This window comes from Moschus berezovskii, chromosome 12 (assembly GCF_049115385.1).
Source record: "Moschus berezovskii isolate FMDL1 chromosome 12, NW_MosBer_1.0, whole genome shotgun sequence".
In the NCBI taxonomy this organism is placed as follows: Eukaryota; Metazoa; Chordata; class Mammalia; order Artiodactyla; family Moschidae; genus Moschus; species Moschus berezovskii.
In genome coordinates this window covers 15932729-17086161 of record NC_142471.1, presented here as the reverse complement: position 1 = coordinate 17086161, position 1153433 = coordinate 15932729, and the positions used below count along the sequence as shown (strand labels likewise).

The window sequence follows — 1153433 nt, the reverse complement described above, 5'->3', positions numbered from 1 at the left end:
TCCTATAGAGATATATTAGGTCTAACTGGTCTATTGTATCATTTAAAGTTTGTGTTTCCTTGTTAATTTTCTGTTTAGTTGATCTATCCATAGATGTAAGTGGGGTATTAAAGTCTCCCACTATTGTTGCCTTGTTGTTAATTTCCCCTTTCATACTTGTTAGTAATTGTCTTACATATTGCGGTGCTCCTATGTTGGGTGCATAAATATTTATAATTGTTATATATTCTTCTTGGATTGATCCTTGGATCATTATGCAGTTTCCTTCTTTGTCTCTTTTCACAGCCTTTGTTTTAAAGTCTATTTTATCTGATATGAGTATTGCTACTCCTGCTTTCTTTTGGTCTCTATCTGCATGGAATATCTTTTTCCAGCCCTTCACTTTCAGGCTGTATGTGTCCCTCGTTTTGAGGTGGGTCTCTTGTAGACAACATATATGGGGTTCTTGTTTTTGTATCCATTCAGCCAGACTTTGTCTTTTGGTTGGGGCATTCAACCTATTTACGTTTAAGGTAATTATTGATACGTACGATCCCATTGCCATTTTCTTTATTGCTTTGGGTTCGAGTTTATACACCCTTTCTGTGTTTCCTGTCTAGAGAAGATCCTTTAGCATTTGTTGGAGAGCTGGTTTGGTGATGCTGAATTCTCTCAGCTTTTGCTTGTCTGTAAAGCTTTTGATTTCTCTTTCATATTTGAATGAGATCCTTGCTGGGTATAGTAATCTGGGCTGTAGTTTACTTTCTTTCATCACTTTAAGTATATCTTGCCATTCCCTCCTGGCCTGAAGAGTTTCTGTTGAAAGATCAGCTGTTATCCTTATGGGGATCCCCTTGTGTGTTATTTGTTGTTTTTCCCTTGCTGCTTTTAACATTTGTTCTTTGTGTTTGATCTTTGTTCATTTGATTAATATATGTCTTGGAGTATTTCGCCTTGGGTTTATCCTGTTAGGGACTCTCTGTGTTTCTTGGACTTGGGTGATTATTTCCTTCCCCATTTTAGGGAAATTTTCAACTATTGTCTCCTCAAGTATTCTCTCATGGTCTTTCTTTTTGTCTTCTTCTTCTGGGACTCCTATGATTCAAATGTTGGGGCGTTTAATATTGTCCCATATGTCTCTAATATTGTCCTCATTTCTTTTAATTCGTTTTTCTTTTTCCGTCTGTTTCATTTATTTCTACAATTCTCTTCTAGCTCGCTTATCCTGTCTTCTGCCTCCATTATTCTACTGTTTGTCCCTCGAGAGTGTTTCTGATCTCATCTATTGCATTATTCATTATATATTGACTCTTTTTTATTTCCTCTAATTCCTTATTAAACATTTATTGCATCTTCTCAATCCTTTTCTCCAGGTTATTTATCTGTAACTCCATTTTGCTTTCCAGATTTTGAATCATTTTCACAATTAAAATTCGAAATTCTTTATCAGGTAGGTTCCCTATATCTTCCTCTTTTGTTTGTGTTGGTGGGCATTTATCCTGTTCCTTTACTTGCTGGGTATTTCTCTGCCTCTTCATCTTGCTTATATTGCTGTGTTTGGGGTGGCCTTTCAGTCTTCTGGCAGTTTGTGGAGTTCTCTTTATTGTGTAGTTACCTCGTTGTGTGTGGGGTTGGATGAGTGACTTGACAAGTTTCCCTGGTTCAGGAAGCTTGTGTCGATGGTCTGGTGGGTGGAGCTGGATTTCTTCTCTCTGGAGTGCAATGAAGTGACCAGTAATGAATTTGAGATGTCAATGGGTTTGGAATGGCTTTGGGCAGCCTGTATATTGACAGTAGTCATTTTGAATGTGAGATTTGGAACATAAAGAAGTCTGAGCATCAAAGAACTGATGCTTCCAAATTGTGGTTCTGGGAAGACTCTTGAGAGTCCCTTGGACAGCAAGGAGATCAAACCAGTCAATCCTAAAGGAAATCAACCCTAAATATTCATTGGAAGGATTGGTGCTGAAATTGAAGCTGTAATCCTTTGGCCAACTGATAGGAAAAGCCAGCTCATTGGAAAATACCCTGATGCTGGGAAAAATTGAGGGGAGAAGGGGACAACAGATCATGAGATGGCTGGGTGGCATCATTGACTCAATGGACATGAGTTTGAACAAAATCTCAGAGATAGTGAAGGACAGGGAAGCTTGGCATGCTGCAGTCCATGGGATCACAAAGATTTGGACACAACTGAGCAACTGGACAACAACAACCACACTTTGGAAACTCTCTCTCTCTTACACACACACACACGCACACTCACACACACAAGCACTGTGATCCATGCTATTCATGGAAATGTGTCCCATATCATGAGTGACACCAGTGGGCAAGTAAGACTGGGAATCCATGGTTGGTGTACAAAGCACTGGGCTAGGAGACCAGAAATCTTCATTTCAATCCAACCCATTTGAGACCGTGGCAAATCATTCATTCCTCTGTTCTTCAGCTGCTCTGGCTGCAAAAGGATCATGGCCATTTCTGTTCATTTCTGCTGAAGAGGACACTCATCAAGTGGAGTCAGATCACGTGCACTGAGTCCCCCTTCAGAAGAGGAGAACACACGCACACCTTCCACTATTAATAATAAAAAAAAAAAAGGACTCAAAAATTCTGCCAAGAAACCTTTGTCACAATGCCAGGAGAGCATAATTCCTCTGTAATGATACCAGTCCTTTGTACTACCCAGGTTTTAGAAATATGAACAGGAAGTTCATATTTTTCAGCAACAGGAAGTCACTAGTATATAATCATTTCCCACTAAATATTTTCAAGAGCCTTGTTCAAGCTGGCTTTGACTTTGTTTAAATAAGATGAGGCTTTAAAATAGATATTAATTAAAGAAATCCTTTTCAAAAGTAGATATTATATACGCTTATTCTTCCTTTATAAAGCATTTAGTTTCTATTGAGAGAAACAAGTGGTTTCTGATTATAAAGCATACTAAAAAATATAAACATCACAAGACAGTGTATGTTGAATAAATAACACTCAATCATGTGAGTCAGCTGACTACTATAGATACAAATACATTTTTGAGTCATGCTGGCTATTAATCAGTGGTAACACTAATGAACAGAATGAAAAATTTCTTCCCAAGCCAACAATTGAAGTGTTGCACATAATACTTCCCATTCATTCTCCATATGATTAGTTACGTTGCTAGCTTTGATAAGAGGGTTTGGTTTCCTGTATCTTTTCTGGTTTCTTGGGAACTGAACAGTGTTCTATGAGGGACAAGAACAGTGTCTGCTTTTGACCCTGCTTGTGATTTGAAACTTTGCTCACATGAAAGTCACACCTGGAATAAAAGGTGTGGCCACACTCTGAGTCTGTTATGAGCACATCAACTCAGTTACCACAAGTAAACGTTGTCATCAGTAAAAAGTACACACAGTTTTCGGGATCACCGTGCCTCATTGCATTCTTTTCGAAGAGAGTCAACAGGATGGGGTCAATATTTTGACCTTATAGGACAAAAGTCCAACTGACCACCTGCTGTGCTACTCAGACCTGCTACTTATGCACAAGTCTAAGCAAACTCCAGTAGATGGCGAAGGACAGGGAAACCCGGAGTGCTGCAGTCCATGGGGTCACAAAGAGACAGACACGACTGAGCAACAGAACATCAACAACTTATCCACAGTCCAGGTTCCTCTCTTGAGTGTTAGAGACCACACAGAATCATCCATCAATCAATAATTATTGACTGAATGCCCTTTCCATAAGCAGAGCCCCTATTTTGTCCGCCTATTTGGACTTGGATATGGCTCATCTCTAAGACAAGATACTCTCCCTGCTCTCAGGGAGATTACAATCTAGTGGGAAAGCCAAAACATACATGGAATATTAAATAACTGTGCAAAATGTAATAATATGATTAAAATATAAGAAATATCAAAAGGCAGTAATTTATTAAATGCTAAATGAATGATATCATGACCTGTGGCTTGCAAACTGTGCTCCAGGTAACCCTAGCTGCTCAGGTGGAGGCAACTCTTGTGGATGCAGCACAGAAGAGAAGCACCAAATAGGTGAGGCCTCACCTGAGCCCTCCATCCTGGTCTCCATCTCCACCAGAGTCACTCTTGTGTTTTTGGTTTTCTGTTCTCCATTTTTGTTTTTCACTTTCTGTAGGCGATCTTCACATTCAATTTCACGTCAAGAAAGACTCTCAAATTAATTCTAAGAATCACTGATATATTTTTTCAATGCCGTGAATTTCAAAACCACATAGTTTTGCCTGTTGTGAAAACCACATAGTTTTCACTCTTGCCTGTTGTGGTTGCAGGAGGTTTCCTGGTGGGAAAGGAATGGAGACTTGCAAGATGTAGAGGATTTGGAGAGTTAGAAAGTTTCCAGGGACTTCCCTGGTGGTCCAGTGGCTAAGACTCTGCTCCCAGTTCAGGGGTCCCAGGTTTGATCCCTGCTCTAGTGTTCTTGCCTGGAGAATCCCAGGGACAGCGGAGCCTGGTCGGCTACCATCTATGGGGTCACACAGAGTCAGACACAACTGAAGTGACTTAGCAGCAGCAGCAGCAGCAGGGAACTAGATCTCACATGCTGCAACTAAGACTTCATATGCCACAACTAAAGATCCCGTGTGCCTCAACTAAGACCTGGCACAGCCAAATAAATACATACTTTAAAATTCTAATAAATAAATAAATAATAATTAAAGTTTCCAGTCTAATGGTTTACATAAGAACGTTAGGATGCCTCAACAAAGGGCAGTCCCCAGGGTAGGACCATGATTACAGTGTGGTGACCAGTAGTCTAGATTAGCAAAAAATACTGCCACTGGTTCACAAGGTTCAGTGCAAGACAGTAAGACGGGGATTCAAGAGGAGAGAAGCCACATCAACAGCCACACTGAAAGTCACCATTTCACAGAAAGAATCCAGGTACACAGATGCAAGACACACCTGAAAACTCAGTAGAGAACAAGAAGTTTCCCAGTAAATGGGCAGAGCCTCACAGGGAGTCAGCATGGGTGGGGTTCCTGGCAAAGCTAAGGCAAACACCAGAGCCGGAACAGTTTCAGGAACTAAGAGTGAGAGGCCTGGCTTGCTAAGAAACAGTGAAATGGCAAAGCATGAGAACTGGGTCATCTTCTCCCAAAGATCCGTTTCACTAGATGTGAGCAGAAAGCTATAACAGAGGTGAGTGGGAAAGCTCTGAAAGATGTCCTGACACCATTTCCCTCTTGAACTGACAGTCAGGCCTAGGGACCAGGGGGGATATCAAATCTCCTGCTACTGCCTGAAGAAAAAGAGTTCTAAGAAATCAGACACATTTTTCATAACATTGGCAGATAATAATAGAATTGGTGTGTATTACCCAAATATATGTAATATAATTTTTTTTTTAGATTACAAAGATAGAGCAAAATAATAAGCAAACACATTATAAGCATTCTTGGGCTGCACATACCCCAAAACAGGATAATTTAAGCATTTAAAAAATTATTAGAAAACTAGAAAAAGCAATCCTAAAATTTATATGGAAGCACAAAAGACTCCAAATTGCCAAGAGCAACCTTGACAAAAAAGACAAAGATGGATGTATCATGCTCCCTGATTTTTGGACTATACTACAAAGCTACAGTAAACCAAACAGCATGGTATTAGCACAAACATAGACACAGATCAATGGAACAGAACAGGGACCCCAAGCAATAAAGTCATGCACCTATGATCAATTATCTAGACAAAGGAGACAAGAATAAGCAATGGAGAAAAAAGTTTCCTCAATTAGTGGTGCTGAAAAAACTGGACAGCTAAATGTAAAAGAATAAGGTTAGAATATTTTCTCACATCATATACAAAAATAGATTAAAAATGGATTAAAGATCCAAATACAAGACTGGAAAGCATAAAACTTTTGGAAGAAAACATAGACAGTACACTCTTTGACATAAAACTTAGCAATATTTTTGGGGGTCTGCTTCATCAAGCAATGGAAACAAATGTAAAAACAAATAAATGGGACCTAATTAAACTTAAAAGCTTCTGGATATCAAAGGAAATCATAAACTAAATGAAAAGACAACCTACTGAATATGAAAAGATATTTGCAAATAATATGACTGATAAGGGGCTAATACCCCAAGTACAAAGAGAGATTACACAACTCAATATAGAAACAAACAGAAGTAAAAAGTGGTCAACATGCACATGAAAAAATGCTCAGCACTGCTAATCATCAGAGAAATTCAAATCAAAACCACAATGAGACATTACCTCATACCTGTCAGAATGGCTAACTTCAAAAAGTCTAAAAGTACCAAATTCTGCCAAGGATGTGGAGAAAGGAAACACTGTTGGTGAGAATGTAAACTGCTGCAGCCACTGTGAAAAAGACTATGGAGAGCCCTCAAAAAACTAAAAATAGAACTACCATATAATCCAGCAAAGCCAGTTCCGGGTACATATCTGAAAAAAACCAAAACTCCAATTCAAAAAGACACATGCACCCCAATGTTCGCAGGCACATAATTTATAACAGTCAAGATATGGAAGCAACCCAAGTGTTCATCAGATGAATGCATAGAGATGTTTTATTTATTTACACACATGCACAGAAATACTATTAAGCCATAAAAGCATGAAATTTTGACAACTGCAACAATATGGTGGACCTGGAAGATACGCTTAGTGAAATCAGACAAAGTCTAACACTCTACGTTATCACTTATGCACAGGATCTAAATGGATTCCCAGGTGGCTCATTGGTAAAGAATCTGCCTGACAATGCAGGAGATGCAAGAGACATGGGTTCAATCCCTGGCTCGGGAAGATCCCCTGGAAGAGGAAATGGAAACCCACTCCAATATTTTACTGGGAAAATCCCATGGACAGAGGAGCCTGGTGGACTACAGCCCATGGGGTTGCGAAAAGTCAGACATGACTGAGCATGAGCAACGAGCAATGATAGAATCTAAAAAATAAAACCAACAAATGAATACAACAAAACGGAAACAGATTCAAAGACATAAAGAACACACTGGTGGTTACCAGAGGGGACAGGTAAGAGGGGAGGGGCCTGACAGGGGTAGGAGACTAAGACATACAAACTACTATGTATAAAATAAATAAGTAACAAGGATATATTGTACAGTATAGGGAGATGTAACCATTATTGTATAATAACTTTAAAAGGAATATAATCTATACAAATGTTTAACCACTATGTGGTACACCTGAAACTAGTAATATTTCAAACCAACTATACTTCAACAAATTATTAGCAGAATACAGGAATTTCTCATAGAATTAAAGGTGATGAACAATCACCTCTCAGAAAGGACAAGGACATGGCTGAGACTTGGGGAATCTCAGCAGCAGAAGCCTGAGGATCTCTTCCTTAGAAGCTTCCATTAAGGGTTCCAACTGGCTTCCATATGTGCATGACTCCAATCACACTTTTTCAAATTCTGAGGAAAGAAAGTTTGATTGGCTGTTACCAAGGAATTTCAATCTTTGATGCAATCTTCTTTGTCAAGGAGATGACTAGAACCAGGGAAATGCTGTAAGTTAGAAAGCCTCCCCACTATGAGACAACTGCACACACCAGCATTCATTGGTCTAGGAGTCATAAGAAGGCATCCAAGATGTACTGGAATATGAAGAATTTGGTCAGTTATACTAGTGGTCCTGATGACAAAATTTTAAAAATGGGAACAAAGCAAGTTTCTCTGCTTTGGACTGTTTGGTAGAGTCAAATAATAATGAAATGAGTGTTCCTCCAATGCTTTCATATGACTGTGCTTATTCTGTTATGCATATACTATTATAACCACCTAGTTACTTTTTTCCCCCTATACTAGAAGCACCTTAAAGATAGAGACTGTTTCCTATGCATCTTTGTACCCCAAAAGGTTTCCCTGATGGCTCAGACAGTAAAGAATCTGCGTGCAATGCAGGAGACCTAGGTTTGATCGCTGGGTTAGGAAGATTCCCCTGGAGAAGGGAATGGCTACCCACTCCAATAGACTTGCCTGGAGAATTCCATGGACAGAGGAGCCTGGCAGGCTACATTCCACAGAGTTGCAGAGAGTCGGACACAACTGACAAAGGTCTGTATAGTCAAAGCTATGGTTTTTCCAGTACTCATGTACAGATGTGAGAGTCCGACCGTAAAGAAAACTGAGCACCAAAGAATTGGTACTTTCGAACTGTGGTGTTGGAGACAACTCTTGACAGTCCCTTGGACAGTAGGGAAACCAAACCAGTCAATCCTAAAGGAAATCAACCCTGAATATTCAATGGAAGGACTGATGCTGAAGCTGAAGCTCCAATCCTTTGGCCACCTGATGCAAAGAGCTGACTCACTGGAAAAGACCACGATGCTGGGAAAAATTGAGGACAAAAGGAGAAGGGGATGACAGAGGACGAGATGGTTGGATGGCATCACTGACTTGATGGACATGTGTTTGAGCAAACTCCAGGAGATACTGAAAAATAGAGAAATCTGGTATGTTGCAGTCCATGGTCGCAAAGAGTTGGACACAACTTAGAGACTGAACGATGACAACAAAGGCAAAGCCCAGCTGATCTTATGTAAGAATGGAGCTGTTATCTTCAGACAGATCCTGTAATACCAAATGCTGGGACTTATTTTATCTATTCTTCCTCTTATAAAGATTTGTCCTAACAGGGGAGAAGTAAATGGTAGAGTGAGGTAGGGAGGGGGGCTGTGTGGTTCCCCTTTGAATCTCATCCTCTATTAAAAGAGAAATAGTTAATATTTTACTCTCTGTATAAGCCAGACATAAACTGCTATGTGAAACTTAATTCAGGCAAGTATATTTCCTACTCTCCAGTGGCGATTTCTTCCACTCTTCAGGTTAGAATCTTTCCTTTTCTAAATCAAGAGTCAAATTCATCAGAGGACTCCCCACACTTCCCATGGAATTCAAGGATGGCAAAACCATCTCCAGTCCAGCTACCACTGAAGCTCACTAGAAATCACTACTTCCTTGAAGAATGTTGCCAGCATAGGTAACCATTCCCCAAATACTAGCAAGAGTTCAGGTCATGCTTCCATGTGGATCATACTCATGTACTTGGAATATTTATTAAAGTAAAGGAACACTGGTTATAATAAGACTGACTACGAGTTCTTTGTGTGACTTCTTAACAATACTTCTCCTTCTAATGAATTGCCAGATCTCTGGAATACAAAGTTCCCTACTAGCCAGGATGAAGATCCACAAGTGATGCAAAAAGCAAGGGCTAGAGCCCAGGAGAAAAAATGTCATCTGTCCTGGCAGAGAAACACAAAGAGGAAATCTGGGTCAGGAATGAGATAGCTTCTACAGAAACATTAGCATCAAAGAAAAGGATAAGAATATTATTAAATATAGAATAAATACTTAAAACGTAACATACTTGAAATCAACTTGGTCCTTTTAAAAAAATATGATACTGCCTTCTGTGGAAATATATATCTAAAATTATAATAAGTCAGATTGCTTTAGGTTCCATTCAGAAATATTTTGTCAAAAGACTGCTTTACATCATGTTTGAAAAACATAAACAGCCTTTACCAAATATAGACACAAGGATCACAAACTGAAAATAGAAACCAGAAGACAGACTCAGTGGAAACCAAGGGAATATTGACATTGTATTACACTTGGCAGTGAAGAAATTGAAATCTAGAGTGATTTACTACATTAACACATGAATACAGAATTAGGTGAAAAAAAAATATTCAAAATATCAGAAACTGTAAGACACTTTTTGGCAATAAGTAAGGAAGAAGATTTATTTAACTTGGAAAGGGTTGGCAGAGAGGGACTAAAATGAGAAACAATAATATCACATATTAACTTTGTTCTTAAACATCCACATTTAATGTATCAACTTTGGCTGTTGTTATATGCCTTGGCAATTCAATAAAGTTACTGAAATGGAAAATTGAAAATTTTTATTGTGATATTTCCAATTTCTCCACTAGTGGAATAGTTTAATAATAAGCCATTGCATATGCTTTCAGTATTCTCATTAAAATGACTGAGCAATCATTTTTCTTTCTATTCCAAGTTATCAGCAACTTTATTTACCAGTGCATATTAAGTAGAACACAAAGCTCAGCTAATCATTTGTGGCTATACTTTCTGAACAGGCAAGGATTATCTACTGCAAAGACACAGAGTTTCAAAGCTGGAAGGAATCTCAAGTGTTTTAGTATTCCATATTTTGTGGTATTAATGAGGAAACCGAGACTTCAAAGGGTGAAGGAACGTCTCCTATGTCAACAACCATTCAATGGCAGAGTAGATGTCATGCTTACAGAACGTTCTAGTCACAAGGAATTCCAGGTTGCAAATGAATCAGATTCCATTTATAATCACTTTGCAGGGGTTTAGTTGCTCATTTCTATCCAACTCTTTGCGACCCCATGGACTGTTGTCCACCAGGCTCCTCTGTCCATGGGATTTCCCAGGCAAGAATATGGAGTGGGTTGCCATTTCCTTCTCCAGGGGATCTCCTCACCCAGGGATCAAACCCGGGTCTCCTATGAACTCAGTTGGATTCTTTACCGACTAAGCCACCAGGGAAGTCTATAATCACTTTACTTTGGATGCTTAGGCTTTTGGCTTTTATAAATCTGCCCTCATCTGTGACATGTTTCAATGTTCTATAAAATGTCTGTTTGCATTCACAGCAGAGCCATGCAGAATAACAACAGTTCCCTAATTTGTAAGGTGATATCTCCATAAAACTGCATTAATTCCTTCGTTGGTCTTTGCAGAGTAAATCTACTTCTAATCTGGTACCTGCCATTAAGCAGCTCATATCACTAATATTTCCCTTTTAAACAGCAATTTGGGCATGTTTTCTTTGACTCAGGCTCTACGTAAAACGTTTACATTAACTATTAACCCTCCTGAGGCCATGGGCTTGATTGGACAAGGAACGGAGCAAAGCTGAAAGGGGGAGGGCTGGGTCCAATAAGCCATGTGACCTTGAGAAAATAATTTATCCTCTCTGAATAGTTCTTCATGTGTAAAATGTAAGAAGTCAATTTCATGACCCCTAAGATCTAAAGCTCTGCATTTCTAAATTGATTGTTCTGAAGCCACTCTTAAAAATAATTACTATGCTTAGACCCTAAACATCTACCCCATTTACCTCTATAGACCTGGTTCATATTTCAATCCTAGCACTAAGACAAGTAAATAAACTATGGTAAAATGTGATGTCCCCCTTACTATACCACGAACTCCATAAAAGGTTAATTCATTTTAATAGGCTCAATGCCTGTCAGAGTTGACATTCCATAAATGTTTAATATATGAACAGAAGGATGGATGACTGCCACAGCATAAGACAAAGAAGAGTTTATGTGTATAAGTTCACATTATCTCTGCAAACAGCCCAGAGATCATTAACCTAAACCTCATCTGAAAAGCTAGCACTTATATATAATTTTGCCTGTTTACAGCATAATAGACTTCACAGTACATCTCTTAAAGTCTGATCTCCTCCTGTTTAACCTTCCTTGACCATAAGCTTTTTGAGAGTAAGATCTATGCCTGATTCATCCCAACTTTCTGTACCTATTCATTACACTTAGGAGGTCTTCCATCATTTTTAACTAATTAAACAAACAGAAAAGAGTAGTTTCAGTATAATAGTGGCCAAATAAAGAATACATGTGGTAACAAAGTTTAAAAAAATTTCAGGGGAAAAAATTTGGAACAAATTATCTGTGATGATAAAAATTCAACTTTTTGTCTTTCTATCCTATTCATCTCAAATTTCCACCTTTGTAAAAATCACTCATTTGTAGGATCTGTATTTTCCTTCATAATTCCATCAGGGCATAATTTGTGGGATACAGTGATGTCTAATATAATCTAATAAGTTCTCACAGAGGGGAGGAGGCATGAGGAATTTTTTATTCTGTAGTTGCAATTCTAAGAAGTTAGAGTAAGGGAGGTGGGAGGGGGGTTCAGGAGGGGGAACTTATGTAAACCCGGGGCAAATTCATATCAATGTATGGCAAAACCAACCAATATAATATTGTAAAATAATTTGCCTCTAATAAAAAATAAATTAACTACAAAAAAAAAAAGAAGTTAGAGTAGTGTTGTAGTTGCATGGTTTCTGTTTATATGAAATTCAGTGCTGTGGCCTGTCTTCCAAAGCTTCCATTTATATGAAATCCAGTGCTGTGGCATGCCTTCCATGCAAACTCTCTATGCTGCTTCAGTAGGGACTTTTTCGAGTGTTAACAGTCCACTAGGCTAAGAGTCAGACATGACTTAGCGACTTCACTTTCACTTTTCACTTTTCTGCATTGGAGAAGGAAATGGCAACCCACTCCAGTACTCTTGCCTGGAGAATCCCAGGGACGGTGGAGCCTGGTGGGCTGCTGTCTGTGGGGTCGCATAGAGTCGGACATGACTGGGGCGACTTAGCAGCAGCAGCAGCAGGCTGACTAATATGGAACCCCAGTTGGGATGTTCTTCTCTCCTCTTACTTACCATGTGATTCCAGGGTCCTCACTTGAGGGTGGTATACCTTGTATGTACTTATTTGTGGCCATGCTGGCTCTTCGCTGCTGCTCGTGGGCTTTTCTCTGGTTGTGGCAATCAGGGGCTCCTCTCCAGTTGCAGTGCTCATGCTTCTCACTGCAGTGGCTTCTCCTGTTGCGGAGCATGGGCTCTAGGGGCGGGGGTTTCAGTAGTTTCGGTGTGTGGGCTCAACAACTGGAGCATGTGGGCTCTAGAGTGCGTCATGAGCAGTTGTGGTGCGCTGGGCTCAGTTGCTCTTCAGCAGGTGGAATCTTCCTGGACCAGTGACTGAACCTGCAGGAGACCCTGCATTGGCAGGAGGATTCTTAACCACTGGACCACCAGGAAAGTCCAAGATGATGTATTTTTGTTCTCAGGCATGTCCATTCCTCTTGTTGAGGAATGCTTTCCCTACATACAGTTCTCTTTTTCAGGCAACATCAGCTTCTTCATTGCTTTTTCACAACTTCCACACATTCACGATTCCATATTGGCATAAACAATCCATATTAACACATACATAATGTTAATACTTTCTAACTCACTTTTTAAATAGTCATCACAATTCTAATTATGCTATTAATTCATTCTAATTATACTTATTATTACAAATATGATTTGTTCATGGGGATCTTCATTATAAGCAGTACTTTATGTTACTGTTATAAATGCTACCAATAAACCATAATGATTAGAAACAGTCTTAACATATTTACTATTTGTTTCATCAAGTCCCACATAATCAATGTGGACATATTTATGTCTATATAAACTTCAAAGGAACCAGAAATCCTTTATTCCTAAAAAAAATTACTGTCATGCTAATAAAAATAATGCCTAAGATTTATTGAGCACTTGCCACATACCAGTTATCCTGCCAACACTAAATGAGTTAACATGGATCGTCTTGTGAATGTTACCAAGCATACTATGAGGCTGAAGCTTTAATTAGCCCCATATTACAAATTAAGAAACCAAGACTTAGCTTAAATAATGACTAAGATGTTTACAGCTAACGAATGATGGGGCTAGAACTGGAACCCAGACAATTTCACTATATTGTTTGGGGAAGAGGATGAACTTGCACTTTTTAGTAAGATATCATATTTTTGTATTTGCATAATTATTTCTCCAAACTCAAGCTTGCATATAATTTTAAACTGTCTTAAAACCAAAAGTATACAGTGAGTGCAAACTGAAATATTTGCTATAGGAATTATAGGCTATCAAAATATAATTAATCATTATTACTGAGAAATTAGCAAACTGAGTAAATCAAAGCAGGAGCACAATACGGTATTATATAATTATCAGCAGAGTTTTCAAACTGTGAATTTGCTGATGTTAACTAATTAATTTTACACTTAAGAAGCTTATTAACTATGTACCTTAATGGTTTTTCTTTTTAGTGTATAACTTCTTTTCACAAAGATTTTCCTGCTGCCAAAAGATAATAAAGCAAAATTTAACCACAAAGGTTTTGATAGCGCCCACATTACATCCATTTATAGATTGATTTTTGCAAAAAGAGAAAATTGTAAAATCTAATATTAATTGTTGCTTTTATTAGTTTTCATCAGCTGGTCCAATTAGTATCACATTCATAAGAATTATGTGCATAAAACGGGTATGAATCCACATTCTATCTGAAAGGCTAAGAATCTACAAGTCTTTTAGAAAATATTCTTAATATATTATCTTAATTAAGACAGCATACAAGCCAGAAAGATTTCTTGGTATATTGTCTGAAGACAAAACTATATGAAACTTAAGAGACAAATGATCCAGCGGATGTTGGCAATTTGATCTCTGGTTCCTCTGCCTTTCTAAATCCTGCTTGAACATCTGGAAGCTCACAGTTCATGTACTGTTGAAGCCTGACTTGGAGAATTTTGAGCTTTACTTTACTAAAGTGTGAGACAAGCGCATTTGTGCGGCAGTCTGAGCATTTTTTGGCATTGCCTTTCTTTGGGATTGGAATGAAAACTGACCTTTTTCAGTCCTGGGGCCACTGCTGAGTTTTCCAAATTTGCTGGCATATTGAGTGCAGCACTTTCAGAGCATCATCTTTCAGGATTTGAAACAGCTCAACTGGAATTCCATCAGCTCCACTAGCTTTGTTCGTAGTGATGCTTCCAAAGGTCCACTTGACTTCACATTCCAGAAAGCCTGGCTCCAGGTGAGTGATCATACCATCATGACTATCTGGGTCATCAAGATCTTTTTGTGTAGTTCTTCGGTGTATTCTTGCCACCTCTTCTTAATATCTTCTGCTTCTGTTAGGTCTATACCATTTCTGTCCTTTATTGTGCCCATCTTTGCATGAAATGTTCCCTTGGTAGCTCTAATTTTCTTGAAGAGATCTTTCCCTTTCTTCTTTCCTCTATTTCTTTGATGTGATCACTGAGGAATGCTTTCTTCTTTCTTCTTGCTATTCTTTGGAAATCTGCATTCAAATGGGTAAGTCTTTCCTTTTCTCCTTTGCTTTTTTCTTCTCTTCTCTTCAAAGCTATTTGTAAGGCCTTCTCAGACAACCATTTTCCTTTTTTGCACTTCTTTTTCTTGGGGATGGTCTTGGTCCCTGTCTCCTATACAATGTCACGAACCTCCGTCCAGAGTTCATCAGGCACTCTATCTATCAGATCTAGTCCCATAAATCTGTTTCTCACTTCTACTGTATAATCGTTAGGGATTTGACTTAGGTCATACTTGAATGGTCTAGTGGTTTTCCCTACTTTCTTCAATTTAAGTCTGAATTTGGCAATAAGGAGTTCATGATCTGAGTCACAGTCTGCTCCCGGTCTTGTTATTGCTGACTGTATAGAGCTTCTCCATCTTTGGCTGCAAAGAATATAATCAATCTGATTTCAGTGTTGACCATTTGGTAATGTTCATGTGTAGAGTCCCCTCTTGTGTTGTTGGAAGAGGGTGTTTGCTATGACCAGTGCATTCTCTTGGCAAAACTCTATTAGCCTTTGCCTTGCTTCATTCTGTACTCCAAGGCCAAATTTGCCTGTTACTCCAGGTGTTTCTTGACTTCCTACTTTTGCATTCTAGTCCCTTATAATGAAAAGGACATCTTTTGGGGGTGTTAGTTCTAGAAGGTCTTGTAAGGTCTTCATAGAAACACTTAACTTCAGCATTACTGGTCAGGGCATAGACTTGGATTACAGTGATACTGAATGGTTTGCCTTGGAAATGAACAGAGATAATTCTGTTGTTTTTGAGATTGCATCCAAGTACTGCATTTCAGACTGTTTTGTTGACTATGATGGTTACTCCATGTCTTCTAAGGGATTCTTGCCCACAGTAGTAGATATAATGGTCATCTGAGTTAAATTCACCCATTCCAGTTCATTTTGATTCAATGATTCCTAAAATGTCAATGTTCACTCTTGCCATGTCCTGTTTGACAACTTCCAATTTGCCTTGATTTATTGACCTAACATTCCAGGTTCCCATGCAACATTGCTCTTTACAGCATCGGACCTTGCTTCCATCACCAGTCACATACACAACTGGGTGTTGTTTTTGCTTTGGCTCTGTCTCTCTGTTCTTTCTGGAGTTATTTCTCCACTGATCTCCAGTATCATATTGGGCACCTATCGACCTGGGGAGTTCCTCTTTCAGTGTCCTATCATTTTGCCTTTTGATACTGTTCATGGGGTCCTCAAGGCAAGAATACTGAAGTGGTTTGTCGTTCCCTTCTCCAATGGACCACATTTTGTCAGAACTCTCCACGATGACCCGTCCATCTTGGGTGGCCCTACAGCACATGGCTCATAGTTTCATTGAGTTAGACAAGGCTGTGGTCCACATGATGAGATTGGTTAGTTTTCTGTGATCTTGGTTTTCAGTCTGTCTGCCCTCTGATGGAGAAGGTAAGAGGCTTATGGAAGCTTCCTGGTGGGAGAGACTGACTGAGGGGGAAATTGGGTCTTCTTCTGATTGGTGGGGCCATGCTCAGTAAATTGTTAATCCAATTTTCTGTTGATAGGTGGAGCTGTGTTCCCTCCTTGCTATTGACCTGAGGCCAAACTATGTTGGCAGTAACAAGATAATGGTGACCTCCCTCAAAAGATCCCATGCATGCACTGCTACACTCAGTGCCCCAAACCCTGCAGCAGGCCACCGCCGACCCACGCCTCCACCAGAGAGAGACACTCAAACACAGTTCTGTCTCAGTCTCTGCGGGGGCCCTGGGTCCTGGTGCACACAAGGTTTGTTGGAGCCTCTGAGTGTCTCTGGCGGGAATGGGGTTTGATTTTAAATGTGAAATCGCCCCACCTACCAGCGGTCAAATTGCCAGCATCCACTGGATCATTACAAAAGAGAGTTCCAGAAAAACATCTTTATTGATGTTTTATTATATTTTTTATTATTTTTTTTATTTATTATAAAGGCTTTATTGACTATACCAAAGCCTTTGACTGTGTGGATCACAATAAACTGTGGAACATTCTGAAAGAGAAGGGAATACCAGACCACCTGACCTATCTCTTGAAAAATCTGTATGCAGGTAAGGAAGCAACAGCCAGAACTGGACATGGAACAACACACTGGTTCCAAATAGGAAAAGGAGTACGTCAAGGCTGTATATTGTCACCCTGCTTATTTAACTTATATGCAGAGTACATCATGAGAAATGCTGAACTGGATGAAGCACAAGCTGGAATCAAGTTTGTGGAGAGAAATATCGATAACCTCAGGTATGCAGATGACACCACCCTTATGGCGGAAAGTGAAGAAGAACTAAAAAGCCTCTTGATGAAAGTGAGAGAGGAGACTGAAAAAGTTGGCTTAGAGCTCAACATTCAGAAAACTAAGATCATGGCATCTGGTCCCATCACTTTATGACAAATAGATGGAAAAACAGTGAAAACAGTGGCAGACTTTATTTGGGGGGGTGCTCTAACATCATGAGGAACGCTGGGCTGGAAGAAGCACAAGCTGGAATCAACAATGCCGGGAGAAATATCAATAACCTCAGATATGCAGATGACACCACCCTTATGGCAGAAAGTGAATAGGAACTAAGAAGCCTCTTGATGAAAGTGAAAGAGGAGAGTGAAAAGGTTGGCTTGAAGCTCAACATTCAGAAAACGAAGATCATGGCATCTGGTCCCATCACTTCATGGGAAATAGATGGAAAAACAGTGGAAACAGTGTCAGACTTTTTTTTTGGGCTCCAAACTCACTGCAGATGCTGATTGCAGCCATGAAATTAAAAGACGCTTACTCCTTGGAAGGAAAGTTATGACCAATCTAGATAGCATTTTAAAAAGCAGAGACATTACTTTGCCAAAAAAGGTCCATCTAGCCAAGGCTATGGTTTTTCCCATGGTCATGTATGGATGTGAGAGTTGGACTGTGAAGAAAGCTGATCGCCGAAGAATTGATGCTTTTGAACTGTGGTGCTGGAGAAGACTCTTGAGAGTCCCTTGGACTGCGAGGAGATCCAACCAGTCCATTCTAAAGGAGATCAATCCTGGGTGTTCATTGGAAGGACTGATGCTAAAGCTGAAACTCCAATACTTTGGCCACCTCATGCGACAAGTTGACTCACTGGAAAAGACTCTGGTGCTGGGAGGGACTGTGGGCAGGAGGAGAAGGGGATGACAGAGAATGAGATGGCTGGATGGCATCACCGACTCTATGGACATGAGTTTGAGTGAACTCCGGGAGTTGGTGATGGACAGGGAGGCCTGGCGTGCTGTGATTCATGGGGTCGCAAAGAGTCGGACATGACTGAGCGACTGAACTGAACTGAACTGAACATCACTGCAGATGGTGACTGCAGCCATGAAATTAAAAGACATTTACTCCTTGGGAGAAAAGTTATGACCAACCTAGACAGCATATTAAAAAGGAGAGATGTTACTATGCCAACAAAGTTCCGTCTAGTCAAGGCTAGGGTTTATCCAGTAGTCATGTATGGAGTGAGAGTTGGACTATTAAGAAAGCTGAGCACCAAAGAATTGATGCTTTTGAACTGTGGTGTTGGAGAAGACTCTTGAGAGTCCCTTGAACTACAAGGAGATCCAACCAGTCAATCCTAAAGGAAATCAGTCCTGAATATTCACTGGAAAGACTGATGTTGAGGCTCAAACCCCAATACTTTGGCCACCTGATGCGAAGAGGTGATTCATTTGAAAAGACCCTGATGCTGGGAAAGTTTGAAGGTGGGAGAAGGGGACAACAGAGGACGAGATGTTTGGATGGCATCACTGACTCAATGGACATGAGTTTGAGTAAACTCCAGGAATTGATGATGGACAGGGAGGCCTGGCATGCTGCAGTCCATGGGGTTGCAAAGAATCAGACATGACTGAGCAACTGAACTGAAGAGCCAAATATTCCTTGCTTTTAAAACTATGAGACCTAAATAAATATTTACGCAGGGAAGCAAATAAGAACTTTGAGATTATATGAATTCACCCAAATAGCCTTTAGAACAAAACAATTCATTGTGATCCATTTCAACACCACTTTTTAATTTAGACATAAAAACTTATTAAAGGTTTGTCATATTGAAGACCCTATGAGGCATATTCTATGGAACAGGCCTTCTAAGAGTTTCTCTTTTGAAGTGTTTCATTTATTCTGTCTGTTCTTAATTACGGAAATAATAAAACAGGTACCATTTCAGAACACTTAGATTAAGAAAGGTTACATATTTCTTAGTACTCTTTTTATTACATACAAATCCAGGTGGAGATATTACAACCAACAACTCAGGTTTTTTGCTTAAAATTCCTTATACTCAGACCTTCTGAGACCTGTAGCAGTACCACGTTTGGTTTGCAAAACCAATCTAACTAAAATTTCCCTTCAATTCAAATAGATAATACTGAAGTATAAAGGTGATGTTATATGAGTGCATGTATCTCATGGGGATAGTGGAGGACACTGGGAAGGCTGGCACGCTGCAGTCCATGGGGTTGCAAAGAGTCTTAGTGATCCAGCAGCTGAACAATGTTTCTTTTAAAAAGAAGTTGAGATGAAGCAGAGCTGAGGTGGCAAGGCAAGCAGTCATGAACTTAGGGTCTATAGAGGGTGGAGCTGGATTCCAATCCTGGTTTTGCCACATACTAGATCCACAACCTTGAGTTTTTAAATTTCATCAAACCTCAGTTTTCCTCATTTGTAAAACAGAATTATGCTATTTTCCTAACAGAGGTGTAAGGATTGGGTGATGCAAGTAAAGCACTTAGCATAATGCTGGGAACAAAGCACATACTCAAGAAATGGCTGTGACCCTCATTATTAGAAAAGAGGTCAGGTGGACAAAATTGACTGGAGTTCTAAGTAGCGTAGTCTAAGCAGCACCGTACAACAGCAGGCCACCTTCAGTATATGTTGCATTAAATGGGTGCTGTGCTGTGCAGTAGATCCTTGTTGCTAATCTATTTTATGTATAGTAATTTATTTCTTTCAGGCTTCCCAGGTGGCTCAGTGGTAAAGAATCTGACTGCAAAGCAGGAGCCACAGGTTTGATCCCCGGGCTGGGGAGTTTCTCTGGAGAGGGGAATGGCAACCCACTCCAGTTTCCTTGCCTGGAAAATTCTATGGACAGAGGAGCCTGGCAAACTACAGTCCCTGGGGTTGAAAAGAATTGGACATGACTTAGCAACTAAACAACTTATCTCTTTTAATAATATACTTCTAATCTGTCACTCCTTTCTTCTCTCTGTTGGTAGCTGTAAGTTTGTTTTCTGTCAAAACAAACAAATGTGGGGGAAAAAGAGGTCAACTTGGGAAGAAAAGGTAATGTGTCATTTTTCAGAGAAGTTACAACAACACAAAAACTGCAATGCCAAGAAATAGGTTTCTTTGGTGTATTATTGTGAAGCCACCAAGTCTGGGCTGAACTGAAAAACGAAGGGCAGGTATCTTTCATCACCATAAGCCATGCAGTTAAGGGACATAATGAGTCCTTGACCTAAGGAAGAGCCACATACTTTGAGGAAACTGTGGATAATTAACTAGTTAAATAATTCACTAAAACTAACCACTTGTCATGTTGTGAATCACTAGGTCATGGTTGAAGAGGCTCTGTAAAAACAATGATGCTTGCAATTCAAACTTCTATGTACAAAAGTCCTTGCTTCAAATCGGCTCAAAATTCCTATTCACTTCAGTTCAGTTCAGTTCAGTCATTCAGTCATGACCGACTCTTTGCAACCCCGTGAATCACAGCACGCCAGGCCTCCCTGTCCATCACCAACTCCCGGAGTTCACTCAAACACACCTCCATCGAGTCGGTGATGCCATCCAGCCATCTCATTCTCTGTCGTCCCCTTCTCCTCCTGCCCCCAATCCTTCCCAGCATCAGAGTCTTTTCCAGTGAGTCAACTCGTTGCATGAGGTGGCCAAAGTATTGCAGTTTCAGCTTTAGCATCAGTCCTTCCAATGAACACCCAGGATTGATCTCCTTTAGAATGGACTGGTTGGATCTCCTCACAGTCCAAGGGACTCTCAAAAGTCTCCAACACCACAGTTCAAAAGCATCAATTCTTCGGCGATCAGCTTTCTTCACAGTCCAACTCTCACATCCATACATAACCACTGGAAAAACCATAGCCTTGACTGGCCGGACCTTTTTTGGCAAAGTAATGTCTCTGCTTTTTAATATGCTATCTAGGTTGTTCATAACTTTCCTTCCAAGGAGTAAGAGTCTTTTAATTTCCTGGCTGCAATCAGCATCTGCAGTGATTTTGGAGCCCAAAAAAATAAAGTCTGACACTGTTTCCACTGTTTCCCCATCTATTTCCCATGAAGTGATGGGACCAGATGCCATGATCTTTGTTTTCTGAATGTTGAGCTTCAAGCCAACATTTTCACTCTCCTCTTTCACTTTCATCAAGAGGCTTTTGAGTTCCTCTTCACTTTCTGCCATAAGGGTGGTGTCATCTGCATATCTGAGGTTACTGATATTTCTCCCAGCAATCTTGATTCCAGCTTGTGCTTCTTCCAGCCCAGCGTTCCTCATGATGTACTCTGCATATAAGTTAAATAAGCAGGGTGACAATATACAACCTTGACGCACTCCTTTTCCTATTTGGAACCAGTCTGTTGTTTCATGTACAGTTCTAACTGTTGCTTCCTGACCTGCATACAGGTTTCTCAAGAGGCAGGTCAGGTGGTCTGGGATTCCCATCTCTTTCAGAATGTTCCACAGTTTATTGTGATCCACACAGTCAAAGGCTTTGGCATAGTCAATGAAGCAGAAATAGATGTTTTTCTGGAACTCTCTTGCTTTCTCCATGATCCAGCGGATGTTGGCAATTTGATCTCTGGTGCCTCTGCCTTTTCTAAAACCTGCTTGAACATCTGGGAGTTCACGGTTCACATATTGCTGAAGCCTGGCTTGGAGAATTTTGAGCATGACTTTACTAGCGTGTGAGATGAGTGCAATTGTGTGGTGGTTTGAGCATTCTTTGGCATTGCCTTTCTTTGGGATTGGAATGAAGACTGACCTTTTCCAGTCCTGTGGCCACTGCTGAGTTTTCCAAATTTGCTGGCATATTGAATGCAGCACTTACACAGCATCATCTTTCAGGATTTGAAATAGCTCAACTGGAATTCCATCACCTTCACTAGTTTTGTTCATAGTGATACTTTCTAAGGCCCACTTGTCTTCATATTCCAAGATGTCTGGCTCTAGGTGAGTGATCACACCATCGTGATTATCTTCATCATGAAGATCTTTTTGGTACAGTTATTCTGTGTATCCTTGCCACCTCTTCTTAATATCTTCTGCTTCTGTTAGGTCCACACCATTTCTGTCCTTTATCGAGACCATCTTTGCATGAAATGTTCCCTTGGTATCTCTAATTTTCTTGAAGAGATCTCTTGTTTTTCCTATTCTGTTGTTTTCCTCTATTTCTTTGCATTGATCGCTGAGGAAGGCTTGGCTCTGGCGGTGCAGACACAAGAGACGCCGGCTCCAGCGCAACCAACCACACACAGAAGCCTGGCGGAGAGGAGCTGCCCCACGTCCAAGAGGGCGCAGGAGGGCCAAGAGGAGCTACTCCACATTCAAGGTCAGGAGGGGCGGCCTTGAGGAGATACCCCTCATCCAAGGTAAGGTGTAGCGGCTGCACTCTGCTGGAGCAGCCGTGAAGAGATACCCCACGACCAAGGTAAGAGAAACTCAAATAAGACGGTAGGTATTGCGAGGGGGTATTAGAGGGCAGACACACTGAAATCATAATCACAGAAAACTAGTCGATCTGATCACACAGACCACAGCCCTGTCTAACTCACTGAAACAAAGCCATGCTGGGTGGGGCTACCCAAGATGGGCGGGTCATGGTGGAGCGGTCTGACAGAATGTGGTCCACTGGAGAAGGGAATGGCAAACCACTTCAGTATACTTGCCTTGAGAACCCCATGAACAGTATCAAAAGGCAAAATGATAGGATACTGAATGAGGAATTCCCCAGGTCGGTAGGTGCCCAGTATGCTACTGGAGATCAGTGGAGAAATAACTCCAGAAAGAATGAAGGGATGGAGCCAAAGCAAGCCTAATACCCAGGTGTGGATGTGACTGGTGATAGAAGCAAGGTCCGGTGCTGTAAAGAGCAATATTGCATAGGAACCTGGAATGTTAGGTCCAGGAATCAAGGCAAATTGGAAGTGGTCAAACAGGAGATGGCAAGAGTGAACGTCGACATTCTAGGAATCAGTGAACTAAAATGGACTGGAATGGGTGAATTTAACTCAGATGACCATTATATCTACTACTGTGGGCAGGAATCCCTTAGAAGAAATGGAGTAGCCATCATGGTCAACAAAAGAGTCCAAAATGCAGTTCTTGGATGCAATCTCAAAAATGACAGAATGATTTCTGTTCGTTTCCAAGGCGAACCATTCAATATTATAGTAATCCATGCCTATGCCCCAACCAGTAACACTGAAGAAGCCGAAGTTGAATGGTTCTATGAAGACCCACAGGACCTTTTAGAACTAACACCCAAAAAAGATGTCCTTTTCATTATAGGGGACTGGAATGCAAAAGTAGGAAGTCAAGAAACACCTGGAGTAACAGGCAAATTTGGCCTTGGAGCACGGAATGAAGCAGGGCAAAGGCTATAGAGTTTTGCCAAGAGAACATACTGGTCATAGCAAACACCGTCTTCCAACAGCAGAGGAGAAGACTCTACACATGGACATCACCAGATGGTCAACACCGAAATCAGATTGATTATATTCTTTGCAGCCAAAGATGGAGAAGTTCTATACAGTTAACAAAAACAAGACCAGGAGCTGACTGTGGCTCAGATCATGAACTCCTTATTGCCAAATTCAGACTTAAATTGAAGAAAGTAGGGAAAACCACTAGACCATTCAGATATGACCTAAATCAAATCTCTTATGATTATACAGTGGAAGTGAGAAATAGATTTAAGGGACTAGATCTGATAGATAGAGTGCCTGATGAACTCTGGATGGAGGTTCGTGACATTGTACAGGAACAGGGACCAAGACCATCTCCATGGAAAAGAAATGCAAAAAAGCCAAATGGCTGTCTGAAGAGGCTTTACAAATAGCCGTGAAAAGAAGAGAAGCAAAAAGCAAAGGAGAAAAGGAAAGATATAAGCATCTGAATGCAGAGTTCCAAAGAATAGCAAGGAGAGATAAGAAAGTTCCTATTAGAAGACCTAAATTAGGGTTTTGGGTGTGTGTGTGATCACACACGAAGAGTTGTGCTCAACTCTTTGCAACCCAGTGGGCTACCTCTGCCCATGGGATTCTCCAGGCAAGAATATTGGAGTGAGTTGCCATGGCCTCCTCCAGGGGATCTTTATGACCCAGTGATTGAACCCATGTCTCTTATGTCTCCTGCATTGGCAGGCAGGCTCATTATCCCTAGTGCTACCTGGGAAGTCCAAATTAGGGTTGAAAAGTGACAGTATTAATCGCTCAGTCATTATATCAAGGAAAATAAGTAACACAAAGGAAATATCAATATCCTAGTTATTTTTTATACTAACTATAAGGGAAATTACCTGGTAGTCCAGTGATTAGGCCTCCATGCTTTCACTGCTAAAGGCACAGGTTCAGTCCCTGATTGGGGAACTAAGATCCCACAAGTCACACGTGCATGTTGCTTCAGTCATGTCCAACTCTGTGCAACCCTAAGGACTTCAGTCTGTCAGGCTCCTCTGTCCATGGGATTTTTCAGGCAAGAATACTGGAGTGGGTCACCGTGCCCTCCTCCAGGGTATCTTCCCAACCCAGGGATTGAACCCGCATCTCTTATGTCTAACCTGCATTGGCAGGCAGTTTCTTTACCACTAGCGTCACCTGGGAAGCCACAAGTTACCCAGTACAGACAGAAAAAATAAATAAATAAATAAATTAAAAAATTAAAAGGGGAAAAAGGGAAAAATATTAACTAAAAGGATGAACCATATAAAATTGCCACCTTTAAAGTTTTTTTTTTTTTAATGGTTAAAAGCAATAATTTCGTAAGGTTCAACCTAAGTGGAGGTCTTCATATACGAGTCCAGGAAAGCATTGCAATTCTACCACTCATTTAAGTCTAGGATGATAGACAGCCTAAATCTAGTCCTTCTAGAGCCATTGCCAAAAGTATGAGAGGTTGAAAAAACAGCAAATAAAGGTCAATATTCTGAAAGAAGCTAAAGACCATAAGTAAGATGACATTAGGACTGTATACTTGAGTATGTCACATGTACCTTAAGAATATATTTTTTAATGCAACCCTTGAGTAATCCTTGGGTGGCCAATAACCCACCTTCACCAGTTTTAAATGTACATGGATGTCAAGGCCCCCTTTTCAATACTTTTGAACTCTGAGCTAAATTCTGGGCTTAAGAAGAAAAACATACCATTTCAAAGAATGATAACACAGCTGGTCCACACTAGTATCAGATTCTTCACTCTTTTCAGGGCACGTGGAAAACTTCACTTCCTCTGGCACTTAGTTAGGTGGGACCATGTGAGTGGTTATTGCCAATGACATTTGAGCCCAATTAACTAACAGGTACCACTTCTCAGTGCTGGAGAAGGGAGCAGGCCTCTATGGTTTCCCTCTCAGCACCACAACCACCAAGGAGATCTTGACCTGAGAGGGCAGACCCACAGGATCAAAACAGCCTGGACTGCCAAGGCACCTCAAATAGGACAACTGCTGTGAGGTCACCCAAACCCACTGGGTCCCTGAACGAGCCAGAAATAAACTTTTACTGTATTAAGGCCTTGAGAGTTAGGGTTGTTCATTACTAGAGACCAACCTAATCAATCCGGACTACTACTATCTTTGAAAACAACCAAAACAAATGATTATCCCTCAGATTCTCTTAACAGATTATATCGGTTCAGTTCAGTTCAGTCACTCAGTCGTGTCTGACTCTCCGCAACCCCATGAATCACAGCACGCCAGGCCTCCCTGTCCATCACCAACTCCCGGAGTTCACTCAAACTCATGTCCACAGAGTCGGTGATGCCATCCAGCCATCTCATTCTCTGTCATCCCCTTCTCCTCCCGCCCCCAACCTTTCCCAGCATCAGATTCTTTTCCAGTGAGTCAACTCGTCTCATGAGGTGGCCAAAGTATTGCAGTTTCAGCTTTAGCATCAGTCCTTCCAATGAACACCCAGGATCGATCTCCCTTAGAATGGACTGGTTGGATCTCCTTGCAGTACAAGGGACTCTCAAGAGTCTTCTCCAGCACCACAGTTCAAAAGCATCAATTCTTTGGCGATCAGCTTTCTTCACAGTCCAATTCTCACATCCATACATGACCACGGGAAAAACCATAGCCTTGACTAGACGGACCTTTGTTGGCAAAGTAATGTCTCTGCTTTCTAATATACTATCAAGGTTGGTCATAACTTTCCTTCCAAGGAGTAAGCGTCTTTTAATTTCATGGCTGCAATCAGCATCTACACTGATTTTGGAGCCCAAAAAAATAAAGTCTGACACTGTTTCCACTGTTTCCCCATCTATTTCCCATGAAGTGATGGGAACAGATGCCATGATCTTTGTTTTCTGAATGTTGAGCTTCAAGCCAACCTTTTCACTCTCCTCTTTCACTTTCATCAAGAGACTTTTTAGTTCCTCTTCACTTTCTGCCATAAGGGTAGTGTCATCTGCATATCTGAGATTATTGATATTTCTCCCAGCAATCTTGATTCTAGCTTGTGCTTCTTCCAGCCCAGCGTTCCTCATGATGTACTCTGCATATAAGTTAAATAATACTGGACTGTAAAAAAAAAAAAAAAAGCATAGAAAATGAATATTGAAATAATCTAACATAACTGTTTCCAATGGGCCTTCTGCAAACCTGATAGTAACTGTTCAAGTCCATTGACCCACCCCATTCATTTGCCTTTAGCTGCAAAGTCCCTGCCATGTAGGCTGTTTTGTCTCATTCCCAGACTTCTACAAAAGGGATTTGTTCTTCTCTAGGTGTCTTTCCTTAGAAAGAGATGAAAGTTAAACCTATTCAGGATCCACTATGTTTTGTTTTGTTTCCTTCAACTCTCCAAGTTTTCTCTAGAGATTTCTCTCAAAAAAAAAAAAGAAATAAAAACAAAAATTTTAAACTCATAACATTCTCTCTCCCCAACCCTCACCACCCCTCCACCCCCTCCACTCCTTCCAAAAAAGATTTGGTTGTGGTTTTTTTGGGGTTTTGGTTCCTCCTGTTTTAAAGAAAAGTTATTTAGGGTTTGAGGTAAAAATTTAGAAGTGGGACATAAGATTTGAGCTCTAAAATCCTCGACTTTGTTTTCTAAAACACGGCTAGAGAGAAGTGGATTAAACTTTTGGAGGTCTAAGCACTGGAGATATTGTTTGACCCTGACCCCTCTGCCCATGAGTAATTCAATGTGGCAAAGCAAAGTCCTAAGTATGTGTAAGGAATTTTAAGAAAGTTTTAATTCTCCTTCCATGACTACTATATTGTTTCTTCTTTTTTCATTTCTTTTAACCATTAAAGATTAAATTGTTTTCAACAGGGCTCTGTTTCCATATTATCTGCTAGTGCCCTAAGATCCCCTGGAAAAAGAAATGGCAACCCACTCCAATATTCCTGCCTGGGAAGTCCCATGGATAGAGGAGCCTGGTGGGCTCCAGTCCATGGGGTCGCAAAAGAGTCACACATGACTTAGTGACTAAACAACAAGTACTATCTATGTCTTTATTATCTTAGAACCAATTAACATCATGTCATTAGGATGAAACTGGAACAGTAACACATATAAAAGGGGATACTTTACAGAAAAATCAAACTGGGCTGTTCGCAATTATTTAGAACAGAATACATATAATACCCAAAATAATTTCAACAAACTAATATAAGTTTCAGCTATAATCAATTTCTAGCCTTGATCCTGAGGTTTCTAAGCCAAATGCAGCCCCACAAATAAAAATGGGCTCAGAGGGACTTCCCTTTTGGTCTGGTAGCTAAGACTCTGCATTCCCAAAGCAGGGGGCCTGGGTTCGATCCCTGGTTGGGGGACTAACTCCAATATGCTACAACTAAGAGTGTGCATGTCACAACCAAGATCTGGTACAGCCAAATAAATAAATAATAAAAAGTTAAACATCCAAAAAATTGGGCTCAGAGCACTAAAATGTATTTTGGGGGCAGGTAGTGCTAGTAGTAAAGAACCCGCCTGCAAATGCAGGAGATGCAGAACACCTGGGTTCGATCCCTGGGTTGAGAAGATCCCCTGCAGGAGGGCATGGCCACCCACTCCAGTGTTCTTGCCTGGAGAATCCCAGGGACAGAGGAGCCTGGCGGGCCACAATTCATAGAGTTGCAAAGAGTCTGACACGACTGAAGCAATAATAGGAGTAGGAGAACTTCAACTAAATTTCCAGGTTCTGTGCTAAATAATGGTTATATAGGCGTGAACAATAAAGACAGGGTCTCTAATTTCATGGCAATTCAATTTTAACAGAGATCATGTCATAAACATGGAAACAAATAACATCCTTTCTGCTTCCATGTCCTGGCTATTGTAAACAGTGCTGCAATGAACATTGGGGTACACATGTCTCTTTCAATTCTGGTTTCCTCGGTGTGTATGCCCAGCAGTGGGATTGCTGGGTCATATGGCAGTTCTATTTCCAGATTTTTAAGGAATCTCCACACTGTTCTCCATAGTGGCTGTACTAGTTTGCATTCCCACCAACAGTGTAAAAGGGTTCCCTTTTCTTTGCACCTTCTCCAGCGTTTATTGTTTGTAGACTTTTGGATAGCAGCCATTCTGACCAGCATGAGATGGTACCTCATTGTGGTTTTGATTTGCCTCTCTGTAATAATGAGTGATGTTGAGCATCTTTTCCTGTGTTTGTTATTAGCCTCCAATTAAAATAAATAAATTAATTTTTTAAAAATAACATCCTTTCTGAAAGTGATAAACATTGTGAAGAAAAAAGTAGGTTAAAGTGACAGAGAGGCATCAGGGCAGGGAGGGTGCGTGGACAACATTCCATGGCTTATGAGGAAGACATATTGGGAAGGGGCCAGTCATGTCAAAATTTGAGCTAGGAACATTCTAGACCAAGGAAACTGCCAGTTCACAGGTGCAGGATCAGGAATGAGTGTGCTGTCTTCAAGAAACAGTCATCTAGAATCACTGAGCTTAGTGAAGATCTGTAGAGAAGATTAAAGCCATCAGCGGAGCCGATTCCTACAGGGCCTAGTTGCCTATGCTGAGTTAGAGTTTAATTCTAGGTGCACAGAAGCCCCGTTTTGTGGAAGGAAGAGACTTGATTACAACAAATTTAACAATGAATATGGAGAGAGAGACTAAAAACATAGGAATACATAAGGTACCCCAAAAGTCCAAGGCACAAAACCCCTACCAGCAAATAGATTTTATGAATTCTTGGCAGTCAGTTCTATCCCAGAAAAGAAGGAAGTTGTTGAGAGATGAAGGCAGACTTTAATTTACTAATGTTTAGTGGAGTTGATTGGTGCCGTGTCCTCAGAGGGGATATTCTCCCACGGTAAACTATTCTCGTGTGTGTGTGCATGCTCACTCGCACAGTTGTGTCTGGCCCTTTGTGAACCCCCAGGCTGTAGCCCACCAGGCTCCTCTGTCCATGAGATTTCCCAGGTGAGAATACTGGAGTGGGTTGCCATTTCCTTCTCCAGGGGATCTTCCCAACCCAGAGATCGAACCCACATCTCCTGCATTGGCAGGTGAGTTCTTTACCACTGAGTCATCTGGGAAGCCATCCTCTCTCACATGGGTTTTCTAAAAGTTTGGTTTCGGAATGCAAGATAATCCTTGTAATAAATTCCAGCTCGACAGTTTCTACTCACAAAGCATGTTACACATGGAAATGAATACATTACAATCATAAAATAATTTTATTAAGCACTGCATACTGAGAGAAGTAGAATCCTTATAATCAAGGATTTGTCTACTATTATACAAGGAAAAAAGATAGTGCCATGTGTACAAAACCTGTCTGGACAGACATGACAGAGATGTCATTTTTATCATACAATGTTTTGTTTTGTAACAAAATCCAGAAGCCATAGTACCATAAAAATATGAATTTCACAAATTCTGAGACTTTGCTATTAAGAAAATTAAATGAAAACTTTTATACATTCCATGGGAATTTTGTTATAGAACTTCTAAGTCACATTTATAGGAACTACAGATACATTTCCAAATTTCTTTCAGAAATATCCCACCCTATTTCAGCTTCTAAAGTCTGGGCTTCCCTAGTGGCTCAGTGGTAAAGAAGCCACCTGCCAATGCAGGAGACATGGGTTCAATCCCTGGGTCAGGAAGATCAACTGAAGAAGGAAATAGCAACTCACTCCACTATAGTTGCCTGGGAAATCCCATGGACAAAGGAGCCTGGCAGGCTACAGTCCATGGGATCACAAAAGAGTCTAACACAACTCAGCAACTAAACACCACCAACAACAATATTTGGGGGCAGAGAAAGAATCAAACTTAGAGAGATCAGATTATAGCCAAATCTTAGCAACTTTTTCCTTTAACCTGTGCCATAAAATCTAATATTAACTAGATTATCAGGGCTATCATGAGAAATATAACTAACAAGTTTAAAATCTGGAGTTGAGAACCAGAAATTCAAGTGTAGGGGGAAAACACCCTTCACGGAGCACAGCCTTGTCATGGCAAAAGGGTTTCCATAACTCAGTGAAGTTATGAGCCATGCTGTGCAGAGCCACCCAAGATGGATGGGTCACAGTGGAGAATTCTGACAAAACATGGTCCACTGAAGGAGGGAATGGCAAACCACTCCAGTATTCCTGCCATAAGAACCCCATAAGCAATATGAAAATTCAAAAAGATATGACACTGGAAGATGAGCTCCCCAGGTAGGAAGGTGTCCAACATGCTACTGGGAGGAGTGGAGTGCAATTACTAATAGCTCCATAAAGAATGAGGCAGCTGGTACAAAGCAGAAACAATGCTCAGGTGTGGCTGTGCCTGGTGGTGAAGGTAAAGTCTGATGCTGTAAAGAACATCGAACCTGGAATGTTAGTTAGGTCCATGAATCAAGGTAAATTGGATGTGGTCAAGAAGGAAATAGCAAGAGTAAACATCGACATCTTAGGAACCAGTGAACTAAACTGGATGGGAATGGGTGAATTTAATTCAGATGACCATACTACCATGGGCAAGAATCCTTTAGAAGAAATCGAGTACCCATCATAGTCAACAAGAGTCTGAAATGCAGTACTTGGGTGCAATCTCAGAAACAACAGAATGATCTCAGTTCATTTCCAAGGCAAATCATTCAACATCACAGTAACCCAAGTCTATGCCCCAAGCACTGAGGCCAAAGAAGCTGAAGTTGGCTGGTTCTATGAAGATTTACAAGGCCTTCTAGAACACACACCAAAAAAGATGTCCTTTTCATAATAAGGAACTGGAATGCGAAAACAGGAAGTCAAGAGATATCTGGAGTCACAAGCAAGTTTGACCTTAGAGTACAAAATGAAGCAGGGCAAAAGCTAACAGAGTTTTGCCAAGAGAACACACTGGTCATAGCAAACACCCTCTTCCAACAACACAAGAGACAACTCTACATATGGACATCACCAGATGGTCAACACCAAAACTAGATTGATTATGTTTTTGCAGCCAAAGACAAAGAAGCTCTATATAGTCAGCAAAAACAAGACCTGGAGTGGACTGTGGCTCAGATCTTGAACTTCGTATTGTAAAATTCAGGCTAAACTGAAGAAAGCAGGGAAAACCAGTAGACCATTCAGGTATGACATAAATCAAATCCCTTATGATTACACAGTAGAGGTGACAAATAGATTCGAGGTAGACAGACTGCCTGAAGAACTATGAACAAAGGTCTGTAACACTATACAGGAGGCAGCAACCAAAACCAGCCCAAAGAAAAAGAAATGCAAACAGGCAAAGTGGTTGTCTGAGGAGGCTTTACAAATAGCTGAGGAAAGAAGAGAAACTAAAATCAAGGGGAAAAGGGGAAAAGGTATCAAACTGAATGCAGAATTCCAGGGATAGCAAGAGGAAATAAAAAGACCTTCTTCAATGAACAAGGCAAGAAGTAGAGGAAAACAAAAGAATGGGAAAGAGTGAAGATCTTTTCAAGAAAACTGGAGATATCAAAGGAACACTTCATGGAAGGATGGGCACAATAAAGGACAGAAACAGTAAGGACCTAACGAAAATAGAAGAGATTAGGAAAAGGTGGCAAGAACACACAGAAGAACTATACAAAAAAGGTTTCAATGACCCAAATGGTGTGGTCTCTCACCTAGAGTCAGACATCCTGGAGTGTGGCATCAAGTGGGCCTTAGGAAGCACTACTCTGAACAAAGCTAGTGGAGGTGATGGAATTTTAGTAGAGCTATTTCAAATCCTAAAAGATGATGCTATTAAAGTGCTACACTCACTATGCCAGCAAATTCAGAAAACTCAGCAATGGCCACAGGACTGGAAAAAGTCAGTTTTCATTCCAATCCCAGAGAAAGGTAATGCCAAAGAATGTTCAAACTACCATAAACTGCCCTCATTTTGCAAGTCAGTAAGGTTATGCTCAAAATCCTTTAAGCTAGGCTTCAGAAATACATGAACAGAGAAATTTCAGATATACAAGCTGGATTTAAAAAAAGCAAAGGAACCAGAGATCAAGTTGAAAACATTCGTTGGATCATAGAGAAAGCAAGGGAATTCCAGAAAAACATCTACTTCAGCTTCATTGACTATACTAAAGCCTTTGACTGTGTGGATCACAATTAATTGAGAAAACTCTTAAAGAGATGGAAATACCAGACCACCTTACCTGAAAAAGCTGTATGAAAGGTCAAGAAGCAACAGCTAGAACTGGACATGGAACAAGGGACTGGTAAAATTTGAGAAAGGAGTACAACAAAGCTGTATATTGTCACCCTGTTTAACTTTTATGCAGAGTACATCATGCGAAATGCAGAGCTGGATGAATCCCAAGCTAAAATCAAGATTGCCAGGAGAAATATCAACAACCTCAGATGTAGATGATATGATACCATCCTAATGGGAGAAAACGAAGAGGAACTAAAGAGCCTCTGGATGAGGATGAGAGAGGATAGTGAAAAAACTGGCTTAAAACTCAACATTCATAAAACTAAGATCATGGCAACCAGTCCTATCACTTCATGGCAAATAAAACGGGAAAAGTAGAAGCAGTGACGATTCTTATTTTCTTGGGCTCCCAAAGCACTATGGACGGTGACTACAGACATGAAATTAAAAGATGCTTGCTCCTCGGAACAAAAGCTATGACAAACCTAGATAGCATATTAAAAAACAGAGACATCATTTTGCTGACAAAGGTCTGTCTAGTCAAAGCTATGGTTTTTCCAGTAGTCATGTCCAGATGTGAGAGTTGGAAGGCTGAGCACTAAAGAACTGTTGCTATTGAACTGCGGTGTTGGAGAAGACTCTTGAGAGTCCCTTGGACTGCAAGGAGATCAAATCAGTCAATCCTAAAGGAAATCAATGCTGAATATTCATTGGAAGGACTAACGCTGAAGCTAAAGCTCCAGTACTTTCGTCACTTGACCCAAACAGCTGACTCACTGGAAAAGACCCTGATGCTGGGAAAGATTGAAGGCTAAAGGAGAAGAGGGCGACAAGAGTATGAGATGGTTAGACAGCCTCACCAACTCAGTGCACAAGAATCTGAGCAAACTCTGTGAGAGAGTGAAGGACAGGGAAGCCTGACATACTGCAGTCCAAGGGGTCGCAAAAAATCAGACATAACAACCGAACAACAAAAGAGAAAACACAGGAACCAAGGTGAATTCCAGAACAAAGCTGAGTGTCCTAGAAATAACAAAGAAAAAATATTCAGAGTATTTTAACAACTAAACTGCAGGGTAACTTCATGCCCCTGGGAAAAAGAAAATCTTTATTTCCTCATAAAAGAATAAAGAATACACACATTCCGAGAACCATAAAAGCTGTAACTAAGGAAAGGCCATCTGGGCAACTAGATTATCTTTACAATACACTCTTTACTATTTTATTTGGTCCTGTTTTATGTACCTCAGGAAATTAGGTTCCCATCACTTTCCTTGAAAATTTTCTACCAAACTATTAGATATTATTGCTAAGCAGTAACCAGTCATCTCCACCAACCAGCTTAAAATTCTCTGCCTGCCTTTGTCTTACTGATATTTTTAGTACTATTTTTTCATTAGGATTGTTTTATCGAAAGAATACTTTTTTGTGAAGGTTAAACTTCTAATTGGGAAAACAGCAGCTGCCAGTGGTTAGTTAAACTCTGAGACACCAAGGAGGAAAATGACATAATCTATAAAGTTTCACCCCACTCTTTATTAAATGTAAAATGAACAGACCCCGAGGAGAGAATGATCCCCCTTTCCTTCATAGTCACACTTTGCGGTAGGGGTCTTTGCACCTGGGCTGCCTGATACATATATGTATGGATACAATGAGGCAGAGTCCAAGGTAGCCTACTTTCTCTAACTCAGATTTGCAAAGAAAAACTACATCCTTACCGAGCTCCCTCTGAGGTGGCTATCACAGTGGACAGTACTCAGAACAAGAATCAGAAGGTTTGGGGGTCTAGTCTCAGCTCTCATGGGATCCAGCAGTTTGACTGCAGGCAGGCTCTCTGATGTTCTGAGCTTTAGCATCTTCATTCATGCAGGGAACTGTAGCCAAGTCTCCCCTTCACCCTCAAAAATACAATATGATTCGATGATACTCATCAAAGAAAACAGAACTAAACAGATAGTCCTTCTACTAAAGATACGCTAATTACTGTTATTATATAATATTGGTTGCTCAAAACAGAAATGTTATAAATTTATCATACAGAGAAGCACTTGAAGTTTTAGAATGGGGAAGGAGAACTTTTTTTTTTTTTTTTTTGAGAGCTTGAAAATAATGGGGCAAACCATTTTAATACAAGGAAAAGAGCAGTGAGAGGAGTTTGAACATGTTTTAATATTATTTCAAGTTGCAGGCTCTATGGGCACATTCCATAGTAAGAAAAACAAAGCTAGTTTAAAGAGGATGGATGAATACAAAGTCATACAGAACAGGGTAACCAACACCCCTAAGTAAACTCCAAACTTTTTTTCTTTGGCAAGTTTAATCTTTTCTGCCAAATATTGTGGCAAATTAACAAGGTTTCTTATTTCTCTTGAAATTTTAGATTGCTCAAAATGCAGTTGAGAGAAGAAAGATTTAAAAGGGTTCTGGATAATTCATCCTCTGAAGTTGGTATTCTGTAAATAAGAAGTTGGTTTGATCTGTTCTTTTCTTTCAGGACTAGGGTTTGGGGTTCTAGTAAATTATTTTACCCCTGGTGATATAAATCAGTGTTTCCAAACTGCTCCAATAGGATACTCTATCAGTTTAAAATGTTCTGTGTATATCCATCTATCAGTTTATTCATCAGGTGGCTTATTATATTTACTATTATATATCACAAGGTAAAAGTCAAAGTGTTAAGTCACTCAGTCATGTCTGACTCTTTGTTTACCCCATGGTTAAAGAGGTTAAGCCTCTTTGAGCCTGCCAGGCTCCTCTGTCCATGGAATTCTCCAGGCAAGAATACTGGAGTGGGTAGCCATTCCCTTCTCCAGGGAATCTTTCTGACCCAGGGATTGAACCTAGGTCTCCCACTTCGCAGGCAGATTCTTTACCAGGGAAGCCCCATACATTATAAAACATACCCACAAATAAAACTGCTAAAAATGATTTAATGATGAGCTACATCATATTTGTTACTTTCTTGCAAGTCACAGCACTTCATAATATCATTAGCCTGTATCTCAAAGTACAATATATGCTTAAGGCAAGGCTTGTTAATAAAAGTGGATATAAATCCCTATTTCATGTGCCTTCTTGACTATTTCAATGGGAGAGAGAAGCTGGCTTCTTGGAAGACTGAATTAGACAGATCATTCCCATTGTTAACGTCCCATTACGACTAAGAATTCTCACTAACAGTAGCAAAAGCTTCCATTCCACCAATTTTCTATTGTTTGCTTATGCCGGTATTATTTGTATTATCTAATTGTCTAAGCCACTTTTAAATCCTTTTAAGCCATTTTTTCATTTTATGATTGCAATTGTTGGTTAAAGCTGGGTAACAGTAATCCTTAATTGAACACATAAAAGCAGTAAGATGCAACACAATGAAAATGAAATAAGTGTAGGAATCACATGTTGGCCCCTCCAGGCTGTAGATCTCCCAAGATTTCAAGACCCCTCTGCAAGGGAAGATAGGCCACCACATGACCTATGGGCAAATGAGGGTGTCAGCATCAATCTGTCTACTACATATTTGCAAAAGCTTATGTTTTTGCTTTTTAAAAAAAAAACAAACAAACATAAATGGAGGTTCTGGTATTTACTCCCCACAGCCTACTTTGGAGACCAGTGGTATGAACAGTTGTGGTAGGTAACCAAAGCTGCTATCTGCAATGGCAAGCCACTCCAGTACTCTTGCCTGGAAAATCCCATGGATGGAGGAGCCTGGTAGGCTGCAGTCCGTGGGGTCGCTAAGGGTCGGACACGACTGAGCGACTTCACTTTCACTTTTCACTTTCACACATTGGAGAAGGAAATGGCAACCCACTCCAGTGTTCTTGCCTGGAGAATCCCAGGGACGGGGGAGCCTGGCAGGCTTCCGTCAATGGGGTCACACAGAGTCGGACACGACTGAAGTAACTTAGCAGAAGAGCAGATCAGTAGGCCATGATTATGTTTTAGGTACACAACAGCATATGACTCCTTCAGCTTGACCAGGAGGGAACTTGCATGGAGTTTAGATCTGAGTTCTCTCTTTGAAATACCATCTTTCACCATACTAACTGTTTCTTCTCTGAGCTTCAATCATTCATGACCTCAGAGAGAGACAACAAAAAAGTTGTAAAAGACACTTGTTTATCTTGAATACTTATTCTATTCTCAGACCCAGATAAGATTAATCTTCAAGCCTCAGCTTACTCTGGTGAGTCCTGCAAAGTTTGTTCATTGGTTAAAGGTCACAACATCACACCATTCCCTGAATTCGTTGTGTGAGTGTAGACTGTATCTAAACTTCTTCTAAATTTTTATGTAATCTATCTTCCTCTTCTCAGGCTGTCATAACAAAAAACCATAGATAGGATGGCTTAAACAACAGAAATATGTTTCTCACAGTTCTAGAAGTTAGCAAGTCCAAGATCAAGATGCCTGTGGATTCAGATTCTGATACAAGCTCTCTTCCTGGCTTGCAGACAGCTGCGTTCTCACTGTGTGCTCATGGCCTTTCCTCTGCCATGGAGTGAGCACTCTTCTTCAGGGTCTTACTCTATCAGATAGGGCCCTACGCTACGACCTCACTGAACTTCAATCACTTCCAAAAGACTATCTCCAAATGCAGTCACATTGGGGGGTTAGAGCTTCAATATATGAATTGTGTGGAGACACATTCAGTCCATAGCATAATTTATATGCTCTCTTTCAACAGATATTTATAGAGTGCCTTCCATGTGCCTGGCACTATAACCAAATTGCTGTTCTCATTCTAGAAGAGAGACAGCAATGAGTGTGCATGTGTATGCTCCTGCACGTGTACATTAAAAGGAAAACTGAAGTAGATCTGAGACACAGAGTGAAAGCGTTGAGAGAAGGAAAAAATTTCAAATAGGCGGTCCGGGACTACCTCTCCGACAACGAAGAGAAAGGAGTAAACACCTGATGTAACTGAGGAGCAAGCCTCTAAATACACATTTACAAGAAGTAAATCCAGGCTCAAAGGCCACAAGGCAGGAGCATGAGGGTTGAAAGAAGAGCAGAAAGGCCAGAGAGGCTGTGCCAGAAAGTGGGAGGGGAGAGTGATGGACAAGGAGGGAAGGGTAAGGCGGCAGGCAGGCAAGGCCTTGGGGGCTGGGGTCAAGCCTGGATTGTCTGGAAACCACTGAGTAGTTTTTGAGCAGAGGATTGATATGAACTAACTCATGTACTTTCAAAGGGTCACCCTAAATTCTATAAGGATAATAGGCCATGGGTGATGCTGGTTTGGAATACCAGCAGTGGAGGGTTTAGACTTGGAACACTTTCTGAAGATGGAGCTGTTGGGATTTCCTGATAGACTGGATATGAGATAGGAAAGAAAGGATGCTGCCTCACCCAGTCTTTGCACTGAAGAAATTCTAGGGTTCAAAGCCAAGAGCAGTCTAAAAGACCACTTGAAGGGTGTCCTTTCCTAGTGTCCCACACTTCCACATGCAGCTTTGCACAGGCGACATGAACTATGTTTGCCCTTGTCTATGCAGCAACTATCTCTTCCCCATTAAGGTGTAAGCCCCTTGTGGGGCATGTACCCTCTATCTAGTTCACCTTTGTATCACCTGCACCAAGCTTAAGGCCAGGCACTGTTTGAACCTTCACTGAATACTTTAAAGAAAGAACAAATGTCCAAAAGCTCTGAGCAATCCCGAAATGACATCTTATTAGAAACAGTAGAAGGAAGTCGGGGTGCTGAAAAGAAAATATCTTCATTAGATGACAAACAGAACTCTGAAGATGCTATCATGTTTCCCAGCTTATCCTTACTTGTTATTTAAACTCTAAGACAAAGCCAATTTTACCACTTTAAAGAGATGTTGTGTCTCCTATGCTACCAGCAGGCTAATAGGATCTTCTATAGATAGTTTTACTCTGATCTGACATGATATCATAACATTATACATTTAATCTATTTAATAATTCTTAGAAAAGTATCATTTCTGCTCAAAATAATAGAAACCTCTAGCCCTCCATTACTCAAACTCCAGCAAAACGGTAAAAGTGAAGTGTGAGGTCTACAGATAATTTCGGAATCTTATTTTCAATGATTGCAGACTGCCTCTCCCATAAACTTTTATACCAGCTGTTAAAAGCTCTTCAAATTGATTTTGTTGCATTCCATTTTCCCTCCTCCCTCACATCGCAGGGAAAATGAAAACGAAGAATAAAGGGACCCGAAGTGATGTAGAGATGAAACACAGTGGCCGCCCTAGGTATTCCCGGTCACTGGAAAGTCTGAATTATTCAGAGGTGACCTTACTTAAAGCTTGGGGCAGAGCTAACACATCGTGTATTGGATTCTAGCACTGACTTTTTATTTAAAAATTAAGTTCCTTTAACCCTTTCACTGAAATGACTCTGGGCTGGGGCTTTGAAAGGCGAACGTGCCGAAGATGATGGAGAATTTTTGTGCAAACTACAAGGGCGCCGAGACCCAGCGAGGTGTGGTTTATGTGGTCGGCACAACCAGCAGACTTTCCACTTCTCGGCTGCAGAACGTCCCTGCAAGGAAAAGCTGACCCTGAACACGGCCAAAACGCCAAAAGGTTCCTGGACTTGGCCTCCAGGTGTAGGAGCCGGCCCCTGCCGGGGACCCCCCAGCCCCGGAGCGGGGCGGCAGGGGGCGATTCCGGGGCGTGGCCCCTCGCGGAGCAGGGCGGGGTCCCGAGCACGGGGCAGCCGAGTCCGCAGAGGGTGGCGAGGGCTGCTGACACGAGTGGGGCGGCGGCGCCAGAGGCCGGGAAGCGGCCCAGGGCCCCGCCCGCCCGGACGGCTCCCGAGCCGGCCGCCAGGGTGGGGAGGGCCTAAGAGCCCGCACCAAGGGAGGCCGCGGCCGCCGGGCGAGGTGGCTGCGTGGGGGCAGTAGCGGGAGAGGGGGCCCGAGGTAGGAAAGGGTGCGCGGCGGGGGCGGGGTCGCCTTACTCCCCCGAGGGCTTTACAAGGCGTGCGCACCAGCCCCGGGCTGTGGTCGGCAGGATCGTGAGCCGCCACTGCCAAGGTGCCGCCAGCGTCCCCAGGTAGCGGAAGCGCCGGAGGTGGGGAGTGGGTGGGCGGGGTTACGGGGGGCTCTCGGAGCGCCCCGAGTATCCGCAGACTCGGGGACGCTAGGGATGGGAGCATCTCCTTGCACCTTGAAAGGGAGATGACCGGCTTACCTTACACTGACCTCTGGACAGCTGGACAGCTGCTCAGCTGCACCGAGAGAACGCACAAGGCCGCATTTGTTTGCTTGCAAAATTATCTGGGTGTTTTCTGCACCCGCCTACCTGTCCCCCAACACACACACACCGGCGGGGGTGGGGGCCTGAGGGATTAGAGGGATAGAGTCACGTCAATCAGAAGAGATTAGAGACTGGGCTGGACGTGTCCACTCTGAGGGCCTCTCAAAGTAAGCACAGCTATCTACACTCCTGGTGTCCCGCCCTCAGGTGACTCGAGATTGATTTTTCTTAGTTTCTGAAAGCCCCGGGCTGTAAAACGTTTGGGTCCAGAATGAAACTCTGATCCACAGAAGCTTTCCTTGCCCTGCACTCTAACCCCTGCTGTTGTCTGGAAGCCGGTAGACTGGAGGATTCTAAAGAGTTTGAGGTGGGTGTTGGAGGAAGCTGAGTTTTTAAGACGTGTGAGTTTTCCAGAAAGAAAATACGGACTCTCTTAGTTTGAATTAGGTTCTGTTTTTTACTATATATGTGTGCGTTTTAACAGTAACTGGTGTTGTCATTAGATAGTGAGTCCAGCAGGTATGGATGGTGGTGTTAGATTTGAGAACTAAATTCACTGTAGTTTTAAAAATTGACTTCTTCCTTATGTGCCTGTTTATGTGCTGTATTACTGGGCTGCATCTTCGTTGGAAATCCTGTCATATCACCTGGGTCTTGTGAGGTTACCTCAAGTTCTAGCCACTTGACCCACGACTGAGTCCAAAATATTCCCTTTTAAATTTTAGGGTGCAAGCTGCTTTTCAGGCCTCTGGCTTTGGTCTCCAGTGAGAGGAAAAATGATCAGAAATGTGCTCTTAGCAAGTTTGGGAACACAGAGGAAAGGCGTAGATTTTTTTCCCCCATTAAACTTTTCATGTATTGGCAATTTAGAACCCAAAGCATTGTTTACCACCTGTCAGATGCACTGCGAAGTGTAAGGATTAACTAATAAAAGATTTGTAAAATGCTTCCTGAATATAAAATTCCATAAATATGCTAAATAGTAATAATCCACCCATTGTTAAATTTATGTAGCTGCTTCTGCCATGCATACAAGATGATTTAGAATGCATGTTTCCTGTCAATTAAACAATGAGTTCAGAGTAAAATAATGAGTTCAATTCGCATCCTGTGAAACTTTGAAATAAAATTTCTCCCATAAGGCACCACTGGCAGGGAATCATAAAGAAAGCAGCATTTCAAAAAGCTATATATGGAATGGCATTTACCTTATGGCTGGGGGGAAAGGGACCCAGTGAACTTCAGAAACAGGAATATTCAGCCCTGGTTCAAGCATGCCTGAACCATAAATATTCTCTTATGTTTTGGGTGAGTCAACAAGGAGGGCAAGCAGGTTTCGTGGGATGGCCTTATAAGCTGTCTGCTAAAATCCATGAAATAACTCCTCTTGGTATTTTAAGGGTGAAGTTCAATCTGTGGTTTCGTTCACCGACAAAGAAAATCTTCCTAGTTGCCTGGATAAATTATTCATTCTCCCAATATCATGGGCTTGGTTTTTAAGCATCCTTAACACCAGAAATCATCTTAATACTCTGCAGATAATTGAATTAGTTTGTTCCCAGTGGCATGAGTGATATGTTAACAGTGTTCTCTTTGCATGTATTGAATAGTGTGTCACTCTTCTGTTTACCAGTCTCCTAGAGTAAAACCTGTTTCCCGTATGCTACTTATAAGTATAAATATTACTATGGGTGGTCTTTTCTGTCTTCTGAAAACAACTCTAGATTCCCCACTAGCAGATTAAGGGGTGAGCAAAACCATGCCGCTCAGGGCCTTTTCTTCTCATTTCCTCTACTCAGCCTCTCAGATGGACAGCTGCTACACAGATACCAGTCCAGTATTCCAGAACTTCTCTGCCGTCTCTCTTCCTTTATCCAAGTAACTTAACCTCTGCCTTACTTATTTTTGAATACTTGCTATGGATGCAAGCGCACTAGGTGAAAAATCAGGAGATTCTGCATTTATCAGGCAGTTACGATACACCAGGCACTGAGAAACATGACCTCACTAAATCCCATAACAATCGGAGGCAGTAGATGTCATGTGTGTTTCACACAAGAGCAAACTGAACCTCTGGACCAAGGCATTTTGGCACCTCCTGATGCTCTGTGATCCCTAAGAGAGGTTCACCTGCTGGACTGAAGCATGCAAGAGTTCTCCCATTAACTAACTCACCACTTGTCAAGTTCCCTAAACTCTCTGGGCCTCTGATTCCTTTTCTCTAGTCTTAGATTAAATTATCTATCGGGAATGGAAGGGACTGTCCAGGATTTTGACTGCCAAATACCTAAGCTGTCCCTCCTAGGGGATTCCTGTGCTCTCCCCTGCCCTGCCCTTTTCTCCAACCCTTTCCTTATTTATCTTTTTTCTTCCTTTAGGTCTAATAAAATAGCATCTTCCCCACAAAATGTTTCCCAGTCACTGCTCCCAGTCACTCTGTTATTCTCTATCTCATCCTTAGTGATTCTTCAGACCACTGATTACAAACTGCTGTTGTTTTATTTATGTGTCAGTTTACATGTGGTTGCTGTTTTTATCTTCCCCCAATCACCCCCCACCTCAAGATCATAAGCAGCAGGAGGCCAGAGCTGTTTTTGTCTGTTTTCATTATTTTATTTTGGAGGCCCAGCACCATGACACATAGCTGGTGATCAATAAGTATTAACATATATATGTTGAATTGTCTCTTAGAATGGACATGTGCTAATGGCCAATATATTGTCCCCTCCATGGATAACCTAAATGAAGTACCATCAATATTACGCTGCTAGCCTAAGTCTGAATTATGAATGGGGATCCAAGTATAGTGAAGGAGACAGTAGGCCCGCTGCTGCTGCTAAGTCACTTCAGTCGTGTCCAACTCTGTGTGACCCCATAGACGAAAGCCCACCAGGCTCCCCCGTCCCTGGGATTCTCCAGGCAAGAACACTGGAGTGGGTTGCCATTTCCTTCTCCAATGTGTGAAAGTGAAAAGTGAAAGTGAAGTCGCTCAGTTGTGTCCGACCCCTAGCGACCCCATGGACTGCAGCCCACCAGGCTCCTCCATCCATGGGATTTTCCAGGCAAGAGTACTGGAGTGGCTTGCCATTGCCTTCTCTGGACAGTAGGGCTACCCTTGAACAAAAGGACAAATGGACACATGCACATGGCCCGACCCCCATATTTTACAGCAGAGAAATCAACTTCAGGATGATAACTGAAACGAGATTAGAAGATAATTTAGGGACCATCCAACTGTCTAAACCATTGTTTTACTGACAAGGAGACAGGAAGTTCAGAAAAATACAGAACCAAAAGTATAGAACCTATGCCTTCTGACTTTCAGACCAGCACTCTTCATCAAGAATCAAAAATATCAGGGACCGCCCAAACAACAGAGAGGGAGTTGTGGACAATGATGCTTTCTTTCAGAAATTCCAAACATCCTTAGGTTTCCCAGACTAGTCCTGGGTAGCAACATTAATACACAGCAGAGCACCCTAGTTGAGATAATCTTTTTAATTTCATACGGCCTCTATAAACTTCACTGATTCATTTACTGTTTTAATGATCCATCAGGCAGCCTTTAATACCTAAAGTTAGTTTACCAATTCTGTTGAAATACTTGGAAACTCTGAATGGGCAATCTCCAGTGCTGGGCATTTAACTCTAGTGTGATAGATTCCAGATACATTTAAAATATGATTGATACTTTGAATTCCAAATAATGATAGCTTGTTTTTAAGGACAAAAATAACTTTCCTTCTCTAACTTAGAGCTCAATTTTTGCTTGAGTATTACATGCCATAAAAAACAGTCTTTAAACTTCAGAGGTTATAAAAGTCACCTGAAAGACTATTTAAAAACCCAGATAGCTTGGAGACATTCTGAACAATTCTACATTAGTAGGTCTGAAATTGGACCCAGAAAACTGCATTTTTAACAGACACCTTTCATGAGTCTTCAATCAGATGGGTGGAAGATCTCACTTTAAGGTCCAATAATAATGGTGGTCTATTTTTAACTTTCCCAGATTCCCTCTAAGAGGAATTTTTTAAACAAAAAAAAAATCAATGTGTTTGAATCCAGCAAGTAGAAGAGATAATCAAAATCCATTTATTAAGTACTATGAACATCTCTTTCCTTATAGCAAAAGGCCTATATATATATATATATATATAATCATGATTTAGTACTAGGTTTGATATTGGCCCCAAGTCAAGAACATTCCAAAATGTTTCTGTTGGGTCAGAAAAATGATTCAGTAATTAGCAATAAAAGTTGAGTGTAGAGTTAAATTCAGTGGAGAAATAGTGAAGCCCCTTGCCCTCTAGATGATTATATTCTGTGTAGTTGAGAAATAACATTAATATCCATGGAACACTCAAAGATAAGACTGCTGATCAAGTACAGGAGACTGAGTTACATTTGAATTTAAAATATACGACAAATCATGTTTTAGTAAAGTCATGTCACATATAATATTTTTATTTGCTAAATCTGGCCACCTTGCTCAAGAAATGTCATTATTTTCCAAAAGAGAGAGTGTGTGTTTGTGTGTGTGTCTGTTGGGAATGGAGGGATAGTTTCTGAGTGGCAGTTAAACTTTAAGAAATTGATAAAAGTTCTGGACATGCCTCTGAGAAAAATGCCTGATGGTACTTTCCAACAGAACTCTCATACAATTCCATGGAGTCTCTAGGCCACCAAAGCTCCTGGACACACCAGGGTGACCTGCAGCGGTAGACGGCAGAGGCCAGCCCTTCAAGCTATTTACCTGGGCTGGAGAGACCTTTGGAAGATGGCTCGGATAAGTGGAATTTGAGTAAGGCCTTTAAGAACAGTAGAATTTAAGCTGGATTGTAGGCTTAGAGGACTTCTGAGGCTTTAAGAGGAAGCAGGTTCCCATAGGGTTCAAAGGTAATTTAGAGAAATTAGCTAGGACATGTTAAAAAAACAGTCCAGATCATGGACAGGCTTGGACTCTAAAGGGTTTACAGCAGCCTATGTTGGGAAATAGAATGTCCTCATTGACGTGTCGATTAGGGAGAAAACGGGATCAAACAAAGGGAGACAGTGTGGGCAAACTGCAGGGAGCTTGAGCTCCAGGGTCAATGGGCTTTGTGTAAGCCCCTCCATTAGCAAGCTGGGAAGCCTTTGACATGTGGGCAACTTCTGTAAGCTCCCATCTCTTGGGCTGGGAATTGGGAATAATAACAATAAAGACTACTAATGGGGTTGTGAGGGTAAAGTGAAGTTGTACAGTGCTTGGCAGTGTGTAATGCTGCGTAAATATCCAATCAATAGCACCTAGCACTATGATACACTCCCACTGCTAGGACTACACTTGTTATTTCAGTGGGATTAGCCCGAGAGGGCAGGCTCTCACTTTTGGGCTTCCCTGGTGGCTGAGATGGTAAAAGAATCCGCATGCAATGTGGGAGACTTTGGTTCAATCCCTGGGTTGGAAAGATCCCCTGGAGGAGGGCATGGCAACCCACTCCAGTATTTTTGCCTGGAGAATCCCATGGACAGAGAAGCCTGGCAGGCTACAGTCCATGGCCTCACGAAGAGGCAGATACGACTGAGTGACTAACACTAAGAGGGTGTGTTATGAATAATCCAAATAATTTACTCTGATCCAAAGTCAAGTAACCTTTTTTACTCTTAATAGCAGCTTTGCTGTCTTCCTTGTTCTGTTTGAGTTAGTACTGAAATTAATTTGCACGTGATAAGCTCAGACGAATCGTTCAGAATGTCGTTCCCCAAAGCCTTTTAAACAGCAAGGCCGATGAGTTTATCAGCCGTAACTCACCAAACCTCCCTTCATGGAACTAACTGATAATGGTGGAGATGATGGCATTGAGGAGGCTCTGGAGTCAGTTTTGCTTCTTTTAAAGCTCAGTTTCTCCTGTCTGTAAAACAGAAGTAATGATTAACCTTTACCTGGAAGGCCACGAGCTCAGAAATCTCACTTTCTGGCACACTCTGTCACAGAGTGTTCTGTGACCTTACTCTCGGCTTTACCTTTCGGGCATTGTTTCTTTAAGATATTCATTAATCATTTAATTCAGGAAAACAGCTAATAATGTGGGAGGTATTTATGATCTTTAGTCATATCCTAATTTATTGATTTACAGTCAAGGCTATTTAGAGCATTTTCCAAGCCATAGAGTAGTGTTCTCATCTCAAAGAATTTTTAACCCTAATTTTCATTATGTGTTCCTTTTCTTCTTCATCCATCTTCAGCTTTTAGAGGATGATTGGTGTCTTGCTTTGGGTTTCAAACTGTACATTAAAGTGTCTGGGCCCTAGAATTTACTTGGCTTATAAACCTATGTTACAGAACAATACAAGATAGGTTTAAGGTACATTATGGTTACATGTATGGCAGTTATATTTTATTCAGCCTGTGCTGAGCACCTTCAGGGCATCTCCCATAGTCCTTTCAAGATGGTAGACTCAACTATTTACTGAATTTCATGTATAATAAAATACATGGCACTTTTTCTGAAGATACCTTTCCCTCACAGTAGGAAATCTAACTCTTCAGAGAAAATGAAAACAAGGAAAAGAGAGTGAAGTACTGAAAATAATTTCAAAAGTGAATTTGGAGAATGACCATTCCTATTTTCTAGAAGGAACAAGCCTGAACCTCTGTGAAGGTCTTTGCATTAGCTGGTCTCTCTCTCTGGAATGCTTTTCCCGCCAATCTTGCTTGGCTCAGCTAAGATTCCATCTGCTTAGAGAAGTTGTCCCTGACCATCCAATCTCATTCATTTTCTATTACATTACTTTATTTATTACAGTACATTACCATCCAAATATTTCACATTGTTTTTTCATTGTCTTCCCTCATCCCCACTGGACTAAAAGTACCTTGAGGTCAGTGGTCAAGTCTACATGTTTATTGCTGTTTTCTGAGCAATTAAATCAGTGCTAGGCACTGGTACTTGCACTTAGTCGCTCAGACGTGTCCAATTCTTTGCAATCCCATAGACTGTAGCCTGCCAGACTCCATGGGATTCTCCAGGCAGAATACCCAGAGTGGGTTGCCATTTTCTTCTCTAGAGGATCTTCCCAACCCAGGGACTGAACTCCTGCATTGAAGGTAGATTCTTTACCATCTGAGCTACAAGAGAAGCCCTTGCTAGACACTTAGTAGGTAGTCAAAAAATATTTCGTCATTTAGTTGAATGCCAAGAGACCCAGATCTGGTTTTTTGGGGTTGTTCCAGTGCAAAAGAGTATATTTTTAATCTTTTGGGTCAAATTTACCTTTCAGAATTGGATTAAAATGGAACTCCTCCATAATAAAAATTTATATGCACAAAATGTTGCATATAATTTGAGAGAGTCCGTGGACCTCAGGCTAGGAATTTCAGCAATAAAAGTGTATGCATAAATATTAAGAAAACCTAACTGAAATATTGAGTGAAATATCACAAAAAAATTTAATTACTATGAACATCAGTGTCTTAATGTTCATTTATGATAATGAATTGTGTTGCTCTGGGAAAATTTTGCAACCCTCCAGAGGAAAAAAAAAGGCTATCTATAAATGTTGTGTATTTTATTTATATGCTGGAAAGGATTTAAAGCTTATAGAGAAAGGCTAATAAAAATACATACTGTAGAGCAACATAAAATATATTTCAAATAGGTAGGAAAAAATGAGTCAAAAGAAAAAAAAATAAGGCTAGGAATGTAAGATAGGGCCAGGAGAGAGATTCATACTCAAAATTTATGCCATGAAATTCAACATTCTTGCTAGAAGATAGTAACAAATTTTATTCGCAGTTTTTTAGCAGCCAATGCAAAGGAGAAAAAGTAATCAGTTATGCCTTGCAGAGGGTCATATTTTATATACACTTATATATGAATATATGTATATATATTTAACAGCACACTGCTGCTTGAAAGAAGGAAGCCTGAGTGCAGGAATAAGGAATAGAGATTATGATTATATTTCTACTGTTTGTTTTTGATAAGTGCCCTTGTACCTGAGCTGGAAATAACCTATAGTGACATTTTGAAAAATAACTTGCACTGTGGATGTTTATAATCAAGATTTGATGCCTCTCTGTAATTTTTGTTAGCAGTAGGCCTAATAGAGAGAGGCCTCATTTGGCCAGTTAAGACCCTTCTAGGTCACGTACGGATGTGAGAGTTGGACCATAAAGAGCACCGAAGAGTTGATGCTTTTGAACTGTGGTGCTGAAGAAGACTCTTGAGAGTCCCTTGGACTGCAAGGAGATCAAACCAGTCAATCCTAAAGGAAATCAACCCTGAATGTTCATTGAAGGACTGACGCTAAAGCTCCAATATTTTGGCCATCTGATGCAAAGAGCCAACTCATTAGAAAAGACCCCAATGCTGGGAAAGGTTGAAGGCAGGAGGAGAAGGGGGCAACAGAGGATGAGATGGCTGGATGGCATAACTGACTCAATGGAGTTTGAGCAATGAGTTTGCTCAATGAATTTGGGCAAACTCCAGGAGATAGTGAAGGACAGGGAAGCCTGGCTTGCTGTGGTCCATGGGGTTGCAAAGATTCTGACATGACTGAGCAACTGAATAACAAGAACGCGAGGGCAGAGGGGTGGGGAAGAGACAAAGAAGACAAGGGTGTATCCTGCGGCATTCCACCCCTTCTGCTGAGGCACACTATTTACAGACAACAGTCAGCGCTTTCATGCTCCCCTTTCAGGGGTGTACACCTAGGATGCTGACTAAATTTGCACGTTCTCCCAGCTTACCTTAGTTTCCTTGGGTAGCAGACCATCGGAGACTTCCAGGCCTTCTCTTCGACACAGCAAATACAATAACTAGCTCCTCAGAATATTATGTGGATTTGTGGCATTCTCTGAGGGGCTATAAATGGATCACACTGACAGCTTTATTTGTCATTCTTAAATGGAATGTGTTTCTCCCCCTTTGTGTTAAATTGAAATCAGATGGCATTTCTTATTTCGATGTGGAATGTTTTTGCTCTCGTAATTGCAAAACTACATTCACGATACTGATACTATTCTAATAGACGAAATTTGTGTTTCATTATTGGGGAGAGGGGGGTGTCCTGTACTTGTAATGTAACTGAGGGAAAACAACTGATGCAACATTTTTGCTTTGCCTATGTATTGAGATCTTGATACAGTGGACAGAATTCTGTCACCATATGTAAGCAGAGACAATTATAGTACATGTAATGACATGAATTTTAGAAGCAAAGATATAAAAAGGCATATCCAGTCCAATAGCCACAATCCAGAAACAAACTTTTTTGAAATCTCATCTCTTCTTTGCCTCCCCAGCTTGTCTCTGGTCCTAACCCTCTATTCCTGCCCTTGTGATGGCTCTGGTTCAATATATGCAGTGGCAAAAATAGCAGGAATTAGATTAGAAAGTACTACCTTCATACCTTAGCATATTTTTTATGTACTAAAATCAGCTGCTTTTCAATCCAGGTGAAATTTTTCATTAAAAATTCTCTCCCATTCCCATCTACTCACTACTGAATCTGGGTGAGAAAGGACGTCCTCCTACTTTCTTAAATCCATCTAACGCTTTCAGTGTTCTTGCTACTCATCTCAACACTGTGCTTATTTTAGAATTTTTCAACACTAGAATATGACTGCATTTTTCTTGCTGACTTGAATCTAGGTTTATCTTCATATTCATTTCATCCACTCATGCTTTGATAAAATTGTCTTTAGTGAGCACCCACTACGTGCCAGACACCGCTAGGATGCAGTGAATTACATCAGGCATTCTCTGCCCTCATTTGGCCTTCAAGCTGGTGGGGAAGACGGAGGGTAAAAGAATGACACAAATACGGGACTTTCCTGGTGGTCCAGTGGCTAAGCCTCTGTGCTCCCAATGCAGGGGGACTAGTTCGATCCCAGGTCAGGGAACTGGATTCACATGCCACAACTCAGAGATCACATGCTGCCACCAGAAGATCTTGCATGCTGCAACTAAGACCTGTTGCAGCCACATAAATAAAAATATAATTTCAAACAAGAGAATGACACAATAGTTAAGAAAATGCAACCGTTCTAAATGATACTAAAGAGAGACACACGATTCTAGAAAACGAGATCTACATGATGTTCAAGAGTCAACTAGACAAAGAGTATTGGCGGAAAGCATGACGTATGGGAAAGTCATAACTTACGGAAAGCAGAAGAGAGCAGGGGCAGCATGAGAGACAGGGAAAGGCGAGTGGCCAGAGGACACACAGTAGGGTGAATGGCTGGCGTCTGCAGATGCACTCAGAGGTTATCACCACGAAAGGCTTTTCAGCCGTAGCAGGGCATATTCCTTTATCTAAAACCAATAAGAAGGTGGGTTTGGGGGCTTTTTGAGGGAGAGGATTATAGTCACATCATCAATTTTATGTTTCAAAAAAGTGTTTCTGGCTACAATGAAGAGTACTGGTTGGCAAGGGGCCTAAGATACGCAGATCAGCTGAACTTTTTGAACAGAGGGGTACTGGTAACTTGGCCTAGGGAAGGAAGGATGAATTCTAAGCTATCAATGGATTCTAAGGATGTACAGAAGGTAAAACTGACAGGTCGTCTTCTGCGATATTTATGTGGAGCCCATGAGAAAGTGTCAGGGAACACTGGCAGAGGAACAAGTCTGTGAAGACGGATGCTAAATTCAGAGCCGGACATGCTAAGTTTGAGACGTCTTGGAGTTGACACAGGGTAGAGTAAGCAGACATTTGGTTATGGGTGTGAAGCTTGTCAGAGAGCTATGGAGTCCCAACCAGAGATAGAAACTTGTGACGCATTTTCACATTCACAGGTCTGGATATGACCAATAGGATCCACAGATGGAGAGGACACACAGAGAAAGGTTACACAGTCAGCAATAGCAGAGAATGCTAGGACCAAAGCCTTGAGGAATGCAAATACGTCATGGCCACCAAGTGAAGGACGAGCGCAAGGGTGAAAGGAGCAGAAGGAAAATACGGAAACCCGGGAGACTGCTGGGCCATGGGGGTGAGGGAGCGAGGATTCCACCTAAGAAGGTGGGGGAGTCAGTTGCCTTGACTGTGGAAGACTGAGAAAGGAGACATTTGTTTTGAATTAAAGAGAAACGGCTTAGTGGTAAAGAATCCCCCTGCCAATGCAGAAGACACCCAAGACGTGGGTTCGATCCCTGGGTCAGGAAGATCCCCTGGAGAAGGGAATGGCAACCCACTCCAGTATTCCTGCCTGGGAAATTCCATGGACAGAGGAGCCTGGCGGGCTACAGTCCATGGGGTCACAAAGAGTTGGACATGACTGAGAGACTGAGCATGCACACACACAAATTATTAAATGATATGTCTGGGTAACAGAGCTGTAACCAGTTCTGACTGCAGTCAAGCGTGTCAGAGACCCTTTGACATGTTCATAGTTTACATCTGTCTTAAGACGACATTCAGGGAGCAGGCATGGTAGACAGGAAACTCATTTTGACATGCTGGTGACCGCTAGAGACAGAGTGTATCTCGGTGGAATTTGTACACTGAACAGTCCGAGGTTCTGGGGTTTGATTTGGAGAGAAAATGCAAACCTGCAGCTAGAGGGCTTTATAAGCTGCCTGTTCACCCGCCCGATGATGCTCCTGTGAGTGGCGTAAATAAGCCGAATGTTCAGGAAGCAGTGTTGCCCGGCCTCACCCATTGCAGGCATTGCTGGGGGAAGGGAGAGGCCATGGGCAGAGACATTACAGAGAATGCTCTCAGCAGCTTCTTATGGCATGAGTGGCAGCCTCAACTTCCCTCCCTGTCCCTCGACAGCACCAAAGAGTGAGCCCACCCTGCGGGAGAGGAGTAGAGGGAGGGCCCCAGCACAAAGCACTGCGATCAGGCAGAGGTGCGGCACAGGTGGTGTGAGCTGCGCCCAGACAGGAAGTCAGGAAAGAGAGGAGAGCGTGGCAATTACTCACAGTGGTTTGGCTGTAAAGGGGAATAGAGCAATTGGAGGGCAGCTGCAGAGAGAGAAGTGGATGACTCAGCACTCGTGCCTTCAACAAACAGTCAACTATCTTATGTGTATGAGGCAGGGGGACAGGCATCGACTGGAAAGATTTTCCATCCCTAATGGGCAATTCGCCATAAGACATATTCTGTGTAATGATCTCAAACGCCTACGGACTGTTCTGTGATCTGATTTTTAAAAATGCAACGTTTTTCCTCAGGTATAAACACTCACTTGATTTTTATAAACTGATCAAATTTGTTAAAAATAATGGAGAGAGAAAAGTAACACTTCTACCTATATTGGGGCTTTTTCTCGGTCCTCTTTCATTACCTTTGTCTTCCAAATTTTGACAGTCTGGCTACTGTTGCTTACCCAGAAAAGAGTTTCTAAAATGTGTCTTACCCCTGTGTTCAGAGCATTCCATGGTGCTATCTGACGTTTAAAAACCATCTAATCACCTATTATTTATATAGTATTCACAATATTCAAGCATGAAATACTACACCATGGAAATTAGAAATGTGAATAAAGCAGGGTTTCCCTAGCTAGGTTATAAACTTTCTGAGAGCTCTTTGCACTACTGCATTTATATCTATTAAGAATAAAGCCAGAGTATTATAAATATGAATCTTGTAGTGAGGGTACATTTAAGGATCTTTGGGTTTGTAGAGGAGGGTACAGTGGGTTCTATTCAAGAATTCAGGACAATGCCTGAAAGAGGTAGTGTCTGAACTGGGTATTAAGAGATGAACATTTCAGAAGCAGAAAGCTAGTAACAAAGTCATGGAGGCAGGAAACAGCTTTTGGGGAGAGGGCTACAGAGAGGGGAAATGGTTTAGTAGGACTAGAAAGGTTATGTGAAATGTGGTCAATGTACTGATCTCAGCTATTGGAAACTTCTCTGCTGAGAAGTTTTAGAGTTGATCTGCTAGGGACTAAAGAAATATTGGACGCTTTCAAGCAAGTGGGGAAACACGAGGGTTTAGGAAGAAAACCAGGATCCACCCTGAAACCTGGGAAATGATGGTGACTGGAAGTAGGGGTACATGAGAAAAGACGCCACTGCCTGGAATGGAGGCTGGATGTATCATTGATCACAGTGGTCTTTGACATGTAAAAGGGAAATGACGTTTGTGTGCCAAGTGGCCATAGTCCGGTGGTATGTTCTGTATGGAGGTGCAGTGATGGAGGAGAAGACTGAAGATGACTCCAAGTGTTCAAGCCACGGAGGGTGACAGTACCATTGATGTTAGGCAGGAAAAGAAAAGCAAATTCAGAAGAGGATTGGGAGGAGGATCCAGCCTGGAGAAGCATCAAAAAAAGACAATTTAAGCTACGGGTGTGAATGAAATTGCTGCCAAGTGGAGAAACTGAAGGAAGGCCCATGCTTAAGGGGAGGAAGTAGAGAAGCCAGAAGAAGAACATTGAGAGGAGTTTCCTGAGAGACTGGGGCTTCTCTGGTGGTTCAGTGGTTAAGGCTCCATGCTTTCAATCCAAGGGGCACGGGTTCAATCCCAGGTCAGGGAACTAAGATCCCACATGCCATGCATCGGGGCCAAGAAAATAATTTTTTTTAATAGTACATATATTTTAATTGGAGCTGGGCTTCCTGACAGCAGAGAAGGTGGAAAATCTACACACATTTCAGTGCATATGAACTCTTATGTAGTATGTTCCAAGTGGTACAGCAGAAAGACCAGCTATTACTTGCTCAGAGACTCAAAGAAAAAAAAAAATTTTAAGTGAGATTTCAAGAAGTCAGGAAAACATGTGCATTTCAAGGAAGAGCCTCATGCTGAGATGTGTTTCACTTACAGTATGATCATAAGATCACATACCTTTCCCTTTCTCATCCTTTCCCTTTTGAAATGGCCCCACAAAATGGACTGTGTAGCAGTCAGTACTATATCATATTTGGGCTCATTATCTTTGCAGCTTTACCCCCTATTTATATTAATGAACACTGACTGGCCTAGAGTCGCAAGCCATCAGTGACTTCCTTCAGAAATTCCTCCTCACTGCTGAGAACATGACTTCAGCTCAGGAGCTCCTGTGTGTTTGTTAGGAAGGCACGGCAAGGGAAGAGATTTGGATGACTTGTTAGCTGGGAGTGAATTGTGCTTATAGTTAGGATTTCCCTAATTCAAGCTTCAGGTGTGTCTCTAGGAGTAAGACAATTTTCATAGCAATAATAGATGGCGCTAGTGATAATGAACCTGCTTGCCACTGCAGGAGACATTAAGAGATGTGGGTTCGAACCCTGGGTTGGGAAGATCCCCTGGAGGAGGCAATGGCAACTCACTCCAGTACTCTTGCCTGGAGAATCCCACGGACAGAGGAGCCTAACGGGCTATATAGTCCATGGGGTCACAAAGAGTGGGACACGACTGAAGCAACTTGGCATCCACTACCTCCAAGCAAGAGTACCCTGTCTCAGAGCTTCCTGGTGGTCAATTGTTAAAGAATATGCCTTCCAACACAGGGGATCAGGTTTGATCCCCAGTCAAGGAACTAAGATCCCACAAGCTGCAGGGCAACTAAACTCTGAGCCACAACTAGAGAAGCCTGCACGCTGCAACAAAGACCCAGCACAGACAAGAAAAAGAAGTCCTCCTTTGCCCTTCAATTGTCGTAATCATCAGCCCTATTCCTGTTAAACAGAATAATCCATTTTATCTCAATGCCCTTGTATCATGTTTTACATGCTTTAGATTTTTGATGAATTTCATATCAAGAGGATAAAGTACTCGACTTCTTTAGGGGAAGTAATGTATCTCTTCCTCTCGAGTAGAAGATTAAGAAGAAACTGTGTCTTCCTTTTCCCTAAATTACCAAGAAACTTAAATCTAAACTATACTTTCAATCAAGTGCTAACCAATGTAGGTAGCATGCATATTTCTTCCCTTTTTATTCTCAACCCTTTTTTCTTGGCCACACTTCAGGCATGTGGGATCTTAAGTCCCCAGCCAGGGATTGAACCTACTGAGTCTTAAACACTGAACCTCCAGGGAAGTCCCTGTTTTCTTATTTTCATCTGCATTTCATTATTTTTCTTTTTGGAAGCCACCTCAGATCCTTACAACAGAGTCAGAGCATAAATAAATGAAACAGTTTTACTGTTGACTAAACATCTTTCTGCACATTGTCTCATTTGCTTGTGCGAGCAGTCCCTCAAATAGCTGGCATCAGTACCCTCACAAGGCAGATGAAGGAACTGAGCCGGAGTGAAGTGAAGGACCTTCAGTGGGATGCAGCCCCAGGTCTTCTTTCCCTCCTGATGGTAGTCATTCCAGCCTCTCTTGCGCAAACTCTCGTGGGCACCTGATTGATTTGTAAATAGCATACAGTTGGCTGGGAGAGCACTCATTCAGATGAGAAATCACTGATACAACCAACTAGTATTTCTTGAGACGTTTTCTCCTTGATGATGAAACGTTCTGTGTTTGCCTCTCCTGCCCAGGTTGTGTAACTCTCCAGAAACACACGATAAGAGTCCTCTTTCAGCAAGTATTCTTGATTAAGTCATGAAAATGGAATTGGAGCTTGCTTTCCCCCTTTGTATGGTAAGTGACTACTACTATGGATTGTTCTAATCTCACAGTATTAAACACAAATGGGACTACTCCTTGAGTGAAGATGGCATGACTTCTAATCCCTAGATTTGCCATCTGTGTTTCACAGAAAAGCGAATGTTCGATTTATTCGTTCAGCTGTGGTTTGCATCAATGTGAAATATATATTATCTGGTTTAGAATTTTGAGTCATTTTGTTCTACGTATGAGTCTTGGTCATTAAAATAAAAGAATTTTTCTACTTGCTTTATGAACAATTTTAAGATTCTTTAGAGTAGCATCTTGTGCGGAAAATTGACATGTGGATGCTGAAAAGTCATGGCCACAAACAAAGAAAATTTAGAAATGCCAGATCTGTGCCATGGCATTTCTCTTCATCCCAGATGCCCTAGTTTGGAGCATCCACCCCTTTGGCCTAGGAACTGACTGTCTTTAATTGGAAAAACTTATTATCACTTTGCAAGCAAGCGATTAGAACTCAGTCATCCCAAGTGAGTGACATCACCTTCTGAGGAAAGGGCTATTTTACTGAGATTTCACCAGTGTATTGTGCCTACAGGACTTAAATTGATTTGAGACACATCATTCTCCTTTGTCCACACTCACAAAATCATTTATTTTCACACTTCATTGTATTTTTTCTGTATATGTTCTAGTGCATATTTAAAAGGAAAATTCTCTCTAGATGTTTAGCTGTGAATATTGCAAAATTTCATTTTTTCTAATGAATTAGGGAGGTGGGCATATTTGAATGTGTGGGAAGGCTGAATTACAGATAACTTTAAACAAATGTGGTTGTTACATTAAACTACATATAGTAACTTCAACAAAACACTGTAAAACAGAAATCCTTAAGGAGATTTCTCCATTGTAAGGAGACCTCTTACAATGAATCATATGAACATTTTGTTATTAGCATATAGATTGGGTGTATGTAGGAGCTTGTAAAGTGCCTGAGGTTCATTGAAAATAGCTTATTCTGTTCAAAAAGTGTACATAAGATTGAAAATAAATGTTTAAAACACCATATGTTATCTACCTATAAATAAAATGTTTGCCAAAAAAGGTCAGCCCAGCTCATGAGCAAATTATCAAAAGATTTTAAATTTATTGAAGTCGTAAATTAATGAGATATTACCACGTGTGCACAAATAACCTAAAGAATAAAATTTGCTTATCCTTCTCTCATATGGGTATTTGTGCTAATGAATCAGGATCCTATTTACACGATTAGTCCCTGAAGTAATTGCTTATTTGAAGAAGTCCTGTCTTATGGGTTTTCAGTTAATTAAATATATTTGCATTTTAGGCACACATTTTAAATTCTAAAGTCCTATTTTTCATAAGCCAGATTCAAATATGTTCGTGTGATAATATGTCTCATTAAGGCATAAGTCTTACGTTTTTAAAGAAACTTTCAGAATAGCAATATGCATAAATGCTTATTAATGAAAGCCAATCAGTATTTTAGAAAAGTCAACCAATTAAATGTTTTCTTAGTTTAAATTTTCCTGTTTGTAACTGTGATTGCCATGCTGAACATACCTTTAATTTCTAATTTTTCAGTTAGCTTTATTTAATCAGTGTTTCTTTTTCCTGCTTAGATTTTGCATGGCAGTTTTTAACTTCTAATATGCCTTTGGAATTATAAGCATCCTTTTCCTGAAGACTAGCTTTTTCAAAGTATGTGCATATTAACATACTGATCTTGCCAACCCAACTGGGAGATTACTAAAATATGGAGCAGAACTTTTCTAATACTGAAGAATAAAGTATAGTAATTCACAAAGTTAGGTATGTTTTAAAAGGCATAGTTTTAAAATATATGAGAAGTTGGGAATTTAAGTATGTAAGTTATTTAAAAAATCATAAATGCCTTCATGAGATCAAAACTATGGGAATCTCATGGTGCTACCCTAGTCTGGAAGTTTGAAGAAGTTATTGAAGTTGTGGGGGGAGAAGCAACAGACGGACAGGCAAGATGAAGGGAGCAGCGAGGGAGAACCCGAGGACGCATGCAGGGGACCCAGGGTTTAACACCAGAGACCATGGCCAGGCCAGATGCTGGGAGATGGACAGAGGGACCCAGTTTGGAAAGCAGATTTGAAATACCTGTTTTAAACCACACCTAACTGACCTCCAGTACTCTTGCCTAGAAAATCCCATGGATGGAGGAGCCTGGTAGGCTGCAGTCTGTGGGGTCGCTAGGGGTCGGACACGACTGAGCGACTTTACTTTCAGTTTTCACTTTCACACATTGGAGAAGGAAATGGCAACCCACTCCAGTGTTCTTGCCTGGAGAATCCCAGGGAAGGGGGAGCCTGGTGGGCTTCCGTCTATGGGGTCACACAGAGTCAGACACGACTGAAGTGACTTAGCACCAGCAGCAGCAGCAGCAGCAACTGACCTCTTTCTTTGCAAAGAAGATATAAGATGCAGAATCTGGACATAGATTCAAATTCTAGTCTAAGACTATATCTAACTCAAAAAAAGGGTAGAAATAGAAAAAAACAGAAGAAAATGATATCCTACAATCATAATGTGACAGTTGTATTTTATCCGGTTTAGCAGTACTGCACAATAATGTCATTTTATCGTCATCTTAACATGGGATTACACTATAGGTATAAAAAAGAAAACAATCTGACATCCTGAAAAACATATACACTTTACAATAAAATAAATTTCAATTAAATCTTACTGATTCATGTAAGCAATGATCTATGTCAAATGTAATACCAATAGTCTCCTCAGAAGATAACATTTTCTTTGTCCCTGGAATTGCCCTAAGGAAGCATTTCTTCTCATTTAGAGAAAGTAAGAATAAAGCACTTGTATTACCATTTGTATAAATTTTTAATACTGAATAAAATATTAGTGTTTAGTGTAATATTGATTCTCAACATAATACTTCTCCATAATGGCATGCTAATTGGGAAGAATTAAATCAGATAGATTCAAAAACCCTGAGAATGGATCATGTAACACTTGTAATTTTTTTCATTAGTTTTCAAAATTCCAATTAAAGTGGAATTAATCTGTACAATAGAAATTCTGTGCACATGCACTGTCTCTTCATTCCCACTGCTCCACCCCACAGTGAAATACAGGAGTGAAGAGGGTGGGAACAGGACTTCCCTGGTGGCTCAATGGGTAAGATGTCACACTTTCAATGCAGGAGGTGCAGGTTCAATCCCGGATCAGGGAACTAGATCTCACATGCTGCAACTAAGATCTGGTACAGTCAAATAAATAAATTCAATAAAAAAAAAAAAAGAGGGTGGGAAAGAGGGCAGATCTTCACTTATGAGTTTCAACCGTAGAAAAATAGCATTCAAGAGATAGGAGATCTGTGTGCTGTGTAATTTACTAACTGCGAGCCTTAAACCTCTTGTAGTCACAGTTTCCTCATCAGTAATATTACTAATATAATAGTACTAATCTCCCTCAAGTTGTTGAGGGAGTGCAACAGAGAGGCTCTCTCTCCACTCGGGGTGATTCTGCCCTTCAGGAGACATTCAGCAATGTCTGGAGATGGCCTCTGCTATCACAACCGGAGGGGGTGTGTGTTCTGACATCTGGGGAGCAGAGGCCACGGATGTTTCGAATCTTCCCAGGGTGCACAGGACACTCCACCCCACCCCACCCCCACAAAGAAAAACTCGGCCAGCCCAAAAGGTGGCACCACAACTGAGAAGTCCTGGAGCCAAGTGAAGTAACATATGCAACGAGCACCGAGTCTGACATACAACAGGCTCTCCAATAAATGTTAGCATAGGTACGTTGTTATGGCCGCCATCATTTGAGAAAGAACTCCAAGTCACCTGCCCGGTATGGGGACTGAGTAAGCGATTCAGGAAGCCCATCCCAACAGTCAGTTGTGCCTGTCTGCTAAGTCATCTACTTGGGGCGGCCAATTTTTAAGTGTTTTTAGAAACAGACTGACCCACTTAATATGTGACTAAGGTAGCAGGCTCATAAATTGTATCATACCAAAGTTCAAGGGCTATCATTTAATTTTTACTTTCTTAGAAATTAGAAGAAAATAGGGAAAGACAAATAATAACCTATAGTAACAGGTGACTTTTACTTTTTAACTTCTGCTGTTAGTAATAGCTGAGAAGTCTCCTGACAATCATTTACTTCATAAAATAAATTGATGTCTGGACAAATGGCTAGGAAATATGGTCTTCTCATTAATAAAAGATCCTGATTAACTGCTTATATGGTACATGAACAGTATCAATTTCAAAACCAGTTGACTGCAACCATATAGTTTTAGCTTAATGTTAAAACATTTTAAGGAAGGCAGAACTCTTGCTTAATACAAGATTGTTTTGGTAAAAAATCCACCTGCAATGCAGGAGATCCTGGTTTGATTCCTGGGTTGGGCAGATCTGCTGGAGAAGGGATAGGTTACCCACTCTAGTATTCTTGAGCTTCCCATGTGGCTCAGCTGGTAAAGAATTCACCTGCAATGTGGGAGACCTGTTTTCGATCCCTGGGTTGGGAAGATGCCCTGAAGATGGGAAAGGCTACCCACTCCAGTATTCCGGCCTGGAGAATTGTACAGTCGATGGGGTGGCAAACAATCAGACAGGCCTGAGAGACTTTCACTTTCACTTTCTTAGGTCAAAAAGATCTGAGCTTGAATTTCACACCATTAAGCTACATGATTTTGAATAATTTGCCCAACTTCTCTGAGTTTAGTTCCCTTATCTGTTTAATAGGCATAAAATTACTGTAACATGGGTAATAGGTATGTTAGGTGACAACTGTAATTCTCTCAGTAACATACAGTTACTGAGAATTAAATGAGACATCTAGAATTTAATATATATTAGCAGTGACTAAATGGTGGCAGTTATTATTTTCTTTATTATTGTTTCTTCTTGAAACCTTGTACTATTTTTCAGAGCCATCAGTTCTCATTCTAAAGAATGATAACTATAATGTAGAGGTACGTTTTTTTATTAATGGGGAAGCTCAAATTAGTTCTATTACCTCAACAAACAAAATCCTAGAATGCTTCAATAAATTTGATTTAAAAGAAAAGAAGAAAACATAGGTATTATATATGGAATCTTCCAGTGAGAATTTTTTAAGGAAGCAGTGGATTTTTCTAAATTAAAGAATGAATGATGTGCACATTTTTCTCTCATATTTTAATATAGTTGGTAATCCACTTTTTAATTAGCCACATAATTATAATTCAATAGAAATTTCCCTAGGTGAAGGTAGTAACCTACTTCAGAGAGAAATGGTGCTTTGAGTAGGCACTCCTACTGTGAATTTTGACACTTTTTCAGGTCCAATTTGTTCCAAACCTAAACCACCCAGGAGAAATGGAGAGAGCTCTGTTTCATAACCTAATAATTCTGACTGCCAGGAAGGACAATTGCAAAGCTAAATTCACCTTCTATCAGAATTTTTATTTCTCCATTTCTTTGTTTCTTGAAGAAGACGCAACTATTTTTTTTCTTCCCATTACTCACATTTTTTAAATATGAAAATAAAAACACGAATAGTCCAAACTATGACTCCCTTCATTTTTCTTGCAGATTTACATCCTTAATGTTTTAAGTTTCCTTAAATTCCAAATGAAAGGTCTTGATTTTTGTTTCTCAGGTGGTCTTTTTTGGTTTTTTTGGCTTCCAGGATCAAAAAGTACTTGAAGAGACAATTCCAACATCATAATAGGCATCTGTTTATTTCCACAACCCAGACCCCATGTTAAGGAGGGAGTTTGTTTTTTTTTTTTTTTTAATCTATTACTTAGCAATAGATTGGAGAAGGCAATGGCACCCACTCCAGTACTCTTGCCTGGAAAATCCCATGGACAGAGGAGCCTAGTAGGCTGCAGTCCATGGGGTCGCGAAGAGTCAGACACAACTGAGCGACTTCACTCTCACTTTTCACTTTCATGCATTAGAGAAGGAAATGGCAACCCACTCCAGTGTTCTTGCCTGGATAATCCCAGGGACAGGGGAGCCTGGGGGGCTGCCGTCTATGGGGTCGCACAGAGTCGGACACGACTGAAGTGACTTAGCAGCAGTAGCAATAGATATTCAATGTTCCCAAACTTTACATTTGTTTAATCACTGGTTATTCATGAACTTATTCTAAACATTTTCAAACTTGACATTTGGTGCTGAGGAAATGAATTGACTGCTTTATTGAACTCTCTCTTTAGCTTTGTGTGGTTACAACTTCAATGTCTTTGCATATAATTTTGAACTCTTGTCCCTTAATTTCTGGTTCATATTCATTAAACTTACACAGAAAGGAGAGTTGAATTTTTCATTTTAATTAGTTTATCTCCTTGCTTCCAACTTTGCACCCTAGAATGTATTTTCTTTTTTTAGTTTTTCTTTTATATTGGAGTACAGTTAACAATGTTGTGTTAGTATTAGGTATACAACAAAGTGAATCAGTTACACATATATACATGTGTCTGTTCTCTTTCAGATTCTTTTTCCATTTAGATTATTACAAAATATTGAGCAGTGTTCCCTGTGCTATACAGTAGGTCCCTGTTGGTTATCTATTTTAAACATAGCAGATGTACATGTCAATCCCAAACTCCCAATCTACCAATAAAATATAAGTCAGGTCATTCTGCTCCTTGACTCAAAACTCTCCAGTGACTCCCTGTTTCAATCAGAGTGAAATCTAGAGCCTAACAGTGGTCCTCAGGCCATCTATGCTTCAGCCCACCACATCCACCCTCTCTTCCTGCCATCCACCTCCGCATTAACTCCACTCTAACTGTAACCAAAAGTGGGGTCTGGCTGCTGGCTGCTCAAAAGACATTGAAGAGGCAAGGCTGATGGAAAGGAAAGTTCGCTTTCTTTTGGATGTCAGCAACCAGAGGAGAAGGCAAACTCCTGTCCAAAGGCCAATTCCCTCCCCACTTCTCCCAACTACATCCAGTGGGCAAGAGCTTTCATAAGCAGAGGGAGGGGGATTCATGCTGAAACAGCACAGTCAGCTCTGACAGTCATCTTGAAATGGTCACCAGTGGTCTGTTGTGATTACCAGTATCATGTTGATTGCTATAAGTACAATTAATATTCAGTTCCAGGGTCAGTTTGTTTCCATTTCCTTGAGGCCAGTTTTAGGAATTGTGACAGCTTACATCATGGCTATGGTCTGGTCATCAGGAAGTTAACATCTTCCACCTGGTGGGGGTTTTAGTATAACTCACAAGCTCACAGGATAGGGCTCAGAATAGTATCTATAGCCCTTGAGAAGGAACTACAGGTAACTCTGCTTACTAACCATTAATGCTTTGTCCTGTTTCACTGCTTTTCTTTTGTTTATGCATTTTCTCACTTCTCTGTTTAAACTTAATGTTTGGTTTCCCTGGTGGCTCAGTGGTAAAGACTCTGCCTGCAATGTAGGAGACCTGGGTTCAGTCCCTGGGTGAGGAAGATCCCTTGCAGAAGGGAATAACTACCCACTCTAGAATTCTTGCCTGCAGAATCCCATGGACAGAGGAACCTGGCAGGCTACAGTCCATGGAGTTGCAAAGAGTTGGACATGACTGAATGACTAACACTTTCATTTTTCACTTTGGTTAAAGCTTTTCCATGGACAAGAAGCAGGCTGAGGACATGGGGCCTGGGGGAAAGGACTAAAGGGTCCTTCTCTGTTTCACAATTGCTCTGGCTTCCCTACAGTTCTGCCAGCACAGCGCCTTGGGGCCTTTGCACATGCTCTGTCCTATCTGGGACATCCTTCCCATGGAACCCACATGACCTGCTCTTTCCTCTCCTTCAAATCTTTCCTCAAATGTTAACTCCTCAGTACGCTCTTCACTGATCACCCTTGTAAAAATGCAACCCCTTCCCACAAACCTCTTTTCCTTCCCTGATATATTTCTCAGCATGATAACCACCATCATCTGATAAATTGTATAACTGACTTATTTATTACTCACTTACTTCTTGTCTGTCTCCCACAACTAGAATGTAAGCTCCATGAGGGCAGTGTTTTTTGTTGGTTTAGGCTGGTATCTAGCAGACAGCTGATATTAGTTACATTGAACTAAAGTAGAATTGTTGCCTTACTGACCTTATTTTGTTTCTTTCAAAGCCTTAATTTGTCTCTCCTGTTTTTTTCTTCTGGTGCTCTGTTCCTTTAGGAAAATGTCAATCCCCTTAACCAAGATTCAGTTCAGTTCAGTCGCTCAGTCATGACCTACTCTTTGCGACCCCATGAATCACAGCACGCCAGGCCTCCCTGTCCATCACCAACTCCTGGAGTTCACTCAAACTCATAACCATCGAGTCGGTGATGCCACAGCCATCTCATTCTCTGTTGTCCCCTTCTCCTCCCGCCCCCAGTCCTTCCCAGCATCAGAGTCTTTTCCAGTGAGTCAACTCATCGCATGAGGTGGCCAAAGTATTGGAGTTTCAGCTTTAGCATCCGTCCTTCCAATGAACACCCAGGATTGATCTCCTTTAGAATGGACTGGTTGGATCTCCTTGCAGTACAAGGGACTCTCAAGAGTCTTCTCCAACACCACAGTTCAAAAGCATCAATTCTTCGGTGATCAGCTTTCTTCACAGTCCAACTCTCACATCCATACATGACCACGGGAAAAACCATAGCCTTGACTAGACGGACCTTTGTTGGCAAAGTAATGTCTCTGCTTTTTAATAAACTATCTAGGTTGGTCATAACTTTCCAAGATTAGGATTTAGGAAATAGTTTCACTGTGTTTCCTTTAGATCTCTGATAAACTTCAAGTGGGAGAGGTATGCATTTTAGCCATATTCCTTTTCCTATTACTTTTCCCATTAGACAAGGAGACCATTATCACTCAAATGGTAAATGGACTGGGATAGATTAGATTCCTGATCACAACACTCCTGGGTGAATCCTGATGCAAAAAAGAGATACAATGGAAATGCCAAGTTCTACAAACAGTTAAATGAATGACAGTGGGAGGGTTATTTTCCTTTGGACCTAGGTAGATTTTTTTCTAGCACACATGTTCCTAACGTAAATATAGAGCCTTAAACCTGATTTGAGAAAATACCTACCTCCTGATGACAAGAAAGCCATAAATGTAGTTCATGACCAAAGATTAGTCACTGTTTATTATTGCTGGTGACACATGATACATAGGGAAGGTCTGGCAATATTTCAGATTTCTCCAGTCAGCCATTTGTCATTTTATAGTGGAAGATGTGGAGGTATTTCTATATTAACAGCCCCTGTAAAAGGGAAGTGAGTGGAGAAATGCCTGATGTGTTTTATCATTCAGAGTCAAAGGGACACTGACAATGTTAAAAATGTGCTGAGTGGATTACAGTGTTTGGTACAAGTTGGTCTCCTAAATAATAAGACTCCATTAAAGAGGAAGAGCAAGAAAAGGTAGAAGAGTAAGGGAAATATGTTTTCTGCTGCATACTTCTCCCTTGTGCCCTTGAACAACATTTCTGGACTCGAGCTGAGACACAGGAGCTTGATTTATCTCTAAAGCCTATAACGTTTTGAGCAGCATGATATCCCCAAAACCCTGCTGTTTGGGCTGTGCTCCTGTCCCAGCACAGAACATTTCCAGCTCAGATCAGTTCAATGCAATCTGCAGAGATGTGATGTACCTCCCCGCCAATTTCACATTGCTTCCCAATTTCAATTCATAATTTAGGATAAACCAAGTCACACTTCCATGTTCATCACTTCAAAAAATTAACACCCATATCTGCTTCATAACTACAATGTCTATACACATGAAAGACATCAGGCTCTTTGGGAGAGAACTTTAAAAGTGGGGTTGGGGATGTGAACAGCCAAGAAATTTTTCTTAGAAATTTTGGTGCTGGGGAGTTTTTAACATAAGCAGTAACTCCTGTGATGCTCTGCAGAATTCCAAAGACACTAATAAAAATTAAAATAAAAAGCCTCAGCTTGGTTATATGTATGCTTCAATAGGCAAAGAAATATATTTAATGCAGAGGGTGTTGAATCTGAATTAGTACAAATATTATTAATTTAATGTTCATACTGCATTTTATGGTTTATAAACTGCTTAGCAATAATTTTATATATTTTCCCTCACAGCACCACTGTAAAATATATCACCATTTTATTTTTCCCATTTTATAGATGAGGCAACCTTTAATAAGTGATCTATTTCTTTCCTGTGCATATTGGTTAACTGGTAAATGATTAATTTATGTCTACATGAACTTCATCATGCAGAGTATTTATTTTAGTGTGAGTTGGTATTTATTTTACCCACAAAGCATTACAGTATCCAATTATGTATGCATGTTTTAAAGGCAGTAAAGCAGCCACCGGTAGTTAATGCAACATTAAGTCAGAGATTTTAAATCCGCAGTAAATTCTGAGTTAGGGTATTTAAATCAACCATCCTCCTTTCCCCCAGCCCTGGTCCGTGTGGGTGAGAAACGGTCCTTCTATAAAATGACCATGTGGCACTTGTCCAATGACACAGAAAAGTTATATTGAGATTTGCAGAGTTTCAAATCTTAACTGTAAAATAAAGAACCTAAAGGCTTATAACTACATTTGCGAGAGTCTGGAGGAGCAGGCAAATCTGATCAGTGACTTCTGCCCGCATCATAACTTGTGGCTGTGGAGTTTCTAGCCGGCTCTCTTCCTTTTGCCATCTTTATTTTTCTGCCTTCATTTCTTCCTTTCCTTTTCTTTATCAATTTTTGCATCAGTGAGATGGTTGCTGTGGCTGCCTGTATGGAGAAGATGCTAATCTAATCACACCTAACATAATTAAACCTTATGTTAAGGTCTAATAAAGAGGGAAACATCTTCTGCAATACTGTCATTTGCATTATTTATCCATAAGATGCTCTACTCTGCTATACCCCAAACTGCCTCTCTCAATGGGCACAGCACGTGCAGTCCAAGATTCTCAGAAAGGTCATTTGTATAAATGTGGATGGACCTAGAGTCTGCCATACAAAGTAAAGTAAGTCAGAAAGAGAAAACTCTCATATATTAACACATATATACAGAATCTATAAAAATGGTGCAGGGCAAGAATAGAGATGCAGACATAGAAAACAGAAGGGGAGGGTGGGATGAATTGGGAGAGTAGGACTGACATATACACAACTACCATGTGTAAACTAGACAGCTAGTGGGAAGCTGCTATGCAACACAGGGAGCTCAGTCGGGTGCTCTGTGATGACCCAGGGGGATGGGATGGAGGAGGCAGGAGGGAGGCTCAAAGAGGGAGAGCATATACGTATGCATGGAGGTGATTCACTTCACTGGACAGCAGAAACTAACACAGCATTGTAAAGTATACTCAATAAAAAATTATACTCAGTAAAAAAACAGTTTTAAGCATCCTAGGCACTGACTCAGTTATATCCCTCTAATATCATTTCACCATTCTCATCTTAGTCAAAGGACCAAAAGGCTCAGTCATTTTATCAGTCAACATGTTTTAATCAATTAAAACTGTGCTTTCTTTTCATGATAATTTATAGTATATCATTCTCCTCCATTTATTGACCCCAAGACTCTTATATTCAGCCAACAAAGGAATCCAAGATAAAAAATTACTTGCAGAAGGTCACTGCCATAATTTTGCAGGCAAAATTTCAAAGTCTAAATACTGCCATGAAAGTGAAAGTCGCTCAGTGGAGTCCAACTCTTTGCAACCCCAAGGACTATACAGTCCATGGAATTATCCAGGCCAGAATACTGGCATGGGTAGTCTTTCCCTTCTCCAGGGATCTTCCCAACCCAGGGGTCGAACCCAGGTCTCCCACACTGCAGGCGGATTCTTTAGCAGCTGAGCCACAAGAATACTGGAGTGGGTAACCTATCCCTTCTCCAGCGGATCTTCCCGACCCAGGAATCAAACCAGGGTGCAGATTCTTTACCAACTAAGCTATCAGGGAAGCCCAAATACTGACATGTTAGCTGTCAAAGGCAGATGATTTAAAACACATTGTGTGTGTTAGGTATTTAAACTCTTTCAGAATCCAGAAACTGTCTGTGAAAATCAAAATGTATTCTTTAAGAGAGTAACTAAAAATTCAGGAAGTGCTATAATATGAATTTTATGAAAATAACTTTTCTTATTAAAATTGTACTTACTGAAACATAAACTCCATTTCATCAGATCTACCAATAACACAATGTATTATGGAGTAATATTTTTTCATTTGTGTCATTCATTATGGGATGTATTCTACAGTATCTATTTAATCAAGGCATAGAAATTTTAAAAATGAATTTTTTTTTTTACAACAAGAAGCATTACCACAGAGGAATGTCATTGAAATATTATCCCCAGGCTACTTGCTTGGAGATCAGTTGCAAAAGGAATTAGCACCTCAGTGTGCAGGTTTGTAACTCTGACTTAGATATACTTGACCTTTAAATGGATACTGGGAATTATTTTCATATAATGAAGACAGAAATTGGGAGATTTCAGCCATCTCACTACTATAAAAATGGAAAAATACACATATAATTAAAGGAAATATTTCAAAATATTAGTGTAATATACAGAGTATACAAATTTCACCCTTTTAAAAATCCCTCTAACTAACTAAATACCCAAATGAAATGCCATTATAGCTTCCTTCATATACAGTGGTTCCAATATCTAAAAATCCAGGGCTTTTCCCAGTCCAAGACTTTTTAGAAAGCATTTATCCTTCCTATTAACATTTTTTGACCCATACTGCAGCTTCTACATTGAACATATCATTTTCCTCTGAGAACTGCATGTCCTTACATAGTCTTACAGGAGAACTGTGAACTTATATCACTTTCTGGTGTAACAAAGGACTAAGTGGGCAGAGAACCAGATAAGACTCCCATGCACTTGCTCGTTCTCCACCACCCCTCACTGAACATGAGACATAAAGGCACATCCCCTTATTGTAAATGTCGAACTGGGCTTGATTCCCAGGTTCTCAGTCCCATAATTCCCAGGACCCATTATTATGGCATTTCTGTTTTCATTGATTGTCATCTTTTTATATAATTCTGTTAGCTTCTGCCAAAAAGAAACATTTCGAGGAAGGATTCTTATGGGAAAAACTGAAAAATAATAATGATGCTGAGTGAAAACACTGTATTCCTTTTCATAGAGAGAGCTTATCAAGTATTCATGATATTTCAGAACCACATTTGGAGAAGTTGCTGAAACTTAATCTCGCTTCCAGATAAAATCAGCACAGCATTTATACAATTATTACCTAGCATTTCCTCACAAACTAATAAACACTATTTCAGCTAAAACTTGAGCTTTATTCTACAAAAAACCTAAAAATTCTTACAAGGAAGCATTCGTTATCCATCAGAAGTTGGTACAGAGAAAGGAAAATTCAAAGCAGCAAATATGGGCAGTGCTTTTCCATCACCAACAGAGTAAGAAGATCCCCGCCCAAGAGCATGGGTCTCTAGAGCATGTGGCAAATGTATGCCTAGAGAGAGAGGAATCCATTAGGATGCCATGGCTTTGAATCAGTCATTTACAGCTGCCAACTTGTTCCCTGGATTCTGAACCAAGATTCATTTGGTAACCAGTTCACTGGTTACAATTCTTCACATATACTTATCTCTACATCTTATCAACTCAAAGGACATGAGTTTCAGCAAACGGCAAGAGATAGTGAAGGACAGGGAAGCCTGGCGTGCTGCGGTCCATGGGGTCTCTACAAGCTGGGTACGACTGAACAACAACATCTCTATCTATGCCAACGGGGAGGAAATACAGCAGTCAATGTAACTATCAGCTTGATAGATACATTTCTTATTGTAAAGTTGGCATTCTGCTGTAAACAGCTTTTAAATTCATGTGAATATTGTCAGTGAGCACATTTTGAAGTCATATAATTCTCAGTTGCACATACGGAGGTAGAAGTTCCATTTCTGGAACATGAGGCTAGATGGAGACAGTCATTTCTCATCCCATATATTTGCGTATAAAATACAGCCACTCCCATACATACTTTCACAATGCCTTCCCCACCCGACAGGAAAAAGAACTCATGATTGTAGGAGACGACAGTGGGTCTAACGCTGTGCCTCAGAGAAGCAAATTTCCTTACACAGGTTCACCAAGCCAGTAATAGAGGTGAGAGCAAAACTCAGGTCTGACAGATATACTTTGATGTACTTTGACCTAACCTCTTCACTTACTTTCTATAACTAGCAACTCAGGCCCTGAAGAGAAGAAGCAAATAAAAGTCCCCTGGCTGCCAGAGAATAAACACTGGTCCTATTGGCTATTTCTTCTAAGCAACTCTAAATCCAATATCTCACCCAAGAAGTGATACTCTTACCTCTATGGATGTTTGGAGAAACCTTGGCTGATCGTTTAGCTATATACATAATGTTTTAGATTCTGATTTTAAAATGAACACTATGACCAACCCAATAAATAGTAACATCAATTCAAGGCAGTGTGTGCAGTGGTGATGAATTCTAGGGAACAGGATTTGTTGAGGAAGGTTTGCATACTAGGAGGGCATTCAGAGGAGAAAGCAGCCTTCTCAGGATAGAAAAAAGAAAACAAGAAGCCAAAGCAGAAAGGAAAAAAAAAGGCACACACGTGTGCATATTCTATAAGTATATGAAATAATTTGCAAACATAAAAAATTTAAAAATAAAATGTACACTATTAACACAGAGACATGTGTTCATAGTGAACATAAGAATTTCTTGAACATTCCTTATCAGGGAATTGGAAAAGCAAAGAGAAACAACAATTATTTCAGCAGTTACGTAACTGTCTTTCATTGTCTATTCGTATCTTGTTATTTGGCCTCCCTACAGAATTAGTTATGAGTCCAGTTCCAGTGATCTCATTGTGTTAATTTACCACATCACATTTAATTGTTTACAAGCACACATTTATATTATTTACCTAAAACTAATCTGAAAAAGGTCTTAAATCTATTTAACTGGAGATGGTAGGAGTGAGAGTACTTCTAACTAATTATAAGCTTAGTGATGTACAGATGAAATATTCTGGATTTTGACCATGCATATTAGGTATTAGGTGTATTCCAGTCAGCCCTCTGTACGTGCAGGTTCCGAATCCACAGACTGTGCATCCTCAGATTCAACCAATTGCAGATCAAAAATATTCAGGAAAAAAAATTCCAGAAAGTTCCAGAAAACAAAACTTGAATTTGCCATGCCAGCAACTACTCACATAACATTTACATTGTATTTACAACTATTTACATAGCATTTACATTGTATTAAGTATTATAAGTAATCCAGAGATTTAAAGTATAGAAGAGGATGTACATAGGTTATATGTGAATACTATGCCATTTTATAAAAGGGACTTGAGTACTATCAGATTTTAGTATCTGTGGGTCCTGGTAACAATCCCCCTACCCATACTAAGGGATGGCTGTATTTCAATGTTATTTTGGAGATTATTTTTTCATCTTAAAAAATGATAGGTATCAAATGTCATTTATTAAATCATTCTGATTTAATGAGATCATCTTTCCATCTCCCAATAAACTGTTTGCTTAAACTAGTTCAAATATTAGGACCTTTTCTTTTAAGAAAAAAAAAGATCATCACTTAAGATTGAAATTATATAACTAAAGCAGGGATTCATTTCAGTGTTTAGCATACCTCCTCACTTCCAATAAATTCTTCCTAATATCTAACTCAGTTCCTTCCCAAAATGTCCTCTGCAAGCAATGTGATACTAACTCATCTTCCTCAGTCTGGATTTTTCACCCCCTGTAACGCTTGCTTTGAATCTGCATTCTTTTCCCGTTCTCCCAGGCCTCCAGGTCTCCTCTAGGCCAATATTTCTATTAAGAAATTAGTCTCCTCTGTGTTACCAACAGCAGTGTTTCAGTTGCCAGGATTGTTTCTTTTGAACAGAAGACCCAAAGGGCGCTTCCCTCATTTTAGCCCCAATGTTTCTATGATTCAACCCCCAAATAATTTTTTCAGAATTCCTTCAGAAATGAAACACTCATTAAAAACGAAAAGAAACAAAAAAGAGCTATTTCAAAAAGAGAGCTAAGCTTCAAAAAAATGGTAAAGAGAGACTTCCCTGGTGGTCCAGTGGTTAAGACTCCATGCTTCTTTACAGGGGGCGTGTGTTCAATCCCTGGTCAGTGAACTAAGATCCCACATGCCATGCAGTGTGGCCAAAAGATATCAATAAACAAATAGAAGAAAAGAGTGAATCATTTTCTTCCCTGTGCTATTTTGAATGGAGACAGGAAGATGAGCTAAATGACCTCTTGATGATCCCCCAGCCCTGTGATTTTGTGATCATCTTAGCTTCCGGCACTTCATCTTCTCTGAACACTGAAATCTAATCTGCCCTAAAACATGGGAGTGTTTAACAGATGAAAACCTTTTAATGGAAGAAAGAGTCTGCCTGTTTCCTTGGAAGTAATTTCCTTAATAATTGCTTATATTTATATTCAAGGCAGCCCATACTGAATCATTAAACCCAAAGAAAGTCATAAAAGAAAAATTAGCAGACATACTATGTAATGATATGCATTTATTTCTTGATTTTTCCCTTTGTTTCTCTGCATGAGAAACATTTATTCCTATAAATGGTTAAAGGATTCATGAACTCTACTCGGTTAAACCTAAAAATCATCCTTGACACCACAGCAATGGTTTCAGTTTAAACAAGAGAGCTTTGTGAACATCAGTGGACATTTTACTTCCACAGCTACCTTCTGAGCAGCGTTGCCACAGAGCAAATTACATCTGACAAGGCTGTTTGGTGAAGATTAGCAGCAGTTAGATTAAGCAGTCCTTGAGCCTGCCATTTAATCCACCACTAGTGGTTTTGTGCACTAAGCCAATGATGTTACTTGGAAGCAAAACAATTAGGTTATTAGTTCTTGTTACTTTGTTAGCAGCTATTTTTGAACCAGTAGAAAACTTTGAAAATAATTCCTACTGATGAATAGTTAAAAATAGACCTGTTCCAATATCAGATGGATGACCTGGTTGACTCTAGTTTCAGATGCCACTGTTATTATGACATGATTACGACTAACAATGATTATGGTAAGACCATTCCATTAAGTACCAGAGCTGAGCTTCCTGTGCATTATAGCAGTTTCCCGCTAGCTATCTATTTTACATATGGTAGTGAATATATGTCAATCCTAACCTCCCAATAATAAAATAGGATAAATAAGCTACAGAAAGTGAAGGAGGAGACGTCAAAATTCGACTCAGGTGGGACTTGAAACCACAACCTTTGAATAACCACACGCAGGCGGGCAAGAAGTCCAATGCGCTATCCGTTGTGCCACAGAGAGAACTAAAATGGACTTGAATACGTGAATTTAACTCAGATGACCATTATATCTACTACTGTAGGTAAGAATCCCTTAGAAGAAATGGAGTAGCCATCATAGTCAACAAAACAGTCTGAAATGCAGTACTTGGATGCAATCTCAAAAACAACAGAATTATCTGTTCGTTTCCAAGGCAAACCATTCAATATCACGGTAATCCAACTCAATGCCCTGACCAATAACGCTGAAGAAGCTGAAGTTGAGAGGTTCTATGAAAGATCTACGAGACCTTTTAGAACTAACACCCAAAAAAGATGCCCTTTTCATTATAGGGGACTGGAATGCAAAAGTAGGAAGTCAAGAAATAACTGGAGTAACAGGTATTTGGCCTTGGAGTACAGAATGAAGCAGGGCAAAGGCTATTAGAGTTTTGCCAAAAGAACACACTGGTCATAGCAAACACTCTCTTCCAACAATACAACAGAAGACTCTACACATGGACATCACCAATTGGCCAACACCAAAATCATATTGATTATATTCTTTGCAGCCAAAGATGGAGAAGCTGCATACAGTCAGCAAAAATAAGACTGGGAGCTGACTGTGGCTCAGATCATGAACTCCTTATTGCCAAATTCAGACTTAAATTGAAGAAAGTAGGGAAAACCACTAGACCATTCAGGTATGACCTAAATCAAATCCCTTACGATTAAGCAGAAGTGAGAAATAGATTCAAGGGACTATATCTGATAGACAGAGTGCCTGATGAACTATGGACAGAGGTTCGTGGTTCATGATATTGTACAGAAGACAGAGATCAAGAGCATCCCCGGCAGAAAGAAATGCAACAAAGCAAAATGGCTGTCTGAGGTCTTACAAATAGCTGTGAAGAGACGTGAAAAGCAAAGGAGAAAAGGAAAGATATACCCATTTGAATGCAGAGTTCCAAAGAATAGCAAGGAGAGATAAGAAAGCCTTCCTCAGTGATCAATGCAAAGAAATAGAGGAAAACAACAGAATGGGAAAGACTAGAGATCTCTTCAAGAAAATTAGAGATTCCAAGGGAAGTTTTCATGCAAAGATGGGCACAATAAAGGACAGAAATGGTATGGACCTAACAGAAGCAGAAGATATTAAGAAGAGGTGGCAAGAATACACAGAAGAACTGTACAAAAAACATCTTCACGACCCAGATAATCACGATGGTATGATCACTCACCCACAGCCAGACATCCTGGAATGTGAAGACAAGTGGGCCTTAGGAAGCATCACTACAAACAAAGCTAATGGAGGTGATGGAATTCCAGCTGAGCTATTTCAAATCCTGAAAGATAATGCTGTGAAAGTGCTGCACTCAATATGCCAGCAAATGTGGAAAACTCAGCAGTGGCCACAGGACTGGAAAAGGTCACTTTTCATTCCAGTCCCAAAGAAAGGCAATGCCAAAGAATGCTCACACTACCGCACAATTGCACTCATCTCACACGCTAGTAAAGTCATGCTCCAAATTCTTCAAGCCAGGGTTCAGCAATATGTGAACCGTGAACTTCCAGATGTTCAAGCTGGTTTTCCAAAAGGTAGAGGAACCAAAGATCAAATTGCCAACATCTGCTGGATCATGGAAAAAGCAAGAGTTCCAGAAAAACATCTATTTCTGCTTTATTGACTATGCCAAAGCCTTTGACTGTATGGATCACAATAAACTCTGGAAAATTCTGAAAAAGATGGGAATACCAGACCACCTAACCTGCCTCTTGGGAAATCTGTATGCAGGTCAGGAAGCAACAGTTAGAACTGGACATGGAACAACAGACTAGTTCCAAATAGGGAAAGGAGTAGGTCAAGGCTGTATCTTGTCACCCTAATTAACTTATATGCAGAGTACATCATGAGAAACGCTGGGCTGGAGGAAGCACAAGCTGGAATCAAGACTGCTGGGAGAAATGTCGATAACCTCAGATATGCAGATATGCACACCACCCTTATGGCGGAAAGTGAAGAAGAACTAAAGAGCCTCTTGATGAAAGTGAAAGAGGAGAGTGAAAAAGTTGGCTTAAACCTCAACATTCAGAAAACTAAGATCATGGCATCTGGTCCCATCACTTCAGGGTAAATAGATGGGGAAACAGTGGAAACAGTGAGAGAGTTTATTGTTTGGGGGCTCCAAAATCACTGCAGATATGACTGTAGCCATGAAATTAAAAGACACTTACTCCTTGGCAGAAAAGTTATGACCAACCTAGGCAGCATATTAAAAAGCAGAGCCATTACTTTGCCAACAAAGGTCAATCTAGTCAGTAGTCATGTATGGATATGAGAGTTGGACTATAAAGAAAGGTGAGCACCGAAGAATTGATGCTTTTGAACTGTGGTGTTGGAGAAGACTCTTGAGAGTCCCTTCGACAGCAAGGAAATCCAACCAGTCCATCCTAAAGAGATCAGTCCTGAGTGTTTATTGGAAGGACTGATGTTGAAGCTGAAACTCCAATACTTTGGCCATCTGATGCGAAGAGCTGACTCATTTGAAAAGACCCTGATGCTGGGAAAGATTGAAGGCTGGAGGAGAATTGGACGACGGAGGATGAGATAGTTGGATGGCATCACCGACTCAGTGAACATGAGTTTGGGTAAACTCCGGGAGTTGGTGATGGACAGGGAGGCCTAGTGTGTTGTGGTCCATGGGGTCGCAAAGAGTCGGACACGACTGAGTGACTGAACTGAACTAAACTGAAGCTACAGGAATATATTTACAGCACAGGGGGAATTATACTCATTATGTTGTAATAATCCACAATGGAGTATAATCTGCAAAGATACTGAATCAGTATGCTGTACACTTGAAACTAATATAATATTGTAAATTAAATATACTTCAATTGAAAAAGAGAGAGCAAAGGACAAAAAAGACTGTTCCGTAAAAACTAGCTACCCTGAGCTAATCTCTGACCGGGCTTTACAATATTTTCATTGACTCATCACAACAGTTCTTTGAAGTTTTACCAAAATAAAAAGTTCCTCACATATTCTGGGAATTTTTTTTTATATTGACTTTGTATGTACATGAATATTTTTACAATGAGTTATTCAGCACTTGACTGATTATTTTTTGTGTTGCTTGGTCCAACTGCAGTTTGGATGATACAGAATGAACAGAGAAAACCACAGCATTAATCTTGAACTGTAGAAGCCCTATTTGTATTGTGACACAAATGTAAATGTAAAGCAAGCAGAAAATAAAACGCTAAGTAAGCTCTTTTCTGAGCTTAGTATTGTTAGAAAATATTTAACTTGTTGTTTGGTAGCTTTTCTATTATATGTGCTATGAGTGCAAAAAGAATTATACTAGGGTCAAAAATGATTAAAAACTTCACGGTAAATTACTTTTATCAAAATTTTACTAGTTTCTAGGGTAAATGTGCATCACTAAACTTGATTACCAAGATCCATGAAATATAGAATTAATATTCAATATGGGTCTGAATTGTATTGATTAGCATATATTTTATACAATGCACTAAAAGAAAAATGTTATCATTAATATTGTCCATTGAATAAATTCTTATCTTGTGGATGGAATAGTGGGTTTATATACCTAAAGAGGATAGCATTTGGTTGTGCCAAATACAAGCTGTGTTTACCACTCACATCAACTAAACCCCACTGTACCTGAAACTAGGAAGCATCTTCTATGCAGTGAGCATGACTGGACCAACAAAACCTATGAATTTTTTTATTATAGCACTTAGAGATTGTTATTAACTGTAAGAGGCAAAGGATCACTGATCACAATGGCATTCTACTAAATGACAGACCACAATCCATAGCCTTGAGTGATCCCTCTACCAGATAACACCTGGAAACCACACTGAGACGTAGTTTCCAGGTGGTGGTTTTACCTAGTTGGCCTTAGACGTGTCAATCAAGCAATTGTCTCAGTTTGCCAATTCCCTCCATGCTGACATCAGAACTGTGACGGCTAAAAATGTGTGAAGTCCTGTAGCCTACTCTCCAGGGCTTTCACCTTGGGATGGCAGGATGGCTTATAAGGTCTCTATTACTCCATTTCCACAGCCCCTAAGAATACAGCTGAAAAGTGACCCAAACAAGCTACATTAAGGTGATTATATAATAAATGGTTAGTAAACAACTCAAGCACTAAAGACTCCCAAGGTTAAGGGGGATGTTAAAGGTCATGAATGACTATTTTACACTCTTCTGATGACTCAAGTGACATTCAAAAACCACTGATGATAGGAATCTCCTGGCCTCCTAGCTTCAGGTCTTACTGGTCCTAGATGTAACCGTTGACACTAATGAAATGTTTACTTCCCTCCGATACCCTGACAAGCTCCTTTCTAATGCTTCCTCATTCTCTTGGGTTTTCTTTCTTCAGTGCCCTAGTCACTTTCCTCTGCACTCATTCCAGTTTTGTTTTATTTTGAGAAACAAAACTGAGAGTCCTTGGACAGCAAGGAGATCAAACCAGTCAATCTTAAGGGAAATCAACCCTGAATACTCATTGGAAGGACTGATGCTGAAGCTGAAACTCCAGTATTTTGGTCATCTTATGCGAACAGCTGACTCACTGGAAAAAAATCCCTGATGCTGGGAAAGATTGAGGGCAGAAGAGGACATCAGAGGATGAGATAGCTGGATGGCATGACCGACGCAATGGACATGAACTTGGGCAAACTTCAGGAGATGGTGAGGGACAGGCCTGGAGTGCTGCAGTCCATGGGGTTGCAAAGAGTTGGACATGACTGGGAAACTGAACAACAACAAACATGGGGTATAATTTCATCCACACAGGATAAAACACAATGAGCAATAGCTGTATTCTAAGGACTGCCTTCCCGTTAATATGGAATTTGCTTTTGTGGCACTTATATCTGAGTGACACTTGACATCCCTAAGTGAAATTCCTAAGTGATACTTAAAATTCCTAAGGGCTTCCCTGCTGGCTCAGACAGTAAAGAATCTGCCTAGAATGCAGGAGACCAGGGTTCAATCCCTGGGTCTGGAAGATCCCCTGGAGAAGGTAAAGGCTACCCACTCCAGTATTCTTGCCTGGAGAATTCCATGGATAGAGGAGCCTGGCAGGCTACAGTCCAAGGGGTCACAAAGAGTCAGACATGACTGAAGTCACACATACACACGTGGTCCTCAAATATCTATGCCAAACCATAGGTACCCCATCCTGTATCTACATAGTTGAGATTTTGCCTTTCTGTTCTGGCCGCCTATAGCGGACATCACATTTATTTCCATTAATGTTACCTCATTAAATATTTCATCCCACCAACTTGAAACTCTTTTTTCCACTTGGAATGGGAAGTATATTCTAATTCTGTCATCTTACTTATTGAGTGAAAGCTTAACTCATGTCATTGGTAAATCTGAAAAGCACAGTTTGTATTTGCTATACATATACACACTCAGTCATGTCTGACTCTTTGTGAACCATGCACTGTAGCCCACCAGGCTCCTCTGTCCATGGAATTCTCCAGGCAAGAACACTGAAGTGAGTAGCTATTTCCTTCTCCAGGGAATCTTCCCGACCCAGGGATCCAACCCGGGTCTCCTGCACTACAGGTGAATTCTTTACCATCTCAGCCACCAAGGAAGCCTCATATTTGCAGTAATTCCTGTTTGTTTGTTTTTTTTTAAGTGTTGACCATACTGGGACCAGGCACCTCACCATTAGACCATTCTTCCAGACAGACACTGATCATTCACTCCTATCCTCTGTGTGGGGCTATTCGACAGGTTGCCAACATCCTTGACTTCTAGCTCCTATCTCCTTGTCTTAGCCACAAGGAACCTGTGTGATGCATTGGCAAATACCCTGTAGAAAATCCGGATATACTTAATTACCCCAATTGGCTAGTCCAGTCACCCTTTGACAGGAAGAAAGGATGTACATCTACATGATCTGTCCCTTGGTGAAGCTTCTGGAACCCAGCTGGGAGCCTCACATAATTGATTTTAGACTCACTGATAACCACCTACTTCCCACTTTTGAAAATCAGGTCTACATGTGCTGGTCTTGTGCTGTGTCTCCTCTCCTGCTTCCCTCAGCACCTCAAAGACGGACAGCAATGGTTTAGCAGATTTCATCTGCAGCGAGGATATCGGCTTACTCAGTGTCCCTAGAACCTACTACAGTAACTAGAACTTCAGAGGCATCCTATTTTTAAGAATCTAAACACTCAAAATTTGGTGTTTTAGTTGTTATATTCATGGTTTAAAACTCTGCAATAAGAATTTTATACATATATATGTATATGTCTGAAGGTAAATTCATTTTACACTGCATTAGAACCTTGAATTGACCAAAACAACACTCCTACATCCGACCACGTGCCACACCTACAGAACACCCTTCTGGGTTTCCTTCTTGTGGCTGTAGATGGTATTTTCTGGGTCTCCAGAAAGATGATTCCTGGAAATTCATCTGGACACATAATGGGGCACTAGTTTTCCTGCTGGGACTCAGACGGAGCCAAATTTGAATTGTTTGGTGGGAAAGAGAGAGAGCAAAAGTGTGAGGGCATGAAAGAACCTGAGAAGGTGGTGAAGTCGGGATATGGAGGAAGAGAAAGGGAGAGAGGCCTCCAGCTCCACCCCTTGAGGCCCCCCTTCTGTGCCCCCACAACTGGAGTCCCTCTGTTCCCTCCTTTTTCCCGCTCGGGCCAAATTCTCTTAGAACCTGGCCCCTCTTCTACTAGCATAATCTAACCTGCACCTCTCCCTTCATCAGCCCCTTTAGGGAAATTTAAGCCAGCAGGACAGGAGAATTTCAGGAGAAACAGCTTCTAAAGACAAAGCAGTAGATGATGACGGCCAGATCTCACATTTCCATAAAACCCTGGCCACTGAGATAATTCGAAAGAATTAAAGGAATGCCAACATTGTTTCTTTGCCCCAAGGTTGCCATCATTTCTAAGGGATGAAAAAAAAGTGGGACAAAGTTCCCACCAGTGAGAACCCTTGAAGGCATCTAGAATATATTCTCTTACATTCTCTTTGCTCATCTTTTCTTCCCTCTTAGCAACAGTAGTCTATCATTTCCATTTCAAAGTCACAGACAAAGAAAACAGAAATCTTACAAGTCTGTTCTCTTTCTCATCTATCCACGTTACCATCCCCCCTAAGCTGCGGGTTCATCTTTTACTGGAACATTGTGTTCCTTGAACTTAAAAAGCAGACAAAGAAAAACATGTGTATCCTGAGTTTTTTTAAACTGACCTCAGATCATTCGGGGGTTTTCTTTTGTATCCGTTACTCCCTTGCCTACAGGACTCATCCCCTGAATTTTCCCCAATCCAATTCTTAGCATTCCAGCCTCCCATCACTAGTTGTTCCCTTCTCAGGACTGACTTCCTTAATCAGCACATCTGAAGCTATAACACCACGTTGCTCCCTCTCCTCTTACCATGCTTTATTTTTCTTAAAAGCCTGACTGCAGCCTGGAATTAAAGACATGCTTTATTTGTTTTCTGTCTTTCTCCCCTACTAGAATATCAGCCCTCTAAGAACAAGGATGTGCTTTTGTCCACATCTGTGTCCCAGGGCCTGGAACACTGCTGCTATATGCAAGTTTCTCAGTAAACAGATGCTTAATGAACAAAGCAATAAATGGATTATTTAAAGTAGAGATGCAGAGACACTGGAAAGAATGTCATTTAAAAACCACATCAGAATGATGTGCAACTGTATATGGTAGAAACTGCTTGTTTTAAAGTGACTTTTTTATTTTTTAGATAATATAATAGGAACTTCTCTGTTTACCTGAAAATCACCTCATAGACAAGTTAAAAATGTGGAAAGGTAAAATTTTAAAGAAATTACTCATAATCCTAATACCATAAAAACTGACATTAAGAGCTTTGGGGTTTGTTTAGAATTTTTGCAAGCTTTTCAATCTTTTCAAGATATTTTCCCTTTGAAATTTTTATGCTATAGAGTTCTTCTAATCTGTTCCCTGAACTTTTAAAAAATCTGTTCTCATAAATTTGCCATATTTCTCTGGAAAATTTCTATCCCCATCAGTTTTTAAAACTCTTATTTCTATTGTTCTTTAAGATTCCTATTATTTCCTATGAGTTAGAACTTGATTTTTTTTTTTTCTAAATATCAGCTCCCCCATTCATTTCCTCAAATCTTTGGACAATGAAATTGCCAAGAAGGTACATCAGTGACCTATCTGATGTCCTGAGTTTGGCTGAAAATGAATTCCAGGACAGTTCATTAGAGACCACCATCAATACATATTTCATAAAACATTTGTTTCATTTAGTCTTAAAACATTATTCTACCATTGTGGATATACTATAAGAATTAAGGTAATGGAAAAATACTGAAAAGAGACTTCCTAGTAAATCTATATTCATTCATTCAACAATTATTGAGGCCCTATTATGTACCAAACACTGAAGCACCTGAGATACCAAAACGGAAGCAAAAAATATGCTACTTAGGAAAAGTGCACCAGCTAATTCTCATTCAAATATTTATTGAACACCTACAATGTGCAGTCACTATGCTAGGCATATAAGCAGGGAAAAATCATAGTATCAATGATCAGACACACTTGGGTTTAAATCTCAATTACATTCTAGCTTATAAACTGCTGAATAATTTACCCAGAAACTGGGAACAAAAACACACACTTAAAGGACTACTATTAGGCTTGAGAAATTAAATCATCCAAGATACTGGTGATACAAAGAGAAGCAAAATAAATCCCCTTTTCTCTAGATACTTGAAATCTAGTAGATAATATACATAAAACATAAGCATCTTGATATTTTTTATTTGTTGAATAAGCTCAAATCTAATACAGGACAAAATGTATTACTGTCATACAATTCTTTTCTACAGAATGGTAAGTTTCTTTATACAACTCCTAAGATAGCGTCTTTTGAGTAATGGAATACTCAACAAATGTTAAATGGATGAACAAACAGATGTTTTATAAGTGGCTCTTTCACAGTATCATCCAAAAGTCATGAAATTTTCTCTTAAGAATATTCACTTCCAAAAAACCTCATTTAGTATGATTTAAATTCTCCTTTAAGAATTAGAAATGAAAGTACATTACTTTCTGCTTATAAAGTAGCATTACAAAATATACTGTCCCTAATTTTTCAAGCTTTACATCAAGATGTTTGAAGGACCTGGGGGTACTTTAAGTTATATCTCCCATGTGAAAAGCACAAGCTGATTTTTGGTCTTCAAATCAGTGAAGCTTCTTTTGTCTAGAAATAAGGAACAATTTGGCAACTTTGGAAATGTGCATATTTTCCTCCATACACACTGCTGCTGCTGCTAAGTCACTTCAGTCATGTCTGACTCTCAGTGACCCCATGGACTGCAGCCCACCAGGCTCCTCCATCCATGGGATTTTTCCAGGCAAGAGTACTGGAGTGGGGTGCCATTGCCTTCTCCCCATACACACTAACTTTGTGAAAAAAGACAGAAGGAGCCGGGGTTGCAGGTCTCTGGAACACCAAAAGCTAAAAGTATAAACAGTGACTAACATGTTAGTCATAATAAGCAGCTGTTCCTTAACAGGACAAGAAAAAACAGGTTTAAAATTCCACAAGAATATCAGTATAGACAAAATAGAAAAATTTTATCAGCCGAGAGGGACTCTAAATTGGGTGACCATAGAAGAGCATGTGATGTAAAGATTTGGGGGGGATTATACAGCTATTCTTGAAGTAATTTTAATTAGCTTTTCATTAAGATTTCCTTAATAAAAGTTAGGCAGACAAAATCATTTTCCAAGGTCTTAAATTTCTAGCAGGTTTGAGACTTTGCTTATTTTCCATGCGTCCCCTAGAGGGCAGCAGCGGCCCAAAACACAGGAGAGGATTTTCTCACCCTCTAGTGATAACCTCCACTCCAGTTCTCGTAATCATCTTTCACTGATCTACCTGCTGTATGCAAGCTGGCAGTCGTATGTTTATTTCTGAGTACCTAACCAGTAAAATCATTAAATACTACAAAAGGACACTGCATGAAGGATACTTCTACAGAGACTGAAAGTACATTATATGAGATTGTATTTTATGTTTGTGTGTATTACTTCACACACACACACACACCCTAGTTGGTCCTTTTTATGCATTTTTCATGCGTTTTTGAGAAGGGCATGAGACAGTTGGAGGAAAAATAAAATGGGCCAAGGCAAAGAAATCAAAGTTTTTTCTTTCAGTTGGTTTGAAACAATCCAGAGTTCTTGCTGAATGCCTATTCACCCATCCATTCACTCATTCAGGAGTCACCTATTAGGTGCTACATTTGGCAATGTGTGGAACAAAGAAAAGGGAGCTTATAATTAAGAAAGTGATGCTCAATCACATTATCCAGAGAAGGACGACACAGGAGTATACCCAGCTAGCAGCAATGTGCCATAAGAATCTGCTTCTCTGACACATGGTATGGATTTCTTTTGAAGGCCCATGCATATAAAAACCTTGCCTGGTCCAACAGAGCCCATAACTTTCTATTTAAAAGGTGATGACCAACCACAGGAAGCTACCTAAATGGGAAAGGAGAGCCTGAGTGTGCGTTTTTCTAATGCTGAGGTTTTCTTTTTTAGTTAATGCTGCTTGTTTAAATATTTTATTCTGCTCATAGACATTTTTATGCACTTTCAAAAGAGCCTTTTTGCAAGGTTGCCCTAAAAGCCTCTTATCATGCTTGTGAATTTATCTTCTGGAATATAAAAATCTTTTTCATTGTATTCGGATTATTTGCTAATTAAACCTCTTTATTCACTTTCCTTTTATAAAACTGGGAGCAAGATGCAAAACCTCAAGTGTGTGAATAAAAAGATTAACAAATGCCAGAATTGTAATTCAGTAAATATTTGCTGAGCCATTTGGGTTTTTTTGTATGGAGCAGTGGGTAACAAAAACGATCTACCTGTATGCCAGTGAGTGGCTGAGGACATTCCTGCCATAACTTTGGGTCAAGCCAAACAGTGCGGTTTATGTGGCTGCTTGTTTATGCAGGTTGCTCTGGCTGGAAACTACATGTATTTGCAATACTTCCTGGGGGACTTCTCCCATCACATTTGTATCCATGGTCTGCACTACAAAGACCTTGAGACATTAGAAAATAGACTTCCAGTCCTAACGATATGGCTGATGGTCTAACTAGCCATTTATGATGGTCCAATCCTAGATTAGGAATGATGTATTTGTTTAAATACACAGAAACTGGTGGGCAGTTTAAGTGATACTGCCCTGCAGAGGTCAAGTAACAGAATCATAGCATTGTCAGTGTACAGGTTATGTTGTGGATGCCAGGACCAACCCAGGAAGGGGACAAAATTGTTACAAATGAACCAGAAACCATAGTGTTTTTAAAATTATTTCTATTTGGCCATAATGGACCAAGCCAACTATTATTTCCAGGGCTACAGAGAATAATATTAAATCTGTATCAAGGACAGATAAACATCTAAGTACTTGTCAAGTGGAAAGCTTCCTTAGAACAAAACAGAAAATTAGGATTGCAAAAGACCTAGACATTTACACTTAGACATTTTATGAGGGGAAAAAATACACTATATAATTTGCTTCTTCCTGAGGATGTGGAAATTTCCCCTGAAGGGTAAAACACAATGTTTGTAGAAAGAGTATGTTTAAAAGCCAGTTTGGCCTCCTGACTTTATTTTGCATTTGTGGCTTGAGATAAGCCTATGAAATTATGAAATGGCTGCTGTTAAGTGTTAATCATTTTTCTATCCCCTACCACTTCTGTGTTCTTATATTTAAAAGGAAAATATAACCATTGCGCATATTTCGATACATTATCTGTTGTAGAAAAGTGCCTCTTTTTCGTTGAGAAGGGTTATTTTGAAGGTCAGAGATAGGTGATTTTAATATCAGTTCCAACAAGAACTGCAGAGATCACTAACTGCAAGTAATTCATCAGCAGATGTTTTCAAGCACGTGGCTCATTTTGAAAGTTTCTACTCGGGACAGTCCTAGCACTGGGTCTCAGGTAGAGAAAAAATGGCCACCTCCTTTAAAAATATAAACAACCATTATATTTAATAGCACTGTAATAACATAAATAGAATAACCTATCTGACTTAGAATTTATAGCTTTATTAAAAGCACTTCTGGGGGTTATGAACTGGGAGATTGGGCTTGACATATATACACCACTGATATATATAAAATAGATAACTAAGAAGACTTCTATACAGCTCAGGGGACTCTACTCAGTGCTCTGTGGCGACCTACATGGGAAGGAAATCCTCAAAAAGAGGGGATATATGTATACATAACAGCTGATTTACTTTGCTGTACAGTAAAAAACTAACATAATATTATAAAGCAACTATACTCCAATAAAAATTAATTGAAAAATACAGACTCCACCAATGGGCTCTCACCACTGTGGCCATGATGAAGACCGCATCTTCCCAAAGCAGTAATAATAATTTCAAAGGTATTAGAGGTGGAGAATTGGGGGTAGCTAAGCTTCCAGCACTTCCCAGGAGGCCACAGAACATGCAGTCCCACTGTAGTCACTGCAAGTTCTTCATGACTTGGGCTGCGGTTGCCCATAAATAAAGTGTCTGATGGATGGTGGGGACGTGGTTCAAAATACTAACATCATTTAAAGCTCTCTCATGAATATTTCCAGTTTGAATATTTTGTCTAACTAAATAGTTCAAACTCAAAAGATTCTATGAATATGACTTTCAGAAAAAAGCAGTCCTTTATTTGATATAGTATGTTATGTTACAAATGAAGATCATTAAATTTCCTGTTCTCTAAACAGGGTACTTTGTTCCTCTGAACAGCTTATTTACAACCAGTGAAAGTCACGTGCCTGACTGTAGACATCAGACTCTGTTTGGGTTACTTAGATAAATATACTGTTTGATTAAATTCAGCACCATAATCAATAGGGGGTTCTGGTATCTCATTAATTACATTCTATGGAAACTGTATGGACGCATCATTTAATTAGATTTCTCACTTAGTACTTTTCGGAGTATAGGAAATGTCATCATAGTTTTTTTACACATGGTAATGAAATCACTGGTACATTACCAAGATTAAATCATGAAAGAGTATCTATCCTTCTGTTCTCCTTTCTGCTAAAATTACCCAAGCTTTTTATAGTACCCTACCTGTGATGGGCGAGACATGCAGAATTTCAAAGCTTTCCACAACACTTACCAGTCTCCCTGTCAGAAAAAAATTAGTATTTCCAGTCTGTTAATCATTACGGCATTTTAGAACCTAATAGCTAATTCTTAGAACATTAACAACATCTATCTTTATTTTGTATTCAGTATGTACAGTGAATGTGTTCAGTGTTCCACTTACATGAACTTATTTAATATTCAGAGAAACACACTGAGGTTTCTGTCCATTATACAGATGGAGAAAGTGAGGCACAGGTCACACAGATGGTAAGGATGGAGCTAGGACTGAAATCCAGGTCTGACTCATACTGAGACCCATCAAGTCTAATCCACTTATTTCACAGATGCAAAAACCACAAGCCCAGAGGGGTAATCTGTCTTTCCAAAGGGCACACAGCTGGATAGTGACAGACGAAACTAGGATTCAAGTTTCTACCTGTTACCTTTATTGCCAGGCGCCATCACTATAGGCCTGAGCTACTCAGCTTTTGATTTTGTTTCGTTCCTATTGTAGCACAGAGCAGCCAGGTTCAGACATGTAAGCAATATCCATTAGTACTGCTGCCTGTGATCTGTAGAGCAATCACATTTTTAATGGACTCTGAGTCCTTCCTTGTCGACATAGCTGTTAAAGAGGTCTGCAGTTAATTTTTTGCTCACTTAGAGTCAGCATTTGGCACGGTTCCTCCAGTGGTAGAGCTGGATGTCTGTGGATTTTGCTTTCTCCTATATCTGTGGAAACTTTTCCTAAAGAATGTCATACCATAGCGCCCTGTTCCAGGACTGAGAACCCTGACTGCCTCACAAAGAGCCTTCGACTCTGAACAGCACACATCTGGCCAGGTCTTTTCCTTGCTTTAAATACTCAGATGAAATTTCAATCACGAAAGAGTGTTAAATTTTATCACTTGTCTTATCTGCATCTATGAGATATGGCTTGCTATTCTACTAATGTAAGTTACATTATTGAGTTTTTAAATAGTAAACCAACCTTGCATTCCTGATCATTTGGTCTTGATGTACTTTGTTGTTAACTTTGTTAAGTTGCTGGACTTGCTAATATTTTGTTCAGGATATGTGGGTCTATGCTCATGACATCCTTGTCACGTTTTGTCATATTATGCTGGCCCGACCTTGGTCCAAGTGGTGGTCACATAGGTATTTACATACATTAAAATTCATTGAATTTAGGATGTTAAGACTTCTTGCTGTGTGCAAATTGTACTTCATTTAAGTACAATTTTTAAAAATTGTTAAGATGGCATTACCTTGTCCTCAAGCCATGCTGATGAGAATGGCCTTCAAGGCTTCTGACTGCTTGGACAGGCAGGTAACCTTTGTGACTCCACCTTGCACCATGGCCTCATAAGACTACTCTTAGTTACTCTAAACTATCATATTCCTTAACACTGTCAGAACTTTGCTAACGTTCTTTGCTAAGCACAGAAGGACTCCTCCAGACTGCTCTTTCTCTACCTGGGAGAATTCCTTTCATCCTTCAATGTTTAACACAAATGCCATTCCTTGTAGGACACTTGCTGGAAAATTCTGACCCCTCCACAGCCACTGAAAGATGAGTTGATCCCTTCTCTGTGCGGCTATTGTGCTAGGCACAAAAGTTCTAACACACAGAGCGAATCCTGTGTGTGAATGTTTGTCTCCTCCATTAGGCTAAGTGCTTTCCCGAGTCTCTTTGTCATCCTTGGGTACCTAGGGCCTAACAGTCAGCAGGAATACTTGACAAACACTGAAAGAAGGAATGCTTCCTCCAATACAAAGTTGGGGGAAGGGACAGAATAGAACATGGTAAAGTTGTTACCATCTTACAAAACCAATAATCAAATGAATGTATGTCCCCTCCAAAACAACTTTGGGAGAGATGGAAAAGATCTGGTATAATTATGTCAATGTATTGTTACATTAAAAATTAATTCAATGGAATTTCCTGGTAGTCAGTATATAAGACTCCCTTCTTCCACTGAAGGGGGCCCAGGGTTCAGTTCATAGCAGGGATCCCTGGTTGGGAAGCTAAGATCTCAGATGCCATGCAGCATGGTCCCCCAAAAAATTTAACTCAAAACTTGGAGGCTTAAACAACTGTCTCACTTATTTGCTCCCAGTGCTGCAGCTTAGGCAGGGCTCTGTGGAGACCCCTGCATGTTTGAGGGGTTGTTCAGCTGGTGATGGAGAATCCACTTCCAAGATGGCTTCATTCACCTGGCTGGCAATATGCTGCTAGCTGTCAGCTGAGAGCTTAGCTGAGGCTGTCTTATAGGGCCTAGCTATTTATCCATGGGAACTCTCCACATGGCTAGGTTAGTTTTCTTTTAAGAATAGCAGTCCCCGTGTAGTCCAACTTCATACATTGTAAGTTCAGTTCAGTTCAGTTCAGTTCAGTTGCTCAGTCGTGTCCGACTCTCCGCGACCCCATGAATCACAGCATGCCAGGCCTCCCTGTCCATCACCAACTCCCGGAGTACACTCAAACTCATGTCCACAGAGTCGCTGATGCCATCCAGCCATCTCATTCTCCGTCGTCCCCTTCTCCTCCCACCCCCAACCTTTCCCAGCATCAGAGTCTTTTCCAGTGAGTCAACTCGTCGCATGAGGTGGCCAAAGTATTGCAGTTTCAGCTTTAGCATCAGTCCCTCCAATGAACATCCAGGATTGATCTCCTTTAGAATGGACTGGTTGGATCTCCTTGCAGTATAAGGGACTCTCAAGAGTCTTCTCCAACACCACAGTTCAAAAGCATCAATTCTTCGGCGATCAGCTTTCTTCACAGTCCAACTCTCACATCCATACATGACCACGGGAAAAACCATTGCCTTGACTAGACGGACCTTGGTTGGCAAAGTAATGTCTCTGCTTTTTAATATACTATCAAGGTTGGTCATAACTTTCCTTCCAAGGAGCAAGCGTCTTTTAATTTCACGGCTGCAATCAGCATCTACATTGTAAGTACTTTCCTTCTAAGTACACAAGCAGAAGCTGCCAAGGTTTTTTAAGACTTGGGCCCAGAACAGGTACAGCTTCTCTTCAAGTACATTCTATTGGCTAACACAGGTCACAAGGCCAGCCTCTTCCACGGAGGACCTCCCCCAGGCAAAAATAGAGAAGTGTGGTTCATTCAGTTCAGTTCAGTTCAGTCGCTCAGTCATGTCCAACTTTTTGCGACCCCATGAATCACAGCACGTCAGGCCTCCCTGTCCATCACAACTCCCGGAGTTCACCCAAACTCATGTCCATCGAGTCGGTGATGCCATCCAGCCATCTCATCCTCTGTCGTCCCCTTCTCCTCCCGCCCCCAATCCTTCCCAGCATCAGAGTCTTTTCCAGTGAGTCAACTCGTCGCATGAGGTGGTTCATTGGGTACCATCAAATTAACATGCTACCACCGTGAAGATGTTACCACATTAATTTTAAAAATGAAGTCACTTTTATTATAAATTCCTACTCTTTCCTGTTGATGGTTGATCTTGAGTTTTTGTTTTTTTTTTTTAATTTAGAAGTTTGTATCTACACAACCTTTTAATCCAGTTATGCTTACTCATCAAAAAGAAAAAATGTAGCTCCTCCGACCTGTGCAATATCAAGTTCCCAAACCCTTTTAAAACTAAAACCTGCTGGGTTTCTTTTGCAAGAGACTAGCTCAGAAACCTTGATTTCTGAAGGAAATCAGAGTTTAACAACTGTATACTGGACATATCTTCAGAAAATTTACAGTCATATCAGTGTTCTTTCTAACACACAGTACTTAAAACTCAAATGTTTGCGGCTTCAACTTTATGCTTATAAAAATGGTATCAAGTCAAGTTCCCTGTGATTTCTTCATTTAGAGGTGCTTGACTTTCCCACCTCCCTAAATTTGGCATTAGCCTTTTTGTCCTTTTAACCACATGTTCTGAGGACCCAATTACTGACTTTTTAATCTGATTAATGGTGGGGTCTGTGTCTGTGCTGGCAGAGAAAATACACTCATAAATGATGTCTGCTCACAGGAAGTCCTTCCCCTTTGCAACAGTATTATATAGTGGCTATGAATTTGGATTTGAATTTAGACTTAGAATTTTAATCCTTGAACTCCCCTTTCTAAGGATATGATCTTACACAAATGACTTAACTCTCTATTCCTCGGCTTTCCCATCTGTGCAATGGAGAGGAAAGTACCTCACAGGGTTGCCACGAAGATGACATGATATGATAAAGCTTGCAAAGCACTGAACAGTGTGTGTCAGGCATGGAGTGAACATTCAGCACGTGTTTAATTGTTGTTATTATTATTACCAGTGGAAAAGTTGCTAAGAATACTCTTTCGGGTTTCCAGAAATAGATTACAAAGCGTGCAATTATTCTAAAATCTTGAGTTCCCTCCCCACACCACGCCACATATATTCACACTGTAGACCTGCTTTTTCAGTATTCTTACTATTAATTAGCCTTTGATTCAGGTTAGTTTTTAGGATGGGAGAAGGAGGGAATGTGAGTTGACTCCTAAGGCGTAGTGGTGCTTACACCACTGCACCTAACTGGGAACAGTTGCAGTCACTCCGAAGAGGATTATCAGCCTATTAACAGATGAGGTCCAACTGAAAATTTGTAGACTCCCACGATCGTTATTTCAGTATATTAATTGATTAAAATTAATGGCTAAAAATGGCTACAAATTTAATAACATGTTTAAACAAAAACAGTTTAACTTGTCAACTATGATAGTACATATTAATTTTCAAAATAGTCACATTCCTTTGCAAACAAACAAGCAGCTCAATGTAAACATGGGTTTCTGTTTTCTTTGCAATCAAACACTGGACCCTTTTGAGTATCTGTCACTAACAAGTTATAGATAACAAATTTAGATGAAGAGAATGCTTACTAATACTGGGTCAGCTGCCACCAAGCTACATTAACTAATTACAGTGTTTTATAATTAGCATTGCTGGTATATATCAACCTGGCATTTTAAATGAATGCATTTGTGCTGTGTAATGATAGCTGGCAATTATCTGTGGTTTGGAGTAACCCAGGACAGTTACTCGTTGAATAATTGACCACAATGACCCACATGTCCACCCAATCAGGAAGAAGCCTCCGTGCTGTTTGGAATGACTGACCCATGCAGTACACTGTTGTGGTTTTATTAACTGTGATGTTCACAAGTGTATTCAAGAACACTGTGGATTGCTTATTCTAGGACCACAAAGAAGAGATCCTGGTTAAATAAGCACAGGCAGTTCAACAGAGAGTATTTCCCTCTGAGAAAGGCTCAGCCTGGAGTACCAAAGTTCATGGCAGTCCAGAGTGAATTAGTTAGTTAGTGAGTTAGTTAGTCCACTCAACTAACTTTCACCTATAAATGCCCTGGGAAGTCTTGCAATAAGAAAAATAACTTCCCTTAAGAAGATAAAATATAAAATATTTCTCCAACTTACTTTAACATTTATAAAGAAAGGACTATTTCCCTTTTTAACAGAGTTTCATTCAGGGTTGGTCCAACAGAATAAACTTTGGAAAATGATACTTGACTAATTCATTTTTATCTCCTTCTGTTTATTTGTAAATTCACGACTGGATAATTCCAAAAATGCTTCTGTCAGTTTTCCTTCAATTTAGTTTTGCTCCCCTCTCCTCACCCTTTCTGATCCACTAAATTGCCAGATTTAGCAAATGAAAATACAGGATACCCAGTTACACGTGAATTTCAGACAATAAATACTTTTAAAATATGCCCTAAATTGCATGGGACAGGTGAATGTAACTGAGTGTCCTATATTTTATCTAGCAACCCTGACCCCCAAGCCAAATGATAGCCATCAGTAACTAATGAAACTGTCAGCTTAATTTAGTGATAAATGGAAATAATTCATTCAATGTTTGTTGAATATGTTTTTTTTTTTTATCTTTCATAATAAGAGAAGTGTAAAGTGCTTTTTGAGGTCACTAGGTCTTTGGTCTTTTTGTAATAATTTCAACATGCAAAGTGTATTCACTCTGGACTGCCATGAACTTTGGTACTCCAGGCTGAGACTTTCAATTCAGAGATAAGGAAACTGGGCCCTGGGAGAAGTGACTTGACTTGCCCAAGTAAATTCTCCCATAAGGAGATGTTAACAGCCAGTCTTGAGTCCTCATTACCCAACTCTCAAGCCAGGGGCCTGAACTCCCAAACAGGTTGTCTTCTCTGTTGAACACTCTAGTTGATGGGACCAGAAAATACCAATTCAAAAAAAAAAAGGTGATGAACAGGTTAATAAGTGTTCTAAATAACAGAGTTAGCGAAGTTTACCATTTTAACTGATAAAATCAAAATAAAACTGAATACACTAAAATACATTTAAAGCTTAAATTATACTGAACATAAATTTTTATCATTCAGAAGGCACTCGAGTATCTCTCAATATCTCAGCCCTCCATTTTTTGTATAGTATGCAAGAGTCCAGATATAAAGAAAATTTTCAGGCATCTTTCAGGTACCTGTGTGTTTCTATTTGTAAACTATTATTCAGGGTATATATGCTTTTTTCCCATCCATTTGCCACCTAAAATGTATTACTAGGGAGAAACATTAAACTTAGCAATAATCAAACAATACAAAGTGCATGCTAATAAGAGCAACGGTTGTGATGAGTTCATTTCCATAGAAAGAAGAACTATTTACATGCACAGATGGTATATCATCTTTACTATTAAATAGAAGTATTACTTGGACTGAGGTATTAAAACATGCTGCACCATGCCCAACACATAGTGGTTGCTACCTAAATATTAACTAGAATCATTACAGATTAAAAAGTCAGGTGGTCATCCCTAGAGAATGTCATACTGAGGGAGCTAAGTCAGACAGAAAAGGAGAAATATCACGTGACATCCCTTAAATGTGGGATCTAAAAAGAAATGATACGAATAAACTTATAAAACACAAAGAGACACACAGACTTAGAAAACTAACTTAATGGTTGCCGGGGGAAGGGACAGTTAGGGACTTTGGGAAGGTCATGTACACACTGCTATATTTACAATGGATAACAAACAAAGACCTACTGTATAGCACATGGAACTCTGCTCAATGTTATGTGCCAGCCTGAATGGGAAGGGGGTTTGGGGAGAATGGATACATAGACATGCATGACTCAGTCTCTTGGCTATTCACCTGAAACTGGCACAACATTGTTAATTGGCTATGCCCCAATACAAAATGCTTTGGTGTTAAAAAAAAAAGGGGGGGGGAGTCATGTGGTCAGGGATTCAACTAGAATTTATCATACTAAGGGAAGTAAGTCAGGAAAAAAAGACAAATATCACATGATATCACTCATATGTGGAATCTAAAATATGACACAAATGAATCTATTAAACAAAAATAGAACCGGGGACATACAGAACAGACTAAGGGTTGCCAAGGGGGAGAGAGGTGGGAGAGCGATGGAATAGAAGGCTGGGGTTAGCAGATGCAAACTATTACATATAGAATGGATAACAGCAAGGTCCTACTGAATAGCACAGGGAACCATATTCAATATCGTGTGATAAACCATAATGGAAGAGTATGAAAAAGAATGTAAATGCATATAAGTGTATAATTGCCTTACTTTGCTGTATAGCAATAATTGACTTCATAATTCAACTATATTCCATTAAAAATAAATTTAAGGAAATAATTATCCATATCTCAGAAAACAAGCCAGGTGGTTATCACAGTACTTATTACTGTATTCATCCACACTAGTACCTTACTTTAGACGTTACGAAACAGTTGTATGGTCTCAAAGTGCCCTTTTGTGAATGATCAATGTAATGTGGGCAGTGGTTACTGTGGAATAAATAAAGCCATAAAGGTTAATTTTCCCTTAAAACTGAGGTTTAGTCTTAAGTCACATACATGCTTTGTAGATAGGACTAACTAGAAGAAACTATAACTAAGGAACCTTGTGAAAGTTTTATCATTCACCTTTATTATAAACCATTTACTATGGGCTTTCTCACCCACAGCGCTATTCAAGGACTGTGGGAACAGAGACACGACACTTTCACCAAAACTCCAGGCTCCTTTAAAGTTGATCTGGTGGAAGGAAGTGAGATTTCTGTCTCTGACCCCAGGAATTATCAGCTCATGTTTACAAGCTAAGGGACTGGTCTCCTTCAATATTGATCCTGAACATCTTTAACTGCTTATATCATTCACATGTGTTGCAGTTAACTACTTGTTAATAAAGGTGAGTTTCAGTTCAGTTCAGTTCACTCACTCAGTCGTGTCCGATTCTCCGCGACCCCATGAATCACAGCATGCCAGGCCTCCCTGTCCATCACCAACTCCCAGATTTCACTCAAACTCGTGTCCACAGAGTCGGTGATGCCATCCAGCCATCTCATTCTCAGTAGTCCCCTTCTCCTCCCGCCCCCAACCTTTCCCAGCATCAGAGTCTTTTCCAGTGAGTCAACTCGTCACATGAGGTGGCCAAAGTATTGCAGTTTCAGCTTTAGCATCAGTCCCTCCAATGAACACCCAGGATCGATCTCCCGTAGAATGGACTGGTTGGATCTCCTTGCGGTACAAGGGGATCTCAAGAGTCTTCTCCAACACCACAGTTCAAAAGCATCAATTCTTCAGCGATCAGCTTTCTTCACAGTCCAACTATCACATGCATACATGACCACGGGAAAAACCATAGCCTTGACTAGACGGACCTTTGTTGGCAAAGTAATGTCTCTGCTTTTTAATATATTATCAAGGTTGGTCATAACTTTCCTTCCAAGGAGTAAGCGTCTTTTAATTTCATGGCTGCAATCAGCATCTGCAGTGATTTTGGAACCCAAAAAAATAAAGTCTGACACTGTTTCCACTGTTTTTCCATCTATTTCCCATGAAGTGATGGGACCAGATGCCATGATCTTTGTTTTCTGAATGTTGAGCTTCAAGCCAACCTTTTCACTCTCCTCTTTCACTTTCATCAAGAGGCTTCTTAGTTCCTCTTCACTTTCTGCCATAAGGGTAGTGTCATCTGCATATCTGAGATTATTGATATTTCTCCCAGAAATCTTGATTCCAGCTTGTGCTTCTTCCAGCCCACCGTTCCTCATGATGTACTCTGCATATAAGTTAAATAAGCAAGGTGACAATATACAGCCTTGACGCACTCCTTTTCCTATTTGGAACCAGTCTGTTGTTCCATGTAAAGTTCTGACTGTTGCTTCCTGACCTGCATACAGGTTTCTCAAGAGGAAGGTCAGGTGGTCTGGGATTCCCATCTCTTTCAGAATGTTCCACAGTTTATTGTGATCCACACAGTCAAAGGCTTTGGCATAGTCAATGAAGCAGAAATAGATGTTTTTCTGGAACTCTCTTGCTTTCTCCATGATCCAGCGGATGTTGGCAATTTGATCTCTCGTGCCTCTGCCTTTTCTCAAACCTGCTTGAACATCTGGGAGTTCATGGTTCACATATTGCTGAAGCCTGGCTTGGAGAATTTGGAGCATGACTTTACTAGCATGTGAGATGAGTGCAATTGTGCAGTAGTTTGAGCATTCTTTGGCATTCCCTTTCTTGGGGCTTGGAAAGGGAATCCCCAAGATTGAAAGGTGAGTTTACAAAGTAGTAAATCATCAGTTCAGTTCAGTCGCTCAGTCGTGTCCGACTCTTTGCGATCACATGAATCACAGCACGCCAGGCCTCCCTGTCCATCACCAACTCCCAGAGTTCACTCAAACTCTTGTCCATCGAGTCGGTGATGCCATCCATCCATCTATCTCATTCTCTGTCGTCCCCGTCTCCTCCTGCCCCCAAACCCTCCCAGCATCAGTCTTTTCCAGTGAGTCAACTCGTCGCATGAGGTGGCCAAAGTATTGGAGTTTCAGTTTTAGCATCAGTCCTTCCAGTGAACACCCAGGACTGATCTTTTCTAGAACGGACTGGTTGGATCTCCTTGCAGTCCAAGGGACTCTCAAGAGTCTTCTCCAGCACCACAGTTCAAAAGCATCAATTCTTCGGCAATCAGCTTTCTTCACAGTCCAACTCTCACATCCATACATGAACACAGGAAAAACCATAGCCTTGACTAGATGGACCTTTGTTGGAAAAGTAATGTCTCTGCGTTTTAATATGCTATCTAGGTTGGTCATAACTTTCCTTCCAAGGAGTAAGCGTCTTTTAATTTCATGGCTGCAATCAGCACCTGCAGTGAGTTTGGAGCCAAAAAAATTAAGTCTGACACTGTTTCCACTGTTTCCCCATCTATTTCCCATGAAGTGATGGGACCAGATGCCATGATCTTTGTTTTCTGAATGTTGAGCTTCAAGCCAACCTTTTCACTCTCCTCTTTCACTTTCATCAAGAGGCTTTTAGTTCCTCTTCACTTTCTGCCATAAGGGTGGTGTCATCTGCATATCTGAGGTGACTTTTCTCCCGGCAATCTTGATTCCAGCTTGTGCTTCTTCCAGCCCAGCGTTCCTCATGATGTACACTGCATATAAGTTAAATAAGCAGGGTGACAATATACAACCTTGACGCACTCCTTTTCCTATTTGGAACCAGTCTGTTGTTCCATGTACAGTTTTGACCTTTGCAGGTCAGGTGGTCTGGTATTCCCATCTCTTTCAGAATTTTCCAGAGTTTGTTGTGATCCACAGTCAAAGGCTTTGGCATAGTCAATGAAGCAAAAATAGATGTTTTTCTGGAACTCTCTTGCTTTCTCCATGATCCAGCGGATGTTGGCAATTTGATCTCTGGTGCCTCTGCATTTTCTGAAACCTGCTTGAACATCTGGAAGTTCACGGTTCACGTATTGCTGAAGCCTGGCTTGGAGAATTTGGAGCATGACTTTACTAGCGTGTGAGATGCGTGCAATTGTGCGGTAGTTTGACCATTCTTTGGCACTGCCTTACTTTGGGATTGGAATGAAGACTGACCTTTTCCAGTCCTGTGGCCACTGCTGAGTTTTCCACCTTTGCTGGCGTATTGCGTGCAGCACTTTCACAGCATCATCTTTCAGGATTTGAAATAGCTCAATTGGAATTCCATCACCTCCACTAGCTTTGTTCGTAGTGATGCTCTCTAAGGCCCACTTGACTTCACATTCCAAAATGTCTGGCTCCAGGTGAGTGGTCACGTCATCGTGGTTATCTTGGTTGTGAAGATCTTTTCCGTACAGTTCTTCTGTGTATTCTTGCCAACTCTTCTTAATATCTTCTGCTTCTGTTAGGTCCATACCATTTCTGTCCTTTATCGAGCCTATCTTTGCATGAAATGATTCCTTGATATCTCTAATTTTCTTGAAGAGATCTCTTGTTTTTCCTATTCTCTTGTTTTCCTCTATTTCTTTGCATTGATCGCTGAGGAAGGCTTTCTTATCTCTCCTTGCTATTCTTTGGAACTCTGCATTCAGATGCTTATATCTTTCCTTTCCTCCTTTGCTTTTCACTTCTCTTCACAGCTATTTGTAAGGCCTCCTCAGACAGCCATTTTGCTTTTTTGCATTTCTTTTCCATGGGGATGGACTTGGTCCCTGTCTCTTGTACAATGTCACAAACCTCCGTCCATATTTCATCAGGCACTCTATCAGATCTAGTCCCTTAAATCTATTTCTTACTTCCACTGTATAATCATAAGGGATTTGATTTAGGTCATATCTGAATGGTCTAGTGGTTTTCCCTACTTTCTTCAATTTAAGTCTGAATTTGGCAATAAGGAGTTCATGATCTGAGCCACAGTCAGCTCCTGGTCTTGTTTTTGCTATCTGTATAGAGCTTCTCCATCTTTGGCTGTAAAGAATATAATCAATCTGATTTCGGTGTTGACCATCTGGTGATGTCCATGTGTAGAGTCTTCTCTTGTGTTGTTGGAAGAGGGTGTTTGCTATGACCAGTGCGTTCTCTTGGCAAAACTCTATTAGCTTTTGCCCTGCTTCATTTCGTGCTCCAAGGTCAAATTTGCCTGTTACTCCAGGTGTTTCTTGACTTCCTACTTTTGCATTCCAGTCCCCTATAATGAAAATATTACGATGAATATAAATATTGACCGAGCTAAGGAGAGACTACAGTTGTGTGCATGGAGGCATATTCTTGATTTCAGAGAAAGGAGTCAGGTCCTCGTTGCTTTTAGATAAGGAACCATTATGAAAGTAGAGTAATGACAAGAAAAAGCCTCGCAATTCAGCTTTATTTCTGGGGACTGACTGGTAGGTCTCCTTCCAGGTCATTGGTGTTTCTAAAACAAAAACTGTATTCCTTTTAAAGTAGAATAAATACATAATTTACATGGAGAAGGAAAGAGCAACCCACTCCAGCATTCTTGCCTGAAGAATCCCATGGACAAGAGGAACCTGGCAGACTACAGTCCATGGGGTCGCAAGAGTTGGACACAACTCAGCAACTAAACTACCACCACCACCATCCATAATTTAAGTGTACTTATACACTAAATTTCAAAGTATTTACTTTCATATGGTCAGAAGGTCAGGGTTAGCATTCTGGGTTAGAATTCAGGTTCCTCATCTGCTAATACAGAGCAAGTCACCCTCTAATAAACTTCACTTCTTTCCCTCATAGCTTAGTTGGTAAAGAATCTGCCTGCAATGCAGGAGACCCTGGTTTGATTCCTGGGTTGGGAAGATCCACTGGAGAAGGGATAGGCTACCCACTCCAGTATTCTTGAACTTCCCTTGTGGCTCATCCCCTGCAATGTGGGAGACCTGCATTCTATCCCAGGGTTGGGAAGATCCCCTGGAGAAGGGAAAGGCTACCCACTCCAGTATTCTGGCCTGGAGAATTCCATGGACTGTATAGTCCTTGGGGTCACAAAGAGTCGGACACGACTGAGCAACTTTCACTTTCACTTTTCCCACCTCTCATATTTGAGATAATAATTCTCAAGGTGTCATGAAGATTAAATGACATGTATATTAGAGATGCTCAGTAAGCAGAAAAATGTGACAGGGACATAGAATGTTTTCTGAAATGGGTTTTGTGTGTGCGTGTGTAGTCCATTTATTTTTCTAGTTTCTGTATGTAGTTTAGCACACTTCTATAGGTAGGATGGGGTGGGGAGGAAATGCAGCAATTACAAGTCACTGGCAAAGCAAAAAAACTCAAATCTCAAAAACTTTCTGCCTTATGGAGAGAAGTTGGTGGAGGCTATTCTATATAATATTTACAGTCAGTCTTGGGGGCTGAGTTATGGGAATGATACAGTTCCTATATGACTGATCTTTGTACTCCCAAATGCAAGGATGCCCTGTGCTGCATAGGATTTTTAAATGGCTTCAGGATGAGTCATTTTACACTTACCAGTGTGTAGAGAGTTTCACATTTTACAAGACATTTTCCACAGACGTTATTTCATTTAGTCTCAACAACTCTTTAGAAAGTTATAATCCTCATCCTCATTTTACACATGGAAATTTGAAATGCAATAGGACCAGCACAGAATTATAGGACTAGTTAGTGGGATGGCAAAAATACAATTCCATTTTCCTACTCTTTCCCTGCTCTATGCTTCCCTTAATGCGTTTCGGTTTGAGGTTTTTGTTTTGTTTTTTTTTTAACTAGTGTCATGAAGAGAAACAGCTTTGTATTTTTGTCATGACACAGTTGGTCAGGCAAGATAGCCTTAAAAATGCCACGACACATAAATCTTGTCATTTACTTGTAATTAGATAAAATTGAAGCCTGATATTAACACCTGTTATAATATGAGGAACATAGCTTCTTTTGAACAAATGTCCATTTCACATGCAGATTTTTTCCCCAGTACAGAATTCCATTTTTTTAATCAAAAATAATGTGCATTAGACTGTTTTTCTTCTTTCTAGAGGTATGACATACATGTTTCACAATTAGCAGCTCTGTACTAAACAAAGCCAGACAGAGGCCCAAAAAAGCTGTCTGCTACCTCCTCTCACAGATGCTGAGCTAGACCGGTGAAAAGTCATCTTGGTGAGAGAGACTGTGATCAATGTAGCAACAACTGCGGAGCTCACAAAAATCACGTTTTCAACAAACCTGACCCACCAACAGAAAACCTAATGAAGGAATCCCCACAGAAAGGATTTTATGCAAACCCGCACAAATACATTTAACATGCTCTAGGCAAAGAATTGGAGAAGGAAATGGCAACGTACTCCAGTGTTCTTGCCTGGAGAATCCCAGGGACGGGGAGCCTGTTGCGCTTCCGTCTATGGGGTCACACAGAGTCGGACACGACTGAAGTGACTTAGCAGCAGCAGCAGCAGGCAAAGAATACCTTTTTGTCTATTTCCAACACATGGCCTGTATCCACTGTTGGCCAGTCACAAAAGGAACTCTAACGCAAAAATATTTCCACCTTCAGAGAACTGACAACTAAAAGCACACTGTATTTAAGGCTTCTATCTTTACATGGGTAACAAAGGAAATGCCAAGACTGGATCCACTAGAAACCTCATCAAGGTCAACAGCGCTAACCAGACTACAAACTCAAGACTGGGAGTTAATTTACATTTGTAGCTTTCAGGTAAAGAACATTTCCTTTAGTTGATTCCCACAGCCAAGACTAACTTGGATTTCTCTAGAAAAGAGGAACTTCAAAGACCATAAGAGCAGGTATGATTCACAGCTGAGATCAATTCCCAATTAATCAAACTCCATACAGCTGGGCTCCTGAGGCTAAAGGGTCTTCTCACTACCCAACTGAAAGTGATGCAAAGCCTGCCTGTGGTACGGGGGAAAGGGGTTCGTGATGCAAGGTTATTCCATGTGGATATCAAAGACAAGAGAAATGAGGAGGGGGCCCCGGACGGAATGCTGAACAGCGTCAGGCCCCAGAGGAGTCTGACATCTGGGAGAAGCACCTACTCCGGCGGAAGTACTAGACATCCAGAATACAAGTTTCAGGAGAAACAAAGGGTCTTCGGAGGGTCAAGTCATTGACTTTCCCATTAACGAAGAGCCCCGAACAGGGTCTGTCTTACTTTTCTGCCACCATTCTCTGGAGAGGCACACACCCTCCTGCCTGCTCCGTCAAGACTGACCCCACTGCCTGGAGGTGGGAGCCATAGCCGAGGTCATTCCGGAAAGCCAGCGTGCAAGACAATTTGGATAAAGTCGTCTCTAAGCCAATGCTTAAGTCCAATGCCCACGGGCCTTACTTAGTTCTCTAGTCTAGAAGCGTTTCTTCAAAAGCCAGCATACCCCCTTTACTACATCTCCAGCCACCTGATCTGTAAAGTACCACAAAGTTGTTGGCTGTTCCCCTGTTAACTCTGGCAATCCGCTCCTGGAACTGTTTTTCATTATCTTTCTACCAAACTCCTCAAAATAGGTGCATGTCTTCAAACACTGGTAGTGCTTGTCCATGAAATTTGCTGCCTAACACCTGGAACTTGCCATCCAGGATGACATCATTTAAACAGCCAAGTACAACACGCTATTATGCATCCAAGGAGGAGGAGATGAATGGTCCGCACAAACCAAGCCTCACTGAAGCTGTTGCAGCCTTAGCTACATCCCTGGCTAGGATCGCTGGAAGTGGCCTCTGCGCCTGCGCGGAGGCGAGGCCTCCACTAGTTCGGCAGTGGCCACGTGCGAGCCAGGTTCTGCAGGTCGGTTACTGACAGATGAGGAACAGGTTTATTAAATAATAGGGAAAGGCCCTCTCTAAAGAAGTTTTTGTAAGTATTTCAGAATACTTAATATAAATACCCGAGAAGATTCTCTAAAACGAATGGCAGTAGAAATGTTGGATGCTAGTGACTGGATTGAAAATGGTGTTTTCTTGAAAGAGTATTTATTTTGCAGTTTGAAAGTTCTGTGATCCCAGCATATACTTTTGGGGGGAAAAGAAAAACAACTCTCAAAATCAATAGTTTAAAAAATCCAGTTATAAAGTAGGCCAAAGAGATGAACAGATATTTCCTCAAAAAAGATACAATGGCACATGAGAGGAGGTTCAGTATCATTCAGTTCAGTTCAGTTGCTCATTGCTGTCCGACTCTTTGCGACCCCATGGACTGCAGCACGCCAGGCTTCCCTGTCCATCACCAACTCCCGGAGCTTGCTCAAACTCATGTCCATCGAGTCCGTGATGCCATCCAACCATCTCATCCTCTGTCGTCCCCTTCTCCTCCTGCCTTCAATCTTTCCCAGCATCAGGGTCTTTTTCAATGAGTCAGTTCTTCGGTATCATTTCATTAGGGAAATCCAGATTAAAACCACCATAATTTGTCCCTAAAAAGCTATTGAACAAATGAAATTTTTTTTAATAGTAATAATACCAAATACTGGTGAGAACTTGGAGGAACTAGATTTCTCATACGTTACTAGTGGGAACATAAAATGGTACAGGCGCTCTGGAACACAGTTTGATAGTTTTTTAGCATATGACCCAGCAATGGCATCCTTTGGCATTCATCCCAAACAAAAACTTAAGTTCACACAAATACCTACAAAACTATGTTTAAAGAAGCGTTACTCTTACTGGCAAAACTGAAGCTACTCAAAAAGTCCTTCAATAGGAAAACAGATGAACAAACTCTGGTATATCTATCCCACAGAAAATACTCAGCATTAAAATGAAATACTGATGTATGCAACGCCCCAGATGAACCTCAAGAGCATTCTGCCTAGTAAAACAAGAATTCATTCAATCTCAAAACATTATCTACTGTATGCTCTCATTAATACAAGCCTCAAAATGACAAAATTCTAGACATGGAGAACAGATGGTGGTTGGTGGGAGGACGCAAATACAAGACTTAGCATGATGCTGTTCTATGATTCGAAACATCTCTGTATCTTGACTGTGAAATTTTTTAATCCTATGACTTTGGTAAATAATTACCATAAAAAGTAGTCAAAAGTTTTTATACCACTTTTGTGCAATACAGACCTGAGTGTTTGAAGACATAGTATTGGTTTAATTATACTTAAGTACCAATTTTTACTGGAAAAGGTCAGTTTTCATGCCAATCCCAAAGAAAGGCAATGCCAAAGAATGCTCAAACTACCACACAATTGCACTCATCTCACATGCTAGTAAAGTCATGCTCCAAATTCTCCAAGCCAGGCTTAAACAGTACGTGAACCGTGAACTTCCAGATGTTCAAGCTGATTTTACAAATGGCAGAGGAACCAGAGATCAAATTGCCAACATGCGTTGGATTATCAAAAAAGCAAGAGTTCCAGAAAAACATCTATTTCTGTTTTATTGACTATGCCAAAGCCTTTGACTGTGTGGCTCACAATAAACTGTGGAAAAGTCTATGGAAAAGAGATGGGAATACCAGACCACCTGACCTGCCTCTTGAGAAACCTGTATGCAGGTCAGGAAGCAACAGTCAGAACTTTACATGGAACAACGGACTGGTTCCAAATAGGAAAGGGAGTGCGTCAAGGCTGTATATTGTCACCCTGCTTCTTTAACTTATATGCAGAGTACATTATGAGGAATGCTGGGCTGGAAGAAGCACAAGCTGGAATCAAGATTGCTGGGAGAAATATCAATAATCTCAGATATGCAGATGACACTACCCTTATGGCAGAAGTGAAGAGGAACTCAAAAGCCTCTTGATGAAAGTAAAAGAGGAGAGTGAAAAGGTTGGCTTGAAGCTCAACATTCAGAAAACAAAGATCATGGCATCTGGTCCCATCACTTCATGGCAAATAGATGGGGAAACAATGGAAACAGTAAGAGACTTTATTTTGGGGGGTCTCCAAAAGCACTGCAGATGGTGACTGCAGCCATGAAATTACAAGACGCTTACTCCTTGGAAGGAAAGTTATGACCAACCTAGACAGCATCTTAAAAAGCAGAGACATTACTTTGCCAACAAAGGTCCGTCTAGTCAAGGCTATGTTTCTTCCAGTGGTCATGTATAGATGTGAGAGTTGGATTGTGAAGAAAGCTGAGTGCCGAAGAATTGATGCTTTTGAACCGTGGTGTTGGGGAAGACTCTTGAGAGTCCCTTGAACAGCAAGGAGATCCAACCAGTCCATCCTAAAGGAGATCAGTCCTGAATATTCATTGGAAGGACTGATGTTGAAGCTGAAACTCCAATATTTTGGCCACCTGATGCGAAGAACTGACTCATTTGAAAAGACCCTGATGCATGAGGTCACAAAGAATTGGACACAACTGAGCGACTGAACTGACAGACCTACTGCTTAAACATGCTGTTTAACTTTTTAATTCATAACTGAGGAAATGAAAGAAATTAAGAAAAAGCTGGATGTCAAAAGGCCAGTTAGTGATATAATAATGCCTTAGCATAATCTGACCGAGGTGCAAATGCAACTGTCAAAATTTCAGAAAACTACTTGCTTCTATGTGCCTCAGTTTCATCATCTTTAAAATGGTTCTGTTAATAATGGCATCTACTTCATCAACTGGTGTGAGGCTTAATTGAGAAACCTCCTGGCCTAGTCCATTGCCTGCCAGATGTAAAGGCCATAATACATGTTGATTCCTATTTATTTGGAGTTTCTATACTATTTCTCATCTCCCATTGCAGTCTGATGAGAAATGGCTTGCACTAAAGAGGAGTGATTGCTAGGAGTGAACAGGGTTAATTAAATTTTCCCAAGAAATATGTTACTGAAAAAAAAGGTATATTGATTAAACCTTTCAAAATAGGGTCACTTTTAAATAGACTAAGCAAAGTCACACCCTCATGTGTCTGTCTTGAGGTTCTTAGAGTAGACCCCCATATCTGACTTTTCATTGTTCTCTCTTCTGGGTATTAAAGATTAGAGACTAATAATTCTATTTTCAAAGACAGTTCAGTGAGGATGGCTTAAAAAAGAAGGTTGCCCTTAATACCTTTCCTGGTAAAAACATTGAATGTCACTATATCCTGGGGTCCTTGGGAATTCAGAGAGCACCAGGCAAGACTTGGTCTCCAAAGGGAATATAAACTAGTGCGGAAGAGTAGGAACATTCAGTATAGGAAAACTCATCTGGGGAGCCTATGGTTTCTTGGAGGAAACTGAGGTAGGAGAAGTGTGTTTGCATTTATCATCTTTTTGATGATCTGGTTTCTTTTAACACAGAGACAGTCTTTGCAGTAGAATATGGGTCCTTCTTTCCCAGCTCTGCAAATCCATTACCTGAGCACTCCAGGAGTTGGTGATGGACAGGGAGGCCTGGCGTGCTGTGGTTCATGCGGTCGCAAAGAGTCGGATACGACTAAGCAACTGAACTGAACTGAGCACTCCTTGAGGACTAAGGACACATTGTTGCCATCTTTGTATCCCCAGCTCTTAGGACACAGATGGCCTCCTCAATAAAGGTTTATCAAATGAATGAGGGCTTCCCAGGTGACACAGTGGTAAAGAATCTGCCTGCCAGTGCAGGAAACATAGGAAACGCAAGAGATTCAGGTTCGATCCCTGGGTCAGGAAATTCCCCTGGAGTAGGAAATGGCAACCCACTCCAGTATTCTTGCCTGAAAAATTCCAAGGACAGAGGAGCCTGGCTGGCTACAGTCCATGGGGTAGCAAAGAGTCAGACACGACTGAGCACAGCACAGCACGAATGAATAAACTCTTTAACCTTAGCTGAACACATCGATACCTTTATCCCCTAATTGCTTCTTTAGAGGATGGTAATGAGGTGGTTTAAAACACACTAATTTTAATAGCCGACTGAAAGAAAGTGCCTTGGGGGCCAGCACCGGGTTGGTTGTGTTCATTGTCACCTCCTTAGAGCTTCACAGATTACCTGACATTCTGTAGGAAATAGACATCTTTTATGTGCAGGCATGAAAACTGCACCTGGTCCGTCCTCAGAGCTCACAGCCTGGAAGAGTAAGGAGGAGTTCAGCAGGGTATCCAAGAATTCTGACAACCCACAAGCGGTCAGAAGTCAATTTCACTTCCTCACTCAGCCATTTGTAGAAGGTTGTAAATCTCCTCCTTAACTCGAGTCGGGGGCAGCCGGTGCGTCCTTACGCCCCTTGCGGGGACCCCACGAGCCAAGTCACAGAGGAAGGTAACCCAGAGTCGAGCCGGGCAGCACGTGCAGCGCCCAGGGGAGGAGGAGGCTGGGCTAACGCAGTTCTTAGTCAGCAGCTGGGCTCGGTTTTGAAACAAAAGCCAATGTCCTCCCTTGGAGTCCGCGGCCGGTCAGCTCCTGGGGGGAAGAGAACCATGCTGCCCAGCCGGTTAGTGGCCCAACTCACTTTTTCAGAGCCTGGGACAAAGGGCCAGCAGATGTATGCGAATGGGTGGGGTGCTGGGGACAGAGGACGTGGGGAGGGCGGGGGCGGCGGAGGCTACAGCTCGCCCTGCCCCTGCCCTCCCGGCCGCTAGCAAGCAGGGCTGGGGTCGCCCAGGCTCGGCACACGTGAGCCCCCGGCAGGCAGCCTCCGAGCCGTCCCCACCCCGCCCCGGCCCCCGCCCCCCGCCCCCCAGGGTCTGCGTAAAAACAAGGCAGCTTTGCAACCCGCACCCTAGCGCACAGACACACCAGGCCCGGGTTTCATGAATGAAATCCAATCGTGCGGATATAAATAGCCGCGAAGGCTGCTAACGTCACAGAGCGAGCGGCGGCCGCCACCGCGGCGGAGCTGGGTGCCGAGCGCTCTCCGTTCCGCCCGGCCGGCCAGCCTGGGAGCCGGGCGGGGGCGGGAGGGAAGGGGGAGGGCTGGGGGACGGGAAGGGGCGAGCCCCTCTGGCCCGGCACCGGGAAGAGCTGCCGCCGCGGCGCGCGCCGAGCCCCAGAGGCGAGGCCGAGCCATGCTGCCTTTGTGCAAAGTTGGGCGGCGGGCGGCGCGCCGCGCGCAGGGTCCCGGCACACCCGCGACCGCGCGCAGTCGTGGCTGCTGCTGAGTGGCGGGGACCACCCCCCACCCCAGCTCCCCCAGCCCTTGAAGGCGGAGAGAGCTCGCGTCTCGCTCGGCTGCAGGGTAGGTTCCGTGTCGTGAGTGCGCTATGCTGTGAAACTTCTCCGAGCAGCCGCCGCGAAGCCCCCCCACCCACCCCGCCCCGGCCCCGGCGGGGGGCCTCTGGGGGCCCCGGGCCGCGCCACGCGGCCGGCAGCGTCCCGAGCAAGAGTCGTGGGACCGAGCTGCTCTGGGAGCCGCCCTCGCCTTCCCTGCGAGGCCGGGAACCCTCCCATCAGAGGCCAGCAGAAGAGATTTCTAAGAGCGCCTGCACAGCCGCACCCCTAACTTGGAGCTGAGAAAATGCACAACAGGGCCCCCTTAGAAGGAGGGCTGCGCCGGGGAGGGGGTGGGGGACGCGCCGCGCCGACCACAAGGCTCTTTTCCTCGGAAGGCGGTGGGGAGCCAGAGGAACTGCACAGGGGGAGACACTAGCCCCTTTGGCCCTTGCACCCCCGAAAGAGGTGGCCGGTCAGCCCACACCCCCGAGCCCGGTGTCTATGGAGTCTGTTGTGAGTTGCTGTGACAACAGTAGGAGCTGCCATGAGGGGCTTGCAAAACACCTTCCCTAGTCTCTGCGTGCTCAGGTTTTGGGGAGAAAAACGGGGTGGGGGTGGAAGGGTGGGGTGGGAGGAAGATGTGCAGACAAGGGAATCCAACCCCCTCTACAAAAAAAGAAGTGGAAGGAAGGCTCAACGATGTAAGAATGTATCATTTGATCCTGCTGTTAGTTCTGCCGTTTCTACCCTCAGCAGTATCAAACATCTCAACTGAGGAGCAGTGTCAATATTTAGACTTGGACAAGCCAGAAAGTTAGAAGGGAGTGCCAAGCGCAGGGTTTTGACTTGGCTTTGCACGTCAGCACACAAGCTGTGCCTTTCTAGCTGACTGTACACATTTGCTGGGGGGCGGGGGGAATGCATGAAGATTAATATACACACAAAGGCGCTCAGACCTAGGAAGAGAGAAGAGGCTCTTTGACTTTGAACTTCCCCCGGCAGCCTGTGCTGTTCCCGAAACTGTTGAACCCAAGCCAGATGCTCAACTAGAGGTTTCACTAGTTTGGGGCTCTCCCAGCACCCACGGGAGCAGTGCTGAATATTTACAATGTACAGCATATCCCCTGTAAACTGCAAAAGTATGTTACCAGTAGTTTTCATCTCTGTATAACTGTGTTTTCACTATCAGCAGATATAAATAGCCAATAGGCTGTGTTTGATTTCAGGAAACAGCTAGGCTTTTTAACAAAACGCTGATAAGTTTGTTTTAAAACACTCCAGAAATTTGAAATTATATTTCATTTCTGATAACTTTGTGGACGCCCAAGAGAGTCACTGTTTGCTGAAAGAGAAACACAAGCTCTTTTAGATATAAACAATGTTTGCATACCACTCCACAGGTGGAGTAGGCAGCAAATTATTATTCAAGTAAGTTTTCTCTGAGATTCTCAGATCGCATTTGGACGTGTTAGTGGGAAAGGAATTTAACTTGTTCTTCACAGTGTGGAAGACTTTGAAAAATCATTAGGAAGCAATGAAATCATAGTATTCTAAGCTTGCACATTGTTGTCCAACCAAATTTAGAAAGTAGTGTGACTCTAAGTATATGGGGCTGTGTGTGGTCACAGGTAGAAACAGAAAAAAGGGTGGTTTGGTGTTGGTACAACAACATAACTTACTAACTATACAAATGCAATCAAATAGAAAAAAAAAAAAATCATTTGGACTTTTACTTAAGATAATGCGGCCTAAAAATGCTGTTTTGGAGGAATAGTAGATCCATTTTTTTTCTTTCTGTATTGTAAAATCCCTGTAAGGTTTTCCTTGTTTCTATTCACGGTTTGGTGTCTAACTGCTTTTTTTTTTTTTTTTGGTATCATTCCCAAATGCTCGGAAATATATTTTCAGAAATGCTACAAAAAGTTCACCTAGCTATTTCAGGATGTATATGGCCCCAAGAAATGCCATTTTAACACTGACACTTGGAAAAGATGAAGCAGGTTCTGCTCTTTGGTGGGTGGGGTAGAGAGGAAAACAATGCATGTTAAAAATGTCAGTGGGCCCCATGTGCTCCAAGCGAGCAAGTATTACAGAGCAATGCTTTATAAGGCACTTCTCTCTTTTGTGTAGGTAAGTCCAGCTGTGAGCAGGGTGTTCTGTTCTTCACTTCCAGCAAGCCAGGTCAGTGTCTTTGTGCAAACCCGTGACCATAGATTGCTGACATATTCTGTCTGATTCTGAGCATGCATTTCAGCACAACTTACTTGGTCATTTGTCTTAGAACGATTCGTCTTTGTCGTATTTTTTTTTATTGACTCAGTTATGAATATCACAATTTCCATGATTATTACAATTATTTTATTTACTCTGTGAGTAAAAATAGCACTAAAATGGGCCCTGAATCAGTTTGTTCTTTATAAGACTTTTCTCTTTCACGTTGGGGATCCAAGTCATGCCAGGAATAGCTGAAGGTACAGGGGTTTTGCATGCTTGATCATTGCAATTTTACATCTGTCCTAATCTTAGCACTCTAGAGCAGAAAGAAAATTGACACAATAATGACTGATATTTTTGAGCTTGAACCAAAATTCAGGTAATATGCTGCATTCCTTACACTTACGTTCTCATTCTGCAAAAAAAAAAAAAAATTCCTGTGAGGTGTAACACTTCTCTTGGTCTCCAGAGGACAAGGTAAGGAATTGAAAGTTCAGAGAGGTCAGGTAATAGGTTCAGTTCCTGCTTCTAGTAAATGGAAGAAATTATATTTTTTGAAATTCTGTCTTAATCCAAAACCTGAATTCTCTAGTTAGAAAAATCTTGTCCAATAGAGAAACTGGGACCAAGGAAGTTTAACTGACTTGCCTAAGATAACTTGGTAATTACAGCTTATGTAGTAACATTCAATGACAAAGGTGTTACAAAAGAATAAATTCCATTCTCTTTGAGTAAAACAGCAAAATATTAAGTATTCATGTGTACTTTATGGCATGGCCCTGTCAAAAATTTAAGATTTTTACTATGGGGGTCTCTGGTTTTAAGGATCTTACAAATAGATTTTAAAAGACAAGATATTAAATTTTCATGCAGGAAAAGTGAGAAAATAAATCAAGATAATGCATGGCCTGAACTGAACTGAGGGTCAATGGTACATTCACAAATTCACCAGTTTCTATCCTGTGGGACTACTTTGCAATTCCATGTATTTATGGGAAAAATTTTCCAAGCACATTTTTGTCTAGATAGATAATAAAAGCATAAGAGTTCAGAGAAAGACAGTGTATAGAATTTCAAACCAAGAGGGAGAGATTATGCATTCATTTAGAACCGCTAAATTACAGTATCTCAAACTTGAGGTGTTATTGCTTGAAAAGCATTGAAACAAAATTGTAAGCTGTCTGAATCTTCACAGCATCACTAAGAAAACATTACAACATGACCTGGTGCTTAAGAGTACTGAATTCCTTCTGCAAGCTCAGTTTTTATGAAATGTGCCACGTAGATAGATTTGGATACCTAGTAAATAAATACCAGTGTAAGTCCTGAACACGGCCAATATTTAAAGATTAAACAGGACGTTTTCCATTTTTGCCAGGGTGGGCAACCTTCTCTTTTCCCCTCTTTCTTCCTGTACCCTTACTTTTTGTAGAATAATGTTTAAGTTGTTAATCCTTCTCAGAGAATATTATATAAAGGGATAATAAAAAGTAAAATGGGAATAAATTACCAAAGAAAACCTTATTGTATCTTCTTTTTTAATGTACTGATACCCCCAACCCAAGCTAATAACCCTAAAAGCTTAATTAGTTAAAAGATACTTTTAAGTGTTTAAAGGATTATTATAAGCTGTCCTATAATAGCTTTGTCCTATAAAAGTTGTTATATAATGTATCATTACAAAATAGATCATAATAGCTCTATTAGACTGGGAAGATCCCATTGCAGGTTAAGGCCTCATTATCAACTGATATTTGCTTAGCTGTGACAATGGTATGTTGTAAATTATACATATAACAACTATAAACCTATAATTGCTTAAAGAGTAAAATTATACTCTGAATCATATAATGTTAGCACCAAAAAAGGCCTTAGAATGAGTATGGTATCTCTAAGAGTAATTTAATTAGCAACCATTTGTTTGCTTTTTTGAACTTCAGAGGCTTTGGTTACTATGCTTGACCTCTCTCAAAACATGCCTGGAAATACATGAAATTCTGCTGTTTTTCACTCAAGAAATGTACCTGCAGAAAACAGGAATGTTTTTTCTTTACTCTTCTTATTAGTCTTCCTTTGTCCTGTTAGAAAACAGGCAGTTCAGTCTCATTCTTTGAAGGTCTTAACTCTGGCTTCATCTAATAGGGTTCAAAGAGTACAGATTATTTGAATCTGGTTCTTGTGTTCATCTTCTTTTCTCTACCCAGGCTTCCCACCAACCTCTCAATACCAAAACAAAATTTGGAGAGGGAAGGAAAGATAAGTCACAAAAAGTGAGGTGTATGTAGAAAGGGGAAGCTGGTAGGAGTGTGTGATTCGTGGGGGAGGGGAGGAGAAAAGGAGAGCTTTGCGTGGAAAGGCAAGAGGCAGTCACCCAAACAGATGGGATGTGTATGGACAGGTTATTGATGTGTCAGGCTAAAAATTGTTTAGGGTTTTTTGGGGGGGGCGGGAGAGGCTGGAATTTATAAACAAAGTGAAGTCACCTCCTCCTAGAATCTTCTGTTCGTCGTGCACATTGGACAGAAACTGAGAAATGGGCAAATAAAGACGCTAAAATGTGAGTATGCCAGCCACTCTTTGATGTCGCAGGACACTCCTGCCCTCAGATGCTGCCAGCAGCTGTCCCAGCAAGCACATCAACATGTCCGATAACTAAGGATAAATTAGAAAGTTTTACAAAGAAGGAAACCAGATGGATGCCTGCAGATCCACAAGTGTGACTACATTTCTCCTCTCTGCACCTGACGTTATTTATTGCATAGACACGGGTTAATGGCAAGTCCCCAGTGCTAATGGGGTTACAATCTCAGGCTCCATCCCTCCATGGAGAAATTTCCTTGGAACTGTTTGTCACCCAACCTAGTCTAGACCCCTAATGACTGCTGGAATAACAATAACCAGTACTTCCATCATGCTGCTTCTAGATGCCAGAAACTTGACTGCATTACAGATAATATTCTTTATAAATTCCAATTTTATAGAAGCAAAACGGAAACTCAGGTATATTAAGTCAAAGAACTAACTGGAAGTAGAGCTTGGATTTGTACTGAGATCTAAGAATTTGAATATAGATTTGATTTAAGTATATAATGGGAAAAAAGCACTTTAAAATATTCAATTCCTGGTTATTCTTGCGGATTGTAAAAGAACTAATTATTCTTGTAGGGTTTTTTTGGAATTTTATGTTTCTTGTTTTGTATTTGGTAACTTGAACCACACAGCAGTGTTGTCTGTACAGATTGTTAATTCTTCAGGGCATCTCTAATATATTTTGATGGAAGTCACACTAATAAACAGTTGAGTCATGGAGGGTTGAATCCTAGACCCGGAGAGGTTCTTAAAGATCCTTAATCCAACCTCACATAGGTGAGAAACAGTCTCCCATCCAGAGAAGCAGTGCAGCTCACCCACTCTTCTAGTTCATAAGTGACACAGCTGGGGCTGCACCCAGGTTTCCAAAGCCCAGGCCAGGGCTCAGTTCTTTTATGTAACACTGCCTGAAACGTGGCACACCTTCTGAAGCCTCCAACTTAACCAAAATTGCAGCTATCAAGTTTGAAATATATCTGAAACCTAACATACATCCAGAAATGGGTTACAAGGGGATTCCAGCAGTGTAAAGATACGGTGGGTCCTAGGAGAGACCTCCTATCTTCACAGACACCAGTACAGACCAGTCTTTCCTTGTATTTGAAACTTAACTACCCCATACTCTGATCCCTTTCGAGCTGTTTTTGTTGAGATGCCTGTTTTCATCAACTATGGAGATTTTTTATTTTGTCTATGGATTTCTGGCCTTTTATTAATCATGTGACATAGGTGACATATTTCTTTGGGGCTCATTTTGCTCATCTGTAAAATGGAGAAACTATCACCTCCATCAGAGGATTATGAGAATGCTGTGAAATCACACATGTAAAACAGATATTAGGGGGTCTTCCCTGATGGTCCAGTGGCTAAGACTCTGTGCTCCCCTAGTGCAAGGTCTACCAGTTCGATCCCTGGTCAGGGAACTAGATTTCACATGCTGCAACTAAGAGTTCACAGGCTGTAACTAAAGATCCCACATGCCACAACTAAGACCTTGTACAGTCAAACAAATAAATGATTCAAAAACACAAAAAAACAGTAGGTGTTCAAGAAGGGTGAGTTTTCTTCTTAGCCTTGCTAAAGTATCTCAAGGGAAAATGTTGTATTAACACATTAGGGCATCCATATCATTTTGCTGCTAAATGTTCTGGAGTCATCTGAAGTCTGACACTGCAAGGGATGATTATAGTGACCTTTTTTCTTGGGTAAAAACGGGCCCAGCTGTGTCCCCGAGTACCAGTAACCTGGTCACAATTACATTTGTCTTCACACTCTACGGTTGCTGAGGTCTACATGAATTACTTTATTGCTTCAGTTTCTGCCTCAAAGCAATAGCAAGCTCCTCTGGAAGATACGTGGCTCTCATGTCCTTTCAGACACTTTTTATCTAAGGTGTTTTCCATGTAGACCTTTGCAACTCAAAGCAACTACTGTGTTTTCAGCCAAATAACTAAAATATTTTTGGAGAACAGTGTTGCCAGTAAAACATTTTTGCTTTCAATTTCAAAACAAGTGAGACTTTCCTCCCATCATTTCAATTAACTCTAGTATTGAATCATTCCTGGGCATTGACCGTCTTTTCTCTCTGTCCCGGGTTGCTAACTGATATGTTGATGGGAAAAACATAAGCACTGCAATTTCCCCCTTTCACCCTCAGCACTTGATAGCTACCGTGGCCTAAATTCCATCTCTGGGAAATGCTTCATCACACTCCTCTCTCCAGCTGCCACACTTTGTCATGTGCACTTGCTGCCCTGTTTTGGTTTTTGGATCCAAGTCTTTGGCACCATTTCTTATTTATTACATACACGGAGGAGAGCTCCTGATAAGATTTTTTTCTTACTTGTACTTTTCCCCCCTTTTTTGAAATGAATAAACCAAGTGGCCTAGAATAGCCTTTACTTTCCTAGTGGCTCAGTTTCCCTTTTCAGTGTAGGACAAATGTGTGTTGCAAGATGTATGTCCTCTTCAGGTTTGTTGTTGAGTCACTAAGTCGTGTCCAACTCTTTGTGACACCAGGATTCCCTGATCTTCACTCTTCAAGTGTAGGGTTAGCTATTAGGTGTTTTCCCCAGTGCTGTCCTTCATTTGGTATGAGCTGCTTCAGTTCAGTTCAGTTCAGGCGCTCAGTCGTGTCCGACTCTTTGCGACCCCGTGAATCACAGCATGCCAGGCCTCCCTGTCCATCACCAACTCCTGGAGTTCACTCAGACTCACGACCATCAAGTCAGTGATGCCATCCAGCCATCTCATTCTCTGTCATCCCCTTCTCCTCCCGCCCCCAATCCCTCCCAGCATCAGAGTCTTTTCCAGTGAGTCAACTCTTCACATGATGTGGCCAAAGTATTGGAGTTTCAGCTTTAGCATCAGTCCTTCCAATGAACACCCAGGACTGATCTCCTTTAGAATGAGCTGCTTCAGTTCAATTCAGTTCAGTTCAGTCGCTCAGTCGTGTCCAACTCTTTGCGACCCCATGAATCACAGCACTCCAGGCCTCCCTGTCCATCACCAACTCCTGGAGCTCACCCAAACTTATGTCCATCGAGTCGGTGATGCCATCCAGCCATCTCATTCTCTGTTGTCCCCTTCTCCTCCGGCCCCCAACCTTTCCCAGCATCAGAGAGATCACCAGTTGCTAGATTGTTACTAGTCTCAAACTAGTTATGTGAGTTTCCATTCTTAGCAGGGAGTTTATTTTTAAAGCGGTGCTTCTCAAAATTTAATGTGCATAAAACTCACCTGAGCATCTTGATAAAATGCAGATTCTGATTCAGAAGTTCTAGAGTGAGGCCTAAGATTATGTGTTTCCCAGGGGTACCTCATTGATGCCAGTGCTACTGTTCTGAGGATCATATTTTAAGTAGGGAAATATACTATACTCTGTAAAGTATAGTCATTATCTTATGCTGAAACTCCTTCCTTGGAGGCTTCCATCTTACTTTGTTTTCTTCTTTCTTAAGTTATATAGAGTCATAGACTCTTAAATGTGAAAGGTTTGTGCTGGTAAATCAGCCTGCACTCTGGAAGAGAAAAAGAATGCATTTATGTGCTTACATAAGTTGATTATAAATTTTACTGACATAAAGAATGGGTGTATTTATTATTTATTTATACTATTTATAAACTATTTATAAACATACTATTTATAAACAATAATAAAGAATACTCTTTGTTGTAAACTCCGTTTAGCTAATTGGGTCTCACAAAACACTGGTTTTTGAGAACTCATCTATCCACGGTCTACCTATGGTACAATTGATGAGTGCAATTCCCATATAAATGTTGGCTGATATTTTCCCTTATGTTAATGAATAAGACAAAAGTGAAGTAACAAAGGCATATGTCAGACTGTATTCATTCATCAAAGATAAGAATGACTTCTTTGCTGAACCAAATAATAGCTTTTAAATACTGTAAGGCTATTTCCTTAAATGGATTATTCATAATATAACAGCTACACACATTACACCCTTTTAAGTTTAATCTGCATTATTAACATTTTAAAGTCATTTTATTAAGTCAAGATGACAGAAGAATAAAGCAAGACCTGATGTGGAGTGGTGGCCAGTGTCACTGGTGTAAGTATGATGGCCAGTTTGATACCACCATCGTGACTGAGCGTGGAGCTGAAAGAGATGGTGGGGAAGCACATTGTTGCTGTTTAGTTACTAAGTCATGTCAACTCTTTTGTGACTCCATGGATCAGAGCCCACCAGGCTCATCTGTCCGTGGACTTTCCCAGGCAAGAATACTGGAGTGGGTTGCCATTTCCTTCTCCAAGGAATCTTTCTGATCCAGGGATTGAACCCACATCCCTTGCATCTCAGGCGTATTCTTTACCGCTAAACCAGCGGGGAAGCCCACAGTAGCACATGGTTATATAGTATTTCCATTATACGGATAAAACTGGAATAAATAACCTCAAAATATACTTTGGCCACCTGATGCAAAAAGCTGACTCATTGGAAAAGACCCTGATGCTGGGAGGAATTGAGGGCAAGAGGAGAAGCAAGCAACAGAGGATGAGATGGTTGGCTGGCATCACTGACTTAATGGACATGAGTTTGAATAAACTCTGGGGGATTGTGAAGGACAGGGAAGCCTGGCATGCTGCAGTCCATGGGGTCACAAAGAGTCCAACACGACTTAGGGAGTGAACAACAACATCAAACTTCAAAATACAAATAATAGTAAAATACAGTAGAATAAATACAAAGTGGTAAGTTTTGAGTATTTAGTTGCTGCTGCTGCTAAGTCACTTCAGTCGTGTCCGACTCTGTGTGACCCCATAGACGGAAGCCCACCAGGCCCCCCTGTCCCTGGGATTCTCCAGGCAAGAACACTGGAGTGGGTTGCCATTTCCTTCTCCAATGTGTGAAAGTGGAAAGCGAAAGTGAAGTCGCTCAGTCGTGTCCGACCCTTAGCGACCCCACGGACTGCAGCCCACCAGGCTCCTCCGTCCATGGGATTCTCCAGGCGAGAGTACTGGAGTGGCTTGCCATTGCCTTCTCCGGAGTATTTAGTTACCTTTGTTTTAATATATTTTATTTAATTGAAACTTTATATAATTAATATTCAGTACTGATCCTGTTTTAACAGGCTTGCAAAAGTCTTGAAAATCTGACAGTTGGTTCATGGGCTAGTAGAGACTGGTACACTATTAGATGTAGATCATCTGGTCCAATGATTCTCAACCTTTGCTATACATTGAATACTCCCAGGAATTTTATAACCTTTAGTCTTATTTATTCATGTTAGGGCCCAGGAATCTGAGTTTTAAACTTTTTTATTGAACTGTATCTTGTTTAAACAAAAATATGTGAATCATAACTATATAACTTAAAGATTATCACAAACTAAACACACACCAGAGAAGGCAATGGCACCCCACTCCAGTACTCTTGCCTGAAAATCCTATGGATGGAGGAGGAGCCTGGTAGGCTGCAGTCCATGGGTTCGCTAGGAGTTGGATGTGACTGAGCGACTTCACTTTCACTTTTCACTTTCATGCATTGGAGAAGGAAATGGCAACCCACTCCAGTGTTCTTGCCTGGAGAATCCCAGGGACCGAGTAGCCTGGTGGGCTGCCGTCTATGGGGTCACACAGAGTCGGACATGACTGAAGTGACTTAGCAGCAGCAGCAGCAGCACACACCCCAATCTAACCTAACCAGGACCTACATATGGAAGGACAACCTTAGCAGCACCCAAAATCCCATCTTAAGCCCCTATTCAGTCACTGTCTAATTGAGGCAACCACTGTCTTGACTTCTAATGCCATGGATTAGTTTAGCCTGATTGTCAACTTTTATACAAATGAAATCTCTTTTGTGTCTGGCCTCTTTCAATATTATGTTTATGAGATTCATACTTGTATACAGCTGTATTTCATCCATTTTTAGCACTGTATAATATTCCATTGTGTGAATAGACTCAATTCATTATTTCTTTATCCATTGTACTGTTAGTGGTTTGTTTCCAGATGTTGGCTATTACGAGTAGTGCTGCCAAGGACATTCTTGTGCAGGCAGCAGTATTTGAAACAAAACAAATTCCCCCCAGTGATTCTAATGAGCAGCTGATTTCTTGACCGCCTTCTCTACAATTCCCTCTTCTGCCTTTGATTTTTCATATGATGTGATTAAGTCTATTGGCTCTTTCCTGAGAATGTACTTTTAATACCTTAAGTCATGCAACTGCGTGCTTCCGTTCATTATAGCCTGTTTTCCTGGCTCTTTTCAATGTAGGTTCACCATCACCCCCCTTACATCAAGACATCTGCTCTTGGGCGCTCTAAATAGGGATGAGATTTGGCCTCACATCAATAGCGTGGAGAAATAATAGACATGGTGGAGATAGGGCCAAGGCTAAATTTGGCAGCCAATCATTAAGGCTCCTGGAAAGAGGCTTCAAGGAAGGGGAATTGTTTCCCTTTGTGTGTATCAAACAAAAATCAACAGTAAACCTTTGGAATATTTAAGGTTCTAGATTTTTTAAAAATTGTTTTATTTGAAGTAGACCAGGGACTCTCTTCTGACATGAGAACGGATATTTCTCAAAGTCTCATGACTTGATCTGGAAAGAGAACAGAAGGAAATTTTCCCATGGGTTTGTTCCTACACCTAGTGTGCAGCCGGTATAGCTCTGCTGCATTGTTCTAGGCTGAGTGGCTGTGTATTTGTGTGTTTGCATCTATTGAGATGTCAGTTCTTTTGACAGAAGTCAAGAGAGCTGAATGACCAGAAGCCCCAAGACGATACTATTGATCAGTGGGATGGTTGCTTAGAATGGAAAGACAGGTGCTGGGAGCAGCAAGGCTGTTTCCTGCCATATGAAAGGCATGTCACATACAGCTTTTACGATATGCAGAGAAAAAGTAAAGAACAGACACTAATTTCACATAATGGAACAAGAGAGTATTCCCACACACATAAATATTGTAGTCCTTCCTTTTCCTACCTCCCCACCCTCACATTTTTGTAAAACGTCTTTGTTATAAAATAACAAACATGTTCATTATTGAAAAGATGGGATGTGTAGATAAGAAAAAAGAAAACCAATTCTAATCCTAGTTGACATCAATATTTTAATGTATCTATATCCCAAATATTTCTCTGTATATTTAGGTACATAATTTTTAAGGAATGGTGTTACTCATGAGCCTCTAACTATGAGTGTTCCTATAATTTTACATTTTTAACTACTCTATACTTTCCCAGTATGTGGACGCTTTTTAAAAATTCCTCCCTTGTGGTTTTCACAGTAATATGATGAACACTCCTTTAATGGAATCTTATTGTAATCCTAAATATTTTTCTAAGAATAAAGTCTTATAATCGGATGAACATTATGGACATTTTAAAGTCTTCTGAGTCATTATCCAAAAATTATCATTATCCAAAATAATGATACCATCTTCCACTCCCACAAACAGTGCTTCATCCTGCTTTTAATAAATGTACAATCTTTCATGTCATAATTCCCAGCAAGAGTTGGAGGGTACAGGAACATGTCCTGAAAACATTGAATACTAGCTAGAATCTACACACTGCTGGCACTCAGTAACCTTGAATAAAAATAAGATATTTTTATAGTTTTTTGTCCACCGGCATTTTTGCATTTTATGGTCTAACTTTCTTAAGAATCCTGGTTGCGGGGGGCTGGTGGAAAAAAACTATGTTCTTCATTTGCCTGAATGAGAGCATACGCTAATCCTAACTGACATACTATGGTCTCATAAATGATTAAATGCAATTGTTTGACTGTCACCATATCTGAAGTGTTGCAGCAGGTGGTCTCTCTGGCAGCACAGACGCTAACCCAAGTGACATCTTTAGAGAGCACTTTGAATGAACAGCTTATGACAGAGGACTGTAGAGACTTCTCTATATGAGATGGGTTTTTAAGCACATCTAGTCTGCAGACTGATACTAGCTTTCTCAAATGAGCATTTGATGTCTCTGTAAAGACTTGAGCAATATTTTAATTATTAATTCTTAACAAAGCTTCCTCCAGCCCTTAGCGAAGGCTCACCCAGATGAGGACTACAGGCCCTCCAATGTGAAAACAATGTGTAGAGTCTTCTGTTGCTTTATTTTTTTTAACTTTAAAAAAGGTGTATTAAAGTATAACATGCATAGAGAAATGTGTACAGATGACAAGTGTACAGTTTGATGAATTACCCTTACTTAATATGAGCTAGCTGCAGTCAGCTTTGATCAAGCTATATCCCTTGTGACTGAAAATATGTAGAATTTGCCTATACAAGTAGAGATTATAACATTAAATTCATGCACTGAGTGTGTATCAGTATTTGTGTATTTGTGATTTGCAGGTACACAAATATACAACATGCATACAAACAAATTTGGAACTTCTTTTTCTTAATGAGTATAAAGCTCAGTTATGCTACATCTTATAAATTAAAATAACTACAATTGATTGCCATAGAATAGTTTACATGGTTAGTTTCTAAACAATTTCTTAAAATTGCTCATTTCAGTTACCATAAGTATTCCTTTGAACATTCAGAATTTAAAAGCCAAGAATTTTTCATCTTTTCTCTGAGATAGAATTGTATGTATTGGTCCTGGTTGCCCACAGCTGTCTCTTTGGGTTCAATTTCTGTGTCTGATGTTCAGCAAGATATCATTTATATTCCTATGTTCTTTTTAGTTGAGAGCTTGAGTCAGGAAAAAAAACAGGTTTAACAGGCTCACGGTGATTTTTAAATGCATGATTTTGAAAAGCAATTTACGCATCACAAAAAATCATTTTTTATTATGATTGGAGTATACCAGGGTGTTTTTAGTAGAATTAACAATCAAAGGTAGGAGGACTTCCCTGGTGGTCTGGTGGCTAAGACTCTGTACTCCTGATGCAGGGGGCCTGGGTTCGATCCCTGGTCAGGGAAGTAGATTCTACATGCTGCAACTAAATATCCCACATGCAGCAACAAAGATACTGTGCCACAATTAAGACCCAGTGCAGCCAATAATTTTTTTTAAAAAATCAAGGTTATATGGATGTAATCGTTACCTTTTTTAAAAGCTAAAATAGTTTTTCTGTTAGAGAATTCATACATCTAAGAATATTATTCAGTCACAAAAAGGAATGAAGTACTAGCACATGAATGAACTTGAAAACATGATGCTGGATAGAAGACAGACACAGAAGGCCATATATTGTATGGTTCCATTTATAAGAAATGTCCAAAGTAGGAACATCCATAGTGACAGGAAGTAAATTCCTGATTTCCAGAGCTGGAGGGAGGAGGGAATGAAAATGTCTACTAATTGGCACAAGGTGTCTTTTGGGGGTGATGAAAATGTTCTAAAATTAAATAGTGGAAAGAGCTGTACAACTTTGAGAATATAATAAAAAAAAAAAAAACCTCTGAATTGCACACTTAAGGGTAAATTTTATGGCACATGAATATTATCCCAGTTTACTGCAAAGAGGTAATACATATGCACTGTAGAAAATTTGGAAACTAGGAAAGTAGAAAAGTAGCAACAGGTTATAGCCCGATTCATTTCAGTCACTCAGTCATGTCCAACTCTTTGCAACCCCATGGACTGCAGCACGCCAGGCTTCCCTGTCCATCACCAACTCCCGGAGCTTGCTCAAACTCATGTCCATCGAGTCAGTGATGCCATCCAACTATCTCATCCTCTGTCATCCCCTTCTCCTCCTGCCTTCAGTCTTTCCCAGCATCAAGGTCTTTTTTCCAGTGAGTCACTTCTTCACATCAGGTGGCCAAAGTATTGGAGCTTCAGCTTCAGCATCATTTCTTCCAGTGAATATTCAGGATTGATTTCCTTTAGGATGGACTGGTTGGATCTCCTTGCTGTCCAAGGGACTCTCAAGAGTCTTCTCCAACACCACAGTTCAAAAGCATCAATTCTTCAACACTCAGCTTTATAGTCCAACTCTCACATCCATACATGACTATTGGAAAAACCATAGCTTTGACTAGACATACCTTTGTCAGCAAAGTTATGTCTCTGCTTTTTCATATGCTATCTAGGTTGGTCATAGCTTTTCTTCCAAGGAGCAAGCATCTTTTAATTTCATGGCTACAGTCACCATCTGCAGTGATTTGGGGGCCCAAAAAATAAAGTCTGTCACTGTTTCCCCATCTATTTGCCATGAAGTGATGGGACCAGATGCCATGATCTTAGTTTTCTGAATGTTGAGTTTTAAGCCAACCTTTTCACTCTCCTCTTTCACTTTCGTCAAAAGGCTCTTTAGTTTTTCACTTTCTGCCATAGGGGTGGTGTCATCTGCATTTATAAGGTTATTGATATTTCTCCCAGCAATCTTGATTCCAGCTTGGGCTTCATCCAGCCCAGCATTTCTCATGATGTACTCTGCATATTAGTTAAATAAGCAGGGTAAAATATACAGCCTCAACGTACTCCTTTCCAATTTGGAACCAGTCTGTTGTTCCACGTCCAGTTCTAACTGTTGCTTCTTGACCCCCATATATTTCTCAGGAGGCAGGTCAAGTGGTCTGGTATTCCCATCTCTTTCAGAATTTTCCACAGGGACACAATTATTAAACTTTAAGTATTCACATATTGGGCTTCCCTGGTGGCTCAGAGGTTAAAGCGTCTGCCTCCAATGCGGGAGACCCGGGTTCGATCCCTGGGTCGGGAAGATCCCCTGGAGAAGGAAACGGTAACCCACTCCAGTATTCTTGCCTGGAGAATCCCATGGACAGAGAAGGTTGGTAGGCTCAGTCCATGGGGTCGCAAAGAGTCGGACACGACTGAGCGACGGAACGGAACGGATTCACATATTAATATCCAAAAGAAGGGTGGGTCCCCAAGGAAGATCCATTCCACTGGTTGAGAGGAATGCACATGAGAGAAGCAAAGAGCAATGATCAGCCCTGTGAGCGGGATGAAGCAACGCCTGAAGGGACAAGATCTGAGGTTCTGAGAGGCAAAAAGGTAGATTTGAGCTCTTCAGGGAAACATGTCAAAGAGACTTCTTAAAAGTTTTGCTTCAAGATGTCGGATAAATTACATAAATCACAGCTCTGTATTCCTAAATACCCATATTGTTTTCTCGACTTAGTGAAAGTCACATTTTTGTTTCTTTTAGATGTGTCAGTGTGCTAAGATGGTACTTAGGGTGAGAGAATGATGAGCCTCAATTTTAATTGTGACACAATTTGTTTATTTTATGTAGTTTTCATCAACTGTATTTCAGATGATGAACTTGTACTTTCCCCTCTGTGGTGTAACATCAGCACTTCTATTATTGCAAACTCAATGTAAACATAATTTTAAATAATGACAGTCTTAATAGATAAGACTAACTGTTCTCTTGATGGCTGGCATAGTGATTAAAATATTTTACAAGCATTGTCTAATTTCATCTTTACAACAGTTCATTGAAGGAGGTAATTATCCCCAGTTTGCTGCTGCTGCTGCTGCTAAGTCACTTCAGTCGTGTCCGACTCTGTGTGACCCCATAGACGGAAGCCCACCAGGCTCCCCCGTCCCTGGGATTCTCCAGGCAAGAACACTGGAGTGGGTTGCCATTTCCTTCTCCAATCCCCAGTTTACAGATAAGGAAATAGAGACTTAGATTAAGTAATTTGCCCAAGACCACACACGAAGTACCTTAATTAATTATTGCCCCGCTTGTCATAGATTTAGGTGGTTGGCAGTTTTTCCTTATTCTTAATAAAGATATGATAAATCTATTTGCTTTTAAAACATTTTTCCATTTATAAAGTTATTTCCTCAGATGGGTATTCTTTTTTAATTTCCAAGTTTGAGTTTATTTTTTATTACTGTCTTGCTGTCATAAAACCTTTCCTCTTAACTTTTATATTTATTTCTTTGTGGCTAGAGAATTTGATTGATATAACACATTTGGGGGAATATTTATCCTTATGATCGGTCTCTACAGAGTCAAGTTTTGTAAATATGCTAAGAACAGTTGAAAAGAAAGCACTCTCTCATAGATTTTTTTAAATGTGGGTTATCTGTTAACTCAGTCCCACTTTTTATGCTATTCAAGTCTTCCATGTATTGTTTTCACTTTTGCTTTCTTCATGTGATACCAATTCTGATTTGTCATCTCGTGTGTCAGTTATTTGCATTGATTTCTTCTTATCATTATAGAGCTTGTCTTGTTATTACATGCCTTCTAGTATATGAAGTTCATTATTGTTGCTGTGCTTTTACTATGCATTGTCCTTTTTAACCTTTTAATTATCTTTTACAGATAATTTTTCTAAATAAATTTGAAACCAAAATCTAAATAAGTGTAGACTGGGCTTATATTCCCAGTTGGTTTTGGTTTCCACAGTTCTTTAAAACTGAAATGCCCTTTAAAAAAAAAATGTTTTAAAATTATCTCTGAGTATTTTGGCAAGTATGTTTGAGCAGTTTAATTCCTTAAAACATTTGAGTTTTTCCCCCTGAGTCTTTGCTGTCTAAAAATAACTATATGTTACCTTCACATCAGTATTAATTTGATCTGATTCAGAAATGTGTTAGTCTGTCCTTTTTCTTTGAAAGCTGTATATGTGTTTTTCTGTTGTGTTCAAATAACATTGAATGACATCTATATTGTTATACCTTGATAGAAGTGTTTTTGGACATTAGTTTTAGAACTTGTTTTGCTAAGATACTTAGAGGATTGTTGTTGTTGTTCAGTCACCCGGTCGTGTCTGACTGTTTGCAACCCCATGAACAGTAGCACTCCAGCCTCCCTGTCCCTCAGTATTTCCCAGAGTTTGTCCAAGTTCGTGTTCATTGCATCGGTGATGCCATCCAGCCATCTCTTTCTCTGACACCCTCTTCTTCCCTCAGTCTTTCCCAGCATCAGGGACTTTTTCAGTGAGTTGTTTGTTTTCATCAGATGACCAAAATACTGAAACTTCAGCATCAGTCTTTCCAGTGAATATTCAGAGTTGATCTCCCTTAAGATTGACTGGTTTGATCTCCCTGCTGTCAAAGGGACTTTCAGGAGTCTTCTCCAGCACCACAGTTCAAAGGCATCAATTCTTTGGCACTCCGCCTTCTTTATCATCCAGCTCTCACAACCATATGTGACCACTGAGAAGATCATAGCCTTGACTATACAGACCTTTGTCAGTAGAGTAAAGTCTCTGTTTTTCAACACAATGTCTAGGTTTCTCGTTGCTTTCCTGCCCAGAAGCAATGGTCTGATTTCATGGCTGCAGTCACCATCGGCAGTGATTTTGGAGTCCAGGAAGAGGAAATCTGTCACTGCTTCCACCTTTTCCCCTTCTGTTTGCCATGCAGTACTGGGCTGAATTCCATGATCTTAGTTTTTTTAATATTTAGTCTTAAGTCAGCTCTTTCACACTCTCCCTTCGCCCTCATCAAGAGGCTCTTTAGTTCCTCTTCGCTTTCTACCATTAGAGTGGTATTATCCACATATCTGAGGTTGTTGATGTATAATTGTATAGTAATCTGACAATGATTATAGTTATTTTTTGCTGAAGAATGTATGCACTTGAAGTCTTCTTTCTCTCCTCTGTGTCCCCACTACACCCTCCTTTTAGTATTAGGAAAATTTTGTTCTACTAAGTCACATTTTGCAACCTTATTTCTTCAAGAACCCTACTGTCTAAGAGATTGCTTTTCAACGGTTAACCTCTTATCTAATATCTTCTGTTACCACATTTTCAGATGGCCTTCCATCTATATGTAGAGTTTCTGATGTTTACCCTCTACCTCACTAGTTCATTTTACTACCTTTTCAAGGCTGCTATTGACTGTTGCCAGTGGTTTGTGGAGAAGGAAATGGCAACCCACTCCTGTACTCTTGCCTGGAGAGTCCCATGGACAGAGGAGCCTGGTGGGCTACAGTCCATGGGATCACTAAGAGTCGGGCATGACTGAGCAACTTCACTTTCACTTTTCACTTTCATGCAGTGGAGAAGGAAATGGCAACCCACTCCAGTGTTCTTGCCTGGAGAATCCCAGGGACGGGGGAGCCTGGTGGGCTGCCGTCTATGGGGTCGCACAGAGTCAGGCACAACTGAAGCGACTTAGCAGCAGCAGCAGCAGTATGGTTTTGAATGTGGCTATCCTGTATTTCGGGCTTCCCAGGTAACTCAGTGGTAAAGACTCTACCTGCCAATGCAAGAGATGTAGATTCGATCCCTGGGTCAAGAAGATCCCCTGGAGAAGGAAATGGTGACCCACTCCAGTATTCCTGCCTGGGAAATCCCATGGACAGAGGAGCCTGGCGGGCTACAGTCTATGGACTCACAAAAGAATCAGACACAACTTAGCGACTAAACAACAAATCCTGTATTTAATTTATACATAGCCTTTACTTATCACGTCCTGTTGCCTACCTACAGCCCCATCTGCTGTTAGTATACCTGCTTTGTCTTTTTTTGCATGATCAAATATATGGATAGGATTTCTAAAATTTTTTCTTCTGCTTCTTAGAACATATCTACTTCAGTAGACAACTTTTCTGTCTTTAGCTAATTACTTGCACCTTTCTATGTCCAGGCTTTTAATAGACCACATGTTGAATGATCTCTGTGTACTCCATCCATATTAAAAAGGATTTATGCTGGCCAAAGATTGAAGTATATTTGAATATTCCAAATGCTTGGATAAATTTAAATTTGTCAGAGACCAAAACAGAGCTCTGTAGAGACCCAGGAACCCACCCAGCCCCTAGCGGACAAGCAAAGCTACTCAGTTTGGTTTGGGTTGAAAGAACTTAGGAGGGTGAGCTAGGACTTCGGTGAGGAATGTCACCACTGCAGATACACCGACGTTCAGCCTTAGGGATTGTACCCCCTCACCCCACTCCCTCTGGCTTCAACCTCTCAAGATCAATCACTTTCGTTTGCATTGTCAAAACTGAAACTGCCTGGTTGAGCAGGCTGGAGGAAACAGAAACCAGTCTATCCCACGCTCAGTGCTGTCTCCCTGCCCGTCCTCGGGAAGGGGCAGTGATATTGCAGCCTGCCGGTTTCACAATGACTCTCCAGCAGCTCTGCTATCTCCTCTTTCCACCCTGTCCCAGTGAGTCGAGCTTACATCACTCCAGATCACAGGCATCTGTGGCAAAGAGCATCCTGCTTCCCTCCAGGCCGTAGAAATGGGCAATCTGTTGGTCTTCAGCGACCTTCTCATTTGGCTCCCTGGAGGTGACTCTGGGCAGAAATCTTTCCAGTTTCTGGTATATGGTTACTCCTTATTCTTAGTTTCTGGCACTGTTTTGGAGTCTGCTCTGTATACAGAATAAGGTTAATTCTAGTGGGACCTGGGTAGAGGGGGATCCAAAGCATCTGATCGTTCATAGCTAACACTTGGAAGTCCAGCTAACTGCCTCGTGTGACATGGCTCGTGTAGACATAGATTGAACTCTCTCTTCCAGACTAATTTTCATATCAATTATAAATCTTTTTCCCTATGTAGTGGCTGCATATGCATCCCTTCTCCCCTTCTTTTCTAGCCAAGCAGTAACTCACCAAAAAGATATTCCCTTGAATTAGGATGCAAAAGTATAAAAACAGATGAGAACTTTATGAGACCCTTATATGTAAATATTACCAAGATTCATAAATTGACTCTAGGCACTGTAGCACAGTGAAAGGCCACATTCCTTTATTTTTCTAAATCGGATTCAGCCCCAAGCCACTCCTGTTTGCCTGTATCTGGGCTCCTCCCTACCCCCTGCCTTCCCATTTGGTGGAGGGGCCTGGACCTTGGTCCCTGGTGGTTCCCATGGTTACTGATGCTCTTCCTGCTGGGGTAGCCATGGCTGGTGCAGTGCCATCTGTCAGAGACTGCTCTCGTGATGGGCCACACAGATGTCCCTCAACGTGTTCCTCTGCAGGCTTAGCCACACGCCGCAGCTTTCGAGGCCACAGGCTTAATGATCAGTCACTAGAGACAACCAAGTGCCAGGTCTCTGCCAGCCCCATGTGGAAGGTCTCCTAAGGAAGCTGGAGTAAGTGTTTCAGTGTATATAACTGAACAGATATTTATGGCAGGCCATGTATGGCCAAGGCACTGTGAAAAGATTTGAGGATTTAAAGGTGATTCCAGTAGTCTCTGTTGTCAAAGATGCATAACCTTGATGAGATGGAAACGAGACACATATAAGGCTAATTGGCAATATTGCAAAGGAAGTGAAGTGAAGTCACTCAGTCGTGTCCGACTCTTTGTGACTGGACTGTAGCCTACCAGGCTCCTCTGTCCATGGGATTTTCCAGCCAAGAATACTAAAGTGGGCTGCCATTTCCTTCTCCAGGAGATATTCCCAACCCAGAGATTGAACCCAGGTCTCCCGCATTGTAGACAGACGCTTTACCATCTGAGCCACCAGGGAAGTCCCAAAGGGGAATTTGATAAATACCATAGGAGACAGGATAAAAGAAGAATGTGCTAAGTGCATGTGTTTCCAAAATGGACGTGAATCTCTGCTTTGCTCCATCTGTGCCGATTCCATCCTAGTCACAACCACCATTTTTCCCTCTTGGAGAACATAGGGGCGTCCTAGCTGGGCCTCTGCCACTGTTCAGAATCCAACCCCATGCTCTCCACACAGCAGTCTCAATGATACTAGTGATACTTTTTATTTAGTTTTTAAAATATTTATTTACCTGTCTATGCCAGGTCTTAGTAGCCCCACGTGGGATCTAGTTCCCCGACCAGGAGTCAAACTTGGGCCCCCTGCATTGGGAGTCTTAGCCACTGGACCACCAGAGAAGTCCCTGATGGTACTTTTTTAAAAGCAAATGAGAACCTGTTACTCCCCTGCTGAAAACCCTTCAGTGGCTTCTCACTGCACTGAGAATGAAATCCAAACTCCTGACTGGCTGCAAAGGCCATGTATGATCTGAGCCCTGTCTGCCCAGCAGCCCTCCTTCTTCCCAGTTCCCTCCACTCAAGCTTTTCCACCCATTTCCCATCTCATGACTAGGCCTTTCTGATTGTTTAGAGAGGAGCAGGAGGGCCTCCTCCTGGAGGCCTCCCACCCATCATTTTCCCTGAAGGAGTTTATCAAATGTAGAACAGTATCCGCCTATTCAGCGATCTCTCCCTACCTGACTGAGGTCCCTGGGGCCAGCACCCACCCTGGCCTGTCTACTGGTGTGCACCTGTGGGCCTGGCACTCACTAAGTGCAGCCTCTGTTTCTTTAACCAAAACAGCCCGAGGCCTACAAAATATTTCAGTGGATGGATCAAGGGCACAAGAAATAATGGCATAATCAACATTGTCAAAGACCATGCTACATGGCATATTTGTAGGCAAAAGTAGGCCGGAATGTCTCAGACATAGCACACACTTTACTTATGTTGATTTTGAATCCTACCCTGGAATTTGTATGCATATTTTAAGCTGTTTTCAATCATTGCTTTGTTTTAATTGAGACAGTTTTTATTAAGGGCAGTCAGTAGAAGAAGTAGTTTATTTCTCATCCTGGCCCACTTCCTCACTGACATGGAGCCTCAAAAAAGGAGAGCGTGATCTGGTATAGGTCATTACAGGGCTTTGCTGAGAAGGAATGAATGTTTTAAAAAGTGTCTCTGTATTATTTGTATTCCTGAACTTCTCTGCAGTGCTCTTTTGGTTACTTAATCTCTTTTTTGTTTTGATCAAAACTTTCAATTGAACAAATATTGCTGATTGGAATGATGAAAGGCAATATTATCCTGGAGATACATTTTAGTGAAGTTTTGATTTAAAGAAGCCCAGCCCAGTTCTGACTGTCTCTTTCCCAGGTCTGGACCTATGCTCTGTTCCAGCTGAGATGTTTATATAATGCATAAGGCTGCTCCTGCCTGACTAGGACTGGTGATTAAGAGCTCAGGATAATGAAATCTGCACAGTTGAAACTTGGCTGTTGGCTGTAGTTATTACGCAACTCTTAACATTTCCCTTTTGTTTCTGCCAATAATATAAAATTCTCAGTCTTTCTTTCAGAGCTAACTCTCCAAAGACGCTCAAATTTGTTCCACTAGGATTTTTAATGACCAAGTTAAATTATTTCTTAAAGTTCAGAGTATATGCTTTTCTAAAGGACAAGAAAATTTAGCGGCTGTGCAATTGCCCTGTTCAAACTGTCGATAACAACTGAACGGAGCTTGAAGTACAAAGGCCCCTCTATGGTCTTAGATTTCTGTCTTTAAGCGGACTGCTCATCCGGCCTTGATTGCAGTAGCAAATATAACAAGAGACATGGCAAAAGTGACAGTAAGAGGCAGCATATTCTAATAGTGGGGTGATATGGAGCAATTAAGAGATGCTTAGTGAAACATCTTAGACAAATAGTCAACCTTTCCCTGCCCATCCTTTCTAAGATCTGAATTTCTAGTGTTACAAGAGAATTGCACCCTTACCCAAATTCAAATAGTGACCCTATACTAATGTGTACCCATTTGGAACGAGAACTGTCTTGGGTTTTATGAGCCACAGCACCGCCGAATTACTCAGTTATGGAGACAAGATTCTGATAGTCATCTAGCTGTCATGTAATTGGGGAAGTGAATGTGCCTGACTCTTCCTGAGAACCTGTTTCTTAAGAATAGGACACTGTGTAAACTATCATCTCAAGGACTCAAGGTAAGGGGTAGGGGCACCACCACAGGAAGGAAAACACTCTGAAGAGGAGCCTAGGGCAGCTAAGGTCATGTTAGGCTGCATCTCTGTTTCTCCCATGGTTGGCCCTGGAAGAATCACAAGTCTATTGGGGACCCATGGGCCAAAGAGAGCAGATAGAGCTTTATAGAAGAGGGACATTGTATGCTCATATATTCCAAGCACTTCAGTCTATGGCATTGGGTTGGCCAAAAGTTTTGTTTTGGTTTTTCTGTAAGATGTTATGGAAAAAATCTTGAGTGAACTTTTTGGCCAACCTATTAGTACCCCCAGAAACACCTGATGATTCATTCATTCAGTGCACAAGATGGGCACTTTGACATTACAACCTCAGGAAAAAGATAAAAAGGTCACAAACCACCATTCAGTGATTTGCTAATATAAGAAAAAAATGAGTGAAAGAGAAACAGAGTATTTGTGTTTTCTATTGCTTCTCCTAAAATCATTTATTGATACAGAGGATAAAGAAATTTAGTCTGTGGGGAGGTGGGGCAATAAGGAAAACTTTTTAGAGGAGGTAATATCTGAGTTGGGCTTCCCAGGTGGTGCTAGTGGTAAAGAACCTACCTGCCAATGCAGGAGACATAAGAGATGTGGGTTGGATCCCTGGGTCGGAAAGATACCCTGGAGGAGGGCATGGCAACCGACTCCAGTATTCTTGCCTGAAGAATCCCATGGACAGAGGAGCCTGCAGGGCTACAGTCAGTAGGGTTGCAAAGAGTTGGGCATGACTGAAGCGACTTAGCACAATATCTGAGTAAGATTTTGGGGAATGAATAGAATTCACCAGGCAGATGAGGAAGAGTAGAGGTACAAACAATGTTTAGAATTCTGAGAGTCATTTTGTGTGGCTAAAGCAAGCTGTGTTAGTTCCCTATTGCTGCTGTAACAAATTACCGAAAGTTAAATGTCTTAAACCAGTAGATTTATTATCTTACAATCCTAGAGGTCAGAAGAGTGAAATGCGTCTCACTGTGGTAAAGTCAAAGTGTTCCTGCTGGAGGCTCTAGGGAAGAATCTATTTCCTTACCTGTTCTAGCTTCTGAAGATTACCTGTATTTCTTGGCTTAAGGCCCTTCCCTCTATCTTCAAAGTCATCTTCTGTTTCTCTGATTCTGACCTTTTGCCTCCTTATTTCACCTGTGAAGGAAGCTTGTGATTACACTGGGCCAAGGCAATGGCAAGCCACTCCAGTACTCTTGCCTAGAAAATCCCATGGATGGAGGAGCCTGGTAGGCTGCAGCCCGTAGGATTGCTAAGGGTCGAACACGACTGAGCGACTTCACTTTCACTTTTCACTTTCACACATTGGAGAAGGAAATGGCAACCCACTCCAGTGTTCTTGCCTGGAGAATCCCAGGGACGGGGGAGCCTGGTGGGCTGCCGTCTATGGGGTCACACAGAGTCGGACACGACTGAAGTGACTTAGCAGCAACCCAGCTAACCCAGGATAATCTCCTTATAGTAAGGTCAGCTGATTAGCAACCTTAATTCCATCTGCAATCCTGGGTGTTCATTGGAAGGACTGATGCTAAAGCTGAAACTCCAATACTTTGGCCACCTCATGAGACGAGTTGACTCAATGGAAAAGAGTCTGATGCTAGGAGAGATTGGGGGTGGGAGGAGACGGGGACAACAGAGAATGAGATGGCTGGATGGCATCACCGACTCGATGGACATGAGTTTGAGTGAACTCTGGGAGTTGGTGATGGACAGGGAGGCCTGGCATGCTGTGATTCATGGGGTCGCAAAGAGTCGGAAACGACTGAGCGACTGAACTGAACTGAACTGAATCTCTGATAAGCAGCCATGAAATTAAAAGACATTTACTCCTTGGAAGGAAAGTTATGACTAACCTAGATAGCATATTATAAAGCAGAGACATTACTTTGCCAACAAAAGTCCATCTAGTCAAGGTTATGGTTTTTTCAGTGGTCATGTATGGATGTGAGAGTTGGACTATAAAGAAAGCTGATCGTCGAAGAATTGATGCTTTTGAACTGTGGTGTTGGAGAGGACTCTTGAGAGTCCCTTGGACTGGAACGAAATCCAACCAGTCCATTCTGGGAGAAATCAATCCTGGGTGTTCATTGGAAGGACTGATGCTAAAGCTGAAACTCCAATACTTTGGCCACCTCATGCAACGAGTTGACTCACTGGAAAAGACTCTGATGCTGGGAAGGATTGGGGGCAGGAGGAGAAGGGGACGACAGAGAATGAGATGGCTGGATGGCATCACCGACTCGATGGACATGAGTTTGAGTGAACTCCGGGAGTTGGTGATGGACAGGGAGGCCTGGCATGCTGTGGTTCATGGGGTCACAAAGAGTCGGACACGACTGAGCGACTGAACTGAACTGAACTGAATTCCATCTGCTACCCTGATTCCCAAATGCCATGTAACAGAACATATTCATTGCTCCCGGAGATGTCAACTGTAGACATCTTTGATGAACCATTATTCTGCCTACTATGCATGTAGTACAGAAAGTTGAGGGTGATGGTGTAGAGAAGAGTTGGCATGATTCATCAACCCTAGGGAGAAAAGATCATCCCAGAGGGGCCTGTAATTAAATATATATTAATTATATATATAGGATATATATGTGGGCTTCCCTGGTGGCTCAGTGGTAAAGAATTCACCTGCCAATGCAGGAGGTGTGGTTTTGACCCTGGGTCAGGGAGATCCTCTAGAGAAGGGAATGGGAACCCATTCCAGTATTCTTGCCTGGAAAATCCCATGGACAGAGGAGCCTTGCGTGCCACTGTCCAGGGGGTTACAAAAGAGTCAGACACAACTTAGCAACTAAACAACAACAAACAGCTCTATGTATGCAGTATATTTTTAATGGAGAAGTCAAGGTTCTGGAGGTCTTCCTAAAGTAGGTCAGTTAACTATTGCTATGTAACAAACCACCCCAAAACTTGCTGGCTTAACCAACAGCTTATTATTGGTTATGATTCTGTAGGTTGGCCAGGTGTTTCATCAGTTGGTTTCACCCAGGTTCACTCATAAAGCAACATTCAGCTGGAGGGTTGGCTGGCCTAGAAGATCCAAGATGACCTCACATTATGTGTCCTCTGGTGATGGCCAACAGCCAAACTGCTTCGGTCTTCCTCACTGAGTTCTTATCTTCTGCTGGGCAGGCCTCAAGACCTTGCTCCATCAGCATGCAGGACCTGTAGAGGCCTTGATTCCAAAACTCACATAGCATCACATTCATCACATTCTTTTGAGTTGGGCCAGGAAGTCACTTATTTAAGAGGTAGGGAAATAGATTCTAGCTCTTCATGGCAGTTGCTGATGTGGCCATATTTCACAAGATCACAGGCTGTAAAGATAGTTTTGCTCTGAGAACAGACTCTCGAGATTGGAGATTTCAGAGGTAAAATGTTCTGGATGATGACAGTATCCGGCACATGGCTAAGAGCTATGCATGGCCCAAGTAGAGTGTGCCGAATATCACTGTCACTGAAGAGGTGAAGAAGCGGTGAGGCTGGGTAGGGGCTGCATCATCCTGCGCACACAACAAGACCAAGTCGCTGGTGAATGTGGGAGAGTGATGTAAAGTCTAGTACATGACAGTGATAGTGGCAGGGGGCAGATAACCACGCAAGGTGGGATAGCTCGATAGGCAGAAGATCAGGACCACACTGTTCCAAGTCAGCCTAGTGAAGGGAGGCTAGCATGCAGAGCAGTAGCTCACTGAGTCCTTCACTTCCCAACCTCCACAATGTCTTATTCATGTACCAGTTGTTTTTTTTTTTTTAATGTTGAAGTAGAGTTGATTTACCATGTTGTGTTAGTTTTAGTTATACAACAAAGTGGTTCACTTATACACATATATATGTATGTATTCTTTTTCAGATTCTTTTCCATTTAAAGTTATTACAAGATATTGAATATAGTTCCCTGTGCTATACAGTAGGTCCTTGTTATCAGTTCTGTATACAATAATGTGTATCTGTTAATCCCAGACTCCTATCTTATCCCTTCCTCCCACCTTTCCCTTTGGGTACCCATAGTTTGTTTTGTATATATGTGAGTCTGTTTCAGTTTTGTAAAGAAGTTCATTCATATCATTTTTTTAGATTCTAGATAGAAGTGGTATTGTGATACTTGTCCTCTCTGTCTGACTTACTGCAGTTAGTATGATGATCTCTAGGTCCATCCATGTTGCCGCAAATGGCATTATATCATTCTTTTTGACAGCTAAGTAATATTCCATTGTGAGAATATGTGTGTGTGTGCATGCACCTATACACACACTTCTTTATATCCATTCATCTGCTGATAGACACAACTTAGGTTGCTTCCATGTCTTGGCTACTGAAAATAGTGCTGCTATGGACATTGGGGGTGCACATATCTTTTCAAATAAGAGTTTTCATCTTTTTGAGATACATGCCCAGAAGTGGGATTGCCAGATCATATGATAACTCTGTTTTTAGTTTTTTTTAGGAAAACGCCATACTGTTTTCCATAGGGATTGCACCAATCTACATTTCCACTAGTTGTGTAGGAGGGTTCATCCTCTCTATTATTTATTATATGTAGACTTTTGATGACAGCCATTCTGACTGGTGTGAATTGATATGTAGTTTTGATTTACATTTTTCTAATAATTAGTGATGTTGAACATCTTTTCATAGGCCTTTTGGTCACCTGTGTGTCTTCTTTGGAGAAGTGTCTATTTAGATATTCTGCCCATTTTTTGATTTTTTTGTAACATATATTGAGCTGTATGAGCTGTTTGTATATTTTGGAAATTTGTCCCTTGTTAATCACATCATTTGCAGATAATTTTTCTTAATCCATAGATTGTCTTTTTGGTTTGTTTATGGTTTCCTTTGCTGTGTAAAAGCTTGTAAGTTAGTTTAGATCTCATTTGTTTATTTTTGTTTTTATTTCTTTTGCCTTGGGAAACTGACCTAAGAAAACATTGCTGTGATTTATGTCAGAGAATGTATTGCCTATGTTCTCTTCTAGAAGTTTTATGGGGTCATGTCTTATATTTAAGTCTTTAAGCCATTTTGAGCTAATTTTAGTGTGTGGATGAGGCACTGTTCCTTTTTGTTTATTTATTTATTTTTGGATGCCCTGGTCTTCACTGCTGCATGGTCTTTCTCTAGTTGCCGCGAGCAGGGGCACCTCTTGATTGTAGAGCACGAGCTTCTCACTGCGATAGCTTCTCTTGTTGCAGATCAAGGCTCTAGGATGTGCCAGCTTCGCATGGGCTCAGTAGTTGTGGCACAGGGGCTTAGTTGCCACACAGCATGTGGAATCTTCCTAGACCGGAGATTGAACCTGTGTCCCCTCCTTTGGCAGGTGGATTCTTCTTTTTATGGGGACTTTAGCAAATGTTTTATGTTTTTAAATTTTATTTTATTTTTAATTGGAAAATAATTGCTTTACAATATTGTCTTGGTTTCTGCCATACAACAAGGTGAATCAGTCATAAGCATACATATGTTCCCTCCCTCTTGAACCTCCCTCCCACCCCCGACCCAATCCCACTCCTCTGGGTCATCACAGAACACCAGGTTGAGCTCTCTGTGTTATACAGCAACTTCCCACTAGCTATCTACTTTACATATGGTAGTGCATGTGTTTCAATGCTATTCTCTCAATTCATTCCACCCTCTCCTTACCCCACTGTGTCCACAAGTCTGATCTTTATGTCTGCATCTCTGTTCCTGCCCTGAAAATAGGTTCATCAATAACCATTTTTCTAGATTCATATATATGTGTTAATATATGATACTTGGTTTTTCTCTTTCTGACTTACTTCACTCTGTATAACAGGCTCTAGGTTCATCCACCTCACTAGAACTGTATCAAATTCATTCCTTTATATGGTTGAGTAATATTCCATTGTATATACATACCACAATTTCTTTATCCATTCCTCTGTCGATGGGCATCTGGGTTACTTCTATGTCCTAGCTATTGTAAATAATACTGGTAGATGGATTCTTAACCACTAGACTACCAGGGAAGTCTGAGGGAGTGTTCTAATTTCACTGACTTACATGTGGCTCTTCCAGCTTTCCCAACACAACTTGCCAAAGAGACTGTCTTTTCTCCATTGTATATTTTTGCATCCTTTGTCAAAGATTGACTCTAGGTTTGTGGGTTTATTACTGGGCTCTCTATTCTACAGAGAATAAAGCTTTTTGTGCCAGTACCACACTGCTTTAATTACTGTAGCTTTGTAGTATTATCTAAAGTCTGGGAAGGGTATGCCTCCATCTTTGTTCTTTTTCCTCAATTGCTTTGGCAATTCTGGGTCTTTTGTGGCACCATATAAATGTTAGGATTATTTGCTCTAGTTATGTGAAAAATTTGATAGGGATTGCAATAAATCCATAGTTTGCTTTGGTTGGTATGGCCATTTTAACAATATTAATTCTTTCAATTCCAAGGCCATGGAATATCTTTCCATTTCTTTTCAATCATCTCAGTTTCCTTTATCAATGTTTTACAGTTCTCAGAGTGTAAGTCTTTCACCTCCTTTGTCAGGTTTATTCCTAGGTTTTGTTTTGTTGTTTTGGGGGGCATTTTTTTTTTTTGGACATGATGTTAAAAGTGATTTTTTTTTTACTTTCTCTTTCTTTTATTTCATTGTTATTGTGAAGAAATGCAACAGATATGTGTATATTAATCTTGTATCCTGCTACTTTGCTGAGTTTATTAGTTCTAATAGTTTTTGTGTGGAATCTTTCAGATTTTCATATAGAATGGCATGTTATCTACATATAACGCCAATTTTACCTCTTCCCTTCCAGTATGGACACTTCTTTCTTTCTTTCTTTTTGTTCCTGATATCTGATTACCATGGCTAGGACTTCCAATACTATGTTAAATAAAAGTGGTGAGAGTTGGCATCCTTCTCTTGTTCCAAATTTTAGTGGGAAGGCTTTCAGTTTTTCACCATTGAGTATTATGTTGGCTGTGAGTTTGTCATAAATAGCTTTTATTATGTTGAGATATGTTCCCTCTATACCCACTTTTCTGAGTTTTTACCATGAGTGGATATTGAATTTTTTCGGTTGCTTTTTCTGCATCTATTGAGATGATCTTTTGACTTTTGTCTTTTCTATTGTTGATGTGATATAACACATTGATTTTACATATGCTGAACCATCCTTGTGACCCTAGGATGAATCCAACTTGGTCATATTGTAGGATACTTTTCTGTGTTTTTGTATTCAGTGCTAATATTTTGTTGAGGATTTTTACATCTGTATCCATCATGGATATTGGCCTGTAATTTTTTGGTAGTGTCTTTGATGATGATGGCTTCACAGAATGACTTTGGGAGTGTTCCCTCCCCTTTAGTGTTTTGGAAGAGTTTGAGATGTTTTGGTGTAAGTACTTCTTTATATGTTTGGTAGAATTCCCTAGTGAAGCCATCCAGTCCTGGACTTTTGTTTGCAAGGAATTTTTTTTTTTTTTTACAGATTCTATTTCACTTTTAGTCAGTTCAAATTTTCTGTATCTTCTTGATTCAGTTTTGGTGGGCTGTATGTTTCTATAAACTTGTCCATTTCGTCTAGGTTCTCCAGTTCATTAGCATACAATTGTTTGTAGTAGTCTCTTATGGTTTTTTGTATTTCTGTGGTAACATGTTATTTCTCCTCTTGACTTTATCACTTACTTGTTTTAAAATAAACTTTTTTTTAATTGAAGGGTAATTGCTTTACAGAATTTTGTTGTTTTCTATCAAACATAAACATGAATCAGCCATAGGTATACATATGTCCCCTCCCTCTTGAAATAAACTTTTGACTTCAAAAAAATGTGTAAGTAGATTTTTCAGATACAATTTTAACTATCAGCCTTCATGTCCTGAAGAGTCGGTGAAAGTATGAAATCAGTTTCAAGTAGCTTTAATCTCACTCAAAACCTACTTGAAATTGATTTCATTCCTGGGTTGGGAAGATATGCTGGAGAAGGGATAGCCTACCTGCTCCAGTATTCTTGGGCTTCCCTGGTGGCTCAGAGGGTAAAGAATCTGCCTACAGTCCATGGGGTCACAAAGAATTGTACACTACTAAGCAACTTTTGAAGAAGGCAATGGCACCCCACTCCAGTACTCTTGCCTGGAAAATCCTATGGATGGAGGAGCCTGGTAGGCTGCGGTCCATGGGATCGCTAAGAGTTGGACACGACTGAGTGACTTCACTCTCACTTTTCACTTTCATGCATTGGAGAAGGAAATGGCAACCCACTCCAGTGTTCTTGCCTGGAGGATCCCAGGGACAGGGGAGCCTGGTGGGCTGCCGTCTCTGGGGTTGCACAGTCGGACACGACTGAAGTGACTTAGCAGCAGCAGCAGAGCAACTTTCACTTTCACTTTTTTTACAGAGCTGCCATGGTATCGGTCTCAATTCTTCCCAGCTGTTCTTTTCCTTTTGCTACCTTCCTAGTCTCTTCAGATATAAATCTAAAGGCAAAAGAGACCAGCAGGATTTATGGTGGTGAGATTTATTAACAATGTTAAATGAATATTTATTATTCTCTTCCCAGGTAAATAAAAATCAGAAACCAGATAGTCACTATCCAGATGGTCCATAAAGTTCATTCAACCATAACAGTGCTGCTGCTGCTGCTAAGTCACTTCAGTCATGTCCAACTCTGTGTGACCCCATAGACGGAAGCCCACCAGGCTCCCCCATCCCTGGGATTCTCCAGGCAAGAACACTGGAGTGGGTTGCCATTTCCTTCTCCAATGTGTGAAAGTGAAAGTGAAGTCGCTCAGTCGTGTCCGACCCTTAGTGACCCCACGGACTGCAGCCTACCAGGCTCCTCCATCCATGGGATTTTCTAGGCAAGAGTACTGGAGTGAACCCATAACAAGCAAAGAACGATACAATTGCATATTTTTATAATTATGTTTATGTGTAACAGATGAATAATTGGTTTATAAGAATAGCATGAGTTTACATCTTTGACTGTGATTTCGTACCCTTAAAGTACTTTTTAGATTGCTGCTAAATAAATTTCTCTCCAAGAGGAAAGATTTGGAACCTCAGATTTTGGAAATCCATCACACTCTTCCTGGAAATGCCCCATGTAGAGTGCGTGATCTGGGCTGAGAGGATTTAATTCCGCCTGCCTTTCACTTTCCTTACATGTTGTACCCTTGGCACAGAGTTCAGCACCTTTGGCAGTCACTTTGATTTTGTGCAGACTGTTAGAGATTAGAGGACCAACGGATGTTATTATCACCTTTGACCCAAAAATTCTTTTTAAGACCCTGCATGAGATGTGTCTATAAATAAGTAATGATATTTTTGTAACCACGGCCTTAATATAAAGCTAGGAAAGGCTCCTGCCCCCCTCAAAGTCATCTTCTATAAAAGCTGTGCAGCTATTCCACTAGAGCTGCCATGATTCAAGTTATTTGGGGGATTCCTCTTTGGGGTTGCTTTCAGAGGAAGTTTACAAGCCAACAAGAAAACCAATTTTAGACTTTTGTGTCATGTCCAAATTTTTACTAAATCCAAACATTCTTCCAAATTTAATGAATTGGCTTTATTTGACTTTTATCTACCTAAAGAAAGTGCTGGTCACTCAGTCATGTCTGACTCTTTGAGGCTCCCCATGGACTATAGCCCACCAGGCTCCTCTTGTCCATGGAATTTTCCAGGCAAGGATACTGTTGCCATTCCCTTCTCCAGAGAATTTTTCTTACTCAAGGATCAAACCCAGGTCTCCTGCATTGCAGGCAGATTCTTTACCATCTGAGCCCATTATATCTATCTAAAAAAGTAAAATTCACTCAAAAGAGTAGAATTTGAACGTCACCTAGGACATTCAAAATAATAGACTTTACGTTTCAGAGTTGTGAGTCTCCAAATGGAACCAGTTTTTTTCTGACACAGGCTATCCCATGGTAATAGCACCAGAAGCTTGTCAAAGACTGTTATGAAGTGCTACCATTTTTATTCTAGAATCTAGAAATGCTGCATAAAAAGATTTTTAACGTAGCTTTCCAACTCAATTATCCTTTAGCTACCTGTGAACTCCGCTTCTCCCCGTCCACACCCAGAACTTTTACTGCCTTCTTTTTATCAGGTCAGCTGTGCTCCATTTTGTATTTAGGTTCTTAAGTTTTCAATAAATTATCTTTAATTGCTCTACTAAAGTGTATCCTTTTTATAGGTCTTTATGAGTCTTAAGTTCATGATTTTTGCATCTAATTCTGGTTTTCCACCAGACTCAGTTTTCTTGTCATCAGTAAGTATTCATTTCAGCATCATGATTATAATTTTGGAAGCATCAGTGTGTCAGGTATTACACCAGTGGCTGAGAACCTCAGTTCACCTAATGCTCATGTCATTAGGAAATCAGGGTACTGTAATTCCCACTTAACAGATGAGGAAGCTGAGGCTCCGATGGTGCAGATAACTTGCCTAAAATCACATAAAACGGCCAGAAAGAGGGGAGACAAGGACTCAAACGCCCATGCACCCAAAGCAGGATTTCCCAGCACCCCCTCCCACTATAGTATTTGGGGCTGAATAATTCTTTGTTGCAGGGGCTGTCCTGTGCATTGTAGTATGTTTCACAGCATCTCTGGCCTCTGCCTACCTGAAACCAATAGCACCTCCCTCCACCCCATTGGGATAACTAAAAATGCCTCCAGACATTGCCACATGTTCTAGGGCCAGTTTTTAAGAATCACTGCAAGCATGGCAAGTCATGCTTTTGCCGTGTTATACTGTTAAATCAAGAACTGATAAAAACACAGAATTTTAAGGCTGAATTTTAAAGAGACTGATTTTTGGACTCATCACACCTGGATAATCATCAGAATTGGAGATGTTTAAAGACTTTCACTTCCCACCCAAGACCTTTAAAAATCAGCATTTGCCAGCTGGGGGACAGGTATCTATTTTAAGCCTCTTCACAGTGTGGGCTCAGACCTTGACCTCACCACACATCTTTTCCCCGAATCGCTCCATTCTGTTCCTGCCAAATAGTTCTCCATCCTCGGGTTTAACACCTCCTGTGATGCTGTTATCCATGTTCAGATGGTCCTAACTGTGCAAGAGCACAGTTCTTCTTAACATTGCTCCTTCTACCCCTCCTTCTATACCTTTTACTCATATTATCCAAATTATCATTTTTCTTACATCAAATGAATTAAGCATGCACTGAGTCCCAGCTATGTATCAGGCCCTACTCTGAGTATTTTTTTAATTTATTTTTTATTGAAGGATAGTTGCTTTACAGAATTTTCTGTCAAACCTCAACATCGATCAGCCATAGGAATACATATATCCCCTCCCTTTTGAACCTCCCTCCCATCTCCTGCCCCATGCCACCCCTCTAGATTGATACAGAGCCCCTGTTTGAGTCTCCTGAGCCATACAGCAAATTCCTATTTTACATATGGTAATATAAGTTTCCATGTTATTCTTTCCATACGTCTCACCCTCTCCTCCCCTCTCCCCATGTCCATAATTCTATTTTCTATGTCTGTTTCTCCATTGCTTTCTGTAAATTCTTCAGTACCATTTTTCTAGATTCCATATATATGCATTAGAATACGATATTTATCTTCCTCTTTCTAACTCACTTCACTCTATGTAATAGGTTCTAGGTTCATCCACATCATTAGAACTGATTCAAATGCATTCCTTTTTATGGCTGAGTAATATTCCATTGTGTATGTGTACCACAACTTCTTTATCCATTCATCTGTTGATGGACATCTAGGTTGCTTCCATGTTCTATCTACTGTAACTAGTGCTGCAATGAACAAAGGGATACATGTGTCTTTTTCAATTTTGGTTTCCTCAGGGTATATATCTGGGAGTGGGATTGCTGGATCATATCAGTCCTGGGTGTTCATTGGAAGGACTGATGCTAAAGCTGAAACTCCAGTACTTTGGCCACCTCGTGCGATGAGTTGACTCACTGGAAAAGACTCTGATGCTTGGAAAGATTGGGGGCAGGAGGAGAAGGGGACAACAGAGAATGAGATGGCTGGATGGCATCACCGCCTCGATGGACATGAGTTTGAGTGAACTCCGGGAGTTGGTGATGGACAGGGAGGCCTGGCATGCTGTGATTCATGGGGTCACAAAGAGTCGGACACGACTGAGCGACTGAACTGAACTGATGGTGATTTTATTCCTAGTTTTTTAAGGAATCTCCATCCGTCTTCCTTAGTGCCTATATCAACTTACATTCCCATCAGCAGTGCAAGAGTGTTCCCTTTTCTCCACACCCTCTCCAGCACTTATTGTTTGTAGACTTTTTGATGATGGCCATTCTGTCCGGTGTGAGGTGATATGTCGTTGTAATTTTGATTTGCATTTCTCTAATAATGAGTGATGTTGAGCATCTTTTCATGTGTTTGTTAGCTATCTGTATGTGTTCTTTGTAGAAATGTCTGGTTAGGTCTTTTTCCCACTTTTTGACTGGGTTGTTTGTTCTTCTGGCAGTCTGGTATGAGCTGCTTGTATATTTTGGAAATTAATCCTTTGTCAGTTGTTTCATTTGCTATTATTTTCTCCCATCCTGAGGGTTGTCTTTTCACCTTGCTTATAGTTTCCTTTGCTGTGCAAAAGCTTTTACATGTAATCGGGTCCACTTGTTTACTTTTGTTTTTATTTCCGTTACTCTGGGAGGTGGGTCATAGAGGATCTAGCTTTGACTGAGCATTTTTTTAACCATGACTGTTAAGACTATTATGAACTCATTTTTCAAAATTACCATCTAACTAGTTATCTTAGTTTAACAACAGACTTACTCAAAAGAGCAATCACAGTACATTAAAATCTTGCGTGGTTGGCCACCCATCCAGCTGATACAGGGAAGCAGTCCACACTGCAGTTTGTGGGGGCTCCTGTTTGGGGGAAGTGGGGCTGCCAGCAGCTTTCCCTCAGCCTCTTCACCCCTCACCCAGCAACCCTCTTTAAACCTTTTTTGATGGTTTCAGAAATATTCCAAAATAGTGTGCATGCTAAATCACTTCATTTGTGTCCAACTCTTTGCGACCATATGAACTGTAGCCCACCAGACTCCTCTGTACATGGGAATCTCCAGGCAAGAATACTGGAGCAGGTTGCCACACCCTCCTCCTGTCCCAAGGATCGGATCTGCATCTCTTGCCTCTCCTGCATTGGGCAGGAGCGTTCTTTACCACTAGCACCACCTGAGAAGCCATCTCCAAGGTAGCTCCTCATCTTAATAAAATCATTCTCTACCATATGCTCCAGATTCTTCTCAGGAAGAAACAATTTTTTTAAAATTCTGCTTTATAGTGCTTCTCTTAAGAAGATATATTTTAATGAATTTGATTAATAAAAATTCATGAATGAATATAAATACAATTTCAGCAAGATATCAAAATTCACACAGTTTCAGTCAGTCAGTCAGTTCAGTCGCTCAGTCGTGTCCGACTCTCTGCGACCCCATGAATCACCGCACGCCAGGCCTCCCTGTCCATCACCAACTCCTGGAGTTCACTCAAACTCATGTCCACAGAGTCGCTGATGCCATCCAGCCATCTCATTCTCGGTCGTCCCCTTCTCCTCCCGCCCCCAACCTTTCCCAGCATCAGAGTCTTTTCCAGTGAGTCAACTCGCCGCATGAGGTGGCCAAAGTATTGCAGCTTCAGCATTAGCATCAGTCCTTCCAATGAACACCCAGGATTGATCTCCTTCAGAATGGACTGGTTGGATCTCCTTGCAGTACAAGGGACTCTCAAGAGTCTTCTCCAACACCACAGTTCAAAAGCATCAATTCTTCGGGGATCAGCTTTCTTCACAGTCCAACTCTCACATTCATACATTACCACTGGAAAAACCATAGCCTTGACTAGACGGACCTTTGTTGGCAAAGTAATGTCTCTGCTTTTCAATATATTATCAAGGTTGGTTATAACTTGCCTTCAAAGGAGTAAGGGTCTTTTAATTTCCTGCCTGCAATCAGCATCTGCAGTGATTTTGGAGCCCAAAAAAATAAAGTCTGACACTGTTTCCACTGTTTTTCCATCTATTTCCCATGAAGTGATGGGACCAGATGCCATGATCTTTGTTTTCTGAATGTTGAGCTTCAAGCCAACCTTTTCACTCTCCTCTTTCACTTTCGTCAAGAGGCTTTTGAGTTCCTCTTCACTTTCTGCCATAAGGGTAGTGTCTGAGATTATTGATATTTCTCCCGGCAATCTTAATTCTAGCTTGTGCTTCTTCCAGCCCAGCGTTCCTCATGTTGTACTCTGCATATACATTAAATAAGCAGGGTGACCACATACAGCCTTGACGGACTCCTTTTCCTATTTGGAACCAGTCTGTTGTTCCATGACCAGTTCTGACCGTTGCTTCCTGACCTGCATACAGGTTTCTCAAGAGGCAGGTCAGGTGGTCTGGGATTCCCATCTCTTTCAGAATGTTCCACAGTTTATTGTGATCCACACAGTCAAAGGCTTTGGCATGGTCAATGAAGCAGAAATAGATGTTTTTCTGGAACTCTCTTGCTTTCTCCATGATCCAGCGGATGTTGGCTATTTGATCTCTGGTGCCTCTGCCATTTCTAAAACCTGCTTGAACATCTGGGAGTTCATGGTTCACATATTGCTGAAGCCTGGCTTGGAGAATTTTGAGCATGATTTTACTAGCGTGTGAGATGAGTGCAATTGTGCGGTAGTTTGAGCATTCTTTGGCATTGCCTTTCTTTGGGATTGGAATGAAGACTGACCTTTTCCAGTCCTGTGGCCACTGCTGAGTTTTCCAAATTTGCTGGCATACAGAGTGCAGCACTTTCACAGCATCATCTTTCAAGATTTGAAATAGCTCAACTGGAATTCCATCACCTCCACTAGCTTTGTTCGTAGTGATGCTTTCTAAGGCCCACTTGACTTCACATTCCAAGATGTCTGGCTCTAGGTCAGTGATCACATTATCGTGACTATCTTGGTCGTGAAGATCTTTTTTGTACAGTTCTTCTGTGTATTCTTGCCACCTCTTCTTAATATCTTCTGCTTCTGTTAGGTCCATACCATTTCTGTCCTTTATCGAGCCCATCTTTGCATGAAATGTTCCCTTGGAATCTCTAATTTTCTTGAAGAGATCTCTTGTCTTTCCTATTCTGTTGTTTTCCTCTATTTCTTTGCACTGATCACTGAGGAAGGCTTTCTTATCTCTCCTTGCTATTCTCTGGAACTCTGCATTCAGATGCTTATATCTTTCCTTTTCTACTTTGCTTTTGCTTCTCTTCTTTTCACAGCTATTTGTAAGGCCTCCTCAGACAGCCATTTTGCTTTTTTGCATTTCTTTTCCATGGGGATGGTCTTGGTCCCTGTCTCCTGTACAATGTCACGAACCTCCGTCCAGAGTTCATCAGGCATTCTATCTATCTGATCTAGTCCTTTAAATCTTTCTCACTTCCACTGTATAATCATAAGGGATTTGATTTAGGTCGTATCTGAATGGTCTAGTGGTTTTCCCTACTTTCTTCAATTTTAGTCTGAATTTGGCAATAAGAAGTTCATGATCTGAGCCACAGTCAGCTCCTGGTCTTATTTTTGCTAACTGTATACAGCTTCTCCATCTTTGGCTGCAACGAATATAATCAATCTGTTTTCGGTGTTGACCATCTGGTGATGTCCATGTGTAGAGTCTTCTCTTGTGTTGTTGGAAGAGGGTGTTTGCTATGACCAGTGCGTTCTCTTGACAAAACTCTGTTAGCCTTTGCCCTGCTTCATTCTGTGCTCCAAGGCCAAATTTGCCTGTTACTCCAGGTGTTTCTTGACTTCCTACTTTTGCATTCCAGTCCCCTATAATGAAAAGGACATCTTTTTTGGGTGTTAGTTCTAAAAGGTCTTGTAGGTCTTCATAGAACCGTTCAACTTCGGCTTCTTCAGCATTACTGGTTGGGGTATAGGCCTGGATTACTGTAATATTGAATGGTTCGCCTTGGAAACGAACAGAAATCATTCTGTCATTTTTAAGACTGCATCCAAGTACTGCATTTCGGACTCTTTTGTTGACCATGATGGCTACTCCATTTCTTCTAAGGCATTCCTGCCCACAGTAGTAGATATAATGGTCATCTGAGTTAAATTCACCCATTCCAGTCCATTTTAGTTCACTGATTCCTAGAATGTCGACGTTCACTCTCACACAGTTTACTCTTCTTTAAAGTCAGATAGTCCTTTCTGCTTGCACTTTGGATCCTCCTCTGAGTCACCAGGATATTTTAGAACCTATAGGATTTTTTTTTAATTAATTTATTTTTTATTGAAGGATAATTGCTTTATAGAATTTTGCTATTTTCTGTCAAAAAGAGATCTTGGGTCTTTGGAAGGTTGTAATGGACTTTATTGCAAAGGCTGGTTATGCCCGAATGTGTAAGATTAAATCTACAGGTGCCCAGTTCTTTAGGGGGTCAACATGAGTAGCTAGTGAACTTCGAATATGTGCCAGCAGCCCTGACTCGCTGGGATGGAGCTCCAGTAGTCAGATTGTGTTTAGAGAAAACCAAGGAGAAAATAACACGTTAACCGGGATAAACCGTTTGGGGTCAAAATAACAATCTGGTGTTTTTGTACTTGTGTAAGATATAAAAATAAAAGGAGTTTCAGTTCGGCTTCCTAGGAACTTCCAAACTTCTGGCTTAGGCTTGGGCACCTCCATAGGAGTGCCTGGGCCAAGGAAAAACCGCCTGACCCCCTACCATCTTGGATTGCTCTGGAGAGTCCTGATGTCTCGAATGTGGTATCCACTCTCTTCTTCCAGAGTTTTATAAATGGACGCTGACATGGACTACGAAAGACCCAACGTGGAAACCATCAAGTGCGTGGTTGTGGGAGACAATGCCGTGGGGAAGACACGCTTGATCTGCGCCCGAGCATGTAATACAACGCTGACACAGTACCAGCTGCTGGCTACCCACGTCCCCACCGTGTGGGCCATTGACCAGTACCGAGTCTGCCAGGAGGTGAGATAGACGGGGTTTCTTTAGAATCCTGAGGACACATCATTGTTGTCACCAGTCTAGTTTTGATTTATTTGGGAGATTTGTTTGTTTATTTGATTTTTTAAAATTGAAGTCTAGTTGATTTACAGTGTTGAGTTACTTCCTGCTATAGAGCAAAGAGATTCAGTTATATATATATATGTTGACATTTTTTATATTCTTTTCCATTATGGCTTATTGTAGGCTATAGAATATACCTAGATCTTAAAAAGCAGAGGAAGAACTTAACTTGTAGTTTCAAGACAGAACTCCCCTTTTTCATGCAGCAAGAGAAAACAAAAGGAGAAAGCTGATTTGGTGGATGGCTCTAGTATCCTGAATGAGGGTTTTTAGGGCACATGGTTCCAGGAAGAGAAGTAGGACTTGGCTAAGTCCTGTTAGATGGAAGGAGAAAACTAAATGCAAGTGAATCTCGGGGCTTTGAGGGCTAATGACCTAGGCATTCTTCCCCTGGGGAACTTCTGATTGACAGCGAATTGGTGCCCTCTCTCTCCTGCAGGTCTTGGAACGTTCCCGGGATGTTGTTGATGAAGTGAGCGTTTCTCTCAGGCTTTGGGACACTTTTGGAGATCATCACAAAGACAGGCGTTTTGCATATGGCAGGTAAACCAAGATTAGTGCAGTTCAGTTCAACTGGAATACAGTTTCCTCTCCCAAACCCATCTCTGTTTCATGAGTCAACAAAAACCACATCATGTGGCCTTGAAATGTGTTGGTTTCTGCACTGTGTCTTAAAAAAGAAAAAAAAAAAAGACATTGTTTCCTGATGTCAAGAAAAGCAGTCATCATGGCCACTTGGTTCCTCCCAGGAAATACTTTATTTAAAACAACCAGTGCTAGTTAAATTGAATGTCTGCTGGATGAGGATTCTGTTGTATGTGCCAACCTTGGGCTGCTTTGATTATTGTTTCCCTGAGTAATACTTTATTTGCCTACTCCTAAAATGTTTTAAGTTTATTTAGCAGTTGGCCACCCCTCTTCAGAAGGTCTCTTTGGTCTTTTGATGACCGTTCTACAGAGTCTGATGTTACTTGCTTTGGGCTTTGCTGTCTGAAAAGTCTTGTTATCTTTATTTGAAGGTCATTTTTAAAAAGAAACAAAAATATCTCTGAAATCATTCACAAAGGTACATTTCCAAAATGAACTGAAGCATTAATGTCTATTTTTCATTTAAAAAAAAAATAAGGAGGAAAAGATCCACTAAAGGAAAGATAGATCTAGAAGGACAGTGATACGAGAAGGAACAAGGTCAAAGAACCGTGAAATATTTAGCCACTTCTCCTTGTCACCACAACTCCACTGGCATCTCCAGGACTCCAGCTGTCTTACGGTCCCTCTCAGTGCATCCGTTGTAACTGTCAAGATCCAGATGAGGAAGAGATTGCCTTACCCCTTAATCATGGGTAAAGGCATGTCTTTTTAAGTTTAGAATTTAGATCTTTTTTAACATAAAACTTCATGCTGCCTCACAGGATTGCATTAGTTAGACACCCCCAAGCACTGAGTTTACTCCTTGGTATTGAGATAAGCATTTCTGAGAGGACCTCTCTTTCTTCAAGCCTGTAGCTTTCATAAGTCTCTGAACTCACACTGGCACTTACCCAAGTGGTCTGGAATACTGAATAAACTGTTTGTCCTACTCCTTTCAGTCATTCATACACTGAAATAATCTGCAGTTTAGGCCAGCTTATTCAAGGGGGGAAAGAGGTATATAGAAGTAAAACTTTGATTTTAATGTCCCCCTGAACAGGAACTTTTGAACTTAATATCCAGCATAGATAATACATTTCTTCTTGAGTTTCCTAGTTTAGTTTGTTTTTTCTTTGCTTTATGTGATGTTCTTAATTCTTATCTTAGTTGCCATTTGGGTTTTTTTCTGTTATCTCATTATTATACACACACAAAATAATAGTCAATGAACCTGCTTATAAGTACTCTGCTGTCAGATTTTGTATGCGATTTTAAGGAAGCATAATTAAATGATGACTGGAAGCAAAGTAAGAATAAATACATAGATTTCAAAGGACTGTTTGTACCCTAGCTTCTAAAAAGGTATGGTGAATAAAAATGAACTTACTGACACACTGGGTTTAGCTTCTGTAGGCAATCTCGACAGCTCAGTGGCTTATTGCCACTTGAAATTTATGTATTTGGGGTGATGAATTTTAACTTCACTCCACCATGTAAAAGTGGTCTTTTGGTTATATAAGGGCTACTTCATTACCATGTGAGGTTCCTGCTTAGGGTTGACTTAATGGCACAGTGACCTTCATAGATCTGATATCGACCAGCATCTATGCTGGGCCTCGTCCAGCTTCCTGACATATCTGGGGTCACTTTACATGTCATGCCCGTGCTTGGTCACTCCCAGCACAAATAAGCTGGTCTCTCATGTGACTCTGTCAGTACACAGTGCATTGTTCTGCTCCTTTATCTGTAATGTTTAGTTCCACCAACTGTAACCCATCCACTGCCCCCTTTGCTGGAAACAGGACGTGCTTTCCAAGCCAAGTCTGATTCTTTGAGCAACACAGAGGGACTCAGGAAACCCTCCCGTGTTTCTGCCTAAGCTCTTCATGGGCCTCACTTCATGCGCGTGTTTGTGCCTTGTATCTCCTCTCTCTTTTCCTGTTCTCCACAGCCTCTAGGCTTCCTGCCACAGACCCTGCCACTGATCAAGAACAGAAACCAGAGCTGTGCTGTCCTGGATTACAGAATCTCTGTGTAAACACTAAATATGTCATACCACGTTGATATAGCACCGAAAAATTACATCTTATGGCCAAGTCTGATAGTGGAAGCTTCTTTTACTCAGTACAGGGCTCTGACCACTGTATTTCATTGCTGTGCAAGAGCTGTTTTAATTTCTGTGTAACTTCCATTTTTAGTTCCCTATCATTTGTGCAGAAGAAAAATCATAATTACAGTTTCTGACATTCCGTTTGGTTTGCAGACCTGTTTTTGACTGGTGTTTTTACTATACTTAGTGTGAATTACAAGTCGGTGGGATGTGATATATTCCTTAGACTTGGAAATGTATTTGGAATCTTTTAAAAATAACTCATTTGATTCTTAGGGTGACAGTGAGAGAAAGCAGATTCACCAAGATGCCTTAGACCTCGCCTTTAGTTTCCTCTACTTCTTAGCACCAAGCTGGTCAACGAGTTACCACTTCAAGCCTTCTTTGGCCTAAACAAGTTCTAGTTTGCAGAGTGGGCCAGGGTGGTGTCAGTCTGTTGACTTGAATTTGCAATTTTCCTAGTGTGGTATAACTACAACCAGAATGTCATAGCTCTTATTATGACTTAAAGGTAACTAGTCAGCTAATTTTTTTAGCCAATTACATTAATAGTTCTAATTCATCAAAGCCCTACAATGTGTCAGTCAAAATATTAGGTGTTTTGCCAGCACTAGTTTAGTTAATCCTTCCAGGAACTCTGGGAGGCAGAGATTATCTCCAGGTCACAGTTGAGTAGGGAGTTGAATTCTTTTCTCATAACCTGCCCAATTGTGAGTTTCAAAACCAGATTCAAATTCAGCTCTGCCTGAGTCCTGACTCCCACTCTTTCCATTGTGAAAAGCTACATCGACCTCATTTTAAACAGAATGAAACTGAAATCACCCCCCTATACACACACACACACACACACACACACACACACACACACACACACACACACACACACACGCTGATGGACTGGGTATTCTTTTGCTCTTAATATTGGTACAATGGCTAGAATGAGAAGAGATCTCAAAAAGTCGTCTGGCCGATCCCTTTCCTCCAGGAAGGGAGATCATCCATCCAAGAAAAAGGTAGTGACAGGAGTCCTTCTATTCGACAGACATGAAAGGCAACAGAGTAGCATCAATATCCTGACCCTTACCTAACATATTTGAAATCTTTCAAACCCTCTTTGTCTGGAGTGAATGACTCCAACTCTCTAGTAGCCTTTCTTCTTCCTACTGCCTACTTTCTACCCACTTTTGGATGAACTTTGGAAGCTCTTTCCTGGATCTTTTAAAATGTCAAGAACAAAACTGTACATCATAACGATGACTGTAATCAGCTGCTCTTTTTTGGCAAGAAAAAAAAGGAGGCTCTTTTTAAAGGGATATCACTCAAGAGTTTTCTCTAAGAAGGAAGTACTCATACTTAGGTGCCTGGCACTGAAATGTAAACAAGTAGGGTGGGCTCTGCCTTCAACAGGGTGCCTAGGCCCCCTCTATAGTCACACACAGATAAATAATTACCAATATTATTGTTCTCTTTCCTTGAAAACCTTCACCATTGCTCTGTCTTGGGGTCAGATAACCTTTAAACACACAAAGCTTACGGGGCTGGAGGTGGTGATAACAGCAGCTACAATTTAATCAGAGCTCCCCACCAGCCAGGTCTGTGCTCTGCGTATCTTGTTGCCATGTCATTCTTGCGATGACCCTGTAAGGTAGGCTCATTTCACAGCTGAGCTAGAATGCTCAGAAAGGGGCCAAGGTCAGATGGGTAGGAAAGAGTGGTACTGAACTTTTTCTTGTAGTTCTATCTGGCTCCAAAGCCTGTTTCCTCCCTTTCGCCCAGGCTGTAGTGGCTGCTGCTGATGACTGATGACCAGCTTTACATCTATTCTCAATCCAGTCTAATTATTGCATGATTCCACGTGGACATGGAAGACCAGTGTTCACCGTCTCTCACTAGCTGTAACTAATATTCTATTGTTCCTCTTAAGTTCTTTAATATGTAACTAATAACTTAACTCTATTACATCTATGAGTGGCTAAACAGGAGTCCTTTCATTTCCAGGAAAAGGGCTACGTCCAAGCACACTCTCCGAGAGTGAGTGGGACCCTTGAGTACTTTGTGTGGCATGCTTTCTCCCCACAGCTGAACACAAGCATGCAGAATCATTGTATTTGCCCTTACACCGAAGAGTTTCCAGGAATATTTTCAGTTCATTTGGAATTCATTTATTATACAGATTATTCTTACACACTGATTTTTCTCAAGTGTTTTTTAGGCCCAGTGAGAAGCACAGTACATGTTTTAAATGATAACATCAATCAGAGCAGTGGTTTCTGTGTGTCTGTTGAGATAAGATGGCTCTAGTTTCACACTGAAGGCCAGGTAATCAGATACAGCATTAATGCATCCCATCTTGAATGCTTGGTTGAGGCCCTTTAAAAAATTCAGGACTGTGGGTGACCAGTGTTTACGTCTTTGTCTGGGATTGTCTGTACTTGTGGTTAAAGGCAAGGGGAAAAGTAAGAAACAACTCATGTGCCTCAATAAAGTATTTCTGAAGTAGCTCTCATTGTCCGTGGCATGTACTAATTGCCGGGCCAGAACTAACATTCTAATGATGGTTTCAGTATGGCAAACAGCCTGCTGGACAGAGAAACATATCCAGTGGAGGCGGGCCAGGGCCAGGGCAAGGGTGAGGCTTGTAAGGCGCTCACCTTGGGTGTAAAACGTCAGCAATGATAAAGGTCAGATCACTGTTAACTGGTCTTCTCTTTCTGTCTCAGGCTCAGCATGGCAAGTGTTACTGGTCCTGACTTTATTTAAAATTTTTGTATTTTGTTCATCATGGATTTTTTTTAGCCTTAATTTTGATTTTTGGAAGAATATGGGTCATCTGGATTACTGAGGTTTGGGGCATCTCTTCAAATTTTTCACCTGAGGCTAGTGCTTAACTCTTTACCCAAGTCCTGGCCCTGAAGATGGACTTTATAAATGGATAACAAAGCAGCAAAGGGAGGAAAGTTACCGGTGTGTATACTTCATAGAAAAGTCATCCAAACCACACTTCTAAATGTGTGGTCTCGAGAGATCTAGGAAAATTACTGCAGCTTGTTTCCTAAAGATATTTAGTCCTGCTGTGAAATAAAGGACTAGACTAAGATTTGCCTGGGTTATAGAAAATGGTAGAAAGGCATTAGAAGAGCAGCTAGTTGGACCAAGGGAGGGGAATAGTTATTCCCTAAGAGGTTAGGGTGGCTCAGAGGTTAAAGCGTCTGCCTCCAATGCGGGAGACCCGGGTTCGATCCCTGGGTCGGGAAGATCCCCTGGAGAAGGAAACGGTAACCCACTCCAGTATTCTTGCCTGGAGAATCCCATGGACGGAGAAGCCTGGTAGGCTACAGTCCACGGGGTCGCAAAGAGTCGGACACGACTGAGCGACGGAATGGAATGGAATGGAAGAGGTTAGACTAAAACTGCTCGTTCCTGTAGGCTTCCCAGGTGGCGCAGTAGTAAAGAATCCACCTGCCAGTACAGGAGACACAGGTGAAGCTGGTTCTGTTCCGGGGTTGGGAAGACCCCCTGGATTAGGAGATGGCTACCCACTCCAGTATACTTGCTGGAAAATTCCCTGGACAGAGGATCCTGGCAGGCTCCAGTCCACGGGGTCGCAGAAAATCGGGCACGAATGAACAACTGAGCACGCAGAGCACAGCTGGCTCATGCTTGAGTTGCCGAAGCTACTGGCCATCTGACGCCAGAGATCTGGGGAGAGGCGAGTCAGCAGGCTTTAGCCAGTACCTGGATGATTAGAAGGAAGCTATGCTTTGGTAAACACTGCCACAGAAATATCATAAGCTCTTTACCACAGCCAAATGGGAAGGATCTTGTGAAGATTAGAGAGAGAGATTTTGAGTGAAGGAAACCAGGAGGAAGAGAGCACACGTTGTGTGTGATTCCATTGCTGTAAAATTCTAGAAAACGGAGTGTAATCGATAGTGACAAAAAAATCAATCACTGGTTGCCTGGGAAAGAGGGTGGAGGGGAAAATGGATTACCAAGGGACACTTTGAGGGTGACAGAAATGTTTATTTTCTTGATTGAGATGACAGAATCAGGAGTGTATACCTATATCAAAACTAATCACACTGAGCATTTTAAGTATACAAAGCTTGTGTGTGCTAAGTCACTTCATTTGTGTCCGACTGTTTATGACCCTGTGGACTATAGCCCACCAGGCTCCTCTGTCCATGGGATTCTCCAAGCAGGAATCCTGGAGTTGGTTGCCATTTCCTCCTTCAGGAGATCTTCCTGACCCAGGGATCAAACTCACATCTCTTATGACTCCTGCACTGGCAGGCGGATTATTTACCGTGAGCACCACCTGGGAAGCCCCATCCAGTGTTTAGTGTATTTCAATTGTAGCTCAATAATTTTTTTTAGATAAAATATTTTTATGGGCAATCGAAGTAGTCTATGGTATATGAGGAAATTTTCATGGCAAAATATATGTTTTGATTATTTATAGAACTTAAACATAGTTCCCACTGAAAATATAAATTATTTGTGTGAACTTTAGCGGGGAAAAATATAAGACCAGATCCTTAATAGCTGAATATAGGAAATGGGATAGTTCTGGCATCTCCAAGCTAATGTTGTCCCCAAACCAGGCTGGACCCCTTTTCCCAGAGATAGAACTGTCAGCTGTGTGGATCATAATCCAACTAAGAGGCCTGTGTCTTTGACTTTGATTCTGTAGCTTTTTTCTGAGAAGGTACATTTGTCCAGGTACCCTGTAATAACCGAATAAAGTATACCACGTTCCCTGAAAGTTTTCCATTTCTCCATCAGATAGTAACAATTTTGTCTTTCATGGTCAGTTCTTTCTGGAGCCAGAGAATGGTGTGAGGCCAAGAGAAAAAGGAAGGGATATAGTCCGCTACATCCTCAGAACTCCCCCTTTCTGCCAGATCTGTGAATTTGTAAATTGGGCTGTGGGGCGGGGGACGGGAATGCCTTTTCTGAATGAGTATTCTTAAACAGAGGATTGCATGTATTAACACTAATGTTTTTCCAACTATAGTTTGTTTCTCCTCTGGGTATCATTTCCAAGCTCTTTATAAGAATTATTTTAAAAAATAATTATATACTTTTTTTTAATCCATTTACCCATAGAGGAAGGCATTAAGTAAAACAATTGAAGGTGGATTATTACTGCTTTGTGCTAATCCAAAACAGAAAAATATGTTAGACTAAATGTATACAAGTAATTAAAAATTTTTAATGTAGTAGAAATTTATGGATTCTGTACTGAAGCACTCAAGCACAGGATTGCAGTGATGCCAAATCACCTGGCACACAGAAAATGTCTGTATCACTCCCAACCTTCTGTCCCCCACTGTCCTTCCTGCTCTGAGCTGATACATCTTGTATTGTAACCAGAAGACAAAATATCAGAAGAGCTGGGATTCCTGTGCCCAACCCAGTACTGTCCCCAGGATGAAAATGTCCTTGGGAAACAGCAGTGCCAGATGAGATAGGAACAGGGCTTGACTGATGACTGGGGTCACTTGTGTTCCAGGACCTGGAAGGATGCTGGCTGCTGCCCAAACACTGGTCACATGGCTGGGAAAAATGGTCCTTTGTGGTTGAGCCCAGGAAAACATTTGTGGACCCAAAAGATCCCACAGACTTATGAATAATGAGGCCGCTGAGATGGGTAAAAAGATGAGGAACACATGCGCTGTTCAATACATTAACGTCCTGTGTTCTGCCTTCTTTTTACCTTTTTTCTGTTACTGCTTAATGACTGCAAGCTTGACGTGTTGGGTCAAATACAGCTAAGTGTGTTGCCTGCTCATCATGGACAAAGAGAAAACAACAGTTTGCGGTGTTGCTATACCGGAATCTTCCGATGAAAAAAATGTATTTCAGCCTGCACAGTTTTCCCACTTAAAATAGGTGGTAAGAAGAAAGAGACTGCTGAGTAATTGTGCAGTATCTTCAGAGGATAATTCTATTACCATCTTTCAGCAATTCCATATCAATGAGCTGGTAAGCCAAAGGGAAAGATCTCTTGTTGAGAATGTCCTGCCATTCTTATCAACCGCAATATACAAGAAATATATTTGGTGACTTTTGAAACCATAAACCATATTTTTCTGATAATAATTGGTACCTTATGGTTTACAAACCACTTTCACAGATATTTTTCTTGGTGAATCTTAACAGCAATCATTATCAGCAACTTTTAATATTGACCATTTATCAGATTTCTAAAATCATTCCACTACTTTGATCTTTCCCCAAAACAGTTACTCCCAGTCTAGAAAATACAGTTATAAGGATAAAGTACTGACTTACCAAAAAATAAAACAAATTAGCAAAAATCTCTTTTAAATTCATCGCCTTGGTTATCTTTTTATTTCAGTGCTTTTGGAGATTGGGGGAGTTGGTGTGTTTTTTAAAAAACAAGATGGCCTGTGAAATGGAGGATGTTATCTTAACCCTTAATTCTGTGAAACTAACCCAGAATTAATCCTGAAAATAACCTGCCCATTTCTTTATATTTCCTTTTTGCTTCTGGATATAATCTTAATTCCTAGAAGAGATTGTTAATCCATTTTTATTCTGGAATTATGAAAGTATCCAATTAAGTGGGACAAATAGATTTTTAAGATAAATTCAAATAATTTAAAAAGATATATTTAGTTGATAAGCTCTGCTGTAGACCAGAGATGATATACAGCTGCATGCATGCTCAATCCTGTTTGACTCTTTGCGACCCTACGGACTGTAGCCCACTAGACTCCTCTGTCTGTGGGATTTTCCTGGCAAGAATACTGGAGTGGGATGCCATTTCCTCCTCCAGATTATACAGTTATCTTTCAGTAATAATTATCTAAATAAATATAATAGCTCACATATCATTTTTTTATTAAAAGTTAAACATACCCCCTAACTGACTTATCTTAGGCCTAAAATTTCTTTTAGATTTTGAGTCTGCAGACATACTTGCATCCACATCCTTCAGAATCTACAAGGCTTTTTTACTTTATAAGCAGTCACTGAGGGCCTCTTTTGTTACAAACACTGTGTTGTGTACCATGAAAGAGACAAAACAGAATCCCTAAAGATGAAGCTAAGAGCAGTGGGGAAAGCCAGCAGCTTAAAGAGTTACAATAAGGGTTAAAATGCTGAACTAAAGATGGCAGTACCAGGAACAGGGAAGAAAGAATTGCTCAGAGCAAAAATTCCAGCATCATTCTCAACTCCTTTTGCTCATGTCCCATACCTGCACCATCAGCAGACCCCAGTGACTCTACCTTCCACACCTTTAACGAACACAGCCACCTCTTACCACCTGTACTGCTCCCATTTCTCTGGGAGAAACGATTGAATGATTGCTCATTGATACTGGACAAGTGACTTGGCAGGTCCTGTACCCTTATCGTTTTACAGAGGCCTGGGGCGAGGCCTGGGTAAAAGTTGTGGGATGAGCTTGCTAGTTTACAGTTTGGTTCCAGAAGAGTCAAGGAGTTCAATCCCAGAGCCCTCCCATCTGGCAGTCTGGCAGACATGTCGGCACTGTTGTGTGTGCAGCTAGCCTTGCTCTTAGGAGAAAACGTCCACCTTCGTGAAGGAAGGCAGCTCCTCAGTCATGCAGCTTCAGAGCAAGCCAGAGAGAAATGAGAATGAGGAGAAGTAGGCAGGGAATTTATTCCTACAATTGCACCTTCTCCTTTAAGGAAGCCTTTTCTGTATCAGTGTTTCCTGCTTTCACTGACCAGGAGGTAAATGAGCTTGCTTACGCTGTTTCTTTGAATCACTTACTTGTGCTCCACACTGTTTCTTATGCATTCAGCTTTTTCTGATCATTGTGTGAGGTGTAAGAATGCAGACGGTCTCTAACTTACAATGGTCTAACTTACCATTTTTCTGTTTTATGATGGTGCAAAAGTAATACACATTCAGTAGAAAACATACTTTGAATTCTGATCTTTTCCCCAGGTTGGCTATATTCAAGTACTAGCCCTGCTCCCAGTCAGCCACACAGTCAACAGGGTAAACAATTGATCCATTTACAACCATTCTGTACCCAGACAAGCATTCTTCACCTTCAGCACAGTATTCAGTATACAGTATTCGGCCTTTTTGTTCATTGATGTTGCCCAACTGTATGCTAATGTAAGTGTTCTGAGCATATTTAGGGTAGGCTCAACTAAGCTATGATGTTTGGTAGGTTAGGTATATTAAATACATTTTTGATTTATTATATTTTCAATTTATTATGGATTTATCAGGATATCACCCCATCATAAGTCATAGAAGATTTGTACACTAAAGGAAACATAGATTGAAAAATGGGATATCAAGTTTAAAAAAATAGTTGTTTACATTGAATGATAACACAGGCTTTTATATGATCAGGTCATTGGCTTCTGTAATTTTTGCACTATGATGGCAGAACCAACCATTTTTAAGATTGGGTATTATCTATCTTAGGATTTGGTGGCCTTGGTGGGATGTTGGTATGGCTTTCCTGCACTTAAGAGGGTACATCGCTTTAGTCCCATTTTTGGAGGGTGGGGGGAAGACTGATTTAAAATATTGCTTCCTATTAAACATACGGGCTTGGGAGAAATAGTTGCGCATGCTAATCACTCCCAAATCTGAATATATTTCAGGGTGTTTTCAGTTTTTCCCACATAACATCTGTACTTAAGAAGCCTCACTGCTATTGGTAAAGTATTGACTTGATGTCTCTGCTCACATCCAGGGCGCTGCATGTTACTGCCCTCCTCTCCCCAGACCCCCTGCCAGGCGCTCCACTACAGGCCTCTCCATTTTCCATGAGTATGAGTTTACACAGCCATTCATCTCCAGGTGGTTATGTTCACCATCACTGACAACTCCCTCCACATCTCATACACACCGGGCTGCTCCCCTACTAAAACTTTCCAAAGCCACGTGTTACACATTCCTTTTTTCTGCCATGCTCCCAGCTGTTTTGTGATGTTTTGATCTGTCTGTTTGCACAGCGCTGTCAGACTATATGCATGAAAGGTGTATTGTTGACATGAATGGTTTTGAACACGTTTCTGTAAAGAGCCTACCTCAGTCATTGGGGAGGGAGAAGGAGGTCAGGGACATCTACTTAAGTCTTTGCCAGAAGACTTGTTTATGTTCACAAACAAACCCATTGAAATGTGATCATGATCTCTACCAATAAAGGACATGGGAGTCTCTACTTAAAAAATAAATAATAATAGGCAATAGTGACATAAAGGTATGGAATCCTACCATAGAGAAAGTATAAAAGTATATGTTAAGAAGGAGAGACTCCCAAGAAGATTCAGGTAAACAGAATTGTTAGCTTATTCTTGGTCACCAAGTGTAAGGGTCTTAGCAAGAGACCCAACCAGAATTGGCACACTGGGAAGAGGCCAGTTGGATGGGAGCCGTGGATGTCCTGCTCACAGCTCTCTGGAGGACTGGACGGACTCTACTGTTCTTCACATTGCCCATGCTGGCCTGGATAATTTAGCAATTTTTTTTCACTTAAGCAGATAAGAAAACCCAAGGCCCACAGCTCTTTAGCTGGACAGTGGTGGCAAAGCAGGGAAGACAAAAGTATTTTTGTGATCGTAGAGAACATGGACAATTCATTCCTAATAGAAAATATTTGATATTATTATCTCTCTCCTTTTTGACCACTTCTTCAAAGGATGAATTTCGTTTCTGTTTGCTTCCCTGATCTTTTCCCACCAAGTTTGCTATATATGTATCTAGATGATAAAGACTGGCCATGAGAATGGGTGGCATTTAGTGTTTAAAGTCCAGCTTGAAAGGGAAAAAAGTATGTATACACACACACACACACAGGTTATTACCCTAAAAGGAAAATCCATCTTATATTTAATAGCAATCGATTTTTTAAAGACTTCATGTAAAAAATTTCACTCTGTACCCATAACAATATATAATAAAGAATATAATGATATAGGCATTTTTTAAAAGTCTGTCTTGGGCCAAGATATGTGGGTAAGTTGCATTTTTTCAGATTTTTTTTTCTTTAATCCTCCAACAAAGATAGGCCCCAACTTTGCATACATTCCTTGTGTTATCCAAATATCTTTGCCAATCTTTCACATGCTGTCTTTGGCCAGTGTTCTCCTTGAAAGATAGCAAAAAAATAATGGTTTTTTATTTATTTATTTATTTTTGTTTATTATCACTTATTCTTATAGAAGAAGAACTGCTACAATTGACAGCTTTATCAGCTCAAGCATTTGGAGGATGACTAGGTCTCTCTCTGGTCCCCTCCCTACCTCCCACAGCTCCATTAAACTGGAGATCTGCAATTGTTTCAACACATGTTGATGAATTTACTTCGGATTGTTTCACAGGCATTATTTGATGTGTCAGTACCCTAGAGAAACTTTTATACCGACATAGTCCCCTTAGAAACAATAAATCACAGTTTTCTCAAAAAAAAAAAAATTCATAGGCAAGCAACCAAGACCATACACTTAGATCCTTTGTAATCTTGACTTTCTTGAAAAGAATAAGACCACTTATCTCAGTCAAAAAAAAAAAAATCCAAACCTCTTCCTACTCTTCTCAGTATTCAAGTTCTGGAGCTTGAGTTTTGTCTCCTATGTTCTTTTTGCCTCAGCATTCTCGAATTCTTATTCTTTCTCCTCCAAATAGCTGTGAGACTCCATTTAAATCCTATCTGATTCTTTTTACAGCTGAAATAGGAACCCTGAGGTCATTTCTAGGCCAACTGTGCTGCCTAATATGTATGAATGTCCTCATCACACCTACCCCTCCCAATTATTTTTTTTAAATTCAACTCAATTATTTTAAACACAGCTCTTCAAAGTTAAAAAAATGTAACAGAGCCATGGAAGCAGAAATGCTAGAACTTGCCTTTTTCTTTTTATCTCTCACAGGAATGGCATTTTTAAACACAAACTCATGTTAGACATTGCATAGTCTTTACCCAGGAATGAATGTTTTGATTAAAAGTTATTTAATATCTCTAGCTCCTTGGAATTCTGCCTATAGTTGGAGATATTCTTAGCTTCAGTTTTTGTGCGTTCTTCAACTAGGTAGAAAAGTGGCTCAAAATCTAGAGGGAATAAATGGCATTCTCAAAATAGTTACTTGGTTGTATAGGTGTTTATATCATAGAGGATACTGATGTGTTGAAATTTAGAAATTAGAAAAGAATGCTGGGGGAGGAGGAATGTGTCAGTGCCGCATCTTTCTACAGCCCTGTCCCCGCATCCATTGATCCTCAGGCTTTTGCTTAAAATCAGTTTTAGGACACTGCATTTATACAGCGGGACTCAACACTAAGATTCTGTATAATCTGTATGTCATGTTTCTTAACTTGAATTGGTATTTAAATCAAGAAGGGTTAAAGACGTTTAAGCAGGTGGGTAGATCAAATATGATTTAATTTTTTATCTGCTTCCAGTGTAAAATCATGGGGACAGATTCTCATAGCATCTAAATGTTCATTAAAAAAATTTTTTTTATAAAAAGGACAACTTCATTTCAAGGATACAAATAGAATTTTGACTCAATAAGTTATTTTCACTTTAGAGGTAGTGTTGCTCTCAGTACAACCTCTTCTCTTTAACCATCATCCTTTTGAAGCAAAATATTTACAGAGCATTGAATTATTTTTCCAGCTTTCCAACAGCATTTCATGCACTGAGATATTGATGTGACATAGTTAGAAATTGGGCCCTCCGGACCTGTATTGTGCAATGGCATTGTGCTGTTATCATCGGGAAACTCCATTTTTTCCAACCCCCAGGGTCCTGTCTGTACTTGTTTACAGGTCATCTGGATAGCAACTAGTATATGTTCAATGGCACGAGTGTTAGCACGGTAACCTAGGCAACCGAGCTAGCTCTGATTTCAAAACCTCACATGCTGTATCATAAAATTAGATAACAGAATTGACATTTGCTACATGTCTGTCATATAAATCAAGCTCTGAGAATGATTTCCTTTATAGCAGTGTGCCTTAATATGGAAATAGAAGGTACAAATTAGAACAATTTTATTACATATATATATATACTATTCCACATTTACGTGCTGGATATAGTTCTTCAATTCTTTCTCTATGATTTTGAACCTCAGATATTGCCATATTACTCTCACTGAGCTGGAATTCTTGGCGGCTTCATTTTACGATTGGGATGAAGCTTATAGCAGAGCTGTATCAGATAGCCTATAGAAATAGTATTATGAATAATAGAAGACTCTGCTCCTAAAAAAATGTAAAATTCAAAGTGTTCTTGACTTTACTGGATACCGTTATTTATGCTGATTAGAAGTAAGACTGTGCGCAGAATATTCTACTAACTAAATCAGAATCCCAAAGACAAGACATGCTTCCCTTTCATTTATATAGTTATGAATATTTTTACACACATTATATTTTCCAGTGCCCAGGAATCTTTGATAAGATCTTTATTTCAAAGACATTTTAAACATGCAGATTAATACACTTCATCTGCTTTGATTCCTAGGTCCTCCTTTATAATTTGTAAATATTTTAATGTCAGGATTTTTCTATTTGCTGTGGTCTGGTACAGCTTTTCTTGGATATAAATTTAAAGACTCAACTTGTGAATTACATTTAATGTAAGCACCCTGCAGTTTGCTGCATTGCAAATGATTATTTTTAGAAATTTTATGGTTGCCTGGATATATTTGTTTGTCGTCATTAATATGTAGGGAGAAAACCTCATTAATGATTTAAAAAGAAGGTGTTTTGATTCATCAACTTCATTCTTCTCATTACATAAACAATAAAGGCAATAAATTAACATGTAATAAAGTTGTAAGTTTATTTCTGAATATAACTGCAAAACAGTGTTGAATCCTTGGGTATAACTTTTTCTATTCTTTATATTTTTCTGCCTCCATGTTTTCAATGTCATCATTCTGCATATTTTAACCTAGAAAGATGGCTTATAATTCTTATTAAAGATCCCTTCTAGCAGTTATCTATCAAACACCATAATTGAACAACTGTTTTGTAAAACAGTGCTTTGGCTTCTAGAATGGTAAGTTATTATATAAAACATGGAAGATTCTTATGTCGCAACTGACTACAAAACAATTTTCCTTTTTCCATATACCTGCTATGTGTCATATATAACATTTGATAAATCTGCTTCCAACATCTTCTCATCTTATTAGCCATCCATCCAATTCTGGCTAGTTTTTCGTTAAATACCACCTTCTTACCTTATACCTAGCAAAAAGTAGAAATTCCTGCACGTTCAGGACTTTTCCTTTTCAGAAACAGATTAAGTGGTTGTGCTGTCTACATTTGTGCTTAAGGGTGAAGAAGGGCACAAATCCTTCTGTGTATTTGCCGACCCTGTACAGCAAATACCTGTTACATTTTCTGTAATGTTTAAACTGTTGGCTTTCTCTCATTGAGTCACCATCACCTTTCTGTTTACACTGGTAAATGGTAGTTTTTATTATTTTCTTTTATCTTGAAACTATTTCTTGTGATGAACAGAAATAGTTCAGCATGTGGTGGTTCCAGGACTGAGTCCAGTTTGGGTAACCATCTATCTTGTGAAATAACTTCATCCAGAACTTTTCAATGCCTAGGCCTCCTGCAGTGCAACATGGACATGAACTCAGGCTGTGTGGGTGCTGGAATGTGGGAGCTTAATGGGCTGTTTGCATGACTCCAAGATGTATTTTAATATCTGGTCTTTTTTTTTTCATTGTGAAGTAATATGGCATTTGATGGATGGGGAAGGGGAGGAATCCTAATGATAAAAGAGAAAAGTGAAAAAGCAATACAGCTTCTTTTGTGATTTCCTTGTAGGTCCGATGTTGTGGTCCTCTGTTTTTCGATCGCTAATCCCAATTCCCTAAATCATGTGAAAACCATGTGGTATCAAGAAATCAAGCACTTTTGCCCTCGCACACCTGTTGTTCTAGTTGGCTGCCAGCTAGATCTCCGCTATGCTGATCTTGAAGCTGTTAATAGAGCCAGACGCCCTTTAGCAAGGTAAGCCAAGGGACTCAGTGTGCCAGTTAAATTAAAATTTAGAGATAGCAGATGTCTTTGTAGCCTTGGGTTCTGTTCTTTAGTGACTCTGAGATCCCATCAATCAATCTGAATGCTTTAAGTTAGCTTGTTAATCATGAGGAAGGGATATGTCCTGACCCCTCTCCTATTCACCATTACCTCATTTTTTAAAAATTTTACTTATTTTTTCATTGTTGGACAATTGCTTTACAGTTTTGTGTTGTTTCTGCCATACAACACAAATGAATCATGTGTGTGTGTGTGTGTGTTCCTTCCCTCCTGATCATCCCCTTCCCATATCCCACCCCTCTAGGTCATCACAGAGTGCCAGGCTGGGCTTCCTGTGTTATTTAGCAGCTTCCCATTATCTATCTGTTTTATACATGGTAGTGTATATATGTTAGTGCTACTTTCTCAATTCATCCTGCCTTTACTTTTTCCCACTGTGTCCAAAAGTCTATTCTATACTAGGTTCATCAGTACTATTTTTATAGGTTCCATATATCTGTGCATTAATATACTTGTTTTTCTCTTTCTGACTTAATTCACTCTGTATAAGAGGCTCTAGGGTTATCTACCTCAATACAATTGACTCAAATATGTTCCTTTTTATGACTGAGTAATATTCCATTGTATAAATATACCACAGCTTCTTTATCCATTCATATGGAGATAGACATCTAGGTTGTTTTCATGTCCTGGCAGCAAATGAAGCAACTGACAAAGGGTTAATCTCCCAAATCTATTAGCAGTTCATATAGCTCAATATCAGAAAAACAAATAACCCAATCAAAAAATGGGCAGAAGACATAAACAGACATTTTTCCAAAGAACACATCACTTAGTTCAGTCTCTCAGTCATGTCCAACTCTTTGTGACCCCATGGACTGCAGCACGCCAGGCCTCCCTGTCCATCACCAAATCCCGGAGTTTACCCAAATTCATGCCCATTGAGTCGGTGATGCCATCCAACCATCTCATCCTCTGTCATCCCCTTCTCCTCCTGCCTTCAATCTTTCCCAGCATCAGAGTCTTTTCAAATGAGTCAGTTCTTCGCATCAGGTGGCCAAAATATTGGAATTTCAGCTTCAGCATCAGTCCTTCCAATGAATATTCAGGACTGATTTCCTTTAGGATGGACTGGTTGGATCTCCTTGCAGTCCAAGGGACTCTCAAGAGTCTTCTCCAACACCACAGTTCAAAACCATCAGTTCTTCTGCGCTCAGCTTTCTTTATAGTCCAACTCTCACATCCATACATGACTACTGGAAAAACCATAGTTTTGACTAAACAGACCTTTGTTGGTAAAGTAATGTCTCTGCTTTTTAATATGGTGTCTAGGTTGGTCATAACTTTTCTTCCAAGGAGTAAGCATCTTTTAATTTCATGGCTGCAGTCACCATCTGCAGTGATTTTGGAGCCCAAAAAAATAGTCAGCCACTGTTTCCACTGTTTCCCTATCTATTTGCCATGAAGTGATGAAAATAGATGGCATGATCTTTGTTTTCTGAATGTTGAGCTTTAAGCCAGCTTTTTCACGCTCCTCTTTCACTTTCATCAAGAGGCTTTTGAGTTCTTCACTTTCTGCCATAAGGGTGGTGTCATCTTCATATCTGAGGTTATTGATATTTCTCCCAGCAATCTTGATTCCAGCTTGTGCTTCATCCAGCCCAGCGTTTCTCATGATGTACTTTGCATATAAGTTAAATAAGCAGGGTGACAACATACAGCCTTGACGTACTCCTTTTCCTATTTGGAACCAGTCTGTTGTTCCATGTACAGTTCTAACTGTTGCTTCCTGACGTACATACAGATGAAAGAAGACATACAAGTGGCCAATAAACACATGAAAATATCCTCAACATTGCTCATTATTAGAGAAATGCAAATCAAAACTACAATGAACTATCACCTCATACCAGTCAGAATGGTCATCAAAAAAAAAAATCTATAAACAATAAATGCTGGAGAGGATGTGAAGAAAAGGGAACCCACCTGCACTGTTGGTGGGAATGTAAACTGACACAGCCATTACAGAAAACAGTATGGAGATTCCTTTAAAAACTCGGAATAAATCATCTGACCCAGAAATCCTGCTTGGGCATATACCCTGAAAAAATCACAATTCTAAAAGACACATGTACCCCAATGTTCATTTCACCATCACCTCTTAGTCAGGAACCCAAGGTTAAAGTGAATTTTCTAATTATGTTATGGTGTATAAAAGTGCTTTGGGGCCTTCCCTGATAGTCCAGTGGTTAAGACTCAGCTCCCAATGCAAGGGGGGCTGGTTTTAATTCATGGTTGGGGAACTAAGATCCTGCATGTTGCCACGTACAGCCAAAAAAATAAGTAAGCACTTTGAACTTGATTAAATGTTAAACAAAATGTTAGTTACTCATAATAATGTCTTTCTGGAAATTAAGATTTATAATAAAGGTAAGTGAAATTCATGTCTGGATAGTCATGTATGGATGTGAGAGTTGGACTATATAGAAAGCTGAGCACCAAAGAATTGATGCCTTTGAACTGTGGTGTTGGAGAAGACTCTTGAGAGTCTCTTGGGCTGCAAGGAGATCCAGCCAGTCCATCCTAAAGGAGATCAGTCCTGAATATACACTGGAAGGACTGATGCTGAAGCTGAAACTCCAATACTTGGACCACCTGATGCGAAGAGCTGACTCATTTGAAAAGACCCTGATGCTGAGAAAGGTTGAAGGCAGGAGGAGAAAGGGACGACAGAAGATGAGATGGTTGGATGGCATCACCAACTTAATGGACATGGGTTTGAGCAAGCTCGGGGAGTTGGTGATAGAGAGGGAAGCCTGTCGCGCTGCAGTCCATGGGGTCGCAAAGAATCAGACATGACTGAGTGACTGAACTGAAGTGAAATTCAGAGCCATCATCTGTGATTCTTGGCCCCAGGAGTATCAAATTCATGCAAATACTCATATCGAAGTATTTTTAATCTTCTCATTTTCCTCCACCCAACTTCTTAGAGTATTTCATTCCCGAGGTGGCTGTGTCCAGTTTTTAAAGATTATATAGACCTATGGTTAAAAACAGTAATACTGCTTTTTAAATGGCTTTCTGGTGGTGTTATTTTTAGAGTGTCACACATTTAAAATACAGCTTGAAGGAGGATTTGTTTCCATCTATATAAAATGTGGATACCAATCTTGGGAGGAATAAGAGTTTTTTTTAAAACATGTACTCCTTCAATATTCTTTTTAAAAATAATTGTATATGTGTTTTATGTTTAATTCTGTTTTTTGCTGGTGAACATAGGTTTTCCCAAAATGTTGATATTACTGCTTTCCTTCCAGGTAGTAAGAACTTTGCCTTAATAAGCTTATTATAAAATTTTATACTGACATAAGTTTTTATGCTCTCACAGCAAAAGCAAATAGTACTTTGTCAAGATAATTTCTGATGTTCTAGGTACATCTTGGAAAAATGTCCTGAAAACATTTCATGTTCCTTCTATTCTTAAATACATGGACTAGGAACTGCATATTATAAGCCACGCAGAGGGAAAGAGGACTCCTGGCAAATGAGAGACTAGCCCCAGGCCTCAGAACTTTCTGTGTCAAAGGTTAGGATACTCAGGCCTCACACCTTGCATGTGTGGAGGCCTGAAGGAGAGCTCCAGAGCTCCAGGGCACAGTCCTTTCCATAGACAATCCTGAGGTTTCATGAAGCAGCTGGCATCTGAGCTAAGTCTTAAAGAGATTCATCAGTTAGTAATCTACCAAAAGCCCATAGGAGCAAAACTTAAAAGTTAACGCTTCTTTTCTGTACTTCACTTCCACCTCTTCCGTGCAGTTTTCCCTCTTTTCAATCTAGATCCTCAAATCCAAATTCTACCAGTATTACCTTATTTCTCCTAAGACCTGTCCCTGTCACACACACATCACCAGATATTTTATTTTGGAAGATCATCTCCTAAGAGTGCATCTCAGAATCAAGTATGTGTTTGTGAAGAATGCAACGACAGATCCTATCTTGCCTGTGTTCTGGAATTCATCTGTGTCTTGATCATGGTTATATCATAATTACAGCACTCTTCTGCCGATACTGATTCCAGCAGCTTGGCTTCTTGGGGGTTGATTAGACTGTAAATGGGCCTTGTGTGTCAGTCTAAAGGGTTTAGACTTTATTCTCTGGGCTCTATGGAATCAGAGGAAACTTTTCTTTAAAGAATTGCAGCTAAGTCATACTTGTAGTACATAAGGAATTTTTGTAACAGTGAATCCTGTGAGCTAAAATGTGGAAAATTCTGAAGAAAGACGAGTTAAGAGGCTAATGTACTAATCCAGGCAAAAGATGATTGCCTGATTGAAGAGGGGAAGAGAAAGGGTGAGATATGAAAGAAGGTTCACAAAACTAATAGAGGAGATTTAGGTGAGCTGTTGGACATGGATCATTTAGCCTAGAACTAGGGAATTCTGGACTCTGATTGCTTAGTAAAGTGCTCTCAGTGACTTTAAAATGTGACCTTAAAACATTTCCCAAGTGGAAAGGACCTTTAAACTTTCTGCCTGTTTCTTCAGGATACAGAACGAAAACAGCATCCATAGGGATACTGGGAGGCCCAATTGAGAAAATGAACATGGATTCCTTTTTAAGTTATAAAGCAAAATGTAAGCATAAGGGGAAAACGATGAAAATGATGCTGATTGTGGCAATAATGATGGTTATCAGCTAACACTGATCAAGCACTCACTGTGGAACAGGTACTATGCTGGGCTAATTATCTCATTTAAACCTTTCAGTCATCCTTTAAGATTCAAGTACTTACTATTATTCTTCCCATTTTAAGATGGGAAAACTGAGAAAAACGTTAAGTAACTTACCCAGGAACAAATAGCTAGTGAAATGGCTGATGCTTGAGTTATTATTGTTACTACTGAAAGCATTTTTTCCCCTGCCATCATAAGTCCTTTATATTTGAAAGATTAGAGGTTGGTAGGAGATTTTTCAAGAGTCTGGTTAAAAGTCTGAATGGGATTTTAAATGTATAATTCAATTAGGTGCTTAGATAGGCCCTGATTACTATTTTTTTCCTGAAATAAGACTGATTCTAATGTTAAAAATATTCTCTTTCAGGCCCATAAAGAGAGGGGATATTCTGCCCCCAGAAAAAGGCCGAGAGGTTGCAAAGGAACTGGGTATACCCTACTATGAAACAAGCGTGTTTGACCAGTTTGGCATCAAAGACGTGTTTGACAATGCAATCCGAGCGGCGCTCATTTCCCGACGGCACTTGCAGTTCTGGAAATCCCACCTGAAGAAAGTCCAGAAACCTTTACTTCAGGCACCATTCCTACCTCCAAAAGCCCCCCCACCGGTCATCAAAGTTCCAGAATGTCCTTCCACGGGGACGAACGAAGCTGCCTGTTTACTGGACAATCCTCTGTGTGCCGATGTCCTCTTCATCCTCCAGGACCAGGAGCAGATCTTTGCACACCGAATTTACCTCGCTACCTCCTCTTCCAAGTTTTATGATCTTTTTTTAATGGAATGTGAAGAAACCCCCCACTGGAGTGAAGGAGCTTGTGAGAGAGAGAAGCAAAGCAAGGACTCCCAGGGGTGGGCACAGAGTCTTGACCCAGATGAGGAAAGGGAAGAGGGCACGCCAAGGACGCCTCAGGCTGATCAGTGGATCCCCTCGAGCCAGAACCTGTCCCAACAGGAGACCCTGGGGCTGGACGCCGAGGACTTGGTGGCAGAGACGCAGACCCTGTCGGGCTGGAGTAAGGGGTTCATTGGCATGCACAAGGAGATGCAGATCAACCCCGTCTCAAAGCGGCTGGGCCCCATGACCGTGGTTAGGATGGACGCGTCTGTCCAGCCAGGCCCTTTCCGGACCCTGCTCCAGTTTCTCTATACGGGGCAACTGGATGAAAAGGAAAAAGATCTGGTGGGCCTGGCTCAGATCGCAGAGGTCCTGGAGATGTTTGATTTGCGGATGATGGTGGAAAACATCATGAACAAGGAAGCCTTCATGAACCAGGAGATTACGAAAGCATTTCATGTCCGGAAAGCCAATCGGATAAAAGAGTGTCTCAGCAAGGGGACATTCTCAGGTGAGCGGGTCCAGTGGTAAAGCCATCAGTACCTTTGGTTGTGTTTTATCAAACATTAGCCAAACATGAGGAGGGGGAGATAACGATCGCTGACATGTGTAAGTACTTTACCCCCAGTGTACCTCAGTTATACGTATTCACCTATTTCATTCTCTTCACACTTAAAGGTAAAATATGATGATCTCCATTTTGCAGATGGGGAAACTGAGGGGCAGGGAGGTTGGGTAACTGGCCTATGGTTTATGCCAGCAGTCAGTGGTGGAGCCAGGATTTGAATGCAAGCTGCCGACTAGAGCCCCATGGTGTCCTAGTGCTTCTCAAAGGTAGGTCAGGCTGCCCCTGAGCCCGAGCCAGTCAGCTCAGTACTCACAGCTGCCCTTCAGGATTCCTTCCCTGATATTTTCCACTCGTCATTTAGCATGCACCCATGACAAAAATCAGCAGCCTTCGGTCCCAGGGTCGCTGAAATCCTTGAGGCCCTGTTGGTGACCCTCTGGAAAGGGTCCCATCTGGAAAGCCTCTTCGGCCTCTCTCCCTTCTCCTTTGGGTTCGCACCATCCTGTGCCCTGCTCGTCTAGATGCTTTTTGTCCCTTCATTGTCTTTGATAACTGCACCAAGGGTTGCCCAGAGCACCCTTACATAATTGCTTAAGCATCCTGATAACCTGTATCTAAGGTGGGTGACTGGCCCATGCTTATCCTATCTCATAGGCTTGTGCTATTTTTGTTCTGTAATTGTCCTCTCTATGTATGTTTCATTGCAAAAATTTAACTTCCATTATTATATAGATATTTCTGTTTTTGTCTTCATCTTTCATAATTCCCGATATAGAAATATACATTTAATAACTGGTAGCTGAATCTGTTAATTAATTTTAAAACCTTGAGTAATACTTACTCCAAATATTGACAATCATGGTAGAGAGAGAGTTTTGAAAGTTAATGAAAAGAAATGTTAAAAAGATTTACCTGCAGTAAATGAAACAATGGACCTTAAGTGAAATTGATGAAATCTCCTTTTCCTTACTAGAGAGGGATAGTAACCAAACACAGAGTGGGAGCCTCAACTGGATTCTTTTTATTAAAAAAAAAAAACAACCTATAAAATACAGTTGGGGGTAATTATAAAAAATTGGACATGAACTAGATAATGGATGATATTAAGGAATTATTGCTGATTTTCTTAAGAGTCATGATGGTATGGTTATCTAGGAGAATCTTATTTTTAGAAAATTCTTGGCAAAGTAGTTAGGAATGCGTTCAGTTCAATCGCTCAGTCGTGTCCAACTCTTTGTGACCCCATGAACCACAGCACGCCAGGCCTCCCTGTCCATCACCAACTCCCAGAGTCCACCCAAACCCATGTCCATCGAGTGGATGATGCCATCCAACCATCTCATCCTCTGTCATCCCCTTCTTCTCCCACCTTCAATCTTTCCCAGTATCAGGGTCTTTTCCAGTGAGTCAGTTCTTCACATCAGGTGGCCAAAGTATTGGAGTTTCAGCTTCAGCATCAGTCCTTCCAATGAATATTCAGGACTGATTTCCTTTAGGATGGACTGGTTGGATCTCCTTGCTCTCCAAGGGACTCTCAAGAGTCTTCTCCAACACCAGAGTTCAAAAGCATCAATTCTTCAGCGCTCAGCTTTCTTTATGGTCCAACTCTCACATCCATACATGACCACTAGAAAAGCCATAGCCTTGACTAGATGGACCTTTGTTGACAAAGTAATGTCTCTGCTTTTTAATATGCTGTCTAGGTTGGTCATGACTTTTCTTGAAGTAAGCTGTTAAAAAATGTCTACACACGTTTTATATAGCTAAGACAAACATGACAAAATTAAGCATGTGATAAACCAGTTACTGTTTTATTATTCTTTCTACTGTTCTCCATATTGAAACTTTTCTAAATAAGGAAAGAATATTCCTCTCTTTATGTTATTTTATGGTTCACAGTATTTGTGTTGTGACCTTATGTATAATTTTAAATGCTTACTCCTTATATCCTTGGAGGACATGGAGAGAATTGGTGCCCAAGGTCGGGGTGGACACTGCATCAGTGGTTAAGGGTATGGAAGAGAGATGAGAGACTAGGCGGTTGGATGTGGATGGAACCCCTGGCAAGGCTGGCTCACAGGCTTGTGCTTCCTCCATCCTTGGGCAGATGTGACATTTAAGTTGGACGATGGAGCCATCAGTGCCCACAAACCGCTGCTGATCTGTAGCTGCAAGTGGATGGCTGCCATGTTCGGGGGGTCATTTGTCGAAAGCGCCAACAGTGAGGTAGGTGCCTTCCCAAAAGCCCAAGCGGCATCGTAATGAATATGCATGTGTATTTGTATTAGAAAGTGTTGCCAGAGGACTTTGATTCTTTAACTGCTAGCTTGGAAGACTTTTTTAGGCAATGCTTGAGTATCAGGTCACCCTCTTTCCATAATTCTGCAATTATGAGAAGCCTGTTGTTCACTTGCTATGTGTGAGCCCCCAAGTCCCCCCGTATCCTTTCATCTTCACAGTGCTCCTCATCCCTGAAAACATGTACAGCCATATTTTTAAACAAGTGTCACCAGGCAAGGTACCATCAAAATCCCCTCAAAGAGGGGCACACTGTCTTCTAGAAGTTTGAGACCGTGAAAAGTGTCTTCAGTCACTTAAACCTGGGCTTGACTCTGCCGACAGCAGATGAGGGATCTTAAAAAGCCACCTTCCTGTGCCTCAATCTCCTTATCCTAAAGGTGAGAGATGTACTAGGTCATGCTCAAGGTCCCCGTGATCTGTAATAGTCCCTGAGGCTCTCTGCCCTAATGTGCCTCAACTCTAGGGTTTGTCACCTCTAGGGAAACAAAGATGGAGCAAAGGGTCTCTTAGAGTACTTGTTACAGCTAGTAAAGCCACTGGGTCACTTGTCAAATGCTGGCCCTATCTCCAAAAACGGGATATTATTAGAGCAGAGCAAGCAGCATCTTGGAGACCTTGTATCTCCACCTCTTCACAAGTTGTTGGAAAAGAAAGAAAAATTCCCTTCAAGCATTTCTAACTTGTGTCTAGAGGTAGGCATTTTTTGTTGAGTTTTGCAAATATTTCTTACCCATCTTTTAAAAATATATATGAGGACACCCCATCAAGGTTATTGTCCTAATGGGCTTATTTTTGCTTATCTCAACATCTCTCCAAACTTTTAACACAAACACAAAAAATAGTAAGTAACTTTGAAGGGGAGCCCTCACACCAGAAATCTGAGCACTCCCTTTGTGACCCAGGAGCCTGCATTTGCATCCCCAGGTAGGGAAACAGAATCCTGTAATCAAAAGCCAGGATGGCTGGCTGTCAGTAGGCCACCCTCCTGCTTTCAGAACAGACTGCTGCTGCTCCTAAACCAACCCCAGCCAAAGACTGTCTGCTGTTGGGGGAAAAGATGTTAGGTTTATCCTGATGACCTCTTCTGATGTCTGCCAGCCTTCCTAAACCAGGAGGTCCTCAACTGCAGCTAAATGAAGTCTTTCCTCTGCCATCAAAGATGTCTGGGAGCATCATTACTGAGACCACAGCAACTGGTAGAGGCTTCCCAGTGAAGGAACTGTGGGACTCAGATCCCCGACTCCTCTGCGTACAAGTTGCTTGGCCTTGGGCCAGTGATCACCTTTCTGAGCTCCAGTCTCCCTATCTGGAAAATGTGATCATAACCCGTAATGTGGTTGCGAGGTGTGAGTGTCAGTACCTGTGAAGCACCTCGTAAGCACTAAATGCAAAATGACGTCAGCCTTATGTGGATGCTGGCAGCACTGATGATATTCTTTCCCTGTTTTTCAAGAAAATTGGGGGATGCCGCCAATTAGTAAAACCTCATCCAACTGGCACAGCACCAACTTCAGTAATCTCTCAAGATAAAAGAGCCCTGAGACTTGCTTCCCCTCTGTTTCCAGCTTGCTGAAGCATGTGCTCGAGGGTACCTGCTTGTCACCTGGCAGAGAGCAGTTGATCAAAGTCCCGGGGCCCAGGCACAAAGAGACAGTCAGAGCTGACCTCACTGATGCTAATCCCCTTTATCCCTTCTCAGAGTGGATTGTAATTGTCTCCAGATTAAAATGTGCAGGAGAGGTGACCAAAACAGAAACTTGGTGGCCGGTGTGAATGCTCATGGGTCTGGTCACATCACAGCCTCTCTCTGGGGTAGCGTCTGTTTAGCATTGCCCTGCCCACCCCACTCCCCACCTCAAGGACTAGGTCTAGTACTACTTAGAACTGCAGCTGAGCCTGATACAGATGTGTAGTTTCAACCCAGCTCAAAACACAAAAGCCATGGAACCAAGCTACTGAAAGTCTATACCAAGACACCTAATATATGAAGAATGGCATGAGCTGTGGATATGTCCACTCTTTCCTGCCCCTTCTCATGACTTCCAGGGAACACGGAAATATTCTGTTATATAGTTATGAACTCTCGTCTCAACTTGACCTTGGGCAGGAGACCAACCCTCTTTAGACCTGTGTCCTCATCTCTAAAATGGGGACCACAAGAGAACCATCTCCAAAGGGCAGGGCAGCCATGAAAGTATGTGTGTAAAGCATCAAATTTGGTGCCTGAAACGTACAAAGGCTCAAGCAATGTCGATAACAATTTTCCTGGAGGATTCTTGTTAAATTGTTTCCATGAGGAGTTCAAGGTCTTTGTCCCTCGAAAGTCCTCAGGTAACAAGCCACCAGGTCCCTTCCTAAACTAGCAGAGTGTGGTAGAGGTGGTTATGGGGGTAAGAAGAGGTACTTGGGTGAAGTCTCAGTAAATATTCTATGGTTAATTTAGGCCTGTATATGCATGGGCCTGTGCTTTCTAGGCCACCTTTTTACTCTTTATTGTTTTGTGAAAATCTGACATCCCCCACAAAATCCAACCTTTTTTTTTTTGCATTAATTGAATTCACATGCATATCCAGAAAGGAATAAAATATGCCCACTGATGTTCTTTTAACTTTTTTTGTCATTTAATATTTAAGACACTGTATTTTACTTCTATTTTTCTCATTACTTTTAATGTAGCAGTAAGCATAATTCTCTCCCCAGAGGTACTCAGCAAGTGGTTCATTAAAAATGCATGCCCGTGTTGTAGTAAGCAATGCTCTGGATCTAGAATACTTTCTTGTTCTCTATGAGACCATCTCTAATTATAAGCCTAATAGTCTGAGCTGATCTTTGCAATTAAAATTTTAAACCAGCTAAACTGGAATATGGGTCATTGTTTAGGGTAGCATTGTATTCTTATTTTTTTAAAAGCTACATTCAGCAGGTAGGGCACAACATTTTTAATTCCATTTGTTTTATTTATATTATTTTTTTTAAGTTCTATAAAAATGGTCTCTCTGTTGCTACTCAGTTTATTAGTAATGCTGAAATCACAGGGAAAAAAATCAACAGCGAGGGAAAAAAAAGTTCATGTTCTAAAATGTTTATTTTCTTTTGTTGGTTACTTCGGAGGACCCTAACATTATTTGCCAAAAAGAGCCATTGCTTTTATAAATAAAAGTGTTAGTGTTATATTAAACATGAAGGAAACAATAGGTCATAGATGCTTACAAATGTCAGAATGCTCTGAAGACATTGGGAGTGTTGGGGCAGGGCTGCTTCCTGGAATTTATCATCTCCTGATGCCAAAAATAATTTCTTTTTATTTAGGATGTCCATTTTGCCATTACTTAGAACGCAATCTTAGAAAAAATTGCTTCAGTCATCTGAGTATCTTCAGAGTCCATAATCTTAGTGAAGGAAAGGCTTTAGATTTCATCTATTCAAAATCTCTCCCATGTCACAGATGAGGAAACTAAGGTTCAGAGATGGTGAATAACTTGTTAAAGGTCACACAGCATTTTAGCAACACATCCCTGGGCCTTCCCCAGTCCCTTACCCTGTCCTTCAAACTAGTATTTTCAGAAATGCCCCCATCCCTGAGAGTGCAGGTACTGACAGGAAGCCGTGGGACTTTATTTATAATCACTAACACTTTAGAGCACTTAGCACTTCATAAAATGCATATTTTTTTTCTATCACAATGGCCCCAACTTTAAAGTTTCACAACTTAATTAACTTTCAATTATTTAAAACTTGTGCTAATCCAAACACCATTCTAGAGAAATCAAATTTTGCCATATGTAATTTGCTGTATTTTCCATATGCTAAAAGTTCATGTCTATATAAGGTAAATGCATGTGTACATAAATGTTTATCCACACAAACATAGCTGTGTTAGATTTACTGGAATAGCAACAATTACAATACAGTGGCTTCTGTATTTTAAAATGAAATCAGAAATAGTTTCCACTTGCCAGGTTATATTTATTATTGTAGAAGTTATGCTAAAAATTTGAAACTATCACACTTGTCAAGTCATTGATGGGTAGTAATCCACGCAGTTTATTAATAGAATCACAATAGTTCTCACTGTGTCTGAGAGAGGAAGAGTAATTTTCATAATATTTCTAGGAATTTTTCTGGGCTCTCTCTTTGATACACCTAGGGAAAGCTCTGTCTGAAAGGATATTCCCTCTGTGAGATGGTTGGTGGCTATGCAGGAAAATGATATAGACGGTTGGTATAGCTTAAACAATTGCAACCACACCATTAGAAGACTGAAGTGGCCACAAGCCCCTTGTAGATTGTGGAGACAATTTATAAACAAATATATATACACACACAGACATATACACACACACATATATGTACACACACTTATACACACAAATATAGAGAGATTAAAATATATAATATAGATGTAATCATATATAACATACAGATATAATCATGCCCTACATAAATGTAATCATAAATGTAATTTTTGTATGCTTATACCAGAATTAAGAAGTCTATAACTTTTTATCCTTTTGAACTCAGAAATCTAATTCTTGAAAACTGTTACTGAGATACAGTGCTGTATTATAGCTTTCTTCCTTACCATGAAGGGTTTCCAGACCTGCTCAGCAGTTCTGAACACAGACTTTAGAATCTTATTTCCTGGGTTCAAATATCAGCCCCAGCTTCCTAGCTTTGCAACCCTGGACACCAAACTTAACCTCCCTGACCCTCCATTCACTTATCTGTAAAATGGCAAAAACAATAGTCTCTCCTTCCTAGGGAGGATATAAGGATCAAAATATAATGCATGTGGAAAGCTTATTAGCACAGTACCTTGTGCATAGGAGGCCTTCTATTAGGTTAATTCTTATCATCATTCCAATAGCAAGTACTCATCGCACCATTCTCTATGATGCCAGGGCACGTCTTGTGGAGTTAGAAACCTCAGATTAAGAACAGCTGCTATAACGTGTATATCCCTGTTGATCCAGGCCCAGCCATTCAGAACTCTACTTCCCAGGCAGTCCCTGGCTCCTCAGCAGGCTCTAGCTTGGATGAATATGCGCAGTAACTACAGGTGCTCAGGAAGACTAGCAGGATCCTCCAGGGAACAATTCTCATACCCAGCCATTCCCCAAGATGTCCCAAGCCCAGCTTTCTCTAGATTCTCTGCATCTACTGATACCTGATAATCTTCCAGTAGTTCCAAATCTATGTGGTTGTGCCACAGGAAAAATAAAGTGTATATATCATGCTAACATATACTTTGCTTATTTTTTATTGATGTATAGTTGATTTCATGCTAGACTTTATTGATAGAACGTTGGAATCAAGCCAGTCACTGTGGCAACTAGGATGGTTGCTCATCGTCTTATTTTGACATCTTAGAGAGCTGGGCTCTATTGTGTGTCAGCAACAGTGCAGTCTGCAGCTCCCCCCAACACCTGTCATGTTGCTAGGAGATTTCTTTCCCCACAATAGAGTATTATCAGGTACTTGGCAAGGAGGGCCTATAATGTCATCATACATTTACAGCCCATTTATCTGATTTATAAGCCCAAATAGCAATTTAAAAATTCCAAATCAGGCTTTGTCAGGCAGCCCCACGTTTTTGTCATACACAAATCAAACTGTTATGTTTACAGCTGTAAATAGTGAGTGACTTCTCCGCACAGCCTCAGAGCAGGTGTCACAGGCTTGCTAATAATGAATCACACGGCCAGGATATTTACAAGCAGTATAGCCTGAAAATGTGCCCACTGCTTTCTTCAGCAGGACTTACCTTTTCAAATAACATTTCAGGTATATCTCCCAAACATAAACAAGATGTCAATGCAGGCAGTACTGGATTATCTCTATACTAAGCAGTTGTCACCTAACTTGGACCTGGACCCACTGGAACTAATTGCCTTGGCAAACAGATTTTGCCTGCCACACTTGGTTGCACTTGCAGGTAAGGCTGATGACTCAGGGCCATGCGGTATCTGACTGTTGTATTTATCAAAATGACATTTAAGCAAAAAATAATACTTCCAGGGAATAAAAATTAAATTTTTATCACCCAACATAGGACTGCCTTGTACAGGGTGATATGAACTGATCAAATGTATCAAACAGCCCCAGTTCAATTCAGCAACTGTTTTTTAAGCACCTGCTTTGTATAGGTCCTGCTGATACATATAGAAGGCAGTAGTTAAGAACATAGGCTACAGATCCAGATCACTTGGGTTCAGATCTTGACTCCACTATTTACTGGCTGGATGACTTCATACTTGATTTAATTACTCTGTGTCTCAGCTTTCTCTCTCTTTAAAATGAGGATAATGATATTCTACCATAGAGTTGTTATGAAGATTAAATGAGTTAAGAGATTATATATATATATACATATAAAGAGAGAGAGAGAGTCCTGAGAACAGTGTCTGGCACCTAGTAAGCATTATGTAAGTGGTTTTCTTAAAGCTATTTTAGAAAATGTTCTGACATTGTCAAGATCATTTTGGGAAAAAGAAAAAAGGGAGACTTGATTTAACTTCACAGAACCTTATGTATCATTTCTAGATTTGCTCAGTTGGTAAGCCAAAGCAGATCTAAATAAGATACATGCTTTCAAATACCCTTTTCTTGAATTTAAACCTTCTGTTTCATTTACCAAAGTTGCTGATGAGCAGTAAGGGTGCCACATTTAGTTGACTCTTGTTAACTATGAAAGCAGGATAGTGCTTGTTTTGTTCACTGGCATATCCTCTGTACACAGAGAAGTGCCTGAGCATAGGAGGATCTCAGTAAAAGTCTGTTGAAAAATTAAATGAAAATGAAGGTATGAACAAACCAACCAGCCACACCTGCCCTTGACTTCCTGACAGTATCTTTAGGAAAAAAAAAAAAAAAGATTTATTTCTCTGCACTCCAAGTTTCTACCGTGCTCAGCCAGCTGGAGATCAAAGTTTTCTCACCTTCCTTCTTCACCAGCTGGATAACAAGAAATAGTACTGCTATTCTTTTTTTTCCTTCTTTTTTTTGCCACACTGCATGGCAAGTGGGATCTTAGTTCCCTGACCAGCAATCTGACAAGCAACCCCTGCATTGGAAGCATGGCGTACTAACCACTGGACAGCTAGGGGAGTTCCTGCTATTCATTCTTTAAACTGTTTTTAACCAATAAACCTGAAGTCATAGATTCAAATGAGTATTGCTGCTTTTTCAATACTAACTCTAGGAGGCTACAGTAGGCAATTCTTTTTCTCATAAGTAAGAATCTCAAGCCATTTGACTATCCAGTTTTTATAAGTATTTGTCTTTTGAGGATAAACTGAACTGTTTTACATAGTCAAAAGTAATTTGGAGCCAAATTTGTTGAACAGGATTTGTGATCAATCTTGAAGGAGGACCATTTTGCTTAAATATTAAGGGTGGTGATGAAAACATGGGACTGATTTCTCCAGGAAAGAAACTGACCCAAAGAAACCTTCTTGTGTTAACTACAGACTTCTATGTATGTTTATTTTTCTTAGTAAATGCTATTATTAATGGTTATGATTATTTAATACACATCTTCCTAAGATGATTCCTTTAATCATTTCTATAGTATTTGCTGTTTATTGTAAGTATGGAGTGTTTGGAACAGAGTGTTTAAAAATCAGTTTCTGGGATGAAAATGCCCTGCAAGCCAAAGTATCACTTAACACTTTGGAATTACCTAAAATTTAAAACCCAGTGACTCCTCTGGAAGATTTAGTTACAAATAGTTCTTTGTCTGTCAATCCAGCTGAGGAAAGTTTTACCAAAGAAACCATCCCAAACTTGAGACCATGTTGACTAGGTAAGAGACATATAGACTAACAAATAAGCACATAAAACCAGGCAGAAAGTAAGCATGGTGTGGACAGTATACTAAAAAATTAAATGTGATGCTGGAGATGAAAAAAAGCATCAAGGAGCCGGAAATGCTGGGCCAAGACTGTACCCACTCATGTCAAGGCCAGAGGCAGGCAACAGCCTAACAGAGGCAAAAGGCAGCTCAGCCACAGAACCAGAGTCTGAATTCAGCATAGAATCCCAGAACACAGCTTCCGAGCAGAAACGACGGTCCCATCTAGATCTGTGTGACTTGTGGCTGAAGATCACCCCAGTCTTTAGAATCTAAGAGGTTGAACAATATGTCCCTCATCTGCTGCTGCTGAGACACACAAACACATTAGCAGTTTTAATTCCCCATCTGGACTCGTTACTTTGAGCCTCTCCACGGTCAGAGAGTATTGAAAATTGGAGTGATATGAGTGAGGAAACCATCAAGCAGGAAGATACAAGAGTCTAGAGGATTCTAGGCAGGTCCTAGCCTGCCCAGAGCAGCACTCTCAAACAGAACTTTCTGCAGTGATAGAGACTTTCTGTGTCCGCATTGGCCAGTACACATGACCACTGAGCACTTAAACATGGCTAGTGAAGGCAATGGCAAGCCACTCCAGTACTCTTGCCTAGAAAATCACATGGACAGAGGAGCCTGGTGGGCTGCAGTCCACGACTGAGTGACTTCACTTTCACTTTTCACTTTCACACATTGGAGAAGGACATGGCAACCCACTCGTGTTCTTGCCTGGAGAATCCCAGGGATGGCGGAGCTTGGTCGGCTTCCGTCTATGGGGTCGCACAGAGTCGGACACAACTGAAGCGACTTAGCAGCAGCAGCAGCAGCAGTGTGGGGTTGAGGACCTGAATTTTTCATTTTGTTTAATTTTAATTGAGTTTAAATAGTCCCTGGTGGCCAGTAGTTACCATACTGGACAGTGGTGCTCTGGAGGACTCTTACTATTTCAGAAAGGCTAACAAGTGTCCCCAGTGTCTGCAGTGCGCTGACTCAAGCCATGACTCACCATACTGAAAGACCACACATCAGAGAGGGCCCTTGATTCAGTTCACAAGGAACTGTGTCCCCCTACCTCCTACCCTCTTAGGTGACCCCAGACGGCAGCCTCCAGGCACTAACATTCTCCTGCTCCCTCTTCTCCCCAGAACAGCACGCTGTTCAGGAGCTGACCAAGGCCGCCATGAGTGGTGTGGGCATTGACGGGGAAGTTCTCTCTTACTTGGAATTGGCCCAGGTTTGTAGCAATTTGCCTTTCACCTTTTCAGTGTATTCAACCAGTTCATTTAATGCTGATAAAACATTCCACTGTTGCATCTGAACAAATAAAGATGTCACCACTGAGTCACAGAAGCCCCCTGCTGTGTGCAACAGAAAAGATCTGAGAGTTTTAAGTTTCATGCACTGTTCACCCTGCTGGGCTTCATTTGAAAAAACAACAAGGGCCCTGCCCCCACACCAGCCCCTTTGTGCCCCGCCCCTCCAGAGGCAGCAGCTTCACATGTGGGAGAACAGCTCAGGGCATGGGAGGGGAAGGCTCTGTCTCTTTTTTGAATTCTCAGACATGCCTTGACTGAGATCAGACAGTTTCTAGAATTCCGTGAAGTCCAGGGTTGCCTCCGGTCTCGCTGCAGCTCTCCTGGTTTTCCTTTTTTTTTTTACATCAGCACTTGTTACTGTTGATGTTGTGATTCCATATCCCAACACACACTGCCCTCTTCCTCTAGAGAGGGTCAGAGATCAGCCTTGGCTTTATCTCTGTATAATTTATTTAAGGCACAAAGTTAAACGCTGCCTCCATTTCCTCATCTGTTGGAAATGGGAATGGTAATTCTCCCTCTGTCCACCTTACTGCTTATTTTGAGAAACAAATAGGAGAGAATGTTTCAGAAAGAGCATCAAAGAGGGGAAATCCTCTCATAATACAAGGCACATAGGCAGAGTTATCCAATCCCTGACCTAGACTTAGAGGCCATGAGTTTACACTCTGAAGGAACTAACAATAAATTCTTCAGACTTTTCTCTGACCTGTTGGGCTTGGCTTTCTTTGTTCCCTGTCTTGGTTAGGGCAGTGGTTTACTAAATCTTACGTCAGGCACTTCAACTCGGAATTTGTCAACCGAGGAAGAGGAGGAGGCAGGCCTACATCACACGTTCCCCAGCCCACTCTGACTGTAGCCCTGAGAGGTGTTCCAGAGGGGAAAATGTGGATCAGGACTTCACAGCAGCCTGCTCTTTCTGACTCAACATCCAACAAGGATTTATTTCCTCCCCTTCTACCAGGCACCACCATAGATAAGAGGACATGTAGATTCTCTGCCCTTGGGGCCATCATAGGCCACTGAGAGAAACAGACATAGACACAAATTATTAAAATCCAGTGTGAGAAACAACCTCATAGAAGTTACAAGTTGAAACCGAGAGCAGGCATCAACTGCAGTGAAATCAACAAGCCCCCATCAACACTGACTGTCCACATTTGGAATTTGGGGTGTTCTGAAACAGGACTAGGGGAGAACTTAGAACTTGTGCCCTTCCAGTAAGTATTCCTCCTGGAGAACAATCAAATGACCCAGAATCTCACATAGGCCAGCCCAATGGAGGTAATATAGTAGTTGTGTCTATCTTTTTACTTTCTGTTCCCACCCTGTCCCCTCCCCTGACCCACACATAACCCAGGAAGGAAATAAAATCATTCCTGCTAAGCTCTGAAAATCCTTGGAGGAGGCATTTAGGATGGAGCCTCCAGTATCTTAGCTCATTCATTAGACTCTAACCCAGGGGTGCACTGGTAAGTATTTAACTATCAGCTTGGGGATAGCAGAGATCATGATCTGTTGCATTTTCCAGTCTCCATGGTGTAAATACCCGACCTGCCCAACTTTTAACAACTCAGTCACTGAGCTTAGAGTAGCAAAGAGCTGCACCCAGTGACGCTCTCGAGCAGGTACAAGCCCAACTCCAATACCGCACTGCTCTAATCTGACTTTCAGGGAGAAATCTACTATCAAGAGAAGTTGGAAGCCCTGGCTAAAATTGTCTGTCCTGCTGGGCTTGTGATCTGCAGAGAGTTTCTTGAATTAGTTTCCGGGGACGTTGGCTTTTCTCTTGTCCTCTGTTCAGGGCGTTGACAGGGGCCTCAGAAGAAGCATGCTGTGGGTTTCAGGGGTTCAGCTGCTCAAAGAAGCATCAAGAGTAACAGACAATAGAACAGATGTCTGAAAGAGGCCTGGACAGAAAGAGTGAGGGATGTGAGAGACCTTCCAAATTTGGGGACAAGATGGGGAGTTAACTATGGATTTTTGTGTATCAGGTCTTTTGCAGACACAGCTACCTCAGCTGCCATGGTCCTGTGCATCTTCTCAGAGAGTGCATGGAGTGTCTGGCTCCCTCCCTCCCTGCCCACATCGTCTGCTCTTCTTATGTAACCAAAAGGACAGGTATAGGACAGTCACACATGCCACAGTCTCCTCTTTCAGATCACTGGCCCCAGCCAGCTGAGCTCTGACATGTGACACGGAGGATTCTATTGCCGAGGCGTCCTTAAACAGGGATGACATCGCTGCTTTCTGCTGCAGGCTGGTGCCTTCCAGAGGCCATGACCACTTATCATTAGAGGGCAGGTGTGAGGAGAGGGGGAGAGAGGCAAGGCAGACTTTAAACTCCTGATACAGTGATTATTTTTAGTGCACATATCCCGGAGGTGAGAGGAGAATGCCAAACACTTGCATGTGGCTGGTGTGGAAACCATGGCCAAAATCAAAACACTAGTCAAAACAACATGTTTCTGAATTAGTCATCTGGGCCTTTTATTTCTTTGACCCCTACCATGACTTTTTATTTTGTTGTAGTCCCACTTGAGAAAATAGAGGTCTGACCCCCTTTTGGTCACTTCCCTGCAGTTTCACAATGCCCACCAGTTGGCCGCCTGGTGTTTGCACCACATCTGCACCAACTACAACAGTGTTTGTTCCAAGTTCCGCAAGGAAATCAAATCGAAATCTGCAGGTGAGGCTGTGTGGTCCCCATCTGTCCAGTTCTCATCACCTGTGACTGAAGGGTTTCCCTTCACTGCCCTTGAGAAGGAACATGGACAGCCCCCTGGCTCAAGGAGAATTCCTTGTGGCCATATGGCAGTCACAGATTCATGTGACGTGCATGACCCAAGGAATTGTATGTTGGAAATTCTCTCTGGAAAACTTCATGGCTGGGGGGATTTGTGTGGAGACGGGTGGGAGAGAGGTTGTTCAGAGTGCCCTGCTGCAGAGCAAGCAGAGATTGTTGGTTCATCCTTGTCCAGGAAGGCAAAGGGACCTGTGTTCAGGCTGTCTGTGTCCAGCTGTGTAATTTTAGGCAAGTGATTCCACCTCTCAAAACTTTCGTGTCATAATCTGCCACTGGTCCTACTCAGTGTCCCTGCCCATTGGTTAGTTGAGAGGATGCACATGGTAATCATCTCAGAGAAGCCTAAGCACCGAAGCTAGTAGGTGTCATCATCTGCATCTTTTCTTCCCCAGACAACCAGGAATACTTTGAGAGGCACCGCTGGCCTCCCGTGTGGTACCTGAAGGAAGAAGACCACTACCAGCGTGTGAAAAGGGAAAGAGAGAAGGAAGACATTGCACTAAATAAACATCACTCAAGAAGAAAGTGGTGCTTCTGGAATTCATCTCCAGCGGTTGCCTGAGGCAGAAGAGGAAAAAAAATCAGAAATCTAACACACCACTCTTAAAAGCACTACTGTAAAATGAGTCTTATTTTTAGAGATAACATGTAGTTCAGGTTTCAGGCACTGATCTTCCTCCACTTTTGTGCATTTATCTTTGTTGGGATCAAAGCACAAGCTCACCATCCATGAGCCTGGACAAAAAGGGAAGTTGACGCTCACTGCATTCCTTAAACTTATATGTATATTTTTTGTTAGAAGGCTTAATAAACTTTAGTCTGTTATCTCATTTCTTTTTATACAAAGGAAAAAAAATCCAGCTTTCATGTTTCGAATTCCAAATTGGAAAATATTTTTATACGGTCTCTTGTAAATGAAAATACTGTGTATTACTTTATTTTACAGGCCACACATTAACCATGAAGTCGCCCTGCGATTCTCTTTGCCCATGAGCATTATTACTTAATTAGAGGGATATCCTTTTGTCGTGAAGTAAAGGGTTGGAATGAAATTCCCCAAAGTACAAGTTAGGGAGTGTTTCATCTTTGTTCTGCCGAATAACATTGGTATAATTACCAAGTCAACTCCAAGAATGTGTATTTACAATATTTGCTGTGTAAGTGCTAGTAATTATATGGTTATATGTGCCATGTAAAATATAGTGATATCAAATCTTCTGTTGTTTAAAATGTCTAGATTTAAAAGGATAATCTTTATAATCATTAGAAGGGCTTATTAAATCCCAGCATTATCCAGGGCAAACTCTCTGGTGGACCTGAATACAAAAGATACCACAAGAGCGCTGTGTTTGGATTGCTGTATGAAGATGTCTCTCAGTGTTCCTTGATCTTGCCATGTTTCTGCATGCAGTTTTGCCACTGACTTGAATCAAGATGGGCAAGGGCAAGGGTCCCCGGACTCTGTCCCCTCATCTGTGGACTTGTCACATCTCCCCACCAGAAACAGGCTTCCTCAGGTCTCTCACCTGCGGCCAACTTCACTTTGTAAGATCCATGTTTTTAACTCTTCCCAGGGAAAATTCACGTTGCTGCAGAAGTAGACCAAGGCAGACCACCCACCCCTGCTGAAATTCAGTGGGAGGGCCTGTGAAGGCACAAAGCTGGAGGCTGGGTCGTCTAAGGTCACTGCATTCTCCAACGCGGATGGGAATTTTACTCCAAAAGTCTAGGAAATGGTGCTATTGTGAGTTAGTTCTGACCCTTTGTCATTCTGAGTTTTCAGTGTTAAAATAGAAAGTATTGAGCAGGGGGGCTTTTGAGAGGCCATCAATCACTGCTTCTCTGTAAATTAAAATGTTACAGCACTCACACAGAGCATTTTAAGGCCACAGTTACATACCTGTTTTGGGATGTTGTGTGGTGGAGGCTCGGGCTTATTCTATTCAGAGGTCAATTTACTGATACTAAAAGCTGTTGATTTTTTTTTTTTCTAGCTTTCAGAAGTTAGAAAAGAGACGGTTGAGTCCAAACTCCAGTGTTAACAACCAAATATATTTGAAAATCTATCCAGATTACAGATAAGCACTTATTACTGGCAGTGGATACATACCAGTTAGCAAAATTGGGAGAGGCCCAGAAATGTTATCACTCTCTCATGACAAAGGACTGGGCAGTAGAGTAGGGAAGGATGGGATGATTGGGAATGCATCTACCTTAATTTTGGGTCAATAGGTTGTCAGTCATGAGTGGAAGGAGAAAGGAGACAGAATAAGAGGAAGAGTCAGCATATATCCCATCATAGAATGGTAGAAGTTGTGTTTTCGATGAATAGTCAGAATTGAATTTATACAACCAAAGCTCCCATGTGATTGTAATCTTGCCAAAATGTAATGGACACATAATGAACCTGGGATATAAGCAATAATATCCACTAGTGTCATCAGCTGCTGTAACCAAGTGGCTGGTTCATTTGGTTGACGCTGATTATGGCCTTTAACCATGGTGGTTTGTTTTGTGTTTTGTTTTTTATTTCACAAAAAGCCAATAAAACTGTTTAGCTATAAAATGCCTCCAGTTTTTGTGTTTTTTTTTCTTTAAGGACTACCATCATTATTGTGTGTGTAATTTTCATTGCTTTTTAAAAGAACTATCAAAGCTTCAAGGGTGCTGTGTCATGGGGTATGTGTGCTTCAAGATGACTGTCATCTTTGTCTTTAGTATTGCCAGCAGATTGTAATATCATGATGTAAATGAGGGATCCGGCTTTTTGATTTTGGCTAATATGAGTTTGAGTGAACTCCGGGAGTTGGTGATGGACAGGGAGGCCTGGCGTGCTGTGATTCATGGGGTCGCAAAGAGTCGGACACGACTGAGCGACTGAACTGAACTGAATATGGTTATGTCATTAGACATGGTACAGTTTTGGAAAAAAACAAAAATAATGTCTCTACCCAAATTGACTTGTTTTAATCTGATTTTGGACAGTTCTACCAGCAATTAAGTCAAAGTTTGCATTGGTGGACTCATGTAGAACAGTCTTCTTCAGAAGCAGATCTGAGAAAGCCTTTGGAAAAATTTATAAGTAATCTCCAAACTTCTAGGTAGTATATTAGCCCAAGCTCAGAAGGAAGAAGGGCCTCCAATGAGGTTTCAAGGGGGGTTTTCTGAGTAGCAAATGTCCCATGACTCTATGGAAAGAAGTTAACAACTATAAAACATAACTGCATGAAGAAGACAGTTTCCAATACATTTGCACAGCCTTTTTAAGGTGGGTGGTCCAGACCAGGCACCTTTTATCTAATACATGCCAGTGAGGTCTTTCCTCTAGAAAGTCTTGGTCTAAGTTTCTGGCAAACCATTAAGGATTTCAGCAACCCTGTATCAGCATTCTAGGAACCAAAAATTTTACTGGTTTAGCAACAACTCAAGCATTTTCATTGTCGACATTCACAAGCAAGAATTCTATGCTCCTAAGATTTTTTTCCCACTTGCTTCCATTGTATGGTATATCAGTTGTCAAAGTTCAGTTTTTCATCACTGTGACACTGGCTAAGCAGAATAAATTCTACTAGTCAGAGGGAAAAGAACAAAGAATTCTGAATTTGGAAGTGTACAGTATTTGGAAAAGTGCAGTATTTCTGAAATGAATCCTTTTCTGCAGGCTGATTTATCAGGCTTTTTCTTAAAGAAATACATATGGTGTGGCTTTAATTGGATGCTAGGGGACAAGTAGCAATAATTCCTCTTTTCTAGGGAATATAACTATTGCATAAAAGATGTAGAGTTAAAAGTTAGCCAGGGAGAATGTATCTGTGTTGTTTGTGTACAAGTAATCAAGAAGCAACATAAAGGGAAAAAAGGCTAAAGATAATTTTTAAAAAAAGAGAAGGAGGAAGGAACTGATCAGATCCATGGAAGTTGAATTAAGCATTATGAGCTTCGAATGTACCTCTTTCTTCCAAAGTGCTAATTTATGAAATTATTCAATATCTCATGATTTGATTTATTTTCAGATACACACTTTGCTGTACTGAATCTCCAGCTAGGCAGATGAGGTATGCACCATGGAAATGCACTGGTGTGTCAACCCGCTGACCTGTCAAAGGAGAAGCCTGTTTCTCCTTTTAGCTGCGTTTGTAAATCTCACCCTGTGCTGCTAGTGCCTTTAAGTTGGATATTTTTACTTAAGCCTTTCAGATGCAAGATTTGTCACTGGGTTCATGTGCAGGTGCCTCATCAGTTAGACTTCTACAGAAGTAGACTTCTATGGAAATAATTTGGGAGCAGATAACTCTTAGGTAAAAACAAATCAATGATAAGTTGCACGTGCACAGACATGAAACTGTTAGAAACAACATTAGGAGACAAGAAGTGACTTGCCAGCATCTCACTCCTGTTGCTCCAGGAACAGAACATCTTAGTGACATGCATTTCCAGTAGACTGTAGATGAAATGGGTGATTCCTAGATGTGGGCCCATGGAAAGAGGAGGTAAATTCTTTGAGTCTGAATACATTCTCAGACCCAAAGACAAGAATGCTTAGATATTACTTACAGGCAATCAATGAGAAAGAACTTGATTCATATCCCTCTGCATGGATGCCAACCAAAGTTTGGGCATTTTTTTATTCCCTCCCAATCTGATAAAAATAAACATTGTTTTGATTCAATGATTCATAATAGTCCCAGTTGAAGGGATAATACCTATGGATTTAAGATCAACTGTTGTGTGAAGAGACACAACCTCTCTACGCTGTAATTGTCTAAAAAAAAAAGTGGAAATGTATCTCAATAGATGAGAAAGCCTTTGACAAAATACAAAATCCATTTATGATAAAAACCATCCAGAAAGTGGGAACAGAAGGGACATATCTCAACATAATAAAAGCTATATATGACAAACCCACAGCAAACATTATTTATCCTCAATGGTGAAAAACTGAAAGCATTTCCCCTAAAGTCAGGAACAAGACAAGGGTGCCCACTCTCACCACTACTATTCAACATAGTTCTGGAAGTTTTGGCTACAGCAATCAGAGCAGAAAAAGACATAAAAGGAATACAAATTGGAAAAGAAGAAGTAAAACTTTCACTATTTGCTGATGACATGATCCTCCACACAGAAAACCCTAAAGACTCTACCAGAAAACTACTAGAGCTAACCAATGAATACAGTAAAGTTGCAGGATATAAAATCAACACACAGAAATCCCTTGCATTCCTATACACTAATAATGAGAAAATAGAGAAATTAAGGAAATTATTCCATTCACTGTTGCAACGAAAAGAATTAAATACTTAGGAATATATCTACCTAAGGAAACAAAAGACTTGTACATAGAAAACTATAAAACACTAGTGAAAGTAATCAAAGAGGACACTAATAGATGGAGAAATATACCGTGTTCGTGGATTGGAAGAATAAATATTGTGAAAATGAGTATACTACCCAAAGTAATTTATACATTCAATGCAATCCCTATCAAGCTACCAATGATATTTTTCACAGAACTAGAACAAATAATCTCACAATTTGTATGGAAATACAAAAAACTTTGAATAGCCAAAGCAATCTTGAAGAAGAAGAACGGAACTGGAGGAATTAACCTGCCGGACTTCAGGCTCTGCTACAAAGCCACAGTCATCAAGATAGTATGGCACTGGTATAAAGACAGAAATATAGATCAATGGAACAAAACAGAAAGCCCAGAAATAAATCCACGCACCTATGGACACCTTATCTTTGACAAAGGAGGCAAGAATATAAAATGGAGAAAAGACAGTCTCTTTAACAAGTGGGGCTGGGAAAACTGGTCAGCCACTTGTAAAAGAATGAAACTAGAACACTTCCTAACACCATACACAAAAATAAACGCAAAATGGATTAGAGAGCTAAATGTAAGACCAGATTCTATAAAACTCCTAGAGGAGAACGTAGGCAAAACACTCTCCAACATAAATCACAGCAGGATCCTCCAAGACCTACCTCCCAGAAAATTGGAAATAAAAGCAAAAATAAACAAATGGGACCTAATTAAAATCAAAAGCTTCTGCACAGCAGAGGAAACTATAAGCAAGGTGAAAAGACAGCCTTCAGAATGGGAGAAAATAATAGCAAATGAAGCAACTGATAAAGGGTTAATCTCCAAAATATACAAGCAGCTCCTGCAGCTCAATTCCAGAAAAATAAGTGACCCAATCAAAAAATGGGCCAAAGAACTAAACAGACATTTCTCCAAAGAAGACATACAGATGGCTAACAAACACATGAAAAAATGCTCAATTTCCCTCGTAATCAGAGAAATGCAAATCAAAACCACAATGAGATACCATTTCACACCAGTCAGAATGGCTGCTATCCAAAAGTCTACATGCAATAAATGCTGGAGAGGATGTGGAGAGAAAGGAACCCTCTTACACTGTTGGTGGGAATGCAAACTAGTACAGCCACTATGGAGAACAGTGTGGAGATTCCTCAAAAAACTGGAAATAGAACTGCCATATGATCCAGCAATCGCACTCCTGGGCATACACACCGAGGAAACCAGAATTGAAAGAGACACATGTACTCCAATGTTCACTGCAGCACTGTTTATAATAGCCAGGACATGGAAGCAACCTAGATGTCCATCTGCAGATGAATGGATAAGAAAGCTTTGGTACATATACACAATGGAGTATTTTTCAGCCATCAAAAAGAATGCATTTGAATCAGTTTTAATGAGGTGGATAAAATTGGAGCCTATTATACAGAGTGAAGTAAGCCAGAAAGAAAAACATCAATACAGTATACTAACGCATATATATGGAATTTAGAAAGATGGTAACCTTAACCCTGTATACGAGACTGCAAAAGAGACATAGGTTTATAGAACAGTCTTTGGGACTCTGTGGGAGAGGGTGAAGGTGGGATGATTGGGGAGAACGGCATTGTAGCAGGTATATTATCATATGTGAAATGAATCACCAGTCCAGGTTCGACGCATGATACAGGATGCTTGGGGCTGGTGCACGGGGATGACCTGGAGGAAGGATATGGGGAAGAGGGAGGTGGGAGGGGGGTTCAAGAAAGGGAACACATGTACACCCGGGGCGGATTCGTGTCAATGTATGGCAAAACCAACCAATATATTAACGTAAGGTAATTTGCCACCAATAAAATTAAAAAAAAAAAAGTGGAAATGGATTTCACTGAGTTCTTAGTGCAAATTAAATGAGATGATTTAGGTGAAGCACTTGGCACAGTGCCTGGCACGTAGTACTCAGCATATCAAATACCCAGGCAAGAAATCCAAGAGAAAGAACAACTCTGCAAGTTACAAAATGGAACAAAGATGTCTTTTCCTGCATTTCCCTTAAACCATGTGCCAACTTTGCTGCTTAGTGCTCCATGACGGTGATGAAAGAATTAGAAAATAAGAGTCATGGGAAGAGCAAAAGCAGGTCGTGGGAGCATAGGGAAGAATATAGCTCTTTCCAAGACGACATTGTCCCCACCATTCTACCCTTCTCTCCGTGGAATAAGGGCTGCTGCTGCTGCTGCATCACTTCAGTCGTGTCCGACTCTGTGTGACCCCATAGACGGAAGCCCACCAGGCTCCCCCGTCCCTGGGATTCTCCAGGCAAGAACACTGCAGTGGGTTGCCATTTCCTTCTCCAATGTGTGAAACTGAAAAGTGAAAGTGAAGTCGCTCAGTCGTGTCCGACCCTTAGCGACCCCACAGACTGCAGCCCACCAGGCTCCTCCATCCGTGGGATTTTCTAGGCAAGAGTACTGGAGTGGCTTGCCATTGCCTTCTCCAGGAATAAGGGCTAGACTACCCTAATGGCCCAGTTGGTAAAGAATCTGCCTGCAATGCAAGAGACCTGGGTTCAATCCCTAGGTCAGGAAAATCCCCTAAGAAAGAAATGGCAACCCACTCCAATGTTCTTGCCTGGAGAATCCCAGGGATGGCGGAGCCTGGTGGGCTGTCATCTATGGGGTCGCACAGAGTCGGACACAACTGAAGCGACTTAGCAACAGCAGCAGCCAGTACTCTTGCCTGGAAAATTCCATGGACAGAGGAGCCAGGCAGACTACACAGTCCATGGGATGGCAAAGAATTGGACACAACTGTGCAACTAACTTTCACTTTTCACCCTAAGGTGAAACTTGACTGAGCCTCTGATTCACATCAAGCTTTTTCCTATTTATTGCTCTCAATCATTTTTTAAATTTTTCTTGAAGCTTGGAAAAGTTAAGAAGGAGTTAAGAAGAAATCTACTTAACCAGACTCCTCAGTGTTCTTCAGTGCTTGGCATTATCATCTTCAGCAGTCTCTTCTTTATTTTCCATAATTTCTTTCATTTCTTCCATAATATCCACTCCCATAATATGTTTGATATATGTCTTTAAAAGTACAGATGTCCTTAAACAGAGTGTTGTTTCATGGATGTGATTGTTATACAAATGGTGTTACCTAATAAATTCCATTCTTTCTGCTTCTCAGACTCCACACTGTTTTGGAAACATCGCCATGTTGTAATGTGTGCATCAGTCCTTTGCTTCCGTGGCTACTCAGTGTTCTACAGCATCCATCACATTTCACTCTCCCATTCCACTGGCAACAGGACCACAACAAATTCCATTCCCGGGCACTACAGTGGACCTCTTTGCATATCCTAAACCAGATTCCCAATTTGGATCTAGACATACAAAATCAAGGTCTTGTGAGGTGAGGGACATGTGTAGGAACATTGGAGTCAAAGATAAAAGTCCTTCCCTGCTCCAGCACTAAGTTGATACGATTCTGCAGAATTCAAGAATCATAAAGAATCTGAAAGGCTCTGTTGCAGCCCAGAGACTGGCTGTCTTTTGAAAGAAACACTGAGTTTACCTCCCGAACCACCTGAGAAGCCACCTGAGGTTTTCCTGATGGTGAAAGTTGTCAGATGTCAGAATAAGTTAGTCAATCCCATCTGGCCTTGGCATTTTGTGTCATCTGAAAGGTCAGTCTTCATTCCAATCCCAAAGAAAGGCAATGCCAAAGTGTGCTCAAACTATCGCACAATTGCACTCATCTCACACCCTAGTAAAGTCATGCTCAAAATTCTCCAAGCCAGGCTTCAGCAATATGTGAACTGTGAACTTCCAGATTTTCAAGCAGATTTTAGAAAAGGCAGAGGAACCAGAGATCAAATTGCCAACATCCGCTGGATCATGGAGAAAGCAAGAGAGTTCCAGAAAACATCTATTTCTGCTTCATTGACTATGCCAAAGCCTTTGACTGTGTGGATCACAATAAACTGTGGAAAATTCTGAAAGAGATGGGAATACCAGATCACCTGACCTGCCTCTTGGGAAACCTGTATGCAGGTCAGGAAGCAACAGTTAGAACTGGACATGGAACAACAGACTGGTTCCAAATAGGAAAAGGAGTGCGTCAAGGTTGTATATTGTCACCCTGCTTATTTAACTATATGCAGAGTACATCATGAGGAATGCTGGGCTGGAAGAAGCACAAGCTGGAATCAAGATTGCCGGGAGAAATATCAATCACCTCAGATATGCAGATGACACCACCCTTATGGCAGAAAGTGAAGAGGAACTAAAAGCCTCTTGATGAAAGTGAAAGAGGAGAGTGAAAAGTTTGGCTTGAAGCTCAACATTCAGAAAACTAAGATCATGGCATCTGGTCCCATCACTTCATGGGAAATAGATGGGGAAACAGTGTCAGACTTTATTTTGGGGGGCTCCAAAATCACTGCAGATGCTGATTGCAGCCATGAAGTTAAAAGATGCTTGCTCCTTGGAAGGAAAGTTATGAACAATCCTAGATAGCATATTAAAAAGCAGAGACATTACTTTGCCAACCAAGGTCCGTCTAGTCAAGGCTATGGTTTTTCCCGTGGTCATGTATGGATGTGAGAGTTGGACTGTGAAGAAAGCTGATCGCTGAAGAATTGATGCTTTTGAACTGTGGTGCTGGAGAAGACTCTTGAGAGTCCCTTGGACTGCAAGGAGATCCAACCAGTCCATTCTAAAGGAGATCAATCCTGGGTGTTCATTGGAAGGACTGATGCTAACGCTGAAACTCCAATACTTTGGCCACCTCATGCGACGAGTTGACTCACTGGAAAAGACTCTAATGCTGGGAGGGATTGGGGGCAGGAGGAGACGGGGACAACAGAGAATGAGATGGCTGGATGGCATCACCGACTCGATGGACATGAGTTTGAGTGAACTCCGGGAGTTGGTGATGGACAGGGAGGCCTGGCGTCCTGTGATTCATGGGGTCACAAAGAGTCAGACACAACTGAGCAACTGAACTGAACTGACCCTCTAGAAAGACAAAAGGACACTGTAACTTCTCAAATGGAGAAGGCAATGGCAAGCCACTCCAGTACTCTTGTCTAGAAAATTCCATGGATGGAGGTGCCTGGTAGGCTGCAGTCTGTGGGGTCGCTAAGGGTAGGACACGACTGAGCGACTTCACTTTCACTTTCACACATTGGAGAAGGAAATGGCAACCCACTCCAGTGTTCTTGCCTGGAGAATCCCAGGGATGGGGGGAGCCTGGTGGGTTTCCGTCTATGGGGTCACACAGAGTCGGACACAACTGAAGTGACTTAGCAGCAGCAGCAGCAGCAACTTCTCAAAAGCCCCTGAAATGCTAATATTTCTGCTTTTCTGCCTTTAAAAAAATATCCCTAGAAGTTAAAAAAGGCTTTCCTCCAAAACCTCTGTATGTCTGGAGAATTTGGGAGTTTCAAGCACAAGCCACCCATTCTCCTTGCTTGGCCCTGCAATAAACTTTTCTCTGCTCCAAAAAATAATAATAATAATAATAAGTAAGTAAATAAATTCCTAGAGAGCTTGTGGATTTGCATAGATGGTTGCCTTCTAATTTTATTTCACATATGGAGTCTAAAGAAAAAGTAACTTACCAGTACAAATTCTACAGATTGTTCAAAGAGTCTCTGAGACTTTCAGATTCTTTGTGACTCTTGAATTCTATAGAATCATATGAATATGAATATAAAACTTGGTTTTTCACTCTGGGTGGTGAATCACTGAGCAACACTGCCTAATTCATAAGTTAAAGAGTATTCAGACCACTATGATTTCTCCATCAGTCTCACCTCCATTGGGATGCTGGGACCTCATGACCACCACTACTAAGGTATCATTCAATTTATATATTGGAAAGAATTATTTTAAAGTATATAGTCATAGATAATGGTCAAGCATTTGCAATTTTCAGCTCTTAGCCTTACTAATCTTTTACAAAATAATAATAAGTTCGACTCTCTCCTCAGCAAATTCTGTACTGCTGATTACCCTTGCTCCCATTTAGCCTACATTTGCACAGGAAGCCCGGGTGGTGGGGCCTTGGGATGCGAAGATAAACTCACATACTCTTTCAGTCTTATCCCAGTGTTTCCTCACTGTGCTCAAACCAATGAATTGATGTCCTAAGCCCGGCACCAATCTATCAGAGTCCAAAACACTGGCATGAGACCCATCATACTACTATTTAACATTTTTCGTATATACTGTGACCAAACAATACGCGCTTTCCATGCACTTGCCCCACTCAATTCTCACAACATTCTCTTATAGGGACGGTAACGGGTTCCCCAGAAGCGGACACTGACATGGAGAGTTACAGGTGAGTGATTCACTTAGGAAGTGCCCTCAGGTTAGACCAACACTGGAGAGAGTAGGAAGCAGCAATCTAAGAAGTCACGCAGAGGCCCAGATTCAGACATCCCACTCTCAGCCTGATACACCCTGCAGTATAAAAAACACCTCAGACTTGGCTTTCCTCTTCCTGCACAGATCAGCTCAGTCGCTCAGTCATGTCCAACTCTTTGTACCCCATGGACTGCAGCACACCAGGCCTCCCTGTCCATCGCCAGCTCCCTGAGTTTACTCAAACTCATGTCCATTGAGTTGGTGATGCCATCCAACCATCTCATCCTCTGTCATCCCCTTCTCCTCCTGCCTTCAATCTTTCCCAGCATCAGGGTCTTTTCAAATGAGTGAGCACTTCGCATCAGGTGGTCAAAGTGTTGGAGTTTCAGCTTCAGCATTAGTCCTTCCAATGAACACCCAGGACTGATTTCCTTTATAATGGACTGGTTGGATCTCCTGCAGTCCAAGGGACTCTCAAGAGTCTTCTCCAACACCACAGTTCAAAAGCATCAATTCTTCAGTGCTCAGCTTTCTTTATAGTCCAACTCTCATATCCATACCTGATCACTGGAAACACCATAGCCTTGACTAGACAGACCTTGGCAAAGTAATGTCTCTGCTTTTTAATATGCTGTCTAGGTTGTTCATAACTTTCCTTCCAAGGAGTAAGCATCTTTTAATTTAATGGCTGTCACCATCTGCAGTGATTTTGGAGCCCAAAAAAATAAAGACTCTCACTGTTTCCCCATCTATTTGCCATGAAGTAATGGGACCAGATGCCATGATCTTAGTTTTCTGAATGTTGAGCTTTAAGCCAGTTTTTTCACTCTCCTCTTTCACTTTCATCAAGAGGCTCTTTAGTTCTTTTTCACTTTCTGCCATAAGGGTGGTGCCATCTGCATATCTAAGGTTATTGATATTTCTCCCAGCAATCTTGATTCCAGCTTGTGTTTCATCCAGCCCAGCGTTTCTCATGATGCACTTTGCATGTAAGTTAAATAAGCAGGGTGACAATATACAACCTTGATGTACTCCTTTTCCTAATTGGAACCAGTCTGTTGTTCCATGTCCAGTTCTAACTGTTGCTTCCTGAACTGCATACAGATTCCTGCACAGATAGTCAAAGGCTAAGTGCCTGGCAGGGGAGCAAAGGTGATTAGTGTAAACTTTGGGGCATCATAAAATCTGTGTTGGCTCCAAAAGAATGTAGGAAATCCTCTGAGGAGAATCTTGGGTATGAGCTCTTTAAGGTAGGCAGAAGAACACAAAAGCCAGGGAGGGACACCCAGAAAACTGAAAAGGCCCCAAAGGCATCAGGTTAATTTGTCTACTAACCTCTGTTATGAAATTCTTTTTTTTTTTTATCACTTTCTATTTTATTTTATTTTTTTTAACTTGACCTAGAACTTCATTCTTTTTTTTTTTGTAATTATTTTTTTATTGGAGGCAAATTATTTTACAATATTATATTGGTTGGTTTTGCCATACATTGACATGAATTTGCCCCGGGTTTACATAAGTTCCCCCTCCTGAACCCCCCTCCCACCTCCCTCCTCCCTTTATCCTCCCTCTGGGTCATCCCCGCATGCCAGCCCCGAGCATCCTATAACATGCATTGACCCTGAACTGGTGATTCCTTTCACATATGACAACATACGTGTTTCAATGACATTCTCCCAAATCATCCCACCCTCACCCTCTTCCCCAGAGTCCCAAAGACTGATCTATACATCTGTGTCTCTTTTGCTGTCTCGTATACAGGGTTATCATTTGCATCTTTCTAAATTCCATATATATGCATTAGTATGCTGTATTGGTGTTTTTCTTTCTGGCTTACTTCACTCTGTATAATAGGCTCCAGTTTCATCCACCTCATTAGAACTGATTCAAATGTATTCTTTTTAATGGCTGAATAATACTCCATTGTGTATATGTACCAAAGCTTTCTTATCCATTCATCTGCAGATGGACATCTAGGTTGCTTCCATGTCCTGGCTATTATAAACAGTGCTGCAGTGAACATTGGAGTACATGTGTCTCTTTCAATTCTGGTTTCCTCGGTGTGTATGCCCAGGAGTGCGATTGCTGGATCATATGGCAGTTCTATTTCCAGTTTTTTGAGGAATCTCCACACTGTTCTCCATAGTGGCTGTACTAGTTTGCATTCCCACCAACAGTGTAAGAGGGTTCCTTTCTCTCCACATCCTCTCCAGCATTTATTGCATGTAGACTTTTGGATAGCAGCCATTCTGACTGGTGTGAAATGGTATCTCATTGTGGTTTTGATTTGCATCTCTCTGATTATGAGGGATGTTGAGCATTTTTTCATGTGTTTGTTAGCCATCTGTATGTTTTCTTTGGAGAAATGTCTGTTTAGTTCTTTGGCCCATTTTTTGATTGGGTCATTTATTTTTCTGGAATTGAGCTGCAGGAGCTGCTTGTATATTTTGGAGATTAATCCTTTATCAGTTGCTTCATTTGCTATTATTTTCTCCCATTCTGAAGGCTGTCTTTTCACCTTGCTTATAGTTTCCTTTGCTGTGCAGAAGCTTTTGATTTTAATTAGGTCCCATTTGTTTATTTTTGCTTTTATTTCCAATATTCTGGGAGGTGGGTCATGGAGGATCCTGCTGTGATTTATGTCGGAGAGTGTTTTGCCTACGTTCTCCTCCAGGAGTTTTATAGTTTCTGGTCTTACATTTAGCTCTCTAATCCATTTTGAGTTTATTTTTGTGTATGGTGTTAGGAAGTGTTCTAGTTTCATTCTTTTACAAGTGGCTGACCAGTTTTCCCAGCCCCACTTGTTAAAGAGACTGTCTTTTCTCCATTTTATATTCTTGCCTCCTTTGTCAAAGATGAGGTGTCCATAGGTGCGTGGATTTATTTCTGGGCTTTCTATTTTGTTCCATTGATCTATATTTCTGTCTTTATGCCAGTACCATACTCTCTTGATGACTGTGGCTTTGTAGTAGAGCCTGAAGTCTGGCAGGTTAATTCCCCCAGTTCCATTTTTCTTCCTCAAGATTGCTTTGGCTATTCGAGGTTTTTTGTATTTCCATACAAATTGTGAGATTATTTGTTCTAGTTCTGTGAAAAAGATCGTTGGTAGCTTGATAGGGATTGCATTGAATGTATAAATTACTTTGGGTAGTATACTCATTTTCACAATATTTATTCTTCCAATCCATGAGCATGGTATATTTCTCCATCTATTAGTGTCCCCTTTGATTGCTTTCAGTAGTGTTTTATAGTTTTCTATGTACAAGTCTTTTGTTTCCTTAGGTAGATATATTCCTAAGTATTTAATTCTTTTCGTTGCAACAGTGAATGGAATAGTTTCCTTAATTTCTCTTTCTATTTTCTCATTATTAGTGTATAGGAATGCAAGGGATTTCTGTGTGTTGATTTTATATCCTGCAACTTTACTGTAATCATTGATCAGCTCTAGTAGTTTTCTGGTAGAGTCTCTAGGGTTTTCTGTGTAGAGGATCATGTCATCAGCGAACAGTGAAAGTTTTACTTCTTCTTTTCCAATCTGTATTCCTTTTATGTCTTTTTCTGCTCTGATTGCTGTAGCCAAAACTTCCAGAACCATGTTGAATAGTAGTGGTGAGAGTGGGCACCCTTGTCTTGTTCCTGACTTTAGGGGAAATGCTTTCAGTTTTTCACCATTGAGGATAATGTTTGCTGTGGGTTTGTCATATATAGCTTTTATTATGTTGAGGTATGTCCCTTCTATTCCCACTTTCTGGAGAGTTTTTATCATAAATGGATGTTGAATTTTGTCAAAGGCTTTCTCTGCATCTATTGAGATAATCATATGATTTTTATTTTTCAGTTTGTTAATGTGGTGTATTACGTTGATTGATTTGCGGATATTGAAGAATCCTTGCATTCCTGGGATAAAGCCCACTTGGTCATGATGTATGATCTTCTTAATGTGTTATTGGATTCTGATTGCTAGAATTTTGTTAAGGATTTTTGCATCTATGTTCATCAGTGATATTGGCCTGTAGTTTTCTTTTTTTGTGGGGTCTTTACCAGGTTTTGGGATTAGGGTGATGGTGTTATGAAATTCTGAAAATCAAACTGGACTATGTGATGGGGCACACTGATGGAATTCTTGTGTGCTGACAGAACATTGCATTCTCTTTTGCTTCAGTGTCAAAAAGCTTCAGAAATCACTGTGAAGAGCATCAAAAGATAAATTCATCTTGAATTGGCTTTTCAAAATTAGAAAATCTCAAACATAATTATCCTCCCTCAAAACATACAGAAGACCTTATTGGAAAGGGCATCATTGAATTTTCCCTTGATTGTGCAAAACAAATTTAATAACAATTTACTTGAACCTAAACAAATTTATTCCACATAGCACTTTCTAGATTTATAGCAATTTCAGAAAAATACCCAGGATGGCAATTCTGATTCTCCCTCAACACTCCTACAATTTCCCTACACACCAGAATCAGTCCAGGAGAAAGGATAAAAATAGAAAGATTTTAACTCTTTCAAATTTTTGTTTCAATACCAACTGCTTCATTTCCACAGCATTCACTGCTTAATTTTTACTGAGCTTACCATACGACCTAAAGTCAAGTTACTGCTCAGAGCCTAGGCATTGGAATCTAGACCTAACTCTTAGTTTTAGGAAATTAACAGAGCATTCTCCAACTGCTCAAAGGCTAAGCAGCCCTGCCAGCTGCAGCCATAGGTAGTGCCTTCCCATGGATCATTTTTCTGGTTTTATTCAGATAATTCTGCAGGAAAGAGAATGGTTTCATCAATGCACATATCTTCTTACAACTTGCTTAGGCAGGATTGGGGAGAGTGGCACCTAAATATCTGAGCTCTTCCCAATGGGGTATCTTTCTGTTTTCAGAATTTGGGTAGTTTCTGATTGATGGATATATTGGTAAGAGAGGTGAATGATGGCTCTGTGTGATGATCACCTTGGTTGAAACTCTTCCCAGAAATGGTGTTCCTCTCTCATTTTCAATGCGGAAGTTCTTCTCAACTATGTATGCCCTAAATCAGAAATGAATGCCTTCATAACCAATTAGGATGTATCTCCCCTGTCTTAAAAGCACTTGGCATGAATGAGACACTCAGATGAGAACCATGAAAAGATGCTTCTTTTGAGTGTCTTAACCCAAAATCCACCTAGGAAGTCAGGGCCTTCCAGGTTGAAGATTATTCTAGATCTCATTTCTCCTAAACAGACCACCCATTCCCAACAAAATCTGTTAACAGGGACTCTGATCCTCCAGTCTGAAAGAATGCATTATAGCTGTCACTTTCCCATTCCACCCTCTTCCTTGCCCTAAACCTGACACTGCTTCTAGGCCTGGCCCGGTAGAAATCCCATTTGACCAACATCATGCCAAACACATGATACAAATAAAGGTCTGGATACTTTGTGCCAGGATAGGTGAAAAAAGGTCCACTTTTCAAATTATACAGAGCTTCATACTAAATACACTGTAACCCAAAATCTCTGGAATCACAACTGACTTTCTTTTCTTTTTTTGGCTGCAAGATAAGCCAGATCTTAGTTCCTGAACAGAGATCGAAACTGTGTCCCCTGAAGTGGAAGCACAGAGTCCTAACCACTGGACTGCCAGGGAAGTCCCAGAACTTTCTCAGTTCAGTCCAGTTCAGTCACTCAGTTATGTCCTAATCTTTGTGACCCCAAGGACTGCAGCATTCCAGGCCACCCTGTCCATCACCAACTCCCAGAGTTTACTCAAACTCACATCCACTGAGCTAGAGATGCCATCTAACCATCTCATCCTCTGTCGTCCCCTTCTCCTCCTGCTCCCAATCCCTCCCAGCATCAGGGTGTTTTAGATGAGTCAGTTCTTCACATCGGGTGGCCAAAGTATTGGAGTTTCAGTTTCACCATCAGTCCTTCCAATGAATTATTCAAGACTGATTTCCTTTAGGATTGATGGTTTGATCTCCTTTCAGTCCAAGGGACTCTCAAAGAGTTTTCTCCAGCACCACATCAAAAGCATCAATTTTTCAGTACTCAGCTTTCTTTATAGTCCAACTCTCACATCCATACATGACCACGGGAAAAACCATAGCTTTGACGAGATGGACCTTTGTTGGCAAAGTAATGTCTCTGCTTTTTAATATGCTGTCTAGGTTGGTCATAACTTTTCTTCCAAGAGCAAGCATCTTTTAATTTCATGGCTGCAGTCACCATCTGCAGTGATTTTGGAGCCCAAGAAAATAAAGTGTCTCACTGTTTCCATTATTTCCCCATCTATTTGCCATGAAGTGATGGGACCGGATGCCATCAGTCTGAATGTTGAGTTTTAAGCCAACTTTTTCACTCTCCTCTTTTACTTTCATCAAGAGGCTCTTTAGTTCCTCTTCACTTTCGGCCATAAGGATAGTGTCATCTGCATATCTGAGGTTATTGATATTTCTCTCAACAATCTTGATTTCAGCTTGTACTTCATCCAGCCTGGCATTCCGCATGATGTACTCCGTATATAAGTTAAATAAGCAGGGTGACAATATACACCCTTGACGTACTCCTTTCTCAATTTGGAACCAGTCTGTTGTTCCATGTCCAGTTCTAACTGTTGCTTCTTGACTTTCATGCAGATTTCTCAGGAGCAGCTAGAGAAATGGTGGTCTGGTATTCCCATGTCTTGAAAATTTTTCCATATATTTTTGTGATCCACACAGTCAAAGGCTTTGGCATAGTCAATAAAACAGAAGTAGATGTTTTTCTGGAACTCTCATGCTTTTTCGATGATCCTGTGGATGTTGGCAATTTCATCTCTGGTTCCTCTGCCTTTTCTAAATCCAGCTTGAACATCTGGAAGTTCACGGTTCACATACTGTTGAAACCTGGCTTGGAGAATTTTGAGCATTATTTTGCTAGCGTGTGAGATCAGTGCAATTGTTCAATAGTTTGAGCATTCTTTGGCATTGCCTTTCTTTGGGATTGGAATGAAAACTGACCTTTTCCAGTCCTGTGGCCACTGCTGAGTTTTCCAAATTTGCTGGCATATTGAGTGTAGCACTTTCACAGCATCATCTTTTAGGATTTGAAACAGCTCAGCTGGAATTCCATCGCCTCCACTAGCTTTGTTTGTAATGATGCTTCCTGGAAAAGACTCTGATGCTGGGAAAGGTTGGGGGCAGGAGAAGAAGGGGACGACAGAGAATGAGATGGCTGGATGGCATCACCAACTCTGTGGACATGAGTTTGAGTGTACTCCGGGAGTTGGTGATGGACAGGGAGGCCTGGCGTGCTGTGATTCGTGGGGTCGCGGAGAGTCGGACACAACTGAGCGACTGAACTGAACTGAACTGAAGGCCCACTTGACTTCGCATTCCAGGATGTCTGGCTCTAGGTGAGTAATCACACCATCATGGTTATCTGGGTCATTGAGATCTTTTTTGTATAGTTCTTCTGTGTAGTCTTGCCACCTCTTCTTAATATCTTGCGCTTCTGTTAGGTCCATACCATCTCTGTCCTTAAGTAATATCTTCAGCTGATATGGTGCAAATCATCCACACCTTATCTTGGAAAGCTTTGCGATGACATGTTGATTTAGTCCTCCTTCTAACTTGCCAGCACACCACGCCTCCTAGGATTATTGCAGTCAGTGTCCCTGACTCCGTGGAAGTCCACTGTCAACACACTCCTCCACCGGAGACTCCCGGACACTGGCAAGAGAAGATGAGCACATGTCCTTCTATTCCACCATCTTGATTGCCTTGTCTAACTCAATGAAATTATGAGCCATGCTGTGTAGGGCCACCTAAGATGGACTGGTCACGGTGGACCACTGGAGAAAGAAATGGTAAAGCACTTCAGCATTCTTGCCTTGAGAACCCCATAAACAGTATGAAAAGGCAAAAAGATAGGACACTGAAGGATGAACTCTCAGGTCAGTAGGTGCCCAATATGCTACTGGAGAAGAGCAGAGACAAAGCTCCAGATGGAATGAAATGGCTGAAACAAAGCAGAAACAATACCCAGTTATGGATGTGTCTGGTGGTGAAAGTAAAGATGAATGCTGTAAAGAACAATATTGCACAGGAACCTGGAATGCTAGGTCCATGAATCAAGGTAAATTGGAAGTGGTTAAACAGGAGATAGCAAGAGTTAACATTGATATTTTATGAATCAGTGAGCTAAAATGGATGGAAATGGGTCAGTTTAATTCAGTTGACCATTATACGTACTACTGTAAGCAACAATCCCTTAGAAGAAATGGAGTAGCCCTCATAGTCAACAAAAGAATTGACTCTTATACAACAAAAGAGCACAGAATGCAGTACTTGGGTGTAATCTCAAAAATAACAGAATGATCTCAGTTTGCTTCCAAGGCAAACCATTCAACATCACAGTAATCCAAGTCTATGTCCCAGCCAATAATGCCAAAGAAGCTGAAGTTGAACAGTTTTATGAAGACCTACAAAAACTTCTGGAACTAACACCCCAAAAAGATGTTCTTTTCATCATAGGGAACTGGAATGCAAAAGTAGGAAGTCAAGAAACCCCTGTCAAGGTTGTCCTTGGAGTACAAAATGAAGCAGGGCAAAGGCTAACATGTTTTGCCAAGTGAACACACTGGTCATAGCAAACACCCTCTTCCAACAAGACAAGAGATGACATTACACATGATATCACCAGACTGTCAATACCTAAATGAGACTGATTATATTCTTCGTGGCCAAAGATGGAGAAGCTCTATAGTCAGTGAAAATAAGACTGGGAGCAGACTGTGGCTCAGATCATGAACTCCTTATTGCAAAATTCAGGCTTAAATTGAAGAAAGTAGGGAAAACCACTAGACCATTCAGGTATGACCTAAATCAAGTCCCTTATGATTATACAGTAGAAGTGACAAATAGATTCAAAGGATTATATCTGATAGACAGAGTGCCTGAAGAACTATGAATGGAGGTTAGTAACATTGTACAGGAGGCTGTAATCAAGACCACCCCCAAGAAAGAGAAATGCAAAAAGGCAAAATGATTGTCTGAGGAGGCCTTACAAATAGCTGAGAAAAGAAGAGAACTCAAAGGCAAAGGAGAAAAGGAAAGATATGCCCGTCTGAATGCAGAGTTCCAAAGAAGAGCAAGAAGATATAATAATGCATTCCTAAGTGAACAATGCAAAGAAATTGAGGGAAACAATAGAATGGGAAAGACTAAAGATCTCTTCAAGAAAATTAGAGATACCAAGGGAACATTTCATGCAAAGATGGGCACGATAAAGGACAGAAATGGTATGGACCTAACAGAAGCAGAAGATATTAAGAAGAGGTGACAAGAATATACAAGACTATACAAAAAAGATTTCAATGACCCAGATAAACATGATAGTGTGATCACTCACCCAAACAGACATCCTAGAGTGCAAAGTCAAGTAGGCCTAAGGAAGCATCACTATGAACAAAGCTAGTGGAAGTGATGGAATTCCAGCTGAGCTGTTTCAAATCCTAAAAGATGATGCTGTGGAAGTGCTGCACTCAATATGCCAGCAAATTTAGAAAACTCAACAGTGGCCACAGGACTGGAAAAGGTCAGTTTTCTTTACAATCCCAAAGAAGGAAAATGCCAAAGAATGTTCAAACTACCACACAATTGCAGTCATTTTATATGCTAGCAAGGTCATGCTCAAAATTCTCCAAGTTAAGCTTCAGCAGTATGTATGCCAAGAACTTCTGTATGTACAAACTGGATTTAGAAAAGGCAGAGGAACCAGAGATCAAATTTCCAACATCCGTCAGATCATAGATAAAGCAAGAGAATTCCAGAAAAACATCGACTTCTGCTTCATTGGCTATGCTAAAACCTTTGACTATGTGGATCACAACAAACTGTGGAGAATTCTTAAAGAGATGGGACTACCAGACTACCTTAGCTGCCTCCTGACAAAACTGTATTCAGGTCAAGAGGCAACAGTTAGAATTGTACATCAAACAACAGACTGGGTCAAAATTGGGAAAGGAACATCAAAGCTGTATATTGTCACCTTGCTTATTTAACTTATACGCAGAGTGCTGGGCTGTGCTTAGTCACTCAGTCTTATCCGACTCTTTGCAACCCTATGGACTGTAGCCTGCCAGGCTCCATCATGTGAAACGCTGGGCTGGATGAAGCACAAGCTGGAATCAAGATTGCCAGGAGAAATATCAATAACCTCAGATCTGCAAATAATATCACCGTTATGGCAGAAAGCAAAGAGGAACTGAAGAGCCTCTTGATGAAAGTGAAAGAGGAGAATGAAAAAGTTGGCTTAAAACTCAACATTCAAAAAACTAAGATCATGGCATCCAGTCTCATCACTTCATGGCAAATAGATTGGGAAACAATGGAAACAGTGAGAAACTTTATTTTCTTGGGCTCCAAAATCATTGCAGATGGTAACTGCAGCCATGAATTAAAAGACGCTTGCTCCTTTGAAAAAAAGCTATGACCAACCTAGACAGCATATTAAAAAGCAGAGGCATTACTTTGCCAACAAAATCCACATAGTCAAAAATATGCTTTTTCCAGCAGTCGTGTATAAATGTGAGAGTTGGACCATAAAGAAGGCTGAGCACTGAAGAACTGATGCTTTTGAACTGTGGTGTTGGTGAAGATTCTTGAGAGTCCCTGGGCCCGAAGGGAGATCAAATCAGTCAATCCTAAAGGAAATCAGTCCTGAATATTCATTGGAAGGACTGATGCTAAAGCTGAAACTCCAATACTTTGACCACCTGATAGAAAGAGTTGACTCACTGGAAAAGACCCTGACGCAGGGAAAGATTGAAGGTAGGAGAAAAAGGGGATGACAGAGCATGAAATGGTTGAATGGATGACTGACTCAAAGGACATGGGTTTGAGCAAGCTCCAGGAGACGGTGAAAGACAGGGATGCCTGGCATGCTGCAGTCCGTGGTATCACAAAGAGTTGGACATGACTGAGCAACTGAACAACCACCACCTTGCCAAAGCATCGATCTAAGCTTATCACAAATCAAGGATTTTTTTTGTACTTCTGCTGCTGCTGCTGCTAAGTCACTTCAGTCATGTCCAACTCTGTGTGATCCCATAGACAGAAGGCCACCAGGCTCCCCTGTCCCTGGGATTCTCCAGGCAAGAACACTGGAGTGGGTTGCCATTTCCTTGTCCAATGCATGAAAGTGAAAAGGGAAAGTGAAGTCACTCAGTCGTGTCTGACTCTTAGCGACCCCATTGACTACAGCCTACTAGACTCTACTACTTCTACCTACTACTTCTATCATGTGCCAAAATAGTATGAGACTATTAGTCTACGACCCAGGGGAGCACCTAGTATCTGGTTGGACACACCCAAATAATAACAACAGTAAGAATAAACATACCAAAATCTTACTTAGTAAGACATGATTATGTTGTGAGTTACTCCACAGCATAATATAGGCTCTAGGGCAAAGAGTGCTGGGATAGCTTAACATATCATGTCTGACATGATTCTGGAAGAACGGACTGGTGGTATAATTGTCAAGTTTTATTCATTTCACAAATAATTCTTGCACAGATATACAATATGTGCACTCTCTTTTCCAAGAACCAATGTCCCTATCATTATGGAGTTTACATTCCAATATGGGAGGCATAGAAAACCAACCATATATATTTTTATCAGATAATTGCTAGGAAGAAAAAAGAAGGAAGATAGAAAATAATCAAAAAATACCATTTCAGACAAAGGTAGTGAGGGAAGTCCTCTCCAAGGAGGTATTATTGGAGTAGAGAGCCAAATTAAATGAATCAGAAATTCAGAGAGGCTACCACAGGGCATGCTTATCTCTGTTTCCCAATGTTTGGGCTGTAACCAAGAATTGGAAGTTCAGTTCAGTTCAGTTCAGTTCAGTCGCTCAGTCGTGTCCGACTCTCCGCGACCCCATGAATTACAGCACGCCAGGCCTCCCTGTCCATTACCAACTCCCGGAGTTCACTCAAACTCATGTCCATCGAGTCGGTGATGCCATCCAGCCATCTCATTCTCTGTCGTCCCCGTCTCCTCCCACCCCCAATCCCTCCCAGCATCAGAGTCTTTTCCAGTGAGTCAACTCGTCACATGAGGTGGCCAAAGTATTGGAGTTTCAGCTTTACCATCAGTCTTTCCAATGAACACCCAGGATTGGTCTCCATTATAATGGACTGGTTGGATCTCCTTGCAGTCCAAGGGACTCTCAAGAGTCTTCTCCAGCACCACAGTTCAAAAGCATCAATTCTTTGGCGATCAGCTTTCTTCACAGTCCAACTCTCACATCCATACATGACCATGGGAAAAACCATAGCCTTGACTAGATGGACCTTGGTTGGCAAAGTAATGTCTCTGCTTTTTAATATGCTATCTAAGCTGGTTATAACTTTCCTTCCAAGGAGTAAGCGTCTTTTAATTTCATGGCTGCAATCAGCATCTGCAGTGAGTTTGGAGCCCCCCAAAATAAAGTCTGACACTGTTTCCACTGTTTCCCCATCTATTTCCCATGAAGTGATGGGACCAGATGCCATGATCTTTGTTTTCTGAATGTTGAGCTTCAAGCCAACCTTTTCACTCTCCTCTTTCACTTTCAACAAGAGGCCTTTGAGTTCCTCTTCACTTTCTGCCATAAGGGTGGTGTCATCTGCATATCTGAGGTGATTGATATTTCTCCCGGCAATCTTGATTCCAGCTTGTACTTCTTCCAGCCCAGCGTTCCTCATGATGTACTCTGCATATAAGTTAAATAAGCAGGGTGACAATATACAACCTTGATGTACTCTTTTTCCTATTTGGAACCAGTCTGTTGTTCCATGTCCAGTTCTAACTGTTGCTTCCTGACCTGCATACAGGTTTCTCAACAGGCAGGTCAGGTGGTCTGGGATTCCCATCTCTTTCAGAATTTTCCACAGTTAATTGTGATCCACACAGTCAAAGGCTTTGGCATACTCAATAAAGCAGAAATAGATGTTTTTCTGGAACTCTCTTACTTTCTCCATGATCCAGCGGATGTTGGCAATTTGATCTCTGGTTCCTCTGCCTTTTCTAAAACCTGCTTGAACATCTGGAAGTTCACGATTCACATATTGCTGAAGCCTGGCTTGGAGAATTTTGAGCATGACTTTACTAGCATGTGAGATGAGTGCAATTGTGTGGTAGTTTGAGCATTCTTTGGCATTGCCTTTCTTTGGGATTGAAATGAAGACTGACCTTTTCCAGTCCTGTGGCCATTGCTGAGTTTTCCAAATTTGCTGGCATATTGAGTGCAGCACTTTCACAGCATCATCTGTCAGGATTTGAAATAGCTCAATTGGAATTCCATCACCCCCACTAGCTTTGTTCCTAGTGATGCTCTCTAAGGCCCACTTGACTTCACATTCCAAGATGTCTGGTTCCAGGTGAGTAATCACGCCATTGTGATTATCTTCGTCGTGAAGATCTTTTTTGTACAGTTCTTCTGTGTATTCTTGCCACCTCTTCTTAATATCTTCTGCTTCTGTTAAGTCCATACCATTCCTGTCCTTTATCGAGCCCATCTTTGCATGAAATGTTCCCTTGATATCTCTAATTTTCTTGAAGAGATCTCTTGTTTTTCCTATTCTGTTGTTGTCCTCTATTTCTTTGCATTGATCGCTGAGGAAGGCTTTCTTATCTCTCCTTGCTATTCTTTGGAACTCTGCATTCAGATGCTTATATCTTTCCTTTCCTCCTTTGCTTTTCACTTCTCTTCTTTTCACAGCTATTTGTAAGGCCTCCTCAGACAGCCATTTCGCTCTTCTGCATTTCTTTTCCATGGGGATGGTCTTGGTCCCTGTCTCCTGTACAATGTCACGAACCTCCGTCCAGAGTTCATCAGGCACTCTATCTATCAGATCTAGACCCTTAAATCTATTTCTTACTTCCACTGTATAATCATAAGGGATTTGATTAGGTCATATCTGAATGGTCTAATGGTTTTCCCTATTTTCTTCAATTTAAGTCTGAATTTGGCAATAAGGAGTTCATGATCTGAGCCACAGTCAGCTCCTGGTCTTGTTTTTGCTAACTGTATACAGCTTCTCCATCTTTGGCTGCAAGGAATATAATCAATCTGATTTCGGTGTTGACCATCTGGTGATGTCCATGTGTAGAGTCTTCTCTTGTGTTGTTGGAAGAGGGTGTTTGCTATGAACAGTGAGTTCTCTTGGCAAAACTCTATTAGCCTTTGTCCTGCTTCATTTCATGCTCCAAGGCCAAATTTGCCTGTTACTCCAGGTTGTTTCTTGACTTCCTACTTTTGCATTCCAGTCCCTTTAATGAAAAGGACATCTTTTTTGGGTGCTAGTTCTTAAAGGTCTTGTAGGTCTTCATAGAACTGTTCAATTTCAGCTTCTTCAGCATTACTGGTTGGGGCATAGGCATGGATTACTGTAATATTGAATGGTTTGCCTTGGAAACGAACAGAAATCATCCTGTCATTTTTAAGATTGCATCCAAGTACTGCATTTCGGACTCTTTTGTTGACATGATGGCTACTCCATTTCTTCTAAGGGATTCCTGCCCACAGTAGTAGATATAATGGTCATCCGAGTTAAATTCACCCATTCCAGTCCATTTTAGTTCACTGATTCCTAGAATGTCGACGTTCACTCTTGCCATCTCCTGTTTGACCACTTCCAATTTGCCTTGATTCATGGACCTAACATTCCAGGTTCCTATGCAATATTGCTCTTTACAACATCGGACCTTGCTTCTATCATCAGTCACATCCACAACTGGGTATTTGTTTTGCTTTGGCTCCATCCCTTCATTCTTTCTGGAGTTTTTTCTCCACTGATCTCCAGTAGCATACTGGGCAACTACCAACCTAGAGAATTCCTCATTCAGTATCCTATCATTTTGCCCTTTGATACTGTTCATGGGGTTCTCAAGGCAAGTATACTGAAGTGGTTTGCCATTCCCTTCTCCAGTGGACCACATTCTGTCAGACCTCTCCACCATAACCCATCTGTCTTGGGTGACCCCACATGGCATGGCTTAGTTTCATTGAGTTAGACAGGGCTGTGGTCCATATGATCAGATCAACAAGTTTTTTGTGATTATTATTTCAGTGTGTCTGCCCTTAATGCCCCCTCCCAATACCTACCATCTTATTTGGGTTTCACTTACCTTGGTCGTGGAGTACCTCTTCACAGCTGCTCCAGCAAAGTGCAGCCGCTGTACCTTACCTTGGACGAGGGGTATCTCCTCAAGACCGCCCCTCCTGACCTTGAATGTGGAGTAGCTCCTCTCTTGGACGTGGGACAGCTGCCTCTTGGACGTGGGAGAGCTCCTCTCGGCCACCGCCCACACAAACTCTTCAGGGAGGGCCTAAACTTCTTGAGCTATGATCTTTGGTTCAGTAAAACTTCAAAAAACAAATATTCCTTCATAAACAATAACAGCAACAATGATATTATTACTGGTGGAGGAACCAAAGAGTCTAAAAGTCAATTCAGGGACTTCCCTGGTAGTCCATTGGTTAAGACTTCACCTTCCAATGCAGGCAGTACAGGTTCCATCTCTGGTCAGGAAGCTAGGGTCCTACATGCCTTGCAGCCAAAGAACCAAAACATAAACAGAAGCAATATTGTAACAAATTCAATAAAGACTTCAAAAACAGTCCACAACAAAAAATCTAAAAAATAAGTAAGTAAAAGTCATTTCAAACTACCAAAACAGTGGTGCCAGAATATCTTGTTTTAAAGGCATCCTGGGAATTCTAATGTGCATGGGGGTTGAGAAGCACTGTCCATCTGATATGTCCTGACTCCCTTCCTGCCTCTCCTCCCCTTGCCTATTGTGTTTCAACATAACATGCCTTCTTCTTTTTTAAATTAATTTTGAGTATAGTTTATTTACAATATTTTGTTAGTTTTACATATACATGTATCTACTCTTTACATTATTTTCCCATATAGGTCATTACAGAGTATTGAGCAGAGTTGCCTCTGATATACAGAAGGTTCTTATTAGTTTTCAAATAGGTCTTCTCAAAGAGACTTGACTAGGCTGTGTTCTTGTCCTGTGGTCTTTGTACATGCTATTCCCTCAGCCATCAGATGCTCTTTCCCCAGTTATCTGCTTGACTCACTCCTCAAGAACCTGCCCCAAAGGACCATAAAGAATCAAGAAGCAGCCCTCTTGCTCCTTTGAAGTCCCACCACATAAAGCTCTTTGAGCTCCTATCCATTTGTATAACCATCTTCAAGGAGGCCCAACAGACTCATTTAATAACTAGAAGCAACCATCTCAGTTTATGGTTGAAAAGAATTCACCCTGGAAGTTCTGTAATTACAAACATCATGGGTGGTCCAGTGGTTAAGACTCTGTGCTTCCACAGGGCACGGGTTCAGTCCCTGGTAGGGAAAGTAGGATCCTGTATAACACAGAGCAGAGCCAAAAAAAAGACCAGCAGGGAGACCAGGAGTATCGGGGAAGAAAAATTCCCCCATCTCCTAGGGTAACCTTTCCAGAAACAAACATCCTGTTTTCTTCTATCAAAGACACTAACTCATTACGTATTCTTGGGCATGTGGCACTATAAAGTTCCAGCTGTTCTGCCCTTGGCTTTCACAAACTTCAACAGGAACTGATACTCATATCATTCAAGGTAGATGGACACAGAGAAAGGCGTTGAGAAGGTACTCATCCAACAGCTTTCCTGGAGCCACCCAACAACCAGACTTGCAAATACTTTGAGCCCAAGATCTTCATAATAGTTCTTTTCATCACCACAGGCAGAACCATTTTTGTTTCAGCAGTTTTCACACCCCTCTCCACGCTGGGGACATCCTGGAGCAAAAGTCCCAGAGCCTCTCTGTACCCCTGTGGCTCCTCCCTTACAGAGCAATGGCCAACAGGTTGGCTCTGTCTCTCTCTCCCTGGCCTCGAGGAAGTGCAGGAAGGGCGAAGACTCCATTCACTGGCCCGACAGAATATCTGGGCCAGAACTTCAAGGGACAGCATTGGGACCACCATTCCCTCAATGGCCTTCCTTCTCTGCCAACAATGGGTGTTGAGTAGCTCCCACCCTCCCTGAAGCCAGCACTCCCCACAAACAGGGACAAAGACTTGGGCTTGAGAAGCAGCAGGAAGCCCTGGATTAGTCTCCATTCCAACTTCACCAAGAAGCCCTGAAATTCAGGATTATTGCATACTTGATACCATATAGCTAACAATTATTGCCTTCTGGCTGCATATTTCTTTTCTCCACTGGTTAGAACCCGCAGACAGGAAGAGATGACTGAATAATCCCCAAGCACACAACTACCTTTCCTCCCCCCGCCCCCCACCACTGGCTAAGAGCAACAGTCGTCCTCACAACAATTTATAGCACTCTGCAGTACACCTTTCTATTTGTTTTACAAATGGGAAAACAGACCAGAGAGCTGGAATAATTCACCAAGTTTCCACATTTAGTACCAGAGCAAGAAATTTAACTCACTTCAGATGATGATCTGCACCCTTCATTTGTTCACGTCTGACTCTTTGCGACCCCATCGACTGTAGCCCGCCAGGCTCCTCTGTCCATGGGATTCTCCAGGCAAGAATCCTGGAGTGGGTAGCCATTTCCTTCTCCAAAGGATCTTCCCAACCCAAGGATCAAAGTCAGGTCTTCCCACATTGCACGCAAATTCTTTACCATCTGAACCACCAGGTAAGCCCACTATTTACTAGAGCTACGTAAATTTATTCTAAAGTTCTTAGGGACAGATAACAATAGCCAGGTGCTAGAGACTGAATGTTTATGTCCCACCCCTAAATTCATATGTTAAAACCTAACCCCTAGTGTGAGGGTACTAAGAAGCAGGGCATTTGAGAGATTATAGAAGTTCATAAGGGTGGAACCCTCATGGGTGATATCAGTGCCCTTGTAAAAGGAAATTCAGTGAGTTCCCTCCCTCCTTCTGTAGGACACAGAGAAAAGACACCCACCTATGAACCAGGTAGTGGACTCTCACCAGACACAGAATCTGCTGATGCTTTAATTTTAGACTTTCCAGCCTACAGAACTGTGAAAAACAAATTTTTGTTGTTTATAAGTCACCCAGTCTATGGTATTTTTCTTACAGCAGCCCAAACAACTGAAACACCATGAAAGCTCTAAAAACAAGGAGAAAAATATAGGAGATGGATAGCCCTGTTTATATGAAAATGTCTAAGGGGGTTTTATGATGAGCACAGTTAATGCCAGCACAAGAACAGACATAAGAATAGAATAGAAAGTCTAGAAATAAACACATGCAGAGTATATTTATCCTATGATTAAAGCTGTACTTCACAGGACTGGAATTTTTAATACATGGTGTTGAGACACCTGGATAGGCACTTACAAAGATAAAATAAAAGCATACAAACTTCTACATCATTTTTAACTTGAGACATCTCAATGTAAAAATAAAGCAAATGTAGCTAGAGAGAACTAATACAAAACTGTGGGTGGATTTCCTGAGAGTGAGATGACATTTTTGAGTTTGATTCAAATCTTTAGGAAATAAAAGACACAATGATAGATTCAACTAAATAAAATCAAAATTCTATCCATGGAGATCCTGAGAGCCAGAGAATGTGAGTGTTATAGCCCAGGCCACAGCGAGTTAGTGCAAGTTCCTGAGTGCTCCAGGTTCTTTGGTCCCACTCTTGAGTATTTCCATATGCTGTCCACACTGACTCCCTCCTACTGCTCATAACCCTCCTGTTTTCCGCTGGAGGCCACCTCTGCAAATTGTCTCTCACACTTCCAAAGCCCTCTTATCACTATGCGCACAGAACCTGGTGTTAGGTCCCAGGGTCCTTTGAATGCAACGTGATTCTCCTTTCCACCTCACTAGCTGGCTAAACAGAGAAGGCAATGGCAACCCACTCCAGTACTCTTGCCTGGAAAATCCCATGGACGGAAGAGCCTGGTAGGCTGCGGTCCATAGGGTCGCTAAGGGTCGGACACGACTGAGCGACTTCACTTTCACTTTTCACTTTCATGCATTGGAGAAGGAAATGGCAACCCATTCCAGTGTTCTTGCCTGGAGAATCCCAGGGATGGCGGAGCCTGGTGGGCTGCCTTCTACGGGGTCGCACAGAGTTGGACATGACTGAAGCGATGCAGCAGCAGAAGCAGCAGCAGCTGGCTAAAGTTTAACCTGTGATGGGATCCTGAAGTCATCCAAAGTTCACCAGAGCTGTTATCTGCAGGTATAGGTGGTATAGGCAACAGACAAGCTCCGAGTCTGGCAGACACATGCTCTGTGGTTGCATCTTTGTGCTCTGGAGAGGCAGGAGGCCAGCTGACACATCACTTCTCCAGTAACCCCTCTTTAGGAGACACTTTGTTAGGAGAAATAAGGATGACATAAAAAAACCTCTTCTCTACCCTCAAGTTTCTTGGCAGAAAATTGGCAATTAGGAGGATGGAAGGGACCTGTGAGGTCATATAAACCAACCACTGTCTTCAAGGAGGCATCACTGTGAACCTAAGAGGCAATCCTAGGTCATCAACTCTGGTGTGTAGAGCACAGAACATGCTGGAGTTCAGAGAAGGTCCAGATCAGAGGCAGAAGGGCTGAGGTTTTGATGAAGGGACAGATGATTAGTTAAAGAGTTTTACCCAGGTTCTATTCATGAGTTATCCCCACCTGAAGCCCTAAGCCTAAGCCTTCTGCCCGTCAACAGCCTTGCTATTCTAACCCTCCTTGCTCATAGCAGGCTCTGTAGCCTGGGGTTGTCACTTTGGGTTCAGACTCTGAAATGTTTCAGACTCCCCTTTACCCCGGTCTCTTCCCACTACAGCCAGCTTAGTTCTTTTGCTCTATTTTCTTTGCCTGTTTCTGAGATCATTCTCTCTTTGGCCAGGCTGGAAGAAAGTTCCTCTGCCCTCTGAAGAATCCCAATATACAAGCTTTGCAGCGGGCCTGCAAGGTGCAGAGGAAGACTTGGGGAGAGAGGATGAGGGAGGGGGGCAGGGTTAGCTTAATCAGAGGAATAGTCAAACCACAGCCAAGTGGCACTGCATGATGGTCACTGGAAACACATGGTTCATATGGATGGCCAATAGGCACATTAAAAGGTGCTCAATAGCTCTAATTATTAGAGAAATGCAAATCAAAACTATGATGAGGTACCATCTCATACCAGTTAGAATGGCTGGTAGACTTTTTAATGAAAAAGTCTACAAATGACAAATGCTAAAAAGGGTGTGGAGAAAAGAGAACCCTCCTACACTGTTGGTGGGAATGTATACTGATGCAGTCACTATGAAAAACAGCATGAAGCCTCCTCAGAAAACTAAAAATAGAGTTGCCATATGATCCAGCAATCCTGCTCTTGGGCATATATCTGGAGAAAATTATAATTTGAAAAGATATAATCACTCCTATGTTCACAGCAGCGCTATTTACTATAGCCAGGACATGGAAGCAATCTAAGTGTCCATCAACAGATGAATAGATAAAAATGATGTGGTACATATATACAATGAAATATTACTCAGCCAAAAATAGAATGAAACAATACCATTTGAAGCAACATGGATGAAACTTAGAATTATCATACTAAGTGAAGTAAGTCAGACAGAGAAGGACAAATATCATGATATCACTTATATCTGAAGTCTAGAAAAATGATACAAATGAACTGACAGATTCACAGACAGAGAAAACAAACTTATGGTTACCAAAAGAGAAAGAGGTGGGGGAGGAAGGGACAAACTAGGAGTTTAGGACTAGCAGATACACACTATTGCATATAAAACAGGTAAATAACAAAGTCCTACTGTAGAGCACAAGGAACTGTATTTAATATCTGTAATAAACCATAATGGAAAATAATGTGAAAAATAATATACACATGTATAACTGAATCTCTGCTGTACAGCAGAAACTAACGCAGCATTGTAAAGCATCTATACTTAAAAAAAATCATGATTCAGAAGCCTATTTGATGGCTCTTACTCTTCTGAAAGGGCTAGTAAGGGCTCTGCTCTAACTAACCTCCTTCCCAAAGCAATGATGCCTGGTGATACTTATAAGAATCATCCAGGGAACTTCAGAAAATCACAGATTTCCAGGCTCCATAACCTATCTACTAAATCAGAATCTCTGGAGGAAGGAGCAGCACAGGATTCTACATTTTTAAAAGCTCTCCATTAAATTCTGATGATTGGCTATTTTGCAGAAGCAGCTAAATTTAAACTGAGATTGAAGGATGATGATCTACGAGGTTAACTATTAGCACACGTGGGAAGGTCTCTCCTGAAATGGTGAGTTTGTGTTCCAATTGTGCTGAGAGCCAGGAAAATATTGTGACGTGGGAATGAGGAGGAAGTAAGGAAGGCACACCATCTTCCAGCCTGCCCCAGAACTTTGATCTGGTCCCCTATGGAAAGGGTGCCTCTTGCAGAAACCTAGTGACTTCTCTCACAGTGCATTCTGGCCACAAGACGCAGGGGTTCTGAATGACAAACAAATGGAAACTTCCTTTCACTGTGTGGTGAAAGTGTGTTTCACAGTGTGTTGACCTGCACCTGTTAATTTCTCAGGAATTCCGCAAGCCGGTTGATAACAAGTTGGTAGCTTCCAATCCGTGAAAGTATTTATATCACAGAAAGTGGAAAATACCATAAATCGGAAACATTCTTTTTTTCTTCTGGAGAACCTGTGACTAAACATTTACCCAGGTCTCCCGCAGTTCAGGTAGTTTCTTTACCTGCTGAGCCACAAGGGAAGCTCAAGAACACTGGAGTGGGTAGCCTATCCCTTCTCCAGCAGATCTTCCCAACCCAGGAATCAAACCAGGATCTCCTGCATTGCAGGCAGATTCTTTACCAACTGAGCTATCAGGGAAGTCCCTCAGAAATATTCTTTTATTTTTTTTTCTTCTGGAGAATCCATGACTACACATTTACTAGGACCCTACTGCCTTCTTCTCCTTTGGGACTATACTGCATTTGGTATATAAAGCATCTGGCAATCAACTGCATAGGTAGAGTGGAGCTGTGATGGGTGTAAGGGGCCTTCCTCAAGGAACTCACAGGCAGGTGATAGCAACAAGCAGGACGGGGATGTCCCTGGTTGTTCAGTGGCTAAGACTCCATGCTCCCAATGCAGAAGTTCTGGGTTGCATCCCTGGGCAGGGAACTAGATCCCACATAACTAAGAGTTCACAGGCTCCAACTAAAGATCCCAAATGCTGCAACTAAGACCCACGCAACAAAATAAATGTTTTTAAAAAGGAAGACAATTCAAAACATCATCAGAGGACTGATTTGAACATATGTAAAATACCTGAGAACTCCCAGTAATAACCTAGGAGATTTCTATAAGTGGAGGAGACCTTTCAAATATGGTCTTAGAGGCTAATGTCACCTTCTTTAAACCCACAAGCAAGGGTTAACAGTAGAAACTCCTTCTCCAGGCTTCCTAACAGATCCATGTGTGGCCTCTCCTTAAATAATTCTGAACACAGGGAGCTCACTGCTGTCTGCATTGGCCCTTTCCCTCTTTGGGCAGCTCTAGTTGCTGGAAAGCTCTTTCTACCATGAAGCTGAAGTTTGCTTCTCTATCATTTCCCCTATGAACCCATTTGGTCCCTGGGATCTCCCAGAGCTGCTTCCAGTAGAAGTCATTCAGGGATGCTCCCCAGTTTCTATGGAAGCAGCACGCTGTCAGTACAAGAGTGCCTTCATCCCAGTCACTCCTGGGGCTTGTCCCCTCGCCCATCATCCCATTGGGGAGGGGCTTTGCCCAGCTTTGTATGGACTCTTGAATGTTTTGTCTCCAATAAAACAGCACTTTCACCAAACCATGTTTCTTCCTCCTGCCATTTAGTACAACCTGCATTATTTATGAACTCTTCCAATAGTCCTAATGCCAAATGCTTTGCTGTCAGAGGTGCAGAATTGATTTTGTGGAGTGGTTTGCACACTATACATAATATCTTCTTATATTTATGTGAAAGGATCCTACCCTGGACTAAGCATCCCCCTAGGCCAGGCAGGGCAGAGCATTGGGTTTCTGAGCCAAGCTGGCTTGGAAATTCTGGGGTTTTGAGATGATGCCCAAGAGGGGCCCATCACAAATGGAGGCCTCTTCCTTAAGGGGCTCCCCCAGTCCTCCCCCACCCTGGGTAATGAGACTCCAAAGGCTACTGCCAAATTCCACTCTGGCCATCTCCCAGCTGTAGAAATATTCAAGTAGCATTTGTAAAAATGGATTCCAGGGAGGACATTAAACCTACTGAAAGAGCATGCCTCACTGGGCTTTATTTACTCTGAATAAAATCATGGCACAGTGGGAAGAGGATGGGCTTTGCAGTCAGACACATCAGCCCTGCCATCAGGGAAGGGACCCCTCTCTCAACCTGTTTTCTCATTTACAAATTGGGCGAGTATGCAAATTAAATGCTAAGAAACCACAGAAACACCTATAACAGAGCTTGGCACATATAAATGTCCAATAATGAGAAGGCCTTCTGATTATCAAGAGGTTCTTACTAACCTCACCTCAGTACTGACACAGGTTTTCTTCATATACTTAGCAAACTGCAGCTGAATATTTTTGGTCCTTGTTGTGGGCAAAATAATACTTCTCTCCCAGAAAATATCCTTGTGCCAATCCCCAGGAACTATGGACACTATCTTACATGGTAAAAGAGATTTTACAGATATGATTAAGTTAAGGATTGTGAGATGAAGAAGAGGTGATCCTGGATTATCTAGGTGAGCCCAGTGTAATCACCAGGGTCCTTATAGATGAAAGCAGAAGGCAGGGAAGTGAGAGAGAATGGAGAGGTTAAAACCAAAGCAAAGGAATTATGTGAGGGAGAACTGCAAATGCTAGGTTGCTAGCTTTGAGGCTTGAGGAAGGGGTCATGAGCCAAAGAAACCTCTAGAAAAGAGAAAAGGCAAAGAGATGAACTCTCTCCTAGAGCCTCCTGAGGGTACTTTGCTGTAAGGATACTTTGATTTTAGCCTGATGAAATTCATTTCAACCTTCTGACCTCCAGAATTGTAACATACTAAATTTTGGTTTTTTTAATTGTAAAACACTAGTGGTATTTACCAATTTAGTGGTATTACCACTAAATTGTGGTAATCTGCTACAGTAGCAATGAAAAAGGAATACAGCCCCTAATCCCTCTTCACCCTGGAAGATCTGTCAATCCCCTTCTCAAATTTTGGAGCAGCCCTGGAATCCTCCAGCTTGGTCCTGGCCTCAACTCAACTCTACTTGGTGAAGGAGAGAAGTTAAGTCTGACTTTAAACAGAACCACCCCAACAATAGGTAATGTTAATCGAGTGCTTCTAAGTACATGATGTGTATTAATTCATTTAATTCTCACCACATGTCTATAAGGTAGATACTTTTATATACCCATTTTACAGATGGGAAGCTGAGGCACAAATATGTTAAGTAATATATCCAAGGCCCATACCACTGGTAAGTGACAGGATGAAGATCTAAACTCATGAAGTCTTTCTTCAGAGTCCAATTTCTAAACCACTGCTCTGTGCAGCCAAAAGTCCCCACTTTTGAGAGTGAGGAGCTGGAAGCAGCATCTCAGGTTTTCCCCTTCCAGAGACTCACCCTATCAGTATGATCTGAGATTTTAAACAGCATTTTCCCCTCCCACTAGAGGTTGTCAAGTGGTTGGAGAGAGGGTGGAAATCAGTCTACCAACCCCATTTCTGGACTGCAGTCACTGGCAGAATCCAGAAAGTTTACTATGATGCTCAGACAAGACTAGTTCTGATAGAGCACTCCCTCACACACACACACACATCTCCCCTCTCTCACCGTGCTGTATGCTAAGGCCCAGAGAGGCTCCAGTCATCCCTCTGCTGGCTAGGTCAGTGTGGGGGCTAAACAGGATGGGGCACCTGCCACTCTATGGGACACTACAGGGTGGCCCTGACATGGTTATCCAGGTGAGAGAAGAGTACAGTGGTGTGACTGATGGGTTCTCAGAAGAGCTAATTATTTGAAATGTGTTCAGAATGCTGCCTAGTCCACAATAAAGCTCTGCAGTAAGGCTATGCAAGTATGTGTTTAATGTATTCAGTTTCTTTCCCTGGACAGAAGGGTGCTGGGGGAGAGTCATGTAAGGCTGTCCATGCTTCTCAAGCTTTGATGGGCACACGCATCACCCAGGAAATTTGCTAAAATGCAGACTCTGACTTAGAAGGTCTGAGACAGACCTTAGAAGTTCTGTGTTTATAACAAAGTGATGCAGATCCTGCTGGGCCATGGGCCGGACTTCGAGTATGGAGGGTATAAAGCATGGATACTATTACCTGGAAGCCAGCTTCATCATGAGAAGAGGCTGTGAGGGTCCAGTGTGTACCCTGACCACAGCTAGAAGTCTGGCCGTTCCAGCCTTTCTTCCTTTCTGGGCAAGTGACTCCAGGCAGGAAGCATCCCTCAGCCTGGCCAGGGTGATGACAGCCATCCATTTCCACTGCAGACCTGGCCATGCCTCAAGCACGAAGGAGGCACTTAGCCAGGAAGTCAAGGAAGGAGTTGACCAGTAGAGAAATAAACCCTCAAAGCCTCCCCATTCCTTACAAAAGATAAACACCAAGCTCCCTGAGATTCACACCAGTGTCAGTGAGACTCAGAACACTAAGCTCCTCTCTACCACACAGCTTCCCAAATACTACTGACCGTGACAAGATGGCCTCCCACTTAATCAGAGTCTCCTGTCACTCTGGGGCCTCAGTCAGTGGCTGAGCTCAGTCAGTGAGGTGAAGCGCACCCCTCTGGGCCCCTCAGCGGTCCTTGTTTGTCCCCTCTGCCTTCCAAGTCCTCACTTCTCAAAGTGTGGTCCATGGACCAGCAGCAGAGGTACTGCCTGGGGGTACCTGCAGACCCTCGGGCCCCACCCAGACTGACTGGATCAGAAGTTGCATTTTAACCAGATCCCGGGGGTGGCGGGGTGTGGGGGGGGGGCAGGGCAGGGCAGATTTGTTTCCCTGTGAAAGTCAGAGCAGAACTGGCCTCAGTTCAGTTCAGTCGCTCAGTCGTGTCCGACTCTCCGCGACCCCATGAATCACTGCACGCCAGGCCTCCCTGTCCATCACCAACTCCCGGAGTACACTCAAACTCATGTCCACAGAGTCGGTGATGCCATCCAGCCATCTCATTCTCCGTCGTCCCCTTCTCCTCCCGCCCCCAACCTTTCCCAGCATCAGAGTCTTTTCCAGTGAGTCAACTCGTCTCATGAGGTGGCCAAAGTATTGGAGTTTCAGCTTTAGCATCAGTCCCTCCAATGAACATCCAGGATTGATCTCCTTTAGAATGGACTGGTTGGATCTCCTTGCAGTATAAGGGACTCTCAAGAGTCTTCTCCAACACCACAGTTCAAAAGCATCGATTCTTCGGCGATCAGCTTTCTTCACAGTCCAACTCTCACATCCATACATGACCACGGGAAAAACCATTGCCTTGACTAGACGGACCTTGGTCGGCAAAGTAATGTCTCTGCTTTTTAATATACTATCAAGGTTGGTCATAACTTTCCTTCCAAGGAGCAAGCGTCTTTTAATTTCATGGCTGCAATCAGCATCTGCAGTGATTTTGGAGCCCAAAAAAACAAAGTCTGACACTGTTTCCACTGTTTTTCCATCTATTTCCCATGAAGTGATGGGACCAGACGCCATGATCTTTGTTTTCTGAATGTTGAGCTTCAAGCCAACCTTTTCACTCTCCTCTTTCACTTTCATCAAGAGGCTTTTGAGTTCCTCTTCACTTTCTGCCATAAGGGTAGTGTCATCTGCATATCTGAGGTTATTGATATTTCTCCCAGCAATCTTGATTCCAGCTTGTGCTTCTTCCAGCCCAGCGTTCCTCATGATGTACTCTGCATATAAGTTAAATAAGCAAGGTGACAATATACAACCTTGACGCACTCCTTTTCCTATTTGGAACCAGTCTGTTGTTCCATGACCGGTTCTAACTGTTGCTTCCTGACCTGCATACAGGTTTCTCAAGAGGCAGGTCAGGTGGTCTGGGATTCCCATCTCTTTCAGAATGTTCCACAGTTTATTGTGATCCACACAGTCAAAGGCTTTGGCATAGTCAATGAAGCAGAAATAGATGTTTTTCTGAAACTCTCTTGCTTTCTCCATGATCCAGCGGATGTTGGCAATTTGATCTCTGGTGCCTCTGCCTTTTCTAAAACCTGCTTGAACATCTGGGAGTTCACGGTTTACATACTGCTGAAGCCTGGCTTGGAGAATTTTGAGCATGACTTTACTAGCGTGTGAGATGAGTGCAATTGTGCGGTAGTTTGAGCATTCTTTGGCATTGCCTTTCTTTGGGATTGGAATGAAGACTGACCTCTTCCAGTCCTGTGGCCACTGCTGAGTTTTCCAAATCTGCTGGCATATTGAGTGCAGCACTTTCACAGCATCATCTTTCAAGACTTGAAATAGCTCAACTGGAATTCCATCACCACCACTAGCTTTGTTCGTAGTGATGCTTTCTAAGGCCCACTTGACTTCACATTCCAAGATGTCTGGCTCTAGGTCAGTGATCACATTATCGTGACTATCTTGGTCGTGAAGATCTTTTTTGTACAGTTCTTCTGTGTATTCCTGCCACCTCTTCTTAATATCTTCTGCTTCTGTTAGGCCTAGGTCACTTCTAGTTCTCATGGTTCGCACTCAGCCCAGATCTCAACTTCCCTCCCCTGAACAGGTCAGCCTGACCCAGATGCCGAGTATAAATTTAGCCTTGTCTCTGGCTCACTTTGGTTACCTCCTTTCAGAAGCTCCTAGTACATTCCTCATCTTCCTCTATCAGGGCCAGTTCTCTAGTCCTAGCCCTTCCTTAAGTCAGTCCCAGAATGTGTCCATAGTCCTCATTTAAGAATCCGTGCATAATTTTTTTTCTAAGTAAATTATTTGTTGGAAGGTTTTAATCTCTGGCCAGTCGAGCTGCTCTGCTCAGGAAGATGGCTATGCTATGTTTCCCTCTCTGGCCCCCGAGGCTGCCGGTGCACCTGGAGAAGGAGTCAGCTTCAGGGGACAAAAGGAAGCGGCAAAGGTGGCACAGAGGGAAGACCATCACTTGGGGACAGCCCTGTGTGGAGTTCTTGTCCTTGCGGCACCTTGGATTGCAACAAAGGAAACAGCAAGCAGCTGCTATGTCTCACATGGCACTGACCGTCCAGGCTGACCCAGGTCATCCCGGGGCAGGTGGGGTCATTCCAAGGAGTCAGTTTTAGAAATGAAGCAGCAGAGGGTTTGTTTAAGACCCTAGAGGCCTGAGGATAAATTTTGAACTTACTCTTGGAGTGATGAATGATCATGTTCCTCTTTTTATTCCCTGTGAGAACAGCCTTCACAACTCTCCATGAAGGCTTCTTAGTTTGTGTTTTTTTTTAATCCAGCCCATCAATTTCTCCCAGAACATAAAAATACGTGCAGGAAATTTGTAATATAAATGCAGACACTTTTATCAAAGAAAATAAAAACTAGTTCACAAAGCAGAGATGATAAGATATGTGAGTCTGTTTCCTTTGCTAGTCTTCTATGTCTAATATATACACATATTTATGTTTTACATCCTTACCTACATATGTACCAAGGTATAGAACATCCTTTATAAAACGGTGACACCACAGAGTTTATACACTGCTTTTTAACTTAAGTATGTACTCTCTCATGTCAATAAGCTTTCTTTGAAAACATAATTGTTCACATCATGAAGTCTGGTCATATGGGTCTGATCAAAATGTATCTATTCACTTCTCTAATGTTGACTATTAATACTTCTTTTGGTTTGATTTTTTGCTAATTTTAATTTTTTATACCTTTCCCATATGGTTTAATAAAAAGTGACTTAAACCTTTCATTTATTTACTAAATATTTGTTGAGCACCTACTCTGTGCCAGATACTCTGCCAAATGGTAAGAACATAAAGATGAATTACTGAGGATCTCACAATCTTATAAAGAGGCAGGCAGAAAAGTAAATGATCAGAGTGTAGTATACCTGTAATAAAGGGATGTACAGGGTAGAAAATGAGATTCTTAGTCATAAAGAGTAAGATTCTCCAGAGAGTCCTTAATGTAGAGGGTAATCTCAGAGAGTACTGAGTAATGAGTCCCCTCCAAGATAAAAATCATTGTCGCTTGCGTATCTTCCACCACCTCTGTGTTTATGGTGGCAATGTATTTTCATGACATTGTCCATCTCTCTCATTTTCAATATCAACACAGCTTCCCAAATCTCTGAAGACACCAAAAATCCTCTACAGTTCCTCACTCCATGTAACCACATTTTTCCCAATAGAAACCAGTGGCAGGATGACAAGGATAGGCTCCATCACCCTGGAAAGCAAGTTCCACAAAGGCTAGGTGGATGACCTGAGTTCCCACCACAAGGGCAGTTTCAAAGAAGTCTCCAGGAGGCAGTCCTAAGATGGCGGAGGAATAGGACAGGGAGTCCACTTTCTCCCCGACAAATTCATCAGAAGAAGTCTCCAGACCCAGCTGCCAGCATGTTCTAACATCTGTTATTGGGATGAATTCTGTTCCTCCCAAAAGATCCCGAAGTCCTAACCCCGGTACCTATAGACATGATCTTATTTGGAAATGGGTTGTTTGTAGATGATCCAGTTAAGACGAGGTCATTAGAGTGAGGCTGGCTTCAATATAAATGGGGTTCCTATAAGAAGAGAAAATCTGGACACAGAGACAGATACACAGAAAGAATGCCGTGTGAAGATGAAAACAGAGATAGGGATACAAGTCAAGGAACACCAAAGATTGCCAGCAAACTACCAGAAGTTAGGAGAGAAGGATGATACATCTTCTGCCTCAGAGCTTTCAGAAGAAGCCAAACTTGGCCAAATCAAACTGAAATTACACATACTAACTTCAGACTTCTAGCCTCCAGAAAATAAATGTTGTTTAAGCCACTCTATTTGCATACAATAGCCCTAACAAATTGATACATCATCACATAACCCCAAGTTAATATTGATCAACTGGACAATCATATAATATCAAACCTGTTAGTTAGACTAAGGCTGAAGTGCACTCAGTTTTGCAAATCACAAATTTTAGAGTCAAGTGTATTGTACATCATATCTTAAGCAAACACATAATGAGAAAGAAGGCCAGGTAACAGCAGTCCCAAATTCTTAATGAGTCATTAGCTTCCATCATTGTTTGGAGATGAACACATGCAGAAAGGAAACGGCAGGTAACACTGCTCCAAATCCTAATATTCTATTCTAATAAGCCATATTCATTACCAGAACTTCTTTTGTCCCTGTGGCCTGAGTCAACAAGCTCTGTGAAGGTAGGGACACTCGTTTATTATAACATCCTCAGGGCCTAGTAGGTGTGACTGTCAATATTTGCTCAAGAAGTATAATTTGGAATAAATGAAGGAGTAAATGAACAGCCTCTCTATTTGCTTTTAAGTTTACAACCTATTCTTAGCCATTTTAGATCACTAGTACCCAAATTTGAGTGTGTACACCTAATACAGGTGTATTTATTATGAATATACACTGCTTTTCATGATAAAACACATAGAAATCCAAAAGATAAAGTGAAAAAATTAAACATAATTAGAGGTTCTATTACATCCCCCTGAAGCTCTAGCAGGTGTTCTTATGCACCCAAAGCATCCTCAACCACCACCATTTCTGCAGATCTTACCACTTAAAAGATGACAAGGGCAAGAATATGAAGATCCAAGGCAATTTCATCTTCTTCCTCAGAGCCAGAGAGGCAACCCCTGCTCCTACGCCACCTTCCTACTCATTTGGCTCTGGTAGAAAGGGGCAGAATCAAAGAAGCAAAAGGCCTCTTGTTGAAGAGTAGAAGGTCATAGGTACCTCTCCAGTTCATATCCCCCAAAATGTAAATAATATGATCAAGTAATTTGTTAACAAGATTTATCACAGGACTTCCCAGAACTGTTACTGTGCTAATACTATTGCTTTGGAAAGCCCCCACCCCACCCTCCAAGGAGGCTGGAGCCTGGTTCCCATGGAAAAGATTGAGAACCCTACCAACTGGGAATATGGGACTACATGATCCAGTTTATCTGAACTATTCAGAAAAAGTATTCTTTTTGCTCACCATCCCCCTTAGTGCATTCTCCCAATTTATTTGACCATGGAACTCGTTTCTTCAGTGAATCCTTATTAACATTTTGAGAGAAATTAGTCTGAGATTGAGGTAACCACAGAAAAGAGTTATCTAACAGTATTTAAATAAACTTCTTAAAAAACACTTTGTTTTCAATTCAAATATAACTAGAATTTTTTTCACTTAAGTTGGAAGTAAATTACTTTCTTCTAACAAATATTCAGAAAGGTAATGGATCTGTCATCAATTAAGTTTAGGTTCTCATCTTAAAGCCCTGAACACATAATGGACTTAAAAAATATACATAAGCAAAAACATTTAGCTCTGCTCACAATTAGAGGAACACACATTAAAAAATGGCCAATTAAATTATTAATAGAAAGGAAAAGAGAAAGACAAAATGCTGATAAGTATAATGAATGTGCTGGTTTGATACACTGTAGCATTTTATTTCATTGGAACAATCCTTTTGCAAAGTAATTTAACAATACATATTCAGAGCCAAGAAAATGTCCTATACACTTTGACCCATTAATCCCATTTCTTAGAAATAACTGAAAATCTGGAACCAGGACAATAAATGAAGGAGGGACACTTTATATATTCACTGCATTTTTTTAATGGAAAAAATCTAAATGTTCCATCCTAGAGAAAAGAGTGAATTTTGGCACATCTCCTAGAAAGAATAGCACGTAACCATTAAAATTTTAAATTAAAATGTGGAATATGTAGTAACATAAGAAAAAAACTTATTTTACAGTAAGGAAAAAAAGAATACGATACAAAATTGCATAAAAATATGAAAACCATATGTCCACAAAAGATTATAAAAAGATGAGTTCTTGCAGCAGACTGGTAAGATTATAGTCAAATTTTTTGTTTGTTTTTCTAAAACTTTGTAATGTTATTGTATTACTTTTACCTTTGAAAAATATTTTTAAGGACATAACAGTTTGCTTCTAGCATACCAATATTTCACAAAAGAAATAACGATATGCATTTTTAAACCCAAATGAATTTCTGATAGGGTACACAAAGCACATTTTTCAAACATTCTCCCACTTATCTGTAGATAAATTAAAATTCTACTAAATTTTCAATGATACAAATTATCTTTCCACTTGAAAGGTGTGCTAAGGCCCTTAGATAAATATAACCATTTCTCATGCCCAACATGATTATTTAAGTAATTTTACAAAATCTATTCCACTCTTGCTGCATCTGGTAATTAAGTTCAAACATCCTGAAGAAGGCTGCCTCATCTCCCTTAGGTCCAGAAAGAATTTCAATTGCCATTTAAAGCTTCCAATTAGTTCACAACATAAAATTACAATTCACTTTTGATATTTTTTCCTCTGGTTCTTCTTTTTTTTTTTTTTTTACCATTTTTGTAACCCATATTGTAATTATGCCTGCTCAATCTGATACAAAACATCCCCTCTTTTCATGCTAGGCTTATAAAATACAATCTGGCTAGTTGGTCACTGTAAACATACCTGTTCCTGGGAATTCCCAGTGGTTGGGACTCTGTGCTTTCACTGTCAAAGCACAGGTTCAATACCTGGTTGGGGAAAAAGATCCCTCAAGCTGCCAAAAAGAAAAAAGAAAAAAACCCTGTTCCTGAAAACAAAATATTACTCCACGCTTTCGGGAAAGTCTCTCCCACTGACTGAAGACTTCTAGACCTAGGCCCCACCATACCTCTTGTCAGCTGACCCTTAAAACGTTATCACTCTCAGGTGGTAGGACTTGAAAGTTTTATCTTTAATACCTGTTACCACTTCTATAACATGATTTCTAGAATGGCCCCCATTGCAATTCAGGGGCTAATAGTTGAAACTTACCTTCCCATGCAGTTACTGGCAGGATAATCACTGAGATAATTTCTGTTTGTTTTTCCTGTGACCTTTCCTCTTCCTATTTTAAGCAGACAACCAGACCCTGCACAATCCCTCACCCCAGGATTATCTTCACTCCCTCAACGCTCACCCAGAGGTCTGAGGTTAGCTGATATTAGTTTTTTAGAAATACTTAAGTCATTAGAGAGATTATACAAACAATCCTTGAGAGAGGAGAAAATAGATTTTGAGAGCAGAGAGAGTGAGGGGGATGATGGCCTCTTGTCACTCACAGCTCTCCTCATCTCCACCTCCTCCACACCCAATACTGCTGCTGCTAAGTCGCTTCAGTCGTGTCCAACTCTGTGCGACCCCATAGACGACAGCCCACCAGGCTCCTCCATCCCTGGGATTCTCCAGGCAAGAACACTGGAGTGGGTTGCCATTTCCTTCTCCAATGCATGAGGGTGAAAAGTGAGAGTGAAGTCGCTCAGTCGTGTCCGACTCTTCTCGATCCCATGGACTGCAGCCTACTAGGCTCCTCCACCCATGGGATTTTCCAGGCAAGAGTACTGGAGTGGGGTGCCATTGCCTTCTCCAACACCCAATACTTAGGAGAACTATATTCAGGAGACTAAGCCCCAGGAATTCTGGGAACCAACAGGATGGTGGGCAGTTCTTCCCAGAGACAAGAGGTACCCCGCTCCTGGGCCCCATGATTTAGAGGATTTCACTTAATCACAAACATACATATCATTATGTTTATATTCATTAAAGAACATGCTAAAAATCCACTCTAGTGAATATCAACGTTTAGGTCCCAGGGAAATAATTCTCCCCATCTTTTTTTTTTTTTTTAACAGTTATGCTTTTTATTTTTTAATTATCTATTTTAACTGGAGGCTAATTACTCTACAATATTGTAGTGGCTTTTGCCATACATTAACATGAATCAGTCATGGGTGTGCATGTGTTCCCCATCCTGAACCCCGCTCCCACCTCCCTCCCCATCCCATCCCTCAGGATCATCCCAGTGCACCGGCCCTGAGCACCCTGTCTCATGCATCAAACCTGGACTGGCAATCTGTTTCACACATGATAATATACACGTTTCAGTGCTATTCTCTCACCTCTCTTGTTCTATTTCCCCAAACTAACTGCATCTGAATGCCATGAAATTTTGTACGTTGTCCCACTGACAATGTCAGAGATGGGAACGACTTGGAAGTGTAGGGGCATTTGAGAGGAGGAAGAGTTTAGGTAAGAGAAAAGACAAATGAATTCATTTGTCAAATCCTTTCAATTGGCATGAATGCAGTAAGTCTTGAAAATGAAATATTAATTCCCACAAATGCCAAAGATTCTTTTTCCTTCCATTATTCACGTCCCAATTTATCATTACAGAACAAGTCAACAATCAGAGTGCTATTTGCAATATTTGCACAGGGTATTGAAAAAACATTTCACAACATTTAAAAAATCATTATTCAAGTATTTTACACATGGGTCTATATTATCACACACACACAAATCACAAATGAATCCTGATTTAATTCAGTAGCAACTAGAACACTGAACACTAGAATTGTCAAGAGCATTTTAAAATTTAATAAGATTAAATTAAAATTTCAAAATTAATTTAAAACAAGCTATATATCTTTGATTTATAATTTTTAATACAACTATAATATATATTTTTATTTTAATAATGTTAAAATATTAAAAGTCAAATAACTTTGTGAAAACATACACATTACTTTTAAAAATTTACGTTTACCTTAATTCTATATTTTTTCATGAAAATATATTCAAATTTGATTTTTAATTTGTTCAATCATTACTGTCAACAATCTTGATAATAAAATGGTAGGGTTTTTGCTGAAGCTTATGGAATAAATACATAATAATTTGTCATATATATGTGTGTGTGTATGTTTATTTTATTACTTATCTAATCATCCCCGGTCCACTAACAGAATGTCCAATTATGCTCCATAAAAATTTGTCTTTGAGTATTTGACAATTTTCAATCATATAAAACCCATTGTTTTATAAGTTTTTATTCTGTCATAATTCAATTCAGTTCAGTTGCTCAGTCGTGTCCGACTCTTTATGACCCCATGGACTATAGCACACCAGGCCTCCCTGTCCATCACCAACTCCCAGAGTTTACTCAAACTCAAGCCCATCGAGTCAGTGATACCATCCAACCATTTCATCCTCTGTTGTCCCCTTCCCCTCCTGCCTTCAATCTTTCCCAGCATCAGGGTCTTTTCAAATTAGTCAGTCCTTCGCATCAGGTGGCCAAAGTATTGAAGTTTCAGCTTCTGCATCAGTTCTTCCAATGAACACCCAGGACTGATCTCCTTTAGGATGGAGTGGTTGGATCTCCTTGCAGTCCAAGGGATTCTCAAGAGTCTTCTCCAACATCACAGTTCAAAAACATCAGTTTTTCAGTGCTCAGCTTTCTTTATTTATAGTCCAACTCTCACATGCATACATGACTACTGGAAAAGCCATAGCTTGACTAGATGGACCTTTGTTGGCAAAGTAATGTCTCTGCTTTTTAATATGCTGTCTAGGTTGGTAGTAGCTTTTCTTCCAAGGAGCAAGCGTCTTTTAATTTCATGGCTGCAGTCACCAACCTGCAGTGATTTTGGCACCCCCCAAAATAAAGTCTGTCACTGTTTCCACTGTTTTCCTATCTATTTGCCATGAAGTGATGGGGCCAGATGCCATGATCTTCGTTTTCTGAATGTAGAGTTTTAAGCCATACTTGAATCTGTCATAATTAAGGTCTATTTATCATTCAGAAGGGCAGGGTATCTTGTTAACCAACTTGGTACCTTGATTTATAACTTCATCAATTTTAGACATGTAACATGACCTTCATCCGTGCCCTTGCCACAGTAGCTTTGTTGTTAGCTCTGCTTCCCAACCTGCCAGCTTCCAGACACAAGCCAGAACTGAGTCTCTGGCTCTGATTTGGTCAAGTGACCCTGAACCCTGAATTGAATGCAAGGCGCCACTGACCAGCCTAGAAAGACTTGCCCTTCTAGATTTTGGAATGGACTCGGCTCCACGTGAGTGTCATAAAGTGAGTGTGATAAGAAGGCAGATCAAGTTTTGTGAGTTCTAACACTTTTCCAATCAGGGGACAGGGATATGCTTTTTAAGAAAAAGAAGACAAAATTTAAAAATTAAAAATTAAAGAATGAAAGAAAATATTTCAAAGAAGAAAAAAATAACCCCAAATTCACCAAAACAAAGGAATGCCACCATGATCACAATATCCTCCCTAGAATATCTGTTTGTTCTTTTTTCTATGAGTTTTGGCTGCATACCCTTCAATCACTTCTTCATACAACAATCCCATCACAACACCACTTTTTAAAGAAGGCTAGAAAGATAATTCAGTCCTCTTCTACCATGGTTGAATAATATTTTTTAATCACTGATAACTTTAAAATATACTTGCAACTTCACAATGTATTAGTAATTTTCTGTGTTTTATGGCAAATTATTATTATATTATCATCATTGCCAAATTTATGACTTTTTTCAAGTTTCTCTTATGAATGAGCTGGATTATTTCAAGATATTTCAATTTTTCTTGACCAAATTTGACTCATAAATACTCTTCAAATTGATATCACTCATTAACTAGCTTGCTGTCAGTGCCCTCTTGTCATAAAAGACCACTGACCATGGTAGTAGTCTACTCTACTACTGACCATCAGTAGCCAGTAGTGAGTATGGCTGGAAATCAGAAATCACATTAGAATGTCAGCAAGCACCAAACAATAATCAAGTGACTATGAATTATATAAATATACCCACTGAAGCACAAACTAAATGTATTCCCAACTCAACTTCCCCTTAGCTGGACTCGAAACTATTTTTTCAGCCCTTTTAATACTTCAAACACAAGGGGAAGTGTGAATGAGGAAGGTCAGGATGGAAAGATACCGTCATGTAAATAAGAGGCTTAGAGATTTAGGCTTCAGCAGCTTCGTAGTATGAAGAAGGCAATGGCAAGCCACTCCAGTACTCTTGCCTGGAAAATCCCATGGATGGAGGAGCCTGGTAGGCTGCAGTCCGTGGGGTCGCTGAGGGTCAGACATGACTGAGCGACTTCACTTTCACTTTCACACCTTGGAGAAGGAAATGGCAACCCACTCCAGTGTTCTTGCCTGGAGAATCCCAGGGACAGGGGAGCCTGGTGGGCTTCCGTCTATTGGGGTCACACAGTCGGACACGACTGAAATGACTTAGCAGCAGCAGCAGCTTCGTAGTATACCCATCTCTGGTGGCTCCCCAAAGAAAATTCTGAAGCTGCTTCCTGAAGAACAAGGAATAGATTCTGGCAGGTCAAAATAGTAACTGTCCATTACTATCATGCTGGCTTTTATTCCTTCCATCACTAAGTCCATTTTTCCCCATAAGTAAATATACCTTCTACAAAAGATTTTTGCTGCCATCAATTAAAATGACACTTTGTGTTTGCTTTTGCTTTTTTCTCCCTAGAATATCCTATATCCCATCTTTACTTGACCTAGTCATTCCTATCTTATAAGGCTTAAGGGCGGTTTTTTTTTTTTAACCTGTGATCTCCCTATCCTAGGGTTTTCAAAATCTGTTCCTTTGAACACTAGCTCTTTGAGATGCTCTGTTTAAAAAAAAAAAAGTATTCTATGGTCAAACAGATTTGGGAAAAGTTGCATGATTTCTTTTTTTTTTTTATTTCTCTTTTTTTTACAATTGGATTTTATTTTTTCTTGTTTTAAAAAAAATTGAAGTATGGTTGTTTTACAATGTTGTGTACATCAAAGTGATTCAGATATATTTTATATATATAATATATATATTGTTTTTCAGATTCTTTTCCCTTACACCTTATTGCAGACTGCTGAGTACAGTTCCCTCTGCTATAGAGCAGGTCCTTGTTGATTATCTATTTTATATGCAGTAGTGTATATAAATGGCAACCCACTCCAGTGTTCTTGCCTGGAGAATCCCAGGGACAGCGGAGCCTGGTCGGCTGCCGTCTATGGGGTCGCACAGAGTCGGACACGACTGAAGCGACTTAGCAGCAGCAGCAGTGTATATATATCGGAGAGGGCAATGGCACCCCACTCCAGTACTCTTGCCTGGAAAATCCTATGGGCGGAGGAGCCTGGTAGGCTGCAGTCCATGGGGTCGTGAAGAGTCGGGCACAACTGAGCAACTTCACTTTCACTCTTCACTTTCATGCATTGGAGAAGGAAATGGCAATACACTCCAGTGTTCTTGCCTGGAGAATCCCAGGGACAGAGGAGCCTAGTTGGCTGCCGTCTATGGGGTCAGACACAGCTGAAGCGACTTAGCAGCAGCAGCAGCAGTATATATACGTTAATCTCAAACCCTAACTTATCTCTCCTCCTTCCCCATCCCCTTTGGTAACTATGTTTGTTTTCTATCATGTCTGTCCATCTCTTTCTGCTTTGCTAAAAAGTTCATTTGTGTCATTTTTCTAGATTCCACCTAAGTGATATTATATGATACTTGGCTTTGCCTGGCTTACTTCACTTAGTGTGATACTCTATGTCCATCCATGTTGCTGCAAAAGGCATTATCTCCTATGGAGAAGGAAATGGCAACCCACTCCAGTGTTCTTGCCTGGAGAATCCCAGGGACGGGGGAACCTGGTGGGCTGCTGTCTATGGGGTCACACAGAGTCGGACACAACTGAAGCAACTTAGCAGCAGCAGCAGCATTTCATTTTATGTATATGCTGCTATTGTTCAGTTGCTCAGTCATGTCCAACTCTTTGTGACCCCATGAACTGCAGCATGCCAGGCTTCCCTGTCCTTCACCATCTCTCAGAGTTTGCTCAAATTCATGTCCATTGAGTTGGTGATGCCGTCCAACTGTCTCATCCTCTGTCATCCCCTTCTCCTACCTTCAATCTTTCCTAGCATCAGTATATACCACATCTTTTTTATCTATTCATCTGTCAATATGCCTATTAGTACTTCTGGAGTTGGGAACTTCCGCTGTATGAAAATAATCATTATTACACCAGGCTGTTTAATTGCTATATGTATATTATATTTACCTTTGCTACAAACTCTACAGAATATATTGATTTTACAGATGAGGAAACTCTAGGTTAAATAATTCAACAAAAATTTCACTATAGATAAGAGAGCCCAGTTTTGAGCTCAGAAACTCTTAGCTATCTAATTTTATTTAAACCAGAGCTTGCTAATATATTCCCAGGCCCAGGCCCCCTTTCTGCAAAAATAAGTTCAGTTCAGTTCAGTCGCCCAGTCATGTCCAAATCTTGGTGACCCCATGGACTGCAGCACGCCAGGCCTCCCTGTCCATCACGAACTCCCAGAGTCTACTCAAACTCATGTCCATTGAGTCGGTGATGCCATCCAACCATCTCATCCTCTGTTGTCCCCTTCTCCTCCCACCTTCAATCTTTCCCAGCATCAGGGTCTTTTCAAATAAGTCAGTTCTTCGCATCAGGTGGTCAAAGTATTGGAGTTTCAGCTTTAGCATCAATCCTTCCAATGAATATTCAGGACTGATTTCCTTTAGGATGGAGTGGTTGGATCTCCTTGCAGTCCAAGGGATTCTCAAGAGTCTTCTCCAACACCACAGTTCAAAAGCATCAATTCTTCGGCGCTCAGCTTTCTTTATAGTCCACCTCTCACATGCACACATGACTACTGGAAAAACCATAGCCTTGACTAGACGGACCTTTGTTGACAAAGTAATGTCTCTGCTTTATAATATGGTGTCTAGGTTGGTCATAACTTTTCTTCCAAGGAGTAAGCATCTTTTAATTTCACAGCTGCAATCATCATCTGCAGTGATTTTGGAGCCCCCAAAACTAAAGTCTCTCACTTTTTTCACTGCTTCCCCGTCTATTTGCCATGAAGTGATGGGACCAGATGTCATGATCTAAGTTTTCTGAATGTTTAGTTTTAAGCCAACTTTTTCACTCTTCTCTTTCACTTTCATCAGAGGCTCTTTAGTTCTTTGCTTTCTGCCATAGTGGTGATGTCATCTGCATACCCGAGGTTATTGATATTTCTCCCAGCAATCTTGATTCCAGCTTGTGCTTCCTCCAGCCCAGCATTTCTCATGATGTACTCTGCATATAAGTTAAATAAGCAGGGTGACAATATACAGCCCTGATGTACTCCCTTCCCAATTTGGAACCAGTCTATTGTTCCATGTCCAGTTCTAACTGTTGCTTCTTTGCCTGCATACAGGTTTCTCAGGAGGCAGGTAAGGTGATCTGGTATGCCCATCTCTTGAAGAATTTTCCATAGTTTGTTGTGATCCACACAGTCAAAGGCTTTGGCATAGTCAATAAAACAGAAGTAGATGTTTTTCTGGAATTCTCGTGCTTTTTCAATGATCCAGCGGATGTTGACAACGTGACCTCTGGTTCCTCTGTCTTTTCTAAATCCAGCTTGAACATCTGGAAGTTCACAGTTCACAGACTGTTGAAGCCTCGCTTGGAGACTTTTGAGCATTACTTTGCTAGTGTGTGAGATGAGTGCAATCGTGCAGTAGTTTGAGCATTCTTTGTCGTTACCTTTGGGATTGGAATGAAAACTGACCTTTTCCAGTCCTGTGGCACTGCTGAGTTTTCCAAATTTGCTGGCATATTGAGTGCAGCACGTTCACAGCATCATCTTTTAGGATTTGAAACAGCTCCACTGTAATTCCATCACTTCCACTAGCTTTGTTTGTAGTGATGCATCCTAAGGCCCAGTTGGCTTTGCATTCAGGATGTCTGGCTCTAGGTGAGTGACCATACCAATTAATTATCTGAATCGTGAAGATCTTTTTTGTATAGTTCTTCTGTGTATTCTTGCCACCTCTTCTTAATATCTCTGCATCTGTTAGGTCCATACCATTTCTGTCCTTTATTGTGCCCATCTTTCCATGAAATGTTCCCCTGGTGTCTCTAATTTTCTTGAAGAGATCTCTAGTCTTTCCCATTCTATTGTTTTCCTCTATTTCTTTGCATTCACAAAACCCATATGAAATCACCCATAAAAACAGGCTACACTCATGCACTTCAGTTGCACCACTCCTGGGTCCTATTCCCTTCTGCCTTCTAGCAGAGAAATTTGTGTAGTTTCCCTGGTTGCTCAGAGGGTAAAGCATCTGTCTGCAATGCAGGAGACCCAGGTTCGATTCCCGGGTTGGGAAGATCCCCTGGAGAAGGAAATGGCAACCCACTCCGGTAACCTTGTTTGGAAAATCCCATGGACGGAGAAGCCTGGTAGGCTACAGTCCATGGGGTTGCAAAGAGTTGGACACAACTGAGCGATTTCACTTCATCATGTCTTGCAGTAGGTTGTAAACACCTCTAAAGGGACCTTTATCTTAGTCATCATATCCTCCAAACCTGTCACAATATCTGACACACAGTACTTGTTTGTGGACTTAATACCTATTGATAGCATTTTAAACTTCCCCAACTTGCATTTAGTTTCAAAAAGGAGAAATCAAATCTAATAAATTAAATGCCAGAAAGCGGAAAGTAGGAGGCTTTATACAACTATTCCAAATTCTTTCATATTGCTCCACTTCAGCTGTTTACCAAATAAGGAAATTAAAAAGCAGCTACAAGCTATTTTAATAGTCAGACTTAAATTCAATTTAGAATCAGGACAGAGATATATTATTTTTGAAGGTCCTTAACTGCAAAAGAATGGAAAATATGTTAAATAAAACTCAGAATCAATTATAGCCTGATATGTGCTACTTTGAAAGAGGAAACAAACAACAGCATCTTAATAATGTCTAATAATTCCCACAGCATCAGGTCAGTTCAGTCGCTCAGTCGTGTCTGACTCTTTGCGACCCCATGAATCACAGCACGCCAGGCCTCCCTGCAGCATAGGGACATAAAAAATATTCATTCTGATAGACAACATTTCAATTCAGGTTCTTGTCCTTCAACCTGGTAAACAAAGAGCACCCTCTGAATGTCCTATTTTTAAGAGTGAACAGTGCAGAAGGGATCTTAACTTCAGAATATTCAAGTTCAAATCATGAGCCATCTTCTCCATTTCAGTCACAATTCCAGTATACTTTATGTTGGCTAAAATGAATATTTCTTACTGCAGGAAAAAAAAAATAATCTAAGCAAGTTGGCACATTCACTTTCAAAAACTTAAACCAAACACATTTTGGTACCAACATAAACAGGCCTTACCCAATGTTGCAGTGTCTTTCAAGACAACAAAATGGCTTTTCTTAAAACTCCCTTAACCATATTATGAATATATCACATATCACAAATCCATACTACATTATTTTGATTGTAAGAAGCCAGTCCAAATATTTAATGTGGATAATTCTGAAGAGCAAAATTCTCTGCAGGGAGCAACATGATGACCAGAGCTGCTTGCCAGGTAGGATCCCAGCTGTGAAACTAAATCCAATTCCCACGTGACCTCCAGAATGTTCTTGCCCCTTTCAGCTTTTAGTTGTTTAGTGGCTCTCTAGTACCTTCAGAAGAAAGGACCAGACCAACAAGCCCTTCCAAGGCCTGAATTCCTCTTTTCTCATTAGCTTTATATTTATCTCCATATAGAACTACTTCAAATTTCCTGTATATGGCTTTTTATTTTTTATTGGGTTGAACAAAAAAATTCACTTCTCCTTGTGGAAAAACCTGAACCCAGTATCCCCATGGTTTTGGTCAAAATGCAAAGTAGCCTCCCAATTCTCACCCATTCTTTCTCCCTCCTTTGACTCTGCCTGCCTCTTCAAAACAAGGTGTAGTCACACAATTCCACTCCCAAGTATACACACCTGAATGTTTACAGCAGCTTTATTCATAATAGCCAAAAAGTGAAAACAAACCATTTCTGCATAGGCTGATAAATAGATCAACTAAATGGGAAATGCCTATGCAATGGAATATTGCTGCTGCTGCTGCTGCTAAGTCGCTTCAGTCGTGTCCGACTCTGTGCGACCCCATAGAGGACAGCCCACCAGGCTCCCCCGTCCCTGGGATTCTCCAGGCAAGAACACTGGAGTGGGTTGCCATTTCCTTCTCCAATGTGTGAAAGTGAAAAGTGAAAGTGAAGTCGCTCAGTCGTGTCCGACCCTTAGCGACCCCACGGACTGCAGCCTACCAGGCTCCTCCATCCATGGGATTTTCTAGGCAAGAGTACTGGAGTGGCTTGCCATTGAAGTAAGTATCATGCGCACAATAAATAACCCTGAGTTGTTACCTCTCTAACATTATAAGTGAGTGGTGTTCTAGAGCATGTTTCTGCACCTCCTCCCGTCTTTTTTCTTCATTTTACCAGCTAATAAATTCTCAGAGCACCGCCTTGCATTGGACTCTTGGTTGAAATCAGTTCAACCAAGTTCAAATCCTAGCCTTCCAGGGAAACAAAGGGAAGTAAAATCTTACTCACAAAACCATCAGCAAATGGTACCAAACACTATTAACAAAATGCAAGCATGCTATACAGATTATAGAGACGGATTTCTCTGCCCCCATCCCAAATAGATTCAAGCTGAATAAGCTTTAGAAAAATTACATATATACGAACTCTTAAGATTTTACTAACTTTGATTACCCAACAAAGACTGGAATGGTTCAGTCTGAAACTGATATATGAATTTTCTAGGAGGGTATATTTTGCCAAGTAATTTAACAGCATAAACAAAACTTATGGGAGTTTGTTTAACCCACTTATCAGGAAAGAAAAAAAATTAAAGGCGTATTAACGCTATTATTGCTTATATGCAAATTATACTGACTAAAATGAATCTTCAGTTACTTAAAATACTTCCAATAAGATTCCCTGAAGCATTTTATTAGCACCTGGTACTGACTACAGTGACAATATACTGAACTCTGAGTCAAGCTTTCACTGGTTCACTGGTAGTGCAGAAAAGTAGCCCACTTTTATATACAGTTATATTAATCACATACATATATTCAAGTACAATTAGTCATGTATGTACTGTACATAAATATAAGCTAAATCTTTCATCTGCTAATAATGTAATAATGCTTTATCTTTCTAATTTTTAAATATTCATACTCACAGAAAATTAGAAGAAAAAATATTAAATTTTTAATAATACCAACAACCCAAAGACTAATAGTTAATATTTTAGTATCTTTCCTTATAGTCTTATTTTTTTTATTTTTGCATAATTTTAATCATAAATCACTTTTGCACATTGCTTCTGATTCTAAATTATAACTCAAAATTTTTAATGGCTGCTTAATACTTCATTGTGTGTATGTATCCAGATTTACAATAACTATTTCCCTATCGTTGAAGGTTTAAGTTATATCTTATTTTTCAGATTTATTAAGAATGCTGCAATTATCGTTCAGTAAAAAATGTATTTTCATATTTCAGGTTATGTCCTGAGACTAAATTCCCCCAAAGTAGAATTACATTGTTAGCATCTTCATCTGTATTTACCGAAGTTCCATGAAGGTTGTTTGATATCTCTTCCTACCAGTCGTGTAGGTTCACCAATCCTTTCTCAGCAAAGATTGTTTTCTTCTGGAGCCTTCTCAATTGTGATGGATAGGGCTGGCTGCAGACAATCTGCAGAAGTCAGAGAAGAATGTCCTTGGTGCTTCAAAATTTGCTTTTCACCCCTATTCATGCAGCCACCTTGATCCATCTCTGTGCTGCTCCCTGTATCCCCCTCCCCTTCAGGCCTATAGTGCCTCTGCTTCTCCACCTTATTTCCTACTGGACCTGTGTACTCCAGTAGGGAGTTAATTGCTGGAGCCACTTTTTTTTTTTAATCTAGAAATACATAGAAGGGAAAGTATGCTCATCTTAAAGAGGATCTGCATCTGCTACAAGGAGCTGCAAGGCTGATGGAAGACCTTTGCGGTAGCCAGGAACTTCCTGGGGCCCTTGAATCTGACCTTGCAGAAGCTGCTTGCCTGTTTTGAAAGACTGTTTTGGAGAAAAAAGAAAGAAAGTACTGCTTTAGTGTCAATGACCTCTATTTATTTGTCCTGGTTGTAAAAGTAATATGTGCTCCCTATTAAAAATATGAAAAATAGTATCTTCAAAAGAATTAAGAAAAAAAAAAATCACCAGGATTGCATCACCAGCTCAGTGCATTTAGTTAGAAGCCTCTGTACCCTCATCTTGTGCCCCCATGGCTTCTGCAGCCCAAGGGAGAAGCTAGGTCCTGCCTGGTCCTTTTTGATCAACTCCCAGAAATTTGTACTTAACCAGGTCTCCAGAATTAGAACCAGAAATGGTGGTTTTATCTCATCTTAGAGGGCTTTTGAAAGCCTAGACTAGCAGTTTCTCTCCCTTGTCACTTAGAGGATAGCATGCTTCCTGTCTGTGTTCCAAATCCAACGGCATTTCCTGGAATTCAATTGCCTTCCTCTCTCCACAGAGGAAGTGAACAGCTTAGAAACCTAGGCTGTCCAGAAAGGGAACCCAATTTTTGGCATAAACGTCTTTATACTGCTTCCCATAAGTATAATTATCAAATACCTTCCATTTTGCTTATTATTTTTAGTACTTCTTGTCAGACATTTGACTCAGGTTAACTTTCTGACCTTTTCTTTTTCTTTAATTTTTATTGGAGTATAGTTTTTTACAATGTTGTGTTAGTTTCTTCTGTTCAGCAAAGTAAATCAGTCATATACATACATGTATCCACTCTTTTCAAGATTCTTTTCCCATATAAGTCATTGCAGAATATTGAGAAGTATTCACTGTGCTATACAGTAGGTTCTCATTAGTTATCTATTTTATATATAGCAGTGTGCATATGTCAATCTCAACCTTTCTGAATTTTTCATTTGTAATTTAGTTTTCCTTGGACTCAGTTTTCAAAGTAATTTGACCTTGGGAGACAGTATGGTAAAGTGGTTAAGGGTGTGGGTCTAATGACAGCACACTGAGTGCCACCATAATGAAATAGGCACTTGGTAGCTGCAAAATCACTGTGGATGCTGACTGCAGTCATGAAATTAAAAGACGTTTACTCCTTGGAAGGAAAGTTAAGACCAACCTAGATAGCATATTAAAAAGCAGAGACATTATTTTGCCAACAAAGGTCCATCTAGTCAAGGCTATGGTTTTTCCAGTGGTCATGTATGGATGTGAGAGTTGGACTGTAAAGAAAGCTGAGAACTGAAGAATTGATGCTTTTGAACCATGGTGTTGGAGAAGACTCTTGAGAGTCCCTTGGACTGCAAGGAGGTCCAACCAGTCCATCCTAAAGGAGATCAGTCCTGGGTGTTCATTGGAAGGACTGATGCTGAAGCCGAAACTCCAATACTTTGGCCACCTCATGAGAAGGGTTGACTCATTGGAAAAGACTCTGATGCTGGGAGGGATTGGGGGCAGGAAGAGAATGGGACAATAGAGGATGAGATAGTTAGATGGCGTCACCAACTCAATGGACATGAGTTTGGGTAAACTCTGGGAGTTGGTGATGGACAGGGAGGCCTGGCGTGCTGCGATTCATGGGGTTGCAAAGAGTCGGACACGACTGAGCGACTGAACTGAGCTGAACTGAACTGAACATAGCTGGTGGGGATGGTAAGGGGTCCAAGTTCCTTGGAAGGCATTTTGGCCCTAGCTTCAAAGTTAAAAATGCATATATAGCCTTCAATTCAGTAATCCCATTTCTGAGAATGTATCCCACAGATAGATCTGCACACATAGGAAATTAATATGTGCCCAATCCTTATTGTAGCATTTATATTATTATGTTATTCATTATTATCATATAGTAGAATGGTACATTTTAATTAAGAATCATAATATAATAATGTAAGCATATATTATATTCTTTTCATTGATACTATTATTACTGATATTTACTATAGTATTTATCTTAGTATTTTGTTATAATTATATATGACAATGGTATGGTATGTTATATATAAGTATCTATTGGTATTTTAATATAAGTATAATTTAATTATACTATGATATGTTATATATAAGTATATATTATTCTAGTCTATATTATTACTACTACTATAGCAAAAGATTTAGAAGTAACCAAAATATCCATTAGTAAAAGACTGGTTAAATAATAACATCAACATAATGGAATATTATATACATGTTTCAGAAGTGAGAAAGTCCTCTACATACTGATATAGTAGATATTTAACACTATACAGAAGAAACATAATTCATATTATATGAAAATGAATGGACTTTTTATAATATGTGATCTATATTATATATTCATAATGCACCATATGTAAGTGTTTTATATATACATGTATATATACATGAGTTTGAGTGAACTCCAGGAGTTGGTGATGGACAGGGAGGCCTGGCATGCTGTGATTCATGGGGTCGCAAAGAGTTGGACACGACTGAGCAACTGAACTGACTGAAGGCAGCTTGGAGAGAGGTTAAGAGCACAGGCTCTGGAGCCAGACTACCTAAGTCAGAAGCCTGTCTCCACCTCTTTCTATCTGTGTGATCTTGGGCAAGTCACTTAACCTCTCTGTGCCTTGATATAATCATCTATCAAACAGAAATAATAATAGTACTTATCTCATAGAGTTGGTGAGAGTATTAAATGAGTTAATATGCACAAATGCTTAGAACTGGGCCTGGCACACAGCAGAGAAGAACCATATTAAGTGTTAGTTACTTTTATATTCCATTAAGTGAAAACAGCAAAGTTTGGAAGTGTATAATGTGCTACATTTAGCATATTATAAAGAAATGAGAGAATATAAGAAGACCTATTTGCATTTGCTTTTCTTTGCACAGAGCAGCATCAGAAAGATACTTTTGGGAGGAAGAGGAGTGGTGTTAGACACAGACAGGAGAAACCTTTTAAGTGCAGATCTTTGAATGTCCTTCTGACTTTTTGAGCCTCATGGATTCAATGCCTATTCAAAAAAATACATTGTTAGTTGTTTTTTTTAAAAAAAAAAAAGAGGAGTATGAACCTCAGATTCATGAGAGTGTGAACTCTGGCTCCACCACTCACTAGCTCCAAAGCCTGGAACAAAATTACAAAAGTTATGACTTCACCAAGGCTGAGATTTCGTTCTCCATAAAAATCATACCCCTCAGTAACTGAGATATACCAGTAACATGTCTGATGTAAGGCAGGCCCATGACATGTGTTCAGGAAGTGTTAAAGGCCCCTGATTACACTTGCTCTTCACTTCCACTTTCTTCCAGGTACCTCCAAAGACACTGACTCTTCTTCTCCAGCTGCTAGCATGCCAGAACTAGAGACCAAATTACATGGAGATGGAAGAGGAAGGCCAGACTTGGGGGTGAAATTAGAGCAGGGTTCAAATCCCAGCTAAGTGGATTATTACCAACAGCATGGACTTGAGCAAGTGGCCTCAGTTTCTTCACTTGTAAAACAGAGACCATAACAATGTCTCTATCTTGTAAAGTTGTTGGGAGAACTAAAAATGATATTTGTGAAGCACCCAGCTTAGCACAGAGGAGGCGCTGCATCCATGGAAGTGATTGTGAAGCAGAGGGTTGGAAATGGTGGGAGAGATGGGGAATGGCTTTTATTCCCAACACCTGCTCTTCCAGTGTTGAAGGTCGATTACTAAGTCTTGCCCTCTTCAGCCTCCTGGGGAACCAAGAGCATCTGGGTTAAGTGGTCACATTATCATTCTCAGTGATGCAAACAAGGCAGATGAGGCCCCAGTTCTCAAAAAGACTATACTCTGGTGAACCACAAACAAGCAAGCACAGAGGATTAGGATCGTGTTTCTGGGGTAATGCCGGAGTGAGATGATTACGAAGGTAAATTGGGGAGCTCAGGTCATTGGTTTAGGGTTTGACTATGCTTTTTTCATACTGAAGATGTCCTAGTTTCCGGTTTTTTGAAAGATTGAGGACTTCAGACATGATTTTCATCAAGGAGGGGGAAGGGAGAGGTCAAGTTAGAAGGCCATTTAAATCCTGTTTCCAAAGAGACACATGAAAAGATGTTCAACATTGCTAATTATTACAGAAATGCAAATCAAAACTGCAATGAAATATCACCTCACACTAGCCAGAATGGCTATCATCAAAAATTCACAAACACTGGAGAGGGTGTGGAGAGAAGGGAATCTTCCTGCACTGTTGGTGGGAATGTAAATTGGTACAACCACTATGGAGAACAGAATGGAGTTTCCTTAAAAAACTAACAATACAACTTCCATATGACCCTGCAATCCTACTCCTGGGCAAATATCTAGAGACAAACATGTTCCGAAAGGATACACGCACCTCAATGTTCACTGCAACACTGTTTACGATAGCCAAGACATGGAAGTAACCTAAATACCCATCATCTATCTGCAGAGGAATGGATAAAGAAGATGTGGTACATATATACAATGGAATGTTATTCAGCCATTAAAAAGAGTGAAATAATGCCACTTAGAGCAACATGGATAAACCTAGAGACTGTCATACTGAGTGAAGTAAGACTGAGAAGGAGAAATATTGCATGACATCCCTTCTATGAGAAAATCTAAAAAGACATGATAAAAATGAACTTACAAAACAGAAAGAGACTCACAGACTTAGAGAACGAACTTATGATTACCAAGGTGGGTGGTGGGGGGAGGATGGAGAGAAAGGATAGTTAAGGAATTTAGGATGGACATGCACACAAAGGACCTACTAAAGGGCACATGAAACTCTGCTCAGTGTTCCGTGGCAGCATTGATGGGAGTGGAGTGTGGGGGAGAATGAATATAGGCATATGTAAGGCTGAGTCCTTTTGGCACTGTTCACCGGAAACTATCACAACATTGTTTGTTAACAGCTATACCCGAATACAAAATAAAAAGTTAATAAATAAATAAATCCTGTCTCCACCTTTTGCCTGGGCCTGGTCTCTCAATTGATGGAGTAGCAATTGGGCTGCAAGGTGGCTACTTCTGACACCGGGATCCCACTGCTCAATTTAACATTAACCATAATATTGATGTGATGTCATTGCACAATATGATTTTTATGTCTTTGTGGACTTTTTATTTTTTTTACTTTTCCTCTTGCTGAGAGCCATGTGCAGCTCCATGTATCATGGAGTCAGGTTTTTACTATTCTGAACGTGAAAGGTCACAATTTTGGCAAGATGTGAATAAGTAAAACCCCATGTGTGTCTATAAAACTAAATAGTAATTCCAAAGTATCTCTTAGCATGAGCCTGGGATGTTTCCCAGGTTTTAAAATATATAATTTAAAATTCATGATCCTTTTGAGAAAAAATGCAGGAAAGTCAAATAAATCTTCTCTTTTATATACACATACCTCAGGGAAAACAGAATTTTATGTAAATAACTGCAGGTGGTGATGTAACAGTATTACAATAGCCCCTATAAATTCTGGAGTTTTCCAACTGTGCTCTGAGCAAAGATTCTGAGTCTCTGCAAATTCTGTTCCTTCTCCCTGGAGTACCCTTTCCTTTCCTCCCTGCTTACACCTAATTCACCTGAAAATTTTCTAATTTTCTTTTAGTTACAAGGGAGATAATCCTTTCTCTGGGAAGAGGTCTTTCTGTAATCTCTAAGACTGGTTAGTTGTCCCTCCACTGTGCTCTCTCAGCTACCTGAGTCTTTATGAAATGACTTAATCTTTACCACACTATTTAAAGTTCTTTTTTGCCCTTGACTTCATAGGCACAGAAATGGTTGAAAAATAATCCTTGGTTTGTAATGCATTATCATTGCTGGTTTATACTTAACCTTGTTTATAATCATGTTCTTATTTATTTTAGTTTTGGCCACACTGCATAGCATATAAGATCTTAGCTCTTGGACCAGGAGATCTAACTCATGCCCCCTGTAGTGGAAGCCCAGAGTCTCAATACTGGACCACCAGGGAAGTCCAATATGTGTTTTTTTTAATATCTTTACTTATTTGTAACCATACCACCTAGTATAAATATAATGGAAGACACATATGTAGCTTTAAATTTTCTAGCAGCTCTATTTTAAAAAGTATAAAGTAACAACTGAAATTAATTTTAATAATATATTTGCTGAACCTAATACAGCCAAAAGATTATCACTCCAACAAATAATCAATAAAACATAAGAGTGAAAAGGTTGGCTTGAAGCTCAACATTCAGAAAAAAAAGATCATGGCATCTGGTCCCATCACTTCATGGGAAATAGATGGAAAAACAGTGGAAACAGTGTCAGACTTTATTTTTTTGGGCTCCAAAATCACTGCGGATGCTGATTGCAGCCATGAAATTAAAAGACGCTTACTCCTTGGAAGGAAAGTTATGACCAACCTTGATAGTATATTAAAAAGCAGAGACATTACTTTGCCAACAAAGGTCTGTCTAGTCAAGGCTATGGTTTTTCCCGTGGTCATGTATGGATGTGAGAGTTGGACTGTGAAGAAAGCTGATCGCTGAAGAATTGATGCTTTTGAACTGTGGTGTTAGAGAAGACTCTTGAGAGTCCCTTGTACTGCAAAGAGATCCAACCAGTCCATTCTAAAGGAGATCAATCCTGGGTGTTCACTGGAAGGACTGACGCTAAAGCTGAAACTCCAATACTTTGGCCACCTCATGCGATGGGTTGACTCACTGGAAAAGACTCTGATGCTGGGAAAGGTTGGGGGCGGGAGGAGAAGGGGATGACCGAGAATGAGATGGCTGGATGGCATCACCGACTCTGTGGACATGAGTTTGAGTGAACTCCGGCAGTTGGTGATGGACAGGGAGGCCTGGCGTGCGGTGATTCATGGGGTCGCGGAGAGTCGGACACGACTAAGTGACTGAACTGAACTGAACTGAACTGAATGAGATATTTAATTTGTTTTTTTTTCATATGAAGCCTTCAAAACTTGATTTGTATTTTACATTTAGAGCATATATTAATTGTTTCTAGTCATATTTCAGATGATCAATAGTTATACATGGCCAGTGGTGACCATATTGGACAGCACAGATTTATAATATAGCCAAATTCCATGCACACATGACCAAAAACAAGAACTAAAATATCTCCAATAACTTATGTCTACCTATAGATGCTTCCCTCATCTTGCTTTTTGTCAACTGCTCTGTTGGCCCAGCTAGAGGTTAAGTTCATGGAGGACAGAATATGTATTAATATATTATATAGATGTTTATGTTTCATGGTCTTCTCAAAATGTATCTCTAGACATGGAATTCCCGAGACACTTTCAGTTCAAAGTGTTTTTATAATAATATTGAGATGTCATTTGCCTTTTTCATAGGCTGACATTTGCACAAATCATGAAAGAAACGGTGTGTAAAACTGCTGGCACCTTAGCATAAATCAATGTAGTAGCCCCATACAGTATAGTATTACTATACCACACTGGTAGTCCTTGTAATCATCAACACCATGCACTTTTGGTTTTTTTAAAAAGAGAAAAGTTTCACTTTAAAAGTCCTTAAGCACTAAAATGTATTTAATTTCATTAAATCATGACCCTTTAATGATCATCTTTTTAAAATTTTGTGTAAGTGATGATATGCATAAAGCACTTCTGCTGCACATCGACGTGCAAGTGCTGTCCCAAAAAAGCATTTGTGCAATTGTTTGAGCTGTGAACTGAGCTAGTGGCTTTTTTTCATGTAACACCATTTTGACTTGAAACAACAACTGACAAACCATGATCATTCAGAATTGAGACTTCAGTGGACATTTTCTCAAAATAAAGTAAACCTGTCACTTCAGAGAAAACAGCTTGCAATATTTATTGCCAATAATTAAAATTTGAGCTTTCAAATGAAGACTCAAATTTTGGAAAATCTGTATCTACCACTGTGAACTTCACAGCTTCTCAATATCTAAACACTTTTCAGAAGAAGTTAGGGGGGATATTAACAAATGTGAACATTTTTTTGGTTGTTATATAAAGAAGTGACAACATTTAGAAGACAGGTATAGCTCAGGCTGCCAATATTTTCCAAATGACCAGCGTATAATGTTAACAAAATCATGCATGGGTAACAGATCCAATCAAAGTACACGATAAACCAGAATTTTAACCTAACAGAGAACAAAATGTTCATTGATGTGGTTTCAGGTTTTATACTGCAAATACCTTTAAGAAATTATACTCATTGAGTTTTAGTATAGTATCAAAGATTATCCAAAATCAACTGAAAAGGCTACTAAGATACTCCTTCCTTTCCCAATTGTGTACATATGTTTTTCTTTTCCTTCATATACTTTAAGCAAAAAACATACTGTAAAAAATTGAATCCATATTGCAAGGAGATATGAAAATTCAGCTGCTCTCTATTAAGCCAGACATTAAAGAGGTTTGCAAAAATGTATAAGAGTGACACTCTATTCATTTTTATGCTTGGGAAAATATAGTTATTTTCATAAAATATATATTATTCATGTTTCCATGTAATGGGTTCATTATTATTTTAAAATAATAAGTCAATATTTTAAATTTTCTGTTTTAATTTCTACTACAGTAAGTATTGATAGACATAATGAAAATAAACAAAAGTTCTTTGAGACCCTCAATAAAATTTAAGAGTGTAAACTATTTCTGAAATGAGACCAGAAGTTTAAGAACCACTAGCCTAGCACATTTCCTATTATATTATACTATACTATATTTTGCTTACATATTATATTTCACTTAGATATTATATATTATATGTGTTAATATATATTTTATAGTTTTCATATTATGTTTACTATTATCTCAACAAGTTATTGAAGTTAACACCACCAATGATGGGACAAATCAACATCATGTGCTTTCCATGTAATGTACTGAGAAAGACACAACATCATTTCTATGGTATTCTTAACAAAAATGCACATCCTGAATCTAATCATAAAGTAACATCAGACAAACCCAAACACTGACATTCTACCAAATAATTTACTTGTATTTATTTAAATATATCAATATAAAAAAACAAAACTAACAAAAACAAAGCAAAATCAAGAAATGGTTTCAGTTAAAACTAATATAAAGAGATATAACAACAGAATGCCATCTAAATCTGGGAGTAACATTAACGGCAATTGGGAAAACCTGAACAAAGTCTGTAGATAAAAAAATACTAGTAAAAGCAGCATTGCCAAATAATCCCTAATTTTCCACTAAAAATAATAATGAAATGATGTTAAGCTTCTCAAAAGTTTTAGGTTAAACCTATTGTTGTTAGATTAATTTTTAATGTGTTTGTTGTTTTTCTTTATCTGGAATGTGGCAGTAGCTTTTTTACTTTTAACCCTCTTTAATCCTTACTCCATTCAGTGACTTAAGGTTTGAGAGCTAAACACTGGGATTTTTGGGTAACAGACTTGACAGTTTTGTTGTTTGCAATAAATTATAATCGGCATTGTACATAGAAAGGATATGGCTACCTTTTGTTAAATCTGCACTTTCTAAATATCAAAAAAAAAAGGGAAATGGAGTATAAATCAATTTTTGTATAACCTGTTTGAAACCTGAGTTTTAATTTGCTTAATAATAGGGCTTTGCCCATTTTTCTGTAAGTCTCGTGGGATCCTGTGTAAAAGCTGTTCTCATTAAACACCAAATAGTTAAGTCCATTCTCTGGTACTAGCTACAAATTCGGTTTCATATTCTACTTAACAATTTAAATAAACTGAAATATTTCTAGATGGTCTACTTATGTTCATATAAAAACAAAACTTGATTTCCAAAAAATAATAATAATAGTCAATGTTAATTTCTTGATCTAGCTCATTGCACAGCGATTATGTCAGAGAATGTTCTTGTTTTTAGGAAAATACACAGTTAAAGGTGGAAAGGTATCATTTCTGTAATTGACTCAGATGGTTCAGAAACCAATATGAGAGGGTGGAGAAGAGAAAAGAGCAAACATGGTAGAATATCAATATTTGGAATTTGGGAAAAGGAAGTTCAGAAATTCCTTGCCTATTTTTGTTGTCTGGTGGCTCAGATGGTAAAGAATCTGTCTGCAATGTGGAAGACCCTGGTTCGATCCCTGGATCAGGAAGATCTCCTGGAGAAGAAATTGGCAACCCACTCCGGTATTCTTGCCTGGAGAATCCCACGGACAGAGGAGCCTGGAGGGCTATATATAGTCCATGGGGTTGTAAAGAGTTGGACACAACTGAGCAACTAATACACACACGGTTGTCATTCAGTCACTCAGTCGTGACTCTTTGCAACCCCATGGACTACAGCATGGCAGGCTTCCCTGTCCTTCACCATCTCCAGCAGCTTGCTCAAACTCAAGTCCATTGAGTGGGTGATGCCATCCAAACATCCTCTCTAAGTCGTCCCCTTCTCCTCCTGCCTTCAATCTTTCCCAGCATCAGGGTCTTTTCCAATGAGTCAGTTCTTCACATCAGGTGGCCAAAGTATTGGAGTTTCAGCTTCAACATCAGTCCTTCCAATGAATATTCAGGACTGATTTCCTTTAGGATGGACTGGTTGGATCTCCCTGCAGTCCAAGGGACTCTTAAGAGTCTTCTCCAACACCACAGTTCTAAATCATCAATTCTTTGCTGTTCAGCCTTCTTTATGGTCCATGGTCCAACTTTAGTTCAACTTTTCTGTTAGTCCAAAATTATGTCAAAACAAGGAGTTAAATGGAAAAGGTTTACTCAACAAATACACGGGTGGACCATTTTCTAGATACTCCACTTTCTTTAGTTTCTGGATTTAGATGTAAGAAGGATTATATGGAGGAAAAATTAAAGTTCTCTTACAAATACAGAGAACAGACTTGTGGTTGCCACAGCGGGTGGGAGGTAGGGGAGGGAGGGATTGAGAGTTTGGGATTAGCGGATGCAAACTAGTATATATAGGATGGATAAACAAGGTCATACTGTATAGCACAGGAAACTATATTCAATATCCTCAGATAAACTGTAACGGAAATAATATGAAAATGAATATATATATATATATATATATAACTGAGTCATTTTGCTATTCAGCAGAAATTAACACATTGCAAATCGAATACATTCCATAAAAAATTTTTAAACAAAAAAAAATTAAAAAGTCTCTTAATGATTATTATATCCTTAATTTGCTTTAACAATGTGTGCTAAAAGTACCTCCCAAATTTACCTCCTTTTGTCATTTTTTCTTAAAAGGGCCTTTGGACCCCAGAAATTGAGGTTTTCATTACATGAACTGCAAGTCATTTTGCTCCTATTTTGATGTGGAGGGAAAGAGGATCGTTTGCCAGCCTTTAACACAAAATGAAGAGGAAAGAGTAATTAGAGAATTACTCTTGGAAGAAACTAGAAAGGTGCTTGAGTCCCATCTTAGCTTCGGCCATCAGGAGTTAGTACAGCTGGGAGGGAAGTTAATCCTCAGCGGCTCTCAGTTTCAGGAGGCTCTGGACAGCACGGCCAGAGGGTGGGACGAGGGAATCTGTGAATCTTCGTTCCATTCCTCTGGTCTGAAAGTGCATCTCTTGTGGCTTGACTGCTCTGAGGGTGAAAAAGAAGTCTAGGCCGTCTAGGATTGGCTGAAACGTGTGTGGTTAAGAGTCTAGCCCAACGGATAATTAGAAGCAGATTCTGGGAATGAGCAGAGGATTTTTTTCTTTTTAAAACAACACACCCTCCGTATTTTCTTAATTCAATTCTGCACAGGTTGCCTCGCTCGACTCCCTCTAGTGGCCCCGAGGAGGATAGTCACGGTAGGAGGAGCCTTTGTGTTTCTGACCGTGGCTTCCCTGTTCAGACAAGAGTCTTGAGAATTGGTTTCTTGTTTTAAGAGCAAGAGCCTTATAAATTAGTTAATCCAACCTGAGTTAAGGATGTTAAAATCTAGAGAGGTTAAAAAATGTCCTGAGAGAACAGCAAATTAAAGGGGTAACCCAGGACACTAACAGCAGTCAACTGACTGCAGTCCCTAGCCTTTCCCACGACAAGTTGAAGAGGAGCCCCACTGGTTTCCCACATGCACGGAGAATCTCCAAAGCCATACTTAGAAGAAAATACAGAGCCCTTATCTCCTATCACTTAGGGCCTGCCGAGTCCTGCACACCTGGCCCAACTTCCTTTCTGCCCTTCTCCCAGGTTCCATGGGCTCCCACCAGTTGCTTTAGTGCAGAGCCAGCAGAAATCTGACATTAGATTGTGCATTCGTGTATCTGTTCATAATCTGTGTTCTCTACAAAGGCTGTTTTTTCTTTCTTGCTGTTTCCCCAACACCAATCACAGGATATGTGTATTAGATTCCCATGACTGACCTAACAAATCACCACAAACCTGGTAGCCTAAGGCAACAGAAAATTATTTTACCTTTCTGGAGATCAGAAGTCTAAAATCAATTTCACTGAGACAAAGTCAAGGTTTTGGCAAAGGCCACACTCCCTTCAGGGGCTGTATGGGACAATCAGTTCTTTTTCTTGCAGTCTCTGGTGGCTGGTGGCAGTTCTTAGCTTGTGACTCTATCATCCAATCTTCAAGGCCATCTTTAAATCTCTCTCTGTTCTCATAAGGATACTTGTGATGACATTCAGGAGCCACCCAGATAATCCAGGTTAGTCTCTTTCCAAGGCAGGAAATTGAGGTTCGTGAAGACTTAAGTGATGGCCCTGGTCAGACAAGTAGGAATCGCAGACAGGTTTGAACCCAGGCAGTTTGACTCCAGGGCCCCTCCACTACCCTGTACAGGAATCTGATGGCACTTGTGCTTTTATAGTTCCTACTTTACAGTTAAGCCCAATTAACTATCCTAAGTTATGACCAACCTAGATAGTATATTAAAAAGCAGAGACATTACTTTGCCAACCAAGGTCCGTCTAGTCAAGGCTATGGTTTTTCCCGTGGTCATGTATGGATGTGAGAGTTGGACTGTGAAGAAAGCTGAGCACCGAAGAATTGATGCTTTTGAACTGTGGTGCTGGAGAAGACTCTTGAGAGTCCCTTGGACTGCAAGGAGATCCAACCAGTCCATTCTAAAGGAGATCAATCCTAGGTGTTCATTGGAAGGACTGATGCTAAAGCTGAAACTCCAATACTTTGGCCACCTCATGCGACGAGCTGACTCACTGGAAAAGACTCTGATGCTGGGAAGGATTGGGGGCAGGAGGAGAAGGGGACGACAGAGAATAAGATGGCTGGATGGCATCACCGACTCGATGGACATGAGTTTGAGTGAACTCCGGGATTTGGTGATGGACAGGGAGGCCTGGTGTGCTGTGATTCATGGGGTCGCAAAGAATTGGACATGACTGAGCGACTGAACTAAACTAAAGTCCTATTCTAGACTGCGGGGATACAAGGAGATCTAGGGTTGATCCTTATTCTCCAGGATATTTCCATTTATGTGGAAAGAAAAGATATTAAGTCAGAGTGGTTACCCTTGTGTGGCAAAGTGACTAAAAGAGCATGGAAGGGCTTCTGGGAGCCTGTAATGTCATTTCTTGCCCCTGGAGCTGGCTACAATAGTGTGTGAAACAGTTTGGAAAAGTTCATCACTGTACACTTGTAATTTATGCACTTTTGTCAGTGTGTACTATATTTTGAAAAAGACCAAAAGAAGGCATAAAGTCAGGGCTCTAGGAAATGTCAAAAGAGGCCATAAGGCAGTCTCTCCTGCAGAGCTGGATGTCTAGGCAATTTCTTATCCTTCTCACAAACTACCTGACTAATAAAGGGCTGTGAGGTAGGAGGTAAGGAAGTGAGGATTTTCCAGGGTCTTTCCTATCAAAATTCCCAAGCTCAGCCCACCTCAAATTCAGTTTGGCTGTAAAGCAGAAATGAACAGACGTTTTTAAGTAACATTTAAAATGTTGCCAATAAGGATTAACTCCTCTCCTCAAAGATCTGTTAATATTATGACAAAACTTTGCAAATCCTAGGCTAAACAAATCTTGATCCCTTTTTGACTGCAGGACTTATCAGAGCCTTTAATGTATTAACATGAAATGTAAGACTATCCCTAGGTCAGGAAGATACCCTGGAGTAGGAAATGGCAACCCACTCCAGGATTCTTGCCTGGAAAATTCCATGAACAGAGGGGCCTGGCGAGCTACAGTCCATGGTGTCACAAAGAGTAGGATATGACTGAGTGACTGAGTACACAAGCACATGCAATGTTCAGTCACTCAGTCGTGTCCGACTCTTTGTGACCCCGTGGACTGCAGCACACCAGGCCTCCCTGTCCATCGCCAATTCCTGGAGCTTGCTCAAACTCATGTCCATCAAGTCAGTGATGCCATCCAACCATCTCATCCTCTGTCATGCCCTTCTCCTCCCGCCTTCAGTCTTTCCCACCATCAGGGTCTTTTCCAATGAGTCAGTTCTTCGCATCAGGTGGCCAAAATATTGGCGTTTCAGCTTCAGCATCAGTCTTTCCAATGAATACTCAGGACTGATTTTCTTTAGGATAGACTGGTTGGATCTCCTTGCAGTCCAAGGGACTCTCAAGAGTCTTCTCCAATGCCACAGTTCAAAAACATCAATTCATTGGCACTCAGCTTTCTTTATAGTCCAACTCTCACATCCATACATGACTATGGAAAAACCATAGCTTTGACTAGACGGACCTTTGCTGGCAAAGTAATGTCTCTGCTTTTTAATATGCTGTCTAGGTTGGTCATAGCTTTTCTTCCAAGGAGTAAGCGTCTTTTAATTTCATGGCTGCAGTCACCACCTGCAGTGATTTTGCAGCCCAAGAAAATAAGTCCGTCACTGTTTCCATTGTTTTCCCATCTATTTGCCATGAAGTGATGGGACTGGATGCCGTGATCTTAGTTTTTTGAATATTGAGCTTTAAGCCAACTTTTTCACTCTCCTCTTTCACTTTCATCAAGAGGCATGTCCCCTCTTCTGCACATGCAAGAGGGAGATATATTTTGCTTTTTTTCACAGACTTATTTTACTATGGAATACATTTTGAACTGTGGTGTTGGAGAAGACTCTTGAGAGTCCCTTGGACTGCAAGGAGATCCAACCAGTCCATTCTAAAGGAGATCAATCCTGGGTGTTCATTGGAAGGACTGATGCTAAAGCTGAAACTGCAATACTTTGGCCACCTCATGTGACGAGTTGACTCACTGGAAAAGACTCTGATGCTAGGAAAGGTTGGGGGCGGGAGGAGAAGGGGACGACAGAGAATGAGATGGCTGGATGGCATCAGCGACTCTGTGGACATGAGTTTGAGTGAACTCCGGGAGTTGGTGATGGACAGGGAGGCCTGGCGTGCTGTGATTCATGGGGTCGCGGAGAGTCGGACACGACTGAGTGACTGAACTGAACTGAACTTTATTTGTATTCTTAACACTTTCATGATTAATGTTCTAAGGGACAAATTTTTTTTACTATGGAATACTTTATTTGTGTTCTTAACACTTTCATGATTAATGTTCTAAGGGACAAATTTTAGGAAGTGTTATTGTAGAATCCTAATTCATAGATCCAGTTCACCCAAAGATTGTGAAGACTGATGTTTCAAAGTATTCCCTGAGGCCTGTCTGGTTACTCTCACTGTCCCTCCACAAGCTATAAGTGTTGCTTCAAGTGACCAAATAAAATATCCTATAACCTAAATGTCTGGATAAATGATGGGGGGTAGAAGATAGCTGGAGAGCAAAGGACTGGAGTGAAAGGAGAATTACAATGACTTGAGCTCCAGATTATCCTGAAGAGTCATACGAGTGTTTTGGTTGAACAAAATGATAATTTACTATGAAGATGCAGGGTATTCTCTCATTAAAAAAAAAGAGTGGACTCGACCCAAGGACAAGATGGAACTGGAAACCTGGATGCCACCAAGCCTTCCTCTCTGTTAGTGGGCCTCAGGATCCCCTTCATCATTCTCTCTGTAGACTTCTGATTTTGCTTCTTGGCTGGCAAGATGGAAAATACGGTGACCAACAGTTCCAGAGTTTGTCTGTCATTGTCCAGTCATATGAAAGAGGGTCAACTGACTTAATCCCAAATTCCTAAGAAAGGGATATTGGTCAGGCTGCTAGCTACTGGTGAGAACACTGGGTGGGTCACAGAACATGCCAGTCACACCATGACTGTGGGGTATAAGGGTACAGTATGGATGCCCATATACAGGTGGGGAGCTGGGCAGACCACCTAAAAGATGGCTGTTCAAATACAAGATGTGTTCTGTGTACAGCCAGTTTTTAAAAGCACTTTCTCACTTTCTATATAAATAAATAAACAGGATTTTTTTTATGATTTTCAGTTCTTCAGAATCATGATACAAAGCAGTGGCTCGCCTCTGCTGACCTGTAGACGTGTCCTATGGAGGGGATTCTACAGTGTGTGCTGGCCATTTCTGAAAATCATTTCACCCAAGAAACATAAGAGATTGCATTTTTTTTAATGATTTGTTTCTTTCCTCTAAAATCTCAGTCCATGGAAGGAAATTTGGTTAATTAACAATATTTGTTTTGAGAAACTGGTTATTTAAAGCTTCACTGGCAGAATTTCAGTTGTTTTCGACTATTACATCCTCCATATTTAATGCCATCGTTTTGAAAATGGATTGACTTCAGAAGTACTTTTCTCTTGCTTTGGAGATTTTGCACATTGGCCCAAATGGGTTTTTATTTTCCATTTTAATTTATACAGTATAAATACAATGTTGGACTTCTTTGGAGTTAACAGTTTCACTGTGCAGATGTTTCTTGAAAGCCTTTTCAATTCATGTGTTGGTTTAAAAAAATTTTTTTTTATTAGCCTGGCAGGAAGCCAGAAAAAAAGAAAATTCCATTTTGCATAGAACTGGAAGATTTTCTTCCTTGTTCTTTCCCCACCCCCAGCCAGCTACAGGATTATTAGGATTAAAGATGCCATAGTGACATCTTGTGGTCAACTGCCAGAGACACAGCAAAAAGCGGTGGGATGACAGAAGTTCATTCTCCCACAAGTATTTCTTGATTTATGTTATTTGCTTTTTATTTACCAGTTGGCTGAAATCACTCTAGAGTTCCAGGTTGTTTTGCTCTATGGGAACTACTCAAATTTGCCCCATAGAAAGGATAAACGTGCTGTCTTCTGGAAAGGAAAAGGACATAACTCTTGCTTTGCCTTTTTGTTGGACTCTCTCATGCAAACAGTATTGCATAAGCTACAGTAATAACTCTGAAAAATACTCAAATCTTTTTCCTAAAAAGAGACAAGAAACAGTGATTCTAAATGAGCTCTCATTCTTTATAACTCCAAGCTTTTAGCAACTAACAGATTGTTTATTTAGCTTGTTTAGTATTTAGATGAAATGTATAAATAATAACCCTCCAAACTTTATTTCTTCACCCAAACTAGTGTCAATGGAGATTAAAAACCTGCTTGCATAATTTTTGACTTTTAAAAGATAAATATAGCAAATAATATACAACAATAAAAAAATTCTTGTTGGAAGCTTTGTAAAATATACAAAAAAGATATGATATGGTGTTAAAAAAGCAAAATACCAAATTATATATCAGCTGTGATCCTATATGCACATCAGTGTGATGATCAATACAGTGTAGAAGTCTACACAAGTGCGGAGGCAAATGTCAATATCAAGGCCCATGTGGAGAAGAGTGTAGACACTGAAATAAGCCTAGAAGAACACACATACTAACAAGCACTTTCTGTTTCATGATACTATTGTAGTTGTTGTTCAGTCGCTAAGTTGTGTTCAACTCTTTGAGGCCGTATGGACTGCAGAAAGACAGGCTTCTCTCTCCTCCACTATCTCCTGGAGTTTGTTCAAATTCATGTCCATTGAGTTCACACACTGCTGAAGACTAGCTTGTAGGATTTTGAGCATTATCCTGCTACCATGTGAAATGAATGTAATCGTATAGTAGTTTGAAAGTTCTTTGACATTGCCCTTCTTTGGGATCAGAATAAAAACTGACCTTTTCCAGTTCTGTGTGAAAAAAAAAAAAATTACCAAATTTCTTCCAAACCAGAAAATAAAGCATATTATAAAACTACAGTGATAGGCTTCGAGAAGAGTCACCACAGTTTGCTACTTCAACAGTGCTTGAACCGAACCGGCTGCTCACCACCCGCCCCTGCCGCTGCCGGCCACTCAGAGCCAGACCTCCCCACCACCTGACAGGGCCCTCCGACCGCCCAAGGTCCCTGCAGCCCAGTCCAGCGCCACGCAGCCGCCACCGGCCACTGCCGCCTCTTCTCAGCCACCCGCCGTGACGACCATCCCCCTCGCAGGTGCGCTAGAACTACCAACAGGCTTCGGAGACCTCCATCAACCGCCAGATCAACCTGGAGCTCTATGCCTCCTATGTCTACCTGCCCATGTCATACTATTTTGACCACGATGTTGTGGCTTTGAAGAATTTGCCAAATACTTTCTTCACCAATCTCATGAGGAGAGGGAACATACTGAGAAAGCAATGAAGCTGCAGAACCAACGAGGTGGCCGAATCTTCCTTCAGAATATCAAGAAACCAGACCACGATGACTGGGAGAATGGGCTGAATGCAAGGGAATGTGCGCTATGCTTGGAAAGAAGTGCGAATCAGTCACTACTGGAACTGTACAAACTGGCCACTGGAAAAAATGACCCCCATCTGTGTGATTTCATTGAGACTCATTACCTGAACGAGCAAGTAGAAGCCATCAAAGAATTGGGTGACCATGTAACCACATTGTGCAAGATGGGGGCCCCTGGATCTGGCATAGCAGAGTACCTCTTTTAAAAGCACACCCTTGGACACAGTGAGAGCTAAGCCTCAGGCTGCCTTCCCATAGCCATAGGGGTGACTTTCCTGGGCACCAAGGAGGTGCATGCATATTTGGGTTACCTTCACCTTTTCTATAAGTTGTACCAAAACATCTACTTAAGTTCTTTCTTTAGCACCATTCCTTCAAATAAAGTAATTTGGTACCCCAAAAAATAAATAAAAAATAAAACTATAGTGATTAAAAATATATAGTGGTGATACATGAATAGATTGAGAGACCAGTGAAAAGAATAGAAAGTCCAGAAAGAGACCTAAGAACACATGGGAATTTAGTATGTGATAAATTTAATATAGCTTAGAGAACAACATCGCAAATTCGCAGAGAAAAGATAGGTTACTCAGTTAAAGACTTTAGGATAGCTAGATGGCCATCTCGGAGAAGGCAATGGCAAACCACTCCAGTACTCTTGCCTAGAAAATCCCATCGACGGAGGAGCCTGGTAGGCTGAAGTCCATGGGGTCGCTACGAGTCAGACATGACTGAGCGACTTCACTTTCACTTTTCACTTTCATGCATTGGAGAAGGAAATGGCAACCCACTCCAGTGTTCTTGCCTGGAGAATCCCAGGGACAGGGGAGCCTGGTGGGCTGCCGTCAATGGGGTCACACAGAGTCGGACACGACTGAAGTGACTTAGCAGCAGCAGCAGCAGCAGCAGATGGTCATCTAAAAAGAAAGTTGGATCCCATACCTCACACCTTACACCCAGAAAAATTCAAAGTGGTACAAAAATTTAAATATAAAAAAGAATAGTGTATTACAAGTGATGTAAGAAACCATGAGAGAACTATTTAATAATCTCAAGAGTGCAGAATATCTTCACATTTGACACACATGAAACACAGAAATCACAACATTGTGCAGAAAAAAAATCAACGACAAATGATAAAACTGGAAGGAAGAAATATTTGTAATAGATATCATGCTAATTTTTCTAAATATATAACGAATTTCTAAAAACCAATAAAGAGCAAACCAATGACCCAATTAAAAAGTAGGCAGTGATTTGCAGCAACATGGATGGACCTAGAGATTATCATACTAAGTGAAATAAGTCAGAAAGAGAAAGACAAATATCTTATGATATCACTTATATGTGGAAGTCTTTTAAGTGATACAAATGAACTGATATACAAAACAAAAACGTACTCACAGACATAGAAAACCAAATTATGGTTACCAAAGGGGAAAGGTGGCGAGGGATAAATTAGGAGTGATTAACAGATACACAATACTATATATAAAATAGAGAAGCAACAAGGACCTACTGTATGGAAAAGAAATGCAAAAAAGCAAAATGGCTGTCTGAGGAGGCCTTACAAATAGCTGTGCAAAGAAGAGAAGCGTAAAGCAAAGGAGAAAAGGAAAGATATAAGCATCTGAATGCAGAGTTCCAAGGAATAGCAAGGAGAGATAAGAAAGCCTTCCTCAGCGATCAGTGCAAAGAAATAGAGGAAAACAATAGAACAGGAAAAACAAGAGATCTTTTCAAGAAATTTAGAGATATCAAGGGAACGTTTCATGCAAAGATGGGCTCGATAAAGGACAAAAATGGTATGGACCTAACAGAAGTAGAAGATATTAAGAAGAGGTGGCAAGAATACACAGAAGAACTGTACAAAAAAGATCTTCACGACGAAGATAATCACAATGGCGTGATCACTCACCTGGAGCCAGACATCTTGGAATGTGAAGTCAAGTGGGCCTTAGAAAGCATCACTAGGAACAAAGCTAGTGGAGGTGATGGAATTCCAATTGAGCTATTTCAAATCCTGAAAGATGATGCTGTGAAAGTGCTGCACTCAATATGCCACCAAATGTGGAAAACTCAGCAGTGGCCATAGGACTGGAAAAGGTCAGTCTTCATTCCAATCCCAAAGAAAGGAAATGCCAAAGAATGCTCAAACTACCGCACAATCACACTCATCTCACATGCTAGTAAAGTCATGCTCAAAATTCTCCAAGCCAGGCTTCAGCAATATGTGAACCGTGAATTTCCAGATGTTCAAGAAGGTTTTAGAAAAGGCAGAGGAACCAGAGTTCAAATTGCCAACATCCGCTGGATCATGGAGAAAGCAAGAGAGTTTCAGAAAAACATCTATTTCTGCTTCATTGACTATGCCAAAGCCTTTGACTGTGTGGATCACAATAAACTGAACATTCTGAAACAGATGGGAATACCAGACCACCTGACCTTCCTCTTGAGAAACCTGTATGCAGGTCAGGAAGCAACAGTTAGAACTGGACATGGAACAACAGACTGGTTCCAAATATCAAAAGGAGTACGTCAAGGTTGTATATTGTCACCCTGCTTATTTAACTTATATGCAGAGTACCTCATGAGGAATGCTGGGCTGGAAGAAGCACAAGCTGGAATCAAGATTGCCAGGAGAAATATCAATAACCTCAGATATGCAGATGACACCACCCTTATGGCAGAAAGTGAAGAGAAACTAAGCCTCTTGATGAAAGTGAAAGAGTAAAGTGAAAAGGTTGGCTTGAAGCTCAACATTCAGAAAACAAAGATCATGGCATCTGGTCCCATCACTTCATGGGAAATAGATGGGGAAACAGTGGAAACAGTGTCAGACTTTATTTTTTTGGGCTCCAAAATCACTGCAGATGCTGATTGCAGCCATGAAATTAAAAGACGCTTACTCCTTGGAAGGAAAGTTATGGCCAACCTAGATAGCATATTAAAAAGCAGAGACATTACTTTGCCAACTAAGGTCCGTCTAGTCAAGGCTATGGTTTTTCCAGTGGTCATGTATGGATATGAGAGTTGGACTGTGAAGAAAGTTGATCGCCGAAGAATGGATGCTTTTGAACTGTGGTGCTGGAGAAGACTCTTGAGAGTCCCCTGGACTGCAAGGAGATCCAACCAGTCCATTCTAAGGGAGATCAATCCTGGGTGTTCATTGGAAGGACTGATGCTAAAGCTGAAACTCCAATACTTTGGCCACCTCATACGACAAGTTGACTCACTGGAAAAGAGTCTGATGCTGGGAGGGATTGGTGGTGGGAGGAGACGGGGACGACAGAGATGGCATCACCGACTCGATGGACATGAGTTTGAGTAAACTCTGGGAGTTGGTGATGGACAGGGAGGCCTGGCGTGCTGTAGATTCATGGGGTCGCAAAGAGTCGGACACGACTAAGCGACTGAACTGTATGGCAGAGAGAACTATATTCAATATTTTGTAATAACTTATAATGGAAAAGAATCTGAAAAAGAATGTGTGTGTATACATATATACACATATGTATAACTGAATTACTTTGCTGTACACCAGAAACTAACACAACATTGTAAATCAACTGTACTTCAATAAAATTAATTTTAAAAATAGGCAAATGATATGAACCAACTCTTCCCAGCAAAGAAAACCCTAGTAGGTCTTAAAACATGTGAAATGGAATTCAACATCACTCACAATTGGAGAGATGTACTTTACAACTATCAGAAAATGTCATTTTGCATCTAGCCCATTGGCAGAAATCAAACTTTGATAGGAGATTGTATTGGTGGGGGTGTGGGGATAAAGGACTTCTCCTACATCACTGGTGGAAGTGGAAATTAGGACAATCCTTGTGAAGGACAATCTGTGAATGAACATATCCTTTGACATAGCTATTTCACTCCCAGGAAAGCACAGAACAAAAGATGCTCCCATATGCAAAATGACTTATGTACCTGGTCATTCACTGCAGCAATGTTTAAACAAAAAGTTTAAACAGCAATGTTTCAGCAAAATGCTGGAAACATCAGCAGAATATTGGTTAAGGAAATTATAATACATCCACATAAAAGAATACTGTGCAGCTCTAAAAGAAGAAAAGGGTGACATTCTTTATGGATGGATGCAGATCATCTCTAAGATATATCATTAAGGTGAAATTCAGGGCTTAAAAATGTATAGACTGTGCTATCATTTATCTTACAAATCAAAAAAGAAATACACTGAATATACATATCTCCTGATGTTTACAAAATCTGTCACTTGAAGAAATCCTAACAATGTTTAGCTAAAAATCCAGAAGGAATGACCTCTGAATGTCCAGACTCACTCAGCATGCTGAAACCTTGGTTATGCTCAGGGCTATATACTCTTCACTGGAAGGTCAGTGAAGACTAATAGCAGAGATGTGAAGAGAACCCTCAGGGAGGCCTGAAATCTCCCTAAAGGTGTCCTCCCCAAAACGGGGATTGTTTTCAAACCATGTGAATTCTTTTTTTTTTTAGTCGATTGATATAAATCTGACATTCTCATCAACAACATATTTACATTTGTTTTAAGATAACAATGATTTCTTTTCTCCCAAGGAAGATGCACTGTATCGGGCCGAGGTCTCAGATACCCACAGATACACAGTGGCCTTCACTCACCTTTGGCAGCAAGAGATTTACCTAGGATCATACTCACATCTTTAACTATCCAACTTATTATGCTTGATCTTTCCTCCAGAATTCTAAATAACAACAAAAATTACAGATTTGTTGCACACTTGGCATTCTATTTAAATGCTCACAGTAATCCTAGAGTGTGAAGATGATTAATATCCTCATCTTAAAAATGCAAAAGCTGAGGCTTGGAGGGTTAAATGGCTTGTCCAGCATCACACAAGCTAAAAAGTAGAAAGGCTAACATTTCACCACAAATGAATCAGACACCAGCATTATTTCTCCTTCTCTATATCAAGCAATTTCCAATTTTCTCTGCACTCTTCTCCAACACCCTCTTTATTTGGTTCTCTTTCTAGTGCGCCTCCTTGATTTATTAAACATTATAATTTCCTCTGGTTTCAGAAACTACAAATTCTAGTGATTCTCAATCCTAGCTGCACATTGGACTCTCTTGAAGGTATTTTAAAATACATCCATGACCAGAGAATTCCTGGTGGTCCAGTGGTTAGGATTCAGAACTTTCACTGCTGTGGTCAGGGTTCAATTCCTGGCTGGGTAACTAAGATTCTGCAAGCCACCCAGTGAGACATATACATATATATCTCCATACCTATGACCAGAACTCACCCCTAGACAGTTTGTTTTCATTAGTCTGGGATGACAGCTAGGAAACAGTGTTTTCAACCATTTATCTCCACTCCTAGTGTCTAGTAGACATTCACTAAATATTTGTTACCTGAATGAATGAATGGATGATGAAAGAATAAATAAATGAATGAATGAATGAACTCTTGAGAGTCCCTTGGACTAAAAGGAGATCAAACAAGTCAGTCCTAAAGGAATTGAATATTCATTGGAAAGACTGCTGCTGAAGCTGAAGCTCCAATACTTTGGCCACCTGATGCAAAGAGCTGACTCATTGGAAAAGACCCTGATGCTGGGGAAGACTGAATGCAAAAGAAGAAGCGGGTGGCAGAGGAGGAGATGGTTAGAGACCATCACCAACTTAATGGACATGAATTTGAGCAAACTCCAGGAGATAGCGGAGGACAGAGAAGCCTGGCATGCAGCAGTCCACGGGGTCACAAAGAAGTGGACACAACTTAGCAACTGAACAAGATGCCAAAATTGTTTTTAACGATAAAGCAAGAGCAGTTTTGAAATCCCTAGGCTAGGTGGTAAATACAGAATTGTTTTGATCTCCTTCTGGGACTCTGAGATAGAAGGAAGCTGCATCCCTGTAACCCACTCCATTTACACACAAAGGAAAACTATAAATAGCAGCTCTGAATCACATGAGGGTTATGTAATACAAAGTTCACAGAGCAGGCTGCCTTTATCACTCAGGCTTAAATTGCACTGAAATGGAAACTCAGCTGATGACCTATGTATTAGTTTCTCCAAATGATGAAAGTCTGCGACATTTGTTCAGACCATCTATTTCCATCACCCAGGTTTGAGGCTAATCGCCAGGACCCTTCTTGCCAAAGAATTCCTCCTGTCTTTCCAGATAACAAGTAGGCAATTTCAGCAGAATTATTTTTATTTGCAAAGATAAGACCAGAATTTCCCCTGGTCAAATGAAAAGGGCATGAACATTAGCTCTTCAGACACTTGGGAACACTAGATCACAGCTTCCAGTGAGGACGTAGATATAACACACTTCTGATTGTGGTTCCAGAGAGGTCACCCCTGCTTGTTTCTGTAGAGATTTACTAATCATCTGAAATCCTTTGGTGAAACTCAAATCCACTGTGCACCATTTAGAAGGGGTTTGCCATCCTCTATGAAGCAATAGGGTTACCAGCCTGCCTAGGGAAAGGATTCCACTACCTCTGAACACACAACTGACTCTCATTGGCTGATATGGGGGACTTTGGAATAAATGTTTCCATGAGTCAAAGGGCAAGTATTCAGTGGCAGAGATGGATGTCCACATTCTCCCTTTCTTAATGCCCAACTAGCCCTTATTTCCCAGCCTGGCTTGCAGTTACCCATGGCCATGTGACAGTGTCCTAGCTGACAGAATGTGAGAACTGAGGTGTACCATGTTCAGACCTCTCCAGGCACTTTGCTCTGATTGTATCTGCCTTCTGGACAGTTGGTATGGAGATGCCTCCTAGGCAACTCTGGAAGCCAAGGGTTGAAGATGCTAGAGCATCACCAGACTGGGAATTGTTAAGTTCAGAATTCTTGTGTGAAATTAGGTGAGGATGTTTGCAAGGGTCACCTGGCTTACCTTTACAAGGATGGGCAATTTTTCCAAATTTCATCTCAAAACACAGACACTCTATTACAAGCCAAGGCCTGAACTGGAGGAAAGGGCTATTTCAAGTAAAATTCACATTATACTATGGATGGGTCTCTGGAACAGTTGATCAAAATTGAAATCTTTATCAAACTGTAAGTCAAGAAGATAAAAAAGAATCTTTTAAGACCTTTCTGTAATTCAAATCATAATCCACATTCCCGACCTAAGTACTTTTTAAAATATCACAGACTAGTCATTCTTTTAGTGAAACACAATTTATATTTTTCAGAAGCTGCAATGACTTCCATGATATCACTGAAGTGAGAGCAAAGGCAGAATGGGGAAAGAAGAAAATATTAATTGAACACTTAGATGAAAATGAAGAATAATCCTCAGCCTAGAAATTGACTATGGTACAGCCGAAAGGATTCCTGGGCAGAAAGCAGGCAGAGTGTTCAATGCACAGACAGTGACTAAATAAGCAGAACTTGTTGGTGAAGTTGGTAGAATGCTCTGGAATTCTATTCCAGAGACAGAATGATCATGATAGATGATGCTTGCTTGGCATCTATTGTCAAATGTAGATGTCTGGCAACAGAAGAGAGGGGTACTCTGTCCCCAATCGATGACCTTCCAACCCATATGAGGGGCAAGGAGTGAAGAGGGTTGATAAGGCATGGTGCTTATTTGGGAAAATAAGTGAAAAGTCACTCTGGAGAAAAGCTCCAACATCAAATAAACATAAAAAGAATTCTTCAAGTATGAAGGGGGGAAAGTAAGCTCTTAAAACTTAAGATCTTGGCAGGAAGGAAGGGCTTATTGAGCTAAGAAGAAATCTATCCTTCCTTTGTCTGCGTTAGAGAGATTTGGCACAGACTGAAGGACCTTACTCAAATTTTACCACTCGCTCTAGAAACCTTGTATGAAGTCTCTCCTCAGCCATCAGGCCAAATCTGAATGCAATGACTTTAAAAAGCTTCCCAAATGAGCCTTTCAGCAGTTTTATATACTGTTGAGAAAGGAGAGGGAGAGTAGCTACTATGGCTAGAGAACAAGGAAAACCAAATTCTTGACTGCCCACTCCATAGATAAAACACTATCAAGCATATGTATAGCTATGAATTAAGAAAGTATATATGTGCACTACTGCATGTAATACTAACATATTAATGTTTTCTTCTTGCACTCTATATGGGTTGTCTTAAATATGTTGGACACCACCACCTTCGATCTTCATACTTGAAGAGAGCTTATCTTCATAAGAGTGGCTGTAGTATCAAAAAAAGATGAAAAACAATTCTTGGCTTGTTCTTTAGCTAAGTGATACTTCTACAGAGCTGTCCCTTAGTTGTGTCTAGGTTGAAAGTACAGATTGTGTGTTATCTAACAATGCTGCACTTAAGTCTATTGCCTGAGTAAGCAGAAGAATCATGTGGAAATGGAGCTCCTTAAGGGTGTAACTCGGGCTTTATTTATCTTGTTCTCCACTAGAGCTAGCAGGCTGCCCTAGGACACCAAGGGCATGCATGGTCCTCAGTGATGCTTGTTGAATTCAAACATGAGTGAGTAAACGACTGAACAATCAAATGAATGCATGACAATATTTTTAAGCTACAGGAAAAACACAATATTTAAGTGTAACTCTCACTTGTCAGTGAAAACTCTCCATTGCTGGAGAAATGCACATTTTCTGCCTGGCCTACAGTCTGAAAATCCCACGACCAGAATTTAGCTAAAGTTCTTTCCAATTTCGCAACAGGAGCTCTTCTTCAAAGGCCTCTGAGGTCTAGGTAGGTACCACAGAGTCCAGAAGAAGACCAAGTAAAGCAACAGGGAGAAGTGTTGGAAACTGGCAGAATGGAGGATGATGCATAGGGCCTGATGAGGGTGACCATTTTTGCCTCCATTAGGCCAGGTGTTGTCTCCTCTGGGTGCCTAATGGTTTTGTGACTTGTCTCATCAACTACATTGTAAACCTAAAGACGTCTGGGAACATGAGGTGTTTCTCCTTTCTTCTGTCCCCACCACGGTCTGGTGGGATAAGAACTAGACTTGGAATCCAAACTTGCTCTTCTACTCAATCAGCTAGACAGCCTTAGATAAGGAACTTAACTCCTGTGACCCTCAGTTTCCTTATCCAGCCAATAAGAATAGTACTACCTCACTCAACAGGCTGTTCAAAGAGCAGACAAGACTTTTGCCAACTGTAATACTGTACACAAATGTAAGGATTACTGTTAATTTTATCATTAAAGCAGAGAATGAATACTTGTTGAAACTCATTGAACTGAATAGAGAGGTGATACAATTCTATATACTTGTCAAAAAATCAATATCTCCCTCTATTTAACTCCTTTTGAAAACAACATGTATAGAGAATATAAAAAAATATATGTAGAGAAGGCAAGCTAGCACATATATCAACACATCACATTATTGTTACCAACAGCTTGGAAATAGTGAACACTTGTGATTTTATGGTAAATAAACAAGTATTGGGCTGCCCTGGTGGAAGTCCATCTTGCAATACAGGGGATGCAGGTTCAAACCCTAGTCCAGGAAGGACCCATATTCCTTGAGGCAACTAAGCCAGACTGCCACAACTATTGAGCCCGCTCTCTAGAGCCCCACGCCACAGCTATTAAGCCCATGCGCTGCACTACTGAAGCCTGAGGATCTAGAGCCCGTACTCTGAAACAAGAGAAGCCACTGCAATAAGAAGCCTGCACACCACAACTAGAGAGTAGCCCCCGCTTGCTGCTACTAGAGAAAGCCCATGCATAGCAATGAAGACCCAGCACAGCCAAAAATAAAATAATTTTTTTAAAAATTGATAAATGCTTTCCCACTTTACAGTTTAAAATACATGTTCGTTATTCAGTTCAGTTCAGTTCAGTCGCTCAGTCATGTCGGACTCTCTGCGAACCCATGAATCACAGCACGCCAGGCCTCCCTGTCCATCACCAACTCCCGGAGTTCACTCAAACTCATGTCCACAGAGTCGCTGATGCCATCCAGCCATCTCATTCTCTGTCGTCCCCTTCTCCTCCTGCACCCAACCTTTGCTAGCATCAGTCTTTTCCAGTGAGTCCACTCGTCGCATGAGGTGGCCAAAGTATTGGAGTTTCAGCTTTAGCGTCAGTCCCTCCAATGAACACCCAGGATTGATCTCCCTTAGAATGGACTGGTTGGATCTCCTTGCAGTCCAAGGGACTCTCAAGAGTCTTCTCCAACACCACAGTTCAAAAGCATCAATTCTTCAGCGATCAACTTTCTTCACAGTCCAACTCTCACATCCATACATGACCACGGGAAAAACCATAGCCTTGACTAGACAGACCTTGGTTGGCAAAGTAATGTCTCTGCTTTTTAATATACTATCAAGGTTGGTCATAACTTTCCTTCCAAGGAGTAAGCGTCTTTTAATTTCATGGCTGCAATCAGCATCTGCAGTGATTTTGGAACCCCAAAAATAAAGTCTGTCACTGTTTCCACTGTTTTTCCATCTATTTCCCATGAAGTGATGGTACCAGATGCCATGATCTTTGTTTTCTGAATGTTGAGCTTCAAGCCAACCTTTTCACTTTCCTCTTTCACTTTCATCAAGAGGCTTTTGAGTTCCTCTTCACTTTCTGCCATAAGGATAGTGTCATCTGCATATCTGAGGTTATTGATATTTCTCCCGGCAATCTTGATTGCAGCTTGTGCTTCTTCCAGCCCAGCGTTCCTCATGATGTACTCTGCATATAAGTTAAATAAGCAAGGTGACAATATACAGCCTTGACTCACTCCTTTTCCTATTTGGAACCAGTCTGTTGTTCCATGACCAGTTCTGACTGTTGCTTCCTGACCTGCATACAGGTTTCTCAAGAGGCAGGTCAGGTGGTCTGGGATTCCCATGTCTTTCAGAATGTTCCACAATTTATTGTGAGCCACACAGTCAAAGGCTTTGGCATAGTCAATGAAGCAGAAATAGATGTTTTTCTGGAACTCTCTTGCTTTCTCCATGATCCAGCGGATGTTGGCAATTTGATCTCCGGTGCCTCTGCCTTTTCTAAAACCTGCTTGAACATCTGGGAGTTCATTATACTTGTGCTTTATTGGGACATGTACTATATCCATTATAAAATGTATCCTAAACACTATAATTGTTATCACTTGAATATTTCTGTGTAGTAGAATTACTGTTAAATTTTATTTTCTTCTTTGTGCTTTTCTCTATTTGGCAAATTTTCTTTAATAAACACATCACACAGCATTTTTTCTGACTCTGAAATATTTAAAAAGAAAAAAATTGCTCAGTTTATTCCTGACTTACTTCTGTCTTGGATTGGTGGGTGACCACAGACGTTTTTAAGAACATTTTTAAACTGTGGTAGAAGATTAGGAAAAATTTATCAAAATAACAGTCATTCATAGGAAAGATCTAATTAAAATCTGATTTTAAAATTCTTTATCTAATGTCTCCTAGATCTGTGGTTTAAAAGAAAAATCTGTCAGTATATGCTATTTTTGTATAAAAATGGAGACGTATAAGAGCACATGTTCACATCTGTTTATTTGTATAAAGAAAATGTTAGCACGGAGAGGTGGAGACCGGAGTGAAAGGTGGGAATTTGGATGATGAGAACAAGAAATAAACAGGACTTTGTGTACTTTTTGTTATATTGTTTTAATTTTTTAAATGTCATGTATCATTGTAAATCAACTACATTCTAATAAAATTAATTTTAAAAAATAAAATTAAAATAATAAAAACATCATGTGCAAGCAATAACAAGTCTAATATGCAAATGTTACAAGTGCTCCTGACCTTTGTTCTAGGGAGTCAGGCCTCACACTGGGTCTGGGCTAGAGGTTGCCCTCGCCAGTGGAGAGATGGATGTGGAAGCTTATGTGGCAGGGAAGCACTAGGCTGGTCCTGGGCTCACTCTCCTCAGCCTGCTGTGTCGTCCTCCTTAGATTTATCTGCTTCCTCTGGCAGAATGAAACCCTGGCTGCACACTGCCTGTGTTCTCTGCTCCAATCCAGGAGGGTTCTTGGTTGCCAGTTAGTCACATTGAACATAGCTGGTTATGTTTCAAGGGCTCTCTCTGTTCAACAAACTTTATAAACCAGGCTCAGTACAAACGGAAAACAATACATGCCCATTATAGTCTTGCGTTCAGTGGAGTCTGAGATACAGTTGGGCGAGAAAAGCCCAGAAGGTGTCCCTTAGTGCAACCAGGCCCACTCCATGCTCCCAGGCAGGATCTGTATCAAATGGAGCCTCAGACGGCCTCTCTTGAGTCCACCCATTTACTCTAATAGGAAATGCTAACAAATGGTTCCTTGATTAGCCAACTGCAAGCTGCCTCATGCACATGTTCTGTGGAAGGGATCTGGGTTGCAGAAGTTTGTCAATACAGGTAGTCTAGTCACATAACTTGGCTCACAACTGGCCTGATCTGATTAGCGATGTTCCATGCAGCTCAGGGAAATGTTAAAACTTCATGAGAACTACTTTAAAATGAGAAACTTCAGCCCATGAGAACATACTGTTGAAAAAGTGACAACACAAGGAATGGAAGCAGATATTTACCGCACATATAATCAACAAAGAATTAGTATGTATAACATAACTCCTATAAATCAATAAGAACCAACCAATCAATCAATAAACAGGCAGTGTGCTCTGCAGTTCTGCAGATCTGTCTCTTCAACAGTATTTGGATGGCAAAGATCCAGAGACACCCCTTGCTCCAACCTCCCACCACCCTCCAACCCTTTTAACAGTTGAAACCTTCAGAATGAGCCACTGAGCTATCCCCAGCCACTGGGACAAGTCAACACCATTTTGTGAGTTAAACTCCTTAATAATGATCAACCATGAGCTCCCAGATCCATCAGAATTATTCCTGAGGTGGAGGCTGTCATCAGCTGCCTGGTCAACATGCATCTGTGGGCTTCCTACACCTACCTCTTTCGGGGTGAGTGTGTGTGTGTGTGTGCATGAATGTCTATTTCCACTGTTAGGATGTAGCTCTGGAGGGTGTGAGCCATATTTTCTGCGAATGGGACCAGGAGAAGCAGGAAGGCTCCAAGTGTCTCCTGAAATGCAAAACCAGTGCTGCAGCTGGGCTCCTTCCAGGATGTGCAGAAACCATCTCAAGAATGAGTGGGGTAGGGACTTTCCTGACAGTCCAGTGGTTAAGAATCTGCCTTCCAATGCAGGGGGCATGAGTTCAAGCCCTGGTTTGGAAAACTAAGATCCCACATGCTGCAGGACAACTAAGCCCAGTCTGCAACTACTGAGCCCCCTCACCACAACTAGAGAGATGCCAATGTGCCACAGTGAAAATCCTGCACCCCAAAGCTAAGATCTGATACAACCCAAAATAAATAAATAAATATTTAGGGAGGGAAAACAAAGAATGAGTGGGGTAAAACCCAGGATGCTACGGAAGCCGCCATTCTCAAGGAGAACCTGAACCAGGCCTTTTGGATCTGCATGCGCTGGGTTCTGCCCACAGAGACCCCCAACTCTGTGACTTCCAGGAGAGTCGCTTCCTAGATAAGCAGGTGAAATTCAAGAAGATGGGCAACCCCCAGACCAACCTCCACAGGCTGGCGGGTTCCCAGGCTGGGCTGAGTGAGCGCCTCTTCCAAAGGCTCAGCTCCAACACAACCAGGAGCCTCTGCAGCTCAGTGGCCTTGGAGGTGCCCCTCTGGTGTCAGGGCTTCTGCCTGAAGCCCCTCTCTGCAGCCACCAGGCAGCTTTTTAACCACCCTGGAATCCTTGCCCAAACCTCGGACCAAATGGAAACAATGAAGCTTTTTTAAGAAAAAATAAATAAGCAAATAATTTTATACCTCTTAGGTAGTTAATCCCATGGATGGAGGAGCCTGGTAGGCTGCAGTCCATGGGGTCGCTAAGGGTCAGACATGACTGAGCGACTTTACTTTCACTTTTCACTTTCACACATTGGAGAAGGAAATGGCAACCCACTCCAGTGTTCTTGCCTGGAGAATCCCAGGGAAGGGGGAGCCTGTGGGCTTCCGTCTATGGGGTCGCACAGAGTCGGACACGACTGAAGTGACTTAGCAGCAGCAGGTAGTTAGAGGTGGTACCAAAACACAGTTCAGTTCAATTCAGGTCAGTCGCTCAGTCATGTCCGACTCTTTGCGACACCATGAATCACAGCACGCCAGGCCTCCCTGTCCATCACCAACTCCCGGAGCTCACAAGTGGCTACCAAAACACAAGTCCATGTGCCCGATGCACACTGAGGCCAAACAATACCAAAACATCAGAGCTTGGAGCAGAGAAAGGTTTATTGAGGGCCATGCAAGGAGACAGGTAGCTCCTGCCTTAAAACCCCCAAACTCCCAAAAGCTCTCAGCAAAGCCCTATTTCAGGAAAGATGAGGGAGGATGTGCTTAGTTGTTGCAAACTTCTTGGTGTCAGATCCTTTGTTTCTGAGGTCAGGTCACGGGTCTTGTAAACCTCCACCAAAGAAAAAAATGTTATTCTCTGTTCTGAGAAGAAAGGGCAAGGTCCCAAGGCTCAACTTTCACCCTGTAAGGTCCAGGTCCTGGCTAAGGGGAAGCAGGTCTCAGTTGGCAGCTCCCTCAGGGCCAGGTTCCTAGCCCCCGCCCAGCTGTCATCCCTGAGGAAGCCAGGAGCCCACAGTGAAAATCCTGCACCCCAAAGCTAAGATCTGATACAACAGGCTCCTCAGGCCACCCAAATCTCAGAGGCTGGTCCAGCAGGCTGTGTCCCAGGCAGACTGCTGCTGCCTTTGGGTCACAGAGGCAGGGAGCGGGGAGAGCTTCACCGCTGCCTCAAGGCCTGGACCTGGCCAGAGGGCAGCCTTGGTGAGGGCTCTGGAGCCCTGCAGGATAGAGCCCCCAGCCTGTTCCCCTGGCTCCAGCCCAGCTCACCCACTGGCCAGAGGCTGGGTAGGCTGGAGGGTCCCAGGGAGAAAGCCCAGATCTGCCTCTTACCTCACCTCCGCCTAAGGACCTCCATGCGCCAAGGGTTGGCCGACTGACGAACCAACGGTCGCTCATTGACAGTTGGCTGCTTGGGGGAGGGGCCCAATGGAGCGCCAGCCAATGGCTTAGCAGGACCACCAGCCAATGGCTTAGCAGGACCACCAGCCAATGGCTTAGCAGGATCACCAGCCAATAGCTTAACAGGACCACCAGCCAATGGCTTAGCAGGATCACCAGCCAATGGCTTAGCAGGACCACTAACGGTCTGGCGGTAACCCTGCCTGGTAACCAGGTTGGAGGGTAGTGGAGCGCAGGAATGCATACGAAGGGTCACACAGAGCGGCCGCGTTGGTGTCTTGTGGGCTCAAAGAACTGAGAAGTAAAACGGCAGACAGAACCAATGACCTGCCGCTTCAGGAGCCCGCTCCCACCCCAGTCTATAGAGGCAGAATAGTGAGGCTGTCAGAAGACCAGGAGTCAGTTGAAGTATCTGGGCAGAAGTTAGAACCAGGGTGGACCTGTGAGGTGGGAGCTGGAGGTGCAGAGGCAACATCATCTGACAGAGAGAGAGGTGGCCTCTCTTTCCCCTCTTTCCTGCCAATGCCTCCCATTGGCTACGCCCAGAAGCCAGACACAGAACACAGGAATCTGGGAAATGCAACCTGAGACACGGAGAAGGACACGGAATGGGTCTGTCCCCCCCCACTGCCCCCAAAAAGCCCTTGCAAGGGAGCAGATGGAGACATACCTAAAACTTATAGCACCACTGTTCATAACAGCAAGATAAGAGAAACAAGTGTCTATTAATAGGAAACGTGAATAAATTATAGTAGTCATACAATGGAATATTCTACTATGGTGAAAGCAAATGAACAATAGCTACATTTATCAACATGGATGAGTCTCACAAAGCCAAACTAAATAAATGTTAGAATTTTATATATTTATATAAAGCATAAAAGCATGCAATGATGATGATGAAGATAGATATGTTGTAAAAGTACACAGAAAAATTGAAAAAAAGTATAAAGGAATACATCTTTTGGAAAAAGAAAGGGAGATGTGAACAGAAAGAGACATGCCGAGTTTCAAACATAGTGAAAATGACACTGGGTGATGGGTACACAGGACCACTGTATATTGCTGTTGAGAGTTTATACAAAATTTTCACAGTATGCTTAACTTTACAAAGGAGCTTGAAGGACTGTGAGTCAGAGTGGCTATTCTAAATGACAGGAAAAGTCTCCATTCTTTGTCTGGAGACAGAACTTGATGCCTTCTGGCAAATGCAGATTGGCCCAAGAAACCCCCTCCCAGCTTCTCCCCCTTGGACCCAATCCAATTAGGCCAACAACACTTGCCCCACAAGTTCTAGACATGCAGATGGGTACCATCCCAGTGGCATTCTCCTGACTGTTCTGCGGATATCGTGGGTAGGAGGTATGCACCTGGTCAGTCTTCAATGTTAGCTTCTCAGGCCTCCAAGAGGCACTGGTCCTGTGTCTCTTCATGACAGGAAACACATTTCGAAGGGTCCCTTTGAACCACTTCCCCACTAGACTTCGGTGAGTTAGATAGTAGCATTCCCAAAGCACAGCACAGTTTTCGGAAGATCACAATCCCCCAAGTCTCTCTTCTCTACTCTAAGCTCTTTTATTTTTTTTGGCTAAAGGATCTAAGCAGGGCCAACTTCATAGGCATGTGACCTGTCAGACAGGCCCCCAAACTTGGAAAGGCCCTGCGCCTGATTTAATGCTCTGTTGCTGTTGTCTGGAATTCAATACTTTAACAGGAGCTCCCATATTTTCATTTCATTTTGTACTGGGCCCTGGAAATTATGTAGCTTATCCTGGACCTACGACTTGTGGGACAGGTTCTTAAGAGTCATTTCCTTGTAAATCTTCATACCAGGTATGGAATTCTGAGAACTACTCTGACAACTACCTTAATGGCCAAAGTCAAAACAGGAAGAGTCCCTTCCTAATATCCCATTACATTTATTTACTTGTTTGTAACCTGTCTTCCCTTATGATTATATAGTGGAAGTGAGGAATAGATTTAAGGGACTAGATCTGATAGATAGAGTGCCTGATGAACTCTGGACAGAGGTTCGTGACATTGTACAGGAGATAGGGACCAAGACCATCCCCATGGAAAAGAAATGCAGAAAAGCAAAATGGCTGTCTGAGGAGGCCTTACAAATAGCTGTGAAAAGAGAGGCAAAAGGCAAAGGAGAAAAGGAAAGATATAAGCATCTGAATGCAGAGTTCCAAAGAACAGCAAGGAGAGATAAGAAAGACTTCCTCAGTGATCAGTGCAAAGAAATAGAGGAAAACAACAGAATAGGAAAAACAAGAGATCTTTTCAAGAAAATTAGAGATTCCAAGGGAACATTTCATGCAAAGATGGGCTCGATAAAGGACAGAAATGGTATGGACCTAACAGAAGCAGAAGATATTAAGAAGAGGTGGCAGGAATACACAGAAGAACTGTACAAAAAAGATCTTCACGACCAAGAGAGTCATGATAACGTGATCACTGACCTAGAGCCAGACATCTTGGAATGTGAAGTCAAGTGGGCCTTAGAAAGCATCACTACGAACAAAGCTAGTGGAGGTGATGGAATTCCAGTTGAGCTATTTCAAGTCTTGAAAGATGATGCTGTGAAAGTGCTGCACTCAATATGCCACCAAATGTGGAAAACTCAGCAGTGGCCACAGGACTGGAAAAGGTCAGTCTTCATTCCAATCCCAAAGAAAGGGAATGCCAAAGAATGCTCAAACTACCGCACAATTGCACTCATCTCACACGCTAGCAAAGTGATGCTCAAAATTCTCCAAGGCAGGCTTCAGCAATATGTGAACCGTGAACTCCCAGATGCTCAAGCAGGTTTTAGAAAAGGCAGAGGCATCAGAGATCAAATTGCCAACATCCGCTGGATCATGGAGAAAGCAAGAGAGTTCCAGAAAAACATCTATTTCTGCTTCATTGACTATGCCAAAGCCTTTGACTGTGTGGATCACAGTAAACTGTGGAGAATTCTGAAAGAGATGGGAATCCCAGACCACCTGACCTGCCTCTTGAGAAACCTGTATGCAGGTCAGGAAGCAACAGTCAGAACTGTACATGGAACAACAGACTGGTTCCAAATAGGAAAAGGAGTGCGTCAAGGCTGTATATTGTCACCTTGCTTATTTAACTTATATGCAGAGTACATCATGAGGAACGCTGGGCTGGAAGAAGCACAAGCTGGAATCAAGATTGCTGGGAGAAATATCAATAATCTCAGATATGCAGATGACACCACCCTTATGGCAGAAAGTGAAGAGGAACTCAAAAGCCTCTTGATGAAAATGAAAGAGGAGAGTGAAAAGGTTGGCTTGAAGCTCAACATTCAGAAAACAAAGATCATGGCATCTGGTCCCATCACTTCATGGGAAATAGATGGAAAAACAGTGGAAACAGTGTCAGACTTTTATTTTTTTGGGCTCCAAAATCACTGCAGATGCTGATTGCAGCCAGGAAATTAAGACGCTTACTCCTCGGAAGGAAAGTTATGACCAGCCTTGATAGTATATTAAAAAGCAGAGACATTACTTTGCCAACCAGGGTCCGTCTAGTCAAGGCAATGGTTTTTCCCGTGGTCATGTATGGATGTGAGAGTTGGACTGTGAAGAAAGCTGATCGCCGAAGAATCGATGCTTTTGAACTGTGGTGTTGGAGAAGACTCTTGAGAGTCCCTTGTACCGCAAGGAGATCCAACCAGTCCATTCTAAGGGAGATCGATCCTGGGTGTTCATTGGAAGGACTGATGCTAAAGCTGAGACTGCAATACTTTGGCCACCTCATGCGACGAGTTGACTCACTGGAAAAGACTCTGATGCTGGGAAGGGTTGGGGGCGGGAGGAGAAGGGGACGACCGAGGATGAGATGGCTGAATGGCATCACCGACTCTGTGGACTTGAGTCTGAGTGAACTCCGGGAGTTGGTGATGGACAGGGAGGCCTGGCGTGCTGTGATTCATGGGGTCTCGGAGAGTCAGACACGACTGAGCGACTGAACTGAACTGAACTGAACCTGTCTTCCCAACAAGGGGTTGTAAAGTCCACCAAGATTATTTAGCTGAACACTGTCCTCATGACATAATATCTGGCTTATACCTCTCAATAAACACTCATTGAAAGAACAAACATTTACAGAATCATTAAAACTGTGCTTGTCCTAGATTTGTTTCCTAACAACTGTTTATACGAAAAGCATATACCATATTTAGAGGATATGTTCTTAAAGAATATGCATAACTCAATACTGATTTTTCCAAGAATGGGACATGCTTCCTCAAAGTCTACAACTATAAACTATAGTACATTTTGGCTTTCATGCTACTTTCTATTTCTCAAGACTAACACTAACATTTTACTCTAATAGAGACTTGCTCTAAAATGTGTCACAGGCACTGTTTGGCCTTCAAGACCATTAAAGCCCATCTAAAGTTCATTTCAAAAACCAAAGTTTCAGTCTGTTTTTCAGCCCTAACATTGTCATCCCCATTTAATGAAAGCTCAGGTAAGACTGCCTCAGAATGTAAAAATATCTAAAATTATAAAATGGACAATATAAGGGACCTCCCTGGTGGTCCAATGGTTAAGAATCTGCTTTCCAATGCAGGGAATGCAGGTTCAATCTCCAGTCCAGGAACTAGGATCACACATGCCTTGGGGCAGCTAAGCCCTCATGCACAACTAAGGTACTGGGCACTGCAACTAAGACCTGATACACTCAAAATTAAATATAAAATTTTCTTTAAAAAAGGCAAAGAAAACAACTTCCCAAAGTCGCATTCATTACTAGTTAAGCACAACTGCACAATCGAAATATAACTGTATAAGGAAATACTATGCAGCCATTAAAAAACTGACAAAGTATATGTTAATAATATGGAGCATATAATTAAGTTTAAAAAGTGGTCAATGTGAAAATAAGGAAAGTCCTCACCATAGGCAGCTACCTACAGAAGCTCTAACTCAGGGAAGCCACAGCCTGGTTGACACAACACTGACCAAGGGCTGCAGGTCTTTGTTTTTCCTGCCAAACTGCCCAGCAGCAATGCATACACCAGCGCTGCAGTTCGCATGGCTTGCCAACCTCAAACGAACTTTCAAAATCTGGTGATATTTCCATTACTTCCGACTCTACGTGTGAGCTTAAACACACTTATATTACCTGACATTTGCATAACGTAACTCCCACAAACGCCACCACTCCATGTCTAGGTCACCTGCGTTTCAGTGTGTCTACAAACACACTGCTGCTGCTGCTAAGTCACTTCAGTCGTGTCCGACTCTGTGTGACCCCATAGACAGAAGCCCACCAGGCTCCCCCATCCCTGGGATTCTCCAGGCAAGAACACTGGAGTGGGTTGCCATTTCCTTCTCCAATGTGTGAAAGTGAAAAGTGAAAGTGAAGTCGCTCAGTCGTGTCCGACCCTTAGCGACCCCATGGACTGCAGCCTACCAGGCTCCTCCATCCATGGGATTTTCTAGGCAAGAGTACTGGAGTGGCTTGCCATTGCCTTCTCCGTACAAATACACTGCTTTACACCAAACAGAACAACTCGTGGACAGTGAAGCAAGAAAGCAATGGAGGCTCTGCAGCACCAGATGACCTGAAGTGGTCCTGGCCGCAAAATCAAACACAGCGATACTTTAATGCAATTTGTTCCACATGGCAAATGAGTGAGGAAGTGAAATATCTGACTAATACCTAACATTTAAATCCTAGACAAAACATTTATGTGCAAATAGGGAAGTGCTTTATTTACTCTGATCCAAGGCAAAGGTAGCTGGATAATTAGTTTTCTTTAAACAACATTCAGCTTTGCTGACATCTCATTTTCCAAAAGCAGCTGTTAGCCAAATATAGTATTGTTTATTCGCTCCCTGGAAGGCTGTTTTTAAAAAGCACTTCTTCTGGTAAAAATATTGCATCACATAATTGGAGATAACAGGAAAAGTAGGAGTTGCTGTTTGTATTTAAATAAACATTTGCTCAAAAGTCCAGTTTTCTGTTTGTGAATATCTCCTTTATTTTGTGCCATTAGGCACACTGAATTATGGCTGTTTATTCCCTGCTTTTCAGCCTTGCTAAGAGATATTCCAAACATGGTAACACACAAGATATTTCTCTTAAAAAATGATAAAAGAGATAAGGCTGAGTTCTTTGCCTTTTTCCTTTATACATGAGCCAGCTATTTCACTGACAGAGACTTATGAATATATATTAACATCACAATGTTTATTATCTGATACATACTTTTATACAATTGTATTTGGATAAAGTTTACCTTTTTGGTTATTTTTCAGAATGTAACCATTTAAAATACCTGTAGATCTCAGTTAAACTCCCGATTACCCTCTGAGGGGAAGTGAAGAATGAAAATCACCATTGCTCTTCCAAAGAAAACACTCCATACATTTTACAATGTGCTTGACTTGCATGTGCTGCGTGCACTGTTGGCTATTACACTTTGAATTTATAGGAACTGAAAATCTATGCAGCATTATCTAAACTGACTTCTATTTTCTCTTCACTGATGACTTGGGTTCCCTCTTATATGAACATTTTATAGTTGGAGTGATTTGCCATTTGCTCCTTCATGGGGCTTCCCAACCCAGGGACCGAACCTGCATCTCCCATGTGTCCTACATTGTTCAAGTTCAGTTCAGTCGCTCCGTCGTGTCCGACTCTTTGCAACCCCATGGACTGCAGCACGCCAAAACTCCCTGTTCATCACCAACTCCCAGAGTTTACTCAAACTTATATCCATGGAGTCAGTGATGCCATCCAACCATCTCATTCTCTGTCATCCCCTTCTCCTCCTGCCTTCAATCTTTCCTAGCATCAGGGTCTTTTCTAATGAGTCGGGTCTTCACATCAGGTGGCAAAAGTATTGGAGTTTCAACTTCAGCATCAGTCCTTCCAATGAATATTCAGGACTGATTTCCTTTAGGATTGACTGGTTTGATATCCTTGCGTTCCAAGTCTCAAGAGTCTTCTCCAACATCGTAGTCCAAAAGCATCAATTCTTTGGCGCTCAGCTTTCATAATGGTCCAATTCTCACATGCATACATGACTACTGGAAAAACCAAAGCTTTGACCAGATGGACCTTTGTGGGTCATAATGAATGCCAAAATCTGGGGTGAGAGAGGTGAGATGTTTGCCCTTTATGGTTATCCAAGCTGCTAGAACTTTCTGTTAGCATGGGTAAGTAAGAGCTCCCAACATATAAATAACATTGCATTTGTCATCCAGTCCCTGAGATTGATGTTGACTAATCTAAAAAGTTTGTGCTCACCTGGGAAATCACAAGCCTTTTATGTTCTGAACCATTTCCCATTACTGCCTGTACATGAGAAGTAATTCAAACAAGAAGCCAAAAAGCATTTCTAAAACTATGTTCAAATTTTAGCAAGAAGATTTAAGATAGAGCAAATGTTTGGCTTCCCATTTGGATCCTTGAAGCAGTGAACACAGTTCATGAAGAATAGATTTATATTTTCTTGCACATAAATATGTTTGTCATGATACCAGAACCATTGAGACAAATGGCTGTGTTCAGTTGGGAAATCTATCTTTTCTGTCCTTATTATAAAGTATATACTGTGGTATAATTATTCTTGTGGTTTTATAGTTAAGGGCATTTTTATAGTATAGGAAGTTTCTATTGAAATACCATAGGCTACTTAAGTTACTACACAGCTCTTTACAAAAACTAACACTCATTTAAATTCTCCCCATCCTGCTTCTGCTATTCCATCATTTCCTTAACAGAAAAGAATAGCACGGTTTTGAAATTGTATCTTAAGAGAAAAAAACGACTGCCTGTGGAAGTGTATTTTACAGATTTCTACTCCTAACTGGTAAAAGAGTAGGTACATATACATAAACATTCCTCAAGTTTGTAGGCTCTTTGAAAGAACAATAGGGATACATGTCTATCAGTACCATTTTACACAACCAAAACTGGAAGCTGCAGTTAAAACAATGATTATGAACAATTGAGCTTTTAAAGGGAAGATATTTAATTATGTAAGGATTTATAACTGTTTAAGGTGCTTAAGTTGGAGGTTCCTTTAAAATTATACAATTTTTATTTTTGGATGGATGGCTGTGACTTTGGGGTTGGAATGACAGAACCCCAACTCAAACCAAATTAAGCAAAAACAAAAAACCCACAACTCCTATACCTACAAGGGATACTGAGTAGCTCCAAATGTTAAGGTAGCTCAGCGAGAACCAGGCTTGAGGACCAGAGTCCAGGGACATCAAACACCCAAGAATCTTTATTCATCACTTTCTTGGCAGAATGGGGGAGATGCCTCAGGCTCCTAGCCCTGTCATCGCAGTTTAGCAGTGTCAGCAGAAAAGACTTCATTCTCTCAGGGTTTCCATAGCAAAATGGACCCTCATGGGTCTTATTTAGGTCATTTGCCCACCCCTTGAACCAATTACTGCTGCTGGGTTATAGTTTATCACTCTGATCCAATCTGGGTCATCTGTATAAAAAAGGAGCCAGGATTAAGAAGCTCAAGAGGACCACATGCAGCATAGTAAAAGTGGGACAGGAAAATGAACACTGACTGAAAACTGTCTCACCGTGGTCCTCTCAACCTTGAAGTAGAGGTCTCAGGAGCTTTGGGGCTCCATGGGGAAGCCTCACACCTGGGGGGCTGGTTCGGACCCTGAGCTGGGAGGGAACTCCTTGGCACCTGGTCTGCACTGGCTTTACTATTTACCTGCCTTCTTGAGTTCTTTCTTCTTAAACTTTAGAAACTAAATACATGATCTACCAATTTATCTTGGGAACCAACACAATGCCATGAAAAGAGAACATTGTGAATTCAGAAAGCTCCCAAGTCCTTGCTCCTGCTTTTAACTAGCCTTGCAACTTAAGCTCTATGAACCTTAGTTTCACCGTCTCTAAGATGACGATGCCCACTCCCTTACAAGACTGCTGGGAGAAACAGCAAGTGTATGTGAAGCAGTGACTGCTCACCAGCGATGTTCAGTTGTTGAACGGAAGGTACCATAACCTATGCGCAACCTTAAAGCCTGGGATGAGTCTAGCACTTGAGGTTCTAGACAGAGGGCTTGGGGATGAAAGAACAGGACATGGCTCCAGCCCTCAGTAAGGGAGAAAAGAAAAGTACTAAGAGTAAGAAAAAAAAGTAAGAAAAAAGTGGGAGACTTCAAAGGAGAAAGAAATTACCATGTACTGGGAACTTAACCCATATTCCCCATCTAGCGTACCTTGTAATGCCACTGTTAAATGCCACCTGTTAAGATTCAAGCACCAATTACTGTAACAGAAAAATAGCTTACTGCCCAATTTTTGCAATGTATTGAAGAGAACGTTAGGGGATCCTGACAAAGAGACATGTACTCTATCTGTACGTGTATGTCTTTGTGTGTGTGTATGCATGATGCCCGGCCGCCCTGTCTATATCCCTAACAATTTTACAATCCTATTTATGTATTTAGATGAATAAATGCCATTTATTATCTCCATTGTACAGTTAAGGAAATAGATTCAGAGACTCTGAGTGACTTACCCAAAGCCATAGACGGAATTGGCAGAACTGGGAACCAAGCCCTAACATGGCTCTAAAACTGGAATCTTTATATTACGCTGTTCACTTTTCTCAGTTCTCAATAATGACAATGTAAGATTTAGGTTTAAATCCCGATTCAACTTCTACACGTATGCTGACTCTGGGTCAGTTTTTCCTTCTGCACCATGCTTCCTCTAGTAACAGGATGATTAGGTTTCTGTTCAGTTCTCCAGATTTCTGAGAACTACCCATGCAGTGATTCTCAAAGTGGTCCTTGGACCATCGTATCACCACCTGGAACTTGCTAAGAAAGTGTATTCATGGCTATGCAGGACCTACTGAATCTGGGGATGCACAAGAAATCTCTTAACAAGTTCTCCAGATCCTAATTCAAGTTTGAAAACCAGACTTTTCAGTATTCTAAGGAACGCAGGTATTGTGATACCTTTTTCCCTTCTCAACAAACAAGTCTGTGACTCTCAACACATTTCTTCTAAAGATTTTAAGGCATCTTAGAAACTCAATATTCAAACTACTAAATAAATATCCAAATATTTAGTATGGGACTGAAAAGGTCTACTCTTGCTTACAATTATATTTAATTAACATCACTCCTTTCTTCCAAGGTCAAAAGTTGCAATCCTTGTCAGTACCATTACTGTCCCACCTGAGCCGTTTGCTAGATATGATTTTTAAGTCAGAAGTTTCTCCCTCTTCAGGGACTTTCACACTTTATCCCTCCATCCTTTGCTTTCTCTTTAGTCATTCAACACTCTATCCATCTTGCCCCAGACCTATTCAAACAATGCCCACTACTCTTTTAACTCTACAGCCCACAAACGTATCTAAGTGTCTCTATACTGTCCACAAAATGCAAAATGATCCTAGGAATATGGCAACTATTTAAATAGGGATGGGGCTGAACTTGACCTGTTATTAAGTACAGTTTGCTAGAAGCACTAATGTAGAAGAATATTCCACCAAGAACTTTCAAGTTTCCTTTTTTACTAATTAAAAATTATTTTGTTAATCCAAGTCCCCAAAAGACCTTTTATTCATTCTAAAACACTATCATTTTTTGTCAAACATTTAATTCACACAGGCCATGTCCACATATAAATTAATGATTTTATTATACACTATGTATTAACTTCTTTGCATCATTACTGCCTTTATATTTTGTTTAACAACAACAACAAATCCTTCTCTAAAGCCTACAGACAATAAAATACAGCATTAGTCACAGTATATGGCAGTCTCTTATTGGTGATATAAAAAACACAAACCTCTCCCCTCACCAAAGAACTTCGTACAGCCTAAAATAGAAATAGAACAAGTTAGAGATAATGCAAGATAACAAAGTTTTCAGACAACTAAAACTAGATGTTGGGCCAAAGTTGTTAAAGTCACCACCAACTGGCGATAACTGGCTGCATCAGAATCATCTTGGGGGACTTAAAAGTCCTGTTCAGGGTAGGAAGAGAGTTAGTCTCAGGTGTTTCTAGCACAGAACAGATTTAAGAGCTACTGACCCAGAGACAAGATCCCCTTTAAAGTCAATCAGAAGTGCCACAACACAAGCCAATTTTAAAATACGCATGAGATGAGGACCCAATTCAGTGGCTTTTCAACTAGTCACTGAAGCTGACATAAACACTTAGGACTACACAGAGAGCTGGAGCAGAAAAAAATAGTATGTCTCATTACAGCAACTGATGGCAGGGTTCTTCCATCTCATTTCCCTGGTCCACCAAGTAGGTTCTAAACTGATGAATTACTGATTTCTCAATCAATTAGACTGCATGGAACAATAGCAATGAGCATGCAGGCTGCTGCTACCAAATCCCCAAGGCCCCAAACATTGGAGACACCGGTGCATCTACGTATTATTGAAACAGAAGGACCAATAAATAATTATATAAAACACACATAGTTTTGTGGGGGCAGAGGGGTAGGGGTATCAGTTATCAATGCTGATTCTACACCGCTAAAGGTCTGTAATGCACAATTGAAAAGTAGACCCATTTCAATACTCCATTTCACCATCTCAATTAACTCTTTTGTGTGACCTTTCACTTACCAAATTCCCACTATGAAATCTCTCAACAGTATGACCTCAAACAACGTCCACCTCCAGTTGCATTCCCTTACTGCAAGCTGGCTTCCACCAAAAGACCTAGAAGAAGGCCACCAAACCTCTCACCTTATGCCCTGTTGCCAAAGAAAGCGACCTATACTTTCTCCTCAAGTCAAAAAATTAGAAGACAACAAGATTAGGTACATCACCCATTACATACTTAATCAACTGGATCAGCCACACAAAAAGACTCATTCCAGTCATGGGTAACTAGCATGAAAAACAGAACATATGGGCAGCCAATGGATAGACGTACACTAAAAATGATAAAAATTATTTTTAGAGACACTTCTTTTGGCTATAACAATCTAAATTAGGTTACTTACAGGTAAAAATCACAATGAGCAGCATTATTAAACAATTACAAAAGCTAGTGATCTTGGCTAAATAATTATACATTAGAACCTCCTAAGAAGGCTGCTAATAAACTAAACTATGTCAAAATTTGCAAAGAGTTTTAGTCAGACTTGAAAGCCAAGATAAGCAACTCCTTTGTATGGTTATTACCTCTGACCAAAGCACAAGAATTCACTCAGACAAATAACTTTCATAACCTACCTAAAAATAGGATAGCTCATAAATTTTCTAAACTGTTCTTTCCTGCTGTGGACAGCCCTTGATCTCTGACTGTAAAACTTAGCAAGCTTTGGCATACACTAATGTTAGTTTTACAAGTTACTAAAAACCTCTATAAATTAAGCATCGTCTCTCAAATCTGGATATCTCTCATTCTGAATGCCTAAACATTTAGGTCACAAATTGAAATACCAGTAGAAAAATATTCATCTTTAGGCAGGTTGTATAGTTACCACATGGCAAGAAACTGACAAGAAAATTTAAACAGTATAAAAATACTTCAAAGCATTATGAACTCTGAACTTAGCACACTTTCCTAAATTTTAGTATTTCCAACAAGAAAAGAAGACTGGGGTAGCATTTTAGATGGTTAAAGCTAACTCAAAAATTTCCTGATTCCTGACATCAATACTAGATTTATAGTTTTATTATAGTAACAAACAGCTGTTACAGTGGGATCTACAAACATATACAGAATTATATTTAAATTCATATAGAACAGTATTTACATTTTTAAGTTACTTCTGAAATCAGAAGATGAAGTACAGATTAAGTTTTACAACAAAGAAAAGAAAAATACACAAGACAAAAACAGAGATGAACAGTAAAAATACAATTATCTGTTCTTGACACAACACAGGGAAACTGTCAGAAAGCTACATCTTCTTAATTTGACTGTCCAAATCATTAAAGTATGGATGATTCAGTGCCATTTTGCCAGAAATTCGTTTGGCAGGATCATAGATTAACATTTTCTGTGTGAGGAAAAGATTTTTAAAAAGGTTATTTATTCAAGAAAAAAAAAAATCCCCCCAAAGTCTTACTTTTCTACCAATAAGCCATACATTAATAATTTTAAAGGAAAACTACTAAATGAACATTCCCATTAGTTTAACACCAAACCACATAAATGTTTTACCTCACCCTCTAGCTCTAAAATGACCTATTCTTTAAATCACAAATATCTTGATAACCTTTTTGCTATAAATTAGTTTAAGACACAAGCATTCATGGATAACTTTAAAACCAAGGCATTAATTTAAGAAAGATTATCTAGTTAATTATATTTGAGAATTAAAAGGCCCTCTGAGTTATAACATTCCTGAAATCGTAGTAATTAACTATAGAGGTTTCTAATGTAGCTTTCAGCAAGTTTCTAATAAAAACAAAACCAGCGTGCAATATGCTATAAACATAGTTAAAATGAGTCACTAAATGAACTATAGTCAGAAAACTTAGTGTTAAAATTCATTTAAACATCAGCAGAAAAGTTTGGATAAAGTTAAAATGTACCTTAAAGAAGTCTTAAAACTAAATCAATAAGCCAACCTAGAGATACTTCTACTATCTTGTTACCATTTAAGCTCTTTTTCTATAGATAGCACTCTACTTTATTCATTTCATGTTACTTAATTCTGACAATAAAAGGTAGGAATTAATCCCACTTTACAAATGAGAATACTGAGGCTCAAAGAGGTTAAGGAACTTGCCCAAGTTCACAGAGCTTACCAGTGAGAAAGATGAAATTTGAAACCAAAACTAACATATGGTTTACAGCAGTGATTATCAACCTGGTGAGACTGCCCCTAACAGGATATCTGGCAATGTGGAGATACATTTGGGGTTGTCACAATTGGGATGAAAATGTGTTAATGGCATCTACAGGACACAGAAATGGGATGCTGTTAAGTATCTTAACGATGTACAGGACTGCCTCCAGCAGCAAAAAATGATCCAGTTCAAGATGTCAATACTGGCTAGATTAAGGAACCGTGATTGACAGCATGATTTTCATTTGGTAACTAAAGTGACACTCTTTGAAATGTTCAAGAATCCCAGACTGGGCCAGGAATACAGAGGGCCTTTTACATCACATCATCAATACTGATGCACAAAATATCTGAGTGGCAGTAAAGGACCCTGGACTGCACTGTAAGCATTTGGGAAAACTGAGCTGGAGCTGGTGGAATGAGTACAACCTGTGAAAGAGGCCCAAAGATCAATTAGAGCACACCAGTGATGATACAGCAATAGATTTTTTTCCTTTGTTCAGTAACCTACCAAAATTTATTTTTTGGTATTACATTACCTGAGATTCATAAGATTTAGTTCCTTCTAACACACACATTGGAGAAGGAAATGGCAACCTACTCCAGTGTTCTTGCCTGGAGAATCCCAGGGACGGCGGAGCCTGGTCAGCTGCCGTCTATGGGGTCGCACAGAGTCGGACACAACTGAAGCAACTTAGCAGCAGCAGCAGCAGCAGCAACACCTCAGTATTTAAATACTGTTCTAAAATAAATTTCCTGAGGCAGGTCTAGGACAATTAATTTTATCCTAACAAATTATTTTTTGTCTTATTTTTAAAGAACACAGCTGTTTAGTTGGAACAGCAACGTAATGGAGGGGAAGGTTTTAAGAACTACATTCATCCCTTTGCTAACCTATCTGATGTGGAAATGAGGCACAAGGTGAGAAATGGAAATTCATGCAGCAAAGGCTTTAGTAACTAAAAATATGAAAAAATAAGGAAGACACCTATGTCTAAACTAAAAACCAGTAAATACCAAGACAAAAAAGCTGGAAAGGAGGGTCACTCCAAGTCAGTCATTTACAGGTTATTGTTAACCCTGTCCTCTTCTTCAGAGTATCTATAGCTATCTATCAGATTAAAAACAAATCAACAAGGACAACAAAAAAGTGCCAAATTCTCCTCTCAAAACCACTAGTGTTTTTCGTCTAAAATGGAACTAGCAATGTGCTTGCTTCAGTAGCACATATACTAAAATGGAGCTAGTAATATAATAAACATAACAGACATAACAGTTACATGTCGAGCTCAACAAATGTTGGTTTTATTCCTATTTCCTAGGTAAAGACAGAATTAAGTACATTCAGAATTAATTATCCATAGTGTTAAAACCAATACAAAGGGCACGCCTTACCGAGAGCAAATCCAAGCCATTTTCATCCAAGTTTTTGACATGGGATGCTAAGCTTCCTGGTTTCCACTTGGGAAATGTATTCTTGTAATCCTGTAAAGATTCCACTTCTGGCCACACTTCATTATTGGGAGTGCCCAAAGCTCTAAAAAGCCAGAGCAAAACAAAAACTTACAAGTTAAAGCATCAACATAATTCTTGCTATCTACATGTTAATTTTAAAGTTCTTAACAGCTCAAGCGTAAATCAAAAATACCTGAAAATTCTGAAGAGTTGATCAATTTCTGAATCCCCATGAAAAAGTGGTTTCTTCGTTGCTAATTCAGCAAATATGGTACCTATACTCCAAATGTCCACTGGAGTTGAGTAGCGAGCTGACCCCAGCAATACTTCTGGAGATCTATACCAGAGTGTCACTACCTATTACAAAGACAATACCTTACTTGGAATAAATGTGGCATATTAAATTACCTAAATGCAAACATTTATATTAGGACTGTCCTTTAGAATGCTGCACAATTATCTCTGATAGTGTTTAAAAGTCAATTAACTATACACAATACTAAATGTTAGATAAATACTTCATTTGTAAGTTATATTCACTAAGGAGGAAAAGATAAAAGCATACCAAGTCTTTTCAAATCAGTAAAATGCAAGGATCAAAAGAGTCAAGACTTCAAACAGCCTTCACTTAAAAACAAAAGCACAATGTTACTGGATTTGGGCTGACACTATACTGTACAAGTGCATGTATCGCTTATATGCTAAAATCACAACCAAGGCAAACAACAGCTTATTAGTGGTCTAGCACCCATCTACTATTTTAGCATATCTAATTTATCACAATGGAGGGCAACAGCATCTATTTAAACCAGTGGAAACCAAATAATATATATCTACAGATCCATGGGAAAAATTATAAAAAGGAATGATGAAAAAGGAGCCAAGGCATCTGACCAGAGGTGCACTGTCAAGTTTTGATATAGAGGATGTCTTTGAGCACAAGGGTAGGCAACCCCACAGAAGACAAGGGTTCCCAATAATCCTTAACTGTGATCAGCATTCCCTTTCCCTCCAGAAACAGCAAACAAAAAGCCAACTCATCAATATATCGGGACAAAACTTGGTTATATTTACAAGCTTCTAAAAGCATCTGAAATAGTCGTACTTAATCAACAAAACCTTTTAACTAGTCTTTTTCAAGACAGGATCCAAACAAGAGACAGAAATCACATGTAATTTGAACAGGGAACGTTTACTATACAGGATTAGTAACTGTAACAGAGGATTGTAATAATCGGAGACTGACTTGTAAGAATAAATGACTCCTTCCTGCAATGCCTCTCTAGCACCCTCTACTGTCAAAGGTAACATGCCAGCATCTGGCAAAGGAAAAACACTCAAAAGTTCCAGATGCATTTTCACATAGCAGACAATGAAGGGTTACTTTGGACTAGAGGGGCAATAAACTGATACTGGCACAGAGTGGAAATCTTTCTGAGTATTTTTTTCTTGTCTTAAAGAATACAGAAAACAATCCCTCAATCACACATAACCAAAGTACCAAAAAACATACCTCATGAGTATATACTCTAATAGGAATTCCAAAAGCTCTGGCAAGGCCAAAATCTGCCAGTTTAATCGTTCCTTTATCATCAATCAATAGATTTTGAGGTTTTAAGTCCCTATGGAGAACTCTTCTAGAGTGACAAAACACAATCCCTTGTAGGATTTGGTACAAATAACTCTGGAAGAAGGAAATATAAATTAGAAACTTAACCATATGATGAAATGATTTTCTAAATAATCTTGGCAGGCTTCTTTCAAAGACACAAGAAATTATATTGCAGAGAAATAAACAATTTACCAAAAAAGTTCTCAAGCCACTTGAGACTAAAAGGAAATATCTGGGGGGTGAGAGGCCCATTTATAGCAAGTATTATGTTTGTACAACTAAAGACAAAGATAGTCACTTTATGGGCACATGTACATACACTCATTTCATTTTCTTTTACTTATTTTGGTCCCTAATTCTAAAGTTCTTAAACTTTTGTTTTATATACTTATAGCGACTCTAGTTCTATCCTAAGTTTAGTCTTTTTCATTTCTATCTTTTATCTTTATATATTCATTTCCTCTTTGGAAACACTGGTCACAAATTAAAAAAAAACACAGAATATTATGACTGTATTTAAATAGATATAATTATGGTAAAAAGCTGTTTAGCAGTTCAGAGAAGTGTTTTGTAAGATACTTGTTGCCAACACAATGTAACTGACATTTGAAGCAACATGGGTACGACAGAAATATAAAATACAGTATTGACTATAAAGTTTAATATTATAAAATACATAAAACCAACCAGTTGGAACAACTGGCTAGCCATTTGGAAAAAAAATTAAGAACCCTAGTTCTTACATCAAAATAAACCTTTGATCCATCTAGAATTTAAGACAAAAGGAGGAATGGTAATGTACTGAAACCACTAGAAAAACACCGTCATGTGCTGTTCTAAAACACGCGACCTTTGCATGAGGAAGACTTAAATAAGACATAAAAATCTCCAAAAGTCACGTACCGATATGTACAAGTATGTCAAATTATAAAAATAACTAATGGTATATACACACCATTAATAAAAGACAAAAAAAAAAAGGAATAAAAGAACTATTATCAACACATTACCAATAAGAGGCTCTTAGAAACCAGTGAAAAAAGTATCCTAACAGAAACATCAGTGAGAAGTATGTACAGTATTTATAAAATGGCTAAATGAAAAATGTTAAACGAAAGGCTAAATGATGTTCCTGTATTTTTCACATAGTATTGTTACCAAAAAGATTAATCAAAACAAGTTTTGACAGTGATACGATAAAAAAAATATATACACCATGATGTTGGTTTAGTTTTTTAGAGGGCAACTGGCACTATCAAGGTTTTAAGTGTAAACAAACATCTTCAACCCACTGATTTCAGTGGTGAGACTCCTATAAAGATACATAGGAATATAAAGATATTCATTGCAGCACTGACCATATGGACATGTGTCACCAAGCTGGAAAACAACTTCTGTGTCCACCAGTGTGGAACTGGTTTACGCAATTATATCAGACATTAGAAAGATGGGCAGACCTACGTAGACTAACATTTTACACAGTAAAAGGGAAAGTGATGTATATATACTAATATATATAAAATCCCATTTTTATAAAAAGTTTATGTATATACACATACAAAGTTGACATACAAGTATCTCTAAGATTACTAATAAAACAAAAGCTACCTCTGAGAAGTGGTTTGGTAGAGATGGTATAAGGATCATTATTTTAAATTTAAACGAAATTTAATCTCTACAATAAATTAACCAAAATATATATTCAAATCCAGAATAAAATGAAACTGCCTGCTAGCATCACCCTGTCCCAGGCTTTTGTTCTTTTATTTTATACATATCTAACTGACAAAGAACAGAATATCCTAGTTTCCAACAATACACACTTAGTACTTTTATGTTTTTTCAGGCAGTACTTTTCACTTTACAAGAAGCACTATCTAGTAATAAAATGGGTAATTGTCAACAACCTAAACTATAGACTATGTGAGAAAAAACACAATATTCTTTAGTGAAACATTCTTTTCTTCCTTGTTCTACTTTCTAACACTTTTTCCAAGTACATTCTCATGAACACAGGCACTTTCACAGTGGGTAAACACTAACAAATTTAGGAAAGATTCTTACCTTAACAAGTGAAGAATCCATGAACTGCCCAGGAGGGATAGAATCCAAGTATTTCTTGAGATCCATGGAAAGGAATTCAAAGATGAGATACAACCTGGAATCCTGCATAAGCACATCTTGAAGACTGAAAAATAAAACAATTACAAATCTTAACATTTTTTGATCTCTCACAAAATAAAATGGCTTCTATACACATCACAGTTGCTATTAGAAAAAGCAGACCGTAAGAAATTTCTACAGTAACAAATACATGCTATACTGTTTTGGAAAAGAAGAGGTGGTACCTTCCCTAGTAGTGAAACCGTAGTATTAAACTAGAATTTGAAAAAGGAACCTCAGGGCAGCAACTGAAAATTAAGTGATATTACAGGTGCTAACTTGGTAAATGGCCTGTAGTCCAGAAGATTATTTCCAGGCTGACTGCTTGTTGCTTAGAGCTTGTCCTTCCATTAAGGCAAATTATAGAAACAAACTTTTTAAAGTATTATCTAACCTTACCAGTTGTTCACCATCTCAAACCCCCAAAATGCAATTGAATCCTAACTTTCACCCGATCTAGCTGCCTATCGCAGGTGGCTGATTAAGGAGTCCTTAAAGACCAGAGCCCTCAGAGTTGGAACAGTGACAGAGCTTTGTGAAAAAAGACTTGTCTCCCTTGACCAGTTTATCCTGATTTTCCAGCCCCCACTACTAATCTCTATCACCAAGCCCCCCTAACTCTATTCCTGCTTTAAACCCTATGTTTTTCTATGCCTAACAAAAATAGTCGGGTTCTATTCCCCTCAGAAAGGTTCGATCAGAAATTAAGCAACTGTAAAAATTTTCACACTGAAATTCACATGTGAAATAGCATGCGGAAAATGATTCAAATTTAGATATTATACCATACCTGACTATATTTGGATGACGAAGCTCTTTTAATAGAGATATTTCCCGAATTGCAGTACTAGGAACCCCTTCCTCTTCACTTTCTAGTCTGATTTTCTTCATGGCTACCACTTGACCTGTAGTTTTGTGTCTACCCTTATACACAACTCCATAGGTACCTGAAATAAACAAAGTAAGTGTCTGCTATGTGACAACCTCCACAAACTAAAAAAATTTTTTTAAAAGATGACTGAATTCCATAAGGTGTCACATGATAGAAACATCAGCTGTGGCCACAAAGGAAACATCTCATTCATAATTATACTCTCATCACTTCTGAAAGAAAAGAGACTAATTGCAACCTAACCTATCTGCAGTTTAGAAAATCCATATAGTCATCCCAGGTTCCCCACAAAATTCAAATTGCCAGTAATTTTCCAGCACATTTTAGAGAAAAAGGACCATTTGCAAATTGGAATGTATGTCCTGTCAAATATCCTACCCAAGGTAGGCATAATATAAATGCAGGAAGCGTCACATCCATTTGGAAGTTGAAAACATGGATTCCGATGTATGGGCTTTAGATAATGAGCAACAACTTCAATATAAGGGATGCTGGGGTGGTTGGGTGCACTGAATAGAAAAGGCAATAAGAGAGATGGACTAGTCAGCTAAAAACAAGTTCACATGCATGATATGCTGAATCCCCCAGGTAAGTGATTTTTAATCTGGGGTTGGACAATTTAAGGGAGGTCTTGACTCCCTTAATTATATGAAAATTTTCTTAAATAGCTTTACTATCTTTTCTATGACATCAGTGTAACTTCAAAAGCCATTAGGAGGGACTTATATCTAGGGAAGTCTACTTTACAGTTTAAGAGTTTTTCCAAAACTAGTAGTATTTCAAAAAACGATAAGAACCACTAACAAATAAATGATCTACTTGTTTGATCAGAATATTAAGGATGGTTTGCTCAGTGACAAACTGATGCTATATAAACTATTTTTTTAATAGAGAAATTCTATCTATGTCAATTTGTCTATGTCATTTTAAAAACATAAGTTAACATAAAATCCACTGTATATTATTTTGACTAAATTTGGAGTAATTGTGCTTTGGGTAACCAGTTGATCTGGGAATTCCCTGATGGTCCAGTGGTTAGGACTCTGCACGTTCACTGCTAAGTGCCTGGGTTCAATGCCTGATTCAAGGAACTAAAATCCCACAAGTCATGTTGTGAAGTCAAAAAAAATAAAGGAGAACTGATCTTATTTGATCTTCACCACCATCCTTCATGGGTGGACCTTCTATACACTTAAAATCTGTACATTTTTCAGATGTAAATTATACTTGCATTAAACACAAAAGTAGGTAAGCCAGAAGCACCCTCACCCAGCACACTGTTAAGACAGACTCAGGAAGATCAGTCATTTGCATAATATAGTCAAATAAGTAGTTAATGGCAAATTCAAACTTTTTTAAGTATTCTTACCTCTCACTCAAGTGTACAACATTCACCTGGTCCTAAAATTTACTCCTAATAGCCACTGATTAACTTACAGTGAACACTCAGTATATACCGAATTGAGTTTTAGACATCACAAGTGCTCTGTCTCTCCTGACTCGCACTTTGAAATGAACTAAGCATTATAAAATTTAAAAATCTTCAATATAGGCAAATTATGGAGACTGAATAATAAACAGAAAAACTGTTAATCGACAAATGGTTATAGAGTGTCTGCCAAATGCCAACTAAGGTTCCACATCATGCATTTAGTTATGTTCTCTATGATCTAAAAAGGCAGAAAGGGGTTCAAATTATTACCTGAGTTCAATGAATTATTTTTGTTAACTCAGAAGAAAATCACAGAACAACTTGGTAATAATGGAAATAAGAGTTGATATATTTAAGAAATGAACTGGGTAGTCAAAAACTCAATGTCAAGGGGGAAAAGATAAGAGGACTATTTTAATCAAAAGACATTAAGAAGACATTAACCACCAAATGAAATACATGACCCTGACTAGAACTTCAGAGTATATGCAGACATACTTAAAACTAAAGCACATAATTTCACTGCCCTAACACTCTCCTCAACACACCTACAAAATAGCAATAGTGTTTTTTTAAAAATACATAGATATATTGCTTTAAGTGTTTAGTATTATAAGAACGTAAGATTATTGAAGGGATGCTGGTAGGGAGACATGTCAGAATAATTTCAATTCTCTTGAAAGGTTAACTATTTTTTTTTTTTGCTTATGCTATTATGTAGAGAACATATGTATTAATGCACTAATGTACTCTTCGATACTTTAAAAACTGAATTTGAATATTTATATGTCAAAGATGTCAAATCATTAAATCATTTTTTAAAAATCCTTTTATATTATTAAAACCACTCACCTTCTCCAATTTTCTCTATTTTGGTATAGTCTTCCATGGTTAATCAGTGGGTATGGTAGATCCTAAAATGAGAAGAAAAGCTTATTTGATTACATGCCACTAATTAAAAGGGTGCTTTTAAGTTATTGATAAGATATGACAAGTAAAGAATTTAATAGGACTTCCCTCATGGTGCAGTGGATAGGAATCCACCTGCCAATGCAGGGAACACAGGTTCAATCCCTGGTCCAGGAAGATTCCACATGCCACGGGGCACCTAAGCCCAAGCGTCACAACTACTGAAGCCTGTGCACCTAGCTGGTGCACTGCAGCAAAGAGCAGCACCCACTTGCCTCAACTAGAGAAAGTCACCTGTGGCAATGAACATCCAGTGCAGCCAAACAGAAATAAATTTTTTAAAAAGTTTCCATAATATTAGCTATTCTAAACAACATTACTCAAGACTCTCCCACCTTTCTTAGCTTCTGAAATATTTCTATATCCTATACCTGGATAACTTTGGTATACTAAGTTGCTTCAGTGTCTGACTCTGTGTGATCCAATGGAGCCTACCAGGCTCCTCTGCCATAGGATTCTCCAGGCGAGAATACTGGAGTGGATTGCCATGCCCTCCTCCAAGGTATCTTCCTGACCCAGGGATGGAATCCACCGTCTATTATGTTTCCTGCATTGGCAGGCAGGTTCTTTACCACTAGAGCCACTTAGGAGCTTCTTTCAAAATTAACGTTCAAATTCAGACATTGACTTATCTATCCATTCCAAACAAAACCCTGATGTTCTTTACACAAGACTTTAAGGCTAATCAATGTGTGCCAATTATACCCAAATAGTTCAACAAAGAATGCTACTTGAATTTGTAGCTTCATGATACTTTTATGAAGTTAATAAACAATTTTTAAAGACATGAGTAGGGAGCTAAATGTGGTCACACTGCTCAACTATTAGAAAATATTTAAAGCAGCAAAAGTATATTCATTTCAACTTGCTCAAATGACAGTTTTAATCTTTCTCGTTGTCAGGAGTCACGTAACATAAACATGATAAAAAACTTTCAAGATACCTTTTGTAAAGTAGGAAGTATCACTAAGCACTCTAAAATAGGCAATTCCATACATAAAGTCTATTTTAATTATACCCCATGCAATGTCAAAAACAAAGAATGTCCATATACTTGAATACTTGTCCATATACAAAATAATGATTAAAAAAAAAAAAAGCCGAAATGACAACCAGATACTCAAGACTTCCTGGTAAGTTTGCCACGGAAACATTAACTTCAGAAACCCAAACCATCGTTTTATATCTCTGATAAAATCATATATAAAGGTCACTGAACCTTAAGTTATAGTGACCCTTAAGTTAAACTTCTCACATTCTTTTTCAAAATCATTCCAGACATAAGCAGAGAGAAACTTTTTTAAATAAACAAAATTGTATTACACTGGCCATCTTAAAAATGTTCCATTTTACAAATGGCAATGGATTAGGATTAACTATCTTTTCTTCAATATCCAGCTGTAATATGCCCAAATCACAATGAAACTGTGGAGCTTATTTTAAACGAAATAACTGAAAACTAACTCAATCTCAAAGCTGGGTTCAATTACTCTTCCACCTTTTCCTGGATGAAACTATTTTAAATAAAGGATGTGGCTTCGGAATGCCTTTTGAATGCCTCCTCTATTCCTAGTGGCAGGATGTAAAATACCAATGGCTTCATCCACCCAGACACCTTCAGGTCTTTAGAGAAAGCAAGACCTGCACGTTAAAACTGATGAAAGGATTTTAAAAGACACGTTTCTAACTCTCGGCGTTTCTTAGATTTCCAGCTTTTGCCAATTCCACTGTATGGAACCACCAAGCATAAAATAAAATCCAAAAAATCCAAGTTCTCTCGGGGTCTATGACCAGGATAAGTGTTCTTAAAAGCTCCAGGTAGGCTAGGGTCATGGGAGCAGAGAGGCAAGCTGAGAAGGCCCACAAGTTAGTTCTTCCGGTCGGTTTCCTGAGACCATCTGGGATTAAAAGCAGGCGCGAGCACCTGGCTGAGCTGCGGGTCTTGCTTTCCACTCCCGGAGGCGAGGCTAGGAGCTGCAGGACCGAGCCTGGCACTCCACAAGAGCTTGGCGTCGGCGAACGAAGGCACAAATCTGCCTTCAATCAACCCCCGAAAACCTCCTCAGCCGCCCGCGACCCCAGATTGCAATTCAGAGGCCAGAGCAATGCCAGCCCTGCCGGAGCAACCCTGGCCGGGCTGGGCTCCCCCAAGCCTCCCACTGAAGCCGGGGTTGGCGTCGCTCCACGCGCAGGCCCGGGGCCTCCGGTTAAGGCCGGGCCTGGCGGTACGCAGAACCCCACTGCCCAGAGTCCAGCCTCCCAATTATCACCTGCTTCATTAATACTCCCCCTCCAAGGTCCGCGAGCCGGCCCTTCCGAGTCGACACCCCACAGGCAAGACCCTGACCCCACCAACGCTACCCGGCTTTTATCCCGCGGCGAAAGCTGCGGCGGCTACCAAGTCGGCGACGCGCTCCCCTAACTTCCAAGCGCCAGCTTTGGAGCTAAGTGCGAGCAGTTTCAAACTCTCCGCGCTAAAGGGTCCTGGATTCACCAATCAGATAGCCCGTAGACTTTTAAAGGAGCCAATCAGAGCCTAGCTGCCCTTAACGCAGGGCTTCCCGGGTGGCTAGAGCGCGAAAGGTGCAGGAAACGGCGGCTGGAGAAAAAGCAGAAGGGCGGGCGCCAACTGAGTCTGAGCGCAAGCGCTTTCCAAGATAGGGTCGTCCTATTGTTTCTAGTCATAAGAAATCTACTGTCCTCTCTGGGTTGGGTTTTTTCCCTCCCAATATTGACACAATAAAAATTTGAGGTATTCAAATAGTTATCACAAAAGTGGTACTACACATAATCCAGATCGCATTACTTTCATTTCTGATACTTAAAGCTAGTGTATATTTATGCTTTTCTAAATTAATGAATCTCAGTCTGGGCCAAAGGAGCATGATTCTGCATGTCCCAAGGAGACGATCCTGCATGCTCAACTTTAGACTCAAGGCAGCCAAAAAACAAAATAAATAAACTTTGTTTTAATAGAAAGAGGTAATAGAAAACTAGGAAAGATGTCCTCAACAGGGTAAATAAACTTTTCATACATATATATATATATATGAATAGGAGATACATTTTTGTCACATTTCACACACATGTATGGCTGTGCTATGTTTTCACCTCACTTTTTTTAATTTCAATTTTTAAATCTATGTAACAGTTTAATTAAAAATTAAAAAACAAAATTTTTCTTTTCTTAAATGTTAAAATATTCTCACATCAGAATTTTAAATGTTCTTGAAAACACAAAAATTCACACTTCTGTGGGAGAAGAAAAAGATCTAAATTACACTTTAAATAATCCAGTATCCCCAAACTCTTTCATTGCCCTCCACCATATCCTAAAGAGATTTCTGCACCTGAACATCATTCTTAAGTCTTTAAGAAAATAAAAAAGTAAAATAGAACTGGGGATAGTAAGAGTCTTTCCAACTGACTGTATTGGGATCTGGAACAAATGTTGATTACCATGCCCTCTACAATTATGTATTTGATGATCCAGATTAGGATAAGGAATGGAATAAGTTTATCACATGGCCCCTTATATGTGGCACAAACACTCAGCCTTGGCAATTTTGTGCTCCTGGGTGACAGAATATTTTGAATTCATAATAGAAGTAGGAGATTTGGGAAATCTTGGCCTGAACCTAATAACTTTTAAAACTTATTTTTAAAATCTCAAATTCACATTTTAAATGAAAACTGCCTTAAATAAAATGAAAACTGTTCTAGAGAAAACTATTCTCTGCTAGTTTAGGGTACTAATTTTAAAGAATAAATATATATAGCTTTCTCTCTGAGAAGCCTAAGCAAAGGATTTAATTTATATCATCTAAAAACAGCTAGTAATTCATTATATACATTTGACTTCAGCATAAAGAAGACCACAAGCTTCCACACTTTCATGCTAGATTTTTATTTAAATTTAACTCAGTTATCTTTCTCTATTTTTTTTTTTTTTTTGCAGCTTGTTTTTGTTTGTTTTTAGTTATCTTTTAAAGTTTCAGGTGGGGTGAAGTGAAGTGAAAGTCACTCAGTCATGTTTGACTCTTTGCGACCCCATGGACTATACAGTTCTTGGAATTCTCCAGTCCAGAATACTGGAGTGGGTAGCCTTTCCCTTCTCCAGGGAATCTTCCCAACCCAGGTCTCCCGCACTTAGTGGGAATCTTTACCAGCTAAGCCACAAGGGTTCAGGGGTTATTCTAAATTTAGGCTCTCATCTTGGCAAATACAATTTACTGTTCATTGGGTCAACTTCTATGCAGTGTCACAAAAATAAGTCAGGTATTTTCCTGCTTTAGATGTTGGGAGTGGGAGAACACAACCATTACTTGTAACTTGCTTCTGGCACTTACGCTGTAACTTATGCTGTAAGGTGACATGAGAACATAGAGGAGGAAATTACTAATTCAGAAAGAGGATGTGACATTTGAAGAAATATTGGATGGGACATTCGCCAGGAACACTGGAGAAGGAATGGTGAGGCGGGCCTTCCAAGCAGAAGTTGTATGAGTAAAGCCCTGAAGTCTGCCCATATAATTCAGGGTGCCTTGATCAGAGGGTAGAGGGCCCCTTAGGTATTAAGCAGTGAAGGGAATTTGGAGTCAGAATCTAAAAGAGCCCTGAATGCTTTTCTGAGAGGATGCTCGGAAGAGGTTCAGCTTTGCAACATATTTTAAAACTGGGGGACTTTCTTGGTGGTTCAGTGGTTGACTCCTTGTTTCCACTGCAAGAGGCGCAGGTTTGATCACTGGTCAGGGAACTAAGGTCCCACATGCCGCAGGGAGGGACCAGAAAAGTAAAAATTTTTAAATGTATATAAAGTGGCATGGGGGAAAAGAAAAACTAAAACAGGACAAGAAGGCAAGTGCTCCCTAAACTTTCATATTCATATTTTGGTGGCCTCCATTTAGAACGGGGGTGTGCAGAGATCCATTGGCATTGCATAGAAGTTTTGTTTGGCTTTGTTTTGAGATACAAGTGTTGCTATGGACTGAATTATGTTTCTCCTCATCCCCACCCCCTTCATCTGTGCATTGCAGCCCTCTGGTGTTAACACACTTCTAAATATGGTGTTATTTAAAATGGGCCCTTGGGAGAGTAATTACCTTTAAATAAAATCATGTGAGTGGAGAGCTCACTGTGGGATAAGCACTCTTGTAAGAAAGGCTTATAAGACCTCAACACTCTGTTTCCTCTGCATGAGGACACAGAACAAGGTGCCACCTGCAAAACAGGAAGAGAGTTCTCACCAGATCCCACCCTGCCAACACAGTGACCCAGCCTCCAGAATGGTGTGGAAATAAATTTCTGCTGTTTATCCCACCCAGTCTGTGGTATTTTGTTATGGAAGCCCAAGCTAACACAAGGATTTTTTTCAGATAAAAACGTTTGAGACACATTTGCTTGTAAATGCATAAAATACCTGGAAGGAGACGCAAGAAACTAATAGCAATGTGCCTGTGTGGAGTTGAAGAATGCCCGGGGCACAGAGATGGGAGGAAGGCTTTGGAGCTTTTGAATTTTGAAACATTTGGGTGTGTTACCTAGCTCAAAAATGAATAAATGGATAAACGGATGAATGTATGAAGAAATGCACGTTATGAGGAAATGAATCTTGCCAAGGCCTCTTTTGCTATGGTATAAAATTCAGAGTAGTTTTTAAGAAATGTATTCAAAAGGAAAAGACTGCTCCTTTTCATTAATTCAGAAAGTAAAATAGTAGAAAAAGTAAGACACACAGTTTTGAAACCTTTTTTTTTTTTAATTTCTTGGCCACGCTGTACAGCATGTGGGATCTTAATTCCCTGACCAGGGATCGAACCCATGCCCCCTGCATTGGAAGAATGGAGTGTTAACCACAAGACCACCAGGAAGTCCCCCATCAGCCTTTCCTGCCCCACCGCCCCCCTCCACCGCTGCCGAGAAAGGTCCCAAGATCTTTTAATCATGACTGAAAACACAGAACTACCATGACTGTTTCTCAGTTAGGCATTTCTCTGATAACGAAAGTAATGTGTTTTTTGGAAGTGTTACATACCACTCATCCTAAACTACCTGTATCTTCAGTTTAGCATCTCCTGAGATGAATCTCAACAGTGTCCATGGAGAGGTCACTGGACAAGTAGGGAAGTGTGACTGATCGGGAATTGAAATAGGAAAAAAACAGCAGTGTGAACAAACTGTGTTTAAAATATCTTGTTATACATTTTACAAAGACATGACCATGTGAATACCTCTTTCAGAGTCCAGAAGGGGCTGTGCAAAGGCAGAATCCTGACACATAAGTTTCATGAGCTTCATGGCGAACTGAACTCTGAAACTGGCAAGCATTTTCATACATATTTGGAGCCAGGAGAAACTATCAGGGCTGTTGTTTTAGCTGAATATCTGAGATTCTTTTACTAATTTGAATGAATTAGTAATGTCTCTTAAATTTTATCACAATACCATTAATACCTAGTACAAGGCTTTCTGCCAGAGCTAAAAATTTATAGTGAGAAGTAATTCTTTAAATCATTCTCTTTGAAAAGTCACTTCGATAAACCAGGGCAGAGGATTGTAACTATATCTCTAATCAGTAAGTTAAGGGATTAATGTAAAAGTCTCTTTTCTAGTGGTGTTAATGAAATGAGGTTCTATTTTACCTAAATAAACTATCATCTGAACTGATATAGACCTGTGATTTCATACCATGAAATATTCTGCTTCACACAAAATGTTTACTATAATGGTCAAGTTTCAAAGAGCAAAGTTAGAGTAGCATCCTCTTACTGCTAAGATGTTATGAAACATAATTTACTCTATCCTTCAAAATGAGATAGGCACTTGAGAGCCTTGTAGTGCCTGAGGCTTTCCTCTCCATCATGAACATTAGTTGTTTGGCTCTTGGCTGTGCATCAGTTTATACCAGTGATGTGAGAGTGAAATATGACAGCAAACCAAACTATCAGCTCCACTCACCAAATATTTGAGTGTCTTCAGTTTATCTTGTATTATTTGGTGGCAACCAAATATCCAAAGATGAATTAGATATCTATTCTCATTGAGCTTGACAGGAGAGGCCCAGATAAGAAAAATGCAAGTGATCATACTTATTTTGTGCTAATTAATTAAATATCTTCCTTTAGCTGGTACCTTGAGCCAAGTACTGAGGAAATACAAGGTAAAGTGATGTTATTAATACATTCAGTTAAGACAAAGAGGCTGCACTCAATATGCCAGCAAATTTGGAAAACTCAGTCACAGGACTGGAAAAGGTCAGTTTTCAATCCAATCCCAAAGAAAGGCAATGCCAAAGAATGTTCAAACTACTGCACAATTGCACCCACCTCACATGCTAGCAAAGTAATGCTCCAAATTCTCCAAGCCAGGCTTCAACAGTATGTGAACTGAGAACTTCCAGATGTTCAAGCTGGATTTAGAAAAGGCAGAGAACAAGAGATCAAATTGTCAACATCCATTGGAACATCGAAAAAGCAAGAGAGTTCCAGAAGATCATCTACTTCTGCTTTATTGACTATGCCAAAGCCTATGACTGTGTTCAGTTCAGTTCAGTTCAGTCGCTCAGTCGTGTCTGACTCTTTGCAACCCCATGAATCACAGCACACCAGGCCTATGGCTGTGTAGATCACAGCAAAATGTGAAAAATTCTTAAAGAGATGGGAATGCCAGACCATCTTACCTGCCTCCTGAGAAATATGTATGCAAGTCAAGAAGCAACAGTTAGAACTGGACATGGAACAGCAGACTGGTTCCAAATTGGCAAAGGAGTACGTCAAGGCTGTATATTGTCACCCTGCTTATTTAACTTATATGCAGAGTTCAGTTCAGTTCAGTTCAGTCGCTCAGTCGTGTCCGACTCTCCGCGACCCCATGAATCACAGCACGCCAGGCCTCCCTGTCCATCACCAACTCCCGGAGTACACTCAAACTCATGTCCACAGAGTCGGTGATGCCATCCAGCCATCTCATTCTCCGTCGTCCCCTTCTCCTCCCGCCCCCAACCTTTCCCAGCATCAGAGTCTTTTCCAGTGAGTCAACTCGTCGCATGAGGTGGCCAAAGTATTGGAGTTTCAGCTTTAGCATCAGTCCCTCCAATGAACATCCAGGATTGATCTCCTTTAGAATGGACTGGTTGGATCTCCTTGCAGTATAAGGGACTCTCAAGAGTCTTCTCCAACACCACAGTTCAAAAGCATCGATTCTTCGGCGATCAGCCTTCTTCACAGTCCAACTCTCACATCCATACATGACCACGGGAAAAACCATTGCCTTGACTAGACGGACCTTGGTTGGCAAAGTAATGTCTCTGCTTTTTAATATACTATCAAGGTTGGTCATAACTTTCCTTCCAAGGAGCAAGCGTCTTTTAATTTCATGGCTGCAATCAGCATCTGCAGTGATTTTGGAGCCCAAAAAAACAAAGTCTGACACTGTTTCCACTGTTTTTCCATCTATTTCCCATGAAGTGATGGGACCAGATGCCCAGTACATCATGCAAAATGTCAGGCTGGATGAAGCACAAGTCGGAATCAAGATTGCTGGGAGAAATATCAATAACTTCAGATATGCAGATGACACCACCCTTATGGCAGAAAGCAAAGAACTAAAGAGCCTCTTGATAAAAGTGAAAGACGAGGTGAAAAAGTTGGCTTAAAACTCAACATTCAGAAAACTAAGACCACGGCATCCAGTCCCATCACTTCCTGGCAAATAGATGGGGAAACAGTGGAAACAATGACAGACTTTATTTGGGGGGGGCTCCAAAATCACTGCAGATGGTGACTGCAGCCATGAAATTAAGACGCTTGCACCTTTGAAGAAAAGCTATGACCAACCTAGACAGCACAGGAAAAGCAGAGACACTACCATTGACAACAAAATTCCGTCTAGTCAAGGCTATAGTTTTTCCAGTGGTCATGTTTGGATGTGACAGTTGGAACATAAGGAAGACTGAGCACCGAAGAATTGATACTTGTGAACTGTGGTCTTGGAGAAGACTCTTGAGAGTCCCTTGACTGCAAGGAGATCTAACCAGTCCATCCTAAAGGAAATCAATCCTGAATATTCATTGGAAGGACTGATGCTGAAGCTGAAACTCCAATACTTTGGCCACTTGATGTGAAGAATTGACTCATTGGAAAAGACCCTGATACTGGGAAAGATTGAAGGCAGGAGGAGAAGTGGACAAGAGAGGGTGAGATGGTTGGATGGCATCACCAACTCAATGGACATGAGTTTGAGCAAGCTCCGGGAGTTGGTGATGGACAGGGAAGCCTGGCATGCTGCAGCCCATGGGGTCGCAAAGAGTCAGACACACCTGAGAGGCTGAACTGAACTGAAGACAAAGAGAGAAAGATACCTGCTGTTTCAATAACATTTGATAACTTTATGAAGCCTTTATTATGCCCCAAGCACTAACTTAAATAATTGACATACAAGCAAGAATCAAATGCAAGCCCCCAAACTTCAAAATCCAGATGGGGAAACATAAAATGAAAAAGAGGAAAGTAGAGCTTTTCATTCAACAAGACAAGATAAATACCTTTTCCTACCCCAGAAATCATTTTTTATTTCTTCCTCAACCAATCCCAAACAGCACACTCAAAATGAAAAGTAGGAGGAGGAGACACTGTCCTGACAAAAAGCCCCTCTGGAATGGCTAGCTATACCATCACAGTTAAAGCTTAGGGTCCCAGTGTTCATAGCAGCACTATTTACAATAGCCAAGACATGTGAGCAACCTAAAATTCTTTCAACAGAGGAATGAATAAGGAAGGTGTGATACATATATACAGAGGAGCATTACTTAGCCATAAAAAAAGAATGAAATAATGCCATTTGCAGTAACATGGATGGACCTAGAGAGAATCATACTAAGTGAAATAAGTCAGATGAAGACAAATATCATACTATATCACTTATATGTGGAATCTAAAAATGATACAAATGAATTTATTTACAAAATAGAAATAGACTCACAGAAAACAAACTTATGGTTACCAACAGGGATAGTGGGGAGATAGTGGTAGGGGAGTTGAGATAAATTCGGAACTGGGGATTAATATATACTCACTCCTTTATATAAAATAGGCAAACAATAAGGACCTACTGTATAGTCTAAGGAATTGTACTCAATATTTTGTAATAGCCTATAATGGAAAAGAATCTGAAAAAGAAAAAATATGTATGTATGAATAAGTGAATCACTTTGCTATATATTTGAAACTAACACAACAGTGTAAATTAACTATACTTCAATTTAAGAAAAAAAAAGCTCAAGGCCCAAAGATCACCTGGGCTCAAATCCTTTTAAATCTTGTTTCTTGCCCTTAACTTCGCTGTGGCTTTGGGCAAGTCACTTCAATTTTCTGTGCCTCATTTACTCAAATGACAATAGTATTAGCAACCAACTGTGTTGCTTTGAGCATGACATGAGGTAATCCATTAAATGTTTACTTAGATCAATGCCTCACTCCTAGTAAACACTTCACACGCAGGATTTTTCCTGATTGTATTGATCACAAAAATAGTTCTGGTGGTAGGTACTGAAACAGAGACTTGGGTGAATTGCTAAGGTCACAGAAAAGAAGCAAAAAAATTTGGGGGAGGCTTCATTAAATGACCTGACCCTTGCTTTGGGTTGGGAAGGAAGGCCAATGTCAGCTTAAATGGGAGTTGAAGGAGAGACACCTGAGGAGAACAACCAGACAAAGAGAATAGCATACATAACAGGTGGCATAGTGTCAGAGATGTATCTGGCTTGCATGAAACTGATGAAGGGAGCTTGATCACACTGAATGAAAGTACACTTGAGGGACGTCCCTGGGTGGTCCAGTGGCTAAGACTCCACACTCCCACTGTAGGGGGCACAGGGTCGATATTTGGTCAGGGAACTAGATCCCACATGCCGCAACTAAGACCCAGTGAAGTCAAATAAATTAAAAATTTTTGAAAAGTAAGTAGTGACATTTGAAAGAAGTCTTGAAATGGGAGCATAATTCTGGCAAATAGAGATGGAAGAAGGAAGTTGGTGGGGTGGAGATGACTACTAGAGTCATCTCCAAGGTAAGCAGAAAGGGAAAGCATAGGCCAGAAGTGGAGAGCATCCAGCAGTGGGATTTGGCTGCAAGGTGGGGTGAGACAGGAGGTAAGGGGGTAGAAGAGCAGAAAGGAGAGCTGGATTCTTATCATGAAGAGTTTCGAGGTCACGGTGGGGAAGGTTACCAGCAGCACTTCAGAAAGCCCGAAAGGAAGGACTGAAGGTTTTCTCACTCTGTTGAGCAGGAGAGTGATAGGATCACATTTCCCCTTTAAACAGATTAGTCTGGCAGTGCTCCCCAGAAAGGATTAGTGTGGGAAGAGAGAGGAAGAAGAAAGAAAGAAAGTGAAAGTGAAGTCACTCGGTTGTGTCCTACTCTTTGTGATCCCATGGACTGCAACCTACCAGGTTCCTCCATCCATGGGATTTTCCAGGCGAGAATACTGGAGTGGATTGCAATTTCCTTCTCCAGGAGATCTTCCCAACCCAGGGACTGAACCCAGATCTCCCGCATTGCAGGCAGACACTTTACCTTCTGAGCCACCAGGAAGAGGAACAAGAATGCCAGTTAAAAGATAACTCCCTCCAGGCATTTCTCATATCCAAGGCTGGGACCAACTCTGTAAGGCAGAAATTTATAAATCTCTACACACACACACACACACTCAGACATGCACACATGCTCTACATGCACAAATCCAAGCGTGCACGTGTGTACGTGTGTGCGTGTGTGTGTGTTAAATCTGGAGGCAATGCTGTAAGGCTATTATGACTACAGTTCCACTAGAGGGTAGTAGAGACAAATTGGTAAAGTAGACGAAGCTATTATCATCTCTAATACTTGGTTATCATCTCTAATACTCAAAATACTTGGTTACAAGCCAAGTATTTTTCTTCTTGTCTATATTTTGGAATGGTTGTAAGTTTGATTCAGTTATGCCATGGCTAAGAAAAATATGACAAGTGTATTTGGTAGATTGTAGCTTTAGACAAACCTAGACAGCATATTAAAAAACGGAGACATTACTTTGCCCACAAAGGTCCATCTGGTCGAAGATATGGTTTTTCCAGTAGTCATATATGGATGTGCAAGTTGGACTATAAAGAAAGCTGAGCACTGAAGAATTGATGCTTTTGAACTGTGGTGTTGGAGAAGACTCTTGAGAGTCTCTTGAACTGTAAGGAGATCCAACCAGTCAATCCTAAAGGCAATCAGTTTTGAATATTCATTGAAAGGACTGATGCGGAAGCTGAAACTCCAATACTTTGGCTACCTGATGTGAAGAACTGACTCATTGGAAAAGACCCTGATGCTGGGAAAGATTGAAGGCGGGAGGAGAAGGGGACAATAGAGGACGAGATGGTTCGATGGTTCACTGATGGTCCACTGATTGAGTGGACATGAGTTTGAGCAAGCTCCAGGAGATAGTGAAGGGCGGGGAAGGATGGTGTGCTGCAATTCATGGGGTCACAAAGAGTCAGACATGACTGAGCAACTGAACAACAACATCTTTAGACAACTGAGTAAACTCAAAGTATCCATTTTTAAAAGGTGATCTAGCTGAGTTTGCAAGCCCAGAAAACTAGTCAGTATTTAGCTTCTTCACAATAATGAATATCTAATTATGGCCTTGAATAGAAAGTCTTTTTTTAAAAAAATTGAACCTAGAATATTACATCCAAGTCTCTTATTGATTATTGTAAAGGAAGAAAGAGAAAAAGAAGATGAAGAAGAATAAAGAAGAGGAGGAGAGAAGAAGAAAAGAAAAATTAGTAAAAGTTAACTTTGGTGTGTTCTCTTGGTTAAATAATTTAAGTGGGAAGAAGTATAATTTTGGTATACTCATTATAGATAATAGCCTAAGATATATGTTGCTGTGTTGTGTTGCTGTACTTCATACACATACACACACACTTTCGGAAAATAATATAGCACTGAAGAGCTAAAATAACCAAGCTGGTTTTTTTTGCTTGTTTCTGGAAACTTAGTATTTCCTCCAACATTATTTTATCATAAGGAAAAAATTTTATATGAATAAAAGTCATATATTTGGAAAAGCAGATTGCAACATTTTCTATAATAACAAAAAAATTAGAAAAACAATTTAGAGCCAATCTAGAAGTCTAATAGGGAAATAGTTTAATCAGTAAATTATGACATTTCCCTTAATCAAATACCACAGACATAGACACATATACTGTGATAGCAAGTTTATAAAAGCATGAATTTATCCTAGAAAGAAATAGACACAGAATTGTTCTCTTAGTGTGAGGGAAAGTGTGGGCACTTAAAAGCATTTCCATCCAACTAGCTTTATGTTGTTTTTACATTGCTGCTGCTGCTGTTTAGTCGTGTCTATCTCTTCAGCTTCCCCATGGACTGTAGCCCACCAGGTTCGGCAGTCCATGGAATTCTCCAGGCAAGAATACTAGAGTGGGTTGCCATGCCATTCTCAAGGGGATCTTCCCAACCCAAGGATCAAACCATGTCTCCTGCTTGGCAAGTGGATTCTTTACCACTGAGCCACCTGGACAATGACCATATACTAAAAAGGAAGGTACTGCTACTAAAATTTACTTGCAGTTTCAAGCTGCTGCCATTTAACTAACACTTTCCAAGGCTTCACAATGCAAAGATCACTATATATGAAAATTCATATCAGAACAACTCTCTTCAATGACCTTGTTTTTTTACTAAGAAAAAAAGAAAGGAAGGAAATGAAGAAACCAAACTGAGACCCTAGAATGATTATGTCTACAATCAATACATCTCTGGAGTAAAGTATAGTATTTGAAAAGATTTATAAAGACCGTCCTCAGCAGTTGAAGGAAAGGAATGCAAAGAAATCAGCAGAGCAAACAGAAATTTCAAATGAAATATGGCACCAGTACTGTGGTTACTGAATATCAAAAATGCATGTCCTAGTGTAGGAGTAGACACTTTGTAAACTTGCCCGGTCATGAAAATGTCTGAGTTGACCATCCTCTTTCATCGTTAAAAACATGATAAAACTCCAAAACCAAAAATGAGCTTGCTTTTCATTCCATGCCTTCTGAGCATTTGCAAAGGCAAAAATCATAGAATTTATAAGACAATAAAGTGTTAAAGCTGATGGAGCCTTAGAGATCACCTAATGAGAAATGAAGAGTCTTACGGAACTAAAGTTTTTTACATTTCTCCTGTTTTCAGAGTTCCTACTCCAGTGTTCTTGCCTGGAGAATCCCGGGGACGGGGGAACCTGATGGGCTGCCATCGATGGGGTCGCACAGAGTCTGACACGACTGAAGAGACTTAGCAGCAGCAGCAGGACTTATTTGTATTGTTTAAGTTCCAGACAATAAGCAGTGTAACTTTGTCAGTAAGCAGGAAATAAATAAACATGTATAAGTGAAAGAGGAGAGTGAAAAGGTTGGCTTGAAGCTCAACATTCAGAAAACTAAGATTATGGCATCTGGTCCCATCACTTCATGGGAAATAGATGGGGAAACAGTGGAAACAGTGTCAGACTCTATTTTTGGGGATCCAAAATCACTGTGGATGCTGATTGCAGCCATGAAATTAAAAGACACTTACTCCTTGGAAGGAAAGTTATGACCAACCTAGATAGCATATTAAAAAGCAGAAACATTACTTTGCCAACCAAGGTCCGTCTAGTCAAGGCTATGGTTTTTCCCGTGGTCATGTATGGATGTGAGAGTTGGATGGTGAAGAAAGCTGATCGCTGAAGAATTGATGCTTTTGAACTGTGGTGCTGGAGAAGACTCTTGAGAGTCCCTTGTACTACAAGGAGATCCAACCAATTCCATTCTGAAGGAGATCGATCCTGGATGTTCATTGGAAGGACTGATGCTAAAGCTGAAACTCCAATACTTTGGCCACCTCATGCGACGAGTTGACTCACTGGAAAAGACTCTGATGCTGGGAGGGATTGGGGGCGGGAGGAGAGGGAATGACAGAGAATGAGATGGCTGGATGGCATCACTGACTCAATGGACATGACTTTGAGTGAACTCCAGGAGTTGGTGATGGACAGGGAGGCCTGGAGTGCTGTGATTCATGGGGTTGCAAAGAGTCAGACACGACTGAGCGACTGAACTGAACTGAATACAAGTATATGTGCACTGTGTGTGCTAATTCGCTTCAGTTGTGTCCAACTCTTTGTGACTGCAGGGACTATAGCCCTCCAGGCTCTTCCTTCCATGGGATTCTCCAGGCAAGAATACTGGAATGGATGCCATGCCCTCCTCCAGGGGTTCTTCCTGACCCAGGGATTGAAATTGTGTCTCTTACATCTCCTGCATTGGCAGGTAAATTCTTTAACCACTAGCACCATCTGGAAATCCCATGTGTGTATGGAAAGAGATAAGGCAGTTTAAAAGTTTCAGTATGAAAATATTAGCTACCTTCCTTATAACATTTAGACTTAGGCCAGGAACTGTGCTAGGTCTTTCTTCAAAAATGTAATCGGTACAGATTCCGCTTCAGAGGAGGAAAGCAAGATCTGGAGTGGGTAAATGATTTGCCCACTGTCAGATAGTTGATAAGAAGTAAAAGGGAGCCTTGAACCCAGGGTTTTCTGACTCCAAACCTCAGCTTCCCTACTACCATGCAATCTTCCATGTACGTGTGAGAAAAAGAAATACGACACTCTAAGATGATAAATTATTGGAAATATTATTGACACTGATTCTGGTAAATAGGAATTACATGTTTAGCCCTCATACTGCATACCACGAGGACAGTTTCATTCTCACTGGTGTCTCCTTAAAGAACAGTAGTATACCGTTTTCTTTAAATAAGAATGTGATTAAACAAGGTTGAATCATTGGGTAATAATAGAATATTTAAAATGGTTGTTCATTATTCTTGGACCACCACAATGATTAGTTTCAGATGAAAGTGATGAAAAAATTCAGAGCTCATTCTCAAACAGCGGTAGGTCTGGCTTTTCTCTCCTTACTAGAATTTTCCACTCAAGATAGATGGTTATTCCTTAAAAATGCATTCAAGTATACAGTTGGTGCAAACAAAAACTTTTTGACTCCACTTATATGAGATATTTCGAATAGTCAAATAAATAGAGCCAGAAAGTATTACTACATGGGTAGATGCCAGAGGGTGGGTGTGGGGTGTGGGGGAGGGGGGTGGGGACTTAGTGTTTAATGGGGACAGAGGTTCAGTTTAGGAAAACTTGGAAGATGGATGATGGTGAGAATTGCACAGCCATGTGACACTTAATGCCACTGAAATATGGTTAAAATAGTATGTTTTATATTATGTAATTTTTACCTCAATAAAAAGTTTTTAGAAAGCTATCTGGTAATTTTCAGTGTTTTTCTGGGAGTTCAGTAAGTTCAGTTCAGTCACTCAGTCGTGTCCGATCTTTGCGACCCCCTGAATCACAGCACGCCAGGCCTCCCTGTCCATCACCAACTGCCAGAGTTCACTCAAACTCACGTCCATCGAGTTGGTGATGCCATCCAGCCATCTCATTCTCTGTCGTCCCCGTCTCCTCCTGCCCCCAATCCCTCCTAGCATCAGACTCTTTTCCAGTGAGTTAACTCATCGCATGAGGTGGCCAAAGTATTGGAGTTTCAGCTTTAGCATCAGTCCTTCCAATGAACACCCAGGATCGATCTCCTCTAGAATGGATTGGTTGGATCTCCTTGCAGTCCAAGGGACTCTCAAGGGTCTTCTCCAACACCACAGTTCAAAAGCATCAATTCTTCGGTGATCAGCTTTCTTCACCATCCAACTCTCACATCCATACATGACCACGGGAAAAACCATAGCCTTGACTAGACGGACCTTGGTTGGCAAAGTAATGTCTCTGCTTTTGAATATGCTATCTAGGTTGGTCATAGCTTTCCTTCCAAGGAGCAAGCATCTTTTAACTTCATGGCTGCAATCAGCATCTTCAGTGATTTTGGAGCCCCCCAAAATAAAGTCTGACACTGTTTCCACTGTTTCCCCATCTATTTCCCATGAAATGATGGGACCAGATGCCATGATCTTCGTTTTCTGAATGTTGAGCTTCAAGCCAACCTTTTCACTCTCCTCTTTCACTTTCATCAAGAGGCTTTTGAGTTCCTCTTAACTTTCTGCCATAAAGGTGGTGTCATCTGCATATCTGAGGTGATTGATATTTCTCCCGGCAATCTTGATTCCAGCTTGTGCTTCTTCCAGCCCAGCGATCCTCATGATGTACTCTGCATATAAGTTAAATAAGCAGGGTGACAATATACAACCTTGACATACTCCTTTTCCTATTTGGAACCAGTCTGTTGTTCCATGACCAGTTGCTTCCTGACCTGCATACAGGTTTCTCAAGAGGCAGGTCAGGTGGTCTGGTATTCCCATCTCTTTCAGAATGTTCCACAGTTTATTGTGATCCACATAGTCAAAGGCTTTCTGGGAGTAGTAATCCACAAAGAAGTGGATTAATTGTTCATGACACATTTTCATCATTGGTGCCTCTTTAGCCATCTTTATTCATATAATTATTAATTTACAGTAATAACGTAATAAGCACTCTTGAAACCACAACCCAGTATCAAAACTGGGGTCTTAACAATCGCTTACATGTGTGTGATCCTCTGTGTACCATCCTATTCCAACCTCGTATGACTGCTATTCTGAATCATCATTTCTTATATTTTTGTGTAGTTTTGCCTGTACAATCTTAAAGAGTGTGCATATATGTTTCCCCTCAAGTTTTTATTAAAAATTTTAAAATTTGCTTTATCTTAGGGCTCCCCAGGTGGTGCAGAGATAAAGAATCTGCCTGCCAGTGCAGGAGACATGGATTCAATCCCTAGGGTCGGGAAGGCAACCCTCTCCAGTATTCTTGCCTGAAAAATTCCATAGGCAGAGCCTGGCAGGATACACTCCGTGGGTTCACAAAAGAGTTAGACATGGCTGACTGATGGAGCACTTGTATCTTTTCTCTCTCCTTTTCTTCCTCCTTGGACTGTGTAACTGAGCCCAGGAAATGTCAAGGGAGGGTGGGGATGTGCTGGTCAAGAGTTGTCCATCTGGGAATTCCCTGTCAATCAATCCAGTGGTTAAAACTCCAAGCTCCCCCTATAGGGAGGAAGTATGGGTTGGATCCCGGATTGGGGAGCTAGGATTCTGCATGCCCTGAGACAAAAATAAAAACAAAAATGAAAAACCCAACTCTTCCATGCTGCCCTTTAGTCCAGCACTTTCCATGAGTCTCCTAGTGATTTCCAGTTGTTTAGTTTAAGATGACAGGAATACAAACTATGAGGGCCTGAAGATAGAGACAGGGATCTCTGAATCCACAGGGCTGGGACAGGGCTTAGCACACGGGAGTGGTCCAGTAAATGTTTCTGTAGTGAAACAGAGATAAGAGTAGGGCAAGAATGGTATATACATACTGATGACAAAGACATCTTGGCTATTTAAAAAGATTGAAGATAGAAGGCAAGGCTATAGAAGGAGTTTTTTGGGGAAAAAGTACATTAGGTTACTTTACAGAAGAAAACAGGGTGTGATTCATTATTCATACAGATGCAAAAGTCAGACAGGAAGCCTGTCTTGCTATACATGCATAAATTTGTATGACTTCTTTGAGGTGTTCAATATTTTGGGCAATACTTTTTCTTTTGAAACTCTTTTAAAAACTACATCTTTCAAAAAAATTTTTTTAATTGGAAAAAAAAAAAGACATATCTTTCTCAATACCACAAGAAAACTCTCTTGTGGTTTTCTTCTTACCACTGGTTTCTGCCTTCCAGTCTCCTTCACTGGCTGATTTCCTTTCTCTCCATCATGGTTCCCAAGGTTCCACCTGGGCGTTCACTTCTCACTCTATTCTCTTCCTTTGCAGAGACAGTCTCATTGAACTCGAAGGTGACCAAGTGCATATTTCTGATCCTCACCTCTCTTCTGAGCTCCAAGCTCACTTCTACTGGACATTTCCACCTGGATTTCCCACTGGCATCTTAACCTCTAATATCTTTCTCAGCCAGATATTGTTTCTCCATTTCACCCACTCTGAAAGTTGTGATGTTCTACTTTCCTCCCCAACCATGTCTAATTTGACATGTCCAGTCTACCTTTTCTTTTCTTTCCATTCCTATTGCTACTCCCTCAGCTTATGTCCTTATCACTTTTTTTTTTAGTATTTATTTATTTGTCTCCAGGTCTTCGGTGCGGCATGCAGGATACTCAATCTTCATCGCAGCACGATAGATCTTTAGTTGTGACATGCAAACTCTTAGTTGAAGCATGTGAGGTCTAGTTCTCTGTTGTCATTAGTTGCTAAGTCATCTCTGACTCTTTTGCGACCCCATGAACTGTAGCCTGCCAGGCTCCTCTGTCCATGGGATTCTCCAGGTATTGGAGTGGGTTGCCATTTCCTTCTTCAGGGGATCTTGCTGACCCAGGGGTCTAATCCAAGTCTCCTGCATTGAAGGTGGATTCTTTACCACTGAGCCACCTATGGAAGAATTCTCTGACCAAGGATCCATTCCAGGCCCTCTGCACTGGGAGCTCAGAGCAACTGGACCACCAGGTAAGGCCCCCTGTCCTCACACTTCTTGGCTATCATTTCAATAACTGCCTGGTTGTTTTCCCTCCAGTGTCTCCTCTATCTCTACAGCCATGTTAGTACTTTCTATAAGATTATTCAGTAGCTCTTTATCACTGACATAATAGAGCCTAAATTGATTAGCCTGGCATTCTCCTTTCTTTACAATACAATTCCAGTCCATCTAACCTATCACATCTCTTGATAGCCCTGATGCTTCATGCTGTGCTACATCCTGCTGCATCAAACAACTTGGGATTCTTCAGTCACATTGTATTGCATTTTTTCTGGAAGGACTATCTGCTTTTGTAAAAAAATATTTTTTTAAGATTTATTCAATTATTTTATTTTTGGCTGTGCTGGGTCTTCATTGCTACTTGTGGGCTTTCTCTGGTTGTGGTGAGCAGGAGATACTCTCTTACCTCTGATGGGCAGGCTTCCCACAGCAGTGGCTTCTCTTGTTGCAGAGCACAGCTGTAGATGCATGGGCGTCAGTAGCTGCAGCGCATGGGCTTGGCTGCTCTGCGGCACGTGGGGTCATCCCAGACTAGGGATCTAACCCAGGCCTCCTGCCTCAGCAGATGGATTCTTAACCATTAGACCACTAGGGAAGCCCCTGAAATGACTACCTCTTTTACCTATAATTCATTGAATGAGAAAGGTCTACAATGTTCTGGCTAAGAGGAGGAGAAGGCCTCAGTTTTAGTTGGTAGTAATGGAAGGCATAAGTTCAATAATTTCTTTTTCTTTTCTCTCTCTCTTTTTTTTTTTTTAATTATTTTTTAAATTTTTGGCTGCACTGTACAATAGCATGTGAATCTTAGTTCCCCAGTCAGGGATGGAATCCGAATCCCCTACATTAGAAGCAGCAGTCTTAAAACACTGACCATCATGAAAGTTCCGAACTCAGTCATTTCAAGAGAAACTGAAAGTCAGCAAGAACAGAGAAACAGCAGCCTTAAAAAGTTGAAGGCAAACCAACGAAAGGAAATAGAACAACTAGTTAAAGTTTCACTGTCCATTATCAGGTTCTGGTTGACTTTGGTGATAGGATCATGAATTTAGGGTAATTATATCATAATGAGAAAACTTACATGCAAATAAAGCAGTCATTAGGGATCTTGGCCTAGTTAGCATTCTTTGGAAGAAAGTCTGGGGATGGTTTTGGGAGTGGTCTGTGCTTTAAACAAAGAATGAAGTCATGGAGGAGAAGAAAAGGGTTTATGTACATACAGGATTAACAAGCCCATGCTAGGGAGAGTGTTCTGGTTCCACACACCTGTGTTTTCCCCACTGTTTTTGCTCAGAGTTGCTGTAAACAAATAAAGCATGTGGTTATAAATATCTCTTAGAGTCTGTTCACATGTTTCTGTTTGGAAGGAAATCCTAGTAATCAAGAAGTTAGACTGGAGGAACTTCCCTGGTGGTCTAATGGTAAAGAGTCTGCCCTCCAAATGCAGGGGATCACAGGTTCAATCCTGGTCAGGAAGTAAGAGCTCACAGGCCACGAGGCACGCTCAAAAAGTTTAAAAAAAAAAAAATATATATATATATATATAAAAGGAATAGATTGGGAAAAAATGGTGGACACATGCTGTCTCCCAAATGGCAACCCACTCCAGTGTTCTTGCCTGGAAAATCCCACGGATGGAGGAGCCTGGTAGGCTGCAGTCTGTGGGGTAGCTGAGGGTCGGACACGACCAAGCGGCTTCACTTTCACTTTTCACTTTCATGCACTGGAGAAGGAAATGGCAACCCACTCCAGTGTTCTTGCCTGGAGAATCCCAGGGACGGGGGAGCCTGGTGGACTGCCGTCTATGGGGTCACACAGAGTCGGACACGACTGAGGTGACTTAGCAGCAGCAGCAGCAGCAGCAGGCAGTTTCCTGTGTTTCTTTGGTGGCTCAGATGGTAAAGAATCTGCCTACAATGCAGAAGACCAGAGTTTGATCCTTGGATCAAGAAGATTCCCTGCAGAAAGGAATAGCTACCCACTCCAATATTCTTGCCTGGAGAATTCCATGGACAGAGGAGCCTGGTGGCCTACAGTCGATGGAGTCACTGAGAATCAGATGCAACTGAGCGATGAACACTTTCTCATCACTTTCAGGCAGTTACCTAGATTAAGTTGCTCTTTCTGTCCTGTCATTACTAAGCCAGGAAGGGATGGAGGGGTGTAGAGGGCAGGGTTAAATTCATCTAACCCTATCCTGGGGGTTAGAGCAGGAAGAAAATCTGAGAAACAAATGATATCTCCACAAAGTGTAATCCTAATTTTTTTTTTTTTTTAAAGAGAAGGCTGAGAGGGAAGAGAAGGGAAAAGAGTCAGTTTCTTATGTACCAAAATGGTATCATCTCCCATATACTGCTATATGAGAAAACAAGATGCAGAACATGAGCATGCAATGCTAGTTTTGGGGTAAGAAGTGGGAAAATAAGAATATATATGGAGCATTTGCTAATATCTACATAACAATGCTATAAAGTTACATAATAACCTAATCAAAATTATTTTCTATGATGGGAGAAACTGAGAAACTAGATGGAGACAGAGTATTAGCAAGGTATCTTGCTTATGATTTCTCTATGGTTTGCTATTTGAAATATGCAAACGTTTTGAAAATAGGCTCTATGATAATAAAGCCTGAAAATACAAAAAAAAAAGAAATACGCAAACGTTTTATCTACTGAACAAAGTAAATGAAGTAGTAAAATAAAATTTAACTGATGATGAGTAATTGTTCCCTTCTAGAAATGAATCAGAAAAATTATCAGATGGTTATCAGACCATCGGCAGGAAGAGATGTTCATTACAGTGTTGATTCTAATAGAACAAAGAAAAAGAACTCTGACAGGCAATCAACTAGATACATGGTATGCAATTATACAATGAATACATGGAACTGTAAAGAGTTATGGTGTAAATAATTATTGAGAGTAATGGGAAAACATGATACCAAATATGATCTCTATACAAGGAAGTAAAAAACTGTGGAACAATGTGTATCAAAGTGTTCATTTGAGAATGCAGGTGACTTATGTTTAACTTTTGTTTTTCTTTTTTTTTTAAGGTAAGAATGGATTTATTTAGAGAGAAACACACTCCACAGACAGAATGTGGGCCTTTGCAGAGGGTGAGGCCTAATCTTTGTTTTCTAATGTGGTTAAGTAATGAGTTAGCTTTTTATGTATTAAAGAGGGGAGGAGAGATAAATTAGGAGTTTGGAATAAATTCATACATACTACTTTCTAGAAAATAATTAAACCAGGGCTTCCTTGGTGGCTCAGAGGTTAAAGCGTCTGCCTCCAATGCGGGAGACCCGGGTTCGATCCCTGGGTCGGGAAGATCCCCTGGAGAAGGAAACGGTAACCCACTCCAGTATTCTTGCCTGGAGAATCCCATGGACGGAGAAGCCTGGTAGGCTACAGTCCACGGGGTCGCAAAGAGTCGGACACGACTGAGCAAGGGAACGGAACGGAAGGACCTACTATAATAGCACAGGAAACTATACTCAATATCTTAAAATAACCTATGCTGTAGTGGAAAATAATCTGAAAAATAATATATACATATGTATGTATAATTGAATCACTTTGCTGTAACTTGAAACTAACACAACATTGTAAATTAACTATATTTCAATTAAAATGCATAAATAATGTTGACAAATTTTTAAAAATTAGGCATGAAATAAACAAAGTTTAAAAAATATCACCTTTCACTATCCTGTCTCTACTCATTAAGTAGGACATTCTTTCATATTTTGTACTATTCAAGTAGTAGTAATAATAAGCACTGACATTCACTGCTTCCCATGTCCAAGGCATTACTGTTAATGCCTTATTTAAAGCACTTACTGTTAAGTGCTTTATAAGGATTATAAGCTAATAATCAAAATAACATTATAAGGTTCTGAAATATTATATGAGTTATTAGATTTCCATTCTACAGGTAAGGATCCCAAGGCTTGGCAAGGGTAAGTCTCTAGCCCAAGTAACCTTAATAATAAGCAATGAAGAGTCATCGATGGTAAGTGTCTTGAACTTAGTCTGACTCCAGAGCTAATGATCTCATCACTGTGCTGTCATATGTACCTTTGTTGGGGTCTTATCTCTCTTTGTTATAACAATCTTGGCACCCCTGGTGCTTTCTTTGCAGTTCTCAGTTCCTACAAAATAGTTCAGAGCTTGATCTTTAATACGCAGCTAAGTGTTTGTTGGATAAATCAAAGCCAGAGTAGAAGTTGTCCAACTTAACATGTCACTGGATATCATGGAGTGCAGTGGTTCCTAATCATATTTGTTGGTTGCCTCACAGGAATATCTGTCTTTCCAGACACATCTTTGTGAATTCCATGTTTCTGATAGTCATGCATTCCTGTACTGTGCAGTTGAAGAGTAATTTTTTCATTCTATCACTAAGCCTATGGAGGAAAATTGATAAAATGTGTATTTGGTACCTATTCGACCTAGATAGTATATTAAAGAGCAGAGACATTACTTTGGTCCGTAATGTCAACAAAGGTCCGTCTAGTCAAGGTTATGGTTTTTCCCGTGGTCATGTATGGATGTGAGAGTTGGACTGTGAAGAAAGCTGATCGCCGAAGAATGGATGCTTTTGAACTGTGGTGTTGGAGAAGACTCTTGAGAGTCCCTTGTACTGCAAGGAGATCCAACCAATCCATTCTGAAGGAGATCGATCCTGGGTGTTCATTGGAAGGACTGATGCTAAAGCTGAAACTCCAATACTTTGGCCACCTCACGACGAGTTGACTCACTGGAAAAGACTCTGATGCTGGGAAAGGTTGGGGGCGGGAGGAGAAGGGGACGACAGAGAATGAGATGGCTGGATGGCATCACCGACTCGATGGACATGAGTTTGGGTGTACTCCGGGAGTTGGTGATGGACAGGGAGGCCTAGAGTGCTGTGATTCATAGGGTCGCAAAGAGTCGGACACGACTGAGCAACTGAACTGAACTGAACTGAATAGTATGTAGGGAGACTCTGTCATGAGCACCAGATGTACAAGGCTTATAAAACCATCAGTCATCAGACAGAGAAAGAAAAACATCATATGATATCACTTATACATGAAATCTAAAAATGATACAAAAGAACTTATTCATAAAAACAGAATAGACTCACAGGCATAGAAAACAAACTTATTGATTACTAAAGGGGATAGCACCCACTCCAGTGTTCTTGCCTGGAAAATCCCAGGGACAGGGGAGCCTGGTTGGCTGCTATCTATGGGGTCACACAGCATCGGACATTACTGAAGCGACTTCACAGCAGCAGCAGCAAAGGGGATAGCTAGGGGAGGGGGGGTAAGTTAGGGGTTTGGTATTAACCTATACACACTACAATATATAAAATAGGAAAACAACAAAGACATAGTGTATAGCACAGGGAACTATACTCAATATCCTATAATAACCTATTATGGAAAAGAATATATATATATACATATATATATGTGTGTGATTCAGTTATATGTACATATACGCTCTATCCTTGAAACTAATAAAACACTGTAAATCAACGATACTTCAATTTTAAAAAACGTCAGTTGCAAGGAACTCACAGGCAGAGGCAGAAGGCAGGGGAGGGAGTTTTCCTAGTCATCACTCTTTTACAACAGAGAGAAAAGCACATGTACTCAGAGAGGCAGAGGATAAACACCTCCCTCTGCCTGGAACTGGAGCATCCCGGAAGACTTTCCAGAGGAGAAGGCAGTCACTGAACTAAGTTTTCATGGACAAGTAGGAATGAGGCTAACAGTTAAGGGTAGATAGATAATATTTTTAACACGAGCTTGATGTCAAGACAAGTCCATTCACAATTTTGAGAAAAGACTTCTCTGAGAAGACTCTTAACAATATATGCGGATGTGTCAATTAAAATGGAAAAGTGGAGATTTAGAAATTGTGTGCCAGGGAAAATAAAAAGAAATTGTGTGCACAGAGAAGTGTGTGTGTCTGTGTGTGTGTGTGAGCACACGTGCAGAGGTGAGCCTATGTGATTGTGCAAGATCAGAGTGAAAAGGAAATTACATTTGGTAGAAAATTAGGTCTTATTTCAGATCACATCTCTTTTCTGACATTTTTAACAGTAATTGCAGTAATTGTGACCAGGCCAGTCTCCTGAGCATTGGCTTGGGCACATGAATTCCTTTCTCTGACTCCTATAGCCTGGTGCAGAGTCAGAGTGATTTCCTCGTGATGACTCATAACTCAGTGACCAGGAAAAAATTAACAGGCTTCACAATAGGTCAATGTTTTATCCAGAGAAAAGTTTAACCCTTGCAGATTTATCAGACCAAATAAATATATGACCAAATATATTCATGACATTAGCAAAGAAAGTAGGCTCATAATTCATGGTCTCCAGAAGCTGAGGCCAAAGCAAAATTTCTCTAGGTGCTTCAGTAGGTAATCAGGTGGGTACCCAGGAAAAAATATCCTGAAAAAAGACTGATCTGGGATTTCCTCTGTGGTCCAGAGGCTTAGACTTCCTGCTCCCAGTGCAGGGGGACTGGATTCTATCCCTGATCAGTAAACTAGATTCCATATGCCACAACTAAGAGTTCGCATGCTGCAATTAAAGATCTCACATGCCTCAACTAAGACAGCTAAATAAGTAATTTTTTTAAAAGACTGAGCTTATCTAGTCAAATCACCCAATTAAAAAAAGACAACTGCTTTAATTTCAATTTACATACTGAAAACCAGTTACATACTGAAAACCGTACCCCAAATTTCTTTGTCTCAACCCCTTTGCTTGTGAAGTGGAGGAAGAAGTAGAAGAATTAATTAGAAGTTAATTAAATTTCAGGCAGTTTTAATTAAGGAGTTAAAAAACAATTACGATAAACTTAGAAATGTTACCTAATTAGAAGAGCAATAAAAATTAGCAAAGTCATCCAATAAACCTATATTTTACCTGCAAATTTTTACATCATCACTATCTAATTAAGTGGACAAAAAAACTGGGGGGTGGGGTAGGAAGGAATTATATTTAAGTATGAACAATTCAGGGGAAAGACATCAGAGTTGGGTAAAATCAGATTTTCATTCTTCTGTACCTTTAGTGAACTGTATTCAAAGTTCTCTTAATAGAACATCTGGGAGCCATGGGTGATTCTAGACAGAAAGTATTAATAGATAGATCTTTATGTTAAATACCCAGTGCATCCTTGGAACACATTAAATGCTTGTTTCTTGGATCTCTCATCACACAAGGTTATAGAGAAGTTCATTACAGGGCTTCTTTTATAATGACTAGTTTTTACCTTTGCTAGTTAAATGATGAAATGGTGCTGATGATTCAGCATCAGTGTAATTCATGTTTGATGTGCGGAGTGGTTGGTTAAAGAGTACATTTCCCATCCCAAGGCTATATATATCCTTGTGTACCGCTCCTTGCAAGGCTAGAATTGCTGACCTGAAGACAGGCATTGCCCACCCACTGGGAAAGAGCTAGGTGACTCGGTTTTAGAGCACTACATTACTTTAGACAGAGAAGATGGGGGTTGTCTATCTGACCTGTATACCTGGTATTACTTTGAGTCCAGCCATCAAGTCTTCATCTGGTCAACAACAGCTCACCACTCCCGGTTCTCCCAGTCACTTATAGTTGGCCTCACTTTGACTTGGTAGGAATACTCTAAGATACAGTTTTGCTGCCTGCAAACATGACGTTTTCACTAGGGAAGACTGATACCTAAGATGTGACTGAAGTGGGCGCTGTCAGTGCATCTTAGCCAAGAGCAGTGTTTCCTGACCTCAGCACTATTGACCTCTGGAGCCAGATAATTTCTTGTGGAGGGCTGTGCTGTGCACTAGAGGTTGGTCAGCAGCGTCCCTGGCCTTTCCTCATTACATGCCAATAGGAACCATACAGCCTGTGACAATTAAAAATGTTTCCAGACATCACCACATATGCCCTGGGGAACAAATAGCCCCTAGTTGAGAATCGGGATCTTCGATCCATGTCCTATTAGGTGGAAGCTCCCAGGACCCTAGTGCTGTGTGTGTTTAGTCGCTCAGTCATGTCTGACTCTTTGTGACCCCACGGACTATAGTCTACCCGGATCCTCCCCGCATGGGGATTCTCCAAACAAGAATAGTGAAATGGGTTGCCATGCCCTCCTCTAGGGGATCTTCTCCACCCAGAGATCGAACCCCGGTCTTCCACATTGCAGGAGGATTCTTTATCATCTGAGCCACCAGGGAAGCTCAAGAATACTGGAGTGGGTAGCCTATCCCTTCTACAGGGGATCTTCCTGTCTAGGAATTGAACCGGGTTCTCCTGCATTGCAGGCAGATTCTTAACCAGCTGAGCTACTAGGGGAACCCCCCAGGACCTTAGATTCACGTTCTAATAGTTGGAAGCCCCAAAGATCCTAGATCCATGTCCTCATAGGTAGAAGGTGGAATTCCTGCTCCCTGGTAAGTGTGAAGAATCTTAGTATCTTATCTTGTGACCTAAGAAAAGAAAGGCATCCTCCCCTACTGCACTTCATAGCCACCATGTAAGCTGAACTCAAGCCAACCTCCAACAGGAAGCTCCTAACTTGTTTTTTCTCAAGTTTGATAAATCTCTGTTGATGTCACCCTGCAAGCAGTCAGGTTTTAAAAAATATTTATTTGGCTTCACCGGGTCATAGTTGCAGAATTGGCATCTAGTTCCCTGACCAGGGATCAAACCAGGAACCCCTGAATTCGTTGTTGCTGTTCAGACACTCAGCTGTGTCCGACTCTTTCCGACCCCATGAGCTGAAGTACGCCAGGCTTCCCTGTCCTTTACTATCTCCTGGAGCTTGCTCAAACTCATGTTCATTAAAGCGATGATGCCAACCAACCATCTCATCCTCTGGCCATCTCTCTTCTTTTGCCTTCAATCTTTCCCAGCATGAGAGTCTTTTATGAGTCAGTTCTTCCCATAAGGTGGTCAAAGTATTGGAGCTTCAACATCAGTCCTTCCACTGAAAATTCAGGGTTATTTTCCAGTAGGATTGACTGGTTTGATCTCCTTGCCATCCAAGGGACTTTCAAGAATCTTCTCCAGCACTACAGTTCGAAAGCATCAATTCTTTGGCACTTAGCCTTCTTTATGGTCCATTTGGAGTCTTAGCTACTGGACCACAGGGAAGTCCCTCTGTTTCTCTTGTAATGATTTTGCTGCTGGGATTCCATCTTCTTTTCCTTGCTCTTTTGTAAATTTTTTTTTCAGATCTCTAGGTTTACTGAGATGCAAGCTTTTTTTCCTATATATTCCATGTCTCCCTGTCACGTGGGTTGAAATTATTCTCTTTGCCATCACCCAAAGCTACGCAGTCTTGAATCCTTCTGAATTCTCTTCGTAGTATTGTCCATGTGATTTTATTCTTTGCTTATTGCTTCTCCTATGACAGTTGCATATCCTATATCCTTGCAGTCATAGTCTAGACCAGAGCTCTCCATCCCAACACACCCAAGAAGAAAACCCTTAGATGCAATCGTGTCCATGGTCATCCTCAACTTGGGAAGCAAACCCTGATCCCTCCCTTTTCTCCTGCCCATCTGCCCCCTTCACCCAGAGAAGTCTGGCTTGACTTAAGGAATTGGTTCTCACCCTGGAGCTGACATCATCAGGGGCTGTTGATACAGATTGCTGGGCCCCAACCTCAGACTTTGGATATGGTCGGGTGTGAGGTGCAATGATTTGCAATTGTAGTAAGTTGTAGGTGATCTTAGCTTATGCTCCAGACACCACACCTTGAGAACCACTGCCCTTAGGTGTGATGGCAGAGGAAAAAGCCCTCCTGGTGAATCTGGTTGGGTGGGGTGCCCCGTTAGTGCAGAATCACTGGTTAACTTTCCCTTTTCCTCCCAAAGATCAATGTTTCTTGACAAGTTCCATATCACCAGCAATGCCAGCTGAGCTTGTAAGGACCTGTGAGAAAGCTTCCATACCTCAAGGAACAAAGGAAGCAGGCTCAAAAAAAGTACCCAGCATTTATATTTAAAGTGGAGAGCCAACAAAGACCTTCTGTATAGCACAAGGAGCTCTGCTCAATATTATGTAACAACCTTAATGGGAAAAGAATTTGAAAAAGAATAGATACATGTATATGTAGAAGTGAATTACCTTGCTGTATGCCTGAAGCTAACATAACATTGTTAATCAACTACACTCCAATATAAAAGAAATTATTTTTTAAAAAAGGTACAGGCCTTCAGTTGTATAACAAATAAGTGACAAGAATGTAACATACAGCATAAGGAAGATTATGGTCAATAATATTGTAATAATTTTGTGTGGGGACAGATGGTTACTGCTGATTACTATTATGGGGATCATTTCATAAAGAATGCTAATGTCTGGAGAAGGAAATGGCAAACCACTCCAGTATTCCTGCCTGGGAAATCCCATGGACAAGGGAGCCTGGTGGGCTACAGTCCATGGGGTTGCAAAGAGTTGGACATGACTAAGCAACTAAACCACCACTGGGAGTCTTAGGAATCTTCACATCCTTGACCCAGTGCATCCACTTCTGAGGTCTGTCCTATGGAAAGAATCCAAAATGCTTCCTCTTGCACATGTTCATTGCAGCTTATTTATAATAGCAAGAAATTGGAGACAGCTGAACATCCAACAACAAAGCAATTAAGTACACTGGGTTACAGATTCTTGATAGACTACTATCCTGGATTTTAAAATGATGTTTATAAATGATGTCGATGCTTATGCTATAAGGTCAAGTGACCAATACTAAGTGACATACTGAATACACAACAAACTAGGAAACTTAGATTATACAGAAAAAGTATTTTTTTTTAAAAAAAAAGCAATAAAGCTCTGGGTGGTGGGATTATGGGTGATTTTTATTTTCTTCATTATATTTTCCAAATCACCCACAAAGAGTACCTATTACCTTTATAATGAGGAAAAAAAGCAAAACAAATGGAAAAGAATGAATCATTCTTCCTCTTTATTCTTTTATTTTTAATTGAAGTATAATTGATTTACAATGTTGTGATAGCTTCAGGTATACAGCAGAGTGATTCAGTTATACACACACACACATATACATTCTTTTTCAGATTCTTTTCCCTTATAGGTTATTACAAAATATTAACTATAGTCTCCTATGCTATACAGTAGGTTGCTGTTGGTTATCTAGTTTATATATGGCAGTGTGTATATGATAATTCCAAACTCCTAATTCATCCCTCGTCTCTTTTCCTCCTTGGTAACCATAAGTTTGTTTTCTTTTTTGGCCATGCCACACGGCATGTGGATCCCAGTTCCCCCACCAGGGATCAAACTTGCGCCCCTGCATTTGAAGTGCAGACTCTTAAACACTGGACCCCCAGGGAAGTCCCCACAAGTTTGTTTCCTATGTCTGTGTGTCCATTCTTTTTATGTAATTTAAAAATAGCTTTTACTGGTATTCTCCTTATTAAAAAAAGAAAAGAATGCCAATGTCAAATACTATGTAGTACACCTGCAACTAACATAATACTGTGCATCAAATGTATTTCAATTAAAAATAAATATATATCTAAAAATATACAGCACTATAATACATAGACACTTCAGTTTCTTCACCTATAGGTGGATTTACAGCTGTACTGGCTTTTCAAAAGGAGACGCTTTGCCATATTCTTTCCATGAAAGAGATAATATTTGCCAACATTGAAACTTATAGGTATTTATTAGGCAATTATTTTCAGAAATAGGCGAGAGAGCAGGAAACTTGGAATGGGAGTACCTGGGCTCTAGTCTGGGTTGCCTCATGGCATTTTACAAATATTCAGTCTTCTCATCTGTAAGGTGAGGGACCTACATGTCTTCTCAGAGGGCCCTTGCAGTGCTATGATTCTAGAAATACTTCCTTAAAAAGGAAGGAAGGAAGGAAGCCTATAGGATCCTATTGATTCAAACATTCCCAATTTGATGTGCCAAAGGTCTGGTCTTGATGTGCCTAGCTGGTCTCCCTTTCTAGGCTCAAATGAGTCTGAAGCATCACTCTTAAAAATGAGGCCATTCATGGAACATTTTAAAGTATCCATTATGGTAGGCTGAATAATGCATCTCCCCCCAAAATGTCCAGATGCTATTCCTAGAAAATGTGAATATTATATGGTAATGGGAACTGTGCAGATATGATTAAGTTAAAGAATTCTGAGATGGGGAGATTAGCTTAGATTATCCGGGTGGACCCTAAATGTAATTACAAGTGTCCTTGTAAGAGGGAGACAGAAATGTGATGACAGAAGAGGAGATGGCCATGTGGTGGCAGAAGCTGGGGGAGAAAATGTGACCTGCTCTGAGGACATGAACTGAGGCATCAGGACAGCCTCTAGAAGCTGGAGAAGTCAAGGAACAGATTCTCACCTGGAGCCTCCCCCTGACACTTGACACTTCTACCCTGCTGACACCTTGGTTTTCCTCCCTTAAGACTCATTTCAAACATCTGCCCTCCAGAACTGCAAGAGAAAAAAAATGCATGCTGTTTTGAGCCGATAAATTTGTGGTAATTTGTTTCACATCCTCCATGAAAACACTAATATCTGTTTATGGAGCGCCTCCTATGGGGCAGGTACTTTACACACAGTATCTCTAATTACTGCAGTACTGAAGCAGTGTGGATATTATAATATCTTCTAATACATACGTAAGTTAACTGAAGCTCAGAGACGCAAGCTATTAGAACCCAAACCATACATGTAATCAGTGATGGGACCCAGATTCAAGCCAAGGCCTGCCTGATGCCGAAGTTTTTCCCTTTTGTTATGTGTTTCTGACCACAAGAAAAATGTACTGCCAGTACTTAGCACCATGTTTGGCAAATGGCTAGGTCTTGATTAATGTTAGCTTTTATTATTGTCATTATATGTCTGTGTCTTTGACTACAGCTGCCAGCCCAAGTGTACATGGAGCGTAATCACCCTACAGTCAGGGTGGCCTAGGACCCAGCGGATGGAAAGGGTTTCTTTGGCCTTTTCATAACCCATGTGCCTGGAGAACTTCAAAGCCACAGAGATGCTCTTCTATTTCCACATATCCCTCCTTCCACATATCCCACTGTTTCTTTTTTGTTTTTGAGATTTTTTTGATGTGGACCATTTTTAAAGTCTTTATTGAATTTGTTTACAATATGGCTTCTGTTTTATGTTTCAGTTTTTTATCCGCAAGGCATGTGGGATTTTTAGCTCCTTGAACAGGGATTGAATCTGCACTCCCTGCAATGGAAGGAGAAGTCTTAACCACTGGACCACCAGGGAAGTCCCTCCCACTGTTTCTAGAAATGAGAAAAGAAAAGGAGCTACAGTCAAAAGGAGAATGAGTGGGAAAATGTTCACAGAGAGAGGACCTCTTAGACTGAGCCTCTTTAAGCTGGTATCCTGCTAAATTGATTCCTTCGCTGCCTCCATTTAAAGGTCCCCAGATAGACCTCTGTGCCTGCATTGACACTCTCCTGGCAACTCCACATCCTCACTTTCAGCCACACACATACTGCTGTCTGAGAAGCAGAGGGACTGAAGAGCAGTGGGATACAGGCAGAAAGTGAGAGAACCCTCTCCTAAAAACAAATACCTCTTCTTGTTTTCTTTTTCCATCTCGGTACTGGAATACTTCAACATTAGTTTAAATCAATATATCAAAAAGAAGATACTTCATGTGAAGAGATGTAAAATTTGAAGTGCTACAAAATGTTCTTATTATGGTGTGGGAAAACAGATCCCTAAGAGATCTGAGCAGATAAAGCAAGTGTGTGTCATGCATGGTTCCTTTCCCCCAGCTCTGACCTGTGGCAGGCATCACTAGTTGATCAGAGCACTCTTCTCTATTGAACCCCGAACAATTAATTAGAGATGACACTATAAAGGACACTTACTTGGGACTTCCCTGGTGACCCAGTGGTTAAGACTCTGAGCTTCCAGTGCAGGGGGTGCAGGTTTGATTCTTGGTCAGAGAACTAAGATCCCACTTGCCACATAGTGTGGTGCCAAAGAGAAAAAAAAGGACACTTATTTGGCATGCTTGAACTATGACATAGCTTTGAAGATTAGGAACTCTGAAAACTCTTCCTCAGTTGCAATTCACTTATCAATTTTCCGAATTCTTTCTGAACTCTACCCTTCTATTAAAGTCCAGGTCTCATCCTACTCACTCTCGGGAGCCTCCTTAATCATGCTCAAGTTGAGCTTCACTAAATTCCTCTCTTTAGCTACTGATATATTCTGGAGAGGATCCAGATTTTGTGGGGACTGAAACTTGACAACGGCATTGTAATATTTTCTATAGAGAAACTGGAAAGACTATATATTATTTTCATTTTTAACGAGACCTTTGAAGAATGGCACTTTAAGAGTTAAATCATTTCCACAAGCTTGCTTCTCTAAACAATAGAATTTTAGCCACATCAAGTGTGGGTTGTTGCTTTCAAGGGTATTATTCTTTAAGTGGAACATATCATCATCTTTGGTCATTGAACCAACTGGTCAAACATAGTTGGTGTATTTTGTTTTCCTCTGCTTATGGCCTTGAGGTTATAAGTTAGGGATGTGAACGGAACAACACAAATCAAATACTTCCCTAACCAAATGCTATTATGTGCCTTATGGGAAATAACCTCAGTCAGTCCAGGGAAGTGGTTTAACTGTGAAGAACATGAGATTTTTGTTGACAAGCACTCATTCAGCAGATACTGATAAATATCAATATTTGAGTCTTTATGCCAAACACTACTGAATACTCTGATGATATAGTGGTGAATAAGACAGAAAGATATTCCTGCTTCTATGGAACTTGCATTCTGGTAGGACAGATAGGCACTGAACAATAGCCCAAAAAATTCCCATAGTAATGAGAGCTATGCAGAAAAGAAAATGGTTGATAACAAGGCATAGACCAGTCAATTCTAAAGGAGATCAACTATGAAAATTTTTTGGAAGCGCTGATGCTGAAACTGAAGCTCCAATACTTTGGCCACTTGATGTGAATAACTGACTCATTGGAAAATACCCTGATGCTGGGAAAGATTGAAGGCAGGAGGAGAAGGGGACAACCAAGGAGAGGATGGTTGGATGGCATCGCCCACTCAATGGACTTGAGTTTGAGCAAGCTCTGGGAGATGGTAAAGGATACGGGAGCCTGGTGTGCTGCAGTCCGTAGGGCCCCAAATGGCCAGACACAACTTATCGACTGAACGACGATAACAACACCACAACAGCAACAACAACACAACAGCAACAACAACACAACAGCAACAACAACAAGGCATAGACTGGATAATCAAGGAAGATTTCTGGGGGAAAATGATCTCGAGGCTAAGACAAGAAGGAGGGAACTGGGAAGACCTGGAGGAAGGGCAGAGAAGATGCTCCAGGCAGAGGAAGCATTGTGTGCAGAGATCATAAGGGCATTAGGATCTGGGTATGTCTCAGAAACAGAACTGAGGCTGTTGAGGCTGGGACCTGCAGGGGAAAAGGGCAGAGAGTGAGGTCAGGCAGGCAGGCAGCGGGTAGACCATGTCAGGCTTTGCAGGCGGGATCAGGAGTTAACTCCAAAGGCAATAGAAGCCACTGCAGGGTTTTAAGCAGGACAGTCATGGGGTCTAATTTACATTTTGTTTTTTAAGCTGGGCCACTTGGCTTCTGAGATTTCAGCAGGGATCAAACGTGGGCCCATGGCAGTAGTGAAAGCACAGAGTCCTAATCACTGGGCTGGCAGGGAATTGCCTAATTTACATTTTTAAAAGAACATTCTTGGTGCAGTGAGAAGAGTGAATTATAGGGAGGAGAAAGGGCAACAAGGAAACCTGGTTAGGATTGAAGGACAGTATTCTGGGCAAGAGACGGTGGCCTCAGAATAAGAATGGGGCTATTGCACAGATGACCAGGCTACTTGACACAAGAGCTAGGAGAAGTCACTCAAGTCAACTTCTGTATGTGCTAAGTCGCTTCAGTTGTGTCCAACTCTTTGCAACCCCATGTACTGCAGCCCACCAGGCTCCTCTGTCCATGGAATTTTCCAGGCAAGAATACTGGAGTGGGTTGCCATGTCCTCCTTCAAGGAATCTTCCCAACCCAGGGATCAAACCTATGTCTCTTAGGTTTCTGGCATTGGCAGGTGGGTTCTTTACCACTTTACCTGGGAAGCTCCAAGTCAACTTGAAAGTGAAAGTGTTACTTGCTCAGTTGTGTCCGATTCTTGGTGACCCCTATGGACTGTAGCCCACCAGGCTCCTCTGTCCATGGGATTTTCCAGAAAAGAATACTGGAGTGGGTTGCCATTTCCTCCTCCAGGGGATCTTCCAGACCCAGGGACTGAACCTAAGTCTCCTGCATTGCACACAAATTCTCTACTAACTGAGCCACCAGGGAAGACCAAGTCAACTTGGTAAAACCTAATTTCCTCACCAATAAAAAGTGGAGAATAATATGCATCTCAGAGATTTGTTGTAGGGGTTAAATGAGATAAAACAGAGTGCCCAGTGAACTACATGACAGTTCACAAAACCAAAGGCTAGGGTGCTCGCAGTCTCCATCAGGAGTCAGCAGACTCGGGCACCTCTGGCCCACCACTTGTTTTATTAACAAGTTTTATTGCCACGTCCATGTGTCAGGTATGATTCATTTCATGGAGCAACTGTAAAGTTGGGTAGTTGTAACACAAACCACATGGCCTATAAAATCTCAAATAAGTATCCTCTGACCTTTACAGAAAAGTTGATTGACCCCTAGATTAGAATGAAGAGTAGGAAGACTATGAGAGACATGCTAATCTATACACCTAGCAGGCAGTGCATTCAGAGAAATGTTAGTGGCATGTCATGGATGATATTTTTCAAGTGCTCTGCAAAAGAGAAGGCCCTTGCTGTAAAGATGTGAATCATAAAGGGATGCAGCTGAAATGAACTTCAAATGTCATTGCTGCATAAATCAACCAATAAAACCATGTAACATTTATATAGTGCCCCTATATTTCCATTCTGTTTATCAGTACCTTTATTAAAATAATCCACTCTGGATTTATAAACTTAGTGTGAGACAGGATAAGCAATGGAAAAGATATATATCAATAAATTTGAAGAACCATAAACAGAATACAGAGTTCAGCTAGGCGCTCAACAAACATAATTTTAGCCTTCTTTCCTGAGCACCCTTGACTAGAGTCCATACCATTCATTTCACTGGGCATTCAAGTAAGGGTAATAGGAAAAGTTTGCTTTTCCTTATTACTGTGTAGCTGAAAGTCACACATTTATTTCAAATTGCTAACTAGTTTTGCTTCATGTTAACTTTTTATATGCATTTTTGTGGATTGATAGTACTATTATTCACATTGCTGATTGTTCAGTCGCTGTGTCGTATCTGACTCTTTGGGACCTCATGGACAGTATAGCCCGGCAGGCTCCTCTGTCCATGAGTTTTTCCATGCAAGAGTACTGGAGTGGGTTGCCATTTCCTTCTCTAGGGGATCTTCCCGACCCAGGGATTGAACTCGGGTCCCTGCATTGGCAGGCGAATTCTTTATCACTGAGCCACCAGGGAAGCCATTATTCATTTTCAGTTCAGTTCAGTTCAGTCGCTCAGTCGTGTCCGACTCTCCGCGACCCCATGAATCACAGCACGCCAGGCCTCCCTGTCCATCACCAACTCCCGGAGTTCACTCAAACTCATGTCCACAGAGCCAGTGATGCCATCCAGCCATCTCATTCTCTGTCGTCCCCTTCTCCTCCCGCCCCCAACCTTTCCCAGCATCAGAGTCTCTTCCAGTGAGTCAACTCGTCGCATGAGGTGGCCAAAATATTGGAGTTTCAGCTTTAGCATCAGTCCTTCCAATGAACACCCAGGATTGATCTCCTTTAGAATGGACTGGTTGGATCTCCTTGCAGTACAAGGGACTCTCAAGAGTCTTCTCCAACCATCACTTTATATGTTTTGAAGCCCCAGACCAAATTAGAAAAGAGGAATTAATGAAAAGTTGCTAAAATCAAAACGTGGCGGTAGAATAGACTTAACCTTTTAAAGTTTTCTTTTGTAACTTTACTATGAAGTTTATTATTATTACAAAGATTATTATGATGATAAAGTTTACTAGGTCCATGTCATAAACTACTTTGTGATTGGTTTCTTTTCTCTTTTGCAAAGTAAAGGGGTTTATTCTCTAGCTGTTGCCCTGTAGATTAATGTGACATATAGTTTTAAAATATGAAAATTAAATGTGACTTTAAAAATATCACTTGTAGAAAAATAAATCCCAAATAAACTGATACATATAACTAATGACCTCTAATTAGGGTCTATTTTCCCTTAGAGATCTAAAATGTTTTTGTTAAAGTATAGTTGATGTACAATATTCTGTTAGTTTCAGGTGTAGAGCAAAGTGATTCAGTTATACACATATATATATATATATTTTCAGATTTTCCATTACAGGTTGTTACAAGATATTGAATATTATCCTTGTGTTATGTGGTAAATCCTTGTTTCTTATCTGTTTTTTATATAGCAGTGAATAGCTATTAATCCCTTACTCTTAATTTATCCCTACTCCCCACCCTTTCACCTTTGGTAACTATAGTTTGTTTTCTCTTTGTTAGTCTGTTTTATAAATAGATTCATTTGCATTATTTTTTAGATTTCACTTATAAGTGATATCCTATAATATTTCTCTTTGTCTGTCTTACTTGACTTAGTATGACAATCTCTAGGTCCATCCATGTTGCTGCAAATGGCGTTATTTCATTCTTTTTTGTGGTTAAGTAATATTCTATCGTATATATGTACAATAGAAACTTCTTTATCCATTCATCTGTTGATGGACATTTATGTTGCTTCCTTGTCTTGACTACTGTAAATAGTGCCTCTATTAACATTGGGTGTGTGTGTATCTTTTTGAATTAGAGTTTTCATCTTTTCCAAGGAGTAGATACTTGAGAGTGAATCTGTTGGATCATATGGATGACTGGGTTTTTAAAATCAATAATTAGTTATCTTAAATATATTGAGTCAACAATACTTCTCATTTCCTGGGGAAATATCAGAAAAATCTCTATTTCTTTTTAAACATTTAAGGAATTAAGAAATGGAAGTAGATATTAAATTACTTAACCATATTCTACATGGGATTGCAAAAGTTACTCAATAAATAAACATTGTACTCTCATTCCAGTTGACTTTGGTATAAATATTGCTAGGCCGTAATCTTTATTGTGTATTTAGAAGTATGAGTTTCTACCCAGTTGAGACCATAAATGGGGGAGAGAAAGTCAAAAGCCACAAGAAGGAAAACATTTTGGTTCAACTTTGTGCTTGGTGAGCTGTTTTCCCTCATAAAAATTTACAAATTAAGGGACACATTTCTGCATATGATCACAGTCCCCATGGGTAGGGGTAACCAAATATACAGAGATATTTCTTTTTTATTTGAGAAATGTTTTTCTATTATTTGCTTATTTTATGAAACAAATACACATTTGCTAACCATAATCTCCTGAACTTTAAAAACATTTTCTTATAGGCTAAAATTTTCTGTATTAACTCTTGCTTCCTTGTTGATTCGAGATTGCAGGGATACCACGTGAAAAAGCAGCCTCTCTCTCGCTAATGGTCAGGTGGAAAATTCCTCCTGTTTAAACACAGTCATGAGTTAGAGACTAATTATAGTAGGAATTACTCTGGACAGAATCGAGTGTCCAGCTGAAGTCATGGAGAAATATCTTAAGTGCAGAAGCAGAATGAGGAAAAAAGAGAGGAAAGTTTGTATGGTCGTCCTTTTGCTGGTGGTTCTTGAGCTAACAGTAGGCGGCTTAAGGATAAGACATTAAATAATATCGAATGAGTTATTACCTGTTCAGTTCTTTTTCACTCCTTCAGCTAACATTAAAGAGAGAGATCACATCTAGTGGCAATTTTCACATCCACTTAACACTTACTAAGTCTCTCTCTCTTTTTTTTTAACAAAAAGAGAGGTTCTCAGCAGAATCCAGAATAAAACAAGGAATTAACATTTTGTTATATTTTGTTTTCATCATATTGTTTATTGCAAGGGAAAGTGAGTTTCCATTAAGGTAAGAAGAAAAAGTTTCTTTTAAAAATAAATGTGTTGGGGCTTCCTCGGTGGCTCAGTGGTAAAGAATCTGCCTGCTAATTCAGGGGACATGGGTTCTATCCTTGGTCCGGGGAGATCCCACATGCTGAGGAACAAATAAGTCCGTGCCTCACAACTACTGAACCTGTGCTCTAGAGTCCAGAAGCCATAGGTACTGGGCCCACAAGCTGTAAATACTAAAGCCCGTGCACCCTAGAGACCGTGCTCCACAACAAGAAAAGCCATTGCAATAAAAGCCTGTGTACCGCAGAGAGTGGCCCCCACTCTTTGCAACTAGAGAAAAGGTTTTGTAGCAGTGAAGATCCAGCCTAAACAAATAAACAAACAAACAATGTGTTTATCTAGAAAGTAAGCTAATTTAAATAAAAATATTATGTAATGAGGCAAGAGTACTGGAGTGGGTTGCCATTTCCTTCTCCAGGGGATCTTCCCGACCCAGGGATCGAACCCAGGTCTCCCGCATTGTAGGCAGACTCTTTACCATCTGAGCCCCCAGGGAAGCTTTATGTAATGAAAGTGATGCACAAATATGACCAATGTTGTAAAGTGACAGCATACTATGTTTAGAATATACTATGCTGCTGCTGCTGCTGCTGCTAAGTCATTTCAGTCGTGTCCGACTCTGTGCGACCCCATAGATGGCAGCCCACCAGGTTCCCCCATCCCAGAGATTCTCCAGGCAAGAACACTGGAGTGGGTTGCCATTTCCTTCTCCAATGTGTGAAAGTGAAAAGTGAAAGTGAAGTCGCTCAGTCGTGTCCGACTCTTAGCGACCCCATTGACTGCAGCCTACCAGGCTCCTCTGTCCATGGGATTTTCCAGGCAAGAGTACTGGAGTGGGGTGCCATTGCCTTCACCGGAATATACTATTTGAGTCCTCTAAATAGAGATTAAATCATTTCACCCAGACTTCTTCCATTCTTCCTATTTTTATCTTTCCTTCTTTCTCTCTTGCCACTGTCCTTTTCTACCTTCTGTCATTCAACAAGATGTATTGATATGATGTACAATACAAGATGTTTGTATATGATGTGCCTGAGATTGTGCTGGGCACAATGAACCCAGAAATACAAAGATTAATATGTAGTTATCTTTGCTTTGTTGGAAGCTCAGTCTCACTGGTGACACAGATATGCAAACAATTATTATACAGTGAGAAATCTGGTGTGTGTGCAGGGTATCCAGAGAAGGTATGTAATATGGGAAGCAAGGGAAGGTATCAGGTTTCAAACTGGGGAATCAGTTCTATGAAACACAGTCTAAGTTCATAAATATCAGTATATCCTTAATTTATTCAGCAAACCTCTCTAGAACCAGAAATTCCTTGGACTGCAAGGAGATCCAACCAGTCCATTCTAAAGGAGATCAATCCTGGGTGTTCATTGGAAGGGCTGATGCTAAAGCTGAAACTCCAATACTTTGGCCACCTCATGCGACAAGTTGACTCACTGGAAAAGAGTCTGATGCTAGGAGGGATTGGGGGCAGGAGGAGACGGGGACGACAGAGAATGAGATGGCTGGATGGCATCACCGACTAGATGGACATGAGTTTGAGTGAACTCCGGGAGTTGGTGATGGACAGGGAGGCCTGGCGTGCTGTGATTCATGGGGTCACAAAGAGTTGGATACAACTGAGCGACTGAACTGAACTGAACTGGGGATTTGGACATGAAAAAAGATACAGTTGAAGCTTCAAGAAGTTTTTGATTAGAATGGAAGAAAGACAAGGAAAGCAATGGTTATATATGTCTATATCCCATAACTGAAATCTTTGGAGGCAGATGTGTTTCCTAATTCCGAATTTTTAGAAGGTTGATAAGGTGCACAAACTGTGCATTACAAAACACTCATAAAAGAGTCTGGGGCAGGTACCCCATAATGAAAACACATTCAATCACCCTAAATGGAATAAAGATGATAAACAGCCTCACATCAATTCAGGTTGTTGGCTTTTGTAATGTTTAAGGTTTCTGAATTGCAAAAAATGTAGACCTATTCTTTACAATAGGGCCTCGCTTTTTGCAATTCACAAAGCTTAAACGTTACTACAGTCCATGGGGTCACACTCTTCAAAATTAAATAGAGGTATGTTGCTTTGCAAGAACAAAGAAAGGGCAATGAGCCACATTTTAATATCAGTAGAAAAGGGGTCAGGGAAGGCTTCCTAAAAGCTGTAATTTTTTGCCAGGGTCTTGCTGGATGAATTGAAGTTAACCTGACAGAGATGTGTGGGGGTGAGGGGAGCTTCCCAAGTGACTCAGTGGTAAGAACCTGCCTGCCAATGTCGGAGACAAATGTTCGATCCCTGGGTCAGGAAGATCTCCTGGAGAAGGAAACAGCAACCCACTTCAGTATTCTTGCCTGGGAAATCCAATGGACAGAGAAGCCTGGCAGGCTACATACAGTCCATTGGGTGACAAAGAGCTGGATATGATTACTCATGCATGCAAACCCGACAGAGATGATGGAGGGATGGAGGAGGCAGAGTGTTGGAGGATGGGGAGAAGGGTTTTCTAGGTGGTAGGGACAGCCTATAGAAAGACAATGAACTTGGTGTTTGGGGGAAACTCCAAATAATTCAGAATGTCTGTGTGTGTGTGGTGTGCTGAGACCTAGATGAGGAAGAGCATGGAGATGGAAATGCTGAGGGAGAGATGCTGAGATCAGGTGGGAGCAGCAGACAGGGGACCCCTGCTAAATCTGATCTTATCCTGAAGGATAAAGAGAGATTTAAGAGGTTTTCAAATCATGTTTGTAGTCATGTGAACAGATTTGAAATTACAGAACAATCCTAATATTGGATGACAGAACTGATGCACTACCCAAAACTGAGGCAGTTGTTGGTCTAGGTGAGAGACGATGAGAAACTGCAAATTGGCATGGTTTGGCACATAGTAATTGCTCAATAAATCATAGCACTTAGAAGGGCAAACACTGGGCTGGAGTGGGGATGGCTAAGGGGGGGAACAATTTAGAGATAGTGGGAAGAATTATCTGATTGGACTTGCAGGGAGCAGAGGTTGGGGCGGGGAGTCTCCTCCCTTCCAAAACCTCCATGTCTCCTCTCTGGCTTCAGGGTCTGTGTTGCTTGGCATTCCAATTTATTTATTTATTTTTGCCTCAAGGCATGTGGGCAACCAGGGGATCCAACTGGCGCCCTCTGCAGTGGAAGTCTTCACCACTGGACCACCACCAAGGAAGTCCCAAGGTGTTCTATTTTAGAAATGATGAAATATGGGTTTCGGGTTCAGGGAAGTTAAGCTGGATCTGGGAGATGTTATGTGAAAGCTGCGAGACTTCCCTGGTGGCTCAGAGGCGAAGAATCTGCCTACAGTGCAGAAGACCCCTAGGTTGAGAAGATCCCCTGGAGGAGGAAATGGCAACCCACTCCAGTATTCTTGCCTGGAGAATCCCATGGACAGAAAGAGGAGCCTGGCGGGTTACAGTCCATAGGGTTGCAAGAGTCAGACACGACTTAGCAACTAAACCGTCACCACTGCCATGTGGAAGCTGTAGCCTTCATGTGGGCTGGATTAAAGAGAGACAATGCATGGTTTGAGAAGTTAGGAGGTCAAAATCCTAGAATAGACGTAAGGAAAAAGGAAAGGAACTGTCAACCGTGTTAAGTGCCCTCGAAAGATGAACTGAGACAGGAGATGGAAAAATCCTTGATGGACGTGGCAAATAGGAGGTCAACGGTGATCTGAGAAGAGCCGTTTCCGTAGCTGAGGAGGGACAGAGGCTGGTGACTCTGAAACAAAGCAGTGAGCAGGTGAGGGAGCAGGGACACAGGGCTGGCTGCTGTCCTTTTAAGACATGGCTGTGAATGGGGGCGGGCACACAGAGGACAAAATTAGAAACAGTCACGGTCTGTATGGAAAGGTTTTGGGGAGGAGAGATGCTGCTCCACTCCCAGGAGTCAGCTTTTTTTGGTAGTGCTGCAGCTGGCTTTGGAGGAGAGTTTTTAACCTGAACACAAGTATTTCTCGGAAAGAGACGGCCACAGAAAGAGACTGGACTGGACTGGATTTGCAGGAATGCACTGTCTTTCTGGGCTCACGTCCCAGGTGCTGCTGCTTGTGCTAACTTCCTGTAAAGTTTCTGCTCCTTCCTCCCTCTATTGTCTGCCTGTTTGGCTGCTTGCCACTTGTTTAAGATGGCTCTTAAGACTGGGTGCCAGGGAGTTGGCTTGTAAGTTAGCTGTGTGTGCACATGATTTACCGAGGTGATGCTCTTCCCATGTCACCACTAATTGTTTTTTAGCTTATGCTTCCTGCATCACACATTTGATTTAGTTCTATCAGTTCCGATGAGTGGCTAAGGAGAGGAAGGGCTTCCCTGGTGTCTCATTAAAGAATCTGCCTGCAGTGTGGGAGACCAGGGTTCGATCCCTGGGTCAGTAAGAGCCCCTGGAGAAGGGAATGGCAACCCACTACAGTATTCTTGTCTGGAGAATTCCATGGACAGAGAAACCCAGTGAGATACAGTCCATGGGGTCGCAAAGAGTCGGAGGGGATAAAACACGTCTAGGCACAGTGGAGATTGAACAGGCTCCGTGGATCTTATAATCCAAATCACGGCACTGTCTTCTAAATAATGGTGACAATGGCTCTTAAAATGTAGATCTTTCTGAAAAACTGATGAACATTATATACCTTGTTTCCATGAAACAGCACAAAGAGTTTAACATAAACTTTCAGAGAGTTTGTGGACTTGCTAAATTCTGAAGTGGTTTTTCAAATTCAAGTTAAACATGCCCAAACTATAGAGTTGTTGGTGCTCCATTATTTCATGACCTCGGCTAAAATAACATTTCTGAGCCTCTGTTTCCAGTTTGTGCTGCCTGTCTAGCAAGGATTTTGTGAGGACTAAATGAGATGTTATGAATATGGGACTTAGCACAGAGCCCACTACAGAGCTGATGCCAATAAATGTTATTTCAGCTTTCAGCGTGTTATGGAGGAAGTGAGCTAGGTGTTCAGCCCAAGGCTCTCTGGTGCAGGAGTTATTCCAGGATTTCCTTGTCACTAGTTGGTGAAACTGCCAACTAACGTCAGTTTCCCATAATTCAGTCATTCCCTAGTGTCTCTAGAATTCTTGCTTTATCTTAGTTCCATCCAACCGATTAAAATCTTTATTTATATAGATAAATAATAGTAAGACATATATTATTATCATTATATAATGTTGTTAAACTTACACATACTTGCTTAAAAAGAAAACCTTGGATTCCAACCATCAATAAAAAAACGCCTCTGTCATTTGCCATAAACGGAAAATACAGTAAACAATGAAACAAAATAATGAACATTTAGTTAGCTACCAGTGCTTACTTAGGGTTTTGAATCTGGGCACTGGTAAATAGGAAGTTTAGCCAGTGTTTGAGAAAGAGTACTTTCCTCTAACAATCAGAAGAGTTGAGGGAGAATTGAAAAATAACTTTCTCTCCAATATGATTGGCTGTCCCTTAATGCCTGGGCCTGCTCCCTGTACCTGACTCTAGCGAGGGGCTCCCCTTTGGGAGGCCTTCTGCGAGGGTCAGTTGCCTCCCCCTGCACTCCACCCTAAATAAGCTCTGTGGGAGCGGCGTCCTGAATCCAACTGTCTCCTAGGACAGGAGCTCCGTGAAGCCTTGCCGTTTGAGCTCCTAGAAACAAGGACACTCAGAGGTCCTGCCCGCTATTTCCTTGATGGATCAGGCTCACTGTCTGGCTCACACGCTCACACCCCGACGACGACTCCGGAGTTTCATATTTTCACTAGACAGGTAGCTGAGGCCACCTAAGTGCCGCTGGGACCCCGGATGGGTGGAAAGAGGCTGCTGCTGCTGCTGCTAAGTCACTTCAGTTGTGTCCGACTCTGTGTGACCCCACAGGCGGAAGCCACCAGGCTCCCCCGTCCCTGGGATTCTCCAGGCAAGAACACTGGAGTGGGTTGCCATTTTTTTCTCCAATGTGTGAAAGTGAAAAGGGAAAGTGAAGTCGCTCAGTCGTGTCCTACCCATAGCGACCCCACGGACTGGAGCCTACCAGGCTCCTCCATCCATGGGATTTTCTAGGCAAGAGTACTGGAGTGGCTTGCCATTGCCTTCTCCGGGAAGAAGGCTAGGGACATTATTTGCAAACTGCGCTGCAAACGCTATTTCTCCATGGGTTGCAGGCTGTGGATTAAAAATAATAAAAGCACCAAAGTAAAATTAACTACAGATTTTATTCATTTAGAGCTTGTATAAGCAACCCTTGAGCCAATAGAGGTTAGTTACTAGCGGTTTTATTAGTTTGTTTTAATGGGATAATATAATTACTATAAACTATTATTTTGTTATTATAATTCAGCAGCCCGCAGGAAACAGGACCTGCCCCCGCCCCGGTCCCTTCCCGGAGCCACCTCCGCCCCGCTCTTCTCAGGTGAGCCCCCACCCGCGTCCCGAGCCCCGGCCGCCCGCTGCTCCTCCGCGCCGCCGCCCGACTGGGCATGCTCGTCGGGGCCAGCGGGCAGCGGGCTCTGCCGCCCGGCGCCTCCACCTGAGCGGGGCCCGCCCCCGCGCACCGGCGCCGGCGCGCACCTGGCGGTCGCTGGGGACGCGGCGGAGGGGCGGAGCCGCCGCGCGGGGCGGGCGCTCCGGAGCCGCCGCCGAACTTTTCTCCGGGCAGTCCCGCGTTTGCGGGCCGGAGCGGCGGGGCGGGGAGGGGAGAGCGGAGTTCCTGGAAGGAGCCGCTGCGCAACATGGCCTCCGCCGCCGGCTCGTCTGCGGCCGGCGCCGAGGGCGCCCCTCCCGCGCAGGTGAGCGCCGCGCCGCCCCGTACCTGTGGCTCCCTTCCCGCCCGGGCGCGCGGGGATCGCGGCGCGCGGGAGACCGGGGGTCGGGAGTCGGGGGGAGGGTCGCCGCTTGGAGCTTGCCTTCCCGGGGTTGCCGGACGGCGGCGGCGAGGCGAGGGGGGGTACCCTGCGGGCGGGCGGGGATCCGGCGGCGCCTGGGGGCGCGGGACTCAAGTTGCCGTTCCGGGCAGATCCGGAGCTCTCCGTCCGCCCCGGCGTGCGAGCATCGCGGGGGAGGAGGTCGGGCCCCGAGATGTAGGGCTGCCTGCTCGGAGACGTGTCCAGAAGAAAAGCGCGGCCCAGGGCTCCGGACGCCCTCACCGAGGTCTGCCGTCTCCGGGCTTCTGTGTTCTGGGCTCGCCGCTCCAGTGATCCGGTGCCAGGCAGAACCCTTCCCGAGGACACGCGCACGTTGGCGGGGAAGGGAGGAAATCACCTGGTTCTGAAAGTTAGCTTCAGAGTATCAGCCTTTTTTTTCCCGCTTCCTTTTCTGAAGGTGAGTCGAGACACTACATGTAACCCAGTGAGAATACAAAATCTACTTTAAAGACTGAGACATGTAGAAAGTGCTGGCCAATGCGGATAGGTAGTGCAGTGTCAAGGGCTGGCTAGCGGTGGGTTTACCTTCTGCCCTGGTTTTTGAGAGATTTCCACTGGCGTGCAAGTCAGACACCCACAAAGAACCGGGTGCATGCTGTGCAAATCCGCAGCTTCAGGATAGCTTCTCTTTCCTCCCACCCTACACCCCTCCACAGATTGCCACCCTGAAGCCCAGAGGCGTTTAGTAGCAATTTTGCAGCTGCCATTGTGTGTGTGTGTGTGTGTAATAGAAGATAATTGGTTTAAAACACTCGGGCATATGTTTGCATGTGCTTGGAAGTCTATGGAAGGGGACTTAAACAGAAGTTGTCCTTGGGAAGGGAGCTGGGGGACGGGTGGGAGGCAGACTTAGTTTCACATACCTTTGGGGAATTTTTTTTTTTAACCAATGTGCATACGTTATCTGTGATAGAAAAAGAAATATTATCATTCCAGAAACCGAGGCACCTTTGCATAGCTTTGACAGCAGTAGTTTATCTAGTTTCAAATTACTCGGAATTGCTCTTGAAGCACACGAACCTCCTAGCCCCTATCATATCTTTCCTTCAGTTGTCATCTCTCAAAATCCTGTGAGAATCAAGGAAGTCTTTCAAAGACTCTTAAGTCTTGACCGAGTTCATTGGTGGGTTTTATTGTTACCTTGATTCTGAGTTTTCCTTTTGCTGTTTTGAGAGCCCGTGTGGCTTGTCTAATTTTGGAAGAGGCAGCTTTCTGGTAAAAGCAGAGGCAGGAGGCACGGTAGGGTTCTACCAGGACTTATTCCAGGAGGGTAGGCCACCACCAATAGGCTCTAGGAGGGAGACAGTTTCAGAGTGGATAGGAATTGCTGGCAGAGCAGTTCAGGCATCTTTATAATCTGCTGACCAGGGCTCAAATGGATGCATCTTCAAGGAAGCAAAATTTCAATATTGAAAGTGAATGTAAAGTTAAAACCACAGCTCTGAAACAAAAACTGGCTGAAATCAAGTCATCCACCAATCAAGCTGGTCTTCAACCAGCTACAAATATCTAGAGGGCTGATTTCTCTTAGTTCTCAAATCCGTGAAGGATGGATAAGTGAGTTGTGAATCTGGACTGTAGTGAGATGGTCATTTATGATGAACCGTTTATGCCAGTTCTCACTGTTCTTTTTGTTAGAGCATAAATAAACATCAGTTTCATAATCTGCACAGCGATGTGTGAGGCTTCAACATCACAGGGAATGTGGCTTAGTATCCTTCAGACAGTATAAAGACCAGTGGTGTGTTTTGGAATCCAAGGAGACACTGTGGATTCTGAATTTGTTTGCATTTGTGTGGCAGTAGTTTCCATTAGGGCTGTGGTTTTCCTTTATATAGTACTTCAGTTTTTCCCCCTCTTACAGTATTAATGCATTGAGTCTGCCTAATTCTAGAATAGGATTTTGGTAACTGAAAATACTGTAATTGTTCTGGACTCTCAGTGATTGTTCTTAGGTTGATTTCCAATTAGTAACATTTATATTTAAAAGTTATCAATTTTTTAATGCACAAAATGTGTGTTTGTATATTTTTGTAGAATGTGCTTCTGCAGTTACAGGGAGTCATTATAATCCAAATTGGTGATCATGTAAAATTCTAGCTTAGATAAATGGCATTTTTACTTTTCTGAATAAATACCTGAAATTGATGAGACAGGCTACCTGACACTTTTAGGTAAGAATGGTTCTGAGTTGATGAATTCTAAGTGGAATGTTTAGCCTTGTTACAAATGTCTCCAAACTTCTTAAAGTCTACCCTTCTGAAAAGATCAAGGTTACTAATGATCTAATCAGATCTGAAGTAACCTTTCCTTGACTGTTTTGACTGGGCTGTTGTTCATATAACAAGCCTTGGATCTTGCAAATGTAAATGCCAGTGAGATGTTGGGTTAATGCAAATAGAACAGTAGGGTAATTTAATCGTGATTTTTCATTTTCATCCCATGTCAATATGTGAAAACAGCTTAAAATTTTTAAAATTAATTCAGGATATCATTAAAAAACTTATTTTGATATTGTGTGCTTTCTATTCGCCATGTTTTTAAGTTCTAGAGGTATAGCTGTGGTTTGGAGAGGGAAATGGCAACCCACTCCAGTATTCTTGTCTGGAGAATCCTGTGGACGGAGGAGCCTGGTGGGCTGCTGTCCATGGGGTCGCACAGGGTCAGACGTGACTAAAACAACTTAGCATGCATGCATTGGAGAAGGAAATGGCGACCCGCTCCAGTGTTCTTGCCTGGAGAATCCCAGGGACAGAGGAGCCTGGTGGGCTGCTGTCTGTGGGGCCGCACAGAGTTGGATACGGCTGCCGCGACTTAGCAGCAGCAGCAGCAGTGGCACCTGTGGTTAGTTACAGATTCACAGTCCTGTGTTCTATCTAAGTTAGGTACAGTGTGTGTTTGAGTAAATTTTTCTTGATTGGACTATAAAGGATGTAGAAAATCTTCAAAATCTGTAGTCATGGTTGAAATATTTAGACACTTGCCCCTTTGTGTTTGATGTGAGCGAACAGTATCTTCCAATGGATTTGTTTGTTCAAAAGGATGTCGATTTTTTCCAGGAACCAATCAGGTTCCTGCTTGACCATGGGGGTAAGATCAATGGCACCAAAGTATTAATAGAACCAATTCTTTGATGTTTTCTGGAAATTACTCCTAAATTTCCTCTCTTGGGACAGTCCAATGTCTCAAGAAGAAAGCAATCCCAAGAAGAAAGCAATCACGTGTATATGAAAGTTACATGTTTTCAGAACTGAACAGAAGTGGTATTAATATTTTTTGTAGAAGAAGCTAGTAATAAATAAACATTAAGTGAACTAGTGTTTGGAGTTGGAGCTTCAAAATATGAAATAAATTATTTTGGGATTTCTTTCATCAGATGATGCTTAGTAACTGCTGTTTTTTTTTTTTTTGGATAACATTAAGAAAAGGGAAATATTGAAAAATTGGCCCTAACATACCTTTTGTTTTCTGGGCAGGGCATGAATATTTGGACCTGGTCTGGTAGCTGAAAGGAGCAGAATGGAAGTTAATTTAAATACCATTGTAGGCTAAAGAACTGTGTGTGACAGACTTAGAAAGGCTGTTTCCCATAGAGTTTTAAAGATACCTACGGTGATTCACTAATAGCTCTGATGTCCCTCCAGCATGGAATTTTACTGCTGCTCTGCAGCCCCTCTGGATGATGCCATGACTCAATGCCAAGGGTCTGCTTACAGGTGTGAGGCTTCTCCTGTCCCTCTTTTTTTTTTTCAATGTCATGACATTTTATATGGAATCTGACAAAAGGCAGTTCTCTGACTGCAGCTTTGCTCTTTAACATCAAACACAGGGCTTGATACAACATAGGCCTTCAGTTAATGTTTGATGATCAAATAAATGTCGAGAAGGATCCAGCATTCAGATTTAGAAATGGCATTAGCCATATGAACAGTACTTTGCACTCCTATCATGTGAAAGGCACTCCCAGGTACATAAGAGTCTTTTTAAAAAAATATTTATTTTTGGGTGCATTCTCTGGGTCTTTGTTGCTGCACGAAGGCGTTCTCTAGTGGCAGCCATCAGGGGCTACTCTCTAGATGTGGTAGCTTCTCTTGTGGAGCACAGGCTCTAGAGCAAGGGCCTCATTAGTTGCAGCACGTGGGCCCAGGGTTTGCAGCTCCTGGGCTCTAGAGTGCAGGCTGGATAGTTGTGGTGCATGGGCTTTAGTTGCCCCAAGGCATGTGGAATCTTCCTGGACCAGGGATCGAACGCATGTGCCCTGCATTGGCAGGAGGATTCTTAACCAGTGGACCAGCAGGGAAATCCAGGCTTGGTTTTTACTCTCATAATCCAAGTGACTTTGTGTTTATATCAGACAGCACTCACAGAGTGCCAGCACTAGAAAATTTTCCAGGCATAGATCTTTGGTATCATTTAATCAGGTGCCTCATATTTAGTGTGGGCCTTGGTGTATAATTCAGAAGGAAAATGTAGATGAAGGTACCTAAGAATTTTAGGAGAGGTGCATCAGGAAACACACTTACAGTTTCTTTACTGCAAAGTGCCACAGAATGGAAACCTGTAACAAAAAGAATAGAGAAATGTCTGAGAAAGTGATCTAATTTATTCTTGTTTATGGTGACCTAATATTCACAGGATGGATAGACTAATTTATTTCATAATTTCCCTGTTAGCAAACATTTGCCTTATTTCTAGTTTTTTGGCACTTATGGACAGTGCTGTGAGTAAATATCGTTATATGTTAAAAAAGCTCATGATTTAATTGAATAGAGAAGACATATGCATCTTTAATAATAACAACTGTGATTTCTTGTACCTCTCTTGGTAGATATTGTATACTTCAAAACAAATTGTGGAGTAGAAATTATTAACTCTTGTTTTATGCACAAGGAAACTGAGCTTCAGGAAGGCCGTGCAAGTTTTCTATGGTAAGGGCTGAAACTGGATTGGAACCCCTGTTGGCGTGAGCAATGGATATAGCCATGATGGTGAAAATAGGAGGCCAGGAATGGAGTCCCCATTTCCTAAGTAACTTTAGCACTGGAACCTCAGAATCTTATTATCTCATGGGCTTCCGTTTCTCCACCTGGAAAAGGAGAGAGTTGGAGAAAACTATTCTGCAGGTTTATTCCCTCTGAAATAGTCTGTGATTTAAAAAAAATGAAAAGAGTTTTTTTTTTTTTACTCTAATAAAGAGAGAGAGATAATTAGAAATAAAGTGATACAGAAGCATTTTCCCCCTCCTGTTTTGACATTCCTGATGTTAGGATAATTTTCCAAATGTTGGGAACTTTCAAGTTTATTTTGTATTGTTTAAGTGATTTATTTTCTCCTGAAAACCTGACTTTAAGGAAATTGTGCTTTTTGCAATTCATGATGATTTTTAGAGCATCAGGAATTTATTAGTTCCAAGGGGAAATAACCCCTTAGATCCAGCTCAGTGGATCTGAGCTGGTAACTGAACACCAAAGGCAGGGGATTTATTGGGAGTGACGTGGGACACTTTGCTTAGGCGGAGAGCAGTGGTTTACTGTTTGACCTCTGTGGGTCCTTTAGGTTTTTCTCTCGATTCTCCTCCTCCTGCCCTCCGCCTCTCCTCTTTCCTCTTGGCCCTCCTTCTCCCCTCCATCCCTCCCACCTCCTTCTTCTTTCTTAAATTTGAGTGATCAGTAATATGCTGTAGACTGTGTCTTAGAAAACAAAGAACAAAACCCAAAAGCCCTGATTTATAGCATTCTCCCGATTCTGCAGTGAAAACGCAACTTTTGGTGAGGAGTTCCACTGTGTGTTTGGAGGGTCTAGGGTTTCCCCCACATTAAGTGAGCAGCGCTCTGACGTCAGCAGGGTGTCTCCACATTAAGTGAGCAGCGCTCTGACGTCAGCAGGGTGTCCTGCTATTCAACTCAATTCCGAAGCTATCTACCCTGAGATAGCCTGAGATTCCACAGGTTAAGGGCTTAGTTCCATGAGTCTGCCCCCCACTGCCCTGCCCTTTTTGAGGTGCAGATCATGAACCCAGCTTATCACATGTGCTTCTGACCAGCTGGCTATAGATTAGAGGTTTCAGTGACCCCTTCCTGGGTTTGAGTAATTTGCTAGAGCAGCTCATAGAAATCAGAGAAGCGCTTTACTTACTAGATTACCAGTTTATTATAAAAGAGTATAACCCTACAACAGCCAGATGGAAGAGATGCATAGGGCAAAGTCTGTGGAAGAGGCTTGGAGCTTCCATGTTTTCTCAGAGGATGCAGCTCTGCCTCTGTCTCCCCAGGAAAGCTGTAGCTCCATCCTGGAAGCTCTGCTAATCCCCTCCTTTTGGGTTTTTATAGAGGCCTCATTATTCCACAGACAGAGGAGCCTGGTGGGCTACAGTCCATGGGATCACAGAGAGTCAGATACAACTGAGCTACTAACACACACACATTACAGAGGCATGATTGATTAACTCCTTAGCCATTGGCAATGGATTCAACTTCCAGTCCCTTTTCCCTCCTCTGAGGTCCAGGGAGTGGGGTGGATGGGGACTTTCAGTCCCAACCCTCTCAGCAGGTGGTTGGTTCTACTGGCTGCTGACCTCCCTTCCTTAGGAGCTTTTCAAAAGTCACCTTAATAACATAACAAGACACCTTTACTGCTCTCAGGGGTTTTAGGAGCTCTGTACCAGGAACAGGGCTTCCCAGGTGGCAGAGTGGTAAAGAATCCTCCTGGCAAAACAGGAGACGCAGGTTCTATCCTGGGTTGGAAAGCTCCCCTGGAGGAGGAAATGGCAATCCACTCCAGTATTCCTGCCTGGAAAATTCCACGGACAGAGGAGTCTGGCAGACTGCAGTCCATGGGGTCATAAAGAGTCGGACATGACTGAGCAACAGAGCATGCATGCACATGCCAGGAACAGGTTGAAGACCAAATATATATTTCTTTTCTTTTAAAATAAGCCCCCATTTTATTTATTTTCAGAGGCAGGTGGGATCATAGTTCCCCAGCCAGGGATTGAGCCTATGCCCCCAGAACTGGAGATGAGGTGTCTTAACCACTAGACTGCCAGGAAGTCCCTATATTTCTTATTATAAATCATTGTATCACAAAATACTTTCATTGTGGCTTATTTCAAACAGCTGGTGCAAGGTGAGCATGGAGTTGGGAAGAAATGTAGAGTTGGCTTCCTTGAAAGCTGATGTTAGCTAGTTCCAGCACACCACTTACATACTGTGCAAAGCACTGAATTTTTTTAGTTGGACCAATAAAATCTATCCAAAACATATTAGGCATTTAACAAATATTACGCACACAGCATGGGTAAATAAGAACTAGTTTTTGCTTTCTAGAATCTCATAGTTTAGTAGGCTGTTTAAATGAACTTTCAGTAGAGAAAGGACTCTTGTACTGAGAATGGTTGATCAGGTCTCTTTTTCCACTGGGGACAAAATAAATACCAAGTAGATCCTGAAATATCTGGATTAGAAGTGAGAGAACCAGATGGACTTGAGATTGTTATACTGAGTGAAGTAAGTCAGACAGAGAGAGACAAATATCAAATGCTATTGCTTATATGTGGAATCAAAAAAAATGGTGCAAGTGAACTATTTACAAAACAAATGGAGTCACAGATGTGGAAAACAACTTATGGTAACCAAGGGGGATGGGATGGGGTGGGGGAGGATAAATTGAGAGATTGGTATTGACATATACGCACACTATTATCTATTAAATATGCACACACTATTGTCTATTAAAATAGATAGCTAATGAGAATCTACTGTAGATACACCCATCATTTAAAAGTGGATATTTAATTGCATTTTCAAATACATGGGGTTTTTCAAAGTATCTTTGTATGTAATTTCCAAATACGTGGGTTTTAAAAAAAGTGTCTGTGATATTAATTTCTCATTTAAATACTTTCTTCTTTACAATCACCCTGTTTAAGTGTCATATTGCACTTGAAAATATGTGGGTTATTTTCAAATATCTTTTGATACTGATTTCTAACATAATTCTGCAGTGATAAGAGAACAGACTGTGTGATTTCAGTACCTTTAGACCATGAAATTTTTACACCTTGATTTATGTCCCTGGATATGTTCCACTGTCTCCTAGTTTATAGTGTATGGGAACTTGAATAGAATTTGTACTGAACAGTTGTGTGAAAAAAAATAAAAAGAATGTACTGTAGTATATGCAGCACAGGGAACTCCAGTCAATACGCTGTAATGTCTTAAATGGGAAAAGAACCTAAAAAAAGAGTGGATATATGTATACATATAACTGATTCACTTTGCTATACAGCAGAAACTAACAGAATGTTGTAAATCAAGTATACTCGAATAAAAATTAATTTAAAAAAAGAAATGAGAGAACTGAGCCCTGTAACTGGATTATTAGATGTTAGAAGGGTATAACTGAGATTTTTAAGATTCTGTTGCTTTGGAGGTCAAGTTAAGCATAAGAGATTTTTTTTTTCTCTTGTGTATGTATTGGTGTGTGGAAGTTTATTAATCACCTTTATTGAGGTATAATTTATATATATATATGATAAAATTAATCAAATTTAAATGTACAATTCTCCCACTCTTACAAACATTTTACCTCATCATGACAGACTATTTATTATCCTAAGAAGTTCACTTCTATTCTTTCCCAGTTAAACTCCCTCCAACCTTCCAGGAAAGCACTGGTTTGATTTCTTTTACCATAGATTTGCTTTACCTACATGTTTTCCTGGATTCTTTCCCTTAGCATAATGTTTTTGATATTTATCCAGGCTCTTGTAGGTATTAGTAGATTATTCCTTTTCGTTGCTGAGTAATATACATGAGTTTGAGTGAACTCCGGGAGTTGGTAATGGACAGGGAGGCCTAGCGTGCTGTGATTCATGGGGTCACGGAGAGTCGGACATGACTGAGCGACTGAACTGAACTGAATATTTCATTGTGTTAGTCACTCAGTGGTGTCTGACTCTTTTCCCTGCCAGGCTCCTCTGTCCAAGGGATTCTGTAGGCAAGAATACTGAGGTAGGTTGTCATGTTCTTCTGCAGGGGGTCTTCCTGACCTGGGGATCAAACCTGGGTCTTCCCCATTGTGGGCAGATTCTTTACTGTCTGAGCCACCTGGGCTTCCCAGGTGGCACTAGTGGCAAAGAACTAGCATGCCAATACAGGAGATGTAGAGATTCAGGTTCAATCCCTGGGTTGGGGAGATCCCCTGGAGGAGGGCATGGCAACCCACTCCAGTATTCTTGCCTAGAGAATCCCTTGGACAGAGGAGCCTGGTTGGCTAAGGTCTGTAGGGTCTCAAGGAGTTGAAGAGGACTGAAGTGACTTAACACATAGCACAATATTTCATTGTACAAATAAACCATAGATTGTTCATCCATTTGTCAGACACTTGAATTGTTTTCAGCTTTGGCTGTTATGAGTAAACTTGGCTATTATGAATATAGAAGTTTTTGGATAGGTCGTTTGGTTGACACAGATATTCCCCCAACCAAACCAATGCTGTGTGTATAGGAGTTTAAATATCAGGAGTAGGGTTAGAGAATCAAAAGATAGTATATGCTTAACTGTACCAGTAAAAGGCATCTCTAGAGAATGAATTATCTCAGATCAAAACTGGGGGGAGGAGATTTCATTCCAATCCCAAAGAAAGGCAGTGCCAAAGAATGCTCAAACTACCACACAATTGCACTCACCTTACATGTAAGTAAAGTAATGTTCAAAATTCTCGAAGCCAGGCTTCTACAGTATGTGAACCGTGAAATTCCAGATGTTCAAGCTGGTTTTAGAAAAGGCAGAGGAACCAGAGATCAAATTGCCAGCATCTGCTGGATCATCTAAAAAGCAAGAGAGTACCAGAAAAACATCTACTTCTGCTTTATTGATTATGCCAAAGCTTTTGACTGTGTGGATCACCACAAACTGTGGAAAATTCTGAAAGAGATGGGAATAGCAGACCACCTGACCTGCCTCTTGAGAAATCTGTATGCAGATCAGGAAGCAACAGTTAGAACTGGACATGGAACAACAGACTGGTTCCAAATCAGGAAAGGAGTAGATCAGGACTGTATATTGTCACCCTGCTTATTTAACTTATATGCAGAGTACATCATGAGAAACGCTGGGCTGGAGGAAGCACAAGCTGGAATCAAAATTTCCAGGAGAAATATCAATAACCTCAGATATGCAGATGACACCACCCTTATGGCAGAAAGTGAAGAAGAACTAAAGAGCCTCTTCAGTTCAGTTCAGTTCAGTCGCTCAGTCATGTCCGACTCTCCACGACCCCATGAATCACAGCACGCCAGGCCTCCCTGTCCATCACCAACTCCCGGAGTACACTCAAACTCATGTCCACAGAGTCGGTGATGCCATCCAGCCATCTCATTCTCGGTCGTCCCCTTCTCCTCCCACCCCCAACCCTTCCCAGCATCAGAGTCTTTTCCAGTGAGTCAACTCGTCGCATGAGGTGGCCAAAGTATTGCAGTTTCAGCTTCAGCATCAGTCCCTCCAATGAACACCCAGGATCGATCTCCCCTAGAATGGACTGGTTGGATCTCCTTGCGGTACAAGGGACTCTCAAGAGTCTTCTCCAGCACCACAGTTCAAAAGTATCAATTCTTTGGCGATCAGCTTTCTTCACAGTCTAACTCTCACATCCATACATGACCACGGGAAAAACCATAGCCTTGACTAGACGGACCTTGGTTGGCAAAGTGATGTCTCTGCTTTTTAATATACTATCAAGGTTGGTCATAACTTTCCTTCCAAGGAGTAAGCGTCTTTTAATTTCATGGCTGCAGTCAGCATCTGCAGTGATTTTGGAGCCCAAAAGAATAAAGTCTGACACTGTTTCCACTGTTTTTCCATCTATTTCCGATGAAGTGATGGGACCAGATGCCATGATCTTAGTTTTCTGAATGTTGAGCTTCAAGCCAACCTTTTCACTCTCCTCTTTCACTTTCATCAAGAGGCTTTTGAGTTCCTCTTCACTTTCTGCCATAAGGGTAGTGTCATCTGCATATCTGAGATTATTGATATTTCTCCCAGCAATCTTGATTCCAGCTTGTGCTTCTTCCAGCCCAGCGTTCCTCATGATGTACTCTGCATATAAGTTAAATAAGCAAGGTGACAATATACAGCCTTGACGTACTCCTTTTCCTATTTGGAACCAGTCTGTTGTTCCATGACCAGTTCTGACTGTTGCTTCCTGACCTGCATACAGGTTTCTCAAGAGGCAGGTCAGGTGGTCTGGTATTCCCATCTGTTTCAGAATTTTCCACAGTTTATTGTGATCCACACAGTCAAAGGCTTTGGCATAATCAATGAAGCAGAAATAGATGCTCTTCTGGAACTCTCTTGCTTTCTCCATGATCCAGCGGATGTTGGAAATTTGATCTCTGGTGCCTCTGCCTTTTCTAAAACCTGCTTGAACATCTGGAAGTTCACGGTTCACATATTGCTGAAGCCTGGCTTGGAGAATTTTGAGCATGACTTTACTAGCATGTGAGATGAGTGCAATTGTGCGATAGTTGGAGCATTCTTTGGCATTGCCTTTCTTTGGGATTGGAATGAAGACTGATCTTTTCCAGTCCTGTGGCCACTGCTGAGTTTTCCAAATCTGCTGGCATATTGAGTGCAGCACTTTCACAGCATCATCTTTTAAGATTTGAAATAGCTCAACTGGAATTCCATCACTTCCACTAGCTTTGTTCATAGTGATGCTTTCTAAGGCCCACTTGACTTCACATTCCAAGATGTCTGGCTCTAGGTCAGTGACCACGTTATCGTGACTATCTTGGTCGTGAAGATCTTTTTTGTACAGTTCTTCTGTGTATTCTTGCCACCTCTTCTTAATACCTTCTGCTTCTGTTAGGTCCATACCATTTCTGTCCTTTATCGAGCCCATCTTTGCATGAAATGTTCCCTTGGAATGAAAGTGAAAGAGGAGAGTGAAGAAGTTGGCTTAAAACTCAACATTCAGAAAACTAAGATCATGACATCTGGTCCCATCACTTCATGGCAAATAGATGGGGAAACAGTGAGAAACAGTTATTTTTTTGCACTCCAAAATCACTGCACATGGTGACTTCAGCCATGAAATTAAAAGACACTCCTTGGAAGAAAAGTTATGACCAACCTAGACAACATATTAAAAAGGAGAGACATTAATTTGTCAGCCAGGGTCCGTCTAGTTAAAGCTATGGTCTTACTGGTAGTCATGTATGGATGTGAGAGTTGGAGTATAAAGAAAGCTGATCGCCGAAGAATTGATGCTTTTGAACTGTGGTGCTGGAGAAGACTCTTGAGAGTCCTTTGGACAGCAAGGAGATCCAACCAGTCCATCCTAAAGGAAATGAATATTCATTGGAAGGGCTGATGGTGAAACTGAAACTCCAATACTTTGGCCACCTGATGTAAAGAACTGACTCATTTGGAATGCCCCTGATGCTGGAAAAGATTGAAGAGGGGAAGAAAATGGGATGACAGAGGATGAGATGGTTGGATGGCATCACCAACTGAATGGACTTGAGTTTAAGTAACTCCGGGAGTTGATGATGGACAGGGAAGCCTTGAGTGCTGCAGTCCACGGGGTCACAAAGAGTTGGACACGACTGAGCGACTGAACTGAACTGAAAAATACAGGCTTGTGGGATCATCTTGGACCAGGGATCTAACCTACATCTCCATCATTAGCATTTGCCATTGAGCCACGAGGGAAGCCTGTATCTTTATAATTTCTGTGGCATTTTTCTCATACCCTTATAGCTCCTATGATAGTCTGCCCTCTGCTGAAGGTGTCTTTGAACATATCTTTCAAGAGGAAGTGAAGTGATGTGGAAAGAGGAAGCTTGGGACTTTAGAATAACCTATTGGGGTTTTCTGAGTCTGTTGCCAATTAATTGCCATTTAATAACTCTATTAGGTAAATCACTTAACTGTGTCTCTTTTCCCTTTTCTTCCTTTAGGGACTCTTTAACATCCACCTTGCAGGATTGTTCTAAGTGTTTCAGGAAATATAAATGATACGTTGATATAGTGGGTGGTCAGTAAATAGGAGCTGTTAGGTTGTGAAATCAGAAGCTACCAACTTTGAGGTAATTACATCTTGGGATAAAATTTATGTACAAAACTGAAGACATAGATGGAATGTTTGTTTATGTACTATGTACCTATTTGCTCTACAATTTTTTTTTTTTAATTTTACTACTGGTAGAGTGCCAGTCCTTAAAATCTTTGATTAGGTAAGTGCATTGTTGTTGTTTAGTTTGCTAAGTCCTGTCTGACTGTTTTGCATCCCGTGGACTGTAGCCCACCAGCCTCCTCTGTCCATGGAATTCTCCAGGCAAGAATATTGGAGTGGGTTGCCATTTCCTTCTCCAGGGAATCTTCCCAACTCCAGGGATGGAACCTGCATCTCCTACATTGCAAGTGGGTTCTTTACTGCTGAACCATCAGGGAAGCCCCAAGTAACTGCATAGATGAGTAAATAAAGAAGAAAGTGTATTTTCCCCATTCTGTTTCAGTCTCCCTCAATGTTTAGGTATCCAGGAGAAAGTTTTATTTTCCAAGCTTCAAGTTTATTCAGTTATCTCTTCTCTTTTGGCAGAGGTGTGTGTAAGTGTATGGGGGTGCAAGATATTTAGAAATTATCATAGGAACAAAAATTGCAGCAATGTAATTGCTTACATTTGTAGACAACTATTTATAGTCCTTAAAGTACTTGCCTGTTATTTCAAACATTTGTTCCTTAGAACAACCACATCAGGCAATTGGAGTAAATAGTCTAAATTTAGTGAAAAGAAAAGCACGGTTCAGAGGGAGACTTGTTCATGGTCTTTATGAAGCTGCTGCTGCTGCTGCTGCTAAATTGCTTCAGTCGTGTCTGACTCTGTGCGATCCCATAGACGGCAGCCCACCAGGCTCTGCCATCCCTGGGATTCTCCAGGCAAGAACACTGGAGTGGGTTGCCATTTCCTTCTCCAATGCAGGAAAGTGAAAAGTAAAAGTGAAGTCGCTCAGTCGTGTCCGACTCTTCGGGACCCCATGGACTGTAGCCCACCAGGCTCCTCTGTCCAAGGGATTTTCCAGGCAAGAGTACTGGAGTGGGGTGCCATTGCCTTCTCCCTTTATGAAGCTAATAAGTGGCAAAGCTGAGGGAGGGAATTTGGCAATAAACAGGAAACCCTGTGTAGGGATGGTGGGAGCACAGTCTGGGCAGCTGTTTTGGAAAGCACTCAGGCATTATTTAAGTAAATTAACTAGGTAGTTGCTCTATGACCCAGAAATTCCATTTCTACAGTCAGACATTGGAATGTGTCCTCCAGGTCTCCAAGAGAATGTGAGCAAGGTTATTCACTGCTGTATTATTAGTAAGGGTGCTGCTGGTAGGGAGGTAACTGGGTGACCTTTGCTGGGAGGGATGGACTGATGGGTGTGCATCATGGGGTTGTCTGCAACCATTAGCAGCAATCGGTTAGGTAAACAGAAGACCATAAATGGATATGAAGACTATCGTGCTTGGTAAACTGTAAGAGGGGGAGGTATATTTATCATTCATGTGGATTAAAAATGTATAATGGGCTTCCCTGATGGCTCAGATAGTAAAGAATCTGCCTGCAGTACGGGAGACCCAGGTTTAATCTCTAGATCAGGAAGATCCCCTGGAGAAGGGAATGGCTACCCACTCCAGTATTCTTGCCTAGAGAATTCCATGGACAGAGGAGCCTGGTGTGCTACAGTATATGGGGTCGCAAAGAGTCAGACATGAGTGAGCGACTAACACACAAAGTGAAAACACACAAGCATAGCACGGTACACTTCTTGTAAGAACACTTACCTGAAGGACTCACTAAGCATGTTAGAATGGCTGCCTGTGGGGCCCAGTGCATGGGAGTGGGTTAAGGAGATAAAGAGAAATAACTAAGGAAAGAAAATAATGATAGTGTGCTCAGTGAGTATGGCTAGTTCAGCCCTCTGAATGGTGAGGTTAAAAATAATACTTTACTTAATGTCAGATTGATTATATTCTTTGCGGCCAAAGTTGGAGAAGCTCTATAGAGTCAGCAAAAACAAGACCACAAGCTGACTGTGGCTCAGATCATGAACTCCTTATTCCCAAATTCAGATTTAAATTGAAGAAAGTAGGGAAAACCACTAGACCATTAAGGTGTGACCTTAATCAAATCCCTTACGATTATGTAGTAGAAGTGAGAAATAGATTCAAGGGATTAGATCTCTTAGATAGAGTGCCTGAAGAACTATAGATGGAGGTTCTTGACATTGTACAGGAGGCAGTGATCAAGACCATCCCCAAGAAAAAGAAATGCAAAACGGCAAAGTGGTTGTCTGAGGAGGCCTTACAAATAGTTGTGAAAAGAAGAGAAGCAAAAGGCAAAGGAGAAAAGGAAAGATATACCCATTTGAATACAGAGTTCCACAGAATAGCAAAGAGAGATAAGAAAGCTTTCCTTAGTGATCAATCCAACGAAATAGAGGAAAACAGTAGAATGGGAAAGAGTAGAGATCGCTTCAAGAAAATTAGAGATACCAAGGGAACATTTCATGCAAAGATGGGCTCAGTAAAGGACAGAAATGGTATGGACCTAACAGAAGCAGAAGATATTAAAAAGAAATGGCAGAATACACAGAAGAACTATACAAAAAAGATCTTCATGACCCAGATAATCATGATGGTGTGACTCACCTAGAGCCAGACATCCTGAAATACGAACTCAAGTGGGCCTTAGGAAGCATCACTACGAACAAAGCTAGTGGAGGTGATGGAATTCCAGTTGAGCTATTTCAAATCCTAAAAGATGATGCTGTGAAAGTGCTGCACTCAATATGCCAGCGAATATGAAAAACTCAGCAGTGGCCACAGGACTGGAAAAGGTCAGTTTTCATTCCAATCCCAAAGAAAGACAATGCCAAAGAAGGCTCAAACTACCACACAGTTGCACTCATCTCACACACTGGTAAAGTAATGCATAAAATTCTCGAAGCCAGGCTTCAACAGTACATGAACCATGAACTTGAAGATGTTCAAGCTGGATTTAGAAAAGGCAGAGGAACCAGAGATCAAATTGTCAACATCCACTGAATCATAGAAAAAGCAAGAGAGTTCCAGAAAAACATCTATTTCTGCTTTATTGACTATGCCAAAGCCTTTGACTGTATGGATCGCCACAAACTGTGGAAAATTCTGAAAGAGATGGGAATATCAGACCACCCGACCTGCCTCTTGAGAAATCTGTATGCAGGTCAGGAAGCATCAGTTAGAACTGGACGTGGAAAAATAGACTGGTTCCAAATTGGGAAAGAAGTATGTCAGGGCTGTATATTGTCACCCTGCATATTTAACTTAATGCAGAGTACATCATGAGAAACGCTGGTCTGGATGAAGCACAGGTTGGCACATTTCTGGGAGAAATATCAATAACCTCAGATATGCAGATGATACCACCCTTATGGCAGAAAGTGAAGAGGAACTAAAAGTGAAAGAGGAGAGTGAAAAAGTTGGCTTAAAACTGAACATTCAGAAAACTAAGATCATGGCATCCGGTCCCATCACTTCATGGAAAATGAATCGGAAAACAATAGAAAAACAGTGAGAGACTTTATTTTTTGGGGCTCCAAAATCACTGCAGCCATGAAATTAAAAGACGCTTACTCCTTGGAAGAAAAGTTATGACCAACCTAGACAGCATATTAAAAAGCAGAGACATTAATTTGCCAACTGAGGTCAGTCTAGTCAATGCTATGGTTTCCCAGTAGTCATGTATGGATGTGAGAGTTGGACTGTAAAGAAAGCTGAGTGCCGAAGAATTGATGCTTTTGAACTGTGGTGTTGGAGAAGACTCTTGAGAGTCCCTTGGACTGCAAGGAGATCCAACCAGTCCGTCCTAAAGGAAATCAGTCCTGAATAATTCATTGGAAGGACTGATGTTGAAACTGAAACTCTAATACTTTGACTACCTGATGAGAAGAAGTGACTCCTTTGGAAAGACCCTGATGCTGGGAAAGATTGAAGCGGGGAGGAAAAGGAGATGACAGAGGATGAGATGGTTGAATGGCATCACTGACTGAATGGACTTGAGTTTGAGTAAACTCCAGGAGTTGGTAATGGACAGGGAGGCCTGGCGTGCTGCAGTCCATGGGGTCAGAAAGAGTCGGACATGACTGAGCTACTAAACTGAACTAATGTAGTTTGAATATTTTATATGATGAACTGTGTTACTCCTAGGCTTAACTAAAGAGACCTCATTATCATTACATATGGGGCGAATATTGCACATAAAATAAAATTTGAATTGTTGTCTAAAGTTTCAGATGTACATTTGCACAGAGAACAGCATCTTTTTCTTTTTAAACATTTACAATACCATACTGTTGAGTTGTTCCCTGGTGGCTCAGCCAGTAAAGCATCTGTCTACAGTGCGGGAGACCCGGGTTTGATCCCTGGGTCGGGAAGATCCCCTGGAGAAGGAAACGGCAATCCACTCCAGTACTATTTCCTGGAAAATCCCATGGACAGAGGAGCCTGGTAGGCTACAGTCCATGGGGTCACAAAGAGTCGGACACGACAGATCGACTTCACTTTCACTGTTGAGTTGGTATAATTTAAAAATTAACTTCCTTGTTTATTTTATGTTTTGGATAATAGAGACTGATGTATCATATGGTACTGTCAGTTTTTTTACAAAATTCACATGTAATATAGTACTAAATATTTAATTATAAAGTGGTACTCAAGCTGTCCTTATCATTCTTCATGGGTTCAGAAGGTGTGCAGTATACTATTATATCTAGAAATAGATGTCTGCATGTGTGTTATTATCCTTAAAGAATCTAAATGTGTAGTTTTGTTTTATTTTGCAGATATATCCTGGAATCTGCCTCTAGTGCAGGAGACCCAGGTTCAATCCCCAGGACAGAAAAATCGCCTGGAGAAGGGAATGGTTACCCACTCCAGTATTCTTGCCTGGAGAATCCCATGGACAGAGGAGCCTGATGGGCTATGGTACATGGGATCACAAAGAGTCAGACATGACTGAGCGATTAACACTTGCACTATTTTTTTAATTGTAATATTTGTTTTCCAAATTAAATTTGAAGTATAGATCACTTTTTTTACTTAAAACAATTCATATTTATTATGGTGCAGCTCTGGAGGTTTGAGGCTTTCTTGGTAGCTCAGCTGGTAAAGAATCCACCTGCAATGCAAGAGACGCCAGTTCAATTCCTGGTTTGGGAAGATTTGCTGGAGAAGGGATAGGCTACCCTCTCCAGTATTCTTGGGCATCTTTGGTGTCTCAGCTGGTAAAGAATCTGCCTGCAGTGTGAGGGGCCTGGGTTTGATCCTTGGGTTGGGAAGATCATCTGCAGAAGGGAATGGCTACTCACTCCAGTATTCTGGCCTAGAGAATTCCCCGGACTGTATAGTCCATGGGTCTCAGAGACTCAGACAAGACTGAGCGACTTTCACTTTCACTTCTAGAGTTCTGAAGTCCAAAATGGGTTGGCAAGACTTTGTTCCTTTTGTAGTTTCTAGGGCAGAATCCTTATCTTTATCTTTTCCAGCTTCTAGAGACTGTTTCTTGGCTCCTGGCCCCACATCACTCTGACCTTTGCTTTGACCAGCATTTTCAATAGATTGCTTTTTAATTTACTTTCCCTTTCAAGTCACTGTAATCCTTCTGAAATGACAATTGTGTAAAATGGTTTTGTTTTTGTCTTGTATGTGTTGTACATTTGTATAACAACTATCCTTCCTATTGAACAAAGTCATAATGGTTAAAAGTTAAACTCAAAATGATCAACCTTTGAAAGTGTTTATCCATTACTATTGTGGAGGTGTCATATTCAGCAAGCAGACTCTGCTGGGGATGAGAAAGTTACCCAGTGATTTTAATAATAGGTGTAGAAGCTGATATACCATCAGTAATCCCAGTGTCTACCTGTTTGTAAGAGGTGTTCAGAGGAGAATTCCACGTTTAGCTGTGCTGTGCAGACGAAGCCTAACTCCTTTGTAAGAGTTTGATGTGCAGTACCATGCAGCAAAATGTTGACAATAAATAAATGGTTTTATTTTATTTTTTTAACAGACTGTAAGTCAACTTCAATATAAATTATTTATTTATATTTATTTTTTTAACCACACTAGCTCTTAGTTGCGGCATGTGATCTAGTTCCCAGGGATGGAACCAGGGCTCCCTGCATTGGGAGCTCAGGGTCTTAGCCACTAGACCACCAGGAAAGTCCAAGAAATGATTTTAATGTTGTGTTTTATCTAAACAACTCAAATGAAATATTAAGAAAAAGGAATCATTTCTACCTAGTGGAAAGGATATAAACTTAGAGTCAGAAGATACGTGAGAATAAGGTTAATAAGTGTGATTCTGAATTTATCTGCAGTTCAGTTTCCTCATCTACAAAATGAGGATAATGATAATGCCTGCTTTATTCATCTCAGAGTTGTAAGGATCAAGTTGTATGATAAGGTAATTTATTCGACTTGTTTAGTGCAGTGTATATATATATATATATTTATTTATTTATATATTGTTTTTTCACATTTTTATTTATTTATTTACATTTTTTACTGTATTGGATCTTCATTCCTGCATATGGACTTTGTCTAGTTACAGCACACAGGGGTTACTCTTTTCCAGTTAATGTATTTGGCTTCATTGGTTCTTAGTTGTAGCAGGCGTGATCTTTTGTTGGGCTGTAGGGACCCTCTGGAGAGGGCAATGGCACCCCACTCCAGTACTCTGGCCTGGAAAATCCCATGGGCAGAGGAGCCTGGTAGGCTGCAGTCCATGGGGTTGCTAAGAGTCAGACAAGACTGAGCGACTTCACTTTCACTTTTCACTTTCATGCATTGGAGAAGGAAATGGCAACCCACTCCAGTGTTCTTGCCTGAAGAATCCCAGGGACGGGGGACCCTGGCGGGCTGCCGTCTATGGGGTCGCACAGAGTCGGACACGACTGAAGCGACTTAGCAGCAGGAGCAGCAGGGACACTCTAGTTGTGGCCCATAGACTTAGTTGCTCCGAGGCATGTGGGATCTTAGTTACCTGACCTGGAATTGAACCCATGTTCCCCAGATTGCAGGATGGATTTTTAACCACTGAACCACCTGGGAAGTCCTTACCTATTGTATTTTAAATGTACTCTTCTTTTTTAGTGTGGTAGCTTTTCCATGGAACTAATTTAGCACCTTGCTAAATACAGGTAGTAGCAAATGATATCTCAGTGGTGATCCAATATTTCGAAGTTGATTTCTTGAGATTTGAGGTTTTTAACATCTCTTTAAGGTTTTGATAACTTTTAATCTTATTAAAGCATTAGGAGTGCCAGGAAACTGTGCTACATTAGTTTTCTGGGTCTAGTAGAACAATTGTACAAGCAGTAATTAAAATCTCGTGGTCAGTGATACATTTTGCAAAGTCTGGTTGGATTTTAAAGCTTTTGCTGCTGCTGGTGCTAAGTCACTTCAGTCGTGTCCAACTCTGTGCGACCCCATAGATGGCCACCCATCAAGCTCCTCTGTGTGGGATTCTCCAGGCAAGAATACTGGAGTGGGTTGCCATTTCCTCCTCCAATGCATGCATGCATGCTAAGTCACTTCAGTCGTGTCTGACTCTGTGCGACCCTATGGACAGCAGCCCCTAGGATCCTCTGTCCACAGGATTCTCTAGGCAAGAATACTGGAATGGGTTGCCATTTCCTTCTCCAAAGTTGTTACCAGGTTTGAAATGGCATGGCTTAGTTTGTGTGGATGTCTACTTAAGTCTCCATTGAATCTCTGAATATGTGGAACTGATCAATCTGGAATTCTCCAGGTGTTTGAAAAATCAGTCAATGAATTGCTCCCTGAGTTGGAAAATTTCGATTCAGTCTGTTATTCAGAATATACATGAGCTTGGTCAAATCATTACACTTTTACTCAGAGTATCCCCCTAACCTGTAAGATTTCTACCTTCTTAAAAATTGTCTGTGCTCCCAAACTGTGGTGAGGTGTCAGTCAAAACTAGTACATGGTATTTTCCAGAACCTTCCAGTGAGCTAAGTCTAAGCTCAGAAATTGATGAAGACTCTGAAGGGATGAGTAAATACCTAATACACATTTACACGGAATCCTGAAGAAGCCTTTTATCTATTTGTAATCATTGCTTTAAATTAGAAATCTGAGTCATTAACGAGGCTTTTCTTCTCCTCTTATTTAGTGAGGTACAAATACTTGCAATTCTGCCTCCTACATGACTTTTAAATCTAAATCTAATCCACTCTTCAGCTCTGTGCCACTGCTCTGGTTCTGGCTCTCATCATCTTTGACCTAAGCAATTTCAACCAAGCCACAGTTGCCTAAATTGTCTGCTTGCTTCTACACTGTCTTCTAATGGACAGCTGGCTTCCTTACTTATCTTTGCAAAACACAAATATGATGTCTTTCTCCTGTTTAAAAACCCTTTATCATATCCATCATAAATAAAGTCCAAAATCTTAGGGTTGCACAAAAGGTCTTTTCTCATCTTGTCCAAATGAAACTTACCATTTTTATCCTTAATCTTTTTCCCCTGAAATGTCTGACTTTGTGACCATTCTTATTCTTTTTTCTCTAACCTTTCCCCAAATGAACTCTGCCTTTGCATTTGTCCATGTCTTTGTACAAGGTTTCTTTCTGCTAGTTTGTGCCATTCTCATTTTTTACTTAAACCCTTCAATACCTAGCTCAAACGTTGCCTTTTCAGGCACACTTCCTAGACTTCTGCAGATAGTGACACTGTCTTCTGCAGTGTTATAGCATTTCATGTATGTTTAGCAGTCATGGCATTTATCCCGTTTTGTTGAAACTATTTGTTTATCCTGTCTTCTCTAACCAGCTGAACAGTGGGCACCTAGAGGACTTATTGACCCTTTCCCCCTCCATTTGTGTGTCTGCCTTCCCCTGTCTAGGATCTAGCACATCTGATGCTCTATTTATGCCTGTTGAACAAGGAGAAATTTGTCAATTGGACCATATTTGCTAACGTGATTTCCTATAAGATAGTGTTGAGGTTACTTTGACATTCAAAAACCTTCAAAAGATAATCATATGTAAGTCAGATATAGGTATATGGTAAGATTTTAGAAATATGTCAGCAGTCTGGCAAGAGTATGTATATATGATAATATCTAATAATATTGTCCTTTGGAAGGTTTGACCTCATACCCATTTCCTGCTAAATAGCATAGTGTAGTATTTAGATTTTATAGTAACTATGTGCTTTGGGCGAGTGAAATTAACTTCTCAGAAAGCCTCATCTTTTAATGGAGATACATAGATCCTCCATGGAAAGCACGTAACATAATGTCTGGCAGCTAACAATAATATTGAGTTTATGGTGTGTGTATAATATCTGTGATAATATATGCTAATAATATGCATTTCTACAGTTCATTATCCTAGTAAGGAAGAGACTATTCTCATAAATTTTCATTTGTGAAAGAACATAACTTTCTTTTGCATAAGCTTCCTCCTCTTCTGTCTTCCTTTTACCATAAAATGGTGGGAATTTGTCCAAATTTTTTTCTTTAAAATGATTTTTGAAAACAGGGATTATTGACATAATCTGTTGATGATAAAATAAAGTTAACTTCTGTCCTTCTTGCTTATGATAGGTAACAGTCTGTGAAGGCTCTAGAGATCTCATGTATAAAGCAAAAATACCATTGTCTGCTTCTTATAACCCCTAATCCAATGCTATATTCTTTGGACGGGTTGGTAAAATTTATAACTAAGTAGTGTAGCAAATGAAATCATAATTGAAGTCAGAAGAAAGAGTAGGAGAAATTATTTACAGTATTATGACAAGATATTCCATCGCTGGCCTGCAAAGAGCTCTTAGACATTGTGAAGAAAAGGACAAAAGACCAAAAGGAAAAATGGTCAACCGTGTGAACGGAAGATGAAACACAGCTGGCCAGTGAACCTGTGAAAGATGATGTGTTTATCTCCTGCTGCTGCTGCTGCTAAGTCACTTCAGTCGTGTCCGACTCTGTGTGACCCCATAGACGGAAGCCCACCAGGCTCCCCCGTCCCTGGGATTCTCCAGGCAAGAACACTGGAGTGGGTTGCCATTTCCTTCTCCAATGTGTGAAAGTGGAAAGTGAAAAGTGAAAGTGAAGTCGCTCAGTCGTGTCCGACCCTTAGGAGATTAAATGACTAATTTCTATTTGATAGCATTTTATCTATTAGATAAAAAAAAATCCTCTTTCAAGTGTTGAGGATATGATCTTTTCCAAATGTTGCTGATTTGAGTGTCAACTATACAACTTTTTTGAGATGGGCAGCAGCTTAGGCACAATATTAAAATAGAACAAAAAAAACTTTACGTTTTGCTTACTTACTGACTTTTTGTTCCAGCAACCCAGTTTTGGGAATCTCTACTCTAGAAGTTAAAACGTTAGAATATAAGGACATATTTAAAGGGGTATGTATTGTAACAGTGTTTGTAAAACAGAAACACTGGAAGTAAACTAAATTTACTGTAACAGGACTGGTTGAACGTATTATGGATTTCTGTTATGTGGAATAAAACTATGATAATTTAATAATGAGTTAGAGCTACACGTAGTAAACTGGAAGGGCGTACATTTTTTCTTTATGAGTATCCGTTCCATCGCTCAGTCGTGTCTGACTCTATGCGATCCCATGGACTGTAGCCTACCAGGCTTCTCCATCCATGGGATTCTCCAGGCAAGAATACTGGAGTGGGTTACCGTTTCCTTCTCCAGGGGATCTTCCCGACCCAGAGATCGAACCCGGGTCTCCCGCATTGGAGGCAGACGCTTTAACCTCTGAGCCACCAGGGAAGCCCCGTAGTGCAATCCAATTTTGTAAGCAGAAGGAAAAAGAATAGTCATGGTATTTGTTGGAGCATAGGTTGTTGATAGATTTGGTTACCTCAGGGATGGAGTTATGAGGGGAGGGGGGAATCATTCGATTTTCTTTTTGCTTGATAAAATGAGCATGTATTTTGTAAGAAAAAATTCAATACATAAAACAAAATTAAGGAGGGAAGATTTTAAGTTAAAGGAAAAGCAGAAAGTCTTATTCCCTTGGACAGCTTACATACATTTTTATACAGCCATTTATTGTACTTACAAATGTTTCTTATTCACATAGTCACAGAATTCCATTCTCTAAAATATCTTGGTATCTGTACTTGTGGAAACTTTCTCAGGTCTAATTAAGATTTTTTTTTGTTCCTGTGCACAGGCCTACTATCAGTTCAGTTCAGTTCAGTTCAGTCGCTCAGTCATGTCCGACTCTCCGCGACCCCATGAACCACAGCACGCCAGGCCTCCCTGTCCATCACCAACTCCCGGAGTACACTCAAACTCATGTCCACAGAGTCGGTGATGCCATCCAGCCATCTCATTCTCCGTCGTCCCCTTCTCCTCCCGCCCCCAACCTTTCCCAGCATCAGAGTCTTTTCCAGTGAGTCAACTCGTCGCATGAGGTGGCCAAAGTATTGCAGTTTCAGCTTTAGCATCAGTCCCTCCAATGAACATCCAGGATTGATCTCCTTTAGAATGGACTGGTTGGATTTCCTTGCAGTATAAGGGACTCTCAAGAGTCTTCTCCAACACCACAGTTCAAAAGCATCGATTCTTCGGCGATCAGCTTTCTTCACAGTCCAACTCTCACATCCATACATGACCACGGGAAAAACCATTGCCTTGACTAGACGGACCTTGGTTGGCAAAGTAATGTCTCTGCTTTTTAATATACTGTCAAGGTTGGTCATAACTTTCCTTCCAAGGAGCAAGCGTCTTTTAATTTCATGGCTGCAATCAGCATCTGCAGTGATTTTGGAGCCCAAAAAAATAAAGTCTGACACTGTTTCCACTGTTTTTCCATCTATTTCCCATGAAGTGATGGGACCAGATGCCATGATCTTTGTTTTCTGAATGTTGAGCTTCAAGCCAACCTTTTCACTCTCCTCTTTCACTTTCATCAAGAGGCTTTTGAGTTCCTCTTCACTTTCTGCCATAAGGGTAGTGTCATCTGCATATCTGAGGTTATTGATATTTCTCCCAGCAATCTTGATTCCAGCTTGTGCTTCTTCCAGCCCAGCGTTCCTCATGATGTACTCTGCATATAAGTTAAATAAGCAAGGTGACAATATACAACCTTGACGTACACCTTTTCCTATTTGGAACCAATCTGTTGTTCCATGTCCAGTTCTAACTGTTGCTTCCTGACCTGCATACAGGTTTCTCAAGAGACAGGTCAGGTGGTCTGGGATTCCCATCTCTTTCAGAATGTTCCACAGTTTATTGTGATCCACACAGTCAAAGGCTTTGGCATAGTCAATGAAGCAGAAATAGATGTTTTTCTGAAACTCTCTTGCTTTCTCCATGATCCAGTGGATGTTGGCAATTTGATCTCTGGTGCCTCTGCCTTTTCTAAAACCTGCTTGAACATCTGGGAGTTCACGGTTTACATACTGCTGAAGCCTGGCTTGGAGAATTTTGAGCATGACTTTACTAGCGTGTGAGATGAGTGCAATTGTGCGATAGTTTGAGCATTCTTTGGCATTGCCTTTCTTTGGGATTGGAATGAAGACTGACCTTTTCCAGTCCTGTGGCCACTGCTGAGTTTTCCACATTTGGTGGCATATTGAGTGCAGCACTTTCACAGCATCATCTTTCAAGATTTGAAATAGCTCAACTGGAATTCCATCACCTCCACTAGCTTTGTTCGTAATGATGCTTTCTAAGGCCCACTTGACTTCACATTCCAAGATGTCTGGCTCTAGGTCAGTGATCACGTTATCATGACTATCTTGGTCGTGAAGATCTTTTTTGTACAGTTCTTCTGTGTATTCCTGCCACCTCTTCTTAATATCTTCTGCTTCTGTTAGGTCCCTACCATTTCTGTCCTTTATCGAGCCCATCTTTGCATGAAATGTTCCCTTGGAATCTCTAATTTTCTTGAAGAGGTCTCTTGTTTTTCCTATTCTGTTGTTTTCCTCTATTTCTTTGCATTGATCACTGAGGAAGTCTTTCTTATCTCTCCTTGCTATTCTTTGGAACTCTGCATTCAGATGCTTATATCTTTCCTTTTCTCCTTTGCTTTTCGCCTCTCTTCTTTTCACAGCTATTTGTAAGGCCTCCTCAGACAGCCATTTCGCTCTTCTGCATTTCTTTTCCATGGGGATGGTCTTGGTCCCTGTCTCCTGCACAATGTCACGAACCTCCGTCCAGAGTTCATCAGGCACTCTATCTATCAGATCTAGTCCCTTAAATCTATTTCTCACTTCCACTGTATAATCATAAGGGATTTGATTGAGGTCATATCTGAATGGTCTAGTGGTTTTCCCTACTTTCTTCAATTTAAGTCTGAATTTCGCAATAAGGAGTTCATGATCTGAGCCACAGTCAGCTCCTGGTCTTGTTTTCGCTAACTGTATACAGCTTCTCCATCTTTGGTTGCAAAGAATATAATCAATCTGATTTCGGTGTTGACCATCTGGTGATGTCCATGTGTAGAGTCATCTCTTGTGTTGTTGGAAGAGGGTGTTTGCTATGACCAGTGCATTCTGTTGACAAAACTCTATTAGCCTTTGCCCTGCTTCATTCCGTGCTCCAAGGCCAAATTTGCCTGTTACTCCAGGTGTTTCTTGACTTCCTACTTTTGCATTCCAGTCCCCTATAATGAAAAGGATATCTTTTTTGGGTGTTAGTTCTGAAAGGTCTTGTAGGTCTTCATAGAACCGATTAACTTCAGTTTCTTCAGCATTACTGGTTGGGGCATAGGCCTGGATTACTGTAATATTGAATGGTTTGCCTTGGAAACGAACAGAAATCATTCTGTCATTTTTAAGATTGTATCCAAGTACTGCATTTCGGACTCTTTTGTTGACCATGGTGGCTACTCCATTTCTTCTAAGGGATTCCTGCCCACAGTAGTAGATATAATGGTCATCCGAGTTAAATTCACCCATTCCAGTCCATTTTAGTTCACTGATTACTAGAATGTCGACGTTCACTCTTGCCATCTCCCGTTTGACCACTTCCAATTTGCCTTGATTCATGGACGTAACATTCCAGGTTCCTATGCAATATTGCTCTTTACAGCACCGGACCTTCCTTCTATCACCGTCACATCCACAACTGGGTATTGGTTTTGCTTTTGCTCCATCCCTTTATTCCTTCTATAGTTATTTCTCCACTGAGCTCCAGTAGCATACTGGGCACCTACCAACCTGGGGAATTCCTCATTCAGTATCCTAGCATTTTGCCCTCTGATACTGTTCATGGGGTTCTCAAGGCAAGTATACTGAAGTAGTTTGCCATTCCCTTCTCCAGTGGACCACATTCGGCTGTGGTCCCTGTGATCAGATCGACTAGTTTCCTGTGATTATGATTTCAGTGTGTCTGCCCTCTGATGCCCCCTAGCAATACCTACCGTCTTATTTGGGTTTCTCTTACCTTGGTCGTGGAAAATCTCTTCACAGCCGCTCCAGCAAAATGCAGCCGCTGTACCTTACCTTGAACGAGGGGTATCTCCTCAAGGCCGCCCCTCCTGACCTTGAACGCAGAGTAGCTCCTCTTGGCCCTCCTGCGCCTGCGCAGCCACCGCCTGTTGGACGTGGGGTAGCTCCTCTCGGCCGCCGGCCCTGGCCTCAGGCGTGGGGTAGCTCCTCACGGCCGCACCTCATAAGACGTTATACTTAACACTGAGCTGGAGCTATATAGAATTTTCACTTGGATTTTGATAGCATGAACATGTTTTTAGAGGGTGGGGTTAAAAATGCTTATTTTCCTCTCTGTTTATGCCCCAAATTGATGTAACTTTAGCCTCATCCTTTTCATTTCTAGGTAAACAATGTCCTTGCCTCATTGACTCCTCCCATTTTTAACTATTGCTTTGCCTTTGATTAAGTTTAAAAATTTTCAAACAACTTTTTTATTATAAAAGCAAATATTGTTCATTCCTGAAAAAATCAGAAACATAGTCAAGTAAATAACAACAAACCCCAACTCCCTTTGTTCCAAAACAAAAAATCTAAATCTCACTCATTTGATATTGGTCTCTCAATTGCTTTGTACCTTTTTTTCAGACTATTCACTGCAAATATTATCTGTAAAATAGTAATAAAGATCTAGGGTTTTAAGTGTCAGATTGTGTTGTAAGGAATAACGATGCTACTTGAAAATGTTTTTTTTTTGGATAATCACAGGTGTGGAACGACAGCACAGCGAGGTGTATGAAAGTGAAAGAAATGTATCACAAGTCCTAGGAGAGTGGGGCATGGTGGGACATGCAGAGGGATGAGTGGAAGGAGTTTTAAGAGGTCAGGATGGATTATGCAAGCCAGAGGCATGTGGGGATTTCACGGGTGTGTTTGAAATTCACTGGGTCACAGTTAAGGTTGACAAGAGGGGAACTTGTTGTGGCAGAGACCAGCCTTATCACACTGGTGTGCCTGGCACCTGGGTGGGTTATTCATGCCCTATTTGTGAGGATGGTAAGGTGTCAGGAAAATATGAAGTATGAGAAATCTGCAGAATACAGGCTATCTGAATTTCTCTCCCTTGGGTTCATTGACTTGTATCTTAGCTTTCTTATCTGGAAACTAGGCATAATTAGTAGTAGTGCAAAGTTGTTCTAAGCATTAAATCATAAAGCTCCATGCTTGGTTCATAGTTCTTTTTACTGCTATGTTTGTTTCATGTATATTTACTGATGCTGAAGCTCCAGTACTCTGCCACCAGACTCATTGGAAAAGACCCTGATGCTGGGAAGGATTGAAGGTAGGAGAAGGGGGCGACAGAGGATGAAATGGTTGGATGGCATCATTGACTCAATGGCCATAAGTTTGAGCAAATTCTGGGATATAGTGAAGGACAGGGAAGACCGGCATGCTGCAGTCCATGGTGTCAGAGTTGGACACGATTTAGCTACTGAAGAATAACAATCATATTTATTGCTGTGTGACTTAGCAGCAGCAGCAGCAGTGCAGAAATAGTACATGTTCATTATAGAGACATCAGTCACTATGTTTCTGAACTTTTTTTTATAACATGGCACAGTGGGGTCAAAGGACCAGGCTGCTTCCAAATGCAGGTGGCACTGTGTGGCTGTGGCTCTTCTAGGCTCTTTTTCATTGCCTTAAAGACTGATGGGTCATAACTGTTCATCTCCAGGACCTATGGAGCCTTATAATGTTGCCCAAAGTGAAACATGCACAAAGGATATAGGCATTTTTATGTCCTTTTTCTTTTGTGAGTAGAACCACGTCTTCCTTCAGATGATCCATTATACCAGTTTATGGGCTTCCCCAGTGGTTCAGTGGTAAAGAACCTGCCTGCAACACCAGAGCTGCAGGAAATGCAGGTTTGACCCATGGGTTGGGAGGATTTCTTGGAAGAGAGCATGGCAACCCACTAATTGTTTTACTTTGTAATCACTAATTTTTGGTCAATGTAACAGTAAAATGTGGAATGCCAGCTTTTAAGAAAGATGCTTAAGGGATAAAGTATGGGAACACTAGTATCTGACAGCCTGGTAGATCACTGGCTGGATAAGAATCTATGGTTGGTCTCTGCTCTTTATAGGTGTCCTAGGAGCTTAGCTTGGAGAAGGCAACGGCAACCCACTCCAGTACTCTTGCCTGGAAAATCCCATGGACGGAGGAGCCTGGTAGGCTACAGTCCACGGGGTCCTGAAGAGTCAGACAGGACTCAGTGACTTTACTTTCATTTTTCACTTTCATGCACTGGAGAAGGAAATGGCAACCCACTCCAGTGTTCTTGCCTGGAGAATCCCAGGGACGGGGGAGCCTGGTGGGCTGCCGTCTATGGGGACGCACAGAGTTGGACACGACTGAAGTGACTTAGCAGCAGCAGCAGGAGTTTAGCTACTCATATTACATTGTTATGCCTTATACTCTGGTCACGGTTGTATAATCATTAATTATGATTCAACATGGAAATCTTTATTCTGAATTTTTAAAAAAAAATTTACTTCTTTATTTGGTTTCACCAGGTCTTAGTTGTGTCACTTGAACCTCTTTAGCTGTGGCGCACAGCGTCTCTAGTTACAGTATGCTGACTGTTAGCTGTGGCGCACAGCGTCTCTAGTTACAGCATGCTGACTGTTAGCTGTGACATGTGGGATCTAGTTGCCCCCATCAGGTTTTAAACCTGGGCCCCCTGTGTTGGGAGTGCAGATTCTTAGCCACTGGACTACCAGGGAAGTCCTCATTATGAAATTTTTTCCCTTTAGTATTGACAAATGTGAAATTCTGAGAGACAGCAGAGAACAATCCATGACTTGAATGGAAGGTTGAGACTTAACTTTCCTAGGTAGAGACCCACAAAATTATCCTTACTAAATTTGAAATTTTTTTCTTAAGTGTTTAATCACATAATTTACTTTGGCAGTACAAAGTTTGTTCCTTCAAATGCTTGCTCTGTTTATGAGAATCTACTCGATGGTCATGCGTTTGAGTGAACTCTGGGAGTTGGTGATGGACAGGGAGGCCTGGTGTGCTGTGATTCATGGGGTCGCGGAGAGTCGGACACGACTGAGCGACTGAACTGAACTGATACTTAAATTGCAGCTTTCACTTTTTTCACACTTTTTTCATTTCCCCTTAAGAGATAGCGAGAAAATTCATAAAGAAGTTAAATTCTATATTTAGAATGTCATTTTCTAACCTTAGGTTTTGGTGTTAAACTTAATGAAACATAGTATTAATTATTGTTGATAAAAATTATTTTCATGGCATATTCATGTTTACTAATAGGTGCACCAAAAACTTGAATATGTGACTGGGAATTATACGTGTTGTGTGTGATTATTTGGAGAAGGGTATGACATTTCTAACTCACCACCCAAGATAAATTACCTTATGTTGTAGCTAGATTTATTGTAATTTGTACATACACATTTCTTGTACTAGGGACAGTCTTTTGTTAAGGAATAAAGCCAAGCTAATTTGGTCAGCATGGTCCTCAGATTTCATTCTTGTGATCCTCAGATTAGAACCTTAATGTCTTTTGGCCAAAAGCCATTGAAAAGCTTTGGTTTGAAAAGAGAGAAACAAAGAGACATCATGAAAATGATTATCATAATATCCATGATAGAGCAGAGTTGTAAAAATACAGAACTAGCATTTAAGAGTAAATTTTGTAAGCTGTTAGTTTAGCCTTTTAGTTGCAATATCTACAATAACTTTTATTCTGGCTTTAGAAAGAACAGAAATTGCTCAGAATTTATCCTTTTGCCTGTTACCCAAATATCCCTACTCCTTGCATCTGTGCTTTTGTTCATTGTTTGTATGTCCTACCACCCTTATCTGCCTGGGGAAGGTCTCTTGTACTTTATGCCCATCTTTTGTATATCACCTCTAAATTAAGAGACTTTGTTTTCAAAAGAAGTTTTAGGTTTACAGAAAGATTGAGTAGGAACCATAGAGACCTCCCACGTACCACTGTCTCCCCCGACCCCACGCAAAGTTTCCTGTTATTGACATCTCGCACTTTGCATGCCACATTTGTTGCAATTGATGAGTACATATTGGTACATTATTATTAATAAAACCCATAGTTTGCACTAGTGTTCACTTTTTATATTGTACAGTTCTATGGGTTTCGACAATTGTGTAATGTCTACTTGGCTAATGGACAGTTTTAATTTTTTTTTTTTTAGGCTTAAATAATTTATTAATAAGATTTAGCAGTAGGTTTGATAACTACCATAATTTCTTTTTTTTTTTTTTTTACAGTTCATAACTTTTATAAATAAAATAAATTAAATGTACAGTGAATAAGTTCTCTGAAATATTTCAATATTTCTGCAGGTTTAGTAACATCGTAAAATACATTTCAACTAAAATTCACAAATCTAAAAACCTGTTAGGCATTTTTAGGCGTTTTAAGATGGAAATGAAGACCAATGTTACATCGTAATATGCCAATTACAAATAGTACTTCAAATAGCAAATACTACAGTTTGTCCCAAACTTTAAAAACTATTCATGAACTCAACACTGAACTATTGATGGCTATGAGAATTGTTTCCTAGCCTTTTTGAAAATTTCAACCCATTTACGTTTAAGGTAATTATTGATAAGTACGATCCCGTAGCCATTTTCTTTATTGCTTTGAGTTCAAGTTTATACACTCTTTCTGTGTATCCTGTCTATAGAAGATCCTTTAGCATTTGTTGGAGAGCTGGTTTGGTGATGCTGAATTCCCTCAGCTTTTGCTTGTCTGTAAAGCTTTTGATTTCTCCTTCATATTTGAATGAGATCCTTGCTGGGTATAGTAATCTGGGCTGTAGGGTATTTTCTTTCATCACTTTAAGTATGTCTTGCCACTCCCTTCTGGCCTGAAGAGTTTCTGTTGAAAGATCAGCTGTTATCCTTATGGGAATCCCCTTATGTGTTATTTGCTGCTTTTCCCTTGCTGCTTTTAATATTTGTTCTTTGTGTTTGATCTTTGTTAATTTGATTAATATGTGTCTTGGAGTATTTCGCCTTGGGTTTATCCTGTTGGGGACTCTCTGGGTTTCTTGGACTTGGGTGATTATTTCTTTCCCCATTTTAGGGAAGTTTTCAACTATTATCTCCTCAAGTATTCTCTCATGGTCTTTCCTTTTGTCTTCTTCTTCTGGGACTCCTATGATTCGAATGTTGGAGCGTTTAACATTGTCCCAGAGGTCTCTAATATTGTCCTCATTTCTTTTAATTCGTTTTTCTTTTTTCCTCTCTGTTTCATTTATTTCTACAATTCTATCTTCTAGTTCGCTTATCCTGTCTTCTGCCTCTGTTATTCTACTGTTTGTTCCCTCCAGAGTGTTTCTGATCTCATCTATTGCATTATTCTTTGTATATTGACTCTTTTTTATTTCTTCTAAGTCCTTATTAAATCTTTCTTCCATCTTCTCAATCCTTTTCTCCAGGTTATTTATCTGTAACTCCATTTTGCTTTCAAGATTTTGAATCATTTTCACCATCAAAATTTGAAATTCTTTATCAGGTAAATTCCCTATATCTTCTTCTTTTGTTTGTGTTGGTGGGCAATTATCTTGTTCCTTTACTTGCTGGGTATTTCTCTGCCTCTTCATCTTGCTTATATTGCTTTGCTTGGGGTGGCCTTTCCCTCTTCTTGCAGTTTATGGAGTTCTCTTTATTACGTAGTTTCTTCGCTGTGTGTGGGGTTGGACGGGTGACTTGTCCGGGTTCCCTGGTTAGGGAAGCATGTGTCGGTGTTCTGGTGGGTGGAGCTGGATTTCTTCTCTCTCCTTTAGAAGACAATGGGCTGCTTTTCTGGGAGCCTGATGTCCTCTGCCAGTATTCAGAAGTTGTTTTGTGGACTTAACTCCGCATTCAAATGTTCTTGGACGAGGGGTATCTCCTCAAGGCCGCGCCTCCTGCTTTGAATGTAGATCAGCTCCTCTCGGCCCTCCGGTGCCCAAGCAGCCACCGCCTCCTGAACGTGGTACAGCTCCTCTCGGCCACCGCCCTAACCCTGGGCGCGGGGTAGCTCATCTCAGCCACGATTCTGCACGTGGTCGGTTGCGCCGGAGCCGGGCGTCTCCCGCGTCTGCGCCGCCGGAGCCGGGCGTCTCCCGCGTCTGCGCCCTGGACAGTTTTAATTTTAGTGTAGGGCCCTTAAGGTAGTTGTCTTGTGTGCTCTTTACCTGACCTCTTGGGTTTCTTAAATGTAACTTTTCCTGTCTCTTGTGCTTTCCAAGGAAAGAAGATAATTATCTAGATATTTGAATTATTGACCTCAGTTGACAAGGGTGATTTTAAAATATAGCTCATTGAAATTTGTTACTTTTCTCTCCTCCTCCGTTTTTTTTCTTGAATGGTAAGACATTTATTGAGAGTCTTCTACGTGCCAACTGTGGTTTGAAGATCATTAGTTGTATTAACTCATCTGAGTTTTACAACATTGCTCTGAGATAGGTGTAATTACTGATACCATTTTATGAATGAGGGAATTGATGATTAGAGAGATTAGAGCAATGGATTGTTCAGAGATATTCAGAGACAGCTGAATTTCCGTTCCAGACAGTCTGGCTCTGATCTCAGAGCCCATGAGTTTTTGCTATATCCTTGTACTACCTTATTTACATAAGTATTCTCTAAAACAACTCACAAATATAAATTAATTTTTTTTTCAGAAAGGAAACATCACTGTTGTAATTGAGGATCCTTATGGCTTTTCTGAAATAGAAAATGAACATGAAGAACATAATGAAAATAAAACAGTGTTATGAAATTCTCTCTAGGCTTTGGTCCAAGAACTGCTTTCTGTATTTTTTTAAGGCAAGATTAGCTCCTTGTTGAAGGGCTTCCCTTTAACTTTAGCAGTAAAGAATCTGCCTGCTAATGCAGGAGATGCAAGTTCAATCCCTGGGTCAGGAAGACCAGCTGGAGTAGGAAATGGCAACCCACTCCAGTATTCTTGCCTGGGAAATCCCATGGACAGCAGAGCTTGGTGGGCTGCCGTCCGTGGAGTCGCAAAGGAGTTGGACACGACTTATCAACTGAGCACGAGCACTTGTTGAAGTATTAAAGTCTCCAAACTTAACTAAGTTTCTCCTTAATGAAATAAGGATTCAGAGACTATTGTAAAGGGAGTCGTTTCATCCCTAAGTGATTCTGTATATATAAGCTCCTTCCCTTCTGTTTCACTGACTTTGGGGAAACTACTCACCAGTTAAAGTCATACATAAAATGCAGTCATGTATTGTTCATTATACTTAAGAAGCCTTGAGTACAGTGGAGTGGCACATATGCACACAAAGATTATTTACTAAAGAATTGCTACAATTACTGTTAAGATTCAAAGATCTTATTATGCCTAGGGACTGAATTTTTAAAATAATTTTGTTAGGATTTAGTTTCAGATTAATCTACCCCAAAGGTCTTCATTTTTTTCCTCCCCATTTGGATGTCACTATCTTCTTCCATATATACAGCATACACATATTTCTACTTCCCAGTCCCTCCCCCTACCCAGGAAAAAAACTTTTGTGTTCTTAAATTATTTGGCACTGCTGTTCATTGCTTATTCAGCAGTGCCCGGAATTAATGGGACAAAGGAAGCATATAAGGTTAGATGTATTATATAAGGTGTGGACTTATAGCTGATCTTTTATGTTGCAGAAAAGACTCAGTGGTGCTGATGTTTACATTTCTTATTGTTTTGATGATTAAACTAACATATTCATTGTGGGAATGTGGAAAGGATAGAAATAGGCAAAGTAAAAGTGATTCTGTCACTCAGAAGTGGCCGTGTCTAAACAGACCACAGGCTTTCCTGGAGGGGTAATGTGCTCTTTTCACTCTTTTTCGTGATTCCTTCACTCAGCTTCATCCCTACAGACCCTTTTCCACCGGGGTAATCTCTTAGTAACTAGGCGATTATGAGCAAATTACTCTGCTGGGAGGAATATCAATAACCTCAGATATGCAGATGACACCACCCTATGGCAGGAAGTGAAGAAGAACTAAAGAGCCTCTTGATGAAAGTGAATGAGGAGAGGGAAAAAGTTGGCTTAAAGCTCAACATTCAGAAAACTAAGATCATGGCATCCGGTCCCATCACTTCATGGCAAATAGATGGGGAAACAGTGGAAACAGTGAGAGACTTTATTTTCTTGGACTCCAAAATCACTGCAGGTGGTGATTGCAGCCATGAAATTAAAAGACATTTACTCCTTGGAAGAAAAATTATGACCAACCTAGGCAGCATATTAAAAAGCAGAGACATTACTTTGCCAACAAAGGTCCATCTAATCAAGGCTATGGTTTTTCACATAGTCATGTATGGTTGTGAGAGTTGGACTATATAGAAAGCTGAGTGCTGAAGAATTGGTGCTTTTGAACTGTAGTGTTGGAGGAGACTCTTGAGATTCCCTTGGACTGCAAGGAGATCCAACCAGTCCATCCTAAAGGAGATCAGTCCTGGGTATTCATTGGAAGGACTGATGTTGAAGCTGAAACTGCAATACTTTGGCCACCTGATGCGAAGAGCTGACTCATTTGAAAAAACCCTGATGCTGGGAAAGATTGAGGGCAGGAGGAGAAGGGGATGACAGAGGATGAGATGGTCAGATGGCATCACTGACTCAATGGACATGGGTTTGGGTAGACTCCGGGAGTTGGTGATGGACAGGGAGGCCTGGTGTGCTGCGGTTTATGGGGTCGCAAAGAGTCGGACACGACTGAGCAACTGAACTGAGCTGAGCTATGCTGTTGCTTCCTCATCTGTAAAAGGAGATAATAGTTTGTCTCACTTTATTATTGTGAGGATTAATTGAGCAGATGCACAAAAAGCATTAAGAATAGTTTTTGCTGAACAACAAAGTCCTACTGTATAGCAGAAGGAACTATATTCAATATTCTATGATAAACCATAATGGAAAAGAATATATAAAATATATATATTTAAACCATAATGGAAAAGAATATAAACGTAAATATATTTGCAAACCAAGGGTCTTCCTAGGTGGCTCAGTGGGTAAAGAATCCACCTGCAGTGCAGGAGATGTGGCAGACACAGGTTTGATCCTTGGGTCGGGAAAATCCCCTGAAGGAAGGAATGGCTACCCCTCCAGTATTCTTGCCTGGAGAATCCTACCGACAGAGGAGCTTGGTGGGCTACAGCCCACAGTGTTGCAGAGAATCAAAGACGACTGAGCACACACACATATATAACTAAATCACTTTGCTATACAGCAGAAATTAACACAACATTGTAATCCACTATATTTCAATAAAAATAATATGGTTAAGAGTGTCTGAAACCCAGCAAATTCTAAATCAATGCTGGCTTAGTCAATAGAATTGTGCTCCCACCAAGAAAAATGGCACTCCTGCCTTGTGAGAGCTCATGCCATCATCTTTAACTGGGAAGTCCAGCTCTCACACCATCTCTAGCTTTCAAAATTCTGATCATTCTTTGAAGCTTATCTCAAATGCAGTTTCCTCTGTGAGGTTCTTTTTTGGCTCACCCTTCCTATAGGTTTTATTTTTCCCACCTTAAATGTTGTAACTCTGGCATTTTGAAAACATGAAATGCTTTGAATTACAGTCCCCTTTTTTGTTTCGACATAAAGAGGGGGTTTCTATGTAGGTAGGCTGGATTGTCAGGTGTAGTAGCAGCAAAGGAATTTCTAAAGTAGGTGGAAGTTAGAATATAGGTTATTGGGGTTTCCAGAAGGGTTTCCCTGGTGGCTCAGAGGTTAAAGTGTCTGCCTCCAATGCAGGAGACCCGGGTTTGATCCCTGGGTCGGGAAGATCCCCTGGAGAAGGAAACAGTAACCCACTCCCGTATTCTTGCCTGGAGAATCCCATGGACGGAGAAGCCTGGTAGGCTACAGTCCACGGGGTCGCAAAGAGTCGGATACGACTGAGGGACAGACGGACGGAGACACTGCCAAAGTTAGAGCTAAATATGGTAAAACTTCTGGGATAGAGTTTATGACTGGGGAAGAAAATTCCAATAGCAAAATGTACAAATTCCTAGGGTTTTAAAAACTCATTGTATGCGGACTTGAGTATTTTTAAATTGGCATTTTCAGTTCTATAATCATGTCTAAGTTTATCAGAATTGTGTTTTGTTTCAGGAAAGCTTTCTAAGCTGGCCCAAGTCAGGATGTCTGTGGTTCTGCCACATCCTACTAATCATTGTAGCACTTTCACTCCATAACTTTATTTTATTTTTTAATTAAAAACATTTTTTGTTTTTTGCCACACCATGTACCATGTGAGATCTTAGCTCCTTGACCAGGGATTGAACTCATGTCCTTTGTAGTGGAAATATGGAGTCTTAACCACTATACCACCAGGAAAGTCCCAACTCCATGATTTTAGGCTTAAGTCTGTTTAGCAAGTTTAGACTTGGGCTGTTTAGTTTTTCTTATCTGCCCCATACTGTGTATATATTAATTTAGGTAAGCAATGTCTTAAGTCAACTGAAAAGTGAAGACCTGGGTTTCAAGGTGAATGGTTAACACACCCTCTTTTAAATGTAGAGTTTCATATTGACTTTTGAGGGTTCAGATTTCAAAGATGAAATAATATAATATAATTTGATAATAGTTTTATTTAGAACTTCAGTAATCTGACATTTGATTTTACATGATCCAAATTATTTATAGTAGTAATTCTGACTAGAACATTAAGATGTTTTTATTTGGGCAAATGCGGCATTGTATTAAACCTTAATTGTGAACTCCTGGAACTTTTTGTGGAGAAATACATATCTGAACACATTTATATATTGTATATATGTGATACATATATGAGTGTATATATATGAGCACATACATTCACACTCAAGAATATTTGTTGTGGGACTTCCCTGGCAGTCCAGCAGTTAAGACTCTGAACTCCAAAATTCAAGTGGCACAGGTTGGATCCCTGGTTGGGGAATTAAGATCCCGCATGCCTGGTGAGGTGGCAAAGAAAAAGATTTATTGTTATAAATATTGCCTTTGTTTGAGTCTCCTTAGTATCACAACAGTTCTCATTTTCTTTGATTTCAAACATAGAGTTGAAGTATGTACAAAATATTTCAGTGAGTATCAAATACAAATGCGTTTACAGACCTGAGTTTATTTACTGTTAAGTATTTATTGTATGTTCTTCAAGGGTTTGACTTGATTTTGTTAACTTAGTCCAATAAACCTGAACAGTTGTCCCCCAGAAACAATAATTAGTGTGCAATCTTGAGAACAAGCAAGCCCTAGGAAAAATGCATTTATTATACACGAACACCTAAAGTTTTATTAACACCTAAAGTTATATCCATGTGTGCTTAGTCCCTCAGTCGTGTCTGACTCTTTGCGACCCCATGGCTCCTCTGTCCATGGAATTATCCAGGCAAGAATACTGGAGTGGGTAGCCATTCCCTTCTCGAGGGGATCTTCCTGACCCAGGAATCGAACCCGGGTCTCCTGCATTGCGGGTGGCTTCTTTATGGCTGAGCCACCAGGATGTATTTTAGAGTGTAGTCTAAAATACAGTGTGAGGGAGAGGGAAGCAGGATTCACACTCCTGCAGAGTCAGAACTTAAGAACCTGTAGTAGAAAAGAAAAGTGAGAAGGTGCTATCATGGTGCCTCAGGCCAGCACTTGCGGCCGCTCATCCCTGTGATTGATGGGCTTACACCGGAGCTGCTTGCTGCAGGATACATAGGTACTCTCTGTGTGTCCAATTTTGTGGGGAAAATGCATGACTACTCGCTGCCCCACCTCCCAGATTAAAATGAATGTGAAATCTGAGTGGAGCAATCACTGTCTAATATATCTGGATTCCTTCTTTCATTCATACTCTTTTCATTGAATGGTCTTTGTATTTCCTTTTTATAGAGTTCCTTTGTTGGAAAAGGTCAGGGGGACAACCTTATTAAAATTCTTTATACCTCTCTCAGTTCACCATAATCTATTACTTTTTCTGAAGTTATCTTTTGTTTTGAGTTTTAGGCTAAAGGTCTCTGACTGTACTAGCTCTGTGTTTTAGATACTTGTGTTCTGTGTAATTACATTTATCTTTCAGAATTTAGGTGTATGTTGATTTCTGCTTATTGTGCAGGCTAAGTAATCAATCAGCATTGTTAACATGCATTCTAGAGCTGAGTTTTTTTTTTTTAATTTCAACTAATATTAAATTGAAGTAGTATAAAAAAAGAAAACTAATACTGTTGTGAAATAAAATGATAAAAATAATGTATTTGACATTAACGATACTGTGTTGTTAAGCTTCTTGGAGGCTTAACAGCATATTTTTGACTTTTGTTTCCACCTCCATGTTATTAGGCTTATATTTATTTGGCTATTCACTGTTAACTTTGGAAAAGCCAGAAGGCATAGGGGTTGAGAGCCCAGACTCTGGGGTTGAAGTTAGAATCTGCCATGTGTTAGTTCTCTGACTCTGAGCAGGTACAGTTGACCCTTGAACAACATGGATTTGCATGGGTCCACGTATATGAACAGTTTTTTCAGTGGTAAAGCTACATTACTACATCCCTGCTTGGCCGAACCCAGAAGTGTAGAACCTTGGACAGAGAGTGAGTGAGTAAGTGAAGTCGCTCAGTTGTGTCCAACTCTTTGCGACCCCATGGACTGTAGCCCACCAGGCTCCTCCATCCATGGGATTTTACAGGCAAGAGTACTGGAGTGGGTTGCCATTTCCTTCTCCAGGGGATCTTCCCGACCCAGGGATCGAACCCGGGTCTCCTGAATCATGGGCAGACACTTTACTGTCTGAGCCATTTAATTTGGCTTGGACAGAGAAGGATTGCATATATGGAGAACCGAGTCTAAATTATGCATGGACTTTCAACTGTCGAGTTGACACCCTTAACCCCAATATTACTCAAGAATCAACTGTACTTAACTCTGCTAATCCTCAATAAAATGGAGATAATAGTATTCCAGATTTCACCATTATTGTTATTATTATAAACTTTTATAGTGTCTTCATTTCCTTGGGATCCACTGGTCTACAGATTAAATTCCAGAACCAAACTTGTCTTGGAAATTTGCTTGAAATCTTGCAAGAGCTCATATGAGAAATGTCAAAGTTTAATAGTAAAAGAATAATCAGATAATGTCTGTCTTACAATTATATGGGCCCAAATACTTGTAAATATCTGGAAAATTATTGGCATTTCAGGGCCTTTTAATATTCAGCCCTAGAGTACTTCATCGGAGAAGGCAATGGCACCCCACTCCAGTACTCTTGCCTGGAAAATCCCATGGACGGAGGAGCCTGGTGGACTGCAGTGGGGTCGTGAAGAGTCGGACAGGACTGAACGACTTCACTTTCACTTTTCACTTTCATGCATTGGAGAAGGAAATGGCAACCCACTCCAGTGTTCTTGCCTGGAGAATCCCAGGGACGGGGGAGCCTGGTGGGCTGCCATCTATGGGGTCACACAGAGTCAGACATGACTGAAGTGACGCGGCAGCAGCAGAGTACTTCATACATGCTGTCATTTTGTAGAACTTCAGAATGTTTCCAGTGTACCTCCTCGCCTCCCTCCTTACCTCCCCATTTCAATTTGACCTTGTTTTACTCTGGGAAGAAGCTGTAGTTAACATACTCTTTAGGATCTGTTCTGTTATTTTTCTGTGACTAGAGAGTTCAGATGATCTTAAAACCACGTTCTTCTTTTCCCCCAGTCTTTCTTTTGTGCTTGTGCTAAGTCATTTGTCGTGTTTGCTCACTCACTCTTTGCAACCCTATGGACTAACCTGCCAGACTCCTCTGTCCATGAAATTCTCTAGGCCAGAATACTGGAGTGGATTGCTGTGCCCTCCTCCAGGGGATCATCCCCACCCTGTGATTGAACCCATATCTCTTATGTCTCCTGCACTGGCAGGCAGTTCTTTACTGCTAGCTCCACCTGGGAAGGGGATCTTCAGATTTCAGTGTCCTTTCCAGGGAATCTTCCCAACCCAGGGATTGAACCCGTGTCTCCTGCATTGCAGGCAGATTCTTTACCGTCTGAGCCACCAAGGGAAGCCCAATCTTTCTTTTAATTGTTGATAAATGTATCTGGTGGTAGGGGAATAATTTGTTTTTCTTACTAGACTTTGCCTAATGTTATTTTAAAGGCTAGTCTCTGCCTGTTCCTGTGGGTCAATTTTAGGGTGTCCATGGATAATTTCTCATCTACCTTAATGTGTTTCTCCGCTCCATGAGATGAATTTGGTAAGTAAGTTTATGGCAATGGTTGGCAAGTTTTTTCTGCTGAGGTCCACACAGTAAATATTTAGGCTTTATTGCCTGTAGGGTCTTAGTCACAACTATTCAGTTCTGCTGTTGCATCTTCAAAACAGCCAAAATAAAAGACAGTGTTCATAAATAATATAGAAATGAGTGAGCATACCTGTGTTCCAAAAAAGTTTTATTAAGGACACTGAAATTTGAATTTCAAATAATTTTCATGTGTCACGAAATAGTCTTCTTTTGTTTTTTCCTATCACGTAGAAACATAATATTATTCTTAGCTTGCTGGGCTGTACAAAGGCAGGCAGATTTGGTGCATACATCAGTGTTTGCAGACCCCTTGTCTGGTATCTCATCTTTGTGACAAGTGCAGTGGTAGAAAAGTATCCATAAATATAGTAGGTATTTTTACAATGAATATTTCCTCCATTAGAGTATTTTACTTTATTAATAGGTAGTAAAAGTATAGATGAGTAGTGTTCTGTTGTGTAAAAAAAAAATCATTCGCAAACTTAGTGGCTTAAAACTTCAGCTTTTTTCTTATCTCTCATGGTTCTGTTGATTGACTTGGTTCAGTTTTCTTGGAATTTCTAATACAGATGGTGGCTGGGAGTCAGCTGGAATCATAAGGGCTCTGCTGCACTAAATTTCCAAGACACCTGGCTCGTGTGGCTGATGGTTGATGTTGGTGCTGACCTTCAGCTGAGAGCTCTGTCTTTGCATGGCCTTCCCATGAGGTCTGGACTTTTCACAAGGCAGCAGCTGGGCTCCAAAAAGGAGGGACCTAACAGCCAATGTCGGAGAAGGCAATGGCACCCCACTCCAGTACTCTTGCCTGGAAAATCCCATGGATGCAGGAGCCTGGTAGGCTGCAGTCCATGGGGTCACTAAGAGTCAGACATGACTAAGCGACTTCACTTTCACTTTTCACTTTCCTGCATTGGAGAAGGAAATGGCAACCCACTCCAGTGTTCTTGCCTGGAGAATCCCAGGGACAGGGGAGCCTGGTGGGCTGCCGCCTATGGGGTCGGACAGAGTCGGACACGACTGAAGTGACTTAGCAGCAGCAGCAGCAACAGCCAATGTTGTACTAAAGCCCGGTGGAAGTTTCAAGGCTTCTTATGACCCGTCCCTTAAGAAGTCACATAGTATCAGTTTCACCACATTCTACTGATCAAAAGCAAGTGATAGGGCCAACCCCAATTCAAAGGTCTACACACGGGCTTGACCACCTAGAGATATTGTTCATTGGAGAGCTCTCTTTGAAGACCAGTTTCCATATGTGGGACTATTCATCATTGGATTCAAATCGTGGTAACCTTTGGAGAGGGCAGAGAGAAGTGGACAGATGTGGAATATAATTTTGGAAAACATAATATTTTTGATATTTTACAGTAGGTGGTAGCAACATAGCTGTTGGTTTTATTCTATTTAATGGTTTTTTTCATATTTCATAATAAAATCCTATATTAAAAAAATGATTTCTATTGGAGTACAGTTGCTTTGCAATGTTGTGTTAGCTTCTACTGCATAGTAAAGTGAATCAGCCCATACATATACATCTGTGCCCTCCTTTTTGGATTTCTCTCCCATTTAGGACACCACGGTGCGTTAAGTAGAGTTCCCTGTGCTGCCCAGTATGTTCTCCTCAGTTGTCTGTTTTATATGTAGTATCAATAGTGTACATGTGTCAACCGCGGTTCCTCTCACCCCACCCCTTTGACCTTTGGTATTCATACATTTGTTCTCTGCACTTGTGTCTGTATTTCTGCTTTGCAAATAAGGTCATCTACACTATTTTTCTAGTTTCCACATATATGTGTTAATACAGGATATTTGTAATACCATATATTTTCAAAAAGAGATTTGTAGTGTTTTAGTTTTGAAGAAGGGCTCATAACCAGAAAATGTTCATCAAAAATACATTTGCTGTTTGGAGGTAGAAACCAAAAGCTTTGGTTAGTTTTTTATTGTAGGAAAATTTCAAACATATAAAAATTAATCAGAATAGTAGAGTGAACTCCCACTTACCTATCACCTAACCTTAACAAGTAGGGACACATGGTTAATCTGGTTGCATCTATACCTCCCCCCCCCCGTTTATTGTGAAGAAAATTTAAGCACTGTAACTTTGGAGCTCTACATTATTTTCCTTGTATCTCTGAGAAGAATTTTAACAATTAAAAAAAATGAAACTGTCACTTGTAGCAACATGGATGGGCCTAGAGATTATCATACTAAATGAAGTAAGTCAGAGAAAGACAAATATCATGTCACTTATGTATGGAATCTAAAAAAATGATACAAGTGAACTTATTTACAAAATAGAAATAGACTCACAAAGTAACACAAAAGAGGGGTTGGGAGGTTTAAATTGAGTATGGGATTAACAGGTACAAACTAGTATATATAAAATAGATAAACAGCAAGGAATTACTGTATAGCACAGGTGGCTCAGTGGCTTTCCTGGTGGCTCAGCTGTAAAGAATCCGCCTGCAATGCAGGAGACGTGGGTTCTATCTTTGGGTCGGGAAGATCCCTTGATGTAGGAAATGGCAACCCACTTCATTATTCTTGGGAAAATTCCATGGACAGAGGAGCCTGGCGGGCTGCAATCCATGGGGTCACAAAGAGTCAGGCATAGCTGAACATGCATGCACAGGAAACTATATTCAGTATTTTATAATAACCTATAATGGAAAATAATATGAAAAATATGTAACAATCATTTTGCTATACACTTGAAACTAACACAATATTGTAAATTAACTATACTTAAAAAAATTCTAACCCCACTTAGAGTATCTAAATCTTAGATAACACTTAAAAGTTAAATCACACACAAAGTAATTCCTTAAATTAACCAGAACATTAAAATTGCCTCTAAATATCATTATATATAAATAAATATATTAATTTTTTTGGCTGCGCTTGGTCTTCGTTGCTGCATGCGGGCTTTCTCTAGCTGCAGTGAGCGGGGCTACTCTCTAGTTACAGGCTTCTCATTGTGGTGGCTTCTCTTGTTTGGGTGCACAGGCTCTAGGCTCAAGGGTTTCAGTAGTTGCGTTTCTCAGGCTCTAGGGCAGGGGCTCAGTAGTTGTGGCACACAGGCATAGTTGCTCTGAGGCATGTGAAATCTTCCCCGACCAGGGATTGAACCTGTGTCCCTTGTATTGGCAGAGTCTTAACCACTGGAGCACCAGAGAAGTCCTTATCATAATATTTTAAAATTGTGTTTTTGAATCTGATCCTAAGAAGATGCATGCATGGTGTGATTGGTATCTGTTTTAATCTATTGTTTTTTCCTTCTCAATCCAACACCCCCCCCCAATTTATTTGTTAAAGAAACCAAGTCACTTGTTTACTGATTGCATCTCCTGATTTCATGGCATTTGGTGGTATCATTGAATTTTATTTTATACTACTTTTATTAAATTGGTAGTTGGATTTAGAAGTTCTGTCAGATTCACATCTTTTTTGTTTTTTCTTGGTAGAACTTTTGCATAGGTTGTGTGCTGTGTTCTTCCATATGGAGGCAAAATAATGAATGCTTGATTATCTCTTTATTGAAAAATGTACAGATCCATTACTTTTTAGGAAGTGCAGAATGCTGATATTTTGATTGAAGAATTCATAGTTCTTTTTTAAATGCATAATTCATTTTTTTGGGCAGAAATATTTCTATCAAGAGAGAAATCCTTACATCGCTTGTTTGCGCATCTTGTGATACAGTTCATGTATAGGAAGTTTTCAAAATGACAGATTAATTCACTTGTCTCCTTCAGTCTTACAGCTTTCTAGGCCCCAGAAATGATAGAATTATCAAATAATTATCCTTTTGATTTATTCCACAGTGTACACTCAACAGTCTCAAAATAATAATACGAATACTGCCAATACCAGTTCAACAATATGATTCCTTTAAAGTATGTTTTGTTCCTAAATTCTCTTTATCTTTGTGTATATCTCACTTGTGATATACAAATTGCTTGTTTTAAAATTATTTAGCATAGTGTCTTTCTGTATAGTTAGACCTCCAACTGGCCACATGTTTGAATTCATTAGTATCATTTTATTTTTGATTTTTAGGAATTCCTGCATTAAAATTTAGAGAGAATGGAATTGTAGAATGGAATTGTAGCATGTATATTATCATAAGTGACCAGTCCAGGTTCGACGCATAAATTTTCCTCTGTTCATTTCTTTGCATTTGTGAAAAAAAAAAAAAAATAAAATTTAGTTTAATTTTATAATTATGTGACATATATCTTCTTTGTACTCTGTTCCTTCCCTTCTCCTTTAATTATAATTTTAAGTTTGTGGTTTAAGCTTTTTCATTGTTTTTTAACATAATAGGCCATTTTTGGTGTGTGTGTATGTATGTATATATGTATATATTTTCAGCCTTTTTAAAGTATATAAGCTATCATACTGTATGCATTTCCTCCATCTTGCCTTTTGAGTTAATAAGATATTCCTGAGATAACTTCAGAGCTGTGGGGAACTCCATTGTGAAAAGGTACTATAATTTTGTTTAGTTTGCTACCTCTTCGTTAACATTTGTACCATTCCACGTTTTTTGCTATTATAATAGTCCTCCATGAATTTCCTTGTCTTCTCATTTTTTTCTGACCAGTGTATGTCTTTTCATATTTTTGCTACTGTGTCTTTGAAATTAATGTCTAAAACAAGATTGATGGGTCAAAGAACAAATGAATATGTAATTTTGCTAACTGTTGCCTAGTTCTCTTTCAAGAGACTGTATTAAATATTTTGTGTGTCACCAACATTTTTAGAATGATTGGTTTCTCATAACCTTACCTACAAAGCATGTTATCAAACGTTGTTTTTGTCTGTTTAATAGATAAAAGAATTAGTGTCTACATAGTTTTAGTTTTCACTGCTCTTATGAAGAATATTGAGGGTTTTTTCATATGATTAACAGCTATTTCACTTGTTTTTCAGTTATTTTTTTTTCCAGCCCATTTTTTGTATGATTATTTGTCCTTTTCCCCCTCTGTTTTTAGGAAATTATATATTTATATAATTATATGTATATTTATACACACATACATATATACAAAATGGATAGTCCCATCATTTATGATCAAAACATTGGGACAAGATGGCAGAGTAGAAGGACATGTGCTCGTTCTCTCCTGTGAGAACTCCAAAATTGCAGCTAGCTGCTGAACAACCATCAGCAGGAGAAAGTTGGAACTCACCAAAAAAAGATACGATCTCTGTTCATTTATAAGCAAACCATTCAGTATCACAGTGACCCAAGTCTATGTCCCAACCACTGATGCCGAAGAAGCTGAAATTGAACGGTTCTATGAAGACCTACAAGACCTTCTTATACTAACACCCCTAAAAGATGTCCTTTTCATTATAGGGGACTGGAATGCAAAAGTAGGAAGTCACGAAACACCTGGAGTAACAGGCAAATTTGGCCTTGGAGCACAGAATGAAGCAGGGCAAAGGCTTATAGAGTTTTGCCAAGAGAACACAGTGTTCATAGCAAACACCCTCTTCCAACAACACAAGACAAGCCTCATCACATGGACATCACCAGATGGTCAGTACCAAAATCAGATTGATTATATTCTTTGCAGCCAAAGATGGAGATGCTCTAGACAGTCAGCAATAATGAGACCGGGAGCTGACTGTGGCTCAGATTATGAACTTCTTATAGGCAAAATCAGACTTAAATTGAAGAAAGTAGGGAAAACCACTAGACCATTCAGGTACGACCTAAATCAGATCCCTTACAATTATACAATAGAAGTGAGAAATAGATTCAAGGGATTAGATCTGATAGAGTGCCTGAAGAACTATGGACCAAGGTTCATGACATTGTTCAGGAGGTAGTGATCAAGACCATCCCCAAGAAAAAGAAATGCGAAAAGGCAAAATGGTTGTCTGAGGAGGCCTTGCAAATAGCTGTGAAAAGAAGAGAAGTGAAAGGCAAAGGAGAAAAGGAAAGATATACCCATTTGAATGCAGAGTTCCAAAGAATAGCAAGGAGAAATAAGAAAGCCTTCCTCAATGATCAGTGCAAAGAAATAGAGAAAAACAATAGAATGGGAAAGACTAGAGATCTCTTCAAGAAAATTAGAGATACCGAGGGAACATTTCATGCAAAGATGGGCACAGTAAAGGACAGTAATGGTATGGATCAAACAGAAGCAGAAGATATTAAGAAGAGGTGGCAAGAATACACAAAAGAACTATACAAAAAAGACCTTCATGACCTAGATAACCATGATGGTATGATCACCCACCTAGAGCCAGACGTCCTGGAATGTGAAGTCAAGTGGGCCTTAGGAAGCATCACTATGAACAAAGCTAGTGGAGGTGATGGCATTCCAATTGAGCTATTTCAAATCCTAAAAGATGATGCTGTGAAAGTGCTGCACTCAATATGCCAGCAAATTTGGAAAACTCATCAGTGGCCACAGGACTGGAAAAGGTCAGTTTTCATTCCAATCCCAAAGAAAACCAGTGCTAAAGAATGTTCAAACTACCGCACAATTGCACTCATCTCACATGCTAGCAAGGTAATGCTCCAAATTCTCCGAGCTAGGCTTCAACAGTCCGTGAACTGTGAACTTCCAGATGTTCAAGCTGGATTAAGAAAAGGCAGAGGAACCGGAGATCAAATTGTCAATATCTGTTGGATCATCGAAAAAGCTAGAGAGTTCCAAAAAAACATCTGCTTCATTGACTATGTCAAAGTCTTTGTGTGTACCACAACACATTGTGGAAAATTCTTCAAGAGATGGGACTATCAGATCACCTTACCTGCCTCCTGAGAAACCTGCCTGCAGTTCAAGAAGCAACAGTTAGAACCAGAGATGGAACAACGCACTGGTTCCAAATTGGGAAAGGAATTTATCAAGGCTGTATATTGTCACACTGCTTATTTAACTTATAAGCAGATTACATCTTGAGAAATGCTCGACTGGATGAAGCACAAGCTGGAATCAAAATTGCTGGGAGAAGTATCAATAACCTCAGATATGCAGATGACACCACCCTTATGGCAGAAAGTGAAGAGGAACTAAAGAGCCTCTTGAAAGTGAAAGAGGAACAGTGAAAAGCTGGCTTAAAACTGAACATCCAGAAAACTATGATCATGGCATCCGGTCTAATCACTTCATGGCAAATAGATGGGGAAACAGTGTAAACAGTGAGGCACTTTATTTTTTTTGGCTCCAAAATCACTGCAGATAGTGACTGCAGCCATGAAATTAAAAGATAGCTGCTCCTTGGAAGAAAAGCTATGACCAACCTAGATGGCATATTAAAAAGCAGAGACATTAGTTTGCTGACACAGGTCCATCTAGTTAAAGCTATGGTTTTTCACTTAGTCATGCATGGATGTGAGAATTGGATCATAAAGAAAGCTGATTGCTGAAGGATTCATGTTTTTGAACTGTGATGTTGAAGAAGACTCTTGAGAGTTGCTTGGACAGCAAAAAGATCAAACCAGTCAATCTTAAAGGAAATCAATCCTGAATATTCATTGGAAGGACTGATGCTGAAGCTGAAGGTATAATATTTTGGCCACCTGATGCGAAGGCCTCACTCATTAGAAAAGACCCTGATGGTTTGAAAGACTGACGGTAGGAGGAGAAAGGGATAACAGAGGACAAGACGGTTGGATGGCATCACTGACTCAATGGACATGAGTTTGAGCAAACTCCAGGAAATGGTGATCGACAGGGATGCCTGGTGTGCTGCAGTCCCTGGGGTCACAAAGAGTCGGACACGACTGAGTGACTGAACAGGTCGTTTATTATACAACTTGTAAAGACTTTCTCCATTTTGTCATTTTACTTTTCTTTTAGTTTTTCTTGCCATTTGGTTTTTATTTTTATATTCAGTAATCAAATTTATCTCTCTGTCTCATTGTTTGTAGAGTTTGAATCATAATTAGGTTTTCTCCATTCTTTGGCTATAGATATATTCACTCAGTTTTTGCTAGGATTAATATGGTTTCATTTTCTTTAATGTTTAAATTTCTGATCCATTGGAATTTATCTTAGTGTATGACATAAGGTATGGATTTAGTTTTATAATTTTTCTATCTGGTTATTAAAATGTCCTTCCCTTCCATGAGAATCAATCCTTATGAAATATTTCATTTGCATTTGTAATTGGATTTAATTTTAGATTTCATGTTTTGCTTGATTAGTCTTCCTAATCCATGTGTCAGTACTAGCCTGTTTTAATATGAGAGACTTTATAATATGTTTTATTATCTGTGATAGGTAGCCCCCTCAACTTCTTCATCTTTTGCAGGATTTTCTTGGCATTGTTGCATCTTTGCTCGTCAGTATTAAGTGGTCTAAGTCCAGAAATTTTTTTTTCTTTTTTTAAAAATTGATTTATTTTAATTGGAGGCTAATTACTTTACATTATTGTATTGGTTTTGCCATACATTGACATGAATCTGCCCCGGGTGTACATGTGTTCCCCATCTTAAACCCCCCTCCCACCTGAAGCTGTTACGTTTATTGTACCATCCTAAAGGAAATCAGTCCTGAATATTCATTGGAAGGACTGATGCTGAAGCTGAAACTCAAATTCTTTGGCCACCTGATGTGAAGAACCAACTCCTTGGAAAAGATCCTGATGCTGGGAAAGATTGAAGGCAGGAGGAGAAGGGATGACAGAGGATGAGATGGTTGGATGGCATCACTGACTCGATGGACATGAGTTTGAGTAGGGTCTGGGAGTTGATGATGGACAGGGAAGCCTGGCGTGCTGCAATCCATGTCGCAAAGAGTTGGACGTAACTAAATGACTGAACTGAACGTTTATTAGGATTCTCTTAAATTATTAAAAGAACTTATAACTGACCTCTTTGTGATGTTGAATCTGTCTAGTCAAGGCATGTTTTTACATTTCCAGTTCAAGTTCACTTTCATGGTTTTCAAGTGTATTTTATATTATTTTCTTATTTAAGTTTTAGTTTAAATTGGACAGCTTAAAGTTGTCTTTAATTTATAGACATCTATAAATTAAAGCATTAATTTATAAATGCTTTAAATTAATTTATAGGACATCTCATAAAACATTGTATTAAGCAGAAAAATTACAGATTATTGTTTTAGATATTGTATTTTCTCTTTTTTAAAGATAATATTTGTTGTTTTTAGACTGCAGTGTGTTTTTGTGGCTTTGTGCAGGCTTTCTGTAGTGCGGAGAGTGAGGACGATTCTTTGTTACAGTGGGCAGGCTTCTTGGTGTGGTGGCTTCTGTTTTTGCCGAGCACAGGCTTTAGGCTCAGTGGCTGCAACTCACTGGCCCTAAAGCGTGACGTCAGAGGTTGGCAGAACCAGCAACTTCAGTAGTTGTAGCCCACGGGCTCGATATTGGTTCGCACTTGCTCTAGAGAACGTGCTCAGTACAGTGTAGGCACACAGGCTTAGTTGCTCCGCGACTTGTGAGATCTTCCCAGGCTGAGGATGAAACCAGTGGTCCCTGCATTGGCAGTCAGACTCTTATCCACTGTATCACTAGGGAAGTCATATATTTTCTCCATGAGGGAATTATTTATGTTATTGATATTTTCTCCTATAGATCTTTTGTATTTTTATGTATTCTCTTCAAGTCATTTTAAATGCAATGTGCTTAGGAATCAGAAAGCTGTACACAGCAGTTAAAGAAGAAGAACAACAATAAAAATAAAAACACAAAGCCTGGGAGAGGCAATGGTATGGGAAAGAGAGAGAACTATACAGAAACCTAGGCTGTGAATAGTGTCTTCATTTAAGTACATTAGTATGAACTTCTAAGCCTGTAGTCTTTCTATCTCCTAAAATAATTTTGAAAAACTATTTGCCTTTTTGCACATTTTTTTAGTTGACATATAACATTTCAACCATAAATGTAAGCTGTTGCAAATAATGTGAGTTCCCATTTATGGTAATAACCATTGTCACTTAAAGATGATACATCATTCTTTTAAATGTAGCCAATGAAATAAAAATAAGATAGCAATTTTAAGGCCTCTGGTCATCCATTAAAAGCTATAAACATGATCTTTAATAGCCAAATTTAACATTATACAGTTTTTTCCTTAATTGTGTATTCCTTCTATTTTCTGTACAGAATTACATTGTAGTGAAATACACCTTTTTGCTAAATTATCCTTTTTTGAAACTGACACATAGATAGTGGAGTGGGAGGGAGAGCCTCAGAATGAACCTGTCCTTATAGGGGCAATTAATGTACAACAAAGAAGGCAAGAAGACACAATAGGGAAGAGATAACCTCTTCAATAAATTGTATTGGGAAAACTGGACAATTTCAGGTAAAACTGGACAACTGCAGGTAAAAGAATCAGACTACTCTTTCATATTATGCATAAAAGAAATTCATAAGAGATTGAAGGCTTAGATGTAAGACGTGAAATCATGAAACTTCTAGAAGAAAACATAGGCAATGTACTCTTTGACATCAGTCTTATATTTTTTGGATATATCTCTTCAAGGCAAGGGAAATAAAAGCAGAAATAAACAACTGGGACTACATCAAGCTAAAAAACCTTTGCATAGCATAGGAAACTATAAAAATTAAAAGACCATCTACTGAATGAGAGAAGATATTTGCCAATGATATATTTGATAAGGAATTAATATTCAAAATGTACAAAATACTCAAACATTTCAACATAACCCAAGAAACAAAATCCAAAACCCAATAAGCAACATGATTAAAAAATAGAGAATGTAAATAGACATTTTTCTAAAGATGTACAAATGACCAAAAGACACATGAAAAGATGCTCAACATTACGTCGTCAGGAAAATGCTAACAAAACCCCCAATGAGATAATAGCCTCATACCTGCCAGAATGACTGTTATGAAAAAGACAACAAATGAAAAGTGTCAGTGAGGATATGGAGAAATTGGAATTCATGTGTACTGCTGGGAATGTAAAAAACTTCCACTATGAAAGTTTCTCAATAAATGAAAAATATAACTACTATATGGTTCAGCAATTCCATTTCTATTTATTCAAAGAAATAAAAAACACTAATTAGAAAAGATCTATGCATTCCTTGTTCATTGCAGCATTAGCCACGATATGGAAGCAACCTAAGTGCTTAATAGCACTTAAGCCTTGTAGGCTTATTCTTAGTTGGTCCTCACTGAAGTAATACTTGTGTCATGTCATGTGTTAAGTTGCTCAGTCATGTCCAACTCTGTGATCCCACGGACTGTAGTGTGCCAGGCTCCTCTGTCCATGGAATTCTCTGAGAGTGGGTAGTCTTTTCCTTCTCCAAGGGATCGTCCCAACTTGAACCTGAGTCTCCTGCATTGCAGGCAGATTCTTTTACTGTCTGAACCACCAGAGAAGCCCAGTGTGTGAGAGCAAGGAGTATACACAGACTGTTTAAACCTGCTGAGTCTCCGTTCTTGACGTTCTTGACCGTTGTATTATGCTGCCTTGAATTGTTTGAATAAAACTTCATGAAGCGGAGCTTCCAAAGCTGTGTGCCTTAGCACAGTGGGTGGGGTATATAGATACATAGATCCTCTCAGAGGTGGCAGAAGCTTGCAGGCCAGTTTGCCTATCTCAGTGAGCAACTTTTTCTTCTTACCAGGAGTGCTAGTTTAAATGTTTAAAATTTTAATTAATTAATTTTTTGGCTGCACCACATGGCATGTGGTATCTTAGTTCCCTAACCAGGGATTGAGTATGCACCCTCTGCACTGACAATGTGGAGTCTTAACCACTGGACTGCTAGGGACATCTGAGGAGTGCTAATTTAAATACTGTTTTCTATATGCATCAAGAAATTGAAAAGACTGGGAGATCTAAAGGATCTTTGGGCAGATGCCATAAGTGGATTATACACCCACTAAAATAAAAGAAAAATACATAAACAAATTGAATTGTTGAATGAAGTTATCAGTAATGTTTATCTGAATGGTGAAGCAAATCTGTATGACTTAATCCAGGAGTTATAAAATAGTGGTCTATGGCTAAATTTATCCTGGAAAACTCTATAAACAATCTCCTGGAATAACTGAGCACGATTATTTAAACAAAAATAGAATGTGCTTTCCTTTTCATGGGCCAAGAGAACACTCAACAGTCTGTACTGCTCCTATATACCTAGAAACTTGATACTTTTGCATTTTCCTGCCTGGTTTCTGAAGGCTTTGGGTGTGCACCTCTTATTAAATCATTGAAAAAGTGGCAGGTCATACATGGTTGGTTGTTGTTGTTCAGTTGATAAGTCGTGTCCAACTCTTTGCGACCCCATAGACTGCAGCACGCCAGGCTTCCCTGTCCTTCATTATCTTCTGGAGTTTGCTCAAACTTGTGTTCATTGAGTCGATGATGCCATCCAACAATCTCATCCTCTATTACCCCCTTTCCCTCCTGCCCTCAATTTTTGCTGGGATCAGGGTCTTTCCCGATGAGTTGGCTCCTGATTGGTAGACTGCATTAATTATCTTTTTGTTATTTTCATCAGAGGTCTATTGGGGTGGGGGAGAGCGAGCATCAACACTGGAATTAGCCAGTGGGCAGATTAAACACTGGTCTCAACACCAGCTCCAAAACAATAAAATCATTCCTTTCTTCCTCTTTTTGAAAAATTGTTTGGAAAAAATTTAGTTCATGTTTCTTGAAAAAAAAATCAAAGTAGTTTTAGGAAACTCCATTGCTTGTTGTGTAAATAAGTGCTCAATAGATTGTGTTGATTTCTGAAATTATTATTGGTAAATTCAGAGCTATTTTGGATTTCCTTATACCAATATTGCAGTGTTATTTTTTGTCTGAATTTTGAAAGCCAAGAATGCTATAATTCTTTCACTGGAGAAGTAACTATCTCTCTTGGGAAGGTGGTTTCTGTAAAAGGATATCCAACCTGTAAAATGACTTCAAAGTGCAAGTCTGTATAATGTACCTGACTTCATTATTGTGAATATGGGTTGTGAATATTTAGCATAGCACACTAACCTGGTTTCCTTTAAAAAATATTTGTTAAGCTTTTCTAATACATACATTGATAGTGAATATGAAAGTGATCTGTGAATTCACCAATCAGCTTTATGAGATCTTACTTTTCTTTTGCCTCATTTGCTCCAGATATTTCTCTAAGTTATGTAAATATTTTTTATCTTTATTATTTATTCTGTTTTCTTCTGATTTCTTTCTCATTGTGTGCCCAGAAAATGTGCATCTTAAAGTTGGTGTTTGCTGTTTTTCATACGCTTGTGGCTAGTTTGAATCTATTAAGAGTATTGTCTCAAACTTTATATAAAATGATTTCATATTCTACATATAATTCAGCACTTTTTTTTCCCTCAATATCATGAATTTGAGATGTATTCATGTTGGTACTTATGGCTTCAGTTCATTTTTAACTATTTTAAGTGATTTCATTTTATAAATATACTTTTATATAGTCATTCATTCTCTGTTGATAAATATTTCATTTGTTTCATTCTCTACTGATTACATCAGAAACTGAGAGTCAGCACTGTATAGGGGCTAAAGCAGGGACTCTCAAAGTCATTTCTGGTTCAAATACTTGTTGCATCATTAACATAATTAACAAACTCACTAACAGGTAAAAGTTGGTCCTGCGTAGATTACAAGGAAGTGGTGTCATGAGCAAAGGATACTGATTAATCCAATGTTGTATACACAGGTCTGAAAATGAAAATAAAAGTAAACAGATGGTAATCATGGAGTTGTAATGAAGGTGAAATGTGTTAGTATTTATGAAAAAACAGAATAGTGCCTGGTACATAGTAAATACTATGTAGACATTTGTTATGTAAAAATTGTAAAATAAGTCACAGCGATGAAAGGTGTTGAAAAATCTCTCCTTGGGTACTTGAAATTGAGTTTTTCTAGGATGTATTATTAGGAGTAGGTAAATTTGCTGTCTGAGGGTAGACAAATCTCTCTTTTGAAACTATAGAGGTTTTTTTAATCCCCCTCAAACTTTACTGAAGTATGGTTGGGAGAAGAATAGTATATATTTAAGGTATACCATGTGGTATTTTAATGGGTATACACATCTTTAACTTTTCAAGCAGTTGCCAGATTGCTCTCCAAAGTATTGGTACTAATTCAGTTTTCTGTCACCTCTCATCACCCAAGTGTGTATAGAGATGACAGACGTGTCTCCATATTCTTTCACCACTTGAAATGGTAAAGTTATGAAAATTTTTGTCAGTTTTTGTTTGTGAAATGAATGCCTTTGTGGTTTAGTTTACTACGTTTCCCTGATTTCAAATGAGATTGAACTACTTTTACATGTTTAATGGCCATCTTTTCTAGAGTGCCTAATTATTCTCTTGACTCTTTTTGTCCGTCTTATAAGTTTCTTTGTGTTTTTCTCATTGCTTCCTGGGCCTTCTATCAAAATTTCTTCTTTTGACATTTTAGTCTTTAATCCATCAGGAATTGACTTCTAGGGAATTTCCTGGTGGTCCAGTGGTTAGGACTCTGTGCTTTTACTGCCAAGGGTGTGGGTTCAATCCCTGATTGGGGAACTAAGATCCTGAAAGTCATGTAGCCTAGCCAAGCGAAAAAAAAAGGAATTGACTTTTGTTTAGGGAGTAAATTTGAGATTCAACTTACGTACGTACGTACGTACGTGTGTGTGTGTGTGTGTGTTAGGGAGTAAATTTGAGATTCAATTTACGTACGTACGTATGTGTGTGTGTGTGTGTGTTAGGGAGTAAATTTGAGATTCAACTTACGTACGTACGTGTGTGTGTGTGTGTGTTGTTCAGACGCTCAGTTGTGTCTGACTCCTTGCGACCTCATGGAGTGTAGCCTGCCAGGCCCCTCTGTTCATGAAATTTTCCAGGCAAGAATACTGGAGTGGGTTCCCATTCCCTTCTCGAGGGGATCTTCCCGACTCAGGGATCCAACCTCCGTCTCTTCAGTCTCCTGCCTTGGCAGGCAGATTTTTTACCACTGCGCCGCCTGGGAAGCCTATCTGTCTGTCTGTCTATCTATGTGTAGTTTTACCATTATATATTCTTGTTTGTTCTTTCCTCATTTATTTTAGTTATGCTTTGGTCACAAATTGTGTTTCTATGATTGTGTATTTAGGTCTGTTTCTGGGCTTTCCATATCATTTTAGTGACCTGTTTTTCCCTGTTTTAATACCACATTGCCTTAAATGTTATGATTTTTAAGAATACCTTTGATTTGTAGGACAAACTGCCTCATATTTAAACTGACCCAAGCTATTCATGCTCTTTTACAAAATTTTTTATTAATTTGTCAGTTTTCATGAAAAATATAATTTGAATTATTAAAATTGTTTTTAATATATAGGTTAATTTTGGGGATAATTTATAATTCTCTTTATTAGAGTGTCTTATCTATGAGAACATTTTTACTTTGGACTTTTTTGTTCTGGTTTATTAAAATTAATCTGAAATTTTCTTTGTTCTGCATGTTAGCAATTCTGATTACATATTACTTTCCATTTGACATGTTTGGAGCAGATGTGGTTAATTGGTGGGTTTTTGGCTTCACTGGAAGTTCTCTGTTCTTTCTTTACATTTTTTCCTTCACACATCTGATCGGGTTTCAGAGTTCCAAATATCACCTCTGTGTCAGTGAACCTTCAGCCTGTCTTCATAGCTTATCTGATCTTGCTCTTAATTCTCTTGGTCATCATTCAAGGCTGATTTTGCATTCCAATTTTCAATTGTGAATAGCATTATTCATTCTAAAATGTACAATCAATGCTTTTTAGACTAATTGAAGTTTTGCCACCCTTCTCTTCATTGGTGTGAGTCGTTTTTATAATAACCTTATAGTAGACGTTTGAAAGTGTGTCAGTTGCTCAATCATGTCCAACTCAATGTGACCCCATGGACTGTAGCCCGCCAGGCTCCTCTGTCCATGGGATTCTCCAGGCAAGAATATTGGAGTGGGTAGCCATTTCTTTCCTCCAGAGGATGATCTTCCTGATGCGGGGATAGGGCCAGGGTCTCCCACAACGCAGGCAGATTCTTTACCGTCTGAGCTGCTAAAGAATGCTAATAACTTAAGATTGACTGTACTTTAGAGCCTCTCAGACTAAAGTTGATACAGTGACAAAGCTTTTTATCAAGAGGAATGAAAGCAACTGGACATCAAATATTGTTGGCCATTTTGCCTTTATGTTGAGTTTTGGAAGTGTTTTTAACTCTTATGATCACAAACATATGAGACTTTAAGACCTATCTCTGCATTTCTGCATTAAGGAAAAATGCAGACAGTATACATGAGACTATGATTCTTGTGTCCATTCCTCAAAAATGATAGAACTTCCTGTGTGCTCTTTTTAAGTCAGCTGTGTTTTATGATGGAGCAACTGTGTTTCTTCATAAAAACTTTGAACAATATTGCCAAGAAAAATATAAATGATTTAAAATACACTCTTGGACTGGAACATTAACAAGCATTTTCTGATAATTGAAGGAGGAGCACTAAAACCATGCTGCGTCTTTTAACATCTTAGGCCTTTTGTTCTGGCAATACCCTTCAGGAGGATGACAGTATAATGATGAGGAGGATTGTTCATCAACATTAAGGGCTATCGTATCTGTCAAACTAGGGCCTCTTCATTTCCAGGAGCATGATCGTTCTTTCTCTATTTAATATGTTAATGCTTTTCTTGCCACCTCCAAAATGGCACATTTATTTTAACCCCATATAGGGACTTGAGGGGCTTCCCAGGTGGCTCAGTGGTAAAGAATCTGCCTGCCAAGCAGGAGACTCAGGTTCGATCCCTGAGCAGATTTCCTGGAGAAGGAAATGGCAACCCATTCCAGTATTCTTGCCTGGGAAATCCCATGGACCAGAGGAGCCTAGCAGGCTACAGTCCATGGGGTCACAAAAGAGATGGACATGACTTAGCAACTAAAACAGCAACAAAAGTAACTTGAGCATGGGGGTCAGGTTTTTGACTTGGTCAACTGCCGAGTGGATGGAGGTGCCTTTCCCTGAGTTACAGGATATCAGGACTGGGGAAGAATAGCATTTCTTACGCCACAGATCCAGCACTTGCTGCATGCTGTGCATGGTTCTAAGCAAGTGTTTTTATGTTGACTATATCGTCGAATTCTCCCCTTGGCTCTAGGAGGTGGACATGTCTATTGATTCCCATTTTATAGATGAGGAAACTAAGGCATGGGGAGGTGAGCAGTCTCCCTCAGAACACTAGGGTCAGAATTCAAAGCAGGCAGTGAGGCCCAGAATCCAGATTCTTAATCGCTGCACCCTACTTTGTCTTCCCAGTGGGGAGGATAAGTTCATCTTTGGATGGAGGGACCATCAAGACATAGAGAAACCCAGGGGTTTGGAGTTTAGAAAAAAAATTCAGGCCATGACATCGATATGGGAAACGCCTGGTGTACCTGTAATTGAACTGTGGAAGGAAGCGTGGAGTGAAAAGGAGAGAAGGCCTCTGAATTCAGCAGTGTTCTAGTTGTTCCCAGAAGACTGAGGTTAGGCACGGCTACAGAGTTAGCAGCAAAACCAGGAGAGGGTGGGTAGACTGTCACTGACATCTTGTGGGGGTACCTGGTTTTAGCAGGACTCCAGTCCCGTTGCTGCACTCCCTCTTGAGATGTGGGGCCCCCTGGGCCGTGCTGACACTCACTCCTTTTCCTTGGCCCTCAAGATACCCCTGTCTTTCACTGTTGCTTGTTCCTGCTACTCAGGTCCCAGTTACGCCTTACTGGATTATCTCATCTCCCAGGCCAAGTCCTCTGCCTGCCTGTCCACACAACATTTTGTATATTTTACTAGTGTGCACGCCATCCGTGGCACTTTTCAGTCCATCGCTCTCCCTGGTTGTATAATCTGTAGACCTGTGTTTTAACTCTCCTGTCAAGCTGGGGACTCTGCATTTCCCTATCCACCATCTGCCTTTTTCTCCTAAATCCTCTCCGAGCTCTGATCTCCACCCTAGCTTTTCAGTTCCATCTGTGATCAGCCATTCAACTTTTAAAAACCTAGCCTTTGACTCCTCTCATTAACCATCTTCCATGTCTTAAGTCCCAATATTGTGGGTTTTTTTTTTTTGGCCATACTGCATGAGACTTTAGTTTCCTGACCAGGGATTGAACCTGTACCCCTGCAGTGGGAGCGCCGAGTGTTAACCAGTGGTCCACCAGGGAAGTCCTTCAGTTTCAACATTGGATTAGGCCTATGGTTGGCTTGCCTTCTTTATTTTCCTTTTCGGGGCCTCAGAACGTTACTGGAGAAAAAAATCCTATAACTGCAATGATTTAGTCTCCAAAAAAACCCCTTTTTGTATTTCTGAAACTTTGAAGTCTAATCATGTATTTCATTTTGTCTTAATATTCAGTAATCTTTAAATGAATAATTTACACAAAGACTGAATAAAGCAGAATAAAGTAACTCATTTGCTGGTGGTAACCTGATAGCATTATTCATGATAAAAGGGCTTTTGTAGATTTCATTTCGTAATATTGAATTCTATTAAATAAGGTATTTTATACATTAAACATTTTAAAATATATATATTTTTTCATTTCAATAAGAAGAAATCTATATTCATTGATTAAGGTAGGTAATAAGATAAATCTTATGCTTTGCTTAAATATAGACTCTTCTATATACTTATGCATTGTAGTTTTAAGGCTACCCCAGACTTTATTTTTATTCTTCTGACTCAATGTTTTGAAATTTTGCTCTCTAAATTGTATCATAAGTAATCATCTGTTTTCCCATTTTTTTTACCATATGAAAACCAATATAACTGTCTGCAAAAGATATCCTGTTATTATTAAGCTGGCAATTTAATTCTCACAAAAGCCTTATCCATTTATTTTCTTGTTGGATTCTGCAACCTTAATATACTTTTAAAATACCATTTCCTTAGGTTATTTTTTAAATATTAAAGCTAACTCTCAGGACTATTATTATTCTCTTCATGTTTGTGGAGAGTTGGAAAATTATTCTAAAGTTCTATTTCCTTTTTTTCAACTTGTGTCTTACATCGTTTGTTCTCCGTCTAGGAGGATAAAACCACAAGCTTTCAGATAACTGCCTCATTTCCATTGCTTCCCTGACTGAGTGTGGGGAAGTACTGTCTGTAAGTAGGGCAGTCTGAGTGAATTTGGGCAGCTGGGGTGGAATTTAGCTTCTGTGACAAAGGACCAGTAGAAGTCTAGCAGAGCCTGGCATTTGGAAAGAGTGTTGTGCTTCATCATGTAAGGAAAAGCTAGTAGTATTTGGTGTCTTTTTTTTTTTTTTTTTTCAGTTAGGAAAAGATTACTTTGGAATTTTGTCTCTAGGTGAGGTTGTAAGAAACAGCTTGGAATTTGAGAGTCTCTGGAGACCAAGCTTCATGCTTGATTGGAAAAGCTGGTGCTTTCATCAGTTGTAAATAATTTTAAACATTCTGTAACCATTTCTATATCTAAGGCATTCAGATAGTCCACATACACTTGTTTCTTTGAAAACTGGAATGGTAACTTTGCTATTTTGTTTTCTGCTTATTTAAGTAGGAAAACTAAATGAAATATTTAAAATCAGTTAAAAAAAAAATCTAACTGTAGCCTCCAAACCAAAGATTTTCTTTGGAGATTTTAAACATTTAAATGACATGAGTCATACTAATATCTTTGGGTAGTAACATGTACTGATTTAAATCTAGAGGTAAAGTGCTGCCATATGACTGCAAATAAGTATTGTTCCTCTTTTTCTTATCTTAGCTCACCTTTCACTTGAATGACTTACAATGTGTCTCATTGTATTGGAGTCATTCATTTCTTGGAAAGAGCAAGATACTTAGAATATTGCTGCTGCTTCTTTAATACAATTTGTCTAAGAGTATTGCTAATCTGTTTTCTCTGGACTATAATTTCATTACACTCAAGGGCACCAGGTCTCAGCCAAGCCTGTGTCTTCAGCTTGAGCAAGAATCATAATGGCATCACTTAACCCTCAAACACTTTTGAATGGACAAACAATCACTGTGCTTACATTCATTCTTTCATATTGTTAGGTGCCTTTCATCGTTGGTACTCTCTTTAGTTTTCCTTTTTCAACATGCAATGATTCTATAAGTATATTGTAGCTTGAGATGTGGAATTTGTTTATGTATGTATTTCGTGATTGTTAAGTATTTTTATTCTAGAAATGGAGATAGATTCTTCAACAAATTGATGACTTGCTGGTATGTGTCATGAACATATGTTACTGGAAATGTGTGTAATATGTGTTAATTTATAATTCTATTAGCATTTACCTGTAGTGATATACCTGTTGCTGCTACTGCTGCTAAGTCGCTTCAGTCGTGTCCGACTCTGTGCGACCCCATAGACGATAGCCCACCAGGCTCCCCCGTCCCTGGAATTCTCCAGGCAAGAACACTGGAGTGGGTTGCCATTTCCTTCTCCAGTAATATATGTTAAAGTGTCTAATGTATATTTGAAAATTTAATAAGCTTATGAACATACATCCTTGAAGTTAATTTCAATTAGTTTTGTTCCATTTTATCAATAAAAGGTAAATCTTTTCAAATTACTTGCAAAAGTCATCTGCTGTTAGTAGTTTAAAGTTTTCATTTAAAAACGACCAACTGTTTTCCTTTGTTATAGCATTTTCACTTATTTTATTGACTTTTATGATGTCCTATATCAAAACTATGTGGTAGTCATAATTTTTATAATTTCTAACATACAGATGAGATGTACAAAAAAGGAATGTTTTGTTTTTGAAGTGAACCTGTGTTTAGATATAAAAACATGAGCAGTTTAATTTTTAGATTATTACAGATCCTGTCTCCCTTCTTTGCAAATTATCTCAATATTTCAGTTTCTTTGTTGGCTATGTTCATGGGGGTCAGTGGCCCCAAAGAAGCCAGGAAATCTAAGGGAAGCAAAAATTTATTCTGTTTGCTGCACAGATCCAGAGAAGGACAAATTGTGTGCCCTGGAACGTTCTTAGGTACATTGGGTTGAATTAAGCTTAAGACGATTGGGAAGGCAGCCGTAAGAAATAGGTAATGCTAGCTTGGCTGCCGGAGAAGGCAATGGCAAGCCACTCCAGTACTCTTGCCTAGAAAATCCCATGGATGGAGGAGCCTGGTAGGCTGCAGTCCGTGGGGTCGCTAAGGGTCGGACACGACTGAGCGACTTCACTTTCACTTTTCACTTTCACACATTGGAGAAGGAAATGGCAACCCACTCCAGTGTTCTTGCCTGGAGGATCCCAGGGACGGGGGATCCTGGTGGGCTTCCGTCTATGGGGTCGCACAGAGTTGGACATGACTGAAGTGACTTAGCAGCAGCAGCTACTTGGCTGCAAATATTTAGTAATGAACTCAAAACCTCAAATCCTTGTACCTACAAAGGGAGATAGCTAAATTCTTTTAGGATGAATGTATAGTCTAAAGAAGTGTTTTTCAGATTTGTGTAATGTAATGACTCCTTTTAAAAGAAAAAAGTACTAATTGTGACCTGTTAGTGTTGACTTTTGTTTTAAAATTTCACATTACTTAAATAGGTAAAAGCTTAAAACTTGGCTTGAATGCTTTATGCTTGTAACTCTTGTGCAACTGTAAAACCCCAAACCATTTTACACATCCCATACACACGAACAACACAGAGAATGGTAATGATACGTTGCTGCAAATAAATTGCCACTTCTAGTGCGACTGTGGTTCTGGCCCTAAGCCGTTATGGCCTGGGTTCTTTTGAGTTCAACATGCCCACGGTATCAGAACTTAAATTTATGGCTTGTGCTTTTGGTTTTTTTTTTTTTTGTCAGCTCACAAATATTTGAAATATTACTACCTGATGTCAGCTTGATTGTGAACATAAAATGAGTATAGTATACAGTTATAAGATGGTTATCCAGATGATTCAGAAGTTATTTATATTAAATTTTTGGAGTTTATACTTGGTATGGTTCAGTTCAGTCGCTCAGTCATGTCCAACTTTTTGCAACCCCGTGAACCACAGCACACCAGGCCTCCCTGTCCATCACCAACTCCTGGAGTTTACCCAAACTCATGTCCATCAAGTTGTTGATGCCATCCAACCGTCTCATCCTCTGTCGTCCCTTTCTCCCGCCTTCAGTCTTTCCCAACATCAGGGTCTTTTCAAATGAGTCAGCTCTTTGCATCAGGTGGCCAAAGTATTGGAGTTTTAGCTTCAACATCAGTCCTTCCAATGAACACCCAGGACTGATCTCCTTTAGGATGGACTGGTTGGACCTCCTTGCAGTCCAAGGGGCTCTCAAGAGTCTCCTCCAACACTACAGTTCAAAAGCATCAATTCTTCTCAGCTTTCTTTATAGTCCAACTCTCACATCCATACACGACTGCTGGAAAAACCATAGCCTTGACTAGACGGACCTTTGTTGACAGAGTAACAGACATCAAAACAGTGGTTACTTCTAAGGGGTAAATTACTTGGGAAGCAAGCACAAGAGAAATTTCTGGGGTGATCGAAACTTATATCTTAATTTGGGTATCATTTTCATGGGTATACACATTTCTCAAAACTCATGAAATGATATGTTTTAATTCACTGTATGTAAATTTTACCTTAATTAAAGAAAAAATTATATGTAAATCTTACCTTAATTAAACAAAATTAAAAGCACAAAATTAAACATTTATTTTGATAAGAATTCTCTTATTTTGAGGATAGATTCATGGATTTCAGTTTGGGATCCACCATCAAGAAGGACATTCTAGGCTATTGATAACATTTATAATGACATATGCCTAGCCTGCCCCAGACCCATGTGCTGTTTCATACTGGGTGAACTGAACTTGACCACGCATGAGCAGTGAAGACTGAACCCAGAGTAAAGAGACTAAACAGTGTGACTTATGCCACCAAGTCCTTGTGCCATCTTGATTCCAACTCAGCCCTCTAATTCTCAAATATTCCTGTGAACATTCTTCCTTCCATCTTTGTAGCCGCGTGGGAGAAAACAGAGGAAGGAGGGTTACCTGAATGATGCAGAGGGAAATACACTGAAGCTTTCAGAAGGAGATTAGAGTTTATTCGATGCTTTTGTCCTCAAAAATCTTTATTTTCACAATGAGCACTTTGGGGAAGGTCAGAATTAAAAAAAAAATGTTCTGAGGAGAGGTCAAATTTAAAGGCAATTCTGTGAGTTATTTACTGTTTTATGGTTTTTCAGCCTGTTGAGGTGGAAGGATGGGACCTTTTGTCTCTCAGGAGTGCTTTTTCTTTTTCTTTTTTTTTTTTGCCTCGCTGGGTCTTCTTTGCAACACATGGGCTTTCTCTAGTTGCAGCACTTGGGGGTTTCTCTAGTTGCAGAGCGTGGGTTCTAGGATTCGTGGGGTCAGTACTTGCTGCACACAGGCTCTCTAGTTGTGGCGTGAGGTTGCCCCGCAGCATGTGGGATCCTAGTTCCCTGACCAGAGATTGAACCCGTGTGCCCTGTATGGGAAGGCAAATTCTTAACCACTGGACCCCCAGAGAAGTCCTCCTTTTCTTTTTTATACCTATTAAAAAAGGTTTTTTAGCAAAACATGTTTGCAGCAGCAGTGTTTAAAACTTCAACAATTAATTCATCATCCTATCACGGAACTCTTTCAAGTTTTCCAGGTTTTAGGTAGGTGGGTATTGTCTACATGCAAACATGATTGTTGCCAAATTTAAATGATAGAAATGTGTATTAATTGTCTTTGTTGAGTAAATAATTACACCAGAACCCAGCAGCTTTAAACAGTAAATATTAATTATTTCACACAGCTTCAGTTGGTTATGAGGTCCAAGAGCATCTTAGACCCCTAAACACGAATTTGAGCAAACATCAAGAGACAGTAAAGGACAGGGAAGCCTGGCATGCTAAAGTCCTTGGGGTTGCAGAGTCAGACACGACTGAGTGATTGAACAATAACAGCATCTTAGCTAAATTATTCTGGTTTGTGATTCCTCATGAGATTACTGCCAAGATGTTAGCTAGGACTGCAGTTTTTCTGCAGACTTGAATGCAGATGGTTCACTCACATGCCTGGCAAGACAGCGTGGGTCACTGGGAGAAGGCTTCCCTTCCTCACCATGTGGACTTGATAGGTGCTTGAGCACCCTCCTGATGTGCTCGTCTCCACTGTACTGCTGGGGTATCCTTACAGTGTGGCAGCTGGCTTCCCCCACAGCAAGTGATTCCAGAGAGAGCGAAGATGGGAACTGCAGTGTCTTCTATGGTTTGACCTTGCAAGGCACATTCTTTCATTTTCACTGTATTCTTGGCTGGACTGGCTACTGGGTTATATTGGTGGGTGAGAGGCACATAGATACACACTCCTGAGCTTACAGCTTATAGCCCACCCAGGGGAACATGCACCTCTATTTCTTAAAAAATATTTATTTTAAAATTTTCGTTAATTAATTTGTCTGTGCTGGATTTTAGTTGCGGCATGTGGGACCTTTAGTTGTGGCATGTGAGATCCAGTTCCCTGACCAGGGATCAAACTCACTCCCACTGCATTGGAAAGCAAAGTCTTAACTAGTGGACCACCAGGGAAGTCCCTCCCAGGTGGCTTTGATGCTGTTGGTATGGGGATCGCACTTGGAAAACCACTGCATATGAGCAATCCTCTCCCTTGGCCTATTCCAAATGACCCTATTTCACTTCCTAAGAAGATGGAGAAGAAGGAGGCTCAGGGAACATAAATGCTCATTCTCCTCCACAGTCCATGTGTATGGACTATATATCTTTAAAATATATATATATATTTTGTCAAAGTATGCATTGGAGAAGGAGATGACAACCCACTCCAGTGTTCTTGCCTGGAGAATCCCAGGGACGGGGGAGCCTGGTGGGCTGCTGTCATGGGGTCGCACAGAGTCGGACACGACTGAAGCAACTTAGCAGCAGCAGCATAGTTGATTTACAATGTTTGAGGTACACAGTAAGGTGATTTCAGTTATACATATACACATATATTATTTTTGAAATTATTTTCCATTATAGGTTATTACAAGATATTGAGTATAGTTCCCTGTGTGAAAGTGCTAGTAGCTTAGCTGTGTCTGACTCTTTGTGACCCCATGTAGCCCACCAGGCTCCTCTGTCCATGGAATTCTCCAGGCAAGAATACTGGAGCTGGTTGCCATTCACTTCTCCAGGGGATCTTCCTAATCCAGAGTTCAAACCCACGTCTCTTGTATTGCAGGCAGTTTCTTTACCATCTGAGCCACCAGGGAAGCCCATAGTTTCCTGTGCTATACAGTAAACCTTTGTTGCATATTGATTTTTTTAAATTAGAAATCTAGCATTTTATTCATACTAAGTCAAACAAGTGGAATCAAAATGTCATAAATTTTTTAGTTCGGCAAAAATTCATGTTTTCTTAAATATATATTATACATATTATTTATATATATATATGTACACAAAAGCGTTTCTACTATGCTTGATGAAGGCTTGGCAAAGAATATTGAAAGAGATGGAGAAACTGGAAATTATAAACTAAATGAAATAGGAGCACTGAATATGAAATAGAAAAAGGGAAATAGACTAAAGTAAAAGATCGTCATATATGGACCATGAAAAGTGAAAGTGAAAGTTGCTCAGTCGTGTCCTTTGTGACCCCCATGGACTATACCGTCCATGGAATTCTCCAGGCCAGAATACTAGAGTGGGTAGCCTTTCCCTTCTCCAGGGGATCTTTCCAACCAAGGGATCCAACCCAGGCCTCCCACATTGCAGGTGTATTCTTTACCAGCTGAGCCACCAGGGAGGCCCAAGAATACTGGAGTGGGTAGCTTATCCCTTCTCCAGAGGATCTTCCCAACCCAGGAATCGAACTGGGGTCTCCTGCATTGCAGGTGAATTCTTTACCAGCTGAACTACCAGGGAATCATCTTTGGAAAACGGAGAGTTCTTCACCACAGGAAAATGAAAACCCTCACTAGATCATTGAGAGGGGCCGAATGGAGCCCATGAAGTGAGTTTAAGCTGCTGCCTGCCAGAAAGCTGCCAAAGAATAGCTTTTGGAACAAAAGGATGGTTTCCACCTTCTTTACTCAGAGTTGTCAGGTAGATATAGTAGTGAGAAAGCTGCTTCGGAAAAGTGCCCTTCTCTGCTTGTAGCACCGAAGTACCATCAGTTCAGCTGGGTATGTTTGTGACAACACCATAGGTCTGATGACTGACACCCTTTCTCAAAGCCAGGAGATCATAGGCAAAAATGTACAGGCCCTCAGAGCTGTAACCACTTCACATCTTGTGTCTGAAGAGTCTTTTTTTTGTTTTAAATCTTGGACAATGTTTTCTTCTGTTTTGTTTATTTTTTTTAAGGCTACATTTTAAAAATATTTATTTTTCTTTATTTTATTCATTTAGCTGTACTGGGTCTTAGTTGCAGTACATGGGATGTTTGATCTTCATTGTGGCATGCAGAATCTTTAGTTGTGGAATGTGGATTAGTTGCGGCATGAGAACTCTTTAGTTGCAGCTTGTGGGATCTATTTCCCTGCCCAGAGATCGAACCCAGGCCCCCTGCATTGGGAATGTGAAGTCTTAGCCACACCAAGGATGTCCCTGGACAAAACTTTCTTGACAGTAACGAGCTAAGCCTGGCTGATATATACTTGCTTGAAACTATTTTTCTGTGAAAGTGAAGTTCCCAGTGTCCTTTCCACATTTCTCCTATCTAGCACAAATGGATAATATGCTATGATTAAGAAGTTCCTGGCGCCTGGTAGCAAGAAGAGCCCACCCCCTGATGTCAATGATGTAAAAACAGTCCACCAGACCTTTATGTTGTAAAGCTGGTATTATTTATATCTGTGAGTCGGTTGGCCTCTGTAGATGGCTGTGTCCCTTAAGTACTATAATCACTGCCACATTGCAGTGGTCCCCAGATCTATGAATAGTCACTTCCTAAATCGTTCTTACATTTCAGGGGCACCTTCTCCACTCAGAATCTAAATTTTGTCGTGAGTAATTGGAAGAGAAGGCAGGCCAGGCTTTAAATCCCCCCTAATCTGATGAGTTATTTCTGGCTTCTCCGGCTTCTCCTTTGCTGTGAGGAAAGTGAGCACTTCTGTTCCCGTAGCTTCCTCCTTCTCCCTCTTCTCAGGGAGTGAAAGAGGTCATTTGGAAAAGACCAAGGGATAGGATTGTCATATGCAGTGGTCTTCAAAGTGTGATGCCCCAGAAGTACAGCCTCAAAGCCACCGGGAGAAACTTCCCTGGTGGTCTAGTGGTTAAGACTTCCTCTTCCAGTGTAGCGGCTGCGAGTTCGATCCCTGGTCAGGGAGCTAAGAGACCGCATGCCTCTCGGCTAAAAAACCAAAATGTAAAACAGAAGTAACACTGTAACAAAAATTCAATAAAGGCTTAAAAATAAATGGTCCACATCAAAAACATATTTAAAAAATACTACCTGGGAATTTCCTAGATACGTAATTTTTTTCATTCCAACCCAAATCTACTGTATTCAAAGAGGATATGGGGATGGGGGAGTGGGGAGTTGGCTCTCAGCAGCCTGTGGTTTAACAAACTCTCCAGGTGATTCTGTTGCAAGCTGAAGGTTGAGAAGCACTGTCTTAATCAAAGAGAGACTCAGGGGCATTCCAGAATAGGGGAAATTCATATCAATTGCTGGAGACAGGGTTGACTACGTTGCATGGCTCTGAATCTACTCTTGAGGCCCTGGGGATGTCCCCAGTCTGCCTCTGTGCTCAGTGGAAAGAAAAGGAGGAAGGAGGAGGAGTGGTGGGAACATGAATTGGAGTGGTAGAAATGGAGACAGCTTGAATGAGACATATGGGGTTATAAGGAGGAAGGGAAAAATGACAGGGTTGTAAAAGTATACATTGAGATTCCCTGGTGGTCCGGTGGTCCATGCTCCCAATGCAGGGTACTGGGGTTCAATCCCTGGTCAGAGAACTAGATGCCACATACTGCAACTAAGAGTTGTGTGTGTTTGTGTGTGCTGAGTTGCTTCGGTTGTGTCCAATTTTTTGCAGCCCTATGGACCAGGCAACAGTACTGGACTGGGGAGTCAGTCCCTCCTCCAGGGTATCTTCCCAACCCAGGAATTGAACCCACATCTCTCACGTCTCCTGCATTGGGACTCAGGTTCTTTACCACTGGAACCACCTAAGAAGCCGGCAACTAAGAGTTAGCATGCTGCAACTAAAGATCCCATGTGCTGCAATGAAGATCCAGTGAAGCCAAATTTTAAATATATATATACATATATATATATGTATAATACAGTAAAGACCTTCCAGAAGATGGCCCACAATCCTATATCTAAGACTTGATGTATCTTCAGAGATGAGATATTTAATTTTTATGAAAAAATTTTAAAATAATTTCACTGCTTTGGTTTCCTTTTTTAATACTCAAAAAACAGTAAGAATAGTTCTGTTCGGCAAAATTTGCTTTGAACATGAAAATGTTTTATTTAATTCAACAACATCTGTAGCACATTTTTGCTTTTATTTGTAGATGAGAACATTCTTATTTGACTATGAGGAGGAGGCCTTTCTACATCCTCTTAGGAAGAATTGTTTTCTGTCTCCAACATCTGGCTTATTCCTGCAGTGGGTTCTCCTCCTGACTCTCATCTCTGATGAATGATAACCACATGTCTGTCCTATTTCCATGGGTGTGACTGGATCTGAACCCCGTTCCAACTGTGTAGGGACATACAACAAAAGAAGCTGCAGCTGCTGCTGCTTCTTTGGCCAGGACGAGGGAAGGGGATAGACTACCTCACAGCATTTTCACTGTGTGTGTTGCTTGCTGAGTAGCTTAGTCATGTCTGACTCTTTGTGACCCCCTGGACTGTAGCCCTCCAGGCTCCTCTGTCTGTGGAATTATCCCAGCAAGAATACTGGAGTGGGTTGCTATTTCCTTCTCCAGAGGATCTTCCCAACTCAGGGATCAAACCTGAGTCTCCTGTAGCTCCTGCATTGGCAGGCAGATTCATTACCTCTGAGCCACCTGGAACTGCCAGTTAGTACAGGAGACGTAAGAGACACGGATTTGATCCCTGGGTTGGGAAGATCCCCTGGAGTAGGAAATGGCAACCCGCTCCAGTATTCTTTTCAGAATAATCTCATGGACAGAGGAGCCTGGCAGGCTACAGTCCATGGGATTACAAAGAGTTAAACAGGACTGAATGATTGAGCACACAGACACATTTTTTCAAAGCATAGAGACAAAGGAATTAGATCTATAAAGATCTCAGTAACTGGCCAGAGAAAATATAAATTAAAAAATTTCAGAGCGTGAACTTTGATTTTATACCCAGAAATCTAATCCATAGCTAACAGCATAAGTGAAGAAAATGTGTTCTTAAAAATATGCATAATAATCTTGTTTCCTGGTTGAGGTAACAGGGCACTTGTACATTTTCAAGTCTTAGTATGAGAAGTGTTGTTGCATCATCACTTTGCCGCCTTTGATTTGCTGAGTGTAACTTGTGTTAAGAGCATATGCATCACCTTCCTATACAACACAGATGATTCAGTTTCTTTTTGATCTTTTTCTTATTAAAATTTTTATCCAGAAATAAAATTGAAAAGAAATTGAGGTTTCTTCTTTAGCTGAAGCTGCTAGGTTTGCCAGCTTTAGCAAATAGAGGGTTCCTAAATTTGAAATCAGATAAATGATAAATAGGGTTTTGTTTTTTTGTTTAAGTATGTCCCATGCAATATTTGAGACATATTAAACATTTTTTCTTATCTGAAATTTAAGCTTAACAAGATGTCCTGCATTTTAATGTCAACCCTAAATTCCTAGTAACTCCAGAATTATGTCTAACTGTTATAGTCATTGTAAATTGCTGGAGCTGGTCCCCCTCCAAATTTATTTATTTACTTATTTTTAGTTTGTGGCCTCATCCTGCAGCATGTGGGATCCTAGTTCCCTCACCAGGGATTGAACCCACTCACCCTGTATTGGTAGCCAGTGTCTTAACTACTGGACCATTGGGGAAGTCCCAAACTATTAATGAAAAGTTTCCTGAATTACTTATAGCTTCTGCCACAGTGGCTCAGATGGTAAAGAATTTGCCTGCAATGCAGGAGACCCAGATTCAGTCCCTGGGTCGGGAAGATCCCCTGGAGAAGGAAATGGCAACCCACTCCAATATTCTTGCCTGGAGAATCCCATGGACAGAGGTGCCTGGCGGGCTACAGTCCATGGGGTTGCAAAAAGTCAGACACGACTTAGCAGCTAACACTTATATTAGATTGACTGTGGGCTATCTATAGTTTTAAGCACCCACTGTTTTCACTCCTCAAGAAATCAGGCTAGAAAGCAAGGAATGAGAGTGGATCATCCTGAAGACATTCTATATTTTTTATGCAATAACTTTTCAATAGATAATACAGTCACACCTCTTTTTCCCCCTCTGTTTTGGGTTTTCTAAGCTTATAATAAGTGACCTATTGGTGTTTTTTTTTATTGTGATGAAATATACATAACTTAAAATTTGCCATCTTAACTCCTTTAAGTGTACAGTTTAGTGGCATCAAGTACATTGACATTATTGGGCAACTACCAGCACCATGCACCTTCAGAACCTTTTCGTATTGCAAAACTGAAACTCCATACCTATTAAACATTAACTCCTCATTGTCCCGCTCTATCCAGACCCTGGCAAACACCATTCTATTTTCTGATTGTATGAATTTGACTGTTCTAGGTGCTCCCAGCTTTCTGCTGTTGTGAATAACGCTATGAACATGGGTGTAGAAGTTCTTTGGATGTATACCTTGCTGGATTCTATGGTAATCCCAGATTTCCTTTTTTTTTTGTGAGGGCACTGCTGTAGTGTTTTCTATGGCAGCTGTGCCATTTTACTAAGTTCTCATCAGCAGTACATGAGGGTTCTAGTTCCTCCACATCCTCAATGACACTTTCATTTTCTGGGTTGTTTTGATTGTAGCTGCCCTAACAATCAGGACAGCTGTGAGGGAGACAACTCTTATTTTTTTCAGTCCTCATCAGACAGGATGATGAGCATATTTTAGGTTCTTGAGATATGCTTTTTGAATAGAAGTTCATTTTGATGTTTTTGTTGTGTCATACTGTCTCCCGTAGTTAAGAGAGAGCTGTACTACCTCTTTCCATGTCTTTAAGTAGTCTCTTTGCCACCCCACAGACTGTAGTCCACCAGGCTCCTCTCTCTGTGGGATTATCCCAGCAAGCATACTGGAGTGGGTTGCCATACCCTCCTCCAGGGGATCTCCCCAATTCAGGGATCGAACCCCCGCCCCCTGTGTCTCCTGCATTGGCAGGCAGATTCTTTATCACTAGTGCCACCTGGGAAGCCTTAAATAGTAGTAAACTTAAAACATAAATTCTTGCAGTCCTCAGAGAAGGAGCTTTCTTCTCATTTTGTTGATGAGGAGCCAGAAGCTTGGTGCTCTTCGGTACCTTTGCATAGGGAAAATCTGAGCACCTGATTCGGCTGAGCAGGGAGCTACTGAATCATTCCAATCCACATTCTTTCCATCTGGAGACGAAATGCTTTCTGTGTTCATATTTTATGACAGGTTCTCATAACATTTATCATTGATTCTGTGGCTGTCTTAAGGCTTATTCTACGTGAATTGCGTATTAGATACAGAAATAATTCAAACTCATCTTATTTTATTCTTCTTACCTTCTCTTAATCAACCTTTGGCATCTGTGGGCTTAAACGTATTTCTACTTGGACTTCCCTGGTGGTCCAGTGATTAAGACTGTGTGTTTCTACTGCGGGGGACATGGGTTTGGTCACTGGTCAGGGATATTCCATATGCTGTGTGATATGGCCAAAAAAAAGTATTTCAACTTGATTTCAAAATTAATTATTACTTTATGATTAAATTGAGCATTATCATTTATATGGCATATAGCAAATACCTCTACAACGTCCTCGGAAAATATTTTATAGGTACTTTATTCAACAAAGTCATTATTAGAATTTTGAGTTTTTATACTTTTAAATGGCTCCTTAGAGTCAGTGGTTTTTAAGATTTTAGGTCTTTCTGAATTGTTGAGTGTTCTGTTAACCATTTTGGCCTATAATGGTTTCTTTTAAACTAATTTTTCTGGTTTCTCTCTGTGCTTTGAGATTTCGAATGGCTAACTTTGCATGAAACAAGCTTACACCCGGACCATCTGGTGTATCAAGGTGACCAATTCTCAACTTATTTGATTAAATGTTTCTTTCTCAAATGTTCTCTGCTATATGCATACGCACATATTTACCTTCACCTAGGTATCTTGGATTGTATCTTAGATTTAAGACAAGGTCATTGCTTCTCAGTTTTCAGCTCCTTGTTTCACAGAATGTGATGACAACAGTCATTTCAGACAAATTATAAAATCATGCCACAATAAAACCTCTTTTGTACTTTGTCCCAACTTGCCAGTATTAGTACAAGAAATGTGACACTAAACTCTGCTTGTTTATGAATCCCAAATACTGAGGTTTGAAATGCTTAGAAGTGCTGGGTTGGATTTTTGTCTGAGTTAGCATCAGGATTGGAGAAAGACATGGCAGCCCACTCCAGTATTCTTGCCTGGAGAATCCCAGGGACAGAGGAGCCTGGTGGGCTGCGGTCTGTGGGGTCGCACAGAGTCAGACACGACTGAAGTGACTTAGCAGCAGCAGCAGCAGGATTTGTGCAGCCTCCTGTGTCCTGTTAGGCCTTCCTCCCTGACAGCGCCTATGAGAAACTGTGGGTGGCTGAGCGTTAGTTTGCCTTTCTATTCCCAGCTCGGCTGTTTGACCTTGGGAACCAGCACAGCACAATGGGGGAAAAGCACTGCAGTAAAAGGCAGATGACCCAAGGTGCATTTGGTTTTGAGTTAGCCCCTTCATCTCTCTTTATTTCCTGATTTTGAATAGTACCATCTGCCCTGTTCTAATTACCTCACTGCTTACTGTTGTAAGGATAAATATTATTTGCAAGACTTTTTGTAAATTCAAAAGCCCTATACATAGATAATTTTTACGTATTAATTTAGAGAAATGGGTTGGTGTACCATCTACTTAGGGCTTCCTTGGTGGCTATGGAGAATTCATGAAGAATCCTCCTCAGGGCAAGAGACATGGGTTCAGAGGGTTTTATCCTTGGGTCGGGAAGATCCCCTAGAAAGGCAAATGACCCCCCACTCCAGTATTCTTGCCTGAAATCTCATGGACAGGGGAGCCTGGTGGACTACAGTCCATGGGGTTGCAAAGAGTCAAACATGATTGAGCGACTAAACAAACTACCTATTCAAGATGAGAAAATTAATTCATATTAAGTAGTGTTTTTACAATTTCAAGATGTTTTACATATAGATCTCATTTGAACATTTTAGCACTATTGTGAAGTAGGAAGAGATGCTGATATGACCAGACCTATTCTGGGAATAAGGAAACTGAGGATGTTGATACCCAGACTGACAGTCATTCCAACATCGGGAGCCTCAGGGTTAAGATCCCAGGGCCTCTCTGCAGCCCTGGGTCACTGTCATTGCCTCTGCTCTCTCTTCATGCTCCTGAATAGGTGGAAGAAAACCATCATTTGGTGGTCTTGTTATCTCCTTTCAGCTGAGCCCTGTAACACAGGTAAAGTTGGAGCTACTTGGGTTGAAGCAAGAGACAAGGGGCTTAGGGACCTGTAGCTTCAAACCTAGAGCCACTGCACTGGACTTTGTCTCTGGCTTCTCCCTATGACCATTCTATGAATTTCAGGAGCCAGCAACTTTTCCTCATGTGATGCTTCTAGTAGCTTCCTGAATCAGAAATTTACACTTCTGGTGGCCAAGAGTACATACCAGGAAGGGCTCAACAGCAGAATCTGTTTGGGGACAGGGGAGGAATGTGATTATTTGCATAGCAAACATCTTTACATGGATTAGCCATTTATTGGGGGTGGGCAGAGTAGTAACATGGTGGGAGGAGTTTCTGGAAGAAGTAGGGCAGGAAGGCTTGGAATTACCTTGGACTCTTATGTTATTTGACTTGACTTGTTTCCCTAAGTAGATTGTTCTTTAGGAATTCTCGAGGACATTATGTAAGGCTTATTTATATATCTCACAGCATATTAAAAAGCAGAGACATTACTTTACCAACAAAAGCCCATCTAGTCAAAGCTATGGTTTTTCCAGTAGTCATGTATGGTTTTTCTAGTAGTCATATAAAGAAAACTGAGTGCTGAAGAATTGATGCTTTTAAACTGTGGTGTTGGAGGAGACTCTTGAGAGTCCCTTGGACTGCAAGGAGATCCAACCAGTCACTCCTCAATATTCATTGGAAGGACTGATGCTGAAGCTGAAACTCCCAATACTTTGGTCACCTGATGCGAAGAACTGACTCATTGGAAAAGACCCTGATTCTGGGAAAGATTGAAGGCGAGAGGAGAAGGGGGCTACAGAGGATGAGATGGTTGGTTGGCATCACAAACTCGACAGACATTAGCAAACTCTGGGAGCTGGTGAAGGACGGGGAAGCCTGATATGCTGCAGTCCATGGGGTCACAAAGAGTTGGACATGACTGAGCAACTGAACTCAATTGACTGATATATAAGCATATCATATGATACTTGTCTTTTTCTGTCTGATTTCATTCAGTATAACAATCTTAGGTCCATTCATGTTGCTGAAAATGCATTATTTTGTTCCTTTTTCTGAATGAGTAATATTGCATGGATATGTGTACCACATCTTCTGTTCATCTGTTGCTGGACATTCAGGTTGTTTCCATTCTCTGGCTGTTGAATATATTGCTGCAATATTTGGGTATGTGTATCTTTTAGAATTATGATTTTCTCTGAATATATGCCTAGGAATGGGATTGCTGGATCATATGGTACTTCTATTTTTAGTTTTTTAAGGAACCTCCATACTGTTCTCCATCAGTTCAGTTCAGTTCAGTCGCTCAGTTGTGTCCGACTCTTTGTGACTCCATGAATCACAGCACGCCAGTGGCTACCAATTTACATTTGCATGAGCAGTGTAGGAGGATTCCCTTTTCTCTACACCCTCTTAAAAAGCCAGTTTAGTAGTAGATTTTATTCTAAGTTTTTGGACACCAGTTATATATTAGACATTGTTCTAGAGACTTAGATAATATAGTGAACAAAACGGGTTCCTATGCTCTTGGAACTAGCATTTTATGTTTTACTTTAGAAAACAGATATAAACATCGGGAAGAAATTAATTGATAAAGATGTTCATTCTAAATACAACTTGCTTGAGAAAATTGTTAGTGTTTTTTATATATTTGTCTTAATGAATCACATGTTAGGTACATGTTATAAAGTGATGAAAATAATGTGTATGCAAATATATGTATGTGTATTTACCAGTAAATTAGATCACTAGGATCTGGTTCTATGGATGATACAACTTTCAGTTTTACAGTTTTCTCCAGAATTTTATGGCAGAGAGGTTTATAAAGGATTCCTTGTATTCTGTGAGCTTCATGTTATCCATTTATTGTTTAAAAAATCTTTTAGTGTATAACAAATGTATTCATCAGATATGAGTTAAGCACACACTAAATTGAATATATGAGTGGGACAGTTGAAAACGTTTCTGCATTCCCTCTCAGCAGGGCAGTTGCACAATTATAATTGGAAAGTATGTCATTTGTTTACTTAATCCTTTATTTTTCTTCATTTTTATCAAAATACAAAAGACCAGTAAAAAGGAGGTAAAGAATGTTTTCACACATTTCTTGATTTATTTATAATTAATATCATTTTAGGCTATGTTCTAATGGATTTCACTTAAAAATGTTGCTGGAGAGTTTTAAGATCATATCTTAAGTCTTTATTCCCACTCCTGATAGCCTGTGTGGTATAGCAGTTTAGAGCTAAGACTGGGATCTGGTTCAAATCCCAGTCTGGCTTTGATTGGGGGAATGAAAGTGCACACTGGTGTTAGAGTCAGCTCAGAAATTGAATTTAGAAGAAGTAATAATGCATTTGTACCTGGACTGAGCCAGATGGAAGGTGATGTGCCAAGGGGCACCTCGTGGGTGGCAGGGCATCATGTGTATAGACGTGTTTTGGGGATGCTTTTTCTTGAAGCTACAACTGGAAACAGACTATTGGTCATTCATCTGGGAAATGGCAACTTGGGTCTTTTAAGTCTGTAGCATTGCAAACAGTGAGCAGGTCCTTAGCGTGGTGAAAATTCAGAATCCAAAGTTAAAGAGACAACGGGAATAGATAAGAAGGATAAAAGTTAGTAAAATCTCTCTGGAATGGGCTGTTATCCACAACAAAGGTATAGAATAGACAACTGAAAAATATACAGTTTTTATAGGCTTAAAGAAACTAGAGGGGCAGATGAGTAGGGGCTTATAATCTGTATCACTAGGCATGGTGCTTTTTAGAAACTGGTTGATATTCCCTAAAGTATATTATCTTGGTAGAAGGAAAGGAATGCCTAGGAATTATAGTAGTTTTATTTTTAGCTCTTGTTTTTTTCATTTTCTGAGCAGCTGTTTCTTAGGAGTAAGGATTTAGAAGATTATACATACTATCTCAGTAATATTTACTTATAGATTTATGTTATTTTGACCATTGAACATAAAACTGTAACCTGGACATTGTAGCTAGTCTTTTAGAAAAAAATCACCTTCCTTCTTTCTACCCAACTTCCATCATTATTACTTCTCCCGTCATAGTCTTTTACATTGCCACCAGAGTCATCTTTCTGGTTATTTTACTTTCTTAAAATAGAAACTATATTTTAGTGTTTCCCTATTTTCTATAAACCTAAGCCTGAACACCTTGGTATATTTTCTGACTTGGTTGGTTGGATGTCGTTCAGTGGTGTGCCTGTGTGCACAATGTGTGTGGTGTTTTTAAAACTCTTAAGTGTTTTCTACTGTTCTCTCAATATTTTGAGGCAATACCAACTCCTGATTTCTGAAATAATTCTTGAAATTGAAGAAGGTGGAGAAAACCACTGGACCATTCAAATATGATGTAAATCAAATCCCTTATGACTATACAGTGGAAGTGAGAAATAGATTTAAGGGACTAGATCTGATAGACAGTGTGCCTGATGAACTATGGATGGAGATACATGACATTGTATAGGAGACAGGAATCAAGACCATTCCCAAGAAAAAGAAATGCAAAAAAGCAAAATGTCTGTCTGAGGAGGCCTTACAAATAGCTGTGAAAAGAAGGGAAGCAAAAAGCAAAGGAGAAAAAGAAAGATGTACCCATTTGAATGCACAGTTCCAAAGAAAAGCAAGGAGAGATAAGAAAGCCTTTCTCAGCGATCAATGAAAAGAAATAGAGGAAAACAATGGAATGGGAAAGATTAGAGATCTCTTCAAGAAAATTAGAGATACCGAGGGAACATTTCTTGCAAAGATGGGCTCAATAAAGGACAGAAATGGTGTGGACCTAACAGAAGCAGAAGATATTAAGAAGAGGTGGCAAGAATACACAGAAGAACTATACTAAAAAGATGTTCATGACCCAGATAATCACGGTGGTATGATCACTCACCTAGAGCTAGACATCCTGGAATGTGAAGTCAAGTGGGCCTTAGGAAGCATCACTACGAACAAAGCTAGTGGAGGTGATGGAATTTCAATTGAGCTATTTCAAATCCTAAGAAATGATGCTGTGAAAGTGCTGTACTCTGTATGTCAGCAAATTTGGAAAACTCAGCAGTGGCCACAAGACTAGAAAAGGTCAGTTTTCATTCTAATCCCAAAGAAAGGCAAAGAATGCCAAAGAATGCTCAAACTACCACACAGTTGCACTCATCTCCGGAGAAGGCAATGGCAAGCCACTCCAGTACTCTTGCCTGGAAAATCCCATGGTTGGAGGAGCCTGGTAGGCTGCAGTCCGTGGGGTCGCTAAGGGTCGGACATGACTGAAGTGATTTAGCAGCAGCAGCAGCAGCACTCATCTCACACGCTAGTAAAGTAATGCTCAAAATTCTCCTAGCCAGGCTTCAGCAATACCTGAACTATGAACTTCCAGATATTCAAGCTGGTTTTAGAAAAGGCAGAAGAGCCAGAGATCAAATTGCCAACATCTGTTGTATCATCGAAAAAGCAAGAGATTTCCAGAGAAACATTTATTTCTGCTTTATTGACTAAGCCAAAGCCTTTGACCATGTGGATCACAATAAACTGTGGAAAATTCTGAAAGAGATGGGAATACCAGACCACCTGACCTGCCTCTTGAGAAACCTGTATGCAGGTCAGGAAGCAACAGTTAGGACATGGAGTAACAGACTGGTTCCAAACAGGAGAAGGAGTACGTCAAGGCTGTATCTTGTCACCATGCTTATTTAACTTCTATGCAGAGTACATCATGAGGAATGCTGGGCTGGAAGACGCACAAGCTGGAATCAAGATTGCCGGGAGAAATATCAATATCATATCAGATATGCAGATGACACCACCCTCATGGCAGAAAGTGAAGAAGAACTAAAGAACTAAAGAGCCTCTTGATGAAAGTGAAAGAGGAGAGTGAAAAAATTGGCTTAAAGCTCAACATTCAGAAAACAAAGATCATGGCATCTGGTCCCATCATTTCATGGCAAATAGATGGGGAAACAGTGGAAACATGGCTGACTTTATTTTTCTGCGCTCCAGAATCACTGCAGATGGTGATTGCAGCCATAAAATTAAAAGACGCTTGCTCCTTGGAAGGAAAGTTATGACCAACCTAGACAGCATATTAAAAAGCAGAGACATTACTTTACCAACAAACGTCCATCTAGTCAAGGCTATCGTTTTACCAGTGGTGATGTATGGATGTGAGAGTTGGACTATAAAGAAAGCTGAGCACCAAAGAATTGATGCTTTTGAACTGTGGTGTTGGAGAAGACTCTTGAGAGTCCCTTGGACTGCAAGGAGGTCCAACCAGTCCATCCTAAAGGAGATCAATCCTGGGTGTTCATTGGAAGGACTGAGGTTGAAGCTGAAACTCCAGTACTTTGGCCACCTGATGCGAAGAGCTGACTCATTTGAAAAGACCCTGATGCTGAGAAGGATTGAAGGCAGGAGGGGAAGGGGACGACAGAAGATGAGATGGTTGGATGGCATCACTGACTCGATGGACATGGGTTTGGGTAGACTCCGGGAGTTGGTGATGGACAGGGAGGCCTGGCATGCTGTGGTCGCAAAGAGTCGGACTTGACTGAGCGACTGAACTGAACAGTAGTACATCCAATTGTCCTTTCATGCTCCTAGTTTTTTGCTCCACTAATTTCATACTTATGACAATCTGCCTTAAAGCAAGAGGCATCTTTTTCCCCGTTCACTTTAGTGATTATCATATTTTTTATATTTATGATAAACTAAGGATATATTTTGTACAGTCACTATGGTAATTTTATAGAGGCCAAATAGCCACTGTGTACTTTAGAGTTTTAAACTTGTACAACTGCCAAGAGCTTCTGTCACAGATGGAGGAATGACATGGCCACCCAAACCATCTTGCAGATGACAATGTTAAGAACAGAGGAAAATAATTAAAAATAAGAAACTATAATTATTTAAAGATTCTAGAATGTGTTATAGATCAGAGAGAAACGAGGAATATTCAATCTGAGAAAACTGATGGGAGGGGTTCAGAATTGTGAGTTTATAGCTTCTGGTGCAGTAGTGCTTTTCTTTGTAATAACTTGAGTGACATATTGCAGCCTCACTAGGTAAGAGGAGCAGAGATCAAATATCAGGGCTGGAAAAGCATCTGGAAATTTAAAGGGAAATCCTAGCAGCAACAGAATCGTAGAAAGTATGTATCTCAATGCATATATATCTATGGGAGACTCCAGGGAGCCTGGTCAAAAAGATCCCTGTGAGAATAAGTAGAGATTAGAGAGAAAATTACTTACCTGTTAAAAGATAGAGCTAAGAGAAGCCACGTCTGTGAAGGTCATGCTTGTTTTAACTGAGTGTTTCTCAACAGTGTTGAAGCTTTTGGACTTGGAATGTCAGAGAAAGCTGGAAAATTTGAGTAAATTTTATAAAATCAAGAAAATCACAGCAGTTCAGCCCCATCTTTGCCAGAGTCTTTGGCTTACTGACAAATTACACAGCTTAGGTGAGATCCTCAGTCTTTAATGTAAGAATATTTTTGGTGGGAAGCCACAAGAACAAAACAAGCTATCAGTAGCTGCACTCCACATACAGAGGCACATACAGGAGGCAAAGTTTGCAGGGGGTATTCATGTTAGTTAACTGCCTACTCGAAGAGAAGAGCAATAATCCTCAGAGGAACATAACAGAAGCCAGAGTCATTACAGAATATCATCCCACTAGACATGCAAAGACGCAAGAACATTTGACCTTCAAGAAAAATTTCAGGTAGGAGGAAAATGACCTCAGAAGCAAATTGTATCAATAGGAAAGAAGAGTATCAGAAATTATAAATATGTGGGAAAATATAAAAGATAATGATTATTTAAAGCAAAATTATAACTGTATTAGTGGGTTTATAATGTATATAAATGTAATATATATGATAATAGCACTGAGGATGGAGGCAGGAGCAGATAAGTAGAAATGTACTGTTGCATGATTGCTGTGTTTATCTGAATAAATTCAGTATTAACTATAGTTGCTGCTGCTGCTAAGTCGCTTCAGTCGTGTCCAACTCTGTGCGACCCCATAGACGGCAGCCCACCAGGCTCCCCCGTCCCTGGGATTCTCCAGGCAAGAACACTGGAGTGGGTTGCCAATAGTTAAGGGTATTTTAAAAAATGCATATTTTATTTTTTATTTATATATTTATTTGTGAATTTTAAATTATTTTTGCTTGAAGTATAGTTGATTTATAATGTTTCAGGTTATTATAATAAAATGTTTTCCTTTTCAGATTCTTTCCCATTATAGGTTATTACAAGATATTGAATATAGTTCCTTGTTGGTTATCAATTTTATGTGTAGTATTGCTGCTGCTACTGCTGCTAAGTCACTTCAGTCGTGTCCGACTCTGTGTGACCCCATAGACGGAAGCCCACCAGGCTCCCCCGTCCGGGGGATTCTCCAGGCAAGAACACTGGAGTGGGTTGCCATTTCCTTCTCCAATGTGTGAAAGTGAAAAGTGAGAGTGAAGTCGCTCAGTCGTGTCCGACCCTTAGCGACCCCACGGACTGCAGCCCACCAGGCTCCTCCATCCATGGGATTTTCTAGGCAAGAGTACTGGAGTGGTTTGCCATTGCCTTCTCTGATGTGTAGTATTATGTATCTGTTAATCTCAAATTCCTAATTTATCGCACCCCTTCCTCTTTGGTAACTGTAAGTTTATTTCCTAAGTCTGTGAATTTACTTCTGTTTTGTAAATAAGTTCTTTTCTGTCTTTTTTTAGATCCCACATGTAAATGATTCCATAGGATACTTGTCTTTGTCCGACTGACTTCACTGACTCTGATAACCTCTAGGTCCATCCATGTTACTGAAAATGCATGATTTATTTTTTTTGGCTAAGCAAGATTCCGTCTTTATTCATTCGTTGTTGGACATTTAGGTTGCTTCTATGTCTTGGCTATCGTAAATAGTGCTGCTATGAACATTGAAATAGGTGTATATTTTTGAGTTACAGTTTTTGTCTTTTCCAGCTCTCTGCCCAGGAGTGGGATGCTGGATTACATGGTAACTTTATTTTTAGTTTTTTAAGGAACTTTCACACTGTTCTTTTTAGAGCTATACCAATTTACATTCCTGCCGAAAGTCTAGGAGGGTTCTCTTTTCTTGACGCCCTCTCCAGCATTTATTATTTTTTGATGATGGCCATTCTGATCAGTGTAAGGTGACACTTCATGGTAGTTTTGGTTTGCATTTCTCTAATAATTAGCAATGTTGAGCGTCGTTTCATGTGCCTGTTGGCCATAAAGATGCATATTTTAATTTCTAGAGTAGCTACAAAAGTTATGTAGAGATAAAGCTAGAAAATCTACAGCAAAAATAAAATTGATTTAAAAATTTTTGATTAATAGAAAAGAAAGTAGGAAAAAAGGAATCAAACAATGATGGGACAAATTAACAAACACTAAAAGGCAGGCCTAAATATAATCTTATTAATAATTACATCAAATGTTAGTGGACCAATCAAAAGCAGAAATTCTAAGACTAGCTAAAATAACAAAGGCTGACTAATGCTGTCATGAAAGATGCATTTGTAATAAGAAGGTAAAATTATATTAGCAGAAAAGACTGTAAAAAGATACACCATGCAAATAGTAAACAAAAGAAAGTTGGCCTCTTTGCCTAACTTGGAGTACTAACTATAAGGCTGATTAGATCTGCTGGGACCTCCACGTGGAGAGGAGGGGCTTTGTAAAAGTCATCTCAAACTGAGAAAAGCGGTGCTGAGAGATGAAAAGAAAAAAAAAAAAGGTTGAATTGGGTGTAGACTTCAAAACAAGAAGTAATATTAGAGGTAAGGAGGTGTATCTCATAATGACAAATGGTTGATATAATAGGAAGATGTAACAATTATAATTGTATCAGTTCAGTTCAGTTCAGTTGCTCAGTGGTGTCTCTTTGCGACCCCATGAATCGCAGCATGCCAGGCCTCCCTGTCCATCACCAACTCCCAGAGTTCACCCAAACTCATGTGCATCATATGTCGAATAATAAAGTTTCAAAATATAAGAAGTCAAGACTGGCAAAACTGAAGCGAGAAATAGATATATCATAGTTGACACATCTCTCATAACTAACAGAATCAGACCAAAAAAATCAGTCAAGATATGGAAGAGCAAACTGACATTCAAAGCCATCTTAATCCAATTGATACTTGTGGATACAATATTCAACTGCAGAATACTCACTACTTTTGAGTGCATATAGAATCTTCCCCAAGATAGATCATATGCTGAACTACAAAACATGTTTCAATAGATTTCAAAAGATTGAAAGCTTACAGAATATGTTCTCTGACTAGAGTGGAGTTATATTAAAAAATCAAAAATAATAAAAATCTAAGAGAGTCCCAAGTATCTGGAAATTAAGTACCTTGCTGCAAAATTATCATGAGTCAAGAAATTAAAAGGAAGCTTAGGAATATTTTGAATTAAGTGATAAGGCAACATATCAAAAAGAATATTATGACAGGTGCAGTCATAGTAGTCCTTAGAGAGAAATTATAACTTTAAATGTTTATGTTCAGTTCAGTTCAGTCGCTCAGTCGTGTCCGACTCTTTGCGACCCCATGAATCACAGCACGCCAGGCCTCCCTGTCCATCACCAACTCCCGGAGTTCACTCAAACTCATGTCCATCGAGTCGGTGATGCCATCCAGTCATCTCATTCTCTGTTGTCCCCTTCTCCTCCCGCCCCCAGTCCTTCCCAGCATCAGAATCTTTTCCAGTGAGTCAACTCGTTCCATGAGGTGGCCAAAGAATTGGAGTTTCAGCTTTAGCATCAGTCCTTCCAGTGAACACCCAGGATTGATCTCCTTTAGAATGGACTGGATGGATCTCCTTGCAGTCCAAGGGACTCTCAAGAGTCTTCTCCAGCACCACAGTTCAAAAGCATCAATTCTTCGGCGATCAGCCTTCTTCACAGTCCAACTCTCACATCCACACATGACCACTGGAAAAACCGTAGCCTTGACTAGACGGACCTTAGTTGGCAAAGTAATGTCTCTGCTTTTGAATATACTATCTAGATTGGTCATAACTTTCCTTCCAAGGAGTAAGCGTCTTTTAATTTCCTGGCTGCAATCAGCATCCACAGTGATTTTGGAGCCCCCAAAAATAAAGTCTGACACTGTTTCCACTGTTTCCCCATCTATTTCCCATGAAGTGATGGGACCAGATGCCATGATCTTTGTTTTCTGAATGTTGAGCTTCAAGCCAAAGAGGAAAAAAAAGTTTAAAATATTGACCTAAGCTCATGCCTTCAGGCCTTAGGAGACCATTTAGCAGTTGAAACACAAGGATAGGCTGTATTGTGGTAACAAAGAACCCCAAGATCTCAGTAGCTGTATCCACCAAAATTTGCTTTTTGCTCCCTGGTGGCTCAGACAGTAAAGAATCTGCCTGCAGTGCAGGAGACCCGGGTTCAGTCTCTGAGTAGGGAAGATCCCCTGGAGAAGGGAATGGTTACCCACTCCAGTATTTTTGCCTGGAGAATCCCATGGACAGAGGAGCCTGTTGGGCTATAGTTCACGGGGTCACAAAGTGTCAGACACGACTGAGTGACTAGCACTCATTTTCTGTCCAATGGGAATTGGATTTCTGCTCATTCTAGACACTCAGTTTCCCAGGCTTATGGGCTCTACAGCTGCACGTGTGCTCCCGTGCAACAAAGGAGGTCTAACGTGTCAGATCATGAACTGTCCCTTAAAAATTCCACCGGGAGGTGACACATATCATTGGTTGAAATAGTTCTATGGCCACACCTTGCTACAAAGAGAAAAGGATATGCAATCCTGTTGTGAACCTAGATGGTTTGATGGTTTAGTTGCTAAGTTGTGTCTGATTTTTTGCGACCTTATGCACTGTAGCCCACCAAGCTCCTCTGTCCTTGGGATTTTCCAGGCAAGAATACTGAAGTGGGTTGCCAGTTCCTTTTCCAGGGGATCTTCCCCACCCAGGGATTGAACTTGGGTTTTCTGCATTGCGGGCAGATTTCTTTACCAACTGAGTCCCCAAGAGAAGCCCTAGATCCTAGAAGGAGGAGAAATGGAATATTTGTGAACTACTCAAGAAATCTTACAAGGGGGATGAGAGATAAACCATAAAACAGCATTAAAATATATGAATGAGAGTTCCTCAGCCTGAAGCTTGGATGGGGTGGCTCGAAACCCTTCCCAAAGTCACTCTGAGGGATCTCCTAGAGCTTCATAGATTATAGCTCGAAAATCTCTACTTTAAAGAAAACCTCTAGTCTAACAATCTGGAGAACTAGTTTTAGGTTTCAAAGATGTATAACCAAAACATTGAGCTGAATTGATTTCACATTAGATATTGTAATTTTTGAAGCAATTCATTGACTTTGTTGAACTTTTATATTACTTCCTACCCTTGGTATTGTATCTTAAGAGACTTACCCAGGAAATTATGGAAAAATACTAATTATTATATACTGTTTGTTACTGTTATATCATATTAACATACAACATTAATATAGTATTGTTATCTGTTCTTTAGTAAGTTAGATGATTATTATGGTAAATAATTATACTGTTACAAGAACTGTAGAGACAGTGAACTTTTTATTTATTAGTTTATGGTTGCGCTGGTCTTCGTTGCTGCTCGGGCTTTCTTTAATTGCAGTGAGCCAAGGCTACTCTTTGTTGCAGTGGGAAGGCTTCTCATTGCGGTGGCTTCTCCTGTTGCAGGGCCTGGGTTCTAAGTGCACGGGCTTCAGTAGTTGTGGTACATTGGCTCAACTGCCCAGAAACATGTGGCTTCTTCCAGACCAGGGTTCAAATCTGTGTACCCAACATTGGCAGGTAGATTGTTAACCACTGGACCACCAGGGCAATCTGACAGTGAACTTTTAAAACTATTATTTTAGTTTTTTGACAGTGTACTTTTCCCCATCTTTATTGAAGTATAATATGTATACAAAATGCATGTAATTAATGTATGTAACTTGGTGAGTTTGGACATATGTATACACTTGTGTTACTGTGACTACGATCCAGGTCATAAACATATCTATCACCTTCAAAAGTTTCCTTGTGTCTTTTTTTTGATTTTGTTTTTCTTCTTTCCTTCTTCCCTTCCTTCCTTTCTTCCCTAGTAAGAAAACCTAACATGAGATCTAAAAATTATCATATTTCTAACTGTACAATTTCTTATTGTCAACTATAGATTATAGGCAGCAGATCTTTTGAACAGCAGATCTTTTGAACTTACACCTTTTGAGTAACTGTAACTTTGCATTTTTTAATCAGTATGCTAGGGGTTGGTGGTGATACGGGTGGTATTTGGCGTATGGTGGCTGCTGCTGCTAAGTTGCTTCAGTCGTGTCTGACTCTGGCGACCCCATAGATGGCAGCCCACCAGGCTCCTCCATTCCTGGGATTCTCCAGGGAAGAGTACTGGAGTGGGTTGCCATTGCCTTCTCCTTGGTGTATGGCAGGGCTCATCAAAGCCCAAATCTTGGCTTGCTGTATGTTTTGCCTTCTTGTGGAGTTCCTGGGACAGCATACACCAGGAAAGTTGTAATTTGAGAAGCAAAGTGCTATCTCTTAATAACCAGAAGGCTGTGTTGGAGTAGTTTGAATTTGTGTCGTGGGACCAGTGAGGTTAAGTGCTTCAGCATGTATAATTATCCCAGAATATCCAATTCCCAAGTGAACATAGAGTCCCATTACCCTCTCTGATGGACAGAACCAGGGAAAGAGATGTGGAAAGATGTCTTTGAACCCTCTAAAGGCGCAGTGACCTGGCCACTTGGTTATGGTCGCCCTGGGCTTTGGCCAATAAGATGAGCAAGTTCTCCTGGGTTGGGGGGAAGTGGGAGCAGGTAGAGCTTGGAAATAGATGGATCAGACAGAGGTGTATATAGGTGGGAAGAGGGGCAGAAGTGCTAGCTCCTCTTAACAAGATTTTAAGGAGCTTTTCCCCCAAGGCAAACTGTGTCTTTCTTTTAAATTTTTAAAATCTGTTTTCAGTTGAAAGGGGAAAATGAAGTGAAAGTCGCTCAGTTGTGTCCGACTCTTTGTGACCCCATGGACTGTATGGTCCATGGAATTCTCTAGGCCAGAATACTGGAGTGGATAGCCTTTCTCTTCTCCAAGGGATCTTCCCAACCCAGGGATCGAACCCAGGTCTCCTGCATTGCAGGCGGATTCTTTACCAGCTGAGCCACAAGGGAAGCCCAAGAATACTGGAGTGGGTAGCCTATTTGTTCTCCAGTGGATCTTCCTGACCCAGGAATCGAATTGGGATCTCCTGCATTGCAAGCAGATTCTTTACCAACTGAGCTACCAGGGAAGCCTGAAAGGGGAAAGGTTTTCCTTTATTATGTAATGTATAATAAGCTTTACATATTTTTATCTTGTAATTTGTTATTTTTTTTCTGTATTTTTTTTTCCAATTTTATTTATTTTTTTCAAGTTGAACAGACTAAATTTCTTTAAACAAACTTACTTATACTCCAGAGTCCTTTAAAAACTTAATAGCATTTATACATTGAAGGCATTTGATTTTCTTGTAACTAGCACTTCAAATGCAACAAGCATTTGAAGCAACAAGCATTTGACCCAACAAGTAAAACTTTCTACAGTTCATAACTTTTATAAATAAAATAAATTAAATGTACAGTGAATAAGTTCTCTGAAATATTTCAATATTTCTGCAGGTTTAGTAACATCGTAAAATACATTTCAACTAAAATTCACAAATCTAAAAACCTGTTAGGCACAAATCTAAAAACCTGTTAGGCATTTTTAGGCGTTTTAAGTTGGAAATGAAGACCAATGTTACATCGTAATATGCCAATTTCAAATAGTACTTCAAATAGCAAATACTACAGGTTGTCCCAAACTTTAAAAACTGTTCATGAACTCAACAGTGAACTATTGATGGCTATGAGAATTGTTTCCTAGCCTTTTTGAAAATTTCAACCCATTTACGTTTAAGGTAATTATTGATAAGTATGATCCCGTAGCCATTTTCTTTATTGCTTTGGGTTCAAGTTTATACACTCTTTCTGTGTTTCCTGTCTATAGAAGATCCTTTAGCATTTGTTGGAGAGCTGGTTTGGTGATGCTGAATTCCCTCAGCTTTTGCTTGTCTGTAAAGCTTTTGATTTCTCCTTCATATTTGAATGAGATCCTTGCTGGGTATAGTAATCTGGGCTGTAGGGTATTTTCTTTCATCACTTTAAGTATGTCTTGCCACTCCCTTCTGGCCTGAAGAGTTTCTGTTGAAAGATCAGCTGTTATCCTTATGGGAATCCCCTTATGTGTTATTTGCTGCTTTTCCCTTGCTGCTTTTAAGATTTGTTCTTTGTGTTTGATCTTTGTTAATTTGATTAATATGTGTCTTGGAGTATTTCGCCTTGGGTTTATCCTGTTGGGGACTCTCTGGGTTTCTTGGACTTGGGTGATTATTTCTTTCCCTATTTTAGGGAAGTTTTCAACTATTATCTCCTCAAGTATTCTCTCATGGTCTTTCCTTTTGTCTTCTTCTTCTGGGACCCCTATGATTCGAATGTTGGAGAGTTTAACATTGTCCCAGAGGTCTCTAATATTGTCCTCATTTCTTTTAATTCGTTTTTCTTTTTTCCTCTCTGTTTCATTTATTTCTACAATTCTATCTTCTAGTTCGCTTATCCTGTCTTCTGCCTCTGTTATTCTACTGTTTGTTCCCTCCAGAGTGTTTCTGATCTCATCTATTGCATTATTCATTGTATATTGACTCTTTTTTATTTCTTCTAAGTCCTTATTAAATCTTTCTTCCATCTTCTCAATCCTTTTCTCCAGGTTATTTATCTGTAACTCCATTTTGCTTTCAAGATTTTGAATCATTTTCACCATCAAAATTTGAAATTCTTTATCAGGTAGAGTCCCTATATCTTCTTCTTTTGTTTGTGTTGGTGGGCAATTATCTTGTTCCTTTACTTGCTGGGTATTTCTCTGCCTCTTCATCTTGCTTATATTGCTTTGCTTGGGGTGGCCTTTCCCTCTTCTTGCAGTTTGTTGAGTTCTCTTTATTACGTAGTTTCTTCGCTGTGTGTGGGGTTGGACGGGTGACTTGTCCAGGTTCCCTGGTTAGGGAAGCATGTGTCGGTGTTCTGGTGGGTGGAGCTGGATTTCTTCTCTCTCCTTTAGAAGACAATGGGCTGCTTTTCTGGGAGCCTGATGTCCTCTGCCAGTATTCAGAAGTTGTTTTGTGGACTTTACTCTGCGTTCAAATGTTCTTTTGATGAATTTGTGGGGGAGAAAGTGGTCTTGCCTTCTTATCCCTCCGCCATCTTGTTCCTTCCTCCCCAGAACACTGGATTCTTATATTCCACTTGGTCGTGGAGTATCTCTTCCCAGCTGCTCCAGCAAGGCGCAGCCGCTGTACCTTACCTTGGACGAGGGGTATCTCCTCAAGGCCATGCCTCCTGCTTTGAATGTAGATCAGCTCCTCTTGGCCCTCTGGTGCCCAAGCAGCCACCGCCTCTTGAACGTGGTACAGCTCCTCTCGGCCACCGCCCTAACCCTGGGCGCGGGGTACCTCATCTCAGCCACGATTCTGCACGTGGTCGGTTGTGCCGGAGCCGGGCGTCTCCCGCGCCTGCGCCACTGGAGCCGGGCATCTCTCGCGTCTGCGCCTGCGCCGCCGGAGCCGGGCGTCTCTCGCGTCTCTAATTTGTTATTTTTTATCATTTATCATTATTCCATAATTTATCATTATGAGCAGTATTAAAGACAAATTTTCCTCCCATTTAAAAGTCTACATAGTATATACTATAAAACTTTATCAAAAGGCAGTTTTTAAACTCTTTTTAGATACTATGAATTTGAAAGTTTATTAAAATTGACTAAAAATAACATCTAAATATATTAAGTCTAGACTTTATATGCCATTTATCAGATATTTTCTATCCCAATTAATATTCAATGGTGGTGTATAATGACCTATAAGTAAAAAAAAAAAAAAAAAAACTGTCAAAGAAAATTTGAGGAGCAGCCAGTAGATGGTAGCATGCTATTACATTTGAAATGAAGCTCTGCCAAAGATGTGCAATATTTCAGTTGCTATTTGGCACTATTGGGATGAAGTGACTTCACATTTCACTTAGAAAGCTACATTTTAATCAACAGCCAAATAGCTTTTAAGCGAATTCTGAGCAAGCAGTTTATTCTTTGCTTATAATCTGTATTTGCATCGTTTTAGTTATTGCAGCTTTGCAAAGGAGATAGCTAGCATTCTGCAGTTAGGAATAGCGTATTATGACTTTCCTCTCTTCTTTCCACAATGCTCAGCACAGTGGAGGAACATGATTGCTCAAGAACTTGATCAGGAGTGTTTTAGTTCAAAAATAATTCAAATGTTTTAGTAATTATACTTTCTATTCAAAGCATAGTCCCGTAGATTCCTATACGATCTGTAAAGACACACATACACGCAACACACACCAATGTAGCTCAGTGACCATGCTGTGTAATAGAACTTTATATTAGAAACTTTACTACTTGAGCCTTCCATGCTCTGCATCTACCCCATCTCCTCTCTGCTTTCAGCCAAACTTAAAACCAGTGCCGGCTGCCTGCCCTTGTCTGTATTTCTTGCTAACCACTGATTACTGTCCATCCATTTCAGTTTGGCTTTTGCCCTTATTGTGCCAGCAAACTGCTTTTGATGAGGTTTCCAGTATCTCCCTGTTGCTAAATCCAGGGGACACACTGTAGACCCTGTCTTCCTTGCTCTCAGCAACTTCGCATGCTGGATCCCTGGGCCTGCCACGTGAGATTCTGTGTTTTCCTATTTGTTTTTCTTTTTCCAGCAGCAGCTGCTCAGCATTCATGAGATTTCCTCGTCTTCTCCTGTCTGAGCTAATGTGGAGGTTCCTCAGGTCACAGTCATCTCTGATAACTTTCTTTCAAGTCCCCCCTTCATGCCCCCAGCTTGTCTCTATCATTGTGGCTTTCCCCACCCACCAAGAAAGCCCACCTTTGCACCTGGGTCACCCAGTCATCTCTTAACTATTTCTCTAATGTCCAGACTCACTTTCTACCAGTCCCTTGTCTGCATCTCTCCAGACAGAGCTTGTCAAAAGCCAACCTCACTTCTCTTAGTGAGACTACTCGCAAAGCTCTCCATTGCCCTGAAGAATTAATCTGAGATCCTTACCACTGCAGTGTCTATTCTAGTCCCACCTACATTTTTAGCTCAACCCTGAGCCCTTCTCCTTCATTCAGTGTGCTCCAGCCCCAGTTTCCCGATTTTCCATTTCAGCCTTTTGGCTAAGATCATGTTTGATATGGGGGCTTCCCTGGTGGCTCACTGGTAAAGAATCCACCTGCCAGTGCAGGAGACGCAAGAGACACAGGCTCAATCCCTGAGTTGGGAAGATCCCTTGGAGTAAGAATGCCAGCCCACTTCAGTATTCTTGCCTGAAAAATTCCATGGACAGAGGAGCCTCCTGGGCTACAGTCCATGAGGTCACAAGAGTCAGACACAGCTGAGCGACTGAGCACATGAACATCCTTGGCTAACTGCCTGCAGACCTTTCAGCAGCTCTCTGCCTGAATCTCTTTCAGGGCCCCCAACCTCATCTCAATTTAAATGTCTCTTCTCAAGAACTCCTTCGCTGTCACCAAAGACAATCTCAGGTCCTCTTGTGACAAGTTCTCATTTCATTTGGCATTTATTTCAGAGCCTTTAACACAATTCCAATTAAATAAAATATTATATCATCATGTGTTTCGTCCTAGACTGTAAGATGCTCCTGCCTGGTTCTCTGTTGTATCCTCATTCTTAGCAAAATCCCTGAAACAGACTAGGCTGGTATAAACATGTGATCAACTGCATTTAATAAATGCCTCAGGAATCATTTTATTCTCCATTTCCAAAGCTCAGTTTTTCCTTGTCAAAGATTATGTGTCAACTTCTCAGACTAATAACTTTAAGAATATTGTTACTCGAAGTTTATTCAGAATTACTCATGTCAAAATAAACTTTTTAGAACCAAGTGTATTTTTTAAGAAGTGGCTTAAAAACTAGGCTTATTGAAAGTTGATAGTTTTTATAGAATATGTACCACATCTTTTCTTTTAGCCTTTTTAGCAGTTGCTGGTAACTATGGATGATACCAGTTAGATGACTAGAAGAGTTTCAAATGCTGGGCATCCAAAGAAAAACCTCATTAGGACTTTTTTTTTTAATATGAGTATATGTAAGAATTATATACAGCCTAGCCCACACTTTCATATTCTCAAATTAAAAGAAAAAGACATCAAGATATTTGTATAAAGGCCCCAATTACTTTTAAAGTAAATAACAGTCCTAGTCAATTAGTCCTTGTAGATGACAATTACTTCTAAAAATATACCTAACTTTTAACATCTAAATTTGAGCAAAGAAAAGCAGCAATGACTCAACATTTTTCTTTTTTTAAACTGAAACTATCTAGTTCAGCCCTCAATCTGAGAGCATTCTTTTTTTCTAAATCAACATCCTTGAATAGCTTTTCTTTTTGATTTTAGAATGATCTGTCAGCCTAATAAGTATTGACTACCTTCCTGCTACACTACTCACAATTATACTTTTCTGTAAGGTACACTGTCTCCTCCATTATCAAGTGTGGGAGAAGAGAAAGGGGATGTGTGAAGAGGATCAGTGTGTGCCTGGAGGATCATTATTTTTGAATATAGTGTAACCAGTCCCATAAACCAGGTTGTAATAATTAAGAACTCTATTCTGATGGTGATTAGCTTAATCTCTGTGCTACATTTTTCCACATTAGAGAAATATAGTATTTTCTTTTTTGTTTTTTGGCTGTGCCACGAAGCATGAGTGATCTTAGTTCTCTGATTGGGGTTAGAACTCTCACCTCCTGCAATGGAAGCATGGAGTCCTAACCTCTGGACTACCAGGGAAGTCCCAGAAATACCATACTTTTAAAGAGAGTTATTTCTTCATTTGGTTCAGAGGATAAATTAAAACATTCTGTTTCCTATTAGGGATATATTTATTTACTTAGAAATCTATATAACATGGAGGAAAAATATTCATGGCTTTACAATGACAGTTAACGAATCTTGTTTCATGCTACATGAAAGCATTTTAACAAATGAACAGCGACATAATTTAAATGCTGAAATAACATTTGGAACAATCTGCCATTTTTTGTTGCTGTTGTCATTGTTTTTTTCTGTTGTGTACTGATTCTTTTTATGTTAATGCTGTTGTATATATCCTAGAGGTGGTTTATATTTTTCTGGGATCTTCTGTTAAGAGAATGGTCATGACTTATATGACAGGTGCACAGCTAACACCATACTCAATGATGAAAAGCTGAAAGCATTTCCTCTAAGATCAAAGACAAGACAAGGATGCCCACTCTCAGTACTTTTATTCAACATAGTATTGAAGTCCTAGCTCCAGCAATCATATAAGGAAAAGCAATAAAAGGAATCCAAGTTAGAGTGGAAGAAGTAAAACTGTCGCTTTCTGCAGATGACATAATACTATGTATAGGAACTATAAAGATGCCACCAAAAAGCTATTAGAATAAATAAATTCAGTAAAATTTCAGCATATAAAATTAATATACAGAAGTCTGTCATGTTTCTATACATTAACAAAGAACTATCAGAAAAAGAAAATAAGAAAACAACCCACTTACAGCCACATCAAGAAGAATAAAATACCTTGTAGTAAGTCTAACTAAGAAGGTTAAAAAAAAACTGTACTTGGAAAATTATATGATATTGATGAAATAAATTGAAGACAACACAAAAAAATGGAAAGATTCTCTTTGTCCATGGATTGGAAAAATCAATATTGTTAAAATGACCATACTACCCAAGGCAAGGAGATCCAACCAGTCCATTCTAAAGGAGATCAATCCTGGATGTTCATTGGAAGGACTGATGCTAAAGCTGAAACTGCAATACTTTGGCCACCTCATGCGACGAGTTGACTGACTGGAAAAGACTCTGATGCTGGGAAAGGTTGGGGGCGGGAGGAGAAGGGGACGACAGAGAATAAGATGGCTGGATGGCATCACCGACTCTGTGGACATGAGTTTGAGTGAACTCTGGGAGTTGGTGATGGACAGGGAAGCCTGGCGTGCTGTGATTCATAGGGTCGCGGAGAGTCGGACACAACCGAGTGACTGAACTGAACTGAACTGAACTGAACCCAAGGCGATCTAGAGATTCAATGTGATCCTTATCAGAAACCAATGGCATTTTTCATAGGACTGGAAAAAATAATTCCAAATATTTTTTTTGTGTGTGTAAACACGAAAGGCCCTGAGTAGCCTTGAGAAAGAAGAACAAAACTAGAGGTGTAATATGTCCTGTTTTCAAACTATGCTGCCAAGTTACAGTCATTGAAACAGTATGGTACTTGCACAAAAATAGACACAGATCAGTGGAACAGAATATCGAGCCCCAAAATGAACTCACACACATATGGTCAATTAATTTACAACAAGGGAGGTAAGAAAAACATTGGGGAAAAGAAAGCCTCTTCAGTAAAATGGTGTTGAGAAAACTGGATAGCTACATGCAAAAATATTCAAGTTGGACTACTTTCTCATACCATATACAAAAATATACTAAAAATGGATTAAATACTTAAATGTTAGACCTGAAAATTAAAAATCCCAGAAGAAAGCATAGACATTAGTCTTAGCAGTATTTTTTTGGATAACTCTTCAAGCAAAGGAAACAAAAGCAAAAATAAACAAATGGGGCTATATCAAATTATAAAGCTCCTGTACCACAAAGGAAACTATGAGAAAAATGAAAACATCACTTATTGAATGGAATAAAATATTTGCAAACGGTATCTGATAAGATACGCCAACAGCTAACAAACAAATAAACAAGCAGCTCAGGCCATCAGGGGCAGATGAGCTGAATAGGCATTTTTCCAAAAAAAGACATCCAAATGACCAGTAGGCACATGAAAATATGTTCAGCATTACTAATTATCAGGAAAATGCAAATCAGAACCACAACGAGTTATCACCTCATGTCTGTCAGAGTGGCTATTAACAAAAAGACAATAAATAGCAAGTGTTGGCAAGAGTGAAGAGAAAAGGGAATCCTCATACGCTGTTTGTAGGACTATAAATTGGTGTAGCCTTTATGGAAAATAATGGAGGTTCCTTGAAAATTTAGAAATAGAACTGTCATCATATGGTCTAGCAATTCCACTTCTAGACATTTTCCAAGGAAAACAAAGACACTAATTCAGAAAGACTTATGCACCCCAATGTTCATTGTAGCATTGTTAAAATAGTAAAGATATGGTAGATAAATGGCTAAAGAAGATGTGTATGTGTATTTGTGTGTGTGTGTGTATGTGTGTGTATGTATGTATGTATGTATGTGCTCACACACACATGGTTTATTACTCAGCCATACATAAGAATAAAACCTTGCTATTTGCAACAACATGGATGGACATAGAGGATATTATGCTAGTAGAACTAAGAGAGAAAGACAAATACCATATGATTTCACTTATATGTGGAACTTTAGAATGAAACAGAAATAGACTCAGATACAGAGAACAAATCAGTGGTTGCCAGTGGTCGCTAGAGGGGAGATTTGGTGGGGATGAGTGAAAAAGGTGAGAGAGGTTAAGAGGTACAAACTTTTAGTTACACAATTAAAAGAGTTGCAGTGATGAAATATACAGCATGAGGATATAGTCAGTAATATTGTAATATCTTTGCATAGTGACAGATGGTAACTAGACTTATTGTGGTGATCATTTTGTAATGTATATAAACACTGAATCATTATGTTATATAACTGGGACTGACATGGTGTTGCAGGTTAATTAAACTTCAAAAAGAAAACAGAGAGAGAATGCCCATGCCTGATTATCCAGTGCCAGTCTGATGGGCATAAACAAAATCAAGAAAAGAGAAATCATCTTACATTTGTTATTCCTTTCTCAAAAGAAAATTATAGCCAAGCAAAAGAGAAGAGTTGGATTATTCTTTTGGACTATATTTTATTGTTTTGTGTTAGTCAGGGTTCTTTGGTTTCCTGTGACAGAGACTGCACTCAAATAAGCTTAGACTAATTTCATTTTTTCCCTGATATTCCTATTGTACATATGCTAGACTACTTGATCTGGTTCCACGGGTCACTGATGTTCTATTCATTTTTTCAGTCCTCTCCTATCTATGCTTTGTTTTGGATAGTTTCCAATTTTGTCTTTCTATTCATCGATCTTTTCTTCTGCAATGAGTAATTTGCTGTCAGTCTCATCTAGCATATTTTTGACTCTAGAAGTCATCTAGCCTGTTTTCATCTGTGTAAATTTCATCTGGTCTTTATGTGTTTCTCCATCTAAGTTATCTTTTCTTTTATGTCCTTGAGAATATTAAAAAAAATTTATAATAGCTCTGTTAACATTTTTGTCTGCTGATTCCTTCATCTCTGTTATTTCTGGGTCTGTTTCTATTGATTGCTTTTTTTTACCCCCTAGTTCAGTCAGTTCAGTTCAGTTGCTCAGTCGTGTCCGACTCTTTGCGACCCCATGAATCACAGCATGCCAGGCCTCCCTGTCCATCACCAACTCCCGGAGTTCACTCAAACTCATGTCCATCGAGTCGGTGATGCCATCCAGCCATCTCATTCTCTGTCATCCCCGTCTCCTCCCACCCCCAATTCTTCTTAGCATCAGACTCTTTTCCAGTGAGTCAGCTCAACGCATGAGGTGGCCAAAGTCATATTTCTCTGCCTCTTTGTGTGCCTGGTAATTTTGATTAGATACTAGACATAAAGAGTTTCACAGTGTTGGATTTTGTTGTATCCCTTTAAATATGGTTGATCCTTTTGTTCTGTCATGCAGTTAAATAACTTGCAGATTAGTTTAATCTTTTGAAGCTGCTGTTAAGCTCTGTTAGGGTGGGTCCGGAGTAGCCTTTGTTCTTTAGGCCCAGCTGCTAAGGTGTGATCCTCCTAAGGACTCTACCCAACACTCCATGTATTACATGGTCTCTTCCCTCTGGTTGTTAGAGGCATCATGAGCTATTTCCAGCCCTGCCTAAGCTCTAGGAATTTTTTAGTCTATTGGTTCATTTCCCTACCTCATGGAGTTACACCACATACATGTACACATCTGTAGTCATTAATGATTCAGTGAACCTCTTTGCACATCTCCAGAGCCTTCTGTGCAGCTCCTTCCTCTCTTATACTCCATCTCAAAATGTAGCAGTCTGTTTTCTCCACTTAGTATGTCTACTGTGCTATGCTTGAGGTCTCTCTTCCTGGTCTGTGGCTCAAAACTACCTTCAGAGTGTGTGTTGGAGCAATCATACTGATGAACTCACTTTCCCCCTTCACTTGGGGATCATATTTCAGCACTGCTTACTTTCCAATATCTGAAAAAACATTTTCACATATTTTGTCCAGTTTATGAGCAGAAAGGAAATTTCTGCTCATAGCAGTTAATCCTTTTAAGGGTAGAAGCAGAAATTGAAAAATTATAGAATTGAGTTCATTTTATAAATGAATAATTCATTTAATATTATATCATTAAAAAATTTCCCCTGTGCCATTAGGTGTAATGTCCTTTTGTTCCATCCAGAAGATTATGTGTGATTTACTCAACTCTTACCCTATTTTAGAATATTAAACCTGTTTCTGATTTTCTACCATTTCAAAGAAGACTCTGTTAAACATCCTTGGATATGAATCTTTGTTTTTCTACATCCAGTTATTGCTTTTTTATATCCAGTTATGTCTTTTGTTTACAAATTTAAAAAAAAGTTATCTGACTGTGTTGTCTTACAGCATGCAGGATCTTTTATTGTGTCTCATGGGCTCTCTAGTTGTGGCACGTGGGCTCAATATTGCAGCGCACAGGCTTACCTGCCCTGCAGCATGTGAAATCATAGTTTCCTGACCAGGGATTGAACCAACATTCCCCTGCATTGCAGTGAGGATTCCTAAGCACTGGACCATCAGGGAAGCTCCATCTACTTACGTCTTTGTGATATTTTTCTTGAGGTGGTGTTATTAGGTTCAAAGATTTGAGAGTGTTGCTCTGCTGTACTGTGCTAAGTCGCTTCAGTCGTGTCCGACTCTGTGTGACCCTATGGCCTATAGCCTGCCAGGCTCCTCTGGTCATGGAATTCTCCGGGAAAGAATGCTGGTGTGGGTTGCCGTGCCCACCTCAGGGAATCTTCCCAATCCAGGGATGGAACCTGTGTCTCTAAAGTCTCCTGCATTGGGAGGCAGGCTCTTTATCACTGTAGCCACTGGGAAGCCCTTGAGAGTGTTCAGTTCAGTTCAGTTCAGTCGGTCAGTCGTGTCCGACTCTTTGCGACCCCATGAATCACAGCATGCCAGGCCTCCCTGTCCATCACCAACTCCCGGAGTTCACCCAAACTCATGTCCATTGAGTCGGTGATGCCATCCAGCCATCTCATTCTCTGTCGTCCCCTTCTCCTCCCGCCCCCAATCCCTCCCAGCATCAGAGTCTTTTCCAGTGAGTCAGCTCTTCGCATGAGGTGGCCAAAGTATTGGAGTTTCAGCATTAGCATCAGTCCTTCCAATGAACACCCAGGATTGATCTCCTTTAGAATGGACTGGTTGGATCTTCTATTGCTCGGTACTATTTGGAAAGATTGTACCAGATTTCCATTGGCATTGTATGAGAGCACTCATTTTGCCACACCCTCAACAGCACAGCACAGCCTATTTTATTCTTTGAGTGGTATATATTGAATGCAGTTACAGTGTGAAGTCTGTTGCCGGGAAGATAAAGTACAGCCTCTTTCCCTAGAGGGCTCATAGGTGGGTTATGGAGAGAGATGGTAAACCCATCACCAGAATATGATAAATTTTGGAAGGAGAGATCAAACTTTGCCTAAGAAAACCTTCATACGTTTTCAAATATTTGAGGATAGACTGTTTTTAATAAGGTCACACAGAGAAAAAAATGTCAGAAGGGTTAATAGGACATTTAAAATGACTGAAGTGTGAAGTCAGTGTAGCATATTTACTAAATAGTCTTGCTGGTACCAAGATTGTGTTAGGAGTGAGAATGTAGGAGGAAATAAAGTAGAATTTGGAGGCAGAAAGCAGGTAGTGAAGGGCTCTGTATGGTCTTGAGCTAGTCAAACACACTCCAATCCTGTACATTTCATGGGTGTACTGGAATCCTTATATGTAGTCAAATTTAATGTGTTTCCATTTCCTTTGTTTCTCTTGCTCCTTACAGAGGTTGCCAAAATCTTTTCATAACAGGAGTCCTATTTCATCTGAGTTAACTCCAGCCTCTAAATACCACAGTGACCCTTTTTTGTTGTTTGTTTCTTTAGAGAACAGGTTGAGGTCTTGTCTGCTCTTGTCAATTAAATAGGCTTGACTCTTTCTTGTCTCCTGTACAGCAAGCAAGACATTCTGTGCATGCATGGAGCTGTCCTGCCTGCCTGTTCTTGAGCTGAGCATATGATCCATTCTGTATCCTGTGTTAGGTGTTCTCTCTGGGCCAGTTCTTACCAACTCAAGCTCTGTTGGGGTGAAGGCGTCACCGTGACTGTCTGCCTCATTGGAATTTTCTCCTGTAGAACAAAGGTATTTTAGTAAAATCTAACCATCTAACAAAAAGGAGGAAGTAGAATACCGTCAACAACAGAGTTGCACTGGGGTTTAGGAGACAGGCCTAGTTTCCAGTGTACTGAATGACTAGTAAGTTGTATGATCTTGGTTAACACTTGTGTCTTTGGGTCTCTACTTCTTGATTAATGAAATGACATTTGTGTTCTCTACCAGTTCAAACTTTGACTGTATAAACAAAGGTTAAAAAAAGTTTGAATGGATTTTGAAGGAATTAAACCCAAATTTCTTCATAAATATAGAAATGAAATTTGTGTTTTATACTAAAAGCAACATTTAACTATATTCTATAATGATCTAAGTTTCTAGAGAACCAAAGACCTTTAATGAACACAGTTTTAATTTTTTACTTAATTATCTTCTCACTGTGATGTGTCAACATAATTTCTGAACAATGGATTGAGTTACTTCTCGTTTATCTTCGATGCATAGCAGGTATTTAAACTTAAGATATTTTCCTAGGAATATGAATTTCTTAAATGAGTGTCAAATACTTTCTTAAGAAACTTCCAATTAATTACACGGGTTAAAGGCAGAATAGCTGTTTTCGTTGTAAACATATGTGGCCTCTTTCCATTTCTGCTTCTGCCATAATTCTAAGGGTTTCACTTATTTTATAACGTGAGGTGAGAAGAGAAGGCTCTCTATGTATTATAATTTTTGCTTAAAGTACTATTAATTTGGCACTTCGGCTTAAATAGATTATTTTTGGCTTACATAGGCTTTTTGTGTGCTATTTTGGGCATAAGCTATAATATTTTTTTAATGACTAAGAACGTTTCGAGTCCTGTTACAGATTATGCTTGATATTTGGGCAAATGCCTCATTGTAATTTAGAGTCCGTAGAGAGCATGTCAGGAGAAGGCAATGGCAAGCCACTCCAGTACTATTGCCTGGAAAATCCCATGGACGGAGGAGTCTGGTAGTCTGCAGTCCATGGGGTCGCTACGAGTCAGACATGACTGAGCGACTTCACTTTCACTTTTCACTTTCACACATTGGAGAAGGAAATGGCAACCCACTCCAGTGTTCTTGCCTGGAGAATCCCAGGGACGGGGGAGCCTGGTGGGCTTCTGTCTATGGGGTCACACAGAGTCGGATACGACTGAAGTGACTTAGCAGCAGCAGCAGCAGAGAGCATGTCTGGAATGCCAGTGAATTTTGGAGCCATTGTTATGAAATCAGTTATAAACTGATATGGTGTTCAGAAGCTTTTGATGAGGTTAGCTACACCAGTCCTTAAGAGTGGTCCTAGTTTGTTGTATTTCTAGCTATCCTATCAACTTTCACAGGTTTTTCTATTAGGTATGTTTGCTGCTCTCAGTGGATTATAACAATCTGTGGAAAGCTCTTAAAGAGATGGGAATACCAGACCACCTTACCTGTCTCCTGAGAAACCTGTGTGTGGGTCAAGAAGCAATGGCTAGAACCCTATATGGAAAACCGATCGGTTCAGGATTGAGAAGAGTACAACAGGGCTGTCTGTTTTCACCCTGTTTATTTATGCTGAATACATCCTTTATGTTTATTTATGCTGAACACATCATAACAAATGCTGGGCTGGAGGAGTTAGAAACTGGAATAGGCAGGAGAAACAACAACCTCAGATAAGCAGATGATACCACTTTAATGGCAGAAAATGAGGAAGAAATAACGAATCTCTTGATGAGGGTGAAGGAGAAGAGTGAAAAAGTCAGCTTAGGACTAAATAGTGAAAAAAAACCACCTAAGATCATGGCATCTGGTCCCATTACTTTATGCCAAATAGAAGCAGAAAAGGTGGAGGTAGTGACAGATTTTTTCTTCTTGGGCTCTAAAGTCACTGCGGCTGGTGATTGCAGCCATGAAATCAGAAGACAATTGCTTCTTGGCAGGAAAGCTATGACAAACCTAGACAGTGTGTTGAAAAGCAGAGACATCACTGCCGACAGAGGTCTGTATAGTCAAGGCTATGGTCTTCCCAGTGGTCACATACGGTTGTGAGAGTTGGACTGTAAAGAAGGCAGAGTGCCAAAAGAATTGATATCTTCCAATTGTGGTGCTAAAGAAGACTCCAGAGAGTCCCTTGGACAGCAAGGAGATCAAACCAATCAGTCTTAAAGGAAATCAGCCCTAAATACTCATTGGAAGGACTGATGCTGAAGTTGAAGCTCCAGTATTTTGGTCACCTGATGCCAACAGCTGACTCATTGGAAAAGTCCCTGATGCTGGGAAAGATTGAGGGCAGAAGGAGAAGAGGGCATCAGAGGATGAGATGGCTGGATGGCATCACCGATGCAATGGACATGAACTTGGGCAAACTCCGGGAGATAGTGGGGGACAGGGAAGCCTGGCGTACTGCAGTCCATGGGGTTACAAAGAGATGTTCACCACTGGGTGACTGAACAACAAAACAATAATTGCTTTAAAATGTATTAGTTTCTGCTGTAGAACAAAGTGAATCAGCTATATGTATACATATATCCCCTCTCTCTAGAGCCTCCCTCCCAGCACCCTGTCACGCCATCCACCCTTCTAGGTCATTGCAGAGCACCAAGCTGAGCTCCCTGTGCTATTCAGCAGCTTCCCACTAGCTCTCTGTGTCACACATGATAGTATATATATGTCAGTGCTGCGTTCCCATTCCGTCCCACCCTCCCCTCACCCACGTGTCCACCTGTCTGCTGTGTCTGTGTCTCTATTCCTGCTCTGCAAATAGGTTCAGTTGTACTATTTTTCCAGATTACATACATATGCATTAATATATGGCATTTGCTTTCCTCTTTCTGCCTGCCTTCACTCTGTATGACAGACTCTATCGCAGTTTCACTAACTGCTCTCATGTGATTTATGCTGGGACTCCAGTTATTGTCATTTGTTCATATTACAAGGAAAGCAGATGTGAAATCTGAGGAAGTCTCCAAAAGACCACCCTACACATAGGTGGACAGTATTTGGGTGTAATCACCATTTTGAGTGATGAGAGGTCTTACCACCAAGACTGTGCCTGGAGATGTGAGGTAGAGTGGGGAATTGGGGTAATGTGCCTGATGTGTAGTCCTGGGTTAATGAGGTGTTAGAAATGCCTGAGCTCCCAAGATTGTGATAAAGCTTCGTTGACTATTCAGATAATCCAGTTTCTTACTAACTGATTTATCTACTCCAGGGTATAAATCGTAAAGTTGGTTTATGGAAGAATTTTGGAATACTTGACTGACAGTCTTGTTCTAGTTCCCTCTTCCTGTTGAATTGTCATGTGCCTTCATAAATTTCATTCCAGCTAAGCAAAACCCAAACAGAAATAGTGGGTGAAGAACTTCCAAAGTAATTTCAAAGATTCTAAATTGTTCTGTAGTTGTAAAGCTTTTTATAGCTCGTTAGAATGAGTGAAAAAATTATGGCTAACCACTCCCCCATTCAAGTAGTTATAACTGAACTCAGTGCAGATTATAATTGAGGTCTATATCTTTTGTAGATTCAAGTGCTAGAGTTTATTCAAATTTAGTGAGACTCCTGTCCTATTTCTTTGCTCATCTTATGTTAAATTGTGTTCTCCTTTGTATTTGACCCTAAGGCAGGAAACATCGGGAAAACTTGTTAGGCAAAAATAATAGTTGACATCCAGTGGAAAGGATAGACATTTCACCTGAAGAGAAAATGAACATTTGAAAGTTAGAAAAAAATAGAATTAGATCTGAACACTTCAGGTGGTATGGATTTTTAGAATAGTGGCCTGCCAGTGATTCTTTTTACTATGTTGTGTGTTTATAAATACCATCCAGAAAATCAAACATCTTCACCCATCCCATCCCAGCTCAACTCCTTTTTCTTTGTTCAGTTTCACTGGATTGGCCAGGCAAAAATTTAAAGCAACAAGACATGACCATGTTTGGAATGACTGCATTGTTTTGCATATCCTTTAAAACTTGATTTAATCTAGGTAGAAATCCCATTTTATTTTTTGTGGTTGTTACTAAACCCAATGTGAATAATATCAAACTTCCAAACATGATTTTATTAGAATTTTTAAAATTTGGGTTCAGTGTAGAATCCATGAACAGTATTCTGCCTGGATTAGAGATAGTAACCTCAAAATAAACTATTAAAAATTCTCAGAGCTTTGATTTTACATAGTTAAAACTATCAAAGCAACATTGCATAGTCTTAAACTAGAATTTACTGTCTTGAACATTATGCTTTTCTAATTTTTATTTTCCTTTTGTTAATAGTCAAGGTTTTTAAAAAGCAAATGTTTTGAACTCTTGGACTCTACTGAACTGTGATATAGAATTTTAAATACTATATGTAAGTGTTGTTTTATAAATAAACCAGGAAGAATTGAAAACATAATTGAAGGGCTAGCATCTTGCTGGCTAAAGGAACAATTTGGCTTTCATCTAAATGAATGTGTTGTATATGAATTACAAGGTAATAAGTTTAAATGGTGTTTTTAAAAAAAGAAAGCTTATCTTATTTGTGCTTAATGTCTAATTTGGCAGATACGGAGTTTGTGGTGAATACAGTTGGTGGTGGGGAACTGGTTTTGGGGAAGATGAGCATTGCAAAAAGTTGGCTTGACCCTCTCCAAGGATCTGCTCCATCTTTATGTCTGGAGTTAGATTCATGGCCAATGCTAGACTCCGAAGCATTTGATAATAACTGGGCACCTAGGTGTTATCCCTTACTTCATTTTAACAGTTTTGAAATGCAAATTTTAGTTTTCTATAGCTTTTTCATAACTAAATACACAAAGATAAAAGCAAGTTAGTCTTGGGTCTTCCCTGTAGGTCCACTGGTTAGAATTCCACACTTCCACTGCAGGGGGCACAGGTTTGATCCCTGGTCCAGTAACTAAGATCCCACATGCCTGGTGACGTGAACAATAAAAGAAATATTAGTCTTATCATAGTTTTATTCTATCGCCATTCTGTGCTCTTCAGTCCCACTGACCTTGTAATAGAGTGCTGCCCTGTACAACCCTTAACTTGCAGCCCTTTCTGTGTTCCACTCCCTCCCCCTCCCCCCTGTTACCTGGCAACAGGACTATTAGTGGTCCTGCTCAGCCATTGGTCGGTGGTGCAGTGGACTCCTCCCCCAAGCAACCAGCTGTCAGTGAGTGACTGTTAGTGGTCCTGCTCAGCCATTGGTTGGTATTGCAGTGGGCCCTTCCTCCAAGCCACCAACTGTCAATGGGCAACCATTAGTTAAGTACCTGTTCAGCCAATGGTTGGTGGAATGGCTGTTGTCGTGGTGAGTAAGGTAAGAGGTGAATCCTGGCCTTCTCTCTGGGGCCCTCTAGCTCACCCAACCTTGGATTGGTGGATGAGCTGGGGGGTCCATGGAACAGGCAGAGGGCTGTGTCCTGCAGGTCTCCAGAGCCCTCACCAAGACCACCTGCTCACCAGGCCCAGGCCTTGAGGCGGCAGTGAACCTCTCCACCATCGCTGCCTCTGTGACCTGATGGCAGTGGCAGTCTGCCTGGGTCGCAGTCTGTGGAACCTGCCTCTCTCCCACCCCATATTTTGGTGGCCTGAGGAGCCTGAGGTCTCATTGGGCCCTGGGCTCCTGGTTCCCTCAGCGATGATAGCTGGGCAGGGGCTGGGGACCTGGCTCTGAGGGAGCTGCCAACTGAGACTGACCTCCTCTTAGCCAGAACCTGGATCTCACAGGGTGAAAGTTGAGCCTTGGGACCTTGCCCTTTCTTGTCAGAACAGAGAATAACGTTTGTTTGATGGAGGTTTACAAGAACATCATTACCTGACCGTGACCTGACCTCAGGAACAAAGGAGCTGACACCAAGAAGTTTGCAAGAACTAAGCCCATCCCTCCCTCACCTTTCCTAAAAAAAGGGCTTTGCTGAGAGCTTTTGGGAGTTTGGGGGGTTTAAGGCCAGAGCCACCTGACTGCTTGCCTGGCCCTCAGTTAACCTTTCTCTGCTCCAAACTCTGATGTTTTGGTATCGTTTGGCCTCAGGTGGGGCACATGGACTTGTGTTCCAGTAACAATCTCTGTACTATTTTGTCAACACATTGAATACTTTCCTACTTCAAGGTCTTCTGATGGCTGTCACCTCTATTCTTTCGTCCTCCTCCACCTGGCTGGCTCTTTCTCATCTTGGGAGTCTCACTTCTTACTCCCTTCTTCCTCCCTTTGGGAGGACCGACTATAAAAAGACTTACACTAGCTCATCTCTTCCCCAAATATTTCTGATCAGTTAGCTCTGATTATTTCCTCTGTAACACTTTCATAATCCTTGGTCATGTTTCTTTACTTCTTGATATTCAGATGTTTTCTGCTAGAACATGAGGTTTATGAATGTAGGGATCTTCCTGTCTTTCTTTCTTTTGCTCTAATACTAACAACTGCCAGCATAGTAAGTAAGTGTTAGTCGCTCAGTCATGTCCAACTCTTTGTGACTCCATGGACTGTAGCCCACCAACTCCTCTGTCCATGGGATTCTCCAGGCAAGAATACTGGAGTGGGTAGCCATTGCCTTCTCCAGGGGATCTTCTTGACCCAGGGCTCAAACCCAGGTCTCCCACATTACAGGCGGATTCTTTACCATCTGAGCCACCAAGGAAGCCGGTAGCATAGTTTGTGCTTAGTAAATAATTGTGTCTCAAAATAGTTTGCAATGTGCATGGATTTTTGTATTGATCTTTATACTTAACTCCAACCTTTTACAATAAAAATATAAACATTTTAGTTCTTTTTTCTTTAACTAAGATGATACATTTAATCTTTTCCCAGAGTGCTCAGGTATATTTACCGTATGTTGTAGGCAAATTGGTATTGGGGGAGGCAGATAAGAAATTGACGTTCAGATTAAGTGATGTTGCACATTCATTTGCTGGGAGATGATAGAATAGGAATCATAGAGGCTTTCATGTCCTTTAAATATAACATCCTTTCTGCAAAAAGAGAAGGTTAAGGTTTGGAGATAGGTTTTGATAAAGGTTAAATGATCAAGGTTATGTAGCTGGAACTCTTGAAAACAAGGAACTAGGAAAAGAGTAAAATCTAAAGAAAATTCTCTAGAGTTGCTTCTTGGGCACACTTTGCATAATATAGCATGTGAGACTTCTGCAACTGAGAAAATATTTCCATTTTTATTAAAAATTATGATTCTGTGTTTTAAAATATGAATTGCATGTTTTCACATTTAATAGTACATTGATGTGCATCCTTTAAATACCATAGGCATTAGGGTTTTTTTCCTCCAGAAAATACTTCAATTATGCCTTTTATATCTACTAGTTAATGTGTCTCTGCATACTGATATTGTTTGTTAAATATACAAAGGCACCTGTAACATTTGTAATAAATGTTACATGAGCTTTTCGGTTTCTAGACATCATCTCTTTAATTCTCTGTTGCTATGGGTTTTCATTAGTATTCCATGGAGCCTGGGTTGCCATAGAAAATGTGTAGTTGTAGAGGAGTTACCATGACAACAGTCCACCATTATGTATTTTTCAATATCAGCTAGCTGGAGATGATAGTGAATCTGAGGATATTTGTTTTGAAGTCCAATAATTAAAAAAAAAAAACAGAATATTTCAATATCCTAGTTATCTCCAGCATATATTTAAAATATGATGCTAGTTATCCTTTATTCAAATAAACAGAAATGAGCATGTTTTAAAGGCTAATTGTTAGCCGTTTAGTTTGGTCTCCAGAAATTCTAAAAATTTAAATTTCCTTAAATCTTTGAGACATATCTAAACTCCCATATAATAAAGCTCATGTCAAATAAGCATAATTTTTTGTTTTAATCATCTCCTGGCTCTTTCATGACCTCAAAGAATAGCAGCTCAGGTACCTTACGTGAGAAACAGGAGGAAGAGTAGCTTTTGTCTTTGAAGTAGAACTCAGAAATAAACAAAGGAAATCACCTGGTGACTCATTGCTCAATGTAGCTTTTTTTTAAAAAGAAAAAAGCGAGAAACTATTTTCAGTAAAATGGCAAATCCCTTGGTTGAAGAGAAATTTTAAATACACTATTAAAATCTGAAAGCTTTTGATATCTCCAATGCTTGAGCAGTCATTGTGAAATTCTTTACCTATTAGCAATGTTAGGCATGTAATGTCAGTTGTCTTCAATTTATTTTCCTTATTGGTACCTTGATAGAGTGATACATCATTATTTTGTCACAAGGCCAATTAGAATAAATGTTATAATTACAGTTCAGCAAATTAGATCTATGTATATGAGAGATTTTGAAAAGATGAGTGACCTTCAAGTTTTACAGTTGTACAATCTGGCTTAAAATTTTTGTTGTTGTTGTTCTTAATTGTTGCTGTGATCTGAATGTTTCTGTCCCCTGGAAATTCATATGTTGAGACCAAATGCCCAATGTTTATGGTATTCAGTTCAGTTCAGTTCAGTCGCTCAGTCATGTCCGACTCTCCGCGACCCCATAAATCACAGCACGCCAGGCCTCCATGTCCATCACCAACTCCCGGAGTTCACTCAAACTCATGTCCACAGAGTCGGTGATGCCATCCAGCCATCTCATTCTCCGTCGTCCCCTTCTCCTCCCGCCCCCAACTTTTCCCAGCATCAGAATCTTTTCCAGTGAGTCAACTCATCGCATGAGGTGGCCAAAGTATTGCAGTTTCAGCTTTAGCATCAGTCCCTCCAATGAACATCCAGGATTGATCTCCTTTAGAATGGACTGGTTGGATCTCCTTGCAGTATAAGGGACTCTCAAGAGTCTTCTCCAACACCACAGTTCAAAAGCATCGATTCTTCGGCGATCAGCTTTCTTCACAGTCCAACTCTCACATCCATACATGACCACGGGAAAAACCATTGCCTTGACTAGACGGACCTTGGTTGGCAAAGTAATGTCTCTGCTTTTGAATATACTATCTAGATTGGTCATAACGTTCCTTCCAAGGAGCAAGCGTCTTTTAATTTCATGGCTGCAATCAGCATCTGCAGTGATTTTGGAGCCCAAAAAAACAAAGTCTGACACTGTTTCCACTGTTTTTCCATCTATTTCCCATGAAGTGATGGGACCAGATGCCATGATCTTTGTTTTCTGAATGTTGAGCTTCAAGCCAACCTTTTCACTCTCCTCTTTCACTTTCATCAAGAGGCTTTTGAGTTCCTCTTCACTTTCTGCCATAAGGGTAGTGTCATCTGCATATCTGAGGTGATTGATATTTCTCCCAGCAATCTTGATTCCAGCTTGTGCTTCTTCCAGCCCAGCGTTCCTCATGATGTACTCTGCATAGAAGTTAAATAAGCAAGGTGACAATATACAACCTTGACGTACACCTTTTCCTATTTGGAACCAGTCTGTTGTTCCATGTCCAGTTCTAACTGTTGCTTCCTGACCTGCATACAGGTTTCTCAAGAGGCAGGTCTGGTAGTCTGGGATTCCCATCTCTTTCAGAATGTTCCACTGTTTATTGTGATCGACACAGTCAAAGGCTTTGGCATAGTCAATGAGGCAGAAATAGATGTTTTTCTGGAACTCTTTTGCTTCCTCCATGATCCAGCGGATGTTGGCAATTTGATCTCTGGTGCCTCTGCCTTTTCTAAAACCTGCTTGAACATCTGGGAGTTCACGGTTTACATATTGCTGAAGCCTGGCTTGGAGAATTTTGAGCATGACTTTACTAGCGTGTGAGATGAGTGCAATTGTGCGGTAGTTTGAGCATTCTTTGGCATAGGACTTGGTAATTTTGGGAGGTGATTAGGCCCCTTATATAAGAGACCCCAGAAAGCTCTCTAGCCCCTTCTATCATGTGAGGACATAGTGAAAAGATGGCCATCCATGAACCAGGAATTGAGTCCTCACTAGATACTGAGTCTGCTGGTGCCATGAACTTGACTTGCCAGCATCCAGAAACATGAGAGAGAAGTGTCTGTTGTTTATAAGCCCACCAATCTGTAGTATTCTGTCAAGAGTAGCTCTGATGAACTAAGACAGTTGCCAAGCCTTTCTTTGAAGCTGTGGGAAGATATGATATTGGGTCTTGTTGTTTTTGTATTCTTTTTAAAAACTTTTCATTTGAATATAGTTGCTTTCCAGTTTTGTTTTAGTTTCTACTGTACAGCAAAGTGAATCAGTTATATGCATACGTGTATCCCCTCTTTTTTGGATTGTCTTCCCATTTAGGTCACCACAGAGCACTGAGTAGAGTTTCCTGTGCAGTACAGTGGGTTCTCATTAGTTATCCGTTTCATATCCATGGCAGTGTATGTGTGTCAGTCCCCATCTCCCAATTCATTCCACCCCCGCCCCCCCACAACACTACCACACCCTCCTTTCCCCTCTTGTGTCCATACGTTTGTTCTCTATGTCTGTTTCTCTACTTCTGCCTTGCAAATAGGTTCATCTGTACCATCTTTCTAGATCCCATATATATGTGTTAATATATGATATGATATTTTTCTTTTTCTGACTTACTTCAGAAGTTATATGACAGTCCCTGGGTCCATCCACATCTTGTTTTTGTATCCTTGAGGCCATGTAATATTGGAGCTCTCCAGCATCCTTCCCTGGAAACTTTTCCTCATGGGACATGTGAAGAAAGCCCCTCCTATAGCAGAGTAGACGTCCTGCACAGAATCATGGGTGGTAATTCAATATTTCAAAGGATCAGTGAATATATTAATTGTTCCTGGATAAATATGGGGCAGCCAAGAGAAAAATATAAGACCAAGTAGTGTATTACTGGGTGTAGTTTCATAGAAGAGGTAGGTAGAGTTTGATAGATAACATTTAAAAAGCTGACCTTCCAATCCATGCTTCTATTATATCAAGGATATAATTTCCCCTCACACAGATAAGGGTCGAGAAGTGTTCCAAGAACTTCCATTGTCCTATCCCAGTGGAGTGATGTAGACAGGATTTGTGTCTCCTGTAACGCAAAGAACTCACTCAAGCCTTGCTGTTTGGAGTTTTCACCGAGGCATTCACATAGACTTGGTTGGTCACACAGGCATTATTAGCTTACTTTCCAGTCCCTCCTGCGATCAAGCTGGTAGCACATGCACACAGGCACCCCCCATAAATCACACTGTTACTTTAGTGTGTGTGCTTTGTCTCCAAACGCCACGGTAAGCACCACCACCCTTATCAGACAGGTATTCGAAGAGTGTAGAGGCCACTGCACCAGGTTCAGGGCAAAGCCTAGCCCTCTTTTCTGACAAAGTTAATCCTTTACTACAGACTTGCTTTGTCTCTTTCCCTCGGCATCCGTTCTAGCAAGCTCTTGCCAGATCAGTCTTTCTAATCAATAGTCTTGGTCATGCCACTTTCCTGCTGAACAACCTGTGAGGTCTCATTGTACTTTTGTCCCTCTGCTCTAGATGTCACAGGTGTTGCTGATTATAGATATTGTCTTTTCTTGGCCCCGTAAACCAGTAAAATATCAAAGTTGTCCCAAAGTACTTAATCACCCTATGTGTTCCTAACTGTTCTTTACTCTTCTTGTCTTCTCAAACTCTGATGCCCTTGCCCATTCAAAATCCTTGTGGACTCATCTTACTATCATAGAGCCTTCAGTTCAGTTCAGTTCAGTCGCTCAGTCGTGTCCGACTCTCCGTGACCCCATGAATCACAGCACGCCAGGCCTCCCTGTCCATCACCAACTCCCGGAGTTCACTCAAACTCATGTCCACAGAGTCGGTGATGCCATCCAGCCATCTCATTCTCTGTCGTCCCCTTCTCCTCCTACCCCCAATCTTTCCCAGCATCAGAGTCTTTTCCAGTGAGTCAACTCATCGCATGAGGTGGAGTGAACACCCAGGATTGTTCTCCTTTAGAATGAACTGGTTGGATCTCCTTGCATAGAGCCTTAATTGCTTAAAATAGATTTATTTGATTCCTGTATGGGTCCCTTTCCTTGTACCTCTCCATGACATTTGCCTTCCATTGTTGTTATTTTTGTATTTGTCTTATTCATTATTATACAGGATGCTCCTTCAGGGTAAACGTTGTGCCTTATTCCTCCTTATAGTCTCTGTAGAGGCTAAGAAAATGCTTGGAAACTGTAAGGGACAGAATATGTGCAGAATTTCATTCTTGTCTTTTGGAGAAGATCCAGCAAACAGCCAGTGTCATAAGAGCAGACTGCTTAAAATGATGGCTTCTCTGTTGTATTTAAAAGCCAAAAGAACACTCTAGATCCTCTTAGGGTTTGTAGTAGACTGAGGTGGTTAGGGAGCTTCTTCTGTAGATTCAGCTTTGTTTTGAAGAACTGAATTCACATGAGCAGATAAACACATGGAACAAGCATTTGTGTTGCTTGGTTCATCTGAAGCATTTGGCACCATCAGTGATTTGAAAATCTACCCTCAAGGATCGGATTGAATCTTGTTGGTTCCAGTGTGAAAAATGACCTTATAGAATTCATTTAACCTCAGTTCTAGGCCTTCTTCTCCCTCTCATGTTAAACCCTCTCTCTTCCCCCTACCAGGATTCCCATATACCTTACGCTGAGAGGGACAACTCTTTTAATGTATTTGTTCATGTAATGATTTGGCGTGTATTTAATGGACACATATTTATCAGGCCCTTTGTCATGTTGAAGATACAGTGGTGAACTAGATAGAAATAGCCCTTGTCCTGATTTTCTCCCATAAAAAAGATTTTAAAACTCTAAGACACATTTTCTGTTGGTTTAGTTAACCTCCGGCTCATTAATTTGCTTATCACGCATGTGAAATGGGAGACCTAAAAGGATAACATCAGCAGATGTTAGTTGAGCATTTCTACTGTGTGCTAAAGAGCAGTCTAGGGGCTGCCCTGGTGGCTCAGTGGTAGGGAGTTTGCCTGCCAATGCAGGTGACATGGATTTGATCCCTGGGTCAGAAAGATCCCCTGAAGGAGGAAATGGCAACCCACTCCAGTATTCTTGCCTGGGAAATCACATCGCCTGGTGGGCTCACATGGTGGGGTCACAAAAGAATCAGACATGACTTAGCATCTAAATAACAACAATAAACAGTCTACCACCATTCAGTTCAGTTCAGTTCAGTCGCTCAGTCGTGTCCGACTCTCCGTGACCCCATGAATCACAGCACGCCAGGCCTCCCTGTCCATCACCAACTCCCGGAGTTCACTCAAATTCATGTCCACAGAGTCGGTGATGCCATCCAGCCATCTCATTCTCAGTCGTCCCCTTCTCCTCCCACCCCCAACCCTTCCCAGCATCAGAGTCTTTTCCAGTGAGTCAACTCGTCGCATGAGGTGGCCAAAGTATTGCAGTTTCAGCTTTAGCATCAGTCCTTCCAATGAACACCCAGGATCGATCTCCCTTAGAATGGACTGGTTGGATCTCCTTGCGGTACAAGGGACTCTCAAGAGTCTTCTCCAACACCACAGTTCAAAAACATCAATTCTTCGGCGATCAGCTTTCTTCACAGTCCAACTCTCACATCCATACATGACCACGGGAAAAACCGTAGCCTTGACTAGACGGACCTTTGTTGGCAAAGTAATGTCTCTACTTTTTAATATATTATCAAGGTTGATCATAACTTTCCTTCCAAGGAGTAAGCATCTTTTAATTTCATGGCTGCAATCATTAACTTGTTTTAATCCTCCCGACACTTGAGTAGCAGCCTAATGGTCATTAAATTGTAGATGTGAAAACTGAGGCTGTGTTTTAGGTCTGACTCTTTAAACCTTCCCTGGTGGTTCAGCTGGTAGAGAATCTGCCTGCAATGCAGGAGACTTGGGTTTTATCCGTGGGTTGGAAAAATCCCCTGGAGAAGAGAAAGACTACCCACTGCAGTATTCTGGCCTGGAGAATACCATGGATGGTATTGTCCATGGGGTTGCAAAGAGTCAGACACGACTGATAGACTTTCACTTTCCACTCTTGATCTTGGACTTTCCACCACTGTGTAATAGATTACTTCTCAGCTGAGTAAACCTTCCCACCTTTTTCTATGGTGACTTTGATCTTTCAATGTTATTCTTACCAAGTGATCAAACAACAGTTCTTACCTGTGCTGAAATTCACACAGGTGGCCCCTACAGTGTCAACTGGATGAATGGATCAAATCTATTACCTGTTCATAGCAACCATGTTTATCTTTGTTATATTGCTTGAATATCATCTTGGAAACAAAGGAATAGGTGACATTAGAAATGTTTTTTAACTAGCCGCAAGTTGTGAACAATAATTGTGCCACTTGGAATTTTATGGTAGTTCATTCCAAATACATTAGTTGGTCTGAGCTCAACAACTTTTATCAACAAGTGGGTTGACATTAAGCTTCTCCAACCTCTAACAAATCACCTGACTCCTGAATGGGCTGAAATGGTGGTTTGTCAATGACAAATTGTATCACTGCTCTCTGATGCAAGAATATTATGAATGTTCAGCATCTCAGTTTATTTACTCAAGTATATTTGAAATGATGTATTTGGAGATCTGTGTTTTCCAAACTTTATGACAGGCTTATTTCTCGAAGGAAAGATAAAATGTCAAATTCACAACTAAACAATCTAGAATTTTAATTATCTAAATGAGTAAGGGAAATAGCATTTCTTTTTACTGTTTCAACCACTGTCTCCTCGAAAGGTCTTTGGAGAGTTTCATTCCAGGAGACACTCTGCTTGAACATATTGGGCAGGTGCATTTGTGGATGTAAGTGAACACGTTACATTGTGTTTATTTGCACAGTTGCAGTGAAAAAATATTCACCCAAATTGCTTTTCTGTCATTTAAACCGTGTTATTTCAACAGAATAGATTGAGGGCAGGTTAGTAGAATGGCTAAGAGGAAGGCTCTGATGTCAGAATTGGGTTTGAATGTCACCTTCATTACCAATAAACTGTGTAACTGGGCAATTTAGTCTAAGTGTCAGAATCTTCATCTATAAAGTGGAAACAGTAATAATTAGTACCTCATATGGTTTAAAGAATTAATTGTGTTTTTTGTTGGACATATATTAAATAGCCACTAGTTCTAGAAGGTTGAGTGAGTGAGTGAAAGTCACTCAGTCGTGTCCAGTCACTCAGAACTTGTTCAGTCACTCAGTCGTGTCTGACTCTGTGCGACCCCGTAGACGGCAGCCCACCGGACTCCTCTGTCCCTGGGACTCTCCAGGCAAGAATACTGGAGTGCCTTGCCATGTTCTTCTCCAATGCATGCATGCATACTAAGTCGCTTCAGTCATGTCCGACTCTGTACAACCCCATGGACAGCAGCCCACCAGGCTTCTCTGTCCACAGGATTCTCTAAGCAAGAATATTGGAGTGGGTTGCCATTTCCCTCTCCAGAAATGGGAGCACTGAATATGAAATGGAAAAAGTGAAACAAACTAGATAAAAGTAAAAGATACTCATATAGCCAAGTTTTTTAAACAAGGCTGCTCATTAGAAATATATCTGGAGCTCTGGCAAAAAAAAAAGCAAAGCAATACCTGAACCTTTGTAGTTTTAAAAAAGTTCCAAGGATTTTGATATGATTACAGGTTTTTCTATTAAATGGTAATTTTGTTGATATAGAATTCTATTATTTTTCTATTGACCAATCATGATACAATGGTGGTGGTGGTTTAGTTGCTAAGCCGTGTCCGACTCTTGCGACCCCATGACTATAGCCTGCTAAGCTCCTCTGTCCGTGGGATTTTCCAGGCAAGAATACTGGAGTGGATTGCCATTTCCTTCTCCAGGGGATCTTCTCGACTCAGGAATCAAACCTGGGTCTCCTGCACTGCAGGCAGATTCTTTACTGACTGAGCTATGAGGGAAGCCCATACAATGGTATTAAGTGAGTACTAGTTACGTAATCACAATAGTGAAATATATTTATCAGCTTTCATAATCACTAGCCAGACAAAAAATAAAGATAGTTACAGTTGCAAGCCATAATGGGAACACGATTAACCTAACAATATAAAATAATTACATACAATTTGGGGAGTCAAGCAGAGTGATGTGGTAAGTGGAAGTGCATACATGTACATGTGGTTATCTATTTTAAATATAGCAGTGTGTGCATGTCAGTCCCAAATTCCCCATTTATCCTTTCTCCCCACCCTTTCCCCCAGTAACCACAAATCTGTTCTTTAAGCCTGTGAGTGCTTTTCTGTTTCGTAGATAAGTTCATTTGTGTTATATTTTAAATTCCACATCTAAGTGACATGGTATTTGTCTTTCTCTTTCTGACTTACTTCACTTAGTATGATAATCTAGGTCCATCCATGAGGCTGCGATTGGTGTTATTTCATCATTTCCTACGACTGAGTGATATTCCATTGTATGTGTGTATCGCATCTTCTTTATCCATTTCTCTGTCAGTGGATGTTTAGATTGCTTCCATGTCTTGGCTCTTTGTCATTCAGATGATGTCTTAACAAGATTCTCAGGCTTCCTCTGGGGGGAAAAGGGATCAAATGGTAGGAGCAATATGTTTTAGAATACAGACAGGTGTGAGAGGGGCAGCATCTAGGGTTCCTGTTAGGGAGAAGGAAGAAGTATGGCTGATGAAAGAGCTTTCCCAGGAGGGGGCAGAGCTACCCAGAGAAAGAGTATGGTCTGGATAATTACCTTCTAGAAAGCACAAGAATCAAATTTATTTGAAGTTTTTAAAAGCTGCAACTTTCTTCTCTCCATAGTTTTTAGGTCCTGTCAATAGCAATTTTTCAATAATTGCTAGTTAAATTATCGTAGAGCAGCACAGAAAGATATGTATTTATTTGGGATCAGGCCAATTTATTTGGGATCACTTGCCTTTCCAAAATGCAGTGACTCAGAGGGAAGGGAAGAACTTGGATCAGAACTTGGCTGGTAGCTATGAGAAGGAAAGCATATGAGCCGAATCTTATTCACATTTAGCTTTTAGTCTATTGGGCACTTTCAACCATAATAGGTCTACAAAGGGAATAGAAAGTCTGTTCTACTCTAGTGTGTTTCTTCTACTCTCCTTTTTTATCACCATTTCCATCTCCTCTGCTAACTCCCAACCCTCTTTTTACAAGAGTTTCTATTTTGCTTTAAAGTCCTGTCCTTTTTTACTTCCAGTGTTTATGCCCTCAGTGGACGAAAGTTATGGAAGTTCTTTGTTCTCTGTCGAACTGATGGTCAGGAAGGCTTCTCAGCCATGTCTCTGTTCAGTTCAGTTCAGTCGCTCAGTCGTGTCCGACTCTCCGCGACCCCATGAATCACAGCACGCCAGGCCTCCCTGTCCATCACCAACTCCCGGAGTTCACTCAAACTCATGTCCATCAAGTCGGTGATGCCATCCAGCCATCTCATTCTCTGTCGTCCCCCTTTCCTCCCGCCCCCAACCTCTCCTAGCATCAGAGTCTTTTCCAGTGAGTCAACTCATCGCATGAGGTGGCCAAAGTATTGCAGTTTCAGCTTTAGCATCAGTCCTTCCAATGAACACCCAGGATTGATCTCCTTTAGAATGGACTGGTTGTATCTGCTTGCAGTCTAAGGGACTCTCAAGAGTCTTCTCTAGCACCACAGTTCAAAAGCATCAATTCTTCGGCGATCAGCTCTTTATCTCTTACTAAATTCTCTTTCCAATATAAAATCAGTGAGTCTTGAAATATGTCTGCAAATAATAATGAATGATCTACATTTTTGGAAACAAATCTTTTTTGAAGGTGATAGTGAAAGTGTTATTGCTTAGTTGTGTCTGACTCTTTGCGACTCCATGAAATGTTTCTTGACGGGATCCTCTGTTCATCAGATTCTCCAGGCAAGAATACTGGAGTGGGTTGCTGTGGACCTCTCCCTGGTGGCTCAGAGGTTTATGTGTCTGCCTGCAATATGGGAGACCCGGGTTCCATCCCTGGGTCGGGATGATCCCCTGGAGAAGGAAATGGCAACCCACTCCAGTATTCTTGCCTGGAGAATCCCATGGAGGGAGGAGCCTGGTAGGCTATAGTCCACGGGGTCACAAAGAGTCAGACATAACTAAGCTACTTCACTTTCACTTTTCACTTTCTCCAGGGGATCATCCTGATCCAGGGATTGAACCTGGGTCTGCTGCATTGCAGGCAGATCCTTTACCATCTGAGCCACCAGGGAAGCCCAATTTTTGAAGGTATTTTCAAATATACAAGTGTAAGTAACAGTATAATAATCCCCATGTGTTCATTTCCTGGATTCTACAGGTATCAACATTTTCCCAATTTTTTTTCATCTTCTCCCAACCCTGCTTTTTTTTTCTGAACTATGTTTTTTTTTTTTTTAACATAGTTTACAGTATTGCTTTACAGCATCAATGAAGTGAATCAGCTGTTGTTGTTCAGTCACACAGTCGCATCTGACTCTTTGCTACCCCATGGACCGCAGCATGCCAGGGTTCCCTGTCCTTCATCATCTCCCGGAACTTGCTCAAACTCATGTCCATTGGGTCGGTGATGCCATCCAACAATATTGTCCTCTGTTGTCACCTTCTCCTCCTGCCTTCAATCTTTCCCAGCATCAGGGTCTTTTCAGATAAGTCGGCTCTTTGCATCAGGTGGCCAAAATATTGGAGCTCCAAAGTATTGGAGCTTCAGCTTCCAGTGAATATTCAGGACTAATTTCCTTTAGGATGGACTGGTTGGATCTCCTTGTAGTCCAAGGGACTCTCAAGAGTCTTTTCCAGCACCACAGTTCAAAAGCATCAATTATTTGGCACTCAGCTTTCTTTATAGTCCAACTTTCACATCCATACATGACTACCAGAAAAACCATAGTTTTGACTATGTGAGCCTTTGTTGGCAAAGTAGTGTCTCTGCTCTTTAATATGCTGTCTAGGTTTGTTGTAGCTTTTCTTCCAAGGAGCTTGCGTCTTTTAATTTCATGGCTGCAGTCACCATCTACAGTGATTTTGGAGCCCCAAAAAATAATCTGTCACTGTTTCCATTGTTTCCCCTTCTATTTGCCATGAAGTGATTGGAATCAGCTATATGTATACATATATCCCCTCCCTCTTGGACCTCCCCTACCATCCCACCCATGTAGGTCACCACAGAGCACTGAGCTGAGCTCCCTGCACTATACAGCAGGTTCCCACTAACTATTTTACATATGATAGTGTATAAATGTCAATCTAATCTGCCAATTCATCCCCCACAGTGTTTCCACCTCTGTTCTCTACATCTGTGTCTCTATTCCTGCTCTGCAAATGGGTTCATCTGTACCACTTTTCTAGATTCCACATATACGCGTTAATATATTTGTTTTTCTCTTTCTGACTTACTTCACTATTTATAACAGTCTTTAGATCCATCAGCATCTCTACAGATGACCCAATTTTGTTCCTTTTAATGGCTGAGTAAAATTCCATTTTTTATAAGTACCATATCAGCTGAGAAATTAGCTATCATTTATTGCATTAGTTTTTTAAGAGGCTGTTTCATAAGGTTTAAATGAATTTATATGTCTAAGTTTGGGACAGAAGACATTGCTGAGTTGCAGATTGACTGCATTATGGAGTCATAGGATGGTTGCAATGGAAAATGAAAAGGTATTGAAACCAGACAACTTGGGTGTACATTCGAGCTCCACTATGACTTTGGGCCACTCATGTTACCCTTTAAAATTCAGTTTTCTCTGTGGGATGAAAACAACAATATTCAGCCTCAAAAGAATAGGAGAATGCTTCTTCAGTATCATAAGAACTACCTATTTTCATTCCATTTACCACATCCAACTCATCATATGAGACCCTATAATTTTAATTGAAAAGGCTGAGTGTCTAGAATTGTAATAACAAAGGCTGAGTGCTTTTCTTATTAAAGGTTGATGCTTTTGAACTGTTGTACTGGAGAAGACTCCTGAGAGTCTCTTGGACAGCAAGGAGGTCAAACCAGTCAATCCTAAACAAAATCAATCCTGAATATTCATTGGAAGGACTGATGCTGAAGCTGAAGAAGCTCCAATACTTTGGCCACCTGATGTGAAGAGCCATCTCATTGGAAAAAACTCTGATGCTGGGAAAGATTGAAGGCAAGATGAGAAGGGGACAACAGAGGATGAGATGGTTGGATGGCATCACCAACTCAGTGGATATGAGTTTGAGCAAACTCTAGGAGATAGTGAAGGACAGGGAAGCCTGGCTTCCTGTGCTGCAGTCCATGGAGTCACAAAGAGTTGGACACGACTGAGTGACTAAACAACAGCAAGAATTGTAATATCTTAATCAGGTAATAAACAAGGATATTGGTGCTCATCATTACTTTTAAACATTTTTTGGAAAGTTTTGTTCTTTGTATCACGGCACGGCATATCAAAGAGAGAGTATGAGAATGAATTATGGGAAGAAAAGAGCATCCTAAGGTAAACTGAAATGAGACATGGGTTGGGCCTATGTAGAGAGAAAAGCAGGTGAGGATAGGCAAGAAAATGTAGAAAAAGAAGTTGGAGATACTTCTGCTATCAAATACTATGTGTTATTTCAAATTTACACTGTGAGACCAAGAAGTGACAGAGAAATCAGAGGAAGAGAAATAGCCCTGAATCTGATGTTCATCCACTGACTTGACAGCACATGTGCTGTGTTACACTGAAGTGAGTGCTTTCTGTAAATTTTCTAGCTTAATCCTTACAACAAAACTGTAACATAGATAGTGTTTTCTCTTTTTGCTTTTAAGGAAAAATAAGATTCAGGGTAAAAAACGCTTACCCTGAACCTTAGAGCTCAAATTGTACCCCAAAGCAGATACTCTCAAAGTGAATCTTGTACAAGTGAACTGAGAAGGAATGAGTGATTTTTACTCTGATGTTGGGGGAAAGGGCTGAGACGGGGGGTCATCAGAAATCACAGAAGTACTTGCCTTATGCCATACCTACAATAAATTCTACACACGTTGAAAAAAAAAGGCACCAAGGGTAAAAGGTGATAGATAGCAGGGTTGGAGGATAAGTACAATAAAATGTAAGTAGTTATTTCATTGAAATTGAAACTTTGAAAGTGGGGAACTTTCTAAGCATAGAAACCGTGGAAGAAACCACCAAAGAAATGATTGATATATTTGGTTACATAAAATTACAATTTCTGTGCATCAAAAACCATTATAAGTCAAACCTAAATGCAAAAAATGAGCTGGGAAGGCAAATGAAAATGTGTATACAATTGTGATACACAAATGATTAATACCTTTGTTGTCTAAGGAGCTCTTACAAATCAATAAGAAGACTGCAAATTTCCTAAGTTAAAAATAGTCAAAAGTAATAACTGGAGAACTACTATAAATTTTAAAAATTACTCAGAAGCAGTAATAAGAAAAAATAACTAAAATTAAAAGCAGATATTATTCCTGCTATGAAATAAAACTTTTATAAAGTGTTAGGGTTTATTTGTGAACATTTTTAGAAATAGGAACTGAGCTGCTCATTGTCCTTTTTGGTGGGCAGTCTATAGATTTTTATCTTTTTGGTGAGCAAGTTATAGACAAATGCCATGGAAAAAGTTTATTCCTTTTCTTCAGAAACTCTATTTTTGTGAATTTCACTTGCGAAAACTAGCCAATATAATGTCAAGATTTTTTGCAAGGATATTGTTGTAATATTAGATGTACTAGACAGAAAAACAAGATGATTTAAATAATATCAGAAAATACTTGAACATATTTTATGAATATGAATATTCAAATGCGCAATCTGTTAAGACTCTGTGTGTGTGTGTGTATGTGTGTGTGTGTGTGTGTGTGCACGCGCCAAGTGGCATGTGGAATCTTAGTTCCTGACCAGGGATCTAACCTGCACCCTACTGTGTGGGAGCACAGAGTCTTAACAACTGGACCACTCGGGAAGTCCTCAAGATGGTTTTTAAAGACTGTTTTATATATATATATAAATGATTTGTTGCTAAGGGGAAAAGGTAAGACATACTGTATATGCAGTATAATCCTAAATCTTTTTTAAATTCTATGTGTGTGACTTTGTATGTTGAAAGGGAGCATCGAGGAACAACAGAAGATGTTAATTTCCTTCTAAATGGTGTAGTCATGATTGGTTTTTATTTTCTGCATTTTGTCTGTTTTCTACAATGAATATAATATTGCTTTTATAAGTATAAAATGTTATTAACATTTTAGAAGTTATAAAGATTAAATTTAAAAATATGGCTGAGGATAACGTTTTAGGAATGTTAATTTTATTTTCCTTAAATGGAACCTCAGATAGAAACTTAAAATTCAAGATTTGATTCTTTATGATTTGATAATGGATTTTTAAAAGCTGACAGATTAAATAATCTTTGTGACATCAGTTTTTATAGGGTTGAACTAACCAATACAAGTGTCGTTAGAGCTACAGGTCCAAAGCAGAATGTTCCTTTCTTTGCGTTCTATGTATATAAACTTTGAGTTTTGTTAAAATAATTTTCATCTTACACATTACCATATTCTAATAGGAAATGAGCTAAGATCTTTTTTTTTTCCCTTGATGGAATAAAGTTCAGTTCAGTTCAGTCGCTCAGTCGTGTCCGACTCTCCGCGACCCCATGAATCACATCATGCCAGGCCTCCCAAAGTTAGCATTTTGTAAAAGCAAAAAGTCAGTAGTAACCTTCATCTTGGAGTTCTTGTATTCAGAGTGGATCCTTAGTTTTCTCTTTTAAGTTTGTAATAATATTATAGGAGCCATGCCATCTTTTGCATAATGAGGCTTTTGGCCTTTACATGCCTTATTATTCTGGTTCTTGGTAAACAATATTTGGCGTAATAAAGTTTGAGAAAGAAAATGGGTTTTTCATAATAGCTGTGAAGGAAAATGGTATGGGAAAATGTTCCACTATGCCAGTGTTTTCACATAGAGGAACTTTTTTTGCATTATCTTACTATCACTGTCAAAGTTATGTCTCATGGGCATATTCATTTTAAATTCAGGGTCATACTTTTTTTGTGCATTTTGCCCAACTTTAAAAATTCTTTTTGGATTATTGATGCCATTGATTGGGTGCATATACTTCAGAGCTCTTCTTTATTGCACAGTTTATCTAAGCATTTTCTGCAGACATCTTTCCTGTAATCCATCATATTTCCTCTGTTTTTCTTTGTATCCCCTTTTAAAGCACTTTCTATGTTTTTAAGTCCATTATTAATAAGTATTTGTTAACTACTGTCCTGATAAATACATGAAATTCTTTCATATTTGCTGAATGTTGGTTTCTTTGTTTTTAGGGTGACTTTGGATCCTCCTATTTGCAGAGCTCTAGAAAGGTAAACAAAATGAACACTGACTTCAACAGATGCAGTATTTTTGGTTTGCTGTCTTTGTTGTAATTGTAAACATGAACTCAAATGAATTTTTTATGAGCTTCTGCTTTTAACTAGTTTATTACTTTTTGAAAATTAGAGAATGAATTGAAAGCTTTTTATAGTTTGCCTAGTGGGTTACCTGAACCTGTGTTCAGACTAAGATGGTACCTGGAAGGTGTTCACTGTGTTCCACATCTGGTCCTCAGCTCTGCAGTCTTGAGGTTTGAGTTTATGGCATGTGAGAGCAGCCATGTCCCCTGGAGACTGATACAGTATCAATTTCTCTATTTATGGTGCCATGAAAGCCAAATGCTGGGCTTAACTCATTAATATATTCTCTCTCTCCTGTTTAAAAAGCCTGCATGGACGTCTAGTTATGGTCAGTCATTTGCTCCTAGATCTGGAATTAGAATGAGGAGAGAGGACAGCCATTTTGAAGATTTAATAGTGAAAGACTTGCTAGCCGTGATAACCTGAAATGTGTGTCTAACCTTGAGGGGTGTTCTGCTCAGTGGGCTGTGCGGGTACCTTCTCCCCACTCAGTAATGAGTACTGCACACATTACTTTATTGCACTTCACTTTACTGGGCCTCACAGATGTTGCATTTTGTTTTCGTTCTGTTTTTTGGTTTTTTACAAATTGAAGATTTGCGGCAAGCCTGCCTTGAGCGAGTCTATTGGCATCATTTTTCCAACAGCAATTGCTCACTTTGTGTCTCTGTGTCACCGTTCAGTAATTCTTACCTCATTTCATACTTTTTCATTACTTTTATTATGGTGGTCTGTGTTCACTGATCTTTCATGTTGCTGTTGCCATTGTTTTGGTGCACTGTGAATCTTGCCTGTGTGAGATGCTGAACTTGGTATGTGTTGACTGTTCCACTGACCAGCCTTCCCCACTATTTCTCCCTTTGCGTGGGGCTTCCTATTCCCTGAGAACAACAGTACTGAAACTAGGCTAGTTAATAAGTTTATAATGACCTCTAAGTGTTCAAGTGAGAGGAAGAGTCGGCATCTCTCACTTTAAATCAAAAACTAGAAATGATCAGGCTCAGTGAGGAAGGTGTGTAGAAAGTTGAGATAGTCAAAATCAAGGCCTCTTGCTCCAAACAGCTGAGTTGTGAATGTAAACGAAAAATTCTTGGAGGAAATTAAAAGTGCTATTCCAGTGAATACACAAATGATAAGAAAGCAAAACAGCCTTATTGCAGATCTGGAGAAAGTTTTAGTGGTCTGAATAGAAGACGAAACCAGCCACTACATTCCCTTCAGCCAAAGCCTAATCTCAAGCAAGGCCCTAACTCGCTTCAGTTCTGTGAATGTTGAGAGAGGTGAAGAAGCTGCAGAAGAAAAGTTTGAAGCTTGCAGGGCTTGGTTGATACAGTTTAAGGAAAGACGTCATCACCGTAACATAAAAACTAAGTGAAGCAACAGGTGCTTGTGTAGAAGCTGCAGCAGATTATCCAGAAGAGCTTGCTAAGATGAGTAAAGGCAGTTGGCCACACGGAGAAACCGATTTTCAATGTAGACAAAACAGCCTTTTATTGAAAGCACATGCCACCGAGGACTTTCATAGCTAGAGAGGAGAAGTCAATGCTTGGGTTTCAAAATTTCAAAGGACAGGCTGACTCTCTTGTTAGGGTCTAATGCAGCTTTTGACTTGAGTTGACAACAGTGCTCATTTACCTTTCCAAAAATCATGCTGCTGCTGCTGCTAAGTCACTTCAGTTGTGTCCGACTCTGTGTGACCCCATAGACGAAAGCCCACCAGGCTCCCCAGTCCCTGGGATTCTCCAGGCAAGAACACTGGAGTGGGTTGCCATTTCCTTCTCCAATGTGTGAAAGTGAAAAGTGAAAGTGAAGTCGCTCAGTCGTGTCCGACCCTTAGCGACCCCATGGACTGCAGCCCACCAGGCTCCTCCATCCATGGGATTTTCTAAGCAAGAGTACTGGAGTGGCTTGCCATTGCCTTCTCCGTCCAAAAATCATAGGGCCCTTAAAAATTATAGTAAATCTAGTTCACCTCTGCTCCATAAATGAAACAGCAAAGCCTGGATGACAGTACATCTGTTGGCAATATGGTTTACTGAATATTTTAAACCTACTGTTGAGATCTATTTCTCAGAAAACAAACGAACAAACAAAAAAACATTTCTTTTAAATTACTACTGTTCATTGACAGAGCACTTGGTCATCCAAAAGCTCTGATGAAGATACAATGAGATTAATGATGTTTTCATGCATGCTAATACAACATCCATTCAGCAGCCCATGAATCAAGGAATATGTTAACTTCCAAGTTTCATTATTTAAAAAATATATTTTATAAGGCTATAGATGCCATAGATGGTGATTCCTCTTGTGGATCTGGGGAAAGTAAATTGAAGACACTTCTATAAAGGATTCACCATCCTAGGTGCCATTCAGAACATTCTTGACTCATAGGAAGAGACCAATGGGAGTTTGGAGTAGGTTGATTCCAGCCCTGATGGATGGCTTGGAGGGATTCACAACTATAATGGAGATAGTAACTGTAGATGTAGCAGAAACAGCAAGAGAACTAGAAATCGAGTCCGAAGATGTGACTGAATTGCTGCAATCTCGTGATAAAATGTGAATGGAGGAGGAGTTACTTCTTATGGGTGAACAAAGAAAGTGGTTTCTTGAGATAGGATCTATTCCTGGTGAAGATGCTGTAAAGATTGTTGAAATAACAATAAAGAACTTACAATATTACAGAGACTTAGTTGGTAAAGCAGTGGCAGGGTTTGGGAGAATTGACTCCAATTTTGAGAGGGTTCTGTGGGTAAAATGCAACCAAGCAGCATTACCTGTTACAGAGAAATCATTCATAAAAGGAAGAGTCCATAAGGGACTTCCCTGGCAGTCCAGTGGTTAAGATTTCATGCTTCCAGTGTAGAGGGAAAGCACAGGTTTGATCTCTGGTTGGGGAACTAAGATCCCATATGTCACAAAATGCAGTCCAAAAAAAAGCAAGAGAGGCCATTGATGCAGTAAACTTCATTGTTGTCTTATTTTAAGAAATTGTCATCTTTAGCAACCATTTGCCTGATCCATCAGCAGCCATCAGCATCAAGGTAAGACCCTCTGCCAGCAAAATGATTACTGATTCACCGAAGGCACGGATGATGGAGAACAATTTTTAGCGATAGAATATTTTTAAATAAAAGCATGTACATTGTTTTTTTAGTCATAAAGATATCACACATTTAACAGTCTAGAATGTAGTGTAAACATAGCTTTTATGTGTGCTGAGAAACCAAAAACTTGGGGTGACTTGCTTTATTGTTATGGTCTGGAACCAAACCCACACCTATCTCTGAGTTCTGCCTGTAAAAGCTGCAGTTTCCTTCTCAGCTTCCCATCTTTCTAAGTTTCCACCATTGATCTTTCCACATACTTATAATGTCCACTAGTCTTTCTGTTTTTAGTCTGGGAGGTATCATTCTCTCCGACTGTCAAGCAGAGGCAAAAGTCAGAGTTGTATTTGAATGTCAACTCTACTTGGCTCTAGGCTCTTGCACAAGGTACTGAATGTTTCATTTCCCTTATTTGAAAACATATTAGTAAGAGTCCCTATCTCATAGACTTGTGAGATGAAACATTTAACTCAGTGATGTAATAAGATCTCCGTAAATATCAAACAATATAATTCAGGTTATCATGGCTTCGTGTTTATTCTAAGGTGAATTCTGCACACATATGTATAAATTTTATTAGGTTTAACTGTGTGAAATTGCCATTTTGGCATGTCAAAACACCAGCTATTCATATGGCTAAACCCAATATAACTTCTAATTCTTATCTATAGAACCTTTAGTTATTTTGCTTAATACATGTCATTACCCTTATTGACGCTGAAGAATTGATGCTTTTGAGCTGTGGTGTTGGAGAAGACTCTTGAGAGTCCCTTGGACTGCAAGAAGATCCAATCAGTCCATCCTAAAGGAGATCAGTCCTGGGTGTTCATTGGAAGGAGTGATGCTGAAGCTGAAACTCCAATACTTTGGCCACCTCATGCGACGAGTTGACTCACTGGAAAAGACTCTGATTCTGGGAGGGATTGGGGGCAGGAGGAGAAGGGGATGACAGAGGATGAGATGGCTGGATGGCATCACTGACTCAATGGACATGAGTTTGAGTGAACTCCGGGTGTTGGTGATGGACAGGGAGGCCTGCTGTGCTGTGATTCATGGGGTCGCAAAGAGTTGGACATGACTGAGCGACTGGATTGAGCTGAACCCTAACTGAATATATAAGTGCACTTGAATTATCTTCTTTAATTCATGTTATTTTGTTGTTGTTCAGTGAAATGGCAGAATAATACTATTTTTGGGGTGTCATGAACTAGTCATAATAATGATAATGTTGTCTATTAAGATTTTTCCAAGTCAATCTGTTTCTCAAATGGGCTCATCTTTAAAAAAAAAATTTTGAAGTGTAGTTGCTTTACAATGTTGTGTTAGTTTCTGCTGCTGCTGCTAAGTCACTTTAGTCGTGTCCGATTCTGTGCGACCCCTTGGACGGCAGCCTACCAGGCTCCTCCGTCCATGGGATTCTCTGGGCAAGCACACAGGAGTGGGTTGCCATTTCCTTCTCCAATGCATGAAACTGAAAAGTGAAAGTGAAGTTGCTCAGTCGTGTCCAACTCTTAGCGACCGCGTGGACTGCTCCCTACCAGGGTTCTCCGTCCATGGCATTTTCCAGGCAAGAGTACTGCAGAGGGGTGCCAGTGCCTTCTCCGGTGTTAGTTTCTATTGTACAGCAAAGTGAACTGGAGGGTGTATATTAGGTTAAATACATATATCCCTTCTCTTTTGGATTTCCTTCCCATTGAGTAGAGTTCCCTGTGCTAAAGAGTAGGTTCTCATCAGTTATCTGTTTTATACACAGTATCAATAATGTATATATGTCAGTCCGAATCTCTCAGTTCATCCCATCTCCCCATCTGCCTTGACATCCATATGTCTGTCCTCTATGTCTGTCTCTATTTCTGCTTGTAAATAAAATTGTTTATATCCATTTTTTTTTCAGATTCCACATATGTGTGTTAATATATGGTGTTTGTTTTTCTTTTTGTGACTTCACTCTGTATGACCGTCACTAGGTCCATCCATGTCTCTACAAATGACCCATTTTCATTCCTTTTAATATATCTGCTACATTTTCTTAATCCATTCCTCTGTTGATGGATAGCGTTGTTAACAATTGATACCATTTTCAGAATGAGCGAAACACAAATTTTACCAATACTCTGTGAAAGAACAGAAGTGTATGTTGTCATGTTTCAGGATTGATATATTTTTGTTGATCTTAAATCTTTTATGAAAATGAAACAACTACCCATGAATGGATTGAAAACTTTCTTGCTCTCCTCGCTCTACTCTTATTTCTTGTTCTACATAATACTTATGTGTTTGTGCACAGGCTGACCTCCTTCATTTGGCCTTTAGCCCTTTAAACAGCTTCTGGAATGAGTGTGTGATCATGCTAATCTTCTGTAGCAATCTTTTTACACATGGTTTAAATGTTGTCATTACTGAAGTCCTGACTTTGTACCAGGGATGGGATAAACCAAGCCCTGAGGCAGCTATTGGGGATGTCAGGCTGAAAAGATTTCTCTAGAGGCTCCGACAGCATCAGAAATTCAGTTAGGTGAGTCCTCAAAACTGACTGGGGCAAAAAGAGGCTCGGAGTTGATGCCTTGTATCCCCAAAGTGAAGGATTTCTTCTGCTTTACATTTTTGGGATCTTGCGAGTTTCTCTTCTGGCCTTTGGTGTTAGTATAAATTCAGCCATCTTGGTGCTTTCAACCTAACTGGCCTGTCAGCTGAGTTTCAAAGAACATACCAGGAATCAGAGATCTGAACTCTGAAGATGAAGAGGCCCCTCGTTGCTTGGTACCCACTCCAGCTCCTTCCTTTCTTGCACTCCATGTTCAGCTCACTTAGCCAGCCAGCAGGAGGCAACATAGGATCCTTGTCATTTTTTTTTTGTTTGTTTTGTTATTGAATCTTCTCACCCAGTTAAAATATCAAAGTCTTCCTGGGATTAGAGAAGGAGGAAATATGATTTCATGGTGCGTAAATTGAAAGGGTGGCCTGGGTGAGTTCTGAGTTTGAGATAAAAAGAGCATCAGTAAAAATGAAATTAAATTATGTCTGTTATTGGACTCTTTCTAATTCCTCCACCCACTACTTTGGTAAGAGTATTTTTGTGGAATGTGAATCAAATGGCAGCATTTAAGAATCCAAGGTCACTTTTTAAATCTTGTCCGCCAAAGACTTGCCTAGACAGGCCTTTGATTTAGATGTTTGTAGATGTGACTTGACATCATAGCTAGGTGTGCTGTCAGAACATTCGATTTACTTACTAGAAAGGGTAAAGTGAAGCTTGAGCCTCTCTGATAGAACTCTTTTGTCTTTGAACTGAAGAGTATGAGTAATCAGGAACAATGCTCCTTGGTGGCAGGCGAAGTATACATTCTGAGGACGCAATTCTAAGAACTGTCAGAATTGACTCATGCCCACTTTAATGGTATGGGTTACAATGAGGCTGACTAAAAATATCTGTATGATTGGTAGTGTTTGTGAGAAAGTATGTCTTCCTCCTACATTCAGAACAGATCAGAGCTGCCACCATGCAGACACCCAACTGCCCTGAAGGTCTTTTCAGGGAGAGACTGATTGACATGAGGTTCAGATGTGAAAGAGCTCTGGCTGTTCCTGCTTGTCACTTCCCTTAATTCAGGACTGATCTGAAGGCTCAGACATGTCTCTCCTCTTTGCTCCTTCAAGTGGGCCCTTCTTGAAGGTGTGTGGTCAGTAGGAAGGAAAGATTGGTTTTCAGTCCCAAAACACTTTTTTGTGACATTCGAGAAAGAAATGTTTGCTTTGATTTCTGTTCTAAAGAGAGTGCTATTGTTGGTCCTTTAAAAAATGTTAGGGGTGTGTGTGTGTGTGTGTGTGTTTGAGGGAGAGAGAAAGAATGTGATAGGGAGAGAGATGGAGGGGATGCAGAGAATGAAAGGGGGATTTGGAATATTAAAAAATCATATCTTATTCAGAATAGTTATAAATATTTATAATTTACCTGTATTATAAATAATCTCATAAATGACAAGTCATTAGTTAATAACTAGTTATCACATACGGGTAACTTATGCTAGTTCAGAATCTAAGAGTTTAGAATCCTGGTACAGCAGATCAGAGTCAACCAAAATTTATTAATTTTATGGTTTCACAAAATGGTCCTCTCTAGGATCCTTCTACACCATGAGAAAATCCAATATTTCATTTGACCCTCAGTTTTCCAGTACCCCACTTCAGAGTTACTAAAGATTTCAGAAATGATGTCTAATATCACAGTATTTTCTCCCAGACCTCTGATGCTGTCTATTTACTCTCCCTGTGAGGTGCAGAGAATAATCTATATTATTTTTTTCCTGCAGGTTTATTATGCTTTGCTCAAGTCAGTGGGGAGGCTGTCAAATTTGCCTTGTAAAAGGACTTAACATACGATAGTGATACTACTGATTTGAATTGGTTACCAGATTCGAGATTTTGGCTGTTGATAAAGTTTCATTTCTAAAAATACAATATTATAAAAGAATCTTTCCACAAAGAGGCCTCATCCTTTTTTTTCCTTCATGCTTAATAAACATTGTTTCATTTTAGTGAGTGTTTGACTTCTTTTCTGAATTGTCTCTCCTTGTCTTTGGGTATTATTGTGTTAGAGTGTTAATTTTCTTATCAATTCATACGAGCTTTTTATATGTTCATATTCTTAGTGCTTTCACTCTATTTTGGTGGCTAATATTTTTTTTAGAGTTCCTTTGCCTTCTGTTCTCTTTATATTCTATTTAACTTGCTAAGTTTAATTTAAAAATTTAGTAAATAAGCTTGTATTTTCCAACCATGGTGTAACTGCTAACTGTAGAATTGTTTTCAAATATGCTAATTTTTAGAAAATTTCATAGTTTGGGGTCATATTTTTGATCTGAAAATTAAAAGAAAGGATAGTGAATGTGGTTGAAAAGATACAGTCATGTTCAGTGCTTTGAATTCTCAGCTAAGGAGGTCAATCTAGTGTAGATGTGCTTCACATCAAATTGGATGCAGGTGGGCTTCCGTCTATGGGGTCACACAGAGTCGGACACGACTGAAGTGACTTAGCAGCAGCAGCAGCAGCATGACCATGATATGGGAAGGTATTGAATAGTTAATCTCTTTAAAGCATTGGTGTAAATTCTAAGCCACCTGGACACTCTCATGGATGTCCCTTTGTTACAGACCTTTTTTTGGATATCACATCTAAATCCACAATCACATCTGAAATGTGATTAATATGTGGATATTAATTCAATATGTGGGTTTAGTACTAATATGTCAAATTGGTACCATGAATTCTAAGGTGAATTCTTACCCTGCAGCTCTCATCTTTATGATGAAAAGTATGGTCCTAGCTTGAGTAGTGGTTTGGTTCCTAATCACAGACCACCTTCTTCCATAGCACCAAATAATGTACTGGTTCAAGTCTGGCAGACCAGTTATTAGAAATTGTGAACAAGTTATTTGACTGCTTATATTCCTCATTTTTCTCATTTCTAAAGGGGAATAATTGGGCTTCTCAGGTGACTCGGTGGTAAAGAATCCGCCTCTCAGTGCAGGAGACACAGGTGACACAGGTTTGATCCCTGGGTTGGGAATATCCTCTGGAGGAAGAAATGGCAATCCACTCCACTGTTCTTGCTGGGATAACTCCATGGACAAGGGAGCCACAGTCCATGGAGGACGGCTACAGTCGGTGGGCGTCACAGAGAGTCAGACACAACTGAGCAACTGGGCATGAGCATGAAAGGGGAATAATAACAGATCCATACCTTAGAGCATTATTATGAAAATAAAATGAAAACTTTCCCTTCTAAACAAAGTTCTTGGTACATTTTAGTGAAAATCGCTGTCATGTCTAACCCTTTGTGACCCCATGGACTGTATAGTCCATGGAATTCTCCAGGCTGGACTACTGAAGTGGGTACCCTTTCCCTTCTCCAGGGGATCTTCCCAACCCAGGGATCGAACCCACATTTCAGGCAGACTCTTTACCAGCTGAGCCACAAGGGAAGCCCATGGTACATTTTATGTGTTTGCTAAATGTTAAATATCATCACTATTGACATGTTTTCCTCAACTGATGGTGTTCAAAACCAGTTTTTAGAGAGTGATGGTAATTCCCAGAAAATTATGAGGACTTAACATTTTTAATAGGGTAGTCAGGAAACAGCAGGGAAGAAGTTGGTGATAGATCCAGAAAATGATGCTTTAAAAGGCAATTTCAGAATGATCAAAGTTTCTTCTATGGATGTTTCCCTGGCCCACATGTCATACACCCCCACATCCATTTGTGATACTCTAAAAGTTGGATCAAAATAGATGAACAGGATTTGAGACTGTTAATCTCATTTTGGTCTTTATGATAAATGTTTGTCAGTCTATGTATCTGTCTACCTACCTGTCAATATATTATGTATGTTATCAGTATATATATATATATTACTATATGTAATATATGTATGTATGTTTAGAGATGTTTGTGTGTACATACACAGTCTGTATTTGTATAATGTATATAGTAATGTAAGTTAGAGCTCTAAAGAGCCTTCATGATTCCAGATTCTCGCTGAGCCTCTTGATAAGAGTTATTCTCCTAATTCATCCAAAAGGAGGACCTGGGGAGGAGCCTCAGGGTGATAAATACTGTTTACTCCAAGCTGCAATGATGGGTTCCTTTCTTCATGATAGTGTGTAATGCATACCATCCACTGCTCAGTCTGTAATTCCAACTCAAAAATGATTCTGTCTCAGGCTAGAAAGAAAGTAGGACACATATGTGTTCTTTTTTTAAAAAAATTCTTTTCCATTACGGTTTACCCCAGGATATTGAATATAGTTTCCTGTGCTACACAGTAGGAACTTGTTGTCCATCCATTCTACGTGTAATAGTTGGTATCTACTAACTACAAATACCCAGTCCATCCTTCTTTGATGAATATCCCAACATATTCATTCTTAGTGTCACAAAAGAGAAAATGACTTCCTGATGTAGTTGATTATAGTTTGTCTTTTGCATTTATAAGCATCTGTTGATACTTTATGACTTCAAATGGTTCAGTAAAGGAAAAGTAGAGGGACTGACATGTATTGGGTGGCCATGATGGGCTACATGATATTAGCACTTGATTCGGCCATAAATCTGTTAGGCTGGTTTAATCACCCTTGATTTATTGATGACAAGATGAAGCTGTTGGTAATTAGGAGAGCTCTGATCTGATCACCCACATCATACTCTTTCCAGGGCTATGCTCTCTGCTGATACATTAGATTTTGAATAGGGAGGCCAAGAAAATCGTTCAGTTTCCTGTGTATGACGTTTCAGGTAGTGGCCCTGGCTGGCCACACTCGGAGAAGTTGGTGGGTAGCTGCTGATGGTAGGAGCCGTGTGGTGTGGGTTCCTCCTCCCCCGCACCTCTCCCCTGTTCTCTCTGTTAACTCCTCCCCCTCTGTTCTCTCCAGCTGCTCTCAGGTTTGGGAGATGCAGCCTTGCTTGTCAATCCTCACCTTGGCTCTCTGGCTTCTAACCTACCTCCTCCCTCCCACCAAAATTTTGATATTCACTAGACTCCTAACTAGTAAAGCCATATTGGTGGATCCTTTTAAAGTGAAGTGAAAGTTGTTCAGTCGTGTCTGACTCTTTGTGACCCCGTGGACTATACAGTCCATGGAATTCTTCAGGCAAGACTACTGGAGTGGGTAGCCTTTCCTAGGGGATCTTCCCAACCCAGGGATCGAACCCAGGTCTCCCGCATTGCAGGCAGATTCTATACCAGCTGAGCCACCAGGGAAGCCTATTTACTTTACTTATTTATTTCAACTCTGTGTTTTGAATATCTAGCTATAATCTGAGGCATGTATCACCTCCTGATAAGAGTCAGCGATTAAGATGTCAGCCTTGTCAGGATTCCTGAGCACTGTGCTGATAGGTACTTGGAAATGATATAGATAGAACATATGCTGAAACCTTCTGCCATGTAAATATGTTGCTCTTTATCAGAAAGTTTCCAGAATTCAATGGGGAGCCTTTTGCATTGATTTAGGTATTCTGGTTTGTATTCAGCCCTTCTTATTGATAAATTTTTTTAAATAGAAAGGGAGGATTTGTGTGGTGTATATGTGGTAGGTGAGCTTGAGTCTGATTGATGCAGACTCAAATTTTAGTTCCATCTCTCACTGCATGAGTGCCCCCAGACAAGTCACTTATTTTACTTTTTGGTGCTCTGATTACCCATGTATAAATCGGATGTGATACCTACCTCCCGGACCTGTGTATGACACCTAGTACGGGCCCTAACACAGAGCTCTACTGAGAAAATATTAGTTCTTTGTATCTTGACCTGGAAGGTAATGCTTTTGTAAAATTCTTACCTTCAATGAATGGATATATTTATATGGAGGAAAGACTGATTCAGTAAGTTTTTCCTCTCCTAAAGACTATTTCCTTTACAGTTCTGTATCTGTTCCATTTCCAATAAAGGTTTTAAGCTCTCTCATTTCCCCGACACCTCTGCATGAAATAAGAAGTGAACTCAACATACAACAGCTTGTTGGGTGTATTCCATACATCTGTTCTGTGCAAGTGTTCTTCCTGCCGGATCCAAAGTGCAGGGAGTCGAGAGTCACATTCGCTAGTAGACTGAGATGTTGACGATTCCAGCACATTTTTCATGACGGAGGTGATGCTTTTGAGACTGTGCAGGAAGCTGAAATGAGTAGTGTGACAGGTCAAGGCTTACAGCCATAGGAGAAAATGCTTCTCACTATTTGTTGACTGTTTTCCATCTCAGATTCCTCTTCTCTCTTCTGTGAATTCTGTGCTCCCTGCTGAAGACCATTCTTTCCCACCTGCTTGCTCTATTAGTAAACTCAAGTTTCTGCAAATGATGTTAATATGCCTAAACAGTGGTTAACAGTTCATTAGTACACACCAGCAAGGTTTCACCTTAAAATAATCAGCTCTTAGATACTCTCCAGTATCCAAAATTAAAACTGACAACTCTTTTTTCACTTTTAATTCGATATCTCTGAGGCAAATTTTTCACGAAAAAGTAAATATTTTTAGTCACCCAACAAGGGAAGACTTTTCTTTTTACAGAAATATATGTTTAAGATAGGATGATGTGTACTTTTTCTAAGTCATCTCTTGAGACCAATTAATTTGACTAATCAGAAGCTTCTAAATTATTTTTAGTTTTGTACTGTTATCAGTGTTCCAAAGAAAAATGTTCCTCAGTGCAACTTACATTTGTGTTTGCTTTTGTGCCTCTTCAACCATCAAAAATATAAGAGGTGCATCATTTTTTAAAATCAGGAAATAATAGGAAATTGAAGAATGATAAGAATGATGATCTCTTTTTATCTCTCTTTTTAGCTGCACTGCGAATCTTGTGTATCCCTGACCAGGGACTGAACCTGGGCCCTTGGTAGTGAAAATGTGGAGTCTTCATCACTGAACTGCTAGAGAATATCCAAATGATTACCTTTTATTTTTTATGTTCTTTTTCTAGCTTTTAGTATTGCTGCCCATCAATAACTAACACTATTTTCTGCTGGCTATAGTCAAATGATAAATTTGTATTTTTATTTTCCCAAGCACTTCTTTGCAGACAGAAGTAAGGGAGTTGGTGATGGATAGGGAGGCCTGGTGTGCTGTGATTCATGGGGTCACAAAGAGTCGGACATGACTGAGTGACTAAACTGAACTGTACTGAACTGAAGCTGAATTACGTTGCCATCTACTAATAATTGGATCTCTGGAGATAGTACCAGCATGACACTCCTACAACATAACTTGAGGAAGCAGGAAGTGTTGTATAAAGTGAGAAAGAACATTTAGAAGTTGTATGTGCTTCCTGTTAGACATTATTTTATTGATTTTTTTAGACCATCCTTATATGAAATGGACTTTTTGATGTAACTTTATAGACAAATGGAAGCTCAACTTTTATGATTTACACAAATCCTGTAGTTAGTTGGTCCGTTGCTTTGTTCTGCTGTCACTGACTCATTTATTAAGAGACCATATGCTCCCATTCACATCACTTTCTTATGAGAAGCAGGCATGCCCTGTTCATCGGTGACCCGGACATTAAACATGAATGGATAGAATCCGTAACTAAGACACTAACACCAGTCCACCAGTGAATAAGAACCATTCTGTGTCTCTGCTTTTCTCTTTTCTATGAACATCTGGGTCTGTACTCATCACATCTGGAAATGCGTGTCATTTGTTTTTCCTCTGTGGAACCAAGATGGAGACAGACGTTTAGCTGGTCTGTGCCTATTGCTTATGCTGATGTCAGTAAGTTTACTGATTATGTTTACCAGGCTCAAGCTTTTAAGACGAGTCTCTCTGGAAATAAATTGCTCATTTTATGGATTGTCTAGTGCTGTGATCAGCCATAATCAAGGATGGTAGAAGATTCTAAAAGAAAGTTATAATAATGTATTTATTGGAAAATGAAGATAGCAAACTCTAAAATAAATCTTGTTTTGTTTTTCAATAGCAATCTTGGGAACAGCCTACAGTGCCCCATGAAGAGTTGTGCTCCACTGTCTACCTTCTACCGCTTGAACTTGGTGGTTTTATTTGATGGAGCTTGGTTGTTTTGTTTCAGCAATGGGGAACACTTCCTGTGGGTGTTGGGGCTTTCCTTCCCAATATGGGAGTTGTCCACTTAGAGTATAGCTGGTGAGGGATTACCTTAGAAGGGCTCAAAGTATTATTAGAGGACCTCCTTCTAGGTCTTGCTGCAGAAACCCCACTTATTCTGTCTTCCTTTTTTCTTTTGCAAACATGGGTAACCTTGAGAAATACACTGAGTAGTTAGCACTGATTTCCACAGCTCTGGCTTGGAAATTTCTTAGTCTCAAGCTGCTGCTTAGACTGGTTGCTAAGCAACCAGGAGAAGAGTTCACAAGCTTTGTCATAAGCCAGCAATCAAATGAGAGACAGTATTTTCTTTTGAGTATTATTTTTTTTGTCAGCTCTTATTTTTGGTGTTGTGTGTTTACATCCTTTGGGGAGTATTATTTCTAGAAACTCCTTCTCCAAAGAAGCTTTATTTGTTAAAAGCATTTTGGTTTGATCCTTTTGGATAAAAAGGTGAGCAGTAGGCGTAGAAATTAGGCCTGGAGGCAGATGAAATAGTTTTATGAACCATGATGGAGTCACATACTGCTTTAGTCACTCCTTTTTTAAGAAAACGTGCATGAAGCTTTCCATTCTTCTCCTTCTCGTTTTCAGTTATAGTACACTTCTCTGACATAAATCAGTGACTTTGAATCTGTGGTACCTTCAGCTCTTCTGTCCTTGAAAGTCACTGCTGAATAGCAGATCATTTAATCCTTTGTAAGCAGGATTTATTCTGACAGACTTTTTGGAGCCATTTTTCATGTAATTTCAAAAATATCTGTATCCTTTTTTTTTTAAATGAACTATAATTAACTTACAGTGGGCTTCCCTGGTAGGTTAGTGGTAAAGAATGTGCCTGCAATGCAGGAGACTCAGGAGATACAGGTTCGATCCCTGGGCTGGGAAGATACCATGGAGTAGGAAATGGCAACCCACTTACAGTATCCTTGCCGGGAAAATCCCATGGACAGAGAAGCCTTGTGGGTTACAGTTCATGGGGTCGCAAAGAGTCGGACACCGCTGAGTGACTGAACACTCACTAGCTTACAATGTTATATTAGTTTCAGGTATACAACAGTAATTGATATATTTATGCATTATGAAATGATCACTATGATATATCTAATAGCCATTTGTCATCATTCAAAGTTATTACGATATTATTGACTGTATTCCCTTTCCTGTACGTTATATCCTCGTGACCTATTTTAAAACTGGAAGTTTGTGCCTCTTAACCCCCTTCACTTATTTTGCCCATTTCCCTGCCCTCACCCCCAGTATAAATCCTAGACCTTTACAGATTTTGTCTCTCAAATACTAATGAGCTGTCTTTTTTTAAACAAATGCTTAGGTAAGTGTTTGAAACTGTTGTTTATGTTTTAATTATACATTGATGTTTATTCAGTGAGTCTGAGGAGTGTGCCTCAAAACAGTAATCTTACAGTTAGTGAAAAGGAGATGGGGGAACTGAGATGATACAGACCTTCTGCCTCAGTCCCAAAGGAGGACGAGATGGATTGTAGAAACTACATATCAGTGAGCATGATGCTGATATCTGGCCAGATAGCACCTTGGGTTATTGAACTAATAGCTTGTGATGACTATGAAGAACTGAAGATAATTAGGAGCCTAAATGATATCCCTCAGAAAAACTCATGTGAAATTAAACTTGTTTTCTTTCTTATGATTTTAGTAGGCTGGTGATTCATGTTAATGTATGCTGCTGCTGCTGCTAAGTCACTTCAGTTGTGTCCGACTCTGTGTGACCCCACAGACGGAAGCCCACCAGGCTCCCCCGTCCCTGGGATTCTCCAGGCAAGAACACTGGAGTGGGTTGCCATTTCCTTCTCCAGTGTGTGAAAGTGAAAAGTGAAAGTGAAGTCGCTCAGTCGTGTCCAACCCTTAGCGACCCCACGGACTGCAGCCTACCAGGCTGCTCCATCCATGGGATTTTCTAGGTGAGAGTACTGGAGTGGCTTGCCATTGCCTTCTCAGATGTTAATGTATAGCTGCTGGATATAGATTTTAGTAACACGTTTGATTATATGTCTTAAGATAATCAGCATTTCATTAATGCAATCCATAGCTTTCATGCTTTAAAATAGCACTTAGCAATATTTTTTCTGCAGATGCTTCTCTATGTAAATTATTTGAAGAAATGAGACAGGATATTAAAACTGATATAAATGTTTTTGAAATTCATGGATGTAATATTTGCATATAAACATTACTATTTGCATTTCCTCTTGTAATTTGGTCTACTATAGAAAAAATTCTTATTTTTTACAGTCAGTAATGAATGTTTTATTGAATGAGGCCATGCTCACATTTTAGGACAGAGTAATTGAAAGCATTTAGGATGAGCTTATCTTTACCACTTGTTCATTCCCAAAGCCGGTAGGATTCTAGCTCAGCTTTTGTCACTTCCAGGGTTTTGTGTATGAAGTGTCAGTGTATCAGTGATAATTGGAAAAAGCACTGATGCCTTGTCTTAGTTCCATAATGGATATACTTATTAATGCATTGAGTAATAAGGTCTAGCAGAGAGTTTACTATCAGCTGTATTTTTGAAATCATGATGAATTTAAGAAATACTATGAGATACCTGCGTATAGTGTATGATAGAAAGTAATTGTTAATTTCTGTTGGTAACAGTTGCAGGTACTGTTAATACTCTGTGGCTTGTATCATGTCTTTATTTATAATGCATGGAGATGCCAGATTTCAGTTAGATGTTCATGAAAATAAAGATATGCTTTTCCCTATTCACGAATCCATAGATCCTTAATGGAGGGGCAGGGTGTCCATATACCCCTATTAAAAAAAAAATTCCTGTTTAAATGTTTACCATTAATTCTATCATAAAAGTAGTCTTAGAAGCAAAGTAAAATATAATATTGATGTAAGATTATGATATATTCTTTCCAGATGGTAAATTCACTGGGATTAAAATCCTTGGGGATATTCCAGTTTATGTATATATCTCAAACTATATTAAGCATGTGTAGCAGCAGAGGCCGGTGAAGGCAATGGCAAGCCATTCCAGTACTGTTGCCTAGAAAATCCCATGGATGGAGGAGCCTGGTAGGCTGCAGTCCGTGGGGTCGCTAAGGGTCGGACACGACTGAGTGACTTCACTTTCACTTTTCACTTTCACACATTGGAGAAGGAAATGGCAACCCACTCCAGTGTTCTTGCCTGGAGAATCCCAGGGACGGGGGAGCCTGGTGGGCTTCTGTCTGTGGGGTCACACAGAGTCGGACACGACTGAAGTGACTTAGCAGCAGCAGCAGAGGCAAATGAATTTCAAATATACATATTTTCCATGTGGGCTAATTATCAATAGAAATAGAATGGCAGACCTTTACAGAAGATGTCAAATTTCTGGCCTTTTGCCAGTCTTCTATTGTTTAAGGAGCATAAGAAATAAAGCCATAGTTTAAATGGAGAATTCTTCTCTATTGCCTGTAAGAGGCCAGGGGGAAATGCATACCTGATTAGTGCATAATGCCAGTAGTCATACTGAAAATCTTTTGTATAAATAATTGCACTGATTTCATAGGTATTTGTGAATTAATACATATATAACACTTAAGAGGGAGCTTCCCTGGTAGCTCAGTTGGTGAAGTACCTGCCTGCAATGCAGGAGACCCCGGTTCAATTCTTAGTTTGGGAAGATCCCCTGGAGAAGGGTTAGGCTACCCACTCCAGTATTCTTGGGCTTTCCTGGTGGCTCTGATGGTAAACAATGCCCCTGCAATGTGGGAGACCTGGGTTTGATCCCTGGGTTGGGAAGATCTGCTGGAGAATGGTTGGGCTATCCACTCCAGTATTCTTGGGCTTCCCTGGTGGCTCCGATGGTAAAGAATCCCCCTGCAATGCGGGAGACCTGGGTTCATTCCCTGGGTTGGGAAGATCCCCTGGAGAAGGGAACAGCTACCCACTCCAGTATTTAGCCTGGAGAATTCCTTGGGCAGAGGTGCCTGGAAGTCTATGGGCTCACAGAGTTGGACACGACCAAGAGACTTTCACACACACACTAACATTTCAGAGTTATTCCTGCCACATTAATACAGTCATTCCAATGTTAATGCTTTCATTAATGTTCCAGTATGTTATTACTGCTGAGTTCTACAAGCTTACTGTGGGTGCCATAGAGCTTTATTTCTTATTTAAAACAACTGTATTTACATATACAACAGTGATCATTTAGAGTCTTACCAGCCCTTGATCGTGAGATGATAATAGGGACGTATTTAACTTACTTTTGGAATGGATAATACATGAATATATAATCTTAAAAATATTAAAGTGAATATGTAGTGAGAAGTAAATCCTTTCTTTTTAAAAATAGATTAGTTAGTTTTTGGCTATAATGGATCCTTGTTGCTGTGTGGGCTTTTCTCCAGTTGCAGTGAGCTGGGACTACTCTCGGAATGGTTCAAGGGCTTTTCGTTGCTGTGGCTTCTCTTATTGTGGAGCATGGGCTCTAGGGCACTCAAGCTTCAGCAGTTGTGATGTGTGGTCTCAGCACTTGTGACTCCCGAGCTCTGGAGCACAGGCTCAGTAGTTGTGGCACATGGGTTTAGTTGCTCTGTGGCATGTGGATCTTCCCGGATCAGGAATCAAACCCATGTCTACTGCACTGAGTAGACAGTGCACTGATTCTTTACCACTGAGTCACCGGGGAAGCCCCCTTTTTGCTTTCTTTTACTTCAGTCATCCCATTCCTCTTCCTATATCTCTGTGTTATATATATATATAAGTTATTGGTTCATCTTTGAGAGGAGATTTTATGTATATACAGGTTCGTGCACACACAGTCTTTTAAATACAGAAATGGTTGTATGCAATACACCTGTACTTCACCCTGACCATATCAATAAATACTATATCTTTGAGAGTGTTCCATATAAAGTTACCTTGCCTTTTTTAAAAATTAACTTTTATTGGATTATAGTTGCTTTACAGTGTTGTGTTAGTTTCTATTATACAGCAACGTGAATCAGAAATATGGAATGCTTCCTGTATTTGTGGGTCATCTTTGTGCAGGAGCCATGCTAATTTCTGTATTGTTGCAGTTTTAGTATAGATGCTACAGAGGCTGAGCATTTGAGCTGCCTTGTCTTTGTAAATAACTTTTAATTTTAGAAGAATGTTACACTAACTGAAAAGTTGCAAAGATTGTACAGAGTTCCTATATACTCCATAGGAGAGTTCCTCTACTCCAGCATCTTATGGAGCTGGTGGGTGCATATGTCAAAACTAAGGATCTGGCATTGTTCAGTTCAGTTGCTTAGTCGTGTCCAACTCTTTGCGACCCCATGGACTGCAGCACGACAGGCTTCCCTGTCCATCACTAACTCCTGGAGCCTGTTAAACTCATGTCCATTGAGTCAGTGAGGCCATCCAACCGTCTCATCCTATGCCATTCCCTTCTCCTTCTGCCTTCAATCTTTCCCAGCATCAGGGTCTTTTCCAGTGAGTCAGTTCTTCGCATCAGGTGGCCAAAGTATTGGAGATTCAGCTTCAACATCAGTCCTTCCAATGAATATTCAGGGCTGATTTTCTTTGGGATTGACTGGTTGAATCTCCTTGCAGTCCAAGGGACTCTCAAGAGTCTTCTCCAACACCACAGTTCAAAACCATCAATTCTTTAGCCCTCAGCTTTCTTTATGGAAAGAAACTGTCACTGTTACTTTATTATTAACTAAATTCTATACTCTGTTCAGATTTCACTTGTTTTGCCCTAGTGTCCGTTTTTCCGTTTCTGGATCCATGTTATATTTAGTCATCATGCCTTTTACAGCCTCCCCTCGCCTGCAATAGCTTCTCAGATTTTCCTTGTTTTTAACAGTTTTGAGGAATGCTGGTTAGGTAGTTTTTGGAATGCCCCTCTGTTATTGAATTTGTCTTGCATTTTTCTCATGGTTAGATTGGAGTTATGGGCTTGAGGGGAGCGTTACCACAGAGGGGAAGTGCCCTTATCACCAATATCCATAGTACATGCTATAGACATGGCTTATATGATGATACCTACCTCAGTCACCTGAACAAGATAGTGTCTGCCAGGTTATGCACTATAAAGTTACTTTTTCCTATCTTTTCATATTTCACTTTTTGGAAACAAGTTACTTGAGTCAGCCTAAAGCCCACTTTCTTGGGAGTAGGATGGCTTGTGTGTGTGTTTAATGACTCTGGGACTTTACTTGGCATGTGAAAGTCCATTTTTGCCTTTTTCTTCATTCTCTCCAAAATAAAAATCAGAACTAGAGTTCTAAAAGCTACCTGCCCAAATCTATCCTCTCCTTACATATTTCTTACTTAGGGATACCTCTCTTTAGTTGCCAAGAGACTTCTTTTTGTCTGATTATTTTTCTCTGTCATGCTTGTACAGAGAACTTAATTCAAAATAAACAATGTGCTACATTATTGGTTTTGTTGTTATTCATAGATGATAATTGCTAAGCTACTTACCTGACAACAAATTATTTGCTCCAGGTGACCAAATAAGCAGTTCTCCATAGAGCCACATTTTTGAAATTATTAATATCTAGAGATGCTGCTGTCTTAATCACAAGTTGCGTGCATGCATACTTGGTCATATCCAACTCTTTGCGACCTCATGGACTGCAGCCCACCGGGCTCCTCTGTCCGTGGAATTTTTCAGGCAAGAATGCTGGAGTGGGTTGCCATTTCCTCCTTCGTGGGGCTTCCTAACCCAGGGACCGAACCTGCGTCTCCCATGTCTCCTACAATTGTTAGGTGGATTCTTTACCACTGAGCCACCTGGGAAGCCCTATCACAGGTTATGTGTAATTTAAAACTTCAATGAAGAGTCACATATTTTAAGATTCGTATTCAGTTAGCAGGCATTTACTGAGCTTCTGCTATGTTTTAGCCATGGTTTGGATTTGAGTTACACAAGTCAGGGGCTTCCCTGGTGGCTCGGATGGTAAATAATCGAGACTCAGGTTCTATCCCTGGGTCAGGAAGAACCCCTGGAAAAGGGAATGGCTACCCACTCCAGTATTCTTGCCTGGAGAAGTCCATGGACGGAGGAGCCTGGTGGGCTACAATCCACGGAGTGCAAAGAGTCAGACATGACTGAGCAACTAACTCTTTCAACTTTCACTTTACACAAATCAGGTGTCTGATGTAAGGCAGATGATGTTTCAAGTAGGAGATATAGACAATAAACACATTAGAAATTAATAGAAAAGGTCATTTTAGAGAGTGATCAGTGCTTTAAAGAAAATAACCAGGGTGAAGCGCTAGCACATTACTTGGTCATGGTGGTTACATAAGGGCCACTTTGATTTTGTGGCCAGTGAAGTCCTCAGGAGAAGGTGGTTGAACTGAAGACAGAGAATGCAAGAGGACCAGACATTTGAAAACCTGCGGTTGGGAGGGGCTTGTTGAGGTCTAGAAATAAAAAGAAGGCCGAATTAGTTTCAATGAGGACAGAGTAGAACAGAAGGGGGTGTCGAAGTAGACAGGGCTTCATAGGCCGAGTTCTGTTTTCGAGGAGCTCTCTGGGTGGTTTTAAGCAGAAAGGTGATGTGGTCTGATACCTGTGGTTCAGAAAATCCTTCTGGTTGCTTTGTGGGAAATGGATTATAGGGGAGAGAAGAGGAAGCAAGAACGTAGTATGAGGTAGGAGACCACCGTAAGAATCCAAGTGAGAGATGGATTGTGGCTTGGACTAGCAATAAGATGGACAAAAGTAGATTAGGATAAAGTGGGGGGCATAGAACTGCCAGAATTTGTAGCTAAATTGAAATAAATTTTTAACAGCAGATGTGAATCAACAGGAAAGATAAGATGATGATGTGACATAAACTGTCTCAAATACAGATATTTTCATGCAAGTCTAATACTTTAAAAGAAGAGTGGTATCGAATATGCACATTAGTGAGTTAGGCAGAAGTTAGGGAGCCAAGTCCTTTATAACCTAATTCACACATCAGTAACAAAAGAGGAAACTTGCTTACCAAGTTAATGAGCTCTTAATACTTTATCTAATAAGTCTGTCGTAACTACCAAGCCCAGAACAGTAAAGAGATTGTCTATAGGGGTTAATAACAAACTTTAGGGGGACTTAATCATCCCATTTACTTGATCATTACTCCTCAGGAAGTTGTAATCTTAGGAATAATATTTTTGATGTAATGGTTACTGTGAATCACTTTTATGTCATAATGATTATAATGTTTGGCAAAGCAGAACACATTTCAGTCATATTGATTTTAGCTTTGGAATTATGGAGGAAATATTTCATTTTTGTAGCTATTACTTACATGTAAAATACCTTTTGATAAAGGGTTTTTACAGAGCTTTCTTTGGAATAAATAACTAAATGTAGTCATGGTTTTGACATTTTGACTTTTATATCAAATGCAGCAATTCATTTTATGAGGGCTTGGAATTTAATATTGTAACATTTGGTTTGTTCTAAATTTTCAACATATTTTTTATCTTTGTTATATGAAGAAAACATTGTTTCATAATGTTTAATAAGAATCTCACTAGTTGGCTCAATTTAGTGCTTTGGGGTAAAGTAGGCAAGATAGGGATCATTTATTTTTATATTCTAAATGTAAGGGTTTGCTAAGAAACTGATGAGGTAAAGAGAAGGAAAACATTTGCCTTTTTATTTTTTTTTTATTTTTTTTATTTCTAAAAAAGAATTTTATTAAAAAAGCACAAATGCAAAGAAATGAACAGAGGAAAATTTATGCGTCGAACCTGGACTGGTCACTTATGATAATATACATGCTACAATTCCATTCTCTCCAATCATTCCACCTTCACCCTCTCCCACAGAGTCCCAAAGACTGTTCTAAATGCCTATGTCTCTTTTGCAGTCTCTTATACAGGGTTCAGGTTACCATTTTTCTAAATTCCATATATATGCGTTAATATACGGTATTGATGTTCTTCTTTCTGGCTTACTTCACTCTGTATAATTGGCTCCAATTTCATCCACCTCATTAAAACTGATTCAAATGGGCATACACTGATTCCTGGGCATACACACCGAGGAAACCAGAATTGAAAGAGACACATGTACTCCAATGTTCATTGCAGCACTGTTTATAATAGCCAGGACATGGAAGCAACCTAGATGTCCATCTGCAGATGAATGGATAAGAAAGCTTTGGTACATATACACAATGGAGTATTTCTCAGCCATCAAAAAGAATGCATTTGAAACATTTGCCTTTTTAATAAACTTTTAAAAATTGAAATATAGTTGATTTACAGTAGTTTCAGGTACACAGCAAAGTGATTCATATATATATAATATATATTTTCAGACTTTTTCATTATAGATTATTATAAGATATGAATATAGTTAACTATGATATACAATAAATCCTTGTTGCTTCTCTATTTTATGTTTAGTTAGTTTGTATCCATTAACCCCATGGTGTTGTTCAGCCTCTCTGTTGTGTCTGACTCTTTGTGACCCCGTGGACTGCAACATGCCCAGGTTTGCCTGTCCTTCACCATCTCCTTGAGCTTGCTCAAACTCATGTCCATTGAGTTGGTGATGCCATCCAACCATCTTGTTCTCTCTTTTCCCTTTGCTCCTGCCTTCTGTCTTTCCCAGTATTGGAGTCTTTTCCAATGAGTTAGCTCTTTGCATCAGGTGGCCAAAGTATTAGAGCTTCAGCTTCAGCATCAGTCCTTCCAATGAATATTCAGGATTGATATCCTTTATGATTGACTGGTTTGATCTTCTTGCAGTCCAAGGGACTCTCAAGAGTCTTCTCCAACACCACAGTTCAAAAGCATCAATTCTTCAGCACTCAGCTTTCTTTACGGTCCAACTCTCACATCCATACATGACTACTGGAAAAACCATAGCTTTGACTAGACGGCCCTTAGTTGGCAAAGTAATGTCTCTGCTTTTTAATATGCTGTCTAGATTGGTCATAGCTTTTCTTTCAAGGAGCAAGCGTCTTTTAATTTCATGGCTGCAGTCACCACCTGCAGTGATTTTGGGCCCCAAGAAAATAAAGTCTGTCACTGTTTCTGTTGTTTCCCCTTCTGTTTACCATGAAGTGATGAGACCGGATGCCAAGATCTTATTGTTTTGAATATTGAGTTTTAAGCCATCTTTTCACTCTCCTTTTTCATTTCATCAAGAGGCTCTTCAGTTCTTCTGCTTTCTACGGTAAGGGTGGTGTCATCCCCATATCTGAGGTTACTGATATTTCTACCTGCATTCTTGATTCCAGCTTGTGCTTCATCCAACCTGGCATTTTGCATGATGTATAAGTTAAATAAGCAGGCTTAGAGAATAGATAATCTGGAAAATTAGTTTTGCCATAATATAAAAACAGGAATTTGTTCAAACGGAGTCCATGGTAAGCTAAGAACTGTGAATGAGTTTAGGTCTGTTTCCACATTTGATGAGAACAAGCATTTTTGACAGAAAATATGGCTCTTTTTAATGATCATGACAATGGATTTGGGGGGGCAGATTTTAATTTCATTGTTGGTGTTTCATTACATTGAGTGTTCAGCCATTTCAGAGCTTGTTAAAGATCTATTCACAGCATTTATTTTTCCTTCTGAACAGTTTCCCAGCATCTATTTATTAAGAGGACACGCAGTATATAGAATAAATTCTCGTGTGCAAAGCTGACAATCCCACAAGTGTTATATTCTCATTTGCATTATGGTCTTATTCATGTTGGGTAAAATCCATGTATTTCTCTAAATTTCTCTTCCTTTTCTCACAGAGTCTCTTAGCAGGGATGCAGTATATGATATTGCAGGCATGCTGTCAAGAATATTAAAAAGGCTAAGAACATCATGCTGAAGAATTATGTGGAATGAAAAAATTCAGCATGAACTGTCAATCTGTCTTCTCTGGCCTTTTAGGTTCTTTGACTTTCTTGTTGGCAAAATGTGGAGCTCTTTCACCTGCAATTTAAAAAAGCTTAATCTTCCAAGGATTTGTTTGACAGGCCCTGTGCTTAATATCAAGGTCTGAACATTTAATTTCTTTCTCTAGAATGTTCCATTCTCTCGGATATCAGAGCTTTCAGTGGGTCCTTACCTTGATGGAAGTAGTCACAATATAAGGAATGCCATTAAGCCAGCATCAGCCTGCAACTGCTAATGATTACCTAAAAGGAGCAATTACCATTCCATGTAAGGTGATTGCAAAGAAACCAGAGAGCATGTATTTTTCAGGCAAAATCAAGGATTAACCCTGTAAGCTTCAAAGACGTCATCACAGTGAGGCTATTGCTGTGTCATTGTAGTCCAAACAGAAGTATGCCTGGAATAAAAATAGGCTTGCTGTGAATATGAATTTTCTGCAGATAAAATACAGATTACAGAATGGCAAAGATTTGTTAATAGTTTTCTGTATTTGCCTTTACTTTTATAGATGTGTCTCTGTCAGATGAGGCATATATCCTTATCCTAATAGTTAAAAAGCAAAAGGCATGAGAGTGAATAAGTTAGTAACATTGTTTTACAAAATATGGGATAATGAATGACTTTGAAACATAATTTTGAAAGAATGAGATTAAAACAATGATGGACCCATTGTGATCTATATTTTGGAAGAAATCAGTAAAGTCTTTAACTGAAAAATGGGTGTATTTTTTAAAAAAGCACCAGAAGGACCAAGCACATACATTGGATTCCTAAATGCTGCTGAGTCTGGTAGAAGTGAAAGCGGGCTTCTAGGAATTAGCCTTAGATTGTACGAGTCTTTCTGTGGCTCTTGCCCCTGCTTTACCTGTCTTCATGGAAAGATTGAGGGGATTTTAGGGAAAGAAACAGAAAGGTAGGTAGAAAGTATTACACAGATAGATAGATGGACAGGAAGAGAGAGAGGGAGAGAGAAGATAAGCAGATTATTTTAATTATTCTCATGTTTCATATAACAATTAAAATAGATAATTCCTTGACAAACTTGAGTTATATAAATCTCCTCTGTGGATTTTGGTCACTTACCCAATGCCAGGATGTAGGGAAGACAGCCTCAAAGGGACTATAGCAACATGGGATTTATCCAAATATGTATTTTAGAGTATGAGGAAAGTAGATATTGGTTCCAGGTCATTTATCTTTAATGTATAATGTAAAGCACTAAGTAAATGCTTTCACTGTAATAGCCTTTGAGTCAAAGGTTACAGACATTTCACGTACAGAAACCCATGAAAACACTTGCATTTTTTTCAATATCTAGATTTTATGCCATCAGAAAAATAAAAGGATTAAAACTTAAGTGAAGAAAGTCTATAGTTCATGATACTTTCCTTGAGCAAGAGTATTTTTCTTTGCTTTCATCAAAGTTACTTCTAGTACATATTTAATTTTCTTGTAGTAAACCCACATTTGACCAGGCAGCTTTAAAGGCCCTAAAGGAAATTAATAAACATTGTTCATGTTTGTGGAAATATGGAGAATGGCCAGAAATCAAAAGGAGCCTAAAGAAAAATGGTAAAACATTTGCCTACAATGCAGGAGACCCGGCTTCAATTCCTGGGTGGGGAAGATCCCCTGGAGAAGGAAATGGCAACCCACTCCAGTACTCTAGCCTGGAAAATCCCATGGACGGAGGAACCTGGTGGGCTACAGTCCATGGGGACACGACTGAGTGACTTCCCTTTCTTTCTTATATCATTTTCCTTTTTCCTGATTATTGGTTGAAGAATTTTCTTTGTGACATGTAAAAGATTTGGAGCTGTTGTTTGCCCTTTATCTGCATTTTATACTTCAATTGCACCCTCTAGTACTTGATTCTCTTTACAGTGAGTTTTTAAAGATTAAGACAAGACATCCTCTGAAAAAACCTAGGAATAATATTTTGCATAAGGCAATAGTTCATATGTTTTGATTAAACATGTTTCTTTTTTTCACTTCTTGACTATAAGGTAGGCACAAAATGTTTTAAAAGGGTAGGAAAAAGATTTTCATCAATTCCTTAGATTTTTTTGGGCTCCAAAATCACTACGAATGCTAATTGCAGCCATGAAATTAAAAGACACTTACTCCTTGTAAGGAAAGTTATGACCAACCTAGATAGCATATTAAAAAGCAGAGACATTACTTTGCCAACCAAGGTCTGTCTAATCAAGGCTATGGTTTTTCCAGTGGTCATGTATGGATGTGAGAGTTAGACTGTGAAGAAAACTGATCGCCGAAGAATTGATGCTTTTGAACTGTGGTGCTGCAGAAGACTCTTGAGAGTCCCTTGGACTGCAAGGAGATCCAACCAGTCCATTCTCAAGGAGATCAATCCTGGGTGTTCATTGGAAGGACTGATGCTAAAGCTGAAACTCCAATACTTTGGCCACCTCATGCAACGAGTTGACTCACTGGAAAAGACTCTGATGCTGGGAAGGATTAGGGTCAGGAGGAGAAGGGGACGATAGAGAATGAGATGCTGGATGGCATCACTGACTCGATGGACATGAGTTTGAGTGAACTCCGGGAGTTGGTGATGGACAGGGAGGCCTGGTGTGCTGTGATTCATGGGGTCGCAAAGAGTCGGACACGACTGAGCGACTGAACTGAACTGAACTGATAATGGTGAGAGTTACTTGACAGGTACATAAAACTCCTCAAGATTAATTGTTGTGTTTACTTAAGTTATCTTTCTAGGCACTGCTGTAGCCATTGGCAATTCCAAAGATTTCTATGTGCTGTTGATCTCAGCAAGGACTGAGGGGTCATGCAGACAGGTTGATGAACAGAAATGCTAAGTACAATGGTTTCCAAAGAGAGAGAAACAAAGGGAAAAGATCCCATTTCCTTTCCCTCCACCAAGCTTTTAGAAAGGTCAGAGGACATTTTCCCTCAGCCAGAGCTTCTTAGATTATTTATCCAATCAGCCCAGAGAGGCTATCAGAGCTCTTGGAAGGAGTTTATCAGGGGAACTCTCTCAAACTCTTGTCTGTCTTGAAGCAGTTCAGTCCAGACTTAGAGTAGCTCAGCTGCTCAGGTATTCACTGGACTTGCCTGCAGTCCCTCTGTGCATGTTGACTGAATACCATGTGCACTCAAACACCATTATACACACTCATCTTTGTGCTTAACTCTCTAGTTCATAGCCCTATTAATTCTGTAATCTAAAAGCATTTAGTACCTTGTTCTTGGTTGCAAACAGCAAACTGATTCTGGTGAACTTAAGCAGAAAAAGAATCTACTGAAAGATGTCAGACAGCTTGCAAAATTGAGTGAAAGAGTGGGCAGCAAGGCTTGGAGTTATGGCAGAAGCCCTGGAATGTGAACAAGCTGAGTGAGACAGCCAGTCATGCCACAGAAAGTGTTCTGGTTAGGACTTTACTAACGGGATTCGCATGATCACTGTTGGACATTAAGCCCTCTCGTCCCTTCTGTGACTAACCCGTTATGCCCCTAGCTTTGCGTGTGTGGCACCCATGGGGCTTATGAGGCATCAAGGCTGACTGCTGGGTCTTCAGGAACTCTCAGTATGGTGTCATTGATGTCGTTGACCACTGTGGTATCCTGTGCCTTGGCAAGATGGTCCGTGGTCTTGAAGACTGAATGTTGAAGCAGAACCAGAGAGTGGAGGTGATCCTAAGGCAAGGCGCTGAAGGTGTCACAGCACCCTTAACAAGGAAGGCGGACTGCTTCCGGCGTCTCTGCTTTTGAGGATTCCGCATTTGCACAGCCACTGGTTGCCTAGTGGGTTTCAGGGGCTGAATGAGCTTGCTCTGGTTGGCAGACCATGACTGGCATGGCTGGCACAAGTCCCTTAACCCCCTGCCTAAACCTGAAAATCTGCTGCTTTGTTCAAGATCCACTTGTTCTCTGCACCAGTGAGGACTCCCAGGTGCATCTCTCAGGTCTCTAGTGCTGTTAGAAATCCCTGCCGTTCTTTCAGGGATGTTGTATTCCTTTGATTACAGTTTCGATCACCAGGAAACAAAGTTCACAGGACTTCCACTTGGCTGTTCCTACCAAGATAACCTCTAACTCTTGGTTCAGTGGGTTTTCTCCTTAGATATATCTCTTAACAACTCTATACCTGAGAACCTAAGAAATAACCACAGTGTGAGTTTGAAGTACCACTGGTCTTCATGGGAGGTAAACTGGGTCACAACTTCACTTATAACTTGACCCCAGAAACCTCCCCCCTGACTGTTAGACTGTGGTGTTATATGCCAAGAATTAGTTTGGCTCAGAGCTCAGAGCTCATACCTAGTACTTGCTAAGGGACCTGGGTGTATTTCCTTTTTTACCCCCTTCCTACCCTGACTTCCACAGCACACTAAGATTTAGCCTATGTAAAATCATCAAACACTATATCAGGATTATTCAGTAGAAATACATTGTAAGCTACAAATGTCATATATATAATTTTAAATTTATGTAAGCCATGAATGTCATATATAATTTAAAATTTTCTAGTAATTGCATACTGAAGTAAAATAAATGAGATGAAATTAACTTTAATAATATATTTTATTTAGTCTGCCATATCCAGAATAACATGATCTTAACATGTAATAAATATAAAGAACTGTTGATGAGATATTTGACATTCCTTTTTTCATACGAAATCTTTGGAGCCCAGTGTGTATTTTATGTTTCACATTTATTCACACTCACCACCTTTCAAGTGTCTAATCTCTACATGTGGCAGCAAGTGGCTACTACGGTGGACAGAGTAAGATTAAGTTTTACCAGATTCTAAGACTTAGCCATGAATTCTTCAGTAAACAGCTTTGGGTTATTCTCAGATCCTCACCTGGAAGGAAAAATACAGAAAGAGAAAGAATGAATTGAAATTCTATAAAATGCATTTTCAATATGTACTTTTATATAAGTTTATTCATGAGAAACAAAAAAGAGTTTGTCGATCAAAGATCATGTCCACTATTTGCAGAAATGCAAGTAACAGTTAAGAATTGTTAGGGTAGGGGACTTCCCTGGCAGTCCATTGGTTAAGACTCTGTGCTTCAACTGTAGTGGGCATGGGTTCCACCCCTGGCTGGGTAACTAAGATCCCACATGCCACGTGGTGAAGCCAAAAAAGCAAAATTGTTAGGGAAGATCTAAATGTGGAAATTTAAAGGAAGCTTATATCTTTAGCTATTGGTTGGAAAGAAAATCAACAGGTATTTAGTGATGTCGCAATAGTAATTTTTTTAAAAAATGAGTGCGGTAATAGTCAATGAGAAAGTACAATATTTTTTCTTTTTTGGTTGGGAGTTAGCAGTATCTTTTTTTTTTTTTTTCCTTTAAACTAGTTATATGATCTACGATGGACTAGTTCTGTGGTCCATGTTGGAATGAAGTCGCTTGTGTAGAGATTCAGGCACACTCTCCTTCAGTGACTTCTGTTGCCAGAGTGTTTCCATGCTTCATGCCACAGCCATCTGTGACTCGTCTTTCAAATGGTTGATGACCCAAGTCAACATGCCACCTGAAACTTTAAAAAGCACCTCTCTCAGTAACTTAATTTGTGTTATAAGCGCCATGCTTCTGTGTTAACATTTGCATTTTTGCATCACAATCACCAAGAATTTATGTGAGATTAATATTACTTTTTATTTTGCCAGAATTTTTTATTATAGAAAATTTCATATGTTTTCAAAATGAGATGAGCGTGATGAAACTTGACATAACCTTTAGTCCCAACTTTAACAGTTATTAACTAATGGCTGATCTCCTTTTCATCCATAGCTCTATCCCCAGTTACCTTGAAGTATAATTCCAGAGTCATTGGCAATTCATCAATAATTTTACCTTCAATATTACATTCGATTGATAGGTCTTCTTCTCGTCTTTCTTCCCCATCTTGTAATATCATTGTTGAAGGAACTAGATAATTTGTTCTGTGAGTTTCTTACAGTCTGGATTTGGCTGATTGCATCCCTATGATATTGCTCATCTTGTGCCTGTATCCCCTGCGTTTTTTGTAAAATGGTAATTAGATTGACAGTGTTCACCAGACTCAGGTTTAACCTATTTGTCTTAGTGAAAACTTTCCTGGATGCTGTTGCGTCTTTCATAGGGAGGCACAGAATGTCTGGCTGCCCCTCTGTTCTTCATGCTATCACTGATGGGCATGTTTGTGTGTCAGCAGCCTGAGCCTCTACCCATTAGAAAGTTCCCTACTTTCAAGCAAATAGTTTTAGCAGCAACTCAGGATCATTGCTTTGAGTCATCATTTCATGAGGGGTTGCATAATAATGATGCTCTAATTCTGTCATTTCTTCTTAATTTATTAGCTGGAATATTTCCATATACAGAAACATTCCTTTGTCAACAATTTGATTAATTTGAGGTACAGTTTGTACAGCAAAGACAGGTTTCATATTTGATTCTTTTCCTTTATTTAGTAGTTTTCAGAATGAGCTGACCCCTAAGGTATCCTCCAAAGGTAAATAATGTTCTTTTTTAGTATCAGAATTCATGGATTTAAACATATTTGATGTTTTTCAAGCCATTCTATTTATTACTCTTTTTGATGCCCTACTTCTGACCAGTGGAAGCCTCTTGAAGTTGGCTCTGAGTCCTTTGAACCTGACTCCAGTGGACTTTGATATCTTCTTTGCTTTCTGAAAATGCCAAGATATTCTAGGCTCATCTTTCATTTCTCTGTCCCAGATCTTAAATCAGCTTTTTCTCCAAGGAGTCCTGGTTTCTTTACGTGAATAAATGGTATTTAGGGAGCATACCTGGGCACCTCAGATTTTAAGCTTAAGAAGTTTTCAGACTGGAGTCTTTATTAGTTAGGAAAACTCTAGGGAAAGTAGCTCCAATTTCAGTGACCCAGTGCAATCCAGGCTCACCTCTGCCTGGTGCATTGGCAGGCAGTCCTACAGGCAGTGATTTAAAGACCCAGAATTCTTTTGTCTTGTCAATCCCAACAGCCAGTAGTGCCTTACAAGAAGTAAAGAGGAAAATGGAAAGTTTCCTACTTTTTAACCACTTTGACCTGGAAATGATACACATTTCTGCTCTCCTTCTACTGATGAAAGCTAGTCATGTGGCCCTGTCTCAAAGCACCATGGCAGTAAAGGCAGTCTCTGACTGGGGAACCTTGCACCGCAGCAGAGCAACGTCTTCATTGAATGTCAGGCTGTCTCTGCCGGAAACCAAGCCAGAAACCAGTCCTTCACCATACAAAATCATGAGCTCTCCCCAACTTTCTCCAAAAGGACGATCCCGAGTCTCAGCCAGTCCCTGCATCCGGCTGCAGTACAGGTGCACCGCATTGTCTTGCTCTGTGCCTCGTTGCACTTCCCCAGATACTGCATTCTTTTCACAAATTGAACATTTGTGGCCATGCTGCCTCAAGCAAGTCTGTTGGTACCATTTTTCCAATAGCATATCCTCACCTCATGTCTCTATGTCACATGTTGGTAATTCTTACAGTATTTCAAACTTTTTCATTCCTATATTTATTGTGATGATTTGTGGCCAGATGAGTGATCGTTAATGTTACTCTTGTAATTGTTTTGGGGCACCATGAAGCATGCCCACGTAAGATGGTGAACTTAATCCCTAAGTGTTGTGTGTGTCCTGTTATATCAGCCTCCTGTTCCTTTTCCTCAAGTAACCAAGAAACGGCTTGTGTGGCTGCAGTGCAAAAAACTAATTAATAACCCTACAGTGGGTTATTAATTAACCCACGTTCAAGTGAAAGGAAGAGACGAGTGATGCCATAAGCTTCATTGTTATCTTTGTTTTTTTAGAAGGCTGATGTTTATTTATTTATGGCCGTGTTGGGTCTTCATTGCTCCATGTGGGCTTTCTCTAGTTGTCGTAAGCTGAAGCTACACTCTGGTTGCGGTGCGTGGCCTTTCCCTCATGGTGGCTTCTCTTATTGTGGAGCAAAGACTCTAGGGCTCCTGGGCTTCAGTATTTGTGGCTCACAGGCTTAGTTGCCCCGCACATGTGGGATCTTAGTTCCTGGACCAGGGATCGAACCTATGTCCCCTGCATTGGCAGGCAGATTCTTAACCACTGGACTACCAGGGGAGTCCCTGTTGTCTTGTTTTAAGTAATTCCCACAGCCACCCCGCCCTTCAGCAAACCACATTCCTGACCAGTCAGCCCCCATCAACAAAGGGGGAAAAAGATTAGGACTCTCTGAAGAGTCAGCTGATGGCTTGCAGTTTTTAACAATGGAGTGTTTCTTAATTAAGCTAAGTACACTTTTTTATTAGACATAATGCTATTGCACACTTAATAGACAACGATAAAATTTAAACATAACTTTTATATGTACTGGGAAACCAAAAAGTATGTGTGATTCACTTTACTGCAATATTTGCTTTATTGCAGTGGTCTGGAACTGATCTGCGCTATCTCTGAGGGATGTCTGTAGAGCATCTTCCTCCACCCCTAATCAGTATATAACAATGGACCATAGGCAAGACAGCCATAATAAACACTCTCATTTGGCAAAGAGAAGAAGGATGTGGAGCACAGGTTGATGGCCTATAGAAATTTTGTATTACTTTTGTGTACACATTATAAGGTCTTTCTGCACTGGCATTGGATGAAATTCCTTGATTAAACTTGAATTCTCTTCTGCAAGTAATTTCTTGTCCACTACTTTTCTGTGGCTCTTTCCTCCACTTTCCCGAATGTCTGTCTTTATCCATTTCATACCTGTCCACATTTGAAGGTTATTGGAGACTGTGTCATCCCTGAGAGCTATATGTTTTTTTTGCAGTCAGCTTCCTATTCTTGTAAATTAGAAGGTAACTTTGAAGATTGAAAGGGTGGTTGTTTTTAAGACTCAAACTCTCTCTAAGGTTAGTTTTTAAAAAATTGAAGTAGATAAGCTTCCCATGTGGTGCTAGTGGGAAATTACTTGCCAGCCAATGCAGGAGACTTAAGAGACATGGACTTAATCCCTGGGTTGGGAAGATCTCTTGGAGGAGGGCATGGCAATTCACTCCAGTATTCTTGCCTGGAGAATCCCTTGGACAGACAAGCCTTGCAGGCTACAGTCCATGGGGCCACACAGAATTGGACATAACTGAAGCAACTTAGCACATAGTAGATTTACAATGTGTCATTTTGAGATTTACAGCAAAGTGATTCAGTTATACACACACATACATTCACACATATATATGTGTGTATATATATATATATATAGCATATACTTTTTCAAAACCTTGGAAGGATCATGATTTATAGTTACTTTCATGTGTCAGTAACCTCAGCAAAACAAAGATCTGTCAAAGTATAACTGTCAGATATACTTTTCTTTGCTTCCTTGATTCTTTGGTTCTGTCTCTCATTTGAAAGTGCTGTTAAGAGGCCGCCTGTAATCATCAGGAGAGAGCCACATTCTTTTTTTCCTCCCAAAGATTTTTTTGATGTGGATCATTTTTAAAGTCTTTATTGAATTTGGTAAAATGTTGCTTCTGTTCTGTGTTTTGGTTTTTCTGCCACAAGGCACATGGAATCATGGCCCCTTGATGAGAAGGTAAACTTTTAACCACTGGACCACCAGGGAAGTCCCCTGAACCACATTCTTAATCTTATTTTTTGCCCCAAGGCTGAATCTCAATGGGCCTTGTTCTTACTTCTCATATACTGTTTAGGGTCCTTGTATTTTCCGTCTTTGCAAGTCCCCAGTTTCTGGATTTTCTTTGTCCCTTTTTTTTTTCTCATAATTTTTTTACCTAGGCTCTTCTCTTTCTTACAAAGCCTCACTAGATGCTGCCAGTAACAACCAACATGTGCAAAGCATACAGGCACGGCAAGTTCGCCATCTGCCTTTTAAGTCACCACAGGCGGGATTTACCAAGTGTTCTACCACCATGTACACTGAGGAACGCCAGGTTTCCAGCCTCCAGCATCGCTTTCCTTGCTGCCTGCTGCCTGACTGTGAGACCAATTTTAGATTTTTGTTATGGCAGCACTTCACTTGAAGGTACTAATTTCTGTATTTATCTGGGTAATGCTAGCTGCTGTAATAGAGACTGTCACAGAATTAGAGAATTTTGAGATCTTGTAGTACATCCACTTCCTCATTTTAGGAATCAGGAACCAAGACAAGAAACAGTGAAGCCTGCCCAGGGCCACGCAGCGAGCTGCAGCTGTACAGTTACCAGCCAGATTGGGCCTTGGCGATCGATCTTTAGCCCTTCAGCCCTTAGCTCAGCCGGGCACGTATTACAGGCTTAGCGGGTATCTTCAGCTGAACTACGAGCGTGTAGTCTGACTCTATTACAGCATCACTGAGGGTCAGACAAAAAGAGGTGAAGGAAGAAAAATTCAGCAAACAGAACTTCAGTAAAAATACCTCAAGAAATATATAGATTAAAAGAACTGTGTGACTTTGCTATGTATCTTTTGTAGATATTCATGCTTTTACTCTTAATCACAATGCTAAGGACATTTTGATAACATTGTTTTGAGATAGCTGTTTTGATAGAGTGTTAACAATAAGCCATTTAATATTTAGCTTAAAAATATTGCCAAATAGTTGGCCTAGGGTATGTCCCCTTAGCCCTGGTTCCCATTCTTCCTTTCACCATCTCTGAGCTTTGAGTGAAGGATGGGTGGTGAGGGGTCATACTTGGGGTGAGGTGGGCCAAGGTTAAGGAAAAGGATGGTTTGGGAAATTGAAAACTGCTATCTTTCTATTTTGATGCTGTGTGGGAAGCGGCCTACTGAGATTTATGTATCAATGCCCTCTGCCACACCATACCGAAATGTAAAGGCAGGACTGCAGAGTGCAGACGGCATGGCACGTTGAGTGTGGGACAATGCCTGGTGCACCGCAGGGCTCCATAGCTCTGTCATTTATTAATCCAGGTGGTGTTTATGAAATACCTGTTCTGTATGAGGCCTGTGCTGGCCACTTTAAGATATACATACAACGTGATTCAAGTATTGTGCCAGGATCTTACAGACAGTGTAATCGATTAAATTTCAAAGACTTGGACTGTAATATTGGGCATCATGTTTTCAAAGGTGATAAAGATTTGCATGGACAAAAATGTCACCCTTTTGAATCTTCTGTTTTTTCCCACATAGGTAGAGAAGATAAGCTTGGATTCAATTTTTTATGGAATTTTCTTTGTCCTTCAAACCTAAAAAGGGCCTGGTCAAATAATATAGGCCAGACTCCCTGTGGAGGTGTTCTTTCCATCTACTTGGGAACATTAGCAGGTCTTGATGAGCATCTCTTTGTTTTACAAATCAAATTCAGTATAAAAGTTGAGTTTGCTTTTGTGGACTTTTTTTTTTTTTAAAGAACAAAGGTTGAGTAATATATTTACTGAGGTTAATTGTTTAGGGGTGCTTTCTTTATAACTTGTAGAATGTTGTAGTGAATCATCCTAGAGGATAAATAAATTCTCATGCAGAATCATTCTATAAAGATTAATTATGTCAAGCTGATCTTAATTTATGTGGAAACTTTTTAAAAACTTTTATAGAGGAAAGAGTAGAGTGTAGACATGTTTATTATTGCAATGCTAAGTTTGAGTTAAGTGTAGTTGATATGCCAAAGAGTGGGTTGTGTATACTGGTTGTCATCTGAACAGGACTTTTCAGAAACTAATTTAAATATCATCTGAGATTTTTTTATCACTTACTTATTTTTCATTTTGATGTAGAGGCTACGTGTTTTCCAGTACTCCAGTTCTTAGGCATAGAAATAAATTTGTCTTCATTGGTTAACTGGATAGACTTGAGTTCAGTTCAGTTCAGTCGCTCAGTCGTGTCCGACTCTCCGCGACCCCATGAATCACAGCACGCCAGGCCTCCCTGTCCATCACCAACTCTCGGAGTACACTCAAACTCATGTCCACAGAGTCGGTGATGCCATCCAGCCATCTTATTCTCTGTCGTCCCCTTCTCCTCCCGCCCCCAACCTTTCCCAGCATCAGAGTCTTTTCCAGTGAGTCAACTCGTCGCATGAGGTGGCCAAAGTATTGCAGTTTCAGCTTTAGCATCAGTCCCTCCAATGAACATCCAGGATTGATCTCCTTTAGAATGGACTGGTTGGATCTCCTTGCAGTATAAGGGACTCTCAAGAGTCTTCTCCAACACCACAGTTCAAAAGCACCGATTCTTCGGCGATCACCTTTCTTCACAGTCCAACTCTCACATCCATACATGACCACGGGAAAAACCATTGCCTTGACTAGACGGACCTTGGTTGGCAAAGTAATGTCTCTGCTTTTTAATATACTATCAAGGTTGGTCATAACTTTCCTTCCAAGGAGCAAGCGTCTTTTAATTTCATGGCTGCAATCAGCATCTGCAGTGATTTTGGAGCCCAAAAAAACAAAGTCTGACACTGTTTCCACTGTTTTTCCATCTATTTCCCATGAAGTGATGGGACCAGATGCCATGATCTTTGTTTTCTGAATGTTGAGCTTCAAGCCAACCTTTTCACTCTCCTCTTTCACTTTCATCAAGAGGCTTTTGAGTTCCTCTTCACTTTCTGCCATAAGGGTAGTGTCATCTGCATATCTGAGGTGATTGATATTTCTCCCAGCAATCTTGATTCCAGCTTGTGCTTCTTCCAGCCCAGCGTTCCTCATGATGTACTCTGCATATAAGTTAAATAAGCAAGGTGACAATATACAACCTTGACGTACACCTTTTCCTATTTGGAACCAGTCTGTTGTTCCATGTCCAGTTCTAACAGTAGCTTCCTGACCTGCATACAGGTTTCTCAAGAGGCAGATCAGGTGGTCTGGGATTCCCATCTCTTTCAGAATGTTCCACAGTTTATTGTGATCCACACAGTCAAAGGCTTTGGCATAGTCAATGAGGCAGAAATAGATGTTTTTCTGAAACTCTCTTGCTTTCTCCATGATCCAGCGGATGTTGGCAATTTGATCTCTGGTGCCTCTGCCTTTTCTAAAACCTGCTTGAACATCTGGGAGTTCACGGTTTACATACTGCTGAAGCCTGGCTTGGAGAATTTTGAGCATGACTTTACTAGCGTGTGAGATGAGTGCAATTGTGCGGTAGTTTGAGCATTCTTTGGCATTGCCTTTCTTTGGGATTGGAATGAAGACTGACCTTTTCCAGTCCTGTGGCCACTGCTGAGTTTTCCAAATCTGCTGGCATATTGAGTGCAGCACTTTCACAGCATCATCTTTCAAGACTTGAAATAGCTCAACTGGAATTCCATCACCTCCACTAGCTTTGTTAGTAGTGATGCTTTCTAAGGCCCACTTGACTTCACATTCCAAGATGTCTGGCTCTAGGTCAGTGATCACATTATCGTGACTATCTTGGTCGTGAAGATCTTTTTTGTACAGTTCTTCTGTGTATTCCTGCCACCTCTTGTTAATATCTTCTGCTTCTGTTAGGTCCATACCATTTCTGTCCTTTATCGAGCCCATCTTTGCATGAAATGTTCCCTTGGAATCTCTAATTTTCTTGAAGAGGTCTCTTGTTTTTCCTATTCTGTTGTTTTCCTCTATTTCTTTGCATTGATCACTGAGGAAGGCTTTCTTATCTCTCCTTGCTATTCTTTGGAACTCTGCATTCAGATGCTTATATCTTTCCTTTTCTCCTTTGCTTTTCGCCTCTCTTCTTTTCACAGCTATTTGTAAGGCCTCCTCAGACAGCCATTTCGCTCTTTTGCATTTCTTTTCCATGGGGATGGTCTTGGTCCCTGTCTCCTGTACAATGTCACAAACCTCCGTCCAGAGTTCCTCAGGCACTCTATCAATCAGATCTAGTCCCTTAAATCTATTTCTCACTTCCACTGTATAATCATAAGGGATTTGATTGAGGTCATATCTGAATGGTCTAGTGGTTTTCCCTACTTTCTTCAATTTAAGTCTGAACTTCGCAATAAGGAGTTCATGATCTGAGCCACAGTCAGCTCCTGGTCTTGTTTTTGCTAACTGTATACAGCTTCTCCATCTTTGGCTGCAAAGAATATAATCAATCTGATTTCGGTGTTGACCATCTGGTGATGTCCATGTGTAGAGTCTTCTCTTGTGTTGTTGGAAGAGGGTGTTTGCTATGACCAGTGCATTCTCTTGACAAAACTCTATTAGCCTTTGCCCTGCTTCATTCCGTGCTCCAACGCCAAATTTGCCTGTTACTCCAGGTGTTTCTTGACTTCCTACTTTTGCATTCCAGTCCCCTATAATGAAAAGGACATCTTTGTGGGGTGTTAGTTCTAAAAGGTCTTGTAGGTCTTCATAGAACCGATTAACTTCGGCTTCTTCAGCGTTACTGGTTGGGGCATAGGCCTGGATTACTGTAATATTGAATGGTTTGCCTTGGAAACGAACAGAAATCATCCTGTCATTTTTAAGACTGCATCCAAGTACTGCATTTCGGACTCTTTTGTTGACCATGATGGCTACTCCATTTCTTCTAAGGGATTCCTGCCCACAGTAGTAGATATAATGGTCATCTGAGTTAAATTCACCCATTCCAGTCCATTTTAATTCACTGATTCCTAGAATGTCGACGTTCACTCTTGCCATCTCCTGTTTGACCACTTCCAATTTGCCTTGATTCATGGACCTAACATTCCAGGTTCCTATGCAATATTGCTCTTTACAGCACCGGACCTTGCTTCTATCACTGGTCACATCCACAACTGGGTATTGGTTTTGCTTTTGCTCCATCCCTTTATTCCTTCTAGAGTTATTTCTCCACTGAGCTCCAGTAGCATACTGGGCACCTACCGACCTGGGGAATTCCTCATTCAGTATCCTATCATTTTGCCCTTTGTTACTGTTCATGGGGTTCTCAAGGCAAGTATACTGAAGTGGTTTGCCATTCCCTTCTCCAGTGGACCACATTCGGCTGTGGTCCATGTGATCAGATCGGCTAGTTTCCTGTGATTATGATTTCAGTGTGTCTGCCCTCTGGTGCCCCCTAGCAATACCTACCGTCTTATTTGGGTTTCTCTTACCTTGGTCGTGGAAAATCTCTTCACAGCCGCTCCAGCAAAGTGCAGCCGCTGTACCTTACCTTGGGTGAGGGGTATCTCCTCAAGGCCGCCCCTCCTGACCTTGAACGCGGAGTAGCTCCTCTCGGCCCTCCTGCGCCCGCGCAGCCACCGCCTGTTGGACGTAGGGTAGCTCCTCTCGGCCGCCGGCCCTGGCCTCAGGCGTGGGGTAGCTCGGATAAACTTGAGTACAGACACAAAAATAAATTATGCAAATAAGAAAGAAAAGCAGTTAGTAAACATGAAGTTATTCAAATTTTTTGTTAAAGAAATGCGATTTAAAATCTAGCATGGTATTTTTCTCTTGTCAATTTGATAAATATTACAAAAGGTAGATGCTAACCTATGTTGGTGAAGGTGTAAGTAAACACACATCTTTATACATTGTTGAGGAATGTTTAGTAATAAACAATAAACTCTCGAGAAGTATCATTTTACTTATCGTCATGATTTTCTTTCCTTTAAATTTTTTTGATTGAAGTGTAGTTGATTTACAATGTTCTATTAATTTCTGCTCTACAGCAAAGTGATTCATTTACACACAAACATATATATATAATATATATACATTTAAAAAATCCTTTTCTATTATGATTTATCATAGGATATTGAATACACTTGTCTTTGCTATACAGTAAGACTTTGTTGTTCATCCATTCTATGTATAAAAGCCTTCATCTGCTAACCCCAAGCTCCCACTCCATCCCTCCCCCAACCCATTACCCTTGGCAGCCACCAGTCTGTTCCCTATCACCAGTCTGTGATTCTGTTTCTGTTTCATAGATGGCTTCATTTGTGTCATATTTTAGATTTTGCAAATAAGTGATATCATATAGTTTTTGTCATTCTCTTTCTGACTTACTTTACTTAGTAGATGATCTCTAGTTGCATCCATATTGTTGTAAATGGTATTTTATCATTCTTTTTCATGGCTTAGTGGTTTTCCATTGTGTCTGGATGTGTATATACATATCTGTGCCACTGATGTGATTTTCAGAATAATAATCTTACCATGTCTTAAATATATAAACCATTTTAAACTAGAGGCATATTTTTGTGTCAAAAGCACCAATATTAAAAGTGATCCAAGGGTGATTGTAAAAGGATGGATGTTTCCCTGGAGTCCCTCACTTCAAGGGGAATTTATGTTCCCATTTATTTGGTTGGGGGAATACAGGTCAAGGACTATGATGGATCCAGAGTACCGTAGGACAATTTATATAAACTTATTTTAAAATTAAGGATATTAGCTTAAGTTTATAATTCTTACTTCCAACTAATCTGAGGCTTAATCATGACCTGATGAAAACACCATTGCTTAGAGCTTAGGTCTGGCTTTAGTCCATCATCATCTTTGACCAGAGGACTAAATGAGGCAACATCCTGGTTTCATAGGTGTGTGGATCCAGGGAGGCAGGAGGCCCTTCGACCAGCTGTCATGACCTTCATTCCACAAATCCTCCACCTCCATAACCAGTTCCTCTTTCATTGTAGTTTCTCCTTTATTTTGTAATTTTTGCTTCCAGAGAAATATCTCAAGCCCATTCCTTCTCTGTTCCTGAACAAATGATTTCAGGCAGTTGTGCCAGCAGAACAAAATAACAGGTAGGAGGTATGCAGAGATACTCATCTCTAAATCATGATGGTTTAAGTCAAGGTAACATTAACCTTAGTATAAAATTTTAAGGTACTGTGAGATATGGCTTAAGATAAGGTTTTTTAAAATTGATTTTTTCCTAATTCCTTTTATTTTATAGGTAAAAGAATAAGGGTCTCATTATTACTAAGTTGATTGGGATGCGGAGAGTGAGAAGCTGCTATTTTGGGTGAACATTTGATGAAAAGAGATACTGACAAGAGTTGTGTCTAGGTCTCATCTGCATGACTTTTTTACAATAAGAAAAGAAAGCCCACCACTAAGTCTATGCATTTGGGTGTGGACCCAAACATAAGCTCCATACTACTCAATCAATTTAATATTAACACTGCTGGAGACTATCTTTTACAAAGCAAGGGAATCTTTAGAATCTGTCACCATGGTTCTTTTAAAATCATTTACCATCTCTATTGTTATTAAATAAAACACTCGGATTTAGGGAAGATCAAAGAAATGACTCATCAGTCCATCACTTCACAAAAGAATGTATATCTGGCATCTGAATATCACCGGGCCTCAAAAGAGATTGTTACCCTAGTGAAAGAAAATTACCCTGCTCAGAAAATCATGCTGATGAAAATGCAAGGGTTCAGGAAAGAAAACAAACAGAAAGCAAACCACCCATTTACAGGCTATAACTCTTTGAACATTCTGTCTCTCCCTGTTTTACTAATCCACTTTGATTATATCATTATATATCTAATGGGCACATGGCTGAATAATGGGGAGAGAAAGAACACCCAGAACAAAACAGGAAAATCCTGTCCCGGATCAGCCTGAAGCATTCCGATGTGTTGTCAAAAGTGGAACTACCATATCAAAACTGTCATTTCACAGATAATGGTGCTTAGAGCAAAGCTAGGTTAAAAAAATTGTTTTAGCAATGTATTAATGAGTAGTACAGATGGCCACCGACTATGGCAGAAATCACCATACTTGAAATGGGTATTTGAAAATGGGCTGAAAACTGAGATTCAATACATGGTCTCATTCTCCCGCCTCTCATGCCCACGTATGCTGAATTTGAAGTTGCTCTAAGAAGATATGCAGATGTCACTGTGTCATTGTTCAGTATGAAGATTTAGAAGATTGGAAGCTTGAATATCTAGAGGGTGTTTCTTCAGATGTTTTCACTCACATTAGTGTTATCAAGATAATTGTATAAAGCATGTGGCTTTGATACATACAATTATATTGTGGTGGTGTTTTAGTCACTAAGTCGTATCTGACTCTTGGAACCCATGGACTGTAGCCTGCCAGGCTCCTCTGTCCATGGGATTCTCCAGGCAAGAATACTGAAGTGGGTTGCCGTGCCCTCCTGCAGGGGATCTTCCCGATCCAGGAATCGAACCCGGGTCTTATGCATTGCAGGCAGATTCTTTACCAAGTGAGCTACAAGGGACGCTTTTTCATATAAGTCATAACTAGGGATGGCCCAGCATTCACACAAAATAGGATGAAGTAAGTACCAGAACCCTACAGCGAGTATTCTATGAGATATACCCAATGAACCCTAGTTATTATTTTTTTTTAGTTTAAAGTATATGTGTAACTATTGAGGAGAAGTTTGCTTACTGCTGAATATTATCTCCAACCTCACTGTGGGTTCATTTTACCCTCTCTGAGAAATACTTGTATAGTGAAAAGAAAGTCCTTCAAAAGAACTGCCTCTGGTCCCAGTTCTGCTGTTAGCTGGCTCTGTGACCCTAGAGAAGATCTGCTGGGGCCACAGGTAGGTGAGGAGAGAAAGACATTCAACGTTTCACTCAGCTCTAAAGATTCCGTTTCCAGAAAAGAGCTTATTTGCTTGTAGTTTTGTCTTTATCATTACAAGTATTTTAAATATTGAGGACTAATGAATGGTATTAAGAGAATGCTATTAGTAAGATTTAGCAACTACTTAGCTTGCCAACTAGCAGTGTAACTTATAGTAAGTACATGACGTCCAACCTTAAAAATAAAACTAGTCTATTCATATAGGTATTTCTGCTGAATTTAGATAAAAAGTGTTTTTGTTTTAACTTTTAATTTGATCTACTTCAATTTTAGCCAAGAAATTATATTCAGTGTTTTCAAGTGAATTTTATGCAGAATGTATCACAAATAATTTTGCTTCCTAATAATCCCATCCCTCTCATTTCTCCTATGGTAAGCCACTTTCATTTTAAAAATAGACCTGCTCTACGAGACTTCACTTGGCCCTAGTTGTTGTCCTCTTATGCGAGTTATTTAATTTAAAAATAGAACGTCTCAGTAGATCTGTATCAACTGGTTTATGATCGTTTCTATCTGGAGTAAACTCTAACTAGGCAGGCAGTTCTATGGAGTCATGTTTGGGAACATTATAATCCAGTTATCTTTTCCTCCTTGGTGATCTGACAGAAGGCTTTTGTGTCCAAGTTGATGATTTCAGTGTATTTAAGTTTTTTCTTAGGCTAAATTGAAGTCCCTCAAGGGCTGGGGGATTTTATAATTTGTATGAAAAAGAGATTACCGTTGGAAAGTCATTAACATTTAGCATTTTTGTAACAAGTAATCACTGCTAGACTGTTTTTAGATCAACCAAATTACTTTTTAACTTAGAGCAACTTTAATTAAAATGCAGTTGTACATTTTGGGCATATTAAAAACAATCAGTATTTCTGTGAGTACATATTTCTAGAGTGTAAGTGTATGAAACACCATTAAACAATAATAAGAAACAATTTTTCTATTTATTGAGTTTAAGTTGTTTTAATTTTTCAACCTTTGAACAAAGTTTGATTTTACAAAAAAATCTCATATTGTTATAAATTAAATTACTGTTGATTTAGTGATATTTTAAGGCCTTAATTCTAACAAGAGATCATTTTGCCTTACACTTTTAGAGATGTAATTATTTGTTCCCTCCAAGAAGTCTGGAACTTAAGTTATAGAAAATGAATGTAAAACACGTTCTACATCACATACTTTTATTATTAATTATATATATTAACCTAATATATTTTGTTACTTTAGCATACAGTTTGATACATTTTATGATTATTTTTTGAAACTGGACTCTCTTTCAGACCAGATTATACAATAAAATGTCTTGAAGTATTGTTCAGTCAGATTTATTAGTTCATCATCAGCAAGGATAAGTGCTTCCTCAAATGATCTTTTGTAGAATCGTGCTATATGATCCCATCTCAAAAAGTCTTGTTTTTTTCCTATCTAACCAGCAGAGAGCACTTTAGCTTGTAATACGAGCATAATATATATATAAATGAATATAGTCAAGATCTTGCTTTATCAAAGAAATGGGCCGGCCAGTTATCTTCTAAACTATAACCTTACTCTTTTCTGTCAATTTCAGTTTGTTTCATTAATTTCCTAAATTTGCCATTATTTAAACATACTTTCATAGTTTAAAAGTTATTATAATGACTTTGTCCCAAAACACAGTCTTGTTATTTACTTGGTCAAAAATTTCATGTTAGTTGTATTTTGTGTATTTTATAATCCTAATTAGTTTGTAAATTTTTACATGAATGGATTAAATTTAGTCTCAATTTCTATACACCTTTGTCTTTCTTTTTAGAGAGTCTCATACTCTGTGAATATTCAAATAGTTGTTGATAAAGACTTCTCTAGAGAGATGGTTCAATTCAGTAAGTGTTCAGACACTTAGAATCAAAATGTCAGAAATCTACTGTAAGCAGATATACTATCTTTGTTGCTTGACTAACGAAGAATGCAGAGATGTTGACAGTCCGGTTGGTTGTCCTGCTCATCCTTGACTGGAATCGGAATTTGTCTAACGCACCTGTTGTTGATTATTTTCTCAGTTGTGTCTGACTCTTTGCGACCCCTTGGACCATAGCCTACCAGGATCCTCTGTAGGATTTTCCCAGGCAAGAATACTAGAGTGGGTCACCATTCAGGGTATCCTCCTGACTGAGGGATCCAACCCATGTCTCCTGCATTGGCAGGCAAATTCTTTACTGCTGAGTCACCAGGGAAGCCCATCTAAAGCACCTACTTCACCTTCTTCCCTGTACAGGGCCACAACTAATAAGCCCGAGCTTATCCGACTGAAGTAAATGAAAGATTGAGGTGGTATATGTACAGCCAGTTCCCCTATTTTCCTTGTTTTTGAACATGAGGAAGAGTTGAATCATAGAAGAAGTTGAAAGGTTTATTCTGCCGCATCATGATTTTCTACTTTTCATTGCATGACAAGAGGAATATTGAGAAACAGCAGCAGAAAGTGGGAAATGTGGGTAGGTAGCAGTTCCAAGTCAGAGCAGGAACGGGTTAGATGCCTGAGGCCATTCGGATTTCTGGCCACACCAGACTTACTGAGATGTGCATTACTGTAATTAAATAATGTGGAACGTCACATTGGAGAAGCTGCTTGAGCAACTAACCCACTACTGGTAAAATCCATGTCGCTCTTTGCAGGGTCAGTCACACCCCTGTTTCCCAGCCTGCTGCCATGGGGCTGCCATCTCAAGAATCCCTCATTCTCAGCTCTTTCCAGGGGACTGGTGGTTCGACATGTAGGAAAAGAAATGTTGACTGCATATAGACACAACCTCTTTTACAAGACAGGTAAAAAATGGGGAATATTTTAGCATAAATATCTATTCTTTTGTTCAATATTTTAGCATCATTTCCTCAAAGCAGTGCTAAATCTTTCCACACGCACCCCTGAAAATTGGCCCTTGTGACATGTTTTTCCCTGTAAGGCTGTGCTTTATATTAATTTCAATCCAGTTTCTCCTGAATAAAAATGTTTGAGTGAGGAAATAATGTGATTTATTCCGAGCTTCTGAGCCCCTAAGGATGGGTCTGGCCTTGCTCTCCATTGTCTTCTCCCCTGTGTACTTGTTCCTGCCTTCCTACCCTGTACCTGTGTCTGTTACCTGCCCAACAACAAGGTCCATCACAATCTTGGTGGTTGCCCACAGTAGCTCAGAGAAGCTCCTTCCTTCCTGAGTTAGTATGTGAATCTGGCACTCTCCAAGAGACACTTAAGTGACAATTTCTGATAGGAATTCAGCTATATTTAAATGGATGGAAGGCCTGATGAGGGAGTTTCCACCTAGATGTGAAGCCCACAGATACTCAGGAAACATCCCGACGCCTTGGGCTCAGGATGGCCTTCAGTGGGGCATGTGTAATGTGTAACCATGGTCAAGAAGCACAGAATGTGTCTGCCACATAGACAGCAGCCTTGCTATTAGCAGTTCCTGACTATTCTGAAGGACTTCTAGTTGGGTGGTTGGTATATTCATGGAGGGACAGCAATAATTAAATAGGAACGGTTGCAAATTGGGGATAGGGCTTCCTGTAATTAGCCTTTCCTTAGTAATCTTTACTTGAAGGTTGGCTATTTGCCCATCTTTTGGCTTATCCCATTAAAAAAAGGTAATCATGGAGAAAGTGTAACGTGTGGTTTTTCTAGTAGTAGTAGGAATCTTTTATTGTTTGAATCATTGACTGTTTCTTAAGAACCAGTAACCCGATCTTTTATCACTCCCGGGACCGCCTCCTCCTCTGCTCTACCGATGCATTCAACACATGTGTTCGCCTGGGAGGCCCAGCAGCACCAGAGCAATTTACATTCGGTTTCCCAGCCTGCGAGGAGCAGCAAATCAGCCTCTGGGAAGGCTTCGGAGACTTGTCAGCAGTCTGTAGCTTATTTCTGTGAGGGTGTGTGTGTGTGTGTGTTTCTCTCAACATTTACAGGCTGGAATTACCGTGGAGGAATAAGCAACAGAGTGTTGTCAAGATTTTATCTCAGGGTAATGATTAGTTAAAAATGAAAGGCTGAGATACTGATTTTCGGTAGAGGAAGAATTGACTGTTTGATGTAGAAAACCCCCAGTTTTCTTTCTGAGGCAAGCTGAACAGGGCGACTGCAGCCCGTGGCTCTGACAGCAGCAGGGGCTGGGTTTCAGCGGCGGCTGCTGGCCTGGGGAGCACCCGTAAATGGACTTGGGGCTCAATGCTGTGACTCTTTGTCGTGGCTTTGGATGTGGGAATACCGGTGGTGATCTGCTGTCTTTTATAAACTCACCTGATTTAAAGGAAAGATGAGTGAAGAACCAAAGGAGAAAAATGCAAAGCCTGCTCACAGGAAGAGGAAAGGGAAAAAGGTAAGAAATGAATAAGCAACATGTTCTTTTGTATTGTTCTCTGGCTCCAGGGAGAGTGATCTCTAGGCTGGATTTTTAAGAGGTGGGATTTTACGAAGCTGCTAGAATCAGAATGCTTTTGTTTTCCTGGGCTATTAATGGGTGTGTTCTGTGTTGGGGGAAAGCATCACAACTCGGATACATTGCTAAAATATTTCCACATTTAAATATAGTCATTTAGGTTTCACTGAAGTGGTGTGTTTTTCATAGTGATATTCAGGATTATTAAGTAAACACATGTCCTAATTATGTGGGTGGGTTTTTTTCGCCTTTAAATTTTCCAGAATGCTTGTTAATCAACAGGGTACAATTACTAATGAATATTATTACGGCATAGATGTTTAGCTTTAACACGTATATTAAGCCAACTGAGGGAAACCTGTAGTTATACTTTAAAATTGCAGCATGGAGGTGAACTCCATTTTAATTATTGATCAGCTTATGGCTGACAAATCTCAGGTTTGCAATTGACTCTGCAGTAGTACAGCCCTGTGCCAAATTTGTCCATTGTAATTTACAAAATCAATTTTCTTTTCCATATAAATTGAAGAATCTTTGAAATAGTAATAGGTGATTATTGTAAACCTGTAGATTCATTTTGATTTTCTTGCCTGTGTATATCCTGAAATGTTCTCCTAACTTTTTCATACATTTTGAAATGGGTGGGGGTTGTAATTCCCTAGGTCTGACATTTGCTTTTGATCCACTGTGGTTTATAAACTGGCTCCCATAGGGCGTGCCGCTGGTGGAAAAGACAGTTGTATATCTGTAACAAAGAAAAACAAATCCTTAAAATAGGATTCTAGTTTATAGCTGTTCAAGAAAAATGTGGACGATATTTTTTTGATCCATCCTCAAAATTTTCAGATGTTATTAGGACAGTTATATATGATCAGCACTATTATGTATAATTGTGGCTCTCTAAATGCTTCCTTAACCCAGTGTAATGTGCGCTCAGCCAGTGGACGCATAGAGCATGGCTGTGATAGTGGAGAAGATAAAGATTTCAACCTCTCCTTGAATTGTCAGGCGTTTAAAATTTTTTCATAATCTCTTCATTATTTATGAAAAGGTTCATTTGAATATGGTGTTCTTAACAGAGCTACACTCAGCAGACCACTCTGAGGACACGCTGACCAGCATGCCAACATTCTGGGGCAGTGGTTCGACATCCCACAGATGGTGAAGCTGTGCACACTGACTTGAAGTCAGCCCCGACTCCTTGTGCATTGTCTCCTCAGGGGTTGATGATGTTGCAAAGGTGCTGTTCTGATTTCCCAAGGGAGCAGGTCGCAGCTGCTCAGCACATATGATTTGTTTAATGCCTGGCAGAATGGTTCTGGTCTCCAGGAAAGGTGTCAGCTTTGCTCATGTTTATGAGATATGGCCTTAAGTGTCTGACAGGCTCCACCATGACTCTCAGCACAGTGTCACAGGGAGCCAGACAGACATCATGAGGCCCGACAGTGCCGCCCAGATTAAAGTGAGCAGTGGCTGGGTCAGTTGTAAATCATGGAGCTTTTAAGTGGAATCCTTTAACATGGGCTCTTTTTTTCTCTCTTCCTTGAAATTTTTCCAGCCTTGTTCCATTTCTCCTCCTATTAGCTTATCCTGCTCAGAGCACAATTTAAGTCAGTTACTTTGAGCTCTTCCATACTCTGCCAACTGCTGCCAGGGCCCTCTTTCCAAAAGCCTTCATCCTCACTCTGCCCCAGGCTCTGCCCTAGGACCTTCCAACCACCTCCCTACCCCCGCCAACCTGCTCAGTGAAATCCAAATTCCTGAACACAGAGCTTGAGGCTCTTCCCAATCTAACCAGAACCCACATCCTGGGCTCTTCCCCCACTTCACCACTGACTTCATTCACATCTGATTCCATCCACTGAAGTTCCTCTAGGTTCTTGAATTAACCCATTTCTTCTGATGCTTATCTTTTATCTGTGGAGAAAACATTTCTGTGCCAGCCCACTTGGTGAAATCCTACCCATCCTTACAGGTCCAACCTGGATCTCATCTTTTTTCTTGAAATCTGTTGATTCACCCTAGTTAGAAGTCAGTTGCTCTTGTGGATGGACACAGCACCGGATACTATCAGGACACTTGACACAATTCTACTCCCCCCCCCCACCGCCCCCCAAGTTATCATGTTCCTTTGATCACATTAAACCTACTGGTACTCACCTCAGGAGGCACTCAGCATATTCCTTGTATACAGTTAACACTTAATAGATTTCTCATTGAAGCTATCTCTGCCATTTGCTGAATAGAACTCACCAAGAATTTTTAGTGTTAGAACAGATGCTTGTCTATTTTAAATTAATAGGCCTTTTCTTCCCATAGTTTCTGGATAAAAGGTACAATAGGATTTGTTTTTAAACAAACACACTTCGTGTGTGTGTGTGTTGTAATTCCATTTCCTTCTAAACTAAATTTTTCTCAAGGTCTCTGGGTGTTTCAGATGACCTACACTGCAGCATTGGTGGGTGTGGTCAAATGAAAGCATTTCAGGTGGGAAATACATGAAACTTGCCAAATTTCATTGCAGTAAGGTCCCCAAGTATTTAAAATTTGTCCTAGTTATTTATAGAATTATTTTAATATAAAATTTAGTGTGGAATCTTTTTTTATATAGGAATATATCTCAAAATGGTCTTAAAAATTATGTTGGTACAGAGTGTTTTCAGAACAGATTACATGCTTAGGGCATTTGGGTATAATGTCTCTCATGGGATGTTTAATATTGGAGTCAGCCAGATAACTGTGATGGAATCATTGTATTATTCCTTTGTTAGCACATAGTGAGTATTTTGTATTTTGCTCAGGAATATAAGGATTGAAAGTGATGTTAGGAAATTATTTTTCTGATAATTTTTATATTTTGTGTGAAGAGGATGTGTGTGTGGGTATGTGTGAGTGTGTGTTTGTATGTTTTTCACATTCCATTTCCTGTTTCTCTTTATGCTGGTTACAAGAGAAGGATTTACTGCAAGATAGGGGACATGGGCCCTAATGTAGTCCTGCTTCTAACTTAGTATCATGTGTTGGATAAAGCAATCAAACTCTTTATTGATAAAATAAGGTTCATATACCTGTCAGAGCTATTGGGGATATTATGAAAGTAAAATAAAGCTAGTAGGATTATATTTTCAAAGAGGTTTTGAAATGGAAACATTTCAATTCAAAGTGGTTATCATCGTGGAATTTCAAACTTGCTGAAGAGGGGCTGTTTCTTGAAATGAGACAAGTGAGGACGTATTATCCCAGCCGATATTATATTGCCAGAGGTGCTTAGTTTGACTAGACACCAGAGAGTAAGTGTAAAAGTGGCATGTAATGATTTTATTTATTTACCACCTGTATTAGCCAGCTCTGGCTGTCATAACAAAATGCTGTAGACTGAGTGGCTTAAGCAACAGAAGTGTATTCTCTCACAGTTATGGAGAGTGGAAGTCTGAGGTCTGGTGCCAGCATGATGGGGTTATGGTGAGTGCTCTTCCTGGCTTGTAGATGGCTGCCTTCTCTGTGTGCACAATAGCCTTTCCTTGGTGTGTGCAAATGAGGGTCTGTCTTGCCCTCTCTCCTCCTGCTTATAAGGCCACCACTCCTGTTGGGTTCGGACCCACCCTTATGACCTTGCTGCTGCTACTGCTAAGTCACTTCAGTCGTATCCGACTCTGTGTGACCCCATAGACGGAAGCCCACCAGGCTCCCCCATCCCTGGGATTCTCCAGGCAAGAACACTGGAGTGGGTTGCCATTTCCTTCTCCAGTGTGTGAAAGTGAAAAGTGAAAGTGAAGTCGCTCAGTCGTGTCCGACCCATAGCGACCCCACGGACTGCAGCCTACCAGGCTCCTCCATCCATGGGATTTTCCAGGCAAGAGTACTGGAGTGGCTTGCCATTCTCAACATGTAGTCACTTTAAGGATTAGGACTTCAACATGGGAATTAGAGGAGTGGGGAAATGCAATTCCAATCCATAGGAGCACCCAAAGATGGTTCCAAGAAAGTCTCGGTTCTCAAATTAAATATGCTTACTAAAGCATGTGATGGTGATTGAAGCCCTTTCAGTTAAGTTAGTTATTCAGCAGGTGTTATATAGTGGAGATGCTATGTATTGGACTGGAGCAGAATCCAGGCACAAAGTGTAAGGGTATCAAATAAAGCTGAGTTTAGGTTCCTCTGGTGCAGAAAGGAGGGACTTGTGAATCCATTTGAGGATGACATTAGGGAAGGATAGGAAGAGGAAGGCACACTCAAATTGATGTTTAAAAGATATGTACTTTTCAAGTGTTCCCCAGAGGGTAGGAAGCTTCCAGATAGACAGTGGGGGATGAAAGAGAAAGACCTGAAGTAGCCTGGTGTGCTTAGGGATCTAAACAATAGTACAGTGATGTGTTATGATAAGACATGGGACTGGAGAAAGAAACAAGGAACATCTCGAGGAGTTTAAGCTAAATACGTCTTTTTTTTTTTTTTTTTTTTTCGGTCCTGGTATTTAACAAAAGGCTTTAAGCAGATGAGTGATCAAAGTAAGATTTGCTTTTTAGGAAAACATCCCTAGTGTTTGGTAGACATGCTTGGTCTGTATTTTACTCCATCATTCCATCTGGTAGAAATACATGTCATTATGTCATATAGTTTCATTGCCAGTGATTACTGTGGAATTAGTCCCTTGAGTCTTTTCAGTAATTTTTTTTTTTTTTTTGGTGTCAGATTGAAGAAAAATGCTTATTTAGACCCTAGCAGGTAATGAGTGCTGTGAGTTTGCTTGTTTTCTAGGATATTTCAGTAAAGGGATTTTCATCAATGTTCAGTTGCCTTTTTCACTTCAGAATCCAAAATAATTTTCTGTGTGAATTTTTATTTATAGTTTTTTTTTCTTCTGAGGGTAGACGTCACAACATTCTTTTTCTCTTATGCCATGTCCTTGCCTTATGTGTGAGAGCTGCCCTTGTTTCTCCTCTGATGTAGCTTAAATTATCTATGTGTACTCATTTCTTGAGGGATAGTCAAGGGAATGTTCATTTCTGATTTTCATTCAGTATTCCTAATGCTCCTGGATTTTCATTGTTAATGAAATAAGAGTCTCTCATGAGAGTGCTTTGAATACCTAGCTCCCTCTTTTAAAGTGATACTGTGCTGTCATATCAAAAGCATATGGCAGTTATTTCCACCTGTAATTTTTATTTGTGTGCTTGGACATTGTTCAATTTGCTCACAACTGCTCCACAAGCAAATAACCTCTCGAAGTGTTTTGTTGGTGTTTGGGATGAGTTATTTGAATTATGATTCACTGAGCTGAGCATGATCATGTGTCCAATGCATTGTAACTTCTGAGGGGCTAATGACACACTCCCCCTCAAGTGGTTTTCATATCTTTTATATGCACTTATATGCATTAATATCAAATGTTTTTTCTCAGTCTTTTATAGTTAGAAATTAAATTGTTTTAGTCTCATAATATTCTTCCTCTTGATTATTAATCTTTGTATCACAAATGCTATCAACTTTATAGTTCATAGGCCCTTCAAATGTGTCAGAAGCAGAAATTTTGACTCCTCCAATAATTAATTTATAATGGTATTTTCCTGAATTTAGCATTAGAGCTTGCTCCTTTTAGTACACAAATTTCCATGTTGTCTTCGTTCAAGTTTTTTGTGCATTTGGAACTTTCCTTTTGTAGGGAGAGATTGAATGGATTAAGAGAACCTTGGAAATTACTTCTTGATTTCAGGATTTCATAAAATAGTAGACCATACTGCCTTAAAAAAATCAAATATAGTGAGGTAGGTTACCTGGAGTTTTTTTTCAAGTTTTTGTTAAAGCTTGGTATAAATGTCTTTTATGTATAGCAGTAGCCCTGGGGCCCAGGCTCGGAGCATGGTTATTTTAAAGCAAGGGAATATCATTCCACAGGTTCACAATCCCTTCCCCATAATTTCATAATCCAAAACAAAAACCTGAAAAATTTTTCCTATCTTCTTTGGCGGTAAAATCTGACCTAAGCTGAACTCATTTGGCAACAAACCTGTACTGACCTTATGTGAAGCTATTTATAGTCTTTATTTATCCTCCTTAGTATGAATATTCATATGTTTTGCTCCAGAAGTAAAAATCCTTTGTTTATGGGGTGCTGTCCCAGCGTGCTGCTGGGGCTGTCTATAGTACTGGTATATACCATTTTAAAATCTGAAAAGTTCTGAATTCCTAAGTGTTTCTGGCTGCAAGGAGTACAGATGTGTGAATCTGTACTGACTTCTGAGCTGGGGCTGAGGATGAGTCAGTTAAGACTAAAGGTTAGCTTGGAGTATGGGGGAGGGGGCCTTTTGTCCTTAATAAATTCCAGATAGAATGGAGCTCTGTAAGGCCGGGTGCTGTATCAAAGGTCCCTAATGCAGTTTTCAATCTTGTAGGAAAAATTCTTTCCAGGCGCGTTCTAACAGATACTGGCTTGCTTAGTAATAAATCTGAACATTTGGACAGGGTGGGGGAGGGTTTTGAAGATGTTTATAAAGCATGTTATTCTTTTCTTTTTTAGTTTTTATATAGTGAATTGTGACTTGTCATTAAGAAGGAAAAAGAAAAGGTCCTAATGTGTTATTTATATTGTTTAGGAAATTTTCAATTTTTTATTGTTCATCACCATTTGATGAGTTGATTTAAAATAACCTGGTTAATAATATGTTCTAAAAGAAAAGATACATACTTTGAAGAAATTCCTGTTTAAGTTGTTGTGCCTACTTGTCAAGAAAATACTGTTAATTATATGAAGGATAATTCATTTCCCACAATGAGCACATAAAATGACTTTCTCTGTCATCTATCTTAAAGAAAAATTCCCATATATGGGCATATTTTTTACCATAACTTAATTTTTTTAAAGTTTTCATTCTATTTTTCCTCTGTTTCACATAATTGTAAATATAAAGCAATCTATTACATGGCTGGGCTAATAGCTTAAAATCTAGGAGTTTCTCTTGATTCCTTTTCCTCTATTTTGTAACTCTCATTATGGATTCCATTAGTGCTTCCCACACCTGGGAAGTAGTAGGAACAAAGCATACTTAAAACATGCTGTCATAAGACATCTCGTCAATATTTTAGAGATACCAAATGATATACTGGCTTTTACAGTATCCTTAAGAAAAATAAAACTCTAAATCATTTATGTAGTTTTAATGCTTGAGTAGAGTTTAAATTGGGAAAGTCACTTTGCTGAAGGCGGGCTGTCTCTGTAGATAGTCTCAGAACTTTCATCCTTCACAACCTACTTGTCTTTTAATTACGTGTTCCACAGCACATGAGAGATGTTGGTCTGGCATTTCTGCCATGTGTGTGTTTAAAATAAAGTATAATTTTTCCAAAAATATGAGCAAACTCTGGGAGATAGTGGAAGACAAAGAAGCCTGGTGTCCTGTAGTTCTTGAGGTCACAAAGAGTTGGACATGACTTAGTGACTAAACAAATAATCTTGAAAAGCTGCTTGATAGATTTTTTGATAGTTTATCATTTTGGTCCTGCCTTAATAACATACCATTTGTTTTTTCAACAAATGTTTTTTGAGCACCAATTATTCTAGGTGCAAGGGGTTCATCAGGGAACAAGATAGACAATAAACAGACAAAGTGAATACTATCAGTAAGTCAAAAGAAAAATTCCACAAAAGGAAGCTATTAACAAGGAAAAAAATCAGAGAAGGGACAATTCCTATAGCCAGGGTGACAGGGAAGGCCTCCCTGAGAAGGTGACCCTTGAGCCGTGAGCTCAGTCACCACAGGGACTTGATCTCTCTGGAAAGATAACATTTTAGGCAAAAGGAACTGTTTGGGAAAAGGTCCTCTGTGGTGTTTGGGTTCTGAGGAGAGAATATCACTTTAATGGACTTATGAACTTTAAAGATTTCTACACACAACTCTCAAATGTTTTTTTTTCCCTTCCTGGAATTCAGTTAATATTTTGTGTTTTAAGGGTAAAGGATAATATTTTAAGGAGTCAGCTTTGGATCTCTGGTATCTGAACAGTATAGCATCAGGTGAACTTGTGAAAATGATGAGCTTTTATTCCACTTTTCACTTTCCATTCAGGGCTACCCATGGTTAATGATTTTTGTCTTAAGTACAGTGTGAGGAAGTTAAAAAACTACTTCCAGAAACCCACATCTCTCTTTTTGATCGGAGTGTAATTGCTTTACAATGTTGTATTAGTTTCTTCTGTACAGCAAAGTAAATCAGCTATATATATGTGTGTGTGTGTGTGTGTATAATATACATCCGCTTTCTCTTGAGTCTCCTTCCCACCCCATTCCACCCTGCTGGGTCATCACAGAACACCAAACTGAGCTCCTTGTGCTATATGGCAGCTTCTCGTGAGCTGGCTGTTTTGCGCATGGCAGTGTATATACATTAGTGCTACTCTCTAAGTTGGTCATACCCTCTCCTTCCCCTGCTATGTCCACAAGTCTGTTCTGTATGTCTGAGTCTCTATTCCTGCCCTGCAAATAGATTCACTAGTACCATTTTTCTAGATTCCACATATATGGATTAATACCCAGTATTTGTTTTTCTCTTTCTGACTTACTTCACTTTGTATGACAGACTCTAGGTTCATCCACATCACTACAAATGACCAGTCCTTTTAATGTCTGAGTAATATTCCATTGTATATATATACCACATCTTCTTTATCCATTCATCTGTTGATGAACATTTAGGTTGCTTCCATGTCCTTTATATTGTAAATAGTGCTGCAATGAACACTGGTGAAACCCATATCTCTAAGCCTCCAATCAAAAATTACTTTCCTGCTGGTACACGATCTACTTGATAAATTAGAAATACAAATAAAGGCACATGTCACAAACTGAATTTAATAACCCTTGATATGATTGTTTATATATAATAATTTTTGCAAGGCATATGTAGGTAGTGTATGAAATATACATTGCCTTAGACTATAGACTCTACAATATTATGTCATATTTACTGTCAGCATTTTGTGGATACTTAATGAAAAACTGAGCCCAGCAGAAGGCACAGTGGTAAAGAATATGCACAAGAGATATAGGTTCAATCCTTCTATCAGGAAGATCTCCTGGAGTAGGAAATGGCAACCCGCTCCAGTATTCTTGCCTGGAAAATTCCATGGACAGAGGAGCCTGGTGGATTGAAGTCCATGAGGCCACAAAGAGTTGAACATGACTGAGCAGCTGAGTACACACACACACACACACACACACACACACACACACACACAAACACAATGAAAAATTAAGCAATGATTGTAGCAAACCAAGCTCATTCCTTGACACAAAGCTTAACCTCTAGATAATTTATCCAACAATATTGTGTGATTTCCCTTTTTTATTTTCATGGTACTAGCTTATTTAGTCTTTACATTCAGTGATTTCATCACTAGATAATTTACATTGGTATTTTGCAGAATTGAAAAATCTCTGTGGAACATTATCATGTTCTCCCAGAGTTTGCTCAAACTCATGTCCATTGAGTTGGTGATGCTATCTAACCATCTTATGCTCTGTGGCCCCCTTCTCCCTTTACCTTCAGTATTTCCCAGCATCAGGGTCTTTTCCAATGAGTCGGCTCGTCACATCAGATGGCCAAAGTATTGGAGCTTCAGCCATTCCAGTGAATATTCAGGGCTGGTTTCCTTTAGGATTGACTGGTTTGATCTACTTGTAGTTCAAGGGACTCTCAAGAGTTCTCCAGCACCACAATTTGAAAGCATCCGTTCTTTGGCACTCAACCTTCTTCATGATCCAACTCTCACATCTGTACATGACTGCTAGAAAAACCAGAGCTTTGACTATATGGTTCTTTGTCGGCAAAGTGGTATCTCTGCTTGTTAATATGCTTTCTGGGTTTGTCATAGGTTTCCTTCCAAGGAGCAAGCATCTTTCAATTACATGACTGCAGTCACCATCCACAGTGATTTTGGAGCCCAAGAAAAGAATATCTGTCACTGTTTCCACTTTTTCTCCTTCAGTTTGCCATGAAGTGATGGGACTGGATGCCATGCTCTTAATTTTTTGAATGTTAAGTGTTACAGCCAGCTTTTTCACTCTTCTCTTTCACGCTCATCAAGAAGCTCTTTAGTCTCTCTTCACTTTATGCCTTTCAGTTCAGTTTATGCCTTTAGAGGGGTATTATCAGTATATCTGAGGTTATTGTTATTTCTCCTGACAGTCTTGATTCCAGCTTGTGATCATCCAGCATGGCATTTCACATGATGTACTCTGCATACAAGTTAAATAAGCAGGGTGACAATGTACAGCCTTGACGTACTCCTTTTCCAATTTTGAACCAGTCCATTATTCCATGTCCAGTTCTAATTGTTGCTTCTTGACCTGCATATAGGTTTCTCAGGAAACAGGTTCAGTTCAGTTCAGTTCAGTCGCTCAGTTATGTCCGACTCTCCGCGACCCCATGAATCACAGCACGCCAGGCCTCCCTGTCCATCACCAACTCCCGGAGTACACTCAAACTCATGTCCACAGAGTCGGTGATGCCATCCAGCCATCTCATTCTCTGTCGTCCCCTTCTCCTCCCACCCCCAACCTTTCCCAGCATCAGAGTCTTTTCCAGTGAGTCAACTCGTCGCATGAGGTGGCCAAAGTATTGCAGTTTCAGCTTTAGCATCAGTCCTTCCAATGAACATCCAGGACTGATCTCTCTTAGAATGGACTGGTTGGATCTCCTTGCAGTCCAGGGGACTCTCAAGAGTCTTCTCCAGCACCACAGTTCAAAAGCATCAATTCTTCGGCGATCAGCTTTCTTCACAGTCCAACTCTCACATCCATACATGACCACGGGAAAAACCATAGCCTTGACTAGACGGACCTTTGTTGGCAAAGTAATGTCTCTGCTTTTTAATATACTATCTAGGTTGGTCATAACTTTCCTTCCAAGGAGTAAGCCTCTTTTAATTTCAGGGCTGCAATGGTGTTGGCAATTTGATCTTGGGTTCCTCTGCCTTTTCTAAACCCAGTTTGTACATCTGGAAGTTCTCAATTCACATACTGCTGAAGCCTAACTTGAAGGATTTTGAGCATAACCTTGCTGGCATGTGAGATGAGCTCAATTGTATGGTGGTTTGAACATTCTTTGGCATTGTTTTTCTCTGGGATTGGAATGAAATGTGAACTTTTCCAGTCCTGTGGCCACTGCTGAGTTTTCCAAATTTGCTGACATATTGAGTGCAGCACTTTAACAGCAGCATTTTTTAGGATTTGAAATAGCTCAGCTGGAATTCTGTCACCTCCACTAGCTCTGTACTTAGTAATGCATCCTAAGGCCCACATGACTTCACACTCCAGAATGTCTGGCTGTAGGTGAATGACCACACCATCGTGGTTATCATTAACACCTTTCTTGTATAGTTCTTTTGTGTATTCTTGCTACATCTTCTTAATTTTTTCTGCTTCTGTTAGGTCCTTACTGTTTCTTCCATTTATTGTGCCCACGCTTGCATGAAATATTCCCTTGGTATCTCCAGTTTTCTTGAAGAGATCTCTAGTCTTTCCCATTCTATTGTTTTCCTCTATTTCTGTTAATTGTTCACTTAAGAAGGAAGAAACATTAAAGAGATGTACAGATGTTGAACCATGATAGTCTGATTATTAATGAAAAAGATTTTGTGTGTAATTATAGGTAATTAAGGGAATCATGTATTCAAGTAAATATTTATGAATAACTTCAAAGTTTCTTTTTAAAAACAAAAGCAACTGCAGTTTTGATTTTATGGATTCCCACCCTACTGCCCCCGCCCGCAGAGATGTTTATCAGAAATTTAATGGATTGCCTCCTACTATACATGTGGGGTTATTTCACTCAATCTGTTGTTTTGGACAAATAGAGAAGCACAGGAAACAGCTTGGTTTCAGATATTCAAAGTTCCCTGTTCTCAATCATTAATCAAGGCTCATCCTCTTAACCTGTTCTTTATGTCTTAAAACTGGAAATATATATAGATGCCTTTTATAGGTTCCAGGATTCCAGCCTTTCTTTTTAAAAATTTGCTAATCGGTGTTTTGTTGAATTGAGTTACGTGAGTGTGCTTGAAATAGGTGCTGAGGACTTGTGTCAACACATTTGTGCTTGAGAAGTTTTCACTGTCTTTCACAGAATTTTGCTATTTTAGGGGATCTCTAGAACAAAACTCTAAAAGTTAAGGTCTTCCATACTGTTGAAGTGTAAAAATTATGAAATGTCATTTTAACTGCTTAAATTGATGTTATCTTTCTGTAATTCACCTGAGGAAAATGCATTTAACACTGATCCCTTATCTCTATATAGAAAAGGTTTGGGGGTAATCTTTAGGTATTGTATATACTATTCTTGATGTAATTTATAAACATGCCAATTATAGTTTTCTCTTGAGAGAGAAGATATACTAATGTAGCTGTATATTAAGTGAATGGGTCAACATGTGCTTTTATCTTCCACCTTTAAAGCTTTTTTTGATGATCTTTAAAGTGGGAGTTCTCCTAAAAATATTCTGATCATGGCTTTATGGTCAAAGGAGGATACTCTTCCTAGTGAATTGGCAAGAGCCGAGAACAGAGTCACATACATTTGAGTATGAAAGCTCTTGTTTCCTAGTTGGTAGAATGGGGATATTTTGCTTACGTAGAGGTTTAGTGTGATGATAAAATTGTATATGTCAGTGTCTAGCACAGCTCTTGGCCCAAAATAGGCATACATCATAGAGTAGCTGTTGCAGTCATTAGTGTCAAAAGCATTGCTAGTATTGGATTAATTTGGGTAATACTTAACTACCTGTGAGGAAAAGCAAAACTTGACAGATGTAATTAGTTTGTCATCTCCCCAAATCAGAATTTTTTTCATCGTTTTCATATGACTTGTTCTCTTTTCTTCTTTATAAATCAGGATAGCTTGTTTCATGATGGTAAAATTAATTTGTAATGTTGATTTCCTAACACTTTAATAAGAAAATGGTAAATTTGTCTTCCAAACACAATGATCTTTTTTAAAAAAAGATCTTTTGACTTGTTTTAAAAAATTACTTTGTCTATTTTTAGTGAAATTTTGATTTAGAAACAGATTTATGGAACATACTGCATTATAATCATAAAAATGGGCAGTTTTCATTATATCTTTGCATGATGTTAACTTCTGATGGCACATGTTAAATGGGGTTTCGATTGTTAATGTTTGTATATTAACATGGTAATGTATGCTTTACTCTTGTGTTTGTGGTCTAAAAATCCCCCACTCTGCATTTAACTTAACTATTTAGGATGGGGGAACAGGGTGGTATGGAAGAGAGAATAACATGCTGAGGATTTTCTTCTTGTCTCTGGTATAACAGCAGTAAGAGGTGGTGTGGTGGAAGGAATATGAGATTCAAGGATATTTACATTGAAGACATTTAAGACAATGAAAGTAGAACCTTGTTCAGTGAGTTTATCTGTTTGACATTGAACTGAAACCTCCCCTTTTCTAATGTCTGAAATGTAATTGAACCAGATTGTACCTGTGACACTTAGCGTTGCTTTCTACTAAAGATACTATAATCATATTTTCAAAGCTGTCACGTGATGGCGAGCTTTGGGGTGGTGCCCCTTGTGTTTGCTGGAAGGAGGCAGAGGCCTCAGAGAACCCCACCCACTTGTAGTTGTTCTCTTCTAGTCAACATCTCTAATGTTATTTTGCCTCTAACACTATAGGCCCGGTATTTCCCAAATTTGCATTCCAGTTTTTGTGTTTTTAGAATTGAAGTGTCAAGAAAACGAGGAGCATCTCCTGATCATTCACCTTTCAAGTAGAATTCCAATTGCCATTCCATTATTGTATTCAACAACATCATCACATGAAACATTCTGAAGTTAAAACATGGCATCTAAGTCAGTTTTAGAAAGAATACACTATTTGATGACACAATGAGTAGTTGGCTCTTAATTTCTAGGCCTTTCATTGAAATCCATTCAGGGACAGTTTGTTCATGGTTGACGTCAAGATCCTGGACAGTTGGTCACTCTTTTTTTTTTGCCCCAGTAAGATACATATAGCATAAATTTTACCACTGTAGCTATTTAAAAGTGAGATTCAGTGACATTCACTCCATTCAAAATGTTGTGTAACCATCACCAGTACCTAGTTCCAGAAACTATCACCCTAAATGGAAATTATCACCCCAAATGGAACCCCTGCACACATTAAGCTGTCACTCTATACTCCCTCTGCCCCCAGCTCCTGATGGCTACTGATCTGCTTTCTTTGGCTTTACGCCTGTTCTGGATATTTCATGTGAGTGAAATATGTGTCTTTTTGTCTCTGGCTTCTTTCACTGGGCATATTTTTAGTATTTATCTGTGTTCTTACATGTATCAGGACTCTTTTCCTTTTTTTAGCTAAATAATACTCCATTGTATGGAAGTCCGCATTTTGTCTATTCAGTCATCTGTGGATGGAGATTTTTGGCTAATGTGAATAGAACTGCAGTGAACATTTGTGTATGTGGTTTTGTTTGAACATCTGTTTCCAGTCCTTTTTTATTTTTTTGGTTTGTTTTTGGTCACACTGCAAGGCTTGCAGGATCTTAGTTCCCCAACTAGGAATTGAACTCAGGCCCTGGCAGTGAAAGCTCTAAGTCCTAACCACTGAACTGCCAGGGAATTCCTGTTTCCAGTTCTTTAGGGTATATTCCTAGGAGTAGTTGCTTTCTCATATAGTAATCCCATAAACATTGTAAAACCTACTGAAGAACTCTCAGAATGTTTGGTATCTATTGTGTTCATATTTTGATTATATATTCAATCTTGTGCTATATTATTCTTTTGCAGTTTTGGGGCTAAATTATAGTGAACATTTCTATATCTTTATTATCTATAGAGAGATAGTAGAAAGTTTGTAGAGAAAGACATTCACACTAAGTCAGTCAGTCAGTTCAGTCGCTCAGTCGTGTCCGACTCTTTGCGACCCCACGAACCTCAGCACGCCAGGCCTCCCTGTCCATCACCAACTCTGGAGTCCACCCAAACTCATGTCCATTGAGTCGGTGATGCCATCCAACCATCTCATCCTCCGTCATCCCCTTCTCCTTCTGCCCTCAACCTTTCCCAGCATCAGGGTCTCTTCAAATGAGTCAGCTCTTCGCATCAGGTGGCCAAAATATTGGAGTTTCACACTCACTGATCTACTGCAGATAGAGAAAAGAGCCCCTACTGGACTTGTAGTGAATGGAGCAGGTATACCCTGGAGCATTGAAGAAAAGTTCATCATCTTGGGAACATTCCTGCTGAGAACTTTTACTCAAAATACGAAGTTTGAACAGTGGCAGAACCGAGAAACTTTGCCATTTATGTTATATCCCATAGCACAAATCCTTGGCTGTCCCAGATGACAGCATGTGAAATGGAATCTCCACATGAGGCCAGATAAATGAATGGTGCATTTAGCCACATCTGGCTTCAGGTTTCTCCCAAAGAGAAGTAATTTAGAAGCTTAAAATATCGGGCAACCTGTGTATCACGTATGTTTATGATTAACTGTAGGGCAAACAGTATATAATTCTCGTTCTGTAGTGTAGCTTTAGTCATTCTCAGTTGTTTTTCTTGCATTGTCTGGAAACAGAGGTTGCTGCTGGAAATGTCCAAAGAGGTTTCTGAACCAGGTGCACTGTGACAGACAACTAGAGTCACTGTTTTGGCCAGCTTTTGGGGCAAAACCAGGTGAGCTGTGGGCTTCCCTGGTGGCTCAGATGGTAAAGAATCTGGCTGCAGTGCTGGAGACCTGGGTTTGATTCCTGGGTCGGGAAGATCCTCTGAAGAAGGGAATGGCAACCCACTCCAGTGTTCTTGCCTAGAAAATTCCATGGACAGAGGAGCCTGGCAGGCTATAGACTATGGGGTTGCAAAGAGCTGGACATGATTAACATACACAGGTGAGCTGTACCACTGAGAGTCTCCTCCAAGAGCTACTGAATCGTGATTATAAGAGCTACCGAAGGTTGATGGCAAAATAAACAAGTTATTACCTGTTTTGCTCTGTGGTAAACACTGCAAGCGAGAGATAAATTTGGGAAAGATATTTGCTTGTGGGTCACATGATCTTTATAGAAGAAGCAGGAAAATCCCCAAGGTATTAGATTTCTAAATCTCCTCTAGGTAGCATAGGTATTTTGTTGTTTTCCTTTTCTTTCTTTCTTCCTTTTTTTTTTTTTTTTTCGGTACTTAACCATAGGAGAACATGCAATTAGTCAAGTTATTCCACTGTCCGCTGGGCAAAACTAGTGTTACCCTATAGATCATGTTATAATACTGAGAATTTAAAATTAACTATTCTGGAAAACCTTATTTATAACCTTGCCTTAATTATAACTAGAAAAGTTTTCTAATTTCAATTCTAAAAGGATAGATTCTAATAAAATATGGCCCCCTTTTCTAAATGTTTTCTTAACATTTCTTGTTTTAAATTTATAACTAGAAATTTTTTATAGTTTCTATTCTTACCTTTTTTCTTCTTTATTACCTACCCTCTTCTCTAAGAATTTTAAACTCAGATCCCATTTAATGATGGAAGGAAGACAAGACTGAAAAGTTAGAAATATTCTTCCTGAGAGAATCAAATTAGAAGCTATTTTGTATTGTAATTTCAAACAATAATTTCTCTAAGTCTCTTCTAGGGTCTTATATGATACAAGTATATTGATTCATGATTTTGATGTGATGTTTTAACATATAACTTAGAAAAGTATGAAATAATTATGAAAACTGTATGTAATTATAAGGCTAGTTCTATAAAGATAAATGGTAACCTGTGGTTGATTTTTATCAGGAAAATAAGCTAATTAGTAAGCAGATATGGGGTCACAAAGAGTTGGACACGACTGAGCAACTGAACTGAACTGAACTGAAGCAGATATAGGAGAAAAATCCACATTGGAATGCAGCTTGATACATATCACTGAAGGTGTCAGTGTCTATTAGGTGGATTTTAGTTTATTTTAAAATGAGATTCACCGTGGTTCTTGGCTTGTCTGTGCACTTTCAAATGTCATTTAATCCCTTGGACATTGATTGAACTGTAAAACCTTATGCCAGTTTAGTTTCTGGCTTCATGGTCTTGAAACTGGTGGGTGATTAGCAGGTAATCTTAGTAGAAAAGTCCTCCAGGGAAGGAAGGCTTAGGATTCAACATGAGTACTCAAAGAACCCAGGCAGAATCACCTCCTGTTACCTGCACTCCTGGTGAGACATTGTGTCGGGCTCCATAGGACCTCCTATCTTTGCTCTCAGGGACATTGTAATCACATGGATGATTGTTTTAGAATTTCAGAGAAAGAGTTCTAGGTATTATAGTGTGAAAAGGGAAATACAGGTGAAAAATTAAACAATAACGTAAGACCCATAGAGACACAGACCTAAGTATATTTTGTGCTGTGGTATGTGACCTGAAATTTTCACCTGAAAAGGCTTTTCTGGAGAGAGCTTGTCTGGGTGTCAAGCTCATATGATTACATTCAAGGAAGTAATATAATAAATTGTGACCAGCGTGGCCAAATTTAGTGATTAGTCAAGAAAAGCTAGAAGCCTGGATTTCTGTGAGAAATCTCTTGATATTAAGATATTCAAGCTAATTAATAATTTTTAAAATGACAAACCTAAACAGCATAGACATGACCAACTTAGACAACATATTAAAAAGCAGAGACATTACTTTGCCAACAAAGGTCTGTCTAGTCAAAATATGGTTTTTCCAGTAGTCATGTGTGGATGTGAGAGTTGGACTATAAAGAAGAATTGATGCTTTTGAACTGTGGTGCTGGAGAAGACTCTTGAGAATCCCTTGGACTGCAAGGAAATCCAACCAGTCCATTCTAAAGGAAATCAGTCCTGAATATTCATTGGAAGAACTGATGCTGAAGCTGAAACTCCAGTACTTTGGCCACATGATGCAAATAACTGACTCCTTGGAAAAAGACCCTGATGCTGGGAAAGATTGAAGGTGGTAGGAAAAGGGGACGACAGAGGATGAGATGGTTGGATGGCATCACTGACTTGATGGATGTGAGTTTAAGTAAGCTCCAGGAGTTGGTGATGGACAGGGAAGCCTGGAGTACTGCAGTCCATGGGGTCGCAAAGAGTCGGACACAACTGAGCAACTGAACTGAGCTGAAAAAAACAAAACCATTATGTAAATTGATAATCCAGCAATCAGTCTCCTGAACTCCACGTTTGTACCTTCTTTTAAACTGTGTTATGAAAGGTTGGATACTGTCTTCAGTTCTCTTGGGGTAGAACCTTAGAACTAAGGTACTGTGTAGAGAATCACTGTGGTAAATATTTATCTAATGTAAATCTATCTTCCTTTATTTTATTAGTTAATTTTTTTTTTTTTTTACTCTTTTGATAGTTTAAATGCTGATGTCAGATTTTACACTACCCCCACTCTGGACAATAATTAGAACATGATCCTTAAGGCAATTAATAAATTATTTCAGGTGGTAGAAGCAGTAGAGAAGTTGCTGGAAGACTGGATGAGTCTTGTGAAACTTGGGAACTTTAAACGGAGGCTGAAATTTCAGATTTCCAAATTAGTTTGTGTCAGATAAAGATTTATTTTCTTAAAAGTGCATTGTAAATCAACTATTTCAGAAAAATAAAAAATAACATTTCTGAATCCTTGCCATATACCAGGTATAGTCTATATGATTTACACACTTGATCTCCTTAAGTCCTGCAGCAAACAAGTGAAGTGTTTTCTTTTATTTCATGAGTGATTATCCTCAATCTACAAAAGTTGTCTGAGCTTACCCAGTGAGTGTGTTGCAGATCCAGGGTTCCACCCATCCAGTGCCTGATTCCTTCTCTCTTGCCTTTAGGACTTTTCTGTTTTGAGGAAATTTTTGCCATTTAGATGGTGAAATTAAATTTCAGACATTGTAATTTATCAATTAATTGGTATTAACATATAGGAAGCAGAAATACCTGTCTTAGTAGATTTAGAAAAATAATTCAGTTCTTTATACTTTATTACTATATAGAGCAAATTTCTAGGATTCTACGGCAAACTAGATGCATAAAACATCTTATATATTTCTAGTTTATGAGCGGTGGTAGCAAGTACATCTATTTTCACCAAAGTACCGTACCAAATTAACAAGATGTCCAAGATTCTTAACAAAGACTTATGTTTGTACTATGTCATTATACATAAAACTTTGTCAGTGATGTTTATATTTATAGTAATAAAAGCATATTGTTGAAGCCTAACATATGTATATTTTCTTTGGTTGTGAAAGCTCAGACTTGGGTACCTACAAGTGTTATGTATCCAGTCTTATTAAATACCTAGTTGAGAGCACAACAATTAGTTTAGATTTTATAATTATAGGATAGAAGATGTATGAAGACTCCCATTTCTAATTGGAGATTAACAAGGAATGAATATGAATATCATATTTCCTCAGTTCTAAGGTTCTTATACATTTTAACATCTCTGAAATTGGCATGTATCTTACCACTGAGAAAGTCGTATTTTTGCTGTTAGCCAGGCAGCAATGATGGTGTAATTGTCATTGTCTGCATGTACACACTTGGTTGTTATTTCAGGTGATGTGACTGCAACATCTCAGATTTTAAGTCGACAAAGTATTTAAAGATCCTTTGAGTGAAGAATTAGCAGAAGGGGTGATAGTGGGTTAGAGTAAACTCTGGAGACAGTTGTAGAGCATCTTAAGAAATGCTGTGTCAGCTACCATTTTGATGGCACAGAGATTGATCTTGTATGTGAAAACATGTTGATGACTCAACCTCAGGCACTGAATGTGCAGAAGTTTTAAGAATATCTTAATCAGCTTATTTCATTTGTACTTTCCCGTTTTAGTATGTCAAGGGCATGATGAAAAGTCTGTGTATAAAGGAGTTGAAATAATTATTTTCAAAAAGAATAAATTTGAAAGTTTATGTGATAATGCCTCATATCATCATTTGACAATTTTTTTCTTGCTTTATGTTACATTAAAATGATGCATCTCATAATGAATAGCATCTTTGATTGATGAAATACCACAGTGGATAAATAACTTCTCAAATTACAGAAATCATTTGTATTTTTATAGCTAAAATTAGAAACTTAATGGTATTAAGTTTCTGCTATATGCTATAATAATACTGTGTGACTAAATAATAATTTTAAAAATGCTGTTTAGTTTTGGAAGCTAATATATTTCTTCAAGGTTAAGCCAAAGTCAGAATGAGTGTATGAGCTGTACATATCTTCTTTTCAAGTTCTTTCACTTTACTTTGTAAATGGCAGTCCAGGGGTCTATAGTGTGCGCCAACTCAAACCTGCAAATCAAACTTGCAAAAACAAGTCAAATGTAAAAACATAATTGAATGGCCTGGAAGTTAATTGACTCTCATTTTAGTTCCTTTTATAAATATATTTTCATTAATAATGGCCCTTTCTTTTTCTTTCAATCTCATTCTTATTCTTTCAAAAGTATTTTAATTTGTTATTGAATGTTCTATACATAAAATTTCATTTTCAAAGCACACTTTTAAAACATTAGAATGCTGGTTATCCTTAAATATTCAGTTTCTAAATTCACAAATTAAATACCATTAAGTTGAAAATGCAAGCAAACAAAAAATCCGAACCACACATTTTATTATGTGATATATTGAAAACAGAAACAATATCGTGATATTGGTAAAATATGTGATTGAAGAAATAGGAAATTAAAAATTTTGTATATAGAAATTCTTGATAAACACACTATAAACCTTTTAAACTGTAGCTATATGGAAGTGATGAGACTTTACCTTTGAAGAAACACTGAACAATAGGTTACAGTGATGTGGGTGACATGTTACGTGGAATTATAAAAAGGCATAATATGCAGTATATAAATAAAAAATAAAGGCACAAATAAAAAACCTTGCCATTTTGTGAAAATGTCATAGTGTGATAAGGTGAAATTCCTTTCTCTCGAGCAGTGACTTCCCAAAAGACACTGCAACCATATGCTATGTTTGTGCTTTTCTGCTGGATGTTCAAGGTGGACACAATGGTAGAGTTAAAATTCAGTTATTTAAAATATCTATATTGTTTTTCAGTGTGCCATTTTGTTTTATGTTTTAGAGAATACTTTATGGTGTTTTAGGAATAGAAATAATACAGTTTGTCCAAGAAATACAAAAACATATGAAAATTAAAAGATGATAGAAAAGAAAGCTATATAAACATTTAAAAAATTCTACTTCTCGTTTAAGACTGTTTAGAAATTCTCATTCTTTCTCGACTATTTAGAAAACTCTAGATATATGTATTTTACCTTTCTTTTTATAAAAATGATACATTAGCCTGAAATTCTTCAGGATATATTTATACCAAGTTAATGCCTCTCATTCTGTTAGTTTATAGGAAAGGAATCTGTTACAATTAAAAACTACTTGAGATTTTAAAAAAAGCTACTCATGTATCTTACTTTAATTAAACTGTTTATCCCTAGCCCACAATAATGTTTTTACAATATAAAATAAAAATTTGTGATATATAAATATATTCAATATGATCACATAACATGTATGTAAATAAATATGTGTATATGTATATATATGTATATATAGCAGTTAGTGCGAAAGAGGTTATGGTATGATGCACACATGATTTTCATGTCATGATTTTTTGTTTTAATAACTTTCTTGTTCCTCAGATATGAACCAGATAGGTCTTTGGTCTAGTCTGAATAGGTCTAGTTCACATCAGTACAAACGAAGTTTCTTTATGAAAGTGTAGTAAGTACTTTTGCTTCTTTCTTTGAAGTCATTTAACTGTTCTGTGCTACTGTCCTTGACAGCAAACTCTTTACAGGTAGCAGTGTAGACAACCCAGAGTAACATGCCACCTAGTGATCCCACAGAGAAGTCAAAACTTTCAATCAACAATGCAACTAATGTTAAGCCATTGCATGGTGTTCAGTTCAGTTCAGTTCAGTCGCTCAGTCGTGTCCGACTCTCCGCGACCCCATGAATCATAGGTCTTTATCAAAATGCTTTTGAGCGACACCTATATGTGTATTGGATCTTATTGTTTATTTCTAGTCCCAAATGTTGGTTATGATAAGATTATTCGGATTAGATGTAGAAAAAACTTCAGCGTGTAATTTCTAGCTTCCTGACCTAATAAGAAATATGATAGCCCTCAATAGAATCCAAGTTAAATGCCAAATTGCATAGAGTTCTGGACAGATTAATCTAGCTTGTCCCTGGAATAAAGTTTAAATGAGTTTAAAATATATTGTAAGCATTAGTTCATTAATTATATACCTTAGGTAGAACTACTTGGATCTTTTCCCTGAAGGAGAAATAAGTTTTTGTCTTTGAATGGCACTTACATTAGTTGTAAGAGAAATATGTTATTATATAGCATTTACACTCTTGAAGAGCAGGAATAAAATATTAAATCATAGTAACTTAAACAGTAGCAACAACATTTTAATGATATTCCAGAACAGAATAACATTATTGAATCAAAAGTCATAAGCCAATTGTTAATTATGAATGTATTAAACAATAGTTTTTGAAACCTGTTTCAGAGTTGTTAAATATTTTAGACTCATGGTATATAACATCTCTTTGAAAACCATGGTATTTTTGTACATGTCGTCACCATAGTGATGTGTGTGTGTGTTTGAAATGTGGCATGCTTGATTAGCTTGGTTTCCTCAAGAAGTGTATTATTCTTATAGGTCAATTATACTTAACAGAAAAATTTTGTGGTTACCATAGGTTAGGGTTAAAGTGTTAGTCACTCAGTCGTGTCTGACTCTCTTTGACCTGGTGGACTGTGGCCCTCCAGGCTTCTCTATCTATGGAATTCTCCAGGCCAGAGTACTGGAGTGGGTAGCCATTCTCTTCTCCAGGGGATCTTCCCAACCGAGGGATCGAACCCAGGTCTCCTGCACTGCAGTCAGATTCTTAACCATCTGAGCCACCATGTAAACCCAGAGGTGGGTGTTAGGGGAGGGGGAATTGGATGCAGGTGGTCAAAAGGTATAGACTTCTCAGTTCAATTCAGTCACTCAGTCGTGTCTGACTCTTTGCGACTCCATGGACTGCAGCACACCAGGCTTCCCTGTCCATCACCAACTCCTGGAGTTTATTCAAACTCATGTCCATCTAGTCGGTGATGCCATCCAACCATCTCATCCTCTGTTGTCCCCTTTACTTCCCGCCTTCAGTCTTCCCCAGGATCAGGGTCTTTTCAAATGAGTCAGTTCTTGGATCTCTTTGCAGTCCGAGGGACTCTCAAGAGTCTTCTCCAACACCACAGTTCAAAAGCATCTATTCTTCGGCTTCTAGTTATAAGACAAATAAGTTCTAGAGATGTAATGTAAAATGTTATTATAATTAACATTGCTTATGTTAAGAAATTTTTTTTTCTTTTTAATTTTGTGCCTACATGGGATAATGATTTTCGCTAATTTTTTTTGTGATAATCATGTCATGATGTATTTAAGTCAAATCATTACCGTGTATTTCTTAAACTTATGGAGTACTGTATGTCAATTATATCTCAGTAAAGCTGGGAAGAAAAAAAAAAAGGAAGTTAAATTCCCATGAAGAGCATTTGGGACAATAAAGATCAGTGACTGCTTTAAACAAGAGCTGTATTATTCTGAAGAACTGATGATGGTTTCTTATTTAATTTCTTTTTAAAAAAATGTATGTGTTTGGCTACATTGGGTCTTAGTTGTGGTATGCGGGATCTTTGCTGTAGCATGTGAAATCTTTATTTGTGGCATGTGAACTCTTAGTTGTAGCATATGGGATCTAATCCCTGACCAGGAAATGAACCAGGCTCCCTGCATTGGGAACACAGGGAATTCCCTTAATTTCTTTTGCAATGAAAATACCCAAGAAATTGCAGTTAGTGAATTTGACAGTTATATTTCCTGTTATGTGTGTTATTTTCTTTAGGTATGATGTTGTGGACATGACGGAGTGACTGAGACAAACTCAACTGATAATGTTGTGGATTAAGGGAGGAGAAGCCATCAATTGTGATGATACAATGTCCTGACCTGTCTCAGTGTCAGTTTCCTCATCCATAAAAATAGGGATACGATGATGTATTATCTGCCTTATGAGATGGTTTTGAGAAGCAAATGAGCCTGTGAATGTATTCTGTGGGTCTACATTGTAGAACAATAGTATAAATATTGTGGTTCAGTTGCTAAGTTGTGTCCGATTCTTTGCGACCCCATGGGCTGCAGAAAATCAGGCTCTTCTGTCCTTCACTGTCTCCAGGAGTTTGCTCAAATTCATGTCCATTGAGTTGGTGATGCTATCTAATTGTCTTATCCTTTGCCGTCTCCTTTTCCCTTCAATCTTTCCCAGCATCGGGATCTTTTCCAGTGAGTTAGCAGTTTACCTGGAGAAGGCAATGGCAACCCACTCCAGTACTCTTGCCTGGAAAATCCCATGAACGGAGGAGCCTGGTAGGCTGCAGTCCATGGGGTCGCTAAGGGTCGGACACGACTGAGCGACTTCACTTTCACTTTCAGCAGTTTACATCAGGTGGCCAAAGTATCAGAGTTTCAGCTTCAGCATCAGTCCTTCCAATGAATATTCAGGACTGATTTCCTTTAGGATGGACTGGTTGGATCTCCTTGCAGTCCAAGGGACTCTCAAGAGTCTTCTCCAGCACCACAGTTTGAAAGCATCAATTCTTCAATGCTCAGCCTTCTTCATGGTCCAACTCTCACATCTGTACATGACTACTGGAAAAACTATAGCTTTTACTCTTCAGGCCTTTCGTCAGCAGTGATATCTATGCTTCTTAATATGCTGTATGGTTTGTCATCGCTTTCCTTCCAAAGAACAAGCATCTTTTAATTTTGTATAAGTTACCATAATAATCCTATCCTAGAATATTTTCAGGATTAGCCAAGAGAGATGGAGTGGTTAAAATATTACTATCAGTGGGAACTAGTACAGTATGTTTAGTTGAGTATATAAGTGAAGGTAGTTAATGAGTCAAGGCTTGGCCCTCATTTTACACCATTAAGCTTAAAGTTTTGAGGGAAATATGTGACAATGGGTTTGAGACTCATTGGTTATATAACATGGGTGGTTTGATATTTTCTGAAATTATATTAAAAAGCAGAGACATTACTTTGCCAACCAAGGTCCGTCTAGTCAAGGCAATGGTTTTTCCCGTGGTCATGTATGGATGTGAGAGTTGGACTGTGAAGAAGGCTGATCGCCGAAGAATCGGTGCTTTTGAACTGTGGTGCTGGAGAAGACTCTTGAGAGTCCCTTGGACTGCAAGGAGATCCAACCAGTCCATTCTAAAGGAGATCAATCCTGGATGTTCATTGGAGGGACTGATGCTAAAGCTGAAACTGCAATACTTTGGCCACCTCATGCGACGAGTTGATTCACTGGAAAAGACTCTGATGCTGGGAAAGGTTGGGGGCGGGAGGAGAAGGGGACGACGGAGAATGAGATGGCTGGATGGCATCACCGACTCTGTGGACATGAGTTTGAGTGAACTCCGGGAGTTGGTGATGGACAGGGAGGCCTGGCGTGCTGTGATTCATGGGGTCGCGGAGAGTCGGACACGACTGAGCGACTGAACTGAACTGAACTGAATTGTTAGATATTATGACTCTCCTCTGAATATTTTCAAATATTTAGTTTGGGGTGTTTCCTCTTTGGGGGAAAATAATCAGAATGTCTGCAGGGCAAATCTTTCTTATTATGCAGTTTCAGTCTCGTTGTACGTTCTCTGTGCAGTGCTTTGTAACCTTTATGTGTGTGTGTGTATAATTTTAACTACTGATTTCCTTTTCATATACTGTTTATATTTCCTTAGGAGTTAAATCAAACTAAGGAGTGTGATGTCTAGTTGACCCCACTGTTCCTTGTCGCTTGTGATTCCTAAAACAGAGTTTTATAATAAATTTTAAAGTTTGAATAGATAGGATCCTGCCTTCTGCTCTGTCCTGTTTATAAGCATATTATTCATCTACGTAATAAGAACAGTTTCCTCTCTTTTCCTCTAAATGCATGTGTTTTCTGGTTTCCCGCAAAAGTTTTTCCCAAAAATGTCATTGAAGAACTGAAAGAGAGAAAGAGAAGGGAGTGTCTGGATGAAGCGGATCAGAGGCACAAGCCTGCGGTTAGAAGACGGGTCAGCCCTGGGGGTGTAAGGCCCAGCCTGGTGACTATGCTGCTGCTAGTCACTTCAGTCGTGTCCGACTCTGTGCGACCCCATAGACGGAAGCCCACCAGGCTCCCCCGTCCTTGGGATTCTCCAGGCAAGAACACTGGAGTGGGTTGCCATTTCCTTCTCCAATGTGTGAAAGTGGTTCTGAAAAGTGAAAGTGAAGTCGCTCAGTCGTGTCCGACCCTTAGCGACCCCACGGACTGCAGCCCACCAGGCTCCTCCATCCATGGGATTTTCTAGGCAAGAGTACTGGAGTGGCTTGCCATTGCCTTCTCCGCTGGTGACTATGGTTAACGTGAAAGTGAAAGTGAGTCGCTCAGTCTTGTCCGACTCTTTGCAACCCCATGGACTGTAGCCTACCCGGCTCCTCAGTCCATGGAATTTTCCAGGCAAGAATACTGGAGTGGGTTGCCATTTCCTTCGCCAGGGGATCTTCCCAACCCAGGGATCGAACCTGGGTCTCCCACACTGCAGGTAGACTCTTTACCGTCTGAGCCACCAGGGAAGCCATACTGAAGTGTATATTTAAAAGTTGCTGAGAGAGCAGATCTTGAAAATTCTTATCATAGGAAAAAAGAATTGTGTCTACATATAGTGATGGATGTTAATTAGACTTGTGTTAATCATTTAACATTAACATGTGTTAATCATTTCCCAGTACATACATATATCAAATCATATGTTGTACACCTAAAACTAATACAGTGTTATAGGTCAGTTTTATCTCAATTTTTAAAATGATATTAAAACAGCAAAGGCAAATATTTGCATATACTGTGGTTATAAGCATGTCTGGTTTCAAATTTAGGCACTGACATGTACCAGTGACCTTGAAAAAATTATTTCCTGTCACTCAGTTTTGTCTTCAATAAAATGGGATAATAGCATCTACTTTATATGGTTGTTATGAGAATTATAGAACTTAAAACATTACCTGGCGCTGAAAGGCACTCTGTGGGCATCTGCCAAATAAAGTGGCTTGATGTTGCTTCCTTTCTTGAGATGTTCTTTTGATGTGATTGTTTATTCTGCACGGTTTCATTTTTATAATTATTGTTTTTCCTGTTTGTGTGCTTTTTCTTACCTTGACAAAATTAAGCTCAATTGCTTGTTACAGGAAGGTTGTGTGTCTGAAAGAAATAAAGATTGTGCAGGAATAAATGGGCAGTTGAATGGAATAGAATATTAGTTATTGCTGAGTTACAGTCAGGACAGAACATACTGGAATATGACAGTATCTTTACTCTGAAGGTACACAAAGCTCCTTGGATTTGCCTTGTGTTATTAAATGGGCAGTCATTTCTATGGATCCTTGTATTCAGGGAGAAGCTGTAAATTAGAGAAACACAATTCTTTTCAGAGCGATAGAATTAAGGATTGCAGTAATATTGCAATGTCACTAAAATTATGACTGTGGAAATACTTTGTAAATTAAAAAGAGGCTATTAAAGCGTTGGTTATTCTGTTGTATCTTTTGCCTTCTCCCTGTGAACCCTGCTTTCTGAAAGATTTATTTAGCATGCTGATTTGTAGAGCTTGTTATCTCTCAATCCCTCTGGGCTGAGGCCTCCTTATGAAAATGCATCATAGCATCATCTTACCTTATAAGTGGATAATGGCATAGATCTAGGGTTGTACCAGTTGTATACTTTTAATGATACAAACTGATATGGTATAGTTGTTGTGCAATGTAGGTAATTTGATGAAATCTAATCATATACTCATACTCAGTTCTTAATGTATAGTGCTCTTCTAATCGTTGACCTTGTGATTTCCCTCTTGATACACAATATCATTTAGTTACCCTTTAACTCGATAACTCGATGAATGCTTTAAGCTAAATCTGGTATTTCTTTCCATCCGTTGAAAATCTTACGCATTCATGAAAATTGTGTGGATATTTCTTGTCATCATATTTGCAGCCTTAAGGGCTTCTTGAATATTTGTTTTTCCAGTTTTATAACCAAGGTCTGTAATACTTGCTAGCACAAAATTGACTGGAAGCCCTAGTTACCTAGAACTAGTTTTTCTTCATTTGACTTCAGTTCAGTTCAGTTCAGTCACTCAGTCGTGTCCGACTCTCCGCAACCCCATGAATCACAGCACGCCAGGGCTCCCTGTCCATCACCAACTCCCGGAGTTCACTCAAACTCATGTCCACAGAGTCGGTGATGCCATCCAGCCATCTTTCTCTGTCGTCCCCTTTTCCTCCTGCCCCCAACCTTTCCCAGCATCAGAGTCTTTTCCAGTGTGTCAACTCGTCGCATGAGGTGGCCAAAGTATTGCAGTTTCAGCTTTAGCATCAGTCCTTCCAATGAACACCCAGGATTGATCTCCTTTAGAATGGACTGGTTGGATCTCCTTGCAGTCCAAGGGACTCTCAAGAGTCTTCTCCAACACCACAGTTCAAAAGCATCAATTCTTCGGCAATCAGCTTTCTTCACAGTCCAACTCTCACATCCATACATGACCACGGGAAAAACCATATCCTTGGCTAGACGGACCTTTGTTGGCAAAGTAATGTCTCTGCTTTTTAATATACTATCAAGGTTGGTCATAACTTTCCTTCCAAGGAGTAAGCATCTTAGAACAATATAATTTCAACTTTGGAAGCACCTCAAAAAACATTTAGTTCAATAAAAGATTCTGATACACAAGATGATATTGCTATCCCTGGACCAATCATTTTGGAGGCTCCTGGTTCTGTAATCTTACTTTTCTGTTCTTCCTTATGGCAGTGACCCCTTCCTTGTTATCACTTTTTTTCTAGCTCTTCTCTGCATCTGGGTTCCATTTGATCTTGCTCATCATACTTCTAGCATACATAGCTTTCTTTTATACTCTTGACTGCTCTTCTTCCCACCATAACACCATCATATCCCTCATGACATTGATTTTCATATTCTCTGTATCTTTTATACTTGATGATTATTGTTGTTTAATTTTTTTTTAATGCATAGATCTTTATAGGTAGATTAAGAGAATCTCCCTGGTAATAATCACAATGACCTTATTAGCCAAAATAATATCACACTTTCTTCCAATTTTAGAAACGTTTTCCCCTGTGATCCTAAATTCACTACAAGATCAGATTAATCCGCAATTACCACCAATTTCTTTGAGGATTTCAAATGAATTCATGTTAAAATATTATTTATTGAGACTAAGGAGTATGGAAATTTGTAATCATCTGTCATGAGTATTTAGTCAGTTCAGTCGCTCAGTCGTGTCCGACTCTCCAAATGTCCAATGTTAAAGAGTAGTATCAGTTCAGTTCAGTTCAGTCACTCAGTCGTGTCCGACTCTCCGCGACCCCATGAATCACAGAACGCCAGGCCTCCCTGTCCATCACCAACTCCCGGAGTTCACTCAAACTTATGTCCACAGAGTCGGTGATGCCACCCAGCCATCTCATTCTCTGTCGTCCCCTTCTCCTCCCGCCCCCAACCTTTCCCAGCATCAGAGTCTACACAAAATGATCGAGACAGCCTTATAAATTAAAAAAACTGGTTAGGATGTATTTTACATTATTTTGGTATTTACATGTGTTATTTTAGATTAAAATCTAAGTCTGTCATTTTAAAGTGAGTTGTCTAATAATATTATTATATTTATAACTGCCGTTTAGAGATAATGTGAAGTTTAGTGCAAAGTCATTATTTTTTAAAGGAAGAATTTGTTAACCTGTCAGCATTGAAGATCATTCAGTTCAGTTCAGTTCAGTCGCTCGGTCATGTCTGACTCTTTGCGACCCCATGAATCACAGCATGCCAGGCCTCCCTGTCCATCACCAACTCCCGGAGTTCACTCAAACTCATGTCCATCGAGTCAGTGATGCCATCCAGCCATCTCATTCTCTGTCGTCCCCTTCTCCTCCCGCCCCCAATCCTTCCCAGCATCAGGGTCTTTTCCAGTGAGTCAACTCGTCGCATGAGGTGGCCAAAGTATTGGATTTTCAGCTTTAGCATCAGTCCTTCCAATGAACACCCAGGACTGATCTATTTCAACTGAAGTCCTGATTCAAGCATGACTGTGGCAAAGGTGGCAGATGAGAATATATTCTTCGTTTATTTGTGCAGGATTTAGTAATCATCTTTTCGGTACTCTTCTTTATCTCTCAGAAATTGTAATGATATCCTAATTTTAAATTCTCATTAAAATTAGATGGTTATTGCTTTAAAGGGTAATTGTTCAACAGGAGTTGAAATATTACAAGACTAATATTTTTTCATGCCAACACAGGTCAAGTCAGCTCTTAAAATGTAGTGTATATGGATATTTATGGATGCTTGCCCCATTTTCTGGGCTACCTTTGAGATACTGCCATTTACCCAATGAAAGTGAAAGTGAAAATCACTCAGTTGTGTCCGACTCTTTGAGATCCCATGGACTGTACAGTCCTTGGAATTCCCCAAGTGGAGTGGGTAGCCTTTCCCTTCTCCAGGGGATCTTTCCAACCCAGGGATTGAACCCAGGTCTCCTGCATTGCAGGTGGATTCTTTACCAGCTGAGCCACAAGAGAAGCCCAAGAATACTGGAGTGGGTAGCCTATCCCTTCTCTAGCAGATCTTCCCAACCCTGGAATCGAACTGGGGTCTCCTGCATTGCAGGCATATTCTTTAGCAACTGAGCTATCAAGGAATCCCTATTTACCCAATAGAGTTTGCTTATTCTAAATTTCTGGGTATCCCAAATGTAAAGACATATCTAGAACCTCCTATATGTTTTGTATTGTAGCAAGTTGCAAGGAGAGATGTAACCAGTGCCTTTCCCGCACACATCCTCCTTCCTGTCAGGAGTTTATCCAGAGTATGAATAGTTAAACAACAAAAACAACAAAGAAAGTAACATATGAAGCAAAATGGAGGCAAAACTTCTGCCCTGTAGAAGTTTAAAGGAAACTAGAGTGGAGTCTGAGTAGACTGGCTAGGAGAGCTCTGTGCTGGATCTGAGATTTGAACTGAAGCTTGAAGAATTTGACAGTTTTAATTAAGTACTTGGTAGAGAATAAAAGTTGTGAGAAAAATGGGATTTGTATGAACAATTTAAAAATCACTAATTTGAAAATTTTACACAAAATTTTATGAGACTTAAAAACTATTTATGAATAAGTACCATGCGTGTATGCTGTGAAAGTGCTGCACTCAGTATGCCAGCAAATTTGGAAAAGTCGGCAGTGTACACAGGACTGGAAAAGGTAAGTTTTCATTCCACTTCCAAAGAAGGGCGATGCCAAAGAATGTTCAAACTACCACACAATTGCATCCATTTTACATCTAGCAAAGTAATGCTCAAAATCCTTCAAGCTAGGCTTCAACAGTATGTGAACCTAGAACTTCCAGATGTTCAAACTGGATTTAGAAAATGCAGAGGAACCAGAGATCAAGTTGCCAACATCCATTGGATCATAGTAAAAACTAAAGAATTCCAGAACGACATCTACTTCTGCTTCATTGATTACGCTGAAGCCTTTGACTGTATAGACCACAACAAACTGGAAAATTCATCGAGAGATGGCAATATCAGACCACCTTACTTGCCTCCTATGAAACCTGTATGCAAGTCAAGAAGCAACAGTTAGAACTGGACATGGAACAATGGACTTGTTCAAAATTGGGAAAGGAATACGTCAAGGTTGTGTATTGTCACCCTGCTTATTTAACTTATATGCAGAGTACACCATGCAAAATGCTGGGGTGGATGAAGCACAAGCTGGAATCAAGATTGCTGGGGGAGATATCAATAACCTCAGGCAGATGACACCATTCTTATTGCAGAAAGTGAAGAGGAACTAAAGAGCCTCTTGAAGAAAGTGAAAGAGGAGAGTGAAAAAGCTAGTTTAAAACTCAGTGTTCAGAAAACTAAGATCATCACATCTGGTCTCACCACTTCATTGCAAATAGACAGGGAAACAATGGAATCAGTGACAGATTTTATTTTCTTGGGCTCCAAAATCACTGCAGATGGTGACTGCAGCCATGAAATTAAATGATGCTTGCTCCTTGGAGGAAAAGCAATGAAAAACCTAGACAGTGTATTTAAAAGCACAGACTTTGCTGACAAAGTCCGTATAGTCAAAGCTATGGTTTTTCCAGTAGTCACGTATGGATGTGAGAACTGGACAATAAAATATGCTGAGTGCCGATGAATTGATACCTTCGAACTGTAGAGCTGGAGATGACTTTTGAGAGTCCTTTGGATAGCAAGGAGATCAATCAATCCTAAAGGAAATCAACCCTGAATATTCATTGGAAGGACTAAGCTGAAGCTGAAGCTCTAATACTTTGGCCACCTGATTCAAAGAGCCAGCTCATTGGAAAGGACCCTGATGCTGGGAACGACTGAAGGCGGGAGCAGGAGGAGACAACAGAGAATGAGGTGGTTGGATGATATCACCAGTCAGTGGACATGAGTTTGAGTAAACTTCAGGAAATGGTGAAGGACAGGGAAGCCTGGCATGCTGCAGCCATGGAGACACAAAGAGTTGGACACAACTGAACAACAGCAACAAAATATATAAATAAATAATGGTATGTGCACAGTGAGAAGGATGTCCCTGTCTATGAGACAACCACTAGTACCATTTTCCTTCCAGGATAGATAGTCTGTGTACACTAAAATGTGTGGTGTCTGTCTGTCAATTTGTCTCTCTTTTCCTGGACCTGACTTTCTGTACATTGAGATATCTTAGTATAGTTCATCTCTTTATATGAAATAACCTACTTTAAGTACTTTACCTACTCACCTACTGATGGATGTTTAACTTAGTTTTAATCTTAACTTTTATAAATACTGCTGCTGTAAATATCTTGGACATTTATCTTTGCACCTAAGTGTCAGTGTGTCTTTGATACATTCCTAGAAATTTAATTCTGGCAGCAAAAGATGGGTTCATTGTCAGTGTGCAGCTGTTACCCTATTTCCCTCAGAGACTTCTTCCATTTGGTCCCATGTTTTCCTGTCAGCAATATAGGGTAGTTCCTGCTTCTCCATAGCCACATAGTCACAGAGCATGGTCAAACTTTTTGATATTTGTCAACACGAAAGATGAAAAATGTATGTCCTTGTGGTTAAATTGGCATTTCTTAGTTTTGTGGCTCAGTCGGTAAAGAATTCCCCTGCAATATAGGAGACCCTAATTCGACCCCTGGGTCAGGGTAGATCCCCTGGAGAAGGGAAAGGCAACCCACTCGAATATTCTTGCCTTGGAAATCCCAAGGACAGAGGAGCCTGGTGGGCTACAGTCCATGGGGTTGCAAAGAGTTGGACACACCTTAGTGACTAAACCACCACCACAGTTTTACAAGAATTAAGTAATATAAATAGCGTAGTTCCTCATGGACTATTTAAAATAGGATATTTTTAAAAGATTTGTTATGAATTGTTTATGAGAAAGAGTATTCATTGGACCAAGTTTTGGTAATATAAAAAAGCTAGACCAAGGGTGAACTGAATCATGTGGGGTATGTGGATTACAAATTACCTCTACCAGTTTCTGGCTTTCACGGTTTAAACTCATTAAAGTCAGAAAGAGGGATGCAGTGCTTCAGACTCAGCCTGGTGTTGGCTGGGCTCTCACTGCTTGAATGAATGACCCAGCGAGTGAACAGGAATCTTAACCATTAGAAAGGTGAGGTTTTTCAACTTGAAAAGACAAACCTCCTGGTATATTTTTATCCTCTAGTCATCTCATGTTTTAAATTCTCTTCACCCAAAGACTAGTGAAGGAAGGATCAAAGAATGTGCATTTTAGCACCCTGAAGTCACAAAGTAATTTATAGATAAATAGCTCTGGGTTTCTTTGTGTGATTTAACCTCCTTCTTTATATCCATACCTGCTCTGAGGTATTTTGTAACATAAAGCTGTAGGGTTTATCTTTTTAGTAAGAAAACAAAACAAAACTGCTTACAAGAGAAAAAAATCCAGCTGATCCAAACATTCTTGGCATTTTTTCATATGTTCTGGTGTATTGAAGGGAGTACGGTCCCCCAAGTAAATGAGGATGCAGATGGGATTTTAGGATACATTTCTACGATGGTAACAGCAATGTGGACCTCAGCCATAATAAAAGAACCAGACAATTACTGGGGGAGGGAACTCTTCTGTTTTTATTTAAGTACCATCAAGTGAGTCCAAAATTCACAGCAAAGGAAGAAAAGAAATAAAAGACAGCCAAACAGTTGGTTATTGGTGTGTGGTATTCACAAGTATAAGGCAAAGTGAGAGGACGTTTCTTGGCACGACTGTCATATTCCTAAAGAAACTACAAATGTGTTTACAAATGAAGAACACACTCTTCCATGGCAGCCCAGTCCCAAGGAAGTGGCTCTCATGTTGCTTGCTCACAAATGAAAGGGACCCGCCAGGAGCCCTGCCTGCTGTGACAAATGAAAGAATCCACACTAATAGGCAAAACTCCAGTCACCTGTTTCCTCAGAAAAGCCTCAGCTTTATTTTTACCCTGAGTGCAGTGATCTCCTGATTTAGCCTTTTGGGGAAAGCCTTCAGGATTCTATGACAACCCTGTATTTCCTTTCCCAAAGGAACATCTCCTTTGCCAAAGCCATATTTTAACCTAGAAAGTCATGCGACTTCCTCTCCAGCCTCACTTTTAGGAGTACTCTAGAGACTATGGGTGTTATTCTTCAAGCTATTTATAGCAAAGAGAGTTAAATGAAAGCTGGGTTCTGTGTGATATGGAGGTTATTTTTAGTACCTTCAGCACTTTCTAAAACTGCTGGCTTCTATGAGCAGGATGTGAAATCAGTAGGTTTCTTTCTTGACAGGACCATAGCACAGTAAAAAGAGAAAGAAAGAAAATTTATATTCCCTCATATTTCGAAATCTGTGAATTTGCTCACTGTTTCCGTATAGTTGGACATACCTTTTATTTTCTGCACAAAACTGGATTGAGTTTCGTATCTCTGTGGGTTCACTGATTAGAAGAGTGGTGCACATTTGTGAAGAGTGTTGTGTGTGTGTTAGTAGTGCAGTTGTATTGACCCCATCGACTGTAGCTTACCCAGGGATCAAACCTGGGTGTCCCACATTGCTGGCATACTCTTTACCATTTGAGCCACCAGGGAAGCCAGATGGTAAAGAGTTTAGTATATCAATTGGCTCATTGATTAGAAGTGTGTGCACACTTGTGAAAAATGTTGACAATGTAGAAAACAACTGATGAGAAAATGAGAATCCCCCTTTATTCCTGATATGACAAAACTCTCCTCAATGACATGTTTGGAGGAGACCCTGGCGGGTTTTTTTTCTTTTTTTTGGGCATATTCTGATTACATGGGAAAGTGTACACACATATATGCTTGTGTTTGAACCTAAGATAATATTATATATTCTTTCTTGAAGCTTTGCTTTTTCCCATTTGCCAGTATATTTTGATTGTACTGCATGCCAATACATGTAGAATTACTCACTTCTTAATTATCTGATGTTCTGTTATGACTGTCCTATACTTTAGTAAACCAGTTACCTTTTGATGTATTGTTGTTGTTGTTTAGCCAGTAAGTCATATCAGACTCTTTGCGACCCAATGGATGTAGCCTGCCAGGCCCCTCTGTGCATGGGATTTCCCAGGCGAGAATACTGGAGTGGGTTGCCATTTCCTTCTCCAATCTTTTGATGTATATTTATTTTATTTCCAATTTTTCACTGCTGGAGGCTGCTGCAATAAATATCCTTGTATGTTGTAAGAATGAATACTCATGCAAATACTTCTATAAGGTTTGGAGTGAAATTTCACAATAAGAAACAACTGCAGATTTTTTGGATTTTAAATAAAAGAAAAAAAATCACTTGTTTTACTCTTCTGTGATCTATATGTGACAGTAGATCAGGCCAAAGACATGCCACAGTCTTAGAGTACATCCTTAATTTTTTTAAGCTTCTCTAAGAATTAGAAACTCCAATACTTTGGCCACCTCATGCGACGAGTTGACTCACTGGAAAAGACTCTGATGCTGGGAGGGGTTGGGGGCAGGAGGAGACGGGGACGACAGAGAATGAGATGGCTGGATGGCATCACCGACTTGATGGACATGAGTCTGAGTGAACTCCGGGAGCTGGTGATGGACAGGGAGGCCTGGCGTGCTGTGATTCATGGGGTCGCGGAGAGTCGGACATGACTGAGCGACTGAACCGAACTGAAGAATTAGAGACCCCAATGACACTGACAGCTACAATAAATTTTTAACTTTTTTAAAACTTTAAAGATTTTAAAATATTTTCTTAAAGATTTTTAAATGAGCAAATTGGCACTTAATGACAGGCTTTATCAATGGTAGTGTTATTTTAGGAAAGCAAGTAGAGACTAAAGCCACTGGCTGCATTGGTGACAGTGTCCACTAGCTCTCCATTCTGGGTGCCATGATGCAGGAGTTTGCCTAACCTCCTGAGTTTGGGGGACACTCTAAGCTGTCCTTTGTGTACCTTTGTAAAGCTACCACCATGGTCTCCCTTTGCCTTGCTATTAGCACATCTCTCTCTCACCATTTTATGCTTTCTCTTAACTGACAGTGTTCAGGATTGATTTGATACATAAATTCCTAATGTGCTTCCAGATGGAGCTAGAGTAGCAATTTAACCCAGTTGTAATAACCCTGTTATAGAAAGATAAACCCATTTGTAACACCACCCTTATGGCAGAAAGTAAAGAAGAACTAAAGAGCCTCTTGATGAAAGTGAAAGAGGAGAGTGAAAAAGTTGGCTTAAGGCTCAATATTCAGAAATCTAAGGTCATGGCATCCGGTCCCATCACTTCAAGTCGAATAGATGGGGAAACAGTGGAAGCAGTGGCTGACTTTATTTTTTCGGGTTCCAAAATCACTGCAGATGGTGATTGCAGCCATAAAATTAAAAGATGCTTACTCCTTGGAAGGAAATTGTGACCAACATAGACAGTATTATTAAAAAGCAGAGACATTACTTGTCAACCAAGGGCCGTCTAGTCAAGGCTATGGTTTTTCCAGTAGTCATGTATGGATGTGAGAGTTGTACTATAAAGAAAGCTGAGTGCTGAAGAATTGATGCTTTTAAACTGTGGTGTTGGAGAAGACTCTTGAGATTCCCTTGGACTGCAAGGAGATCCACCCAGTCCATCCTAAAGGAGATCAGTCCTGGGTGTTCATTGGAAGGACTGATGTTGAAGCTGAAACTCCAATACTTTGCCACTTGATGTGAAGATCTGACTGATTTGAAAAGACCCTGATGCTGGGAAAGATTGAGGGCAGGAGGAGACGGGGACGACAGAGGATGAGATGGTTGGTTGGCATCACCGACTCAATGGACATGACTTTGGATAGGCTCCGGGAGTTGGTGATGGACAGGGAGGCCTGGTGTGCTGCAGTTCATGGGTTCGCAAAGAGTTGGACACAACTGAGAGACTGAACTGAACTGAACTGAACTGAAGCCAAAAGGAGAAGAATTTATCTGAAGGATCCAGATGGACCTCATGGACACCATGGCCATAAAACACATTGGGACCTCAAAAGAGATTAGAACCATGCAAAACCATGCAGAACTGAGGTTTCCCCAGGACCAAGCTGTTTCTCATATCTCCTTCTCTGTGCTCATCTCCTTCTTTCTTTGGATGATCCATAGTCTCAGCCCACCAATCAGAAATAAGCTACACAGGCCGTCTTTACATCGCTGCCTGGTTCAACTACTTTAAGAGAAAACAGTTTTGCAGTCCTGATTCCAAATTCCTCGGACAAACTATTGCACAGGTCGGCTTAGTCGTGTATCCACCTCGGGATCGTCAGGGAACTGAGATAAAGGAGTATTAATGTGCCTGGAGGATTCTTCTTACCATTCATGTTCTCCTTCTTGGGTGTTACTGTCTCAGCAAGCACTTTCCCACCCACCCAAAATGTGCCCCTTGCCCAAGACTTTCCCTCTCATGATTATTTCATGGCACTTGGTCTTGAACTACTTGGTTTTTGTTGTTTTGCTCCCATTAAAATGTTAGCTTTGTGGCATAAGGAAAGTATTCATTTTATTAATTCCTATAGTCCCAGGGCCTAAAATAGTGCTTTGCTTAGTAGGCACTCAATATATACATGTTGAATGAATACACAGATGGGTAGACATAAGAGATGCTCCTGTATCTTGCAGAGGCTGTCCTATGAGTATTTTTAATGACTAATGAAACTGTACATTTCAAGCTTCTCTGGGAGTTATCGTATGTGTGTATTTGACTTTTTCTCTTACTTGGTAAATCATATCTTTCACTACTTTCTGTTTTAACTAGGATTTGCCAGCTTTAAATTGCTTATTGTTTTATTAATTTAATTTTCACAGCAACCACCCTGGGTAAGGAAGTCAAGAATCATTTTATTTGGTGGAAGCATTAACTGGGATACTGGAGAATTTTGTACTTTGTTCTAAGCCAATAACCTAGTAGATTATGGATCTCACTATAGAACCCAGGCCTTCTGGTTTCTATGCTTGGGTTAATTTCAGTAATCTCTAGCTCCTACGATTCATTATTTGGCATTAAGAAGGAACTTTCAGTTCAGTCCCAGAAGTGCTATTTCTTAATAAGATATAGCAAGGGATCATGTTAAAATAAAAAACCAATGGTATGGCATATGCCTTAAAATTCCTGTGGAGTCATTTTTCTGTATATGAAATTTCTAATAGAGACATATTTTCATAAACCTCTATTTTAATGTGATGTCAGTCTCATTGAGACGTTTCAGTTGTGAAGTGTTCATTTCTTGTTTGTATTGGTGGCCTGTTTTATGTTCCCCTTGGTTATGGATCTCTGAAGATGTAATACCAGAGAACAAATGCTATGACACTGGCATCCTTCTGCTTTTAGCTTTTGCCACTACTCATTCACTTGTGTTAACAGAGAGATTACAGGGTGTTGTATAAAAGAGGCTTCATGGATACAAACTGGGTTGGTTAAATGTGTATAACCAATAATAATAAACACTAAATTGAAATGTGCATGCAAAATGTATCTATTAGAAATTGTTTCAATAACTATAATACAGAGATTGTCATTTTAAACATACTACTATTTTTTGAGAAGGTGTAAAAATAGGAGGTCAAACCAGTCAATCCTAAAGGAAATCAACCCTGAATATTCATTGGAAGGACTGATGCTGAAGCTGAAGCTCCAATACTTTGGCCACCTGATGCAAAGAGCTGACTCACTGGAAAAGATCCTGATGCTGGGAAAGATTGAAGGCAGGAGGAGGAGGGGACAACAGAGGATGAGATGGTTGGATGGCATCACTGACTCAATGGACATGAGTTTGAGCAAGCTCCGGGAGATGGTGAAGGACAGGGAAGCCTGACATGCTGCATGCAGTCCATGGAGTCGCAAAGAGTCCGACGTGACTGAGCGACTGAACAACAAAATAATAGTTAAAATGAACTATGGGTCTCATGAGCAGTAAATGTACATTTATTACTTTCTATATGGAGGAGGTAGTCTTTGTCTTTGGAAGTTTTAAATGTAGAAGGAAAATTACATTAAAAGAATAACTGCATACATAACAGTGTATGTTAAATGTATGTGAACAATCCTTTGTATCTGCCCCAGTGTCTAGCAGATTTCATAGCATGAAGAATAGACTGTGGATATTTTGTTAAGTGATTAAGTAAATGAAAGGCTAAATGATTAAACAAACTTCCAAGCAGAGTGATTAAAGTAAAATTTTAAGAGACAATGTGGGGGCCAGAAGATGAGTATTCCAGGCATAGGGAATTAACGTGAGTAATGATTTCTTCTTCCAAGGAAACAAAATGTAGCAAAGATACCATGAGGAGCTGGTTGCTCAGAGTAATGTAGACTAGGTTACAGGACAAGTCCAGTGTACAAGACTTTGCTTAAGTGGTAGATGTTAGGTTGCTTTCAATTGGAATTCTGTAAATTTCCCCTTATCTGTTATTCTTATTCACCACAGAACCTTTTCTTTGCCCTGTTCAATTTCAATCATCGTCCTGAAATATCTACTCTACTTTTAAAACCAACTGTCAAAGGACATGTGACCCAACCCAGATATGAAGCCATGATTAAAGAATAACACAAAATTAAGTATAACAATGTTTGACCTGCTCAGAGTAAAATGGCATTTCTCTGAAAGTGGTTTTGATGAGCTTAGAGTCCTTACTGTTATTTAAAAAAGAGTTTAGAATTTATTCATTTTGATGTTGCATTTTAAATTTATTCCTTCGTAAGAATGACTCATCATGAATCACACATTATAGGAGCATCTTAGTCATTGTGCACAAGTGAAATTGTGACATGAAAGAAAATGAAATGTTACCTTGTTTGTTCCATGATGTTAAGTGTGGCTTACAATTCATATTTTATTTGAGATTATATTAATATGGCTGATGAAATTACAGAGTTTCATCATATCTTTAAAAAATAAAATATGAAAATGTTTACTTCCATATGTAATGATTTCAATAATATTTATTTCATTTGAGCAATAGTTTATTTTTATAATATAGAAAGCTGTAAGTACACTTTGTAAATTTCAAAAGCAAACTTCTTTTGACCAATGATAATGATATATATATATGATAATTATATATATATTGGAATATATATTATGGAATTATGTATGTGTGTATTAAGATTGACTGATGAATCTGGTGGTTTATATTACAGAAACTTTACTCAGCACCATCACTTATTTATTTTTTTGTGCCTGAGAGAGATACCCATGTGGCAATTTGTTGTTGTTGTTGTTGAGTCACTGAGTCATGTCAGACTATTTTCAACCCCATGGACTGCAGAAAGTCAGGCTTCCCTGTCCTTCACCATCTCCTGGAGTTTGCTCAAACTCATGTCTGTTGAGTTGGTGATGCCATTTGACCATCTCATCCTCTGTCGTCCGCTTCTCCTCCCTCCTTCAGTCTTTCCCAGCATCAGGGATTTTTCCAGTGAGCTGACTTTTTGCATCAGGTGGCCAAAGAATTGAGCTGCAGCTTCAGCTTAGTCCTTCCAATGAATATTCAGGGTTGATTTCCTTTGAGATTGACTGGTTTGATCTCCTTGCAGTCTAAGGGACTCTCAGGAGTCTTCCCCAGCACCACAGTTCAAAAGCATGAATTCTTCGGTGCTCAGCCTTCTTATAGTCCAACTCGCATATCTTTACGTGACTACCGGAAAAACCATAGCTTTGACTATACGGAACTTTGTTGGCAAAGTGATGTCTCTGCTTTTTAATATGCTGTCTAGGTTTGTCATTTCTTCCGAGGAGCAAGCATCTTTTAATTTCAAGGCTGTAGTCACCATCCGTGGTGATTTTGGAGCCCCCCAAAAATAACATCTGTTACTGTTTCCATTGTTTCCCCATCTATTTACCACAAAGTGATGGGACTGGATGCCGTGATCTTTGCATTTTGAATGTTGAGTTTAAGCCAGCTTTTTCACTGTCCTCTTTCACCTTCATCAAGAGGCTTTTTAGTTCCTCTTCGCATTCTGCCATTAGAGTGGTATCATCTGCACTTCTGAGGTTGTTGATTATTCTCCTAGCAATCTTGATTCCAGCTTGTGGTTCCTCCAGTCTGGCATTTCTCATGATATGCTCTGCATATAATATGTAAGCAGTGACATTATACAGCCTTGACCTACTCCTTTCTCAAGTTCTAACGAGTATGTTGTTTCATGTCCAGTTCTAATTGTTGCTTTTTGACCTGCATACAGGTTTCTCATGGGACAGGTAAGGTGGTCTGGTATTCCCATCTCTTGAATAATTTCCACAGTTTGTTGTGATCGACACAGTCAAAGGCAATTTGAGATTCTCAGTTGAGGATGATCTCCATTGTTCTCTTTAAAAGTACTTTTATATCATAATCTTAAAGTAATTAGTATATTCGAGAGATACATGGAAAATCTAAAACTACATTTGCATTACATTAAATTGCGGAATTGTTTAACATGTCACTTTAAAATTTTCCCCCAAATCTTATATCAATGCTTAAAAAAGCAGAACCTCTATGACAATGCTGTTTTGGAAAATAAGATAGCTATTTTCATTCTACAAAATGACAGCCCCCTTTTGAAGACAAAACTCTTGTTTAGTTGATGGAATTTAAAATCTTTTCCCCACATTTTCGTTTTTTACAAATCCTTCTACTGATATTTGATTTCTGTGTGTGCCATTTTCTTCCTGTATAATTTTTCTTGAAGCGGAATGTCAGTATTAGCATTTTATGACTCTTGCTGAAGCAGACATTTAGGTTAATGCTTCTACTGGCATTGTTTCAGCTAACTGAAGAACTGTGATTGTAATTATTGGGATTACTTTAATTTAGAAGAGTGCCAATCCCTTTTTGTGAGCATGATTTACTCTTGCATAAATCAAATGAAAAGTTCTTATGGCCAGCAGACCTTCTTGGTTCTTAATTGTCAGACGCATTATTATTTCAAGGAGAAACTGGAAGAAAAGAGATATGACTTATCATTAGAGAAGGTGCAGTTCTGTTGTGGAGATGTCTGTTAACAGTTGACCTGCAGTTAGTGGGTTGGAAGCTTCTTGCTTACCTTTCCTTCCAAGGCAGAAGTGGCCATTTTTTGTTGTTTATATAATTCATCTTTTTTAAATTTAATTTTAATTTTATATTGGAGTATAGTTGATTTATAATGTTATGTTAGTTTCAGGTGAACAGCAAAGTGATTCTGTTATATATATACATATACACATTCTTTTTCAGATTCAATCTCCATATAGATTATTTTAGAATATTGAGTCTGAGTTCTCTGTGCTATACAGTAGGTCCCTGTTGATTATCCTTTTTTAAAATATATAGTAGTGTGTATATGTTAATGGCATGAAAAGAGCTCAGAAAAAGGAATTTTGTCATAAACTTATTTTGAATATATTATTGGATATTCAGAAAAGAATATCTCTTTCCTTTTACATAAAAATTATTTTAGGAACTTGCCTATTAAATGAGGGAAATATGTTTAGCTTGTGGACTTCTATTTGAAAGACGTTTTGAAGGAGGAAGCAGATGAGCTGCAGGCGGTATTTGTCTCTTTTGCTATTACATCACTGTAACAGTACATGGCTTTCTTAATTTTTCATGCATATTTTTGAAATTTTTGCATTATTCTGCACAACAAATATTCTGGAGTTTAATAGAAGGGATGCAGGTTTTTGCATCTTTAGAATAAGTTTGTTAATTTTTTCATCAGCAGTTATGAAAGTATCTGTGATTAGGAATTTGACAGAAAATAATTATATATGTTTTACTATATTTAAGAAGAGAGAAATACTAAAAGTATGTGAATTCCTGAAAAATGACATAATCAACTTAGTAAAACTAGTGTTATTTATCATTCTTAACCTAACAAGGACACAAGTCCTTTGTAAATATACTTATAACAACATAGAATTATTTCATTTTGTGGTGATTTCCAGTGGCTAGCCTCAAGATGAAAATAATTTTATTATTATTGAAAGCTTAAATTTAAACAATGAATTGTTATTTCCAAAGTACATATTATATTGTTTTGGCTGGAGGTTTCAAACAGTTACTTTGCCAATACCCAGAGTATTGTTTCTCAACAATTATTTCATTATCCCACATGTAAGGAGCCTCTTTAGACATATTTTCCTATTTGCCTCCTCCCCTGAAAAAATTTTAATATGATAGATATATTGTATATCTTTTCATATTCTGTATGGCAATCTGTGCTTTATGTAGAAAAATAATGCATAATATCTAAAATTGTTTCATTCCCCCACCCCACCAATGTTTTCCCTGGATGTGGGGTGGGGATTGAGGATTCAAGGTCCAAAGTGGATTCTATTCAACTGTACATGAGCTAAGACCAATATCAAGCCAAGAAATTAAGGCCCCTTTTATTTATTGCTAAGTAAAGTGAAGGATGGGCTTTTCCAGGTGGCTCAGTGGTAAAGAATCCACCTGCCAAGCAGGAGATTATAGGCTCGATCCCTGGGTCGGGAAGATACCCTGGAGAAGGAAGTAGCAACCCACTCCAGTATTCTTGCCTGGGAAATCCCATGGACAGAGGAGCCTGGTGTGCTTCAGTCCATAGTGTTACAAAGAGTCGGAGACTACTTAGTGACTGAAGGACCAAGAGAAGGATACATAGTCTTCCTTACTGATAACATTAGGCTATGATGTCATGTTAGTCCAGTTCATAGAGCTAATCTGTATTTGCAAACTGTGATTCAAAAGAAAAAGTATGATGTTCTCCTCAGATGAAGCAGCTTCCAGAGCCTTCTGAAGAAAAGCGAGCCTGTGCCCAGAGAGGACTGATCTGGCCGGACATCACTGAATCAGAAATTTCAGATGACCTTATTTTCTTCTACTGCTAATAAACTAGAGAAATGGACAGTAAGGAATTTTCCAGTCAGGACTTGGCTCACGTAGTGTATTAATTTAATATCTGGGCTGAATCTGAAAGCCCAGTGGCACAGAGTGGTGATGAAACTGCAAACGTCCGAGGCAAAGGTTTCATTGTTTTAAAAACGACAAATACGATTTCAGGTCATCAGCCTATTGTTGTTCAGTCACTAAGTCATGTCTGACTCTTGGCGGCCCCATGGACTGTAGCACTCCAGGCTTCGTCCCTCACTATCTTCTGGAGTTTGTTCATTGAGTCGATGATGCCATCCAACCGTTTCATCCTGTATCGCTGCCTTCTCCTCTTGCCCTTCAAATTTCCCAGCACCAAGGTCTTTTCCAATGAGATAAATAACCTCCATTCCGGTGGTAAGGCTTAGTGGTTTGATGAAAAGAACAATGTTTCTCAAGGTAGTAGCAGCTTTGCAGCCCCAGCTCCAGTGAGCCCAGCTGGCCTCTGCAGTTGTGTGGATATTCACCCAGCTGTGATGAAGTTGGGTTTGGTTTTGAGACTCTGAAGGCTTAACTGTGGAGGCTGTTTGACACTGGTTGATCCTGCTGATGTTCTTTTCTTGAGTTTGTTCGTGGCTGAAAGGCTAGAGAAATATTTTTGCATCTTACAGCCTTGGGACTTTTGTTATAAGCCAGTAGTTCACCAATTGTAGTTAATAAGAGACATGTATTTTCCCCATACTTGAAGACAGGAAGTTGTCATTTTAACTTTACACCTGGCTAATGACTATGATTCTAGACTAATTACAGTTTTCTCCCATATACTAATAGCTCTAATTTAGAATTTTTAAATAATCACGGGTAGAACCGACAAGGTTTTTAGGAATGGAAACTTTGTACCATATACCCCCTGGAGGAAATTTAGGTTGTTGCAAATATAATGTCCTGATCTACTGTAATGAGATATTATTATTTTTATTTTTTTAAATTTTATTATGGGCCTTTCCAGGTAGTGCTAGTTGTAAAGAACCTTCTTCCTGGAGGTAGACCGGAGATGTAAGAGACATGGGTTCTATCTTGGGTCTACCTCCAGGAAGGTCCCTTGGAGGAGGGCATGGCAAACCACTCCAGTATTCTTGCCTGGAGAATCCCGTGGACAGAGGAGCCTGGCAGACTTACAGAATCAGACATGACTGAAGTGACTTAGCATGCACACATATTTTACTATTAATATTTTTCTTCAGTGTGTCTAATTTTTACACATAGGACTCAATCAATTTCAAGTAGTAAGCAAATATACATCTTGAAGTCTTCTTGACTTCTCTGACTTGGTATTGCAGTTTAGAACATCCATTTATCTTTTATTGTAGAGTTGGCCCTTGACCTTTGCAAATTGAACAGCAGCGTCCCAGCATTTCCCAAGTTAGCTTGAGTAATCTGTAATTTTCCTAACACATCGATGTGTTTGGAGTTCTAGAAGGTAGGTATGCAGAAGCAAGTGACTTGGTTAGCCATCCACTCAGGACTTCACATCCGTGGCACTGAAATTGCCTTGTATTCCTTGTTGCTTCCACATGTGGAGAAAATTATATGCAGGAGGGATCCTTGAACTGGGGGAGCGATATGTCCCTGATTTTGCTGGTTGTATAAATCAGCATGCTATTGTAATTGTTACTACTGTTTTGGAATATCAGAGCAGTGATTGTTACTACCAACTGGAGACTCTAATATAGCCCTCTTGAGATTCACTTCCATAGTGATGAGTGTGACATAAAACCTCAAGTGTGTCATGACAGAAAAATAAAAGTTGGAAAAAGAAACCCACTGGAATGAGGCTTGAAATAAAACAATAAAAACAAAAAACTCTTATTTTCTCATTGATTATTTTCATATATGAAGTGTTTTAAGAAGAAATCTTGATATTTGAATGAACGATAGAATGGTTTTTAAGTCTTGTCTTTCTGGCAACTAGATAAAGTCAAATGGCATAAAGGGACTTGAGAACAATCCATGTCCTTCTCCCCAGTTTTCTTCCCCATCAGGTAATCTTTTTACGTTACAAATTTACCTTTGGGGAGAATTCCCAGGTGGTCCAGTGGTTAGGACTCGGCAGTTCCACTGCTGGGGCCTGGGTTCAGTCCCAGGTTGGGAATCTAAGATCTCACAAGCTGTGTGGTAGGACCAAAAAAAAAAAAATGACCTTTGGAGTATAAAACAACCATTTCCTAAATATAATTCAGGCCAGCTCGTGACAAAAATTACATGCATTACAAATAATCAGGTCAGAAATGAACTCGGTTTTACTCTGTGCTTTGTTCCTCCCTCACCTCTCACACTCAGCTGCTTTTTGTGGTGTCACTGGTGCATCCTCCAAAACCCACAGAAATATCTTCTTCTTAACCCCATCTCCTGGGGTACTGCTAAGTCATAATATCCCCTCTCTTTATCTTTTGTTTCTGAGAAGCACTTACTGATATGTGTGGGAGTGCTTTAGTGGATTAGACAAGGCAAGCGCCTGGGCTGGGCTGCAGAGGAGCACCCTCGCTGGAGGAGAAACAGGCTCTCACTGACCGCTGGGAGCTGCTGAGCATCTTTTTTGTGGTGGTTCATAGCTTCTTCAGCTGGAAAATGGTGGGGTATTCCTGCATCACACAGATCTAGTTTCAGTTCAATTGCTCAGTTGTGTCTGACTCTTTGCAACCCCATGGACTGCAGCATGCCAGGCTTGCATCTCCATCACCCACTCCCGGAGCTTACTCAATTTCATATCCATCAAGTCAGTGATGCCATCCCACCATCTCATCCTCTGTTGTCCCCTTCTCCTCCCACCTTCAATCTTTCCCAGCATCAGTGTCTTTTCCAAGGAGTCAGTTCCTCACATCAGGTGGCCAAAGTAGTGGAGTTTCAGCTTCAGCATCAGTCCTTCAAAGGAATATTCAGGACTGATTTCCTTTAGGATGGACTGGTTGGATCTTCTTGCAGTCCAAAGGACTCTCAAGAGTCTTCTCCAGCACCACAGTTTGAAAGCATCAGTTCTTCAGTGCTCAGCCTTCTTTATGGTCCAACTCTCACATCCGTACATGACCACTGGAAAAACCATAGCTTTGACTAGACAGACCTTTGTTGGCAAAGTAATATCTGCTTTTTAATATGCTGTCTAGGTTGGTCATAACTTTTCTTATAAGGAGCAAGTGTCTTTTAATTTCATGGCTGCAGTTGCCATCTGCAGTGATTTTGGAGTCCCAAAATACAGAGTCTTTCACTGTTTCCATTGTTTCCCCATCTATTTGCCGTGAAGTGATGGCACCTGAACCATGATCTTAGTTTTCTAAATGTTGAGTTTTAAGCCAGCTTTTTCACTCTCCTCTTTCTTTTCATCAAGAGGCTCTTTAGTTCTTCTTCACTTTCTGCCACAGTAGTGATGTCATCTGCATATGTGAGGTTATTTGTATTTCTCCCAGCAATCTTGATTCCAGCTTGTGCTTCATCCAGCCCAGCATTTCACATGATGTACTCAGCATATAAGTTAAATAAGCAGGGTCTCAGTAAATTCAATCAATCTTAGTCACTCCTTCATTTACATAGCCAGGGAGCCCCTGTGTGACCTAGGCCTGATGCTGCCTCCATTTGGTCTCATATCCCAGTCCAGATTGGGCAGCAAGGTCGTCAGATAGGACGGGTAGGAGATATCCTCATCAGAACAGTACTTACCATCCTTTAGCCTTCAGAGATCAACTGTCATGCAAAAATGTTGAAGAAACATTTTAAGATATTGAATTGGATTCCTACATATTATTTTGTTGTTCAGTCGCCCAGTTGCGTCCAACTGTTTCTGACTTCCTGGACTGCAGTTTGCCAGACCTCCCTGTCCCTCACGATCTCCTGAAGTTTGCCCAAGGTCATGTCCATTGCACTTTTTACTGTATGAATTTTCTGCTGGTTGAGAAAAACTGTTTGTAGCCCTCACTCAGCTTTCTCACACTCCTGAGGGTACTTCTTAAATATCTAGCCACACCTCTTATTTAACTATCTTTATCAGGTGTACCTTTTTCAAATTGCACAATGTAACCTGCTTAGCTCAAACTTCTGACTCATTCTAGACCCATAAAAGTTTGCATCTTCAATTAGCAAAAGTTATTATATGTGGTAGCCATATTTGGCAGCATGTTTGGAAAGGGCATGTAGGATCCAAGCTGAGAACCAGTGGACCATAGAAAGTGTTTTCAAAATGTTTGGACTAACAACAGCAGCAGCAACAGCCATAATATCACTTGAACCTTGTTAGACATGTTGGTTATCAGTCCACCTTCCCCCTACTGGATGGGAAATTGCAGCTGGGATAATGCAATCTGTGTTTCAGCAAGCCCTCCAAGTCATTCTGATCGATGCTGAAGTTTAAGATCCATGTACAACATTATTTATTACCACACACGCTCAACTGAGAAACTTAACTGATGGCGAGAAGCAGGTATAGGACTGTTTCTTTCCGCTCCATATGCAAATTCATTGCAGTGAAACATTTGGCTTATCACAGTAGACTTTGGTTTTAGGAACTGATTCTTAGGCTCTGGATGTGTGTCAGAGTCAGGCTTTTAAACAGTGCACATTCTTTTCCTGTGTTTCATCTTGGATATTATTATTGAGTCTGTAACAATAGGGCCCAGGATAGGGCCTAGGAACCTGTTTTAAATAACCTGTCCAGGTGGGTCCACAGCCAGTCAGTGAATTGTTTGTGAATCAGTGATTCTAGACCTGGGCTTTGAGGGGTCATTATCATCACGTTGAGCATTTCTGTAGGCAGGTCCCTAGCCCAGCTCCTAGGAAGTCCTCTCCATCAGGTCTGGAATGGGACCAAGAACCTGCTTTTCTAACAGGCTCTGGGTGATGCTGGTTCTTGCCCTCAGCACTGATCTCAAATGTTGTGGTGATGACTTTTGAGCTCCTCAGTAGACCGCAGACTTATTTACATGAGCTCACCACTTCTGGCAGACAGCCAGTGATCTTTCTTAGTAAACTGTGTATCTTCCAGAGATATTTATATTTACGCAGGCATGCATATATCAGTGTTCATATATGGAACATTCTTTTTTTTTATTTTATTATTTATTGTTTTTGGCTGCACTATGCAGCATGTAGAGTCTTAGTTTCCTGATCATGGATCGAACCCTCACTGTCTGCATTGGAAGCCTGGAGGTCCCACTAAGCCTTCTTTTTAATTAAAATGCTAACCTTCACTGCTCTGTACTTTTTTTTTTTAACCAAAGTAATATATTGTGGAATCTTTCCATTTTAATACGTGGAGGACTCCCGGTTCTTCGTGTGCAGCTACTTCGTGTGTCGTATTCATCACCTGATTGTCCCATAATCTGTTTAAACAGACTCCTCCTGATGGGTGTAATTGAATTTCCATTCATGATGTCCACAAATAAACCAAAGAGCAGACACCCAAAGTCCAAAATCCTCATGTTTGAGCAAATTGCCTTATATTTTCCATTAGCTCCTCAAGAGATCACCTTCTGGCATTGTTCCATAATTATATTCTCATTGATTCTGAGTAAAGAAGAACAAAAGTTTAGTTTTGATCTGTGTAAAATATAACTTTTTAAAATTCCCATTGAAATGTTAGACAAAGAGTTCTAATGGGTAAGGAAGGGTGGAGAGTAATAGTTACTGTGAACACCTTGGCGGCCAAGCCTTTAACTAACATGGCCTTAAACTCAGTCATTAGGAGGCAACATTTTGGTAGGTGTCATCATGTTTTTTCACAGAAGTAGCGTCTGCCTCAGAGAAATTAAGGTCTATGGATAGTAAATAGTGGACCTAACGTGTTAACTTAGTAAAGGTATTATTTCACTTCTTACTAATTCCAGCACCCTGTGTTTTTCCCTCATGAATATCTTCAGTTTAAGGATGTGTGAAAATGTGGGGGTTCAAAGCCCAGATCCGGCTCTCCCAATCTGCATGGACTCTGCTTCTTCCTTAGAAGGGCTCATTCTAGGCTGACGTCAATGAGGCACCGAAGGCACAAAATTCAAGGAGTTCCTCTCAGATTCATGCACTTGTGCCCTGTGTGTTTCGGCCCTTTAGTCAGACCCTGTGCCTGAGTGTTCTTGTGTATAAAATGGGGATAAAAATAATGACTTTCTCAGGTTTTTTTTTGTGGTGAGGATTAATGACATTGAGGATTAACATAATTTACATGCATAAAAATATTTAAAACAGTACTTACCTCACAGTAAGTTCTAGTTCAGGTGAATTATAATTAAAGTTTAGTTTCTTTATTATTTACTTACATAGGACAGTCATGATCCTGCTTAAAGAAATGGAACTCTGAAAGCTAACTTTTTTTTTTTCAGGAGAACAAAAGAATACTTTATGGCTTTTTATGAGCTTTCTTTTATGACCTGACTTGAATAAGAAGATGCTGACATCTCCTTTTAAGTCATCATATTCTAAAGTTCTCCCAACAGAAGCCACTTTCTGGGCATTAAGGTTGGCGTCTGTCTTAGGGATAGGACCTGGATGGTGGGGCTCTGGCAAAGGTTGACCTGCACAAAGGGGTCAGGCCAGGGGCAGGCTTCCTTGTGAGTCAACTTTTCTTTTCCTCCCCTTCAGAGGCAGGAGGTGGGAGTGGGGGAATCCCAGCTCCTATTTAATGCCAGCTTTTATTCGGTTCCTTTTGAGCATTCCCTCCTACCCACACTTCTTCCCACTCATATCTCAAAATATTAACGCCTGAGACAGAAAGTGAATTCTGAGGCTTTTAAGTAAAGACTTCAAAAATGTCTGTCATGTATCTTTATATATTTATAAATTGTTTAAAATTTAACAGAGCTGGTGTTTGTGTATAGATTGGTGATGATGTCTAATGGCTGTATCGTCACATCTATGATATGGGCCAGTGCTTCATGAGAACCAAGGCAATCATGATTAAAAGCTGATCAACTAATATTTTTATGGCTTAATTTGTTTCTTTAATAATGAATGTGCCATCAGACAGCATGAGTCAATAAGTATGGGTTAGGACTTTGCCATTTTTTGCTTTAGAAGGAGGAATATGAACTCTGCATTGTCTGTTTATAGGTACATACCCTGGTGTGTATGCCTAAGTAGCCCATACATAACCCATCTTTATTTTCAAAAATAAGTGGTATTGATGAAGCCTCCATCAGTTTGTGGGGGTGGTGCATGGAGTATCCATTTGTGACTCTTCCACCGTGTGCATCTGAGAAGACAGTGCTTTGGATCCTGATTGCACTCTCCTCCTGTTTATAGTTAGGCGTTTAAGAACATTCTGTGATCCAGAGTTCGGAACCTTTGGAAGCCTTTGCTGGAGAATGCTCTGCACACTGGGCTGGTCTGAGACTGTTGTTTCTAGTGTTCTACAGACAAGTTTTCTCTCACCCTTGTCTACCACCAGTTTAGCTTGGAAGAACAGCAGCTTCCACGTTCCCCTGTGAACAGGTCTTTGCTTGCTGTGATAGCATGGTGCTTTTGTGAGCATCGTTGGTGGGCCGGTAGATCGCAATCATTTGTGGTGATGGTGGACCTGTCTTATCCTTCACAGATGGCTCAATGTGAAACTCATGAAAATGTCCACATTGAATTAGCATCTTGGCATGATTTTAAATGTTAATGGCAACCATCCCTGTTCTTTAGGCCAGGGTGTCCCCACTGTTTTGATCATTCAGTCCATTAGTAAAAAAACAGTCCATTCACTCAGGGTATGACAGTGGTTCTCAAATGGGATGCTTCTGCGTGCCTGGGAACAATTGACAGCATCTGGAGACATTTTGTTTATTACAACTGGGGAGGGGAATGTATTACTGGTATCTAGTGGGTAGGGGCCAGGGATGCTTCTAAACATACTGGATGCATAGGACACCCCCCAACCCCCAAACGAAGAACTGTGTTGCCTCAAATGTCAATAATGCTGAGACTGAGCAGCCCTAATGTATAAATTGAACCATAGGAAATTGCACATAATTTCTAACTGTATATATTAGAGTGAACCATATGAAATGCTGGTGTTCTCAGTTTTTATTTACAGAAATGGTATTTCATACATTTCATCATAATTTGTGTAATTAAAGATTGTATAAATTAACTATTCTACCAATGAATATTTACATTATAAAATTCACAAAATAGGCTCTTTTAGAGTCTATGACAATAAATATAGTTCCAGCATTTTCGTATTGTATCCCTGTGGATCATTTTGCACATACCTCTTTTGGAAAGTACTGCTCTAGAATGTAGTTTAATCTGGAGTTTGGTGTGATGGCCATTGACTTACTAGGCTAGACTCTCTTATAGTGTGTTCTTTGGTATAGGTAAGGGTTCTTCATGGTATCTGGGGTAACTAGCTGCTGTTTGTAGGGTTCAGTTCAGTTCAGTTCTATCACTCATTCATGTCTGACTCTGCGACCCCATGGACTGCAACACACGAGGCTTCCCTGCCCATCACCAACTCCCAGAGCTTGCTCAGACTCATGTCCATCGAGTCAGTGATGCCATCCAACTGTCTCATCCTCTGTCGTCCCCGTCTCCTTCTGCCTTCATTCTTCTCAGCATCAGGGTCTTTTCCAATGAGTCAGTTCTTTGCATCAGGTGGTCAAACTATTGGAGTTTCAGCTTCAGCATCAGTCCTTCGAATGAATATTCAGGACTGATTTCCTTTAGGATTGACTGGTTGGATTTCCTTGCAGTCCAAGGGACTCTCAAAAGTCTTCTCCAAAACCACAGTTCAAAAGCATCAATTCTGTAGAAATCTGGATCTGATCTTCTTTTCCACCTGAATTAGGGCAGCTCCTCCTTGCAAAGCTGAGACATTGAGTATCCATTTATATTGCATTTGAAGAGGGAGTTTAGCAGGCAAAAATGACACTCTGCCATCCACTGCATGGGGAACTGATGTCCTGTAGTGATCTCCTGCAGTCTCTTTTCTCTGGGTCCTTAGTATGTAGCATGCATGGCAGCTCAATAAGTGCTCTTTGGAATGAACTGCAGAGGACATTCTGCTTGAATGAAGGAGGACTTTGAATTCAAGTGAGGAGTCTTTTCTCTTAATAACATCCCCTGAAAAAAATCTGATATTCCCAAGTTTCTTATTTTTAGGGAGGTTTATATGCTATTTTTACTTTGTTGGTTTATGAAGTGGTATTTATTAAGAACTCATTTGGGTGTGGGTGTTTCTGAACTTCTCTTTTGTATTCTTGTCTGAAATGAATATGGATTAGTAAAAACAAAAGACATCTCCCTGCCTATGGTCTCAGAATGTGCACTGATCTTGTGAAGCATGTTGAAGAAATTCAGTGCTATCATCTTGGCACGCAAGCATGGATAAATGTTAACCTTCCCCTAGAGAGCTTTTAAAAATACAGATTCATGATTGGGGAGAGGTTCTTAACATCAGTATTTTTTAAACAGTGTTCAGATGACTCTAGCTTTCAGTCAGAGCTGAGACCACTGATTGAGAAGTTAAGTATAATACATTTGTTTCTTGTGTCTTTTTAAAAATATAATTTACTATCTAGCACTTTATGTGAAAGTCTTTAATATCTATATTTAAGTGGGAAAACCCCACAAGATATGGATATATAGTATATGCATATCATATGTATATACATACCGTATGTATATATATGCATAGTATATATATATATATACTCATATATATACACACACGTATATGAGATGGACAATGACACATACGTATATTCAGGAAAGAATTTATGGAGAGATGTACCAAAATTTTACTACTTATCTCTTGGGTGGGATTTCGAGTTTGGTGTCAAAAGGAGACTTACTAATTGTCCAGTTTACATTTTTTTCCCCCAAGACCATATTTAAAAAAGAACAAAAGCAACAGATGACACCCTACCAATCTTCATTCTTTATTTCTTCATATGAGTCTTTTTCTAAATACTGCATTGTAGGTCTCTCATTCCATTGGCACTGCATTGACATCATTTCTTTGGAAATTTGTTGAAGAGAATATTAAATTTTCATTGGGGAAAAGCTGGTTAGCTCTCTCCTAACATCCTCTTCAGTAAGATTCTGATGTATTCTTAAAACAATACCTTTTTTGTTTCAAATTCTTTATGGGTAAGCATATTATATGAAAGAACTGTTTTATCACAATGGTCTGGAATAATCACTACTGACATTTTTATGAGTCACAGCAAAATTCAAATAATGTCTGTGCGATGGAATGCACAATAAAAGGGACTCAAACATATAGAGTCAGGGTGTCAGGAATAGTGTTCCATATTATAGTTCCTCCACTGAGATGGATATCATCTTTAAAGTTACTGCTGATTTAACTGTTTCAATAACATTGATGAAATCATTCTGGGGAAGCCTGCCTTACAGTCCTCTGAGAACAGTCGATTAAATGCTTCTATTGTATAGTGAGGAAACTTAAGAGTTTACAAAGCCCTTCTCATTTTCCTGTTACTCTATGTAGAAAGATGAATGTATTTGATTTTGCTGCAAGGATTCTGTTAACTAAGGAAGGTTTACAAGTGAAAAAATACCATCGCGATGGGAAATTCTTTCATGGCTGACTTGTTTCATGTTGTCATGAGGAGTCAGAATTTCTGACAAATGCCATATAACCTGGGCTAGCTCACATAGGTTATCTGTGCTTTTTAAGATTCAGATAACCTTTTCTTGCATCCTCTGAAGTGGCTGAATCAAGGGCCTTGTTTTCCTTGATCCAGCACCAAGCAGTCTGGTCCATTTCCTTTTTGTACAATGTTATAGATGTTACATCTGTGTAGAATAATGGAACTGACGATGAGTGTTCTGGATGGGCTCGGTCATTTACAAGAGGCATTATACCCTTTGCTCCTCATGGAAACACTGAAAAAGGATTGGAAGTTCCAAGGGTAGAACCCATGTCTCAAATGTTGACAACTCGTGCAGTTCTGTGCACGCAGTAGGCTTTCAGGAAGCATTCAACATCTCTTTCCAAAGATGCCTAATACTGAGTTCTTTCAACATCATGCTCTCTTTCTTTAAAAAGGTGCTAATTTCTTCAGTGGGCTTCCCTGTGGCTCAGTTGTAAACAATTCACCTGCCAATACAGGAGACACAGGTTCGATCCCTAGGTTGGGAAGATGCCCTGGAGAAGGAATTGGCAAGCATTTCTACTATCTGGTACTATTATCTGGGAAATCCCTTGGACAGAGGAACCTGGTGGGCTACAGTCCATGGTATTGCAAGAGTCAGTCTTGACATAGCAACTGAACAACTGATTCTTAAACCTTTCTAGCTTTTGTCTGTTATTGAAACAATGTGTAGTGGTCTTCCCTAGTGTTCTTCGAGTTCTATCAATAAATAAGGTTTGCATGGATTTTCTGACTTGCTGAAGGACAACTGTGGTTATTAATACTGGCAATCTAATTGGAAATTTTTACATGGTTTCTAGGAGTGAAGACGATAAAATCCTATCTCTCTTCATGATAGATGTTTATATTTATAATAAATCTTCTGAGATTTTTGCTCAAAATGGGAAGCTTTTGCTTACTTTTTAGACTTAATCAATTCCTCCTACAGTTTCCCAGCAAAGACTTGTTCTTTGGGGTGAGATTTCTACAAAGAAATCAACGTCAAATGAAATTATTAAAAGGACAATAAAGTGTTTAAATCATACAATTTGATGTTGAATATCACAATGATTTCAATAAATAAAAACTGACAAAGGACAATGTTTGCTTTATTATTGATTCAGCATGTAGAGTTCAGTTGGATTGCAGAGCACCTCACTTTATGGGTTAAGTTCTTTATGTGAACTGTGGAACCATGGATCCTTTGTATTTTAGGGTGATTCTCCCCTTCAGCTTTGGGAGTGTGCTTCTCTAGAGTTTGGGATGAACAGAATTATGCTTGACATCAGTCTCAGTGTTGTTTGTTTGTTTGCTTTGGTTAAACATAGGACTTTACTTGGCCAGGAACTTTTATTGTTGGTTTTCTTTAATGGACTACTTTCTTTGCCAAGATCCTGCCCCTTCTAGTTTTTCTCCAAGGGATCATTAAAATTGCCTGGAGTACTTAAGATTCCTAAGATATTTCCTTGGCAACAGGATTTTAGTTTGTTGTTGTTCAGTCACTAAGTTGTGCCCAGCACTTTGTGGCCCCATGAACTGCAGCACGCCTGGCTTCCCTGTCATTCACCATCTTCCGGAGTTTGCTCAGACTCATGTCTATTGAGTCGGTGATGCCATCCAGCCATCTCATCCTCTGTCACACTCCTTTCCTCTTGCCCTCAATCTTGCCCAGCATCAGGGTCTTTTCCAATGAGTCGGCTCTTCACATCAGGTGACCAAAATATTAGAACTTCAGCTTCAGCATCAGCCCTTCCAATGAATATTCAGGACTGATTTCCTCTGGGATTGACTGGTTTGATCTCCTTGCAGTCCAAGAAACTCTTAAGAGTCTTCTCTAGCACCACAGTTCGAAAGCATCAGTTTTAGTTAGCCTAGGAGACTTTTGTCATCAGAAGTTTATAGCCCCGTGGTTATACTGTCATGCCTAGCGCAGGCAGTTGGTAGACCTAGAGATAACCAGATGGCAGAAGTGGGGAAAAGAGAGGGGAGACCAGAGGGATTGGATATTTCACTCCCGTGAGGACCCAGGAGTTCCAGAGCACCTCTCTAATTTAAGCAAAGCCTGGGCAAAATTGTGTCTACCTTTTGAACAGCCCAGTGTATGTTTATACATGTGGATGTTCATATCCATGCTTGTATTTCAATAGCTGCCATTTGTTAAGCCCTGGTAGGCCGTATGCACTATCTCATTTAATGCTACAACCATGATTTTTTATTGTGGTGACAAAGAGTACATGACTGCATCTTATATCATTAGCAAAGTATTATGTGTCTCTGATAAATTACTTTTGGTAAATGTTTTAATTCACAAAGGTCTTTTGCACAAATCTATGTATGTGTCCACCAGCAAAGTTGAAATGAAATGTTACCTGAAGCCTTCTGTATTCTTTCTTACAAGTTATCTAATTTTCTAGAGGTGTGTGTCTTTTGTTATCTTTAACGAGGTTGCAGAAAACTGATGGTAAGACAAATTTTGTCTTATGGAGACTTAGTTGACATTAACAAATCTTCCTTGTGGAAAAGGCCAGTTTAGTATCTATTATTTGAATTCTATTATATGAATTATTAGTATATATAAGACAAAATTGATCTTATGTATGTATCTGCTCTTTGACCTGATTCTAACATCGTATTGGTTCTTTCATTATTTTAATGACTTCTATAAAACCTTTGAAATACATTCATTTTGTATTCACATAAGAATTATCATTTGAACATTTAAAAAGATTATCCTTTAACTTATGTCATCCTTATAAAGCCTTATGAAAATATGTTAATATAACAGATGAGAGAAGTTCAGTCAGTGGATGGGATTAGTAACTGCTAATCATCCAGTTGATCTGGATGAATAGTTAGGAGCTTTTTGTTATGCTGGATCAGAGGATCTGGAACTCAGGCAATTTAGAGTGGAGGCTCAGAGAGGTCAAAGCCAGATAATTGGCACAAATTCAAAACCTGGTTCTAGGATGGAAAGGAAAGTGTCAAAGATTTCAACAAGCAGCAGGTGTGGGACATAGGGCAGATGAACTGAAAAGTTTGAATCTAGCAAAAGAGTGAGACAATCAGAAGCCTATTATCCAAGTAGAAATCTGACCAGACAGCATGCATTGCTTCCAAAAAGTACGTCTTGATATGGAGCCTTAGCAGTCTTTGTGTCAAAGTCATTCTGTGGTCCTGTGGCAGCAGGAAGCAGCCCCATCAGGGGCATTTAAACTAAGCATAAAATTGGAAACACCTGGCCCAGTGAAGGTGCTCATGGGTTGGGGCAGGCAGGGACTCCTGAAACCAGTGTCAGGACAATGGCCTTCAGCTGGGCTCAGCTGCAAGGAATTGCATTGATTTTTTTTTTTTTTTGCCATGTGTTTTTTTTTTTTTTTCCAGAAAACTGCACACATTCCCCAGTTCCCCATGGAGCTGACATTTTCCTAGCACCAGATTAATCAAACCGTGTTCAAAGTGAAAAAGCTTTTCTGGTCAAGCTAGTCGTAGTCTCTTGATAGTAGTAGCAACTATTACCTGGTCTTTTTTATTTTTTCCCTGAATTTAAAGTATTCCTGAAGTTATGTTTGCTGCCACTCTAATTTGTAAACTAGATAAGTAGCTTTTTTTTTTTTTTTGGTAGGTTTTTGTGTTTTGGGTTTTTTTGGTAGCTTTTATTATCTGCTACAATCAGGAAATGGTGATGTTTTGGAAGTAATTTATGAAATAGTGGTGATTTGGTAATTACTTTTTGGGGTGGGACAGTCTTTATATTAAGGCCGTCCTTCTCACAGCTTTGATCAGTTACATTACAAAGGGAAAAAGTGATTCCAGATTTGGCCCTGCATGGCTGGTAAGAAACTGTGAATGACAGTTTTAATACAAGATGTTGAAAGTGACTTGGGTGCCTCATTCCGCACCATTATCCAATGATGCAGCCACTGTTTTACATTAATTTTTTATTTTACCTATAAAATCTTGCTAAGTTAACTCATCGTGATTAAAATGGACTTTAATCAGACCTATCATAAATTTGCTAATTATTTTGTGTGCTCAGAACTTCAAGCTTTATTTAAACTCTAGGGTGTTTAGTACAAGTATAACTTTTCCCAATCTTCTTTAATCAGAAACCTAAGTAGCTAACAGCTAATTAGTAGATTAACTTACTAGTTTTTTGCATTATATAATGTCTATTTCAGGAGAAGGCAATGGAACCCCACTCCAGTATTCTTGCCTGGAAAATCCCATGGACGGAGGAGCCTGGTGGGCTGCAGTTCATGGGGTCACTAAGAGTCGGACACAACTGAAGTGACTTAGCAGCAGCAATGTCTATTTCATTCTTGTGTATGCTGGATGTCTCTGTACTGGATGAAGTTGTTTGCAATGTGATACAATTTTTCTTATCCTGTAATTTGACTCACAGATTCCCTAGAACTCAAGTTATGTAGACACAGTGAAGGTCTCCTGTAAAGAAGAAAAGTAACCCTTTTGTAACCAATACACAAAGAAACTGATAAGAAGTCCCTGGTTATTCATAGGTATGATTTATATTGCCCCACAAATAGGTGAAACTTGGCTGTACTCATCAAAGAACTGTAACTTCTTTTATTTTTGAAATAATGGATTTTGTAGACAATAATGACTGATTTGCTACAGAAACATTGTGCTCATGTATCATGGTCTAGTTTGTGGATCAAATTTTGAAAAAAAATAAGAGAAAATTGCAAAATGAAAAAAGGATTAAGACTTTTGGGTTAGGGTATGAATTCAGTCAATTTAACACGTACCACTCTATGTGTAATTGAAAGTTACTCACTTGGCCATATCCAACTATTTGTGATTCCATGGACTGTAGCCCACCAGGCTCCTCTGTCCAGGAAATTCTCCAGGCAAGAATACTGGAGTGGGTTGCCATTTCCTTCTCCAGGGGATCTTCCCAACCCAGGGATTGAACTCAGGTCTCCTGTATTGGAGGCAGACTATTTACCGACTGAGCCAGCCTGATGTAATTGGTCTGTTAATATCTAAAATCTGTTTTTAATATAACTTTTACCAAAGGGTGGTCATATCATGTAAATTTTCAGAAGGACAAGTTTTCTGTTTGCCAAAGAGTATGATTTGTGTGTGTGCATTCTCCACTCAGTTGTGTCCGACTCTTTGCAACCCATGGACTGGAGCCTTAAAGGCTCCTCTGTTCGTGGAATTCGCTAGGCAAGAATACTGGAGTGGGTTGCAGTTCCCTTCTCCAGGGGATCTTCCTGACCCAGGGATTGAACTTGGGTCTCCTGCATTGCAGGCAGATTCTTTAAATGACAATACACAAAAATCATAATAAGTAATTAGGGAGTAACACAAAAGCTTGTGCTTTTACTGGAGCAGTTTATGACCTATATAGCAAGGCAGACTATACAGATAAAAAATTCAGAGGAAAAAATATTCAAGGATTGTTAGTATTCTAGAAATTGAACACAAATTGGGAAAGCATCTTAAAAGACACCTTGGTTGAACATTTTTTTCTTATCTTCATTTATGTTACTCCTCTGAGATAGCTCTTAATTGGGTGATTTCTTTGCAGCCCTGTGTGTGGTTTGGAATGAGAATGGGATTTGAAATTGATAGGTCTGAGCTCGAATCTTAAATCCATCATTTTCTATTGAATTATGTGATTTTGTGTGTGTGCTTGTGTTAATACTGCTAACATTGATGCCCACAATCAGAACACCACCTATCACCTCATAACAGAGAAATTTCAATAGTCTCATAACTGCTTGGCGCTTTAAACCCATCTTCCTGCTCCTACACACACACCATGGGCTTTGAGGCATCCGCATTTCCAGGGGTTATCTGTGATATTTATTTATTTTTTAGCTTTGTTGAATTTAGTTATTTTACAGCGTTGTGTCAGTTTTTGCTCTGCAGTAAAGTGAATCAGCTATATGTATCCACACATCCCCTCTTTTTTGAATTTCCTTCCCACTTAGGTCACCATAGAGCATTGAGTAGAGTTCCCTGTGCTGTACAGTAGGTTCTCATTAGTTATCTATTTAATGCATAGCAGTATGTGTATGTCAGTCCCAGTCTCCCGGTTCACTCCCCCACGCCCCTTCTTCCCTCCTTGGTGGCCATGCTTTTGTTCTCTATATACGTGTCTCTATTTCTGCTTTGCAAATAGGTTCATCAGGACCATTTTTCTAGATTCCACACATATGTGTTAATATAGAAAATTTGTTTTTCTTTTTCTGACTTACTTCATTATGTAGGACAGTCTCTAGGTCCATCTGTGTGTCTGCAAATGGCACAGTGCATTCCCTTTCGTGGCTGAGAAATATACTCCATGTATATATGTGCCACGTCTTCTTTATCCATTCCTCCACTGATGGACGTTTAGGTTGCTTCCATTTCCTGGCCATCATAAAAGTGCTACAACAAACATTGGGATGCACGTATCTTTCAAAATTACGGTTTTGTCTGGTTATATGGAGTTATCGTACCTTCGTTCTTACTGTGGTGAGGCAAAATAAAATTAACATTAGACTGAGCTCTTTGAAAGCTTTTATACCTTGTGTCTCAGTGCCTGAAAGCTGCCTGGAACATGATAGATGTTGTATATACATTAGCTGACCAACTTCTAATTAGAAAACCTGGATAGATACCCAAGTTTGTTTTCAGCTAAGTGTCAAGCTTCTTCTCAGAGAATTGGTTTAGAAACATCACAATTTAGAGTGACAAATAACTTTCCTATTGGTAAAACAAGGGGCCGAGGCAAGATACGTTTCTCCAAGATGTTTTGCAGTTGTATTAGTGAAAAATGATTTCTCCCTCCTCCAAACCTCTGTAACCTATTTTCATTTACCCTTCCTTTTTATTAATGTTTCAGCCCTGGCTGGACTGTAAGCTCCTGCAGTGCAGGGACTCTGTGTGAACATGGATTGTATTTCCTCCAGCACTTGCCTGGAGCCTTAAATATACAAGGCACGCTGGGAGCTTTTTGGTGAGTGTTTGGATGGACAGTGGAGCTTGTGCCCCGAGGCACTTTGTCATTCTTTAATGTTTCACCCAGGGCACTGGGTCTGGGCAATGGCACCTCTCAGCTCCTTAGATATTGCAACCTTGCTTTTCTTTATTCTCCTTATGCCTACAACAAGAAGGGAGGCAAGAGAAGCTTTTCTGTCTTCTCTACCGTCTGCAGGAAAGGCTTTTTAAGATGAAGGGGGAGATGCTTCATTTCCCCTATTGGAGGCAGGAGAGAATCTGGTGGAGAGAAGGCTCTGAAGTGAGCCAGCAGTGACATGGGGAAGCCATCTAGTGCTCCCCAGAATCTTGGGACCAGGCTATTTTATCCTCTGGATCAGCTCCGAATTATCAAAATGCCCACAGGCATCATGAGGCAGATTTGCACGTTGATTTGGATAATTAAAAGCTGTTTTCAGCAACCAATTTGTATTCAAGCCATTGGCAGTCTTCAGATGAAACAGTCTTCCTATGATTAGGGTTAATTCTAAGAAGCTGAAGAAAATGGGTTCACAAGCTTTGAGACTAGGGGTTGGAAGGGAGAGGAAAGCAGTAACCAAGTAATAACTAGTTACTACCAATCTGCCAGGCCAGGCCACTGTGTGCACTGGACCCCAAACAAGCCTGATGAGAAGCCCCTTTTGGGGTACACATGTTAAGGGCTTTCTCCCTGGAGCTTCAGGTGCAGGGGTTCTGTGGTGGGGTGGGAATTTGGCTTTTTAACAAGTATTCCCAGGTGATCCTGATGATGAGGGTGAGAAACCCTGCCTATCCTTAGGTATTTAAAGAAGCCAGTTTGCAGTGGTCATGTCGGAGAGCACAGGTTCGAATGGAGGCCAGAGCAGTGGCAGTCTAGCCCTGGTCCTCATCATACCAAGTGGAATTGGGGCTTGCTGTTTTCCCCACTTTGGACATTTGCTGATATGTGCCATTTTATTTGAAGATGGAAGTAAGTGAATTTCACATATATTATTTGATGTCTATATCAGAAGCTTCCAGCAAATGTGAAATAAATTCTGCCCCAATTTCTTTCTTGTTCTGGGCTTTAGATTTAAATTTGGCTTAGGCAGCCTCTAGAGTGGTATGGTGGTGAGGTATTTTGGCTACTCAAATTAATTAGCCAACATTTATTAAGATTTGGCTTCCCTGGTAGCTCAAATGGTAAAGCATCTGCCTACAATGCGGGAGATCCAGGTTTGATCCCTGGGTTGGGAAGATCCCCTGGAGAAGGAAATGGCAACCCACTCCAGTACTCTTGCCTGGAAAATCCCATGGACCAAGGAGCCTGGTAGGCTACAGTCCATGGGGTCGCAAAGAGTTGGACATGACTGAGCAACTTCACTTCACTTCACTTATTAAGATTCAGTAGGTTCCAGGTCTTTGCCAGGCAAACAAATGATGCCTCTTAGACTTCACAAACTCCTTGAGATGTTGTATTATTCTTATTCTTATGGTGAGATGGGAAGGGAAGCACAGAGAGATGACCAGCTATCTTGAGGTTACACGCCACCCATTGAGTCCCTGGTTTGAGTACCCTCTGCTGTGTGCTAGGGAGGGTGTCTCCAGTAGTTGCTCTGTGTGTACCCTTGGGATTCTTTTTTATAGAATGCACTTCTCTCTCATTTCTTGTTAAAAATGGTTTTTTATATTGGTCTATATTTTACAACTTACAAAGTCCTTTCAAATGTCAAGGTTTATGTGATCCTCACGACAATCCTGTGAGGCAAGATTTATAAATGAGAAAACTGAGTCTTAAAAAGGTAATGACTTGTCCAAGAGTTGCAGTTACTCTTTTATTTTACTGATTTTTTAAAAATTAAGTGTTCTGCATCATTTCAGTTCAGTCACTCAGTCGTGTCTGACTCTTTGTGACCCCATGGACTGCAGCATGCCAGGCTCCGTGTCCATCACCAACTCCTGGAGTTACTCAAATTCATGCCCATTGAGCTGGTGATACCATCTAACCATCTCATCCTCTGTTGTCCCCTTCTCCTCCCACCTTCAATCTTTCCCAGCATAAGGGTCTTTTCAAATGTGTCAGTTCTTCACATCAGGTGGCCAAAGTATTGGAGTTTCAGCTTCAGCATTAGCCCTTCCAATGAATATTCAGAACTGATTTCCTTTAGGATGGACTGCATAGGTAATAAATATATATGGCACAAGTTTCCATCAGTACAAAGAATACTGGTAAAAGGCAGCTGCCCAAGTATTGCTAGCCACCATGTTGCCTTCCCCAGAAGGAAAACCAGTGCTGGAAGAAATTCTGTGGTTTCCCCACTGCTCTGTAGCTCCCTTCATTAGCTTTCAGGAACCTTCTGTCTGTAGTTTTCACTGTGGTTTGATTACTGAAGGGTCTAGTATTTTCACTGAAGTGACTTAGTCCTATAGATAAAATAATGTAGTGCCTCTTGCTTTGACAATCTTTTCTCATCATCCCTACCCACCCCCAGCAGGCACTGATGTACGGAACATGTACATTCCCCTGAGGGTGGTCACAAAGAAGAATTTTCTTCTAAAAAAATAAAAAGGGATGGGGGATAATGCTGTTCTTGTCTGTTGTGACCATTGCAGACTTTGGGAAAATATAAGCAGTAGAAAGATAGGACACTGAAAGATGAACTCCCCAGGTCAGTAGGTGCCCAATATGCTACTAGAGAACAGTGGAGAAATAACTCCAGAAAGAATGAAGAGATGGAGCCAAAGCAAAACCAATACCCAGTTGTGGATGTGACTGGTGATGGAAATAAAGTCTGATGCTGTAAAGTACAGTATTGCATAGGAACCTGGAATGTTAGGTCCATGAATCAAGGCAAATTGGAAGTGGTCAAACAGGAGATGGCAAGAGTGAACATCAACATTCTAGGAATCAGTGAACTAAAATGGACTGGAATGGGTGACTTTAACTCAGATGACCATTATATCTACTACTGTGGGCAGGAATACCTTAGAAGAAATGGAATAACCATCATAGTCAACAAAAGAGCCTGAAATGCAGTACTTGGGTTCAATCTCAAAAATGACAGAATGATCTCTGTTCATTTCCAAGGCAAACCATTCAGTATCACAGTAATCCAAGTCTATGCCCCAACCACTAATGCTGAAGAAGCTGACGATGAATGGTTCTATGAAGACCTACAAGATCTTCTGGAACTAACATCCAAAAAAAGATGTCCTTTTCATCATAGGGAGCTGGAATGAAAAGGTAGGAAGTCAAGAGATACCTGGAGTAACAGGCAAATTTGGCCTTGGAGTACAAAATGAAGCAGGCAAAGGCTAACAGAGTTTTGCCAAGAGATTGCACTGGTCATAGCAAACACCCTCTTCCAACAACACAAGAGAAGACTCTACACATGGCATGGACATCACCAGATGACTGATACCGAAATCAGATTGATTATATGCTTTGCAGCCAAAGACCCGTTCTGCCAGTTTTTCCCAGAGCACAGAGTGCCTCATTCCTGAAATCCACCCTGAACTCCTTTCAGAGGGTGTTAAAGGTCACCTGCTGCAGCAGCTCCTAATACGATCCTTGTGAAGTAGACAGCAAAGTACACATTTGTAGTTGGCATGAGGAAAGAGAAATTTCTTATTTCTCACTGCTATAGCCACGAATCTTGAAGCTATTTCTCTTAAGAATAGAACTTGGTATTGATAAGGGACAGTGGTTCTAAAGTAACCCTGCTGGTCATGAACCATTGTATACACACACAGCCTCAAGTAAATTCCAGGCACTGATAGTTTAGTAATGACATAATTACATCAAAGCACTTTATTAACATGAACTCATGAAGCATTTTTTCTGGGCCTTATCTATCACTGATTTATTTAGAAAAATGCATTTCTCATCTTTGAATGGTCTCCTGTGTTAGCATAATTATCCTTTCTGGAATATCAATTTTTATAAAAGTCTATATTTTACTTCCATTCCAAGCCAGACCAGAACCTGCTTAATGTGCACAGGCTGGAACCCCTGGGGAATATTTATGGCCAATACTTCCTGCAGTCACACTTTATTCCCCAAGTAATGAGAAAACTGGAAAGTGGCTGATAAGTTGATTTAATCATTTCTGCCCTTGTTTGGCTTATGATGTCAGCTCCTTTCTAGAAGTATTCATACCAGCCTTAATCCACAATGTGTAGCATAAGACGTAACTTATTGTAGGCTCCTGGTCAGAATGTTTTAAATGAATGAATGGTATTTATTTTGTATTCTTGTTTATTGCTAAGCCTGTTTAGCATTAAGCTCAACATATTCACATTTATCCAATGGCAATAGTCTTTTTTTCTCCTAAAAAAAGAAAAAAAGCAGTCTTGTTAGTTTAGAGCCTGTTTAAAGTTAGTCATCAGCCGCGGGTGCAGCTCCCGACAGTCAGTATTGACACTGTAAGTGAAGTATCTGAGAAGCAGCTCCGTAGATGCACCTTTCGTTCGCTGTGTTTTCACCAGGCACAGCTGTGATGGAGTCAGGGTGACATAGTCATAAGCAACTTGGAAACCCATCGCCAGTCTAGTGATGTGTCTCATCTTCCAGGGGCTCCATTTTATTCTTTCACGTGGAGAGCTTTTTAATGGGTAAAATTTCAAGAAAAGGAGACCCTGGAAGGGCAGACACAGTGTAAGGTTGAAAGGCAGTGGAGGGAGAGCATGGAGGTCCTTGTGGAGGTTTTGTGTTTTCTTCCTTCATTTCAGACTTGAAGGAAGAGAAACCACTCAAATAGGAAGGAAGCTCAAATAGGAAGGAACCTACTTTGGAGGCATTAAAGGAATGGATCTTGGGATTTTCACTGTAAGAAGTGGCATTATTCCTCTGAAGATCAGGAAAATCATCCAGCAGCTACACACTCTAATTTTTGTCCAAGGTGTATGAGCTCCATCTTAGCTCATCCTCTGTTCCTCTGCTTTGTTATCTTCTTTTTTTTTTTTGCACAAATTGTCCTTTTCTTTCACTTTCATATGGCTCCACCACATGAAACAAAAATGTATAAAAAGAGGAAGCTAAGAAGGATTGAGGCCTCTCCTCTGGGGTCAGCCCACCCTCACTCCTTGAGAGTTTACTGTCCTTTGTTTGCCTAATAAAACTCTGAGCTGTAACGGAGCTGCAACACTGGTCTGCCGTTTCAAAGCATTGCTGCAGCAGGACAGAACCGAGGAAATTACACAGTCTCCCGACATATCTTGATTTGTCTCCTCCCTCCTGAGCCTGCCCTATGCAAATTGGACTATCCACAAAGAGGGAGTGTTTGTTTCATCTGAGGTTCTCACCCTGGTCCGTGGATTTCCTTTTGTTCCATTTTCATGGGCTTTTCCCTTTCTTTGTCTTTTAGCCACCACCATTCTGGACTCCTTTTTTCCTATTCTAACTACCTAACATTATCATGTACCATCAGAGCAAATAGTTAACCACTTATGAAGGAGACGGAGAAGGCAGTGGCAAGCCACTCCAGTACTCTTGCCTAGAAAATCCCATGGATGGAGGAGCCTGGTAGGCTGCAGTCCGTGGGGTCGCTAAGGGTCGGACACGACTGAGCGACTTCACTTTCACTTTTCACTTTCCACTTTCACACATTGGAGAAGGAAATGGCAACCCACTCCAGTGTTCTTGCCTGGAGAATCCCAGGGAAGGGGGAGCCTGGTGGGCTTCCGTCTATGGGGTCACACAGAGTCGGACACGACTGAAGTGACTTAGTAGCAGCAGCAGCAGCAGCAGTATGAAGGAGAATCTTGACTGGTAGTTGACCTTTTATGTTTAAATGTTCTCAACTAGTTTTTCAGGTCTTTGAGAGCAATGACCATGTCTTATCCTCATGCCTAGCAGAGCACCTCACACTTAGATAGGTCATCATTTATCTATTGAGTGATATTGAGCACAACATGTGGGGCAGGTACCATTTTTGATGATAGAGATACAAATGAGCTGCACAAAAAGTGCAGATTTTTAATGAAAATTAGTAAGCGTGAATCATTTAAGTTATGAAAAATTGTTCTTATTGTTTCTATGCATACCTAAGGTAAATTCCCTGGATCTCCCCCAATTCTGTCTACCATGACTGTTATTTCCCAGCTGTTTCTGCAGTACTTAATGCTACTTGGTATTAGTATATATCCTGTGTAACATATATTCCAAATAATAGAAAGTTTTTTTATGCCTAACATTTCTCTGTTCTACATCAAACCATAGCATCCAGTAATATTGTTATTTAATACATAAACTTTTATTCCCTCATTGATTTTTCTGGATTGTCAGAAGTCTTTGAAAGAATCCCTTTCCTATTAAACTAAGAGGCTAAGCACATCTAAGCCAGGAAATTATTGATAGTGTCCTAAGCCAACAGCAAAACTGTTTCTATTACATTGTAATAAATAATTGATTTTTTTCTTAAGACTTTTTTTCTCCTGTGGAAAGATCTTTTTGCTATTTCCTCAGTAAGAAAATAACCCCTGGCTTATACATCATGACACTTTTCCCACTTGGTGGTAACTTTAACATTTAAAACCAGTAGGGTTTTTTTCACTAATTGGATAAGCATTCCCTTTCAAAATTCTTTTAGTTTAAAAAGAAAGTACAAGGAATATTAGCATTACTTGATACAAGGGCAAAAAGACCTTAAGATATGAGTGTTGGTTTTTAATGACTGCATTAAGACACGTGATGCAAAATGATGCCCTTCTATTCTGTTTTTGGTTTTGTTTCATTTACATCCCTATCTCTGGAGAGGTGAGGATGACCTTTTAAGAAATTGGATAAGATTAGATTGATGTCTGCATGTTGTTTTCATGGAAAGAAAATGTGAAAATTCTCTGAAACCAGTCACATGTACCTGGGTCCAGAAAAGGTGATTTCCCTAGGTGTCATCCATTGATGAAATGGAACACCCTATGACTCTATGTGGAGAGCTGGTAATGGCTTTAGAATGGAGATTACTCCAGGATGACTATTTGTCTTGATTCAGTGGGCTTCCCTGGTGGTTCAGTCAATAAAGAATCCACCTGCAATGTGGGAGATCTGGGTTCGATCCCTGGGTTGGGAAGATGGGAGGGCATGGAGGAAGAACATGGCATGGCAACCCACTCCAGTATTCTTGTCTGGAGTATCCCCATGGATGGAGGAGCCTGGTGGGCTGCAGTCTAAGGGGTCACAAAGAGTCAGACATGACTGAGTGACTAGGCACACAGTGGGCCTAAGATTTGTTGATATTGGTGGTTGAGAAATGTTTTAGAAATTCTGTCACTACCAGGGATATTTGAGTTCCTCTTTAGAAAGGAAAATACTCTGTATACTACTCAATTTACAAAATCTTCTGCCATTGAAAAAAACGGGCTTCACCACTGTCCTGCTGATTGTGTGAAGATTGGAAGTGGTGGATAAAAAGCAGAAGGGCAGTCAGGGATTAGAAACTGGGTTTATCATCTTAATATTCTGCAGAATTGAGGTTTGGTTTCCGGAAGAATGTGCTTAAAAAGAAGCTGGAGGCCTTGTGCAGTTATCTACAAATGCTTTGAAAGTAATATTCTGAGATGCAAATTGCTATTTGCATGGAATAATTCCCATGTTAAAAAAGTCTCTAAAGATGCCTTAAGTAGTTACTTTAACTGTTGCTGCTAATGTCTTTTATTATGCTGTTCTGGAGTGGAACTTTGTGAGTAGGGCAAAGCACAAATACATCGGTGCTATTCCTCCAGACAACAATCACCTTTAGAATATTGTGGAATTCACACAAAGCACAATGACTTTTGGAGCTGCTTTTCCTATTCTTTAACCTCCTTGTCTTCTCATATTCCCTCTGTAATTTCCCAACAACGAAAAATTATGGCCATAGTAACAAAATGTCTATCCCAGACATAATTTCTCAATGGCTGGCATGCTCTTGCTAACAAATTAAGGGTAGAAAAGAGAAGAGATAAGAAAGTTTGGACAGTGTTTATTTTTATTTGAACTTAAATTGACTTGTAAAGGAATATATATGCTTAATTTCTCTCCAGAGGGTTCAGGTGGTATCCAAAACAGTCAGCATGTGTGGGAGAGATCTAAAATACGAATCTATGAAAAAAGGGAGTGACTAGGCCTGATAAATGTTGTTTTTTCCCTTCTAAAGAAAAATGCTCAGTAGACAGATATCTCATGCTATCCTTAAAAAGAGGAGATGGTCAGTCATGCAGTTTGATGGGAGAAGTTGTTCTTGTGGTCTGAATACCGGGCCTAGAATTCCAGGGAACAGCCCTGGAAGCCCATGTTGACCTGGGCTTCTCATGCTACATTTCTAAATATGTTATCTGTAAAATAGGAATATTTTAAGAGTATTTTTACTAAAGTTAGTTTAGCTTCAGTTCAGTTTAGTCGCTCAGTTGTGTCCGACTCTTTGCGACCCCGTGAATCACAGCACGCCAGCCTCCCTGTCCATCACCAACTCCCGGAGTTCACTCAAACTCATGTCCATCGAGTCGGTGATGCCATCCAGCCATCTCATTCTCTGTCGTCCCCGTCTCCTTCTGCCCCCAATCCCTCCCAGCATCAGAGTCTTTTCCAGTGAGTCAACTCGTCACATGAGGTGGCCAAAGTATTGGAGTTTTAGCCTCAGCATCAGTCCTTCCAATGAACACCCAGGACTGATCTCCTTTAGGATGGACTGGTTGGATCTCCTTGCAGTCCAAGCTTACATACATGAAAATGCTTACAGTTTTACTTGGCACTTACTAGTAACCAATGACTATTAATTGAATCAGATTCTTTCTATGACTGGCCTCATGAGGGTCGATAATAGAGTGAAAAAAACCCACATGTCAGAACATTCAAGAAAGTCTTTGCTGTAAAGACTTCAGAGACTTCCTTCAAAGACTTTGCTTTAGAACATGCTATGCATATTCAAGAGATACTTGATGTATAGGTGTCTGTGTACATCCATATGCATTTATCCATCTACCTATATATACCAGGTATCTGTGCTCAGTTATGTCCAGCTCTTTGTGATCCTCAGGGCTGTAGCCTGCCAGGCTCCACTCTCCATGGGATTCTCCAGGCAAGAATACTGGAGTGGGTTGCCTTTTTCTTTTCCAGGCGAATCTCCCACACCCAGGGGTCAAACCCATGTCACCTGCATTGGCAGGTGGGTTCTTTGCCACTGAGCCACTCGGGAAGTCGTATCAGCTATCAGAATGCATGCTAAGTAGCTTCAGTCATGTCCGACTTTTTGTGACCCTATGGACCATAGCCCTCCAGGCTCCTGTGTCCATGGGATTCTCCAGGCAAGAATTCTGGAGTGGGTTGCCATTTCCTTCTCCAATCAGCTATCTACCTATCTGCCTATTTATTTATGTGATAACCTTAATGAAAGCAAATGTTTTATAAGGGTAGATTTGATTTTCGAAGGTGTTATTTGGTACTAGGTGAAGGACAACTCCCCTAGGTCATAGTTTTTAGCAAAAATAAAGGCTGCCATAATGAGACCATTGTCCTGTGGAATTCATGTCTGAATATAGCTCCAAAAAAGGTTTCTTAAACTACCTAGAGAAAAGCTACAGCAGTGGAGTTAAGCCCATGGCTTTCATGTAAGGAATACATTGAAAGATACCATGGAGTATAAAAGGTTCTATTGGGTATATGTATGCTGCTGCTGCTGCTGAGTCACTTCAGTCGTGTCCGACTCTGTGTGACCCCATAGACGGAAGCCCACCAGGCTCCCCCGTCCCTGGGATTCTCCAGGCAAGAACACTGGAGTGGGTTGCCATTTCCTTCTCCAATGTGTGAAAGTGGAAAGTGAAAAGTGAAAGTGAAGTCGCTCAGGTATATGTATAACTTTATATAATTTAGATACCAGGTATTACTCCAAAGAACAATCCTTAAACTTTTGTGAGGCCAGTCTAAGGACACATAGTTTGATACTTGTAAACTATGATCTATTGAAGCATTTTATTTCTATCAAGCATTTATTGTTAATAGTTTAAGGGAATAGTGTTCCCTGTCTTACAGAAAACAGCTTGTAAAACCACATTATTGTCATTTTGGTGTTTTTTGAAGTGCACAGTTATAGGCTCTTCTTCAATCTTTCAATAACATGTCAAAATGAGTCCTATGAGGGAAAGAACTTGATGTCTTGACTCAGGAATCTATGAAATCTGAATTGATAATAAAAGAAAAATATATCTTTATTCTTGCTTTGTCACTTCTGGCCTTGTGGCTCTGAGTAAGTTTCTTGATTTCTATTTCTTCCTAATTTATAGAAAATGAGAATAATACTAATTCTTGCCTCAAATAATTGTTAAAAATCAAAATGAAATAGTTCATCCATGTGAAATTCCTTTATGCTTGGTGCATGGGATGAAACTTACAAGCTATTACTGTGGTTTTAGATAGGTCTAGATGTGGTTTGTTTACATTTGCTTTTGTTGTTTTTATTTCTATGTCTCTGGCACATCGGTGTTTGGATATTTCCTGTGCTTTGAGACAAGAGGAATATTCATGCTATAACATGCATTCTTAAGTGTATAAGGGCACGATTCTTCAGGATAGCAAACAGTGATGGTGTTTGCTGTTCTATTTATGGCTCTTTTAATTGTCAGTTGCCTAGGAGATCATTGGCAAAATCCCAGCAATAACTAGCACCATTTTATCCTATAAAGAAAAAGCTGCAACTGATCTATAGACAATTATTAAATACCTCTTGGAGAAACACCCACAAGATCTTTTTCTTGAATAGAATCTAATAGATTTCTTTCTCATTGCCTGTTCCATTGTCTTATCTCTCTAACACACTACAGAGGAATTGGTCATCAACCCATCATGAAGTGACTGTGATTCTGTGTCCACTTAACTTATACCTGTTAAAGAACTTATTAGTGGGGGAAGGGGACCTTCTTTTCCAGATGGTGTTATTAAAGATCTGGGGGTTATATTTGTCTTTTCTTTATCATATAATCAGCTTTAAGTCAAAGCTAATTAGTAGCGATGTCAGGAGATAATTGTGCCTCCATGATTAGAGAGTTTTAACCCTTTTGCTTTTACTTTTGCAGGTAAGTGAACATGACATTGGACATTGCTCATTGTACTTGCTGTCTGGCCTTTATGCATGTTGCCATTTTATGGACTAAAACTCAACAAGGCAGTTAAAAAGAAATATGCAGGTACTGTGGAAACAATCGAAGGGTGTGCTCTAAGAGATGGTAAGTGTTGTCTATTTTAACCTTACCTCATGATACCAAGCTGGGCAGCCCTACTCCCTTTACCCCTCCTCCCAGCAAAGCTGGCTTTATTGGTTTAGTAATAAGCATCTCCAGCCTGCATGGCTGAAAAATGAGATTCACTTTCAGGACTGTTGGATATGCTTTAGTGGAGGACAGTTTTTACCGAAAGTCTGAAATCGTTTAGCACTGTTAGTGTTTTAAGTAAAACTGTGTCACAGTGTGATCTATTTCACATTTGGCCAGTTTATAATAAAATGTGGTATATCATGATACTACAATGATGTAATTGTTACAAAATGGTCTTTGTAGCTTAGAGAAACAAAAGTGTAGGCTGAAAGAGCCTGAAATCCCACCCAAAGTGAAACATTCTAAATTAGTAATAGTTGCCTAAAGTCTAGAGTATTATTAGATCACTTTTTTGAATTCACAGTTGTAAATCGAAGTGTAATTGGAGTTTCCTTTTTGAATATTTGAAGACTGTATTTACTATACTGTTCAAATATTACATCTATTTTAAGAAGGGAATTTTAAAGCATTTTAAGCTAAAGAGAAATGAATTCCTGTTCAACTCACTCTTGAAAGGGTGTACTGTCATTAAAGACTTTTAAATGTATTAAGTAACTTTTTAATATTACAGGACTGTTATAGCTAAACTTTTAAAATATTTCCACTGTTAATTCTCTTGGAGTGAAAAGTGCAGTGACTTTTTCTTTTTTGCTTTTTGAGACTGGGAGTTTGGTTTACTTGCTAGCCATTTCTGTCTGCTGACAGTGATGATGAAAAAATCATCATCTGGTTGAAAATTAGATCCAGAAAAACTGTGTTTAAATAGAAAGAGACTTCTTGGGTTTTTTTTTTTTTTTTTTTTGCGTTATTGTTGTTCTTGTTCTTTCCATTTATTATTGAAAAACACTTACTGCATAAAAGTGGTTTTTGAAGACTGTGTTACTGTATTTTCAGGTTGACATACTTAGAAAATACCTGACTTCACTGGCTTCGTTTTACAGCTTTATCTGTAGTAAATGAATAGAAATATTGTTATTATCTGTAGAAATTTCTCTTTAGAGAGAGTCAATGTTAGGAGTATTCCAAATGCTAACCTACTTCAATTTTTTTTTTTCTAATAATGTTAGATTCTGTGTATGTGAGGGTGATTCTTTTAATTCTGAATTGTTATGCTACTATGACACATTAATTTTGGGGGATGATTAATAGAAAATAAATTCTTTCAAGCACTAAGTTCTATACACTTGACACTTTCAAACAGCCAAGTTTTAATGCTGGATGAATATATAAATATCTCATTTTATAATGGTGGTCATTTTCTTCAGTGAAGTGTTATCGTTCACACATGGGGAGCTATGACTTATAAATAAATGGAATGTTATTTTCATTAATTTATTTGCAGCCTAACTGCTAATAGGAAGCATCCTTTAAAACAGGACATAAAAATTGGACTTTCAAAATGAGACCTTGAGAGCATTGGGAATGGGTTTCAGAACTGTGAAACCTTTAGTTGATCTTCTGGATTCTTAAATCTTGTATATTGTCTTATTACTGGTTTATACATCAGAAATAAAAATCTCAGTAAACATTACGCTTTTGTGCATTAAATCAAATCATAGTATCAGTTCCTAATATCACAGATTTCGCTGGGGAGCTCCTAACCACATGAGTTTTCAATCTGATTAGAAGCAGTCATGTCTGCATTGCTGAATTGTTGAAATCTAGAGCCTTGGAGCTTGGGGGAGATCGAAGTTTCTTTAGAACCATCGGAGAAGCTTAACAATCACTTAAAATACTTGGTGAATTTTGCTGTTTTGTTTGGAGTGTATGGTTTACACTGTATCATCTTGTCAAGTCCTAGAGGATGTCCCAGCCATGTCTTTCCCTTTGATAGAAGTTGACAAATAACCCACATTATTAATCTCGGATGAGCTTTGTAGAGGCTCTCTGGAGCTGAGTGATTTTTATTTGCAGTGTGTGTCATTAGCACAGCCCTTAGATGGTCATGATGTCAATGGAGCTGCCTTTCTTGTAGGAGCTGAATCATCATGGTGGCTTTTATAAAAGCAGGACAGTGCCTTCCTTTATTAAAATAATGCCAGTGGATGGGGAAGGAAATAGTTGTGTTTGTGTATTTTTCTGTCAGGGAGCATTCTCATCAGTTTCATTCTTTACATTTGAAAACATGAAGTAATCACCCAGTCCCTTTTTTGTTCTGCTGTGCTCTTCTGAAGAAATGGATTTGGGGAGGTTACTGTGAATATGAATAGTTGCTTAATTGCAAGAGGAAACTTGATCCAGGTGGCTGTAGAAGTTGGGTGTTTTTGAGGGCCGGCTGGATGAGTTTGAACTTAGATACTCACCTTTTCAGTGTGGTAGGTTACTTGATCTGTTTAGGATTGTATTTTTTTCATTGGAAATGCAAAGTTGAACTTCTATAAAATCAAAAGATTGTTTTCTGAGCCCTCTAAATTTTTTCAGAGTTTTCTTGTATAGATAACTCAACTTTGCCCACTCCCACCCCAAAACTGGAAGATTGTGAATCAGTTGGCATCGTGTAATTTTCTCCTTTCTTCAGCTGTACCTCTGGACCCTGCCTCTGACTGACAGATATTTCGTCATATGTAACTGTGCATATTACATATCAAATAGCTACCAGTAAGTTTAGAAATGTCAATAAATATAAGGCCCAATATCAGTAAATATAAGGCCAGTCACAGAGGTTATAAGAACTTTAAGGTGTATTATACTTGTAAGTTTCCAAGAGGAATAGCTAATACTTAAGCTGAGCAATAATTAACCCCCATGAGTTAAATATTAATGACAAATTAATGGAAAATCTTAGTGGACAAAACAATAAGAAATTAACATTGAACAATCTGTAATATAAATTTTTAGTCTGTAGATAAAATATCAGCTCTTTAAAAAAAATTTTACTAACAAACACATGAAAAAATGCTCAACATCCCTCATAATCAGAGAAATGCAAATCAAAACCACAATGAGATACCATTTCACACCAATCAGAATGGCTGCTATCCAAAAGTCTACATGCAATAAATGCTGGAGAGGGTGTGGAGAAAAGGGAACCCTCTTACACTGTTTGTGAGAATGCAAACTAGTACAGCCACTATGGAGAACAGTGTGGAGATTCCTCAAAAAACTGGAAATAGAACTGCCATATGATCCAGCAATCGCACTCCTGGGCATACACACTGAGGAAACCAGAATTGAAAGAGACACATGTACTCCAATGTTCATTGCAGCACTGTTTATAATAGCCAGGACATGGAAGCAACCTAGATGTCCATCTGCAGATGAATGGATAAGAAAGCTTTGGTACATATACACAAAGGAGTATTACTCAGCCATTAAAAAGAATGCATTTGAATCAGTTCTAATGAGGTGGATGAAACTGGAGCCTATTATACAGAGTGAAGTAAGCCAGAAAGAAAAACACCAATACAGTATACTAACGCATATATATGGAATTTAGAAAGATGAAAATGATAACCCTGTATACGAGACAGCAAAAGAGACACAGATGTATAGAACAGTCTTTGGGACTCTATGGGAGTGGGTGAGGGTGGGATGGTTTGGGAGAATGGCATTGAAACATGTATATTATCATATGTGAAACGAATCTCCAGTTCAGGGTCGATGCATATTATAGGATGCTCGGGGCTGGCATGCGGGGATGACCCAGAGGGAGGATAAGGGGAGGGGGTTTCAGGAAGGGGAACTCATGTACACCCGGGGTGGATTCGTGTCAATGTATGGCAAAACCAACCAATATAATATTGTAAAATAATTAGCCTCCAATAAAAATTAAAATTAAATAAAAAAGAAAAAAATTTTTATATACCTACATCTTATTGTCAAAGATCAGGCATTTATAATTCATGTTGATTTAAAATGTACAGTAGTTGTATTCGTTTAGAATTTAGAGTCTCTTTAAAACTTTGCAAATTTAATCATACACAAGAGAAATCATCTAATGAATCCTGTTATCCCAGATTCAACAATTACCAAAATTTTGCCATAATTGTTAGTGTATTTTAGACAAGGGAATGCTGAGGTATTTTTTTTTTTTAATTCAGACCTCATGCCACTTACTCAAATACTTTGTGCTTGTCAAATAATATTTTCTTTACAATAATATCATGCCTGGAAAATTCATAATTCTCTACATACTCTCTAGTACCTAGTGTATGTTTAAACTTCTCATATTGGCTCAAAAGTGACTTACTATAGCTAGTTTGAACGTGGGTCCAAATTAGTTTCTAGTTGTTACATTTGATTATGTAATTCAAGTGTAATTTTAAAGTTTAGACCAATTTTCTGTTGCTACCACTTACCCTCTTTCTTGCAATTATTGACAAAACCTGGTCAGGGGGATGTAAATTGATATAGACACTGCTGCTGCTGCTGCTGCTAAGTCACTTCAGTCATGTCCAACTCTGTGTGACCCCATAGACGGCAGCCCGCCAGGCTCCCCTGTCCCTGGGATTCTCCAGGCAAGAACACTGGAGTGGGTTGCCATTTCCCTCTCCAATGCATGAAAGTGAAAAGTGAAAGGGAAGTCGCTCAGTCGTGTCCGACTCTTAGTAACCCCATGGACTGCAGCCTACCAGGCTCCTCCGTCCATGGAATTTTCCAGGCAAGAGTACTGGAGTGGGGTGCCATTGCCTTCTCCAGATATAGACACTATGGAGAACAATATGGAGATTCCTTTAAAAACTAGGAACAGAACTATCATATGACCCGACAATCCCACTACTGGACATAGACCCCGAGAAAGCCATAACTGACAGAGACACATGCACCCCAGTGTTCACTGCAGCACTGTTTGCCATAGCTAGGACACAGAAGCAATCTAGATGTCTATCAACAGATGAACGGGTAAAGAAGTTTTGGTACATATGTGCGATGGAATAGTATTCAGCCATAAGAAAGAACACATTTAAGTCCGTTCTAATGAGGTGGATGCGGAGAAGGCAATGGCAAGCCACTCCAGTACTCTTGCCTAGAAAATCCCATGGATGGAGGAGCCTGGTAGGCTGCAGTCCATGGGGTCACTAAGGGTCTGACATGACTGAGCGACTTCACTTTCACTTTTCACTTTCACACTTTGGAGAAGGAAATGGCAACCCACTCCAGTGTTCTTGCCTGGAGAATACCAGGGACGGGGGAGCCTGGTGGGCTTCCGTCTCTGGGGTCACACAGAGTCAGACACGACTGAAGTGACTTAGCAGCAGCAGCAGCAGCAGCAGCAATGAGGTGGATGAACCTAGAGCCTATTATACAGAGTGAAGTAAGTCAGAGAAAAACAAATATTGTATATTAACACGTATATATGGAATCTAGGAAAACGGTGCTGAGGATGGAGATGGAGAGATAGAGAAAAGACTTGGGGACACAGTGGAGGAAGTGGGGGGGCCTGAATTGACAGAGTAGCGTGGAAACATATACGTTCCCATATGAGATATGGGAATTTGCTGTATGTTGCAGGGAGCTCAGCCTAGAGGAGTGGGGTGGGAGGGAGGTTCCAGAGGGAGGGGACATATGTACACCTGTGGCTGATTCATGTTAACGTATGGCAGAAACCAACACAGTATTCTAAGGCAGTTGTCCTCCGATTAAAAATAAATAAACCTGGTCAAGGTTCATGTAGACTAGTCTACATTCTGAATATTTCTGCTTTTATCTAAGTGGTGTCCTTTAATTTGTTCTTCCATCCTCCATGCTTAAACTAAAAGGATTGTCTATGTTCAGTTTTAATATTTTCAGCAAGAATACTTCATAGATGAGGCTTTGAAAGATGCTCTTAGTATCCCAACCTCATTTCTTAAATGACTAACCTCATTTCATTTTATTCTTCAAATGGACTTTGTTACGGTAATATTCAAAAGTAATTTCTTTATGGAAAAAAATGTTCCCTTGCCTGTTACATTTTCTTTGTAATTAAAACCTTTCAGAGTGAGTCGTTGACTTCAATTAATTGATGCATGAAATACCAGAAGCAGAGTAGATCCTTTAATTTGTTTGGCCATGCATAAAGCAAGCTGCCTTCCCATGTCTGTCATAAAGTAAATGACCATCCAGTCTGCACCTGCTGTCCTGTTAGCAGTTATACTCATGCTCTCGAGACCTGTAGTGACACAGACCTGCCTTTTAGATCTTTGATGTCCACCACGGTTTTACTTGCATTGCTATAGTAAAAGCTAATCATTTTAGGTTTCAGGATAAACATCTAATACATGTCATTTAGGAGTAAAATAGAACACATGACAAATGTTTGGTTTGCTTACAGTTCTTGCTGGATCTGTTTTGTTTCCTGTATTTCAGTATTTAATTCATCATTTCATTTACCTCTACTCAGCATGAAATTCTCAAAGTTAGGATCATTCTTTATGTGCTTTATAGAAATATGTATCAGAGTGAAGTATGTCACATTACTTTGGTCCCAGTGGGCACCACATGAGGATGTTTTGACCTCAGATGGGTATCAGATCTGGGGAATATTGTGTGGGTCTCCAGACTCTTGACTCCCGAGGAGCTGCTTAGAAAGACCTAGTCCTGCTGTAGAAGTGGGGGAACTTTAAACATAGAATTTGAGATCTAATGGGATTATTAACCCTGGTTTCTGATAAGCTGAATAATATTAATAATGCCTGCCCTGGCCCCACACTATGTGGAAGGAATGGTGGATAAGGCGTAGAGACACAGAGTTCCAATCCTCGAATTCAGGCAACAGGACAGGGTGGGCCAGACCACAGGCTCCAGATTCATCAGCTGAAATCACTGCTCTTGCACATGTGTTCTTAGTAAATGAGCTTGACATTCTGAGACACCTCGGTTTCTTGTTCTGTAAAATGGTGATAATAATAGACCTTGGCCTTACAGAGTTGTTAATGAGAATTCAGTGAGACAATCCACATAAGTGCTTACACAGTTCCAGTCCTTAGGAAATGATCAATAAAAGTCATCACTGCTGTTCTATTATTGATGGTGACTAATGGTTGTTTTCTTCATTAAGAAGTTCATAGCAAATCCTGGCAGAGAAATATAAGTTGTACTCTTGGTTTGTATGGTTCTTTAGCTAATAATTATTTCATTAAAAATTTTTTTCTTTGTATGACAGTCCTTTAATGATAAAAACTAAATTTTCAAAGTTTAAAAACCAGCGCATAAACAGAAGCATAATTCACCTGTTTGCTAATGGTTGATTTACTTCAGTAAAGATGGATGTAAATTTTCCAACATATAAAGTCATACATACAAGGCTATATACTTAAGAATGCATATGTAATTGTTTTTTCTTCTAACAAACCCATCTGATGAACTATTTAATTATAGCTAGAACAGCTAACTAGAGAGCTTTCAAATACTCTACCAAACATTTTCTGTAGATATTTCATTTAATCTTTATTACCATCATGTAGTTTGTGTCATTATTATCCCATCTCACAGATGAGGAAACTGAGGCCCAAAGTCATACTGCTGGAATATGGAAGAACCAGGATATGTCTCAGGTCTGTCTCACTCTGGAGCCCTATGTTTTCTTCTCTATGCACTCTGCTTTTTGGAACCTATTGTCATTCAAGGGACTTATTGGCTTCTGTTTGCTGATGTGATATTTGTGTGGCCCTGAGAGAAGAGGAAATGTTTGCATCTTGTGATCTGGGAGTTCCCATTGTGACTGGGACACTACAGTTCTAGTACCTTGGTTACTGTCAGCTCATCCTTGCGATGTCCAGCAGCTTTGCCACTTTAGCTAAGACTTTTCTGCCTGGTCAAAAGTTCTAGAAAAAGGATTTTCTGTTATTTCAGTTGAATTGATATTCTGCAGTCATTTAAGAGAACATTTGAAATGTCTTTTTTTTAAAGGCTTCTTTTCATTTCTAACCATTCCTTCTTATATGAAGAAATGTAATCTCCTTTGGCAGCACTATGGTTTGTCATATGAAAAGAGAGTTCCCTGTAATGTAGTTTGCATTTGACTTGGATGCGTATTATATGGAGTGTGCAGCCTGAGGCCTTAATTTCGCCCTCTCCCCTGTCCTCCTGTCTGCTCTGAGCCCCTGTCCTGTCTACCTGCTTCCTTATTGGCTTACCTTAAAGTCAGAAGCTTAGAAACCTATTGATTTAGGATTGCATATTCCCTTATTACTGAAGAATACTTCTGGATAGAACAACCTCTTTGTTTTTTGATGATGTCCTTTTTTTCCTACTTTTTAATGACCCAACGTAATGATTACATAATTGAGACTGTAATGTCCCAGAAGGCAAAATATTTATATGGCTTTATTTGCATCTCAGGATAGTTTTTTTTTTTAAAATAGTAATATTTGTTTAATAAAGGAATAAAGTTACCACAATCATCTAATTGGTTAGTGGTATTTTGTATATGTCTGTTATAGATCTCAAGGTGAGAACTTTAGTCCTTCAAGGAAAGGTGTTAGAATCCTCTAGAGCGATGATTTTCAAACTCTGGCATTGTAGGGATCATCTGAGGTACTTGTTATAAAATGCAGCTTCTGAGATCTCGGCAGTAGTATTCTGATTATGTGGCTATGGTGCGGAGCTCAGGAACCTATTTTAAAACATTATCCCACTTGCGTCTGTGCTGGTAATCCTCTCACCACACGCTGAGAATCGCTGCTTTAGAGTCCTTTGTCTCAAAACCTTACTTTATTTTCACTGTGATTTCAGAGTGCCTGCACTTAATGTTCTTGCCTGGAGAATCCCAGGGACGGCGGAGCCTGGTGGGCTGCCGTCTATGGGGTCGCACAGAGTCGGACACGACTGAAGCGACTTAGCAGCAGCAGCAGCAGCACTTAATGTAGGGATCGGTCCTGAGAATATTAAGTAGTTCAGTAGCTTAGGGACCCCTCCCACCATTGCTCCTCCTTGCAGTGTGTGTGTGTCTGTGCATGCACATATGGTATCTTGTACCTTCATGATACGTCTGTTTTAGAATGATTTTCAATTCCTCCCATAAATCAAAACTCTTATTTCTTCATTATGTATAGCCAGATATCTTCAGTAAAAACCAACAGACTAATTTGAGGTGGGGTATGTATGACTGGGTGGGTGCGTCATTTGCTACCCCTTCCCAAAGTGCCATTTATGAAATCCAGATGAATAACTCTTGTGAAAATTTCATTAAGAAGACAGATTTGGGCGATAGACATGAGGATAGAAATGACTGGGGTCAAAGATCATTCTTTTTTGAAACACCTCCAGTTACACCGCCTAGGGAAGCAAGATCAACCTTCTCAGTAATGCTGCATTATTAGTAAGTAAACCAAGCACTGGTGATAGCTTCTTCTGGTCAATAACATATGCAGCAATATATATGAGTATTGAACCATTTTATTATATACCTGAAGCATACAATGTCATATGTTAGTTGTATTTCAATTAAAAAAAAAGTGACAGATGCAGCGCAGCTTAGCTAGTTGAGTCAAGCTCTCTGTTATTTGATGTGCCATGATTGTTTTATAATGGTTAGCATTAAGTTAATCTAGATATTTCTGAAAGATACTTTTTTTTTTTTTTTTTAATTTGGTAGGTATGAAAGTGTAAGGGATTGCAAGAATTCTGGCTTGAGAACAAGACTGTCCTTAGGTTAATCAGGGAAGCAAATCCTGGGGAAATGGTGCTTAAATACACAGTTCTCATATTAGTTGCATGTGTTGGAGGTTTTTTTTTTTTAATAATAGTACGGTGAATTAAAATGAGCTTAAAGCATCTCCCTACACTTGTCCCAGCTCTCCTTTTTGCTATCTTGGAACTAGTCCTTCAGAAAAGGAGTGTTCTGATGCATTCAGAGCCCGGCTCCTCTGCAGGCCAGGCTTGCACACTGCAGAGCTGAGCACAGGAAGGGAAGATGTAGCAGTGTTAGGGGAACAGTTTGTTTTAAGCAGCTTTAAGAAGGTGGTGATTTCCTTCCACGTCTCTCACACTTTAATGTGGCTGGCAAAGGTCAAACCAGATTGATGTCTGGATGCTTGTTTCAGTCCTTGATTATGATATTTCATGTCTCATGGATTGTTTATAGCTTTCAAAAGAGTTGAGCTTTTTAGTCTTTTTTGACTATTTATAAAAATATATTGTGTATATAACTAGCACCATAAATCATACATTTTGTAAAAAGACTGATAATTACCAACAGATGCCCAAATACATCTGAATAGGAGCTATCTAAATTTCTTTTTTGCATGACATATTATAAATAAGATCCCTATGAACTTTCAGAAAAGGCTGTTATGGCTTTATATGTGACCTTTGTGAGAGAGACTATGTATTTTTGTCAAGTTACTAGGATGCTAATTAATCTCCATGAACATATCTAGGTTGCTAGACCCTGTGAGGGCAGGGACAGGTCTTCATTTGTCTTTTCTCCCCTGAAACACCTCTAAGGACAATATCAGAGGGACCTTGGCTAAAACAACAAATAATGGAACAGTGGTTAAAAGAAATAGCACTTTAGCATACTATGATTAAGAAGATGATGTGCTGAGATTGTTTTAATCAATCACTTGATTGAACAAGTATATATTCTTTGAAATCAGTCATTTTCAGTGGGATAGTGTGAAGAACTTCTTTATCCTTAACATCGCTATGTTGGTCTTTTTACCTATGTTCTTGTCATTGGACACACTGAAATGTGGTATTTTAATAGCACATGATAATACCTTGTTCTTTGCATGGCAGCCTGCCTAGCAAAATCAGGCAAGTCAGTTAATGATAATGAAATGGGATAAAATGCTGAGTAAAAGAGTTAATGCATGCCTAGTATAAAACTGTATTGAAAAATCAGCTGACTTCAAATTTGCAATTTTAATCCAAAAGACTATTGTCTGAACAGTAATATACCCAGATTCAACATATTTAAAGAAACACACATTACAAAGGAACAGTGCTTCTCAAATGAAAGTTTGTGTTTTCTTAGGAAATTCTCTTGGACCTCAGAAATGTGTGAAGAGCAATTATTCTAATTCCGTGTGAAAGGTGAAACACTTCCATAGTTAAAGAAAGAAGGGAGGGAAAGCTCTGAGAGTAGAGGTGGAAATGAGAGGCTTAGGGGAAAACCTGGAAGAGAAAGGAGATGAGAGGGAACTTTGGAGTTAGGGGTTGTGGGTGGATTGTCAAGAATCTGAGGATGATAATTGATCTTCCCACAAGGGGAAGGCTCTCCTGCAGATTCAACCTTTAAAAATACTTTTCTTTTCTGAGAGATGCTGGAAGTTCTATTGTCTGAGACAGAGGAGTGAAGTTGTACTGATTTATAGCAACCGTAGTGTCTCTCTTGCTGAATTTTTTTATGCTTTGTCCTTAATCCCTGGATTATGATTTAGGACACTACTTTTCCAATTTTGTGCATGAGAATCACTTAGTCTGTTAAATCTGTGAAGGGTACCTGAGCATCTCATTTATAGTAGATGGCTACCATACTAATCAACTGAAACTGTTTAGTAGGCGAATATTATCACACAAAATCCTAAGCAAAGGAGCCTTCTCACTGTTCTGTATAAACTCCTCAGCAGCCATGTGCTGCTGCTGCTGCTAAGTCACTTCAGTTGTGTCCAACTCTGTGTGACCCCGTAGACAGAAGCCCACCAGGCTCCCCCTTCCCTGGGATTCTCCAGGCAAGAACACCAGAGTGGGTTGCCATTTCCTTCTCCAATGTGTGAAAGTGGAAAGTGAAAAGTGAAAGTGAAGTCACTCAGTCGTGTCCGACCCTTAGTGACCCCACGGACTGCAGCCTACCAGGCTCCTCCATCCATGGGATTTTCTAGGCAAGAGTACTGGAATGGCTTGCCATTGCCTTCTCCGCAGCAGCCATGTAGAGGATACCAAAATGAAATAAGAACAAAAGCTTAATAATCATGGATACATTGAGGTCCTTTGTAGGATTTCACTTCATACATTTTTGTGCTTACTTGTGTCATAAACTCAAGAGCACAGCCTGCACACGTGGCTTCCTAGGACTTCAATTTGTATGTCAAATGTGGTTGACTTTTGGAATTGAGGATTTTAAGTGTAACTGAGTAAGTACCAGGGCAGCCACAGTCTGAGTATGCCATTGAAAGGATGGATCTCAGATGGATGCAGATTTATTATGAATAACTTGGGTCAGTTTTTTCAAAGCCTATTTTGTATTCAGAAATAAAAACAAATTATTCCTGCAACAAGTCCTTTCTTGGGGAGAACTTAATATCAGTGGTAGTCTGTCTAAATGTTGGTAAAAATTATAAAGAGACAAATACGTGGCACCAATGGGTGAGGAATAAGACCCAGGCCCTGTTCCTCCATCTGCTTCTAAACTACTTCACAGCCAAGCAGTTCAGCTTTCCACACCTGTGTTTTTCTCCTTTATAAATTAGGATGATCTTTTTTTTTTCAGTCTCGGAAGATTTGTGCAAGGAATACCAAATAAAAGTTCAATGTGCTTCTTATCTGGGAAGGAAGGTTCTCTTGCCTTTAAAGTAATTAAAGTTGAATAAATTGAGCCATAATAAAAAGGAGAGCTATTGTTTATATGGAAGGTTTCCTTGAAGTCATTTTGAAGAAAAGTGAGAGAATAAGTTTCTTCAGAGATAGAATGCTACACAGGTTTCCAATTATGAAGAAATAATAATTATAAAGAAAAGCACAATACAATTAATTTTGCCTTGCTTAGTTTAACAAGGGTTTGTTTGAGCTTATCTTCAGTTATTTGGTAGCAAGCAAACAGCTCAAAACAAAGGAAAGGGTTTCATTCATGATTCTGCCATTAAAATACTATATAAAAGGAGTCTATAGAGAGTATGGTAAGAAGAGTTCCACCTTGGTGGAATCACCTTGGTCCCTCTCCAAATACTAAATCATTCATCAGGAGAAGCAAAGACTCATTTTTGTGTGCATGCATGAATTAATTCATTCAATATTGAGCTCCTTTGTGTGCCAGTCACCATGCCCACCCTGGTCATATAAATTTGGAGCAAGCATTTTTGCTATTCTTGAAATCTCGGGACAGAAGGGCAGTTTCCAAGAAAAGAAAAAGAAAACACATACACACCAGGAATCTGTCCTTAATTCAGATTACATCAGCTCCAAGAACACCTATTAAATGCCTTTTGGAATAGGGATTTACAAAGACAAGTTAATTATTAAAGACAAGCCTCTAGAGTCTCTTAAAGAATTCATAACTAACGGTTGCCTCTGTGCTTGAGGCTTGATGTATTTTAACTATTTGCCCCCACTTCACGTTATAATTATATAATTACAAATTTATTTTTTCCCCTCATTCTTTACTTTATTCTGAAATTTGCAATACGATTATAGAAATTTCCTGTCTAATCTATTAAAAATTACCTGCAGTGCTTTTCACAGTACTTCATAAAAAGGCAGCTGTTATCTCATTGTTTGGTCTTGAATCAAACTGTTGGCCTTTTCCTTTCTGCTGGAGCCCAGTGTACACAATGAAAAATTGAGCACTGCATTGAAATTGAGACTAGCTGTTATGAGTCATGGGCTGTAAATTATTTCATTGAAAACTTAAGCAAGAGGTCAAATGGCCAATACTGTTAGAAGCATGGTTCTCAAACTATAATGTGTCTTCCAAACATGTAAGTATCATTGTCATGCAGATTATGATTAAGTAGGTCTGAGTGGAGCCCAGGAATCTGCTTTTCAAAAAACTCTTCAGTGATCTCAATAGTGCTGGTCCATAGAGCACTCTTTCAGTAGTGAGATTCTACAACCCTGGCATAAGTCTTAATTTGAAGAGTCTTAGTATAGTTTTAGGTTCAGATGGTGAAGAATCTGCCCGCAATGTGGAGGACCTGGGTTCAATCCCAGGACTGGGAAGATCCCCTGGAGGAGGGCATGGCAACCCACTCCAGTATTCTTGCGTGGAGAACCCCCATTAACAGAGGAGCCTGGTGGGCTACAGTCCATGGGGTCACAAAAAGTTGGACGTGACTGATGACTAAGCACAGCACACACTATAGTTTTATAGGATATTGACCATGAAGTGTTAGTATTGCTTTGGGTGCATGTGTGTGTAGCTGCTCAGCAGTGTCCAACTCTTTGCCATCTCATGGAATATAGTCCACCAGACTCCTCTGTCTATGAAATTTTCCAGTCAAGGATACAGGAGTGGGTTGCCATTTCCTACTCCAGGGGATATTCCCAACCCAGTGATCGAACCCACGTTTTTTTAATATCCTGCATTGGCAGGCAGAGTCTTTACCACCGAGCCACCTGGGGAGCCCATGCTTTAGGTGGAACTGTTAAAACTGCCCTGTCTGTACAAGACAATTGCAACTTGTTGATCTGAACATTTTGCTACTTTGTGAATATTGCAGGAGATAGTGCTCTCTTTTACAAAAGAAGGAGGGTTTACAGGTTCCTTCCTGCCTTCTACTATTGATCCTTTGGAGAAGACATTGTTAGATTTCCTAGTTCCTTTTAAAGATACAGTTATCTAGGTTTGTAAATGTCTTTGCTAATCCCTGTAGAATTCATCTTACTCTGTGCTGATGTTTTAGAATGCTGAAGTCAGTTTGCATTAGGTATTATCTATATATATCTGCAATCAGTTCTGTGTTATCAATATATCATTAATAATTTTAATGATTAAGTTTTTAAGTAGTAGTGTAATGACATAAATGGGTCAAGATTCCTACATTTTAATTAACGTATATATTTATTAAATTAATTGAGAAACCATCTTTCATACTAACTAATTAAAAATAAAGTTGATCAATTAATCTTTTAAAGGAAAGTCTAAAATGAAACACTTTACCTTATTGGTACCTTTCAATCATCCTACCAATATGTATTTACTACAGAAGATATGCCAGACATCAGGTTAGTCTTTGGAGACAGAATGTGTAAATAATAATTTTTATTATTCTTAATCATATATTTTTAATACAGTGATCAAGAAAATAGAAAGTGCCTATGTTGAAGTATATAGAAAACAGCAATAAAAATGATTTTTGTATATTCATGTGTGTGACTTATGTGTCAGGTAGTGTATCTCTTACACTTCTCATATCGAAATTTTTTTTCCTCTTTGTTTTGATAAGAGCACTGTCTTCCTATTTCCAGTCTAATGATCTTCTGTCTCCAGTGTGGATACCTTTTATCAGTGTGTTTTCTGAAACTGACTCAGTCTGGCTTCACACATTAAGGACAGTTATTGTCTCACATGACTGAAAATCCAGAAGTGGGACAGACTTCAGATCTGTTTGATACATTAGTTCAGCAATTTCATTGAAGATCAGGTTCTTTCCTAAAATAAGGACAATTTTTCCATAAGTCTCCCACCATACTTCTCTTTGACTTTAAGTGGGCCCATGTGTATCCTAACTTCTAGCAGGGCAAATGGAATGATCACGATAAACATGTTCTGATCATTTCCAGTAAGGTAGAATGGATGTTGGGCAATTCAAGTGGCCACTATCCTCATTCTCTGCCAAGTTTAAAATGTTAAATTCCCAGGGACTGTGTTCCAGAATCTCTCCCATTCTCACTGAATCCTCTCTCTAACTTGATCCACTCTCATGGCTTAACTATCCCCCCTGTGTATGATGATAGTTCTCAAATCAATATATTCAATCCAAAATCTTTTTAGAATATCATATGTATGCATTCAGTTTCTTCCTAGAAAGCTCAATTTAGAACTGCTAACAAAATTCCAAATTCAAGATAATCCAGATTTGGGCTTTTTATCTTGACCTAAGATTCCCAACTCCTCTACTCCCAACATGACAAGTCCTTTAAACTAAAACCCCAGGCATCATTTTGAACCTCTCAAGAATCAGTAGCCAAATGATGTTGATTCTTCCTTCTTTTTCCTTGGTCTGTTGTCCTTCTCCTTCCCATGTTTCTACTGCCTCACGTGGGGCTCTTGCTGGCCGCAAGCTTTGTCTTTGAATGATCGCTGCATCTCCACTCATGCCACTCCACCTTGCAACATCTTCACATCTCCTGACTCAGCCTCCTAAAGTCGTATCTGAATATGGTATTTCCTACTTACGGTCAGCAGCTCCCCTTTGTCAAGTGAAATTCCTTACCCTGACGTATTGTGATTGTCCGTATCCTGGCCTCATCTTGTGACTCTCTTTCCTACTACACTCATCTTCAAAACTTGCATTTCAGTTGACTTTTCTTATTTTTTCCCCCCAGACATAGAGGGCTGTTCCTGATGTCCCATAATGCCTGGGTTTATGCTGTTTCATTTACTTTTATGTCTGAGCTCTGTTGGTATCCGCTTTTGAAGACCTGACAACTCTTACTTCCTTCATGTCCTCAGGAGAACTGAGGAGGAGGATGTGGTGCTGATGGTGGTGATAATTAATACATACAGTAATTTCAATCTTACTCTGTGATAAGCACTGTTCTAAGTGCCTTATGCCTATTAAATCACACTATAGTTACCTATGAAGCAGGCACTATTATATTTCTATCTTGTTGATGAGGAAACTGAGTCCCAGAGAGATAAGCGACCTGCATATGGACTCAGAGGGAATGAGCAATGATGCTGGAATTTTTTTTTTTTTACTATACTTAGATATATACATAGTTATAACTATGTTTTAAGTTTAGATATATACTTAGTTGATTGACAGTATTGTGTTAGTTTCTGCACACTGGGATTTAACCATAGTCTGGTTCTTGGATCTGTGCTTTTGGCATCTTACCTAACAGTGTGTCAATCATTTGGTCAGTCTTTCCTTGGGCATTGTTGTATGTTAGATATTTTTATTCGAGTACTGCAAATATTTCACTGCATTGTCTTTTCTGTCTTATTTCTCTAACTATACCAACAGTTCCTTGAAGGCTGGAGTAATTCTTATTCATGTACGGTCCTAAACTCAGTAGGCACAGAGTGTTGGTGAGGTGAGAAAGGGCTGGAAAGAGTGTTTGGTGTAGTATTTATGGGTAAAGAAATGAGTCATATGTTTCGCTTAAACCCTTTAAAACTGTTACTCATCTTTGTATTTGCAGTGCTGAGGTTTTGATTGAATGGTCTGGTATCCAGGAAAGAGTGTTTCCTGAATTTTGCAGAATTTGAAACTTAAGAACAGATGTTTATTCTGGACACATAACCCAGGTTCCCTCATTGTATATATTTCTTTATCAAACATAGATCAATCTACAAAAAGACATATGTGGATGTTCACTGTGGCCCTAGTCATAATATTAAAAAAAACAAACAAACTAGAACAGACCAAATATCTACCAACATGAATGGATAACCCTAGTGTAGTATATTCGCCTAATGGAATGCTGCTCACTTGCTCTCTTGTGTCTGGCTCTTTGCGACCCTGTAGACTGCAGCAAGCCAGGCTTTCCTGTCCTTCACTGTCTCCTGGAGTTTGCTCAAATTCATGTCCATTGAGTCGGTGATGCTGTCTAACCATGTTATCCTCTGCTTCCCCCTTCTCCTTTTGTCTTCAGTCTTTCCCAGCATCAGGGTCTTTTCCAATGAATTGGCTCTTTGCATCAAGTGACCAACGTATTGGAGCTTCAGCTTTAGCATCTGTTCTCCCAATGAATATTCAGAGTTTATTTTCTTTCAAATTGACTGAGAGTCCAAGGGACTCTCAAGAGTCTCCACGTGCACCACAATTCGAAAGTATCTATTCTTCAGTGCTCAGCCTTTTTTATGGCCCAGCTCTCACATCCTTATATGGTTACTGGAAAAGCCATAGTTTTGACTATACAGAGCTTTGTCAGAAAAGTGATGTCTTTGCTTTTAATATGCTATCTATGTCATAGCTTTCCTTCCAAGGAGCAAGTGTTTTGTTGTTGTTTTTTTTTTTAATTTCATGGCTGCAGCTGCCATCAGCAGTGGTTTTGTATCCCAAGAAAATAAAATCTGATACTGCTTCCACTTTTCCCCATGGAGTTTGGAACTGGATGCCATGATCTTAGTTTATTGAATGTTGAGTTTTATGCCAGCTTTTTCACTCTCCTCTTTCACCCTCCTCAAGAGCCTCTTTAGTTCCTCTTCACTTTCTGCCAGTAGAGTGATATCATCTGAATATCTAAGGTTGTTGATATTTCTCCCTGCAATCTTGATTCCAGCTTGTGGTCATCCAGCCTGGCATTTCACATGATAATGGAATACTGCTCACTAATAAAATAAGAAAGAATGAACAATGGATACCGTGCAATTACATGGATAAATATTATCATAAATACATTTTGAACAAAAGCCAGACACAAGAGTACCTACTCTATAATTCCGTTTATGTGACGTTGTAGAACAAGCAAACTTAATCTTCTATAAATCTAATCACTGGTGGCTTGAGTGAGTGAATTGGAGTTATTAGGAAAGGGACAGGAAGAAACTTTCATGGAGATGCTTTATAATTTGATTTCAGTATTTACATGGGTTTAGATGATTATCAAAACCTGTTGACCTGAATACTCAAAGTCTGTGCATTTTCTTTTATGTTAATAATATCTCAGTTTTTAAAAATGATAGCTATAACTAGCAAGGGAAGGTGGCGGTTGAGAGAAATTTCTTTTAAGTTGAGAAATATAGCAACAGGTTCATATGCTAGTAAAAATGATCGAGTTGAAGGAAATATATTGATGAATAAAAGAGAAGGGGAATTAGTGAAGTCATGTACTGGAGTAGGAAAGAGGATGAGATCAAGTGTACAAGTGAAGAGTCTGCTTCTGAAAGGTCATGTATATGGCAGGGTCAAGGTAGGGAGTGTGGTTGAAATGATGAGTGAGTGGTTGGTTGTGACGTTTCAAGTCTACCCGAGCCATTTTTTATTTTCTCTTCACCCCAGGAGAAGCCAGGACAATGGATTATAGTGAGGGTAGAGGAGGAGGTGCGCGAGATCTGAGGAAATGTAGAACAGTGACTGTCAAAATGTATCAGAAGCATAAAGCAGGTTAAAACGATTTTGCTGGGCCCGCCCCAGAGTTTCTCTTTCAGTAAGACTGGGAAAGACCCTGACGGTGTGCCAAGAAGTTTGTAGATGATGCTGATCTGGACAAGGTCCTAAGAACCACTGGTGTAGAGCTTGCAATTTTATTACTGAGATAGTCGTGCTTTGAATAATAAAATGGTTCACTTGAGGTACTAGCACTGTTATAAGCAAGTAGCCCAGGCTGCTGTCTATAGACCAGAATATTCCTATATGTCCTGACTTGAGTTAGGGGGAGCATTTGACAGCAGTGTGTGCTGCAGGTGAAGTAGGGGGCAGGCACTAAGAGGGAAAGTCGGGAGAAAGATGTTGGGGTTACTAAAGCAAATCTTGCTAAGATCACCTTGGGTTATTGTGCTCTGATGAACAGATGTGAACAAGAAAATGTTTTTCCCTGTTCAGTATGCACGAGCTGAGCTTTGGATTATAGGAGGGCGTTGTTTTGTTTCCTACTATAAAGAAAGCTTGCTCTTAGTATTTTAATGGAGGTATGATCACATTTTGTAAAAGATCGGTACTTATTTTGTTTGCAAGCACGTTTTTCCTTTAGACCTAGTATGTATATTTCATTCATATATATATATATAAGATCTTGCAAATGTGATTGCACAAAATCCATGAAATTAATATTTAAAGGCCTTTGAATTAAATATAATCTATTTAATAGAAAGCAGTGGTGAAATGGGACTTGAATTATAAATACAGTATACCCATTCATATACCTGTGGATTCCCAGGAAAAACTAGAAGCAAACATGCTAAATATTTGTTGTGATTTTTCTCTGAGTTGTATGACTGACGATATGTAATTTTAATCTTTTTTTGATGCTTATAAAATTAGTGTAAGTAATTTTTATAAATCAAAATAGCAAATTCTGTAATAGCTAATATAACATAGTAACTAACAATGTACAAACTGAAATGTTTTTAATGAACTGACCTTTAGTCCTGGGTGCTTGGAATATATTTATGATCAAGAAAAATAGCCCTATTCTTTCGGAATTTACATTCTGGGACATCAGTGATGAAACTCACTGCATCTTAGTGAACCTAGTGATCCTATTGGATATTTCGGTACAGGATAACTGCAAATTTATATTTTGGTTTGAAGTACTGTTATTCAGCTTTATATTTGCTTTTTTTAGATTATAAATTTCTTGATTATGGACTGTGATCATTGTAGAAATTGTCACTTATAATTTAAAATGCTGTATTTTTGCCTAGAATAAATTAATAAATTTGTGTACTCAATATAAAAACAGTATATAGTAAATATTTTAGGTTGGAATTTATTCATAGATATGAGCAAGAGTTCCCCAGAGTCTAATATTGAATGATACCGCATACAATCAGGTCTTTGATTTAAACATCTTAACAGCTTCCAGCATATGGGGTGTTGGTCTAAATCATGAATAAATAAAAGTTTTTATAAGAATTCTTTCTTCCTTCAGTTCAGTTCAGTTCAGTCGCTCAGTCGTGTCCGACTCAGCGACCCCATGAACCACAGCATGCCAGGCCTCCCTGTCCATCACCAACTCCCGGAGTTCACTCAAACTCATGTCCATCGAGTCGGTGATGCCATCCAGCCACCTCATTCTCTGCCGTCCCTACCTCCTCCTACCCCCAATCGCTCCCAGCATCAGAGTCTTTTCCAGTGAGAGTTTAAAAGTACATTTTTTTGACAACAAAAAGGTGGATGAACATGCTACATGCTTCAAGGAGCCTTGAAAACCTAGGCTAAGTGAAAGAAGACAGGTGCAAAAGGTCAGCATGTTATTCCATTTAGATGTAGTATTTAGAATAGAAAATCTATAGAGGCATAAAGTAGATTCATATTTTTCTAGGGCTGGAAGCAGGAGCAGAGGAGATCCTTGCTTTGAGTATGGGGTTTCTTTGGGGGGTGATGTTCTAAAATTGTGGGCATGGTCATACAACTCTAAATACACTCAAACTATTGAACTGTATGTTTTAAATGGGCGAACTATATGGTATATAAGTTACACTTCAATAAAACTGTTACAAAAATTGTTTTTTAAACATTCTCCTCTTCTTAGGAGCCTTTCGTCTGCTGTGTGGTACATCTCATCTTTCCTGAGTGATTGATGCATGACCACATGCATCCACTGAAGGGCCCTTCCCCACTCAGCAGTCCACTTTTCCTCTATGGCATGAGTAAACTTGCCTGAGCATTTGTACTTTGAAATGAAAGGGTACTTGGCCTCAGGGAGTTTCTTAAATGGAATTACTTTTGGAAAACATTTTAATTAGCTGATAGGCACAGAAAATCCAGATGGTATCTATTTCACACAATTAAACACTTGAAAACTTGTTCCTAATTTTCCACACTCACCCACATCTCTTCTTTTCCTGTACTTGACTTCTTGGGGGTCCAGTAGAAAAAGCACTCAATACCTACTTTCTATTCCTAGGTATAATTTCTTATCCTAGAAGAAAATTTTGATTAGATGCCCAGAGTTTTGAAAGGATAACCCAGGAACCCAACAGAATCAGAATTATCTGAGTAACTTATTAAATCTGCAGAGCCCAAGTCCAATTTGCAGAGATTTGTTGAGTTTACCAAATAATGTTTTCTGAGTCAAAATTTTTTTGTAAATTAGAGATAAGAATTTTACCAAGTATTCCTTCCCTGTTAGCTCAGGTAGTAAAGAATCTGCCGGCAATGCTAGGAAACCCGGATTGGATCCCTGGGTCAGGAAGATTCCCCTGGAGGAGGGCATGGCAACCCACTCCAGTATTCTTGCCTGGAGAATTCCATGGACAGAGGAGCTTGGCAGGCTGTAAGCCATGGAATCACAAAGAGTCTGCTATGACTGAGCAACTAACACTTTCACTTTCTTACATTCCTTCTGTCCTCCCATGATTTTTATCTGTGCTAAAATTTGAACATCGGTTTACTAAAGGTCTGATCTGTCTATGATGCTCAACTATTGTTCAGGTATTTCCTGTTTCATTTGGTTTGATCTTTCTGGGTATTAGGAAACTTTTTTCCTTCGGTCTTTGCTTCATGAAGACTTAGGCCAAAATGCTTATCTCAGAGATTTGTTTACTTTTGAACACTGCTTCATTGTTTAGTTTAAACATTTCATAGTTTAGTTTTTTTTCCCCTCCAAAGAATTAGATCTTTAAGTTTCTTTCCTTCTCCCAACTGCTTTAGAACGAATAATATATTTACACTATTAAATCTGGAATATAAGTAGAATGGAATTTTAATTTTAAAATTTCATTTGGTTTATAAGACTATTAGCATTAATACAGACTAACATTTACCATGTAACTTCTAGAAGTTAAGTCTATTTTGAAACTATCTTTAAAAAATTGTTACCGTGTTTGCTGCAGAAAGTTGGAGATAGATATCTTTATGTTTGTGTGAATAAGATCAATAAGAAAAGGTATTAGTTTGTTTCCATATATATATATATATATATATATATATATATAGTTAAAGAACATTTTCTTTTTTAACATCCCATGGCTTGGAGTCTTTTTAAGAAGAAAGACAGTGGTTGGATTCCAGAATAGAATAAGAAAAGTCTGAAAATCAAGTTGGCTTATAAGATTCGGTCATACTGTTATTACTATTAATCATAAGTTTTAATTGAAACTTAATATTTAAAGCTGATAAGCAACTCTTCTTCACTGTTCTTTTTATTAGAATATAAGTGAGAATTAACCTTTCTATTGCGTGTGTTGGTATCACAGTCAGGGAATTCCTATTCAGAGATACTGTGTCTAGTGGTAAAGCTTCTCCCAGTTTGCACAACTTGAGCATCAGCCTGTAAGACACCATATTTTGTAATTTTTTTTTTCAAATTTTCCTTTTCAGTCTCTGAGTAGGCACCGTTCTTAAAGAGGCCCTTTCCTATTTCATGGACTTCCCTTGTGGCTCAGCTGGTAAAGAATCTGCCTGCCATGCGGGAGACCTGGGTTCAATCCCTGGGTTGGGAAGATGCCCTGGAGAAGGGAAAGGCTACCCCCTCCAGTATTCTGGCCTGGAGAATTCCATGGACGGTAAAGTCTATGGGATCACAAAGAGTGGGACACAACTGAGCGACTTTCACTTTCCTGTTTCATTGGTTTCCTTTCTTTTTTCTTCTTTATTTTGCCAACTCAAGTCTACTTCTTCCTATATTCTCTGTTAATTATAACTTTCCCAATCCTCTCCCATTTTAGTATCTGAAACAGTTTTAAAATTTACAACTGCTTTAGATAGCATGTACTCAGTGTGCCAGTTACACTCATATTTTCGATGCCATCCTGTGTTATCATTTCTCCTTCAGGGAACACAAGTCAGGAATGCTGGACACAGTTCCAAATGCTGGAGATACACAGTGAATCAGAAAACCACAGGCTCTGTCCCAGTAGCTTACATAGCTAATTATATATCAGGACCGCAGATGCACAGATTTACTCATAGGGATTACAGGAACCCTAGATGGGAACACCTAACCCACACTGGTAGAGCTGTACTCGCAGGTGACTTAGCAACATCTTCCCCATCTGCTGTCTTCATCCCTCTCCCCCAGAGGGCTTGCATCCTCTGTTGGTGTCCCTAAAAGCCCCTTAAGTAAGTCTGTCATGGAATGGAGCACAACGTTAACTCTTCCCCCCCAGGGATAATTCCATCCATGTGCCTGGAATATAACTCCAGGATTCCTTGCCTGTTTGCGTGGCTCCACCCACATCCGATGAGAAGGACTAGAAATAGACTTCCCTTTGCTGCTCCATCACTCAGACTTGGTGTGACCTGGAGCCTTCCTAAAATTGGAGGTGTCATAATCTGCGTTGAACACTGGGTTCCTGAACAGGTGTAGCCATGGGAGAGACATATTTTAGCTTCTGAGATGTTAGAACTGAGGGAAACTTGGATGAAATATAATAGAATCCAGTCATAGTACAAGTGATGAAACTGAGACTCAAACATTGAATGAATGCCCCGAATTTACATAGTAAGAGTCACAGCCAGTATGATTACTTAAGTCTTCTAATTCTTCATTTATTCTGCTTCTTACTACTATACTGCTTTGAAATTAGTTGTTTATTATTTTTGAATCATGGGGTCTGTTACCAGACTGAACTGTATCAGTGATATAGTTAAGTAAATTTCATCTTTACAAATGCAAAAATAGAGACACGTGTAAATGTATATTGGTGTATAGTTTCAAAATAATTTTTTACTTGATTTCAAAGATAAGGGAAAAGTACCATTCAATTCGGTTCAGTCGCTCAGTCATGTCCGACTCTTTGCGACCCCATGAACCACAGCACGCCAGCCCTCCCTGTCTATCACCAACTCCCGGAGTTCACTCAAACTCATGTCCATCGAGTCGGTGATGCCATCCAGCCATCTCATTCTCTGTCTTCCCCGTCTCCTCCTACCCCCAATCGCTCCCAGCATCAGAGTCTTTTCCAGTGAGTCAACTCGTCGCACGAGGTGGCCAAAGTATTGGAGCTTCAGCTTTAGCATAAGTCCTTCCAATGAACACCCAGGATTGATCTCCTCTAGAATGGACTGGTTGGATCTCCTTGCAGTCCAAGGGACTCTCAAGAGTCTTCTCCAGCACCACAGTTCAAAAGCATCAATTCTTCGGCGATCAGCCTTCCTCACAGTCCAACTCTTAGGACCATCTTATAGTAAATTCATTGTATAACCATCTAGTAATTTCTCACAAACTTAACTTAGAATTAGAAATTGGAACATCTCAATTCTGTGGGTGTATCATCATTGCAAGTTGCTTGAGTTTCATGTTTTTATTTGCACGATAGTAATATTGAATCTATCATCAGTGGAAAAGAAGTACTTTCAGTGAATTAAAGATTCCTGTCTTTCCTTTATGTCTGTTATTTAAGCCTTGTTCGTAATTATCTCTGATAATAAACAGCCTAGACTTCTTTTAAGAAAATAATGTAATGAACCACTGCCTACCTGTAACTCAGTTATCAGTTCATTGCCACTCTTGGCTCACTTGTCTCTCCCATCACACATGATGTTTATTTATTTGTTAACATGTTGCTGGAATTCTTTAAAGCAAACCCCAAACATCCTTTTATTTCATCCATTAATACTTTTGTGAAAGTGAAGTGAAGTCGATCAATCGTGTCCAACTCTTTGCTACTGCATGGAGTATAGCCCACCAGGCTCCTCCGTCCATGGGATTTTCCAGGCAAGAGTCCTGGAGTGGGTTGCCATTTCCTTCTCCAGGGGATCGTCCCAACCCAGGGATCAAACCCAGCTCTCCCACATTGCAGGCAGATGCTTTAACCTCTGAGCTACCAGGGAATGTATCTCTAATAGAGGAGGACTATAATATTTTTTTAAGTTCCATTATTCTATGTAAAAATAATGCTTTGATATCATCTAATACCCATCCACTCAAATATGCTCAGTTGGAAGAGCAAAGGTTTGAATAGTGAATCCTTTAGGGTGACTGCTTGATAAAACTTCACTTTCATTGTATCCTTTGCTTTGTAAGCCTGGCTATCACACACATCACCTGCAGTGGTTTCTGGTTATTTTCTGTTCTCCCCACTGACTTGGCAATTTTCTTTTTGCTCTCTGTTTCCTGAATTTGCCCATCTTAGATCTCTGAATGCCTCATACGTTTTCAATACCTCTCTACTTACCTCCATTGTTGGTGATAAATTTTAGCAATACTTCATCATTGCTTATTTAGGGTGTTAGTTTAATAATAAAAAAAGACATCTCTATAAGCATGCAGGTGGATGAGGAGATAAAAGTACAGGGTCTTTGAATTAGCAAAGTGAATTTGGGAAAATTTATTGAATACTTTGAGTCTCTATCTGTAAAATGTAGCCAGTCCTGGACATTATTTTGTCCCAGTATCTATATCTTTAATAAGCGTGTCCTAGCCTTCTTTGGCCAAAACCCCAGCATAAATAATTACACATTCTTTCCTTGTCCTCTAAGTTCCCAGTCATTGGAATAGACAAGCCTGCAGAGTGTGCAGTTGACCTGGGTCCATGGTTAGATTTCCAGAACAGTTGCTAGGAACTCTAAGGAGAGATGAACAGAAAAGCATATAAACTTGAAAAAGAGTTACTTCACTAAAAGTAGAAGCATAGCAGGATATATTCAATAGTTTGTATTATTTTCAAATTGCTATGACATTGATATAAAAATAAAGAAGAAAGATTTTCTTTTGTATCAATGGAAAAATTTCTCTTTTGTATCAGTTTGGGCTTCCCTGGTAGCTCAGACGGTAAAGCATCTGCATGCAATGTGGGAGACCTGGGTTCAGTCCCTGGGTCGGGAAGATCCTCTGGAGAAGGAAATGGCAACCCACTCCGGTACTCTTGCCTGGAAAACTCCATGGATGGAGGAGCCTGGTAGGCTACAGTCCATGGGATTGCAGAGTCGGACATGACTGAGCAACCTCACTGGTTCACTGGTATCAGTTTGCCCATTGTATCAAAGCTCTGTTGCCTTCTCTTTCTCACCATGAAGAGAATCATCTGTGGAGCATGAGCATGGAGACAGGACGTGGGTGAGAAGTGGAAAAGGACATAATGTTGTGTACAGACCTACACATTAGATAGGGATATATTTGGTGAAGATTATGTGGGATATTCCATGGTGTTTATCTGGACATGTTAGGTATTTCCATTATTTTTAGAATTAACTTTTTGTGATAGATATTATAGGCTGAAAGTACTTTGCTTACTGGAATTCCTGATTTTTGCCCCCTATTTTTCCCCCAAGAAAAATGACATTTTTAGGATGATTGCAAGGCTGGGCCTTGGAATCAAACAGTTCAGTTCAGTTCAGTTCAGTCGCTCAGTCGTGTCCGACTCTCCGCGACCCCATGAATCCCATGGTCGCCAGGCCTCCTTGCCCATCACCAACTCCCGGAGTTCACTCAAACTCATGTCCATCGAGTCGGTGATGCCATCCAGCCATCTCATTCTCTGTCGTCCCCATCTCCTCCTGCCCCCGATCCCTCTCAGCATCAGAGTCTTTTCCAGTGAGTCAACTCGTCGCATGAGGTGGCCAAAGTATTGGAGTTTCAGCTTTAGCATCAGTCCTTCCAATGAACACCCAGGATTGATCTCCTTTAGAATGGACTGGTTGGATCTCCTTGCAGTCCAGGGGACTCTCAAGAGTCTTCTCCAGCACCACAGTTCAAAAGCATCAATTCTTTGGCGATCAGCTTTCTTCACGGTCCAACTCTCACACCTTGTTTCAAATACCATCTCTGTCACTAACATTTCTCTCAGGGTGAAAAAAATTCATTCAGTTCAGTTCAGTCACTCAGTCGTTTCAGCTTTAGCATCAGTCCTTCCAATGAAAATTCATAACTTCACTAAATACCATTTATTCATCTACAAAATAGAAAAATACTTTTTATAAGTTGTTATAAGGATTAAGCAAGATAATGGACCTTATAGAGGTTATCACTGACACATACATAATAAGCCCTAGAAGGATGTAGCTATTTCCTTGATATTCAAAATTTAGGATAATTGTGTGATTTGTTCACTAATTTTTCTCAGTCCACCATTTTTTTCTGTTATATATGTGTTGTATTGTTGGCTTTCCCCTCCTTGGGATCAGTTTCTTATCTTGGGTAAAATTATTTTTGTCTTTATTTCTCTTTAAGAAATGAAACATCTTAGATATTGTTAGAGAGCAGTTGTGGTTAATTTGATTCAGGTTCTAAGAACACTTGGAAATCTGATGGAGATTTTGAGATGGCTGTGACTGGATGTGAAGGAAAGACTGGGAATACCTTTGGCTGGGGAATTAGAAGATCTTGGATTCTGACAAGAAACAATTCCCTGACCTGAGGCAAGTTGCTGAATCTGTCTGGACATCCGTGTCTTCTGTTCGAAGGAGGGATTTGAAATTGGTGATGGTGCAGACACTTGGGGTTTCTGTATCCTATGACTATCATTGGGCAGGTAGAGCTTTGCCATTTGAGCCTCAGAGAGAGCAAGACAGGAGCAAGGCTTATGGGTGGGAGTTGGGAGTTCAGGAACAACAGGAGATGACAGAAGGCATTACTTTTCGGAACGAAGGGAGCAGCATGGGGAGTGGGAGGGAATGAGAGAATTAAAGAACAGAGAAGAACTGTGCCAGAACTTCAGTCTGACTTATTTTTTTGAGCAATGCCAGGATTTCCTAGCAACATCCGCTATTGTTCTGGTAAATACATTTTTAAGGGACTATTTTTCAGTGAGTGTGTACTATCAACCTCAATTCTCAGGAAACTCTAAATCTTTGCAGCTTACTGGAGATAAAGACAGTATGTTTTGGTGTTGGTGATAGTTTGCAAACAGAAGTACAATGTGATGGGTTTTGCTCTCAGGTTTAATAGATTCAGATGTGTGATCTGTGTTTGTAGCCAACAGGGGCCATAAAATTTCACTCAAAAGTCGCAACAGAATGTAAGGCATGATTTTGGCTAGCAGCCTCGGTATTAGTCATACTGACAAATACGATGAAATTGCCTTAAAAACATGTGCATGAGTTGCCTCGTGCCAGTCTTTCTCTAAAATTTCCAAAGATCCTCATCATGGCAACTTGAAATTGGACATAGGCTGGTAGAAAAGTCACAATGTAGCTTTAAAGTACTCCTTGCTGCACTTTGGCAAGCATTGTCCTGTTATTTGGGTTGACTAACATCACTTTGAGCAAGCTTTAAAGGAAAGTTTCAGTGTTAGATGATTAACCAGGAAGATTGGATGGTTCCTCGGGGAGAGTAGCTCAGTGAGGTCATTAACTTCTAAAATCTGGTGCTTAGCTTGAAAGTCCAGAAGCAACAGGTGTCAGCACTTTCATTGACCAACTTGTTCAAGGAAACTGATCATAAGAAACCAAATCTCTAAGATGCTGATGTATAAAGCAACATGGTAATTTATAATGAGACATATGAATGGAACCAAAACTATGTCAACTGTTTTTCTATCCAGAGGAAACCTTACCTGGAAAGGCCATTGTTACCATAGTTTGCAAAGACTTTGGTGGAAATAGTTGAATGACTTTGACCAGTATCATCAAGTTGTATTATCATCTGTAGTTCAGGGACAGAACTACCAAACATACTGAATAGCCAAGTTGCTCAACTGGGAAGCTCCTTCTGATCACCTTTCTCTCTCTTATTTCTGTGTCCATCACCTTCTTATATTCCCTCTGTTTCATTTTCATTGTGTTTCCAGTTTCTAACAAAGGGCTTATCATATATGTGCTAAATAAATGCTAGAATGAATGGTATATGTTCACATCTGTTGACTTAAATTTTGTTGAAATTAAGTAATAATCAGGTGGATTATAATCAGTCCCTATAGGAGCTTATAGTTTTATATATGAAGTTCTTTGTTAGTTGGAACAAAACAGTTTCTGCCTATTTTTTGAATGTTGATGAGTCTTAAGGCTACTGCATTTGTTCCTTCAAATCTACTACCTCCCTCCCTCTTCAGTATGAAAACTATATTGTAGAGCAAGTTTGAAGCTCTATTTTCTTTTTTCCTCCATTTGGGTCCTTTTTTAGAATGTTTTATTCTTTCATTCTGAGAACCTCATACCAAATTCATAACAAACATCTAAGTATCCCATTATTTCTCTTAACTTCTGGCCTCACAACTGAAGGCAACATATTAAGACAACAATAAACCATGAAGATGTGAAGTCATAGTTTTTGTTGTTTAATGAAAAATTTCCTTTTAATTCTTGTCCTTCTTGTACGTTGGTCTTTGATGATACATTTGAGGTTATCTTGGCTACTATGGAACTAGATTTTTTAAAAGGTAATTGCATGCCATGAGACCAAAGTAAATGTGGTGGCAAGGTGGACAGATGTGTTGGTGGGATACAGCCAGTCTTTGAGATGGGCCCTCTGCTTGTGCTTAGTTGCTCAGTTGTGTCTGACTCTTTGTGCCCCTGTGGACTGTGGCCTGCCAGGCTCCTCTGTCCATGGAATTCTCCAGGCAAGATACTGGAGTGGGTTGCCTTGCCCTCCTCCAGGAGATCTTCCCAACCCAGAAATTGAACGCAGGTCTCCTGCTTTGCAGGCGGATTCTTTACCAGCTGAGCCACAAGGAAAGCCCAAGAATACTGGAGTGGGTAGCCTATCCCTTCTCCAGTGGATCTTCCTGACCCAGGAATTGAACCGGATCTCCTGTATTGCAGGTGGATTCTTTACCAGCTGAGCTACCAGGGACGCTCTGCCTAGTCAAAATATATCTGTGTGTAATTGGGAGTGATCACTTACTAACATTTTCTTTCTTTGAGAAAAAAGATCATTCTAAGCTTTGTAACTATTAATAGATTTTGTTTGTAGAGCTGAGAGACTTATTTCAAAATTAAATTTTTTAGTCACCTTTTTAAAAGTAGTCTTTCAGATGTATTTGTTTGGGCTAGGAAAATATATATAAAGATACCTTCTCTCTTGAATAGGGAAATTTTGAATTCTGTCAATTCTGAAATCAAAGTAAAACATCTGGAGAGGTGATGTGACCAACAAACCCAAATTTACAGACACAGCTAATACCAGTAAACAAGAAATGCATTTCTTGTCTTCAGTTGGTGACCATTGATACAGGGTGATTATTATTTTCAACTTGTCTTTCTAGAAGATGGAGAGATGGTAATACTTGTTATGGTTTATCTCATGTGTGTTTTTCCAATAAGCATTATGGTTGATAGACTTGGTTATCTGTGGGTCCATTTGCCTGTATATAAAAGAAAAAACTGAAGTTTGTATGTGTGGTTCAGTATTTTCTAATGAGTCAATGCTACTGTCCAGTTGTATGAATTTTGAGTTGACTTTCTAATTGGATTTGAATGGTAGCTCCTGAGTGGCATACGTTATTTCGGTAGATAAGACATTGAAGGTTTGGGGTTAACAAAACAATATTTAAATTATATATGTACATATGTGTATATATATATATATATGTGTATTGTTTATCTATATGTGATTTCTCATCTAGATATAAAATCTTTGTAGAAAAGAATTTAAATGAAGAAAAACATAAAGAAAAATTTCCCATATTCTCCCTTTTAGAAATATAACTATCTATCACATAGTAGTGTATATGTGCTACAAATGTATATACACACATGTTTCTTTCTAAATGAACATGGAATATTTTAAAACATACAATTGCATGCATAATAATTAGATTTTAGATTCATATTAGAAAATCCCCTAAAAGGCTACAGAGCCTCTCATTAAGTCATATTCTTTCTTAACCTCAAGAAAAACTCAGGGCTAAGTCCTTTGAAAGCCCATAATTGCTGGAGGCCAAAGTATGAACTCAGATTCTGAAATTCTCCAGACTTAGTGTTTTATTTGCACATCCCTGAAGGTTTTCATATTAAGCTTGGAAATAAGTGTTTCATTTGATTTTACCTGTTGTTCCCGTCTTTGTGACTCTCCTACTTTTCAGAGAGAAGCAAAGTTATCTTGAGTCCTCTCTCTCTCTTTTTTTTTTTGGTCCCACTGTGTGGCTTGCAGGAACTTCGTAACTTTGTTCCAATTCTGGCCCCCAGCATGAAGAGTGCCAAGTCCTAACCACTGGACCATCGGGAGTTTTTAAGTCCCCTCTTTCTCCTTGGCTGCCTTTTCTTTGGAGTGGCATTAGCAATCTAGAGAAATTTTGTCCCTCCTCTGTCACTAGAATGCCTGAAAGATCTCCAACTCTGCTTGTGCGTGGGGTCTGGGGGCGCGCTGTCTTCATTAAGTCTGCACCTTGTCCTCCTCTCTGGGTTTGTGTTCAACCCCCTTTCCGGCATTCCCCAGACTTTTGGAAAAACTCCTAAAGGACAGTGAATTGATAGTCATCACAAACTGTAGCAAGCTTGAAATTCTATTGAAAATTTTGAAAATTTTTTTCTTTTACTTTGAAAGTTATGTAAACTTGGGCTTCTATTTGTAAAAAATTTTATTGGGGTATAGTTGATTTACAGTGACATATTAGTTTCTGCTGCACAGCAAAATGAATCAATTATACACATATCCACTCTTCTTAAGATTATTTTCCCAAAAAGTCATTACAGCATATTGAGAATTCCCTATGCTATACTAGCCTTCTATTCTTCTTTTTTAAGTCCACGCTTCTCAATTTTTAAAAAATTTTATTGGGGTATAGTTGATTTACAAATTGTGTTCATTTCAGGTATACAACAAAGTGATTCAGTTACATGTAATACATATTTTTCATCCTTTTTCAGATTCTTTTCTCATGTGGGTTATCACTAAATATTGAATAGAGTTCCTTGTGCTATACAGTAGGTCCTTGTTGGTTATCTGTTGGCCTTTTATTCTATCATAAGACAGCATTGGTTTTGATAGAAAGGTAATGGGGTCAAGTCATTACCATCCTTCCTAGGATGTTAAGTAGGTACTCCTGTAAGAGGCTCAGGTTTTTCCATAGGCTTTAAGGCTCCAGCCTCCTCACCTCTAGCATGTGTCCATGAGGCTAAGAAGCCACTGAAGTCATTCCTTCAGTGAAGGACATCACACAGTGTTCCTACATGAACATGACAGGAAGGTTGTGCCTTTCTTAAAGGGATCTTCACTCTCACCTTATTGTTTTTGTTATGGGATCACATTAGAGTATACAACTATTGCTTCAATGTTTTCTGAGTCATGTTAGTAAATAGAAAACTCTGAAGCTGTTATATTTATGTATTTGATATAGAATTAGTATGTAGACAAAGTGCGCTTAAGTCTCTGAAAACTTTGAAGCATTGGAAAGAAGATTTGTATCCTGTTGTTTTTTTAATTAAAAAGACTTTATTGAAGTATAGTTGATTTACAATGTGTTAATTTCTGCTGTACAGGAAAGTGGTTCAGTTACATGTATATTCTGCTTCATATTCTTTTCCACTATACTTTATTACAGGTTATTGAACATAGTTCCATGAGCTATACAGTAGGATCTGTTGTTTATCTACTGTATATATAGTAGTTTTATATCCTGTTTTTTAAGATGAATAAATGTGGGCCTTTAATGTAGTTATTAGTAAAAATGTAGAAAATAGGAACATAAAAAGAAAATCAGTCATTCAGATAAAAATTATTATTTTCAGGCATTTACCTTCCAGAGTTTTTTTCCATTCAAATATGAGTGTGAATGTTTGTGGATGTGTGTAGACATGTCTGTGAGTATTTACAAACTTGGAATCCTATATTACATTCAGGTTTTTAAATTTGACTTTTAAATATCCTGCTTTTTAAATTTGATATTGTGAGCATTTGTTGGTATTGTTAAACATCGAGTTGTGCTGAAAATATTCTCAATTGTGCACTCTATTACTTGTACATTAAAAAAAAAGCAAAAACAAAAAAATCCCTGTTAATTAAATCAAATACTTATCACCAAAATAGTCACCTCAGCACACTAGAATTCTCCCACATTCTCCTACCAAATACCATAAATTATTTATCACTACAGAAGTTTATTATTTTTGTATATTTATGAAAAATTTTAGTTTTAAATCTAGGTTGGAGGTCGGATTGTTACTGAAAGACCAATGTGGTGGTATAAATTATCAGTGGACACTTCTCCTTGTCTTGATTAACTGCCTAAGGGCATCAATGCCAATTCTCTATCCTGAGATCAGCACTGCTCCATAACTGTAAAGGCAATTGCCGTGGTGCTTAGCCATGTGTATCTGCTTGAAGACAGTTCAATTAGTCTCTGCCTTGGACCCCTAAAGACCTCTCTCTCCAAGTCCATTATTTGACATCTGTCAGAAGCATGACTTGAAATGCTAAATTAGAAGGCACTTGATCTGATAAGATCTTGTTTCCTTTTCCAAAAGTTTTTCTGTTAAGTTTCTCTGAAATTAATTCTGAGAATGCAAGGGCTTTCTATGATAATGAGTCCTTATCAAATATTAATAATATTATTAATCTGCTCTTGGCTCCTACTTGTAACTTTCTCTCAAAACCTTTATTAGCAGTACAGGATCCAGTATCCAGAGGTGGCACCATTAAATGAAAGCAATAGTGCCAGGTATTTGTATGTCATATTTCCATCTCAGCTGACTTAATTTGGGGTTCATGAGTACTTTCTGGCACAGGCATACTTCAGAGATAGTGTTGGTTTGGTTCCAGACCACCACAATAAAGTGAATATTGCAATAAAGTGAGTCACTTGAATTTTGCTTCCCACTGCATGTGAAGTTATGTTTTCACTATAGTATAGCCTGTTAGGGTGCAATAACACGTCTTAAACAACATTGTACTTTAATTAAAAAATAATCCTGCTGCTGCAATCCTGCTGCTGCTGCTGCTAAGTCGCTTCAGTCGTGTCCGATTCTGTGCGACCCCATAGACAGCAGCCCACCAGGCTCCCCCGTCCCTGGGATTCTCCAGGCAAGAACACTAGAGTGGGTTGCCATTTCCTTCTCCAATGCATGAAAGTGAAAAGTGAAAGTGAAGTCACTCAGTCGTATCCGACTCTTAGCGACCCCACGGACTGCAGCCCACCAGGCTCCTCCGTCTGTGGGGTTTTCCAGGCAAGAGTACTGGAATCCTACTTTAGTTAAAATGGTGCTGCTCGCCCTGCTTGATGCAAGGTTGCTACAAACTTTCAATTTGTAAGATGTGCAAAAAAGTGAAACACAATAAAATGAGGTATGCCTGTACAGTATTTCAGAAGTATATCCTGCTGTCAGTCTGTGGGTAGAGAATGTATGTTAATGCACAAAAGGCATGGGAAAATTGGTTGTTTTTTATCTTGTTGGTGGGAGTTTTAAATTATTCTAACATTGTTGGAAAGCAATTTAGCAATTTTTTCAGAGCTTAAATTGTCTAAAATCTTTGAACAATTTAGCTGCTAAAATTTTATCCATTTAGCATCCTCATAAAAAGAAGCTCCCAAGATAATGGTTTAGTCGCTAAGTTGTGTCCAACTCTTGTGATCCCATGGACTGTAGCCCACCAGACTCCTTTGTGCATGGGATTTTCCAGGCAAGAATCCTGGAGTGGGTTGCCATTTCTTTTTCCAGGGGATCTTCCCCACCCAGGGATTAAACCTGGGTCTTTTGCACTATAAGGTATTAATGTCATCACATCCATGCAATTGAATACCAGGCGGCTATTAAAACATATAAACATATCTACATGGGAAGGTCTTCAGCATATAGTAATAAGTTGATAAAAGCAAAATGATTATACAAAATGGTACCCTTTGTTTAGAATGAAAACTAACAAAAACTATTTTTCATAGCACAAATACATGTATACATGCACATGTATATATATGTTTGTGTATATAGGTTTTTTCCCCACAAGAACTATCGGTTTTCTTTCCTTTAGGGATAGAGACTTGTTAGCCTATATTGGGTAGGCCAAGAAATTCATTTGGGATTTTCTGTGTAACATCTTACAGAAAAATCCAGATGAACTTTTTGGTCAACTTAGTATTTTGCCTTTTATATATTTTTGTATTTGAAATTCCTAACACTGCATTTATTACTTTTTTGGTCAATGGATTTATCTATATGATTTGGAATCTTTCATGTAATGTTAATGCATGTTTTAAAAAAGCCTAGAGAAATATTCCATTGATATTTTAACATGATTTTTAAAAAATCAGTGTTGTTCAGAAATAATGATGGCCAGAGGAGATGAAATATAATCTACCATGGAAAATCAGAGTAGTGGAAATCAGGGAAAGATATGAAAAGGAAGATTTCTTTGGAAAATGTGAGAAAGGGTGGCTTTTAAAGAACTTTAGCAACTACATTTTTTTCCATTTTAAGTTTTATTCTGTCAACCTTATTCTTTTGCAGTTTTATTTCTACCTTATTCTTTGACTTTCTTTTAATTATTTCTACATTCTCCTGTGTTGTTCCTTCCCCCTGCTCCCCATCCTTGGTCTATATGGCTCTTTTTTTTTAATCTCTTTGATTTTTCCGTAAGGTTAGTGTTGCAGTAAGGAGCAGGGTTTGAGTGTAGGGACCAGAAAGACAACAGCATTGATCATGTACTTGCCACTGGCCAGACACACAGTTGATGTCTTTCCCCAGCCTGACCTCTGAACTTCCTTTTCCTTATTACATCAGCTGGCTCTGATGTTGTCTAACCTTCTATGACAAGACAGTGACTTGTTGGATTTATTTTTCAGAAATATGATTATGAAGTTGCTTAACCATTACATTTCATTGATATGATGGAAAAGTAAAGTATTGCCTAGTAGAAGAAAATATTGACTTGCAAGGCCATGATGGCTTATTTATTGTCACGATTATCTGACTTACCAAACACAACCCCCCTAGTGTGTAATCATATAATTGAACAGCTGAGGCCTACACAGTTATCCGAACTGACTAATCCCTATCCAATTAAACAACAACATTGAGCTGTAAAATGCACATTTCCCCTGTGATACTGAGGGCTTCACAAAACTCAAATGCTTTATATCCTGCTGTTACTGTGATTTCTGAAAATCAAAGAAACTCCAAAGTACTTCACACATCAATATGGAGGATTATTATAAACATTTCCTTTTCTGTATGAGGAAGACAGCATTCAACTCTGATTTCAGTCCCTGTTGGCTCTTCTGTATTACTAAGTCTAAAGTTAAGAGCTTGGAAAGAAATTACAGACAAATAAATAGGTTATCGTAGACTTTATCTGTAACTATTCAGTCTAGCCTGTAAAGCTCAATGTCTGTGATGCCTGAGTTCCATCTATGTGTCACAGTTGATTAGGTGAGAGAATTACTTACATTGGACCAAACTGATTTTTCCAACAAGGTAAACAAAAGGGTGTGACTTACCAATAAGATGTTGATAGCCAGATTTTAAATATTAATAAAATTACACAATGTAAAAGAAATGTGTTCAGCTCATGTTCCATGTGAGTTCAAAGTGGTCTATTGATGATAACCACCAAGAAATATTGAACAGACTATTGATGAAGGCAAAGCTGCCTTAGTGTTTCATTTTAGCATTTTCTTTTACTCAGTGTACGGCATAGAATAACAAGTAATATTGTCCTTTGTTTACTGAATCTTGTAGGTGTTATGTTAAAGTGCTGTAGTTGTGGCATTTATGTATTCTGACAGTAATATTGGCTTTTCTATCCGCTCCATTTTAAAGGAAAGTAAACCTACTGAAGTTTAACTAGCTAGTAGGTGGCAGAGCTGGGATTTGAAACCAGTCTAGAATACCCTTGTGGATGAACTGATAACCAGAGTAAGAGGTTGGTTAAGGCACCACTGAGAATAGAATAGGAAGAGAGACAGTTGGATCTCCAAAATGTGATTTTGCAATTTTAGTTGAAATATTGGTTTGTGGAATATTGTATAGTCATACTTAAATATAAATATAGTCAAATTATAGCTGTTTCTTTGTCTTTCAGGAATATATACAAAAATCCATTCTGCCTAATTCACAAATGGAAGTTTTCCCATAGGCTTATGGGCATTATCTATTTTAAATATGAAAGGTGTTAGAACACATAAATGTGTAAAATTTGTTTCTTTCCGTTTTATCAATAAGTATAATTATTAAGTTTAGCTTTCTATTACTTACTGATTTCAGTGTTGTGTATATGTGAATTTAATTAGTTTATCTTTCATTGGTCTGCAACTTGTGTTTCTTAGTTTTCCTGAACTTTCGTATTTTGTAGTTTAAGAATTCTATGGAATAAAATCTGGGTTGTTGTTTTTTTTTTTTTGCTTTTAATCTGATTTTTTTTCCATTTAATTACCTGTTCTCCTTTGTCATGAGGAAACAGTATGCATAGTTTACATTGAGTCCCCCACCTCTGTGCCATGGACCGGTACCCTCATGTCAGATCAGCAGTGACATTAGATTAGAAATAAAGTGCACAATAAATGTAATGCACTTGAATCATCCCCAAGCTATCACCCCTTCTTGCAGAAAATTGTCTTCTACAAAACAGTCCCTGTGACAAAAAGGTTAGGATCACTGGTTTATATGATATACCAGGAATTATTTTTATTTTTAAAAAATACAGTTTAATAATTTTTGCTCTTAAATTATGAAAAATTTGAATATAAGATGTGTTTGAAATGTTTCTTATACACATTTAGGTGAAAAACGTTCTCATGAAAGGTGAACAATATCAGGCTATGACTAAATACACATTTGTTAATAGTTTTTACTTTTAAATAAACATACTTTTAATAAACATAAATTTGTTTGGCAATTATTTTTGAAATCTTTGAGGAATAGAGCCATACTTCTCCACAGATCTCGTGATGGTTCCTGCTGCTGCTGCTGCTAAGTCGCTTCAGTCGTGTCCGACTCTGTGCGACCCCATAGACGGCAGCCGACCAGGCTCCGCCGTCCCTGGGATTCTCCAGGCAAGAACACTGGAGTGGGTTGCCATTTCCTTCTCCAATGTGTGAAAGTGAAAAGTGAAAGTGAAGTCGCTCAGTCTTGTCCGACTTGTAGCGACCCCATGGACTGTAGCCCACCAGGCTCCTCTCTCCATGGGATTTTCTAGGCAAGAGTACTGGAGTGGCTTGCCATTGCCTTCTCCGCGTGATGGTTCCTACATCGTGTTAAAGACGAATTCAGGATCAGAGTGTTAGATGTTGGTGGAATAATCTTACTATCAAAATGAAATGAAACTTCTGCAGTGACCACATAGAGAGAGGAAACTCTAATATACATGAATAAATTGCTTTAATCAAGGCATAAGAAATGGCTAAATGGTAATATTTGAGTTTGTTCTTTTTGCCTATGAAAGTTTGTTGTTTTAATGTCAAATAACAGGGCTGCAATAACACATTAAATTGCCAAATAATTGGTTTTTAGTTGGTTAGTACATTTTGTATCTTGGATAAATTGTGTATATTCCCTGAGCTTCATTAACATATCTATTTAAATAGCTTTGAGATAGAATCTACATTATATTTCAGCCATTTGAAGTTTAATACTCAATGATTTTTGGTTTATTCAGTGTGATATAATCATCAGTACTAACTCCAGAACATTTTCATCAGCCCTCTCTGAAAAGAAATCCTGCTCCTTTTAACAGGTACTCTGTTACCTGTCCCCCCCTGCAATTGTCCTACACCCTAATCCCTTAGGTAACTATCGGTTTAATTCCTAACTCTATAGTTTGGCCTGTTCTGGACACGTCACATAAATGGAATCATACTTTATATGGTCCTTTGTGACTGTCTTCTTTCACCTAGCATTATGTTTTTAAATTTCATTGATGTTGTAGCATGTATCAGAACTTCATCCTTTTAATGGCTGAAATAAACATATCCTAGAGATATTAACTGATGATTAGAGAGATTAACTGAAGGGTATTTGGCTTGTTTCCACTTTTTGGAAAAAATATTGCTGTGAACTTTGATGCACAAGTTTTGTGTGGACCCATGTTTTCAGTTGTTTTGGGCATATACCTAGGAGTGGATGGTGAGGGCATATTGTGACTTCATATTTAACCTATGAGGGGCTTTCAGACTATTTTCATTCCAAAGAAGCGGTACCATTTTATACTCCCACCAGCAGTGTATGAGGATTCTCATATCTTTTTTTTTCCCATATCTTTCTTTACAATAGGAATAATAAAACCTTCTTCACCACTGTTGGAAAGATTAAAGAAGACAACCTATGTCGAATGATGAGGGTGACTTTGGTCACATAGTAAGAGCTCACTAAGTGTTCCTTTCGTTGGTTTGTGATCATTAGAAAGATCTCTTTCGTCTTGAGCCAAAATTTTGAACCACAGGAATCCCACTGAAGAGAACCAGAATCAATCAGCTGCCTCTGCCAAAACTAGCCCTTCAGATTCTGAAAGGTAGCTATGATGACCTCTTTATCCACGATCCAGCTTTAACAAATTCAGTTTTATCCCTAGTTGCTTTACTTTGTACGTAAAGAGACCCAAACAGTCATTCTTCTATAATTATAGAAGTGTTTAAGGGGACCAAGAAGTGATTGACATGACCCTCAGTGTGATGAAGGAGCAAAAGCTCTTGTCTGGAATCTACTCCCATCTCTGGCACTAGCAGTGAGTCATTGAATTGTTACTTCCTGCATCTATACAATAAGGACTCAGATGAGATGATCTCTAGGTTGCTTCCAGCACTAATATTTGAATTCTAATATAGTCAGAAAAGTGACTTAACTTTATTAACATCTTCACTCTTCCCAGTGAAATACCCTAACCCTTTCTCTGAAGTCATCGTCTTTTTTTTTTTTTTTTCCTTAGCGAAAAGCTTTGTTCCCATTAGGAATTGTTCCAATGCTGGGATCATTTTGTCAGGTTCTTCTACTGAATTCCAAAACTTCAGAAATAATAGATATCCCTGCCATTTAATAGGGAAATATCCTAGAATGTTCAGCTGAGGTGGCAGAAGCAGCCTGGCTTCTCCCTCTACTTCTGATCCTATGCCCATGCTCATCTGAGTTTGGTTCAGTTAGGTTCCACAGTTCTTTTAGAGGAGTGTCTTTTCTGGGGTCTACAGTTTCTTGCCTTATAGGCACAATAAGTGAGGACAGGTCAGGAATATATTCACTTTTTCTGGACATTGAATGGGTAGACATGGGTTTATGTTATTCTAAGTGACTTTGAAATAAAGATTTCTCCACAGTTTTTGTAGGGTACATAGGAATGTTTATGGCTCAAGTAGGGTCCAGCAATCTGGGGTTTCTTCCTCGTTCGGCACAAGGGAAATATTCTTCCAAATGCTTCCTAGAATTTGATAATTCACTAGCAAAACTCCCACACAGGTCTCAGTAGTAAATGAAGAACTGCTGAGAATCTAGTTTGCTATAGAAGCAAGATAAGAAAATCAAATCCTGCACCCTTTGCTTTGGACAACCTAAAAGATACAGGGGATGACTCATTGATTTGAAGATAAAGAATGAGCTGCAGTAGGTGAAGGAAATGTGAGCATTATTTTTTTTAATGGAGGATATATAGTTTGTGTTTTTTAAGTTTCACAGATATAAAATTAGTTCTACACATTGCAACCAAATTATAAGCGACATTTGTGTTATAGTTTTGGTTGTTGAATATCTGTCAGGAGGCAAAGCAAGTCCAGTTAGGCTTAATACACTAGGCTTTTGAAGACAAGAAATACTGCAAAAATGTTCTGTCTTCATATGCTAAAGGAGAGAGACAAGACACTTTGGCAAACAATAGCTTTTCAGTACACAGTGTTCTTTAGATAAAGATCACTTTCGCTCAGATAATGTTTAAGGTTTTGTAGCTGGAGAATACTCTTGTAAAGACCACCTATCTCTCTGTCTTCATAAAGCCAGACTTTATGAATCTTAAAAAAATTTTATTGGCGTGTAGTTTATTTACAATGTTGTGTTAGTTTCAGGTGCGCAAAAGGGGTTCAGCTATACATACATATACCCACGCTTTTCCAGATTCTTTCCCCATATAGGTCATGGCAGGATACTAAGTAGGCTTCTCTGTGCTGTACAGTAGGTCCTTGCTGGTTATCTATTTTATATGTAGTAGTGTGTGTGTGTTAATCCCAGATGCCTAATTTGTCCCTCTCCCCCAGGTTCCCCTTTGGTAACCGTAAGTTTGTTTTAAAATCTGAGTCTGTGTTTTGTGCATCTTTGACCAGTTGTGGCAGAAATGCTGAAATAATGAGGTTATTTCTTTGTGCCACTGTTACCTGGTTTACCAAAAAACTGTTACACAAAGATTTGTTCATTTGAAGCACCACATTTTAAAGTGAGAAATGAACAAAAATGTTGTTTAAAAATGTAAAAACAGAAGAAAAAACTCCCAGTGATCCCATAAGTAGAATGTGTCTTTTCTGAATAGCTAATTCATATTGTGCTCATCTCTTGATGAGCACCATGATATAAGCTGCTCTAACGAATAGTGACAAAAGCACCAATTAGTACACTCAGCCCCTGGTGTTAGCTGAGGCTAGTAAACTTGTAGCTGTTCCTTAGCATGTGTTCCTAGTGTCCCCGGGAGGGAGGTGGACTTTGATACATCGTGGAGATGAATTCTCCTATTAAACAACACTCATCTTCCGTGTGCTGCTGGACTGTTCCAGAGTTTTAGAAGAGTGCGTTTCTTGGCAAAGAGGAGAGAATCTAGCAGAGAATTAAAATGTCTTGTTGATGGAATGAAGCCATTAGTCCCCATGGAACGCTGTATACACGTAGAGCTTCTCTCTTCCAACTAAATATAAAAACTTCTAGAGGAGGTGGAGTTGAATTGACTTTATTATATCTGTTCATTAAATTAGGCTTAGGAAAAAAATGAAAATGGAAAGTATTTGCAAAGAGTATCTACCAACTCTCTCAAATATGGATAATTCTTGGGTACTTGGGTTTTTAAAAAACAGGGTTCTTAAACTGTGACAGCTGAGAATGAAATGAAGCAGTGCTGTCATATCAGACTTTCCATAGCGTTGACACAGTTGCTAACCTGGTTGATGAGGGAATTTTAATGTCTGTTTGATAAGATCACTCTTGATTTTCTTTTGGAAAGGATGGAGAAATGCCTGGAAGAGAGAGAATAGTAAATAGTTGAATTATCTTACCTAAAAGATGATAGGTTCATTAAAAAAAATCGTGTCACAGGATTCCATCTTAGGCCTTGACCTAGTCATTAGTTTCTGTCAGTAGCCAGGATAAAATGTAGACAAAATGCTTCTGTAATGCGCATCCTCTTAAATCTGGGAGAGCAGCAAATATATTGACTGACGAAAAGGCTGTGACAAGACCTGCAAAAGTGGATCAAAGAGATAACTCTTCCTGTGTATAAATGTAAGATTCAAGAAAACCTATGGAACAAATCCAGAAGAGAAAAATTCTTAGCTATTTCCTAAGGGAAAGAATACAGGGCAGAAGTTCTCAGCTTTGGTTATATACTAGTACAAGTGCCACATAGCGGGGGTACCTGGGAAGCTTTTAAAAATGTTAGTACCTAAGCACCACTCTAGCCAAGTAAGTCAGAATCTCTAGGGGTGAGGCTCAGGTATTGGTATGCTTAACAGTCTCCCCAGGTGATTTTATTGTGCATCTTTGCTAGAAAACTATGAATTCATTTTATTTTGTGGATAAAGTATAAACCCCAAAAGAAAGTACCCCAATAAGGATATCACTGTCCACCCCTTTAAAAAAGCTAATTAAAAAGAAGCCACATTTGGTGGCTTTCGTGGTAAAGAATCCACCTGACAGTGCAGGAGGTGCAAGAGATGTGGATTCGACCCCTGGGTCGGGCAGATCTCCTGGAGTAGGAAATGGCAACCCACTCCACTATTCTTGTCTGGAAAGTTCCATGGGCAGAGTAGCCTGGTGGGATACAGTCCATGGGGCTGCAAAGAGTCGGACGCAACTGACAGACCGAGTACACGTACAGCGTGCAATTAGACCACACGGAGGACATTGTTTGAAACAGGAGACGTGTACTCAGGAAGAACACAGTGAAAATGCCGAACTGATTTAAAGTCTCGTCTGAGAACTGCGTAGGAAATTGTAAATGCTTAGATGGCTAATATAAACTTAAGTAAACATTTTTAAAGAGGAGATGTCAGTATGCATACCTTTATACTCAGGTTTATCAAGGAAAACGTTCTGGGTTATTATTCTAGGGATGTTACAAAAAATAGGCTGGATTGTCTACAAAGAATCAGAATATTACAGAGACTTCCTTGTAAGAAATGGGGCCTCATTAAAACAGATCATTTTGACAAATCTTTGACAGTTTGGGGTTGTACATGTGTATCTACCCTTTTGGAATTTTTTTTATTGTTTCAAAGACAATATATTTATAATTTCAGGGTTTGAATCAATCTTTAGATAAGTCACTAAAGATTTCCTTATGGTAGCAGAATAGAAGGTAAGATAATCAACTGTGTTTTTTTTAAATTTATTTTATGTTGGACTATAGCTGACTTACAATATTGTGTTAGTTTCAGATGTACAGCAGGGTGATTCATTCATACATATACATATATCTATTCTTTTTCAAATTCTTTTCCCATTTAGTTTATTACAGAATATTGAGGAGAATCTCCTGTGCTGTACATTAGGTCCTTGCTGGTTATCAATATGTGTGTATATTTTAACTCTCGACAGACTATAGTCCAGAATATAGAACTCTGGCTTTCCAGTCATAGAAAAGCACCAACTGCTAACAGTCCATGACCAGATCTTCCTGTTTTGACCCTTCTTGTTTCAATAGTATAGTAAATCTCTTCTTTCTTTAGTTTCCTTCTTGGAGCACAATTTCACGACCAAAGGCCTGTGCTTCCTCTCTTCTTCCTCTGGTTCACTAGGGCACCTGAGTGGCTGTGTATTTCTTGGCCATCTGAACAGTATTCTGAGGGCCCTCCCCTTTCTCTCCACTTGGAGGTAGGTAGGCAGCTGAGGCTGGCTTGCTGATGACAGATGAGGGAATAGTGTGAGAAGACACTATTTTCACTTCAGTCTCTTTTCTCTGTCAGAACTGAAATGTGTGAGTTTCTATCTGATTGTGTGATGTTTGACCTGGCCCAATCTGAGTTTGCAAGGGAGTCATTTCAAACACTTGAACTGATACTCAGTTCAGTTCAGTCACTCAGTCATGTCCGAGCTGATATTAAGCCATTCCAATAACTTACCCTGTTATTAACTGGTCCTTGAGTTACTGATCACCATTTCTTGATGACAGTTTTTCTTTGATTTTTTTGATGGCATATTGCAGGCAGGGCATACGCCTCAACTAGGAAGTCTGCCCAAGTATGCCTTATGTACATACAGCTCGCTTTAACCTGATGTAGTGTTGAATCCATCCTGGCTGACAGTTTTTATTTTCCCTCATTTATTGATGGATCTACAGCATCAGCAGAAGAAATTCTCCATAACAGATGTCTGGACATTGCTATTCATTAGCAATCAATCAGTGCATTGAAATGATCATTTTGGTCTGGTCATTTTATGGTGAATCTATTGTAGCAACTGTGACGAATTATGTTTATTATTATGTGTTACTTTAATTCTAATTTTAATTATTATTTGGCAGTGTAATGAAGTGGCCTGGGAAGCATGGCATTCATTAATTTTTGTTAAGGTTTGAGAAAAGAGTTTCTCCCAAGACTCGGTGTCGGGGAAAGGATGTTGCTCCTTGAGGGAATGGGGTCAGAAACCAGGGCCTTCGTTTTAATGAAATGTTAACAGGCTGGGATAGGATGTGGTGCTGTGGAGAGGCCATATGATAGAGGCCAGTGTGACATTCCAGGGTAGATTGCTTCACAGGTAAAAACTGGGTGTGCAAAGAGCATTCTGTGAAAGGTGTTCAGATCAGACCCTTGCCTCCAGCCACTCATCAGTTAGAGGTCACCAACTCTGAGCTTCAGTGTCTTAAACTATAAAGTGAGAGCATTTGATCTGAATAATTCTAAAATCCTTTCTTACTCAAAAACTGGTTATAGTTATATGGTATTATAATTATGATACTGTAACTATAGAGCCATACCCCATTTGTTTTTAGGATCAGGCCATAGAATTGTATCTTCATAAGATTTAGTAGTAATTTTGATGTCCATCCATACTTATAAACTTACAGTTCTGCTCACATTGTGTTGTTGACATCTTTGTATAGAAATTGTGAGAATAAAAAGAATTCTTAGACCTATGGGCAATAGGACTATGAAATACGTTTTTTTTGTGGGTAATGCTTCCAAGATCAGGAAAACGAAGAAATTTTCTCCTCAACGTCGTAGAGACTTCAAAAATGTTAGTGAGAATATATACTCAACATAAATACAGGTACAAAATGGTACAAAATAGGTAACTGAGGAACATGAAATCTGAACAGTGCCCTTCAGAAAGCCCTGGAAACACCAGCCAGTCTAACTTTAAGAAATAATACATGTCAGTTTTTTAAGAAATATGCAAAAGACATAAAAAATGAAATGTTCTATTGCAACTGGGTGATTTCTATTGTGTTTTTGAAAAATAGGTCCCTACTTCCACCCTGCTGCTGCTGCTATGTCGCTTCAGTCGTATCCGACTCTGTGCGACCCCATAGATGGCAGCCCACCAGGCTCCCCCATCCCTGGGATTCTCCAGGCAAGAACACTGGAGTGGGTTGCCATTTCCTTCTCCAGTGCATGAAAGTGAAAAGTGAAAGTGAAAAGTAAAATGAAGTCGCTCAGTCATGTCTGACTCTTAGTAACCCCATAGACTGCAGCCCACCAGGCTCCTCCATCCATGGGATTTTCCAGGCAAGAGTACTGGAGTGGGGTGCCATTGCCTTCTCCACTTCCACCCTCAGTTCAGGTCAGTTCAGTTGCTCAGTCGTGTCCGACTCTTTGCGACCCCATGAATCACATGGTCGCCAGGCCTCCCTGTCCATCACCAACTCCCGGAGTTCACTCAAACTCATGTCCACAGAGTCGGTGATGCCATCCAGCCATCTCATTCTCTGTCGTCCCCATCTCCTCCCACCCCCAATCCCTCCCAGCATCAGAGTCTTTTCCAGTGAGTCAACTCGTCACATGAGGTGGCCAAAGTATTGGAGTTTCAGCTTCAGAATCAGTCCTTCCAATGAACACCCAGGATTGATCTCCTTTAGAATGGACTGGTTGGATCTCCTTGCAGTCCAAGGGACTCTCAAGAGTCTTCTGCAGCACCACAGTTCAAAAGCATCAATTCTTCGGCGATCAGCTTTCTTCACAGTCCAACTCTCACATCCATACATGACCACGGGAAAAACCATAGCCTTGACTAGACGGACCTTGGTTGGCAAAGTAATGTCTCTGCTTTTTAATATGCTATCTAGGTTGGTCATAACTTTCCTTCCAAGGAGTAAGCACCTTTTAATTTCATGGCTGCAATCAGCATCTGCAGTGATTTTGGAGCCCAAAAGAAATAAAGTCTGACACAGTTTCCACTGTTTCCGCATCTATTTCCCATGAAGTGATGGGACCAGATGCCATGATCTTCGTTTTCTGAATGTTGAGCTTCAAGCCAACCTTTTCACTCTCCTCCTTTACTTTCATCAAGAGGCTTTTGAGTTCCTCTTCACTTTCTGCCATAACGGTGGTGTCATCTGCATATCTGAGGTTATTGATATTTCTCCCGGCAATCTTGATTCCAGGTTGTGCTTCTTCCAGCCCAGCCTTCCTCATGATGTACGCTGCCTGTAAGTTAAATAAGCAGGGTGACAAGATACAACCTTGATGTACTCCTTTTCCTATTTGGAACCAGTCTGTTGTTCCATGTCCAGTTCTAACTGTTGCTTCCTGACCTGCATACAGGTTTCTCAAGAGGCAGGTCAGGTGGTCTGGTATTCCCATCTCTTTCAGAATGTTCCACAGTTTATTGTGATCCACACAGTCAAAAGCTTTGGCATAGTCAATGAAGCAGAAATAGATGTTTTTCTGGAACTCTCTTGCTTTCTCCATGATCCAGCGGATGTTGGCAATTGATCTCTGGTTCCTCTGCCTTTTCTAAAACCTGCTTGAACATCTGGAAGTTCACAGTTCACATATAGCTGAAGCCTGGCTTGGAGAATTTTGAGCATGACTTTACTAGCGTGTGAGATGAGTGCAATTGTGCGGTAGTTTGAGCATTCTTTGGCATTGCCTTTCTTTGGGATTGGAATGAAGACTGATCTTTTCCAGTCCTGTGGCCACTGCTGAGTTTTCCAAATTTGCTGGCATATTGAGTGCAGCACTTTCACAGCATCATGTTTCAGTATTTGAAATAGCTCAATTGGAATTCCATCACCTCCACTAGCTTTGTTTGTAGTGATGCTCTCTAAGGCCCACTTGACTTCACATTCCAAGATGTCTGGTTCCAGGTAAGTGATCACGCCATCATGATTATCTTCTTCGTGAAGATCTTTTTTGTATAGTTCTTCTGTGTATTCTTGCCACCTCTTCTTAATATCTTCTGCTTCTGTTAGGTCCATACCATTTCTGTCCTTTATCGAGCCCATCTTTGCATGAAATGTTCCCTTGATATCCACCCTAGTAGATACCAATTTTAATTCTGGGAAAATAGAGAGTTTGCATATTGGTTGTAGCCTACTAAGACAACTGACAAAATAACCTGGACAAGTGGGTTTTTTTTTTTTTTTTCTGTGACAACGTTTTAAAGTAATTCTGTGATCATACGTTTGCTAGATTGTATGGGTTTGTTTCTTCTAACACATTATTTCTAGTTGTTATCTTTTTGTGCCTTCAAATTGCTTAGGTAGGTACCATGCGAAGTTACATTTTCCTCCCTGAGTTCCTAATGATTCTTGCTCTCTTAAATATTGCTTCCTGGCTTCTTGAGTTTGCTGAATCATTGCCTGTGCCTCTGGGAGACATGCTGTTATTTCCCTAAGGAGTCACTCCTGACAAGAAGTGATTACCAGCACATTCGCAGTTTAGGTGTTTCTGCTGTTCGGCTTCTCTCTGGATAAATCACAGTTGTTGCAGAGCAAGTATACAGCTAAGCTCAAGACTAGAAGATTGCGTGGAGAACATGCTCAAAGGAATTGGTGACAGATTCTGCACTGGTTCTATCTTCAGCCCTTGCTCCTGACGTTAGAGGAAAGTGTGCCTGCTTTTCTGAGCTGATGTGTTGGTTCCCACTGACTGTCTTGTGTCTCACTCTTGACTTGATTTTGAAGCTGCTGCCACTGGAGCTCTTGTATATTTGAGAGATGGGCACAGGGAATTCAACACAAAGCAATTGGATAATGTTCCTAACAACATTTAGCTTTCTAAAAGCAATGGATTACTAGAAATGTCCTCACCTGGACAGTCTGTTGAAGAAATTCGGGGTGACTGATCGGAGATCATATGGGTTAATTAAGGGCATATTCCACAAAAGGGTTACATTTTACTTTCTGGGTGATAAAAGATGGGAAAGCTTAAGAAAATGGCTTTAAATGCCATCATGCATCATTAATTAGAGCTGACAAAAGAGGCAATCAGTCCGAATGAGAAAAGACAGAGCATAATGCTTCAGCAATGAAAGTGGATGATTAAATAGGATAGAGGAGATTCCCAAGCAAGTGCAAAGACAACTGAGTCTGTGAGATCTGGAAGAGTCCATGGTGCCTCACCCACCTCATCCAGGTGTGTGATTCTGGTTGACATTCCTGGTTAGTACAGGACCCGGTGGTGGTTTCTCAGACCTGCGAGACCCTAGGGAGGTTTGAAGGGGGGAATAGGGTGAAAAGACAGGCAGATATGCTGCTGATTACAGACGGAGACAGCTTTTAGGTGAAGGAAAAATGAAACTGTTGGCAAAAGCTTTAACTCTCAGACCAAGAGACCTATTAAATGTCACAAGAACAGAATCTCATGATATAACACAGCTGTCTTTTGAGGAGTGAATAGTTTGTTCCATGTAAACCAGTTGTCCCAAGGTAACATTGGATACTTTTCAGTTTAAGTTCTTAGTGATACATGTGCCGTCACTCATTTTGTTGTACTGGATTTTGTGGTACTATTTAGTTTGATTTTTATTTTGTATAAAAATCCCACCATAAGTAGAATAAATATATCATCTGCATTTTTTTTTCACTAGCATTAAGGCTGATCCAATTCTTTTTAAAGGAGATGCATATCCATAAACTCCTTGTGGTTTTTGGGCTATGAATAACAGGTTTCTTACTTTTCCTACCTTATTTATAGACCCTAAAACATGAGCCCAGTTTTATCATCTTTGCACAGGCAAAGCTCCCAGGAAATAATTGGAAGCCTTGTGTTGCTCTGGGTCAAGTTAATAACTTTCTTTGCTTCCATTCCCTTAGACTACTCATTGCTATGTGGTGGATATTTTTACTTAAGCATTTTTTTTTTTTTCTGTTTCCCTTTCATCTAGTCAAACTAATATTGCCAAGTTCATATGAAAAAATAACCTTTCTGCTTTAATCTCCTCTACTCCCAAAGAACAGAACTTATGTTCTGCCTTTATCTCCTTCATGTTCTTGTTGAATTTTCTCAATATAGCTGCTGTAACATAATAATACAACCCTCGTATGTAATGTCACAATCAGCTTTTTCTCTATGTTGTGAACTTCTGTTCTGGGGGAAAAGGATATCACAGTGGCCCAAGATATACCAGATACAAGGTAGGACTCTAGGAAATGTTAAATTGTATCTTCCTTTAAGGGGAATTATGGACCACACTTACAGAATATAGAACTCCTGGGCTGCTGGCAAATTTCATTTCCTCAAGTGACTCTGATGGCAATATGAGATCATTGAAAGAAGCTAGTTTCAAATAGAAAAATGTGACAGAAGAGAGTGCACTTTCATTTCCCAGCAATTTCCTCCCTTGCTTATGGGATGCCAATTTCGAGAAGATGCTTTTCACACAGAATAGCATACCTTACGCTGCATATTTTTATAAGTGAGAAATAACTATATAGCCAACAGTTTTTATTCATGCTCTGTGCTAGATATTGTTTAAGGTTCCATCCACCCCTTACCTATTGTAATGCTTACAGTCACCTTATGTAAAGATAGAACATTCCTCAATAAAGGAGAATTTGTAGAGAGAGGTTAATTAGCTTCACCAGGACCACTTTAGAAATGGTGCGACAGACCCATGATTGAACCAGTTTCTGATCCAAATCACATCTTTTCTTAAATCTATATATTACGCTGCATCCCCCACCCTCTACTTCACCACCGATTCACTCTCAGAATCAATGGTAAACTGGCAGTTTACACCAGACTAGAAACAGGGAGGACCCAGAGATTAGCCAGATGTGAGGGGGGAATTTCTTCCTTTAAAAATAATACAGAACCCAAAACCTTTAAGATGATTCTCTTGAAGGAAACCATGAGGCCCTAATTCTTTCTCTCCTGGTCTTACCTTCCCCATGAGTGGGAAAGGAACCCTCTTGAGTAGTCGAAGGCAGTCAGACAGTAGGTGAATGTAGGTCAACGTTAGGAACCTGACAGCAGGAAGCAGAGACCGAGTTTTGGAGATAGGACTTCAGGAGTCAGACATTAATCTCTGAGTTGACTCTCAAAAGGCAAGACTTGAGTGTTGGAGGGACTTGGGTAGGGGATCAAAGCAAGACCAGCAGCTAAGTCTGAGTTAATGTTGGCTGATGAAGGTTAAGGGAGATGCCAGAAATGCGACAGGGTCATCCTGTTGATGATCACAGTGCCTTAAATGTAGAGAATTAGGATACATAGTGAGGAGACACACATGTAATTAAAATTACAATGTTCCGTTTCAGCCTCTTGTTACCATATTGTATTAGATTGGCCAAAAGTTCATTAGGATTTTTCCATAACATCTTAGAAACTTTTTGGCCAACCCAATACCTTGATCCCTGCTTAGTCTGGTTAGATGAGCAGTGTTGGAAAGCATTAAGAATATGGGAGAAATACTGGAAATCATTTATTCCCTTTCTCTGTGCCATCAGGCTAGAAGCAAGGTAGTTTGAAAAAAGATTGGTTAATGTATAGTTTTTTAACTCAGGGTATCAACAGCTGTGTTTTTTTAATGCAAAGTATAGATGCTAAAGGCCCATGAATCTTTTTGCCTAGTGGTAGGAAATTCAGTGATTCACCCAAAGGAAGTGAATCACAGTCTCCTGGGAAGGTGAGCTATTTTTGCTTATCCAAAAGGGGCACTGGTGGCCTGGCTCCTAACTGGATTTCTTGCCAGCTCTCATAGGCATTTTATGTTCCTGGTCAGATGCAGGGAGGAAAAGGGTGCTTCCAGAAGGAACCCCTGCTAGGTATCCTCCACTGATTGGGGAATAGTTGAGTCAGACTTTTATCTATAGGTGGACTTCCAAATTATGTGGTATGCATAACATTCTTAAAAGTTGACATGCTGAGGCATACTGGCTATGAAAACCCAAGCATCTCTGCCAGGGCTGCTCATAAGATAGATTTGCCTTGGCCAAAAAGGACTTGTTCGGATACATTGAGGCAGAAACTGTTTAAAAATCTTATTGCAGATATTTGCACCCGTATTATCATCATGTCTCCCTAAAGGAGTGACTTTTAAAGGAAGTTTGAGTGGAAAGTGGACTGACACCATTAAGACTTAGAAAGAATTCATTTTACTATTGAGTTGACTTTGCCTAATGAAGGCAAGAGGGGTGTGAAAGTCTGTGACAAGGTTAACCTGTTGATGAAATCACAGTGCCTAAAATGTAGAAAATTAGAAGGATACATAATGAGACAGACATGTAATTAAAATTATACAGTTAATTCTTTTATTGAAGTCAAAGTAATTCTTGAGTGTAATGTGAACAAATGATTTCTGTGTATAGGCAAAGTAAAGGAAATAAATTTTAAACTGTGTTATCAAGCAAAAAAGATAATACTTTTAAAGTGAGCAGTTATAAACTAATTAAAAACTATAGTGAAATACAAAATGTTGGCATATTGAACCACCTTACTGCATTAACTTTTGTAGTCTGGTTGAAAAAATTTCTATATACTTTGAATACAGCTTGGAACATAACCTCTGTTTAGTTGGACAGCAGGGTAAAAAGTTAAAAACTATTCTTTGTTGGTTATTAATAGTTACTAAGAGTTAGTCCATAATGATTCTGTATTAATGAGTCATTTTTGAGTACTGCCAACTTGAAAACAGATATAATTTGAATGCTGAAACAAATATTATTATGTATAATGCTCAGTTTGAAATTTGGGGGCAAATCAAAGGAACCTCATTATTCATACTATCCTTATAGTGAGTAAATAGTAAAATGAGATTTTATAAAATTCTTAATACTTAAAACATCTTTCATCTGTTCTGTGCATTAAAGTTTCTTGAGATTTTGAGAATGGTTCAGTTCAGTTCAGTCACTCAGTCGTGTCCGACTCTCCGTGACCCCATGAATCGCAGCACGCTAGGCTTCCCTGTCCATCACCAACTCCCGGAGTTCACTCAAACTCATGTCCATTGAGTCGGTGATGCCATCCAGCCATCTCATCCTCTGTCTTCCCCTTCTCCTCCTGCCCTCAATCCCTCACAGGATCAGGGTCTTTTCCAATGAGTCAGCTCTTTGCATGAGGTGGCCGAAGTATTGGAGTTTCAACTTCAGCATCAGTCCTTCCAATGAACACCCAGAACTGATCTCCTTTAGGATGGACTGGTTGGATCTTCTTGCAGTCCAAGGGACTCTCAAGAGTCTTCTCCAGCACCACAGTTCAAAAGCATCAGTTCTTTGGTGATCAGCTTTCTTCACCATCCAACTCTCACATCCATACATAACCACTGGAAAAACCATAGCCTTGACTAGATGGACCTTTGTTGGCAAAGGTCTCTGCTTTTTAATATGCTATCTAGTTTGGTCATAACCGAGAATGGTTATCTTGCTTTAAAAACATTTTAACAACAACAAAATAGATGTTTGGGCACACCAGACCAAAGAATGGTACTTACTGCTACATATTATGATGTAGAAATGCAGTTTTCAAAATAATTTGCAAATTTTTCAAATTTAAGAATGTGATATTATTTTTCATACTTGCTCAACTTGCTTGGAGTGATGTATAAAAAAATGAGAACAGTGGTGCTGTATAAGCTTTTACTGTCTTCACATGAGATTCTATTGTGGCTGAATTTGCTTGGTAATAACTCATTCAATTAGTGCTTCAGGCCCAGAAAGCTTATTTTTGAACTCCACCAACTTTAAGTCGGGAGAGAGATGATTTTATCTTTGATTTTCAAGTGGAGGCAGGTTGAACAGAGGAACCTTTTGAGTCTGTAATAAAAACAGCATCGCAGGATGTCCTACTTCAGGCTGAGCCAAGGGTGGCCTATTTTCATCCTAGCTCAGTGAATGGGGCTTCTCTTTGGCAGGGGGCATCCTGTAAACCGACCTCCCTGGCCTTCTTCCCTGTTGTAAAGGAAGTGCTCTTCCTGTCCTTATCAACAATGAGCTTACAATTTCATGGGGCTCTGAAGCCATGAGACACATGAGAGATTCTAAGAGGCTGGGCTGGCACTCATGGAAATTGAAGGAAAAAGCCGGAGTCTGTGGTTGGGAAAAGAGAAGGGAAATTGTTATTCTAGATTCTGCTTTCCTTCCACTGACTTTCAGTGGGTTGTACTCCACCCCCTCCTCACTTTCCAGCATTTATAAAACAATAGATTGTCATGTCAGAGTAGAACAAGCACAATGTTTTGGGAAGATGTGGCCCTTGAGAGCTTTCTCCTCTGAGGCAGCTTGACGATTGAGTCGTTAAAGTTCCAAGGGCTCTTATGATGATGTAGCTGGAACAAAATACAAAGGAAGCATCCAGTTCCTTGTGACTGATATCCACCCTTTCAAAAGAGTGATGGATAAAAATGATTTTTAAAAGACCTTATTTACATGTAACAAAACATGCCAGCTGTTTGATTTCATTGTTAAATGATGAGAAACCTATATACCAGTCATTTTCAGTCTGGATGTAAATTTATTTTTCACTTGTTTTCAGTGTCTGGTTATCAACAGTAAGCAGATTCTCATAAATCAGTACTAATGGGGACATTTAGGATGATTGCTAATATTTAGACAAATAGATTTGAAAAAATGAGGATGTTACAACTACCTTAGAAGTAATCACAACCTGGGGAATTGCTATTTAGCTATATTTTCCTTGGCTGTTTGCTGTCAGGTCTAGTGTCACAAAAGAGCCACTTTCAGTCAGAATAAAGGGGAAAACAAGGAAAAATGTCAGGTGGAGTTTAACTTTCTCAAACCTTTATTTAGCCATTTTTCTCTTGTATGTACTCTCAGTTCAGTTCAGTTCAGTTGCTCAGTCGTGTCTGACTCTTTGCGACCCCATGAATCACGGCACACCAGGCCTCCCTGTGCATCACCAACTCCCGTCCAAATCCCAAGGTCATTTACTGTTTAGCTTTGAAGTCTCTAAGACATGGAGAATTTGGTAGCCACACATAGAGATAAACCTGAGACATATTTTAATTTCCTCTGAAAACAGAACACCATGATAACAGTTTATTGGTTGGAAAATGTATTTGAATTAAACAAAGAGTTCTTAACTTGAAGGAGTTGGAATGGATCATGGAAGTAGGTCATGCGATTTTATTCTCCAGAGCATCCAGGACAGAGCAATGAAAGAGGGAGAAAGAATGCCTAGTGGTTGTGTACATTCAAACCTCCCAACCAGTTTGTAGATTGCGTGTTATCCTTGATACTTTATATGAGAGTAAACCAACTCGGAGGTTACGCAACTTGCCCACGTTTTTCACAGCTCGGAAATGCTGGCGTCAAGATTCAAATTCAAGTCTTCCTGTTGCTAAAAGCTGTGTTCTTGAGCCACTCCACGGTGCTGTTTCCTCTAAAGATAATTTCCGTCCATTTCATTTTCTTTGAAAAACAGTCAACAAATTGCACTTGCAGATTGCTTTTTCAGCCCCCTGCTGCTGTGTGAATCAGAACAGATATCTCCCTGACACTGACAGCAGATCCCTGGGTACCATAGGAAGTGTGTCCAGGATAGTTTGTGTCTAGCTGTATGTGAATATATCCTTCTTCAGAAGTTGTTAACATTTTAATTCCTTGAGTTTAGCTTGTGTGAAACTTTCCAATAGTCACATAACAGTAACCCTTCTTAACAAAGCTGTAAAAGGGGAAGTTGTATGAGATGAGACACCCAAACCCTACAGGTAGTGTTGGTGGTATGGTGTTGAGAATAGTTGCCTCCCACATTCTATAGGCAACCTGTATACGACTTAGTTTAGAAGTGTAGTCTTTGAAAACCTTATTGAAAAAAAGGTTTCATATAATTGAATGAAGCTTGAATTTCTAGGCAGTGTTATAAAGTTCTGAAGAGTTTAAGATGAGAAGGTTGACTTTGTGGGTAGTGTTTGGCATTCATCAATCTTTATTGATGTTAGGCAGACTCATTACAAGGCCTTGCCCTCCTCTTATGATTTGAAAGACATTGCTGGCTAAGAGAATCCCAGAGTCCCTTCTTCACTTCATTGGATGTAGAGTATCAAAAATACTAATGGAGTATCATAGGCAATTTTTTCAGTGATCTTTCCTTTTGAAAGATCCAGGAGGGAATACTGCCTAGGACTCTGGCCATGGATTCATTCTTTTGGACTAGCTTTGCGGTTCCTGAATTTCTTTCTGCAAGCTTGAAGTCAGCCTTCTGGTTAGCACCTCTATCAGAATGTAGATGTCTGGATTAGAATCTTGTCCACAGTGAAAAGAAACCCTGGGCTCCCTGGTGTTACCTCCAGTGCTCAACAATCTCTTTGAAAGAACAAGATCAGTGATGCTCTTCACCTGAGCAGCCATTCTGGATCCCACCAGACCTTCATCCCACAGTGACGATGCTGGTTGCTAGGAACAAATCACAGTAGAACTGTTGGTGCTGAGGATGCCTGTAGTGATGGTGATCACACCAAGATTTATAGGGGCACATTCCTGGCAGTGTGGAGGGCAGAGCAGCAATCCCTTGAGGTTTGTCCCTGGCCAAGGATGTGGTTTAAAGTGTTCCTCAGCTGATCAATCCACTCTGCTGGTTTGTACCATGCGCTCTGCCAGGGGACGGATGTCACCTCTCTTACCCCTGGGATGATCAAGGTTTCTATAAGTTTTAAAAATAACTTTGTCAACGAGTTTGCAGGAATGTGTTATTCTGGGTTCTTTTTTTCCCCTAGAAGGCAAAGTACTTCCGAGTTTATGGATTAGGACGTAGAGTGTGCCTGACACCTATGTGCTGGTGAGATTCCTCTCTGGCTTTAGATGTGACCTTGCCACAGGGCTGTCAGTGTCCCAGAAGGCAGTAGAAACCCTTGGGATACACTTGTCAGATCCTTCAGTGATGGCAGAAATCACTCAGTTCCTTAAGTGACTTTTCTCTCTCGGGCGAGGCCAAAGGTTGGCTCTGCACACACCAGCCAAGTGTGAGTCATGAGAGCAAATGGCCTAGAGACAGCTGGATCTACAGTCGCTCAGAGGCCCAGCCCTACCCTGAGGCCAACTCATTCTGCCCAGGGAACCAGCATGCTGCTGGTCTGGGCACTCACACACGATCATGGTATAGGCAATCAGGGCTGCAAGGAAAAGACAGATAAAAACATGATTCCATATTCTGGCTGGGAGCATTTGGGCATTCTTTTTCATATTCTTTCCATTATGGTTTATCACAGGATATTGGATTCAGTTCCCTGTGCTATCCTGTAGGACACTGTTCTTTATCCATCCTATATAATAGCTTGCATTTGCTAATCCTAAACTGTCAATCTCCCCTGACCCTCCCGCTTGGCAACCACAAGTCGGTGCTCTATGAGTCTGTTTTATAGATAGGTTCATTTGTGTTGTATTTTAATTCCATATGTAACTGATATCTTATGATATCTGTCTTTTTCTTTTTGACTTACTTCACCTAGCATGATAATCTCTGGGTCCATCCATGTTGCTGCAAATGGCATTATTCCATTCTTTTAATGTTGATGGACATTTTGGTTGTTTCTGTGTCTTGGATATTATAAACAGTGCTGCTATGACAAGCCACATTCAGTTTTTCTTTAATAAGATGAAATTTCCTATCCAAGACTTCTGCCATTCAGTAGAGTAGCCCACTAGCTACATGCACTTATGAAGCCCTTGAAATGTGGCTAGTCTAAATTGAAAAGTATCATATACTGGATTTCAAAGACTTGGTGTGAAGAAAATGAATGTCAATTGTTGAAATGGTGAAATAGTACTATTTTATATATATATTGGGTTAAACAAAATATATCAACTTTTACCTTTTTATTGTGGCTTCTAGAAAATTAAAAAAAACAACAAAAAACATGTGACTCTATTATGTTCTATAGAAGTATAGACTTCTATTTCCTAGGACCTGGAGCCCTATACTCTAGCTGTTGTATTATATACTAGCATTTCTTATATCCAAAGAGATCTTTCATGTAGGGCTAAGACATGACAATTCAGAGACTCCTCCACACATCCCTAGCTTCATCTGAAATCTCCGTTTGACCATCTTACTGACCCTTTGAGACTAGGCATTTGTTGTGGATAAAAGGATAAAGGTCAGTACTTCAATCAGATTGGCATCTTGAGAAAAGGTCAGGCATCCAGGGAGTCATGGAACGAGATTGGAGCCATTGGCCAAAATTTTATCTCTGAATAATCTGTGAATATCAGTTACAATAAATCTTGCATCTGCTCAGTTGGAGGGGAGCCACAGCTCAAAAGAAGATATTTCAAAGGAATTAGTAATCAATTCCTCACTTCCCCTAGGGCAGGAAGCTGCTTCCAGTAAACACAGAACTGACCTTGCTAGAATCCCACAGCTCTCCCCAACTAGCTGTGGGGAGAGGTCATGGGGACGAGGAATCATTTTCAAACAGCTGAGTAGAGAAAATACACAGAGCAGGTGAGAAAGGGTTAGTGGTTCTGTCCCCACCAGGTTATCACAGGAGGCAGATTGTAAGGGAAGAAGATGTATGATTTGTGTAAATAGGTCAAATCTTTTGGAAAACAGAAAATGGAATACGAATAAATGTCAATAAATGAATCTATCAGCCTCTCTGCTTTTCTGTTTCTGTGCCAGGGGAGCTCTTATACACTCCAGTCTGAGTCAGAGGAAGGAAAGTTGTGGGAGCCTTACTTTTCCTGCCTTTCTAATGAAGAAATAAATACTAAAAATGTTATGATGACATTTTATGTTTCTCCAGAGTGCCTTAGTTTCATGTAGTTATTTTGGATTTTTTTTCAGTGCTCTAAATTTCTCTGAGTGTCAACCCTTAGGAACATCACAAATCTCCCAGTTTTATAGACACAAAGGCTAGGCATGTATGCCCAGGTTGTGGGGATTAGGGCAGTCTTTGATGAGCATTTGCAGAGTGCTGCAAGAGGTGTTTCTTGCCATTTCTTCTCTGGATTTCCCAGGTGCCTGGGACTGAGTCCTGTCTAAACTTCTACACTGGGAATGAAAGGGCTTTGTAAGCAGTGTCAGGGGGAATTTCCTCTGGCAAGCTGTGCCTGTCTGCTTCTCCTTCATTTAAAAAGCACTGTGTTAACTTCTAAGGTCCCTATGTATTTTAGGACCATTCCTCTAAATAGAACAAAACCATAGAGCCTTACAGATGATAAAGATCCTTAAAAATTATCTACTGTCACCCTCTAATTGTTAAAGGAAGTGCCCCAGCGAGGTTGAGTCATTTACACAGGGTCACGTAATCTGGGTCTCCCTTTCTACCATGGAAGGGCCTCACATTTCATCACGCAACCTACAAGGGCTCATTTCATCTGCAAGAATTAGCTGAATGGCATGAGCCCAGTTTTATGTTGATGTCAGGACTAAGTGACTGTCATTTGGGGACATTAAATATGGAAATCTCTACATGATGCAGGGCACATCTAGTCTCACGATGATTTGGGGATTCCTGGCTCTGTTTTATAGCTTACTTCATTTATTTTATTTAATTTAGGTTACAAGTGCTGAGATGCTTTTACTGGAGTAGCATTGGTCCCTCTCCTTCTTCTTCAACAGGGAAAACAGTGAATTTAGTATCCTTCCAAAAGTGTGTTTCCCTGGAGGGAATGATCCTCTCGAGCAGCAATGCAAATGCTTCTGTGTGGGTGCTAAGTCGCTCAGTCATGTCCAACTCTTTGTGACCTCATGAACTATAGCCCGCCAGACTCCTCTGTCCATGGAATTCTCCAGGCAAGAATACTGAGTGGGCTGCCGTGCCCTCCTCCAGGGGAGATGCTTCTACTTTTGCCCTTTTCCTGAACCATCACCATTCCCCTCACCAGCCGATACTTCATCTCCAGCCTCCCTTTGTCCTTATTCCCCTCTGTCACACACAGACTGTGACATTTTCACAGTGCTTTAAAGTGAAATGCCTTGTGTTCTTAGTGGCTATTTTCCTACCTGAGGGGAGCCCTCTGGTCTTCATTAAACATATCTCCTTTTCCATCAAGCACATGGGACAGTGAGCTGGCTCCTGTGATGTGGCTTCGTGGCATTTGGCAGAGCGAGTGATACTGGGGAAAGTGCCTGTTCTCACACCCCACTGATGTTTCCTGTCATTTGTGGAATTTGTTTCCTGTTACTCTTGCTAACCCGTGAAGGGTCTGCTTAAAATACGACACTTCCTGCTTCCGGAGCATTTGTAATATACAAGGCACAGAGTAATCTCAGATCAAGCAGAATGGCCAAATAGCCAAGTCAGTTAATCTGAGGTGGCACTCTACTTCCACGTATCTCTGGGGTGCCATATTATCATTTTTTTAAAGGTATTTTCATTGAGCATGGTAGTGTGGGCTTAATTTATCCTAATAATATAAAATATACCTTGCTGTATCCTAGTCTCTTTCCCATAGATACAGCCGCAGACTAAGTTGGAAGTTAGAAGTGCTTTTGAAACAGCCAGTGGCATTGGTATTTGGGAAAAAAAAAAAAAACACCAACAACAGTATCAGGATCCATAGCTTGTATATGTGACTTGCCCTTGGCTATATAGAAACGCTTAAAAGAACAAGCAAGGAGAGAGACAAAGGAGAATAAAATACTTTATTTTGAATTACATCCTGATTTTCTTTCTAATCCAAATGTCTGAATGTTTTTCTGAACCCAAAGAAGTTACTAAAAAGTCTCTAAGCTCTTATTTGTCTCTAAACTGAAAGCTCATATTAATTCATGCTAATTGTAGGAATTAAGAGATGAAGGGGACAGAGGAGCATGCCGAGACAATCAGATGCTACCCGGAGTTATTACTAATTGATCCTGAGTCAAGCTGCTTGAGCCTTGGAGATGCGGAACACTCCCTGAGATGCAATTTTCTCAAACCCCGTTGGCCCTGGATGGGTACATTTTGTTCTAATGGATGAGATATTTGCTTCTTGGGAGTATTTTTCTTCATTGCAGGCAGGAAAAATTGCTCTTTAAAATATACCGATTCATGGCTGAGGAACACAAAACCGCTTTATGGCTTAAGATTTTAGAAAGTGACTGGCCACTGTCAAAAGTACCAAGGCATCAAAGCACCCAGGCACTGCTTTCCTTTCCTCCTTGTTCTTTGAACAGACAGGTTATAATTTGAAAAACAATGTAATGGAGACACATATTATAAATGTCATAGGTGGTATTGGGCAGGTATAAAATACACTAGCTCTTTGGATTTGCCTGCATTCCTCTGCGACCCATAATCACGGGAGAACCTTTGTCCACTCTCAGTGTCTGTATTCCTGTCGTTGGTTGACAGTTCATGACACTCCTGTGAAACAGGATACGATACTGCATCAGCTCCTTCCTTTCCACAATTTCCCTGATAAACCTGGATGAGAACTAAGGTGCACCGTTCTCATTGGGAGTTAATCCAGAAATTCTTGTTTGAAGCTGTTATTATAGATATTTAGAACATCTTGTTTGCTGATGATATGGGAAACCTGACTTTGATAGTGAGCTTTGTAAAAACCAGGAGTGGTACTTACCTCTAAATTTCAGTTCTCATTTTACAATAAGGTGGAAGGTGGAGGGGAACATAAATCAGTGTCGTCAGTTCAGTAAGTATTTGTTGTGATCCTAGTATGTGCCAATCATCATGTTTTCTCTTTTTTCCTAAACATGGAATTTCAAGTGAATTTTTTCTTCTAACCTGGAACATTGCATTAATTTGTGCTTCAGAATTGCTTCAAAATTGAGTTTATCAAAGCAAACTAGCTCCCAGAACAGTGACTGTTTCTTAGTACTTGAATTTTCACTGCTGTGTAATTGTGGTATTAGCAGAAGAGATTCGTTTTCAAAATAATGAAAATGCAAAAATAATGTGTCATTCGAGATGTGATTTATCAGCATCAAGATTGTGCTGGATTCAACTACAGAACTGGTAAAGAATTGTAACCAAAGCAACACAGTAAATACCACATCCTGACGTTTATGATCTGTCACACGTGTGTGTGTGCTCAACCACTCAGTTGTGTCCAACTCTTTGCAGCGGGCAGCCCCATGGACTGTAGCCCACAAGGCTCCTCTGTCCATGAAATTTTCCAGGCAAGAATACTGGACTGGGTTGCCATTTCCTACTCCTGGGGATCTTTCCAAACCAGGGATCAAACCTGAGACTCTTGCATCTCCTGCATTGGCAGATGTATTCTTTACCACTAGCACCTCCTGGGAAGCCCCATTCACAGTTCAGTATTTAAATATATGTTAAGCACGTTAAAGAATGAAAATAAGAATGTTTTTCTGAGTTGTTTAAAAACTTGACAAGAAAAAAACAACTGCTCCCTCTAGTGACAAATAATAAATTAGCAACAAAATGAAAATACTGGATGAAAAAAAACCCTGTCAAATCAAACATGATTTGTGGCTGAAATCAATAGAGATTAAAATGTGGAAAAGTAGGTGAGTGGTAAGCCTTTACTTTGTGTTTTTAAGTGTTAATAGTCACTCCCTGTACAGTCTTTCCATTCCTTTGTTAATAGTCTTTACTTTTATATTAGCTTTTTTTTTTGAGAAGCAGTATGTCATGTGAATGGGTTTAAGTATAAAATCTTGGTGGTTGATTTGGAATTCTTTCATAATTTTTAGCTTTAGTAATGTTCAGTTTGGTGGCGCTAGTGGTAAAGAACCTGCCTGCCAGTGCAGGAGACATGAGACGCAGGTTTGATCCCTGGGTCCGGAAGATCCCCTTCAGGAGGGCATGGCAACCCACTCCAGTACTCTTGCCTGGAGAATCCCATGGACAAAGGAGCCTGGAGGGCTACAGTCCATAGGGTCGCAAAGAGTTGGACACAACTGAAGTGCCTTAGTAGGCATAATATTCAGTTTTGTTTTTAAGTTGCAGTTTTGTTACTATTTCACTTTGCCAAAATTTCAGTACAGTGAATGGATATAAGGTAGAGGTAGAAGCAATAAAGAAACTGGGAGAAGAAAAACAGCTACCATGTTATTACTCAGAAATATCACTGACATTTGAGGTAGATCTGTATGTTTCTTTTCTCATTTTTTAATGAAAACCTCTGACATTTTCATGTTTAATGTTAATGTGTAGGCAGCATTGGGGTGGTCACCTGGTTAACTAAAAATGAGTTCAAAGGCTCAAAAAATATGTAGGTTTGAGTGTGTTCTGATACAACTACATCTCAGATGGACAGGGGCCCCCGACTGTGGCTACCATCCTGCCTGACACATACCAGGAGCCCAGAAAATCTTTGCTGATAGAATAGAGGAGGTAGCCTCAGTATTTAGACAAGCTTTGAAAGATGGGAAGAGTCGGGAGTAGAGCAGGGCTTTGTGAGGATACTAAGCCAAGATCCACAGTGTTCTCTGATTGCCCCCAAGCGTCTGCCTGTGTCACAATCCAGCACTCTCCTCAAAAATTCAAAGGCTTTTATTTTTAATCTACTCCTGAATGCAATGTCCCCAGAAGGGATGGTATTTGAGTTTGAAGTAAATTAGGCATAAGGGCATGGGGATCCTATAATCAAGATGAGGTTCGGAATGAGCACTGAAAGAAAGATAGGGACGTTTTAGAAGTTGTGGTTACTTTCCAAAGGCGTGTGCAGAACCTCTTGTTTCACTGTTCTCATTGTCTCAGGGATCTAGTAAGGAATTAGCTGCGGAGTAGAAAAAGCTAAGCGTTCCATCTAGGTCATCAGGCAGCACTGACCCAGCCTCACCGCACTCACACACTTTTCACTCTGTTCACGTCTTTTGTTTCCCCCTCTCCCTGCTTTTCCTGCAGTTGGGCACTAGGGGGAAGTGTTGTAAACAGTAGATGAATACGAATGGATAAGAAGGAATAGATCTCTTATGGACTTGTAAACATAAACCTGCGTGTATTTAAAGTTTCTTATGTTGGATATAATCATTTTCTGAGACTGAGTAAGGTATTTAACCCCGAGATAGCTCTTCATAGGAATTCTTCTTCTGTAGTTACTACTGTATGTGTGCGTAGGATCTGCATACAGCATTTCTGAGAGGAAAATACTAATTTAGGGAGCAGGGATTTCACCAAAGAAACTTCACGTGTTAGCAAAAGCTCCAAAGGAAAATACATAGCTTCTGATAATGTGAATTAGAGGCCTCACCATGTGTTGTATTAACTTAGCGCATACTTAGTTGTGTCAGTCGTGTCCAACTCTTTGCAGCCCCATGGACTCTAGGCTCCTCTGTCCACAGAATTTTCCAGGCAAAGATACTGGAGTGGGTTGCCGTTTCCTAGATTAACTTAGTATACAGTAATAAAATAATGCTTTTACATAGATTTTTAAAGTGTGTTAGGATTTTAATCCTGGATTGTCAGTTCTCAACTTTCAGACTATTTATAGACATTTTCTCAGCTCTATTCTTTCAGGCACGAAATTATACTTTGATTAATGGTTATAAAAATAGGAATGCTCATTGGAAAGCAAATCCAAATAACACCAGAAGAATGGTATTAAAAAGAAAGGAGAAATGACCCACAACCCACATCACTCCATGACCACTTGAATGCTTTGGTGAATGTCTTTCTCCACATTATCCTGCCTTCTGTTTCTAGTCCTGTCCCTTTCCTGCCCCCGCTTCTGCCTATAAGCAGTAACACTTGAATCAGTTTCGCTGCTCAAATCTGTCTACTGAAAGCCACTCGAAGTCCCCACAAGCTCATCAGGCTCAGTGTCATTTCAATATGAGTTTATGGAAAACCACCTCTTTTTAGTTTTCTCAGACAGTGCCTGCGTGTCAGCTCCAGTTGTCGAGGTGATCTTCTGACCTGCCCACTGCGCCTCCCACACGAATTCATGCTTTTAGATAAAACCTAGGGACTTTTTGCCCCATAAGTCTCTCCACATTGGGAACTCTCAAACTGCAGAGGAATCACCCAGAAATCAACTTCCCGTTCCCCACTCCTGGAGATCATGAGCCAGTGGGTCTTCTGGTGAGCGACTCAGAAATGCCTGTGTTCCAGACTGCCAGCACCCCTAGGTGATTTGGAACAGCTAATCTCAAGCCTGGATTTTGAGAAACTACACATATCACCAAAGACAAGCAGAGGAACATTATTTAAGTTGTTTTTCGCTCTTCCTCCAACTCTCACCCTGGTGTGTGTTTGTTTGTTTGGGGGAGGCGGGGCGGGGTTGGCATAAATTGGAGCATCCAAGCTTGTGAATACCCACGGGCAGCTTTGCATGTTGTGTGTGACATGGAAGGTTCCCGGGGATACTCAGCAGGGAAGGACATATTGAAATATATTTTGTACTCATTGAAAAAACTCAGTGTGCGGAATGTGTTAACTGAATTATTTTTCCTGTGAAGTGGTGGTTGCTACAAATTGTTTAGGTTTTCACACAGATTTTTCAGCTGCTAGAAGGAAGAGGTCCAGCCAAGGTGGATGGGAATTTAGGGGGAAATTAAGGTATGACTGTGACTTGTCAGAGCTGCAAGGACTTCAGAGGTCATTGGAACCAATGTTCTTGTTTCATGGAGAAGGGAACTAAAGCCTAGAGAGGTGAAATGTCTTGCCTGAGGCTGCACAGCAAGTGATGGTCAGAATCAGATCTAGAACTTAGTTCTTCATCCTGAGTGCCACCTTCTCTTTCTACTGGTTGTTCTTAGCCCAGATTGGATGCAACCCTGAGGCTCACATGAATTTAGTATTTAATACCATCCGTAGTACCTGGCTGGAGAAGGAAATGGCAACCCACTCCAGTATTCTTGCCTGGAGAATCCTGTGGACAGAGGAGCCTGGTGGGCTGCTGTCCATAGTGTTGCATAGAGTCGGACATGACTGAAGTGACTTAGCATGCATGCATTGGAGAAGGAAATGGCAACTCACTCCAGGGTTCTTGCCTGGAGAATCCCAGGGACGGCGGAGCCCGGTGGGCTGCTGTCCATAGGGTCACATAGAGTCGGACACGACTGAAACGACTCAGCAGCCGCAGCAGCAGAGTACCTGGTTCCAGTGTTTTCCAACCCCAAACATAAGTTCTCAAACAAGGACTGTTATGTCATTTAAAGAACTCATTTGCTCACCTCTCCTATAGGACTCTGTTTAATGTAGCATTTTTGTAAGTAAAAATTCCCCTTTCCTTGTTCCTTGTAGTTTGTAGAAGTAGCTACATTTAAGCCAATGCATTGAATTCTATTGACAATGGAGTCAGGTTGTACTCAGTTGCTAAGGTCTAAGAGTCGAGGCATATCAAAATTACCCGTGATAAGCTGTTGGTAATGAATCATTTTTCAGTAATTTTACCACGACCACCTTTTCCTCCAGCTTTGAAATAGATCTTTGTTTCTTTGTTTGAATTGGTTGGTTTCTCTGTGAGGATGGTGTTATAACAAAAATACTCTTCTTAACATTAGAGTCACATATGGAAAACACCAGGACTCCCATATCCCGGAGCTCCCGAGACTTTCTGAGGGCACCACAGACTCTGCTCATCTGATATGGGGCTTGGAGAAACATGTGCTCATCCTGTAGAACAGCCAAAGGAATGTTCCACACTTTGAGTTCTCTTGCTCAGGCCCAGCAGCCAAGGATCACCCCATGTGCTCCTGGGGAATCAGAAACAAAATGTGATGAGAGGGAAGATCCCACCACTCTGATGCCTTTTCCCTTGTGGTGAGTGACAGAGAGTAGAGTCCTTGTTCTCCACCAGCTTCTTCCTTGAGTAATGATTACTGGCTGTTCAGGCTCTGTGGAGGTGGTGTACCAGGCATGGACTAGTCTCCCGCTCTTAAAATGCACTTTCCCCCCTTAATCTAATGACCAGTCAGACTGATCATTATGAGGTGATCAGTGGCTGAAAGTAGCTTGCCTTCATGTTTGCCTTCTTCCTCCCCCTCCTAGCACTGGAAACTCGGCTTTTTGTTGCTTTAACTCACCAGAAGAAATGTCAGGAACTAGGCAGGTGCTGAAAGGGATACAGTAGCTCAAGGATCCCCAGCCTCCTTTAGTGCCTGATGATCTGAGGTAGATCTGATTGTAATTGTAATAACAATTTCTGTTGTAATAACAATAGAAATAAAGTGTACAAAACATGTACTGTGCTTTAATTATTCTGAAAACATCACCCACCCCAGTTGGTGACTGGTCCCGGGTGCCAAAAAGGGTGGGAACCGCTGCGATAGAGGAGGAGGAAGTTTTTGGTGGGAATAAGTTTCAAGAGGAGCTTCGTTTCCCCTCCTTTCAATTGTTGTTCAGTCACTAAGTCGTGTCTGACTCTTCACGATGGCATCCTTGACTCGATGGACATGAGTTTGAGTAAGCCTCGGGAGTTGGTGATGGACAGGGAAGCCTGGCATGCTGTAGTCCATGGGGTCGCAAAGAGTCGGACATGAATGAGCAACTGAACTGAACTGACTCTTTGCGACCCGATGAACTGCAGCATGCCAGGCTTCTCTGTTCTTCACTATCTCCCGGAGTTGCTCAAACTCATAGCAGGAAGGGTTGTGGGGCTGTTATTTCAGGAAGTAGACTCCTTGTTTTTTGATGCCTGTCCTCCTGCCTGCCCACCCTGGCCTCCCTTCTCAGACTCACATGCGTGCGTGTAACTGCAGAGAACAAACAGCCTGGTTTCTGAAAAGTTACTTTAAAGTTAGGTGTGTTCATAAGGCACTTGTTGAGGCACTAGGAGTTGGGAACAGAAAAGCACATGCAGTTATCACATTTGGGATGCAGAGTGAATGTCCCTCAGGGAGGGTCCAGTCTCCTGTCAACTTTAATAGACTATTCAGGGTCTCCATTTTAAAACGTTAGTAAACAGTACTTTTTTGTTGTATAATAAGTTGTTATACAACTTTTTTGTTGTATGATAATATCAAAATTTTGATAGAAGCACAGACTCTGAGAGTTTTTCAGAACTGCAGAGCTAACACTGACAACAATATGAGTCAAAGCCAAGTGACATTCTGGAGGCAGATATCAGTGAAGTCTCACTTTCAGAGAGAAGTCGTCCCCGATAAGTCACTGAACCCTTTTAAGTCTGTTTCTTCATCTGACAGGACAATGAGGATGAAGAGCTCTAACACAGAAGCTGTTAGGAATATTTGTTCTAGGTCAAGAGGGGAACACATTCATCTCTCTGGTCCAGCATTTCCTTCTGCTTGAGTATTCCCAGGAAGAAGGAATTAATGAATTTCTCGAAGAGACGTTTGCATTGGGAAGCTTGAGCCTGTTCACTTATTCTTTTGTTCGGTTGCTGCTGCTGCGTCACTTCAGTCGTGTCCGACTCTGTGTGACCCCACAGATGGAAGCCCACCAGGCTCCCCCGTCTCTGGGATTCTCCAGGCAAGAACACTGGAGTGGGTTGCCATTTCCTTCTCCAATGTGTGAAAGTGAAAAGAGAAGGTGAAGTCGCTCAGTCGTGTCCGACCCTTAGCGACCCCACGGACTGCAGCCCACCAGGCTCCTCCATCCATGGGATTTTCTAGGCAAGAGTACTGGAGTGGCTTGCCATTGCCTTTGTTCAGTAGTAGCAACCAAACCCCTTCTCAGGGCCAGGCATCGAACTTGAAATCTAGCTTTTCTTTATAGTGAATCCAAGTCAATATGCCTGTGCTTCTGTCCTTGGATGCTCCTTCTGGTCTGTGCACCAATGCAAGTTTCCATCATAGCAACCCTTTGGCTGAATAAGAGCAATCCTTGTGTCTTTCATGTCTCTTTTCTTCAAAGAAGTGTCCTCTCAGTTCTCCAACCCCTTCACTATCCTACCACCGGCAACTGGTTATATTTCAGTTTTTTATTTTCCTTAAAATATAGCACTCAGAAGTCTTGCCTCATCTGCTCTTGGGCTAATCCTGAGTCTTTGGGGATTCTAACTTCCTCTGGTTAGGGCTGATGGGGACTGTGTGCCTGGTGTGGTACATCTGAAGACTGCTTTCAACCAGTCTTACATCATAATTGGCAATTTTTGGTGCCTAAACATAAGTCTAACCACACTCTGAAGTCAACTGTAGCCCTGTGAAACAGGTTTTGTTACAAGGAGCAGTGTTCCTTCCGGGTGACAGGAAGGAACAGCATGTGCTAAGGAAGGGACCTCTGAGCATAGGGTGCTAATGAGAATGAAGCTCTCTGACCCCAGTCCACAGCTGACTGAGGATACGATGGACACTGATAATGGCTCCTCTGCAATGCCAAACTTAGGTCCATTCTTGTTCTGTTCCCGTTTAAACCTGCCACAGGATTTGTGGATTGAGGTCAGTCGTATTGATATGACAGTGGAATAGAAGCAGCCAAAGGGGAAACAACAGATCAGATTTATCAAAATTTGAAGCTTATGTGCTTCAAGGGCTAGAAGTGAAAGACAGATCACAGATGGGGAGATATATTTGCAAATCATTTGACAAATAGTCAATAGTATATTTACAAAGATATGCAGTCATCACCTCTATCTAATTCCAGGATGTTTTTAACACTCTAAAAACAATGCCATGCCTTTTAGTAGTCACCACCACTGGAAAGGAGTCTGATGCTGGGAGGGATTGGGGGCGGGAGGAGACGGGGACGACAGAGAATGAGATGGCTGGATGGCATCACCGACTCGATGGACGTGAGTTTGAGTGAACTCCGGGAGTTGGTGATGGACAGGGAGGCCTGGCGTGCTGTGATTCATGGGGTCGCAAAAAGTCAGACACGACTGAACGACTGAACTGAACTGAACTGAGCCCCCTTCCTCCCTTCTTTCCTAAGTCATAGAAATGGGACCATACAATCTTTGTCCTTTTGTGTCTTGCTTCTTTCACTTAGCATAATGTTTCAAGGTTCATCCATGCTGAAGCATGTATCAGTATTTCTATTCCTTTTAATGCCCGAATAGTATTCCATTGCATGAATAGATCACATTCTACTTACCCATTCATTGGTTGATGGATGGTTCAGTTTTTCTACTTCTTGGCTATTATGAATATTCTATGAACATTAGTGTACAAATTTGGAGTGGAAGTATTTTTTTTTATTTTATGGAAATATAATTGACTTATAATATTGTGTTAGTTTCTGCTGTACAGCAGAGTGACTCAGTTATTCATGTATAATTTTTCATATTCTTTTCCATTTGGTTCATCACAGGATATTAAATATACCTTCCTGTGCTATAACAGTAGAACCTCGTTGTTCATTCATTCTGTATATAATAGTTTGCATCTACTAACCCCAAACCCCCAATCCTTCCCTCTTCCATCCCTTCCCCCGCTGACACAAGTCTCTTCTTTATGTCTATGAATCTATTTCTGTTTCATGGATAGATTTATTCATGCCATATTTTAGATTCCATGTATAAGTGATACCATACAGTGTTTGTCTTTTTCTTTCTGGCTTACTTCATGTAGTATGATAATCTCTAGTTGCATCCATGTTGCTGCAGATGGCATTATTTTGTTCTTTTTTATGACTGAGTAATATTCCATTGTATACACATACCACATCTTCTTTATCCATTTATCTGTCGATGGACTTTTAGGTGCTTCCATGTCTTGGTTATTGTTAATAATGCTGCAGTGAACATAGGAGTGTGTATATCTTTTCAAATTATAGTTTTGTCTGGGTGTGTGCCCAGGAGTAGGATTGCTGGATCATATGGTAAATATATTTTTAGTGTTTGGAGGAACCTCCATACTGTTTTCCACGTATGGAAGTATATTTTTCATTTTGGGGGCAGTTATACATAGGAATGGAATTGCTGGGCCATGTGGTGACTCTGTTCATTTCTTTTAAGAACTGCCAAATTGTGTTCCAAAGCACTGTACCATTTTACATTTCTACCAGCTATGTGCTGGTTCCTTTTTCTCCATATCCTGTCAACACTTGTTTTGTAAATCTTCTTAATTATAGCCATCCTAGTCAGGGTGAAATGTGGTATGTGGTTTTGCTTACATTTCCCTCGTAGCTAATTATACTGAGCATCTTTATTATGCATGTCTGCTATTGTATATATTCTTTAGAAAATTGTCTAATCAGATCCTTTGCTCATTTAAAAAATTGGGTTTTGAGTTGTAAGAATTTTTTACACATTCTAGAATTTTTACCTGAGGAAGATTTTTGAAAAATGCTTCTATGGTGACTAGAACTCATCTAGAGGAAAGATTTTATAAGAAAAGAAAATAGGCTGAAAGTAAGAAAAATTAATAGGCAGACAGAATCACACTTGTTTCTCAAGGCATCAAGTATGTATTTTTTGATAGATGGATAATTATTTCTAATGTAAGACATCATTTATATCAAACCAACAGGAAAATAAAATTTATATACAGATTTTCAAAAACAAACATTCCAATAACCAACACAAAAACAAAATATCAATCCATAATCCTGTAATGTATTATAGTACCAGAAAAGTATACATTAGAATCTTGAGCAAAACAAGACCTCTTATGAAAAGTGCTTTTTCCTATGCTGTTCCTGTCATCACTATTATTATAACCCTTTCAAAGTTCTCAGGAGTGAGACTGGATAGGAACAGATTCAGTACTCAGGTCCCAAGTGTCTTTTCAGTAAGATTTAACTATTACGGTCCATTGCCTCATGAACTCCCTCAGAACTTCCATTGAACATTTTCATAGAACTTTAAATATAAAATCTATTCAGGAAAAAAGTGAACATACTTAAAAGGGACCCACATTCACATGAAATAGAAATTGTTACGTTAATCAAAAATGGAACATCAGTGTATTTTTAGTTATTTGGACAGGGCTCAGTAAGAAATTCTACAGTATAAAGTAATTGTAGATATATAAATTCTGAAATCATTTGACTTGAGCCTCTACAAAAATGGATGCACTGCAGTAAATAAAGTTGGAGAAGGCAATGGCAAGCCACTCCAGTACTCTTGCCTAGAAAATCCCATGTACGGGGGAGCCTGGTGGGTTGCAGTCCATGGGGTCGCTACGAGTCTGACGTGGCTGAGCGACTTCACTTTCACTTTTCACTTTCACACATTGGAGAAGGAAATGGCAACCCACTCCAGTGTTCTTGCCTGGAGAATCCCAGGGACGGGGGAGCCTGGTGGGCTTCCGTCTATGGGGTCACACAGAGTTGGACACGACTGAAGTGACTTAGCAGCAGCAGCAGCAGTAAATAAAAAGTCAGGTACTCTGGGGAGGCATTTAGAGAAGTCTTGATTGTCTTCTCTAAATAGCCCACACGGGGGCAGTACAGGAAAACCGTGTACTGTTAAAATCTATTCAAGGTGAACATTCTGGTACAAAGACAGGGGCTGCCAAAGAGTGTTTGGCAACACTTACCTGCAGAAGACTGTTTTCTGTATGATGACTTCTAATTCGATGATAAACTGGATTAGATTTTTAAAATAAAACACAAGATGGAAAATGATTCACTTTACAATATTTTTTGCTATTTTTTAAAAAACTCGTTCTTCTTTACACGAGTTCATCATGTACATTATTCAACATGTGACTGGATTTATGTGCCACATTCTAGTAGCCCTATAACACAGTAGTTAGGCTAGATTGCGTCTGCATATTGTATATATGGGCTGTGATAGTCATATATATGAAAATAAACTTGACAACAAGTTGTAAGCTCTTCCATGTACCTACGCGTTATGCTGAAATCAGGATGGGTGTCCATAAGTTAAGGTAAAGTTATAATCTGAAATAGAGAGCACAAAAGCATTTTCTTATATGCCATAGAGATTTTGAGTGTTAACCTAAACCTTATTTTACATGGCTTTGAACATATTTTTAAACCACTTACTTGTGGGGTTTTTTTTGAGTTATTAAATAGATATTTTTATGAAACTTTTATGAATTTTTTTTTAATTAATGAACAATACATAGCTGATGCTTTCTGTGGATTCTCTAAAACCCATGGATACCTGTCAAGTCTAGAAAGTTTTACCAGCTGGAACAATGCATAGCAAGAAATATTCAAAATTATTCTGCAGCCCATGCCAGTCCTGGCAGGATGCAACAAAGAAAGCAATATTTATCTGAGCTGCGTTTGCTGTGTGCTCAGGGTTTGTAAACAGATCAAGAACCTGGATTACTCTGGGTGCTGATATCAGTGATACAGTAAGAATGGTTTTCTGGAACTGTGTGTAAGCAGAACTCAGTCATTCTCAGGCCTTTTCCTGTTTCCTCTTCCTTTCTCTGCCCTGCACCTCCCCCTCTCCTCCCCATTCACCCCTCCACCCTCACTTTACCCTGTGGGGTTCATTTCTACTATTTACATTTCCCTTTTTCAGTGTTCTTCCTCCTTTGCCTTTTTTAAAAATGTTTATTTTTATGTACAATTTCTAGCCATTTAGGCTGTGATTTTCACCTGAAGTGGATCATTTAAAAAAAAATTATGATAGATTTTCAGAGCAGTTTCAGATTCACAGAAAAACTGAGTGAAATGTAGACATTTTGCACACTCTGTCTGTCTCCAGATACACACAGCCTTCCAGTGGGGTAATTTTTTCCAAAAGCATTAAGGTTTTAGCTGTCATCATCATACTGTCTCAAAGAAAGCTCCATCTCTGTGGCCAATCATTGGCCAAAGCTGGGAAAAGAAGAGGATTTTTGATGTTGTGGCCTGATATAGGAATAAAGGCCCAAGGGCACATTTTCAACTTAATCGTGAGGCTGTAATAGTTCGTTCTGTACATGACTTTCTCAGGATGGTGGTGGAGCCACGCTGGGGTAATTTCACTTGACAAGAACTTGCCGTACACTCCTCATTACTGTGAAGTCTTAGAATAATGCTCATCAACACTTTATTCTTGACTTCATGCAGGGCCCCTCTTAGGCTTCCACCTTAATATATAAAAACTGTAATGTTCAGTCTCATGCTTGTTCAGCTTTTTTTAATGCAACTCAGATGTTTTATAAGTTGTTCGTTTTTATTTTGTCATGGTTTTTAAGAAGGGAGATGCCATATTCCTCTATGTCTAGTCAGTTCCTGGAGTTAAAAAGGAATAAAATGGATGTCTTTGAATGAAGAATGCAATGAAGATGCTTAATTTTATAGGTATTAGCAGGTATTCTGCCCTGAGTGCCACCTGCAATAGAGCAGGACCTAAAAAATGTTAGTTAAAGGACATTCAACCTGGTGCCCTCAGAGCAGACCTTTGGGTTGACTTTCTTTGGTGGCTCAAATGGTATAGAATCTCCCTGCAATGTGGGAGGACCTGGATTCGATCCCTGAGTTGGGAAGATTCCCCTGGAGAAAAGAACAGCTACCCACTCTAGTATTCTTGCATGGACAGAGGAGTCGGCAGACTACAGTCCACTGGGTTGCAGAGTTGGACACAATCAAGCGACTTTCACTTCTGAAAGCTTATCCCCAGTAATATATAAAACACCTCATAGACTGTCTTAATTTCTGGGCAGTCAAGACGCTTAACTCTCAAGGCCCTCATATAAAGCTAGAGAAGGCTGGTTTGCAGAAAGAAAAATCAGCTTTCATGTGTTCATAGCAATTGTTGAATTATTTATCCATTTGTGAAGATGAAAGCCCCGAGCCCTGTGTATTAGGTCTGCTTGCTGTGACAAGATCCATATTTACTTAGCAAAGAGCCATCAGAACACTATGAACCACCTCTTTATCCATTTCTTAGATTTCTTAGAATGTTCTGAATTTTCACTTCAGTCCATGAGTAGGTGGGATGGACTATGACATAGAGACAGTTTGTTGTCCAAGTCGCTTAGGAAACGGGCTAACAGGCAAATGGGTATGAATGAGTCAGAAGGACAGAAGGGAAGAAATCATTGAGAAGTATATGGCTGAACATGGGACATTTGTGTGTCAGATACTATTCTAGAATTTATATTTTAATGGTAATATTTTAACAACATTTGTTATGTTCTAGGCCCTTTGATGGGCTTCCCTGGTGGCTCAGAGGTTAAAGCGTCTGCCTCCAATGTGGGAGATCCAGGTTCGATCCCTGGGTCGGGAAGATCCCCTGGAGAAGGAAATGGTAATCCACTCCAGTATTCTTGCCTGGAGAATCCCATGGACGGAGAAGCCTGGTAGGCTACAGTCCACGGGGTTGCATAGAGTTGGACACGACTGAGCGATGGAACAGACGGATGGACGGAGGCCCTTTGATAAATCTTATATAAGCCTTAGTGTTTTTAATACTCAAAGCAAACCTGTTAGGCACATATTTTTTTCCTGTGTTTATAGATGAGGAAACTGAGGCTCAAAGAGGTTATTTCTGTAGTCTGAAGTCACCCAGCTAGGGTGAGGTAGAGTGAGAATTCTGAATCCAAATCTTTGGTCCCCAATTTAAAATTTGCCTTATGAAAAATGTTTCTGAAACTCTGTAAGACTGATTTACCGGGAAATGAGGGAGCAAGAGTTCATTTTTTCTCATTTCCCCTGAGGTGATTGACTATATTCGATTCTAATAAATTCTGTGGAAAAAAGCATGTCTTAGTTTTGGCTATTATAATAAAATACCCAAGATGGGGTGGCTTATGAACACAAATGCGTTTCTCATACATCTGTAGGCTGGCAGTCTGAAATGGGAGTGCCAGAAGGGTCTTGCATTTTGGAGAGAGCTCTCTTCCAGGTTTCAGCCGGCTGACTTTTCATCATGTCCTCCCTTAGCAGTAGACCTGGCTAGCTCTCTGACCTCTTTTGACAAGGTCATTAATCCCATTCATGAGAGCTCCACTCTCATAACCTGATTATTTCCCAAAAGCCCACCTTCAGATACCATTACAATGGAGTTTAGGTTTCAACATGCAAGTTTTAGGAAGACATAAATATCCATTCCATAACAAAACAATAATAATGTATGTAACTAGGATGTCTCTACCGATGGATTGCTTGGGACAAACTCTGTCCGTATCCATTTGTTGTTGCTGTTGTTTTAGTTACTAAGTTGTATGCGACTTTTTGTGAGCCCATGGACTGCAGCCTGCCATGCTCCTCCATCCATGGAATTTCCCAGTCAAGAAATACTGGAGTGGGTTGCAATTTCCTTCTCTAGAGGATCTTCCTGACCCAGGGATCGAACCCATACATCCTGCATTGACAGGCAGATTCTTTACCATTGAGCAACTGGGGAAGACACATTGCCTTGGTATAATTATTGGGAGCAAACCCTTTTCCTTTCAGGAGTGTCTCAATTTAGACAAGAAATTACACGGTCATCCTGTAAATAACCTCCTCACTTCTGCCAGAGCAGATGGCTACTCATCTTTCTGCTTTCCTGTGGACCACCTATCCCACCCTACTTCAGACATCTTTAGAGGAATGGCAACTTTTGGTCTAAGACTGTTTTGAGTCTACACATTATGCTCTGCAGATCAATAAACTCTGGCTGATGTTCCCTTGTACTCCTGTATCTAAACACCTTGGTCTCTCTTCTTGGTTTTCTTGGCAGGCAGACTTCTGGGAGTGTCAAAACTTTCTGTCCAGACTTCCAAGTCCACAAGCCAATGACCACTCCACCAGATCTAATCAAAATCAAGGGTGCTAGTTAAATGCATTAGTCAGAAAAATTTTAAGTAATGGCTCCTCTAATGAACATTATATTCTTATGGAAGAAATAAGATGCTCAAGTAAAATTTCCAAAAATACAACTTCACATGATTGTTGACTTGTCCATAAGCTGTTCTGAAATGACATAGGATAAGCAGATTCTTTTTGCCGTTGCAGTCCTTTGAGAAAGAGAGTTTGAGGATCAAAGTAATTTTTTTTTTTTAGTTTCACTTCATCCCATATTTTAACACAAAAGTGATGAAATATTAAATAATGTAAACTATTAATAATATATTTGCATATGATACTCTATTTTTTTCAAAGAAAATCTGCATCAGTTACCTCAGTTGATCCTCCAACACTACTGGGATTAAAGTAGGGTAGGAAAAATTTTTATTTGTTCTTATAGAGGAAACACCTGAACTGCAGAGAGGCTAAGTGACTGTCACTTCCAAGTAAAGCCAAGGCCCCAAAGCAGAACTGTCTTCTCTCAGATGAAGGGTCTTCTACCAAACAAAAGAAAGCTTTGACTGTTCATGTCCATTTCATCAGTACATTCATTAAAATGCTTAAAAATCATGCTTGCTTTGTTTACATTCACTTCTTGTTTTTTCCTACAATAATAAACTACTAATCTATAAATAATTTTCTAGAGAAAATGATCCCTCTCTGTTTGGAGGGTGGGTACCCTTTTCTAATTGGAGTGGTTCTACTTTTCCCCCCTTGTCTTTCCCTCCTATTCAACATCTCATACATAACTTCTTCACCTTCTTTCTTACTTCCTCTAGCTTTTTAGAGAAGCAGGTAGGCTGCCTGGAAAAAGAAGAAAGAACTTCAGGTTATGTTGTTTGCAGGTGACCCAACAATTGTCAGTTAGCTGGATCTGGGCTACAGAGATTCAGGATCATAACTTCAAAGCCACATCACTCCGTATCTGAAGATGCAGGCCCCGGGGCTTGCAATCTCATTAGTATTTGGCAGTGGAATTACAGCCAGATTTTAATACTGAACCTCTGGGAAACCAAATGCATTCACTGGTAATACTATCCATAAAACATGTAGAAGTCTCAAAGAGCTGCACTTATTCGTGGAAATTGGATAGGAATTGAAATGGAACATAGAAGGCAAGTTGAGGCGTGTGTTCCTTATACCAAACAGAAAACCTGCTTGTTAGAAGTTTCTCCTTTGTGCATCTTTGGTACAAGTTGGTACATGCAGTTACCAGAATGTCATAGCCCATTCTATACCCATGAAAAATAGGTTGGAAACCATCCAGCTTTTTCTGTTGAACTTATAAGGGAGAGAATAATATTGATTTATCCAGGGAAACTCAATATGCCTCAGGTCCAGGCTCTTTTGAAGTCCTGGGTTGTAATTTCAGTGCTGGTGAAATTTCTTAACAAGTTAAACTACAAAATGTGTTTAGGGACTTACTGGAGTGTAGGTTCTTCTCTTTGCAGAAAGAATTCAGTAAGAGGCAGAGTGACAGGTAAGGAAAGAGTTTATCAGCACGGGATGCTTGTGATATTTACAAGTGGGCAGGCAAGGGAGGGCCAGCCTGAGAACTTAGTGGACTAGAGTTTTATAAGCAAAGAATGAATGGGGAGAGGGAGAAAACCACCTTCTTCTTCATTCTTGAGTAGACGTCAAGCTTCTGTCATGAGTTCCTCCTCCAAGTTGGGCAGGTAAATTTTTTCTTGCCCCTATGTGATTAAACTAGGACTGTCATGGTGCAGTGGAAATGAGCCAAAAGGAGGTAACACATACTAAAATATGGTAAATTGTCTCAGGTTTCAGTATAATGCCACCTTTTCCATAAATGTTTGTTTAGTGTGTGCAGAGGAGCATGTTCTAGGAATCAGTAACTTACTGAGCTCACTGGGCAGGTTGTGGGTTTCATTCCACCCTGGCTTAGGGGGCATGTCTCATGATTCTGTTGCATGGTTTCATTGCTAAGCAAGCCTAATTTCTTGGTTGATCATAAACTTACAGGAGTTCCCCGTAATTTTTTCTTTACTTACAGTCCCCTAATGGGGATCTATTTAATCTATTGATTAACTGTTTAGTCACCTACTTTGTCCCTTTACTCTGTCCCTATCATAAGTGTTGTTTGGTTATTGCCAGTCAGTCCATGTTCATTGTTGTGGTGTCATTCTTACAGTTCTCACACCCCAGGGAATGTCACCAGACAGTGATAGAGCAATCACTTAAAAATGAGCTGTGAGGAGCGTGAAAACTATGGTGAGCATAGTTTATTTAGGGGGTGCTTTAGCTAAATGGCTTCTTACAGCTTATCTTGGTACTGAGCCACTAAAGAAGTCACAGAACCCTGAAAAAAATGAGTTGTGCTTACAGAAGCTAACCACGTTGAAAGGGGTGTTGAGAGGAAGTGGCTGAACATTCGTAGCATTTTCGAGAACTGCACACTTCATGCTTGGTTGTGTTTCAGATACCCTCATTGTTGGAACTTAATTTTTCCATATACTTGTTTAATTCAGTGATGGTCCAAACAGGCTTTGGAGGGACTTCATAAACAGCGTGAGTTCACTGCCTAGACTTACTCCATGAAAATGCAATTGCATTAGCCATTCAGAATTGGGTATTGGGGAAAACGAAGCAGTTGCAAGGAGAGATGGAGCTGGTTACTGTAGCTGTGGGCTCTGACCCAGGGAGGACATAGGACTGCTGATGGCCTTCTTTGCTGAGTGCTAGCTGTCTCCATTTTTTTCAAAACAAGGGTTCTTGGATGAGTGGAGGCCTGTGGTGCTCACTGGGAATCATGTTGTTTAACTGCTGATGCAGAAATGTTCTTCCCAGAAGGAATTTGGGTAGTGCTCACATTTTCTGTGTACGTGCAAAAAATCTGGGTTCCAATCTGGCTCTACATCTAAGCTACCAATTAGCCTGGGGATCTTGGGAAAGTCACTTGGCTTTCCGGGCATGAAGATTGAATGCCATGCTTCTTATTTTTATGAACCTGTGAACCCTTTAAAAATCATTAAAATTTCATGCTTTTGTTGTTGTTTTTTAATCACAGAATGCCCACAGTGACTGCAATCAAAACAGTATCCTATTAAATACGTGGTTTTTGAAAGATGGTTGAGAGACTTGATTCTGCTATGCCATTTCTTTCACTTGTCAAATTTAAACTTGAGAAGTTTCTAAGGGCTCTGAAACCCTGCAGTCTATGTCACAAGACCTATTGATACAAAAGTACCTTTCAAAGGACCACCATGTGGTTTCTCTTATCCCTATGGTTCATTAACAAGGAAAGTCAGGAAAGCTCACTTCACTGTTCACTTTATTCTGGGTATGAACTGCCCTGGGTTTTCCCATCAGATGCTCACACTTTATAGTAGAGAGTCAGAATGTGTCTGTCTCTCTTTCAGTACCTTTCAGCAGTTAATTTGTACCAGTAAGAAATGTGTACTGTCATCCTCTTTGATAATGTCTGATTGCTTCCTTGATTTAGATGTAATGTTTTACTGACTTGGTCACCTGCACTGGAATCTGGGGTCTAAGCATTGTTCTGAGTCCATGGGTTATTCTCAGGGTGACCTTCATCAAATGTTCTGTTAGTTTTCATATGGTCACGCATACTTTATCACTTATTTTGCCGACCTGATGGCACAGAACATCAGAGCTGGACAGGAACTCAGTGTGTCAGATTCAACCGTCTAGTTTTCATAGGTGAGAAAACTGAACTTCCGAGTCCACTACAATTGAGCCTCTTTGAGTGTCAGTCATTGTGATTTTGTTCAAACTTGGGCCTCCCTCTTGATATGGTTATCGGATGTCTACAGTTTTTTGTAGGATATGTTGCCATCAGCTATTCTTTACATATTGGCTTCTATACTTCCTAAATGTAGGACTTGGGTGACCTAATTGAGCATGCTGATTTCTGCTTTGCTAAAAGCTTCTAAAGCTATAAATAAATAATTGTGGGAAGATGCTTGATGGACTTTCAGTTGAAATAATAATCTCTTGGATTGAGAGTTTCATCCTTAAGAGAGCCAAAAGCACCTCTTACATATTTAGCACACTTATCTTCAACAACCTTGGGGAACTGCTGGGATGGATTGGATCATCCAAGGGATTCAACAAAACTTTAGTCAAGACTTTGTTGAATGACCCACTGTGTGACTTGCCCATAAACTAAATCTAAATTATTGGGATTTTAAAAATTATAAGGCAAAGTCCTGTCTTTTGACTCATGGTCATAATAAGATAGACCATTATGAGACAAGAATGAGGCCATTTGAAATCTTTGTATAAATCACTAATGCATGAAAGGTAGAAGATAGTAATGTCACAATTAGAAGTAAGTAAGTGTTAGTCACTCAGTCGTGTCCAACTCTTTGTGAGCCCCCGGACTGTAGCCCACAGGCTCCTCTGTCCATGGAACTCTCTAGGCAAGGATACTGGAATGGGTTGCCATTTCCTCCTCCAGGGAATCTTCCTGACCTGGGGATTGAACCCGGGTCTCCTGCATTGCAGGCAGATTCTTTACCATCTGAACCAGGAGGTAACAGCTAGATATGGAGCCACAACAGCTGTGGGAGCAAGTGGGATGGAATATGGACTTCTGCTGAAGCAAGGAGATAGGAGGAGAGAGAATGTGAGTCAAAGGTGATACAAAGTTTTCTTGGCCACAGTAGCGAGCATCAGTTCAGTTCAGTTCAGTCGCTCAGTCGTGTCCGACTCTTAGCGACCCCATGAACCACAGCACACCAGGCTTCCCTGTCCATCACCAACTCCCGGAGTTCACTCAAACTCATGTCCATCGAGTCGGTGATGCCATCCAGCCACCTCATTGTCTGTCGTCCCCGTCTCCTCCTACCCCCAATCCCTCCCAGCATCAGAGTCTTTTCCAGTGAGTCAACTCGTCGCATGAGGTGGCCAAAGTATTGGAGTTTCAGCTTTAGCATCAGTCCTTCCAATGAACACCCAGGATTGATCTCCTCTAGAATGGACTGGTTGGATCTCCTTGCAGTCCAAGGGACTCTCAAGAGTCTTCTCCAGCACCACAGCTCAAAAGCATCAATTCTTCGGCGATCAGCTTTCTTCACAGTCCAACTCTCACATCCATGCATGACCATAGGAAAAACCATAGCCTTGACTAGACAGACCTTGGTTGGCAAAGTAATGTCTCTGTTTTTTAATATGCTATCTAGGCTGGTCATAACTTTCCTTCCAAGGAGTAAGCGTCTTTTAATTTCATGGCTGCAATCAGCATCCGCAGTGATTTTGGAGCCCAAAAAAATAAAGTCTGACACGGTTTCTACTGTTTCCCCATCTATTTCCCAAGAAGTGATGGGACCAGATGCCATGATCTTCGTTTTCTGAATGTTGAGCTTCAAGCCAACCTTTTCACTCTCCTCTTTCACTTTCATCAAGAGGCCTTTGAGTTCCTCTTCACTTTCTGCCATAAGGGTGGTGTCATCTGCATATCTGAGCATAGACCGAGAGAGTTTGAGAATGTGGTTGGCTGTAAAGGGTTAACTGCAAATCAACTGAAGAAGAAAATCAGTTTTAAAATTGGTGTACATTTGCATACCATTTCCAGCTTTTTCAAGGTATTTTTTCTTCCATATATAACTTCTCCAAGGTTTGTTTTCAGTCAAACGAGAGTCCACTGTTTTTTTCCTCTTCACAGACTTGAAAGATAGGGTGATGAGTACTCCATCCATTTTAACAGATGGGAAAAGTAAGGCTCAAAGAAGGTAAGGGGCTTTCTCAAGGTTACTTGATCAATAGTGAAGACTAAACAAACCTGATATCTTCTGATTTTCTGGTAATTCACACTTATTCTACTTTCTCTTCTTTCCCCTTTGTTGTCTCTGAGCCTGTTTGAGCTAATGCGCAAGAACTGGTCCTTTATGTCATGTTTGCTGACTTTTCTCAGTCATTCCCTTGCGTGCCAGACGGGCCCCCTTAACTGTATCAATCTTTCATGAGTTACTTGCTATGTTTATTAATCGAGGCAACAGCCTGCCTCCAGGTGGATAAACTTAAATTCAGAGAGCATAACTTTCTTGTTAGGATTGGTTGTTTATTTCAGTATGGGCTTTAGCCTAGATGAAAAGCATGTGATGAAAACAGTGTTGAATGAGCATGTCTCCCAGAGGTGAAATGAAAGGCAGAACCTTTCCTGCTTGCTAATGGCCGTGGCTGCTGTGAGGGATCTATTATCTTTTAAAACCCTAGGATTTGAAAATAGACGTGAGAGGGGAAACAGAATCACTTCATACTCCAGTGTTACTTCCCAGTGCTTACTTTATAGCGTCATCAATAGTCTCCAAACTCTTTCTTACCTCTGAACTTAAATCTATCTTTCCAATACCGCCAGAGGTACCTGTCTACAACCCGACTGTCTCATTTACCCGTGAAAACCCTCTTTGGCCTAAGGGAACAGCCCAGCCTTCTTGGCTGGATACACAGAGACCCGTCGCTCAGTCTGCACCCAGCCCCTCAACTTCTCTTCCTGTCACTCGCCTACTTCCTACGAAGGTATTGCTTGTATTTCCGCAAGCTCTCCAAGAAACAATAGCTTTTCTTAATATTATTGTTGTTGTTCTCTCTGCCCGAATAGTTTTCATCTCTCTTAGTGCCATGACTGACTGTCCCTCATCCCTCAAGATTCAGCTCTGTCTCTCCTCAGAGGTCAGCCTGAACCATACCTGTTTCCCATCTCTAGTTGGATCTCGAAGGGCCCTTCTTTGGGAGTTACATATGCCTGTGTGTGTGCTGTTCTATAATGGAAATAATACACTGAATATCTGAAATAATGTATTTAAACTTCATTTCTTACCATGTACCATCACTGTGTTAATAATCTGTTTCATCCCTGTAACCACCTCATACTTGGCATGTAGGAAGCAATTAGAAAAGACACAAATGGAATCAGTGAACCTGTGAGAGGATTATGTAACTTTTCATTTGATAAAACTCATTTTCAGAGCGATTGACTTTCCCAAGGTTTGCAACTCGGAAATGGAAGAGCTGACCACTGTACCACACTGCACACCAAAATTTTGCTTTAATTTCTATCTGCTCCCCTACATTGTAAGGATAGAATTCATGGTTCCCAAGTACAGGAAAGATGACTTTTGTCCCTACAGCCCAGCATATTAATATAGTAGATGTCCAATAATACTCACTGGAATTGACCTTAATTCTCTTCCTATATCCCTTTTGATTATTTTTGTTTTGAGGCTAGGGCCCATCTTTACCTTATTTAAACTATTTTACAGTCAACAGACATTCAAAAAGACTTGTTTTATTCTCCTAAAATTAATTTTCTATATCTTCTTTGGGTGACATTGTCATCTATTTCCCAGTGACTGAATTTAATGAGAATGACCGTATAATTGATCACGCTTTTGAGAATGAAAGAGAGTGCTATTAATAATTATCTCAAGAGAACAGATGGGAATGGAACTTTCCTGGGCAAACCAGGATGTGTGGTCACCCTGAGCATAATCAGATCACCAATAGGAGAGACTTAGTCCAGTGCTTTTGATCAAGTCCTTAAACCATGCTGTGCTGTCCTCTGCGTTGCTTATATTGTAGGAAAGCTCTGGCAGTCAAGTATACCTTCTCAAAATGTAAAATTCCTACAAGAAATCAGGCATAGCCAAGGAAGTAATATATACTTGCTGGTATTGAGATGCTTATTTTCCTTAAAAACCACCATTGGAGGTAGATATTATGAAAGGGTGGTAGGAGAGTTGTTAGGAGCTGGTGCTGTTGAACTCTGGTAGTCTATAACCCTTTCATGGGAATACTGCCGAATTTGGATCATTGTGTAAAATGCATATTGTCAGTTTTCATGCCTTTGCTAGAATGTCTTTGTTGTGTCTATGTTAACGTCATGAGATGCGGTGGAGATATGAGATCCACCTGCTCTAAGAGAAAAAATGTTTGGCAACATGAAGCTGCTGGCAAAGAGAAAGTGTTTTTCCTAGAATATGCAAGAACTTTGTTTTGATGGTATGTAAGAGATATGGTCAAGGCAGCTGTCCTCTGATAGTCACTCGGTGTGAAGGGTCTCCATGTGAAGACTGGAATACCCTCAGATGCTATTATCAACACTGTGAGCCAGTGTGTTGCTATTGCTTGGTCACCAAAAATTCTGATGATAAAATACTAGAGTGTGCTCTGCAAACAAGAAGATCGGAAAGAGTATTGCAGAGTAGGAATTTCATATTGCTCTACCCCACCTCATATTAGGGTTTTTTTTTGACTAAGAGGCAGTTATGGACATATTTTTTCTTTTTTTAAAAATTTTACATATTTTTAAAAAGAATTTTTTAAGAGTCTTTAATTTGTTACAGTATTTTTTCTGTTTTCTGTTTTGGTTTTCTGGCCGTGAGGCATGTGAGCTCTTAGCTCCTTGTTTAGGGATAGAACCCACTTGTCATGCATTGGAAGATGAAGTCTTAACCACTGGACCACCAGGGAAGTCCCTTTCTTTCTTTTTTTCTTTTAAATCAACTTTGTCAATAATAAAGAAAAGGTCATGTGCAGACCCTTGACCACAAGTTTTTCAGACTCCATTTTCTCTCTCCTCTTACCCTACCAAGGCATTTAGGACATGTACCTTTGGAGAATATCACTAGCTGGATTTTCGTATGGACTAGTACTCCCTTCTTAGAGGACTTTGAGAATTACTTGGAGGTATTTCGATTGCCATAGTGACTGGAGGGGCACCATTGACGTTAGTGGGTGGAGGTCAGGGGTGGTAATTATCCTTCACCCTTCACTGGACAGAATTGTCCTTCACAGTGAGAATTGTCCTTCCGCAATGTCAACAATGCCCTGTTGTGAACTGCTGTGGAAAGCATACACGATTCCGATCTGGAGAGTATATATTCTGTTTTTCCTTATTATTAAAGGTGAAATAAAGTCTTCTGGTTTTAAAGTCACTGAAAATCACTCCTGGGTGAGCTTTTTATTCTGTTAGTCAGGGTAGTTAATAGAGTTTTGTTTTTTTTTTTAAAACTTTCGGCAAAGCTCTCTCTTATTAGCTTGTGCAATATACCTAGTGCCAATTTGCATTTTAAAAACTTCCCTTATTGCAACAGCTGTACAAAAGCCATTACAGATTAGGAGGGGAAAAAAGATTATATTTATGAAGCAAATTAAGGAAGGCAAAAGGAAAATGTTTTGCTCAAGCTCTGTGGCTTAGAAGTGAATAAAATAACCTGTTCCTGAATTCAAATAGAACTGAAATGCAAAAGATGAGTTCTTATAAAAAAGATGTTCTACCTCTTGCCCCTGAGGTTGGATTTTAAGCAGATATTTTTTATTATTTCTACTAACTTGGATAGCGAATAGTGTCTAGATCTCCTGGCAAATCACTCAAACTTTAGAGCAGTCTGTCTCAATTAAAATTCTTGAGGCTGATCATAGATAAAAAAAGAATAATTTTGCAGGTAGAAGATGGTCAGCAGATAAAAAAGGAAGAGAGAGAGGAGGATGAAAGTTCCTTGTGGCTTTTAAGTAGCCAGAATTCTGTAGCTCTAAGCCATAGTCAAAAGTAATCAGTGGTGGAATTGTTCGGGGCACGGGGTACTTTGGTGGAAGTAATTCAGAATTAAAAGGCAAGACAAAGTCAACATTTAAAAGACATTAAAAGCAGTAATAAGAACCTGAAAACAGACATCTTCATCACCAAAACCCAACTCGTTCCCAAAATCCTGCTCCGTAATATCCACAATGAACTTTTCCAAGGCCTTCTATGTTTTTGTACTGTCTAGTTCTAACAATCCACTCTGGGATCTTTAAACAAAAGCCACATTTCAAACTTTTGGCCACCAGTGTGCCCCCTAAGTTAGCTGAAGCCTGAGGATTTTACACATAGACCTGATAGATGCAGCTTTATTACAATGACCAAGTTTGAATCCACAAATGTGAATTTTAACAATATATTTTAAAAGTTCTCTTGGGATGACTTGTGCCTGCTTAGCACACTCTTTGAGTGCTTGACTTCTTAGCATAAGCACTAGGGTTTCACATAACTAACCCGTTAGAGGGCTTAAGGGGTGCTACTGGGAGAAAGGTGAGGCCACAGAATGATGCCTCTGTTGCATCTGCAGGGACCCCCTTGGCATAACAGCACTTCTGTTCATGACCCCTCCTTAGTGCATTTCCCCTTGAGAAATCAAGATCTAATTTCTCAATTGATAGAGTTGCATTGACATAAATACTTTACCATGTGTAAAATAGATAGCTAATGGAAACTCAGCTCCGAGCTCTGTGATATCCTAGAGAGGTGCGATGGGGGAGTGGGAGGGAGGCTCCAGAAGGAGGTGATGTGTGTATACTTAGAGCTGATTCACATTGTTATACAGCGGAAACTAACAACATCATAAAGCAATTATACTCCAATTTTCAAAAAAGAGACCTGATTTCTCCAATCCTAAAGGCCAGTAGGTGGTGCAAATGTCCCTTCTTGCTTTCCATCTGTGTCACTAATTTGCATAAAGTGCTTAAGTGAAGTCGCTCAGTCTTGTCTGACTTTTTGCGACCCCATGGACTGTAGCCTATCAGGCTCCTTCTCTTCGTCCATGGAATTTTCCAGGCAAGAGTACTGGAGTTGGGTGCCATGCTTAGTGGGTTTTTTTTAACCATGCCCCCACCCCCTTTACCAGGCCCATATTATAAAATAAGAGCACCCTGCCCCCATTTTTTAAATTGTGGCAAGCTGTATAAAACGTATGCCATTGTAACCTTAAGTGTACAATTCAGTGGCGTTAATTATATTCACAACATTGTATAACTGTCCCCACTGTTTATTTCTAAAACCCCTGCATTACTCTGAACATAAACTCTGTACCCATTAAGCAATAATTCCCTGTTCACCTCTCTCTCAAGCTCTGGTCAACTCTAATCTACTTTTTGACTTCATGAATCTACCTATTCTAGATATTTCATGTAAGTGAAATCATACTAGGCTTATCTTTTTGTACTGGCTTATTTCACTGAGCATTATGTTTTCAGGGTTCATCTGTATTGTGGCACAAACCAGAATTTCATCCCTTTTATGGCAAAATAGTATTCCATTGCATGTCTAAACCTTATTTTGTTCATCCATTTATCTGTTGATGGGCACTTGGATGTTTCCACCTAAGGAACATTTCCCATACAAGCGTTGTTTGCATCTATGCTTTCATATCTTTGGGGCTGTGTACCTAGTCGTGGAATTACTGGGTCATATGTTAACTCTGTGTTTAACTTTTTGAGAAGCCACCAAACTATAACCCTTTACTCCCTTTTGGGAGCAGGTTCATCTCGTTCTCTCACCAAGTCTGCAGATGCCCAGATACATTATTAAAGGTTTCTAAATGCAAGGAGATCCAACCAGTCCATTCTAAAGAAGATCAACCCTGGGTGTTCATTGGAAGGACTGATGCTAAAGCTGAAACTCCAATACTTTGGCCACCTCATGCGATGAGTTGACTCACTGGAAAAGAGTCTGATGCTGGGAGGGATTGGGGGCGGGAGGAGACGGGGACGACAGAGAATGAGATGGCTGGATGGCATCACCGACTTGATGGACATGAGTTTGAGTGAACTCCGGGATGGACAGGGAGGCCTGGCGTGCTGTGATTCATGGGGTCGCAAAGAGTCGGACACGACTGAGCGACTGAACTGAACTGAAAGTTTTATTTACACCTCAGAATCTGTGCCTTGTGTGTGAATAAATGCTCATGTAGAGGCGGGAAGGAATGTCAGATGCAGATAACAGTTCATTTTGATCCAGACTAATACATGGCACAGTATTATCCTGAAAACATTTTCCTCTGATATGCTTACTTTACGGAACATCTGTTTCCTCTGTTCTGAGTGTTTACTGTATCCATACAGTAGGCTGACCAGTAACTGTACTCCTAGCTTGTACCATCCACACTTTGAAGAGGAAAGACGGTGGTGATAAGACAAGACTGAGGTCATTACCTCTCTTCTGATGCTTATTCATAAAGCTTCTTTCTCCAGTACTCGTCTTCTTGAGGGCAGATGCTTTCTGTTTCCAGGATTTTGGGTTGTACCTCAAACATGGTATTTTCACAGCAAAATGCTGGTGAAAAACAGTGGTTTGTATAGCACTTTGTTCTGCCTTTAAATAGTCTCATGTGAACTTCTGATAAATCAGGTGATAAAATATGCCTCTGTGTGAGTTAGAAAAAGAGAATCAACCCTCTTAGGATGCCTCTCTGAGTCTGCTCATTAGGTGTGTGAGCAGAGCTGCCCTCGCACATCAGGAGCAGCCAGTACACATTCTACTCAGTGGTGTCAGGGTGGGATGTTAGTCAGAGCTCACCCCTAGGTAAACTCACTCACTTACCTTAACTGGGTCAGGTAAAATGCTCAGTTTTGTTGGTGAGAGGTCGCTGACAGATTTACCGCAGCTAAGACTGAAACCCTAATGGAAAAGCGAGACTAATGGCTGTTAGAAGATGCATGCTAACATATATAGAGAAAAGCAAGGCTCAGAAAGGAGAGATGGAACAGAATGACTTTCGCAGAACACTGGGGTTACTGTGTTGTGTTCTGATAGTGGTGATTTTCCTGAGGTCTACCTCCTTGTGAGAGAATGATCTACCTAGAAGGTAGTGGTTCTTTCTAGAAGTATGTCTTTGAAAAAAAAGAGGGTGGGAGGTTGGCTGAACCAAAAGTCTGAAGTCAGAAAGCAGTCTGTGGTAGTTAAAAGGGGCTGTTTCCCCTTGATGGTGCTGGCCAAGAGGGCATATTGATGCAAACTCTTTGCTGTCAGCTGTCCCTTGTCTTCAGTGATGTCTTATTTGAAAAGTGAGATGAGCTGAAAGGGGATTGGGCAGCTCAGTGGCATGAGGACTTGCGTGCATGTAGATTATCCAACATCTCTGGAGGGCAAGTGTACTTCATATGTGAAAGTTTCCCAGGAGACCAGGGAGTAGCCCAGGTCTGCAGACTCGAAACCTGCACTCATTCCCTCCTCCCAGGTCTTGTGGCTTTGGTTTTCTTGACCAATAGACTGGAAGAAGTTGTTAGAGTTGGAGAAGGGGGCCTTTGAAATCATTTCCGAATCCCTCTTCATTTCAGACATGGAGACAGTGGGTTATGTGCCATGCCCAAGTTCACATTTAAAGCTTGTGACAGGCAAGCCTGAGCTAAGGTTTCCAAACTCCTGGCCTAGTACTTTTTCTGTTAAATTCATCTCTTTTCAGAGGATGTGTTTTAGAGCTTCTGGGACATTGATAAATGTTTTTAAAACTTTAAACTTAGTTCGAGAACACAGATGTTTATATCCAGTAGAAGACTGAATTCACATATTCCCTCATAGAAATAATAAAATTTAGAATTTTAATTTACAATTAATTAAATTACAAAATAAATTAAATAATGAAATAAATTACAATTTACTGTATTGTACTTTGTTCTTCAGATCAAAAACACTTAGGAGAGGATTCTTTTCTCCTGATGGAGATTGTAAATACAACTCAACATTTTTACCTTTGAAAGATTTAATAAAAATGTGGATTTGGAGCCTAGGTTTTGATAGGTTTAAAAAAATGGAATGTTACAAAACTCAGGGTACTTCATATTTCTGAAAAGGTAATGTATATAAAGACCACTGAAATAATTTTTTTCAGTCCTCTGAAAATTTCTATCTAGAATTGCCAGATAAAATACAGGATGCCCAGTTACATTTTAATTTCAGATAAAAAATATTCTCTAATATAAGCATGACAATGCATTATTTAGGACATACTTATGCAAAAAATACTCATTTGCTGTTTATCTGATACTCAAATTTATCTGGGATCCTGTAAGTTATTTGTTAAATTTGGCAGCATCATTTATATTACAATTTTTAACAATATTATTGTATTTTTAGGTTTTAAAATTATACTTAGAACATCAGTAGATTAGGCGATAAGTACAATCAGTCAGTTCAGTCGCTCAGTCATGTCCAACTCTTGGTGACCCCATGGACTGCAGCACGCCAGGCCTCCCTGTCCATCACCAATTTCAAGAGTTTACTCAAAACTCCTGTCCATTGAGTTGGTGATACCATACAACCATCTCATCCTCTGTTGTCCCCTTCTCCTTCTGCCCTCAATCTTACCCAGCATCAGGGTCTTTTCAAATGAATCAGCTCTTTGCAACAGGAGGCCAAAGTAGTGGAGTTTCAGCTTCAGCATCAGACCTTCCAGTGAAAATTCAGGACTGATTTCCTTTAGGGTGGACTGGTTGGATCTCCTTGCAGTCCGTGGGACTCTCAAGAGTCTTCTACAACACTGCAGTTCAAAAGCATCAATTCTTCAGCACTCAACTTGCTTTATAGTCCAATTCTCACATCCATACATGACTACTGGAAAAACCATAGCTTTTGACTAGACGGACCTTTGTTGGCAAAGTAATGTCTCTGCTTTTTAATATGCTATGTAGGTTGGTCATAGCTTTTCTTCCAAGGAGCAAGCGTCTTTTAATTTCATGGCTGCAGTCACCATCTGCAGTGATTTTGGAGCCCAGAAAAATAGTCTGTCACTGTTTCCACTGTTTCCTGATCTATTTGCCATGAAGTGATGGGACCGGATGCCATGATCTTAGTTTTCTGAATGTTGAGCTTTAAGCCAACATTTTCACTCTCCTCTTTCACTTTCATCAAGAGGTTCTTTAGTTTTTCTTCACTTTCTGCCATAAGGGTGGTGTCATCTGCATATCTGAGGTTATTGATATTTCTCCCGGCAATCTTGATTCCAGCTTGCACTTCATCCAGCCTATCGTTTCTCATGATGTACTCTGCATTTAAGTTAAATAAGCAGGGTAACAATATACAGCCTTGACATACTCCTTTTCCTATTTGGAACCAGTCTGTTGTTCCATGTCCAGTTCTAACTGTTGCTTCCTTACCTGCATACACATTTCTCAAGAGGCAGGTCAGGTAGTGTGGTATTCCCATCACTTGAAGAATTTTCCACAGTTTGTGGTGATCCACACAGTCAAAGGCTTTGGCATAGTCAGTAAAGCAGAAGTAGATGTTTTTCTGGAACTCTCATGCTTTTTCAGTGATCCAGCGGATGATGGCAATTTCATCTCTGGTTCCTCTGCCTTTTCTAGATCCATCTTGAACATCTGGAAGTTCACAGGTCATGTAATGTTGATGCCTGGCTTGGAGAATTTTGAGCATTACTTTACTAGGGTCTGAATGAGTGCAATTGTGGGGTAGTTTGAGCATTCTTTGGCACTGGCTTTCTTTGGGATTGGGATGAAAACTGACCTTTTCCAGTCCTGTGGCCACTACTGAGTTTTCCAAATTTGCTGGCATATTGAGTGCAGCACTTTCACAGCATCGTCAACTGGAATTCCATCCCCTTCACTAGCTTTGTTCGTAGTGATGCTTCCTAATGCCCATTTTTCTTCACATTCCAGGATGTCTGGCTCTAATTGAGTGATCATAGCATCATGATTATCTGGGCTGTGAAAATTTTTTTTTGTACAGTTCTTCCGTGTATTCTTGCCACCTCATCTAAATATCTTATGTTTCTGTTAGGTCCATACCATTTCTGTCTTTTATTGTGCCCATCTTTGCATGAAATGTTCCCTTGGTATCTCTAATTTTCTTGAATGAGATCTCTTGAAGAGATCCCATTGTATTGTTTTCCTCTGTTTCTTTGCATTGATCGCTGAGAAAGGTTTTCTTATCTCTCCTTGCTCTTCTTCGGAACTCTGCATTCAAATGGGTATATCTTTCCTTTTCTCCTTTGCCTTTCTCTTCTCAGCCATGTGCAAGGCCTCCTCAGAGAACCATTTTGCCTTTCTACATTTCTTTTTCTTGGGGATGGTCTTGATCACTGCCTCCTGTACAAATGTCACAAACCTCTGTCCATAGTTCTTCAGGCCCTCTGTCTATCAGATCTAATCCCTTGAATCTATTTGTCACTTCCACTGTATAGTTGTAAGGGATTTGATTTAGGTTACCTGAATGGTCTAGTGATTTTTCCTACTTTCTTCAATTTAAGTCTGAATTTGGCAGTAAGGAGTTCATGATCTGAGCCACAGTCAGCTCCTGGTCTTGTTTTTGCTGACTGTATAGATCTTCTCCATCTTTGGCTGTAAAGAATATAATCAATCTGATTTTGGTGTTGACCATCTGGTGGTGTCCATGTGTAGAGTCTTCTCTTGTGTTGTTGAAAGAGGGTGTTTGCTTGACCAGTGAGTTCTCTTGCAAAACTGTATTAGCCTTTGCCCTGCTTCATTCTGTACTCCAAGGCCAAATTTGCCTGTTACTCCAGGTATTTCTTGACTTCCTACTTTTGCATTCCAGTCCCCTATAATGAAACAGACATCTTTTTTGTGTGTTCTAGAAGGTCTTGTAGGTCTTCATAGAACCGTTCAACTCCAGCTTCTTCAGCATTACTGGTCGGGGCATAGACTTGGATTACTGTGATATTGAATGGTTTGCCTTGAAAACAGAGTGATCTGTTTGTTTCCAAGGCACTAAGTACAAAAATGAATAAAACGCATGTTTCCCTTAATAAATTTAGAGCAGACCTGAACAGATCATGCTAATATTGCATTAAATAATGCTTTGAGAGCAAAGAAAAATGGTACCTGGCTAGTGTAGTGGTTCAGGAAAGACTTCTTCCACAAATGATATCTGGGCTCAGGTTTAACTAATGTGGGAAGGTTGGCCATGTGATGAGATGTAGAAGGAGTGGTCCTGGCAAGAGCAATGGCAATAGTGAAAGCTAAGAGGCGTAAATCAGCATGGTGTATGTGTGTGTTGAGGATCTGGTGTGAGTTAAAGAATGGACAGCGCTCTAAGCGTGGTCAGAATCGTGCTTCAGATAGTGTGTTCTGGTGTGATCTGGAGGCTGCATTTCAGGAGGATGGGGTTGGTTGTAAGAAGGTCGACTTGAAGGCTACTGTCAGAGTCCACCTCAGAAATGATGAGTCAGAAGTACGGCTGTGATCACTGAAGGAGAAGGAACAGACCACACTATTACTCCAGAGAGAAAATCAGCAGTTCTTGGTTGTTCCTTAGACACGAGCCTTCCAAATAGCAGGTGATAACTGGACAGATGTTTTCAGGACAACATGATTGCAATGTGCAAAGTATCTACAATTTTTACAAGACCTTTCCCATTGTAATTAATAAACATGTAAGTTTTGACTGGTTATCTTGATAGTGTACATACATGAATGCCTGTTTACCAGGAAGGTGAAAATGATCTTGAAGAAAAAGACACCGGTGTTCATGTTCTCAGTATTCCTTCTCCCAAAGTTCTCTATAGGGAGTAGGATCTAATTTATTTCTGTTGGGTTTTGTTGTGGCATCACCCACCCGCCATATTTTCTGTATCCCCCTCCACCCCTGAAACCCAATTGTACCAATACGCTTTCCATGAAAACCTTTGAAGTTCATGTAAATTTTCATTACTCTTTCTACAGGATAATGACAATTTCATAGGTAGCACATCAACCTTTTACTTATATCTTTTTTTCTGGATCCATTGTTCAGTCACAACCTCCTCCAAACAATGCCTGCCCATACATCTGTTTTTGAGTTCAGATATTACTGAAAACAGATATTACTCCAGACACCAACCCTATCCAGGATTCTCATGGTCCCAGAAAGCCAGCCTGTATGATTAAACTAGCTTGATAAACAGATGAGCTTCTATGGGTGTTTTTATTCCAGGTTTCAGATCCTGACCATGCCGATGTATTTTCTGTAACCCTTGAGGCACTCGGTTTTCTCTGCTGGCTCAGGGAAGTTGCTCTTTCTCAAACCATCCAAATCACTTTTCCTTATGATACTTTCTAGAACCTTTACATCTAACTTCTCTCTTTGAGGACCTACTTTTCCTCTGAATATGCATATTCTCTCGAGCAGGGGTCCCCAGTCCCTGGACCACACAGCAGGAGGTGAGTAGCAGGCCAGTGAGAGAAGCTTTATCTGCCACTCCCCATTGTTCCGCATCGCTCAAATCACCACCTGCAGCATCCCTGCATGTGCTATTTGTCTTTCTCTTCCTGACTTACTTCACTAATATGCTAATCTCTAGTTTCATACATGATGCGGCAAATGACATTTTGTTCTTTTAATGGCTGAGTAGCGTTCCATTCTGTGTGTATATATGTATAAACACACTACATTATCTTTATTCAATCATCTGTTAATGGAGTACAATTCATGAATCAGAAAGACCTCTATTCAGTGCCTCTGTTGCCCACAAAATCCTTTCTCAGGTGCTATTTCCTTTGCTGCTTGCGTGAAATAGTAGGGCAGACTCTATGACTTTTTTGGGTCTTTCTCTATCATAGGAATACTCACATTTAGAAAATTAACAGGCTCACTTAAATATAGTAATAATTTAAACCTCATAACTTAATTAGAAGTGAAAACCTTTCTGTCCTTCTGGGTCCAGCCTGAGCAGAAACCTGTAGCACAGATGGGAATGTACAGGTTTGGTCCCTCCGTTCTCCTGAGCCAACTCATGGCCACTCTGGTGTCAGGGCAGACTGGGGGAGAAGAGGCAGAGACCACCCCTGATGAAGTCTGGCAGTGGTTCCCTCTGGCTATTGAGGAGGCGTGTAAAGGTTCTTCTCCTTGAAAAGCTGCTTTGCAGATGATCAAGGCTGCCTCTGGAGTTTTTAGGGGGGAAAAAACTCCCTCAGAAAACATTCAGCTGCACTTCCCATGACACGGACTGGCCATTCATTTTGCCTTCCTCCTCCTCTGAGACTAGTGGCGGCCTGTGGCTTCTCCCCGCCTCACTCTTGGTATGGATTTTCAGTAGCTTCAGACTGCTTCCATCCCTTTGTCCACAATGAGTCACAAGAAATAACTGGGCTTTGCTGCAGGTGGGGCAGGGGATCATAGGCAGATGCCTGGTTCTTCTCCTGCATTCTCTATTCAAAGTCGTAGCCTCTTGCTTGGGTACTCACTCGGCCCCGGGCACTTCAGACTTAGGAAATTCCTCAGCTCTGCTCTCCCAGTCATTGTGGGTGGGTGGGGATTACTCAGAACATACTGATATCTCCAAAGGAATTTTCTCTAATCTGCAACTGTCTGTCAGCCTTTCTAATGTCTTACGGTCTGGAAATGAGGAATAAACTAAGGTGGCAAAACTGGCTCTCAGACACCCCCTTTGCAAATGCTGCTTATGTGTCTGATACCTCACTTCCACAGGTGGACATGATTTCCTGACTTTTTATGCTCCCAGCTAAAGGAGAGACTGCAGCAGTCTCACCTTGCATTTCTGTTAAACATACACAACTTTGAGTGCATATGATTTCTGCCAGCATCATCACACCATTGGCCTGTCTGCAGTAGCCCACTGTGTGTAAGAGAGAAGATATATTCACATAAGCCCTATCCACCCTCCAAAGCCCATTTTTTCAAGATGTTTTTTTTTCCCTGATCATCAAAGGCAATCTCCCTTGTTTGTACCACCTTTTCTTTCCATAATTACTTATGAGACCTTATCTCTTACTGTAGTAGTTTGTGAATATGCCTTGTGTTTGTTGAATTGCAGTGAAGATCGATCTCTATTAAATAAATAACCTTGTGCGCTTCTGAGAAAAGGATTTGTGGATTCCCGTTAGACCCTGGAGTCTACTCCACATGAGGATGGGAAGTGCATTCAGGGACTCTAGCACAAAGAGGCTACAGTTTAGAGCATCCCTGCCCAGCAGGAGGTATGTGTGGGGACTTGCTCAGAATAGAATCAAGTCTACTTGCAGAATACATCTCTTGTTGGAATGTTTTACATGATGAATATAAATATTGCTAAGTTAAAATGCCTTTTTTTTGTGTAGTGAGAATAATGGAAACCATCTTTTTCAAAATGCAAAGCTTTCAAAAATTTAGGACAAAATAACAGTGCCTATATAATGTCAATTTTTTCCTTTTGTGCTCCATTTTCATTTTGAGTTATAAATTATGAATTATTAACACTTGAGTATATTTTATTTCATTTATTGAATATTTATTAAATACTCTGCATCATTCTGAATAAAACATTTCTCCTTTTTTTGGGAAATAAATTTTTTTTTGTCCTGTATGTTTGCAGAACCACATACTTTAATTTGCAGGATCATCAAGGTTTCCCCAAAGTTAGTGTGATATTTGCTAATGAACAATGTTGCTTTGGAATTCAAGTGATGGGTTTTACAGATCTTTAAACTATCTCCAAAGAAAAGGGAAATTATTTAATCATTATCCTGGAGCTAGATGAGAAGCTTGTCAGTATAATAAAGATGTTATCTATCATCTTTTTCAAACTTTGTTCTGTAGAGCTAAAGCTTAGGCACTTGACATGGAAGCATCACAGATAGAAACGTAAAGCAACATGGTAGCCACTACTTTCATGTCATGAATTCCTTACTTATGTACTAATGGCATAACTTCAGAAGAGGAAATAGACCTCTTTTATGAACTAGTATGCCTTCTAGTAAATTGGCTAAAATTAAGTTCTCATTCAAGGTCATAAAGTTTAGTGAGAAAGAAGTGGATAGATTTGCTACAATCCTCAGACGGTAAAGCATCTGCCTGCAATGTGGGAGACCCGGGTTCAATCCCTGGGTCGGGAGGATCCCTGGAGAAGGAAATGGCAACCCACTCCAGTATCCTTGCCTCTCATGGATGGAGAAGCCTGGTCCACGGGGATCGCAAAGAGTCAGACATGACTGAGCTACTTCACTTTCACTTTCTTTTATGAAAAGGCTCCAACTTAGTGTCATAGAAAGATGATGATCATTTTGTACTTCACAGTTCAGTTTTGTGAATGCATATTTTACTACTTCACAGATGACAGAGAAAGATTACTAATGAGTTGACAATGGCTAATACATTCCTTTATTGATTCATAAATCTTTCAAATTGTTTATTCAATATCTATTGTGTATCAGTATCTATTATGTATGTGCTTTATTGACTATGCCAAAGCCTTTGACTGTGTGGATCACAACAAACTGGAAAATTCTTAAAGAGAACAGAATACCAGACCACCTGACTTGCCTCCTGAGAAATATGTATGCAGGTCAAGAAGCAATAGTTAAAACTGTACATACATGGAACAAAAGACTGGTTCCAAATCGGGAAAGGAGTACATCAAGGATATTTATTGTCACCCTGCTTATTTAACTTATATGCTGAGTACATCATGAGAAATGCTGGGCTGGATGAAGCACAAGTTGAAATCAAGATTGCTGGGAGAAATATCAATAACCTCAGATATGCAGATGACCCGTTATGGCAGAAAGCAAAGAAGAACTAAAGAGCCTCAGTGAAAGAGGAGAGTGAAAAAGTTGGCTTAAAGCTCAACATTCAGAAAACTAAGATCATGGCATCTGGTCCCATCACTTCATGGCAAATAGATGGGGAAACAGTGGAACAGTGACAGACTATTTTTCTGGGCTCCAGAATCACTGCAGATGGTGACTGCAGCCATGAAATTAAAAGATGCTTGCTCCTTGGAAGGAAAGTTATGACCAACCTAGACAGAATATTAAAAAGCAGAGATATTACTTTGCCAACAAAGGTCCATCTAGTTTTTCCAGTAGTCATGTACAGATGTGAGAGGTGGATTATAAAGAAAGCTGAGTGCTGAAGAATTGATGCTTTTGAACTGTGGTATTGGCGAAGACTCTATGGAGTTCCTTGGACTGCAAGGAGATCCAACCAGTCCATCCTAAAGGAAATCAGTCCTGAATATTCACTGGAAGGACTGATGCTGAAGCTGAAACTCCAGTACTTTGGCCACCTGATGCACAGAACTGACTGCTTGGAAAAGACCCTGATGCTGCTGCGGGAGGAGAAGGGGATGACAGAGGATGAGATGGTTAGATGGCATCACTGACTCAATGGACATGAGTTTGAGTAAGTTCTGGGAGTTGGTGATGGACAGGGAAGTGTGACGTACTTCAGTCCGTGGGGTTGCAAAGAGTGGGACATGATTGAGCAACTAAACTACTGATTATGTTTCAGACATTGTGCTAAGTGGGAATGATAAGGTAGATCAGATTCAGAATCTACCTTCAAGTGACTTGAGAGAGAAAGAAGATAAGCACAGTAAAACAATCATAAATAGGGAGTCTGGTTTTCTCTCTTTAAGGATAATCAAATCAGTCAAATATTTGTTACACTTTTTCTCTGCTGCTGCCTGCCAAGTCACCTTAGTCGTGTCCGACTCCGTGCGATCCCATAGACGGAAGCCCACCAGGCTCCCCCATCCCTGGGATTCTCCAGGCAAGAACACTGGAGTGGGTTGCCATTTCCTTCTCCAATGTGTGAAAGTGAAGTTGCTCAGTCATATCCGACCCTTAGCGACCCGACGGACTGCAGCCTACCAGGCTCCTCCATCCATGGGGTTTTCTAGGCAAGAGTACTGGAGTGGCTTACCATTGCCTTCTCCGTTTTCTCTGCAGAGGTACAATAATTAGCCATGGGGTTGAGCTTCCCTGGTGGCTCAGATGGTAAAGCGTCTGCCTCCAATGCGGGAGACCCAGCTTCGATCCCTGGGTTGGGAAGATCTCCTGGAGAAGGAAATGGCAACCCACTCCAGTACTCTTGCCTGGAGAATCCCACTGACGGAGGAGCCTGGTAGGCTACAGTCCATGGGGTCGCAAAGAGTCAGACACGACTGAGCGACTTCACTTTCACTATGGCGAAAATAATAGTATCAGTTCTCAGGGAACTGTTATGGGTCAGCCTTCCCAATCAGTTCAGTTCAGTTCAGTCGCTCAGTCGTGTCCAACTCTCCGCGACCCCATGAATCACAGCACGCCAGGCCTCCCTGTCCATCACCAACTCCCGGAGTACACTCAAACTCATGTCCACAGAGTCGTTGATGCCATCCAGCCATCTCATTCTCCTTCGTCCCCTTCTCCTCCCGCCCCCAACCTTTCCCAGCATCAGAGTCTTTTCCAGTGAGTCAACTCGTCGCATGAGGTGGCCAGAGTATTGCAGTTTCAGCTTTAGCATCAGTCCCTCCAATGAACATCCAGGATTGATCTCCTTTAGAATGGACTGGTTGGATCTCCTTGCAGTATAAGGGACTCTCAAGAGTCTTCTCCAACACCACAGTAGCTGAATAATAATTGACAGCATGATTTTTAAACATTTGCATAGTTTATCTGCCTGGTGGTCATCAGTGTTTCCCCAGATGCTTCCTAACTAGCAGCCAATGAGGAATCCCCTTCCCTTGACTGTTCTGTGGTATTCAGAAGCCTTTTAGAGATTAAAAAAGTAGTTTCTCTTCAAGAAAAGTTCTAGGACCATTGTAAGTAGATAGTATACACCTTAGATTCATTGCCCTGGCTCACTTAGTCTGTTTTTTTTTTTTTTTTAATCTCACATTTCCCTTCTCCAGGGGATCTTCCTGAACCAGAGATCGGACCTAGGTCTCCCACATTGCAGGTGGATTCTTTACCAGCTGCAAAGGAAAGCCCTCTTTCACTACTAGGATACGCGCTTTACAAATATTAACTCATTTATCTCTATAAAGGCACTAAGAGTATTTTCTTCTACGTCTTCACTGCGGCACAGAAAGGTGAAGTCACACATCTGAAACCAGTCTTCTAGTTGGTGGTCGCTCTGGACTTCAAGCCCAGTAGTCTGGTTCTGGAATCTAGGGTCATCTCTAGTATGCCAGGGCCCCTTCCCCCACCCCAGTTTTGCTGAGATATAATTGATATATAACTGTATTGGTTTAAGGTATAAAATGTGACAATTTGATGTCTGCATATATTGCAAGATTACTGCCATAATAAAGTTCAGTTAACATCCATCACCTCATGTATAGTTGACCCTTGAACAACATGCATGTGAGGGGCATTGACCCTCCATGAAGTCAGATTAGCTCATAACTTACAGTCAGCCCTCTGTATCCATGGTTTTGCCTTGGCAGACTTAACCAACTGTGGATTATTACTGTGGTACTTAGTATTGAGGGGGGAAAAACATATGTAAGTGGACCCATGCAAAAATCCATGATGTTCAGAGGTCAACTGTAGTCATTGTTTTTCTTGCAATGGAAAGTTTTATGATCTACTTTCTTACCTTTTGCTTCTTAATTGATTTATGTTCAGACGTCACAAGGTTGCTAAGGTTTGCATATAGGTCCCTCACCCCCAGCTGGGGTCCAGCTCTATTCCATGCCCACCCCTCCTGAGTATTAGAAGCAGACCACCTCTAAACTTGTCACTTCTCCCCAAGATTATTGTCAGAAGTGATTTTTTGTTGTTGTTGTTTTCATTCTTGCCTCATATACACAAAAGAGCCAGCAAGAGAATGGAATATATTTATGTTTAATGCCCAGCTTTCTCGCTTTAGGTTGCCCTGACCAGAAAGTACAGTTACTGTAAACCAGTTGTATATTTACATTGAAATATATTTACCTTATATATTATATAAATGTATATATAAAGCTGAGCAGCGAAGAATTGATGCTTTTGAATTGTGGTGTTGGAGAAAACTCGAGAGTCCCTTGGACTGCAAGGAGATCCAGCCAGTCCATCCTAAAGGAAATAAATCCTGAATATTTATTGGAAAGACTGATATTGAAGCTGAAACTCCAATACTTTGGCCACCTGATGCGAAGAACTGACTCATTGGAAGAGACCCTGATGCTGGAAAAGATTGAAGGCAGGAGGACAGGGGGACAACAGTGGATGAGATGGTTGGATGGCATCCCTGACTCAATGGACGTGAGTTTGAGCAAACTCTGGGAGTTGGTGATGCACAGGGAGGCCTGGCATGCTGCAGTCCACGGGGTCCCTAAGAGTTGGACACGACTGAGCAACTGAACTGAACTGACTGATATTTACTTTCTAAACCCTAAATGTAGCATAACTTTTGTCCAAGTGAGAAAAGCAAAATAGTCTACATAAGGGAATTCATGGAGGGTGAGAACTGCTTTATCTTGTCTCTTCCAGACTCTATAAATTGGCATGGCCTAACCGCTAAACAAGCAAAGCCAAGTCTAACATGATAAAGGTCTGTTTCTGGTCCTTATCATAGTCCAGTGGAGCTTGGTGGGGTGGCTGTGCTGCTACTTGCGTAACAGCTTGGAACCCCGTCACTCAGGCCCGTGGAGTCCAGCAGGAGATGTGTGGTAGCTGGTCAGCAGCCACTATAAGAGTGGGAGGGGCGACTGGGTGGGAAGTGGTAAAGGGCCAGACCTGGAGGCGCCATGTATCATGTTAGTCTTCATCCCCCTCCATCTCAGCCGCATGGCTTCACCCAGCTGCAAGGAGACTGGGAAAGTTAGTCAAGGTACGTGCTCAAGAAGAAAATGACAACTGTATGGAGACCCGTCTAGGTGGTGTCTGCTATACCAACCAAAGGTGGATAAACACAAATATTATTAGTTTTTCTTTTTTCCTTCCTTCCTCCCTCCCTGCCTGCCTTCCAACAAACTTAATGAGAAGCTCCTGTTAAGTGCCACGCCGGCTATGCTCTATGGACTACAACTTGAACAAAAACAGACATTATCTCTTCCCTGCTTCATTGTGCAGCTAACCATCTGATATTAGGAGTTCAGACATGAGTCAAATATGCACAAACAGGAAACTCGCACTTATGTGACTGGCGCTTTGAAGGGAGGTATCTGATACTATATAACCTCCAAGGAAAGAGGTCGGCTTCGTCAGAATGTCAGATACAGTGCTTGTGCTGACACCGGAAGGAAAGGAGGCATCATCTAGGTGGAAAGGGGAGGGAGGAGGGGTGATGAAGGGACTAAGAGACCAGAGTGGCTGAGCCAGGAATGAGGAGCGCGTGTGTGAGATGGAGCCGAAAGCAAGGTGGGTCTGACCACGTGGCCCAAGACCTGACCGAGGCAGGTGGCCAAAGCTCCTGTCCCGTAGCTAATCGTACCATGGTCTGAGCAAAGCAACAGTGGTAGACTTGTGGGAGGCACATCGTGTGTTTATTCCCGTATGTTCCCGAGTTTGAGACATCTAAGGGAAGCTGTCAAATGGGCAGCTGAGTTTTGGGGTTGGGAGCTGAGAGGAGGGGTCTGGGCTGGGAGTCATCTAATGTAGGTGATAACTGAAGCAATGTGTGTGGATGAGATGGTCTAGAGTGGGAGGAAAAGGCTCAGGATGACAAGACTGTGATACTCAACGGGAAAGTAGGATGGGTCTGCAAAGGGGACAGAGAAGGAGCCAAACTCCTTTAGAGATGGAACGTATTGAACTTCAGTTTCAGTAACTAACCAACGGAAAGATAATCAGCCAAAGCCTTTATATGCTACTGCTGCTAAGTCACTTCAGTCGTGTCCGACTCTGTGCGACCCATAGACGGCAGCCCACCAGGCTCCCCCATCCCTGGGATTCTCCAGGCAAGAACACTGGAGTGGGTTGCCATTTCCTTCTCCAATGCAGGTAAGTGAAAAGTGAAAGTGAAGTTGCTCAGTTGTGTCCGACTCTTAGCGACCCCATGAACTGCAGCCTACCAGGCTCCTCCATTCATGGGATTTTCCAGGCAAGAGTACTGGAGTGGGTTGCCATTGCCTTCTCCGAAGCCTTTATATATTTACACTTAATCAGAAAAAAAGTCAGTTTTGTTTTGAACAAATAGCATACAAATAGACATATTCCTTAGAATGCGACATATGCAAGGATGTTTGCAATAAATTCATCTCAGAAAGGGACTACTGATACCAGTATATGAGAAAGGTTAAAGAACACTGTGATTTTCTTTTGGTCGTCCTGGAACTAGAAAAGGTGCCACGTGGCTTGTTGAGAAACCTCACAAAGCAAACTTTCAAGCAATGCAAAGTGAGATTGCATGGCTAGGACAGTAAAGGGAGACTTTTTAAACTTTTGTTTTTTATTGAGGCATAGTTGACATAACATTATCAGTGTCAGGTGTACAACAGTGTTTCAGTATTTGTATGCAATATGAAGCAATCATCGTAATGAGTCTAGTTACCATCTGAAACTTTTTTAAAAATCAAACTAGGGACTGATGCTGAAACTGAAGTTACAATACTTTGGCCACCTGATGCAAAGAGCTGGCTCGTTGGAAAAGACCCCCATGCTGGGAAAGATTGAGGGCAGAAGGAGAAGGGTGCAAAAGAGAGTGAGATGGTTGAATGGTATCGTTGACTCAATGGACATGAGTTCGAGCAAACTTTGGGAGATTGAGTGAAGGACAGAGAAGCCTGGCATGCTGCAGTCCATGGGGTCGCAGAGAGTTGTTCATGACTGAACAGTTGAACAACACAGCAAAAAAGAAGAAATCAGATGCAACCCTCAGTGAAGTAATAGCTCTGTTTATAATTTCAGGAAAAAGGAATTTGAACACAGATGGCAACTTGCAGCACAAATTTTACTTTGCCTTCCTTCCTAGATGTATTGACAGTGCTCTTAGCTTAACGAGGACCGCAGTGTCAGGCAGAAACTACATAATAATAGTGTTGTTCCACACTTGTTTTCTGAACCCCTTACTGTTGTTAATTAGTTCACATTCCCAGTGTTATTAGCTGATCTCAGAAGTACATCTGAGAAGATGGAGTCTTTGCCCAGAGGGCTCTGAGTTAGTATAAAAAGCTAGTTAGGGAAAGAAAGCAAAGAAAGAAAGAGAAGAAACCACAGGTCCAGGAGGAATGCATCAGCAGGAGCCTGTAGGGACTGGTGTGTTTTGTGCATATCCCCTGGGAGGAAGTATCAAGTGAAATTGCCCAGTCTTTAAAGCCTGTAGACTCCTGCCTTCTTTCCTTTTCAGTCACTCCTCCAGTCATTCTTTCCTGTTAAAATGACAGAGAAAACTTGAGCAGTGTGGCCAGCTATTAAGTATAATTGGCCAAGTTCAAAGTGGAAGGAGCATTTTGTAGGAGAGTGAGTCCCTGACCCTATTACCTTCCACAGTTTAATTCTAGAGAAGCTGGGAATAAAATGAGAAAATATTATGTTGAGGATGTGCTGGAAAGTGAGCTGTTGTAACAGATGATGGTAGGAGTTGAGGGTAAGAATCATAGAAGTTATTGACCTTCTGCTGTGCTTAGAGCAGAGTGAGAGATTTGGCGGACAGTCATAGCAACGGAGCCTCCTGATATCATCCTTCACTGAGATAATAAAGTGGCAGATACAGGACAAATGTATCAGAAAAGGCAAAGCAATTACAGAAACCCATGAAACAAGTGACGTTAAGTGCAGATTTGCAATAGTTACTAAAAATTTGCAGAACATTCAACTGTGCAAGATAGTGACTCTGCCACTCTCAGCCATGGGACAGTGGCAAAGTAACTTAATTACTTTTCGCCTCAGTTTACACAGTTTGTAAGACAGGAATTATAATATCCACCTTACAGAATTTGGGTACAGACACATTCGATAGTTTATGTAAATCCCATCACTTAGTATATATTTCCTACGTGTTGATGAATGAATGAACAGAAGAATGAAATAGTTAACATCATGCCTGGCACATAGTAAATGCTCATTTAATGACTCTGTTCGTATTTTGTTGGTATTATTTGGTAAGCCGTGTAAAGAAGGCAGAAGATGGCTCTTTTGTAACCTGATGTTTGGCTATACTCCTGCAACTTTGCCCCTTCATATGCTAAATGATAAAGAATGATTGGATAATTTGCATCTGCACAATTCTGTAGAGGAGAATACATTACAGTTTTCACTAACATTTTGCCGCCTCAATTCCTTCTGTGTATTTGGAGAGAGGCCAAAGATAAGGGAATGTGGAGGCACCACACACTTAAGGAACAATTTGATTTTCAGCGGTTTAGGATTCAAATAATACACAGCTGAGTAATAGTAGTAAGTGAAAACAAGCAGGTTGGAGAAGTGGCCTGAGAGAAACTCAGCCAACTTGTTCACTCCGATATGGAGTGAGGGGCAGTAAGCGGGACCTCCATGTGATGTAACTGACCAGAAATCCCCAAGACCTCATGTGCATTTCTGTCTGAAGGTTATCCTAGAAAATGCAGGAAAAACAATGACTTTCCATTGATAGTGCAACTGGTATAGATTTCCTGAACAAATGGTCTGCTATGCTTGATTAATTTGATCAGGCAACATTAAGCAGCTTATTTTCTTGTTATAACTTATCCAGGCCATTAAGGGTAGTGGTGAAATAAATAAGAAAAAGGCTGCTGCTGCTGCTAAGTCACTTCAGTCGTGTCTGACTCTGTGTGACCCCATAGACGGAAGCCCACCAGGCTCCCCCGTCCCTGGGATTCTCCAGGCAAGAACACCGGAGTGGGTTGCCACCTCCTTCTCCAATGTGTGAAAGTGAAAAGTGAAAGTGAAGTCGCTCAGTTGTATCCGACCCTTAGCAACCCCATGGACTGCAGCCCACCAGGCTCCTCCATCCATGGGATTTTCTAGGCAAGAGTACTGGAGTGGCTTGCCATTGCCTTCTCCGAAGAAAAAGGCAAGGTAGTGAAAAAAAGAATTACTATCCACTATAAAGCAGGCACTATTCCAGTTACTTTACAAACATTTTCTAATGTGTTATAATAATCCCATATAGTAAGTAAAACACAGGTCAGTCTGCCTTTAAAATCAATCCTGTTATCTGTACCCTCTGTAATGAGAAAATATGAACTATCATCTAGGGATCAGCAGACTATAACTCAAATCTGGGTCAAATCTGGTCTGTGCTTGTTTTTTGTAAAGTTTTATTGGAACACAGCCTTGTCGTCTTATTTCAAAATTGTCCATGGCTGCTTTCATGCTACAAAAGCAAGTTCAGTTGTTGTGATAGTGACTATATGGCCTAAGATATTCCCAATTTGACCCTTTAAAAAAAAGTTTGCCATCTTCTAAACTACTATGATTTAGGTCATACCTGAATGGCTGAGTGGTTTTCCCTACTTTCTTCAATTTCAGCCTGAATTTTGCAATAAGGAACTGCTCATCTGAGCCACAGTCAGCTCCAGGTCCTGTTTTTGCTGACTGTATAATCTTCTCCATCTTCAGGTGCAAAGAGTATAATCAATCTGATTTTGGTATTGACCATCTGGTGATATCCATGTCTAGAATTTTCTTTTGTGTTTTTGCAAGAGAATGTTTGCTGTGACCAGTGCAGTTTCTTGGCAAAACTTTGTTAGCCTTTGCCCTGTTTTATTTTATACTCCAAGGCCAAACTTGACTGTTATTCCAGGTGTCTCTTGACTTCCTACTTTTGCATTCTAGTCCCCTATGTTGAAAAGGACATCTTTTTTGGTGTTAGTTCTAGGAAGTCCTATAGGTCTTCATAGAATCATTCAACTTCAGCTTCTTCAGCATTAGTAATTGGGGCATAGACTTGGATTACTGTGATGTTGAATGGTTGGCCTTGGAAATGAACCGAGATCATTCTGTTGTTTTGAGACTGTACCCAAGTACTGCATTTCAGACTCTTTTGTTGACTATGAGGGCTACTTCACTTCTTCTAAGGGATTTTGCCCACAGTAGTAGATATAATGGTCATCTGAATTAAACTCGCCCTTTCCCGTTCATTTTAGTTCACTAATGCCCAAAATGTTGCTCACTCTTGCCACCTCCTGTTTGACCACTTCCAATTTACCTTGATTCATGGACCTAACATTCCAGGTTCCTATGCAATATTGCTCTTTACAGCAGCGGACTTTACTTTTACCACCAGACACAACCAGCAGAAACTGGGCGTTGTTTCTGCTTTGACTCAGCCTCTTCATTCTTTCTGTAGCTATTTCTCTGCTCTTCCCTGGTAGTATATTGGACACCTACCAACCTGGGTAGGTCAAGGATTATTGCAAAATTCAGGCTTAAATTAAAGAAAGTAGGGAAAACCACGAGGCCATTCAGTTATGACAAATCAAATCCCTTATGTTTATACAGTGTAGGTAATGAGTAAACTCAAGGGAATAGATCTGGTAAACAGAATACCTGAAGAACTATGAATGGAGGTTCACGGTATTGCACATGAAGTGGTGACCAAAACTGTCCCCAAGAAAAAGAAATGCAAGAAGGCAAAGTGGTTATCTGAGGAGACCTTACAAATAGCTAAAAACAGAAGAGAAGTGAAAGGCAAGGGAGAAAGGGAAAGATTTTCTCAACTCAATGCAGAGTTCTAGAGAATAGCAAGGAGAAGTAAGAAAACCTCCTTAAGTGAACAATGCAAATAAATAGAGGAAAACAATAGAATGGGAAAGACTAGAGATCACTTTTAGAAAATTGGAGATATCAAGGGAACATTTCATGCAGAGACAGGCACAATAAAGGACAATAATGATAAGGACCTAACAGAAGCAGAAGAGATTAAGAAAAGGTGGCACAAATGCACAGAAGAACTGTATAAAAAAGCTCTTAATGGCCCAGATAGTCATGATGGTGTGGTCATTCACCTAGAGCCATACAACGTGGAGTGTGAAGTCAAGTGGGCCTTAGGAAGCATCATTACAAATAAAGCTAACAGAGATGATGTAATTCCAGCTGAGCTATTTCAAATTCTAAAAGATGATGCTGTGAAAGTGCTGCACTCATGTCAGCAAATTTTGAAAACTCAGGTATAGCCACAGGACTGGAAAAGGTCAGTTTTCATTCCAATCCCAAAGAAAGCAATGCCAAAGAATGTTTAGATTACTGTACAATTATGTCATTTCACATGCCAGCAAGATTATGCTCAAAATCCTTCAAGCTAGGCTTCACCAGTACGTGAAGCGAGAACTTCCAGATGTACAAGCTGGATTTAGAAAAGGCAGAGGAACCAGAGATCAAAGTGCCAACATATGCTGGATCATAGAAAAGTCAAAGGAATTCCCAAAAACATCTACTTCTGCTTCATTGACTATGCTGAAGCCATTGTGTAGATCACAACAAATTATGGAATATTCTGAATGAGATGGGAATACCAGGCTACATTACTGTCTCCTGAGAAACCTGCATGCAGGACAAGAAGCAACAGTTGGAACTGAACCTGGCTCAAGGGACTGGTTCAAAACTGAGAAAGGAGTATGTCAAGGCCATATATTGTCACCCTGCTTATTTAACTTATATGCAGAGTACATCATGCAAAATACCAGGCTGGATGAATCCCAAGCTGAAATTAAGATTGCCAGGAGAAATATCAACAACCTCAGATATGCAGATGATATATGTATAGATGTGAAAGTTGGACTTTAAAGAAGACTGAGCAACGAGAATTGATGCTTTTGAACTGTGGTGCTGGGGAAGACTCTGAGAGTCTGTTGGACAACAAGGAGATCAAACCAGTCAATCCTAAAAGAAACCAAGCCTGAATATTCATTGGAAGGACTGATGCTGAAGCTCCAAAACTTTGGCCGCCTGATGCGAAGAGCTTACTCATTATAACAGACCCTGATGCTGGGAAAGATTGAGGGAAAGAGGGAAAAGGGACAAAAGAGGATTAGATGGGTGGCTGACATCACTCACAATGGACATGGGTTTAGGCAAACTCTGGGAGTTAGTGAAGGACAGGGAAGGCTGGCGTGTTGCAGTTCATGGGTCGTAAAGAGTCAGACACAACTCAGCGGCTGAACAACAGCAAACTGCTTTACAATTTGTTTCCCTAACACTTTCAACAGGTCCTTTATGAGACAGTTTCTTCAGCTGTAAAATAGTCAACATCTTTAATGATGTTAATGATACCAGTCTTATCTACCTTACAGGACTGTGAGAAAGTAACTTCTCATATATGAAGACTGTATGGAAAAAAAAGTGGTCTACCATATAGTATCAGTTACTTTTTCTTGAAAATGCTATAGAGATAATTTTCAAATTTATAAAAAAGTCGAGACATTGTACAGTGAACACCATTTACCCACCATCTAGAGTCAGCAATTAAAATTTTGCTGTATTTGTTTTATTTCCCGTATACCCATCTACCGGTTTCTCTATCCATCCACCGATCCATCTTATTTTTTACCTAAGCATTTCAAAGTAAGGTGTTGACATTAGTACAACTAACTGGAGATCAGTGTTTCCTCTTTTTAGGTGAGATGTACATACAATGGAATGAAAAAAAAAAAACACCTAAATGTACCATTTGATGAATTTTTACAAGTTAGCCTCATTGAGATGTAAAATATTTCTGCCACCTCATATCTCTTCACAGCCACTTCCAGAGACAACTTCTATTCTGATCTTTACTCAGCATTATGTTTCTGAGACTCAGTGTGTTCTTGTGTATAACAGTAGTTTGTTGCTCTTGGTTGCTAAGCAATGTTAATTTTATGCTCACTCCATAGTTTATTCATTCACCTATTGATGGACACCTGGGCTGTCTCCAGTTTTAAGTTATTGTGAATAAATCTACTTTGAATATTCTTATACAGGTCTTTTGTGGACACCTGTTTTTTGGTCTCTTGTGTAAGCATCTTGAAGTGGATTTGTTAGTTCATAAGGTCAGAAACTGGGAAACCTTTTTTTCCAAGGTGGTTGTATAATTCCCCACCCCTTCTGACAGTGTATTAGGGTGCTCGTTGTACATTATTGCTAACATTGGGTGGTAGCAGTCTTGTTAATTTTAGCCTTTCCGGTAGATGATAGTGGTGTCTCGCAGTGGATTTAATTTCTATTTCCACGATGACTAACAATGATGAGCAACTTTTTGTGGGTTGGACCTTTGTGAGTGTCTGGTGAAGATACACAATTCTGTAATTCCTTCTAGTGTATACTGTGAAGTGGGAGTGAATGTTATGTGTGTGTGTCCTTCTCTCAGTTGTGTCTGATTCTTTTGCAACCCTATGGACTGCAACCTGCCAGGCTCCTCTGTCCATGGGATTCTCCAGGCAAAAATACTGGAGTGGGTTGCCCTTTCCTTCTCCAGGGGTCTTTCCGACCAGGGATCAAATTTGGGTCTCCTCCTCTGCAGGCAGATTCTTTACCATGTGAGCCACCAGGGAAGCCTGAAGTGAAGATAGAACTTATTATTATCTTTATGGGTATGAGGTTGCTTTACTCAGTTTGTTCAAAAGACATTCTTTTCCCTATGAATTGCTTTGTGCCTTTAGTATATATAAATTCAAGGTATCAATGAAGGCCTATTTTTGTTCCAATAATCTGTTTGTCTCAACACCAGTACCACACACTCTTAATCACTGTGGCTTTAGAGTAAGTCTTATATTCAGGTAATATAAGTCTTCCAAATCTGTTTTTATTTTTCAACATTACTTTAGATATTCTAGGTCCTTACATTCTCATACAAATTTTTAAGTTTGTTTATTTAAAAAAATTGTGGAGTTATGAATCTGAAGAAAATAGATATTTTAATAATGTTAGAGCTTCCAGTCCATGAATGAGGGATATCTCTACATTTATGTGGATCTTTAGATCTTGTTTAGATCTCTCAGCAATGATTTCAGTGTAATTTCAATGTGAAGGTCTTGTATGTCTTAGATTTATTTCTCCATATATAGTTCTTTCAAAAATGTGTTTCTTGTTTTTAAATTTCATTTTCCAATTATTCACAGCCAGTGTATATGATTTTTTTGTATTGATCTTATATTCTGATCAAGCTATATTCACTTATTTCTTTTAGCAGTTGTCTTGTAAATTCCTTAGCATTTTTCTATCTATGAAAAGGGTCAGTTTTACTTTCTCTCCAATCTTTATGACTTTCTTTTCTTTGCCTTGTTATTACATTGCTAAGATCTCCTGTATGATATTGAATAGAAGTGGTAAGAGTGGCCATACTTACCTTGTTCCTACTCTTAGTAGGAAAGTTCAATATATCACCATTATGCTATCATAATAGTTTTTGTAGGTCTTTGATAGACTACTGAGAAATCATTCTGAGGAAATTTCCTTCTGTTTCTAACTTTGTGAGGTTTGTTTTAATATCACACGTGGTTCAGTTCAGTTCAGTCGCCCAGTCATGTCCAACTCTTGGTGACCCCATGGACTGCAGCACGCCAGGCCTCCCTGTCCATCACGAACTCCCAGAGTCTACTCAAACTCATGTCCATGGAGTCGGTGATGCCATCCAACCATCTCATCCTCTGTCATCCCCTTCTCCTCCTGCCCTCAATCTTTCCCAGCATCAGGGTTTTTTCAAATGAGTCAGCTCTTGGCATCAGGTGACCAAAGTATTGGAGTTTCAGCTTCAGCATCAGTCCTTCCAATGAACACCCAGAACTGATTCCTTTAGGATGGACTGGTTGTATCTTCTTGCAGTCCAAGGGACTCTCAAGAGTCTTCTTCAAACCACAGTTCAAAAGCATCAGTTCTTCAGCACTCAGCTTTCTTTATAGTCCAACTCTCACATCCATACATGACTACTGGAAAAACCATAGCCTTGACTAGACGGACCTTTGTTGGCAAAGTAATGTCTCTGCTTTTTAATAATACTATGTTGGTCATAATTTCCTTCCAAGGAGTAAGCATCTTTTAATTTTATGGCTGCAATCACCATCTGCAGTGATTTTGGAACCCAAAATAATAAAGTCAGCCACTGCTTCCACTGTTTCCCCATCTATTTGACTTGAAGTGATGGGACCGGATGCCATGATCTTAGATTTCTGAATACTGAGCCTTAAGCCAACTTTTTCACTCTCTTCTTTCACTTTCATCAAGAGGCTCTTTAGTTCTTCTTCACTTTCTGTCATAAGGGAGGTGTCATCTGCATATCTGAGGTTATTCATTTTTCTCCCGGTGAGTAGCAGAGAGGAGATACCCCAGGTCCAAGTTCAGGAGCAGTGGCCAAGAGGTGATATCCCACATGGTTAGAAATTTGTTAAAAGAATTGTCTGCGCCTCTTGAAATTATCATATATAGATTTTTTTCCCTTTATTAGTTACTGTATTACATTTTTGTGTCACAAGTATCCTTGATACTTTTTGACTTGTTGAATCAAGTTTGCATTCTTGGAAGAAAACTCCACTTTACTGCTGAATTCAATTTTGCTAATATTTTCTAAGGCATTTTTGAGTTGATCTGGATGAGAGAGATCATTCTGTATTTTTTTATTGTTAATTTCTTTGTTAGGTTTTGGTATCAAGTTTATGCTAGCCATGTAAAGTGAGTTGTCTCTACTGCCACTGTTTTCTCAGAGTTGGTATAATATTTGATATTTTCTTCCCTAAATGTTTGATGGAATTCACTAGAGAAGCCATATAGGTGTGCTCTTTCCCTTTTGGGATAATTTTATGTGATTTCAATTTCTTTTAAAAAAAAATAGCCTCAAGATTTTCCTTTTCATCTTGTGTAAGTTTTTTAAAAACAATTTTAGTGAAGTACAATTGATTACAATGTGCTTATACACATTAGCTAATACATTTCTGCTATACTGCAAAGTGACTCAGTTATACGTACCTGTATCATATACATACATATATATGTATGTTCTTATCATGTGATAAACCAAAAGGGAAATTGAATATAGTCCCTGTACTATACCATAGGAACTTATAACTCATCCATTCTACTAATTTGCATCTGGTAACCCCTTGTGCCCAATCCTTTCTTCCCTCCCCCCACCTTCCCACCCTTGGCAACCACAAGTCTGTTCTCTATGTCTGTGGATCTGTTTCTATTTTGTAGATAGGTTCATTTGTGTCATATTTTAGATTCCATATGTAAGTATTATCATACAGTGTTGGTCTTTCTCCTTCTGACTGACTTTACTTAACTGCATCCATGTTGCTGCAAATGTCATTATTTCATTCTTTTTAATGGCTTCATAGTATTTGATTGTACTGCATCTTCTTTATCCACTCATCTGTTGGTGGACATTTAGGTTGTTTCCATATCTTGGCTTTGGTAAATATTGGTTGTATATACATGGGGCCGGTGGGGGGCATGTATCTTTTCAAGTTATAGTTTTGTCAGAGTTTATGCCCAGGAGTGGGATTGCTGGATCATATGACAACTCCAATACTTTGACCACCTGATGAGAAGAACTGACTCATTTGAAAAGATCCTGATGCTGGGAAATTGAATTGATTGAATGAGGGAGGAGTAGGGGATGATAGAGGATGAGATGGTCGGATGGCATCACCAAGTCAATGGACATGAGTTTGAGTAAGCTTCAGGAATTGGTGATGGACAGGGAAGCCTGGCATACTGCAGTCCATGAGGTCACAGAGAGTTGGATACGGCTGAACAACTGAACTGAACTGATGACAACTCTATTTTCAGTTTTTAATCTTGTGTATGTTTTGATGAGTAGTCTTTTTTTGAGAAATTTTTCCATTTCATCTGAATTTTCAACTTATTGGCAAGAAGTCATTTGTAATATTCACTTATCTTTTTAATGTCTGTAGGCTTTATCATGATAGTTTCTCTTTAATTCTTAGTATTTTTAACTTGTATTCTCTGACTTTTAAGGCATCAGTTACACTGTGTAACAAACCACCCCAAATTTAATGACTTAAAATAATAACTATTTGTTTTGCTTCTGGTAGGCCATCTGGACTAAGATCAGCTAGGCAGTTCTTAAGAGTCCATCAGATTTACACAGGAATCTTTGCCAATCCACCAGGTGTCCCTGCTTCTGAGACTTAAGGCTTTGGCTGGGGCAATGAGGGTGGTGGGCCATGTGGTCTCCTCATTGTGCAGGCTAACTCAGGATTATTCACATGGTGGATAGACAGTGTTCCTGGAGAGAATGAAAGTATGAAAATCCTTTTAACCTCTGCAGGGCTATAGTTGCTTTCCCCCTACAATCTTTTGACCAAAGTAAGTCATAAGAACAATTCAGAGTTAGTTTCAAGGTGGAGAAACAGACCTACTACCAAATCCAAATAACTGTGGCTGTGACTTGGGGGAGAATTACTACCATTTTGGCACTCTTTCACATATTAAGGAGTTTTATTATAGAACAGCTGTTGTGTGCATGCGTGCGTGCATGTTATGAATTTGGTAATTTTGTGTAACTAGTCTTATCAGTATTGTGATATTATAATCTTTGTGCATCTTTCTGGATTTTACAGAGCATTAAGTTCTTTGGTGTCTCATCAAGAGCAAAACTATTCCTCCCATTAATACTTCAGAAGATTTTGATTATTTATGTGCTTTTTTTGTGTGTTATAAGTCAGTATAAATTTTGGTTGTCTACACAACCCCAAACCAGTAGAGATTCAAGGCATTTTTTGTCCATAGTCCTTGAGGTATTCAAAATGTGGCACTGATAAAATTATCATAGATATTTTGACTTTGGGCTTATAAAAACAGTCCAGCTCTTAAATAATTCTCAACTATGGATAAATTCTAAGTAAAAAGAAAGGTAGTCAATTTACTTAGCATAGGTAATATATTTCCATAGGTTTCTCATCCTGTCGATCAGTAGAGAATTTCTTGGACATGGGAAATAAACTGTATTTTTTTCAGTCCCTAAGTATACAGTCTACCCATTAAGTCAAATTTGTTATGCTTTTCCAGAAATATAACTCTAGAAATCTATCCTAAGTTACTTATGGGTTGTGAACTCATATGTGAGTATGAGTAGTCATTTATAGCATTGTTTCGCTCATGGAAAAATTGAATTAATCTAAATGTCTAATAGAAGGGGATTGCATTTTTTTTTAAATATGGCATTTTTCATCACATGGAATACTGTACAACCATTTAAAAGTTATGGAAGAGTATTTAGTGAACTGCCTGGATGTTCATTATATAGTTGGGTTAGAATGATAGAATGATATATAAATGATTTATAAATAAATATATACAAATCTTGGAGCAATATACAGCAAAATTGTGATGGTCGTTATTTCTGCATGATGGCAATATGATTTTCTAGTTTTATTGAGATATAGTTGACATAGAGCATTGTATGAGTTTTAGGTATACATGATGATTGGATATATGTATATGTAGAAAAATGATCACCACAATAAGTTTAGTTAATATCACATTACAAATTGCAGACTCTTTTCTTGTGATGAGAACTTTTAAGATCTATTCTCTTAGCTACTTTCAAATATACGAAGCACTATTATTAAGCTTAGTTGCCATGCTGTGTATTATATTTCCAGAACTTATCCTGTCGATGAGAGTTTGTACCTTTTGACCGTCTTCATCCATTTCACTCACCCTCCGCCTACTTCTGTGGCAACCATTAGTCTGCTTTCTGTATTTCTGAGTTTGATTTTCTTAGATTCCGCATGTAAGTGAGATCATAGAGTATTTGTTTCTCTTGGTCTTACTTATTTTACTTAGCATATTGCCCTCACCATGCACCCATGTTGTCAGATACAGCAGAATTTCTTTTTTTTTTTATGGCTGAATACTGTTCCATTTGTGTGTGCAGATATGTGTGATTTTTCTTTATCCATTCATCTGTTGATAGATACTTAGGTTATTTCCATGTCTCGATTATTGTGAATAATGCTGCAGTGAACAATGGGACACATATCTTTTAGAGATGGTGATTTTTTCCCCTTCAGCTGTATACCCAGAAGTAGAAGTGCTGGATCATATGGTAGTTCTATTTTTAGTTTTTAAAGAAAGTCCATGCTATTTTCTAATTTACATTTCCATTAACAGTGCACAAAGATTCGCCTTTCTCCACATCTTTGCCTACACTTGTTGTGTAATCCCAGAGGTAGATTGTCGTTTTGGTAATAGTCATTCTAACATGTGAGTAGCCATGGTGGCAAAGTGGATTTTATTTTCCTTTTTTTTTTTTTAAATCCATGATTTGAAATTTTTAGAATGAATATGTATGGATGATATGGGGGAAAGTAAATAAAAGTTACTTTTAAAAAAGCCCTACTGATTTACATTTTCAAGATTATTTATATTTTTGTCACTACTTTCTATTTGAGGTTCGAGCCTTATAAAATCTACAGAATTACCTAAAACTCAAGATGAACTGAGTATACAGAGTATACAAAAGGCTGGTTTTATTGCCACCCTAGTAGAACACAACATCATGAAATGGAGTGGTTCCTTTAGAATTTTTGTTTTGCTCTTAACATTCACAAGAACTCATAAAGACTGGGGAACTTTTTCTCTAATAACCATCCTGTCTTTATTTTAAAACACCACCATTGTGAAACAGGCTTGTAAAATTTGGTTTGTAAGCAGAATCAATGTTCCTATTTATTTCTTAAAGCTCATGTAATCATGGGATCCACAGTCTTTAAAAAAAGAAATCTGTTGGTAGACAGTTACTGTTAAAAGTAGACATGGGTATTGCTTCTGTGTTAAACTGCTATCCATGATTCTGTGCTTTTCCTGCTGGTCTAATTGATGAGCTCCCTGACAGGGAAGTATATGTTGCACACATCTGTAGTACAGTGGTATTTCTATTTAGTAAATCCCTGGTGGAATACAGAGTTTGGCCAAATTCTCCTAGATTTTAACATGGCTACAAAACAAAACCCTGTATTGGAAGTTTTGATGTCTATCTTATTCTCATTGAATAGACTGTTGAGACCAGTTGCGATCTAAGAAATGATTAATACAGACTTCTCTGGTGGTCCAGTGGTTAAACCCGACTGTTTGAGTGCAGAGGACATGGGGCTCGATCCCTGGTGGGAGGAGCTAAGATCCCACATTCTGTGCAGCCAAAAAAAACAAAAAAAGGATGAAAAGAAATGGTTAATACAGTGTGTCATCTGTAATGAATAAGCGCATCTCCAAGTGGGTATTGAAACTTTCTGGGACCCAAGTGAAATCTGACTGTGCTGGAAAGGATTTTTTAAAGTGGGACAGAGTGTTGTGAAACTGCCACATCTGCAGAACAGTCAACACTTTAAATTGTTTGGTTGATGGATTTTTATTGGGTTTGTTGCCAGAAGGAGCAGAATGTGGCTGGGTGTGTAGAGTTGAGCATGGTTTCCTAGGACGGGAGGAAGTCTTGGGGAGAATGGGGCACCATCCAGGTAACACCCAGCTAGCTGCAGTGCTCCATGCCTGTAGCGCCGATGCACAGGCAGCCTTTTCCGTGTCAACACCTGCTCATTAGGAACTGGACCAAGACTCCCAAAGAGCTCTCAGATGGCCCGAATTCTGTATCCCTGCCAATCCGAGCTAGAATTTAATAACAACCTTGAGGTGAAACTTGGGCCTTTCCTCATTGCTAATCCCCAAAACCATCTGGCTTTCCCTTTCTCTGACTAACACTTTAGTGTATGTGTTGGGGGAGGGAGGAGGCTGTGGGCAGCTGAAGGGGAGCAGTCCGACCTGACATTTCTTAAAGGACAGTCCACTCTCCTTCGGAACAGATAGAGTTTCTTGTGGGTCCCAGACCTAAGCTTGTTCTTCCCATAACTTCCGCATTTTCAATTGCCACATCCTTGTTGGAAGTTCTCACCGTTCATTAACCATTGACAGATCTGGTTCCCTGTCCAGGCATTAACTGTTGACAAACCTCCAAGTTTCATTCTTTTAATAAAATAATGTCAAAAAGAAGCATTTAAGTCCATGAGCATGATTCTGATTTTTTTAAAAGGTTATGCATTTTCTCTTTAATTTCTGACTCAGTTTAGCACGTTTTTAGAAATAGGGAGGGTTCTCTATAAATATTAGTTTATTCCTGCAAAGTAATGGAAGTAATTTAGTAGGAAATATTTAGAATGTAATAGTAAATTACTAATAAAATAGAAAACACTAAAGTTGCTTCTGCCTTGTCACCATCCCAGGGAAGGAAAGAGAACGTAGTAAACCAGATCTCTGTCCTATGCATTGCATAGAGAGTAGCATGGCTGTGGTCCTGCGGAGACTTACTCTGGGGCAGATGGCCATTGAATTGAATGGCAGATGGGATCAGCTGTCCTGCTGCAAATTGATCTCACTCTCACTCTCCTGAGAGCTTGTTGAGTTTGGGCATCCTGAGTACATGTGTAGAATTATGCTACTTCAAGAAAAGAAGTACCCAGTAAATATTTGTAAGTGAAGGAATTAATACACAAATTTTATTTCTGTGTATGCAGTGCCACGGTAAGTCGCTTCAGTCGTGTCCAACTCTGTGCAACCCAATGGACTGTCGCCTGCCAGGCTCCTCTGTCCATGGGATTCGCCAGGCAAAAATATTTCAGTGGGTTGCCATGCCCTACTCCAGGGGAATCAGCCTCATTTTTTACAGCCTGCAAACTAAAAATGGTCACACAAAGGTGACCCAAGTTCCTATTTCAGTATGCACAAATGAAGTTTTATTGCATCCCAACCATATTTGTTCATTTACTTGCTGTCTCTGGCTGCTTTTGCACTAGGGCAGGGAAGTCCAACAGGTATAGTAGAGGCCAGATGGCCTGCAGAGCCCCAAACTGCTTGCTGATCTCTACCATAGAAGATATTAAATACAAAAAAAAAAGAGTTGGATGAAATCTGTCTAGATGAAGCTACATCTCACAGTATTTGTGAAAATATTTCCCCACTTCACCCTTTCTTTTAGGAGATAATTGGAGTGAAAAAGAAAATTGTTCTCAACTTTTATCTTTTTCAAAAGGGCCTCATAAGTTTTTTCCCAAACATAAAACTTTATGCCCCAGTACTAACTCTACTAACTTCTTGTGATTATATCTTGGTATGGTATAATGGAAGGTCAAGTAAAAAGGTGCCAAGTTGTCACCGACTCGATGGACATGAGTTTGAGTGAACTCCGGGAGTTGGTGATGGACAGGGAGGCCTGGCGTGCTGTGATTCATGGGGTCGCGGAGAGTCAGACATGACTGAGTGACTGAACTGAACTGAACTGTGGACCATATAATAGAAAGTTTAATTCATCTGATGTACAGTTTGCCTTTTGAATCAACATGGAAGAGGAAACGTTCTAAGACTTAGCAAGTTTGTAGGACAAGAAGAAAGAGGAGTCCCACATATATTTAGGGGCTCTGAGGGCCAGTCTGTATTACAGCCTGCCTCAACTTGATAATGCCTGTGTGTACATGTACTGTTTTTGTCTCTTGTGATAATCATGTTGTTTCATAAACATTAGTTATTGAAAACATACTGGTAAGGAGCATGTACTGTTATTTCCATTCCAGAAGGAAGTGGTTATAAACTCTCCATGTAGCTCCTTCTACGGCAATAAATCAGTTCCAGATCCAAGAAAATGTCATTTTTTTTCTTTTTTGCCATACAAAATCTCTGCATGATTGATGCAGTCCACAATATAAGATTGCTACATGAGTTTTAATGTGAATATTTGACTATTTATTATGACTTCCTCTATGGCACCTGGCATAGTGTTCAGTTGTTTTATCCTACCCATGGTCACTATAATATGACATCCTGAATCAACTAATTAGATCCTCCGTTCTCTAAAAACTAAGGCTTTGCTTTGCTTTGTGCACCACGCTCTCTCTCATATTCAGGCTCAGCAAATGATCACTGAGTAGGCCAATAGTTTCCCACATCGACAAATCCTCTCCGCTGTTTCGCGCATTTGCCGTTTTAGTTGTCTCTTAAAAGAAATGTGTTGAACGTGAACTTTCTTTCTTTGTATCTTGGTCAAAATACTCCAGCAGAGGAAGCCCACGTGAGTCAATCATCGCATCCTACCGTAACTGTATTTCAGAATGACAGAGTACATAGGTCAGCAGAGAGGAGAGACTTTAGAATTCCTTTCCATCTCTACATTTATGGAACCAGGGACTCAGGAAGGATAAGGGGCTTCTCTAAAGTCTTACAGTTACTTTTAGCAAGTTGAGAGAAGAACTATTTTGCCTTTCTTGCATGTTTGCATTTTCTTCCCTTTGGACCACCTTAAGTATGATTCTGATATAAATATTAAATTGCAAGGATTCAGTGGATACATAGGAGAATTTACTCCATTACTTGGTAGAGAATGGAGTAAAAAAGTCAACCTTTTTGGAATATTTATTAAACTATAAGTTATTAAAGACTGATGGGAGCTATAGTTATCCAGATAGTTTAGGAGAAAAGTAATACAGAAACATATTTTCTCTTCAGTAATATATTTGAATTGAGCCTATTACTTGAGAAACTATTCACATTTATTATCAGCCACTGTGCTCAGCTTCTTGGTTTAGAGGGCAAATTGGGAGGAATCGCTACCCTAATAAGGTCTTCTCTGGTGGCTCAGAGGGTAAAGAATCTGTCTGCAAGGTGGGAGACCCAGGTTCAATGCCTGGGTTGGGAAGATCCCATGGAGAAAGGAATGGCTACCCACTCCAGGATTCTTGCCTGAAGAATTCCATGGACAAAAGAGCCTAGCAGGCTACCATCCATGGGGTCACAAAGAGTCTGACATGACTGAATAACTAACACTTTTACTTTACTAGCCTAATACAGTGGAAACTCAACTCAATTGGCTTCTCACTATCTTGAGAATCTAAAATTAAAAAGAAGCAGAGGGCCCCATGAACAATTGTTCCTCATCTCGACTCTTTCGATCCAGGTATAGTCTTCATTTTTTTCCCCTAACACTGTGACTGAGATTTTCTTCTTCACTGATTTGTTGACTGGTTTGCTCCTGCCACCCCATACTCCCAAGAATGGAAGTTTAGAGAAAGGGACCTCATCCATCTTACTTACCATCCTATCACCAGCATCTATGACAGTGCCTGGGCTCTAGGGGGAATTCTGCATCATCTGTTCAAGCATGAACAGTTGGCCAGGTAGACTAAGAATGTGAGGTGTTGAACTGTGGAATTGTAAATTCTGCGGATAGGAAAGAGAGTCTTTATACCTGACCTAGAAAGCATTGTTCTGCATACTCGCCACTTTGTTTTGTATTACAGGTCCACACCCCTGCTTCCACAGCACCTGGATGTGTGTTATAATTGTCAGTTCCCTTGTCTGTCTCTCTCATTGATGATTTGAGGAATGAGACCAAGTCCCATTCACCTGTATGTCCCAGATGCCAGATGTCACCGCAGAGTGAATGAGTCCATGAGTATGCGAATATTGTGTTTAGCGCAAGTGCCTGAGAACATCACGTGTTTTTGTCCTTTAACATTTCATGTGAAAAGCATAATGACTGCCTGCAGGAAAATACCTGCTGGCAAGTTAGGCTCTTTTTTTGTTAAGATAAGCTCTTTATGTATACCATCAGTGTCCAACAGAAATGTAGTGGGAGCCACATATATAGTTTTAAATTTCAAATAGACACATTTAAAAATCTCTTTAAAAAGTGAAATTAATTTTAGTATATTTTATTTAACTGAACATATCCAAATATCCTCACTTCAGCATGAATCAATATATAAAATTATTACTGAGGTAATTCACATTGCTTTTTTTTCATGGTGCCTTGAAATCCAGTGTGTATTTTACATCTCAATGTGGGTGCTAAATTATCATCAGAAATACTTGATCTTTTATCTTATAAAATGAAAAGCAAAAAAGTAAATTCACATTTCCAAATTACTCCTACACTTAAATGTGTTCCAATATCTGAACTGAGAATGTTTTTAAATATAAATTTCTTAACTAAATAAAATTTAGAAACTCAGTTTTGCAGTCACAGTAGTACTATTTTATTGCCAATCGCTAAATAGGGCTGGTGGCTACTGTTTTGGCCAGCCCAGATTGTAAATGCTTCATTTTCATTTTTAAAAAAATTTTATTAATCTCATGGACAGAGGAGCCTGGCAGGCTGCAGTTGCAAAGAGTCAGACATGACTGAGCAACTAAACAAGAACAAAGTAGTCGATTTACAGTGTCATGTTAATTTCTGCTGTACAGCATAGTGACTGAGTTATACGCATGCTTTCATATTTGTTCCATTATGGTTTACCATATATATAATTCACATCATATGTTTGAGTTACCATTACTATACTTCCCTGTGCTATACAATAGCACCTTGTTTATCGTATAAACAAGGATAAACCTTGTTTATCCTATACATATAATTGTGTAAATTTTTCTTAAATAAACCTTTCCTAAATATCTTTCATCACTTTCAAACATGCACCACCTTCTACCACCTTAGGTCATTGGATTTTGGGGTTCCTTGGTGGATGTCTTTGTGGTCATCTGGTTTCACTTGTTCCTCCTGTAAGAACCAGGGCTGCAGAGAGGAAGCAACTTGTCCGGTACAATTGTTTATCCAGGACTTTGGGTGCTGGCCTGTTGCTCACTCTTCCACCAGGCACTGACAGCTCCCTCCTTTGAGTGGGACAGAGTCTGGGGTCTATGCCTGCAGGGGTTCATTCGTGCACATCCAGGGACCCCCTTCTTTCTGCCAGCCAGCGTGTGTGTGATGAAGAGACCACGGGGGAGCCATCCCCGGCAGCCTGCCCCCGCCCCCCATGGGAGGTGGCAGAAGCAGCTGGCAGCTTGGCCAGCTGGCTGGCTCCAGGCTGAGGTCATGCTGGTGAGTTGGACAGACAGCCTGCTCCAGGGACGGAGGGCAAACCCAGTACTAAGACAGATGGAACCAAGGCCAGGGCTCGTTTATTCGAAGGTGCCGCCCACTATGAGGAGTATGAAAAGGACCACCAATCCCTCAGTATGATAGTCACTGCCTTTTTTTTTCCATGTGTCTCATCTGAAAATGAAGAATAACCTGTGACTGTGAGTTAAGCATTTCCTAGGGTGCCTTTCTGTCATTTATAACCATTGACAGGTTTAGTGCTTGTTTGCTTTCTTGTGCCCCACGTTGTTCAGAACCCACTCAAGATCTCTTGACATCATCTTTATCTAGGCTGCCGAAATTAATGCAGTGACGATGGATCCATTTTTCTCTCTGAAGGAAAAATATTTTGACTCTTTCTTATGGTGAGGCTGTTCTGCTTCTGAGAAAACTGAAGTGGGTGCAGCACGAAATAATTCTGATCCCATCAAAACATGCACTTTCCTTGTTATCAAGAGCCAGGGGCAGGGTTGGGGAGGTGCAGCTTCGCTGGTGGCTGGCAGCATTGCTCTTTTTCGTGTTTTTCCTGCCCCCATCCCCCATTCGTAATATACTACCTGCCCTCCGCTTCTCCTCATCACTATGTCCTATTTTTTTCAAAGTGCACTTTGAAACTCTTGTAACTTCAAGATCACCAAGAGACAGTATCACCTCCAGAGAAATCAAATACACTATTTGTGTGTCAACTCAGCTGAGCAATGTGGAGACACAGTATAAATGACAACTGAGAGTAGTTAAGCTATTAATTGGCTGAAGAATAATCAAAACTTGTCTTGGAATCCTGGCAAGGTATTTGCCAGACTGAGGATATAGCAGCTCCCTGGCTCGGGTAAAATGTCCAGTGTATCGATTTGGTTTTACTTTCATTGGCATATTTTAGTCACAGCGTTTTGGTTCCTGGATTAGAATTTATTTGGGGGTATAGCCATTATTCCGGATGCCAAACTGGAAAGTGATTTTCACTTTTTTGTACTAGTTTTACATTCTAATAATGTGAGGACAAGAAGGACTCAATGAAACATGTCACTTCTGATCAGAAATCAGAAATTATTTTGAATAAGATTATGGGGAAAGTTTAGTAGGAGGAATCGTTTATTGATATAATTTCTGTAATCAAAGGTAGACACCATGGAAAGATCAGGACTCCTTGCTGCTGAGTGCCAGATTTCAAACTTCAAACCGTGTTCATCCAACCTGCCTTCAGGAGGGAGGCTGAGGAAGTCTAAAACTTGGGGCTGTAGACAGTGTCCCTTCCATTCAGCTAGGTAACTTCACTCTCTGGTTTATTCTCAATGCCTGTCCTGTAGGGCTTATTTAAGCAAAGATTTCTGCAGCTAATAAAAGTTTGAAAGATCAGTCTTTAACTTTGTTTCAAAAGGCTGATTATGGAATTCTTGTACCTGGAGTTTTTATAAAGCCAGGATGGCTTTTTTTTTTCTTGAGAGGAGGAGTTCCTTAACTTTCTGTAGCTTCAGCATTCCTCACATGGGCCATCCCATGCAAGCCCTGTTCCTTACACCCTCATGGCCTGTGTCAGGGAGCAGGCCTGGAGAAGCTACCCAGTGGACCTCGCATTACTGTTGAGGTGCGGTGCTTGCTCTAATGCTGTTTCTGCATCTCCTTCTTGCTGCAGAGACCCGCCCCTCTGCTTGGAGACCTACTGTTAGACCAGCTGCAAAGTTTTACTTGGAAGGTTTGAATGAATTTGATCATCACTCAGAAGAGAACAATCTCATGAGACTGAAGTGGAAAAGTTTTATAAAACTTCAGGCAAAGAATTAAGTTTTTGAAAGTTCTTTTCTTGGTTGTTTCAGCTACGATAAGAGCTTGCTTTCTAGAATTATTGTTAGAACTGTGAATTTAGTTTGGGAGGAACAAATGCTAATATTTGTGGCAATCTTGGGTAACTGCCTTTGCGATAAATAAATAAATAAGAAATAAATGCACTAGGAGCTTGATATCAGTGTGTGTGCTGGGTAGGAAGAAAGGGACTAAGACTTTAGTGATATTACCATCAAATCCTAGGACTCACGGAGCTGCCTTTCTTGGCAGTTTTGTTATTTAAAGTTCTAGTTTAAAAATGGCAAACAGAAGCCCATGTTTTCTGTAAGGAAGAGAATCTAAATGAGCTCTGTCTTAGAGTTTAGTTTTGGTGGGACAACTACTAACGCAAAATCCACTATAAAAAAAAAATTCATATTATGGTGACATGTAAGTTGTGACTTATTCTCAACTTCTGAACATTTTGGGAAAGCAAAGAATTATTCCAGAGAGAAGTGTGTCCAAAAGTACCTGGACCTGTTTTCCTAATTTCCATCTTTGCTTTTGCTGATGGAGATCAATGGGACAGTAGCTTTGCCAGCCTTCGATGGCAAAGTTACCTTGGTCAGGTGTGCTTATAAAAACATTTTAAAGTAGCATTAGTATCTATAAAGCAAGAAAAAAAGAGAACATCCTGGAGCCAGTGGGAAATCAGCCAGTTTTTTAGCTGGCTATCCTCTTCAGCTTGCTGGAAATAAGGATAGGAAATTTTGTGAATATTCCTCAAAAGTCCAGGATGGTTAATATCAGGAGCAAGCACACCAAAGTTTAACTTTTTATATTTTCTGCCCCACCTATTACTATTACAATAAAAAATTCTTCTGATAGAAAAGCATTTATTTTTATTATGAAGCTCCAAATACAGTTTATTGCTTTTGGATCTGAGTTACATTTCATCCCTTGCCTTCCTCCCCGCCCCTGCTTTTTGTCAGACGATGGTTTTGTAGGCAGTTGGGAACTTTTCTACACCTCTTCCTTCATGTAGATAGTTTCTGTGGGAAAGCAAGCACACAAGTGCCAGTGGGCCCTCAGAAATATTGGGCCACAGTGATTTTCCCATGGTTCAGAGTGAGTCCATCTATTTCAATTCACTTGTAGTAGAAGGTCACGGCCATGGTCCTCCTTTGCTTTCCATTGTCTGTTGCTGTCCCGGGAAGATGTAAGGCCCCCTGCTAGGGAAGAATGAAGAAAGTTCTTGATCTCAAAATCAGAAATACAGTGAGTAGTCGTTGGCAGGAACTTACACTTGGGGCTCTTAATGAAGCAGGTGGACAGCAGCTCCAGGGACCTCCAACCAAATCCTTGCACACCACCTCTGGACTGCATGCTTTGGCCTCCACACATTTTAACAGTCAGTCCTGCAAACTGAATCCTGGCGTGCTGCTGTTCATGGGGTCGCAAAGGGTTGGACAAAACTTCGCGACTGAACAATCATCACCAACCACTGCCTGTAAAGTCAAACCCACTATTTCCAAAGTCAAGGACTTTGAATATCAGAAGCACACACGAAGTCTTTTCAGTGAAGCATCATCTTGTTTCCCCCTGCTCATTTACTTGGGGAATTTAAGTTTTCTCACCGGGGCCTGAAATGGTTCAGGTCCAGACTGACATTTCAGCCATGTCTTGGGCATCATGTGTTTGTGTATACGAATGATTCCTGACTTATTAAATTTCTTCCAGTGCGTGCATCCTAGCAGAAGATAGCCCAGCAGGCCTTGAGCCCTGCTGCTGCTTCACTTCACCTCATGAATATTCAGAAGCTGCAGTCATTGAGGACTCAGGTGGCAAAAATAGTAAGGTGATTGAAGTGCACATGAACGCCGAGTCCACATTTCTGTGACTCGGAGCCCCTGACTGCAGCGCAGATTTTCTGTGACCCTTGGACCTCAGGAGGGGAGAGTCCTGGGGAACCCCTCTGAATCCAGCATCTGTTCCCCACACCAACATGCTCATGGCCTGCTGTATGATGTGTTGTAATCAGCATGTTGTTTTTAAAAGACAACAGGCCCTTCTGTGAATCCTCCCCCACAAAATGCATTTAGGCTGATAGTTGAGCATAAAGGCCTCACTGTGGAGATGAGCAATGCATGCATTGTTTTCCCCATCATGCAGTCAGGATCTCCACAGCAAAATCGAGTGTCTTTTGTAAAATCTTATTTTATATATTTTGTCACCATCAGCAGTTACACTGGAGTAGGAACCGCTCCATTCTCTTACGGGTTAAATTCTGCTCTGTGCAGACCTAGTGGTGATGTATAAATTGCAGCCCTGCCTTTTTTTCGAAGGATTCTAAAATAGGTTTTCAGAATTAGTGCTGGATTTTTGCTCCTGCATGTGCGGTGACTCTTGATTTTTTCCCTTCAGAGAAGCATCCTTTGCAGCATTCCCCCTTCCGAGGAATCACTTAGACACTTCCAGCTGGTGGCAGGGGATACAGCCATAATACAGCTTCCTGTGTCCCAGCTGTCTTTTTCACTACGGTAAATGCATTACGATGGCTGCACTCTCGTGTAAAGGTTCAGGTACAGGGAGGTGTAGGCTGAAGTCTGGAAACCGTCGTTGGGGTTTTTAAAGCTTCGGCTTCTCCAGCATCTTGGCATTTTGAATGTCTCCCTGCTTGGAGTCCAAGGTTTCTCTCCAGTGATTGGAATGCTGCTGGAAGCCTGATTAAAGGTGCCTGAGGATATCACCTTCTACCAGGAAGCCCTGCGTGCTTGAGAGGGTCCTTTTCGATGCATTATGGCTCATGCGGCCTCCCAATTAAAGAAAAACCGGGATTTAGAAATCAATGCTGAAGAAGAGACAGAGAAAAAAAGGAAACACCGCAAACGGTCCCGGGATCGGAAGAAAAAGGTAGCTATGTATGCCAGTGCATAGATCTTGCCTGGATCCTTTATGTTTTAATCTCCTCTTGGCATCTGTGAGAAGCATTCGGGGCTGTTTTTACATGCAGTGTAGAGTGTAAATTGGGTGTGTAAGTTGGGTGTGTAAATTGGGAACAGATGATAGAAACCCCGTGGTAGACCACGGGTGTAGGGTGGGCAAGGCAGGGGAAGATTTTATCCCGTGTGGGGGGATTGCAGTGCTGATGCGGAAGGCTTGCACTTTACACAGGCATGGGCATGCTTCCATGACATGGAAAGGTGTTGCAAGGGAGTTCAGAGTAGTTTCTTTCCAGCCCAGTCAAGGTTAAATGCCCTGCGGTGACTTAGAATTGAGGGAGAGACCGGAGAAGCAGCCTTTGTATTTCTTACAGTTCTGTCTCGTGGAAAAAGAGCTTTTGTGCTAGGACTGTGTCACATGTGTGCATTTCTCAGGCAGATCTGTGACCTTAAAGACGTAACAGTAAAGTCATTTCCTGCTTTGCCTTTTTGGTTCCCTCTTTCCTTCTGACTCTCAGTTCCATGAGGTACTTCCTAGGTAGGTTGTGCAATGGAAATAAGCTGCTGGAAATAACTTTTCTTTTGTTAAATACCGCTGAAAGCACAGAGGTTTGTCTTTACTGGCTTGAGAGTGATTATCCTGAATGCAGGAATTCCCATGACAAGGCAGGGACTTCAGCAGTGATTGCTTTAGTTCCGAGCATGGGCATTGATCATCCCCTACTGATACTCTAATGCAGGGGAGCAAATAGGAGGAATATTCTGGGTCACTGGTGTTTAATTACAGCCTGAGAGTGCTTACCTTTTGGGAGCTGTGCCCTTAAATATGAATCCTAGATACCGATTTGGAGAGTGAGGCCCAAAATCACTTTTCTTCCATGACAGTTCATAAAAATTGACTAAAACTCTGTGATCTGAATATGGAAGTCAAGTCATAAAGCATTTTTATGTCTCTTTGTGATAATTCCCAAGGGAAAGATCATCTTAATTTGCTCTGAGCAGTGATGCACGTGCCTTGCAAATGACATGCAGATTTCATCCACCACATGTACCTTCCTTCAGGAGTGATCATGAATATTTTCAGGGCCTTTGCCATTTTCTTCCAAGTGAAGGTCTAGAGAAACCTCTTTGCCTTTGGTTACTGACAGACTTTTGAGACTGAGTTCAGAGAGTTGCAGTGGTTCTGCCACAGGATATTAAATATAGGTGTTTCCTGCTTCAGGGTTCTCGCAAAAAAACTTCTTGAATATATTTTTACAGAAGTACAGACTTAAGTTAGGAAATTCTCAGCAGGTGTATTTCAAAGCCTCACACAGCAGAGTTGTTATGAAATTGCCTTGTTTTGCCAGGTTCTGGTCTAGTTTTATGAAAGTTAGGTTTGTCTGTGGGTCGGTCACTGTACTTTGACCTCCCTATGCACATCCACCTCCTCCACCCCTACAACATGATAAACTGGCTTCTGAGAAACACAGGGACAGGAACATAAATTTGTATAAAGACATCGTTTCATCATTAATGTCGATATTCTGTGTAAGAGTTGCTAGCCGTGTCAGGTTTGTGGACAGCCGTGTCCTGGGGAAGCAGTGATAGGTCTGCTGCCCTTGTGCCCAGCCCCCTGTTTGACTCGGAAGCAAAATAGGGAAAGGCTGAACCAAAGGGAGTTTCTGGGCTCACTGAGCTGAAGTAAATGCTTTGTGGGATCAAAATGCTTAGTACAACAGAGTCTGTCCAGTGTAAATCTCTTAGCAACCAAAAGGGAACATGGAGAAATCTCAATATCGCTGCTGTCAACGTGCAGGCAGATTTAAATGTTTTGTTCTCAGGGCACTCACAGAGGAGATCCAGAAAGGGGCTCATGGATGACACTTCCATTGCTATTGTGCTTTTAAATTCATAACACAGTATAGTGTATATATTCCCCATCAAAGGTACATGTATCACAGATTTAATATTCATAGCCAGATGATTGCATGGCCTACTTCTATGTGCAAAGTTAAGGTTAAATGACTTTGAAGACATGCTCTATATCTCCTTCCATGACACAGTGTATGTTACACTTATTTTCTAGAAAGTGAATTATTTCAACTTTGAGTTTCTTTTTTCCTACCTTTTCCTAAAATCCTTATTAAGGTTTCTGGGCTATTTTGCCCCATGTTGTAAGCCCCCTGTCAATTGAAAAGCTAAATATTTCGCAGGGGGAACTTTCCTGGTGGTCCAGTGGTTAAGACTACACTTTCACTGACACTTTCACCGCAGGGGGGCTGTAGGTTCTATCTCTGGTCAGGGAACTGGGATCCCACATGCTGTGCAGTACTACCAAAAAAAAAGTTAACACTGCATTTGCATTTGATGAAAAAAATATATATATACACACACAAGCACATATATATATAGCAGGTTATTATGGGACTCATTCTCATTCATATGTGGAAATATCCTCTAGGATATTTTAATTACAAAAAAGAATAGTGAACACTCTCATAAAATCTCAAAATACAAAAGGAAATCTTAAGAGTATCTAGTTTATAAAACAAGGAATTTGATTCATGGTTCCCCTTCAGTTCAGGTTTGAGCAAGCCCAAGATGAACCTTTCTTGATTATATGATACAGAATCATACAGTATGGGATGTTACTAAGTATTATACTCAAATCATAATATGCGTGTAAAATTAATATAGGATTCACAGTTCAGTTTTTTAAAACCCAATGAGCTGCACATTTGGTCTCTTTTGAATATTGATAACCATGAATAGCTGATTACCACGGAACCACCTGGGAAGCCCCTATGAATAAGTAGGGAACTTCTAGGAATTTATGATTAGTTGAATTTTAGTAATGATGTATTTTATTCTTGGCACAACAACTTTCATATCAAGTAAAAGAAAATCTTCCTGTTTGTTAAAAAAAGAAATTCATCTAGATGGATGAACACTTACTTAATCCTTTTATCATCTGACTTTAAGGAAAAAAAGTTCCAGTGAGTATCTAATGTAAAAGTTTCTTACCCTCACTTCCCATTGCTCTTCCCTGGTCTGTTTTTCAGCTTCACTCTCCTTCTCTCCTGATGGGCTTAGGTTGGCAGCAAGTAGGAGGTGCCAAAAGTAGACAGTGACTTTGGGTGGGTTAGTTTTGGATCCACGCCCTTACTAAGCACCTTGCAGGGAGGAGCTCCGTATCTCCTGCATTCAACAGGCTTCCCTGGCCCGCAGGTGTTGGTCTGGAGAGGGTCCCAGCCACCTTGAACCCACAATAGTTAGAAATCACAAATGCTGTTTATTGTAGCCGTTGGCTTCTGGTGCCATGTTACCTGCGTGGTTTGCCCTTTCTCCACATTATATTATTGAATTATAAAATACATTTCATTAGTGAGGAATATTAGTATCAAACCTTAATTTATTCAATATTTGTATGTAGTTTGTATGTATTTACTACATCCTGTCAAAAAAAAAAAAAACAAGCTTTGAGGTGACCCATGGAAATTTATACTTAAAGACACTGTGGAATTTCTTTCTGTTTCTCTCTCTCTTTGAATGACAAAGGAATAATCAGTCAATTAATTCTCTGATTATTGATGTCAAACTCATGCATCTATTCCAGTGGCAGAGCAGGAATGAATGAATATTCATTGCTTTATTTTTGCATTCATGCACTCATTCAGCAAATATTTATTGAATAAATTCTGGCATTAGGCATTATATTCTGTGTTGGAGACAAACCTAAATGAGGCAGAGGGGCAACAGTACATTACGTGGTACTGTGCTTCCCGGCACAAGGAGGAGGAAGGTAAGAGCACCATTAAACACCCTGCAAAGAAGGAGCCACAGCGAGACCCCCCGCCAGTTCATTGCGAATGGGCTCACAGAAGGTTCTTGGCGTAGCTACGCCTTGGAAGACTCAGCGAGACAGACAAACAGGAGGACAGGAATCCCAGGCCAACAGGGGTTCAAGTATGAGAGACATTTAGCTGTGTGAGAAGCAAACAGTATCTTTGGAGAAAAGGGGACATGAGGGATATGGCAGAAAAATGACTGTGAAAGTAGTCAGGGGCCAGGTCACGAAGGTCTTTGTATGCTGGCTTACAGAGCTGGACACTAAGCCCTGCTCAAAGGAGAGAGGGACCTGAATGGTTTTAGGGGTGATGGTAAAGAAAAGAGGCCGAAGAGCCTTCTGGGTTGAGAACCATCCTTCAAGCATCACTGCTGTGGGCAGCAGCCGGAAGCGCCGTCGGGAAGCACCGGTGGTGATGATGCAGGCAAGAGAGATGCTGAGGGTCTGAGCCACGGCGGAGATGATGCTGATGGAGAAGCGGGTGTTGCATACAAGAGATATTTAGAGGAAGACTCGATAGAACTTGGCAGGGGACTGTATGTAGGATGTGAGAGGGAGAGATTGGATTCTAGGGTAACTGCCAAGTTTCTGGCTTGAAGCGGAAGATGAGGAATTAAATTTCCTGGATTCATTTATTTTCTCCCAGGACATTTCTTGACCTCTTATAAAGTGCACCAGATAGAGTTTAAAATTACCTTTTTTAGGTGGAGGCTCATTTATTCTTCACAACAACCCTATGAGAAAGTATTTCTTTTATTTCCATCTTCCAGATGAGGAAACTGAGGCATGAGCCTTCGGGCTGTTGCCTCAGAGTTTCCACACTAATTAGTGACAGAGCCAAGACTCCTATTTGGGTAGCCTAACTCTCTAGCTCGGAGAAGGCAATGGCAAGCCACTCCAGCACTCTTGCCTAGAAAATCACATGGACAGAGGAGCCTGGTGGGCTGCAGTCCATGGGGTCGCTACTAGTCGGACACGACTGAGCGACTTCACTTTCACTTTTCACTTTCACACATTGGAGAAGGAAATGGCAACCCACTCCGGTGTTCTTGCCTGGAGAATCCCAGGGACGGCGGAGCCTGGTCAGCTGCCGTCTATGGGGTCACACGGAGTCGGACACGACCGAAGTGACTTAGCAGCAGCAGCAGCAGCAGCAGCAGCTCTCTAGCTTGTTTTCTTAACTACTACACTATGCAGTGTATGTAGTTAATATTTTCACAGCCACACATCAAAGTGGGCTTGATTCAGAGAATCTTCTAAATGATCTGGAACCTTGAATAATGAGCTTTATATCTCTGAGTACTCCACTATTGTAGTGAGTCTGTTTTTCTTACCCTCTGCAATAGATTTTAATGTTTTACCTTAAGAATTTCTTTTTAATTTTGAAAAATGAAGGGAAAACTTACGAATACCTTAACATCAAACCCTCAAAGACGTGTTTCTGCGATAACAGCACAGAACGCCTAGGTGCTCATGGCATGCCAGTCTGCAGAGTGATTTCTATGGGTTACTTCACTTTGTTCTCACAGCTTTTCTATGAGGCAGGTATTATTTTCATCCCAGTTTTTAATAGCTAAAACCGAGGCTGAACGAGACTAAATAACTTGCCTGAGGTCATAAACCTAGTAGCTGGAGGGCCTACATTTAAACTTGGGTCATAGGACTTGGGAATCTGTCAGTCTGCATTTATCGGAATAGAACTCTAGCATTGTCTTTTAGGTCAAGGCAGTTTAAGGATTTGAGGAGAGATTTCAGGGGACCTGATCTCTTGCCATAGAAGTGTGATGCTTCCTGACATTCTACAGACTGTCCCGTGTCTGGTTATCTGGGTACCTGTGACACCCATGATGTAAGATGCCAGGCAGGAGGCTTCTCCTGCAGCCCCTGCACTTTGGGGAAGAGGACTGTGTGGACTCTTAAGAGACAGAGGGAACATTGGTTCTCTGTTTTCTGCTCTGCCGAGTCCGTGGTCTCCAGACCTCTAGGGAGCCTGGTTTCGCTCTCAACATACTTGATATCCTGCTCTGAAATTAATTATGCGTTTATATGTGTGTCTCACCCAAGAAAATATGAGCTCCTTGAGGGCAGAGGTGGTATCATACTCACCAGTACCAAACTGGGGCTTTCGGAGTAGGAGGGTGCATAGGAGCGTTGGTGAAAAGTGAGAGAGGGAGAAAGGTGGTGGCTGGATGGACGGATGGGTGGATGAGAGGCCGTATCGTGCTTAGAAACACGGGCTATGGAGTAAGACTGAGTTCAGGGGCTGGCGCTATCGCTTAGCTGCTGTGTCCTTGGGGATTTATTTACTCTTTAGATGCTTTGGTCTCTTCAACTGCAAAATGAATACAGTAATAGTTGCCACACAGGTGTAACAATATGTCAATGAATTCATATTGGAACAGTGCTTGGCATAACGTTAAGAGCCATAGAGTGGTAATTGGCGGTGGTCCTGTTGAACAGAAGAATGGATTGTTTCCACCCTGAGCCTTCAAGAGGGATTGTGCCAATAAGTCAGCTCACTAAAGCGGGGCAGGTAATCTCACTAGGAGCATGTCTGGCTGCTGCCTTGTCTCCACTCTTCCACATTTGGAAAAGGATGGATGGAAGAAGGTTTAGCTGGCTCATAGGAAAGGCTGTAACCTTTGTCCTTTGGTGAGCCAGAGGTTTAGAAATAGGGAGGCAATTCAATAAGACTTGTCAGCTGATTGGTTCTCTGTAATCTGTTATGATTATGGTACATTTTTTTCTCAATAAAGTCATCTGTTTATTTAAGAAAACACTTAGTCGCTCTTAATCAATTACCTTTTTAACCAGTCCAAGATATGTCAGGGAAAAATTATGCATTTATTAATGTCTGAATAGTAGTTTTAAAGTTTTCATTAGTTTTTTTCAATTGATTTATTTTTTAAATGAAGGATACTTGCTTAACTCATTTTGTTGTTTTCTGTCAAAAATCAACCTGAATCAGCCATAGGTATACGTATATCCCCTCCCTTTTGAGCCTTCAGTTCAGTTCAGTCGCTCAGTCATGTCCGACTCTTTGCGACCCCATGAATCACAGCACACCCGGCCTCCCTGTCCATCACCAACTCCCGGAGTTCTCTCAAACTCATGTCCATTGAGTCGGTGATGCCATCCAGCCATCTCATTCTCTGTCGTCCCCGTCTCCTCCCACCCCCAATCTTTCCCAGCATCAGAGTCTTTTCCAGTGAGTCAACTCGTTGCATGAGGTGGCCAAAGTATTGGAGTTTTAGCTTTAGCATCAGTCCTTCCAGTGAACACCCAGGATTGATCTCCTTTAGAATGGACTGGTTGGATCTCCTTGCAGTCCCATCTCCCTCCTCATCCCACCCCTCTAGTTTGATACAGAGCCCCTGTTTGAGTTTCCTGAAACATACAGCAAATTCCCGTTGGCTGTCTGTTTTACATATGGTGATGTAAGTTTCCATGTTACTCTTTCCATACGTCTCACCCTCTCCTCCCCTCTCCCCGTGTTAATAAATCTGTTCTCTATGTCTGTTTCTCCATTGCTGCCCTGCAAATAAATTCATCAGTTCCATCTTTCTAGATTCCATACATATGTGTTTAGTATGAGATATTTATCTTTCTCTTTCTGACTTACTTCACTCTGTATAGGCTGTAGGTTCATCCACCTCATTAGAACTAACTCAAATGCATTTCTTTTTATGACTGAGTAATATTCCACTGTATATATATGTACCACAACTTATTTATCCATTCATCTGTTGATGGACGTCTAGGTTGCTTCCATGTTCTAGCTATTGTAAATAGTGCTGCAGTGAACATTGGGGTACATGTGTCTTTTTCAATTTTGTTTTCCTTATGGTATATGCCTAGGAGTGGGATTGCTGGGTCATATGGTGGTTTTACTCCTAGTTTTTAAAGGAATCTCCATACCATCTTCCATAGCAGCTGTATCAATTTACATTCCCACCAACAGTGCAAGAGGGTTGCCTTTTCTGTAAAGCTCTTGTTAGTTTGTCACCGGCATAATGCAGCAGTTAAACTGTTTCTTCATTACTCCTGAGGCCCTTGATCTTTTCTGTCTTTTAATTTTCCTTTGGCACGATAATCAGTTATTCTGTGTGTGTGTTTGTTTTATTGAATCTCAGTGTGGAAAAATGCTAACTTTTCATAGGTATGCTTGAGGAGAAAGGATTTGGCAGTGTTTTAAGGTCTTTATAGTTATAAGAATAGTATACGTTAATGGTATCACAGTTTACCTGCTTCTCTGCTCATTTAATACAAATGGATTGTGCACCTCCATTGTGCCTGTATGGGAGATTAATAAGATAAAGGGTGGAACTGTAGACGCATCTACTTGCTCTCTTTGTGTTTCTCCTTGTGTTAGATTACACAGGTAGGGGTGAAGGACTGAATTATAAAATGAGTATTTCTTATTGGGCCTCCAATATTCTGAGTGACTTTTACATTTCTCATCTTATTTGATTTTATGTCAACACTGTGCCATAATGTTATCTCCATGTACAGAGGTATTAGCCTAAGCTTAAGTTTTGTCATGTAACTTGCCTCAGTTACAGAAATAGCTGGGCTTATGGCCAAGGTCTCTTTGGTTGCAAGTCCCTTTCTTGGGCCATCTGAACCTCTCCAGGAGAGATTTTTTTAAGGGAGGTTCTTACTAATAGGCATCAATAGTGAATTCTTATGTCAAGAGAAAAATTGTCACCTTTGAAATGTGAAGAGTAAATTATTTAGTAATCAAGACTTTGATAAATTCATCATTTACATTTTAACTACAAAATCTAAATATTGTATAAACGGTTACTTAAGTTACTGTAATTCCACATTTAAAAAAATTTTAAAGAAGAATTCAGTTACTGAAAAAACTAACTCATTAGTTTACATCTATTGACTGATGTATAGGTTACTTACTGAACTGCTACTGCTAAGTCACTTCAGTCGTGTCCGACTCTGTGCGACCCCACAGACGGCAGCCGACCAGGCTCGAGAATGTCTAAATACAGTGTTACACTGTCAGTTACATAATCCAAACTTTCTTATAGAGATTTTCCTATAGAAAAATAACATTTGGAAACTAGCAAGCTATTATTATTTTACCCAAATTGGTGTTTCTAGTTTGTACAAGTTAGAAGTGAAAGAGTTGGAAGCAAAGCAGTGGAAATCAAGCTTGAATCTTTTACATGTGAATCAGATTTTCCTGGAGTTTATCCCATTCACTCAAGATTATGCTTTCCTGAACCCATAGTGGTGTCATGAACTAGAACAGTCCATCACGTTCTAATATAGGAGCTGCCTAAAAAATGTGTAGATTTCAATTTAGATTTAGTTGGTTCCAGTAAACTATTTCTCAGTTATAGGTGGCCTTCCACTTATTAGGATCATGTCATCAGTTCTGTTTGCATTTAGATGAAACCCATTAGAATGGATCGAATAGAGACTAATGTTCGTATCTGCCAGTTTTGTGGCTTTTCTTTTGGCAGCACAAAAGCCAGCTAGCATCATTGCTGTATGAGAAGGATGTGTGTACTGTGTGGAGAAGAAACAGGAGGGAGGACTTGGCCAGAGAGGGTTGGATGGGAGGCAGCCCAGGGTTTTCTAGTGACTGGAAGTCAGTGACACAGACACATTTATAATTTACATGTAGATCCCCTAAGACCCTTGTGATGTTAATATGAACACATTTTATCATAATGAAATAAAATTTTATAAGAAGTCTATACCGTCGAAGAGGGAAACAGATGGTCAGTTTTGTTTAGTAGAGGATTAAAAACATGAATAAAGTAGGCAAGCAGTAAGGAGAAAGGTGTGGGGAAAGGGCTAAGTATTTATTACAATTCATGGTTCTGGAAAGAATAGGCTTTGGGGCTAGGTGTGAGTTCATGTGGCAGCCACATTTAGCTGTGTGTCCTTAAACTAAATTTCTTTGGATTTGAGTCTACACGTTGATCAAATGGGGCTATTAATCCTTTTCTTCACACATGCATGGTCAGTTGTGTCCGACTCTTTCCAACCCCATGACTGTAACCCACCAGGTTCCTCTGTCCATGGGATTTCCCAGGCAAGAATACTGGAGGGGGTTGCCATTTCCTTCTCCAGGGGCTCTCCCCGACCCAGGAGTCTAACCCACGTCTCCTTCATTGGCAGGCAGATTCTTTACAACTGAGCCACATGGGAAGCCCTTTACGTGAATACATATTGTTAAGATAGAAATACTGTAAATGCATTTTGCCAGGTTCCTGGCATAAAGGGAGCCCTTACAAGGGCTTCCAGCTTCCCTTACAGTGTGGGCTCCCAAATGTAATCAAGTGACTGTAGCCAAGAAGGGGGCAGAGGAACTGAGAAAAAACGGGAATGTTCTGAAGAAGGTTTACACCCAGGAAATATTCAAATTCTTTGATGAATGAAATTTTACTCATAAATTTGCATCCTCAAACAACCATTTGAGTCCTTCAGTTCAACCCTTTGCAAACTTTTCTGTACTCAGGGAATTTACATATACCATTCTGAGAAATTCTCTCAAAGATTTTTATGTTAAATATATTTCTCAGTCATTAACACTGTTATTAATTAGCTTTTCTCAGTAGTTAAATGATAGCCTAGGAAGACATTAAAGAAAGCATAAGAACCATATGTATAGATAGAGATATCAGATCATTCTTTTAACAAATGAACTTGATTTTACAGATTAGGATATGAATATTGAAATATTTATAGAGGAAAAGTACTTATTTGAGCTAGTGAAATAATCTTCACTGGAGGGTTTATGTGCTATAATTACTGAGAAGAGACAAAATGTTACCTGTCCAGTATGTCTATAAGAGACATATTCTATATTTCGTCACCCCCTCTAGGGAGCAAAACCTGTTTTTACAGTTGCAGGATGGTTGGGGACTGAAGGAAGAGTGAGCAATCTGGCCAGTACAGAGCTAGGGCAGTACAGTGAGATGCTCAATAGCAAAGTATACAGGACATCGTTTACCCTTTCTTTCAGTTACTGAGCTCTAATTCATTGGGGAATTACGGTGGGCTGGGCACTCTATCCAGTGCTGTGACTATCGTGGTGAACCCTCATGCATGGATGGTATTATCCTCATTCTCTGTGTTAGGGGAATTAACACTCTGAAAGTTTCCGCAAGCCCAGGGTCACACAATTACCAAGCGTACAGCTAGAGTTCAGACCCAGATCAGCTTGACAGCCAGCCCTGTGCTGATTCCCTGATTCCTCACCCCTCATTCCCACCCATTGAGAATACAATTTTCCTAGAATATTGGACTCCGTGAAATAATTCTTTCCTGGAACATGGAAGGCCTTGCCGGGGTTTCTGCCCCTAAAAAATTCCTAATAAGGTGCTTCTCATAACTGATCCCTCCCCCCAATAAAAGACACGCACAAAAGAGGCATGGAGGGCAGGAAGTTGGTGATACTGAATGTCAGAAATCAATTGACTTCAAGCCACTTCCACTTCTCATGTTAACCTGAAATACATCCTACCTTAACAAGATCATAATCTTATTAATGGTAAAATAAAGAAATGTGAATGTAATTAATTTCCAAATTTTGGAAGTTTCCAAATTTTCAAGATAAGTGGTGAAATAATTTTGTGTTGGCTAATTTCTTGGGTTTTGAAATCAGTGCATTCCTGTGTGTTTGCCCATGCCCTCCATCTCATACTTACAATTTTTTATGAGAAAACTGTGGAAGAAGGTGATTTTATAATGAACAGCTCACTCAGGGCCTCAAAATAGCCAAATTTTCAGAACCTAGATTAAAAATTTAAATATGGTTTGTAGTATGGTAAGAAATTAAGACCACCATCAAAAGTGTACTTCAGCTGATGACATAGATAAAATATTAGAATTTGAGTCACCATCAGCTTTGCCTGATTCTTTTGTCATCACCAGGATAGAAGAGATCTTAGGCTTCTTGAAGTGATACTCCTTTTTTTCCCTTGGTAATAAGAGCAAGGAGTAAAAATCTTTTAGTTTGGGAAAGGGAGTTGTTAAAAATTGGAGTCTCCAAAAATTTTATTATTTAGAATAGATGATTTTGGGTTCTACTAGGCAGCCTCAGTGTGAATCAACAGGAAATTCACCAGCAGAAGTTAGAGTCCATTTACAGTAAAATAAGTGGTAGATGCCAAAGGCTTTTATCCCTGCTAATGTTTACATGAACCCTCTAAATTAGGTGGCTTTATTCTCACTTTGCAGATCAGGAGAATGTGGCTCAGACATTAAATTTATCAGTATGTTGTTGTTATTCAGTCACCAAAATTCTATCCTACTCTTCTGCGACCCCATGGACTGTAGCCCTCCAAGCTCTTCTGTCCATGGAATTTTCCAGGCAAGAATACTGGAGTGGGTTGCTGTTCTCCTTCTCCAGGGGATCTCCCTGACCCCGGGATTGAGCCTGTGTCTCCTGCATTGGCAGGTGGATTCTTTACCGTCTGAGCCACCAGGCAAACCTGAATGTATTAGTAACAGAGCAAAAATGAGAGACAGAAGTTGAGCTCATGGTTGTCAGACTCCAAAGTTTTTCCCCACCCATGCTTCACTGTTCTGCTTACAGATTATTCATGGATCATGTAATTTTCTTGCATTTGAGGAAGTCTTTTACTTCCATTTTTCATTATTTTCTAATCAGTTTCTAAATCATTTTTATGCCTCCCCATCACCAATGTTATCATTCATTAATTTTATGTAATAAATGCCAGATAAGAAGTGCTTTTTAAATAACGATGCATGGCTTAAGCTTGTGTTTTTACCTTGAAATATTACATGGGGACTGTAAGTACTATTGCAAAGCACAGCAATTTTGAGTCAGGTCCAAAAAGATCATAATTGACATTGGCACCACGGATTTACAATAGTCCAGGGAAACAACATTTGTCCGAGCCATAACCTTGAGTACTGCATTTGATTTTGTTAGTAAATCCTCAAAATATCCAGTCTCATAATTCCCAGGTACCTTGCTGCTACCTGACTGCTTCAGGGTAAAGGAGAGAGGGCATGCTAGCAGGTTTTTGAGGTCACTGTACGCTATACTGCCCACTGCTCCCTCCCTCTCTTGAAGAGACCTGCTGTCCCCTAATTCAGTAACATCATGAATATATTTACTTAGCTCTGTCAACACTCAAAATACATTTGCCTGCCCTTAAGTACCAGGAGGATAACCATATTGATGTTTAAAAATGCTGAAAGCAATGAAATTTCTTTCCTTTGATGAACGGCCATTACTAACGATCCCTGCTCTACTATCCCTCTTCAGCAGGCATTGTTCTTTACCATCTAAAAATAAATGGATTCATTATGCATATTTATTCCATCCACATTTGTTCCAAATGGAATTAATATATTAATACTGGTAATTCAAGCATGTGAAGTCTACACATTCGCTCGTCTTCATTAGTGTAGGATTAGTAATCCTGATCATCCTCCTCATTTCCAGTCTGTGATTTGTTTGAAAAGGTTTGGGTCGCGCCCCATCTTAGCAGAAATTGGATCTTTGAAGGTGACCATGAATACATTGAAAGTCTGTGTTTTCTCTGGTGACTGTGTTTTCCCTGCCTAATGTGAGCCTTGGTAGTGCTTTCCCACAGACATTCGGCGTGGTCAAGACACCCGGGCTTTCTCTTGTTGTGTGTGAGTCCAGATTCCCTCTTTTTTCCCCTGAGCACCCCATGGGAGAGCCTGACTAGTCTTCATTTGATTTTACATAACATGTTTCAGTGGATTTTCTATGGACTAAGATTAAAATAATCATGTAGCCCTCCATTTGGCATCTGATATCACGGTTTTTTGTTTTCTGGTGGATTAGTTGGGATTTTGTTGGCAGTGTCGGTGTTGGGGGGAGGGTGTCCTTAGGTGCATTTGGCATTCTCGGCTTTGACCTGCTTTCCTAGAGCTCCATTTCAGTTTTATCGGAACCTAAATTATTAATACGGTCTGTGCTGCGTCTGCCCATAATGCTAAATCCTGCTTCTCTTTTTTTTTATAAAGTGCTGTTGGGAATCTCTGAAATCATAGATAAAATGATTTTTTAACTTCTGTGGAAAGCTCAGATGGGTCTAGTCATGAGCTCTGGAGTCACATAGGCTTGGATTTGAGTCTCCCCGCTGTCACTTCTTTGCTGAGTAGTCCAAGGTGGTTACTTAACCTCCCTGAACACTCGTTCTCTCTTCCTTAGTAACACCCATTGCAGAGAGGGGTTATGAAGACAAGGCTAAATTGATCATGAATTATCTGGCTCAGAGAAGGGACCCAAGAATGTTAATTCCTCCTGCTTCCCTACTTCTTTCCTCTTTCCCTGACCCACTTGGAGGAAATGAGAATCTTGTTCTATGCTGAGTGTCCTTCAATGAGAGTTGTTAGTTAAAACGGGGGAATGCAAGCTTAGTGAGGTTAATGATAAAGAAGAGGGTAAAAAATGAAGAGCGTATGTGAACGTAGAGAAAAATAGGTATTTATATAAAATGTAATTCTACCTTTAACATTTACACCTCTTACATATATTCTCTCTACATGTATATGTTTCATGTTGAAGTCGCTCAGTCATGAATGACTCTTTGCAAACCCATGGACTGTATAATCCATGGAATTCTCCAGGCCAGAATACTGGAGAGTGGGTAGCCATTCCCTTTTCCAGGGGATCTTCCCAACCCAGGAATCAAACCCAGGTCTCCTGCATTGCAGGCGGATTCTTTACCAGGGAAGCCCATTTGTTTCATACGTGTGTGTGTGTGTCTGTATTCCATAGGTAGGTAGATTCCACAGAGATTATTTAAACTCGGAGCTATATTTCGTTAGTTTCCGTTAGGAAGAACTGTGGTTTGTGGTGAGAGCATTGGAGCTGGTCTGGAAGGTGAGGCAGGGTCAGGACAGTGGGGTCTTGTGGAGGTGCAGGGCTTTCAAAGGGCACCCCACCCCCAGCGCGGGTGTGTTTGTCCTGCGTGGCGGGCTTTCCAGTCCTTTTCCCTGGCTCGGCCTTCGTAGGTTTACTTTTGCCTTCCCGTTAAAGGTCTCACACTGGCCGCTGCTCCTTGGCTTCCAGAGTGAAATCCGCTTGGAGGAAACCTATCAGTGCAAGTACAGTTTAGTGACTCTCCTCTAAGTGCCGAAAAGACCATTTCTGATACTCGTTCCCCAGGGTCAGTGAACAAAACGTAGGCAAGCCACAGACAGACAGGGTGTCTTGCTGAATATTACCGTATTCAATATAGTCTTCAATCGCAGAAGACTTTTTTGAAGGCCTTTGGTAATACTTAATAACTGTTGTGCCACTTTTCCCTCCTGCTGGGTTACTTGTCATTTCCTAGGACGTCCTGTCTTACTTAGTCCTTCTCACCACGTAAATCACTGCTGTGCCTCATACACGCAACATTCCGCACAGGGTGACCAGCATCACCCTGAGAGCGTTCCTGTGATTCACTGCGACCTTTTGAAATGTCTTCCCAATATGTTTCTATGCGTGTCTGCTTTCCTGCCTTCCTCTCCCTTCTCTCTCTTTCTTTCTCTTCCCTCTTTTCCCTCCTCCTACCAGAATTAATGAAAATGGGATAATACTGGTATCTCCCATTTTGTGACCTCATTTTTTCCTCACTGAAAAATACAGTATGAACATGTATTCGTATCATACATATGGTTCTGTAAGGCTTTCAGTGGATCTGTGTAACATTTTACTTAATGGATGTACCAAATTGTATTCAGCTAATCCCTTATTTTTATGTGTTGAGTTCATTTCAATTTTTGTTATTATGAAAAATGACACAACAGACAGTAGAGCTTCATCTTTTTCTGAAACCACAGTGTTCTTGTTTTCGGCTCTGATTATTTCTGCTGGTTCCTCCATTCAAGGTCCTCCGTTCTCAAGCCAGAGCCAGCATTTGCAATGTCATTTCCCACAAATCCTCTAGTTGAGCCTAGTTCTAGTCAGAATGACTCTACCTTTCCCCTTTCCCAGAGAATTCCCTTCCTTTCCCATCGCAGGTCTTAGTGTTGCTCTGCCTATACTATCTCCTTCCGCCTTTCCCCTTCCAACTTTTAGGGCTCAGCTTCAAGCCTCCCTTCTTCCTGGGACACAGGTTTACCAGCTGGAAGTCATTTCTTTGCTCTTAATGATCACAGTTCTTGGGAAACCTAAGATACTCTCCTTGGAGTTAGTCTTTTGTATATGAATACCTCTAGGTGAAAAAAGTTACAAGTTTTTTCCTTTGTTAGTGCTTTTTAAAGTTTCTTTTTCCCTTGGGATATCTTCAGAGTACTTCATATATGGCTCTCCAGATAAGGGGTGAAGTCCCAGGTCTTCATTTTTTTTTATTTTTCTGGCTGCGCCTTGGAGCATGCAGGATCTTGGTTCCCGACCAGGGATCGAACCCACACCCCCTGCATTAGAAGTGTGGAGTCTTAACTGCCAGAGCTCCAGGCAAGTGCCAGAATGTTACAAGTCTCGATTTTGAGTCTTGGCAGGGCCTCTAAGTTTGCAACCTCAGCTGATTTTTCCTTGCATTTTATATTGAAGACCCTGGCACCATGGTATGAATAGACCTACCCAGCTCCAAAAGTTCTCTCATGCTCTTACTGGACTGCAAATTCTTGGCTCCAGGTTATTACTGGCTGATAATGCATCCTTCCCAGGCCGCCTTGGCTCTGTCCTATTGCGTGAGTAAACGACAGTGACTACACAGCTCTTCATCCAGGGCTCTGTGCCCTTCCTCCAGCTTCAGTTAAGAGTTTTTAGGCCCATGGCTTTCAACTAGCATAAGAAGAGGCTGTGTCACCTTCACCTGGAGATAGTGTGACCAGCCAGCCTACTTTGTCCAGGGCTGAGGGGTTCCCCAGAATGTAGGACTTTTAGTGCTAAAATTTGGACAGCCCTGCTCCTCTACCCAAGGGCATGTTAGAATTGATAGAACATGGCCAGAAGTGGAGCCAGGGACAAATAATAGAGTAAAGGGGAGATCCTCTGAGCCGCTGTCTCTGAAGTCCTCTCATTCTGCGTCCTTTGAGGGTCTTGCCTTCCATCTGTGATGTCTTCCTAACATCACTCTTTCTCTTTCAGGAATCCAGTTCCCCTTTTAAAATTTCCAGTGTCATCAGTGGTCATTATTTCTTCCTAAATTTTCTGCCTGATGGTTTAAGCACAGTGGACCCTTCTACATGCTATGCCATAGCAAGTAGAAGAAAATACATAAAATTTATCTTGGGGCAACAACTTCTGCTTTCTTTATATAGAGTTTTATGGAGGTCCACATTGCTTGTGCTTGGCATTTTTCTCTCTGTTCTTTAACTCTCTAGATCGTTTGTTTGACTCACCTTTTTTAAAAAATTAATTTGTTTTTTTAATTAATTTATTATTGAAGGATAATTGCTTTACAGAATCTTACTGTTTTCTGTCAAACCTCAACATGAATCAGCCATATTGTTTTGAGTATTCCCAAGTCTAACTAGCCAAAGCTCTCTCTTCCTTCCCCCAATCTGAGCCTATGAAAGAATACTTTAACCTTCCACCAGTCTCACCCCTGGAGAGGCCCTGGCCTGGTTGCCACTTTCCACCATGTAATGGGGCATTGAACACAAGCAGACATAAAGATCTTTATGTGCATGCCAAGTCGCTTCAGTTCTGACTCGTTGCAACTCCATGAACTGTAGCCCATCAGGTTCCTTTGTGTGGGGGATTCTCCACGCAGGAATACTAGAGTGGATTGCCATGCCATCCTTCAGGGTATCTTCCCGACCCAGGGATCAAGCCCCTCCCCATCTCTTGCGTCTCCTGCATTGGCAGGGGTGTTCTTAATCACTAGCACCACCTGGCAAGCCCATTAAGACCTTTGTGCTAAGTTACTTCAGTCATGTCCAACTCAGCAATCATATGGACTTTAGCCCGCCAGGCTCCTCTGCCCTTTACTACCTTGCAATTTCATTCTGATTTAGTCTCACTTCCTAGTTAGAGAGAATCCACCATTGTTTTTTTTTTTTTGGAGGGGGGGGAATGTTTAGATGGGCCACTATAGATCTACATAGAATCTACATCTGTCAGAATCCACCTGCAATGCAGGAGACCTGGGTTCAGTCCCTGGGTTGGGAAGATCCCCTGGAGAAGAGAAAGGCTACCCACTCCAGTAGTCTGGCCTGGAGAATTCCATGGACTGTATAGTTCATGGGGTTGCAAAGAGTTAGACGACTGAGTGACTTTCACTTTCATAGATCTACATAACTAAAATGTTACATGTGCAAGAGAATCACATTTTATTCTAGTTTACCTGGTTAAGATAACAAACGTGCTTGTTTACAACAATTTGAAGTACTGGGTTAAAAAATTCATTTATCATTCCTCCATTTTCATACCAATCACTCAAATAATGGACTAATAACAACTTTCATAGGCTACAGATTAAAATATATGATTGAATCACTTCATTAGAATGAATAGATGATTAATTTTATTCCATTTAAATGAAAAGAGCTACTGTAGCAATCTGCATTTGAGCCTACAGGACTTATGTAAAGGACAAATACATGGGTTTTGAAGGGCAGAGTTGTGTGGAAAATTCCCACAGAGTGTCTGGAGTCGTGGAGTGTTATAGGTGAAAGGAACCTTTGAGGTCACTGAGCTGCCCTCTGTAGAGCCTGCTTCTCCTTGACAACAGCTCTGTGAATTGCTTGTCAGTCTCGGTGTGTGAATTTCCTTTGACTCCAAGTGTCCTACCTCTAAACATAGCCCGCACCGTTTCTGGAAGTTCTAAATGTTAGAATATACTCTTATTTTGAGACTAACTCTAGTTCCCAGTTATGTCCACCCATATGCCAGCTCTTTATATAGATGAGGAAAGCGATGTGCTGGTGCTGCTGCTTCTCTCCGAGATAAACGTTCTTTCTTTCGTTGGCCAGTCCTCTTAAGACAGTTGCAAGACCCCTTAACTCCTGCCTGCAGTGCAGAAGACCTGGGTTTGATCCCTGCATTGGGAAGATCCCCTGGAGGAGGAAACAGCAACCCACTCCAGTATTCTTGCCTGGAAAATCCTGTGGACAAAGGAGCCTGATGGGCTATAGTCCATGGGATCACAGAGTCAGACACAAGTAAGTGACTAACGCAACAACACAAGCATCACATGGGACCCCGAATTGACAGAGTAGTTTGCTTGTGGATTGTCCAGATCATAATGGGCTGATGTAGCATAGCCTCAGCTGTTGCCACTAATTTGAAAAAGGGGCCAAGGTCACAGTCATTTTAGGGAGAAGACAGTTGAGAGCTTGTTCCATCCCTCTTCATGGGAAATTTGTTTCTGTTTTGCATATAGATTTTATCCTTCCTTTTTAACTTTCAGCTTGGCCTTCTGGTTGGCATTGCAATGTAGTGTATACATTTGACTTGTTTGTGAGTACTTTGGAATATTTATAAACAGACTTTAAAATAGATTTATAAAGATGCAAAAGCTTTGTCCCTTCTAATACTTTATCTTCTGTGTCTTCCATTGAAATTATTTCCCATTACTTAATCACTTAGAAATTAATTACTAAGTATGAGGGATAATTAATTATCAACCATAAGTCCGACATCATTCTTTCTCTTTTTCTGTTTGGCTTCTGCCCTTCCATTTTGTTTTTTCTTACCTTCTTTATCATTATAAAGTATTGACTGCTGCTGCTGCTGCTGCTAAGTCACTTCAGTCGTGTCTGACTCTGTGTGACCCCATAGATGGAAGCCCACCAGGCTCCCCCGTCCCTGGGATTCTCCAGGCAAGAACACTGGAGTGGGTTGCCATTTCCTTCTCCAATGTGTGAAAGTGAAAAGTGAAAGTGAAGTCACTCAGTCGTGTCTGACCCTTAGCGACCCCACGGACTGCAGCCTACCAGTGTCCTCCATCCATGGGATTTTCCAGGCAAGAGTATTGACTAGAATTCACTAAAACAAATGGAAATAGTTCAGTATCAGTTGGGTCCCAGAGGGAAACCGATTGTGTAATGTGGTAAACTTTATCAAAGGTCAATTTTTCGTATATTTCAGATTAACCAATTTAATAGTTAAACAGTTGGCTTCTCAGAGACTACCTTTTATGGACTGACTCTTTAGAAACCAAGGCATGTGGAATTATTGTGACAGAAAAATTAGGCAATATTAAGGGCACAGAAAAGGAACAAAATTCTTAAATAACTTACTATAGTGCAGTGAATGTGAAATATACATATTGTTTTGATTCAGAAACATTTCAGTTCAACAAATATGTTTATGCCTTGTGAATACAGAGAGAAATGAGACACATTTCCAGGTCTTTGGGAACTGGTAGTTCCATAAGGGAGATAAATTTGAAAGAATAAAAACAGTCTCATAGATGATAGAGAAAATGTATAAAGTGATACAGAGGTTTGTATGAAGGGGCAGGTCTTCAAGGACAAAGTGGCATGGCCCTTGAAGCTGCCCACAGAGACTGAGCAGTGTGGGCAAATGGCATAGAGAACTCTCGGAAGCAGAGTGGATCAAACACCATGGCTAAATTGGGGTGGAAGAGAAAGGAAGGAGCCAAGCAGGACGGGTCAGAGACGTCGAATGTGAGTGTCTGAGAGCTTGCTTACACCTTGTGTTCAGAAAGAAATGCAGGGATTCCCCAGGTTGTTCAGTGGTTAGGACTGTGCGCTCCCATGTGGAGAGTCCAGGGTTGGTTCCTCGTCAGGGAACTAAGATCCCACAAGCCACGTGGGAATATGGTGGGCTTGGCTTACATTTATATGACAGGTGTCCCTTCCCTTTCGCCTGCTTTTCCTTATTCCTGTCAACTCAGTATTTTTGCAAAGTGAAAGGAAATGTTATTTTATGTTTTTTTCTTTTTTCTTTTAACTTGACTTTTTAGTATTAACTCGGAAGTATCAAAGTTCTATACCTGGGCCACCCGAGAGCACAGAAATTCACTCAGCTGATAAATTAAAAACCTGGAGAGTAATTACTGAATTACTTTGAGAAATGTTGAGGCCATTGCTTATGGGCTAGGCTGTCATTCATTGGACATGATAAATTTAGAAATGCTAGAGAAAAGGCTTCCTAGCTTTAGATTGCAACAGCCTTCATGGTAAGAATGTATTCATGTTTGCCCATATACTCTTAAGTATTTGTTATATTCACAGTAAACCCTCTATAACAGTGACACGCTTTAATGAATTTTTCCATTTTGCAAGCAGTGATTTTGTAGAGATTTTTAAAAAGATGTAGAAAAATGGAAGAAAATCACTCACAATAAACTACATGATCAATCTGTTTCTTTCACAAAACATCTTTAAATGCTTAATTTTCAGAAGTTCTAAGAAATGAAAAAGAAAATGTCTTGGAAAACAATTTAATAGGGGAACAGTTTTTTTTTTCCTAACAAATATGTTCATTAACAAAAATGGGCTTGATTACATTTGAAATATAAGAGTGCTCTGAAAGTTTGCCTAACTGATTCTGGTAGCATGCACTAGATTTAACTTATCTGAAATGTGCTACTTTTATTGACAGAACAGTTCGGTTTGAAGCTGCATTTTAAAGCTTCTGCAAAATATTCAATGCATTCAGCTGACCTTTTATAAACTACTTCTGGGAAATGTACATAATGTTTTAGTGGAAAATGTTGCTTAAATATTAAAGCGCTAATACCCGTAAGGAATGTCATCAGCCCAAAATTCATGAGATTAATTTTTTTCTAGTTCTTGTATGTTTGTATTTGTGTATCTGTATTTTTAAGTTCATTAGCTTGATAGCTGCATATCAGTATTTGCAGTTACTAGTTCTAGCAGAAATGAGCAGACATCTAATTTTTTAGCTTAGTTGAGAGTCAACAGAGACAAAATGAGAGAAAACAGCCCACAGTTTGCTTTTTTAAAGATAAAATAGGTATCTGCCACTCAGTGCAATCGACAGTTATGTTAAACAGGAAGTTCCCTTGGAAAGAAAGTTGCAAAATACATGATGGCCCTTGACAATTTAAAGAAGTCTTTTTATATTAGGATAACTGTGTCTTGATGTATCTATCTTTGAGTTTCACTATCCAATTATTATAAAGTGAGAAACACACATGGTTTATGAAAAGAGGCCTTCTTAGACTCAGCGTTTTGTGCTCTCGACTACAGCTGGGACATTTCCTTGAGATGTGACTGGGAAGTCCCAAGGTCCCTCATGTAGTTATGGGGAATGTGGCAGGAATGCCTAGCCCAGAATTTTAGCTTGAATTTGCAATTTAATGTAGTGCTTTTAATTGCATTCTCAGTGATATTTACTTTCATCTCATAACAACAAATGTCATGAAATGTCTTAGTAAAATATGGCACCTAAGCTCAGACGTGTGGAACCAGGAATCCCTCAGCTTTTATGTGAACCTACAGCAAAAGGCGTCCTTTTTCCTTGCAATTAAATGTCTGGAAAATTTTGAAAGGAACTCTGTGCTTTGAATATTATTGTTTTTATGTTTCCAGGAGAATTTTTTAAATTGAATTATAATTCACTGGAGTCAAATGCAGTGATGCTAAGTACATATTTATTCAATTAGGCAAATGCATTATTGTTTAGCCCATTCAACCCAGTAAGATAAGTGTCACATCTCATCACCCATGGAAGTTCGCTGTGCCATCTCCCAGTCAGTATCCCTCGTCCACTTGAAGTGGTCATTGTTAAGATTTCCAGCACCATTATTAATCAAAGATCAAAGACAAATGTTTAAAATTATGTTTTCTTTTAAGGAATATTCCCCTCTTAAAGAATCATTGAGAAGTCCATGCACTGACCAAGAATAAGGATATAAAACTTGGCCACATAGAATTTCAATGAATTGTTTCTAAAACACATGCAAGCATCCTAAGGGTTTAGGTGTTACTGAAAGAGGACAGGTCCATTTCCATCCTGTCAAAAAGATTTCAAGTCATTTTATTTCTTAGTGCACTTTTTAATTTGGCTCTATATTAATTTCTACTTCTGATAAAAATTGCTGGCCATGGTTAGTGTGGTGTGTGCTTCCTTGTATGGGGTGGGATGAATGATCATTTAGTGAAAATTGAGTAAGAATAATCAATAAATGTCATGGATGAAGCCAAAAAGCTCAGTTAACCCCCCATCACCCTCCAATGTAGAGAAGTAATGTTTGCCTTGATCCTACCAGCCTCTGTGGGGTAAGAGGAGGAGAATTAAAATATTCTTCACATCTATTTCTTTTCCATGAATGTGTGCCATTGCTTCAGAGGTAAGGCTTTGTCATTTGGTCCTCATAGTAACCAGACAAAGAGTACTTCTCTTCTCTCCCTTGGGGGTGGGAGTGAGGGGGGAGGGAGGGAGGGAGGGGGGAGGGAGGGAGGGAGGGAGGGAGTGTGTGTGGGGGGGGGAGTGAGAGGGGGGAGGGAGGGAGGGAGGGAGTGTGTGTGTGTGTGTGTGTGTGTGTTGCCCCTAGAGATTTTCTTTTCCCTCCTTTTAACTTATGTGCTTTTATTGATAAATAAATTTCAGAGGCAGCGTTAGAATAGACTGAACAACGCAGAGAGAGGAAAGATTCCAGGATGGAAGGCTACTTTTATTTCAATACTGCAACACATGATATAGAATGAAATTGCACTGCCAATGTAATTTATTCTCTTCATTAAAATAGACAAGCGTTAGACAAGCCATAAAATTTCCATCTGCATCCCCAGCAAGCTCCCACCATCAGAAACAGCCCCTTCTCTCTAAAACACCCAGGACGAAAACACTTTAATAGTAGAGACCAACAGAATTATACTATTAAATTTGGGGAAGCCATGGATCCTGTCATCTGTTCTTTGGATTACTGCATCTGTTTCAAAGGATGTTACTGAGGACACGGGAGCTGGATCACAAAGAATCTGCAGTGCAGCAGAGGGAAATGAATGGGCCCCCAGCTTGGTGATGCTGCTGTAGTTCTGCTTTCATCACCTCAGCAGCCTAATCACCTTGAGAAGGAAAACAAAAGGCATTTTTACACAGTGTGCTGATTAGTCTAGAAGTGAAGCAAGCCCGGTTGTTTAAGCACATTTTTCACCGTTGCCTGAAGGACAAAGGCTTTTAATAATGGGAACTTGCCATTCTACAGCAAACCTCCTTCGTGGGCTAAAGGGGAAATGTGCTATTATTCTTGCAAATTTCAAAGCCAAACACTCGCTTGACATTTCAGGCCTAGAAAGCAGAGTCTTGAAAAGGTGGTTCATAAGGCAATTGTTCATTTTCATCTTCTTTTTAGCAAACTGCTCCCCAACTTGGAGAATATTGTTTCAATTTTTTATAAAGGCAGTCTGATGAAAAATTTAAACATACTCTTTTAGGAGCGAGCCTCTGTCTGGTGTCACGCCTAGCTCCACTTTGGTAGGAACGGTTATGTAAGGCTCTCTGTGCCATCTCTCTAAATAATAGACATTTCTCATGAATCCAGGGCTCTCATGCTAGCTCATCTCTCCCTGAAGACTTCATGTTGATGGCCTTTCTGCCTTGGTTACCATATGTATAATAGAACATTTTAATATTACTCTGCTGAAATAGCGTTGGTAGGGTAGGGGTATCCTTATCCCAGAGGGTAAAATACGGTGTAAGTGGTACAATTGTGTAAAGTTAGTTACAAATACAAAGGATGTCAGTGCAGTTTGCCCACTGGATGAAGTGACAGAGTACTACAGTGCTTTGAGAAGGAATCCCAAGGATTCTGAGCAGAGAAGGTGTGAAAAATCAAAGTTTTGGATTTTTGGAATCTTAAGCATGGGTCGACATGTTATTGACAAAGGAGTTTCACCTACGTTATCACACTTGATCCTTGTAACTCTGTGGAAAGGATATTCTCATATTCAAGAAGTTGTATTACTTGCTCAAGGTCGGTTATCTACCAGGTTACTTGGAATCCTGAGTGCTTCTCCCCCGTCCTCCCTCTTTCCTTCCTTCCTCCTTTCAACATTGAAAGTGTAGAATGTTCTCTTCTGAATAAAGGTGGCCTGGGCCAGGACAACTAGCCTCTTAGGCTCCAGTGTTTCTCTCAAGAACAGTTTAGGCCTTGAAACACAGGAGTGGTATTTGAGCCCAAATTTAAAATATAATGTGTGCGTGTGAGAATGTGTGTTTATCTCCTGCGTGCATGCATGCTCATTCACTTCAGTTTTGTATGACTCTTTGTGACTCCACGGACTGTAGCCCTCCAGGCTCCTCTGTTCATGGAATTCTCCAGGCAAGAATACTGGAGTAGAGCTATTCCCGTCTCCAAGGGATCTTCCCGATCCAGGGATCAAACCCGCATCTCCTGCATTTGCAGGTAGATTCTTTACCTGCTGAGCCACCTGGGAAGCCCCTGTTTATCTCCTATGTGGGTCCAAAACTTGAGATTCAAGGAAAGTTTCATGCTTGGTGATAAAGCATGCCATCAGCATCAGATTGTTTTCTCTAGCAGTTAAGTGAGTTCACACTTCTGCCGTGTGTTGACCTCACTACATCCTCTCCAGCATTGAGGGTTTACTTCTTTTCTTTGCCAGTTTCATAGTTGAGCAGTGTTCATGTCAGTATTATTTCAGTTTGTAATACTTCATTATTAGTGCAAGTGAATATAGTTTCATCGGTTTGTCAGCCATTTACATTTCTAATTTATAGGTTGCTTGCTCACGTAACTCACATGTCTCCTGCAGTTGTTCTTTTTTACTTTTTATGGTATTCCCTAATTTCTAATTCAAGAAAATTAGAGATTCCAAGGGAACATTTCATGCAAAGATGGGCTCGATAAAGGACAGAAATGGTATGGACCTAACAGAAGCAGAAGATATTAAGAAGAGGTGGCAGGAATACACAGAAGAACTGTACAAAAAAGATCTTCACGACCAAGATAGTCACGATAACGTGATCACTGACCTAGAGCCAGACATCTTGGAATGTGAAGTCAAGTGGGCCTTAGAAAGCATCACTACGAACAAAGCTAGTGGAGGTGATGGAATTCCAGTTGAGCTATTTCACGTCTTGAAAGATGATGCTGTGAAAGTGCTGCACTCAATATGCCAGCAAATTTGGAAAACTCAGCAGTGGCCACAGGACCGGAAAAGGTCAGTCTTCATTCCAATCCCAAAGAAAGGCAATGCCAAAGAATGCTCAAACTACCGCACAATTGCACTCATCTCACACGCTAGTAAAGTGATGCTCAAAATTCTCCAAGCCAGGCTTCAGCAGTATGTAAACCGTGAACTCCCAGATGTTCAAGCAGGTTTTAGAAAAGGCAGAGGCACCAGAGATCAAATTGCCAACATCCGCTGGATCATGGAGAAAGCAAGAGAGTTTCAGAAAAACATCTATTTCTGCTTCATTGACTATGTCAAAGCCTTTGACTGTGTCGATCACAATAAACTGTGGAACATTCTGAAAGAGATGGGAATACCAGACCACCTGACCTGCCTCTTGAGAAACCTGTATGCAGGTCAGGAAGCAACTGTTAGAACTGGACATGGAACAACAGACTGGTTCCAAATAGGAAAAGGTGTATGTCAAGGCTGTATATTGTCACCTTGCTTATTTAACTTATATGCAGAGTACATCATGAAGAACGCTGGGCTGGAAGAAGCACAAGCTGGAATCAAGATTGTTGGGAGAAATATCAATGACCTCAGATATGCAGATGACACTACCCTTATGGCAGAAAGTGAAGAGGAACTCAAAAGCCTCTTGATGAAAGTGAAAGAGGAGAGTGAAAAGGTTGGCTTGAAGCTCAACATTCAGAAAACAAAGATCATGGCATCTGGTCCCATCACTTCATGGGAAATAGATGGAAAAACAGTGGAAACAGTGTCAGACTTTATTTTTGGGGGCTCCAAAATCACTGCAGACGCTGATTGCAGCCATGAAATTAAAAGACGCTTACTCCTTGGAAGGAAAGTTATGACCAACCTTGATAGTATATTAAAAAGCAGAGACATTACTTTGCCAACAAAGGTCCGTCTAGTCAAGGCAATGGTTTTTCCCGTGGTTATGTATGGATATGAGAGTTGGACTGTGAAGAAAGCTGATCACCGAAGAATCGATGCTTTTGAACTGTGGTGCTGGAGAAGACTCTTGAGAGTCCCTTATACTGCAAGGAGATCCAACCAGTCCATTCTAAAGGATATCAATCCTGGATGTTCATTGGAGGGACTGATGCTAAAGCTGAAACTGCAATACTTTGGCCACCTCATGCGACGAGTTGACTCACTGGAAAAGACTCTGATGCTGGGAAAGGTTGGGGGCGGGAGGAGAAGGGGACAACGGAGAATGAGATGGCTGGATGGCATCACTGACTCTGTGGACATGAGTTTGAGTGTACTCCGGGAGTTGGTGATGGACAGGGAGGCCTGGCGTGCTGTGATTCATGGGGTCGCGGAGAGTCGGACACGACTGAGCTGACTGATGGTATTCCCTGTCTTTCCACACAGAAGTAACTAGGAAGGCCAGTTCGTGAGGTTCTAAAATTACAGGTAGAGATTGAGTTGGTACCCACATGAAACACTAAAGCTAAAGTCTACTTTTATTTCTTTTACCTTTTAAGGATTTTGTTGTTGTTGTTGTGGACCACTTTTAAAGTCTTGATTGAATCTGTTACAACACTGTCTCTGTTTGTGTATGTTTTGGTTTTCTGGCCAAGAGTCATGTAGGATCTTAGCTTCCCGACCAGGGCCTGAACACCCACCCCTTGAATTGGAAAGTGAAGTCTTAACCACTGGACCACCAGGGAGGTCCCTATGGTCTATTTTTAAATGGCCAATTCCCTGATCAAGGAACTAGAAATACAGAAACTCAGAAGGTATGAATTGTTAATATTTCAGGTAGATAAACAAGGCCAATTTAGCATTGCAGTGTAACCTGCTGTGGGTAGCAGTTCCCAGAATTTAAGCCAAGTGAACAAACACATCTAGTTTGCTGTTTCCATACAATGTTTTTGCATTAGGAAACCGAGACACTATCTCTTAAGTTTGCATTCAGAGTAGAGTTTAGGTAGCTACTCATTTTCTCTCTGGCACAAACAACTGGAAAATTTAATACCTATTCTCTGCCCCTGGCAGAGCAGTAGCTTGAGGTGTGTGACAATTTCAGACACGTAACCACAGGGAAAGCAGTGAAGAAATGTCCAACCCTGCCTAGATAGTATTCCAGAGGTCTGGAGGAGATGTGGAAAGCATTTCCTCTATTTGCAAGGTCAATAGCACTCAGGTTAAAAGGGAGGCAGAGCAGTTGGTTTTTGATTGAGGATTTTCAAGCACAGGGATTGGATACTTTCGTCCTAAAAAGTAATTATTTTGCCATTGGCAGCAGAGGGACAACTGAGGTTTGATGTAGCTTTTTGTTTAATTAATGATCAATGATTTATCGGAGTATAATCGCTTCACAATGTTGTGTCAGTTCATGCTGTAGCACAAAGCGAATCGGTTATGTGTCTGTATGCCTCCTCTCCCTCTTGGCCCTTCCTCTCACCCTCCCATCTCAGCCCCCTGGGTCATCACGGAACTCCGAGCTGAGCTCCCAGTGCTGTAAGGCAGCTCCCCACTAGCTAGCTGTTTTACACGTGATGGTGTATACATGTCACTGCCACTCTCCGGGTTTGTCCCACTGGCCCCTCCCCCTCATGCCCACATGTCCTTTCTCTAGGTCTGCATCTCTATCCCTGCCCTGAAAATAGGTTCATCTGTTCCGTACCATTTTTCTAGACTCTATACATATGCGTTAATATATGATATTTGTTTTTCTCCTTCTGACTTGACTTCACTCTTTATGACAGACTCTCTCCATCTACATTCTTGCAAATTTTAAGTACATATGAAGTTGCTCCCATGACTGTTGTAATTTATTAGTAGTATTATCAATTACTATTATCACTGTCACTACTGGTGACACCATTATAGTTGATCATGGTGATTAGGCATCAGCTCTGCAGTCAGATTTCCAGAATCTCTCTGTGTTACTCTTGTCTCCATTGCTTTAACTAAATGTGTGCACTTGAATTTGTTCATTAACCACACAAAGTCTGTTTGCTCATCTCAAAAATGAAGATAGCCGTAAGCTCTGTCTTGAGGTGATAGTTGGGAAAATTTTCTGAAATGGTCAGTATAATCATCTCTGATGCTTTCTTATCAACCCATTAAGAACATACTTCAGATTAAATCATGGTTTAGAATTTCATAGATAAGTTTCTCATTATTAGCCAACAGGAGGTATTTCTTAAACATTGGGCAACCAAGAGAGAAATGCTCCCGACAAGTGAGAAGTACTTGTAACCTTGTTCGATATTATGTAATTCAGTTTTCCCTTCTCAGAGCAGATTGTTCTTTGTTGTTTTAGAGACTTTGAGAAGTGTTCAGTGAAAATGATGATAGATCCTATCTATCAGGCTTTGATTAATAAAATCGAGAATAGAATTGGAGAGTGATCTTCAAAACGTGTTTATCTTATATAACCTACTTCATAAGAATGTATGCGCTGTTGGTTTTCATTTCATTAATGCCATTTTGCAACTTCAGTTCAGTTCAGTTCAGTCGCTCAGTCGTGTCCGACTCTCCGCGACCCCATGAATCACAGCACGCCAGGCCTCCCTGTCCATCACCAACTCCCGGAGTACACTCAAACTCATGTCCACAGAGTCAGTGATGCCATCCAGCCATCTCATTCTCCGTCGTCCCCTTCTCCTCCCGCCCCCAACCTTTCCCAGCATCAGAGTCTTTTCCAGTGAGTCAACTCGTCGCATGAGGTGGCCAAAGTATTGCAGTTTCAGCTTTAGCATCAGTCCCTCCAATGAACATCCAGGATTGATCTCCTTTAGAATGGACTGGTTGGATCTCCTTGCAGTATAAGGGACTCTCAAGAGTCTTCTCCAACACCACAGTTCAAAAGCATCGATTCTTCGGCGATCAGCCTTCTTCACAGTCCAACTCTCACATCCATACATGACCATGGGAAAAACCATTGCCTTGACTAGACGGACCTTGGTTGGCAAACTTACATGTATTTTATATTAAATGTTACTTCTGTAACTTGAAAAAGCTAAGTCCTTTACAAAGAACATATTGTTCATATAGGCCGTTTTCCTCTTCTCTCTTTTCCTTCTATTTCCCCCTTTTTTTTCAACAAATATTTTAGTGCCTGTTTGTCAGGCTCTGTGCAAGATGCCAGGAAATAGTGGTAAGTCATTGCCTTACTCTCTGATTTTAGTCTGTTTTTCCACACCTAGAAATTTATTACACATCTTCTATTTCACACTTAAATGTTTGATGAGTTTTGGTTATTTTTCAGAGAAAGAGCCACAAAATAGCACTTGTTAGGATATTGTCTTTCATCCTTTGGGAATATCGGAACTGTCTATGGTTAGGTTTTATTTTTGTTATTGTTTTCATCAAAGTACATGGTTCCTACTGTTTATGATGGTATAAATTGCCTATAGCAAGTGTGATTACCATATTTTCCCATTACCTTGGGGAACAGTTTACTAGGACATATGATTTGTTATGACAACAGTCTGCATATTCATTGTGTTATTTTTCTGACAATTATCTGCATTTTTTTCATTAGCTCTTTCTTCTTCTGAGATACCTCTTTACATCATATCTAGGTCCCTTGAGCAGCCTTGAATAATCTCACATTTTGACAAGATACATGATGGTCTAATGCCTGTTGTTTGCTTTTCTCTTAAAATTAAAAATCAGTCACTTTCTTCCTTTTAACTTCAGTGGGCTGGTAGCACATGGCTGTTAGTTTTTAAAATGAAACTGACCTTATATTTTCCTTTAAACATTTAATGTTTCTCCCAGAAGAAGACAGAATATAGAGAGGCTATTATACACATATATTCCTTTTGCTTGGCTGTCGTGCCTTTTTTACCCTCCATTTTTTAAAATCAGAGTATAATTGCTTTACAATGTTGTATTAGTTTCTGCTGTACAACGAAGTGAATCAGCTGTATGTATACATGTATCCTCTCCCTCTTGGACCTTATTCTCACCCTGCCATTCCACCCGTCTAGGTCATCAGAGAGCACCAAGCACCAAGCTGAGCTCCCTGTGCTATGCCGCAGCTTCCCACTAGCTATCAGTTTTACACAAGGGAGTGTATATACGTCAGTCCTAACCTCTCAGTTCATCTCATGCTCCCCTTCTCGCACTGTGTCCGCACGTCCATTCTCTACATCTGCCTCTCTATTCCTGCCCTATTAATAGGCTCATCTGTACCATTTTTCTAGATTCCATGTGTACGCATTAAAAGATAATTCTTGTTTTTGTCTGTCTGACTTACTTCACTCTGTATGACAGACTCTGGGTCCACCCACGGCTCTACAGATGACCCAGTTTCATTCCTTTTTGTGGCTGAGTGGTATTCCATGGTATATACACACCACATCTTCTTTATCCATTCATCTATCAATGAACATTTAGGTTGCTTCCATGCCTTGGCTGTTGTAAATAGTGTTGCAGTGAACACTGGAATGTATGTGTGTTTTTGAATTACGGTTTATCTCAGTAGTGGGATTGCTGGGTAATGTGGTAGTTCTGTTTTTAGTTTTTTAAGGAACCTCCATACTGTTGTCCATATCCCTTTTTAAAAATTAATTTATTTTATTGAAGTATAAAATGTTTCACTTTTGATTCCTCCTGTAACTCATTTTAGGGTTTGTTGTTTTGTTTTTGGTACTTTTGAAGTTGGTCCATCTTAAGGAAACCATAGTGTTTCAAATTCATTATCAATAGCATCAACATATTTTCTAATAAAAAAAACATTCGCATATCGTTTCAGTCCTCCAAACTTTAAAGATATGCTGCCCTGTATTCCTGGTCATACCTCTTGAGCTTGAAAGGACTGTGAGTTGTGAGCCTAAGACAGTTGTTGCAGTGCGTGTTCTGAACCCTGTAGCCTCCTTCCCTATGTTGCTGCATCTTGGCCCTTTCTCTCCAATAATGTTCTCACCACCTCTTGGCTGGAGGAGTGATGTATTGGTTAGGAATACCCTCAGCTATAAATACTGGTAGCTCTGGCTGCCAGGGATGTAGATAAAGAGAAGTTTCCTTTTCTCACAGAACAAGCAATCTGAGGATAGACAACTGCTGGTGTATGTAGTTCAGAGGTTTAATGACACTGGCCTTCACTCCTTACTTGCCTAGCTCTGTGCATCAAATCTGCATTGAGAGACAAAAGAAGTGAAGGACAGGGCTAGCTACTTCAGTACCTTTATTAAAAAAAGAAAATTCCTTTCCAGAAATCCCTAAGCACATCTGTCTCACTGGCCAAAACTACCTCTTCCAGAAACCTCTAGCTCCAAGGGAGGCTGGAAAAGGGAGTAGTTATTCTTTCTACTGTGGAGGTTGGAAAACAAGAACAAGAGAACCAGTAAAGTACCAGAGAACAAGTCTACCACCATCCAAGTTAACCCAACTGATTCATCCTCCCAAGATCAGCTGTCTTGTAATGTGTCTTGTGTGGACTCTTCCCTGAATTGCTCAAGCAGAAGGTTTCCCTGTCCTATTGGTCCTGCAATTGTCATCAGCTCAACAGAGCATGCTCCCTGAGCAAGGGCCACATGACCACTCACAGTGCCCAGTGAGGCCTGTTGTAAGAATGAATGAACCTGTAGGCATATGGCTCCTCTGGACGTTGCCTGAAGCCTGCTGCTGGAGGTAAATGGAGAATGCTGAATGAGGAAGTCTCCCTTCCACCTGCTGTGCCATCCTGGTCCGTGGGCATTCCCTTGATGAAATGCAAAACCACAACCCTGACCACTGGTGTTCATTAAGATACTGTGGGGAGCTTTTTGCCAAAGCACTCCTGGCTAACATGTGATAGAAATATTCTTGTTTGGAACAGTAGACTCCCTGCTTTCCAAAAATGTTTGTACACATTTAAATAGTGATGGTCATTTGGTCTCTTGATACAGATTTTAGCTCAGCATGGCATTCAATACAGTTCTGAAATGATAAAATATACAAAATAATCTATTCATAGGAAATATTCTTGATTGTACCTGAATAAGCGTATAGTATATAATATAGCTTATACTTCCTAGAATTTACCTTAAGATAATTAAACTACTGTGCAAAGATAATGTGTGCAGAGTTTGGGGGATTTTAATAGCAGTGTTTTATAATAAAATTGGGAAGCATTGCAAGTCATCACTAGGATTTGGGTTAAGTAGATAATGGAACACTATGGAAGGATTAAAAATGATCATGGAGGTTATCCTAATAGCATAGAAATGTTCCTGGGTATGTCATGTAGGCCATGCAGATCTAAGGCATAATTCCTTCTGAGTTTACAAAGCTGGGATTATGCATTTTCTCCAAAATGGTAGACAATGACTATCTCTGGGATGTGATTTTTTTCACTTTGTTTTTCTACATTGCTTAATTTTTAAAACAATGTGTGTTTTGCAGTCAGAAAATAGGGTTTTCATAAATAATTTTCACAAAAAATATACTTTAATGGAAAAGTAGTATAAGGTACCATACATGAAACCTCTACTGACTAGAACCAAACTAACAATACACTCAAATTAACAGACCTTTTTCTCTTTATGTTTACGAGAATGGGAAACCAGAACAAAATGATCTATAAATAGGAAACTTATTCTCTTATGATGAGTAATATCCATTATGTGACCTCCTGCATGTTCCTTTCCTACTGAATAAAGAAGATAAAACTATATGAAACACAAGTGGACTAATGCATTTATGAAATATTTTGAACATCAAGGGCTAAACAAAAAAGTATTTTCTGAAGTTTTTGATTGAACAGAAATTAAATTCACAATTCCATTCCCTGAACAATCCAATTGCTAAAGCAGTCACCAGAAGTGGTTTAAAAATTCCTCTTTGGAATTCTATTACTAAAGACCACAGGTATAAATGAAAACTTCCTAGAGTAGATCACTTATATTCTATTGTCTTGCTTTTTCTGTGTAGCATAATTAGGTGTGGCAAAACTCTGATTAACTCAAATGCAAAATGTGTTAGAGAAGATGAGGGTGTGCATCAGCCCTGTGGAATACTGAATAGCTTCTTTAGGTGGTCAAGTACGAAAAGAAGAGCCCAGAAGACAGATTTCAAAAAAGAAAAATAATCTATTGTCTTGATCCTAGACTCTATCAGATATCATTCATCTTGCTGATATAAGCCTGCATCCAAATATAGTTTTCAGACTGAAGAGTAACGATTTAAAGTTGTATTACTTAATAAAATAGATCTATCTGGACTTGTATTTTTAATTAGTAATTTAAGCAGGTTTAGTATTTTTTATTTTCACCCATCTTTCTTAGAAAGAACTTCTTAGAAAGAATCCTTCCTTGTAACTGTCAACTTACTTTTCTTTTATGAATAGCTCATAGGTAGAAACCAAGAAGAAATAATTCTGAGTTTCCATTTTTAGGTAAGTGTTTAGGTAAATGTTTACAGCGTTAAATTCAAAAGGTAAAAGTGATCTGTCATCCAAAGTATCTTTTGCCTTCAATAAATCCAGTTACCTAACTCCTGTCACTAAAAAGGAAAAGAGAGTATTTTAGGTAGTACCCTGCATTTGCTCCTTACATGGTGAGAAGTATTTCATGTCTACTTTATTGAAACAAAATGAAACAACTACCACACTCCGAGTTTCTTGACTTTTTAGCCGAGTGGTCTTGTTCGGTTGGCTCCCTGGAATAAAATATGTTTTATTAATAAAAACTAACAAATAAAAGTAAAATTCATGAAATTAAATCTGCACCTAATTCCTTAAAGTCTTGGTCAAAGCAGGTGAATTCAGTAAGCCCAAAGGTGTTGTTGGGGCTTCCCTGGTGGCTCAGTTGGTAAGGAATCCGCCTGTAGTGTGGAAGAACTGGCTTCAATCCCTGTGTTAGGAAGATCCCCTGAAGAAGGGCACATGCACACACACACGGACACACACTATACTAACCACATTAAGATGTAAACCTGTGGTTAAGAACTATATCAGAACTGTTGCTTGGATTATGGAAAAAAGGATATTTCATATTCTAAACTTTTTTTCGGAGTCGTTTTTTTTTTTTTTCTATTATAGTTCAGAGGTCTGGAGAGAATTAATGATATCAAACACTAGAAATCTTAGAAATTACAAGTAATGCTTAATCTTTTAAATTTGGTCAAATTAGATTTCTTGGCCTTATTGTCAGGAATTTTCAAATTTCAGGTAACATGATTCAAATTAGCATTTAATTTAAATTAGCTTTGTTTTAAAAGGAATCTTCAAAAGGCCAGTTGATAGAACTTTGGCTGAATTACTTTAAGGAAAGAATAAATGAAATTAACAAAACAAACTTAGGAATTAAGAGTCCATGACTGGGAATTCCCTGGCTGCACAGTGATTAGCACTCCATGCTTCCACTTCAAGGGGCACAGGTTCAATCCTGGTCAGGGAGCTAAGATCCTACATTACACATGGTATGATTTAAAAAAAAAAATACATCTGCTAGATGTTTCAAACTGACTAATACACAATAGGGTGCTTTAATAAAAAGTCATAGTTCATTTGATTATGATTTGAAGAGATGTTGTTAGGTCTTCATCATGTTAAAGCTTGGTGTTTATCTGTAGAGAGAAACTGTTCTAAGGCCACTGTTCTGACCAGCTCTTTCAGTCAAGGTAATACATAGGCTCCAGCTACAGAAGAGTGCCATTGAGGTCACTGTATCACCGAGTGTCAACCCAATTGTGAAAGTGAGGATAACAGGTGCTTATAAAAGAGTACATAATCAGGGCAGTTTGCCAATGATATTAATCCTCATTACCATTTGTGGAGACACAGCCAGTAGTCAAACATCAGATATTCCCTGAACACTTCCTTGTGGCAGACACCGTTCTAAGTACCAGGGATATAACAGTGACTGAGATAGCCTGAGGCCCTTCAAGGACAGAGCTGGGATCTAGTGAAAGAAGCTATTTATCATGTTAATAAACAGACAAACAGGCCAGTAAGACAACTGCAGATCCAAATACACGTCAAAAAGAATTAAACTGATACAGCCACTATGGAACATGGTATGGAAATTCCTTAAAAAACTAGGAATAAAACCACCATATGACCTGGCAATCCTACTCCTAGGCATATACCCTGAGGAAACCAGGGTTGAAAAAGACACCTGTATCCCATTGTTCATTGCAGCACTATTTACAATAGCTAGAACATGGAAGCAACCTAGATGTCCATCGACAGATGAATGGGTAAAGAAGTTGTGGTACATATACACACTGGAACATTACTCAGCCATAAAAAGGGACACATCTGAGTCAGTTCTGATGAGGTGGATGAACCTAGAACATATTATACAGAGTGAAGTGAGTCAGAAAGAGAAATATCATATTCTAATGCACATGTACGGAATCTAGAAAAATGGTTCTGAAGAATTTATTTTCAGGATAGCGATGGAGAAACAGACATAGAGAATAGACTTGTGGACATGGGGAGAGGGGAGGAGAGGGTGAGATGTATGGAGAGAGTAACATGGAAACTTATATTACCATACGTAAAATAGACAACCAATGGGAATTTGCTATTTGGCTCAGGAAATTCAAACAGGGGCTCTGTGTAAACCTACAGGGGTGGGATGGGGAGGGAGATGGGAGAGAAGTTCAGAAGGGAGGGGATATATGTATCCCTATGGCTGATTCATGTTGAGGTATGACAGAAAACAACGTAATTCTGTAAAGCAATTATCCTTCAATAAATAAATAAATAAAGGCACATTTAACCTAGGTAGTGACTAGGAGAGCTGCTTTATTTAAGCTGGTCAGAGGAGGCCACTCAGAGGAAACATCATTTGAGTTCTGATCTGCTTTGTTAAAAGGAAAAAGTTCCTCTCCAAGAAGAGTTTATTAAATACAAGGAACAGTAGGTACAAAGGCCCTGGAGACGTGTCATACCTGGATGGCCTAAGCTCCAAAAGATGGCCAAAGTTCCAAGAGTAAAGCGTACGAAAGAAGAGTGGTAGAGAGCCTGGTTGAGTTGGGTCTGGACGTGCCTGCTCTGTAGCCGACTGCAGCTCCATCAGCAGGACAGTCGGCCACGTACGTGTGGATGACAGTGGTCCAAACCCGACGTGGGACAGTTATCTGTGAGTATGGTGAGTGATTTTGAAAGAATGGAGCTTGGTGAGGGAGTATACAGAACAGAGGGTGACAGCACAGAGCTTGGGGCATCTCAGTATTTAGGAGGGGAGAAACCAAATAAAAGACTGAGAAGTACCACCCAGTGAGAGAGGAGGAACACCGATAAGCCTGACTGGTTGTCTAGGGAGGAAATAATTGATGAAGGAGAATGTGGCCAACCATGCTGGATGCTTTTTATAAGATGTAGACTACTGGTGACCTCACTAAGGCAGTTAAAGAGAAACATGAAAGGACCTTTTATTGAGGCATTTTATGGAGATGAGAGAAACGAGGTAGCACGTGGAGGAGGAGTGGGACTATGGGAGAGGTTTTGTTTGATGTGCTTTGTAAGCAGGCGAAGGATGAGAAAAGCATCTCATTGGTGGGAAGGAGACTGTAGACATGAAGAAACTGACACTGCAGAAGAGAGAGCAAATGATGACAGGAGCTGAGTTCTTAAGTCAAGCGGAGCCGCGGATGACGTGAGGGAACCAGTGCCCACGTGGAAGCAGTGGCCTCAGGAAAAAGTAGAGGCGCTTCTTCTGTTGCAGAATGAAGGGAAGCAAAGTACCTAGGGCAGACTCAGGGAGACTGGTAGGAGTGCCGGTCACAAGATGATGCCGCACTCACCCTATTGTGTCTGTTTTCTCCCCTAAAGTATGAGGCGACAGGAAGTACAGGGTGAAGGAGGCTTTGGAGAACGAAGAGAGAAGACAGAAGTTAAATTATTTTCTATTTTGATGGGAAATGATGTGCTAGGGAAGTTTTATAAGACCATCTGGCACTATGGAATATCCATTCACGATTTATGGCAACAAATGTGAAATCATTCCAGTGTGTGAGGTCAGATGATTTTCTCTGGGATTATTCAATTGGTCAGCTCCAGGTGCAGCTGGATTTGCCTAAACATGTGGTAAGAGGTTCCAGGAGGGTGTGGTTGAAACACCGAAGGCATAGTATATAAAGGAAACAGTTGACTAGTCTTGCTGAGATGTAAAATAAAAGCTAATAAGGAAGAAATTGAAGGTAAGAATGGGGTATTGGCTATAGAAAAAGTGGAAGGGGCAATAGAGTTCTACAGCCAAGAGGCACAGGGTGGTGGCTGAAAGGCTAACGGTTTGTACTTTGGAGGTGATGCAGTCATAGATCACGAGGTGTAGTTTGTGGCCATGTGAGCATGAGGCTGCAGTGAATGGAGCAGAGGAGGGCAAAGGCTTGGAAGGCTTTGGGGATATCAGCTGTGTGAGGGTTGAAGCTGCCAAGAAATGCGCATGGATGCAACAGCAGGACTGATAGGTGATGGCTTGATGTCTCTGAGGGTCTGGGTTTTTGAAGGAGGGAGGAGAAATGGTTTGAAAGTTGTTGCAAGGGAGAGCCATAAGGACATCCACTCCCACTCCAGGCCCTGAGCTGTGGGAGGCGTGGAAGAAAAACAGATGTATCTAAGGAAGCCAGTCCATCTCTGCTAGAAGAGCAGGGCAATGAGAAGATGCAGTGAGTGTCTGAGACACCTGGACTTCTGATAGTGACCAAGGGGATTGTGGATAATAGGTGGGGTGGGACTGTACCTAGAAACCTCGCAGAGGAAGGGTATCATCCAGTAGAGTTCAAAGCACCAGACTGGGGCCAACGCAGCTCATTCATCCTCGTGCCACCAGGCAGAAGGTGGATAGGGACTTCCCCAAGGGACTACTCTGTTAGGCAGCTTCCTGAGCTGGGGACACCCAAGAGAGGAACCAGGATGTTCATTTCCCTCAGGCCAGTAAATGCCGTGCCTGCATCTACCATAGATAAATATGCATCCAGAGGAAATATGCATCTGGGTATATCATCTTACCAGTGGTAGTGAGAGTACCACTGACTCTATGTGAGACTGGAGCCAGTAGATAAATACTAGGAGGCATGAGTGCTCAACTCCCAAATAACTTCAGAGGTTTGTAAATTATATGTGTATGAACTCCGAATGTATTTGTAGTAAAGCGGTGACAGTGGAGGGTGTCAGATTCTCAGGGGAGTCTGTGAAGACATTTCACACACAGGGTGGATAAACCAGAGTTCTAGAGAGGCTCCAGGGCTCACCATCCTTTGTTGTTTTTCAGTTGCGAAGTCGTGTCTCACTCTTCACAACCCCACGAGCTGCAGCACACGAGGCTTCCCTGTCCTTTACCATCTCCTGGAGTTTGCTCAAATTCATGTTCATTGAGTCTGTGATATCCTTCAACCATCTCATCCTCTGTCATCCTTTTCTCTTCCAACCTTCAGTCTTTCCCAGAAACAGGGTCTTATCCAATGGGTCGGCTCTTTATACCAGGTGGTCAAAATACTGGAATTTCAGCATCAGTCCTTTCAATGAATATTCAGGGTTGATTTTCTCTAGGACTGATGGGTTTGATCTCTTTGCTGTCCAAGGGACTCTCAAGAGGCTTCTCGACCACCACAGTTTAGAAGCATCAATTCTTCGGTGCTCAGCCATCTTTATGGTCCAACTCTCCCATCTGTACATGACTACTGGAAAAACCATAACTTTGACTAGATGGATCTTTGTCAGCCAAGTAATGTCTGTGCTTTATAATATGCTGTCTTAAGTTTGTCATAGCTTTTCTAAGAAGCAAGCATCTTTTAATTTCATGGTTGCAGTCACCACCCCCAATGATTCTGGAGCCCAGGAAAATGAAATCTGTCACTGTTTCCATTTCCATTTTTCCACCATCCTTTAGACCATTTTATTGGAAAAGTGCATTGTACTCACTGCTCCTTCCCTGGGCTTCCACTAAAGCAGTCAAGTTCATGTTTGATTCTTTCTTGTGATCTTTTTATGTATGTGTTGCAGTGACTGGAGTATAAGATCTTTGAAGGCAGGGATATGCCTGAAATCATCCTTGTCTTCACATTACATTGCATGACAAGTTCTTGAAAGCGTGTCATTTCTGTTCCTCCCTTGCCTTTTCTGCGAGGGTAAGAAAGGCGTCGTGAAAAGACAGGAAGGAGAAACAAAAGGAAGGTGAGGACCGTTCAGTTCACTTCAGCCGCTCAGTCGTGTCCAACTCTCCGCGACCCCATGAATCGCAGCACGCCAGGCCTCCCTGTCCATCACCAACTCCCGGAGTTCACTCAAACTCGTGTCCATCGAGTCAGTGATGCCATCCAGCCATCTCATTCTCTGTCATCCCCTTCTCCTCCCGCCCCCAACCTTTCCCAGCATCAGAGTCTTTTCCAGTGAGTCAACTCGTCGCATGAGGTGGCCAAAGTATTGGAGTTTCAGCTTTAGCATCAGTCCTTCCAATGAACACCCAGGACTGATCTCCTTTAGAATGGACTGGTTGGATCTCCTTGCAGTATAAGGGACTCTCAAGAGTCTTCTCCAGCACCACGGTTCAAAAGCATCAATTCTTCGGCGATCAGCTTTCTTCACAGTCCAACTCTCACATCCATACATGGCCGCTGGAAAAACCATATCCTTGACTAGACGGACCTTAGTTGGCAAAGTAATGTCTCTGCTCTTTAATATACTATCTAGTTTGGTCATAACTTTCCTTCTAAGGAGTAAGCTTCTTTTAATTTCATGGCTTAAATCAGCATCCACAGTGATTTTTGGAGCCCCAAAATATACAGATTATGAGAAGGACAAAAGAAAACAGGAATAGTCTGAACTCCCAGGACTAATTCTTATTAACAGTGTAAATCAACTATACTTCAATAAAATTAATTAATAAAAAACAATGTAACGTAGTCTTCTTTTACAAGGTCCCATTTTTTTAAGTAGCTAAGTTACATTCTATAAACAGCCATGATAAAATAAATTTGAAATGTATTCCTAAATTAAGCCACAAAATATAAGCTCTTATGGTTCTAGGATTAATTATGATTATTTGATTCAGGGCTATTTCTTTTATTTCTGTTTATTTTTTTTAACTTGAGGTATAGTTGATTTGCAGTGTTATGTTAGTTTAGTTATACAGCAAAGTGATTTAGTTATCATATTTTTATATATTCTTTTTCAGATTCTTTTCTATTATGGGTTATTATAAGATACTGAAAATAGTTCCCCTTGGTATACAGGTCTTTATTATTTATTTTATAATAGCAGTATGCTTCTGTTAATTCCAAATTCCTAATTTATCCCTCCTAGAGCTATTTCTTTCACATAAGTATTTAACATGGAATTCTCTCTTATAAAACATAAACCCATCAATACCTAAAAATTGATATAAAAGAAATAGTATCTTTAATTTTTAAATCCATTAGCGTAAAAGTTTAATTTGTATTACCATAAAAGTTTCCACTTTTTATACAGCCACATTTTAGAGGGGAACTTCCTTAAAAAGGATAAAAGCAAAGAATTAACACTAGCAATTTCTATCACAGTCCTTTCTTTCAATCAGTATCTAAGCAAAGCCAAGAAGAACTGGGGCAAGGAGCTATTTTTATGTTTTATGTTCTTTATTTCTGGGATTTGCAGGAGAAACGATGGTGGAGAGTTAGTTTCCTGACTGCTGTTCTTAACTCTAGTTTATTTGGAAAGTGTTATTTTAAGCTAACATTGGTTCTCGTTATTTTTTCCTCAAGGATTTACCAAACAATGTCAAATTCAATTTTCTATTGAGTTTGAATATAATGTCTGCTCTTTTTTGTGATAATGAAAGTGGTTCACTCCTGAGAAGAGTTTTTCAAGAAAGTGAAGATGTATGCATGTCTTTTTAAAGAAACCTATAATTCCAGGAGAATCATTTAGTTATCTGAAAGACTTAAAATGCTCTCCCTTAAAAAATTCTCAAATCTTCTCTGACTTTTATTCTAACAAATATGTCATCTGTTTTGTGAGGTGGGGTAGAGACTGGCTTAAATCCTAATGCTTTGTTCTTACAGTCATGGAACAATTCACAATTCACAAAGTCCTCAGTGATCAAGCCTAGCGTGTTATAGATGGTGGGATGGAACTGAAAACTGGGCTGTTCATTAGATTTCGATAGATGGTATACAGTGCTCTGCAGGGGACAGCACAATCCCCATGACATCATGGACCGCACATGGGCACGGAGACACCCCAGCCAAGCACAGCCACTTCGTGCCTGGTCACGGGCTCCACTGATGAGAGCTGCACATGGGTCTCCTAGCCCTGCCTGCTGACATCTACTGTTAAGGCTGGGTCCTAAGGGACCATAAATAGAGAAGTTCAGGGAGAGAAAGGATAGGTTTCTGAGACAGTGTTTATTTGAGAATCTGTTTTCATTCTGAAGTTTACTCTTGTGATCTTCGTATTCTTGGAGGGTTGTTGAATGTTCCTGATCTCCTCTTCTCCCAGGTCAAGCAGGGGCCCATGCAGGGAACGGAATGAAGGATGGAGCCTGTCTTATTCTGCCTGGGCTGCCCAGCAGTGGACCAAAGGTCTCAGTCACACACAGTATATTCAAAACAGAAAATTCCCCCCCACAAAAGTAGTCTCAGTTTATATTAATCAGTCAACAGAGTTAATGATGAAATGAAGATTGTGTGGCCAGAAATTCTAGACTGTAAATAATCTCAGAATCTAGAGATATGTGGGACAAGGATCATCAAGGAAATTTTTACAAAGAAGTTTATACTGAAATCAATAGATTTTTAATTAGGTGATGCTTGAATCTGGGCTTATTACTATGCGTGCTGTAATAGTTATGGAGAACTTGTATAGACTAAAGGGACTTAAAGATTTAAGATTATTTTTTTTTCCTTTATTCATATTCTTTTTTCTCTCTCACTTCATCCTTTTGTCCGTCTTTTCCTTCCTCCCTCTACCAAGAGAATCCAGTTTGATTTACTAAAGCCAGATAGAAGCCTCATTCAGCTGCACTGTGCGTGTAAGCCTACATCCACACAGTATTTACCATGCCTGGGTCTTAGAAACGTTAGTGGAATACAAAAATAAGTGGTTCAGACACTTTTATTTTCTCCTTGCTGATCACCCACACTCTCTTCTTTTGGAAAGAGAAGGAAGGAGGGAGAAATAAATGTTGAAAGCTTTCAAGGAGCAGTCCAAAGGTGCTAAACTCATTTCATAAGAATATCACAGGAAGAAGGGTTTCTCTCCTATGATCTCAGGGCCTTCATTGTATCAATTAATGTCTGGCACCACAGTTTTCTGGGATCTACTTACCCAGCTGTCCATCAGCTTGAACTTCTAACTCATGAGTTACTGTGAAATGAGACTATCTGCATTTTTTTAGACGTAGACACTTCTGCCAGTTCACAGGCATCTATGTTTGTGTAGGGGCATGAGTGAAGTCCAGAGGCAAGGGCTCTATTATCAGAAGCTGGAGGAATTTTCACTCCTCTGTTTTTTGATTTGCTGTTTATTTTAATTCATAATTCAAATGGACAGCATAAATAGGCTGCCACTGAGCACCTGTCTTTTAAAGTGGGATTATTTTTCTTTCATTTTAAATGCGTTTCTGGGTGTTTTCAATGCGTTCGCAGCTCAGCTTTTTGTTTTGTAATCCTTGTTAGAAAGCAGTTTTTAAAGTAGTAAGGATGCACCTTTTTATTCGGATGCTTGCTAAGCTGTTCAGTGGATCCCTGCAGGCCTGAGCAGCTGTCGCCTGTCCATCTCTGACTGCCCTCACCACCCTCTGTGTCAGGAGCCTGAATTGTAGGTAGCTGCCTCCTTTCTGAAGCTCAGCCTTTGGACCTCACTCCAGGGCAGTAAGATTCAAAATAAAAATTAACATCATGACATTGTGTGTAGTTTTATATATTTTAGTAAGAGGACCTGCACCAGATGAGTGGTCTTTTATTTCCTCTCTTCACATGGGGGACTTCCTAAATGCTCCTGCCCTTGGATGGAGCGATGTCTGTTAGCACTGAAGTGAATAATTCTCTATTTGGCAGTTATATGTCAGAGCGAGTCTCACAGATGCAGCAGATGAACATTCTGGGTGACTGCCATTAGCGTGCATCTGGGGAGTTACTTACTAGTTATTCGCAGATTTGGGAGTGGGGGATGGTCAAGGAAGGGGAACAGAGGAGTTCCCCGCTCATTGTTTTATCTTCTAAGCAATTGTCCCCAAAGAAAAACCTTCTGAGTGTGAATCCCTAACTGAATCTTTTTCTACTGAAATGCCTGTGGTCCTGTTAACTGTGGGAAGCTTTTGAATTGGAGGTTTTCCACTGAATTAAGAGAAGTAAGCCTGGCCTCTCTCACTGTTTACATTTTAATTGTTTGAAAAAGCAAAGCTTTTGAGGAGGTAAGTTGCTGCCCTGAGTGGCACCGTTTGCTTTTGTGAAAGCCGACTTATGAAACAGTCTGTGTGAAACCAATAAAACAGCTTGTCACTGGAACTAAATTATTCTCTCTGGAACACAGCTGAGTCAGTGGCCCGGGGAGCATGGAAGGGCACAGGGGACTTAAAGGTGGGACGGCAGCAACAGCATCTGTATTTTCTCCCAACTGGTGAGTGAAGGGCTGATGGAACCATAATGATCCCAAGGAACCCAGTTCGGTTTTTCAAGCACACGCATCCAGGGGGCTCTTCGTGTTCACTGACCTACAGTTCTTACTGTAATGTTTCTCCTTTTCCTGTTGCTCCAGCTTTCTCTTTGATCTCCATTTGTAGCTTTCCACAGCTGCTTTTCCTTTAGAGATTTGACCTGGGGTTTAAGAGACTCTCTGGATTAGAGTCCTAAAAGTCTCTTTCCTGGAGAAGCAGGACTGAGAGGATTGCCTGAGCAACCAAAAGGGCCCCCTTTATCCACTGGGAGACAAACCCATAATAGCTTCTACAAATTAGTTTCTTCCTGTCTCCCCTCATTTGTAACTTGCCAAGAGTTAGAGGATCCCCATGTTGCTTGCTCATGGTAGAGTAAGGATCTTTTCATCCTCTTAGGTTTTTTTTTTGTCACATTCATTTAAAGCTAGAGCATTTTTTTTTTTTTGCTTCTGTCCCTTTATGCTGCTCCCTCCCTTTTTTATGTCTCCTCCCTCATACCTATTCAGCCTCTTCTGAAAGCCAGGACCTTTAGCTACCATCTAAGCTCCATAATTAATTAGCCTACACTTAATGGATGTTTACTGTGCACCTTACTATGCATATTATAGATATTTGTACACTTTGTCTTATCTCCTTACTAGATTGTAAATTCCTTAAAGGCAAGTCATTATTTGTCTTTGACACTCCCTAGAATAGTGCCTTATACATAGTACATAGTGCGTAGTGAATAAATGTGGCCAGCACTATGGTTTTCAATTGACGTGAAAAAAAATGTAAATGATAAAGATATTAGTTATTAGGCTGTAGTCCCTGCACATTGCATGCTATTTCATTTGTTTCTAGGAAAATGCTTACTAACTGGTTAGAGTTCTGCTTCCACCCCACCATTCGCCTGCTGTTTTCTTACCTTACCTTGTGTTCCTCTAAGTTGTGGCCTACCTTTGGGAGATGTGACATCCACAAAGCCAATGCCCTTAACCTTCTTATCTCTCTATGAATATTTGTATCAATTAGAAGGGAGAGCAGAGAGGGAGAGAATTTCTGTTTTACCCTCATTCTAGCTCCTGTTCCAGTGATTTCTACTCTTTTTATGTTTTCTCCTCTTTTTCTTTGTATTTAGAAAAGAGTAGGATTCATATGTGCTTTTAGCAGATGAGGCGAGTTATTTGTCAATCCAAGGAACCTGAGTCATTTTGAGGCCATTTATATGTGAAGCACTGATTTATGTCTGAAGAAGGATTAAGATGTTCAAATATTCTGGAGGGTTTTTTGGTGTTTTAAAAACGGGGGTGGATTTTACATTCACTGAAGATTTCATGGACTAATTTATTGCGGAGTTATCTTCCTTAGCATCAAACAGTTATCCCCAACTAATCTTTGTTTACTATTTTCATGAGAACTGAAAGACATTTCCTTCAGTTTTGAATTGCCTGCCAAAGCTATAACACATGAGGTCTTTGTACTTCTTTCTCCAATAGCCTATGAAATCCAGCATTCAACTGTCTGCAGAGACATCTTGCAGAAAAAGATCTTTTTCTGATTTCTCTGGTTGAATTCATGAGATCACAAGTTAAAAGGTTGAAGTTCAAGTAGCAAATAAAAGGCCAAGTTGTAACACCAAACAGTTTGCACCAAAAATCTTCTGCATTTCTCTATTTAAAGCAGCCACACTAAGCTGTGTTGGTGTTTTCCTTTTTCTGTGTTTCTCTCATGAGCCTGTACTGTCACCACTTACTCAATTCCTGGAGCAAGGCTTCCTCAGAAAGCAGTGCATGCCTGGGAGACCAAAATGGCAGTTCAGTTCAGTTCAGTTCAGTCGCTCAGTCGTGTCCGACTCTCCGCGACCCCATGAATCACAGCACGCCAGGCCTCCCTGTCCATCACCAACTCCCGGAGTTCACCCAAACTCATGTCCACAGAGTCGGTGATGCCATCCAGCCATCTCATTCTCTGTCGTCCCCTTCTCCTCCCGCCCCCAACCTTTCCCAGCATCAGAGTCTTTTCCAGTGAGTCAACTCGTCGCATGAGGTGGCCAAAGTATTGCAGTTTCAGCTTTAGCATCAGTCCTTCCAGTGAACACCCAGGATTGATCTCCTTTAGAATGGACTGGTTGGATCTCCTTGCAATCCAAGGGACTCTCAAGAGTCTTCTACAGCACCACAGTTCAAAAGCATCAATTCTTTGGCGATCAGCCTTCTTCACAGTCCAACTCTCACATCCATACATGACCACGGGAAAAACCATAGCCTTGACTAGACGGACCTTTGTTGGCAAAGAGGGCTGTAAATACGTGTGGGGGATGTGCACATTGCATCGTCTTTCCTTCTGTCTTTAGATGTTGTAGTCTAAGCTCTCTTAGAAGTTAATGGCTATGTTCTTCACTTACCGTACAATTATTGAGAACCTGTCATATGCATGCTTTGCTGTACCAGGCATTGTGGAACTTAGTCGGTGTGAAACAGCTGTAAGTTGATTTCTTGTATGGCTCATGAAATCACATTTTCTTTTAGAGGAATCCCTTCTATAAAATAGAAGTATTGTGTCTCATGAATGGTAAAACTACTACTGCTGCTGCTACTACTGTGACCACCTACCAAGTCTAGGGGTTTTACATTCTGTCGTATATCTTTGAATTTTTAGCCCTCTGAAATGGGTTTTTGTCTCTGTTTAACAGCTGTGAATCCTGAGGCTCACATAAGTCAAATTAGTTGTTCTGGGTCCCATACGTAATGTGTTTCAGAGCTGAAGTTCAAACATAAGCCAGCTTTACCCCTAAGCCTGTGTCCTCAGTCACTATCTCCTGCTTTTTCTGGAAGTTGTCAAATAGCAGATATCCTGGATCAGCCATAGTTTCATCTAGCTCTGGGGTTTTCTTTCACACAACAGGTAAGACAGCTGCATGAATAATTAAAACCCAAGGACCCAGGTTTCTCTACCACTTGGACTCAGAATGGGTTAGCTAGGGTGACGGAGACTTAATGCTCAACAAGAGTTTGCTTGGGAAACAGCAGCAAGCAAGATGCAGGAGTCCCCTTTTTGCCCTCCAATGAATTTATCTTGCTCTGTCACGAATGAGGCTTCAAAGAATATGTAGGAAAGAAAGCCATTTCCTGGCTGACACCTCCAGTGCAAGGGCAGCAAGCAGAGCAGAATATGGTGGTGGTGAGGGAACAGAGCTTACAAGTTCAAGATCACACTTGAAATCACAGAGCCTTTTTCACATAAGCTGTGTTTCACAATGGCCACACAACATTAAGTGTTTCAGATGGTGATTCTCCAAGCTTGTTCCCCAGGCCAGCAAAATCAACATCAGCTGGGAACTGGATGAAAATACAAATTCTCAGGCTCTACCCAACATCCATTGAATCAGAAATTCAAGGGTTGAGTCCCAGCAGTCTGTGTTTTACAAGGAGATTCTGGTACACTGTGAATGTGACAACCACTGGTTTAGGGTATACCTTCCTTCTCATTGCAAATAGGTCTAGTGAAGCAAGCAAAAGGGACTGGTTTATAATATCAACTCACCTATCATGAACCTAACTTTATCAATTTATCATTCACCATTTTTGTCGAGAACTTCGACAGATATCAATATTTTTAAACTGAAGTATAGTTGATTTACAATGTTCTGCCAGTCTTTGCTGTACAGCAAAGTGACTCAGTTATACACATATATACATTCTTTAACATTCTTTTCCATCATGATTTGCCACAGGTTATTGAGCCTAGTTCCCTGTGCTATACAGTACAACCTTGTTGTTTATTCATTCTGTATATAATAGTTTGCATCTGCTAACCCCAGACTCCCACCCCATGCTCTTCCCCCACCCAGCTCCCCCTTGGCAACCACGTCTGTTCTCTATGCCTGTGAGACTGTTTCTGTTTTGTAGATAGGTTTGTTTGTGCCATATTTTAGATTCCACATATATTGGAATATAATGATATTATATGATATTTATCTTTCTCTTTCCGACCGACTTCACTTAGTACGATAATCTCTAGTTGCATCCATGTTGCAGCAAATGGCATTATTTAGTTCTTTTTTATGGATGAGTAGTATTCTGTCATTTATAGGTACCGTATCTTCTTTATCCATTCATCTGTCAATGGACATTTAGGTTGTTTCCATGTTTTGGCTATTGTGAACAGTGTTGCTATGAACATGGGGGTGCATGTGTCTTTTCTAATTAGTTTTGTCCAGGTATATTCCTAGGAGTCAGATTGCTGGAGCATATGGTAATTCTGCTTTTAGCTTTCTGAGGAATCTCCATACTGTTTTCCATAGTGGTTGCACCAACTTACATTCCCACCAGCAATGTAGGAGGGTTTGCTTTTCTCCACACTCTCTAGCATTTGTTACTTATAGACTTTTTAATGATGGCCATTCTAGTATGACCAATATAAGGTGGTGCCTCACTGTAGTTTTGATTTGCATTTCTCTAATAATTAGTGATGTTGAGCATCTTCTCATGTGCCTACTGGCCATCTGTATGTCTTCTTTGGAGAAATGTCTATTAAGTCAGCAGATATCAGTTTATTTCATCCTTATAATAATCCTGTGGGATGTTCTTTATTCCCACTTTACAGTTGAGGAAACAGGTTTAGAGGTGACTTGTCCTACAGCGCACAGCCATCTTCGATTTGAACCAAGTTTTGAGACATGTGCTCTGAGAGTTAGGGAGCTCATCATCCCAAGGAGCTCATCATCAAGCAGGGAAATAGATACACAACAAAAATTAAAAACCCTGTAATCTCTGTATGCTTTCATGATACTCTCAGCATCCAAAAGAGTTAACCAAGTAAAAGTTTCTTTTAAAATATCCATATAGAGAATTCCGTGGAAGTCCAGTGGTTAGGACTCTGAGCTTTGACTGCTGAGGTTGAGGGTTCAATCCCTGGTGGGGGAACTAAGATCCTACAAGCCATGTGGTGTGCCCCTTCCCCCCACCCCGGAAAAGGAGAAAGAAAGAAATATCTATATTCCCTCCTCTCAAAAAGAGGCACAATAAAGAGATTAAACATGAAATCGTTCTGTCTATAGTTCATAATCATGGAACAATGTGTGAAGAGTGTTTTTAAATCCATCCTGTGAGTGTGCATAGTCAGTCATTCAGTAAACACTATGTGTTTACTGCATTAGGTACTGGGTAGAAACTTTGAAAAATAAAGAGGGAATAATATTTGGCCTCAAGTCACTTACAAGATTCTTTGTGTGAATCATTAGAAAACAATAAAAGAGAGAATATCAAGACCTAAGTAATATGATGCAATAGTGGTTGAATAAAGGGTGAGATCAGTGATGGTCATTCAACCCAGCAGTGTTTTTCACTGGTGAATAAGTCTATATAATCAGTACATTGAAGTTTGTTGCTCTGGGCCTGGGGCAAAGAGGCATGAGGCATAGCTTATATTGGGTGGGTGTGTGGGGGGAGCAGTGTGAGGGAGAAAGGGAGAGAGAATGTGCATTTATTTGTATGTACAAATCTGCATATGCATAATTCCAGTTTGGAGTTACGCACATGTATAATCTCAACAATAGTTACTAACTGTTCATTGAATAGACCTGTGTAGTTATACTTTCTTTAACGTACAATCATATCTCTTCTTCAACACTGGAAATTTATTATCAATTCTCTGAATCTCCACCAACTTAATAGGCAAAATACTGTTTTAGTTTGTCTCATTTTAAAGATTTATACATTTGAGTATTTTTTCATATTTTAACAGCCTGTGCCTATTATCTTTCATGAGATTGTTTCCTTATTTGTAAAAATTCTTTATTCTTGCAAAAGAATTATTTTTCTTTATATGGATGAGAGCCCTTTGTTGTATGAGTTGCATATATTTCTTCCTGTTTGTACTTTTTTTAGCCATAATTTTTTGTGTGTGTGCCATAAAGAAGAGTTGCATTTTTATGTACACAAATGTATAAATTTTATTCTCTGACTTTTGAGCTTTGTTTCCTACTCAGAATTCCTGGCTGCAAAACCATTAAAATACCCATATTTTCAACTAGTTGTTTTATGGTTATTTTCTATACACTTTCTAAAGAAATCTAAAATTTATGTAAAGAATGAGGAAGAGCCCTAACTTCATTCTTTTTCTTCTAATGGCCAGCAAAGTACTCTAGACCCAATCATTACACATAACCCACTGACTTCAAATGCAACCTGCTATAGTGTATAAAACTCCCAATTTTATTTGAGTGATTTAACTGTTTTTGAACCAGTTTTCAGACTTCCTGGCATCTTCCCCAGTTTAGTCTATACTCCTAGTTATAAGAGTATTCCTAGAACACCAGTTGTATGAATTACTAGTAATAAAGGAGCACACTTGCTTCCTGTGGATACTACCTCCAGTAAAAAGTAGAGAGATATAAACATTATTAAAGAGTACTTGCATCAAGGATATAATATAATAATAATAAGGTTTGTGATTTTTAATGGTATATTCTCCAAGAATGTGAGACCTGTGAAGTTATGGAGCAGTACCTAGAGAAGAATAGATTCTCCATAAATTGAACGCATGAATCGGAAATCTGGTATTGTTATAGTGTCTTCTTTTCACTTTTCAAAAGACTAATGTAGTTCATCTAGATAAAGAAGCAATAGATCTAAATGGATATGGTTCAGCAGCTCTGAATTTGGTACAATGTGTCAAAAGCCATAAAACTTTTCAGTCTTTAACCCAGTAAAACTCACTTCTAAGAATCTCTTCAAAGGAAAAAATCAAAAAGGAAGGGGAAAGTTACATGTATAAAAGTCTCATTATAACACTGTTTATATTAGGAAAATCTTGATAGCAAGGAATCAAAATAGAAAATGAGATAAATTGTTGAAAATAATGATTAAAAAGCATAAATCAAGATATAGTATACCAAATCAACATTCAGAGAAATAGAGGAAAACAATAGAATGGGAAAGCCTAGAGATCTCTTCAAGAAAATTAGAGATACCAAGCGAAGATTTCATGAAAACATTGTCACAATGAAAAACAGAAACAGTATGGACCTAACAGAAGCAGAAGGTATTAAGAAGTGGTGGCAACAATACACAGAAGAACTATACAAAAAAGATCTTAATGACCCAGATAACCACGATGGTGTCATCACTTACCTAGAGCCAGACATCCTGGAGTGCAAAGTCAAGTGGGCCTTAGGAAGCATCAAAATGAACAAAGATGGTGGTGGTGATGGAATTCCAGCAGAGCTATTTTAAATCCTAAAAGATGATGCCGTTAAAGTGCTGCACTCAATATGCCAGCAAATTTGGAAAAGTCAACAGTGGCCACAGGACTGCAAAAGGTCAGTTTTCATTCCAATCCCAAAGGAGGGCAATGCCAAAGAATGTTCAAACTACCGCACAATTGCATTCATTCCACATGCTAGCGAAGTAATGCACAAAATTCTCCAAGTTCATATCCTTCACCAGTATATGAACTGAGAATTCCCATGCATTCAAGCTGGATTTAGAAAAGGCAGAGGAACCAGAGATCGAATTGCCAATATCTGTTGATTCATCGAAAAAGTAAGGGAATTCCAGAAAAACATCCACTTCTGCTTTATTGACTTTGCTAAAACCTTTGACTGTGAGGATCACAACAAACTGTGGATAATTCTTAAAGACATAGGAATGCCAGGCAACCTTACCTGTCTCCTGAAAAACCTGTATGCAGGTCAAGGAAAAACAGTTAGAACCAGACATGGAACAACAAACTGGTTCCAAATTGGGAAAGGAGTATGTCAAGGCTGTATATTGTCACCCTGCTTATTTAACTTGTATACTGAGTACATCATGAGAAATGCCAGGCTGGATGAAGACAAGCTGGAATCAAGCTTGCTGGGAGAAATATCAATAACTTCACATAGGCATATGACACCACCTTTGTGGCAGAAAGTGAAGAGGAACTAAAGAGCCTCTAGATGAAGGTGAAAGAGGAGAGTAAAAGAGCTGGCTTAAAACTCAACATTCAAAAAAAGAAGATCATTGCATCCAGTTCCATCACTTCATGGCAAACTGATGGGGAAACAATGGAAACAATGACAGCCTTTATTTTCCTAGGCTCCAAAATCACTGCAGGTGGTGACTGAAGCTATGAAAATAAAAGATGCTTGCTCGTAGGAAGAAAAGCTATGACCAAACTAGATAGCATATTAAAAATCAGAGACCCTACTTTGCTGACAAACGATTCTGACAAAACCATTGTCAAAGCTATGGTTTTTTCCGTAGTCGTATATGGATGTGTCAGTCAGACAATAAGAAATCTGAGCGCTGAACAGTTGATGCTTTTGAACTGTAGTATTGTAAAAGACTGTTGAGAGTCCATTGGATTGCAAGGAGATCCAACCAGTCAATCCTAAAGGAAATCAGTCCTGAATATTCACTGGAAGGACTGATTCTGAAGCTGAAACTCCAATACTTTGGCCACCTCATTCGAAGAACTGACTCATTGAAAAAGACCCTGATGCTGGGAAAGATTGAAGACAGGAGGAGAAGGGAATGACAGAAGATGAGATGGTTGGATGGCATCACTGACCCAATGGACATGAGTTTGAGCAAGCTCCAGGAGTTGGTGATGGACAGGGAAGCCTGGTGTGCTGCATTCCATGGGGTCACAAAGAGTCAGACACCTTTGAGCGACTGAATTTACTGTCTAACCAGAGAAGCCCCTAGTAAAATATTAATCTTGGTCAAATATTGTAGCTATATACTTGTGATCTAAAACTTGAGAAATGTTCTGTGACAACCCAGAAGGGAGGGATGGGGTGGAAGTTTAGAGGGAGGCTCAAGAGGGACGAGACATATGTATGTGGCTGATCCATGTTGATGTAGGTAAGAAATCAACACAATATTGTAATTATCCTTCAAGTAAAAATGAATTAAGGGAAAAAACTGAAGAGAAATTTTAAGTTCTGTATTTTGTACTAATAGCAAATGTAAAAAATACAAGCTATTTTGGGGACGGGGTGGGTTGACGACGTTTTTAAGAGGAGCATTTTTGTAATGTACTTAGCCTTGTGAGTACCATGGGGATGCAGACCACTTTGATCTGTCTCCTATGTGTCTTTGTAGTACTCATCAAACTGCACCTGTTGAGCTGTTATCTCTGTTCCTCACATCTTTCACCAAATCTCGATTCTCACAGAGCATCTTTGGCAGCAGAACAAGCTGGCTCAGTAGCTATATTTCAGTTTTATTCTTTGGTTTTCTGCTCCCACCAGAGAACCTTTCTGGATGACGTTTGTCTTGGCTTCCAAGGGGAATAATGAAGCTGTGGACATGATCTCAGACACCTGAAATCAGTTCACAGATTGCTGTCAATGCTCTCTCTGCATCTGTACAAATAGGCACCTGTTGGATTTGGGGTACTGATAGCAGATAATTTAAGTGCAAAATGCAGTGAAGGACAGGCAGTGTCTGCTCTCAAGGAGTTGGCTTGTAAGTAAATGGTTATTAGGCTGTGCCTCTACTTCTGCCCCTTACATGTTTAACCAGGAGCAGTCACTCCCAACATACAGGCTCAGGTCCATGGATTATCAGGATAGCATTTGCCCTAGAACAGTGATTATCAGTGTGGTCCTCAAACAGCAGTGGCAGGATGACCTGGGGACTTGTTAGAAATGCAGATTCTCAGGCTGCTCATCGGACATACTGAGTCAGGAACTCTGGGACAGGCTCAGTAGAGTGTGTTTCAACAAGCCCTCTAGCTAATCGTGATGGGACACTCAAGTTAACAGCTGTGACTGTTCTTAACACCCAAGTACATTCTTACCGTCATCTTCTTTTTTCTTGCTGCTGCTAAGTCGCTTCAGTCGTGTCCGACTCTGTGCGACCCCATAGACGGCAGCCCACCAGGCTCTGCCGTCCCTGGGATTCTCCAGGCAAGAATACTGGAGTGGGTTGCATTTTCCTTCTCCAATGCGTGAAAGTGAAGTCTCTCAGTTGTACCTGACTCTTAGCGACCCCATGGACTGCAGCCTACCAGGCTCCTCCATCCACGGGATTTCCCAGGCAAGAGTACTGGAGTGGGTTGCCATTTCCTTCTCCACTCTTTTTCACTTGCATCTGTATAATTCATAAAATCTCACAACTTCAGAGGAAGGTACCCCCTAGATCTGCTTCCACTCTGAATCCTCAAGGGAACCATTTTTCATCATTTCTATTTTTAGATGTATTAGTAATGCTTTCCCTGCTCTAAAATATATTCTTCTTTATGTATCATCCGTAAAAAGTATTTATTGCTATCTTCTTTGAGAAATAAAGATTTAGGTTACTTATATGCCCTTCCCTTTTCCTTGCTTCCTCTGAATTTTTTATCAGTTCAGTTCAGTTGCTCAGTCATTTCTGACTCTGTGACCCCATGGACTGCAACACGCCAGGCCTCCCTGTCCATCACCAACTCCTGGAGCTTGCTCAAACTCATGTCCATCAAACTGATGATGCCATCCAACCATCTCATCCTCTGTCGTCCCCTTCTCCTCCTGCCTTCAATCTTTCCCAGCATCAGGGTCTTTTCAAATGAGTCAGTTCTTCACGTCAGGTGGCCAGAGTATTGGTGCTTCAGCTTTAGCATTAGACCCTCCAATGAAAAGTCAAGACTGATTTCCTTTAGGATTGACTGGTTTGATCTTGCAGTCCAAGGGTCTCTCAAGAGTCTTCTCCAACACCACAGTTCAAAAGCATCAATTCTTCAATTTTTTATCATGTATATTTAAAAAAATTTTTGGTTCTTCCAGAGATGACCTTGATTATTTTCAATGAAATACTTCAATTCTTGTCTTCACCATTGTACTTAGTACTGTGTAAAGTGGAGAAACGCATTCACTGCCCTACCTCCTCCTTTCTTCTTCCCTCATTCTATTTTAGTCTGTCATTGTTCCTATTTTACTGTGATAAATTATTTGCTAATTAATTTATACATTGCTGCTGAAAATTGGAAATAGTGTCTGCAGTAGAATGATCATGTCAATATTATTGGCTGCAGAATGAACATCTCTGACGTAATGCCTCATCCCCAGGTGTGCGCCCCCCATGCTTACGAACTGCCTCGGTTTGGTGCCTAGGCTTCCATCCATGGCTATGTGTCCCAAAGAGTTTTCTGTAGTTCTGTAGGTATGAAGCAAAAACATGGCAAAGCAAGTTTGGGAAACACTTGAGTAAACTTAAACCCATTACTATAAGACTTTTCAGAACCTTTCATGACTCACTGGAAAAGACTCTGATGCTGGGAAGGGTTGGGGGCGGGAGGAGAAGGGGACGACCAAGAATTAGATGGCTGGATGGCATCACCGACTCTGTGGACATGAGTTTGAGTGTACTCCGGGAGTTGGTGATGGACAGGGAGGCCTGGCGTGCTGTGATTCATGGGGTCGCAGAGAGTCGGACACGACTGAGTGACTGAACTGAACCGAACTGAACTGAAAATGACTTTGGTTTTATTTTTTTAACTTTTATTTTATATTGAAGTATAGCTGATTAAAAATGTTGTGATAGTTTCAGGTACACAGCGAAACAACTCATCCGTAGATATACCTGTATCCACTCAACCCAAACTCCCCTCCCATCCAGGCTGCCACATAACATTGAGCACAATTCCATGTGCTATACAGTAGATCCTTGTTGGTTATCTATTTTAAATATAGGAGTGTGTACATGTCCATCCTAAACACCCTAACTATTCCTTTCCCCCGACCTGGTCACCATAAGTTTGTTCTCTCAGCTGTGAATCTTTTGCTGTTTCATTTGTATAATTTATCTTTAGATTCTGCATATAAGAAATATCATACACTGTTTATCTTTCTCTGTCTGACTTACTTCACTCAGAATACCAGTCTTGGTACCATCCATGTTGCTGAAAATGGCATTATTTCATTCTTTTTAATGACTGAGTAATATTCCATTATATAAGTGTACTCCATCTTCCTTATCAGTTCCTCTATTGATGGACATTTAAGTTCCTTCCATCTCTTGGCTATTGTGAATAATGCTGCAATAAACATTGGGGGTGCAAGTTTTTCTCCAGATACATATGCCCAAGAAAGGGATTGCAGACCAGAGCCTTTCATTTCTAAAGAAAGTTATGATTCTTCAAAAGAAAGATTCAGTTCAGTCATATCCAACTCTTTGCAACCCCATAAACTGCAGCATGCCAGGCCTCCCTGTCCATCACCAACTCCCGGAGTTTACCCAAACTCATGTCCATTGAGTCTGCGATGCCATCCAACCATCTCATCCTCTGTCGTCCCCTTCTCCTCCCAACTTCAATCTTTACCAGCATCAGGGTCTTTTCAAATGAGTCAGTTCTTCACATCAGGTGGCCAAAATATTGGAGAGTCGGACACGACTGAGTGACTTCACTTTCACTTTTCACTTCCATGCATTGGAGAAGGAAATGGCAACCCACTCCAGTGTTCTTGCCTGGAGAATCCCAGGGACGGGGGAGCCTGGTAGGAGGCCGTCTATGGGGTCACACAGAGTCGGACACAACTGAAGTGACTTAGCAGCAGCAGCATTTCTCAAGTGGGACCCCTGTCTGATGGGCATCTCTAGGAATTAGTCTGATGTACAACTCAGTGTGGAAAGTAATGCCCTCTGATATTTGTCAGTTCTCTAATCAGAAGGCCCCTTTTCTGCCTAAATTCTGCATCCTGTCTTTTGTGTCAGTACTCAGACTTAGTGACCTGCTGTTCGCTGAGATCCTAGCTCTAACTCATTGGGCCCAAGAAAGCACTTTTCCCCTCAGCTACCATAATAACTTCTAAGAGCCACACGTGTATGATCTATGATGTAGTCAAGTACTGCCAGCACCATCTGGCCTTTGTCCAAATGCTTTTCCACTGATTTTCTTGTACCAGATCACATGACTATGATTTGTATGCTTCCTAAATGCTTCCCAGTGGTACTAGTGATAAAGAACCCACCTGCCAACGTAGGGGACATGAGACACAGGTTTGATCCCTGGGTTGGGAATATCCCCTGTAGACAGGCATGGCAACACACTCCAGTATTCTTGCCTGGAAAATTCTATGGACAGAGGAGCCTTGTGGGCTACAGTCCATGGGGTTGCAAAGAGTCGGACACAACTGAGCACACATGCATGTAATGATCTAAATTCTTGGATTCTCTTGTTTTCTTTCAACTTCTGCTAGAGATAGTGACCTTAACCAGCTTCTCTGAAGATAATTTCTGTCTGAAAAGCAGAGCTATTTAGTAATTAATGACTCATTTAATAATGAGAAAACCCCTGAAGTACATTTTCAATTCTTAAGATTTCAGTATCTGAATTCTTTATCTACTTAAATAAAGAGTTCCTTTATTTTGGAAAACTCTGTTTTGGAATATGACCATATAGGAGAACATTTCATTTCAGTCTGATTCATGCTTTTTTCAAGAATAAATTAGACCATTTTTGGGGACACAGGCCTTGTCATATTGTAACATATTGCAGAATCTAGGCAAGCACAATAAGTGGACACAGAGTAGATTTTAATAAAAATATTTGTTAGTCAATTTTGCCTGAATGAAAGCTACCTTCCTTTGCTCTTACATATTTAGGGGGTTTGTTTGTTTGTTTGCTCCCCTTCCTCATGAATGTATGATTTGTCAGAATTAAACAGGTTTATATTTATCTTTCTGGAAAGTACTGCCAACTGAGCCTCCCTTGAGACACTTGGTTTCGTCAACCTGACCATTGTATCCCAGAATCTGGCATTTTCAAAAGAAACCTAGGCCTCACTTGGATTAACCCAATCATGGGATACTTAAGACCAATCTAGATATTTGTAACCTAAAATTAGCACTTCTTGTTTCCTTTGACTAAATGGAGTATTTTGCATAACCATTCATTCAAAAGCCAATCAGTGCCTCCTCTGTTTAAAGCACCATATTCCAAGCACAGAGCAAAACGCAAAGGTGACCAAGACATTATCCTAACCCTCAAATGCCCACTCTTTAATCGGGGACATTGGACATGCAATTAAGTACATAAAATGCAAGCCAGAGGCATGTATGCAGTCATACCACAAGCAGTATTTTTGGAGATGGGAAGTTCTCTGAATACACATAATAATCATGCTTAGGTTATTTTCATGGAATCTCTGATGTTATCCAATCTTATCAACTAATGATGCATCCTAACTAGTAGATGCTGGGAGGAATATAAAGAAACGTAAAACCTGGTTTGTGTCCTTGAAACACTTGTTCAGAAGCCAAGCTGTGAATATTAAAATGTAGGCATGATAGAAGAGGTATGTGAAACAGGAGACATATGAGCTGTCATAAAGCAGATCATGATTTATCACAGATACATAGATTTGCATTTCAGAAACGCTGGTTCCTAGCTTCCATTGGTCTTTTATACTTTCTCAAGAAATCAGGGTGTCCCAGGTGCTTAATAATAAAAGTGATAACTGTGCAGAACTGAGCAGCCCATGTCAAGGTTGGAGAAAAGGAAAGGTCAGAACTCTTAGGAGCAGAGTTACTGACTAAGGAAGTAGTTAGGTTTTGAGGGGTTTTTAGCAAAAGCAGGAAAGACTAAGAGGCAGACAGAATAGAGTAATGATTTAGAGTTTTTGTTCTAAATATTTTTAGATTTGAGTCCCAGGTCTACTACTTTGCTCATTTTAAAATATATAGCATCACTGTAAGGATAAATAATATGGTACAAGAAGTGCACAGAATAGGGTTTTCAGAGACTGACGGCTGTCAGTGCTGGCTGTTGAGTGCTGCTTCCGTTTTTATTGTTCTGTAGTCTCCTTCCTGATCTGTAGAAAGGATAATAATGTCATTCAGAGTGAAGTAAGTCAGAAAGAGAAAAACAACTATCCTATATTAATGAATATAGATGTAGAAAAATAGTACAGATGAATCTATTGGCAAAGCAGAAATAGACGTAGAGAACGAATGGATGGACACCAAGGAGGGTGGGGGTGGAATGCACTGGGAGATTGGGATTGATATATGTACACTATTATGTATAAAATAGACAACTAATGAGAACCCACTGTATAGCACAGGGAACTCTACTTAAAGCTCTGTGGTGACCTAAATGAGAAGGAAATCAAAAAAAGAGGGGATATGTATGTGCATAAAGCTGATTCATTTTATTGTTTAGCAGAAAATAATGCAAGATTATAAAGCAACAGTACTCCAATAATTTTTTTTTTAAATATAACTCCACATAGAATTTTTTGGTAAGAATTAGAAGAGATAAGCATGCGGGAAGCTTTGTCAGGGCTGCAGCTTACTGTCATCTGATGTGTGCTTTGCACATCTTCAGAGGAAATCAGTCCCCTCATTGTTATCATCAGTGTGTGTGGTGATGAGTACAGTTTCTTTTGGGAGGAGCAGATCTTTACAATATTGGCATGAAGTAATCATGTTTGTTAGCGCTGAGTGCATAGTCATCTCTAGCTAGTACTGATGCTTCTACTGCTATGACCACCTCTCGAACCCTAGTGTTTCCCCTCTGCTTCTGTTCATATTCCTTGCTTCCCAAAGCTGCAGCTCTGCCCTAGGAGGAGAAAGTTGTCTGGACAAGTCAGAAGAGCTACTCTGGTTTTATTATTGTGTTTAGTATTTGCAAAACTGTAGGGTAAATATTCGGAGAAGGCAATGGCGAGCCACTCCAGTACTCTTGCCTAGAAAATCCCATGGACAGAGGAGCCTGGTAGGCTGCAGTCCGTGGGGTCACTAAGGGTCGGACACGACTGAGCGACTGAGCGACTTCACTTTTCACTTTCACACATTGGAGAAGGAAATGGCAACCCACTCCAGTGTTCTTGCCTGGAGAATCCCCCGGACGGGGGAGCCTGGTGGGCTTCTGTCTATGGGGTCACACAGAGTCGGACACGACTGAAGTGACGCAACAGCAGCAGCAGCAGCAGGGTAAATATTGTATTTTGCATTTTATACCAGAAGAAAATCTCTTTCCTGCTGAAAGGCTCATGTGGCCCTTAGTGATGGAAAGATAAAGCTGGAATATAAGCCCAAGTATTTCTGATATTTTCCCCCCATTAACACATGCTGTTAATATCCAGATGAAATGCCCATCCTTGGGAAAATTGACTCAAAGATTGTGTGAGAGGATTATGGTCAAATAACTATGTAAATGTGAAATGGTGACATGTTTATTATCTAAGTGTGGCTGCCCAGGAATTCCCATTAACACAGGCAGGTAGAGGTCATAAGCTAGAGCCTTTCTTTTCCTGAGAGAGAAGTCGTGGGATGTGAAGAAAGCTCACTGATGTTTTATCTCTTTGCTAATGTTTTCATGTTATTCCACAGCCCAGAAATATTCTTGGCCTCTGAGTAGATTACATTTTCATAGCAATGCGGAGGATTTAACTCCCACAGATGTTAATGGAAGCCATATAGCTATGCAGCACTTTCAAAATGTACCACTTAATGTCTGAGCCTTCTAATCATGCTAGAAGATTTTTTTTTTTCCCAGCAAATAAACACAAATCTATTTTTGTCCTAACAAAGAAAAGAAACAAGCGCACATTCTGTCGCACTCTGCTCTTGGAGTATATTCTGATTCTTTCTTTGGAAATTCACCAAACATCTGTGAAGCTTTCCCCTAGACTTGATGGCTTTCAGACTTAAACACGACTCCCATTTATTTGGAGACAAACAACCAAACAAAATCTTCAAATTTTTCTACGTTAAACCTATGGGGAAATTTTTTTTCTAGGAAGTGGTAGAGAATAAGCCTCTTTCATGGATTTATTTAGAAAAGCAATGTAAAAAGCTTAACCAAAAGATAGAGATCATTCAGCCTTGTAACTCACCATAGTAGACAATGAAAATCAGAGTGGCAGTAGACCCCACATGGGCTGAAAAGACACCATGGTATTCCCATTGCTTGGCATGTGGTGATGTATTACAGATGTGCCGAGATACCATTGACATTATACAACAACAGTACAAAAAGATGTTCATTTTGAGACATGAGTTTGCTTATTGCCTGTTTTTATAGGCAGTTCTCCAAAGTGTGGTCCCTGGACTGGCAGCATCAGCAGCATTTGGGAACTTGTCAGAAATACATGTTCTTAAGCCCTAATCCAAATTTACTGAACCCAGAACCTCTGAGACAGGTTCCCACATATCTGTGTTTTAAACAAACCTTCTGGGTGATTTGGTGTATGTGGACATTTGAGAACCACTGGTCTAAATACTGGCTAAAGCATTGAATTAACCTGAGTTCTATCTGAGTGCCTCCTGGGTGGGTGGAGGTTTATTCTCTGTTCTTCATGCTGGTTAACTGTACTGGATTGTACTTTGTCAGTCAGTGCTCTGTTTCATGCTCTAGTGAACCTCAGTGTGTGGAGAAATAGAACCTAAGACTCGAAGAAATCAGGAGTTGAGAGAGAAACGGGGACTAGGTACACAGACCTTAGCACACAGTTGAAAGAAGTCAGGCGTCAACCTTCTTGCTAATAGTTCACTGCAGCAGTTTGAGCACTTTTGAACTGTGACTGAGGTTACAGAATGGACCTAGGTAAAATAGCGTTGTTGTTCAGTCGCTAAGTCATGTCCAACTCTTTGTGACCCAGTGGACTGCAGCATGCCAGGCCTCCCTGTCCCTCACCATTTCCCAGATTTCACCCAAACTCATGTCCATTGAATTGGAAATGTCATGTCATATGGAAAGTCAACTATAAAAGCAAATAATAGGTTAAATATAGGCCTGCTTTGTTGACAGTTTTGGGCAATCTGCTTTTAGCTGCCACACCACTCCCAGAGTATGTATTTCTGCTGTGGCCCTAACCATGATGCATGGACATTACTAGTTAACCTTCCCTACCTCTCTGAAGGCAGGGAACACCATGCTTTATTCCTTTTTGGTACCCTTTAGTATGTGCCTCATACATGTTAGGTGCTCAGTGGATATCTGTTGAATTGAAGCAGGCACTTCTGCTTTGGGGAGAGCCGCTCGCTTGCCAAGTATGATGTCACTGAGCATGCGAGGGAAACAGACAGAGTACAAACAAGGGAAAAGCTTAAGAGATTGTAAGGCCCAAGGGGAAGCATGGAGCTGAATAGGGAGACTATTCCAGCGGGAGTCTGATAAGAGAAAATCTGTGATTGGAAGTGGGAGTCTGCGATTGCAAAAGGGAAGGAGATGGTGGGAAAATGTGATGTTTGGAGAAAAACGGAAAGGATTGGATATGAAGAGGGGAGCTTGGATTGTGGTGTTTGACAAGAATAGAGCGTTCAGACAACAAAATGAAGCAAGGTGGGGGCGGCAGAGAAAAGACGGGATGGAAGATATGCAAATACCATGAGCAGTAGGAGAGATCAAAAGCATGGGGTAGGGGGTAGGAATGAGAATTTTGTTTGATCAGCTAGACTTAAGGATTTGGAAGTCCATTGTTGCTTTATGGATTTATCATCAAAAGAAAGCCCAACTCACACAATTAAGCTGCCTGTGCCCCCACAAATGCCCAGCCATCTTCCCTGAAAGCCCCCGCTAGATATTTTGGTCCTTGGCAACACAAATTTTTCCTCTGCAACTGGTTTTAGAGGCTTTCTCTGGATGACAAGCCACTGAGCAGCAACCCCTTTCTTCAGTCTTGTTCCTCTGTCCCTGAAAACCAAGAGGGAGGGCCAGGGGACTCCAGGGTCAGCACTTCCCTCAGGAGCCATCTCTCATCTACCTGACTGCCTCTGATGAGACTTCAGATAGATCCCAAAGTGGTCCAAGGAAGGATTCAGGATTGGGTACTTTTCTCACTGGATACATGTCTTGTGCTATAGGGATGCTCTCAGCCAATTCCAGGGCTTCAGTAGGTCGTGCACTGTAGGGTCAAAAGTATCAGCTTGGTTTCAGTAGATATTAAGCTACTCATTTACAGCTGTCTTCCCAGGTGGCGCTAGTGGTAAAGAACCCGCCTGCCAATGTAGGAGATATAAAAGACATGCGTTTGAGCCCTAAGTCAGGAAGATCCCCTGGAGAAGGGAATGGCAACCCATTCTAGTATTCTGGCCTGGAGAATTCCACGGACAGAGCCTGATGGGCTACAGTCCATGGGGGTCACAAAGAGTTGGACACAGCTGAAGCAACTTAACATGCAAACACAACACATGTTTTATTTTGTTTTTGATAATTTGCTGTTAGGTTTTTCCTTCAAATGCTTGTTAGTTTTAGAAAATGTAGGTAAGCTAAAAAAAAAATTAGGATTCCTCCAGATCCTACCAAATCAGATAATTGTCATTATCTTGGCATGGTGCTTTCTGGTAGGTAGATGTGTTTGCGTCCTAGCAACAGTAATCATATTCCTTTAGGAAAATGCATTGGTGGGAAAGTATCTCGGTATATTGGTCCCATAGTTCATATGTTCCACTGTGAGCTATCAACACTGTAATTTATTGAATCAAGGGATACAGTATAGGAAAGTGAGAGCCCAGCTTGTCATGCATTCCCTCTCACTCTTGCAATTCAAACTTTTCTCCTTCTCAAATTCTTTCATGTACCCCTGCAAATATGCTTGGCTCTCTTCCAATCTAAATTAAGCCTTAGTTACCACTTAGAAGCAGCTGTGCAACTTTGGTCAAGTGTCTCAGCCTCTCTGTGCTTTGTTTGCCTCATCTGTAAATTAAGGATCATAACAGGATCTACCACATAGAATTTATGTAAGGATTAAATGACTTAAAAGTCACACGTTATTTAGAATACTACTGAAGAAATAATGATCATGATTGTGTGGATGGTGATTCTCCCATACCTGCTGGTTCTGTGTCAGGCTAGGTCTTGAATCAAGACTGTTGGGTTCATTAAAATTCTGATCACTCCATGTTTGCTCAGAATTCTAAGTTCCAAGAACTGCTTCATTGCCTGCATTTATATAGCCTTGACTCTTCACCCTTATTTGCTGTTCTACAGCTGTTTGTGAAGGCTAGAATTTAGATGCAACAACTTTCTTTATTCTCTGCTAAAGAGCAGGGGTGGATCAGGTCTGACTTTTCTCATTGGCAGGCGACAGAATTTCACAGATTAATTACCTGAAAGAGAACAGCATTAATGCTAAGTGCTACCAAAAAAATTCCGCTCCTCTATGCAGGAATCATTTGTTCTAATACATGCATACTATATATATATATATATAGTATATATATATATTTATAATGCATGTATGTTTTGTGTGTACATATATATATATATATGCCTTTGAGAAAATGTCATTCCTCAAGAAAACAAAAGTTTTATTTTTTTAAGGTGCCTAGAGATGGAAGTAAAGAAGACAAGTTTGTCTTTTTAAGACTCTTATTTGTAGCCCTTACTTACCCAATTCCCACAACCTCATGCTTGTTCCTGGCTTCCCAGGGACTCCAATGGCCAACTTGGGAAACATCCTGTACCCTGGAATGCACTGCTTTTCCTTCACAGCCATCAGACACACACACACACACACACATATACACACATGCAACATGAAATGCTTCCCTAAAGTCTCATTTTCTCAAAGTGGCATAAGTTTTCATAAAGGATCCGCCCCCAGGACCTTATCTTTAGTGAAAATCCAAGTACCTCCTGGAAAGTGACATTAAAAGTGGGATTTAACCTCTGAGTATCTGACAAGAACAATAGACCTCGCCTTCCACCCCAGATCTCATGAATACTTAATAGGCACACACTTTTGGGGGTTTGTGAATTTCCTGACATTGGCTCATAGAATCCAAGTTAATAAATAAAGCCCCAAGCTTAGATGATGATTTCTATACCCATAAAATGCTAACAAGGAAATAGTTTTCAGTACTTTCACATTTAAAAAATCATTAAGATTATTTAATGTGGTCAAACAAAACAGCCCTGTTCTTTGTGTTAAGTTTTGGTAAAAATCTTTCTTAGGTAACAAAGTACAAGATAATTGGTACCCAATATACCAGGACTGCAAACATTAGGTGTATGAGCTGTGACTTCTAACAGAAATTTACCCAATTGTTGTCATTTGGGTATTTTTTAACCTTTTGTAAAAGTTTAGTATTAATCTCCTCTCTTGAAATTCTAATAAGCACATAGCTAGGAAATGAAACAAAATATAGCTAAAATGTATAATCCACATAATTAGTGGATTATTGATAGAAATAAAAGAATATATAATTAGAAATTAAGTAGTATCCAAGATTCAGAATAACAGAATATATGTATCTTGTTTCATTTTTTATGTAGAAAAGAAAATGAAAATTGCTTTAAATATACTATGGAGATTTGGGGACTGCCAGTGTGTACCCACGTGACCCAGTTTAGACTTCTTTATCAGAATTAAACGATTAAGAGCCTTTATAAAATCTGCAGTTAAATAGGCACACTTTAAACAGACCTTGCCAAATAAGTCTAAAATCTGCTCAGGTTGTAACACTGGAACAGCATGGTTTATTCTTATTTCTCTTTATCCTTTCAGTGGATCCATTCTCTTTGTGTTGTAATCACTTTTCACAGCTCAGTGATTTCTCTGAAATCTCTTAAAGCACTGTTCTTCAAAGGGTCAAAATAAAACAGCATCCCAGAAACCCCAGAGGTAACGCACGGCCCACAGCCTCAAACTCATGGTTGCAGAAGGCAGTTATCAAAACAGGATGATGCTTTTATTTAATACAGTCTAGAATTCAGAATAGGGTGCTTATATTTATATATTTGGTTTTTGCCTCTTCTGAGTGTCTGCCTGCGTTCCTTTTGTTCTTCCTTTCAGCGGCTCTTGCCAAGCAAATGTGGCGATACTGACAGTTGCCACTTTGAGCAGCCTTGCCACTCCTTCTGTTCCCCCTCCATGTGTCCCTCTAGCTGGGCCAACAATGAGGTGACTACACAGAGGTACAACTGGCAGAAGTTAGTAAATAGCATTCTAACGTTAAAAAATAATACACGCTTGTATGTGTTAGACAGATACTTACACCAGAGCCCTGGAACCAGCATCGGCCGACACAGCCTTGCAGAATTCATTCTTGCATTTGGTGAATTTGTACTTCATTTAAGATGAACTTCTAAAGGACAAACACTGGGTATCATTTACTCTCCACATTGTATTAAAATATTTTGCATATAATTAAGCTGCATATGTCTTCAGTAGGAAATCTCTAGTCATTCTGGATAAAGCCCTGAGTTGCTTCATTATACTTTCCTCAATTTAGGAACAGAACATTAAGGAAACATGCCCATTTGCATGCACTTAAAATGGCAGAGATAGTGTCTTAATTAGTTTTAATCCTGAGGAGAATGGTAACTAGATGATGTGCATTTATGCTGAGATTAGCACAATAGAAAATGGGCTTAGACTGCAACGAAAGAACTTACATTACCCCCGTGGATCAATTTCCTGATCCTGTGAGTTGTTCAAATGAGTTATTAAGAGATTAGATCTGCATCAATTTTTAAAAAGATTTACTTATCTATTTTTTAAAAGATTTATTTATTTTTGACTGCGCTGGGTCATCGTTGCTGCCCGCCGGATTTCTCTTAAGTGCTGTTAGTGGGGCTACTCTTCGTTGAGGTGCGTGGGTTTCTTATTGCAGTAGCTTTTCTTGGGGAGCACAGGTTCTAGGCTTGGACTTCAGCAGCTGCGACGCAAGGACTCAGAAGCCATGCTTCAAGTGCTCTTGAGTGCTGGCTCAGTTGCTGTGGCACAGGGGCTTAGTTGTTCCAAGGCGTTTGGGATCTTCCAAGACCAGGGATCGAACTCATGTCCCCTACATTGGCAGGCTGATTCTTAACCACTGAACCACCAGGGAAGCCCTAGATCTGTAGTTTATTAAAATAATTTTTTTAAAAGGTAGTGACCCTACTGGGAGAGAGTAGCCAATTTCTTTCTTTTTTAAAATTTACTATCTTTTAAATAGTTTCTCTGCAGAAATGAGCTGCATTTAATATTCATATCTAGAGGCAGTTATGTCACTTCTGTTTTAATTGATTGCTACTTGTGATAAAATTTAGGATACTTGTCCATCCTAAAGGAGATCAGTCCTGGGTGTTCATTGGAAGGACTGATGCTGAAGCTGAAACTCCAGTACTTTGGCCACCTCATGCAAAGAGTTGCCTCATTGGAAAAGACCCTGATACTGGGAGGGATTGGGGGCAGGAGAAGAAGGGGATGACAGAGGATGAGATGGCTGGATGGCATCACCGACTCGATGGACATGAGTTTGGGTAAACTCTGGGAGTTGGTGTTGGACAGGGAGGCCTGGCGTGCTGCGATTCATTGGGTTGCAAAGAGTTGCACACAACTGAGCGACTGAACTGAACTGAATTGTGATAAAATAGTATTTTAATTTAGATTTTGGACAATTATTTTTTTAATTTCCTGGAAGAATAAATTTGGTGTGTTTATTAGCTTATGCTAACTCAAAGACTGGTTAATGTGTTTATCAAAAAGAGTGACCTGTGTGGGTCCATAGTGGAAGAGAAATGAGTAGAAAACAGATTCTGAATCACCAGCAAGACTGAATACACGGGCCATCTTTTTTTTTATGAGGCTGGTTTAACAGCCTTGTAGTTTCAGGGTTTCCCTCTACTTTGATGTCATCTTAACTTTTACAAAATATGTAGAAATAATCATTCTCATTTTTGTAAATATTGATTTAATGCCTGCAAATATTCCATCACAAAGATATAATCTTCTCATTAACCACTACTCTGTTATTAGACATTGCTTCCAATTGTTTCTTATTGTAAATACCAATATTGAAGTGAACATTTACTGGTAAATCCTTATCTACACGTAATATTATATCTTTTGGAAATAACATTTTTAACTCCATCTTTGTTCCAAGATCTAAAATTGACAACCCACCTTAAGATTAATTTCAAACCTACGTAAGTCTATAGAAAAGATATGTCATGTTAAAAATGTTGTTACTGAAAGTGGGGCCGAGCTGCTTGCTGTCCAAAAGCCAAGACTGGAGGGGCAAGATTGGAGGAAATTCTATTTTGTTTCTGCTACCAGCAATCAGGGGAGAGGGCAGACTCGTGTCCAAAGACCAACTCCCCACTGTTACAATCAGTGGGAAAGACCTTTTAAATAGGGAGTTTCAGGGGTGGATGGGGAGAGGGCTGCATGCAGAAACAGCGCATCCAACCTGGACAGTCATGTTGAAATTAGTCATATGGTGGTCTGATTGGCATCATCTTGATTGTTTTGAGTATAGTTAATCTTCAGTTCCAGGGTTAGTTTGCTCCCAAATCCTTGAGGCCTGTTCTTGGAATCGTGGCAGCTTATGTCATGGCTACAGTCTGGTCATCATGTAGTTAACTTCTTCTGCCTGGTGGGGGTTTCAGTCTCTACAAGGCAGCTCACAGCATATGGTGTAGAATATTATCTATAGCCCTTGAAGAGAAACTCAAGAACCTTGACTTCGTTTAATGACTAAACAATTATTATTTTGTCCTGTTCAGGTGCTTTTCTTTGTTGCATACTTTCTTCTTTCTCTGATTAAACTTATTATTTGGCTACAGCTTTTCCATAGACAGAACAGACTGAGCCCATGGCAGGGAAGGACCGTAGCGTCTGCTCCACTGCAGTGTCGTTGAGACTTTTATTTCTTGTTGTATTGGCTTACATGGTTTTATCAGTTGTTCTCTCTCGTAAGTATCACCATCTACATAGACTTCAGTTTCTTATCTTGGAGATATCTACTTTAAATGAATCAAAGCTAAATTTGAGTAGACAAAACAATGAAGATGATTGCACACCTTTTAGAAAGGATTCTTTTTAAAGCAGAGATTCCCTAAAGAGTTCATTTTATCAGTACCAATCCAAATGTGCTTAAAATATAACTGAATTCACTAGATTTTAGGGCAGACACAACTTTCTGAAAATCAACCATTTGGACTCTAAAAAACAGTGAGGATTTAAAACTCTAAATCCTTGAGGGCTGGTCGTGTAGAACTGGTAGTTTTTAAATCCAATTAATTGATTCTGATGATCAACCAGGTTGGAGAGCTATAGAACTAAGGGTATCTTGTAGCATGCATCCTGTGATGCCTTTGAGATTTAGAAAGTCATCAAACAAAAGGAAGGAGACACAGAAGAGCCAGGAGACTCGACGAGTTAAGGCATCACAGCCTTTAAGCTCACTCTCCTTTCCGTCTAAGAAATCCCACAGCACTCCGCCGTGTTCTCATCCCTGTTCTTTTCTAGACGGGTAAGCAAGGCACTGAGGGACTCTGAAGCCAGAAGATTGTCTAATTCTTATGGACTGTTTTGCTTCACTATAAGGAGAAAAAAAGATTGGTAGAATGTGAGAGTCAGTAACCCCCCCAAAAAAGTTATTATATAAGGCAGCATCTACCATCCTTCTGTTCTAAATTTATACACTAATATGTATTGTCTCTATCCACTTGAAAAAACAAAGAGCTTGCTATCTTACCTAAGAGAAAATTATTTGCCCTCTCCCTATCTCAAAAGAGAAAAGACGATCTCCTGGAGTATTTTTTTTACTCAACTTACTGTGAAGTACTGACTGTAAGCAGTCCTGGGCACATATTGAAGGATGGATATAGCACTGAGAGTGATCATGACATCTTATGCTCCATCAATCCCACAATTAAATCAATTGATCTGGCTCCTCACTTTCTCTGTCTTCGTTCCGTGAATATTTGTATGAAAGCTCCACACTCAGATAAAAATAAATATATCCAGTCCCTGCCATGATGACGTTTTTTTCAATCAATGTTTTTTATTGACATATAGTTGATTTCCAACATTGTGTTAATTTCTGCTGTATAGCAAAGTAATTCAGTTATGCATACATATATATACATTCTTTTTAAAATATTCTTTCCCATTATGATTTATCATAGGATATTGAATATAGTTCCCTGTGCTATATATATAGAGTCAGACCTTGCTATTTATCGATCCTATGTATAAAAACTTACATCCGCTAAACCTAATGAAAAAACGCTTACTCCTTGGAAGGAAAGTTATGACCAACCTAGATAGCATATTAAAAAGCAGAGGCATTACTTTGCCAACAAAAGTCCGTCTAGTCAAGGCTATGGTTTTTCCCGTGGTCATGTATGGATGTGAGAGTTGGACTGTGAAGAAAACTGATCGCCGAAGAATTGATGCTTTTGAACTGTGGTGTTGGAGAAGACTCTTGAGAGTCCCTTGGACTGCAAGGAGATCCAACCAGTCCATTCTAAAGGAGATCAATCCTGGGTGTTCATTGGAAGGACTGATGCTAAAGCCGAAACTCCAATACTTTGGCCACCTCATGCGACGAGTTGACTCACTAGAAAAGACTCTGATGCTGGGAGGGATTGGGGGCAGGAGGAGAAGTGAACAACAGAGAATGAGATGGCTGGATGGCATCACTGACTCGATGGACATGAGTTTGAGTGAACTCCGGGAATTGGTGATAGACAGGGAGGCCTGGCGTGCTGTGATTCATGGGGTTGCGAAGAGTCGGACACGACTGAGTAACTGAACTGAACTGATAGCAAAGTAATTCAGTTATGCATACATACATATATATATATTTATTCTTTTCTTAATATTCTTTCCCATTATGGTTTATCATAGGATATTGAATATAGTTCCCTGTGCTATATATATAGAGTCAGACCGTGCTGTTTATCCATCCTATGTATAAAAGCTTACACCTGCTAACCCCAATGAAGCTTACTTTTTAATAACGGAGAGTAGATAAGCAACCATCCAGCCTCAGCAGAACAGTTGTGGGGGAGGAGGTGGTTCTGTGATCCTCAGAGATTGGGTGGTATAGGTAGGATACCGCACCTGAGAGTCCTGTCTGTGATTGAAATGAGAAGATGGATGTGATATTAGAAACCAGAGAGGGGAAATGTTTTCTCAAGTCCAAATAATTTGGGGAGTGGAAGCAAGGATGAATGCCCATATCAGGATAAAGATCTGGAAACAAAAATAGGTAGATGTAGGGTACAGACTCCTGGTGGAAACTTTTCATGAGAATAATCAGAGCTTTACCCTGGAACTTGAGTGAAATGACAATATGGAAGCTTTTACAACATAGCAAACGGACACCAGCTATGGCTTTCTTAAGCAAAAGGTATCTTATTGAAAGTTATTGGAGCTCTCTGCTGGGAGGGGATTGGAGGACTTGCCTTAGAAAACAGAGAATCAAGAGAAGTTGATTGTGCATGCTATATGTCAGGGGTGGGGAAAGTGAAAATTCGCTCTTCAGAGTTATTCCAAAGCATTTTACCCCATGTTTATGGTTCGTTGAAGTAGGAAAGAAAGCCGTGGAATCCTGGCAATTAAATGCTCCATCCAGAAAATGACACATCATTTCCACCCACAACCCATTGGCCAAAATTAGTCATTTGTCTCCTTCCAACTGCAAAGAGAAGATATCCTCCCACAAGCAGAGAGAGAGAGGAAAGTCAGATGGAGAGGAGCATCCGTTGCCTCTGTGATGGGCAGGAGGCGAGGCCCGAGAAGTGGGCATGCCAGGAGTCCTGTCTTGAGTGGTCTTGTCTGGGTGCCTCTGTTGGGATGGATGAAGACAACCCACACTGCAGACTCTGTCACTGTCTGTTAGAGTCACATGTCAGGGAGGAAATGTCTGACTGGCCTAACTGGGTTCTGGCTCTTCCCATCTTTCCTGGGTAACTGGGCACATGATAGGGAGTGACAGTGGGTAAAAGTTAAATTCAAAGGGACTCAGGTTGCAGCAGCCCAGGGTATGAACATGAGGTATTTGTTAAACAGCAAAAATATCCACCTCAACTGAGAGGCCCTGGGAGGCTTCTCTTCTCTGTGTTCACTGGACGGTTATGGAGCACCTATTGTACGCTCTTTTAAGAACCATGAGTAGAGTAGTGAGCACAGTAGGCAGTCTTCCCTCTGACTCGGCTGCTGATGGTTTTAATGGTCAGATCGTTGTGGCTGATGGATTGGTAGCGTGTGAAGAGAATATTCTGGAATTGTAAGGATAGGAAAAGATGGTGTGGTCTAGGCAGCCAAAATAAGAGCTCTCAAAAAAAGAAATGGTTTTGGAAAGCTCAAGAGCCTTTGTGTTCCTCATCCTGAAAGACTCTAAACTGATGTTGACCAGCTGTTGATTTCACATGTTAAGAATGTTGATATTATATTTATATACATTTATAATAATATGTAACTATAATATTTATCATATGTGAGTTGGGAGACAGAACAGCCTTTGCTTCAGTTCCTCACAGCTCAAAAGTTCATTGAATTAGTGCGGGCCCAATAAACTAAAGTTGTCCTTGGGAAGCAGAGACCTGGCGTGAGAGAACTTCAGCAGCATAATCACCAGGAAAGAAACATTTCATCTTGGCAACAGAGGACTCTGTAGGTTATCTCTATTAGAACCCTGCCCTGGGGACCTAGATGAGCACTTGGTGACCACACTTAGGAGGCCTGACCACCACGTCTGCTCACTCATCACCTGTATTTTGTTGTCTGTTCTAGCCCACATGTGTGCGTCCTTTTTCCTAAGACCCTACTCCTGACATAAACACTAGATCTTTCTGTGCTTACCCACTATGGTTCCTCATGCTAGCATTTCTCTCTTCCTGTTACATTTTTATAGTGTTTTAAATTGGAGTACAGTTGTTTTACAGTATTGTGTTTCTGCCTATAACAAAGTGAATCAGCTATATGTATACATATATCCCTTTCCACTTGGACCTCCCTCCCCCGCAATGCCCTCATCTAGATCATCACAGAGCACTGAGTTGAGCTCCCTGTGCTATACAGATCTTTTATTTTAATTGGAAGCTATACAAATCTATAGACAATAAATGCTGGAGAAGGTGTGGAGAAAAGGGAACCCTCTTGCACTATTGGTGGGGATGTAAGTTGATACAATTATTGGTGGGGATGTAAGTATGAAATATACTTAAAAACTAAAAACAGTTACCATGTGACCCAGCAATTCCACTACTAGGCATATACCCTAAGAAAACCTTAATTCAAAAAGACTCATGCACCCCAGTGTTCATTGCAGCACTGTTTACAACAGCCAGGACATGGAAGCAACCTAGATATCCATTGACAGAGGAATGTATAAAGAAGATGTGGTAGTGTGTGTGAAGTGAAGTGAAAGTCGCTCAGTTGTGTCTGCCAGGCCCCTCTGTCCATGCAGTTCTCCAGGCCAGAATACTGAAATGGGTAGCCGTTCCCTTCTCCAGAGGATCTTCCCAACCCAGGGATCGAACCCGGTCTCCCACATTGCTAGTATCTGAGCCACCAGGGAAGCCCAGGAATACTGGAGTGGGTAGCCTATCCCTCTTCCAGCGGATCTTCCCAATCTAAGGTCAATTATTGTACACACACACACACACACATATTTTTTTTCTTTCTTAAAATTATCTATTTTAATTGGAGGCTAATTACTTTACAGTATTGTATTGGTTTTGCCATACATTCACATGAATCCGCCCTGAGTGTACATGTGTTCCCCATCTTGAACCCCCCTCCCACCTCCCTCCCCATCCCATCCCTCTGGGTCATCCCAGTGCACCAGCCCCAAGCATCCTGTCTCATGCATCGAACCTGGACTGGCAATTCGTTTCACATATGGTAATATACATGTTTCAATTCCATCCTCCCAAATCATCCCACCCTCGCCCTCTCCCACAGAGTCCAAAAGACTGTTCTATACATATATATATATACATGTGTATGTATGTAAGTATATATAATGGGATATTACTCAACCATTAAAAGGAACAAGATTGGGCCTTTCTATTACATTTTTCTCTCTTTTGTGGGAAGTTCCCATTATCATTCTCATGTGTCATGTCTTCTTTCATTAAAAAAAAAAAAAACTCTTTCCTCTATCTGTCTCTCACTCATTCTCTTGGCTGGTCCTTCCTCATCTCTCCGACTTCTAGATGTTGGCAGACCCCCAATTTCAGCCTTTCAATGACGGTCCTTTTCCATTTTCCCTTCTTCTCTGATCACCTCATCCAGTTTAATGGCTTTAAAAACCCGCCAATATGTTGATAACTCCCAAATTTCTATTTCCACTCATTCATCTCTCTCACAGTCCATGCATCTATATCCAACAGCCTACTCACAATCTCCGTTTGCACATTGGGATAGACAGTGTCACTGCCCCATCCATATTCTCTCAGAAACAACAGTTTCCATGAATTTGGGCCAAATTCCCAAATACAAACACCAGACTGTCTGCTGGAGCCCACACACCCATGTATGGTGCTGGGTTAACTCTCTAGGAGTGTCCTTTGACCAATGGCTAGTGGGAGTTGATGGAGAGATAAATGTCCCAGTTCCCTCACCGTTTGGGGCCCCTGTGCCCTTGAAGAGAGGTGAGTTCTGATTTATGTTCTGTTTCCCAGAGAGATTGAGCCCCATTTACCCATGGTGCCAAGTGGCTTGGTAAGATACGCTGTATGGAGTCTTTCCTATACCTGTCTCACCCGTCCAATCCTCTTGAGTGTTTCCTGGATTCTCTCCCAAAGAAACTCCTTGTACTCAGATGCTTGTCTCAGGGCCTGCTTGTGGAGAAACCCGTACTTAGACAGATGGCAAATGAGCATCCCAGCTCTTAACACGAAACTAACCCTTCACTCGAAACCTGCCCTTCCAAGATCTTGCTTGTGTCTGTGAATGAGTAATTCTTGCAGTTACTGGTCAAATACCTTGACACTTGTCTGTTTCTCACACTTCATAACTGATTAGAAGGCTCCGCCTTCAAATTTCAAGCACTTGCTTTTCTCCATAGAATTTCATGCTCTGGCATAGTGTAAATATTCAGCATTTAAAGGTTGTCTCCAGACAATTAAATGTAATTCCATGAGGAAAAAGATGTTCATGTGTTTTGTTTGCTATTGTATCTTTAGTGGCTGGAGGAGAGTCTGGAATACAATAAACCCTCAAATATTTGCTGAATGTGTTGCATGGATGCGGGAAAAAACTGATTAATGAGGATTAATGCTTTGGGGATGAAAGAGTAAAAAGATACTACTTAGAATGCCTAAAGATGTTAAATGCAGCTTTCCCCCAAACAAACTTCTCTGTTTGTTACTAAAATGTTGTACAGTTAGGTAAAAATCCTCTGATGCTATGTTATGAAGATGGTGAGATCAAATGACTAATGAATCCTTTTTTATAATGAAGCCTGCTTCATCCCACCTCTACCCCCAATAGTTTACATGTTCAGCATGTCAGGAATACCTATTCATGTAGGTATTTTGAGAAAAAATTTGCATTTGCCGGGATCACTTTGAAAAAGTGAATTACTCCTATGATCAGTAAATGAACTGGCATCATGACCCTTCTGATGAACAAAAGGCAGCCACGGCAGCCTAGGGTTGCCTCGGGGATAAGGCCCTGGGCTCTGAAGTCGACCTGCTGATTTCAGCCCCAGCTTTGTGGCTCACTGGTGATGTGTACATGGGCAAGGTTGTATGACCTCTTCTACCTCAGTGTCTGCCTTTGCAAAATGGGCAAAAAGTGCCTTGTTAATGAGACTGGTGTGAGGATTAAGTGAGCTAATACATGCAATATTCAGAGTAGAGTATCTGGTACAGAGTAAGCCCTGAATAAATGTAAAACACCCTTCTCTGGTTGGTTTCTATATTTACCTGTCATATGTCCCAGACAACACTGTAAATTCTAAGACATAAGCTGAGCTTTCTCATAGCATCATTATTCTGTTTGTATAATGCTTTCCACAATTTTAAATACTTTGTACGTTTCATGTTCAAAATAACACCTCTATAATCAGAAGGATATGTGTAATTATCTTGATTTTTACCAAAGAGTCACCAAGTTTCCCAATAGTAGTATTTTCATCAAGACTGGGGACATGGTGAAGGAGCTTTCTGGAGGATTTTGTCACCCCACATTTAGCCAGTAGAGATTGGGAATCACCGCCATACGAAGCCAGTCGAATGGGGAGAGGAAAGGGGACGGGTTGTGTCCCTCAGGTTAAGTCCACCCTGTTGAGTGGTGTTTCACAGTTGTGTGAAATAAGCAATAATAAACCTTTGCTTTGCATGCTCGTGGCCCCCTCCAGCACAGATAATAAAGGCCACCTCGACAGGTTTTGCCACATCCTGCCTATTCCCTTCAGATCTTGGTCACCACTGACACTCACCAGTGTACACATAGCAGCCTTCAGAGGAGTTGGTACTTTGAATACAAGCCCAGAAAGGGCTGGAGTAGGAGCCTCTGTTCTTCAGCCAGACATGTGTTTCTCTGCATAAATATACTCAAAGTGGGCAAAATGTGCAGCAGAGTCAGGATAGTTATGCAAGTGGTTCCAGGCCCCTCTGAAGAGACGATTGTAGGTGGTAGTGGGGCCATTGCCACAGAGACAAGTATAGAGCCTGGTTCCTTGGTGACTCCAGATAAGAAAGTGGCCAGAACCAGGGAGAAAGTCACTTGAGACATTTAAGGAAAGAGAGCCTTGCTTAGGAAGGTGTAATAGATGTGAAGAGAAAGCCTTGAAGGCCAAGGGAAAATAATGTTCATTTCCTCCAGAAATTCCTCTGGAGCAACAGTTTGAGAAATACCAATCTAGGGTTGTGGAGAAATCAGAAGTAAATTAGGAGGAGAATTCAGAAGAGTATTTAGGTTGTGGATAATCATCAACCAATTGAATGAATAGGCATAGTTGATGAATGAGATATAGTTAGAACTCTCAAGCTACTCAATATACTATATATAATATATATATATATATATACACACACACATACAAGGTATAGTTAGAACTCCAAGCTATTCAATATACTATATGTATATATTATAAGTATATACATATATATTATGTATATATAAATATGCAAGCTGGAGGCTCACCCAAAATATATCTAAAATATATTAAAATGCATATTAATGTATAGAATAGAAGACATGATTCATTATAATAAATTCTACAGTGCCATCCAGTTGTTTTTCCCCAATCTGGCATTTTTGTGTTGTGTTGTTTTCCATTCCAATGATGAGAGGCCATGTTAACATTAAAAGACCTGGTTCTAGGATATTCTAGTCTACCCAGGTTCTGTCCAGCCACCTGATTTGGAGAAAGGTTATTTAACTGAGCATTAGTTTCCTGGTCTTTTGAAGGAGAATTATAGTGCCTGGGCAGAGTACCTAGTATCTTAGGTATTAGTGATGGTCAAATGAAATAATACATGTAACACAACCTTGGAAACCATATATATCCTTTTGCAAATGCATACTTGTGACCATCTTTGTTTAGTGATTTTTAAAGTCTGGTGATATTTTGGAGGAGGCAATTATCATTTGTATTAAGAATACCAGTTCACCGCTACTCCTCAGTGAATAAGCGAGAATGGGAGCCTTGATTAACCAAGGCTCTGGGAGGCTGCTTTGCTGATGAGTGAAGTTTTCTTCAGAACCTGGTGCCATTAAATGGCATTGTACTCTGGATCACACTGATCTTCAATGCCACAGGCACTTGGGGTAATTGTCAGTGTTTCTTGGGCTAAGGAAAGTTCTCTTCCATAAATTATTGTGGTATTTTGTAATTTTCTAAACCAGATATTTAATTTCAGATCACTGTTAGCATTAAGAGATAGTGTTTTGAAAGGGAGCGACTGAACTGGCGACTGAACTGAACTGAGGGCAGAAAGGGAGCAACATGTTCTTGTTCCTGGCATTCTGGACTGTGGTTCTCAGTTTTTTGACTTCAGCCTTCCCAATGCCCATATGCACAAACCCAAAAGGAGAATTTGCATCCTGTTTTCCAGTTTCCTCACCAAAGCCCATGAAGTTGGGACTCCCTAGTCTGGTATATTACCAGAGAGTTTCTCTTTGAGCCAATTTGTATATTGTGGTAAAGCATGTGCAGCAATTCAGAGCTGTGTTGGCTCAGGGTTTTGAGAGAAAGTTGATCCCATTATCTGTTGTCATTAATTTGAGAGTCTGATGTTAGAAATTCACATTTATGGTGTGAAGACTATCAGTTCAGTTCACTCAGTCATGTCCGACTCTGCAACCCCATGAATCACAGCACTCCAGGCTTCCCTGTCCTTCACCATCTCAGAGTATAGTGCGATGTAAATTGTAAAGAAAGATACTTTAGAAAAATATTTATAAAATTGAATGTTTAGTAGATAATTCTAAAAGTAGGATTTAAAAATGAAAAATTGGTTCAGATCTTCCAAGATAAATTATTTGTATAAACTTCATGTGGTGAAAGATATTTCTTTAAAGCTTTGGTATTGGTTTTAGTACCTCATGACTGTGTCAGAATTCTTTCATGAGTTGATATTTGGAGCCATAACAATAGCTTGTTATATAACTGATGATGTTATTTCAGGTAACCTTTCTGACCTTAGTTGACTCATTTATCAGATAGGGATGAATAATACCCACTTTATAGAGATGTTGTATTAAGTCAAACTTCATTTAATCAATGAATAGTTTTTTGTGTAGACAAATTAAAATGTAAGTTATGTAATATGGTAGAAGGTGAAAGGTGCTATGGGAAAAAGTAAACAGACTAAGAAGGACGGGAAATGCTGACGGGAGTGGTTAAAGAAAGTCTGGGCAGGACTTTGAGTGTGCAAAGTACTTAGTACATATGAAGGTTTTGATAAAGGTTGGCAAGCATATGTATGTATAAAATGTGTCCCTGTCATGTGCAAAACCATATAATATGTGGAGATGGATGAATGGATAAGCTACCTCTACATATAGATATATATGAGACAGGACTGTGTATAGGTTTGGTTTTTTTCATATTTGGTTTCAATTCTGTTTTTATGTAGAATTTTTGTTAAGGTATATTTCACATACAATGTTATATTAGTTTCATGTGTACAATATGAGTTGATATTTCTGTATATTGCAAAATGAGCCACATAATTGATTTCAGTTCAGTTCAGTTGCTCAGTTCATGTCTCTTTGTGACCCCATGAACTGCAGCACGCCAGGCCTCCCTGTCCGTCACCAACTCCCGGAGTCTGCCCAAATGCATGTCCATTGAGTCGGTGATGCCATCCAATCATCTCATCCTCTGTCATCCCCTTCTCCTCCTGCCCTCGATCTTTCCCAGCATCACGGTCTTTTCAAATGAGTCAGCTCTTCGCATCAGATGGCCAAAGTATTGGAGTTTCAGCTTCAACATCAGACTTTCAATGAACACCCAGGACTGATCTGCTTTAGGATGGACTGGCTGGATCTCCTTGCAGTCCAAGGGACTCTCAAGAGTCTTCTCCAACACCACAGTTCAAAAGCATCAATTCTTTGGCGCTCAGCTTTCTTTATAGTCCAACTCTCACATCCATAGATGACTACTGGAAAAACCATAGCCTTGACTAGATGGACCTTTGTGGACAAAGTAATGTCTCTGCTTTTTAATATGCTGTCTAAGTTGGTCATAACTTTCCTTCCAAGGAGCAAGCGTCTTTTAATTTCATGGCTGCAATCACCATGTGCAGTGATTTTAGAGCCCCCAAAAAATAAAGTCAGCCACTGTTTCCACTGTTTCCCCATCTCTTTCTCATGAAGTGATGGGACCAGATGCCATGATCTTAGTTTTCTGAACGTTGAGCTTTAAGCCAACTTTTTCACTCTCCTCTTTGACTTTCATCAAGAGGCTCTTTAGTTCCTCTTCACTTTCTGCCATAAGGGTGGTGTCATCTGCATATCTGAAGTTATTGGTATTTCTCCCGGCAATCTTGATTCCAGCTTGTGCTTCCTCCAGCCCAGCATTTCTCATGATGTACTCTGCATATAAGTTAAATAAGCAGGATAATCAGTTTAGTTAACATCCATATATAGTTGCAAAACTTGTTTTCTCTTGAGATGAGAACTTTTCAGATCTACCCTCTTAGCTGCTTTCAAGTGTACAGTAGAGTATTACTAACTTTAGTCGCCATGCTATACCTTACATCCCCAGGATTTATTTATTTTATAACTAGATGTCTGTGTCTTTTAACTCCTTCACCCATTTTGCCCACCCACACCACCACTTTCTGGTAACCACCAGTCTCTTCTTATCTCTGAACTTGGGGTTTGTTTGTTTTAGATTCCACATAAAAGTGAGATCATGGTACTATATTGTTTTTAATAGGGAAATTTTTGAAACATTTGAAATTTTGATAGGGCAAATTTTGAAACATTTCCTCTTCCTTCTCATACACATTAGTAGGTAATTACAACTAGTGTTTTTAAATGCCTACTGAACTTATTAAATAACCTCTTTGTGTATGTTATATCTGCATATGTTAACTCACTTATTCCTTGTAGAAGCCCTATAAAGTAAAAGTATTATTATCTTCTATTTAAAAAGAAGAAAACTGAATCATAAAAGGCAGAGTAATTCGCTCAAAATTAAGAGCAAGGAAGGGGCTGAGCGCATTTGCAGCCCATAGTCAACCCTCGAACTTACACACTGAACCATAACACTCACTGCCACTGTTTCTGTGCAGGCATCCAGTTTGCTAAGGAATCATAAGTTCACCTAGGTTTTCTTGGCCTGTTTCTTACCCTGACAGTTAATAGTTTTCACAGGGTCAAGTACCAGGCTGCCTCAGAACCCACCTTGATGGCATCTTGGAGGAATCCACAGGCTGATAAGCATCTCCTCATGGCTCACCAACCTCAGGGAATTCTCTAGTCTTGCCTGACTGTCACGGAAACTGTGGCATGGGAACCTTGGTTTCAGCAGTCTTTTGATGCTCAGGAATCCCTGAGTCTCTGGAATTCCTATGTGCTGTGCTGACTTGAGCACATTAGAGAATCAAAATCTTTTCTTTAACATTTCCATCAGAAATGGAATTAGCCCTTGTTCAACATATAGTTTGAAAGCTGGGAAGACTTCATACACTTCTGAAATACAACACTGGACAGTTCTGAATTATCTTTTAGCTCATTGTATCCTTTGGTAGAATCATGTTGGAACACCTAAAATAAATTTTTAACATGCTAGTTAGGGTGAGAATGGTGATAAACAGGGCCAGCTCACTCTTCACCCAATAAAACCACCAGGGATTACTGGGATTAGAAGGGGGAGGGGGAACAACACTGCATTTTTATTTTAGAACCTTCTGAAATCCCGTAGAAGTTGAAGCAAGTGAATCTAAATCTTCAAATTAAATTGTACCAAACATTATCCCCACAGTTACAGGTGGATAAATTAGACAACTTCCTAAGTCATTTCCACTTTAACTATCAGTATTTTTACAAATGAATCGCTTCTAGCAGTGATTTTGACAGAAATGACAGTGATTCTGAAAGGTATTTTTACTTTTTGATCAATACTTGTTTGAATTATTGCAATTTTAGTGGACTCCAACTGGGGCTCAGTGCCAGAATTCTTGGGCTCTTGGATGAGTCCCTGAATTTACTGGGTCAAGCAAGCAATCTGCTTGTATATTTCATTTGCACATTGTAGTGAAATTTTATAGACTTTAAAACACAATAATAAAATGAACTTATCCACAAAACAGAAATAGAGTGACAGACATTTATATCTCCATCTCGATCTTTTTGACATGGCCCTCAGACCTGGAACACAGGTGTTTTTCTTTCAGATCTCTCCTTCCTCATGTATTTCTAATTTTTAAATTATTTGCCAACGTAAAAAAATAAAAAGAGTTTCGCTGAAAAACATGGAGATTTACAGCCTTCCTCGAAATTTCAGAAGACACACCTAACAGGCTGAACCAGGTGGGCCCTGCCGATTCAGGTGCAGCTGGGCCTCGTGTCAGCATACCCTGCACTCCTGCACAAAATGTTATTCATCCAAGGAAAGTGAGGCTCATGTGTTCAGTCCCGATTGTGCTTTTACAATTTCATATTCATAGAGCTGTTCACAGAAATATACTTATTCCTTTTCCGGTGAGTCATGTATTAGTCATAAGACATATATTCCCAGGACTGTGTCCTCATTTACATTTCTTGCCTGACCCAGACCTGGCCCTATTTACATAACACAATTGAAAAATTTTTATTTGAAGAGTTAATTTGGTTAACTCCTGATGCGGTTAGTGTTCTTCATATTCTCTCCAGTATAACACAGTAATAAAGAGATATTTCACAATTCACTTATAGAATGAGTAACAGTGAATTCTTTTGGTATTATGTTAATTAATAGGCAGATGAATGCACAGTGCTTATTGCAGGGTCTGAAATATATCATAAATGTTCAATTGATATCACTACATTTAAAATGTAATAGCATTACATTTTTTCTGTCTGTGTTAATCACATTAACTGTGTATCATCTGATGAAAGCTATATAATTTGATTTTTATTTTTTATTGTAGTTATATACTATATATATTTATATATAAATATATATTTATATTTGCATTTTATATTTATATTTATACTATATATATAATGTGTATATATATATATGTGAAAGTGTTAGTTGTTCAGTTGTGTCCGACTCTTTGTGACTCCATGGACTGTAGCCTGTCAGGCTCCTCTGTCCAAGGAATTGTCCAGGCAAGAATACTGGAATTGGTTGCCATCCCCTTCTCCAGGGGATTTTCCCAATCCAGGGATCAAACCTGGGTCTCCTGCATTGCAGGCAGATTCTTTACCATATATACACAGACATACACACACTTAAGTATTCTTTTTCGGATTCTTTTCCTTTATGAAGGTGAAAGTCACTCAGTAGTGTCCAACTCTTTGCAACCCCATGGACTATACAGACCTTGGAATTCTTCAGGCCAGAATACTGGAGTGGGTAGCTGTTCTCTTCTCCAGGGGATCTTCCCAACCCAGGGATTGAACCCAGGTCTCCCACATTGCAGCCAGATTCTTTACCAGCTGAGCCACATTTCCATTATAGGTTATTATAAGATATTGAATATAGTTCTCTATGCTGTACAGTAGGTTGCTGGTGGTTATCTATTTTCATATATAGTAGTGTATATCTGTCAATCCCAAATTCCAAATGTAACCCTTTTCCTAATTTCCATTTGGTAGCTATAAATTTGTTTTCTGTGAGTCTATTTCTGTCTTGTAAATAAGTTCATTTGTATCATTTTTTTAGATTCCATACATAAGTGATGCCGTGTGATATTTGTCTTTCTCTGTCTGATTTATTTAACTCAGTATAATAATCTCTAGGTCCATCCTTGTTGTTGCAAATAGTATTATTTCATTATTTTTATGGCTGAATAATATTCCATTATATATATATCACATCTTCTTTATCCATCAATCTGTCAATGAATATTTAGGTTGATTTTATATCTTGGTTATTGCAAATCGTGCTGCTGTGAGCATTGGGGTGCTTAGATTTTTTCGGATTATGGTTTTCTCTGGATATATGTCCATGATTGAGATTGCTGGAGCATAGGTAATTCTATTTTTAGTTTTTTTAAGGGGGCTCTGTATTCTTCTCCATAGCGGCTATATGGATTTACATTCCTACCAACAGTGTAGGAGGGTTCTCTTTTCTCCTCACCCTCTCCAGGATTTATTATTTGTAGACTTTTTGATGATGGCCATTCTGACTGGTGTGAGGTGATGCTTCATTGTTTCGATTTACATTTCTCTAATAATTAGTGATGTTGAGCATCGTTTCATGTGCTTGATTGCTATCTGTATGCCGCCTTTGGAGAATTATCTATTTAGGTCTTCTGCCCATTTTTTGATTGGGTTATTTGTTTGACATTGAATTGTATGAGCTGTTTATATATTTTGGAAATTTATTCTTTGTCTCATAATATGCAAATATTTTCTCCCATTCTATAGGTAGTCTTTTGTTTATGGTTTCCTTTGCTGCACAGATGTTTTTAAGTTTAATTAGCTCCCATTTATTTTTGTTTTTGTTTGCAGAGGTATATGCTTACCTCCTTTGTCATAAATTGACATTCAGTTCAGTTCAGTCACTTAGTCGTGTCCGACTCTTTGAGACCATGACTGTATTAATTTTGGGGCCTTCTACCCTGTTCTGTTGATCTATGTGATTGTTTTTGTGCCAGTACCACACTGTTTTCAGAATGTAAGTAAATATCGAAACATCTATGGTCAATCATCTTTGGGTAACAAAAGATGAATTAATAAATCTCTGGCCAAAATGTATCAAAAATATTGATTCTTTCAATTCAAGAACATGGTATATGTTTCCATCTGTTTGTGTCATCTTCAATTTATTTAATCACCGTATTATGTAGTCTTTGGAATATAGGTAATTTTGCTTCCTCAAGTAGCTATATGCCTAGGTATTTTATTCTTTTTGCTGAGATGACAAATGGGATTGTTTTCTTAATTTCTTGCTGATGTTTCATTTTAGTATATAGAAATACTACAGATTTCTGTGTATTGATTTTGTGTCCTGAAACTTTACCAGACTCATTGATGAGGTCTGCTAATTTTCGGGTAATGTCTTTAGGATTTTCTGTGTATAGTATCATGTCACCTGCAAACAGTGACAGTTTTGCTTCTTCCTTTCCAATTTGAGTTCTTTTCGTTTTTCTTCTTTGATTGCTGTGGCTAAGGCATCCAAAACTATGTTGAATACAGGTGGTAAGAATGGACATCCTTGTCTTGTCCCTAATCTTAGAGGAGATTTTCAGCTTTTCACCATTGAATGTGATGTTAGCCTTGGGTTTGTCATAAATGCCTTTTACTGTGTTAAGGTAGGTCCCTTCTTTGTCTGTTTTCTGGAAAGATTTTTATATTAATAATAAATGGATATTGAATTTTATCAGAAGCTTTTTTCTGTATCTATTGATATGATCATATGGTTTTTATTCTTTATTTTACTAATATAGTCTATCACACTGACAGATTTGCAGATGTTAAAAAATCCTTCCATCCCTGGGATAAATTCCTCTTGATTATGGTGTATGATCCTTTTAATATATTGTTGGATTCAGTTGTCTAGCATTTTGTTAAAGAATTTTTGCATCTGTGTTCATCAGTGATATCATTTGATGCAACCTATGTAATTAAAAAATTTTGACTTTTTAACTTGATTCTCTCAAAGTATCCTTCTAATCAAAATATTCACTGAAGTGTTCAAGCACTCAAACATTGTTTACTGACTGTTAGGCACTGTTCTAGATATGAAGAATACTGTAGTAACCTCTAGACAGTCTCTTGCCCTGGAGAAACTTACACTGAGGCAGGGAGATAGCCAATAAAGTTTTATTTATAAATATATATTCATATAGAGACAAGAGCAGTAAGAAAAGTAAAATAGAGTCAAGAGTTGGAGTAATGAGTGGAGAGGACTGGAGATTCAATTTTTTAGCTAAAATGTTTAGCATAGACATCTCTGACAAGGTAACATCTGAGATGCTGTGATCAAAATGAGTGATTTGCTTCATATAGTGTCATCTGCTGAACTGTTTATTCTTTGGTTCATTTGAAACTTCTTATAGAACCATTTCTGTAAATGTGAAACATGTCATGATAGCTGAGTTTAATGATCATGATTTGAAACCAGAGGAAGGAATATTTTATGAAGGTGCTGAGCTGCAGGGAGAGAGCTAAGGTCAAAGAAAGACCAACTGAAGATTCAAGAAAATCAAGTGATTGATGGTTAAAGAAGTTCAGGAGGAAATTAATGGCTCCAGAGGACAGGTGGAGGGATAAGCATTGGACAGCAGAAGAAAACTTACATATCCCCACTTACCCTTTCCTGCAGTAAAGATAAATAATGCTAAAGTCTAGTCAGCACTTTTCCCTTCTCTCTGCAAAGGACATTATCCTCCTGAGTCAAGTGAAGCTCATTTTTTCAATGTTGACTCTGTTTTAGGGTATTATATTCATACAGTTGTTAAAAGAAATGTGCTTATTTCCTTTCCCATGACTCATATATTACTCAAAAGTCACTGGCTTCCTGTAACTTCCAAACCCTAAAAATCTCTGGTGGATATTTTCTCCAGTGTGTGTTGAGTCTAACAAAACCGCAACTCCCTTCTTCCTCCCAGCACTGTAGTGAGCGCCATTTCCAAACTGGGCATGCTTAGTTCAGGACTCAGGTATGGTTCTAAATGAAAGAGGTAAAAAGGGAATGGGACACTTTCCCTGGAGATCAACTGCTACCAGATCTGATGTTCCCAACAATAGCTCCGCCATGTGTGTTCTGTACCCTGGGGAAGATCCAGCTGCCTTTAGTTGGGCCTTGTTGATGGCTCTCAACCCCTGAGCTGCATAATCCACTGTCTACCAAGGCCAGGCCAAAGCACTGGAGCAAACTGCAGAGCCAACCACAGCTAAAGGTCACAGTTTTGGCTCAACTATGATTAGTCTTTGCCAAATGGATGGAAGTGAAGGGCTGGTTTTTCAAAGCATCTGATTTATTAAGAAGAGACAGATATCTGTCTTTTTTATGAGAACTGTCTTTAATTTTGAATGTTGACAATACATTAGAAGGTTTTTTAAAATATTAAGACCTTAATGAGGATTTTAATGAAGGAAAATGTGGAGCTCACTAACAAGCAATCCAGTGACTTTGGACAAGTCATTTATCCTGTAAGGGTTTCTTATGGGGAAAATTGGATCCCATTGTGAGGCTTCTTCTATGTCTAAGATTAAGTGTTTGCATTTGAAGACCACGATTGAATAGCTGCAACATGACAAGATCAGGAGATAATGGGGACTGTGCCCACCTTGCCTGTACAGGCTCCCTTTATTGCAGGAACAGAGCATCCAACACTCCTGCCTTTCTGGACCATTAGTAATATAGGGAATAGATAGATGCTTCCAACATTTAACAGACCTGGAGGCCTTGCTCTGTGCCAAGCTCCATGCCAGGCACCATCCTTTTTGTGGATAAAGAGATTTATTCTTTCCAGCTCTGAAATGAAGGGCACCCAGCCCAATGCTGGGCTCAGAATAAGGGCTCAGTAATTGCTACCATCCATCTCTGCTTCCCTGAGGCTGTCTCCATGGAGCATACTTTCAGAACTCACTCTGCTCAACCTTTCCCCTCAGCCTAGCATCTGCTTATCTTCCTTTAGCTGTTTTAATTGCCCTCAAGAGACAACTCAAGCCTATCCTTTTTCATTCCTGTCCACAACCTCTGAACTCTGGTGGTTCTCCTTCTTTCGCAAGTATTTATTGAGCATCTACTATATTCTTGGTCTTGTTCTATCGGTGAACGAGACAGGCAGAGCCCTGCTTTCATAAACTAAAATTCTTTGGGGGTTGGGTGGAAAGGAAGGAATAAACTATGAACAAATGAAAAGTTTATCAAATAGTGCTAGATAGAAAATAATGGTGTCATGGTAGTTCTCTTAAGCCAACTTTCTCTTAAAGACTTCCTCATTACTTATTTACGGCTGTGCGGAGTCCTTGTTGCAGTACACGGGCTTTCCCTAGTTGCTGTGAGCAGGGGCTACTCTCCAGTTGCTGTGTGCAGGCTTCCCATTGCAGTGGCTTCTTCTGTTGCAGAGCCTGGACTCTAGGTGCACAGCCTCAATAGTTGCAGCACACAATCTTAGCTGCCACAGGGCACGTGGAATCTTGGTTTCTGGACCAGGGATCGAACGCATGTCCCCTGCATTGGCAGGTCGATTCGTAACCACTAACCCACCAGAGAAGTCCCAGGCCTACTTTAAATTAAGTGGCCAGACAAGACTCATCTGAGGAAATGCTGTTTATTCTTTGGCCTCGTTCATAAGAAGGCACCAGCCACCCTGGAAGAACTGGGGGAAGGGAGCATTCTAGGCACGTGCATGCATGCTAAGTCGCTTCAGTTGTGTCCAACTCTTTGCGTCCCTATGGACAGTAGCCCACCAGGCTCCTCTGTCCATGGGACTCTCCAGACAAGAATACTGGAGTGGGTGGCAATGCCCTCCTCCAGGGGATCTTCCTGACCCAAGGATCAAACCTGTATCTCTTATGTCTCCTGCATTAGCAGGCAGATTCTTTACCACTAGCACCTACCAGGAAGCCCAGAAAAGAGTAAACGCAAAGGCCTTGGGGCAGCAATAACATTAGTGTTTGGAAGGTTGTTAAAGAAGACTGTGTGGCCTTAGCATGAATTCAGGGTGGGGGACAGGGTGTAGAGGTAATCAGTGATATTAGATAATTTGTTTAGGTATAGATGCTTTTAAAGTTACTTTATGCAAGTAAATTCTCTTTTTCCTCAGAACATCATCCCCTTAAGGAAGGGAGGACTAAATCTGTCTTTTTTGATCATCTGTAGTACTCAGTTGCTTAGTTAATATTTAGTTAATGGACTAAGTATGAAGAACTTATCCTGCAGTGTGGCAAAGTAGAATTCTGGATCATTGCAGTTAGATTTAGAAATATTCAGTATGGGGTGCATCTCATAGCCTGGGAAGTTTGAAGGGGGACACCCTTGTCCAGCAGCTGTTTCAGCTGTACCCAAAAGAAGACACATGATCCTCCTTTCTTACTGGTTGACCCATGTGCTGTTTTGACTGCATGTTGCTTTGGAACCAGTAGCCAACAGACCTCCATCTGGTTTAGAAGATGAAGCGGGGAACTTTCCACAAGTCTTTGTCATTGAACAACCACCAGCACAAGATGGCCTTTCCCCACCAAGTCTGGCACTCTGATGAAAGGAGGTCTTTTGCTTTCTCTGATAACTGGCTGCTGCTTCCCAGCCCCCTTTCATGCCCTGCTGCCTGAGAGAGATTAAAGATGGTTGGAATGTGGGCTGGAGTCATTAAGTGTTCTCACCCTTTAGAACACAACACATGACAGACGCCAGTCCTTTCTGCCCAGCAGCGGGCCAACATGTGACTTGCTCCACTTGACCTTTTCAGTTCCAGACTTGAGGAAAAGGACCTTGCACATAGGAATGATGTGTGAAGATATTTAGTACTGAGTTCTCCCCCTTGTTAAATTTCTGGGGAAAAATGTGCTTTCAGTAAAAAGGAAATCGCTTTCACAATTCCATCATTTCTACACATTTTAGACATTGGGAGTTGCTTGTGTTAGAATCTGGATAGAAGTCAAAGTGTGGGTCTATCTCAGGAGGGTATCAGGACTACTGACTCTGGGCTTGCTTCATAATATGTCACAATGATTTATTAAATTCTTACGGCTCCTGAACTTTGTTAATGAATGCATTTTTACTTCCTCTTATTAAATCACTATTTATTATTTTCCTTAATGTATCCAAATCATACATAGCTTTTTTTTCCTAAGGAATAATTTTATGGGTTAATAGTATTTTCTGTTTATAATAGAGAACTGGTTTTCTTCAAAGAATTATCCGCATTTAACATGTCTCACATAGTATGTGTGTGTGTGTGTTTATAGCAAAAGCAGTGTCTGGTGAAAGGATCTTAATTTCTTCGTTTCTGGATGGGAATTTGTCAGCCATAAGTCAGAATGAGAGCTTTGCAATTAGAGTTGAGGAACCATTAGAAGATTCCTGGAAACCTAGGTCACTGTATGTGTGTGTGTGTGTGTGTGTGTGCGCACATGCTTTAACTCAATGCCATAAGATTTTAAAGAAACTGAGTGCACTGATTTCAGATGATAAAACGCAGTTTTGAAAGCTAAGCTGGATTGTGGCTTGGATGATTTTGTGGACCAGTTTCTCTCTTTCTTACCTTTGGTTTCTTCCTTTTTATGGTTTAAATCAGCAGTCCCCAACTTTTTGGCACTAGGAATGGGTTTCATGGAAGACAGTTTTTCCGCGGAGGGTGGAGCTGGGGACAGTTCAGGCATTAACGTGAGCGAGGCGCTGACTAATGGTGAGCCACTGGGGAGCTGCAGGTGAAGCCTGCTTATGGCTCACCTCCTGCTGGCACACCTGTCCGTGGCCTGGGGGTTGGGCATCCCTGGTTTAAATAAAGAACTTTTAAAGGACTGGTATACTTCGGCAAGTGTTTTTCCTTTACGAACAGGGTCAAACAATGTTTTTCGAGCATTCTAGTTGATCTTCAGAAAACTGTACAGGCATCACGTTTTCTGGACACCCTCAGAGAGTAATGTGTCCGTGTTGAGAATGTACAACTATAAGTTGATCATCTTTAAAGGTGTTGTTCTTAGACTAGTCAGAGCCCCAGAGCATATTATATTTTCAAAATCTCAAGCCCTGGACATGCATAACAGCAGAAACATAGTTTCATCTGCGGGATATTTACATTCAATGGAACCCCTTGGAGCTGAGAAGAGTGATCATTTCATAATGAGTTCTGAATTTTGCATGTTCTTATTTATATATTCAAGAGCCTATTAAATAATTAATAGATATCTTGCCATTCTGTTTCTTCAGGCTACACTGAACACAGCTTTGGTATTCCGGAAATAGCTGGGCTCTCTTCATGCAATTTGGACTCATAAAAAACAGTGTTCTTCCTCATTAATGGAGAGTACCTTTTATCAATCTGTTAGAGCTGAAGTGTGAAGGTATTGAGAATGCCCTTATATGAAGTGCTGAAGATGACATAGGCTGTTGTTATTCAGTCCCTCAGTCGTGTCCGACTCTTTGTGACCCCATGGGCTGCAGCACGCCAGGCTTCCCTGTCCTTTACTGTCTCTGACTTTGCTCAAACGCATGTCCACTGAGTTGATAATGCCACCCAACCATTTCATCCTCTGTTGTCCCCTTCTCCTCCTACCCTCAATCTTTCCCAGTATCAGGGTCTTTTCCAGTGAGCTGGCTTTTTGCATCAGGTGGCCAAAGTATTGGAGCTTCAGCTTCAGCATCAGTCCTTCCAAAATGTGGTCCACTGGAGAAGGGAATGGCAAACCACTTCAGCATTCTTGCCTTGAGAACCCCATGAACAGTATGAAAAGGCAAAAAGATACGATATAGGTCACCACGTGTCATTTGTTCTCTTGTATCTTTGCTAAGGGACCCCCTTCTTTATTCTACTGGCCTTATTTGCATACAGAGCCATTTGCAAAAGAGAAGAGGACAGAATCTCTGAGTTCATTTCATTTCTTCTAGAATACAAGATTTTGAGGGAGTGTGGTGGTGGGGACTGGGGAGTAGGGAAATGTGTGGATGGGGTTGGAAGCTATGAGAGTGAAAGAGCAGTCCCCAGAGGAGAAAGTCTCCCAGACAGTCAGTGCAAAAGAAATTTGTCGCTACTTTCGTTGGGGATAAATCAAACCTTCTGAGAGTTTTCATGAATTGGTGGTGCTCACCTTAGAATTGGTTGTTTTAGTAAAAGCAATGCCCAAGGTAGCTGATGTGTGTTCTTGCCTATGTAGGGCTTCACTGGATTTTGGGTGGTGGGGGCTTGGGACTCTGGGAATGCAGAGGAGGGAGAGGGGTGTGTTTTCCCTGAACACTGGACTTCTCCTCACCACCCTCTCCCGTGGTCCCCACAGGAGCCATCCCAGACCCAGTCTCCTTCCAAAGTCAAGGGGCTCCTATCCCTTCTGAATCTCTACACTTTTCTTTTATCCTTTTTCTTGTCTGTTTCTCTGCTGATAAAGGAGGTTAGAATGTACCCTGATGAAGATATGGAAAATACTGAATATGGCCAATCCAGATTACTCTGCTCTTTAAAAGCTGTTTTGTAGATTAGATCATTTGCCCTCCTAGAAGCTCAATGAGCTGCTTTTTCCATGTGTTCCTGTGAATAATGCCCGTGTCATGGTCTCAACTGGAAAGAAGGAGGAAAACAAGGAGAAGAGAGAGCACAATTTGTTACTACAAGTTTTCAAGAGTCGCATTAGTGATGTAAATCCTGACATCATTTTGTTTTCCTTTCAAAACACATTTTATGTTTTTGTTGAATATGGAACAAAGACAGTTTCACTGGATCTAGGTTCTAATGCTCAATATTATGCACAGAGAGGAGATAGAAAGTATATTAACACCTTTAATTGTTTCATGAAAAGACAGTGATATTTTCTGTCCCTAACCCTAATAGGTGAATGCATTCTACTGGGATTTTGTGAGGTTCCTGCCATTTTTCAATCTCAAAGAACAGATGGCACTATAGGTACCCAGGATACTCCACTGCCTTTCAAAAATGTGTCATAAGGATACAACTTCCAACCCCCTGGCTGTAGATTAGGGGTTGGTGAACTTTCTCTGAAAGAGGGCAGAAAGTATGTGTTTTATGTTTTTTTTGGCCATACCACCTCCCACATATTCCAATAGAACTTTGTTTGTGAACACCGAAATGTGAGTTGCAAACCGTTTTCACCTGCCACAAAATATTATTATTCTTTTAATTTACATCCACAATTTAAAAATGTAAAAGCCAGTTTTAGTTCATGGGCAGCACAAAACCAGGTGGAGGGTCAGGTTTGGCACTCACGTCATAGTTTGGAGACACCCTGACCTAAATAATGATGACATCTCATGAGAAACCTACCTTCACAATTAAAAAGTTGGAATGTGGGAAACCTTTTTTTCACTTCAGTTCAGTTCATTCGCTCAGTTGTGTCCGACTCTTTGCTACCCCATGAATCACAACACGCCAGGCCTCCCTGTCCATCACCAACTCCCGGAGATCACTCAGACTCATGTGCATCAAGTTGGTGATGCCATCCAGCCATCTCATCCTCTGTCATCCCCTTCTCCTCCTGCCCCCAATCCCTCCCAGCATCAGAGTCTTTTCCAGTGAGTCAACTCATCTCATGAGGTGGCCAAAGTATTAGAGTTTCAGCCTCAGCATCAGTCCTTCCAATGAACACCCAGGACTGGTCTCCTTTAGGATGGAATGGCTGGCCATCCTTGCAGTCCAAGGGATTCTCAAGAGTCTTCTCCAACACCACCATTCAAAATCATCAATTCTTTGGTGCTCAGCTTTCTTCACAGTCCAACTCTCACATCCATACATGACCACGGGAAAAACCATAGCCTTGACTAGACGGACCTTGGTTGGCAAAGTAATATCTCTGCTTTTTAATATGCTATATAGGTTGGCCATAACTTTCCTTCCAAGGAGTAAGTGTCTTTTAATTTCATGGCTGCAATCACCGTCTGCAGTGATTTTGGAGTCCGAAAAAATAAACTCTGACACTGTTTCCACTATTTCCCCATCTATTTCCCATGAAGTGATGGGACCAGATGCCATGATCTTTGTTTTCTGAATGTTGAGCTTTAAGCCAACTTTTTCGCTCTCCTCTTTCACTTTCATCAAGAGGCTCTTTAGTTCCTCTTCACTTTCTGCCATAAGGGTGGTGTCATCTACATATCTGAGGTTATTGATATTTCTCCCGGAAATCTTGATTACAGCTGGTACTTTCTCCAGCCCAGCGTTCCTCATGATGTACTCTGTATATAAATTAAAGAAGCAGAGTGCAAAATACAGCCTTGACGTACTCCTTTTCCTATTTGGAACCAGTCTGTTGTTCCATGACCAGTTCTAACTGTTGCTTCCTGACCTGCATACAGGTTTCTCAAGAGGCAGGTCAGGTGTTCTGGTATTCCCATCTCTTTCAGAATGTTCCACAGTTTATTGTGATCCACACAATAAAAGGCTTTGGCATAGTCAATGAAGCAGAAATAGATGTTTTTCTGGAACTCTCTTGCTTTTTTGATGATCCAGCGGATATTGGCAATTTGATCTCTGGTTCCTCTGCCTTTTCTAAAACCAGCTTGAATATCTGGAAGTTCACGGTTCACATATTACTGAAGCCTGGCTTGGAGAATTTTGAGCATGACTTTACTAGCATGTGAGATGAGTGCAATTGTGAGGTAGTTGGAGCATTCTTTGGCATTGCCTTTCTTTGGGACTGACCTTTTCCAGTCCTGTGGCCACTGCTGAGTTTTCCAAATTTGCTAGCATATTGAGGGCAGCACTTTCACAGCATCATCTTTCAGGATTTGAAATAGCTCAACTGAAATTTCATCACCTCCACCAGCTTTGTTCCTAGTGATGCTTTCTAAGGCCCACTTGACTTCACATTTCAGGATGTCTGGCTCCAGGTTAGTTATCACACCATCGTGATTATCTAGGTTGTGAAGATCTTTTTTGTACAGTTCTTCTGTGTTTTCTTGCCACCTCTTCTTAATATCTTCTGCTTCTGTTAGCTCCATACCATTTCTGCCCTTTATCGAGCCCATCTTTGCATGAAATGTTCCCTTGGTATCTCTAATTTTCTTGAAGGGGTCTCTAGTCTTTCCCATTCTATTGTTTTCCTCTATTTCTCTTCTTGCTATCCTTTGGAACTCTGCATTCAGATGCTTCTATCTTTCCTTTGCTCCTTTGCTTTTCACTTCTCTTCTTGTCACAGCTATTTGTAAGGCCTCCTCAGCCAGCCATTTTCCTTTTTTGCATTTCTTTTCCATGGGGATGGTCTTGGTCCCTGTCTTCTGTACAATGTCATGAACCTCCGTCCATAGTTCATCAGGCAACTCTATCAGATCTAGTCCCTTAAATCTATTTCTCACTTCCACTGTATAATCATAAGGGATTTGATTTAGGTCATACCTGAATGGTCTAGTGGTTTTCCCTACTTTCTTCAATTTAAGTCTGAATTTGGCAGTAAGGAGTTCATATGTGAGCTGGTCTTATTTTTGCTGACTTTATTATTAGAGCTTCTCCATCTTTGGCTGCAAAGAATATAATCAATCTGACCCGTTTTTAGGGTGGGCAAATAGGGAAGGGGCATTTCTCCAAGTATTTGTCTTGGACCCACTGGGTCTTGAGAGGATTTTGAAAGAGAGGAGATTTCAGGAATGATTTCAGCACGGGCACATTCCTTTTCCTCTTAGGAATGGTTTCTGGCATTGGGATAGCCCAGGAATCCATTAACTGTGCACATGCTGCCAGCCTCTCCTTGGTTCCTTTCTGCCCCCTCCACCCTCCTTAAATGTCCTTTGGGCATGTAGGGAAGAGCCCCTCACTGGAGTCTGGTGACATGAAGAGACAAACAGCACAGTGTACTCCCAGCCTGCAGGCAGGGCCAGAGAATGACTGGAGGCCCTCACACACAGGACAAGTTGCCGGATGCAAAGTGCAGCAAGCAGCATTGTAGCACCCCTGCCCTCCTCTCAGCCCAAACTGTATCCTCTGCTCACAGAGGATGCTCACAGAAAACTTCCCGAGCCAGTCCCAGCTGGATGACTCACGATTCAGAGTGGCTTGACATGAGTGGACACTGGATCCTTGGTTCCCAGTGGGAGACTAGATTGGTTGAAAGGCTGTAACCTCCATGATGCCCTGTACTTTAAAGATCCTTGCAGAAAAATATCACCAGGCTTTCCTTTAAGCCAGGGACTCTTCCTTACACATCCTGATGCAAGTTTCTGTTCCTTCATCCAAGCTCCAAATGAAGAATACCTGAAGGATGCTGGTACCCTCATTCCTCGTGAGCAGTATTGGTGCCCCTTAAAAAAATCACAAGCTGAATCTCAGTTTCTACTTTACAGTATCACTCGGAAAAAACCCCACATCTTGGTGCTTGTTGAAGGAATCCATTATGAATTCTAGGCACAGGAGTAGTATTGATTCATGGTGTACCATCATGGAACCACTTGGCCTTCCATTTCTTTGTCTTTCAAATGATGAGGTTTGAGTACATGAACTCCAAGCTTACATGATGGACTCTATTCTTTATCTTTTGTGAGAGAAATATTTTTGACTATTGGTTCTCCTACAAGTAGCACACAGTTGTTTTCCGAAAATGAGATAGAAAGTGTGAACATCATATCCCATTTTGGAGCATTTAGTTTTTTTCCACCAGCCTCCGATTTCAGGCTTCAATTTTCTCCCATATCAGCCTGTGCTCACCGTTCGGGTAAGTTCTATCTCTGCTTCTCCTTTTGCAGCTATGGTATCTGTGAGATGAGCAAGGATCACGGGGGAAAGAAAATGTCCTGGCTAGTGGGTAGGTTGACAGAAACAATTATGGGAATTATTACTCTTCTTATTTGGAGTATTTATGGAGTGGTCTTCCCTGAAGTACTCCATGGAAAGGTTGAATCAGTTGGGATTATTTATCCTAGGGAATGAGAAGATCAGAGAGTTGGTGGATAACTCAGTAATAGTTTTGAGTATTTGGAAGATGATAATGAACTGTTCTGTCTTCTCACTGAAGACAGAAGATTAAGAAATTGGCGAGAGGGATCTCAGATGTGAGGAAGAATGCCTTGCTACTACGCGTGATTAAACCCTGATGGTGCTTTGATGCTCACGTGCAGCCTGATGTCTTGTTCTCTGATTTCCATTGGGGACACAAGGGATGACTTATAGCATCCAATGAATAGACACACAGCCCTGCACTCCCAGGCCCCCAGCTTTCTGGTAAACCAGGTGTGTTAACATAGACATCAAGGGTGATCTTGAAGAGAACAAGAAACACAGCCAATGTCATTGGAAGAACATCTGAGGCTCCAGAGGCAAGAGCTGAGCTTGGGGAAGCAGCCCAGAATTTGGTAGAAGAGTTTGTCCTCATTCTCCCAACTGCTGGCCTGGGGATGGTGAGGATATTCTCGGCCAGCCTCACCCCTCCTGGGCCTCAGCTGACAGGACTTTTCCCCTTCCCGACTCCGAACCCCAGCCCCCTCATGGCTGCAACAGGAGGATCTGACCTGCGATGTTCCGGGGTGACTCTGGCTGTCCTGTGTGTCAGTCCAGAAATAGGCCCAGCAGGGTTTTTCTGGTGTTCACTGCAAAAGCATCATTACTAGCAGCTGTCAGAGGCTCACCTCCCACAGTGTGACTGTATAAATGATTGAATGCAGAAAGTGGGAGAAAGACGAAGGTGTGCAGCTGACAGATGACCCCAGGCATTTTCAGAGCCATGCCTGACCTCCCCAGGGGTCACCCCCATCTTTGCTGTCATTTGCCTTCCTGGGGTGCCACACTCCCTTGGGAATCACTAACCCTGTAGTCAGAAGCACAGGCTTTATTTTTTGTTGTTATTATTAATTTTTATTAGAGTATAGTTGCTTTATAGTTGTGTTAGTTTCTGCTCTATAGCAAAGTGAAGCAGCTATATGTATACAAATATCCTCTCCTTTTTCAATTTCCTTCCCATTTTGGTCACTGCAGAGCATTGAGTAGAGTCCCCTGTGCTATACAGCAGGCTCTCCTGAGTTACCTATTTTATACATAATATCAATAGTGTATATATATATACATCAATCCCGATCTCCCAATTCCTCCCACCCTACCTCCTTTCCCCCTTGATATATATTTGGTCTCTACTTCTGCTTTGCCAATAAGATCATCTGTATCATTTTTCTAGATTCAACATATACATGTTAATATACAACACTTGTTTTTCTCTTACTGATTTACTTCACTCTGTCTCTAAGCCTAGATTTTAGAAAAGAGGCCCAATACCACATGCCTCTGGATAGTAGCCGCCTAACGTCAAGGAGTGAAACAGACCATAGTCAGACCATAGAGACGCTAAGAGCGGAGGCAGGAAGCCATAGCTCAATGCCGGAGTCGTGACCCAGCGAATGGTGGGCCTTGACTTGCCAGATCCTCACATTATTTATTTTTTGAACAGGAACTATAGATTTTGATATATCTCTCAGTGATTTTTCAGTGTTTCCAACTGAAAATATATCTAAAGCACATTGAGGGCCAAGAAAACATGTACCTGTTGTTGGCTGGCAGTGTGCAACGTTCCCTTAAGAATCCTATAGAATTAGATGTAAATTCTGGCTACTTCCTAACTGGTGTCCTTGGCAAGTTACTTAACCTACATGAACACTAGTGTCCTGCTCACAATTGTAAAGAGAGAGTGCTTCACAGTGAAGCGATATGTAAGAAATTAATATAGTGCCTTGCCTGCAGCAGCCTTCAGTTCAGTTCAGTTCAGTTCAGTCGCTCAGTCGTGTCCGACTCTTTGCGACCCCATGAATCACAGCACGCCAGGCCTCCCTGTCCATCACCAGCTCCCGGAGTTCACTCAAACTCATGTGCATCGAGTCGGTGATACCATCCAGCCATCTCATTCTGTCGTCCCCGTCTCCTCCCGCCCCCAATCCCTCCCAGCATCAGAGTCTTTTCCAGTGAGTCAACTCTTCGCATTAGGTGGCCAAAGTATTGGAGTTTCAGCCTCAGCATCAGTCTTTCCAATGAACACCCAGGATTGATCTCCTTTAGAATGAACTGGTTGGATCTCCTTGCAGTCCAAGGGACTCGCAAGCGTATTCTCCAGCACCACAGTTCAAAAGCATCAATTCTTCGGCGATCGGCCTTCTTCACAGTCCAGCTCTCACATCCATACATGACCACTGGAAAAACCATAGCCTTGACTAGACGGACCTTGGTTGGCAAAGTAATGCCTCTGCTTTTTAATATGCTATCTAGGTTGGTCATAACTTTCCTTCCAAGGAGTAAGCGTCTTTTAATTTCATGGCTGCAGTCAGCATCTGCAGTGACTTTGGAGCCCCAAAATAAAGTCTGACACTATTTTCATGGTTTCCCCATCTATTTCCCATGAAGTGATGGGACCAGATGCCATGATCTTTGTTTTCTGAATGTTGAGCTTCAAGCCAACCTTTTCACTCTCCTCTTTCACTTTCCTCAAGAGGCTTTTGAGTTCCTCTTCACTTTCTGCCATAACGGTGGTGTCATCTGCGTATCTGAGATTATTGATACTTCTCCCGGCAATCTTGATTCCAGCTTGTGCTTCTTCCAGCCCAGCGTTCTGATGTACTCTGCATATAAGTTAAATAAGCATGGTGACAATATACAGCCTTGACGTACTCCTTCTCCTGTTTGGAACCAGTCTCTTGTTCCATGTCCAGTTCTAACTGTTGCTTCCTGACCTGCATACAGGTTTCTCAAGAGGCAGGTCAGGTGGTCTGGTATTCCCATCTCTTTCAGAATTTTCCACAGTTTATTGTGGTCCACACAGTCAAAGGCTTTGGCATAGTCAGTGAAGCAGCATCCTTAATAACTATTAAATGATGATGATGATGACAACTACGATTATATTATTAAACCATATGTAATTGCTGGTATGTACATGGAAGTGACCTACAGAAATTGAAATTTCATGTGGCTATTAATATTATACAGTATTAGTTATACTATACTAGTAATTATATTATTAACATAAAATCCTATGCTATATACATGGTTAATATTTTACCAGTATTATTAGTATCAGGCTTACACACCCCCTCCCTAAACACATTTTATAATCCCCCCTTTTTACTCTTTTTCCACAGTACTTTTTCTGTTGATTGTACTCAATAGCTTCTTTCTTATGTTTATCGCTTAGAGTCTGTCTGCCCTGTCCCTGCTGGAATATAAGCTTTCTTAAGGGAGGGATTTTTCTTTTAATTTGCTTATTGTCTTTCCTTGCTCACCCTCACCAGCGCCTACAGGAGTGGCTGACCGGGTAGGCTCTCCGTAAACAGACAGAGAGCAAATAGACATACACATTGGCCTTCTCAAAATTGAATTCAGTTCACCACGAATGCGTTCCTTCACTTCTGACAGATCTGAGGGACCCATTGATTAGAACTGTTCTAAATGAAACATAAATGCAATTTCTTAGGATGATGGAATTATTTTTAGGGCTTTGACTCTTGAGCTCAAGGGTAAGACTAGTAAAAAGTTACCTAAGTACTGTATGCCCCAAATCTGAAAAACTGAATTCAATTATTAAAAGAAAATTTAAATTGAAAAACATTGATCAGAAGCATTCCATGAGTATTTTTTTCTGATTGTACTCATGAGCTTCTTACAGTGCTGTATTTTTTAAAAGGTCATCAACTATATTTGTCCTTGGACAGAAGGATATTAAGTTTGTAAGATAACTCTCCTTGGTAGTACAGTATGCTTTAACGTGTGTGTGTGTGTGTGTGTGTGTGTGTGTGTGTGTATCCATATCTTCAATAGTGAAGCTAATGCAGAAAAGAAATTAGAAGCTGAAAAAGCTCAATAGTAAAGGGTGGGTCTGACTGGATCCCAGAGGAGGAGAAAATGGTGGTATTGTCTTTAGAAGGAATGTCAGAGTAGCCTGCATACAGAGGAAAGTGCTGATAAGCAGAATGACAAAAGCTGGTTTCATGAGTGATTCCCAGCAGCCAGGGTACACTCCCAGCTGATTGCCCTGCTATTTTCGGCATCCCCATATCATGACTAAATACATGCAGCTTGACTGGAAGCCACAGATATGGTAAGTCCGAGGGGAATGCTGGGATACTATGTTGTTTGTAAGGACCAAGGCATCGGCCATCCTTGCCTCCACCCACCCCTTGTTTCAATACTTAGGGACATTCTGACCAGTTTGGACCTCCTTACTAGGAGTCAGGGGAAACCTTTACATTCCCCAAGGTGGATATTTTTAGACGCAATGCTGTGTCCAGAGTGTTAACTAATTGAGTTATCAGGTTTCATACTTGGCCACAGAGAATGGCAGTGGAAGAGGGAGACAGCTTCCCAGAACAAGTAAGCATCTACGTTTCGGAATGAAATGCATTTTCCTTACAGAAAGTGCTGTTTTGGGTCTGATTAGTTGTGCCTTTTACAAAATGTTTGTTGGCAGGTAAGAAGGAAGCCTGCTTCTCTGCACCGTGGATCGCCTGAGTTCCACGTGTTGGGGGGCAATGGGTGTCCTTTCTTTCTGTTTTGCTGGGATCTGGATTCTAGGTATGTTTCGCCTCAGATGTAACTTGGAAGGTACTCATCTCAGGCCGGTCTTAAGAGGTTGCTTATTCACATGCAGAAAGACAGTGGGCAGTTTGGGGTGCAGGAAGGGCCCAGTGGACCCAAGAATGTAAGAAAGTTTGAATTGTCACACTTTTCTCCAGAGAAATCTGAGAGCTTTAAACTCAGCCTTTTTTGCTGTATTAATTGGTATCGAGGATATGGACCTTTACAGTTGAGAAAAAAACAGTATAGGGTTAAAATTTGTTTTTGAAACTCATGCAAATACAAATAGTGGATGGAGTATGTAATTTGGAGGTTGGAAGTGTAATGTTACTTTTGTTTTCATAGAATTGCCCATAGATATAAATAAGTCCTCTCATTTAATTTTAAAGAACTAGCATAGTAAGTCTTTTCCCCTTAAGGGATACTATATGGGAAAGAGATATTTGGTGTGATGTTCATAAACTTTTGATGTATTTGATTGTGAAGGATTCATAAAATGCTATTTAGATTACGGCAGAGTTCAGGATTTCATGTGATTTCTTGTTTCTACCTGCCTTTTCAGTTAGTCTGTTTATCCGACTATGAGGACACTATGAATAGAAGGGAGAAGTATTTGCTATTAATTCAATATATTAAATCCTGGAATGTAAGATGAGCCTTTCATATGAAATGGTGATAGTGACTAGAAGACATCATGGAAATAAAGACATTTATCCTGGATCCATTCTCTGGTAGACACACATGCTAATGGTTTTGAGAAAAGAACTGTCATTTCTTGGTGCTGCAGAAAGCAATTCGGAGAACTCTCTCACAACTTGGAACCTTATTTTAAATGGATTCAGTTTTAATCTTGGTATTCTTAAAGATAGGTTAATCTTTTTAGCAAAGAATATTCTGTTATGATCTTTATGGAATATTGCTATATTCAACAGTAGACATCTATGAGATTTTAATCTGAGCGAGAATTTTCAAACATGTGCCTTAAAAGAAAGGACTTTTTAGATTAAACATTGAGATTCAGAATAAAGATATGAATGTTTTTCATGAATTCCTGGCATCAGTTGTAATTTGCTAGTAATGTAAACATATTGGCAGGTGGGTCCCACCTAAAAATCATGTTATGTCACTCTAAAAATAATCACCCATTAAAAATTAAGAGTTATATTGAAGGTTGACTTTTAGATATGCATTCTGTTCGATTAGTTGTAGAACTGAAAATTTTAGATATAATCATAATGACATTTGCTGATTACCTAGTGAGACTTGACTTTGAGAAATATTAATTGCTAGGAAGTTTTGAGCCAAGCGCAAATATGACAGCTATTAAAGCATGTAAAAACTTTGGCCTTTTACAAAGTAATAAATTAATTTAAAAAGGAAAGATCTGAGATCTGAAAGGAAAAAATGAATAAAAGCAGACCATCTTGTTTCTGCCTTGTGTCAGAATATATCAACTGAATGGTGAAAGCATTTGATCTCAGCCCATATGTGCAGCATTTTCTGTTTTGGTGGGCATGCTGTTTGAAAAAGCATGTAGTAAAACGACAGACTGAATTTGAAATTATCCTGCCCTAAGCAGTGACTCTGGAAGGGTACTGACCCGATGCAGATCACACAGAAGTCGCGTCACAATAGAGTAGCATGTACTCTTGCTGGACTGGGCTTGGTTGGACAATGAATAAGGATTCTTCATCTCCTGGTTTCAACTCTGGCTTGAAGACTGAACAGTTCATCTGCATGAGCTGAACTATGGATAAAATCCTTGCAAAGAGGGTATTGTAGATAATTACATTTTCCCAAATGATCATTAATACCTCTTACTCCTGTTTGGCTTGGGGTTTCTATAGAGTTGTTTAGAGATTTTTCTACAGGACTGCTTAGTTGTGTTATGGAAGAAACTTACAGTGATTTTACAGCTTCTTATTGTGAAAGATTTCCAGCACAAACCTTTTAAAAATATGAACGTATGTATACCTTTGCCAATGTTAGAAATTCTCATGGGTTGCTAATAAATCAAGCCTTTATGGAACTAATTTTACCATTAAGCCTTGATGAAAACTTAAGTCTTAAAGTTGAACTTTTAAATAATGCTCATGCCAAAAAAAAATCTAGACACTAATAATATTGAGCAAAGCTCAAATTTAATGTAATTTTAATGTACAGTTTAGAGGCAGTTAATAATAAGATCTTTCAATCGCTGTGAATTACATTTAAATCCTATAAAGGTATTTTATGATAATACCAGATAGAAATTCTTGTTATTACTTTCTATATTCCAACTCAGATGTGTTTAATTTTGTAGATTTGGTTTAATAATCCATTAATAAATATATTTATCTGTTAGGAGACTCCCTAATTTTATTGTTGATGATTTTCACTCTAAGAAGTTGAGAGCAAGTAGAAAATTTTATATAATTTAGCTTAAAACAGAAATCACAAAACCTATCAGTTTACTGCCGATACTATCTATATACAAGATTTTACGAAAAAAAAAACGGAACTAACTCTTTTGCCAACCTTTTCGTTTCTTGTATTAAAGTAAAAACTTTGTTATATAGTTAATATGATATTTACTTATCAGCTAAATTTATTTTCTTTTGTATGACAGTATACAGATACTACCTCTTCTCAGTTATAAATCTGTGCAATAACCAAGTTTAATCAATATTAGTTTGAACAAAAGAGAATTTAAAATCTGTCATGTCTATATTGAATAGTCGTTCTCTTTATAATGTTAAGGCCTTTTCAGTTATGAAACAAAATATATTTGCCAGCTCTTTTATCCTAATGCAAATATTTGTTATATTTTCTTTTTATTATAGCCCCAGAGTATATTGCAAAAGTTAGTAATCAATCAAAATTAAACTATACCTTTTAATTAGACTGTTGATAAATATTAGATTATATAACAAATTTCAGGCACATATCTCCAGTTAACTAGCTAATCATTTTTAAGCGTTACAGTCTATAAAGAATCTAATTTTTTAATTTTAGTAGTCCCTTTTTTATTATATGAAATGAAGATGTGGGTGTATGTATGTGTTCAAGATAGACAATTATTTCCAGAGAATACTGAGAAGTTAATGCTGTTTTTCTTTGGACAAGTGGCACGTGAATGTTGTTTCCATTTAAAGAGTAGAAAAAGTCAATAATGTTAAATAATGTTTTGTAAAATCTGGGTATGCTTCAATTTTCTTTAGTCTTGAATTCTTGATTATATTATGTTCTAACTCAGCATCATTCTGATATATTACCGATTTACATGTTTCTGTAATTCAGTGATTATTCTGTTATATTTTTAAAACACTTATATCAATAAGATAATTTATACTTTGATTAGCACTGTAACTTTTTAAACAGACTGTCTTACTCATCTTTGAGCCCCAGAGTTTGGCACATGTTAAGCACTCAATAAAAAAGTTGTTAGAATTTTTAAAATAATTCTTCATTTCTGAAGAGTGTAGCTTCTCATCAAAAGAATGTTGAATTAAATTGAAAGTAAACATGGTATTAGTTATACAGCTGAAAAGGAGCCAGAAATTTTTCATTAATGAGACTTAAAATAATGTTTGGCCTTCTAGCCACCATTTAGTCTTATAATAAACGGCAATTATTTTTCAATATTTGATTATTTTAAACAGGAAAATGTACTAGCTAGCTTTCTGTCTTAGTGAACAAAATGAAACTTATTTCCAGTCCAGAGGATTCCCAGGATTGGCCTCTAGAGCTGCGTTTATACAAGGACAAGGTTCTAGAGAATTTTCACACTATTGTTCTGATATGGCGGGACCACTTGCAGTAGAATGTGTTGTTTCTCATGTATCATTTCTGGCTCAGTCATGACTCTTGCTTATATTCTCCTGTTCAGAGAAAGTAGTCCTCCATACCATGAAGTAAGTCTTTGACAACTTGCTGTCACACACACTTGGTCTGTGTGTGACAGCCATTCTCAAAGTGTGGTCCAGGACTCCCTGGGTGTCCCTGCACTCTTCCAGAAGAGTGTCTCTGACATCCCTTCTTCTCTAACTACATTATCTGTTTGAGGTCAGATTTCCAAAACAACACATGGCCAAAGATTGAATGCCAAAGTAAATACAAGAATCAGGTCTTCTACTGTCAGACATTAAAGAGAATTGCAAAACTATAAACCAGTACCAGTCTTCTCATCCTTTACAGTTTTTTGGTTTTTGGAAAATTTATTTCTTTTTCATGAGGTATATATTTTATGTTACCATGTAATAAGTGTGTTACTGTTATTTTAAATCAATAAGTGTGTGTTTAATACTCAGTTTTATCTCCTAATATGGTCAGTAGTAAAAGTTATAACCGTCTGAATCAAAAGCTCTTTGGGGCTCCTCAGTAATGTTTAAGAGTGGAAAGGAACCCTGAGACAAGTTTGAGAAGCACTGCTCTAGGCAGAATTCACTGTGGATGTTCTCTGGCCTGGTTTGCATGCTTAGTTGCTGAAAGCATTGGTCAAATCAGGTCAGTTTATGAGTTCAGATCCTGTGTGAACAGTTGCGTTCATTTGACTCTTCTGCTCATAGCTGTAACCAACCAAGCAAAAACCTTAACTTTAAAAAAGTTTGAAATGGTAATAATGACTAGCATTAATTAAGGGCTGTCTGTGTGCCAGGCCATTTCTGACTGCTTTGCATGTGTCATCTCCCTTCTTCCCTATAGCTCAGTCAATAAAGAATCTGCCTGCAATGCAGGCGACCTGGGTAAGATGATTGGATTGGGAAGATCCCCTGGAGAAGGAAATGGCAACCCACTCCAATATTGTAGTCTGGAGAATCCCATGGAAAGAGGAGCCTGGAGGGCTATAGTCTGTGGGGTTGCAAGAGTCAGACATAAGTTAACAACTAAACTACTACTATTACTACTAAGCTTATCAACAAGCCCTACAAGTTCAATTTTACTGGTGTTCTCATTTTATAGATGAGGAAACAGAGCTACAGTATGTTTTAGTATCTTTTCCAGTGTCACACAGTTTGTAAGCTGTAGAACCAGATGCTGAACTGAGGCATTTTGGCTCCAGAGTCTGAATTCTGCAATCATCAAAATATATTGACTAGCTGATTGTCATTCAGTTGCTCAGACATGTCGAACTCTTTGCAACCCCATGGACTATAGCATGCCACGCTTCCCTGTCCTTCACTATCTCCCAGAATTTGCTCAAGCTCATGTCCATTGAGTCAGTGATGCTATCCAAACATCTCATCCTCTGTCATCCACTTCTTCTCTTGCCCTCAGTCTTTCTCAGCACCAGGATCTTTTCCAGTGAGCTGGCTCTTTGCATCAGGTGGCCAAAGTATTAGAGCTTCAGCTTCTGCATCAGTCCTTCCAATAAATATTCAGGATTAATTTCCTTTAGGATTAACTGATTTGATCTTCTTGCTGTCCATGGGACTCTCAAAAGTCTTCTCCAGCATCACAGTTCAAAAGCATTTGCTGATAGGATGGGATAAATTAGGTTAGATCTTCCTCCAAACCCTTAAAAAACATATATGATGTGCTAACCCTGACTTAGTACCTTTATCTTCTGCATGAAGAGAAGCTCCTTAAACATGAGCCATTCTTCCCAGGATCCGTGTAGTATGTCTTTGCTGATAGATCATAGTGTAACAGGATATTTCAAAGTCTCCTACCATGTTGTGACTGCTTATGACTACATGTTTCACTGGGTAACTTAACTTTAGAATAAAGTCTATTCTTAAATGTTTTACTTTATGTAGTGAAAAAAAAAAATCCTTCTTTATCTTTACCATGAGTTTTCATTGTACTTTGAAAAAGATCTTTGGCACTTCCAGGCACTACCTGCTTTCTCTCTCTGTCCCCACCCCCAACCCCCACCCCCACTTTTTAAATAATGTTTTAAATTTATTTATTTTTGGCTGTGCTGGGTCTTTGTTGCTCTGCAGGCTTTCCTCTAGTTGTGGTGAGCTGGGGTTACTCTCTAGTTGCAATAGACAGGCTTCTTATTGTGGCAGCTTTTCTTGTTGCAGAGCATGATCTCTAGGACACGTGGGCTCAGTAGTTGCAGCTTCCGGGCTCTAGAGCATGGGTTCAGTAGATGCGGTGCAGGGACTCTGGGATCTTCCCAGATGAGGGATTAATCCCATGTCTTCTTCATTGGCCGGCAGATTCTTTACAACTGAGCAACCCTCTGTTCCCTTTTACTGCACTCAGTGTGAAGATTTAATTATTGGGTTAGCATGTTCCTTCAGGTTTTTTTTTAACATCTTAAAGAAAAACCCAAACAAAGTTTTTGGTCAACCCACTACAATTGTTGTTCTGGAAAATTGTTAATGTCACTTGAAGAATATTTAAGAATCCCAAATCTATCATCTATCTATATTTGACTTCACTAGTGATTTGAGCTTATTTTTAAAAATATTTTATTCATTCCCATAAGAACTTATTTAGTTATATTTTCACCAAGTGCTCCTAAGACTCCTTTGTTGATCAGAGAACTCAAGTAGAAATGAAAAGTTAAAATGGAAAAGAGCAGTAGCATTTTGGTATATTGGTTTTGAAAAGAATCAGACCCTCCCTGCAAGGATCCCCAAAAAAGGCAGATAGTTTCATATACAGCAAGGCTTCAGCTATACCAGCTGGCACACAACATTTTAGGATGATAAATTCAAGAACCCTTCCTTTCACTAGCTAACATCTCCCTCTGGTATAGTCGGCCTCCCCCTTCAATTCCTCTGGGTTTTTAACCCCAAGCCTCTAATTATCTGACCAGGAAGCGAAGTCCAGCATATTGTGATTACCTTGTTGATCCAGACCATATATAGTACATTTATGCACCAGAAGAAAATAGTTATGTTTGCAACATCAAGTCTATCCACACTAAAAAGCAAACTGTTTATTTCTTGATCTCATAAAAAGAAAAGAAAAACGTTGGGAAAATGTTCATTTCCATAGTAAATACTTTCTCTTTTCTCCTGATACCTCGACCAATTTTAGCTTATCACTGTTTTCAGTTGCTATATTTAAAATGTGAATAGTTCCCTGAATTAAATATTTTAGGACTCATGCCAGTACCTCCTACATAATAAGGATCCTTAAGCATGAAGTCCTGACATCCTTGTTCTGATTCACAACATACCAAATTAATGGAAAAATCCCAAACATTTGACGTATTTTATATCATCCACCACACTTGATGCCAGAAGTAACTGCTCTGTATTTCTTTTTTTTTTTTTTGCTCTGTATTTCTTTAAGTGATAAGTAATGGTATCTTAGTATTACGAGATGGGATTTCTAAGGAACTCTGCAATCTGTTCTCATCAATGTTGTTCAGCCGAGATATGCAACAACCTGGTATTTGTTTTGTAAACAAAGGTGCTTATAGAGCCCCAAATGTTGACTGCATAATATTTCGACCATTGGGCTTCAGCAGCTTCATTTGATGTCTAAAGAGACAAAGTCGTCTGTTGTTTTTAGTCCTCTTCATCTGTGAGACGTGGGTCACACTGTTGAGATAGATGTGTTATTGTGCCCGACAGCATCCTGTGGGATGGCTGCGTAAGGAGAGAGTGGGGAGGCTGTACCAGTTGACCTTGGAGATCCCATTCATCCTAGGAGTCTGACAGGAAAGTCTTCAACCAATTCTTTTTATTAGTGCATAGCATAAAATTGTGGATGAATTCCTTCTTGCTCTTGGACTATGCAGTAGTGGGAAGAACATTAAAACCAGGAATCTCAAATGATCTTTTCAGCAATTTTCTAACTAGTTAAGCAAGTCATGCCCGTCTTTGCTTCAGTTTCCTCTTTATACAGTAGAAATGATGAGTTGATCTCTACCTACCTCAAAAAACAAAGTGTGTGCAAAAAATGCCAGCAGCAGAAACGTACCTTACTTTTGTTAATACCAAGCAAAGCTGTTTATTAAGGCTAAGATTTAATCATCTGTATGATAAATCTTTGCTTAACAGTGTAGTAGTTCAGGGCTATGTGTCTTGAGATTTAGTACATACTGCTGAGGTCAGTCAAGGGCACATACATAAGTGACACTCGTGCTGTAACACAATTGTAATTGAAGGCAGCATGAGATACATGTCAGCTGATCTTTCCCGGGGTAGGGGAGCCTGCTCCTTTAAGACAGCCATTTCCCAAGGTGAAGTATGGATTATGCATCAGGTATTTTATAGGCAGCCATCACTCATGGGAGAGCAAAAACAGATTTCTTAAAAGACAAGTTCACGTGGGAAATAATTGAGACAGATGAACTAGATGAAGCATAGCAGGAAGAGAGACAGGGATGACTGACAATGAGAAATTTTAAGACCCCAAATGGCTATATTTTTTTTTGTTCGGCACTCGCCTTCTACCTAACAAGTGGAAAAAGGCATTCAGTCTTACGTTTTGGAAAGCCTGCCATCTACAAAATGGACACATTGCAGACTAACAGGAACTGCTCTTTTATGCAGCCTTCCACTGCATTCTTATTGTATCTCAATGGGGAAAATAATTCCCTAAAATAAAGATGATTAAAATTCCCCAAAGACTAAATCTTCCTTGCTGTAATATTCCATCTTTGTGGATGAAGATGTGAAAAAAAAAACAAAAATGGAAAATTCTCCAGGGCTGTTCCATTTTCTGAATTGTTGGGCACCGAGAGTGCTGAGAATAGACTTTTTTTTCCCCAACAACATGTTACCATTTCTCTAGTGCTTCTTTGTCCCAAGAGATAACCTGAAACATGCCTAAACACAGCAAAGATATCAAACAAGCCTGGTAATGAAGGTACCTGCAAAACAGTCTTTGCAGGAATGATTTCTCCATCTGTGGCTATTTTCCTGCTTACTTATTTGGATCTTTATCATTTCAGAATAACCAAAGATAAATATTTTATGAATCTTAAAATAACGTATCCCTCTTGTATAGCTTCACTCTGATGTAAATCAAGACTAGCTCGCCCTATCTGAAATGTCCTTGGATGGAATGAGGAATTCGTTTGGTTTGCATTTAAAGCTTCAAACACATTTTGGGTAAAGAGCTACACCTTGTTCCATATCTTGTATAAGGTACTCTGGCTACAATAGAACTTTCATGAACACTTTTCCATGTTTGCTCATTGGGGAAATAAACCGTTTATTTACCATGAGCTGTAAGGTGTATATACCCTTACTCTTGGATATATACCAAGAGCTATATTCCCATCATATAGTGTCAGGGAGTTTTTAGGGGAGGTGGGGACTCCTGTCATTCAGTCAAATCATTCTGTTCTGTCAATTCCTAACATTATTTGTAGTTTCTACTTAACACATAGTAGAGTTAGGATATAATCTGTGTCTACAATATACTAAGAGAACTTGCAGCCTCTATTATGTAAGGAAAAAATTTTAAATGAGAGTTTTAAGTCAAAATGGCTTGAAATTCTGCCCCAGGCTAGTACAAATAAAGGCAAAAGATTACTATGTTGACCTCATATTATTAAGACATTCAAAACTCTCCCTCCCTGATATAAATGGTTTTATATCCCTTGGGAGGCAGGTGAAACTGGCCCTTTAAGTCCTACTTTGTATTCCAGAAAATTTCAGACAAACGCAAACAAATCTTGTTCAGCAGCTAATTAGAATTAACCTAACATTGAGAAAGACTGGAAATGCCCACTTGCCCACCACTGGTAACTAATGTGTTTGTTTGTTTGTTTCCTCTATGAGAAACATCTTCTGTATATTTATTTTTATTTCTAATCAGTCTCCAGGAGAATTTTTAGGACTCTGAATGATGAGTGAGAAAATATATCTCACCCAGATAAGGGGGCCTGGATTCTGGATCTTCTTTTTGATATAGGTTACATCATAATAGACTTGATGAGAGTGGTTTTATCGGCATGGCAACATAAATCTCAGAAGAAAAAAACAACAATAACAAAGCAAAACCACTGCCTTTATAAAAACAAAAGCCTGCCAGCCCTGTATTTCTTTTTTTAAACTGATTCTCATTCCCCTCTAAGTCAAGATAAGGCTGGGAATGTTGTTTTGCCTTTCAGTTTCCGAGCGGCTACTATGTGCAGAAGCCCTGGCAGGTTTGAAATGTACAACAGCAGGGGCCTCCCTGGCAGAAGTCCCAGTGAAAAGATGCTAACCATGCCTAACATGTGTTAGGGGACAGTGACCTCATTTTCAGGGATGAACTGAGGTTACTTCCAAGCAAAATCCTTACAAACAAAGGCAGCCTTGTAGTGATCGGAAGGAATCTGTGGAGGCAGCCTCTTGTACTTGGGGTGGTTTTGTTGGTGGTGATTACAAGTGTAGACAGCCTTTAGAAGCATTTTCCATACTGGTTAAGCCCCCAGCCCCTTGTATTCCTCCTCCTCCCTCTTTATGGGTAAAAAATGCTGGTTTATTTCCAATAACTAGGGAGCGAATAAAAGAGAATGGAGTCTTAATAACCACAGGTCTTCCCTAAATAAAAGGTTTCAAGTTTTTTCAAACATTTGCCATGCAAAAGACACACAGAATTTCCCTTTATTTAAGATCTCTATACCCCTCTATGAAATCAGATTGATTATATTCTTTACGGCCAAAGATGGAGATGCTCTATACAGTTAGCAAAAACAAGATCAGGAGCTGGCCGTGGCTCAGATCATGAATTCCTTATTGCCAAATTCAGACTTAAATTGAAAAAAGTAAGGAAAACCACTAGACCATTCAGATATGACCTAAATCAAATCCCTTATGATTATACAGTGGAAGTAAGAAATAGATTTAAGGGACTAGATCTGATTGATAGAGTGCCTGATGAACTCTGGACAGAGGTTCGTAACATTGTACAGGAGACAGGGACCAAGACCATCCCCATGGAAAAGAAATGCAAAAAAGCAAAATCACTGTCTGAGGAGGCCTTACAAATAGCTGTGAAAAGAAGAGAAGCGAAAAGCAAAGGAGCAAAGGAAAGATATAAGCATCTGAATGCAGAGTTCCAAAGAATAGCAAGGAGAGATAAGAAAGCCTTCCTCAGCGATCAATGCAAAGAAATAGAGGAAAACAGCGGAATAGGAAAGAGAGATCTCTTCAAGAAAATTAGAGATATCAAGGGAACATTTCATGCAAAGCTCGGCTCGATAAAGGACAGAAATGGTATGGACCTAACAGAAGCAGAAGATATTAAGAAAAGGTGGCAAGAATACACAGAAGAACTGTACAAAAAAGAGCTTCATGACAAAGATAATCACGATGGCATGATCACTGACCTAGAGCCAGACATCTTGGAATGTGAAGTCAAGTGGGCCTTAGAGAGCATCATTACGAACAAAGCTAGTGGAGGAGATGGAATTCCAATTGAGCTATTTCAAATCCTGAAAGATGATGCTGTGAAAGTGCTGCACTCAATATGCCAGCAAATGTGGAAAACTCAGCAGTGGCCACAGGACTAGAAAAGGTCAGTCTTCATTCCAATCCCAAAGAAAGGGAATGCCAAAGAATGCTCCAACTACCACACAATTGCACTTATCTCACACGCTAGTAAAGTCATGCTCAAAATTCTCCACCTTGATAGCATTGTAAAAAGCAGAGACATTACTTTGCCAACAAAGGTCCGTCTAGTCAAGGCTATGGTTTTTCCCGTGGTCATGTATGGATGTGAGAGTTGGACTGTGAAGAAAGCTGATCGCCGAAGAATTGATGCTTTTGAATTGTGGTGCTGGAGAAGACTCTTGAGAGTCCCTTGGACTGCAAGGAGATCCAACCAGTCCATTCTAAAGGAGACCAGTCCTGGGTGTTCATTGGAAGGACTGATGCTAAAGCTGAAACTCCAGTACTTTGGCCACCTCATGCGATGAGTTGACTCACTGGAAAAGACTCTGATGCTGGGAAAGGTTAGGGGCAGGAGGAGACGGGGTCAAAAGAGAATGAGATGGCTGGATGGCATCACCGACTCAATGGACATGAGTTTGAGTGAACTCCGGGAGTTGGTGATGGACAGGGAGGCCTGGTGTGCTGTGATTCATGGGGTCGCAAAGAGTCGGTCACGACTGAGCGACTGAACTGAACTGAACTCAACTGAACTGAACTGATATCCCCCTATAAACACACACCTAAAAGGGATCTGTTAGGTGACATAAATACCTCATGCCCTGTTTGAAGAGGTGAGGGAAAAAAAAACTGTCTCCCACAGGTCTGAGGTTTGTATTTCAGGAGGCAGATTGTTGCATGAATGTCACAGTTGTTTTAAGTTGTGCAATCAGTCTCATTCTTTTGAAGTGGTCAAAAATTAGATCACTGTGTAAAATATCTACAAACTCCAGCACATAATATCTTACTCTAAAAGTTGATGGAAACTTTGAATACGGGTATTATCTGAATGGTCATGATCCAGGGTATAAGCTCTAGTCTAGTGAGAAAAAAAAATTATCCTTTGTCACTGGCTCCCATCTCATGTGATTGGAAGCACCATGGCACCAGGTCTGATCTCAAAGTTTTAAGCTTAGAAGAGTGTGACTGTCAAGTCACTTGACTTGTTTCCATTGAAAATTGTTTTACTACAGATGCACACACTGTGTTTGGAGTTGGAGTAGTTCTACAAAGCAACTCCATGTATATTTCAAAACTGTAATTGACAATGAAGTCACTACTTGAGGAGCAGTGCCATAGAGGATTTGGGGATCTTGATAAGCAGGCCCCATACTGTGTAAGTCTCCTTCCTGATTGAGAATAATTCATAAACCTGTATTACTTTATCTATCAAAAATTGATGCTCATGCTACCAAGAAAAGCTTCGTATCTTCCATTTCACCCTGTGAAAATTTGCTTTAAAAGGTGGGGGACAGGCCATAAAGAGTGAGAGAAAGAGGAGAGGCAAATATGAAAGCTAAAATTTACAAATTTAGCATTGAGAATTTAATCTTCTCTTGCATGGAATTAAAAGTCAGTCAACAGACCTTCAAAAATACACTTCTCAGCACTCCTTTCTTTTCCATTCTACTTGCTATTTCCCCTTCAAATCTCCATTTATCAATCGTGGAATTCACTCAGTCATGTCCAACTCTTTGTGACCCCATGGACTATACAGTCCAGGGAATTCTCCAGGCCAGTATACTGGAGTGGTAGGCTTTCCCTTCTCCAGGAGACCTTCCCAACCCAGGGACTGAGCCCAGGTCTCCCTCATTTCAGGCAGATTCTTTACCAGCTGAGCCACAAGGGAAGCCCATTTATCAATAGAACCATGTTGCAACAACCTAATTCAGCAGTGCTCACCTAATACATACCTAATTCATGAGTGGTCACCTCTGTTTTTGTATTAGAATCACTTGAGTAGTGTTTATCAAAAGTCCCGTCTCAGACCAGCTGAATCTCTGGGTGGAACCTGAGTGGTTTGTTTGTTTCCCCTGGAGACCCTTGAAGCGTGGTGATTGACAACCATTGACCTGCAGATGTTTTGTCTCCATTTTCTCCCACACTTTAATCCACCATCAGTAAGTTGGGCTAAAATATAGATTTAATGATTCCTTTTCATTCTTCAAAACCCTTCATTGTCTCCTGGTATCTTTAGGGTGAAGTTAAATCAGATCTATCTGCCATTCCAAACCTTCTGTGACACTCTCCTTGAATGTTCTTCCCAGGGAACTTTTCTTTTCGGTAGAGTCTGTCTATTAACCATTCTTCCAGCCTTTCGTTTCTGAATCTCTGGCCACTTCCTTCTTGTCCCCACTGACCAAGTCCTGTGTTGAACTCTTAACCTCCTTCTCTTCGCTCTTCTCCCAGCTCTATCTAGGATGCAGAAAGGGCTTTTCTCAATGAGCTCCTATGGACTTTATCATCTGCCACAGGTTCTTGTACTGTGAATTCTCATTCCATGTGCTGCCTGCAGGTCACTAAAAGCCATAACTGCTTCTCAAGGTAGAGGCCAAGTAGTCATTACTCCTTGACTGCTGGATATTGATACCTTTATTGACTATGACTTCTTAAATCCTGGTAATGGATTAAACAATGTAACATCCACTTTGAAGATGTGTTTTAATAGTTAGAAAACATTGATGACTTCAAGACCCAGACTTGTAGATTTCATTTCCAACACCACTTGACAGTGAGGTAAAGAATGTGGATTTAAGAAACAGATTGATTTTCTTTCTGGACATGTCTGCATAGATACACTGGTACTGCCATTCACATTTAAATTAGTGCATCCAATATGAGAAGTTTGGAAATTTGGTGATCTTCTTAGGCCATATTATCTGACACCTGCTCTTTTTCTGTGAGTCTCAGATTCAGTATCTTTAAAGGAAATCTAGAAACTGAAGTAATCTGGGAAGTAATCTGACTATAAAATTTTTCCAATTTTAATTTTCATCACTTGCAGTCATCATGTCCATATCTGACTCACCAGCAACACTTTTAGGAACATCAGGTCTTTCCAAAGCATTTAATTTCATTTTCATAAAAATACTCTTTCTGTATATACTATTTCCCAGCTTAAATAATACCTAATTAAGTTACATAATTATAACATCCAGAACAACTAGCATAAACATGTTAGAGGAAAAAACACAGTTGACTACTTGTAGGAACAAGTGAATGTGGGAAAGATCTCCCATGTTTGGGCATCGGTCCTGTTGGCCAATAGGAATGCCGATGAGCAAGGGAAGTTGGTTAAAAGACCAATTTCTAGGATGTGATGTCACACAGACCTGAATTTGAATTCTCATTCTAATGCAATTTGGCTGTGGCACTTATGCAGCTTCTTGAGTTTCCTTCTTCTCTTTGAAAACACAAAAATATCAAATGTCTAGGATCATGAAATAAATTCATCTATGAACAGTACCTAGCCGAGCGCCTGTCTGCCTCTCCCATGACTCCAAAAAAATGTTGCTGCTGTTTCTTTCCCTCTTGACTTAGTGAATCTAAGTTCCTTTTTCCACTTTGATGTCACTCTGGAACATTTAACTAAGGAAAGCATTAGATTCCAGGGTGTTAAGACCAGAGCTCTAAAACCAAGTAGATGTAAGTTCTAATCCTGTCTCTGCCAGTTTCTAGAAGAATGCCCTGTGGAAAAGTTGCCTAACTTGACTTTTTTTTTTTTTTTTTTTACTTTTCTTTGTTTTATCATTATTTTGTTAATAACCTGATTTTTCTAGTCTGTAAAATGGGTGATAATGACACAGACCTCACAGACCCCTGAGAATATGTGGCAATCAATGAACATACCTTTCATATTATAAGTGCCCAGTAATTATTGTTTATGTTACCATATTATTAGATACAGGACACTTAGATGCCTTGTGATTCATTAGGCACAATAAAATGCCGACTTGATCTGCATATTCTTTTTTTAAAATTCATTTTATTGAAGTATAATTGATTTACCGTGTTGGTTTCTGGCATACAGCAAAGTGATTCAGATATATTATTTTTGATATTCCTTTCTATTATGGTTTATCACAGGATTCTGAATATAGTTCCCTGTGCTATATGGGAGGATCTCGTTGTTTATCCATCCTATATATGATCGTTTGCGTCTGCTAATCCCAAACTCCCAGTCCTTCCCTACTCCCTCCCCGTTGGCAACCACAAGTCTATCCTCTGTGTATCTGTTTCCTAGGTAGGTTCATCTGTGTCATATTTTGGATTCCGCATATAGGTGATCTCATGCAGTATTTGTCTTCCTCTTTCTGACTTTACCTGAGGACTCTAACAGTTAGAGCAAAGACATTGCTCCATTGGTGATCCCAGAAGGCATATTACACATCAGGCTATGTGCAAAGGGAGTGAAGAAACCAAAATAAACTCAGATCCACTCCTTCATCTTCTCTTGAATTTTGGAGGCACTTCTAATTCTGTCAGTAGACTCTGGTGAAATGTAGAGGGACCGAGAGACTAAAGAGGATATGAAACAGACTCTTTTTTGTTCCCAATTAAGTTAGTGTGAGTGTTTGTTTCTCAAGGAAAAATTAGGCCACTGGACTCTCAAGGAATGAATATGTCTTTATTTAGCATTTCCTGTTCATTGGAAGGACTGATGCTAAAGCTGAAACTGCAATACTTTGGCCACCTCATGCGACGAGTTGACTCACTGGAAAAGACTCTGATGTTGGGAGGGATTGGGGGCAGGAGGAGAAGGGGACAACAGAGGATGAGGTGGCTGGATGGCATCACCGACTCGATGGACATGAGTTTGAGTGAACTCTGGGAGTTGGTAATGGACAGGGAGGCCTGGCGTGCTGTGATTCATGGGGTCGCAGAGAGTCGGACACGACTGAGCGACTGAACCGAACTGAACCGAACCGACAGTCTATCATGTGGAACTCGGCTCTGGGCAGGACAGGACATAGACCTAAAAGAGAGAGCATAGAGCCCATCTTGAAGAGATAGCTGGCATCTAAGCTGAACAGACCAAGTGCTTTAGGAGTCTGGAGAGAAAAGGGGTCATGTCTGGTGTTTATTAGGTAAAATAGCAAAGATGCAGTGACATTTGAGCTGGACGTAGGATATAGTTGGTATATCTCTTGCTGGGGGATGAAGAGTGAGGGGTGATGGTGAGCATGACTGCCAGGCATGATGTTGTAGGTGAAGTCACAGTGCTGGGAAATTATGGGGCCAGTTGAGAAATAATAAGCCTTTGAGGGATGGTAAGCTGTTAGAATACCTTCAAGATCAGTATTTGTATTTTAATTCAAGCTGGAAGTATTTGGCACAGGTTTTCAAGAACCTTAGAGACTGCCATAGGAATTGATTGAATATTATGGTTTAAAAGCAGAAATATTTTTTACAAATGAAGCACATCATCAAACATTAATATATAAAAGTAACAGATAAAAGTAGACCTACTTTGGCTGACACTGGAAATAGGTGTATGGAACTCTGCTTATTACTCAACCTTACTCATTGTTTTCCTTTTTTAAAATAATTTATTGGAGTATAGTTGATTTACAGTGTTGTGTCAGTTTCAGCTATACAGCAAAGTGATTGTTACATTAATATATGCCCATGTAGTCATTCTTTTTCAGAATCTTTTTCAGATTCTTTACCCATACAGGTTATCATATATGGGTATCATGTAGAGTTCCCTTGGTATACAGTAGGTCCTTGTTGATTTTCTATGTTACATGTAGCAGTGTGTATATGTTAATCCTAAACTCCTAATTTATTCCTCCTACTCTATCCCCTTTAGTAACCATGTTTGTTTTTGAAATCTGTTTCTGTTTGGTAAACAAGTTCATTTGTAAAAGTTAGATTCCACATATGAGTGATATACAGTATTTGTCTTTCTCTGTCTGACTTATTACACTTAGAGTGATCATCTCTAGGTCCATCCGTGTTGATGCAAATGGTATATCTTCTTTACCTGTTCGTCTGTCAGTGGACATTTAGGTTGCCTCCATGTCCTGGATATTGTAAAAGTGCTGCAACAAACATTGAGGTGCATGTATTTTTTTTGAAGTGTGATTTTTCTCCAGATATATGCCATGGAGTGGGATTGCTGAATGATATGGTCATTCTGTACATAGAATTATTGAACCCTAGGGTTCCACAGAACCATGGGTTTTGAGGAAACAGCCTGGGCTTATTATAAAGTAGTTATGGTTTCAATTCTGCTTCTGTTAACCCAGACCCAAAAAATTCTCAAAGATTAATTTCTGAGGACTGTGAGCTCACAATCAATAATAACAAACTACAGAAAGTGTAAAGTGGTACCAATCACTTTGAAAAGCAATTTGTCATTAACTAGTAAAATTGAATAAGTACATAACCAATGACCCAGTATTTATGATCCTAGATGTGTATACCTTAGGGCTTCCCAGGTGGCGCTAATGGTAAAGAACCCACCTGTCAATGTAGGAGATCCCTGAGTCAGGAAGATTCCCCTGGAGGAGGGCATGGCAACCCACTCCAGTATTCTTGCCTGGAGAATCCCATGAACTAGGAGCCTGGCAGGCTACAGTCCATAGGGTCACACAGAATTGGACACGACTGAAGCGACTTATCACACATGCATGCACATACCTTAAGATCTTGCCTCCGTGTACCAGGAGTAGGGTTAAATGAGAATTACTAAACTAGAACAGAGGATGCCTTTGGAGAGCTAGTCAAGGAAGGGCCCCTTGCAAAGCTGCCTGTAACTTTCATTCTTCAGCTGACTGGTTATGTGGGTTTTTCTTTTATGATTTTTCTTTCACTTTTTTTTTCCCTTGGCTGTGCTACACAACATGCAGGATCTTAGTTCCTTGACCAGGGTTATAAAACCCAACAGAAGCATGGAGTCTTAACCACAGGACCACCAGCAAAGTCCCTGATAAGTGCTTTTTAAAAGGAAAATAGAAACTTTAAAAGTTCTCAGAGACAGGATATTTGATAGGATTCAAGTGTGAAACTTTCTGGGAGAGAGTCTCAGGGAAATAATGAAGAAGAAAAAAGTAATAAAAAAATTCACACCTCTCATCACAAGAAAAAATTATAACTATGAATGGTGATAGATGTTATCTTAATATGGTGATCATTTCTCAATATATGTATCGAGTCATTGTACACCTGAAACTAATACAGTGTTACATGTCAAATATTACCTCAATTAAAATAAAAAGGACTGACACCAAAGCTGCATGCCTGAGTGGTTAGGATAATCTTGATATCTTAAAACCGAATTAAGGAGATCAAGGAAGTTTATTACTCACATCTCTGCCATGAGTACCTAGTTGCAGTGACAGATACATTACACGTTCTTGGTAAATGTTTGTTGTGCTGTTGTGGTGCGGAAATTGTGAGACTTAGAAATGGAAATGTTTGGGTTAGATGCAGATAGGCACAATCAATGAGTATTAAGTGTAAAAAGAGTGGTAGAAGTCCTGATAGTGATGAAGAGCACAGGAAGGAAAGGAATGTGAGATCTGAAAATGGAAAAGCCTGTTTTTGTGATGGGTTGAAACAGTGAGGAACAAAAAGGCTTGAACAAAGAAATGAGAGAGGCCAAAAGGAAGATGCTGAAGAAAGAGAAGGTGTTTGGTACTGTCCAATGGTTCAATGTTAAGAGGAGAGAACTATAATTAAATAATGGGATTGGAAGGTTGTTGGTGATTTTGTACAGAGAGATTTTATTCATTAGCAAGAGGATTAGCAAGAGAAGCCATATTGCCAAGGACTCAAAGATGAATTAGTGTTAATTATATAATGAGCTTCCCTGGTGGCTCAGATGGTAAAACATCTGCCTACAATGTGGGAGACCTGGGTTCGATCCCTGGGTTGTGAAGATCTCCTGGAGAAGGAAATGGCAATCCACTCCAGTATTCTTGCTTGGAGAGTCCCACGGACAGAGGAGCCTGGTGGGCTACAGTCCATGGGTTCGCAAAGAATCGGACACGACTGAGGAACTTCACTTTCACTTTATATGGAAGTAGGAGAGTCCCAGGGACAGCGGAGCCTGGTGGGCAGCCGTCTATGGGGTCGCACCGAGTCGGACACGACTGAAGCGACTTAGTAGCAGTAGCAGTAGCAGCAGTCAGACTAACCTAAACCAATCCGTCAAAATGTTTGATGTTCACAGAATAATTATAAAATAGTAATCATTTATTGTTTCCTATGCACTCAGCCTGTTAATTACTGTACATGAACTGATTTCATTCTAATAGTAGATTATTTTATCCCCATTTGACAGCTGAGAAAACTAAGGCACACATGTTTAGAATCTTGCCACAGGTAACACTGCTAGTAACTAGAGTTGTTGGGATACACACCAATTAACTAGTCTACCACACTTAGAAATAGACATCCCTTGCAAAGAGTGCTAGGTACAAAAGTGGAAGAAAAGATTGTTTTGTTTTTGTTTGTGTGGGGTTTTTTTGGAGGGGGAGCGGTTTAGGTTTAAGAAATACCTGAGTATGATGGTAGACAGAAAACAGGACACCAGGAGAAAACAAGAACCTGAATCTTACAGGAAGGATCATCTTCCCCTTCACATGGTTCCCAGATCGTTGGGAAGGTGAAATAAAGGAAAAAGAAGAGAAAATTGGTAGATCAGGTAGTAATAGATGTCAGAGATTGTCCCCTAAGGTTTAGTGGCAGTGGAGCAGAACTCTGCTGCTCCCATTGCATCGGCAGTCTGCATGTTTTCTGGTGAGCCACTCTCAGACTGATCTTGAGCCTTAAAATAAACTCAGTGAAGGAACTGGGCTTGAAAGGGGACATACTTTAAAGTATCTACATAGTTCATTTGATGGATCGATGAATGGACAGACTGAGAGATGGACAGTTGTTTGATGGAAAATGAATGAAATAATGAACTAATGAGTTACTGGGCACAGACTAATGACCAAATATTTATCGAGCCCTTTCTTAAAGTAGTGACTAACAGTCTAAACTCTGGAGTCAGACTGTCTGGATATGGATATATATCCTTGCCGCTCACAAGTTGTATGTCGCTGGGAAAGTCATTCATTTTCTCTGTAGCTCACCGTATATAAGGTGGAGCTGCTACTAACAGTGCTTCCTTGCATTCGAGCTTCTACGCAAACCACCACAAGCTAACTGGTTGGAAACAAGAGAGTGTGTTCTCTCACTCTTCTGGAGGCCAGAGGTCCAGAATCAAGGTGTTCTCCATGCTACACCCTCTCCAAAGGCTCTAGGGAATAGTTCTTCTTTGCCTCTTCCAGCTTCTGGTAACTCCTGGCCTTCCTGGTCTCGTGGCAACATTACTCCAGTTTCTTTCTCCACCTTTATGTGGTCTCCCTTATGTATCTCTGTGTCTTCTCTTTATTTAACATAGTTGACATACAGCATTATATTAGTTTCAGATGTACAACATAATGATTTGATATTTGTATATCTTCTCTTCTTATACAGACATCAATTTTTGGATTTGAGGTTCATTCTAATCTAGTATGACCTCATCTTAAATAATTTTATCTGCAAAAGCCCTATTTCCAGATAAGGTCATGTTCTGAGTTTCAAAGTGAACATGAATTTAGAGGGACATTATTCAACCCACTCTACTATTTCATGGAAATATTATATGGACTAGGTTAATATAAGAACTTATACAATTGGGGTTTCCCTGGAGGCTCAGAGGGTAAAGAATCTGCCTTCAATGCAAGAGACCTGGGTTCAATATCTGGGTGGGGAAGATCCCCTGGAGGAGGGAATGGCTACTCACTCCAATATACTTGCCTGGAGAATCCCATGGACAGAGGAGCCTGGTGGACTCCAGTCCATGGAGTCACAAAGAGTTGGACACTAACACACACACACACACACTACACACTTATACAATTAGTACATATTATATTAAGTGTGACTAATGATATAAGTCAGTGCCAGTAATATAATTAAGTTAATCTAAATGCTTGTCGGATGCTGATTGCAGCCATGAAATTAAAAGATGCTTATTCCTTGGAAGGAAAGTTATGACCAACCTAGATAGTATATTAAAAAGCAGAGACATTCCTTTGCCAACCAAGGTCCGTCTAGTCAAGGCTATGGTTTTTCCAGTGGTCATGTATGGATGTGAGAGTTGGACTGTGAAGAAAGCTGATCGCCGAAGAATCGATGCTTTTGAACTGTGGTGTTGGAGAAGACTCTTGAGAGTCCCCTGGACTGCAAGGAGATCCAACCAGTTCATCCTAAAGATCAATCCTGGGTGTTTATTGGACGGACTGATGTTGAAGCTGAAGCTCCAATACTTTGGCCAGCTGATGCGAAGAGCTGACTCCTTTTAAAAGACCCTGATGCTGGGAAAGATTGAGGGCAGGAGGAGAAGGGGATGACAGAGGATGAGATGGTTGGATGGCATCACTAACTCAATGGACACGGATTTGGGTGGACTCTGGGAGTTGATGATGAACAGGGAGGCCTGGTGTGCTGTGATTCATGGGGTCGCAAAGAGTCAGACCCGACTGAGCCACTGAACTGAACTGAAGTGCTTGTAATGGTGTCTAGCACATTAAGTTATAAAGTATTAGTTATTACTGAGATTAGTACTTGGAAAAAAAAATTTTAATCACTGCTTTCTGTTGAATAATACTCAGTACAGGTGAAAATTCTGAGTAAGTTTAATTCCTAACAATGCTTGTCTGTCCTTGAAGCAATTTCCTTGAAAAACATGCATGGTTCATATTTCTTTCTTATCTAGTAAAATTTTATGTAGACAAGACATCAAATAGTGGCAAAAGATACTTACATTTTCCAAATTCCTCCTTCAGATTTTCATCATCTCGGAGGGGCAGGGGAGGAGAAAAAACGCTGACCAACTTGCTCATACTCATTTTGTACCAACTACTCTGTAGAGGATGGCCTCCTCAGTATAACGTTCCATGTGACAGCACTCAGCCTCTCATAGGACCTAATCTCCTTCCAGAGTAACTTGTCTACAATTGGCTTTATAGAGACATTGTTTGGATAGAATGTTTTAGATTAAAAAACAGATCATAGCCTGTGTTAAGAGTAACCCCTAGTTACTTGATGGAATGACAGCTAAGAGATGCAACACATTGTTATTGAGCCTAATATGAAATATTATATGTATTTTAAGAGTAAGGAAGTAACCAATATATAGGTATTATAGACAGAATTGGAAAAAGAAAGAAGTGAGGACTCCACTCTTCACCCTGCCAGTGAAGCAGCACAATTTGGGAATGTATAAGATGAGATGAAGGCAAGTGAGTCTTAACTGGTGTCACATCTGTTTTGTTTCCCACCATACAGCTGGATGTTGGCAGGACTAGAACAATGTCAATAGGCAACTAATATTTGTGGAAGAAAGACATTGCTGCGTGGCTTGCAGGTGGCTGAGACTAGAAGGACGAACTTCTCAATTCTTATCTGTGCGCCGTAATAACTGCATTTCCTAAGTTGTCATGTTTCTTGAGGGCAGTCTTTACTTCCTTCTTCTTGCTCTTTCTTCATATTTTTCTCTCTTTCTCTTCCTAGACTTTTTCTCTGAAGTACAAACAGTGGCTGGTTATTATTATTGGTGTGTTGGACATGTCTGTGTATAACAGAGAGCTGGGAAAAATGAAAAAAAGAAATTAAATAATTTCTTTTTCTCTTCCCTTCTCTTTTTCCTAAAGTTCTCAGGTGATAAATTAACCACCTAGGAGAATTATTTGATACCAGGGTATATTGGGTGAAATAGATATAAGGAGGGTATCCACCAGAGAATTCTTTATCCTTAGAGCAGATATTCTTAGACATGAATCTGTGAGTCAGCTTTGTGATCCTGAGTCTGAAATAGTGTGCAAATTGTGTTTTCGTATGCATTTTTATGTACATACATGTTTATATTGCATGCATGAAGATTTATATTTATATTGCATATATGCAGATTTGTGTATGCATATTTGATGTCTGTATGAAAATGTGTGTGTATGCAGATCTGATGTACATAAGCATACTTGATCTATGTATGTATATATGTGTGATTATTGAAGGAAATTAACTGATTCATAACTTTTGTTAATCTCAAAAAAATCTGAACACCAAATAGGTAGGCAACCACTAAATTAGAAGATTTTGTTTATACTGTCTGTATTTTGTTTTGCTTTAAAAGTTCTAGTGGGAAAATTCTGAGAAAATGTGAGAGAAAAATGGACAGTATAAAGAATCGCCAAACCTTTTTAGATCTAGAATCAATTCAGGGGCTTTCCTTGAATTCTGACATCTTTTTTTAAAACTTCTCTAACTGCTGTTTTTGTGTATTCAAAGTCAGGGTTTGGGGTGCCTACTTAATTCGCTGCTGTTATCTCTGGCCATTGAAATAATCCAGGCAGGCTGATGTCATTTGTTCCCAGGACAGCATCAGAGCCCTTCTGGGCAAATTCACTAATAAGTCACTGAGCAGGCACAAAGAAGATGATGTTTTATCATACAGTGATCCATCCTTGCATAGCTAATTTGTTTCTAACTGAACTTACAAACCCAACAAAACTAACCTTCTCCAAGTACCAAATTGCTTTAAAGACTGAACTTTATGTTTCATTACATTCCTGGAAACTTTAGTTTGTCCTTTGTCTGATTTGAACCAAATCTGTTTTTTACTCTTACTTAACTCTCTGCCCTGATTAAATTATCTGCATGCTTGACTCAAATCCCAGTTTTACTTTAGCAATACCTACATGTGTTCCCAGACACCAAACTTATGGCTTAGCTTATGCTCTCTGCTGCTCCGCTTTGTATCATAGCAAATTCTCAACGTAGATAGCTCTTGTGTTTTTGTTGTTGTTAATGAAGCGTCCTGTATTGTTCCAGGAAATATTTTAATTAAGCAGTTTGTGTTTAGTTGTTCAGTCATGTCCGACTCTTTGCAACCCCATGGACTGCAGCCCTCCAGGCTTCTTTGGCCATGGGGATTCTCCAGGCAAGAATACTGGAGTGGGTTGCCATGCCCTCCTCAATTAATCAGTTATTTCCACACAGTTTACTTAGTTGTTGATTAATCCATTCACAAATCATTTATAGGCACCTGCTACCAGTTGTAGGGGAAACAGAAGGATGAATGTTAAACTTATAGTCATTACCTTGTGCTCGGTCAAGGCATATGGCAATGCCATATTTTGCATATGGCAATGCAAAATATGAAAGCCTTTTGAGATGCACAATCCTTGAACAAATTGATTTACTATTTTTTTAGAGCAGTGGTTCTCAACTGGAGAGGTTTTAGCCTTTCACCCTGGGAAACTTGGCTTCATGAAGACTTTTTTAGTTGTCTCAAATAGGAGATTCCACTGGTGCCTGATTGGTAGATGCTGGGAATGCTGGTGAACATGGACACTGGACAGGATTGTTCCTTACATCAAAAAATTATCTGGATCAAAATGCCAGTACTGCTGAGATTAAGAAACCCTAATTTAGAAGAAGCAGGACTCTTTCAGAGAGAGACATACTAATGTGCATGGAAAGGGAGGAGACCCTAGAGGCACTGCTCTTTCATTTAGGTCTTGAGCAAGTCAACTCTGAACTGACCCACACCAAAATCGGAGATTCTTCTGAGGGACAGAATTCTCTTCATCTCAAGTACATTTCCATGGTCAAATTAGTGTTCCTCAAGGATTGGCATCTTAGTGACTTTCCATTTGTCTACCCCTTAATACAGCTCTGCCTGTTATTAAAGAGCTTACAATTTAGGGAAGACAGAGGACAGGTACACCAGAAACTATGGTGCTGGGTGGTAAATACCAAGAGGGCTCAATGAAATGAGTGCCTTGGGAGCATGAGCAATTAAGCTCTGCCTGGAGGTCTGGGAAGCCTTTACAGATCAGGTGGCAAGTGAGTGGGAGTTTGAAGGAGGTAGTAGCCAAATGCCTGAAGGAAGACACTTAGCTCTTTTAAGCCATATCCTGCATGATTGCATTTATAACCAGTGATGTTTTCAGCAGCTCTTTCAAGAAAATCTCCTTCTGTATTATTTTACATGAAACAAGATTCCCTTACAAATTGTGCAGACTCAACTTGGCAGTCTTTCTTATTACTTTTTTTCTATTAAAAAATTTCAGTAACAGATGATTTCAGCTGTGTAATTGTAGGTATTAGAGTTTAGCAATAGTTTAGAGTTGGAAGCTTCCAGTGAGTGAATTATAGACTTGGCTTTTGATGTTCAAAAAAGGTGGACGTATTTCTTTATTTGTACAGGCTAATGCTTCTAATAAAGTTGTCCACAGGTTATGGACTTAGCTTTAAAATATATGGAAAGTATGCTTCACAAACTGTAGACATTTATAAATGAATGTTTTTCAAGTACAGTCAATGTTCCAACACATGACTATGACCTGCAGGAAAATTGAAGAGAACATCATTAACCACAAATTCCTGTTAAACTAGTATAACAGCATTAAATGTACTTATGAAACTATTAATTGAAAAATTGGCCATAGTTATATACAAAAGAATGGGGTAAATGTTAAATCTCTTTTTTAAAAATTATATGAGTTTCAGATGTAGTATTGTAGTTCAACATCTGTATAATTAAATTTATGATTAAAGAGAGCAGTGAGGTTTATTGTAATGTAACTACCAGAAAGTGTTAGGATTTTTCTTAACTCTCATGAAATTGTACGTGTCTACACATCCTGGGAAATATTCTCCTTCAGTTTGGAATCACTTATGGCATCACAGAAGGGGTAATTTTATACACTTGAAACTAACTTTTGAAGAATTTGTTCTTTTCCTGGTGACTTCATGAAGACCTTATATTAGTGTTTTTATGTTAGAAATAAAATAGTTCAGTTGAAAAAAATCTTGGTTTTACTCTCTTTTTAAATCATTTGAACAATAATCTGGTAGTTAGAAACAGGCATATTTGTTTCCTTGTTTTAACCAAATGTTTTTTCTTTTTTATTCAGTCTGATGCCAACGCGAGTTACTTAAGAGCAGCTCGAGCTGGACACTTAGAAAAGGCCCTTGACTACATAAAAAATGGAGTTGACATCAACATTTGCAATCAGGTTAGTTGTGTTGATTGTTGTTGTTATTTAAGTTTTCAGTTAAACATTTTTAAATCCAGACTTTAAAAGTCCTTAAATCCTCTATTACCAAATTATTACCAAGACTTTCTCTTTTTGCCAGTGTTTTCTATTAAATGTCACCAACTTGAATGATCAAGTTATTCTTCGCTTTGTTAGAGGAGCATTCAGAAATGTAGATATGTGTCCTTTAACAATTAATTCCTAAAATATTGTACATAATGACATCAGAACAACCCACCTAATTGCAACAAGTACTTTTCTTCCTAATTCAGGCGCCTGCATTGCACACATGCAAATGGTTGTTGGTAGGGTATTCTCTTCAGAGTTCTTAGTAGACTGTCTACTGCTCTATTTTCATCCTGCTGAGTAAAGCTTTCCCTTCACTTAATCAGAATGGGTTGAACGCTCTCCACCTTGCTTCCAAAGAGGGCCACGTAGAAGTTGTTTCTGAACTGCTCCAGAGAGAAGCCAATGTGGATGCAGCTACAAAGGTCAGTGTCACACATTTCGTGCTTTTTGTATCAGTTGCCCTGATACAAAATCAGTGAGAATTCAGTGAGAATTCAGCCCTCAGTAAGAATCCAGGCATGCATCTCATGAAATACTCATCAACATTGTTCTCCTGGGGAACTTACAGAGGGATTTAATATTTTGTAAAATGTTAAAAGCAGAGAGAAAGATGGGTGAACTGATTTATCTTGTTTCTCGTTTCACAGAAAGGAAACACAGCATTGCATATAGCATCTTTGGCAGGGCAAGCAGAGGTGGTAAAGGTCTTGGTTACAAATGGAGCCAATGTCAACGCCCAATCCCAGGTAAACCTATATCTCAGATGCCAAGAAATGCTGTGATCGTGATTCACAAATAATGTTCTAGGTCGGGTGCTTGTTTGTTGCTTGTGTCTTCTAAGACAATAATGTTTAAGAGCTGTATTATCATCAAGGAAAAACCCAGGACATTGGGCAGGGCCAATGTAGCAAGGACTGTGAAGAAGTACCCTTTGCCCTTAAAAGCAGCAAAAATCCATTCACCAAGCCACTTAGGTGGCCACTTAGGTCCTGTCCTTTTATTTGTATTTTCCAGTAACTTTTTTTAAATGAATGCACAGGCAGACCTTGGAGATATATGGGTTCACTTCCTGGCCACCCTAATAAAGCACTGTTGCAATAAAAAAAAAAAGTCTGCAAACAGTAAATGTTGGACAGCATGTAGAGAAAAGGGAACACTCATACGTTGTTGATGGGAATGTAAATTTGTGCACCATTATGGAGAACTGCATGAAGGTTCCTTAAAAAACTGGAAGTAGAATGACCATATGATCTGGCAGGGCCACTCCTATACCCAGAGAACACCATAATTCAAAAAGATACATGTACCCTAGATAGTATATTAAAAAACAGAGATATTACTTTGCCAACAAAGGTCCGTCTAGTCAAGGCTATGGTTTTTCCCGTGGTCATGTATGGATGTGAGAGTTGGACTGTGAAGAAAGCTGATCGCCAATGAATTTATGCTTTTGAACTGTGGTGTTGGAGAAGACTCTTGAGAGTCCCTTGGACTGCAAGGAGATCCAACCAGTCCAGTCTAAAGGAGACCAGTCCTGGGTGTTCATTGGAAGGACTGATGCTAAAGCTGAAACTCCAATACTTTGACCACCTCATGCAAAGAGTTGACTCACTGGAAAAAGACTCTGATGCTGGGAAGGATTGGGGGCGGGAGGAGAAGGGGGAAACAGAGAATGAGATGGCTGGATGGCATCACCGACTCAATGGACATGAGTTTGAGTGACCTCTGGGAGTTGGTGTTGGACAGGGAGGCCTGGAGTGCTGTGATTCATGGGGTCGCAAAGAGCCGGACACGACTGAGCGACTGAACTGAACTGAAGTGAGTGTTCATTCCAGCACTGTTTACAATAGCCAAGACATGAAAGCAACCTGAATGCCATTCCACAGAGGAAACGATAAATAAGATGTGGTGTCCACACGTACATGCATACAATGGAATACTACTCAGTCAAAAATAATGAAGTAATGCCATGTGCAACAACATGGATGGAACTAGAGATTATCACCCTAAGTGAGGTAAGTCAGACAGAGAAAGACAAATGCTCTTTATCACTTATATGTGAAATCTTCAAAAAAAATGATACAAATGAACTTACTTACAAAACAGAAACAGACTCAGACTTTAAAACAAACTTATGAAAACCAATGGAAAAAGGTGGGGAGCAGGGGGATAAATTGGAGTTCCCAGGTGGCTCAGTTGGTAAAAAATCCGCCTGCCAATGGAGAAGACTAGGGTTCTATCCCTGGGTTGGAAAGATCCCCTGGAGTAGGAAATGGCAATCCATTCCAGTATTCTTACCTAGAGAATTTCATGGACAGAGGAGCCTGGCGGGCTGCCATCAACGGGTTGCAAAAAGTTGGACATGACTGAGCAACTGAGCATGCAGGAGAAAGCACTACTATATATAAAATAGATAAACAAGGACCTACGGTATAGCACAGGGAACTCTTGTCAATATTGTGTAATAATCTATACAACAAAAAAATCTGAACAGGTATGAACTTACGTATATGCATAACTGAAATCATTTTGCTATACACCTGAAACTAACATGACATTGTAAATCAACTGTGCTTCAATATAAAACATAAATTTAAAAGAGTTATATTCATTGAATGGGCTTCCCAGGTGGCACTAATGGTAAAGAACCTGCTCACCAATGCATGAGACTTAAGAGACACAGGTTCTATCCCTCAGTCAGGAAAATCTCCTGGAAGAGGGCATGGCAACCCACTCCAGTATTCTTGCCTGGAGAAGCTCGTGAATAGAGGAGCCTGGTGGGTTATAGTCCATAGGACTGCAAAGAGTCGGACATGACTGAACCAATTTAGCACACACACATAAATATTCATTGAATAGATATATTATTCCAGATTATTTAGTTTCATATATATCCTCATTTGCAATCCTCTATGAACATCTATTTCTGCTTCATTGACTATGCCAAAGCCTTTGACTGTGTGGATCACAATAAACTGTGGAACATTCTGAAAGAGATGGGAATCCCAGACCACCTGACCTGCCTCTTGAGAAACCTGTATGCAGGTCAGGAAGCAACAGTTAGAACCGGTCATGGAACAACAGACTGGTTCCAAATAGGAAAAGGAGTGCGTCAAGGTTGTATATTGTCACCTTGCTTATTTAACTTATATGCAGAGTACATCATGAGGAACGCTGGGCTGGAAGAAGCACAAGCTGGAATCAAGATTGCTGGGAGAAATATCAATAACCTCAGATATGCAGATGACACTACCCTTATGGCAGAAAGTGAAGAGGAACTCAAAAGCCTCTTGATGAAAGTGAAAGAGGAGAGTGAAAAGGTTGGCTTGAAGCTCAACATTCAGAAAACAAAGATCATGGCATCTGGTCCCATCACTTCATGGGAAATAGATGGAAAAACAGTGGAAACAGTGTCAGACTTTGTTTTTTTGGGCTCCAAAATCACTGCAGATGCTGATTGCAGCCATGAAATTAAAAGACGCTTGCTCCTTGGAAGGAAAGTTATGACCAACCTTGATAGTATATTAAAAAGCAGAGACATTACTTTGCCGACCAAGGTCCGTCTAGTCAAGGCAATGGTTTTTCCCGTGGTCATGTATGGATGTGAGAGTTGGACTGTGAAGAAAGCTGATCGCCGAAGAATCGATGCTTTTGAACTGTGGTGTTGGAGAAGACTCTTGAGAGTCCCTTATACTGCAAGGAGATCCAACCAGTCCATTCTAAAGGAGATCAATCCTGGATGTTCATTGGAGGGACTGATGCTAAAGCTGAAACTCCAATACTTTGGCCACCTCATGAGACGAGTTGACTCACTGGAAAAGACTCTGATGCTGGGAAAGGTTGGGGGCGGGAGGAGAAGGGGACGACGGAGAATGAGATGGCTGGATGGCATCACCGACTCTGTGGACATGAGTTTGAGTGTACTCCGGGAGTTGGTGATGGACAGGGAGGCCTGGCGTGCTGTGATTCATGGGGTCGCGGAGAGTCGGACATGACTGAGCGACTGAACTGAACTGAACTGAACTGATGTGTGAAAGGAAGAGGTTTTTCAAAGTAGCCATCTACAAGACTGCTATGTATGGCTCTTAGTGATAAACACAAATGATTGGAGAATCTCTGTAACGTAGAGACTTATTCTATTTTGTGATATTAGCTAAAGTCCAGTATAGTCAATTCCTATTTACTAACCAAGGCATCATTATTGCTCCCTGAAACAGATTAGGGGGAAAAAAAGCAGAAAAAACGTTAAAATCCTGAAAAATTAAAATTTTGGGATTGTTTGGAATGGATATACACCGATCATTCATTCAGAAGATGCTCCTACAAGCTCTCAGAGTCCTGCATGAAGTTCTAACAAAAATACTAATAGAGTCCGTAGCAAAAATCAACAAAGCCAAAAGCTGGTTCTTTGAGAAGGTAAATAAAATTGACAAACCACTAGCCAGACTCATCAAGAAACAAAGGGAGAAGAACCAAATCAATAAAATTAGAAATGAAAATGGAGAGATCACAGCCAACAACACAGAAATACAAAGGATTATTAGAGAATACTATCAGCAATTATATGTCAATAAAATGAATAACCTGGAAGAAATGGACAAATTCCTAGAAAAGTACAACTTTCCAAAACTGAACCAGGAAGAATTAGAAAATCTGAATAGACCTATCACAAGCACGGAACTAGAGGCTGTAATCAGAAATCTCCCAGCAAACAAAAGCCCAGGTCCAGACGGCTTCACAGCTGAATTCTACCAAAAATTTAGAGAGGTGCAAGCCACTCCAGTACTCTTGCCTAGAAAATCCCATGGACGGAGGAGCCTGATAGGCTGCAGTCCATGGGGTCACACAGAGTCGGACACGACTGAAGTGACTTAGCAGCAGCAACACCTATTCTACTCAAACTCTTCCAGAAAATTGCTGAGGAAGGGAAACTTCCAAACTCATTCTATGAGGCCCCATCACCCTAATCCCAAAACCTGGTAAAGACCCCACAAAAAAAGAAAACTACAGACCAATATCACTGATGAACATAGATGCAAAAATCCTGAACAAAATTCTAGCAATCAGAATCCAACAACACATTAAGAAGATCATCATGACCAAGTGGGCTTTATCCCAGGAATGCAAGGATTCTTCAATATCCGCAAATCAATCAATGTAATACACCACATTAACAAACTGAAACATAAAAACCATATGATTATCTCAATAGATGCAGAGAAAGCCTTCGACAAAATTCAACATCCATTTATGATAAAAACCCTCCAGAAAGTGGGAATAGAAGGGACATATCTCAACATAATAAAAGCTATATATGACACACCCACAGCAAACATTATCCTCAATGGTGAAAAACTGAAAGCATTTCCCCTAAAGTCAGGAACAAGACAAGGGTGCCCACTCTCACCACTACTATTCAACATAGTTCTGGAAGTTTTGGCTACAGCAATCAGAGCCGAAAAAGACATAAAAGGAATACAAATTGGAAAAGAAGTAAAACTTTCACTGTTCGCCAATGACATGATCCTCTACACAGAAAACCCTAAAGACTCTACCAGAAAACTACTAGAGCTAATCAATGAATACAGTAAAGTTGCAGGATATAAAATCAACACACAAAAATCCCTTGCATTCCTATACACTAATAATGAGAAAATAGAAAGAGAAATTAAGGAAACTATTCCATTCACTGTTGCAATGAAAAGAATTAAATACTTAGGAATATATCTACCTAAGGAAACAAAAGACTTGTACATAGAAAACTATAAAACACTAGTGAAAGTAATCAAAGAGGACACTAATAGATGGAGAAATATACCGTGTTCGTGGATTGGAAGAATAAATATTGTAAAAATGAGTATACTACCCAAAGTAATTTATACATTCAATGCAATCCCTATCAAGCTACCAACAGTGTTTTTCACAGAACTAGAACAAATAATCTCACAGTTTGTATGGAAATACAAAAAACCTCGAATAGCCAAAGCAATCTTGAGGAAGAAGAAAGGAACTGGGGGAATTAACCTGCCGGACTTCAGGCTCTACTACAAAGCCACAGTCATCAAGACAGTATGGTACTGGCATAAAGACAGAAATATAGATTAATGGAACCAAATAGAAAGCCCAGAGATAAATCCACGCACCTATGGACACCTTATCTTTGACAAAGGAGGCAAGAATATAAAATGGAGAAAAGACAGTCTCTTTAACAAGTGGTGCTGGGAAAACTGGTCAGCCACTTGTAAAAGAATGAAACTAGAACACTTCCTAACACCATACACCAAAATAAACTCAAAATGGATTAGAGAGCTAAATGTAAGACCAGGAACTATAAAACTCCTAGAGGAGAATGTAGGCAAAACACTCTCTGACATAAATTACAGCAGGATCCTCCATGACCCACCTCCCAGAATATTGGAAATAAAAGTAAAAATAAACAAATGGGACCTAATTAAAATCAAAAGCTTCTGCACAGCAAAGGAAACTATAAGCAAGATGAAGAGACAGCCTTCAGAATGGGAGAAAATAATAGCAAATGAAGCAATTGATAAAGGATTAATCTCAAAAATATACAAGCAGCTCCTGCAGCTCAAGTCCAGAAAAATAAATGACCCAATCAAAAAATGGGCCAAAGAACTAAACAGACATTTCTCCAAAGAAGACATAAAGATGGCTAACAAACACATGAAAAAATGCTCAACATCCCTCATAATCTGAGAAATGCAAATCAAAACCACAATGAGATACCATTTCACACCAGTCAGAATGGCTGCTATCCGAAAGTCTACATGCAATAAATGCTGGAGACGGTGTGGAGAGAAGGGAACCCTCTTACACTATTGGTGGGAATGCAAACTAGTACAGCCACTATGGAGAACAGTGTGGAGATTCCTCAAAAAACTAGAAATAGAACTGCCATATGATCCAGTAATCACACTCCTGGGCATACACACCGAGGAAACCAGAATTGAAAGAGACACATGTACCCCAATGTTCATTGCAGCACTGTTTATAATAGCCAGGACATGGAAGCAACCTAGATGTCCATCTGCAGACGAATGGATAAGAAAGCTTTGGTACATATACACTATGGAGTATTACTCAGCCATTAAAAAGAATGCATTTGAATCAGTTCTAATGAGGTGGATGAAACTGGAGCCTATTATACAGAGTGAAGTAAGCCAGAAAGAAAAACACCAATACAGTATACTAACGCATATATATGGAATTTAGAAAGATGGAAATGATACCCCTGTATCAAAAGAGACAGCAAAAGAGACACAGATGTATAGAACAGTCTTTGGGACTCTGTGGGAGTGGGTGAGGGTGGGACGATTTGGGAGAATGGCATTGAAACATGTATGTTGTCGTATGTGAAACGAATCACCAGTTCAGGGTCGATGCATGTTACAGGATGCTCGGGGCTGGTATGCGGGGATGACCCAGAGGGAGGATAAGGGGAGGAGGGAGGTGGGAGGGGGGTTCAGGAAGGGGAACTCATGTACACCCGGGGCGGATTCATGTCAATGTATGGCAAAACCAACCAATATAATATTGTAAAATAATTAGCCTCCTAAAAATATAATAATAAAAAAGAAAAAAAAATACTAATAGATAATCATTTGGTGGGCTTTGAGTCCAAAAAAATTAAGTTCACTATATTGGTCTAAAAATGACAGGTCTTCATTATCCACATTATTCATTATGTGAGTCCCCCACAGATGTGAGCTTGTATAAGAGAGCGTACATCATCATAACACATAAATATCCACTAAGGACCTGACTATTTTTTTTAATTTTATTGAAGTATAGTTGACTTGCCATGTTGTGTTCATTTCTACTGTACAACAACGTGACTCAGTTATACATTTATATATATAACCTTTTTCATATTCTTTTCTATTATGATTTATCACAGGATATTGAATATAGTTCCCTGTGTTACACAGTAGTATCTTATTTATTCATTCTCTATATAATAATCCTCTGCTAATCCCAAACTCCCAATCCTTCCCCCTCCCGTGGCAACCACAAGTCTGTTCTTTATGTCTGTGAGTCTGTTTCTGTTTCATAGATATGTACATTTGTATCATATTTTAGATTCCACATACAAATGATATCTTATGGTGTTTGTCTTTCTCTTTCTGATTTACTTCGTTTAGTATGATAATCTCTAAGGACCTGACCATTTTAAGAACTGGCCTCTACGCAAACATTCCTTCCAGCTGAAGACTGACATATACCCTGGTTCATCAGTATCTACCCCAGGGTGTTAGATTGAACAAATTGACTATAGAACAAAGCTGCAAGTTTTCTAAAAGATGTAGGATATCATGAAGTCAGGAAAAATGATGCTAGAGGACTGCTGGGTACACAGCCAAGTTGTGAGGTCGTGACTGTCTGGCAGGAGTAGACCAGCCTGTATGAAGAATCAGGATGATTTCCTGACAGATGTTTCCAACTTCAATGATTTGCGAATCAAAATGTTTTAAGGAAAAGGTTAGTCTGAATATAAAAAGTGAAGGCTGTCGACCCATCATATAGTATTGTTAGAAATGAAAATCATACTTTTCCCCAGAATTATAGTTGGTTTAGTCTTCATTCATTCTGTGAACTCATACATGATGCAGTTATAATCTACATTTTGTTATATCATATAATTTCGCTTTTACAATTTCTAGTTTTCTCTTTCAAGATGAAGTCTCAATCTAACTTTTTTCATTACTTACTGTGGCCTTTTGATCTCCACGTTAAATGCAATTGATTTCCTCAGCTTTTCCAGTTCAGTTCAGTTCAGTCGCTCAGTCGTGTCCGACTCTTTGTAACCCCATGAATTGCAGCACGCCAGGCCTCCCTGTCCATCACCAACTCCCGGAGTTCACTCAAACTCATGGCCATCCAGCCATCTCATCCTCTGTCGTCCCCTTCTTCTCCTGCCCCCAATCCTTCCCAGCATCAGGGTCTTTTCCAATGAGTCAACTCTTCGCATGAGGTGGCCAAAGTATTGGAGTTTCAGCTTTAGCATCAGTCCTTCCAATGAACACTCTGACTGATCTCCTTTAGAATGGACTGGTTGGATCTCCTTGCAGTCCAAGGGACTCTCAAGAGTCTTCTGCAACACTACAGTTCAAAAGCATCAATTCTTCAGCGCTCAGCTTTCTTCACAGTCCAACTCTCACATCCATACATGACAACTGGAAAAACCATAGTCTTGACTAGACAGATCTTTGTTGGCAAAGTAATATCTCTGCTTTTTAATATGCTATCTAGGTTGGTCATAACTTTCCTTCCAAGGAGTAAGTGTCTTTTAATTTCATGGCTGCAGTCAGCATCCGCAGTGATTTTGGAGCCCCCAAAAATAAAGTCTGACACTGTTTCCACTATTTCCCCATCTATTTGCCATGAAGTGATGGGACCAGATGCCATGGTCTTAGTTTTCTGAATGTTGAGCTTTAAGCCAACTTTTTCACTCTCCTCTTTCACTTTCATCAAGAGGCTTTTAGTTCCTCTTCACTTTCTGCCATAAGGGTGGTGTCATCTGCATATCTGAGGTTATTGATACTTCTACTGGCAATCTTGATTCCAGCTGGTGCTTCCTCCAGCCCAGTGTTCCTCATGATGTACTCTGCATATAAGTTAAATAAGCAGGGTGACAATATACAGCCTTGACGTACTCCTTCTCCTGTTTGGAACCAGTCTATTGTTCCTGTCCAGTTCTAACTGTTGCTTCCTGACCTGCATACAGGTTTCTCAAGAGGCAGGTCAGGGGGTCTGGTATTCTCATCTCTTTCAGAATGTTCCACAGTTTATTGTGATCCGCACTGTCAAAGGCTTTGGCATAATCAATAAAGCAGAAATAGATGTTTTTCTGGAACTCTCTTGCTTTTTCGATGATCCTGCAGATATTGGCAATTTGATCTCTGGTTCCTCTGCCTTTTCTAAAACCAGCTTGAATATCTGGAAATTCGTGGTTCACGTATTGCTGAAGCCTGGCTTGGAGAATTTTGAGCATGACTTTACTAGCGTGTGAGATGAGTGCAACTGTGCGGTAGTTTGAGCATTCTTTGGCATTGCCTTTCTTTGGGATTGGAATGAAGACTGACCTTTTCCAGTCCTGTGGCCACTGCTGAGTTTTCCAAATTTGCTGGCATATTGAGTGTAGCACTTTCACAGCATCATCTGATTAATCTTTGAATAACAGGAGCCTCTTGTACTTTATGGGTCCACAGAATTGCAATGACTTTCCACCTTCAGCCATATTTGATGAAAGCTCGAATGCCATTAAATATCAGTGTTGCAGAAAAGAAATTGAACAGTTGCTGCTGAGCCGTGAAAGAAGCCAGGCTTGGCCTCCAGAGAAGAGGAATTCAATCCAGGGCCAGTGATGAAGCTTGATTGCTTAGAGCTTTAGTGTAGTAAAGTTTTATTGAAGGATACAAAAGATAGGGAAAGCTTCTGACATAGACATCAGAAGGGGGCAGAAAGAGCCCCCCTGTGCTAGCCTTTAGCAGTATGTTATATACCTATAAGCAAGCTGTTAATTAGAGAAAGGAAATGTCTCAAACATCAGAGCGGCACCAGGCCCCTCACCCACAGCACTCATTTTGAGATAACATGACACTAAGTGAGTCATCTCAGGCCATAAAACGAATGACGTGAATCTTGAAAAAAAGCAGGTTTCCAAGTAAATATATAGTTTCGTTAACATAGATTAGGAGAACAATGTTTGAGGAAAAGATACTGGTTTGTTGAGCCCTTATGGGTTCTGAGTCTTAAAGTGGAACCGACTTGAAGAAAGACAGAGTCTAGGGTTAAATACATAGTTCATTAACATATTTGAAAAAAACATTTCCATAAGAAACACGCCTTGGTTAGCTCAAGGTTTGAGAAAGTTAAGTTCAGGTGGAACCAGGTGTCCTCATGGCAACACAGAATTTGAAGAGAAACCTCCTTTTAATTTTGTATAGAGAAGGGAAAATAGTCTGACACTTGTTTGTTTCCTCCTGCCGCTTAAGAGAGAAAAATTGCCTAACGCTTGCAGCCTGTTTCCTCCGTTTGGAGACCCCTGGCCTTCCTGCCTGTTACCCTCTCAGAACTGTTCTTCCAACCACATGGTTTCTTGTGTAATTGGTCTAATCTTTAGTTCCCTGTGGTTGGACTTTTGTTACATGGTTTATGCCACCTGTTCTGATTCCCAATGAGAGCTCACTTAGAGTAATAATGTTTTTCCAGAAAGGAGTGATATAAAGTTGAATATTGACAAATATGAGAGAAATACAGTCCAGCTGACCACAAGAGAAGCATTATGCTTTTCAACCAATTATTTTTAAATGCCTCTATGATTTTTTTTTTTCACTCAGGAAATAGCTAGTGTTTTTCATTTTCTTCTTTTTTCCCCCAAGGGAGAGACAGTTTAGCCTCCCCGTCTTGTAAGCAATGGACACATTCTTGACTAATGATCAGAGAAGACATAGTTTTAAACCTTCTTTCCAATGTCTGGGAGAAGCTGTAGTCGAAATGAAATCCTAACCAGATTTGATTTCAATCTATATACATTCTCTTCTGATGACGAAGTGTGGAAGAACACAGGCTGTGAAATGCCCTGTTCCTTGCAGCTGTGCTTGGAATACCCAGCCACATGCTTGACAGTGAAACCTGTCCCCCTTCCACTAGACACCTGCCCTCAGGAACCTTCCGAACTGCATTGTGCTATGGATGGAGTAAGCAATGAGATCACCACACAGTAGAATGGCGTTTCAAAGAAAATTCCTGGTAGCAGTTTTTCAAAAGGAACTTTCATCAAGAACAGCAAGCAGTAACACCATGAAGTGCAATGAAATTCCATTAAGGTGGCAGAACATCACAGGAATATTAATATTCAAGAACAACAGTATTCCTGTCCACGTGAAATTTTATCCTATAGACAATAATTAATTGCCAATGAGGAACAGTAGCAAAAGAGCCCCTCACCTTCGTTAAATATAAAAATTCTCTTGGAAAATAAAAATAGCATACAGTATCAAGTTCTGATGAACGGAGACTCTATAAACTAGGAGTTTATAGATATCCTTGTAATAATTCTTGTCATTGCCTTGATCTTAGGTCTTAATAAGTAGTTAACTCATTCTTATATTACTTAATGTTCCAGGAAATCATTTAGGCCTACCCTGAGAAAGAAATGGGGTTAGATAACTAGATTGTGATTTTAAAGAACTCTAATGTAAGTCCTTAGTAGTTTATATAAAATACAACAATGACTAACAGTGTTTGCTCTTGAAAAATCCTAAACTGTCATGTCAAATGACATCCATCATGCTTTTCTCTTTCTCTGTCTTTATTCCATAAGACACCAACCATATTTATAAAAAAAGCAGTCTATTTCAAATAATATTTTAGCTTTCAAAGTATTCTAAGTGGACAGGTTTTCACAGTGGTTTTAACAAAGACAAAGCACTTTAATTAAATCAATGTTTCCTTGGTCTTTCTGTGTTTTTAATGTTTCCTATTGAGGAGGAGGTCAGATCCTGATGAAGCTAGACAATGGGTGTCGTCCAAATAGAGCCCTTCTGACCTTAAAACTAATAGCATATCTCTGATGTAAACAGCCTTCAGAAAAATTAGTATAATATACGAATCAGTACAAATTTATTACCAAGCCCTTAATATTTTAATTAAGAAAGTACTTTATGATATACAAAGGCTTAGTTAGAGGAAACTGGCATAGATAAGAAAATTTCAAGGATGAAATTTAAGCCCTTATTTTAGTTCATTTTATTTCATTTTAGTGGGTCTAGGCAGCATGCCTCAGTACTATCTATAAAACTATAAGTCTGCAACTTTGCATACTTATGATAACATCACAACACTTATAATAACACTGCAGTGCCTTCAGAGCAGAGGGAATTGAAGATATTGGATCAAGTCGGGTATCAAGAAGCATATTCAGTCTTGAGCTGTTCTACTTTTTGAGAATTCAGTCTATTGTTGCTACAGAAAAGAAAATGTAAATTGGGCCACCCATATGTTCCTTTTTGATCAGCTCTTTGTTTTGGAAATTTCCTAAGTTAGGAAATTAATATAAAACCATTGATGTACTTTTTTCTCTTAAGGGAAAAAAAGCATCTTTTCTGAAATCTGACCATTTTCCTAATCCCAGTACCATTTCACGGAAAAGCATTACGGCTCTAGGTCGTCCACACTGAATTTGCTGGTACCTTAAGCCTCTTTGCACTAGACAGTGATGGTAATACTTTTTTTCACTCTTTCCAAAGGATGCTTATAATTATCTCCCTATAACATAACTAAATGGTGTGTATGTGTTCTCACAGCTTCTTAATCCTTTCCTGAAAGATGATATTTTATTAATTGGTGTTAATTTCTATTGCTTTAATCCAAATAACTTCAGCAATTTGGGAGTCTATGAGGAACCCATAGAACAGAAGGCTAAAGAAGCTTTCAGAAAGCTTTGGAAACTAGGTAGTTGGAGTGAGAGAACCTAGTCAGAAGCTAAAGGGTAAGATTGTCCTTTGATATGTTCCCTACAGGTCATCCGAGAGTGGGGAGGGGAAGTTTGGTAGAAAACCAGGACTGAGAGGATTGGAGAGTAGTCATGGAACAGCATGCAGAGCCATCCTTTACATGAGCTGACCTTGTGGTTGAAGAAGGGCTGGCCAATTTGCATCAAAGTCCAACCAAGACCAGTCCTACCTAAACATCAGCGAAAACTTAGTTCCTCTAAAGAACAAGCAATACTGCTAAATGAAGGAACCAAAATAAACACACACATGCACACTCAAATGCCCATTATAAAATTGAGATTTCCTTGATGGAGGCCTCATCAAAAATCATTTTATCAGTATGGTCAGCAGAAGTAAAATGAGACCATTCAATGCCATATATTGTGTGATTCCACTTACGTGAAATGTTTACAACAGACAAATCTGTGAAGATGGAAAGCAGATGAGTGGTTGCCACAGACCATGAGGAGTGGCAAATGAGGAATGGTTACTAATGGTCCCTTTCTGAGGTGGTGAAATGTTCTGGAATTAGATGGGGAGGATATTTCCCCAAATTTGTGAGCAGATGAAAACAACACTAAATTTTACACTTTGGGAAAGTGAGTTTATTCATATGTGAATTATATATCCATAAAAATTTATAAAGTGAAAAAAGTATGAAAGCATGTGACCATTCAGAAAATGACCAGCTTTCAAGCAATAGCTGTACCATGTCAAGCATTCAAAAAACGAAAAGGAAAAGCTGCTGTGGAAACAGAGCCCCATCTTGCTGTGACTCGCGTCTGCAGATTATTTCTGAAATTCCAGTTGTGCGCATTTCACCCTCTGCCACGATGAAGCAGCAGCGGCATGATGTCAAAGTTGTACTTTTTACGAGTCACTCTGTAGAAACTCCAGGTCTGCAAGAGCAGCATCTCCTGGAGCTCAGTGCCTAGTTTTGGATTCCCTTCACGGGTCAGGAAGTGTTTGGTTCTGGCAGGTTTCCTCAAGAAGAGTGCAGGTACACTGGGCTAGAAACCAGACGTGCAGCAGGACCAGTGTTTCCTAGGTAATCTTGAACTACAACAGATCCCTGCCCTGGAGTTGAGACTGACATATATCATCTACTTGATATTTATGTCTCAGAAAATAATATCCATTTTGGAATTTTTTCTTAAAAACTTTGCTCCTAAAATCTGAATATTTGGTCTGGAAATTTTAGGTGATATGTAAAGATAGATATTCAGTTCATAGAGTGATAGGGAAAATCCACCTTTTCTTTTTAATATTTTAAATCTTTTTCTCTTTTTCGGTTAAGAGATATTTAAATCAATCAAGAGTTAAACAATCTTTCATTTTGGTCAAATAAGAAAAGGAGAAAAGGTAATATGATAAAAGGTCGAAACTACCTTTCTGTGTCCCTCATGGGTTTGGGAAGAGAGACAAAGATGAAACCCACCCATCCACCCCACCCCACCCCGTGACACACACACACACACACACACACACTGGATTGCAGTTATGCATGTTTTATATTTAATATTGATAAAACCTTTCATGATAGAACAAAGTAACAGTGAAATTAATGATTTTACTAGGTAAATAATATACAGTGAAGAAGCTTGAATCTTGTGTCATACTCTACTGCCTCTAATTTTGTGTCTCTAATCTTAAGCTTGGCAAGCTAATAACCTAGCTAATTACAATTATGTGTAAAATAAGTAGAATAGAGGAACTCTCTGATGAATAAAGTATATTCACCATGGTAGATTTGTTATGGTACCACTTTTATCTGCTTAAGAATCTTTTAAACGTGCTAATTCTGAGGTATAAACCAAATTATTGACGTTAGTAGAGGTTGAATTTTATGTTTTTCATATTACTCATCCAGAGATTTGATAAGTAAGGTGATCATATAATAATTGATATTTATAATAATGAACTTAAACCTTTGGAATCACAAAACTTTGAGTATTATTTTGTAACATTTAATTTAGAATGTATTTCCATTTATTCTTTGAGATTGCATAATATATACAACAAAATTTCCAGACCAGTTACTTAAATAGAACTAAATTCTGAAAAATTTGTTCAAAGAGAATTTATTATAGTTTGAAAAATATCTATTTTGGTATATATATCTTGCAATAAGTTCTTTTGGTAATATTGCAGTATTTTACAGATGTGAAATACAGTTTGTTTCAGAGAACATTTTTACTAAGAAGCTTAAGATATATCCATGCATTTATTTCCAAGTTCCTTGGCAGTTGGGCACTTTCAGACAATGATGCACAATATGTCTTTGCAAAAAATACAAGGAAGGAAGCTTACAAAAAGTAGACCACTTAATTAAATTCTACTTTAAAACTGAAGTATACCCTTTTCAAACTGGTGTTCTTTCTTTTGCTCCAAGTCACCTCATCTGTGGTAAGTTTGAAGCTGTATGAAATTAATATAAATTCCTTCCAAAGCTGGAACTATTTCAGGTGCTTAATTTTATGTAAAAGTATTACATATTTTGTTTAGGGGAAATAATTATTGCTTGGGATAAAAAAACTCATTGGGACCATGACCAAATGTGTTTTTCTTCGTATCTTCATGATATCTAATAAAACTCTTTACTCACGGTAGACACTCAGTAAGTGGTTAGTTAAATGGATACACATGTTTAACTAAACTGGAGGTATTGGTATGAATTAGACTATTAGCTATGAACCACACTCAAACTAGAATTATGAAGTATAATTAACAATTATACTTCATAATTCTGCTTAAACTATCATGCTCAGGTTTTGTAATATATAAAAATATATACATTAAAGTATTATAAAAAGTATTATGTGTGAGCATTTCCTGAAACATGTAATATCATCAGTACAGTAGAAAGATAGATTAGCTTTAAAAAACTACAAACATTTAAATTCGTGTTTTGCAGAATGGTTTCACACCATTGTATATGGCAGCCCAGGAGAACCACCTGGAAGTTGTCAAGTTTCTCCTTGACAATGGTGCAAGCCAGAGCCTGGCCACAGAGGTAAGACACTTTGGTTCTCTTTGTGGGTGAGTTCACATGTTTATAGGGATTTTAGAGACCTGAAGTTGATTATCATTGAGAATCTGTCCTACTGGTATTTCATTACAGTTGTATATTAATGTGTGGGCTCATAAGTTTTTATGAAATACATTAGAAAAGTCTAATGTTAGTCTTTCAAGAATCTTCCATGCCTAGTTACCCTTTCTGCTCTTAAATGCTTCACTCTACCCTATAACTGAGCTATTTGTTTACTATTTACATAATTGCTTGAGAGTACTTTTCGCCTTCTTACAGTTTTGCATCAAAGGCAGCCACTGTTTTGAAATATGTTTTTGTGATAGAACATAAGTTTTAAATGTTTTTTTCCAAATTTAAGTTAGCATAATTATAATTATTGGATTTGCTGCTGCTGCTGCTGCTGCTAAGTCACTTCAGTCGTGTCCGACTCTGTGTGACCCCACAGACGGCAGTCCACCAGGCTCTCCCATCCCTGGGATTCTCCAGGCAAGAACACTGGAGTGGGTTGCCATTTCCTTCTCCAATGTGTGAAAGTGAAAAGTGAAAGTGAATGTATTTCTAAAGTTAACTAATTAGATTTAACTCATACTTCTAAACAAAACTAGTATACATTTTTGAATAGTAGATAAAAGCAGCCTTTAAAAAAACATTTGCAATCATGAGTTATTAAAAATAAAAAGTTATTTAAGTCACGATACTATTTTAGGTGATGTAGTTTATTTTTGAAACTAATCTGGATAGCAGATTGTGATCCCTTGAAGTGTATCACTGGAAACCTATTGCTAATAATAAAGGACTACTGCTTGTGTACTCTTTATTTTTAACAAAAGAAAGAAATAGAACAGGTGTAGGCTTATCCCTGTCATAAAGCCAAATTCTCTGACTTTCATTCTGAAGTGTTTCCTGAATGACACAAGAAAGATGTATATCATCAGGATTATATGCACAGGGATTGCATATAACCTTGCCCAGCTTTTGAGACCCTGCCTTCCAGGAAAACCAGGAGATAAATGAAGAGGCAGTTCACACACAAAAATATACAGATGACCACAAATGTATGAAAATACCTCATCCTCCCTTATAATCAAATAAAATTTAATTTATTAATCAGATAGAGAATGAGATCCATTCTTTAGCCCATGAGATGAGGAAGAAATTCAAGGGGTAGGAAAAACTGCAGCTTAACTACTGTACTGGTGACTTTGACAACTGGTTGCAACACTTTTGTAGAACATTTAGCAGTAACTATCCAAATTATTATTTATACACCTTTTTGCTTAGCAAGTCCACTTCAAAGAGTTTATATGACATTATATGTTAGAAGATAATGCAAAAAATAGTTATTGTATAAGAAACAGCAACATAATTAGTAGTAACAATTTTTTAAAAACCAGGAAGAACCAAAGGGGAAGCTATTGGATAAATATTGCTTTACTTAAACAATAAAATACACTATTAATAATGAGGCAAGACTCTATGTACTAATACAGGAAAATGTCCATAGTGTACTGTTTCCAATGGTTTATTCTGAGAATTCGGAGAGAGCCTTACTTTTCATTTCCTAGCCTTTAGTTCTCTTGGGGATTTTTATCTTGAGAATGGATTTTTTTTTTTTTAAATAATAATATCCTTAGAGCTTGGTAATAAATAATGAATGGCTGATGGCAGAGTAACTGACATTTGTATGCATAGAGCAGTGCCTCTCCTCACACTGGGGAGAAGGTAACCTGTGTGAGTCCCCCAAATATGATATGCGGGCCACATCATGCTTTGCAGGGAGCATGGGTATGGGAACCAGGGTTGTTGTAGAAGAGAAAACCCCTTCCTGTTTTTGGATGGAAATACTATGTAATATAAATATCCTGATAACAGCAATTCTGAAGTACTTTTTCATTTGTGAAGGACAGGTAGTATTCTTTTTGTAGTCTGTGATGGGCAGATCATTGAGTGTCTCTCCTTTAGAACAAACATAAGGCCAGTTTACCATTTAAAGACTATAGAATTACCTTGTCAACTAATCGTCAGTAACTCACTGGTTCTCTGTTTGTGTTTTTTTAAGTTTTCAAGCCCCCACAAAAGGCACTACAACTGACTAAAAAGGAATATATGAGATCCTCAAACAACTAATTCAGTCTTTTAGCAGGAAGATAGATAGATATAGGTAGATATGTAAGTAGATGGATAGATAGATATTTGATAGATTTTTTTTTTACTGCTTTATATTAATTGACTTTCAAAGGTTTTTTTAGCTTTAAAAATATAAATGAATGAATTAGTGTTCCAAGAACAAATCACATCCATGTCTTCATGAGGGATTTGGTGCCATCACTACGTAAACAACAGCTATCTAATTATCTAGAGTTATTTGAAGCTTTGACTGAATTTTTATCTCTTGGATTATTAGTACTAGAGAATTAAAAGAACAGCAAGAAATAAGATGTTTCATTCACATAATGTTCTAATTACAATTTTGCTTTCTTACTAGCAATAATATTGGTGTCATTTATACAGAAGTCTGTGTTTACAGAATGAACAGTAATGAGCAATGAAAGGATTCCTTAGATGAAAAAATTTAATAGAATTTTCAACTTATTAGATGATATGATATTGTCATGTTCCTTCAATACAATTTTTTCCGTATGTTCCTTGTATATGTGTATGAAGTCTTTGGCATGGTTGTGTTTTTCAAAACTTTTCCTGTATTACTGTGTACTCTGTATCCTGTCTTTCCATGTATATTTTCCTTCTTTGGCTAATCAAGATTTTGAAGCATGAGGTAAATTTATTTGTTCACTTATGGCATGTATTATGTGCCAGATACTCCAAAAGGCAGTGAGGGTACATATGGAGCTTCCATCATATTTCCTTTCGGCTTGTATTTTTCTCTTAAGAATAACTGCATAGAGCAAACTAAACCGTTTAAACTTGGTTTGGAAACAAAATCTGGAGCTGCTAATTTTAGCTATTAACACCTTAGGACTGGTATCTTTGTGTCTTTAATTGGTTTATGCAAGAAGCACATTCTTGTCAGTGCTAATCGTCTTAGCTGCAGTTGATTTTCCGGTGCAAAATAGTTTCCTTTAAGTTTAGGCCCTGTAGATTAAAACATTCCTATGGGTGGAAATGTAACCACTTTATTTTGCTGCAAAACAGAAGTGAGCTGTCATTTTTACCCCTTAGATTTTGCTCAGGTTTTAAAAGTGAGGTGCAACATTAACTCTTATTACACAGCTCTTTCCTTTCACCATTCCATTTTTTAGATGTGTTTTTCTCTTTTGTGAAAGTAATACATTAGGTAAATGAGGAAATATAATAAAAAGAGAAAAGAAAAAGCCACAGTTAGTTGTCCCTAGAGATAACATTCTGTTTATCCATCCAGATTTTTTTTTGTCCAAGTTCACAATATGCATGTTTCTCTTAGTGGAAATGAGATCATGTATTTTCATGGTTATGATAATTCCTTTCCCCATAACATTAAATCACACTCTAACCTTTGTACTTTAAGTATAACCTGTGATATTGTTTTGGTGATGTCTAGGTTGTATCCAACCTTTATTATTAATGGTTGCAGAGAATGTCCTTCTGATTACATTGATGCTTATCCTCTTCCTCACTTGGGTCTTCCTGGAGAAGTTGAACAGACCAAGTGTAACTGCAGCCAGATCTTGAAGCTTGGAGTGTAGATAGAATTTGTGTATGAAGAGCAAAGAGGAGGACATTTCAGAGTGGAGCACATAGCCTGAGTTCAGATGCCAGGTTTGAGACAGCAAGGAGAATGGAGATTTATACAAGATTTATACGAGAAGGGCCTGGGCAATACTGCCACTTAGGTGCTTGGGGGCCGATATTTTACAATCCTTGAATATGAATATACTGATTTGCGTTCAGCCAAACAAGTGTGAGGAGCACGTACCTGTTTTCCAGCAAGGAAAACAATGGTGAAAGTGATCTTCTAGGAAAACCAATAAGACATGAGTATGCAAGTAACTATGTTCTTTCTTTTTCCCTTACAAGCACTCTTCCCTTAGAGCAGTCCTCGATTTGTACCACAAGGAGTATTATTTGTGCTACAGATAATAAATATTATTTGTACTACAGATAATAAATATCATGATCTGAATAGAATAATAAGTAACCTACTCGCCAGCTGTCTAGCAAAAATGACTTTGAAATGTTCTTTTGAGTGTGCGATAATTAAAGTATTGCAGATTTAAAATTTGGGAGCCAGTCTTAGGATAGTCAAGGGCCTCCCAGGTGGCTCATTGGTAAAGAATCCACCTGGGAGATGCAGGTTTGATCTCTGGGTCAGGAAGATCCCCTGGAGAAGGAAATGGCAACTCACTCATTCTTAATTGGGAAAGCCCATGGACAGAGGAACCTAATGGGCTATAGTCCGTGGGGTTGCAAAGAATCAGACACAACTTTGCAACTAGGATATTCTCCTCTGTACTTTCTTTTTTATGGTGAGTAATGCTAGATTTTCCAACTGCAATGAAATCTGTAACTGTCTTCTCTTTGTCAAGTCCCAGGGTAATACAGTAGGAAGACTAAACGTACAGATATGTGTGTATGTCTGAATTGCTTCTAGTCATGTTTTATCAGATCCGTTCTTTTATTGGTCAGAGAAGCCAAGTCTTTCGTGTATACCTTCCTTAAAACAGCAATGAGTATAGTTCATTAATTCACATACAGTAATTGAGTACCAAATATACACTAGGTTACAAGCTATAGTGATGAAGCAGACAGGATCCTCTAGGCAACAAGGTATTGAATAAAATAGTTTGAACATAATGATGGAAATTTACCTTTAAAATATTTTCTGTTTTGATGTGTGTGTGTATATGTATATATGTATATATGTATATATTTTTAAAATATCTTTCCATATATGTGTGGAACGAGTTGAATATGTCAGCTTTAATAACTGTGAACAAAAATTGACCCTCGATCACCTTCTTATTTGTTAATCAAGAAGAAAATATCCATAGGGACCAATCTTGACCCATAATCTCTTTGCAGGATGGCTTCACACCATTGGCAGTAGCTTTGCAACAAGGTCACGATCAAGTAGTGTCACTTCTGCTAGAAAATGACACAAAAGGAAAAGTGCGTCTTCCAGCTCTTCACATCGCTGCCCGAAAAGATGACACGAAAGCCGCTGCCCTGCTGCTGCAGAATGACAACAATGCGGACGTGGAGTCGAAGGTGAGGCCCTGGGAAACACACTCGTCACACGGCATCCTCCTCTGTTAGGCACCCAAACGTGAAGAACGCCTGGGCTCCCTTTGGGCATGCTTACGCCAGACACTTAACTGCGCTGAAAGGCATCAAATCATGCCCCCAAGTCATCCAGTTGAAGGCGCAGCACCCCTCCCCTTGGCGTCAACAGCTGGGAGGGACCTGTGGGTGCTGCCCTATGTGTGCTGATGGGTGGCCACCTCAACAGAAATCGATCGAGAGACACCCCATAATGTCCTTCCTTTGAACATGCATTTTTAATGTATTGAGCACTTCAGTTCCAACATCAAGGTGCAGAATTATAAAATGCTAGCCGCAGTGTGTGCCAAATAAAGTTCTGGCTGATATCTAAGACGGTAGGCAATGCACTGAGTATTGATCAGCTGCAGAAGGCATGCCAGCAGCCAGAGTCCCAGCCAACAGCTCGCATTGTCTGGACACACTTTACGTGCACGTGTCTGTGACGGAGCCGCGGCTTGTGGGATAGGCCATCGCGTCGCCCTCATTCAGTCTAGCTTTCTTTCTGTGCCTCCTGTGCTGCCGTTAGAGCCTCCATCTGCATTACTTAGCTGCCATGAGCTTTCTGCCATCCGGGATCACCGATAGCAGACTAACCGTTCATTTTTTCCTCCTCTTTGCTTCCAAATGTGTTAACCTAGATGGTGGTGAATAGAACAACAGAGGTATATATATGTGTATATCCGTGTACATTTGATCTCTATCTGCATCATCATTTTCCCATTCCTTAGTGCTGCTGCCTCATTTCTTTCCCTTCTTCTTTGCATTGCCTTCTGTAGGCTAGATACCCGCTTCCTACCCCAACCCTGAAAGTAGCATGTGCCAGAGGAGATAGTAGTTTGATTACCAGGGCTTTCTGCAGCTGAACCTGCTGTTTGAAAGGAGGAGTATTAGGCATCCTTGAAACTTAAGAGTACTGCAATAGAGTCCTGTGACATGAAGCATCTTGACACTTCTTGAGAACCTTCTCAGCTCTACCTACAGCTGCAGACAACCCTGTCATTCTACTCATCTAGGATTGAATCTTTAGATTTCTGCATGACACTCGCCCTCAGTGGTGTCAGCAAAATGAAAGTTCCCTCGGAAGGGTCCCCTGTGACCCACCCTTGACAAGAGTCAGTCAGACCGCTAGCATGGCTGAGAAGCTTGCTGACGACTTAGAAATGCATCTAGTTCCTGTAAGGTTGAAATCTTTGGGGACTAAGTAAATCGCTGCATGTTTTAGCATTTTTCAAGGAAGTAAAATGATCTTGGTATGAACAATCCAGAAAAATGGGCATTGAATAGGCATTTGCTAATAAAGAGACCAGCTTGTCAATTTCTTTATGAAATGCATTCACCATGATTCAAGACCAATTGTAATAGCACCTCTTCCCCCCAAATTGCTTTTATCATTAAAATTGGCTTTTACTGTTGGCTAATTTGACTCTATATTGAATATTTAATACTAGTGAAATTTTGACAGTTTCAGTGGACACTTCTACCATGAATAATATAAAACAGTGGTACTCATCGAATGTTCTGTGAGCTATCAAGATATTTCTTGTCACCCCTATTTTAACTTTTGGACATGTTGGCTTCTGTGTAGTTCTGCTCCCAGATTACAAAAATGGCTCAGTCTCCACCCTTGGTTCCTCCCTGGCTATTCCTTTCCCTGTGAGTTTGGCATCCCTCTGATATCCTATGAGCAATTGGCACTAATGGAAAGAAACCTAGTACAGAATGGAATGCGGACCTCAGCATATTTTGCTTCCTCGTTTTGATCTGGGCAGGGTTGTGGTATTAATGTGTCAGACAAGAGGCCAACAGGGATCAGTTGAACGTCTGCTGTGTTTTCTTTCCAGAGTGGCTTCACTCCGCTCCACATAGCTGCTCACTATGGAAATATCAACGTAGCCACATTGCTGTTAAACCGAGCAGCTGCCGTGGACTTCACTGCACGGGTAAGAGCGCTGCAATCTGACGTGCCCTTAAAGCATTTGAAATGATTCTTAACCCTACTCCCTCAACATGAGGAGGAGGTCAAGCCAGATGATCTCCAAGGGTCCTCCCAGTCAGTGGAAGCCATGTTTTTCTACTTTTCCTAGTGCATTTTCTTGCTTGTAGACAGGTATGCCTATTTTCTAGCAGGAAAAGAAAACCAAGATCGGAAGTGGGGATGGGGTGTGTGATAAATAAGTGACATGTTGAAGATGTGATTTAAATAATCACATCTGGAAACTACAAGCTGTGCCTCCAAGCTGAAATTTGAGTGTGTTTGAAATGGGTCTGATAGCACAGAAATCAGGGTCTTGATCTTCCAGATGGGAATGAACTGGATTTGAAGCCCAAATCTCAGAACCCAAATAATAGAGGCCACCTTTTGCTCTTATCTTCTATCCCCTATAAACTTTGAGAATGTGTAACAAGATTCTGTAACCCGAATAAGCTCATATTCATAGCGAAAGGAATTACAGTATCACATGTACCCCTGGACAGCAACTCAGACATCCAGAGTAATAGGGCACTGAATGTAGAAACCAGTCTTGGGCTGGGCTTGATCGTCAACAACAGTATCATCAGACATAGAAACAAAGTAGGAAGCAGAATATAGAAGTGGTTGGATGTGGTGACTCAGGATTCAGACTCCCTGGGTTCCTGTGTTGGATTTAACTTTTCTTTCTGTGTCCATCACTTTCCTCATTGATAAGATGAAGTTAACGTGGACTGTGAAATTAAACAACAAATCGTAATAATAAAGTAACATCAGCACTCCTGCACTGGGTCACTGAGAAACAGGAGAATGTGGAGAACACTTAGCACAGCATCTGACACATCATCACCAGCAGCAGCAACACTATGATTTTGAACATAGTATTTGAAGTATTATTTTTGCTAAAAATCTCACTTGTTAGGGGAGAAGTGGCAATAGACCAGACAGGGAGAACGATCATAATACTAGTACTAGCAGTGAAGCAGATGCCAAGCTGAGCATTTTTATTTCATGTATTCTTATGTCAAGAAAAGTGTTTTTGTCCCTGTTTTACAGAAGGGGAAGCCAAGACTTAGAGACAAGAAATAGCTGGTCCAGATGATAGAGCTAGCAAATGAGAAAAGGCAGAATTTCAGCCCCAAAGCTTTTCACCCCTCCAGTCTTCTGTCTCACTCTGATGATGTTAGGGGTTCATTTTTCTCATCCTTCTTATAATTCATTAGTCCTATAGAAATTAATAAGAACTAACATTGTACTAACATAAAAGCTATTTCCTATCCGATTGTTTTCAGTCTGCTAAAAGCCTTTATTAGTTTAAATAAGGCAGTTCTTGTCACTCTAGAGCTGTATATGTTCTTATTGCATTAATAGCATCCTTGGGTTTCAGCAGACCCAAGGGCTTGTGTGACATTTAGAAGGACAAAGTTAAGCACTTCTTTCAGTCATGTATAAACAGGCCATGCCGATGTGAACAAACCTTGTGTCTGTAAGATGCATTCTTCTGGTTTCATTTCTCTAACTCAAAGAAAACCTCATTAAGTCACATCTTCTAATTAGGACATTTAGAAAATTTGTGTCAGGCTAGTGTTTGAAGTTTGTCTGGGTGCCATTGTTCAGAAATTTCCTGATGCTGCTGAAAATAAGAAGATTGGGACAATGTTTAAGCAATTTAAGAGGACAAATTACAGTATTTTCAGCCTCCTTCAAGCAATTCCAAAGCACCATTTACATTAAAACAATGACTATGGTAATTACAAATAATGCTAATTTATCGATTAAAGATCAGTGGAGACCTCAGACCATTGTTGTTAACCTTGTTTGAATTACCATATGTGATTTAAGATAGTTGCATTGTACTTTTGTTTAAAATGTTAAATTTCAGACCTTTTGCTGATTTAAAAAAGCATTTACGCCCAGTCATTCCTAATTAGTGAGGCCTCATAGCATTCTGAGCTGAAGGCTGCGGCAGAATTTGATTGTACTTACTAGGATGCCTGGACTGTTGCTCTACCAGAAAGCCCAGTGGCTGATGGATGGCTTGCTATAGGAGGTCTGAGCTGGACTGGTCTTCATAAAGAGCTTAATCAGAGGCAAGTACCGGTTGCCTCCACAAACACATTGTGGGTTCCAAATCTCTAGTAAGATTATGTAATAATCTGGCATCTAGCCTTTTGTGTTACAGAGTCCTCTCCCTTCCCAGGTCTTCCTAGGTCAGAGTTCTCTCAGGGATGTAGCAGAAACAACAGGTGAAAGGAAGATGCCCTGGAACACAGATGGGATCCGATTTTGCCTGGTCAAAGCAAAAAAGGATCAGTAAGCCTCAGTTTCTGAGAACTAGCTGCAAATCATAACAATAAATCATGTTCTTCGGGAACCAGGTTGAGATAGAGGTATTGATTAGAAAGTTAGAGGTCAAGTTAAAAAACAACAGCAGCCACCATTGTCTGAGGGAGGCCATGATATCTGCTTCCTGGCCGTGACAGATCACTGAAGAAAGGCAGATACAGTCTTGAGGTTCTTTATGGGCTGAGAGCATGACCTCGAGAATGGATGGCTACCTGCTGGCAAAGAGAAGTGGGGTTAGCAGTGGGGAATCACCCTTCTGGAATCATTTCCTGCATGCAGTCCACATACATGTCCAAAGCCAATAGGAGGCAGAACCAGACATGGTGTGCCTAAAGGTAGAACACAATAGGATGGATTGCTTTCTATGCTTCTTTGCAGTGCTAGCTAATTTAGGCAGCAAGAAAGCAGATCCTAGCCAGTGGTACATGTATACCCCTAGTATCAGTGATGGTAACTGCTTTGCAGCATACTTACCTGTTCCATTAATCCCTTTCCTTAGATTTTTATTATGATGTAAATTTTGACTTTTGTAATTCTGTCATGTATTATGTAAGATATCCTTTCTGACATCTTAAATATTTCCTTTTGGATTATCCATGGAGACCTGTCCAGCCTCGTGCATCTGCTGCAGGGAGTAAATAGAGTAAGTGCTGAATACTGCAGTGCAGCGTCAGCACACTTTGCTGTCTGCACTCGTGTGCTCAGATGGCCTTGACACCATCTGAATTTATGCATGACCCTTGCTCTCTTAGCAAATTATCCCAGCTCTCTTGGGAAAGAGAATGTGACTAAGACACACCAGAACTGCTACTGATTGTCATTCCTGTCAGGAGCATTTATGCACTTTAGTAAGTAAAAGCCAAATTACATTATTGGAGGCCTGCAAAATTCCTTTTTATTGATTGAAGAAGATAGATGAATACTTTGCTGGCTAAGAGTTTTTTCATCAAATGTAATGGACCACCTAACTTAATCTTCACTCTTGTCATTGACCTTTCTCTTGTAAATTACTATTTACCTTCCCATTTGGGGAAGATAATTGAATAAAATATCCTTCTATTGGTCTTGGTATGTAGTACTTTTTGGTTTTGATCTCTGAAAGGATTAGGGATTTTATGTGTTTGAGTGTTACACCTCATTTGTTTCCAGAAGGATTTCAGGAGGTTTACACAGTAAGACATGTAAGAATGAAAAAGGAAAAGTAAATGTTACCAACCAGCTAGAAAAGACTAGTGAATACAACTGGAGAATAAATGTAGTCTCTAAGGACTTTGATACATAGAGTATTAATAGAAAGGGAAGCATGGGTTATGTAATTTTCACTTTTTGACAAAGAAAATCTTAATTATCTGTAGAGTCACTTTGTGTGTAAAATAACTCAAATACAATTCATGTACCATGTGAATCCTTCTGTTAAGAATAGTGAGTTTGGGGGGCTTCCTTGCTGTCCAGTGGTTAAGACTTCTGTGCTTCTGTTGCAGGGGGCATAGGTTCAATCCCTAGTCAGGGAACTAAGATCTGCATGCCACACAGTGCAGCTAAAAAAACAGAAAAGAAAACTTAGTTAAGAATGATGAGTTTTATAGTTGATACTATCTTTGGTAACTACATTTCAAAATGTTCAATTCCTACTATCCTATACAACCTAAATCTCCATCTGTGAAGGCGCCTAGTCCAGGGATGCTGAGAGACTGTGGCTCAGCTATTGAGCTGTGTGATGTCCTAATTGCATGTGATAGATCTTGGCACGTGTATCACAGTTAACATGTCCGATTGTACTGCCTTTCTAGATGTTTTGAACAGTTTAGCAGAGGCTTGGCCACTTTTGGAACTCACTTAAGTCATAAGAAAGGCTACTTTATTTGGTTAAAGTGAGAACAGTGGTTTTAGACAGTTGAACTACTAATCCCATTAATGGTAACATACAAGTGTCAGATTTTACATTCTGCCCAAATAAGAGGTCAACATGGGGGGCAGCACGATGTCTATGGATAAACATTATCAGGAGATTTCCTTTCTCAGTTAAATTCCACCTAGCAAACATTAAAGCGCTTCTGCGGAAGTTGAGACTCAATTAACCCACTGTCCTGATGCTATTAAATTGTTGAGGCCCCAAAATGCTCAACCATACAACACAGACTCTCCCCTAATTCTTTAATAATGTATGTGATTATCTGAGCAGTCCTATTCAGGCTTACATAGGAGTATCATGAAGTCGGCCTCCTGCACCCTGAGTTCCTCAAGGACAGATTTATGTGTTACTACACATTTTGGAATTCCTGGCATGTAACCCAGCACCGAACTGAACTGAGCTGAACCCAGCACCTAGCACTGGGAAGGACTATTATATTGGGTGGGCCAAAAAGTTCATTCGAGGTTTTCTGTAACACATTATGGAAAAATCTTAATGAACTTTTTGGCTAACCCTGTATTTATTGAATTCAAGAATGAACAAACAAATAACTTTCAGGCCTCCTTATCCACGACTCCTGGGCACCCAGTACCTATTTAAACCTGCTTTCTTCAAGCCCCAGTCCTCTTCCTGGTCTGTCAGAATTTCAGACTGAGCTTCAACATGGTGTCAGGGTCCCGCTTCCCAAACTGATATGAGCTGCATTAAGGGAGGCGAGAGATCCACAGGATTCTAATAGAGAGGTATAGGCACGTGCACCAAACCCAGGTATTGACTGTCAGACACTGAGGGGCAAGTTGGTTTCAAACTGAGCAGCCTAGTTGACCTTGGAAGACAAACCTAGGACAAAGGGTTAGTCGCCAAGAGCCGCTGCCGAGCTTTGTTCGGTTAAGGGTGTCTGAGGTAGCACCTCAGTTTATGAGCTGTCAAGGCCACTGCCATACAGAGCTAGGAACGGACATCAGCTACTCAAACATGGAGAAGGAGAAGAGTTGAGCGTAGCTCCAGCAGGAAGGTGACTTTTTGTCGTGTTTTTATAAGGGTCCAGGACTTCTGGAGACTTTGCTGTGGTTTGTGTGGCGCTGTCATTGCAAATACATTAAAAAAATATATTTTCCTGCATTCTACAGTCCTATTTTTCTAATAGATGTCATTCATTAACTTGGGTTGAGCCCAAACACACACACACATTCATTTTTATTGATATGTGTTTTCAAATATAATACAGTATTTATCTCCTAATATAGACTCAATAGCATTAAAGATACTTTTTTAATGGGTTATATAAACCTCCTTTGGAATGAAGATGAAGATTGGGGAGCACTTAGCAAAGGAATGTGTTATGGGAAAGTCACCATGTGGCTAATTCATGAAGCATATTCTTGTTGCCATGGTGATACTAACATCTCAGGAAGAACAAAACCAGTAAGGCAAGGGCAGAGTGGTGGGGGAATAGACCTTTTGTAGAGGATTGCTCTAAGCACGCCATGCGCTCTTATTTCCTGCCTTTTCCATTGAATTCCCCAAATGCCACATCAAAGGAGGTTTGCCTATGTAATTTTTTAAGGGATATTTTTATCTTAAATCCATTAGTACATTGGAGCTTATTAACATCTTACTGTGTGGTTTGGGATCTGTGTTGTTCTTTTTTGGAAAGGTGACGTTTCTAAGCTGTAGCAACCTGAGGTGAGGAGCAGCGTCCTCAGATACATGCGGGAGCCCTGGCTCTCATCCTGGCTGTGTCATCATTCATTATCTGGTCCAGGGCAAGTCTCTTCACCATCCAACTGCAGTTTTCCAGTCGCCAGATGAGGGAGAGATCAGTCAACTGCACGCCCTTCCCTTCTGCTCTACCACCTTGTCTGATAGTGATGGAGGCCTTTCCCAGTAGAGAGTCGGTGTAGAACAGTGTCAAAGCAAACAGCACGGCAGTCAGACTGCTGGAATTCCACACTGGTACTGTATCTTAGTTCATATGCTCCTGGGCAAGTTATGTATGCTTCAACTTTATTATCCACAAAATGGGTCCAGCAGTAGTAACCAATGCACAGCATCATTGTGACTGACCACATAAATTGCTCAGCCTGCGGGCCAGTGTCCTAGCCACATTTGTGGCATTGGTGATTAATGCTTGCCTCCTCAAGGGGACCTATCACTGTAAGACACGTTCACCTGTCAAGTGTGACCCGTGTCAGACAAGTGGTGCCATGGCTACTCTCTCAAATACTTCCAGAGCTGGTCAGAAACTATGCTTCCCAGAATGTTGGAGTTACATTGTTTGCATCCATGCTTGTCAGCGTGAGGAAGTCTGCCTTTGCCAAGCCATTGATATGATATTGTTTGAGACAGAAAGAATACCAATACAAAAACATCACAGAAATTGGAAAGTACGTATTTCCCCATATTTCACTTTTCCTCTTAGAGTATACGCCCTGCTCCCTACAGTGCTGCTCTAGAATTGTTGCTCTGAGAACATTTTTAAATGACCCGAATAAATCCTATTTTGAAATTCTGTGAAATAAAGTTCTATTAAGGTAGGAGTTAGCAGGGCTCATTTTATTCATTTGCACTTTAAAAGGGAATTATTCATTAACTGTAGAATTTTCATTTCCTCCAGTGAGTGCAAATAGCAGCCGAGGGCCACTGCACCGCCCCCCACCCCACCCCTGCTGAACATTCGGACCATTGTTCACACTCCCTGTTGTCAGAAGGTACTCTTGGATGAACTCAAGTGCAGCCTTGCCTTTCTCCTGGGCATCATAGTTCTTCCATGAGAAAGTCTTGTTCTTCTTCCTCTGGTGGTTTGAAGAATATACAGGAAGGGTGAAGGGACACTTAGAGGGAAGCATTTAGGACTTTGCAGAACCAAAATGTTGCAAGAGGTGAATTTGGGAACACATGCACAATCATTTAAAGGCTCTTTCCCAAATCAAAGTCGTAGGTTGCAAGAAAACAAGTTCAGGTAGGAGATCAGCCTGTCCCTGCGTAGTTGAAAAAAAAATTGAAAAGCTAAGCTGGGATGGATGTAAAGGGATTAGAGTGAACTCCAAGAACTGGAGACTGAGGCCCATTTGTACGTAAGAAATGAGACTGGAGATGAATGGTGAGTTCATGCCAGTGGGAGGGACTCCCTGAAAACCCAGTTGGACTGAAGGTACTGGTCTGGATCCTGAAGGTGGAAGGGTGTAATTGCAGGGCTTGGGGTTGGTTTATTTGTTTGTTTTTAGATAATCAGCATAATACATTTTGTAAGTTTGAGGTACAAAAGGTGTTTGTTTATATATTACAATCCAATTACTACAGTATTATTAGTTAATAGCTCTGACATGTCACACAATTATTTCTTTTGAGGGTGAGAACAGTCAAGATCTAGTCTCAGCAACTTTGAAGTTGGTAATACAGTATTGTTGACTGTGATCACTATTCTGTGCATTAGATCTCCACAACTTATTTATCTACTATTTGCAAGTTCGTATCTGATGCTGGGAAAGGTTGGGGGCGGGAGGAGAAGGGGACGACAGAGAATGAGATGGCTGGATGGCATCACCGACTCTGTGGACATGAGTTTGAGTGAACTCCGGGAGTTGGTGATGGACAGGGAGGCCTGGCGTGCTGTGATTCATGGGGTCGCGGAGAGTCAGACACAACTGAACATCTGAACTGACTGACTGACTGACCTATAAACAACATCTCTCCAACTCACCCACCACCTCCATGCCCTAGTCCCCACCATTCTGCTCTCTGTTCTTAAAAGTCATTGCAAGACTTTAAATGGAGAAGTGGAATGATGGCTGGCATGTAACAGGAGAGGGCTGGGATGGCTAAGCCCCCTTCAGAGACATCTCCATGCCAGTAACAGTGTCCCAACCAGAATGCCAGTGGAGCCAATGCTGTTCCTTCAGAGACAGCACTGCTGGATTGATCATCTTTCTATAGCCGAGAGATGGAGAGATAGAATGTCCCCAGATGGGGAGGAAGGGCCTAGCAGTTCGGGCTCACTCTGGGACTCCTCTGCAGAGGGCATCAGGCTTCCCCTATGGTACATCCCTCAGAGTGGTTAGACTGGGAGACCCTGAAGGTCTTTTAGTTCTTATTACTGAGAACTGAAATATGAGATGGAAATAACTTATCCAAAATTCAGATCAATAGCTTTCACTTCTTACTAGGTACTGCAGTAAGTTTCCTATACATTATTTCATTTATTCCTCACAGTCATCCTGTGAGATGCGGGTATGGGTTTCATTTTACACCAGAGAGAAAGAAGTTAAATAACTTCTGTTTCAATTAAATCATACAGCTTCAGAGTGGTGGAGCTTGAGCTAAGAACAGCAAACTAAGTCAGTCAAGTAAAATTAGACAGTACAAACAATCAAGTAAAATAAACCGCATTCAAACTATGTAGTTCATAATATTCCAGCATTGGAGGAAGTGTGTACCAAGCTTTGGATTTAATCCAGGGTCATCCCAGGAAAACCAGAACTGACAGTAGCCTTTCCTAGATCGGCTGGCTATTTGTTCTCTGTCTGTGCCAGTTGCAAAATGAATTCAATATATTTTTAAAGACTTTGAAGGTTTTTTTTGTTTTTTTTTTTTTCATTTACTAAAAAACTCATCACATATTTAAAGATGTTTTAATTGAAAGACTGTGAAAGTGTTAGTCTCCCAGTCATGTCTGACTCTTTGTGACCTTATGGACTGTCGCTCACCAGGCTCCTCCGTCTGTAGGATTTCCCAGGCAAGAATACTGGAGTGGGTTGCCATTCCCTGCTCCAGGGGATTTTCCCTACCCAGAGATAAAACCCAGATCTCCTGCATTGCAGGCAGATTCTTTTCGGTCTGAGCCACCAGGAGAGCCCTAATTGAAAGATTAGCAAACTTAAGAACTGACAAATGATCAGATTCATTTTTAAAGATAATGCATTCACATTTCCACTACATTTTATTTATCGTCTCTATCAGTTCTGCATTGTTGAATTCCTAATGATCATGCTTTGAAATAGACTCTTAATACTCAAAGACTTAATGGCTATATGACAAAAAGGTATCATACATTTCCCTCAGGTGATTCTTCTGATCAACCATATTAAACAACATGGACTGAGGCTGTGCTATAAAGAAAATGTTTATATAAATTGTCTAAAGTTGAGTCACAGAAATCTCATTAATTATTTTGCTTGTAACAACTACCTTTATATTTATAAGTCCTTAATATTATAACCTTGAATTTCTATCATATTTGCAGCTTACAAAATACTTTCCTAGAGTGCATCATTTGAGTCCCACAAGAATAGGTAGTTTTACGGATGAGAACTGAAGTCGCAAGAAGTTCCTTGCTCCAGATCCTACTGAGCATAAGATGGAAGAATCAAACATTTGAATCAGAGCTTCTAACTCATTTTTTATGCCTCGGTTTGTGACCATCAGCCCCTAGCTCAGTGCCAGATGGAACCTGAGGCTGGAATGTTGGCCTCCGGGTAGCTGGGGTCTTCATTGTCCCCGGAGGAGCTCCATCTCCTTAGAATAAGAACATTGCACATAGATAAGGCCACTTGCAGTAAACTGGCTTTTTTTTTTTCTTATCAGTCCATCATTCTTTAGAAATTTCAAAACCATTATTTCCATTTTTTAAGATGTTTGAAACTTCAGCAAGAATCTGATTTATTGGAAGGCCAAATGAGGGCAGGATAGCTGAGGGACTAACAGTGCCATGGTCACTGACATCTCCAGACCCTGCAGAGTGACTTACTTTCTGGAAGGGAAAGAAAAATATTCAACACAGAAATTAGTTTCAGATTTATCAGAAATGACATGAGTGTGGAAAATTTATAACTATAAGGTACCTTCATATGTTTGTTTTTAAGAAATTTTACTAGAGTAAAAAGATAGATTGTTTTAAAGATGGACTAGTTAGAAAAAAAAGAGACTGTTTTAGTAAAGTTGCAGCATTCTTTAGAAAGATTCCTGGAAATCTAATATCATTAACTCATTTTTAGTAATTAAACATTTAAAAACAACTTTCCTCAATGTATAGAAAGCAATTTATTATTTGATAATTGAATTTTTCATCCGCCCTTTGGTTCAATTACTATATGTCCCTCTAGTCTTAGATACTTACGGCAGGGAAGGGCTTTCTTTACTATCATCACGAGCAGGCTCCTTTTTACTCAGCACTAATAGTGACGTAATTAAAGAAATATGAGATCCATGAGTTCTTTAAAATGTCAGAGTTGAACTAGCCACTTTCTTAGAGACTGAATATTTTTATAGCTTTCGTTTGTGTGTCTGTGTATGGTGAAGGGAAGTATATCATCTATATGTAGGGTGCCAGGCAAGGAGAATGGGTTTCTCTGGTGGCTCAGTGGCAAAGAATCCATCAGCCAATTCAGGAGACACAGGTTCAATCCCTGGATCAGGAAGATCCTCTGGAGAAGAAAACAGCAACCCACTCCAGTATTCTTGCCTGGGAAATCCCATGAGCAGAGGAGCCTGATGGGCTACAGACCATGGGGTCGCAAGAGTCCACCATGACTTAGCGACTAAACAACAAGCAAGGAGGATGGGCAGCTAATGCTCAGAAGACCTGAACTTCTTGATGGGTTTTGGGCAAGGGGTTTTAAATGCAACATCAAGGGTGAGGGTTGCAAGGTGTGTGATCAACTTATGGACACTCTTCTGTTTGGTTTTTGGTGAGGTAGCAGAGTGAGGTTAGAACCAGAAGACTGATGTTTTATAGCTCTTTCCTTTTGGTTGGAAATTGTCTGCAGGCAACATTTTGAGTATAGGGACTATGCTACTTGGATTCAGAGCTAGAGTTGGTGTTTGCTCACGTTGGAAGAGACTCACTATCTGGATATATTTGTCCCATATGACCGACTGGAAAGAGCCAGCACAACTTTTGGAATCACAACTCAGCTTCACAACCCAACTCTGGCATTTTCTAGCCATGGGACCTGTAGCTCCTTTCAGCTTCACTAATTGCTGAACTGTGAATACGAGTTAATAGCATCTCTTTCATGGGTTGTCGTGGAGAATAAATGTGGCCATGTATGCCTCATTAGGCCTGCACCAGGTAAGAGCCTAGTAATTGGTGGAGTTTGTCTTTTGAGGTTTTTTTTTTTTAATGAAACAAACTTCATTCTCAAGTAAAATGAAGAGTTGCTTGGTCTAAATCAGTGCCTGTGTGCTCAGTCATATCCAACTCTTTGTGACTCATGGACTGTAGCTGCCAGGCTCCTCTGTCCATGGGATTCTCCAATCAAGAATCCTGGAGTGGGTTGCCATTTCCTTCTCTGGTCTAAGTCAATAGGTATCACTTTTTTAGCAGAACTCTTTTTTATTTTTTCTAAAACATTATTACAGGATCAAAAGGCAGTTTTGATTTCAAAAATATTTCAATTCTCAGTGGCCAACAATTTTTCATCATTTATGGAATTATGGTTTCTTCCCTCATAGCTCAGTCAATAAAGAATCTGCCTGAAATGCAGGAGACCCAGGTTTGATTCCTTGGTTGAAAAGATCTCTAGAGAAGTAAATGGCAACCCACTCCAGTATTCTCGCCTGGAGAATCCCATGGATAGAGGAGCCTGGCAGGCTACAGTCTGTGGGGTCACAAGAGTTGGACACTACTTAGTGACTAAACTACTACTATGGAATTATGGAAACCCTGAAATGAATACTAAAAAAAAAATTTTGAAAGAATATATTGAACATCCATTAGGATGGCTACTATCAAAAACAGGAAGGGAGGGAGGAGGGATGAAAGAGGGAAAGAGACAAAGGAAGAAGAGAAGGAAAGAAAGTTGTTAGCAAGGACATGGAGAAATTGGAACGCTTGTGCTCTATGGAAAAGTAAAATGCTATAGCTGCTAGGGAAAAGAGTTATAGAGATTCCTCAAAAGGTTAGATATAGAGTCATAATATGATATAGCAATTCCCCTTCTAAATACTATATATATATGTATATATACACAAAAGCTTTGGAAGCAGACTCTCAAATATTTGTATACCAGGTTCACAGCAGCATTATTCACAGTAACCAAAATGTAGAAGCAACCCAAGGGTCCACTGACAGACAAATGAATAAACCAAATGTTGCATATACGTACATACAATGAAATATTGTTCAGGCTTAGAAAGGCAGGAAATTCTGACATATGCTACAGCGTGGATGAACTTTGAGGACCATATGCTAAGTGAAATAAGCCAGTCACAAAAAGATGAATATTGTATACTGCCATGTGTATATGAGATAACCAGAGTAGTCAAATTTAGAGAGATAGGAAGTAGAATGGTTTGACATGGCCTGGGGAAGAAGGGAACAGGGATTTGTAATGAGTACAGAGTTTCAGTGTTGCAAGATGAAAAAAGTTCTGGAGGTTGGTCACACAACAATATGAATGTACTTAACACTACTTCAGTTCAGTAGCTCAACTGTGTCAGCAAAGTAATGTCTCTGCTTTTTAACATGCTGTCTAGATTTGTCATGGCTTTTCTTCCAAGGAGCAAATGTTTTTTAATTTTATGGCTGCAGTCACCATCTGCAGTGATTTTTGGAGCCCACGAAAATAAAGGCTGTCACTGTTTCCTTTGTTTCCCCATCTGTTTGACATGAAATGATGGGACCGGAAGCCATGATCTTCATTTTTTGAATGTTGAGTTTTAAGCCATCTTTTTCACTCTCCTCTTTCACTTTCGTCAAGAGACTGTATAGTTCCTGTTCGCTTTTTGCCGTAAGGGTGGTGTCATCTGCATATCTGAGGTGATTGATATTTCTCCCAGCAATCTGGAATCCAGCTTGTGCTTCATCCAGCTCAGCATTTCACATGATGTACTCTGCATAGAAGTTAAATAAGCAGGGTGACAGTGTACAGCCTTGACTCCTTTTCCAATTTGGAACCAGTCTGTGGTTCCATGTCCAATTTTCTAACTGTTGTTTCTTGACCTGCATACAGATTTCTCAGGAGGCAGGTCAGGTGGTCTGGTATTCCCATCTCTTTCAGAATTTTCCACAGTTTATTGTGATCCACACAGTCAAAGGCTTTAGTATAGTTAATGAAGCAGATGTCTTTCTGGAATTAAGAATTTTCCACACTTAGTAATTTAACACTACTTAGTTGTACATTTAAAGGTGGTTAAACATAGAAAGTTTATATGTATTTTACTAAAATTAATTTTTTTTCATGTAAAGCATATACTAGAGATGTAAAGACAGTTCCAAAACCCAGTCAGCCCTAACATCCAGTGATACAAACATAGAAGATGAGTTTGTGATTGAGAGGAGAGTCCAAGACCAGTTTCCATCCCAGTTTCCATCCCAGTTTTCCTGCCCCTCAGGAAACAGGCAGGATTGTGTATATGACAGACGGTATAGGTAAGAAGAAGGAGGTGTGAAATATTTACTCTAAAGATGCTCTGTATTCCCCCACTACTAAATCATTTGCAGAACTAGAGGGAAACCTGGCAGTATCTTATCTAACTTGATGATGAGCCATCATCTATTAATCCAAGTGAAAGCCTCTGACAGTATTAATGATACACTGTCTCACATTATCCTTAGAAAAAAATAAAACACTTGAGGTCTTCAGAGCAGAAAAGATCCAAACATTCAGAACCTATTTCATAACAAACATCCAGTATCCAAGCATTTGCTGCCACTTTCTGGGGGGCCCAGCACTGTCTGGCATCTACTCTGATGGAGTTTGGTTGGTCTCTCTGGGGAGTGGGGCTAAGGAAATGTCAGTGACATCAATATCTCAGCATCAGTCTCAGCAAGATCTGTGTGGACTTAATCTTCTTATCCATAAAGCACAGAGATATAAGAGTTGATGTAGACTGAGCGAGCAGTGAGGAAATCTAGAGAAAAGAAACAGACTTGATGCAAAAAGGCTATTTCATTTAATTAGAGCTTGATGAAGTAAGAGAAAACTGGACTTTGACTAACAGTGGTGGTCATCTTAATGATGATTATAGTATAAGGGGCGTTTCTGAGTGTATTTATACTTGTATTAAAAATAGGCCATCTAAAGCTGAGTTTTGTTGCTGTTAGAAAACACCTACTTCTATATTAGACTGCAAAGGCCAGGATCTTTTCTTACCTTATATTCCATTGTTTGAAACATTCCTGGATATAGCCTTGAATTCTCAAATCCTTATCACTGAAAGAATCATTTGTTTGCATGTGTTTATGGATTTTTTTAAATATTTTAAAAAATTGAAGTATAGTTGATTAACAATGTTGTTAATTTCTTTTCTGCAGCAAAGTGACATATTTTTTCATTTTCTTTTCCTTTATGGTTTATCATAGGATATTGCGGAGAAGGCAATGGCAAGCCACTCCAGTACTATTGCCTAGAAAATCCCATGGATGGAGGAGCCTGGTAGGCTGCAGTCTGTGGGGTCGCTAAGGGTCAGACACGACTGAGCGACTTCACTTTCACACATTGGAGAAGGAAATGGCAACCCACTCCAGTGTTCTTGCCTGGAGAATCCCAGGGACGGGGGAGCCTAGTGGGCTTCCATCTATGGGGTCACACAGAGTCGGACACAACTGAAGTGACTTAGCAGCAGCAGCAGCAGCAGCATAGGATATTGAATATAATTCCCAGTTGTATACAGTAGGACGTTGTAAGCCCAATTCTCATTCTCTGTCTCCCCTATCTAGCCTCCAGGTTGTTTTATGGATTTCTTAAGGCGTGAAAAAGTCAGGCATTCTTATACAAACAAAAAAGGAGGCATTGATACATATTACAGCATGGATGAAGTTTGAAAACATGCTAAATAGAAGAAGCCAGACACAAAAGGCCACATATTGTATGATTCCATTGGTATAAAGTGTTTGGAGTCGGAAAGTCCATAGAGACAGAAAGTAGATTAGTGGTCACCAGCGGGTTGAGGGGACAGAAAAAGTGACTGTTTAATGTATGGGGTTTCTTTTGGTGATTGTTAAAAAACACAATTCAGCTGAGTAAATTTGAAGATTTAATTGCCTTTCCTCAACAACGATTCATGAATCAGTCAGCATCCCATCTAACACATAGAAAGGTGCTCCCAGGAGCTGTATAGAAGAAAAGACATTGATAGGCAGAACAGGGTGGGGAAAGGATGTTTCTAGCAGAGAGTGGACTGTTCCAGGCAAGCTCACCTTCCTTTGGGAGAAGGCTGGTGTCCGTTAGGCAGATTACCTCCCTAGTGCTGACCAGGTAGTTCCAGATTGACTGGTTAAAGGTCACGTTCCTGGGAGACTCTGAACTACAATTGGTTAGGTCTTAAGTCTTGGTGGGTCTTAACACTCTTATGTGTTAACATAAGTCATGTCTGTTTGGGGCCTGTTTTTTCTTTTTCTAACAGAAAGATGAAATGTTCTAAGTTGATACTGTGGCTGCACAACTTTGTGAATATACTAAAAAACCGCTGAATCGCACGCTTTAAAATGGTCACCTTTATGGTGTGTGACTTATATCTCAGTACACCTATTATAAAAATAAAGTATCCGAGAAGACTTGCAGTTGTCAGAGAGGAAGAAATTTTCCTCTATCCTTCTAGGTTCTTCTGGATGGACTAAAAATTAAACTGACGTGGGACAGATTAACAGGAGGAAATCAAACAAAAGTTTAATAATACGTGTACATGGAAGAGACCAGGAAAACTGAGATACTTGCCAAAATGGTTGAAATTCTCACTTTAAATATCATCTTAAGACAAAAGAGGAAGCTGGGAGTACGGGTTAGGGACTTCAGCAGGGAGAAAGACAATTCACATGGAGATGAAAATTCAAATGTTTCATAAACAAGTGTTTGCTGGACTAGGCAGAGAAAATAGGATACAGAGTGGACTGTGATCTTTAGGCCCTGCTGAGTTTCCCCATGAGTTTGAGTGAACTCTGGGAGTTGGTGATGGACAGGGAGGCCTGGCGTGCTGTGATTCATGGGGTCGCGGAGAGTCGGACACGACTGAGCAACTGAACTGAACTGAGTTTCCCCATACCACAGTTATTTCAGTTCAGTTGCTCAGTCGTGTCTGACTCTTTGCAACCCCATGAACTGCAGCACGCCAGGCCTCCCTTTCCATCACCAACTCCAGAGTTTACTTAAACTCATGTCCATCGAGTCGGTGATGCCATCCAGCCATCTCATCCTCTGTCGTCTCCTTCTCCTCCTGTCTTCAATCTTTCCCAGCATCAGGGTCTTTACAAATGAGTCAGTTCTTCACATCAGGTGGCCAAAGTATTGGAGCTTCAGCTTCAGTCCTTCCAATAAATATTCAGGACTGATTTCCTTTAGGATGGACTGGTTGGATCTCCTTGGATTCCAAGGGAATCTCAGGGGTCTTCTCCAACACCACAATTCAAAAGCATCAGTTCTTTGGCGCTCAGCTTTCTTTATAGTCCAACTCTCACATCCATATTTGCTTGACTACTGGAAAAACCATAGCCTTGACTAGATGGACCTTTGTTGGCAAAGTAATGTCTCTGCTTTTTAATATACTATCTAGGTTGGTCATAACTTTTCTTCCAAGGAGCAAGCGTCTTTTGATTTCATGGCTGCAATCACCATCTGCAGTGATTTTGGAGCCCTCCAAAATAAAGTCTCTCACTGTTTCCCCATCTATTTGCCATGAAGTGATGGGACCAGATGCCATGATCTTAGTTTTCTTAGTTTTAAGCTTTAAGCCAACTTTTTCTCTCTCCTCTTTCATTTTCATCAAGATGCTCTTTAGTTCTTCTTCACTGTCTGCCATAAGGGGGGTGTCATCTGTTTATCTGAGGTTATTGATATTTCTCCTGGCAATCTTGATTCCAGCTTGTGCTTCTTTCAGCCCAGTGTTTCTCATGATGTACTCTGCATGTAAGTTAAATAAGCAGGGTGACAGTATGCAGCCTTGACGTACTCCTTTTCCTATTTGGAACCAGCTTGTGCTTCTTCCAGCCCAGTGTTTCTCATGATGTACTCTGCATGTAAGTTAAATAAGCAGGGTGACAGTATGCAGCCTTGACGTACTCCTTTTCCTATTTGGAACCAGTCTGTTGTTCCATGTCCAGTTCTAACTGTTGCTTCCTGACCTGCATACAGATTTCTCAGGAGGTAGGTTAGGTGGTCTGATATTCCCATCTGTTTAAGAATTTTCCACAGTTTATGGTAATCCACACAGTCATGGCTTCGGCATAGTCAATAAAGCAAAAGTGTATTTTTTCTGGAACGCTCTTGCTTTTTCGATGATCTAGCAGATATTGGCAATTTGGTCTCCAGTTCCTCTGCCTTTTCTAAATCCAGTTTGAATATCTGGAAGTTCACACTTCACATACTGTTGAAGCCTGGCTTGGAGAATTTTGAGCATTACTTTGCTAGCGTCTGAGATGAGTACAATTGTGTGGTAGCTTGAGCATTCTTTGGCATTGCCTTTCTTAGGGACTGGAATAAAAACTGACCTTTTCCAGTCCTGTGGCCACTGCTGAGTTTTCCAGATTTGCTGGCATATTGAGTGCAGCACTTTCACAGCATCATCTTTCAGGATTTGAAATAGCTCAACTGGAATTCCATCACCTCCACTAGCTTTGTTCATTGTGATGCTTCCTAAGGCCCACTTGACTTTGCATTCCAGGATGTCTGGCTCTAGATGGGTGATCACACCATCGTGATTGTCTGGGTCGTGAAGATCTTTTTTGTATTGTTCGTCTGTGTATTCTTGCCACCTCATCTTGTCACCTTAATATCTTCTGCTTCTGTTAGGTCCATTCCATTTCTTTCCTTTATCGAGCCCATCCTTGCATGAAAAGTTCCCTTGGTATCTCTAATTTTCTTGAAGAGATCTCTAGTCTTTCCCATTCTATTGTTTTCCTCTATTTCTTGCACTGATCACTGAGGGAGGCTTTCTTATCTCTTCTTGCTATTTTTTGGAACCGTGCATTCAAATGGGTGTATCCTTCCTTGTCTCCTTTGCTTTTCGCTTCTCTTATTTTCACAGTTATTTGTAAGTCCTCCTCAGACAACCATTTTGCCTTTTTGCATTTCTTTTTCTTGGGGTTGGTCTTGATTACTGCCACCTGTACAATGTCAGGAACCTCCGTCCATAGTTCGTCAGGCACTCTATCTATCAGATCTAGTCCCTTAAATTTATTTCTCACTTCCACTGTATAATCATAAGGGATTTGATTTAGGTCATACCTGAATGATCTAGTGGTTTCACCTACTTTCTTCAATCTAAGTCTGAATTTGGCAATAAGGAGTTCATGGTCTGAGCCACAGTCAGCTCCTGGTCTTGTTTTTGCTGACTATATAGAGCTTCTCCATCTTTGGCTGCAAATAATATAATCAATCTAATTTCAGTATTGACCAACCAGTGATGACCATGTATAGAGTTTTCTCTTGTGGTATGGTATCCCCATACCACATCTAACCCATATTCTTTTCAAATATCTAGTGATAGCTCTATCAAGGAATAGGCCCTCTATCTAAATTCTTCTTTAAAAAAAATTTTACTGATTATTTTTTTGGCTACAGGGTCTAGGTTGCAGCACACAGGATCTTTAGTTGAGGCATATGGGATCTAGAACCAGGACTGCCTGCACTGGGAGCCTGGAGTCTCAGTCACAGCACCACCTGCGAAGTCCCTGTATATAATTTCTTTTAGACAGTTAGGGGGAAGGTCAAACGTTCTTCCTGGGCCTTGATTGTTTGCAGCTTGAAAGAAATGTGAATGCCAAAGAGACACATTTTGGGGTGACAAAATTTGTTCCCTTACAAAATTTTACAAAAAAGTATTTTTATATCTTAAGGAAATTAAAGGGAACAAACTCAATTCTGTATTTTTTTCCAACATTGTATCAAAATCTATCACTTATAAAACATGCATTGAGTACCTGTTCTGTGCCTGGAGATTAGTAGATGTGATCTTAGAGAAGAAGGAGAAAAATATTTTCCTCTACCCTCCTAAGTTTAGTTTCTGGTGTTCTGCACATTAAATAGACAAAAGACAGATCAACCAGACAAAGGTTATGTATGCTAATAGAAGCCTTCATAGAAAAGAAGTGAAGACTCAAAGTGGGCAATTAAACTCTGGAGATTTTTATGCCGTTTTAACAAAGTTAATAAAGTTGTGGGAAAGTGACGAGATAAAGGAAAGGGGGCTTGAGTTCTAGGGGTGGTAAATTGTGGGAAGGTAAATATGTGCAGGCTATTGGCTACATGGAGTGCTGTTGAAAAGGAAGAGTAGTTTAGTAAGCTCTGTTAGGCAGATTAAACTCAGATCGTCTCTGTTGATTAAGAGGCATTCTTCTCTTCCTGGAAAGGGAGAAGAGACACCTTTACAAAGGGAAATGTGTGCCCTGTTTTTAGAGAAGAGCAGAACAGGGAGCTCAATACAGTTCTTAAGTCAAAGAGGCCTATTTGGGGGTGGCACGTGCTGACCTCTGTCAACTGCTTCTCTCAGAAGCTAAGACTTTTCCAAAGATAGGCGTCTATGGGACAAAAAAGGATGCCGGCAAGCCTTGCTTCAGTGTCTTTCTGGTGCTCTCTTTGTGATTCACTTACTCATCACTTTCCTGTTGCTGTTGTCACTAGGGAATAAGGATGAAGTACAAGGGAATAGAGTGAGAAAACATACACATCTTAAAATGTGTGTTTTAAATACAAGGCATTAGCACATTGAAGTCTTCATCTTCTGAAATCTTGTTTGTTCTTTGAAATTTTAAAACCTAGTAATAACTTAGAGGTGAAATTTAATATAAATGGGAAGAATTAGAAGAAGATATCAGATTCCCTCTCAACTTAACATTTAATTAATTTAGAATTTGTTTTCAGTTTCAAGCATATCAAGAGACTAAACTAAAAGAATCATCATCTCTTACTATGTAGAAAACTTTGAGTGATACCATCCACTTATTCTGTCACTCAGTGATAACCACCCCTGACATTTCTTTAAGAAAAAGAGAGAAAGGGGAGAGGTTGGAGGAGATCAGTAATCAACTGCCCTTAATATATTTAAATGAAATGAAAAGTCTGCTGTTTGTTACAGCATAGCAAATAACATAGTAACATAGCAAAAGGAGCGGAATTCACTTTGAGAAATTGCAGAAACAGTCTTGCTTTGGTGACTATTTTGTAAAGGAACTTGGCTCCTGTTCAGCTTCGTTTTGCAGTGAGAATTGAGATGAGATAAGCCAGCAATTCCACCGTTTCCCAGCAGAGGTAGCTGTTTTGTGCGGGTCCCTGCTTTTCAATATGGCACTCACGTGTTTCCATTAGGTCCTGTCACATATCAAGTTAAATACTATATGTGTCTATCAACTATGACACCCCTGCCTCTCTTTTGCTGCTGAGCTCAGCCACAGGCCTTCTAAAGTTTCACAGATTTAGCCCACACTTCTGTAACACCTATTGCATACATCCTAAGAACTGCTGATTTTAGCACCTTCCTAGAGTTCACCAGGAGGTTCAGGTCTGCATGTCTTTTCTACTCAAACTATTTCATAATGTCTTTGTGAGATGAGGTCATCTCATATATTTTTAAATGTCTCTATGATAATGTAATAGGTGACACTTGTGTTTAATAAATGCCAAGCACCGTTCTTAAGACTGTGTGCTTATTAACTAACTTAATGTTCATGATGATTCTATGGTACAGATATCAATATTACCATTACCTAATTTTGCAGATACAGAAAAATTAAATACACTTTCCTAATCTTACGCAGCTGGTATGAAGCAGGTCTGGGATATGAATCTAAGCAGTCTGGCTATAGAATGTTAGCTTTCAGCTCCTGAATAACCTGATCACAATACACTCCATCTCTTAGTACACTGTGAGGTACTCCAGAAAAGCTCTGATAGTAAGAATTAGTTGTGTTTGCACTGCTTAGAAGTTCAGGGGCGGCATGGTCTAGTATAGCAAAGGAATCATGAACTTAAGAGTCAAATGACTGCAGCTTTGTGACCTTTTGACAAGCTATTTTTATTTGTTTGGGTTTTAGTCTCCTCATCTGTAACATAAAAAAGTATTAGTACCTCTTCTTAAGGTTTTTGTGGGAGTTAAATGAGAGAAAAGATATGAAATTCCAGTGAGTTTCCCTTTTCCTTTCCATGTGAATTACCTCATTTGTCCCCTTGGCAGTTCTGTGAGAATATAAATCCATGAAGGTGTGGTTTAATGTATTTCATTGCTTTGAGATAATTCTTGACCATGATCTCCTCAGATATTTCTTCTGCTCTATTGCCTCTCTTCTCCTTAGGTGGCTCCAGTCAGCTGTTTATAATGTCATCCCACAGCTCCTGTGGGCGCTGTTCTTTCTTTCCATTCTTTTTTCCTTTGTGTTTCAGTTTGGATCATTCATACCAGTGCATCTTTCTTTCAGTTCACTGATTTCTGTCCGTAGCTGTGCAATTTACTGATAAGTCTGTCAAAGGAATGCTTCATTTCTTTTAAATTTTATTTTTCTAATTTAATTTTTATTTTATATTGGAATGTAGTTGATTTATAATATTGTGTTAGTTTCAGGTGTACAGCAAAGTGATTCAGATTTACATATATCCATTCTTTCTTAGATTCTTTTCCCATATTGGTTATTACAGAATATCTAGCAGAGTTCCCTGTGCTATGCAGTAGGTCCTTCTTTATTCTGTTTTATATATAGTAATGTGTACATGTTAATCCCAAACTCCTAATTTATCCCATCCTCCACCTTTCCCTTTTAATAACCTCAAGTTTTTTTTGAAGTCTGTGAGCCTGTTTTCAGTTTTAAACAAGTTTGTATCATTTTTTAGATTTTACATGTAAATGATAATCATATGGTATTTGTCTTTCTCTGCCTGACTTACTTCACTTAGTATGATAATCTTCACTTAGTATGATAACCATCCATGTTGCTAGAAATGGCATTGTTTTATTTTTTATGGCTGAGTAGTATTCCATTGTATATATGTACCACGTCTTCTTTTTTAAATTATTTATTTATTTTAATTGGAGGTTAATTACTTCACAATATTGTGGTGGTTTTCACCACACATCTACATGAATCAGCCACAAGTGTCCCACCATCCTGAACCCCCCTCCCATCTCCCTCCCCACCCCATCCCTCTGGGTAGTCCCAGAGCACCAGCTTTGAGTGCCCTGCTTCATGCATTGAACTTGTACTGGTGATCTATTTTACATATGATAATATACATGTTTCAATGCTATTCTCTCGTATCATCCCACCCTCGTCTTCTCCCACATAGTCCAAAAGTCTGTTCTTTACAACTGTGTCTCTTTTGCTGTCTTGTTACTGCCTTTCTAAATTCCGTATCCGTTCCATTCCGTTCAATCGCTTAGTCATGTCCGACTCTTTGCGACTCCGTGGACTGTAGCCTACCAGGCTTCTCCGTCCATGGGATTCTCCAGGCAAGAATACTGGAGTGGGTTACCATTTCCTTCTCCAGGGGATCTTCCCGACCCAGGGATCGAACCCGGGTCTCCCGCATTGGAGGCAGACGCTTTAACCTCTGAGCCACACTTTATTGGTATTCCATTGTATATATGTACCACGTCTTTATCCACTCATCTGTCAGTGGGCCTTTAGGTTGGTAATGCTTCATTTTTGATAGTGTGGTTTTCTTCTTGAGTGTTTCCGTTTGACAGAAACTCCTTAACTTCTGATGCATGTAGTGCATCTGTTTTGCTGGATAGAATGTAGATACTCTGCAGACACTGAGGGATATATCCCTACCTGGAAATAAGCATGCTGCTTCTTCCATCAGGCTGTAGATGTGGACAGATAAACCAGTTGAGTCCAGAGTTGATCTAGTTTACATTCTGTCTGCACCACAGGCTTCACCTCCCACTAGAGGGGACTGCATCACCTTATCCTGAAGTGGGACGAGCAAGTCAGAGATTTCCTTGGTTGGTGTGCTCTGCTCTCAGCTCTCCCTACACACTTGTAGCACAGAGTTCAACTCTGCCCAAGCTCCTGTGCCCCCTCAGGCGGTGACCACCGCTGCTTCTCACACTCGGCGAGGTTCATGTGGGGATGAGGGGTCTTTCATTCTCGGCCTGCTTCACTCTTAGTCATGTGTCTAGGTCTCAGACCTGGGGCTGTCTCAGGATCCATGCCTTTTCTACCATGGCAACTAACCTTGGCCTTGTATCTGTGGTTGTGATCTAAGGTGGCCTCAGTATTCAGCAGCATGAAGTAGGATTTCCGTTTCCTGGTCAGAGATTGAAGTCAGGCCACAGCAGTGAGAATGCTGAATCCTAGGCCCTAGATCATGATGGCCAATAGCCAGCGACAAGGCACTGGCCCGTTGTCTTGTACAAAGAGAAAGTGGTGAAACGAGAAAGTGGTGAAACAATAAGTGGTGGTGGTTTAGTTGCTTAGTCGTGTCTGACTCTTTGTGACCCCATGGACTGTAGTCCACCAGGCCCCTCTGTCCATGGGATTTCCCAGGCAATAATATTAGAGTGGGATGCCATTTCCTTTTCCAAGGGATCTTCCTAACCCAGGGGTCGAACTCTGGTCGCCTGCATTGCAATCATATTCTTCACCATCTGAGCCACCAGGGAAGCACCTAAATAAGTTTTTATTTATTAGGAGGAAAAAGAGTACATGTGAATAGACTCACACTGGTGAATTCAGAAAGTGTTGCACCTTTTTTTGGTAGTTTGGATCACTTTTCTGGGGCATTTCTTCTGGGTTTCCTCTAGCCAGTCTTCTTGCTTTGCCTGACTCTGAGTCCGTATTTGGTTTAAGTCAGGTTCTTCCCCTATGTGTGCATGCCTCTCTTAGCCAAGGTGGATTCTAGTAAAGAGGACTGTGGAAATGTTGACATTGCCTACTATGGGGTGGTAGCCCTTCCCTTTTGGCCCCCAAGGAGCCTTTCTGTGCAAGTGTAGTTGGGAAGGTTTCCTTGATCTCAAGAATGAGGAATATGTGGTCTCTTATCTTTTATCCGGACAGGGCTCAGCTTCTCCTCCCTCCTGCTATTATCTTCATCTTGGAGTGTCTGTCCACAGGGGACAGACTCCAGCTGCTCAGTGTGGGGCTCCTCTGTCTCCTGGCTGAGTGGTAGATTTGAAGGTTCCTCATACATACAGGCAGCCTGCATCCCAGAAAGCAGGCACATTGTTCACATTTCCTGAGCCACTAGTGAAGTCTCCTAAACAAGCCTTTTTATCTCTCATATCGCTGGACTCTTGATTTGTTGGGATTCCATAATTTTGTGGTTCACTTGTATATTAGAAACCCAACACTGGGCCTGGTGCCTAGTAGGACATAAATGATCTTTATTGGTTAACTGAGGAACCTAAATAGAAATGTCCTGTTGATTGTCCAAAGGTCCCACTGTCACTTTGACTTCTTCCTAATTGACAGAAGAGATCACTGCCTGACTCAGGAGAACAAAAGTATGCATTTCGTTTAGAAGCTCCACTGGACAGAGTTGAGAAACATAGTCTTTAAGCAAAGCTATTATAATCTCTGACTGAAAATACGCATACTCACACACCCCACCTCTGAGGGTCTAGAAAGCTGAATTTTGATCCTGCCTCTCATTAGCTGTCTCTTAATATGCAGATTACTCACCAGATCTATTCCTCAGCTTATTTATCAAGTGGGATTAATGATATGTATCTTACTTCAATAGATGGTTGTGAAGGTAAAATGAAATTACATAAGTAATTTAAAACACTTTCTAAGTGCTATAGAAATATAAAGTATTCCTCTAGGAGGGGTCAGAGAGGTGTAGAAAAAAGTGGGAGTTTGAATTTCAAGGCACCCTTTTGACATCTACGCGTCGCCATAAGAGAGTCCATGAATATGGAAGAGAGCAAAATTAGAAATAGAGCTCTTCCTCTCACTAAAATTAGCCTACTTGTGATAAGGGTTAATTAAGTCCTTCTCCACCAGGCAGGGACACATTTTTAAAGGGAAATAGCATGTCAGCCCTGACTCGTGCTGGGGAGTGATGAGGTCTTCGTGTCATATCCCACTTTGAGCTCAGTAAGCTCTCCTGTTTCCGAAAGACCTAACCTGATGTTCCATTTCCTGCCTCAGGCCTAGAATTCCTCCACAGCGCTGCTTGATTCATTTATATACTTGTACTCAGACAACAGAGACAAGAAGACCATCAAAAAGTTGTCAGGAAGTTTCTTTCTGCCAACTTCATTCATACCCCAAATCATCTGCACCAAGGAGTGCCAAAGTATACACAAGACACAGCCTATATAGTTTTACTTCCTTTGCCTGAACTCAATCCCTGGATCAGAAAGAGCCCCTGGAGAAGGGAATGGCTACCCACTCCAGGGTTCTTGCCTGGAGAATTCCATGGACAGAGGAGCCAGCAGGCTACACTCCATGGGGTCACATAGAGTCAGACACAACTGAGTGACTAACACTTGTCACCTGTTACACACCATTGAAACCTTCAACCACAAGCTGATGAGTCTAGAGCACAGGTAAACCAACTACTGCCTACAGTCCAAATTCAGCTTCCCAGCTGTTTTATAAATAAAGTTTTATTGAAACACAGTCACTCCCATTTCTATGCCTATTGCATGGGACTGCTTTATCATTCCAAAGGCAATGCTGACAAATTGCAATAGAAGTGGTATGACCTGCAAAACCAGAAACATTTGATATCTGGCCCTTTGCAGAAAAAGTGTGTCTACCACTTAGTCTAGAGCAATATTAGGCCTGTCCACTCCCCACCAACATTACTAAGCCACATTTGGTTTATTCAGATCTCTTTCTCCTTCTTTGATTTAATGAACTAATTATTATGGAATTGATTGATGCATTAGCACCTAAGAATAATGAGATAAAGAGTTGTTCAGATGGAGTATGTATAATGATATAAAGTATTTAGGAAAGTTCATAGAAAATTTTAAAAAAAAGAAAAAGTGATAACACTCCATAAGGATGCAGTCAGCTAGCCAAATCTAAAATGTAGAAAACTCTACACAATAAACCACCCAGTTTTTCCAGAAAATACCTGGGCATGGAAAATCAAAAGTGGAGTAGGGCACCTGTGGAGATTCAAAGAAACTTAAGGTATATTTCAACCTAATGCAACTTGTGGATCTTCTTTTTGTTTAAACAGTTGATTTTTCTGTATTGATCTGTGTCCACACATCTCGCAAGCCCTCTTCTTCTAATACCCAAAGGTTCTTTTGGATTTTCTTTTTACTTTTTGAAAAAAATTTTGGCCCCACAGCTTGCAGGATCTTAGTTCCCCAAATAGGGTTCCAACCTGCACCCCCTGCAGTGGAAGCACAGAGTTCTAACCACTGGACTGCCAGGGAAGTCCCAAGATGTGTATCTTCTATTTGAACAACTCTACTGAGATAATTTAAACATTGAAGAGATCTTGGTGTTTTGAAGGAATTATCTGTACTTAGGTATAATGATATTGTGATTACTTGTTCATAATGTCCTTATCTATTCGAGTTGATTAAATTATGGTATGGTATTTGTGGGTGAAATAATATGATGCCCAGGATTTTCTTTCTACTCTCCAACTCCTTCAGTCAGAAAAATATAGCAGAGGATATAGAAGGAATAATATTGGGAAACGTTTGATGATTACTGAGCCAGAGTGTTGAGTACATTAAGCTCACTGTGGCTTTCTCTCAAACTTTGGTCTTTTTGAAAATTTTCACTATGAAATATTTTTTTCAAAAACATGAATTGAACCTGAGTCTCCTGCATTGCAGGCAGATTTTTTTACCATCTGAGCCTCCAGGGAAGCCCATTAGTATAAGTCATCTTTTAATTTTTGCTAGCTGTTTTTTTGGTTTTGCTAGCTGTTTTCTAATCTGTAGAATGGACATTATGATTCAGATTATATGTGATATTGTGAGGATTATGAAAACTCAATGAGATAGTAAAAAGTTTAACACTGCATAACGCATAGGAAATGAATCAATACCTGGTAGCTATTATTTTGTATTTGCTATCACATGACAGGAATGTAAATACTTATCAGCCTAGTTCATTTATCATATAATTGACTTCTGTGAATTTCTACATTAAACCCATATTGTTGCCAATCAAGAAGAAGGAGTCAAAATAGAGAATGTTTTCACTGTGTACACATATTTCCTTGACAGTCTGGAAACAGGCACAGAACCTGTCAGATACGTGAAGGAAAACTGTGGTGCCCAGGGGATCGTGATTGGAATGTCAGATTGCCCTGACAATACATCTGTCCTCAACAGTAGTGGTTTTTTTGTTTGTTTGTTTTAATCAACATAGTTGTTTTCTGTGAAATTGCTAATAAGTGCCTGTGAACACTTTAAAACCCATTGTGCATGGGAAGCCCTGTGACCATGTAGGACACTGACAAATTTCCCAGTTTGAGTTACTCCTCTCTTTGACAGCTTGCACTCAGATGACCTAGAGCTGGTTCTGAGTAACATGACACCCCTTTCACCGCGTCTCAGCTGACTAATGCACCATTTAGTCAACCATTCAGTAGCCAGCATGCATCATTCACATTTATAGTAAAACACATTGACTTAAAGGCACAGGATGTTAGAACAAAAACAATCACCATCCTATCAAACAAATGAAATAAACTTGGGCCCTGCCCCCACAGGCAGTGTCCCTTAAAATTCATCCCTTTGCGGGGGTCTCATTCTGAGTAAAATTACCATCAGACAAAGATGTTGGGAAGCATTCTGTTCACACTGGATATTTTTTTAAAAGACATAAGAGAAATGTGAGATGTTGGAGAAGGCTGGGAAGCAATGTTTTGCTTGAACTCAAAATAATAACACTGCACTTCCTGTTTCTGTTCTTCCACAGAATGACATCACTCCTCTGCATGTTGCATCAAAAAGAGGAAATGCCAACATGGTAAAACTATTGCTTGATCGAGGAGCTAAGATCGATGCCAAAACAAGGGTAAGGGTGCAACTTATGCACTTGCTTATGCTTATTTTCAGGAAGCAGGTCTGCTTCTACTAATACCTTTGTTGCTGGCTCAGCCCTGGCTTTGTTATTTCCTTTGTTGTAGTCTCTTAGAAAATGATTGCTAAGCTGATTCTTCTTATAATGGGATAATGATCCCCATTTATAAAGCTTTAATATACATTTAAATAATACTGGGATTTAATTATAGAAACTAAGGCTTAGGTCCAGAGTTTTTGTTGAGTTAAATTTTTAAGTATTTAATCACTACTTGATACTGCAGACAGAGCTGTTGGGCCGGTTTGATACTAAAACTGACATTTTATTTAAAAACAAATCTGTCTCCCTTTGCACACTGCTGGTAGGAATGTAAAATGGTTCAGCCACTATGGAAAACAGTATGGAGGTTCCTCCAAAAACTAAAAATAGAACTAGCGTATGATCCAGCAATCTACTTTGGTGTATATACCCCAAACAATGGAAAGCAGTATCTTGAAACCATGTAATAGTTGAGAGGTGGAAGCAACCCAATGTCCATAGATAGAAAATGGTTAAAGAAAATGCATTGTGTACATACAGTGGAATGTTATTCAGCCTTATAAGGAAATCCTGTCACATTCCCCAGTATGGATGAGTCTTGAGAACATTATGCTAAGTGATAGAAGCCAGTCACAAAAGCACAAATACTGTATGGTCCCACTTAAGGAGGTACCAACAGTAAACACATAGAAACAGAAATAGAATGGCACTTGTTGGAGGCTTAGGGACTGGGAAATTGGGAGTTGTTGAGTGTCAGTATGGTAAGATAAGGTTTTAGAGATGTTATACAACATCATAAATATAGTTAACACTACTTAACTGTGCATTTAAAAGTGGTTAGGAGAGTAAATTTTATATTGTGGATTTTTAACCACAATTTAACAAATTTTTTCAACATAGATCAGTCCAGGCAGGTGTTTTGACATGTTAATCGTTTGGTGTGATGCACTCTGTGGGGAGGGGAATGAAGTGAGACTTAGAATCAAGTTGAAATCCCAGAAGGTGAGCTTAGCTGATTGACTTAGGTTGACAAGGTGATGTAACCTTTTGCATGCAATTTCTGTATCTGAAAATAAGATTAATGGCTTCCTTGAAGGCTTGTTGCAGTGATCAAGCTAATGTTTGTAAACTGTATTGGCATAAAGTAGACCAGAATTAAATCCCAGCCATTACTAGTAGAGGCACACCTCAGAGATATTGCAGCTTTGGTTCCAGACCTCTGCGATGAAGCAGTATTGCAAGAAGGCGAGTCACAGGAATTTTTTGGCTTCCTAAATTAAAAAGCAGAGGCATTACTTTGCCAACCAAGGTCCGTCTAGTCAAGGCTATGGTTTTTCCCGTGGTCATGTATGGATGTGAGAGTTGGACTGTGAAGAAAGCTGATCGCCGAAGAATTGATGCTTTTGAACTGTGGTGTTGGAGAAGACTCTTGAGAGTCCCTTGGACTGCAAGGAGATCCAACCAGTCCATTCTAAAGGAGATCGATCCTGGGTGTTCATTGGAGGGACTGATGCTAAAGCTGAAACTCCAATACTTTGGCCACCTCATGCGACGAGTTGACTCACTGGAAAAGAGTCTGATGCTAGGAGGGATTGGGGGTAGGAGGAGGCGGGGACGACAGAGAATGAGATGGCTGGATGGTATCACCGACTCGATGGACATGAGTTTGAGTGAACTCCGGGAGTTGGTGATGGACAGGGAGGCCTGGTGTGCTGTGGTTCATGGGGTCGCAAAGAGTCGGATACGACTGAGCGACTGAACTGAACTGAACTGAACTGAATGTGTATAAAAGTTATGTTTATACTTTATATTATAGTCTATTGTGTAAAAGCATTATGTCCTTAAGAATGTATATACTTTAAATTAAAAAGTACTTTATTGCTAAAAAAAAATCCTAACTAACATTGGAGCCTTTAGCAAGTTATAATCTTTTTGCAATAGTAACATAAAAATCACTGACCAGAGATCGTCATAGCAAATATAATAATCAGAAAGTTTGAAATGTTGCAAGAAGCACAAAAATGTGACACAGAGACACAAATGAGGAAATACTGTTGGGAAAATGGCCTTGCCTGATGAGGGTAGCCACCAACCTTCAACTTGTTAAAAAAAAGAGAGAGAAATGCAGTATGTGCAAAGAGCGGTAAAGCAACGCACAGTAAAATGAGGTGTGCCTGTATAATTCAGAGCTCCGGTTAACATTAAACTTCTGACCAGGGATTTTCTTTTTCAACATTTCAGTTAAGAGCAAAATGTGCTCTTACAAATATCCTCCTCTCTAAGGGTTTTGGAGAGTTATCCCTGTCTTGCAGTTGTATCTCCTGCAATCCTGTGGCTCTTCTTTCCAAGAATCCTGATATTTCTAAAACTGGTCCAGGAACCTGGACTTGGTTCCTATAGTTCCTTGATTCAGTACTTTTATCTTTCACTGCATGGATTCACTCAAGCAGTTAATGATTACTGAATGCCTACTGTGGGCCAGACATGGCTAAGTCATGGAAAAAGCCCACAAGCCCCCTCCCCAGCCCTCATGAGGCCGACTGATCATCTGTCTGTTGTATACTCTGACTTGAAGATAGCCCAGGCCTGGGTATTTGACAGGAGACCAGACTTCTTTGTCTTAGTAACTGTTGAACCTGGAAGTTTTATGCTTTGTATGTAGCGTAAAAGAAACAAGCTTTCTGGAGAAGGGAAATGAAGGAAGATGAGGGTTGACCTCTACAAGACTGTCTGACTGGGGAAGTAAATTGAAGAGAGGTCTCATTGCATTGACCTGACATTATGTGCTAAGAAGCCATCAGCAGTAGAATAGACCTGTTGCTTTAAATGGCAGGGGTGTTCTGCTGAGTACAGGAGCGGTTGCAAAAAAGAGTAAGTTAGATAATCAACACTTAATGCCTCTTGGTTACCTGTAGAGGTAGAGGGTCATTTGTGAATACAGAAATTTTTGTGAAGAACGAAGAGGGATACTGGAGCTGAGCAGAACAGAGAAATGTGTATAGCTATACTTGGCTATCCAGCCGGATTTTAACGAATTGTGTGGATTAGAAATGACCATATTTCTCCCTCTCTTGATTCATCAATCACCAGAACAGCAAAATTGCTTGTCAGTAATTTTGCATCATTTATCAAACACTTACTTGTTCTATTTGGTACAGCGGGAAGAGGACAGGGTATGTAGGAAATTCAGGTCCCACATTAAAGGGGCACATGGTGTCATGGGGGAGGCTACAATGAAACATACAAACACGTCTGGACAAAAGCATCAGACATACAGAATACGGGACATAGGCGAATTCAATATACACTTAGTTTCTATGCCATTTTGCCTCCTTGTTCTGAAAGCCTGTCTTATTTTAAACAAACTGTAGACTCCTTTTTACCAGTCACTCAGTTTCAACATGGAGTTGCTTTTCTCCTGTGTTATGTGAGTGCTGTGTGGATGTGAAGAAAACTTAGAGAAATAGAATAGTCATTCTTCTATTGTTGTCCTGCTTGGGGTGGATGGGTGGTGTCGCTTGGGAACAAACTGAATCCCTGGCAGACTGTATGGAAGAAAACATAGTACATACCCCAAATGTGTCAACTATTTTGTGTTCTCCTCATCAAAGCTTCCCTTCTCTCTTGCTGAAATGACTGAATAGTGACTCAGTGTGTGGGTGATAAAGAGGGAGCCATAAAATTCAGAAAGCCCTAGGGACAAGCCTGAAAACGGAAAGCAATTTTTTTATAAATACAAGTTTTAATGATTCAATCCAGTAGCTCTTTAGAAAATAAATATTGTTATCTACCCATCCACTTCCTGCCAGGTACTTCCTGCCAGGTACCTGCCAGGTGGGTACGTGTGTTACATAGACTAAACTGCTACACACCAACACCCTAGATTTAGAGAGTTCACTCAGCACACTCCAAGGGACCTCCTTGTTGGCTTGCTGTGTTCCATGCGTGTGTTGCTAATCTGATAAAGGATTTGGTTCAAAAGCAGACTCTTACTGCCCTTTCAATCAGGGAAGTAAACTTGAATTGTAGTCAGAGTGATTTAGGTTGGGATCTGAGCAAGACCTGACCATCTGGAAAAGCAGGATGAGAGTGAATTTTTTCTACCCTGGTGCCTGATCTCTAGTCTTAAGTGTGACTAGCAAGTGAAATCATGACCCTAGGAAAGTTCATCCTCCTGAGTCTTAGTTTCCATCTCGGTACAGATGGTGAGTTGTTCCAGTGATTTCACAGGCTTTCCCCACTGCTGGGGCACTGGATGTTGTAACTTTAAGAATAATCAGCTACAGTGAAAGTCGGGGTGGTGATATATGTTGGGGTGATGTGACCAAGATGGTGGAGTATGAGACCCCAGCCCACACCACCCACAAAGATCAATAATTAGACAATGATACACTATCAAGAGCTCAGGGAAAGCTTAGGAGTCCAACTGAGAGACTGCAGCAAGGACTTCCCTGGTGGTCCAGTGGCTAAGACTCCACGCTGTCAAATGCAGGGGGCCCAGGTTTGACCCCTGGTTGGAGAACTAGATTTCGCATGCCACAGTGAGGGTCAAAGATCCCGTGTGCTGCAACTAAGACCTGACACAGCCGGATAAATAAATACTTTCTTTTATTTTTTTAATAAGAAGAAACTTCAGCAGCACAGTGGAACAAAACACCGGAAAATAACTCACAAAAAGGTTGCCTGCAGCATCTGATCCCCTAGGCCAGTGCTACTCAGGGCCAAGGGTGAGCCTCCCCAAGTAGGAAGAAGTTCTTCTCACCAAGAAAGGGAGAACGGGGTGAGCAGCCAGCCTCCCCAGCCTTTCGGGAAACTGAGCAAAGGACCCACTTGGGTCTCACCCAACCAGAGGCTGGCAAAGCTGAGATGGATAGAGATGGGGAGGAGCAAGGAAACAGGGCAGGCGCTGCCAGCGTCAGCCACGTGATGGGGATGACTGAAGCTCCCCGTGACCTGCTCTCAGACCCCAGCACCTTTCCCCCTGAAGTGGCCAATCGCCAGCACAGCCGATGCAGACCCTCCACCCCGTCGATGTCACTGGTTTTTGCCCCGCGGATATTCTCATTCGCAGACACCAGCCGTCTGAGCCCCTCCCTGCTCCTCAGCTCCCACTGCCTTGCTGGGGCTCAGGATCCACACCAACAGCCAGCCCAGACCTCTGTGGCCACACAAGTACACAACACCAGCCTCGAGCCCTGTGGGTGACTCCTGCTTCTGTGCCTGTGCTGGGGGCTGGCTCCTCCAGCTGTGCACTTGCACACGGCCAGCCAGACCCTCATCACAGGCTTCTACTGCTGAACCTGGACCTATGGCAAGATCCTTCAATGCGGAATGGCAAGCCAATAACCAAGGCCCTCACAACTGCCTGTGGGCCTGAACCTGGCTCTATTTCTAGTCACCGGCCTCCATCACTCAGCATGTGCATGCTCCCAGCCAGACCCTCGTGACCAGCCTTCACTGCCGTACATGCTCGTGGGAGACCCTACAACCATAGTACACATCAGGGCCTCCACAGCTCCTGTGGGCCAGGCCAAGCCCTGTCTCCTGTCACTGACCTGCACCACCAGGTTCATCTGCAAGGAACCCCTCCAGCTGGGCACCTGCATGCCTCCAGCTTGATGGCCAATACCAGCCTCCATGGCAATGCACCCATGGTGAGACCTTACAGCCACAGTAATGAATGCTGACAGCCACGGGACCCCACAGCTGCCAGTGTACCTGCAGCTGGCTCAGACCCTTGCAGCTGGTACTTGGCTCTACCTGTTTGTGTAAGTCTGAAATGAGCATCTGTGACTACATAGCCACCTGCAACTGGCCCCTGCGACTGAATTTGTATACACCACCAGCTTCAGCCACCACCATTGCCTGCCAGGTCCTGAGCCACTGGACCTGAGATGCATTGAGGTCTCCACTAGCCCTTGCAGTCACTGTGGTCAATGCTGTGCCCCCCAGAAGCCTAAACAGATGAGACATCAGCCCCCAATCCTCTATTTGAGACGCTGCACCACTAGATGCAAGGTTAGAGAATGTTCCAGCATGCTCCCACCATAGAAGAAAGTCTTTCCATACCAAAGTCACCCCATAAAATCTGCAAGAGATAACTGCTTCTGTAAAGGCACAACATCTATGCAAGGCTACAAGGATCAGGAAGGGATCAAGGGTAACATGACATCACCAAAGGAACTCAGTAAACTTTAACTTTGCTGGACAAAGGATTCAAAATAAGTGTTCTAAAGATGCTCAGAGATCTACAAAAAACACGGGTAAGCAGTTTAACAAAATCAGGGGGGAAAAAAGTACAAATATTCAAGAAGTTCAATGCAGGGATAGAAAACATAAAAAGACAACCAAACAAATTTTGGAGCTAAAAATAACAATGACTGTGATGACCTAGAGGGGTAGGATGGGAGAGGGACAGAGGCGCTAGAGGGAGGAGATATATATGTATTTATGACTGATTATGTTGTACAGCAGAAACCAGTGCAACACTATAAAGCAATTATCCTCCAATTAAAACATTTTTTTTTTCAATACGGTAATTGAACCAAAGAATTCAGTAGACAGCTTCAACAGTAGACTGGACCAAGTTGAAGAAATTGATCTGTCCAGTTTGAAACTATCCAATCAGAGGAACAAAAGAAAAAATAAAAAAGGAATGTAGAAAACCTATAGGACTTATAGGACACCGTTAAGTGAAAAGAATCTACCTATCTCGAGAGTCCCAGAAGAAGAGAATCACTGATGACTTAATACATTAGATTGCTACTCTGTGGTATCTTTTAGATGTGGAATCTGAAAACACTGAATTTTGGAATTGAATGGAACAGAGAATGGAATGGTGGTTGCCAGGGGCTGAGAGGTAGGAGAAATGGGGTGATGTTGGTTAGATAGTACAGATTATCAGTTATAAGATGAATAAGCTCAAGTATCTAGGGTACAGGATGGTGGCTATAGTTAACAATACTGTACTGTACACACCGAAAGTTGCTATGACAGCAGAGCTTTAATAGTCTCTCCGTAACAATGACAGCATCATTTAAGAGGTAATAGTGGTGGCCAGTGTGCCGAGACATGTACAGATATCAAGGCAAATGCTTCAATCTGGTCTATATTTAGCATCCTAATTTGTTTCTTTATAGAAATGTATTGCTAAGAATGATTACTTATGGTGGCTGCTATTTCCATATAGTTTTTGCTATCTGCAAAGCTCGCATGTATATTTTCATCCTTTCTAAAGGAAGAAACTTTGCAGTGGATGGTCTATTGTCATTTTAATTTTCCTTTGCATCAGTTCACAACCAAATCAGAGGCTCAATATGGACCCTAAATTAGAACCAGTTTAAAACTTAGATTCTAAGTTAGAACCGGTTTAAAACTTTGTGGCAACTTCTGAGTTCTCCATCTCCTTTCACTGACTTTTCTCAATCCAATAATAAAGGCAACTGTGCTTGCATGTAGTGCTCCAGAGAATATTCAGGAGTTCCAGGTAGAGTCAGTAATAATAATACTGTGCTTCCCAGACTGCTGCTCTCACCGTTCCTCCTCCAGCTTCCCGCCTTGCTAACAAGGTACCACTGCCTGCCTCTCCATACAATCCCACTACTACAGTATTACATCCAAAGCTACACCTTGACACTCGGAAACACACATTCATCTTAATATCTACAGCACTTAGTACACTTCCTGGCACATACTAGATGTTTCATAAGTATTTGCTGGATATATGAGGTACACTTCCTAATGTTACATTTGCCAAAATGTCTTACTTGATTTTATACTGGTCCTGTGATAATGGGGTTATGGGGCTTCCCCTGTGGCTCAGCTGGTAAAGAATCCACCTGTAGTGTGGGAGACTTGGGTTCGATTCCTGGGTTGGGAAGCTCCTCTGGAGAAGGGAAAGGCTACCTATTCCAGTATTCTTGCCTGGAGAATTCCATAGACCGTGTAGTGCATGGGGTCGCAAAGAGTCGGACATGACTGAGCGACTTTCACTTCGTGTTGATATAATTTTGCTCCCTGAAGTTAATGGCATCCAACTGATTTATAAGAATAAAGATATGTTTGTGTGCAGGTAGATAAAGGGTTTTCAGAACATCTCAGATCTGTCAGTTAAATTCTTACTAGTCTGGGAAGATGTCAGGAGACACTTAGATGTCCTATAATTTTAGCCTGTCCTTTCCCAGAAATGCAGGCTTCCCTGGTGGCTCAGATAGTAAAGAATCTGCCTGCAATACAAGAGGACCTGGGTTCAATCCTTGAGTCGGGAGGATTCCCTGGAGAAAGGAATGGCAGCCTACTCCAGTTTCCTTGCCTGGAGAATTCCATGAACAGAAGAGCCTGGTGGCCTACAGTCTATGGGGCTGCAAAGAGTCAGGCACTGTTATGCCCTGAGTCCAGTCCCCCCATACTGGTAGAATAAGACACTCGCAGCAATGCAAAAGCAAGAATGGGGTTTATTTCTAGCTTGAGCTAGGGCTCATGCCTCCTCCAGCGCAGTGGAGTGCGGACAAGAGCCCGAGCCCAGGTCACAGCGGTTTTTATAGTCTTAGATTACATAAGCACCTATTTTTGTTCAAAAGATCAAGCTGGCAGAAGCTCATTGGCCAGTTCATGTGCGCACAGAAGCTCATTGGCCAGTTCATGCATGCGCGCAGTTTTTCTGGGGGATTTCCCTTTTTCCTCTGATTGGCCTGATTTTTGGTGCCAGCAGGACTTTTCTAGGGAGGAGTTTCTTAATTTTGGCGCCGGAGGGATCTTCTTAGGGAGGAGTTTCTGTGAACTTAGCCTCTACCCTGTCTCCAGGAAATCGAAACTTAGGCCTAAGCAAGGTCTCAGGCCTATCCCGGCTACTCAGATGTTAGGGCTCCTAACATCTCCCCCCTTTTCTGTTGTTCAAATGGAGGAATCTTCCTCCGTGGGTAGAGTTTGATCCAGGGATCTTTATACAGCCTTACTCAAAAACAATTTTAGGAATCTTTACTTAAAAACAACCTTATCTAAAATGGAATAACTTTGGTTCTATGAGCAGCAAGCAAAGTACAGAAGCAAAAATGCATTATAGGAGCATTAAGTTTTACATTATGTTACAGCATCTAATCTGAAATCACACCCATAATATCATTTTTCAGGATATCTGGGAAATAATTATTTCCCAGGATGTCTGAACCATAGCTACTCTATTTTGACTTTTAATTGTAAAATTTTTTTAATAGCCAAAGCAGATGTCACCATTAATGACGTCAGTGTTTTTCTAGGTATGAGAAGATGCAAGAATTGGAACTCATAAAACCTTTTTCTGAAAGGATCTGACTATCTGAAGGCCTGTTATGCCAGTTTTTTCAGAGCACAGAGTGCCTCATTCCTGATTTTCACCCTGAACTTCTTTCATAAGCAATGGTCATGACATAATCTTTGTAGAGGCAGCTGGCAAGTACCAACTTCCAGTCAGCAGGGTCCCTTCATAGCCACATATCCGACCATGTGACACCATTTTATGGCCATTGTGTCCCGCGGTGCTGGGAAGGCTCATTCCCAGGTTTAGGGAAGTGATGGGCCACTCATTGTGCTAAAATTGGACCACGCCTTGCAAGTAGCAAAAGTCTCTGGACCACTGTCTTACTAGCCTCCTGGTCCAGGAAAATATTCCCTCTTGTTTCTTTTTCTCATACCCAGAGTCACATTATTACAATTATTGATCTCATATGGAACTGCATATTAGCATTATATCACAGGCTCAGTGAAACAAGTGACATAGAAAATAATATAGCCATAGCTAGCAGTTATTAGTAAAATAAGAATTATAAGTCAAGAACTTTTATTAGATAAAGCCTGGTATACCCCAAGTCACCTGACTTCATTTGTTAAATGACTATAGCCTGGTGTTAATCTCCTGGTTGTACATTATGGAGCATCTGACCTTTGTCTGAAGATTGGTTACTGAGATAAGCCTTAGAAACTAACCTAGAGTGTCTTTTTAATAACTTAATTAAATCTTTTAGCAGTATCACGTAACAAGGAACTGTCTCAGCAGTGAGTCTTAGTAAACACTAGACCTTAATTAACAAAACTAGAAACTTAATTTAACAATTTACAAACTTAATATTCCATGATTTTTCATTATGGAGGCATTAACCCTGTAGCCAGGAAGGCTTTAACCCATCAAATAAAAAATGAGGTTTGTCAGGGAGCTGGGAAAAGCCAAGCAGCCATCTTGGATTTCCCATAGCCCTGACTCTGATTTCCAGCTATTGTTTTTAATTTTCCAATTTAGAAGCAGACTGTTGCCATGGTTTAAGAACATTAGGATGGCACAAGTCTAACAGAGTTTTTGTATAAGCAGAATGAGCTTTTACATGTCTACAAACCCGACAATTGGATTAATTTCTAAAACTAGCATAGGATCAGGCCTATGGTAGAAAAGCATTTGATTTATATGCAGAGGGCTAAGAAGTCAAGAAAACATTAGAAATGATCATACGAATCAGGTCCAGCATCTTGGGCAAGCTGTCTACCTCTGATGTCGTCGTCTTCTCATCCTGGTGTAGTGTAGTTTCTTCTGGAAAAAGTCCTTCCATCCAGGTTGGAGACAGTCCCTTAAATTATGTCTTTTTCTAGTCCTGGTTGCAGGTCATGAGGCATCTGATCTTCATCCAAAGATAAGCTTCAGAAACAAACCTAGGGTGTTCTTCAAGAACTCAACCAAATCCTATATTAATATCACATAACAGCAAAGATCCATTCAGGAAATGAGTCTTAGTAGATACAGACTTCCATTAACAAACTGGGATTTAACACTCATTGAAACATCATTTTTTCCCTAAAATTACTCTCATTTTTATCAAATATAACCAAATTAAGACTTGTTTACAAAATAGATCTGTTCTCAATAAACTTGACCCGATTATTTATATAACCATAGACTTTTCTTTTTTTTTTTTTTGCTTTGCTTTGCTGAAACATTTATGGAGTCTCAAACTTAACTTTAAAACCTTTCAGGGCTAGGAAAGTCATCTCAAAGGCTTATCACAGATTTTGCCTAACAGATGTGAGTGAATTCCTCCCTTTCTTAAGGTCTCCAAAATTGAGATTTCTGTACCTGTTAGTGAGATAACCTTCTTAGTTTATCTGATAAAGTTACTGGAAGCCTAAGAGTTTCCAGTCTCTGAAAGGGTCGGATAGAGAAAAATGTTAAATGCTTCAATTTGTCTATTAAATACCATTTTACCAAATTACTGTTAAGTCATAATTAGTTTGAGGGGAAGGTTTCCTAAGATCTGGAAAACACAGACTCAAACCAGTAATTTTTCAGAAACCATAAAAGTTATAAGCATATTTGCCAGTTCATTCGGTCCTTTTGTTAACCTTTGTACAGTCATCAGGTTTCTCACTAGAATCTTTTAATTTCTTACCCAGTTCAGAAACTTGTATTTATCCAAAAGTTCTTTTTATAAATCTTCTGGAAGAGGAAGCATTTTCACAAGAAACTTGGTTAGTGCTGTGACAACACTTTAAGATAGTAATCAGAACTATGGCAACATTTTACCTGAATATATCAGAATTTATATATTATAAATTGTTTCTAGGATATCTGTATTGGTAACATTTACCATACAATATACCTGGGACTTACTATTCACTTGACAATACTTCCCATGTAATTTAACATGGAAGTTGAACCCAATTAGTGTAATATCTCCCTTTGGAATGTTTCAGGGGCCCTCTGAAGCATCCCAAAGTCAGCTAGAAGCCAAAAGTGCTTCATCAGATTGATTTAGGAAGTTTTGTCAACAAATATCAGAACGGTTTAGAGCACTCAGTCAGATGGGATTATAGGTCACTGTGAAACAATAGCTATTCACTCAGCCATAGTAACAATATAGGATTCTAGAGGCAAATATAGAACAGACCATTTAAGAGGCAAATAAACTTAAATCTATTGTCAAATGCAGTTTAACATCTCAAGAAAACGTTTATTCATACACAAAACTCTTTCCTTGGGGTCCACTTTCCACAAAACCATTTTATCACTTTCTGTACCCATTTGTTCTCCCATCCTGGAACAGCCAACTGTAAGTCAGACCTACTACCTTTTTCCTTCATAAAATGTAACTTCATTCTTCATACCTTCTTTACTGAACACACACATCTTACTTCCCTTAAGCAACCAAGAATTGACCTTTATATTAGCATTCTGTAGATTGGTGAACATAAATACCAGTGATAACTTAAAAAATTTTAGCAAACATCTCAGGATGGCATCAAACATTATTTATTAATAGCCTAAAATCTTTAGTTTTTCTGTAAGTTAGTATTCAGTAGTGAATGTTTCAGAATCTTATTTTATTTGGAAATGACCTAGCTATTCAATAAACTTTTGTTACTTAATTTAGCACAACCTTAGAAATTCAGGTTACCAAAATCTAGAGAAACTGTTTTAGACAGACATTTTTAATCTTAATAGAGTTTATCTAAAAGCTCATGTCTCATTTACATTTCTTAGAAGTTTTTTTTTTTTTTTTACTCAAGGTAATTTCTTTGTCACAAACTTGTAACAGATATGATATTTAATTTATATTGAACCTAGGTGCAATGAAAATATTCTACTTAATGTTAATTACTCTAAGACATGTCTATATTAGATAGATCAACAAACATTAATATCAGGTATTTAATACTGAATATTTTCCAGTTTACTTGAACCTGGAATTTATTATTTAATTTAGAATTATTTGATTTGTAAGCGCTTACTCTTTTTTAAGCCAATTAAATAGAACTCATTTACAAATTAACTTCAAAAATATTACTCAGAGACAAAGACATACCAAGACATATTAAGACAGACACAGTGCGAGTCTTTAGTCATGAATTAGACATTACAATATAAAATTTACTAGTTTATAAAAACAGTTGGACCGATTCTATAGGGGTCGGCGGAGGGACCCCATAAACAATAAAAGGGCATAAGGAAGGAGAGTCACCCAGTCCCCGCCAGTCTCTATTGCCAATTTTGCCAATGTTTCTTTTAGGGTCCGATTCATCCTTTTTACTTGACCCGAGCTCTGGGGATTGTATTCGCAGCATAATTTTCATTTAATCTCCATAGCCAAAACCAATCCCTGAACAACTTTCTCTTAGCCAAATTCCTTGGTCTCCGGGCAGCTACTCGGAGGCCTGCCATAAGAGTCTGGCGGTACACTCGGAGATGCTCCCTACCTTCTGCGCGCTCAAAGTCCCACTGGGGTCTGGTCAATGGAAATCCCTCATCAATTAGGTTCGGCTGCAGGGTGGGCCTCCTGTCCACACCCGGGACATGTTTCCGAGCTTCCGATAGAATCCGCTCCCGTTCTTCAGTGGTGAAGAGCACCTGTAACAGCTACTGACAGTCATCCCAGGTGGGATTATGGGTGAAAAGGATAGAAACAAAAGGCTTTATCCATGCTGGTGGGTTTTCCACCAGATCTTGCCAGATCAGGATATAGGGCATCTGGTCCGGGTGGCCGGAAGGGCCGGGTGTGAGAACCTTCCCCCAACAGCCAGATGGTGGTCAGGCTGAAGGTTCCCTCTCTTGGCCACCCGACATTAAAAGTGGGCCACTCCGAGGAGCAGAGCGTCACCAGCTTATTCCTCTTCACTAGCAGAGACAAGTCTCGCACCCTAGATTTAAAGTCAGAGAAATGATCCATCATGAGGGAGAGCGGGGTAGAGCTTCCTTGACCCATGACCACAGAATAGATTATGGGAGAGAACAGACACAGGAGAGAGACGACAATGCCGGCACACACGACCACACGACAAACGGAGGACAGACAAACGTCGGCCGAAAACACACTACTAGGTCTCTGAGACCTCTGAGGCTTCCTGCAGTTTAAAGTAACCTTACCGAAGGGCGTCCACTGCCCACCAGATTCCGGATCGGGAGAGACCTCCTCTCTCCCGCAGAGCCAGCTGCCTTCCAGCGCGAATGCTGGGCCTCGGCCTTATGCTGGCTATGGCGATCAATTCGCCCCTGAACAGACCTTGCAGAGCCAGCTGCCTTCCAGTGCGAATGCTGGGCCTCAGCCTTAGGCTGGCTATGGCGATCAATTCGCCCCTGAACAGACCTTGCACCGGTGCTGTAATCAGCCCTCCTCTGGGCTGATGAACCCCTTCTGCCGGGAGAGCGTTATTCTCCCCAGTCAGAGGGATCCCGGACGAGCCCCCAAATGTTATGCCCTGAGTCTGGTCCCCCCATACTGGTAGAATAAGACACTCGCAGCAATGCAGAAGCAAGAATGGGGTTTATTTCTAGCTCGAGCTAGGGCTCATGCCTCCTCCAGCACAGTGGAGTGCGGACAAGAGCCCCAAGCCCAGGTCACAGCGGTTTTTATAGTCTTAGATTACATAAGCACCTATTTTTGTTCAAAAGATCAAGCTGGCAGAAGCTCATTGGCCAGTTCATGTGCGCACAGAAGCTCATTGGCCAGTTCATGCGTGCGCGCAGTTTTTCTGGGGGATTTCCCTTTTTCCTCTGATTGGCCTGATTTTTGGTGCCAGCGGGACTTTTCTAGGGAGGAGTTTCTTAATTTTGGCGCTGGCGGGATCTTCTTAGGGAGGAGTTTCTGTGAACTTAGCCTCTACCCTGTCTCCAGGAAATCGAAACTTAGGCCTAAGCAAGGTCTCAGGCCTATCCCGGCTACTCAGATGTTAGGGCTCCTAACAGCACAACTGAGCAACTAACACTTTTTCTTTCCCAGAAATGAAACTGGTTATATTTATCAGATTAAATATGAAGGAAAAATAAATATTGGTATTGAGTTTTGCTTTCCATTATATTTCCAGAAGTGTGATTGCCTGGGTTAAGAATAAATTCTTAAACTATTAAATATTTCATAGTCATAAAATAGTGTCTATTGAAGAGATGTTATCTGACTTCTTATCAGAAACTCTGGAGATCAGAAGACAACGGAACATCTTTAAAGTGCTGACTGAAAAGTATCTGCTAATCTAGAATTTATATCCAGTAAAAGTATATTTTCATAATAAAAGTAAAATAAAGACAGTATCAGATAAGCAAAAGCTGAGGTAACTTGTTACCGTCAAACGCATACTAAAAGAAATATTAAAGGAAGTTCTTAATCTTGACATAAGATAAACGATACTAGAAGGAAATGTGGATCTAAAGTAGAGAAGAGTTAGAAGTAATAATCAGATAAAAACTATTTTTATTTTCTTAAAATTTTAAAAAATTGATTGTTACATAAAATATCGATTTTATAAGCTTTATAATGCATTTAAAAGTTAAATATACATTTATAGCACAAAATGGGAAGCTAATATGAATGAAATTTTAATACTGTAGAATTCTTATACATGAAATTATATAACAACACATAATTACATAAATACTATTACTATATAATATAGTTAATAATATTATTTAGGCTGTGATAATTTAAGGATATTTATTTTAATCTCTAGGAATACCACTTTTAAAAACAGGAAAGAAAAGAAAGAGTTTAGTTAAAAAGCCAGAGGAAGAGATCGTCGATGATATATATAGTGAATCAGTCACTGGAAAACTAAATTATACTCAGTTAACCCAAAAGATGGAGAAGGCAAAGGCACCCCACTCCAGTACTCTTGCCTGAAAAATCCCATGGATGGAGGAGCCTGGTGGGCTGCAGTCCTTCCATGGGGTAGCTAAGAGTCGGACACGACTGAGCGACTTAACTTTCACTTTTCACTTTTATGCATTGGAGAAGAAAATGGCAACCCACTCCAGTGTTCTTGCCTGGAGAATCCCAGGGACGGGGGAGCCTGGTGGGCTTCTGTCTGTGGGGTCGCACAGAGTCGGACACGACTGAAGTGACGCAGCAGCAGCAGCAGCAACCCAAAAGAAGATAAGAAAGAAGAGACAAAAAAAGCTTACATAGAAGACAGTGGAAAAATACACAACAAATATTATAAGGGTGTGTTCTAGCTCAGAAAGAAAGCTCTAGTTTTCTGAGCAGAAAGAACAGCGAGGAAGTCTACCTCATTTTAGTTTGATTTAAACATATAGAATGTATGGCAGGACAGCAAGGAAGGGCACTAGAAAGATGTATTTCTCTCTCCTGTGTATAAATGGCAGAAATGAATTCTTGATGTTAAAAGGAGATTGTTTGCTGCAGTAGAAGAGATCCTGTCCCTCTGATACAGGAACTAAGTTCTGATGTGAGTCTAACTGAGTCTAAGTCCTAACATGAACCAGTGACTTGCATATGACCTTGGGTAAGCACATTAATCCTTGGAGAAGCACTTTCTTATGTATAAATGCAACTTCTGATGCTTTTCTCTTGTGTTGTTGTAAAAATTCAGTAAGATCACAAATATAAAATGCCTGTGACAATAGAACGGTTTCAAAAAATGTTATTTCACTTCCTCTCAGGCCAAATCTACAATTCTCTAACATGCACAAAATGAGGATACAGTTAGAATTTTTAGAGAAAAATACAGGTATGAGAATAGTTTGACTGTTAGGATATAACCAGTGCCTTTTAATTTCTCTCTGGCTATCATTATAACTCTCCTCTCCTGGGTACTACCTGCTTTTACTTTCATTGTTTTTAATCTTCAGTTAAATATCATATCCCATTTTATATCCATGAGAAAGAAGAAAGTGTATATCCAGAGTTTCCTGCTTGATTTCCTTTCCTTTTCTTGGGTGTGTTTTTTGCTTAAAAGGAAGAAAAGAAAGGAACCTAGAGGATACTAATCAAAGTAAATGTGTCTTTTGCTGAAAGTATTTCCCAAGTCACAAATTTGTGTCATTTCAGTATGATCTTTGAGCAAGTTCAACTTGCTAAGGACATTTTCTGGGTTCAGTATTCCTAAGTGTGATGCTTTAATGTCCCACTCTGTGCTTCTCAGAAAAGCTAGACCTGAAAGCAAATCTTTTTGACCTTGGAGTGTGCAAGCTTTTGCTCTTTGTCTAACACTAGAGAGCCTTTTGTCTTGCCAGTGAAGTGCTGTTCCCTACCTCACTAATAAGATCACGGCCACTGAAATGAAATATGAGATCTAGACTTGCCAGTTTGCATTGCTTCAGAATTCTTCCCAAGGGAATACTCGTTCATTATGTTAGTGCTTTAGAAATCAGGGGAATTGGAAAAAAAATCACTAACCCCATGCAATTTCATTTCCCTCCCATAATGTTACTATGGCAACTCCACATCCTTGCTCCTTCTCTCCTGTCCAACTGCATATATTGCCTGTCTTGAGGCAGCCTCCCTTGAGCCCCAAGAATTGCTTTTGTCAAGCATTTTTCAATTGGAGGTCAAAGCTATATCCTGTTGTATATGGTTGAGGGACTGCTTTTTGGTCCAGGACTGTTCAAAGTGACACTGTGCATTAATTGTAAATTTCTAGGTGTTGGGAGTGGATAAGAATCCTTATATTACATTGGAAAAAGCATTGCTCTAATTTTAAGGAAAAGAGTTCCCTGCTATGTAAACCAGTTCACTGATATGTTACAAAACACAAAATCCACAATAGCTTTTATTTTAAAGCTTATAATAGAAAGGGGGGGAACCTTAATTAGAGCAAATATTCTCATATTTCTCTTACTTTCTAATTCTTTTTTTTACTGAAGTATAGAAAATTTACAATGAGTTAATTTCTGTTGTACAGCAGTGATTCAGATATATATACATATACTTTTTCATATTGTTTTCTGTTATGATTTATCACAGGATATTGAATACAGTTCCCTGTGCTATACAGAAGGACCTTGTTGTTTATTCAATCTATATCTAATAGTCTTCATCTGCTTACCCCAAACTCCGTCCTTCTATTCACCTCCCCTCCCCTTGGCAACCACAAATCTGTTCTCCATGTCTGTGAGTCTATCTAGTAGATAAGTTCCTTTGTTTCGTATTTTAGATTCTGCATATAAGTGATATCATATGGTATTTGTCTTTCTCTTTTTGACTTACTTCACTTGTATGATAATTCTTTGGCTTCCCTGATAGCTCAGTTGATCAAGAATCTGCCTGCAATACAGGAGACCCTGGTTCGATTCCTGGGTCAGGAAGATCCGCTGGAGAAGGGATAGGCTACCCACTCCAGTATTCTTGGGCTTCCCTTGTAGCTTAGCTGGTAAAGAATCTGCCTGCAATGCAGGAGACCTGGGTTCAATCCCTGGGTTGGAAAGATCCCCTGGAGAAGGGAATGGCTACCCTCAGTATTCTGGCCTGGACAGTCCATGGAGCCGCAAAGAGTCCATGGAGTTGCAAAGAGATATCATATGGTATTTGTCTTTCTCTTTCTGACTTACTTCACTTGTATGATAATCTCTAATTCTATCCATGTTGCTTCAAATGGCATTATTTCGTTCTTTTTTATGGTCTTACCTTCTTATTCCTAATGCTAAGAAGACTGAGTCATATTCTTCAGTGTAATTCCAATTTACAAGTCACTTATCTATTGAGAATTTTATTTTTTCTGGAACAATAAGGTATTTTAATAGCACTTCTAGGGTATAAAATCAGTCTAGTCTTAAACAGAGAAAATACAAAGGAAAGGAATTTTTGAGCAGCTAACTAGAAAGCATCTTTAAAAGACTAGCCTAAAAGCCCATTCATTCACCCACTCATTCTCATTTACTCAGTCTTTTTTATTAAGCAACTTTCATGAACATGGCACTGAGCTACTTTCTCTGTGAGATTCATGTATCCCTTTTAAGCCATTGACTTAGTTCTCAGAAACAAACTCATTGGAATGATAATGCATGTCCACAAATAACTAAAATACCAAGCAAAATGTTGTAGTTTCCCACAAAGAGGTTCAGATAAAGTATGAGGGGAATCCTGATGGTTGAATGGTTATGTCTACCTTTGAATAAACCTTCAAAGAAAACCTATATTTTAAACAATAAGGTTTGGATCTTGGTGAAAGTGGAAAGGGAAGTTTGGGGTACATGAAATAGTGCACACAAAGCAGAGAAACAAGAACAGGAGAGGCTTTTGCCAGGGACTGCAAAGAGTATAATTGAGGTGGAAGGGAAGGGGATTAGGCAAAAGTTCAGTGTAGCAGCGACTGATTGGAAGACTTTGAATACTAACCTGAGGAATTTAGACTTCACTGAGGACTGAATCAGTTATTAAAGATCATTATGCACACAGAGGTATCATCAGAGCAGTGCTTCAAGAATGTGAATGATGTCCCATCTATTTCAAAGCCCAGGAAATTAGTTCAAAATTTAAATGTTTACTTTTTGTCCTCCAAAAATGGTATTAAGTAATGTCAATCCCAGCTCTCTCTCTCTTTTTTAAACAGAACTGTGAATCGCTACGTGGCTTGTACTCTTCCGTCTCAGTGTGGATCAGCCAGTCGTTTTGGTCTTCGTGACTGTATAAACTATGATGCTAATTAAAGATCTCACATTAACTTTAGACACTAGTTTTCCACTGACCTGTGACTGTCCCAGCAGCCAGGCCGGCACTGTCTGTGCAGTCAGATAGTCGTGACATCTTACACAGCTTCCTGCTGAAAGGGATCTCTCCTGCTGGGCTTCTGGCTATTTGAGGAGCCATGCACCTGTGAAAAGTTACAGAGCAAATTTGCAGAAGATCCAAAAGAGTTAGACATTCGCAATCAATGTTTAAAACACTGCAAGTAAAACTACAGTTGATAGAGCTGTGCTTCAGGTAGCTCTGTTGAGCTAGGAACCAGTGAGGCTTTCCTTGGGGAACTTGCAGACTTTATCATTGAAACAAGGTGGTAAAACAAGCAGTGGCTAGAATGGAAAGCCCTTCACAGCTCTGGCACGACTGAAAAAAAGTCACCTTTTCTGGCTGAGTCCCCAGATTCTATGAGTTTTTAATGCATAAACACCGGAGATCAGAAGTAGCAGCTGCAAAATACAAAGGAAGGTAAAGGAGTGTCCAAAAGTTTCAGCAGAGAAGCTTTGTCTTAATAATTCCTGCCAAGACATGTCTTATGTGTCCTGCAGCCAACACTGACCTCTTGCTGAATTCAGCCTGTGACGCCTTAGATGAGTCATTTAACTTCTTTGAACCTCAGAGTCTTCATTTACAAAATAAAGATTATACCCTTCTGTATAAGGGTAGTTGTAAGGATACAATGATCCAATGTCTTGGATTTGCTTCAAAACAATACAAGAAAAAAGAAAAGGTCATGACAGAGATGAATCAATGGGGATGCCAAGGGGACATTTGTTGATGCTGTCCACCAGGTACCTAGGGACTCATTACACTATTCAGTCTACTTTAGTCTGAAATATGTTTGAAGTTTTTCCATGATTAAAACTTTTTTAACAGGATGAAGTCAGCAAAATTATATCTGTCTGTATAAGGAACAATGTACTTCAAAAGATTAAGGAGTTGAAATAGATTTTCCTCTTAGGTAGCCAAACACTTTATGTTCAGTATGTAGGATTTTGCTTGGGGGAAGATCATTTTCAAAGATATAAATGAATTTTCTTTGAAAATGATAAATGAGTTTTCAAAGATGAATAGTTTTGTGTGACCATACTTAAAAAATGCCTACGTGTTTTCTGTCATTCAGAGTGAAATGAAAGAAATGAGAGAATCAAATATGACCTTTTGGTTCATAAAAGACAACTACATTCAGGAAATGTGAATTTTGTGTGTGTCAGAAGTTAGATGTGATTATTGTATTATTTCTTCTTCAGTTATTTTCAGATTTTACATTACTGGGAAGACATTTGCCTTCATGGTATACTTTTAATGTCTTCTCAGATTTTATTTTATTCTATTTTGTTAGGAAAATGCTGTTTCTGACTTGAAAGACTATTATTATATTGCTTTAGTTTGCTTTAGAAGAGCAAGTATTTTAAATTAGCATAAAAGGTGGAATATTTAAACATGTTCAAAGAATATACAGTCCAACTCATATTTGTGATTCAAATCTCATATTTTAAAGAATTTTAATTGTACTGAGATTTGGCTAGTAGTTTAGAAATACGATTGTACCTTATTGACTGCGTATTAGATAATTAAGCTTACTTACAAGATCTGTTCATGTAGTCTAGAAAGTGACTTGAATCAACTTTTGACGTATTTTAAAATATAGCTATCTTTAGGGTAGGTATTCAGTGTCAACAGCAGGAATCTTCAAGATGGGAAACAAAACCAAGATGTGTGAATACCTCTCCATATGATTTGGAGCCATTTAGATTGTTTAAATGAATAAATTTCCACTTCCTCATTCCCTGTTAATTCTCCTTTCTCACCTTCATTTTTTTTTTAATACAGTAGCCCTTCTCCCCTAGTCCTAAAGAATGGCCCTGACTCTAACTGTGACCCACAAGGCCCCACGGTGCAAAACCTCTGAGGAGAAGGGAAGAGCTCAGATCACTGGTGTCCTGTTAAGAACTACATGCTTCTGGTGCTTAGATAATCAAATTCTTCTATTGCCGCTAACAGAAAAGACCTAATGAAGTCGTCTTATGATGGGTCATTGAAAAAGTCTTTGATGAAAGGTTATTAAGTGATTTTTGGCATGTAATTCAGGAATTTAGAGAATTAGTGGTACTGCCAAAACAAAAGTCCAACTACGTATTAATGCAGACAAGATGTCTCAGCACTAACATTTATAAAGACAAAAATTGGGAAAGTATTGATGCTGAACCCTGTCTCATTCTATCAATAAATTGTGAAAAAACATATGTCATTCAGAGAGGAATTTTTAATAAATTGTTACTCTTGCTTAAAAATCATAAAATTTATAATGTGTTGCTGTTTTGATCCATTGTGCTTGAGTAATTATAATTCCAATCAGGAGATTTATTTTTGACACTTAAAGGCTTGTGTTCTCTGGAAATCTTTAAACTTTTTTAAATTTAGATTTATGTTTTTTTGCACCAGGGAAGTATGATATGGTAATCAATAAAAAACACTCAAACATAAAATTATATTACATGAAGATAAATTATATGGGGGAAATGAAATGGAAATAGATATGCAGGAGCAAAAAGGAGCAATGTAAAATTCCTGTTACAAATTTCTATTTGAGAAGTTTGTAGTATTTTTTTAAATGGTGGATATACAGTTATTTATAGTACTTAGATTCCATTGGATAGTCCAAAGAGTAGCGGAACAGTTATGTTTTTAACTGTCAGCTTTGCAGGAATTACACACTTGACCACTGCTTAAACTTATGAAAACTTCAGTTCTTTAGCTGAAAAAATAGAATTATATTATGAGATACACGAGTAAATATTTGAAGCTTGCTGGTCCACAGCACTTTGGATGCCACGCTGAATCTTGATGAAATACACTCATTCACAGAATTTCCCGTCAAATGTATTTGAAAACATTGCCTTTTTTGCTAGGACGGTCTGACACCGCTGCACTGTGGAGCAAGAAGTGGCCATGAACAGGTGGTGGAGATGCTGCTCGATCGAGCTGCCCCCATTCTCTCCAAAACCAAGGTAATTTCTCCCCAGGTGTTTGAGAATCACACTGCATTTAACTTTGAATCCTTTGACTGGTTATTTCACCCAACCTTCCAATCACATAGAATTTCCTGTAGTTTGAATTTAGCAATTAGCGTGCTCTGTGCACCAAATCTTTAGAGACCCTCAGGGTCAAGTTTGAGTTCATGAGGCCTTCAGATGGAACACACTCTACCACAGAGTCATTTGTGTGTGTCTGTTACCTTTGTTTTTGTTTCAGGAGCACTTACTGTTTGATTTTATTCTATGAAATTTCCATAGCTCAGAAATGGTTGCTTGTTGGGAAAAGAAAGACTGTAAGATTTATGGTCTGAAGTCTGGGTGCTGGCACCTTTTCTCCTGACCTTCAGTTTATTTCTTGAGAGTTCACAGACTATTCTAAATAAACACCAAGGTATTATTTAAGTGATAAAGGCTGGAAACTTTGGAAAGATTGTACCTTGGGCCTTTGGAACACTTGACATACCTGAAAGGAAAACATGATGATTGCCTTAAAAAAAATAATAATGTTTTACTAAATGTCTTTTGAGTTTTTTAAATGGTAAGACCATTTAACAGTATTTGAAAAAGAGAATATTTGTAAATATATTTGGGGACATACAGACTACCTCAGAGTCATTACTATTTTTATAAATCAAACCAGTGACTTTTTGAAGCTATATTAAGCTTTATAAAGAGCCGTAATTTCTAAACATGAACAACAAAACACATATTACTCCTGTTTGTACTCTGATCCGTGTTTACTCAACTTTAGTGCAGATGGACAGGGTCAAGGTTGTCTGAACAATTATATCACTCATCACACAGGGTTTAGATTGGCAAGCGTTGGAGAAATTATCCAACAGAATTAAGCAGCCACCCTTTTTCACTGCATGTGATGACGTCTTGGACTTTTGGGTGCTTCTCATCTAAACCATTCTACTTGTTCCTTTTCCTTTCACATAGTCCATGTCTCTCTTCTCTTAATCCCACTGCTATCTTTGAACTACATCATCTTCCTAAACTGCTGTAATCACTTCCTTACTTGTCCGCCACCTCCCCACCTGCTCCTTTCTAATCCTGTTCCCATTTTGCAGTCAGAGTGGCCATGTAAACATCAACCAAATCATGTCAGCCTCCTGCCTAAAAAGTCTCGAATTAATTCTCATCATTCTCTTTAAAATTAATTTTCATCTTATCAGAGCAATACGGGCACAATTAAAAAGCAAGTCATTGCCTCATCTTTCTTCTCCTGTTGTTCATCTCACTGTGTATTTGGCTTTTTTCCCTAAGAAATCTCGATTATTTTTGATGTTTTTAGTATGCAAGAACAGTTTCTTGTCCTCTGAGAGCTTCTTAAAGCATCCAGTTCTTGTTTTACAGATGCAACATTCTGTTGCCTTTCAGAAAACATTTAAGATGACTTCGCTTTAAATTCTTTCACCCTCATCTGTCCCTAACCCCTCAGATTTCTCTTTATCTCTTTGTTGGCTTTAGCTCTCTCTTTTGTGGTGGGAGTTTCCCACCACAGTCTACCTGACCGTATGTGCCAGGCACTCCCCTTTGAGTGCAAGCTCCATGAGTGCCACAGGCAGGGCTCCCTTCAGGTGGATCAGAGAGGTCCCTGATGTCAGGATTAGTTGCCTTTTCTCTAGGAGGTATGGTTTTTTGAGAGACGAGTTCTCCAACCTTTCTCAGGGTACTTCTAGGTGAATATATTGGGTAAAGAAAAGGAGCTATCATTCTCTGGTCTTTGATGTATACCTTAATCATAACAGTGATAACAATAGTTATATAGTGATAACTACCTACCAGGCTCTAAGTACTTTACATATATTAACCCATTTACTTCTCACAATAACCCTGAGGCATGAGTTTTATTATGCCCTTTTTATTATAGGAAACTGAGACCCAAAGCGATAGAGTAACTTTCTTGAGATGTCTCATTTTGTGTCAGAACAAAGAGTTGAACCCAGGCAGTCTAACCCTAGAGACCATACTGTTTAAATAACTATTCTGTCCTTCCTTATTCTGAGTGCCTGTTCTGAATCAGAGCCTAACCACTGCCCTCTGCTCAGCCCTGGGCCCAGAATCCAGAATCTCCAGAGATGTAATTCCTGGTTTCCTGCAAGGCACAGGGGGGAAGTCATTTGGTTTTGTTGGGTTGGAAGGACCGATAGACTTGACAATTCCATAGGCAGCCAAACCAATCCATTTTTTGGTCCCAAGCCTCATCTTGATCCCCCAAGGTACTACGTTTCCATGTTGTCGCCTGTGGACATTTGGGGGTACAGCCATTCTCTTCATTGTACTCTGCAGTGTGCTGGAGCCACACTGTTGAACCTGTTACGTACATCCCTGCCTAATTCCACACTCAGTAACATCATGTTGATAGCTTGACATCAGTCATAGTGTAGAGGTCTTTACACAGTGTAAACTGGCAAATGCTACCTATTTTCACAAAGCTATCGAGAGACATTTACCAGCATTCTACAGATCATACCCTTCACCAGGCACTTAGGTGTCAGCCTTCTCCTTTCTGCTGGATAAGCTAACACACTGAAAATCTCTTCTCCTATCCTAAGGTTGTAGACATCACACATGTTTTTGTTTTCTTTCCCATTGTGTGACTGTATGGGTGTGCCTGCACACATATGTGTGTGTGCACCATGGATTCTGTCTTTTAATTCTGTTCATGTTTTTCCATGGAGCTTATGAAAGATGGATGAACACACACATCACCTCTGCCATGTTTATCCGGAAGTCCCCATGCCCACTGCACTTAGACGTCCTTACCAGAATCTGACCACCGCTTTGCCTCACCTCTGGTCCTCACCATCTCCAGCCAAGCAGCCTCCTTCCACTTCTGATAATACACCAAGGCTGTTCTCATTTCCTGTTCCCTCAGACTGAGCTTTCCCAGATCTCTGCAGTCTTCACCTATTTCTCAGCTCAGATGTCATCTTCTCAGAGAGACCTTCTTGGTTTCTTTACTTGTTTGCTATCTCTCTCTTCAGTGAAATGAAAACAAGAACTTTGTCTTATATTCAGTGAGATTCCCAAAGCACCTCAGTCAACACCTGTTACCTAGGAGACCGTCACCAAATATTTGTCAATAAATATTAAGTGGATGAATGCATTCTAAACTTTAAGAACCTCTCTCTAAATCTTCAAGACTTCCATCTTTCTGAGCTAAGAAAAACCATCACACTGGACCCAGGTTTTTAGCTTGATGAGGTGCTATATATGCATAATAAGGCCCCTTTCCACAAGGCAGATGGTGTTTTTTTCTGGTGCTTCCCCAGTGACCTGTAAGTTACCCATTCAGAGGTGGCGGTTTTTTGTATCATTAGAGAGTTTCCTTCTTTTTGTGACACCGCCACCCATTTCTAATCTTCACTAAGTCATTTGTTCTCTCAGAGTTTGTTTCTTTGTTTGCTTCGTGTTTTCGTCTGAGGCTGTATCAACACACAAAACAGAGGGATGTTTTGGCAGGAAATAAACAAGTGCATATGCTCGTGGGTGGCAGTATCTCAAATGAGAAGTGTTCCCATTCTTTGTTGCACCTTAGTTTCTACTTTGGTTCAAGACATTGAAGTGGAATTTTTTAGGCAAAAATATCCTGATTGACTGGCCATGTATGGAGGCTTTAAATTTACATCGTTGTTTATGGAGCTCTTTCTGTATATACAAGGCTCTCAGCTGGGAAGTATGGGGAAATTTTAACCCAAGAAACTCTTGCTTTCAAGAAACACAAATAGTTAAAAAACATGATGGGGTGTGTGAGTGACGCCATCAGAGTGGTCAAAGGAAAACTTGCTTTTATACCCCCTTAAACTGTTGTTTTTTGTCATTTATAAATAAATTAGGGGAATTTAACTTGGCCCAGAGGATTCAGAAATCAGTGTATAATTAGTATATCATTATTTTCAAAGTTCAGTGATGATGATTTTTTTTGGAAACTAAATTTACGGTCACTTTTCCCCCCACGTAGGTTAAGCCAGGTTACATTAGTAACTAAAGCCTCTCTTGATAACTGGATTCTCTGGGAATTCTCCCAGGCCGCTGCATGTTGCCCCCATAAAGGAAACATGCCTGAAAAGGCTGATATCTATCTAATACCTTGCTTTTGCCTTCGTTGAGAAACATGTACTGAACGCTAAGTGTCATGCTAAGACTTATTAAAGGTTTTATTTACCTTGTACCCTACTCATGCCATCTCTCAGCAATCTAAACGAACGTTTACTTATTGCATATGATGACCTGTCGTTGAACCCAGTTAATCTAAACTGAATGTTAGTCAGTCAGAGGCTTGCCTTTCCTCGTTGTAAACACATGGGGGCACCAGAATGATGGAAAAGGAAAAAGTTATCCTTTCGACATTGGTGTGAGAAGAGATGTGTTGTATTTAGATCTTTCTTAAAAATTGATCAATAGTCAATAGCAAGTATTAGTAATATAGAATGAGCAAATGAAAATCAATCTAGTGAATTCCAATCTTTCCCTGCCATTATTTTATCCTTTTCAGCCTTAAATAGTTCAATTCAGTTCAATTCAGTTCAGTCGCTCAGTCATGTCTGACTCTTTGCGACACCATGGACTGCAGCACGCCAAGCCTCCCTGTCCATCACCAACTCCCAGAGTTCACTCAAACTCATGTCCATTGAGTCAGTGATGCCATCCAACCATCTCATCCTCTGTTGTCCCCTTCTCCTGCCTTCAATCTTTCCCAGCATCAGGGTCTTTTCAAATGAGTCAGTTCTTCGCATCAGGTGGTCAAAATATTGGAGTTTCAGCTTCAGCATCAGTCCTTCCAATGAATATTCAGGACTGATTTCCTTTAGGATGGACTGGCTGGATCTTCTTGCTATCCAAGGGACTCTCGAGTCTTCTCCAACACCACAGTTCAAAAGCATCAGTTCTTTGGCACTCAGCTTTCTTTGTAGTCCAACTCTCACATCCATACATGACTACTGGAAAAACCACAGCTTTGACTAGACAGACCTTTGTTGGCAAATATCTGCTTTTTAATATGCTGTCTAGGTTGGTCATAATGTTTCTTCCAAGGAGTAAGCATCTTTTAATTTCATGGCTTCAGTCACCATCTGCAGTGATTTTGGAGCCCTCCAAAATAGTCTGTCACTGTTTCCACTGTTTCCCCATCTATTTGCTGTGAAATGATGGGACCAGAGGCCATGATCTTTGTCTTCTGAATGTTGAGCTTTAAGCCAACTTTTTCACTCTCCTCTTTCACTTTCATCAAGAGGCTCTTTAGTTCTTCTTCACTTTCTTCTATAAGGGTGGTGTCATCTGCATATCTGAGGTTATTGATATTTCTCCCAGCAGTCTTGATTCTAGCTTGTGCTTCATCCAGCCCAGCATTTCTCATGAGGTACTCTGCATATAAGTTAAATAAGCAGAATGACAATATACAGCCTTGATGTACTCCTTTTCCTATTTGGAACGTCTGTTGTTCATGTTCAATTCTAACTGTTGCTTCTTGACCTGCATACAGATTTCTCAAGAGGCAGCTCAGTTGGCCTGTTATTCCCCTCTCTTTCAGAATTTTCCAGTTTGTTGTGATCCACACAGTCAGAATTCCATTTCATTGGGGATGCAATTAGTAGTGGCCCTTAGTGCAGTTTACACTGGTTTTATCTTTTCAAGTCTTGGAAAATCTTTTCATTACAAAATTTTCAAACATGTGCAGAAAAAATAGCAAAATAAAGCCTTCAGTGCACATCACTCAGCTTCCTGATTCACAGCATGTGGGCCACGTGCTTGCTGTCCACCTTGTACCCTACTCCCTGGACCTCAACATCCATGCATTGTTTCAGAGTGAACCCTCTCTCCCCAGTAAACACTTCAATGCATCATGTCTAAGAGCTGAGGACTCTTTATCTTCTGAATAACCACAATGCATCCCAACTGATAATCATTTCCTCTATATCATCAAATAGCCAGATTTCAGATTTTCCTGATGGTGTTATCATTTTGTCTACATTTCATTTATAGTTTGATAGCAGGAAGAGATTTCCACTGGCCAAATGTCACACCAGTTTTAAATTCAAGAAAGAAATTATCTTTGAAATTTTATTTTTGATTGATGTAAGACATGGGAGGACTAGTTTGGAAAGGAACTGCAGTTCAAAACAGTTGCCGCAAAACCTGTTAAAAAGAGATGGTATTTCTCTGTGCAAATCTAGGGTTTTCATCTGTTCATGTTTGTACTACATTTTGTGTTGGGCCCATTTGCAAATGAAAGGTAAAACAGTCAACTCCACTTTTCTTCTGTGTTCCAGAATGGATTGTCTCCACTGCACATGGCTACACAAGGGGATCATTTAAACTGCGTCCAGCTTCTCCTCCAGCATAATGTGCCTGTGGATGACGTCACCAATGACTACCTGACCGCCCTGCATGTAGCTGCCCACTGTGGCCATTACAAAGTTGCCAAGGTTCTCTTGGACAAGAAAGCTAATCCCAACGCCAAAGCCCTGGTGAGTGGCTCAGCTCACAAGTCCAGCCTGTGTTGTCTTGCTGACCATGTGGTACCCCTACATGCAAAGGGACTCTGTGAAAAGGGAAGGTCTAGTTTATAAAGTATATACTTCTTGTCAAACTTCAAGTAGCCTTCTTGTAAATTTATAAACCCTTTTATTTCCAACATAAGCAAGGCTGGTGAGGCTGATTTAAATCATTGGCCTCTTTATAGTCACATTTGTGATTCTTTTATGTAAATAAACCCTAAGACTGTACAAGTACAAAAACACTGAGTTGGTCAACTTATTTTCTGGTAGGTAAAGTGATAGCTCTGTGAATGAGAAGTTTTTTCTGAGATCTAAAAATATGAGGCAAAATGATAAAAAAATAATCCTTGAACATAAGAAGTCTAGGAATTTGTGAGTGGAAATCTGCTGCTGCTGTTAAGTCACTTCAGTCGTGTCTGACTCTGTGAGACCCCATAGAAGACAGCCCACCAGGCTTCGCCGTCCCTGGGATTCTCCAGGCAAGAACACTGGAGTGGGTTGCCACTTCCTTCTCTAATGCATGGAAATCTGATGTGATGTTAACAATGTAAGGTAATGAAATATCACCTATCATCTCCTTTTCATTGAGATGCAAATCAAAATTTTGGTCTAGTTTTGTAGTTTTAACTCCTAGAATGATTTGCTATTTTAACCTTGAGCTTTACTATATAGTTTGGTTTTCACAATGATATGGTATTTGTTGTCTTTAGAAAAATAAATGTCCCAATTTAGTAAGCTGTTTAAATTTAGTTCAGAAGAAACTCATGTTTAGGAAAAAAATACGTCACCAAATGCTAGGGAAAACCTACGTGTTTACTAGCAATTTTGTGGTCAGGGCTGTCATCTGATCAACCATTTTAGGAAGGGACTCTGCTCCCTTGTAGCTCATCACCTCTGGCAGTCTGTGGGCTCTGAGATTTGGAGTGGCCAGGAAAGAATGAGCAGGAAGGATCCCTTCAGACCCTGGGCAGCTCCATGGCCTTCGTATAATTCTAAAGGCTTTTCCTGGAGCAGCATTTTAAGAGCTGCTGACTGGCCCAGGATATCAGACATATCTTTGAATTCTGAGAAGGGAGGAAAAGAAATGAGCAACCGTGACTCATTTTTCCATACAAGAAAAGAAGCCTTACAACAGGATGTGGGCTCTGACCCTCATTTTCCTCTGACTCTGAAGATTTCACAACAGAAGGAGGTTATGGAGGTTGTAGCCTGTCATCCTAGGATGGACTGTGGCCTGGTAAGTGGTCTCCAAACCTCCACAGAAGCACCTGCAGCTTTCATGGTGGATTCTGAGAGTCTGCAGTTCTCTGTGGTGATAAATATATGCCCCAGGGTCTCACTTAGCAGGTAGTACAGCTAGGTAGGTAATTTGTAAAAAAGCAAATTCCTTTATTTGATTAAATACTAAACAAAATGTTCTCACTAACGTTGAGTTGGTTAACTTTTTACTCCCTTGGACAAATTTTTGGCCCAGATGTTTTCAGTCTGTGTTTTTGAGGTGAAGGAGGGACATATTTGGAAGAGTAAATTCCAGAGTAAAATAATCTAAAAAGATGAATGAGCATCTTCCCTGGTGGTCCAGTGGTTAAGACTTCACCTTCCAAAGTGAAGGATGCAGGTTCGATCCCTGCTCAGAGAGCTAGGATCCCACATCCTTGCAGCCAAAAAACCAAAGCCTAAAGTAGAAGCAATATTGTAACAAATTCAGTAAAGACTTAAAAAAAAATGGTTCACATAAAAAAATCTCTAAAAAATTTAAAAAGATACATGACCTTTTTGCCTTAACTACTAGGAACCTCTGACCAAAATTTGCTTCCTGTTCATGATTATCAGGGCACGTTGGGTTCCTGGGAGCAGGTAGACTACCTGTGCTTCCAGAAAAGAACCTGTATTCAATTTAACCTCCCATTATTTCTGCTCATTTCCAAATCTTTACAGACATCACTTTTGCAGAGGTATTTTACCGTGCATAGGAAGCGGATTTCAGTGGAATGTAATCACATAGGTCTGTGTCTTTTTCCCTTGCAGAATGGCTTCACCCCTCTTCACATTGCCTGCAAGAAGAATCGAATTAAAGTGATGGAACTCCTTCTCAAACACGGTGCATCCATCCAAGCTGTAACCGAGGTGAGGAGAGGAGGATTTCTGGGGTTCCCCATGTATAGCCTCAGCAGCCAGAGTCCCAGTACCCTTCCTGACGACCAGCTAGTTGTACTGTGTGTGGTTGTTACGGCACTTTCTGAACCCTTCCGGAAGGAGAGTGCAAATACTCAATACAATGCCACAACCAGAAGTATAACCCAAACACATGCATCGTGCTGGCAGGGTGCCATCACTCCAAGCATAATTTACGTGCTTTAATGCACTTTAATGCAGTGCTTCTCAAACCCTACGTAGGGGTGGATTTGCCCCGCCATGAGGCATTTGGCCGTGTCTGGAAAAATTTCTCGTTGGCACAACTGGATGGTACTACTGGCATCTAGTGGCTAGAGGCCAGAGTTGCAACTAAATATTTTGCAGTGCACAGCCCAGCCTCCAACAGCAAAGGATTATCTGGCTCAGAATGTCACATGTGCCATGGCTGGGAAACGCTACATGACATAACCTCTGTGTGGTGATGAAGGATTGCTCTCTGGAAAAACTCAGAATTAATGAAACACAGAGTTGCTGAAGTTAGTAAAAAGGTAGCTCTAGGTTTCTTTCATATAAACTGACACAGAACTCAGAGAAGCCATCTATTGGGATCAGGGCTGAGCCTGCAACAAGGAAAACTGAGTCTGGCATCCACCCTCCAGACCTACCCATCCCCCACCCGCCTGTAGCACTCTGGTCCCGTTGGATTTAGCCATTGGCCTTCCCTAGACTGGACTCCCTTTGTTCACCCCGCATCTCCGCACCCTCCACATATCACCTGCCTCCAGGCTAGGCCTGCGTGTCTTTGAGGACCAGATCTGGGGCCACCTTCTCCAGGATTCCTCCCCTAACCCTTGATCTGGTCCCAGAGTTCCTCCTGGGGACCATCACCACATCTAGGTGTATTTCCATCAGAGCACTTGTCCAGCAGGCTTCCTTATGGCCCAGTTGCACTCCCCACCCCCTGCCACCCCAAAACTGCAGGCCCCACCAGGACAGGCCTGACTCTTAAGGTCTTAATGTACCCACAACACAGTAGATTCCATAGTAGATCATCCAATAAACTTTTGTTGAATGCATCATTAAAGACTCTAGGATTTGAAGCAAATGTCGACACTAAGGTCTAGTCCAATCATTGTTGCTTTGCCTCAGTTTCTTATCCACAAGGGAATTATTTACCTTGATTTCTAACCTTCACCACTTTAAAATACTAAATGATGGAAAATATCAATACTGATTTGCTCTTTTATGAGTCTTCTGGCTCCCTGGTAGGCACCCAGCTATTGTAATTAGAAAATAATAAGTTTATTCTCACTGCATGGCAGCCCTTTTTAAAGATCAAAATGGACTCAAATGAAAGGAGATTTCTGACTGGTGTCTGAGTAAGTGTCCAGAAATGCCAGCCTGTGGCGATAAGTTCCACCGTCAGCTCTGTTGCTCCCTGAGGGCTTGAAAAGGCGGTGCTGACAATGTCCTAATTAGACTTTGCCTGCCGGAGAGAAAAAGCACCAAATTAAAACACAATTCTCCTACCTCTCATTTTCCTCAGTTCCCACTACTTGAAATCTGGCAACTAGAATTCTTCTGTCTTCTGTCTCCCTTTCATTATACAGAATTCCTTATACATCTTTTTTGACATTACTCAAATTTCAGTTGAAAATTGTTGTCTTCTTCTCTCTCAGCTTTTTCTGGCCATATTAAATATTTTTTTCAAGTTATGATGTTCATGGTGTAAGTGAAATTAAATCCTGAAACATTTAAAATGGAATCATTTTATACAAGAAGAACCAGTGTTTTGAGGTGTGTGTGTAAGTAGAACTTTGAAGCACACACACAAAAATGGAGGTCTAATCTAGTGACCATTGTTATATTTGCCTTAATTATATCACTTTATAATACTCAGAAAGTTAAAAGTTTTAATGATTGAGACCTTTAATGCTGATCTGCTCATTTCTTAGAGGGATGGCTTTGTGTTGCCACCTGCTCTTTCATGTATAATACAATCAGTTATTCTGAGTACATGGCAGTCCTTATTAAAGGCCAGAATAGGATCTGGAAAAAAAGACGACTTTTTGCTACTGCGTATGTAATCACACACATGCGCACACACACACACACAGCCATGTGGGTAAGGAAGGCTTAATAAAGGGAAAAACCTTCAAGGCATTTGTCTAAAGTTTTCTCATAGAGCTTTACAAGTTGTGTGAAGTAAGTCCTTAATGGTTATGACATAGGCCTTTCATAATCATGGAACCTGCTTTAGGGAAATGAGGATTGTTGGTACATTTGCCATATAGAATCTAAGACATGGTGGTGATGTCTTGATGTTTTCTGATATGATCAGTAAATTGGTTGTCTTAATATGAAAGGATGGATGGATAAAATTGCAGGCAGACAGATAAGCAGGCAGACAAATCGTTTTGAAAATAAGCCAACAAGCTGACATTTCCCTTTTCTCCCCCAGTCGGGCCTTACCCCAATCCATGTTGCTGCCTTCATGGGGCATGTAAATATTGTGTCACAACTAATGCATCATGGAGCCTCACCAAACACCACTAATGTGGTAAGTATCCTTTGAACAAAGTAGATCCAATTGTGAGTATTTTTGAAACTGGAAAAGATTACTCTCAATCTACTTATTTTTTGTTGTAAGTAAATTAATTACTATTTAACTTGACTACTTAAAAGGACAGAATTTTGAGAATACCTATGGTTTACTTCAGAGGCAAGATCTATTCAGTCACTAACTGGCCACAAATTGCCAAGACTTAGGGGCTGTGTAGATTACTACTGAATATTATACTTCAAAAAATAAAGTTTTCTGGAAAGGGAGAGTTTTCTTTTTCATTAGAAGCATTAAGAAGTGTTCCATGCATTGACAGACCTAGAGATTATCATACTAAGTGAAGTAAGTCAGAAAGAGAAAGACAAATGCCATATGGTTTCATTTATATGTACAATCTAAAATATGACACAAATGAACCCTATCTATGAAGCAGAAACAGACTCACAGACATAAAGAACAGACTTGTGGTTGCCAAGGGGGAGCAGGATTGGGAGGGAAGGCTTGGGAGTCTGGAATTAGCAAATAAAAGCTATTTATATAAAATGGTTAAACAAGGTCATACATATAGTGAAGGGAATTATATATTCAATATCCTGTGATAAATCATAAAGAAAAGAATATGAAAAAGAATATATATATATGTACAAAGAATGCTCAAACTACCGCACAATTGCACTTATCTCACACGCTAGTAAAGTCATGCTCAAAATTCTCCAAGCCAGGCTTCAGCAATATGTGAACCGTGAACTTCCAATTGTTCAAGCAGATTTCAGAAAAGGCAGAGGCACCAGAGATCAAATTGCCAACATCCACTGGATCATGGAGAAAGCAAGAGAGTTCCAGAAAAACTTCTATTTCTGCTTCATTGATTATGCCAAAGCCTTTGACTGTGTGGATCACAATAAACTGTGGAACATTCTGAAAGAGATGGGAATCCCAGACCACCTGACCAGCCTCTTGAGAAACCTGTATGCAGGTCAGGAAGCAACAGTTAGAACTGGACATGGAACAACAGACTGGTTCCAAATAGGAAAAGGAGTCCGTCAAGGCTGTATGTGGTCACCCTGCTTATTTAACTTATATGCAGAGTACATCATGAGGAATGCTGGGCTGGAAGAAGCACAAGCTGGAATCAAGATTGCCAGGAGAAATATCAATCACCTCAGATATGCAGATGACACCACCCTTATGGCAGAAAGTGAAGAGGAACTCAAAAGCCTCTTGATGAAAGTGAAAGAGGAGAGTGAAAAGGTTGGCTTGAAGCTCAACATTCAGAAAACAAAGATCATGGCATCTAGTCCCATCACTTCATGGGAAATAGATGGGGAAACAGTGTCAGACTTTATTTTTTTGGGCTCCAAAATCACTGCAGATACTGATTGCAGCCATGAAATTAAAAGACACTTACTCCTTGGAAGGAAAGTTATGACCAACCTAGATAGCATATTAAAAAGCAGAGACATTACTTTGCCAACAAAGGTCCGTCTAGTCAAGGCTATGGTTTTTCCCGTGGTCATGTATGGATGTGAGAGTTGGACTGTGAAGAAAGCTGATCACCAAAGAATTGATGCTTTTGAATTGTGGTGCTGGCAAAGACTCTTGAGAGTCCCTTGGACTGCAAGGAGATCCAACCAGTCCATTCTAAAGGAGATCAATCCTGGGTGTTCATTGGAAGGATTGATGCTAAAGCTGAAGCTCCAATACTTTGGCCACCTCATGCGACGAGTTGACTCACTGGAAAAGACTCTGATGCTGGGAGGGATTGGGGGTGGGAGGACATGGGGACGACAGAGAATGAGATGGTTGGATGGCGTCACCGACTCAATGGACATGAGTTTGAGTGAACTCTGGGAGTTGGTGATGGACAGGGAGGCCTGGGATGCTGTGATTCATGGGGTCGCAAAGATCAGACACGACTGAGCGACTGAACTGAACTGAACTGATAACTGAGTCAAACTTGGCTGTATAGCAGAAATTAACACAACGGTGTAAATCAGCTATACTTCAGTCAAATTAAAACAGATAAGAAGTATTGCATACTGAGAAAGTAGTTCCAGCACTCTCCTTATTGTGATTTCCGGTAACTTTGAAGTAATTTCTCTTTAGTGTGCTTGATATTGTGTCACAAACCCATGGAACATAGTAAATGTCAAAGGAGTAGCTTATCACTCTCGATCTGCATGTGGCCCTTGACGTTGCTTCATAGGATTTTAAGTTTAACATCCTAATAATATTGGCACCCCAGACACAAGCATAAGGATGTTAGTCAGATTCGTGGGCACTAAAGAAGTAAAAGTAAAACAAACAACATGCTGGCACAGAAAGGGTAGACCTAAGACCCTGTGCCTCTACCCTTGAGGGCAGACGTCCAGTGAGACTCTCTTTTCCAGCAGCTGGGCTCAGCACATCCACAAGATGGAAACAGACCAGATCCCAGCTGAATGCAATCTTCCCTGGTACTTACACCAGGGAGAGAGTGTTTTCCTTTACAAAGAAAACACTGGGTAACATGGTCAGCTCCATCCTCAGAATCTTTCCAGTAATAACAGCAGCAAGTTCCATGTGAACCATATCTCTGCATATCCTTCCACGGAGATGAATATCCTACAAAGCAAAGCAAAATTTATAAAAGTAATTTAAAGGTGGGCATCACTTCTGTGTGGAAGAGTATCTTTGATTTTAATATTTTTAGCATCTTGATCCATGTGTGTTTTCTATGTTGTTTCATTTTTAAAAATGAGATCATCTGAATTAAAGTCTTCTTAGTGAAAAGCAGCAGGGGGGGGGAAGTCCAGTGACAAAGGAAATCACCCCTTGTGATAATGCCCAAAGAATAGGATAATGACCTGTTGAGATAAAGCAGGGAATGCAAACCAAGGGCATGTCGAATCTGGCCTTGGGTCTATTTTATGTTGCTTATGCAGCATTTTTTGTTCTGATTTTTTGCCCAACACTCAAGAAATATACACAGATATCCCAGACTGCTACTATTTTTGAAAAATAGAAAGGTGTGGCATGATACCACTGGCATCCCAAAGATTTACTGCTGCAGTCTGCCCATGCCAGGTAGGGGTGCCTCCCTCGAGGAGGACAGGGCCTGGCCTCCCTCCAAGAGCAATCTCCACCTGCCCTCTTTATTCATCCACTCTCCTGCCTGGTCCTGTTGCATTTGCCTTTGAATCCCCAGTGACGCGGCATTGTAGATTATTGAGCTTCCAGTCCTGCCATGCTCCATGGACTTCACACTGAAGTTTTCCATCACGGGCCAGGCTCCTGAGCAATTCTTGTGCATTTCATTTCCCTTCTTCCCTATTTTCAGTAAGGAAGTGCTTGGGACTACTTTTTATTTAAACAAAAACCTCCATCACAAACTTTGTGTAAAGAAAATATGCCAGTCTTTAGAGCTGTCTTTGACTCACTTTGGCTCCTGTTCCCCAGAGAGGAGAAACAGCCCTGCACATGGCAGCTCGGTCCGGTCAGGCTGAAGTCGTGCGGTATCTGGTGCAAGACGGAGCTCAGGTAGAAGCTAAAGCTAAGGTATGTGCCGTGCGTGCTTTGTTTGCTACCAAGAGAAGAAATGATTTTAATGAAACCTTTAAACATATGCCTGCTCTCTTCCACGATCATTCTTCTGGAGTAATGACCACCATCAATGACAAAAGTCTCTACCCCAGGGATACTGAAAACATCCCTTCGTGGCCCATATCCACTCAATTATTTAACAAAATGAAATAGAACAAGAGCTTTGTGCCAGAAAGAACTCTGTGTCCTTGGCACATTGCTCATCCCTAACAACTTAGAAACCAAGCCTCGAATTGGCCCAGAGTTGTTTGCACTCTGTGAAGAAGGGCTCGTGCACAAAGTTTCTAGCACAGGCATAGTTTGGAAGCACAATTGAGTTATTTTGGTTGACTTAGATGTCAGCTATCATAGGCACAAAAGGGAAAGGGGAGTTTTAACTTTTTCTCCAGGGCTTCCCTCGTGGCTCAGTGGTAAAGAATCCACCTGCCAATGCAGGAGACTCAGGTTTGATCCTTAGGTCAGGAAGATACCCTAGAGGAGGAAATGGCAACCCACACCTGTATTCTTGCCTGGGAAATCCCATGGACACAGGAGCCTGGTGGGCTACAGGCCATGGGGTTGCTAAGAGTTGGACACAATTTAATGATTTAACAGCAGCAGCAACAGCACCATTTTCTCCACAATTTGTGAAACCATAAACTCTGAGACTTGGTCAGAGTTGTTCACGGAACATAGAATATAGAAGAATGTCAGGATTGAGTTTGAATGCGTCATTCTCTGCCTGGCATTTACCTACCAGAAGAAACTTGCTGTCACTGTCTGGCTGTGTAATTGGTCCGATTATCAAATGGCAATTTTGGTCAGGAGTCATAGGTACATAAATAGCTAAGGCATTTAATTTTAGCCCTTCAATATACAAATGTACATTTATTTGTCATTTATGTATATACTTTGCAGTTTCTAGTTTAGGGTTAAATGGAGAGGAAACTGAAGCATTTGTGAAGCAGTCTGAGTATAGAACGTTTCTCGACTTTTAACATTTTCCCCCAGTTTATCCAGTTCTCCTGCATGCATGCAAGCTAAGTCGCTTCAGTCATGTCCAACTCTTCACAACCCTGTGGACTGTAGACTGCTAGGCTCCTCTGACCATGGGATTTTCCAGGCAAGAATACTGGGCTGGAGTGCCCTCTTCTAGGGGATCTCCCCAACCCAGGGATCCAACCGTTGTCTCTTTCATCTCCTGCATTGGCAGGCGTGTTCTTTACCACTAGCACCACCTGGGAAGCCCATTCAGCTCTCCTACCCATATCTAATTTTACCATAATTGGTATTTATCAACTTCTACCAAGGCTCTCCAAGGCTTTTACCTTAGTATTCTTAGGGGAAAATAAAGCCTTTTTTTTCATACTTATATTTTACCTGTTAAGTGTTATTTTTTTAATAATTTTTATATTTATAAAATATATTTTCATATTTTAAAGTATACTTATAAAAATATAAAAATAGTTATATTTTTAACCATATAAATATATAGTTAAAGTAATTAATACAAATATAGTACAAACTGGTAAAATAGTTTAAACATACTAGTGCAGGAACAAAGAAAGCCAGGTCTTTGTAAGCATGCAGTCCGCATGTGGGTACAACGTCGGTGATGTTCCAGACAGCAGAACATAACCTTGAGTGTCCTGTGGTGCCAGTTGGTAGATTTTACAGAGGACCTAGAAACAAAGCTTAGCAAACTTTCTGTAAAGTATCTGATCGTAAATATTTTAGGCTCCTCAGCCTCTGTCACAGTCACCCACCTCTGTTGTTACAGAACAGAAGCAGATAGACAGTACATAATCTAATCTATCAGCAGATGGACAGGACTGTGTTTCAATAAAGCTTTATTTATAAACACAAGTGGCAGCTGGATTTGGCCCCTAGATTTTACTGTTCTGAGCCCTGATCTAAAGGATATTGGTTAATCTGCTAAATCAGTTAAGTAGAATGGTTAAGAGAGGCTGTACTCTACCATTACAGGAAACCTCACATTTCTGAGTGTTGTTACATATGAAGCATGTCATCTAGGAAATGGTTTAACCCACAAACTGAAATTGAGCATAAGATTTTTAGTTATTTCGTTAAAGAAACAGTACGCATCAGCCAGACTGCCTGGGTTTGAATCTTTGTCCATCATTCACTAGCCATGTAACACTGGGCAGGTTACCATTTCTGTGCCCCATTCCCTTCTCTCGTCTCCTCATATACAAAATGGGAATAATGACAGTTTTAACTGATAGAGTTGCTGTGATGATGAGTGAATTAATGCAAGTGGAGTACCTAGTGCAGAGCCCGGGGCATGCACACGCTCAGTTGATGTTTAACAGTGGCCGTGGCAACAGCAGAGTTATATGAGAGTTTTTGTTTTAGCAATGATCTCTTTCTGTTTTTGGTGTTCCTGTTCTTCCTTGTGGCATCTCCACTAATGTCTCTCGCTTCCTACTAGTTACATAGACCCTCTTGACCCTCCTTTCACTTACCTTTGCAAAGCAGTGTCCTGTGCTCCAGCCTCAACTGTCTACTTGCCCTACCTAAAGTATTGGCCTGGACTCATTCACATTCTAGTAGGGGATTTCTCTCCAGAGAGCATCTTTGGGCAAATGAGGGAAAGATGTACCTCCAATGTGAGGATGAGGCCCTCAGGGTGCAGGACTTACGAGTGCCTCGTGTCCTTGGGTGAACTGTAGTAGGGGGCCCTCCATTCCAGGCAGATGCAGCATATGCCAGATGACAACTCGGCAAGCAGAAGAAAAACTGGTTATCAGCCCTCATCAGACCTCTTAGCTTGGAGCTTTCCTCAACCATCCTGTACTGACCCCATCTCCCCACTTTTTTAAAAAATATAAATTTATTTATTCTAATTGGAGGCTAATTACTTTGCAATATTGTATTGGTTTTGCCATACATTGACATGAATCTGCCCCGGGTGTACATGTGTTCCCCATCCTGAACCTCCCTCCCACCTCCCTCCCTATCCCATCCCTCTGGTTCATCCCAGTGCACCAGCCCCGAGCATCCTGTATCATGCATCGAACCTGGACTGGCAATTCATTTCACACATGATAATATACGTGTTTCAATGCCATTCTCCCAAATCATCCCACCCTCGCCCTCTCCCACAGAGCCCAAAAGACTGTTCTATACACCTGTGTCTCTTTTGCTGTCTCGCATACAGCGTTATCGTTACCATCTTTGTAAATTCCATATATATGCGTTAGTATACTGTATTGGTGTTTTTCTCCCCCCTTTTGATTGTGCAAAGGCAGCACCAATAGAATAATTCATTCTCTATGAGTACGTGAAAACTGGTAGAGATTATCCCTCCCAGGTATTTCAGTTTTCCCAGGATACATTCCCTTATGTCCCCTCTCCCACCAAAAAAGAATCATTAGAGGTGAAAAAATTGATAAAGTATAGCAGGGATGAGTGAGTGGGGATAATTTCTTAAAAAAAAATGCCTTTCACAGTTCTCATTCTAATAGGTAACTCAAAGGGTATTTAAGGTGCTTAAATTCACCATCACCACCTTTCTGAAACTTAAAGAAAAAGAGAGATGAGGTTCTTTTTAGTATTGTGTCAAAGAGTTGAATGTAGCCTCTCATACCAAGCGGTGAAGTTTGCTGTATTTTTCATGATGGCACCATTGTTTTCTCAGTTCATCAGGCCTGCATTCTTACCTTGCCCTTTAGGATGACCAAACCCCACTCCACATTTCTGCCCGACTGGGGAAAGCGGATATAGTACAGCAGTTGTTGCAGCAAGGAGCATCTCCAAATGCAGCGACAACTTCGGGGTACACCCCGCTGCACCTTGCAGCGCGAGAGGGACATGAGGATGTGGCAGCTTTCCTTTTGGATCATGGCGCATCGTTATCTATAACAACGAAGGTATGCAAGGCAGTCTGAGAATCCTGCTGTCTCCCCCAGATAGCTTCTCTTTACAGTTTCCTGCACAGTAATAGGTAGAAAAGCTGTACAACAGCATGTATGCTTGGATCCTGGGATTAACATGACCAGCAAAGCCCTGGCGTGGGGCGGGGTAGCTTGTTGTGTGTGTATATACCTTACATTTTCTTATCTTCTAATGAAACCTTATTGATGTCCACAGTCAGATATTTCTTGCAAATTATTTGATGGATTTAAATGGTGGTTTAAAAACACAGCCACAGGTTTCTCTTGCTGAGGCCAGGTAGACAAACCACATAATCCAAGCCAGTTGGTTAATGGTTTCTATAGTACTTTCAAAGCAGGAGGTAGATTTTTCTTGGTTTGGTATCATTGTGGCTTTGTTGTTATTGCTGTCTTTTCTGATTTATGATTTGTTTAAATCTCAACTCTGATGCCTTGCAGTAATAACCCCCCCACACACACACACACAGTTGCTTTTTAAGTGCAGAATTCAAACTTTAGAGTTTTTCTTTGATCCTATGTAAACCTAGCAAGTGTGATAGCAAGATGACCTGGGCCATGGCATGTCTCAGTAATCTAGAAACTGGTGTTACACTCTCTTATTGGAAGACAGAGAAGAAGCATTAATGTGTGATCAATGCTGAAGATAATTACAGTATTTACAAGTACTTGGAAAATTATCTGAGCAAACTATGACTTCTTCAAACTTCACCCACTGTGATTCTTTAGGCTCCTCAGTAGAGATGCAAGTTCCTGAATCTTACTTAACATGTGAGAAAAAAGAGTAATGAGTGATGATGTTTTGAGTGCCCCAGCCCTTCCACCATGCCAGCTGCCCCCTTCTCTAGATGGCTATAGTCCCATGAGGTCAAATATGTTGATAACCTTCTAGTCCCTGCCTTGTGCTTGGAGCCCTAGTGGTACATGGTGACATGGTTGATACCCAGATCCTTGTAGGAATTGGAAATAAAGGAGAGGCACTACTCAACTCTTGGCATCCAACTCACCTATTTATTGGGATAGAACCATGTGTTATGATTCAGTTCACCTGCAGTAGCTGAGGTATGAGAACCTCTGAGTCCTACATGTAAGCCAGGTCATATCTTCAGACATGTATTAATATATAGATGCAGAAATAGAGAAAAGGGTGAAGAGAGGCTTTCTTCTGGTGATGTGAGATTATTGGACGTTCAGACTTGCCCTGGATTTTTCCAAGCCCTCCAAATCCAAACTGGGCTTGGACCCTGCAACCTATTCTTCCCACAAGGTGAAATCCCCAAGTGGCCCTTGAATAAGCCCCAGCTCCATCTTTCCACATTCATCCTTGTCAGATACCTGAGGATTGCCAAGATTAGTGTCTCATTGTGGCTGAGCCAGCAGAGAGAGAAAGATTAAATATCCTGCTCATCTTCGTTGAAAAGGAGACTCTCAGTCTTGATCCTTAAATATAGGCTGCCTGCTCTTCACCATTAGAATAACGCATCAGTTCCAGAAAAGTGATGCCTTTGTATCATTTCTATTGTTACTGTTTTTATGTTTCTCTTATGCTTATGTTATTATTTTTATGGTTCTCTTTTCAGAAAGGATTTACTCCCCTTCACGTGGCAGCAAAATATGGGAAGCTTGAGGTAGCCAATCTCCTGCTACAGAAAAGTGCATCTCCAGATGCTGCTGGGAAGGTATGAGGTCATCGGCCAACATCTAAAGGCCACTCCCATGATAACCACACAAGCGCTTGCTAATATTCACTGACAGCCACCTAAATTGTTAACTAATCCACACTTAGGCCTCATAGGATGAAGATCGTTTCAGAAATAGGAGGTCCAAGTATTGTTGAAACTGGAATGTAAATTACACCTTGTGTTGTATCCAATCTAATCCCATCTCCTAAACCTAGGCCTCTGATGTTAAGTCACTTTGACACTTGTTGTTGTTTCTGCACGTGTTTTCAGAGCGGGCTAACTCCACTGCATGTAGCTGCACATTATGATAATCAGAAAGTGGCTCTTCTGCTTCTGGACCAAGGAGCCTCACCCCACGCGGCTGCAAAGGTACCTATCATTCAATAGCATGAGGAGACTGATGAACAGTATCCTCCAGTTTCTTTATGTATATTTACTTTGGCTTCATGTGGAGCACGCCCCTGGTTTAGTTACCACTTATAGATCATGGAAATATAAGCGAACTTAGGAAATCTGTGCCTTCAGCTATTTAGTCAACTCATGTGGTGGATGCGCAATAAATATTAACTTGTCCATTGATATTCCTTGAAAATCTAGGACATTCTAGAGCCTGAGGAAAATTCAGGAAAAAAAGTTGAAGTCCTCTTCAGCCAGATTAAAAACATAAATACAACTTGAGGGAGTAAGAAAGTTATCATTTGTCAAAGTTGTAAAATATATGTTATATTTTCTGGCCATAAAACATTGCCTTTGAGTGGTTTATGTGTGTTTAATAAGTTGGGAGGTTTTGCTTATGTGTTGTTATTACTGCTAAGGAGAATCTTTAGTCTTTTTTCAATTGATGTTATTGAAATATAGTTGATTTACAATGTTGTGTTAATTTCTGCTGTGCAGCAAAGTGATTCAGTTATATAGATGTGTCCATTCTTTCTCATATTCTTTTCCATTATATTTCATCACAGGGTATTGAGGATAGAACCCTATAGTATCCAGTTAGAGAATCTTTATTCTTAGCGTTAGGTCATTTTATACCAGTAGACAACAGAGATTTCTCATAAAAGAGATACTTAGAGTGAATGGCTTTCTTATGACTCTGGTATTCTAATTTGAGAGGCAAATCATAAAGAGTTTGTTTAAAGATAGGTTAATATAGTTGTTGTTGTTCCATTGCTCCGTCATATCCGACTCTTTGTGACCCCATGGACTGCGGCACGCCAGGCTTCTTAGTCCTTCACCACCTCCCAGAGCTTGCGCAAACTCATGTCCATTGAGTTGGAGATGCCATCCAACCGTCTCATCCTCTGTTGTCCCATTCTCCTCCTGCCTTCAATCTTTCCCAGCATCAGGGTCTTTTCTAATGAGTTAGTTCTTCACATCGGGTGGCCAAAGTACTGCAGCTTTGGCTTCAGCATCAGTCCTTCCAATTTATATTCAGGACTGATTTCCTTTAGGATTGACTGGTTAGATCTCCTTGCAGTCCAAGGGACTCTCAAAAGTCTTCTCCAACACCACACAATTCAAAAGCATCAATTCTTTGACGCTCAGCCTTCTTTATGGTCCAATTCTCACATCCGGACACGACTACTGGAAAAACCATAACTTTGACTCGATGGACCTTTGTTGGCAAAGTAGTGTCTCTGCTTTTAGTATGCTGTCTAGGTTTTCTTCCAAGGAGCAAGGATCTTTTAATTTTACTGTTGTTGAGCAGATGGCTATGATCAGAGAACACTGGAATGATATGGACCACAGTTTTAAAGCTGTCCCATTCTTTTCCTAAATACTGTTGGTTGAAGGAATGCTTAGCATCCTTTGGGCTTTTATATTTGTTATACTCCTCTATTTGGGGGCAGCTATAAATGTTCTTTAAACTGAGTGTTTAGATCACATCTCTTGTGTACACAAATCAAAGAACTTGAGCTGTTATAGATTACTTTGGATACTTTCAGAGAGAAAGTATTCACGTGTTTGCTCCATTTCTCCAAATGCAATCTTTGGCAAGTATTTCTCTTTAGAACTTCTTTTCCTGTAATTCTCAGTCATCTCTTGCCCCATCCTCTTCAGAATTGTACCCAGTAAACGCTACAATTCAAAATTAAGCCTCCAAACTTCTTTTCATTTGAGTGGCTTTTTCCCATAATTTCTAACCCTGATGTTCTATCATAAAGCCATGAAAAGCAGTATTATTCACAGTAGCCAACAGGTAGAAGCATCCAAGTGTCCATGGTAGGATAAATGGTTAAACAAAATGTATATACATGGAATGGAATGTTATTCAGTGTTAAGAAGGAAGGGAATTCTGACACATGCTGCAGCATGAATGAACCTCAGAGATATTGTTGGTTTTTAGCCACTAAGTCATGCCTGACTCTTTGCAACCCCGTGGACTGTAGTCCATGGTATTTCCTAGGTAAGAATACTGGAGTGGGTTGCCATTTCCTCCTCTAGGGTTTCTTCCTGACCCAGGGATCGAACCCACATCTCCTGGATTGGCAGGCGGATTCTTTACTGCTGGGACAACAGAGAAGCCTCAGAGATATGCTGAGTGAAATAAGCCAGATACATCAAAGGACAAACACTCTGATTTCATGTAAAAATGGAAAGTAGAATGCTGGTTGCCAGGGGCTGAGTAGAGGGAGGACTGGGGAGTTAGTGTTTAGTGGGTGGAGTTTCAGTTTAGAGATGGACAGTGATAGTGAATAGAGAGCAGTGTGAATGTACTTAATGCCATTGACTGTACACTTAAAAATGGTGACAGTGGTAAGTTTTATGTAATGTATATTTTACCACAGTTTTTAAAATGAGAAAAATTTACAATGAAATTTGATAGTTATCTATTTCACTTGTTTATTTCCGTAAGTTTTTGAACCTGGGCCATTTTTCTTTTAAATACCCTCAGGTTTGTGGTAGGCAACCAGTAAATAATTAATAAGTGAGCTATTCATTCCCCATATGAGAGCAATAATTTTGCCACAACTAGTGCTAAGCAGTTTAGAATTGACAGAAGGCATAAGTAATAACCAAAGCAAAATGAGTCCCATCCATCTTTCCATCCACAAGTAACTCTTAAACAGGTCAATACTTGATATATTTCATTTCCAGTTGATTTCCAGTTTTGTGTTTGTTCAACAAGACTTCATGTTTCCCTATCTGCACAGTATCTTTAACAGAGTAGAAAAGCAGTTCTTTAATTCCTTCTAACAGCCCTTTTCACTCTCCTCTTTCACTTTCATCAAGAGGCTTTTGAGTTCCTCTTCACTTTCTGCCATAAAGGTGGTGTCATCTGCATATCTGAGGTGATTGATATTTCTCCTGGCAACCTTGATTCCAGCTTGTGCTTCTTCCAGCCCAGCGTTCCTCATGATGTACGCTGCCTATAAGTTAAATAAGCAGGGTGACAAAATACAACCTTGATGTACTCCTTTTCCTATTTGGAACCAGTCTGTTGTTCCATGCCCAGTTCTAACTGTTGCTTCCTGACCTGCATACAGGTTTCTCAAGAGGCAGGTCAGGTGGTCTGGGATTCCCATCTGTTGAAGAATGTTCCACAGTTTATTGTGATCCACACAGTCAAAGGCTTTGGCATAGTCAATGAAGCAGAAATAGATGTTTTTCTGGAACTCTCTTGCTTTCTCCATAATCCAGCAGATGTTGGCAATTTGATCTCTGGTGCCTCTGCCTTTTCTAAAACCTACTTGAACATCTGGAAGTTCACGGTTCACATATTGCTGAAGCCTGGCTTGGAGAATTTTGAGCATGACTTTACTAGCATGTGAGATGAGTGCAATTGTGTGGTAGTTTGAGCATTCTTTGGCATTGCCTTTCTTTGGGATTGGAATGAAGACTGACCTTTTCCAGTCCTGTGGCCACTGCTGAGTTTTCCAAATTTGCTGGCATATTGAGTACAGCACTTCCACAGCATCATCTTTCAGGATTTGAAATAGCTCAACTGGAATTCCATCACCTCCACTAGCTTTGTTCGTAGTGATGCTTTCAAAGGCCCACTTGACTTCACATTCCAAGATGTCTGGCTCTAGGTCAGTGATCACGTTATCGTGACTATCTTGGTCGTGAAGATCTTTTTTGTACAGTTCTTCTGTGTATTCTTGCCACCTCTTCTTAATATCTTCTGCTTCTGTTAGGTCCATACCATTTCTGTCCTTTATTGAGCCTATCTTTGCATGAAATGTTCCCTTGGAATCTCTAATTTTCTGAAGAGATCTCTTGTTTTTCCTGTTCTGTTGTTTTCCTCTGTTTTTTGCATTGATCGCTGAGGAAGGCTTTCTCATCTCTCCTTGCTATTCTTTGGAACTCTGCATTCAGATGCTTATATCTTTCCTTTTCTCCTTTGCTTTTCACCTCTCTTCTTTTGACAGCTATTTGTAAGGCCTCCTCAGACAGCCATTTTGCTTTTTTGCATTTCTTTTCCATGGGGATGGTCTTGGTCCCTGTCTCCTGTACAATGTCACAAACCTCCGTCCAGAGTTCATGAGGCACTCTATCTATCAGATCTAGTCCCTTAAATCTATTTCTCACTTCCACTGTATAATCATAAGGGATTTGATTTAGGTCATATCTGAATGGTCTAGTGGTTTTCCCTACTTTCTTCAATTTCAGTCTGAATTTGGCAATAAGGAGTTCATGATCTGACCCACAGTCAGCTCCTAGTCTTGTTTTTGCGAACTGAATGCAGCTTCTCCATCTTTGGCTGCCAAGAATATAATCAATCTGATTTCGGTGTTGACCATCTGGTGATGTCCATGTGTAGAGTCTTCTCTTGTGTTGTTGGAAGAGGGTGTTTGCTATGACCAGTGTGTTCTCTTGGCAAAACTCTATTAGCCTTTGCCCTGCTTCATTCCGTGCTCCAAGGCCAAATTTGCCTGTTACTCCAGGTGTTTCTTGACTTCCTACTTTTGCATTCCAGTCCCCTATAATGAAAAGGACATCTTTTTTGGGTGTTAGTTCTAAAAGGCTTGAAGCTTAACATTCAGAAAACAAAGATCATGGCATCTGGTCCCATCACTTCATGGGAAATAGATGGGAAAACAGTAGAAACAGTGTCAGACTTTATTTTTTGGGGCTCCAAAATCACTGCGGATACTGATTGCAGCCATGAAATTTAAAGACGCTTACTCCTTGGAAGGAATGTTATGATCAACCTAGATAGTATATTGAAAAGCAGAGACGTTACTTTGCCCACCAAGGTCCGTCTAGTCAAGGCTATGGTTTTTCCAGTGGTTATGTATGGATGTGAGAGTTGGACTGCGAAGAAAGCTGATCGCTGAAGAATTGATGCTTTTGAACTGTGGTGCTGGAGAAGACTCTTGAGAGTCCCTTGGACTGCAAGGAGATCCAACCAGTCCATTCTAAAGGAGATCAATCTTGGGTGTTCATTGGAAGGACTGATGCTAAAGCTGAAACTCCAATGCTTTGATCACCTCATGAGACGAGTTGACTCACTGGAAAAGACTGATGCTGGGAAAGGTTGGGGGCAGGAGGAGAAGGGGACGATAGAGAATGAGATGGCTGGATGGCATCATTGACTCGATGGACATGAGTTTGAGTGAACTCCGGGAGTTGGTGATGGAGGCCTGGTGTGCTATGATTCATGGGGTCACAAAGAGTCAGACACGACTGAGTGACTGAACTGAACTGAACTGAACAGCCCTTTAGCCTTAGGCATGTCTTTTATAGTCAACTGTACACAGGCTTTCCCAATAGGACATTCATTCTCTTTCCCATAGCCATGAGAGCCTCTGAAATGCCATCTCTTTTGCTTGTCCAGCCATCCCTACTTTCTGAGACAGTGATCCTGTTCTGAAGGATTTTCTAGACTTTGATCCTGAGTAAAAGCCAGTTCTATCAGTTAGGATTTGGTTCACTTGCTAGAAAAAAAGACCTAGCTACAGTGGTTTAAACTGATGAGGTTCTATTTTTCTTTTGTCATATACAGTCTGGAGGGAGACTGATGCTGGTTCATAGTTTTCAGGGCGTTGAAGATTCTTCAATTTGATTCTTTTTTTTGGTCTGTCTTCCAGATATTGTCACTCGTGCTGCCAGGTCCCCTTTTCAAGCAAAAGGCAGTAATGACAGACAACAGGGCATTCTCAGTAGCTCCACATTTCTCCTTGTGTTTCATTGGCTACTTCTTTCAGCAAGGGAAGCTGGGAAATGTAGTTTTCAGCTGGGTACACAGCAAAGGTTGTTTTATTAAGGAAGGAGGGAGAATGGATATAGGGGAGGTAAATAGCCTCCATTAGGGAGGCTACAGCATTTCTGAATTTAAGCATTTTTGAGGAGGGAGGGACAAAAACTCAACAGAGCCAGTCATGCAGATGGAGAAGACAGTGGTGACTTCCATGAAACTTCCACAGTTTACATCCTTGGTTTTCAGAGAATATGATGTGTTCTTTTTGCCCTTTCTTTGGTAGAATTGCTGACATATTTTCTTACTCACACATGTCCTAGAAACACAATGTGACTTTAGGTAATGGAGGACAAAGGGGGCTGCTGAAAAACTAGATTGGTTCCTCTGATCCATTTTATCCAGATCTATTTCCTGAGGCAGGGCATTGTGCTGGATAGAGGACTGGCTTGAGTTCAGGTATAACCTGGACACAGATTGTGGAAGGTCTAGTGAGCTGTAACTTACTACTGGTGAGATTTCTCTTTCATAAAATGTGCAGTATAACTACTGACATGGATCAGTAGAGGCTGTGAAAGTTTAGGGGGAGTATATGAAGCATAGTGCTAAACCCACTCTAGTACTCATGCCTGGAAGATCCTCACAGACAGAGGAGTATGGACAGAGTCCATGGGGTCGCAAAGAGTCCGCCATGACTGAAGTGACTAAGCAGCAGCAGCAGCAGCACTAAATATGTTACTTCGCTTATAATTTATATTTACATTTGCTCTTGGTTTTATGTTGAAATGCAAAAGGATACATGGCATGCACTTTGTCCTCTGCATCAAGAAGGAAAAAGTATTAAGATTATTCTTTAGTTCAATCTCCCACTGTATCATATCTCTTCTGATAAATGTGTTTGTCTCCTTTAGTTTGACAAATAAGAATCCTTTGTTTCTAGAAATTAGAAAGAGCTTAAGGAATTTAGAAATTTTTATTATAGATCTCAAGATTAATTACTCATTTAATATCATTTGAAATGTTTCTTAAGTCTTTCTGAGATGAACTATCCATTATAAAATAATACCCTGATGTTTTTCCCTTGCTTTATACTTTTGCTTGTGTCTCCGATAAGGAGCTCAGGATAAACCCCTCAGTAATAATGAATAACTTGTCTAGAATTGGTGTATATTACAGAGACACCAGAGCCTCTCTGTTTTATTTAAGAACGTATAATTTTTTTTTTTTTTTTTTTGGTGGAGTTAAAAGTAATCAAGAGGATTCTCACAATCGCCAGCAGAGGTGAAGCAGTTACTGAACTTGAAGGTTATGTCAGTAGCAAAAACAAAGAGATAAGATGCATGGTTGGAAGCTGGACTCTGGCTTTGTCTGTGCTTACCACTCTAGTTAGCTAGTGTTAGAGTCTTGACTAATCAAGTTTCCTAGCACTGCTTTGTGAATTTTCCCTTTTCTTCAGGGGTGGGGAGGGTAGTAAAGCAGCTCACCCTTTCCTGTCACTCACTGCAGAGTTGGGCTCAGTCCAGAGCTCTGCGTTTGGCTCTGAAGATGATCTCTTTAGGGTGTGTCTGAGCAGAGGGCCAAATGCTTCTCAGGTCAGCTGGGGTTTCCAGATGGCAACAGGTCAAAACTAAAAATAGGGATATAAGATCTTCTACCCTGACCCATCCATCCTGCTTGGCAGAGGCTGGTTTCAGAAGAGTCTGGAAGTGGCATTTCTACTTCCCGGTTGATATCAGTTGATATCCAACAGCCTAAATCTTTTGCAGTTGATTTTTGAAAGAATGTTTGTCAAGTGAAAAATGCTGTCACACTAGAAGAAACCAATGACATAAATATGAGGGTTAATTATAGTAGGCTAGCCGACCAGTGATCCAGCTGCTCCCACTGCCCTCTGAGTAGTTTCTGAACCGTCCATGTGGCTTGGAAAGATTGTGACTGATCTGTTGTCCAGGTTTGGATCATATTCTCAAATAGAAATTCTCTTTGTATTGTATAAGTTCCAATTATTCTTTTTTTCTTTTTCTGTTTTCTTTCTCTATATCCTCTTGTCTATACCAAAAAAAGAAAATTCTAATTTTTCATTGGCATGTTTTATATAATCAGATTCAGGCCTGTGTCAAAATGTAATCTTCTGGTTCTCTTCAATGACCAAGAGGCAGGAGCATACCATAAGGCTGGGGACCGTTGTTTATTAGGACAGAGGACTCTGCGGTCTGTTGAGGCAGCTTATGAACAATTTGGCAAAGGAATTTTGGTTCCTTCCACCTCTGAGCATCAGGGATCAACCAAGAGAAGGAGGCCAGGGTATTTTGAAAGCTCTAATAAACTTGACTCAAGTCAAAGGATTTGCCAGTCACCACCAGGCACTGGAGATACAAAGACAAGTTTGGAACAACACTTGCTCTCAACAAATTTGCATTTTAGTAGGAGACAGATGCGTAAAGAAGAGTGCCACTAAATATATCCAGGATTTAGACTGGAGTTAGTCAAGTGGGGGGCAGGTGTAAGAGGGGAAGGGAGGTAAAACACTTCATGGGGGTGTGACCCTTGAACTGAACCTTCAACTGAAAGATGTTGGCCCCAAGGGCATGTAGTGTTGAAGAAAAGAATCCTTGGTAGGGTAAAGCAAGACAGAACCAAGAGCCATATGTTGTTTTGGGGACCAAAATATCTGAAGCATGATGTAGAAACTGGAGTTTCATAAAGGAGGCCATCAGAGGGGCAAATGGGAGTAGACTACAGTATCTTGTTTACTGTAAAAATAAAAAGTTTAAACATACAAGCAATAGACTATTGAAGGGATTTTAAAGGTAGGATATTGGCCCCTGCTACAGGGGCACCATTTGTTTTCTAGTTGTGTTTTTCTGTCGTTGATACATAAGGCAAATAATTATTGAGCACCTACTTACTGCCCATGTGAGGGATTCCCATCTCCCATTTATAAAACCACTGGTTCTCTAACTCTTGAACTAAACTGTCTGTAGAATGTTTTAGCTATGTGGGCGACACGAGGGAACTACATTAATAACACTTCTTGATTTCTCAGTGTTGGCTTACTCGATCATGATTTTTTAAATGATCAAAGAAAACCATTAGAAAGAGAAACATACTATTTGAAAATGCAATGCACACATTTTTATCTCGTGATTGGACATGTGACCAAGTGATTTGTGTTGACAGAATGGTTATACACCACTGCACATCGCTGCCAAAAAGAACCAGATGGACATAGCGACAACTCTGCTGGAATATGGTGCTGATGCAAATGCAGTTACCCGGCAAGGAATTGCTTCTGTCCATCTTGCAGCTCAGGAAGGACATGTGGACATGGTGTCACTGCTCCTCAGCAGAAATGCTAATGTGAACTTGAGCAATAAGGTAACCTTTTTTCCCTCTGCAAAGCATACCATGCAATGAAACCTCACCTCCAGAAAGATCACTAAGAAGTCATGAAAAATTCAAGTCAAATAGAATGTGGAAAGTGTAGTATGCACAAAGATATTTACCAAAATGTTATTTATTGTAGGAAAAACTTGAAAAAATGTCTTTAAACAGTAAGAGAATGCCAAGTCAGTAATTGCAAAGTCATGTAGGTGAGTATATATGCTATAGCCATAAAAATGAGGTCCATAAAATTTTTCTAATAATGTGAAGTTTTGTTATAATATTAAGTCAAATGGCAACATTGTGACCTCACCAGAACGCAGTAAATAAGAAGCTATAAGTTGTAAATTACAAGTTGTAAGGTGAAACATTTGAGGGGTACCTACTCCTTGCTTATCCTAGTTTTAAGTCTTAGCTTACAAAGAGAAATTAGGAACAGGTCTGCCTTCAGAAAGTTCCTGTTAGTAAGAGAAATTTAGAGTAGCTCTTTTATTCAGTAGATCAAAAAGTTAGTCTCTGTAGGTAAATTGGCAGTTCCAGGCAACCCTCTAAGTCTCTGTTCCCCAGAGTCTGTAGACTCCCCCACCCTTGCATTTGACTCTCCTTGGTTAGTGAAAAGGTTTGTGAAAAGTCCAACCCACAATTTGCGGGAATGAGGTTACAGCCTCTCACTGTGTTATCAGAGAATTCGGTTTTGTTGACCTACTTATTAACACCTGAGTCTGAGATTTACCCAGAATTCCAGACCCATGTTCCTAAGTCTTCAGATAAATCAGAAATCTGCAAGAGTGCCCCCAAATACCTGATAATCCAAATTCCCTGACATTTAGCTTCTCCTCTACAGGATGGTGACGGCACAGCTGTGACATTTCTCAGCCATAGCTCAGATATTGGAAGAGAGTTTCAAGATAACAATAGTTTTATGGCAACAAGTCATAAGAAGTTTTAATATTTTAATATATGTGGCCTATATGTTGTAATCATGGAGGCTTTGAATCTCCTGGGTATAAATCCTAAATCTGACTTCTGCTTGATGTATAACTTGATTGGACAAGTCATGTGACCTCTCTGAGCCTTAGTTCTGTCCTCTAATAAACAATGCCCACAATATTTACTTCCTAGAAATGTCATGAAGGTGAACTGAGATAACATTTAGTACCTTCTTCTAAGTAGAAAAAGAATAATTGTCTTAATTTTAGACTTTTTACGGTTTGGGGGAAAGGTTATGCACTAATCTTAATCACCAAGGCGATTTAACAAATTCTATAAATGAAAAGACATATGTAAATAAATGGAAACCTTTTCTCACTTTTAGTATCTTGAAACTACTTTGTGATCATTGCAGAAGAAACACAATTTTCTTTTTTTTTTTTCTCCTGGTTTATTGATTTTCTTTTCTTGTATCTTTCTTTTTAAAACTTTCTTTTGGGATGTGTGTCCCAGCATTAATGGGAATCACAAAGCAATTTCAAATAGTCATTATAATCAGGGTTTGTTTGAGCTGTTGAATTTCTAAGGTTCATATACTAATGTAAAAACCAAATTTATAATAGTTGCAAAATTCTAATTGTTTTAAGTAGAATTGAGATGGAGGACCTGGCGTTTTCAAATTGAAGCACCTTCTGGCATCCATTAGCATATGTTTTCTTAGAAGCCCAGAATATTATCTTATTAACTCTCCAAGAGACAATATAGGCCTGAACAATTAGTTAACAAGTGAACATTTTCCATAGGTTTGACACCAACATATAGTGTAACTAACTTTTTTTCTTTTTAAATTCCTTTAGTCAACTAATTGTTATATATATAGCACTGAATTCACCTTAAAACCATTTTTATTTTTAAAAATTTAGACTGAGAATACTTTAGAAAGAATTCCTCAGTGTCTACTTCGGTAGACTGAACATTAGCAAGGGAATTCTGAGGACTGAAAGACATAGTAAAGCAAGGAAGCCCAGAAGTGTCCAGCCACCTTCCTGAATAAACTCCACCTCCGGTACTCTTGCCTGGAAAATCCCATGGATGGAGGAGCCTGGTGGGCTGCATCCTGTGGGGTCGCTAAGGGTCAGACACGACTGAGCGACTTCACTTTCACTTTTCACTTTCACACATTGGAGAAGGAAATGGCAACCCACTCCAGTGTTCTTACCTGGAGAATCCCAGGGACGGGGAGCCTGGTGGGCTTCCATCTACGGGGTCACAAAGAGTCGGACACGACTGAAGTGACTTAGCAGCAGCAACAAGCAATATAGCGCCAAGGAAATTTTCTGGTTTTCCATCAGCGCATGGTGCTTACAGAACTTTTAAGAACGTCATGATTCCTAGAAATGGTCTAATATAAAAGTCTTTGCTTCCTTTCTCATCATTTTCTGTATCAAGTGTAAGTTATGGTGTGAAAGCAGAGAATCAGTAGAATTCTATTACTCAAGAAGAATTCTGACAAGCTTTCTGTCTGTTTTTCTTGAGTTTCCAAAGTTTTGGACATCAGTTATTGTCCCTCCACCCCTCCCTCCTCACCCTACCTCCCCATTTCACACTAGACTTTATTTCCTTGCTAAACAATGAATATTGAGGGACTTCTCTGGTCCATTGGTTAAGACTTTGCATTTCACTGCAGGGGGTCCAGGTTTGATGCCTGGTCGGGGACCTAAGATCCCACATGCCTCATGAGTGAAAAACTAAAACATAAAACAGAAGCAGTACTGTAACAACTTCAATAAAGACTTTAAAAATGGTGCGTGTCAAAAAAAAATCTTTAAAAATATGAATGTTAAAAGATTTAGCTTTTGTGAAAAGTTACATTGAACTAAACACTCAGTTGTTTTCACTTATTTCTTTTCTTACTATTCACCAGCAGTTCTTAGATTTTAAGAAAAAGGAACCGTGAACCTAAGTTCCTGCTGAAGTGCTACTGTTTAATTGGATTCCATTTTGCTTTTGACGTTTTCCCACATGAATTTTGAAGACCACAAGTAGCTGTACTTCTTTACACAGCTAATAGACTATGAAACGAAGCTATTGCTATCCCAAGTTTATTTTATTTAAAATAAAATGTATTATTTTTAACAAATGCCATTTAAAAAATGAGCTGTGGTTAAAACTCTATAAAAGATTAACAGATAACTTCTGAACTCAAACAGGGCTGTTTTAACCATCACATTTAAAAAAATCGTGAATACAAAAATGATCTTTCTTTATCCTATTTTATCAAAAGCTGTTTGCTTTTACCTCTGACGTAATTAGTAGATGGATTAAATGCTATTATATAGATACTTTAATCCTTGGCTATACATTAAAGGTACAGTAGTTGCCTCAACAAGCTCACAGTGCTTTAAGGAAGACAGACCAGAAAAGAGTTTTAATGTAGGATTATGATGCTTTCAAGAAAAGTGAGCACGTAGAGGGTTTGCACATAAGTAGTAACAACGAGGCCCTTTTTGAGATGAGGGGAGAGGGAGAGAAGCCCGGGAAAGCTGGAGGTGACTCTGTGCCAAAGGTGGAGGGGGTCCTCCCCGGGGCAGCATGAACGAACATGGGGAAACAGGAGAGAGCAGAGCACAGGCCAGGATACCGTCCCCAACCATGCTGAAAGCCACTCGGCAAAGTTCTCCAGAAGCTTAGAAAGTCTCACACTTAGAAGAGGGGATTGTGACACTTTCACAAAATGCTATGGCTGAAAATATCTGTTGCCTCTAAAGTGGAACATGGAACATTGTTCTGTGATTATGTCAGTGTTTGGGTGGTGCCAGTCTTGGCCCCAGGCTTATTTTTCTTGGATTTCAAGTGAAGGCACCACTCCTCCTTTTTCTATTTCCTCTTTATTCAATTTGGGTGAGCTTCTTTGGAAAGACTGTAAACAGAAAGTCTGGAGTGAATGACTCTTTCTGAGTCCTGTCATGTGTTTGATAGAATAGCAACCCTTAAATAAATCATGTCGTGTGCCCTTCCTGATGCTGCATTTGGCTCTCTCCTCTCCCCTGACAAATGGGACAGGCTGATGGTCTTGCTGCAAGATGCTGGCGGAGGAGAAAGAAGGCCTCTAGGACTTAAAACATTAACCTCTACGACTTCCCTGGCGTTCCAGTGGTTAAGACTGAGCTTCCACTGCAGTGGGCACGGGTTTGATCCCTAATTGGGAAACCAAGATCCCACATGCTACAAGGCACAATCAAATAATTTTTTAAAATTTATATTTAAAACATGTGCCAGCAGATCTTGTCTGGTGAGGTGTTTTAGGGGAAAAAAAAAAAGACAATAATTTCTGTGTTCATTATGGATAAAAGAAAAGAATCTGGAAGCACTTTCACCAGCTTACTTTCTCTTAAATATTATTTATGAAAAAATGCAGCTACAGAAGATTTCTAAGCGAGAGTACAGTCTTCAGTTCAGTTCAGTCTCTCAGTCATGTCTGACTCTTTGCGACCCCATGAATCACAGCATGCCAGGCCTCCCTGTCCATCACCAACTCCCAGAGTTCACTCAAACTCATATCCATCGAGTCGGTGATGCCATCCAGCCATCTCATTCTCAGCCGTCCCCTTCTCCTCTTGCCCCCAATCCCTCCCAGCAGCAGAGTCTTTGCCAGTGAGTCAACTCTTCGTATGAGGTGGCCAGAGTATTGGAGTTTCAGCTTCAGCATCAGTCCTTCCAATGAACACATAGGACTGATCTCCTTAGAGTACAGTCTTAGTGATTTTTTGTTGGCCATTGGAATAACCATGTAGTCTGTCCATTCTTTGGTAGAGTCCATTTCAAATACCCAGTCTCGTAAAATGATTTTGAAATTCTCATAAGATAGACTTCATATTACATATTAAATTGTCATGAAATAGACTTCATATTACATTTCACAGACCATCTTTCCTACCTAGAAGCAACATACAGAAAATGTTTTCCAGCTTTGTATTTTAATATTTAATGGAGAAAATGTTATCATCATATGTCAGTAATGGTTTATAAACAATTTTTATTTTAATTTTTGCTAAAGGTATTATCACTAGTAATGCATTAAAACTCTTGCATAATTTGAGTTTTAAAAGTCTCTATTTAAAAAAAAAAGCGAACACTGAAGTACATGAGAGGAAAATGATATAACGTCTGGAATTTGTTTTAAGATACTTCCGCAAAGAAAAGAACATACAGGAAGTAGGGTTGGATGAAGCGAGCAGAGGAAAAACTTGATAATTGCTGCATCTGTAATCAGTACACGATGTTCATTCTATTCCCTCCACTTTTGAGGATGTTTAAAATTTAAAATTTTTCAGTAAGCCTGCAATAACAGTGTTGTCACGTGCTAATATATAAACTTACTCTATAAATTTTTTTAACATAAAAATTCTAGTTTCACTCTTCTTGAAGTCATAAATTGTTTCTCTAATATGCTTGTACGTCATCCATCCCTCATGTAAGATGACCACTTTGATATTTTGCAGAGTGGCCTGGCCCCACTCCATTTGGCTGCTCAAGAAGACAGAGTGAATGTGGCCGAAGTCCTTGTAAACCAGGGGGCACATGTGGACGCCCAGACAAAGGTACACAAAAAGATTGTGCCCATGCAGAGCATGTCTGTACAAGGGGCACCAAAGTCACTGGCTGTGGCGTCCCATGCACTTTTACCTTTCGTGGCCTGAATATGTAGCTACATGTTGATGCCTCCTGTGTTAACACAATTTATTAACCTTTGTTACAGCTTATCAACCCTTCAAGGTCAGAGTGTGAAAGCTTATACCTTGCTTAGTTTCTATGACTGAGTTTAAAAATGCATTTATAAAAATTTGTCAGTCAGTAATTGATGACCTCTTACTTTGTTCAGGCATAGTCTATGGATGAGGTTACATTAAGTTTTACTCAATTACTACTCACTTGCTAAATTCTTTGTGGTGTGTCTGATTGCTAGCAACCCCCGTCTCTCTCAGCCAAAAGAGTTATCTTTTCAAAAGCAAATTTCTCATTCACCTCAGGAAATGCCACAGTTTCAGACTCATAGAAGATGAGTGGATATTTTGTGTCATCATCAAAGATAGGACTTGATATTAATCTTCCTCTGATCATTGTTTTCAGTGCTTAAGTTTGTTACTCTTCCTATCAAACCTGTTTTACCTACTTCAAAATGTAACTCTTCTTTCTTGCTGAGTGTCACATGTTTGACACAAACATGAATACTTGTTAAATATTGTGTTGTGAATATGAACATTTTGGGGTATAATATAGATTGATTCTGAGGTATGTGAACAGATATTGAAGATATTGATAATATAGAAGGATCACTGGGAATTAGCCAGGTAAAAAAGTATTGCAGATGTCAGGATCAGTCTGGATTTGTGGGACAAGCCCAGGGAGCAGCCCTGAGTAGACTCCACCCTTTGCCCTGTATTCTCTATATGGCTGTGACTTCTCCACCCACACTTTTTCTTTCTCCAACAATGGAATTTTATTCCATTCATACACATGCAACATTTGTTGGGATATTTCTATCAGAAGTAGAACATTATCTTCGCAATCAACTGGAGCAGTTTTCCTACTCTTATATTTAAATAAATCTCATGTATGAATTAAATTCATACTTACAGCCTTGAGTTTAGGGTTTTGATTTAGACTGTGCCGTCTAAAAGATAAAACATTATTACAATACTGCTTTCCGTAATTTTGTTCATACTTACAAAGTATTGCATTTAACAGCAAAGTTGAAAAATCGCCATTTGCATCAGCAAAAGAAAATATAGGAACTGTACAAGAAAAAATTGCCATCTTCACTTAACATACATATTTAAGGAAATGGACAGAAACATACGACTACATACAAATGCAAAGCCTAGTGACTAAGAGACTGTGTGTACTAAAATATAAAGTGCAAATGGAACCTGATTATCCAAGAATTGAAGTCTTAAGGCAAACACAGAGCATGTGTATTTAGAACATCTTTGCAAGTTATCTTTAGTTCTATTAGAAAGAAGCTGCCCCAAAGAGATATGACCGGGCAAGGTCCTTTATGCTTTTTAAATTCTGTGTTAAAATAGTAAAGCAAATATATTGATCTCTTCTCAAGGTAGTCCTAGATGTGACCTAGGCAGCTCCCCACACTCCAATTCCTGAATGCCTCGTGCCCCCGATGGCTCCTCGGTCTCTTTGGTAACCTAACTGCCCAGCTCTCTCTCCACTGTGTTTGCCTTCCAAACTTGTCATTCTGAAAAAACCCCTTATCTTTAGCCCTGATTGCCATCCTAGATAACTGATTATTTAACAAAGAGACCAATGAAGGCGACAACAGTGACTGGATGATTTCTTGTTACTTTTCATGAAAATATAAGCATTTAAATCTGAAAAGTCAGACTGCATTTAGCTTATATTCTTTATTTTGCTTGTATACTTTCATCAGAAAAGATATCTTTAGAAATTTACAACTTCACAGTAAGTAGATTCACCCTGTGTTGTTTTATTTACATACACATATACATATGGCTTCCCAGGTGGGTCAGTGATAAAATATCCTCCTGCCAATGCAGGAGACTCAGGAGAAAAGTGTTGTGAAGATCCCCTGGAGGAGGAAAGGGCAACCCAGTCCAGTATTCTTGCCTGGATAATCCCATGGACAGAGGAATCTGCCAGGCTACAGTCCATGGGGTCACAGAGTTGGACTCAACTAAGCTACTGAGTATGCACATATACACACAGACTTAAACCATTTTATTTGATTCCCTATCCTTTTATAAATTAAAACTTCTGGAAGGCAGTAATAGGGTTCTATTTCTCAATACTTTTTTGTCCCAACACATCCCAACGTAGACGCCAACACTCAGTCAGGGGTTAAAGCAGTGATTCTCAAGGGCAGATTGGCAGGAGAGGTGGTGCTGTGAACCTTCTGCTCCTGATTTGCACAAGTGATCCCACAGTTTAAGAGTCTCAGGTCTCTACCAGGGTTTCCCTCTAACCCAGCCCACTCAGGTGAGCCAGTAATCATTTTTGTACTCAGTATAATATTTCTGAAGCATGTACCTTTTCCTGTCCTTTACAAGTGGTACTTCAGGACCCATCTCTTGGGACTTCTCTGGTGGTCCGGTGAAGACCCCGCACTTCCAATGCAGGAGGCACAGGTTTGATCCCTGCTCAGGGAACTAAGATCCTGCATGCCTCAGAGTACAGCGAAAATAAACAAAAACCCAGAAAGCATCTCTGAGCCTCTTGAAAAAAATCCCTTGTTTTTTTCCTTCTCAGCAAAGATCACAGCACCAAAAAGAGGGGAGGCTGTGATTGTCCCATAGTTGAGCAGGACAGGAGTGCAGAGAGATGGGTTGTTTGGACTCGTTTCTTAACCTTGTAAATAAGGAGCTGATTCAGTTCAGTTCATTTCAGTCGCTCAGTCGTGTCCGACTCTTTGCGACCCCACAAATCACAGCATGCCAGGCCTCGCCGTCCATCACCAACTCCCGGAGTTCACCCAAACTCATGTCCATCGAGTCGGTGATGCCATCCAGCCATCTCATTCTCTGTCGTCCCCGTCTCCTCCTGCCCCCAATCCCTCCCAGCATCAGGGTCTTTGCCAGTGAGTCAACTTGTCGCATGAGGTGGCCAAAGTATTGGAGTTTCAGCTTTAGCACTACATCCCGTGAACTTCCAAACTCTTCCTGGTAAAGATGACGTCCCCAATCAGCATACAGTTAGTTAAAATGTGTGGTACTGATTGATTCACTGGCCTCAGTTTTAAAATAATAATAATTAAATTATCAAGAGCTCTTCTCTGTAGGGGAAAGACCGGAACATCCTGGTAACCACCCGGGCAGCCTTCCCACTGGCCTTCTGACCCACCAAGTCTCCCCGTCACTTCGTATTTTAAGTTTATCAGATCATTTCAGACGAAATTGTGCTGCTGGCCACAGGGTTTAATGTTCAGTGTTGTTGAACTAAAATGAAGCCACTTGTTTTGCTTTTTAAAAGGATGATCTCTGGAAGCATTTTATTTAGACCACCCCAAAACATACTGAAGCAACTGTAGTTGTAAGTAGATGTGTTCACTGAGGAAGTGCAAGGATGGCCAAAGATGAACTCCAAGGGAACACAGTGTTGGGGGGTGAGAAAATACTGTGGATTTCCTGACCCCTCTTTCTCAAACTGTGCTGCACAGGAAGCCCCCTAACCACTGCTTGGTAAGATCTCATGCTCAGGCACCATGGGTGAGAAACACCAGCCTGAATGTTCCATCTGTGCCTGTTTGCCCTTCCTACACAAATGCAGCCTTTCAGTATTGCCTCAAGGAGATGACTCCCTTCAGCTTGTAATGACGGGATATATAGGCAACAGTGAAAACAGGAAGCAAAGACTGCTCAGCTATCCAAACTGAGACTGTTTCTTAGTTAGTAAAAGGAAGAGCTGCCCTTTCCAAAACATATCGCCACTAGTTGAAAGGAAATGCCCAAATCACGTTTTTCTGGGCATATTTGTGCAAGGTGCCACTTAACATGGGAATTTTGTGACCCTCAGTGAATAGAGGAGCCTCAGTTTGGTTTCTCTGGATGCAAACTGAGTCTTCCTGGCCATGCACTCATATTTTTAACAAAATAGTGTTTATGGAACGGAAGCAGATCAGTATCTTACAGCAGAGTGAACACGGGAGAGAAACTGTACATTAAGATACTTAGAATGATCCAATGTCTTTTAAAAATGTGATCAATACAATAGCAAAATAGCCATTAGAAACTGTTGCATCATAGCTTAGGCATGTTGACTGAAAACTTGACGCATTCCTTAATATTTAAAAGTTTGAAATATTTTATGTAATTTTTGGTTTGGAAACAGTCATCTGTCACTAACACTGGGAATGTTACTTCAATCAATCAAGCTAATTGTACTGAGAACTGGTAGGAGAAGACCTCCCTTTCTAAGTGGCATTCTGACTCTTAATGCAGCATCCTGAGTTCCTCAGTACCCGGAAAGTACCCCTCAGAGCAGGCAGGTGGATTCCGGTCTTCAAAGTGGGATCGTCACACATGAAGCGGCTTTAGGGGTTGTAAGTCAGACTCATCTATATGTAGTTATGGTGAGCTTATCATCACGGTCTGATTAGTGTAGCTGTACTCACAGTTCAGTTCATGGGACAGAATCTAACCAGAGTCAGCTGTTTAGGGCAGCACCTACTCGGAGAGGTATCTTTACCTTCCACAGTCAGCTGTGTTCTGGGCACCCCTTTTTCAATTCAAGTTTTACCCATTTGCTGGAGTGTCCTAGTCAATTTGAGTTGCAATAACAAGAGTACGATAGCTTGGACAAACTTTGATTTCTCAGAGTGCTGGGGGTTGAGAAGTACAAGATCAAGATGCTGGTAGCAGGTAGCCATCTTCTAATTGTATCCTTAGATGGCAGAGAGCGAAGAGAAGAGACAAGCTCTCTCCTGTCTCTTCTTATAAGGGCACTAATCCCCTTCATGAAGGCTCCACCCTCATGACCTAATTACCTCCCAAAGGCCCCATTTCTAAATACCATTACTCTGGGATTAGGATTTCAGCATACAAATTTTGGGGGACACAGACATTCAGTCTGTAGCACAGAGTCACCATAAAGATGTATTAATGCCATCCTGGATGAGATGCAGACCCTTAAAAATATGGACCCATAAAGCTATGGACCCCTGACCCTTGCCTATTTAGAAGTGTTATAAAAGGTCCATGTTCTCCCTTTCAGGGGTCTGGTGCTGCCAGTTCCATTGTAAACAGGGATTGGTTAAAGACACTGAAATTGTGTGGTAGAGTCTGTTACAATATGGTCACCAAGAAAAGACATCTGGAATATCCTTATTTTAAAATATCTAGAATATGTATATATATGTATATATGTGTGTGTGTGTGTATAGATGCATACACATGCATACACACCTTATACATTTTTAAAATAATTATTTATTTACTTATTTTGGGCTGTACTGAGTCTTTGTTGTTGCATGGGCTTTTCTCTAGTTGTGACAAGCAGGGGCCACACTCTAGTTGTGGTGCATGGGCTTCTCAATGCCGTGGCTTCTCTTACTGCAGAGCGCGTGCTCTAGGGCACACAGGCTTCAGTAGTTGTGGCACATGGGCTCAGTAGTTGTAGCTCAGAGGCTCTAGAGCACAGGCTCAGTAGTTGTGACACTCGGGCTTAGTTGCTCTGTGTCAGGTGGGATCTTCCTGGCTCAGGTATCAAACCCATGTCTCCTGCATTGGCATGTGGATTCTTTGCCACTGAGCCACCAGGGAGGCCCATGTTTTTTAATAGACAGAACTTATAGCCCCTCAGGGGTCAGTGGATATTAATTTGAAGCAATGGAAACAATCCATTGCTTTGTCTATTGAGTGGTTTTCAAGCTGTGGGGCTCTAGCTATGTAGACAGGAGTCTTTAACTACAGCATCTATTCCTAGATCAAATTCATGCATCTCAGATCTCTTGAACTCACACACACTAGCCTCTCCTGCTTCTGTATTTCTGTCCTTCCGAGCTCTGTCATGCATTCTGATCATTTACTGCCTTCATGATCATTTAGCCAGTTAATTTTTTTTCTACCTTGTTTTTATGCTTCTAGAGAGTAGAGTATTGAATAAATGCTACTCCAAGTCTGTCCACTGAGCACTCTTCTGACCCTTTACAAGAAGCCACTGGATCCATCTGTCTAAGCTGTCTGTTGCTCCATCTCTTTGTCCTATCTTGAAAAGTTGTTATGAGAATAAAATGAGCTAATGCTAGAGAGAGCACTTGGGGGCATTTAATAACTATTTACATGTGAGGTGGTATTGTTATTTATACCTTAGACTAGCTCTGAGAATTGTCAAGGACACTTGTTTTTATACAGCAGGGGAAAAATCTCTGCCTCCTTAAGAAAGGTTGAATAACATTTTTGCTTCTATTTAGGATATCCCTTACTGAAAGTATGCTAAAGATGTTTCTTTTTAAATATATATATATATATGTAATTACAGATGGGATACACACCGCTACATGTAGGCTGCCACTATGGAAACATCAAGATTGTTAATTTCCTGCTCCAGCATTCTGCAAAAGTAAATGCCAAAACAAAGGTAAACTCCTTTCTCCTTTTTATCTACCAAGTCATTGATCGTGAATCTTGGATGGAAGGGAGTTAAGAGTCTTTTCTTCCATCTTCCTTCTACAGAATGGGTATACACCATTACACCAAGCAGCTCAACAGGGACACACCCATATAATCAATGTGTTGCTTCAAAACAATGCCTCCCCCAATGAACTCACTGTGGTAAGAGCAAAGGGTCAGCGAGGGGAAAGCGGGGAGCTGGGCTGGGCTGCTCGTGTCTTACCTTTTACATTGTGCATCAAGGTTGCTTTTTAACTTCCGTTAGTAGGCGTAAGCAGAGCATTCAGTAGAATGAAGGGAAAAGAACAATAACTGTATTGTGGTGAGCTGTCCATAGAGAGACATGTGATTAGTGATTCCCACTTAAAAAACTACAAATCCATTGCTGCCTAGTAGGAAGTTCATATGTAAGAAGAAGCACATGTTTGTTTCCTTGATTACTGAGAACATTACAAAGCCTCTCAGATTCCATGCATAGCAACCCAGACTCTACTGTATAAGTAGAAACAGGTTAGGTGGCTCTTGTGCAAGGTACGTCTCTAATGAAACAGCATTTTGTGTGTGACAGTGGGCAAGGACTAGTGAGACGCTCGCCTTACGTTTGTACAGATGAAACATGTGCAAACACACAGGCGCTGAGACCCGTGGAATGCCTTGTAATTCCTAGTCCACGTTTCCCTCTTGCCAGAACGGGAACACTGCCCTGGCCATTGCCCGGAGGCTTGGCTACATCTCAGTGGTGGACACCCTGAAGGTGGTGACCGAAGAAACCGTGACCACAACTGTGAGTAGTGGATGCCAGATCCTGTCACCCCCTTGCCCTAAAAGCCAGTTCTTGGACTGTAGATTTTCCCCGGCTGTGGGGAGAAGACCCTTGTTCCTCTACCCAGAGACTAAGTGTCATGTTTTCAGATGCTGTTACCTCATTGATGGCAGTCAGCAAAGCAAAACTCTCATTTCTGATATGTAGAAAAATTAAAAACACTAAAAATACCTTTTTAAAACGTTAGAGCTTTCAAAAAGCTATAGAGTTTTTAGTTCCATAGAAAGCTGTTTCTTTGTTAAATTTAATATAAAAAATATTTAAAGAGATGAAGGCAGAAATGTTTTAACAGCCTTTCTTTGGCAGTGTAAGAACTGTGAAAACTCTAACTTGGCTCTTTAAAATATTTTAACTCACAAATGACAATGTATCCATTGTCATCATTATGGTGAAAATATTTTTGTTATAGACACATTAGCCATGGGATCCAAATTGATTTTTCCCACCAGGCTGGGTCCTCTTCCATTCACCTGTTGGAGCTTAAATAGGAAGAACAATAGGGTATTGCATTAAAACTTAAATCTTCACCGGGAGGCCTTATTGCATCAAATATATTTTTACAAGCTGCCAGCCTCTAGGATAGGTCATGTCTTTTGAACCTCACCTGATGTCTTTGAACTCTTTCAGGATTTGGTAACTTTGGGATCAAGACCAGGTATTGCACCATATCAGAGGCTTATTTGAGTTATTCTTGACTCCGTGACTCAACACACAGGCTCCAGACTGAGTCCATAAAATGTCAGTGTAGGACTCAGCAACACTTGGATTTATCAGCTGGGCTTCTTTTTCTCAAAGACCACCTTCCACATGAAGGCATAGTTCACATCTTCAGTCTGGATACACAGGGCTGCATACAAAACATGGCTCGAGGGACCCTGTAGCTTCCTGCCTGTTGAGTTATTTGGCTGTATACAGGTTTTAAAAATCAAAAGTTCAGCCTAATGATCACAAGAGAGAAATTCTATAATTTTCTAAAGAGAAAACAGCAGCTTTGGTCAACTAGAGCAATGGTTGTCAACTAGGGCACGTTTCTAACTTCAAGACAGTTTGAATAAATTCCCACCTATTCTTTCATCGAACTCTTGATATTTCATTATCTTAAAATCTATTATTAAATTCTCAAGAAAAGAGTTTAAATAATAATGTTTATTAACCTTAATTTTATAGATATGCCATGTAACTCTCTCTAGAGTGGGGAAGGAGAGAAGCACAGGTATTAAACAATGGCCAGATGTCACCATGCTTAAAAGATTTGAAGCCACTGCAATAAATACATGAAACTTCTATTTCAGTGTTAAAGGATTGAAAATGATATAATAGTTCAAAATATAAATCTTACTTGATTAAATGTCAGTGACGTTCTCATCCATTGCTGTGCCATGCTAAGTCGCTTCAGTTGGGTCTGACTCTTGTGACCCCACGGACTGTAGCCCACCAGGCTCCTCTGTCCATGGGATTCTCCAGGCCAGAATACTGGAATGGGTTGCAATTTCCTCCTCCAGCGCACCTTCGCAACCCAGGGATCGAACCTGCATCTTCTTTTATGTCTCCTGCATTACAGGCAGGTTCTTTATCACTAGCTTTCTTTACCTGGAAAGCCCATTAGGAAAGTTCAAAATGTTTCTTTGATGTCAAAAGAGCTTTAGCAGAAAATAAAGTTACAGACCAAGACAGTTAAGTTACAGCCTCAGGAAATGTAATGAGAAAAGTGTAAAAGTGTTTTAGGGCTCCAGTTCCTAGTGAAAAAATCTGCACGGTAGTCATACCATTTCTCACACATCATTAACTGACTTGGTAGGTGATTTTCTGCCAGAGAGAAAAGAAAGGACTCATGCTAACAGGAGGTCCAGTTTGCGTGGTGAAGTGAATGAGCCTCCACCAAATGAAGCTTTCACAGTGACTGTAAGAGTCCACGCAAGTCCCTAAGACTGAGTCCAGTGTTGCAGTATCAAGGCATTATTTCAAGCCGAGATACCGCCTTCTCAGCCTTCCCTTTGCAGTTACATCCAGCTCAGACAGGACTGAAGCAGTTCAGGGTGGGGGTCTATGATCCTAAACTAAGCAAACACAGAACAGCCTCCACCATAGGTGGGTCTTTGTTCAGTCAGCTGTGGAAGCCCCAGCAGCCACTGTCCCCATAAGCAGACATCAATTTTTCAGCAACCTTAAAAATCAGACTGCATCAGGACTTCCTTGATGGTCCAGTGGTCAAGACTCTGCTCTTCCACTGCCAAGGGGCACGGGTTCTATCCCTGGTACAGAACTAAGACCTCATATGTGGTGCAGCTTGGCCAAAAAAATAAAAGACTACGTCTTTGATAGGAGCGCCATGTTTAATATGGAAATTCTGAGAAACGTACTTTAGTTAATGGCTTTACAGTCATGGTTGAATAGGAAACTGAATCACTTGAACTGGATATACAAAACATACGAATTAAGCTATTTAAATTGCATTGTTTAAAATTTCTGTCATAGCACTTTAGTCACTCAGATGTTGGTTTCTAATAGCATTCTCTGATAAAGGAAACCAGGCCTCCTTGGAGAAGTGACAAAAAATCTAGAGCTGGGGCAGGAAATATACAGGATGAGCCTGGAACCTCTTGTAGTGCCATAAAAGATTCCCCCTGACAACTGCCATATAAATAAGTAAAGAAATAAATACACATATATAAAAGGATGAGATATATTAATATTAAAGGGACACAGGAATCCATTGAAAGAGTTCCCAGTGGCCAAAGCTGGAACAATTTGAGCAAAAGAAATAGAATTGAGGTACAGGTGCAAAGTATAAAACATATATCTATGCATTCTTACTGATACAGATAAATTAATAACTAGAGAAGAAAAGACAAATTTGTCAGTCAAAAGAATTCCAAATAATTGATGAAAATGCTTCAACATCAAGGAGGTAGAACATGATTCCCCACTGCTGAAGTATATCTGAGTATAGTAACTTCCCTCCAGAGAAAACAGTGCAGAGAGTGAGGGAAGCAGAGTAACTCTATGATGAAGCAAACTGATCAACAGCCTGATGACCAAGTACATCAACACTGGTAAATCATGTTGATGGTATATATCCTTCAGGTAATATGATGAAAATGGCATTTTACCATGGTGATTCAGTTCAGTTCAGTCGCTCAGTCATGTCCGAATCTTTGCGACCCCATGAATCACAGCACGCCAGGCCTCCCTGTCCATCACCAACTCCCGGAGTTCACTCAAACTCATGTCCACAGAGTCGGTGATGCCATCCAGCCATCTCATTCTCTGTCGTCCCCATCTCCTCCCACCCCCAATCCCTCCCAGCATCAGACTCTTTTCCAGTGAGTCAACTCTTCGCGTGAGGTGGCCAAAGTATTGGAGTTTCAGCTTTAGCATCAGTCCTTCCAATGCGATATTCCTCCCCAAAAACATATAACCCTAGTCTAATCAATGAGAAAAACATGAGAAAATCTCAGTGTAGGGACATTCTACAAAATACCTGAGCAGTTCACCCTGAAACTGTCAAGGTCATTAAAAACATGGAAAGTCTGAGAAACTGTCACAGCTATAGGAGCCTAAAGAGATTGACAACTAAAGAGAACATGGTATCCTGGATGAGACGCTAGATCAGTAAAAGGATATTTGGCAAAAACTAAGGAAATCTGAATAAAATATAGACTTTAATAATAATAAATCAATATTGACTCATTAATTGCAACAAACGTACCATGTTAATATATGCTAATAATACGGGAAATGGGGTGAAAACTCTACTATCCTTACAATTTTTGCATAAATCTAAAACTGTTCTAATATAAAATACTTATTTTTTAAAATGTTCAATTACAGTATTACATGCTGGAAAAAATACCAAGTAATGCTTTATTTCAACATTACTTGTACTACTGGTCTTTCATTTGCTCAGATTAAAAGAGGACTCAATTTAAAACTAAAACATATTAAGTCATTCATATTTTCAAATGAGTAATATCTATCTAGGTAAAAAGTTATTAAAGAGCAAGTAAAAATTCAGTAAAGCCTTTGCTCTGTAATATAACATTTTTAAGATTTTGTAGATGTTCAAATTATTCTGCAAATGCATTGTCTCTAAAATATTTTCAGCAAACACATAGTTGTAAAAGTTATGTATTAAAATCTTAATATTTTGTTTTAGAAATTAAAACATACACATAGGAGGAAAAACAAAAGAAGTGGCTGGCTTGGCACAAGCAACAAAGGCATATTTCTTGCCTTTCATCTGGTTTATCTTCAGCTAGGACTTTTAGTGCAGTGGGGTGGCAGGTTTATCAGACCATGAAAAAGTGTAGCAATAGGCTAGGAGAGGCAGTGTCTCTCTCATTTCCTTTGAAAAAACTTTATTCAGGACCTAGATCTTTTAAGCTGATGTGCTTTGCCTCTAGAATTCTTTCACCTTGTATTCGTTCTCTGCCATGTATATGATGAGGACCTACTAAGGGGTATTTTTGGTGTTATTTTATATCCAGGAGCTTCAGGGTATTCATCAATCCCACACATAAGTCCCACAGTAAACCTATAGATTAATTTAGGAAGGAATGAACAGTCTCAGTAACATGTGCTGTTTACTCCTACTAAAGTGACTGCTTTTTTTGTTACTAGACTGTCATAGAGAAGCACAAAATGAATGTTCCGGAAACGATGAACGAAGTTCTTGATATGTCTGATGATGAAGGTATGAAAACCTCCTTTGAGACTGAAGTAACAAATAGTGACTGTGTATTTGTTTCCTGAAGGAAATTCACTGCAGAAATGTTTTTAGAAGCATTAATATGTTTTGTTGTAGTGTCAACAGAATGCGTTTTTCACACTTACATTGTTCGCTTAAATCATGCAGTTCGTAAAGCCAGCGCCCCTGAAATGCTCAGTGATGGCGAGTATATCTCAGATGTTGAAGAAGGTATTTGCGAATTTTTATTGTGACAAAATCTAACTAGCAGCTTTATCTTCCGTTTCTTATCTTTGAAATGTAACCCTTCCCTGAGTTACTAACTTTTCATTTTATCTTGTGATTATTAATTAATGGATCATTTAAACAATATGGATGTGATATCACTGTCTTCTTTTGGTCTCTGAGTGCCCTCCCCTTGAACCCGTTTTCCAGCTTGAAAATACAAGTGTCACTACTTATCAGGATCGCTTCCTTTCAGTTTGTTGCTATTAAGTAGAAACGTGATATTTTGATTGCCTACATTTGAAAATCTAGAAAAGAAAATCCGTTTACATCTAAAATTTTTTTCATAAGTAAGTGAAGGTTTATGAGGAAGGGCTTAAGTGTCCATTCTAGGATGTACTCTAAGCTTTGCACTGAAAGCTACTTTTGATCTTGAACTCATAAAGAAAAGCCAACCTGAAAAAACTTGCTTTCAAAATATAAATTTTCAATCTTGATTTCATGTAAGAGACAAAATATAGATAATTATACCTATTCTTCATGTGCTTAAAAGAACCTTTTAGTTTCCTGCCTCACTTAAAAATCAGTGCATTTAAGCAGGTCATGGTATGTAGATATATTAATGAAATTATGAAATGTTTACAGTGAATAAATATAAAGATGGCAGATGTTGGCATTTTACTTAAAGGTTTACTTAGAGTAGAATATATATTTTTGTTTCTTTCCTGCATCATTTGACTCTCCCAAACAACGTTCTGTCTCTTTGCTTCTCCATTTGTCATCTCTCATGTTGCTTTTTTCTTTTGGATCAGTCTTAGCACAGCTACTCCTGGTTTGCCTCTAGGTTACCTTTATAGTAATTATTGGTTCCTTCTTTGGTTTGTCCAGTTTTCATTGGAAACCTAAGTAGTGGGAAAGTTGACCTGATCCAAAGTCACTTTAGCTTTTTTGGTGACCAGGGGCTTCCTAGTGTAAGTGCATTGTGACCAGAACTGCCCTCCTAGGAATGCTAATGGCTTGATAGTTTAGGGACTTGGTAATTTAGGGACTTGAAAGTACCTGTCTAATTGTTTGTAAATGTTGTTTTGATAAATGTTAAAGGCATCTACTCATCATTTTTCTTTCTTTTTCTGTAAACCATAACTCTATATTTACTTCTGTTAATCCCCCAATGGATAATATTTGTATCATCTTTAGGACTCTATGAGTAATATCCCTTACTGTCATATTATATTTCAGTGCTTTCTTTTGCAGCATTGTCAGAGTAATTTCTCATGTGCAGAAGCAAAAAGGAAAATGATGGTCTCACAGAGATGCATACACACAAAAAATGTGATGTAAAAAGTACATTTTCAAACAAAATTGTTATGAAATATAATATGACAATCAAAGACCTAAAAATGTGCTAATTTCTAACAGAATATCCCCAAAGAGCTGCACTGATGAGAGGCCAAGTTTGAATGGACTATATAACAACCTTATACATGCAGAAAACCTTAATTTCCAAAAAGAAGAAAATTTGCATCTCTTGAAGATAATTCACTTAGCTGTTTAACTAGAAATGAGAATTATTTCTTTTAGACTTATATCAGCTTGGGAACTGGAAATAAACAAGCAAATTTTCGTTCTCATTTTATCCATCTTTCAGCCCTTGCATGTGTCCAAGGGCTGCTGGGAGCAAATGGCTCTTGACTTCATAATGTGTAGAATTTAATGTTGAAAGGGGGTTGTTTAAAGGTCATTCAATCTGAACAACCATCACCAATGCTGGAAATACCTCTATTAGGAGATCCTTTTCCCAAATGCCTCCATGTGAGTTCCCCAATTCTCAGTCTGCCTATTCCTGTGAACAACTCTGGCTTTAAAAATTCTTCATTTTATGGAGCACTTTGTCACTGATTCAGGCTTTAACTCAGTAACTCAGGCTCTGATCAGTTTGGCACTGTTTAGAACAAAAGCTGCCTCATTCATGTAATAATCCTTCTGATATTTAAAAACACTTTTCATGTTTCTTGTCAATGTTTTTGCCTTCAGTCAAGATTATTGCCACTTCCTCCCCCTGTTCCCTTACCATCATGGTCATTCTCCTATGTACATTTCAGTGTGTCTGTCTGTATCCATCTCCAACTGAGGTGGCCAGAACTGAACACCGTATTCGAGGTATAGATCAAAGCAGAATCTATCAGGGCTCTTGTGTTGTCCATAGAAGATACTAAAAATCTATAATTGAAGATAAAAATACTGTTGAGGTTATAATATATACTTGATTAACTCCTAAATAGCATATTAAAAAGCAGAGACGTTACTTTGCCAACCAAGGTCCATCTAGTCAAGGCTATGGTTTTTCCAGTGGTCATGTATGGATGTGAGAGTTGGACTGTGATGAAAATTGATCGCCGAAGAATTGATGCTTTTGAACTGTGGTGCTGGAGAAGACTCTTGAGAGTCCCTTGGACTGCAAGGAGATCCAACCAGTCCATTCTAAAGTAGATCAGTTCTGGGTGTTTGTTGGAAGGACTGATGCTAAAGCTGAAGCTCCAATACGTTGGCCACCTCATGCGAAGAATTGACTCACTGGAAAAGACTCTGATGCTGGGAGGGATTGGGGGCAGGAGGAGAAGGGGACAACAGAGAATGAGATGGCTGGATGGCATCACCGACTCGATGGACATGCGTGTGAGTGAACTCTGGGAGTTGGTGATGAACAGGGAGACCTGGCGTGCTGTGGTTCATGGGGTCGCAAAGAGTCGGGCACGACTGAGTGACTGAACAGAACTGAACTCCTATTAATATTACTGTCAGCTAATGTTCCTAAATTTTGCCTTCATGAGGTTCAGTAAACCACATTAGCCCTTTATCACATACTTGTATCATTCTCTGCTGCATGCACTAGCATTTCTATTTTACTCCAAATCCTACAACAAATCATTCTGAAAGTTTAATTCGAAAAGGAACCCTACAACTGCAATGATAGTATTTACATCTGACTCATTTGTCTGGTCAATTTGCCAGAGCTTTGCCACTGTAGTCTGACTTGGTGCTGCTGCTTTCATTAAGCCCTTTTGAATGGAAACAAATGTTTATTTCCATGAAACCACTGCATATTGTGAATCTCTTTATGTGAGAATTAGTAAGATCTTCAGGTATCCCAGCTGCTAAGAATATCAACAGCTTTTCAGTTCAGTTCAGTTGCTCAGTCGTGTCCGACTCTTTGCGACCCCATGAATCACAGCACACCAGGCCTCTCTGACCATCACCAACTCCCGAAGGTCACTCAAACTCATGTCCATCGAGTCGGTGATGCCATCCAGCCATCTCACTCTCTGTCGTTCCCGTCTCCTTCTGCCCCCAATCCCTCCCAGCATCAGAGTCTTTTCCAGTGAGTCAACTCTTCGCGTGAGGTGGCCAAAGTATTGGAGCTTCAGCTTCAGCATCAGTCCTTCCAAAATAAAAATAATAAGCAAAATGTGCTGTCAGTTTTTCTCAAGAAGAATGAGTTTGTAACATGGGAAAATATAACTGTAATCTGAATTATAAAAATCAAGTGAATATTAAGGGAACAGTGCCAAAAGTAGTCTCTTTTTCTCCCCGTTTCTTTTTAATTTTTGCTTTCTGTTTGTCCTCTTTCCTTGGTCCATGATGAGAAATTAGTCTAAGTTAAAAAAAAAAAGCAATGTTTATTAATTTCTCAAAAAAATTTTCAGAAAAACAAGGCTAAATGTTATCAGTGAATGGCCTAAGGAAACAATGGAGCCAAGTTACAGAGTAGAACAAAGGTTGACATGTCAGCACAGCAGAGATAAAGCAACGTGTTTAAGGCAGGTGATAAGTCCACATGTTGTATGGGTAAGGGGTAAGTAGACCACTTGGAGGGGCAGACTGATTCACAGGCATCTTAATGCTCTACTTTTTTCTTTCCCAGAAAACATGCATATAAAATTAATATACATGCAAAATTAATGTTGTTGATTCTAGTACCACTTAGAGTTTTAAGTTTTGCAATTCAGTTTGTCATTAAAAAGAAAGAAAAAACTAAATTTGGGGGAGAGAAGAGAGAGGGAGGGAAGAGAGAGAAGGAAAAGGAGGAAAGGAAAGGAGGGAGAGGAATAAAAGAAGAAAACTGAGATTAAGATTCAAGTTGTCTTCTAGTTTGAGTCCTGCTCCCAAGAGTCACCATTGGCTTTGATTCAACAGTGATTTTACATTGCAAATTCCTAGGAAATGTATTTTGTCAATTTTTAAGAATGTATAATCCTGTTATTTTAGCTTGCAAAATTCTAGTGGGTTGGGTTATAGCAATAAATCTACAGAACTGCAGATGGGACATAATGAGAACTGGAATGAAGCCATGGAAAGTAAAACCCCCAAAAGGCAGCTCTGTGAAATAGGACTCCACTGAACAGGTTTCTGAGACAACTGGGTGAGACAACTCTTGCTGGGAAGAATTATTTAATTCCCACTTAGTTATAATTCAGATAAGACTGCAGAAGCTCTTTCAGGACCAAATGTAGACCCTAAAATATTAAAAGAAAATGCTAAGAGTCTAAGTACACTTAGAAATAATTGTCAGATAGGAATACCAGCCTACCAGCTTTTTGTGAAGTTTCCTATTAAAGGAAATACAAAAATCTGGAAACCAGATTCCAGATCCCTCAAGGAGCAAAGAAGGGGTTCATGAAGCAGAATAGATCTGTCTGACCCAGGAAAAAAGTTTTGTGTACTAAAACTGCTATCAACTGGCCCTTTGGGATTGAAGTAGTAGAAATCTAAAGGCTTGATATCACACTTGAGCCTCTCAGAATGTAAACTCTTATAAAAATCTGTATATATATCTATATATATTTTTTTAGGAATGAGATTCTTTCTTTGTGTAGTAGGTCAAAATCTTTGGATACGTTATTTATAGAAACATTTTTAAAAGTCTAAAAAAATAAAAATAATTGTCAGATAGGTGTAGCTTTGAGATATAATAAAGCACTGATGTTTCATCTGACAATATGAGAGAGTTGTAATCGGCTCACTTTTGCATCAAAATAAGTGCCTGATGGAAAGAAACCACAAATTTCAAAGAACTGAAATGGCAGATCAGTATCCTGTTGCCCAAGCTCTTCATTATACTGATGAGAAGTAAAACCCAAATAAATGTTGTGTGACTTGCCTGACCAGGTTAGTGGCAGAGTGGGACAGGAAGACATATCTGACAGTGTGGCATTAGGTCATCTCCTTCATAACTACAGGAACATGAACTGTGTTCTTACATTAGAACCCAAAATTGAATTTTGTTTGAGCTTCAAAAAAATGTGTGCTTAGGAAAAGGGACAAATTGAAAATTGTCACAAAGTAATAATCATTCTTTTTTAAAGACCCAATGAAACTACAAGAGATGGTCCTCTGATCATCTTGGCAAAAGACCAAGATTCATGTTCATATAAAATAGCTATAAACATAATGTAGAATGGATTTTAAGAACTCAAAGCAAGTAGTTTTAGCAAACATATCCAAGCATTCTTAATCAGGGGAGAAAAAGTAGACTTTCATTTGGCACAATCTGAAACTAAAAAAAGTTGGAGAAATTATTTTGGGAAATACAAAGCCAGATATTGGGGAGATGCCCTCCAGCACCTCTTCTCACCAAGTGCTTGGACTATCCTGATCTCCTGGTCATCCTAACAAATACATCAAACTGTCATGTTTTTAGCTTTACAGATCTGGAAAGAAGCCTTGAAGATTAGTTTGCCTCCAGGTGGTCCAAGGGAGTCCTTGTTGCTATGCAGAGACGGCCCTTCACTTGAAATCTTACCATTTTATAAATACCTGTAAAATCATAACATCTAACTTCTTGCCTGATATTTCTCTGCTTACAACTGAGCTTTCAAACAGAAAGGTCATAATTGCATGCTACTCTGGCATGGCAACCCATTCCAATATCCTTGCTTAGAGAATCCCATAGACAGAGGAGCCTGGCAGGCTATGGTCAATAGAGTTGTAAAGAGTTAGACACACCTAAAGTGACTTAACAAGCACGCTCAGCAATAAAGTCAAAATGAAATACCAGACGCAGAGACGTAATCTTAGTCTCTGTTGTCGCCCTAGAACCTAGTACAGGACCTGGAGCAAAGCAGCTCTTCAGTATGTGTTTGCACAGCTGCAACCAAACAGAGGAGACTCAAGGAAAGAATAGTTGTATATAGGTTTCCAAGCACCGGCAAGAGGAAGAAAATTTGCCTCCTGTGCTCCCTGTTCCGGCCGTTATACCCCTTCTCACTGAGACAGCCCTAGGCTACATAGTGAATCAGTAAACATCTTTATAATGACTCTCCTAAGAGATACCTACAGCTCAAAGAATAGTTCATGAATATAAAAGAATTTCCAACTAAAGGAAAAGACTTATGGGCTGAGACAGAAATCTTGATTTTCAAACAGAGTCCATTCTATCTTTGGTAACCTTTCTTTGGAATTGGAATTGTTTAGTGATCTTCATCCACACTGACCACTTACCCTACCATATACTTGACGTGTCTATTCAGAATCTCACAGATGTCTCAACCTGCCCTAAACATACCCTGCAAACAGTGTTTCTTCCCACCCTTCTCCAGGTCAATAAACAGCTCCATCACCCAAGCTAAAACCTGTGGTTCTGTGCAGTCTCCCTTTCTTACATTTACATCCAGTCCATCAGTGAATCTGTCCATTCTGCTTCCAGAATAAGTCCCACATCCCTACACTTCCCGCTGCCACCACTCTAATCCACCCACTGTCATGCCGCCCATGGAATATTGCAGAAGCCTCCTTGCAGGTCTCCACTTTGTGCTTTCCCCACAGACTCAGTTTTCTATACAGCATCCTCAGCAGTCTTTTAAAATGTAAATCAGATCGCATTATTTCCATTCCCCAGCTTCAAACCCTGCAAAGCTTATTTGTTGTTCAGTTGCTAAGTTGTGTGCAACTCTTTGTGACCCCATGGCTTCCCTGTCCTTCACTGTCTCCTGGAGTTTGCTCACACTCATGTCCATTGAGTCAGTGATACCATCCAACTATCTAATCCTCTTGTCACCCCCTTCTCCTCCTGCCCTCGACCTTTCCCAGCATCAGGGTCTTTTCCAAAGAGTCGGCTCTTCACATCAGGTGGCCAAAGTACTGGAGCTTCAACATCAGTCCTTCCAATGAATACTCAGGGTTGATTTCCCTTAGGATTGACTGGTTTGATCTCCTTACAGTCTAAGGGACTCTCAAGAGACTCTGAAGCTCATAGCTAGGTTTTAAAGTTTCATTCATATTGTTGTATAAATTGTAGTTCATTTGTTTTCATTTCGATATATTATTCCATATGCCTGGATCATAATTCGGCTATCCATCCTCCTGTGGATGGAAGCATGGGTTGTTTCCCATGTGGGGCTGTTGCAAACAAAGCTGCTATAAACCTTATATATGTTTCCTAGTACACATCCATATATGTACATTTCTGTAGGGTATAAACCTAGGATTTTAGTTGCTAAGTTGTAGCTTATGCAAAGACAATAGAATTCTTCACAACCAGGTAGCACTAAACTAGGATTATAAAATTAGATAGTGAGGCTATAAAAAAACAGGAAAATACTGTAAAGAGAGCTATTATAACACCAGAAGGCGGCAGAAGGAGGCTGTGATGGGATAAGAATGTGGGTGGCAGCTTCTGGGGTGCTGATGTTCTATTTCTTAACCTCTGTGGTATTTGTTTTATAGCAGTCTCTTAAAATGTATGTTGCATGTCATATATTCATTTGCACAGTTGCTGTACTTCAAAATAAAAGTAGCCACCTCTTCTAAATAATACACATACACCCCCAAACTAGTACAAATACAACAGTAAAATAAAAACTTCCCAAGGCTTTACAATGTACTTAAAGTAAAACTCACACCCTTTTCCGTGGTCAGTGAATCCTGTGTAAATATGGCCTCTGGTTCCTCTTTTGCATTCTCGCAGTCATACTTTTTGATTTCTTCCTAATACTAATACTTCTCTCAATATATTAGTCATCAGTTTCAGAAAAGCAAACTTGTTCTGGCAAGGGCCAACAGTTAATATTTTCAATTTTTCAGGCCACATGGTCTGTGTCCTAACTGTTCAACTCTGCCATTGTAGCCCCAATAGCTAATAGAACAAATGAGCAGGGATGTGGGCAATAAAACTTGATTTACAAAAACAGGCAGGGACTGGATTTTGCCCAGACTGTCATTTGCCAACTTGGGATTAATTTTATGTTCTTTCAAAGTAGGCTGTTAGCGCCATGGAAGCAGAGCTGTCTTTGTCACCATCAGAGCTCTTAGGACACATACATAGGAGGCCTCACTCAGGGGAGTGCTGCCCACATTTACCTGCCTCTGTCCTTCCCCAGCCCCACCCCAGCACCACCCAGGTTCAACGACACACACAAGGTACTTATATTTATTGAGCCCTTTCTATGTTCTAGGCGTTAAACACCATACATTTCATGTACCATGTTGTTTAAGCCTCACAGTGACCCTCTAATTTAGAGCCATTCAGTACAGTCGCTCAGTCGTGTCCGACTCTTTGCGACCCCATGAATCACAGCACGCCAGGCCTCCCTGTCCATCACCAACTCCCAGAGTTCACTCAAACTCATGTCCATCGAGTCGGTGATGGCATCCAGCCATCTCATTCTCTGTTGTCCCCTTCTCCTCCTGCCCCCAATCCCTCCCAGCATTTTCCACTGAGTCAACTCTTCACATGAGGTGGCCAAAGTATTGGAGTTTCAGCTTTAGCATCAGTTCTTTCAATGAACACCCAGGATTGATCTCCTCTAGAATGGACTGGTTGGATCTCCTTGCAGTCCAATGGACTCGCAAGAGTCTTCTCCAGCACCACAGTTCAAAAGCATCAATTCTTCAGCGATCAGCTTTCTTCACAGTCCAACTCTTATATCCATACATGACCACGGGAAAAACCATAGCCTTGACTAGATGAACCTTGGTGGGCAAAGTAATGTCTCTGCTTTTTAATATGCTATAAAAAGTTGGACATAACTTTCCTTCCAAGGAGTAAGCATCTTTAAATTTCATGGCAGCAATCAGCATCTGCAGTGATTTTGGAGCCCCAAAAAATAAAGTCTGACACTGCTTCCACTGTTTCACCATCTATTTCCCATGAAGTGATGGGACCAGATGCCATGATCTTTGTTTTCTGAATGTTGAGCTTCAAGCCAACTTTTTCACTCTCCTCTTTCACTTTCATCAACAGGCTTTTTAGTTCCTCTTCACTTTCTGCCATAAGGGTGGTGTCACCTGCATATCTGAGGTGATTGATATTTCTCCCAGCAATCTTGATTCCAGCTTGTGCTTCTTCCAGCCCAGCGTTCCTCATGATGTACTCTGCATATTAGTTAAGTAAGCAGGGTGACAATATGCAACCTTGACGTACTCCTTTTCCATTGGTATCCCCATTTTATAGATGTGAAAATAAGTTCAAGCAAGGTTAAAGACCTTGGTCAGGGTCACACAAATCAGTGCAGGGGCTTATAGTGAAATCCCAATCTCTAACCTCTAACATCCAGGTAATTTAGATAAGAGTCCTAAAACAATCGGATTATTGTAAGTTGTAAATGAGATAATGTATAAAGGTTAGCACAGAGAGTTAAGAAAGCCTTCCTCAGTGATCACTGCAAAGGAACAGGGGAAAACGATAGAATGGGAAAGACTAGAGATTTCTTCAAGAAAATCTGAGATACCAAGGGAACATTTCATTCAAAGATGGGCACAATAAAGGACAGAAATGGTACGGACCTAACAGAAGCAGAAGATATTAAGAAGAGGTGGCAAGAATACACAGAAGAACTACACAAAAAAGATCTTCACGACCCAGATTACCACAATGGTGTGATCACTCACCTAGAGCCAGACAATCTGGAATGAGAAGTCAAATGGGCCTTAGGAAGCATCACTATGAACAAAGCTAGTGGAGGTGATGGAATTCCAGTTGAGCTATTTCAAATCTTGAAAGATGATGCTGTGAAAGTGTTACACTCAATATACCAGCAAATTTGGAAAACTCAGCAGTGGTCACAGGATGGGAAAAGGTCAGGTTTTTTTCCAGTCCCAAAGAAAGGCAATGCCAAGGAATGCTCAAACTACCGCACAATTGCACTCATCTCACACGCTAACAAAGTACTGCTCAAAATTCTCCAAGCCAGGTTTCAACAGTTCGTGAACCGTGAACTTCCAGATGTTCAAGCTGCATTAAGAAAAGGCAGAGGAACCAGAGATCAAATTACAAACATCCATTGGATCATCGGAAAGCAAAAGAGTTCCAGAAAAACATCTATTTCTGCTTTATTATCTATGCCAAAGCCTTTGACTGTGTGGATCACAACAAACTCTGGAACATTCTGAAAGAGATGGGAATACCAAACCACCTGACCTGCCTCTTGAGAAATCTGTATGCAGGTTAACAAGCAACTGGACATGGAACAACAGAATGGTTCCAAATTGGGAAAGGAGTAAGTCAAGGCTGTATATTGTCACCCTGCTTATTTAACTTATATGCTGAGTACATCATGAGAAATGCAGGGCTGGATGAAGCACAAACTGGAATCAAGATTGCAGGGAGAAATATCAATAACCTCAGATATGCAGATGACACCACCCTTATGGCAGAACGCGAAAAAGAGCTAAAGAGCCTCTTGATGAAAGTGAAAGAGGAGAGTGAAAAAGCTGGCTTAAAACTCAACATTCAGCAAACTAAGATCATGGCATCCGGTCCTATTACTTCATGGCAAATAGGTGGAGAAATAGTAGAAACAGTAATAGACTTTATTTTTGGGGGTTCCAAAATCACTGCAGATGGTGACTGCAGCCATGAAATTAAAAGATGCTTGCTCCTTGGAAGAAAAGTTATGACCAACCTAGACAGTATATTAAAAAGCAGAGACATTACTTTGCCAACAAGGTCCGTCTAGTCAAAGCTATGATTTTTCCAGTAGTCACATATGGATGTGAGAGTTGAGCTATAAAGAAAGCTGAGCGCCAAAGAATTGATGCTTTTGAACTGTGCTGTTGGAGAAGACTCTTTGAGAGTCCCTTGGACAGCATGGAGATCCAACCAGTCCATCCTAAAGGAAATCAGTCCTGAATATTCATTGGAAAGACTAATGCTGAAGCAGAAACTCCAGTGCTTTGGCCACATGATGCAAAGAACTGACATTTGTAAGACCATGATGCTGGGAAAGATTGAAGGCGGGAGAAGGGGAAGACAGAGGATGAGATGGTTGGATGGCATCACTCACTCAATGGACATGAGTTTGAGTAAGCTCCAAGAGTTGATGATGGACAGGGAGGCCTGGCGTGCTGCAGTCCATGGGGTCGCAGAGAGTCGGATGTGACTGAACTGAACTGATAAAGGTTAACCCAGACATCTCTGTGAATGTTAGTTACAAGGTACTTTATTTTACTTAATCTTCTGAAAGTAGTTGAGAGCAGTTTTGGTGCTATTCTTACTACTAGTTTACATTTAGTCCTAATTCAAAGCCCTAATCTAAAGTTTTATTAGCCCTCACTTGCATTAAGGAATCCAAGTCTAAAGGGGGATTCAATATACTTGTTCAGGTTCACATAGCCAATGAAACTGTAATTTGAATTTAGGTTTTTTTTCTACTTTCAGTGAGATGCTGTAAGAGAACATATGAAAGTAACAAGAAAATTCAAAAGAAGGGGAGATGACTGGAGGCCTCAAGAAGGATGAATTTTATGGAACAGACAGAATCTGAACAAACAGGAGTTTGGGGGCTGGGGTGAAGGGAGGGGACTGGAAAGAAGTGTTCTAAGTTCAGGGTCAAAGCATCAGAGACCAGAAGAGCTCACAGAAGACTTCAGCATGAGGCAGGGGAGCTGGGCACTGACCTGGCTGAGGACCCCAGGGCAGGGCACAAGGAGGAATGGGAGACTCTGGGCACACTGATATTTGAGAGGAAGAGGAATGCCAGAGGGAGTGGTGAACACGGAGAGAGAAAGCCAGAAGAGTGAGCTCTAGTGGATGCCGTCCATGGGAGAGACTCCCCTGGGACGGTCCAGTTAGATGAGCACAGGCCATTTGGGAATCCCTGATGACCACAGCAGCTGCCATGTTCATAATATGGACACAGACCCAGAATAAGTAGTTCTCATACAGTTGTTTTTTTCCCCTAGAAGCTGGGACAGATGAGGGGCTGGAGCAGTCTATGGCATGAAAGGGAACAGGGGTCAGTTAAGAGCTGACAGGGAATTAGCATGCTTATTGATTAAGTACAATAGGTGGTTTTTTCATTCACTCTAACAAGTTGTAATTTTGAATATGATTCCTTCCCACTCCCACTTCTTTTAGTCTCTGCTCATCTACTCGGAAAGTCTGAGCTTCTTCATGGGGAAGTGGGTCCTCATGTGACCACCCCTGCCCGCATCCCCCAAATTGGACTCTTACTACAGAGAGAACCAGAAGTGGAGGGTGACACTGGGGGAAATCAGCACGGAGAATGCTTGGCCAGGGAAAGGCAGGGTGGTGGCAGAGGGCTGGGCACAGCGGAGGTTGGAGAATGGGAAGATGTTACACGTGGCAACAGGTGGTCCAAGCACCTGGGCCAGAAGCACACTGAGGCTGAGAACTGACCGCAGGCTGTCTTTCCCTTGTACGTATACACCTTTTAGGTAGAGGTAGGAGATAGAACGCAGATTAATAACTGGTGTTTGCTGCTCTGCACAGGGAAAAGTGGTCTAGGTGTAAGAGGAGAAGGGACCAGATTCAAGCCCCCAGAGTAGACACGATGCCCGTCCTGCTTTATACCTGAGGGTGGTGAGCGTCTCTGGTGCTTTGCACACAGTCCTTATGTACATACATAATGAAGAGCCAGGATCAATGAGGTCTGGATGTGGGGCTGAGTCTAAATGAATTGCTAAGAAAGAATGAACAGAAGGGACTTACTGGCATGATGCAGCCACCTTGAATTTAGCAATGTAATTTCTCCGTAAGTGAAAACCATTTTAGTGTCTGATTTCCCAGTATTACTTTGTGGCTACTCATTGTCTGGTCTTATTTAAAAGCGGCGTAGATTTTAGCCAATAAGGTCAGTGTAACTAACCCTGAACTCCCATCAACCTGCATTCTGTCTCTGTTCTTTAATGTCCATTTGACCCAAGTCATTGTAACGTCTAATCTTCCTCAGGTGACTGACAGCAATTTCTGGACTAGGGTTAAGGAGTATTGATAAAAATAGGAAAAAATTATAGTGTCTGCCCCAGCGTTGTCTTTTTCTAGCTCTTCACAGGAAAGACACAGAATTCTTTTTCCTTTCTGGGATGGGTTTGCTTATTAACCCAACCAAGATCACAGGGGATGTTTTTCATTGCTCCATCTGGAAAGCTTCCAACACTGAGTCATGTGTCCTTACTTTGGAAACTGTATCTCACTTGGATTAAGGAATAGTAAACTGCAATATAGTTTTTAGAAAGAGGTACATCTAGCCACAAAGAACAGAATAATGTGTAAGAGCAGAGAGTCACACTGACTTTGTACTAAAAAAAAAATCAGCCTGAATAGAAAAGTCATTTGTTTTGTGCCATAACGGCAACCTGTTCTTGTCATTGCTTAAGAGATGCTCAAACTTTGCCATTGAGCCCAGTTCCTTCCTGGCCACCTATGAAGTCAGGGTCTTACCAGCACCTGGAATTGGGAAAGAAAGAAAAGAAAGAAAGATAGCAGGTGGCCCTCCCATGAGAGGTACACTAATTCTTTAAAATGACACACACTCTAGAGACCACCTATGCCACCCTTGCTCATCTAACAGTCTCTCAGCTTTCCCCATTGCTCTCACACCTTTTGAGAAGGAAATGCACAGGGATCCTTGCTTAATACAAGCTCTTCCTCCAAACGCAAAATGAATGATGAGATGCATACTGATCTGGAATCTAAGTAACTTTCCACTTGTTTATTGTGTGAATCAGAATTAGACTTTTAGAACTAGAGTTTGAAGGGAACAGCTACCTACGCCAGTGTTCTGGCCTGGAGAATTCCATGGACTGAATGGTCCATGGGTTCGCAAAGAGTCAGACAAGACTGAGTGATTCTCACTTCACTTTGAGTGGATCAGTTCAGTTCCATCATTTCAGTCGCTCAGTCGTATCTGACTCTTTGCGACCCCATGGACTGCAGCACGCCAGGCCTCCCTGTCCATCAAATCTCCTGGAGTTCACTCAAACTCATGTCCATTGAGTCAATGATGCCATCCAACCATCTCATCCTCTGTTGTCCCCTTCTCCTCCCACCTTCAGTCTTTCCCAGCATCAGGGTCTTTTCAAATGAGTCAGCTCTTCGCACCAGTTGGCCAAAGTATTAGAGTTTCAACTTGAACATAGTCTCTCCAATGAATATTCAAGACTGATTTCCTTTAGGATGGACTGGTTATCTCCTTGCTGTCCAAGGGACTCTCAAAAAGTCTTCTCCAACACCACAGTTCAAAAGCATCAATTCTTTGGCACTCAGCTTTCTTTATAGTCCAACTCTCACATCCATACCTGACTACTGGAAAAACCATAGCCTTGACTATGGATGGACCTTTGTTGGCAAAGTAACGTCTCTGCTTTTTAATATGCTGTCTAGTTTGGTCATAACTTTTCTCCCAAGGAGTAAGCATCTTTTAACTTCATGGCTGCGGTCACCATCTGCTGTGATTTTGGAGGCCCCAAAAATAAAGTCTCTCACTGTTTCCACTGTTTGTCCACCTATTTGGCATGAAATGATAGGACCGGATGCCATGATCTTAGTTTTCTGAATGTTGAGCTTTAAGCCAACTTTTTCACTCTCCTCTTTTACCTTCATCAAGAGGCTCTTTGGTTCTTCTTCACTGTCTAACATAAGGGTGGTGTCATCTGCATATCTGAGGTTATTGATATTTCTCCCCAGCAATCTTGATTCCAGCTTGCGCTTCATCCAGCCCAGTGTATCTCATGATGTGCTCTGAGTATAAGTTAAATAAGCACAGTGACAATATATAGCCTTGACATACTCCTTTTCCTATTTGGAACCAGTCTGTTGTTTCATGTCCAGTTCTAACTGTTGCTTCTTAACCTGCATACAGATTTCTCAAGAGGCAGGTCAGGTGGTCTGGTATTCCCATCTGTTGAAGAATTTTCCAGTTTGTTGTGGTCCACACAGTCACAGGCTTTGACATAGTCAATAAAACAGAAGTAGATGTTTTTCTGGAACTCTCTTGCTTTTTTGATGATGCAGTGGATGTTGGCAATTTGATTTCTGGTTCCTCTGCCTTTTCTAAATGCAGCTTGAACCTCTGGAAGTTCACGGTTCATGTACTGTTGAATCCTGTCTTGGAGAATTTTGAGCATTAGTTTGCTAGCATGTGAGATGAGTGCAATTGTGCGGTAATTTGAGCATTCTTTGGCATTGCCTTTCTTAGGGATTGGAGTAAAAACTGACCTTTTCCAGATCTGTGGTCACCGGTGAGTTTTCCAAATTTGCTGGCATATTGAGTGCAGCACTTTCACTGCAGCATCTTTCAGTATTTGAAATAGCTCAACTGGAATTCCATCACCTCCACCTAGCTTCATTCGTAGTGATGTTTCCTAAGGCCCACTTGACTTCTCATTCCAGGATGTCTGGCTCTAGGTGAGTGATCCCACCATCGTGATTAACTGGGTCATGAAGATCTTTTTTGTACAGTTCTTCTGTGTATTCTTGCCACCTCTTCTTAATATCTTCTGCTTCTGTTAGGTCCCTATCGTTTCTATCCTTTATTGAGCCCATCTTTGCATGAAATGTTTCCTTGTTATCTCTAATTTTCTTGAAGAGATCTGTAATCTTTCCCAGTCTATTGTTTTCCTCTATTTCTTTGCATTGATCGCTGAGGAAGGCTTTCTTATCTCTCCTTGCTATTCTTTGGAACGCTGCATTCAAATGGGTATATCTTCCCTTTTCTCATTTGCCTTTTGCTTCTCTTCTTTTCACAGCTATTTGTAAGGCCTCCTCAGACAGCCTTTTTGCCTTTTTTGCATTTCTTCTTCCTGGGGATGGTTTTGATCCATGTCTCTTTTCCAGTGTCATAATCCTCCGTCCAGAGTTCGTCAGGCACTCTATCAGATCTAGTCCTTTAATCTATTTCTCACTTCCACTGTATAATTGTTAGGGATTTTATTTAGGTCATACTTGAATGGTCTGCTGGTTTCCCTACTTTCTTCAATTTAAGTCTGAGTTTAGCAATAAGGAGTTCATGATCTGAGCCACAGTCAGCTCCTGGTCTTGTTTTTGCTGACTGTATAGAACTTCTCCATCTTTAGCTGCAAAGAATATAATAATTTTGATTTTGGTGATGTCCATATGTAGAGCCTTCTCTTGTGTTGTTGGAAGAGAGTGTTGGCTATGACCAGTGTGTTCTCTAAGCAGAACTCTGTTAGCCTTTGCCCTGCTTCATTCCGTGCTCCAAGGCCAAATTTACCTGTTAGTCCTAGTGTTTCTTGACTTCCTACTTTTGCATTCCAGTCCCCTGTAATGAGAAGAGCATGTTTTTTAGGTGTTAGTTCTAGAAGGTCTTGTAGGTCTTCATAGAACCGTTCAACTTCAGCTTCTTTAGCATTACTGGTCGGGAAATAGACTAGGATTACTGTGATATTGAATGGTTTGTCTTGGAAAAGAACAGAGATCATTCTGTCGTTTTTGAGATTGCATCCAAGTACTGCATTTTGGACTCTTTTGTTGACCATGATGGCTACTCCATTTCTTCTAAGGGATTCCTGCCCACAGTAGTAGATATGATGGTCATCTGAGTTAAATTCACCCATATCAGTCCATTTTAGTTCACTGATTCCTAAAATGTTGACGTTCACTCTTGCCATGTCCTGTTTGACCACTTCCAATTTCCCTTGATTCGTGGACCTAACATTCCACGTTCCTATGCAATATCGCTCTTTGCAACATCGGACCTTGGTTCCATCACCGGTCACATCCACAGCTGGGTGCTGTTTTTGCTTTGGCTCCATCCCTTCATTCTTTCTGTGTATTTCTCCACTGATCTTCAGTAGCATATTGGCACCTACCAACTTGGGGAGTTCATCTCTCAGTGTCCGATCTTTTTGCCTTTTCATATTTTTCATGGTGTTCTCAAGGCAGGAATACTGAAGTGCTTTGCAATTCCCTTTTCCAGTGGACCACATTTTGTCAGAATTCTCCACCATGTCCCGTCCATCTTGGGTGGCCCTACATGGCATGGCTCATGGTTTCATTGAGTTAGACAAGGCTGTGGTCCATGTGATTAGATTGGTTAGTTTTCTGTGATTGTGGTTTTCAGTCTGTCTGCCCTCTGATGGAGAAGGACAGAGGCTTATGGAAGCTTCCTTGGATCAGCGTCCTCATACTGCCATATTCCTCTTCCTTTGTACTCCAGCTTCTCTGATTTTTGAGAATGCAAATATTGGGAGGTTGAGGGAAAACCATGATCAAACAGAGTCATTTGGATCCTTCTTGATGAAAATGTACTGTCTAAACATTAGGGGAGGTAGACATCCTATTATAAGGTTTTGAATGGATGGAAAAGATTTTCTCTTTAAAATTACCTGGGTATTTATGTCCCTTATTTGAACCTTCAAAAGCATAAAATAGGCTGTGTGTTACCTGTCTTTATTTGTCTCTGAAGGTGTTAATAATACTGTGGAATTTCGGGAAAGATGAAAATAAGTTAACATATCCATAAAATATTTAAAGCAGTGATCAACATAAAATAGGTGCTCAATAAATGGCAGTCCCTCTTTTTTTTTTTTTATCAGATGGATACAAGTGTCTGTATTCTTCCTGCTATAGGATTAGAATTAGGCCAGGTGAGTACTAGAGGAAGAGGGAGAGCTCGGAGCATTTAGGTCTTCAGTTTAAAACAGCAACAACAAAACAGTGTGAGTTGACATTGCATTGTCACCCACTGATGAGTTTATGTTTTTTGTCACTTGGATGACAACTATTAGTCTATAATCAACTTCAAGGACCCTAAAAATCTAACCCAAACCAACCCATTTCCTGCAACTCAGTTGCCTGTGAGTTTAGTAAAGCCAGCTGCTTGTCAGTCTCTAGCATTCTGTCCCGCTAGGCGTATCCTGTGGCCTGGGATAGCCAACTTCCTGCTTCTGCCTTCTCTTCCTACCTTTTCTCACACAGCCTCCATTCCGCATCTGCCAGATCCACAGTCCAGGGCTACCCCCTTCCTTTGTGCTCCTGTAATACTTTGTAATGCCTTTCACACACCTCTGTCCTGGTGGTGCGGTGGAGAAGTCACCTGGGCTTTGCAATCTGACCTTGTGGGTTCCAATCCAGATTCCACCGCTAATTAAATGTGTGAGTTTTGAATAGTAACTCTGAATCTGTTTTCTCATCCATAAACCGGAGATAATAGAACCTGCTACATAGGGTTGAGGATTAAGCGAGACATTCAAGCACAGTGTGCAGGGCATGCAAAGCAGTAAATCTTTGGGAACCAGCAAGAGAAGTACAGGATTTGTATCTTTGTTTGCATCTTGGCCTTATCTCCATTACTAGAGACTAAATAATACCTCAAAGGCAGTAGTTGGCTTCACTCCTAACATAGGCCCTTGCCCAGCATTCCCTGTCTCACCACCCAGAGTAGGGTACAGGTCACCTGGGGGCTTGTTATTCGTGCAGAATCTCAGGGCCTATGCCAGACCTATGGAATCAGTGTCTGCATTTTCACACGGTTCCATGAAATTTGAGAAACACCACACTTGATAAAATATATCCCTTTTAATTTGAGAAACACTGCACTCATTCCTTGAATTCACTTGCTGAAGCTGATATTTTAATTATGCTAGTAATAGCCACTACCCACTCCAGTGTTCTTGCCTGGAGAATCCCAGGGACGGTGGAGCCTGGTCGGCTGCCGTCTATGGGGTTGCACAGAGTCAGACATGACTGAAGCGACTTAGCAGCAGCAATAGCCACTAGGAAAACAGACATTGAAGCTCTATGATCAGTACTGCCGTTACATCGCTGGCATTTATTTATTAGGAGCCTTTAGACCAGTAGTTCTCAAAGTGTATTCCCCAGACCAGCAGCGTCAGATTCACTTGGGAACTTGTCAGAAATGCAAGTTTTCAGGTGATTCGAAAGCATCCCCAGGTTAGAACCACTGCTTTAGAACATTGGGAAGCAACCAGAAGTACCATGCTAATAATGTGCCTCCCCTTCTTCCTGCCTCGTCGTTTCGTTTCTCCTCTTCCATCTCTTTAAAGGAGCAAGCCAGTTAAATATCATATTGTTTCCTTTCTGTGTTTGCTGGATACTTGCTGGTACACATACGCGTCTCAGTGTCTACGTGGCAGACGGACATACGTCAAAATACCTTTCCCGGTGTATGGAATACACAACCTATATGGCTTATTTGCAGTCCCTGTATTTTGTTTTGTTTTGTTAATTTTATTCATTTTTTGAATAGGTGATAGATGTACATGGTGTAAAATTCCCAAGGTACAAGAGTTTACCATGAAAAGTAAGTCTTCCCCGCTTCTTCCTCCAGTAGTAGAGTTCCTTTCTCCAAGGGCAATCACTGAGCGTTCATCACAGACATTTATTGAGCACCTACTATGTGCTAGGCCTTGTTCTGGGTGCCGGATATGGAACGAGACAGAGAAAAACCCCTGCCTTCCCAGCGCTGACGTTTCATTTACCGATTTCTTGTTGTATTTGTTCAGTAACACAGAATTTGGCAGTAGTAAAAGCAGGACTCTGGAGTCAAACCAACTGATTTTAAATCCAATATTCCCCATGTTCTAAGTGATCTCAAGCTACTTATTCTACCACTGTGAACTGGGTTTTCTTTATCCTGAAATGGAGATAGCCATTCTATTCTATAAGGTTGTTGTGAGAATTATACTTGTAAAGCACCAAACAGTGCCTGGAATGTAGTAAATGCTCAATAAATATAGGTGTTGATTATAATGCTGTGATCTCATTCTACTGTTCTATAATGTAAACTAGAAATGGCTAGAGGATTTATTTTCTAGTAGTATCCATTTCCTCTCTTTGCTATGTGATGATCAAAAAAATCACTTTTTTCAGAACAAGCACAATAAATTTGCCCTCTCAATTCTGATCATTAACAGATTGATGATAATACTGACTTCTATGAAGTAATCAACCTCTTTTTAAAAATCACTAGAGCATAGAGACTGTCTTCCTCTTTATTCTTTTTAATCCAGATTTTTTTTTTTAAATCCCATGTAATTTGGAAATTTTTCTACTATTATTTCATTTGGAGGTATTTTGTACCATTATTTTCAGCTTTTTAATGTTATAAAGTACATTCCTTGGGTAGAGTCTACATTTCACATCAGAGGGATTAAACACTTCTAAGCAAAGTTTCTGACAATACAATTTGATAAAGTTACCTTAAGTAACATTTTTTGCGATTCTAGTCTCCAACCAGAAAGGAAAACAACTCTAACCCCTGGAAAAGTAAAGTATTCCTCAGTGATAGTCTTAAGATGGAAAAGATTCGAAGGAACAAAAAGGGGAAAAGAGAGAAGAAAAGAACTCCTAGGGCATGAAAACATTTACATATTAAGCCAAGAACTGTTTCATTTATTTAGCATAAAAAATTATTAGTGGGCATAATGAAAGATTGCAAGGAAGTCGCGTTAGGTGTATTCCCCCATGCACTGATCCTGGACCAGTGAGCTGAATTCTGAAAGGGAATGTGACCGACCACAGTCCTGATTTTTTCCCCTTTGTCCCTGATTATATTTTGTATTATTTCCTGGCAGACTGGGTGTATGGATCTTTGAAAGGTTGACTGTAGTATAGGAAGGCCCTTCTCATCACCTTGTCATGAAAGAAGGAATAGGAGGAGGGGATACCTGGGGAATGGAAGTGAAATGCCTCTGAGGTAGATTTGGGGTGTTTTGTATTCTTCTTTAAACATCTTCCTGCCTCTGATATTTTATTGTCAAAAATAGATTAACACAAGAACATCAGGGCTCGTAATTTTGAAAGGCATAAAGTCCCTTCTCGGGTTCCCAGGTGTCTTAGTGGTAAAGAATCCCCCTGCCAATGCAGGAGATGCCAGAGACATGGGTTGGAAGATCGCTGGGAGGAGGAAATAGCAACCCCCAAATCCCACAGACAGAGGAACATGGCGGGCTGTGGTTCAAGGGGTCTCAAAGAGTCAGACACAACTGAGCGCACACACAAAAAGTCCCTTCCAAACCGGCGAGGCTTCCTTGGGTGGCACTTCCCCACGTGCTCTTCTCAAACTTTGTCTGTACTAATCATATACCCCAGTGCAGAGCTCACTCTGACTAGGGGTGCATTAGGCAACCGGCGTGTGACCGCTTTGCCTTACTCCTGCACCTTGTATTTCTCATTCGCCTCTGTTCCCACTACTTACTACCTCTAAACTCAGTGGTTTAATTTATTATCATCATCTCTCATGGTTGTGTGAGTTGACGAAGCTCAGCTGGGTTCTTAAGACCTTTCAGGAGTTTGCAGTGAGATAGCAGCTAAGGCGAGGGTAACTCAGTGGGATGTTCTATGTGGCCTCATCACTCAAGGGTCTGTCACCTCGACTGGGATGGCAGGGACAGCTGAGAACTGACCGGCATCTGTCTCCATAGGGCTACCTTGACTCGCTTTACACCATTACAAGAGGTGGCCTCTTGGTACTCAAATTTCTTGCCTTAGGATCGACTCCTCCCCTTTGGAACAAGCACTTCAAAGAGACTCAGGCAGAAACTGCAAGGTGTCTCTGAACTCAAAGTTCAGAGTCAAGTAAAATCACTTCCCCTGCATTTTACTGTTCAAAAATCTAACCAGCTCAAATGTAAACAAGTGCAGTATACAAGGCATGGATACCAGAAACTTGGCTCACTGGATGGGGTAGAGAGGGCATCTTAGACACGAGCCACCACAGCCTCTTTGCCAAAAATTAGTCAGACTTACCTTCAACACAGCGGTTGTGCCACTGCACCAGATGCTTCTACGAAACATAAGACCACACAAGTGTTGCTGGTGGTGGTCTAGTCGCTAAGTCGTGTCCGACTCTTGCGACCCCATGGACTGTAGCCCGCTAGGCTCCTCTTTTCATGGGGTTCTCCAGACAAGAATACTGGAGTGGATTGCCATTTCCTTCTCCAGGGGATCTTCCAAACCCAGGAGTCAAACCCGGGTCCCCTGCATTGCAAGCAGATTCTTTACTGACTGAGCTACGAGGGAAGCCCCGCACAAGTACTTAGTAAGCGAAAATGTATGGGGTTTGGTACTGTTTATTTTAACTAAATATATCTGATATTGAATGAGTGTTATTTGTTCATAGAATTGGTTTTGTTGGCTTATATGCATTTGTACCTGTTGGTCAGAAGCTGCTACTGATAAAAATATTTTTGGATTATAGAATTGATTAGAGTAGTTAACCAGACACTCAATACAGTTCATCTCATTCCTTTCTAACCTTTGGTATACTCGTGTATTGTCCTATACAATAATTATGGAATATTTTGTTTATTAAAATGAGAGTTGTATTAATGTTATTCATCCATTCATTCAATCAACAGGTATTTGTTGAGTACCTCTGATGAGCCAGGCTCTGTGTCAGGCAGTGAAAAGCTGGGATACTTGGTGCTATGTTGGGATTTTGCCCTGAGTAGTATCGGTCTTAGCATTTTAAATATTCATTATATGAGTTCATGCGTTCATATGTTTGGGCACTAAAGAAAGCAGATGTTCCTGAACCAATAGTAACAGTTAGTGTTGACTCCACCCTTCTTTGTGCGTTATTTCACTGAATCCCCTCAAGAGGTCTTAGGACAGGGGCAGTGTTGATATCCAAGGTTCGGTAGAGGTTGAAAGTATGACTCAAGAGTCAACAGTATTCCTACTACACTAAACTGCATTAAAATAACACCCTTATTTCTAAATTCTGTGCCTTTTAAGAAATATTTTCACCATTCGAAAATGGTGAATGCATAACTACTTAATTACTGTTACTTAATATTCATACGGAGAAGGCAATGGCACCCCACTCCAGTACTCTTGCCTGGAAAATCCCATGAACAGAACAGCCTGGTGGGCTGCAGTCCGTGGGGTCGCGGAGAGTCGGACACAACTGAGTGACTTCACTTTCACTTTTCACTTTCATGCATTGGAGAAGGAAATGGCAACCCACTCCAGTGTTCTTGCCTGGAGAATCCCAGGGACAGCGGAGCCTGGTGGGCTGCCATCTATGGGGTCGCACAGAGTCAGACACGACTGAAGTGACTTAGCAGCAGCAGCAGCAATATTCATAAGACCACTTTAGTCATTGTCCAAATGTACTGACAGCTCCCATCCACACCCCACCACTGGGTTTCTTTAGGTTTCATACTGACCATTTCTGAGACCTAAGAAGGAGATGTGAAAAAGAATAGAAACTTATTGTTATTGAAATTTTACTGTATCCCAGTCACCAAGCTTGTTATGTCAGAAGAGTACGAAGCTGCTGTGGCTTTGTAGATGGGGGAAAAAAGCAAAATCATCAAGCTGTTTTTTAAAAGCAATCATGAATTCCAAAAATATTGATGGAGCACTTACAATATGGTGGGCCCAGGACAATGTGTGTTCTCACTCTCCCGTGGGAGAGACCAAGCAGATGTTTTTCCTGCCAATACACTCTGATACGGGAAACCTACATGAGGGACACTCCAGAGGGTGAGTGGAGGGTGAGAAGAGTTCTAGAAAGAATCAAAGATTGGAGAAATTACTCAGGTGAAGAAGGAGGGGTGAAGGTTCCATCAAAGGAAGACACCCTAGGTAGTGGCTCAAAGTCCAAAGATGTTCAGAAATTCTAGGGACTGGGGTGGGGGGTAAAAAAAAAAAAAGAAAGAAATTCTAGGGACTGAAAGAATTCTGTGTAACAGAAGGGCAGGATGAGTGTGGAGGGGCAGCCAGAGAGAAGTTGGTCAAGAAGTCATGAAGAAGGAAACCTTTCTTGCAGTCCTTGTTAGGAAGCTTGAATGAGTGACCACCATTGAATCAGACTTTGCTGAGTAGTTTGGGGGTGGGGGCTGTTTGTTTGTTTTGCTTTTTCACCGTACCATGTGGCATGTGTGATCTTAGTTTCCTCACCAGGGATCGAACCCATGCCCTCTGCCTTGGAAGCACAGAGTCTTAACCACTTGACTCTCAGGGAAGTCCTAGTAGGTTGGATTTTAAGTGCATCTGTGGCAAACAGGTTAAAGTTCAGGCATTTTCTCCATTTTAACCATGACTTCCTCTTCCATTCTTTAGAGTTGGAAATGATTCTTTTTATTATGTTTATATTACTTTTGGGATGGGGGATATTTTTCAATATGTATCAGGCATTATAAATGGCTTCCCTTCTCATTCTGGGTATTTACAATGTTGATTACAGCAGGGAGGATCGAATTCAAACACCAGGTGTCATATCGTCTGAATATTAGATGAGTCATTATTTATGCATTGATCTAGGAACAACAAATCTGTTTCCCACCTCATCAGTTCTACAGATTCATACTTCTGTATATTTAGGTAACCGTGCAAGAGATAGATGCAAAATATGAAAAGATGCTGCACACCCACTTCCTCCAAGATAATGTCAAAACCGTTTTGCCCTTTCTAGCCTGATTGTTCAGCTCTTCTGAGAGAAAGCGATTGAAATTGCCTCTCCCGAGTGCCCAGATGGCAGATGCAGAAGTCCCACTAGTTTTTCCCTCCACCGCCAACAGAAACAGGGTGGAGCAGTTGGGAAGGGAGGCCAGGAGCCCCAGAGAGAGGGAAACAGTGGAACAACGCAGTGACAGAGGCACCTCCTCAGCTGCCTCTAGCCCCTGGCAGCCAAGACCTCCCCAGCCAACCCAAGCTCCCTCCGCCCTCGCCTTCTCCAGGGACTCCTCAGGGAAGGAGGACCGGTCAGTGACTTTGATCCTATCAGGGAAATGAAAGAGTTCATGCAAGAGATAAAACAGAGCCTCCAGTCCATTTCCCCTGCTTGTCTCACTTCCCCTTTCCTCCCACTCTAGATAGAAACAGCGGTGATGAGTGCTTTCTCCAGTGCTGCTTGGAGAGCTCTTGCCGCTTCCCTCTGCCCCACAGTTTCCCAACCTCAACCCGAGGGCAGGCTCTCCCTCCCCACCCCCTCTCTTTTTTTCCCCTCCTTCCACCTGACAGGGACCATAAATAACCCAGGCTCCTGGTGTTCCCAGCTGAGAACAAAAAGTTATAAAGTTTGCCTGGAGCTCTCTGCCACTCCCTGCCCGGGCCACTTCTTTGTTTTCTTCTGTTTTTCGTCTCTACCTGCGTTAGCCGTTTCTTTCTTCAGGTTGGAGGAGAGTTTCCTCCCCATTAAGTGCAGTGGCTCGCTTGCTGCCTCTCCCTAGATTTCAGGCTGTCTCAGCTACCCGGTTAGGCACCGGGCATTGGTATCAAATTACCGAAAGTCTACACTGGAGCAGTCCTCATATTTACATACAAATAAGTCTGGGGCTCGCATTTATGTCACCATTCGGTTCTGCTAGAGGCTTGCCAGAGGAGTTGTTAATCCAATCAGAAGAAGTTTTAAAAGGATGTCTTCGGAGTGATCAAAAAGGATCTTGATCTCAATGAAATGTGGCCAGATTTGGGGGGATTTTTTTTTTTTTTTTTCATCTGAAAAACTGATGAGTAGGAAAAGATGTGTGATTCTTCAGTTGCCGGCGAGGAGACGAAGATGCTGAGAGGAACTCGGAGGTGGTGGTGAAGACCGTGGATCTAACCCAGGCATTGGTTTTGGGGGGGCTGATCTGGAGTTAGATTCTAAATCACTGTCTCAGGAATTCCTGGAAACATAAGGAAAACATTTGACCAGCCCAAGCCTGGTGGAAATGGCTTTAACACAGAGTAAGATCTTTCTTTAAGTTGTACTTAGTGTGTGCTGTTTTTGTTTCCTCCATAGTGAATGTGCAAATAGCCCAGCTGTAAAGTAACTTAAAATAATCTCTTGGTTCTGAGTAGCTGTAGAAAGCTGATCTGTTTAGTTTTTACACTTGCAAAAATGGTAGTTGATAATATATTTTTAGACTTGATTGGTAGTTTAAAAGCTGAGCTCTTGTGGTTTTCTGAGTTTAAATGAATGGAAATTATAAACAATGCAGAATGAAGGATTGGAAAATAGAGCCAGAGCGGTGAAATCGCTTACCTTTGAGAAAAGAGAAAACACACGCCTTTGAAATCCTGTTCAGCCAGCCAGGCTTGTATCCAGGAGAACGAGAGTCGAGTCATAAAAAGGAGAAAGAGTTTGCCTGTTTGTGGAAGGAACTTTTCCACAGCCCATGCTACATTTTGTAAAGGATGGGAAATGTCCCAAAGGGCAAAAGGCATCTGGAAAACCTGCCCGGTCACTCCTGGAATGTGTTTTTTTTTTCCGCGTGAGATCATGTTATGCCTGTGTAGCTAGTAAAAGTATTCTATGCACTTACTCTGTATAGATGGTTCAAGAACGATTTATTTCTTTCCAGCTGTTGAAGCTCCGATTTGGTCTCTGTTGAGGATAGAGCCACTTTCTGAGCAGGGTTCAAGCACCAGGGCAGCTGTACTGAGCTGTTCATTTGATAGATTTCGAAATAGTTCAATGTGGATGTGTTTCAAGGTTCCCCAGTTGAGCAGTTCTAATTCAGATTAAATCACTTGCCAGTTATTTACATAACCCCAAACTGAAATCCTGGTTGTGAGAAAATCATTTAAACTAAAGTTGGTTCTCTTCCCACATAAAATTTCCAGCACAGGGATGAAGAGGTGCCTCTTATTTTGCAATCCAGGTCCATTCAAACAAACTGCCCTCATCATGGTTAGGCCAGGAAAACTCGAGCTGACACAAGAGATGAACCTTTCTAGTCTGCTCAGGCTTGAGGCGGGGACAAGGAGATATGGAAATGTTTTAAAATTGGTACCTAGTGCCAGGAGCTCTTTCTGCTGCTTAAATTCACTCTTGAAATGATGAACTAACCTCTACCTATACTTTTTCCTTCTAAAGGGCAGTTACAAATATTATCCAGGGGATGGGGGGAAATAAACATGAGAAAATGGATGATTAGCTAATGACCAGAGGAGCAGTTTTCTCCCCAAACAGACACATTTTCAGAAAGGAAGCGTCTGATGCGGGCTTGCTTTGTACATCCGCAGGTGAAGATGCAATGACAGGCGACACGGACAAGTATCTTGGGCCGCAAGACCTTAAGGAACTGGGCGACGATTCTCTGCCTGCGGAGGGCTACGTGGGCTTTAGTCTGGGGGCCCGTTCCGCCAGGTATCTCACTGCTGCTCTTTGCTCACAGTTAATCCAAAACAACCATGATGCCATAAACTGAACCCATTTCCATTTTTCACATTATCCCCAAAAGTGCCCTTGGGGTAAGGATGTGAATTTGGTGAAAGGTACACATGCTCTGCTATTTTCTTTTGTGGTTTTCAGTCTTTACTTTTATGTGAGTGAATGTGTTAACTGTTTGTTCTGTTTTTCCCTACCTGGCAGTCATGCTTCAAGCATCATATAGCAAAAGAGCTCACTGACAGAATGAGGAGAACCAATCTGGGCCACATGTTTTAAAAATAAGTTTTGTTCTGTAGTGAAAGAAAAATCCCATTTTTCCATAAGTAAGAAATATTTGTGTTGATTGTTCACTATACTCTTCTCATGACTGAAAGAACAATTTATGATTGGGACTTTAAAAGAGTGCATTCTTGGGAAAAAATACATATCGCTTATTGGAATTGTCTAGCAACTGTTTGAGCATCTCTTCGAAAGCTCTGCCATTTGTTTGTTTACAAGGGACATGTTAAAGGTGAAATGGTGACTTAATCAAAAGTCAGAGGCAGGAATGGTGGCAAATTCAGTGCTGAAAACTGAAGCATAAAGCTTTTGTATGTGGAAAACCTTGGCTCCAGCCTGACCTGGTTGAAAGGAACAGGACCTTGTCCAGAATTTGGAGACTTCTTTTCCCTGGTTGGATTAACAGCATGTTTGCTGACAGTCAAGTTATTTTTAAGCTAATAATTAAACCTTCTGAGTTAGAGCCCTGAGGACATTTTCCTATAGTTTAAAAATCTGTTGTAAAAGCTTCGTTGTCTGATAGTAAATGGCACTTCCCACAAAGTAAACTTGGGAGTTTATTCTCAGTGTCATTGATAGAGACAGTTTAGACTCAGAATTGATTTTCCTTTGAGTCAGTCTTTTTTCTTAATAGAATTTGAAACCTCATGTAACTTAATCAACTTTTGACTTTATACATGTATTTATAGAAGGCCTTAAAATCTTATTGCAGCAGGTGTCGTTAATGACAAGAGGAAAATGAGTTTCTAGAAACATGTCATATTTCAGGTAATCACAGATAACAACAAGTTACAACTGAAAATATGCAGAATCTTAAAGGACCTTAAGGAAAACTTCTGTTTAGAGACTTAATAGCTTTAGTAATCCAATAACTAGCTGATTCGCTTCCTCAGATAATACCTAAAAGCTACATTTCATGACTCAATCATTTGTGTGTAGGGAACTGTAGCACCTGACCTCCAGTGAGAGATGAAACCAGAATATTGTCTCTTATAAACTTTCCATAAGACAGTTCTGAGGCTTTCATACTTCTAGTTTGGATTGCACCATTCCTCTTTGTTGCTATTATATGTAACTCATTTTTTGACATTGGCAACTGATGTTATGCTCAGAGGCAAATTTAAAAAATCTCTAAAGCTGATGTGTTTTTTAAAGTACTGTTAGAGTATTACCAAGTATAATATTCTGAGTGTAACATTTAAAAAGGAATACATTATATGTGTAACTCATCCAACCATAACATTTTTTTCTTTTTTCCTGTCTGATTTTTTTTTTTGCTTTCTACTTCTCCTGTTTTTTCTAAAAATACTTTAAAATAGTCCCAAGATCAGGTAAGAAGATACGACGCTTTGATGGTGTTTCTCCGCCTTTCCCAACTCATTTTCTCATCTTTGTTTTCTCGGCGTTGTGCTGTGCTGTGCTGTGCTGCCATGTGCTTTTTCTTTTTTTATTTCTCCACTCAGCTTTAGAAAATCAGTTTTGTGATTTGAGAAAATAAGCAAGTAGCTAAATGTGTAATAAATAATGTTACTTACGCAAAGTTGACTGAATACATGAGGAATTTATTTCCCTTAACATAAAAGTTGTATAGTGCATGAAGTAACTAGAGAGATCACACTGGGTTTATAGGCAAAGTCTTGACTGGAGGGACTGTTTGTTGGCTGAGTGCTGTTTTCTTTGATTTGTGCTAGGTACAGTAGGATAACTTCAGAATTCTGAGGCATGTATTTTCTAACACTTCCTCTGCTTAACACTTAGGGTATACTGATAGCTACAAATAATATCGTTGACCTCAGTGAAAAACAATGTAATGCGTTCCAGACCCCCATGCAAATAGTCTCTCATTTAAGTAGCTGAAAGCACTTCGATGTATTAAGGATTCACGCTGAAGCTTGATGCCTTTAATGGGCTCTCCATCTGCCTAATGTAAATTGGTCAGGAGTAGGAATTATGTCAGATGAAGACATCTTTAGACGTTTCCACTGATGACTCCCAATTCTAGGCTCTGTTCTTTCATGCACACTCCTACAGTAGTTGAAAGAAAGAAGATTTTGGTTTTTTTTTTAAATCAATACATCTTAGATATGTTTAAGGAATAAACTTAAAATTAATATGTAAACTTTAAAAAACCTTTTAAGTATTTGTTTCACATGTACAATAAAACCAACTCATGTACCACCAATATTAATATCTGCCATGGGAACCATAATTTAGAGAAATTTATATCTGTATTGAACAGTGCAGATTAAATACATGTCCATCACTCTGTTGGAAAAGAAAGTTCTGTTGGATAGTGTTGGGTTAGAAAGTAAAAAGACAATTCCTGCTTTTAGGAAGCTTATATTGCATCTGAGAGAAGGCATGGGCTAGAAACAGGAATAGCAACAACAAAGTTTGCAATAAAAACAGGGGAAAAATAAGTGATGGGTCATGATTGGGCACTGGAGGCCCGACCATGTAAGAGGTCAGAGGCACGTGGCTTACTAAGTAAGCTCTGTGCAAGCATAATGCTACTCTTTTTTTCCTTTTATATCCAATTTCTAATATTGTGTCCTGCCCATAATAGTCAGTTAGTAAGTATCTGCTCAAAACACTTAATAATGACTCTGTAGAATGCTATCTGTTTTAGAGAAAGTAAGGCTCTCATCCTAGGAGCATGTACCAAGCCATTGGTGTAGACACTTGGAATAAAGCCTATCATTCAGGGGTCTCTGTATCTTGATATAAAAATACCCACTTTGGGATAGTCTGTAGTACATCCAAAATATATCCATATATGCCTTCAACGTTCTGTGCTTGCACAATATTCTGTGCTTTCACAAAATGATTTCTTTTCAAGATAGGCAGTAGGGGAAAAGAAATCATCTTGTGCAAGCACAGAATGATTTCTTAGGTATGTCTCCTTTGCTCTTTTCTCTGACAAGCACAGACAAAGCAGAGCTGAGGCCAAAGTCTGACCAATGCTGCCAGCAAAGATTCAAGCAGCCATGTTTGGATTCAGACAGTTTACTACTCCCGAGGTGGGGCCAGCTTGCCGTGGTCCCGTCCTCCACACCAGGAGAGGTGACACCGAAACCAAAGGGGCTGTATGTCTACCACGTTAGCTGTGAGCTTCCCCATCGCTGAGGAGCTGGTTCCAGAAGGCTGGCTCAGCCATCTCGTTTTCTGCAGCTGTCTTCCAAGGACGATGAGACAGGAAGCCTCAGACCGCTTTCAAAACAGGAGTCAATGAGAAGCCACCTCATGACCACCTACCTGGTAGGCAGGCAAGGGGCCTTGAAGCAGCTTCTCACAGGACTCCATGCTCTGTGTTCCTGAAGGATCCACCAGGGTTCTGCCAGTGCTTATATGAGCTGCTGCCCCAGTCCGCCTGGATATTATGTAGATATATGTGAATACGTGCATATATGTAGAGTTACTAGGATCCCTTACTCTATTGGTTTCTTTTTTTTTTTAATCAAAATATAACTGACACATAAACATTATATTAATTTCAGGTGCATAGCATAACGGGTCCGCATTTGTATATATTGCAAACCAAGCACCATAACAGGTCGTGTTATACCATAACAGGTATAACACGCATCACCGCACACAGTTACACTTTTTTTTTTAGGATGACAAATTTTAACATCTCACTTAGCAACTTTCAAATATGCAAAACAGTATTATAAACTATAGTCAGCACGCTGTACGTTACATCCTCAGGTCTTTCTCGTGTCATAACTGGAAGTTTATGCCTTTTGACCACCTTCACCCATTTTGCCCATCCCCCAAGCCTTCTTGTTATGAGTTTAGAGGTCACAGTGGTGAGTGGCACTTTAGGACATCAGGGGTTCTGCACTCTGGCAAGTCCAGAGGCTGCATAGAATATTGAGAAAGGCTAGGAAGGAGAAGAGCAGAAGAAGCAAAGCTGAAAAGAGCACAGTAAGAAAAGGCGAGAGAACTGTATGTGGAATTTGAATTTTTCAGAAAGATGGCAAAATGATCATGTCAGGATAACACTTCTTGTTTCTTCATGCTTTCCATGAGAAGCAATTGCAAACCAGAGCTCTCAGTAGGTTAAACCTGCATCTAGTTCCCAAATTCTTATTAACAGATGCATTTATAGCAACATAATTCCATTAAATAGTGCGAGACAGACAGATATGTACCAGAAAGAGAGGAGACTGTCAAAGAAGATTTTAACAAAGAAAAGATCTCTCCAGCTATCAAATTACCTAGAGTCATCCAGTTCTTCTGAATTGTCATGTTGGTTCACCTGTCACAGAGAAACATGCAAAGTCCTCCTATATTTCATCTTCTCACAGATTGAATACCAGACAGCCTAATTTTAAACAAAACCTGATCATGAGGTTATCTAAGCTTAAGAAATTTCCTCAAGTATAAGGAAGTTTATTTTTGACCATGTCTTTTCAAGAACGATTTTGGTTGATATTTTGAGCCATCTTGCCTGTTCTGAAAGTTGCATGCATTAATGTTCTTTTACCCATCTCATCATCATCTCCCCCTCTTGAATGGTTAACTGTAACTACAACAGCCTCCGCTCCTTCAGCTCGGATAGGTCTTACACCTTGAACCGAAGCTCCTACGCCCGGGACAGCATGATGATTGAGGAACTGCTGGTGCCATCCAAAGAGCAGGTATGTGTTCTTTCTCAAAACTTCTCTCGTTGTTAAGCTTTCGTTTTTTATGATTGAATCACACTCTTTGTCGCATGACAGAAACTCTATTTCTGCAAGTTTGATTTTGCCTTTGTAAGTCTTCCTATACTACCAGTTAAAGAAAAAGTCAGGGATTTCCCTGGTGGTCCAGTGGTTGAGACTCCACACTTCCACTGCAGGGGGTACAGGTTCAATCCCTGGTCAGGGAACCAGGATCACACTTGCCACAGTGCGTGGCCAAAAAAGAGAAAGAAAAAAAAATCATTCATACCATAAATCGAAATATCCCTCTCTTCTGCAGATTAGTCTCTCACATACCACAGAGAAGAATTTAAAGAAGTCCTAGGAAAGGCATGGATACCTTTCTCGTTTCTTAGTCAAGTCTTTCAGGTTTTTAAAAAAGAGAGTTAATAATAATTGGTAGCTAAAGTCGCTGACATTATCCACACGAATGCTTGATTCTGCTCGACAGTGTATGGTGTTGGAATTTGCTGAAATTGTTTTTAGCAAGTCATAGATTAGATTGGTCATGTTTTTGGCCCATTAGCTCCAAAGCTGCCTGGGATGGGCTTTCTCAAGATGTGCTAGTATTTTGCTTTCTGCTAGAATCTTTTTTTGGTTAATTTGGTATTTATGCAATGTCTTCTTTCCAATAACTGTGGCTCAACAGATACTGGTTTATTGTAGGAAGTCCTAGTAACAGAATTTTGCTACCTATGGACTCAGGATGGATCATTAGTCTAAATACACATAATACCTGGTTTTAAATGTGCAGTCAGGAGCTGGTGATGGATGAAACTGTTTGGACCATAAAACTAAGTTTGAGGGTGGCCTATAATAGTTAAACAGTGTACATGGTAAAATTATGCTGGACTTACTGATTCACTACATAATAAAGGTAAATTGGGGCAGATGAATAAGTAATAGACATTTATCATCACCAAGTTAGGTAGCCACACATGGGGGGGGTCCCACCTGTCTGGAGATGCTGACGTCCAGAAACACAGATGTACATGGTACTTCACAAGGACCACAGTATGTATTTTTTAAAGCTTTTTTTTTAAAGTTATTTATTTCTTTATTTATTTTTGGTTGTGCTGGGTCATCGTTGATGTGTGGGCTTTTCTCTGGTTTCAGTGAGTGGGGGCTAATCTCTAGTTGCCATGCACAGGCTTCTTATTGCAGTGACTCCTTGCTGAGGACCATGGGCTCCAGAATGTGTGGTTCTTAGCTGCTCACAGCGTGCTCTGGGAGCTTCCTGGCTCACGGATCAAACTCGTGTCTTCTGCATTGGCAGGCAGAATTTTTACCACTGAGCCACCAGGGAGCCCCCACAGTACATATTTTAATACTTTTATGCTCTCTAGAACATTCTTAGCAAGCAGGCCTTACAAAGATGACCACCATGGCTATTCAGTGTTTGGTCAAAACACCATTTGTAGAATGATTATAGGTGCATGCCATGATTTAAATGGGTGTTAGCACCAGAGAAGGCACTTGTGTCAAATAATGAAGCTAAGCTCTTAGGTGTAAAGAGTAGCCTAGGTTGTGGTTTTCTGAAGAACTTTATGCTTGGTTGGCTGTGGTCATTCTGGTTGGGTGATTCTGATCTCTTTATGTTCCCAATTGAAATGAAGTATTAGTAGATATATTGATAACACTTCTGAGTATAGAAATAACTGAAATTCTCTATGCTCTAAGAGAACCCCACAGAATTTACAAAGTTTCAAGTGAAAGGAGAGTCCTTGAACACTTTGCTGTTATATAACACATGTGCCTAGTTCTATAATGGAATAGTAGATCCTCCACTGAACCTAATTATGGTTTATATTTCTGAATATATACTTGTTTAGGGGCAAGGGCCTGAAATGGAGGCCACCACCACCATTATCACCATGAGTTCACCATCATCACCACCACCACCACCCGCATGACCCCATCCCCACCACCATCACCTCCACCACCATGACCACCCCTTTTACCACCAGCTTCCTGGCTCAAGGGTCAAACTCGTGTCTCCTGCATTGGCAGGAGTGATAACTGAGTTATCAGTCTCTCAGTTTCTGCCTGTCAGCCTTAAGGAAAATGCAAATGTTTGCAATGCTGCAAGCCTACAAACAGGCTTCTGAGGGTTCTCACACCACTACCTGCTAACTACCACCGAGGTCTACTTAATCGGGTAGAAGGGTGGTGCAGCATTTACTCAGAATGAAGGATTTGTGAAAAAGAAAAGGCTAGAGAGAACTTTTGAAGTGAAGCTGGTGTTCTTTTGTATAGTTTGTTGCTGCTCCAGTTTCAACAACACCTCTGTGGACATCACAAACCACCCTGTAGACCAGTCAGAAGAAAGGAGAGCTTAGTTAGTTCAGTCGCTCAGTCGTGTCTGACTCTTTGCGACCCCATGAATCACAGCATGCCAGGCCTCCCTGTCCATCACCAACTCCCAGAGTTCACTCAAACTCATGTCCATCGAGTCGGCGATGCCATCCAGCCATCTCTTTCTCTGTCGTCCCCGTCTCCTCCCACCCCCAATCCTTCCCAGCATCAGACTCTTTTCCAGTGAGTCAACTCGTCGCATGAGGTGGCCAAAGTATTGGAGTTTCAGCTTTAGCATAAGTCCTTCCAATGAACACCCAAGATTGATCTCCCTTAGAATGGACTGGTTGGATTTCCTTGCAGTCGAAGGGACTCTCAAGAGTCTTCTCCAGCACCACAGTTCAAAAGCATCAATTGATACCTTTAAATTTTTTGCTAATAATTATTAAGTTGCTAGCTACAGAAGCAGATAGTTGATTTCTTTAATGGCGACAGCGAATCTGTGGTCTGACAAGGCGTTTCTCATGGAACTAGCATGTTTAATAAACACATCACATGACTCCAGGATAAATTTATTGGAGACCTGGAAAAAAGATACGGATGACATAAAGACATTTTAGGGACAGTTGGTGGCATTTGAAAACATACTGGCTATACTGTTTGGAAATTAGTGTTCATTTTCCTAGCAGTGATAATAGTATTGAAGCTATACAGGGGACTATCTCTCTTCCAGGGGTATGCATGTTGAGATTTTAAATAATGAAGTAATCTTTAAGTCAGCCATTTATTTTCAAATGGTTCAGCCAAAAGTGTATATGCATGGAGAGAGAGAAGAAAATCAAATATGACAAAATGCTCACTGTTGAATCTAGGTTGAGTGTCTATAAGTATTCCTTATACCACTTTTTCAACTTTTTTATTTGTATAAAATTAATAATTTGGAGGAAAGGGAAGAGCAAGTTCTGAAAGAGATATAGCAACTTATTTACTCCCTAATGTCTCATTTATTACAGAAGAAAAAGAAAAGACTAATTCCTCAAAAGACAGGCTTTATTTCAGAGGAAAGAGTCAAGTTACACTGGGCACGATTCATGAGAAGCATTTACTTCAGAAGTACATTTAAATACTTTGTTAGAATTAAGTGACAAAAAATATTAGTTTATAGCTATCATTTCTCAAAATCTGCATGTATAAAATTTTAAAATGGAGTTTCTCCACGGTGTTGATTTTGTCTGAAAGCATGCAAGAAATCTTAAATATTTATAATTCCTAAAGCAGTGATATATGATTTAGTGTCAGATTTAAAACTGCCCTATCATTGCCCAGTTAAAACTGCTTTGACAAGTAAAGGTGAAAAATGAATAAAAGTTGACTCACCATGAATTTCTTGTTTGTTTTTGCAACAGTAGAGCTCACCCATACAAAGCACAGCTGCCTCTTTGCTATCCAGCTGTTGATTAATCAGTTTGCACATTAACCACAGTTAAAGTGGAGTTGAGACCCAGGATGGTTAGCACAGGCCTGCCCCCCAGGTTTCTGAAAACCTGCACAGATTTGAGGGCAGGTGTGGAGGCCAGAGCTGAGGAGCAGAGTTGGGAGAAGGAACCCATCCCCATGCCCTGCTGGGTCTTAGTCATGATTAGTCCATAAACCACTTAATCTCCCTATGAATATCAAGAGTGGACTCTTTTGTACTGTGATACCGGGTTATCCAGGAACTCTACATTCCTTTACCTTCCCTTCACTTTGTAATCAAGAGTCACATGTAGTGGTGGCCTAAATGGGAAGGAAATCCAAAATAGAAGGGATTAGGTAAACACATAGCTGATTCATTTTGCTATCAGCAGAAACTAACACAACACTGTAAAGCAACTATACTCTAATAAAAATTAATTTAAAAAAATAAAAGAAATTTAGAAAGATGAAGAAACTGAGGTACAAGCAGCTGAAGTAACTCACCCCAGGAGACACAGCTGATAAATGGCAGAGTCACTAGCCATAGGACCCTATATTGCCTTCTTTTTGCCTTCTTTATTTAAAGGAAGGTTTATTGAAGTCTAGTTGCTTTAATTTCTTCTGTACAGCAGAGTGACTCGAATATACATATATATTTAACACTACTCCACTCTCAGTCTGCACTGCTCCAGAGTCAGCTAAGACCATTATACTCTGCCCTCCAGGATCTCAGACTTGTTAGTATTCTTAACATGGGTGCGGTGCCATCCTCTGCATTTGCTTTTTTTTTTGGCATGAAAGATTATATTTAGACACATGTTCTTTATTATGCTTGTTTCTAATTCTAGTAATAAGTTCTTATTGAATGTGCTTTAAAAGGAACTGACAACATTTCCAGTTTATATTCAGCAACAAGGTATGAAAATTATGGAGAAAATTATTATACTAAAAATTAAGGCATAGAAGGCATCATTAAAGGAATGGAAATAGTTGACCTTTACATAGATATGAAGCAGAAGGCAATAGTGGTCGAAAAATATTGTGCAGGCTACCCAGTTAATTATACTTCCTTTGATGCGAATGTGTACCGTAGGCAGAAACATTTAAATCAGTATGATTTCTGGTAGTTATTCGAAGATGGAATAAGAGCAGAAAGCACTTAGAATTCCCAGCCCACTCTGTTTAGATGGCAGTGACAGCATCTGATGCTCCTACACCTATACCTTAACTCATGCGTGCTGTATGCTGTCACTTCAGTCGTGTTCAACTCTTTACAATCCTATCGACTGCCAGGCTCCTCTGTCCATGGAATTCTCCAGGCAAGAATACTGCAGTGGGTTGCCATGCCCTCCTGCAGAGTATCTTTCTGATCCGGGGATCAAACCCCTGTCTCTTAGATCTCCTGCATTGGCAGACGGGTTCTTTACCACTAGCGCCACCTGGTGTCATTTAGGAGGGGCTGAATTCCTCTCTCTCCTGTCCTCCAAGGATGGACCTCAATTCTGGCTATTCAGAGGATTTCCTTGTCCTCTGAAATATAAAATCAGGGTGAAATATAAAATCTTAGCCAGTCTAATGACAGTTTGTGCAGCCTTTGGGGTTGCTAAGCTGAAAGGTGATATAAACCAAAGGGGGCTAGAGATGGAGCATGAAGATGAACGATTCCTACCATCTTTGGGGCAGTAGCTAGATCCAGTCATGCCTGATGTTGCACCACGCAGACTTTCCCATTATATAAACCAGTACATTAATCTCAATCTGCCTCCACCCCCTGAGGTTTTAAGCCAGTTTGATTTGGGCTTCTGTCCTTACTAATATGCTGGTTGTTCAGTTCAGTCACTCAGTCGTGTCCAACTCTTTGTGACCCCATGGACTGCAGCACGCCAGGCTTCCCTGTCCATCACCAACTCCCAGAGCTTGCTCAAACTCATGTCCATCGAGTCAGTGATGCCATCCAGCCATCTCACCCTCTGTCATCCCCTTCTCCTCCTGCCTTCAATCTTTCCCAGCATCAGGGTCTTTTCCAATGAGTCAGTTCTTGGCATCAGGTGACCAAAGTATTAGAGTTTCAGCTTCAGAATCAGTCCTTCCAGTGGATATTCAGGACTGATTTCCTTTAGGGTGGACTGGTTGGATCTCCTTGAAGGGTCTTCTCCAACACCACAGTGCAAAAGCATCAATTCTTTGGCGCTAAGCTTTCTTTGTAGTCCAATTCTCACATCCATACATGACTACAAGAAAAACCATAGCTTTGACTAGATGGACCTTTGTTGGCAAAGTAATGTCTCTGCTTTTTAACATGCTGTCTAGGTTGGTCATAGCTTTTCTTTCAAGGAGCAAGCGTCTTTTAATTTCATGACTGGTCACCATCTGCAGTGATTTTGGAGCCCAAGAACATAAAGTCTCTCCCTGTTTCCACTGTTTCCTCATCTATTTGCCATGAAGTGATGAGACTGGATGCCGTGATCTTAGTTTTTTGAATGTTGAGTTTTAAGCCAACATTTTCACTCTCCCCTTTCACTTTCATCAAGAGGCTCTTTAGTTCCTCTTCACTTTCGGCCGTAAGCATGGTGTCATCTACACATCTGAGGTTATTGATATTTCTCTCAGCAATCTTGATTCCAGCTTGTGTTTCATTCAGCCTGGCATTTCGCATGATGTACTCTGCATGGAAGTTAAATAAGCAGGGTGACAATATACATCCTTGTCATACTCCTTTCCCAATCTGGAACCAGTCTGTTGTTCCATGTCCAGTTCTAACTGTGGCTTCTTGACCTGCATACAGACTTCTCAGGAGGCAGTTAAGGTGGTCTGGTATTTCCAACCCTTGAAGAATTTTCCAGTTTGTTGTGATCTACACAGTGAAAGGCTTTCGCGTAATCAATAAAGCAAAAGTAGATGTTTTTCTGGAATGCTGAATGCTAGCTATTGGTAATGGTCAAATCTGGCCTGAACAACCACCTATCAAAGGCAACGTAGAAAGTCTTCTAGCACCTCAAAGTGCAGTTCAACCTTGAGATTATGTTAGTTTATGCTTTCTTTCCAGGAATAAATCTAATTTTAACTAAATAAAAAGAAAATGAGGGAACTCCTTGGCAGTCCAGTGGTTAGGATTCTGTGCTTCCACTTCTAGGGGCCCAGATTTGATCCCTAGTTAGGGAACCAATATTTTACAAGTTGCTCAGCAAGGTCAAAAAATAGGGAAAGGCATTCTTTGCCAGTTGATCTCTAACAAAACCGTTCATTTCCTTTTGGTTCTGTTGACACAGGTGCCATGCATCTGTTGTTGTTGTTGTTTAGTCACTAAGTCATGTCCAACTCTTTGCAACCCCATGGACTGCAGTATAGCAGGCTTCTCTGTCCTTCACTGTCTCCCAGAGTTTGCTCAAACTTATGTCCATTGAGTTGGTGATGCCATCCCACCATCTCATCCTTTGTTGCCCCCTTCTCCTCTTGCCCTCAATCCTTCCCAGCGTCAGGGTCTTTTCTAATAGACCTTTTCCAAAGAGTCGTTTCTTTGCATCAGGTGGCCAAAGTATTGGAGTTTCAGCTTCAGCATCAGTCTTTCCAATTAGTATTCAGGGTTAATTCCCATTAGGATTGACTGGTTTGATCTCCTTGCTGTTCAAGGGACTCTCAAAAGTCTTCTCCAGCATCACAATTCAAAAGCATCAATTCTTCGGCACTCAGCCTTCTTTATGGTCAAACTCTCACATCTCTATAGGACTACTGGAAAAACCATAGCTTTGACTATAAGGACCTTTGTCAGCAAAGTGATATCTGTGCTTTTTAATATGCTGTCTAGATTCATCATAGCTTTTCTGCCAAAGCGTCTTTTAATTTCATGGCAACAGTCACAGTCTGCAGTGATTCTGAAGCCCTCCCCAAAATAAAATCTGTCACTGTTTCCACTTTTTCCCCATCTAATTGCCATGAGGTAATGGGACCAAATGCCACGATCTTAGTTTTTTGAATGTTGAGTTTTAAACCAGCTTTTTCACTCTCCTCTTTCACGTTCCAGAGGCGCTTTAGTTCCTCTTGCCTTTTGCCATAAGTGTGGTGTCATCTGCATATCTGAGGTTGTAGTCGTGCATCTACAAAAAGAGAAAACTGGGGCAGCTGCAGGGCCCTGTCCGTCTCCAATTAGGTTGCTCTCGTCTTGCAGACTTCTTCTTCAGAACTGATTTGCCCACAATCTTTGTGTCTAAGGGGGCTAGTAGCAGGGCTTCCAGTGGTGACCGGTTTAGAAGGTGTAACTATACCAATATGCGAACAGTTACACTGGCTGTTGGGTCCCTGTGAAGATCTTTCTGGAGTCAGTGCTGGAGGCCTCCCAGTAGCCTCCCGGTACCTGGAGGCAGTTGTCACACTGTCCACGCCCTAACTCTTCTCATTTATCTCCCTGCCTAGGATTCCAGATCCTTTGAGCTGGACTTGGTCTTCTGTGAGGTTGAGGATGGTCTCATGTCAGTTCAGTTCAGTCGCTCAGTTGTGTCCAACTCTTTGTGACCCCATGACTCACAGCACGCCAGGCCTCCCTGTCCATCACCAACTCCTGGAATTCACTCAAACTCATGTCCATCGAGTCGGTGATGCCATCCAGCCATCTCATTCTCTGTCGTCCCCGTCTCTTCCCACCCCCAATCCCTCCCAGCATCAGAGTCTTTTCCAGTGAGTCAACTCGTCACATGAGGTGGCCAAAGTATTGGAGTTTCAGCTTTAGCATCAGTCCTTCCAATGAACACCCAGGATTGATCTCCTTTAGAATGGACTGGTTGGATCTCCTTGCAGTCCAAGGGACCCCTTGAACAGTATCAAAAGGCAAAATGATAGGGTACTGAATGAGGAATTCCCCAGGTCGGTAGGTGCCCAGTATGCTACTGGAGATCAGTGGAGAAATAACTCCAGAAAGAATGAAGGGATGGAGCCAAAGCGAAACAAATACCCAGTTGTGGATGTGACTGGTGATAGAACCTAAGTCCGATGCTGTAAAGAGCAATATTGCATAGGAACCTGGAATGTTAGGTCCATGAATCAAGGCAAATTGGAAGTGGTCAAACAGGAGATGGCAAGAGTGAACGTCGACATTCTAGGAATCAGTGAACTAAAATGGACTGGAATGGGTGAATTTAACTCAGATGACCATTATATCTACTACTGTGGGCAGGAATCCCTTAGAAGAAATGGAGCAGCCATCATGTCAACAAAAGAGTCCGAAATGCAGTACTTGGATGCAATCTTAAAAACAACAGAATGATTTCTGTTCATTTCCAAAGCAAACCATTCAGTATTACAGTAATCCAAGTCTATGCTCCAACCAGTAATGCTGAAGAAGCCGAAGTTGAACGGTTCTATGAAGACCTACAAGACCTTTTAGAACTAACACCCAGAAAAGATGTCCTTTTCATTATAGGGGACTGGAATGCAAAAGTAGGAAGTCAAGAAACACCTGGAGTAACAGGCAAATTTGGCCTTGGAGCACGGAATGAAGCAGGGCAAAGTTTTGCCAAGAGAACGCACTGGTCATAGCAAACACCCTCTACCAACAACACAAGAGAAGACTCTACACATGGACATCACCAGATGGTCAACACCAAAATCAGATTGATTATATTCTTTGCAGCCAAAGATGGAGAAGCTCTATACAGTTAGCAAAAACAAGACCAGGAGCTGACTGTGGCTCAGATCATGAACTCCTTATTGCCAAATTCAGACTGAAATTGAAGAAAGTAGGGAAAACCACTAGACCATTCAGATATGACCTAAATCAAATCCCTTATGATTATACAGTGGAAGTGAGAAATAGATTTAAGGGACTAGATCTGATAGATAGAGTGCCTGATGAACTCTGGAGGTTCATGACATTGTACAGGAGACAGGGACCAAGACCATCCCCATGGAAAAGAAATGCAAAAAAGCAAAATGGCTGTCTGAGGAGGCCTTACAAATAGCTGTGAAAAGAAAAGAAGTGAAAAGCAAAGGCGAAAAGGAAAGATATAAGCATCTGAATGCAGAGTTCCAAAGAATAGTTAGAAGAGATAAGAAAGCCTTCCTCATCGATCAATGCAAAGAAATAGAGGAAAACAACAGAATAGGAAAAACAAGAGATCTCTTCAAGAAAATTAGAGATTTCAAGGGAACATTTCATGCAAAGATGGGCTCGATAAAGGACAGAAATGGTATGAAATGGTCTCATGTATCCTTAGCTATATACTGTGTTGTGTACAACTTGATGTATTAGCAAGAAATGTGCAAATTGGAGAGTTCTTTGGGAGAAACTCACATTTAATTTGTTTAAGACCTACGCCCTTTCCATGATCTCAGTAATAGAAAGGGAGAAAATGCCCAACCCAAAAGGCTGGTTATGCTAATCATGTTTCCCACTCTCCTTGCCAACCCCATTCTACCCCTGCCTGCCCACTCCCTCCTCCATCAGCAGATTAACTTTCCTGTTTCTTTCCTTTAAGCTAATTTCTAAAGGGCTCTCACAAATGTACCTGGTGGCAGAAGGTCACCAGCCTGGGATTAAAAATTTGCTGGAGATAGTCCTTGAAAGATAAGCACCTTCAACTAGTGGCATTTAATGTGCTGCTTTTTCCTCTTCAAAGTGCTTTGCCAGCATTACTCAGGTGGTCCACTCAACACCTCTCACAGATTGGTCAGCAAGATTACAGATTTTTTTTTTAAGGCAGAGAGTTTGGTGGTGTAACTTAAGGTAGTACAGCTCATTTAGAGGTCTTGAGCCGGATGTTGATGTATTAACATTCTCAGCTTCTATACTGACCTTGACTACCTTCTCTTGTTAAAGTGGTTGCTAAATTTTCTTAAAATCAATCTGATTTGGAAATCCTTAGAATGCAACTTCATTTTGGTTTGTATTCTAGTCTCAAATAAGTCTTATGGATAATAAGATTTCTAGAAAAGAAATACTTTAGAAAAAGACCCGGTTTAGTAAGGTCTTAATTTTTATTTTTCTGCTTCAATCTGCTTTTCTTTTATGGAATCCATTTATAAGGTGTACATGATGCTTTGAAATACATCTGCATTGTGAAATGATATCCATGGTCAAGCTAATTAACACATCCATCACCTCCCATAATTACCATTTTTTGCTGTGTGATGAGAACACTGGAGATCTTCTCTCTTAGCAAATTTCAAGTGTTTGATACGTTTTTATTCATTGTGCTGTGCTTCAGGTTTCCAGAATTTATTCATCTTATAGCTGAAAGTTTGTTCCCTTTGATCAATATCTTCTCTTTTCCTCCACCGCCCCCCCCACCCCACTGCAGCCTTGGGTAATCACCACTCTAGCCTCTGTTACTATGAATTAGGCTTGTTTTAAGATGGAATCCATTTCTTTCTTTTTTAAAAATACATATATCCCCTCTTTTTTGGATTTCCTTTCCTTTTTCATTTAAGTCACCACAGAGCATTGAGTAGAGTTCCCTGTGCTGTACACTAGGTTCTCACGCATAGTAATGTATATATTGTCAATCCCAATCTCCCAGTTCATCCCCTTTCCCCCTTGGTATCCATTCATTTGTTTTCTACATCTGTGTCTCTATTTCTACCTTGCAAGTCAGATCATCCGTACCGTTTTTCTAGATTCCAAACATATGCATTACTGTACAATATTTGTTTTCTCTTTCTGAATTACTTCAGTCTGTGTGACAGTCTCTAGGTCCATGCACATCTCTGAATGGCACAATTTCATTCCTTTTTATGGCCAAGCAATATCCCACTGTGCCACAATCTTCTCTATCCATCTCTTTAAAAAATATTTCTGAGTAGTTGTGGTAGATGTCCAAACAGGCCTACTGTGTATTTCAGCAGTTTTCCATTTCACTCAGTATCTGCCATAGGTCACAATAATTATAATAATCAGGGCAGCACCTACCATTCCTTTTATTAAATGCATCACCTAATTCCATGTATTAAGCCACCTTATGGACTAGGTATTATCATTACTGCATCACAAAGAGCCTAGGGCTGAAAGGAGGGTTTTACTTGCCCATTGTCACATTAGGTGATAGTTGGTGGTCCAGCTGAGAATAAAACAGATCTGATGACTGCCTGGGTCCCTTCTGCTGCCGCCCCTTAGGCCACAGTGCCACTGTCGTAAGCGAAGTATGGCAGCCTGAGTAGTCACCTGGAAGAGTCGATGTTTAGACCAGAATTTGTCGTGACCAAAATGCCACTTAATGTTTGTTAATCCAGCAGGCTAATCCCTATAGTCTAATAAAAACATATGCCAGCCTAAAAAGCTACACAAGGGGCTGCAATGTTACATAAATTTAAGAAATAGATTCAATTATAAAAGATCTGGGAGTATCAGGATTATTATTATCTGTGTTTTTGTTTACTAGCAATTTAGAATTTTCATATCATTTTCACACTCCTTGGGTCATTGCATTCTCACAGTGAGTTGGGACAGTTAACATTATCCACCACTACTCTAATGCAGAAATGGAGGTTCAGTGAGGGTTTCTGACTTGCCACTCATGGGCTATGAAGTGAGGCAGCCCACCTCAAACCCAATCATCTATTCTCTGTCTAGGGAATCTGACACCCACGTGGGTCCCCCTGCCCTGGCCCTGTTTGACATGTGGCTGTAGGCTGAAGTTATCCTTGGGTAACTACTAAAGCCACTAAGTGCTGGGTAATGACTTTTGACAAGCTTGTGCTCTCCCGGGTGCCCAGGCCGCTTACATTATCCAGCTGTTTCTCAACTAGATCATGTTAGCAGGTTTTCCGATCAGATGCACTGAGTTTTGCCTGTGACCTGTTGCTGTGAGCTTTACCTGGTGCCGTTCACGTTAGCAGTATCCAGACCACCAGTTCATCTACAGGACGAGCCTCTGCCGGGGCAGCCAAGCTGACAGACCTTAACTGGTGTCATCTGACACTGGGGGTGACAGTCTGACTGCCTGCAGCCTGGAGAATTAGCCGATATTGGAGTTAATTGGATTTCTCTTTCTTTTCCTTGCAAATACTTTCTTTTCACCTGACTCTTTTCTTCCATGCCTGCACATTTATTTCCAGTCCTGAGCATTTGGGTGCATCCTTATTGGTGAGGCCAGTATGTACTTGTTCTCCTTTTTGCTCTGACGAATATGGCTGGTGAGAAACTATTTTGGGAAAGTATGAAGCTCTTGGAGACAGTGATATCATCATTAGTCAGGCTTTAGACTCTATTGAATAATGTGCATTTTGATTTTAATAGTATCCTTGACATCACTTCCAGGATGAAAACTGATGTGCTTAATCATAATCATTTTAGACTTGGGGAGTAAAAGGTCTTAAGTCAATGTGAACTTTTCCTTAACATAGTGTCCTAGGCACTGAGTATATACTTTGTATTATCAATTTCTTGAAATCCCTCTCTGAATCTCAAGTTTCCTCATCTGTAAAATGGTGTAATATTACTTCCTGAGGCTACTCGGTCCTGAGGATTCAAACAACACATGAATGTAAGGCCTAGGACAGTCCTTAGCATTGAGTTGATAGAGTTGCTGTTAACATAGAAATTTAAATAAGACTAAGGCATTTAGAAGATACATTCTTCTAACTGAATGGGGTCTGTTGATTTAATATAGGCATCCTGTGTCTATAATTGTAAAGGGCCAGTCCCAGCGCTGGAAGTTGTTTTTGCCATGTTTTCTCCACACATTATCAGATTTTAACAAATGGGCTCATGTAAATAAAAGTCCTTTGAAAAGTAGAAGTGACTTCCAAAAAAGAAAGGAAAAATAGAAGCAACTACACATGCATACTCTGAAAGTCTTTGAGAAGTAGAAACGACTGTACCATGCCAACGCTGGCCTTGCTGCCTGATCTCTGGTGTACATGTTCATTTAATCTTCATATCAACCAGTCGTCAATTTAAAAATAAGGGAACTTAGGCCGAGAAAAGTTAAGAAACATTCTAAGGATCTTAAAACCAGCAAGTAGTGTTGGGACATCTCCAAGGGGGCTTTCAATAAGTAAAGAAAAAAGTCAAAGGCAAAATATCTCCTTCATTCCTGGTGGAGGCCTCTTGAGGGTTGTATCTGACCCAAGTGGGCCTTGGTAACTGAACCCCTGGGCAGACACCCTACCCAGTGGCCAGCATCAGTGACCCGGGACAGGCAGCCCCCTCACGAAGTTCTGTGTAGAGGAACAAAGCAGGTGGCTCTCCTCTGTGACCAAGCTCAGGCCCACAAGAGTGAAAGCTGCATCTGAGCAGAGCCTCCCAGCTGCCTTTCCCAAATCTTCCATGAAGATAAATAAACCACATTTCCAGGGCTACGGTGAATAGAAAGGGACAACATGAGGCCTTCAGTGACACAATGGAGCTGCCTTTCCAAAAGGGAAAGCTTACAAGTGGGAACAGTGCTCTCTCTTCACAAATGGCAAGATGATTTTCACATCCAAGTCTGTGACTCAGCTCTAAAGCCCGGCTTTTCCATTAGGCCCTGGAAACACCCCTACTTGCTGTGGGAAGTTTGAGAGCCGTCTCTAGTTCATCTTTTTTTTTTTTAAATAAGCATGGTGTCTTTGCTTTTTAATTTTTTGGCTATGCCTCGCGGCATGTGGCATCTTAGTTCCCCCAACCAGAGAGTGAACCTACACGCCCTGAATTGGAAATGTGGCATCTAACCCATGGGACCACCAGGGAAGTCCGTCTAGCTCATCTTTTTCAACTATCATTTATGTAGTGTCTGACTTATCATTTTAAATGTCTGTTGTAAGTAACCAAGTGGAAAAAGATTTTTTCCTGGTACTGTGGAACCATGCACAGTGATGTTTCAGAACATTTTGAAATTCATATTGTTGATTAAAATAAGTAAGCAGTTCAAGCGGCACATTTCCGTTTTAAGTGAATGTAGCCATTCCCTTTTCCAGGAGATCTTCCCAACCCAGGGATCAAACCCAAGTCTCCTGCATTGCAGGCAGATTCTTTACTGTCTGAGCCACCAGAGAAGCCCAGTCTGTAGAAAGAAGTATTCAGAGACAAGGAAATGAAGCTACCACCTCATCTCTATAAAAACCATAGGTTCAGATGGCATGCCTTGTTTTGTATTTCAGTGGATGCATTGTGAGAAGAGCCTTTTGTTTGTATTTCGGTTATTAAAATTGTTAGGCCTGCCTATAAACCTCTGCAAAACTATATGGAAAAAAAACTGGAACAAATGTGAGGACATGTGGCCAATTGTTTTAACATGTCTTTGTGTTCATTGTACGTTGGTTCATTTGTGTTATGACAGAGTTCCTAGGAGTGGGGAGAGTGAAGGACCCAGGAGGGAGTCAGAGGGGTCCCCATGTGCTGGCACACTCCTGCCTCAATAAATATTACATGGCGGCAGTGTTACCTTTTTGTGTGATATAATTGATCGTTTCAATAATTAATGTCGCCAGTGCATGTTTCTAAGAGGACCAAGGGTAAATAATTTACTGTAATTACCAAAGAGGAGTGATATTATTTATTTATTAGAGCTTGAAAAAAAGGGTCCTTTGGAAAATAACCTTAAGGCCCCAAATGTAGGAATTTTAGTTTGCTAAAAAATTAAGTAAGCAGCACCACTACTTCACATTAAATATTTTGCCCTACTCTGGAGGTGAGTTGAGCTTCCCAGATGGCAGTACTGGTAAAGAACCTGCCTGCCAATGCAAAAAACTTAAGAGACAGGCGTTCAATCCCTGGGTCAGGAAGCTCCCCTGGAAGAGGGCATGGCAACCCACTCCAGTATTCTTGCCTGGAGAATCCCATGGACAGAGAAGTCTGGTGGGCTATAGTCCATAGGGTCTCAAAGAGTCAGGCCACGATTGAAGCAACTATACATGGAGGGCAGTTCTTTGGGGTCTCTAAAAGTCAGTAAAATTGGTAAATGAGGCCAGACTAAAGCCAACATCTAATCTTTGGTGAAACCATAAAGAATGTGGGCACTTTCTGAAGTGATGTTTTGCTCTTTGGGGATTAGGAACCTGGTTCTATAAACTTTTATGAACATCACTGATCACACACCCACCCACTGGATGTGCCGTCTCTCGCTGAATGCAGAGAAAGCTGCTCCTCATTCATTTCTGCATTCCCCTAAGATCTGGATAGGATAGTGACTGCACATAAGTGCTCTACAAATTATTGTTCAGTTTGATTTCAGCGTTTTTCTTTAATCTTTATAATTCACAGTAATTTATAAAATTTGTTTTAGCAAATATACACACCAATAAAAAGTCATGTCCTGTTATTAGACATACTCAATTGGATTAGAAGAAGAGCCTCCATATACACCTTCTCTCCAGAGACAGTGACTTGGGGTACCTTTTAATGACTGAGTATTAAGCTCACAGAGTACTCTGCATGGTAGAGGACTTGCCATCTGTGACTTCCACTAAAGAAATAAACCTGGAACATTTCACTGGAAAATTTCAGAGAAGACTCTCCATTTTCCGCCTCGAGGCTCCATCCCTAACTGTCTATCTGGGAGACCAGTAAAGGTAGAAGTTTGGGTCTGAACATTTGGTATATAAGCTTTCAATTAATCTCCATTTTCATTATGGTGCCTTTAACCTTCTAATCTTCTGGCTCTGGTCTCTATGCCTCTAACTTTCTGCCAAGGATGACGGAGGGCAGTTAGTTATTTGGCAGCGGATAAATCAGTGAGGGGATTGTGAGGATCACATCACTTTTATTAGCGACTTTCAACCAATCCTTGTTTTTCTGCTGATGTGTTCTCTTATTCTCTCTTTTTTTTTTCTCTTATTCTCTTTGTGTGCGTGTGTGTGTATGTATGATTTAACACTCAAGTTCCGTTTTACTGGGGTTTCAATAGAAAGCAGATCTTTAGCAGGATGAAAAACGAGATTGATATTGTTTGTGGCCTGTGAAATACTATCTTTCATCAGATTTGGACCATTCTTAGCAATTCTGTCTTCAGATTTAGCCTCTACTTTATTTCCCTCTTCTTCCAAGAGCCCAATTACACATGTTAAAACCTTTCACTGTGTTCTACGTCTCATACCATTTTTTGTACTTTTCATTCTTTTAAGACTATCTACCCTTGACATACACATACTACTATATTTAAAACAAATAACCAACAAGGGCCTACTTTTTATAGCACGGGAACTCTGTTCAATATTCTATAATAATCTAAGTGGGAAGAGAATTTGAAAAAGAATATGTATATATATAAAACTGAATCACTGAACTATACACCTGAAACTAACATAGCATTGTAAATCAACTGTCAACTATAGTCCAATATAAAATAAAATTTTTTAAATCTACCCTTCATTTTGTATATTTTCCACTTACACTTCCAGTTCACTAACCTTCTTTCCTGTTGTGTCTACTCAAGAACTCACATTATCCTGAGCACTGGACAAAGACCCGTTTGATTCTATCTTACACATATGCCACTGCTCTGTTGAATTATCCAACTTTAACTTATTTTCTCTATCTTTTCTATTTTCTCAAACATGCTAATCATAGTTACTATGATCACTATAATGAAAGTTCTTATAAGCTTCCTTCAAATATAGGATGACGTTGGGATCTGTTTATAGTGTCTGGGTACTTTTTTCTGTTTTTGCTCTGTGCATGGCCATCCTTGGCAGTTTTTCATTGCATGCTGGACATGACGTATTAAAAACAAGTTTGTGATGATATATTCCTTCAAAGAGGAGTCACTATCTCTCTGCAGTGCAAATAGAGGGGTGGTTGAGTCTTCTAATCCAATCAAGATTTTGCTGAAATGAGGCTGGTTTGAAGCCCTGATAAGCCTCAGGCAATCTCTGAACTCTCTCTGGCCCTTCAGGGTCCTTATTTGAAATTCTGGTATGATCTTTGAGGCCCCTCCCCTTCCAGGTCTCAAACTCTGAATCTTTTTCTCATGAAACTGCCCAAAAGCTCTACTATGCCTTTCAGAAATTTTCAGGTTGGTTTTTCAGCTTCCTGTTCTGCACAGCCCCAGAATTTAGCAGATGTTCAGAACGGAAATCTGTAGCGTTCTTGAGGCCACCCAGATCTCCACCAAAACTCTTTTGGTTTTTGTATTCCCCTGCAGGTAGCCCCTGTAGGCACAAAGCCCAGAGTCCATCGGCACTGGTAACTGACAAAAGCCCCCAAGACGTTAAAAACGGAAACAAAAACTCAGCTCATCTTTTTGCAGGTCACCTCCGCTCCAAGCACAGGTCCTCCAGTTTCCTCCTCAGTTGTTCTCTGCTGCCTGCAGAGACAGATGATTTCCATACTTACCTGGTGTACTTAGCACAGCGCTAGGCTGCCTTGGGCTTCTCTATCCCACTTGGAAATAGAAGTCATCAAGGTTGATTTTTTTTTTTTTTAGATTCAGAAAAGAAATTTACAGTTGTAGGATTAACTTAAGAGATTTTTGAAGTACTTAAAATCGTGGTTAGAATTACTTCTTCCTTGTGCCATGCCAATTACTCAAGTGGTTTCTTAAAAGACTGAAATAATACAGCATATCAGTGGATTTTATTTTTTAATTTTTGAAACTGCAATGTAGACCTATAGAGGAATATACAGACAGGCCTGTGGATGCAAAGGGCTGATGACACTGGTTATATTATATAAGGGACTTGAGCAACCCCGGATTTTAGTATCCACAGGCACAGGTGGGTGAGGGGTGTCCTGGAACTTGTCACCTGAGGATAAAAGAGACAACTATAAGAAAATGCTTATTTTGAATATTGAACTGTCTGGACTGATGGAGACATACAGGTATATTTTATAGGTGTAGAGAAACCACTGTCTTGGGTGAGTTGCTGACATAATATATTGTTTATTTTTCAGCATCTAACATTCACAAGAGAATTTGACTCCGATTCTCTTAGACATTACAGCTGGGCTGCAGATACCTTGGACAATGTCAATCTTGTCTCAAGTCCTGTTCATTCCGGGTAAGTAACCAGAAAGTCACTTTTGTTAAATTAACATTGCATTTATCTTTTGCAGTATTAATTCATATTGGCAAGTTTCACATGTATGAAATATTGATCTTCTAAAGGACTTCATTAATGAGTATACATGGCATATATTTGTAAATCATTAGTAAACTTTTTTCTAGACAAGTCTGCATATCTGTTTTTATTGATAAAAGCACAGAGTTAGAAAGGAAATTAATAAAATGCTGGTGCATAAAAATTGCCTGGCTATTCTGGCGCTACTTTTAGGCCTTTAATTTTGTGTTTCAATAAAAATATTTTAGTATAGTCATTGTTTTCATTTTACTTTATTCAGATGTTTTTTCTGGGTATATTATTTTCCTGAAATAAAATTATAATGAAGTTGTATTAAAGTTTTTTAAATAAAAGAATTTTTAAAAGAAAAGAAACAGTAAATGTACCAATATGTGTACACCAGAAGAGCTATAGTAAAAACCACATCAAAGAGGCTCCTCTTTGTTGCCTTGTTAGTCAGTAGGCAGCTAAGAGGTGACCTGCTTCAACTGCTAAATTGATAATTACTGTATTTTTAGATATTGGGTTCTTTGCCTAATAGGTAATTAAAACTTGGGATAATCGATATGTATACAAATGGGAAAGAAATAATTTGAAAATTTCAAAGTATTTTCACCTCTGAAATTGATGTTTAGGCCATAAATTAATTGTAATTCAGGATAAGTACAGATTCATTTTGAATTAAATAAATTAACTATGATTAACATATGTGAAGTGCCTTATATATCTTATGAAGTATTTTTTGCTGCTTTGAATTACAATAAAGTGTGATGACTAACATAGCTAGTGCTTGTCATATATCTGGCATTGTGTTAAATCTTTTCACATGTACTATGTACTATTTATTTGAACCTTAAAATGACACTGAGATAAGTTTTATCATTATTCCCATTTTACAGAGGAAAAGTCCTAAGCTCAGAGTAATGCTACAAATTATTTAAAGAATTCTTACACAATTACAGCTTGTAACGTCACAGTTGTAAAAAACAAGTCACCACAAAGTCATTTAAACAGAAATAATTTACATGCAAGTGCTTTATAAACTATAAACTACATGGTGGTCTTTGAGTCATCAATATTGCATTTCTTTAATTCAATTAGAAAAATTCTTAATGATAGTAATATTAATTTTTAAACTGCTTACAATATTTCCATGATTTATAGTAGATGTATATGGGTCTAAAATTGAAAAAGCCAAAAAAAAAAAAAGAGTTGAGAAGGAAAATATAAAGCACCCAGAATACATTCATTCAGTGGGCAAACATATTGAGTTTTTTGAACCAAGTTTAGTGAATTGCCACCATGTTACCAAAATCTAGAACCAGCACTCTGTCCTGTACATAGGAAAGAAAAGTCCAAGGGTTTAATTTAGTAAATTGAGAAGCTGAGGCATCATAGGATAATAAAATCAGAAATGAGCTTTCCTCTGCATCGGACACAGTATAGTATTTGAATATGCAACTTATCTCTCCTTCCCCTTGAATTCATTGAAGACAACAGACTTCTTCAGGGAAGGAAAGTAATAGCGGCTAGTTGGGCTTATTTGAAAAGGAGAATACACACTGGTATACACTTGGAACTAGTTCACTAATGCCAGGTCTATGGGGCAGCTTATACATAGCCAGATGAGGCAAATCTTTTCCCAAATTGTCCCACAAATGCCAAATGCCTTGGTTTTGTTTTCTGATGGTTTTTATTTTTCCTTTGCTTATCATTGACATTTTCTGTTGCTTGCTTCTAATTATCTTACATTAATTTTCCCATTTGCTTTCTAAATTATTTTGCAGCTATTCTTCTCCACTTCCTCAATATGATTCAAGGTGATAACTGTGTCTTTTATGTGAATCACCCCTTTTTGTATTTTTAATTTATGTGAATTTTCCCCACAGATTGTGTCAGTGTCTGTAAGTGTATCAGCATTTGTCATCCTGCTGTTCCTAAAACTAGAAACATTCATGTGTTAGTTTTAAAATCATTTGTAGAATTCCTGCTTTAGTTTAAATATTAATAAGATACAATGAATATGATTCAGTATTACCCTTTCATTTGTTTTTGTAAGTTATAGTGCATGAAATTTTATTTTGTATACAACATGTAAGAAGTGAAGTTGCTCAGTCCTGTGAGACTGTTTGCGATCCCATGGACTGTATAGCCTGGCAGGCTCTTCCGTCCATGGAATTTTCCAGGCAAAAGGACTGGAGAGGGTTGCCATTTCCTTCTCCAGGGGATCTTCCCAACCCAAGGATGGAACCCAGGTCTCCTGCATTGCAGGCAGACACTTTACCCGCTGTGCCACCAGGGAGGAGTTTAAAAATTATATTTCTGTATTTCATGGTGTTATTGAATAACAGGACTCAATATTCTTCTTAACATTTACTCCATATTGCCTCAGTCTTTTGGCTCTGAAGCCGAAAACCTTAGAACAATAAATAATCAGTAATGAGCCCCAGCTATGTGCTGGGTGCTATGCAGAATATAGAGAAAGAGATTCTTCCAATTTGTCATTGAAATCTTCTAAGCCATGGTTTTTCCATTTGGTTCTGATATTCTCTGTAGCTGGGGTGTTTTTATATTGACACTGGTACCTTCCTACACCACCTTCAGTGTATGTGTGTATATATATTATTATATACCTATAATATATATTTCATTTATTTATATATGTATAAATAAATGAAATTTATCACTCAGTGTGTCTGACTCTTTGAGACCCCATGGACTGCAGCCCGCCAGTCTTCTCTGCCACAGGAATTCTCCAGGCAAGAATACTGGGATGGGTTGCCATGCCCTCCTCCAGGGGATCTTCCCAACCCAGGGATTGAACCTAGGTCTCCCGCATTGCAGGTAGATTCTTTACCATCTGAACCACCAGGGCAGCCCATAATATATATTTCATTTATTTATATATGTAAATATTTTTCCATACATTTTTTTTCAATGTTAGTAACCAAATCTGACCCAGGCAATTTCTAAGCACATTTAACAAAATAGTTTTGTTTATTGGTTTATTCAATAAACATTTACTGTGTGCTTATTATGTGTGAGAATCCTGCTCAGCTCTGCAAGGTAGAGCAGTGAACAAGACAAACCTGATCTGAATTATTACGTGTGTGAGTGAGACCCAGCTGTTTGTGGCCAGGGCGAGCAAGGCCCTCTCAGTGTAAACACTCCAGTGTTTACTTGTCCCAATACGACTGCATTTTCAAACCCAGAGTTTATCTTGAGTCATTTCTCATTCCTTCTGTTACTGCTCGCTGCAACCACAAATCCCTTTTTAACCACTGAAAGCTGGGAAAGATCAGATTTTTGTCTTGGGCGTCCTTACAGTATTGCCACGTTGTCGTCAGTACTGGGTAAAGAGTGGTTGTTAAGCTTGTACGTGTCTAAGGAAATGAAGGCTCCCAGAGTAGCTGCAAGAGAGCCCTGGATCATTCAGCACTGGAGACAATTCATCTGGACACTTGTACAAGTGAACAAGGATCTTTGTTTTTGAATAGGAGGGAGTTTTGTTTTTTGTTTTGTTCTGTTTTTGAGGGGGTCTGTCTCTTGCCCTCATACTTTGAATATCCCTGTGATTCCAGTCTCTCAAAGTAGATACAATCATATCAAAACATATAAAAACCATTAATTAACCCAGAGGAAAATGGCTAAATCCAAAATAAGCAAAAAGGGATGAAGTAGACTCACCTCACTGATGACCACAGTTGGTTCTGAAAATCTGCTGGGCTGAAATTGATCCCCATGCACCTGCCTCTCTCCATGCGGATGGTGGGCTGATTTGCTTCTTTGGAGAGGTTACTCTTTCAAGGTCAAGAAGCATCACTCTTTAGGAAGGGGTCTCCAGCTAAGACCTCCAAGCAGGGTCTGAAATCTATTTGGGGCGGGGGGTGTTAGAACTGTTTTACAGAAGAATAAACAGTAGAGGATTTTGATGGATGGGATGGTCCACCCCCATGCCCACATACACACACCAAATACTGTAGATATTCAGTTTTCTGAATATCAACATTTGGTGCTCTTCCACGAATAAGCGTATTTTCATATGTGAGAACTAAAATGTAAACATATGTGCTTCTGTCCCCCTGTCTGACTTGCACTCTTCCATATGTTGGTCTCACTGGTTTATGTTCACTAGAGTGCTTTACAACCCGGTGACAAAGGTGGGAGGAGTCACAGAGGTCTTTTTCATGAACATATGATAGGAATCAAGATACTACCCAAATAAGTTTGGGATTAGTAGATACAAACTATTATACATAGGATGGATAAACAACAAGTTGCTACTGTCTAACACAGGGGACTATATTCAGTAACCTGTGATGAATCATAATGGAAAAGAATATGAAAAATAATATATATATATCACTTTGCTGTACAGCAGATATTAACACATTATAATTCAACTATATGCCAATAAAAAATTTTAAAAGATACTGCTCAAATACGACAGTTAATTCTTTACATCTTCATAGCTACAAGCACAAGCAGATAGTTTTTCTTCCCTAGCTTTAATATAGCAGCCAATGACAGAATTATATGGACATGTTTTCTAAAAAGTCAGTTTAACAATTTTTGCATTTCTGTACAGATTCTCAAATGTAGGTTATTTTAAACAGTTTTTAAAGCCAAATTGATACTGAAAAGATTAAATCCCTTTCCATCAAAATTGCCTTAGTAAAACCAGTTACTTTCTGCTTTTATTCGTTTCTGCTTTGTGAATATAGTAAAAATTAGAGTGTCGGTATGATTAAATATACATTTATTTTCTGAGTTGTTCACATTTAAGACATACTGTGGAGTTTCATCTTAACTGCTGGGGGAAGAGATTCCATAGTCAGCAAATGGCTGAAACCATGTATAGTTACAATGACCCTTGAATATAATTTAAACCACCCACAGCAACCACATACAGTGGTTTTGTTTAGAGGACTTTGTTTTTAAATGCAAGACAGTTCTTTAATAGCCAGTTTTTATTCCAGCTTTGAAACATTCACTGTTCCTTTAGTTTGAGCATCGACAGAGTGGTTGACTTCTGTTCAGAGGCCATTTGCCACCAAAAATAAATTGTCGTGTCTTACACTTTTGCTCAGTTCACAAGTCGAATGCATGTTTGAGGTATTTGCTTCCAGTTTATTCTTAAAGAGAGGAAATGCTTGCTACCTCGTCTGTCACTTTAACATCTACCTTCAGAACTGACTGTGCAGATGGTCTGTGTCTCTCCCTGACCTGGTCTCTGATCCTCCTCTGCAGGTTTCTGGTTAGCTTTATGGTGGATGCTCGAGGCGGCTCCATGAGGGGAAGCCGCCACCACGGGATGAGGATTATCATTCCTCCACGCAAGTGTACGGCGCCCACCCGCATCACCTGTCGTTTGGTAAAGAGACATAAGCTGGCCAACCCACCCCCCATGGTGGAAGGAGAGGGATTAGCCAGTAGACTGGTAGAAATGGGTCCTGCAGGGGCACAGTTTTTAGGGTAAGTCATTTTGTCAATTTTCATCTTGGCCCTTATACCGCATCTTTGATTTTCTTTACCCTTGTCAATTAAATTAAATGTATTAACTATTAAATCTATTGAGTTGGACCATTTTGATCGATTACAGCATTGGCATAGAATCAGAGGTCACAAAGCTATGTGATTCTGTGAAAAGCTGGTAGGCTGGCACTTCCTTAACTCAGTTTGCTGGTCAAAGCTTTTACTAACCCAGAAGCATGTTCTCTGCTCAGTGAGTGCACGGAACCCAGCAGCCCCCGTGGAAGTCAAGGCACCATTCTGACATGTGACATATTGAACAAATGTCTATTTTGGGTACATGTCTTCTTAATGATAATTTTTTGGGGAAACAATCCATCGTGATCTGGTACTTTAAGAGAAAAAAATGAATTTATTTTCTGAGGTGGCACTTGGGTGCAAACCAGGCAGGCTCTGTCATGACTGACAGTTTGTTCACAGTTTCCCCTTCTTGTTTCTCTTCCTGCTGCATGGATGTTATTCAGTAAACTGCATCTTCCCACCAATCCTCCCCCTGTAAATGAGGGTGAGAGCTTGGTTAGCCGAATCCTGCAGCTTGGGCCTCAAGGAACAAAATTTATTGGGTAGGATCTTTATAGACAAGATACAGAATGTCTACAATTCTTTTTCCATTTTCAATTTTTTTCTGTCACACCCATGGTCTTATTCTTGTCTTAATTTTATTTTCAGTTTTTAATGCTTTCAGTTGATGTGTGTCACTGAAAGAAAAAAAGAAAATCATAGTGGCTTGACTTAATGTGGCACCGCTACCTCTCTTGTGCTTTTCAAGCATGTGAAATTCACTGCAAGCATTCTGCTTTCATAACTTTGTGCTTTTGTAGAATTTACTTTCATGTAAAATATTCCAACTGATTATGGTAGTTTTTAAGATAGACTGAAGGTCTGATTTTAACCCAGTGTAAGAGAAGGTATTTGCAGACTCTGGATCAACATTTGCTATAAATGATATATATGTGTGTGTGTATATATATATATATATATATCTGTGTGCATATATATATATGTATGTGTGTGGAGTTACATTTTTTTTAAAGTACTTATGCATACTAAGTAAACTTTATTGACTTTGAGAAGGAAAATCATCAATAAGTAAACTGATTTTGAAAAAAAAATGTTGGGAATACAAGATATTTAAAGAAAACCAAATAGGCAGCAGGTAGAATATTTACTAAAGTTATTAAATTGTTTTGTTTTCTGTTTAAGCTGAAATGTGTTGGTATTCGTCTGTCTGCTTGTCTGTCTGACTGGTGTGTTGGCCTTGGCAGTCTGCATGAAGAAACCTGTTATGAAAACTTATGCTTGGCTTTCACCTTGGTCCCAGACCCTCGTTCATTTCTTCTCTCCAGTATTGTTGAATGTCATACACAAAGTCACATTCCTTAAATATTTACAGTGACAGTATCTGATACATCAACCTGCAAAGATTGTATCTAGTTCTCAAAAAAAGAAAAAATTAATGTCTGATCCAGGTGTGGTTAAAAATATGATAAACATCTTACTAACTCTTGAAATTGCTAACACTGTTAGGAATAGCTGATTCTGTTTTTACCCATCAAAAAATAAATACATTACAAAAAAATCTTTCAAACCCCTAAAGATTTTGCCAAAAGTAAAATTTTCATACCTATCATCCTATTTTAAGTGAATGCTTCTGTAATAGCAAATATTAATATGTTTTATGTCATTTTACTATCACTTTTTATGCTGTTACCTATTTAAGCCTGTACCTTCTTTTCCCACTTGTACGTAATCACATAGGCTAAGAGGTGAGGTTACATACAACCTCTGTAGGAGAATAATGATACTGTCTACTTAAATGTCATAAAATAAAGCTGCACAATCCAACTACATAAACTGTGTGTGATTGTGGTCTGCTTACTTCCATTCATCTTTTTTAGTATTTATCCTACTTTAAAATTTAACAGAATTATTCCTGTGCTTGATTGGCTAGCTTCAATTTGCAGCCATTTTTTTTACCTTCTTTTGCAAAAGGACACTGTCAAAGATTAACAGATTGTTATATGACAATTTCAAACCAATAGTGCTTTTTCAGAAAGTTTAATTCCTATGCAGTCCTACAAGAGTGAGGAAATTAAGCTGCTCATTTTGTAACTTAAAAATTAAGGAAACTCTCTTGACTATACAGGCTATGAAAGTTATGAAAACTGACCTTTGGAGGGAGTGGATTGTTATATTGATTGTTTTCTTGCTAAGGGGAAAAAAATCAGTAATCTTTCAAAATAATTTACAAAATTTCTTTAAAGAAATGACTGTGTCCTTTTAAATCATGAGTGTTTTGTATAATATACCTATTGTGTTCTTAAAAATGGACCAACTTTCTTTCTTATGGTCTATTTTAATAACTTTCAATTCCTCGATTTCTAATGTATGCTGAATATTTCTCTCTTTTAAATCAAATGCCTAACATATAATAGGCCCCCAAGAATTGTTTGTGAATGAATGAATGATGGCATGTTTTCAGGCTTCTAATATATTATTAATTAGCAAATGATTCTGCAGCTTTGAAATCATTCCCAACCTTAGTGGCACCTCTGATTTTCAAATGAATATTGTCAGTGAAACATTTTAAAAAGTATGAAACTATGAACACATTTCCTTTGATACCAAAATAATGTGGCTTTTTTTCCAGCCCTGTCATAGTGGAAATCCCTCACTTTGGGTCTATGAGAGGCAAGGAGAGAGAGCTCATCGTTCTTCGCAGTGAAAATGGTGAAACATGGAAGGAGCATCAATTTGACAGTAAAAATGAAGATTTAACTGAATTACTTAACGGCATGGATGAAGGTAGTTACAATGACTACATGTTTCTATGAATGTCTGTAGCAGGAATCAAATGAATGGCTAGACTAAAGGAAACAGTGCTCGAACTTCATACATTTGTATTTTAAAGTGGGAATCGGGTTCCTCAGCATTTGTTGTTTTCTACGTATAAGGCATGAAGTTCAATTTCATCTAAAAAACTAATCCTATCCCAATACTAATGTACAAATTTCTGATAATTCTCTCAGTCTTAAATCAACTATATCAGTCTTTCCAAAGCTTAAGAAAGTTTTCTAAGTCAAACGTGTAAGGAGGGGGTAAAATAATAATGGAAGGTATGCAAAACATGTAGAGCATTTTTAAGAAAATACATTCACTTTTTAAAAAACTGTTGTTGGAGTATATTTGATGTACAGTGTTGTGTTAGTTTCAGGTGTACAGCAAAGTGAATCAGTTATACATATACTTTAAAATTCTTTCCCCATATAGGTTATTACAGAGTATTGAGTAGAGTTCCCTGTTCTATATCAGAGGCTATTTTATATATAGCAGTGTGTATATGTCCATCCCAGTCTCCCATTTTTCCCTCCCCTCTTTCCTCCCTGGAAACCATAAGTTTGTTTGCTACATTTGTGACTCTATTTCTGTTTTGCAGATAAATTCATTTGTACCTTTTAGACTATATATGTAAGTGATATGATATTTGTCTTCCTCTCTCTGACTTCTCTCAGTATGACAATTTCTAGATCCATTCATGTGACTAGAAATAGCATTATTTCACTCCTTTTATGGCTTAGTAATATTCCATTATATAGATATATATATGTCTGTATGTATATGTATATATATGTATGTATGTATGTATGTATGACATATTCTTTATCCATTCCTCTGTCAATGGACATTTGGGTTGCTACCATGTCTTGGCTATGATAAATAGTGCTGCAGTGAACATTGGAGTACATATATCTTTTCAAATTATTGTTTTCTCCAGGAGTGGATTGCTGGATCATATGGTAGTGTTTACTTTTTGTTTGGGAAATTATTATTTCCATCCCTTTTCTTTTATCTCAGTCTTCTCCCAGATTATTCTCATAGATTTTTAATTTCTCCTGGATTCTATGAGGTTCAGGCTAATGATTGGAGTCTGTGGTGATTCCAGTGTCTTTTTCCCTGATCTAGTAAGACTGGCCTACAGCAAGCATTACACCTTCTTCAGGCTGTCTAACCCTTAGAATCATAGTAGTTTTTCTTAGCAGACATTGTGAATAGACTTGTTTTGAGAATGGGTACTTGCTATAGTGTTTTCTTTTTAAAATGTTGAAAAAAAAAAAAAGAGAGAGGTAGAGCAAGCTCACCATAAAGAAAGCTAATCTTTATACTAACTTGCTAGTCCCTACACATCCAGCAACTGTTTTATATAGCATTTTTATTGGAGATATAATTCACATGCTATAAAATTCACTACCTTCACATTTAATTCACTGGCTTTTGGAGAACATCTAACATAGTCTGTCCTGGTTGTAAAGTGTGCATGAAGGAGCTACACAGACTCGAGGGTGTCTGAGGGACGACTACGGACAAGCTCTTGGATCCCCGTGAACCTCTGTTCCTTCTGCAAAACGGAGATTACCTTCCTCACTTTGTAGGGCTGCTGTTAAGAAAAAATAGTCATTATGTGAATCAGTTTTCAAATACAGCCATTGTTACTTACTCAGCCCTTGATACATATCAGCTATTGTCACTATTATCTTCATTCCGTATAAAAATATTGTCATACCGAAGGTTTTGTATAAGACATGGTGAATCACAGCCAGCCAAGAATTTTAAAATGTCTTCATAGCAGGGTAAAGGGAACTAGTCATTGTTGAGAGTCTGGCATTCATGAGGCACTGATGAATGCATTTATATATTAAAATTTTCAGTGAAAGCATACTACTGCAAGGTAGGTAGTTTTAATCCTACTTTATAGATAAGGGAACTGAAGTTCAAGTAAGTTAAGTAACTTATAAACAGTTACCCCAACTAAGAAGCAGCACCAGGGTTGAAATCTATTCTACCTGTTTGCAAAAACTTTTAACTATTCCACTTATTTTAGAAACGTGTGTCCTGTGGAGAAGAAAGTAAACCTAAAAAAGAAAAATTCCTACAAACCTCTAGATTTCAAGATCGAGAATAGTCACTTTAAATATTATACATGTAATCAGTATATAGTAAATGTTTATATATAATACTGATATTTATATCCTACACCATACACAACTTCAGATAATTTCTGATGGATGGGAACATGCAGAGGTGATTAAGATTTCTGATTTTTATTGCCTTAATTTATTTTGCAGCATGAAGTATAGTCATTCTTTTGTATGAAAATTTACAAGAAAACACAATCAAAGGGTTAAAAAGAATAAATCCTAAAGGCAAGAACTGAATTAGCATTTGAAAAGAGTAAAAGAATATGGATGATTCAGGTAAAAGAAATGAAGAGAATAAGATAAATGGGTTTTCCAAAAAGGATAGTTTTTGTTTGTTTAAGGAAAATAAAGTATAAAGATATTTTCATGTATCCAGTGAAAGAAGCAATGGCAAGCCACTCCAGTACTCTTGCCTAGAAAATCCCATGGATGGAGGAGCCTGGTAGGCTGCAGTCCGTGGGGTCGCTAAGGGTCGGACACCACTGAGCGACTTCACTTTCACTTTTCGCTTTCACACATTGAAGGAAATGGCAACCCACTCCAGTGTTCTTGCCTAGAGAATCCCAGGGACTGGGGAGCCTGGTGGGCTTCCGTCTATGGGGTCACACAGAGTCGGACACGACTGACGTGACTTAGCAGCAGCAGTATTTCTTAAATGCTGTTGTCGATTACTAGTTTTTTAAAGGTAGCATCCTCTACACAAGGATTTTATTTTACTTTTAACCAGTAGCTCCCTTGATGATATAAGCTGCTGAGAGCAGGGTATGTGTCTTAATAATGTTTGAGCCACCAGTACTGGGCACAGTGCTGACTGTTACCCCCGCCCAATCCTGGAGAGCGGGCAGGAGGAGGAACCATAGCACAGTATGTAGCTCTAGAGGAAAGTTCACGTCCGTCTGTTTCTTCTACCCTAAACTTCACTAATGTTAATCTCCAAGGGGAAAAGTTAAAAGGGAACATTTACATTGAGGACAGTTCTGAGAGAGTAACAATGTTTTAGGAAGAATATTGAATATTCTAAAAGAATGTTGGCCAGTGGAATTTTCTATAATGATGGAAATATGCCATACCTGTGCAATCCAACAGTAATCACTAGTCACATGTAAATCTTGAGTACCTGAAATGTGACTGGAGAAAGTGAGGAAGGTAATGTTTAATTTTTTTAATTAACTGCAAGTAGCCACCATTGTGGATTCTAAAGTATGTTCTTCATTTTTGAGCACATATTATAGTATATCCTATCAGGCACAAACAGTTTTGTTTTTTTTTTTAATTTTAAAGTTTCTTGACAGAATGGATTTCCAAGATTTCATGCTGACATGTCTTCATTTTGTTTCAAGCTAAGTTTCAAACAGGAAGTTTTCCAATCTTTGCTTAGACAACTGGCTCCCCAAACACTACCATACTAAGGGCATCTGTGTGATGTTTTAAAGGTACAATGATACAGCCCTCTGTCCTGGATTCTACATGTTATCTTGGAAATAGTGGATAGAGTTTCTTTGCTACATTTTTAAACACTAGATAAACTCTGGTTCCATTTTAGACAATTAAAAGGAAATGTAAGTACTTCCAAGTTTAAAAAAATCAAGCACTGGAGGCCACAACAGGAAAAATGAGGACTATTATTAAATTTAAAAGTAATAATAATGAAGGAACCAAGACACACATTTTATAACTGAAGCTTAATTGATCAGATTTCAAACCCAGCTCAAGAACCACTTACCACCACTCTTGTTCTGTCCCCAGAGAAACTTCGTTTTTACTGGAACCTCCCTCCCCGAAAATCAGGCAAAAATAAACATCAGTCTGTCTCTAAAAATCTAACCCTTCTTTTTCCTTCAAGGTCCAACCAGTCAGAGTTCTTATAGGAAGAAAAGCCTGAGGTTTCATGTTATTTTCTACTCTCTCCACTCTGTCCCCTGGATAGCTGTTAATTAGCAAGATAAAAATAGTACATAAAATAAGCCAGTGACCGTCCTTAAAGGAAAAAAGAGATAACTCATCCTACTATAGCTTTATTTAACCTATTTATTTCCCCAGTTTGTAACAATTAAGCCTTATCTGTCATCTACGGGAGGTGATCCTTGATAATACCTCGTATTATAAATGTCTCATTTTAACCCTCTTTTCCATAAATGAATTCTATGTTACTTTATAACTAACCTATATTCTACTTTTTAACTAGTCCTAGTGTAGCCCCTTCTCTGAAAATCTTAAAACCCAAGTGTTTAGAAAGCATCTTAGCCAGTATTTTGATCAGTGATATATATATATATATATATTTTTTTTTTTTTTACTAAGCAAAACAATTATAAAGATTAGAGTATGGTTCTATAGTATTTTTAAAACTTGCAAAACCTTTTGGTGTGCACAATCAAATTGTAACTCCAGGGAAAGGCAAGTCCAAAGAGGAGAGTAATTTGCACAATGTAGTTTGGTCATTAGGGTTATGGCGGATCTCACACAGACTGGAATTCTCGTCCTGGCTCCACCACTTACTAACCCTAAGTCTCTCTAACCTTGTAGAGAACTAATGGGGAATGGATGAGCTGAAATATGTAAATTTCGTAGCACAATGTCTGACACATGAGAACCACACTCACAGTTACCCATACATACAGTTGCCATGTACATGCAGTTGGGCAGTAGAGCAAGCAGGGGCAGAAATCTTGCCTCTTCAACTTGCCAAGTCATCTGCACTGACACTGGCCTTGAGGACAAATGGTCATTTTTTATCTAATTTTTTTTTTTCAAAACTACTGTCTGGTTACCACACCATATACGTGGAGGGTTGTGTCCACTCCAAGTGGATGCCCTTTTCCAAATCACACAAGGACACCACCGGGGCTAGTGGAATGCCATCACCACCACCCATTCAGGGAAGAGTAAGTTGATAGATCTAGACTTCCAAAATTTGGACTCTAACTCTAGTTGTTTTTCTATAATACTCCCTCACCTCTGTATCTTCTCAAATGAAGGATGCCTTATTCAGTCGCTAAGTCATGTCTGACCCTTTGTGACCCCACGCACTGTAGCCTGCCAGGCTCCTCTGTTTTCCACTGTCTCCTGGAGTTTGCCCAAATTCATGTCCACTGAGTCAGTGATGCTATCTAACCATCTCATCCTCTGCCGCCCCCCTTCTCTTTCTGTCTTCAGTCTTTCCCAGCATTAGTGTCTTTTCTAGTAAATCAGCTCTTCACATTGGGTGGCCAAAGTATTGGAGTATGTTTCAGCATCAGTCCTTCCAATGAATATTCAGGATTGATTCCTTTAGGATTGACTGGTTGGATCTCCTTGCAGTCCAAGGGACTCTAAGAGTCTTCTCCAGCACCACAATTTGAAAGCATCAATTCTTTGGAGCTCAGCTTTCTTTATGGTCCAACTCTCACATCCATACATGACCACTGGAAAAATCGTAGCTTTGACTATATGGACCTTTGTCAGCAAAGTGACATCTCTGCTTCTTAATACACTGTTTACATTTGTCATAGCTTTTCTTCCAAGGAGCAGGTGTCTTTTAATTTCATGACTACAGTCACCATCTGCAGTGATTTTAAAACCCAAGAGAAAAAAAAAAAAAAAACAGACTTGTCACTGCTTCCACTTTTTCCCCTTCTATTTGCCATGAAGTGATGGGACCAGATGCCATGATCTTAGTCTTTTTTTTTTTTTTAATGTTGAATTTCAAACCAGTTTTTTCACTCTCCTCTTTCACCATCATCAAGAGGCTCTTTAGTTCCTCTTCACTTTCTGCCATTAGAATGGTGTCATCTGCACATCTGAGGTTGTCGATATTTCTCTCAGCAGTCTTGATTCCAGCTTGTGATTCATCCAGCCTGGCATTTTGCATGATATACTCTGCATAGAAGTTAAATAAGCAGGGTGACGACAATATACGGCCTAGTTGTACTCCTTTCCCAACTTTGAAACAGTCAGTTGTTCCATGTCCAGTTCTAACTGTTGCTTCTTGATCCGCACACAGGCTTCTCAGGAGGCAGCTAAGGTGGTCTGGTGTTCCCATTTCTTTAAGAATTTCCCAAAGTTTGTTGTGATCCGCAAAGTCAAAGTTTAAGGCTTCAGCATAGTCAGTGAAGCAGAAGTAGATGTTTTTCTGGAATTCCCTTGCTTTCTCTATGATCTTACAAATGTTAGCAATTTGATCTCTTGTTCCTCTGCTTATTCTAAACCCAGCTTTTACATCTCAAAGTTCTCAGTTCACATACTGCTGAAGCCTCGCTTGAAGAATTCTGAGCATAACCTTAATGTGAAATGAGTGCCATTGTATGGTAGTTTGAACATTCTTTGGCCTTGCCTTCTTTGGGATTGGAATGAAAACTGACCTTTTCCAGTCCAGTGGCTAGAGGATGCCTATAAAAAGTGCTTTGTATGCAAGAAAAGGTGACAGAAATGTCAGTTGCTATTTAAATATTCCATTATGAATCAAGGTACCCTCTTAATTCTTGTATGATTCCAAAAGACATTAAGTGTATTCAGGAAAGACAGTCTCTGCAGAATAAGATGGAAACAAGAGTTATTTGTGGCACTCGCAAGCTCAGGGACAAAGGCATCAGTGATTATGCTAGTGAAGCAGGTGTGTTAGCAAGGTTCTACTGAAATAAGAGGCTAGAATGACACAGAGGAGAGTTGGTCTGGGTGTGAAGAACCTGCTGTTACCACTAAGATATCACGTAGCAGGAGCCACTTTTCTATTTGGCAGCAGACATAAATCTTGTTCTAGCACTTGTTCACTGGTGTTTTCTTGGGAGAGAAAAAGGTACCTCAAAACAAAAGTACTCATTCTGCTCCTGCCAAAGCATCATCTTTCAAGTGCAGCAAATTGAATCCGCTTTGAAAGTTTAATTAAAACCTTACTTGAATTAAACTAACAAAGTTCCATTCACCATGTTTAAAATTGTGCTTCCGGTGAGAGGGGATATTGGGAAAGGGTTGGATTAGGAGTTTGGGATTAGTAGATACAAGCTACTATATATATAGAATAGGCAAACAGCAAGGTCCTACTGTATAGTACAGGGAACTATACTCAATATCCTATAATAGACTATAATGGAAAAGAATATGAAACACAATATATATATCTGTCTGAATCACTTTGATGTACAGCAGAAACTAACACATTATAAATCAACTAAAGTTCAATAAAATAAATAGAATAAATGCCTCCAAAGTCAGACCCCAAAGGGATGTTGTACAGTTTGTTGTTATACTGGACCTGGGAGTAATATTTATTAGTCAAAGAATCCTTCCTCCTTAGAGGTCTTAAGAATTGAAGAGTTTGAGAAATGCTCAGCCCTGGACTGACTGATACAGTAGCCACTAGCTACATGTGGCCAGAGAGCACTTGAAATAGGGCTAATACAAACTGAGATGTGCTACAAATATAAATATACCAGACATATGAAGATTTAGTACCCCCCCAACATACATCTCATTTATAATTTCTATATTAATTAAATGTTGAAATGGTAACATTTGGGATATACTGATATAAGAAAACCTACTGTTAAAAATAATTTCACCTATTCCTGTTTTATTTTTTAGTGTGGCTGTAAATTTTTTTAAATCATATATATGGCGTGCATTATATTTTTTTAGACAGCACTACCATGGACAGTAGTAGATTTTGCTTTATACATATTAGGTCTAAAATCTATTAGATTCTAAAATAAAAATCATTACTACCTGAGTATCAAAAGCATGCTTTGAAGATATGTGGATTTTGCTATTATTTTAAAATCCCAGTCACTGTATTGGAACAAAATGTTGCTGAAGTTCTCCAAACAGTGTTACAGCACTAGGAAAATATTTCCTCACTTGTTAACACTGCTTAGCGTTCAGATGACAGCAAGTAAAATTTTACGGTAATACATTTTAGATTAAATAATTACATATATTGTTTCCCTGTAAGTTGAAGTAGGAAAGGAAAATTTATACTAATTATGTAGCTTAACAGAAAATAAAATGTCCATAATTTATTGCCTAACTATATCCATCATATTTTAGAAACATGCTTTTCAGTTAAAAATTGCTACTTTGGTTCTTTTCAGTTGAAATTATTTTTGCCTTATCAACCATGAGACCCAACAGTGATCTTAAATTGTCGAGTTAGATCATAGAATCAGCTGAGCACTGAAAAGTGGAGTATGCAGCTTTATGTTGCACACATCACCACCTGCTGGAGAAATCTATTACTGATTTTGAAAAATTCCGGAGGAAAAAGTAAAAACTGAACCAAGTCAGGACTGCGGTTGGAGTGTAAAGGAAAAAAAAAATAGACTGTGGTTGGAGTGTAAAAAAAAAAAATAGAAAAAGCATGCTAAAAAACTATCAGCTGAACCATAACACAATACTAATTTGCTCTCAGTCCATTGCCATATAAATGTTACTTTAAATCAGTGGAATGATGCCCACCATGTACATAACTGGACCAGAGCAGTTCCATCACCCCTGCTAGTCAGGGAATAAAAACAGGACCAAAGCAGATGAGCAGTACCAATGCCAAGTTTTATACACTGTGTAATAGACTTGCTAGCAATTCTGTGTCTTCATGAACCATTATTGGGTCCGAAAATGACATCAGACATCCTGTCACAGAAGTCAGGCGGGGGGCTCAGCGCCCTCCAATGACAGTGAAGGAGCGTGAGAGACTGGGCCGCATCCTGCATCACTTTCAGTGTCGGTGTGAATGAGGCCGACTTGCGGACACCGCAGGTCTAGGCCCCTCGGAGCACAGTGCACATCCATGTTTGCGCCACATGCTAAGTTACTGATTGGTGTTTAGCTTTAAGACATTATATCCAATCCTGATTTTGAAGATAGGATTATATTCATTGTTTCTTGTCTGGATATAGTACCAACGGTTAAAAGAAGGGTTGAGGAAAGTTATGTAAGGGAGCTAATTGCTTAAAAGGCTTGTTCTTTACATAAATAGAAAAGTAATCTAATATGGAAGAATATTTTTCTAGAAAATAACACGGAGAAGCAAATGCAAAGAATATGAGGCTTCTGAAGTCATAGCAGAAAACCTTAGAATGATTGATTATTCCAGTGTGGCCAAACATGCCTTCCCTCACTTCTCTTCCTCCGGGAAGCATTCCCTAAAGCCCAGGCCAAGTTAGATCCACGTGGTAAATAGTCTGCGGGCCCTGGCCTGTCTTCTCCTGTAAGCAGCTTTGAACTTTGCTGTCTTCCAGGTGGACTCTAAAGTTCATGAGTGCAGAGAATGGCTCTGACTGGTGACAGTTATTATGCCCCATGCCTGTCACAGCTCTTAGCAGTGTTGTCTCTTCATCATAATTTGCTGACTGAATGAAGAAATGAATGACTTTTATCCAGGCATGTGCTGCCCCGCTTGGTGATACATTTCCTCAGTAATTCAGTGACCCTTCCCTAAGAGAGAAAGCAACTTCTAAACGAACGGATGCCACAAATGAGAGGAGGTCTGGGAAGCAGGAAAAGGGCATGTACTGATTAGAAATTAGTTTTCTAAAAATTAACTTCAAGAGATAGGGTCATTAGAAATTATAGGGATTGCTAAACCTGGAGGGAAAAACAAACAGATATGTCATTGTTTCCAGACATTCTGCATCGTTAACCCTCAATTACTTGTGCAAATCTGAATAACAAAGGTCTCTACCTTGGTGTAAAATGATGCTGATCCCGACAAATTAATAGCAGATGCCAGAACTCAATGAGTTAAATTACTAAAATTATTGGACCTTTCTATACAGTCTTTGCAATTTCCCATGAATCTAATTTTTCCAAAATAAAAATTGAAAATGTTCCTACTATGTTTTCTTTGAGGAAGAAGGGTCAAGAATATAATTTGACAGTTTTTCCTGTAACCTCATGGAGTGCTTGTTCCAAAAGTTGCATGTTCAGATGGAGCTGAACTTTAGTTCCAAGAAATGAATGTCTATAATTTTCTGAAATATTTCAGTGAGTATATTACAAGTGTGCTATTGCTCCCCATATTCTATGAAAAAAAAAATTAGTTGCTCAGTCATGTCTGACTCTTTGTGACCCCATGGACAGTCGCCTGCCTGGGGTCCTCTATCCATGGAATTCTGCCGGCAAGAATACTGGAGTATTCCCTGGGTAGTCATTCCCTTCTCCAGGGGATCTTCCTAACCCAGGGATTGAACCTGGGTCTCCTGAATTGCAGGCAGATTCTTTACTGTCTGAGCCACCAAATTTTATAGCCAGAGTTAAATACTATAAGTTTATCTTTTATTTCCCTCATCTCCCCCAGTTTATCTGCTACTTAATTTTCTGTTACTGGTGAAATTTTCTCTTAAAAACTGAATGAAATTAAAATGATAGCAGTTCTGATTTATACACTTGTAGATATGCAAAACAGAAACAGTGTGATTTGTCTTTAAAAAAAATCCAAACTTAGATCTGCCACAGGCAGGCTCTATGGCGCTCCTCTATCTCCAAGGTCGTATGACCTTGGAAAGAATATGCAACTTAAGTTATGTCAACAGAACTGTGCTGGTGGTTTTGTATCATTTATTTGTCATATCTACTGCAGAGGGAAATTTCTTATCCTGATCTTATAAACAAGTAATGTAGGGCTCAGAGTTCAGGAATCTGTCCAAAGTCCAAGCTCACTGGTTTCAGAACTAGATTTGAACCTAAGATGCCTGTCTACAAAAACTTTCCACAGACCCATACGAGCTAGCCTGCCCTTTTGAATTCTGATATTCTAAGACTCCATTTTTTCCCACCACTCATTATTAAATACTCCATTCTTAGAAGAGCAAGCTAAGAGAACATTCACATGACCAGAAATGAAACCCCAGATACAGAAATCATCCTTTGTGAAACCTTTAGCTTGTATTCCTTCTATAGACGATTCACTCTCAAACCTGCAGGTCACAAACAGCCTTTAGAAAATAGATTCCATACAGGAAAGAGAGTCATGGACTCATTTAACCAAGTTATCAAGACATTTATGACATGCATTTAAGAGTGAGGCCAAACTGATCAAGGTGATCATTTAAATGCTTTAAGAAAAACTTATTTCGTGGGAATGTGATTTCAATTCTGTTATTTATAATTTATTGTATTATGACCTTCATAAGCATTCATATTTGCAAAGCATTTTACGATCCTTCTTGCTCTGTTGCAAAATCTGTTACAGAGAATGCTGTCACACCTTTTACCAAGAAGGAAACTAAATGAGTTACAAGGTACTTAAGAAATTTATTATTCATCAGCGAGGCAAGAATGCTGTAGAACATTAGCTTCCATTTCTTACTCCACTGTCATCGGAGCTTTCTGCTTCTGGAGTGAGTCAATAAGAAGTCATGTCATCTTTTGGATTAGGGCGTTTGCATATCTATCCACTAAGTGAAAGTCGCTTAGTTGTGTCTGATTCTTTTGTGACCCCGTGAACTATACAGTCCATGGAATTCTCCAGACCAGAATACTGGAGTGGGTATCCTTTCCCTTCTCCAGGGAAGCTTCCCAACCCAGGAATCAAACCCAGGTTTCCCGCATTGCAGGCAGATTCTTAACCAGCTGAGCCACAGGGAAGCCCAAGAATACTGGAGTGGGTAGCCTATCCCTTCTCCAGGGGATCTTCCCAACCCAGGAATTGAACCAGGGTCTCCTGCATTGCAGGTGGATTCTTTACCAGCTGGGCTATCAGAGAAGCCCTGATATCCACTACTCATCCATTTATCATTATCTGTTCACTACTCATTATCTATCCACTACTTATCTATTTACCAACCACTGAACTGAACTGAACTGAACCAGTGGTCATGTATGGATGTGAGAGCTGGACGGTGAAGAAAGCTTTTCACCGAAGAATTGATGCTTTTGAACTGTGGTATTGGAGAAGACTCTTGAGAGTCCCTTGGACTGCGAGGAGATCCAACCAGTCCATCCTAAAAGAGACCAGTCCTGGGTGTTCATTGGAAGGACTGATGCTGAAGCTGAAACTGCAATACTTTGGCCACACTCACTGGAAAAGGCTCTGATGCTGGGAGGGATTGAGGGCAGGAAGAGAAGGGGACGACAGAGGATGAGATGGCTGGATGGCATCACTGACTCAATGCATATGAGTTTGGGTGGACTCCGGGAGTTGGTGATGGACAGGGAGGCCTGGCATGCTGCGATTCATGGGGTCGCATAGAGTCGGACATGACTGAGCGACTGAACTGAACTGAACCAGTGGTTCAGTGTTAAAGAATCTGCCTGGCAAGCAGGAGATCCAGGTTCGATTCCTAGGTCAGGAAGATGCCCTGGAGAATGAAATGGCAACCCACTGCCACTCTAATATTCCTGCCTGGGAAATCCCATGGACAGGGGAGCCTGGTGGGCTACAGTCCATGGGGTTACAAAGAGTAGGACACGACTGAGTAACTAAACAGCAGCAGCAGCTAGCCTGCAAAGACACTGTGTTAAATAGTGGTTGATGTCCATTGTCTGTGTGGTTTTGTCCCTTCTCCACCCTGGGTCTTAGCTGTAAAGCAGACCAGCTAAGTTAATTTGGGCAAGTCACTTAACCTCTCTGAACTTCAGACACTTAATTCACCAAAATGCTATGTGGGCAAAATAGTAATTGACCTGCCACAAAGTAGACATTCAGTAAGTATAAATTTTAACCTTCCTCCTGGCTAAACCTATTTCAGAACTCACCTCTCTTTTCCCTTTGATGTCTGTGTATGTAAGAGAGAGGGGGAAAAAAAAAACTTTACTAGTAACGGATTTAAAGAAAGAGAGAGAGGGATTCCAGGGTCCTTTCATTGTGCAGGCATTAGAATCACCCTGAAAAGTAAGAAGCTCTTAATGTTTTTTATGCCCTTGTCGCCTTTAATTCTATAGCTATGGAGTGGTTTAACATATCCTTTTAAAAATCATTTAAAATGAATAGATATTTATTGTTCCCCCATAAGTACCTCTTCTCATATTGAAATGTCCTTGTTTTTCATGGGATCCTGTTGCCATGTTTTTAATAACTTGGGGCCTGGATACTTAAAGACAGATACAGGGTAAGAGTCTACTAAGACTTTGCTTCTCAAGTATGTCAAGTCATAAAGTCACCTGAGTTGAGTAGGGAAGTTTCAGGGTCCATCCCTGGGCTCCCAACTCAGAATCTCCATTACAGAAGCTTAGGAGTCTCTGCTATTAACACAGAACACTGGTGTTACTTCTGATGTGGCCAGTTTGGGGGCACACTGCTCTGGGAGCTAGGTGACAGAGGAATTGCTAACAGCTTTAAAAGAGATTGAGTACAACACAGGGTCCTTGAGTCACTGGCAGATCCTAAAAGATGTCAGAAATTGAGCATGCAGCTTCTCCATTTGCCATTCATTTGCTGCATCTGACGGGTACACCTCGTCTATTTAGAGCTGCCTCAGTGCTTCACATAAGGTAATGCGGCCCGAGTGTGACAGTGACCTCCATTCCACAAAGTGGCAGTTCTCCCTGAACCCATCGCATTTGTTTCCAGGGGCAAAACTTCTGTCTCTACCTTGTTGTTTTCCAGTCACTAAATCGTGTCCAACTCTTTGCAACCCGTGGACCGCAGCATGCCAGGCTTCCCTGTCCCTCACTATCTCCCTGAGTTTGTCCAAGATCATGTCCATTGAATCAGTGATGCTGTCCAACCATCTCATCCCCTGCTGCCCTCTTCTATTGCCTTCAGTCTTTCCCAGCATCAGGGTGTTTTCCAGTGAGTCTACTCTTCGATCAGGTGGCCGAAGTGTTGGAGCTTCAGCTTCAACATCAGTCCTTCCAATGAGTATTCAAGGTTGATTTCCTTTAGAATTGACTAAATTGACTAGTTTGATCTCTGTGCTGTCCAGGCTACTCTAACTCCTCACAAATGTACATGCACACACCCACAACACTCAACAAACACAAGCAGCTAAGAAGTACACATTATCACAAGTCCCCAGAAAGATGCCTTACTCCTTCCAGTGGGTCCAGACTGATTGGAGTAAGCTTAATACTCACAGGATACACATTTGTTACATTTCAGGTTAGGATATCTGTCCTGTTTGAAGGGTGTAATTTCATGGCAGAGTCAATGTAAATAGCTTGCACTATGTGGAATCCTGAGCCATTTCTAAAGGAGGACATAATCATAGCTTTGAGACAGAAAGAAAAAAGAATCTACTTAGCTGATGATGATGAGTTGCACAGCAATTGAAACAAACTATAAGAACTTTCTCAGTTGGAGCAGACATTATGAACTCTGGGAATTCAGACTTTTTAAAATAAGCCAAATCATGGAAAAGGAAATATATCTGCTCTGAATGGAAACTTTTATTCTCTGTCAAGTGCTGAATAGGTGAAAACTTGCCTGGAATATTTTCCTGAACAAACTCTTTGATTCCTTCCTGTTTTTTCTATAGTAGACTTTTTAAATTATTATTAATATTTACCTTTATTTTCTTTTTCTTCACTAGAGACTCAGTATTTAGGTTTTGACAGAGCAGAGGGGAAGGAGATGGTTAAAAAAACAAATGTTGGACCAAGATTCCAGTTCCATCTTTGATCTGGGTTGACCCTATTTCTCTCCTAGTTAACAGTTAATTTGGTAGTGGTTAATCTGTAAAATGAGAATATGTCACTGATCCAATTTCCTAACCACCTGTTTTACCTTTGTACACACTTCTGTGTAGAATATGCCATAATCTCAGCCCTGTGTCTAATAGAGGAGGTGGGCGCGTTCACAGTGGAGTGATGGTAGGCAGGTACTGCAGGTGTCAGGGGAAATGAAAGGAGGTTTCTGTAAGCAGCAAACAACAAAACGAAACCAATCTCCTCCCCAAAGTGTAGGGATCTCCCCTTGATTTTATAGCAATTAAAACCACCTCAGCATGTAAACCCAAATGTAACACTCTCTTATTCCCCACCGTCTCCTCACTTCACCTGCAATCCAACTCCCAGTGTTAACAGTGTAGAAGGTTTCTTCTGCAAATTTCTCTTATAAAAGTATACCAACATAGATTATACTTTTCCTCTAAAAAGGATCATACTGTGCATGTTGCTCAGCATCTTGTTTCTTTCCTCACTTTACACATATGTCAATCACTACCTGTCTGGCTCCCTCCTTCCCTCACAGCTCACCTCTAACGTCACCTCCTCAGAGAGGTGTTTCCTGATCCTGTACCCCTGGTGACTAGACCAGTGCCAGCACACAGTGTGTCCTCAGTAAATACTTGGTAAATGGATGGATCTGAACCCTCCAGTCACTTACTGTGGGAGTGAGAGTGTGGATGAACTGACTTATCAAACAGTGCCCTTACTGATGGGCGCACAGGCTCTTTCAAGCTTTAGTCATTCAAGCAATGCTGTTTTGCCTGTGCTTAGAATGTCTTCCCTGGTGGCTCAGATGGTAAAGCGTCTGCCTGCAATGCGGGAGACCTGGGTTCAATCCCTGGGTTGGGAAGAACTCCTGGAAAAGGAAATGGCAACCCACTCCAGTATTCTTGCCTGGAAAATCCCATGGACGGAGGAGACTGGTAGGCTACAAGTCCACAAGGTCACAAAGAGTCGGACACAACTGAGCGACTTCACTTTCATTTCCACTTTATAAGAGAATGTCAGAAAATGGGATTGCTGGGTCCAGGGATAGATGCATTTTCATTTTGAATAGAAGATGCCCAATTACACTATCAAAAGATCATTGCTATTCACACCCACCAGCATTGACTGAAATCATCTGTTTTCCCCCAATTTTCTCTTGATATTATTGATTTTTAATCTTACCTGGAGGTGGGTGTAGCAGGAGGTTGAACTGTGTTTGAATTGGTATTTCCATGTAAATTACCAAGAGTGAATATTTTAATATGTTTATGGGCCGTTTTCCGTGGATTGCCTGTTTATAACATTTTGCCAGTTTGTGCTGGTTTCTCTGTCATCTTGTTAACAACTTAGTATTCAGCATATTAGTTCTTCATTTGTTATGTGTGGCTATTACCTTTCCCAGCCTACCTTTTGTCATTCGTTTACTATTTTTGCCATAGAAAGTTTTACACTTTTATATAGTCAAACTGCCTTTTACAAGGAGCTTAGCTCAGTGCTCTGTTGTGACCTAGATGACTGGGAAGGGAAGAAGGTCCACGAGGGAGGAGGTATATGTATAATATAGCTGATTCACTTTGTTGTGCAGCAAAAACTAACGTAAAGTTAAAACTAACAAAAGCAAAAACCAACACAGAGTTGCTTCAGCTCTACCCCAATTAAAAGAAATTTTTTTTAGGAAATAAATGTTATTTCAATTTTATAAAACTGCCTTTTAGGCCTCTGAGTGTCCATTTTTTTTAATTTTTAATTGGAGTATAATTGCTTTACAATATTTTATTGGTTTCGGTCATATACCAATGAATATGATTCAGAACATGAATCAGCCATAGGTATGCGTGTCCAGTTTTGAATATGAAAGTTTCTCCTATCCAAGGCTAAAAGATACTCTCTTGATTTTTTGTGTGTGATATTTTAATTTTTAAGTAATTAAGTCTCTTGTCCAAAGGGAATTTTTATTAATATATGGTAAGATATAATGACTGAGCTTTAACTTTGTTCTTCCAAATATATTTTCAGTTATATCAACATCATTTTTTAAATAAACCATCTTTTCCTGACCGAATTAAAGTTTAAATGTATGACTTTGATTTAAATATACTAAATACATAATAGATATATAAAAGTAGATATATATGGACTTACATATATGCTATATATGTGTGTATGTGTACACATATATGAAGGTAAATCTATTTCTTGATTCTGTCTCCTTGACCTACTTGTCTATTCTTACATATTTCTTATACATATTTTATGTCTCTTTATATAACTCTTTTATTGTGATATTTCTAAGTTTGCAAATCTCATAAATTTCCCCATATAAATCTTTTCTAAAATACTTTTCTACTCATCTTTGTCTCAAATATTATTTTGTATGTTGTTTAAAATCATTTATTTTCATTAAAGCTATCAGAATTCTGCATAAAGTTGGGCTTTGGAAAGAAATCCATTTGGCTTCACTGTCGAAGTGGACTGGAGTAAGGGGAGGCGAGACGGGGAGATGCTCAAGGGGTGGTGTCAGCAACGTGAGCTTCCCAGGTGGCGCTAGTGATGAAGAATCCTGCTGCCGGAGCAGGAGATACAAGAGACGCGAGTTCAGTCCCTGGGTTGGGAAAAGCTCCTGAAGTAGAAAATGGCAACCCACTCCAGTATTCTTGCCTGGAAAATTCCATGGGCAGAGGAACCCGGTGGTCTACAGTCCATGGGATCACAAAGAGTCAGAGAGCTAGTTGAAACCGAGTCTGAACCAAAGGGATGACAGGAGAGTACACCATTTCCAAAACAAAACCAACTAGACTTTGATCTTTGGATATGAAGTACAAAGGAAAGTCAGTCAAAGCTAGCAGACTGGAGGACTGGGCAAGGTGTGAAACAAACCGTCTACCAGAGTTAGGACTACAGGGCAAGAAGTATGTTTGCAGGTGGACAGAAGGGAGGAAGATGTGTCCACTTGTAGGTAAACTGAGCTTGATGGATGAAGGCCATTGATGAGTAGACAGGTAGTGGTAATAATACAGATAATTTGGGTAATTTAGAAATATTTTAGGGATGTCCCTGGCATTCCAGTGATTAAGAATCCACCTTCCAGTGTAGGACATGTGGGTTCAGCTCCTGGTCAGGCAGCTAAGATCCCACATGCTTGCAGCCAAAAGAACAAAACATAAAACAGAAGGAATATTGTAACAAATTCAATAAAGACTTGAAAAACAGTCCACATCAAAACAAATACTTAAAAATATTTTAAAGAGATTTTCAAATAAAGTTCCAGAGTCTTTCACACATAGTGAGGTACTTACTTTCTTGTCAGGCCCTTCTATTTTATGACTCATTCTTACTTTGGGCAGCTGAAGGCATTATTATAAATAATTACAGAATTAATGTATCTCTTCTTGAAGAGCAGAAATTTGTCCACTTGTGGCAAAAGGCCAGTTTTTGAAAATGTTTATTCCTCTTTAGTAGAAATATTTTTCTACAAATACTGCATGTCAATAGCTTTATAAAATATTTTTACAAAGCTTAGTATTGTTTTAAGGTCACTATAGTTTTCTCTATATCATAAAGCTCTGTTTTGACTACTGAAGATAAATAATTTTACCTGTCAGTATTACACATCAGTTTGTCTCAAGGTATTGTGTAGACAGGTTTATTCTCATGGCTTTTTCATTCATTTTTTCTTTTCAGAACTTGACAGCCTGGAGGAGTTAGGGAAAAAGCGCATCTGCAGGATTATCACTAAGGATTTCCCCCAGTATTTTGCAGTGGTTTCACGGATTAAGCAGGAAAGCAATCAGATTGGTCCTGAAGGTGGAATTCTGAGCAGCACCACTGTGCCCCTTGTCCAAGCTTCTTTCCCAGAGGGCGCTTTAACCAAAAGAATTCGAGTAGGCCTCCAGGTAATATTCACAAGAAGTTTTCTCCTTGGTACACAGAGAGAGCATGTGAGCATGTTCTGCTCTGAAAACTGCTGTCATGACTCATCCTGATGATATATTGCTAACTGAAGCATTGGGCCATTGGGGGAATCATCAGTCTATTTTAAATAAAAAGTATAAAGTCAGCTAAGAGGTTTATCAAAATAGGTACATATTTTAGGGTTTTTCTGTTTAGATGGATCACTTGAAACATCTTTTTTTGTTTGTATGATTTAAAAAAAAGATGAAAGATCTTTTTTTAAATCATAGATTATTGGTCTCAGTAATGTGGAGCAACAGAGCACCAAAAGAGCACATGTACCATTAAAGAAACAAACCATATTTCATTTGGTTTATAATATGCCACATCACAAAAATCAGTAACAGTGAAACTTGCAAGCTTTCAAATTTTAGTTCAAGCAAATCATAAATGCTGGGTTTTATCCAACCAGTTGGAACCTGTTTTGGTTTGGAAAGCTGGCTGAAAATCTTGGCAAGAATGGTCTTTCTTGCGTTTATTCATTTCTGTTAGAACCTAGCCAGAACTTTTTTTTTCTTACTGAATAAGGAAAATAACCTGAAATAACTTTGTTTTGTTACTTAATATAGTAATTAATAATTTGACTGAGAGTTCAGTAAACATCTGGAGCTAAAGAGACTACTTTATATTTCAGTAGTATGAAGTTCCCTTCAACTGGCTCCCCATATTGAATATTTTACCAAATAGCAAAGAAACAAAAAAAAAAAGAAGAAATTAGGCTTGTTAGACTAGAATTGACATCCATTGAAATCTCGTATGCCTTTTTGTTACTTAACTCTGGAAACATCAATTTTTACATGAGTATAAGTTGCCTTTGTAGTATTTTACTAAATGCCCTGCATAGATATAAAATATAGTAAACTCAGTGTCTGTTGTCCTTCGGATTAGACCAAGAGGTTTCGCTGCTCTGAGATCCGATTCCCTCTCTCTTTCATGCAAGCCCAGGCCTGTGTTCTGTTGGGGACATACTCAAGTTGTTAGTTCCTGCTACAGTGTTATATTTGATTCATTCTTTCCTGAAACAGAAAGGATGAATAAGAGAGACTTTTTTTTGCCCCGTAAATTTTTAATAAGATTTCTTTAAAATAACAAAAGTTCTGGGGGGTTATAGTCTCTTCCATTTCCAAATACCAATAAACATTAAAATATGCTAAACTTCACTCAGTAAAACATCTAACATTAAAAAAAAGACGGACAATACCAAGTGTCAGCAAATATGCAGAACAACTAGAACACTCACACATGCTGGTGAGAATTAGAAATGGTCCTGCAACCAGCATTTTGGAAAACAGTGTGGCGGTTCTGTTTTAAAATGGTGGTCATATGTGTACCTCAAATAGCAATTTGGCTCTTAGATATATAACTACCAGAAATCCATCATATGGCCATCACAAAGCATACAGAAGAATGTTAACAGCAGAAGTAAGACATTTTTTGGTTGTTGTTTTGGTCTTTTCGTCCTCAACTAAAAAGTCAACTTTCTGATAAGAGAAAAATGTCCAACTTCATTTAAGGTCCTGTCTCTTGTCTCTAGGCCCAGCCTGTTCCAGATGAAATTGTGAAAAAGATCCTTGGAAACAAAGCAACATTTAGCCCAATTGTCACTGTGGAACCAAGAAGAAGGAAATTCCATAAGCCTATCACAATGACCATTCCGGTGCCCCCAGCCTCGGGAGAAGGTGTCTCCAACGGTTACAAAGGAGACACCACACCCAATCTGCGCCTTCTCTGTAGCATTACAGGTTTGGTTAAGTTGTTACTGTTCTTGCTGTTTTTGCCATAGCACTTGCAATGATTCTGTACAAAGACAGAAAACCTTTAAACATCCCTACCAACATTATAAATAGAGTAGAAAAAAAAAAACAAAACACATTTTACTTGTGTATCACCTCATCTCTATTATCCCTGTAATTATTTCTTGAAGATGTTGATAGCAGGACAGTTAAAATTCAGTGATTCCATTTTTCCTGCTTTTAAGTTTAGTGTTAATAATAGTGCTTTTTAAAGATGATTGAGGTATTACTGGATTTACTGGAGCATCTAGTAATCTCTCCGTGACTTAGGTTACTGACCTAGAAACACCCTGTAGGCTATAGGAAATTGGATGGACTCTGGCCACAGAGCACCAAGAGTAGCGAAGAGCCTAGTGAATACATGATTCTTTTTACCTACTCTGTTCACAAGTGTGATCCAAGAGACCAAACATGCAGGGTTTAGGTGATAGGCACTTTTTGTGATAAGCTCCCAGAATCCAGAGGTAACGCATCATCTGATTAACCTAACATGATGTTTAACTTAAAGTCCAAGGTTAAGATAGGTTTTCTCATTTCATTTTTTCTAAAGAATAATTTTTAATGACTGGTTCCCCTTTTAGCCTGGAAAATTAAATGATTCAGGCAGTATAAACGGACTCCCTCTTAACTTTCTGATAGTTCTTGCCATTGTTGTATTTAAAAAAATCATATTGTCTACCTGACGCAACAAATCTTTGCACTTGTAGATTGTGGCTTAAAATGAAGTTGTGTGCCCCAAGTTTAAGCCATTCATTAGTATCTAGACAAACAAAAGTAATTTTTTTTCTAATCTAATATTATCTTACAAGGAAATCACTATAAGCTGGTAAAAGGAGAGAGGAAAACCACCTTTAGTACATGTCATTAATTGAAAGTGTTCAAGTTTTACAAGTTACTGGCTATACAGAAAGAACAGGATGATAAAAATTTTACAAGGAGCATATCTATAATAAAGTCAATATATCTGCTGTTGTTCTCTCAGGGGGCACTTCGCCTGCTCAGTGGGAAGACATCACAGGAACTACTCCTTTGACATTTATAAAGGATTGTGTCTCTTTTACAACCAATGTTTCAGCCAGGTATGGAGATAAAGGCTTTCAAAAAGCACTCGGAATTGTTTTTTTATTACCTTTTGGAAAGTAAAAAAATGTTGTGCTTAATACCAGTATGATTATTCTTTAAATTGTTGATGGTAAAGTTGGGCCTAACTCCAGAAATTTTAAATTCACGTGGATGTCATCTTATCCAGTCCTCACAGGAAGCTGTAAGATGGTAAACTTGCTTCTTCCAGTAGAAATTCTTAGCAATTCATAAAAACTAATAGGATTTCCTTTCTCTCCCATTTTCTACCATAAAATTCTTGTTCCTTCCAAGGTGAAGTAATAAATTCTTAAACAGGAGTAGAAAGGAAGGGTTATTATGGGCATGTATAATATGGGACGGAGAGTTTTATGGAAAGGAAAATAGAGGAAAAAATTCCTTAGCATTTTCTTAGCAAAATCATAACAAATAATAAACGTAGGGTTTCTTTGTTTGATAAACATCTTTGCTATCTGCTAAATGAACAAGTAATGCTTTGGTTTAGTTCCTTTATATACTCTACGTTTGTAAAATGGTAAATTTTTTTTAAGATATGACTTTGAAATCTCATTTTTATACTTTTGTTACTGTTTTGTTTTTGTCTTCCTCAGATTTTGGCTTGCAGACTGCCATCAAGTTTTAGAAACTGTAGGGTTAGCCACACAGCTGTACAGAGAATTAATATGTGTTCCATATATGGCCAAGTTTGTTGTTTTTGCCAAAATGAATGATCCTGTAGAATCCTCTCTGCGATGTTTCTGCATGACAGATGATAAAGTGGATAAAACTTTAGAGCAGCAAGAGAATTTTGAGGAAGTTGCAAGAAGCAAAGATATTGAGGTACCTTGTTTTCAGCAAGTTCATTCTATTACATTCTCCAGATACAGAGTTTTCTTTTTCATTTTGAGGTCATAATATAGCATGTACTATAAATTTTAAGTTCCCTGTTAATTTTAGTTTTCATTTTAAAAATTTTATACAGATTCACACTAAAATAATTTTAAGTATCTTTGAGACTATTTTAGTTGGTTAAAATGCACTACCAAGGAATCTAGGTCATGATCACAATTTTCCTGTGACTACCTGAGTTATCATCATAGTCACTGTCTATACACATCACCATGATTTTCCACTTTTCAAACCAGTAATAAGTATCCAAGAGTCCAAAACAACTTTCAGACTCTGGATAAGTGACGTCAGGCACATTCTCAAATAAAATTGGGAGAATAAATCTATAATTCTGTCTTCTACATGTCCATATTACAGTTTCCAATCACAGTTACTGTGAACCAACAATTATTTTTGTGGTAAATAGACGTAACTGCCCAATCAGAAGACAAATGTGACATAGAAACATATCAATGTTATATTGACTTAAAATCTCAGAACTCTCTCAATTTAAATTAACATTAAATTATGTATTTCTTTTACTCTAAAAGGTTCTTGAAGGAAAACCTATTTATGTTGATTGTTATGGAAACCTGGCCCCACTAACCAAAGGAGGACAGCAACTTGTTTTTAATTTTTATGCTTTCAAAGAAAATAGACTGCCATTTTCCATCAAGGTAAATCACCTTCAAGAGAGATCCTGTGGATTTTTTTTAACTACTCTAAAGATTAAAAAAGATTCTAATGATTTATTCTGTTTAAAATATCCCACTAAACTTCAGTTCATAGGAATGAGATCAGATTTTTGTCCCAGTTCTGTGTGAGTGTACTTCTGAGTCAGGAAAAACTCTGGAATTAGTAAAAAGAGTTTTTGCCTTTTAAGCAGTTAAGTGATCATTTATATTTAGACAAATGTTTGTAAGCCCAAGCAATCTAGAGCAATAACACGCATCATATCTGGAATGCTCAGTAATCAAATGATGAGATTGAGTATTCGTTTCATCTTTATTTCTGGTCGAGCCAAGGACATTCTAGAGAGACCATCTTCCTCCTCAGAGAACCAAAAGATATAGGGCAATTGTTTTATTATTATTTGCTTCTGTTATTGTTGTTAAAACTGAGGCTTTGAAAAAAAATTATTGGACACGAAGAAAATGAATACAACTCAGACTACTGGATTGTCAGGATGAGACAAGCTAATACAACATTCCTGTGTTTAGACTATTGATTGGGCATTCTAAATCTTGCCACGTTTAAATGTGACTACATTGGCTGACATGAGATTATCACCTTTTCCCTTTACTTTTCCTGCCTCTCAAAGGGTCCATAAAACAAACATGCTTAACTCTTACACAGACAAGAATCCTCAGGAAAGTCTCTTTATATAACTGTCAACTACCTTAATTCTAGATCAGAGACACCAGCCAAGAGCCCTGTGGCCGTCTGTCTTTTCTGAAAGAACCAAAGACAACAAAAGGACTGCCTCAAACAGCTGTTTGCAACTTAAACATCACTCTGCCAGCACATAAAAAGGTATCTTTTAATACTGGTTTATTTTAACTTTCTTTCCCTGGTCTTGAAGAAGTAGGCCCTTGGTGTGCAATTAAGGAATGCTTTGTAACATGATTATAGCTCCTGAAACTCAAGTTTTATTAGTCTCTTTGTGTAGATTGACTAAGTCTTGTGACTGTGGTGTCAAATTCTTATGGTTTGTATAATGGAGTCCTCTGTTTATTGCTTCTGCTTCTGCTGGTAGTTCATAGATTTTTTTTTTTTTTTTTTTTGCTTTCAAATAATGTCACACATTAATTTGCCATGGATGTATAGCTCTTGATATTTTTTGTTGGCTTCTTTTGGTTTACTTTGCTTTCTAAAGCAGCTTGCATTTTGTGCTCCCTATTCAGTCCTTTTCATATCCTGATATTCTTTTCCCTGCTGTCCATTATAATATTCCTTGTCTCTGCAATGCATCTTGGGACCAAAAGGAGACAGAGTCAGATCAAGATGATGAGGTAATATGAACACTTCTGCTTTTACTCTATCAGCGATAGACTAGAAACAGAATCTGTATAAAAGAAGGTGCAGAGGGCTGAAGTGTGGGAAACGTATTATATTTTTGCAGATCTTAGCTTAAATGAGGTAAAGGTTACATATTTTTTCCTTAAAGAATAATTTACTTTTCCACATATACAGAAGAGTACTTCAGTACATTTAATAAAACTAAAATCCGGCTAATGACTTAAAAAGAGAAACTGCAGCTTTTTAATTTAGCATTTTTAAATGTGATAGATTGGCATGTATAAATATACATTTGTATGTATTTTCACCTAGTATCTACTGTATAACTTTTAAATCAAAGATGGTGATAATGTATGACATTTTATATGTTTTATATACTATAAAATATGTGCTCAATGGCTACTGATATTTGATATTCTATTAAAAGACATTTATCTTGGCCATTTTTTAAGAGTATAATTATCCAATTAAGTTTCATAAGTTATCTCCTAATATTTCTTCAAGTTATATGAGCAATGGATTTTTAAAACTCACACCTCAGTAATATTAAATAGAATCAGCAGCTTTAAGATTCAGCAACATCACTTCAGTAAAGCCATTAACCTGTTTGTAATCTCATCTATGTTTTATGCCTATGAACATACAGAAACAATAGCAGTAATCGGAATGATAAACTTTGTGTGCCTTTTTCCTTGAATGTACTCACCAAGTGTGAGTGTACATCGTGATGTATGTGCTTTCAATAAAAGCAAATTTGGGAGAATTTATTGCTCAGCATCAGAAGTCTCTGTAACGCTCGTCTTTTATTTGTAGTTCCCTGTAGTCTGCTGTGTTGGTGCTCTTATATTTTGCTAAGTGATAGTTATTTGGTTAAGATATTGGGGTGGGGCTGTAGAATCACAGTGGGGAACTAATATTTCCCTAAGAAAGTTGAGAAGAAAAATAAGGATAAAAAAGATATCGACATGCCATTCTACAAAATGTTTCAAAATGATGAAAGTGTCACAAGGAACTGGTACATAATGGTTCTCTTCTTTTTCTTTTCCAGACCGAGAAAACGGAGAGACGACAGAGTTTTGCATCGTTAGCTTTACGTAAGCGCTACAGCTACTTGACTGAGCCTGGAATGAGTGAGTTTCCTAACACATTTACTAATCTACGTGGATTTTTATAAGAAGAGACATTTTTTCTATACAAACAGAATTTTGGAGTCATGTGAAAGAAAACTCATTGGCAAAAGAAAACTGCCCCTTCAGGAAAATTTTATCATGAAATCTAAGTAATATTTTGTACATAGTTGGAGATACAAGGTACAAACACCCCCAGATCATAGCTTTAAAAGTTTTTTTTTAAGCCATTAGCTTTTTTTTTGTAGAATTAGAAATATCTATCACTTGACTTTGAAAACCCTGATTTCACTTTGGTTGCTAACTATGTTAGAAGATAATACTATAGCAAGATTGGTTTAAATCCATGCTAAAAAGAGAAAACATTTTCATACATGTCGGATAGTATAAAAGATGATAAAGTAACTCTGGTCATTATTTCATTTGTCTTAATATAGGTAGGTCATTCTAGCTTAGTCCTGATTCTTTTAGTCCCAGTTGGCAGGAATTAGATTTTCCTACCTTCCTGAGGTAGCATTTGTTTACTGATTTCTAATTCCTCCCACTCTCTCTCCCTCCCTCCCTCTGCTCTTTATTAAATATCAACTCTAAGGTTGGGCTTTACTAGACCAGTTAAACCCTTTTCTTCTCTCAGTAAATGTTTTGGTTCACTGTTAACTAGCTTGCAAGTATCAGGGCATAGATTCATCCAGTCATATTCATTCATTTTCTCCCTTTGTCTTCCCTCCCCTCTCCTTCCCTCCTCCTTATGGTTATCACCTGCGGTGATCATGGCCCTCAAGATAACCCTCTCCACCAACAGGAACAAAGAGTATGTTTGACTGATGTGGCATGATGCCACTTTAACCATCAGAGGAGGATTTATGCAAACATTATTTTTAAATTAGTGAATCATTTCTGGCTGCTTCCCATTACTCACAGTTACTTGAGTTCAAGGAGGATTAGAAATTTACCAGTAAGAACCACAACTGTTTTTTCCCATCTTTCCTGAATTCTTGTTATGCAGCAGGAAACTACTCCACTACTTCATTCAGGTGGTCTTAGCATAATCTTCTGGAATCCATCCCCTGGAGAGCTCTTATATTCAGACACAAAACAGGGAGCATAAGAGAAAGGAAACCCAACCACACTCATGAATTTTCTTCCGGATCTTTTTGTTCCTCTAGTATAACTATCTAAATCTTTCCAAAACCATAAGGGCTGAAATTAACTCTCATTATGCTATAAAGCAGGGAAGGTGTGTGTGTTTAACTAGATGTATGTATAAATTTCCTGGATAGACGTTTTCCTTGAGATAGTACTTTGCCTCAAAGCTAGGGCTTTCATGGCATGGCCATTTGGGACTCCCAGGCCACATCCTTAAGCTCTGCACAGGCTCCAGCTACTTGAGGTCAGGTATCTCTGGACAAGCTAGCTGCTATCTGACTTTTGTGTCCTAAGCTGTTTGTTTGGGGAATATATGAGTTGTAAGGTCAGGTGCATGTGCTAACATCAATTGAATTTTTCCCACTTCTGAAACAGTTGCTAATTTTCAGTTAGCTTTATGAAGGTATATGTAGTTTATCTTCCTTGACTTTTGATAGAAGGAAGAGGGTTCTCTTCCCTGTTTTATGAGAGGGAGCATAATGGTAGACAGAAGAATGGGAAGGAGTAAGAAATGACTAAAAGAAAAACTAGGAAAATGTTATGACCCCTAAATTGGTGTGAGAATAGAAAGTGAATGCAACTTTTCCCATAGTTCCCTGTCCTTTCCACCTACCCAACCCACCCAACCTCTAAAATAAAAAAGATTCCGGTGTAATTCAGTGCTTGACATCCAGAATTCCCTTTGTTACAAGTGAAGAGTGAAAGTCACTCAGTTGTGTCCAACTCTTTGGACCCCCTGCCAGGCTCCTCTGTCCATGGAATTCTCCAGGCCAGAATACTGAAGTGGGTAGCCGTTTCCTTCTCTAGAGGATCTTCCCAACCCAGGGATCAAACCCAGGTCTCCCACATTGCAGGCGGATTCTTTACCATCTGATCCACCAGGGAAGGCCTTTGTTATAAAGGGTATCACAAAATATGTATCATTAAAGCATAAAATATGTAACTAATCAGTAAATTGGCTGATTTGTGCGAAGCATAAAACCATAGATGTGGTTCAGAAGACTTCTCTGCTTAGTGGAGCCAGACTTGAGTGGTAAAACAGAGATGCTCTGCCAGTTTCTGGTAGTTATAAAAATAAGTCCTTCCTTGAGACATTGAATTGAGCCCAAATCACTGAATTGAAGGAACCAGTAAACCTTCCATTTGCAGTGTGATGGTCCCAAAAGAATTAAACAATATAATATTGAGAATTATGACTAGGAGGGGTAATGAATGGGTGAGTTTTTCCTTAGTTCTTCCATTTCTCTTTAGAATAATACGTAAGCCTAGAAAAGGATATGTTCTGAATGTTTGAATTTAAATGTACACTAGGAATGAAAATCTTCACCCTTGTGGGAGTAGCTGCTAATCCAAGGACTGGATTGTAGCAATGGCACGAGCACAGCATGAAGAGGAGCGTAAAGATGAAGCAGATTCTCATTTCCTCTTCGAGTTTCACTCTTACTCTGAACCAGTGCTTTCTGGGAGCAAGACTGTACTCAACTTTGACATAGAACTTAACCCTTGGCAGGCATTCCAAACCTCTGTGACCAGCTTGGGTTGTTTCTTAGACCTGTAGAAATAGAGAGGACTCGGTGTGTGCTTACCATCCCCCAGCGAGTATGTGGACTTCATCTGTATGTTTCTTGTCCCATTGCCAGAAGATGCTGGTATTAAATCCATCTTTCCTAGTGGTAGGTCTGCCTCACGGCTTCTGCAGTATTTGGGGTGTCCATGAGTCCCATGAATATTCTGGGAAGGCACCAGAATTGGCCCCTCTGTTACTGATTAAACATATATACAGATATATTCTGTATCCCACTGTAGATACTTAAATATGGGGTGTTAAAAATACGACTATGCTTTTTAAATTTCCCCTATGATACCTTTTGAGAATTAGAAGTATAATGGATTATGAAAAATATCTGAGTGCTATGTGCTTTTTGTCCATAATAAAGACAACCCAGACATGGATACGTTCTGTTGCAGAGGGATTTTTTCATATGCAGTATTAAATATTTTCATAAAAATCTCAAAAGGTACCAAGACTTCACATCTCATGGAAAAAGTGTACTCTTCTTTCTAAATGCTCTTGTGAAAGTATTTTTAAAGTCTGCACATTGTGCATAATATGGCATAAAAACTGTATTACTTCTTTGGCTCGTTTGCCATGATAGATCGCGCATGAGAAAATGTTTTCAGTTGCTTTGCTTGCTTGTGGTAACCATGAACCATATTTCTGGTTTTTTTCCCCCTTTATGTGTGTGTGTGTGTGTGTACACATGCATTCTAAAATCATTTCATATTATGTTTTTTTTTTTCTTCACCAAAAGGAATATACTGCATGGAAAAGATCAATGCAAACATTCCTTTTCTTTGTTTTTTTTTTCTTTTAAAATTCTGACTCAGAAAATTTCTTGCTCTTATTGGCTTTTTATGGGTGTGAAGCATATCCGAATTGTGCATGGAAGATGCAAATTTAAAATCCAGTGGCTTCACAGTTTGCACATCAGTTGCCTGTCACTTAAAAAGTTATTTTGGATTCTGCATGAAATAGGCTTGAGTGGTTTTCTAAAATAAGAGTTTTAGACATTTAATGTATAACTATGCACATTGATATGGCTCTGAGTAGGCGGCATCTGTATCACTGAGAGGTTCGAGGAGAGGGAACATTAGAAATTACTGAAATGAGAGTTATATGGTTGTGCAGAAAAAATACGTACCTATACAGGCAAAACAGAAAGGCTACTGATATTTCAAAACCAGCACATAAGAAAGTCAATAGGAAGTAAGCGAACAGTTTTCCATTGTGGTTATTTTTCTCATCATTAATTCTTTCCTCATGTTTTTTATTTTTCATTGTTGGCCTATTGGTTGCAGTGTGCTTTTTCTGTCTTTCATTTCACATTGCTCTGTGTTTTATTTAGTTTTATTTTTAACCTTGGATTAGTTGCGTCTATAGAAATTTTTTTTTTTCCTCTTAATTGTTCCTTTTGCCTCTTCCATTCTGAATCATGCAAACAATTGTACTTGCTTTTGTAATATTTCAAAGTTTACTGACCAATTTTTTTCTCTGGTCTCTCTGTTTCTCAACCATTTTTGTTGATTTTTGTGTTTGATTTCATTTTAAAATTTAAGAAACAGTTGAACGGAGTGCAGGAGCAACAAGATCCCTCCCCACCACTTACTCATACAAGCCATTCTTTTCTACAAGACCCTACCAGTCCTGGACCACAGCTCCGATGACAGTGCCCGGGCCGGCCAAGTCAGGCTTCACTTCCTTGTCAAGTTCTTCCTCTAATACGCCATCAGCTTCCCCATTAAAATCAATATGGTCTGTTTCGACTCCTTCGCCAATCAAATCCACATTAGGCGCATCAACTACATCTTCGGTTAAATCCATTAGTGACGTGGCATCTCCAATTAGATCCTTTCGGACAATTTCTTCACCAATAAAAACAGTGGTGTCACAGTCTCCATACAATATCCAGGTTTCCTCTGGCAACCTGGTTAGAGCTCCCACAGTCACGGAGGCCTCACCATTAAAGGGGCTGGCATCCACTTCTACATTTTCCTCTCGAACCTCCCCAGTGACTACCGCAGGATCTCTTTTGGAGAGGTCATCAATTACTATGACACCCCCTGCTTCCCCCAAATCAAACATTAATATGTATTCTTCAAGTCTGCCATTTAAGTCAATTATCACATCAGCAGCACCGCTAATATCTTCACCTTTAAAGTCAGTGGTGTCTCCAGTTAAATCAACAGCTGATGTCATTTCATCAGCTAAAGTTACAATGGCCTCTTCTCTTTCATCACCTGTGAAACAGATGCCTGGACATCCAGAGGTAGCATTAGTCAATGGATCTATTTCCCCTCTGAAATATCCATCATCTTCAACGTTAATTAATGGATGCAAAGCCACTGCCACATTACAGGAAAAAATTGCTACAGCTACAAACTCTGTGAGCTCTGTGGTTAACGCGGCCACTGATGAAGTTGAGAAAGTGTTCCCTTCCACTACAGCAATGCCATTTTCCCCACTCAGGTCTTATGTTTCTCCAGCACCATCAGCTTTTCAGTCTCTAAGAACTCCTTCTGCAAGTGCACTGTATACATCCCTTGGGTCATCAATATCTGCAACTACCTCATCTGTAACTTCATCAATAATAACAGTGCCAGTATACTCTGTAGTCAATGTTTTGCCAGAACCAGCATTAAAGAAACTTCCAGACTCTAATTCACTTACAAAATCAGCAGCAGCCTTGCTGTCACCCATTAAAACATTGACTACGGAGACACGTCCTCAGCCCCATTTCAATCGAACTTCATCTCCAGTTAAATCATCTTTGTTCCTTGCACCGTCTGCCCTTAAGCTGTCTACACCATCCTCTCTATCTTCCAGTCAGGAGATATTAAAAGATGTGGCTGAAATGAAGGAGGACCTAATGCGGATGACTGCAATACTCCAAACAGATGTGCCTGAGGAGAAGCCATTCCAGCCTGAACTCCCCAAAGAAGGGAGAATCGACGACGAAGAACCTTTCAAAATTGTCGAGAAAGTAAAGGAAGACTTAGTGAAAGTTAGTGAAATCCTTAAAAAGGATGTCTGTGTAGATAAAGGACCACTCAAATCACCAAAGAGTGACAAAGGACACTCTCCTGAAGATGACTGGATAGAATTTAGTTCAGAAGAAATAAGAGAGGCAAGACAACAAGCTAGTGTGAGCCATTCTCCATCTCTGCCAGAGAGAGTGCAAGTCAAGGCAAAGGCCGCCTCTGAAAAGGATTACAACCTGACCAAAGTTATTGATTACCTAACAAATGATATCGGGAGTAGTTCTCTGACAAACTTAAAGTACAAGTTTGAGGATGCCAAGAAGGAAGGTGAAGAGAGACAGAAACGAATTTTAAAACCAGCAATTGCCCTGCAGGAACACAAACTCAAAATGCCTCCAGCCTCCATGAGGCCGTCCACCTCTGAGAAAGAGTTGTGTAAGATGGCTGATTCCTTTTTTGGAACAGATACTATTTTGGAGTCTCCAGATGACTTTTCTCAACATGACCAAGATAAAAGTCCCTTGTCTGACAGTGGCTTTGAAACAAGAAGTGAAAAAACACCTTCAGCCCCACAAAGCGCTGAAAGCACTGGTCCCAAACCACTCTTCCACGAGGTCCCCATCCCTCCAGTCATTACAGAAACAAGAACTGAAGTGGTTCATGTTATCAGGAGCTATGAGCCCTCAGCTGGAGATGCTCCCCCGTCCCAACCAGAGGAGCCCATGTCACCCAAACCATCACCTACTTTTATGGAACTGGAACCAAAGCCCACCACATCTAGCATTAAAGAAAAAGTCAAAGCATTTCAGATGAAAGCCAGTAGTGAAGATGATGATCACAGTCGCGTTCTGGGCAAAGGCATGCGTGTTAAGGAAGAGACTCACATCACCACAACCACCAGAATGGTTTATCATTCTCCACCAGGCAGTGAAGGTGCCTCTGAGAGAATTGAAGAAACCATGTCAGTCCACGACATCATGAAAGCCTTTCAGTCCGGTCGGGACCCTTCCAAAGAACTGGCAGGTCTGTTTGAACATAAGTCGGCAGTATCTCCAGATGTTCACAAGTCTGCTGCTGAAACCTCAGCCCAGCACACAGAGAAGGACCACCAAATGAAACCCAAACTGGAGCGTATAATAGAAGTCCACATCGAAAAAGGTAACCAGGCTGAGCCCACTGAAGTCATTATTAGAGAAACCAAAAAGCATCCAGAAAAGGAAATGTATGTATATCAGAAAGACTTATCCCGGGGAGATATTAACCTAAAAGATTTTCTGCCAGAAAAACACGATGCTTTTCCTTGTTCAGAGGAACAGGGTCAGCAAGAAGAAGAAGAACTCACTGCTGAAGAGTCATTGCCTTCTTATCTGGAGTCTTCCAGAGTAAACACTCCTGTGTCCCAAGAAGAAGATAGTCGCCCTAGTTCTGCTCAACTCATATCTGATGACTCTTATAAAACACTGAAGCTTTTGAGTCAACACTCAATAGAATACCATGACGATGAGTTGTCAGAACTAAGAGGGGAGTCTTACAGGTTTGCTGAGAAAATGCTTCTGTCAGAAAAGCTAGATGTGTCTCATTCTGATACTGAGGAATCGGTTACAGACCATGCAGGACCCCCTAGCTCAGAGTCTGATAAGCGGGCCAGAGAAAAAGTAGTCACTGCCCCCAAAAAAGAAATTCTCTCCAAAATCTATAAAGATGTGTCTGAAAATGGTGTAGGTAAAGTGTCTAAAGATGAGCATTTTGATAAAGTGACAGCGTTGCACTATTCTGGCGATGTTAGTAGTCCAAAACATGCCATGTGGATGCGCTTTACTGAGGACAGATTAGACAGAGGTAGAGAGAAGTTGATATACGAAGACAGGGTGGACAGGACTGTGAAGGAAGCTGAAGAGAAACTGACTGAAGTGTCACAGTTTTTTCGTGACAAAACTGAAAAACTCAATGATGAACTGCAGTCCCCAGAGAAAAAGCAACGCCCTAGAAATGGCAAAGAATACTCATCCCAAAGCTCCACCAGTAGCAGCCCTGACAAAGCACTGCTGACAGAACTGCTGGCATCCAGTGATGAGTGGGTCAAGGTGAGGCAACATGGCCGCGATGGACCAAGCATCCCCAGAGCCGATGAGAGGAATGCAGCCAGTCTGCCCAGCAGCCCAGAGATGGTTCTGTCCCAACAGACTGAGGACAGCAAGTCCACAGAGGAGGCCAAAGGAAGTAGTTCTCAGAGCAGAGAACCAGAAGGGCCCCAATCTGGGTTTCAGCTCAAGCAATCTAAACTCAGTTCCATTAGATTAAAATTTGAACAGGGTGCACAGGCCAAAAGTAAGGACATTTCTCAAGAAGACAGAAAGCCAGATGGCCAATCCAGAATCCCAGTTAAAAAAATCCAGGAAAGCAAGCTACCTGTCTACCAGGTGTTTGCTCGAGAAAAACAGCAGAAGGCCACAGACCCCTCAGATGAAAGTGTCTCTGTGCAAAAAGATCTTATAGTATCAAAAGCTAAAGATGAGCATGCTGAGAGCAATGAGATGGTTGTAAATGATTTTGGTTCTGATGATGTGAAAAAACAGAGGACTGAAATGTCAAGTAAAGCGATGCCTGACTATTTTTCTGAGCAACAGGCTAAAGACTTGTCTTGTCACATAACCGCAGACTTAGCAACAAAGGGACCGTGGGACAAAAAGGTCTTTAGAACGTGGGAGAGTTCTGGAGCTGCTAATAATAAGTCACAGAAAGAGAAACTTTCACATGTACTTGTTCATGATGTAAGAGAAAATCATGTTGGTCACCCTGAGAGTCAAATTGTTGACCAGAGGGATGAGTTTTTGTCTGTGACTGAGAGAGAACACAAATTGTTAACTAATGGCTCTCTCTCAGAAATTAAGGAAATGACTGTAAAATCGCCCTCCAAAAAAGTCTTATACAGGGAATATGTTGTTAAAGATGGGGAGCATCCAGGTGGCTCTCTTGACCAGCCTTCCAGGAGAAGTGAGAGCTCGGCGGTGTCGCACATCCCGGTCAGGGTTGCAGAGGAACGGAGGACACCAGCTCCAGATATTCCCGATGGTTTTTGTGAGCAGTCGACATTTCCAAAACATGAACTGTCGCCAAAGTTATCCCAGTCACGTATGACTAAAGAGACAGTTGAGACACAGCACTTTAATTCTATAGAAGAGGAAAAAGTAACCTATTCAGAAATCAGCAAAGTTTCAAAACACCAGAGTTATGTAGGCTTATGCCCGCCTCTCGATGAAACAGAGCTCTCCCCGACCAAGTCTCCAGATTCTCTCGAGTTTAGCCCAGGAAAGGAATCGCCCTCTAGTGATGTATTCGACCACAGTCCCATTGATGGATTGGAAAAAGTTGCACCACTAGCCCAGACGGAGGGAGGGAAAGAAATAAAAACTTTACCTGTTTATGTCAGTTTTGTGCAGGTGGGAAAGCAGTATGAGAAGGAGATACAACAAGGAGGTGTAAAAAAAATCATAAGTCAGGAATGTAAGACAGTACAAGAGACCAGGGGAACCTTTTACACAACTAGACAGCAGAAGCAACCTCCTTCTCCTCAAGGTAGTCCGGAAGACGATACTCTAGAGCAAGTTTCCTTTCTAGACAGCTCTGGGAAGAGCCCTTTAACCCCAGAGACGCCCAGTTCAGAGGAAGTGAGTTACGAATTTACGTCTAAGACACCAGACTCGCTTATAGCTTATATACCAGGCAAACCCAGTCCAATTCCAGAGGTTTCAGAGGAATCTGAAGAGGAGGAGCAGGCCAAATCGGCCTCCTTAAAGCAGCCTGCAGGGGAGGAGATGGCCACAGTCGAGCATGAAACGCCTAACAACGTGAGCAAGGACTCTAACCAGAGACCCAAAACTAACAGAGTTGCCTACATTGAATTTCCCCCTCCTCCACCGCTAGATGCAGACCAGATCGAGTCAGATAAGAAACATCCTTATCTTCCTGAAAGGGAGGTTGACATGATTGAAGTCAGTCTACAAGACGAGCATGACAAGTACCAGCTGGCCGAACCAGTCATCAGGGTGCAGCCACCCTCCCCAGTTCCTCCTGGGGCGGACATCAGTGACTCCAGTGATGACGAATCCCTTTATCAACCAGTGCCAGTCAAAAAATACACCTTCAAGTTAAAGGAGGTCGACGATGAACAAAAAGAAGTGACAAAATCCAAAGCCTCGGCTGAAAAGGCTTCCACCCAGAAAGAATTAGAAATGAATGGATCTGGAAAAGATACTGAATTCGGCCTTGGCCTTGATTCACCTCAGAATGAAGCTACCCAGAACGGGAACAATGACCAGTCCATCACAGAGTGTTCCATTGCCACCACAGCAGAGTTCTCTCATGACACGGATGCCACAGAGATCGACTCTCTGGATGGCTATGACCTGCAAGACGAAGATGATGGCTTGACTGAGAGTGATTCTAAACTCCCCAGTCAGACCCTGGAGCTGAAGAAAGATATTTGGAACACGGAGGGCATTCTGAAGCCAGCTGATCGCTCCTTTAGCCAAAGCAAACTCGAAGTTATAGAGGAGGAGGAGGGAAGGCTGGGACCAGATGAAGATAAGCCACCTCCTAAAAGTTCTCCATCTGAAAAGACTCCTGATAAGACTGATCAGAAGTCAGGGGCCCAGTTTTTCACACTCGAAGGAAGACATCCTGACAGATCAGTGTTTCCTGATACTTACTTCAGTTACAAAGTAGATGAAGAATTTGCCACTCCTTTTAAAACGGTAGCTACCAAAGGTCTAGATTTTGACCCCTGGTCTAATAACCGAGGCGATGATGACGTGTATGACAGTAAATCACGGGAAGATGAAAATAAGCCATTTGGTCTGGCTGTGGAAGACCGCTCTCCAGCAACCACCCCCGATACAACACCAGCCCGCACGCCAACAGATGAAAGTACCCCAACTAGTGAGCCTAACCCCTTCCCATTTCATGAAGGAAAAATGTTTGAGATGACTCGCAGTGGTGCAATTGACATGAGCAAGAGGGATTTTGTTGAAGAGAGGCTCCAATTTTTCCAGATTGGTGAGCATACTTCTGAAGGGAAGTCAGGGGACCCGGGGGAAGGGGATAAAAGTACGGTCACTGCCACACCACAGCCGCAGGCAGGGGACACCACGGTAGAAACCAATCTAGAGGGACATGTAGAGGCACCTGCAGCGGAGCCCAGCCCCAGCATCCCGACCAGCGGAGAGTGTCAGGAAGGCACATCCACTAGTGGCTCACAGGAGAAAGCAGCAGCAGCCACTAACTCCTCTAAACTTGACCCCAAGTTGCGCACGCCTATAAAAATGGGAATTTCTGCATCCACCATGACCTTGAAGAAAGAAGGCCCTGGAGAAGTGACAGATAAGACAGAAGCTGTGATGACCAGTGGGCAGGGATTAGAGAATGAACCTATAACGGTGATTTCAAATACAGCCAATAGCCACATGGGCGCTAGGCCCCAAGAAAAACATGATTTTCAAAAAGATAACTTTAATAACAACAACAATTTGGATTCTTCCACTATACAGACAGATAACATTACAAGTCATGTAGTTCTGACAGAACATTCTGCACCCACTCGTACCACAGAGAAAGCTAATCCAGTGAAAAGCTCATCAGAAAAAAAGACAGGGGTACTGCAAGGACACTGTGTGAGAGAGAAACAGAAAGTTCTTGGAGAGCAGCAAAAGACAAAGGAATCAATAGGGATTAGGCGAAAATCCAAACTTCCCATAAAGGCCACTTCACCAAAAGATCTCTTCCCACCAGATCATATGCCAAACATTAATGTGAGTAAAATGAAGCAGGTTAGTCAGTCTGAGAAAACCAAAGGCCTTACTACTTCTTCATGTGTAGATGTGAAGTCCAGAATTCCAGTGAAACACACACACAGGGATAACCCAGGTTCAGTTAGAAAACCATGTGCCACACAAAAGCAAGGGCAGCCAGAGAAAGGCAAGGCCAAACAGCTTCCATCCAAGTTGCCAGTAAAGGTAAGATCCACCTGTATCACCTCCTCCACCTGTATCACCTCCACCACCACCACCACCACCACCACCACCACAGTTAAAGTCAGGAAAAGCCAGCTTAAGGAAGTATGTAAACATTCCATTGAATATTTTAAGGGAATTAGTGGTGAGACCCTAAAGCTTGTGGACCGCCTCTCTGAAGAAGACAAAAAGATGCAGTCCGAGTTGTCCGATGAGGAAGACAGTACCTCAAGAAACACGTCGTTGTCCGAGACTTCCCGGGGTGGCCCGCCTTCGGTTACAACGAGGTCTGCTAGAGATAAGAAAACAGAGGCAGCACCTTTAAAATCAAAGAGTGAAAAGGCCGGCAGTGAGAAAAGGAGCAGTAGAAGGACTGGTGAGAACGAAGGCAGTCAGGTCTCTCGAGCACTCTTTGCTCACACCCTGGAGAACGAGCATAGTTTGTAAACACTTTCCAACTTGTAGACCCTAGTGCATGAACTGTTGTGATTGCCTGTGGAGTGACTTAACCCTAGTTTGCCATTCTGTCATCGTCATCTGTGCGTGCCGTCTGTATACTCTTCTTTCCTGCCTTTCAACCCAGCAGCACTGTAGACAGCTAGGGAAGCATGCTGAGGATGCGGGTGTCATTCAGGATGAGCAACTTTTTTTCTCAGTGTGCTAGTGCATACGATTCTGTCAAAGTAAAAGCACAGATGTTGAACTGCCGTCGTGGTGTTGTCACCCCCACGATACTTCTGTAGCTATTGTCAAGTAGCTAGCTTGTCGGCATGTTGAATTTCATCACATCGAGCATCCATGTAGTCTGACATTTGGCCTGATGTAGGTGAAAATCAAGTGAGTCATGTAACAGAGAAGTGTTCATGTAGGTGATTAGGACACATTTCAGTGTACAGTGTTAGCATCAGTCTCTCTGTAAAATCTGAGTACTGCTAAAAGCAATTTTCCAGTGTCGTGTCTTTCTTGATGATTATTTTAATTAAGAAATTGTAAATCGTAGGTCCACAGAGTCCATGTGAACGGACAGATATCAGGATGGCAATAGTAGCCGATCACCTGGGACTCAGTTGGACAGGTAAGTGTGTATACACCTGAATGAAATTTCTTAATTTGTCTTTTTCACAAGCAGTTTATTATTTTTTTAAAAAAGGAATAAAAAACAATTTTACTCACTCATAATTCTATCTACCCAGAGTTAATTACAGATAATACCTTGTATACTGTGTTTTTTTCAAAGCTTTTCTATGCACATACACTATAGAATAGAAAATTTAAATTTATTTTACCTTAAATTTGAGCACTTTCTTCACAATGCCATTTCTGGTAATATAGGATAACCTTTTACCTAATGGAAGATTTATTTGGGGGCATAAAGGAAAATATACCTAAAGGCTATGGTTTTTAAATAATACAAAATGTTGAAGCATGGTTTATGCCCTTAGAGTAGTTCTCTTAGGCAATAGTTCAACTAATCCATGCCTAGGTTTCACAAAGTTTAATCATTCATGAGTCATTGTCACAATTTTTATGATATACACACATTATTTATAATATACACATATTATTTATTTACCTGAAACTTTTAAGGAGACTCAGTTTTATGCTCAAGGATTTATTTAAATGGAAATCTTATGTCACTTTTTCCCCAAAAAAATGCTTTCTTTTGCTTTTAATAATTTTATTTATTTTTGGACTTTCTGGGTCTTCATTGTTGTGTGGGTTTTTCTCCAGTTGTGGCAAGCGGGGGCTACTCTCTAGTTGTAGGGCACAGGCTTCTCAACTGCAGTGGCTTCTCTCGTTGCAGAGCACAGGCTCTAGAGCGCGTGGGCTTCAGTAGTTGCAGCTCCCAGGCTCTAGAGCACAGGCTCAGTAGTTGTGGCACACAAGCTTAGCTGCTCCAAGGCACGTGGGATCTTCCTGGATTAGGGATTCAACCTGTGTCTCCTGAATTGGCAGGAATGCGAATTCTTTACCACTGAGCCACCAGGGAAGCCCATAATATCACAGTGATAATAGAAAACAAGGATCATTTTCAATAACTATATAAACAACAAAACAAAGGATGACAGTTAAATTTTGAATTAAATTTTTAAGAAAAAGGATACAGGTAAATGAATCTATTCAATTTACAAAAATAGTTGGATTCTGTGAAATGAATGAGTTTTTATAATTGGTGTGTAGAAAAGGAATATTTGGCTTGATTCCACTTCACTTAAGGTGAAGATAAGGCTCTGTGTCAACTGGACAGTACTGCTTTGTATTCTGATATTAACTGGGCCCCTCAAATCCTACTTCACATGAATCAGAAAAATTTTAAATTTTATAGATTGTATGTATTTATTTTTTAATGCACAGCCAAAAAACATAAAAGATAAACATAAATGTTAATTACTGTCATACTTAAAGTCATCTTGCATACTATCAGGGACATACATTCTCAAGGAAGTTAATTATCTATGCTGTCAAAAGAGAGGTTATGACACTAGATCATGACACAAAAGGTCACCTACAATTATTTCTTTCCAATGCCCTGAATCTCGCACCACCCACCCTCTCCATTAAAAGGACTCCTCTCCTTCTACCAAGCCCTGCGCTAAGGCACACTGCTACTGACCTAACCTAGTGGAGCTCTGGAAAAAACAGGGGATCTGAGTAATCCTTTGCAGACTATTAAGAGTTAATAGCAATTCATCATGTATAAATATGTATGAATATAAAATAATAATATTTATATTTTCCGGGTGGCTCAAACAATAAATCCTCCTGCAATGCAGGAAATGCAGATTCGATCCCTGTGTTGGGAAGATCCCCTGGAAGAGGGCACGGCAACCCATTCCAGTTTTCTTGCCTGGAGAACCCCAAGAACAGAGCCTGGCGGGCTACAGTCCATAGACTCACAAGAGTTGGACTATAGTCCATGGGGTAACCAAGAGTCAGACGTGAAGTGACTAAGCATGCATGCATATTTTAACACTGGACATTATAATCTGAAAATATCCTGGAGCTAATGTTGGTTTTGTAGTATTACTTGCCCATAACTATTAGCTTACTTTCTTTAAGCAAAAACTAGTCCTTAGTTTGTCAGAATAAACTTTTGAAGATGTGACATGAAAACAGAGAAGAAACATAAAGTCATAAAATTTATAAATTCTCAGTGACAATGTCTTTGCTCTTCACTGAGTCTCTAGACAAAGGATACGGTTTGGTCATGAGAATAATAAGGATTACTGTCCTTAAAACACAAAGAGATAAGGAACTTTAAAAAAATTAACTTTTCTAATTTGAATTACCATATACACAATGAAGATTATTCTGAGAAGGCAATGGCAAGCCACTCCAGTACTACTGCCTAGAAAATCCCAAGGATGGAGGAGCCTGGTAGGCTGGGGTCCCTAAGGGTAGGACACGACTTGAGCGACTTCACTTTCACTTTTCACTTTCACACATTGGAGAAGGAAATGGCAACCCACTCCAGTGTTCTTGCCTGGAGAATCCCCGGGACGGGGGAGCCTGGTGAGCTTCCGTCTATGGGGTCACAGAGAGTCGGACATGACTGAAGTGACTTAGCAGCAGCAGCAGCAGCAACTATCTTATGGTGTGCTGTGATTTATGGGGTCGAAGAGTCAGACATGACTTAGTGACTGAACTGAACTAAACTATCTTATGGGCTTCTCAGGTGGCACTAAAGATCCCTGGGTCAGAAAGATTCCCTAGAGGAGGGTACAGCAACCTACTCCAATATTCTTGCCTGGAGAATCCCATGGACAGAGGAGCCTGGTGGGTTATAGTCCGTGGGGTCGTTAAGAGTTGCACAGGACCGAAGCGACTTAGCACACTTATCTTATATGAAGTTTGCTTCAAATTGCAGATAATAATTTGGCTAAATTATAAGAATCTATCAACATCCTCTTTGAACAGATTAAGAATCTTTATAAAATGATCTCCAAAGGAAATCTGATTATAACCAAGGAATTGCCTCAAGAGAGAGAAGTCACAGCCTGTGTATTATCACTACTTTGCTGTGAAATCAAGTATATAAAGATTAATGCCCAAGGCTGTACTTGGGTTTTACTTATAGAATTCTCCCCCCCCCGCTTTTTTTTTGGTGACAGTTAAGCATTACTTTTATAAAATATATGTGATAAAAGTATAACATGAAATCTTAGTAAATCTTTTTCTTTTCTACAGAACTGGCAAGGGAACTGAATTTTTCAGTGGATGAAATCAATCAAATACGTGTGGAAAATCCAAATTCTTTAATTTCCCAAAGCTTCATGTTATTAAAAAAATGGGTAACCAGAGACGGAAAAAATGCTACAAGTATGCTGAAACTATATTGCTTTAACTTTCAAAACTGCATATGTCTAATATTTCAGATAAGCCTGTTGTTAAGAAAACCACAGTGATCGTAAAATAATTGCAAGTCTTTTGAAGTTATACTTGTTTAATTTCATGCTAACATTCTAAACTTAGGTCTTTAGGGAGCTTTTATGAAGCAAGCAGCAGGGGATTTTTGCATTTTGTCTGTAATGAAAATGAAAATATAATTCTAGCTGTTCAATTCTGAGGTGGTGGTGGGAAACACTGTGAAGTTACTGCTATGGCCAGAAATGGATGTGCAGGAAAACAGAGAAGGATAGGACCAAATAATTTCATCCAGCCTGCTCTGTGATGCCAGAGAACTCTCCAGTGTTCTGGGGTTTTGTGTGGTTTAGTTTTGCTGAGGTGAGGGAAAGAGAGTGGTATATATTGTGACAAATGCCAACCCACAACAGTGTGCAGTTATTGTGGGCTTGTCTGTGTCACCCTGACCTTAGTAAGTCATTAAAATGCTAAGCATCAAATACAGAGGTGACCTATTTTGACAGTCTCATGGGAGGAAAGTGTTTAAAGTTTTATAAGTTCCCCATATAACTAAAAGAATCCAGCTCTTTTGAGGCCCATCTGCTCTGCACCTTACCAAGATGGAATGAATGTTGTTGCTATCACACACAGCTTCATAAAATGCTTCTTAAGACCCTAACATCTTTCCCTAGAACTACAAGCTTTCTGAGCCCTCTGAATAGTAAATATTGCAGAGCTGGAGTAAGGAGGATCTAAAATGTCAGGAGGGTCAAGAAAGCCATGGCCTTCATGTCAATATTGTGAGGATGTAAAAGAAAATAATGTAATTGGGTTTTCAACCGTTTTTTTTTTTTCATCCTTTTTCAGCTGATGCCTTAACTTCGGTCTTGACAAAAATTAATCGAATAGATATAGTGACTCTGCTAGAAGGACCAATATTTGATTATGGAAATATTTCAGGCACCAGAAGTTTTGCAGATGAGAACAATGTTTTCCATGACCCTGTGGATGGTAATTGAATTTAGTGTTCATATTTACTTAATCATTTGGTAAAATTTGAAAGTGCAGTAGGACAAAGTAGTCATGTAAAACCAACTAAATTGTGATTTGCTTGACTTAATTTCTCATTTTCACAGCTTATTCTCTGCCACAGTCTGCAAACAAACACTCTGTTAGAACAAACTTGATAAATGTCTGATATATAAAATACAAATGAGGTATAAAGGCATAAGTTAACTGAAAGAGTTGGTATCTCAAGTTTTTTATATGACCAAATGGAAGAGAATTTAATATCTAGAGAACATGTTGATTTGTCACTTTTTACATTAACCTAAAACACAAGAAGACTCTTCTATTTCTATATAGGTAAAATCAAATTGTGGGTTATTATACAAATTGTTAAGTAAAATGCTTAATTACTGTTTTGAGAACCAATTATTTAAGCATGTGCTGAAAGAGGCTAATATATCACTCAAAAAGCTGTTTTAGTTATTTAGCATTATTTTAACTCCATAGGCTGCCATTTTTTTGTTTGGCAAAACCTTATCCATTGTGTATAATAAGGTAGCATAATTTCTAATTCAATGAGCATAGATGTCGCCAATAACATAATAATTCCTCTTTTACATTAGCTTAATTTATATAATAATATTGTCATTTTCCTTTATTTTGTAAGTTGGGGCTTTTTTTCATCAAAGTTTTAAGAAAAGTATTAGAAATATGTTTTTCAAGATGTTCATCTACCATCATAAATGGAAATTTATTCCTATAATGAATTTTGAGTAAAAAATGATTATGTGGAGGCAAGAAGAGGAGCTAAGGATATTTTTCTATTATTTCAATTTTTGAAAAATATGGTGATTATTTTCCCATTTTTAAACATAAAAATTAGCCAATAATCAATAACTTACAAATCTGCACATATGACAAAAGATCTCAAAATTCTTAGAAAGTTTCTGCTTACTAAAGTCAGTCAGAAATTTAAAGTGTACCTTGTTATCCCTGTAACATAAACATGTGGGTAATAATGTCAAAAGTGGTTTCTTTTTAAGTTTATAAATACTACAGAACCTGGAAAAAAGCTCTCTTCAAGGCTTTGTCTTATAGGTGAGACCATATATTGGGGCCCAGACTCCCTGCGCACAAGATAAAGATAGAGCAGTGTTATATCAAAGGTTGAATTATTGCCAAACTACAATTTATAGAATATTTTAATACTCTTTATTGGGAAATTTAAGAAAAGTAGTTCTAATAAACAAGATCATCAGAAAACAATGAAAGTATTCAATGGAATTGAAAGTCTCATTTAATTTTAACATTCTAGAATCAGAATATTATTAAATTTATAAGGACTTTCTGTTGCTACATCTTAATATTTTTACATTCCCTATTTTTAAATTCTTAGGGAAATTTAGGAATGTTTATGAAGTCCACTTTATTTGTGCAGATTATAAAGCTCATGTATTCTTAGACAAATTTTCAACATTTTGGTTTATGGGTGACCATAACATAAAAAATGTTCACAACCTATAGCAAGTTGAATTGACAGTCAAAGCTAAATTGATATTTACCTTGGACTAATGGAAAAACTATACTTCAGTTTTGTAGACCAATAAGTCAGAAAATGTGCCTGGTTGCCTTTTTTTCCTGTCTCTCCTCTTTGCTGAACTTTTGTGAAACTTCCTTTCCTCACCTTGACCAGACCATTGTTGACTTCTCTCTCTGCTGAAGGAGAAAAATACTGCCTCAGTACACACAGCAAGGTTTAAAACCCGGGAATTGCTCCCTCCTTCCCCTTTGTGCAGGCTGGTTCGTAAGCCTCTGTGTTTCATAGGATTGTCATGAACATTCAAAGGCTCTTTGCAAGTGGTTTTCCTCCTGTCTGTTGTGTATCATTTCTTTTTTCTCTTTGATTTGTGGTTCTGAGTGGATCCCTACCACCAAGTTCACCAAGACTTCCATACGTACACAACCTTTTCATCTCTGTCACATTATGATACCTGAAAAGTTTACATGGAGTCTTTTCTACTTTATCTGCCTTTTAAATCCTTTTCCTAACATCTTTCTAGACTTTTTTTTCACAGTGCTACTGCTCTAAAATCTAGTAGTCATTTCTTTCCAAAGATTAAATTCATTTTTATTGTAAATTTTATATGAAATAAGTAAGAGTTAAGAATTCAGTAGCATCACTCTTATGTACAGTTTTTAAAATAAGTTATAAGTAATTATAAAAATTGATTTCTTATGGTTTGTGGTATTCAGTCCACCACAATGTGGATTTTGCATGCGAAGAGTATTGATAGAAAGGTATTAATCTGGCCATGGAATAAATGTATCTTACATAATGACAGCTGACTTTATATTGGATTAAATTTGTGAATGTAAGTTACTGTATTAAAATTACCAAAACCAATGGAAACAACTTATATCTTAATTAACTAGTATTCTATTTTATTATAGTTTGCCACTAGTCTTTTATTTCATTATATTACAAGTATTTGAACTAAACCAGTAATTTTATCAACATTGTTCTGTACTTCATCATACATTTTCATAACTAATATAATTTAAGTCATCCCATGTGTTTCTGTTTGATGTGCTCTGATTCATTTCAGTCAGTCCAAATGTACTGTCTTCCCTAGGTTATCCTTCCCTTCAAGTGGAACTGGAAACTCCCACAGGGTTGCACTACACACCTCCCACCCCTTTCCAGCAAGATGATTATTTTAGTGATCTCTCTAGCATAGAATCTCCCCTTAGAACCCCCAGTAGACTGAGTGACGGGGTAGTGCCTTCCCAGGGAAACATAGAGCATTCAGCAGATGGACCTCCAGTTGTAACTGCAGAAGACACGTCCTTAGAAGACAGCAAACTTGAAGACTCAATGCCTTTAACAGAAATACCCGAAGCAGTGGATGTAGATGAGAGCCAGTTGGAGAATATATGTCTGAGTGAGTATCCTCAATACCTCGGAAGGATGGCTGGGGTCCCAAAAGATGTTAAACCAGCAGAGCCATTGAAGCAGACTAGAAAAGTAGGAGTAAGCTCTGAACAGCAAGAGAAAGGAAAATCTGGTCCTGATGAGGAGATGATGGAAGAAAGACTCAAATCTCTATATGAGGACATCCAACTTAAAGAAGGAGTAGAGTCTGAGGAGATGACAGAAGAAAAAGTACAGGCTATCCTTAAACGTGTTCAGCAAGAAGAACTGGAAATGTCTTCAATTACAGGTTGGCAGAACGAGACATCAAGTGGAAACCTAGAGTCCCCTGCTCAAGCTCGAAGAATAACTGGTGGGTTACTAGATCGACTGGATGACAGGTATGGCTCTGGGTCAGAAAAAGGAAACTGAAATGAAGGTTACATGTTAGTTTATATATTTATCTATCTATCCATCCATCCACGCCAAACAGCTTGTAGGATACTATGACCAGGGATCAATCCTGGGCCCTTGTCAGTGAAAGCACACAGTCCTAACCACTACACTGCCAAGAAATTCCAATAATCTGTTTTAAATATATGCTTTTTAGCAGTTACTCTTTTTCTAAAATTACCGTTTCAGTTTTGGGATAATATATGCCTTGAAAGGTTGGTTCATTTTGCTAATCTAGGGAGGGGAAGTTACACTGAACTCAAATATAATTTTTAAAGCTACTGATAATTAGCTGAAGTAAAATATAAAAAGCTTTATACATGCTAAAGATGGACGCACTTTCTTTACTTTAGAAGTCTACTGTTTTCTATTTTATTACCTGTTCTATTATTCTTTTCACATAGCCAGTAATTAATGCTCATTTTAAAAATGTAATAAACAGAATTCTAGTCTTATAGAAATATAAGCATTTCTATTATTTCCTACTTCAAACATAAATATGCTTACTAAACAAAATTTTTAAATATAGATTTTAAAAATCAATACAGTGTCATCATTTGCAATAACCATCACTGAAATTTTGGTGAATATCTTTTAGATATTGTTTTTAAATGTCTTGTCATAGAAAATGCAGAGAAGCAAAAAAATCATCTGTCCTTATCATACTAAGAAAAACAACATTTTATATATCCTTTTTTCTACATGAATATTTTATATAATTTGCAACATAGCATATGCTTCCCTGGTGACTCAGCTGATAAATAATCTGCCTGCAATGCAGGAGACCTGGGTTCAGTCCCTGGGTTGGGAAGACCCCCTGGAGAAGGGAATGGCTACTACCCACTCGAATATTCTGGCCTGGAGAATTCCATGGACTGTATAGTCCATGGGGTTGCAAAGAGTAGGACACAACTAAGCGACATTTACTTAATATGTAATTCTTTACCCCCAATAATACTGGCATGATAGAAATTTGTTTATAACTAAAATAATTACCCAATCATGAAGCTGGCTCTTTTTGTAGTGGCCTTCCTGTAGAAAGGTAAGAGCCAGTGTCCTTCAGACACTGGTTCAGACCCCACCATCACTAGGTTTTGCCCTTTATGACTTTAATTTCTAAGTTCTAAGAACATCACTGTAATCGACTTCAAAGATAAGAATACTACTACTTTCCTCAAACAGGTTTATAGATTGAAAAAGAAAGCCTGTAGCATACCTACCCAATGACTGAAGCAAATAGACTCGCAGTAATAGTTAGCTTTATTTTTCTTTATACACACATCAGATTAAAATGTATTTTACTTCAGTGGCAACTGGTGATAAACCTAACATCAGTTCTTTTTACCTGGCTTATTTTACAATCATATTTAATATTTTCATATTGCTTGCTCAATAAAAATTCCCAAAGAGGATATAGACATTTGCAAAGAAGATTTCACAAAACTCCTTTTGAAGAATTGTAACATCAATGAATTCTATGTTTAGCCTACAAAAAAGAGACAATAGAGACAAGATAAAGTACTAGTTTTGATGTCTGAGTTCAGATATAGTCACATAATTTATAGTTGCATAAGAGGAAATTATAGTTAGGAGTTAGATATAGTTATCATATAGAGTCTTCACAGTATGCTGGGACTGTCTGTCCTTAAACATATGGAATAGGATTGCTATTAATATGTTTGAGAAAGGTGTTTATTCAGAATCTGATTTATAAGAAATACACATACATATGCATAATATACATATTACACAGGAAACATTGCTCCACTTTTACTGTCTTCAGAATTCTACAGGTAATAATCAAAGATGTTAAAAACAATATACAAACTAGAAAATAGAAAGTCTATATTGAAACTAGTAAAACTTAGAAACCACTTTAAAAGAAAGCAATGGAAGAGAAAGATTTTCAAGAATCTAAAGGAAAACAGTTCTCACAGGCAGTAGAAGCATCAGGTGAGCATCAAGGAGAGTCAGCAGAGGTCAGGAGTGGACAAAAATGAGAATCCAAGTAAGGTTCTCATGATTATTCCATGTCTGGAAAAGCATGACGGTAAAATTCACAATTTTAAACATATACAGAGACTGGAACATAGGGTTCTTGGGGATACCAGAACTCTCATCATAGGAATTCACTTTGTCCTTTGTCATCAGTTTTTTCATTAGCAATAATGGAAAAGCATTTTGAGATCTCCACCTCTTTTAGATTGTTGGGTCTGGAACTCTGGGTATGTCCATGAACCCAAGGGGCTGTAGAAGTACAAACCTGGCTGTAGAAGCCAGGTTGGTGGCTGGAGTGCAGAGGAAGCCTGGAGCCTATGTATCATCTCCTTACCCCACACCCATGATACACCCCCACAGTTTGAAATCCAATAACCGGATTTTTTATACTTTTCTATTGTATGTCTTCAAAAATAGTTAAAAACATGGTTTTTGAAAATTCAGAGCCTCTGAAGCCCATCTGCAGCTATATGTTACTATTGTAAATTTCCACATTTTCTCTGTTGCAGCCCTGACCAGTGTAGGGATTCCATCACCTCCTATCTCAAAGGGGAGTCTGGAAAATTTGAAGCAAACGGAAGCCATGCAGAAGTCACTCCAGAAGCAAAGACAAAATCTTACTTTCCAGAATCCCAAAATGATGTAGGGAAACAGAGTGCAAAGGAAACTCTGAAGCCAAAACAAGGATCTGGTCGAGTTGATGAACCAGCATCATCACTAGCAGCGTATCAGAAGGCTCTAGAAGAAACCAGCAAGTTTGTAATAGAAGAGCCTAAACCCTGTGTGCCTGTCAGTATGAAAAAGATGAGTAGGACTTCTCCTGCAGATGGCAAGCCAAGGCTTAACCTCCATGAAGAAGAGGGGTCCAACGGGTCTGAGCAGAAGGTACGTCATCTAGTCTTCTACTATGCTATCATTTAATCTCAAAGTCCTGACTCTTCAATTTTTTTGATTAATCTTGTAGCACTGGGCCCAATATTCTTTACTATTTCCAAATTATAAATATGTGATCAAAAGTGGTAACACTAACGATGGGAGTAAAGAAAGTACTGAGTAAAATGTATGCTGTCATACCTTTGTTCATTAGGAATAAACATCTTTTTAGCCATTTTTCAGAAGGGAAATTACAGGGATGTTAAGTAGGAAGTATCTTAAGATCCAATATTAATTCTGTCTGCGATTTAGATTTCCTGACTTGTCTTCATTCTTGAGGATGGAGGATAATTATCCTCTCCCTCACTGGTTCTTTTACACAATTTAAAAAGTTGCTAGCATGTGACCCAACTACGAGCTCTGTAAGTTCTGTTGCCTGAAAGGGTTTTTTAAAAATTGAAGGAATACAGTTCCCAAGAATAAAATGAGGTGGGTGTACTACTGTTGATTGATGACATTTAGAAATGTAGCATTAAAAGTAGTTATTAAAATGTAGCATTTTAATAACTTTTATATCAAGTTGATAATTATCTTTAGAAATGTAGCATTAAAATGTAGTTATTAAAATGTAGCATTTTAATAACTTTTATATCTAAGTTGATAATTATCTTAATATTTGTTTTTAATAATTTAAAAACCTTACCGTCACATAATTATTTGCTTGCTTTTAGTATTTATATGATTTCTTTATATTATTTATTTCTTTATAAGAAATAAGATTTCTTTATTCTTTGAGGGTAAGCATTTTTAGACATTAAAAAATTTTTTAATTGAAATTATGATTCATAGATGGATATAAGAAAATTAACATCAGTTCTGTTTCCTACATTTTTGACTGCTTTTTGCTGTCTCAATTTTTGTGTCTTTTCATGAACTATGCAGTAGACATAGACTGAGTTATACATCTTTGGAATAGTAGTACTTGAAGTTTTCCATAAAACATCGAGTTTACTTAAGATCTACAGTGTTTTGGGTAGAAAAAAAATCTTTTGTAAAATAATGAACCCATGATTAATTTTAAGTTTAGAAAAATTTAGTAAACTTCTAATCACTTAGGAGCTAATTATCAGCTTATTAACTAATCATATCCTTTCCTTTTCCCTTCTGCAGGCTATTTTTTTTTAATTATTTTCCTGCCTGTTAGGAAGGAAAGTGAGAGGAAGTAAAATTCTCAGGCTTTTCTTTCATTTCCTTCCTGACAAGTGTTGTTTTGAGTATTGATTTCTGCCTTTTTGTTAACTCTCAGTATATTTAAGCAGTATGACTTTGGATGGAACGTTCCCTTTTAAAATGAGCCCACAAACTATAGTGAGGAGCTATAGGAGGGAGTTGCTACACAGTGATGTTTTAACGATAAAATGTATTCCACACAAGCCCATTAGAAATTAATAGGAAAGTTCTGAAATCAAATGACAATATAAATGTAAGTAAGTATTTCTATGTGTGTACATGTGCCTACATATTGCCCACTGGGAAACCATTTTCATTTGAAAATGAAAGGCTTAACCCTGGATGGAAATGCAGCTGAATTCATCAGTAATGGAAAATAATCACTGTTAGAAAATGTTTTTGAGATTTCTTATAAGTGAGTCTGTGCCTTTAGTGTTGGTCACTGGTCCTACTCCAGTGCAAAATGTCTTCAGGAGTATAGCAATTCATAATGAAGTTAAAGCTTCCAGAAGATAAGAGCCTGACCTCTCAAGAAATCCGAAGATGTTCAGGATGTCTCTTCTGTGATTAGACCGTAGTACAGTAGCAACCAACTAGGTCATCGGATGTATGAAAGCCCCCTTTTTGTCCCCTGAAAAATCAGGTCAAAAGTCCGGGTGCAGCTCTTACACGGATGACTGCCTGCTGTTACAAGGTAAAATTCTGCTACTTTCCACCGCTTTCCATCCAGCAACCCATGGCAAGGAGAACTCAGAAAAATTCCATTTGGTTTCCAAGTTACCCTCTGTGCCACTGCCTAGAGAATTCTCTAAAAGGAATCCTGATCAATATTCTACTACCATCTTCTCTCTACCCTTCACCTTAATATTGGCAGAGATTCCACAGAGAAAAATGGAACAAATATTAGCCAAATGGCCACTTTTTCTTTATGTGAGGGGCTGGTCTCAGATGATTCTTGATAGGATTATGATATAATTGACATCTAGCTTTATCGTTAAACATATGTTCTTATGCTTTTAAATGTCTCAGTGAAAATCTTTCCCTAGTCTAAGATTCTGTATATGGATAATTCAGGTTTAACTTTCTCTTCTGCCTCATCTATTAATCGCTGAATGCTCAGTAATGCTTTTGCAAGATGAATCTGTCTTACCTTTTCCTGCATTTTTTAGCCATTGTAAGGGCCCCTTTCACAATATTTAGATCATTCTAAGTGTCCAGAATGCATGGTCCTTTTCTTAAAAATTTTTAAAGTAATAGGCAATTTATCAGTCAGTATCTTTGCAAGGAGTAAGTAACTTAAAAACTATTTCCTTTTGACACCATATTATTCAATAGGGTATTTTGTTCAGATGAAATCTCCTACAAAGGTAAGGTTGATATTACTGTAACATTTTAGAATATTTGACAAGTTTACCTTTGGTGAAAATGGCCTACTTTATTATCTGTTGTATTTGAATAACATTTCATTAATTTTTGCTAACACTTATGCCTCCTTTAATAGTTTTACATATTTTTCCTATTTTTACCAATATTAGCTACAATTTCTGTCTCTGAGACTATCAGATTGGCATAACTAGAACACTTAGAAAACAAAATACTGAAATCATTTCCATTAACATTTAGAAATAAAATTATTCAGTATGTACTCCTGGACCATGACATTTAAGTAAAAACTGAAGATAATTTTCCCTTTGACTTATGACTCTAACTTGGTAGTTTTTCCTTATTCCTATTCTTATCACCTAAAAATTAATATTGTGTATAATTACCATATTCTTGTCTGTAGTTATCTATATGAAATTTTCTATTTTAATTTCATATCATTTCTTTAAAACCTCAGACTTTCACCTATTTTACATTCTTTCATTTGAATAAAGGAATAAACATCTACTGAGTTCCAATTATGTATTAGGTGCAAATTATGCTGATATATTTGTATACCTTTTGCAATGTTCAAAATAGCTTCTGATAAAGTTGTCAAATCTGACCAAAATATCATAAAAGTCAGAAATACTATGCCTTTTTCTGTAGATCAAGTCAAAGATGGCCTTAATTGTAAGGTTATACATTCATGTCAAATGTATAATATTTATTTTTAAACTAGTTTTAAATCTATACTGTTTCCCCAAACTAATAATTAGTAGCATGTATGTAGTTTCTGATGCCAGTCTCCATAATTGTTAAGAACTTACAATTTTACTATCTTGATCTTTACCTGCATATGTATATTTATGCATTTATATATGCATTGCATTTATATACACATAAGTATATATATGCAGGTAAAGGTCAAAGTAATTAAATATATATATTTTATCTATGCTTTATACTAATATTTATACATATATACACATACATATACAGAGTAATTTCATTTAGAATCCTATTCAAAATTTCCTTTCACTTAAATTTTTTTAAGATTTCCACAAATATACAACATGATTTTCCTTAGAGGGAGATCTAGCAAGTAAAAAAGTAATTCTTTTTTGATTTCCTTTCTCAGAATGTCTTTTCTTTTAAATGTGATGGTAAAATTATACTAAAAATGCGTTTATCAGGACTTGAAAGGCAGTGAGAGTGATTCAAGCTCAGAGGAGGAACAGAGAGTCACTACCCGAGTTATTCGCCGACGTTTGATTATAAAGGTATCCCAAAGCTAGATTAGTATGGGGCAATGCTGTATTATTAGAACCTTCCTTGTGGTTTGGAAAAGTCGCATGTTATGTGTATCTTTGCATATTTGAAAACTGATAAAAACAACCACTGAAAGGAAAAACTCACATTGCATGGTAGTGAGTATTCTGTGTTTGACATGTGGCAGTTGTCATTTTATCTGAGAATTCTTGGCATTTGTATACTGCTTTCCTTGGAGAAGTTTTCTGTGTGTGAACAAAGATTCTATCTTGGTGAGAGAATAATTCATATCAAATGAAATGTTCAACTGAAATCTCAGAGGCTGTTCTGAAGTATGAGGTAAGATTAAGAAGAAAGAGAAGAACGAAAAGGCTCCCTTCTCAGTCTTACCAGTTTTTAAGTTAAAATCAGTTCTTCTTTATTAGTCACCGACTAAGAATTCAGTGTTCTAGCCTGGCACAGATGTATGACACAATGTAAACCAAGCAAAACTTCCTGAAATGAGGTTTTTAACTTGACTGACATACAAAACATCAGGCTGTATTTTTTTAAGTAGGGGAATCAAGTCTTACTGCAAGTGAAAAATGTAATTCCACTCTGTTAGAGTATAACTGAACACTGAATAAATCTTGATTTCTCCCACAAAGGCCTTCTGAACTACTGACCTTGTTCATGGGAGATCCTGCAGACTCCTTCTTGCAGTATGCTGTTTATCTTCATTACTATGTCTTTAGAGAGATCTTTCTTGATGTTAGAATAATTTGAGTGCAGAGATCTAGGAATCCATTTTCAATACACAGGCCTTTGAATGTGGTCCAAATAACCTGAGGCTCCTTGGTTGGCAGCTCTGAAGAGAAAGAAAAGAAAGGATATTGAAAATCATTTATCAAACTTATCACCCATTTCCAAAGTGTCAGGAGACCCAACAGAGAGACAGGGAAGTTGGCGTAGGTATCCCAAACTTCTTAATCCTGCTGCTAATAAATACTTTTCATGTAGATGAGATGAAAGAAGAGAAGCAAATATGCGAAATCTGCTCTAGCCTAATTTTTCTAATACTCTGAAAACATCAGAGAAGAAAATAAGTCCTTGTCTAAATCCTAAATTATCCACAAATCAACCTTGAGCTCAATAGGTGCCATCACTTCTTTGAAAATTCCATGTAGGCAAGCCAAATTACTTATTGATATCTAGTATATTTGCAAGCATATGACCTGCTATCTATAAAGTCCTCATAATCTCATAAAGATACCTTCCACACATTTTCTTGGATTAAAGGGAAGAAATATTTGTTTTCTCAGAACATATTCTGAAATATTCTGCCATTATTCTGCTCAGGCTTTGCTAGTCCCATGATTAGTGTCTTTAAGAAGTACTATTTTAAAGTAAAACATCTAGACAAAGCAAACCAGACATAATGGCTTTATGCTTAACATATGACATACTCCGGAGAAGGCAATGGCAAGCCACTCCAGTACTCTTGCCTAGAAAATCACATGGACAGAGGAGCCTGGTCGGCTGCCGTCTATGGGGTCGCACAGAGTCGGACACGGCTGAAGCGACTTAGCAGCAGCAGCATGACATACTCAGACATGACTGAGCGACTGAACTGAACTGATGACATACTCATGTTGCATCAGATTCACCTCATTCATTTATAACAGCTGCCCAGTAGAGAAGTTAACTCCTCTACATATGACAGAAGGAAATAGACATAATCCTGCATAAAAAGTGAGAGAAAATGTAGAGAAGTTTTACTCTGGAGAATACTAAAACAAAACAACAGGAACATCAACCCTCTCCCTAAGTCAATGAGGGTTATTTTGGTCTCCTAAAATTCTCGACATGCATTAGCGAGTCAGCTTTTAAGTAATTTTGTTAGCATGAATTATTTATGTATTTAAGTGTAACATATAATTATATATATATATATAAACATTTTTATTAAGAGCTTAAATTTAAAAGACTGAAATACACTATGATGTTATAGGTTTCATAAAACACAGCAGACTATGTGCTCTCCAAATCTTCACTTCTTGAAGTCAGTGTAATTTTAGGGAGGTTGAGTGGAATCATCAGATGGATTTTATAAATGGGGAGGTCATTGTATAAATAATAGAATCACTTAAACAAGTTTTGAGAAGTGTCTTTTATATGTGTCAGAAAACTCAAAAGCTAAAGAATAATTATAATTGGAAGGTATAACAAAATATCTTTGTAAACTATATGTATAGAAATCTTTCCGGTTACTTTTTTTCTGATCAGATTTTGGGAGTCCTTGAAAAAGAACACATTTCTTTTGCTTTTTCTCTTTATTCCATACACTGATACCTTTGTAATGTAAAGGAGCTGGAGACTGCAAGTACTACATGGTAAATGTCACATGGGATCCATCTCTGTTAAAAAAATAAACAAAACATAAAATGAGAATGTTAGGACCTAAAGGAGTCATTGAGACTAAAATTATTTCTTCTCCTTGATGATAAAACCAAGCATTAGAGATGAATTGATTTACCCAAATCACTCAGCTGGATGTTAAAAATTTTGGAACCAGAACCCAACCCCTGGCCCTCTAATGATGCACCTTCTACCTGCCTTTTCCACAATACTGTATTCTCTTCCAGGACAAAATGAAAAGGAGTAACTTTTCCTAGATTAAATTAGGCACTTGGTCACTTAGACTTTTCCAGTAGTACAGAAGGAGACAGCATTGGGCTATCTTTCTTGGAAACTGATGGGGCTGGAATGCAAGGAATTTGACCTACTTTATGGAGGCTGTCCAACCTTGGACTGAACCAGCATATTTACACTGTTTGCCATAGTAATCCCCTTGGCACTTAGAATCTTAGAGCTGAAAACTATTTGAGAGTTGCCCCCCACCCACCCTCCAGAGCTAGCTTTCACCAGGAAGTATCAATGGAAGCAGTAGATTCCATTACCTCGGGTCTAGGCAAATCTGTCTTTATAGCCATTCAGGTTGTATAATAAAGGGGATGAAAGCATAATTTTATGATTTTTCTCTTTAATTTCATATGTGAATTCATTCATTTTCTAATTTTTAAATATTTTTTGTTTAATATTCTCAAGTCCCTAAGAAGTGAATGAACTTAAACTCTCCCATTTGTTTAGGGATTTTTAAATTTTATAAGTATATTAATTTATTCATATATAATATAATATCACAGTGGTTTCAAATGCTTGGAAGCAGTTTAAGTAAACTGACCAGTCTCTATGAGCTTGTTTACATTATGTGCTCAGCAAATTCTATGATTACAAAGGTAAAAACTTTAATTCAAACAATTGTGAACTTTGATAAGATTCAAACAACTGAATTTTTACTATGTAGTTCAACTATATTTTTATTTCTACTTTTGAGCAATTTTACTGATTTTCAAAACAAGCATTTAAATGTATGTTTTCCCCACCAAACAATTCAAAAGTACAAAAAGTTCATCCTATCCATTCCACTTACCAGAGGTAACTGTTGTTCACAAGCTTCATATTGTTTTATATACCTACAACAGTATGTATGTGTACATAGAATATACATGTACATGGATCCCCTGGCTCTGGGTTTCTAGGAATATAAAAATGGGTTATACTATACATATTGCTTAGCGATTTGCTAAGTTTATATATATATATATATATATCTTTCTCATCCTATTTTTTGAAAGTTCAAGTTTTAATGTTCTATACATTAAAGCAAATTCGCACATTTCATGTTGTTATTCATTTTATTCAAAAAGAAGAGAAAAATAGAAATCCTAAAATGCAGTACTTCCAAAGGGAAGTACAGCTAGTCTTCATAACGGTGGCTACCAGGAATGATACTGTGACACTGCTGCTGCTGCTGCTAAGTCGCCTCAGTCGTGTCCAACTCTGTGTGACCCCATAGATGGCAGCCCACCAGGCTCCCCCGTCCCTGGGATTCTCCAGGCAAGAACACTGGAGTGGGTTGCCATTTACATGTGCTCTAATTTTCCTTTGAAATAGGCAAGGAAAAAGTAGGTGGAGATATTGCCAAAAATAATGCCATTACCAAAAGTAGCATGGAAATTTTATTTACTTAAAAGTACAAATATTTTCAAGAACTTCAGAGAGTCTCTAATGTACCTGATGAATTAAAATGAAAAAAAATTTGTACATGTATTTTGTGACTCCTTACTAACTTTCCAGTCTATCTAATCAACTACTATCTAATCCATTCCCCGAATTTAGTAAGTTTTTCCATAATTATGCAACTCATTTTGACCTTATTAAGGCACTAGTTGACCATCTTTAGTGCCCATTTAAGATTAAGATAAGTATCTTTACCTTTCAGTTCAGTTCAGTTCAGTCGTGTCCGACTCTTTGCAACCCCATGAATCACAGCACGCCAGGCCTCCCTGTCCATCACCAACTCCCGGAGTTCACTCAAACTCATGTCCATCGAATCGGTGATGCCATCCAGCCATCTCATTCTCTGTCGTCCCCTTCTCCCGCCCTCAATCCTTCCCAGCATCAGAGTCTTTTCCAGTGAGTCAACTCGTCGCATGAGGTGGCCAAAGTATTGGAGTTTCAGCTTTAGCATCAGTCCTTCCAATGAACACCCAGGATTGATCTCCTTTAGAATGGACTGGTTGGATCTCCTTGCAGTCCAAGGGACTCTCAAGAGTCATAAATAGTATGAATTTTCAGTAGGAAACAATGCCTGCATACCACAGCAGATCTCAACAACCTATATTGCTTGTTATTTATAAACAAGACTTTGCTTTTTTCTAAGGCTATTAATATAAATCAATATACTTAAATGTATTTACTGTGCTTATAAATATACCTACTAGAAATGTCTTTCAGAGACTGTCTGAAAATTGGCATCTTTCCCCACTGAAGAGTCAATTTATAACCATCTTTAATAGGCGGCAGTTTTAATGGATTTCCCTAGGATCCTGGAATTGTCTTAACACTCAAGGACCTGGACATGTCCAATAGTTACCTCAAACATATCTCACTCAGTCATGTTTAAACTATAGTGAAATCTTTCATAACCTTTTTGAGTTTTCTGGTGCCTCTAAGCCTTTACTTGTAAAATAATGTTTTTTCCTAAATATATAAAACCAACCATTGTTGTTGTTTGGGTGCTAAGTTGTGCCTGACTCTTTGCAACCCATGGACCATAGTACGCTAGACTCCTCTGTTAACTCCTCTCCCGGAGTTAGCTCAAATTCATGTCCATTGAGTCAATGATGCTATCTAACCATCTCTGCCAGTCCCTTCTTTTGCCTTCAGTCTTTCCCAGCATAAGTCTTTGCCAATGAGTCGGCTCTTTGCATCAGCTGGCCAAAGTATTGAAGCTTCAGCTTCAGCATGAGTCCTTCCAATGAATATTCAGGGATGATTTCCTTTAGGATTGACTGGTTTGATCTCCTGGTAGTCCAAGGGACTCTCAAGAGTCTTTCTCCAACACCACAATTCAAAAGCATCAGTTCTCTGGCACTCATAAAGTTGGACCTTCTTTATGGTCCGGCGATCACATCCCTACATGACTACTGGAAAAACATAGCTTTGACCTTTGTCAGCAAAGTGATTGTCTCTGCTTTTTAATATTCAGTGTAGTTTGATGGGTTTGATCTCTGGGGTTGGGAAGATACCCTCAACAAGGGAATACCTAACCATTCCAGTTTTCTAGCCCGGAGAATTTCATGGACAGAAGAGCCTGGCAGGCTACAGTCCATGGGGTCACAAAAGTCAGACACGACTGAGCAACTAACACTAGATTTGTCATAGATTTCCTTGCGAGGAGCAAGTGTCTTTTAATTTCATGACTGCAGTCACCATCTGCAGTGATTTGGGAGCCCAAGAAAGTAAAATCTGTCACTGCTTCCACTTTTCCCCTTCTGTTTGAAATGAAGTAATGGTATGACCAGATGACATGATCTTAATTTTTTCAATATTGAGTTTAAAGCCAGCTTTTTCACTCTCCTCTTTCACCCTCATTGAGAGGCTCTTTAATTTCTCCTTATTTTCTGCCATTAGAGTGGTATCATCTACATACCTGAGGTTATTGATATTTCTCCCAGCACTGTTGATTCTGGGAGAAAACAGCCAGCCTGTGCTTCATTCAGCCTGGCATTTCACATGATGTACTTTGGATAAAAGTTAAATAAGAACGGTGACAGTATACAGCCTTGTCATACTCCTTTCCAAATTTTGAACCAGTCTGTTGTTCCATGTCCGGTTCCACCTGTTGCTTCTTGACCTGCATACAGGTTTCTCAGGAGACAGGTAAGGTGGTGGGGTATACCCATCTCTTAAGAATTTTCCACAGTTTGTTGTGATCCACACAGTCAAAGGCTGTTGCCTAGTCAGTGAAGCAGATGTTTTTCTGGAACTCCCTTGCTTTCTCCATGATCCAATGAATGTTGGCAATTTGATCTCTGGTTTCTCTGCCTCTTTGAAACCCAGCTTGGACAGCTGGAAGTTCTCAGTTCACATACTGCTGAAGGATTTTGAGCATATCCTTGCCAGCATGTGAAATGAGCTCAATTGTACAGTCATTTGAACATTCTTTGGCATTGCCTTTCTTTGGAATTAGAATGAAAACTGACCTTTTCCAGTCCTGTGGCCGCTGCTGAGGTTTCCAAATTTGTGATATATTGAGTGCAACATTTTAATAGCATCATCTTTTAGGATTTGAAATAGCTCAGTTGGAATTCCATCACCTCCACTAGCTTTGTTCGTAGTAATGCTCCTAAGGCCCACTTGACTTCACATTCCGGGATGTCTGGCTCTAGGTGAGTGACCACAGCATCACGGTTATCCAGGTCATTAAGACTTTTTTATGTATAGTTCTGTGTATTCTTGCCACCTCTTCTTAATATCTTCTGCTTCTGTTAGGTCTTTTCCATTTCTGTCCTTTATCATGCCCATCGTTGCATAAAATGTCCCCTTGATCTCTCCAATTTTCTTTAAGAGATTTCTAGTCTTTCCCATCCTATTGTTTGTCTCTATTTTTTACATTGTTTATTGAATAACTCTTTCTTATCTCTCCTTGCTCGTCTCTGGAACTCTGCATTCAATTGGGTATATCTTTCCTTTTCTCCCTTGCCTTTTGCTTTTCTTCTTTCCTCAACTATTTGTTAAGTTTCCTCAGACAACCACTTTGCTTTCTTGCATTTCTTTATCTTTGGGATGGTTTTGGTCACTGCCTCCTATATATAACATTATGAACCTCTGTCCATAGTTCTTCAGACACTCTACCAGATCTAATCTCTTGAATCTAGTTGTCACCGCTACTGTATAATCATAAGGGATTAGATTTCAGTCTTACCTGAATGGCCTAGTGGTTTTCCCTACTTTCTTCAAATTAAGCCTGAATTTTGCAATAAGTTGCTCATGATCTGAGCCACAGTCAGCTCCAGGTCTTGTTTTTACTTATTGTATAGTGCTTCTCCGTCTTTGCCTATGAAGAATATAATTAATCTGATTTTGGTGTTGACCATCTGGTAATATTCATGGGTAGACTCATCTCTTGGGTCATTGGAAAAGGATGTTTGCTTTGACCAGTGTGTTCTGGGCTTTGCTTCATTTTGTACTCCAAGGCCAGACATGCCTGTTATTCCAAGTATCTCTTGACCAACCAGGCAAAACATAAATAATACTCCTTAAGAACTTGTTACAGATTTTAGTGCATTCAGGCAGGAGACCTCTACACATTTTTCTATTTCCTTTTCTCTCTTAACTGTGCTAAATGAAATTAGTCATAAACAAGGTTCAAAATGAACTAAACAAGCATGAACAACAAGAAACATCTTGTTTTATTTTCATCCCATCACTGTACCCCAGTGAGGTAAAATGAGTCAAATGCCCCATGCATGACCTATGAGCCCACAATCTATAAGAAAACAAAGTCACTTTGTAAAAAAAAAAAAAAGAAGAAGAAGAAAACAGAATTTTGTTATCAAAATAAGGAGATTTCAGTTAGTTTTTGTTATTTTAAACCAGAACTTCCTTTCTACGGGCTATAATAAAAACAATCATAGAATTTCTCACCATTGGCAGACACTGGCAAAATTCTCAGAACTATACCACCTTTGCCATGACAATGACATTAAAAGAGTTAGAATCCTGGCTCTCCCAGAAACTCAGCTATCTTCATCAAGATTTCCCATTTTTCCTTAAAAAAAGGAAAAGAAAAAAGTACAGGGTACAATAACTATAGTATATAGTACTATTGCATTGTCCAGGTCACCTCTTCACCAAGAAGTTTTACTACAAGTCAGCAGGTCTCTAAAGTGGGTCTGCACTTAAGGTGTTTGTTCTTGTTCTCCAAAAGTGAGACTGACCTAATGTTGACACCAGTGAAGAAGGTAATGTGTTATAAATACAGTCCCATTTTTGCTGAGTGGTTTTTCTTATACTCATAAAGCTAATAGGTATTAAGGAACCATATAAATCTACTGAGCTATTAGCAGAAAATATGAGGCTACCTTGGAAAGTTAAGAATTTATTCCCTTTTTTTAACTCACCAGAGGAAGAGCCTTGCCAATTTCCTCTTCTAAATCAGATAACAGTCACTACCTGAGAGATGCCATCATACATTCATTTGGTAATTAATCAGTCATCACAGAAGGTTCCTTCACTTGAAGATGATATTCTGAAACTATGTACTTCATCGGACATAGTTATTCTCATATACAACTTCAGTTCAGTTCAGTCACTCAGTCGTGTCCGACTCTCCGCGACCCCATGAATCACAGCACGCCAGGCCTCCCTGTCCATCACCAACTCCCGGAATTCACTCAAACTCATGTCCACAGAGTCGGTGATGCCATCCAGCCATCTCATTCTCTGTCGTCTCCGTCTCCTCCCGCCCCCAACCTTTCCCAGCATCAGAGTCTTTTCCAGTGAGTCAACTCATTGCATGAGGTGGCCAAAGTATTGGAGCATCAGTCCTTCCAATGAACACCCAGGATTGATCTCCTTTAGAATGGACTGGTTGGATCTCCTTGCAGTCCAAGGGACTCTCAAGAGTCTTGTCCAACACCACAGTTCAAAAGCATCAATTCTTCGGCGTCAGCTTTCTTCACAGTCCAACTCTCACATCCATACATGACCATGGGAAAAACCATAGCCTTGACTAGATGGACCTTGGTTGGCAAAGTAATGTCTCTGCTTTTTAATATACTATCAAGGTTGGTCATAACTTTCCTTCCAAGGAGTAAGCATCTTTTAATTTCATGGCTGCAATCAGCATCTGCAGTGATTTTGGAGCCCCAAAAAATAAAAGTCTGACACTGTCTCCACTGTTTTTCCATCTATTTCCCATGAAGTGATGGGACCAGATGCCATGATCTTTGTTTTCTGAATGTTGAGCTTCCAGCCAACCTTTTCACTCTCCTCTTTCACTTTCATCAAGAGGCTTTTGAGTTCCTCTTCACTTTCTGCCATAAGGGTAGTGTCATCTGCATATCTGAGGTGATTGATATTTCTCCCGGCAATCTTGATTCCAGCTTGTGCTTCTTCCAGCCCTGCGTTCCTCATGATGTAATCTGCATATAAGTTAAATAAGCAGGGTGACAATATACAGCCTTGACGTACTCCTTTTCCTCTTTAGAACCAGTCTGTTGTTCCATGTCCAGTTCTGACTGTTGCTTCCTGACCTGCATACAGGTTTCTCAAGAGGCAGGTCAGGTGGTCTGGGATTCCCATCTCTTGCAGAATGTTCCACAGTTTATTGTGATCCACACAGTCAGAGGCTTTGGCATAGTCAATGAAGCAGAAATAGATGTTTTTCTGGAACTCTTTTGCTTTCTCCATGATCCAGCGGATTTTGGCAATTTGATCTCTGGTTACTCTGCCTTTTCTAAAACCTGCTTGAACATCTGGAAGTTCACTGTTCACATATTGCTGAAGCCTGGCTTGGAGAATTTTGAGCATGACTTTACTAGCGTGTGAGATGAGTGCAATTGTGCGGTAGTTTGAGCATTCTTTGGCATTGCCTTTCTTTGAGATTGGGATGAGGATGAAGACTGACCTTTTCCAGTCCTGTGGCCACTGCTGAGTTTTCCAAATTTGCTGGCATATTGAGTGCAGCACTTTCACAGCATCATCTTTCAAGACTTGAAATAGCTCAACTGGAATTCCATCACCTCCACTAGCTTTGTTCATAGTGATGTTCTCTAAGGCCCACTTGACTTCACATTCCAAGATGTCTGGCTCTAGGTCAGTGATCACGTTATCGTGACTATCTTGGTCGTGAAGATCTTTTTTGTACAATTCTTCTGTGTATTCTTGCCACCTCTTCTTAATATCTTCTGCTTCTGTTAGGTCCATACCATTTCTGTCCTTTATCGAGCCCATCTTTGCATGAAATGTTCCCTTGAAATCTCTAATTTTCTTGAAGAGATCTCTTGTTTTTCCTATTCTGTTGTTTTCCTCTCTTTCTTTGCATTGATCACTGAGGAGGGCTTTCTTATCTCTCCTTGCTATTCTTTGGAACTCTGCACTCAGATGCTTATATCTTTCCTTTTCTCCTTTGCTTTTCGCTTCTCTTCTTTTCACAGCTATTTGTAAGGCCTCCTCAGACAGCCATTTTGCTTTTTTCCATTTCTTTTCCATGGGGATGGTCTTGGTCCCTGTCTCCTGTACAATGTCACAAACCTCCGTCCAGAGTTCATCAGGCACTCTATCTATCAGATCTAGTCCCTTAAATCTATTTCTCACTTCCACTGTATAATCATAAGGGATTTGATTTAGGCCATATCTGAATGGTCTAGTGGTTTTCCCTATTTTCTTCAATTTCAGTCTGAATTTGGCAATAAGGAGTTCATGATCTGAGCCACAGTCAGCTCCTGGTCTTGTTTTTGCTAACTGTATACAGCTTCTCCATCTTTGGCTGCAAAGAATATAATCAATCTGATTTAGGTGTTGACCATCTGGTGATGTCCATGTGTACAGTCTATACAGACTGTACACATATACAACTTATGAAAGGTTAAGTCTAGAAAAAAATAAGGTTTTCTCTGTACTCTCAACTTTTCTCATAGTACTTGAAAAAAATGTACATATTACCCTCAGTAAAGGAATTTTTAAATTAAACTAAGAGTGATTAATATAATACCCCAACTAAGGTGCTACCTCAATTTAAATTAGATACAAGGCAATCCACCAAAATGAGAGATTTGGTAGAACTAGTGAAGAAACATTTATTCAAAGTGAAATAATCTAATTAGAGCTCTCAGTTCAGTTCAGTTCAGTCGCTCACTCGTGTCCGACTCTCCGCGACCCCATGAATCACAGCACGCCAGGCCTCCCTGTCCATCACCAACTCCCGGAGTACACTCAAACTCATGTCCACAGAGTCGGTGATGCCATCCAGCCATCTCTAATCATTAGCTAAATCTTTTTTCAATAAATAAAACCTTTTTGTTTGTCTATCTATGTATAACTGCATTCTATGATTACATATTTTCAAATTCTTCCTTCTTGGAGTTTGTTGCTAACCATCAACCTTATATGTATTTGAGGTTTAATGCTTTGAATGTTGTTGACTACTAAATAATCCCATGGAGTCAATCTTCTCCCCTTGCCCTAGAATAGCAAGTAGAGTTTTATACCTTCTTTTTCTAAAATTCCACAGAGCATGTGTGTGGTGTATGGAGTGCTGTGGAGATCTATCCATCTAGTTTATTGCTAATCTTTATGCCACATCCTTTAGGGAGAGGAAGCAAAAACCATTCCTGGTGAATCTGTCACAGAAGAACAGTTTACTGATGAAGAAGGCAACCTCATCACCAGAAAAGTAATCACCATTGGGATTTCATGCTTCTCTTGGGCTTAGATTTTCTATTTGTTTGCTGTAGTGTCAGCTCTTGAAATAGAAAAGAGAAAAAGCTCTCCTTCTCACTATTGCTTCCTATACAGATCACTCGGAAAGTACTAAGACGAATTGTTATCCCACAAGAGAGAAAACATGATGACGTGGTAATGGAGAGGGACTGTCAAAAAGACAGTAGAGGATAAAAGCTTTGTGAACGCTTTAGAATATGCTAACAGCCTGGCATCTGCAGTGTGACAGCTTGAAGCGTTTGCTGCTTTGGACATCTTGTGTATTTGATCAGGGTCAAAGAAAAAGACTTTCCTTCCTAACATTCTTTAACACCATATACTTTTACTATCTTTAGAGTTTTCAGATTATTTCATTTATGGAGGGTGGAATGTGCCAGTTCCCATCGGCCATCCTCCACCCTGGCCTTCCCGGCCCAGTACTTTGCCTGCAGCCCAGTGCCTGCCTAGGACCCGGAGAGAGAGCACTTGTTTCCAGCAGATGCACAAGGTTTAATTAAAAGTCAGAATGATAAAAAGCTTGTCATAAGATCCTTACATTGAATCTAAACATTTTCTCTTTCCAGTATATTCCACAGGGGAATACAAATCCCCCCCTCCCCCATCTTAACCTGAAGAGGATTTTCCTCTCTGGGTTAACAACAGCCCATCTCCCGTGTACCAGTTAAAGAACCAAAGTCATCACCGAGCAGTGTAACTCAGCAAATGAATCTCTAACTCCCAGAGAAAACATCTCTGGTTATTTTTCATTTCTTTCCTTTCTCAGACCTTACCCTTTGCATTAAAAAAAAAAAAAAGAAAGAAACTTCAATACCTGTGTCTACATAAGAAAAAAGTAAACTGAGAATTTCTGAGAAGGAGTAATTCAGAAAATTGGAAAGACTACTGTGTTTTCTGTTTTAAGTAGGTTAGAAGCTGAGCATTTGTGCAACCACTTTGCTCACAGAGAAGTGTGTCCTTGATGCTCAGTGAAGAGAGGTCTTGTTTTATGGAAAATGGATGCCTACTTTGTCAGGAAGGGCGTGGTAATTTCACGAATTAAAAGTCTGTCAGCTCGACAGCACTTCCACGGTGTTTAGTTCATGATTAGTACTTTACTGAGAAATTTCCATCTCATTACAACAGATTACTTAACATTCTGCTGACTGTAAAAGACATAAATTATAACTTACTAATATTTTTTACAACTGGGGTTTGAGTCCCTTGAGAGCTTTAGTGATTTCTTCTAGCTTCACAGGAAATGGACAGGCTGTTTGACTGACCACTAATAGAATGAATCATTGTGAAGTATAGTAACATGGTATTCATTCTGATGGTGCTCTGCAGCTTGGCTTGATGCTGCTGAGCTGTGTGGTTAAGGTAAATAGATGGTATTTTTGGACATGAAGTGACAAAGTGCTTTAAACTGTGTCTCACTTACCCTAATCTAGCCTCAAGGAACCAGAACGGAACCTGCTTTTTAATGAAAACACTTTCACCATGAAATCTTAATGTGTACATTCCTTCCAAAACAGGGAGAAGGTTATAAGGTAAAGACGAAGAAGGAAATCCGTCAAGTGGAAAAGAAGAGCCACTCATAACAGGAAACCGTCAACCAAGGTGGTAAGTGTGCTCAAATCAGCAACAGTAGCACATCTAATTTCACCAAATACGTGATCCATACCTCCTCCACCCTTCCGCTCTTTTTCATGGAATTACAGCTTTGAATATCCAGTATGCAGTTGGAGTCATTTTTATGTTTGTGTATACATACATTGTAGTTGTTGTTTAGTTGCTAAGCTGTATCTGACTCTTTTGTGACCCCATGAACTAGCCTGCCAGGCTCCTCTGTTCATAGAATTTCCCCAGGCAAGAATACTGGAGTGGGTTGCCATTTCCTTCTCCCAGGGATTTTCCTGACCCAGGGATAGAACCCAGGCATCGTCTCCTGCATTGGCAGGCAGATTACCACTGAGCCACCAGGGGAGCCCATACACACACACACACACACACTAAAACTATGGCCTCCAGCTCACAGTCCATGAACTTTCTCTTCACATATTAGTCAGGAATTTAAATGTAAATGATGTTTGCAGAAGCAAATGTAAATATTGATCATTGAGTCTCCTCAAAGAGCGAAGACTCAGTGTTTAAGATGCAGTAGCATTATTCATTCTAACAAGAATGTTATTCGGCAACAAATAGTTCATATAAATGTACTTGGAAAGTTGTATTGATTCAGCCTCCACCATTTTTGCAGAACAGCATCTGAGAATATAATTTTGGTTGAAATATATTGGTTGCCAAGTTTAAATGAAGTGACCGAAATCTCTATATACTACTTAATATATTTTGTATAAACAAAGCAAATTAAATAGGAGGCTAATGGGACTAGTGTGTTTTGTAAGTTAAAATGTTTAGTGAGCTTTGTTTAAACTTGTCTGAATTTTTCTTCAGAAAGAAGGGTGTTTTCCTTTAACACTGTCTTCTGAACTTTACTTTGTGCTAGTTCTCCCTACGGAACCACAATTAGAAAGCCCACATGGGGTGAAAAAGCAGATAGAGCTTTGAAAAGCTCTTTGTAAGTCTGTGAGACAAAGCTGGATGAGTTCTTAGGGCTGTTAACCAAGAGTTTTCTTAGCCCCCAGAAACAAAGAGCAAAGAGATCCCAGTTTCCACTTCCATTCATCTGCTGTTCCCCAGTTACCAGAATCCTGGTATTTGGAGTGTTGCCATAAGGAGCTGAGAAATCAGAGTCTCGTTGCCCCAAATTTTGTATGTGAGGTGACTGTAACTAACACCCAAAGAAATTCTTAATCCCTCCACCTCCAAAAAAAACTCTTATTATTTGCCTGTTTATTCACTTAAGGATTGATTTCACTTTCTGTCCATGAGGCTTTCTGCCTAAGGCACTGGGAAATCACTGGTAAACAACACGAGGGAGGTACTGGAACACTAGGGAGGTACTGGCCCTCACTGACCTTACATTTAGAGATTTCATGGTAGTCAGTCATTTCAGTATTTAAGGCTTTGAGAAAACTCTTAGGAACTGCAGAGAGCTCTGGCAAATACAATGTTTGCTATACATACTCGTCCAGTGTTCCAGGTGTACCTTTCACTTGATTCTCACAGTCAGTCCTCTTGGATTGGCATCTTTATCATCCCCATTTAACAGTATCAGAATTGCCCAAGGTCACCTAAATAAAAAGTGGCAGAAACAGGACACAAACCCTAACGGGCAGCTTCCAGAGCCCACACTCTTAACCCTGTTAACTGGATATCTGACCTTGTCTGAGGTGACAGGGAAGGTCTTCTTTGAGAAAACGATGCTTGAGCTGTTTTAAAGGGTAAATAGGACTCAGTTGGGTAAAGAGGAAGAAACTGGATGGTGTTTGAGATAGCCTTCCAGGCACAGGCTACAGCATTTTGCAAAGGCCAGAAGGAAAAAGAAACAAGAAGGGAGAACAGGTCAGTGCAGCTGGTAGAAGGTTTTGGCATTGTGTCTGGAGAGGTAGGAAAGATTCAGGTCTCATAAGCCTCTTTCCACTAGAAGTTTAGGTTTTGCATCACTTACTCTAGCTGCAAGACACAGAATGAAGGGAGGTGGCAATAACAGATCAGCAGATAACCTGCTAAACTACTGACGATGCTGGCTTGGGCAGTAAGGATTGTAAGAGGTAGTGACAGTAAGGTTGAATCAAGAGGTAGTGACATAAATTGGTTTTTGTCAGATGACAAGGGTGAGAGATGAGAAAATTAAGGATGACATCAGTGAGGCAATATCTAGAATGAACCCACCCATTATTCATGTCTTATAGCTGAACCTAGTAAAAGACATATATATAGAGAGATTTTTTTAAATTGAGTTGTAGCTGATTTACAATATTAGTTTCAGATGCATAACACAGTGATCCAAAATTTTTATAGATTGTACTCCATTCAAAATTCTTATAGATTATACTCCATTTAAAGTTTTTGTAACATATGGGCTATATTTCACTGTGCTGTACAATATGTAGCTTATTTATTTTACACACATTAGTCTGTACCTCTTCATCTCCTACCCTTGTCTTGTCCCTTCTGCCTTCCCTCTCCCCACTGGTCACTAGTGGTTTGTTCTCTCTATCTGTGAGTCTATATTTTGCTATATTCTGTTATTACTTATATGTGGACTAAAAAATAAATATGTATTTGTCCTTCTCTGACTTATTCACGAACCATAATATTCTCCAGGTCCATCTATATTGTTGTAAATGGCAAAATTTCACTTTTTAAATATTCCATTCCATATATATACACCACATCTTCTTTAGCCACTATTTTGACCCACTTATTTTTGCTGCTGCTTCCTTTGCCTTAGGAGACATATCCAAAAAATAATATTGCTACAGTTATGTCAAAAAGTATTCTGTGTTTTCTTCCAGGACTTCTCTGGTTTCCAGTATTACTTTTAGGTCTTTAATCTATTCTTAGTTTTTTAGTTTTCTTTTTATATGTTGTGACAAAATGCTCTAGTCTTATTCTTTTACATGTGGCTGTCCAATTTTCCCAGCATCACTTATTGAAGAGACTGTCTTTTCTCCATTGTATATTCTTGCCTGCTTTGCCATAGATTAATTGACCATAAATGTGTGGGTTTATTTTCGGGCTCTCTAGTCTGTTCCATTGATCTGTGTGTCTGTTTTTGTGCCAGTAGCATACTGTTTTAATTACTATAGCTTTGTATTTGTAAGCTATTACTATAGCTTTGTCTGAAGTCAAGAAGCATAGTACCTCTAGCTCTGTTCTTCTTTCTCAAGATTTCTTTGGCTAATTAAAAAGAATGAAATAATGCCATTTGTAGCAACATAGTTAGACTCATATATTCTTATACTGAGTGAAGAAAATCAGAGGACTAATATTGTATGACATGTGAAATCTATAAAGAAATTATACAAACGAACTTATTTACAAAACAGACTCTTAGACTTAAAGAAATAACTGATGGTTGCCAGGGGGAAGGATTTGGTGGGGAGATAAAAGTTAGGGAGTTTGGGATGGACATGTACACACTGCTATATTTAAAATGGATAACAAGGGAACTCTGCTCACTGTTATGTGCAGCCTGGATAGGAGGGGAATTTAGGGGAGAATGGATACATGTATATGTATGGTTGAATCCCTTTGCTGTCCACCTGAAACTATCACAACTTTTTTAACCAGTTAAAAAAAAGATTGCTTTGGCTATTGGCAGATTAATAAAACACTAAGCATGAATTTGCAGTTTAAATTACTCTGTTTAAGCAATTCTAAGTGATAAATAAAATTAGAAGAGAGTTCAGTAAGCTGTCAGCTTTAGTATGCCCCTAAAAGTTTAGTAACTTGTTCAATCATAGAGTCAGACTCTTAGTAGGAAAGAACCAAAAAGGTTATCTACACCAGTGAAGCCATTTTTCTAGAGTAACATATACCTAATATCTATGAATAAATGACACCAAAAAATATGTGAAAATGTTAGGCTTCTAGGGTCATTTAGAGCAAATTAATACAGAAATGACTTGTCAAAAATGTACAAGAGACATCAGAATGATAAATAATCCACTCCGTAAAGCAGTGGGCTTGGCTTTGGCTCATTTGCTACACCACTCAAAGGAAAGAGAAACTCAATAGGAGCATTCATATGAATGTGAAAATAGCTTCAACGTAAAGCAAACTAAATGTGTCAGATGGAAAGAACAGTGATTTGACTGCAAGTCTCATTTTACTCTCCAGGGTGTTACCAAAGGTATTTGCCTTTCATAAGTGAACTTAGGAAATGAGTCAGAGAATACTGCCTATAATTCCAGGACACTGAATGTGTGCTCTGGAAAAATCAATTTGCAAATATATTGAGGGTTTTTATGACCCTGCTAGCTGTCTTTTTTTTTTTAACAGTAGAACAACTAATAAGCACATGGAATGTGGCCAAATTTCACTGAATATCAGATGGTAATATTAAAATTTTTATTCTGGTTTTATAACCAGTTGAATTTTGAGCTATCTGAACCCTATACCTGCCTTTCTTTAATACTGAGTCACAGCCATCCTATTTTTAGTGTAAGGGAAAAGCTGATGGCTGAAAATAAATATAAAGATTTATACATAATATATAATGATTTGTACCTTATAAAGTGCTTTTACATTTTTGTCTTACTCTTCAAACAAGCCTCCGGGAAGGTCAGACCGATTTTGATTGCTACCTTTTACAGATGAGGATGCTAAGGCTCAGAGAGGTCATATGACCTTTCTTCTGCTACACAGCTGTGATTGGAAGAACTAGGACTTAACTCAAGGTTGATACTTCACTTAGTGTCCAATTCCACTAAGCTGTCTTTCTGAAATGACTTATGAATAATAATAATAGTCATAGTCATATCCTATCAGAGGTTACTGTATGCCAGGTAAGATCATTACATACGTTACCTCATGTAGTCCCCAAAATAACACTATAAGGTAAATACTATTATCCCTTTTTTTAATAAATGAGGAAACTGGAGTTTGGAAGAATTAAATGACTTACTCAAGGTCTGTAGCTAATGAGCAAAAGAATAAAACTTGAACTTATCCAGAGCCTAGTTCTTAACTGTTACTCATACTAATAGTTAAACAGTATTTGATTATTATCAGAAGCCTAAAAGCATTTTGAATCAACGACATGTGTAAAGGCAACCTGTAGTAAATTTCTTCATACAGTACACAGTGAAAACACTCAGTGTTTTGGTTTTGTTTTTTAAAATAAAACAAACCTGCATAACCATAATCTCCAAATGTTTACTTTTTTTTTTTTTTTTTACTATTTTTAATTTTTTATTGAAGTATAGTTAGCTTACAATATCATTTGTTTCAAGTGTACAGCACTGTGATTCAATTATACATATATATATGAATGTGCATATATATGAATATACGTATATATATATTCTTTTCAGATTCTTTTCCCTTGTAAGTTATGACATAACACTGAGTGTAGTTTCCTGTGCTTTGTTGGCTGTTTGTTTTTTTTTTTTTAATTTTTAATGTTTTATTTTTTTTTAATTTATTTATTTTTTGCATTTCAGTAGTTTAATATGAACAATCAATTAGTTCTGATTGTTCAAATGTTTACTTTAAAAATGCCTTTAGAGAACTGATTAGTGAGACTGTGGCATGAGAAGGTCCCCAGACATATGCCATAAAAGACTGTGGAACAGCTGCAGTTTAAACCTCTTTCAGGGAAATGCTCAAGATCGCACAGCCACGTGGAAGCCAGGAGCAGCAACAGCACCCAGGCCTGCTGAGGAAATACTTTATTACCTGAGGTCAAAACGTTGACTCATGTCATTCGTGTCTTCCAAAAGTATTTGACCTTCTACCTGGTTTAGAGTGAAAAGGCTAGATACACAGAGGTGAATAAAACCTCCATGGCCTCTGCCTTTCTGCATCTCTCAGCCTGCAAAGGGGAAAGAAATGAGACACATGTTGTCTAAGGGCTAAAAATACAAAGTCCAAGATCCAAGGAAGAATAACACAGGGACATATTTAGACTTGGGGGCTGGGGAAAGTCATGCCATTTATGCTAAGGCCTCATAGGTACCACCAGCAATGAAAATGGGAAGGAAAATAGGACTCCAAGCAAAGGGTACAACACCCGCAAGGGCCTTGAGGTAGGAAAAGGCCTAACACATTTGGGGACATGAAAGAAGATCAGTGCCCCAGAGCCTGATGAGCTGGTGGTGACTGAGGCGGGCCCATGATGAAGTGAGAAATGCTTCATCATAGACCAGACTGTAGGATTTGGATTTTATTCTAAAAAAAAGACATTGAAGCTTTTGAAAGATTTTAAGCAAGAGCCTGACCTAATTTTTTTTTTTTTTTTTTTTAACACATCAGCTATGTAGAGAAGGATCGGAGGGAAAACAAGAATAAACTGAAGGGGATGAGCTAGGATGTAGGGCTAGGACCTGGGCTGTAGTTTTAAGAAAGTCGACGGTATCTGATGGCTTGGAGGTAGGATGGAGAAGAGTTGAGTCAAGAATGACACCCAGGTTCCAAGTGTAAGCAAGTGGGTGGTGGAAAAAGGAACAGGATGGGTTTTTAAACTATCAAGAACTCAGGCCATTTGTCAGTACGTTAAGTCTGGAGCTCTGAGGAAAAATTGTGACTTGGCATATAAAAATGAGTGTTATCACTCAAGAGGTGAATCCTGAATATCAGAGAAAGGGAACACCAGAGAATAGATGTGATTACCCAGGGAGAAAGTGAAAGTGAGCAAAGAAGGGGCTCAGGATTGAGCCCCAAAGAACAACATTTTGAAGAGGAACAGAGCTTTGGAAGGTTGCCTCTGACCTCTTCCTTCCTAGAGATCTTCAAGCTGTTCTATCTGTTCTAATCTAAAACTGCCTGCATATTCAGCCTTGGCCCTCTAGCATATTTGTTTGGTTTTACCATAAAATATTTTAATCCTTGCAGTTTAATATCAGTGGATAAAAGAAACTTTGCTATAATGCAGTTTGGCTGATAAGCTTTTATAAACAAGTGACCACACACATTTAGAGCCCCTTTACCCTTAGCATGTGACACACTGTTTTTGTGATTAAGAAGTCCCACATTTAAGACGTTATCCTAATACAACTCAGCCATAAAAAAGAACGAAATAATGTCATTTGCTGCAACATGGATGGACTTGGAGATCATCACACTAAGGTGAACAGGGAAAGACGTATCACTTATATGTGACATCTTAAGAAAATAAAAAATACAATGAACTTACTTCCAAGACAGAAAGAGATTCACAGACATGTAAAACATGCATATGGTTATAAAAGGGAAAACAGGGGTGAGGGAAGGAGAAATTAGGAGATTGGAATTGATACACTACTATATATAAAATAATCAGCCAGAGCCTACTGTATAATACAGGGAACTATACTCAATATTTTGTAATAACATATAAGAGAATCTGAATAATAGACATGTGTGTGTATACATACATATAAAATCACTCTGCTGTACATCTGAAATTAACACAACATTGTAATCAACTTTCCTTCAGTAAAAAAAAATACATACATATATAAATTGAAAAAAGACATTATCCCAAGCATTGCTACTCATTTGAGGACATATAACTACAGTCTAGACCAAGAGGCAAACATGACTGTAAACAACACACGTCAAAATACAGAGCTATAATAAAAGATATAAACAAATTGCTAGGAGAAATCACTGGAAGATGTAACAAACTCCAATGGAGGATAGCTTGCAAAGCTTCTTGGAAGTGCATATTTAAAGTAGCTTCTGAAGACAGAGTAGGATTTAAGACTGGGCAGTCCAGTACTCTTGCTTGGAAAATCCCATGGATGGAGGAGCCTGGTGGGCTGCAGTCCATGGGGTCACTAAGAGTCGGACACGACTAGGTGACTTCACTTTCACCTTTCACTTGCATGCATTGGAGAAGGAAATGGCAACCCACTCCAGTGTTCTTGCCTAGAGAATCCCAGGGATGGGGGAGCCTGGTGGGCTGCCATCTATGGGGTCACACAGAGTCAGACACGACTGAAGCAACTTAGCAGCAGCAGCAGTGTGATGATATGTGCTATGCTCGCGACTGTGGCCTTCATCCTAGAGACAGTAGGGTCCCACTGGAAGTGTTGTGGTGGGAGAATAATACAGTCAGATGGGAGTTAGGTAACCCTAGCAGTAGGAAACGGAGTTAGTGAGAGGAGAGTTTGAATACAAGGAACTCAGTTAGGAGACACAATGAGGGCCTGAACCCAGGCAGAAGAGAACAGAAAGCTGAGGGCAGATGTGAGGAACATTTTAGAAATGTAACAACCAGATTAACTCTACAGAGGGAGTGAGACTGTGAACGTGTGTGTAGTCACTAACAAAAATATAGACCCTAAGAGGAGAAAAATAAAATTCAAGATTGAAATAGGTCAATCTGTAGTGCTTCAGTATTTGTCAGTAATGAGGAAGAGAAATGTAGGCTAATGATCTAATGTGGTACAGAAATGGCCTGAGTGAATATAAACCGCAGGCTTACTAGCTGTGTAAGCTTGACTAACCTATTTAACTTCTCTGCCTTAATTTCTTGGCCTTTATTAGGATAAGAGTAACATATCTCATAGAGTTGTTGCTAGAATTAAATGAGTTACTCTATGTAAATCACTTAAAATAGTGACTGGCAAGCCCATAGTAAGCACTCAGCTATTATTGTTAAGTCGTGTTAAGAGAAGAGGGGTCAGGGATATAAATTAGGAGTTTGGGATTAACATATACACTACTATATATAAAATGCTGGCCACCCACTCCAGTATTCTTGCCTCAAAATCCCCACGGACAGAGGAATGTGGTGGGCTACAGTTCATGTGGTCATAAGGAGTTGGACAGGACTGAGCAACTAAACAACAGAAACAATATATATAAAACAGGTAAACAACAAGGACCTACTCTGTAGCACAGATGCAGATACTCAGTATCTTGTCATCACTATACTGGAGAAGGGAATGGCAAACCACTTCGGCATTCTTGCCTTGAGAAGCCCATGAACATGTATGAAAAGGCAAAAAGATATGACACTGAAAGATGAACACCCTAGGTCGGTACGTGTCCAATATGCTACTGGAGAAGAGCAGAGAAATAGCTCCAGAAGGAATGAAGAGGCTGGGCCGAAGCAGAAACAACGCCCAGTTGTGGATGTGTCTGGTGGTGAAAATAGAGTCTGATGCTGTAAAGAACAATATTGCATAGGCACCTGGAATGTTAGATCCATGAATCAAGTTTAACTGGAAGTGGTCAACAGGAGATGGCAAGAGTGAACAACATTTTAGGAATCAGTGAAATAAAATGGATGGAAATGGGTGAATTTAATTTAGATAACCATTATATCTACTACTGTGGGCGAGAATCCCTTAGAAGAAATGGAGTAGCCCTCACAGTAACGATAGAGTCCAAAATACACTGCCAGGGTGCAGTCTCAAAAACAACAGAACGATCTTGATTCATTTCCAAGGAAAACCATTCAGTATTACAGTAATCTAAATCTATCCTCCAGTCACTAGTACTGAAGAAGATGAAGTTGAATGGTTCTATGAAGACCTACATGATCTTCTAGAACTAACACCAAAACAAAAAAGAAGTCCTTTTCATCATAGAGGAGTGGAATGCAGAAGTAGGAAGTCAAGAGATACCTGGAGTAACAGGCAAATTTGGAGTACAAAATGAAGCAGGGCAAAGGCTAACAGAGTTTTGCCAAAAGACACACTGGTCATAACAAACACCCTCTTGCAATAACACAAGAAACAACTTTACACATGGACATCACCACATGGTGAGTACCAAAATCAGATCGACTATGTTCTTTGCAATCGAAGACGGAGACATTCTATACAGTCAGCAAAAAGAAGACCGGGAGTTGACTGAGGCTCAGATCACCAACTCCTTATTGCAAAATTCAGATTTAAATTGAAGAAAGTAGGGAAAACCACCAGGTCATTCTGGTATGACCTAAATCATCCCTTAGGATTATACAGTGGAAGTGACAAATAAATTCAAGAGATTGAATCCAATAGAGTACCTGAAGTACGATGAGGATCATAATATTGTGCAGGAAGCGGTGACCAAAACCATCCCTAAGAAAAAGAAATGCAACAAGGAAAAATGGTTGTCTGAAGAGGCCTTACAAATAGCCAAGAAAAGAAGAGAAACAAAAGGCAAAAAGGAAAGATATACCCATCTGAATGCAGAGTTTCAAATTGCAAGGAGAGATAAGAAAGCCTTCTTCAGTGAATAATGCAAAGAAATAGAGGAAAACAGTAAAATGTAAAAGACTAGAGATCTCTTCAAGAAAATTAGAGATACCAAGGAAATATTTCATGGAAAGATGGGCACAATAAAGGACAGAGATAGTATGGACCTAAAATAAGCAGAAGATATTAAGAAGAGGTGGCAAGAATGCACAGAAGAACTGTACAAAAAAGGTCTTAATGACCCAGATAACCACAATAGTGTGCTCACTCACCTAGAGCCAAACATCGTGGAGTGCGAAGTCAAGTGAGCCTTAGGAAGCATTACTATGAACAAAAGCTAATGGATGTGATGGAATTTCAGCTGAGTTATTTCAAATCCTAAAGGTTGATGCTGTGAAAGTGCTGCACTCAATATGTCAACAAATTTGGAAGACCCAGCAGTGGGTGGCCACGGGACTGGAAAAGGTCAGTTTTCATTCCAGTCCCAAGGAAGGGCAATGCCAAATAATGTTCAAACTACCACACAATTGCACTCATTTCACATGCCAGCAAGGTAATGCTCAAGATCCTACAAGCTAGGCTGCAACAGTATGTGAACCAAGAACTTCCAGATCTACAAGCTGGATTTAAAATGGGCAGAGGAACCAAAGATTAAATTGCCAACATTCACTGGATCATAGAGAAAGCAAGGGAGTTCCACAAAAACATCTACTTCTTCTTCACTGACTATGTGAAAGTCTTTGCCTGTGTGAATCACAACAAACTGGAAAATTCTGAAAGATATGGGCATGCAAGACCACCTTAGCTGCCTCCTAGGAAACCTGTATGCAGGTCAAGAGGCAACAGTTAGAATATTACATGGCACAACAGACTGGTTCCAGATTAGGAAAGGCATACGTCAAGGCTGTATGTTGTCACCCTGCTTATTTAACTTATATGCAGAGTACATCATGCGAAGTGCTGGGCTGGATGAAGCACAAGCTGGAATCAAGACTGTTGGAGAAATATCAATAACCTCAGATATGCAGATGACACCACCCTTATGGCAGAAAGCGAAGAAGAACTAAAGAGCCTTTTGATGAAAGTGAAAGAGGAGAGTGAAAAATTTGGCTTAAAGCTCAACATTCAAAAAACTAAGATCACGGCATTCAGTCCCATCACTTCATGGCAAATAGATGGGGAAACACTGGAAACAGTGACAGACTTTATTTTCTTAGGCTCAAAAATAACTGCGGACAGTGACTGTAGCCATGAAATTAAAAGACACTTGCTCCTTGGAAGAAAGGCTATGACCAACCTAGATAGCATATTTAAAAGCAGAGACATCACTTTGATAACAAAGGTCCAGGTAGTCAAAGCTATGGTTTTTCCAGTAGTCATGTACAGATGTGAGAGTTGGGCCATAAAAAAGGCTGAGTTCTGAAGATCAATGCTTTCGAACTGTGGTGCTGGAGAAGACTCTTGACAGTCCCTTGGACTGCAAGGAGGTCCAACCAGTCAATCCTAAAGGAAATCAGCTCTGAATGTTCATTGGAAAGACTGATGCTGAAGCTCCAATATTTTGGCCACTTGATGCAAAGAACTGACTCATTGGAAAAGATCCTGATGCTGGGAAAGACTGAGGGCAGGAGGAGAAGGTGGCATAGAGGATGAGTTGGTTGGATGGCATCATCGACTCAACTGACGTGAGTTTGAGCAAACTCTGGGAGACAGTGAAGGACCAGGAAGCCTGGCGTGCTGCACACCATGGGGTCACAAAGATTTGGACACAACTGAGCAACTAAACAGCAACCTGTGTGTGTGTATATATATACATATATATAGGTATATGTGTGTTTGTGTATATATATATACATATATATAAAGCACTTTGCTCTACACTTGAAACTAACACACATTGTAAATCAACTATACTTCAATTCTTAAAAAATGATGTAAATTTTTAAAAAAGAAAGGAGGTGAGAAGAGAGCCAAGAACAGCACCTGGAAGATCCTGCGTTTAGGAGGCCAGTGGGCTGAGCAGCAGCAGCCAGGTGTGCTAGAATACAGCAGTGGGAGAGGTCGGAACAGCATCGCTGAAATCCTCTGTGTGTCACACTGGTTTATGCTTCAGAACACTTTGTTATTTTGTATCACTTGTTTCTCATAGTATCCCAGGGAAACCAGTAGAACAGGTATTCTAATTCCTCTTTAATACAGACAGCAGAATCGATGAGGTTGTAGTTAATGACAGGAACGGATTTTAACTCCGACTTCCTGATTCTGCTTCCAGGAAATCAGAACTCTGGTATGAATTGCTTCACCCCAAATTCAGGACCCTTTCCTCCAGAATATTTTCCAGAATTCATCTGGAGTAGATAATGCTTTTATGTAGCATCGCTTTTCATCTTTCTTACCCTTTAAAAAAATCCCTAATTATCTAAAAGCAGGGCTCAATAGCCAGGTAGCTTGACTTCCAGTTCTGGCTCTCCCACACACTAAATGCACTGCCAGTATAATAGCCCTGTGACTCTGTTTCCTTATTTGTAAAATGGAAGAAATAGTACCTCATTGTTATTAGGATTAAACAAGCTAATCCACTTTAGAACAGTGCCTGGCACATGATAAACATTTAATAAAGATGACTATTTAGTTGCCCTATTAAGTTAACTATAAAACTTGAGCACTGTATTTTTCTTCCACTGCCAATATGTACATCACTACTTTCCCAATAATTTCTTTTTTTAAAACTGGCCCTGTTACCTCAGATGTTTTTTAATCAGAAGTCACTAGAAGAGAACAAACAAAAATTAGGTCCTGCTTATTGGTATTAGTTGAAGAACAAATCTACATAAACTGGGAATTATTTTTAAATTACACAATTAGCATTACATAAAGTAATTAGAATTAATGCTTAGGAAAAAATGTTCTTAGCCTCATGACTTCCTTAACAAGAGAGAAAAAGAGAAGGGAATGGAAGAGAGAAGTGGGTTAGGAAGAGATGAACTAGAATAACAAAGCCTTTGTTCTCAGTGGGCTATAGGGAAGGCATATCGGGAAAGGCTTTCTTTAAGGCATAACAGAGCTCAGTCTTTAAATGAGTAAGAGTTAGCCTGGAAAGGTGGATCTCACTAGGGAGAAGATAGCCCAGAGTTTCAAGAAGATGGCATTTGAAACACACTTAGAGGGTAAAGAGGAGTTAGAGATAAATGAAGATGGCAGCAGGGGATTACAGGTAGATACAAAATCATAAGCAAAGAAAAGAAACTGGAAACCAATTGGGATGATGACTGGCATGTAGTTTAGATTCTCTAGATTTTCCAAGTGTGATCTGTGGACCAGCAGTATCAGCATCACCCGGGAGTCTTATCAGAAACGCAGAAACTCCTGGCTCACCCTGACCTACTCAATCAGAACACACTTTTGAAGATCCCTGGGTAATAGGTATGCACTTTAAGCCTTGGGAAGCACTGCTTCAGAACATATTACTGGCTCTTAATCTGGGTGGAGCACTGGAATCATCTACAGGGTTTTTTTTTTTTTTTTAAGTTTTTATGCTGTGCGCCACCCAGCTGATATGGGATATGGCCTGGATACTGGGATTTTTTTAAATCTCCCCAGATAACTCTAATGTGTATCCAAGTTGGAGAACCAGTGGAGACTGTTAAACAGTGATTTTCAGTAGAGAGTATGGGCAGTAAGCATGAAAAGGTTTATTGTGCTGAACTGCAGAGAGCTAAAGGTGTACGGTGTGTGTGTGTGTGTGAGTGAGATGTTGCTGTTAATTTGTTTTTAGTTAGGTACTAGCGGTTAAGTACCACTATGCAGAGAGCTAAAGGTGTAGGGTGTGTGGGTGTGCATGTCTGATGTTGCTGTCAGTTTGTTTTTAGCTAGGCACTAGGGGTTAAGTACCACTATTACATGAACCTATAAAGGAAAGGTTGGTTTTAACCTAAATATATATTCCTGACTTGAAAATGTGATGAAGAAAGTAAAGCATTCATCTGTGAAATACAAACTGCCTTGAAAATCCAATGAATAGTTCTTTTTTGATATTTTAAATTTCTTAAAACAAATGTATACTGAAATAACTAAATAAAATGATTGGTTTTCTGAGTTGTTTTCCACTATATTTGGGTTTGAAAAGCATGAAAACCCAAAGACAGATTTCTAAATGCAAATGCTTCAAACTCAGATCCATTATTCAAACCCAGACACAGAAGGTGACTCAAATTCTAGTTCTGAAATGTCATCTTGAGGGAGCCTGCTCTTGCACCTTTCCATTAGATGGCGATCTCATCACAGTTTATACAGACTGTCACTATTGTATAACAACCCAGAGTCACTCAGCCAAGATGCTTATGCTTTTCGTGTAACACTGTCTTTGGCATATGCTTTTGTCCAATGAATAACATTCTTACACCCTATGTGGTTGGGGCCTATACACCCTGACTGTGTGACCAAGAACAAGACAGATATAAAAGGGGAAGTAACACTCAACTTTTTAAACGATCATTCACATTATACCCGAATATAAATAGGTGTAAGTAATAGATTTTTTTTTTAAAGTATAGAAACGTATCCACTATTTCTAGCAAGACAGTGTTTGCTTGCATGGAGGTGATAAGAGAAAGACCTTGCTTCTTACTGCAAGATTAGTGGGAAGCTGGATTGGTTTTTGGAAGATTAGGCCAAACAGAGCTGGACTGGGTTGTAGTGATGATTACATAGCTGTATACATTTATTATTAACCTATATTTACAATAGATAAACTATATGGTATATAAATTCTGTATCAGTTAAGCTGTAAAAAGTTGAGGGGGGCAGAGTTCAATTAGAAGAAAATTGCTGAGAAGTTTCCCTAAGAAAACAAAGTGAGATCACTGGAGTAACATTATCATAGAACCATCTTAGCCTGGTGCCTGGAAGATTAGGAATAGACAGTAAAGGCAGAGGTGAGAAAATCCTGATCTTCTTACTCTACATGCACACTCTCTGGAAAACGGCCTGCTCAGATGACTCACTTTCCTTCTCTGAAACTGCTGCAGAGTCATGGGTGTGGGGCAGGTGTTCAAATCACCCCAGAAGGAATTGACACTTTGATGTTCTTGGCTCCAAGCATTAGTGACCTGGGGCATGGAGGTCAGTAGGCTCTTAATACAAAAAAGGAAGGCAGAACCATAGCGGGGCAGACAGAGGAAGTACTGCACTAAAATGTTTACAGAACCCCAGGATATTCCATCTAAAGGCAAAGAGACTTGTCTGGGGTACATAAATAACCTCAAGGTCACTGAGAACAATCTTAAACCCCAACAGAAGCAGAATTCTAAAGGTTCTCCTGAACCAGCAGAAATAGTCTGTGGCATGTATGTGAATGAATAGGGTTGTTCCCAAAATTAATCTCGCCTGACTCGCCTTTTCTCTAGGGGCTATGTCTTGTTCTCAGGCAGGCACTCAGGTCTGTCATCTTTTCACACTGAGCAGGAGGAATGGACATATGCAGGAAGAACTTTGTGTTGTGGAGGAGATGTTCCTACCAAGAACAATTCTGCATAGGAGTATGAAAACCTCTGGCAAAGGAGGTCAATTTATTTTGATGTATTAAGACTGGTTATAAAACATTGATACTTTATGCAGGTATAATCAGATAGGACAAGATGTTCTCAGTGGAGCCTCCGTAAAAAATCTCAAATAAAATTAATCGCTTACTCCTTGGAAGGAAAGTTATGACCAACCTAGATAGCATATTAAAAAGCAGAGACATTACTTTGCCAACCAAGGTGTGTCTAGTCAAGGCTATGGTTTTTCCCGTGGTCATGTATGGATGTGAGAGTTGGACTGTGAAGAAAGCTGATCGCCAAAGAATTGATGCTTTTGAACTGTGGTGCTGGAGAAGACTCTTGAGAGTCCCTTGGACTGCAAGGAGATCCAATCAGTCCATTCTAAAGGAGATCGATCCTGGGTGTTCACTGGAAGGACTGATGCTAAAGCTGAAACTCCAATACTTTGGCCACCTCATGCAACGAGTTGACTCACTGGAAAAGAGTCTGATGCTAGGAGGGATTGGGGGCGGAAGGAGACGGAGACGACAGAGAATGAGATGGCTGGATGGCATCACCGACTCGATGCACATGAGTTTGAGTGAACTCCGGGAGTTGGTGATGGACAGGGAGGCCTGGCGTGCTGTGATTCATGGGGTCACAGAGTCAGACACGACTGAGCGACTGAACTGAACTGAACTGATCCTGTCCTGACTGATGTGAGTCAGGAGAAAAAAAAATATTCTTTGCAATGGCATAAAATAGTCATGAATTTTAATTTGCATATGGAAAAGCAATTTCATAGTAACCAAAGTAATGAGACTGTTTTCCCATTATGAAGGGTAGCATTTTGTGGGGTGAGAGACTTAGCATAAAACAAATAGGCATGATTCAGGAGCTCCATCCTGACTCTGTATCCCTGGTCCTGTGTGCCCTTAAAAACCCCATACATTTTGATGGAAATCTCAAGAGCACTACTGTCAGCCTCTTTATTTCACAGATAAGACCGAGGTCCAGAGGTCTGCCAATGCTTTCCCCAGTACCTGAGTGAGTGACCTGAGCAACAGAGACAGAACCAGAAGAACTCAATCCCCGAAACCCCTAATACAGAAAGCAACGTTCTGTGGAGGGCCCAGGGTCGCCCAGAGAAGGTCACTGCCTTCTAAGAGCTTTCCAGCACACTTCAGGGCTTTGTCCTCTGACACATCTAGCAAATCACCTCAGTCAAAAGCATGTTAAACCACCCCATTAGGAAGTTGAGGGCCCCCATTCTCTAAGGCTTTTCTGTTGAATGGCAAGGGAGACTTCAGCAACTTCTTTAAATAAGGTGGGGGGCAGGCACTGGAAAGAAAGCTAAACTCAACACCTATTGTTTCTCTTTCCACAGGACCCTGTGTTTTTACTGCCAGTATTGAGAAATCATGGAAGTTGTCAGCAGGAAGTAAAAATTTACAGAGAAGGGTGTATGTGTTTGCCGCTTCCACACATTAATGGCATGATTTTTTTTTAATGCAAAAAGAAAAAGAAAAAAAACCACCCACATTTTAATTTAGCATGAGCCAATTTACAGAGCATGGAAATTCACTTTCATTCCCAGGATTGGCACGTATGCAATTAGCAATGCAGTGTATATACAAGAAGCCATGCTGTTAACAGTTTATCTCAAGTAATTTGGTGTCATTTATAAAAGGAAGAAATTTCTGCCGCCAGAAGGGACAGAAGGAGAAGGAGATGGAATGATCAAATCATGGAGAAACACTAAAATTACTAAATCCACAACAGCTCGCCTTATTTTTCTTGGACCCAAACTGTCAGGGTATAAACACTATTTGTTTCTTTTTTAAAACATCTATAGTTTTGCTGTAAATAATAACACTGTATAAATTCTAACAGAAAAATAGAATAAATGTTGATAAGGCACTGCCTCTTAGAACACAAACAGAATATTGCAAATGCATTTAACATAATAGGGGTCTCAAGTGACTTCACCCTAGAAGAGGGAGGAGGAGTAATGGGTGGGGGGATCTTCACTGATTCTTGTATATTAGCAATTATAATGTTTGTATATGCAAAACTGCTAGCTTGATTTTAAAAAAAAACAAATCTTTAAAATCTGCTGCAAATTTAAATAATTCCCCAAATGAGGAATTCTGTAGTTCTGTGAAAAAAATTTTTCTTCAGAATACTAATATTTTGATGCATGTGTATCACCTTATTTTGATTAAATCTTTTCCAATTTTGCAAACACTACAGTATACTGCAACACAGAAGATTTTATCTGTAAACACAAAGCCCTTCATCTAATATTTGTTGCTATTGCCAATTTTTCAATGAAATGATCTAAAAATGAAAAAAAAAAAAACCTATACAGTAGTTGCTTTAGGGGGAGGGGGGTGCTGTTAGTGCTTAAAAGGGTAATGCTTGCCGCTTTAGAGGTGGATGGTGCTCAAAAGAGGCCCCCATCAGGGGTGTTTTAAATGGACTGAACAGAAATTCTTAGCTAGTAGAATGGCAGCACGCTGTAAAATTACTCCTGTATCGTGTACTGGCTATAAGATGTAGACACCTTTCAGTAAGCCAATCATTTGTAACCATTCTCACCATGTCATATTAGGTTAATAAGGCTGCTGTGTTTTAAAGGGCATTTTTATTTGGGTTTTGGTGAAATTCTTTAATTTGTTGATTATATTCATATAAAATCAGCATTCATTGACACATAGCTCTAATGACATATGTATGAAAAACCATACACTGGATGACCTAGTCGATTATTTAAGCAAAAATAAATTGTGTTAAACTCTTCACCTATCTGTGCTCTAAAGTGTCCTGTGTTCTCTGGCAAAAGGTAACTCTCTTAACTCCTTGTCACGTGGCCACAGTTGTCCTCTTCACCAGCATTCATTGTGCTGCTGCCTCTGATCACTAAAGAGACAGTCCTCAGTGTTCATTCATGCCCTGCCAACTCCCAACTTAACACAAATTCTCTGCATTTCACGGAGAAGCCAAAAATTAGACGGACTGACAAGTGATCTTTGCCCACATCTGGTTTGAGCTGCCCCCCAAAGGTGGAGAATTAACAGCTGTTAACAGCTGACATGTCCAGAAGTTGTAAAAGAGCACCTCCAGGAACCATCCAGACACCATAGGCTTGTAGCCCATAAAGCAATTGTTTTAAAGTTGACATTCACTGTTGGTGCTTGTAAGCTGGGAGATTTCACCCAAATTTCTAACTTCTCTGGAAAAGCATGATTTGCAACCATAGGCTTCATTGCCAGAAGGCAGCAGGCTGCTGCCCCTGCCCTCTCCAGCCAGGCCGTTGGTCTCTTCTTAGACCATGAGCCCTGACTGGCCTCGTAGGAGTTGAAGTCTGTGATCAGATGCGACAGGACAAGCTCAACAAGGGCAGAGACCGTGGCTGCTTTAATTCTTATTCTAGTCCAGAGCCTGGCATACAGTAATAGTAGTAGTAGCAACTGGGATCGTGACTGCTAAAACTGGAACACTCACGATATGCCAGATAAGTATGTTGCCTTCATTAACTCAGTGCTCATAACTACTTTATGAGTAGATACTATCTTTGATAGTAATAGTCCCTGTATAAATATTCAATGGGTGCTTAGAGCCATTCAGCAATGTCACAGGCTGCCTGTCGTTTAGGATTATTGCCAAATGGGATGTTGTTCCCAATTGGGTTTCAATATAAACGCAGAACACATGTATAGGGAATCACTGTGCATAAAGATTGAGGCCAGACTGCATTTGCATAGTCTCCCAAATAAAAAGGTATTTATTTGGCACAATTACCCCTGCACCAAAATCATCTACCATGAGCAAACCAAGACCCCTGACAGATTTTTTTAAACTTGCCCCCAAAGCCTGTCTTTGTAAAACCAAACTATCCTAGCTTCCCATTTAAGTGTTATGAATTTCTGACTCACAGTCCTTGACAGATATTTATCCTAAACTAGAAATCCAATGAAGTGTACTTATCTACGTATTAAATGGCTGTTACATTATGTTTGTATACCTGAAAACTTGACTTTAGAGACACGTGATGGGCTAAACTTCAGGTCAAGCAAAAGTTCATAAATTTACTCAAAATGAAAAGTATCCAAAGTAGGATAATCAAGATTTTACTTGCATATATATGTGTATATGTATATATTTATATATGTATGCATGGATTGAATGCGGGCATACGTCATATACAGTCTTCAGCCTGCTGGCTTATAAAAATGTATTTTAGCTTTTCCTTGATTTATATTGCTGTAAAAAAAATGAACTGTGACTGATAGATTCCTGATATTTGCTGTGTTTTTCAATTTTATATTCCTACCAAATCCCTGAGTTTCTTAAATTTAAATGTATTATCATTATTGTATTGCCAAGATATGGCACTATACTGTGCAGGGTTATTTCACCATTTCTAAGAAGGATCTACTGAACACATAAGGAGCCAGCCATCTATTAATAAATTCTGCCTTGGCATCCTGATGTTCCACCATATTCATTTTGGTATCATCCTAGGGTCCCATCAAGACATGTTTTTTTTCCAGGGCAAATAAACCAACAAACAAACAAAAGTTGTTTGCTTGCCTTTATTATTATGATGAGCATCAGGTCATGTTCAGCTGTACAACAGGGATATACGAGCAGCCCAGAAATAAAACTCAGGAATGATAACTCATCCTGTGAGTTTCTGAAGAAGCCAGTGATCTAAATGCTAACCTCCTATCTGGATGACTGTGGGTATTCTTCATTTTTTAAAGAGGTCCTGGCACATTAAAAGGTATGTGGTTTCCAAGTCACATGGCATTGCTTCTCTCTTTCATTAATTAATGAACCAACAGTCCAGAAGTAAATATTTCCAGCACTGGGATTTGAGTTCTTTCAATAACAGAGACAAAATGTTATCTGGCTAACCATGCATGAATACAAAATAAATCTAAAAAACAAAAACAGTGGACTCTGATGAGCATTCTTAGTAACAGGCCCAATAACTTTCACTTTTTAAACAATTAAATGCAGAGAGTTTAATGCAGAGCAAAAAGAAATTCATCATTATAGCTGCCACACTCGATGCTGACAGTTACGAATAGTAAGGACAACTAGATGAGCCTGCAGTGAAGAAATTTTATTCTTTATTCCTTGGTGCTTCCTGAGTTAAGGAATAAACATCCTGAGGGGTGCATTTGCAAAGGACATCCTCAGATTCCTTGCCGGTTCCCAAGGAGTTCCAAAGCACAATAGAGATGAATATCCTCAGATGGTTCTAAAGGAGTGAGAGGAACCACTAGGCCACAGGGGGTACCCCAGAAGCAAGAACTATTAGACTCTTTCCCAGGAACACTTTGGAACATCGTGCTGACACCCCAGAAAAACAAGTGATCTCCTTACTTAATTTCCCCTGCCATCCTCAACTGTCACCTTTCTCCCAACATCTAACTCAGGCAAGGGTGTAATTCTGACCGCTGGGAGGGAATGATGATTTGCCAGCTTTTCAAGAGTTTCAGCCTGTGAGGCATACCACGAGGTCCTCACACCACACTGCACATAGTCTGAAGGGAGGGACTTTGTTTTGTTCTCTGCTGTATCCACAGAACCTAGAATTCTGCCTGACACCTCGTACAGAGGTGCTCAGTAAATATGCCTTGAGTATATAAATGAGCCTATCAACAAATGTCAGAAGGCAAAGAACAGTAAATAGGAAATGTTACTCTGGGAACAACCTCGTGAACCACTTTCTTTACAGGCACAAGCAACTTGTGAATCAAAGGAAAGAACTGTTGTTGATCCTAATATGGACTGACTGTGTCACCATCCTGCAATAGCCCTGTCCAGTTGCATAATCCCCATGTTAGTCACAAACTCTTAAATAATTGGATTTTACCTCATAAGCAAATAGCACATCAGTCACACTGCTGAATCAAGCATCTTTCCCACAGCCCTGGGCCATAGTCCCCATGTTCATCACTAACGGGCCACTGGAAACCACTCGAGAGAGTGGAGAACACATGATGAACCATCATCTCTATGAAAAAAGTCAGCTGGTTCTCCTCTCTTTAAAACAAAAATGTTTAAAAGTCTGAATCCCTCAAGAGTTCCACCTCAATGTTGTTGAGTGTTAGGCTTGTAAAGGACCAGAGGTCCAGAAATGAAACTCAAGAAATTTCTGGACCAAACCCAGCCAACAGCAATGTTTTGTTTGGACCACAAAAAGCTTGAGGGAAGAAAAAAAAAGCCAAGATCTTTTAAATATCAGGAGCTTGTAGATGAAAAGTGGAGTTCATCCTCTTTTTAAAATCTGAAGAGGTGGCAGTGCTGTTTCTGAAATGCCTGAGGATGACAATCAGGTAGGGCAGAAACACACCTGCCTTCGGACAAGCTTGTGTTTTACTGTTCACCACAGTCCTTCCTTTCCCTGTGGCTTCTCAGACTCAATCTACTTATTCAAGAAGGTGAGCTGATGAGACCCTGTTTAGATTCTTCCTTCTTTACTGGAAGCCAAACATCTACCTTATTTTCATCCTGCCTCTCTTGGGGCCAAGAATAAGATGGAATCAAGGAATGAGTGACCGGGAAGAGGAACATGAATCACGTGGCTCTCCAGATCCATCCATCCATCTCATTCAACAACATGTATTCACCACCTGCCACTTCTCAAGTGCTCTCCTGGGGACAGGATACATCCATTTCCTGCCCACTGCCTTCAAGACGAGGAGGACATAAACAGCTTCTCCGTGAAATCTAAATCTAGGGCTCTTAAGGACAAGAAACCCTGGAATGACTTGTGGAAACAAAGCTGCTGCAGCCCGTCCTCAACACTGTGCTGGAGAACAGGGCAAGCCATGAAGGAAGGAGAGGAACCACCCAGGCTTCTGAGGGTAGCTCCCGTGCTTCCAAAGAACACCTGCTCTTCACAGTGAGGTGAAACTGAAGCCCAAGAGAAGTGTCAATTTCATTAGCAAACTTTAAAAGGTTTCAAAGGTATTTAAACAACTCCACAAAATAACACAAGCTGTCTTGCTTCCAAAGATTCTAGATTTAGGTGAAGACAGTTGAAACTTGCAACGCATGCTCAGTGTTCTTTACCTTCCTTATGTTAAGTCCCTCCTGATCGTGACCTCACAAGGCCTCCCCTGCTGATGCCAACTCACCCTGGCAGCTCAGGTGAACTAAATGAGCACCCCACAAGCAGCCAGCATTCAAGTCTACATCCTTGGTGGTTCCTCTGAACACACTGCACTTCAAGAACAAGGACTGTGTTTTCCACAGTCCCAAGAGCAGAGCAGGGTGCACCGAGGGTGTGACACATACTCAGCCGCACAGGCCTCATCACTTACTGTTCTTCATAACTGTCTCACCAGACTCCAGTGATGCTGTGAGACGCACTGACGGCTCAGTCTGGGCACACACACACTCCACCCACTGGAGTCAGCGCCCGAGTACAGTGGAGCAGAGCTGGAGCTGCCTCACAGCCTGGAATACTAGCACAGCCACCACAGTCGGTGGGCCTTTCAAGGTGGCGCTGAAAGCAAGTTAAATAAAGAGTATCCAAGGAAAAGCCTGAGAAACCTTCACCCACTCAAGGCCATGTGGGGAGGCAGTGTACTTTTCTTCATCCTCCCTTTCCTCCTGCTTCAATGCCAGTGACGCTCCGCAGAGACACTGCTCCTGGCCAGGTGCTAGAGTGAAGGTGATGTAGGGCAGAACCTCGGTCGACCCACAGAGGGCATGCAGTGTGACAGAAATAAACCTCTTTAGTCAGCCTCTGAGATTCTTCAGCCATTTGTTACTATAAGATTATCCACAGTCAATATACAAGTCACATAGAAGATGAAGGGGTGACGGGCACTGGGTAAGCCCATTCCCCTTCTCAGAGTCTTCCTTGTGGGAGTACAAGCTCAGCTCTGCAAGATATTCAAGGTTTTTTTTAATGTTGTCAGTTAATTCTGTTTTTTACCCAATACTATTATATAGATTGGGCTTCCAAGGTGGCTCAGTGGTAAAGAATCCGCCTGCCAAGCAGAAGACATGGGTTCAATCCCTGGGTCAGGAGGATCACCTGGAAAAGGGAATGGCAACCCACTCCAGTATTCTTGCCTGGAGAATTCCATGGACAGAGGAACCAGGCAGGCTACAGTCCATGGGGTTGCAAAACAGCTGGACACAACTGAGCAACTAAACTACCACAACAGTTGTGTAGACCAAACAAAACATGCCTGTGGCCCACCGGTCTTCAATCTCAGCCACCAGCTCTTGGCCTTTGCAGAATGAACACACACCTGGATCACAGTCTGCGCATCTACTGAGATGTGATTCTGACCTACACAGTCTGAAGCTGGTGAGCATAAGCAAATACCTGAATTCCTGAGTCAGCTAATGGATGGCTTTTCCAGCCTCACCTCATTAGAGCTGGGTTGTTCTTTAAGGAATGTTTCAAATGCTGAAATTCTCATTAGCGATCTGAAAAAGTCTCGACTTTTTTTTTAACCTACATTTTACTGGATTTTAGAAAAGAATTATTCTCTGTTGTCCACCTGGGCCAGATGTGGCTCTGCCCACCTCTATAACCACACCCTCCCATCCTGCCCTACTCTCTCACTACACTCCAGACCAGTGACAAAGCATAGTCCATGGAGTGGTCTTAGTCTGAGGATTTTTTTGTTGTTGTAATGAGATACCAAAAAAAAAAAACCCTATCCAGACTTTAAATTAACTATGTTACTAAGCATGTTCTTCACTGTAGTTAACTTTTTTTTTAATATAGTAAATCTTTTCTTGAGAAGGAAATGGTGCACAGACTTACAATCTGGTGCAAGTTCCCTGTCTTGTGGCAGACTGGTGCTCTGCATAGCACAGTTCTAGCCATACTGGCTTCCTCTCTGTTTCTCAAACAATGCCAAGTTCCTCCTCATCTCATTCCCATTTGTACTTACCCTCTGCCAGGGGAACTGTCATCTCAGTCTCCAAATGGCCCCTCCTCAGGCCTTCCCTGCACACCCTCTCCAAAGCAGCCTGACACCCACCCCGCAGTATTCTCCGACACGTCACTTTATTCCCTTCACAGCACTTATCACTAGAATCATCCATTTTATTCGTACACTCACTTACTGTTCGCTTTAGTCACTGCTATGCCCAAAGCCTCTGGCGCAAGCCTGGGACTATAGTAGGAACTCCACATTTGTTGAATAAATGAAGGAGGCATGAAAAGAAGCACAGCCCAGTATGGCTTAGGCCACATATCCGTGAGTGCTATGAACGCCAAGGAAAAAACAGCAGCATCTTCGGTGACTCACTGTCAAACATCAAAAAGATGTCACTTTTCTGGGAGGGCTGACGGGCTTCCACCCCCAGTGCAGACGTGCTGAGAAGCGCTTTAGAGCTCAACTCCCCCTCCACAGCCTCTTGTCGGAGCTTTGTTACTGTCAGGTTCGTAGTGGTGTTTTTCCATCTTGTGCCAAGGCCATGTGATGGGAAGGTTGTTAAAGTCATCTGGCATGTGTCACAGCATCAGAGCTTCAAATGACTCTTTGCATCACTCAAACACAGCCCAGCCCCTGCCAAACTGGTGCTCGAAAATGAGCCATCTTTCTGACTCAAACAAAAACCCTGCTGGTGGAACAGCAACGGAATAGACAGCCTGCATGTCTACATTTATAATGGCTGCAACTCTCTTCCCTGAGGGGGCCAACCTGTATCTGCAATCTCAATTCTCCTTTAGCTTCACAAGAGTCAAAAATCCAATGCTGCAGGGCTTGGTACAAGGCATTATAGAGTAGCAGGAACTGTGGAAAACTTGACAGCAGGTGCCCCAACGAAAACCACTCTAACAAAATATTAAAAGGCAAGAATGCAGGCCCAGAAACTGTAAGCTCTTCTGACATCTCAAGAGACATTTTGAAAATCTCTATGAGGAGATCAAGGTGGCGCATGGATGTAGATGAATATGGATATACATCAAATTCATCTCAAAAACAATTTAATTCATACTATGTCCAAGTCACTATCCTAGGTATCTATATCTAGGTATGTCCTAGGTATAGCTACACAGCAAAAGTAAGAAGGAGTAAGAGCTGGGACTCATGGACTCCAGAATCTTATCAGAAAACCAAGACATGCCTATAAATAGAACATAAGACAATATGGGAAGTGTTATATAATAAGTATATATGAACAAAGCACAACACAGTCCTGACACACAATAAATCCTACATGTGTTGGCTACCGTTGCTGATTGTATTACTACATTATCATTACAGTCATGATCTCAGGATTACTCTTGACCCAGTGAACTAGGCCTAGATGAGAGTCTTCGCATATTTTAGGTACTTAATAAACGGAACAAATGAATGCTTGGTGAAAGAGCAGCATTTGCATTGGGATTTGAAAAATAAGAAGGATTTTAACGTTGTGAAGGAAACAGGCCTAGGCAAAATGAACAAAGAAGCTAGAAGGATTAAGGCATCCAGAAGCATGAACAAAGTTTGTTCTGGTCAGAACTTGAGCAGAAGGAACAGAAGCACTAAGGAGAACCTAGAATGCTACTCAAGACTCCATGTGGGTCACAGTGGGCACTTGAACTCCAAATAAGGCCCACTCTGTGTAGCCTTCGAGATGCATCAACAACTCCTCAGGCAAAAGTGAAACTAGTTTTCCAAAGTGAAGTGAAGTCGCTCAGTCATGTCCGACTCTTAGCGACCCCATGGACTGCAGCCTACCAGGCTCCCCTGTCCATGGGATTTTCCAGGCAAGAGTACTGGAGTGGGGTGCCATTGTTAGTCCCAAATTTTAGGTATTGGAAATAGAGAACAGCGTTCTATGTGCTTACACGCTTTTATGTAGTTTACATCCTGCTGTACTAATTATATGACCTTGGGCATTATACTTAACCTTTATATTTCCCTGGTGGCTCAGACAGTAAAGCGTCTGCCTACAATGCAGGAGACTGGGGTTCGATCCCTGGGTCAGGAAGATCCTCTGGAGAAGGCAATGGCAACCCACTCCAGTACTCTTGCCTAGAAAATCCCATGGATGGAGGAGCCTGGTGGGCTACAGTCCATAGGGTCACAAAGAGTTGGATACGACTGAGTGACTTCACTTTCACTTTACTTTCACTTTGTATTTCTTCATCAGGAAAGTAGGGGTGATGGTTTTATCAACCACAAATGGTAGAAAGGAGATCATCCACATAAAGCACTTCAAAAAAGTCTCTGGTACGAAGTAAAATGCTCCATAAATGTTACCAACGTGTTTTGATTTGTGGTGATATTATTATATATGGAGAGGTAAAACAGAGGAAAATGTCTTACTTGGGTCTCTGTGGTTTGTGAGAAGAGGTGCTGATATGAGACCTGTGACACAATCTTTCACGCTCCAGGATGCTACCTGCTGCTTCATGCTCAAATGTGTAATCCAGTCAGCCCCCAGTGCCCACCAAGGTCTCAGGGCTCCAGCAGTCCCCCTCGCTCCCACCTCGCCCAGGACCAATAGGCCTCCATTCCCAGCACGGCCACCAAAAGGGAGCACCCTGTTCCGTCCTTACCACACAGCCCCACCCTTGTCCAAAGTTAGTCACTAACTCCTTCTCTAAGGAAGGAAGGTTCCCTCTTGACACAACAGTCTCCAATCTCATTCTTGTTTCTCCAAATCCACTTCCTCTGCTCCACGAGAAAAGAGAAGTGGGGTTTTTTTGTTGTTGTTCACAGAAGCATAAAATGTGTGGGCATCTGGGGTGAAGAGTGAAGGCTGACTCACGGGAAACCTGTACCCAGACACGATTTTTATAAGCTGGGCCCACAATTGTACCAACAAGTTAAAATAAAAAGATTTTTATTACTAGATGATTTAACTACCTCTGCATCATCCAAAACAGAACTAAAGTTCACAGCTTACCAAGTCATAAACGAGAACGAACTCCCTGCAAAAAAAATCAGATATTCAAAAGGAGGGCTGCCCCTTCTGTGTACAGGTTGGACAGGGATCCAAACCAGGAGGAACGGATGAGGGACAATGCTACACTAAGGATCCGGGATCACAGTCCAGAGTCAGGGCCACAGACCTGCGTGATCCCATGAGGACCCTGGGAGGCTCCTGAAAGCAATAACCCAGAGGCCAAGCTGAGTTGGCAACCAAGCAGTCGGGATAGAAGGTGAGTTAGGAAACCAGATTCAGGATTGTTGTCTACTGCCTTGCCTGTTGCCTAAGCCTATTTCTATTACCCTACCTTCAAATGTGGCATCTATCACTCCAGGGGCAACTTAAAGGCACCCCGTGCCTCAAACACAAGTCCCTTGCAAAGTACAAAGAACCTCAACAACACTGGTTGTTTTTAATGATATTGCCAATGAACAGTGAACAGTGGCTGATTCATCAGAAATCATTCAGAGCCTATTTGCTTTTCCCAAATGTCTGCTCTACTATCTTGACCAAGGAAGGAGGCAGTCTTAATTTCAAGGCATTGTTGCTTTTATTTCTTTGCTACTGTGTAGCCAATAGCAACTAGTAAGAGCAAAAGGCTCCAAAGACAATTTCTCTAGTTTTCCAGGCACTATAAATTTTCCTTGTTTTTTGTCTGTTTTTTTTTTAAAGTGATAAAATGTAAGTACTAGTTAAAGGGAACTTATCCTATTGTCATAAAATTCTCCTGCACAGCAAAGGAAACCATCAATAAGTGAAAAGACAGCCTAAGGAATAGGAGAAAATATTTGCAAACCATATACCTGACAAGTGGTTAATATCCAAAATACACACAAAAAAATCATAATTCAACAGCAAAAAACCAAACAATCCAACTTTTACATGGGGTATGGATGTGAGAGTTGGACTGTGAAGAAGGCTGATCACCGAAGAACTGATGCTTTTGAACTGTGGTGCTGGAGAAGACTCCTGAGAGTGCCTTGGACTGCAAGGAAATCCAACCAGTCCATTCTAAAGGAGATCAATCCTGGGTGTTCATTGGAAGGACTGATGCTAAAGCTGAAACTCCGATACTCTGGCCACTTCATGTGACGAGTTGACTCACTGGAAAAGAGTCTGATGCTGGGAGGGATTGGGGGCAGGAGGAGAAGGGGACAACAGAGAATGAGATGGCTGGATGACATCACGGACTCGATGGACATGAGTTTGAGTGAACTCTGGGAGTTGGTGATGGACAGGGAGGCCTGGCGTGCTGTGATTCACGGGGTCGCAAAGAGTCGGACATGACTGAGCAAATGAACTGAACTGAACTGAAAGATTTATATAGACATTTTTCCAAAGACAATTTACAAATGACTGATGAGTACATGAAAATATGGTCAACATCACTACTTATCAGGGAAATGCAAGTCAAAACTACAATGAGATATCACCTCAACATCTATCAGAATGGCTAATTAACAAAAAGACAAGGGCTAACAAGAGCTGTTGAGGATGTGGAGAAAAGGAAACCCTCACGCACTGTTAGTGGGAATGCAAATCGGTACAGCCACTGTGGACAACAGTACAGGGGTTCCTCAGAAAATTAAAAACAGAACTACCACATGACCCAGCAATTCCACTTCTGGGCAAGTATCTGAAAAACAATGAAAACACTAACTCAAAAAGGTATCTGTACCGATGTTCAATGCAGCACTGTTTACAATAGCCAAGATAGGGAACTAACCCAAGTGTCCACTGATGGATGAATGGATAAAGAAAAGTCACACACACACAATGGAATATTATTCAACTATAAAAAAGAAAGCAATCCTGCCATTTTGACAACATTGATGGACCTTGACAGCATTATGCTAAGAGAAATAAGTCAGATGGAGAAAGATAAATACGATTTCAATTATATCTGAAATCTAAAAAATGGGAAAAAACCAAGCTCATAAATACAGAGAATAGAAACCAAGCTCATAAATATAGAGAATAGACTAGCGGTTGTCAGAGGTCAAGTGGGGGCTGGGGGAACACAGGCGAAGTCTGTCAAAAAGTACAAACTTCCAGTTATAAAATAAGTCCAGGGGATGTAGAATACACGATGGAGACTATAGTAACCACTACTGAACTTCCTGGTGGCTCAGGAGGTAAAGCATCTGCCTATTACACGGGAGACCCAGGTTTGATCCCTGGATCGAAAAGATCCCCTGGAGAAGGAAATGGCAACCCAGTCCAGTATTCTTGCCTGGAAAATCCCATGGACAGAGGAGCATGGTAGGCTACAGCCCATGGGGTCACAAAGAGTCGGACATGACTAAGCAACTTCACCTCACTGTATGTATATTTGAAAGTTGCTAAAAGAATAGATCTTAAAAAGTTCTTCTCACAAGAAAAAAAAAATTGTACCCATGTATGGTGATGGATGGGCTTCGTAGGTGGCATCAGTGGTAAAGAACCTGCCTGCTAATGCAGCAGATATAGGAGACGCAGGTTCGATCTCTGGGTCAGGAAGATCCCCTGGAGGAGGACACAGCAACCCACTCCAGTATTCCTGCCTGGAGAACCCCATAGACAGAGGAGCCTGGTGGGCTACAGTCTATAGAGTCAGACACAACTGAAGCAACTTGCCACGCATACATGGTGATGGATGTCTTCTTGTCGTCATCGTTGCTTCTGTCTTAATCGCTAAGTCATGTCCAACTCTTTTTTGTGACCCCATGGACTTAGCCCGCCAGGCTCCTCTATCCATGGGATTTCCCAGGCAAGAATACTGGAGTAGGTTGCCATCTCCTTCTCCAGGGGATCTTCGAACCCATACCTCCTGCTTAGCAGGCAGATTCTTTACCACCGTACCACCTTGGAACCCCGAAGGATGTTTACTAGACTTTTTTTTTTACTTGACTTATTGTAGGGACCATTTTGCAATAAATACAAATATTAAATCACTATGCTGTGTACTTGAAACTAATATAGTCCTTTCTGTCAATCATATCTCAAAAAAGAAAAAAATTCTCCTGAAGACATCAGGCAAGTAGTGGCAGTATGGAAAAGTGAAACGGGCACAGGCTTCTCAGTGTGACAGACCTGGGTTCACATTCTGACTCTCTGCGACCTTGCGCAAATTATCTTTCCATATGTAGAAGGGATACTAACCCCTCCTGGCAAGGGTGTTTGAGGATTTAAGATCATGTATATGTAAGTCCTTGTCCAATAATGGTAGCTATTATTATTTTATCACAGCAAAATGTGGATCAGTGATTAAAGTTATCAGGGCACCAATAATCTGGTTGAATGCTCTGCAGACATAGTGAGTGAGTCATTGTAAAGGTTCTTTGTGCTGTAAACTCGGGTAGGAACAAAAGAAAGCAGTACGTGAAGGGCAGGGAGCAACCAGACTGTGAGTCAACAACACTCTTTATGCTAAAATGTGTCTCATTATAACTGCTCTGAAAGCTATTTGTACTAAACATGTTTCACACTGTTTATGGAGAAAATGAACTGTTTAAAAAAAGAGAGAGAGGGAGAGAGATTTCCTGTCTTGACAGACAGAATTGAAAACATCTACCTTTGCTTTGTCCCTGCAAAGAGGGAGGAAAGGAGAGAGAGAGATTTGCTTTTGTCTTAGAAAATCCACAATGAATAAGATATCTTATTATTAAGTACATTTTCTTGACTTCTAAAATGAGTTCGGCAGGTTGGTATTAAATCAGAAGTATGCTTATTGCCCATACTATAGGAGAAAAAAACGATTTTAAGTACATTTGCATCCCTTTATTTGTCTAAAATCCTAAGCATCCTGTTGTCATGGAAATACATTCCCTGGCGATCAAATACTAGGTGTTTGTATTCTATGTAAAGAGATTTCCAGTATTTTTCACACTTGCCAATCCCATACAGAAGAAAGCTGATTATTCAGGATACAGATATAACACAAGCATCTGGCATGATTAATCCATTAGCTTGAATTGAAATGGAGCTGAAAGGAGGTATTGATAGATACAGAATGACAAGAAGAAGAATTTTGAAAGGAAAGAATAAAATCGTGGGGAGGACTGAGGCAAGAAGTATCACAAGACAAAACTGCATATTCCTCTGTACTTTTCTAGGCTGATGAGGAGAGGTTACCAGTCAAGGTTCTTGGTTGAAAACAAAAGAAATCCATCTTGCTAACTTGAGTAAGAAGGAGTTAACTGAAAGAATGTCAAACAGCTCACGGAATTCAGGGAAAGGTTGGAGCTTTGGAAAATAAGCATAAATCAAGGGAAGCTGGGAGGCTGGAACAAGAGAAGCCTGGTTAGGGAGACCCTGCAACTTGTCAGGGACACTCAAAGCCAGCACTGATGGCAGTGGCATGACTGTCCTTGCTTCTTTGTCACACTCACTCCAGACACAAAGTCCTGGATGGGATGGTCAGATAGGCTGAGCTCAGGAGGTCCTGAGACAGGAGGTAGATGAACCCCTGCCCACCCACCCCCAGTGTGAGCAATTGAAGTTTGTTCCCTGTGGACAGAAACTCCAAAATATCAATAGCAAGACAATTGAGAGAACAAGACAATTGTCTGGACCCAGCACACAAATAAGAGATAAGAGACCACATATTTCTCATTCTCAAAGTCAAGGAGACCTTCCTGACTAGAAAGCTCCTTGGAGGTCAAAATGGAATGATGGCCTCTTCACTGGAATCTATCTTGGCTGAGAGATGAGCATGCACACACAGAAGGAAGGTCCTGAGAAGTACCAGATACAGACTCAGAAGCAAGCAAGTCAAAATGATTGGCCAGAGAAACCCTGGAAGAAATGCGCCATAGTAACGATTTAAACTACCACGAGGGCAGACCTCTGAGTCCCCCCACATGTCTATCACATGTGCTGTACTCTTTATCCTCCTAAAAAACTCTTTACTTGTTTCACTACTTTCCATCTTTGTGAGAATTCTTTTCTGCAAAGCCGAGGGGCCAGGGCCTTGTCACCAACCACTGGTCTAGTGGCTAGGATTCAGCCTTCTCATTGCCACGACCCGACGTCAATCTCTAGCCAGGAATCAAAACCCCGCTTCAAGCTGCTGCAGGCCAAGGCCACCAGAGATCAGTCCTAGTGTCCAGGAGTCAAAAGGATACGACTTTTTCAATTTCCACAATTGCTATTTTCCACCTTCTACCAGGCTCAGCAAACAGAAGGAGGTTGGGATATGGGGCAGTGCCCTAAAGCATAAAGGCTCCCCATATAAAGTGTTCTTTTTGTGTTTAAGTTCATATACTCCCCCGACCCCATGAATCACAGCACACCAGGCCTCCCTGTCCATCACCAACTCCTGGAGTTCACACAAACTCATGTCCATCGAGTCGGTGATGCCATCCAGCCATCTCATTCTCTGTCGTTTCCGTCTCCTCCTGCCCCCAATCCCTCCCAGCATCAGAGTCTTTTCCAGTGAGTCAACTCGTCGCATGAGGTGGCCAAAATATTGGAGTTTCAGCTTTAGCATCAGTCCTTCCAATGAACACCCAGGATTGATCTCCTTTAGAATGGACTGGTTGGATCTCCTTGCAGTCCAAGGGACTCTCAAGAGTCTTCTCCAGCACCACAGTCAAAAGCATCACATGGGGTCTCAGAGAGTCGGACACGACTGAGCAACTGAACTGAACTGAACTGAACTCCTCCCTAGAGAACACTTAGAGACACGAACAACTAAAGGCACAGAGTCAACGGACATGTGGAGAAGAAAAAGACAAAAAAGGACAAGAATTTAGAAGCTATGGAAGATCAGAAAGACCTTAGGATATTGGGGTGGAGAGGTGCTAGAAGGAGAAAGAAAAAAAGATGGTTTCTATTCTTTTTTGTTACTCTTTTCCCTCACATTCTTCCTGTGTTTCTATCTCCCTCCTCCTGTACAACTTCATTCACTCCCAGTAGTGTGGAAAGAGATACAAAAAGCTTCTCTCAATGCACAGAGTTTCTATAACTTGTTCTTCAATTGTCCTGAATTTGTTGAGATTTATATGTTAAGGACTAGTAGCATACAATGTTGAAATCTTAACATGTTACTGGTCAAGGTTTTAAAAGAAAAATACTCCAAATCTCTCCAAGAAATGATGAGTGATTCAGTTCAAGTGCTGTAAAAAGTTGAGCCTTAGCCTGAATCATTTAAAAGAAAATCCATATTCCAGTCTAAGGCTTTGCCTCTAAGAGGTTGAGATGACCCACAGGAAACCCACCTAACTAGCATCTCAGTGTTCAGTGCGACTGCAATGACAAGAGACTATACACATGAAAACAGAGGTGCTTCTGGACAACCCTATGGATTTGTTCATCCCTTCACCCATCTGCTCATCCACTGAAAACTTACTATATGATAAGCATAGTGAATAAGACACAAAGTGACTACCCTAAAGCTTATATGAAAGAAAAAGTGAAAGTCGCTCAGTCGTGCCTGACTGTTTGTGACCCCATGGACTGTAGCCTGCCAGGCTTCTCTGTCCATGGAATTCTCCAGGCCAGAATACTGGAGTGGGTAGCCTATCCCTTCTCCAGGGGATCTTTCCAACATAGGGATCGAACCCAGGTCTCCCACATTGAAGGTGAATTCTTTATCATCTGAGCCACCAGGGAAGCCCTTGAGCTTATATACTAAAAGTTTATTTAAGGTTTGGAGAGAAACTCAAATACCTTCAGTGGACAGGAAGGAAGAGAAACTGTGAATCAGCCAATTGCGTACCATTGTTGTGTGGCGAAGACTGGCTCAGTGCAGGTCCTGCCCAAAGGCATTTTGTCAGTTTTTCTTTTAAGCATGTATGTAAATAAATAAGATACAGACACTGAATGATATAAAGTATGTACAGATTAATACAGAACTGAAAGTGATTTGTTCTGCCAAGAGTAGGGTGGTAAGAGTGTTACAGAAAGCTTCCAAGAGAACACAAGATGCCTGAAGAGGGTTCTGAAAGACCAATAGGAGATCCCCAGGCAGATAAGTTGGAAGACAAGTATCTCAGTTAATATCATGTGCAAAAGCATGCAGAATTGAAACAATCAGTGCACTATGGGATCCACAAGCTGTGTGTAGTGATGGAAATTCAGAGAGAATCAAGGAAGAAATGTGCCAAGAACCAGGCACTAAGGACAATGAATGGACGGCCTCTTCTGTCCATTTACGGGCAAGTGGGAAACAACAGAGGCAGTTCAAACAGGGACCTAGGAGGATCTGGAAGCAGTCAGGTGGAGAGACTGAAGAAGCATAAAAAAAACTGCAAGCAAAGAGAGCTAGCAGAAAAGATGGCAGGGACTTCCCTGGTGGTACAATGGATAAGAATTCACCTGCGAATGCAGGGGACAAGGGTTCAATCCCTGGTCCGGGAAGATTTCACATGCCATGGAGCAACTAGGCCCCTGCACCACAACTGAGCCCGAGCCCTAGAAGTCAGGAGCTACCACCACTGAAACCCGCATCCCTAGAGCCCGTGCTCCCCAACAAGAGAAGCCACTGCATTGTGCACCACACCCAGAGTAGCCCCCGTTGCTACTATAGAAAGTCTGCAGAAACAAGGAAGATCCAGTGCTAAGTACAAAAAATAAAAAAAGAAAGGATGGCAGCATCACAGATGAGTGAGGAGGAGGCCCTAACTGAAGGGGCCGTGGAGACAGAGATGCTGGATTGAAGGGTGACCCAGGAATTAGAGTTGAGAAATGTTACTAGTGACCTATTGTGCTGCTGCTGAAAGATCTCTGAGGATCAGGGACGCAGAAAGAGAATGAGGAGGCCATAGTGCTGTACAACTCAACAGAGGAGACAATTTTAAACGGAAATGGATGTCAACAGCATAAAGTGTTATGAAAAGGTCAAGTGAGTCGGGGCAGAAACATGTTTGTTAAGGTTTGTTATTTGTAAGGCCTTTAGACATTTTGGTAAATGCCCCACTCTGCCTGGTAGATGCAGGAAGGAAGAGGTGAAAAGGCCCATCTGATGGCTCCTGTTTTCTCAACCAAACACTCCTCCTTCTCCCTCCAGTGTCAGCATCTTGATTTTTCTTTGAAAACTAATCTTCCATCTCTCAGAACCTACTTGGCTGAGGATGGACATTCCCTAACCTCTATGAACACGTGACCCTAGTCTAGTCAATCAGATTCCACTCCCTTGGCTACAACACTGATTCAGAGATTAGCCCGTATCACTGATCAGACCATGGAGACACAATGCTTTGTTATTTGTGTGTGTGTGTGTTGCCTTGTTTTTACATTTTTGGTTTGGTTTGGTGTTTGTTTTATTTGATTGTTATAGAGCATTGGGAAACCTTTCTTCGGAACTACTAGCCAGGCCTGTGGGATATATGCCTAGAGATGCTAGGGACCAGCAGACGCAGAAGACCTGCTTGGGAACAAGGCCAACAAAGAGGAAAGCAGAGCTGACAACGAGGGAAAGGGGGAGCAGGGGAGGAGCGAGAGAGAGAAAGAGACTAGATTCTAATGTCATCATCTGATCACTGGAAGCCAACTATACTCATATGCTTTTCAGTAAAATGAGCCACTAGAACGTCTTTATTTTCATTTAAACTATTTAAGTCAGGTTGCTGTCTCTTCTAACCTTAACAGCCCCGTCTGAAACAGCAGGTGGAGAAATGTTGGAAGCAAACCAGTTCCAGTGCAGCCTTGCCTAGAGCCAGCTCAGATCACAGATCTCCAAGTCAGCTTCATCACCCCACCAATGTCTACTCCATCATCTCGCAGTTTAGGGGCCTTATCATTCACCTCCTGCAGGGTTCATGGAGGAGAAGGTGTAAGGAAACCTGCAGCATCTCAGCAGCTTCATCCCGAGTCTGGACCATACTATTAGTGATGGAACCCAGCCCTGAAAATGGAGACATAGTACACTTCCTAGAATTCTTACAGCAAGGACTCCTGACTGCTGCTGTCCAGCGGGAACTGTTCAGCAGAAAAGGCCAGACCATCCTTTTCTGCCAAATAAGCCGAGGCTGGAAATGCAATTACCATAAGAAAGGGAATTCCAAACCCCTGCCACTCCGCATTTGAAGCAGGTACCAGGGCTCTTTTATCATAGTTGTACAAGCCATGCAGAGCTCAACTCCAGGGGCAGTAAACACTGTTCAACCTATTCAACCTTCAGAGCCATATGCAAAGATCCTGGCAGATACTCACTAAAGAGCTAATTGACATTGGCATCCTGGACTCTTGAGTACAGAAAGACTTTGCACCTGTGTCAACTACAGAGCAGGCTGAGAATGAAAGATAGTCATTTGCAACAGCTCGAACAGCAAAAGCCCTTAGCATTTCAGTTTTTCAGAAACGAACTGAGTTGCCTGTGTGAAACCATCTTGGTCCTGGTGAAACCTGGGCCTCTGAAATGAGTGTGGGGCAGGGTTCATGGTCAAGGTTAATGCAACAGTCCAGCTTGGTCTAAGCCCCTACACTATTCTCCTTCCCAAGGGGACAAAGTTAAGCAAACACACAATAAAAAAGCCGTTTCTCAAGAAGGCACCTAGATTTTTGGCAATAGTATTAATGAGCCAGTTTATGTTAAACAAACAAAACAGGTAGACCTAATTTAAATGTGCAACAGAGTCAGAGTTTGGACTCTTACTTAAGCCCTCAGATTCCTTTGTGCTCCTTTCTCTTCCAGATACAGGACACAGTAAAAACAGGTTCACACAGCTTGCTCATATGCAAGTTCAGATAAGAAATACTCAAAACTTTTTCAAGGCCTGATATTGAGTCTACTCTTCAAGGTATGAACAATGTGTCAATGGGGCCTAGACACAGGTTTTTGCTATAATCAACCTCATGTGACAAGTAAAGAGAGATTATCTTTATCTCCCCAAAGCAGAGGACACTCTGAAGGACCAACTAATCAACCTTAAACCTCAATTAGAATTACACTGTGATAAGAGTATTATGAGAGTTTCCCCCCCACTGAGGAAAACAAAATATCCATCTTTCTTATGTCTTCTGTAAAGCTGCAAAATCTTAAGAAATAATCTTCTCCCTAAATGTATAACCACCATAGGCAATCAATTTACACTCATAGGTAAACAATCTGATTGGACTGCTTAAATCAGTGAGAATTTCTACTTTTAGCTAATGATCTCCTCACCTTACCTGTATTTTCTCTAAACAACAGAAGCTTTCACCTTGGATGATCTAGCCTTTAGAAGTCTGTACTGTGCATCTCCAAGGAGGCACCATTCCAAAATGACAACTGCACTTGCACTTGGCACCAGCCCTTGTCTTCTTTCTGTCTCACCTACCATGATGGGCTCTCCCAGGACAACAAATATTCTGCTAGTTTACATTTGTGCAAATCAAGTCTTTAGTTCCCATGGGTTATGGCTAGAAGGTCATAAGAAGAAGAGCTACCAATTATTAAGTAACCAACATGTGCTTTACAGATAACTATCCCTAATCCTAGAATAACCCAGCAAGAGAGGTAGCGTGCGCTTCATACAGAACTATTTGGTGTTACAGCTGAGATTTAAATGCACATCTCAGTTCAGTTCAGTTCAGTTCAGTCACTCAGTCGTGTCCGACTCTCCGCGACCCCATGAATCACAGCACGCCAGGCCTCCCTGTCCATCACCAACCCCCGGAGTACACTCAAATTCATGTCCACAGAGTCGGTGATGCCATCCAGCCATCTCATTCTCTGTCGTCCCCTTCTCCTCCCGCCCCCAATCTTTCCCAGCATCACAGTCTTTTCCAGTGAATCAACTCGTCGCATGAGGTGGCCAAAGTATTGCAGTTTCAGCTTTAGCATCAGTCCCTCCAATGAACATCCAGGGTTGATCTCCTTTAGAATGGACTGGTTGGATCTCCTTGCAGTATAAGGGACTCTCAAGAGTCTTCTCCAACACCACAGTTCAAAAGCATCGATTCTTCGGCGATCAGCCTTCTTCACAGTCCAACTCTCACATCCATACATGACCACGGGAAAAACCATTGCCTTGACTAGACGGACCTTGGTTGGCAAAGTAATGTCTCTGCTTTTTAATATACTATCAAGGTTGGTCATAACTTTCCTTCCAAGGAGCAAGCGTCTTTTAATTTCATGGCTGCAATCACCATCTGCAGTGATTTTGGAGCCCCAAAAAATAAAGTCTGACACTGTTTCCACTGTTTTTCCATCTATTTCCCATGAAGTGATGGGACCAGATGCCATGATCTTTGTTTTCTGAATGTTGAGCTTCAAGCCAACCTTTTCACTCTCCTCTTTCACTTTCATCAAGAGGCCTTTGAGTTCCTCTTCACTTTCTGCCATAAGGGTAGTGTCATCTGCATATCTGAGGTTACTGATATTTCTCCCAGCAATCTTGATTCCAGCTTGTGCCTCTTCCAGCCCAGCATTCCTCATGATGTACTCTGCATATAAGTTAAATAAGCAAGGTGACAATATACAACCTTGACGTACACCTTTTCCTATTTGGAACCAGTCTGTTGTTCCATGTCCAGTTCTAACTGTTGCTTCCTGACCTGCATACAGGTTTCTCAAGAGGCAGGTCAGGTGGTCTGGGATTCCCATCTCTTTCAGAATGTTCCACAGTTTATTGTGATCGACACAGTCAAAGGCTTTGGCATAGTCAATGAAGCAGAAATAGATGTTTTTCTGGAACTCTCTTGCTTTCTCCATGATCCAGCGGATGTTGGCAATTTGATCTCTGGTGCCTCTGCCTTTTCTAAAACCTGCTTGAACATCTGGGAAGCCCAAAGCTCAGGACCTTAGGATATGGAATTTTATTCACTAAGTCAGCTCAACTACAGAAAAAGATAGGCATCCTTAGCTTACAGAACACTGGATGTTAAACAACTTGACATCACAAAAAACACAGTTCCCATGGTGACTGGTTTGGAGGTGCTAATTGCGCCAAAGGAATGGTGACTGACAGATTTACTGAGGCAGGAGAGAGATGGGCCTCCCCTGTGGACAGAAACTCCACAAGAGCAGGACAATGGAGGAGGCTAGGCCTTGCCCAGACAAGAGATAAAAGACCACATATTCCTCATTCTCAAAGTAAAGGAGAACTGCCTGACTACACATGCACAGAAAGGCTCCTTGGAGGTCAAGAGAGATAGGACATCACCTCATAGTAAGTGATGCAACTACCTGTAAGCCTCTTCATCAGAGTCCATCTTGGCTTAGAGATGCACATGCACACATGGGAGAACCCTGAGATAAACCAAATACGAACTGATGACCAGGCAAAGCAAGATGACTGGATAAAGGAAACCTAGAAGAAATGCTATGTAACAGTGATTCAAACTATCATGAGGGTACAACTCTCTCTCTGAGTCCACCCACATGTCTAACCACATATACTGTACTTTTTTCCCTTCTAATAAACACTTTACTTGTTTTACTACTTTCCCTTCCTGTGGGAATTCTTTTCTGCAAAGCTGAAGGGACAGCGTGGGCCTTGTCACTGACCAGTGGTCTAGTGTCTATGATCTGGTGCTCTCACTGCCACGACCTGACCCCAATCTCTGGCCGGGAACCAAAGCCCTGCTTCAAGCTGCTGCAGGCCAAGCCCACCCAAGATCATTACAATCATGCACTAAGGGATGAGGTCTCACTGGCTTGCTCACCAAACACTGATAACGATATTCTTAGCAAGGACAGAGAGAGAGGTGATGGCCTACAACAGATCAACATAGCAATAGCAAAGAACAGACGCCAATCTCCATGACGGAATCTAGAGTCTTGTATATGATAAAAGGCAGTCACGTATATGATAAAAAAAAAAAAAATAAGTTGAAGAATGAAGCACCTAGGTGGAAAAATATTTCCTGCCTGGTAACGAGAAGACAAACTTAGCCAGCCATAACTGCTTGCTAATGACAAAGCATCTTCTCGAAACCATACTGATGATTCTATAAATGTCAACAAAAGTATGCAGAAGATCGACAGGTAGCAAGGAATCCTTCACAGCTTCAGTTCAAACAAGCTAGCAGTGATACACCAAAAAATCTGAACAGTTACGGTTCTTACAAAACTTTTAATATATTGTTAGAAAATAATCAAGATAATCAGGCATTACACTTTAGGCAGATTAGTTCAAATTTAAGTTGGAGAAAAACTAAACTAATGCAGAAATTTCCTGGATTTTAGTAAAAAAAAAAATCTGATAGATTTTAGAAAATGAAACAGCTGTGTCTCACTCTGTGTTAAAACATTAAGAATCCAGAAATAAATTTATAAATGAAATTAAAATTGAATCTTATTTTTAAAAACCTTAGCTGGATGGTAGATGATGGGGAGCTCACCTTCTCCCATAAAAGCATTAAAAACGTATCTGCAAGTGGAACAATTCACAGAACTCCAGCAGAAGACCTAGATTTCCAAAACGGCCAGAGAATCTTCAAGTGGAATTCCCTGGCAATCCAATGGTTAGGACTCGATCCTTTCAGGGCCATGGTGGCCCAGGTTCAATCCCTCTTCAGGGAACTAAGAGCCAACAAGCAATGCAGCATGGCCAAAATAAAGAAAATCTCCACATAACCAGATGGGACAAGAAGAAGAGAAAGAAAGGAACTGGAATGGGACCTGCACCCCAGGGAGGGAGCTGTGAAGAAAGAAAGATTCCCACACCCTGGGAAGTCCCCTCACCAGTAAGGAGATCAGCCTGGACAGAGGGGGAGCTTTAGAGTCTAGGAGAAGAGCACAGTAACCTAGTTTGCAGAAGGCAAAATGAAGAGCAATGTGCATAAAAGTTTGGCACCACTGCCCTGCACTCTCCAGCCTGAGATTCTTGTCTGTTATTGTGGGTGAGGGCTGGGTACTCAAGCACAGACTTCAGAGGTCAGACCCAGGGAGAGGACCAGGGAGTGGTCCTCTGTGGCTGTGTGGAGGGAGCCTGAAGAGGCTGAACTATGGCAACTGAGGGTATATGCAGAAGAACCGAGGGCTTGCCAGAGAGCCAAGGTGCCGTCACTCCAGCGGCATACGAGGAAAGAGGTGGGACCAACATAAGAGCTTCTTTCTCTGTGAGCACTCCACCAGGACACTGCCTACAGGATCCAGAGGTGGGCACAGGCTGCTGCTACAGGACTCACGAATAGGCACCAAACACTGCCCTAGCTGTCCTAGGAGTAAGTGAAGAGAGACATCAAGGGGGCAAACAGCCATATACACTGAGAAAAGAGAAAGCATCCAAACTAAAAACAATCACTTAGTTCTGGAAAAGATGGTGAAGTAGAAGGACTTAAGCACACCTCGTCTCACAAAAACACCAAAATCATAACTTAACTGCTGAACAACCATTGACAAAAAAGACTGGAACTTACCAAAAAAGATATTCTACACTCAAGACAAAGAAGTGGCAACAAGATGACAGGATGAATGTTTTTGTCACATCATCAACTCCCATACCCACCAAGTGGGCGACCCACAAACTGGGAAATAATTATATCACAGAGGTTCTCCAATAAAAGTGAAAGTTTTGAGCCCCAATTCAGGCTTCCCAGCCTGAGAGTCTCGCTTCAGGAGGAGGAACCCCCAAAACATTTTGCTTTGGAGGCCAGTGGGCCAGGAATGCAGGACTGTGAAACAGAAACACTTTTCTTGGAGGGAATATATGAGGTTTCATGTACATGGAATCCCAGCACAAAGCAGTAATTCCATATGAGCTTGGGATGGGACTAGCAACAAGTCTTGGAGGGTTTCCTAAGGAGGCGAGGGTCAGCTGTGGCTCATTGTGGAGGCAAGAATACTGAGAGCAGAGGCCCTAGAGAGTGTTGATCTGCAGGAGCTCCCTCAGAGTTGGCCATTTTCACACCAAGACCTGGTCCTACCCAACAACATATAGACTCTGGTGCTGGAATGCCACAGGGCAAACAACAAGCAGGAGAGTAACACAGCAGACAGGCTGCATAAAGTCATAATGAGCTCACAGCCACCTCTAAAAACAAACCTTGACACAGCTTTACGCACCGGAGGGACAATACACACACAGCTCCACCCACCAGTTGACAAACACAAGTCTCTCCCATCAGGAAGCCTGCAAAAGCCCCAGAACCAAACACATTCACCAGGGAGCAGACACCAGAGGCAGGAGGAGCTACAGCCCTACAGCCAGCAAAAAGGAGACCACAAACACAGAAAGTTAGACAAAATGAGATGGCAGAGAAATACGTACCAGACAAAGGAATATCATTTTAAAAAAAATCACAACAACAACTAAATCAAGATAGGCAACCTTCCCTGAAAAAGAATTTAGAGAAATTATAATAAATATGATCCAAGATCTCAGAAAAAGAATAGGGCACAGATAGAAAAGATACAAGAGATGGTTGAAAAAGAGGATTCAAAGACAAAACAGAGATGAACAATATAGTAACTGAAATGAAAACACACTAGGACTTCCCTGTTGGTCCAGTGGCTCAGAATCCACCTGCTAATGCAGAGGACATGGGTTCAATCCCTGGTCCAGGAATATTCCACATGCTGCAGGGCAACTAAGCCTGTGTGCTCTAACTACTGAGCCCACACTCTGGGGTAAACTAGCCACAATTACTGAGCCTGTGTGCCCTACAGCCCATGCTCTGCAACTAGAGAAGCCACTGCGATGAGAAGCCTGAGAACCGCAACCAGAGAGTAGCCCTGGCTTGCTGCAACTAGAGAAAGCCCACACACAGCAACAAAAACCAAGTTCAGCCAAAAATGATAAATACGTAAAATTTTAAAAATACATACACGAGAAGGAATCAGTAGGAGAACAAGTGCGGCAGAAGAAAGAGTAAGTGAGCTGGAAGACAGAATGGCAGGACACGCCAAGAGATCACCGGGCCAGCATTAGGTGCACCAACATTTACATTATAAACATCCCAGGAGGAGAGAGAGAGAAAGGGCCCAGGAAAATGTTTACAGAGATTATAGGTGAAAATTCCCCTAACATGAGAAAAAAAACATTCACTAAAGTCAAGGAAGCACAGAGTTCCATCCAAGATAAACTCAAGGAGGAATAATTCAAGACACATATTAATCAAGTTGACAAAAATTAAAGACAAAAATGTTAAAAGCAACAAGGGAAAAACAGCAAATAACAGACAAAAGAATCCTCATGAAGTTATCAGCTGACTTTTTAGCAGAAACTCTGCAGCCAGAAGGCAGTGATACAATACATTCAAAGTGATGAAAGGGAAAACCTATAAGGAAGAATACCCAGAAAGTTTCTCATTCAGAATCAATAAAGAAACCAAACGCTTTATAGACACGCAAAAGCTCAGAGAATTCAGTATCACCAAACCATATTTACAACAAATCCTAAAGGAACTTCTCTAGGTAGAAAAGGCCACAACTAAACTCAAGAAAATTATGAATGGGAAAGCTCACCAGTAAAGACATGCATAAAGCAAAGATAGAAAATCATCCACAAAGAAACATGATATCAACACCAACAGTCATGAGAAGAGGAAAAGACAAATGCAGAATACTGGAAATGCATTAGAAATTAAGAGAATAGCAACTTAAAATTATCTAGTACATATATAATCTGCTATATCAAAACCTCATGGTAACTGCAAACCAAAAATCTACAATAGATACACACACACACACACACACAGAATAAGGAATCAAAACCCAACAGTAAAGTTAATCATTAAATCACAAGAGAACAAAAAAGGGGCAAAAAGGACCTTAAAAAATCCAAAACAATTTAAAAAATGGCAATAAAAACACACATATCAATAATTACCTTAAATGTAAACAAAATAAATGCTCCAATCAAAAGACACAGACTGGATAAATGGAAACAAAAACAAGACCCATATATATGCTATCTTCAAGAGACCCACTTCAGATCTGGGAACACATACAACAACATGAAGGGAAAAAAGAATATATTCCACAGATGGAAATGAAAAGAAAGTTGGAGTAACAGTGCTCATATCAGACAAGGTAGACTTTAAAATAAAGACTGTTATAAGAGTCAAAGAAGGGCACTATATAATGATCAAGGAATCAATCCAAGAAGAAGACAGAACAAGTGTAAATATGCATGCACCCAAAAGAGAAGGACCTCAACATACAAGGGAAATATTAACCGGCATACAAGAAGAAATTGACAGAGACACAATAATAATAGGGGATGTTAACAGCCCAATGTCATCAATGGACAGATCATCCAGACAGAAAACAGAAACACAGGCCTTAAATGACACATTAGACTGGAAAGACTTAATTGATATTTATACAACATTCAATCCAAAAACAGTACAATACACTTTTTTATCAAGTGCACAGGGAAGATTTTCCAGGATAAATCAAATCTTGAGCTACAAATGGAGCCTTGGTAAATTTAAGAAAACTGAAATCATATCAAGCATCCTTTCAGACCATAACGCTAGGAGATGAGAATTACAATTCAATTACAGGGGGGGAAATGAAAAAACACAAATGTGTGGAAGATAAATAATATCTTACTAGACAACCAATGGATCACTGAAGAAATCAAAGAGGAAATTTAAAAAATACCTACGGACAAATGACAACAAAACATGACAATCCAAAACCTATGAAATGTAGCAAAAGCAATTCTAAGAGGGACGTTTATAGCAATACAATCTTACCTTAGGAAATAAAACAGATCTCAAATAAATAACCTAAAGCAAGTAATGAAACAAGAACAAATAAAAACCAACATTAGTAGGAGGAAAGAAATCAAAGATCAGAACAGAAACTAATGGAAGACACAAAGAAAACAACAGAAAAGTTCAATAAAACCGAAAATTGGTTCCTTGAAAAGATAGATAAAACAGAGAAATCTTTAACCAGACTCATCAAGAAAGAAAGGGAGAGAGCTCAAATCAATAAAATTAGAAAGGAAAAAGAGGAGGTTACAGTGGACACCACAGAAATACAACAAATCATAAGAAACTTCTACAAGCAACTATATGCCAGTAAAATAGGCAATCTAAAAGAAAAGGACAAATTCTTAGAAAGGTGCAACCATCCAAGACTGAATCAGGCAGAAGCATGAACGTATGAACAGACTGATCACAAGCACTGCAACTGAAACTGTGATTTAAAATTTTCCAATAGGGATTATGACCCTGGTGATCCAGTGGTTAAGAATCCACCTGCCAATGCAGGGAACACTGGTTAGATCCCTGGTCCAGGAAGACCCCACATGCCACAGGGCAACTAAGCCCCTTATGCCACAACAACGGAGCCTGCACTCTAGAGCCCATAAGCCACAACTACTTAAGCCCTCCTGCCTAGAGCTTGTGCTCTGCAACAACAGAAACCACGATGAGAGGCCCACATACCACCATGAGGAGCAGCCCTTGCTCGCTGCAACTACAGAAAACCTGCAGGCAGCAACAAAGACCCAGCACAGTCAAAAATAAATGAAATAAAATAAAATTTTAAAAAATAAAATAAATAAAAACTTCCAATTAAAAAAAAAAGAAGTCCGGGACCAGAAGGCTTCACAAGCTAATTCTACCAAACATTTAGAGAGGGGTTAACACTTCCCCTTTTGAAACTCGTCTAAAAACGGCAGAGGAAGGAACACTCCCAGGCTCAATTCTATATGCCATGATGACCACGATACCAAAACCAGGCAAAAATACCACACAAAAAAAGAAAACTACAGGCCAATATCACTGACAGATAGACACAAAAATCCCCAACAAAATACTAATAAAACAAATGCAAATACATTAAAAAAAAATCATACGGCATGATCAAGTGGGATTTATCCCAGGGATGCAAGGATTTTTCAATATCTGCAAATCAATCATATAACACACATTCATAAACTGAAAAAAAAAAAAGATCATCTCAATAGATGCAGAAAAAGCTTTTGATAAAATTCAACACATATTTATGATAAAATATCCCCAGGAATTGGGCACAGAGGGAATTTACCCTCTACATAATAAAATCCATATATGACAAACTCAAAGCTAACATCTTCAATGGTAAAACGCTGAAAGCATTCCTGAGAAGATCAGGAATAGACAAGGATGTCCACTGTCACCACCTTTATTCTACAGTTCTGAAGTTCTAGCCACGGCCATCAGAGAAGAAAAAGAAAAGGAATGCAAACTGGAAAAGAAGAAGTAAAACGGTCACTGTTTGCAGATAATATTGATACTATACATAGAAAATTCTAGATGCTAGCATTCTAGATGCTATCACAAAACTACTAGAGCTCATTAATGAATTCAGCAAACCTGTATGCAGGTCAAAAAGCAACAGTTAGAATAGGACATGGAACAATGGACTGGTTCAAAATTGGGAAAGGAGTACATCAAGGCTGTATATTTTCACCCTGCTTACTTAACTTCTATGCAGAGTACATCATGAGAAATGCCCAGCTGGATGAAGCACAAGCTGGAATCAAGATTGACAGGAGAAATATCGATAGCCTCAGATATGCAGATGACACCACCCTTATGGCAGAAAGCGAAGGGAAACTAAAGAGCTTCTTGATGAAGGTGAAAGAGGAGAGTGAAAAAGTTGGCTTAAAACTCAACATTCAAAAAATGAAGAGCAAGAAAAGAAAAAAAAAAAAAGATCATGGCGTCCGGTCCTATCACTTTATGGCAAATAGATGGGGAAACAGTGACAGACTTTATTTTCTTGGACTCCAAAGTCAATGCAGACGGCAACTGCAGCTGTGAAATTAAAAGACTCTTGCTCCTTGGAAGAAAAGCTATGACAAACCTAGAGAGCATACTGAAAAGCAGAGACATCACTTTGCAGACAGAGGCCCACAGAGTCAAAGCTATGGTTTTTCCTGTGGTCATGTATGCATGTGAAAGTTGGACCATAAAGAAGGCTGAGCATTGAAGAATTGATGTTCTTGAACTGTGGTGTTGGAGAAGACTCTTGAGAGTCCCTTTGACTGCAAGATCAAACCAGTCACTCCTAAAGGAGATCAACCCTGAACATTCATTGGAAGGACTGATAAGAGCCAATTCATTAGAAAAGACTCTGATGCTGGGAAAGACAGAAGGCAGGAGGAGAAGGGGATGGGATGAGATGGTTGGCTGGCATCATCAACTGGACAGACATGAGTTTGAGCAAGCTCTAGGAGATGGTGAAGGACAGAGAAGCCTGGTGTGCTGCAGTCCACGCAAAGAGCTGGACACGACTGAGAGACTGAATGACAACAACAAAGGAGGCAAAAGACCTGTACTCAGTATAAGATACTGTTGAAAGAAATCAAAGATGACAAATGAAGAAATACACTACATTCTTGGTAGAATATGGGCTGGAAGAGTCAATACTGTCAAAATAACTATACTACCCAAAGCAATCTACAGATTCAATGTAATCTCTATCAAACTATCAATAACATTTTTCACAGAATTAGAAAAAAAATTATGATTCCTATGGAAACATAAAAGACCCCAAATAGCAACAGCAATCCTGAGAAAGAAAAAGGGAGCTGGAGGAATCAGGCTCCCTGACTTCACATTATGCTACAAAGCTACAGTTGTCAGAACAGTATGGTACTTACACAAAAACAGAAACATAGGTCAATGGAACAAGACAGAAAGCCCAGAGATAAACCTGAACCCGTGCATCTATGTCACTTAATCTATGACAAAGGAGGCAAGAATATACAATGGAGAAAAGAGAGTCTCTTCAGTAAGTGGCACATGGAAAATTAGACACCTGCATGTAAACAAATGAAATTAGAACATTCTTGAACAGCACATACAAAAATAAATTCAAAATTTCATCAAGGACCTATAAAGCTCTTAGAGAAACAGAGGAAAATCACTCTTTGACAAAATTACAGCAATATCTCTTTGGATCCATCTCCCAGAGTAATAAAAATAAAAACAATAATAAACAAATGAGAACCTGATTAAAATGAAAAGCATCTGCACAACAAAGGAAACCATAAAATCAAAAGGCAATCCACAGAATGAGAGAAAATATTCCCAAACACAGTCATCAACAAATATACAAACAGCACAAGCAATTCAATATCAATAAAACAATAACCTATTAAAAAATGGGCAGAAGGGACTTTCTTTGTGGTCCAGTGGTTAAGACTCCATGATTTCACTGGAGAGGGCAGGGATTTGATCCCTGTTCGAAGAACTAAGATCCTGTATGCTACACGGCATGGCCAAAAAAGTAAAATAAATAATATAATAAATATTCTTAAACATTTTTTTAAATGGACAGAAGATCTAAATATACATTTCTCCAAAGAAGACATACAAATGGCCAAAATGAACATGAAAAGATGCTCAATATCACTAATTATCAGAAAAATGCAAATCAAAACTACAGTGATATATCACCTCACACCAGTTAGAATGCCATCATCAAAAAGTTTACAAAAAATAAATACTACAGAGGGTGTGTAGAAAAGGGAACCCCTCCTACACCGCTGGCAGGGATGTAAACTGGTACAGCCACTGTGGAAACCAGTAAGGAGGTTTCTTAAAAAACAAACTACCATGTGATCTAGCAATCCCACTTCTATGAATATATCCAGTGGAAATCATAATTCAGAAAGATACATGCACACTAATATTCACCGCAGCACTACTTACTATAGCCAAGACACAGAAGCACCCTAAATGTCCACTGACAGAGGAGTGAACAAAGATGTGGTACATGTATACAATGGAATATTATTAAGCTATAAAAAATTAAACAATGCCATTTGCAGCAACATGGATGGACATAGAGACTATTACACTAATTGAAGTAAGTCAGACAGAGAAAGACAAACACATGGTATCACTCATAGGTGGAATCTAATTTTTAAAAAATGATACAAATGAACTTATTTACAAAACAAAGACAAAATTTGCTTACGGTTTAACAAAGCAGAAATGTGGTATGGGAAGGAATAAATCAGGAATTTGCAATTAACATACACACACTACTATGTATAAGATAGATAACCAACAAGGACCTGGTGTGTAGCACAGGCAACTGTATTCAATATTCTGTGATAAATAATATGAGAAAGAATCTGAAAAAGATTGAATATATGTATAACTGAATCACTTAGCTGTATACATGAGACTACTACAACATTGTAAATCAACTACACTGTAATAAAATTTATATAAAAATATAAATAAATACTATTATTAATCATTTTTACTGTGATCAAATATATCCGTTTAAATTAAATGGTGAAGTTTGCTTTTTTCACTGACTTAAAAAATTAAAATACAGTTTTTATTACTATTTTCAACATTTTATCTTGAGAATGCTTCTGAAAATAATTATAACGGCTATGCAGTTTTCATCAAATAAATAAATCATAATTTACTGGAAAAAATTAATAAAATAAAAACTTCAGTTGATTTTACAATCACCCAAAAGACAAGGTCACAGTGAAGTAATGAATTTTCTATTTCAAAATAAAAATAAATTATAATATCATCAAACATATGCTTTTGAAAACCACAGAGAAATCATAATCTAAAAAGTGAGATTCGTAGAACTGTAAAGAGTTGAAGAGTTAGGTGGTCAGGGGTTCATAAGCACTCCGAAGTCTTTTTCTGTGTTTATGCATAAATGCAGTTGGTGGAAGGAGAGGAAAGGGGGTTTATAACATTAGGTTCTCAAAGGAGAATGTGATCCAAACAAGGGTTAAGATTAACTGTAGTGAAGCATGATAAAAATTTTAAACCCAGTCAATTATTGGAAGCTCTGACTATATTTGATTGGAATCCAAAACAAGTACTAGCAAAAATATAGGTACAGAATCTCTCAGCTACAACACTCAGCAGAAAGGATCTTTCTGGAGCAATAGAAGAGCTGACTCTGTCTGTGGCTCTTGGTAACATCCAGAGAGCCAACAGTCCATAGGTTATTGTTCCTCTCTATCCCCCAACAAAAGACCAAGTCCAAAATGTGTAAGGGATTTGCTTTGTTTTTCTAACTACAGGACCATAGCCATGCACAGCAACTGGAGTCAGTCCAAGCAGCATGCTGGAAGAGGATGGGCTGTGTATTTCATTTTTATAGACCAAATAGCTTCTCAATAATTTGTCATCTGTATGATGGAGAAAAGTACCAATAAAATGTGACTGTAAATCTCCACCTTCTTCCAGGATCAAGGAAACAACTGAAGAAAGCTAAAATGAAATGACAACACAGTTTTGTGAGCTAAAAATGTATGCTTTTCAAAATCAACTGCTGCCCCCATTTCTTGAACCAAATATCCTTGAAGATGCCTAATTTGAAAAGCAGAGGAAATCAGATTTGGGGGTGGGAGAAAGAGAATAAATGAACATATCTGGGAAGTCTATTCAGTGAGATCTTCCTGAAGTACAGTCTTTGATATGAGTTTCCCGTGAAATATTTTATCTTCTATATTCTGTTAACATGCAGAACAACATCACTGTTAATATCATCCCAAGAAGAGTTCTCATAGATAAAGAAAAGAAATCATGCACATGAGGAGTAGGAGGGAGCTCATAATACTAAGGATTATAAGATTTAATACTCGAATAAAAAAGAGTTTTAAAAAAGAAAACTTAGACTTCCTAGGTGGCTCAGTGGTAAAGAATCTGCCTGTGAAACAAGAGACACAGGTTCAATTCCTGGGTCGGGAAGATCCTCTGGAGAAGGAAATGGCAACCCCCTCTTGTATTCTTTCCTGGAGAATCCCATGGACAGAGGACCCTGGTGGGCTATACTCCTTGGGGTCACAAAAGAGTCAGACATGACTTAGCAACTAAACAGCAGCAGCAAAACCTATCACTGAATGGATTTTACCACAATCTATTTCTGGGTTTGCTCCCATTTACTCATTTATGGCATTTTGCCCATAAGAAGATATTTTTATTACTTTTTCCCCCTTTTCAGCAAAACTTTGTGGCACTAGGTTCTCTGAGATGCATCTTCAGCAGTTTTAAAAGGTAAGCACAGCTTTGGCCTCTGAGCAGGCTCCATACTGCTCCCAGCAAATACAGGAATCCATAAGAATACCAGCCTGCAATGGACAACCATTTCTATCTTGCCAATGTCCCAACCAAGGTTAATGCACACAGGAGGCTATTGATATTCATAGAACAGCCACAAAAGCTACTATTTATATAGGGTTTATTGTGGTGCCAGGCACTATTGTAAGCTTGCTAATTCTCAAAAACCCTATATAGCAGGTACTGTTTCAGTTCAGTTCAGTTCAGTTCAGTCACTCAGTCATATCCGACTCTTTGCGACCCCATGAATCACAGCACGCCAGGCCTCCCTGTCCATCACCAACTCCCGGAGTTCACTCAAACTCACATCCATCGAGACAGTGATGCCATCCAGCCATCTCATCCTCTGTCATCCCCTTCTCCTCCTGCCCCTAATCCCTCCCAGCATCAGAGTCTTTTCCAGTGAGTCAACTCTTGGTATGAGGTGGCCAAAGTATTACCCATTTACAGATGAAGAAAGTGAGATGCAAAAAGTTTTAGTAACTTGACTAAGGCCATACAGTTAGTAAGCAGTGTAATTATGACTTAATTCTAATAGCAATGTAATGGGGTACAAACACTATTCCCTACATTTTGGACAAGGAATATGAGTCTCAAAGAGGTCAAGTGACTACCCAAATTTACACAACTTTAAGCAGCAAAATTCAGAATCAAACACAGGCCAGTCAGTGCTATTTCCCCCTCTTTTGCAGGTCAACAACACAGCTTTAGTAGCATTTAAATCCTTTACAAAACTTATTGCTTTGGTTCTTTTAGACGTAGAGAAAATCAAACCATTCATTCAGACACAACAAAGGGAATCTAGAAATAATGCTCTCAGGAAATAAAAATGTTCTCTAGATATCTTGCTCTCCCCATACATGGAAGATTAATAGAGAAGACTAATGTGCTTGATTGCTTCAGGTTACACTGGCAAGAGTACACAAGTTTGCAGAGTTGTACATGCTCAAAATATCAACAGTTGAGAAAAGCAGTCAAAAGTACATAATCCATTATGATTATACAGTGGAAGTAAGAAATAGATTTAAGGGACTAGATCTGATAGATTAGAGTACCTGATGAACTATGGACAGAGGTTAGTGACATTGTACAGGAGACAGGGACCAAGACCATCCCCATGGAAAGAAACACAAAAAAGTAAAATGGCTGTCTGAGGAGGCCTTACAAATAGCTGTGAAAAGAAGAGAGGAGAAAAGCAAAGGAGAAAAGGAAAGATATAAGCATCTGAATGCAGAGTTCCAAAGAATAGCAAGGAGAGATAAAAAGCTTTCCTCAGTGATCAATGCAAAGAAAGAGAGGAAAACAACAGAATAGGAAAAACAAGAGATCTCTTCAAGAAAATTAGAGATATCAAGGGAACATTTCATGCAAAGATGGGCTCGATAAAGGACAGAAATGGGATGGACCTAACAGAAGCAGAAGATATTAAGAAGAGGTGGCAAGAATACACAGAAGAACTGTACAAAAAAGATCTTCATGACCAAGATAATCACAATGGTGTGATCACTCACCTGGAGCCAGACATTTTGGAATGTGAAGTCAAGTGGGCCTTAGAGAGCATCACTATGAACAAAGCTAGTGGAGGTGATGGAATTGCAATTGAGCTATTTCAAATCCTGAAAGACGATGCTGTGGAAGTGCTGCACTCAATATGCCAGCAAATTTGGAAAACTCAACAGTGGCCATAGAACTGGAAAAGGTCAGTCTTCATTCCAATCCCAAAGAAAGGCAATGCCAAAGAATGCTCAAACTACCGCACAATTGCACTCATCTCACACGCTAGTAAAGTCATGCTCAAAATTCTCCAAGCCAGGCTTCAGCAATATGGGAACTGTGAACTCCCAGATGTTCAAGCAGGTTTTAGAAAAGGCAGAGGCACCAGAGATCAAATTGCCAACATCTGCTGGATCATAGAGAAAGAAAGAGAGTTCCAGAAAAACACCTATTTCTGCTTCACTGACTATGCCAAAGCCTTTGACTGTGTGGATCACAATAAACTGTGGAACATTCTGAAAGAGATGGGAATCCCAGACCACCTGACCTGCCTCTTGAGAAACCTGTACGCAAGTCAGGAAGCAACAGTTAGAACTGGACATGGAACAACAGACTGGTTCCAAATAGGAAAAGGAGTAGGTCAAGGATGTATATTGTCACCCTGCTTCTTTAACTTATATTCAGAGTACATCATGAGGAACGCTGGGCTGGAAGAAGCACAAGCTGGAATCAAGATTGCCGGGAGAAATATCAATCACCTCAGATATGCAGATGACACCACCCTTATGGCAGAAAGTGAAGAGGAACTCAAAAGCCTCTTGATGAAAGTGAAAGAGGAGAGTGAAAAGGTTGGCTGGAAGCTCAACACTCAGAAAACTAAGATCATGGCATCTGGTCCCATCACTTCATGGGAAATAGATGGGGAAACAGTGGAAACAGTGTCAGATTTTATTTTGGGGGGTCTCCAAAATCACTGCGGATGCTGATTGCAGCCATGAAATTAAAAGACGCTTACTCCTTGGAAGGAAAGTTATGACCAACCTAGATACCATATTAAAAAGCAGAGACATCACTTTGCCAACAAAGGTCCGTCTAGACGAGGCTATAGTTTTTCCAGTGGTCATGTATGGATGTGAGAGTTGGACTGTGAAGAAGGCTGAGTGCTGAAGAATTGATGCTTTTGAACTATGGTGCTGGAGAAGACTCTTGAGAGTCCCTTGGACTGCAAGGAGATTCAACCAGTCCATTCTAAAGGAGATCAATCCTGGGTGTTCATTGGAAGGACTGATGCTAAAGCTGAAGCTCCAATACTTTGGCCACCTCATGCGAAGAATTGACTCACTGGAAAAGACTCTGATGCTGGGAGTGATCGGGGGCGGGAGGAGACGGGAATGACAGAGAATGAGATGGCTGGATGGCATCACCGACTCGATGAACATGAGTTTGAGTGAACTCCGGGAGGGTGATGGACAGGGAGGGCTGGCGTGCTGTGATTCATGGGGTCGCAAAGTGTCGGACATGACTGAACTGAACTGAATGTCCTGGCAAGAACAAAGGAATGTCACCTTACTTCACTTAAAGTTAAGGGTGAGACATATTGGCTCTTTATTTCTAATAAATGAACTATTTACTCTGGCAAACACTGGAGTAGAACTTGCTTTCCAAATAACAATGTAATTTGTAAAAAAAAAAAAAAATGCACTCATCCCTGAATAATAAGGACATTTGCACTGACTTCAAGTGTCTCTATAATCTTAGAGAGAAAACAACGTTTTTGGTAGAATAGTTTTTAGGCCTAGAGTTAGTTAAACTAGCGCTGAAACAAAGAACTTACCCTTGGCAGTTTACTGTGAAACAGTCAAATGTTGTCAGCACCTCTCCAGTTTACCTACCTCCCCTGCCTCCAGGTGTTTTCCTATGAATGATGTACTGTTTCAAGGATATTCACCATCAAAACTACCCCACAACCAGCAACACTGCCTCCCTGCAGACACTAGTGTGGCGCTCTTTTTTGTTCAACAAAGATTCACTTTTTTTCCTTAAGTAGAGAGAATACTAAGACACGTTTTTGAGAGGGGAGAGGTGTGAACCGGATGAGTGGAAGATATTGCTAAATATCTCCCCAATAACCATTTGTTCTCTCTGTATCTTAAAGAACCTGCCTGCCAATGTAGGAGACATAAGAGACGCAGGTTTGATCCATGGGTCTGGAAGATCCCCTGGAGGAGAGGATGGCAACCCACCCCAGTATACTTGCCTGGAGAATCCCATGGAGAGAGGAACCTGGCCAGCTGTAGTCCATAGAGTCACAAAGGGTTGGAGACAAATGAAGCAACTTAGCATGCATGCATACCCAGCTATATGAATTACAGAGCAGAGTGTTCCTTTCACTTCACCATGGTCATATCACTGAGCAAAGTACTGGCGGATAGGATAGATATGAGCAAGAGTGATGTTATGCAACTGCGTAAAACATCTTCATTTCTTAAAATGAGTCACTTGGTCTCCATTCCATTTTCCCCTTCCATGGGTGCCAGTTTCAAATACATGGATGAGGGTAAAATGCCAGGGAACAGAGGAACAATAAAATAGCAGGAACTTGGGTCCCTGGGTGTCCTCAATGAACAACTGCCTACAAACCTGGGACCATAAGTCTATCATTGCACCACTGAGAAAGAGAAACATTAATTCTGATTGAGCACCTGTCATTTTGACTCTATAGTCAAACCAATATTCTAAGCAGTATGGGCAAAAAGAAAAAGTAAAAGGCCTCTTCAGCAGTGACATACTACATGGAGAAAACTCTTCTGCCCATTTTTTTTATCTATTAAAAATGAATAATAATACCTCTCTTTCAATGTTATAAGATTAAATAATGTATGCAATGTATTAAGTACACATCTTAAAGGTTTCAACCAATGAGAGTTTAAAAAAGTAGAATCTTCTCATTTGAAATATTCAATGTGCTTTCCTTCCCATATACACAAGTGCAAAATATCTTTATCAGAGAATTTCGGGAAGATGGCAGAGTAGGAAGCATCAGAAATGTCTGCCCACCTAGACAACAATTGTGATGGTAGAATTTGTCTGGTGTAACAATTTTGGAACTGTGGAGCCTATTGAAGGTTTGTAATTTCTAGGGGAAGGCTTAATCTGCAAATTGTGGTTAATTTTGGTCAATTTCAGCTGATAACACGGGAGCTACCCATGCCCCATCCCCATGGCAGGGAGCCATGCATATGTTCCCAGAATGGTTGCACACAGCTTTCAGGGTGGACATAAAGGACCCTGTTTTCCAACTATCAGGGATCTGTGCACTAAACACTGACCTCTGTTTCAGATCACAGAAAAGCAGACAAAGAGGCAAGTGAGCATTGTTGTACCTCTCTCCATTGTTCCAAGACTCCTCATCAAGAGGAAGAGACTGCCAGAGAATTTAAAGGGCTGGCACACTTTCTCCTCTTTTTTTCCTCTCTTTTGGGAGGCAGAGATTAAAGACAAGGACATTCAAAATCACCTCCATATGTGGGGAAAATTAAAAGTGATTGCATGTGCCCAGCAAAAGGTACAAACTCAGAAAGACCTTAAGAAAACTTAAGTTTACACTATAGACTGATCCTTGGCACAAATACAGTCCACAGCAAACAACAAGGAAAACAATAACAAAAACAGCAAGCTCTGGGGAAGAGGGAGAATCTGACTTCCAAAGTCACCACATTACGAGATTCCAATGTCCAGCTTTCCACCAAAAATAAAAAAAATCACAAGGCATACAAAAAAAAAAAAAAAAAAAGGAAGTGTGGCCCAATTAAAGGAAAAATAAAAATCAACAGAAACTCCCCCTGAAAAAGACTTGGCAACTGATCTACTAGAGTCGTGTCCGACTCTCCGCGACCCCATGAATCACAGCACGCCAGGCCTCCCTGTCCAACTACTAGACAAAAATTTTAAAGCATGGTCTTAAGGGCTTCCCTGATAGCACAGCTAGTAAAGAATCCAGGAGACCTCCCCCTGAAGGAGACCTGGGTTCAATCCCTGGGTTGGGAAGATCCCCTGGAGGAGGGCATGGCAACCCACTCCATTATTCGTGCCAGGAAAAGTCCCATGGACAGAGAAGCCTGGTGGGCCACAGTCTCCAGGGTCACAAACAGTCAGAAACAACTGAACAACTAAGCAAAGCAATGATACTTAAACAGCTAAAGGAAGATATGGAGAAAATCAAGAAAATTATGTATATGAATGATGTAAATGATTAAAAAGAATAAAATGGAAATATTAATAAAGAGAAAACCTAAAAAGAAATGAAAAAGAAATTCTGCAGTTCAAAAGTATAATAACTAAAATAAAATTTTTTTTAAATAGAGGAATTCAAAGGTAGATCTGAACAGGCAGAAGAAAGAATCAGTAAGCTTAAAGATATATAATGGTAGAAGTGATCACAGAAACAAAAGGTTTGAAGAAAAGCAAACGGAGCCCAAGCGACCTTTTGGACATCAACAAAACAACATATATATTGTGAGAGCCAGAAGACACAGAAAAAAGCAGAAAGAATATTTGAAAAAATAATATCTGAAAGTTTCCCTAATTTGATTAAATGAATGAATATAAACATCCAAGAAGTTTAATTAACTCCAAGTAAGATGAACTCAAAGACAGTCTCACTGATACACATTATAATTAAATTTTAGAGAAACAGGGAGAATTGTTAAATTAGCAGGAGAAGCAACACATCATATACAAGAGATCCTCTATACAACTATGAGCAGATTTATTATTATAAACTTTGGAGGCCAGGAAGCTGTGAGCTGACACATTCAAAGTACTTTAAAAAAGATGTCAGCCATCTGTATCTGGAAAAACTACCCTTTAGAAAGTGAAGGAGGAATTAATACTTTCACAGATAAACAAAAACTGAGGGTGTTTGTTATCACCAGACCTCCCCAATAAGATATACTCAAGGGACTCCTACAATGTAAAATGAAGGGACACTAGATAGTAACCTGAAACAGTATGAAAAAATAAAGATCCCAAAAAGAGTAAATACATGGGCAACTATAAAACCTAGTATTATCATAACTTTGGTTTGTAATCCACATTTTACTTTCTACATCATTTAAGAGACTGATGCATTTGCAAAGGCAGAGAAACCAGAGATCAAATTGCCAACATCCATTGGATCATCAAAAAAGCAAGAGAGTTCCAGAAAAACATCTATTTCTGCTTCATTGACTATGCCAAAGCCTTTGACTGTGGATCACAACAAACTGTGGAAAATTCTTAGAGATAGGAGAAAAGTATGGAGGTTCCTTAAGAAACTAAAAATAGAACTACCATCAGTCAGTTCAGTTCAGTCGCTCAGTTGTGCTCCAACTTTTTGCGACCCCATAAATCGCAGCATGCCAGGCCTCCCTGTCCATCACCAACTCCCGGAGTTTACCCAACCTCATATCCATCAAGTCGGTGATGCCATCCAGCCATCTCATTCTCTGTTGTCCCCTTCTCTTCCCACCCCCAATCCCTTCCAGCATCAGAGTCTTTTCCAGTGAATCAACTCATCGCATGAGGTGGCCAAAGTATTGGAGTTTCAACTTTAGCATCAGTCCTTCCAATGAACACCCAGGACTGATCTCCTTTAGAATGGACTGGTTGGATCTCCTTGCAGTCCAAGGGACTCTCAAGAGTCTTCTCCAACACCACAGTTCAAAAGCATCAATTCTTTGGCGCTCAACTTTCTTCACAGTCCAACTCTCACATCCATACATGACCACTGGAAAAACCACAGCCTTGACTAGACGGACCTTTGTTGGCAAAGTGATGTCTCTGCTTTTTAATACGCTATCTAGTTTGGTCATAACTTTCCTTACCCAGCAATTCTATTCCTTGGCATATATCCAGAGAAAACCATTATTCAAAAAGACACATGTGCCCCAGTGTTCACTACAGCACTATTTACAATAGCCAGATAATGGAAGCAACCTAAATGGCCATCAAAAGATGAATGAATAAAGAATATGTGGTATATTTATTCAATGAAATATTATTCAGTCATTTAAAAAAACTCACAAAATTGGGTCATTTTAAGAGATGTGAATGGACCGAGAGATTGTCATAAAGAGTGAAGAAAGTTAGGAAGAGAAAAACAAATATCATATATTAATGCATACCTGTGGAATCTAAAAAAATAGTATAGATGCTCCTATTTGCAAAACAGAATTAGAGACACAGAGGTAGAGAACAAATGTATGGACACCAAGCGGGAAGGAAGGGGTGGGTTGAATTGGGAGATTGGGACTGATATACTTGCACTGCTGATAAGGTGCATAAAACAGAAAACTCACGAGAGCCTACTGTATAGCTCAGGGAACCAAACTCAGTGCTCTATGGTGACCTAAATGGGAAGGAAATCCAAAAGAGAGGGGATGTATGAAAACGTATAGCTTATGTATAACTGTATAAGAGAAACATATAATATTGCAAAGCAACTATAATCCAATAAAGTTTTTTAAAAAACATATTTGAAAAACCCACAACAAGCATCATACTCAATGGGAAAAGAATGAAAGCTTTTCCTCTAATATCAGTAAGACTTTGAGTCCTACTTCAGCCATTTCTATTCAACATAGTACTGGACGTTCTACTATGCAGGTCAGGAAGCAACAGTTAGAACTGGACATGGAACAACAGACTGGTTCCAAATAGAAAAAGGAGTACGTCAAGGTTGTATATTGTCACCCTGCTTCTTTAACTTATATGCAGAGTACATCATGAGGAACGCTGGGCTGGAAGAAGCACAAGCTGGAATCAAGATTGCTGGGAGAAATATCAATCACCTCAGATATGCAGATGACACCACCCTTATGGCAGAAAGTGAAGAGGAACTCAAAAGCCTCTTGATGAAAGTGAAAGAGGAGAGTGAAAAGGTTGGCTGGAAGCTCAACATTCAGAAAACGAAGATCATGGCATCTGGTCCCATCACTTCATGGGAAATAGATGGGGAAACAGTGTCAGACTTTATTTTGGGGGGCTCCAAAATGACTGCAGATGCTGATTGCAGCCATGAAATTAAAAGCTTCTTACTCCTTGGAAGGAAAGTTATGACCAACGTAGATAGCATATTAAAAAGCAGAGACATTACTTTGCCAACAAAGGTCTGTCTAGTCAAGGCTATGGTTTTTCCCGTGGTCATGTATGGATGTGAGAGTTGGACTGTGAAGAAAGCTGATCGCCGGAGAATTGATGCTTTTGAACTGTGGTGTTGGAGAAGACTCTTGAGAGTCCCTTGGACTGCAAGGAGATCCAACCAGTCCATTCTAAAGGAGATCAATCCTGGGTGTTCATTGGAAGGACTGATGCTAAAGCTGAAACTCCAAAACTTTGGCCACCTCATGCGATGAGTTGACTCACTGGAAAAGACTCTGATGCTGGGAGGGATTGGGGGCAGGAGGAGACGGGGACGACAGAGAATGAGATGGCTGGATGGCATCACCGACTTGATGGATATGAGGTTGGGTAAACTCTGGGAGTTGGTGATGGACAGGGAGGCCTGGCATGCTGCGATTCATGGGGTCACAAAGAGTTGGACATGACTGAGAGACTAAACTGAACTGAACTGAGGCAGAGAAATTAGGCAAAAAATAAAAAGGCATTCAAATTGGAAAATAAGAAGTAAAATGACCTCTGTTCACAGATGATATGATCTTATATGTTAAACAAAACCCTAAAGAGTTTACAAAAAAATTCTAAGAACTAGTAAATGAATTCAGCAAAGTAGCAGAAAATAAAGCCAACACATAAGTCAGTTGCATTTCTATACACTAAGAATGAAAGAATCTAAAAATGAAACAACATAATAATTCTATTATCAAAGCATCAAAAAGAACAAAACACTTGGGAACTAACTCAGCCAAAGACATTAAAAATTTGAACAATGAAAACTACAAAATGTTTCTGAAATAAATTAAACAAGACAAAAATATATGAAAACACATCATATATCCAGGCATTGGAAGACTTAACATCATGAAGATGTCAGTAATAGCCAAAGCAGGGACATCCCTGGTGATAGAGTGGATAAGCATCTGCCTCCCAATGCAGGGGTCATGGGTTGAGTCCCTGGTCTCGTATGATTCCATATGACATGGGCAACTAAAGCCTGTTCAACACAACCACGGAAATCCACATGCCGTACAGCCGGCACACCACAACTACGAGCCCGTGTGCTGCAACTCCTAAAGTCCATGTGCCGAGAACCTGTGCTCTGCTACAAGAGAATCCACCATCATGAGAAGCCTGTGCAATGCAAGGAAGAGTAGCCCCTGATCACCAGAACTAGAGAAAACCAGCATGTAGCAACGAAGACTCAGTACAACCAAAGAGTAAATGAAATAACAACCAAAGCACTCTTCTGGTTCAATACAATCCCTAACAAAATCTCATCAAGTGAAATGGTGGGCTGGATGAATCACAAGAGGGAATCGAGATTTCCAGGAAAATAAACAACTTCAAATATGAAGATGATATACCACTTAATGGCAGAAAGTGAAGAGGAACTAAAGAGCCTCTTGATGAGGGTGAAAAAGCTAGCTTGAAACTCAACATTAAAAAATTAAGAGAATGGCATCTGGTCCCATCACTTCATGGCAAATAATTGGGGAAAAAAGTGGAAATAGTGACAGATTTTATATTCTTGGGTTCAAAAATCACTACAGATGGTGACTGCAGCCATGAAATTAAAAGACGCTTGCTTCTTGGACAAAAACTATGACAAAGCTAGAGAGCATTTAAAAAGCAGCGTGTTAGTTGCTCAGTCATGCCCAACTCTTTGTGACCCCAGGGACTATAGCCCGCTAGGCTCCTCTGTCCATGGAATTCTCTAGGCAAGAATACTGGAGTGGGTTGCCATTCCCTTCTCTAAGAGATGTTCCTGACCCAGGGATTGAACCCGGGTCTCTTGCATCGCAGGCAGATTCTTTATCACTATGCCACCTGGGAGAGATACCAAAAAGCCATCCTAAAATACCTAAGAATTTCAAGGGATTCCTAATGGCCAAAATGATCAAAAACAAACAAACAAGGCTTGAGGACCTCTTCCTCCTGACTTTACAACTTACTACAAGGCTAAAGTAATCAAAACAGTGTGGTACTAGCATAAAGGTAAATACACAGAGCAATGGAATAAAGAGCCCAGAAAACAACTCTTGTGTATATGATTATACGCTTTCTGACAAGGATGCCAAGACAATGGGGAAAGGACAATCTTTACAACAAATAGTAATGAAAAAACTGGAGAGCCACAAGCCAAATAATGAAGCTGGTCCCTTAATCTAACACCCCATACAAAAATTTACTCAACTGAATCAAAGACTTAAATGTAAGACTGAAGACTATCAATCTCTTAGAATAAAATGCAGAGAAAAAGCTTCATGACACTGGACATGGCAATGATTTCTTGGACATGACACCAAAGGCACTGGCAGCAAAAGGAAAAATAGATAAGTTTATTTAAACATTCAAAATTTTATGCATCAAAAGACACTAAAAACAGAGTAGAAAGGCAACCCACAGAACAAGAGAATGTTTGCAAACTATATATCTGCTAAGGGATTAATTTCCAGAATATATAGAGAACTCCCAAAACTCAACAACAAAAACAATCCCATTTAAAAATAGGCAAAAGCCCTGAACAGACATTTCTCCAAGAAAGATATAAAAAAGGGCCAATAAGAACATGTAAAGATATTCAACATCACTACCTGACCTGCCTCTTGAGAAACCTGTATGCAGGTCAGGAAGCAACAGTTAGAACTGGTCATGGAACAACAGACTGGTTCCAAATAGGAAAAGGTGTACGTCAAGGTTGTATATTGTCACCCTGATTATTTAACTTATATGCAGAGTACATCACGAGGAACACTGGGCTGGAGGAGGCACAAGCTGGAATCAAGATTGCTGGGAGAAATATCAATCACCTCAGATATGCAGATGACACTACCCTTATGGCAGAAAGTGAAGAGGAACTCAAAAGCCT

General features: G+C 40.1%; 3 protein-coding genes, 1 long non-coding RNA gene, 2 other non-coding genes and 1 pseudogene across 28 annotated transcripts; 4 read left to right on the top strand and 3 right to left on the bottom strand.

Moving 5' to 3' along the window:
* Positions 1 to 105905: 105905 nt before the first annotated feature.
* On the top strand, positions 105906 to 187735 carry RHOBTB1 (Rho related BTB domain containing 1). 7 transcript variants are annotated; one of them, XM_055425656.2, is made up of 11 exons: positions 106070 to 106150; positions 109000 to 109050; positions 147061 to 147262; positions 147801 to 147904; positions 163918 to 164103; positions 169234 to 170213; positions 172378 to 172496; positions 178356 to 178506; positions 181566 to 181654; positions 184320 to 184425; positions 184935 to 187731. In XM_055425656.2, exons 3-11 carry the CDS (start codon positions 147071 to 147073, stop codon positions 185102 to 185104), a joined length of 2097 nt encoding a protein of 698 aa, XP_055281631.1. In that variant the 5' UTR covers positions 106070 to 106150; positions 109000 to 109050; positions 147061 to 147070; the 3' UTR covers positions 185105 to 187731. The 7 variants fall into 7 exon arrangements, with proteins under 7 accessions (XP_055281633.1, XP_055281631.1, XP_055281630.1 ...); XM_055425655.2 differs by lacking the exon at positions 106070 to 106150 and adding an exon at positions 106626 to 106894; XM_055425658.2 differs by lacking the exons at positions 106070 to 106150; positions 109000 to 109050 and adding an exon at positions 105906 to 105978 and having other exon boundaries at positions 184935 to 187732.
* On the top strand, positions 120514 to 120586 carry TRNAR-CCU (transfer RNA arginine (anticodon CCU)). Its single transcript has one exon. It is a non-coding gene; the product is annotated as a tRNA-Arg (tRNA).
* A 71565-nt stretch (positions 187736 to 259300) lies between the features above and the next one.
* On the top strand, positions 259301 to 259839 carry LOC129555200 (ferritin heavy chain pseudogene; annotated as a pseudogene).
* Positions 259840 to 285208: 25369 nt separating this feature from the next.
* Positions 285209 to 299452, bottom strand: CDK1 (cyclin dependent kinase 1). Of its 3 annotated transcripts, none has more exons than XM_055425665.2 (8): positions 299157 to 299450; positions 296770 to 296831; positions 294384 to 294540; positions 293495 to 293618; positions 291332 to 291502; positions 290012 to 290175; positions 289759 to 289900; positions 285209 to 287568 (listed from the first exon to the last, which is right to left on the bottom strand). In XM_055425665.2, exons 2-8 carry the CDS (start codon positions 296804 to 296806, stop codon positions 287470 to 287472), a joined length of 894 nt encoding a protein of 297 aa, XP_055281640.1. In that variant the 5' UTR covers positions 296807 to 296831; positions 299157 to 299450; the 3' UTR covers positions 285209 to 287469. The 3 variants fall into 3 exon arrangements, with proteins under 3 accessions (XP_055281640.1, XP_055281639.1, XP_055281641.1); XM_055425664.2 differs by having other exon boundaries at positions 299248 to 299449; XM_055425666.2 differs by lacking the exon at positions 294384 to 294540 and having other exon boundaries at positions 299157 to 299452.
* A 43749-nt stretch (positions 299453 to 343201) lies between these two features.
* ANK3 (ankyrin 3) lies at positions 343202 to 1108893 on the top strand. 13 transcript variants are annotated; one of them, XM_088841899.1, is made up of 49 exons: positions 343202 to 343375; positions 467579 to 467617; positions 842651 to 842752; positions 843166 to 843264; positions 843490 to 843588; positions 859271 to 859369; positions 864407 to 864592; positions 866488 to 866586; positions 894641 to 894739; positions 917118 to 917216; positions 923522 to 923719; positions 925778 to 925876; positions 928347 to 928445; positions 931887 to 931985; positions 935705 to 935902; positions 937504 to 937602; positions 937876 to 937974; positions 946928 to 947125; positions 952564 to 952662; positions 959069 to 959167; positions 959263 to 959361; positions 959888 to 959983; positions 964643 to 964715; positions 964878 to 964940; positions 984401 to 984454; positions 992113 to 992236; positions 997080 to 997182; positions 1015772 to 1015878; positions 1021189 to 1021413; positions 1024121 to 1024275; positions 1042695 to 1042906; positions 1044499 to 1044706; positions 1045740 to 1045836; positions 1046449 to 1046677; positions 1047277 to 1047402; positions 1048136 to 1048258; positions 1048711 to 1048737; positions 1049793 to 1049874; positions 1062565 to 1062639; positions 1065753 to 1065884; positions 1066776 to 1066919; positions 1069550 to 1070228; positions 1072788 to 1073163; positions 1075025 to 1075075; positions 1076940 to 1077026; positions 1088717 to 1088800; positions 1088923 to 1088982; positions 1090359 to 1090446; positions 1107477 to 1108893. In XM_088841899.1, the coding sequence occupies exons 1-48, from the start codon at positions 343319 to 343321 to the stop codon at positions 1090422 to 1090424; spliced, it is 6222 nt and encodes a 2073-aa protein (XP_088698025.1). In that variant the 5' UTR covers positions 343202 to 343318; the 3' UTR covers positions 1090425 to 1090446; positions 1107477 to 1108893. The 13 variants fall into 13 exon arrangements, with proteins under 13 accessions (XP_088698025.1, XP_088698028.1, XP_088698026.1 ...); XM_088841900.1 differs by lacking the exon at positions 343202 to 343375 and adding an exon at positions 415952 to 416036; XM_088841902.1 differs by lacking the exon at positions 467579 to 467617.
* LOC129556025 (U6 spliceosomal RNA) lies at positions 486431 to 486535 on the bottom strand. Its single transcript, XR_008685870.2, has one exon. It is a non-coding gene; the product is annotated as a U6 spliceosomal RNA (small nuclear RNA).
* Positions 1061736 to 1102902, bottom strand: LOC129555812 (uncharacterized). 3 transcript variants are annotated; one of them, XR_008685816.2, is made up of 4 exons: positions 1102554 to 1102902; positions 1079347 to 1079411; positions 1077681 to 1077862; positions 1061736 to 1061856 (listed from the first exon to the last, which is right to left on the bottom strand). It is a non-coding gene; the product is annotated as an uncharacterized LOC129555812 (long non-coding RNA). The 3 variants fall into 3 exon arrangements; XR_008685817.2 differs by lacking the exon at positions 1102554 to 1102902 and adding an exon at positions 1084328 to 1085201; XR_016038729.1 differs by lacking the exon at positions 1079347 to 1079411.
* Positions 1108894 to 1153433: the final 44540 nt, after the last annotated feature.

Bases quoted from the DNA above. Each gene is read 5' to 3' on its own strand.
- CDK1 (XM_055425665.2), bottom strand. From the start codon at position 296,806: ATGGAAGACTATACCAAAATAGAGAAAATTGGAGAAG. The intron at 290,176-291,331 runs GTATGTTTTTTG...TCTTTGTAATAG, and splicing joins TTAGAGTATATACTCATGAG to GTAGTGACACTCTGGTATAG. The intron at 289,901-290,011 runs GTATTTTTGATT...CTGGCTTTTTAG, and splicing joins CAACTCTTCAGAATTTTCAG to AGCTTTGGGCACTCCCAATA.
- ANK3 (XM_088841909.1), top strand. From the start codon at position 715,481: ATGGCTCATGCGGCCTCCCAATTAAAGAAAAACCGGGATTTAGAAATC. The intron at 935,903-937,503 runs GTATGCAAGGCA...TTCTCTTTTCAG, and splicing joins CGTTATCTATAACAACGAAG to AAAGGATTTACTCCCCTTCA. The intron at 937,975-946,927 runs GTACCTATCATT...TTGTGTTGACAG, and splicing joins CACCCCACGCGGCTGCAAAG to AATGGTTATACACCACTGCA.
- RHOBTB1 (XM_055425658.2), top strand. From the start codon at position 147,071: ATGGACGCTGACATGGACTACGAAAGACCCAACGTGGAAACCATCAAG. The intron at 172,497-178,355 runs GTAGGTGCCTTC...ATAACATTTCAG, and splicing joins TCGAAAGCGCCAACAGTGAG to GTATATCTCCCAAACATAAA. The intron at 184,426-184,934 runs GTGAGGCTGTGT...TTTCTTCCCCAG, and splicing joins AATCAAATCGAAATCTGCAG to ACAACCAGGAATACTTTGAG.